Here is a 1137213-nt window from a genome sequence, read left to right as displayed (position 1 = left end):
ATTATGGCAAGAACAGCTCAAATTAGCAATGAAAACCAACAGTCCATCATTACTTTAAGACATGGTCAGTTAATATGGAAAATTTCAAGAACTTTGAAAGTTTCTTCAAGTGGAGTCGCAAAAACCATCAAGCGCTTTGATGAAACTGGCTCTCATGAGGACCGCCACAGGAATGGAAGACCCAGAGTTACCTCTGCTGGAGAGGATACGTTCATTAGAGTTACCAGCCTCAGAAATTGCCGCCCAAATAAATACTTCAGAGTTCAAGTAACAGACACATCTGAACATCAACTGTTCAGTGGAGACTGTGTGAATCAGGCATTCATGGTTGAATTGCTGCAAAGAAACCACTACTAAAGGACACCAATAATAAGAAGAGACTTGCTTGGGCTAAGAAACATGAGCAAAGGACATTAGACTGGTGGAAATCTGTCCTTTGGTCTGGAGTCCAAATTGGAGATTTTTGGTTCCAACCGCCGTGTCTTTGTGAGACACCGTGTGGGTGAACAGATGATCGCCGCATGTATATTTCCCACCGTAAAGCATTGAGGAGGCAGTGTTATGGTGTGGGGGTGCTTTGCTGGTGACACTGTCTGTGATTTATTTAGAAATCAAGGCACACACACAGCATTCTGCAGCGATATACCATCCCATATGGTTCGGGCTTAGTGGGACTATCATTTGTTTTTTAACAGGACAATGACCCAATACACCTCCAGGCTGTGTAAGGGATATTTTACCAAGAAGGAGAGTGTTGGAGTGCTGCATCAGATGACCTGGCCTCCACATTCCCCCAACCATCTCAAAATGAGATGGTTTGGGATGAGTTGGACCGCAGAGTGAAGAAAAAGCAGCTGACAAGTGCTCAGTATATGTGGGAACTCCTTCAAGACTGTTGGAAAAGCATTCCGTGTGAAGCTGGTTGAGAGAATGCCAAGAGTGTGCATAGCTGTCATCAAGGCAAAGGATAGCTACTTGAAGAATATAAAATATATTTTGATTTGTTTAACACTTTTTTGATTACTACATGATTCCATATGTGTTATTTTCATAGTTTTGATGTCTTTACTTTTATTCTACAATGTAGAAAATAGTAAAAAATAAAGAAAAACCCATTGAATAAGTAGGTGTTCTAACACTTTTGACCGGTAGTGTACATTGAGACGTGATTTATTGTGATGATGAAGACATGGGCTGGTTAAAAGAGTTTGTCATCCCCCAAATTCAAATGTGAAATACTGTACAGTAGCATGCATGAGTCAAAACACTAAGCCTATAGGAGCATTTATAACGCAATATGAGCTATGCATAATGCATTATTCACAACATCAGCGCTATAACGCAATATGCCTTGCCTTTCTAAGGTCTTCGAAAGCCAAGTTAACAAACAGATCACCGGCCATTTCGAATCCCACCATACCTTCTCCACTATGCAATCTGGTTTCCGAGCTGGTCATGGGTGCACCTTAGCCACGCTCAAGGTCCAAAAAGACATCATAACCGCCATCGATAAGAGACAATACTGTGCAGCCGTATTCATCGACCTGGCCAAGGCTTTCGACTCTGTCAATCACCACATTCTTATCGGCAGACTCAACAGCCTTGGTTTCTCAAATGACTGCCTCGCCTGGTTCACCAACTACTTCGCAGACAGATTTCTGTGTGTCAAATCGGAGGGCCTGTTGTCCGGACCTCTGGCAGTCTCTATGGGGGTACCACAGGGTTCAATTCTCGGGCTGACTCTTTTCTCTGTATATATCAACAATGTCGCTCTTGCCGCGGGTGATTCCCTGATCCACCTCTACGCAGACGACACCATTCTGTATACATCTGGCCCTTCTTTGGACACTGTGTTAACTGACCTCCAAACGAGCTTCAATGCCATACAACACTCCTTCCGTAACCTCCAACTGCTCTTAAACGCTAGTAAAACCAAATGCATGCTTTTCAACCGTTCGCTGCCCGCACCCGCCTGCCCGACTAGCATCACTACTCTGGACGGTTCTGAACAAGAATACGTGGACAACTACAAATACCTAGGGGTCTGGTTAGACTGTAAACTCTCCTTGCAGACTCATATCAAACATCTCCAAACCAAAATCAAATCCAGAATCGACTTTCTATTTCGCAACAAAGCCTCCTTCACTCATGCCGCCAAACTTACCCTAGTAAAACTGACTATCCTACCGATTCTCGACTTCGGCGATGTCATCTACAAAATAGCTTCCAACACTCTACTCAGCAAACTGGATGCAGTCTATCACAGTGCCATCCGTTTTGTCACCAAAGCCCCTTATACCACCCACCACTGCGACCTGTATGCTCTAGTCGGCTGGCCCTCGCTACATATTCGTCGCCAGACCCACTGGCTCCAGGTCATCTATAAGTCTATGCTAAAGTAAAGCTCCGCCTTATCTCAGCTCACTGGCCACGATAACAACACCCACCCATAGCATGCGCTCCAGCAGGTATATCTCACTGGTCATCCCCAAAGCCAACACCTGCTTTGGCCGCCTTTCCTTACAGTTCTCTGCTGCCATTGACTGGAACTAATTGCAAAAATCGCTGAAGCTCGAGACTTACATTTCCCTCACTAACTTTAAACATCACCTATCTGAGCAGCTAACCGATCGCTGCAGCTGTACATAGTCCATCTGTAAATAGCCCACCCAATCTACCTACCTCATCCCCATATTGTTTTTATTTACTTTTCTGCACACCAGTTTCACTACTTGCACATCATCATCTGCTCATCATCATCTGCTCATCTATCACTCCAGTGTTAATCTGCTAAATTGTAATTACTTTGCTACTATGGCCTATTTATTGCCTTACCTCCTCACGCCATTTGCACACACTGTATATAAACATTCTTTTTTTCTATTGTGTTATTGACTGTACGCTTGTTTATTCCATGTGTAACTCTGTGCTGTTGTTTGTGTCGCACTGCTTTGCTTTATCTTGGCCAGGTCGCAGTTGTAAATGAGAACTTGTTCTCAACTAGCTTACCTGGTTAAATAAAGGTGAAAAAATAAAAAATAATTTAAAAAATAAAAGTTAAATAAATAAACTTCTCATAAACATCTGACTACATTTATAGTGCATTATGAACAAGGCTGTGGCTACATTGAGCGTTAGAAAGCCCTATATTAAACACTTCGCCTGCTCATAATGTTTTATGAATGTAGTTATACCTATGTAATGCATTATAGTAGATTATGTAAAGCCCATAAGGCATTATAAATTTGCTTATAATGCATCACAAAGAAGGTATTCATAGTATCATCTTTGCCTTGTGAAAATTGTCATCAATTCACAAGTTGTTCAGTCTTTGAGTTGCATGCTTCTGGTCTGTGTGTAACGTACGTCACGCTTCTTGCTGATTTGGCTCACACCGAAGCTCGGACTCAGCACTTCTGCTTTGCTAGCACACGTGACCACCCTCCCGAAGCGTCTGACTAGTCTGCGCCACCAAAAAGTTAACAATTCTGCAGTGAAAATGGCAACACCTCATCTAAAGTGGCCTGTGTTTTGCTAAATGTCCCAATTGTGAGCCAACTTGTGATGAAATCATTAAGACAGCGGCCATAAGACAACAAATTCACAGAATCCTCCCTCTGGAGATCCACAGTGGTAGAAATGTCCAGGAGACCTCCTCTACATGAGTTGCCTAACCTTATTGACAGTTCCACTATATGTTGATGAAAACCTGCCACCTGGTTGGAGGCGGTGAATGGGGGCGGAGTGGTGCCATGAAAATAACCTCTTCCTTAACGTCAACAAAACGAAGGAGCTGATCGTGTACTTCAGGAGACAGCAGAGGGAACACGCCCCCATCCACATCGACGGGGCCGCAGTGGAGAATTTGAAAATCTTAAAGTTCCTTGGCATACACATCACTGATAATCTGAAATGCTTCAACCTCAGGAGGCTGAAGAAATTCTTCTTGGCCTCTAAGACCCTCACAAACTTTTACAGATGCACCATTGAGAGAATCTTGTCGGGCTGTATCCCTGCCTGGTACAGCAACTGTATCGCCCGCAACCGCAGGGCTCTCCAGAGGCTGGTGCGGTCTGCCCAATGCATCACCAGGGACCAACTGCCTGCACTCCAGGACATCTACAGCACCCGATGTCACAGGAAGGCCAAGAAGATCATCAAGGACCTCAGCCACCCGACCTCTGTTTGTTCACACCACTATCATCCAGAAGGCGAGGTCAGTACAGGTGCATCAAAGCTGGGACCGAGACTGTTAAAATGGCCATCACCAGCCGGCCTCCACCCAGCACCCTGCCCTGAACTTAGTCAGTCACTAGCCGGCTACCACCCGGTTACTCAACCCTGCACCTTAGAGGCTGCTGCCCTATGTACACAGACATGGAACAGTGGTCACTTAAATAATGGAATTCTGGTCACTTTAATAATGTTTACATGCTGTTTTACCCATTTTATATGTATATACTGTATTCTAGTCAAGGCTCATCCTGTTCAACTATTGCTGTACATATATAGTGCCTTCGGAAAGTATTCAGACCCCTTACTTTTTCCACATTTTGTTACTTTAAAGCCTTATTCTAAAAGGGATTAAATAATACCCCATAATGACAAAGTATAAACAAGTTTAAAGACATTATTGCAAATGTAGAAAAACTTTTTTTTTTAATGAAATATCACATTTACATAACTATTCAGATCCTTTACTTAGTACTTTGTTGAAGCACCTTTGGCAGCGATTACAGCCTCAAGTTTCCTTGGGTATGACATTACAAGCTTGGCACATGTATTTGGGGAGTTTCTCCCATTATTCTCTGCAGATCCTCTCAAGCTCTGTCAGGTTGGATGGGGAGCGTCGCTGCACAGCCATTTTCAGGTCTCTCCAGAGATGTTAGATCGGGTTCAAGTCCGGACTCTGGCTGGGCCACTCAAAGACATTCAGAGACTTATCCCGAAGCCACTCCTGCGTTGTGCTTAAGGTCGTAGTACTGTTCGAAGGTGAACCTTCGCCCCAGTCTGAGGTCTTGAGCGCTCTGGAGCAGGTTTTCATCAAGGATCTCACTGTACTTTTCTCCGTTCATCTTTCCCTCAATCCTGGCTAGTCTTCCAGTCCCTGTCGCTGAAAAATATCACCACAGCATGATGCAGCCACCACCATGCTTCACCTTAGGGATGGTGCCAGGTTTCCTCCAGACATGACGCTTGGCATTCAGGCCAACAAGTACAATTTTGGTTTCATCAGACCAGAGAATCCGACCATCACCCCTGGTGAGACAAAACCGCGACTCGTCAGTGAAGAGCACTTTTTGCCAGTCCTGTCTGGTCCACCGACGGTGGGTTTGTGCTGCCGGTGATGTCTGGTGAGGACCTGCCTCACAACAAGCCTACAAGCCTTCAGTCCAGCCTCTCTCGGCCTATTGCGGACAATCTGAGCACAGATGGAGGGATTGTGCGTTCCTGGTGTAACTCAGGCAGTTGTTGTTGCCATCCTGTACCTGTCCCGCAGGTGTGATATTCGGATGTACCAATCGTGTGCAGATGCTGTTACACGTGGTCTGCCACTGCGAGGACGATCAGCTGTCCATCCTGTTTCTCTGTAGCGCTGTCTTAGGCGTCTCACAGTACGGACATTGCAATTTATTGCCCTGGCCACATCTGCAGTCCTCATGCCTCCTTGCAGCATGCCTAAGGCATGTTCACGCAGATGAGCAGGGACTCTGTGCACCTTTCTTTTGGTGTTTTTCAGAGTCAGTATAAAGGCCTCTTTAGTGTCCTAAGTTTTCATAACTGTGACCTTAATTGCCTACCGTCTGTAAGCTGTTAGTGTCTTAACGACCGTTCCACAGGTGCATGTTCAATAATTGTTTATGGTTCATTGAACAAGCATGGGAAACAGTGTTTAAACCCTTTACAATGAAGATCTGTGAAGTTATTTGGAATTTTACGAATTATTTTTTAAAGACATGGTCCTGAAAAAGGGACGTTTCTTTTTTTGCTGAGTTTACATTTGCAAAAATGTCTAAAAACCTGTTTCCATTTTGTCATTATGGGGTACTATGTGTAGATTGATAAGGAAATAAAATAATTGTATCCATTTTAGAATAAGGCTGTAATGTAACAAAATGTGGAAAAAGGAAGAGGTCTGAATACTTTCCGAATGCACTGTACTATTCTAGCCTACGTATTCTTCAGATTGTATACAGAATATATATTCTTACTGTCCATAATGTCTATGCATCCCATCACATATATAGACATATTTATGCTCCGGACTCCGACATTGCTCGTACTAATATTTCTAAATTACATTCTTTTACTTTAAGATTTGTGTGCATTGTTAAATATTACTCCACTGTTGGAGCTAGGAACACAAGCATTTCACTACTCATGCAATAACATCTGCTAAATATGTGTTTGCAACCAATACAATTTGATTTGGTTCACAGTATGGATGGCACTTTTTATGGGAGCCTACAGTGCCTTCAGAAAGTATTCACACTGACTTTTTTCTAAGTTTTGTTACAGTCTGTGTAACACACAGTCTGTGTTACAGTTTTGTGTTACAGTCTGAATTTAAAATGGATTAAATTTACATTTTGTGTCACTGGCCTACACAATATACCCCATAATGTCAAAGAGGAATTTTGTCAGACATTTTTACAAATTAAAAAAGAATATTAAGCTGAAATGTCTTGTCTTGATTCAATAAGTATTCAACCCCTTTGTTATGACAAGCCTAAATAAGTTCAGGAGTAAAATTATGCTTAAGAAGTGACATAAGTTGCATGGACTCACTGAGTGCAATAATAACGTTTAACATGATTTTAGAATGACCACCTCATCTCTGTACCCCACACATACAATTACCTTTAAGGTCCCTCAGTCGAGCTGTGAATTTCAAACAAAGATTCAACCACAAAGACCAGGTTGATTTTCAAATGCTTCGCAAACAAAGGTACCTATTGGTACAATCTTTAAAAAAAAACGTGCAATCTAGAACCAAAAAGGGTTCTTCGGCTGTCCACATAGGAGAACCCTTTGAAGAACCCCTTTTGGTTCCAGGTAGAACCTTTTTTGGTTCAATGTAGAACCCTTTCCACAGAGGGTTCTACATCTATTCCAAAATAGTTCTACCTGGAACCAAAAAGGGTTCTACCTGGAAATTAACTTTATGTCCTAAATACAAAGCATTATGTTTGGGGCAAATCCAACACATCCCTGAGTACCACTCTTCATATTTTCAAGCATGGTGGTGACTGCATCATGTTATGGGTATGCTTTTCATCGGCAAGAACTAGGGAGGTTTTTTTTGTTGATAAAAAGAAACGGAAGAGAGCTAAGCACAGGCAGAATATAGGAGGAAAACCTGGTTCAGTATGCTTTTCAACAGACAATGGGAAACAAATTCACTTTTCAGCAGGACAATAACCTGAAACACAAGGCCAAATCTACACTAGAGTTGCTTACCAAGACGACATTGAATGTTCCTGAGTGGCCTAGTTACAGTTTTGACTTAAATTGGCTTGAAAATCTATGGCAAGACTTGAAAATAGCTGTCTAGTAATGATCAACAATCCCCTTGACAGACCTTGAAGAATTTTTAAAAGAAGAATGTGCAAATATTGTACAATCCCGGTGTGCAAAGCTCAGAGACTTACCCCAAAAGATGTAATCGCTGCCAAAGGTGATTCTAATATGTATTGATTCAGGGTGTCGAATAATTATGTAATTTTTTACAAATGGATTTTGTGTAGATCGTTGATAAAAATAACAACAACAAAAGAATTATCCCACCTTGTAACACAATAAAATGTGGAAAAAGTGAAAGGGTGTGTAAACTTTCTGAAGGCAATGTTATAGTCGTCATGTGAAAACCTGTGTGTCTGCTGTTTGATATATAGAACAAATCACCTCTTCTTCTTCTTCTCTCTTTTTGCTTTAGGCTACAACTGTATGCTTGGAATTGAGGTCTCTGACACATTCACTGCCTTTTCGAATGAGGGACACACCCAACAAGACAAAAAAAGGTGGTAATGTCAGTGTCGCCTGAACAATTGAGCTGGACCGGTTCCTTGTTAAACACAGGAGACTGAATGGAGCTAACAATGTCCTGCAGATGATCTTACAGAGAGTTTTTCTAAACATGTGTCTCTGAGAGCTACATAAGAGCTGAATAAGCCTGGTATTGAGGCTATCGCATTATTATTGGATCCCTCTATTAAGTGCCAATGCCGGTGTCAATTAACGTGAAGAAATTCCACATAGACAAGGTTCTCCATTCATATAAAATGGTTTCTATGTAGTCCATTTTTAGCTACTTTGCTGGTATTTACATGACACCAACTAAGAAACTATATTCAATGGATACTCAGAAAAGTGTAACTACTGTGCAGTTATTAGGGAATTACCTTTTTTTTGTGCAATTTTTAGGTAATTTCTAAAGGAACTACCTGGTAAACAACGGGCTGTAAAAAATAAAACGTTACGGTCATTCTTAACAGAACTTGGCCATACAATGTAACAACGGATGCCTCATTACTCCCATCATTTTGGTCATTAAGGCTGATGTTAGAAGTTGGTGGCAGTGGCTAAATTAACAAACTATGGATTACTACTCTCAAAGTAAGGAAGCATGAGTCATTTTTTAAATTGGGGTGAACTATCCCACTAGAAAAGCCTGGTCTCGCGCCATCCCGTTTGTCATTTTGACTTCAACATTCTAACAGTCTAAGCTGCCATGGTGGACATTCCTGCAGTCAGCATTCCAATTGCACACTCTCTCAAAACTTGAGACATCTATGGCATTGTGTTGTGTGACAAAACTGCACATTTTAGAGTGGCCTTTTATTGTCTCCAGCACAAGGTGCACCTGTGTAATGATCATGCTCCTTAATCAGCGTATTGATATGCCACACCTGTCAGGTGGATGGATTATCTTGGCAAAGGAGAAATGCTCACTAACAGGGATGTAAACAAATTTGTGCACAACATTTGAGAGAAATAAGCTTTTGGTAGGTCCGGAACATTTCTGGGATCTTCCATTTCAGCAAATGAAACATGGGACCAACACTTTACATGTTGAGTTGATATTTTTCTTCATTGTAAATCAAAACGTGTGACCTGCATGAACCTCTATAGGTTGATTTGAAAAAGTCTGTCTATTACACATGCTGCGCTGTTCATCATATTTCTTAATTCACTATTGACAATATGGTCACCCATCAGACTATTGTTAATTTAATCTTGTCTTTAGGCTACATCTATGTGTGCAATTAGTTCTGATATACTCTGTGGCCAGTTTATTAGGTACACCCATCTAGTAATCGGCCAGACTCACCTTTGCCTCCAGAACACCTTGAATTATTTGGGGCATGTAAACGTTGCTCAATTATTAAGAGGAGACCTAACATTTGCCAGGAAAACATTCCTCACACCATTACACCATCGCCACCAGCCTGTACCGTTGACACCTGGCAGGATGGGGCCATGGACTCCTGCTGCTTACGCCAAATCCTGACTCTGCCATCAGCATGACGCTAGACCAGGCAATGTTTTTCCACTCCTCAATTGTCCAGTGGAGCCGCTTCTTCTTTTTTTTAGAAAAGAGTGGAACCCGATATAGTCGTCTGCTTCAATAACCCATCCGTGACAAGGACTGACGAGCTGTGCATGCCGAGATGCCGTTCTGCACATCACTGTTGTACTGTGTCGTTATCTGATTGTTTCAGGGATGGAAACTGGTAAGGGCCCAAAAAGGTGACACTGAAACATGCAAAACAATCCCTGCTAGGGGGAAAATGCAGGTTTTAACTAATTAAACAAAGAATATGATCTACAACTACATGATCAGGCTCTGTGTAAAATAAAAAGTGGTTAATGTGAACCTAACTCGCAGCTAAAAAATGTAAAGAAAGCAATCCAATGTTATTTGTTGCCTAGACTTTACTGCAAATGACACTCGTCTTGAGAAAAAACAATACACTAATATTGCAGTTAGCCATGACAGCCTTTATATTAGAACGCTTGTGACCACACACATCTAAATATTGCACATGGGGAAAAAAACATCTTAAGTAGAAATAGAATGAAACAAACAAACAGGCATTCTATTTTTGTTCTATTATAGTGGCCACCGATCAAGTGCACAAGGCTACATGTGTGCAAAAATAACGTTCACCGAGTAAAAACTTTAATAATTCCCCGTCAAATTCAACACAACAAAAGCAATATATTTGGGCTACACTGCACATTATTACATTGTACACTTTCTGCCTGTGGACATCTGTTCTACAATAAGCCAGCAGAGCAAGATACCCTTTGTTGGCATAATTGAGCTCTTTCAGGCAGAGAGTACACCTGACATACCATTTTTTTAATCAGAGGGAAAGTGTGTGGTGTTCCTTTCACCTCTATAATGGCATCCAGCGTAAGCCAGGCCCAGCTCCAGTTACACTTGATCCCTGAATCCACTTGTTTAACAAGCAACGCCTCATTTTCACCTAATTCTCTCATTCTGAAAATAAACCACATAATGTAGAGGGAAAACAGTTCACAGATAGTAGTTAGTTGGTTAGCTAGTTAACATTTCACACAGATTGCCAGAATCCAGTAAGCAACTAACAGTAACGCGTTATAACTTGAGGAATGGCAAGGAGTCGTATAACTTAACCAGTTAATACTATAGCGAATTGGTTAGGTTACTAACGTTAGCTAGCTAACATTACAACATAAGATGAGCTAACATTAGCTGTCTGAATTTATTAGCCAGCTAATTTTCACACCATCAAATAATTGAGTTTATCAGTTAAGTTGGCTAATCTCAGCATTTCTCTGGCTAGCTACCGGAGAAGTCGGTCCAGCTAGCAAGATACTTAACAATGCTAACAATACTTGTTCCACCATACTTTCTCCCTCACCTCAAACTTTATATAATTGATATTATAGAGCTTTATATTTTATTTATTTTTAGCTTTTATTTAACTAGGCAAGTCAGTTAAGAACAAATTCTTATTTACAATGACGGTCTAGGAACAGTGAGTTAACTGCCTCGTTCAGGGGCAGAATGACAGATTTTTACCTTGTCAGCTCTGGGATCCGATCTAGCAACCTTTCGGTTACTGGCCCAACGCTCTTACCACTAGGCTACCTGCCTATAGCACCAAGGTTCATCAAAGTAACCATACAGTATCACCTTCCAGGTTATTAGACTTGAAATATATATGTAGCCTACTTGCCAAGATATGCTATTCTACTTAAAAAGGTGTCTGACACTCCGAAATATATACCTGTCTGTTTGTCCCTAATAAACCTCAGAGTATTTCGGACATCTGAGTGCTCCTTTTTCTTTTCCTAGGATAGTGTCCTGGGGTAAGATGTTTTTTGTATTCTACAGTTGGAACCAAGAGTTTTGTTAACTTATTTAGCAAAAACAGAAAACACTTTGGTGTCAAATATACTGTAAAACAGTCCACATAATAACATTTTATAGAATTCCATGTCCACAACCTCTATGAATTTACCTTTGGTTTCATTTTCACCACCTGCGGGCAACACCCTCAATAAGCACATAATACATGATTAAATCTGGTCTTGCAGTGTATACTGTAGTATCCTATACTGTTTTAGATTTCATGGGTATTTGAGCTCATAAAATGTCGTATGGACATGAGTAACTGCCTTCTTTGGGTGGCGTATAATATGGTTGTATCCTAATATTCCTTTCCTCTACTCTTTTTATTCATTATTACCACTGATAGATGAAAGGGCAGAATAGATTTTCACCAAACTGCTTTCAGTTTCAGTGTTCTACTTCCTCCAGATTAGTGTTCATGAACTGAAGGAAAAGAGACGAGAGGAAGATTTTTGGGACTATTAGGCTGCATCCCAATTCTCCACACTTCTCCAAAGTGTGCATGTGCATTGTGCACACTCCCTCTCATGGATTTAAAAGCATTGGATAGGTGAAATCATTGTCTGGAAGGGGTTTTCACCATTGTTAATGGGAGTGTGCAAGTGCACACTTTGGGAGATGGGTGGAGAATTGCGGCCCAGTCATGGACCACAGTCAAAAAAGCATCCGACGAAGAGACACCACATATAGGACAGTGTTGCAACAAGATTCAAATATGGTCATCTTTACTTCGAACAGATCACCTGTACATAAAATAGACATTTGAGTCTTGGCTTCTATTGCCATATGTTGGTATCAGTGGAGGCTGTTCAGGGCAGGACGGCTCATAATAATGGCTGGAGTGGAGCAAATGGAATGACATCAAACCATGTGTATGACGTATTTCATACCATTCCACCGTTCTATATCGTAGAGCTCCACCCCATAGGGGAGAGCTGCTCCTAGTGGTTTACCCTGCTGCCTAGGCAGCGAATAGCCTGAGAGAAAAGTATGCACACCCCTGCAGCCAATAGGAGTACAGGTGTCCCTATATAAGGGGACGTTTTCCCTCAATCAGCCTCCCATTATATTCAGCGACAGGACTGGACAGAAGAAGCCGAGAAGAGAAGAAATCTCAGGACGAACCCGGCGTCGATATCCTGTTCTCGACGTAGTCCTTCACTAGCACGCCTTTCCCAACCCCAAAGGCTCTTTTAAGAGCTGAGTGTCGCTGCTCCTCTATGGCGGCGTCAGACCCACACGACTTATGTTTCGTGAGCTTGGGTCATCAGGAATGCCCTAGCTGCACCCACCTTTCTTTAAAGGAGAGGAAGCATCGGTGAGCGTTTTCAGGGAGGATACCTGTCTAGAAGACGTCATTGTCTATGTTAGCCTCAGGTTCTGAGGCGTCAGACGACTGCACCTCTGGAGATGACGAGGATTTTGGGAAGTGTCTGGGTTTTTCTCCGGAAAAACCAAGGCTGAAATGACCCCCCTCCCTAGGGAGAGTGAGGGGAATTTCACATCCTTGTGCAAGGAAGAGACAGGCTCTGAATTCTCAGCAGCCCCCTCCTACGCAACGGCCTCTCTGCGCTCTGACTTTACAGGGCTCATTGAGCGGGCTGCGAGCCGTCTGGAGATTACACTGCCCCCCATTCCCTCTGGTCCGGAAGTGGATATGATGGTGGGCGGCCCCTACTCCAGAGCAAGATGGGTGGCTTTTCCTTTGGCACTGACTATGCCCTCGCTCGCTAAATATGTGGAGGGTGCATCAGAACGCCGGCGAAGGCGTACACCCCATTCACCAGAGTGGACGGAAACAGCCTCAGGAGATCCCTTCGCTCGAGAACACACTAGCTGAGTACCTTGCCCCAGGTTTGAGCTCCTGGCCATCGTCCAAGAAACCCACGCTACCTATGACCAAGGACTGGCTCACAGCATAGCTGGTGGAGAAGTACTTCCCTCTAGGTGTACAAGCTGTAGTGGCAGCTAACAATATTGCCCTCCTGGCAGCCTCTCTATCCCGTCTCACCACTGGGTAGGACTGAGCTGTCGGGAGAGGAGATAGAGGAAGGGTCAAAGATTTCCGGCGCCATCCTCCATCTCACACAGGCGTCGGCTATATGTGCGGGGAGGTCCACAGCCACTTCGGTGGTCGTGGGGCAACACCTCTGGCTGTCTTTGACGGCTATGAAGGAAACCGACAAAGCCGCCCTATTGAACGCAGTCTCTACAGAACCGCCGTCAAAATGCGACGGTGAGTTTCGGGAAGCTTGAGGAGAAGAAGAAGCAGCTGTCTAGACACCTGCCATTGACAGGAGGGTCTAGAGCAGCTTCAAAGGAACCCCCTCGCTCCACCGTCTCCAGTAGACCCAGATCTACAGCCAGACGAAGAGCTAGTCGAGCAGCAGCACCTGGTGTACCAAGAGCGGGCCCTGCCCCTCCGGCAACACCAGAGAAGACAGCGGCTCAACCGACGAGAGGTTCATTTCGTTGCCCTGGCAGCCGAGAGGCAGTCAGAAGAGATGACGACCATGACGGGACGAGGGGGAGAGAACGGAAGAGAGCGCAGCATTTCTTGTGACAGCACCCACTGTTCATCCCCCACCCCTGCAAAGGGATGGAGGAGCCAATGTGTCCTTTGTTAATAAAGAATGTATTCCATCTGACTGTCACAAGAGAACCTCTTTTCCATAACAAAACTAAGACCGATCAGGTTCATTCTCTCGCTCTCTCTCTCTTCCTCTCACCACTTTGCGTATAGCACAGCCCACTATGAGTGCGTAGCTGAGCACACACAGAAGGACGTTGTGAATGGGAATGACATGAGGAAAGCAAGACGAACGATCTTAATGAGCCGTCTTGCTTTCCTCATAAAAACCCTACATTACACACTCTTAGGAGTGAAGTAGCTAAGGGTTTAAAGAGCAGCCTGCGTACACCTCATGTTGGGCCGATGATGCAATCGCTGTTGGGAGACGGCGCACTAACTCAATATTCCCTCCCTTTCGAAATGGGGCCCACCCTGGGCTGTCCCACCACTTCAGTGTCGGGGACAGCGAGAGCCATAGAGGAATACAGGTCCTTCCTACTGTCTGTACCAGAAGCTTCGCATTCTCCCGCTCTCAGAGCATTATTTAGAGCGGCAGCAAAGCTGCACCCTCTCCTCCTGTCTAAGCCGGGCACTAGAGAAGGGTTATGCCATCCAATTCCACCGAACCCCTCCCCCGTTTTCGGGTGTGGTGGAGACGGTGATGAAGACGCCAGAGAAAGTCGCCGCTCTTGTGAAAGAGATTACGGAACTTTTAGCGAAGGAGGCGGTCACAGTAGTTCCCCAGGAGTAAAGGAACAGCGGCCTATATTCACCCTACTTCCTAGTGCCAAAAAAGACAGGGGGGGGGGGGATGAGGCCAATATTGGACTTATGAACTCTCAACGAGAGCGTAGCCAAATGGCCCTTCCGAATGCTCACAACAAAACGTCTGCTGGAATGTATCCACAACAAGGACTTTTGTATAAGCATAGATCTATGTTCAGATACATCCGCGTCACAGGAAGTTTCTGCATTTCGCCTTTCAAGCGGTGGCTTACGAGTATGCGATTCGGGTACGCCCTGGCACCTCGCACCTTTTCCAAATGCATGGAGGCAGCATTGGAACCGTTGCATCAAGGGATAAGGCTACAAAGCCTACCTAGACGACCTATTGGTTCTGGCCCCATTGTCTGTGTCGTGTGGCGATGGCACACACGACACAGACAATGATTCATCTCACACGTCTGGGGTTCGCTGTGAATTGGGAAAACAGTGATCCCTGGCCCAGTCATCGGATTGTCTACCTGGGGTTACAGCTAGACACTGACTATGAAGGCTCGAATTTCAGATCCTCAACGGGCTGACCTGTTGCTAGCCCTACAAAAGGTTTTATCTGAATCACATGGTAACGGCCCATTCCGTCATGACTGTCTGCACATGCGCAGAACACAGCGATGGTTTGCCCAACTAAGACTGGACCCAGTGAGGCACCTTCATCGGTTGTTGGTAGTTCCCCTCTCGCTCAGAGCGGACCTGAACTATTGGAGAGACACGTGCGTTTTGACACAAGAGGTCCCATTAGGCAGAGTGTCATCCTACATTCCAGTGTATACAGACGCTTGTCTGACTGGAAGGGGAGGGACAAGTCAGGCTCGGGCAGTCGTAGGTGTGTGGCCTCCCTCGGGACACCACATCAACCTTCTGGAACTGGAGACAGTTCTACTGGTTCTTACCCACTTCATGTCTACCCTACGGGGCCACGACGTGCTGGTCTGGTCAGACAATCAAACTACAGTAGCCTACATAAATTGCCAAGGGGGAGTCAGGTCTCCTGCACTTCACCGGTTGGCGGAGGAATTGTGACTGTGGGCTCACGAGCACCTTCGCTCGTTGACAGCAGCACACATTCCAGGCTATCAGAATGTCGGAGCAGACCTCATGTCTCGAGGGGGACCCCGAGACGACGAGTGGCAGCTGCACCCCAACATTGTTCTCCAAATATGGGAACGGTTCGGGAGAGCCGAGGTGGACCTGTTCGCGTCACGTGTGAACGCGCAATGTCCCCTATGGTTCTCTCTATGAGCCCAGGACAAAACGCCATTAGGGATAGACGCTTTTGCGCACCAGTGGACAGATATTCTCCTGTACACATTTCCACCGCTGTCCTGCATTCTCCCACTGCTAGCCTGCATGAGAACAGGAGAGCTGTCAATCATAATGATTGCCCCGATCACCCAGGGGTTCCGTGGTAAGCGGAGATGACTCAAATGTTGATTGCGCCATCATGGCCAATTCCACAGAGAGGACGCGATGTCTCAGGCGGCAGGCATAATAGAGCAATTGCCTCTAATCGGCCAGCCACTGAGGGTCTGACCCGAGAGGGACAGGTTAGCGCAGCCGTGGGTTATCTGATTCAGTAATCAGAACCATACAGGGCTCACGTGACAGTTCCACATCCAGGACGTATGCCAGCAGATGGAACGTGTTTTCACAATGGTGTGCCACAGAGAATGTGGACCCAGTGTGCTGTCATGTCAAGCGCATGCTCTTTTTCCTACAGTTCATGTTTGACAAGCAGCGCCCACCCGCCACCATCAAGGTGTTCGCGGCAGCGATTTTAGCTTGTCATGAGGGGTTTGGCAGAGACACCGTTTTCAGTCACCCTCTAGTGAAACGGTTTCTATTGGGAACGCGGCGGCTTAAGCCACATTGCCCCAGTCGGATTTAACTTTGGTACTCGAGGCGCTCTGCAAGAAGCCGTTCGAGTCATTGAATCAAATCCCCCTCAAGATGTCTCTGAAGACAGCACTGTTGCTTGCCTTGACTACAGCCAAGCACGTCAGTGATTTGTGTGCTCTTTCGACGAGACCCGACTGCCTTGCCATCAGTGAGCAGAGCGGTGTTACTTCCAAACTCGGCATTTATACCAAAGGTTATTAAGAACTCATACAGGTCTCAGACCGTTGAGCTATGGGCTTTCTTCCCCCCCTCCCCATGCGGAGCAGAGAGAGGAGAGACTTCATCGCTTGTGCCCGGTGCGCGCCTTGGCGTGTTACGTGCAGCGCACAGTGATGATTAGGTCATCACCTCAGCTGTGTGTGTGTCACAGTACTGTACTCACCTTTGCTGATGTGAAGGCTAGAATTAAGGCAGAAAACGCAGGACCAAATGGACAGGGTTTCTGTTTCTTTTATTCAGAACTGTGGAAAAGCTGTCCCATCCCGCCAGATCGATGTCTGTGCTCATGGGAGCGGGCCAATGACTTAGTGAAACTTTAAAACAGAAATACAATTCTCTCACATTAACAGTTTAAAATCACATTACACAATTTCACAAATAGTTTCATCTTTACTAATTAATTTGATACAATAATTAGATGCAAGCCTCAGAACGGAGGCTCCTGTATAAACAGAGTTGTGGTAATGTGGCTGTATTGTCTTTCCTGAGGTCACAATCATAAAACAAAATGGGCTGGTCATAGCTGGATTCTCCACCGACCGTTTCCACATTCTCCAAAATATGGATATTGTTCAGTTTTCAAGTTCTGTGATGTAGAAGAAGTTCCTTTGTTCTACTGTGAAACACTCTCTGACTATACTGCCTGGCCATGAGGAGAGTCTCCTCTAGGAATTTACGACATGAGATAACAGAACCTGAGTGTAAGAGGGAGAGGGGGAAGACTCGCTATACCCAAAGAGGGCCACATCATGACAACCACTAGAAGCAGAGCTCCCCTATTGGGCTCCGCTCCAGTCATAGAACTGGAGTTACTGTAGCTATCGATTCCGCTCCAGCCATTACCATGAGCCAATCCTCACCAATTGTGGTTGGTGTAGGTTTTTCCATGGCTCTGTTAAAACACATTTATTCCACAGCCAACAGATCAGAAATATAGCAGATTTTACCTTTGGATTGTCTTATAACTCCATAAGACACCTTAAAAAAAGTCTTATTTCAAACCTGGAGCTTAAATTAAATTAACAATCACTGAAAGGTGAAGAGCCATCTGCGCATTTAAGAACATTAAAATGGTATCCTATAGCTACATGTTAAAATGTGGATTTTAATCAATGAAATATATATTATGACAAAGTTGAAGTTAACAGGCGCTTGCCTGCTGTAGCATAGGCTACACAAAAAAACGCAGAGGTTGATCTATACATGCGTATAGCGAGCCGTGTGCAATTTGCGCAAATGTGGTTTCCATGTACCCAAATGCCCTTTATTACAGTAGGTTATTTGAATAACGGGTTTCCTCTGTGGTGTCGTCTCTTACTCCAGCTCTCCCGGCAGGAGTAAGCGCACAGCGGTCTGGATCGCTCGGGCTGCAATGGTAGAGCGATTGAATGACGGGAAGCTTCGCCTGCGGTGGGCTTGAAAATGTAATTCATAAACTAATTTGTGATGCCCATTGCTTTAGAGATGCCAGTGTCAGGGTGGATCAGTTTCAGCAATTTAAACAAATAAATAGCATAGTTGTTTTTCCTGGTCTTGCGTCGCTTCTTGATTCATTTCTTCTGTGTTTTGGTCCTTTAAAAAAAATTTTTTTTTAGAAGGGCAGAGGCCGATTCAGGCATTTTCTTGTATATGCTGGGTGTATAAGTGGCTAGTAGAACATATGCTTCCGTCTTCTATATATATAGTTTTGCAATGTAAATCTATGTGGAGCGAGGCGGTTTTGCTATTGGACATTTGAATGCTGTAGTTTATCACAATTGGTTAAAGCGTTTCCATTCTATCCGTCCAATAAGAGGGACACTCAAAGTATAAATACAATTCTCAACCACATTACGTAAAGGCAGAAAGCAAAGTCCGTGTACTGCATTGTCAATTATTATAGTCATTCGTATCAATCCAAATACGATGTCTGGTAGAGGCAAAACTGGAGGAAAGGCCAGAGCGAAGGCAATGTCCCGTTCGTCCCGCACCGTCCTTCCCTGGTTACAGCGCAGAGGCAACTACGCAGTGTGTCGGTACCGGAGCTCCTGTGTATTTGGCTGCTGTGCTTGAATACCTAACCACGCAAATGTCCAATAGCAAAACCGCCTCGCTCCACATAGTTTTGCAATGTAAATCTATATATATATAAATAAGACGGAAGCATATGTTCTGCTCTAGTTTCTCATTGAGTTGTCTGACAACGCTGCAAGGGATAATAAGACCAGGATCATCCCCCGCCACCTTTAACTGGCTGTCTGCAACGACGAGAAACTCAAAAAGCTTTTAGGTGGCGTCACCATCGCTCAAGGAAGAGTATTGCCAAATATTCAGGCTGTTCTCCTAACCAAGAAGACTGAAAAACCAGCAAAGAGCAAATAACCAGCTTGGACAGTATAGATCAAAACAAAAGCTGAGCTCCTTTAAGAGCCACATTCTCTGTAGAGACTAATTTTTATGCAGCACTACCTGAAACGGGAATGATTGCAGACGGACAATGCTTATTTTTAACTCAATGCGTAGCCTACCCCACGTCGTTTATTTGGACCATTCATAGAAATATGTCGTCGCAATTGAAATTAGTTTTCGTATAAAATAACATTCGCCACTGTGGCCTCTTGGATCTGGACTATGCAGGCGCATTTGATGGTGGGGTGAATAACACCACATATATTTTATTGTAGGCATATATGGACCAATATGGAGTTTGTTTTTTAGTAGTACTTTATCAACACATTGTGCTAAACAATGTAACAGCTTGAGGTCAGTCAAATGTATATTTGATTATTTCAATAAATGTTCTGTAGTGGTATTGGGCACATGCACAAAGTCAGTCTAGTCTGTTTTCACAATCTGGGAATTTTCAATCAGGACGCGCATGAACAAAGGACACCGCATTGAAACGAATCTAGAATTTGTTCTTTTAAGATCTGTGGGCATTTATGCAGTGTTATTATAATTGAAGATTGTGGTACTGAATTCTACAGGTTTATATAATGCATACTGTACATTGAACATAGTAAAGAAGCCACCCCCAAAAATATCTACAGCAGCAGTCTGTATTCTTAGTTTATAATTTATTCCCATGGAACAGAACATAAGAATTTCCACTGAATCAGAACCACATATGTGAATACAAATACAAGTGATTTAAATTGGATAATTCATAAACTGGATGTTCGTGCATCTCTTTTTTTATAAATGCACATACTTTCTAATCAAATGATAAACCCCATATTGATTGTTTCCTTTTAAATAAGGTATATTTCAAACTTTTCAACCATATATCAAACCAAATATCATAACTGTAAGACATCTGGCGCATATGTCCTTGTGAGTCAGCAACTTCAGTGAGGGCAAATATCTGAAATTACATTTATGGGAATCATTGTTTTTGTAAGATAAACCTTTCTGCTGCTGCAGATGTCCTTACTCCTGATAGCCCTCTGTCTTCATGTCATTGAGACCAAGGTCTTCATTCTGCTCAAATGTCCTGGTGTACTTCTCAGTTGTCATCTCTGGGTCTGGGTCAGGGGCATAGACGTTCTGCAGACAAACACGACAAATCAACTCATTACAAATGAAACAACTGAGAGGAGACGATGCGTTTGAACCTCAGACATCTGTGAAAGAAGAGTGTCTTTTACCTGGAGATAGCTGTTCCCTGCAGGGTCGTCGAGAACAATGTGCACATCCATTTCTCCCGCCATGATCTACAGTATTTTTTTTTGAAGAGGTGTTTTAAAAGTGCCACTCAGCCTCCATTGCACTTTAAGATGCAGTTTCAGCATGGGTGCCAGACTGTTCTGCATTCAAAAACTCTACTTTGTTGCCCAGCCAAACATGTGAAAGTATTCTTCTCAGATACAGTATATGTAAAATTCTTGCATGAGCTTTTGTTTAGTCTAAATATCATGTCATGCACCCTAGTTAAAATATACAACTACGGTCCCAATATAGATTAAATGTACAAAAGCATATTTACATGGTAGTTACAGTGCAGATACACATTGTTAGTATTTATGACTGTTATACCAGATGGTAACATTCACAATTTAAAAGAATTGCAATAAACTCACAATGGAGACATTGGATCTTTAAAAAATATTCTAGAGGGAGACTATTAGCCAAAGAGTTATTCGGAGTTAGTTCACAAATTGAATGCAAATAAATACATAAAAACATTTCATGGGTAAATACTTTGGGACGTGTAATTACACTAAGGTATTATATGTAAAGTGAGACCAAAACTAGCTCCAAACAAAACATTAGTGATATTCAATGATTTTATGCCTCTAACCTTGTCAATCTTCTCGCCAAAAAGTTTCAGTTTCTCTGTTCGATCTGAAGTGGAGCTGTCTCCACAAGTGAATGGATTTTTGGAAACAATCTGGAGGAAAACAGTGGTGGTGGATGAAAACATTAATATAATATAGCTCGAGTCCACAGTGAAAGAGACCATAGAACAGGGGTGCACAACTTAAATCGTTGAGGATGGCAGTCCTGCTGGTTTTGGTTTCTCCCTAGTATTTAACTAATCAATTAATGTCCATGATTGGCCACACCTGGCTTCACATATCTAAATTAGGACTGGAGTTGTGCACAGCTGCCGTTGAATTACAGTACAGCCATGGCAAAGGTATCCAAGCCAACAGTGATTCCCAGGTGCAGAGTCCATGGACTAGAAGTAACACAACCAGCATTAAAACATATACAACTCTCCACTGGAGTTCAATCCCTGTGTGTACCCTTCCTACTGCATCTCCCCTTCACCCCCCCCCCCTCTACTTCTCAACAGTCTGCTCACCAGATCTTTGATGTCTTTGAGGAGTCCCTCCAAGGTGGTGAATTTTCCACCGACAGCTGCCATCCCCAACTCAAACTCCAGCTCAGGTATGAGGATGCTACATGTCTCCGACTGCACAAACACAAACCGGCACAACATGGTTGAGTCAACTCCATCCTGATTCAGGAATAGCATTGCTCTCCTGTGAAAAAGTTCTATGTTCCATTACTGACAGGAATTGATTATGAAAAGACCCAAACTCTTAAGACAGGACAACAAATACCTGAGCCACCTCAATCATGAAAATATTCATATTATGAGCTCCATTTGGCATGGGTGCTATGAACTTTCTGCCATGCAACGGTAGCCTAAGTACCAGTCTGTTTGTGCTATCATGCCAACTCCTTGTCACTCATTGTCATGCCAAACATTGTTTGGCTTGACAATGGTAGTAATGGAGTTGGCAAAAGCACAAACAGACCTGGGACCAGGTTAATAAAAATGCTGCAGTGAAAAAACTAGTGAATACCAGATAAAGTACAAAGAGGGGTTACCTTGAGAAGATCTCTGGACATGTCAGACACGTCAGTGAGGTGAAGAGTTATCTTGGTGCCCAGCTCTTCTGTGGCTCCACCAGATTTCACCTAAACCACAGATTAGATGGGCAAATTGGAATGCATTCATATTAAGATATTTGCAATATCTGAGAATATGCCTTGAAAATAAATACATGTGCTAAGAAAAAAGAAAGAAAGAAGAGGACACTTACTTCGTTGGTTCGATGTCCACAGTCATCACAGTTTGTTGCCATGATAATGACTTCTTTGAAATGGGGGATTTCTGAGGAATTGTAAAGGAGGATACCTAAACCTTGCAAAATGAAACATTCTACACTGGGCCTCCCGAGTGGCACAGTGGTCTAAGGCACTTGATTGCAGTGCTTGAGGCATCACTACAGACCCAGGTTCCAGGCTGTGTCACAACCAGCAGTGACCAGAGCGGCGTACAATTGGCCCAATAACCCACAATTGGGTTAGAGGAGGGTTTGGCCGGGGGGTGGGGGGGGGTTTACTTGGCTCGTGGCGGGCCGGCGCCTGCAGGCTGACTTCGGTCGTCAGTTGAACAGTGTTTCGTCCCGCACATTGGTGTGGCTGGCTTCCGGGTTAAGTGGGCAGGTGTTAAGAGCGGTTTGGAGGACGCACGACTCGACCGTCACCTCTCCCGAGTCCGTTGGGGAGCTGCAGTGATGAGACAAGTTCGTAATTGGATATCATGAAAAAAGGGGTAAAAAAAAGTAAATTAACATTCTACGCCATCCTTATCATAGGACACTACTGGGGAGCAGTGATGTAGTGGTAAAAAAATATATATATATTTTTATTTTTAAATGGTGGGTAAATGTTGATTGCCATTCGTGGTGAGTAAAGTACCACTATACTTTCAATGCACTTTCCTGCAAAAGGAGAGGAATGGTTGCACAAAATAAAAAAAGGTAAACGGCATTTACGTGCCTTAACCTTACACTACACCACTGCTGGGGACAACCAAACAGACTGGAAAGGATACGGACAAGCTTCATGTTTGTCGAGGCTGGGGCATTGCACTCTGGACAGTTTGTATTAAACGTCAACACCTGAGGGAGAAATAAGGTATATTACTCAAGGGTCAATTATTGAGGAAAAACTCCAAATTGTGATGCAAAATGTCTGGAAATCCCACCTCATTTCTCATACAGTCAATGTCATTACTGGGCTTTTCCTCGTCTTCAGCCTAAGCAATAACAAAAAAAAGCTACATTTTAAGTCACATTCTTTTGCTATATAAAAGTTTATACTGGTGAACATGGGTAAAATTATAAATGTATGCTGTCTTGTTTTTTTCTACCCTATAAGGATTCCACAAGCATTAGCACATGATGACAGCATCGGAGGCATTGCCTTTTCTAAAACAGATATGTCCCCTTACAGGAGAGTTGTGATGTGTCAAATCAAACCACGCGCCTTTATTCCTAACTGGGCGTCCTGTTGGGGTGTTCTCTTGTAGTGGCTGACCGAGAGAGCCTCATCTTTCTGCGGAGCAAAGGTGTTCTCCACAAAACTGTTCCCAGATGGATCATCAATGACCTAAAATTGTATTGCCAGAAACATTCAATTCCATGTAACTTTAATCTTGTACATAGATGAGGCTGGGCAATAAAATTGGACTTACCAGTGTGAATCCACCTTCTTTCAACTTCTTCAATTTATCAATGAACTCATCAATCTTTACAGCAACTTCTGGTGCAGTTGCCTTCAAAAGTTAACATGATTTTAGTCAACAAGCAGTGAAGTACATATGGCATTTGGTATGAGCAAAGTAAACAAAGCTTATACATTTCTTAGTTGTTGGTCTTGCTCCAACCCTGCAACTGCACGGTCTATGAGGCCTTCGATGGTAGAGAGTGCTGGGGAGCAAGAGGAACAGTTAATGACTTGAATGGGATTGAGGCATATGTGGATACTGTACATCTACATGCAAAATTGTTCTTCTAAGTAAACAAAGCTTCACTTAATACAACAGTTGGATTAATTTAGTCAAGTTTAGCCTACAACACTCCTGCCGCCTTTGGCAAATATGTGTATAAATAAAATATTAAAATGATCCCAGTAAAAAAAAAAAAAGCTGGCAATTTCCTAGATCTGGGACCAGGCTAGCAATTATCAGGCGACAAAATATCAGTGGCAACATGACAGTGGCATGTATGCATGAAGAGTGAATATTGTTTTCCAAATCAATAAAAACTGAGTGAGTACTTACAGCCCTTCTGAGTGTATGGAGGGATTTCAAAATCCACTTCTGGGATTCTGGTGGTTGCACTGTCCGCTTTGACAACTTCTCGATTCATATCCTACAAAATGAGATGACAAAACAGACTAAATATCTAATACAAGATATAAACCAAATAATACAAGTTAGATATTGTTTTCTTTCTAAGCTAGCTATATAAATGAAAAAGGTGTGCTGAAGCTAGTCTGGTCCTCAAGAGAAGCATTGACGTCGGCACAGCCAATGTGTACAACAGTCCCGACGGTGTGTTCTGTCTAAACGTTAACAATACTGTTTAGACAGAGGGTCAGGAGGGACTGTTGTACACATTAGCCGTGCCGTCGGTTTTGTATAGGAAACCTTTGGAACTTTACTTTCATATCGTCGGGAAAGAATTTTTAAAAAACAAAAAAAGGGAAAATCACTATACATGGCAGGTAGCCAGCCTAATGGTTAGAGCACGTGTCAAACTCATTCCAGAGGGCCGAGTGCCTGCGGGTTTTCACTCCTCCCTTGTACTTGATTGATTAATTAAAGGAAAAACCCACTGACTCTATGCCCTCCATGGAATGAGACACCCCTGGATTAGAGCGTTGGCGGACGACACTACAGTGGTAGGCTTGATTACTAACAACGACGAGACGGCCTTCCTTTAATTAATCAATCAAGTACAAGGGAGGAGTGAAAACCCGCAGGCACTCGGCCCTCTGGAATGAGTTTGACACAGGTGAGGGCCCTCGGAGTGTGGTGTCAGGAAAATAACCTCACACTCAACGTCAACAAAACAAAGGAGATGATTGTGGACTTCAGGAAACAGCAGAGGGAGCACCCCCCTATCCACATCGACGGGACAGTAGTGGAGAGGGTAGTACGTTTTAGGTTCCTCCGCGTACACATCACGGACAAACTGAATTGGTCCACCCACACAGACAGCGTTGTGAAGAAGGCGCAGGAGGCTGAAGAAATTCGGCTTGTCACCAAACGCACTCACAAACTTCTACCGATGCACAATCGAGAGCATCCTGTCGGGCTGTATCACCGCCTGGTACGGCAACTGCTCCGCCCACAACCGTAAGGCTCTCCAGAGGGTAGTGAGTTCTGCACAACGCACCACTGGGGGAAAACTACCTGCCCTCCAGGACACCTACACCACCCGATGTCACAGGAAGGCCATAAAGATCATCAAGGACAACAACCACCCAAGCCACTGCCTGTTCACCCCGCTATCATCCAGAAGGCGAGGTCAGTACAGGTGCATCAAAGCAGGGACCGAGAGACTGAAAAACAGCTTCTATCTCAATGCCAGCATACTGTTAAATAGCCATCACTAGCCGGCTAGCACACAGTAACTCAACCCTGCACCTTAGAGGCTGATGCCATATATACATAGAATCACTGGCCACTTTAATAATGTTACACTAGTCACTTCAATTATGTTTACATTCTGCTTGCTCATCTCATATGTATACTATTATACTGTATTATAGTCAATGCCACAGACATTGCTCATCCTAATATTTATACATTTCTTAATTCCATTATTTAACTTTTAGATGTGTGTATTGTAAGATACCACTGCACTGTTGGAGCTAGGAACACAAGCATTTCACTACACCCACAACATCCGCTAAATATGTGTGTGACCAATCAAATTTGATTGATTCTCAATTGTGATGTCAATTTCAGTTTAGATGGAGTATGAGGCCATTTTGGCTGCCAGAGCTAGTTAACCTCTGAACATAATGTCTTGGATGGTAACAGAGTAGGCTAGCCCACAATCCTTAAACTAATCTGGGCTAGCCTAGTCCTGGATCTGTTTCTGCTCTTGTCAATGTTTCAAGTTTCATTAGTCCTATGTACGGGATACACATGGTATACATCGTCCAACAAAACACTTACTTGCAGGTTCCTTCTTGACAATGCCAACTCCATTGCTGTTTTGCCATGACAATGTGGCATGATACAAACAGACTGGCACTCAGGCTAGCTACAGCTCATAGCCTACACAGTGGTTCAGCATATGCCTGGGAAAGGAACGGCATCCTACTTAGACTACCTGTTTTGACTTGACTTTGAGTGTGTAGGCGATGGCTTGATCCTGTATGCGACCAGCTGCAGTTGGGACAGGTGAAAGAACTGATGATAACTTCTTTGAAGAAAGGAATCTTCGTAAGAAGAATACGTGTCATTCCCTACAAAAATGGAGAGAACACAAGTTAGATGAGTCAATCATACAGCGATACAGACAAGTCCATACGTTCAATTAACTGGTCAGTGTTAACTAGCTATTTACTTACATTTTGGTAACAATTCATGCACAGACTCTCAATTTCGGTGGGTTGATTGTCTTCGTCATTATCAGCACTGATCTCCTTGAAAACACTACCGCCAATGCCACGGACATTTTCCTCTGCTATGACTGACATTATTTCACTTCAAGAGATTTTTGATAAACAAACTATTCGTTTGCATATGCCGCCCGCTGTTTCTGGAACTTTCTACTATCTACATCTGAAGGTGCAGTCCAAAATACACGTTTTCATGTCTGCGTTGTATCTTTATCCCGGAAATAGACGTCAAAGTAGTCTTCTTCTGTGGTGGAAATGTCACATGTTTTGTGCGCATGCGTAATACCATATGAAAGCGTCACATCATTTATTTATATATATATATATAAATATTTTTTTCAATTTCAAATGTGTTGCAAAAATCTATACATCCTTCTTAAAAATGTTAATACAAAAGATCACAAACAGATAAACACAAAATCAAAAATACAAACTTTTGGTCATGTAGTGTACATTTCCAAATATTTTTGTTGGAGGGGTAACATCTGAGTTAATTGAAAGAATGTTTCTCTCACGTTGTTAGTGAGCACATTATTTGTATGATAGAGTCCATACCTATGGCCAATTTACAACACATTGGAAGTTCCACCTGAATTTGGCTATTGGAACAACGCTGTCATAAAAAGTTAGTCTGGGTACCAGTCTGTACCAGTCTATCTTTCCACTCCTTGTCACTCCTTGTCATGCTAAACAATGACACAGAGTAGAAGGAGTTGAATGTTCGCTAAACAGACTGGTATCCAGGCTAATAAAAACTTTTCTAATTAATTAATTTAAACAAATTAATGAACAAATGAGACACCATTAATTACCATGGTCAAATTTACAAGTGATATCTCTGTATTGACCAATTTGTTTCAAAAGGATTAGATCACCATCTGTTATTGCTTTGTATAAACTGGGTGATTCGAGGCCTGAATGCTGATGGGCTGACAGCCGTGGTATATCAGACCGTATACCAAAGGTATGACAAAACATTTATATTTACTCATCTAATTATGCTGGTAACCAGTTTATAATAGCAATAAGGCACCTCAGGGGTTTGTGGTATATGGCCAATGTACCACGGCTAAGGGCTGTGTCCAGGCACTTCGCGATGTGTCGTGCGTAAGAACAGCCCTTAACCGTGGTATATTGGCCATATACCACACCCCCCCGTGCGTTACTGCTTAAACACACTATTTCATATTCCTTTGGTGAAACTGGGAACTCACACATTCTTAAAATTGTGCTTATACACCATCTGAGTTGAGTAGCTAGCCCACATAACATATTTTACTTTGTGAGGTTTATTTTTCCATATAAAGTTAAACAGTGTCTTATCTAATTGGGAGCAAATATATTTGGGACTGTTGAGACAAGATAACACATACGAGGCTCTAGACATGCCTTCAGCCGTAGTCATCAAAACTCTTCCTTGAATAGACTTGGGCTGAATAGACTTTGGCTTGGGGGTAGAAGCTGTCGAGGAGCCTTTTGGTCCTAGACTTGGCGCTCCGGTACCGCTTGCCGTGAGGTAGCAGAGAAAACAGTCTATAACTTGGGTGACTGAAGTCTCTGACAATTTTATGGGCTTTCCTCTGACACCACCGATTGTACAGGTCCTGGATGGCAGGAAACTTGGCCCCAGGGATGTACTGGACCGTTCGCACTACCCTCTGTAGCGCCTTACGGTCAGATGCCGAGTAGTTTCCATACCAGGCGGTGATGCAACCGGTCAGGATGCTCTCGATGGTGCAGCTGTAGAACTCTTTGAGGATCTGGGGACCCATGAATGGTCAAATCTGATTTATTTTCCCTCAAGTGATTTTTAGACTGCTATTTGGCATATCTTGTTGCTTGCTAGCTACTCTATTGACAGTTTGACAAGATGTGATAGCTAGCTAGCTTGTTAATTGTTTACAAACAAATTAGTGTATGTGCTAGAAAGATAAACAGCTACCTATCTAGCTAGTTGACTGCTGTGGCTAGCCAAAAATGACTTGTTTTCAAAGTTGGCTTATCTTATCCTTTGAGGCTTTAAAAGTGTTCTTACCCTTTAATTTTGAACATTCAAAGCAACTGGAAGGCATGGCAGGCATTGTTGTCACCTTAGCATGCTACATAACTTCTGAGTGATAGGAAGCAAAAGCCCACCACCAATCAACCTACACCACTGCACACACATTCCTGTCATTACTATGACAACTAGCGCAGCCTTGTCAGCAAATGACTGCTGTCTGAACCTCTATGATAGATGGGCAATTAAGGGACGAGGCCAAGTTCATCACGAGGAACGCACGCACAACCTTGCCCAATGTTTTGAGTTGCTGCTCTCCTGAAGGAGATATAAGGTCCCACTTCTGAGCAAGAATAGGAGCAGGGTAAATTTTCACTTCCATTCTCAGAACGTTTAAAAAACTTTACGTTTTGTTACCCAACAACTTTATCATAAACAATCACATTTTCATGAATTTAATCATATAATTGTAAGGCCCATTCAAAAGATTAGCGGACATGACCAAGAAGTAAAGCGGAAGCTGAAGTCACTTTCACAGGGTATTGCCGCATTCAAGACAACTCGGAAACTCTGACATTTCCGACTTGGAAACTCATTGTAGAAAGATGAGGTCAGTGTTTTCCACTTTGAAAGTATCCGAAAAGGAAATTTGAATTTGGAGGTTCCGAGTGTACGAGTTGTTGGTGGTGGATAAATGAAGATGTGTTACTTAGGCCGTTTACCATTAGAAATAAATGGTCACAGTTCCGGTTTGCTTAAGGGGTGGCTCTCCCATAGACACCAATGCAATAGCCGCTAGGTCTGGTCTGCTTATGCCGCGTTCATGACGTGCATTTGGAAACTCGGAATGTAAGTAATTTGCTTAGAGCTTCCTATTGGATGATGCTGATACTTCCTACGTGGGAAACCCCAGGATCATCTTTCTACAATGAGTTAGCAAGTCAAACATTTACGAGTTTCCTAGTTCCAACTAGCACGTGAACACGGCATGCGCATGTGTCCATTGACAGTATATGAACTAGTGTATGAACACCCCAAGAAATTTGTGGGATGTCTTGCTTCCTCTTCAGTCTCTGGTATATCCAGAATTAGGGTGCATTTGGAAACTATTCAGACCCCTTGACTTTTTCCACATTTTGTTACGTTACAGCCTTATTCTAACATGGATTACATAATTTCCCCCCCCTCATCAATCTCCACACAATACACCATAATGACAAAGCGAAAACAGGTTTTACATTTATTTTGCCAAAAAACAAAATTTAAATACCTTATTTACATAACTATTCAGACTCTTTACCAAGAGACTCGAAATTGAGCTCAGGTGCATTCTGTTACCATTGATCATCCTCGAGATGTTTCTACAACTTGATTGGAGTCCACCTGTGGTAAATTCAATTGATTAGACAAGATTTGGAAAGGCACACACCTGTCTAGATAAGGTCCCACAGTTGACAGTGCATGTCACAGCAAAAACAAAGCCATGCAGTCGAAGAAATTGTCTGTAGAGCTCAGAGACAGGATTGTGTCGAGGCACAGACCTGGGGAAGGGTACCAGCAAATGATGTATGCAGCATTGAAGGTCCCCAGGAACACAGTGGCCTCCATCATTCTTAAATGGAAGAAGTTTGGAACCCCCAAGACTCTTCCTAGAGCTAGCCAAACTGAGCAATCGGGGGAGAAGGGCCTTGGTCAGGGAGGTGACCAAGAACCCGATGGTCACTCTGACAGAGCTCCAGAGTTCCTCTGTGGAGATGGGAGAACCTTCCAGAAGGACCACCATCTATGCAGTACTCCACCAATCACGCCTTTATGGTAGAGTGGCCAGATGGAAGCCACTCCTCAGTAAAAGGCACATGACAGCCAGCTTGGAGTTTGCCAAGCGGGCTGTCTCTCAGACCATAACTCTTTGGTCTGAATGCCAAGAATCATGTCTGGAGGAAACCTGGCACCATCCCTACAGTGAAGCATGGTGGTGGCAGCATCATGCTGTGGGGATGTTTTTCAGTGGCAGGGACTAGGAGACTAGTCAGGATCAAGGGAAAGATGAATGGAGCAAAGTACAGAAAGATCCTTGATGAAAACTGAGTAAAGGGTCTGAACACTTATGTAAATGTGATATTTCAGTATATATATATTTTTGCAAATATTTTTGCTTTGTCATTATGGGGTATTGTGTGTAGATTGATAAGGGAAAAAATACAATTTTATTTTATCCATTTTAGAATAAGGCTGTAACGTTACAAAATGTGGAATAAGTCAAGGGGTCTGAATACTTTCCGAATGCACTGCACTGCACTTAAACTAATTTCCTAGATTAGCATCTCTTTTCTTTAGAGCATCTCTCTGCTGCTAATAAAGTTCGCCAGGATGTAATCATAAAAACCGGAAGGAACTGAGTTACCTCTGGTTCATTAAGCAATTCCTATGAGACATGAATAGGGGTTTGGGAAATTAAGGTCTAAGGTTAACACAGGCTTAGGAAATCTTATAAGTTTTATTCCATGATAATCATTATTAGCTTATTTAATTCTTATTATTATCTCAATTACTTCAGTCAGTTAATGTTTGTGATTTTTTAAATTACTTAAATTCTTAAAAATTCACAAAAAGTGACATGAGCTGATGAAGATTCTCATAGAACAAAACAAAAGATCTCCTAAGCCTAAGTTAACCACAGACCTTATTTTGAGCGTTTATTCAAAAACCCTACAGAAACGACATTCATTTCCCAATATGCTTTGTCCAACGAACCATGCTAGTGCCTACAAAAAGACACCATTACTATTTATCTCTATATGAATAGGATGACGTTTAGACGAGTGTCTTTCACTATCCTCTTTGATTCTACCCCTAGTGGACTGATGCAGTCGGTGCAATGGCCTACATAAGTCTAAAGGGAATCCTTGGGACGTCAACTCTGATGTCACCCCGTTGAGGGGACGTCCCAAGGATTCTGGATAGCACTAACCATTCCTAAAGTGACCACTGGGCAGTTCTGTTGTGAAATTTTCTTATTCAAAAATAATCATAAATGGTAACTGCCAAAATAAAGGAAACACCAACATAAAGTGTCTTAATAAGGCGTTGGGCCACCATGAGCCAGAACTGCTTCAATGCACTTTGGCATAGATTCTACAAGTGTCTGGAACTCTATTAGAGGGATGCGACACCATTCTTCCACGAGAATCCATATTTTTGTGTTTTGCTGATGGAAAATGCTATCTCAGACGCTGCTGCAGAATCTCACATAATTGGGTTGATATTTTAGGATATTTGATGCCATGGCATACAGTGAGGGAAAAAAGTATTTGATCCCCTGCTGATTTTGTACGTTTGCCCACTGACAAAGAAATTATCAGTCTATAATTTTAATGGTAGGTTTATTTGAACAGTGAGAGACAGAATAACAACAAAAATATCCAGAAAAATGCATGTCAAAAATGTTATAAATTGATTTGCATTTTAATGAGGGAAATAAGTATTTGACCCCTTCTCAATCAAAAAGATTTCTGGCTCCCAGGTGTCTTTCATACAGGTAACGAACGGAGATTAGGAGCACACTCTTAAAGGGAGTGCTCCTAATCTCAGTTTCTTACCTGTATAAAAGATACCTGTCCACAGAAGCAATCAATCAATCAGATTCCAAACTCTCCACCATGGCCAAGACCAAAGAGCTCTCCAAGGATGTCAGGGACAAGATTGTAGACCTACACAAGGCTGGAATGGGCTACAAGACCATCGCCAAGCAGCTTGGTGAGAAGGTGACAACAGTTTCTGTGATTATTCGCAAATGGAAGAAACACAAAAGAACTGTCAATCTCCCTCAGCCTGGGGCTCCATGCAAGATCTCACCTCGTGGAGTTGCAATGATCATGAGAACGGTGAGGAATCAGCCCAGAACTACACAGGAGGATCTTGTCAATGATCTCAAGGCAGCTGGGACCATAGTCATCAAGAAAACAATTGGTAACACACTATGCCGTGAAGGACTGAAATCCTGCAGCGCCCGCAAGGTCCCCCTGCTCAAGAAAGCACATATACATGCCCGTCTGAAGTTTGCCAATGAACATCTGAATGATTCAGAGGACAACTGGGTGAACGTGTTGTGGTCAGATGAGACCAAAATGGAGTTCTTTGGCATCAACCCAACTTGCCGTGTTTGGAGGAGGAGGAATGCTGCCTATGACCCCAAGAAACCATCCCCACCGTCAAACATGGAGGTGGAAACATTATGCTTTGGGGGTGTTTTTCTGCTAAAGGGACAGGACAACTTCACCGCATCAAAGGGACGATGGACGGGGCCATGTACCGTCAAATCTTGGGTGAAAACCTCCTTCCCTCAGCCAGGGTATTGAAAATGGGTCGTGGATGGGTATTCCAGCATGACAATGACCCAAAACACACGGCCAAGGCAACAAAGGAGTGGCTCAAGAAGAAGCACATTAAGGTCCTGGAGTGGCCTAGCCAGTCTCCAGACCTTAATCCCATAGAAAATCTGTGGAGGGAGCTGAAGGTTCGAGTTGCGAAACGTCAGCCTCGAAACCTTAATGACTTGAAGAAGATCTGCAAAGAGGAGTGGGACAAAATCCCTCCTGAGATGTGTGCAAACCTGGTGGCCAACTACAAGAAACGTCTGACCTCTGTGATTGCCAACAAGGGTTTTGCCACCAAGTAGTAAGTCATGTTTTGCAGAGGGGTCAAATACTTATTTCCCTCATTAAAATGCAAATCAATTCATAACATTTTTGACATGCGTTTTTCTGGATTTGTTTGTTGTTATTCTGTCTCTCACTGTTCAAATAAACCTACCATTAAAATTATAGACTGATAATTTCTTTGTCAGTGGGCAAACGTACAAAATCAGCAGGGGATCAAATACTTTTTTCCCTCACTGTATGGTTAACATAATTTTCATCCTCATCAACCCATTCAGTGACCACTGATGCCTTGTGGATGGGGGCATTATTTGGCGTAGCCAAAACATGACCCTAAGCATGATGGGATGTCAATTGCTTATTTAACTCAAGAACCACGCCTGTGCAGATTATTATGGATAAGAGCGAGAATACTTTTATTTGTCAAACGGCAGTCAAGCATCGATCATCGTCACCAGAATAAGACCTTCGATATTTATTGGAAAGTACCATCAAGATCATCGTGCACTTTCACCACCCTGTGAAGTTCATAAGTTATTTCATTTGTAGCCTAATAAACTGCATGGTTTCGAGTCATAGTGGGAGGACCACACACACTATATCATTATGTGACTCCCAAGTTTTACTCTCATAAAAACTGTGGATGGAAGCGTGGTTAGTGACATAAATAATAATTTATTCTCCAGGACTCAAAATGTATAGACAGGCAAACTCTTCTTCCTTAAAATCCCACTATTTTTGACAGTGTACATATTCAAGTATTCAAAACACACATAGCAGCTTTTATCAGTTTAAAATTACTCAGCCAATGACCAGCCTTGGCTTTACAGATTGGGACTCTGGGGTGACATGCTTTGTGTTTACAGAGTGATGAGATGGGACATTGGGTTTAATCGACTTCCTCGATGGTGGGGCCTGAGGATCCACCACCTCCAGGAGCAGCACCGCCAGCGCCTGAGAAGCCTCCAGGCAATCCACCAGGCATGCCACCGGCACTCTGGTACAATTTGGTGATGATGGGGTTGCACACCTTCTCCAGCTCCTGTTGCTGGTGCTCATACTCTTCCTTCTCCGCAGTCTGTGAAAAAAAATATACAGGTTAAGATTGATTGATTTATTTGCCTTCTTGACACGTTATGGGTAATAACTTGGCTTAAATTAATGGGCACATCAATATACTGTACCTGGTTCTTATCCAGCCAGGCAATGATCTCATTGCACTTGTCCAGAATCTTGGTCTTGTCCTCGTCACTGATCTTGCCCTGCAGTTTCTCATCCTCCACAGTAGACTTCATGTTGAAAGAGTAGGACTCCAGGGAGTTCTTGGAGGAAACCTTGTCACGCTGCACATCATCCTCACACTTGTACTTCTCAGCCTCCTGGACCATACGCTCAATGTCCTCCTTGCTCAGGCGACCTGGTCAGACAAAAAAAAAAGTTAAGTTAAGGATACACTCACTATCCAAGTGGGCATCATATTGTAATAGCATTTCACTTTGGTCACATTTTATTGTGTCTACCTTTGTCATTGGTGATGGTGATCTTGTTCTCCTTGCCAGTGCTCTTATCAACGGCAGAGACATTGAGGATGCCGTTTGCGTCAATGTCGAAGGTGACCTCAATCTGAGGAACACCGCGAGGTGCAGGGGGGATTCCAGTCAACTCAAACTTGCCCAACAGGTTGTTGTCCTTGGTCATGGCCCTCTCACCCTCATACACCTGGAGGATACAGTCTATATTAGCTAAAACCATACATGGTCTTCAAATGAGAAGTACATTTCACTAAATAGTCACTTAGACATCCAACAAAGGTATTGGGACATATTTTGTCTTTCAACCTCTGGTGGAAACTACGAATGGCAAGAGTAAACTTAATCACAGCAAATGGCTAAAGTAATGAGGAAACATTGCCCTGAAATGTACATTTTATGCAGGGTCTTCTCACCTGAATGAGCACACCAGGCTGGTTGTCTGAGTAGGTGGTGAAGGTCTGGGTCTGCTTGGTTGGGATGGTGGTGTTACGTTTGATCAGGACGGTCATGACACCTCCAGCTGTCTCAATACCCAGGGACAGAGGGGTGACGTCCAGCAGAAGCAGGTCCTGGACATTTTCAGACTTGTCACCTGAGAGGATGGCTGCCTGGACAGCTGTAAAAGGGAATGGTGAGGTTAGACTCATGTCAAAACATAATTGTAGAGCCACAGTAACATTGTCGCTCAGACATTAAAAAAGGAAGGTGTTGTGCCATCTTTTGAGTACTAATGGCAGGAATAAACTTAATCACAGCTAAACTATTAGGTTAGGGCTAGTTATAGCAGCCCAATGACCACAGAGTGAACACAAGATGATCAGTGACCCACCTGCGCCATAGGCCACAGCCTCGTCGGGGTTGATGCTCTTGTTGAGCTCTTTGCCGTTGAAGAAATCTTGGAGCAATTTCTGGATCTTGGGGATACGAGTGGAGCCTCCGACCAGGACAATATCGTGGACCTGGGCCTTGTCCATCTTGGCATCACGGAGGGATTTCTCCACTGGGTCCAAGGTGCCACGGAAAAGGTCTGCATTGAGTTCCTCAAAGCGAGCTCTGGTGATGGAGGTGTAGAAGTCGATTCCCTCGTACAGAGAGTCAATCTCGATGCTGGCCTGGGTGCTGGAGGACAGGGTGCGCTTTGCCCTCTCACAGGCGGTGCGGAGACGGCGAACAGCTCTCTTGTTGTCACTGATATCTTTCTTGTACTTTCGTTTGAACTCTGCGATGAAGTGGTTGACCATGCGGTTGTCAAAGTCTTCTCCACCCAGATGGGTGTCTCCAGCAGTGGACTTGACCTCAAAGATGCCATCCTCAATGGTCAGGATGGACACGTCAAAGGTGCCGCCACCCAGATCAAAGATAAGGACATTCCTTTCAGCACCAACCTGAAACAGAAGAATGTTCAATATTTAAACGGTATGACACATGGCTAGCTCTCTATATATATATAATTATTGTCCCATGTACAGAGTGTTTGTGTATATATATAAATGAATGGCAGGAATAAAATTAATCATAGCGAATTTAATCTAGTTTGTCCAATTATTATTTCAATAGACCTTCCTGAGCTCTAAAAATATATGCGTCTCACCTTCTTGTCCAAGCCATAAGCAATAGCGGCAGCGGTTGGCTCATTGATGATTCGCAGAACGTTCAGACCAGAGATTGTTCCAGCGTCTTTGGTTGCTTGGCGCTGAGAGTCGTTAAAGTAAGCTGGCACTGTTACAACCGCATTTGATACAGTCTGCAAAAATGAGGGTAGAAAAAAAGAAGAAGTTGTGAATGAATACACAAACTGTCAATAAAAATCTGAAATAGACTGCAATGCAACTCAAACTCACCTTCCCGAGGTAGGCCTCTGCAATCTCTTTCATCTTGACCAACACCATGGAGGAGATTTCCTCAGGGTAGAAGCTCTTGGTCTCGCCTTTGTATTCAACCTCCACTTTGGGGCGTCCGCTGTCGCTGATGACGTTGAAAGGCCAGTGTTTCATGTCAGACTGAACCACGGTGTCCTCAAATCTTCTACCAATCAAACGCTTAGCATCTGGAATACGCAAATAAAAAGTATGTTAAAACGATTGCATTATAGACATACTCTGATCATAGCAGTTGATCTTTGGTTTCAAACTCAGACATCCAAGGTAGGTTATATAACCTCTGGTGGAAACTACAAATGGCAGGAATAAACTGCCTCACACCTTTACAAACATCTACCAATAATCACCATTGCAATACATAAACTTACCGAACACTGTGTTGCAGGGGTTCATGGCAACCTGATTCTTGGCAGCATCACCGATGAGCCTCTCAGAGTCAGTGAAGGCAACATAGCTTGGTGTGGTCCTGTTACCCTGGTCGTTGGCAATGATTTCAACCTTGCCATGCTGGAACACACCCACGCAGGAGTAAGTGGTCCCAAGATCAATGCCGACTGCTGTTCCCTTAGACATGGTTGCTGTGAAAACAGATAAATATTTAATGATGAGCAAAGTCTTTCCAATAGGTGGCAGTCATGATCACTCAAGGTAAAGTGACCCATAGAGACTTTGGACTGTAGTTTATGAGTCACTGTGGCTGCATTTACACAGGCAGCCCAATTCTGATATTTTTTTAACTAATTGGTCTTTTGACCAATCAGATCAGCTCTGATGTGGCAATATATTTTTCAAAGCTGTTCAGATTAGTCAAAAGAAAGTGGAAAAAACATCTGAATTGTGCTGCCTGGGTAGACGTAGCCACCATAGATTACATGTGCAACTTCCTTCATGGAGAAATATGCCAACTCGTGTTGAAATTCAATTCCTGAGAACGGCGACTAATCCGGTTCCAAAAAAGTCATAGGCCTTCAGTTTCATTTAAAGGGCGACTGCACTTCCTGATTTGGCCTTGTTTTAGATTTGATTCATAAAAAAATGCTAATGGCCTTGACAGAATTCAAAGGTGAGTTTGTTTTGGGGTGTGGCTTGATGTGGGTGTTTCCTGTGTGTACGCAGGTGGAAAGAGTTGGCCAAATTATTAGGCCAATTAGCTTCAGTCGGCTGGTGTGCGACCGTGGCAAAGTTGTTTTTACTTTGGATAGCCTATCTCTGGGGATAGTTAGGGGCCGTCAATTACACAATGTAAAAAGGGACAATATTTTCATGTTGCACATCTTTTAGTTGTCTCATCGAATGCTTTCAATATTTGTAAAGGAATTTCTACAATTTATAGTTGGTTTAAGGTTAAGTCATTGAAATTTGGAGCTATTGACCTTTTAAATTATTGTTCCATGTACACTGTGTAATTTAATGATGGTCCCTAACTAGCCCCATTGTGATATCGAATGTCAACCAAATTGACCATTGGCATTGCGATCTGAGTTCTGGATTGATGATTACTTGAGTTCTGCCAGTTGTGGGAATTTGTGCAGGATTAAACTAAACACAGCCCATGGAAAACTGTTACAGTACTCTTCATTCCATGACATAATTTTGTTTTCCTATCATCTTGCCAATCTCCGTTTTGTACGAGACATACTTTATGACCAAAATTTTCCTATTTAAACTTTGTAGTGAATTTTGACACTAGAATAAATGTTTGGCACATATTGATGCCACATAGGCCATTTTCAAAATGAGAAGTTGCTTTTTAGGTACAGTTGCTCTTTAAACTGATGGCAAAGGTGCATAAATATTGAGAAATTCAGATATGAACAATGTTCCTGCTAAACTGCACGCAGCTCTTGGACTGCAGTGCAGAAGAAATATCAGCGTGCACAGAGAAGCACAAGATTGAACTTCACTTCACTCAGTTTCCTCCTTTAATTAACACTATCAACGTTTTGTTCTACCTTGGGAATTGTGCTTGAATCAACACAATATTAGCCACTTCCAATGTAACATACCGAAAAACAAAGCAAACTATGCAAGAGATTTTCTTGTAGGCAGAACACATCGGAGTAGGATTCTACTGCATTAACAAGCATGACTCAGGCCCATACTCTACACAGACCGGCGCACCATAACCAATCCGAACTGCAGTTGGCCTATATGCAAATAGCCATTGCCATATATGGATCTGTGCTGTTCACTTTGAACTGGACTGTGTTTACTGCATGAGCGGTCACGAGTAGAGGTGCTTGTTTTGAGATCTGCATGTTGTCACCTGCATACATGTGTTCATATTCTTTGCTAGTTAGTGAGTTATTAGCCCAGTTAAAGCTAATTTCTATTCAATAATAGGGGAGTGAGCACAAAATGTGTGCATTTCTAGTCATCTTTGAAAAGCAAGGCAGTTAAATAGCTTTTTTTATGTTTTAAAGGGGCAGTGTTGTATTTTGAGTGGTCTTGAATAAGCTAAGTAGGCAATAGGAAGAGGGTAGCATAATTTGTCTGATTCTTTGTAATAATGGTATGGGAATAATAATGAATGTTATTTTGTAAAGTGGTTTCTTGCATCAAACAACAACATTTTCAGGACAAGTGGATAAACAGGTTCATGACAAGCCCTGCATGTTTTTTTTTAGAAGTCTCATGGAATGTAGGAAAACATTGAACAACACACACTTGCTGCTACTGTTGGTGAATGATAGAACAGCTATTTCCATGTTAAAATGTTATGGGATGCATTTTTTGTTTTGATGGTAGACCTCTCTGGTAGGCCACTCTGGTAGGCCTACACTTTGATCAAATAACCACAGTAGCCTACTTGGCCACTGTTAAAACTGTACCTTAAAGCGAGTAAAGCCTCAATGTTCACAGTAAACGCACGCCGGAAGTTGCACAGAATTTTCAAGTTTAAGTTGCGCTCAGCAGACCTGAAATTTGCTGAGTGCCGAAAAAATAGAGGTACCATTGGAAATGACATCCTTGTTTTTATTACTTCCCACAAAGTTCTAAACTGGCACATTGAACCAATCAGGACAATCTACTTTTTCGTTTTTTCAATTTGCCGCTGTCTTGGAGCTAGAATTTGAATCATGTAACGCCTTTACAATTTTTTTAACGGTGAGCAATGTACAATACGGTGAACTTAGCAAACGAGGCATTTGTGGTAAGTACATGGGGGCTGCCATCTTTATGCATCTTCGCCATTCATGTATGGGCTGGCATTGGATGGGCCAGGCAGCCATCTTAGGCAAGCAAGAGGTATACATGGTGCGCTGCCTTACCACTGTAAAGACTATGCTACTGCAGTCCCATGGGAAATTCACCATGTAGCAGAGGTTGACACATTGAGACAGCATGGGAATTTCCAAGGGCATACAAACCCATAGGGCTGTGGGTAATGGCACACTCAAGCTATTAGGAGTACACACAAAATAAGCTATGGTGCTTTTTTCATCTATGAACCTATAAATTATACTACAGTGAGCACCATCAACACTATTTAGCCTACTATTATTATGTTACACAATCAAATGTCAGAATGTCTTGCCTTGGCAATTGCATCATTGCACTTTCACCCAGTTTGGCATGGTTCGCAAATGCGATTTATCTTTATCTGGGATGATCCCTGACCATCTGGGGAGGCACGTGCTTTGCACGGTTGTGTCTAGATGGAATACAGCGACAGATGAGATTTACAATTGGAATACAGCGACAGACGAGATTTACAATTGAACTACCGCAAGAGTTGGACTTAACATTTTGAAGCCAGAGGATGAATGAGTCATATTTAACTGTTAGCTTTACACAAAGTAATTGTACATTCTCAGTTAATAAAATGTATGATTGTTTATTTTCGATGAAAGAGTTGATGATGGGTGTACTGTTGCATGCGTGTGCTCAGGCCCAGTCCTGGCTGTTCTGCCACCCTAGACTGGCCAAAGAAATTGTGCCCTCCTATAGACAGGCTGGTTGTTTAGCAACAAAACCAAGGCATGCGCAACTATGGGGCAAAACAAACAGGGTTGGCTTAGATTATTGACAACATCTAAACTATATTTAGTCTCCAATGTTTATTGAAAACGTAAATAAATTAGCACAATGAACACTTGTCTCTCAAATGCATTGTTAAAGTTGTTTGTTAGCTAGGGTGACCAGACCCGTTTTTGGTGGCCTGTCCCTGGCTGGAGCTGTCCCCGTTTTTAACTGTGTGTTAAAAACAGACCGCGAAGTGAAATAATATTTTACGTGGCAAGAAAGATCAGGCAGGAGCCTACCGGTTGATGTCTCAATCGTGTTGTGCTTGTTTTGGCCAACAGATGGGGCTGCTCGCTATAGCAGCTTCATTCACTCGTCTTCTACTAACTAACGTTACTTGCTTGCGCTAGTTTAATTATGGCTGCAATCCCGTTAACGGGATCGATATGACAACAGCCAGTGAAAGTGCAGGGCGCCAAATTCAAACAACAGAAATCTCATAATTAAAATTCCTCAAACATACAAGTATCTTATACCATTTTAAAGGTAATCTTGTTGTTAATCCCACCACAGTGTCCGATTTCAAAAAGGCTTTACAGCGAAAGCACCACAAACGATTATGTTAGGTCACCGCCAAATCACAGAAAAACACAGCCATTTTCCCAACCAAAGACAGGAGTCACAAAAAGCAGAAATAGAGATAAAATTAATCACTAACCTTTGATGATCTTCATCAGATGACACTCATAGGACATCATGTTACACAATACATGTATGTTTTGTTCGGTAAAGTTCATATTTATATCAAAAAATCTCAGTATACATTGGCGCGTTATGTTCAGTAGTTCCAAAAACATCCGGTGATTTTGCAGAGCCACATCAATTTCCAGAAATACTCATAATAAACGTTGATCAAAGATCAAGTGTTATACATGGGATTTTAGATCCACTTCTCCTTAATGCAACCACTTTGTCAGATTTCAAAAAAGCTTTACGGAAAAAGCAAACCATGCCATAATCTGAGGTCGGCGCTCAGAGCCCAATCAAGACACAAATATATCCGCCATATTGTGCAGTCAACAGAACTCAGAAATAACATTATAAATATTCACTTACCTTTGATGATCTTCATCAGAATGCACTCCCAGGAATCCCAGTTCCACAATAAATGTTTGATTTGTTCGGTAATGTCCATCATTTATGTCCAAATAGCTACTTTTGTTAGTGCGTTTGGTAAACAAATCCAAAGTCACGAAGCGTGTTCACTAAAAGCAGACGAAATGTCAAAAAGTTCCGTTACAGTAAGTAGAAACATGTCAAACGATGTATTGAATCAATCTTTAGGATGTTTTTAACATAAATCTTCAATAATGTTCCAACCGGAGAATTCCTTTGTCTTCAGAAATGCGATAGAACAGAGCTCGCTCTCACATGAACGCGCATGGTCAGCGCATGTTCAGGTCATGGTAGACCTTACTCAATCCCCTCTCATTCGGCCCCACTTCACAGTAGAAGCATCAGACAAAATGACCCATATCCCACTGTGTATTCGATAGGGGCTGAGTTGAAAATCGACCAACCTCAGATTTCCCACTTCCTGGTTGTATTTTTCTCTGTTTTTTGCCTGCCATATGAGTTCTGTTATACTCACAGACATGATTCAAACAGTTTTAGAAACTTCAGAGTGTTTTCTATCCAAATATACTAATATGCATATATTAGCAACTGGGACTGAGGAGCAGGCAGTTTACTCTGGGCACCTTTTCATCCAAGCTACTCAATACTGCCCCGCAGCCATAAGAAGTTAAGAGAAAATTGCTGTGGAGAACTAGCAAGTGTCAAGTGAATCCACAACATCACCACAAACGTCTTTTCAAGCCAGGTAAGCTACCATCGTTTGAGATACTAGCTAGTGATGTTATGTCACAATTTATTATATAGATAGATGATCTGCTCTATAAGGTTTTAAATAGGTTATGCTAGCTAACGTTAGCTATGTAGACTAAGTTAGCTAGCTAGGTTAGCTAGCTACTGTCATGGTAGCTAGGTTAAAAAACATTCACATGTAAACATGCAGTGGACGGGCTATTTTGAAAATATGATTATATTAAATGAATGCACAATTAATTATGATAATATTTATTTGTAGATTACAATTTTAATAGTTTGGCATTATAATAAGTAGTGTGAAAATATATATTTAGACATTTTCATGGATAACATTAGCATAGTGTTTTCTGTTAGAGTGGAGAAGAGGAAGACTGGATAGGAAAAAGAGTGAAGGAGATAGAGGAGGAAAGGTAAATATATGATTACAGAGCCTGCCAATTTATTATTCCAATGTTTTTGACAAAATATAAAAATAAGGCAAGCAATGGGAATCTGTTAACCAAAGTATTTTATCTAAGAGTGTACTATTTATTATTAAAGATTGGAGAGGAAGGAGAAGAGAGTGAGAAGGAAAAATTAAGGGAGTAAAAAGAGTGAAGCGAGGAGAGTGTAGAAGAGTGAGGTGGAAAGGTAATGAGAAGGAAAGGAAGAAAGAGAAGGAAGACGAGTGAAGAAAAGAGGAGGAGAAAGATTGGAGGAAAATAAAAAGTTAAGAGAGTAAGAAGAGTGACACATGGAGTGTGAAGAAGAGCAGACAGAGGAGGTACAATAGCCTTCCCAAGAAGAATATGATTTACCTGTGCACGAGGGTGTCTTTGCATACCACACTATGCGACACAATCATAGGTACAGATCTATGGACTGCACAGTACAACTGACACAGAAGCTTAATGAGCCAAAGTTTACATGTGCTAGGACAAAATGTGACGCCATAGTGAGTAACGTGTTAGCACCATGGGCAACTACTTTGGTAACACAGGTAACACAGACCTAGACCAGGTGGAATTTGTGTCCCTGTACATTGATGCGTCCAATCATGGATATGTAATGTTGCTGCCAATAGTAGTCAGATATTGTAAGATACAGTTGAAGTCAGAAGTTTACATACACTCAGGTTGGAGTCATTAAAACTAGTTTTTCAACCACTCCACAAATTTCTTGTTATCAAACTATAGTTTTGGCAAGTCGGTTAGGACATCTACTTTGTGCATGACACAAGTCATTTTTCCAACAATTGTTTACAGACAGATTATTTAACTTATAATTCACTGTATCACAATTCCAGTGGTTCAGAAGTTTACAGACACTAAGTTGACTGTGCCTTTAAACAACTTGGAAAATTCCAGAAAATTAAAGCTTTAGAAGCTTCTGACAGGTTAATTGACATAATTTGAGTCAATTGGAGTGTACCTGTGGATGTATTTCAAAACCTAACATCAAACTCAGTGCCTCTTTGCTTGACATCATGGGAAAATCAAAAGAAATCAGCCAAGACCTCATCAAAAAAGAATTGGACCTCCACAAGTCTGGTTCAACCTTTGGAGCAATTTCCAAACGCCTGAAGGTACCACGTTCATCTGTACAAACAACCACGCAGCCGTCATACCGCAAAGGAAGGAGACGCATTCTGTCTCCTAGAGATGAACGTACTTTGGTGCGAAAAGTGCAAATCAATCCCAGAACAACAGCAAAGGACCTTGTGAAGATGCTGGAGGAAACAGGTACAAAAGTATCTATATCCACAGTAAAACGAGTCCTATATTGACATAACCTGAAAGGCCGCTCAGCAAGGAAGAAGCCACTGCTCCAAAACCGCCATAAAAAAAGCCAGACTACGGTTTGCAACTGCACATGGGGACAAAGATCATACTTTTTGGAGAAATGTCCTCTGGTCTGATGAAACAAAAATAGAACTGTTTGGCCATAATGACCATCGTTAAGTTTGGAGGAAAAAGGGGGAGGCTTGCAAGCCGAAGAACACCATCCCAACCGTGAAGCACGGGGGTGGCAGCATCATGTTGTGGGCGTGATTTGCTGCAGGGGGGACTGGTGCACTTCACAAAATAGATGGCATCATAAGGCAGGAAATGTATGTGGATATATTGAAGCAACATCTCAAGACATCAGTCAGGAAGTTAAAGCTTGGTCATAAATGGGTCTTCCAAATGAACAATGGCATACTTCCAAAGTTGTGTCAAAATGGCTTAAGGACAACAAAGGCAATGCTACCAAATACTAATTGAGTGTATGTAAACTTCTGACCCACTGGGAATGTGATGAAAGAAATAAAAGCTGAAATAAATCATTCTCTCTACTATTATTCTGACATTTCACATTCTTAAAATGAAGTGGTTATCCTAACTGACCTAAACAGGGAATATTTATTAGGATTAAATGTCAGGAATTGTGAAAAACTGAGTTTTAATGTATTTCGCTAAGATGTATGTAAACTTCTGACTTCAACTGTATATGATGGCAGCACATCTGTGGAAACAAAACTGCTTGATTTTGTTGAATTTAAAGGAGAAACAGCAGAGGAAATTGCATCTGAGGTCCTGGTGGTCATCCAAAAATGTAACCTGGAAAACAAAGTCGTGGAATTCCCTGCCGACAACACAAATACCAACTTTGGAGGACTGAATAGGCTGGGGAGGATCAATGTCCATACCAATGTTAAAAATGCTCTGCAGCGGGAGGTGATTGGCTTAGGTTGTCCTGCCCACATCATTCATAACACGGCCAGAACAGCTTTGGATATGATACCCCTTGATGTTGAGTACCTGCTCACAAAGATATTTTCCTATTTTCACCGTCAGAGTAGAAAGACTGAAGAGCTTTTGTGAGTTTGTTGGCCAGGAGTATCATAACATTTTAGGACACAGCAATGTTTGCTGGCTGTCCATGCTCCCTGCTCTAGAAAGAGTGATGAAAATGTATGTGCCATTGAAATCCTTTTTTCTTTCTGAAGACAAATACCCTGTTGTCCTGCGAACAATGTTCAAAGATCCATTGACTCAAGTTTGGCTGGCCTTTGTCCATGGAAACCTGACCGTATTCAGTAACACGATCAAGATGCTTGAAGGTCAGGACCACTGTGCTGTGGAGTCAGCTGCAATTCTGAGAAACGTTGAGGCAAAATTGACTGCAAGACGTGATGACAACTTCATTCCAGTTTTGGTCAGAGGACTTCTGAGAGAGCTTGAGGAAAATAGAGCAATGTCTAAAGAGAGCTTTCTCAAAACATCTCAATCATTCTTCACTATGGCTGTGAACTATTTGCAAGCATGGGGAAAGCACACAGATAATCTAAAAGATTTACATTGTCTCCTTTTAAAAAGGCAACCTCAGCATGAAGAGATCCAGATTCCGACTTCAACTGTATATGATGGCAGCCCCAATGTGACCATCAATGAGGATGCATAAAGTTCCTAAAGGGGGGATCGCTTGAAGAATGGAAAACATCTGAGACACCGCTTAGTCAGAGCTGGAGCATGGTGGTTACCCACTTCAAAAAGAATGACATCCCACACACTAACCTGGCTGATTAGCGTCTGTTGTCATGTGCTTACCTGGAAGTAATGCACCAGTCGAGAGAGTGTTCTCCCAAATGAATGATATTTGGACAGCAGCAAGAAATGGGTTCACTGTTCCTACCATCAAGGCCGTGCTTATTGTGAAGACAAACTTCAACCTCCCTTGCCAGGAGTTCATGGAGAAGCTTGCCAAAGACAGAGGGAATCCTAAAGAAAATACATTCTTCTGAGAAATATACAGATTAGGTTGGTATAAGTATATTATGTAGTTACCAATCTCATCATCGTCTTATTTCTTTATTATGTTGTTAAGTATTTCACATATACAGTACTATTGTCTTTTTTAAATTTTGTTCATGTTCTCTTCCGCTCTTATTCTACCCAGGCTACCAGGACCACTGAATGGCTGTTCAGATTGGACAGTTCTGTCTTGTTTGTTGTGTTTCTGTAATATAGTTGTTTTCTCTGTCTATTACAGTGTGCCTGTTAGACTAAATACATGAAACCAGAATTGTCCACCATTTTTATTTCATAGATAATAACATTGGATATTTTAATGATATATTGACCACCGAACTGGAAATGTCCCTGGTTTTCATTTCATAAATCTGGTCACCTTATTGTTAGCTAGCTAGTGAATTTGAGCCATATTAACATTGAAATAGAATCAGTCAAAACATTTAAAAAAAGACATGGAATCAATAACAAGATGAAATGAGCCACTTATGATTCTCCCCATTTGGCAGTTTCTGGTCATTCTTGCTAGCAATCTGGCCAACCAGAATCACAAAACAGGAAGCACGCACATCCTTTTCCTTACTGTTGTCAGCTAACCGATCTATACCCAGCAAAATCTAGAATAGTCCCAGTAAGCAAAATTACATTGAAAAGACATCTAAAATACGTATTTTCCAGACGTTGAAGTTAGGTTCATTTTAAGTTCTGAATGAAAGTTGAAAAGACGTCATTTATAGACGTCTATTTTTGGACCAAATCAAGGCCAGTTCAGACCGGACCAAATCTGAACCAAACATTGATGTCAAAAATAGACATCCAAAAGAAATCGGCCCGTGCTTACTTGGGTGTAGCCTACAGTGTCAGCCCACAATGGAATTTAATGAATGCCCATCCATATGGTAGACCTACAGTTTGTAAAACAGGCAGTTGCATTGGCTTTATTAGTCCTGATTCCTGTAACTAATCAACTTGGCAATTTATGCTCTGAATATCAGATACCCAAATTCATCAGAAGTTACAGTGCCTTGCAAAAGTATTCACCCACCTTGGCATTTTTCCTATTTTGTTGAATTACAACCTGTTATTTAAATAGATTTTTATTTGGATTTCATGTAATGGGCATACACAAAATAGTCCAAATTGATGAAGTGAAATGAAAAAAATAACTTGTTTCCAAACCAAATATAAAATGTAAAGAGGAAAAGTGGTGCGTGCATATGTATTCACTCCCTTTGCTATGAAGCCCCTAAATAAGATCTGGTGGAACCAATTACGTTCAGAAGTCACATAATTAGTTAAATAAAGTCCACCTGTGTGCAATCTAAGTGTCACATTATCTGTCACATGAACTCAGTATATATACACCTGTTCTGAAAGCCCCCAGAGTCTGCAACACCACTAAGCAAGGGGCACCACCAAGCAAGCGGCACCATGAAGACCAAGGAGCTCTCAAAACAGGTCAGGGACAAAGTCGTGGAGAAGTACAGATCAGGGTTGGGTTATAAAAAAATATCTGAAACTTTGAACATCCCACGGAGCACCATTAAATCCATTATTAAAAAATGGAAAGAATATGGCACCACAAAAAACCTGCCAAGAGAGGGCCGCCCACCAAAACTCACGGACCAGGCAAGGAGGGCATTAATCAGAGGCAACAAAGAGACCAAAGATAACCCTGAAGGAGCTGCAAAGCTCCACAGCGGAGATTGGGGTATCTGTCCATAGGACCACTTTAAGCCGTACACTCCACAGAGCTGGGCTTTACAGAAGAGTGGCCAGAAAAAAGCCATTGCTTAAAGAAAAAAATAAGCAAACACGTTTGGTGTTTGCCAGAAGGCATGTGGGAGGCTCCCCAAACATATGGAAGAAGGTACTCTGGTTAGATGACAAATATGTAGCTTTTTGGTCATCAAGGAAAACGCTATGTCTGGGGCAAACACAACACCTCTCATCACCCCGAGAACACCATCCCCACAGTGAAGCATGTTGGTATGTTTTTCATCGGCAGGGACTGGGAAACTGGTCAGAATTTAAGGTATGATGGATGGCGCTAAATACAGGGAAATTCTTGAGGGGAACCTGTTTCAGTCTTCAAGAGATTTGAGACTGAGACAGAGGTTCACCTTCCAGCAGGACAATGACCCTAAGCATACTGCTAAAGAAACACTTGAGTGCTTTAAGGGGAAACATTTAAATGTCTTGGAATGGCCTAGTCAAAGCCCAGACCTCAATCCAATTGAGCATCTGTGGTATGACTTAAAGATTGCTGTACACCAGCAGAACCCATCCAACTTGAAGGAGCTAGATCAGTTTTGCCTTGAGGAATGGGCAAAAATCCCAGTGGCTAGATGTACCAAGCTGATAGAGACATACCCCAAGAGACTTGCAGCTGTAATTGCTGCAAAAGGTGGCTCTACGAAGTATTGACTTTTGGGGGGGGGGGTGAATAGTTATGCACGCTCAAGTTCTGTTTTTTTTGTCTTATTTCTTGTTTGTTCCACAATAAAAAATATTTTGCATCTTCAAAGTGGTAGGCATGTTGTGTAAATCAAATGATACAAACCCCCCAAAAAATCTATTTTAATTCCAGGTTGTAAAGCAACAAAATAGGGAAAATGCCCAGAGGGGTGAATACTTTCACAAGCCACTGTATCCTGAGCCTATAGAACTCTACAGTGGAGGTGTCATAATACCCATAAAACCTAGGGGTCAAAGAGTGAAACGGTTCCAATTGTTTTTCCACCATACATTTTTCCCATAGGGAATTTTAGGAAAAAAAGTCAGTGTTTCGTGTAGGCTTAGTCTGGCATGTCGTTTTGATAACCATGTAAATCTATTTTCTCTCAGATTCAAAAATGCTAATTAGCATCAAAGTAGACATCATGCAAGACTAAAAAATCCCTGCAAGCTCCTGCACGTCATCTCTAGCTGACACCTTTGCTAACAGGTATTGTGTCAATTTAAAACTTGCACAAGACAGTTCCCAGAATTGTCAACTTAAAGAAATATAGCCAATTTGTTCAGTCCTGTGTAGCTCAGTTGGTAAAGCATGGCGCTCACAGCACCACCGTTGTGGTTTCGATTCCCATGTGGGACCAGTACGAAAAAAGTATTCAAATGTATGCACTCACTAATGTAAGTCGCTCTCAATGAATAAAATGTAAATGTAAAAATGCAGGCTAATATATTGATAAGTCACCTTGTCTTGGAGAGATTTATACGATTATCAAAACATCACGCCAGGGTAAGCCTACATGAAACACAGTCCTTATTTTAAGTGTTTCTAAACTCCCCTACGGGGAAAAATGTATGGTGGAAAAACAATTGGAACCATTTCCTTGTTTGACCACTAGGTTTTATGGGTATTATGATTCATACTGTGGTACTCTATTTGCAATGTGTTTAGCCTACAGCAGGAAATGCAGTAGTATATTATTTTTCGCTATGATCAGCTCATCAAAAATTGACAGATACAAACTGGAAACCACTGATCATGACAAATTTAGCACACACGGTGAAACTCCTGGACTGCAGTTGTGATTAGCCTGATTGACAAAGTGGGTACTGTTCATCAAAGGGCGGCATCAGCGCTCCCCTAAAAATCCTATATACCACTGGTTGAGAGAAATGGTCATTGTTTTTGGGCAGAATTATGTGAGGTTTTGTGTGTCAATTAGGCGGCCGCGTAATCCTGCCTAATGGGCGGGCCGGCCCTGAGTGTGCTTACTGTGACTGTCAACCTGATATTGGCTACTCTAGCCCAACTACTTCCCACACCGTTGCTGGACCGCAGTGCTTGTTGTTACCGTTCATTCTTGACATCTACATGGTTATCGGTATTAGTTATTTCTTGTATAGGGTAGTATCCTACTTTTTATCAAACCACGGGAGGGAAGAAAATTGGCAACGTTGTCAGCATACTTCAGTTTGGCTAGCGTCTAGCCGAGCTCAACTAGCCGAATGAGTGTGCTCGCATACTCCTTTAAAAGACCTTCGCTTGAATTACGAGAAAAGCCAGTAGACACTTACTCAAAATAGTCATTAAATGAAGATAACTGAAGAACTCTGTCATTCATTTTGACGTTTTTGTCGAGATCTTAGTTGTGCAATTTTTCATCTGAGGTTGATTGGTGCAGTATTTCTCAAGTGAAGAAATGTGCATGAGATCGAGTCGTCTCTTGTTGAATGACAACAGGCACTTCATTAAAGAATCGCTACTTTTGACCAATCGCTGATGAGGAAGCGTAGGATTTGTCTACAGACTTCGGCTTGCCTCAACATTATTTTTGCCGAAGTCCAAAACGAACAAAAACATCACAAAATATCTTCATATGTATGCGGAAATTATTTAGTCTGGGAAGCATACGGACGCCTTTAGCAGCCACCGGCAACAACGTAAATACTGCTACCTAGTAGGAAGCGCTCACGTCGGCAAGCACCTCGATACAACACCGGTGAATTAGTCATTCCCACCAGCTTGTCATCGTGCTTCCTGATGGCAGTGACGTTAGCTAAATTGGCATGTCACTTACATCCCATATGAATACTACCTAGCTGTCATTACAGATGAATGAGGAGTCTATAGTTAAAAGTATAAAGGCAACATTGTGCTGCCCTCTTCATTGGCTTTCGATACTGTTGATCAGTCACTGCTAATTGAGATGCTTTCCTCAATTGGTCTAGACCAGGCTGCATGTAACTGGTTTTAAAATTACTTGACAGATGGAAATCAATGTATATCTACTGACGGTGTTCAAACAGGTTTCCTGGATATTACGAAAGGTGTCCCGCAGGGGTCGATTCTGGGTCCTGTACTTTTTACTATTTACATTAAGAATATCGAATGTTAAAAAAAATGTAGCCTGCACTTGTATGCCGATGATACTGTTGTGTATGCTTTTGCCCCCACAGTTGACCAGGCTCTAGCTGAACTACAGTCTGTCATCATTGTATTACAGAAAAGCTTTATTGACCTGAAATTAGTACTGAATGCAGGTAAAACTAAGTATATGTTGTTCTCTAGAGCGCATAAAAATAAGTCTGATTTAACCATATGTACTTGATCGTGTCCATGCTTGCAAATATCTTGGCATACAGTATTGATAGGTGAAAAGCTGTCTTTTAAAAAGCATATTGATGAGTTAGTTAAGAAGCGGAGAATAAAAATGGGCTTATTCTATAGAAATAGGTCCTGCCTTTCGCTAAATAATAGAACGCAGATTATTCAGTCAACGTTCCTCTCGGTCCTAGACCATGGCGACATCTATATGAATGCAGCTGCCACTTCATTAAAGCGGTTAGATGCAGTTTATCATAGCGCACTACATTTTATTACGGTGACAATGTTAGTAGTTGATTGGCCCTCTTTGATGTCACGTAGGTTGATACATTACCATTTTGGCATTTATAAAGACCTTTTGCAAAAAGTCCCACTGTACCTAACATCATTACTAAACTTTAGACATAAGAATTACCACACCTGGTCTCAGGGATGGCTAACTCTGAAAATTCTGTCTCTACTGAGTTAGGTAAATCAGCTTTCTGTTTTCTTGCACCTTATTTGTGGAACAATCTTCAAAATGTTCTTAAATGGGATGTTCTGGTGCCTCTAGGGCAGGTATTCCCAAACTGGGGTACGCCCAATGCCGTCGGGGTAAGCCAAATAAAAATGTGATTCACATTTATTTTTTTAAACATTTGGGTGTTTTTTTTTTCTTGCCTGAGTAGCCTCGTTTCATTGCCAAAAATAAAATCTAGTGTTCAGCGAAATAACAACACAATGTCAAATACAGGTAGCCTAGTCAAATAATTAACATCCAATCACATTAAGTGTTACTCTCTCGCTGGAAACCTTCACTATTGCGCAGACATTTAGAAACAAAACATGACAATTTGAAAATTAAGCCACAGGAGTTTTTGGAGTGACAATAAAGACAACCTTCGAGTAGTAAGACATGCATAAAAGCAACAGATACCATTAATAAGAAGGGGCTAGTAGCGTCCTATATGGTGAGCTACCGAGTGGCTAGGACAGGCAAGTCCCATACTATTTGGAGGACTTAATTCTTCCTGCTGCCCCGGATATGGCTGGGACAATGCTGGGGGAAAAGGCCCAAAAAACTATACAGACAATGCCTTCATCAAACAACACTGTTTCACGACACATCAGTGACATGGCAGGAGATGTTCTATATCGTGGAGCTCCGCCCCATAGGGGAGCTCTGCTCCTTGTGGTTTACCCCGCTGCCTAGGCAGTGAATAACCTGAGAAATTATGCACACACCTGCAGCCAATAGGAGTACAGGTGTACCTATATAAGGGGACGCCTCCCCTCAATCAGCCTACCATTATCTTCATCGACAGGACTGGCCTGAAGAAGCCTAGAAGAGAAGAGAGAAGTCTCAGGATGAACCCGCTGTCGAGCTCCTGGTCTCGACATCGTCCTTCAATGAGCACGCATTTTCCACACCAAAAGCTCTTTTAAGAGCTCAGTGTCGCTGCTCCACTATGGCGGCTATGGACCTGCACGACTTAGTGGGACAAAAAAGTATTTAGTCAGCCACCAATTGTGCAAGTTTTCCCACTTAAAAAGATGAGAGAGGCCTGTAATTTCCATCATAGGTACACTTCAACTATGACAGACAAAATGAGGGAAAAAATTCAGAAAATCACATTGTAGGATTTTTTATGAATTTATTTGCAAATTATGGTGGAAAATAAGTATTTGGTCACCTACAAACAAGCAAGATTTCTGGCTCTCACAGACCTGTAACTTCTTCTTTAAGAGGCTCCTCTGTCCTCCACTCGTTACCTGTATTAATGGCACCTGTTTGAACTTGTTATCAGTATAAAAGACACCTGTCCACAACCTCAAACAGTCACACTCCAAACTCCACTATGGCCAAGACCAAAGAGCTGTCAAAGGACACCAGAAACAAAATTGTAGACCTGCACCAGGCTGGGAAGACTGAATCTGCAATAGGTAAGCAGCTTGGTTTGAAGAAATCAACTGGGAGCAATTATTAGGAAATGGAAGACATACAAGACCACTGATAATCTCCCTCGATCTGGGGCTCCACGCAAGATCTCACCCCGTGGGGTCAAAATGATCACAAGAACGGTGAGCAAAAATCCCAGAACCACACGGTCCTAGTTAATGACCTGCAGAGAGCTGGGACCAAAGTAACAAAGCCTACCATCAGTAACACACTACGCCGCCAGGGACTCAAATCCTGCAGTGCCAGACGTGTCCCCCTGCTTAAGCCAGTACATGTCCAGGCCCGTCTGAAGTTTGCTAGAGAGCATTTGGATGATCCAGAAGAAGATTGGGAGAATGTCATATGGTCAGATGAAACCAAAATATAACTTTTTGGTAGAAACTCAACTCGTCGTGTTTGGAGAACAAAGAATGCTGAGTCGCATCCAAAGAACACCATACCTACTGTGAAGCATGGGGGTGGAAACATCATGCTTTGGGGCTGTTTTTCTGCAAAGGGACCAGGACGACTGATCCGTGTAAAGGAAAGAATGAATGGGGCCATGTATCGTGAGATTTTGAGTGAAAACCTCCTTCCATCAGCAAGGGCATTGAAGATGAAACGTGGCTGGGTCTTTCAGCATGACAATGATCCCAAACACACCGCCCGGGCAACGAAGGAGTGGCTTCGTAAGAAGCATTTCAAGGTCCTGGAGTGGCCTAGCCAGTCTCCAGATCTCAACCCCATAGAAAATCTTTGGAGGGAGTTGAAAGTCCGTGTTGCCCAGCAACAGCCCTAAAACATCACTGCTCTAGAGGAGATCTGCATGGAGGAATGGGCCAAAATACCAGCAACAGTGTGTGAAAACCTTGTGAAGACGTACAGAAAACGTTTGACCTCTGTCATTGTCAACAAAGGGTATATAACAAAGTATTGAGATAAACTTTTGTTATTGACCAAATACTTATTTTCCACCATAATTTGCAAATAAATTCATTAAAAATCATACAATGTGATTTTCTGGATTTTTCTTTCTCATTTTGTCTGTCATAGTTGAAGTGTACCTATGATGAAAATTACAGGCCTCTCTCATCTTTTTAAGTGGGAGAACTTGCACAATTGGTGGCTGACTAAATACTTTTTTGCCCCACTGTATGTTTCGTGTGCTTAGGTTCACAGCGCGCTAGGGGCGGCCTCACAGATCCACCGAAATGCCCTAGCTGCGCCCTCCTTTCTTAAAGGAGAGGAAGCAGCGGTGGGCATTTCAGGGTAGATCTCCCTCCAGAGGACGCCATGTCTGTGTTAGCCTCAGGTTCTGAGGCGTCATATGATGACGGCGCTTCTAGAGAAGACGAGGATGTTGGGAAGTGTCTGGATTTTTCTCTGGAAAACTCCACTCTACTGACCAAGGTTGAAAAAAAAAAATGCCACAGAGAATGTGTACACCGTGTGCTGTCATGTCAAGGGCGTGCTCTCTTTCCTACAGTTCATGTTTGACAAGCAGCGCTCACCGACCACTATTAAGGTGTTCGCGGCAGCGATTTCAGCTTGTCATGAGAGGTTTGGCATAGACACCGTCTTCTGTCACCCTCTATTGAAATGGTTTCTATTGGGAACGCAGCGGCTTAGGCCAATGCCTAGAGCCACGCTGCCCCAGTGGGATTTAACTTTGGTACTCGAGGCGTTCTGCGAGACGCCGTTCGAGCCACTGAATCAAATCCCCCTCAAGATGTTCTCTGAAGACGGCACTGTTGCTTGCTTTGACTACGGCCAAGCGCGTCAGTGATTTGGGTGCTCTTTCGACGAGACCCGACTGCCTTGCCATTAACGGCGATCTGAGCAGAGCGGTGTTACGTCCTAACCCTGCATTTATTCCGAAGGTTATTAAGAGATTTTATAGGTCACAGACCGTTGAGCTGTGGGCCTTCTCCCCCCCTCCCCATGTGGAGCGGAGAGAGGAGAGGCTTCATCGCCTGTGCCCGGTGCGCGCCTTGGCGTGCTACGTGTAACGCACAGCAACGATTAGGTCATCGCTTCAGCTATTTGTGTGTCACAGTGCTAGTACACTGGATAGACCACTTTCAAAACAGCGGCTGTCTCATTGGCTTTGTGAAGGCAATGAGATGGCTTATGAGGCGGCAGGGTGGCCACTGCCTCAGGGAATAAGAGCCCACTCAACTCGTGGAGTAGCGGCGTCTACGGCCCTTTTTTAGAGGAACAGGGGTAGAGGATATTTGTGCAGCGGCGCCGTGGGCGTCACTGTCTCCTTTTATCCGATTCTACCTGTTAGACATGTCGTATAACTCTCTAGCTCGTTCTGTACTCAGCATGGCTGAAGTGAAAACTTGAATTTAGAAAAGATGCAGGACGATCAGGACGGCAGGTTTCCCATTAGGTCTGCTCTTTTTGTCAAAGAGAGAGACGTGTGACATGACCTTTGTCTGACACTGTCAGTACAACAGGGAATGTTGAAACTGCCCACCAGTGTATCACTGTGTTGGGGAGGAGTGATGAGGGAAATAGTGCTGTAACTAGTATTACTTTACTATTAAACCGGTCACTAAATTTGATAGAATATTGAGGTATCATCTATCTGCTGAGGCAGAGTAGGTGGCCCATATTCTATTATCTGCCCACGAATCATTGGCTTTGGCTGTGGATTGAGTGTGGCGGGTTACACTGAGAAATCAGTGAGTAGGTCTTCTAAATTGGTTTAGCCTATACTCAGCTTTGCTGGTAGGAAGGCGAGAACTAAGGCGGGAAACGCAGGATCAATGGACAGGGTTTCCATCAGGTCCGCTTTCTCCTATTAGAATAACTACATGACATGACTCCTGGCTGAGGGTGTAGCACAGTAGAGCCATGTGTTGTATCCTGCCCACAAGTCTATGACTGTGTTTGGGCGGAAGGATTAGGGATATAGTTTCTGTAACTGGTGTTACAGTACTTTTAGACTAATCTTTAGTATTGACAGTTTTGAGCTCATCTATCTGCTGGTACAGATTAGTATGACTCATTATGTTATTCTGCCCACTAGTCATTGGCTATGCCTTTAGACTGAGTAGGGCGGATTAGACCGAGGACGCAGTACATTGTGACAGTCTGTTTTCACAGTGTGTTACAGTACTGCGGGATTTGGTCGCAGCCATTGCTGGGCCCGACCTGTTCATTAAGTGGGAAGAGTTAGGCTCGGCAGGGAGCACATTTTGGAGCGTTGAGCTCCCCTATGTGGCGGAGCTCCACAATAGAACGATAGTTACCGGAGTTGTAACTCCAGTTCTATGAGTGGAGCGGAGCCCCATTAGGCCTTAAGGCCCTGCCGACCCCCAGTCTCGCTGAAGATAATTTCTCGGGAGGCTGATTGAGGGGTATTCTGTGCGTTACAGCTGGAAGAGTCAACAGATGTAGCGGGCCTGGCACAGCTCCTGGTATATGTCCATTACGTTTATGGGGGGTCAATTAAGGAAGACATCCTCTTCTGCAAACCACTGGAAACCAGGACAACAGGAGTGGATATTTTTTAAGTACTGGACAGCTTTGTGACATAAAATGGACTTTGGTGGTCAATATGTGTTGGTATCTGTACTGATGGCACAAAAGCCATGACAGGGAGACATAGTGGAATGCCTGACAGCTTGAAAGATGTTTTGGACACTACAGTGAAAATTATTATCTTTGTTAAAGCAAGGCCCCTGAACTCTCATGTATTTTCTGCACTATGCAATGATATGGGCAGCAACCATGTAACGCTTTTACAACATTTAGAAGTGCGCTGGTTATCAAGGGGCAAAGTATTGACACGTTTTTTTGAATTGAGAGACGAGCTTAAAGTTTTCTTTACTGACCATAATTTTCACTTGTCTGACCACTTGCATGATGACGAGTTTCTCACACGACTGGCCTATCTGGGTGATGTTTTTTTCTCGCCTGAATGATCTGAATCTAGGATTACAGGGACTCTCTGCAGCTATATTCATTGTGCGGGACAAAATTGAGACTATGATTAAGAAGTTGGAGCTATTCTCTGTATGCATTAACAAGGAGAACACACAGGTATTTCCATCATTGTATGATTTTTTTGTGTGCAAATGAACTCAAGCTTACGGACAATGTCAAATGTGATATAGCGAAGCACCTGAGTGAGCTGGGTGTGCAATTACACAGGTACTTTCCAAAAACGGACGACACAAACAACTGGATTCGTTATCCCGTTCATGCACTGCCTCCAGTCCACTTACCGATATCTGAACAAGAGAGCCTCATCGAAATTGCAACAAGCGGTTCTGTGAAAATTGAATTTAATCAGAAGCCACTGCCAGATTTCTGGATTGGGCTGCGCTCAGAGTATCCTGCCTTGGCAAGTCGTGCTGTTAAGACACTGATGCCCTTTGCAACCATGTACCTATGTGAGAGTGGATTCTCGGCCCATACTAACATGAAAACTAAATACAGGCACAGACTATGTGTGGGAAATGATTTAAGATTGAGACCCTCTCTAATACAACCCAACAATGCAGAGTTATGTGCATCCTTTCAAGCACACCCTTCTCATTAACCTGTGGTGAGTTATTCACAATCTTCGATGAACAAATAAGGTTTTATATGTAAGATGGAAAAATTATTGATTATTATTATATTATTATTTGTGCCCTGGTCCTATAAGAGCTCTTTGTCACTTCCCACAAGCCGGGTTGTGACAACAACTCACACTAATTCTTATGTTTAATAAATGTATCATATAGTGTGTGTGGCAGGCTTACAACAATGGCAAAAAAACACATTTGAGAGTGCGCTGACCCTGGTACTAGAGGGGGTACGCAGCTGGAGGTTGAATGTTTGAAGGGGTATAAAAAGTTTGGGAACCTCTGCTCTAGGGCAGCTCTAAGCTGATTGAGGACCTAATTACTAATGAATGTGGTCCTCGATCAGCTTAGAGCTGCAATAGAGGGACTCTATTGCCATAGCAACGGAAAGCGCCAAATTGCTGGCTGGTTTCAAAACATCCAGTCCAAACTCTCGCGCTATTTCAGTGGTAAATTTCATCTGTCGCAAGTCACGACCGTTTTATACCCTCCCCCACCCGGGATTCTGAAGGACAACGCAGTAAGTACTGCAGTACAGCTGGCTCCGCATCCATGCGCATATCAATTAATTGCGGCCATTTCACCGGTACCCTATTACATTTTCTAGAGACTGCTCTGGCATCTCTTAGCTGTCGTCTCGGAGAATGGTTGAATAGACCCACAAGTGAATACAACAATGTAGACATCAAATTATCTTAAATCAACAAATAGGTATATACATGTGGATTCTAATTATAAGAAAACACTGATACAAAAGTGAATATGGGTAGCCAATAAACAATTGTAGGAAACGTCACATTACATATGCCTATAACTGACAAAGATGTAGGATATACCAGATTAACATTTTGTTGTTTTAATTACCTGGATATGATGGACGCAATTCGGAATGAAAGCTGTTCGCAGTCTCCGCAACCCGATGAATGAGACGTAGCCTCTACCTCTATATATCTTCTTCCAATAACTCCTCACCTGCCGGTGAAAATAAATGTTGCACTTCTAGTATGTTCTAGCACACTGAAACTGATCTACAATCAGAATATAGCCACTATTGTTCATTGCGGAATACGTTATATGGCCATGTAAGGAATCAACCAGTACTAGGATCAGTTACATTTTTCTTTACGCTTTCCCTCAACGCATTGAACTCTGATTGGATGAAGTTTAGCTCGTGCGTTACATAAATTCCCTGGGGGGAAAAACGTAGGTCGAGAGAATATTTATATAGCCCCGGAAATAGCAAGATAATGTTCTACACCTTTCCTAATCAATTAACTGGGACTGACCCACTGAAATCTGAGTCTCAGAAATATAGTTTGAACTGTGCTTTTATATCTGCCAATATACAACTACATTTACATCAGTGGAGGCTACTACTAATAATAATGGCTGTAATGGAGTGGCATCAAACACATTGATTCCGTTCCAGCCATTATTATGAGCCATCTTCCCCTCAGCAGCCCCCACTAATTTAAATGTTTTATTTAACCTTTATTTAACTAGGCAAGTCAGTTAAGAACTAATTCTTACTTACAATGACAGCCTAGGAACAGTGGGTTAACTGCCTTGTTCAGGTGCAGAACGACAGATTTTGACATGTCAGCTTGGGGATTCGATCTAGCAACCTTTTACTGGCCCAACACTCTAACCACTAAGCTACCTGCTGCCCTACATCTAGGCTAAATGTTCCCAGGAAGGAAATGTAACAATGTCACATGTTACTGGTGGCTCTGTATGTCAACCTTTAACCAACCTATTTCATCAGTCTTTTGACAGTTGCACTGCCTGTGCCGATACTCCCATTATAGAGTATATGAGGAACTACACAGAAAGCTACACAATTCCCACTCTCTCTAGAAGAGTCCCATGCACAAAAGCAAACGGGAACTTTCTTCAAAGGCCTGTGGGACTATCCTACTGCTGTCATCAGTGTAGAAATTGAAGGGGGATCAAACCAGCGACTCTGTGGTTTTGGGGCAAATTAACTTCCACAGGTGTCATAATACCCATAAAACCTAGCTGTCAAACAGGGAAATGGTTCCAATCGTTTTTCCACCATACATTTTTCCCATAGGCGATTTTAGAAACACTTTAAATAAGGGCTATGTTTCATGTAGGCTTACCCTGTCGTTACGCGGTTATCAAAACGTCACGCCAGGGTAAGCCTACACGGAACACAGACCTTATTTTAAGTGTTTCTAAAATCCCCATAATGAATGGTGGGGAAATGATTGGAACCGTTTCCCTGTTTGACCGCTAGGTTTTATGGGTATTATGACTCATATTGTGGTACTCTATTATTGATGCAAGATGCAGTATCAACCACCAGATTTCATTTCATGAAGTTTCTCCACTAGATGCCATCATAGAACACTGAGCTGAAGAGATAGATGTGATTGTAGCCTTCTATTTGAGGCTTTAGTCTAGAAAATGCTCTTGACTATATTCTTACAAAATTCTAAATCAACCCCCATACCCTACTTCCAAAGCACGTATAGTTCTGAAAGGATTGGACAGATATTGTAATAGCTCATCCTTGATTGCCTCTGTGGAACTTTTAGATTGAGCCTACACAAACACCCATGTCTAGGGGGTGGGGCAAACGCTCAATTTGGAAGTGGGTGTTTGTGTTAAACATTTAAATGTTCTGCTAGCTTTTCTTTTTTGATTTGAAATTGTACTAAAAGGAAATTATAAATGATTTGCAGATTCATTCTATTTGTATGTTGTAGAGCTGTGAACCTCATCCTACATCCTATAGACCTCAAACAACAGTAGTCACTGTACAACATTGGTATAGCCACCATTCCGTTCACCATTTCTCTTCACAGATCAGTCTGTCATTCCTCATTGAAACCGTCTGAGCCTGAGGGCTTTATTTTCGCCTGGCACTATTATCAAACACACATTAGTTGGCAATTTCGGTTTGTAAAAACTGTCTCTGGCTTTTTCCATCCCGTGCGTCAGGTTCGGCAATTTACTTCTCTAACATCAGCTCACTTGCGATGAGGTGGAAGGGGTGGGAATATCTAAGCTGTGTGTTCTTAATGTGCACCAACGTGCCAATTTCATGCAATGTAAGTGGGGACCCAACAAAATCAGTTCTTATCACAAATGCAGATGGTTATGGAATGGATTTTGTCAGTGGTGGCCATGGCGCAATGCCCATGTAAAGAAAAAAAATATATATATCTGCTCACTATTCTGCTGCTCTTTAACTTTTAATTAATCTTACATATGGTTCGTTCAGCCATTCCTATGGGGAAAGAACAGGGTTTTGGGATAAACGCTGAAAATAAGGTCTGAGGTTAACACAGGCTTAGGAGATCTTATACAAATAAAATAAAAATAAAAATGATTTGTCACATGCGCCGAATACAACAGGTATAGGTAGACCTTACAGTGAAATGCTTACTTACAAGCCCTTAACCAACAATGCAGTTTTAAGAAAATACCTATAAAAAGAAGTAAGAGATAAGAATAACAAATAATTAAAGAGCAGCAGTAATTAACAATAGCGCGGCTATATACAGGGGGTACCGGTACAGAGTCAATGTGCGGGGGCAGCGGTGTCGAGGTAATATGTACATGTAGGTCGAGTTATTAAAGTGACTATGCATAAATAATAACAGAGTAGCAGCAGCGTAGAAGAGGGGGGCGGGGGGCAATGCAAATAGTCTGGGTAGCCATTTGATTAGCTGTTCAGGAGTCTTATGGTTTGGGGGTAGAAGCTGTTTGAAAGCCTCTTGGACCTAGACTTGGTGCTCCGATACCGCTTGCCATGCGGTAGCAGAGAGAACAGTCTATGACTAGGGTGGCTGTAGTCTTTGACAATTTTTAGGGCCTTCCTCTGACACCGCCTGGTATAGAGGTCCTGGATGGCAGGAAGCTTTGCCCCGGTGATGTACTGGGTTGTTCGCACTACCCTCTGTAGTGCCTTGCGGTCGGAGGCCGAGCAGTTGCCATACCAGGCAGTGATGCAACCCGTCAGGATGCTCTTGATGGTGCAGCTGTAAAACCTTTTGAGGATTTGATGCCAAAATTTTTCAGTCTCCTGAGGGAGAACAAGTTTTGTCGTGCCCTCTTCATGACTGTCTTGGTGTGCTTTGACCATGTTAGTTTGTTGGTGATGTGGACGAAAGGAACTTGAAGCTCTCAACCTGCTCCACTACAGCCCCGTCAATGAGAATGGTGGCGTGCTCAGTCCTCCTTTTCCTGTAGACCACAATCATCTCCTTTGTCTTGATCACGTTGAGGGAGAGGTTGTTGTCCTTGCACCACATGGTCAGGTCTCTGACCTCCTCCCTATAGGCTGTCTCATCGTTGTTGGTGATCAGGCCTACCACTGTTGAGTCATCAGCAAACTTAATAATGGTGTTGGAGTAGTGCCTGGCCGTACATTCATGAGTAAACAGAGAGTACAGGAGGGGACTGAGCACGCACCCCTGAGGGGCCCCTGTGTTGAGGATCAGCGTCGCGGATGTGTTGTTACCTACCCTTACCACCTGGGGGCAGCCAGTCAGGAAGACCAGGATCCAGTTGCAGAGGGAGGTGTTTAGTCCCACGGTCCTTAGCTCAGTGATGAGCTTTGAGGGCACTATGTTGAATGCTGATCTGTAGACAATGAATAGCATTCTCACATAGGTGTTCCTTTTGTCCAGGTGTGAAATGGCAGTGTGGAGAGCAATAGAGATTGCATCATCTGTAGATCTTTTGGTGCGGTATGCAGATTGGAGTGGGTCTAGGGTTTCTGGGATAATGGTGTTGATGTGAACCATGACCAGCCTTTCAAAGCATTTTCTGGCTACGGACGTGAGTGCTACGGGTTGGTAGTCATTTAGGCAGGTTACCTTAGTGTTATTGGGCACAGGGACTATGGTGGTCTGCTTGAAACATGTTGGTATTACAGACTCAGACAGAGAGAGGTTGAAAATGTCAGTGAAGACACTTGCTAGTTGGTCAGCGCATGCTCGGAGTACGTGTCCTGCGGCCTAATGTTGACCTGTTTAAAGGTCTTACCTCACATCGGCCAAGGTAGAGCGTGAACACACAGTCGTCCGCAACAGCTGATGCTCTCATGCATGTTTTAGTGTTACTTGCCTCGAAGCGAGCATAGAAGTTATTTAGCTTGTCTGGTAGGCTCGTGTCACTGGGCAGCTCTCAGCTATGCTTCCCTTTGTAGTCTGTAATAGTTTGCAAGCCCTGCCATAGCCGAAGAGCGTCGGAGCTGGTGTAGTATGATTTAATCTTAGTCCTGTATTGACGCTTTGCCTGTTTGATGGTTCGTCGGAGGGTATAGCGTGATTTCTTATAAGCTTCCGGGTTAGAGTCCCACTCGTTGAAAGCGGCAGCTCTACTCTTTAGCTCAGTGCGAATGTTGCCTGTAATCCATGGCTTCTGGTTGGGGTATGTACGTACAGTCACTGTGGGGACGACGTCCTCGATGCACTTATTGATAAAGCCAGTGACTGATGTGGTGTACTCCTCAATGCCATCGGAAGAATTCCGGAATGTATTCCAGTCTGTGCTAGCAAAACAGTCTTGTAGTTTAGCATCTGCTTTATCTGACCACTTTTTTATAGACCGAGTCACTGGTGCTTCCTGCTTTAGTTTTTGCTTGTCAGCAGGAATCAGGAGGATAGAATTATGGTCAGATTTGCAAATGGAGGGCGAGGGAGAGCTTTGTACCCGTCTCTGTGTGTGGAGTAAAGGTTGTCTAGAATTGTTTTCCCTCTGGTTGCACATTTAACATGCTGATAGAAATTTGGTTAAACTGATTTAAGTTTCCCTGTTTCCCTGCGTTTTGTTCTCTGAGATAATATCAGTCAGTTAACATGACCTTTATGAATTATGAATCCTTTGTGCTTTGTGTAAAATACATGCTTCAAAATTAACAAAAAGTAATGTTAGCTGATGAAGATTATCTCATAGAACAAAACGTATAAGATCTAAGCTTGTGTTTACCACAAACCTTATTTTCGGCGTTTATCCCCCAAAAACTAAATTTTCCCATAGGTTTTTTCCTACAAACCATGGCGGAGTTAGTGCCTACAAAAAGACTCCATTACTATTGCGCTCTATTCCAAAACGCTGCATCTAGTCTTCTATTGTCACGTTCTGACCTTAGTTCCTTTGTTTTGTCTTTTGTTTCAGTATGGTCAGGGCGTGAGTTGGGTTGTCTATGTTAGTTTTTCTATGATTTTCTATTTCTGTGTTTGGCCTGATATGATTCTCAATCAGAGGCAGCTGTCAATCGTTGTCCCTGATTGGGAACCATATTTAGGTAGCCTGTTTTCTGTTGGGTTTTGTGGGTGGTTATTTTCAGTCTTTGTGTGTCTGCACCAGACAGAACAGTTTTCGGTTGTTTCTTTGTTATTTTGTTATTCAGTGTTCTGTTTTGATGATTATTAAACATCATGAACACTTACCACGCTGCACCTTGGTCCTCACCTTCTTCCACCGACGACAGCCGTTACAGAACCACCCACCAAAAAAGGACCAAGCAGCAGCAGCAGCGGCCGAAATCTCAGGACTCCAGGACATGGGAGGAGATTTTAAACGGAGAAGGACCCTGGGCACAGGCTGGGGAATATCGCCGCCCCAAAGCAGAGCTGGAGGCAGCGAAAGCTGAGCGGCAGCGATATGAGGAGGCAGCACGGCAGCGCGACAGGTACGAGAGGCAGCCCCAGGTAGCAGACCTGAGCTCACTCCTCGTGCTTATTATAAGCAGCGCGTTACTGGTCAGGCACCGTGTTATGCGGTGAAGCGCACGGTGTCGCCAGTACGTGCCCATAGCCCGGTGTGCTATAGGGCAGCCCCCCGAAAGTGTCATGCGAGTGTGGGCATCCAGCCGGGGCGTATTGTGCCTGCTCAGCGTGTCTGGTCTCCGGTACGCCGTTTCGGTCCAGGGTATCCTGCGCCGGCTCTGCGTGCTGTGTCTCCGGGGCGCTGGGAGGGTGCAGTGCGTCCTATGCCTGCGCTCCGCTCGTGCCGGGCAAATGTGGGAGTGGAGCCTAAGGGAGAGGTGCGTGTAGTAGGCACTAGATCTCCAGTTCTCACCCACAGCCCGGTTCAACCTGTGCCTGCACTCTGGAGGGTCCGGGCTAGAGTAGTTATCCAGCCTGGGGGAGTGGTGCCAAGGCTGCGCTCCAGTGCTCCCCCACAGCCCGGTCCTTCAGGTGCCTCCTCCTAACACCAAGCCTCCTGTAGGTCTCCCCAGCCTGGTGGGTCCTGTGGCAGCCCCACGCACCAGGCTGTCTCTCCGTCTCCTCCCTACAGGTGCGCCTGTCTGTCCAGCGCCGCCTGAGCCGCCCGTCTGTCCAGCGCCGCCCGTCTGTCCAGCGCCGCCTGAGCCGCCCGTCTGTCCAGCGCCGCCTGAGCCGCCCGTCTGTCCAGCGCCGCCTGAGCCGCCCGTCTGTCCAGCGCCGCCTGAGCCGCCCGTCTGTCCAGTGCCGCCAGAGCCGCCCGTCTGTCCGGAGCCGCCCGCCAGTCAGGAGCCGCCTGAGCCGCCCGCCAGTCAGGAGCCGCCAGAGCCGCCCGTCAGTCAGGAGCCGCCAGAGCCGCCCTCCAGTCAGGAGCCGCCAGAGCCGCCCGCCAGTCAGGAGCCGCCAGAGCCACCCGCCAGTCAGGAGCCGCCCGCCAGTCAGGAGCCGCCAGAGCCGCCCGCCAGTCAGGAGCCGCCAGAGCCGCCCACCAGTCAGGAGCCGCCAGAGCCGCCCGCCGCTACCCCTCAGTCCGGAGCAACCCCTCAGTCCGGAGCTACCTTTCAGTCCGGAGCTGCCTTTCAGTCCGGAGCTGCCTTTCAGTCCGGAGCTGCCCCTCAGTCCGGAGGCGTCCCTCAGTCCCGTGGGCCCATTTATTAGGGTTCCCAGTCCAAGGTCGGCGGCGAGGGTCGCCGTTCCTAGGAGGCCACAGAAGCGGACTAAGACTATGGTGGAGTGGGGTCCACGTCAAGCGCCAGAGCCGCCACCGCGGACAGATGCCCACCCAGACCCCCCCCTATAAGCCTCCGGTAGGTCTCCCCAGCCTGGTGGGTCCTGTGGCAGCCCCACACACCAGGCTGTCTCTCCGTCTCCTCCATACAGGTGCGCCTGTCTGTCCAGCGCCGCCTGAGCCGCCCGTCTGTCCAGCGCCGCCTGAGCCGCCCGTCTGTCCAGCGCCGCCTGAGCCGCCCGTTTGTCCAGCGCCGCCTGAGCCGCCCGTCTGTCCAGCGCCGCCTGAGCCGCCCGTCTGTCCAGCGCCGCCAGAGCCGCCCGTCTGTCCGGAGCCGCCCGCCAGTCAGGAGCCGCCTGAGCTGCCCGCCAGTCAGGAGCCGCCAGAGCCGCCCGTCAGTCAGGAGCCGCCCGCCAGTCAGGAGCTGCCAGAGCCGCCCGCCAGTCAGGAGCCGCCAGAGCCACCCGCCAGTCAGGAGCCGCCCTTCAGTCAGGAGCCGCCCGCCAGTCAGGAGCCGCCAGAGCCGCCCGCCAGTCAGGAGCCGCCAGAGCCACCCGCCAGTCAGGAGCCTTCCGCCAGTCAGGAGCCGCCAGAGCCGCCCGCCAGTCAGGAGCCGCCAGAGCCGCCCACCAGTCAGGAGCCGCCAGAGCCGCCCGCCGCTACCCCTCAGTCCGGAGCTACCCCTCAGTCCGGAGCTACCTTTCAGTTCGGAGCTGCCTTTCAGTCCCGAGCTGCCTTTCAGTCCCGAGCTGCCTTTCAGTCCGGAGCTGCCCCTCAGTCCGGAGGCGTCCCTCAGTCCCGTGGGCCCATTTATTAGGGTTCCCAGGCCAAGGTCGGCGGCGAGGGTCGCCGTTCCTAGGAGGCCACAGAAGCGGACTAGGACTATGGTGGAGTGGGGTCCACGTCAAGCGCCAGAGCCGCCACCGCGGACAGATGCCCACCCAGACCACCCCCCCTATAGGTTCAGGTTTTGCGGCCGGAGTCCGCACCTTGGGGGGGGCGGTACTGTCACGTTCTGACCTTAGTTTCCTTTGTTTTGTCTTTTGTTGTAGTATGGTCAGGGCGTGAGTTGGGTGGGTTGTCTGTTAGTTTTTCTATGATTTTCTATTTCTGTGTTTGGCCTGATATGGTTCTCAATCAGAGGCAGGTGTTAGTCATTGTCTCTGATTGGGAACCATATTTAGGTAGCCTGCTTTCTGTTGGGTTTTGTGGGTGGTTATTTTCAGTCTTTGTGTGTCTGCACAGTTGTTTCTTTGTTATTTTGTTATGAAGTGTTTAGTTTTGATGATTATTAAACATCATGAACACTTACCACGCTGCACCTTGGTCCTCACCTTCTTCCACCGACGACAGCCGTTACATCTATGGTATTATGGCGGTCCGCAAACAAATGTTAGACGTGCATGCTACCACCTACAATAAATGAATAAAGAAACAAACATGAAGAAAAACTAAAGCCTCCTACCCACTCCTGTACTACTAAGAAAATAAAAAAAGAGCCTTACTAACTTCTAACAAACCCATCCAAAAAATCCCTTACAACCCCCCATACAACCTCAATAACCATACACATCAATCTTTCCCTCTCTTTTACATTCCGGTACCTACAACAATACATCAACACATGCTTCACTGTTTCATCAACCATACACTGTACACAAACTATTCACATGCTTGCCAACCAGATGTAATGAGTTCAATGTCTTGGCCCAACCGATCAAACACCACCTCTTCCTTCCTAATCTGACCTTTGAATTTTGGTCCACCAACCTTTCTTTGGAGGGCATATAAATGCCAGATCTTAGGCTCGTTGTCCCACCTCTTTTGCCACACATCTATAATAATGTCTCTAATCTTACATCTGGCCTCACCTCTACCAAGTGGAGCAAGAATGCCAATTAAATCTAGTTTTAAAGCCCTTTTGGCTACCTGGTCTACTATTTCATCCAGAGTGGGCTGGAATCCAGCAGACTCTCACTACTACACCCAGTCTTTCGATGATTCACCATAATAACATTAACCTCCAACCCTGCATCTATTGGACAAAGCCCAGACTGATATAGTATTATAAGTGAAATAGAATAGTAAACGCAGGGATCAGGCTGGTTCTACCAGGCTACAACATTGGTGCATGGTGATAACGTTCAAGAGATGTCATAAAGACTAGAAAATAGACATTCTTAACATTTGTCAATTCATAATCCAATCAACATTGTATTATTTTTCATTCCATGTGATCAACAACCTCTAAAGGTATCACCCGAAATACCTTTGAAAGTAAATGTATTCAGTGTTGCGTGGAAACCCCATGAATTTTGCTGTGATGTCATGGAAGGCCCCTTGCTGTCGTGTATGTAGTGTATAAAGGCACCTCAGAGAGGAAGTGGCTCTGATAGTCCACATCTGAATCTGACAGTCAAGATGCCACTAAAGCTGCAGCTTTGCTTCCTAGTCTTGTTTGTAAGGGGTGAGTAGGCTACTTCACTGAAAGTAATTGTGTCAGAGACAATTAAGTACAAAGTACCCAGGCAGGGTACATGTAGGCCTATACAATACAGATTGACAGAGTTATGTGTTTTTGTTGTAAGATAACACAAATCAATATGTTTGCTGTATTCATATTTAGACATTTTTAAAATTGTAAATGTTTCCACAATCTTTGTCAGCATGTCAGATACATTAAAATGGAACTGCTTTTTTCTTGATACTGGTGCTGTGACACATTTAGTTGTTTTCATGAGAATTGTGGAGGTGAATTGCTCTACTGTAAGTGCATCTGAATGATGTTACCAATAGATTGAGATAAATCAATGTTGTTATTAAAATGTACTCTGGTTGGAGAGAAATGTTGTATATCGATATACAGCCTAGCATATGATGTATACAGGTGGATACTTAGAGAAACACAGAAAGACATTGTTGACCACAGTGCCCTACGTTTGATTACACAATAATATCTTCCAAAAATGTTCAATAATCTGCCACTGCAATCAGTTTATTTTCAGTGTCACATAGCGTATATACTATACTATTTTATAATCTGGGTGGTTCGAGCACTGAATGCTGATTTGGCTGAAAGCCGTGGTATATCAGACCGTATACCATGGGTATACTGTTCTAATTATGTTGGTAACCAGTTTATAATAGCAATAAGGCAACTCAGGGGTTTGTGGTATATGGCCAATATACCACGGCTAAGTGCTGTATCCAGGCACTCTGCGTTGCGTCGAGTAAGAACAGCCCTTAGCCATGGTATATTGGCCATATATCACACTCCCTCGTGCCTTATTTCTAGAGTATAGTATGATAACCATCTTGTGGTTTCTCTGGCAGTCTGACAAGTAGTGACAACACAAAAAGAATAGACATGATCAAATGCTCTTTGGATTGTATCACAGTGAAAATGTGTACTAATTGTTGCCTTGTTTAAATATGTTTGACAAATTATTCTTTGGATCTCTGAATGTCATTTGGTGACTTTTTAATCATATAGCATGGTTTTTAAATTGATAACAAAAAGAGTCTAGTTATGCAGTATATTTGGGAAATTGGCAAAAAGACTCAGCAATGTAATGTGTTTATTATCACAACGTTTCAACCATTATAGGTTGTCATCAGCTCTCATTGGGGTTCATATACTGTACCTCATTAAATATATGAATATGGAATTCAATCGTTGAAGACAGCTCTAAAAATCACAACGGTTATTTCTAAATTACAGTAATTCCATGGACCACCATAGACCATCCCCATGGAATTTCTTTCATTTCAGTAGGTGCTATATAGCATTACCCTATTATTATGTTACATTATTTTAGCCCACACAATGTATGAAAACAGTTACCCTTCAAAACTTTTCAAGCCCACCAACACCAACGGTCTCAATTTGCCACCACAGTTCATTTTTCCATATACAGTAGGCCTACCACTAGTCATAGCAGTAGCATAGGAAAAAGGAACACATGACGCTCACGTAGACAGTGTGAAGAAAACCACATGCCCCTTGCTTTCGCTTTCACACCCCTCATGTGAATGGTGACTGACCACGCTATGTTTGATTTCCTGTCAGTTGCCGTGTAGAAGGCTGTGTGAAAGTTGGCTGCATAATCTGTAGGCCTATGTGCAGTGTAGGGGCAAATGCACACCCCGCATGTTGTTGTTTGTCACACCTCCCATAGCCTCAAGCCCGACAATAGCAACTCAGTCTACTTCAGTTTCCTCTGTGGCCCCCAGAGGCAGAGTCTGAGACAAGAGGCCTACAGAGTGGTAGAATAGTGCTATGAGTCAGAGCTGTGAGAAATGAGGGGTTGGTATAAGGGTCTGTCTCAGATCTTATCCAGATAATTTACACTGCCCACTTACTCATCATTCTACGACCCCTAAATCTCCTCTGTATGATTGCTTTTCAATACAGTCCATCCATAATCATATTATGTTAAAATACTGTAAGAAAGAGGAAAGTGCTGTTGAAAATTAGGGTGAACATGTTTCATTATGTTCATGTTTCAATCATGTTGGAACATTCTATCATGTCAATCAAAGTATGTCCTATACTAACTCATTGGTATTTGCCATTGCAGGATCCGTTGCAGTGCAACATATGACCGTGATGGAGGGTGAGACTCTAACCATTAAGTGTCGCATTAGAAATGCCCACAGGAGCCACGTGGAATGGAAGAATCCTAACGGGCATGTGATGTTTTTCAATGACCATAAGGGTGAGGATATTATAATACCACATACAGACGTTCATTTTATTTTATATACAGAAACGAAGCAGTATCTCCATTTGAATGTAGACTGGAAGCCCACTAAATGAGCAATACATGTTGACAGCTGTATGGCTAGAATAATAATAGTTGTACATGATACAAGTAAAAATGTTTGTTCCTACTCATATTGTAACATCTTTGTTATGAACTAAAGTAGTTGAGTCATGATGTGACATGCATTCTCTCTTCCTTATCTTCACTAACAGCCCTGAGGAATAAGCGCTACAAGATAATCAACTTGTCCGAGTCCGATTTTTCAGTCAGTGTGTCTGATGTCACCTTCAAAGATGGAGGCCTCTACACATGTTTACATTACACAAAAGTGCCTGTAGTGAAATCAGTTACCGTGACAGTTTTGGGTAAGTATGACATATTGTCATAGCATTGTTGTCTATAGTGATTAAGAAAGCACACAGCATTTGTCTTTACTGAGTAGAATTGTCAACGCGAATGCCCCGCCCACTTGAGGATGTGTCTTTTTCAGCCATCTATTTCCTGTGTTTGAGTGGTGCAAAATCCACTTGTCACTTAAATCTCACTGGATTGATTGCTTTCCACCCCTTTATTTTAATGTGTTCACATATGCAAATACACTCAGTGTGTTTATGCAAATGAGGCACATGAAGATTTCTTTATTTTAACACAATATAAAATAAATACCTGATACCAATAGAAAATGTATATATGAGTGCATTCTAAGAAAATAAAAAACTGGGACATTTTACAAATTGAATACCTGAATTACCACAAATACCTGAACTCATTATTTGGCCGTGCCAGTAAAACATGTTATGTGCTATAATTCATTCAATACCTGATGGATTAAAAAAAATATCTTCAACCATTGTTCAACTGTGGCATTTATGATAATTGTTTTCAAAACCTTTTAACAATTTTGATGACCGTTGCTAGTAGAATATTCGGAAACACTTTATGTGGATAGTCCTAAGTAAATGGTTTGTACATGTTCAATAATTGTCAACAACATTTCAACTAATTATCCACTAACCCTTATCCTAACCATAACCTTAGTAAGCAGTTGCTTATCAACATAGTATGACCATCTGTAGATAATCTATCTAAATAAAGTGTGAACGAATATTCATATTGGATCAAATCAAATGTTATTGGTCACATACACATATTTGCAGATGTCAGGAGGTAGAGTGCTTGCCCCATTCCCACTTCCAACTAATTAAGTTGAATCCCAAAATCATAATCTCACTCTTTTTGTCATTCTCAAGGTATGCCAAAATTGGAGATAACAGAACACAATGGAAAGACTACCATCAAATGTTCTGCAGTGGGAAATAGCCATCCTCCCAAAATTTCATGGCTTTTGGGGAGTGGGTTAGAAATTGATGGTAAGTTACCTTTATTCTAGATTCACTTAGTAGATTTCATGGCAAGGGATTATGTTAAAATCGAAACCTTCTGATTTTGATACACTTACTATTTCTAAGGATCCTAGGCCTAGCTAAAGGGTGTGTTTTGACTCCTTGGTTGGCCAGCCCAAGTGAGTTATGTTAAAAAATGGTGCATGACCAACAAATAATAGTATATACAAAAAGGACAACAAAACATGGCATGCCAAAAACTAAATATTCAAACCAAAGGTTCACATGGCCACCAAACTCCAACAGCCTCACGGCTCTGCCAGCTGCCACACCCTGGTTGCCACACCTGTGCACAATCAACACTTAACAAGACTTCCTGGCAGAGCATAACCCCTGACACTATATTTGTGACAGAGGTGGAATGGCGGCCGTGAGGCCATCGGAAAGCACGGCCAGACGTGTAAGGGGTTAACGGTAGATTGAAGCGCGGAGACTTGCCTTTTCCATCCGGAGGGGGCAGTGTAGCATTCTTCGCAAAATGAGGAACGTTTCAATTTCACACCAAGTGGGTTAACCCTATTGGCGCAATGCATAGGGTGTTTGCCTTTCACACCAGCGACCTTGGTTTGCTTCCCTGCCCCCCCTGCCATTCACTTAAAAGGGAGATACCTAGTCAGTTGTACAACTGAAAGCATTCAACTGAAATGTGTCTTCCGCATTTAAGCCAACCCCTCTGAATCTGAGAGGTGCAGAGGGCTGCCTTAATCGACATTCATGTCTTCGGCGCCCGGGGAACAGTGGGTTAACTGCCTTGCTCAGGAGCAGAACGACAGATTTTTACCTTGTCAGCTCGGGGATTCGATCCAGCAACCTTTCGCTTACTGGCCTAATGCTCCGACCCTCCAGGCTACCTGCCGCCCCACTTACATTATTCAATATATTTAACCAATGATAACAACCACTTTAAGGGATTGTGGAAAATAAAAACACAAGACAAGTCAAAATGGAGTAGTAGGAGACTGAGGATGTTGTGATGATATACTGTATAATGAAGGGAAATGCCTCAAAACAGTAATAGACTTCCCCTGCGAAAACAAATCCCCCACACATTCCACTTTATCTCATCCAAAATAAAGGGAAGTGAAATGTCTGTATTCTCCCTGTAAAGGGCAGTGCTGGTCAGTATTATAAGAATAAGTATGATGGTTGTTGACATTCTGTTACATATGACATTTTGACACTTTGTTAAAAGTTAATTGAACCTTTCTCTTGTTATTTAGCTCAGCCTCAGTCCCAGTATCTTTTGGAAAAAAACACATATTCCTCCCTGGATATCTTGCATGTTCAGTCCCACAAGAGGAGAGTCACAGTGAAATGCATCGTTCGCCATCCAGCCTTACACAATTCTTCTCTGATGAATTTCGTAAAAATTGGACAGAATCGTAAGTCCCAAGTTCATTGTTCACACTTTCAAGCTATGGGAGGTTGAATTTAGCAGGGTATATATACTATAAATACTACAATACTATGACATAAAGCTCAGATGACCTCCTTGAGAGTAAGGTGGAAATATCCAACAAAGAATTTAAAATAACTGGTATGCCTTTATTTGAAATGTAGTTCTGCTTGTAGTGTTCTATTTGAGGAACATTGAAAGTTAAGTGTGCACATTTGTGGTTTCACTGCACAGTCACACTGTGGGTACTTTCTCACTAGTTTAAAATTATGCCATGAGAACGGTAGGGTCATGGCACACTAGGGTATCTTTACCACACAAACATCAATAACTGAAATTCCCTTCTATCTTATAGCCTCTGAGGAATCACACTCCACTTCGAGAACCTCTCATTGGCCAAGTACAGTCTCCCGTTGGCCTGGTACACAGGTGTCAACAGAAAAACCAACAGCTACAGCCTTAGATTGGCCCAATACAAAGCGTTCACCAGCATCAACCCCTGACTCACAACTCAGCCCTCACAGTAAGTAAGACATTTTATTAACAGCCATGTTGCCCTGAGGTTACATCTACAAATGTTTTGCGAGTTGGTTTTCAACATGTGAAAAGTTTGAAAACTGCTTGGGTGCAAAACAAAAGCAATTGGTTCTCATACCATCAAGGATGTTTCCTGAAATGGAAGTGAATAGCAATATTAGCCATATACAGTGGGGAGAACAAGTATTTGATACACTGCCGATTTTGCAGGTTTTCCTACTTACAAAGCATGTAGAGGTCTGTAATTTATATCATAGGTACACTTCAACTGTGAAAAAATCCAGAAAATCACATTGTATGATTTTTAAGTAATTCATTTGCATTTTATTGCATGACATAAGTATTTGATCACCTACCAACCAGTAAGAATTCCGGCTCTCACAGACCTGTTAGTTTTTCTTTAAGAAGCCCTCCTGTTCTCCACTCATTACCTGTATAAAAGACACCTGTCCACACACTCAATCAAACAGACTCCAACCTCTCCACAATGGCCAAGACCAGAGAGCTGTGTAAGGACATCAGGGATAAAATTGTAGACCTGCACAAGGCTGGGATGGGCTACAGGACAATAGGCAAGCAGCTTGGTGAGAAGGCAACAACTGTTGGCGCAATTATTCGAAAATGGAAGAAGTTCAAGATGACGCGCAATCACCCTCGGTCTGAGGCTCCATGCAAGATCTCACCTCGTGGGGCATCAATGATCATGAGGAAGGTGAGGGATCAGCCCAGAACTACACGGCAGGACCTGGTCAATGACCTGAAGAGAGCTGGGACCACAGTCTCAAAGAAAACCATTAGTAACACACTACGCCGTCATGGATTAAAATCCTGCAGCGCATGCAAGGTCCCCCTGCTCAAGCCAGCGCATGTCCAGGCCCGTCTGAAGTTTGCCAATGACCATCTGGATGATCCAGAGGAGGAATGGGAGAAGGTCATGTGGTCTGATGAGACAAAAATATAGCTTTTTGGTCTAAACTCCACTCGCCGTGTTTGGAGGAAGAAGAAGGATGAGTACAACCCCAAGAAAACCATCCCAACCGTGAAGCATGGAGGTGGAAACATCATTCTTTGGGGATGCTTTTCTGCAAAGGGGACAGGACGACTGCACCGTATTGAGGGGAGGATGGATGGGGCCATGTATCGCGAGATCTTAGCCAACAACCTCCTTCCCTCAGTAAGAGCATTGAAGATGAGTCGTGGCTGGGTCTTCCAGCATGACAACGACCCGAAACACGCAGCCAGGGCAACTAAGGAGTGGCTCCGTAAGAAGCATCTCAAGGTCCTGGAGTGGCCTAGCCAGTCTCCAGACCTGAACCCAATAGAAAATCTTTGGAGGGAGCTGAAAGTCCGTATTGCCCAGCGACAGCCCCGAAACCTGAAGGATCTAGAGAAGGTCTGTATGGAGGAGTGGGCCAAAATCCCTGCTGCAGTGTGTGCAAACCTGGTCAAGAACTACAGGAAACGTATGATCTCTGTAATTGCAAACAAAGGTTTCTGTACCAAATATTAAGTTCTGCTTTTCTGATGTATCAAATACTTATGTCATGCAATAAAATGCAAATTAATTACTTAAAGATCATACAATGTGATTTTCTGGATTTTTGTTTTAGATTCCGTCTCTCACAGTTGAAGTGTACCTATGATAAAAATTACAGACCTCTACATGCTTTATAAGTAGGAAAATCGGCAAAATCGGCAGTGTATCAAATACTTGTTCGCCCCACTGTAGGTCCTCAATTTAAACCTCAGTCAAAGTTTGAGTCAGAATTTCAGCTTATGCTTTTTTTGTGTTAATTTAAGGTACCTGGATTTTGCCATTTGTTATATATATTGACTTAAATTACAACATTTTCATCTGTAGTACAATCAGTGAGTGAAAAGGACTTACACTGTACTGTAATATCAATACAATAAAACCACAAATCAACAACTAGAAGTCTATTTAGTTTGTAATGAATCAACGAATGCATTTCCTCATTGGAGTTATCAATGTCTGTCGAATATCTTCACCTCCAGGTCAGCCAGCCCACTCAGTGTTTGAAGCTACAGGGTACACACTTGCTAATGACAGCAGCAGCAACTCAACCAGTACTACCGGTAAGAACAAGACTAACCATAGCTAGTATTGTATGGGAAGAAATTCACAGTATCATTGCCATCTAGTCTTACAAGTTATTCAGTGGGCTGCTTCTCCACCTCGTGGTGACTTTCCACCACTACAAATTATGGTTGAATGGCGAGAACCCTGTTATCGAGATTTACCCGGATTTACGGGCCAAAACAGCTCCCTTTTCCCGGGATAAATAACTGTGAGAAACAGGAAAATTATGATAAATGATTTATATGAAAAGCATGGCGTGAAATGGAACTGCTAAATTACATGCAATGTCTAAATCTGGCTTCTCTATGCCCTCTGCATGATGAATCAAGGCTCAGGGTGGGGACAGACAGACCACTTTTTTTCTTGTGACCGGGAGGCCTACATTTGCTACAGCATAGCCTATGCTACAGTAATATAAAGATTTTTATTTTCTATTTCTACTCATCTGGCTTTCGGGGTCACCTTGTTTTTAATTGTAAAGATCGTTCTTTTTTTTATTGCAGCTGCAGAGTTTAAAAAAAGCCTATCACTCAAATATCGTTGCTTTAAATCAGTCTATTAAATCTATTCAGCTAATGAATGATGGGTTATGCATAATAAGCTTCTAACTTATAGCCTCTGTCTCTTGCGCAATACGCACACACCTGTGCTCCACTGGCCTCCTTAAAAAACGCTCCTTAGCTCTTGGAGTCCCATGCAGGAAAAGCTAGACTATTATTAAAAATAAAGAACAGAAATACGTTATTTACAAAGGTATTCAGACCCTTTGCTATGAGACTCGGAATTGTGCATCCTGTTTCCGTTGATCATCCTTGATGTTTCTACAACTTGATTGGTGTTCACCTGTGGTAAATTCAATTGATTGGACATGATTTGGAAAGGCACACACATAAGGTCCCACAGTTGACAGTGCATGTCAGAGCAAAAACGAAGCCATGAGGTTGAAGGAATTGTCTGTAGAGCTCCAAGACAGGATTGTGTCGAGGCACAGATCTGGGGAATGGTACCAAAACATTTCTGCAGCATTCTTAAATGGAAGAAGGTTGGAACCATCAAGACTCTTCCTAGAGCTGGCTGCCCAGACAAACTGAGCAATCGGGGGAGAAGGGCCTTGGTCAGGGAGGTGACAAAGAACCCGATTGTCACTCTGACAGAGCTCCAGAGTTCCTCTGTGGAGATGAGAGAACCTTCCAGAATGGCAAACATCTCTGCAGCACTCCACCAATCAAGCCTTCCCAGAGGGAAGCCACTCCTCAGTAAAAGGCACATGACAGCCCACTTGGAGTTTGCCAAAAGGTTGGTCTGATGAAACCAAGATTGAACTCTTTGGCCTGAATGCCAAGTATCACGTCTGGAGGAAACCTAATACCATCCCTACGGTGAAGCATGGTGGTGGCAGCATCATGCTGTGGGTATATTTTTCAGCGGCAGGGACTGGGAGACCAGTCAGGATCGAGGGAAAGATGAATGGAGCAAAGTACAGAGAGATCCTTGATGAAAACCTGCTCCAGTGTGTTAAGGACCTCAGACTGCGGTTCACCTTCCAACAGGACAACAACCCTAAGCACACAGCCACGACAACGCAGAAGTGGCTTCAGGACAAATCAAATTTATTTATATAGCCCTTTTTACATCAGCTGATATCTCAAAGTGCTGTACAGAAACCCAGCCTAAAACCCCAAACAGCAAGCAATGCAGGTGTAGAAGCACGGTGGCTAGGAAAAACTCCCTAGAAAGGCCAAAACCTAGGAAGAAACCTAGAGAGGAACCAGGCTATGAGGGGTGGCCAGTCCTCTTCTGGCTGTGCCGGGTGGAGATTATAACAGAACATGGCCAAGATGTTCAAATGTTCATAAATGACCAGCATGGTCAAATAATAATAATCACAGTAGTTGTCGAGGGTGCAGCAAGCAAGTCAGCACCTCAGGAGTAAATGTCAGTTGGCTTTTCATAGCCGATCATTAAGAGTATCTCTTCAGGACAAGTCTCTGAATGTCCTTGAGTGGCCCAGCCAGACCCCGGACATGAACCCGATCGAACTTCTCTGGAGAGACCTGAAAATAGCTGTGCAGCAACGCTCCCCATCAAACCTGACAGAGCTTGAGAGGATTCGCAGAGAAGAATGGGAGAAACTCCCCAAATGCAGGTGTGCCAAACTTGTAGCGTCACACCCAGGAAGACTTGAGGCTGTAATCGCTGCCAAAGTAAAGGGTCTAAATACTTATGTTAATGTAATATTTCAGTTTTTATTTTTAATACATTTTCAAACATTTCTAAAATCCAGTTTTTGCTTTGTCATTATGGGGTATTATGTGTAGATTAATGAGGGAAATAAACTATTTAATCAGTTTTAGAATAAGGCTGTAATGTAACAAAATGTGGAAAAAGTAAAGGGGTCTGAATACTTTCCCGAATGCACTGTATTCGTCAGCCAACTAATTATACAAATAGGCCCAATTATATTTCAAGATTAACATAAAATTCACTAGCCTATACTTGTAACTTTGTAGGCCGCATTTGCTGCACCAGAATCGCATGTTCTTTTCTGCTTTATCATGGTTTGAACGATGTGCATAATTGCAGTCCATATATTACAATATAATAGGCTACAATATAGTACATTAATAGAGTTCACAATCAAAAAGATTAGTCTACTGGAGCTAGTTTAATTTATTTAACCAAGAGAGCATATAGCTAGCTACATCTATGGGCTTTTATGTTTTCCTGTCATGCGTAATGTGCAATAGCCTATATCATATGTATTGGATAACGGCACAATCATTTGGGCTTTTTTAGGCTTCGGCTCATTAAATGTCGTTAATGTAGGGCTCATAAAATGTATTTAATATACGGCTCAGGTAGCATCAGGTTTGAATTTTCATGCTGATCAAAGCTCTAATCAAATCCAGCCATTTTTATTTGCTTTAAATTGCTTTTGAATGACACTTCCTGTTTTGGCGGGAAAAGCGATTTATTCTCGGGGTGCAACATTTGTAAAATACCTTAAAAATATTCAGATGTCCATCATAGCAGTATCCAATAGTATAATCAATTGAAAACCTATTGTTTTATCCACAAATACACTCCATATCCTCCTGAACGCGGTGACTGTAGGTACTGTCCAGAATAGCTGTATGATGCATTCATTCATTCATTACCCTGTAATTCCCTGTAGATTGGTCGTCAGTGTACCAGACAACAGAGAACACACCTCATAATGGCACAAGAACCAACTCCACTAATGCTAGAGGTAAGACAGTCTTACTATTTTTACGAAGTGCATACAGATCTGGTTAAGTGTGTCATGTTTAGGGGCTGTGTAAGTCAGATTTGGATATAAGGCTACAGTAGAAGAGGCTAAAGTTGCACTGGTGGTCTCATTCACAGGAATCTTCGATGAGACGGAGAGGCAGAGAGGAAATGGAAGCAGTGCGCCGTTGCTCATCTTCCTCGTGACGTGCCTCATCCTTGGTCTGCTGGTGGTCGTTGTGTTCTTTGTAATCAAGCTGAGGAGGGCTCACATACTCTGGAAGAAAGGTAACTAGAGACCAGCACACCTCTCGGCTCTCACTGTTTAGGATCTTCTCATGACTTTGCATGTTTGGTCATCTTTGGTTTATGGCAGGTGTGCACAACTAGTCCTCAACTGGAATTTCGCTCTGTTGGTTTTCCTTTCTTCTTTGTTGGATCAGTTGATATTAACCAAACATGGTTTTTCAGGTCTAGATCAGAAAGAACAAAAACCAGCAAATAACCTGCAGCCCTCAAGGACTTGAGTTTCCACTAAATCTTAAACTTTTCACAAGTAATTATTCAGAAATTATCATAGTTTTGATCATTACAGAAAATGAAGACTCTGATCAATCTGTGGAGAGCAGCAGATCAAAATCAAGCAATGAAGAGAAACAATCCAGAAGAAGGAGAAATGGTAATATTTTACATCCTACATAGTCTGATTTCTGTGATATTTCTGTGACATATGAAAAGAAAATCAACCAATGAAAGAACACAATGACAAAAAGCACAATTATAAGAACTATCCCACAATTCAACGTCTATTCCACGTTGGTTCAACTTAATTTCAATTAAATTATGTGGAAACAACGTTGATTCAACCAGTGTGTGCCCAGTGGGATGTCTAGTATATGCTAAAATGTAGGACATTTTATATGTTCCACATGATTTAAAAATTGCCTGTTTTTCTAGGACTTTTTAACATTGGATTCACAAAGTATGTCGTTGAGGAACCAATGGCAACAGAGACGACAACAACAACAAACACCAAAACAGAAGAGGCTCCTGAAATGCAAATCATCCCACAAACAGATGGAGCAACCCTAAGCCCTCAGATCAAGGAGACGGAACTGTAAAAAATGTCAGTGTGTGTGTTTTAATATTGGGAATTCACATAGAGAATTCAAATAAGCATAAGCACCTAAAATGTGACAAACAATATATTTTTATTGTAATATTGTTTTAAAACATATAACGTTACTGTGATATAGTGGATAATTATGTGTGTACACAGGCTCATAAGCTGCTATTATGTATGATATATATATTTTTAAATCCAAGTTTATTTTTATACTGAAATAAAGGAAAAATATACAACATAAGTATGGATTATTCTGTGGAAGTATCCCCCCACCTTGTTAATAGTGTATATTCTCGTGTGTATTTATTTTATTCTCTTGTGTACTTTTATATTACTTAGTACAACTGCATTGTTGAGCTTGTAAGCAAGCATTTCACTGTACTGTTTACACCTGCTGCATCCTGCGCGTGTAACAAATAAACTCTGTGTCACGACTTCCGCCGAAATCGGGTCCTCTCCTTGTTCGGGCGGCGCTCGTTGGTTGGCGTCGCCGGTCTTATAGCCATCATCGATCCACTTTTCATTTTCCATGTGTTTTGTCTTGTTTTTCTTTCAATTTCCTCAATTACTTGTTGTGTACTTAACCCTCTGTTCCCCCATGTCTTTGTGTGGGATTGTTTATTGTAGTGCTTGTGCACGTTCCCCGTGAGCGCACGACGGGTTATTTTTGTGCCCATGTATCTTGGCGTTCTGGATGCTGTTGGTTTTGCTAAATAAATCTCCGGTTATCACCCAGTTCTGCTCTCCTGTGCTGACTTCTCTGCCGCCAATTACACACCCCGCTACACTCTGATTTGATTTTCAAGAATTGTATTGTATTTACACTATCTTTGTTTGGGTGATTTCTCTATTGGCCTACATACCTTTGAATAACAAATACCATGAACTGTTCTGCTAGTTGAATGCTGGGCTAGAACAAAGTGTGCATACTCCTGGGGGTCTCCAAAGAGAATTAGTGTGATGCCCTGTTTACATCGTGACGTATTTCATTATGCTGTACGTTATCCTCATGTAAACTCATTCCGCTACTGGACAGAGAGCATAGGGAGGGTTTCACAATGCAAGACAAGATGGAGGAGAGTTTTCATATGTCATATCTTTCTGGAATGGCCTTTTTAAGAAATATTAATGGAAAATATTTGGTCTCTATCACAGAAATATATTTTAACTAATAAGATTAAAGAAGTTTCATATAAATTAATCCACAAGTGCTACCCCTACTAAACATTATCTTAAAATGTTTTAAAAATACATTAATGTTTCTTGTACCTTCTGTAATTAACAATCGGAGACCAGCATCCCTGTGGGTTGGGGAAAATTTGTAATGTTTTGTACACTCAGTGTAACAAAGAATATGCAAAGCCTTTCTTCGTAATCAACCTCATTCTTATTTTAGCTAAATTCCATATTCATAAAATGTACATTTTCAGTGAAACTTCTGTTTATTATTTTTGAGAATTAAGTTCAACAATATTTAAACACTTTCTTCTTCTCATAGCAAAAAATAAATCAAAATGCTGTATTACCTTCTGTTGTTTGTAATATTTGTATACTCCGTTGTATACACTTTGTTTTTTCTATATTGTACAGCGCATTCGGAAAGTATTCAGACCCCTTGACTTTTCACACATTTTGATACGTTACAGCCTTATTCTAAAATTGAATAAATTGTTTTCCCCCCTCATCAATCAACACACAATACCCAATAATGATAAAGCAAAAACAGGTTTTTAGAAATTTTTGCAAATGTATTAAGAAACTGAAAATTGAAACATAGCATTTACATAACTATTCAGCCTCTTTACTCAGTACTTTGTTGAAGTAGCTCTGGCAGCGATTACAGCCTCTAGTCTTCTTGGGTGTGACGCTACAAGCTTGGCACACCTGTATTTGGGGAGTTTCTCCCATTCTTCTCTGCAGATCCTCACAAGCTCTGTATGGTTGGAAGGGGAGCGTTGCTGCACAGCTATTTTCAGTTCTCTCCAGAGAAGTTCGATCGGGTTCAAATCCGGGCTCTGGCTGGGCCACTCAAGGACACTCAGAGACTTGTCTCGAAGCCACTCCTGCGTTGTCATGGCTGTGTGCTTTGGGTCGTTGTTCTGTTGGAAGGTGAACCTTCGCCCCAGTCGGAGGTCCTAAACGCTCTGGAGCAGGTTTTCATCAAGGATCTCTCTGTACTTTGCTTCATTCATCTTTCCCTCAATCCTGACTAGTCTCCCAGTCCCTGTCTCTGAAAAACATCCCTGCAACATGATGCTGCTACCACCATGCTTCATCGTAGGGATGATGCCAGGTTTCCTCCAGACGTGATGTTTTGCATTCAGGCCAAAGCGTTCAATGTTGGTTTCATCAGACCAGAGTCTTGTTTCTCATGGTCTGAGAGTCTTTAGGTGGCTTTTGGCAAACTGCAAACGGGCTGTCATGTGCCTTTTACTGAGTGGCTTCCGTCTGGACACTCTACCATAAAGGCCTGATTGGTGGAGTGCTGCAGAGATGGTTGTCCTTCTGGAAGGTTCTCCCATCTCCACAGAGGAACGTTGGAGCTCTGTCAGAGTGACCAAGGCCGTAACCCCTGATTTATCAGTTTGGCTGGGCAGCCAGCTCTAGGAAGTCTTGGTGGTTCCAAACTTCTTCCATTTAAGAATGATGGAGGCCACTGTGTTCTTGGGGACATTCAATGCTGTAGAAATGTTTTGGTACCCTTCCACAGGCCTGTGCCTCAACACAATCCTGTCTCGGAGCTCTACGGACAATTCCTTCCCCCTCGTGGATTGGTTTTTGCTCTGACATGCAATGTCAACTGTGGAACCTTATATAGACTGGTGTGTGCCTTTCCAAATCATGTCTGTATCACATGTCTGTATCACATCCGGCCGTGATTGGGAGTTCCATAGGGCGGCGCACAATTGGCGCAACGTCATCCGGGTTTGGCCGGGGTAGGCCGTCATTGTAAATAAGAATTTGTTTTTAACTGACTTGCCTAGTTAAATAAAGGTAAAATAAAAAATAAACATGTCCAGTCAATTGAATTTACCACAGGTGGACTCCAATCAAGTTGTATTTGTATTTATTATGGATACAAGGCAGCAGCTACTATTCCTGGGGTCCAAACACATTAAAGCACTTACATATAAAACAAAAGATAAAATAGTACATCATAACATTATTACACCACTACTATACAAAATGTACAATACAAAAGGTATAATACCACCATACAACAATATTACAATGTATGCGTATGCATATGTCTGCACCTTTTGTGTGAGCTTCTTCACAGTCCCTGCAGTGAAGAGACAAAAGGTGTATTTTTACCTGTTTTTTTCAATCTGATTCTACTGCTTGCATCAGTTAACTGATGTGGAATAGAGTTCCATGTAGTCATGGCTCTATGTAATACTATGCACCTCCCATAGTCTGTTCTGGACTTGGGGATTGTGAAGAGACCTCTGGTGGCATGTCTTGTGGGGTATACAGTGGGGAGAACAAGTATTTGATACACTGCCGATTTTGCAGGTTTTCCTACTTACAAAGCATGTAGAGGTCTGTAATTTTTATCATAGGTACACTTCAACTGTGAGAGACGGAATCTAAAACAAAAATCCAGAAAATCACATTGTATGATTTTTAAATAATTAATTTGCATTTTATTGCATGACATAAGTATTTGATCACCTACCAACCAGTAAGAATTCCGGCTCTCACAGACCTGTTAGTTTTTCTTTAAGAAGCCCTCCTGTTCTCCACTCATTACCTGTATTAACTGCACCTGTTTGAACTCGTTACCTGTATAAAAGACACCTGTCCACACACTCAATCAAACAGATTCCAACCTCTCCACAATGGCCAAGACCAGAGAGCTGTGTAAGGACATCAGGGATAAAATTGCAGACCTGCACAAGGCTGGGATGGGCTACAGGACAATAGGCAAGCAGCTTGGTGAGAAGGAAACAACTGTTGGCGCAATTATTAGAAAATGGAAGAAGTTCAAGATGACGGTCAATCACCCTCGGTCTGGGGCTCCATGCAAGATTTCACCTCGTGGGGCATCAATGATCATGAGGAAGGTGAGGGATCAGCCCAGAACTACACGGCAGGACCTGGTCAATGACCTGAAGAGAGCTGGGACCACAGTCTCAAAGAAAACCATTAGTAACAGACTACGCCGTCATGGATTAAAATCCTGCAGCGCACGCAAGGTCCCCCTGCTTAAGCCAGTGCATGTCCAGGCCTGTCTGAAGTTTGCCAATGACCATCTGGATGATCCAGAGGAGGAATGGGAGAAGGTCATGTGGTCTGATGAGACAAAAATAGAGCTTTTTGGTCTAACTCCACTCGCCGTGTTTGGAGGAAGAAGAAGTATGAGTACAACCCCAAGAACACCATCCCAACCGTGAAGCATGGAGGTGGAAACATCATTCTTTGGGGATGCTTTTCTGCAAAGGGGACAGGACGACTGCACCGTATTGAGGGGAGGATGGATGGGGCCATGTATCGCGAGATCTTGGCCAACAACCTCCTTCCCTCAGTAAGAGCATTGAAGATGGGTCGTGGCTGGGTCTTCCAGCATGACAACGACACGAAACACACAGCCATGGCAACTAAGGAGTGGCTCCGTAAGAAGCATCTCAAGGTCCTGGAGTGGCCTAGCCAGTCTCCAGACCTGAACCCAATAGAAAATCTTTGGAGGGAGCTGAAAGTCCGTATTGCCCAGCGACAGCCCCGAAACCTGAAGGATCTGGAGAAGATCTGTAGGGAGGAGTGGGCCAAAATCCCTGCTGCAGTGTGTGCAAACCTAGTCAAGAACTACAGGAAACGTATGATCTCTGTAATTGCAAACAAAGGTTTCTGTACCAAATATTAAGTTCTGCTTTTCTGATGTATCAAATACTTATGTCATGCAATAAAATGCAAATTAATTACTTAAAAATCATACAATGTGATTTTCTGGATTTTTGTTTTAGATTCCGTCTCTCATAGTTGAAGTGTACCTATGATAAAAATTACAGACCTCTACATGCTTTGTAAGTAGGAAAACCTGCAAAATCGGCAGTGTATCAAATACTTGTTCTCCCCACTGTATATGGATGTCCGAGCTGTGTGCTAGTAGTTTACACAGACAGCTCGGTACATTGAACTTATCAACACTTCTTACAAAAACAAGTAGTGATGAAGTTAATCTCTCTTCCACTTTGAGCCAAGAGAGATTGACATGCATATCATTAATGTTAGCTCTCTGTGCACTTTTAAAGGCCAGCCGTGCCGCCCTTTTCTGAGCCAATTGTAATTTTCCTAAGTCCCTCTTTGTGGCACCTGACCACACTACTGAACAGTAGTCTAGGTGCAACAAACTAGGGCCTGTAGGACCTGCCTTGTTGATATTGTTGTTAAGAAGGCAGAGCAGCGCAATATTATGGACAGACTTCTCCCAATCTTAGCTACTGTTGCATCAATATATTTGAATATGACGGTTTACAATCCAGGGTTACTCCAAGCAGTTTAGGCACCTCAACTTGCTCAATTTCCACATACATAGACATGTCGCTAGTAAAGATTGAAAAAGGTAAGGGACGTAAACAGCTACCCTGGGGAATTCCTGATTCTACCTGGATTATGTTGGAGAAGCTTCCATTAAAGAACACCCTCTGTCTTCTGTTAGACAAGTAACTCTTTATCCACAATATAGCAGGAGGTGTAAAGCCATGACACATGTTTTTCTAGCAGCAGACTATGATCTATAATGTCAAGCGCTTGAGAAGCAGACACCTCACAAGTCGTCAATTTGCAGCTTCATTAAATAGTAACTTCAAAACACCAGTCTCAACGTCAACAGTGAAGAGGCAACTCCGGGACGCTGGCTCAGTTGTCCACCGGGGCGGCCGGTGTCCACCGGGGCGGCCCAATCCTCTTTCTATTCTGGTTAGAGACAGTTTGCGCTGTTCTGTGAAGGGAGTAGTACACAGCATTGTACAAGATCTTCAGTTTCTTGGCAATTTCTCGCATGGAATAGCCTTAATTTCTCAGAAGAAGAATAGACTGACGAGTTTCAGAAGAAAGTTCTTTGTTTCTGGCCATTTTGAGCCTGTAATCGAACCCACAAATGCTGATACTCCAGCTACTCAACTAGTCTAAAGAAGGCCAGTTTTATTGCTTCTTTATTCAGAACAACAGTTTTATGCTGTGCTAACTTAATTGCAAAAGGGTTTTCTAATGCTCAATTAGCCTTTTAAATGATACACTTGGATTAACTAACACAACGTGCCATTGGAACACAGGAGTGATGGTTGCTGATAATGGGCTCTGTACACATATGTAGATATTCCATAAAAAAAAAAACGTTTCCAGCTACAAACGTCTTTTACAACATTAACAATGTCTACACTGTATTTCTGATCAATTTGATGTTATTTTAATGGACAAAAAGGTTTTCTTTCAAAAACAAGGACATTTCTAAATGACCCCAAACTTTTGAAAGGTAGTGTACATTGAAAATCCAGGCGGTCCACATTGTCCCGGAATAAAGCAAAGTAAACACAGCTTCTGCAGCATTGAAAACATTCAATAGCGATGTCCATTTGAGACTGCCGAGCTAGCTAGGTTACAGGCTAGCTAGGCTAGCTGGGCTTCCGTGTCTCTACTTGACAGGAAATTCTCAACTTGAGAATTACACGGCTATCAAAACTCTCAGGCCAAGGTAAGCCAACACGAAACACATAATTAATTTGAATGTTTGTAAAATTCACAATGTGAAAAATTAATGGTAGTGTAGAGTTTTGTACCTCAGGCTAGTAAAACACGTTTTCGAACACCGTCTTCTCAAACCGTCTTGCTCGTCTGAAACATCTCTTGGATGGAAAAAGGATGCACCTGAGCTCAATTTCGAGTCTCATAGCAAAGGGTCTTAATACTTATAAGGTATCAGTTTTTTATTTGTAATACATTTGCAAAAATGTCTAAAAACCTGTTTTTGCTTTGTCACTATGGGGTATTGTGTGTAGGTTGATGTGGATATTTTTTTATTTAACCAATTTTAGAATAAGGCTGTAACATATCAAAATGTGGAGAAAGTCAAGGGGTCTGAATACTTTCCGAATGCACTGTATATTTTGAATTGCTATGCAATTAAAAATACCAAATGTAAAATATATATAAATGACGGTGAGAATTATTAAAAATAAAATGTATAAAAAGTGCCTAGTCTTTCGTCAGGGATTGCATTTATTTTGGGAGATTGTAAAATATGACCTTTTCATTCAAGACAGGAGAAACATATTGTTTCAGTTGATAATAAAACATGTTTTTTTTGTTTTTCCTCAACTTGTTTCTATAACTTTCTAGCAAGTCAAGCTAGCTTACAGTGCAGCTAACTAGCTAAAAGCTTGGCTATACTGTAGCTAGCGACCTCCACCTAATAATTATCATCAAAACAAACGTCATTACCATCAGAGCCCCAGAGCCTGTGTAGGGATCTGAGTACATTTGACTAAGTGATGGAGTACATTGACTTTGTTTTTGAGAATATTATGAGTGTTTTTTTTTCTTCATTAAAGTATCTCGGTTTTTACGCCATCCAATTGGTGGCGGCAATACACATTTTGGGATGTAGTCCACCAAGAAGGAGAAGAAGGTTTTCTCTTGCCCAGTCACCGGTTGTGGAAGAGGATGGAACTAGGTGAAACTGGGCCGACATTCTGCAAATGTTCTTATCGATGAAACATCTGATCTCAAAACTATAAATCTGTTACGAACACAGTGCACTATATGTTTTATAAACTTGATACTTTGCCAAAGTTTAAAAAAAATGCCGTTGTCTAGAAGGAGTGCAAGGTCTAATTGTTTGTGCACAAGCGCATTTCACAGAGAAGGCGTTCCCTAACGGAAATATGCAAATACATGCTGCAACATGCCAATAGGATCTTGCTAGCTTGTGCTTGGCATTGCCCACCTCCATGCTTGTTCTGCCCACTATGCTTAATTTGCTCTCACTGTAAATGACACAGTTGAACTATCTTGGGTTAGTTTTATAAATAAATTATAAATATCTTTGCTTATGGTTAATGTTGCTGTGTTCATGTGCTAGTCGGAACTCAGAAATTGTCAACTTGCTAACTGGTTGAATGTGTATATCTACAACCAGTAGCTTGCTGAAAATGTCAGAGTTCCGACGAGCACCTGAACGCGGCATGTGAATGAGACATGACAGAAATATGGTTGTGAGGTATGGGGTCCGCTCACCAACCAAGAATTCACAAAATGGGCCAAACACCAAATAGAGACTCTGCATGAAGAATTCTGAAAAAACATCCTCTGTGTACAACGTAAAACACCAAATAATGCATGCCATTCAGAATTAGGCCGATACCTGCTAATTATCAAAACCCAGAAAAGATAAGTTAAATTCTACAACCATCAGCACTAGGAAGCGATTCCCGAACCTTCCATAGCAAAGCCATCACCTACAGAGAGATTAATTTAGAGAAGAGTCCCCAAAGCAAGCTGGTCCTGGGGCTCTGTTCAAAAACACACCCACAGAGCCCCAGAACAGCAACACAATTAGACCCAACCAAATCATGAGAAAATAAAAAGATAATTACTTGACACATTGGAAAGAATTTACCAAAAAAACTGAGGAAGCTGGAATGCTATTTGATCCTAAACAGAGAGTACACAGTGGCAGAATATCTAACCACTGTGACTGACCCAAAATTAAGGAGCGCTTTGACTATGTACAGACTCAGTGAGCATAGCCTTGCCATTGAGAGAGGCCGCTGTAGGCAGACCTTATTCTATGGGCTCTATCTGTAATCATAACCAGTAGTATATACCAGGAATAATGAAACATAGAATAATAATAGATGTTTGGTGAATCTATGAATTATGTATGACCACTGGATACTTTGCCACTCAAAACATTTTTTTATAGAATATTTTGACATTTACTTCATTACTCAAAATCTTGCCAAAGCATATTCTGTAGGACAGGTAAATGTGAATTTTATATAATTTGACATGATTTATATGAATCGGGTAAAGAACATATGGACTTTGAAATAAACATGTGAGAGGTAAAACATAGGCTAAGTCTGGCATAAGCTTATTCCCACACTTTACAATAACTCTGTTGCAGTGGTCTTAGGTCTCCCTATAGGCTATTCCCTCCATCACAACACTGCTGCCCTGTTGAAGAGCTTGTGATCTCCATGCAGCATCACACGCCTTTGGAAAAGCACCCCTCCGATGTCCTTCTGTAGGCACGCAGCCATAGAGTCATTATACCTTAATGTAGGCCTATTTGCCTACTAGCCAAATAAAGTGCAGAGCATGGATGATGCGTGCAACTCCTCATTCCAACATATTTGAACATTTAATTCATCCTTCATTCAGTTCAGTCAGTCACTATGTCATCCATTCTGTCATTTGTCTGAGTTGCAATAGGAACTAAATCAAAGAGAATAGAACAGTCTTATCCATTTGTTTATTGAAATCCATGTGTGTATTCAAAATGTGGCTTTTCTTACGATCCTAACAATTTGCATATGGATTTTCTTAAGATCCTAACCATATGTACCTTCAACCTTTTGGCAGCTATCTGGTTCCATAAATGTATCTCACAGGAGAAAGCATCCAAGTGAGCAAAACAGCAAACCTCTGTCTCTCTATGTGTAGGCCATCTATCTGATGCTGTCTGGTCCAAACGAGTATGACATTGTTTCCGCCTGTAGCATTGAAGACCAAAAAGTATGCAAAATCAGCCAATCAGCATTAAACTGAGCAAGCTCAACTGTGAATGGTCCTGGCACACCAAAAGAAAAGTGTAAAGGAAAGCCATCTTGGATTTGGCATCACTCCTATCAAATCCCATTGAGAGCATACGTCATTGACAGAAAAACTTGAATTGTTGCATCGTGTTGTCCCGCAGTGGCTAGCTAATAAGCTAGCTAAAATGGTCCCTTTCCTAAATTAGCCATAGTTGGAGATAGGGATTTGGACTTGTGGTTTTACATAATTCTCTGTACTGGCCAATGGTTGTAATGGCAGTTCTGATCCAACCATTAATTCATACATTGCTGTGACCATGGAAGTTCAATATGTAGCTAGATGTAGAAGGATAATGTTAACTAGCTAAAGTTGCCCATGAATGGAAGTTAGGCTAGCGTGCAAGCATTTTAGCCAGGTAGCCCAGGACAACAAAAAAATAAAGGTGTGTACTGTAAGACAGTGATAGACATTTCATCAACATGAAACAGAGGAGGATGGTAGGGTGAGTCAACATGTTTTTCTATTTGCACAGAACCATGGACAGCCACATCATATTTAGCTTACGTTGATTGGACTAAATAGTTTTTGATATTTTTTAGTTGTCACTGTATTATACTAAGCAGAGGGGATTTGATGATGTTGAAATGTTTAAGTTGAAATGGTGCTGAAAAAGTGAAGGCAACTCCTGTTTTCTTTGCGTCTTGTGGTTCTAAATCAATAGTTGGTCCGAAAATGTCGGAAACCTTAACTTGCTTGACCATGCTGTAGGTCATGTAACGTTAACTGTCTGTTACTTTACATGATATATGCTTTGTGGATATCACTGGACAGAAGTTGGTATCCGGTTTGATGATAAAACAAATGTGTGGTTTAATTTCTGAAATATGAATTAACATTTTAGTTTTTATTTGTAAAAATGCTGATGCAAAACTGGGCAAACCAAAACAGTACATTATGAAGATAGACTAAAAGTGCACCTTCAAAGAAATAATGCAATGTTAGCTAAACTCATGTGTAGAAACACGTAATCTCGCGCACCCCTTCGATATAAAGTTATTTTTACTCCAACTTCACTTTCACGAGGTTTCGGTAATAACATGTTCAACTACTTAAGACATTGGCTCGAATCTACGTTGTGTCTTTAGATTTCGAGAAATTTATTTTTTACTTCCCTCATTAACTTCCCAAACCCCGGTTTGGTTTGGCCTGTCTCGCAAGCGTTCCCCGAAGTCTCGCGATTATGCGCCGCCGTGTTCAGACACTGGCATAACCATGTAAAACCTGGAATCGTTTCTTAATCAGTGTTGCCAACTAATTTTCATTGTAAGTTGCTAGAGGCAGGTTGATTTGTTGATAAAAGTTGCTAAATGATGTTGTGATGTCATTGCGTAATAACGTAAAACTGTGTCATTATGTAGAATACACAATAACGTTACTCAAATTGACTGGCCATCTCGGCAAAAAATATGATTTGACATTTGTTCAGGTACAGACTCCCACTCTTTTCTGTACTTCTGGCTGTACAATTTTGATCGACACATGTTGATTGATGTTGTAAATTCTGTTCAAGATCAAACATTCGTGACAAACTATATTCCCGGGTTTGGCTCGTCGAACATTCTGATGCTGCCGCAGTCAGCCATTGCTGCTGCCTGTGCACGAGCTGAGCGCCTGCTGCTGACGTCACTCACAACGCACTTTTGCAGCCAGGCACGTGTGTTGGGACTGAGTGTGCGACAGAAAATCGTTTTTGCTGTAATTTAGAGGGAAAATGCGTGCATTTAAGCATTTGAGTCACTTTTCAAAAGTTGCTAAAAGTTCCAAATACATTTGTTCCTAGTTGCTGTTTGAAAAAAAAGTTGCCATGGTAGTCTGAAAAGTTGCTAAATCTAGCAACAAAATTGCTAAATTGACATCACTGTTCTTAATGCTTCTGCATTTTGGGTATTTCCCTCAAACTCCTTGCTTTGAATACTTTTGGTGCTTTCAAGAAAAATGGGAACTCGAGGGTGGAAATGAGGTCAAATCATGACGTACGTGATCTTCAGGTCGGAAAGACGGAGCTCTAGAAAGATGTCCGAGTTTCCCGACTTGGATTACCGTAAAAAAAAAAAAAGCCTTTCCTAGCTTTTTCCGAGTTCACAGTTGTCGGAGATTTCAGAGAAGACCATACCAAAGTCAAAGATATTTATAACTAACCCCTGTCTGTAACCGTATTACGGAAGAGGATAGCTAGCATCAGCTTTGAAGTGGTTATACTATGTTGAAACACTCGTTTTGAAATTTTCCCAAACAAATCCCACAAGGACATTGCTGTATCTTTTAAATTCTGTGAATGTAATTTTAACGAATTTGATCCAAATTTATTAACAAGATCTCCTCCCTGTTAGTAATGCATGACAACCCAGCGGAAACGGCTCCCCAGATATGAAGAGGGATTGGAACGTTCGAGCGTTCAAAACAACTGGGAACTCGGACAAATACGAAGTGAAACCATCATCAGTGATCTTCAGGTCGGAAAGTAGGAGCTCTAGAAAGAGGCTCGAGTTCCGGAGTTGGATGACCGTTTAAATCGATTTTACCAAGCCAGAGCTCGTTTTTTCCTCCCGAGTTCTCAGTTGCTACGAACACTCGGAAATCTAGTTTACTGTCGTTTTGACCGCGGCAAGAGCGCTTGGTCTTTGTCGCAGAAGTGGGAGGGAACGCTTGGGCCGTCCTGTATTTTTATTGGTGTTTTGGAATGGAAAGTGGAATCCAGAGCTATGATTGGTTACGTTGCCGGCGATATAAAAGTTATAGAATCACATTTCCTTCTTTCTCTAACAAGGCGAAGGAAGGCTTCGCCGTTGTTTAACTCCGACCAACATCAGCGTCACCCTCGGTCACGAATTTGGTTAGTACAATATAGTTTAATCTTAACATAATCAATGCATTTATTTGAGCAGATACATAAGCAGATACATTTTATATCCCGAATTGGTCGGCTAGATGATATTTAGCAGGCTGACGTCGTTATCCGGTCTGAAGAAGGCTGGCTAACTATAACTCACTATAACTAGTTTGTCACAATTCGATCCCAATTTACTTTGACTGTTTATCTAACATGGCTAGCAAACTAAATGTGTCGTGTAGTGTGTTCATTAGCGAGCCGGTCAACCTTTGTCGTGGTCGCATATGGCAGGTCGAGTTTGGTGCAGGCAGTTTGAAAGACATTCGACTGACGGTTCCAACGTTTGTACGCATGCTAACTAAAGAAAAAGGCGCGCGATCAACCTCGTAGTTTTCGGCCTAGCTAGTTGTAGCTAGAACGTTCTAGTGCCTTGGTCAGGTCGTTAGAGTTTCGCACTAGTTTCCGACGTGACGTGAACGCGGCAATAAAACTGCACCCCACTCGGTGTGACGCACATTTTAATGGCGAGATTTCTTTACAGAAGTGTAATGTTGCGCAATCTCATGTATCACTTTTTTATTGATATAAAGCTTAATTTGTTTTTGGATGACTTAAACATACACTCTATTCCTGTGTTTAGGCAACATGTCTAAAGGACCGGCAGTTGCCATTGATCTCGGGAGCACCTACTCCTGCTTGGAGTGTGTTCCCGATGTGTTCCAGCATGGCAAGGTTGAAATCATTGCCAACGACCAGTGCAACAGGACCACAGGACCACTTCAAGTTATGTTTCCTTCAGACTTATTGGTAATGCCGTCAATAATCGGGTTACCATGAACCCTGCCACACAGTATTCGGTACGTTTTTAAGTTATGATCATTTATCATTAAATTGCTATATTTTAATTTGTTAGCTGTATGGTGCGCCAAAGCCTTTTCATCTAAGTTGTCGATGATTCTACTCGACCCAAGCGCCAAGTTGAATAAAAAGGAGAGGCTAAGTCCTTCTACCCAGAATAAATTTCCTCTATGGTTCTGGTCAAGATGGAGATTGCCGAAGCCTACCTTGGAAAAGTTATAATTTCAAATGTGTAGACTGTAAATTAACGTGTATTTATTTTAAATCTGAACAGGAAGGTGCAGTTTTTAGTTTGCAATGACTAGTCAGTTTCTTGATTCCCTGTTATTGAATTATTAAAATGTATATTGATATTTTCTTTCCCTAGACAGTCAACAATGTAGTCGTTCCCGTGCCTGCTTAATTCAACAACTCCCAGCTCCAGGCATCAAAAGATGCTGGCACCATCTCAGGCCTGAATGTACTGCATATCATCAATGAGCCAACTGCTGCTGCCATTGCCTACGGCTTGGATAAGAAGGTAAATGGCTTGCTATGATCTTTATTCTGTTGAAAAGGACTGCAATGCAGTGATTATTCGCTGTGATGAAGTTTACTCCTGCCATTCGTAGTTTCCACCAGAGGTTGAAAGACCAAAGATGGCCCAATACCTTCCTTGGATGTCTGAGCGACTATTTTAATGTACTTCTCGTTTGAAAACCATGTATGTTTTTGGCTAATATAGACTGTATCCTCCAGGTGTATGAGGGTGAGGGCCATGACCAAGGACAAACACCTGTTGGGCAAGTTTGAGCTGACTAGAATCCCCCCTGCACCTCGATGTTCCTCAGATTGAGGTCACCTTTGACATTGACGCTAACGACATCATGAAGGTGTCTGCAGCTGACAAGCACACTGGCAAGGAGGACAAGATCACTATCACCAATGACATGGGTAAGTTTGTTGTGGAGATGGCATTGTAAGACTAGAAAATAGGCTACAGTTAATAGTCCTAACCAAGTAGTTTCGCTGTGATGAAGTTTATTCCTGCCATTCGTAGTTTCCACCAGAGGTCGAAAGACCAAAGATGGCCAAATACCTTCCTTGGATGTCTGAGCGACTGAAGTTAAATATTTCTCATTTGAAGACCATTTAATATTTTGCTAATGTTAATCTGTTTATGTTTCTTAGACTGCTGAGAAGTAAGAGTATGAGCACCACCAGAAGGAGCATCACCAAGTTGTACCACGGTGCTGGTATGCCCGACCGCATGGCTGGTGGATTCCCCGGAGCTGGTGGCGCGGCTCATGGAGGCGGTGGGTTATCTTGACTGACTTGAGGAAGTCGACTAAACCATTCCACGGTTTCTGCAACTACCTCCCCCTCACAAGCAACGTTTGAAATGTTCTACCTGTTTGTGACGGAGTCAGTGACTCTTGTCAGTGAGATTTTAAAGTTAGAAAAAAGGTTGCCTGATCGCACTTCTATTGCAACTTTGTTTGCTACACAACAGAACAGTAATTTTCTGTTTGCTCAACTAAGCTGTCAGATTTCACATGGAGTATATTGTGCCTTTAAGGCACAATGCCTTAAAGACAAAATAAAACATGGTGACCTTCCACTGCAACTTCTAAATGTTGCTCTCAAGTGCTTTTACCACTGTTCAGAGCTTTTGATAAGGTCCTTATTTTGGTTAATATTGTTATGACAAAGTTTAATCTCACGTGTGACTTCCCATAACAAACTTCCAGTTGCTAGACCAGTGTCAATGTTTGTGGTCCTACCACTAAATATTATAGATATTTTGCAGCGCTGACTTAGTCACGCAATCATCCAGTTTCTCAATAACCATGTTTCGTGCCACAGTTATGCAAGTAGTTGTATCCATTAAAATGTGATGGAGAAGTTTATGGTGTCATTTTATAAATGCTGACTGAATTTGTTCGTTATACATCTCGTGTCGGTAAAATGTATTGTGGGAAATGGCAGTGGAAACACCTTTACGCGCAAGTATGGTCCTCCCTCTATGACTGGGGTGGGTAGGCTAATGTAGCTTAGTCTACCCGCACTATATGCGAGCTGTTGGCTAGGCACATTTGCTATTTACTGCAAGTTTTTGTGATAACTATCAGCCTTAAATGTGACATAGTTAGCTGTACATTCTTATTCGGGACAAACTTACACGAAACAGTACATTTAGTGTGCTGTTTATCTGCATATAGTCCATTTGGTGGAAGTAAGAGTATGAGCACCGCCAAGTTGTACCACGGTGCTGGTATGCCCGACAGCATGGCTGGTGGATTCCCCGGAGCTGGTGGCGCAGCTCATGGAGGCGGTGGGTTATCTTGACTGACTTGAGGAAGTTGACTAAACCATTCCACTGTTTCTGCAACTACCTCCCCCTCACATTGACTTCAATTGCTTTGCAGATAGATTTAGAAAACGGTTATTGCGGTTTCTGTCAGACTACATATGGTAGGGTAATTTTGCTGAATTATCCCAATGTAGTAACTCAGTCTATCGTTGGTAGATTTCTTTCAACAGCACAATTTACTTGATGCATTTGATGATACTTTATTCAGAAATGTATGGATGCAAGGAAAGAATGATGGTGCATGAGAAACATGATAGTTTTAATACAAATTACACACGTTCAGCTTTCAAACAAGGAACAGTACTGCCCTATTGCACAGCTCTTGTATCTGTCTTTAATAAGCAAAACGCAGCAGCTCTTATGGTGTGGTGGCCAATTATATCTTAAATGTCTCCCCTGTGTCCATCTCTTTTTCCATGTTTCCCCTTCCCAAACAAAGGGAGTTCATCGGTGAAAAATAGAGGTAGGGTTGTAGACAGTTGAGGGACTGAATATAATAAACCGTAGGCGCTGGCAACCACTACAGAATGTCCGGTCAGATCAAGGATGATGCGGATGTCCAGGGTAATGGGAATTTAAAACTTGTTCGGAATCGGTGTACCGTCCTTAGGACGGTTGAGCTAACGTAGGCTATTGCGATTAGCATGATGTATGTACAAGAACATTTCCCAGGGCATAGACAGTTTGATATTGGCAGAAAGCTTATTCTTGTTAATCTAACTGCATTGTTTAATTTACAGTAGCTATTACAGTGAAAGAATACCATGCTATTGTTTGAGGAGAGTGCACAGTTTAACAGTTATTAATAAACAAATTAAGCACAGCTTTTGTGATACCTAAATTTCTCTTTGCTTCTGAGTAACCTGGTCACACGGCATAAGACAAAGAGCACCTTAGGCAGTCTTGCTACACCATTTAATAGGAGTGCAATGGTTCATTGGATCAGTCTAAAACTTTGCACATACGCTGCTGCCATCTACTGGCCAAAATCTAAATTGCAGCTGGAATAATGCATTATGGCCTTTGTCTTGCATTTCAAAGATGATGGTACAAAAAATGTTTTTTCTTGTTCTTTGTATTATCTTTTACCAGATCTTGTGTGTTATATTCTACATTCCTTTCACATTTCCACAAACGGTACCAATAATATGCATATCCTTGCTTCAGGGCCTGAGTTACAGGCAGTTAGATTTAGGTATGTCATTTTAGGCAAAAATTGAAAGAAAGGGGCGGATCCTTGTAAGATGTCCACACACATCTGACTACTCATGGTTCAGATAACTGAGAATCATGTCCAGTGATAACTGACGTTAACTATGTGGTCGTTTAGATGCATGCACAATTAAACATCAGACATACAGGGATTCAGTCCACAGGAGGAAAAGTTCAGCAGGAGGGTAGGCATGTTTCTGACCACACAGCGTGCTGGGGTCAAAGACTGACTGAAACTGAAGTCCTGGGAATCAAGGCCACTGATAGGCTGCAGGAGATGTGACGGTAATTAGTTAGCGTGACTTTGACCTATAAGACACTAACAAAAGTGGGGGTCCTCTGAATGGGAGACTAAGCTGCCCAACTAGAACTAACCATAAGTGATGGATAGAATCAGCTGACTGAAGCTGGCCGTTTTAACAACTGCAATTAAGGGTGATGGAGGACTGCCAATATCTAGTAAAGAAAGATATTAGGGAGGGGTCGAAATTAACACAACTGTTTCCCAGAGGAAAATGGGGGAGCGTCATGCTTTTTAAATTTCTGTCGCTGGGTTTAGTGTATTTTTTATTTAGTCCAGGGGAGTGTCATGTAATTTGTAATTGATTAAATATCAAATCCCTGATACTCTGCTGAGCACGAAATATATGCGTAGTGTGGTCTCAAATGATCCATAGCCTATACTAAAGGCCCAGGCTATACGAAGAGCATGCTTAGAGAAGCACAGGGCAAAATTATATTTCTAAGAAAATGTACCTCCTTCCCGTTTTTGCGCTGCTGGGATGGTATGATATATATATATATTTTTACAATTAAATATCTGCGTGCGGACTAGGCCTACTGATGTCCTGTTCAGTTTGAGAGGGAGAGCGCGAAGATGAGGACCGGAGGTACGCTTGTATTGTTGCCAATAATGAAGCTTTTTATCAGAGTTATTGACCTCTCAATAAGCCATTTTATAGTAATTTACAGAACTTGTATTACTATGAAGCGGCAGCCGCGGTGATGGACAGCGCATGGGTGCTTAAAGTAGGCTAATTCAAGAAGGCCTAATTCATTTAAACAGTCTTAATTTGACTTCAGGCTACTAACAAGGGTTTTGTGTTGGAGCCTATTTCTTCCTATTCAAGAAATAAGAGGTAGGCCTACCTGTTTGACAGATTAAATGATAGTCTAGTATCCATAGATTTAGTCAGACAATTCCTTCAGTCACCATGCACTCCTTAAATATCTCAGTGTCAGTGAACTGCTTGGTGTGTTAAGTTAAAACCAGGGATCGAATGGCTAAACGCATAGGCCTACCCCTTTAAGATTTAGAACAGATTTGAATGGATCTGATTATATAAAGCGACATATAAGAACGCTTTATTCCACAAAGCTTTATGCTAGAAACAAGCTGTAAAATGCCGGGAAAGACGTGACTCCGATGCAGACGAGATATCTTAGGTTTGTTACTATAAGATTCAGAGGCTGCACTACAACCTATAGCCAACGAGACAAATAATTGATTTTGCTTGGGAAGTAATGTGTGATTCTGTCACTATCAATTGACGTTCAACAGGCTATTAAATAACAAGCCAGGTAGCCTAAAGAAACTAAATTAATTATTTAGGATATATTATTATTTCAAGGCTATAGCCTGAAATTTTAAGAAATACATTGTGAAGCATTTGTGATACGCTACAAGCTATCAGGAGTGCCTGTATCAGGAGTGCCTTTACCCAGAACCTGAGTGGCTTGTAGTCCGATGTAGAAGAAGGAACTTTGGGAATATGTGGAGGGGAAATACGGTATCATTAAAGAGGGAGTTCGTTTTTATTGATCTATAAAATATATAAGACACACACAAGAAACACCATCATCATAGAAAGCCTCCAAGACACAAGTCTTTTCAGTTGCAGTTCTTGAGGAAGACTCCCAAGTGGCGCAGCAGTCTAAGGCACTGCATCTCAGTGCTAGAGGCGTCACTACAGACACCCTGGTTCGAATCCAGGCTGTATCACAACCGGCTGTGATTGGGAGTCCCATATGGTGGCGCACAATTGTTGGCCGGTGTAGGCCGCCATTGTAAATAAGAATTTGTTCTTAACTGACTTGTCTAGTTAAATAAAGGTTACATATAAAAAAATATGTTTGTCTCTCCTCATTTGATAATACAGAAATAACCACTGCAACACCAAGTCAGAATCAAAGGATAAATAAATGGGGCATATAAGCAGACAATAAAAACTCTGACAATATTCGCTGATGACATTTCTCTAAAACAGGCTATAGGCTACAAAATCAGCCGTTTCCAGCTACAATAGTCATTTACAACATTAACAATGTCTACACTGTATTTCTGATCATTTTGGTGTTATTTTAAATGGACAGAAATGTGCTTTTCTTTCAAAAACAAGGACATTTCTAAGTGACCACAAACTTTTGAACAGTAGTCTATATCCCTGGCATATTACATAATTTATTCAGCAGAATACAAGACATTTATGAACTCCCCTCGCTATGCTCACTTGAACAGGAAGGTGTCGCGGTGGTCTTTTGTGGGCAAATTTTGTCAACAAACGTCGTCATCAAAGTCTGGCAATCTCTGGATTTATGTTGCTTTCAAGACAACTGGGAACTCTGAAAAAAAGACGGTCGAATCATGACGTCAGTGATCTTCAGGTCGGAGCTCTAGAAATAGGCCCAAGTTCCCGACTTGCAATTCCCAGTTAGATGACCGTTCAAAACTTATTTACCCAGTCGAAGCTCATTTTTTCCCCCCCGAGTTCCCAATGGTCTTGAACTCACTAAAGTCTGAGATTTCCCAGTTTCGAGTTTCCAGGTGTTTTGACGAGGCAGAAGTCATGCTGGATTGACAGCATGGCCAATATTGAATGTTTATCATTTTAAGCTTTAAAAATAGACCCTTAAGCCTAGACTTGGACCACACACCCACTACACTGAATAGTAGGCTAGTGATTGCTTTGCAATACTTGCAGTTAGCCACTGATTCCTTCCAAACCACTCATTGTAGAATTTGTGATTTCCAACTTGTTGTGTAATGTTTATGTCCAATGACCGATGAGCACCGATATGTTTTATCTATAATTTATCTTCATATGTCAAGGATAGAAAAAGATTTGCCAGTAGATTATCGACTTGATTCATGATGATGACTGCAAGCTTGCTAGCTAAGATTTTGAAAGTATGATGTTGACATGATCAGTCCAATCAAAGGTATGGTAGATATAACGTGATTTGACGTAATTCTATCTGTGGCCAATGAGCTTGAGCCTTCTTGGATGTGCACTTCTAATGTAACTCTATGGCAGCACCCAAGGGGCTAGAATTTTTGAGCTCTCCCTGTAGATTTTGCGGCGATGAGTCCCCATGAGTGACAGAACACTGAGCCAATCACGGCACAACTAGAGAACATTACCAACTCCTACGCTCCATATTTTCCGCTGGCTGTCCCACCACCACAGAAAGCACTGACCTAGACTGAAACACCTGCATTTTGCAGCTGCCTTACTCAAGAAAGCAAAAAAGAGACCATGGGCATACCGTTTGTATGCGGCTTTATTAACTAAATTATATATTTTACATTTTTACATTGTTTGCAAACTGATATGTGACACGTATTAATGCCAAACTAACAGGCAAAACAAGCAACAACAAAAATGGCGGGACACCACTGGTTCTGTAAGAGATACAGACATGCTTCTCTCTCGCACCACAGCAACTGCCACGAGTTGGTCTCTAGGCTACAATATTGGGCAAATCATAAACCCGGGCTGGCCCAATCCCAATCAATTCTTAGAATATCAGGATCGAGCTGAAAATCGACATTTTCACATTCGGCAGCGATTTTATTTTAGGGGGCAGTGGAATTACAGAGGAGGCAACTCAATTTAAAAAATCACCACCCCATTCCACTACTTTGACAATAACTGATCCTACACCAGGCCTACAGTGCTTTCGGGAAGTATTCAGACCCCTTCACTTTTCCCACATTTTGTTATGTTACAGCCTTATTCTAAAATGGATTAAATAAAACATTTTCCTCATCAATCTACACATAATACCCCATAATGACAAAGCGAAAACAGGTTAAGATATTTCTGCAAATGTATTACAAATAAAAACTTGTAATACAAGTTTTCAGACCCTTTACTATGAGACTCGAAATTGACTCAGATGCATCCTGTTTCCATTGATCATCCTTGAGATGTTTATACAACTTGGAGTCCACCTGTGGTAAATTCAACTGATTGGATATTTGGAAAGGCACACACCTGTCTATATAATATATATATACACACCGGTTCTCTCCTGACCTGACTGCCCTTAACCAACAGAAAAACATCCTATGGCGTTCTGCATTAGCATCGAACAGCCCCCGTGATATGCAACTTTTCAGGGAAGCCAGAAACCAATATACACAGGCAGTTAGAACAGCCAAGGCTAGCTATTTCAAGCAGAAATTTGCTTCCTGCAACACAAATTCAAAAAAGTTCTGGGACACCGTAAAGTCCATGGAGAATAAGAACACCTCCTCCCAGCTTCCAACCGCTCTGAAGATAGGAAACACTGTCACCACCGACAAATCCACTATAATCGAGAATTTCAATAAGCATTTTTCTACGGCTGGCCATGCTTTCCACCTGGCTACCCCCACCCCGGACAACAGCACTGCCCTCCCCTCTGCTACTCGCCCAAGCCTTCCCCATTTCTCTTTCTCCCAAATACAGTCAGCTGATGTTCTAAATGAGCTGCAAAATCTGGACCCTTACAAATCAGCCGGGCTAGATAATCTGGACCCTTTCTTTCTAAAACTATCTGCTGAAATTGTTGCCACCCCTATTACTAGCCTCTTCAACCTCTCTTTCGTGTCGTCTGAGATCCCCAAAGATTGGAAAGCAGCTGCGGTTATCCCCCTCTTCAAAGGGGGGGACACCCTTGACCCTAACTGCTACAGACCTATATCTATCCTACCCTGCCTTTCTAAGGTCTTCGAAAGCCAAGTCAACAAACAGATTACCGACCATTTCGAATCCCACCACACCTTCTCCGCAATGCAATCTGGTTTCAGAGCTGGTCATGGGTGCACCTCAGCCACGCTCAAGGTCATAAACGATATCGTAACCGCCATCGATAGGAAACAATACTGTGCAGCCGTATTCATTGACCTGGCCAAGGCCTTTGACTCTGTCAATCACCACATCCTCATTGGCAGACTCGACAGCCTTGGTTTCTCTAATGATTGCCTCGCCTGGTTCACCAACTACTTCTCTGATCGAGTTCAGTGTGTCAAATCGGAGGGTCTGTTGTCCGGGCCTCTGGCAGTCTCTATGGGGGTGCCACAGGGTTCAATTCTTGGACCGACTCTCTTCTCTGTTTACATCAATGATGTCGCTCTTGCTGCTGGTGATTCTCTGATCCACCTCTACGCAGACGACACTATTCTGTATACTTCTGGCCCTTCTTTTGACACTGTGTTAACAACCCTCCAGGCGAGCTTCAATGCCATACAACTCTCCTTCCGTGGCCTCCAACTGCTCTTAAATACAAGTAAAACCAAATGCATGCTCTTCAACCGATCGCTGCCTGCTCCTGCCCGCCTGTCCAACATCACTACTTTGGACGGCTCTGACTTAGAATATGTGGACACCTACAAATACCTAGGTGTCTGGTTAGACTGCAAACTCTCCTTCCAGACTCACATCAAACATCTCCAATCCAAAGTCAAATCTAGAATTGGCTTCCTATTCCGCAACAAAGCATCCTTTACTCATGCTGCCAAACATACCCTTGTAAAACTGACCATCCTACCAATCCTCGACTTCGGTGATGTCATTTACAAAATAGCCTCCAAAACCCTACTCAATAAATTGGATGCAGTCTATCACAGTGCCATCCGTTTTGTCACCAAAGCCCCATATACTACCCACCACTGCGACCTGTACACTCTCGTTGGCTGGCCCTCGCTTCATACTCGTCGCCAAACCCACTGGTTCCAGGTCATCTACAAGACCCTGCTAGGTAAAGTCCCCCCTTATCTCAGCTCGCTGGTCACCATAGCAGCACCTACCTGTAGCACGCGCTCCAGCAGGTATATCTCTCTAGTCACCCCCAAAACCAATTCTTCCTTTGGACGCCTCTCCTTCCAGTTCTCTGCTGCCAATGACTGGAACGAACTACAAAAATCTCTGAAACTGGAAACACCTATCTCCCTCACTAGCTTTAAGCACCAGCTGTCAGAGCAGCTCATAGATTACTGCACCTGTATATAACCCATCTACAATTTAGCCCAAACAACTACCTCTTTACCTACTGTATTTATTTATTAATTTATTTTGCTCCTTTGCACCCCTTTATTTCTGTCTCTACTTTGCACTTTCTTCCACCGCAAACCAACCATTCCATTGTTTTTTTAGTTTTTATTTTACGTGCTGTGTTGTACTCACTTCGCCTCCATGGCCTTTTATATTTTTATTTATTTATACATATATTTGTTTGCCTTCACCTCCCTTATCTCACCTCACTTGCTCACATTGTATATAGACTTATTTTTTTATTTTATTTTTTCACTGTATTATTGACTATATGTTGTTTTACTCCATGTGTAACTATGTGTTGTTGTATGTGTCGAACTGCTTTGCTTTATCTTGGCCAGGTCGCAATTGTAAATGAGAACGTGTTCTCAATTTGCCTACCTGGTTAAATAAAGGTTAAATAAAAAAAAAATAAAAAAAAAATAAGGTCCCACAGTTGACCGTGCATGTCAGAGTAAAAATCAAGCTATGAGGTCGAAGGAATTGCCAGTAGAGCTCTGAGACAGGATTGTGTCGAGGCACAGATCTGGGGAAGGATACCAACAAATTTATTCAGCATTGTAGGAAGTCTGGAACCACCAAGACTCTTCCTAGAGCTGGCCGCCCGGACAAACTGAGCAATCGGGGGAGAAGAGCCTTTGTCAAGGAGGTGACCAAGAACCCGATGATCACTCTGACAGAGCTCCAAAATACCTCTGTTGAGATGGGAGAAAGTTCCAGAAGGACAACCATCTCTGTAACACCTTTATGGTAGATTGGCCAGACGGAAGCTTTCGAAAAAGGCACCCAAAGGACTCAGACCATGAGAAACAAGACTCTCTGGTCTGATGAAACCAAGATTGAACTCTTTGGCCTGAATGCCAAGCGTCACGTCTGAAGGAAACCTGGCAGCATCCTTAAGGTGGAGCATGGTGGTGGCAGCATCATGTTATGGGGATGTTTTTCAGCGGCAGGGACTGGGAGACTAGTCAGGATCAAGGGAAAGATGAATGGAGCAATGTACAGAGAGATCCTTGATGAAAACCTGTTCCAGAGTGTTCAGGACCTCAGACTGGGGTGAAGGTCCACCTTCCAACAGGACAACGACCGTAAGCACACTGCCAAGACAATGCAGGAGTGGCTTCGGGACAAGTCTCTGAATGTCCTTGAGTGGCCCAGACAGAGCCAGAACTTGAACCCAATAGAACATCTCTGGAGAGACCTGAAAATAGTTGTGCAGCAACACTACCCATCAAAACTGACAGAGTTTGAGAGGATCTGCAGCGAAGAATGGGAGAAACTCCCCAAATACAAGTGTGCCAAGCTTGTAGCTTCATACCCAAGAAGACGCGATGCTGTAATCGCTGCCAAAGGTGCTTCAACAAAGTACTGAGTAACGGGTCTGAATATTTATGTAAATGTGATATCAGTTTTTTATTTTCAATACAATTGCAAAAACTTCTTATTGATTATTAACTGATTATGGGGTATTAGGTGTAGATTCATGAGGGAAAAAAACTGTTGAAACCGTTCTAGAATAAGGCTGTAATTTAACAATATTTTGAAAAAGTCAAGTGGTCTGAATACTTTCCGAATGCACTGTATGTTTGCCGGGACTCCTTCATTCAACACACCTTGTAACTTCTGTACAGTAGCAGTGCGTGGGTCAAATCAGTGGGTAAGTCAAGCCAGTAAAAAATACATATTAACCTATGTTGTGACAGTTGCGTTGTTTGCTCTATAACCCATTCGTTCATACGCCACTGTGATATGCAAGAAGGCCGAGACAACAAAAATGTACAAGAAGGCCGAGACAACAAAAGGTTGTGCTACTCACTGTTTATTATCTATGCATAGTCAAATTACCTCGACTAACCTGTACCCCCACACATTGACTCGGTACAGGTACCACCTGTTTACCGCCTTGTTATTGTTATGTAATTATCTTGTGTTACTTTCTGATAATAAAAATTGACTTTAGTTTATTCAGTAAATATTTTCTTAACTATTTCTTGAACTGCATTGTTGGTTAAGTGCTTGTAAGTAAGCATTTCACGGTAAGGTCTACCTACACCTGTTAGTATTCAGCGCACGTCACAAATAAAATGTGATTTGAAGTCCACTTTGAGCTACTTTCACCGATTTTAATAGTACCCAATTTATTTTCTTCCCAGCCTGAGACTACATATGGATCAGCCAAACGAAACGGAAAAAATGTCCAAAAATGTCACTCCCACTGGGCCCAAATAATCCTTTGCGTTTTCTCCACGCTTCTCTTCTATCTTTACAACTTTTTCCCTCTGGGCTGCATGTCTCAGAGGACACGTCTTAGCGAAGGGTCAATTGGTCCAGTCATAAGCATAATTGGATGCCCTGCAACGCCCACAACATCCCTGCGCAGGCGCAAATCACTGTCTGTACGCGTCCGTTCGTTTCCATGGTTGCCATTCTTCAGAACTGGAGAATAATATTGGTGAGTGTCTTTTGACATTGTATAAACCAGTCGATAATACCAGCGTCTCTCAGCTTTTAACATTTTCTCTCACGCTAATAAACTGTCTAAACCGTTTTAGATAGACAAGCAAACCATAGTTGTTGGTGGTTGCCTAGGGGAGCAAGAAGCGGAGCAAAGCAAACCCAGTTCAGTAGTCAACATAAAGTGACACGTTTAATTAGAGAATACAAATATAGTATAGGCTAACGTTAGTTCATGAGCCAGACACCCCAAATTGGGCCGTCGGGCACACTTCGTGTGATGTCTCATTGTGATTTTTTTTATGTCCCAGTGTTGTGCGAAAGCATTGCAGCAATGGGAGCTTGCTGTGTGTTATCGCTCTTTCTTCCCTAAGTTACCTATTAACATGGCTGGCAAAACTTAAAACGTTACAATTTGTCAACACGTGCGAAAAATGTGCTACAGAGGTAAGGTTAGATAGTAGTCCTCTGTTATTTTCAAGGTTCTGAACAAAGTGTTGAGTCAGCTAACTAATTCTCCACACCAAGTAAAGTTGAAGGCCATGTCAGCTTCTGACAGCTAACGTTAGCAGCTAAGCCTAAGAAATGTGGGAAAATATCGTGAAAATATCGAGAATATTCTATTCTGAATATGTAATTTAGCTTTTTGATACAGAGGTTTTGCAAGAAGTGAACAAGCAGCCACCGGTAAAGTAAACATCTGTGCACCTACTGTACTGTAATGAAAGCAGCATACTGACAGTGACAGTTCAACTACAACCAGCTCTCAACTTTTTCCTCAGCACAGCAGTACAAAATGGAAGGTAAAAAGGGACCTGAGCACGGAAAAACCTATGTCAGGTTAAAGGATGAACACAGGAAACCCTGTCCACTAAAACCAGAGGTTGGTTTAAGCCTGTGGGATGCCGCTGAATCGGACACAGAGAGCTTGGTCCAGGAGAGGGACTACCAGCTTGAGCTTCAGAGGCGAATTGGTGTCGAGTTTGGTGACCAAAACATGACACAACCCCAAGAGGAAGACACAGATGGCTCATGTCTGGATGAGGGGGAACTTCATATCTATGATAGTCTTGAGGTATCAGCACTCAGGCAGAACAAAAAGAATGTCCAGCAGCAGAGCAGAGACAAAGAGGTGTCCAGGTAGGCCCTAAACCTTTGCTTTATCACCACTGCTATATGGTGATGGCTATACTGTCATCGTAACCTAAGCAAACTGAAAACTAGAGTGCTCTGAACTACTGCATGGAAGTAGGCCTACATATAACAACAACCAAAGTAGGCCTACACAATACACTTGCAACTCATGTAATTGCTTTGTGAGGACCATTTTCATCTGCCACATCAAATAATAGTGTAGAAATCAAGTCTTGAACCATGTTGTTCACATTTTTTGCATGACTCAGCCTATACCTAATACTGTTAGGATAACCGTCTGTGTAGGAGAATGAAAAGTAAATAGGTTTGCGATCCAGAAGGGGTAAAATAATAGATTTCTCATAAGACATTGTGCTGAATATCAATGTGACTCTTCAACAAATGTGTCTAATGTTCCAAATGTATTTGCAAAGCAGGACATAAATATTTGTCTCATGATGCATATACAATGAGGCAAAAACACCATTCATAAATGGTCTGCCAAAGAGATTCAGTCAATCTGCCAAGTTCATCCAAATTCTGTTATGCATGGGATGGATCCTGACAGATTCTCAGCCATTGGAAATAGGCCTACAGTTAATGTGACCGGTGTAGATGCATAATGTCAAGTAGGCATTCATATCACTGGCAATAGGCCTGAACATTGTTATCTTATACACTGAACAGAAATATAAATGCAGCATGCAACAATTTCAAAGATTGAACTGAGTTACAGTTCATATACGGAAATCAGTAAATTTAAATGAATTCCTTAGGCCCTAATCTATGGATTTCGCATGACTGGGAATACACATATACATCTGTTGATCACAGATTCCTTAAAAAAAGGTAGGGCCGTGGATCAGAAAACTAGTCAGTATCTGGTGTGACCACCATTTTCCTCAAGCAGCGCAACACATTTCCTTCGCATAGAGTTGATCAGGCTGTTGATTGTGGCCTGTGGAATGTTTCCCACTACTCTTCCATGGCTGTGTAAAGTTGCTGGATATTGGCGGGAACTGGAACACGCTGCCGTACACGTCGATCCAGAGCATCACAAACATGCTCAATGGGTGACATGTCTGTTGAGTACGCAGGACATTTTCAGCTTCCAATAATTGTGTACAAAACCTTGCGAGCATTATCATACTGAAACATGAGGGGATGGCGGCGGATGAATGGCACGACAGGATCTTGTCACTGTATCTCTGCATTAAAATTGCCACCGATAAAATGCAATTGTGTTTGTTGTTCATAGCTTATGCCTGCCCATACCATAACCTCACCATGGGGCATTCTGTTCACAACAGTGACATCCGCAAACCGCTCGCCCACAAGACGGAATATACGCCATCTGCCTGGTATAGTTGAAACTGGGATTAATCTGTGAAGAGCATACTTCTCCAGCGTGGTAGTGGCCATTGAAGGTGAGCATTTGCCCACTGAAGTCGGTTACGACGCCGCACTGCAGTCAGGTCATGACCCTGGGGAGGACGACAAGCATGCAGATGAACTTCCCTGAGATGGTTTGTGCAGAAATTCTTTGGTTGTGCCATCCCACAGTTTCATCAGCTGTCTGGGTGGCTGGTCTCAGACGATCCCGCAGGTGAAGAAGCCGGAGGTGGAGATCCTGGGCTGGCGTGGTTACACGTGGTCTGCAGTTGTGAGGCCAATTGGACGTACGGCCAAATTCTCTAAAACAACGTTGGAGGCAGCTTATGGTGGAGAAATGAACATTCAATTCTCTGGCAACAGCTCTGGTGGACATTCCTGCAGTCAGCATGCCAATTGCATGCTCCCTTAACTTGAGACATCTGTGGCATTGTGTTGTGTGACAAAACTGCACATTTTAGAGTGGCCTTTTATTGGCCCCAGTACAAGGTGCACCTGTGTAATGATCATGTTGTTTAATCAGCTTCTTGATATTCCACCTGTCATGTGGATGGATTAACTTGGCAAAGGAGAAATGCTCACCAACATGGATGTAAACAAATTTGTGCACAATATTTAAGAGAACTACGCTTTTTGTGCGTATGAACATTTTCGGGGATAATTTATTTCAGTTCATGAAACATTGGACCAACACTTATGTTGCTTGCGTTGATATTTTTGTTCAGTATATTTTCCCTAAAGTAGACTTTAAGACATTTTCAGTTTGGTCAGTAGGTGGCAGTAGTAGATCATAAGTGGCACCTCAAACTTATTTGTCTTCTTCACTATGGTTGTGCATCTCAAAGGGTAGTGTAGCCTATAACATTAGTGTTAACAATTATTTTTGAATGTATTTTTCCCGTTGTAATGTTTGAACAAGCTGATCAGATTTCAGTTAAACTAGATGTGCTATTTATTAAAATCTTTACTGGAACATGTTATGCTGTACACTAAATCATAATCAGAAGTGTCCAAAATACAAATAGGCTACAGGGGAAGTAGGCCTACAGGGCATTATTTATTGATAATTATGTTACAACCAACTGTGATTGTTTTAAAATGAGCCAAGGCATTCCACTTTTTATTTAGCTTTTCTGAACATTAGAACAATTCAAGTGAATTATGCCATTGTTGCGGTATTTACTTTAGTCAAATTAGTGCCTCACTTTTAATTAGGTCTAATCTGTTTATTGCATTTGAAAATACTGTTATCAAGTACACAAATTAATCAAAATGAAGATTATAATACAGTGCTTATGTAAAATGTTATATGGAAAACTCCTGCAACAATAAAGCATTTTTCTCACTAAACAGCACATGGAAGATAAAAGATGAATAGCGTTCATTCTTCACTCAACAATGGAACAAGGCCAGTAATTGAGCCTGATGCACACATTGGCAAATTAATTGAGCTGTCAGCAGACGTGTTAGGCTAATTTAGGTACTTTCCGAGTAACTGCCTTCATTTAAGGCAAATTAGATTTAAATTTTGTTGGAGGTTATCACAATAAGTGGTCACTCTGCTGTCCATTAACTGGCCGGCTCTTCATTGTCAACATGCCAGAGACCTCTCTGATGCAGGAATCTGAAGAGAGGACCCCCACATCTGTTTTTCACTCTTCCCATCTACTGGAACTGTTTCCTCACTGACCTCGCAATAATAATTTCACCGTAAACAGAGAGGGGCTATTCTCTCATTGTTGGTCCCGGGCAGATTGATGCCCGCCAAATGAAGATCCACTTCACCACGTAGGCACACATTGTTTCAGTGAAAATGACCATGGCAGATACTCACAAAAGGGTCAATTTCAGATTGTCTGCTTTGAGAACAGTCCCAATTTCCCAGCGTCATAGTCTCATAGCCTCGCCATTGATCGGCTCTGTCCTCAAAGCCGGGCGTCCACATTCACAACAGTGGGCATTTCACACCCATGTATAGCCTACTCGTCATTCAATCAATGAATGTCCCCATTCAAGCACCTCTATTCATCCAGTGCAATATTTTTCTGTTTACCTCGTGATTTCTTTTGAATGCTGATAAAGAAACACGTTTGAACATTTTCCATAATCTCTTTTTACTTCCCCCACAGTTCAGTTTTTATTCTAACGCTGTTTCTTGAAATCAACCGAGTACATTTTGTTGCGTGTTTGGTCATTATCTCGACTACCATATAATAGCCTATGGGTGTTGTTTTGTGCAGGGTAAAGAAGACGTCGCCCAACTGTGTTGTATACATAATAAAATCTCCAGCTTCTCCAGTCATTACTGAGCCATCCCTTACCCTTTTGGCCTCATTGAGTGAAGTGCCCTACACCTAGGCAGCCCCGGGCAGGGGCATCATGAGATGAGGAGTACGCTTCCCCTCATCCGCCAAGCAGCACAACAAAGAGGCACTCTGCTAATTATTTTAATGAGATCTTTTCATCCCCGTTAGAAGGGGCACATTAGGTAGCAATTTCAGTCCATTTTCTAAGCTGAAAATTGCCATTTGTGAACCATTCGCCAGTAGTTGTCTTCAGACACTCCCTCATTATTGGATAAGGAGATGAAAATATGAAGATTACGTATAAATACAGGCAAATAATGTGCTGATGTCAAATTCAATTTGGAACAGCGGCTTGTCTGTTCAAAGAAGGACTCACTCTCATTGTTTAAGGACACCATCAGTATTGTTGAGGTGTACAGTAACACCTATTGTACTGCTGACCTCTCAAAGCTTGTTGTGTTCTTCGTAAAATCTTTATTGTCAGGAATGGAGGCCTACTTGGTCCTAATACTCTTGTATTAAATGACAATAATAGGATCTTCTGTTTCTTGGAATATATTTTATTTCATCATAGGCCAGCCTATTGTACCTTTTTATGATGTTTTAATCATTCACATTGGTCTTTCCCATTACAGTGTTCTGATTTAGGTTGGTCACTAAAGAAAATGCAAATTCCACTAGTCATGTAAATTATCTACTAACGCCTCTATTCTCAAACTTTGCAGACAGATCCACTATGATGACACCTATGCAGAATTGCGCTACGATCCCAACTGGAGGACTAATCTTGAGGGAGCTCGACAGTTCGACAAGATGACCCCACCACTTCCCCTCGAGGAAGAATCCTACAACTCAGATGAACAATCTGAGGAGAGCCATAGCGAGAGAGGACAGGAGCTTTCAGGGAGTGGAGGATACAGATACATCTTTTCCTGCAGTCCAGCTCTTGCAGAGAGTATGACTCCAGAAATCACAAGTAACGAACTTCAATCTAAACACCACCTAACGTCTTACCACCTCCCCCCACTGCAGAATCAAGTTACCAGAGAGGTTTCACCTGCATTTTCCTACCACCTTCATCAGAACCAAGTTATAGGGGATAGCTTGCCAGAGTCCACCCACCCAAGTCCTGGTGTGCCATCTGAAAAAGCCATGGAAAGAAACCCACACCAGAGAGTCAAGGCCAACCGAGGTGTGAGGAACCCAACCAATGCCACTGGTGGTGAAATCCAAGCTAGCTCTGCTGACCTAGAAGACCGTTACAGGGAGACACATGACAGATACGATAGAGCGTTTCAGATTTACTACAATCAAGAGCAGTATGGACAGGCTAGTGGGACAGTGGCCGAGAAACAGTTACAGAATTCGATGTCCTCTAAATCAAATGGTTCGCGGCACTTGTCCAGCAGAAAGCCAGACATACCAAGGGAGAACATCATTGAACGCAACAGAGTGACACTGGGGATCAACGCAGCCAAACAGGGCTCGTACCTGAGGGCACATGCACAACAGAAGGAGGTGAAATCAGACAGCCCAAATCAGGTAGGCTTATGTGTTGATAAGCTGTGTTTTTTCATAAAAGGTTTCTGAATTTGTGGTTGTGTATGAAAGCAACCACAGGTGGCCTCTCCTGTTTATTCCAATTATTTTTGCCCTCCTATTGAATAGGCATGTAGCCTAGCAGTTAGAGCGTAGGGACAGTAACCGAAAGGTTGCTTGTCCAAATTCCAGAGCCTGCAAGGTGGAAAAATCTGCCGTTCTGCTCCCCGAGCGCCGATGACGTGGATGTCGATTAAGGCAGCCATCCGCACCTCTCTGATTCAGAGGGGTTGGGTTAAATGCGAAAGACATGTTTCGGTTGAATGCATTCAGTTATGCAACTAAGTATCCCCTTTCCCTAGGTTGTAGTTTACAAACTAGCCACTAGGAGCTGCACAAACATACTGTAACTCTTAATCTCCTTTAAAGGAATAGTTTATCACAAATCCAGAAACTCCCAAGTGATTCCATACTCTGTCCATGGAGTGGAGATCTGAGACCGCTGCAAAAACGGGTCATGTGACTATGCAGGCCTCGCTCTGCTTCGTTGTCAGTGAATGCATGATTCACAAATCTGTGAACTGTGGACAAATTCATAGTTTCTTTGAAAGTGTACGGTCGAATTAGCTATTTTTGTCAATAGTACTATCGGTTTGGAGTCTGGAAATATGTAATTTTCCACCTAAAACGTGCGATTATTTTATATAGCGGACTGCCACAGCAGCGAAAATAGGTAACAACTGCACTTGTAGGCACCCTCGTGGGGGAGACCCTGCTATGTAGAAACGTCACGATATTTTGGAGCTGGTGCGAAAGTTGATAAAATTAGGCCTATCGCAGGTAAAGTTAATTATGCAAAGTGGAAAAAGAGATGGCAGCAAGAGCAAGCTGGTGTTTGGTCCCTGGCTGCACTGTATACAGGAAATAAAGGGAAGAAGTTTCACAGTTTTCCGGTAAAAGATAAGCAAAAGATGGTTAGTAGCAGTTAGAAATAGTAAATACAATGTAGGCTACATACTCCTGCAGCCAACCTTACATCGCTGTGTGTGTGTAGCAAGCACTTCAGCGATGATGCATAGGAACAAGATATACAATCTGAAATGATGGGGACAGAAAACCGAAGGGTACTTAAAGATACAGCTGCTGCTACTGTATTTCTATGGACTGGATCTGGCGCAGTGCCAAAATACACGGTGTGTTTGAGAAGCGCAAGCAACAAAGCAAGCGTGCAGAGGTATGTAGTCTAGCCTGATCCTTGAAGTTTGAGGTGTTCTTATTGTGTTATTAGACCAGTGGTGGTCGGTGCGGTTTAAGATGAGGGAGGATCATGGCCTTATTTCTATTACAGCATATTGGATGACTGTCATTCATATTCCATTCACCCAGTTCAATGTAACATCGATAGGTTTTGGCTACTACATGATGCTCAAATTTTCCCTATACCCATCATGAGGTTGCTACAACCTAGCCTATGAATGAAAGTTTACGACGTAGGTGCACAGGTCTAGAGAATTTTGAGTAATCAAAGTGACAGACAGTGACACATTCAATATCACCTTGCACACTCTTGGCTGCATCTAGTTCTTTTTATCCCTGTTTTGTTCCGTTTGCTTCCATTTTAAGAAATGGTTTTCAACAGAATCGGCGGAATGAATACACCTCTGATCACACGCAAACACAGTTAACTTTCATAGCAGCCACATGAAAACAGCATGATCACTATGCTCGTTGTATATATAATTCCTTCTCGCTACTATCTACACGCTGTTCTCCTCTCACCTTTTCCCTTCACTTGTGGACTTCAGTGCATCACATTAGCTTTCCAAGCCAAACCTTCATATCATGACCACTAATGCTACACACAGCCTACATCGTTGTCAAATCATAGTCAACATAGATACTAGAACTAACACGTTAGTAAACCCTCTACATTCATGCAGTTACACCGGTGGGCCCCCGGTGGCAATAAATTAACAAAACCAAAAGCTTACCTTGACTTGGGAGCGTTCCAGAGCCATAGCCAGCTAGCTAACATAGCGTCTCTCTCTGTTTGAGCCGGGTGTTTGAGTAGGCTAAACTAGCTATCTGCATTGCTAGCTAAGTGAAGGTCAACGTTTAAAAAAAAAAAATACAACCAAATATAGCTCTCTCTCGCTATCTTGCTTCTCCTTCATTTTGGAAGAAATTAATTTGTTCAAAACTGTTCAACGATTGTATTTCTCTCTCTTTGAGTCAACTACTCACCACATTTTATGCACTGCAGTGCCAGCTAGTTGTAGCTTATGCTTCAGTACTAGATTCATTCTCTGATCTTTTGATTGGGTGGACAACATGTCAGTTCATGCTGCAAGAGCTCTGATAGGTTGCAGTACTCCTCTGGACGTTATCATAATTACTGTGTAAGTCTATGGAGGGGGTGGCAGGTAGCCTAGTGGTTAGAGTGTTGGACTGACAATGTAAAAATCTGTCATTCTGCCCCTGAACGAGGCAGTTCGTTCACACACTGTTTTTATTTATCCGTTATTTTACCAGGTAAGTTGACTGAGAACACGTTCTCATTTACAGCAATGACCTGGGGAATAGTTACAGGGGAGAGGAATGAGCCAATTGTAAACTGGGGATTATTAGGTGACTGTGATGGTTTGAGGGCCAGATTGTGAATTTAGCCAGGACACTGGGGTTAACACCCCTACTCTTACAACAAGTGCCATGGGATCTTTAACTTCTTATGGCTGGGGGCGCTATTTTCACGTTCGGATGAAAAGCGTGCCTAGAGTAAACTGCCTGCTACTCAGGCCCAGAAGCTAAGATATGCATATTATTAGTAGATTTGGATAGGAAACACTCTGAAGTTTCTAAAACTGTTTGAAGGATGTCTGTGAGTACAACAGAACTCATATGGCAGGCAAAAACCTGAGAAAAAATCCAACCAGGAAGTGGGAAATCTGAGGTTTGTAGATTTTCAAGTATATCCCTATCCAAGATAGTGTAAATTTGGTCCAATTGCACTTCCTAAGGTTTCCACTAGATGTCAACAGTCTTTAGAACCTTGTTTCAGGCTTCTACTGTGAAGGGGGAGCGAATAAGAGCTGTTTGACTAAGGGGTCTGGCAGAATGCCATGAGCTAAGTCACGCGCGCGGCCTTGAGAGCGAGCTGCATTCCCTTTCATTTCTAAAGACAAAGGAATTGTCCGGTTGGAATATTATTGAAGATTTATGATGAAAACATCCTAAAGATTGATTCTATACATCGTTTGACATGTTTCTACGAACTGTAATGGAACTGTTTTGACTTTTCGTCTGGACTAAGTGTCTGCGCCTTGTGAATTTGGAGTTGTGAACTAAACGCGCTAACAAAAAGAAGGTATTTGGACATAAAGTCCATAATTTATCGAACAAAACAAACATTTATTGTGGAACTGGGATTCCTGGGAGTCCATTCCGATGAAGATCATCGGAAAAAAGTGAATATTTATAATGCTATTTCTGACTTCTGTTGACTCCACAACATGGTGGGTATCTTTATGGCTTGTTTTGGTGGCTGAGCGCTGTACTCAGATTATGCCATGGTGTGCTTTCGCTGTAAAGCTTTTCTGAAATCTGACACAGCGGTTGCATTAAGGAGAAGTATATCTCTAATTCTGTGCATAACACTTGTATTTTCATCAACATTTATGATGAGTATTTCTGTAAATTGATGTGGCTCTCTGCAAAATCACTGGATGTTTTGGAAGCAAAACATTGCTGAACATAACACGCCAATGTAAACTGAGATTTTTGGATATAAATATGAATTTTATCGAACAAAACATACATGTATTGTCCTATGAGTGCCATCTGATGAAGATCATCAAAGGTTAGTGATTAATTTTATCTCTATTTCTGCTTTTTGTGACTCTCTTTGTCTGGAAAAATGGCTGTGTTTTTTGTGACTAGGCACTGACCTAACATAATCGCATGGTATGCTTTCGTCGTAAAGCCTTTTTGAAATCAGACACTGTGGTGGGATTAACAACAAGTTTATCTTAAAAAATAGTGTATAATACTTGTATGTTTGAGGAATTGTTATTATGAGATTTCTGTTGTTTGAATTTGGCGCCCTGCACTTTCACTGGCTGTTGTCAAATCGATCCCGTTAACTGGATTTCAGCCGTAAGAAGTTAATGACCTCAGAGAGTCAGGACACCCATTTTAACATCCCATCCAAAAGAATGCACCCTACACGGCAGTGTCCCCAATCACTGCCCTGGGGCATTGGGATATTTTTTAGACCAGAGGAAAGAGTGCCTCCTACTGTCCCTCCAACACTACTTCCAGCAGCACCTGGTCTCCCATCCAGGGACTGACCAGAACTAACCCTGCTTAGCTTCAGAAGGAAGCCAGCAGTGGTATGCAGGGTGGTATGCTGCTGGTATTACCCTGTAGAGCACTTAGGCCTAAATGTCTACATCAGTGGAGGCTTCTCAGAGGAAGAAGGGAGGCCATCCTCCTTAGTTAATGTCATTTATACCATTTAAAAAATTATAATTTTTAGTTAAAACTATAATAAATATATTAACGTCACCAGATAACTGATTAAAACACACTGTTTTGCAATGAATATCTACAGTAGCCTCAGCAGCACTCTGTATGGTAACACCATAACTGTAACCGGAGGACAGATAACTTCTGTCCTCCTCTGGGTACATTGACTTCAATACAAAACCTAGGAGTTTCATGGTTCTCACGCACTTGTTTTTAACCTTTATTTAACTAGGCAAGTCACTTAAGAACAAATTGTTCCTAGGCCGTCATTGAAAATAAGAATTTGTTCTTAAGTTTTGGGCAAATGTGAAAACATAAACCCACTAACGGTCCCCCACATAGAGGTTTATAATAAGAGATCATTCAATAAAGTAAAGTTGAGCTACTTACTCGTTGGATAATTGTCCATTTGGCCCAGCTGGAATAAGGTCTTCAATTCCTTTTTGGAATACAGATTTCTTTCCAAGACACCAGAGTTTTTGTGGGCAGCAAAAAAATCCCTGTGGTTGCGAAAGCAAACTAACTGCTCCAAATCAACAATAAGTCATGAATTCTAATTCTCTGCAGCACAGACATTCCTCATTCACTGCACCACCAGTCTGTGTTGATCCTGGGGATGGATTGGGCCCCCGGCCCAGCTGCTATTGCAACCTCGGTTTCTAGAACAGAGGCTGCCGTCTGAAGTTCAATTTGCCTCAATTCTTCATCAGAATATACTACTCTGGCTCAAATAAATAACACATCTAAAGCAAAGTTTGAAATGTGTTCTACCCTCTTGTGGCTTTGAGTCTCTAGTGACTCTTGTCAAGGAGTTCAATTAGGCTACTCTTCCTCCTCACTCGTGACTCTTTCTTCATCAGACATGTTCTTGGTTGTTTTTTTGTAAGACAACAATAACTATATCCTCACTACTTCTCACCCCCCAAAAAAATTCAATAAGTGACATCAAGCTTTATATAAGGGCATATCGTGACGTTTCAACACGAGGGGTCACATGCGCAGTTGTGGAGGCAGTCGGTGATATAAAATTATTATATAAAATAATCGCAAATATTTAAGGTGGAAAAGTACACATTTCCTAACTCAAAACCAATAGAACTTTTGACAAAAATAGCTAATTCGGCCGTATGCTTTCAATAAAACAATGAAGTTGTTGTGGCAAACCTCTTCAAGGTTATGAGCGTTTGTCAAAAATTAAGTGGGAAACTGTCACCAAATTACCCCAGAATGAGAGTTATTTCGAACAGGACAGTACCTGTGTGTTTGTTTCTCCGTCCTGGTCCACCCAGGTCATAGGCAAGGTCAAGGATAGCAGGGTTCGGTACACGAATCGGGTTCTCGGTAGGTCCAGGTGCAAACGCCAACAGGTAAATCCAAAACAGTCCAGCTCATACACGGTAAATCCAGCCAATATTTATTGTCTCTTTCTCTACAGTTCATAGATCCTTCCAGCCCTCTCTTCCTCTTCCTGTTTTTTCTTGACCCTTTATCTGTGTGTCGGCTCCACCTTCTGAGGGTTCCCCTTGCTTCTGGGACTTGTAGTTTTGGCAGTCGGCCATTTTGTGATCTGTAGTTCTAATCGGGGTGGCCATTTTAGTGATCGGGCAGAGCCCGCTTATTAGTTCTGCTCTCACATATCTGCCATTTATCACTCGACCCCCTTCTTTGCCACACATCTCCCCCCTAGATCCGACCCCCTAGGTCGGGCTACCGCAGCAAAATATGCGTGCATGCGGGATAACCCATCCACATTTCCCATTTCCTTCCCTGCTTTGTGTTTCAAGTCAAAGTGAAACGGTTGGAGACTCAAAAACCACCGCATCACCCGAGCGTTCTTCTCTTTAGCCCTATGCATCCAGGTGAGTGGTGCATGGTCACTGATGAGGGTGAAGTGGCGCCCCAGCAGGTAGTATTTCAGGCTTTCTAGAGCCCACTTTACTGCCAGCGCAGCGCCTCTTTCTCAACGACTGCGTAGTTGATTTCCAGTGGTTCCAGCTTCCTGCTTAAAAACAGGATGGGGTGTTCCACCCCTTCTACCTCTTGGGATAGCACTGCTCCCAAGCCGACCTCTGAGGCATCCGTCTGAACCACAAACTCTTTCTCAAAGTCTGGTACCACCAGCACTGGATTACAGCAGAGAGCCTCCTGTAATGTCCTAAATGCTTTGGTGGCCCTTTCATCCCATTTGACCATGTTTGGCCCTCTGGCTCTAGTCATGTCGGTGAGTGGGGCGGCCACTGTGGCATAACTTGGGATGAACTTCCGGTAGTAACCGGTCAGCCCTAGGAAGGCTCGAACCTGCTTCTTATTTACTGGTTTCGGCCATTCTCTAATTGCCTCCACCTTCTTACGTTGGGGTTTGATTAACCTTTTCTCAATATAGGGGGTGCTGTTTCAACATTAGCATTTATCGTCTCCAAATTAAACTGCCTCATACTCAATTCTTGCTCGTACAATATGCATATTATAGTTATTATTGGATAGAAAACACTCTCTAGTTTCTATAGCCGTTTGAATTATGTCTCTGAGTGAAACAGAACTCATTCTACAGCACTTTTCCTGATATGGAGTGAGATTTCAGACATTTTGGCCTCTGGTCCCAGGTCAGTTTTAAAGTCCCTGTAAATCCTATGAGGATACAAACACTGCCCATGCCTTCCTCTAGATGTCAGTAAGAGGTGACAATTTGAATGGAGTCGATTGCGCAATCAGGGCCAGTATAAAACAGAAAAGACCGGATGTACCGTTCTTTTCCTGCTGCGCCTCACGCAAGATGGACGTCGGACTCTCTCTCTTTCCAAGCGTTGGTTTAGCCACTTATATATCGCCGGTCATGTTTTTACTCGTTATAGGTGTTAAAAACATCATAAGGTAGTTAATTTTAACCGTTTTATAGCAATTTATATCCGTTTAGTGCGATTTTGAGGCATTGCTTTGTGATGCACATTGAAGCACCGGGCACGTTTCAGGGTCCCGGTCGAACGTTAGTGGGCATTTCGACGGACAAGAAGACAGCTTTCGACCAAAAGAAGATTAGACCCAAGAAAGGATACATTGCCCAAGATACTGATGGAAGAACAGCTCACAGTAAGAACTATTTATGATGATAAATCGTTGTTCTGTCGAAAAATGTTATACGCATATTCCGCCATTTTTTTTGGTATAGCTTCGCTTGGCGAACCCTGTATTGCACAGTAAGGATATTTTTAGAAATGTAATTCAGCGATTGCATTAAGAACTCATTTGTCTTTCGATTGCTGTCCACCCTATATTTTTTAGTCAAGTTTACGATTAGTTATTCATTACGCCAGATCACTGTCCAAAATGGAGCCCGACATTTTCAGGCTAGTTTTGCTAGTATTGTCATGTTATAACCACGTTTTTTTGTGGCTAAATATGCACATTTTCGAACAAACTCTATATGTATGTTGTAATATGATGTTACAGGGGTGTCATCGGAAGAATTCTGAGAAGGTTAGTGAAAAAATTAATACATTTTGGCGATGATTACGTTATCTCTCTCTTTGGCTTGTATCAATGCTCGGGTAACGTTTGCACATGTGGTATGCTAATATAACGGTTTATTGTGTTTTCGCTGTAAAACACTTAGAACATCTGAAATATTGTCTGAATTCACAAGATCTGTGTCTTTCCAATGCTATGCTTTGTCTATTTTTAAGAAATGTTTTATGATGAGTAAATTGGTAATACACGTTGCTCTCTGTATTTATTCTAGTCGAGTTGTGATGGTGGGTGCAATTGTAAACTATGATTTATGCACATTTTTCTAACAAAAACTATCCTATACAATAAATATGTTATCAGACTGTCATCTGATGAGGTTTTTTCTTGGTTAGTGGTTATCAATATCTTTATTTGGCCGAATTGGTGATAGCTACTGGTGGAGAGAAAAAATGGTGGACAAAGAAAATGGTGTCTTTTGCTAACGTGGTTAGCTAATAGATTTACATATTGTGTCTTCCCTGTAAAACATTTTAAAAATCAGAAATGATTGCTGGATTCACAAGAAGTGGATCTTTCATCTGGTATCTTGGACTTGTGATTGAATGATATTTAGATGCTACTATTTACTTGTGACGCTATGCTAGCTATGCTATTCAGCTTTTTTACTGGTGGGGGGTGGGGGGTGCTCCCGGATCCGGGTTTCTGACTCGTTAGAAGTTAACCCTCTTCCCACGGTGTATCCCAGATACTCCGTTTCCCCTAACCCCACATAACACTTGGCAGGGTTCGCCGTGAGCCCTGCCTTTCTAAGGGTGTCTAACACCGCCTGTACCCGGGGTAAGTGGGATTCCCAATCAGGGCTGTAGATCCCCACGTCATCTAAATAAACTGCGGCGTATGCCTGGTGCGGTTTTAGGACCTTGTTCATGAGCCGTTGAAAGGTGGCTGGTGCCCCGTGTAAGCCGAATGGCATGACGGTGTATTGAAACAAACCGTCAGGGGTTGCAAAGGCTGTCTTTTCTTTGGCCCTGGGGGTCAGAGGAATTTGCCAGTACCCTTTTGTCAGGTCCAGGGTCGTAATGTACCGAGCTTTACCAATTTTCTCCAGTAGTTCGTCTACTCGGGGCATGGGGTAGGCATCAAACTTGGAGATTTCATTTACCTTCCGAAAGTCGTTACAGAACCGCAAAGACCCATCGGGCTTGGAGACCATCACAATTAGGCTAGACCACTCACTATGTGACTCCTCGATCACTCCAGCTGTCAACATTTTCTCTGTCTCTGCTCTAATCGCGGCCTGTCGAGCCTCGGGTACCCGATATGGCCTCATGCTCACTTTTCTCCCTGGTAGGGAAACGATATCATGAGCCGTAACCTCAGTTCGGCCGGGTACCTCTGAAAACACATCTCTGTTTTTCTGGATCAGGGTCTTTACTTCCTGTACTTGTGCTGGGGACAGAGTAGGTGAAATATTTACTTCGGCTGTCTCCTGAGTGTGTGTAGGGTATGTGACCATTAGTGTTTCTCTCTCTCTCCATGCTTTTAACAGGTTTATGTGATAGATCTGTTCCTGTGGCCGTCGACCTGGTTGTCGGATCCGATAATTAACTTCTCCTATTCTCTCCAGTACTTCATACGGTCCTTTCCATGTGGCTAGTAGTTTGCACTCTACCGTGGGGATCAGCACTAACACCTTATCTCCCGGTTGAAATTCCCTCAGGGTAGCCTGCCGGTTATAAGTGTGCCGCTGGTGCTCTTGTGCTTGTCTCATGTGCTCTCGGACGATGGGCATGACTGTGGCTATCCTGTCTTGCATTGCCGTGACGTGCTCTATGACACTAGTATACGGGGTGGATTGGTGCTCCCAGGTTTCCCAGGCGATGTCTAAGATTCCCCGGGGGTGCCTCCCATATACCAGCTCAAAGGGAGAAAACCTCAGCGAGGCTTGAGGAACCTCTCTAATGGCAAACATCAGATACGGCAGCATGCAATCCCAGTTTTTCCCATCCTTATCGATTACCTTCCTGAGCATTGACTTCAGGGTCCTGTTGAATCTCTCAACCAGCCCGTCTGTCTGAGGATGGTAAACCGATGTCCTCAACTGTTTCACCTGCCACAATTTACAAAGGTCCGCCATAAAGCGGAACATAAAGTGGGTCCCCTGGTCAGTAAGGATCTCCTTTGGAACCCCTACCCTGGTGAACAAGAGCACTAATTCCTTGGCGATATTTTTGGAAGTCATCGTCCGAAGGGGAATGGCTTCTGGGTAGCGAGTGGCATAATCTAGAATGACCAGAATGTATTGGTGTCCTCTTGGTGTCCTCTGGCGGATTTGGGTAGTGGGCCCACTATATCCATCGCTATCCTCTCAAATGGCGTTTCGATTATGGGGAGTGGCACTAACGGGCTTCTAACAGCTGGTCGGGGAGCTGTTAACTGGCACTCCGGGCACTCTCCACAATGCCGAGCCACTTCAGCCTGAATTCCTGGCCAGTAAAACCTCCTTACAATCCGGTCTCGGGTTTTATCGATACCAAGGTGTCCACCCAGAATGTGCCCATGAGCTAGATCCAGTACTGTCCTCCGGTACCGGGTGGGGACCAACAACTGTTCAACCACATCAACCCCTGTTTTTGAGACTCTGTACACCAAAACCTTTTTCATAATGAAGTGGGGAAAACTATTAGGCCTCATCCCATCATTTATGGGAGTACCATCGATGACCTGCACGTCTGCTCTGGCTTGCTGCAGGGTTGGTTCCTGGTTTTGGGCCGTCCCGAAATTAGTCAAGGGCCCTGCCAGGTCTGGGAGGTCTAGATCATCGTCCTCTGGATTCAGATCGACCCCAGCCCCACTAGTACCGGGCTGTTCGTTATCAACGAGGTTTGCCACTTCATCCTCATCCTCCCCTACTAGCACCTGTGAGGTTGGCCCCTGGGAGACCTCTTTTCTTCGACCCCCCCCAGTCCCGGTTTCCGTTTTGTTCCTTAGTGTCTCAGCCCGATTCTGATTCTTTCCTCGTGGCCCCACGCTGCTCTCTTCCCCCTCCACATGTTGGGACAGTCTTACCCTGTCCGCTGGTTCGCCCAGGCCTGGGGAATGGGAATCTTTCCTCCTGTGCCTGCTCAGCTGTTCCTGCCATACAATACCGTTCAACCAGGCCCACGAGATGGTCGGTGGAAAGTACCTCGTTCTGGCCAACCCATCGTCGCACTTCTTGGGGTAGACCTCGCTGAAACTGGTTGAGTACGATGGTCTCGACAATCTCGGCGGAGGAACGGGTCTCCGGTCGCAACCATTTCCGTGCCAGGTGAATCAAGTCGAATATCTGTGTTCGGGGAGGTTGTCCAGATCGGTAGGACCACTGGTGGAAGCGGTGTGCCCTCGCGGTATCGGTCACTCCCAGTCTAGTCAGAATCTCTCCCTTTAGTTTATCGTAATCCCGTGCATCTTTCAACTCCAGGTCGAAATACGCTTTTTTAGCGTCCCCTGCCAGGTATGGTGCCAGAAGCCCTGCCCATTCTTCTTTCAGCCACTTCTCCCTCTCTGCAGTCCTTTCGAAGGTGGTAAGATATGCTTCCACATCATCCTGTGCTGTTATTTTTTTTAAGAAAATGATTGGCCCACCTCTGGGTATTTGCAGCTGGTAATTGAGCCCCAATTTGGCCCGCTAGCCCCTGTAGGCCTTCTCTTAACTCCCGGGTGTTTCTCTCTTGCTCTTCTCTGAGCAGCTGGTTGGTGCGGTGCTGGACCTGTAACGTGTCCTGGTACATTCGCATTGCATCCTGATGAGCTATTTGTTGAGCTCTAGTTGCCTCTTGTTGGGTGGCCGCCGCTTGTAACAGGGCCTGTATGGCTCCCTCCATACTCATTTTCCTGAGAAACTGTCCTAACCAAACAAAGCCACAAAAAAAAACCTGACTCCCCTTTGGAGTGCTAACTGAACTTTTTTTTTTTTTTTTTTTACCTAACCAGCGGAATGGTTAGTCCATATGCCCACATTCTCCACCACGTGTGGCAAACCTCTTCAAGGTTATGAGCGTTTGTCACAAATTAAGTGTTATTTCGAACAGGACAGTACCTGTGTGTTTGTTTCTCCGTCCTGGTCCACCCAGGTCATAGGCAAGGTCAAGGATAGCAGGGTTCGGTACACGAATCGGGTTCTCGGTAGGTCCAGGTCCAAACGCCAACAGGTAAGTCCAAAACAGTCCAGCTCATACACGGTAAATCCAGCCAATATTTATTGTCTCTTTCTCTACAGTTCATAGATCCTTCCAGCCCTCTCTTCCTCTTCCTGGTTTTTCTTGACCCTTTATCTGTGTGTCGGCTCCACCTTCTGAGGGTTCCCCTTGCTTCTGGGACTTGTAGTTTTGGCAGTCGGCCATTTTGTGATCTGTAGTTCTAATCAGGATGGCCATTTTAGTGATCGGGCAGAGCCCGTTTATTAGTTCTGCTCTCACATATCTGCCATTTATCACTCGACCCCCTTCTTTGCCACATGTCCACAGTTTGTGGATTTGCAAATCATGCATTCCAGAGCATAAAATTTACTTTTTGGTCTACCAGCCACTGTTGCATGTAGATTTTAAAATCTACCAGTCACTCAGAGATTTTTTTACCAGCCCAAATAAAACATGTTTGCTAAAATTACACCAACAAAACACACACAAAATGGATGAGCATATTTCGTAATGTAACAAAACAATACAATTATTACTAGTAATAAGTAATGTGGTATATTGTTGAATGACATTTTTTGTGACCTGAGTCTTTTAACCAAAATATCACAGATGAGACAAACATTTCCACCTGCCCCTTTAAGGGAGTGAGGTTACCGTGGTAAGGTAACCTGTGAGGTTGAGTCTAACTAGTAGAAGTGTCTTTTCTTCCCTAGCAGTTAAAATTCAAACATAGAAAAACAACCTAGCTTGTGAACCAAACAATGTAAATAGCCAAGAAACATAAGGACAAAGTCTCACTTCAGTAGACTTTCGTTTCAAGTAAATTAGACCAACTTTTATGCCTGTGCACAGCGCTTCTAAAAATGAATATTTTACTGAGCTCTTCACATGCGCACCGCCCCCAGCCAGGCAGTGTTGCAGTGCGAGGTGGAATAGGCTATATAGGATTCGTAGTTCTTTGACTTTGTGCGATTCATTTACTAGCTATGAAACAAAACGTCAGAAATACTTAGAAATTTTTATTTTACTATAAATGTAATCATACTTTACCATTTTTATTCACAAATGCGAGTGAAATGCTTGCACTGTGGAGCCCTGACCACCCGCCAACATGGCTGGTGAAATGGACATCTTAACCGCCAATGCCAAAATCTACCCTCATTTGGCTGGTGGTGGGTGTTAATTTTAGGCCCTGATGCATTCACTGACAACAGAGCAGAGTGAGGTCTGCATCCAGCAACTTCACAAGTCACATGACCCGTTTTTGCAGCTGTCTCAGTTCTGCACTCCAGGGAGAGAGAGAGGGAGAGGGCAAACTACACTGAACTAGCTCCAATGTATGACATCACTTGGGAGTTTCTGGATTTGAGTAACTTCTCCTTTACCCTAATCTCTACAAAACCCACTACCTGAAGTGTGTGTTGTGTAAATCAACAGGGCGTTTAATTGTTTGTTCTGTACTGTTAATTCATACGGGCTGAGGGGGATTAACCAACAGACCATTACATGTCAAATTAATTGTTTTCCCTCAGGAAGGTGCAAAAAAGCACACACGACGAATGGAAGGAGAAAGAGTCTCCCATGCCTTTCATTTCAGAAGCTTCCATTTCCTCTTAAAGGTATCAGCAGAAAATGGTCTTGGCCTAAAAGGGAATTTGTTTTTGCACTAGCCATGACAATATACAAAAAAAACACAATTTACACAAGAATAGACAATTTATTACATTTCTTTAATCTAATAATCTCACCGGTATAGTGAAGAACTAGTCCTATTCTACTCAAAGGCCTACAGAAATAAGCAATTTTACTGTTGAAAACTATATACAGTGCCTTCAGAAAGCATTCATACCCCTTGACGTTTCCAAATGTTGTTGTGTTACAGCCTGAATTTTAAATGGATTACATTTAGATTTTTTGGTCACTGTCCTACATACAATACCCCATAATGTCAAAGTGGAATAATGTTTTGTGAAATGTTTACAAATGAACTAAAAATGAAAAGCTGAAATGTCTTTGGTCAAATAGTCTAAATAAGTTTAGGAGTAAAAATGTGCTTAACAAGTTACATAATAAGTTGCATGGACTCACTCTGTGTGCAATAATAGTGTTTAACATGATTTTTGAACGACTACCTCATCTCTGTACCACACATACAATAATCTGTAAGGTTGAGCATTGAATTTGGGGCGGCAGGGTCGCCTGGTGGTTAGAGCGTTGAACTAGTAACCGAAAGGTTGCAAGTTCAAATCCCCGAGCTGACAAGGTACAAATCTGTCGTTCTGCCCCTGAACAGGCAGTTAACCCACTGTTCCTAGGCCGTCATTGAAAATAAGAATTTGTTCTTAATTCTTCAGGCTGCAAGCCCGACGCCGGTACACTTATGACAACAGCCAGCTCAAGTGCAGGGCGCGAAATTCAAAATATATTTTTTAGAAATATTTAACTTTCACACATTAACAAGTCCAATACAGCATTTGAAAGATAAACATCTTGTGAATCCAGCCAACATGTCCGATTTTTAAAATGTTTTATAGCGAAAACACCACGTATATTTATGTTAGCTCACCACCAAATACAAAAAAGGACAGACATTTTTCACAGCACAGGTAGCATGCACAAAACCAACATAACTAACCAAGATCCAACCAAACTAACCAAGAAACAACTTCATCAGATGACAGTCCTATAACATGTTACACAATAAATCTATGTTTTGTTCGAAAAATGTGCATATTTGAGGTATAAATCAGTTTTACATTGCTGCTACCATCACAGCTACCGTCAGAAATAGCACCGAAGCAGCCAGAGTAATTACAGACACCAACGTCAAATACCTAAATACTCATCATAAAACATTTCTGAAAAATACATGGTGTACAGCAAATGAAAGACAGGCATCTTGTGATTCCAGCCAATATTTCCGATTTATTAAGTGTTTTACAGCGAAAACACAATATAGCATTATATTAGCTTACCACAATAGCCAGAAACACAAGCCATTTCCCAGCAGCAAAAGTTAGCGATCGTAACAAACCAGCAAAAGATATATAATTTTTGACTAACCTTGATAAGCTTCATCAGATGACAGTCCTATAACATCAGGTTATACATACACTTATGTTTTGTTCGGAAATGTGCATATTTAGAGCTGAAATCAGTGGTTATACATTGTGCTAACGTAGCATCTTTTTCCCACAACGTCCGGATATTTATCTGACACTCACATATTCTGACCAAATAACTATTTATAAACATGACAAAAAAATACATGTTGTATAGGAAATGATAGATACACTAGTTCTTAATTCAATCGCAGTGTTAGAATTCTAAAAATAACTTCATATAGACATAAGGCTTACGTTATGGCGAGATAGTGCCCAAAACCTGGGCGCAAAACTAATAGTACACAGTTCGACAGATATATGAAATAGCATCATAAAATGGGTCCTACTTTTGATGAGCTTCCATCAGAATGTTGTACAAGGGGTCCTTTGTCCAGAACAATCGTTGTTTGGATTTAGAACGTCCTCTTCTCCAGTCAATTAGCACAGAAACCTAGCAAAGTGGCGCGAAGCTCTCCTTCCTGAACATACGCAGACAAAGCAACACGCCTAACGTCCCGAATAAATTTCAATAATCTAATAAAACTATATTGAAAAAACATACTTTACGATGATATTGTGACATGTATCAAATAAAATCAAAGCCGGAGATAGTAGTCGCCTATAACGACAGCTTTCCAGAAGGTAATTCCAGGTCCATCCTCGCGCTTTCCAGAAAACAGGAAATGGGTGACACGTCATTCCAAGAGGATTTGTTCCAGCTCAGACCAAGATAAACACCCCATTTCTTCTCTCACTGCCTCTTGACATCTAGTGGAAGGTGTATGACGTGCATGTATACTAATACGTATCATGCCCATTTATAGGCAGGCCCTAGAACAGAGCATCGTTTTCAGACTTTCCACTTCCTGGTCAGGAAGTCTGCTGCCAAATGAGTTCTGTTTTACTCACAGATATAATTCAAACGGTTTTAGAAACTAGAGAGTGTTTTCTATCCAATAGTAATAATAATATGCATATTGTACGAGCAAGAATTGAGTACGAGGCCGTTTGAAATGGGCACCTTTTATCAGAGCTACTCAATACTGCCACTGCAGCCCAAACAGGTTAACTGACTTGGCTAGTTAAATAAAAATGTCAAACACAGAGTCAACCACAAAGAACAGGGAGATATTCCAATGCCTTGCAAAGAAGGGAACCATGCAACATGTAAAGTGTTGGTCCCATGTTTCATGAGCTGAAATAAAAGATCCCAGATGGGTAAAGAAAAAAAATTAGACACTGAATATCCCTTTGAGCATGGTGAAGTTATTAATTACACTTTGGATTTTGGATGCTGTATCAATACACCCAGTTACTACAAAAATGCAGGCGTCCTTCCTAACTCAGTTGCCGTAGAGGAAGGAAACCACCCAGGGATTTCACCACGAGGTCAATGGTGACTTTTTAAAACAGTTACAGTTTAATGGTTGTGATAGGAGAAAACTGAGGATGGATCAACAACATTGTAGTTACTCCACAATACTAACCTAATTGACCGAGTGAAAAGAAGGACGCTTGTACAGAATAAACATTTTCCAAAACGTGCATCCTTTTAGCAACAAGGCACTAAAGTAATATGGCAAAACATTTGTTATGTTAGGGGCAAATCCAATACAACACATTACTGAGTACCACTCTCCATATTTTCAAGCATAGTGGTGGCTGCATCATGTTATGGGTATGCTTGTAATCATTAAAGACTGAGGAGTAAAAAAAAGAAGATTAAAAAATAAAAAAAAGGAATGGAGCTAAGCACAGACAAAATCCTAGAGGAAAACTTGGTTCAGGCTGCTTTCCACCAGACACTGAGAGATTATTTCACCTTTCAGCAGGACAATAACATACAACACAAGGCCAAATCTACACCGGAGTTGTTTACCAAGAAGACGGTGAATCTTCAGAGTGCCCGAGTTACAGTTTTGACTTAAATCTACTTGAAAATATATGGCAAAACCTGAAAATGGTTGTCCAGCAATGATCAACAACCAATTTGACAGCGCTGTAACACAACAAAATGTGGAATAAGCCAAGGGGTATGAATACTTTCTGAAGACACTGTACATAAAGAGATTGTTTGCTAGAACACCCCACTGTAAACTACAGTATTGTGCCATTCGGCACCTATTTGCTATTATTGTCACGCCCTGACCTTAGTTATCTACTGTATGTGTTCTTTATTATTTTGGTTAGGTCAGGGTGTGACTAGGGTGGGTATGCTAGTTTTGTATTGTCTAGGGTTTTTGTATGTCTAAGGGTTTTGGTAGGTCTAGGTATTTGTAAGTCTATGGTGGCCTGATTATGGTTCCCAATCAGAGGCAGCTGTTTATCGTTGTCTCTGATTGGGGACCATATTTAGGTAGCCATTTCCCTTGGGTATTGGTGGGTTCTTATCTATGTGTAGTTGCCTGTTCAGCACTCATTTGTATAGCTTCACGGTTCGTTTCGTTATTTTGTTAGTTTTGTTCAGTGTTCATTCTTATATTAAAGAGGAATGTACGCATACCACGCTGCGCCTTGGTCTCCTCCTTTTGACGGCCGTGACAGAAGAACCCACCATAAAATGACCAAGCAGCAGGTTAATGAGGAGCGGACATCCTGGGCCCGGGAGAAAGATGAGTGGAGGACATCCTGGACTTGGGAGGAGGTAATGGCAGGGGACAAGACCCTGCCATGGAAGCATGTGGAGATAGCACAGGATGAACGGTGACGATATGAGGGGACATGTTTAGCACGGAAGCCCGAGAGGCAGCCCCAAGACATGTTTTGGGGGGGCACACGAGGAGATTGGCTGAGTCAGGTTGGCCTGCTGTTTCATTACACTATATGACATGAAATCAATAAAAACACCTCAAAAGAAGACATGGTGTGAATAACAAGATGAAACGAGCCACTTACGATTCCCCACATGGTAGTTTCTTGTCATTCTTGCTAGCAATCTCGCCATCCAGAATCACAACATGCTGACTTCTGCCCCATTGAAGCGTGCACATCGTTTTTGTGATGTTGTCAGCTAACTCATCTACACTACTCATGCAGTGAGTATAAGGCCTTTTTACTGTGGAATTGTACATATGGGCTGGACACTTTTTAGTTGTTTTTTTATTCTTGGGGTTAGGTGTACAGTATATGGTATGGGAGAGGGCTGTCTTGGTGTTTTATTTATTGAGTTGCTGGTATTTAATACCTATGATGCTGCCTGTGATGTGTTTTGTAATGCCATAATATTGACTTTAAATTCTGCCCAACGTCTCTGGAGAGAGGTGATTTACATGTGCTGAGTCAATATTCAGTCTTGTTAACGTCCATACACTTCCTTTTTAAAAATCGTCATATTAAGGTGAGATTGGCATTTACAATGCAGACGAAGGCTTTGCATTGACCACTGATATTCCGTTAGAAGTATTACAGAGTACTTCTATAGCACCTCACTGAAATAAATAAGGATATGTGAAATAATTTTTGTAGCTGGTTTTCAAATGCAGAAAACATTTACAGTGCCTTGCGAAAGTATTCATACCCCTTGGATTTCTTCACATTTTATTGTGTTACAAAGTGGAATTAAAACTTATTTAATTGTCATTTTTTGTCAAACTCTACTCAAAATACTGTAATGTCAAAGGGGAAGAAAAATAAGGTAATTTTTTAGATTAATGCATATTAGATAACTAAAATATAGTCGTTGCATAAGTATTCAGCCCCTTTGTTCAGGCAAGCCTACATTAGTTCAGGAGTAAAATTTGGCCTAACAAATCACATAATAAGTTACATGGACTTACTCTGTGTGAAATAATAGAGGTTGGCATGATTCCTCTATCCCCCATACATGCAATATCTGTAAGGTCCCTCAGTCAAGTATTGAATTTCAAGCACAGATTCAACTAATCTTTAAAATAATGTTAGTATTTTTCTTACCCTTTGACATTACAGTATTTTGAGTAGATTGTTGACAAAAAAATACAATTAAATCCATTTAATCCCACTTTGTAACACAAAATGTGAAGAAATCCAAGGGGTATGAAAACTTTTGCAAGGCACTGTATATGAGAAAACAGACTTTCGTTCAGGCGACAACAGCAATTGGCTGTTGAAATAAAGGCTAGAGCTAGACGGTGTCTTAACATTACATGATCCAACATAGATGCCTTAGTATTCACACTCTTCTGATGTGAGGAGTGTCAGATTTTTTGGGGGGAAAGCCTTCTCTAAACGTATCAATTGTGTTCCTATATATTAAAAATGTTGCCAGTCTAAATGATCTGCTTCAAATTTATGTTATCTTTTGAATCCTCTCAATGGCAAATATGAGTCAGATTATAGGCTTCCTTTCCTTAATCATAATATTTTAACATATCTTCCTAGTTCCTCCTTATATCGTTTTAAATAAAAGAAAGTAATAGGCTACATTTTTCTATCGAACCAGACTGATGCCTGTCCATTTTTATCATCCAAGATATGATTATCTCATTTATTTGTCGACTCACATGGAAACTACAGAATATGCAGCAGCGATCTCTGACCTAGTCTGGAAAATTAATTTGGCAGGAGCAATGCCGTTTTCATTTGCTATCCACTCTGAGAAGGGAAAGGGAGCCATGTCTGCCTATCTAGTGCCTATTATGAGTTGATCTGTACAACAGTAGCTATTATGATCAGAGAGACATGGTTACCAATAGCCTTTTAGATATCCCCCTGCACCTGGCACAGACGCATAATTGGCTGAGGACGGTAGCCTGCTCCCTCTGTGCTGGGGTACACTGTATGCTTCCCCGTGTAGCTATATCACTAAACCCTTTTCCCCCATCTACCATCTACTCATCTGAGCCCCTAGGCCTGTCACAATGTCTTGTATCATCCAGATTAGCATAGTCAAGAGCCGTTAGCATTGTGGCATGTAAACAGAGCCAGGCCTTCTCCCTCCCCTAAACCGTCTGTTTTGCCAGTCTCCTTTGACTTAGCGTGTTGTTTTCTCATTGCTACTACTACTAACCACACAACATATTTTACTCGACGGGTGACATTGTGGATAAAGATTCCAGTCACCAATTTGCATGCAGTGTAGGCTAAATTGTATTTTAGTGCATTCGTTTGAGAATGATCAGGCTAGTTTGTGTTACCGCCTCCTTGATGCAATCCAGCACCATAAAATTAAGCAGTCCAACATTCTTAGAACATTTGTATAAGGTTTAGTTGTTGTATAATTTGTATAAGGATAACCTATTGGCGCAGATGGAGGCTCAATCTTCAAACAGCAGAACAAGCACAAGTCATTATATAATGATTACCGGGCCTACTCATTCTTTTCTGATATGATTTTTCTGCTGCATATTGTGCATTTCCTTCTCTTTCTCCACAATGTCCTTCAAAAGAGGCCAATTCCCTAGACAAATCGCATCAGTTTCACCGCCATCATTATCCAAGCCAAGCTAACCATGCTCTTTATGCTCTCTTTAAAAGGCCCCATTTGATTTTTGACAGACAAGTCTGTCTGAAACCAACTTGCATAATTAGCAGTGTTATTAAAATGTACACAATCTTGTAATGCGGCAACTTTGTAGCCGGCGAGTGTCAGGAGCAACGATGGGCTCCAGCAGTGGTCCCCTTTGATAAAGACAGAAGTAGCAGCAGCAATCTTCAGCTATTGCACTCAGCCCACTGAGTCCCTAGCCTGTCTCTCAGGCCCTCACTTCAAAGCCATGGGACATAATGTACAATCTCTTAATAGTTTTAGACCAAAGCTTCCCGGGGGCTCGCAGCCACTGTATAGCCTACCTCAGTGTAAACACCTAATCAAGATTGCCTGAGCCTGGCCACAATAGCAACCAAATAGCAATCCAAGATCCGCGGCCCTTTGAAGTCTTCATTGCAAAAACGGATGTTTCCTGGGCGGCTCAAGGTAAAATGGCATGCCCAATTGCCTGGACTTTGTTGTGGCTCGTCTCACCAAGAGGAGGGCAATTACGGGCCCCAATTTAGCAGAATAGATATTACACAGCTTACAATGCTCAAAATGCAATTTGGCTTAGATCATTTGGCTCCAATTGATTGGGATTTTTATAATGGGTGACAAAAGGCAGTGTCAGGGGGCACGGGCAGAGGTTGTGGTCCTGTCTTGCCATGGGAAAGCTGGGGATTGAGAGGTGGGTGGGTGGATACTGTCATTGGTGGAGTCATTGACACCTGTTACTGATCTACACACAAAACAGCTGCTGCTCCACCAGTGTCAGGCTTGGGGACACACAGGACAACACCTGGACCATTAGACAGCCCTATTACATTACTAGAGGGGCTATGTCATAAATCCTTAAAGTTCCAGAATGGTATGAAAATGGCAGCCATATTGGTCAGGGAGAAATCCATACCAGTCTAATTGGAATTAATGGCAGTAGAGGCATCGTCTTGATTTTACTTATGCAGGAAAATAAAAGTAAGGCATGTGATATATCAGAAATTGTTTAATAGATTTATTGTCAACCTAAAATATTGCCATATAATTATAAATAGTTTGTACAGGGTTTTCACCAATTTTCTGTATAAATATCCTCTACAATATATGTAAACAGGCCATACATGTCTACATTTTTGTTTTCTTGGAAATATGTAAGTGCTATTATATGATACAATATCAGTACTTGTTGCATTTACAACTTGTCTAAGTCCTATCATCAACTGATTTCAGACAGTGTATGGCTGTGGAGTGACTGCATTATTTGAATGGAATGTTGGCATATTGGCAGTTAATTAGAAACATCTATGGAATCATTTCTCTAAAACTGGCTGGCTAGATGGCTAGCTAACAAACATACAGTGCAGATCAATTCTTGAAATTCATTATTTTACACAATAACTTATCACAGCACTGGCAAACCACGATTGACCAACTCCTTGACCAAAATGGCTAACCTTTATCCCATCATAAGAAGGTTCATGTCCATTCTAGTATTCTAATTCCTAATGATATGATTTGGACACTGTCAGGATCACCTTGAGTTCTATGTGCCAAATAATCAACACCTAACTTAGTTACAAAACCACCCCTCAAATGTCAGCATTTAAGCGGAACAGTTATTCTGACATTTGACATTGAAATGGTAATGATACGATATAGGCCTAGTTTTCCCTAGTTTCACATTGAGAAGTTAGGCTACTACTCATAAAACGTATTTACATTTTTTGGCAGACATTTTTTTTTGCTGAATAGGCCATAACATCACATGCACCAAATCCCACCATGATAGTAATTCTAAAATGTCAGTCTTCTTACCAAAATAGTATATAATTGAGTTACTTCTTTCATTAGCTTTTTACTGCAACACCGGCTCTGCTTTTGCCGCCGCTTAGCTATCATATGTGTGCCTTCTTGCCCAGATAGGGAGGACACTGCATTGGGTTATCAGCCCAGCTCCCCGCATACCTGGCCTTTCAGCAGATAGACAGAACAGTTTGACGCCACACTTATTGATGGATATATTACAACTCCATCCACTCACTCTCTCTGACCTTCGCCTATTCACTCTCCCAGAATTAGTGGCATTTAACGAGGAACTCCTCAGCCTGTCAATACCATTGATCCTCTCAGATTGTCCTCAGGACGCAGTGAGGGACCCAAGTTAACTAAATGATTTTCATTACGACATTAGCTGAATACATTTCTCTCTCAAAAACGGTGCATTACAGTACAAAATGAAAGAGAATGGATGTGAGGGCTTGTGGAGCTTAGGCCAAAACGTGAGGGAATTGATTGTTAGGCAGGTTACTTGAAAAAAATATAGGTTACACCTATGCTACAGATTTGACAGAGCAGAGTAGTTTTGGTGGTTAGAGGAAACATCAGTACTATCTTTTTTTAAGCCTGCAGTTTATTGTCCTCAAAATGCCTCCTCTCAAAATAATATTTATTTTTTGACTGTTTTTGACATTATTTGGGGAAAATAAGATACAGTGCCTTTGGGAAAGTATTCTGACTCCTTGACTTTTTCCACATTTTGTTATGCCTTATTCTAAAATGGATTAAATAAATAAAAAATCCTCAGCAATTTACATACAATACCCTATAATGACAAAGCGAAAACAGGTTTTTCAAAATGTTTGCAAATTTATTGCAAATAAAAGCATAAATATCTTAGTTGCATAAGTTTTCAGACCCTTTGTTATGAGACTCGAAATTGAGCTCAGGTGCATCCGGTTTCCATTGATCATCCTTGAGATGTTTCTACAACTTGATTGGAGTCCACCTGTGGTAAATTCAATTAATTGGACATGATTTGGAAAGGCACACACCTGTCTATATAAAGTCAGGATCAAGGCAAAGATGAATGGAGCAAAGTTCATAGAGATCCTTGATGAAAACCTGCTCCAGAGCGCTCAGGACCTCAGACTGGGGCGAAGGTTCACCTTCCAACAGGAGAACGACCCTAAGCACACAGCCAAGACAACGCAGGAGTGGCTTTGAATGTCCTTGAGTGGCCCAGTCAGAGCCCGTACTTAAACCTGATGAGTGGGAAAAAAACAATTTAATCAATTTTAGAATACCAAAATGTGGAAAAACTCAAGGGGTCTGAATAATTTCTGAAGACACTGTATATATTGGGCAGTTTTGAGTATTGTGCACCTGACTGGACTGTCATTGTTTAACTCAGTTAATTGTGCTGTGAAATATTTACCTCCAATTTGCTTTCCTCTTATGCAAACGATGTAGGCTTTCATACAAGTGTTAGACAGCAGACTCAGCTTTTAGCAACATTTTCCTGAAGTCTTTCAATCTCTTCCATGAGCAGCTCTTTCATTTTGAATGACACTTTTTGCTCCACTCTCCTTTTATTTGTTTTCTCTTTTTCTATGCAAAGGTTTGCAATACTACAGATGAGATTACCATTGGTGGGAACCAGGAGGAGGAAAGCCAAGGGGACAATTCAGACCCGGAGCTGAGGTGGCTCCAGAAAACCCAGCAACTCAAGGTGGGACCCTCTCCACTCCTTTTCATGTTATGATCTCATTCATTTTCTCCTGTGTGTTTTTGCCCAATTGCCTTATAACGCATAACTGCTAGCGAGGGGCTTTCTGCTCAAGATGAAAATGCCTGCACATTGGGTTCACTACTGTCACCTGGGATTTTAATTTTACCCCCGCAACGGACCTAATCTATGTCTGATAGAGTTGTCGAGGCATTATAGGGCCCTCGCCCAAAAACTGTCCTGAAACTGAAGCCTCTACAGACAGGAAAAAACGAAGGCAATGGAGAAACATCATTATTTTGAGCACTTGAGCGGTCACCCTAATGTTGCCTTGGTAGAGGGGAGGAGTGTAAATATTTTCCCATTAGAATGAGGGAAAGTTGGTGTTTGCTAAATCAGAGGCAATAGATGCTGAGGCACATTGCCTCGGAGCCCTGCAGAATAATTTGGGAGGGCCATGCTAGGAGAATCTCCAACATAACATGAAAGGCCCTCTCTGGCCATGACAATAGCCACAAAGCTAAGGAAAGAAGGGCATTTCTTCCACATTGTGGGTAAAATCTTCCAGCCATCGTCCCACTGATACGTTGAGTTAAGGAACAGGTCACACTTAGGTTGTTCACAAATTGAGAATTTTATGTTTTATAATAAACATTTTAAGTGTATTTTTTTGGTGTTTCTCAATCATGAGAAGTACATTCTGATGTCTTTTTCCAAAGCGTATTTCATATGATATCTTGTCAATGAAAGAACATTTCCAGTACATTGGCATCCTCCTGCTCTTAAATATTTGGTTACTACCCTATTTTCCTTTGTTAAATAGCATCCTTGTTAGATGTATTACATGGGACTCATCAATCAAGTGTTAGTATATTTTAACCAATGCAGGAAGTCCTGATTTTCACAACTTGTTTGACCTCCATTACCTACATCATTGATATTGAACTTGTATCTTTTGTTTTCCTTATTGTCAGTGTTGAGTTGATCATATTGCTGTTAGCCTATTGGTTGCTGTTATTCCAAATGTGAGTTCTGTTATTTCCAACCCCTACTCACAGGTAACTCAGATCTCCAAAGAAAAGCAAGCTCAGCAGAGAGTGAATCCCAAACCCCCCAGTGAGAAGAGACTCCTAGCTCAGGGGGTCAAAGCCAGGCCAAGAGACTGCTACCTGAGCCCCCCCACCGACACCACCAGACCTGCAGCCAGGACCCAGGCTCACTCCCACCCCCACCACCAACCCCAGCACTCACCCCACCTACAGGCACTCAGTGACACAGATTCCCAGTCTAGCATACTGGACACCCAGCCACACCAGCCCCAATGCATCCCCTTAACACAGTCCCCCACCGTCCACCTCAACATCAACACTTCGTCCAAGCTCCTCGCTTTTATGCACTGCAATCACCAGGACGCCGTTCTCACCATACCCAAGCCCTTTAGCGGCCCCAGCCCCCAAAGGAAGCCACAGTCTATAGATGGGTACAGCCCTAACGCCAATGTACCGCTTAGGAACACCATCCTGGTAAACCCTTACTCCCACCCAGGCCCTCACCCCTGTCCCCAAGACCACGGTTCATTACAGCTAGCTTTGATTCCACAGGCTGATGCGTCTCCACTGAGCCCAGGTCGGGGCTCTCGCAGCAGTCAGGGCTTCCCAGGGATGCCCCCTCTCTGCCAGGGCAGCAGAGAACCACCGCATCTCTGGCACCAGGAGAACGCCCCATTGCAGCGTGAAAACCACATTGTCCTGCAGTATGATGAGGATAGTCACAGGTCTACTTACACCGCCGAGACAAAATACTCCTCCAGCTCCTACACAGTGCTGCCCCCTATAGGTAAAAGAACGACGGGAGACCCTGAGCTAGGCCGTGACAGAGCTGCACAGAGATTCACCTCCATGCAGAGAAGCAGCTCTGAGGCCTACCTGGCACAGATGAGGAGAGAGAAACAACTGAAAGAGAGAGTAATTTACAAGGTGTGTGTGTGTGTGTGTGTGTGTGTGTGTGTGTGTGTGTGTGTGTGTGTGTGTGTGTGTGTGTGTGTGTGTGTGTGTGTGTGTGTGTGTGTGTGTACCTGTGTGTGTGCACCTGTGTGTGTGCACCTGTGTGTGTGCACCTGTGTGTGTGCACCTGTGTGTGTTAACTTTAGCACACTATATGTGTGTTAATCTTTAATTGCCACACTAACAAGCCAGGGCATGGTTACCTTTCTCAATACAGTTAACGGGCTAATTATTTGACAGCCATTTACCTAATCTCAAAGGGCATAATCAGCATCGCACAAGTCGCACAAACAATGTTCTTTGACGGCAGAGATGACATTCTCACGTTCTCCTTTACAAACGGAACGATTAAAGGAGGTGCCCCTTAGTGGCAACGAACGCAAAACATCAGGTTAATTGTCTAATGCCTGTAAGATGCACTTAATAGCATTGAGATGAGGTAAAACAACCATTTTGAGACGTGTAAGAGCATAAGGTGAATTAAAGGGAGAGGGAGGCAAGGGGCGGCTAAAGACATACATTTACATGCAATGACGGCCTCTGTCGTTGGCCATTTTGAGCCCTGCAGGTGTGTCCCATTGAGGAACAGAGAAAGTCTGCCCTGCTCCCATAAGGTAGTGTAGCACAGACTAGAGACATCCACATACAGTAGTAGACATTCGCTTTCTAAGACAAAACACTCAGTTAATGTTATACCGTAGCCTACTATTTTTATTTAGTAGGTAACTTAAATAGATATTCTACTGATTATTTTTAAGGTACCAATTAATCTGAGAAAATTACTTTTATCACGTTATTACTGTTACAGGCTTTGGTTTTTCCATTTATGTTTTGATGTTGGACTTGAGTGGAAAGGTAGGACGGTGTTGCACCTGTGCTGTCCCTGGTGCTATTTAAGAGTGGCTGGCCCAGTGCTCCAGTGTTCTTGATAGATGCGGAGGGTTAACATATTTAAATGGATTTCCCAATTTTGATTTCTAGACAAACAATTCTTTATCTGATTTCCCTGATTTCGTTTTATGCCATCTTTTTGGTTTGCTTCCTGTCTTTACGTTTGGTGTATTTTTTTCTTTTGTTTGCCTTTTTTTGGGCAAATTTAGTGGGCCCCATGGTGGGTGTCTTTTAAGTTCCAGTTGTTGCTAGTCAACTTTCAGTGGACACCTCCATGAGTGTCTTTCAGAACCCTTCGATTTGTTTGTTGGTTAGTGAATCTTTGTTAGTTCCACCTTCTGTTTGAGAGACATTTTTGCAGTGGAACGTAATGGGATTTTGTTTCCCATGAGTATGGTAGTCGCTCTAGTCACCTCTCTGAAGCTCTGCTGTGCCCAAATATTTGAGTGTTCAAAATACACTTTTGTGGTAGCGTTTCTGTCACTGACATCCACCTAGAGGGGTTATAAGATTGGTGGAATCATTTTTGAAAGATGCATAAACACACAGGCTAATAAAAAAACCCATGGACTTACCCTAGAGTGATCCCTGCTGTTACACGTGCTATGTCTAAGAAAGTCACCGGGAGCAAGTCTAGTGTGGAGGAGAATGTCAGCGATCCTACCATGGTTGATTTGTCCGAGACATTTATGGGTGATCCTGATTTAGCTAAACCTCCTGAGTTGACCTCTCCTTTGAAAACCCCAAAAGGTAAGTGAGTTTGTAGGATCGCTGAAGGAAGAGAGGGTTGTCTAGGAAGCAGCAGATTGCAGAACAGATTAAAGATGTTTCCCTCTCCCCTCTTTTTGCTGAGATACATCCAATGGAGGAGTTTGATTAAATTTGTGTGGGTTGCTTTGACAGAGATGGTGTTTTAATGAGGAAATGGCGTTCTTGCGCCACTTCAGGCAAAACGATTGGCCTAGTGTATCTCAAATTGTCGTTCCAGTTACGCTTCGACAAGAGATACTGAGGCTGGCTCACGATGGTAGCATGGCAGGCCATCTGGCTTACTGTAAATCCTGTCGTGTTTGCCAGGGGATGGGTAAACCGAACCATGCTCTACCGGTTGCACCTTTGCAGCCTCTTCCTGCTTTTGACAAACCTTTCAGCAGGATTCTGGTACTCTGTGTTGGTCCTTTGCCCAAAGCCAAGAGTGGTAACCAGTTTCTCTTAACCATAATGTGTGCTGACACTCATTTCCTTGAGGCCATTCCATTGAGGAAAATCACAGTTCCCAGTATTGTTAAGGACCTGGCGAAAAATTTTCAACGTTTGGACTTCCGCAGTGCAGTCGGACCAAGGTTCGAATTTCATGTCAAAGGTATTCCAGCAAATGCTACAACAGTTGGGTGTAACCCATTGCCCCTCTAGTGCCTACCACCCAGAGTCTCAAGGTGCTCTTGAGAGATTTCATCAGACCTTTAAGTCTATGTTGAGAGCTTACTGCTTTGAGTTTGAGGAAGACTGGGATGAAGGGGTCCCTCTTGTGCTGTTTGGACATCATGTCAGTGGTCCTTTGAGTTTGCTGAGAGAGTTGTTGTTGCAGGGCGACACGTTAAAAACAAAAACAAATCTGTTGGAGCGCGTTAGCGCTTTTTGATACAGATTGCATCTCGACTGTGAGTTTGCCAGTGAGAATCTGGTGAGGGTACAAACAAAAATGAAAATTTGGTACAATCGGAATGCCCAAAACTGCACTTTCGATGTGGGTGACCAAGTTCTGGTTTTGTTGCCCGTTCTGGGGTCACCGTTGCAGGCTCGCTTTTCAGGCCCTTTCCCCATAGTGAATAAAATCTAACAACATGCCTACCGAGTGAACCCTTAAAAGAGAGAGAAGCTCTGCAGTGAGGTGGTAACTTTCCTAACGAGAGGAAAGTTACTACGGCTATTGCAGGCGTTTCCCCTGGAAACCAGACATGTCCGTTGGAAGGACAACTTGGTTGCTGATCGTCTCTCAAGGGTGGCCGGTCAGTGAGTTTTGTGCTTTGCCTTTAGCCAATGTGTTGCCCTGGCTCACAATTTATTTTGACTGCACATTATTCCATTTTGGAGATGAGTTTTGTTTTGGTTGCGCTCATTCCAAGGGGACGAAATACCCAAAATACCAAATACTCTGCCCCTTTCCTCTCTCTGTATCCCCACTAGCCTCTCCCCTGCCCCTTTCCTTCCCCGTATCCCCACTAGCCTTTCCCCTGCCCCTTTCCTCTTCCTATATCCCCACTTTGCCATGTTCCCCATCATGTCTGACAAGATTACAGGGTAGATTTGTAAACACCCCAATGTGGAGGGTATCAAAAAATGTGAAAGCAGATGGGAGGGGGTTGAAAAGAAAGAAAAAAACTCAACAGGAAGCCATCTCCATGACCAATGGCTAATTCCAAAGTGGCCTAAGCCCCTAAAAGGAGCCAGTCCGATCTGGAATGATTAGTCTCCTATTGTCCGGGGCAGTTTGTGGATTGCTGCTCGAGTGCACCTCAGAAATACATTGCGGATTAAGGTGCTTCCTCGTCTCTCTGCCTAGAAGAGAGAATCTCTCTGTCAACCTGTCCCTGGGACTCCACTCCCCAGGGTGCAATACAAACACCCCTTAATATCAAAAGACCCAAACATACAGGCACTTATCAACAACCTGTTTAAAGGCAAAATATAGATATTTCTGTACTTAGGTAGGCATCATTTCCGTATAAAGTTGAATGTGTGTGTATGTCATTCCATGCCTTAATAATAAGTATTATCTAATAATATGTAGCGTGTGTGTGTGTGTGTATTGTCCTAGGCCTACACCCTGAAGGACTATAAGCAGCTGAAGCAGGACGTTTATCTTGGAGGCCTTGGGCCTGATTACACCACCACAGAAATTACAGTAAGTGCCTCTGCCTACCTTAAAATCAATTGTCATACCAAATAATAATATGTTCCTATGGCTTCCAGCAATTCTGTACCCTATGCTTTACTTTATTTAACTAGGCAAGTCAGTTAAGAACAAATTCTTGTTTACAATGACCCAACATGGATGAGGCTGGGCCAATTGTGCGCCGCCCTATGGGACTCCCAATCACAGCCGGATGTGCTACGGCCTGGATTCGAACCAGGGACTGTAATGACACCTCTTGTACTGAGATGCAGTGCCTTGCGCCACTCGGGAGCCTTTTTTTATTCAGCAATCTTAAATCTTAACTTTTTTTAAAGTGTTTGTTAAAAAAAAGGAATGTAGGTCTCAAACAGACAACAGTAATGATTAGATGCTTCATAAATCCATTTACCCGGTTCATTTTATTCAGCTGATGATCTTCAATGGCCTCTTTGTGCTTCCATTATATCCCGCCCCTCTGTCCCTGTTTCTCATTAAAGACTTGTCTTGTTCTGAACAGATTCAATTGGAATCACAAAGCAAATGAGAGTAGCCCTGGAAGGTTGAATGGTATTTGGGGTCTGATGTATCTTTTGTTAATCCCTGAGAGTAAAAAGTGAGCATGTATGGCCAATTTGCACTAGATTGAGGCCGTCTCTGTCTCTAGGGTCGGCCCTATTAGTGAATGATATGTGTAAATGTTGATAGGCCTGCTGAATGGTTTGTTGTATTTGGTTTTGTCGGGCGGTGTGGAGAGGCTCCGCCGAGGTATACACAAAGAGAATAGGGCCTTAAGGGAGAAATGGCTCAGTTAATTAAACCCACTCTTTTGTAATCTCCCTCTCTTTCTCTGTTCATTCACAACGTGGCTCAGGCCGAGAAAATGAGACGACAGAAGCTGTATTCAAATGTGATCCGCGAGCAGAACAAGAAGATAAGTAGGATTCCCTTTCTGCCAGCCGCCAGGAACGCAGTGGGCAGCAACAACAAGGACAACATGGTTCCTAGGAGGAAGGTAACAGAGAAAGAGACAGAGAGAATCAGAAACAGAAAGAGAATCAGAGAGAGAGAGGGGGAGGGAGAGTCAGAGGTGGAATGACGGCGACAAAGAGAGAGAAAGAAGGAAAGAGAGAAAAAAAGAGCGAGAGAGAGTACATCGCTTCAAGTGCATCCATCTCCCCCCGGTTTCCTCAGTCAATTTGTCCATCATCATTATCTGTCAGCTCCATCACACAATGTTAGGTATCTTTGTCTCTCAGATAATAGGAGACAATTCTAAACAATGTATGAGCTTACTGCATCCTCTGGGAAACAATAGGCTCATTTAGGAAAATTGTCTGTATTGCACTTCCAGTCGCCATTTTGTTATTTACAGATAACAAATGAATCACCATGCACTGAAATGTCACTTGATTGCGAGACTGAGATCAATTAAAGACACATCAACATTCTGTCACAAAGTTGGATCCCCAAGTTCAATCGGCCATTTGAAAGCATAGTTTTCCCCCCCAGTTCTTGCAGTTGTACCTGCCCCTCTATCTCCAAACTATATTTCTGTAAAACTTTACTTAAAGCTTAATGCTTTATTACTTGTTTATTACTTGTAAGCGTGAGTCTTTGTTATCTTATATGTTTATAGCAAATGTTTTATTGACTCAAGGTGGCAGTGATTTAGTTAGGAGGGATGATATGGGAAATTATAAGAGCATCATACATGTTCATAGAAAGTCTTACAATGCATTATAACGGTATTATATTAATCTCATTATACCTGTCAGTGTTAAATAAAATTGTACCTTTTATTTCCATTGGATTTAAGGCCCTGGAGTACGCCAGGAGCATCCTGAGGCCCAAGGTAGTGCCCCAGGCCCAGCAGCCCAAGACCAGAGAGCCAGAGAGAGCCCAGGGGGCCCTAAGGGGCAACACTCGCCTCCGGGAGGGCCTCGACCTATCCCAGCTGGCCACAGTGGAGGCCCTGAGGAAACGGCACGAGCAGGAGAAACAGACTGTGGCCCGCTTCAATGTGGTGCATGCCATCTGACACAGCACCGGCCCATTCACTTTACAGCACACTGGAGTCACCCAACTGGAGTCACCCTTAAAGCTGACATGGCTGTTCGACTTTTGAAGAAACTCAGCATATGGACTACATAGACAATATGGAGGAATAAGCAGGGGATTCGTGCAGCAATCCTTCATTAATGCTTGTGTCTATAACTGCAGTTTGAGGTGTTACAGCGTAGTCTGTCTGTTTGTGGTTGATGACATAAGCATTTACTGTATGAAAGTTTTTTTTACAACTAGTGATGCTGTTAAACATAGCTTACGTGTTTCTTCATATGATTTGATGCACTTAAACTCATAGGTAAACATGGTACTTATTCAGTACCATACCGTAATTTACACTATAGGCAACATAGTACTGTAATCGCAAACCAAGTGGATTTTTTAGCTTGCAGTTGATAATAAGGTAATATATTGATGTTTGAAAAATATGCAAATGGTTTGTACACATTTCAGATAAATCATGCTCTGGCTATTGATGATTCTTCAAATACTTGAATATCTCTCTGCTAAAATTCTTAACCTTACAATTGCTCATGAGTCATGACCTGAGTGCACATGACCTGAAAATGTCTAATACAGTACAGCTGCTCAAGTCAATTCAGACATAACACATATGGTTTGTTGTTGTAGTACAATATTACACATTAGTACAATACCACACATAATAGTGCAATATTACAATCTGAGAGAACATGTACACCTAAAGCTTTGTGTAGGTTGTTTGATGACAAGGAGTAGGTAACTGAGTAAAAATACTGTGGGTAGACCATTGGTAAAGACCTAATGGTCAATTTTTTTGGAAACTACAGTGTACTCCACCTGTTTTTCTCTGTTGTTTTGATTGCACTTGACATTGAAACATCCTCTGTAAATTCAACAATATGTCATTAAATCAAAACGCTTCCGGTACTCTGCTATATTGTCTCATTTTTGGGGGGTACGAGTTGGTAATTCACTCTTTGGCATTTTATCCACATTTCCAATTTGTCCCCTTTCACCCTCTCACGCACCTGGTTGCTGCTGTTAATCTGAAATAATCTGCTCTTTTTGTTCCATGCCTGATTAGTTTCTCCCTGTATCCCCCAGTCTCTACTTCACAGATACAAATGGGTCAAACAAAGATGACCCTTTGAAGGCCACCTAATTAGGGTTTGTAAACTAGTTCTCTGTAGTTTAAAGTGATAATTCCCCCCCAATAAAACAAAATCTCAAGCGCCCCCCATTTATTTAATAGAACCGTCAGATCATTATCAAAGAGCTATTTACTCCTATGTAATATTTTAATTAGATTATAGTCTCCATTTAACCCATCATGGCGTCTTTGATGCACTGTGTTTTTAGTGTTAAAGCCTCAGATGTGTGGGGGTAATAATAAATACCGGACCTAATGAGAAACACTGCCTATCCAGACCAACTCTCTTTTGCCATAGAAATATAGTTAATTGAAGGAGTCTCTCACCACCACACATGAAGGGGGCTAAATTAGCATCCCTTTCTGCCGATTGGAATAACCGGGGCAGACGTGCATGCTTTGATGTGAGTAGGCGGCAGGCCCCTGAAAATGAGCTGATGGCCCCACTATTAGGTCCAAATGCAGATGCATCCATGTGTTGCAAAACGCTTAATCTTTTAATTGATCACCTTCCGCACGGCCTATTCTCTTCAACGCTTTTTATTTTCTCAGTCAATCCGCATTATCTTTTGAAAACGACATGAATTGCTTTTCAAAGGGTGGGAGAGTGCTGCATATCCTGTTTGGATGTGCCTGTTAATTTAAACCTTCCAAATGAATGGAGAGCTGCCTTGTGGTGCACATTTAAATGACTCAATAATTCAACAATAGCTGGTATTGATGATTTTGGCCTGTGCGTGTGTGCGTGCATGCATACGGTGTGTGCATGTGTGTGTGAGTGCATGCGTGCATGCTTTTAAAGGGCATTCCAGATGAAGTGGCCCACATGGAAAGTACCAGGTCGCCTAGAGGTTAGAGAGATGGGTCAGGAACTGGAGGGTTGCCGGATCGAATCCCAATTCTGATAAGAAAATCTGGTGGCAAGTGGCGTGCCAGCTCCTGCCATTGTACCCTTGAGTAAGGCACTTAACCCGTAATCTGCTCCAGGGGCGCACCATGGCAGACCCTGGCTTCCAACTCCTTGGTGTGTGTGTGTGTGTTTCCAACCCTTTGGTGTGTGGGTGTTTGTTTCTCGGGGGTTGAGTTAAAAGCAAATAGTGAATACTCATTATCTGAAAGGAAAATTAATAAGAAAGTATTTTTCTACTAGAGATGATACTTAAATAAAAATCTGCCCTTGTTTTTGCACTCATTGCCATTGCAGAAGAAATTTGCGTACTTGCTCACCTGTAGGCCTAAAGGGTAGTGCTGCTTCCAGCTCTCAGTCTCACATCAGAATTAGACATTCATCCATGTTTCTCAAATGTCAAATTTGTGTGTTTGCATGCTACTGATGAGTATTATCTAACGTGAGTATATTTTAACAATGTGTACTAACTGATTTTGATCATATTCAGAGAAAATAAAAAATGGGTGTGTTATGGAGTTACTTTCACCAAGTCATGGACACTGTTTTCAATGTTGTAATTTAAACCCCCAACTGTTATTTGTCCAAATCGTTTTCTGTTAGTGTCTCTGTTGATTGGCCAAGCAATTAAGTGATGGCTGATTGACACAGGTGGAGAATATTTAAATAATCAATGCATATTGTTTTCAGGTGTGGCAGTTGTATTGCAAGAGGTGACTGAATTGCAAGAGGTGACTGAATTTCTAGGCTATACTGAATTACTTTATTTTACCCTGCATTCTTTCCATACTTCCAGAAAATGTATCTGTTTTACAACATTCGTTACATTTTTTAATTCTCTGAACAAATCAGTTGACTTGAGTGTCAAATTTAGTTTGGTTGGAGCTGGTAGACCATTTTACTACGCCAGCGATTTTGGCAACAACTTTCGAGTAATATTCTACCACGGAGAGGCAAAGACCAACGATGGGTTGGTTTACTTTTAATGTCAACAACATTATGCACACATTATTTGACTTAAATATCTGTCCAAATATCCCCATTTAGCTTAGCATTGAACGCAATTTGTGAGGGGCCCATGTTGTTTTGAGTCGACTGCTTGAGTCAGTGGTGCACGTCTTCTCTTTCTGCTCTTCCTAAGACATTTGGTGATCCAGTGGCAGAATACCTCAAGTTGAATAAAAGTCATGAGAATGTTTATGAATAGCTTCCTCCAAGTTGCATGTAACAACTATTTGTTCTAGTGTGGGGAAGTCTTTCTTGTATTCCTCACTCAGCGTGGTCCCACCTACCAAGGTTTACAACCGCATGAGCAACTTAAAACAGGCAGCCTCGGATTCACATTACCTCCACAGCTAAATGGCTCCTGGTTCTTTAATAGGTGGGTTATGTTAGTAAAAAGCTATTACAACTGATCACTTCTCTAGATACGGAAGGTATTAATGTGGATAGGCCTATGCAAAATAATAGGCTCCTTAAAAATATTATTATAACCATAATTAATTAAAATGAAGATGCTATTATTATTGAAGTACAAAAGAGGTCATTGGCTAAAATTGCTTTTCAAAAGTATGAGTATTCCTATAAAACTATTTCAATTAAATAAAAATATATGTTCTAGTTAAATCTCCAGTGTCCTATAAAGATATAATTATTGATTAATAACGAACTAATAAAGTATTAACTTGCATTAAATTGAAACATTGGTCAATTCATCCAAGTTTAGAGGAAAATGAAACTTTAATCCCTTAGCCTAATAATAAAACCAACTAACGTAAACGACAAATGGTACAGGCTAAATAAACAATTAGCTCTGGTTATCATGCACGTTTTAATAGTAAAGCAATAACACTTCAAAGGGCATATGCTGCAACATCTTTCATTAGACTACCTGAACGAAAGTGCAAAAAATAGGTTAAAAATGTGACATGCTGCAATTGAGATGTCGATTTTGTTTATCAAAGTAGTTATATACAAATTTTTCTCAAAGATTTTCTCGCAAAATATTCAACTTGTGGCTTTAAACATTTTTTTAAAAATCTTAAAATGAAGGTGTCTGGTTTTTGTTTGACTTTTGATTCAAAGATAATAATAGTCATACTAATAATAATATTATTAATAATTTCCTAATAATGAACATTGCTTCAGATTATATTTTGTATGTACAGTTGTTTGATATGATGCATTTTACAGTCACGGAAAACATAAATATAGACAGAGCCTAAAATGAATGTGTAGTGAGATATTACGCATACCCTTGAATAAATACTATTTTGCATTATTATCATTGATTTGTTTAAAAAAGCTATATATAATTTCATATGGAAAAGACACAATTCAATATTTACATTTACAATGGGTCATGGTTATTTGTTTTTAAAACAACTTGCCACTTGCTCTATAGTGAAGGTTCTGGCGAGCAAATGTCATCCTCGATATCAACATCGTCCTCATTTTCCAAAATGTACGAGTTCGGCTCGATTCCACTGTTAACATCATCTGTATTTTTTTCGTTGAGTTCACTCTCACTTGCGTTATCCATGGATCTATCTAAGTCATTCGGATTTTTCTGGTCGTCTTGTGTTTTCCTCAGTTGCTTTTTATGCTTCATCCTTCTGTTTTGAAACCATGTTTTCACCTGTGTGACAAAGGTGGAATATTTAATAAACTTGCTTTGCAGCACAATGCGACCATCCCGAAGGCTATGTTGATTGTGTGAATTTAGTTTTCTTACCTGGGTTTCCGAGAGACTTAACGCTGTTGCCAACTCCACTCGTTCTGGCGTGGATAGGTACCGTTGTATCTCAAATCTCTTTTCAAGACCAGATAGTTGAGAATCCGAGAAAACCGTTCTCGCCTTCCTGCGTCTGCAATGTTTGCCCGGTAACTCTGGATGATGCTGAAATAAAGCCGGCATTTGCATCCCTGTGAAATAAATATTGCATTCAAAATTTAATTCAACACAATATTTAATAAAATGATATTAACATATACATTTGTTAAGTTAAATGAGATGTCAAACTCTAGGCATGTGGGAAAATCAAAAGGCCTATTTAAATCAGGCTTTAAAGCGTTTTACTCCATGCAATTTCTTCACACTATTACCTTAGGCCTCGTTATATTTAGCCAATCATTATATAATGGAGTATAAATTGTTTTTGTTCTGATTGAGTTGGATTTATTCGAAAACGTTTTTTTGCACCAATGTTTACGCGCGAATGGCAGATGCACCTGTTGTACAACGCCGGAGACAATTCCATCATTTTGTCAGGCTATTAGGTGTAATGGGCTACTAAAATTGAAATGATGCATGCACCAACATTATAAAAGACCCATTTGGAATTAAATCTTTATAGGCCTAACGGAATGTCAACGTTAATGTCTTAACTGTCATTGCACTCTCTGACTGCATCGTGAATGCATTTACCAGTCCAGTGCCTTCGTTGACTTACCAGACGTAAAGAAATACTGGTGATGGTCCAGCTTTTGTAGAGGATGGTGCGGGTGATGCGCTAGTATCGGAGTGGGCATCAGTGGGTATCCATATTCTAGGAGAGGCATTCGGGACGCCAGAGAGCTTGAGAACGGCGAGTGGAAGACCTCTCTCAGAGGCTTGGGTTTGTGTAATAAAATATCTTCGATGAAGAACGACGTTGACCTCTGGGCTGGCATCTGAGGCATTGGGGATGTGTAGTTCAGATTCATTTTATATCTCTGAAAACACTTTCAAAATTGAGTCCGTGTGGTGTTGATGCTATGCGCACCCTAACAAACCAGGGAAGGGTAGCACTAAACTTCTTGCCCGTCTCGTCAGTCTCAAACGCTAGAATTGTCGTCTGTGTGGCAGCCAGTGAGTGGTGCCAGGCAGATTAGACTACTATTTATTCAGTGCCAGTGGGAGGTAAATTAGCCTACTATTTATCCAAGGGGAGCGACTGTGGTAAATTGTGAAATTGATTTGTAATCAGCCAATAGCACGCCAGTGGGGCGGAGCAAGGAATTAGTTTTGTATGGATTAATCATGGTGATGACGAAGAGGGAGGGTCGTTCGCCATGGTGCTGAAAAAGCCTTCCCACGGAAGTCCTGCAGTTGTTCCCGCGCCTCAGTCAAACTTGCTTCCATTCGCCCATTTTCCAGTCAAATTTGAGTATAAACATATATCCTACTATTTTAAGCCATTAGACTATTATATATGTCACGTAACCTGTGGTGGAATTTATAGCCTATTTATAAACATCAACTGTTTATAACAAGGTATACGCCATTACTAGGCAACACCAATGATTAAGAAATGATAACGTTTCACTTTCTACATGTAGCCTATCTTACTTAGACTTTTTAATTACTCCCAACATCTGTGGGACTGCTGTTGGCATTCCCACATAGACGACAGAAAACTAACATTTACTACTCTAAATGGCATTTTTTTTTTTTTTGTGCAACAGTAGCCTGTTGTAGTAATCCCTAGGCTAGTTAGTTTCCTATACTATCTTTTCTTAGTTAGTCATTTTGAGCGGATCGCTGAGGCGGGGGATATAACAGGGCTATCTGCTAATTCCGCCCTAAATTGGCTGTAATTGTTGGTATTAAAATCTGTGAGAGTACAAGTGGTGCTCCTGCGACATTTAGGCGACTGAAGCCTTAATTTGTTGATATCGTGTTGTCATCACATTTCCAATCACGCTGGCTAATGTGAAAGTGTCTTAATGCAGGCAGAATTTTCGCTGCAATGCTATTAGGCAATTAGGGGAGATGTTAGAGCGGAAGTAGTAATCCTTGGGCGCGAGGACAGTATTTCCATTTGATCAGGTAGGCAGAACAAATTAATTACTGGATTCAATTACTCACGAAATTGCATTACTGCGCCAAATCTTAAACATGTCCTCCATATGCATGAGCTTGTATAAGGAAAATGAATGTGCACCTTGCAAATGACTCCAAATGTAATGTAGCACCAGTTTAATGAACTTGGAAATGTGACAGCTTGAGGCACTGTTTTCGTTTGTTTCTCTCTCTGAGCAGAGTCCAGAAATCATAGACTTTTGTGGCAACTGCACAATTCGACAGTTGATCGAATGAAGTGATATGCCATGACTTGCAGGTCTTAGTTCACTTTGGTAATCCTCTTGAGACCCTTTTTGACATATCTGTAGAAGGCTACTTGTATAAACATTTGTTGAAGATAATAGGCCTATAGAACAAATGATCTTGCTGGAAAAAAACACTTGCAAAGCATAGTAGTATTTTGAGTCTTCCAGCTAAATCATGAACTAAGTTGAGAAGACCTCTGACATGCAAGTGCGCCTCAGCCCTTCTTAAAAGACAATCAGGGTAACTGTTGGTTTAAGAGGAACATTTGAAAGTAGGGTAAATAAACAATGGTGATGAAATCGTCTTTGCACGGATAGTCAATAAGATCCGTTCCGTTCTTAAGGTGGGGTTAATCGGCTTTTAACAGCCAGTTCATCAAGTAAAATGTGGTGCCTGGGCGCCAGAGCATCAATTCTAAAAGCCAATTTATGCTTGATCTGAAAATGTTGTCGGAGGCGCTGTATGGAGGCGCTGTATGGATATGTGACGGAATTGCGGAGCCTCCGGAGCCACGCAGAGGCCAAAATGAGCTCCCTACCATATTTTTGTGCGCCTCCCAAATTCTGCAACAATGCCGAAGGCTCTATGTGATTGGTTGATGGTAGGTGGGGCCGGGAGGTCCTGTATAAACACAAACTCACTTCCTTGACAACTTCCTTCACAACAGCTATGCGCTGCTCCATAAAGCCCAAGAAGTATGAATGACCTGACTTCTGCAGAGGCCGTATCACCGTAAATGCTGCACAGCCAATGCAGATAGTGGATTGACCATGCAGCGCCTTTAAGTGGCACATTTCCTTCGATAAGAGGCTTGCAGCATTCTATTTGGTAATACATCGTTTAGCTTCAGAGACGTCGCCTGGTCCTTTTTTTTTGCAGTGTTACTATATTTATTGATCTGGTAACAAGATAAATCAAATTAAGTGGAAATAAGCTTTATATTGTTTTGACATTCGTCTTTGTTTTGCGTCGGGGCTTCCCATCATGTACCAGTGGCGCGGGCGCGTGAAGAACATGTTTTATTAGATCCTTAGTCTTCACTGACCTTTTGGCATCAATTTATATGTAACATGATGATTGATTGTGAAATACAGGAAGGCAATGTCATATTAATTGAAATATGCATACATTTTTACAACACGTTTATCGCAAAACATTGTCCTATAGGACTAAACCAGAGTTTCCCAAACTCTGTCCTGGGGACCCCAAGAGGTGCACATTTCGTTTTTTTCCCCTAGCACTGCACAGCTGGTTCAAATATTCAACTAATCTAGATTTGATTATTTGAAACAAAATGTCTGCCCCTTGGGGTCCCCAGAGTTTGGGAAATGGTGGCCTAAACATTTCTGACTACCATCAATTAAATTCAGTCAATGTTTAACCAATCGAAGTGAAATCATGACACAAATTCCACACACAATGTGTTTGGCAAATATGTTTACCCTGCACCAGTGTATCATCTTGCATGCAATAGGTTTATCACGGTCTTCCACTTAACCAATCCAGTTAGTCTGGACATCATATCATTCATCATGTTGTACAAGAATGCCTGCCACAGGATCAAATCATTGTTGTATGATCCAAACATATACATGTTTTTTATGATAGCCTATGTAATAATAGCATATGTGTTCAACATAGCAGCTTATTGTGCATCCCCATACATGCTATAAAACTATTACTAACATTTTCCAAAAGATACCCACTTGAAAATGACTGCTATTCTTCTATAGCCTGACCCTGGGCAGTTGTGTTCTATAATTTCTTGAAGCCTGCCCAACTCTGCTAAAGCGTAATTAGATTGTTAGTAGCTATACCTACATACAGGAGACAGTATATTTATGCATCTGTCACATTTTATTTGAAGTACTTGGATAATTTTACTTGACCAGATTTGTGTTAGTTTGTCTGCATTGCAGATAATGTATATACTTTACCATATCAGACCTGAACTCAAAATGGTCAATATTTGTGACGTGTAAAAATGGGCCGTGCAAATATAAAAGAACAAGCATTTAATAATTAAAAAGGAGACACGTTTATCCCCAGCGTCCTTTATTCAGATCACTTGAAATACTATAATCCATGTTCCAAAAGTAAATAGTGGATGGATCCATCTTGACTCTCAAATTCAGGGAACAGCCACAAGCTCTCAATATAAGGCATTGATTATAATTTCGGAAGTCTTCTAGTGAGAGTTTGAGTTTCTGGGGCATTCGTGCATCCGATAGGCACACATATAGAATATACCTTTAAAAGAAAGACCAAGACATCATGTACACACACACACACACACACACACACACACACACACACACACACACACACACACACACACACACACACACACACACACACACACACACACACACACTGAAGTGCAAGTAGACCAAAACGATATAAAACACAATTCAGCTACCATCCAAAATTCTATATTCCAACAAAGGAGATTGTCTGTAAGGAGATTGTTGCTTGTTCAAGTAGTTAGGAGCTGTACATATTCATAATTGAATTGGTACACATTTGTTCTCATGACTTACCTGGCTAAATAATGGTTAAATAAATATAAAGCATATTTAATGTTCCTTTATAATACTCCTTATTCCATACTCACAAAGCCACTCAGAATAAGAGTGCTGATTTAGGATCAGGTCCCCCTCATCTTATTCACTATGATTAAAAGGCAAAACTTATTCTAGATCAGCAGTCCTCTGCTCTAAGACATTCTGTGAATACCGGCCTTGGATTAACTATATGGAGTATTAATAATATATTTGCTTAAATAAAACATTAGTTCACAATTAAATGTTATGTGGGGAGTGTGACCTGTGTTGTTGTGGTTTTACCTGAAAAGAAGTTTAGCACCACTGACACCCAGCCGATGATGAAGGACCAGGAGAACCTCCAGTTGCCATAGCGTTTACCATAGTAATTCATCGTCACGCCAGTGTACACTGCCATTGCCAGCAACACGAAAAAGCCTGGAGAGAAAAAGAGAGCAAACTACTTACTGCAACATCACATCACACGATGGCATCCATGTTTTTGCATTTCTTTGATTCTTAAAAGTCTTAAGAGTTTTATGCTTTAGGTTTTAAAACAGAAATCTGTCAAATTGTGACGTCAGTGGATACTGATCAATTTCAACACTGATACACAATTATGCACACTTATTTAGTGAACAGTTTGATGTTGGGAAGTGTCTGATTTCCTTTTGTATGTCTAATTAGTAAACAATAAGCTAGATTTAGTGAATAATAAGACGGAACTAAGATCTTATTTTCTAGTATTGTTTCAGGTTAATGTTGAAAGTGCCAAACACAAGGGCAGACACATGCAAAAATGTAAACAATATTACAATATTTAAAGTCCCTGCAAATACATTGAAACACAGAATTTTTTGGGATATATTTTTATACATCAATCATGATATTCTGCATAGTGGACCAAACTACCCAGATAACAACCAAAATAGCACTTTTTATAGTCAGTAACCAGGTTTCCATCCAAACTTTTTATGCGAGTGAACTAGACTACATGTCGGATAAAAAATGTCATGACAGGCCTGATGGAAAAAGCAGATTTGTCTGTAAACTTTCCAAAATGTTGACAAACAAAATATGCTACACAGGGTGGGATCTTTTTGTTGGTCAAATTAATTATGCGAGAAATGGTGGTGGAAATGGATTTATGCACAAATATTGATATAGGCCTAATAACCATCATATCGAAGTAAACTTGGAGTCATGCGATGATATGTTGTGTGGTACTCCCACTATGACTCGGGAAAGGATGCAGTTTATTAGGCTACATATGAAATAAGTTATGATGAACTTCACAGGGTGGTGAAACTTCATGGTGATGAGCTTGATGCCCCTTTCCAATAAATATTGAGGGTCTTATTCTGGTGACATGATGATAATGCTTGGCTGCCATTTGACAAATAAAAATGATCTTGCTCTTTTGTCCATAATAATCTTATCATGTATAGGCTATACCCGCACTGTATATTTAAGCTGCTGCCAAAACCAGCAGTAGAAAATGTGATGGAAACCCATTTAACTTGTATTTTTTATTTGGTACATGGGAATTTAAGCGCAAAAGTAATTTTTATGTTTACAATGTCATCATGCACAGCCTTTTATCCGCAACAAGCCAATTTGATGGAAACACATCTCTGGTGGGAAAATGAGCATATGGTCTTTATACATATATTAGAAATTTGCACAACAATCTGTCAACAATTGGATGGAAACCTAGCTAGTTATAGTTATAATTTGAGTATCTGACCTTGCTTCAACCAGAACCAGATTTCATCCAGACAATTATACAGTGGGGAACTGTGAGGGCCTTCAGAGAAGGCCTAAGGATATATTTTAAATGTTTTTATTTTAAATAAAATGTTGTTTTAATTTCTTTATCATCTTTACAATAATTGTAGTTGTCTTCTACCTTCACCTCTTGAGTTTGTGTTGGATAGAGAAGGGTTAATATTGAAGAGAAAAAAATATCCAATCAGGATTTTTCTTTGGTGGTCTCTGGGTAGAAAAATCTAGCTAGCTCAGTCAGCCATTGGCTAGGCCTTCAGAAGGTGGACAGAAGGCCTCAATTTGGACGTTGTTGCTAAACTGTTAGTATCACCCTTTTCAAGAACAACTTTCAAACTTTGTTTTCAAGTGATCATCTGGTGAATGACACTGTTTTATTTTTTGCAGCTTGCTTGCTGTTAGCTATCTCATTGAAAATAATGACTGTGAAACATTGTTGCATTTAAATGTTAGATCACCGGTTAGTGTGATGAATGTGCTAAAATATATTTGCAATGGGAAGTAATAGCTGGTTTGTTAATTTCATTTTGGAATGAAATGGTTCTGCTTTTGTATTGTTATAATTTCATGGGGCCTACTGGAGTGAATGTGATGCTTATTATTTAACATTATTTGATGCTGTGTGACTGCTATCGGCTGTCTATCAGCCGTGTCTATGTGTTTGACCAAAACTGTCTCTCCTTCAGAACCATGGAGTGCACAGGTATTACGGTCGCTGTCCTTTTAGCACAATGAGCCTGTCACCTTTGATGTGACACTGTTGTTGTCGGTATTGGTGTTGTTGTCGGTATTGGTGATATTGGTGTTAGGTTACCATAGGTTATGTAAAGACTGTGTTTGTTTCGCTGGTCGCATTATTCTATGCTCTGTGCCACATGTTGTGTCCATGCCGATTCTGACTTTGTGTGTGCCGCAGCCCGAAGCTCCGCCAGGCCTGTTTGATTCATTCATAAATTACATAAAAAAGCATTGCGCCTCCTTCACTAGAACTATAATTTTCCGACTACAGTACATATAATGTTGGGCGCATTAAGTGATGCTATGTTTTCTTGATTTTTGAGTTTGATACAAGGTATTGGAAGATTTTTGTTCCCTCTGAAGGCGTAGGTCCCATAGTCACGATTCGCCATAGCTTTGTGACACAACATCGGGAGTCTGTGTATTGGTTGGACACCCTGAGTTGTGCATCGTTCTGGTGATTGGCGACGGAAAAGAACCATACCACAATATAGCCGGCTTCTCTAAAAAAACGTTTCCTGTCAACAAAAGCATATGTGTAATCTCTAGGAACTCTACTTACCAGACGTAAAATGAAAGTTGTCCCTTGTTATCAATTAAATGTCAGAATCCTACTTTTGTCCAAACCGCACCATATTCCTTCCTGCTGTGTAAAACAGTGGTAGATTCCGTGCTAGGACATCTCGCGTGAAGTGCGTGGTCTAATGGCAACCCGCTGTCTAACTCGGAAGTATTATGGTGTGCTTCAGACAAAAAAATTATTTTGACTTTTATTTGATAGTGAGGGACACATTTATTTTTACGTCTGGTAAATAGAGTTCCTAGAGATTATACATATGTTCTGTCGCCAACCACCAGGACGATGCACAACTCAGAAAGTCAAACTAATACACAGACTCCTGATGTTGTGTCCCTAAGCTCTGTTTGCCACTGCAATTATATCATTATGCTATTCCATGCCAAATTTTGCCTGGTGTATTTAAGTTTTATTCTTCAAAAACCATGTGGTTCATAAAAAGAATTAGACACCATTCGACCGACAGAATCTTTGAATTTGAACTAAAAGTTTTATTCAGCATCCAACAAATAAAGATATCAACCTTATATCACTTATCATATAGTTACAACATTTGACATGGAAAGAAAACCAAACAGTATTGGCGCTTTCACATATCCGCTTATGATCAGGATCCCGGAGCTTTCGGTACCCTGATCCGCGCTATAAAGCTTGTGTGAAACTCAAACGAACCCTGGCTGACACAAATCCTGGACCTGCGTGATTAGTGGGTCCAAGATCCAGGACCAGAGCACCAGGTATTGTGGAGCGGGTCACATGGAACTTTTTGCGCATTGTAAACAAGCTAGCTCGCTAACGTCATGTAGAATGTGCGTCTTGCTAATTGCACTCTGAAACGGTTATTTCAGGTATTGTGAAAGCAAAACGTATTCTGTAGAATTCACACAAACGCTCCAGGAAACCGAACCAGGGTACATAATTTCATATGTGAAAACGCCCTATGTAAAATGTGTAAAATAAGTGAAATGAAGTAAATGAACCCAACTTACATGAGATGAAGAACAAAATGCCTGCAGCAAAGGTTTTGTCAAACCTGTTGAAGAATGAGGAGTGGATGAAGGCCATGACGCCGATAATGATGCCAATGAAACAGGCCAGGAGAGAGAGGATCATAAGTGCTCGGGTGGCATCCAAGTGGGCTGCAGGGGGTCAAAGGTTAACAGGAATTGTCAGGGTACAAGAGAGACTGACCCTGGCCTGTTCTGACCTAAAACTAACCATATTGATGACGTTTGAACTGTGCTTGGCAAATATGAATCTTGTTATGGAAAGCAAGCCTTGATGCTCATGCTGTGACTAGGATAAGGACTCTTTCGTGCCAAAATCAACAAGCTGTGGTGTGATTGGTATAGCTCCCATCACATCATATTGTGATTCATAAGCCGTACCACTGACATGGCACATAACATGGAAATAGCACCACTCATATACCATTTATGGCTTGCTATGACATGTTTTGGGTGTTATGACAGTGTTATGACAGCATTGTGTGCACTGGCTGTAGTCCTCACCAATGCTGTCATTGTGTGTGAAGCATTTCCCTGGCATGCAGTACCGCCACAGGCCCTGATGCATGTAGCTGTTGGAGTGCCGGTACTGCATCCAATAATCGGTTGCCGTAGAAACAATCAGGAGGATGTTCCCCACGCCTGCACAGAACAGCCCTCCGCCCATGAAGCTGTACATCCTGCACCTGCAAACTGACACACAAACACGCACACACAATGATAGCGTGAGGTCACTTAGAATACAGGGGTCAGCCGCGGCCCCCTGTCAACACACACGCACACTTCAGGAAGAGAGACCCTAAGTGTTGGTAATTGCATTGTAATTATCACATAATTTCGACTGGATTGAGCCAAAGGGTTGCAGGTATGTGTCTACTCTGAGGTCCACTTTGTTCTCTGGGAGATCAGTGGGAAAGGATGGGCCCTCACAGGCACCTCTTATATTATAGAGCTTCACTCAGGGCATTTGCCCAGGATAACTTTGATATTTGATACATGTATTTGTCACTTGTTCTACCTGAAAACAATATCTTCTGACCAAACCCTGGTCGTTCTCATTTCAATTTCAAATTTATTTGAACTTCAAAATATTTACATGGCAGGTTATGTCTGGTAAAATCCAGAACATCATTTTAATTACCATTGCAAATATAGTAGATCCACATTTTATGTGGGTTTTTATATGGCTCTATGTATTACTGTTCTTATAGCAGCTTCTCAATACTCTTCTCAAGAGTATGTTCATTTGTGATCACATCTGTTGCTATTCTAGAAACAACTACTGTAAAACTGTCCCAAATACTGAAAGATGTACTAATGCTAATATTTCATTGCCAGCATTGAATGCCAATATATCAGATTTTTTTTAAATGAAATCACATTAAATCTGTCATCCCTTTCAAAAACAACTCTACTTTTCTTTTTACTGTGAGAGCAGAAACTAATTAGCCATAGACACTTCCATCAATTATCTATCAGTTTTACACTGGCCAGAAGAGGGCAACCTAGTTGTTTTCAGTGTCACCTATATGTCACCATACCCTACATTTCCATCCATACTCTATTTACACCAACAAAATTGTTGGTTATAATTTGGTGGAGATTTTACAATACTTTATTGAAAACTGATTCTATAGGCTACAAATTTGGTCAGTTTTTCTCAGTGGTTCAATAACCAGATTATTCCCAAACACAAATGATTTATTGTTTATTTCTTAATACAGCAGATAGCATGTGTCTATTTTATCAATGCAAGTTGGTGATATCAACCTGTAAACTTATATATATACTCATAAACTTGACCATATGCAGTATAGTCATTCATTTAAACATTTAGGATATAAGTCTACATTTAAAAATGAAATGTTTTGGAGCACTATACCAATATTTAACATCAGCATTGACTGACCCTAATTTTTACCCTGAATGACTGACTCTTTTTTTTCATATACTGGAAAGAATCAGAGATTGACTGTCACACACAAACACACTAAATCATAATTCATTATTTTCAAGATGGATGACACTATTGCATAAATTCAACCACACGCTGACAAGCTTACCTTAATAGACCCCTTTTATGAATACTAAGCGACTCTGTATTAAAGTTGGGTTTCCTGACAAAATACAACAAGGCCCCTATAATGCCAAGACAGGCAGATTTCCAGCAGGCTAATAGCGCTATCGTTTGAATCGGTGAAAAGGGAAATGGGGGGGGATAGAACAAACGGAGAGGGCAGACAAAGGGACAGGCAGAGAGCTAGCCAATCAGCGCTACTAGTTTTGTCGTTTGGGAATCTGCTGAAAAAACAGAATTGTCTAAAGCTGTCAGGTTGAAGTAATACTGATGACTGGATGGTTTTGATTGAAAGTGAAGGACTGAAGCAGCTATAGTGGAGAGCAGGCCAGGCGTTAAATCAGAGGCTCTGCCTCAACCAGCACTGATTATTTTAATTTCCCCCAAAAAGTAAATTTAGCAAATATTCTCCTAATTATTATTTTCTGAGTGTTTCCTTGACCCACTTTCGATTCAATAGTATTTGTTTATTCTGTAAATGTAAGCTGTAAGAACTACTGGAATCCTTTTGTGAGGCATACCCACAATTTCCAGACATACTCTATATGAGAGTTTCCCATGATGGTCCTACATAGTCCACAAAATTGCACCCCTAATACCTTAAGATTGGACTGAAATGTTTGCACATCCATTAAATACGATATGTTATGTTACAAATGCTGAATAACTGAAACAAAAGCAAGGTTGGTCAGGGAGGATGGATAGGCGTATACCGTGACCGTCTAGAAATCCAAAGGTTGCGGGTTCGAGTCGCATCGGGGACAACTGTAAAAATGTTGTTAATCCTTCCCCTAACGCTTTTGCTAAAATTAACCTAAATCACCTAACCTGCTACGTAAATTCTCCTAACCTTTGTTGTTAGTTCTTCTAACCTTTTACCGCTCTTTAAAACACTTCAGCGAGCAGGCCTTTCTAATTGACCTGGCCTGGGTATCCTGGAAGGATATTGAACTCATCCTGTCAGTAGAGGATGCCTGGTTGCTCTTCAAAAGTGCTTTCCTCACCATCTTAAATAAGTATGCCCCATTCAAAAAATGTAGAACTAAGAACAGATATAGCCCTTGGTTCACCCCAGACTTGACTGCCCTTGACCAGCACAAAAACATCCTGTGGCGTTCTGCATCAGCATTGAATATCCCCCACGATATGCAACTTTCCAGGGAAGTTAGGAACCAATATACTCAGTCAGTTAGGAAAGCTAAGGCTAGCTTTTTTTAAACAGAAATTTGCTTCCTGTAGCACTAATTCCAAAAAGTTTTGGGACACTGTAAAGTTCATGGAGAATAAGAGCACCTCCTCCCAGCTGCCCATTGTACTGAGGATAGGAAACACTGTCACCACCGATAAATTTGTGATAATCGATCATTTCAATAAGCATTTTTCCACGGCTGGCCATGCTTTCCACCTGGCTACCCCTACCCCGGCCAACATCTCAGCACCCCCTGCAGCAACTTGCCTCCCCCCCACTTCTCCTTCACCCAAATCCAATTGCAAAATCTGGATCCCTACAAATCAGCTGGGCTAGACAATCTGGACCCTCTCTTTCTAAAATTATCAGCCAAAATTATTGCAACCCCTATTACTAGCCTACTCAACCTCTCTTTCCTATCATCTAAGATCCCCAAAGATTGGAAAGCTGCCGCGGTCATTCCCCTCTTCAAAGGGGGAGACACTCTAGACCCAAACTGTTATAGACCTATATCCATCCTGCCCTGCCTCTCTAAAATCTTCGAAAGCCAAGTTAATAAACAGATCACCGACCATTTCGAATCCCACCATACCTTCTCCACTATGCAATCTGGTTTCCGAGCTGGTCATGGGTGCACCTCAGCCACGCTCAAGGTCCTAAATGATATCATAACCGCCATCGATAAGAGACAATACTGTGCAGGCGTATTCATCGACCTGGCCAAGGCTTTCGACTCTGTCAATCACTGCATTCTTATCGGCAGACTCAATAACCTTGGCTTCTCAAATGACTGCCTCGCCTGGTTCACCAACTACTTCTCAGATAGAGTTCAGTGTGTCAAAGGCCTGTCTGTTGTCCAGACCTTTGGCAGTCTCTATGGGGGTGCCACAGGGTTCAATTCTCGGGCCGACTCTTTTCTCTGTATATAACAATGATGTCGCTCTTGCTGCTGGTGACTCTCTGATCCACCTCTACGCAGACGACACCATTCTGTATACATCTGGCCCTTCTTTGGACACTGTGCTAACAAACCTCCAAACGAGCTTCAAATGTCAGAGTCGTGTGTATAGGTGGCAGGGAAGTCAGGCGCAGGAGAGTTAAACAGAGTTTAAATGGAGACTTTTAATAAATGTCCACTTAACATGCTCCAAACACGAAAATGTACATACATAAAATAAACATGGTTACGAGGACCCGTCGCGCACCTATACACCAACGCGCGGCGCACCTATACACCCCCCCCCTGACGCGCGGCTCCAGCAGCGCGTCGACACCGGCCTCGGGGACGACCCGGAGGGCGAGGTGCAGGGCGATCCGGATGGAGGCGGTGGAATTCTTTTAACATGGAAGGATCTAAAACTGAAGGCCCCTCGCCCGACGTCTCGAATCCAAAATGGATCGAACAGAGTACGCCGGGACCCCCTCGATGTCTAGAGGAGGCGGAGGAACTTCACGCACTTCAGCCTCCTGGAGCGGGCCAGCCACCACCGGCCTAAGGAGAGACACATGGAACGAGGGATTAATACGGTAATTAGTGGGCAGTTGTAACCTATAACATACCTCGTTCACTCTCCTCAGGACTTTAAACGGCCCCACAAACCGCGGACCCAGCTTCCGGCAGAGCAGGCGGAGGGGCAGGTTTCGGGTCGAGAGCCAGACCCTGTCCCCTGGTGCGAACACCGGGGCCTCACTGCGGCAACGGTCTACGCCAATTTTCTGGCGCCTTATGGCGCGCTGAAGGTGGACGTGGGCTGCCTCCCAGGTTTCTTCAGCGCGCCGAAACCAATTGTCCACCGCAGGAGCCTCGGTCTGACTCTGATGCCAAGGAGCCAGAACCGGCTGATACCCTAATACACATTGAAAAGGAGTGAGGTTAGTGGAGGAGTGACGTAGCGAGTTCTGGGCCATCTCTGCCCAGGGCACGAACTTCGCCCACTCCCCCGGCCGGTCCTGGCAATAGGACCGCAGAAACCTGCCCACATCCTGGTTAACTCTCTCCACCTGCCCATTACTCTCGGGGTGAAAACCTGAGGTAAGACTAACCGAGATCCCCAGACGTTCCATGAACGCCTTCCAGACCCTTGATGTGAACTGGGGACCCCGATCAGACACTAAAACGTGTGTAAACAGGGCCTCTGCAGTTTGTAAGGCCGTAGGGAGACCGGGCAAAGGGAGGAGACGACAGGACTTCGAAAACCGATCCACAACGACCAGGATCGTGGTGTAACCCTGTGAAGGTGGAAGATCAGTCAAAAAATCCACCGACAGGTGCGACCACGGCCGTTGAGGAACGGGTAAAGGTTGAAGCTTACCTCTGGGCAGGTGTCTAGGAGCCTTTCACTGGGCGCACACCGAGCAGGAGGAAACATAAATCCTCACGTCCTTAGCTAAAGTGGGCCACCAGTACCTCCCATCAAGACAGCGCATCGTCCGACCTATCCCAGGATGACCAGAGGAGGGTGACGTGTGAGCCCAATAGATCAATCGGTCGCGGACAGCAGACGGAACGTACAGACGACCAGCTGGACACTCAGGAGGAGAGGGCTCTGCACGTGACGCCCGCTCAATGTCCGCGTCCAGCTCCCACACTACTGGCGCCACCAAACACGAAGCTGGGAGTATGGGAGTGGGATCCATGGACCGCTCCTCTGTGTCATACAGCCGAGACAATGCGTCTGCCTTGACGTTCTGGGAGCCTGGTCTGTAAGTAAGAGTAAACACAAAACGAGTGAAAAACATGGCCCACCTTGCCTGGCGAGGATTCAGTCTCTTCGCCTGCCGGATGTACCCCAGATTGCGGTGGTCAGTCCAGATGAGAAAAGGGTGTTTAGCCCCCTCAAGCCAATGCCTCCACGCCTTCAAGGCTTTTATGACGGCTAACAGCTCCCGGTCCCCCACATCATAGTTTCGCTCCGCCGGGCTGAGCTTCTTCGAAAAGAAAGCACAGGGGCGAAGCTTCAGTGGCACACCCGAACGCTGAGAGAGCACTGCTCCTATCCCAGCTTCGGATGCGTCCACCTCCACTATGAATGGCAAAGAGGGATCCGGATGAGCCAACACAGGCACCGAGGTAAACAGAGTCTTCAGGTGTCCAAAAGCCCTGTTCGCCTCAGCCGACCACTGCAAGCGCGCCGGGCCCCCCTTTAGCAGTGAGGTAATGGGAGCAGCCACCTGACCAAAACCCTGGATAAACCTCCGGTAGTAATTGGCAAACCCTAAAAAACGCTGCACCTCCTTTACCGTGGTTGGAGTCGGCCAATTACGCACGGCTGTAATGCGGTCGCTCTCCATTTCCACTCCTGAAGTGGAAATCCGATGCCCTAGGAAGGAGATGGATTGTTGGAAGAGCAAGCATTTCTCAGCCTTGACATATAGATCATGCTCCAACAGGCGACCAAGCACCCTGCGCACCAGGGACACATGCTCGGCGCGTGTAGCGGAGTATATCAGAATATCATCGATATACACCACTACACCCTGCCCGTGCAGGTCCCTGAAGATCTCATCTACAAATGATTGGAAGACTGATGGAGCATTCATCAACCCATATGGCATGACAAGGTACTCATAATGACCTGAGGTGGTGCTAAATGCCGTCTTCCACTCATCACCCTTCCGAATACGCACCAGATTGTACGCACTCCTGAGATCCAATTTTGTGAAGAAGCGTGCCCCGTGCATTGACTCAATAACTGTATTTATCAGAGGTAACGGGTAACTATATTTCACCGTGATTTTATTGAGACCTCGATAATCGATGCACGGGCGTAAACCGCCATCCTTCTTCTTCACAAAAAAGAAACTCGAAGAGGCGGGTGAAATGGATGGTTGAATGAACCCCTGACGCAGGGATTCAGAGATATATGTATCCATAGCCACCGTCTCCGCTTGCGACAGGGGATACATGTGACTCCTGGGATATGCAGCGTCTACCAGGAGATCTATCGCACAATCCCCCCGTCGATGGGGTGGTAATTGAGTCAAATCGGCATATTCTGGGGGAATGCGCACGGTGGAGACCTGGTCTGGACTTTCCACCGTAGTAGCACCAACGGAAACCCCTAAACACCTACCTGAGCACTCTCGCGACCACCCCGTGAGAGCCCTCTGTGGCCAAGAAACAGTGGGGTTATGACAAGTTAACCAGGGTAGGCCTAGCACCACAGAATACGCAGGGGAATCAATAAGGAAAAGACTCATCTTCTCCTTGTGACCCTCCTGCGTTATCATATACAAAGGTGCGGTGACCTCCCTGATAAACCCTGACCCTATTGGTCGACTATCTAAGGCATGAATAGGGAAAGGCATATCCACAGAAACAATAGGGATCCCTAAACTATGAGCTACATTTTTATTAATGAAATTCCCAGCCGCGCCTGAATCTACTAGCGCCTTATACTGGGAATGCAGGGAAAAATCCGGAAAAGTGACAGAGACAAACATTGGTGCGACAGAGGGCTCTGGATGAGAATGGTGCCTACTCACCTGGGGTGATGCCAGAGTGCCCCGCCTGCCTTCTCTATTCCCAGAGGAACCAACCCGGCACCGACCAGCAGTGTGATCTCTGCGATCATAGATGGTGCTCGAGCGGGAACACCCTCCGGTCTCCCTGCGCACCATCCCTCCCAATTCCATAGGTTCGGGAGAGAGGGTGCGGGAGGATGGAACAACCAGACCCCGATCTAGACGTCCACGAGTAGCCAGAATGTTGTCCAGCCTGATGGACATGTCCACCAGCTGATCGAAGTTGAGGGTGGTGTCTCTACAGGCCAGCTCCCGACGGACGTCCTCGCGTAGACTACAACGGTAATGGTTGATCAGGGCCCTGTCGCTCCATCCAGCGCCGGCAGCCAAGGTCCTAAACTCCAAAGCAAACTCCTGTGCACTCCTCGTCTCCTGCCTCAGATGATAGAGGAGCTCACCCGCCGCTTTGCCTTCGGATGGGTGGTCGAATACCATTCGGAAATGGCGGATGAACTCCTCAAAATGGTCCAACGCCGCATCCTCCTCTCTACACACAGCGCTGGCCCACTCCAGGGCTTTCCCGGTGAGGCATGAGACAAGGGCGGAACTCTTCTCACGGTCCGATGGTACTGGAGAGACCGTGGCCAGATACAAGTGCAGTTTTAGGAGAAAACCCTGGCAACTGGCAGTATCTCCATTGTATCCCGTGGGTAGGGATAAATGGATCTTGTTATGTTCAGGAGGAGAAAAAGCGTTCAACGGAAATACCGGTTGTGGTGGTGGAGGCGCTGGAAAAACTCCCTGTCTCTCCCAGCGGTCCATATTCTGGACAATGCGATCCATGGCAGCGCTCAGACTGTCAATCTCCTCTGCTTGTTCCATGACGCGTTCCTCTACCTCCATGAGCGAAGTGTCTCGTCCTGCTGACTTCATAGTTTTGGTCAGAGATTCTGTCAGAGTCGTGTGTATAGGTGGCAGGGAAGTCAGGCGCAGGAGAGTTAAACGGAGTTTAAATGGAGACTTTTAATAAATGTCCACTTAACATGCTCCAAACATGAAAATGTACATACATAAAATAAACATGGGTACGAGGACCCGTCGTGCACCTATACACCAAGAAACAACACTTGACATAAAACAATCTCTGACAAAGACATGAGGGGAAACAGAGGGTTAAATACACAAGAGGTAATGGATGGGATTGAAAACAGGTGTGTGGGAAGACAAGACAAAACCAATGGAAAATGAAAAATGGATCGATGATGGCTAGAAGACCGGTGACGTCGACCGCCGAACACCGCCCGAACAAGGAGAGGCAACGACTTCGGCAGAAGTCGTGACATCAACGCCGTACAACACTCCTTCCGTGGCCTCCAACTGCTCCTCCAAATGCTAGTAAAACTAAGTGCATGCTCTTCAACCGATTGCTGCCCACACCCTCCCCCCCGACTAGCATTACTACTCTGGACGGTCCTGACCTAGAATATGTGGACAACTACAAATACCTAGGTGTCTGGTTAGATTGTAAACTCTCCTTCCAGACTCACATTAAGCATCTCCAATCCAAAATTAAATCTAGAATTGGCTTCCTATTTCGCAACAAAGCCTCCTTCACTCATGCCGCCAAACATACCCTCGTAAAACTGACTATCCTACTGATCCTTGACTTCGGCGATGTCATTTACAAAATAGCCCCCAACACTCTACTCAGCAAATTGGATGCAGTCTATCACAGTGCCATCCATTTTATCACCAAAGCCCCATATACTACCCACCACTGTGACCTGTATGCTCTCGTTGGCTGGCCCTCACTACATATCCGTCGCCAAACCCACTGGCTCCAGGTCATCTATAAGTCTTTGCTAGGTAAAGCCCTGCCTTATCTCAGCTCACTGGTCACCATAGCAACCCACCCGTAGCATGTGCTCCAGCAGGTATATTGCACTGGTCATCCGCAAAGCCAACACTTCCTTTGACCGCCTTTCCTTACAGTTCTCTGCTGCCAATGACTGGAACGAATTGCACAAATCACTGAAGCTGGAGTCTTATATCTCCCTCTCTAACTTTAAGCATCGGCTGTCAGAGCAGCTTACCGATCACTGTACCTGTACACAGCCAATCTGTAAATAGCACACCCAACTACCTCATCCCCATATTATTACTTACCCTCTTGCTCTTTTGCACCCCAGTATCTCTACTTGCACATCATCATCTGCACATCTATCGCTCCAGTATTAATGCTAAATTGTAATTATTTTGCCTCTATGGCCTATTTATTGCCTACCTCCCTACTCTTCTACATCTGCACGCACTGTACATAGATTTTTTTATTTTTTTTATTTTTTACTATTGACTGTACGTTTGTTTATGTGTAACTATGTGTTGTTGTTTTTGTCGCACTGCTTTACTTTATCTTGGCCAGGTCGCAGTTGTAAATGAGAACTTGTTCTCAACTGGCCTACCTGGTTAAATAAAGGTGAAATAAAATAAAAAATAAATAAAACCTAAATTGTCATAGAAATTGGTGTTAATAAAAAAATATATAGATTCTAGGTGCAGTGAAATGTGTTGTTTTACAGGGTCAGCCCTCGTAGTACGGCACGCTTGGAGCAAATTAGGGTTAAGTGCCATTTTCAAGGGGCACAGACAGATTTTTCACCTTGTTGGCTTGGCTATTCGAGCCAGTGACCTTTCGGTTACTGGTCCAACAATCTAAGCGCTAGGCTACCTGCCACCCTAGTAAGTTAGTTCTCCTAACCAGCAATGTCAATTCTTCTTCTAATTCTCCTTTGTTGTAACAACGCAACAAGCAGCCTGGTCTCAGAGAAAGATGTATAATATACACTACAGTTCAAAAGTTTGGGGTCACTTAGAAATGTCCTTGTTTTTGAAAGAAAAGCAATTTTCTGTCCATTAAAATAACATCAAATTGATCAGAAATACAGTGTAGACATTGTTAATGTTGTAAATGACTATTGTAGCTGGAAACGGCTGATTTTTAATGGAATATCTACATAGGCGTACAGAGGCCCATTATCAGCAACAATCACTCTTGTGTTCCAATGGCACGTTGTGTTAGCTAATCCAAGTTTGTTATTTTAAAAGGCTAATTGATCATTAGAAAAACCTTTTGCAATTATGTTAGCACAGCTGAAAACTGTTGTGCTAATTAAAGAAGCAATAAAACTGTCCTTCTTTAGACTAGTTGAGTATCTGGAGCATCAGCATTTGTGGGTTCGATTACAGGCTCAAAATGGCCAGAAACAAAGACTTTATTCTGAAATTCGTCAGTCTATTTTTGTTCTGAGAAATGAAGGCTATTCCATGCGAGAAATTGCCAAGAAACAGAAAATCTCATACAACTCTGTGTACTACTCCCTTCACAGAACAGCGCAAACGGTCTCTAACCAGAATAGAAAGAGGAGTTGGAGGCCTCGGTGCACAACTGAGCAAGAGGACAAGTACATTAGAGTCTCTAGTTTGAGAAACAGATGCCTCACAAGTCCTCAACTGGCAGCTTCATTAAATAGTACCCGCAAAACACCAGTCTCAATGTCAACAGTGAAGAGGCGACCCCTGGGATGCTGGCCTTCTAGGCAGAGTTCCTCTGTCCAGTGTCTGTGTACTTTTGCCCATCTTAATCTTTTCTTTTTATTGGCCAGTTTGAGATATGGCTTTTTCTTTGCAACTCTGCCTAGAAGGCCAGCATCCCGGAGTCACCTCTTCACTGTTGACGTTGAGACTGATGTTTTGCGGGTACTATTTAATGAAGCTGGCAGCTGTATTTCTGATCAATTTTATGTTATTTTAATGGACAATTTTTTTTGCTTTTCTTTCAAAAACAAGGACATTTCTAAGTGACCCAAAACTTTTGAACGGTAGCATATGTCCTCCAAGACTTATAAAGTTATGTCATCCAACTCATATGACATTGTAAGACTGGGTAAGTCATATATTGTCCGACTGCTATTCCATTCATAACGTAAGCTAACGTATATCATACTAAATGGAGGGGAACAAATGTAAGTACCGAATCCTACGAATTGCCCTGAGGACAGGTTGATACTTTTGACAACCAGATATAGCACTAAAATGTCAAGATATTCTGTACTGAAATGGTGCAGGATATGTCCAAAGTGGACCAATATGTCAGAGAACTATGTCCCCTAGCCCCCTTTTCTGGAAATTCACCAATAATTTCGCACCCAACATCGGTTTATCTTCTATAGAATGTCTATAGCAGATTAAACATAAAAGGGTATTTCGAATAAATAATATTACCCGTAGAAACAAAAATGCACATTTGAAGAAATTTGAGCACTCAAATGTTATGAATATCTGTGACTGTATAATAAAAAACACGATTCAAAACTTTTTCCAGGTTTTAATTTGACTTACTTTAATGCAGTTCTCTTTTAACTTGTACTCTTAAAAAGAAGAGAAATAGCATCAGAATGTGACATTGCTCTCCTCAACCACTAAAGCTATCCCCAAGTGAGAATCAGTAAATCTTCCTATAACTCTCTGCATGGAAAATATACAAACTGCCCCCATCATCAAAGCACATTTCCTCTGTATCATTCACCATCATGACAGCTTACACACACACAAACCAGCTAGACTATTAGCTTATTAGAATAAGGGTTTGTTTTCCCCCCATATATTCATGCATGTCCATTACGACTGATATGCCTCTCCTGTTGGGCCTTCCCTCACCTCGCCACACACTCGCCCTGAAGATGAAAGGAGAAGAGTAGCTCCATTACCTGCATTACAGCAAGTTGCTCAGACCAATCGATGTCTACAACATGTCCCTGGAAAATATTTTTTCCCCCCATAGATGTGAGTGGCGTACTTACTTCCAACTTCATTTTTATAGACCCCTGCCTATTTTCTTCCATTTCAACTCAGCAGCCAGGAGGGTATTTTATATCATCTTGCACCATCAACGTGGACAATATGCCTCTTTGCTGGAAGAAAAAACCCATCATCAAATCCATCTTGCTTATGTCGGATTCATTTTGTTATGGAAAGCACACATGTATGTATGGGTTTAGGTAAGGATCTCAGGGGCAGTACAAATTGGCAAGCTGGGGAAAGAGCACACAAAATGTTAAGAGGTTCATAACATTAATGGTTCCATGAGCAATTAAAAAAATATTATTTGACTGAGATTCACATTCACATGTCCATTACGATGCCATTGGCTTGTATGTCCTCTTGTTGTGCAGTCTGTTGGATTGCCTCGCTCTGCCTAACACCACCAGCCATATATAGTGCCTTCAGAAAGAATTCATTCAGCCTGAATATTTCTCACCCATCTACACACAATACCCTATAACGACAGTGAAAACATGTTTTTGGAAAAAATTGCACATTTATTGAAAATTAAATACAGAAATATTAATTTACATAAGTATTAACACAGCTGAGTCAATACTTTGTAGAAGCACCTTTGGCAGCGGTTGCAACTGTGAGTCTTTCTGGGTAAGTGTCGAAGGATTGTGCAACATTTGCCCATTATTATTAAAACAATTCTTCAAGCTCTGTCAAATTGGTTGTTGATCATTACTAGACAACCATTTTCAGGTCTTGCCATTGATTTTCAAGTAGATTTAAGTGAAAACTGTAACTCGGCTACTCGGGAACGTTCACTGTCTTCTTGGTAAACAACTCCAGTGTAGATTTGGTCTTCTGTTTTAGGTTATTGTCCTGCTAGAAGGTGAATTCATCTCTCAGTCTCTGGTGAAAGCAGACTGAACCAGGTCAAATTTTTATCCTGAAAAACTGCAGCCACCACTGTGCTTGAAAATATGGAGAGTGGTACTCAGTAATGTGTTCAGGTTTTGCGGCCGGAGTCCGCAACTTTGGGGGGGGGGGGGGGGGGGTACTGTCACGCCCTGACCTTAGAGAGCCTTTTTATGTCTCTATTTGGTTTGGTCAGGGTGTGATTTGGGGTGGGTATTCTATGTTCTTTAGTTCTATTATTTGTATTTATATGTTTTGGCTGGGTAGGGTTCTCAATCAGGGACAGCTGTCTATCGTTGTCTCTGATTGAGAATCATACTTAGGTAGCTCTTTTTCCCACCTGTCTTTGTGGGAGGTTAACGTTGTTTGTGGCACATAACCCTTTAGCTTCACAGTTGTTTTGGATTCTTGATTGTTTTTGTCGGCGTCATATAAATAAAGGAATATGTACGCTCACAATGCTGCGCTTTGGTCTACTTCTGTTGACGGCCGTGACAGCAACGTGTTATGTGATTTGTTAAGCACATTTTTACTCCTGAACTTATCGAGGCTTGCTATAACAAAGGGGTTGAATACTTATTGACTCCAGCTTTCATTTTTAATAAATGTTTAAACACAAAAAAAACATAATTCCAATTTGTCATTATGGGGTATTGTGTGTAGGCCAGTGTCACAAAATCTAAATGTAATCAATTTTACATTCAGACTGTAACACAACAAAATGTGGACAAGTCAAGGAGTGTGAACACTTTCTGAAGGCACTGTACTTCCCCGGTCTGACCATTCTGTCTGTCAATCATTGACCAGTGGCCATTATACTGGCACTTGACATTGAGCCTCCTAGCCACTGTGTTCACACAGGACTGGTCAACATCACTCCCATCCTCGAGACCCTTTTTTGTTTAATGAGTGAATATAGATTTTGTGTAAGTTAGGATAACTTAATATTTTAAGTTCACAAAACTTTTTTAAGAAATATGATGCAGCACAAAACTTAAATTAGTTAGTTGAGACTACAAATCATTTTGTTCAGTGAACCTACTTTGCATATATCAGATTTGATTTTGTATCTTCCAGATCATGACAACTACCGATAAACATGTTGCAGCATTTTTCATAACACTGCTCATTGATGAGAAAATGTAGGAAGTGATACACAGGCACTATTGATTAAAAAATGGATGTAACATTGTTGTAAACTGAAAATGTATTCAGTGTTGGCCTATACAATTCCCAGTTAAGGAATAAAACCTAATATTCTATTGTTATTAAATTGTGGCTATGATGATATTATTTTGGCCTTATTATACGAGGTGGGGATACATATTAAATGACTTAACCTCACTGTATTCAATGTCCTCACTTTGCATTGCACTCGCAAGATGACAAACCGTAAAACCCTTATGCCAGCCATGACCTCTAAAAGCTGTTGAATGCAGCTGGCAAAATGTTTCTGAATCCTTTAAGTTGCCAGCCGCATTCTGCCTAAATGCTTAAATCAACTCTTTAGAATTGGATTTTGAAGCCTTCGGATGGCTAATTTGGACGGCAAGTGCTTTCAGCGTCTTTCTTAGCATTTAAGCGGTGGCTTTAATCAAAAGAGCATGCAGACGATGCTCCCCCCACGCCTGCTAGACAGCATCACGGATGGGGAGAGAAACCCTTCCACTTAACCACTTAAATGAATATATCAAGAAACTAATTTGGCATTTTAATTGCGTGATTTAAGGAGACGCTGCTTCACTCTCCCTCTTCCATTTTGGTTTATTTCCAATGTGAGCGCACATTAGATTGATCTATGAAAGACTGCAGAAATCACAACACTTAAGTCTTTTCATTTCCCCCATAATGAAATAATTGTAATTCCTGTCACTGTCTGCACTTTAGCGGCACACAAACATTACACACACCGGAGGCGAATGGATCGTGAAAGGTTTTTGTTTTTCCTTTTTTCTCCCTGTTGCTTGTTTCCTTTTCTCCTTGCAAGAGCCAAAGATTCATTCCGTCTGTCAAACCCAGAAATAGCTCAGTGCTTGTCCATTTTGTCAACATTTGCTGGTCCCATTAAGTGATTGCTTGCAGAAATACGTTCCCTGAAACACCGCTGGCGGACATTAAGAAGACATTATTGGGTCCCATTTTCTCCCGACTACAAGGATATCCATTAGGGTGGGACACAGCCATATATTTTTCCATTTTCTCCCTCACCAAACTTGACTTTGTACATTATTACGGCCTCTGATTTGCAATTTGCGGTCGCAAATTATATGAGAGAAAAGCTATCTCGCTCCATGTTGCTCCTCTTCCCAGGGCTATTTGCCCACACTGATTCTGGAGTGTCAAAATGGGGACATCATTAGGCCTAATAATGATTGATGGGTGGGTGCTTTAAAAGTCCATCGAAGTTGGCCAACAGTGGAAAGTTATTTTTTTCCCTTTTAGTCTGGCTGACAAAAGACTGTTGCAAAGACTGACATTGTATTTTATGTCACCATGTTGCATTATGCTGGTTAATTGCTAAGCAGTCTCTAGTGATTGCTCCAATGTCAACATTTCACCTTTTTATTAACCCAATGAGGATGGTGCAAGGGATCGTTCAGCTCAATTTTTATGTATACTGAACACAAAAATAAACACATGTAAAGTGTTGGTTCCATGTTTCATGAGCTGACATAAAATAAATGTTCCATATACACAAAAAGTTCATTTCTCTCAAATTTTGTGTACAAATTAGTTTTACATTCCTGTTAGTGAGCATTTCTCCTTTGCCAAGATAATCCATTCACCTGACAGGTGCGGCATATCAATAAGCTGATCAAACAGCATGATCATTACACAGGTGCACCTTGTACTGGGGACAATTAAAGGCCACTCTAAAATGTGCAGTTTTGTCACACAACACAATGCCACAGATGTCTCAAGTTTTGAGGGAGCGTGCAATTGGCATGCTGACTGCAGGAATGTTCACCAGAATGGTTGCCAGCTAATTGAATGTTCATTCTCTACCATAAGCCTCTACCATAAGTCATTTTAGAGAATTTGGCAGTATGTCCAACCGGCCTCACAACCGCAGATCACGTGTAACCACGCCAACCCAGGACCTCCACACCCGGCTTCTTCACCTGCGGGATCGTCTGAGACCAGCCAGCTGAACAGCTGATTAAACTGGGTATTTCTGTCTGTAATAAAGCCCTTTTGTGGGGGAAAAGCTCATTCTGATTGGCTGGGCCTGGCTCCCCAGTGGGTGGGGCTGGCTCCCAAGTTGGTGGGCCTATGCTCTCCCAGGCCCTCCCATGGCTGCGCCCCTGCCCAGTCATGTGAAATCCAGAGATTAGGGCTTAATGAATTCATTTCAATTGACTGATTTCCTTATATGGACTGTAATTCAGTAAAACTGTTGAAATTGTTGCATGCTGCGTTCATGTTTTTGTTCAGTACATTTGTTTCCTTACCGTGAAAGAAGTAAAACCAAAGTGTGAATTGCTGTATCTCCTTGTCGGTAAACTGCTTTCAAGGTAAGGATCAAATTACATTTTGTAATTTGGCTGAACTATCCCTTTAAATGTGTGTAAACATATGGGCTGTGAATAAGGAGCCTTGAATATGGGAGTAAGCAGAAAATATAAAATGAGTTGAAGCGATGGCTTGGTTTTATTATTGTAGAATAAAGTAATTTTCGCTTACCTTTTGCATCTCCCACAAGTCATCTTAACTCAAAGCTTTTAGTGTAACAAAAACATATTTTGACTGACATAGTCTTTGCATTTTATCTCACTAAAATCTCTATTATAAGATCCATTTAGAGAGCAGCAAACAGTGAGTGGACATTACTTTATTCTACAGTTATTTTATGTTCAGCTCCTGTGCTAAGATGGCTGTGCATGAAACACTCTCCTTTCATTGATAGCTTTCCTACCTCCCAGTCATTTCAGAACAATATTACCAGAAGAATGTACTCTGTTTTGAACAAATGTTTTTTTCATCTTCACACATCATATGACGTTCTTTTTCGGAAATGGGTGGTTGACACGTCATGTTTCCACTCCCTTTGACCTTTCAATACATAATGCCCTATGAGAAAATATTGCAATCAGAGTGCAGTATAACTGCAGTACACTGTAACTGTAGTTAGAGTGCAGTATGTAATGCATTCGGAAAGTATTCAGACCCCTTCACTTTTTCCACATTTTGTTACGTTACAGCTTTATTCTAAAATTGATTAAATAACTTTTAACTCAGCAATATACAATACCCCATAATGACAAAGCAAAAACAAGTTTTAAGAAACGTAGGCGAATTTATTAAAAATAAAAACAAAATACCTTATTTACATAAGTATTCAGACCCTTTGCTATGAGACTCGAAATTGAGCTAAGGTGCATCCTGTTTCCATTGATCATCCAATTGGCCCAGCATTGTTAGGGTTTTGCCGGGGTCAGCCGTCATGGTAAATAAGAATTTGTTCTTAACTGACTTGCCTGGTTAAATAAAGGTTACAACATTTAAAAAAAATGTCAGAGCAAAAACCAAGCAATGAGGTCGAAGGAATTGTCCGTAGACAAAACACAGATCTTTGGAAGAGCACCAAAACATTTATGCAGAATTGAAGGTCCCCAAGAACACAGTGGCCTGCATCATTCTTAAATGGAAGAAGTTTGGAACCACCAAGACTCTTCCTAGAGCTTGGCCACCTGGCCTAACTGAGCAATCAGGAGAGAAGGGCCTTGGTCAGGGAGGTGACAAAGCACCGATGGTGAGTCTGACAGAGCTCCAGGGTTCCTCTGTGGAGTTGGGAGAACCTTCCAGAAGGACAACCATCTCTGCAGCACTCACATATATATATATATGTATATATATATATCTATACAGTACCAGTCAAAAGAATAATAACGAAGACATCAAAACATTCAAAATAGAGAGAATACCAAGAGTGTGCAAAGCTGTCATCAAGGAAAAGGGTGGCTACTTTGAAAAATCTAATTTGTTGAACACTTTTTTGGTTACAACATGATTCCATATGTGTTATTTCATAGTTTTGATTTCTTCACTACTATTCTACAATGTAGAAAATAGTGTCCAAACCTTTGACTGGTACTCTATATATTGACTGGTATTATATGTATATATATAATACCAGTATATATATATAATACCAGTATATATATATTGACTGGTATTATATGTATATATATAATACCAGTATATATATAATACCAGTATATATATACAGTGGGGCAAAAAAGTATTTAGTCAGCCACCAATTGTGCAAGTTCTCCCACTTAAAAAGATGAGAGAGGCCTGTAATTTTCATCATAGGTACAGTTCAACTATGACAGACAAAATGAGGGAAAAAAATCCATAAAATCACATTGTAGGATCTTTAATGAATTTATTTGCAAATTATGGTGGAAAATAAGTATTTGGTCATCTACAAACAAGCAAGATTTCTGGCTCTCACAGACCTGTAACTTCTTCTTTAAGAGGCTCCTCTGTCCTCCACTCGTTACCTGTATTAATGGCACCTGTTTGAACTTGTTATCAGTATAAAAGACACCTGTCCACAACCTCAAACAGTCACACTCCAAACTCCACTATGGCCAAGACCAAAGAGCTGTCAAAGGACACCAGAAACAAAATTGTAGACCTGCACCAGGCTGGGAAGACTGAATCTGCAATAGGTAAGCAGCTTGGTTTGAAGAAATCAACTGTGGGAGCAATTATTAGGAAATGGAAGACATACAAGACCACTGATAATCTCCCTCGATCTGGGGCTCCACGCAAGATCTCACCCCGTGGGGTCAAACTGATCACAAGAACGGTGAGCAAAAATCCCAGAACCTAGTGAATGACCTGCAGAGAGCTGGGACCAAAGTAACAAAGCCTACCATCAGTAACACACTACGCCGCCAGGGACTCAAATCCTGCAGTGCCAGACGTGTCGCCCTGCTTAAGCCAGTACATGTCCAGGCCCGTCTGAAGTTTGCTAGAGAGCATTTGGATGATCCAGAAGAAGATTGGGAGAATGTCATATGGTCAGATGAAACCAAAATATAACTTTTTGGTAGAAACTCAACTCGTCGTGTTTGGAGAACAAAGAATGCTGAGTTGCATCCAAAGAACACCATACCTACTGTGAAGCATGGGGGTGGAAACATCATGCTTTGGGGCTGTTTTTCTGCAAAGGGACCAGGACGACTGATCCGTGTAAAGGAAAGAATGAATGGGGCCATGTATTGTGAGATTTTGAGTGAAAACCTCCTTCCATCAGCAAGGGCATTGAAGATGAAACGTGGCTGGGTCTTTCAGCATGACAATGATCCCAAACACACCGCCCGGGCAACGAAGGAGTGGCTTCGTAAGAAGCATTTCAAGGTCCTGGAGTGGCCTAGCCAGTCTCCAGATCTCAACCCCATAGAAAATCTTTGGAGGGAGTTGAAAGTCCGTGTTGCCCAGCAACAGCCCCAATCACTGCTCTAGAGGAGATCTGCATGGAGGAATGGGCCAAAATACCAGCAACAGTGTGGAAAACCTTGTGAAGACTTACAGAAAACGTTTGACCTCTGTCATTGCCAACAAAGGATATATAACAAAGTATTGAGAAACTTTTGTTATTGACCAAATACTTATTTTACACCATAATTTGCAAATAAATTCATTAAAAATACTACAATGTGATTTTCTGGATTTTTTCCCTCATTTTGTCTGTCATAGTTGAAGTGTGCCTATGACGAAAATTACAGGCCTCTCTCATCTTTTTAAGTGGGAGAACTTGCACAATTGGTGGCTGACTAAATACTTTTTTGCCCCACTGTATATATATACACACTACCGTTCAAATCTTGTTTCTCATGGTCTGAGAGCCTTTAGGTGCCCTTTGGCAAACTCCAAGTGGGCTGTCATGTGCCTTATACTGAGGAGTGGCTTCCATCTGGCCACTCTACCATAAAGGCCTGATTGGTGAAGTGCTGCAGAGATGGTTGTCCTTCTGGAAGGTTCTCCCATCGCCACAGAGGAACTCTGGAGCTCTGTCAGAGTGACCATTGGGTTCTTGTTCACCTCCCTGTTCAAGGCCCTTCTCCCCCGATAGCTCAGTTTAATCAAGCGGCCAGCTCGAGGAAGAGTCTTGGTGGTTCCAAACCTCTTTCATTTAAGAATGATGGAGGCCACTGTTCTTGGGGACCTTCAATATTGCAGAAATTTTTTCGTACCATTCCCCAGATCTGTACCTCGACACAATTCTGTCTCGGAGCTCTACGGACAATTCCTTCGACCTCATGGCTTGGTTTTTGGCTGACATGCACTGTCAACTGTGGGACCTTACATAGACAGGTGTGTTCCTTTCCAACTGATGTCCAATCAATTGAATTTACCACAGGTGGACTCCAATCAAGTTGTAGAAATATCTCAAGGATGCACAATAGAAACAGGATGCACCTGAGCTCTCATAGTAAAAGGTCTGAATACTTATGTAAATAAGGTATTTCTGTTAATATCTTTAATACATTCACAAAAATGTCCAAAAACCTCTTTTTGCTTTGTCATTGTGAGGTATTATGTGTAGATTGCAGAGATTTTTTAGTTAATTAAAACATTTTATAATGAGGCTGTAACGTATCAAAATGTGGAAAAAGTCTAGGGGTCTGATTTACCTTCCGAATGTACACCTGTGGAAATGTGTATACAGTATGTCCATAAACATATATAAAGTCAGCAAAAAAAGAAACGTCCCTTTTTCAGGATCCTGTCGTTCAAAGATAATTCGTAAAAATCCAAATAACTTCACAAATCTTCATTGTAAAGGGTTTAACACTGTTTCCCATGCTTGTTCAATGAACCATAAACAATTAATGAACATGCACCTGTGGAACGATTGTTAAGACACTAACAGCTTACAGATGGTAGGCAATTAAGGTCACAGTTATGAAAAGTTAGGACACTAAAGAGGCCTTTCTACTGACTCTGAAAAACACCAAAAGAAAGATACCCAGGGTACTTGCTCATCTGCGTGAACGTGCCCTAGGCATGCTGCAAGGAGGCATGAGGACTACAGATGTGGCATGGGCAATAAATTGCAATGTCCGTACTGTGAGACGCCTAAGACAGCGCCACAGGGAGACAGGATGGACAGCTGATTGTCCTTGCAGTGGCAGACCACGTATAACAACACCTGCACAGGATCGGTACATCCAAACATCACACTTGCGGGACAGGTACAGGATGGCAACAACAACTGCCCAAGTTACACCAGGAACGCACAATCCCTTCGTCAGTGCTCAGACTGTCCGCAATAGGCTGAGAGAGGCTGAACTGAGGGCTTGTAGGCCTGTTGTAAGGCAGGTCCTCACCAGACATCACCGGCAACAACGTCACCTATGAGTACAAACCCACCGTTGCTGGACAAGACAGGACTGGCAAAAAGTGCTCTTCACTGACGAGTCGCGGTTTTGTCTCACCAGGGGTGATGGTCAGATTCGCGTTATTCGTCGAAGGAATGAGCGTTACACCGAGGCCTATACTCTGGAGCGGGATCGATTTGGAGGTGGAGGGTCTGTCATGGTCTGAGGCGGTGTGTCACAGCATCCTCGGACTGAGCTTGTTGTCATTGCAGGCAATCTCAACGCTGTGCGTTACAGGGAAGACATCCTCCTCCCTAATGTGGTACCCTTCCTGCAGGCTCATCCTGACATGACCCTCCAGCATGACAATGCCACCAGCCATACAGCTCGTTCTGTTCGTGATTTCCTGCAAGACAGGAATGTCAGTATTCTGCCATGGCCACCAAAGAGCCCGGGTCTCAATCCCATTGAGCACGTATGGGACCTGTTGGATCGGAGGGTGAGGGCTAGGGCCATTCCCCCCAGAAATGTCCGGGAACTTGCAGGTGCCTTTGTGGAAGAGTGGGGTAACATCTCACAGCAAGAACTGGCAAATCTGGTGCAGTCCATGAGGGGGAGATGCACTGCAGTACTTAATGCAGCTGGCCACACCAGATACTGACTGTTACTTTTGATTTTGAACCCCCCTTTGTTCAGGGACACATTATTCCATTTCTGTTAGTCACATGCCTGTGGAATTTGTTAATGTCTCAGTTGTTGAATCTTGTTATGTTCATACAAATATTTACACATGTTAAGTTTGCTGAAAATAAACGCAGCTCAGAGGACTTTTCTTTTTTTGTTTATATATAAAAATACATTACCGGTCAAAAGTTTTCGAATACCTACTCTGTCACATCCTGATCTGTTTCACCTGTCTTTGTGATTGTCTCCACCCCACCAGGTGTTGCTCATCTTCCCCATTATCCCCTGTGTATTTATACCTGTGTTCTCTGTTTGTCTGTTGCCAGTTCGTCTTGTTTGTTCAAGTCAACCAGCGTTTTGTGTCTAAGCTCCTGCTTTTTCCAGTCTCTCTTCTCTCACCCTCCTGGTTTTGACCCTTGCCTATCCTGACTCCGAGCCCGCCTGCCTGACCACTCTGCCTGCCTGACCACTCTGCCTGCCCTTGACCCTAAGCCTGCCTACCGACCTGTACCTTTGTCCCCCTCTGGATTACCGACCTCTGCCTTACCCTGACCCTGAGCCTGCCTGCCGTCCGGTACCGTTGCCCCACCTCTGGTTTACTGACCCCTGCCTGCCTTGACCTGTCTATTGCCTGCCCCTGTTGGAATATTAAACTATTGTTTATTCGACGTGGTCTGCATTTGGGTCTTACCTTCGTATCTGATATACTCATTCAAGGGTTTTCCTTTATTTGTACTATTTTCTACACTGTAGAATAGTAGCAAAGACAGTAAAACTTTGCACTCTCTTGGCATTCCCTCAGCCAGCTTCACCTGGAATGCTTTCCCAACAGTCATAAAGGAGTTCCCACAAATGCTGAGCACATGTTGGCTGCTTTTCCTTCACTCTGTGGTCCGACTCATCCCAAACCATATCAAATTGGTTGAGGCCGGGGGATTGTGTAGGCCAGGTCATCTGATGCAGCACTCCATCACTCTCCTTCTTGGTAAAATAGCCCTTACACAGCCTGGAGGTGTGATGGGACATTGTCCTGTTGAAAAACAAATGAAAGTCCCACTAAGCGCAAACCAGATGGGAAGGTGCATCGCTGCAGAATGCTGTGGTAGCCATGCTGGTTAAGTGTTCCTTGAATTCTAAATAAATCACAGACAGTGTCACCAGCAACGCACCCCCACACCATAACACATCCTCCTTCATGCTTTACGGTGGGAAATACACATGCAGAAGTCATCCGTTCACCCACACCGCGTCTCACAAAGACACAGTGTTTGGAACCAAAAATCTCCAATTTGGGCTCCAGACCAAAGGACAAATTTCCACCGGTCTCTTCTTCTTATTGGTGTCCTTTAGTAGTGGTTTCTTTGCAGCAGTTTGACCATGAAGGCCTGATTCAAACATTCTCCTCTGAACAGTTGATGTTGAGATGTGTCTGTGAAGCATTTTTTTGGGCTGCAATTTCTGAGGCTGGTAAACTCTAATGAACTCTGAGTCTTCCATTCCTGTGGCGGTCCTCATGAGAGCCAGTTTCATCAAAAAAAATCTGGATTGACTGACCTTCATGTCTTAAAGTAACGATGGACTGTCGTTTCTCTTTGTTTATTTGAGCTGTTCTTGCCATAATATGGACTTGGTCTTTTACTAAATAGGGCTATCTTCTGTATACCCCCCTACCTTGTCACAGCACAACTTATTGACTCAAACGCATTAAGAATTCAATTTGTAAGTCGCTCTGGATAAGAGCGTCTGCTAAATGACTTAAATGTAAATGTAAATGTAAGAAGGAAAGAAATTCCACAAATTAACTTTTAAGAAGGCACACCTGTTAATTGAAATGCATTCCTGAAGCTGGTTGAGAGAATGCCAAGAGTGTGCAAAGCTGTCATCAAGGCAAAGGGTGGCTATTTGAATAATATTTTCTGGTTACTACATGATTCCATATGTGTTATTTCAAAGTTTTGATGTCTCCACTATTATCCTACAATGTAAAAAATAGTAAAAATTAAGAGAAACCCTTGAATGAGTAGGTGTGTCCAAACTTTTGACTGGTACTGTGTGTCTATACAGTTGAAGTCGGAAGTTTACATACACCATAGCCAAATACATTTAAAATCAGTTTATCACAATTCCTGACATTTAATCCTAGTAAATATTCCCTGTTTAGGTCAGTTAAGATCACCACTTTATTTTAAGAATGTGAAATGTCAGAAAAATACTAGAGAGAATGATTTATTTCAGCTTTTATTTCTTTCATCACTTTCTCAATGGGTCAGCAGTTTACATACACTCAATTAGTATTTGGTAGCATTGCCCTTAAATTGTTTAACTTGGTAAAAAAAAACGTTTCAGGTAGCCTTCCACAAGCTTCCCACAATAAGTTGGGTGAATTTTGGCCCATTTCTCCTGACAGAGCTGGTGTAACTGAGTCAGGTTTGTAGGCCTCCTTGCTTGCACACGCTTTTTCAGTTCTGCCCACAAATTTTCTATAGAATTGAGGTCAGGGCTTTGTGATGGCCACTCCAATACCTTGACTTTGTTGTCCTTAAGCCATTTTGCCACAACTTTGGAAGTATGCTTGGGGTCATTGTCCATTTGGAAGACCGATTTGCGACCAAGCTTTAACTTCCTGACTGATGTCTTGAGATGTTGCTTCAATATATCCACATAATTTTCCTCCTAGATGATGCCATCTATTTTGTGAAGTGCACCAGTCCCTCCTGCAGCAAAGCACCCCCACAACATGATGCTGCCACCCCCGTTCTTCACGGTTGGGATGGTGTTCTTCGGCTTGCAAGCCTCCCCCTTTTTCCTCCAAACATAACGATGGTCATTATGGCCAAACAGTTCCATTTTTGTTTCATCAGACCAGAGGACATTTCTCCAAAAAGTATGATCTTTGTCCCCATGTGCAAAACCATAGTTTGGCTTTTTTATGGCAGTTTTGGAGCAGTGGCTTCTTCCTTGCTGAGCGGCCTCTCAGGTTATGTCGATATAGGACTCTTTTTACTGTGGATATAGATACTTTTGTACCTGTTTCCTCCAGCATCTTCACAAGGTCCTTTGCTGTTGTTCTGGGATTGATTTGCACCTTCGCACTGAAGTACGTTCATCTCTAGGAGACAGAACGCGTCTCCTTCCTGAGCGGTATGACGGATGTGTGGTCCCATGGTGTTTATACTTGCGTACTATTGTTTGTACAGATGAACGTGGTACCTTCATGCAATTGAAATTGATCCCAAGGATGAACCAGATTTGTCGAGGTCTACAATTTGTTTTCTGAGGTCTTGGCTGATATCTTTTGATTTTCCCATGATGTCAAGCAAATAGGCACTGAGTCTGAAGGTAGGCCTTGAAATACATCCACAGGTACACCTCCAATTGGCTCAAATTATGTCAATTAGCCTATCAGAAGCTTCTAAAGCCATGAAATCATTTGCTGGAATTTTCCAAACTGTTCAAAGGCACAGTCAACTTAGTGTATGTACACTTCTAACCCACTGGAATTGTGATACAGTGAATTATAAGTTAAATAATCTGTCTGTAAACAATTGTTGGAAAAATGACTTGTGTCATGCAGAAGGTAGATTACCTAACCTACTTGCCAAAACTATAGTTTGTTAACAAGAAATTTGTGGGTTGGTTGAAAAACTAGTTTTAATAACTCAAATCTAAGTGTATGTAAACTTCCGACTTCAACTGTATATATACACACACAGTATATATATATACACACACAGTATATATTGCTCAGCATTTGTGTTTATTCTATACATTATTTTCACTCATCTTTATCAAGGGTGTCAATAATTTGAGGTGACTGTACATGGTACCCTTTTTTACCTCACATGCCCACAGTGAGCAAACTAAATAGTAGTAGACATCTTGACACACTGTAGGTGTGTTCCTTGGACAGACTGAATAAAGATAAATAATAAATAAATATTGTACTATGGAGTGTAGAATTAAACCAGCAAGGAACAAGGCATATGGTACATATGTACATATTCTCATGAACCTGGTGTCACGTTCGTCGTCCTCCTCATCTGAGGAGGAGTAGTAAGAAGGATCGGAGGACCAAAATGCAGCGTGATGATTATCCATTTTAATTAGAAAACTTGAAAACAAAGAACAAAACAATAAACGGACAAACGAACGAAAACGCAACAGTCCCGTATGGTGACATATAAAAAGACACAGAAACAGGAACAATCACCCACAACCCACAATACAAAACAGGCTACCTAAATATGGTTCCCAATCAGAGACAACGACTAACACCTGCCTCTGATTGAGAACCATATCAGGCCAAACACATAGAAATAGACAAACTGGACATACAACATAGAATGCCCACTCAGATCACACCCTGACCAAACAAAACATAGAAACATACAAAGCAAATTATGGTCAGGGCGTGACACCTGGAGTAGTTATTTTATTATTTTCCCACAAAGCACAATGGGGAAATGGCTACCTAAATATGATCCCCAATCAGAGACAACGATAAACAGCTGCCTCTGATTGGGAACCATACTAGGCCATTATAGAAATAGAATTCATCTAGATAACCCACCCTTAATCACACCCCGACCTAACCAACATAGAGAATAAAAGCTCTCTATGGTCAGGGCGTGACAAGTTTAGACCAGTTTAGACCGAAGGCTGTGTAATCTACCTATGTACAATTTAGAAGATCACTTGGTCAGATAAACATTCTAATAGATGTTAATATTTTTTTATATTTTTTTATGTGGTGTTCTTATTATAGCATGGAAATCAATGGGATCACTCATATTTAACTATATTTGATCAAATACTATGTAACACTATTTGTATAATTCAAAAGATGACCTCGATATGCCAGGGTAAGCGACTAATGACCCAAACACAGTAATCGTAAACACAATACAGCAACTTACGCATTCAAAACAAACAAGTAAACACAAACAAACAGGTCAAACCTCATCAAAGCGCTCAGGGAAAGCGCCATCGTATCGGCGGTGGAGGCAGGCTCAAAGGCCACACGCCCCCCATGGCCCTGACATTCTCATCGCGCCTTGCCCTTTAATTCCGCCATTATTGATTCCGCGGTCTCCTGGGGTCCTATTAAGGATTCAATAACTGCTGGTTAACCAAAGTCCACTGGCAATTACCCTCGCTCTCTGTGTTTGTCACTGGCTAGCGACTGGGCCAGCTGACAACACATGGGAGTACAGTGCAACTGCCCGTGCTGCAAGTCTTTTACTGGCACTATTCAAAAGGCATTATTAGCCTGTAATTGTGGGAGTCAAACTCAATTAAGCAAATCTGTGTTGGGGCAGATGCCACTCTCTCTCTATCTCCCTGTTGCTCTGCATGACCAGGCTGATCTCCGAGGCCTCCTGGAACAAGCCTCTGCATCGACCCCTGGCTGGGGGGAGACATGTTGCTAATTGATTTCTCTCTGGTCATTTGCTCCCCCTAAGTGAGCAAGAAGAAAAAGGAGGCTGTCACCTCATCTGGGGCAGTAAGGTGTTTCCCAGGTCCTGCAAGGGAGCAAGTGCCACTTAATCCACCGAGGAGAGAGAAGAGAGAGGGCTAAGGGCAGCTCACCGGCAGCCCCGTTTCACCTGAGGCGCCAGACAGCCACGGATAAACTCTTTCTGCTCACAAATTCTGTAGATTTGTTGTATAAGTGAAACAAAAACACTTGTGGTTTGAGAAGTCCTGTGACCATTGTTCATTAGGCTGGTGTCTTATTCACCCAATCAAATGAGCAATCCAAATTGGATATGGTATTGATAGCCTAAGTATTATGATTGCCTCCAATGCAAACAACCTCAGAAATTAAAGACATACCAGCTCTCCTAATATAGTGATACGAATAGCAACAATTATCCTAATCACTTGTTATATAGTCGTCACGATATCCTCCCCATCACTTTATAGTAGTGGCAGGCTCACAACCAGCATATTGTCAGTGTTCACCCCAGTGGGGTTCGAGTGAATGAGAGCACCCACCCAGTTGATTTAAATGTGTGTGATCTCATTCCTCTTTCACTCCCACCTTTGTTGCTGTAGAATGGTGAGGTCGTCACGGGTCAGAGACATATCCATTGACGGGGGGCTGTTTTGTGTGTGACTCCCCCCTACCTAGGGGATGGAGGTTGGTTGATCTCCCCCGGGATGTACAAGTGTATAAGCAACCACGCAAACATGCACCCCCCTCCCAACCCTTTCCGTATTCACAACAAGAACAACCAGGATGACCAGGACCCAGGGAGGTACAAGGGCTCACATTGGGAGGATTACTCCCGAATTGTTGAGAGTGCCTGGGGGGGGGGGAAGCCTGACTACACCACTCCTTCCTGCCTCCCGCCAGCACCTTCAGCTTAGCCTAAGCCCCCTCACTCTATCCAGTCAGCAAACAGACTGGACAAATGGAGGGGTAAAGTGAAACAAGTGTTTTGCCACCAAGTGACCTTCAACATGTGTTCTGAGGATGCTCCATTTGGGTCCCAGCGCACGGCACCTCTATATTGCCTTTGAAATGTAGCATACAGCTCAGTTTAAAAAAATAAAAATAATGACAGAATTTTTTAAAAGTTACCTTATGTCTGAAAGTATTGTACACAATAATCGCTAATAATTACTAATTTTGTGTAATAAAACATGACAGTAAGTTACCATGTAGTTACCATATGGTTAACACATATGATACAGATGCATAATAAATAAACGTTTCTCAAGAAGATTGTGTTTAACATTTATTCCTTGAAAATTGAATTGCAAAGCTATTATCAATGTTTTATGAAGCGGCTACAGTAGTAGCTTTTAAAGGCTCACTATTTGGCAGGAACCGAAATGCTGACTATTTTGGAGAGACCTCCATATTGTTTTGGCAGTCCTCGATATGAGAGGTTCTTTAGTGCCACTGCACTCTGACTTTACCTTGTAAAATAGCTTAATCATCACCCACATTAATTACCAACTTGTTTCACGTTAGTAAATGGAACCTGCAGTTAGTGCATAATTGAGTGTTCATTTACATTTTTTTTCTTTCCCGGCCCCCTCTCCTTGCTCCGCCGTCAATCACGAAATGATGGTGGCTAAAGAACAAATGTACCACTTTGGGGAGAATCGGGGCCAACAGTTAGTGCAGTAATTAGCCAGTTCATAAGGCAATCTTTTTAATTATTCCCTTCAGTGGCGATGGCATACACTGGACTTCCTGATTACATGCCTATTGACTCTGAATCCTATGATGAAATGTCCCGCACGTCAATCAACTTCCTAATGGAGTCTAAAAGAGGAGTCATTTACAAATGTCAGGTGGATATGTTAAAGCAGAGTCCCCACATAGGACCTTTAAAATGTTACCGCCAATGCAATTTAGCCAGTCATTTCAAGTAGGCTTTAGGGGTCACTTAAGCATCAACCAAGCATCAATGCAATTAGCGAGTCTACCTTTTCGCCCAAGCATAGTTGATGGTTGATTTTAAACATGTTACATACTTGTCTTTCAATCATTAGGCACATTTTTTTTCTGAGGTGGGATTTCTGGATATGAAAGATAAATGTCAATCTGGCTGGTATTGTTTTTTGGATACTGTGTGGGGCTTTTTCTCTGAGTGGTTTTGTTTACCATGAATATCATGGCAAGGGAATAGTAAGCAGTGTGGCTAGTCTATAGTTTAGATTCATTGGCAGGCTTTGTTAGACAGCATGCCAATGATCATTCCAACTCACCTATTTTGTTTTACTGTGGGGTTTCTCTGTAGCCCAGCCTTCCCAGATTCACATAATGTGTGTGGCTTGTTGTGAGCACAAAAAAAGCTAATTGCTTTTGTTGCTTTTCCTTTTGAAATATATGTTTAGCAGGGGAACAAAGGGGAATGAGTTTGCCTAATTATCATAAGCACAGAACCTGGTCCCATTTCTACATTAATTAGGACACTGTATATTATAAGTATGAATGTTTTTTTTGACAAAACATTATTGGTTGAAACCACAACCACAATATCCACATTATGCTCAGTTTCCTCTCTTCGTCAATATTTCCACATTCAAGGTATAGTCATTTATAAAGGGTAATAGGTGTATATAGTATTCCTGTAAAGGTGAAAAAATCTAAGCAACCACTCAGTAAACACTGCAAGTCATTGAAAGCTTCAATTGGTTTGAAATATAGGTATTAAACAATAAGTGCCCTCGGGCGCAGTAGCAACCTGAATGTACCTCTCTTCTCTAAAAACACACTATCACGTCAAAAGCAATTAAAAACAACTTACTAGTCCACTGTGAAGCAGCTAGACGAAATGCTAAATGCAGTCAGGGTGAAGTTTCTCGAAACCACATCGAGACACTCAGCGTGAATCTAAATGTAGATAATGAAGAAATGGAAAATGGAGCCCAAATTGACCCTTTCACAGCGTGTTAAGTCAGTTTGTATGGGTACCTGTGGAGGCCAACCCTTTTCCCATCAATAAAATAATTTAAGAACACAGTTCTTTAAAAGGCCTCATTTGTCTGACCAGGTGACTCCTAAATGACCTGTTGGATTAGAGACACCCTGCTTCAAGTACTTTTACATCAGCACACAATCAATATGACTTAGGCAACCATTGTGTTTGATTGAATATTAAAGAAAAAAAATGCTAGTTGAAAGGTTTTATTTTGAATAAGAACATGGTCAATAAATAAATGGATGGATAGGGGCTTGTTAATACGGTGTGTAACAAACATTCTTCACGGATAGGGCAGAGTCAATAGAGATATTAACTGGGTACATGGTAAGGAAACGGATCACGCTACAACAGAATTACAAAAATATAGTTTATTACAAGATTATAAATATGTTATTAGAGATGTAAATGAAAGGGGTAAGCACAAATGGCTGAGGTAGTTCACAAATGTCTTGTCATTACACAGAAGCTCACTTAATGTTTAAGTTCCACACCAGATAAGTTAGATCATCATCACACCAAATGTTTAAAATATCTAGCTGATCTAGGCTGTAATCATTAGTCCAGAGAGTTTATATTGGACAAATGCAGGTATGTTTATCCCTGTTTAGTTCTGCTTGCTTTAATACTTTAAAAAACATTTTTGAACAGAATCGGTGGAATGAACATACCCCTGTTCACACACAAACACAGTTCACTTTCAGAGCAGCCACATACAAACAGCATGATCACTTTGCTCGTAAATTCCTTCTCGCATCAACATGCTCATCTCCTCTCACCTTTTCCCTTCGCTTGTGGACTTCAGCGCACAACACATCAGCTGTCTGTGACCAGGCAAAAAAATGTTTTACAAGCCAAACCCTCATATTACAATTGCTAACTGCTACACATTGCCTACATCGTTGTCATCATATTAGCTAATGTCATAGTCAACGTAACTCCTAGAACTAACACGTTAGTAAACCCGCTACAATCATTCAGTACAGTGTACAGTCAGCAAGCAGTTTAGCAGTTACAACGACGGGCTCCGGAGGCAATAAATTCATAAAACCAAAAGCATACCTTGATTTGGAAGAGTTCCAGAGTTGGATAGCCACAGCCAGCTAGCTAACAAGGCATCCCTCTCTGTTTGTGCAGGGTGTCTGAGGAGGATAAACAAGCTAGCTGCATTTGCTAGCTAAGTAAGTGAAAGTGAAATTGAAAAGCTAGCTCTCTCTCACTTTTGCTTCTCCTTAATTTTTAAGAAATTAATTTGTTCAACTATTGTCTTTCTCTCTCTTTGAGTCAACTCCTCACCACATTTTATGAACTGCAGTGCTAGCTAGCTGTAGCTTTCAGTACTAGATCCATTCTCTGATCCTTTGATTGGGTGGACAACATGTCAGTTCATGCTGCAAGAGCTCTGATAGGGTCGAGGATGTCCTCCGGAAGTTGTCGTAATTACTGTTTAAGTCTATGGTACGGGAGTGAGAACCATGAGCCTCTTAGGTTTTGTATTGAAGTCAATGTACCAAGAGGAGGACAGAAACTACCTGTCCTCTGGCTACACTATGGTGCTACCCTACAGGGTGCTGTTGAGGCTACTGTAAACCTTCATTGTAAAACAGTGTGTTTTAGTAAAGTATTTGGTGACATTTTAGGATAACTTTTTTAAATGTTTCACTATTTTTATTTTTATGAAATTCACTGAGGAGGATGGTCCTCTCCATCCTCCTCTGAGGATCCTCCACTGGTCTTTAAGACCTGCCTAAGCGAAATAATGGAATAATTTGTGATGGTATACATTAGACGTTCCAAAGGCCTCCAATGTGCCTGGACCTGGAAATGCTGCTGTTAAAGAGATGGTGTACCCGAATGACAAAATGTACATATTTGTTTCTCTATGGAGAAAGACAGACAACAATCCAAGCTTGGTTTTTGTTTACCTGGCTGCTGTCACACTTTGAATTATTAATTGAGCTAAACAATACATTTTCAGACTTTTTGGGATATGTGTGGGGCTCAATATGGTTTATGGGGGATATTGACTTGCACTTGAGTGCTTTTTTTCTTCTTACATATACACATTTTAAAAAGGCAAAGTATTTGTGTGTATTTTAGACTTGAACATGTTATTTGCGCATATCACAAGTTAGCTCTATTTTACTATTTCCAAACAAATACATATCCACGTCGCCACCTGTCTGGCGTTAAGTAGAACTCTGTGTTCCCTCGCCTGTTTTCCCCGAGTGGAGCTCTTGGTGGCCAAACTAAGCAGTGATTTGGCATGTTAGCGGGTGTGTTGAGGCTAATAAGACAGAGGGGCCGCCGTAATGGACAGAATCTGGGCGGAATCACAGCCAGCCCAACCGCAGCAGGGAACCAGTAATACAACTAATTTCTCCTCTGTCTCGGTAACCGCACAGACAGAAATGGGGTCAACAAAGGTGCAGGCAGCACCAAATGAACAGCTGTTGTCTTCACGTGACAGAGGAGCAGAAGAAGTGACACATACCAAAGCATAGAGACAAGACAATACCCCTCCCTTTCATTCCCCCCTTTTCTATAAATGGAAAAGTATCTATGTTCAAATTAAGGGCAGGACCTGTGCATATTTCCTTCATTCTTCGGTTAATCATTTTACAAAACCTTCCCCATCACACACACTGTGTTTTTGAAACACTCAATATGGGGATGTGCAATGAAATGTAGGCAGGGGTCGTGGTAGATTGCTTGGGCATGGTTTGAATTGTTTGTTGGGATGTGGAAGCAATTGGTTATTACAAAGATGGCTCTCATAGGGAAATAAGGGACAAGAGTCTACACTGGAAACCCTTAAGGTGGCTACATGGAGTAGCATATAAGCCATGGTGGTAAGAAGCCGTACATACACTAATGAAACAATATACAGGTACATTTGTAGGGTTCTGAGTGAATACAGTGTATCTTGCTGTTTGATTGGATTTCATTGCACACATGAATATATGTATTTTTATTTTACATGGTGATTGCTACACAAAAAAAGGTGCTATCTAGAACCTAAAAGTGTTCTTCAGCTGTACCCATAGGAGAACTCTTTGAAGAACCCTTTTTGGTTCAAGGTAGAACCCTCTTGGGTTCCATGTAGAACCCTTTACACTCTTTCCCTTTTTTCTAAGAGTGAAAACGTCATTGAAATACTGGCAGCTGTATACTTAAATGCGTTGAGTATATACAATTACAGTGCTGTAGTCAATGACGTGTAGGCAGTGTTTACCCTGTGACAATCTATTTAAGAAAGCTGTTATGAACCCCCCCAAATAAATGTTTTTTTCTCAATGATTCTGGTGGTTTTTATGCTTAATCTCAACATTTGCGAAAACCACATGAAAACCTCAGGAAAAGCGGCAGGGTATTCATGCCTTTCTTTCCAGCCATTTACATCGTTATCAGAATAGGCTTTGCCTAGCTTGAAGTAGCTTCATTCCTTTCATTGAGACAATTTCATATTTTGCGAACTTAAAGCTACTGTAGCTAACTAGCAAAAACAATCTGATAAATGGACACTATACTGCACCTCAAACATTTTCCAAGTTGGAATAATGTAACATGCCTTTGGAGGGTTCGAACAGTGGAACATCAACAATAATGAAATGACATACAGGAGATCTACAAGTTGTGACATGCCAGGCATCCACAATCTCCCTCACTGCTAGATGTTGGGCAGGCAAACAGTGACTACTGGACTGTCCACTTGTTTGAAACGTCATTAATAGGGTTAGAGTATCGTGATACTCATTAGTATCGTGGCAAGGAAACAAAACACGAAGTAGATTTAACTTCTTTAGGAAAACAGCCCTAATGTTGAAAAAAACAACATAGTTATGTTGTCATCCAGATTCACATAGAAAACAAATCCAAGCTTTAACACAAAATATTTTACATACAGCAGGTTTTTAAAGGACCAAAGAGTTTCCTCTGCTTGGTGTTTTCATTTTTACTAGGGAAAAAATAATGTGATACCATCACAGTCCTAGTCATTACCAATTAATACCTTTTATCCAGACTTTTACACATCTTGGACATTTACTTTTGCTTTGTGGATGTAATTGGAATGACTTATGTGTCAGTGTGAAAATGGAACCGAAGGAGGCCTTGGGGATGCGTCTCCCACAGCCGTGGGCCTGCTGTGTGCCTGCAGAATAAAATAATGGACATGGGGTTCTGCTGTGAACCTCTCAGTGACATTTCTACAACGCTGTCACTGTGAGGTTCACCAGACGAATGGATTTAATTTACAAGTAAAGGTAGGCCTAAATGCATTTTCCTTTGAAATTTGCGGGTTAGGCTACTTTTGAATCATGAGAATAGACAACATCCCTTTGAAGGCATTTGATTTATCAAACTAGAATGTTGTTTTGATGAGACACTTTTTTGACTTTTTGAACTGCATTTTTCAGTCATTTCGACTGTTGACAATGGACATTTTGTTAGAACCTTATTTATCATATGCATGTGTGTAATAATATTTCACATAATAATATTATTATTATGTGTGTGTGTTTCTGTTTGCGCGTGCTGCGCATTGGAAGAATTGTAAATCTATTGTGAAAGGCTTTGGAGTTTGCGTCGCTAGTTATTCGGATGAAATGTGCACATATAGTGTCCATATAGTGTCCATATATTGGTCTTTTAGTTCCACCTATCAGTTGTAACTGTGGATGATCATGTCATTTTGTCGTATGCAGTATGCAACCATCGGAGGCTATCGCTTGTGTATCTTGGCTACATTGGTATCACCCTGGTTGTTGGAGCCATCTGTTTTATGGTGAACTTGGCCTTCATCAAGGTTTATTTGTGAGTGCCTACCCAGCCACCAACCTTACCGTGCGTCACTGGCTATAGTACTAGAGTACTTGCTCTTTTGAACATTTTCAACACTAACTACAGTAGAAGAAAATATTATATGAGTATTGATCACAATCACACTGCCAAGCTTGGAGATATCATTCAATACCAGCATCATAACATGACATAATAAATGGCATAAGATGGCATGACATATTGTGCCTACTGTCATAACAACGTGCCACCTGTCATAACTGTTTCCGATGCATGCCACATGACACAGTCTTGTCAATTTAGACATTCAGTGAAATAAGATGTACTGTCTTGTTCCTTAACATTTGGTTGACATTTGGCTTATGACATTTTGTCATGTTTATGATAATATTATGACACTGTTATGACAAACAATTCAAATAAAGTGTTACCCCCCAAAAAATGCTCAGCTAATTACTATGTAAGTCATTTTTATAGTAGCCTATACAATATTCCTATTTGTGTCATCAACACAGCCTGTCCCACGATAGATTTCCTGTAGCTTAACATAAACTTGTCCACTTAGGGCTGGAGACCAGGTGAACACTACAGGAATCAATTAAAGCTTGTTCATTCAGTCAGGATAGCACTTAATGCCGATGCAGCACTCTCATAGCAACCAATCAGCAACCACCAGTTCAGCCTGAAAGTGAGGGAGAGGGAGAAAGGGGGATGGAGGTGGAGGCACTGAAATGCAAATGGAATCTACGCTGGCGATGCATTAGGCCCTCCCTGTCAGGAGCCTTAAATGGATTAAAGGCTGCAGTCGCTCCATAGTTTGCCAGTCAATGTTCTTTATTTTCTGCATGGTCCCCTTCCCCGTTCGTTCCATTGCTGTTGGAAAGAGTCGATTTGCCGTCAATTGCCATCTCGGTCAACTGCATTAACGCACATCCACAAAAGGATGACACCGCATTATCACCTCACTTGCTTTCTGGCGCAGCTTGTGACTGGTTAACACTATCAGTTATTTGTTGGGGATTGGCCCTAATACGGCGCCGTCTAAAGATTTCATCAGGCATTTGATGATGGAAATAATCCACTGCCCACAGGGAAATTGCTCTGATTAATGGAATTAGGCGTTGGAGGGGAATCAATAAGGACAGGGTCCGCTCACGTGGGGGACAAGCCTAGCTGCCAATCAAGGCAGAGGGAGACGAGCGTGGCTGCTCCAGTCCAAGGAGCTCCGCCCAAGACCCATGACGGCCCACCAGCACACGGCCCACTCGGCTCTAATAGGGTTCAGGCTCCACCGTGTGCGCCTCGAAAAGCCAGGGATTAGCGCGGGGCCCCACGCCGCGGCGGCCACTAGCAGCCGGTTCCCTTTAAATGGCAGACCATATGGGTCCTTCTAGATGCGGATAATTTCAATACAATGCAATCCATCTCCCGAGCAAAAAAAGTACTGTAAAGCTTTTAAAGTAGGAGACAAACAAGCATAAAAAACGTATGCCTATTACTCAGGCTTTGTACACGCGGGGCCCCAGGGCCCACCTCCACCCCTCTCTCTTCCCAGCATTCTTAGCCAGTTAAGTGCTCTCATGTTGGAGCCCTCCCTCTAATGCACCTCTGCCCCGACCCCCGACGCCCCAACAACCCCCTCACCCCGACCGGCTTTGTGTCCAATTCCGGTCCTTTGCATGAACTGCTGCTGGCGGGTGACTAGGCAGACAGGGGTGGAGGGGGAGTGACACTCTTTGTTCCTTCCCCCCTGTCTATCCATATGATTCTCCCATTACTGAGTGGAAATCAGAAGAGGGAGGCATCGTGTCCATTGAAGGCCATACACTTGTAGCCCAACATTAGAATATGTGAATAGTTTATGTTCCGTGAATATAGTCAGTCACAATGAGGGTTGTTTTTAGAAGTACTTCTGCCGCAGTAAATTTACCACCGGTCTTTTGAAAACCGTTCTGGAAATTCACACAGATTGGGTTGATGCATGAGCGGTTCTCAGACCATAGATCAGTAAATAGTCGCTATCTAAATGAATAGGCTATACATACATTTCCACTTATATTTTGCATTTGCTGTTTTGTTTCATCACCCATGTTTTTCTTCCCACCACACAACCCATCAACATGCAAATTAACTCAATTAGATTTGTGTGAGGTTGTTTAGTAAATCATCAATCACAACGGATCATTGATACCATTCAAAAGGTTTGCTTCTTTCGCTTTCAAAATTATTGAGTCACACCCCTACCACCCCTTACCCCCCAAACACGGACAAGTTTTGGTTCGAGGTCACTTTCCTATTCCAGGTAGACAACCATGTTTGACAGGTGTTCTAAGACCTGTGTGATTGTCTGTAGAGATCTTTGACCATGAGGTTTGCATCTTATAGAACTAACAAAAAACTTTGGATGACTGACAAGACCATGTCATTTACTGTCTAGTGGGTTCACACAATACTAGTTTGGTTACAAGATTACAAGACTAAAAGACTACAACTACAGACGTTGACTCTCTGCTGTACCTGACTGGCACCATGTAAGCTTTCTCAAGAGACTTTTCCACGAGAGGGAATTCAGTTGTACCCTTGCCATTGTCTGCCATGCAAATAAAATTCCTGCTATTGTACATTTGCGAAGGTAATTTGAGTCAGTGGTATATTGTACTTATTGAATGAGGTGTATTTGTGTTAATTATGTTTGATGAACTGCTATGACACCTCAGTTCAGGAGACCCACAGGGAGTGCAGGCTTTTACTTCCATCCTAGTACTTACACATTAACACAACTTGTCGACCAATCATCATGATCAAGCCCTTGGTTTATTAAGTCTGGTGTGTTAGTACTGGGCTGTTTGATCATTCTCATATCTGCAGCAGTAGCGCCCCCTGCTGTCTACTGTTTGTACTCACACAGTTTTAGCAATACCTGTTATTACATTGGCTCAAAAATGTACAACCAGCAGGTCTGTGTTGATATCAAAAGCTAGAAACAGAATGGATCCCAGAGGTGGAATAATTCAGAATCATGTATGATGGTTGATGCTGCTGAATGTTGGTGACCTAGTGGAATAGTGTGAGTACCAAAAACACCCCTCATTATACTACAAAATGATTTGGTGGAAAACCCTAGGAAATCTTGATGATAAAATGATTCTTTAAAAGAACTGTAGCTATAGCCTACTGACCTTACCTTACTTATCCAATGAACAAAACGTGTCTTAGTAAGATAATACTTGGGAGACAATGAAAAGCTTTGGCCGCCCAGAAATGTACAAGAAGGATTTATTGACTTAGTTATGATTTATGGCGTTGAATTGGAAAATTACCAAGCCTTTACAAATACAGTAACAAGCCTAAAAAATGCAAAACATCTTAGGACCCTAGAGATCTACAGGTGAGCACACTACATGGAAAAAATGCTTTGCTTATGAAAATGGTTTAACGAACAACCATTTGTAGTAGAAGGACAAGACATCCATCTGTAAATCCCTTCAGTCAAGGTTACTCCGGAGTGATCTGCTTTTCTGCAGTATCCGGCTGAGGTCCAGTCTGCAGTCAACAGGACCTTTCACCCATTAACTCTACCCTGACTAAATTTAAACCCCAACCACCCTGCATTCTTTCAACTGGGGTGTATTCACTAGGGACCAAAAGGAAGCAAACGGGCAGAAACGGAGAGGGACTAACCTGAACTTGGTGTGCACTAATCAGGGCCGACATAGCGACATAGCCGGGGACCCCCGACCCAAAAAACGCGCACACACACACAAACACACACGTATATATTTATTTAAACTCAGTCGGGGTCGCAACTTACTGTTAAGGGTTAAAATAGTAGTACACACAAGATGCAATTTCGACATTTGGTTATGCATCAGCAGTTTTCCTCTTGTTATGTCAATCACTGACAGTCACTTAAAATGTGTAAAACTGCATGAAATTAGCTGTAAAACTGCACATTTCCTCTCTCCGCCCAATGGGAAAATGTGTAGAATTGCATGAAATTAGCTGTAAAACTGCACATTTCCTCTCTCCGCCCAATGGGAAAATGTGTAGAATTGCATTGAATTAGCTGTAAAACTGCACATTTCCTCTCTCCGCCCAATGGGAAAATGTGTAGAATTGCATGAAATTAGCTGTAAAACTGCACATTTCCTCTCTCCGCCCAATGGGAAAATGTGTAGAATTGCAGGAAATGAACTCTAAAATGTACAATTTCTCTCTGTCGTCAAGAGGGAGCCACTAAAATGTTTTGTTGGCAAGTTGGGCCAAAAAATTGCACCTAGAGCATCCGAAATGCCCTGGCACTAATGAAGACAGCCCAGCATTTCATTCTGTACCCAACTTTTCCAGAAGCCTCAGGGAGAAAGGATAGGGCTGAGGGAATCCACCAAGGTTTTCTAATCTAGAATTAATAGTGAAAATCTGCAGGGAACAGAGGATTGCATTGTGGGAGTTGCTGGCAGGTGCTTGGAAATGGCTGGAGGGGAAGAAAGGGACTACGAGGTAATCATCGCAGATGTGTTCCTCCTGGATTCATCCCTCCCTATAAAGATTAAATGAGTCCTACCGGCAACATGACACACAAACATATTGGACATGGATTTGACAAGAGGAATAAAAGAGAGACTTAGCTTTTGGCCTGTAGTGGTTAAAGTGAGACAATGTGAGAAATAATATCACTGACTGGGAGCCCCATGGCATTGTCTCTAAGCCCCTCATGGTGTATTCATCAAATGTATTAAAGTAATCTCATTGCCAATTTACACAGAGGCAAAACAACACATTTTGTCATTCTCAAAATATAAATGATGTCAAAGAGAAGTAGAAGACCCAGGATTGATCATGTTTCAACATGAAAGAACTAAAGCATGTCACAAACAAAGGACCATTATTTACTTGAAATTGTAAATGTAAACTCAAAGCTCTTGGACTAACGAATGTTGTTCAATATTATATGTAGACAAACTGTCCACTCTATTGTAACAAACACCACTCAGACCAGAGAAGTGTTGTATTAAGTATAGAGCTCCACAGATGTATACAGATGTAGAAATAACCGGTCAATATATCCGGAAATGAACCTGAGAGATGATGGTTTTCCAAGATCTTACTCTCCAGGGAAATTAGAGTCATATCTGAGCATAGCGATAGTCTTCTGTCACAAAATAGCTTTCTCTGTTTGCCTTCACAAGGCCTTCCCTTGATCCCAGACAGCGTATGAGACAGCCTGATCACTGACGGCGTTAAGACAGCCTACAGGAAGGAGATCAGAGACTTAGCAGTGTTGTTCCAGGACAGCAACCTCTCACTCAACGTCAGTAAGATCAAGGAGCCGATCGTGTACTATAGGCGAAAGAGGTTGAGAGCACGTCCCCATCCACAGACGGGCTGTAGTGTAGGGGGTCGAATGCTTCAAGATCCTTGGCGTCCACATCACTTAACATGGTTCACCCACGCCCACACAGTCCTGAAGAGGGCATGGCCGTGCCTCTTCCCCCACAGGAGGCTGAAAAGATTTGGCGTGGGCCCTCGGATTCTCAAAGTTCTACAGCTACACTATCGAGAGCATCTTCACTGGCTGCTTGGTATGGCAAATCCACCACCCTCGACCGCAAAGTGCTACAGAAAGTGATGCGGACAGCTTTCTGCCATCCAGGACCTCTATATAAGTCCGTTTCAGAGTAAGGCCCAAAACATTGCCAAAGACTCCAGGCAACCAAGCCATAGACTGTTCACTCTGTTATCGTCCGGAAAACGGTGCCGGAGCATCAGCTCTTGGACCAATGGGCTCCGAGATAGCTTCTACTCCCAAGCCTGCTAAATACCCATAAGACTGCTAAATAGCCATAATACTGCTAAATAGCCATAATACTGCTAAATAGCCATAATACTGCTAAATAGCCATGAGACTGCTAAATAGTAAATTAATGGTTACCCAAACTATCTGCACTAACTCTATCTTGCACTGACCCTATGCATACTCACTAGACTATATATACTGAGTGTACAAACATTAGGAACACCTTCCTACTCTTGAGTTGCACACCTAATGCCCTCAGAAAAGCCTAAATTCATTGGGGGATGGACTCTACAAGGTGTCGAAAGCGTTCCACAGGGATGCTGGCCCATGTAGTCTCCAATACTTCCCACAGTTGTGTCAAGTTGGCTGGATGTCCTTTGCGTGGTGGACCATTCTTGATACACAAGGGAAACGGTTGAGTGGGAAAAACCCAGCAGCGTTGCAGTTCTTGACACACTCAAACCAGTGCACCTGGCACCGAAATACCAAACCCCATTCAAAGGCACTTAAATATTTAGTCTTGCCCATTCACCATCTGAATGGCACATACACAATCTATGTCAGAACTGTCTTGAGGCTTAAAAATCCTTCTCTAACCTGTCTCCTCCCCTTCATCTACACTGATTGAAGTGGATTTAATAAGTCACATCAGTAAGAGATCATAGCTTTCACTTCGTCATTCTGTCATGGAAAGAGCAGGCGTTCCTAATGTGGTAGAGTGGCCAGATGCTATCTGGTCAAAAATAGTATGACATTGTTGCCACCCATAGCATTGAATGCAAGGGAAGCCAGCAAGAATTTGGCCTCCCTTGATAATAAAATAAAATAAATAAATAAATTGTCAATCAGCGTGAGTGAGTGAGCTCAACTGTGAATGGTCCTGGCGCGGGAAGTATCCAGGGAAGCCAGTTTGGATTTGGCTTCACACCAATCACATCACATTAGAAACCAAACGTCATTGACAGAAAACTTGAATTGTTGCATTTCACTTAATTCTAAGGAACAGGCCAATGTACTGGCCAACACAGACAAAGTGGAGTTGCAATTCAACGGCTCAGACACGAGACGTACTGTATGTGGCAGGGTCTATAGACAATCACGGATTACAAAGGGAAAACCAGCCGGACACCAACGTCTTGCTCCCGGACAAGCTAAAGACCTTCTTCACCTGCTTTGAGGATAACACAGTGCCACCGACGCGGCCCGCTCCCAAGGACTGTGGGCTCTCGTTCTCCGACGTGAGTAAGACCATTAAGCCTTTTAACCCTTGCATGGCTTCCCTAGCCGCGTCCTCAGAGCATGCGCAGACCAGCTGGCTGGAGTGTTTACGGACATATTCAATCTCTCCTTATCCCAGTCTGCTGTCCTCACTTGCTTCAAGATGTTCCTGTACCCAAGAAAGCAAAGGTAACTGAACTAAATGACTATTACCCCGTAGCACTCACTTCTGTCATCATGAAGTGCTTTGAGAGACTAGTCAAGGATCATATCACCTCTACCTTACCTGACACCCTAGACCCACTTCAATTTGCCTACCGCCCCAATAGATCCACATACGATGCAACCGCCATCGCACTGCACACTGCCCCATCCTATCTGGACAAGAGGAATACATATGTAAGAATGCTGTTCATTGACTATAGCGCAGCCTTCAACAACATAGTACTCTCCAAGCTCATCATTAAGATCCCAGACATTTTCCATGCACAAAAAGCTTATGTCTCTAAAATATTGTGCACAAATTGGTTTACATCCTTGTTAGTGAGCATTTATTTTTTGACAAGATATTTCATCCACGTGAAAGGTGTGGCATATCAAGAAGCTGATTAAACAGCATGATTATTACACAGGTACATATTATGCTGGGGACAATAAAGGCCACTCTAAAATGTGCAGTTTTGTCGCACAACATGATGCCACAGATGTCTCAAGTTTTGAGGGAGCGTGCAATTGGCATGCTGACTGCTGGAATGTCCAACAGAGCTCTTGCCAGAGAATTTAATGTTAATTTCTCTACCATAAGCCGCCTCCAACGTTGTTTTAGATAATTTGTAATAAAGCCCTTTTGTGGGGAAAAATGTATTCTGATTGGTTGTGCCTGGCTCCGCAGTGGGTGGGCCTTGTTCCCAAGTGGGTGAGCATTTGCCCTCTCAGGCCCACCCATGGCTGAGCCCCTGCTCAGTCATGTGAAATCTATAAATTAGAGCTTAATGAATTCATTTCAACTGATTGATTTCCTTCTATGAACTATAACTGAGTAAAATCTTTGAAATTGTTACATGTTGGGTTTATATTTTTGGTTAGTATAGCTTACGTTGATTGGACTAAATTGTTTTTGGTATCTTTTAATTGTCACCGTATTAGACTAAGAATAGTTGATTAGATGATGTTGAAATGGTGCTGGAATAGTGGAGGCAGTGCCTGTTTTCTTTGTGACTTGCAGGACCTCTCTGTGGTTCTAAATCAATAGTTGTTTATTAGCCCAAAAATGTCTGAAACATTAACTTGCTGTAGTTCAGTGGTTCCCAACTCCAATCCTCGAATACACCCAACAGCACACATTTTTGTTGTAGCGCCGGACAAACATACCTGATTCAACTCATTGAGGGCCTGATGAGTCAGGTGTTGAATCAGGTGTCAGGTACTCAGGTACTCGAGGACTGGAATTGGGAACCACTGCTGTAGGTCCAAGAACATCTGATCCAAGATGGCGTAGCAGTCAGGCGTCTTTGTCCTCGTCTTGTCGTGTCCCGTGTATATATCTTTTTATATCTTTTTTCTTCGCATATATTTTTTAAATATATTTCTTAATCTCAACTTCAACATACTCTCCTGCAATCCGCCTCACCCAATGTGGTATGGATCTGCTATTTTCTTTACTTTTGAACCGGAACCCCCAACAGAAGCTAGCCAGCTAACTAGCTACTAGCTAGTACGCAGCTAGCCACTGTTAGCGGTCACCAGCTAACCTTTAGCCTGGACAACTCTTGCCAGTCTGCAGAGCGCGACTCAAACCAGAGCAAATCGGACTTATTTTTCTCCATATCTCCGGATTCCTACCGCAAGCTCTGAACCTTTTCACCTGGATCATCGCAGCTAGCTAGTTGATATACGAGTGGCCACTCCTGATTAACGTCTCTGTCCCGAAGCAAGAACCAATTAGCCTGGAGCTAGCCTTTGGTAGGTCCATCTCCCGGCTAGCCGAAGAGGTCCATCAGCCACTCCTTGGGTTAAATACCTATTTTGCCAATTGGCCTGGACCGCTTTTACTGCCGACACAGAGCCCCACCAATCCATCACGTCTGGACTACCGACGTATTCTACCCGAGAGGGTTTTTCAACTGGCTCCTCCGTTGCTACATCCCCTGAATGCCCATCTGCTAGCCTGCTAGCCGCGGCCCGCTAGCTGTCTAGAGCATATCGGACTGTTAGCTGAAGAGGCCCATTGGACAAATTCTTTGGCCACTATACCTATTTTGCCAATTGGCCTGGACCCTTTTACCACACGGAGCCCTGCTGATAAATCACGACTAGTCTTCCCGATGCCTCTCTCTAATGTCAATATGCCTTGTCCATTGCTGTTTTGGTTAGTGATTATTGCCTTATTTCACTGTAGAGCCTCTAGCCCTGCTCAATATGCCTTAGCTAACCCTTTAGTTCCACCTCCCACACATGTGGTGACCTCACCTGGTTTAAATGATGTTTCTAGAGACAATATCTCTCTCATCGTCAATCAATGCATAGGTTTACCTCCACTGTATTCACATCCTACCATACCTTTGTCTGTACATTATGCCTTGAATCTATTCTACCGTGCCCAGAAACCTGCTCCTTTTACTCTCTGTTCCGAACGTACTAGACGACCAGTTCTTATAGCCTTTAGCCGTACCCTTATCCTACTCCTCCTCTGTTCCTCTAGTGATGTAGAGGTTAATCCAGGCTATGCAGTGCCGAGCTCCACTCCCATTCCCCAGGCGTTCTTATTTGTTGACTTCTGTAACCATAAAAGCCTTGGTTTCATGCATGTTAACATTAGAAGCCTCCTCCCTAAGTTTGTTTTATTCACTGCTTTAGCACACTCTGCCAAGCCCTGAAATCCTGGCTTATGAAGACCATCAAAACCCTGAAATTTCCGTCCCTAACTATAACATTTTCCGACAAGATAAAACTGCCAAAGGGGGCGGAGTTGCAATCTACTGCAGAGTTCTGTCTTACTATCCAGGTCTGTGCCCAAACAATTTGAGCTTCTACTTCTAAAAATCCACCTTTCCAGAAACAAGTCTCTCGCCGTTGCCGCTTGCTATAGACCACCTTTTGCCCCCAGCTGTGCCCTGGACACCATATGGGAATTGATTGCCCCCCCATCTATCTTCAGGGCTCGTGCTGTTAGGTGACCTAAACTGGGACATGCTTAACACCCTGGCAATCTAAGCTTGATGCCCTCAATCTCACAAAAATGATCAATGAACCTACCAGGTACAACCCCAAATCCGTAAACACGGACATAGATATCATCCTAACCAACCTGACCTCCAAATGCACCTCTGCTGTCTTCAACCAGGATCTCAGCGATCACTGCCTCATTGCCTGCGTCCGTAATGGGTCTGTGGTCAAACTATCACCCCTCATCACTGTCAAACGCTCCCTAAAACACTTCAGTGAGCAGGTCTTTCTAATCGACCTGGCCCGGGTATCCTGGAAAGATATTGACCTCATTCCGTCTGTAGAGGATGCCTGGTTATTATTTAAAAGTGCTTTCCTCACCATCTTAAATAAGCATGCCCCGTTCAAAAAACGTTGAACCAGGAACAGATATAGCCCTTGGTTCACTCCATTCCTGACTGCCCTTGACCAGCACTAAAACATCCTGTGGCGTACTGCATTAGCATCGAATAGCCCCCGCGATATGCAACTTTTCAGGGAAGTTAGGAACCAATATACACAGTCAGTTAGGAAAGCAAAGACTAGCTTTTTCAAACAGAAATTTCATGGAAATTCATGGAGAATAAGAGCACCTCCTCCCAGCTGCCCACTGCACTGAGGCTAGGAAACACTGTCACCACTGATAAATCCACGATAATTGAGAATTTCAATAAGCATTTTTCTACTGCTGGCCATGCTTCCACCTGGCTACCCCTATCCCGGTCAACAGCCCTGCACCCACCACAGCAACTTTCCCAAGCCTCCCCCATTTCTCCTTCACCCAAATCCAGATAGCTGATGTTCTGAAAGAGCTGCAAAATCTGGACCCCTACAAATCAGCCGGGCTAGACAATCTGGACCCTCTCTTTCTAAAGTGATCCCCCAAAATTGTTGCAACCCCTATTACTAGCCTATTAAACCTCTCTTTCGTATCATCTGAGATCCCCAAAGATTGGAAAGCTGCCGCGGTCATCCCCCTATTCAAAGGGGGAGACACTCTAGACCCAAACTCCTACAGACCTATATCTATCCTACCCTGCCTTTCTAAGGTCTTCGAAAGCCAAGTTAACAAACAGATCACCGACCATTTCGAATCCCACCTGTCACATCTGCTCCTGATATGCCCTCTGGTGGTCATCCGGTGTCCTCTTGGCCGGCAGTTCTCTCTCTCTCTCTCTCTCTCTCTCTCTCTCTCTCTCTCTCTCTCTCTCTCTCTCTCTCTCTCTCTCTCTCTCTCTCTCTCTCTCTCTCTCTCTCTCTCTCTCTCTCTCTCTCTCTCTCTCTCTCTCTCTCTCTCTCTCTCTCTCTCTCTCTCTCTCTCTCTCTCTCTCTCTCCCTTTGTGACTGTGTGGTTGGAGACAGGTGTGCTAGAGTCAGAGCAGATCCCTACCAGCTGCAAATCATTCCATAAATCAAGATCTCTACAAATGCTCATTCCTGCCACTTCCACACTGCCAGATCGTAATCTCTGCTCAGTCAGTCAGTATCCTAGCCTTTTGTTAGTTCTCAAGATCCTATTGCTCTGCTGTGCTTTTCCCCTGCCTTACACCGTCTTGTCCTCTCTTGCAGTTACCGCTCTGTCTCTGTCTCCTGTTCCACAACTCACCACCCAACCACCTTGCCCTGGATATCATTTACCACCACCACCTTGGATTCCCCTCAGGACCTGTTTACCCTGTTTAACTCAGCCAACTCCAACCTCACTCTACACTTCTGGTTTTTCTGCAACTCATCTGAGCTACCCCGGTTCTGCACTCCATATTTCTGTGTTCAATAAACATTTTGGTTCATTCATCCCGGCTTCCTCTTCTGAGTCCGCTCTTGGGTTCCCCCGTTTTGCACCACGTAACACCACCGTACCTTCTCCGCTATGCAATCTGATTTGCGAGCAAGAAATATATTTAATTTGATGTGGATTTTTTGTGTCTTTGCCCATAACTATGCACATTTTGATGTAAATGTTTGAGGACAAGGTTTTGTTCTTTCTTGATTTCATTAGATTAGAAGGACAATCACAGAGAAATGGATAGGACAACAACTCTTACAATTCCAACTATTGAATCCTGTAAGATACTGTTCTTAATTATACATTATTATTATACATTAATTATACATTAATTATTTTCTTCCTGCGTTGCAGATGCCTATATTGGTCCGCTAATACAGGACTAGTAAAGGCCCAGGGCACTACTTTTGTCGAAAAATATATGTAATTATTAAAATGTTTTATTTATTCAGATTTTTCAGCACCCTCAGTATTCCTACCCATCCATTGCTATGGCCGGCAGTGCCAAACGTGGCCATTTTTTCCCCTCCCATTATTTTATTTCAAGTATGATAGCAGCCTACACAATAAATAATGAATATTGATAACCATCTAGATGTCACCTTGAATATTCTACTCAATGGGGAGGGCATGAACTGCAACAACACCGGGGATGTGTCCTTCGCTCCCGTTTGCCAAGCACTGTTGTCCCGCAATGTTGTGGGAAGTACAGTAACTACCAAGTGTAGCCAATCAGGGTCAGTCACAGTAAGCACACACACATACAAGACATACAGTACACCCAACAGCCATCATCAGTAGCCTACTTTTAATAAAAAATAAACAATTGTCAGTTTTATTAACTGAAGAATTAAAAAAAATTGTAACAGTGAAATACCAATCAGACTCATCCAGGCTTCAAAACAGAAGTCCAACTTCGAGCTCTTCTCCGGGTACTGAAAGCCAACAGCAGAGTCCCAAAAACCTTACCACTGCTACACCTGGTTATCAGCGGAGCCTTGTCTGGCAGTGAAACAGTTCATTCAGCCTCATTTACTGCCTTTTAAAAAAACATAGCTGATATGGCTGACTTGCTTAAACAAATGTGGTTTCTACTGACAATTGAGATGTACAAAGGGGGCGTCGAGTGGATAAGAGGCAATCCGTAATTTTGATTAAGACATTAATGAGCGAGATAGGACAGACGTAGTCAATATAACTATTTGTTCAGCACTTTTGAAATGTACAGCGACAGAATTCAGAACATGGGCCGTTCTTACAGTGTTCTCCCTGTACACCAAGTCAGAACTGTAGAATAAATAAATGGGGCATATAAACAGACAATGAAAGCTCTTAAAATATTCAATAATTACATTTCTCTAAAACAGGTTATAGGCTATTTGTGCACCACCAAGTTAGAACAGATGTCACAGGTTCCCCCTGTACTGCTGCTCATTCCGTGCACCAGTTCCGGAGATCTACATCACCGGCCTCTAGGCGTCACTGAACTGTCTCATTACGCACACCTGATTCCAATTCCCCTGATTCGTAATTGTATATATGTGACCTCTGTTCACCATTGTCTTGTCGGTTATTGTTCCCATGTCCGTTGGTCTTGTGAGTACCTGTGCTTTGTTGTTTTGGCTTCTGTGCTGCGTATATTGTGTACTCGTTATTATGGGTCTCGTCCCGTGTAGTATTGCACAATTGTTATTACGAGTCTCGTCGTGGGTCTCGTCCCACGCATTTATTGGATGTTTAACCTCGCTCTTTTGTTTGGGTTACATCCCTGTGTTTTTGTATACGTGTTTTTTTGGGGGCTTCTTCCCTGTGCCTTTTCATGACATATTGTATATTTTGGGTGTAGTATTAAACCCCCCCCTATTATGAATTCCTGCGCCTGTCTCCAATCATTTATACAACGTGACAGAATAACCGACCCTAAATGGAGACAGCGGGAATGGCCCGCCACGACGACGACGCAACTTCGGCAGCTGCAACTGGCCTGTCCGACACCGCTGCAACTGGCTCGTCTGACGCCGCCGCAACTTCAGCATACTGCAACTGGCCAATCTGACGCCGCTGCAATTGGCCCGTTCACCGCCGCCACAACTTCTGCAGCTGCAACTGCTCCGTCCGACGCTACCGCAACTTCAGCAGCTGCAACTGGCCCATCCGACACCCCCGCTACTTCGGCAGCTGGCCCTGACCGACTTGCACTGCGTTTCTGTGGTCGTCTTCGAGGCCGGTGTGGTCCCGCTGCTGGTGCAGCACGTCAGGGGAGGGGTACGGCCCAGAGGAGCGATGCTGGGTTCCTGCGGCGGACATCTTGGACACTTCGCTGACCAGGGATTTTCACCATCGGCTCCCCGACCGACCCGCACCGCGTCCCTGTGGTCGTGTGCTGAATTTGCACGTGCAAACCAAGCACCACAACTACTATCAGTAGCACTGTCAAAGCTGTACAGAAAAAAAGCCAAACAAGCACACACAATGTGTTTACAATACCACGTTGGTGAAAAAACACCACATTATTAGGGTGAGGCACATGGGCTCCTAACAGCTTCTACACAACATACACTTAGTATTACTTTCTTAGCTATAGTATACATTTCTCCCTTGCATATTACATAATTTATGCAGCAGCATACAATACATGTTTAGACTCACCTTGTAAAGGTGGGGCAGCGGTCCTTTGTGGGCTAATTTTGTCATCAAACTTTGTCATCAAAGTCTGCCATTCTCTGGATTTATGGTGGGAACTCTGGAAAAAAACACAGCCACTCTATTGAATAGCAGGCTAATTAATGTTAGTGGTTTCTTTGCAATGCTTGCATTTAGCCACTGATTCATTCCAAACAACTCATTGTTGAATTTGTGATTTCCAACTAATTGTGTAATCTTTATGGCCAATGAGCACCGATACGTTTTATCTATAATTTCTCTTCATATGACAAGGATTAAGAAGGATTTGCCAGTAGATTGTCGACTTGATGACAACTGATGATGACTCTTAGCTAAGACTTTGAAAGTAAGATGTTGACATGATCAGTCCAATCAAAGCTACTGTAGATAGAACGTGATTTGATGTCATTCTATCTGTGGCCAATGACCTTGAGCCTTCTTGGATGGGCATTTCTAATATAACTCTATGGCAGAACCCAAGGGGCAAACATTTTCGAGCACTAACCTTAGAATTGGGGATGACATACTGACCCCTGAGTGACAGAAAACTAAGCCAATAAGGCGCAACGCTCTGTATTTTCTGCTGGCTAGCCCCACCACTACAGAAAGCATTGAGCTAGGCTGAAACACCTGCATTTTGGAGCTGCCTTACTCAAGAAAGCAAAAAAGAGACCATGTTTTACATTGTTTGCACACTGATATGTGACACATATTAATGCCAAAATAACAAGCAAAACAGTCAAGCTACCCCCCCCAAAAAATTACTTTTTATTTTTTTACCTTAAAGTGTGATGCTCAAAACATACTCATTTATGATTTTTCACTGATTCTGGATGGCAAATGTGTCTGTCTGGGTGTATGTGTTGGGTTAGATTGGTATCAGTGTTGATGACCAGTGACTGGCAGCATGCATGTTGAATCTAATGTAAGAAAAGAGGAAATGTCCACCATTGCTTTGTAGCCATGTTGCCTTCCCTATGCTTTTAGTTTTCCTCATTCTAATATTAGTGTTGTAGTATAGGCCTGTTTGTGATTTCAGATTACTTAATATTGAAATACTGCTACCTGTATCGTCCCATTGTCTCAAGTAAGACGACAGAAATCCAGGAAAGCAGAACATTTGGAACACACCACATTCCCTGCCCTCAAGTGTCAAAAGCCCAGTCAAAATATCCATTGGCTGGCACATGCAGTCAAAGTCCAGCAGAGGGCACCATGTAGCTGCATAAAATACTTTTGTCTTGAGTAGAAGTCTTAAATTCACCTATAGTATCAACCTTCATAATGTGAAAGAGATTCTGGCAACAGAGAAGTTGTTAGTTGCTATGCTTAAAGCTGGAATCCTTAATGGTCAAACTGCCACCTGTTTGCAATATTACAACAAAGAAATGACTGCAAACAACGAACACTATTTTTTTCATTGCACACGTGATAGAACAGCAGAATATATACTGCATTTGTTTTTACCACCTTCCTGCATGATGTTTTTCACCTCTACTTTGTCAACAAAAACAATAACAACGGCGGTGGAGCGGACATTGGCGCTGTTTCACCTACTGCATATTCCATCTTTAAAGTTTTGATTGATAGGCCTCTTTGTATAGGTCAGGGGTGCATAATTCTGGTCCTGTGGTGTCACTGCTCTCCTGCTTTATTTCATTCCTGCTTTTTGACTAGACTGATTTCTAGGTCTGTGCGTTCTTCAGTTGACCAGTAACCTTTATTGGTCAATGAGGTGCCATGGAGAGAGAAACTGTCTGTATTGCGGAACTCGAGTTGCTAGAGTATGCTCTACTGCTGAATGGGTTGTTCCATGAAAAGCGTGTGTCCCTTCGATATTTTAAGTACAAATTGTACAGCAATATAGAATTTTAAAAGTCTGTTATATTAAATGAAGTGCCCTTTAATATAGGTCACATGGAGAATTTTGTGAATATGATTTTTTTAAATATGAATAAAGGCAAGCTAAAGGGCCAAAATTCAGCATTTTGACATATTCCTTCATCAACCCTGTGTCACTTCTAGGAAGATTTGAACCCTCTTAATCCCCAAATTTCACCATCATTGTAAAGTCCTAGTTATTTTGTTGTTTTGACAAAGTCATTTCTGAAGATGTAATGTTTATTAAATTAAATTGGGATTAATGATTAACGTAAGTCTGTCCCTCATAATTTAAGTCTGTACATTACATAAATTGAACTCTCGTTTTAATATGGTGACACCATTCTTTTTAAAATATTTTTTTCTAAAGATATATTGAACATTAATAATAAAATCATAGAGTAGACGCAGGTGCGCTGGTACTTCTCTTTTGGCCATTTTCTGGTGTTTTGTGGTGGAAAACTGAGTGGGTCGAGCATAACACGTCAACTATGTTACCTATAGATAGACCGTCTCAGATCCGGCGGCAGAATAAAGTGACTAAGGGGGCAGTTGAAATCATACAGAATTTTGCTTATCACACTACACCACAATAAACATACAGTTTAAATGCCGAGACTCTGAGACCATTGATTGAGTGCTTTTGAAGTGACAGGTTGACGCAAAATCTCTGCTGCGCTGTATCAGCGAAATGGACAGCGCTCTAAACACAATTAAACCAAGGTCGTTTTGGTAATGAATATAGGCTACAAGATAGGGTAATTCACCTATTACAAGCAGCTTAAATGCAGCCGTACACATGGCTGTCTTACAAAAATAATGCTAACTTAATGCTGAAAGTAGTAGCATAGTTATTCATGCATGCAAACAAAAATACTGAATAGCAGTTTGGCTTAAAATACAGACAGAACTGCGAATGTGAACGAATTAATGGGAACAGAACAAAACAGCGGTACCAAGTAGGCCTAGTTAACAAAATATCAGATCGATAAAAGCATGACACAATTTATATTTAGGCTAGTTATATTAACAGTTGTCACGCCCTGACCTTAGAGAGCTTTTTATGTCTCTATTTTGGTTTGGTCAGGGTGTGATTTGGGTGGGCATTCTATGTTCATTTTTCTATGTTTTGTATTTCTTTGTTTTGGCCGGGTGTGGTTCTCAATCAGGGACAGCTGTCTATCGTTGTCTCTGATTGGGAACCATACTTAGGTAGCCTTTTCCCACCTGTGTTTTGTGGGTAGTTGTTTTCTGTTTAGTGTTCTGCACCTGACAGGACTGTTTCGGTTTCGTGTATTCTCTTTGTTATTTTTGTTTAAGTGTTCAGTTTCAATAAAAGTCGTGAACAATCACCACGCTGCGCTTTGGTCCGATTCCTCCTCATCCGACGACGACACCCGTTACAGAACTACCCACCACCAAAGGACCAAGCAGCGTGGTAAGAAGGAGGACTGGACATGGGAGGACATTTTAAATTGCAAGGGATCCTGGACGTGGGAGGAGATCCTGGCCGGGAAGGATCGCCTGCCCTGGGAGCTGGTAGAAGCAGAGAGGAAGGCAGCAGCTAAAGCGGAGCGGCAATGTTATGAGGGAACGCGGCTGGCAAGGAAGCCCGAGAGGCAGCCCCCAATTTTTGGGGTGGGGGGAAAACACGGGGAGTGTGGCAGAGTCAGGTTGGAGACCTGAGCCAACTCCCCGTGCTTACCGTGGCGAGCATGTGACTGGTCAGGCCCTGTGCTATGGGGTGATGCGCACTGTGTCTCGTCCGAGCATTCACAGGCCGGTGTGCTCGGTGCCAGCGTCCCGCATTTACCGGGTGGAAGTGGGCATCTAGCCAGAACGGGTGGTGCCAGCTCTGCGCTCGAGACCGCCAGTGCGCCTTCACGGCCCAGTGTAACCGGTGCCTCGGCCAAGGAAGAGGCCTCCTGTATGTCTCCCCAGCCTGGTGAGTCCTGTGCCTGCTCCCAGAGCCAGATCTCCTGTGTGTCTCCCCAGCCTGGTGAATCCTGTGCCTGCAGGACTCACTAAATAAAAGGCAAATGGAGATCCAAATCATCAAAACACAGCCCACTACAGTGAGATGCAGCCTACTACAGTGAGATGCAGCCCACTACAGTGAGATGCAGCCCACTACAGTGAGATGCAGCCTACTACAGTGAGATGCAGCCTACTACAGTGAGATGCAGCCCACTACAGTGAGATGCAGCCCACTACAGTGAGATGCAGCCTACTACAGTGAGATGCAGCCTACTACAGTGAGATACAGCCTACTACAGTGAGATACAGCCTACTACAGTGAGATGCAGCCTACTACAGTGAGATGCAGCCTACTACAGTGAGATACAGCTACTACAGTGAGATACAGCCTACTACAGTGAGATGCAGCCTACAGCTACTACAGTGAGATACAGCCTACTACAGTGAGATACAGCCTACTGCAGTGAGATACAGCCTACTACAGTGAGATTCAGCTACTACAGTGAGATACAGCCTACTACAGTGAGATACAGCTACTACAGTGAGATGCAGCCTACTGCAGTGAGATACAGCCTACTACAGTGAGATGCAGCATACTACAGTGAGATACAGCTACTACAGTGAGATACAGCCTACTACAGTGAGATGCAGCCTACAGCTACTACAGTGAGATACAGCCTACTACAGTGAGATGCAGGCTACAGGCTACTACAGTGAGATACAGCCTACTACAGTGAGATGCATCCTAAAGGCTACTACAGTGAGATACAGCCTACTACAGTGAGATGCAGCCTACAGCTACTACAGTGAGATACAGCCTACTACAGTGAGATGCCGCCTACAGCTACTACAGTGAGATACAGCCTACTACAGTGAGATGCATCCTAAAGGCTACTACAGTTAGATACAGCCTACTACAGTGAGATGCAGCCTACATCTACTACAGTGAGATACAGCCTACTACAGTGAGATGCATCCTAAAGGCTACTACAGTTAGATACAGCCTACTACAGTGAGATACAGCCTACTACATTGGGATGCAGCCTACAGCCGACAGCCTGCTACAGTGAGATGGAGCCTACATTTAAATAGGCCTATAGGCCTGCTTTAAACATGGAAAATCATGGCGCTTATGAGTTCAGCAACACGTTGTGATATGACACAATACACTTCTGTGGATCAAATTTGACCAACCTAATTAATGAAACAATGCCAGCCTACCATAAACACATTTCAATATGTACAGTTCCATTTACAACCATGAAAAAATATATATGCTACTGTACCAAGAAAACCATAATAGAATATATCTATTTCTATGGTGAAACATACCGATATGTAGCTATACTCAGGGGCATCATGTGGGTTCTTGTTTTGGAAATATATTGAATTCTGCTTATATCATGCTATACCACAATAAACATAAAAGTTCAAATGTCAAGACCATTGAGTGCTTTTGACCAAGGAGTGACAGGTTTGCACTACTTCTAGGTTTCAGAGCAAGTGACATAACTGATTGAAACGCTATTAGCGCGTACCCGCTAACTAGCTAGCCATTTCACATCCGTTACACTCACCCCCCTTTCAACCTCCTCCTTTTCCGCAGCAACCAGTGATCCGGGTCACGGCACCAATGTAACAGTTTAACTTTATGGCGTCCCCTCGCCCCGACTCGGGCGCGAACCAGGGACCCGCTGCACACATCAACAACGGTCGCCCACGAAGCATCGTTACCCATCGCTCCACAAAGGCCGCGGCCCTTGCATAGCAAGGGGAACCACTACTTCTAGGTTTCAGAGCAAGTGACGTAACTGATTGAAACGCTATTAGCGCGTACCCGCTAACTAGCTAGCCATTTCCCATCCGTTACAGCGGCAAAGGGAATAATTTTTCCGTTCCATGCCTTAGGTTTTGGCTGAAATGTTGCCAATGGCTATACCACCAAGATTTTGACAAAAACCAACCAGCTAGATTGTTTCTTACCTTTTCAGAAGAGTTGCAGTCTCCTTGATGCTCTGTGGAACTTTCTGAGTAATTGATCATTCAATTCTCCAAGAAATCTCCTTGCAAGATCCCCCTCATATACCAGTTAGATTAGTTGATCTTTCCTCGGGTGTAGCATGCTTCTTTTGTGCTGACTGAACACATTTGTCAAAGTGGAAAATTAGTTCTCGCATGTACTGTAGGTGTGGACGCCACAAAAGTCGATCCGGCACGGTGAGGCACAGAAAATCGTTGCAGGACTTCAAGTGGGGACAATTAGTCCTCATTGGAGCCGGAGACGGCGATTTCAGTCTCCAAAAACTGGATGCTGACACTAAACTCAGTTTCCACCAAATTTGTTTTGCTTTGATCCAGCAGTGGTTTCACCTTTTTCACATCTAGAAAGGCATGTCTCTCTGGGTCAAGAGCACATAGAGCCTCCACCAGTTGGCTGTTGCGTTCGCTCAATCGTATTTTACATTTCACCAATGACAGCATCCAAGAACAACCTTTTACACTCAGTCTCTTCTCCTCTGTCCTGCGGGCCTACTGTACTGTCCATTTTTTGAGATTTGTACCATAACTGTCACGCCCTGACCATAGAGAGCTTTTATTCTCTATGTTGGTTAGGTCGGGGTGTGATTAAGGGTGTGATTAAGGGTGGGTTATCTAGGTGAATTCTATTTCTATGTTGGCCTAGTATGGTTCCCAATCAGAGGCAGCTGTTTATCGTTGTCTCTGATTGGGGATCATATTTAGGTAGCCATTTCCCCATTGTGCTTTGTGGGATCTTGTCTATGTATAGTTGCCTGTGAGCATTATTCTAGCTTCACGTTTCGTTTGTTCGTTTTGTTCTTTGAGTTTTCTATTCCAAAATAAAGGATGGAAACATACCACGCTGCATCTTGGTCTACTCCTTATGACGAACGTGACAATAATGTGGTCGTTTGCTTGGAGCTAGTTGTGCATCAGTGCCACTGGTACTGAACTGTTCTCAAATGGCTTCGAACTCGCTGTCACACCTCAGCCTCTCAATATACTCCAGCGTAATGTGGACCACATTGACTCCAGTGTAAAGATCTGTTGCTTTTACATGGTGTAATTTGTTTGGAGGATCGAGAAAACTGAGGACTCTGTGCACCATGGTGGCTATAAACTTAAAGCCGGGGTCACCGTCACCCCCTTCAGCAGTCCTGTAGCCTCGCGTCTTACTACTGTGTTGTACGAACGTGTGAATTTGATGTCAGAGAGGAACTTTATAATGCTGTCACAACTTTTAACAACCTCTGACACAGTAGCCAGATGTACCCTTCGCCTTTGGCTTTGTTTGGGTACTTTGGGAAAACCAATTTCTGATATCCATCGTGGCAGTGGCTGGTTTGAGCTAGGTAAATAGGCTAAGGCTAATAACACTAACGCTTTTTAAAGCTAGCTAAGAAGCAAACTAAACTCTGTAGCAGGGGGGCGTGAGGCAGAATTGAGTGAAGCAGCTTCAACTGTAAACTTGACCCCGCCCTTATAAATCAAAATCAAATATTACAGGCAGAGGTTTATCATGTTATTCACTAAGCCTACCACAGAAACCCAAAGGAGTCATTCCTAACTGCCCCAGTTGCATTCCATAGCCCCCCTACACACACCGCGGCACGCTATACCCATTGTGCTGACACAGCGCAGTGGAGATACAGATTTTGCACCAACCTGTCACTCAATAATTTGAACTTTTTTGCTAGTTTTATATAGGGACATAAAACTAAACTGAGGGGGCATACGTTTCAGCTGAGGGGGCTAAGCCCCTTTTTGCCCCCTCGTGGAGCTGGACCCGGACAGGCTACAAATGTATATACTGTATATTGTGAAGCTTTCTTCAATTGCCACTCCCTGTTGCACACAATGAGAGCTTCCATTCCCCGTCACAAGGGAATTCATGGCTGATTTAAGAAATTGCCAAATCTGTTACCTTATTTGGCACGTAATACGCAGTTACTATAGTCATTTCAGTGGTGTAAAAATACTTTTAAGTACTACTTAAGTCGTTTTTTGGGGTATCTGTACTTACTTTACTATCTATATTTTTGAAAACTTTTACTTTTACTCCACAACATTCCTAAAGAAAATAATGTACTTTTTACTCCTTACATTTTTGCTGAAACCCAAAAGTACTTGTTACATTTTGAATGCTTAGCAGGACAGGAACATTGTCTGACTTACGTTCTTATCAAGAGAACATCCCTGGTCATCCCTACTGCCTCTGATTTGGCAGACTCACTAAACACAAATGCTTCATTTGTAAATTAGGTCTGAGTGTTGGACTGTGCCCCTGGCTATCCGTAATGAGGTCTGAGTGTTGGACTGTGCCCCTGACTATCCGTAATGAGGTCTGAGTGTTGGACTGTGCCCCTGGCTATCCGTAATGAGGTCTGAGTGTTGGACTGTGCCCCTGACTATCCGTAATTAGGTCTGAGTGTTGGACTGTGCCCCTGGCTATCCGTAATGAGGTCTGAGTGTTGGACTGTGCCCCTGACTATCCGTAATTAGGTCTGAGTGTTGGACTGTGCCCCTGACTATCCGTAATGAGGTCTGAGTGTTGGACTGTGCCCCTGACTATCCGTAATGAGGTCTGAGTGTTGGACTGTGCCCCTGACTATCCGTAATGAGGTCTGAGTGTTGGACTGTGCCCCTGACTATCCGTAATTAGGTCTGAGTGTTGGACTGTGCCCCTGACTATCCGTAATGAGGTCTGAGTGTTGGACTGTGCCCCTGACTATCCGTAATGAGGTCTGAGTGTTGGACTGTGCCCCTGACTATCCGTAATGAGGTCTGAGTGTTGGACTGTGCCCCTGACTATCCGTAATGAGGTCTGAGTGTTGGACTGTGCCCCTGACTATCCGTACATTTAAAAAACAAAAAAATTGTGTCGTCTGGCTTGCTTAATTTAAGACATTTTAAATGATTTATACTTCTACTTTTGAAACTGAAGTACATTTAAAACCAAATACTTTTAGACTTTTACTCAAGTAGTATTTTACTGGGTGAGTTTCACGTTTACTTGAGTCATTTTCTTTCAAGGTATCTTTACTTTTACTCAAGTATGAAAATTCGCTACTTTTTCCACCACTGGTAATTTTTTTATCGAAGCTCTTGAGATGGGAAAACATGTTTTTTATTCAGTTGAATATGTGCTCTTTATGACAGAATGTTAAAATGAGGTGAAATCCAAAGTTTTTTTTGATCAGGTTACACTTCTCAAAAGGCACAGAATTGGAGGAAGAGCACCCATATTTACCTTTCTACCCAAGTCAGCAAAGGCTATTGTAATGCAGTGCTCATCTTTTGTTTCATGGATGTAGATCTGTATTGCTTTTCATTAGTACTCAGCAGTACAACTATTATGCACATTGTAATACTCTGTTCTAACTAAAGCTTTTGTCAAGATGTCTATTGAGTAGCACGGTGTTCAACTGGGAGGGGGACGTTACTTATTGATGAGATCGGGATACAGTATAAGTGGGACGACAATTTATGGCACAATAGGTTATATGAATAGTGTAGTGGAGCCACTGATCTGATATGTTATAGGTATTTCACATCAGTGGAAAAGAGTCACAGTCATTCTGCATACAGGTAAAGTAATGTACAATGCATTAAATGTGTTGTCACTTGATTAGGTACTGAAGGACGTGGCTCGGGGTTCATGTAATTGTATGTTGGGATATGCTTGCTGTTTGGGGTTTTAGGCTGGGTTTCTGTACAGCACTTTGTGACATCGGCTGATGTAAAAAGGGCTTTAGGAATACATTTCATTGAATTTGATTGATGTCTGCTAACATTGTAGCCTCAGTAATGGGCCTGATTGTTGACTGCTTGATATGACACCTGAGAACATACAGTACTTTCTATTAATCTTATTCATCCATGTCTCCAACCTAGAGAAACCCCAAGCTGATAGTTCCCATTCACCCAGGAGCTTTGAATCTCCAAATTAAGCCTTTTTGCTCCGCTTTGTCCTTGATTTATGTGGTTGTTTTATAATATATAGCATCTATTAGATGGCCCAAGCAGATTATCACACCAAAGAAGAAGGGTGCAACATTTGAGAAGGGTGGAACTGCAGCCCGCAATTCTGCAGGAACCCCTCTTTATACTTAAATTGGTATTTAAAAAAAAAACTAGGACTCTGGTACATAGCTGGGAGGCTTGGGCGCTCCAGTACTGTAGGTGGTGGTAATGCACCATAACGTTGGATGCCAACCACCGATAAATCCCACAGAAGAAGAGAAAGGAGCGACAACGGTAGCTAGCTTTAGCTGGTACACACTTGTAGACAGTGTCCTTTGCCCCCGCCTGTCGGGCATTTTTTTCCAGCAGTTCTGTTAACGAGGGAAGGAGTTGGGCAGGCAGGAGCGAAGGACACTGTCTGTGTGCTAGCTTAGCTAGCTAAACTCAGCAAAAAAAGAAACGTCCTCTCACTGTCAACTGCGTTTATTTTCAGCAAACCTAACATGTGTAAATATTTGTATGAACATAACAAGATTCAACAACTGAGACATAAACTGAACAGGTTCCACAGACATGTGACTAACAGAAATAGAAAAATGTGTCCCTGAACAAAGGGGGAGTCAAAATCAAAAGTAACAGTCAGTATCTGGTGTGGCCACCAGCTGCATTAAGTACTGCAGTGCATCTCCTCTTCATGGACTGCACCAGATTTGCCAGTTCTTGCTGTGAGATTTTACCCCACTCTTCCACCAAGGCACTTGCAAGTTCCCAGACATTTCTGGGGGGAATGGCCCTAGCCCTCACCCTCCGATCCAACAGGTGCCAGACGTGCTCAATGGGATTGAGATCCGGGCTCTTCGCTGGCCACGGCAGAACACTGACATTCCTGTCTTGCAGGAAATCACGAACAGAATGAGCAGTATGGCTGGTGGCATTGTCATGCTGGAGGGTCATGTCAGGATGCGCCTGCAGGAAGAGTACCACATGAGGGAGAAGGATGTCTTCCCTGTAACGCACAGCGTTGAAATTGCCTACCCCAGACCATGACGGACCCTCCACCTCCAAATCGATCCCGCTCCAGAGTACAGGCCTCGGTGTAATGCTCATTCCTTCGACAATAAACACAAATCCGACCATCACCCCTGGTGAGACAAAACCGCAACTCGTCAGTGAAGAGCACTTTTTGCCAGTCCTGTCTGGTCCAGCGACGGTGGGTTTGTGCCCATAGGCGACGTTATTGCCGGTGATGTCTGGTGAGGACCTGCCTTACAACAGGCCTACAAGCCCTCAGTCCAGCCTCTCTCAGCCTATTGCGGACAGTCTGAGCATTGGAAGAACACTTCCGGCGCCGAAAAGAGATGGCCGCCTCGCTTCGCGTTCCTTGGAAAATATGCAGTATTTAGTTTTTTTATGTGTTATTTCTTACATCGGTACCCCAGGTAATCTTAGGTTTCATTACATACAGTCGGGAGGAACTACTGAATATACGATTAACGTCAACTCATCATCGTTCCTACCAGGAATATGACTTTCCCGAAACGGATCCAGTGTTTTGCCTTCCACCCAATACAATGGATCTGATCCCAGCCGGCGACCCTGTGCGACGCCGTAAAAGGGGCAAACGAGGCGGTCTCGTGGTCAGGCTTCGGAGACGGGCACATCGCGCTCCACTCCCTAGCATACTACTCGCCAATGTCCAGTCTCTTGACAATAAGGTTGATGAAATCCGAGCACGGGTAGCATTCCAGAGAGACATCAGGGATTGCAACGTGCTCTGCTTCACGGAAACATGGCTAACTCAAGAGACGCTAACGGAGTCGGTGCAGCCAGCTGGTTTCTTCATGCTTCGCGCCGACAGAAACAAACATCTTTCTGGTAAGAAGAGGGGCGGGGGGGTATGCCTTATGATTAACGAGACGTGGTGTGATCATCATAACAACACACAGGAACTCAAGTCATTCTGTTCACCTGATCTAGAACTCCTCACAATCAAATGTCGACCGCATTATCTACCAAGGGAATTCTCTTCAATCATAATCACAGCCGTATATATTCCCCCCCAAGCAGACACATCGATGGCCCTGAACGAACTTTATCTGACTCTTTGTAAACTGGAAACCACACACCCTGCTAAGGCTAATCTAAAAACAAAACTCCCTAAATTCTATCAGCATATCGATTGTGCTACCAGGGCTGGAAAAACCCTAGATCATTGTTATACTAATTTCCGCGACGCATATAAGGCCCTCCCCCGCCCCCCTTTCGGAAAAGCTGACCACGACTCCATTTTGTTGATTCCAGCCTACAAACAGAAACTAAAACAACAAGCTCCCGCGCTCAGGTCTGTTCAACGCTGGTCCGACCAATCTGAATCCACGCTTCAAGACTGCTTCGATCACGCGGATTGGAATATGTTCCGCATTGCGTCCAACAACAATATTGACGAATATGCTGATTCGGTGAGCGAGTTCATTAGGAAGTGCATTGACGATGTCGTACCCACAGCAACGATTAAAACATTCCCAAACCAGAAACCGTGGATTGACGGCAGCATTCGCGTGAAACTGAAAGCGCGAACCACTGCTTTTAACCAGGGCAAGGTGACCGGAAGCATGACCGAATACAAACAGTGTAGCTATTCTCTCCGCAAGGCAATCAAACAGGCTAAGTCCCAGTACAGAGACAAAATCGAGTCGCAATTCAACAGCTCAGACACAAGAGGTATGTGGCAGGGTCTACAGTCAATCACGGATTACAAAAAGAAAACCAGCCCCGTCGCGGACCAGGATGTCTTGCTCCCAGACAGGCTAAACAACTTTTTTGCCCGCTTTGAGGACAATACAGTGCCACTGACACGGCCCCCTACCAAAACCTGCGGGCTCTCCTTCACTGCAGCCGAGGTGAGTAAAACATTTAAACGTGTTAACCCTCGCAAGGCTGCAGGCCCAGACGGCATTCCCAGCCGCGTCCTCAGAGCATGCGCAGACCAGCTGGCTGGTGTGTTTACGGACATATTCAATCAATCCTTATCCCAGTCTGCTGTTCCCACATGCTTCAAGAGGGCCACCATTGTTCCTGTTCCCAAGAAAGCTAAGGTAACTGAGCTAAACGACTACCGCCCCGTAGCACTCACTTCCGTCATCATGAAGTGCTTTGAGAGACTAGTCAAGGACCATATCACCTCCACCCTACCGGACACCCTAGACCCACTCCAATTTGCTTACCGACCCAATAGGTCCACAGACGACGCAATCGCAACCACACTGCACACTGCCCTAACCCATCTGGACAAGAGGAATACCCATGTGAGAATGCTGTTCATCGATTACAGCTCAGCATTTAACACCATAGTACCCTCCAAACTCGTCATCAAGCTCGAGACCCTGGGTCTCGACCCCGCCCTGTGCAACTGGGTCCTGGACTTCCTGACGGGCCGCCCCCAGGTGGTGAGGGTAGGTAACAACATCTCCACCCCGCTGATCCTCAACACTGGGGCCCCACAAGGGTGCGTTCTGAGCCCTCTCCTGTACTCCCTGTTCACCCACGACTGCGTGGCCATGCACGCCTCCAACTCAATCATCAAGTTTGCGGATGACACTACAGTGGTAGGCTTGATTACCAACAACAACGAGACGGCCTACAGGGAGGAGGTGAGGGCCCTCGGAGTGTGGTGTCAGGAAAATAACCTCACACTCACACTCAACGTCAACAAAACAAAGGAGATGATTGTGGACTTCAGGAAACAGCAGAGGGAGCACCCCCCTATCCACATCGACGGGTCAGTAGTGGAGAAGGTGGAAAGTTTTAAGTTCCTCGGTGTACACATCACGGACAAACTGAATTGGTCCACCCACACAGACAGCGTTGTGAAGAAGGCGCAGCAGCGCCTCTTCAACCTCAGGAGGCTGAAGAAATTCGGCTTGTCACCAAAAGCACTCACAAACTTCTACAGATGCACAATCGAGAGCATCCTGTCGGGCTGTATCACCGCCTGGTACGGCAACTGCTCCGCCCACAACCGTAAGGCTCTCCAGAGGGTAGTGAGGTCTGCAGAACGCACCACCGGGGGCAAACTACCTGCCCTCCAGGACACCTACACCACCCGATGTCACAGGAAGGCCATAAAGATCATCAAGGACAACAACCACCCAAGCCACTGCCTGTTCACCCCGCTATCATCCAGAAGGCGAGGTCAGTACAGGTGCATCAAAGCAGGGACCGAGAGACTGAAAAACAGCTTCTATCTCAAGGCCATCAGACTGTTAAACAGCCACCACTAACATTTAGCGGCCGCTGCCAACATACTGACTCAACTCCAGCCACTTTAAAAATGGGAATTGATGGAAATTATGTAAAAATGTACCACTAGCCACTTTAAACAATGCCACTTAATATAATGTTTACATACCCTACATTACCCATCTCATATGTATATACTGTACTCTATATCATCTACTGCATCTTGCCATCTTTATGTAACACATGTACCACTAGCCACTTTAAACTATGCCACTTTATGTTTACATACCCTACAGTACTCATCTCATATGTATATACCGTACTCTATACCATCTACTGCATCTTGCCATGCCGTTCTGTACCACCACTCATTCATATATCTTTATGTACATATTCTTTATCCCTTTACACTTGTGTGTGTGTATAAGGTAGTAGTTGTGGAATTGTTAGGTTAGATTACTTGTTGGTTATTACTGCATTGTCGGAACTAGAAGCATAAGCATTTCGCTACACTCGCATTAACATCTGCTAACCATGTGTATGTGACTAATAACATTTGATTTGATTTGATTTGATTTGATTTGATTTGATTTGATGGAGGGATTGTGCGTTCCTGGTGTAACTCAAGCAGTTGTTGTTGCCATCCTGTACCTGTCCCGCAGGTGTGATGTTTGGATGTACCGATCCTGTGCAGGTGTTGTTACACGTGGTCTGCCACTACGAGGATGATCAGCTGTCCGTCCTGTTTCTCTGTAGCGCTGTCTTAGGCGTCTCACAGTGCGGTCATTGCAATTTATTGCCCTGGCCACATCTGCAGTCCTCATGCCTCCTTGCAGCATGCCTAAGGCACGTTCACGCAGATGAGCAGGGATCTTTTTGTGTGTGTTTTTCAGAGTCAGTAGAAAGGCCTCTTTAGTGTCATAAGTTTTCATAACTGTGACCTTAATTCCCTACCATCTGTAAGCTGTTAGTGTCTTAATGACCGTTCCACAGGTGCATGTTCATTAATTATTTATGGTTCATTGAACAAGCATGGGAAACAGTGTTTAAACCCTTTACAATGAAGATCTGTGAAGTTATTTGGATTTTTACGAATTATCTTTGAAAGACAGGGTGCTGAAAAAGGGACGTTTCTTTTTTTGCTGAATTTAGTTCTAATGAGGACTCAGGTACACAGCAGGCGGAAGGCAACACTGTGTGCTAGCTAGCACATGGTGTCACCCATGCCTGCTGTGTACCGAAGTATTTAGCTGTAGGCAGTAGACAGTGTCCTCACCCCCGCCTGTCGCGCAAGGTTTTCTCCGGTACGCAGCAGGCGGAAAGAGGGTGCGACATCGTGTGCTAGCAAGCTAGTTAGCTAGCACACGGTGTTTCCCCAGCCTCCCGCCTGCTGTGCTAGTGGGAGGCTGGGGCGACCGGTAGACAGTGTCCTTCGCCCTCGCTTGTCGTGCACTCTTTTCCCGCAGTTCTGTAGTTCTGTTAACGACGGTGAGGGCAGGTGCTCAGCAGACAGGAACGAATGGTGTCTGCCCGCCTCCTGATAGCTAGCAAGGATGACTCCGGTACACAGCAGGCGGGAAGAGGGAGGTGAGGGCAAAAAACTAAAATAATATTTCCCTTTTGACCCACATTCAAAAGTGTCACACAAGCATAATCATTGTGTGATCGGCTTCTCAATTCCTTCTACAATTCCATAACCTTCTCTTCCCAGTACAGTCCCATGTTCCCCGCTCTCTCATTTTCCACTCTCCTCCTGGAGGCTGCTGGCAAATCCCAATGTATTTTCCAAGTGAAAGAAAACTGACACTGAAATGTAGATGTGAATTAATAAGAGTCTGGGTACTTTTGTATGCACTACAACGGTGCTCAGGATGAATGAGAATGCAAGGAAATTCCTGGTATTAAATATGAGGTTTTTCTCCCCGCAGGTCCCCAGAGTGGTGCCCCCTGGCATATTAATCTCTCTGTGTGTACAAGATCACCCAACTCCTCTTCTGGTAGGCTTATAAATCTTTTCACTTCACTGTTTCCTGAATTGTGTTTGTATATGCTATCCATGTAATGCACTGGATTTTATTCTGATAGTGCGTTGCAAGTTTCTTGACACGGTTTTCCCATTTGTGCGGATATATGCAAATTATTCTGTGGTGGAATATATCTGCTTTTTTTTGGATGCCCGTACTCGTAACTTAGTAAGGAAAGTGGAGGTCTACCACTTTTTCTTCTTTGCTTCAGACGCATAAGATAATATATCAGAATTTGACTGTCTCATCGCAGATGGGGGCAAGGTGAGGTATGTAATGCAAACTGGTGGAAGACAACTTGACATATTCATGAGGGACTGGGTGGTGTAGCCTAGTTGCCTGCCTGCCTGCCTGCCTGTCTCCTCGTATTCCCCTTCTCATACAGTATATGGGCGAGTGGTGGGGCTCAAGCCAGTGGAGGTAGAAATGAAATGAATGGATCACTGAGCCAAGAGGCGACTCTTGGGGCACGCTGCAGCCTCATTCTGCCACCGTCCTAGTTAACCTCCAAATCTGACTCACATTCCACCTGCAGTAGAAGAGATTGGAGTGCTCTTCTTAGCTCCTTTACTCTGAGTCCGTCTATTTCGTTTACATTTCCCAGGGCCTTCACTGTTCTATCTCGGCTGCCCTAGACGTTCCTGCCTGTTACCAAGCTCTTCGGGCTGGCAGATTATTTGTGTCTGTAAATGTCAACAAATATAATAATAATCTATATGGCTTGCCTTGACGTGTGGCACTAAACAGGATTGTCAAATAATACATTTTGGGCGCATGCCTCATTTTCCGCCGCAGCAGCCCTGCCATGCCTATTGGGATTTGGCTTCAGATTTTGACAATTGATCTTTGGGATTTCATTGACAATTGGACTTGACTGCAGTTGCACTTCACTGAACCTGACTGGAGTCGCACTTGGCTGAGCTGGTTAATGATTTTTCCCGTTGGCATTAAAAACACATTTACTTCTGAGGCTCCCCTTTTGTTGAGGCTTAGACGAACAGGCAAGAAAATAAAATGTGTACAAGCAATGTCTGACAGACATTTCTGTTTTCTTTGCTAGCCCAAAAAAGCAAAATTTCCCTTTGTGCCCTGTAACCTTCTCTTAGTCCCTCAGGGTAGCCTGGCCTCAGAGCCAATACGAAACATACATTACGTATTTCAAAGCACTTTCATGAAGTAAGATATCTACAAATTGTCTAATTACTTTAGACAGAAACAAATGTAGGAAGTTGGTCAGGGAGGATGGGTGGGCTTAATCCGCGACGGTCTAGCACTCCAAAGGTTGTGTGTTCGAGTCATGTTGGGGACAACTGTAGCATTTTAGCTAACCCTTCCCGAACATTTATTCTAAACTTAAAATTCACCTAACCTTTGAAGTTTTAGTTCCCCTAACCTTTCACGTAAATTATCCTAACCTTTGTCATTAGTTCTCTTAACCACCAATGTAAATTCTCCCCGTAATTCTCCTTTGTTGTTACCACGCAACAAGCAGCCTCGTCTCATCCAATTCGTATGCTATTGTACAACCACGTAAGACGTATAATACTATACGTCCTCCAAGATGTGATAACTTACATAATCCAATTCATATGATATTCTACGACCACTATTCCAATCATAATGTAACTTAATGTAACGTATCATACTAAATAGAGTGTCAGAGTTTTACATGCAGAATAATACTAATTGCCCTGAGACCATGTTGATAAGGGACATCCCATGTAATGCTGGCTCCTCCACTTTTTCTATACCTAGAAAATTGCCCTGCAAATGATGGTGAAAACAATTATAATCAAAGTGAATATGTTGGACAGTAACCATAGTGTAGTGAAATGGCACAGTTTTCAAAGCAAAATATCATTAGAGTACATTAGCAATGCAGTTGATGGCCTCTTGAGCCAGCTGTTTGGTCATCAGAGTTGGGGAAACGGACTGTCAAGTTGTGAACATGGAATTATTTTCATGGCTTTTCACAGCAAAAAGGCTCATTTAGGACAATTCTGTGTTCGGATCTGCTGAGTAGTGCTGATTTAATGTGTTACATAATGTTGTGAAACATTAGTCTTACACACATTCCACACACAAGGGTGTTGATGGGATTACACATCTCTTGATTGGGCAAATGTTTGATCCATGGCAAAGGAACTATACTTAATGCAATGGGACAATTCCACAATAACAGAAGACTCAGATGTTTCACTTTCAAATGTATGTCAAACAAAAACCAATGATTGCAAAGTGGTCCCAGTGGTCCCCACACTTGGTGCACAATAGAAAAGTGTATAGTAAGCATGTGTATGTTGACACTATAAATGTACTTGATGAAATCAATGCAGTAGCACTTTATTTTGCAATACTCTTCCCACTGGTATTACCTGTCTTTGATAGCAAATTATATAAATGGTTAGCAGTGGTTGCTGCTGAGGGAAGGACAGCTCATAGTAATGGCTGGAACAGAATACATAGACTTGTGTATCAAACACGTGGTTACCATGTGTTTGATAACAATAACAATCCATTCACTCCATTCCAGCCATTATTATGAGCCATCTTCCCCTCAGCAGCTTACTTTTTTTGTTACTAATTCAACTCAATTGGACACTACCAAATGGTGCCTACTGGTGCTCGTTCCAAAGAAACAAAATCATTCAAGTACAATTGTTTAATTGTCATACCTTGTCATTGATGCACTGTGAAGTGCTATTAAAAATCCTGCGGGACGTTGAGCTAACATAGGCTAATGAGATTAGCATAAGGTTGTAAGTAACAAGAACATTTCCCAGGACATAGACATATCTGATATTGGCAGAAAGCTTAAATTCTTGTTAATCTAACTGCACTGTCCAATTCACTGTAGCTATTACAGTGAAATAATACCATGCTATAGTTTTAGGATAGTGCACAGTTTTGAACATGACAAGTTATTAATAAACCAATTAGGCACATTTGGGCAGTCTTGATACAAAATGTTGAACAGAAATGCAATGGTTCATTGGATCAGTCTAACACTTTGCACATGCACTGCTGCCATCTAGTGGCCAAAATCTAAATTGCAGCTGGGCTGGAATAATACATGATAGCCTTTGTCTTGCATTTCAAAGATGATGGTACAAAAAAATAACAAAATAACGTTTTTTTCTTTCTTTGTATTATCTTTTACCAGATATACTGTGTTATATTCTCCTACATTCCTTTCACATTTCCACAAACTTCAAAGTGTTTCCTTTCAAATGGTACCAAAAGTATGTATATCCTTGCTTCAGGGCCTAAGTTAAAGGCATTTAGATTTGGGTATGTCATTTTGGGCGAAAATTGAAAAAAGGGTCCGATCCTGAAGAGTAGTAGTTCATTAGTAGTTCATTCAGTAGTTCATTAGTGCAGGCCTGTGATTTTTCATTGTTCACTTTGGATGTCTGTTTATGACTGCGAAAAGATAAGATTGCAGCATCAGTCATCCATTTACATCTTGTTTTCCACTAACACAAGTAAATTCAGGAAAAACTGTAGGGTTATAAGTAGGTCCATAATGCTGACTAAATATAATGCATGTGTCAAACGTCTCCTCTCATGCAATTCATTTACCCGTTGAGAAGTAGAATGCAGCGTAAGGGAAAACATGGGAGCTGTCCAGCTGCTGAACTGAGGGCAGTTACACCAATTTATTTCGTCTTGTTCTGCATTCTGGCATCGCAGAGACTGCTAACGTGACAGGGCCCTTCAACATTGATTAATAGCCTACGCTTGGCGACTTATGTGACCAGTGTTTTTGTGGAAGATGTGATGTTTGTTTATAACCGGAATTAGCCTACGTGGGCTGCAGTAAAGTATACTATATACTAATAGAATGAAGCCTACTTTTGCCTCGTTAAGAAAGAGAAAACTGTATCTCTTTCTAAACGAGGCTAAAGTAGGCTATATTCTAAAAGTAGGCTATATAGTTACTTTTACTGCATTATACCCCCCTTTACGGACATTAAACTAGCAAAATTACAACTAAAATGTTACATTAGTCTTCTAAATAAGGCTACTTTAAATTGCTTTCTAAGTCTATATTTTTTAAGACCGAATACTAGCTAAGCTATCATATGCTTAACACGTTTTGAATAAAATACAAATTCGCCTGTCTAAACATCAGATAGGCCTACATTTCAAATGCATTGCTTGTTTCTGAAATAGGATAACGTTTTGAACACGGTCGATATCGACCTACGCACGCACGCACGCATAAAGCAAGACGCGGGAAAGGCGCACTGATACACACTTGGTTAGTGGGAATCACAGCGTGTTCCTGGACAGAAGTGTCTTTGTAAGCCACTGGAAGCCTATCCAAGCAGCCTCGTACAAATTACGACCAATACCTTGGTAAAGGAGGGACTTGGTGCTGCTTGCGTTGGTGGCTGCTTTACAGTCAGATAGGGACCCGGGACGTAGCGGGAACTGCAGTCTGCTTGCTACACTTTTCCGAGGATTTGTGTTTGTAGTAGGCTATATCTGAGCGGCAACATACTCTTCTACAACTACACAGAGAAGCGATCGACCAGTGAAAACACCATGAAGAATCCGATGTTCTGGGTTTTGCTGACCGGGATGGCAATTCTTCTGATTCAACAAGGTGGGCAATTTTTTTTTTTGATGGGAGAAATGGCAGGTGACATAAGTGTTATAGCTATTGCATTATCATGTACATTAGGTGAGTGCGCACTTATTCTCCATATGCGCGCGCTTTCTATATAGGTACTGTAGATTCCCTATTGCGTGGCTCGGAGATTTGACATCACATGCCAACAAAGTGGCAGTTAAACCAGGCGATTACTGTGAGACTCGACTGTCATGATGGTGGTGGTTGTCAAGGGATTTCGAGGTTTGCCTCACAAGTAGGCTACTTGTTCCAAGTGATTGTAAACCCAAATTTAAGGCTTCACGATGAACATGTCCCCCTCTTAACTTTTGCCTTTATTTATACCCCAGTAATTCAAAGTTTTACGTTTGTAGGTTTAAAAAATATTTGTTTCGCTTTATGGTAGATTATCATGTAGGCTAGCATTGCTTCTCTGATGGAGCAATTCGTGTGTGTCTCTGGCTCTTGATGCACGTTATGGCTTTTCCCCGCGGAGCTTTTTGACGCATTCTAAATGTCACTCCGGACAGGAGGTTTTTGAGTAAAGTTGATTAAGAATTACTGGTTAATCCGCATCGACAACGTGTTCCGGTCATCGAAGTTAAACCGTGTTAACCCTCACAGGTAACTAAATTGATTGGAAATGCAACATTTGCTTTCGAGGGAGTATCCTAGCCTACTTGATTCGTGACATGCTTCTAATGGTTCCTCTGTAGTCTTAAGTGTTGTGGGCAGCTTCACACAACGTTTTTCTATTAGCCAACAAGTTGCTTCGTCACATATTTCATAGCTTTTTTATGTTTAAATATTTGAGTAAATATATGTTATACAGTATATGTTATACATATACAGTATATGTTCTTATAGAATCCATCAATCTAATTACATTTCCTGTCTTATGTATTATGGATATGTCACTGTGACTTGCAGAAAAAGCATATTACCACACTGCTCATCCACTAGTCTGCATTACATTGCATATTGTAGCCCATTCTCACTTGCCTTGGCATTCTCACTATGGCACATAAGGGGGAGAGATGTAAAATGTGTAGAGGACAGGGTCATGTCCTTCATGGAAAACAGCCCTATGACAATGTCCCCCTCCAACCACTTGGCTCTGTATGTGGAGTGTTGAGTGGCAAGTGGCAATTTCCCCTCCCCTCCCTCTTTGATCCTCCTCCCCTCCCTCTTCGCTCCTCCTCCCCCCTGAGCCTCTGTCTGGCTCCGAGGCAGCTCTGGCCGAGCGTTGCCAGGATGCAACACATATTCCTGTGGCGATCCGGCCAAGACCCTCGCAGGCCCTGTCTATTGTGCCCTCCAGTCCTTCCTTCCACCAGCCTGCCTCAGCCAAAGGCGAGAATTATTGGTGGTTAAATCGAAATTTGGAGCAGCAGCTGTTGTTCGACTTCCAACCGAGAGTGCAAGGGGTAAGCAGGAGCTGAAAACATTGTGAGGGGGGTAAGCGGCCCCTGTGAAAAGACATGAAGAACATTGCTGATGGGTAGAGTGTCCTTTCCTTAGGACAGCAAGGCTACAGTTACTCAATAAGGACCCCCAGGCCAAATATGGTATTTTAGGGAGCTGTCCTTGTGAAAGTGACACACTGTGCTCCTCTCTTTGTACACAATGCACATAATATCTTATAGAGCTTTTGAAAAATGAGTCAATAAGCATAACACACAACTAGAACAATATGACTGGCTAAATACAACTAATCTGCATTGAAAAGTGATATGTAAATATGATGAGGAAGAGGAACATGACCAATTCACATTAAAATGTGAGGGCGTGATACTGGCCTTGTCCGAATACCCATAGTCCTAAATAGTAGGCCAGTTGAGTATGTGAACATTTTTTGTTTAATAGTATACGACATTTCAAAATGTTGCATACGTTTAAACTTCATTTTTAAGGCCCAGATGTCATACTCATTTCTGCTTTGACTAAAGCTGATCAATTACATATGGGAATGCATTACCGAAATCAACGAATAGAGGGAAACAGCGCAATCAAGCATGATGCATTCTCAGTATGCAAAAAATGTATGTTTCAGTGCTTCAGTGCTTTTTAAATAGGATGGTCTACTACGGTATAGGTCTAATATGATTGTCTGGCTATAAACCAGTCTGAGTAGGCCTATAACTACATTCCTATTCTGGTCAGAGTTTAGATAAATTAATCGAATTGGAAATAAGCTATTATCAAGCTGGTTAATGCAGTGCATGTTTGTTGAATTTGGAAAAATCCACCCACACTCGGCCCGCCCCACCTACTCATAGGCCTTCATTTTACTAAACGGTAACTGCTAAATATACTGAACAAAAATATAAATGCAATATGTGAAGTGTTTGTCCCATGTTTCATGAGCTGAAATAAAAGATCCCAGAAATGTTCCATAGGTACAAAAAGCTTATTTCTCTCAAATTTTGAGCACAAATTTGTTTACATCCCTGTTAGTGAGCATTTCTCCTTTGCCAAGATAATCCATCCATCTGACAGGTGTGGCATATCAAGAAGCTGATTAAACAGCATGATCATTACACAGGTGCAACTTGTGCTGGGGACAATAAAAGGCCACTATAAAATGTGCAGTTTTGTCAAACAACACAATATCACAGATGTCTAAAGTTTTGAGGGAGTGTGCAATTGGCATGCTGACTGCATTAATGAACATCAGAGCTGTTGCACGATAAGTTAAATGTTAATTTCTTTATCAAAAGCTGCATCCAACATCGTTTTAGAGAATTTGGCAGTACATCCACCCGGCCATACAACCACAGACCACATGTAACCACGCCAGCCCAGGACCTCCCCATCTGGCTTCTTCACCTGCGGGATCGTCTGAGACCAGCTACCCGGACAGCTGATGAAACTGAGGAGTATTTCTGTCTGTAATAGAGCTATTTTGTGGGGAAAAACTAATTCTGATTGGCTGGGCCTTGCTCCACAGTGGGTGGACCAGTCTCCCATGGCTGCGCCCCTGCCCAGTCATGTGAAATCCATAGATTAGGGCCTAATTCATTTATTTAAATTGACTGATTTCCTGATATGAACTGTAACCCAGTAAATTTGTTGAAATTGTTGCATGTTGCGTTTATGTTTTTGTTCAGTATAGTATGCAACAATGAGTACATAGCATCACAGATTATCCATTATATTGACCAGATACTCTAGTGGCTGCTTTATCAATGAAAATACATTTCTTCAAAAATGGAAGACAGTCAGGAGGAGGCAAGATCAGGTGGGACCATTGTAGCCAATATAAGGGCAACTCCGATATAAAGTTGCCAGGATGTCAATAGTCCTATTTAAATCTGTACACTAGTAACAACATAATCATTACGAAACTTCTATTTGAACAAATAAGCCACACGTAGCGAATAAGCCATTCCATTGTTGTTAACCAAATTTGAAACTCCATACAGAAACTCTCCATACAAAAACTCCTTGCTTGTTTAGCGAGAGAAAAAAACACCTACTGGAGAAGACAGATTTTGGGCCCAGCTACCCCTCTCACGTCACCCCTTCCAAGTTGAACTATTAGGGTTAGGCTAATTTAAGATTAGAAAATGTTTTAACCAAAAAGCAAAATAAAATATTTGAACATGGTATCCATAAGTTCATCTGACTTTGGGGAAGTAGATAAAGGGCCTTATTGCCAAAATCCTGAAGTATCTCTTTAAGTTGTGCGATTTCGATGCAAGAAGGTACCCTCTCATTGAGTGCGGCCTTAGTTTTCCAAAGTGACACTACCCCTGTGCTTCCCAGCACGATATGTTATTAAGCAAATTAGGTGCAGATGATGACCGTGAATAATTGACATCGGTTACCACCCAGATGTGAAATTGCCACTTTGCCCATTTTATCAAAATAACAAGAGGGCTTGCTCATTTCCTGAAGGAGAAAATTATAAATGAGAGGATGTTTAGAGGTCATTGTTATCATATTGGCTCATTTGTCACTGTTTCGAACAATTTGTCGCACCATTACAGTATTACAGCATTACAGCACAGTATTTCAACACTCATACATGTTTGTAACTTGTTGATGTATTTGTGCTCTGTAGACACATTATTGTGATTTAAATCAAATCAAATCAAATGTTATTTGTCACATGCGCCGATTACAACAGACCTTACAATGAAATGCTCTTTACAAGCCATTAACCAACAATGCAGTTTTAAGAAAATATCCCCAAAAAAGTAAGAGATAAGAATAACAAATAATTAAAGAGCAGCAGTAAATAACAATAGCGGGGCTATATACAGGGGTACCGGTACAGAGTCAATGTACGTGGGCACCGGTATTGAGGTAATATGTACATGTAGGTGGAGTTGTTAAAGTGACTATCCATAGATAATTACAGAGAGTAGCAGCTGCGTAGAAGAGGGTGGGGGGCGAACAGTCTATGACTAGGGTGGCTGGAGTCTTTGACAATTTTTAGGGCCTTCCTCTGACACCGCCTGGTATAGAGGTCCTGGATGACAGGAAGCTTGACCCCTGTGATGTACTGGGCCGTACGCACTACCCTCTAGTGCCTTATGGTCGGAGGCCGAGCAGTTGCCGTACCAGGCAGTGATGCAACCCGTCAGGATGCTCTCGATGGTGCAGCTGTAAAACCTTTTGAGGATCTGAGAAACCTTTCAGTCTCCTAAGGGGGAATAGGTTTTGTCGTGCCCTCTTCACGACTGTCTTGGTGTGCTTGAACCATGTTAGTTTGTTGGTGATATGGACGCCAAGGAACTTAACGCTCTCAACCTGCTCCACTACAGCCCCATCGATGAGACTGGGGGCATGCTCAGTCCTCCTTTTCTTGTAGTCCACGATCATCTCCTTTGTCTTCATCACGTTGAGGGAGAGGTTGTTGTCCTTGCACCACAAGGTCAGGTTTCTGACCTCCTCCCTATAGACTGTCTCATCGTTGTCGGTGATCAGGCCTACCACTGTTGTGTCATCAGCAAACTTAAGGATGGTGTTGGAGTCGTGCCTGGCCATGCAGTCATGAGTGAACAGGGAGTACAGGAGAGGACTGAGCACGCACCCCTGAGGGGCCACCGTGTTGAGGATCAGCGTGGAGGATGTGTTGTTACCTACCCTTACCACCTGGGGGCAGCCCATCAGGAAGTCCAGGAACCAGTTGCAGAGGGAGGTGTTTAGTCCCAGGGTACTTAGCTTAGTGATGAGCTTAGAGGGCACTATGTTGTTGAACGCTGAGCTCTAGTCAATTAATAGTATTCTCACATAGGTGTTCATTTTGTCCAAGTGGGAAAGGGCAGTGTGGAGTGCAATAGAGATTGCATCATCTGTGGATCTGTTGGTGCGGTATGCAAACTGGAGTGGTCTAGGGTTTCTGGGATAATGGTGTTGATGTGAGTCATGACCAGCCTTTCAAAATATTTCATGGCTATAGACGTGAGTGCTACGGGTCGGTAGTCATTTAGGCAGGTTACCTAAGTGTTCTTGGGCACAGGGACTATGGTGGTCTGCTTGAAACAGTATGGTATTGGTATTACAGACTCAGACAGGGAGAGGTTGAAAATGTCAGTGAAGACACTTGCCAGTTGGTCAGCGCATGCTTGGAGTACACGTCCTGGTAATCCATCTGGCCCAGCAGCCTTGTGAATGTTGACCTGTTTTCTAGGTTTAACTCACATCGGCTGCGGAGAGCGTGATCACACAGTCGTCCGGAACAGCTGATGCTCTCATGTTTCAGTGTTACTTGCCTCGAAGCGAGCATATAAGTTATTTACCTCGTCTGGTAGGCTTGTGTCACTGGGCAGCTCTCGGCTGTGCTTCCAATCATACACTGAGTGTACAAAACATTAGGAAAACCGTCCTAATAATGAGTTGCACCCGCTTTTGCCCTCAGAACAGCCTCAATTTATTGGGCATGGACAAGGTATTAAAAGCATTCCACAGGGATGCTGGCCCATGTTGACTCTAATGCTTCCCACAGTTGTGTCAAGTTGGCTGGATGCCCTTCGGGTGGTGGACCAGTTGAGCATGAAAAACTCAGCAGCATTGCAGTTCTTGACACAAACCTGTGCAACTGGCACCTACTACCATACCCCATTCAAAGGCACGTTTGTCTTGCCCATTCACCCTCTGAATGGCACACATACACAATCCATGTCTCAATTGTCTCAAGGCTTAAAAATCCTACGTTAACCTGTCTCCTCACCTTCATCTACACTTCATCTAAACTGACATCAATAAGGGATCATGGCTTTCACCTGGATTCACCTGGTCAGTCTATGTCATGGAAAGATATTGTGTTCCTAATGTTTTGTACACTCAGTGTATATAAGATTGAGTGTCTATTGAAACACCATCAGGTATTTAACAGAGGTGGTTTGTAAACCCTGTTTGTGTGATGAGTAACCTTGTCTGAGGCATGACTTGTGTTAGCTCCCTGAATGAATGCTTTAGCTCAGTGGACTAACACAGTCTTGTGGCACGCAGGAGACAAACCCTGATTGGTCACATATAGAATCGGATAATTGTCAGGAAAATTATTCATAATGCTTAGGTCTACCCTTTGGCATGACATTGACAATGCTATTGACTGCCATACCCAAGGGATTGAGAAGATACTATTTTCTCAGCAAAATAACCCTACATTTACTCACTATTCAAATGAGATGTCGGTATTTGATCAGTAAATAGCTCAGAAATACAATGCGTAAAGATTCAAAATATTTGCTTCTTGCAGCTCATCCAAACTAAATACATTTAATTTATTAACAAACCCTTTCGCCTCAAATCCATATTAATTTATAGTGTGCGCAAATTGCATTCTAAGGCCTTTGAATGTGTCTTCCTGGGAATAATAACAATATCCTCGTTGTAGTTGGCTCTAACAGAAGAGGCTTTCTTTTCCTCACAAACTTAGCCAAGTTCCAGTGGAGTGGTCACGTGGCGTGTGGTACGGTTTAGTAAAGCAGGAAGAGTGATTAATAATCCGTGCAGAGGCCGACTTCAGAGCAAGCCATTCATGGGTTGTCATGTCAAAGGAATGCTGCTGCCTTCATCGTTCGCTGCTAGCGCTCCACCATAGAATTGGCTCTATGTAAGCAGCATTGCAAACAGAGACATTGGAAATACTTCTGTATACATGTTCCTTTGGGAGAGTCTGCCAGAAGCTGTTTACAGGGTGGCACAGAATCCTCAAAGCCCAAAAGTCGGCCACATTTCTGACTTTTGTCACAAAGACAGCATCTCTTTCAATAAGGTTGAGGATTCAAGCTTGGAAGGAAATGTCGATACACTTTGATTCCAATATGTTAGTTGTGTTTTGTGTCCTCATTAATTCTAGTCATGTTTCATGAAACTGACAGTCAAAATAATGGATTTTAGACAGTCCTCTCCAGATTTTTTTCTCATTTGTCGTGACGCTGCACTCTCATCTTCCTAGCTTGTTATCAATTCAAACATTGAATGAAGTTGAGTCTACCATACAGGATAAATGCCAACGTTAGGTGAAGATGCCATTTCAGGGGAGACTGCTATTCTAGAATTATAATTTTTCTCGAAATGATCTGCAAGCCAATAGTCTGTGTTATTATATATGCACTGCGTTAATGTTGGGCAATATTTGGGAACAGCTCTTCTATGATATGCTACTCCAAATATCATGATATCTGATATAATCGTTTCGTGCCGTTAATAAATAAATAATTCCAGACTGTGCAATTTTTGTGCTTATTTCCGATATATTCACATTTTCGATCAATTATTTTTGTATGGTGAAAAAATATGGCTTAGTTAATATATTTAGACTTAATTTTAAACTTATTGAACTGATAAAATTGCACAGTTTTGATTTGTAAAGTTAAAATATAGTATAGTCTTGCACGATATATCATCTTGCACTTTCACAGTATATCAATCGCTGCCCGCACCCGCCCGCCCACCTAGCATCACTACTCTGGACGGTTCTGACTTAGAATATGTGGACAACTACAAATACCTAGATGTCTGGTTAGACTGTAAACTCTCCTTCCAGACTCACATTAAGCATCTCCAATCCAAAATTAAATCTAGAATTGGCTTCCTATTTCGCAACAAAGCATCCTTCACTCATGCTGCCAAATATACCCTCGTAAAATTGACTATCCTACCGATCCTTGACTTCGGCGATGTCATTTACGAAATAGCCTCCAACATTCTACTCAGGAAATTGGATGTAGTCTATCACAGTGCCATCCGTTTTGTCACCAAAGCCCCGTATACTACCCACCACTGCAACCTGTATGCTCTCGTTGGCTGGTCCTCGCTACATATTCATCGCCAAACCCACTGGCTCCAGGTCATCTATATGTCTTTGCTAGGTAAAGCCCCGCCTTATCTCAGCTCTCTGGTCACCATAGCAGCACCCACCCATAGCTCGTGCTCCAGCAGGTATATTTCACTGGTCACCCCCAAAGCCAACTCCTCCTCTGGCCGCCTTTTCTTCCAGTTCTCTGCTGCCAATGACTGGAACGAATTGCAAAAATCACTGAAGCTGGAGACTTATATAGACTTCACTAACTTTAAGCATCGGCTGTCAGAGCAGCTTACCGATCATTGCACCTGTACATAGCCCATCTGTAAATAGCCCATCCAACTACCTCATCCCCATGTTATTTTTTATTTTTTTGCTCCTTTGCACCCCAGGATCTCTACTTGCACATTCACCTTCTGCACATCTATCAGTCCAGTGTTTAATTGATACATTGTAATTATTTTGCCACTATGGCCTATTTATTGCCTTACCTCCCTAATCTTACTACATTTGCACACACTGTATATAGACTTTTCTATTGTGTTATTGACTGTACGTTTGTTTATCCCATGTGTAACTCTGTGTTGTTTGTGTCGCACTGCTTTGCTCTATCTTGGCCAGGTCGCAGTTGTAAATGAGAACTTGTTCTCAACTAGCCTACCTGGTTAAATAAAGGTGAAAAAAAGAAGAAAAAGAAAGAAAGAAAATCGTCAATGTTAAATATCACAATATTCGATTTAATCATATATCGGCCCAACCCTACACTGCATAGCATGATGACCCATTTTGTGGGTGCATTGGAATAGTAAAAAATGGCTTCCTATTCTTATCCCTTGTCCTTCATCTACACTGATCTGAAATCAGGGCATAGGTCAAAGCAATAGGGTGGATGCCCATATTGAGCATTTGTTTTAATCTGTCCAGGTCTTTCAGATCAGTTTAGATGAAAGGGAGGAGATGAGGGGAGGATGCTCCCATATGTCTCCTCGGTCCTCATTCACCTTGACAGTTGGGTGTCTTCACTCAATACTTTGCTCTGTCAGCCGAACAGCCCTAACTGTGGGAAAGTGCCTCTGCATTTGGATCTGGCCAAGTGAAGCGGAACTGTGGTGGTGGCCAGTGTTGTGGACCAGATGGCGGAGTTAGCCGTTTGCTACCTCATGGTCAGTGCAGTTAATCCCTATGTCTGTGATTACTGGGGGCCTTCCCAGCGCTGGTCCATTTGAGGTTAGGTGCAGGGAATTGGGATAGCGCTGACTTTTAATTTAGTGTTATCACTTATTGTGCTTGAAACCTCTTGGCAATCTGCGAGTGTCATTAGAAGGCTTTTAAGAAATGTTGGGCCATTTACTTCAACCACCTTGGAAAAGTGGTGTTTGCAAAGTTGTGAAATGATGACGCTGATGCAAAACTTGAGAATGTGTCCTTTTTGGCAATCATCATTGCCATCTGTGCAGTGGCGATTTTAGCATGTAAATCTTGGTGGGGCAAAACAAATTATTGTGGGATGCATGCCAGAAAAGCCACAACCCAAAACGTAAAATACATGAATTGCACTATAACGGTAACAAACGGTACCCACAAACTATTAGGGCCTACATAAAGCTGTCCCAGCAGCGGAGTCCCAACAGCAGTCCCAACACCTTACCACTGCTACATCTGGCTATCAGCGGAGCTTTGTCTGGAAGCGAAACAGTTCATTCAGCCTCATTTACTGCCTTTAAAAAAACATAGCTGATATGACTGACATGCTTAAACAAATGTGGTTTCTACTGACACATGAGATGTACAAACTATGGCATAAGGGTACGACAAGTGGATAAGAGGTAATCCTTAATTTCTATGAGCGAGCGACGACGGATGTAGTCAATATAACTATTTGTTCAGCACTTTTGAAATGTACAGCGACAGAATTCAGAACATGGGCCGTTCTTACAGTGTTCTCCCTGTACGCCAAGTCAGAACCGTAGGATAAATAAAGGGGGCATATAAGCAGACAATGAAAGATCTTACAATATTCAATGATTACATTTCTCTGTAACAGGTTATAGGCTACATGTGCACCACCAAGTTAGAACAGTAGGCGAAATCAAGAGGTGAAAATATACCAAATTATTAGGGTGAGGCACATTGAATGCCGTTTGGGTCACTATTTGACAAGCTTTTAATCTGACTCGTCAAATAACACAATTCCATTATAGAATGTTGTGTGTGCTGAATTTGCACGTGCAAGTCAAGCGCCACCACTGCTATCAGTAGCACTGACAAAAAAGTCTACAAAGATGGCACACACCAGCCACAAACGATGTGTTTACAATACCGCGTTGGTGAAAATAGACCAAATTATTAGGATGAGGCACTTGGGCTACTAACAGCTTACTACACAACATACACTTAGTATTACTTTGGTAGCTATGGTATACATATCTCCCTTGCATATTACATAATTTATGCAGCAGCATAACGTTACAAAACATTTTTGGACTCACCTTGTGATGTGCTCACAAGGTGGCGCGGTGGTCTTTTGTGGGCTAATTTTGGCATCAAACTTTGTCATCAAAGTCTGGCGATCTCTGGATTTATGGTGGGAACTCGGGGAAAAAACATCACAGCCACTCCACTGAATAGCGGGCTAGTGGTTGCTTTTCAATGCTTGCAGTTAGCCTCTGATTCCTTCCAAACTACTTATTGTTGAATTTGCGATTTCCAACTTTAAACGATACGTTTTATCTATAATTTCTCTTCAATATTTCTCTTCATTTTGCCAGTAGATTGTCGACTTGATTCATGACAATGACTGCTAGCTAAGATTTTGAAAGTAAGATGTTGGTTGACATGATCAGTCCAATCAAAGCTACTGTACGTATAACGTGATTTGACGTGGCCAATGACTTTCAGCCTTCTTGGAAGGGCTCTTCTAATGTCACTCTATGGCAGAACCCAAGGGGCTTAAATGTTCGATGTCTACTCTTACTGACGACTTAGACCTGGCCTGTGACGTAGTGTCCCCATGAGTGGCAGAACACTGAGCCAATCGCGGCTCAATTCTCCTGCAAAATAGGCAAGCCCCCCCCCCCCCCCCAGTTTTTCAAAATATATTTTATAGATGCTAAAAATGTGAATGACGGGTCACCACTGCAACTATGACAGTTTGGTTTACACATTGATATTTCAATTAATTTGTCATTGTCCAAATAATAAACCTGAAGCTGACAGAACAATTTTTGTAAATGTATGTGTCCAGTTATGTTAGTCTTGGTAATGTATTTCTGACCTGTCAGGACAATCAACATATTGTTTTGCAACCTTGAGACTTAGTTTATGTGATGTTGACAGATATGGATCTACTGCATAATGCAAAATGTGAGTTTATTGCTGAACAGAAATGTAGGAAGTTTAGACTGTGTGTGTTTCGCGTTTGTGTACGTGTGGGTGCACGTGTGGGTGTACGTGTGGGTGCACGTGTGAATACATATTTGTGTGTGGAGGGGCTGGTATCATGAACTGCTATTGATGTCACCAGGCAGGCCAAAACTCCATCCGACCAAAACAGGCTGAAATTTCAGGCAGTCTTTTCAAAACAGCTCTTACACTAAAAGGGCATTATTATAATTTTCACAATGTCCTAGTGTGGAAATATATATATAAAACACAGGCAAATCACGTTTTTTACTGCACTGGGCCTTTAAAGGTGCTACACATATGGTTCTTTAAAGAATTTTAGCATTGTAATTTCAGAAAATGTCCATTATATATCTGCAGTAATAGTGGAATGATAGTGTTTCACAGTATTAATCACCCACCAGTCTTGTGATTGGCTGTGATATTTGCCTAACAGCTTTTGATGCAGAACAGCAACAGATGCCGCACAATCAATAGGTGAATATCACAGCCAATCACAACACTGTGAAACATTATCATTTCACTATTAGCTCCAGATATATTATGGATAAAAAAAAAAAAATAGAATCCCAAAATTTGAAAATCATCTATGTGTAACACATTTAAAAGTAATATAAATTTTTTATCGCTGTATCATATCATAACAACATCTTTCATAGACGATCCCCAATAACATTTAGAATCATGATTAGGCTGTATGGTGGGAGCCTTATATGAATGTGCTGTTGATCTGTATTGGTTGCCTCAGCAGGCATCTCTGCACTCTCCTTAAGCTAACACTGTGATCTTATGTTGTCAGCTGATGGCTATTGTTTGAATTAAATGGGTTTTAGGTTCACTGGAAGGGGGACATTGTATTGGTATAGTATGTCCTGTGCATGAATGGCTTTAGCAATTCAAGTGACAGGTTTAATGGTAGGTAGTCTAGCGGTTAAGAGTGTTAGGCCAGTAACCGAAAGGTCACTGGTTGGAATCCCTGAGCTGACTAGGTGAAAAATCTGTTGGTGTGCCCTTGAGCAAGGCACGTAACCCTAATTGCTCCTCTAAATCACTCTGGATAAGAGTGTCTGCTAAATGATGTAAATGTAATAAGGTGGTTGCGTTTCCCCTCTTGATATGAATAGGCAATTGTCAGAGGTGGCCACAGTCAATAATCAGCTCTATTTAATGGTGGGCCTCCTGTGGTAAAAGGGTCATTGTGGGTGCTCAGTTAATATAGATTGGCTTGTTGTCTATGGTTTCACATTAGTGAGATTGAACTAATCTGTATTCAGTCCTTGGAAGTCTTTCTCAAACTTCTGTTTTATTTGTAATTTTGTAATACTGTATCTCTATAGAACTAGTATAGAACTAATACTGAAACGTATATATATATATATATCATTTGTAAGTGTGTATATTGAAAACAAACTAACAATTAAAGTTTAATGTGGATGTTGACTCAGCACCTCATTTGCATCAGAACTTCTACACAGACCTCTTTGCGTGACTTCAGACTTTGAAATGCTCATTGAATTTCATGGAAGCTTATGAGGGCCCTCGTAATTAATGTTCAACGCTTGAGTGGCAATCTTAATGGCCTTTTGAGGTCAATATAAAAATGAATGTTTCTCATTAATCACAATCCCATTGTTGTGCTTTCTCCAAAATCGTTTTTTTAGGTAAGTTAAACACATCATTCAAATAGGCCACAAAGAAATAACTGTGCATTGTGCAATCTGAAATGTACAAAGCTTTGTTGTTTTTTTAACAGGTCTCATTTTGAGAAAGTGAAAGACAATTAGAAAAATAATATTTTTCATAAAAAGGCTTAGGTTGATTTTCATATGCAAATGTGTTTTAATGATCAGCACTCAACAAAAGGGCTGGCAACACGTTTCAGTTTTGCCGACTGAAGCCGCTGGGATGTCAGCCATCCCAAGTGAGGGGGCAATTAAAGCCGTTACACCAGTGGCCACTTATTTCCCCCCTCTGCCATTATAGTGATGATACTACAGTAGTCCTGACTCTAATTCTGGAGGTTTTATGAGCAAAATGCTCATTCTTCTACGACAACAGATGCGTGTCTGAAATACACAACGTGAACGACAGCCCAAACTGAAGATGAGGGCCGTTAAAGGTCCCTCTGGGTTTTTACACTTGATTATCCAAGGTAATTGGAGAAGATTTGCCAGTCAGTCAATCAGTTCACAATACAAAGGGATGGATTTGAATGGACTTGGCATGTTTCTCTGGCCTTCAGACAGAGTCAGTGGTAGGATAAGTAGTTATCAGTCAAGTTAAGCAATTGCAGTTGGTCATTCTGCAGGCTACTCATACACCAAAAGGCTTTCAGTCAGGAGGCAAAATTTGATAAAATCCCATACAAGATCCTTGACTAACCATTAAACAAATGTAAGGTCACGGTTGAACAATGAATGGCCTTTTGTGTTTTTATAAAAATATGTTTTCGTGATTCGATGTTCTAAACATATTGTTCACCATATACAGTATATGTCTGCTGCAGAGGGACAAGAGAGAGCCATGACAACTAGAGTCATGAAAATAAAAGTGCTGAAAACAAATTGGCTTCCTATTTAAAAAATAAGATGTAGAACAAGCTATGAAGGAACGATACTGGAGTTTTGGTGCAGGTACAACCAACTAACACAATAATAATATTGCGATATTGTCAAAACAATACGATATATCATAAAAAATAATATCCCGATATGTAACTGTATCGATTATTTTCCCTCATAGCTACATACGCCCACACATAACACATAACATGCGCACACATGCATACTGAGGCCACAAACACACACACACAAACACACACACTTTCACACTCACCACATACAGTACACTGCTGTTAGTGTCTATTATCTATCCTGTTGCCTAGTCCCTTTACTCCTACCTACAGTATATGTACATAGCTACCTCAATTACCTCTTACCCCGTACATCGATTAGGTACTTGTACTCCCTGTATATAGCCATGTTATTTTTACTCGTTATTGCTATTTGTTATTCAGTGTGTATTTATTCCTCGTGTCACTATTTCTATTTTTATTTGAACTTTATCTTTAACTCTGCATTGTTGAAAAGGACCCGGAAGTAAGTATTTCACTGTTAGTCTACACCTCTTGTTTACGAACCATGTGACAAAAAATATATAATTTGAGTCTATAATTCATATGTATAACGTTTCCCTGAGACCCTCGGTATGCTAAATATGTAATATATTCCCCCATTCCTTTTAATCACAGCAGATTGCACTTGGCCTCATACTAACTAATCTCATTAAAAGTTGACACGTAAGTGACAGATGTTTGAAACACACTCATTTCCATGTCCCCAGTGGATTCTGCAGTGGTGGTTGAACATTTTAAATTGGATTAAAAACGGATGTCAGCTTTTCACTGTCCAGAAGAGAGGATGGCAATACATAGAAAATGTGTGTTTTTTGTCTTTGTTTTTTTTTTTTATACATGAATGTACACATTGTATATAAGGGCTTGAGAGCGCTGAGAGAGTAAGGGGAAATATGGTCTGTGTTTTTACCACAATCATCAGAAAATGGATCCTTTTCTCTGCAGGTGTTGCTGGAAAGGCTCATTCTATTCTGTGACAATTTTTTGTGACCAGGGTGTAAGTGAGTTGAATGTCTTTAAGGCGAGAGACATAAAACATGCAGTCTATATAGAAGACTTGAATATGATGATGACCGGAACAATGTAAGTTGTGTTGAGTTGGTTTGTCAATATAAACACCAGATTCTATTGAACTTCCATCCTCAAATGTCAGCATCCAACCTCAAAACGTCAAACCTGTTGGCATACATGTTTAGCTTACCCATAAGCCATCTGGATTTCTAAATGAGCAGTCTTTGTTGACAGTCTTATCTTTCATCTCATCTGTACTGTATGTTATGCATAGAATTTAAATAGAATAGGCCTACTCTGGTGCTATGACGCAACGGCGAGAATAAGATAATATGACATTGGGCGCTCTGCTGCCGAACATGTCAAAGCACTTTTGATCATGAATCTCACTTCTTCATCTACTGCTTTCCTAGATTTTAATATCTCTTTACCGGTGCACAATGAGATCTGTGTAGAACAAGATGAATTGAGATGTAATAAAGATCCCAGCTTTAGGTTCACTGTATAATTTCAATGAGCTAACACGTCGCTAATAAAAGTGTCATGGTATGAACCTGTGTGCTGAGATGTGCTGGCGTTTAAAGGAAGCTAAGGTTGGAAACATGAAGGACTGTCGAAACAGACTTTCACATCCAACTTCAGACTGCAGATCTTGGCAGGTAAAGTGCCGCCATCAGCAATAAATCCTCCCTTCCTGTTTTCACATCACTTTCTTGCCGCTCACCTTTTGTTACGCCGCCAGTCGCAGAGCCTAGCTTTGATAAGAGAACCACCTCTCCCATACATATGAGGAGCTGACATCTCTAAGACTCTTAGCAGACTCTTTAAGACGTTCAGAAAGTAAAAGGAACTTATATTCAACCATAGGTTTTAGGGGAAAGAGGTTGGTGACATTTTAAGTGAAACACGGCAGTGTAATTAGATTTGAACTTTGGACATATTGGGATGGTTATATCCTGAAGGCAAGCCAGCAGCCATGCTGAAGGGCATGCATTGGTTATGCCTTCTGGGGGAGAGAGGCTTTCACTGTTTCCTCCTTTCTCTTTTTATGGTTCCTGGGCTCCAAGGAAGTGGGAAGAGGATACACAGTCTTCTTTTTGTCTGCCCACCTAGCTCAATATTGGAGAATGACAGTGACCTGTTTGCTCGGGGATAACAGCTGTGGAGATTGCTGCTAAGGGGAGTTTATTTAGTTTATTGGCTAGTAGCTATCATAGCATCTGCTGCTTTCCTTCAATAAGTAGTTCCACGTCTCCATATCACCACTGTTAGCCAAAACCCCATTGAGACCAGACACGCAGTCTTATCATAAATGTGTGAAATGATTCCTCAGGACGGTATGTTTTGTGTATCCACTCCCACGCGGAGCAGATACACCGGGTATAGTTCATTGGTATGTACATGGAGTTGCACTAAAGTCAAGCCCACACTGGATCATCAATAGTCTGAAACCCTGTTGTGGTGGTGGGGCACTGGGGTTAAAACAATATCTAAATCAGGAAATCCGGGGAGCCGAGACTGAAATGAATCACTCCTCTCTCTTAGCATATTTTAATGCACTCTTCTTTGAAACCCCAACACACTGTATCTCTCTCTCCAGATGGTGCGCCTCTTAGAAGTTTTTTGCTTTGCCACTTGGTACTGTGTGTGCGCATGGAAGAAATAATATGGCTATTAGTATGCAAAAGGATGTTTAGCCATTTTTCTCTCTATAACTTGGGCCTATTTACTTTGTAACTCATTGTTGGATTTTGCTCAAACAAAATGTGTAATTCAAATGAGATCTTGGTATTGAGCAGAAATGTTATATTTAAATCAATATTGTTTTATATCAGCAATATGTGGCTGTTATTGTGTCACTAGTGTTTGCGTGGGGGTAAAATACCCCAGAGATTCAATTCAGTTCAAAAGTTGCTGATGAATGACAGCCAGTGTGTACAAAATAACAAGGATTGGGGGCCTAGGTAGGTTGCATAGGATGCAATTCAAAACACACACATTTAAATGCATGACTTTGCATTGAAACTCACATCAGTCTTTAAATGGATTTTTCCTCATGTTTGAACTTTTTGCAGATTATTTCAGATGAAAGTACCCCTTCTTTCATTGCACAGGCCCAACATACGCCATGGGATCACTGACCAGTGCCCCCCACCTGCTTCCCCTTCTGCACAAAAAAATTATGAGCCGTTGTGTAAAGCAATTTGTGCAATCGCTTTGACAGATGCTGCATTTCTCTGCATAAAACCTGATTGATTTTTACAGTCTGCTCCTGGCACGGGGGCGTGATTATCACTGAGAGAGGGATTCTCTGTCAAATTCCTGGATTTATTTGCCACGTCGCATGATTCATGGTCTGATCACCCCGATTTAATTAAGAAATGCATCAGAGTCCCCAGTGTTAGGCAGAGCTTTACGGGGGATGTCAGGTTAGGGCACAGCTAGGCCCTCTAGGCTTAACAACAAACAATGTGCTCTAGCTAGCCTAGCTAACACTGCTGGCCTTGCTCACTCTAATCTCATGTTGCTGATGCTCTAGGCTTTTTTCCTTCCCAATCACTCCGAGCATTCAGCGAGATATCAAACCAAGACTAATGGGTGCAACGAGAAAAGGGTGAACCTAGAAATTGCACTCATGTTTTATACATTGCTTGTGTAGGTTAAAAGTAAACATGCTAGTTTCCAATCCAGGTTGTATAGCTTTCCAGGCTTGTGAATTTAAGCTTATATACCACTGTATTTCTTTGTCAATGTTATAGTTAAGTCCCAGAAGACTGTTGCTTTTGGTTGAAAAACGTAAGTTTCAGTGTGCGAGAACAGTGTAATTGTGTCCCGGCTCTGTCTCAGAAGATGAATGGTAAAACATTAGGGTGAAAGTAGCGGCAATGAATGTGTTTGTTTGGCGGAACCGGGAAACAAAATGAGCTCCCCCTGGGTGTCTCCAACACTCCCTTAACTGAAAGGAGGTATAGAATGAAGCCTTTTCTAGAATAATGGAGAAGGAAATATCTAATGGGAGCTCGAGAGAAGTACCTGCAAAGGAGTGGATTATCAAAGGCAGAATTTGTCATCTCAACGGTATGACCCTGCCGCTTTGTTTGCTTGAGAGACGATGTGGAAGAAATGGAACTGAGATCAACATGAGAGTTTTAAACGGCTTCCGGCATCCTTGTCACAATGTGTTTCCTTGGTAAACAAAAGTTATCTTTTTTCATTTTTACATTTATTTATTTATTTTTTACCCCCTTTTTCTCCCCAATTTCGTGGTATCCAATTGTTAGTAGTTACTGTCTTGTCTCATCGCTGCAACTCCTGTATGGACTCGGGAGAGGCGAAGGTCGAGAGCCATGCGTACTCCGAAACACAACCCAACCAAGGCGCACTGCTTCTTAACACAGTGCGCATCCAACCCGGAAGCCAGCCACACCAATGTGTCAGAGGAAACACCGTACACCTAGCGACCTGGTCAGCATGCACTGCGCCCGGCCCGCCACAGGAGTCGCTAGTGCGCGATGAGACAAGGATATCCCTGCCGGTCAAACCCTCCCCAACCCGGACGACGCTGGGTCAATTGTGCGCCGCCCCACGGGCCTCCCGGTCGCGGCCGGCTGCGACAGAGCCTGGGCTCGAACCCAGAGTCTCTGGTGGCACAGCTAGCACTGCGATGAAAAGTTTTCTTTCTAATAACCATTTTTTTTTCATAATGGACAGAGGTCTGGACTAAACTGACATAACTCCAACAAATATCCTTCCCCTTTTGCCTACATCACATTCAATGGCTTTCAATTACATTTTTGGACACTGTTAAAATGTGTGGGACCTTTGTTACTGATTTACAACTTAATAAAGCATCATATCCATCTTGCGGAGCATGAACAATAGCTCAGCAGTACTTGGACTGTAATTTAAAAAGATTGATAATGTCCGCTAGTTTTCCTTCAGAATTGAATGGAAACTGACCTTCAGTTTTGTGATTACTTGGCATTCAAGACCGTCTGATTATCGGAATAGACTTGGTCTGACACACCATGACCTATTTCTCCCTCATTTCGCTCAGAAAAAAATAAGTAATTAAGGCATCAAGGTTGATAACCAAGCGAAAAAAAAGTATATTTGAAATATTTTCAAATATGAGATGCAATAAAATGCAAATTAATTACTTAAAAATCATACAATGTGATTTTCTGGATTTTTGTTTTAGATTCTGTCTCTCACAGTTTAAGTGTACCTATGATAAAAATTACAGACCTCTACATGCTTTGTAAGTAGGAAAACCTGCAAAATCGGCAGTGTATCCAATAGTTGTTCTCCCCACTGTATATTCACTGTCATTACACTTTAATATACCATATTCATTCAAAATACACTTTTTGAAACTCTGCTCATAAATGATCAAGTAAACAATAAGTATAGCTTCAACCTATGCCATTAAATGTGAGTTTCAAAATACTTTACAAATTCCTCTTCAGAAGAGTGCAGACAAAGACAAAGTTGACAATGATAATGATTGTTTATTCCACATCTAAGGAACATGCACAGTTCAACTTTATGCCACGTAATTTCGGAAACATTTAATGTCTTTTCTTTTTCACTGTAGACTACAACTTTGGGTAATTAGGCCAGCCAAGTACCTTTAACACTTCCTTAGTCTCTGTCCAAACTGTTTGGAATAGGAATAACAAACTTTTTGTTTCTTTAACTCAACACACTTTCTTTTGAATGATGTGCATTTACTGCAATTATGTTGTCTGACTCTGAAATTTCATGTACAAATGTGGAGGATATATTAAACTGAGAGTCTCTGCACAATACCCTTCTTGTATTGACAAGTTCACTAACCAACACACAGCACATAATACATGAACATGTAGGTGAATTGTCATGTGAACATTGTGTGGTTTGAAAGCTACGGTATTTTATACAGTATTCCATTTCTCAACTTCACATTTGAGTTGTGTAACGTCTTTCGTTGGTGGAAGGAGTGGAGGACCAAATGCAGCGTGGTACGTATCCATAATAACTTTTAATGAGAATGAAATACAAAATACAAAAAGAACAAGAGAATCAAAATGAAAACCAGTCCCGAATGGTGAAAACACTAAAACGGAAAACAACTACCCACAACCCATAGTGGGAAAACAGGCTACCTAAGTATGATTCTCAATCAGAGACAACGATTGACACCTGCCTCTGATTGAGAACCATACTAGGCCAAACACATAGAAATATAACGTATAGACCAAAACATAGAAAAACAACATAGAATGCCCACCCCAACTCCCACCCTGACCAAACTAAAATAAAGACATAAAAAAAGGAACTAAGGTCAGAACGTGACAGTACCCCCCCCCCCCCCAAAGGTGCGGACTCCGGACGCAAAACCTGAAACTATAGGGGAGGGTCTGGGTGGGCATTTACCGCGGTGGCGGCTCTGGTGCGGGACGTGGACGCCACTCCACCATAGTCTCGGCCCACTTATGTGGCACCTTAGGAGCGGCGACCCTCGCCGCCGACCCGGGATTGGGGCCCTGAATAGACGGGTGACTCTGGCAGCGCCGGAGTGAAGGGCGACTCTGGCAGCGCCGGAGTGAAGGGCGACTCTGGCAGCGCCGGAGTGAAGGGCGGCTCTGGCAGCTCCTGACTGACGGGCGGCTCTGGCAGCTCAGGACAGACGGATGGCTCTGGCAGCTCAGGACAGACGGGCGGCTCGGGCAGCTCAGGACAGACGGGCGGCTCTGGCAGCTCCTGACTGACGGGCGGCTCTGGCAGCTTCTGACTGACGGGCGGCTCTGGCAGCTCAGGACAGACGAGCGGCTCTGGCAGCTCAGGACAGACGAGCGGCTCTGGCAGCTCAGAACAGGAGGGGGACTCTGGCTGCTCCGGACCGGAGGGCGTCGCTGGAGGCTCCGGACCGGAGGGCGTCGCTGGAGGCTCCGGACTAGAGGGCGTCGCTGGACGCTCCGGACTAGAGGGCGTCGCTGGAGGCTCCGGACTAGCATCCCTCGTTGGAGGCCTCGTGCCATGGATCCTCACTGGAGGCTTCGTGCCATGGATCCTCACAGGAGGCTTCGTGCCATGGATCCTCACAGGAGGCTTCGTGCCATGGATCATCACTGGAGGCTTCGTGCCATGGATCATCACTGGAGGCTTCGTGCCATGGATCATCACTGGAGGCTTCGTGCCATGGATTATCACTGGAGGCTTCTTGCCATGGATCATCACTGGAGGCTTCGTGCCATGGATCATCACTGGAGGCTTCGTGCCATGGATCATCACTGGAGGCTTTGTGCCATGGATTATCACTGGAGGCTTCTTGCCATGGATTATCACTGGAGGCTTCGTGTAATGGATTATCACTGGAGGCTTCGTGCCATGGATTATCACTGGAGGCTTCGTGCCATGGATTTTCACTGGACGCTTCTTGCCATGGATTATCACTGGAGGCTTCGTGCGATGGATTATCACTGGAGGCTTCTTGCCATGGATTATCACTGGAGGTTTCTTGCCATGGATTATCACTGGAGGCTTCGTGCCATGGATTATCACTGGAGGCTTCGTGCCATGGATTTTCACTGGAGGCTTCTTGCCATGGATTATCACTGGAGACCTGGCTCAGGGAGAAGGCACAGGACTCACCAGGCTGGGGAGACATGCAGGAGGGTTAGTGCTTAGCACAGGCACAGAACTCACCAGGCTGGGGAGACATGCAGGAGGCCTTGTCCTTGGCCGAGGCACCGGATGCACTGGACCGTGGAGGCGTACTGGCGGTCTCGAGCGCAGAGCTAGCACCACTCGTCTTGGCTGGATCCCCCCTGTAGCCCGGCAAGTGCGGGGAGTTGGAACAGGCCGCACTGAGCTGTGCTGGCGAACTGGAGACACGGTGCGTAGGGCTGGTGCAGTATACCCCGGGCCGAGGAGACGCACTGGAGACTAGATGCGCTGAGCCGGCATTATCCCTCCTGGCTCGATGTCCACTCTAGCCCGGCCGATTCGAGTAGCTGCGATGTAGCGCACCGGGCTATGCGTGCGCACTGGGGACACCGTGCGCATCACCGCATAACACGGTGCCTGCCCAGTCACTCTCTCGCCACGGTAAGCACGGGAGTTGACTCAGGTCTCCAACTGAGTCCGCCAATCTACCCGTGTGCCTCCCCCCAAAACATTCTGGGGCTGCCTCTCGTGCCCGTCACCTCGCGCCAATTCCTCGCAGTGGCGCGGCTCCGCTCTAGCTGCCTCCAGCTCCTCTTTCGGACGGCGATACTCCCCCGGCTGTGCCCAGGGTCCTTTGCCGTCCAACATTTCCTCCCATGTCCAGGAGTCCGTGTTCCCACGCTGCTTGGTCCTTTGTTGGTGGGTAGTTCTGTAACGTCTTTCGTTGGTGGAAGGAGAGGAGGACCAAAATGCAGCGTGGTATGTATCCATAATAACTTTTAATGAGAATGAAATACAAAATACAAAAAGAACAAGAGTATCAAAATGAAAACCGAAACAGTCCCGAATGGTGAAAACACTAAAATGGAAAACAACTACCCACAACCCATAGTGGGAAAACAGGCTACCTAAGTATGATTCTCAATCAGAGACAACGATCGACACCTGCCTCTGATTGAGAACCATACTAGGCCAAACACATAGAAATATAACGTACAGACCAAAACATAGAAAAACAACATAGAATGCCCACCCCAACTCACGCCCTGACCAAACTAAAATAAAGACATAAAAAAGGAACTAAGGTCAGAACGTGACAAGTTGTTTCTTTTTTGTAGCTGGTTTACTTCTGAATTACATAATATGCCTTTAACAATGAACCAATTGTAATAACTGCATTTACTTACTCTTATACATAGTAATTCTTCAATTGCAAGCATATGCTGAACAGATGGATTGCCAAGAACCCTTACATTTTCAGTTAGACATTCAGATTTATCAGTTGATCTGTTGCTATTTTGTAGTACACCCTCATTAGGGTTGTACACCCTCACCCTCAACTGTTGTACACCCTCATTAGCATCTTTCATGCAAGTTGCAGCCCTTTGTGATAGACTCATCCACTTTAAATTCCTCTTTACTATTTGCACAGAGACATAAGTGGTTCCATTAAAGTACTTAAGAAGTGTTCCATTGAAAGACTCAAATGAGAATGTGGAGGTTGCCCAAAGGGGCCCGCAGTTTCATACACTATCTGTAAGGTGTGTTAACAAGTGCACATTGAGTGATACATTGGCAGTGCCATACAGCCTCTGGAAATCGATCACAAACTTCTTCATTGCCAGTTCTGCCAAGTTCACATCTCTGAGATTGACCTTTTCTTTGAGGAGAACATACATTATATATACAAACGTATGTGGACACCCCTTCAAATTAGTGGATTTGGCTATTTCAGTCACACCCGTTGCTGACAGATGTATAATATTGAGCACACAGCCATGCAATCTCCATAGACAAACATTGGCAGTAGAATGGCCTTACTGAAGAGCTCAGTAACTTTCAATGTGGCACTGTCATAGGATGACACCTTTCCAACAAGTCAGTTCGACAAATGTCTACCCTGCTAGAGCTGCCCTGGTCAACTGTAAGGGCTGTTATTGTGAAGTGGAAAAGTCTAGGAGTAACCATGGCTCAGCCACGAAGTGGTAGGCCACACAAGCTCACAGAATGGGACCGCCAAGTGCTGAAGTGCATAGCGCACACAAATCTGTTCCCGATTGCAATACTCACTACCGAGTTCCAAACTGTCTCTGGAAGCAACATCAGCACAATAAGTGTTTTTCGGGAGCTTCATGAAATGGGTTTCCATGGCCGAGCAGCCACACTCAAGCCTAAGATCACCATGCACAATGTCAAGCATCGGCTGGAGTGGTGTAAAGCTTGCCGCCATTGGACTCTGGAGCAGTGGAAACGCGTTCCCTGGAGTGATGAATCATGCTTCACCATCTGGCAGTCCGACGGACAAATCTGGGTTTGGCGGATGACAGGAGAATGCTACCTGCCCGAATGCATAGTGCCAACTGTAATGTTTGGTGAAGGAGGAATAATGGTCTGGGGCTGTTTTTCATGGTTCGGGCTAGGCCCCTTAGTTCCAGTGAAGGGACATCATAACGCAACAGCATACAATTACATTGTAAATTATTCTGTGTTTCCAACTTTATGGCAAAAGTTTGAGGAAGGACCTTTCCTGTTTCAGCATGACAATGCCCTGTGCACAAAGCGAGGTCCATACAGAAATGGTTTGTCGAGATCGGTGTGGAAAAACTTGACTGGCCTGCACAGAGCCCTGACCTCAACCCCATCGAACACCTTTGAGATGAATTGGAATGCTGACTGCGAACCAGGCCTAATCGCCCAACATCAGTGCCCGACCTCACTAATGTTCTTGTGGCTGAATGGAAGCAAGTCCCCACAGCAATGTTCCAACTTCTAGTGGAAAGCCTTCCCAGAAGAGTGGAGGCTGTTATAGCAGCAAATGGGGACCAACTCCATATTAATGCCTATAATTTTGGAATGAGATGTTCGACGAGCAGTATGTCCACATACTTTTGATCATGTAGTGTAGATACCAAACACGAACAGAAAAAGATGATTCGAGTATTTCTTCAGAAGAACCCCATTCAACACAGGTAGTGCTTAAAACAAAAGGAAGGCCCTATACTCTGGCTTTCCAGAACTTTCTTTCCTGCACTGGTCGTGGTGTTCTCCTGTCCTCTACAGGGGGCTGGATAGTAGTCAGCTCTTTGTCAACAATATCAGTTTTTATTCCCAATGTACTATTCTTGTCCATGGTTTGATGAATAAAACCACAGAGCAGAGAACTATGCTTGTACTCTGGAACGAATCCCTTCATCATTTGAAACTTTTCTACAGTAGATTCATTAATAGCGACGGCCCTTTGAATCCCATGCCAGGCTCTTGAGGAGTTCCTGCCATGGCTTGTCTTCCTCAGTTCTTGGAGCAGGCTCTGGTCTGGAGTAAGGATATGGCCCTCCACCTCTATCACAACAGAAATCCCATCCATAAAACCCATTGAACTGTTTTACGTTCCTCAGACGAGGATGTGCAACTGAATCAGAACATACTGTATCAGTGCATGGACTCTCGAAAAATGCTCTCTGTCCATTTGATGCCATCTTTCTCCAGTAATGGCACTTCTGCCACAAATGGAGACGATGTTAACATATTGGGTTTCTTATCTCCAAACCACAGACAGGGTACAAGAATGTTAGCCTTTTGGTCTTTAGGCTCCAGTTCAATTACCTGGCACTGAATTGGCCATATCTAGTAATTGAACTATAAAACACAAGTATTCCATCCCAATTCCATATCAAACTCAGATCATCATCTCCAAGTTCCCCACTCTGTAAAAGCTTTATGTACTCAGTTCCACTTTGTACATCAGTGAGAACCCCTTCTAATGTAATCTTTCTTGGCAAAACCACATTTGGATTTTCAAGCAGTTGCTTAATTTGTGAGGATACCAGGAAAAAAATGATTTTTTTCTGATTACTGTCAGCATCAAATTCTGACTTACATCTAGCGCAATGTGTTGGGCGGCTACTCAGTCTGATTCCTATGTAGTTAGAGCAAGAGGAACAGTATAAATGAGGTTCATAATGGCAAAACTCTCCACCAAGATACGATGCCATTGGCACCAGTCCTGGGGAATGTTCACTGAACAACTTAAGATGTTCTAGAACGATTTCTGTTTGATTGAGTCTGAGGATGAAGGACATCATTAAGAGTAGTGTCCTTTGGTCAGTGGCGCACCAGGGTAGAGAGGATTATCACCATCTGTTTTCTCTGTTGTTTCCATCTACAAATGAGAAATAAACACACACATGGCTTAGATATCATATCACACTTCGACACATACTCATCCTCATATCACATTGAATAGGCTTATCCTACTTCAGAAATGTGTCGTCATAGAATTTACACAACTAACCTGTAATTGTCACGCCCTGACCTTAGTTATCTATGTTTTCTGTATTATTTTGGTCAGGTCAGGGTGTGACGAGGGTGGGTATGCATGTTTTGTCTTGTCTAGGGGTTTTGTAGATCTATGTTTTTTTTGAAAGTCTAGGTAATTTGTAGGTCTATGGTGGCCTGAATTGGGGTTCCCAATCAGAGACAGCTGATTATCGTTGTCTCTGATTGGGGATCCTATTTAGGTTGCCATTTGCCATTTTGGTTTTGTGGGTTCTTGTCTATGTGTAGTTGCCTGTTTCAGCACTCGTTGTATATAGCTTCATGTTCGTTTTTGTTATTTTGTTAGTTTGTTTAGTGTTCTTTCTTTATTAAAATAAGAATGTATTCATATCATGCTGCGCCTTGGTCTCATCACTACGACGAACGTGACAGTAATGTCCATTTCTGTACTTTCCCTTGAAGGGAAACTCAGAAATGTAGCCACACCAATTAATGGCAACTTGCGGCAGAGAAGTTTAACACAAAAACTAGGGGCACTTGTTCCACGTCCACGCATGCGCTCCATTGCGATAAAACCTCCGAAGTTGACTTTAAACCATTTCTAGTGAGCTGTCGCCCAGCTCTTCAGGAGCTAACATTGTACAATTGAGTCTCCCATTATAATGCAGTTGCCATAGAGTGGAAGGTTGGTTTGCACAGTGTATACATTGAATTGCACAACAATCACATAATGACAGGGCAAGACGAGGAATGCATGCGGAGCAAGCCACTGTACAAATAGCATTGGTTTTACAGACATGCTGGACATTTCTTTGAAACAGATTCATGTCCCATTTTCCCATTTATCTCATATCCATTTGCAAAACAAATGGGCACAGCCAACCTAATGTATAAGTAGTAGTGCACACTATCTGTATTATGACATTGGCTCATACTGTTCAATGTTATGAGGCAAAAACCTAAAAGTATCAACCAAGCAATGTCCTCACATATATCAACTTTTTATATAATGCAGCGGCACATAGAAAAAGCTAGTTTTGACGTTAACTGTAGTCAATGATGGCAATGACCTTTCCGTTTGAATTAGTTGTGTTGTCCTCCCGCACATTTCCACTGTAAGTGGTTATGCTCCAACCAGCACCAGACAACTCTGAGGGAGAGACACTTTGAGCTGAAAGGTCATTTTCTCTTTGTCCACAGGGCTGCAGAGAACTGACTGACTCTCCGAGAAATGATCTGCGCTCTTGTTTTTTATTATTTTATTTAACCTTTATTTAACTAGGCAAGTCAGTTAACAACAAATTCTTACTTACAATGATGGCCTACCACGAGGCAAAAGGCCTCCTGTGGGGACGGGGGCTGGGATTACAAAAACAAATGTAGGACAAAACACACATCACGACAAGAGAAACACCACAACACTACATGAAGAGAGACCTAAGACATCATGGCAGCAACACAACATGACAACAACACTGTAGCAACACAACATGGTAGCGGCACAAAACATGGTACAAACATTGTTGGGCACAGACAACTGCACAAAAGGGCTAGGATTGAGCCTTGGGGTACTGCCTTGGTGACAGGCAGTGGTGGAGACAGCAGATATTCTGACTTTATACACTGCACTCTTTGAGAGAAGTAGTTAGCAAACCAGATCAAAGACCCCTCAGAGACATAAATACTCCTTAGCCAACCCACAAGAATGTAATGGTCTCCCGTATCAAAAAGCATTGGCTAAGTCAACATTGGATAGAATCAATGATAATTTAGGACCTGGAGGCGAGCTTCAGCTCGGGAGAGAGGGGGGAGTGTGGCGGGGGTACCTGTTCCAGACAGGGGGAGACAGGCCAGGGCAGACGCGTAGCAGATTGCCGGGTGGGATCCAAGCAGCAGTGCAGCAGTTAACAGGAGTAGGTGTCACATACACTTGGGAGAGGCTGAGTAGGAGAGGAGTCGTTCAACCTTACCAGACAGGTGCTTGGTAGAGCAGATAATAATGTCCGAAGTGAAAAGTTTGGTGAAAGAATTGTTAAAGTTGGCTTTAATTTTGATATTCGCCAGACGTTCTGACCTTCAAACTTGAATAGCTCGCAGACGATTTCCTGAAATGTGGATATTCTACACGCAACAGACCGAAGACTGTTGCGTGTATCAATTGTAATATAGGGCTGTTGAAGCGCAGTACAATGAGACCCTAGTCTAGGAGGACAATTAGTCCAGACTGTCCCTGAGCAATTGGACTGAACAGTGGGACAGATGTAGGCTCAATACATGGTCGGACAGTAGGACGCAGAGACTTTGAATATGTGGAAATGTAAACGTGTGACTTTCCAGTTTTCTTAACTGCATGTAATACATTGTGTTGTGTTTGTGTATTTGTATTTGTATTTGTATGCTGACGTCTTCTGTCTTTCTCCATATCCCCATAATGCTGGAGGGTCCTGGAGAGCTGCAGTGTGTGCAGGTGTAATCATTTGTTGAACTTAAGCAAATGAGTGAAGAAACCTATTTCATGTTTTGGCTGTCAGTAGGACTGTTGAAAATGAGATGAGGTTCTCTTATTTTTGTTATGGTGGTTAATCAGACAATATGCACTTGGTTGTGAGGTTCATTAGTGAGAACTGTGGGGTGGGGGAGCGACTACAAATCCTCCCAACATCCCACGGCTAGCCAGAGGGAAGGCATGTACTTTGCAATATCTGTTAAGTGGCTCACCACCTGCATGTCCTCATGAATCAATTCATAATTTTGCTTTCACTCGCCCCCATCATCAGGGACAAGCTTTGCAGGGGAGGTTAAGTCTTTATAAGAGGAACACATTTTAAGCAAAAGCTTAAAGTAAATCCTCCCGCTAGGTTTTTTCAACACTTGCTCCGTTGAGGGATGTTATTGGACAAGCCAGGGCCGTTTGTGGCGAATTTGTAAAGTGATTTCCGGCCTCCATCAAGAGGATAAACCCCAGGGCCTGTCCAAGTGCATTGGCAGTCAGTCTGGCGCTTGTTTGTTCCCAGCCAAAGTCACAGGTAACAGTCAGTCGGGCCGTCAATATTCAATTAGTTTACCCAGGACTTCTTTGCATGGGAAAGCAAGGGGGTGGGCACTCCTCCTTATACTCCACCACTCTCTTTCTTTCCACACTTGCTAATTTCAGCCTTGGCTGGATGACTGGACTGGCTTTATTGAATAAACAGGGAAGGAGGATTGAGTGACGAAGGGCCCTCCTGGATCTTATCTCTATGGACGGCAGGGGAGGAGGGCCCAGCGAGTTAAAGTGGGTTTATATGACATCATTACAACCAGTTTACAACCCGAACTGGGCTGTCATGATGTCATTTCGACCACTTTCGCCTGCTGGGAGATGGGCAGGGCGAGGCTCCTTCTTGGAAGCCCCGGGTGGTCATCTTGAGTGGTTTGTTTTGAAAGTCTTAAGTGGTGTGGGAGGATCAGAGGCTGCTACAGACAGGTCAAGGAAAGAAAATGGGCGTAGAAGAGAGATTATCTTGTTTAGAGGTAGCTAAACAGGGGAGGGAGGGAGTGAGGGAGGTAGTAGAGACCGTGAGATAGTTTGGAGGGAGAATGAGAGAACGCAAGGTTGTTCTCTTTTCTAATTACAATCTCAGCATCAGATCGACCTTGGTACCCTCAATGTTTTGAAAGGGGTTTTTAAAAAGCTTTCACACTCGTGCTACAAAGCTGGTTAGAAGGTGCAGGCACTACAGAACCTTTGTTTTGTTATGTGATTAGATTACAGTACTATATTATTTAAGAACATTCACAAGGTCACATTATAACAACAAACTGTTCGATTTTGAAACACAAAATCACCCCAATTCTAACATTTCTTGAGAAAAGGAACACACCTGTATTCAATATTCAAACTATAGACAACCCTTCAACCTCTCTGTCTGTATCTCCCAGAAAAGGAGAGACAGAGAGGTGATAAAAGAAGCCACAGAAACATATATTCTCTTTGAACCGCGGTGATAACAGAGCTCATTGTGGAGAAACAGGGAGGGGGGAAATGAAGTGAGACAAGGCAAAGATGATTGTTTAAGTTACACTCAGCAAGATGACGTTGCACGCACAAAGTAAAAACAGTAGTGGGTCAATTTCCGCAAGAACTAAAAGCATTGAAGCGTGAGGCTAAACTGCTCTGCCGATTTGGTCCCATAGCTACCACGTTGTAACAGTGCGAGGGAAGCCGTGCACATGTGCAGATACTCTGTATGACTGAAGTATTGCATCGCGCTCATCTCAATAGTCTACATGTCAACATAAACACCATGCCTTTTGATGGAAGAGAGCTATCAGCTTGATTTCTCCATCTCCTCCGTAGCCTGCATATAGAGCGGCAGCAGGCTTTGACCTCCCTTTTGTGCACTTGAAGAGCTGGAGGGGCCAGAGTGTATAACAGAGTACTGTAGCATGTTTATGGTGCCTTTTGAAATGCTGAGTGTTAACTTTGCCCCCCCACACACACACCCATCCCCCTTTCCCTGAGGTCAGACAACAGCTTAAGAGCATGTTTAAGTCACTCCCTCTGTGTTTGTAATGGAAAAGGTTGGCAAATGAGATTGTGGTTGCCATATATAGGCTACCCACACAGCATTTTTTTCTAGCCACCCAAACAAAACACTTGATTTGTAATATCTGCTACTAGATTTGAGCTACACTGATTAATTAACGTAAACACCTTCTCCAAAGTAAACATACATCTTTAAAGAGCACCTGTCAGTATTCTGTCCTGAGGTGTAGGTTGACGCTTTGTCTGGTGCACTCAAACTAGACAGCTCCCGTGAAGGTGTTCATGTTTAATATGCATTATGGCTCCTATAAAGAAGTGGCAACACAGTGGTCTACTGCCCATTAAAGATACATGAGAGTTTAGCTATGCCCCATCAACTTGTGACTAGTAGACCCATAGCAGAGGCTGGAAGAAATGATTTATTTAATGCTCAGTGCCCGCAGTGGACGTGTGGAGCCTACACCCACGCAGAGACACCGCCTGACTTCGTTGGGATGCTTCCTTCACCACCGACACATTGGGAAAACTGCTGATAGCGGTGTTTGAAACGCCCCCGTCCTGAAAGCAGTGGAAAAACAAATACCTTCCCTCACCCATTCCTTGTGTTAGCATTCAAATTAGCCTCGCAAACCAATAGAGCATCTGTCTGTGGCGGGAGGTAGCAGCCTAATCCTATTACAGGACACATAGATGAGCAGACTTCTGCCTGCACAAATCTAATCTGGTTCAGCTCCCAGTGTAAGCACTTTTCCCCTGAGCAATCTTTAGCTCGAAGGAGCATTTAGGTGCTTGTCGACAGCATTTTCTTTCTCTCCGTAGAGAAAGATCATACAAATGAGTTCAATCTTGTTTTTCGATTTCCTTTTTTCTCTGCTGCTTATGCCGCGTGCTGGTGTTTTTTTAAGTGACCCGCCATGCCAAAAGCAGGGCCAGAGTTCCTCCCTGAAAAGCTTTGTCTGCTGTATATGCTCTGTCAACAGCACTTCGATTCAGGGCGGTCGGATAGCCCCTTGAATGATTTCCTTCAGTAGGACAGACTGATTAGACTAGGGTGAGATACCTGAAGCCTGATACACAGTCCCACTGGACACGGGGATGTCAAATGGATTACACACAAAGTAGCTTTAAAATTCATAATGGATTAGTGGTGAACTATGCCTGTGGATTGCACATTGCTTTATAATGTTGGGAGCTCAAGGACTACCGGTGCCCCAGGTCTGGCGATAGGATTTGTGTACTGCATATTTCTTAATACTATTGAAATCCTTCTTCGCTTTGGCTTTGCCGAATTAAGTGTTCAAAATGTAAGCATGCATTAGTATGCACTGTGTATCTTTCTGCAATAGGAAATGTCTATGCACCAACTCTTAAAGAGAAAACTGCACAGAAGTCAATCATAGACTTCCTTTTATCCAAATGTGGATCTCTTGTCACTATCTGGAATAAGATCTTAATTCATGACTTGTCTGCATGCTGACTATCGGCTCACCGTTTGGGAAAACATAATTATAGCGGATTAGTTGTGCAAATGTAGAGGGGACATTTGCTCTCTCCTACCTGCAAGAGAGGGGGACCTTTTGGATGTTGACATTTCATTGTCAGTACATTTGGAATGCGTAGAAGCCATTTGGAAAGCCTAATGAATAGAACATGCTGTCTCTCTTTTTCTCCTTCCCTCTGGTTTGATGATAATGGATCGCCAGTGTTAGTCTGAGGCAACAGATTCCCACCAAAACGGCAAACACACTTTTGCAGCCTTGCATCGCAATGCAGAGTTTATCAACCTGTTCTTAAGTCCCCCAACCACTTCCCACCCCACCTGAATCCACGGGAAGTCATTGTTACAGGCCAACGGGCTCTGAGTGCCTGTCAGCAAATGAAATATTAAAACTGTGCGTGGGACACTGTGGCGACTCGACAATAACGGGGCACCACGCTGATGGGAGAGGCAGATTTCCCCGCACTCCGACATTTTTAATATTGTGAGGTTGCTAATGGCGGTAGGGGGATTTTTGACTTTCTCTCCCTCTCGGTCTCTCGCTCTCTCTCTCAGGAATGACACATTCAAGACACATTTGTAGGGAGCGCAGGGGAGAGGCGAGGGGAGATGGTACATTCATAGCGGGTGTTAGGCAAGTGGAACCTGATTTGTGTGGCCCGTGAAGGGTGGCGGAAGAGCTTAAGCCTCTCGGTGCTTATGACATTTTCTGGGACCTGCATTCTCCTGGAGAGGCCTAGAAAACATGACCGTGGAGCACTCCCTGCTGAATGATGAGTGAAGAGATGGGATGTCGGCGGCATATTCAGAAGCTGTACTCAACCTTACAGAACGCTCAAGATAGAAGCAGACAACCTAGAAAAGACACAGTTCTCTTATCTGGATGAGTAAACAACATTTCCTGCCAAGTCCAGAAGCATTATATAGCATTTTCTATCTGTGCATTTCTGTAAAACTACATCAACCGTATTTGTCTCCCGGTGCAGTTGATGTGACCTTGGCTGCATTGATTTGAATTTACCTGATCTATAATTTCATTCTAATTTCCCAGAGCCTTCATCTGATTCTGTTTATTGCTTCATTTGTACTATTTTGCCTGCAAATTACAAATTCAAATGGAATGGATTAGCCTCAATCAGAAGCACAGCTCATGCTAAATGATTCATATTATGATTCAAGTGTATACTCAGAAAGCACCTGTTTGTAATTTGTAAAACAGTGAATATCTAACAACAGGATGGATTTGGACCCGCTTTTCTATGATGAATTAACAACAACAATAACACAATGCTATACAACAGCAGTGGAAAACATTTGATGAATATAGTTTTTATGATTTCAGTGTAATTGACTGTGAGCTCATGAACCATTCTTCGAGTCTAAAACAAACATACTCTTTATTGTATTGTGTATATAAATCAGATTTTCAAAAAGGATTTTAGTTCTCATACTAAACCAGTCAATCCAGTTAGTGGTGTGTGTGTGTGTGTGTGTGTGTGTGTGTGTGTGTGTGTGTGTGTGTGTGTGTGTGTGTGTGTGTGTGTGTGTGTGTGTGTGTGTGTGTGTGTGTGTGTGTGTGTGTGTGTGTGTGTGTGTGTGTGTGTGTGTGTGTGCACAGTGCATATGTGTGAGGGAAAATGGCTTCCTGTAGACAGTTTGGCCTCCACAGAGACCTGCGCACGCCAAGCTAATTCACTTTGAGTGTACAGATGGATCGGAGCACCTGCTAAACACTTGATAAACTGGTAAATAGCAATCGCCATGCACTTGGCAAGCTATCATGACTGCAAGAGCTCTGCCGGGGTGCCATGTTTCCCAGGGGAGAGGTGAGAGTGGTGGATCAGGGCCTCCATTTTAACATTGGGACTGATTGAGAAGAGGCAGCCCTTTCTGCCACATCTCAGTGATGTGTGTAGTCAGGTAATGGGCAGGTAGAAAGAGTGAAATGCGTGTTATGTTATGGCTGGACATGATCTGTGGATGGATATCTTGCAACCTACACTGATATCATCTCAGTCATGCCATAGATATGAGATGACAGTTAAGAAGACGGACATTTAGACATCATTAAATGGCTAGAACTCACACCAACTTCGACCATGATCGCAGTGTAAGGAGCGATTTCAGTATTTTAATTCAATATATTAGAATTTAGATATTGCATTTGAATTCAATATTTGTGCATTTGTGATTCATAAATTGAACTTGAATTTCATGATTTGAAACTGAATTTAATGAATATTGCATTACATTTTTAAATTCAATATTTATATATTCAGTTTCAATATGATAGATATTGCATTAATTGTTTATGTATCAACTTTACAAACTATCATTTCAAGTTTAGCAAAGTTTCATATATTCCCCTTCTCGGATGCATTCAGTGTAACACAGGTGGTTCGGGGACCACACTTGCCTGATGAGTAACCCTGAAAAGTTACATTGTCTGGCACACAAGAGACCTGGGTTAGAACCCCATCAGTAAAATTACACATGTCTTCAGGTCTCAGGCAAGGTTGCTCATCACATGCATGGATCACCAAACCACCTCTGTTGCACTCATTAAAAAGGGTGCACTGATCCTTCTGCTTCTGTTTCCCACAGAAAGTGTTGTTGTGCAGTCGGACTGAGTTCGAACACAGTCAGTTATATTGGTGCCGTGATCTCTGAGTATGAGGTCAAAGGGGGAGTGAAATGTAACCAAGGTCCACACTCTTTGATTAGTAACCTCGCTAGAGACTTGAAGACTTGTATTCCTGAACTCATCCCAATGGGCTTTAGCTAAGTGGGCTAACACAGTCTTGTGACATGCAGGAGACCTTGTTCAAACCTAGTCAGTCACAAGAGCAAGATAGGGAGTGGAAAATATATCCTTAGAAGGGCTATGGCGGATATTCAACTGTATTCTTATGGGGGCCAAATTACGTTTTTTGTCACACTCCCTTCTAACGTGTCCTGTGAGCATCATAGAGCGGAACAGAAGTCACGACCATCTTCCAGAGAGTCTTAGCTTTAATTTAGGAATGGGGTCATAATAGCTTACAGCCCAGACGTTTCAAACGCTAGAGCCAAATTCATAGGAAAAAACATTGGCTACAGAAACCGCCAGAAACCTGTTTAACACAGAGATTGTTTAATCTGTTCTCTTCCATTCCTTGCTGGTAAAGTCCCAGGATGTTGTCTCTGGTTTTGAATCTGAATTTAGAAAACTGCATTTGAAAACTGAATCTGAATGTGATCTGAAAAGTTGAATATATGAGACTTTGATATTCTTGAAATTATAGTTTGTAAACTTGATACACAGACAATGAATGCAATATCTACCATATTGAAACTGAATACTTAAATATTGAATATTCAATTAAATTGAAATGAAATGTTAAAACTGATTGCAATATTCAGTCAATTCAGTTTCAAATCATGAAATGTTAAATTTATGAATTCAATGATTAAATTTGTGCATAAATCTAAATACAAATTCTAAAATATTTGATTCAAATACAGTTTCTGTTGATACTGAAATCGCTTCATAGCAGTGCCTGCTTTTCAGGTTAGATAGTGTTACTATATGAAACCATGTCTTATACTTGAGATCCGGTCACATTTAAAATCGCTAATGAAGACGCAGGTGTAAGTAGTTTCTTCTACTGAAGCCTTATGCCACGCTAGCAAAGCCCCAAAGTCATCTCTCTGCTTTGATATAGAATTGGCCCCATAAAATAAGGAGTAATGACTGAAAGGTCAAAAGTAATATCCTGGCGGAGCTGCCATTTGTTTCTTAATGCCTCTGAAACGCTGAACATTATTGATCTCTGGTGCTGCATGACTTTGCGAAGTAATTAACAGGTTATATGATGGCATTTCGTTCCCCAAAGGACACTTTTATTACTACAATATTACCTCCTCCTCAAAGAAATACCTCTTGCATTCCATACAGCATTACCTTTTTGTGTGCAAAAGAGATTAAGTCATGAGTACAATTTATATTTGCAATTTAATATAGAGGTTTGGAAAATAGGAGAATTTCCCCGTCAAAATCCCCCCTGTAATATTTATTCACATTAAATTGTGTCCCTTCGTTTCTGACGTGATCATTATTTTCTCCATGCGGCATCTCACACGCAGGAAACCTCTTATTCATAAAGAAAATAAAGCCAATTTTTATTTAGCTGTTTTGGACTTGGAAGTGAGGGAAGATGGAGAGAGAGGCATACAGGCCTGGCCTTGGGGGGAGGGGGGGTGTTCTGATTATTGTTCTCCGTGGTGTTGCGCATGGCTCCTCTCACCAATAGCCCGTAGCGGGCTGGCTCTCACTCGGGCTGCCAACCAACCAAAGGTGGAAATCAGTATTCCTTTGAGGCGTTTCCGCTGTTCTTCCCCTCCAACTCTGATGTCGTCCACACAGGAAACTCATTTGGTTGTGTGAATAATTTTTCTTCAAGAATAGGAGCAAGATCCAATCCGATGCTCAAACCAATTGAAATCCAAATACATTTCCATTATCCTATAGTATCAGTAATATACATTTATAGTTAGCATGACAACCCCTTGGAGCTAAAGAAAATATCATGGTGTTGTAATAAACAGAATTGTAGCATTTTCTGTTTTAGTCTGACTTAGGACCAGCTGTTGATAGTGAGTTAAAGTGGGCAGCAAGCTTGCCCAGACCCATGCAGGTGCCCAAAGCAAAGCCACTAATTGCTGTACTGCAAATTCTCAGGAAACATTAATTTTGTATAGGGAAGGTTCCATTGTTATGGGAGGCTTGAACTCACAATTTGCAATTATGCATGAGGCTCCCCCAAATAGCATTCAACAGTATGGAGGAGGATAGCACGAATACAAAATTCAAGCCAATATTAATCATCCTCTGCACAGTCTGTATAAACATCCGTGATATTAAACTTTCTTTTATTTAGCCAAGTCAAGGCAAATGTATAAAGTGCCTCCCGAAAGTATTCACACCACTTGACTTTTCCACATTTTGTTGTGTAACAGCATGCATTTCAAATGGATAAAATGTAGATGTTTTGTCACTAGCCTATACAAAATACCCCATAATGTCAAAGTGGAATTATGTTTTTCAAATTTTTACTAAATAATTAAGTATTCAACTCCTTTGTTATGACAAGCATAAATATGTTCACAAGTAAAAATGTGCTTAACAAGTCACATAATAAGTTGCATGAACTCACTGTGTGTGCAATAATAGTGTTTAACATGATTTTTGAATGACTACCTCATCTCTGTATGCCACACATACAATTATCTGTAAGGTCCCTCAGTCGAGCAGAGAATTTCAAACACAGATTCAACCACAAAGACCAAGGAGGTTTTCCAATGCCTCACAAAGAAGGGCACCTATTGATAAATGGGTAAAAAACAAAAAAGCAGACATTGAATATCCCTTTGAGCATGGTGAAGTTATTAATTACACTTTGGATGGTGTATCAATACACCCAGTCACTACAAAGATACAGGCTTCCTTCCTAACTCATTTGCCAGAGAGGAAGGAAACTGTTCAGGGACATTACCATGAGACCAATGGTAATGTTAAAACAGTTACATAGTTTAATGGCTGTGATAGGAGGAAACTGAGAATGGATCAACAACATTTCTGTTATTCCACAATACTAACCTAATTGATAGAGTGAAAAGAAGGAAGTCTGTAAAGAATTTAAAAAATCCAAAACATGCATCCTGTTTGCAATAAGGCACTAAAGTAAAATGGCAAACAAATGTAGCAAATAAGTGAACTTTATGTCCTGAATACAAAGCGTTATGTTTGGGGCAAACACAACACATTACTGAATACCACTCTTCATATTTTCAAGCATGGTGGTGGCTCCATCATGTTATGGGTATGCTTGTCATCGGCAAGGACTAGGAAGTTAGGATAAAAATAAACAGAATAGAGCTAAGCACTGGCAAAATCCTAGAGGAAAACCTGGTTCAGTCTGCTTTTCAACAGACACTTGGAGACGAATTCACCTTTCAGCAGAACAATAACCTAAAACACAAGGCCAAATTTACACTGGAGTTGCTTACCAAGGCGACACCGAATGTTGCTGAGTGGCCTAGTTACCATTTTTAGTTAAATCGACTTGAAAATCTATGGCAAGACCTGAAAAAGGCTTGACAGAGCTTGAAGAATTTTAAAAAGACTAATGTGCAAATATTGTACAATCCAGGTCTGCAAAGCTCTTAAAGACTTAGCCAGAAAAACTCACAGTTGTAATTGCTGCCAAAGGTGATTCTAACATATATTGACTCAGGGGTGTGAATACTTATATAAATGAGTTATTTCTGTATTTCATTTTCAATACATTTGCACAAATGTGCATTCAGAAAGTATTCAGACCCCTTTACTTTTTCCACATTTTGTTACTTTACAGCCTTATTCTAAAATGGACAAAAACACATTTTCTCATCAATTTACACACAATACCCCATAATGACAAAGCAAAAACTGTTTTTTAGACATTTTTGCAAAAACTGAAATATCTATTTTCCGTATGTATTCAGACCCTTTACTCAGTACTTTGTTGAAGCACCTTTGGCAGTGATTACAGCCTCGCGTCTTCTTGGGTATGACGCTACACGCGTGGAACACCTGTATTTGGCAAATCTTATTTCTAATTGGCTGAGAGTTCTTTAGGTGCCTTTTGGCAAACTCCAAGCGGGCTGTCATGTGCCTTTCACTGAGGAGTGGCTTCCGTCTGGCCACTCTACCAAAAAGGCCTGATTGGTGGAGTGCTGCAGAGATGGTTGTCCTTCTGGAATGTTCTCCCATCTCCACAGAGGAACTCTAGAGCTATGTCAGAGTGGCCATCGGGTTATTGGTCACCTCCCTGACCAAGGCCCTTCTCCCCCAATTGCTCAGTTTGGCTGGGCTCTAGGAAGAGTCTTGGTGGTTCTAAACATTTTCCATTTAAGAATGATGGAGGCCACTGTGTTCTTGGGAACCTTTAATGCTGCGGAAATGTTTTGGTACCCTTCCCCAGATCTGTGCATCGACACAATTCTGTCTCAGAGCTCGAGGGACAATTCCTTCGACGTCATGGGACCTTACATAGACAGGTGTGTATCTTTCCAAATCATGTCCAATAAATTTAATTTACCACTGGTGGATTCCAATCAAGTTGTAGAAACATCTCAAGGATGATCAATGGAAAGAGGATGCACCTCAGCTCAATTTCGAGTCTCATAGCAAAGGGTCTGAATACTTATGTAAATAATATACTGTATTTATGCTTTTTTATTTTTTATAAATTAGCTACAATAAAAAAAAAAACTGTTTTCGCTTTGCCATTATGGGGTAGAGTGTGTAGAATGATGAAAAAATAATAATATTTCATCCATTTTGAATAAGGCTGTAATGTAACAAAATGTGAAAAAAGTCAAAGGATCTGAATAATTTCAGAGTGCACTGTATGTTTAATAGGAAAGCCCAATCAGAAGCCTAATCTAGTACTAGACCGGGAACAACCATCAGTTGTGACTAAACACCAGTACTTACATAACACCGTATATACAGAACTCCTCACATGTAGTGTAGTGTCCAAACTGTAGTTGGGTTGGCTCTTTGTTGCTCTCATTGGTGAGGACAGGGGCTTATTAATCCTGTATCATTTGTTACACTGTCAAGCTGAACAGCAAAGGGCCTGGGCATTAATCAGTAGTGTCGGAGAGTGGGTGCAGTAATAGCACATCTTCAAAACAAAGAGTGCCCTCCCAGAGCTGGCATTTATCAGACGATGGCTGATGACTAGGAAATGGACTTCAAGTGGGGGTGGGGGAGGGAGCCTCTTGCCTTTATGACTGTGGAGTGATCATTGAGCAATACATTAAATTAGGGGAAAGAGGTGCTTGGAGTGACAGGAGGTAATCACGCTGACTGGAGGATTTGTTTTCTTCATTCTAATTACATGGAGAGAAAACATTGGTCTATGATGATTAGCCAGGAGAGAACAACGTTTTAGGCGGAAAATTTGAATACTCTGGAGAGATGCGGCCTAATCAAATCAAATGTATTTATATAGCCCTTCTTACATCAGCTGATATCTCAAAGTGCTGTACAGAAACCCAGCCTAAAACCCCAAACAGCAAGCAATGCAGGTGTAGAAGCACGGTGGCTAGGAAAAACTCCCTAGAAAGGTCAAAACATAGGAAGAAACCTAGAGAGGAACCAGGCTATGAGGGGTGGCCAGTCCTCTTCTGGCTGTGCCGGGTGGAGATTATAACAGAACATGGCCAAGATGTTCAAATGTTCATAAATGACCAGCATGGTCAAATAATAATAATCACAGGAGTTGTCGAGGGTGCAGCAAGTCAGCACCTCAGGAGTAAATGTCAGTTGGCTTTTCATAGCCGATCATTAAGAGTATCTCTACCGCTCCTGCGGTCTCTAGAGAGTTGAAAACAGCAGGTCTGGGACAGGTAGCACGTCCGGTGAACAGGTCAGGGTTCCATAGCCGCAGGCAGAACAGTTGAAACTGGAGCAGCAGCACAGCCAGGTGGACTGGGGACAACAAGGAGTCATCATGCCAGGTAGTCCTGGGGCATGGTCCTAGGGCTCAGGTCCTCCGAAAGAGAGAAAGAAAGAGAGAAAGAGAGAATTAAAGAGAGCATACTTAAATTCGCACAGGACACCGGATAAGACAGGAGAAGTACTCCAGATATAACAAACTGACCCTAGCCCCCCGACACATAAACTATTGCAGCATAAATACTGGAGGCTGAGACAGGAGGGGTCAGGAGACACTGTGGCCCCATCCGATGATACCCCCGGACAGGGCCAAACAGGAAGGATATAACCCCACCCACTTTACCAAAGCACAGCCCCCACACCACTAGAGGGATATCTTCAACCACCAACTTACCATCCTGAGACAAGGCCGAGTATAGCCCACAAAGATCTCCGCCACGGCACAACCCAAGGGGGGGCGCCAACCCAGACAGGAAGATCACGTCAATGACTCAACCCACTCAAGTGACGCACCCCTCCTAGGGACGGCATGAAAGAGCACAAGTAAGCCAGTGACTCAGCCCCTGTAATAGGGTTAGAGGCAGAGAATCCCAGTGGAGAGAGGGGAACCGGCCAGGCAGAGACAGCAAGGGCGGTTTGTTGCTCCAGAGCCTTTCCGTTCACCTTTACACTCCTGGGCCAGACTACACTCAATTATATGACCCACTGAAGAGATGAGTCTTCAGTAAAGACTTAAAAGTTGAGACCGAGTCTGCGTCTCTCACATGGGTATGCAGACCATTGCATAAAAATGGAGATCTACAAAAAAAAGCCCTGCCTCCAGCTGTTTGCTTAGAAATTCTAGGGACAATTAGGAGGCCTGCGTCTTGTGACCGTAGCGTACGTGTAGGTATGTTCGGCAGGACCAAATCGGAAAGATAGGTAGGAGCAAGCCCATGTAATGCTTTGTAGGTTAGCAATAAAACCTTGAAATCAGCCCTTGCCTTAACAGGAAGCCAGTGGAGTAATATGATCAAATTTCTTGGTTCTAGTCAGGATTCTAGCAGCCGTATTTAGCACCAACTGAAGTTTATTTAGTGCTTTATCCGGATAGCCGGAAAGTAGAGCATTGTAGTAGTCTAACGTAGAAGTAACAAAAGCATGGATACATTTTTCTGCATCATTTTTGGACAGAACGTTTCTGATTTTTGCAATGTTACGTACAGTGATCCCTCGCCACTTCGCGGTTCACTTATCGCGGATTCGCTATTTCGCGGATTTTCATAATGCATTTTTTTTTTTTTTTTGGTGCATTGTGCTCTGCATTCTGATTCGCTAAAAACTCACTCCCGCTTCTTGTATCAAAACATGCTACGAATTGTGCTATCATTTTGTCGTCTCGTGCAGTTATGTGTACGTACATAAAACAGCTTGGCAAATTTACATTAAGTTGGCCAAATTATCTTGTAATTTCGAACATCTCCTAAACCCATAATGTCGACGAAACGGCCTACACGTGAGTCACTGTATTTGTATACATGTAATAGTTGCTAATTGTAAAAAAAAAAAAAGTTTTCTATTTCGCGGATTTCACTTATCGCGGGTCATTTTCGGAACGTAACCCCCGCGATAAACGAGGGATTACTGTAGATGGAAAAAAGCTGTCCTTGAAACAGTCTTGATATGTTCGTCAAAAGAGAGATCAGGGTCCAGAGTAACGCCGAGGTCCTTCACAGTTTTATTTGAGACGACTTTACAACCATCAAGATTAATTGTCAGGTTCAACAGAAGATCTCTTTGTTTCTTGGAACCTAGAACAAGCATCTCTGTTTTGTCCGAGTTTAAAAGTAGAACGTTTTCAGCCATCCACTTCCTTATGTCTGAAACACAAGCTTCTAGCGAGGGCAATTTTGGGGCTTCACCATGTTTCATTGAAATGTACAGCTGTGTGTCATCCGCATAGCAGTGAAAGTTAACATTATGTTTTCGAATGACATCCCCAAGAGGTAAAATATATAGTGAAAACAATAGTGGTCCTAAAACGGAACCTTGAGGAACACCGAAATGTACAGTTGATTTGTCAGAGGACAAACCATTCACAGAGACAAACTGATATCTTTCCGACAGATAAGATCTAAACCAGGCCAGAACCTGTCCGTGTAGACCAATTTGGGTTTCCAATCTCTCCAAAAGAATTTGGTGATCGATGGTATCAAAGGCAGCACTAAGGTCTAGGAGCACGAGGACAGATGCAGTCACCTAATCTACATAGGTGTGTGTTACAGTGTGAAAGTGAATCATTTGAGTGATGTGGATATATACACAGTACCAGTCAAAAGTTTGGACACACCTACACATTTAAGTTTTTATTTTATTTTTACCATTTTCTACATTGTAAATAAAGAAAAACCATTGAATGAGTATGTGTGTCTAAACTTTTAACTATATATACACTGCTCAAAAAAATAAAGGGAACACTTAAACAACACAATGTAACTCCAAGTCAATCACACTTCTGTGAAATCAAACTGTCCACTTAGGAAGCAACACTGATTGACAATACATTTCACATGCTGTTGTGCAAATGGAATAGACAAAAGGTGGAAATTATAGGCAATTAGCAAGACACCCCCAATAAAGGAGTGGTTCTGCAGGTGGTGACCACAGACCACTTCTCAGTTCCTATGCTTCCTGGCTGATGTTTTGGTCACTTTTGTATGCTGGCGGTGCTTTCACTCTAGTGGTAGCATGAGACGGAGTCTACAACCCATACAAGTGGCTCAGGTAGTGCAGCTCATCCAGGATGGCACATCAATGCGAGCTGTGGCAAGAAGGTTTGCTGTGTCTGTCAGCGTAGTGTCCAGAGCATGCAGGCGCTACCAGGAGACAGGCCAGTACATCAGGAGACGTGGAGGAGGCCGTAGGAGGGCAACAACCCAGCAGCAGGACCGCTACCTCCGCCTGTCTCGGCGTACAGAGGCCCATTATCAGCAACCATCACTCCTGTCACGCCCTGACCATAGTTTGCTTTGTATGTTTATATGTTTTGTTTGGTCAGGGTGTGATCTGAGTGGGCATTCTATGTTGTATGTCTAGTTTGTCTGTTTCTGTGTTTGGCCTGATATGGTTCTCAATCAGAGGCAGGTGTTAGTGGTTGTCTCTGATTGGGAACCATATTTAGGTAGCCTATTTTGTCATTGTGGGTTGTGGGTGATTGTCTATGTGTTAGTTGCCTGCACTTTTTATATACATCTTCACGTTTCGTTGTTTGTTATTTTTGTATAGTTTCGTTAAGTGTTCTCTGTGTTAATAAATATCAAGATGAACACTTACCACGCTGCATATTGGTCCTCCGATCCTTCAAACTACTCCTCCTCTGATGAGGTGGACGACGAGCGTGACAACTCCTGTGTTCCAATGGCACATTGTGTTAGCTAATCCAAGTGTATCATTTTAAAAGGCTAATTGATCATTAGAAAACCCTTTTGCAATTATGTTAGCACAGCTGAAAACTGTTGTTCTGATTAAAGAAGCAATAAAACTGTCCTTCTTTAGACTAGTTGAGTATCTGGAGCATCAGCATTTGTGGGTTCGATTACAGGCTCAAAATGGCCAGAAACAAAGAACTTTCTTCTGAAACTCGTCAGTCTACTCTTGTTCTGAGAAATGAAGGCTATTCCATGCAAGAAATTGCCAAGAAACTGAAGATCTCGTACAACGCTGTGTACTACGCCCTTCACAGAACAGCGCAAACTGTCTCTAACCAGAATAGAAAGAGGATTGGGACGCCCCGGTGGACGACTGAGCAAGAGGGCAAGTACATTAGAGTGTCTAGTTTGAGAAACAGACGCCTCACAAGTGCTCAACTGGCAGCTTCATTAAATAGTACCCGCAAAACACCAGTTTCAACGTCAACAGTGAAGTCAACAGGCAACTCCGGAATGCTGGCCTTCTAGGCAGAGTTGCAAAGAAAAAGCCATATCTCAGACTGGCCAATAAAGAGAAAAGATTAAGATGGGCGATAGAACACAGACACTGGACAGAGGAACTCTGCCTAAAAACCACGCCATGAGGTCGAAGGAATTGTCCGTAGAGCTCTGAGACAGGATTGTGTCGAGGCACAGATGTCTACAGCATTAAAGGTCTCCAAGAACACAGTGGCCTCCATCATTCGTTAAAGGGAAAGAGGTTTGGAACCACCAAGACTCTTCCTAGAGCTGGCCTTGGTCGGAGAGGTGACCAAGAACCCGTTGACCTTGAACCCGTTGACCCAGGACCTTCCAGAAGGACAACCAGATTCTCTGGTCTGATGAAACCAAGATTGAACTTCTTGGCCTGAATGCCAAGCGTCACATCTGGAGTAAACCTGGCACCATCCCTGTGAGGCATGGTGGTGGCAACATCATGTTGTGGGGATGTTTTTCAGCGGCAGGGACTGGAAGAATAGTCAGAATTGAGGGAAAGATGAACTGTGTGATTTGTCAAATGGGAGAGTTCGGAATTTCGTCAATGAAGCCCTTTATGTACTTCCCTAAAGTCAGATGAACTCGTGGATACCATTTTTTATGTATCTGCGTCCAGTATGAAGGAAGTTACGCTGCTTTTCGACTGTAACACCAGTGTTGCACTAGTGTATACACCCCTATGTTATACTAGGGAAATTGTGTTTCCATAGCCAGGGCTGACAGTGAATAGCAGAATCAACAACCTCTGCATAATAAAAACTGTTGCTTTGTGAGGTGTTAAAGTTCACGTAAACCATTGTTATGTAAATGCCAGCTGAAAAGTACCAGTGGCCTGGCTTGGGCCCCAAGTGAGGGCCTGTCTGCCGAAGCCCTGACACAGTGAGACATGAATACCAGCCTTTTGTCTGAGCCTTTTGGGTTAAACACTGTATGGAAATGGGCCCTAAGAGGTAGTTTTGCGAGCCAATGCTAACTAGCGTTAGCCCAATGACTTGAAGTCTACAGGAGCCGCTAACATGCTAGGTATTCCCATAGACTTCCAGTCATTGCACTAACACTAGTTAACTATTGTGCAAATGATATATGGCAACTAACTGCACGCAGAGATATAAAAATGATATTGTTGGGGTTCGTTCTTTGTTCCTTGTCAATCATTGGCTCATTGGTGAAATCAGCAATTAGACAATATCTTTATGTAAATCAATCAAAAACCTTTATTTATGCAATTGCAGACAGAAGTTGACAACAGGAACATAGCAAGCATGTTTCCGAGTAAGTTCTGCAAAATAGAAAAGGGTCCAAGTTGTTTTATTATGCCTGCAGTCATATATCTTAGTGATGTCACTGCCTATGTCATTACCTTCTACTCATGAGACCAAACCCATGCCTACACAGCTTTACAAACAAGAGTTTCAGTGTTATCTAAAGGCTCAGCAGTAAATGTCAACTCCCCAAGTTGATTTATAGTGGAATGTCTGACTATTCTCTTATCTCTTTCACTCCCCTGTAGAGTTCTGTGTCGCTGCATCTCTTTTATCTTTGAGGCTCTTTCTCACAGACACCCTGTTTTGACTGCCATAACTCACACATCTCTCAGACCGTTTTTTATAAGAAGCAGAGACTAGAAAAGTACTGTGGAACAATGTTAAACCTTATAATGTATATATATTTTGTCAATCTGTAGGCTAGGACCCTATAAAAGTAAGGGGGTTGGGGTCTTATAATCCTTCCCCTTCTATTAATACAACATAAGCATAATCAATTATTATAATACATCAAACATTTGGTACAGCCCCTATCATGACCCCAAGGTGAACCCAACAGTATCCAGAAGTTCATCTGACTCTGGGGGGCCTCATTGCCAAAATCCTGAACTATCCCTTTAAGCTTATGCCATACCACCTGTATAATTACCTACACGATTATACAGACAGCAGTGGTCTGTATAATTGAAAATGTGTATGAATAATCTCTTGTGATATGTAAATGTATGGCACGCCAGCGAAGCACCTTGCGGTCAATTAGACTGTAAAAAGCTGAAGCTGGACCCTAATGTAATGAAGAGATATAGGCTTGTATGGAATGACTTTCATCGCAGCGGTGTTCAGCACAAAAATGACATGCCTCGTCAGCAAGTACAAGGGTTGGTAATATGTGAAGGTTAATTTCATGCACGCAAAGTGGAGAGGAAATCTACATTTCATCCACAAACGTACGTCCTTTGAAAGACTCCCGGCGGGAACAATGTTTTTACATGCCGTGACATTTCTTCTGTCTATTCTGATGATTTTTGGAGGGACTGGCTGCTCATTGTCAGTGCTGTCAGGATATTGGGGACATGGCAGGTGTTGAATATCATGTCAGTGAGAAAATTGGATTACATTGGCCAACAGGAGTAGGTTAGATATTGGCATGCCACCTCCCGAGCAGAGGTCCCAAAAGATAAACAAACACGATTGGCGGTGTTTTGCTGCCTTGGTGTATAGCACAGTTCAATTGATGTTTGGCATCATGACCTTAGTGTACAATGCATGCAGTGAATGTATTCAGGTGATTCTACAGTAAAACACTGTCTACATAATATTTATACAACAGGTGGCTCTAATCCTGGATGCTAATTGGTTAAATCCGCATTTCAGCCGGTGTCTATTCCACAAGTTCCACAAATGCCTATTTCAAATCAAATCAAATTTTATTAGTCACATACACATGGTTAGCAGATGTTAATGCGAGTGTAGCGAAATGCTTGTGCTTCTAGTTCCGACAATGCAGTAATAACCAACAAGTAATCTAACCTAACAATTCCACAACTACTACCTTATACACACACACAAGTGTAAAGGGATAAAGAATATGTACATAAAGATATATGAATGAGTGGTGGTACAGAACGGCATGGCAAGATGCAGTAGATGGTATAGAGTACGGTATATACATATGAGATGAGTACTGTAGGGTATGTAAACATAAAGTGGCATAGTTTAAAGTGGCTAGTGGTACATGTATTACATAAAGATGGCAAGATGCAGTAGATGATATAGAGTACAGTATATACATATGAGATGGGTAATGTAGGGTATGTAAACATTATATTAAGTGGCATTGTTTAAAGTGGCTAGTGGTACATTTTTACATAATTTCCATCAATTCCCATTTTTAAAGTGGCTGGAGTTGAGTCAGTATGTTGGCAGCGGCCGCTAAATGTTAGTGGTGGCTGTTTAACAGTCTGATGGCCTTGAGATAGAAGCTGTTTTTCAGTCTCTCGGTCCCTGCTTTGATGCACCTGTACTGACCTCGCCTTCTGGATGATAGCGGGGTGAACAGGCAGTGGCTTGGGTGGTTGTTGTCCTTGATGATCTTTATGGCCTTCCTGTGACATCGGGTGGTGTAGGTGTCCTGGAGGGCAGGTAGTTTGCCCCCGGTGGTGCGTTCTGCAGACCTCACTACCCTCTGGAGAGCCTTACGGTTGTGGGCGGAGCAGTTGCCGTACCAGGCGGTGATACAGCCCGACAGGATGCTCTCGATTGTGCATCTGTAGAAGTTTGTGAGTGCTTTTGGTGACAAGCCGAATTTCTTCAGCCTCCTGAGGTTGTATTTACTCTATTCCATCTGACTGCTCAATCCACTGTCTCGTCAACCCAGCCAGGCAATTTATATACTATATATCAGAGGTCCCAAACTTTTTATAGTCCCAAACCCTTTCAAACATTCAACCTCCAGCTGCGTAACCCATCTAGCACCAGGGTCAGCGCACTCTCAAATGTTGTTTTTTGCCATCATTGTAAGCTTGCCACACACACATTATACAATACATTTATTCAACATAAGAATGAGTGTGAGTTTGTCACAACCCGGCTCGTGAGAAGTGACAAAGAGCTCTTATAGGACCAGGGCACAAATAATAATCGAATAATAATCAATCATTTTGCTCTTTACTTAGCCATCTTACATATAAAACATTATTTGTTCGTCAAAAATTGTGAATAACTCACCACAGGTTAATGAGAAGGGTGTGCTTTAAAGGATGCACATAACTCTGCAATGTTGGGTTGTATTGGAGAGAGTCTGTCTTTTTCCACACACAGTCTGTGCCTGTATTTAGTTTTCATGCTAGTGAGGGCCGAGAATCCACTCTCACATAGGTACATGGTTGCAAAGGCATCAGAGTCTTAACAGCGCAATTTGCTAAGGCAGGATACTCTGAGCGCAGCCCAATCCAGAAATCTGGCAGTGGCTTCTGATTAAATTCCATTTTCACAGAACTGCTTGTTGCAATTTCGATGAGGCTCTCTTGTTCAGATATCGGTAAGTGGACTGGAGGCAGGGCATGACAGGGATAGCGAATCCAGTTGTTTGTGTCATCCATTTCGGGAAAGTACCTGCGTAATTGCACACCAAACTCACTCAGGTGCTTCGCTATATGACATTTGACATTGTCCGTAAGCTTGAGTTCACTTGCACACAAAAAAATCATACAATGATGGAAAGACCTGTGTGTTGTCCTTGTTAATACAGACAGAGAAGAGCTCCAACTTCTTAAACAAAGGCTCAATTTTGTCCCGCACATTGAATATAGTTGCGGAGAGTCTCTGTAATCCTAGATTCAGATCATTCAGGTGAGAAAAAACATCACGCAGATAGGCCTGTCGTGTGCGAAACTCGTCATCGTGCAAGCGGTCAGACAAGTGAAAATTATTGTCACTAAAGAAAACTTTAAGATCGTCTCTCAATTAAAAAAAAAAGTGTCAATACTTTGCCCCTTGATAACCAGCGCACTTCTAAATGTTGTAAAAGTGTAACATGGTCGCTGCCCATATCATTGCATAGTGCAGAAAATACATGAGAGTTCAGGGGCTTTGTTTTAACAAAACGTACTGGACAGCTTTGTGACACTGTAGTGTCCAAAACGTACTGGACAGCTTTGTGACATCAAATGGACTTTGGTGGTCAAGATGTGTTGGTATCTGTACCGATGGCGCAAAAGCCATGGCAGGGAGACATAGTGGAGTGGTAATGCGCGTGCAAGCAGTAGCTCCCGACACCACTTGGGTACACTGCAGCATCCACCGAGAGGCTCTTGCTGCAAGGGAATGCCTGACAGCTTGTCAGCAAGAGCCTCTTGGTGGATGCTGCAGTGTACCCAAGTGGTGTCGGTTTGCAGAAGAGGATGTCTTCCTTAATTGACCCCCTTAAACGTAACGGACATATACCAGGAGCAGTAATTGTTTCAAAACATCTCGTGCCATGTCAATGATGCGTCGTGAAACTGTGTTGTTTGATGAAGACATTGTCTGTATAGTTTTTTTTGACCTTTTCCCCCAGCATTTTCCCAGCCATTTCTGCGGCAGCAGGAAGAATTAAGTCGTCCACAATAGTATGGGGCTTGCCTGTCCTAGCCACTCGGTAGCTCACTGTCATGACGTGGCCCTTTCTGGGTGTAGATCGTGGCTTCCCCCTCTCTCACTCTCTCCTACTCCCAGGTTCTGTTATCTCAGGTCGTAAATTCCTGGTGGAGACTCTCTCTCCCTGGCCATGCAGAAAGAGAGAATACAGAGAGAGAACAAAGGATTTCACGTGGCCGAACTCCTAAATCCCCAAAATGGGAAAATGAAACTATATGTCCACTTGCGAGAATGTGGGAAGGGTCCGTGGACACTTAAGGGACAGTTATGTTGAGTGTGTTTCATTTGGTGACCTCACAAAGAACAGGAAACACACATAACTATATCTCTAAATGTGTACATTTCTCAATTATGGTGTTTGCATCTAATTCTTGTATAAAATGAACGAGTAAAGATGCAACTATTTGTGAAATGATGTAATGTGATGTTAACCTTTAATTTTGAGATAATTGTATTCCCTGTAAAGTTTAACAAGTCAGCGGCCACGCCCCCGTGAGCACAGACATGATCTGGCGTGGAACTGCCCTTTTCTATTGTTACGAATAAAAACCCCTCCTGAGGAAATCCTCTTCAGACCACGCATACCTCGGTGTAAGCTGAGGTGGCACAGGTTTGAGTACCAACACTAAGCAAACCCACAGCGGGTGCTGTGATTGCGAATAGTTGAGTACCAAGACTAGAAAACCATACCACGTGGAGCATTGGCTACACAGCTAGAAATGGTTCAACTCTGAGACTATCAATCCCTACAGAATAAGAGCACAGCTTAGATACTAATTACTAGTCTGCAGCTAGAAATTATGTAAACCTGGGATGCGAATACCGACAACCACCGAAACATCTACTCTAAGAACAATGGATGCCTGACGTATCCATTACAACAGACACTATCAGGAGCCGCCGATAGAGCAACCACCATGAGTAACCAGAGACTCTCTGGTGAACTGACTCTCCCACAGACGGACTGACGATTCCGGAGAAGACCACAATGACATATGGGCGTAAATATATTGATTGCAATTATTCCCGAATGAGCGAGCGTTCATGTGCTAAGGATTAGCATTTCAAAGAATATAAATATCCACTGTGTGTAGTGATCCATTTTGTCTTTCCCACACCTTATCGATCCCCTTTTCTTTGTATACCAAGCCGTCATGTCGGTTTAGCCCACTATGGGATCTTCCCTATCATTGTTAGTAACCAATATCTACTGTTTGTTTGTTATGCATTTCTGTGATTATTTAGTTAGTTAGTAAATAAATGATTAAGCCAATTGGTGTATGGAGGTGTAACGGCTGATTTCCTCCTCTTCGTCTGAAGAGGAGGTGTAGGGATCGGACCAAAACGCAGCGTGTTGTGAAGACATGATGAATTGATTTAGACAAGACGAATACGTAACACACTTGAGAAATTACAAAACAAAAAACGACGTAGACCGACCTGAACATATGAACTTACATAAACACGAAGAACGCACTAACAGGTACAGACTAGAACAACCGATACAGTCCCGTGTGGTACAAACACTGACACGGAAGACAATCACCCACAAACAAACAGTGAGAACAGCCTACCTTAATATGGTTCTCAATCAGAGGAAACGTCAAACACCTGCCCCTAATTGAGAACCATATCAGGCAACACATTGAACCCAACATAGAAACACATAACATAGACTACCCACCCAGCTCACGCCCTGACCATACTAAACAAATACAAAAAACAACGGAAAACAGGTCAGGAACGTGACAGGAGGATTCATAGTTTAGACTGGGTTCGTACAGATAACCAATAATTCTATGTTGTTTGAAATGAGACTGACATAAGGTAAGAATAATTAATTAATAGAAGACTAATTGATTAGATATTAAAATATCCGTGGTGCCCCGACTTCCTAGTTAATTAAATTTACATGATTAGTTTAATCACGTAATAATAATTACAGAAAATTCATTTGATAAAATAACAGTCTTCACCTTTAATGATGCCAAAGACACAATATCACCATATAAGACGCTTCTAGCCCCTTCTTATTAATGGTATCTGTTGCTTTTATACATATCTTACAACTCGAAAGTCGTCTTAATTCTCGCTCAAAAAACTCCTGTGGCTTATTTTTCAAATTGGCATGTTTTGTTTCTAAATGTCTGCGCAAGAGTGAAGGTTTCATTGAGTTGTGAGAGAGTACTTTTGCAAATATAACACACTGTGGCTGAGGAAAGGCACTACTCCTAATATAAGTGAACCCCAAATCAATGTAGTTCTCATCATATTTGCGGCTCTTCGATGGTCCAATATCCCTGTCTGTTGTTCGGTGCTTTCCCGGGTAAGGGGGCAGTAGCTCTTCGGCTGCATCAGATTCACAACTGTCAGTGTCCATGCTAGCTGGGCTAACAACAAATGTAGAATTACTGATGCTAGCATTGGATGTGCTCGTGGAAGCAGAACAACTTGTCGTTGACAGGTGCAGGTGTAGTACTGCTGGTAGTAGCAGTACTACCAGTAGAGCTGGTATGTGTCTCTATGGGCCTTACTTTTTTAACCATTTATCAATTTTCGAGCAAACGAAATGAGCAGCAGCTACATTTGGCTACATATGGACTCTTAGTGGAATTCCCGTGAGAGAGTACCGATTAATTATTGGATGTTAGTTATTTGACTACGCTACCTGTACTTGACATTGTGTTGTTATTTCGTGTTAAAGGAATTTAATTCCTATGTTTATCAACTAATTCAATTAAAACACTCTGCCCATACATAAGAATTTGTAAGATAATTATCAGCATTAAATGGACAGAAACCAGTCTTAAAATCAATCAATCAATAGCGTTTATTATCGAGAGTACTGATCATAATACATTTTACATCAGGTTATATAATAAAGATGATGTCATAGGTTTTAATGTCCATCCTCCTCTCGGATACAATGGCAGTATAGTTGGAGTTCTCATTACTGTCTGCCACCTGTTAAACTATCTGCAACCAAACCTGGGTAGAGACATCATTCTAGCCTGTCTGAAGATAAACCCATTCTTTCTAACAAGGAACACATAACATTCAACATTATGATTATAATAAGATTCATTCTTACAGTAATATAGTAGTATTCTGTTTAGTTATAATTCTAAGTCAAATGTATACATATTTTAGTCATTAAACACAAAAATCCCGTAACATTTCGCTGAACACTAGATGGTTTAATTTTATTTATGCCAGTAAACGAAGCTACTCAGGCAAGAAAAAAACCTCACCCAAATGTATAGCCCCGTTGGAAATTATAAATGGACTGTTTGAAAATGTGAAAAAAATAACGTGAATCACATTTTTATTTGGCGTTCCCCTGACGGCATTGCGCGTGTACCCCAGTTTGGGAATACTTGTACTAGATCCACACTGTAAAAAGCATCTAGACATTATCTACCTTTTCTTTTAGACTAGCATTTTGTTTTCAACAGCAGAGATTTGTATAAACCTTGCTGTCTGTCTGTCCAAAATTTGCAACATTGTTTCAATATTTATCTCCACCTGTCCTATGGTAATGAATGGGTTGGGAGTCGGGATAAGACAGGCTGGCAGCTTTTCTACACCAGTCGAAATCATGAATCAGCATCATTTTTATTGATATATACAAAGAAAGGTAAATAGAAAAACACGAAATGCATATAGTTTCCTGTTATTCCAGCTGTGATTGTGAATGTGTTTGCTGTGTAAGTGGCTATCTCTTCTGAACAGTGGCCTGGCAAGAAAGCAAATATTCTATGCCAGGCAAATTCTCACATCATTAGCTCATTGTTATGTATGTACCCAAAACAAAATCACTAGAAAACAGCTTAAACAAATGCAATGCAGCAACCTTGCTGATATTCTAGCAGCACCGTGTGATGTGACTATGTTAGCCAAAGTTGGATAGCTAGCAATCAAAGGATAAGAACGTTACCAGCCATCATGGCAACAGAACATTCAGAATGAATGACTAGGTTGCGTCCATAGATTTAGAACAAAAATACTTAATGACCAGGTCGCGTCTCTGGCAACCGAACCTGTTTGGGTAGCAGCCCAAGATTTTTGTCGGGACTATATTTTTGTGTAAGGATGAAATAGTATGAATAAATTCATAAAAAATTTTTTTTTAATAAAAATATGTCAATCATTATTTGAATATGTTGGCAGAACATTGTATAAAAGTGATAATGCCCTCGAAGCCGGTGTTTGGAGGATATATTGGCACGGTCTGCCGACCTTCGACAAACAACACCCATGCCAATATATCCTCCAAACACTGGCCTCTGGCATTATCACTTAAATCTGAACTAGTTCAAAATGGTGCAAGTAACTTGTTATATAATAACAATCTGCTAATGGTAAAACCATTTTTGGACTTTTACATTTCCAGTTAAGGGTTGCCTAGGGTAACTTGGTAAAAAAAAACATTTGGTTTTATTTCTCCTGCCCCAAACCTCAGTTGTTTACCAAACAGTGGCAGGTGCAGATTTGGTTTTGTTTGAACTGCAGATTGCCCCTTTAAGTCGTTCATGGAAAACCATGGAAGTGTTTTTCTACTAGTACAAGATGCTGCCTGCAGGTTACGCAACTAGACACACAATTCATTAATGCTTGCTTTGCTATAAACTGAATTAGATGACAAATCTGATAAATTTGTCTCAGAATGTCATTCATCAGTGAACACGTCAACAGTAAAACCTCTATTCTCAGCACCTGCATCTATTTTTCATCTCTATTTCTTCCTCTTGAGTATCCCTTATTTGTCGTTCGTTTCATGTGTTTGGCAAGGATTACTGGGCTTGGGGGAGATCTTTGGGGAATGGCTACTTTTCTCACTCAACCCTCCTCTCACTAGACTAGAGCAACAGCTCAAGCTGCTGTACACTGAATCTGAGAGCTTTCCAGATTGTACATTCCGAGCGTGCACTGATGGCTGTTATTAATGGAAAGGTCAAAGCGGGTGGGGTGTTTGATAGTGGCATGCAGATACTGCCAGCTCTCTCTCCTTAACGCCCCACGCTGCCAAGTAATCTGTGAGAATCTAAGGACTCAGCTCATGGAGGTATTACAGAAGAAGCTCACTTAACTCACAAGTCTGAAAGGTTTGCTTTTGCAGCCGCATTTAAATTGTAATTCTAGACATGTCGGACAGATTTTGTCCTTATCCTTCTAATTGCAATCATAACTCACTGGAGTGGACATCTTCTGACCTCATCTTCTGTCCTTTTTTTGGTATTGTGCAGCAAGATTGAGATATTAACATCACTCAAATTTCTCAAACTCCCAACACAGACCAATCCGTTTGCGTATTTTAAACTATTATCCATCCCCATTAAAGTCAGTTGTAAGGCTACTAATTAGTTCTTGGATTTGAATATCAGACTATTCTCTAGGGAACTAATGGAAATGAATGAGCAGATCTCTGGTCTGTTTAATTTGGCAAAAGCGGAAAAAGACAAGACAATTAAATCCCCAGCCCTTATCACTTTTATTTGCTCCAATTTTTGAATTACTGATGTCAGCAATTATACCACAGAAAGATAGGACAAGGACCTCCTCAAGTCATTTTGTTGTAGGGGTTATTTTAAGTGTGTAGGGGTTATTATATGTGGTCCTTTATCTTTTCCTGATTTGTTTCAAACGACTTAGTCCATTTGTATAATTACAAGAAGTCAAGGAAAGTCTTCTGATGTAACTTTTATAACTGTTTTGTAAATTCTATATAGACCAAAAGATCCAGTCCCATTGATGAGGTATCTACTAACATATAGAGTAGGGCTGTGGCAATTATGGAATTTTGGGTAATGATCAATTGTCATGCAAATGTACTAGTTTTATACTGTATATACCCATGCTAGATTACAGAGTAATTTATAGATCGGCAGGTAAGGGTGCTCTTGAGCGGCTAGATGTTCTTTACCATTGGGCCATCAGATTTGCCACCAATGCTGCTTATAGGACACATCACTGCACGCTATACTCTGTAAACTGGTCATCTCTGTATACCCGTCGTAAGACGCACTGGTTGATGCTTATTTATAAAACCTTCTTAGGCCCTTAGGCCCTCTTAGGACCTTCTTAGGCCCTGTCCCTCCCTAACTGAGATATCTACTGCAGCTCTCATCCTCCACGTAAACACCCGTGCTGCCAGTCACATTCTGTTAAAGGTCCCCAAAGCACACACATCCCTGGGTCGCTCGTCTTTTCAGTTCGCTGCAGCTAGCGACTGGAACGAGATGCAAAAAAACACTCAAACTGGACAGTTTTATCTCAGTTTTATATTTGGACTCCCTGTATTTATCTATCGCCACAACATCTTCCAACTTCTTGTTTCTTGGGATATTTATCCTCGTTTGCTTCTGTCTTCCTTCCTTTCTTCATTCCTTCCCCCTACACTTCCTGCATCCTCCTTTTTCACACCTTGGTGTGTATGTTCTGGGTCAAATCCGTTAATTGTTCTCCAACATTTTTGCATCTGAAAAGTGAAATGGGCAGGAAATCTTTATTTGAAGAGCTTTTCCATTGTGTTATAATAATAATATATGTATTTTATATAGCTCTTTTCATTACAAGTAGAATCTAAAAGTCGCTTTTAAAACAAAATAAACAAACTAGGGTTCTGGCTGTTCTTGTGCGATGGTCTTCCACATCTTTAGATGATAGGCATTTCAGAAAGGTAATATAAGAGGGAGCAAAGATAGTACAGCCACGCAGGGAGGTAGAGACATCTGACAGCTCTTCTTTGGGCGACTCGTTATCTTTGATGTTCACAGCTCCTCCTCTGTAGATCAGGCTGGATCGTCCACTACTGAAATGTAGCACCCACCTGGGTGATGCTTCGGCAACTGTAAAAGCACCAGTAAGACTACCACACCTCTGTCAGCAGTAGTCCTGAAAAGCCCCCTACAATGCGAGCCTCTGCATCTCCTCACACCACAGTCCACTTGTGTTGCTGCATTATTCAAATCCTATTAGCAAGCTAGCTAGCTTGTCAAGAAACATATAAACTTGCTTGCCATAATCAGTCCTGCAATTCTGTGGAATACCACCAGATATTTCAGTTAATCTATCAACAAGTTATTAAAAACCCCAAAAGTTGATCAAAAGTTGATAAAACACAACAACAACAAAAACATGTACAATATTTACAGAGCTTTCTGCCTAGGCAACCTCACAGCGGCATGGCAACCATGGACTCTGTTTGGCACTGACACTTGTTAAATACTCGTTTCGGATTGGCATTCTAGAGCTTGCATTATTTCCCAATAACGCACGGTATACTATATCAGCACGGTAGAATTCAATGGCTACAGTTCTTCTTACATGTTCTATGTTTGAGCTGCTTTGGAAAGCAGAAGTCGAATTTAAAACATTATTGGCATTGTTGAATTAAATGTTCATAATAGCATGCTAGGTCTGATGGTTTGGTTAGCTAAACTAGCAAGTCTGTTTGTTTGGTTACCAAGGCAACAACTTTAGCTATTTAGTAGATGTTGAACACATTTCTACCTGCAAATGAAAAAAATGTAAGCGGCAAATGTCTTAAATTATAGCCATGGTATAAAAGGGATAATTTTACATTTACATTTAAGTCATTTAGCAGACGCTCTTATCCAGAGCGACTTACAAATTGGTGCATTCACCTTAATCATAATCATAATCAGCTCTATGTGTTCTCTGGAAAATAATGCAACTCCGTGGAAGGTTAGTTCCACTCTGTTAGTGCGTCATGGAACACACCTTCCACGTCGTTATTTTCCATAAAGAACGCATTGCCCCTCCTTGATTATCCCTTGCATATTAAGAGGCCCCATTTGATCACAAGGGTTCGGCTATAATGTATGTTGAAAGCATGACACAGTTGATGACAGCATGATGCCAAGTTCTTAGCTATTAGTGTCAAGGTACTTTAGTCACAAGTCACTCAAGGAATACCAAGTTCATCGAATTCATATTTTTGGACATTTTGAAATATACAAACAAGTGCATTCAACATATTTTTTATTTCAAAGCCATAGGCCTATGCTGAAACAAAACTGTCCAAAATATGCCTCATTGGTGGTAAAAGCTCTCTGCTGTGTCTTTCTGAAATCATCAACAAATTGCTCTCTCTATGCCTGTACATTGGTAATCATATTAGGGATGCAGATTATATCTCGGCATGAATGCATGACATTTTCATGATATTGTAATCTTTAACTCAAACTTTGAAGTAAACACACTCCTAACCTAGGAAATGTAAATACTTTTATGCTTTATATCTTTAAATTATGTAATTGGGTTAAGTTGATCTTTCAAAGAGACAATAATTAATTAAACACACTTATTGAAGTGCGTGTTTACATTCATGTTCAATAAAATAATTATTTATTTGTGGTTACTCCACATTTGCCACGTATGTTGCTGCTTCATGAAGATTATTAGCAACAGCCGGCAGCTCTCAGAATCCCTCAAATCAGGTGTGAATGCGTTCCACTCAGGGAAAGCAAAACTGCTTCCATAAAGCTTGCTGGGGGCAGGCAGGCTACTGCTGGACAGATAAGCCTAGTCATGTTGACATAAAGTACAGAACCGCTTTCCAGGACTTTCTGCCACAGACTGTGACCAAACTGTAAACAACACGTTTGTTCCATATAGTATGTGTAGTTGTACAGTGCCACTTTTATGGATGATGGCAGGAGCATGGGAAAAGGCTCCCATGCAACCTCGTAATAGAGACAAAAAGGGAACCATATAGAAGGTGCTGAGTTTATTAAATCATAAATCACACTTGGACAGAATAGCACTGATGGATGTGTCACACTGGGCGAAGGTCTTAGGGTCATGCATGTGGATTTGAGCTACCTTTTGGTGGAAACCCAACTGTTTTTATTGCGTTTGCAATATATGCCCACATCCCTCATTCAGCTAATATCCATTAGGGCTGGGAATCGCCAGGTATTTCATGAGGAGGAGCCATAAGCTATTATTATTAATGCTGATAACATGAAGTTGTATAGAAAGTCTTATAATGCACTCGGCATACTTTCTACACTGTTGGTTCCAGATGATCAGCAGCTCATTTGATATAACTCAGTCTCTTTTTTCTTGAGTCTATGAGACAAGCATGTTAGAGGGAGCTGCACACAACAACAGGACAGAGAACCCTGTGCCAAGTACAGCCAGACACCCACTGAAATGAAGATTTCCATCCCCTGGACAGGACGCTAGTCTAATCTATCTCCTGTTTCTGTAGCATGAGGCAGCTTGATGTACAAGTACATCCCCTGGACAGGACACTAGTCTAATCTATCTCCTTAATGCTGAGTGTCAAGCAGAGATGCATCGGGAACCAGGGATTGAACTCCCAACCTTCCAATCTCAGGGTGGATACTCAGCACTAACCACAATGTTTGTAAAGAGCAGGATGTCAATATTAGAAATGTCTTTTTCTTTTTTTTAACAAATACTATAATATTGAACTTTGAGTTGATAGATGACCTCTCTTGGACAGGTATGTACAGTCAATGGTCATTTGTTAGAACTGGTTTCTTTATGTCCTGTGTAAGCTTAAGCAGTTGCTAACTATCCATATTAATTTCCAATCCTTGAAGCCCACGGAATACGCCAATTGTTTGTCTTTTTATTTGTATTTATTAAGGATCACCATTAGGATCACTGCCAAGGCAGCAGCTACTCTTCCTGGGGTCCAGCAAAATTAAGGCAGTTTATACAATTTAAAAACATTACAATACATTCACAGACTGTGTGCCCTCAGGCCCCTACTCCACCACTACCACATATATACAGTACACAATCCATGTGTACGTGTGTGTATAGTGCATTGTGTTATCTAAATGTGCATCAATAAGGAACTATCACAGACGCACAATACTCATTCATCTTTTACCCCCTTTGAATGTTTCCACCTACGTTGGACTGCAGGTATCAATGAGGGGAATGAACAATGGAAATAGGCTAAGGAAGCAAACTGCCGCAGCTGTCAATGTATGTTAGAAATTTTAATTTCAAACCATAAGAATGGTCCTCTGGCAGACAGTTGCCAAGTAAACATGTTAACCAAATAATTAATGGTTAATTGTCATGCAAGGTGCCACTTTGGTGCTGTTGCAAAGAGTGGAGGCAGCTGCAGTTGGAGGATTGGTGGCGCGTCTCACAAGGTGCACTACACAAGCCACTGCCTTAGGAGAGTTTGAAATTGTGGTGCCAACCGAGGCAAGGATCATAAAAGCGGCCGAGGTAATGTTTCTTCACCTTAAGAACAGGCAGTTCCGCACCCTTGCGGCTGGTTGCAATGTTCATTCATCATACAGAATATCAGCTGCTCAGCTCTTCCTCTTTTCTTTGCTAAGAAAGTGTGTTTGAGAGAGGGCCGCAGGGAATCATGGACTGGCCTTGTTTCTTGGTGGAATTTGCTTTTCAGTGCACCAAAAAGCCAAATAACTTGGGAGAACTTGATGGATGTAAGGTTCCACTCACTACTCTAAAGTTACAACACATTTTATGTGGAGGACCAAAAGGGCTCCAAAACATTGGACGACTTATCCGGTGTATGTGACAATAAAACATCCTTTTTTTGAATGTCTTGTATGATGCCGCGAGCATGCTTTATGACTAGCTAGCTGTCGTTGAACTGCTTGAAGGATAAAGACATCTGAACAGCAATCCCATTGAGAGCATGTCGACCTTTCGCTAATGGCCCACTGCAAGATCAGCACAAAATAAAATGCCCTTCCCCAACAATACAGAAAGTCCTACTTCCCCATCTTGTCCCATCACTAGTAACGTGTTGCTGCTCTGCTGAAACAATGGCAAGTTTTAAAATAACCTTTTTCAATGCTTGGCGCAATCAATTATTAATTAAATAAGTCAAATTGAAAAAGCTCATTCTGCATATATTAAGTCGGACAACTGTGGAATTGAAATGGGTGGAAAAAAAGAGAACGGATGCTGTTACATTTTAAATTATACATTAAAGGAGCCATGTTAAATTTAAATGTCCCATCTCTGTTTTAGTTATTCCGTTTATCGGTGACAACTGACGGTCTAGTAGCAAAACACAGCTGTTCTTATCAATGCTACTCAGGGTCACTTAAGGATGTGGGTATTTCTCACCAACTGTTGGCAAATGACAGGACATGGGGAGTGGTTGTTTTCACCAAATTATCATCTAAAATTGTCCCAAATTATACCAAAAATGAGCCTTGCCAGAATTATATTAGTCTTGTTCTGTAATGACATGGCAGTTGACAATCTATATCTAAGGACCCGGTCGCTCACAGAACCATCCACTGTAAAAGTACAACTCTGTTGGGTTCACAGAGGATGGAATCAAGAATCAGGCAGTGTCAATCAGGGTCAAACTACAGGGAGGAATGTGTCAGGGCTTACTCCTGTCTCCGCATGAAGACCGACAGGCCTGGTATAGATCCTTATCCATCGGTCTGCAAATGGCCAATCCAATTCACAATGAGATCCCTCCGGACTAAGTCCGAGACCAAACAATTGGCCTAGCTGAGCCTGTAATTGATATTTGTCAGAGTAAAGGGTTGATCCGTGTCAGCTCAGAGACTGTTCTGGCACATTTTGAATGGGAACACAAGGGTAGAAGAAGCCTGCAATGGTGGAAGTATCGGCCCATTAGATGTGCCATCCGCAAGACTATTATGAAATGAGGGAAAAGTCAGGGCCAAGTGACAAGCAGAGTTTTCAAACTCAAAATAATAGTCCCACTGTATTTTGAAAGTCTTCCAATAGGGTAAAGTGCTAAACACTTTACTTTACTGTCACTGTTCTATGTTAGAAAATATAATTTTCTTGTTATGAGTCATCGGTCCTTTTGTCCCAAGGACCAGGCACCCTCTTAAAAGGGAGCTAGACACGCTACAACCGACTGAAACCAGTGGGGAAAAGTGTGCTGAGAACACGACAGCTAGCTGAGTGTTTGAGAACAGTCGTCATGGTTTCTCCTCTGTTTTTGAAGCTCTAGTTATTTCCTCAACTGTTGACCTTGTAGAAATTGGTGGTTGCTCCCTGGGCCCCTCCTGTTCCAGGTCACAGCAGACTGCATCTCATCCTGTGGGAAAGCCTCCTCAGCTCGGCTGTATGAAATGCCGTCAGTACAGTAGCTAGTACTCAACAGATCTCTCACTGCCAGGACCCAAGTGATCATTACAATATATTACTATCCATCGAGACAAGTAGATGGCAATGTCAATTTTTACACATCAGAGAAGAATGAGCACAACAGAGTTTCATGTGTTATTAGTAGTTCAGATGTTCTTAAAAATATTACGCCACCCCGGTAGATATTCAGGTAATGCTTTTGGGTCTTTCAATAGGACAATGTGTGACATTGGGATCAACATTTCAAAATAGTTTGAACGATTTATATGCAGTTTCACATGTGTACTTACAGGAATAAAGTGAATATATGCCAAGATATGCTATACCCGCAATAACATCTGCTAAACATGTGTATGTGACAAATAAAATTTGATTTGATGACTCCAGCTGAAAATAACACAGATCTAGGACAAAATATAATTGAATATTTCAGGTTTTTGTCATTTCATAACCTGATCAAGAGATCATTTTGTGAATAAGCTCACTAGGCTACTCTATTACATTTTTGTCATTCTAAATATCCTGAATGATGGAAAATACAATTGCGTTGGGTGTTGCGCAATATCCTATCCAAAAGGCACACATTATGAGCAAGTAAATGTGACTCTTTCGGTTAGAAGCATTCGATTGTACAACTCAAATTATGTGGGATTTCACAGTGTAACATAAGAAGACAGGAAAAGTAATGTAGAGATTTCCGAATTCTGTCTGCATAAAAAAAAGACATCAAGACACTAACCATGAGAAAGAATTTCAGCAGGTTTTAAATCAACTTGTACATTTTATGTATACAGTACCAGTCAAAAGTTTGGACACACCTACTCATTCAAGGGTTTTTCTTTATTTGTACTATTTTCTACATTGTAGAATAATAGTGAAGACATCACAACTATGAAGTAAAGCATATGGAATTATGTAGTAACCAAAAAAGTGTTAAACAAATCAAAATATATTTTAGATTTTAGATTCTTCAAAGTTGCCACCCTTTGCCTTGATGACAGATTTGCACACTCTTGGCATTCTCTTAACCAGCTTCATGAGGTAGTCACCTGGAATGCATTTCAATCAACAGGTGTGCCTTGTTAAAAGTTAATTTGTGGAATTTCTTTCATTCTAAATGCGTTTGAGCAAATCAGTTGTGTTGTGTTGTGACAACAGCATTCTGCAGTGATACGCCATCCCATCTGGCATGTGCTTAGTGGGACTATCACAGGACAATGACCCAATACACCTCCACATCAGATGACCTGGCCTCACAATCACCCGACCTCAACCCAATTGAGATGGTTTGGGATGAGTTGGACCGCAGAGGGAAGGAAAAGCACCCAACAAGTGCTCAGCATATGTGGGAACTCCTTCAAGACTGTTGGAAAAGCATTCCTCTGTGTCTTCATTTCCTGTGCCGGTCCCCATGAGAGCCAGTTTCGTCATAGCGCTTGATGGTTTTTGCGACTGCACTTGAAGAAACGTTCAAATTTCTTGAAATTTTCTGGATTGACTGACCTTCTTAAAGTAATGATAGATTGTCGTTTATCTTTGCTTATTTGAGCTGTTCTTGCCATAATATGGACTTGGTCTTTTACCAAATAGGGCTATCTTCTGCATACCACCCTTACCTTTGTCACAACACAACTGATTGTCTCAAACGCATTAAGAAGGAAAGAAATTCCACAAATTAACTTTTAACAAGGCACACCTGTTAATTGAAATGCATTCCGGGTGACTACCTCATGAAGCTGGTTGAGAGAATGCCAAGGTTGTGCAAATCTGTCATCAAGGCAAAGGGTGGCTTCTTTGAAGAATCTAAAATCTAAAATATATTTTGATTTGTTTAACACTTTTTTGGTTACTACATAATTCCATATGTGTTATTTCATAGTGTTGATGTCTTCACTGTTATTCTACAATGTAGAAAATAGTACAAATAAAGAAAAATCCTTGAATGAGTAGGTGTGTCCAAAATTTTAACTGGTACTGTATATGTTCCCCCTTTTCGTTTTTTATGTAATAACATGAACAAAAATTGGCAGATTTTTATCAATGATTTATAAACAGTTCTAACAAGTTGTCCTCCACATAAAATCCTCACTGGCACCCTAATTAATAGAAATACCCTTTTGTAGCTGTAGCTAAAGCTATGGAATGTGCAACGACTCTCCGGTTTAACGAGCCGTTCGTCTTCTACTCTCTTTGAGAACGTAGACTTTACCGCTAAGATTTAGAGGGTTTTTCTGAATATAATCTCCTGGATTCCGACCTGTCTGTGTCCTGGCTCTACCCTGATGGAGATTTTAATGGAAGAGAGTCTGGGAAATGATAGAGCTGAGGGAAACTCGGGTGTCAGAATGTGAGATTGTGATCACCTGTGTTATGAATAGGCTTGTCTGAGGGGAGCCTTAAAGATGGCAGAAAGCGACCTTGAGGCACGAGGCGCGATAGATATAAATGTTATGACAGTGGCAATCTCTCTCGGGCTTTTATTCTCTCCTGTCATAATTAGAACAGCTGATACCATCAGGGGCAGGTAGAGGAGAGGAGATGGTGAGGCTCTACAGTGCAGCTCAAACTCTTTTGTTTTTCTGTTGTAGGCTTTGGGAACTGACGAGGGTCCCCCTTAGCATTTGTTTAAAGGTGCAATCTGCACTGTCAGTTTTGGTAAAACAAATAAATGTTTTTGACCCAGTAGAATTAAGGGGGAGGGTCTTTGAGGGAGTACTGTGTACTGATTGGATTACATGGAACTAGGTGTCACGCCCTGACCTTAGTTCCTTGTTTATGTCTCTAATTTGGTTTGGTCAGGGCGTGAGTTGGGGTGGGCATTCTATGTTTTGTTCTATGTTTTATATTTCTATGTGTTTGGCCGAGTGTGGTTCTCAATCAGAGGCAGCTGTCTATCGTTGTCTCTGATTGAGAACCATACTTAGGTAGCCTCATCCCACCTGTGTTTTGTGGGTAGTTGTTTTCTGTTGTGTGTCTGCACCAGCCAGAACTGTTTCGGTCGTTATCTTTGTTATTTTTGTTATTTCAGTGTTCATTTAATAAATATGGACACGTACCACGCTGCACCTTGGTCCTCTCCTTCCAACAGCCGTTACACTAGGGGTGTGTGCGTGCACGTGTACGTGCTTGTGTGTGCTTGAGCATATAGCCACAATTAGACATTACAGATGGCACCTTAAAGGAAAATAAATTGATCACTGGGAGCCAGTCAACTTCAATTTGACTTTGGACCAATGTAAAGGCATGTGTGGAGCATCTCAGTAATGCCTGTATGCAACACCTCCTCTCAGAGGCCCAAGGTACCGGAGACTTGAAGAAGTGTGTTAAACACGCCTTATTGTTCCCAGTCAGGCAGGCACTACATTAATGGTTGCCTAGAGTGGTATTAAAAATGTATCAGTCACCTGGTGCTAACAGGGTGCTGCTGTTCATGAGCTTGCTGCTACAGCTCTATAAAGGCTTTCCAAGAACAGATGTGAGAGGTATTTAGCCCTCAAATAAAACACAGAGGCTTCAAAATGATGATATTTTGGGAAGGGACTCCTAGCTCTGAACCTGAGTCTGTAAGCAGTACCGGAGCGCCAAGTCTGGGACCAAAAGGTTCCTTAACAGCTTCTACCCCCAAGCCATAAGACTGCTGAAAAAATAATCAAGTGGCCACCCGGACTATTTACATTGACCCCCCCCCCCCCCCCTCGCTGCTACTCGCTGTTTATTATGTATGCATAGTCACTTTACCCCTACCTACATGTACAAATTATCTTGACTAACCAGTAACCCTGCACATTGACTCGGTTCCGGTACCCCCTGTATATAGCCTTGTTAATATTATTGTTATTTTATTGTGTTACTTTTAATTAAATTTTATACTTTAGTTTATTTAGTAAAAATAAACTACATTTCTTGAACTGCATTGTTGGTTAAGGGCTTGTAAGTAAGCATTTCACGGTAAGGTCTACACTTGTTGTATTCACGCATGTGACAAATACAATTTTATTTTATTTGTTTCCAACTGATTGTACTGACTAAAATAACTATTGGTTTACAGTTTAGTATATTAACTCCTAATGAAATGAAAACTATTCTTTGATGTCATTGTATCACCTCAAGGTAATTGAAAGACCCCGTTTCTGTCTGAGTACAGCATATCTCACAGCAGGAGGAAGCCAGGGGCTAGACATAGCTGCCATTACGACTATAGTGCCAGTTTTATTTACTTTTCTCTGCAAAGAAAATCAAATGGCATTTCTCTTCGGCTCTCTTTCCAAGCCCTGGAAGTAATTTCATCTCGGCGCTGTTTTTATGTACTGGCGGTGATGTCTACACCCAGAGTCCAATACCGATATTAAATAACATGCTGGCTGCTTTTGCTGTGCATACTAACTGCTTGTGAGACTATTAAAAACAATTCACCAGAGGGAGCCATGTTGAGGCCTTACCAGCACTTAGTGGAATCTGTTGCCTACGGGCTATCAGATGCCCTGTGACACTGATGCCTTAAACAAGACTGATTATCAACAAATAGGAATACAAATTGCACATGTTACAAGTGAACAGCTTCTCAGTGCAGGGAAAATGCCAGTTTCTGTCTCACACAGAACCTTAAAACATTTTGGGACATTGATGTTAGAATCAACAAAATATTTGGTTAGAAGCACACTGCCTCTAGTTGAAATGCTAAGAAATTCCCATGTGTTTCTTTTAACAAGCCATTACGTTGTGCAGACTGCAGGTGATTTTTTTGCCAATATGCATCATCATGTCCTTTCCATTCCAAGACTAGAAGGTTAAAAGCATTGTGGCATATTACAGGCAGTTTTCATAATGTCACATCAGAATGATGTATTGATATTTTTGCACCATGTGTGGAACATGAAAAAATAAAATTTCTGCTTAATTTAGCGTATTCCCAATGTGTGGGAGTAGAAAATGCCTGGTTTGAAAAGCAGTTAATGGTTCTTAACCCTCTGCAAGGGGTGTCTGGAGAGGGTTAGGGGGAACTAGAGGCCAAATTCAGGGGGCACAGATGGGACACATGGCCTAATTTAATATCTTTGAATTAATGCTGCGTAAAATGGACTACAACTTGTAATTTCGATGCTAAATATGGATAAAATTCATTTCAATGGGCATGGTTGAGTTTCCTCTTATGACATACGGCACATTCATTTCCTTGTTCCATATTACCATATGTGATTGTATTGAAATAATGGGTACATTTTGAGAGACTAACCTTGCGTTGCCTCGTTATATCCACCAAAATAAAAATAAAAATATTGAACTTTTATTTATTCAAGAGAACCCAATTGAGACCACGGTCTCATTCTCAATCGTGCCCTTAGAACAAACAATTCACAAATCAACATTGTAAAGGATTGTAAATGATTCCAAACGCATTAAAACTAAAGGCTGATTTACCTACAGTGCCTTCAAAAAGTATTCACACCCCTTGACTTTTTCCACATTTAGTTGTGTTACAAAGTGGTATAAAAATGTATTGAATTGTCCTTTTTTGTCAATGATCTACACAAAATACTCTAATGTCAAAGTAGAAGAAAAATTGTAATATTTGTAACAAATATACAGTACCAGTCAAAAGTTTGGACACACCTACTCATTCCAGGGTTTTTCTTTATTTTTACGATTTTCTACATTGTAGAATAATAGTGAAGACATCAAAACTATGAACACATAAGCAATCATGTAGTAACCAAAAAAGTGTTAAACAATCAAAATATATTTTATATTCTTCAAAGTAGCTACCCTTTGCCTTGAGGACAGCTTTGCACACTCTTGGCATTCTCTCAACCAGCTTCGTGAGGTAGTCACCTGGAATGAATTTTAATTAACAGGTGTACCTTGTTAAAAGTTAATTTGTGGAATTTTGTGCAATCAGTTGTGTTGTTACATGGTAGTGGTGGTATACAGAAGTCCATATTATGGCAAGAGCAGCTCAAATAAGCAAAGAGAACGTTTCTTCAAGTGCAGTCGCGAAAACCATCAAGCGCTATGATGAAACTGGTTCTCATGAGGACTGCAAAAAGGAAAAGAAGACCCAGAGTTACCTCTGCTGCTAAGGATAAGCCCATTAGAGTTAACTGGATCAGACATTTCAGCCCAAATAAATGCTTCCCAGAGTTCAAGTAACAGACACATTTGAACAACTGTTCAGAGGACACTGTGGAAATCAGGCCTTCATGGTCAAATTGCTGCAAAGACACCACTATTAACTTCTCTAGGATAGGGGGCAGCATTTTCACTTTTGGATAAATAGCGTGCCCAATTTCAACTTCCTGCTACTCATCTCCAGAATATAAGATATGCATATTAGTATTAGTATTAGTATATTAGTAGATTTGGATAGAAAACACTCTGAAGTTTCTAAAACTGTTTGAATCATGTCTGTGAGTATCACAGAACTTATGTAGCAGGCAAAACCCCGAGGACTAACCATTCAGATTTTTTCTTTTTTGAGGTCACCGTCTGTTCAATGAGTTTTCATTGGGATACTAGATTTCTAATCAACCTGTTTGCAGTTCCTACCGCTTCCCCTGGATGTCACCAGTCTTTGGAAATAGGTTGAGGTTATTCCTTTGTGCAATGAAGAAGAACGGCCATCTGGAATCAGTGTAACGTTATGTGTACTGTTTGAGAGTTGCGCAAGACTAGAAAAGTATCGTTAGTTTGTTGGCCTCCTGTATTGAAAACAGATAGACCCGTCTTCAATTTGATCGATTATTAACGTTTACAGATACCTTAAGTTGTATTCCAAAAGTAGTTTGAAATGTTTTGGCAAAGTTTAGAGGTAATTTTTTAGATATTTTGTAGTAACGTTGCGCAAATTGGAAGCTGTTTTTTTCTGGATCAAACGCGCCAAATAAATGGACATTTTGGACATATATGGACTGATTTAATCGAACAAAAGGACCATTTGTGATGTTTATGGGACATATTGGAGTGCCAACAAAAGAAATCCGTCAAAGGTAAGGCATGATTTATATTTTATTTCTGCGTTTTGTGTTGCGCCTGCAGGGTTGAAATACGCTACACTCTTTTTGTTTACTGTTGTGCTATCATCAGATAATTGTCACGTTCCTGACCTGTTTTCTGTTGTTTTTGTATGTGTTAGTCGGTCAGGGCGTGAGTGTGGGTGGGCATTCTATGTTATGTGTTTCTATGTTGGTTAATGGGTGACCTGATATGGTTCTCAATTAGAGGCAGATGGTTTTCATCTCCTCTGATTGAGAACCATATTAAGGTAGGTGGTTTCACATTGTTTGTTGTGGGTGGTTGTCTTCCGTGTCTGTGTCTGTTTGCACCACACGGGACTGTTTCGTTTGTTCGTTCGGTTTTTGTGTAGTCTATTTTCCTGTTCGTGCGTTCTTCGTGTTATGTAAGTTCGTTTGTTCAGGTCTGTTGTCTACATCGTTTATTTGTTTTGTAGTATATTATTCAAGTGTTATTTCGTATTTCGTCATTTTCATTTGAATAAATATTATGTCTACCTTCAACGCTGCGCTTTGGTCCAATCCCTTCTCCTCCTCTTCATCCGAAGAGGAGGAATTAGACGAGCGTGACAGAACCACCCACCAAACCCGGACCAAGCAGCGGGACTACGAACAGTGGTCCACTACACGGGAATTCTGGACATGGGAGGAAGTAATGGAGGGAAAAGGACACTGGGCTCACATTGGGGAATATCGCCGCGCTCGTGAGGAGATGGAGGCAGCGAGAGCCCAAGATCGGAGGTATGAAGGTACGCGGCTAGCACGGAAGCCCGTGAAGAAACCCTAAACATTTCTTGGGGGGGGAGGCTAAGAGGTAGTGGGCCGAGGGCAGGTAGGAGACCTGCGCCCACTTCCCAGGCTAACCGTGGAGAGCGGGAGTACGGGCAGACACCGTGTTACGCAGTAGAGCGCACGGTGTCTCCTGTACGTGTTCATAGCCCGGTGCGGGTTATTCCACCTCCCCGCACTGGTAGGGCTAGATTGGGCATTGAGCCAGGTGCCATGAAGCCGGCTCAACGCGTCTGGTCTCCAGTGCGTCTCCTCGTGCCGGCATACATGGCACCAGCCTTACGCATGGTGTCCCCGGTTCGCCTACATAGCCCGGTGCGGGTTATTCCACCTCCCCGCACTGGGCGGGCGACGGGGAGCATTCAACCAGGTAAGATTGGGCAGGCTCGGTGCTCAAGGGAGCCAGTACGCCTGCACGGTCCGGTATTTCCGGCGCCACCTCCCCGCCCCAGCCCAGTACCACCAGTGCCTACACCACGCACCAGGCTTCCAGTGCGTCTCCAGAGCCCTGTTCCTCCTCCACGCACTCTCCCTGTGGTGCGTGTCTCCAGTCCAGTGCCTCCAGTTCCGGCACCACGCATCAAGCCTCCTGTGTGTCTCCAGAGTCCTGTACGCACTGTTCCTTCTCCCCGTACTCGCCCTGATGTGCGTGCCCTCAGCCCGGTACCACCAGTGCCGGTACCACGCACCAGGCCTATAGTACGCCTTGAGAGTCCAGTGTGCCCTGTTGCTGCTCCCCGCACTAGCCTGAAGGTGCGTGTCCTTAGCCCGGTACCTCCAGTTCCGGCACCACGCACCAGGCCTATAGTGCGTCTCAGCCGGCCAGAGTCTGCCGTCTGCCCAGCGGTGCCTGAACTGCCCGTCTGCCCAGCGGCGCCTGAACTGCCCGTCTGCCCAACGCCGTCTGAACTGTCCGTCTGCCAAGCGCCGCATGAACTGCCCGTCTGGACTGAGCCTTCAAAGCCGCCCGTCTGCCATGAGCCTGCAAAGCCGCCCGTCTGCCATGAGCCTTCAGAGCCGTCCGCCAGACAGGAGCCGCTAGAGCCTTCCGCCAGACAGGAGCCGCTAGAGCGTTCCGCCAGACAGGAGCAGCCAAAGCATTCCGCCAGACAGGAGCAGCCAGAGCCTTCCGCCAGACAGGAGCAGCCAGAGCCTTCCGCCAGACAGGAGCAGCCAGAGCCGTCCGTCAGCCATGACCAGCCAGAGCCGTCCGTCAGCCATGACCAGCCAGAGCCGTCAGCCAGCCATGACCAGCCAGAGCCGTCAGCCAGCCATGACCAGCCAGAGCCGTCAGCCAGCCATGACCAGCCAGAGCCGTCAGCCAGCCATGACCAGCCAGAGCCGTCAGCCAGCCATGACCAGCCAGAGCCGTCAGCCAGTCCGGAGCTGCCGTCCCTCAGTCCGGAGCTGCCGTCCCTCAGTCCGGAGCTGCCGTCCCTCAGTCCGGAGCTGCCGTCCCTCAGTCCGGAGCTGCCGCCCCTCAGTCCGGAGCTGCTGCCCCTCATTCCGGTGTTGCCCCTCAGTCCGGTGCTGCCCCCTAATCCAGTGGGGTTCATTTGGAGGGTGGCCATTTGGAGGAGGCTACCAAAGCGGGTATTGACAATGGTGGAGTGGGGGCCACGTCCCGCACCCGAGCCGCCGCCATGATGGGGCCCACCCCGTAACCTCCCCTTTCTATGTCAGTTTGTGCGGTCGGAGTCACGCCCTGGCCTTAGTATTCTTTGTTTTCTTTATGTTTTTTAGTTAGGTCAGGGTGTGACATGGGGAATGTATGTGTTTTTGTAGTGTCTAGTGTAGTTGTCTAGTTATGTCTATGGCTGCCTAGATTGGTTCTCAATTAGAGGCAGCTGTGGTTCATTGTCTCTGATTGAGAGCCATATTTAAGGCAGTCATAGGCATTGGGGTTTTGTGGGTAATTGTCTGTGTCTATGTTGCATGTTTGCACTTAGTCTTTGATAGCTTCACGTTCGTCTGTTTGTTGTTTTGTTTCGTTGTCCTTCTTCTAATAAAGAGAAGATGTATTTTCCACACGCTGCGCCTTGGTCCTCTCTCTCTCCCATTGACGATCGTGACAATAATAGCATCTTATGCTTTCGCCGAAAAGCCTTTTTGAAATCTGACATGTTGGCTGGATTCACAACGCTCTAACAATTGGACATAAATAATGGATTTTTTCGAACAAAACAAACATTTATTGTGGACCTGGGATTCCTGGTGTGCTTTCTGATGTAGATCATCAAAGGTAATGGAATATTTATCATGTATTTTTGTGTTTATGGTGACGCCATCTTTGCAGCTGTGGTATGCTACTTTTGAGCGCCGTCTCAGATTATAGCGTGCATTTCTTTTTCCGTAAAGTTTTTTTGAAATCTGACATAGCGGTTGCATTAAGGAGAGGTATATCTATAATTCAATGTGTATAACTTGTATTATCATCTATATTTATGATGAGTATTTCTGTTGAAACGATGGGCTATGCAAAGTCACTTGATGTTTTTGCATTTAGTGAATCTAGTCGCCTCAATGTAAACTCAGATTTTTTTTACATAAATATGAATTTAATCAAACAAAACATGCATGTATTGTGTAACATGAAGTCCTATGAGTGTCATCTGATGAAAATAATCGAAGGTTAGTGATTAATTTAATCTCTTCTGGTTTTTGTGAAGCTATATTTAGCTGGAAAAAATGGCTATGCTTATTGTGGTTTTGTGGTGACCTAACATAATCGTTTGTAGTGCTTTCGCTGAAAAGCCTATTTGAAATCGGACACTTTGGTGGGATTAACAACAAGATTACCTTTAAAATGATATAAGACACATGAATGTCTGAGGAATTTTAATTATGAGATTTCTGTTTTTTGAATTTGGCGCCCTCCACTTCGACTGGCTGTTGTCATATCGGTCCCGTTACCGGGACTTCAGCCATAAGAAGTGTTAAAAGGACAATGACCCAACACACCTCCAGGCTTCGTAAGGGCTATTTGACCAAGAAGGTGAGTGATTGAGTGCTGCATCAGATGACTTGACCTCCACAATCACCCGACCTCAACCCAATTGAGATGGTTTGGAATGAGTTGGACCGCAGAGTGAAGGAAAATCAGCTAACAAGTGCTCAGCATATGTGGGAACTCTTTCAAGACTGTTGGAAAAGCATTCCTCTGGGTCTTCCTTTCCTGTGGCAGTCCTCATGAGAGCCAGTTTTGTCATAGTGCTTGGTGGTTTTTGCGACTGCACTTGAAGAAACGTTCAAATTTCTTGAAATTTTCCAGATTGACTGACTCCTTCAAGACTGTTGGAAAATCATTCCAGGTGAAGCTGGTTGAGAGAATGCCAAGAGTGTGCAAATTTGTCATCAAGGCAAAGGGTGGCTACTTTGAAGAATCTAAAATCTAAAGTATAGTTAGATTTATTTAACACTTTTTTGGTTACTACATGATTCCATATGTGTTATTTCATAGGTTTGATGTCTTCACTATTATTCTACAATGTAGAAAATAGTACAAACAAAGAAAAATCCTTGAATGAGTAGGTGTGTCCAAACTTTGACTGGTACTGTATATATATTTTATTATTATATGGTATCTTTTAAATAAGTATTCAAGCCCTAGAATCACCTTTGACAGTGCTCTGTCTTTCTGGGTAAGTTTCTAAGAGCTTTCCAAACCTGGATTGTGCAACATTTGCCCATTATTCTTTTCAAACTTCTTCAAGCTCTGTCAAATTGGTTGTTGGTCATTCCTAGACAACCATTTTCAATTCTTGCCATAGATTTTCAAGCAGATTTATGTCAAAACGGTAACTAGGCCGCTCAGGAACATTCAATGTCATCTTGGTAAGCAAGTCCAGTGTATATTTGGCCTTGTGTTTTAGGTTATTGTTCTGCTGAAAGGTGAATTCATCTCCCAGTGTCTGGTGGAAAGCAGACTGAACCAGGTTTTTATCTAGGATTTTGCATGTGCTTAGCTCCATTCTGGAGCTAATTCTCCATTCTCCATTCTGCATAGAACAAGAGTAACCTAATATGGTTTTGTAGCCTGTATACTTCGAATTTAGGAACATAAAAATAATGTTTTTCAAATTTCTTTGTATTTGATGAAAAAGCAAGCATAGCGTCCCCTCCTCTCAATGAAGGATTTTTGTGTCTGCCCAATCGCAAAGTAGTCAAGACTCGCTAAAGGGTTCGGCTCCTGAGACCAGTTGGATTTTTAAAATTTAATTTAAAATTTTTACAAAATTAAAATATCAAGTTTGAGAGGAGTAAAACAGTGAGCTGACATTCCCTTTTTATCTATGCATTGTAGGCAGGCCCACATTATTTTAGCCATGCAGGTCCTGTTTTGGATGTGCGTAAAACCCTCCATAGTCTCTGTTGTTTTAATATTCTATGCCCACGGAGAGAAATTATGGTGCCTGTAAGTGTGACATAGCCTATGTAAAACAAGTTGTTGTTTCGTTTTGTTTAGAATTTGATTCAAATTATTTGTTCTCTTTTTAGACCTTATCGACAATGTTTGGCATGTCCATGAACAGCAATAATGCAATTTACAGTAGGCCTAGCCCCTATATCACTGTGAATGCTATTGAAGCCATGCAATTACTTAGAACAATGTGGACCTCAAAACGGTTCATGTTAACCTATTTAGAAAAGATGGGATAGGTCTATAGTTTGTCATTTCTTATCTGTAAGCCATTTAACAAACTATTACGGACTAACATTGGAATTGGAGTTGATTCCAAGGCAGTAAATAAAAGACCGTAAATAAACAACCTGAAGCAATCACATCTTTCGCCTTGGAGCACGTTCTGATTGGCCAGTGAGGAGCCAAGCCTAGGTACACCTAGGTACAACTTGTTTATTCATCAAAACCAAGGCCTTTCACACCAATGCCAGCAAGTGTGCCTATAATTGTGATAGTGAAAATAGCGAAAATATTTCTGACACACCCCTGAACCTATAGTGCTACTGCCTGCGCTTAGATTTACCATTGGATTAGGTTTGTTAAAATAGAGCCCTGGGTGCTCAAAGGGACATTCAATGTCTGCTTTTTTTTACCCATCTACCAATATGTGCCCTTCTTTGTGAGGCACTAGAAAACCTGGGGTCTTTGGGGTTGAATCTGTGTTTGAAATTCTCTGCTCGACTGAGGGACCTTACAGATAATTAATTATATGTGTGGGGTACAGAGATGAGGTAGTCATTCAAAAACCATGTTAAACACTATTATTGTATACAGAGAAAGTCCATACAACTTATTATGTGACTTTTTAAGCACATTTTTACTTCTGAACTTTTTTAGGCTTGCCTTAACAAAGAGTTAAATACTTTTTGACTCGAGATATTTCAGCTTTTCATTTTTAGTTAATTTGTAAAAATTTCTAAAACCATGAATTCCACTTGGACATTATGGGGTATTGTGTATAGGTCAGTGACAACACATCTCAATTTAATCCATTTTAAATTCAGGCTGTAACACAACAGAATGTGGAAAAAGTCAAGGGATGTGAATGCTTTCTACTTTAACAGAGAAGTGAGATATGATGGAAACTTGCGCAGCAGAGCGTTGTAAACAAAAAGGGAGAAATGAAGTGATCTACAGGAATTTAGAGAGGTCCAGCCAACCTTCTGATAAAGGATGCAGTGATGAGTATTAAACCTGTCACCTGTGATAAAGTGAAGTGCACTATGGTGCCCTGCATCCAAGGGTTTTAGAGTAGTAACTGCTGCATTCTGATAAATGGTGTCACCATAATCAAGAGCTGGCAGGAAGGTTGCCTGTACAACCTGCTTCCTGCTGTTTAGGCAGAGGCATGATCTATTACTATAAAAGAAGCCTACTTTAAATCTCAGCTTAACTAGCTCATCCGTATGTTTTTTGAACGTCACATATTTGTCAATCCAAAAGCCCAGATATAATAGGCAGGAACCTGCTCGATGAGAGAACCATCCAATACATAAAACCTTTGTCACGTTCGTCGTAAAGATGAGACCAAGGCGCAGCGTGAGTAGAGTTCCACATAATTTTTATAAACTGAAACTCACCTAACAAAACTTCAAACAACCAAACGAAACGTGACGATACTAATGTGCACAAAGGCAACTATACGTAGACAAGATCCCACAACACAAACGAGGAAAATGGCTACCTAAATATGATCCCCAATCAGAGACAATGATAAACAGCTGTCTCTGATTGGGAACTATATCAGGCCAATATAGACATACAAAAACCCCTAGACATGCGAAAACCCCTAGACATACAAAAAACCCTAGACATACAAAAACCCTAGACATACAAAAACTAGCGTACCCACCCGAGTCACACCCTGACCTAACCAAAATATATAGAAAAACAGAGATATCTAAGGTCAGGGCGTGACAGTACCCCCCCCAAAGGTGCGGACTCCCGGCCGCAAACCTGAACCTATAGGGGAGGGTCCGGGTGGGCATCTACCCTTGGTGGCGGCTCCGGTTCTGGATGCAGCGCTGGAAGCTCTGGACCATGGGTTGTCTCTGGAGGCCCCGGACAGTGGATCGTCGCCGGAGGCTCTGGATCGTCGCCGGAGGAACCGGACCGTGGATCGTCGCCGGAGGAACTGGACCGTAGATCGTCGCAGGAGGCTCTGGACTGAGAAGCCCTGCTGAAGGCTCTGGACCGCCGACCGTCGCTGGAGGCTCTGGACCTCCGACCGTCGCTGGAGGCTCTGGACCACCGACCGTCGCTGGAGGCTCTGGACCGCCGACCGTCGCTGGAGGCTCTGGACCGTCGCTGGAGGCTTCATCGCTGGAGGCACCGGACCGTGAATCATCGGCGGAGGCTCTGAACTGGGAACCACCGCTGGAGGCTCTGGACTGCAGATCGTCGCCGGAGGCTCCGGACTGCGGATCGTCGTTGGAAGCTCCGGACCGGGGACCGTCGCTGGAAGCTCTGGACCGGGGACCGTCGCTGGAGGCTCCTGACCGGGGACCGTCTCAGGAGGTTCCGGACCGTAGACCGTCTCAGGAGGTTCCGGACCGTGGCCCGTCGCCGGAAGCTCCGGACTGGGAACTGTCGCCGGAAGCTCCGGACTGGGAACTGTCGCCGGAAGCTCCGGACTGGGAACTGTCGCCGGAAGCTCTGGACTGGAACTGTCGCCGGAAGCTCTGGACTGTGGAGGCGCACTGGAGGCCTGATGCGTTGGACCGGTACAGGTGGCACCGGGCTGATAACACACATCTCAGGGCGAGTGCGGAGAGGAGGCACAGGACGTACTGGACTGTGGAGGCGCACTGGAGACCTGGTGCGTGGGACCGGTACAAGTGGCATCGGGCTGATGACACGCACCTCAGGGCGAGTGCGGGGAGGAGGCACAGGACGTACTGGACTGTGGAGGCGCACTGGAGACCTGATGCGTGGGACCGGTACAGGTGGCACCGGGCTGATAACACGCACCTCAGGGCGAGTGCGGGAAGGAGGCACAGGACGTACTGGACTGTGGAGGCGTACTGGAGGTCTAGAGCGCACAGCTGGCACCACCCTTCCTGACTGGATGCTCACTCCAGCCCGGCAAGTGCAGGAAGCTAGTACAGGACGCACTGGGCTATGAATGCGCACTGGAGACCTGATGCGTGGGACCGGTACAGGTGGCACCGGGCTGATGACACGCACCGCAGCACGCCCGCTCTGCAGCGCTCTCAATGCTAGCAACTCTCTCCGGAATCTTGCGTCGAGCTCCTCATCCGACTCCCTGACTGGCTCTGGTTCGCTCCTCGGCTCCGCCGACTGCTCCATGTGCCCTCCCCAAAAATGTTCTTGGGGTTGCCTCTCGTGCTTGCTCCATTGAGCTATCTCCTCGTATCGTTGCCGTTTCGCTTTCGCTGCCTCTATTTCCTCCTTAGGTCGGCGATACTCCCCGGCCTGTGTCCAGGATCCTTTTCCCTCCAGGATCTCCTCCCAAGTCCACTCCTCCTGTACACGCTGCTTGGTCCATTTTTGGTGGGATCTTCTGTCACGTTTGTCGTAAAGATGAGACCAAGGCGCAGCGTGAGTAGAGTTCCACATAATTTTTATAAACTGAAACTCACCTAACAAAACAACAAACAACCAAACGAAACGTGACGCTACTAATGTGCACAAAGGCAACTATACGTAGACAAGATCCCACAACACAAACGAGGAAAATGGCTACCTAAATATGATCCCCAATCAGAGACAACGATAAACAGCTGTCTCTGATTGGGAACTATATCAGGCCAATATAGACATACAAAAACCCCTAGACATGCGAAAACCCCTAGACATACAAAAAACCCTAGACATACAAAAACCCTAGACATACAAAAACTAGCGTACCCACCCGAGTCACACCCTGACCTAACCAAAATATATAGAAAAACAGAGATATCTAAGGTCAGGGCGTGACAGTACCCCCCCCAAAGGTGCGGACTCCCGGCCGCAAACCTGAACCTATAGGGGAGGGTCCGGGTGGGCATCTACCCTTGGTGGCGGCTCCGGTTCTGGATGCAGCGCTGGAAGCTCTGGACCATGGGTTGTCTCTGGAGGCCCCGGACAGTGGATCGTCGCCGGAGGCTCTGGATCGTCGCCGGAGGAACCGGACCGTGGATCGTCGCCGGAGGAACCGGACCGTGGATCGTCGCCGGAGGAACTGGACCGTAGATCGTCGCAGGAGGCTCTGGACTGAGAAGCCCTGCTGAAGGCTCTGGACCGCCGACCGTCGCTGGAGGCTCTGGACCTCCGACCGTCGCTGGAGGCTCTGGACCACCGACCGTCGCTGGAGGCTCTGGACCGCCGACCGTCGCTGGAGGCTCTGGACCGTCGCTGGAGGCTTCATCGCTGGAGGCACCGGACCGTGAATCATCGGCGGAGGCTCTGAACTGGGAACCACCGCTGGAGGCTCTGGACTGCAGATCGTCGCCGGAGGCTCCGGACTGCGGATCGTCGTTGGAAGCTCCGGACCGGGGACCGTCGCTGGAAGCTCTGGACCGGGGACCGTCGCTGGAGGCTCCTGACCGGGGACCGTCTCAGGAGGTTCCGGACCGTAGACCGTCTCAGGAGGTTCCGGACCGTGGCCCGTCGCCGGAAGCTCCGGACTGGGAACTGTCGCCGGAAGCTCCGGACTGGGAACTGTCGCCGGAAGCTCCGGACTGGGAACTGTCGCCGGAAGCTCTGGACTGGAACTGTCGCCGGAAGCTCTGGACTGTGGAGGCGCACTGGAGGCCTGATGCGTTGGACCGGTACAGGTGGCACCGGGCTGATAACACACATCTCAGGGCGAGTGCGGAGAGGAGGCACAGGACGTACTGGACTGTGGAGGCGCACTGGAGACCTGGTGCGTGGGACCGGTACAAGTGGCATCGGGCTGATGACACGCACCTCAGGGCGAGTGCGGGGAGGAGGCACAGGACGTACTGGACTGTGGAGGCGCACTGGAGACCTGATGCGTGGGACCGGTACAGGTGGCACCGGGCTGATAACACGCACCTCAGGGCGAGTGCGGGAAGGAGGCACAGGACGTACTGGACTGTGGAGGCGTACTGGAGGTCTAGAGCGCACAGCTGGCACCACCCTTCCTGACTGGATGCTCACTCCAGCCCGGCAAGTGCAGGAAGCTAGTACAGGACGCACTGGGCTATGAATGCGCACTGGAGACCTGATGCGTGGGACCGGTACAGGTGGCACCGGGCTGATGACACGCACCGCAGCACGCCCGCTCTGCAGCGCTCTCAATGCTAGCAACTCTCTCCGGAATCTTGCATCGAGCTCCTCATCCGACTCCCTGACTGGCTCTGGTTCGCTCCTCGGCTCCGCCGACTGCTCCATGTGCCCTCCCCAAAAATGTTCTTGGGGTTGCCTCTCGTGCTTGCTCCATTGAGCTATCTCCTCGTATCGTTGCCGTTTCGCTTTCGCTGCCTCTATTTCCTCCTTAGGTCGGCGATACTCCCCGGCCTGTGTCCAGGATCCTTTTCCCTCCAGGATCTCCTCCCAAGTCCACTCCTCCTGTACACGCTGCTTGGTCCATTTTTGGTGGGATCTTCTGTCACGTTTGTCGTAAAGATGAGACCAAGGCGCAGCGTGAGTAGAGTTCCACATAATTTTTATAAACTGAAACTCACCTAACAAAACAACAAACAACCAAACGAAACGTGACACTACTAATGTGCACAAAGGCAACTATACGTAGACAAGATCCCACAACACAAACGAGGAAAATGGCTACCTAAATATGATCCCCAATCAGAGACAACGATAAACAGCTGTCTCTGATTGGGAACCATATCAGGCCAACGTAGACATAAAAAAAAACTAGACATACAAAAACCCCTAGACATACAAAAACCCTAGACATACAAAAACTAGCGTACCCACCCTAGTCACACCCTGACCAAACCAAAATATATAGAAAAACAGAGATATCTAAGGTCAGGGCGTGACATCCATCTGAAATATTTCTATGAGAATTAGAAAACAACAGGTCATACCACTGGCTTTTCTTGGGAAAAAGTTGCAGTACTTCCTGGTGCAAAAATGATACATCAGTGCCCTAGAAAAAAGTATTATCTACGGGAGGAGAATCCCAGAGAGAAATCTAATCTCGCTAGCATAGCAGCAGGCCCTCGGAATCTGCCTCTACCTTTCAAAGACCCAGGAAGCAAATTGGGATGGTGAGACCGGTGTGCCATATGGGGAAACCATTGTAATCAGACACATTTTTCGAGATTGCAGACTCTAAAGATGTCTTTGGTGTATGTTGTTATTTTGATGGGTGTCTTTCAGTCTGAAGTGCTGTGCTGAGCACACAATACGCTGATGCGGCACCAACATTGATGCTGAATGTTATCTATTCATACATCCAAAGATGGTATTTCTTATTATACATATCCCATGAATGACACAAGTGTTTTGAAGTTCTAAGGGCTTAATTGTGTCCTATTCGGACTTGTGACAGTGGCTGTTCTTTTATGTTACATGGCGACAGATTCCAGCAAAGTAAAATGATTCTTCATGTTCCTTCATGTTCCTTCGAAGTAATGTCTACAAATGAGGAGGCCTCTATACGATGAAGCTGTAGAATAGAGCTGTAGGGTTTACTGCGTTACACAGATGGAGCCGTGTATGGCGTTCTTCATGGGGTTCATAATGGTTTAGTTGTTGAGCTGTAGATGGCCTTTGTTTGCTTATGGTGTTCTGTAGACTGGCCAGACCTACCAACTACAGTACTTTCATCTATCTACCAACTACAGTACTTTCATCTATCTACCACCTACAGTACTTTCATCTATCTACCACCTACAGTACTTTCATCTATCTACCAACTACAGTACTTTCATCTATCTACCACCTACAGTACTTTCATCTATCTACCACCTACCGTACTTTCACCAGGAATCGGTTGGAATCATGTTTTGTACCCTTTAGATTAGAGTTCCCCAGCTGGTAGCCCGCAGGTGGTTTTATTTGGCCACCCAAGTTTTCTGAGTAAAAAAAAATATATATATTTTTTAATTTTCATTGTTGGACATGAAAGAATGTAAAAACACCAGCAAATCAGCTGAAAGTGGTTTTAATTTTGGAAATCTGTTCCAAAGTATTCCCACACATGATAGAGAGATGATCATATACAAAAGTAAGCAAGGTTCGAAATGGTTATGTTTTAGTCAGATATTATATCTGTTTCTTGCAGTCAATTTGCAGTCTACAAATTATTTGCAATTATGTTCCGGCCCCCTGTCCATACACTCAAGACAAAATCGGCCTACAGCTGAATCTAGTTGAGGATCCCTGTAGATCCTTAAAGTATATTATAATTCTGGGCAGGTCATATAGTGCTTGAAAATGTAGTTTAGGATTATAGTAGGATTATAGAGAAAATGTAACTTTTATTCTGCATATAGGATCTTTTGTTAACTGTGTGCTGTAGGCCTGTCGTGTTGATATTCCAGACATGTCCTTGACACCTCCCAGATGTTAATTTGATCAGATCCTGGAATTTGAAAACTACCATCTGTGTCCCCATTTACTCAGATGTGTTAGAGAGGTGTTCTTTTTTTCTGCAGCTGTCAAACTACACCCTTTCAGCCCTGTGTTAATATAACTTGTATAACACCTAACCGTACAGTATACTTGTGCATTGTTTTTAGTGGAGCTCCAGACAGAATCAGGTGGTAGTGCCATACTCTGTTGATGATACACTTTGGTCAGTAAATTAGGGTCACTTTCCCTTGGTTTTATTTTTCTATCCTTTTCCTGGTGTGTGTGTGTGCATGTGTATGTGTGTTTGTATTGGCTGTGGTCTTTTTCACCATTCGTTTGTCCAGTTAGGCCTGTGCCTCTTTTCCATTAAGGATATAACGCTCCCCATAATAACAACAGACTCTGTAACTAGTCATTATTTTGGTGGTGATCAAACATTGATGATTAAAACTGCGTAGTTTTAAAATGGAAGACAGGCCTGCTGATCAAGTTTTGCATGAGAAGCGTATCTCAATGATAAATAATGTTGCTCTTGTGTTGTACACGTGTGTTCTTTTGTTGAACAAGTGCCTACTGTAACTATTGCATTACTGACACTTAGCGTATGTTTTACCTGTTCGAACGTTGAGATGTGACCATGTAACCTCAACAAGATGATGATTTTGGGCTAGATGCTAAATACAAACACAGCACACACTATAAATAACAGAATAGGATTCTGTACATTAACTCTCTGTGCATGAATGCGCAGAACTCGGCTATATTCCATATTACTTATTGTACTGTTCTTTGGTGTAATGATGCTTCCTTCAGGGAGGTTTTAAGTCCTAATGCTTGTTGCATATTATATTCATAATTTACTTTCCCCAGCTTTTCTATTTCAACCGGATATTATTTACGTCGTAAATACGTATTTCAAATTAGATTTTGTTTTGTAAAGAACTTTGTTTTTCAGCTTGAAATAAAAGAATCAGCCAAGCGTAAAGGGGAGGAATCATGAACTGTTAAATAAGATAAACTAAATTTGATTTGCCTCAGAGATCTCCTCAATGTTTATCTGTTCATGTACATCAAGCTGTGAGCAAACGCTGTACTGAATTAAAAATTATATTCCTTGAATCTGACAATGTTGTTCTCTGGAAGGGTTACAGCTATCTGTGATATGGAGGACAAAAGTCTCACAACAACATTGATGTTATCGTGTTATTACAGGGCTAATGTCCTTTTGGGGACGGCAGGTAGCCTAGTGGTTAGAGCGTTGGGCCAGTAACCAAAAGGTTGTTGGATCAAATCCCCGAGCTGACAAGGTAAAAATCTGCCATTCTGCCCCTGAACAGGACAGTTATAACCCACTGTTCCCCGGCAGGCCATCATTGTAAATAAGAATTTGTTCTTAGCTGACTTGCCTAGTTAAATAAAGGTTAAATGTAAAAATAAAATAAAAAATTTAAACATTTGTCTGCTGGAGTTAGTTTGCTAGCACTTCAGTTAACAAATACATGTCCATATATTCTCTATGCTCCTCTCCTATAGTCTTGGCTAAGGGAATTATTTGGCATATTAAAATCCTACATCATATCAAGCTTGAGGGTTGAACGCATCATTATTCCAAAGAACTCTACGAACTACTTTTTTTATTATGCTTCATCATCGTTTATTATTTCAGAAACTCTTGAGAACTTGTTTGTGGACTTGAGGTGCATAACTGCTATTGTGTTTTATTATAATAGTTTTGTATAATGACTTCCCGAGTGGCACATCGGTCTAAGGCGTCACTACAGACCCGGTTTCGATCCCGGGTTGTATCACAACCGTCTGTGATCGGGAGTCCCATAGGGCAGCGCACAATTGGCCCAGCATGGTCCGGGTTAGGGGAGGGTTTAGCCGGGGGGGGCTTTACTTGGCTCATCGTGCTCTAGCGACTCCTTGTGGCGGGCGCCTGCAGGCTGACCTCGGTAGTCAGTTGAACGGTGTTTCCTTCGACACATTGGTGCGGCTGGCTTCTGGGTTAAGAAGCGCGGTTTGGCGAGTCATGTTTCAGAGAACGCATGACGCAACCTTTGCCTCCCGAGCTCGTTGGGGAGTTGCAGCGATGAGACAAGATGGAAATTGGGGAGAAAAAGGGGGTAAAATACCCCCCAAAATTATAGTTTTGTATAGCCATTGCTATTATGTGTTTTGATCAGAGGATGTGATCTTTTTGGGGGGGGTGTGTTGGCCTTCTCTGCTGCTCCAATTTCGCTCCAGTACCGCTCAGTCACGAGCTTTGGGCATGCTCTGGCCAGCATTTTTTATTTCATTCATCACTGCTTTTTTAAATTAGGCCCATTCTGTTGCTTTTATTTAGCCTACCCCAACTCTAATGTACAGAGATTTTGATAGCCGACCAAGAAATGGGTCACACAGCCTGCAGCAGCACCAGAGACGTTTAGATTTCTATATAGGCTATTGTTAAAAATAAGAGGAGTCTTGAGTTTGTAATAGTGCTAAAGTTGTCTATCAACTGTAAAATGTGAGTGCAACAGAGACAGTTACAAATGAAGCATCTGATCATCAATAGATTAGAGAAAAAGCCATTTGTTTTATAACACAGCGGCCGCATATCAAATAAGTCCTTATTTAATATCACATGTTGTTTAAATGTTTAAGCTTCTTAGGATGGCCTACTTCAAAACCAAGTGGCACACAATCACAAAAGTAAATGGGGTGTTTGTTGAACAATCTTTTTAAATAAAAAAATGAATGGAGTGAATTTGGAGCAGCAGTTTTATTTCCTGTGATTTTTAGTGAAGCAGGGGAAAGGACGTCGCGCGCCGGAGTGGTAAGTGGGATTTCCGACCGCTCAACTCTGCTCACAAACTCTGTTTTTGATACAAATTGAAATAGTCTACTGCTGTATTACGGACGAGCAGTAAAAGTCAAGTACATCCGCAGAAAGCTCCACACAAGCCTTTGGAATACTTGACTTTTATCAGATGGACACAACATGGAACAAGACATTTTCCCAGAAAAGTCGAGAGGTCTATCTGACTGGGTACGATGTGAAATCATTTTAGGATGCGTAGCTAGTTCTCTGAATGCTCTCGCACAACACCAATTACAGTTAATTCTCCGGGTCAGTGAGGCTTGTCAAATTTATACAGACCTGCCTCTCTGCTTATGTAGATTTCAAGTTGATTAGCAATATTTGCGCCTTTCCCTCATTTGTTTGCAGAGTATGAAACCAGCCAGGTTCAGGGTACAAAGGTAGGTCAGACAGAATATAAGTCTATTGAGGGAAAGAGTACAATAACCTCAGTATTTCAAACAAAATATCGGTGAGAAGAGAAATGTTTTTTGAAAATGTATGTATTATTTTCCCCTCTTTGCTGTTGTTTCAGTTCCTAACATTCTCTCTCTAATATCTGAAAAAGTTAAGCTTCTTAAAATACTGATCATTGATGTAGAAGCTCATATGGATTAATGAACAAACAATGACTATATTGATGAGGTTGCGCTCTGCTCTAGATAGAGAAATGCATGCATATGATGTGAAGAAGTATGACGAGTTTTGACAGGTGTTTATCTGAATGGAAATGTCAACGCTTAGTCTCTCGGCTTAGTGTTTTTATTTATTTGGTCGGCGACTATGCCAAGGTCTTACTTATCCATACTGAGAGGGTCCTCACTTCTAATCATCAAACATTCTGTGGCACCATTGCCTTACTTTCAAACAGCATTAAAATAGATCTGAGCCCAACCATTAGCTGTGGAATGGTAAAGATCTCATGTTGGGGGTTGAGTTCGAAAGTCAGTTTCAGTTTCACTCCACTTTCTCTCTTTGGTCTTTTCCATTCATCTGTCAAAGGAAGAGCCTGCATATTTCTCAAAGAAATGAGGCCTGGTTTTTAGTACCTTGATAATAGGCAGGGCTCCCCATAGACATCTTTGGTATTTATGAAGAGATGTTGCATTAAGCCAAGCAGCTGCTTACAAGACCATTGCTTTGTGCCATTGCTTTCAGACGTGCCTCCAAATGCCATTTCACTTTGGAAAGATTAAGAATGACATGTCTGTCTTCTATACAATGGTCTGCTTATTTTTCTTACAGAATATCTCATTGAGGCTCTCCTTTGAGTGTCATTTCTTGCTTGTCCTCAATTCATATTGCACCATAGCAACCATTTGAAGGGAAATCGTCAAATTCTGTTTTAAAGGAAAGGCCTAGAGTATAATTAAAGAATGATTAGAAAATAAAAAGGCATCTATGATGACACATCAAACCTCATGATATAAACATTATCTTTCGGACTTTATTTGAGGCGTTACTTTTTCAGTACAGCTAAAACTTTTCACTGGATGTAAAGTGCTCCAAGGTGGATATCAAATCGCTGGCTGTGAATCAGTAGGAGAATGTACAGTAGGTGAGATGAATTGCTGAGATCTGTACTGAACTTAGGTATTAGCATTTGCGAAGGATATGGGGCCGCACTACTGTCTGGGATCATTACATTCAACGCAACAGAGACATCAATTATACTCCAGTGACACGTCTGAATAGGTTTCTCGTCCCATAAATGTATGTTCTGATGTAAAAGAAGTGAGAAACATTTACCACAGAAGCCCTTCAGTCTGGAAGCAACGGAACGATGTGGCAACAAAGGAAATAGTAGAAAGAGAACCTTATAGGCAGCACTGATATGATTTGAGGCTAATTGGCCTGAACGACGGCGAAAAACCGGGCGCCCCGTAGGATAAAAGCATGTCACTTAATGAGCTATGAGGAGAAATTCATCGTTGAGTTTATTCCAGGGTGAGTTCCCGGCATTCTCGCTTCCGTCAATGCCAACAGATGTTTATTAGACAGTCCAGTTCGCTCCTCTTTCATGATATTGCAAAGCGCTGTGTAGCCTTATTACCATTGATTCTTCCAGAAGATTCTCAATTATCTCTTTGTTTGCTTTGATAGTGGCAGTGCATGAAAGACCCTGAGAGATTCAAGTGGCAATGTTTTTCCACCGCTGGGGGGCTGTTGTCTGGAAGAGGGGCTAGGGTGATGGAAAGTGAATGTTCTACTGTTTAGCTCAGCAATACCTGGCTGAGCTGGTTTCTTGTAGGTTTCTTGTTCTTTAGCATATACCACTCAACTGAAATGCTAATATTTAGTGATGTTGTCCATATTACAGGTTAAAGATTTGTATTAATCATCATCACTAACTCATTTGGTAGAAATATGTGAATGGAATATTGTAGACTGTAAATCCTATGACATAACCATAATCTAGCCAACACTGAGGTGTCATTTGTTTTGTTGAATAGATGTTCAGTCAGTCCTAGAATGAGAGACAATGATAAGGATACTCTGAAAATATCAGATAATCATTGTAGATTGGATTAAAGTTAGACAAAGATGATTGTGCTGCCAGATTGAATAGCATTACAGTGTCTTATCAGAGACAGGGTGACACATTGTTATCCGTGGAGAGGGAATTATTGTTATTAAGTTAAATGGATTCCTTGTTCTCAATATCATGTGTTTGAAAGTGGAGCTGAGGTTGATATTTTGACTGGTTGCCTCGCCTCTAAATGGATAAGTCAATTTAATCTCCCCTTGACTTAAAGAAAATAAATAAAGGTTAAATAAAAAGTACTAATGTACATAAAGCATTCAGACAATTTGAGAAATGAAGGCTGAATAATGGCTTGTTAGAACAAAATCAAAGTTCTCTCAACATACAGTAGGACCACTTCATAGGTCTAAAAACGGCTGACTAACTTGATTTTGGAGTGTAACTTCCCTTTAAGCCTTCTTCAGGGTTCACTATTGGATGAGATCAATAGAATATATTTTAGGTTGTACAGTTAAAGGCAATATTCTTCAGATTGCACACACTAATTTAAAGGTTCTCACAATGTCACAGTCTAAATTCTTCCTCACAGACCAGTTACAAATGGAACAACTGAGACTTTTGGCACCGGCACTCAAAGTGAAACGTGTCATTAAAAATTACAGTCTGCCCACTCTACAGTAAAACATATCTGGTGGCCTACAATCTGCCTGTCAGAGAGAGAAGGAAAAGGAAATCAAAAAGCATGCACAGATCTCCAGAGATATTCTCCTCGACACGCTTAACGAAGTGGGGGAACGTTAAAGCACGTTCGGTAATCAGACATCCCAACTCAATGAAAGTACAGAGAGTGAGAAAGGGTAGGGAGAGATAAACAGAAAATAGAGAGAGAGAGAGAATGAGAGTTCAGAGAGAATGAGAGTGCAGAGAAGGAAAGAGAGAGAGAGAGGGTAGAGAGAGAGGGTAGGGAGAGAGTCTAGAGAGAGAGGTTAGAGAGAGAGAGAGTAGAAAGAGACGGTAGAGAGAGAGAGAAAGGGTAGAGAGAGAGGAGAGGGGGAGCGAGAGAGAAGAGGGTAGAGAGAGAGAAAGGGTAGAGAGAGAGGAGAGGGGGAAAGAGAGAGAGATCAATATGAGCTGGCGCATTGTTGTCATCTTCATTAATGTCATCATGACCTGCACCTCTGATGAACTTCCCGCCAATGATGTCATTCACCGGCCGAGAGGAAATCAATGCAAATGGAAGGGAAGCCATCAGTCTTATGGGCTGGGGAGATAAGGATTCCAAAATGCAGGAAGAGAAGGAGGAGGAGTGGTTGTGAGGGGATTGAAGATTCAATAGGGGACATATGGTATAGATGACTCAGTAATGGGGGGGACTTCTGTGGAGCCTTCTCAAGTCTACATAATAATAATGGGACCAAAACAAAAGAGGAGAGAAACAAAGTGAGAGTGTGTGAGGGAGGAAAGTGGCTGCTGCAGCCCCTCACTTTCTCAGTCTCTGTCCTCTGTTATTCCACCCAGTGGGGCTCTTATTGCAGAGGCACTGGCCAGACCCCAAGAGAGTACCCCTGGGAGCACGGCCGGTAGAGAGGACAAACACACACACTGATGCACACATACACACTCACCGGTGCACACAGACATAGACACCATCGCACACACATCGCAGAGCAAATGAAGGTGTCCTGGAGGCTCGCTCACACATGACAGGTGACAGGACTCCCCGGGGCTCTGGCTGTGACATTGTCTCTTTTGTTACTGCCCAAGCCAGTGATTGGGAGAGAGGCACAGAGATTTAGAGCCACTAGATACAAAGAAACTCACAACCAGATGTATGCTTATAAGGAAGGAGAGATATCTCAATGTAGAACATGTTTATCTGTTTTCTCAATGGGTTTCACAAAAAAAAAGTTTCTCATTGCACTTTCATATGTCTGATATCAAATCCAAAAAACATCTACAGCCAAACATTCACACTGATGAAAAAACAGGAGAGACGAGTGCTCGCACCTGTAATAACTTTCTGTGTGTGATTCACTCCCAGCATCACACTTTTCCCATACAGTCCCTGACTGTTCCTTTGACAGTTCCACTTTAGACCCAATTTACAAATGGTGAGAGAAGCTCCAGCCTTATTTTTCATATAAGTCAATCGTTATGATGCTTTTGCATATCAAGGGGATGAAAGCTTCGCTACAGTTCAGTGAGACAATCACCATACAGATCGACTCCAGAGACTGCTGTGCGTATCCCATCCAGAGACTGCTGTGCGTATCCCATCCAGAGACTGCTGTGCGTATCACATCCAGAGACTGCTGTGCGTATCCGATCCAGAGACTGCTGTGCGTATCCCATCCAGAGACTGCTGTGCGTATCCCATCCAGAGACTGCTGTGCGTATCCCATCCAGAGACTGCTGTGCGTATCCCATCCAGAGACTGCTGTGCGTATCCGATCCAGAGACTGCTGTGCGTATCCCATCCAAAGACTGCTGTGCGTATCCCATCCAGAGACTGCTGTGCGTATCCCATCCAGAGACTGCTGTGCGTATCCCATCCAGAGACTGCTGTGCGTATCCTATCCAGAGACTGCTGTGCGTATCCCATCCAGAGACTGCTGTGCGTATCCCATCCAGAGACTGCTGTGCGTATCCTATCCAGAGACGGTGGGATACCATCGGTAGAAGTCCTTTCATTTATTTGTCTAATGAACACATTTTTCAAACTAAGCTCAAATATTAGTTGAAGCTGTGCTTCAATAAAGAGCTTGGGGTGTAAACTAAAGGGGATTTAAAAGGCTTGAATGCATGTGAAATCAGAGTCATAGCTTGAGAAGCAACAGCAAAAAAAAGAATTGGCTTATAAATTAAACATTTGACTATTGAACAGATCGGTTTCAACATGACTAAAACCAGGAAGTCCTGTTGGAAGGATAACGCTCTTTTTTAAAACCAGGAGAGCATGATCAGTCTCTCTCGTTCAATTTAAGTATGACACATAATTATACAAGAAACATCGGCAAAATAAAACAGAAATCTGTGTCCAAGCCCGCGCGCACACACACACACACGCACACGCACGCGCACGCGCACACACACACACAGCATGTCCCGAGGCAGCCGCCGGTGTCTTAGCTCAGTGCAGCCGTTTCATCGTTTATGTATTATTCTAGTCAAGTCATGTCATGTCCTTGGTCCGACGTGCTGGCATTATCACTCTGTGGATCTTCCCTGTCAATCAGCGATTAGAATCAGCAATGTTTCCTGAAAACCCATTGAGAGTCAAGAGGGTAGTCAAATATTTACTATATCTATCTCTTAAGTGATATTTGCCTACTTCATTTAGAAAAATGGCTGAATTTCCTGTTTCATTGACAATGCAATGGCTAGACAGGGCCATTTATGTTCCAACTAGTCTACCAGTGTTCTGCTGCTGGAGGTCTGGAGTGTGTGTGGGCGTCTGTCCCAGTCTCACACTTCAACACCTGGTTCAACCTAATCAATTAATCATCAAGACCTTGATTGACCTGTAACAGGCTGTTCAGTGTTAGTGCTGAATTGGGACAAACGCCCACACAGACACTTGCCCACACACACACTTGCCTACACACACACTTGCCCACACACACACTTGCCCACACTTGCACACACACACACACACACACACACACACACACACACACACACACACACACACTGCCCACCTGGACCAGGGACAAGGAACACTCATCTAGACTAAACTCTCTATGGAGCCTTGTAGCTTTAGACTGATCAATTGAGCTCCACTTCGTGAGGTTTGTGAATTCTAACCTGCTCCGGCTGAATGGGACATTTTAAACAGATATGAGTCATTGACAAAGTAGAGGTCACTTTGAAGGGTACAGCACGGGCAAAACGCCTCTCGTTGGTTCTTGCCAACAGCAGCAGGCTCACTGAATCATTACTGTCATATACCCCACTGTCTTTCTGTGTCAGGCTATAAAAAACAGCTCGGCGATCACTTACAACAGCCAGGGATGCCAAACTGCCATGGTAAGGGACATGCGGTACTTGGTAAAATTGTTTAATCTATTTAATATAGTTGGTTAAAGAAGAGTGATGGCGTGGGCTACTCTTCAGACCTCACCCTCACACACGTGTAATCTCCCATCTTTTTGTTTTGTGGAAGGGACTTTTAAAAGTGTAATTTCTCTGATATCAATAAAATAAGGTAGATTATCTATGCAGTCATTCCTCTAGCCAGCATTTTTCTACAATAATGACTTTCTGTCTAAATGTGTAAATGACTAAATAATCAACAGAGGATGGCAGTGCATCCAACCCACTTCCCTCTAAGATTAATTAATGGGTTAGAAATCAAAGGGCCCAGTTGGACAAAGAAGCCAAGGAGCCTGGGAGATATAAAAGCCCAAAACATACAAAGGATTAAATATTTAGAAAGGATTCGACCCTCCTTAACCTTCTATGATAAGAAACATGCTATCGCGCCCATCAGTCTGTCTATCTGCGGTTGTCTGTCAATTTACCCCCACCCCCCAAAACTTTTTTACATTGAAAATTAAGAACTAACACCCTTGTGTTTCGTGAACTAACACTCGTTTTCCCTACTAACACTGACTTCGCTGATAACTACTTTATTGAGGAAAAAATACTATGACTGAGATATGTGGTTGTCCCAGCTACAGTAGCTATCTTAAGATGAATGCACTAACTGTAAGTCACTCTGGATAAGAGCATATGCTAAATGACTCAAATGTACATTTATCTCAGTTTATCTCAATCTATTTCAATCGTTAAATCTCAATCAACCTAACAACCAACCAATAAATCTATCCATCCATATATTTATCACCGATTTGCATAGCCCAAATAGACAGTTCATCAATGGCAGCAAGATTTAAAAAATCGGCGGTCAAGGAGGACATGTTTACTTGTTGTACTACCGATTAATGGTGGTGCTGATTACTTCTCATATTCACACATCTCTCAAGTGTAAACCAGTATCCTGTTTCTGACGCACATTAGGGCTCACTTGAAGCCGAGCTGGAGTCAGTCTTTATTAACTCTGGATCAGCGTCCCTCTGAGAGCTGCCAGCTGGGGGGCTCCAGATTTGGCAGGGTTATCAGTTGGCGGCCGGCTGTGCTTTCAGCAAGTTCCTCAGATAACTTTGGCTATGACAAATGAAATGCGGCAGAGTCGATGCACGGAGGGGAGGGAGAGAGAGATAATGTATTTGTGTGTGTGTGTGTGTGTGTGACTACAGTGCCTTTAGAAAGTATTCATACCCCTTCACTTATTCCACATTGTGTTGTTACAGCCTGGATTCAAAATGGATTAAAAAAAAAATTCTCACCCATCTACATACAATAACCCATAATGACAAAGTGAATACATGTTTTTAGAAATGTTTGCAAATGTATTGAAAATGAAATACAGAAATATCTAATTTACATAAGTATTCACACCCCTTTTGCCTATGCTTAGCTACATCCCATTTCTTTTTTATCCTGAAAAACTCCCCGGTCCTTTAAGATTACAAGCATACCCATAACATGATGCAGCCACTACTACTGTATGCTTGAAAATATGGAGAGTGGTACTCAGTTATGTGTTGTATTGGATTTTCCCCAAACATAACACTTGTTGCAAGCAGGATGCCTGTTTTGGAATATTTGTATTCTGTACAGGCTTCTTCCTTTTCACTCTTGTCATTTAGGTTAGTATTGTGGAGTAACTACAATGTTGTTGATCCATCCTCAGTTTTCTCCTATCACAACCATTAAACTCTAACTGTTTTAAAGTCACTATTGGCCTCATGGTGAAATCCCTGAGTGGTTTCCTTCTTCTACGGCAACTGAGTTAGGAAGGATGCCTGTATCTTTGTAGTGACTGGGTCTATTGTTACACCATCCAAAGTGTAATTAATAACTTCACCATGCTCAAAGGGATATTCAAAGACTCTTTTTAGTTTTTTTACCCATCTGCCAATATGTGCCCTTCTTTGCGAGGCACTGGAAAACCTCACTGGTCTTTGTGGTTGAATCTGTGTTTGAAATTCACTGCTCTACTGAGGGACCTTGCAACTTATTATGTGACTTGTTAAGCACATTTTTACTCCTGAACTTAATTAGGCTTGCCATAGCAAAGGGTTTGAATACTTATTGACTGAAGACATTTCAGATTATCATGTTTCATTTCGACAAACACAATTCCACTTTGACATTATTGGGTATTGTGTGTAGATCACTGACAACAAACCTCAATTTAATATATTTTAAATTCAGGCGGTAACACAAAAAAAGTTGAAAAAGTCAAGGGGTGTGAATGCTTTCTGAAGGCACTGTAAGTGCGTGTGTGTGTGCGTACGTACGAGTGTATGCAAAAGAGGGAACGTACCTGCAGCCCGCGGCGCCGCACGTGCACAGCAGCAAATCTCTGCCTCGGCTCCAATAAATCACTCCTGTACATTCATTTCATATGCCACAGACTACACGCTGTGAAACACAGGCTGGCACCAAGTTGTCAGTGTGATCACTGCTCAGATGTGTTTGAAGATCAAACTGTGAGATTAGATTTCCATACAAAAGAGGGGGAGAGGAGAACGGTAGGGAGGTGGGGGGGGGGGGGGGGGGGGGAGTAGAAGTCACAGTGTGGTTTGCATGTTGGACATTTTGATTTTGATTACCTCTTTTTAAGAACTGAGGCAGTGTGTGGGGGGAGGGGTATGGGAAGCTTGTTAAAATTCCATAAATACATAGCATTGTAACACGGCTAGCGTCAGAGAGAGGCTTGAGGTTTATATTTTTGTTGTCATCTTGTGTTGCTTGTTTTCGGGCTGGACCACTGGCGTTGAGCAATGGAGGGTGATCTTTCACATGTGGATTATGATGCCATCCATCTTGGCGGTGACAGCGCGGCGCACCTCGCCACAAAGCCCATCGGACCCGTCTCTTTATATTGCGTTACGTGATACCATGAGCTTGTCCCATTCCGCATTGCCGTTGATTGATAGGTGCCCCTTCTAGCCCTTTGCTTGTTGTTCCCTTTGTAGATGTGCATCTCCTTATGCTAGCCCTTCTCCTCATTTATCTAACGCTCGCCCTCCCTGGCACCAGGAACTGCGTGTTGACAGTGTATCACTAACTGATGGTATACTAATCACAATGCAGAGATTGATTGATCTGCTACCTGAGTGATGATGGGTGTAAGAGGGGGAGGGAGGGAGGAGGTGTGGGGTACTAAACATCTAGTGGAGGGAGGAGGTGTGGGGTACTAAACATCTAGTGGAAGGAAGTGGAGGGAGGGAGGAGGTGTGGGGTACTAAACATCTAGTGGAGGGAAGTGGAGGGAGGAGGTGTGGGGTACTAAACATCTAGTGGAAGGAGGAAAGTGGAGAGATGGAGGAGGTGTGGAGTATTAAACATCTAGTGGAGGGAGGAGGTGTGGGGTACTAAACATCTAGTGGAGGGAGGAGGTGTGGGGTACTAAATATCTATTGGAGGGAGGAGGTGTGGGGTACTAAACATCTATTGGAGGGAGGAGGTGTGGGGTACTAAACATCTAGTGGAGGGAGGAGGTGTGGGGTACTAAACATCTAGTGGAGGGAGGAGGTGTGGGGTACTAAACATCTAGTGAATGGCTCTACAAGGTCCCTCTCTGGGGACAGCTGGGACGACCTGCTTGTTATGAGAGATTAGCCCTGAGAAGCTTAAATCAGGGGATAATGGGATGGTTATGGAGCCGCTCGAGTGATACATCTGGCTTGCCGTGCAGACCCATGAGTCATATCATCTGTTCCAATGCTCAGACTCCGCTCTGTGTAGCCTAAATTGGTACCGCGACAGCCAATTTAGAGCTGTAGTTACTACTACCTGTGTCACCTCGGTGGAGGTCTAAGGGCCTAAGGATAGAGACTGGTAAATTTACAACCTGGGTCTAATCAAGCAGCAGAAGCAGCAGTAGCAGCCAATGCCCATCTCGCCCGCAGTTTGTTGCCACGATACTTGTGCACCCTTGCACGTTCATGGCTTTCTGGGGAAGGGTGTTGGTCGCGGGCCAGAGAGCGAGTCTTCTCTCAACGAGTTTCTCAGTCTGCTAAATATTGAACCAGCGGTGGCCAGTCTATAAATGCCAAATGGGCCTAGTATGTGAGGTGGTGTCTCACCCATGCAAAGCAGCATTGGCCTGGAGAGGCTTAGTTGGATGGCAAACAACTGTGGGGCTGAACATTTATTACCGTGTCAGCCGGCCTTTGTATTTTTCAGCAATCCAAATCAATTAAGCCACAACGAGGGTGGTAAACATAGCTGACTTGGAGCCACTCAGATCCCCATTACAGCACCCTTTGTTAAAGACTGACCTTCAGGCTTTTCATTGACTAACAGTTAAACATATCAGCACGCAGCATGAATATATTATCAGCCTTTGTCAAATGCATAAAAGCAATCTCAACAAAGAGATACAGGTATGTTTGACTGTGCCTCTCATGACTATTGGTGACATTACACCATGAGCAACAGAATGGCAGTTCGAAGTTAACTTTAACAGAATCTTTGAAAAGGTCATTAAAATGAAAATCTGCCTTTTCTTCTTGACTACTGGGCAGACCAAACCTCTATCCTGTCATTTTCCTCGCCAGGTTTAAAATAAGATGTCTCTGTGTTTTCAGGTTAATAATCCCCTTCAGGATGATGTAAGCTGTTAATCACTGCATATTTTTAGCGTGCTTAGTCTCACCGGCGATATCCCATTGTGATAGACTGGCTATTTGAGGCTGCTATCCATGCGCTAAATAGTCCAATGTGACAGTGTCCAATATCTGATGGGTGATTCCAAGAAGCAGACAAGAAAGGAATAGTATAAGCCTATTGTTTTAATCCTTCTGCTAGAGGATGCAAATGTATCCAATCTCGCCCTCTGTCTTATTCCTTGAACTATAAAAATAAAGAGAGTGGGTAAATTGGGTAATTGTGGGTAAATCACCAACGTTTCGGCATCACTGTGCCTTCTTCAAAATAACAAAACCTATTTGGTGTAATGAAGCTGTGTTATTCGTTTTTTGACGTTTATCTGGAATAGCGATATGAATTCATGCTATTGTTCCCAAGGTTGTAATGGCCAAACACAGCGTTAGTTAAACTGCAACTTACTTTCATATTATAGACATTTCATTGCAGCCCCCCCCATACATACAACATGGTTGTTTAGAAAGTATAAAAATGTGTCTTTATGAGTAAAACTTATTTTTAGACCAGGATGAGAGTGAACAATGTGTTATATGTTTACATGTGGTGTGTTCTGTTGTTTGGTTAGTGTGATCAAATCAAATCAAATGTTATTTGTCAAATGCTCCGAATACAACAGGTGTAGGTAGTCCTTACAGTGAAATGCTTACCTAAAATAGAAAATACCTAAAAAAAATAAAAATAAAAGTAAGAGATAAGAATAACAAATAATTAAAGAGCAGCAGTAAATAACAATAGTGGAGCTATATATAGGGGGTACCAGTACAGAGTCAATGTGTGAGGACACCGATGTGGGGTATGTGTTGTAAATAAATAATAAAAATATAAAAAATCACTGCAACTTACTGTATTAATCAGTGATTTCTGTTTTGGCACTTTTAAAACTGTAGCCTTGAACTGTGCAAGGCAAATTCAATTACACTGCCTCCGTTCAAGCCTGAGTGAACTTGGCTCCCGTTCTCTACAGCTGACAGAGGATGAAAAGAACAGAACACACACAATACTGAAGGCCACAGTGTTGTATTTGTTGCGAAGACGTCTATAGCAAAACAGGAACGCTGACTTGAACCGTGATTAAGCGCACACATCACCAAAACGAGTCAGAAAATAATGTTAAGGGAGGGGAAGACGGAGGCATTGAGCTAGAGGTCAATTAGGTATGGTAAATAGGCTGGGAACCAGTAAACTCCCGGCTGCCATAATTTTTTCCGAGCCAGCATCCCCCGCTGATCTCCAAGGATCTCCAACGTAATATTACCTGGGGTGTCTGGGGGTATTGTGTGTGTTTAAAAAACCCATCCTCCTCCTCAGTTAAATGGGGCAAAAAGAAAACCATATTCCTCCATGTTAGTGCTCTTCAATGGACTGCCACGTCTAGTGGGATGTGTCGAAAATATATTGAAGAGAGCTCAAATGGGATGAAGAGAAAGGTCAGACCCGTGTCCTGCAGTCAATCTATTAGACAACCGAGAGGTGCTTGTTCAATCCTACTGCTACACCCGTCGCATTCTTATTCTGGCCACACAGAAGAAAGAAATCGCTTAAACAAGTGAGCATGATTTCCCATTACTCTGTCCAGTCACTTTGATGGGGTGTTTTACACCGAGTCCAAGCAGTGTCGGCAGAGATCCATAGGTGCTAGTTTTGACTGTATTGTTCTGCTGGTTCAGAGGGGTAAAACTGCTTGGTCTGGGAAGATGCGACCGAAAATCCTTTATCAAAGACCAATCGTTTAGAGTGGTGATAGTATACAAATCAGGTTTCTATGTGGATGATTACTATATTGCTGACGAGCAGGAATAATCATCAAAGTTGCTTTACTATACGAGCAGATAGAGACATTAACTATAGAAAACTGAATAAGTGCTGTGAATATCCTGATTGGCCATAATAGATGGCTATAAAAGGGTTCATAATCACTGAATCAGGCCTAAAGTAGCAAACCTAACGCTTACATTTCCATCAGGGAATGGACAATACAGCATGTATTCCTAGCCCACCAAATCTTTTAGATTGATGATGTAATCATCCATCAACTCGATGCCTGTATCTTCCCACCACCATGGTGAACTGGGCTAGGGGGAGAAATTAGCCATTACCTTGTTTTCCATATTCTATTTTTTCATAAATCAGTGATGCAATATTCTCAAGTTTGGGGAATCGTCTTCAATTTAGAGCAATTAAGCCAAGTGAGGGGCGTAATTTGTTTACCGCATCAACTTGCCGTTTAGATTTAAATTCATCATTACCAGACATGTTTTCTCTAGATTTCCCCAGATTGTAGGTGTCAGTATTCTCTGTTGACTTGAATGCGATAGGCCCCATTATAAGATGTGCCTAACGATTCACAAAAAAAGGTGCCTTTTTTTGTGGGGGGGGGCTTTCAGCACACAATTTCCCTTGGGGACAGGTAGGAAACATTGGAGATGGATGACTGTCAGAATGCCAGGGGCAACTCCTCATGCACTATCATTCGCAGCAATGGACTGTGAGATGAAGAGCGGCGTGAGATCTTACAGAAAAAAACAGCGTAACACAGAGACTACGCCAGCTGAGACAACCTCCCACCAGTAACATCAGAGACATAGCACTGTGGGTTTTGATGGACAAGGTAACCTGCACTGCCCTCATGAGAACCACAACGTGGTGGGAAGTTTTACAACTCAATTAAAAGTAAAGGCATACAGAAAGTCTGTACACAACAAATAATGTCAACTATGCAACATCAGCTACTGGAGCAATATAATGGTTTTCAATGGAAGCCTAGAAATGTCATGTCAAGGGAAATGTACAATTAATTATAGGAGTTATGACGTCATTATCATGTAGATATGTCTTTGTTTCGAGTACTCTGATTCATTTCTCATCTTTGACTTGTTATGCTAGACAGATATATTATGAAGGACGAAAGGGCAAGTAAAGAGGCATTGATTTACATAGATTGCATTTCGACTCAGTTCATAAATATTAACTTTTACAAGTCCCCATTTTGTTGCATTTGATATTCTCCAGCATTTCATATTGAGTGTGTCAGAGACTGAACTATTTCAGTTTAAGGCTGATATAACCAGACTGGGACGGTGCCCATGTGTTACACCACACTCAGTGTGATGTAACTCATTGTAATCGGAGCTCAAGTCATGGAGGAGGTTGTGCAAGAAAAATGAGCCAGCATACAGGTAGGAAAACAAATATTCTGCTCAATTCAGGTCCAGGAAATGTGCCACCAAAAAATACATAATGTATGTGCTAAAAAAATAAGAGGCTTAGTAGTTCTTTGAGGACTGTCCCCAAGTATTCAAGCAACTTCCAGAAGCTATTCACCATCATACACACAATCCATTTTTTACACAACTTGAAATGTCCATTTGGTAAACATGGAGATTGGAGAAAAGTATTGCATCAACAGTCCGGAACAAGTAATTTCTTGGAACCTATTGAAAATAATGAGATTATGAAATGATCGAAGTGGCAAAGAGGATCCAGTGGAATCTGTCTCCCAGGCAAAGTGAAGAATTAGTTTCATTAGAGCCATGTCCATCCATCTACCACACCAACAAAACTCAGTCCATTATGTTATGTAACTTACTATCTGTAACAGGCAGAATCAAATTCTACAATTTAAAGATCTAATCAATATAAGAGAAATTGGCTGTGCTTACAACAAATGGGTCTTGATTCAATTTGAGGCTGATAAGTTCTAGAAGCTTGGCCGCATCAATGAAATCAAACATAGTAATTGTGCCAAAGCATGCTGATTCACATCCTTCCTTTGAAAATTACGTGCAGTGTAATGATATATGAGTGTTTTCCCAAATGGGAAACAACGTGGAAACTGCACAGGAGAACTCATTTCTGTGTTATCACTGATAAGACCAGCACAGCTCTCTGTTCTCTCTCCCTAGCCTACTGTATCGTCGGAGTGAAAATATGAATTTCTCAAAACATGAGTATCAATTCTTATTGTTTCAGGTCTCTAGCAGTTGCACTTTGTCGGTAGATGAAGCCAAGTCTCCCCTGGAGATGGAATATATAGCTGTCCAAGACATTTCACATTCATCCATATGGAAAGTCTAAGAAATGAACCATTGAAATATTGTTACAAAGAGGTTTACACTGACAATGTTTGATAACGTGATATTAATAGGTCCGTTGTTAAGGAATCAAGGAGTTAAATCATACTGAACATACAGTAATCACTCAGAATAAATAACATTGTCAAAGTGTGATCTTTCTTTTCCTTCATATAAAAGGACTGCTTTCGTCATTTCTGTAGCTCACACTCAGATAATGTTCTTTTTTCAATTCTAAAGACTTATCTATGTGTGCATCACTTAAACATTAACATTTCACAGTCAAAAGTGCTGTGTGTGTGCATTTGCGGTAAGGAAATTAGATTTGAATATGCCCTTTCTTGGTATTTTCCATTTTATTACCGCTGTTGTACCATGATATTAAAATATACCACTTTCACCTACCATGCTATTACAGGAGGACAGTTAGTAGCCTAATAACATTTCACATCCACAGCTTTATATTTAAATAGATGCCGATCACAGCCTGTTCCTTGTTTAAGTAACTGTGAATGAAATCTATCGGAATCTCTGAGCTGGTACCCAAACTTTTCTTGTCTAAAAATGCAGTACGAAGGGTAGTGGTGGTGATGGTGTGTTCGCGTTCGTGGCAGTGTGTGGTTGGGGGTACTTAAAGTGTAGTTAGTGATCAAACTCTCTCGGGTAACCGGAATGATATTGTTTCTGGGAAATACATCAATCACAGCAGTTGGAGACTGAAGGGAACAAAATAGTCTGTCTTCTCTTGATCAAGATCATTCCTTTACGCATCGCAATCAGGTAGACTATGCATGTAGCTACGTAGGCGTTGAATATAAGTGTATTTTTATGTAGGGAAAGGATGAAGAAAAGGTGAAGCAGCAGCTTCTGATGAAAATCAACTCTGAAAATGTCTGTCATTTTGGTGGTCTGCTTAGTCTTTTAGCTGTGTAGATGAGGGAACCTTTACCTGCGATTAGCACTTCATTGCAGCCAATTTTTCACAAGCCCTTGAATGAAAACATCACAGTTCAACGATACAAGATAATCTTCCATAAACGGCTATTTAGCCCATAAATTTAGCAGGACCGCATGCGCTGCATAAATGTATGCATCACACAGAACACTATAGTATATCCCATATATAACTCTACAGTACAGTACCTAAGAAATAATCAATTCAGCCCCCTCCTTAATACTCCTCATCCAGTCCAATGCTAAAGACAAGGGGACTTATATTGTCCCTGAGGATACAGAGCTCGCTCAATGGCACACTTTTAGTCATTTATCTTCTCTTGTTTGTAGTTGTGGTGGGACTCATTTTTCACAACTTTTTTTCCCAAAAGTTTATTTTTTGTGCAAGTTCCTGGAACTCATCAAAAATCTTGACTCTTGGAGAGCCACATCAATCATGGGTCCCTGCTGTTCTGCCAGGAGGGTGGAAATTGCTCCGCTGCTCCTCAAGTAGGGGGAATGGTGGTACTAGGAGGAGAGATCTCTACTGTATTCATCTCAGAGAGGAGAGGGATAGAGACAGGGCTTTGGGTTTACGGTGGGGAGTTGATGGGAAAGGGGGGGGGTTATGGGTTCATGTTGTCAAAAGTCTCAAAGGCTGTATTATCAGTGTGCTGCAGATTATGTGCTAGAAAGCTAGCGAGATGATGTGTGAGATGGTGTGGCCCACCACAGTCGATTAACTGGAGAGCGCTCTCCAAGAACTAAAGCGCGAAGGTGGGGAAGAGGGCTGGAGTGTCGATGAGAATATATGGGAAAACACAACAGCCAGTGTTATGGCCCATGTTATTTCTGTTCATATGTGTAGACTGTGATTTCTTTCGAACAACAACAAATGTCATCACGTAGGCTTATGGTCTCTGGATATTTTCAGTCATGGAGTGAACATGAACATGAGCAAAAACAAAGCAATTAATGGTGAACATTGATTATTGCCTCTGCTTTGTTGAATTAGTCTTAAATGGGTACACGGCAACCATGACAGCCTATGTAGCGCTGATGCTGGTGGTGGGAGTGGTGCTGGTGGTGGGAGTGGTGCTGGTGGTGGGAGCATCTATACCTTGAAGAATAACACTCTTCACACCTCTATTTATACCCCTCCAAGATGAGCTCCACAACCCTACGATCTCTGCTAAGATCTCTCTCTGACTTCAAACATAACTGGGTACCAGTGTTTGTTAGAGCACAATATTAATTTGTCATTGTTTCCAGGGAGTAAAATGGCATAACCCTAAATAAAGCAGTGTTTGTATGTATTTATTTGCTACCCCCCTTGCAGACACTACTGGGTGCCAACTCGCTTCTCCAGGGGTTCAGGAAATCCATTGAAGGATCCCTTGGGTGTTACAAATTAACTCTGCAGTTACCAAACTCTACAAAAGCTCAAGGACAGAAAAATTGGAACTGTCTTTGATTTAGATTTTTTCATTTCTTTGTGTGTTCATTTTTATTTTCGTCTGTTTTGTTCTGGGCCCTAATTAAACTCTGGAAGTACCTACTGGAGATATGTGAGACAGGTTGACATCAGTTTTCATCTTAAGATGAATCTCTCTCTTTCAAATGTCATAGGGGTGAAAAGGCAGTCCACACACATCAAAACTTAGTCTGAGTAACAGTCTCTTTAGCTAACATTCCACTCCTTGCCACTCCTTGTCATTGGCACATGACATGGGGTACAGGGAGTGGATTAGCTAAAGAGACTGTTACTCAGACTAAGTTTTGATGTGTGTGGACGGCCTTTTTGCCCTTATGCCATCTATCTTTTGAGAATGTTTTTGAAGTTTTTGTAATTCCCACGAAAATCGAATTGAGTGCAAGTCCCTGAGTTACTGAGGCACTTATAAAAAAGCGTAATTGACTTTGAGTTAAAAAAGCATCTCCTCAATAATTAACAAGGTAGTCCCATTGAGGTCAGAAGACCTATTTTACAAGGGAGACCTGGCCAAGAAGGGCAACTCAATAATAAAAACAGATAATTTACCAAGTACAGTGCATAGACAGCAAAAACATAAATATCAATAAATACCAACATAAAACACGTGTAGTCATCAATACCTGAAACTATTGCACACCTGCTGCAACAAATCTGTAAATTAATCCTCGACCTCCTCATACAGTTTATTCTTAATTTCCTGGAACATTGGTAGGACTGTGAGGTCACAACAATAATTGTCCTATCACTACAGGAAGTAGAGACATTCAACCTGAATGGAGACGTCAAACTCAAAGTATAATAACCATAACCCTTCGACATTTCAAACATGTCATTGTTGCCTTCTCAGAAGTCTTCCTATAGTCGTTATCAGGGAATTTACAAGACACCTTTTTAACCTCATTGAGCCTTACTTGTGTGATTGTCCTCAGTGAGAGGAAAGGAAACTAGCGTTGCTCTAGCTGCTGTTGTCTGGCAGTGTCGGGGTCGTTACTCAAAATAATACATTACCTATTACTCATTACTTCTTTGAACAGTAATTCATTATTTTACCTTTTACTCCCATGAAGTCATTAATTGCACTACTCTTTATATCACTTTTGCATTACACCCCAAAACATTACATGTCCTCACTCAATGTAAACAATGTCAATGTTACGTCACGTAGGCCTATACACCAACACAAGTAGCCTGATAATGACAGATACAAAATCTTGTTTAGCTCTCCCTGGTTAAAACCTCCCTCCGGAACGATTCAAATCAAGCCTTTGATGTTTGGATGAGGTAGTGCTACGGTTATCTACAGCAGCAGTGGTCAGGCCTCAGGGGTCTTTCACTACGAGTTTTGTCTTGGCGTGTTGCTTTTGCAGGTTCTTCATGAGATTGGAAGTTGTGTTTCTAGCAGTGGGGAGGTGTTTCTCTTCTGGACACAGTTTACATTTTACAGTTATATTCTTGTCATCTTGTGATCCTACCAAATCAAAGTAATGGGAGTACTTCCACGCTGAGAAACTCCATTTATTAGACTCCATTTTTCATCTCCCTCAGGACTATTTTTTTTATATTGCGCCACCGGAGATGGAATAACAATCATCACATATTTATTTGGATCAATAACTATAAAAGGAAAGGAATGATAACAGAAGTAACGAAGTAACGACCACCTATCTTTGATCAGTAACTGTAATATTATTACTCAAATTGGAACAGTACTCCGTTATATTACTCGTTATCATTACTGGAACCCCAACACTGTTGTCTGGTACCTTCACCTTGTCATAGAATGGTTTGCTGAATATTCACAAATGCCTTGCCATGGGCATTCCCAAGGCGACAAGCCAAATCAATGTCAATATATTCGCTGCGGGTTCAACAGGCATTAAAGCAGTCATCCAACACTAAATACTGTTACTAACCCAGATGGACTCTCAGACACACATTCTCCCACTGTTTTCAGTCAATGCTGCCATTGAACAATCCAGACAGTGGCCATTTTGTCGAGTCACACCGCATGACTCTTATATTTTTGCAATATGTCATTTTGTGAAAGTGTTGGGATATGAGGCATTTCTCCAGAGGCACGGATTAAATTGGTGTATTACACTGCACCTATGGTTGACTGCTGGAAATATACATTTTTCTTCAGCTGCGACATGCTTTACAGTAATGGTAAAAGAATGGGAAAAAACATACTTTTGTAAAGCATCTGCATTGGATGACAGATGTCCGAGGTTGGTCTGATGGTGGTGGTGCCCCTGGACACCGGAATTTGATCCTGATTAGTCCTGGACTAAAAATCACTTTTAATGGAGAATATCCATTGATCATGCTTTTAATCCAGGGCAAGGCTTAGTCTGTGTCCAGGAAACTGGACCCAAATATTTAACAGATAGATATCCTGTATGAAGTTAGGTTTCACTACTTATAGCTAAGAGGAACTACTGAAAAGATTAGTGAAATACTGTTCACGATACTGACCTTATTTTGATCTTCAGTCTTCCTTCCAAGCATTCATTAACTGAAAAAGAAGAAATTGATTGAAGACATTGGCACGAGCACCCTTTCTACTCTGAACATATTGTTTGATTTAAATATGTATCGGTGGCAAGGCTAGCGGTTTAGTCTGTGTTACCTCTGCCCACTTTAGTCTTCATCCGAATAGGATAGACTACAGTCTCTAAAGCGAATGGTGTTGTTCACTGGCAATGAGACTGAAATTAGTCTGATTGTTGATTCCGTAAAAAAATGGACAAACTGTTAGATGAGTTCAGTACAAGGCAAACAAAGCTTTTGTCCAACCCTTAATTGGTATTCGTTGTGAACACATTTGTACAGTGTGTGTCCTTCATCCTCCATTCTCTCCCTCTCCCTCCGCTAGGGAACTGTACAGCAATTAATATGTTTTATGTGCTATCCCAGTGCACAAAGGCAGGGAGGAGTCATTGAAAGGGGCAACTATCATGGTGAAGAATATCTTACATTCTGCTGCCCTCCCACTAAGGTGCATAGTTCAGTGGGCTTACTGTAAGTTATTCAGTATGGTGATGCATTTTAAAATCACAACGTTATTAGGTACAGACATATGTTCAAATATAGTAGGCCTATTTGCTTTTGATCAAATACTTTGAGCATTTGATTGAGCCTGCCTGTAGTGTGAGACAGGCAGGGTTTGCACCTTTGGGACTATTCTATTGGTTCCATTGATTTAACTATTTGAACCCAGGTCTGATTAGGAACCGATTAGGAACCGATAACACAGTCTTCAACTGTGTTTATTCAAATTTAGCTAACCCTGCAGGCAAAAATTCCAACAACAACAAAAAACTCCAACTCCTAAATCACAAAATACACTAAGGGCCAAAACCGTGTGTCTGGGGTATAAGAAAGACACATTTCTATTCTGCTAGCTGGGCGAATGGCTGCACTTTTGGAGGATCCACATAATCAGTATGGATAATATCTGATGTCTGAAACCAAATGAAACACAACTGCATATCAATACCAGTACACTGTATGTAGACAAACAATATTTATTTTTCCATACCCTCCCGGGAAACTCTTGATTGATAGTTTTATAATATTGTCTAAAATTAAGGGAATAATTTGCTGTTCTCAAAATAACTGCTCCTGGTCCTCCGACATCAGCTTAGCAGCAGCGATTACACAGCGCTTCCCAGAATTACAATGAATAATTTAACAGGCAAACAAAATGGATTATTAGCTAAGCATTGTATTCTCAACCAACTGTAACTTTGTTAGATTAGTGCCCATTTGCCTGGGTAGGGATTATAGCATTAGCTGTGTCCTAGACAATGGCTGTTGTGCTTGGCAGAAGCACAGGTGGGCCTTGGCGCACACGTGTGTGTCTGTGTATTTGTGTGTGTCTTTTCAGTGTTTTCTATGTTTCTAGGTGTATGTGTATAGGTTAATGTGTGTGTGTGTGTGTGTATGCCATTTTGCTGGCGCTAAGCGTCACTAACCTTTGTCACGCTATGCCACATTCTCTGGGAGACTATACTCTATGACATATTCTCAGGTAACTAGCTTCCTCCCCATATTGCAGTACACTGTATGTAGACTAAAACAATATCTGCAGTCTATAGTAGCGACAGGGACACCAGGAGACATACTGCAGTCTATAGTAGTGCCAGGGGACACCAGGAGACATACTGCAGTCTATGGTAGTGACAGGGGACACCAGGACACATATTACAGTCTATAGTAGCGACAGGGGACACCAGGACACATACTGCAGTCTATAGTAGCGACAGGGGACACCAGGACATATACCGCAGTCTATAGTAGTGACAGGGGACACCAGGACACATACCGCAGTCTATAGTAGTGACAGGGGACACCAGGACACATACTGCAGTCTATGGTAGTGACAGGGGATACCAGGACACATACTGTACTGCAGTCAGCACGGTCCTTCATTTCATGCATTCACGCTAGAGGTTGTGTGTGCTTGTATTTATCCTCATACTTGTATTTGAATCGCTATTTCTTGGTGGGCTATATTGATTCACCCCAGTTCAATATCAAGACGATTTACATTCATGTTTAATATGAGCCTATATAAACCAAGCAAAGAAAGAAACGTCCCTTTTTCAGGACCCTGTCTTTCAAAGATAATTCGTAAAAATCCAAAGAACTTCACATATCTTCATTTTAAAGGGTTTAAACACTTTTTCCCATGCTTGTTCAATGAACCATAAATAATTAATGAACATGCACCTGTGGAACGGTCGTTAAGACACTAACAGCTTACAGACGGTAGGCAATTAAGGTCACAGTTATGAAAACTTAGGACACTAAAGAGGCCTTTCTACTGACTCTGAAAAACACCAAAAGAAAGATGCCCAGGGTCCCTGATGATCTGCGTAAACGTGCCTTAGGGATGCTGCAAGGAGGCATGCGGACTGCAGGTGTGGCCAGGGCAATAAATTGCAATGTCCGTACTGTGAGACGCCTTAGACAACGCTACAGGGAGACAGGACGGACAGCTGATCGCCCTCGCAATGGCAGACCACATGTAACAACACCTGCACAGGATCGGTACCTCCGAACATCACACCTGCGGGACAGGTACAGGATGGCAACAACAACTGCCTGAGTTACACTAGGAACGCACAATCCCTCCATCAGTGCTCAGACTGTCCGCAATAGGCTGAGAGATGCTGGACTGAGGGCTTGTAGGCCTGTTGTAAGGCAGGTCCTCACCAGACATCACCGGCAACAACGTCGCCTATGGGCACAAACCCACTGTCGCTGGACCACACAGGACTGGTGCTCTTCACTGTGCTCTTCACTGACGAGTTGCGGTTTTGTCTCACCAGGGGTGATGGTCGGATTTGCCTTTGTCGTCGAAGGAATGAGTGTTACACTGAGGCCTGTGCTCTGGAGCGGGATCGATTTGGAGGTGGAGGGTCTGTCATGGTCTGGGACATTGTGTCATCATCGGACTGAGCTTGTTGTCATTGCATTTCAACGCTGTGCGTTACAGGGAAGACATCCTCCTCCCTCATGTGGTACCCTTCCTGCAGGCTCATCCTGACATGACCTAGGGATTATATGACAGATGATGATGTGCAAGTAGAAATACTGATGTGCAAAAGAGCAATAAAGTAAATAAAAACAATATGGGGATGAGGTAGGTAGTTGGATGGGCTATTTACAGATGGGCTATGTACAGCTGTAGCGATTGGTAAGCTACTCAGATAGCTGATGTTTAAAGTTAGTGAGGGAGATATAAGTTTCCAACTTCAGCGATTTTTGCAATTCGTTCCAGTCATTGGCAGCAGAGAACTGGAAGGAAAGGCGGCCAAAGGAGGTGTTGGCTTTGGGGATGACCAGTGAGATATACCTGCTGGAGCGTGTGCTACGGGTGGGTGTTGTTATGGTAACCAGTGAGATAAGATAAGGCGTAGCTTTACCTAGCAAAGACTTATAGATGACCTGGAGCCAGTGGGTCTGGCGACGAATATGTAGCGAGGGCCAGCCGACGAGAGCATACAGGTCGCAGTGGTGGGTGATATATGGGGCTTTGGTGACAAAACGGATGGCACTGTGATAGACTGCATCCAGTTTGCTGAGTAGAGTGTTGGAGGTTATTTTGTAAATGACATGGCCGAATTCGAGCATCGGTAGGAAAGTCAGTTTTAGGAGGGTATGTTTGGCAGCGTGAGTGAAGGAGGCTTTGTTGTGAAATAGGAAGCCGATTGTAGATTTAATTTTGGATTGGAGATGCTTAATATGAGTCTGGAAGGAGAGTTTATAGTCTAGCCAGACACCTAGGTATTTGTAGTTGTCCACATATTCTAAGTCAGAACCGTCCAGAGTAGTGATGCTAGTCGAGCGGGCGGGTGCGGGCAGCGATCGGTTGAAGAGCATGCATTTCATTTTACTGGCATTTAAGACTAGTTGGAGGCCATGGAACGAGTGTTGTATGGTGTTGAAGCTCGTTTGGAGGTTTGTTAACACAGTGTCCAAAGAAGGGCCAGATGTATACAGAATGGTGTCGTCTGCGTAGAGGTGGATCAAAGAATCATCCGCAGCAAGAGCGACATCATTGATATATACAGAGAAAAGAGCCGGACCGAGAACTGAACCCTGTGACACCCCCATAGAGACTGCCAGAGGTCTGGACAACAGGCCCTCTGATTTGACACAGTGAACTCTATCTGAGAAGTAGTTAGTCAACCAGGCGAGGCAGTCATTAGAGAAACCAAGGCTGTTGAGTCTGCCGATAAGAATACGATGATTGACAGACCTGGGTTCAAATAGTTAAATCAATTGAACCCTGTGGTACCCCCGTAGAGACTGCCAGAGGTACGGACAACAGGCCCTCCGATTTGACACACTGAACTCTATCTGTGAAGTAGTTGGTGAACCAGGCAAAGCAGTCATTTGAGAAACCAAGGCTGTTGAGTCGAAAAGTGATTGACAGAGTCGAAAGCCTTGGCCAGGTCGATGAAGACGGCTGCACAGTACTGTCTTTTATCGATGGTGGTATTGATATCGTTTAGTACTATGAGCGTGGCTGAGGTGCACCCGTGACCAGCTCGGAAACCGGATTGCACAGCGGAGAAGGAACGGTGGGATTCGAAATGGTCAGTGATCTGTTTGTTAACTTGGCTTTCGAAGACTTTAGAAAGCCAGGGCAGGATGGATATAGACAATGCCACCAGCCACACAGACAATGCCACCAGCCATTCTATTCATTCTGTACGTGATTTCCTGCAAGACAGGAATGTCAGTGTTCTGCCATGGCCAGTGAAGAGCCCGGATCTCAATCCCATTGAGCACGTCTGGGACCTGTTGGATCGGAGGGTGAGGGCTAGGGCCATTCCCCCCAGAAATGTCCGGGAACTTGCAGGTGCCTTGGTGGAAGAGTGGGGTAACATCTCACAGCAAGAACTGGCAAGTCATTGTGTAGTCCATGAGGAGGAGATGCACTGCATTACCTAATGCAGCTGGTGGCCACACCAGATATTGACTGTTACTTTTGATTTTGACTCCCCCTTTGTTCAGGGACACATTATTCCATTTCTGTTAGTCACATGTCTGTGGAACTTGCTCAGTTTATGTCTCAGTTGTTGAATCTTGTTATGTTCATACAAATATTTACACATGTTAAGTTTGCTAAAAATAAACGCAGTTGATAGTGAGAGGACGTTTCATTTTTTGCTGAGTTTATATTTATCAATACACGCTTCGTGGATGTCTTACTCGAGTAAATACAGGAAATGAGAAGACCCAAAGCCACTATCGCTCTCCACAGAAGGGCAGCGATCTGATAGGGGGGCTATGCTCAAGCCCAGCATGTCACAGCATAGTCAACATAGTCTCCTTATCTCTCTCTCTCTGTTTGGGCTTTTCTAACGCCATGGCCGCTGGGCGCAGTGCATGCCTCTCTCGGCCCGACAATGCCGAAACCTGCACCCTGCAACAGCATGTTTGATTACTCCAGCTCCTTTTGCCCTGTGTCTCACCTCCCTGCATGGTCTTTGCCCTCAAACCCAAAACCTAGACCCCTACTGTAGGACATCAGTGTCCTCTGGGCCCATGTAGATTTCTGCAGATGTCCAGACACGCACACAAATACACACTCACACAACCACACGCACACATGCACACACACACACACACACTCTACTCTCAGCTTCTCTCTGGCTGCTATCGTGGTGCAGTGGCTTCATATTAGAAATGTAGCAGGATGATGGTGGTGAGGAGGGGGAGGCTTTCCTCTGTGGCTGGGCCTTGTCATATTGATTGATGAGAAAGGCAAGCTGTGTTCTGGGCAGGCTGGGGGTTCATCCTCTGGTTGTGTCTGATATACTTATCTGGGTTTAAGGGGGAAATGCCATGTTTTAGCCGCAGTGCTAAAAAGAGGGATTAGCGCAGCGCGCATCACGCAGACGTGACAGGGACCCGAGTGAAACACAATCTAGACAACAGAAGAAAAAGCGTAGACCGGGCTCAGTGACAGAACAGCCTCTGGTTTGAGTGGGTGTTGGAGGGAGAGAAGGGGGGAGTGAAACCCCATGTTTTCTGTCTCTCTTGTCAATGGGTTTGAAGAGAACATGGCGAGATATCAACTGGGTGACAGAGGAGCCGAGAGGGAGAAACAGAGTGACAGTGTAACTGGTTTGGGGATTTGCTGGCGATTGATGTGATCCCATGTGAAATTCTGACTGAAAAGACTGGTCCCTCCGGTAAATTTTATTACCATCTTTGTGGTTGTGACAATTGCTTTCTTCCCATCTTTTCTGGTCATGTTTTTCCCTGCAAATTCAGCGTAACATGCCTCCCGGGCTTCAAAAGAACAAAGCAGCTTGTTGCCATGTCACAGATGTAAATTACTGTGGTAGTCACAGCAACGACTTGCTTAACTACAGGCCTACAGATGTTATTGCATCAACTTTCGTAGCAGAGAGGATCGTCGACAAGTCAAGAAATTATCTCACCGTATTCCTAGTTTGATATACACGTGTGGTTGGTAATCATGATGAAATGCGGAATTACTTGGGAGTAACACGACCATGCAGAGCAAACCACATTTATCTGGTACTTTTTTTGTTTCGTTTTTTGTTTGTAGTGATCTATTTCTTTTTGGCTCAATGCTATTTCTGTATTCCACTGTGACTGCTTTTATAAAAACTATGGTTTGTCTCATGCAGAGAAGCTTTGATATTCTGTCTGTAAACAATGGAGATTTGTAAGTCCTTAGTGCACAGGATCAAAGCAGGAACTGTTTGGTTCAGAGATGTCACTGCGCTTGCTTGCGCAAACACAGGTGCAGGCACATGCAAAACCAAAAACATGCATGTACACGTACGCACATTTACACGTGCACATAGATAATGTAAGACATTCATGTTCATATACTGCAGTTCATATACTGTAACATGGCTTAAGTGAGGGGGAAGTGTTCAATTGAACCAGTCAGAAGAAGAGAGACAGAGAGAAAAAAAACAAATCCAGGGAACATAATCTACAGCAGAATCATACAGGCCATTGCATCACCATAGAGACCACCCAGAAAACATGACCCATTGGCTCTATGTGGGTATTCACTGGGCAAGATTGGCATGGGCTGGCCCACAGCAATCCCAAAACAGCCCAACACAGGCTAGCCCACACCAGACCAACACAGGCTAGGCCACACCAGACCAACACAAGCTAGCCCACACCAGACCAACACAAGCTAGCCCACACCAGACCAACACAGGCTAGCCCACACCAGACCAACACAAGCTAGCCCACACCAGACCAACACAAGCTAGCCCACACCAGACCAACACAAGCTAGCCCACACCAGACCAACACAAGCTAGCCCACACCAAACCAACACAAGCTAGCCCACACCAAACCAACACAAGCTAGCCCACACCAGACCAACACAAGCTAGCCCACACCAGACAAACACAGGCTAGCCCACAACAGACCAACACAAGCTAGCCCACACCAGACCAACACAGGCTAGCCCACAACAGACCAACACAAGCTAGCCCACACCAGACAAACACAGGCTAGCCCACACCAGACCAACACAAGCTAGCTCACACCAGACCAAAATAAGCTAGCCCCCACACCAGACCAACACAGGCTAGCCCACACCAGACCAACACAAGCTAGCCCACACCAGACCAACATAGGCTAGCCCACACCAGACCATCACAAGCTAGCCCACAACGCGCCAGCCCCCACCAAGCCCACATCAAGCTCAGCTAGAGGTCGGGGGCTCATTAGAATAAATGTTTGCACACAGTTCTTTTTGGGCAACTGTTGCTGAGAGTGTCGTTCTACTGTAAGTGTTCTGTTGTGTGATGCTCAAATGTTTCTGGTCTTGAACACTGCCAAGACCCCAAAAAATAAGTTCATGGCTTCCCGAGTGGCACAGTGGTCTATGGCACTGCATCGCAGTGCTTGAGGCGTCACTATAGACCCGGGCTCGATCCCAGGCTGTGTCACAACCAGCCGTGACCGGGAGTCCCATAGGGCGGCGCACAATTGGCCCAGCGTCGTCCGGGTTAGGGGAGTGTTTGGCCAGGGGGGCTTTACTTGGCTCATTGTGCTCTAGCGACTCCTTGTGGTGGGCTAGGCGTGTGCAGGCTGAACTCGGTTGTCAGTTGAACAGTGTTTTCTCCGACACATTGGTGCAGCTGGCTTCTGGGTTTTGCGAGCGTTAAGAAGCGCGGTTTGGCGGGTCATGTTTTGGAGGACGCATGACTTGACCTTCGCCTCTCCCGAGCGTGTTGGGGAGTTGCAGCGATGAGACAAGATTATAATTGGATTGCAATTGGATATCACGAAATTGGGGAGAAAAAGAGCGTAAAATGCAAAAAGAAAGAAATAATAATATTAAGTTAATTTGACATTTAAAAAACTTGGTTGCTGATACAAACTGTAACACGTTTGCTAAATACATTTAAAGCTAGAATATTATGCAAGTTATCCATTGAATGAAATTGAAATAGATATATTTTAAATTCCTACCAAATAGCAAAGGCACACCGGCCCGATGTGGGCAGCCTACATGGTGCCAATATTTTAACCCGCATTGGGCCCACATCGTGCCAATGTGGGCATGTTTGCTTGGAAAAGATGGGCTTATTTCAGGCAAAATGAAGGCTGCTTTCACCAGATATGGGCTGCCCACACTGGGTAAATGCCTTGGGGGCCAGTATGGAGCCAATGAGCAAAGGCGCATTGGGACAATGTTGGCAGCCTACATGGGACCAATAGTTTAGCCCGCATTGGGCCCACATCGTGCCAATGTGGGCATGTTTGCTGGGCAGAATAAACTTTGCTATATGTCTTACACAATACCTACTTGGTCATTCATATTTTATACCTCCTTCCCTGTCATCCTGGCATAAGGCTTCCTAGTCATAATATAGATTTCTTGAGATAGTACAGTACCCATGAAAGATTGTGCCAATATCCTACTTTAGACGCTTTCCTGTTTTACAATCAGCCAGGTTAGCCAGGCTAACAATGCCCCAGAGGTCACTGATGTAGGATTCAACGTTTTAGGAATAAAAACGCTCCGAACGCTTGCACTACGTGCTCAATTGAATCAGTAAAGATGCCCTTTATAAAGATATCCAAGCACGGCTGTTAAGGTGGTGTTTTTTTACAACTCCCCCACCAGTGTTTATAAAGAACTAGATATCAATGCGAGATAAATGTTTCAAGCAATAATACTTTTGTATTGATATTCACACCAATGCTATGACCTTGTGTAGTTTTCCCAGATTATAGTTTATTCTTCATCGTATTCAGTAATCCTCTTTAGATGCCTCTTGTAGACAGTAAAGTGTATTTTACATCCTCAACACATATGGCCTTCAGATACGTGGCTGTGTATGGATAGTGGGGCTGCAATTCTTTAGTGGAATCTTGGTGTCTGCATTAAAAAATATAGTGTACAATGGACAACATTTCTCATATGTTTGGGTATACAATACAAGGAAAAAATGCAATGTTCTAGATTGATTATGTGATGTGTTAGAAAGTGAGAAGAGAGGTGATTGTGAAGAAAAATAAATACAAAAAGAGAAAATTGACAAAAATAGACCAATTCCCTCTAAAAAATTGTGGTTGTCATCTTTCAGATTGCACTAATTTATTGTTTCTCTTTTTCTTGATGCTCTGCCTGGCCTTGCTGATGGGTTTCGTGAACATCTAAAGGTAAGAGATTCTAGTCTTGTATCTCTAAAAGGGCTATTTTGGCATTGACATTGTGCACTGGGGCACTCATCATGGTGTTGGGGGGATAAATAAGTACGTAGGCAGGCACTGGGCATAAAGGATGTAGCCCAGAAGTCTAGAAACTACTGCGATAAACAGTATAGTGTTGGTATGGTCAGTGCTCTTTTCAATATCATCATCATCATCATCATGGTGCTGATCCAGAAACAATCAATCTGTATACATTACAGGAGGATCTTTGACATCATGTTATTGTTGAGAGAGTTACTCTTATGGTATTGAAAATGGTACCCTTCACAATATCTCTAATCAGATTGTACAGGCACTTCAGCAGAAATGTTCAAATGATCTGGTTATATTCAGATATTGGCCCTTGTTCTGAAAGCTGTCATTCCAATAATCCTCTCTATACATCACAGCAGTCTAATTGTTTTCCATCATTCCACAAATGCATAATGAATGATATTCAATGAGAGCAAATGTATGTGAAAGGAAATGTTTTAAAATAAAAATCTATCGCAATCAAATTAACATAATGATTCATTAATATGCAAATGAGTGCAGATGTTCAATGAGCAACAGCTCTTCATGTTTAACAACAGCACAATATGATGAACTGCAGGTAGAAAGCACTACTGACTGGGCAGAAGCATGGGTCATTTTTTACAATGCGATTTTAAAGATCTGGAGTTTTTATTTCAAAGGAGGTATTAACATCAGGTACCCATACAAAATTAAACTTCCCTTTCACTACCAGGCCAAAGCAGCTCATTCTAATCTACTGTCACAACACCTGGGCGATGCGGGCCCAGAAATCTAACACAAAAGGCTACAAAACAGTTAGTTTAACTTCTAATTGGTCCCAATCCCGGATCCGGGAGCACCCCCCACAGTAAAAAAGCTGACTAGCATAGCCTAGCATAGCGTCACAAGTAAATACTAGCATCTAAATATCATTAAATCACAAGTCCAAGACACCAGATGAAAGATACACATCTTGTGAATCCAGCCATCATTTCAGATTTTTAAAATGTTTTACAGGGAAGACACAATATGTAAATCTATTAGCTAACCACGATAGCAAAAGACACAACTTTTTTTTTCCACCATTTTTTTCCTGCATAGGTAGCTATCACAATTTCGACCAAATAAAGATATATATAGCCACTAACCAAGAAACAACTTCATCAGATGACAGTCTGATAACATATTTATTGTATAGCATATGTTTTTTTTGAAAATGTGCATATTTCAGGTATAAATCACAGTTCTACATTGCAGCTGCAATCTGAAATAGTGCCGAAGCAGCCAGAATAATTACAGAGACCAACGTCAAATACCGAAATACTCATCATAAAACATTTCTGAAAAATACACAGCGTACAGCAAATGAAAGACCAACATCTTGTGAATCCAGCCAATATTTCAGATTTTTAAAGTGTTTTACAGCGAAAACACAATTTAGCATTATATTAGCTTACCACAATAGCCGGAAACACAAGCCGTTTACCAGTAGCAAAGGTTAGCGATCGTAACAATCCAGCAAAAGATATATAATTTTTGACTAACCTTGATATACTTCATCAGATGACAGTCCTGTAACATCATATTACACAATGCATATAGGTTTTGTTCGAAAATGTGCATATTTAGCAGCACAAATCGTGGTTATACAATGTGATTAGTAGCAACATTTCAGGCAATCTGGCCGGCGCCATCTTGGAGAGGCACCTAATCTAATCGATAACTAATCGTAAACTTGACTAAAAAATACAGGTTGGACAGCAAATGAAAGACACATTAGTTCTTAATGCAACCGCTGTGTTAGAAAATTAAAATTAAAATTAACGTTACTCGACATTCAGCGTGCGTTACAGCGAGACCATGCCTAAATCAATGGCGGACTAATAATTTTACATCTTTCCACAGATATACGAATTAACATCATAAATAGCTCTTACTTTTGGATGATCTTCCATCAGAATCTTGGGCAAGTGGTCCTTTGTCCAGAACAATCGTCTTTTGGTTGAAAGATGTCCTCTACTCCTGTAGAAATTAGCTGCTAATGCCGATGTACCGGAGAGGTGCCCAACTCGTGATAACGCCTGACAAAGAAACTCCAGAAAATCGCAATAAACTGCTATAAACTGCTATAAATCGGTTTAAATTAACTACCTTATGAAGTTTTTAAGACAAAAAACTAATTAAATCAGAGCCGGAGATATAGAACTGCTAAACCGAAAGCTTTTGAAGACGCCATGCCGGTCTCGCTCCTGCGTCAGGCGCCTCGTCGAAAAGGTCGGTACTTCCGTTCCAAGAGGTTTTATACTCCCCCAGATGGTGCTATCCGCTCCATTCAAAGTCTCACCGCTTACTGACATCTAGGGGAAGGCGTATGCAGTGCATGTAGCCCCATAGCTTATAAGGGAATTTATAAACCGACCCTGGAACAGAGACCTCAATTTCAGAAATCTCACTTCTTGACAGGAAGTGAGCTGCAGAATGAGTTCTGTTTCACTCAGAGAAATAATTCAAACGGTTTTAGAAACTAGAGAGTGTTTTCTATCCAATAGTAATAATAATATGCATATTGTACGAGCAAGAATTGAGTACGAGGCAGTTTAATCTGGGAACGAAAAATCTTCAAAGTGTAAACAGCACCCCCTATTGAGAAAAGGTTTTAAGCAGGACTATTAAATCAGCCTTAAATAGAGACATTTTACTTGCTGATGAAGAAATGCTGTTAATGTTTTAGAAAAGCAATTTTCCCTTACAGCTACCTGTGCGATATCCAACTGAGAATGCACTCTTGAAACCCTGTAAGGTGTGGACACATTTAAAAGTGATTTAATTAAGTGATAGCATTGCAATTGGGCTCCAGAGTGGCGCAGCGGTCTAATGCACTACATCTCAGTGCTAGAGGCGTCACTATAGACCCTGGTTTGATCCTGGGCTGTATCACATAGTCCCATAGGGCGACGCACAATTGGCCCAGCGTCGTCTGGGATAGGGTTTGGCCGGGGTAGGCCGTCATTGTAAATAAGAATTTGTTCTTAATTGACTTGCCTAGTTAAATAAATAAATACAAACAAACATATAGGACTTTGGGGTTATTTGGTGTGTAAAGATGAGTATCCATCGTGTTATTTCATCATGGGGCTGTTCCAGAAAGCTGGTTCAATGAGTTAGCCAGCTTACTATCCGATTGTATAATTGTATAAACAAACCCTTATGTTTTTAGGAATATAGACTTAAAATTGACAAGGTACAATTGACTTGACAACAACAACCAATATACAAATGTAGCTTTCATATGGGCTAACCTAAGAGCCATATGGGCTAACCTAATTATCCTGCTGTCTGGAATACCCCACTGAGGTGTTTGAATCTAGGTGTTTTTTTGTTTTTGGCATCTTTTTGCTTTTGGCAAACTCCTTACCCTGACCACTTGCTTCCATGCCTAAACCGAACCTTACCCTAACCCTTAACACCTCGCCCACTCCCTAGCATTCATCAGTTTGCATGTACTGTAAATATTGGTAATTTTACAATTCAAAGATATGGCTATTAGAGCCTAAGCATTTGTTGTGACTTTAAGTTTAAATATCATAGGAAACAACCCAGCCCTTTTGTATTATAGTTGCGCCGGTTGGTGCGTCAACAAAGTATTGACTCAGGGGTGTGAATACTTAAGTAAATGAGATATTTCTGTATTCAAAACATCTATTTAATACATTTTAAATTCAGGCTTCACATAACAAAATGTGGAATAAGGGGTATGCATTATTGCTGAAGGCACTGTATGTAAATAGTTAATGGGTAGGCTACATGTTGATTATTTGTGTATTTTCCAGGAGCTTGCTCGATTTTCTTGTTAAAAGATCTGGGAAATGTTTTCCAGTTTTGTCCATATTGGCTTAAATGGGATTATGGTTTTCCTCTTCCCTCTGAAAAAACAGCTGTTAGTATTAAATAAATACTAATAACTGCATTATTTCTGTTACCATTTGTCATTTTGTGTAATAATGTTGCCTAATCACCTTCCGGTATAAAAAACATCTAAATTTTGAATTCAGAAGGTTTGAATCCTAAGAAACCTGCCTACACATTGTTGGAAGTACAGTAGACCAACATAGCTACTGTGATAGGTCAAAGACGTGTGCTGGAAAACCTTGGTATAGCATGGGTGAAGTACGCATTGTGGTGCTCATGTGAATTTCGGTAGTTTTTCAGCTTCTGACCAATGCCTACATCTCACTTAAAACATTTTTTTTGGTTTTTAATAATATCCAGCCAGACTACCTTCTGTGGACTTTCAACGAGTCCTAACAGATGAAAGGCACTTCCACACATTTCCTATTCTGTCATTCCTTTTGAAACTAGCCTTAATATGCATTGTGTGTTGTCTGCTGGGCTACTATAGGGCATGACAATCGATGCTAGCCTCCCTGGGACTGTTTCATCTGAATAGAGTATGATACCACGTGAAATCTAAATAAGCATTGTAATTCTAAGGCTCTGATTACAATCACTTTCTCTCTCTTTTCCTCTCCTTTTCTCTCGCTCTTCAAGCACCTCAGATGATTTTGCTGTCAGCAAACATATTATGTCTGTGAACAACACACTTGTTATTCATCGTCGCCCTGCTGTGTCTGAAAAGCAGCTCGTTCCTTCAAAATATTTCACCTGCTCTGTCTCAATCAACGGGCCTTAGTAGAGAAAGGATGCGTCAAGATCACAATATGATAGCCGTAAAGGCGTGCTCTGGGTAAACAAATAAATAAGGCGGTGATGAAAGATCCCACCGCTACTTCGAGTAATTTACATGTGATAAGAAAACAATGGCTGAGATGCCAAAGCAAGGCTTTCAGTCCTGTTGCTAAGAATCAAACATGGGATACACAACAGTAACTATAAATCTGCATGTCTTCCACCACTGACGGAGAAAATGATCCTTTTCAAAGTATCATGCAGGTAGCAGACAGACAGTGTTTTTTCTTATGATGGGAAAATAACTAGGTTGAGTGTTATTTGGCGTAGCCTCCCGGCACAGTTATATCGGTGTCACTAGGAAGCACGCAGACATCCATGCTCGTCGAACATTTCATTCCAAAATCGTGGGCATTAATATGGAGTTGATCCCCCCCCCCCTTTGATGCTATAATACCATCAACTCTTCTGGGAAGGGTTTCCACTAGATATTGGAACATTGCTGCGGGGACCATTTCTGACAAACCATTTCTGTATGGACCTCGCTTTGTACACGGGAGCATTGTCATGCTGAAACAGGAACAGGCCTTCCCCAAACTGTTGCCACAAAGTTGGAAGCACAGAATAGTCGAGAATGTTATTGTATGCTGTAGCATTAAGATTTCCCTTCACTGGAACTAAGGGGCCTAGCCTGAACCATGAACAACAGCCCCAGACTATTATTCCTCCTCCACCACCAAACTTTACAGTTGGTAATATGCATTCGGGCAGGTAGCGTTCTCCTGGCATCTGCCAAACCCAGATTCATCCGTTGGACTGCCAGATGGGGAAGAGTGATTCATCACTCCAGAGAACGTGTTTCCACTGCTCCATAGTCCAATGGTGGCGAGCTTTACACCACTCCAGCTGAAGCTTGGCATTGCACATGGGGATCTTAGGCTTCTGTGAGGCTACTCTACCATGGAAACCCATTTCATGAAGCTCCTGACGGACAGTTCTTGTGCTGACATTGCTCCAGAGGCAGTTTGGAACTTGGTAGTGAGTGTTGCAAACGATGACAGACAATTTTTACGCTTCAGCACTCGGCGGACCCGTTCTATGAGCTTGCGCGGTCTACCACTTAGCGGATGAGCCGTTGTTGCTCCTAGACGTTTCCACTTCACAATAACAGCACTTACAGTTGACCGGGGCAACTCTAGCAGGGCCGATATTTGACGAACTGACTTGTTGAAAAGTTGGCATTATATGGCGGTGCCATGTTGAAAGTCACTGAGCTTTCAGTAAGTCCATTCTATTGCCAATGTTTCTCTATGGAGATTGCATGGCTGTTTGCTCGATTTTATAAACCTGTCAGCAAGGGGTGTGGCTTAAATAGCTGAATCCACACATTTTAAGGGGTGTCCACATACTTTTGGGGATGTAGTGTATTTGACCGAGGTTTCTCCTCCAGTGCAGTGAGTTTCTAGGTCCAACGATCGTTCCTCTAATTACTATTATTATTTCATCCCTGCTGTTTCATCACACGGCATGGTCAATATCAAAGATTAATCTTCCATTAAGCCTGTTGCCTAAGGCAGGGTTCCCAAACTCGGTCCACTTACCATTGTCTGTGTGGGGGAAGAACACACAAAAGGAATACTTGAAGCATGGCCAGCTTTACACTCACAGAGTACATTGTTTGTTGTCTTTAGCATTACCTCTATGGTCCTAACCACGGTGCCCACCCTAACACACGGAACGGCGGGGACTGTGAGGGGACAAACACAAACGTACACACAGATACACTCTAACACAGTGGTTCCCACCCAGGGGTACTAGGATCCCCAGGAGTACGTGGCTTATCCACTGGGGGCACTTGAGAAGACCCGTGAGACCATAGGCTTACTGATAAAATGCACATGAGGGGGTACAGGAGCAAAAGGTACAGTAACTGCAAAAGGTTGGAACCACTGCTCTAACACACACATCATTTTTTTGTCATTTTTTAGTTGTTGTATTTTACATTTGCGTGACTGTCCTTGTCTATCAGTGTATCATTGTTTTGTTACTTTTTTGTGGACCCCAGGAAGAGTTGCTACTGCTTCTGCAAAAGCTCATGGGGATCCAAATGAACAATAAACAAACAAACACACACATATCCCTCCTGTTTCATAATTAACACTCATTGAAGTGCAATTTGTGTTCTGAAGCAGAACAGGGTGTATTTGTACCTGAAAGGGAACACAGTTTCTTCACTTACTTGGTTAACAAAATATATCTTGAAAAAAAAAAAACACAACCACCCACTGTTGTTTATGTACAGTATTTGGGTGTGTGGCAACACTGTGGTTGTGGAATTACACTACCGGTCAATCGTTTTAGAACACCTACTTATTCAAGGGTTTTTCTTTATTTTTACTATTTTCTACATTGTAGAATATTAGTAAAGACATCAAAATTGGTAAAAGACCAAGTCCATATTATGGCAAAAACAGCTCAAATAAGCAAAGAGAAATTTAGATTTCCCTTTATTTAACTAGGCAAGTCAGTTAAGAACAAATTCTTATTTTAAATGACAGCCTAGGGACAGTGGGTTAACTGCCTTGTTCAGCGGCAGAACAACAGATTTGAACCTTGTCAGCTCAGGGATTCGATCTTGCAACCTTTCGGTTATTCATCCAACGCTATAACCACTAGGCTATGCTACCACCCAATGACAGTCCATCATTACTTTAAGACATGAAGGTCAGTCAATACGGAACATTTCAAGAACTTTGAAAGTTTCTTCAAGTGTAGTTGCAAAAACCATCAAGCTCTATGATGAAACTGGCTCTTGTGAGGACCGCCACAGGAATGGAAGACCCAGAGTTACCTCTGCTGCAGAGGATAAGTTCATTAGAGTTATCAGCCTCAGAAATTGCAGCCCAAATAAATGTGTGAATCAGGCCTTCATTGTCAAATTGCAAAGAAACCACTACTAAAGGACACCAATAATAAGAAGAGACTTGCTTGGGCAAGAAACACGAGCAATGGACCGGTGGAAATGTGTCCTTTAGTCTAGAGTCCAAATTGGAGATTTTTGGTTCCAACTGTGGGTGAACGGATGATCTCCACATGTGTATTTCCCACCGTAAAGCATGGAGGAGGTGTTATTGTATGGGAGAGCTTTGCTGGTAACACTGTCTGTGATTTATTTAGAATTCAAGGCACACTGAACCAGCATGGGTACCACAGCATTCTGCAGCGATACACCATCCCATCTGGTTTGCGCTTAGTGGGACTATCATTTGTCTTTCAACAGAACAATGACCCAACACACCTCCAGGCTGTGTAAGGGCTATTTTACCAAGAAGGAGAGTGATGGAGAGCTGCATCAGATGACCTGGCCTCCACAATCCCCTGACCTCAACCAAATTGAGATGGTTTGGGATTAATCGGACCGCAGAGTGGAAAAGCAGCCAACAAGTGCTCAGCATATATGGGAACTCCTTCTAGACGGTTGGAAAAGCATTCCAGGTGAAGCTGGAATGCCAAGAGTGTGCAAAGCTGTCATCAAGGCAAAGGGTGGCTACTTTGAAGAATCTCAAATATAAAATGTTGTTTAACACTTTTTTGGTTACTACATGATTCCATATGTGTTATTTCATAGTTTTGATGTCTTCAATATTATTCTACAATGTAGAAAAAAGTAAAAATAAAGAAAAACCCTTGAATGAGTTGGTGTTCTAAAACTTTTGACCGGTAGTGTATAAAGCCTACGTAATGCATATCTGTCTTGAGGGATCATGACGATAATACATAAAACATCAGGCTCTCTTTTGACAATAGACATGGACTGTAGAAAAGCTTGAGGTGGTTCATCCCCACAGTTTACAAACAAGTGCATGTTCAGCACTTTTGACTGGGATTGAAAGTGACAGATTGTGCCTTTTTAAAATGAACTGTGAATGAGCCATTATGGCAGACATTCTATCATCCTTAAAGAGTCATACATCTTCAGAAACCTCATGTCAGTCCATTTAAGGAAACTGGTCCCTGGGCTGATGTGATTTGTGAGTAATTCCACCAAATGATGCATGGACTACTACAGCCTTTAACCACAGAAAATGTCTTGCTTAGATTAGAGTTTGAGAATATTTTGTATTTGGGACATGATGACTCACTCAGCAATACAGTATTATTTAGTGTTCCAGAATGGATGTAGTGGGTACAACCAATAATGTTTCCCCTTTAAGGATACTCTTGAATTGTACCTGTACCTCACAGTTGGAAAATCATACGCTAATAGGTAGAAATCCAGCAAGCCAACTTCCGCAGGACTTCTCTCTGTAAATTAGTTTAATGGAATGTACTAGCTAATTTTCCATTTGCAGAATCAAGTCAAATCAAACTGTATTTGTCACATGCGCCAAATACCACATGTGTAGACCTTACTGTGAAATGCTTACTTACAAGCCCTTAACCAACAGTGCAGTTCAAGAAAGAGTTAAGAAAATATTTTCCAAATAAAATAAATAATAAAATAAAATAAAAAGTAACACAATAAAATAGCAATAACGAGGCTATATACATAGGGTACCGGTACTGAGTCAAAGTGCGGGGGTACAGGTTAGTCGAGGTAATTTGTACATGTAGGTAGGGGTTAAGTGACTATGCATAGATAATAAACAGTGAGTAGTAGCAGTGTAAAAAACAAATGGAGGAGGGTGGTGTCAATGTAAATAATCCGGTGGCCATTTGGCTAATTGTTTAGCAGTCTTATGGCTTGAGGGTAGAAGATGTTAAGGAGTCTTTTGGTCCTAGACTTGGCGCTCCGGTACCGCTTGCCGTGTGGTTGCAGAGCTAACATTCTATGACTTGGGTGACTGGACTTTTTGACTATTTTTTGTGGTCTCCTCTGACACCGCCTAGTATATAGGTCCTGGATGGTAGGAAGCTTGGCCCCAGTGATGTACTGGGCCGGACACACTACCCTCTGTAGCGCCTTACGGTCAGGCGGTGATGCCTTACGGTCAGAAAGCTCTCGATGGTGCAGCTGTAGAACTCTTTGAGGATCTGGGGACCCATGCCAAATCTTTTCAGTCTCCTGAGGGGGAAAAGGTGTTGTTGTGCCCTTTTCACGACTTTCTTGGTGTGTTTGGACCATGATAGTTTGTTGGTGATGTGGACACCAAGGAACTTGAAACTCTCGACCCGCTCCACTACAGCCCCGCGATGTTAATGGGGGCCTGTTCGGCCCGCATTTTCCTGTAGTCCATTATCACCTCCTTTGTCTTGCTCCCATTGAGGGAGAGGTTGTTGTCCTGGCACCACCCTGCCAGGTCTCTGACCTCCTCCCTATAGGCTGTCTCATCGCTGTCGGTGATCAGGCCTACCACTGTTGTGTCATCAGCAAACTTAATGATGGTGTTGGAGTTGTGTTCGGCCACGCAGTCGTTGGTGAACAGGGAGTACAGGAGGGGACTCAGCACGCACATCTGAGGGGCCCCTGTGTTGAGGATCAGCGAAGCAGACGTGTTGTTGCTTACCCTTACCACCTCGGGGCGGCCCGTCAGGAAGTCCAGGATCCAGTTGCAGAGGGAGGTGTTTAGTCCCAAGGTCCTTAGCTTAGTGATGAGCTTTGTGGGCACTATGACGTTGAACGCTGAGCTGTAGTCAATGAACAGCATTCTCGCATACGTGTGAAAGGGCAGTGTGGAGTGCGATTGAGATTGCATCATCTGTGGATCTGTTGGGATGGTATGCGAATTGGAGTGGGTCTAGGGTATCCGGGAGGAGGCTATTGATGTGAGCCATGACCAGTCTTTCAAAGCACTTCATGGCTACCGACGTGAGTGCTACGGGGCGGTAATCATTTAGGCAGGTTACCTTCGCTTCCTTGGGCACAGGGATTATGGTGGTAAGCTTGAAACATGTTGGTATTACAGACTTGGTCAAGGAAAGGTAGAAAATGTCAGTGAAGACACTTGCCAGTTGGTCCGCGCATGCTTTGAGTACACGTCCTGGTAATCCATTTGTCCCCGCGGCTTTGTGAATGTTGACTTGTTTAAAGGTTTTGCTCACATCGGTTACGGAGAGCGTTATCACACAGTCGTCCAGAACAGCTGGTGCTCTAAAACATGCTTCAGTGTGCTTGCCTCAAAGTGAGCAAAAAAGGCATTTAGCTCGTCTGGTAGGCTCGCGTCACTGGACAGCTCACGTCTGGGTTTCCCTTTGTAGTCTGTAATAGTTTTCAAGCCCTGCTACATCCGACGAGTGTCAGAGCCGGTGCAGTAGTATTCAATCTTAATCCTGTATTGATGCTTTGCTTGTTTGATGGTTCGTCTGAGGGCATAGTGGGATTTCTTATAACGTCCAGATTAGTCTCCCGCTCTTTGAAAGCGGCAGCTCTAGCCTTTAGCTCGATGCGGATGTTGCCTGTAATCAATGGCTTCTGGTTGGGATATGTACGTACAGTCACTGTGTGGACAACGTTGTCGATGCACTTATTGATGAAGCCAATGACTGAGGTGGTATACTCCTCAATGCCATTTGATGAATCCCGGTACATATTCCAGTCTGTGCTAGCAAAACAGTCCTGTAGCGTAGCATCCTCATCATCTGACCACTTCCATATTGATCTAGTCACTGGTACTTCCTGCATTAGTTTTTGCTTGTAAGCAGGAATCAGGAGATTTTCCAAATGGAATGCAGGGGAGAGCTTTGTATGCGTCTCTGTGTGTGGAGTAAAGGTGGTCTAGATTTTTTTCTCCTCTGGTTACACATGTGACATGCTGGTAGAAATGAGGTAAAACGGATTTAATTTTGCCTGCATTAAAGTCCCCAGCCACTAGGTGCGCCATTTCTGGATGAGCATTTTCTTGTTTGCTTATGGCATGATACAGCTGGTTGAGTGCGGTCTTAGTGCCAGCATCGGTTTGTGGTGATAAATGAACTGCTACAAATAATATAGATGAGAACTCTCTTGGTATGTAGTGTGGTCTACAGCTTATCATAATGTACTCTACCTCAGGCGAGCAATGCCTCGAGACTTCTTTAATATTAGACATCGCACACCAGCTGTTTTTGACAAATAGACACACACCCCCGCCCCTCGTCTTACCAGACGTAGCTTCTCTGTCCTGCCGGTGCATGGAAAACCCCGCCAGCTCTATATTATCTGTGTCGTTGTTCAGCCACGACTCGGTGAAACATATGATATTACAGTTTTTAATGTCCCGTTGGTAATATAATCTTGATCGTAGGTCATCCATTTTATTGTCCAATGATTGCACGTTGGCCAAAAGAACGGATGGCGGTGGGAGTTGACTCAAGTTCACTCGCCTACAAATTCTCAGAATGGAAAAATTTCTCAAAATTTCTGGGATTTGGGCCCGTTCTCTCGCGTCGGACTCGTTAAATGAAAATTATTCTTCCAGTTCCAGGCAAGTAATTGCTTTTCTGATGTACAGAAGTTATTTTCGGTCATAAGAGACTGTAGCAGCAACATTAAGTACAAAATAAGTTACAAAATAAGTTAAAAACAACGCAAAAAAATAAAAAATAATAGCACAGTTGGTTAGGAGCACGTAAAAATAAAGGAGAGCCGCACACTCTAGGAGCTCAGATGCAAAATTTAATTACCAACGTTTCGACAGCCAAGCTGTCTTCATCAGGGTAGGAGCACGTAACACGTCAGCCATCCCCCTCCGGCGCCATTCTACCAGAATATATTTCCAGTAGCATTTGGAGACGGTGAGGAACATATTTTGGTGGGACAACGGCCACCAGAATTGCCTGTTTACCGGTTTGGCGAGGCAGATATATTATTAACGTATTATAATTATTGGTCTTTCAACGGCTGATAGCACAGCACTCTGGCTCTTGTCTACGTCCCTAAGGCAGGCAATGTTGTTATGCGTCGACCTGAATCAATCTTGCAGGACACCTTACATTTTCCATTTGCCTTAGATCGGTGCTCTCCCTCCTCAAAACCCCTTCTGTAAATGAGGTCAAAGCCTGGCCCTCGTCTGGAAATGGATTAAAATTAGAGCCATGTATTTCAAATTACACCCGGCTGCTGCGTTTTAACGAATGACCCAATATGACTGAGCACTGCTCCCTAGACAATTACACTTCAAGCAGCATACGTATTATCCCCCCGCCAGCCGGTATGCAGGGTTGGGCCTCGGAGGCAAGAGGTGAAAATGTATTGCCAATTTTGAATAGACCACATCACTGCAACCCCCCCCCCCCCCGAGAGGGAAGGACTAGTGAAAAATGGGGCCTCTGATGCAAGTATGCTGTTTCTTTAACCTACCAGTCTACCACTTCTGGGATTGATGAGTGATGTAATCATCTGTGATTTTCTCTCTGGGCATTTGCCAGCAGCATGTTATAAAACAATTGGGTAACACTTTATTTTAATGTAGATGCTAATTTATTGTTTATAAGTGTTTATATAAGTAGCTTATAAGGCCTTTATTATGTCTTATTAGCCATATGTTAGCGTTTTGTAATTCAAACGTTACAAGTAATGTACTACTGGCCAATCCTTAATAACCTCATTGTTAGCCATAATACATTTTGGCTTATAAAGAATAACTAAATAAAACAAAATACAATAAATAAAGGAATATGAATAGATAATAAAGAGCAAGATACACAAGGAACAGACTCTTAGTAAGCTGTCTCAATATGGGACTAATAAGAGCAAAGTACCTCTATGTTTTCCCTATTCTAAAGTACGACCATATTTTTACTTGCAGACTTTTTTTAAACATAAATGACCTTGTTGGAAATAAAGGGGTACACCTCCCCTCATATATGCCATACAGCCAACATTCAAATGAAAATGTTATGTAATCATCAAACATTCCATATACACTGACTGTACAAAACATTAAGAGAACCTGCTCTTTCCATGACAGACTGATCAGGTGAATCCAGATTAAAGATTGATGTCACTTGTTAAATCCACTTCAATCAGTTTAGATGTAGAGGACAGGTTAAAGAAGGATGTGTAAGCCTTCTGACAATTGAGACATGGATTGTGTATGTGTGCCACTCAAAGGGTGAATTGGCAAGATAAAATATTTTAGATCATTTGAACGAGGTATGGTAGTAGGTGCCAGGCGAACCGGTTTGTGTTGTTGAATGAGGTGTCAAATGAGGTCATTTCTGGACAATTGTACAAATATGGTCACACTTTAGAATAGGGACCACACATTGAGGTACTTTGCCCATATTAGTGCCCATTGAGACAGCTTCCTAAGAGTCTGTTCCTTGTGTAACTTTCTCTTTATTAACTATAAATATGCCTTTATTATAGCTAACAATGAGGTTATTAAGGATTGGCCAGTAATACATTACTTAAAATGTTTGAATAAGATATCACTTAATTAAGGCCTAATTAAAGGCATTATAAGCTACTTATATACAAATATTGTAGCTAATATGTGTACCTTAAAATAAATTGTAAGCAAAAGTTGAATGTATTGGAAAAATCCTTCATCCATTATACATTGAATAAAGTATCTTAACGTGTGGGTTGGTAGACTTGCATTTGAGAAGGATCAAGGGATGGGTTTGGGTCAAGGATTAGAATGATGTAGTTGTCCTCTGGCCTTTTGTTGCCATATATTATAAAGATCTTCATTTTGTATTTCGTTTTTTTCTGTCATGTTCTCTTCAATCGAATTTGAACTACCTCCAGAATGGCCAAACAGATCAGGGGGGTTTAGGTTAACGAAGAGGTATGTCTTCCTTAGAGAGTGCCGATGTTCAAGGGTTATTTATGTTTGGGACCTGTAATAGACCCAGGTTTATTGCCAGTTACTGAGTGGGGTATTGAGTGTTTTCTTGCATTGTCTCAGATTGAATAATAGTAGTTTTTATTTTTCTCTCTGCCACTGGAACGACCACAACAAATAACCATCTTGTGCATTGCTATTGATTGCTTTTCCCTACACGCACACAACTTGACCGTCAATCGATAGCCACTGGTATCTGTATTCACGAACAATGAAGCACCTTATAAATAACAGAAAAACATTCAGTTTGTAAAATAAATGGACCAGAAAATAGCAGAGCAAAATCTGAAAAACTTTTAAAGAAATCTAACTTTTAGTTAAATGGTAGTGTCATTCCACAAGTTATGGTGCATATTTGGAAAGCATTTCAGTAAACATCAATCATAGGCTGAAAGGTTGGTGGTTTACCCATTCAATTACTTGGAGCTTATAGCGGGTGCAACTCTATTTTTTGTGGCCTACAGTTTACTCGCTGTTAGTGAGCAACTCTACTAACTTTATGGGGTGTTCACCGGCTCATGCTTTTCAGTAAACTTCAATCATAACATAACACATCCGACGAGTGTCAGAGCCGGTGCAGTAGTATTCAATCTTAATCCTGTATTGATGCTTTGCTTGTTTGATGGTTCGTCGGAGGACATAGTGGGATTTCTTATAAGCTTCCGGGTTGAAAGCGGCAGCTCTAGCCTTTAGCTCAGTGCGGATGTTGCCTGTAATCCATGGCTTCTGGTTGGGGTATATACGTATGGTCACTGTGGGGACGAGGTCATTGATGCACTTATTGATGAAGCCAATGACTGATGTGGTGTACTGTACTCCTCAATGCCATCGGAGCAAAACCTCGAGACTTCCTTAGATATTGTGCACCAGCTGTTATTTACAAAATACATAGTCCGCTGCCCCCAGTCTTAGCAGACAGCGCTGTTCTTTCCTGCCGATACAGCGTTTAACCAGCCAGCTGTATGTTGATAATGTCGTCATTGAGCCACGACTCCGTAAAGCATAAGATATTACAGTTTTGAATGTCCCGTTGGTAGTTAATTCTTCCGCGCAGGTCATTGATTTATTTTCCAAAGATTGCACATTTGCTAGCGAATGGAAGGCTCTGGGGGTTTATTCGATCAACTACGAATTCTCAGAAGGCAGCCCGCCCTCCGGACCCTTTTTCTCCACCTTCTCTTCACGCAAATGACAGGGATCTGGGCCTGTTCCCGGGAAAGCAGTATGTCATTCACGTCTGGATGGCGTTGAACCCAGATTGGAATAGAGGGAAGCTCCAGAGGAGACGGCTCTTTCTCACGGAGCTGGGCAAGGCATTGGTAAGACCTCAAACCCCAGCTTCTGCAGCCATCGTGAGGAGGATTCAGGAGGAGGATGCTGGTGCCCCATCCGTCCGACCAACAGAACCCACAGGAGCAACAAGAAGAAATGCTGTGATGTGTGTGGACCCAAGAAGGACAGGAAGACACAGTGCACATGTATCAAGTGCAAGACATACATTTACAACACACACACAGTAAAACTCTGTCCCTCATGTGGTGTGTAGACCGGCTTTAATTTGTGTTCAATGGGGCTCATTTATCATTTCCATAAAATACTGTATGGAAAATTTGTCCTTCCAATTTGTTCACTTCAAAGCAATAAACATCAATAGTGATGAAAACCTTGTTTCATTTATATTTGTTCAAGATAAACATGATTTATTCTACCCATGTCTTGATTATAATTGATTTCTGTTTACAAAAATCTAGTTTTATTTAAAAAAATGAATAGCGCTTTTATTGATACATGTGATCTAGCAGAGGTAAATGGCAAATATTAACCATGTATGCTGCCTATATTGCTTGTAATTGATATGTCAACATCTAAGTATTCAGTATTTTTATGTGAATTGTTATAGCTGTATTGTTTGTTCTGGGTCTATGTTGTGGGTCAATCAGACCCACATTGGGTGAAAAACAAAAACATGAACACCACTCAAGGGTTAAAGTAGCCTCATGGTTGTTGGCACATTTGTTTTGGACTAAACATTCCTTTCAGGGACATATTTCCTTCATTCACGGCAAGGCATTCTTGCAAAATAAATACTTTTAATTCAGCAAAGCCTGAATTAAAAAACTCTACAGCTATCCCTCTGTCCCTCGATATTCACCGAAAAGCTTTTCAACTGTACATTTTTTGGCACGACTTGTGCCCATCACGGATCTCTTGCATACAAAACCCCAAGGAAACCCATGTTGGTGTCTTGTCAGTCCGGTGTTCACATGTTCAAAGTGAGAGATGAGAATTGTGAGGAGTCCGTTTTTATGTTTTAGTGGTTTGCCTTCCAAAGCTGACATAAAGCACTGTAGTCATAGAAATTTAAGGCCAAGCGTTCAGACAGCAAAGCCTCCACAAACAACTATGATTACAGCCAATGGCATGTTTGGGCTTTGCTCGTATTGCTCGAGTCAATTGTTTGAGCCAGGCTTTAGGAGGAATAAGCAAAGTGTACTTATACCACACAGAATAAGACAATCCACTGTGAAATTAAAACTGTGAAACAAAAGACGGAAGAGAGAAATTCAATTTTTCTTCTCCTCTCTTTTCTCAATCTAATATTAGATCTAGTTTGCTGAGCAATGAGCCAATTAGTTGATTTTTCTGTATAATACAGTATTGCACATTGAGATGTTCTTAGATAAGCATAACGGCATACTGAAGAGCACCATCAAGAAAAAGCAGTGAGATGTTGTGGTGATGTTTTGCGTACCCCCGTGGACAGAAGATAAACTCGAGGGTAATGTGCTGGTGCTCATCTTATCTGTCTATTCTGACACACTGCTTACTACAGCTGCAGGTACTAATACACAAAGCTCCCTTCAAACTCATAGCATGTTTTTTACTAGCACTGGCTTCGCTGATTGCCACTTTAAGATGAATGCTCTAACTGTAAGTCACTCTGGACAAGAGCGTCTGCCCTCTTAATTACTAAAATGTTAAATGTTTAGAAACAAAGTAATGGAAAACAAGTGTATATGCATTTTGTCTGGACTAGATCTTGATATTGTATCTTTCTCCATGCAGTTACCCTCCCTCTCAATTGTGCTTAATTCAGTAGTGATAGCATCAGACCTTGGGCCATGATTTGGGCCTTGCACAACTGGATACATATTTATAACCCCCCCCCAAAAAGAGAAAAAAGGGGATATGCCATTAATTGCGTCACATTCCTTTCTAGTATTCTCAGGCCTATGATATTTTTCTTACATTTTTTTTTACATAAATCATATTATATTCCATTTGTCCTTTGAAGTGGTTTCCATACATTGATTGAATACATTCACGATGATCCTCATCTCTCAGGGCTGCCAGCCCTATTTCTCAAACTGTGTGACTGGTGCACCTAAATGTGTGTCACCTTAGCTTGGTTTCATTATTAGAAATGGGATTTGCTGCAGTGAAAGGAATTGTCCCCAAAATGGCGGGCTTGACTTTAGTGTCACAGGTTATTAGTTCAGACCAGGGCATGTTAGATTCACGCCTATAGCCAAAGTGAGTATGGCCAAATGTGCCATGCGAGGGGCAGGTCCATGCGACATTAATTCAGGCTTTCGTTTATTTAGACCATACACAGGCCATATAAAGTTTAAACCTGTGTGGCTGCTAAAAGTAGCCAATAGCCAATTTGAGTAGCCAATAGCCTACTAAGTAAATGTAATCTATTTTTACAGCCTATAGCTAGCCTATTAGATTCTGTGAATTCTTTAAGTTTCAATTAAACTATTTGATTATCTAAACAATATTGAATGAAAAGGTATTGTTTTGTTATGTCGGCTATAGGTTTTCATTAGGTAAGAAGATAGCTAATTAGACACCTCTTTTTCAAAGCAATTTGAGTTGTCAACGTGCCACATTGTGAAAATAAGAAGATAGGCCTATCATTTTTAATCCATGGCATGGTTTATTTTTATCCAAATGTTTACAAATTATCTAGGCAGGGAAGCAGAATAGCCTAATAGCCTACTACTCTGGAGTCATAAAAACAATTAAATAAATGTATGTTATTAGGTAGGTCACGGATCGTCTCTCAGAACAATTATATGCTGGTCGGGCGGGTGCAGCTCCAAAAAACTGACCTGCGCAGGACTGCACCTCAAAGGTTCTTCAACAGATACAGTGCACTCAGAAAGTATTCAGACCCCTTCACTTATTCACATTTTGTTACGTTAAAGCCTTATTCTAAAATTGATTCAATATTTTTTTCCCTCAACAAACTACACACAATACCCCTTAATGACAAAGTAAAAACAGGTTTTTAGAAATATCACATTTACATAAGTATTCAGACCCTTTACTTAGTACTTTGTTGAAGCACCTTTGGCAGCGATTGCTGCCTTGAGTCTTCTTGGGTATGATGTCACAAGCTTGGCCCACCATGTATTTGGGGAGTTTCTCCCATTCTTCTCTGCAGATCCTCTCAAGCTCTGTCAGGTTGGATGGGGAGAATTACTGCACGGAATCACTGCACTGCTATTTTCAGGTCTCTCCAGAGATGTTCGATCAGGTTCAAGTCCAGGTTCTGGCTGGGCCACTCAAGGACATTCAGAGATCTGTCCTGAAGCCATTCCTGCATTGTCTTGGCTGTGTGCTTAGGGTCGTGGTCCTGTTAAAAGGTGAACTTTCCCTTGATCATGACTAGTCTCCCAGTCCCCGACACTGAAAAAGATCCCCACAGCATGATGCTGCCACCACCATGCTTCACCATAGCGATGGTATTGGCCAGGTGATGAGCGGTGCCTGGTTTCCTCGAGATGTGATGCTTGGCATTCAGCCCAAAGAGTTCAATATTGGTTTCATCAGACCAGCGAATCCTTTAGGTGCCTTTTGGCGAACTTCAAGTGGGCTATCATGTGCGTTTTACTGAGGAGTGACTTCTGTCTGGCCGCTCTACCATAAAGGCCTGATTGATGAAGTGCTGCAGAGATGGTTTTTCTTATGGAAGGAGCTCTGTCAGTGACCATGGGTTCTTGGTTACCTCCCTGACCAATGCCCTTCTCCCCCGATGGCACAGTTTGGCCGGATGGCCAGCTCTAGGAAGAGTCTTGGTGGTTTCAGACGTCTTCCATTTAAGAATGATGGAGGCCACTGTGTTCTTGGGGACCTTCAATGCTGCAGTTGATACCCTTCCCTGGATCTGTGCCTCGACACAAGCCTCGACACCGTCTCGGAGCTACGGACAATTTCTTCGACCGCATGGCTTGGTTTTTGCTCTGAATTGCACTGTCAACTGTGGGACCTTATATAGACAGGTGTGCGCCTTTCCAAATCATGTCCAATCAGTTGAATTGACCACAGGTGGACTCCAATCAAGTTGTAGAATGATGAGGATTTTTTTTATTTAATCCATTTTCGAAAAGTGAAGGGGTCTGAATACTTTCCAAATGCACTGTATCTGTCAAAGGCTCCTCAATGGCTGGCTATACAGCCTCACTTTAAAGAAAAAGCGTCCAAATCCAAGTTGAATATATATAATGACAGATAAATTGCATGAGAGGAAAAATTCATGAGACAGAGTGACTGTTAGAGCTCACACTGTGAATCATTTTTGGGGACGGTCAGAAAAGTAGGTCACAGACAAACGTAAATCGAGAATGCTTTTGAAGGAGAAATGATTGCAGTATTGCTGCCCTGTGGCAATTCAAAAGAGGAACTTACGTTCAGGAAATTGTGAGGAAAAGTTCTCGCAAAGAGTTACCTCATTTAACAGTAGCACTTGTTCTTTCTCTTAGTCATCTTTGTACTGTGTTTGGAATGGGAATTATTAAAGATATTCTCTGGTACTTCTGTGTACTTTTTTTGCCAGGAGTTCTGAAAGTAGCACCCATGAGCCAAAAGTGTTCCCTGAAGATTGCGTACTCCGTCACAAATGTGCAGATATGTGCACCATATCATCGCTGTCTCTCTCACTTTATGTTTGTGTCTTGCTAGCTGTCACTCAAATGACTAGGGGGCTGAAGCTCATTGGCTGTAATTCGAATTGCTAGGGGCCTGGCCCATATGGGGGTAAATGTAGGGACATGGCACGGCACAGCTTCCAGAAAACAGTCTGTTTCAAACTAGAGATTTCTTGGCTAATTGAGGTAATATAGTAATTCTGCTCATAGATTATGAATGTATGAACTATACATTGACACATTCAGCCCAAAGCGGGAGGCTTAAAAAATACTTATTGGTCGCCAAACCCCCTTTCCTCTGTGTTGTTCTTTGTCTTTGTAAACCTTTGCCTTGAAAGCTAGCCCATGCTCCCCTGTGACGGCCGTGTGCCTTGTGAATAAAGGAAAATAACTTTCTCTGTCATCTAGATTCACCTGGCAGCCCAGCAGCAGAGGGGGAGTGTGACACGTCTGCTACAGAGCAGCACTGCGCCTGCGTGTGTGTGTCCTTTAGGGACGTCCAACTCCTCCCCTCGCACCTGATTGACTTAACTTTTGGTTCCTAGAAGGTTTCTGCTAGGTTAGGAATAGTGCAAGTGTATATGTGTTTCATTTCAGTTTTCTTGTTGCAGGAACAATCCAGGGGGACTATATACACTGCATCGATTTCATTCTAATAATGTTTGGGAAATCTGTCATCTTAAAAACAGGACATCATTTCCCCCCTATATGTTCCAAGGAACGTTTCCTGTTAGCTCTAGATGCTTAATCAACTTCCTGCCCAGCATTCACCACAGCACAGGAGCATCGTTCCACTTGTCAATAATGTTGGACGGGAACTTCTACTCTCATTAACGACATTAGCTCATTTGCGACGTCTGTGGCACAGCCTGTTAATGAATCCATTTGATCGGTTATTTCAGAGCCTTGCCCCCTCAGCAATTCGCTCATTAAAGCCCCACTGTCTCAGTTCAGTTGTTTCTTTGCAGAAGTGAGTAAATCTCAGTCTTGACTTGAAGCCAGAGCTTTGTAAAACACCTTCATATTAAAGTTACTGCATGTAAAACAGATGCGTAAATAGGAAAACCCTGTTTCTGTTTAGATACAGTACGAGAATGCTGCACACTAAACCAAAACCAGAGGTTGGATTGAATACACCATTTCATATCAACATTTGAAACAACTATGCGGTCATACGGTAAGCAGTGTGACTGGGTGAGGCCCAGTTTAAATTCCATAACAGTAATATAAATCACTTTATACTCCACCCCTCCACTCATTATGGTAGTCTAGTAACTCAGTAGTATTATTTGATCAAAGGAAGAGTCATCAGTGTGATACACACAGACATACATACACACACTGACACACACAAACACACCGTCATTGTAGCACACACATTCCCACATACAAACCCACCCCGAAACAAACACTCAGACAACGAAACAAACAAACTAGCAAACAAACATATGACAAAGCCAATTACCGCACGTGGCGGCATTGTTGTGAAGAGAGAGAGGGAGCGAGACAGAGACTGATGGGATTAGTGGACACGAGGCCAGATGGCGGAGGGAGGGAGTTCAGATGGAGTCATCGGCAGCCAGGACCCGAGGAGGGCTGAGCAGATGGGAGGATGAGTGGATCATAAAACTATATTACTGGTGTTATTATTATTGTAATAATCAGAGTAATGATACTAAAGATTAAGCTTATGTCCAAATTTGGTAACAGTCAAGAGGCAGCATTTTTGTGTTTTATCTGCATCGTGTGTGTGTGTGGAAATTCACTGGAGCAGGAATTCAGTCGAGTCCACAATGGCTTAACACTGCAGTGCAGGAGATATTTGCTCCGGTTCTGCAATAATGCTCAAAGTGTAACATCAGTAGAATGTGTAAATAAAAATAAACCCACATCATTGGATATTAAGTTTTGAAAATGAAATGCACTCACACATCTAGATGCTATATCTGAAGTTGACACGATCGTCATAATGATTGGACCAAGATGCAGCGTGTGTAACGGCGTTCCTCTCTCTCTTCATACGAAGAGGAGGAGTAGTGATTGAACCAAGGCGCAGCAGGTTGTGAATACATAATGATTTATTAAATAAACAAAACAGACAAAGACGAAAACGAACTATACTTGATATAACTAACAAAACAACAAAACGATGTAGACAGACCTGAACAAACGAACTTACATATACACGAAGCACGCTGACACAGGAACAGACTACATAAACGCACGAACAAACCGAAACATTCCCGTATGGTGTAACATCGACACAGACACAGGAGACAACCACCCACAACGAACACTGTGAAACAACCTACCTAAATATGACTCTCAATTAGAGGAACGCCAAACACCTGCCTCTAATTGATAGCCATACCAGGCAACCCTTAAACCAACATAGAAACAGACAACATAGAATGCCCACCCAAACTCACGTCCTGACCAACTAACACATACAACAAACTAACAGAAATAGGTCAGGAACGTGACAGCGTGGTATGTTTCCATCCCTTTTATTAGGAAGAGAAAACTCAAAGAACAAAAACAATAAAGCAACAAAGTGCTAACAGTTAACTATACATAGTCAAGATCCCATAAAGCACAATGGGGAAATGGCGACCTAAATATGATCCCCAATCAGACAACGATAAACAGCTGCCTCTGATTGGGAACCATACCAGGCCAACATAGACATATAATTCCCCTAGATAACCCACCCTTAATCACACCCGACCTAACCAAAATAGAGAATAAACAGCTCTCTATGGTCAGGGCGTGACAGTACCCCCCCCAAAGGTGCCGACTCCGACCGCAAAACCTGACTCAATGGGGGAGGGTCCGGGTGGGCATCTCCTGTCGGGGGCGGCTCCGGTGCGTGGCGAAGTACCCACTCCGCTCGTGGATTCATCGGAAGAACCGGACCGTGGGTCGTCGCCGGAGCATCCGGACCGTGGGTCGTCGCCGGAGGAACCGGACCGTGAATCGTCGCCGGATGCTCCGGACCGTGGATCGTCGTCGGGGACTCTGGACCGTAGATCATCGCCGGGGACTCCGGACCGTAGATCGTCGCCGGAGGCTCCGGACCGTAGATCGTCGCCGGAGGCTCCGGACTGGGAACCCTCGCAGGAGGCTCTGGACTGAGAACCCCCGCTGGAGGCTCTGGACCGTCGCTGGAGGCTCAGGACCGCAGACCGTCGCTGGAGGCTCCGGACCACCGTCTCAGGAGGTTCCAGACCGCGGACCGTCTCAGGAGGTTCCGGACCTCGGACTGTCTCAGGAGGTTCCGGACCGCGGACCGTCTCAGGAGGTTCCGGACTGTGAAACGTCGCCGGAAGCTCTGGACTGGTAACTGTCGCCGGAAGCTCTGGACTGGGAACTGTCGCCGGAAGCTCTGGACTGGGAACTGTTGCCGGAAGCTCTGGACTGGGAACTGTCACTGAAAGCTTGGTGCGTGAGACCGGCACTGGTGGTACCGGGCTGATGACACGCACCTCAGGGCGAGTGCGGGGAGGAGGCACAGGACGTACTGGACTGTGGAGGCGCACTGGAGCCCTAATGCGTGGGACCGGTACAGGTGGCACCGGGCTGATGACACGCACCTCAGGGCGAGTGCGGGGAGGAGGCACAGGACGAACTGGACTGTGGAGGCGCACTGGAGGCCTGATGCGTGGGACCGGTACAGGTGGCACCGGGCTGATGACACGGACCTCAGGGCGAGTGCAGGGAGGAGGTACTGGACTGTGGAGGGGCACCTAATGGTGGGTGAGTGAGTGGGAGTCAGTGGTGATGCATTTTTTGGTGATGCATCGTTCCCTCGTACGAGGAGACTCCAGGCGGGCCCGCGGGTCCCACAAACAAATTGTATCAATTTAAAAAATAAACAGCCAATAGCCATTTGTCTCCTTTGCTATATTTTACGTGGCTTTGTTAGATAGCTAACTTTAGCTAGCTACCAAACTATCCATTCTTCCACCAACATTGGGTAGCTAATGTTAGCCAACTATGCTTTGGTAGCTAGCTAGCTAACTTTGCTTGCCAGCTAACATTAGCTTGTTTTTGTCAAAACAGCAACGTGCAATTTCTTACTCCTACAACTAAAATCCATGTAACATGATCATGTTAAATTCAACATTTGTTAACTAGCTAGCTAGTAACATTAGTTATTGACTATATTGGTTGTAGTAATTTTACTTGGCTAACTAGCTACCTCTGCTAGAGTTACAGCTGCTATAGTGCTAGCAAGCAGAGTTAGCTATGCTCGTGTAACATATGCCGGAAGTCAGAAAGCAGGTGCAGAAGGTGAGTTTAATAATGAACCGATACAGAAGAACAAACATAAGAAGCGTACTGAACATGAGAGAAAACAATACTAGCCTAGGGGTTAGAGCATTGGACTAGGAGCTGTAAAGGTTGCAAGTTCAAATCCCCGAGCTGCCCCTGAACAAGGCAGTTAACCCACTCTTCCTAGGCCATCATTGAAAATAAGAATTTGTTCTTAACTGACTTGCCTAGTTAAATAAAGGTTAAAATAAAAATGACAGATGTCAACTGAGGAATAAAAATGATGACCAGGTCTGTGTAATATAGTTGCCAGCGGTTAGTAGACCATTGAGTGCTGGAGAGAGGGAGTAGGCATGACAGCTAGCTAGATTGCTTTATTGACAAATAATAGGACTACTTCTTACCTTGTTGCAGAGTCGCATCTGGAAGGTTGTGGCCATGGGGTATAGAGTATTGCGGACTCGGAGTACCTTTATAAATGTTATCCGTAACCATTTTCATGGCTTGGTGAGACGAATAGTAATTCCGGGGGACTTGTTCATTGTTTGCGACCTGTGTGAGAATAGATTTTTTTGAATGACCGCCAGTAGAACCCACACCACCCAATGAATTGTTGTGCCTGGAAGTGGTATGGTTTTCAAATCAAGTTTTCAAATAATTTTCAACCACCACGCCCTCACTTATGGTTTTGTTCGTTTGATTGTATTATTTACCTTTCAATCACTACGCCCTCTGTTCTATTCCCATGCATTTGATTGGTTTATGAGTTTGTGCCGGTGTTTCATGAAACTACACTTCCTGTCCCATTAAAACAGAAACTTTGTGATACAAGTATATGTTCGCTCCAGCAGAGATGGAAGAGGAAGCAAGACATCTCACTGGCAAATATTTTCTGGTTCATATACAAGTACACCAGACCCAGCTGCTATCGCATTGGTATCTATGGAAGAGCCACCCCTTTAGGTATACCGGAACTGTGACCATTTCTTCAGTGATAAATGGAGTAATCTTCATTTACCCACAATCTTTGGCTCGCTAATGCTAGTGTACATTGATATTATATCATAACAATTTATAAAGTTGGATACTTTATTGCCGAAACGTTTATTAGAAAAGTTTTTTGTTAGTGTGATGCTTTTAACTTTCATACATTTACATTTAAGTCATTTAGCAGACGCTCTTATCCAGAGCGACTTACAAATTGGAAAGTTCATACATATTCATCCTGGTCCCCCCGTGGGGAATGAACCCACAACCCTGGCGTTGCAAGCGCCATGCTCTACCAACTGAGCCACACGGGAGGCTACTTGAGATTTCACGACCAGCTTTTTATCTGTTCAACAAAACAGATTCAGATCAAGCTAACACAGGTTGCAACAAATGCCTACAGACATTTCTGTGGAAAAAGTAGAATACTCCATCATTCACTGGATGAACAACCACGTACTGCAACGTCAGAATGAGGTTCACAAAATGCAAGGGAGTATGTGGACACAGGTGAAGACCATGGCAGAGAGGAAAACAAGAGAGACTGAAACTGGGGCAAGATTCTCTAAGCTATTTAAATGTCCATATGTCATGCCCATAGACATGGCTGTAGTGGACCCTATGCATCATCTTTTACTGGGGACCACAAAACACGTTTTTATTGTTTGGAAGAATATTGGTGTGCTGGATGATGCAATACGACGAAACATTCAGCTTGAAGTTGATGCACTGAAAGCACCGGCAGACATGGGCCAACTACCCGCTAAAATCCCATCAGGGTTTCAATGCACAAGAAAGGGAAAATTGGACATGCGTTTACTCCTTATTTGCTGTTAAGGAGCTTGTGGAGAGTGCCCATTATGATTGCTGGACCCATTTTGTCAAAGCCTGTACATCTTATGTACAAGATGTATCACAGAAGAAGGAGTTGGAGAGGCTCATCGCCACTTGCAACAGTTCTGTGAGAGCTTTGCAAGGTTGTATGGAAAACAGTATTGCACACCAAATATGCACCTCCATAGCCACTTGAAGAAATGCTTTTTGGACTATGGTCAAGTATATGGTTTCTGGTGCTTTCCATTTGAACGAGTTCATAGGTAAACAGAAGACCAACAATCATAGCATCTCAGTTCAGTTAAAGAGAAGGTTTTAACTGCCTAATAGCATGGTTTGGCCAACTGGCTGATGATATTAGAAACTTTTTAGCAGACGCTCATGAGCGATGACATACGTGTACAGTAGGTCCTGATGGTACCAAGTACATTTACATGTATACATGCCATTGATCAGAGTGAGAATATGGATCTGAACAGTGTTACATTTGCAGTGAGCTCAGACAATATTTGCATGGCCCTTAAACAGCTGTTTGTCATAGCAAGTGAATATAGGAATGATCTGTAAAGTGCCTTCACATTAATTTATCCAAACAATGATCTCACCATTGTACAGCTGACAGAACAACATGATAAGGTAGACATGCTGGGAGAGGTTATAAGCACTGATCAAAGTAGAAGTTTTTGCTCATCATCTGTACTTGCATTTACATTTTACATTTAAGTCATTTAGCAGACGCTCTTATCCAGAGCGACTTACAAATTGGTGCATTCACCTTATGACATCCAGTGGAACAGCCACTTTACAATAGTGCATCTAAATCTTTTAAGGGGGGGGGGGGGGGTGAGAAGGATTACTTTATCCTATCCTAGGTATTCCTTAAAGAGGTGGGGTTTCAGGTGTCTCCGGAAGGTGGTGATTGACTCCGCTGTCCTGGCGTCGTGAGGGAGTTTGTTCCACCATTGGGGGGCCAGAGCAGCGAACAGTTTTGACTGGGCTGAGCGGGAACTGTACTTCCTCAGTGGTAGGGAGGCGAGCAGGCCAGAGGTGGATGAACGCAGTGCCCTTGTTTGGGTGTAGGGCCTGATCAGAGCCTGGAGGTACTGAGGTGCCGTTCCCCTCACAGCTCCGTAGGCAAGCACCATGGTCTTGTAGCGGATGCGAGCTTCAACTGGAAGCCAGTGGAGAGAGCGGAGGAGCGGGGTGACGTGAGAGAACTTGGGAAGGTTGAACACCAGACGGGCTGCGGCGTTCTGGATGAGTTGTAGGGGTTTAATGGCACAGGCAGGGAGCCCAGCCAACAGCGAGTTGCAGTAATCCAGACGGGAGATGACAAGTGCCTGGATTAGGACCTGCGCCGCTTCCTGTGTGAGGCAGGGTCGTACTCTGCGGATGTTGTAGAGCATGAACCTACAGGAACGGGCCACCGCCTTGATGTTAGTTGAGAACGACAGGGTGTTGTCCAGGATCACGCCAAGGTTCTTAGCGCTCTGGGAGGAGGACACAATGGAGTTGTCAACCGTGATGGCGAGATCATGGAACGGGCAGTCCTTCCCCGGGAGGAAGAGCAGCTCCGTCTTGCCGAGGTTCAGCTTGAGGTGGTGATCCGTCATCCACACTGATATGTCTGCCAGACATGCAGAGATGCGATTCGCCACCTGGTCATCAGAAGGGGGAAAGGAGAAGATTAATTGTGTGTCGTCTGCATAGCAATGATAGGAGAGACCATGTGAGGTTATGACAGAGCCAAGTGACTTGGTGTATAGCGAGAATAGGAGAGGGCCTAGAACAGAGCCCTGGGGGACACCAGTGGTGAGAGCACGTGGTGAGGAGACAGATTCTCGCCACGCCACCTGGTAGGAGCGACCTGTCAGGTAGGACGCAATCCAAGCGTGGGCCGCGCCGGAGATGCCCAACTCGGAGAGGGTGGAGAGGAGGATCTGATGGTTCACAGTATCGAAGGCAGCCGATAGGTCTAGAAGGATGAGAGCAGAGGAGAGAGAGTTAGCTTTAGCAGTGCGGAGCGCCTCCGTGATACAGAGAAGAGCAGTCTCAGTTGAATGACTAGTCTTGAAACCTGACTGATTTGGATCAAGAAGGTCATTCTGAGAGAGATAGCGGGAGAGCTGGCCAAGGACGGCACGTTCAAGAGTTTTGGAGAGAAAAGAAAGAAGGGATACTGGTCTGTAGTTGTTGACATCGGACGGATCGAGTGTAGGTTTTTTCAGAAGGGGTGCAACTCTCGCTCTCTTGAAGACGGAAGGGACGTAGGCAGCGGTCAGGGATGAGTTGATGAGCGAGGTGAGGTAAGGGAGAAGGTCTCCGGAAATGGTCTGGAGAAGAGAGGAGGGGATAGGGTCAAGCGGGCAGGTTGTTGGGCGGCCGGCCGTCACAAGACGCGAGATTTCATCTGGAGAGAGAGGGGAGAAAGAGGTCAGAGCACAGGGTAGGGCAGTGTGAGCAGAACCAGCGGTGTCGTTTGACTTAGCAAACGAGGATCGGATGTCGTCGACCTTCTTTTCAAAATGGTTGACGAAGTCATCTGCAGAGAGGGAGGGGGGGGGGAGGGGGAGGAGGATTCAGGAGGGAGGAGAAGGTGGCAAAGAGCTTCCTAGGGTTAGAGGCAGATGCTTGGAATTTAGAGTGGTAGAAAGTGGCTTTAGCAGCAGAGACAGAAGAGGAAAATGTAGAGAGGAGGGAGTGAAAGGATGCCAGGTCCGCAGGGAGGTCGAGTTTTCCTACATTTCCGCTCGGCTGCCCGGAGCCCTGTTCTGTGAGCTCGCAATGAGTCGTCGAGCCACGGAGCGGGAGGGGAGGACCGAGCCGGCCTGGAGGATAGGGGACATAGAGAGTCAAAGGATGCAGAAAGGGAGGAGAGGAGGGTTGAGGAGGCAGAATCAGGAGATAGGTTGGAGAAGGTTTGAGCAGAGGGAAGAGATGATAGGATGGAAGAGGAGAGAGTAGCGGGGGAGAGAGAGCGAAGGTTGGGACGGCGCGATACCATCCGAGTAGGGGCAGTGTGGGAAGTGTTGGATGAGAGCGAGAGGGAAAAGGATACAAGGTAGTGGTCGGAGACTTGGAGGGGAGTTGCAATGAGGTTAGTGGAAGAACAGCATCTAGTAAAGATGAGGTCGAGCGTATTGCCTGCCTTGTGAGTAGGGGGGGAAGGTGAGAGGGTGAGGTCAAAAGAGGAGAGGAGTGGAAAGAAGGAGGCAGAGAGGAATGAGTCAAAGGTAGACGTGGGGAGGTTAAAGTCGCCCAGAACTGTGAGAGGTGAGCCGTCCTCAGGAAAGGAGCTTATCAAGGCATCAAGCTCATTGATGAACTCTCCGAGGGAACCTGGAGGGCGATAAATGATAAGGATGTTAAGCTTGAAAGGGCTGGTAACTGTGACAGCATGGAATTCAAAGGAGGCGATAGACAGATGGGTAAGGGGAGAAAGAGAGAATGACCACTTGGGAGAGATGAGGATCCCGGTGCCACCACCCCGCTGACCAGAAGCTCTCGGGGTGTGCGAGAACACGTGGGCGGACGAAGAGAGAGCAGTAGGAGTAGCAGTGTTATCTGTGGTGATCCATGTTTCCGTCAGTGCCAAGAAGTCGAGGGACTGGAGGGAGGCATAGGCTGAGATGAACTCTGCCTTGTTGGCCGCAGATCGGCAGTTCCAGAGGCTACCGGAGACCTGGAACTCCACGTGGGTCGTGCGCGCTGGGACCACCAGATTAGGGTGGCCGCGGCCACGCGGTGTGGAGCGTTTGTATGGTCTGTGCAGAGAGGAGAGAACAGGGATAGACAGACACATAGTTGACAGGCTACAGAAGAGGCTAAGCTAATGCAAAGGAGATTGGAATGACAAGTGGACTATACGTCTCGAATGTTCAGAAAGTTAAGCTTACGTAGCAAGAATCTTATTGACTAAAATGATTAAAATGATACAGTACTGCTGAAGTAGGCTAGCTGGCAGTGGCTGCGTTGTTGACTTTGTAGGCTAGCTGGCAGTGGCTGCGTTGTTGACACTACACTAATCAAGTCGTTCCGTTGAGTGTAATAGTTTCTACAGTGCTGCTATTCGGGGGCTAGCTGGCTAGCTAGCAGTGTTGATTACGTTACGTTGCGTTAAAAGAACGACAATAGCTGGCTAGCTAACCTAGAAAATTGCTCTAGACTACACAATTATCTTTGATACAAAGACGGCTATGTAGCTAGCTATGTAGCTAGCTACGATCAAACAAATCAAACCGTTGTACTGTAATGAAATGAAATGAAAATGTGATACTACCTGTGGAGCGAAGCGGAATGCGACCGGGTTGTTGAGTGCGGAAGTTCTATTCGGTAGACGTTGGCTAGCTGTTGGCTAGCTAGCAGTGTCTCCCACGTTAAGGACGACAAATAGCTGGCTAGCTAACCTCGGTAAATTAAGATAATCACTCTAAAACTACACACTCTAAACTACACAATTATCTTGGATACGAAGACCGCAAAGACAACTATGTAGCTAGCTAACACTACACTAATCAAGTCGTTCAGTTGAGTGTAATAGTTTCTACAGTGCTGCTATTCGGTAGACGGTGGACGTTTGCTAGCTGGCTAGCTGCTGGGCAGATAGCAGTGTAGACTACGTTAGAACGACGAAATACGATAATTACGCAATTATCTTTGATACAAAGACGGCTATGTAGCTAGCTAAGAAGAAATTGCTAAGATTAGACAAATCAAACCGTTGTACTATAATGAAATGTAATGAAAAGTTATACTACCTGCGGACCGAAGTGCGAATGCGACCGCACGCTCCAACCCGGAAGAGTGTACTATGTGTACTACTTGCAAAGTGGTTTTCCACTGACAGTCACAGTTGTTCTCTTGTGATGTGCTTGTTGGTCCAGCACATGAAAACATACACATTTCACATGTTATGGCTCGTGTAAATTGGTTCCTGAAATATCTGAATCTATATCATTTCAAGAAACCCCCTGTTGAGGTTTGGGGCAAAGCATTAGGATCTGTAACAGAGGCAGTTTATTCCAGTTCAGAAAATTATGAAGCACTTTAAAGTGCAGTTTGCCAGCACTACAGAGACAGTAATTGTGTTAGAACCAGTTTCAAGCAGGGCTGCTTTTTAGGCATTAGGCTTATTGGAGGTGAAACTATGAGAAATTACATTTGAGAGCAAAGCTGCTGTTTATTTCTAAAATTGTAGCGGTAAAAAAAAAATATTATTCAGAATTGTTTGTCTTTATTTTGTACTTTTTCAACATTTTATTATCTGTTTTTTATATGGAACTTTGCATTGTACTGTGAAACTGTTTGAGGCATTAAAATCCAATTTGTAACTAGCCTTTTTAGCTTGACTTGTGATCAATGACACCTTTGTTTTATGTTCTTTGATAACATTTGACCTGTTTTATTGCCGTGCTTGTTTTTTCAGTTTATTGTTTTAAGTGTGTTGTTATTTTAAATGCACTTCAAATAAAGTTTGAATTGAAGTTTGATTTGATATTGGATCTTTAATTGATGATTGTATGAATATAGACTCCATTAACTTCTATCATTCTTATTGAGACGTTTTAAAATGTATGAACTAGGTTATAGGCTCAGTAAATACATGTTTGGAGTAGATTGCCTGCTGAGCTGAACTGGGGCATGATATGAGGACAATAGACAAGGTGTTAGGGGCTAAGCATGTGTAAAGGTCCATGACCTTCCAGAGCCATCTAACCAAGACTGGTCAAGCTTTGTTTTTGTTTGGACTTCTCAATAATGAGCTTCTACTTCTTATCATTAAAGATATTCTGACTTATATGTACACACTCGTAAACAGCCCATTTTACGCAGTGTAAAATATGGTGTAAACATTCTGAGTGAACTTTAAGAGCGCTTTCTGTTTCCTGCAATTGATTGAATTGGGCACTAAGTTCTACAGTAATAATTGACTTATTCATCTCAGCCTACTGTACTACTAAACATGTTTGGCATGTTCGTAACAGAAGTTAGTAGATGAGAAGCAGGTGTCAGTCAAAGCATTTATCCAAGTGTAATCCTTTCATTGATATGTACCTATTTAGGCTACATGTACCGGTGGGGAAAAACAAGCTGCTAGTTCTCAATATGCAATCTTTTCTGCCCACATGGTCTGAACAGTCTAAAGTGGTATTTCCTATTTGAGAAATGTAGCTGTGTGTGTGTGTGTGTGTGCATGCATGTCTGTGCGTGATCTATCTAGTGAATAATCAGTGTTGAACTTCCCAAGAAATCTGTTACTGTCTATGTGTGTGTGCATTCATGTATATGTACAGTGCCTTCAGATAGTATTCACACCCCTTGACTTTTTCCACATTTTGTTATTTTACTGCCTGAATTTAAAATGGATTAAATTGAGATTTTTGTCACTGGCCTATACACAATACCCCATGATACGGAATTATGTTTTTCAAAAGTAATACCAAATTAAATGCTGAAATGTATTCTACCCCTTTGATCTTTTATTTAACTAGGCAAGTCAGTTAAGAACAAATTCTTATTTACAATGACGGCCTACCCCAGCCAAACCCGGACGACGCTGGGCCAATTGTGCACCACCCTATGGGACTCCTAATCACGGCAGGATTCAGCATGGATTTGAACCAGGGACTCTAGTGACACCTCTTGCACTGAGATGTAGTGCCTTAGACCGCTGCGGCACTTGGGAGCCCTGGCAAGCCTTTGGCAAGTCATGCCAAGCCTAAATGACTTCAGGAGTAAAAATGTGCTTAACAAGTCACATAATAAGTTGCATGGATTCACTCTGTGTGCAATAATAGGGTTTAACATCATTTTTTTTATGACTACTTCATCTTTGTACCTCACACATACAATTATCTGTAAGGTCCCTCAGCCGAGCAGTTAATTTCAAACACACATTCAACCACAAAGACCAGGGATGTTTTCGAATGCCTCGCAAAGACGGGCACCTATTGGTAGATGGGTACAAATAAAAAAAGCAAACATTGAATATCAAATCAAATCAAATGTTATTTGTCACATGCAGTGCACATGCAGTGCATTGAGTGAAGTCTTAGTGCCAGCGTTGGTCTGCTTTGGTATATAGACTGCCACGAAAATATAGATGTAAACTCTCTTGGTAAATAGTGTGGTCTACAGCTTATCATGAGATACTCTACCTCAGGCGAGCAAAACCTAGAGACTTCCTTAGATTTTGTGCGCCAGTTGTTGTTTACAAATATACAAAAGCGGCCGCCCCTTGTCTTACCAGAGGCCGTTGTTCTATACTGCCGAAAAAGCTTAAAACCCGCCAGCTGTATGTCAATCATGTCGTCGTTCAGCCACGACTTGGTGAAACATAAGATATTCAAGTTTTTAATGTCCCATTGGTAGGATATACGTGCTCGTAGCTCATCTATTTTTATTATTCATTGATTGTACTTTGGCTAATAGGACTGATGGTAAAGGTACATTACCCTCTCGGCGACGGATCCTTACAAGGCACCCGGACCGTCGTCCACAATATCTCTGTCTTCTCCTCCTGCGAATGATGGGGATGAGGGCCATGTCAGGCGTTCGAAGTAAATCCTTCCCGTCTGACTCGTTGAAGAAGAAGAATTCCTCCAGTACGGGGTGAGTAATCGCTGCCCTAATATCAAGAAGCTGTTGTCGGTCATAAAACACGGTGGCAGAAACATTATGTACAAAATAAGTTACAAATAACGCGAATTAACATACACAAGAGCACAATTGGTTACGGGATCGTAAAACGGCAGCCATCTCCTTCAGCGCCATTATCCCTTTGAACATGGTGAAGGTTTTAAATTACACTTTGGATTGTGTATTAATATACCCAGTCACTACAAAGATACAGGCGTCCTTCCTAACTCAGTTACCGAAGAACAAGGAAACCGCTCAGGGTTTTTACCATGAGGCCAATGGTGACTAAAACAGTTACAGAGTTTAATGTCTGTGAAAGGAGAAAACTGAGGATGGATCAGCAACATTGTAGTTATGTTGTAGGACTCCCAAGTGGTGCAGCAGTCTAAGGCACTGCATCTCAGTGCATGAGGCGTTGCTACAGTTCCTGCTTCAAATCCAGGCTGTAGCACATCTGGCCATGATTTGGAGTCCCATAGGGCGGCCTACCCTGGGTTTGGCCGTCATTGTAAATGAGAATATGTTCTTAACTGACTTGCCTAGTTAAATAAAGGGAAAATAAAAACATTTACTCCACAATACTAACCTGAGTGAAAAGAGGGAAGCCTGTACAGAATAAAAATATTACAAAACATGCATCCTGTTTGCAACAAGGCACACAAGTAATACTTCAAAAAAAAAAATACAATCCAGGTGTGTAAAGCTCTTAGAGACTTACCCAAAAAGACCCACAGCTGTAATCGCCGCTAAAGGTGCTTCTACAAGGTGTTGACTCCGGGGTGGTGTGAGTGGATACATTTTTCATACTTTTTTTTCTGTACTGGAAATCAAACCCACAACCCTAGTGTTGCAAGCACCATGCTCTACCAACTGAGCTACACAGGACTAGTATAGATTATAACATGTAATGTCTCAGGGGGTGTGACTACTTAAGCCAGCAGCATACCACCCTGCATCCCACTGCTGATTTACCTGATTTACCTAAATTAAGCAGGGTTGGTTCCTGGATGGGAGACCAGATGCTGCTGGAAGTGGTGTTGGAGGGCCAGTAGGTCTAAAAAAAAATATACATCCCAGGGCAGTGATTGGGGTCATTGCCCTGTGTAGGGTGCTGTCTTTTGGGTGGGATGTTATACAGGTGTCCTGACTCTCTGTGGTCACTATCATAAGAGTAGGGTTGTTAACCCCGGTGTCCTGGCTAAATTCCCAATCTGGCCCTCATACCATCATGGCCACCTAGTCATCCCCAGCTTCCAATTGGCTCATTCATCCCCCCTCCTCTCCCCTGTACCTATTCCCCAGATCGTTGCTGTAAATGAGAATGTGTTCTCAGCCAACTTACCTGGTAAAATAAGGGTTAAATAGAATTTATGTAAATTAAATATTTCAGAATAAAGTGTCATGAATAATTGAAGAGGTTTTTGAAAAATTCATCATTTGAAGGTCACTTCCTGTTGGGTGCATATGCCCTCGAAGGGAACATTTTGTTAAAACGTACATTTCTTCTTGAAGTGAAGAAGTGATCGATGACCATGGAGAACAATGATTGAGATTTTGGCCCAGGTTCCTTAGCTCACAACGGTCGGGGGGAAAAGGATGGTGGATGTCATCTATCAGCTGGGTTCTCTTATTATTGACTTGATACTGCATATCGGTTATGCACAGCTGGGATGGAGTTAGCCCTCGAGAACCAGACCAAGACCCAGACCGGATCTGTTGAGACCTACACCCAACCTCTAAAGACCCAGACCAGGGCTCAGTGTATCAGGACTGTGACAATAAAATGACGAGACAAAGACCAATTTTAATGTGGGAAAATCAGATCCAACCCAAGGGTAATTACATCAGGCATCTTTTCCCCAACTGTTAGTCATTGCATGCCCATACAGTTCCCACATTAGATTGACACTAGTGTTATGTCATTCTTGGGCCAGTAATGCTGACAAGTGATGCACTGTTACTAGAGGTCGACCGATTATGATTTTTCAACGCCGATACCGATTATTGGAGGACCAAAAAAAAGCGATACCGATTAATCGGCCGTTTTTTATATATATATTTGTAATAATGACAATTACAACAATACTGAATGAACACTTATTTTAACTTAATATAATACATTAATAAAATCAATTTAGTCTCAAATAAATAATGAAACATGTTCAATTTGGTTTAAATAATGCAAAAAGAAAGTGTTGGAGAAGAAAGTAAAAGTGCAATATGTGCCATGTAAAAAGCTAACGATTAAGTTCCTCGCTCAGAACATGAGAACATATGAAAGCTGGTGGTTCTTATTAACATGAGTCTTCAATATTCCCAGGTAAGAGGTTTTAGGTTGTAGTTATTATAGGACTATTTCTCTCTATACCATTTGTATTTCATATACCTTTGACTATTGGATGTTCTAATAGGAACTTTAGTATTGCCAGCCTAATCTCGGGAGTTGATAGGCTTGAAGTCATAAACAGCACAATGCTTGAAGCACAGCGAAGAGCTGCTGGCAAATGCACGAAAGTGCTGTTTGAATGAATGCTTACGAGCCTGCTGCTGCCTACCACCGCTCAGTCAGACTGCTCTATCAAATCATAAACTTAATTAGAATATAATAACACACAGAAATACGAGCCTTAGGTCATTAATATGGTCAAATCTGGAAACTATCATTTCCAAAACAAAACGTATATTCTTTCAGTGAAATACGGAACCGTTCCGCATTTTATCTAACGGGTGGCATCCATAAGTCTAAATATTGCTGTTACATTGCACAACCTTCAATGTTAGGTTATAATTATGTAAAAGTCTGGAAAATTAATTATGGTCTTTGTTAGGAAGAAATGGTCTTCACACAGTTCGCAACGAGCCAGGCGACTCAGACTGCTGCATATACCATGACTCTGCTTGCACAGAACGCAAGAAAAGTGACACAATTTCCCTAGTTAAAAGAAATTCATGTTAGCAGGCAATATCAACTAAATATGCAGGTTTAAAAATGTATACTTGTGTATTGATTTTAAGAAAGGCATTGATGTTTATGGTTAGGTACACATTGGTGCAACGACTGCTTTTTTCGCGAATGCGCTTGTTAAATCACCCGTTTGGCGAAGTAGGCTATGATTCAATAACAAATTAACAGGCACCGCATCGATTATATGCAAATCAGGACAAGCTAGATGAACTAGTAATATCATCAACCAAGTGTAGTTAACTAGTGATTATGTTAAGATTGATTGTTTTTCATAAGATAAGTTTAATGCTAGCTAGCACCTTACCTTGGCTCCTTGCTGCACTCGCATAACAGGTAGTCAGCCTGCCACGCAGTCTCCTCGTGGAGTGCAATGTAATCGGCCATGATCGGTGTCCACAAATGCCGATTACCGATTGTTATGAAAACTTGAAATCGGCCCAAATTAAATCGGCCATTCCGATTAATCGGTCGACCTCTAACTGTTACCACATGAGTTGTCAGACTACAAAGCCTATATAGTATTTTCTGAGACCATTAACGCAGACCTATAGGGCACTTCAGCCAGAACAAGACCGCTGTTCTGTACTCTCAGGACCAGCGGCTATATGTAACAAGCTTGGGAGTGCTGATTTAGGATCAGTTTTGCCTTCTAGATCACAATAAGATTGATCCTAGGCCAGCACTCATACTCTGAGTATCTTGATACATAGAGCCCCTGGACATCAAGACTTCATCCCTGATGCACATGTGTTATGTAACAAAAGAAGGCACATCAGGCATGTGTTAATATAGTTCAAGGCCAGGGTAACTAGTGTATGACTCAGGGCTCCATTCAATAAAACATGCCTGTGAATTAATGTAGTGGAGCATTTAACCCCTATTGACTACTGTGGTTCTCATATGGACTTTGACATAACCACACATTCATGGTATGAAGGAAAAGACTGTAGATGTCTTCAGATGAAATTATACCCTAAAGGGCTTTCCTACTCTGCCACTTGCCAGCCAGTAGATCAGCTTTAATATTGCAGATAGATTGTTTAATTGTTTGCATCATTTCTAATCCCCCTTATTTGTATTTGATTATTATTATTGTTTATTTTTTTACCCTACCATCCCTACCCTGATTGGATTAAACTAATGGACAACAATAATTTCTACTGCTACTTACAGCTATTTTCCCTCACATATACTGTACAAATAGTTAAATAATAATACATACTGTATATTCCTAATTTCCTCCTTCTGCAAGTGCTGGATTTTCACCTACTGCAGCTAATCCATACATTGTGATCTTAACTCCAACCCTCCGATGTCCCATCTTTGTCAGTATAATGCCATTTTGCTATTTCCTTTTGCAATATATCTCTCTATTTTACTGTGATGTCTTACGAGGGTCCTAAACCTCCCTATTTGTAAAATGTCTACCGATCTTTACACAAGAGTATAATGATATTTCCCATTGACTGATCGTTGTTTTAAGGACCACTAACAATACAGTTTGCAGGTCCATCTGAACCCTGATATTATGACATTTTATACAACGGGTGGGTCTAATCCTGAATGCTGATTGGTTAAAACCGCATTCCAGCTGGTGTCTATTCCACAAGTTACCACAGGCTAAATCTAAAACGTTAAAATGCCTGTTTACTCTGTTCCATTTGACTACGCAATCCACTGTCTCATCAGCCCAGCCAAGCACTATAAAAAGCATCTAGACATGATCTCACTTTTCTTTTAGACTAACATGTCGTTTTCAACAGCAGAGTTTTGTATAAACCTTGCGGTCTGTCTCTCTGACATTTGCAACATTGTTTCAATATTCAAATGTAATCTCCAGCTGTCCCATAGTAATGAACGTGTCGGGAGTCGGAACAAGAGACAGGCAGGCATGCAGGCAGCGTTTGTCAGACAGTCGAAATCATGAATCAGCTGGCATAATTTTTCTGGATATATACAAAGAAATGTCAATTGAAAAAAAGTTACACGAAACTTAGTGCCACGAGTTTGCAGTCTTTTCAGCTTCAGTTAGAATTGATTGTGTTAGCTGTGTTGTTGGCTAGCTCCTATGAACAACAGTGTCCTGACGAGAGAGACAAATAAATGTCATTATAAAACAGCTTAAACAAATGCAAATGCAGCTCCTTTGCTGTTATTCTGGCTGCACTTTTTGATGTGACTGTAAGTTAGCCGTAGTTGACTAGCTAGCAAGCAAGGGATAAGAACATTGCCAGAATGTTAGAACGAATGACTGGGTGTCGTCTAGGGCTGTTACAGTGACTGTATTACTGCCACACCAGCGGTCATGAGTCATGACGGCAGTCCACGTGAACGTTTAGTCACGGTAATTTGGCTTCTCCAAGCTCTGATGCTCTGATGTAGCCTACCAAACTTGCTAAATGCCTGGTACTCAGCACTTTATTTTCCCTCTAATCACTCTGACATCAATGCAAATGTAATCGAAAATCTAATCAAACATTTCATGAGAGCCCATGAGTTCATGTTGAGCAACATTTCTATAGGATATTCAATTGCTTGAGAAAACAGAGTGATGGCTTCTATTAAAAAGAGGGGGCTCCCATCAGCTTTCTATAGACTAGGCCTACTATATTTATTTCTCAACTTTCCTAATATTAAGCACATTGCTTCTCTTTAAAACAGGAGTATAGCCTACCTGGCTGGCATGAAAAGGAACCATGGGAAAAGCGTTCTCCATTCTCTATTTAAGTGCATCGATGACATGTATTTTTTTCTGCTGCCCCTGTTTCGAGAGTGGGCAGCGCATTGCTGTGCTTATAATTTGAAGAAACAGCCTGGAACATTCGCGCTTTTAGCCGTGTGCACATTGCTGTGCTTATAATGTAAAGAAATAGCCTAATAGTTTATCAACATTTTAAGCTAAATGTTCTCATCTGTTGCATCAGGCTCATTGCTTAAAACAGGTTTTTTGATGCTAGTGGCTGTATTAATTTGGGATCTATCGCATCCCACTACTGTCCCGGACTATGTTTGGAATATTTATTTCTCGCACAGAATAGAATAGGTCAACTTTTGTACTATGGGGATAGTAAATTGACATGTTGCTGTTCGTTAACTCATAACTCATCTTGTTGGCTGACGAAAAGTAAATGTTCTTCCAATATCTTCAATATGCACCTCGGAATTGGATAAGGACGTGCGCAGTTGCGTCCCGATGTGTCCGTCTTCACTTGTAGCCTGTGAGAAAGACCCAATCATGTGACTGAGAGCCATGTGAGTGAGAGGTGCTTCGGCACCCAGACGGGAGAAGGGAATTATAAGCCCAAGGACACAACGGCCACTGGCTGCAAAAGGCATGTATTTCTTTAGGGGGCATTACGACCACACAAAGGGGATGCAGCCAGGAAATTAGAGGCATTATCACGTGCTTGTAAAATTGTGAATGAGAGACTGATGAAGTATGTAAATACAGCCTGTACAAAAAAACATAGCAGAGCTCAGGCTTTTCATGCAACTTTTTTCAAATCATCATTAGAGTCGCATCATGCAGCCTTAGAATGTATTAAAAATCTAAACATATAGCCCAATATTTGTTTCACAACTAAAGTTCTAACTCTTTCTACCTGGTTTTAGTCGCAACCCACCAATTGAGAATCACTGCTCTATTCCACAACCTATAGTGGATGAATCTGTTTGTCTGGTTGGTGACATGACATCCAATTGTTATGGTGAGGATTTGTTAGCACATCACCTTCACACACTTTGAAGGGGAAGAGTTTTTACCCTCTGTTTACTTCCCTTCTATCCCCCTCATTTTAATATGAATCGCCAGTTGTCTGTCGGCAAATATCTTATAAGGTAATTACACTGCCCGAATTTGATCGATAAAAGGTAATTAGTATTGGAATTTAACACGGTTTAATTATTGATCACTCTTCAGAGTCAGGATTGGAGCTGCATATTAAAAAATAATTCAAATGGCCAAACATCATCATCGAGGTTGGAACCTTTAAAAATGTATTTGAATTGGTCAGGGCACCCGCTAATCTCAATGCTTTTAATTAAATCATCAGCATTTTAATTTAGTTTGTCTCCAACGAAGTGAGACCAGAGAAGAAGAATACCAAGTAAGAAATTAGAAAAGAGGGAGGGCTTTCAACAAAAACTAATCTTGGTCAAGGTGGTTATTATTATGAGCTGTACTATTCTTGGGATTGATTAGATTTAATGCAGATTTTCACCTTGCCTCAGTTTGTTCAGAAGTTAAATATGGGGTGTGGAGATGCACAAAGAAAGAAGGGGTGTGTGACTCTCCTTGTGAACTGTTGCTCATAATCAGTTTCTTTGTTATCTTCGTGGAAGACGCCTGAAGATTGAAAATAAATTGCCCCAGTCTCTGAAAACCCTTTTAAAGTCAAGGCTCCTGGCTCAGAAGCTTCCCGCGTTACTTTTCAAGAGGGTCTTATTGCACTGCTAACTTTGATTGCTTTTCTTTGAGCAGTAGTAACAATGACTTTCCATCAGTTTTAATGACCCCAAAACAGTGCACGGATGTCATTGAGCATGACCATGTCATGGAGATAACAAACTAAAGTGGTGCCCTAACAACATAGACTGATTCTCAGCGGAATTGGAGTTGGGAGGCTACAGAATTAATTTAGATTTCACTCTGTTTGACATGCTATTCCTTATACTGTTTCCCTTACAACTGGACTACACTATTTCTGAAGAAGAATGTAATGGGAATCATTATGACCATAATTAATGACTATAATAAGAGTCTTCCCAAAACTCCAACTGCAATCGAATTTTCCTAAGGACTGCAAGCACCAAAGAGAGGGAATTTTAATTGGATGACTGGGAAATGTTTTCAAAACACAGCTAAGTGCACTCTGTATGAAAAAGGAGTACATGTAGCAAGCAGATAATTTGCTGGAAGCGTGTTTATTGTACTGGGGTTTGAAGCTGATATTGAAAAAGCAATCTTATGCCTCAATTACATAGTAAAGGCTGTTTCAATATGCTGCTTATTATAGTAGTGAAGTAAACAATGTAATTGACAAAACAAACTCTTTCAATCCGGGAAATTACAGGCCCAATGAGAGGATCTATAAAAACAGAACGATGGTGAGGGCCAAGGAAAATATTTTCCTCGCTTTGTACATTAAAACCCCTTAAGGTCGAGGTCCGCACCCCCACAGGAATCGAATTAGCATAATAAAAAAATCACCATCAAAATCCCTTCAATTTAAGCTAGATACAGTATCTGTTTCTTGCATTGGATGCTTCTCAATCCACCGCATCCGCCTATGTCGCACTTCCACATCTACGGTGAAGGTGACAGAGCTAGAGCGGTGTTTGCCAGACCATGAGACATCCCAAAAATCTCACAAAATCGTCTGTAGTGTCTGAACGGTTTGGCATATTACGACTCTTCTATGAAAATATGAGACTCTTACGAACACGATGGTGTTCTCTGTTTTGCTCTACGACCACAACAAGCGCCTTGAGACTCGTCTAAAGTCGGTACAGCTGAACTTCCAACTTCTGTCTGTAGCGTCCAGACAGTTTGGGCTCACACTAATATGACCCCTCTGTACAAAGGTGAGGCTCTCACAGACACGTACATCTTGGCCGTTTTGCTCTAGGACGCCTCCCTGTACCAGTTGAAAAAATTAATGGAAGTACAGTATATAAGGAAACTGTTTAAGGCCAAAAATAAGGGGTGTGAATATAAAAATAAAAATAAATCCTAATCTTTCTTGTACCTCTCACATACAGTGGGGAGAACAAATATTTGTTACACTGACGATTTTGCAGGTTTTCCTACTTACAAAGCATGTAGAGGTCTGTAATATTTATCATAGGTACACTTCAACTGTGAGAGACGGAATCTAAAACAAAAATCCAGAAAATCACATTGTATGATTTTTAAGTAATTAATTTGCATTTTATTGCATGACATAAGTATTTGATACATCAGAAAAGCAGAACTTAATATTTGGTACAGAAACCTTTGTTTGCAATTACAGAGATCATACGTTTCCTGTAGTTCTTGACCAGGTTTGCACACACTGCAGCAGGGATTTTGGCCCACTCCTCCATACAGACCTTCTCCAGATCCTTCAGGTTTTGGGGCTGTCGCTGGGCAATACGGACTTTCAGCTCCCTCCAAGATTTTCTATTGGGTTCAGGTCTGGAGACTGGCTAGGCCACTCCAGGACCTTGAGATGCTTCTTACGGAGCCACTCCTTAGTTGCCCTGGCTGTGTGTTTCGGGTCGTTGTCATGCTGGAAGACCCAGCCACAATCCATCTTCAATGCTCTTACTGAGGGAAGGAGGTTGTTGGCCAAGATCTCGTGATACATGGCCCCATCCATCCTCCCCTCAATACGGTGCAGTCATCCTGTCCCCTTTGCAGAAAAGCATCCCCAAAGAATGATGTTTCCACCTCCATGCTTCACGGTTGGGATGGTGTTCTTGGGGTTGTACTCATCCTTCTTCTTCCTCCAAACACGGCGAGTGGAGTTTAGACCAAAAAGCTCTATTTTTGTCTCATTAGACCTTCTCCCATTCCTCCTCCGGATCATCCAGATGGTCATTGGCAAACTTCAGACGGGCCTGGACATGCGCTGGCTTGAGCAGGGGGACCTTGCGTGCGCTGCAGGATTTTAATCCATGACGGCGTAGTGTGTTACTAATGGTTTTCTTTGAGACTGTGGTCCCAGCTCTCTTCAGGTCATTGACCAGGTCCTGCCGTGTAGTTCTGGGCTGATCCCTCACCTTCCTCATGATCATTGATGCCCCACGAGGTGAGATCTTGCATGGAGCCCCAGACCGAGGGTGATTGACCGTCATCTTGAACTTCTTCCATTTTCGAATAATTGCGCCAACAGTTGTTGCCTTCTCACCAAGCTGCTTGCCTATTGTCCTGTAGCCCATCCCAGCCTTGTGCAGGTCTACAATTTTATCCCTGATGTCCTTACACAGCTCTCTGGTCTTGGCCATTGTGGAGAGGTTGGAGTCTGTTTGATTGAGTGTGTGGACAGGTGTCTTTTATACAGGTAACGAGTTCAAACAGGTGCAGTTAATACAGGTAATGAGTGGAGAACAGGAGGGCTTCTTAAAGAAAAAACGAACAGGTCTGTGAGAGCCAGAATTCTTACTGGTTGGTAGGTGATCAAATACTTATGTCATGCAATAAAATGCAAATTAATTACTTACAAATCATACAATGTGATTTTCTGGATTTTTGTTTTAGATTCCGTCTCTCACAGTTGAAGTGTACCTATGATACAAATTACAGACCTCTACATGCTTTGTAAGTAGGAAAACCTGCAAAATCGTCAGTGTATCAAATACTTGTTCTCCCCACTGTATAGGACAGACACTTCAGAACAAACTTATTTTAGATAATTTTTGGGGGACTGTTGTTCCATGTAGTGTAGAATCTGTTATTCAATGTGTTTGTGTGGGATAATAGCAGTAAGGCCAAAAATAATTTTTCATTCAACATTTTTGGGGGTTGCTTTTTTAGATACTTCAAGGGGTCTTAAAATTCAAAATAAAATAGCTAAATGATCCTTGGTATGACTTTCTTTAAAAAAATCTACATACAGTTAGACAGATTATTTCACTTATAATTCACTGCATCACAATTCCAGTGGGTCAGAAGTTTACATACACTAAGTTGACTGCCTTTAAACAACTTGGAAAATTCCAGAAAATGATGTCATGCTTTAGAAGCTTCTGATTGGCTAATTGACATCATATGAGTCAATTGGAGGTGTACCCGTGGATGTATTTCAAGGCCTACCTTCAAACTCAGTGCGTCTTTGCTTGACATCATGGAAAAATCAAAAGAAATCAGCCAAGACCTCAGAAAAAAAATTGTAGACCTCCACAAGTCTGGTTCATCCTTGGTAGCAACAATAGTACACAAGTATAAACACCATGAGACCACACAGCCGTCATACCGCTCAGGAAGGAGACACGTTCTTTCTCCTAGAGAAACGTACTTTGGTGCGAAAAGTGCAAATCAATCCCAGAACAACAGCAAAGGACCTTGTGAAGATGCTGGAGGAAACAGGTACAAAAGTATCTATATCCACAGTAAAATGAGTCCTATATCGACATAACCTGAGAGGCCGCTCAGCAAGAAAGATGCCAATGCTCCAAAACCGCCATAAAAAAGCCAGACTACGGTTTGAAGATCGTACCTTTTGGAGAAATGTCCTCTGGTCTGATGAAACAAAAATAGAACTGTTTGGTCATAATGACCATCATTATGTTTGGAAGAAAAAGGGTGACGCTTGCAAGCCGAAGAACACCATCCCAACCGTGAAGCACGGCATCATGGTTGGGATCATGAGGGGGGGAAATGATGTGGATATATTGAAGCAACATCTCAAGACATCAGTCAGGAAGTTAAAGTTTGGTCGCAAATGGGTCTTCCAAATGGACAATGACCCCAAGCATACTTCCAAAGTTGTGGTAAAATGGCTTAAGGACAACAAAGTCAAGGTATTGGAGTGGCCATCACAAAGCCCTGACCTCAATCCTATAGAAAATTTGTAGGCAGAACTGAAAAAGCATGTGCGAGCAAGGAGGCCTACAAACCTGACTCAGTTACACCAGCTCTGTCAGGAGGAATGGGCCAAAATTCACCCAACATATTGTGGGAAGCTTGTGGAAGGCTACCCGAAACGTTTGATCCAAGTTAAACAATTTAAAGGCAATGTTACCAAATACTAGTTGAGTGTATGTAAACTTCTGACCCACTGGGAATGTGATGAAAGAAATAAAAGCTGAAATAAATCATTCTCTCTACTATTATTCTGACATTTCACATTCTTAAAATAAAGTGGTGATCCTAACTGACCTAAGAAAGATGATTTTTACTAGGATTAAATGTCAGGAATTGTGAAAAACTGACTTTAAATGTATTTGGCTAAGGTGTATGTGAATTTATGACTTCAACTGTAGCTTAGTAGAGCCCCTCCCCTGGCTTATTTTTTAAATTTATTTTACCTTTATTTATCTAGGCAAGTCAGTTAAGAACAAATTCTTATTTTAAATGACGGCCTAGGAACAGTGGGTTAACTGCCTTGTTCAGGTGCAGAATGACAGATTTTTACCTTGTCAGCTCGGGGATTTGACTTTGCTACCTTTTGGTTACTAGGTCAACGCTCTTAACCACTAGGCTACCTTCCGCCCCAAGCTTAGGCAAGGCTTAGACTGTTTAGTGCCAAAAATGAGGGGTTTACATATATGTAAAAATATATATATTCCCTATCTCTCAGATATAGGACAGACACTTAAGAACAAACTTCCTTTAGAGTTTTTTGGGGGAGTCTGTTATTCAATGTGTTTGTGTTGGCTAATAGCAGTAAGGCCCAAAATTATTTATCATTAAGGAATTATTTTATTTTTATACTCCAAGAGGTCTTAAAATTCAAAATGAAATAGCTAAATGATCCTTGGTATGACCTTAAAACATTTCCATATGGCTTAGAAGAACCCCTTCCCCGGCTTTGACAAGGCTTAGACTCTTATGGGTTAACAGTGATTAATATGTGTGGTATACCAGTGTTTGTTTTCAGAATGAAACCATGTTAATTATTGTAGCTATGTTTTGATAATCATGGGGAGAAAAAAAAAATATTCGGATAAAAGAACTTGTGTTGCCAGCAAAATACATCTATTGACGTTGTGTCGTGACGTTTCTAACCATAGTGTATGTTTGTACAGTTTGGTCATGTTCTTGTTCACAAATACAATATGTTAGATTAAACAGTTGTATTGCAAGCAAGCCTTCTTTACAGTACGTTCAGAACCCCAATTCATGCATTCTTTCTCATGTTCAAACATTTCAATTAGCTAATCTTGGAGCCGGAGATTATAAATCTCTCAACTGTCTTTGGACAAAGATCAAGCCTTTTCCTCATTGTTCTCCCAGTACTTTTGTATGGGTTCAAACACTTAATGTATTGTTGTGACAAGGGCAAAGTCATGGAAACCTACCAGAGAGCAGAACACAACAGCATACTAATAAGGGATCATTTAAGGGTAGGAGTAGCGAATTCATCCAATTCCGATAAATATGAAGTTGTTTTGCCACCCCATCCTTGCTAATAATAGTTGACCTTCCAAAGCACTGTTGACTGCTCAATTATATTAGCTTTTGTGACATTACAAATGAGATACGTACTGTGGCTAATTATGTGCGCTCAAACAGTGCTTGAAAATTAAAATACAACTTCAGTAATATAGCTACTCCTGTACTTACCTAATATATTATTGTGCACAGTCTGTACAGATATTCTCACGTGACAAAATGACTCCTTCACTTTTGATTTGTCACACTTCTCTCCCAGGAATGTGGGTCTTCATTTTGAATTTTGGGAAATAGTATGTATGCTTGCTTATTGGAAGAGTAGTCCATTCATATCAGTTAGATTCCATTACTTTATCCCCATGTCCCTTACAGTATATATCCCGGGACTGAAGAACTGGTGTTATTCTTCAGCACTGTAGCTAGAACAATCACATCCATTGCTGGATGGAGAAGTTTTAAGTGTATTTTGTAAAAAATAAAATAAAACTAAGTGTTGAACAATTGACTTCTAATTGCACCATGACAAAGCAGAAACTAGGCGAAACATAACATGGCAAGCAGACCACTTCTTTTTGGCTGGCAGATGGAACAATGATTGGGGGAGGGGGGATGATTGGCTGATGATATCTGTCCTGTTGGTAATGACATCATTTGGAACCTGCACCTGCCCCCTCCACTTCAACCCGAGGCCTTGTTTTGCCGTGCATCCTGGGAAAGAGCGATTACGGTGCAGACTATACTGTAAGAGAGTCAGGACATAGTTGCCAGAGGCTATGTCACCTTTCTGCCTTGTTGTCAGATTGCAGTGGCTAAACATTGCTGGGCTGTCGAGCAGGAGGCCAGGAAGTTAGACCCTCCTCGGGATAGTAGGTAAGCTGCTAGACATGGATTTAGCAACCCAGCAATGGGCAGTGTTATTTCTCGTTGATCTTTGTGTAAGGAGTCTTTGGCTCAGAAGTATCCCTCCCATGGCAGCCTCTTTGCTCATGTGGCTACATGCATACACGCACGCACGCACGCACGCACGCACGCACGCACGCACGCACGCACGCACGCACGCACACACACACACACACACACACACACACACACACACACACACACACACACACACACACACACACACACACACACACACACACACACACACACACACACACACACACACACACACACACACACACACACACACACACACACACACAGAATATTGCCTTAAAGCTGAAATAACTTTCACCAACTAGTCAGAGATACTTTCAGATGAGGCATCAAACAAAATCTTAGTGTCTTCTCTGAGATTTGAGAGATGATGGCACTTATTCCCCATGGACCTCTCTGAGAGGAAGCAAATCATCATCTGATTGGCTTAAACTATCGTCTCCTCAAAGTCCACCTCAACCTGTACTTGAAACGTCTTTTACAGATGGCCACAAAGCACCGATTCGCCTGGTGTTGAGGTGCAGTCGTGAGGGATCCTTAGATCCTATCTCGCCTTTGGTTGCGATGGTAACAATGCAGGCCACCTCTTGTAAGTCCTCTTAGTCAATTCATTCAAGTGTGGGCGAAATCTCAAGTAGAGTAATTATAGTTCATTTGTTCTTATTGCAATTTTCACCTGGATGATTTCACCTTGACATCACCTTGATTAAAGTAAGCAAGAGCGGTAGCCTACAAATTAGAACAGTCCTTAACAAACCCTCCATAAATAAGATGAACAAAATGCCTCTCATATGACCTTGCTGATATGATCATCAAACAGGAAAGACAAGGACTTTTTTTCATGTTTGGACTGACAGTAAACGCTCATGTTTGGCTGATTCCGATAGAAAGTACAGCAAATAAACATTCAAAGCATTCAACATAAAAACATATTAAAGCACAGATTGTGGGCATGCTGGTTTCCCTTTGGTGAAATTGTCTTTTAATTTGTAATGAGAAATTGCACATTAGAGCCTAATAGTCTCTAATTTAAGTTAATTTGGCTCCCTCGAGGGAATTCAACATCAAGCAGCATCGACGATATGAATACATTTTTTAAATATAATTGTATGATATAATCTTCCACTAGAATGAGCAGCTCAGTGCACTTTTAACTTTTTGATATCTGTAATGTTATTTTGTACCACCCACAGTTAACACATTTGAAGATAAATCTCTAGGATCCAATAGTCATGTTGGGTCAAATTAAACTGGAAATGGTGCTAAACAAACAGGGCAGTCTAACGAGGTTAATTGCCAGATCAAATCACAGTTTATTTGATTATCTACATGAATAAACCATGAATTGATGAATGAAAAAGGAAACGCATGCACACTTCAAATACAGAAAAAGGGTACAGTAAAGGAATCAAAAACGCAGATATACATACATCACAAATCAATGTTCACAATTACATTACATTGATTTATTTTGTAAAATCAGAAAACATAGAGAATCATATCCCAGAGGTTACATGCACTTACAGTATATTGAATGAGTAAGTTTTGACAGTCAAAACATAAAGAAATTTATTCAGTCTAATTTCTCCTCAGAGGGAGCCTGTGGTCCATTAGGTAGACCACATATCTTAAAACTTAATCTCTCCAAATGAATCTTGTTTAAGTAGCTAAGTGGAGATCTGAGGCCTAGGGGGGACCCATTAATGTGAGTCATTGCCTGAATCAAGCCATAATTCATGCTAAAACTTTATCTTATGTGGCTAATATTTTAGCATGACATTTATAAGGCATTTGTCAAACTAGCGTTCCGTAGAAGGCAGTCAGTTTTTGAAGTTTAAGACAAAGGAAGGCTAGAGCAGTGCTTTTCTCTGTACTTTGATGCACTCAAAAGGATAGTTACTCTAGAACTTAATGTGTGATTGATGAAGCCTACATATGAATGGCTATACTGAAGTTTGGATAAATCACTGTTACTGCTAACTTGCCTATAGCCAGAATAAATCCAACACTGTGCTGGGCCCGTAAACAAAATAAATGATCAAGTAGAGCATGCATACTCAGATAATGAAACACATGAAAAAAATGAACGTGTCAGGTCTTCGTCATTTGGATCAAAACATGTCCAATTGAAAGGTAAACCAATAACGGTTTGGGTTGGACCTTCTGAGTGTGTGGGCCCCACTTTACCTTTCCAATACCTTGTCTCTCATGGTCCTTTACTTTGCCTTATATACATACTGTTGACTTAATAGACCCCAGGGTAGCCTAACCTTATGAAAACCCTATACTGCATCAAAGCTCTACAATATCTGAAACAATCTGTGTGTGCTTGGCATTTTGACTTATGATTCGAAAGCTATCAGCAAACATTTTCACGTAAAAACACGGTGTTTGAAGTGAGATGACGATAAAGTGAATAACATAAAAGGCTAGCACAGCAACGTTAACTCTTCACACAAACCTATTGTTGAAAGTGTTCCAAGAAGCATCTTACAAGGTTTTTAGGGCAGCGAAAGCACATAAATATTTAAATAGCATTCATACTAAACTAAAACTTCCTTTTATGTTCTTGCCTTAAACTTAAAGGTAACTGTCCTCTTTTATGCATTAATAACGTTCAGGGACAGATTTGCCATGTTTATGAACTCTTATTTAATTGTAGTCCCTGCTGCTTTCCACAACAGAAGTGAGGTGCAAATGAACTCGGGAGCGTCAAACAGATGGAATAGCACCGAACTGAAGTTGGTGCCACAAAACATTGCTGCCAAACTTTGTTGTTTGGCTAGTAGGATGTCTCCGCTCGCTTGTAACGCTGGGCACCTCCAAAAGTCAATAGCTTCAAGGCTTTTCCTGCCCCCCTTCCGTATGGATCTCCATCTGCCAAGAAAACGGCACAAGCGCTTAGCCCGACTTGGTTGGCACGTTGAGTAAATAGCGACTCTGAACCCTAATAAAGGAATGCTAAGCATTAAATACTTCCCGTTTTTTTAGGACATCATCACATCTCTCTCTCTCCATGGAAGGCAGGACTGCATTGCAGTTGTTTAATATTCTCCCTCAGCAAATATGAAATGGCGGGGCCTGTCTATTCGAAGGTGCCCCTAAGATGAGGCGGGGGCCAGTTGGGCGCCCATAACTGTGACCTGGCATGATAAATCACTGTGGAAGGAAGCTCCTCAGGATAAACCTCCCAGTCGGCTAAGCCAACTGACTTTATGTCATCTTAAAAATAGTTATTTCGCCCTCTCTCTTCTTCGGAACTCGGAAACCGGGGATTGAGATTAAGCGGCGGATGTTTATAATATCAGCCATAGGTGCACTCAAGCGCCGGGATGTTTTAAATCAGGCATGAAATTAATTTTCAAACTCCCTTTCAACTCAAGCCGATGTAATGAGGTCAATATGCATTGTAGTTTGGATCTGACGGTTGGCGGTGGCACTGGTAGTCTTTTACAATCAGCAGGTGTTGTACATCTCTGTCACAAAGGTCCGTCTTTGGAACCACCGATTGCTTTTGATCCAAACATCAGAGGCAAAAAGAGAGAAAAGTTGACTTTGACTTTGTGTGTATGTGTGTGCAGGCACAGACTGGACAGTTGTTCCAGGACTGTATTGTGCTGGGGATTTGTCTTTTGGCACCTGCATTAATGCTACATTATGACGCTTTGCTGTGATCTGGCACTTAGCTTTGGCTCGCTTGGAATTGATCATGTGGCTGTCATGTTGTCTATCGCAACAGCCTTTCGCTAGCTTCTCTGTTTTTTTCAGTCTTTGTCTCTCACACACTCTACAGTATCTCGCTCTTTCTTTCTCTCTTCTCTCTATCGTTCCTCACTTCTCACAGCTGCTCGGCAAGTAACTGTAGTTCGCTGCACATCATGTGTAATCAGTGTCATACTCTCAGGCGTGCTTCTCTTTGGCTCCAAGCCAAGTAACAGAATGGGCTCTGTCCTAGTGTGATCATTCTACTGCAATTGTCCTTTTATTCGTGAGCTGATTTGTTGCCGTTTCAGTCTCACACCATGGCAGATAAGTAGGCCCACGTCCATTACAATGGCTCTTTAGATCATTGGTGATACTGTTGTCTTGATACTCTGAGAGAGGATAATCCTTAATGTTATTTATTCTTTGAAACATTATTGAATTGCAGCAAGTATTCTGATAGGCCTAAACTCTAATAAGGTCTTTGTTGTGCCAGTATGTAAATCCTGTATGGTAATTACACCACGGCTTGACCCCTGCATGCCGCCATATGGTCAAGATGTATTTAGTATAAACATTACTCACTTCAGCTATTCAAATGAGCTTAACTTTGTCCAAGTCCAGATGGGAAAGAATTTTCTAAAAGCCCATCAATTCATTTTGCATACTGTAGCATACACCAAGGGGAGTTAAGTGGTGGAGGTCAGTTCAAATGTAGTTCAAATGTAAGATCACATAGTTTCCTTATTATCATCCAACATGCATAATGATCAAATACACAATGACAATGCATCCACACAAAACCCCCTACGTACACACATCCCATTTCTCTCTCCCTACGCATCAGAAAGTATTCAGACCCCTTGACTTATTCCACATTTTGTTGTGTTAGAGCCTGATGTAAAAATAGATTAAATATACAGTACCAGTCAAAAGTTTGCACACACCTACTTATTCAAGGGTTTTTCTTTGTTTTGACTATTTTCTACCTTGTAGAATAACAGTGAAGACATCAACACTATGAAAAAACACATATGGAATCATATAGTAACCAATTTATATTTGATATTCTTCAAAGTAGCCACCCTTTGCCTTGATGACAGCTTTGCACACTCTTGGAATTCTCTCAACAAAGCTTCACCTGGAATGCTTTTCCAACAGTCTTGAATGAGTTCCCATATATGCTGAGCACTTGTTGGCTGCTTTTCCTAACTCTGCAATCCAGCTCATCCCAAACCATCTTAGTTGGGTTGAGATTGGGTGATTACGGAGGCCAGGTTATCTGATGCAGCATTCCATCACTATCCTTCTTGGTCAAATTGCCCTTACACAGCCTGGAGGATTGTTGGGTCATTGTCCTGTTGAAAAACCAATGATTGTCCCACCAAGCACAAACCAGATGGGATGGCGTATCGCTGCAGAATGCTGTGGTAGTCATGCTGGTTAAGAGTGCCTTGAGTTCTAAATAAATCACTGACAGTGTCACCAGCAAAGCACCCACCCATCCCAACTCCTCCTTTATACTTCACGGTGATAACCACACATGCTGAGATCATCCGATCACCTACTCTGTGTCTCACAAAGACACGGCGGTTGGAACCAAAAATCTCAAATTTAGACTCATCAGACCAAAGGACAGGTTCCACCGGTCTAATGTCCATTGCTGGTGTTTCTTGACCCAAGCAAGTCTCTTCTTCTTATTGGTGTTCTTTATTCGTGGTTTCTTTGCAGCAATTCAACCATGAAGGCCTGATTCACGCAGTCTCCCCTGAACAGTTGATGTTGAGATGAGTCTGTTACTTGAACTTTGTGAAGCATTTATTTGGGCTACAATTTCTGAGGCTGGAAACTAATGAACTCGTCCTCTGCAGCAGAGGTAACTCTGGGTTTTCCTTTCCTGTGGCGGTCCTCATGAGAGCCAGTTTCATCATAGCGCTTCATGGTTTTTGCACTTGAAGAAACTTTCAAAGTTCGTGAAATTTTACGCATTGACTGACCTTCAAGTCTTAAAGTAATGATGGACTGACATTTCTCTTTGCTTATTTGAGCTGTTCTTGCCATAATATGGAATTGGTCTTTTACCAAATAATCTTCTGTATACCACCCCTACCTTGTCACAACACAACTGATTGTCTCAAACACATTAAGAAGGAAAGAAATTCCACAAATTCACTTTTAACAAGGCACACCTGTTAATTGAAATGCATTCCAGGTGACTACCTCATGAGGCTGGTTGAGAGAATGCCAAGAGTGTGCAAAGCTGTCATCAAGGCAAAGGGTGGCTACTTTGAATAATCTCAAATTTGTTTAACACTTTTTTGGTGACTACATGATTCCATATGTGTTATTTCATAGTTTTGATGTGTTTACTATTATTCTACAGTGTAGAAAATAGTCAAAAGAAAATAAACCCTGGAATAAGTAGCTGTGTCCAAACTTTTGACTTGTAATCTACACACAATAGCCCATAATGACAAAGTGAAACATGTTTTTAGAAATGTCTGCAAATGTATTGAAAATGAAATACAGATATCTAATTTACATACAGTAAGTATTCACATCCTTGAGTCAATACTTTGTAGAATCACGATTGGCAGCGATTACAGCTGTGAGTCTTTCTGGGCAACTCTTTAAGAGCTTTGTACACCTGGATTGTCCAAAATGTGCACATTATTCTTTTTACAATTCTTCGTGTTCTGTCAAGTTGGTTGTTCACCATTACCAGACAAAACTGTAACTAGGCCATTCAGGACATTCAATGTTGTCTTGGTAAGCAACTTCAGTGTATATTTGGCCTTGTGTTTTCATTTATTGTTCTGCTGAAAGGTGAATTTGTCTCCCATTGTCTGTTGGAAGCAGAGTGAACCAGATTTTCTTCTATGATTTTGCCTGTCCTTAGCTCTATTCAATTTATTTTTATCCCCAACAAATCCCTTGCCGATGACAAGCATACCAATAAGAGTGATACTTAGTGATGTGTTGGATTTGCCCTAAACATAACACTTTGTATTCAGGACATAAAGTTCATTTCTTGGCCACTTTTTTTGCAGTTTTTCTTCAGTGCCTTATTGCAAACAGGATGCATGTTTTAGAATAGTTTTATTCTGTATAGGCTTCCTTCTTTTCAAATCAAGTTTATTTTAAGTTTATTTTATATAGCCCTTCGTACATCAGCTAATATCTCGAAGTGCTGTACAGAAACCCAGCCTAAAACCCCAAACAGCAAGCAATGCAGGTGTAGAAGCACGGTGGCTAGGAAAAACTCCCTAGAAAGGCCAAAACCTAGGAAGAAACCTAGAGAGAAACCAGGCTATGAGGGGTGGCCAGTCCTCTTCTGGCTGTGCCGGGTGGAGATTATAACAGAACATGGCCAAGATGTTCAAAATGTTCATAAGTGACAAGCATGGTCAAATAATAATCAGGAATAAATGTCAGTTGGCTTTTCATAGCCGATCATTAAGAGTTGAAAACAGCAGGTCTGAGACAGGTAGGGGTTCCATAACCGCAGGCAGAACAGTTGAAACTGGAATAGCAGCAAGGCCAGGTGGACTGGGGACAGCAAGGAGTCATCATGCCCGGTAGTCCTGACGTATGGTCCTAGGGCTCAGGTCCTCCGAGAGAGAGAAAGAAAGAGAGAAGGAGAGAATTAGAGAGAGCCAAGATTTTCAAAATGTTCATAAATGACAAGCATGGTCAAATAATAATCAGGAATAAATGTCAGTTGGCTTTTCATAGCCGATCATTAAGAGTTGAAAGCAGCAGGTCTGGGACAGGTAGGGGTTCCATAACCGCAGGCAGAACAGTTGAAACTGGAACAGCAGCAAGGCCAGGTGGACTGGGGACAGCAAGGAGTCATGATGCCCGGTAGTCCTGACGTATGGTCCTAGGGCTCAGGTTCTCCAAGAGAGAGAAAGAAAGAGAGAAGGAGAGAATTAGAGAGAGCATACTTAAATTCACACAGGACACTGGATAAGACAGGAGAAGTACTCCAGATATAACCAACTGACCCTAGCCCCCCGACACATAAACTACTGCAGCATAAATACTGGAGGCTGAGACAGGAGGGGTCAGGAGACACTGTGGCCCCATCCGATGATACCCCCGGACAGGGCCAAACAGGAAGGATATAACCCCACCCACTTTGCCAAAGCACAGCCCCCGCACCACTAGAGGGATACCTTCAACCACCAACTTACAATCCTGAGACAAGGCCGAGTATAGCCCACAAAGATCTCCACCACAGCACAAACCAAGGGGGCGCCAACCCAGACAGGAAGATCACGTCAGTAACTCAACCCACTCAAGTGACGCACCCCTCCTAGGGACGGCATGAAAGAGCACCAGTAAGCCAGTGACTCAGCCCCTGTAATAGGGTTAGAGGCAGAGAATCCCAGTGGAGAGAGGGGAACCGGCCAGGCAGAGACAGCAAGGGTGGTTCGTTGCTCCAGAGCCTTTCCGTTCACCTTCACACTCCTGGGCCAGACTACACTCAATCATATGACCTACTGAAGAGATAAGTCTTCAGTAAAGACTTAAAGGTTGAGACCGAGTCTGCGTCTCTCACATGGGTAGGCAGACCGTTCCATAAAAATGGAGATCTAAACTCTGTCATTTATGTTAGTATTGTGGATTAACTACAATGTTGTTGATCGATCGTCAGTTTTCACATATCACAGCTATTAAACTCTGTAACTGTTTCAAAGTCAACATTGGTCTCATGGTGAAATCCCTGTTTTATTTCCTTCCTGTCCGGCAACTGAGTTAGGAAGGACGCCTGTATCTTTGTAGTGACTGGGTGTATTGATACACCATCCAAGGTGTAATTAATAACTTCACCATGCTCAAAGGGATATTCAATGTCAGCTTTTTTTAACGCATCTACAGTGCCTTTGGTAAGTATTGACTTTTTCCACATTTTGTTACGTTACAGCCTTATTCTAAAATTGACTAAATAAATACAAATCGTCAGCAATCTACACACAATTCCCCATAATGACAAAGAAAAAAGAGAAAAAAAGACCTTATTTACATAAGTATTCAGACACTTTGCTATGAAACTCGAAATGGAGCTCAGTTGCATCCTGTTTCCATTGATCGTCCTTGAGATGTTTCTGCAACTTGATTGGAGTCCACCTGTGTTAAATTTAATTGATTGGACATGATTTGTAAAGGCACACACCTGTCTATTGAAGGTCCCACAGTTGACAGTGCATGTCAGAGCAAAACCAAGCCATGAGGTTGAGCTCCGAGACAGGATTGTGTCGAGGCACAGATCTGGGGAAGGGTACCAAAAAATGTCTGCAGCATTGAAGGTTCCCAAGAACACAGTGGCCTCCATCATTCTTAAATGGAAGAAATTTGGAACCACCAAGACTCGGCAAAACTGAGCAGTCAGGGAAAAAGGGCCTTGGTCACGGAGGTGACCAAGAACCCGACCCAGAAGGACAACCATCTCTGCAGCCCTCCACCAATCAGGCCTTTATGGTAGAGTGGCCAGATGGAAGCCACTCCTCAGTAAAACGCACATGACAGCCCGCTTGGAGTTTGTCAACAGACACCTAAAGACTCTCAGACCATGAGAAACAAGATTCTCTGGTCTGATGAAACCAAGATTGAACTCTTTGGCCTGGCACCATCCCTACGGTGAAGCATGGTGGTGGCAGCATCATGCTGTGGGGATGTTTTTTAGCGGCAGGGACTGGGAGACTAGTCAGGATCGAGACTAGAGGTCGACCGATTAATCGGAATGGCCGATTTAATTAGGGCCGATTTCAAGTTTTCATAACAATCAGTAATCTGCATTTTTGGACACCGATTATGACCGATTACATTGCACTCCACGAGGAGACTGCGTGGCAGGCTGACTACCTGTTATGCGAGTGCAGCAAGGAGCCAAGGTAAGGTGCTAGCTAGCATTAAACTTATCTTATGAAAAACAATCAATCTTAACATACTCACTAGTTAACTACACATGGTTGATGATATTACTAGTTTATCTAGCTTGTCCTGCGTTGCATATAATCGATGCCGTGCCTGTTAATTTAATCATTGAATCACAGCCTACTTCGCCAAAGGGGTGATTTAACAAGCACATTCGTGAAAAAAGCACTGTCGTTGCACCAATGTGTACCTAACCATAAACATCAACGCCTTTCTTAAAATCAATACACAAGTATATATTTTTAAACCTGCATATTTAGTTAATATTGCCTGCTAACATGAATTTCTTTTAACTAGGGAAATTGTCTCACTTCTCTTGCATTCTGTGCAAGCAGAGTCAGGGTATATGCAGCAGTTTGGGCCATTTCTTCCTAACAAAGACAGCCAACTTCGCCAAACGGGGGATGATTTAACAAAAGCGTATTTGCGAAAAAGCACAATCGTTGCTCGAATATACCTAACCATATACATCAATGCCTTTCTTAAAGTCAATACACAGAAGTATATTTTTTTTAAACCTGCATATTTAGTTAACTTCTTATGGCTGCAGGGGCAGTATTGAGTACCTTGGATGAAAGGTGCACAGAGGTGCCCAGAGTAAACGGCCTGCTCCTCAGTCATAGTTGCTAATATATGCATATTATTATTAATTGGATAGAAAACACTGAAGTTTCTAAAACTGTTTGAATTATGTCTGTGAGTATAACAGAACTTATATGGCAGGCAAAAACCTGAGAAGTTCCACTTCCTGTTTGGATTTTTTCTGAGGCTGGTAGTTTTTCAACCAAGCTCCCATTGACATTACAGCGAGATATGGATGAGTTTTCACTTCCTACGGCTTCCACTAGATGTCAACAGTCAATATAACTTTGTCTGATCACTCTGCTGTGAAGGGGGGCCGAAGGAGACAGGAATGAGTAATCACTGCCATGAGGTGACCACGCATTGAACACACGCGTGCATGTGAGAGGCAGCTCCGTTCCATCGCTCAACTGAAGTCAATGTAATTCTCCGGTTGCAACGTTATTCAAGATATATGTTAACAACATTCTAAAGATTGATTCAGTACATCGTTTGACATGTTTCTACTGACTGTTACGGAACTTTTGGACATTTTGTCACGTTTTAGTGAACGCGCTTTGTGACTTTGGAATTGTTTACCAAACGCGCTAACCAAAGTAGCTAATTGGACATAAATAACGGACATTATCGAACAAATCAAGCATTTATTGTGGACCTGGGATTCCTGGGACTGCATTCTGATGAAGTTTAACAAAGGTAAGGAAACATTTATCATGTATTTTCTGGTTTTTGTTGACTCCAACATTGACTCTTGTTCTGAGCTCCGTCTCAGATTATTGCATGGTTTGCTTTTTCCGTAAAGTTTTTTGGAAATCTGACACAGCGGTTGCATTAAGGAGAGGTATATCTATAATTCAATGTGTATAACTTGCATTATCATCTACATTTATGATGAGTATTTCTGTTGAAACGATGTGGCTATGCACTATCACTGGATGTTTTTGGAACTAGTGAATGTAACGCGCCAATGTAAACTCAGATTTTTTTATATAAATATGAACTTTATCAAACAAAACATGCATGTATTGTGTAACATGAAGTCCTATGAGTGTCATCTGATGAAGATCATCAAAGGTTAGTGATTAATTTTAGCTATATTTCTGCTTTTTTGTGACTCCTATCTTTCACTGGAAAAATGGCTGTGCTTATTGTGGTTTGGTGTGACCTAACATAATCGTTTGTAGTGCTTTCGCTGAAAAGCATATTTGAAATCGGACACTTTGGTGGGATTAACAACAAGACTACCTTTAAAATGGTATAAGAAACATGTATGTCTGAGGAATTTTAATTATGAGATATCTGTTGTTTTGAATTTGGCGCCCTGCACTTTCACTGGCTGTTGTCATATCATCCCGTCACCGGGATTGCAGCCATATGAATTAAAAGAAATTCATGTTAGCAGGCAATATTAACTAGGTAAATTGTGTCACTTCTCTTGCGTTCATTGCACGCAGAGTCAGTGTATATGCAACAGTTTGGGCCGCCTGGCTCGTTGTGAACTAATTTGCCAGAATGTTACATAATTATAACCTAACATTGAAGGTTGTGCAATGTAACAGCAATATTTAGACTTATGGATGTCACCCGTTAGATAAAATACGGAACGGTTCCGTATTTCACTGAAAGAATAAACGTTTTGTTTTCGAAATGATAGTTTCCGGATTTGACCATATTAATGACCTAAGGCTCGTATTTCTGTGTGTTATTATATTATAATTAAAGTCTATGATTTGATAGAGCAGTCTGACTAAGCGGTGGTATGCAGCAGCAGGCTCGTAAGCAGTCATTCAAACAGCACTGTCCTGCTTTTGCCAGCAACTCTTCGCAATGCTTCAAGCTTTGCGCTGTTTATGACTTCAAGCCTATCAACTCCCGAGATTAGGCTGGCAATACTAAAGTACCTATTAGAACATCCAATAGTGAAAGGTATATGAAATACAAATGGTATAGAGAGAAATAGTCCTATAATAACTACAACCTAAAACTTCTTACCTGGGAATATTGAAGACTCATGTTAAAAGGAACCACCAGCTTTCATATGTTCTCATGTTCTGAGCAAGGAACTTAAACATTAGCTTTTTTACATGGCACATATTGCACTTTTACTTTCTTCTCCAACACTTTGTTTTTGCATTATTTAAACCAAATTGAACATGTTTCATTATTTATTTGAGACTAAATTGATTTTATTGATGTATTATATTAAGTTAAAATAAAAGTGTTAATTGTTCATTCAGTATTGTTGTAATTGTCATTGTTACAAATATATATATATAGAAATCGGCCGATACATTGGTATCGGCTTTTTTTGGTCCTCCAATAATCGGTATCGGTATCGGCGTTGAAAAATAATCGGCCGACCTCTAATTGAGACAAATATGAACAGAGTAAAGTACAGAGATCCATGATGAAAACCTTCTCCAGAGCACTCAGGACCTCAGACTGAGACGAACATTCACCAGCGACACTAAGCACACAGCCAAGACAACGCAGGAGTGGCTTCGGGACAAGTCTCTGAATGTCCTTGAGTGGCCCAGCCAGAGCCCGTACTTGAACCCGATCGAACATCTCTGAAGAGACCTGAAAATAGCTGTGCAGCAACACTCCCCATCCAACCTGACAAAGCTTGAGAGGATGTGCAGAGAAGAATAGGAGAAACTCCCCAACTACAGGTGTGCCAAGCTTGTAGTGTCATACCCAAGAAGACTCTGTAATCAGACTGTAATCACTGTCAAAGGTACTTCAACAAAATACTGAGTAAATGGTCTTGTCGTGTCTTTGGTAGGTTGGATTAAGTGTTATGACATGCTATTCTATAAAATACTTTCTCCGTAATTAATATTACCTGATTGAACTAATCATGTAAATATAATTAACTAGAGAGGAGGGGCACCACGAAAGAATATTTATAGAGCTGTTATCTTCCGAATAAACTCTTAAAGACCTAATAATATTTTACATCAATAGCAGTCAATATTAATCGTCATCTTATTCAGTCTCATCTGAAAGTTGTAAATCCTTGGTTATCTTCACGAACCCTGGCTAACAAGTTGAATCAGCAATACAAAATTGGGTTTAATTATTTATTTACTAAATACCTAACTAATCACACAGAATCACACATACACAATTAAATCATAACTTGATTACAAATTGCCGTCATAAAGGAAAACGTCCCTAGCGGGCGGGAAACAGATATGACAGCTTGTTACACAAAGGAAAGGGGGCTGGGTTTTAGTGAAAGAGCGGGAGACTGGAACAGAGGCGAAGCTGTGCTATCGTAAATACAGTATCTTATGCATTCTAAATTACCGCCCATTTGGAAAAGGAAAATGCAATAAATATTTACTCTGAGCTGCGCTTCAGTAGGTTGGTGGTAGATGTTGCCAAACCGAGTCCTCTGTCCTTTGAAGAATGTCTCTGGTGGTCACTGGATACGTTGTAGTAACGTCGTTGTGTAGTAGACGGGATACTCTGACTGTCCTTCCTAACCTGCGTTTGTAGCAGCTGTTGCTAACTCAACGGCTAGGAGGTATCACTTCTGTAGTGAATACGAGTTCAAAGTTCATACCATTCACAACCAAAGCTCATGCTGATGTTGGCTTAGTTCTGTAGTTATTATCTGAACCATTCTGACATAGGACCGTCGTCCTCATCCTCGGAACAGAAGGTTATATTTTTGTCAATGGCTTATATAGTGGAGGGAGAGGGGTGTGTCTGAAAAGTTTATAACCCATGTCTCTTCACAGGGGCGGGCCACTGGTTGAGCAGAGGCCCAAACTTATGAAAACCCAAATCTCTCATTTGGAAGCTAAAATTACATTTAATCTCTTCACAAATAATTTCATATTCAAACATTTGAATTAACCAACAATTCCATGTGAATCCGATACCTCTGATGTTTAGACTTTCCACAGTAGAGTTTATGTCATTCTATCATTGATGAGAATGTGTCAGAGGGCAACCGAACTGACATAATAAACCTTGAGTACCACCGCATATGTTCAGTTGGTCGGATTACCAGAATATAGTTAATGAATTACTCGACTGGGGGACCTTACATATAATTGTATGTGTGGGGTACAGAGATAAGATAGTCATTCAAAAATCATGTTAAACACTATTATTGCACATAGAGTGAGTCCATGTAAGTTATTACAGTATGTGACTTGCTAAGCACATTTTTACTTATTTAGGCATGACTCAAGCATTTCAGCTTTACATTTTTCATTAATTTGTCAAAAATTCTAAAAACATAATTCCCTTTTTACATTGTGGGGTAGTTTGTATAAACCAGTGACACAAAATCTCAATTTAATCTATTTTAAATTCATGCTGTAACACAACAACAAAATGTTGAAAGGGTTGTTTTGCATAAAAATGCTTTTACCTCAAGTTCACCTCGTCAGATCCCACTCCCCAGTGACATGCTTGAGAGAGGTTTTCCCTGACGCATTTGACAAAACTGACAAGCTGCAGCTGAGTGCGCACGTACTCTGACAATCTTAGGAGACTTCAACTGACGCTGAAGTTGGATCTGATTGCAAACGTCCATGCAGAGGCGGCTACTGAGACATTCTACCATTGGCTTTGCTGTAGACCTGCTGTGCTCCCTACTACTGAACTACTGATTTCTATGTCCCAGCCTCCATAGTGGCATTATTCTTCATTATCCTGTTAACATTTGAAGTTGACACCAATTCAGCACAGTATTTTAGATAATGTTTTGAGCCACAACTTTGGCTGAACACAAGACCTGCATACAAATCACGTTGACGTGTGTCTCATTGCTACTGCCTAATGGGAAGGGAAACCATGGCGATTGTGATCGATGGTCACTGGCACGAAGTACTGATCACTGTGATTGCAGCTAATGAGATTCACAACAATTTTAATTGAAATGCAAATAAAATGTCTGACTTAGACTTAAAATGCCATATGTCATTTTAAATGTTAGTGTTTACTTATGCTTTGGAAGAATCTGAATCCTTTTTAACATTCCTGTCCATGCGGTAACATTTTTGAATTTCTAATGTAACGCATGTGTTTTGATTTTCTTCTCTTTTTAGGTAAGTGAAACAAATTGCTCCAACTGATTGCAAGCAGACCACCTCAGGCGATCTTATTCAACTGCACCGCACCGCACCGCTGGTAGAGTACCCACACTTCACTCTGAAGCCTGTATTTCTTGCTAGTTAATGTCAAAGAAAATATTTTTTTTTACTAGGTCCGATGTTGTGCATCATTATGCATTTGCACTCATTTACGACAAGGCGTAAGTGTTCAAAATAGTCCTCTGTAAATGTGAAACATTTTTAGGCAAGCAATGCAAACCAAAGAGCAAGCAAAGATTGTGAATGTTGATGTGGGCTTAGTCTCTCTATTAATTCAGCACCACAAAGCAGTGAAAAACTAAAATCACTACACAAAGCTTTCAACTGTACCATTGTCAATAATTGCAGGTCTCACTCCAAGTACTTTTTAAAGATGCGGTAGTAAATTACATTTAAGGGGAAGATAGTGCTTTGGCAGTGCGCTGATGTCCCAATCTCACGTCTGTTTCATGTGGCGTAAATGAGTGCAAATTGCATATCAGCCCCCATTATTGCCCCCATCATTGTTCATTTTGTTTCGCGGGGCATGGGGTGGACAAATGTACCCCGGGATCAGAGGGTATCTTCCGCATGGGCACTGAGACAGCAGCATTACAGGCACTCCATTTTGACAACTGAAAAGATAATTGTCAGGTTGAACCAAACACAGGACCCTGAATACTACTTAAAATGTCATTCTATCCTTCCTCCCCCCCTTCACTGATCGGACTTGACTTGATTAGTGCAAGCAAGCTTTCCTCTGCATTGCTTCCACCAGATGTCATCATGTCAGATCAGTGATTGCCACATGACCCTTGAAGGAAAGAAAGAAGGAAAGGATGGATTCATTTTAAGATGATATGCTAGTGTAGGGGACTGATAGCATTGGTTTGTCTAGTAGTCAGAGGTATGACAATGCAGTTCGATGAATAACAGAAACATATGCTGCATGAAATCATTCATTGCTTTTCCTGATAAATGTTACTGTAGTTCAACGGCTCCTTTGATAAAACACTCCTCTGCCTTATCTGTGTTTGGTTTTCGGGGCGGAGAGCCATGTTATTGATGCACACTGCTTATTACAAACAGGACGTGTTCAATCCGCAAGCGCAGTGGGGGCAGCATTATGAATGATAACTTTTTACATTTTTGAAAAGATTGTATCAAATAATAACATAACATGGGAGAAAAAGGGAAATTGATTGCCACGGGCGATGTACAATCCCAGGCATATACAGTCGTATTAGGTCTCTCTGTTCGATGCTCTTTTGAAATAGGTTTTCAACATCATACTTCTGCTCTTTTATAATTTCCCATTGTGCTCAAACATGTATCGACAGGCTCCAGTCGTGCTATTGTGTTGCTAATTTGGTATTTTCTGATGTTCCATTTTGGTGTTGCCGTAAGCAAATTAATATGCACCACGTTGATAAAACACCCACCAGGCGAGGCGAAAGGGGACATTGATTGAGGCTGGAAGAGAAATGGAAATGTGCTCTTAACAAATAAATCAACCTCCTTCCAACCTCTGCCTCTATTCTCAACATCTATTTTTAAAACACCCAACCTTTCCACCGCTAGCATTCTGTTTGCTATGGCTCTATGGTAATATGGCAACGGAATGACCCAGACCTTTGACTCTGCACTACTTTAAACTAAATCCAACATACCTCCGCCGTCAAATCCCCTGCTCCCTTATCTGTCAAACAGGTATGCCCTTACTAAATAAATAGCAACATTAACAGGCGTCATGGAAAATGCTGCGTTGACAGGAAACAGAGTGGCCCTTTCTTATACCTCCCTGCTCTATCGTTATACCTCCTCGCAAAACTTTTGATTGATGTCCCCTTGGGCGAAGGGGGTTTGAGGTGTTGCCATGTAGCCAGAATATCGAGTATCTTCTTGCCCCCACTATTAGACAACAGCAGCTTCAAAAAGAGGGCAGACAGAGGGAGAAGCCCAGTGGCTGGCGATAATTGCCTGCCTGCATTCAAGGTCATTTTCAGACGGGGGGCTAAAAAGTCATTAGTCCAGGGCCTTCTGTCAGCCCCTATGCTTATCAATTGTCTTGGATTGAGTTGGCAGTGTAACATAACTCAATCACACTCTCGGTGGTCGGATTGGATTTTAGAAGAAGACCTAGTTGAGGCCTTTCATATTAAACTTTGAGGCCGAGGACAAACTGAAACAATCTAGGATTAATATCGGTCGCAAAGGGAACCAGGGAGCAAGGGCTCGTTTGTAGCGGTGCAGAAAGCAGCAGCATTAGAGCGATGCGACCAGCCAGAACGAGAAACAGGGAGAGAACCAGAACTAGAGACCGAAAGATCCAGAATGAGAGAGACAAGACAGCAGACAAGCAAAGCCACAAAGACTTTCATCCCTCCACAAAGTGGAATCTCCACAGCATTAGAAGGCTCGCCAGTCTCCACTTTCAATTCCCATCACTTTTTCAGCAGCACAACCCAGCTTTGTCCTTTTGGCTGATATCGTCCCTGAAAGGCTTGTGTTGTCTCTTCGTCTAGGGCTTGTTCATTGTTATATCAGTTAGGCTGTGGTAACTCTCGATCACATAGTTTCATGCTCCTTTACTCAGCAATATAGAAAAAAAGGTGATGCTATTGTACTCCCCAATTAGTCTTGGTCTATGTCTGGGGTTTATTGTTGAAAATTCCTCCCACTTTGCCCAGCCTCTGATTAAACAGGAATAAATGATATGAACACCACAATCCCACGTGAGTAGTAAAATGTCATGCAGGTAGCGTAGTGCCACTGAGACAACCTTTCCATTTTAATACAGTACGGTCCATTGGCAGCTCCATTGTGCTAATGTCTAAGGCGATGCTGTTGAAATGATTCGTTAACATAATGGAGGGAAGCTAATTGGGCGAATTCCACACCAGATTACCGATAGTGGTAAATCACTTGCCACAACCACCCTGTCAGATATGGCCACACACACACACGCATTCAGGCACACACAATACAGTCAAAATGGAGTTGATTCTACTTGTGGCTACCCCAGTCACTCACTTTGGGTTGTAGCACAGCGAGGTAGTCTACTTACAGAGGAAAGTGAGGAAAGTCCATCTGAATCCTGATCAGCTTTCTAAACACAAGTCAAAGCCTGTTGTGTAGCACAATCGCATGAAAACCTGAGCAAATGACACAAGACCTGACACAAGAGTGCAAATTATACTGTGACATTCAAGGGGGCCTCTATTGGGAAAATGTTTTATGGGCCTAATAATAAAGATAGGTAATTTAATGGTAAAAATGTATTACATTTTAATGCGGCATGACGAAATGTAACGTGTGCACTGAGAGGGAGTGAGTGTTTTAATAAATAAATAAACAAAATAATAAACACAAAACACAAACAACACACCGACATGAAACAGAGTCAATAACACCTGAGGAAAGTACCAAGGGGAGTGACATATATAGGGAAGATAATCAAGGAGGTGATGGAGTCCAGGTGAGTGTCATGAGGCTCTGGTACGCTTCACGATGGTGACATGTGTGCGGGATAATCAACAGCCTGATGACCAAGAGGCCGGAGAGAGAGTATACGCGACAGTACCCCCTCCCTGACGCACTGCTTCAGCCGCAAGATGCCGACAAAAGGGGACAAACCCGGGGATCAGGAGCGGACCGGTCACCCCTGCTGAAGCGCGGGAACCCATCGAGCCAGCTGGGGCGCAGGAACCCGTCGAGCCGACTGGGGTGCTGATGTCCCAATCTCACGTCTGTTTCATGTGGCGTAAATTAGTGAAAATTGCATATCAGCCCCCATCATTGTTAATTTTGTTTCGCAGGGCATGGGGTGGACAAATGTACCCCAGGATCAGATGGTATCTTCCGCATGGGCACTGAGACAGTAGCATTACAGGCACTCCCTCCCTTCACTGATCGGACTTGAATTGATTAGTGCAAGCAAGCTTTCCTCTGCATTGCTTTCGCCAGATGTCATCATGTCAGATCAGTGATTACCACATGACCCTTGAAATGCGGGAAACCGTCGAGCCGGCTGGGTCGCGGGAACCCGTCGAGCCGGCCGGGGCGCGGGAGCACGGCGATCAGGCTGAGGCATGAGAGCCTGACGAGCCGGGTGAGGCAGGGGAGCCCGGCGACCCGGCTGAGGCATGAGAGCCTGATGAGCCGGGCGATCTGTCTGAGGCATGAGAGCCTGTAGCGGCTCCCGGACCCGACGTCATTTACACTGACAAAAAATACAAAAAACACTCCCTGATGCTTCCCTTAGATGAGGTAATTCTGTAAAGAGTGTGCTGAGAGTCAGGTAGCAAGTACAGGGAGTAAGTGTTTTAATAAATAAACAAAACACGAAACACAAACAACGCACCGACATGAAACAGAGTCAATAACACTTGAGGAAGGAACCAAGGGGAGTGACAGATATAGGGAAGATAATCAAGGAGGTGATGGAGTCCAGGTGAGTGTCATGAGGTGCTGGTGCGCTTCACGATGGTGACAGGTGTGCGGGATAATCAACAGCCTGATGACCAAAAGGCCGGAGAGAGAGTATACCTGACAAGAAAACCAGCCAAATTCTGATATTTTTTTGACTAATTGGTCTTTTGACAAATCACATCAGATCTTTTCACATTAGATATTTTTCAGAGCTGATATGATTGGTCGAAAGACAAATGAGTAAAAAAAGATCAGAATTGGGCTGGCTACCTGTGTAAACACAGCCAAAGGGACAGGTTTGCCAATTGTTTTTTATCTGTGTGTGTGTGCATTCATGCATGTATGCGTGTTCCTGGGTATGTTTGTACGTGTGTGTGGATTAAGAAAGGATGAATACCAGCAGACACTGAATCCTGTATTTGAAAATCATATCTAGCTCACTGGAAGCTGTCCTTAGTTGACTTTGTTGCTGAGATTGTCAGATTGGTTTTGGTTTATGCGAAATATGATCTCTAGAGCTGTGAGCTTACTGTTATGATACACAGTACACTATATTGCGACAAGAGCTTTTGAATGTTAATATGTCAAAAGATATGGAACTGTAGGCTGTGTGGGCAAGTATTTGGGCAAATATCTTTTGGGGTTGGAATATGTAGGCTAGTAATTTGGCAGTCGGGCAGGTTTTTGGCAGTCTTTTGAAATGTACTTAATTATTGGACAATCATTTTGAATCTGTCAACCAACTGCATGTCTGTGTGTAGTCAGTCCCTCTGGGCTGTACATCCGTGGTATGTTTTGTGCCTGAGGTAGTGGAAGGAGTAAACTGTAAATCAAAGCCATTCGCAGCCATTGTGTTCTGTGGTTTATGAGACTCCGTGGTTGATGCTCAATAAGACGTGGGTAAATCCGTTCTTTGACCGATGCTAAGGGACATGTATGTAATCTAGCACTATACAACTCTAGACAGTGGTCATCTTATGGAATGTCCTACATGTTAATGTCAAACCCACCATCACCACTAACCGCCAAACCCTAAATTGACTCTTTGTTAATCCAAACTCCCATTTATAGCCATCAGTATGCATGTATTCTGTTCTACTCACATATCTTTGCTGGCACTGTAGATCTTATTCCAGACGATCCATATACTTTTGGCCTGCCCAGCTTTACCCACCATGTCCTGAATAGGCCATTGTACCCCATTTCTGGGGCTTACACAAACACATGTCGGACTGTAGGATGTCCATTCATTGATGTAACCCATGTACACAAAAGGAATCATTCTGTGTTTCCCACATATTCATCATGTGCCATTGGATATTCTAGAGATAACCTACGTTTCTTATTGAATCGATTTTGCCCTGTAATGAACTCAGAATAATTTTTTGGGGGATGCCAATTTGAAATGTCCAGGGCTAGCCAACACATTCCAATTTTATCATCATCCATGGGTTGGCCTGGGTTCATTTGGTTCAGTGATGTTGCCTCATAGCGTGAATGAAAAACAGTGCCTTCAGAAAGTATTCATACCCCTTGACTTATTCCACATTTTGTTGTGTTCAGCCTGAATTCAAAATGGAATAAATATTTTCTTTACTCACCCATCTGAACAAAATACCCCATAGTAACAGAGTGAAAACATGTTTTTAGACATTTTTGCAAATGTATTGAAAATGAAATAAATAAACATTTCATTTTCATTAGTATTCACACCCATAGCAGCGATTACAGCTGTGAGTCTTCTAAGAGCTTTACACAGCTGGATTGTACAATATTTGCCCATTATTATTTTTTAAATTCTTCAAGATCTGTGAAGTTGATTGTTGATCATTGAAAGACAGACATTTTCAAATCTTGCCATATATTTTCAAGACGATTTAAGTCAAAACTGTAATTAGGCCACTCAGGAACATTCAATGTCTTCTTGGTAAGCAACTCCAGTGTAGATTTGGCTTTGTGTTTTAGGTTATTGTTCTGCTGAAAGGTGAATTCATCTCCCAGTGTCTGTTGGAAAGCAGACTAAACCAGGTTTTCCTCCAGGATTTGGCCTGTGTTTATAGGTGTATTCTGTTTATTTTACTGTATGCTTGCCGATGACAAGCATACAGTACCCATAAAATGATGCAGCCACCACCATACTTTAAAATATTAAGAGTGGTACTCAGTGTTGTGTTGGATTTGTCCCAAACATAACGCTTTAAATTCAGGACAAAAAGTTCCTATATTTGCCAAATGTTTTGCAGTATTACTTAAGTGCCTTGTTGCAATCTGTCCGCGGTGGCGGCTCCGGCGCAGGACGAGGACACCACTCCACCATTGTCTTTGTCCCCCTCCTTAGCGTCCTTTGAGTGGCGACCCTCGCCCCCGACCCTGGTCTAGGAACCTTCACAAAGTTCCCCCCTAGATAGAGGAGATAGCTCAGGACAGAGAGCTGGCTCAGGACAGAGAGGTAGCTCAAGACAGAGAGGTAGCTCCGGACAGAGAGGTAGCTCCGGACAGAGAGGCAGCTCCGGACTGAATGACCGCTCCGGACTGGAGGGCAGCTCATGACTGGAGGGCAGCTCATGACTGGAGGGCGGCTCATGACTGGAGGGCGGCTCATGACTGGAGGGCGGCTCATGACTGGAGGGCGGCTCATGACTGGAGGGCGGCTCATGACTGGAGGGCGGCTCATGACTGGCGGGCGGCTCATGACTGGCGGGCGGCTCATGACTGGCGGGCGGCTCTGGCAGCTCCTGACTGGCGGGTGGCTCTGGCAGCTCCTGACTGGCCGGCGGCTCTGGCAGCTCCTGACTGGCGGGCGGCTCTGGCAGCTCCTGACTGGCGGGCGGCTCTGGCGGCTCCTGACTGGCGGGCGGCTCTGGCGGCTCCTGACTGGCGGGCGGCTCTGGCGGCTCCTGACTGGCGGGCGGCTCTGGCGGCTCCTGACTGGCGGACGGCTCTGACGGCTCGGGACAGACGGGCGGCTCTGACGGCTCGGGACAGACGGGCGGCTCAGATGGCGCTGGGCAGACGGATGGCTCAGATGGCGCTGGGCAGACGGGTGGCTCAGATGGCGCTGGGCAGACGGATGGCTCAGATGGCGCTGGGCAGACGGATGGCTCAGATGGCGTTGGGCAGGCAGGCAGCTCAGACTGCGCTGGGAAGGCGAGCAGTGCAGGCGGCGTTGGACAGACGGCTGACTTTGACCTGCTGAGGCGCACAGTAGGCCTGGTGCGTGGTGCCGGAACTGGTGGTACCGGACTGGAGACACGCACCTCAAGGCTAGTGCGGGGAGCAGGAACAGGGTACACTGGACTCTCGAAGCGCACTATAGGCCTGGTGCGTGGTACCGGCACTGGTGGTACCGGGCTGAGGGCACGCACCTCAGGGAGAGTGCGTGGAGGAGGAACAGGGCTCTGGAGACGCACTGGAAGCCTGGTGCGTGGTGTAAGCACTGGTGGTACTGGGCTGGGGCGGGAAGGTGGCGCCGGATATACCGGACCGTGCAGGCGTACTGGCTCCCTTGAGCACCGAGCCTGCCCAACCTTACCTGGTTGAATGCTCCCCGTAGCCCGACCAGTGCGGGGAGGTGGAATAACCCGCACTGGGCTGTGTTGGCGAACCGGGGACACCATGCGTAAGGCTGGTGCCATGTACACCGGCCCGAGGAGACGTACTGGAGGCCAGATATGTTGAGCCGGCTTCATGGCACTTGGCTCAATGCTCAATCTAGCCCGGCCAGTGCGGGGAGGTGGAATAACCCGCACCGGGCTATGCACACATACAGGAGACACCGTGCGCTCTTCCGCATAACACGGTGTCTGCCCATACTCCCGCTCTCCACGGTAAGCATGGGAAGTGGGCGCAGGTTTCCTACCTGCCCTCGCCACACTACCCTTTAGCCCCCCCCCCAAGAAATTTTTGGGATTTCTTCTCGGGTTTCCGTGCTAGCCGCGTACCTTCATAACGCTGGTTCCTCTCTCCGGTTGCCTCTGCTCTCCTAGCTGCATCCAGCTGTTCCCATGCGAGGCGATCCTTTCCAGCCAGGATCTCCTCCCATGTGTAGCAACCCTTGCCATCCAAAACGTCTTCCCATGTCCATTCCTCCTTTCTCTGCTCCTGCTGCCGCTGCTGTCGCTGCCCGTAGCCACGCTGCTTGGTCCGAGTTTGGTGGGTGGTTCTGTAACGGCAGTCTAACTCTTCCTCCTCCTCGGACGAGGAGAGGCGAGAAGGATCGGAGGACCAATGTGCAGCGTGGTAAGTTTCCATGATTTAATAACCCGAAAACAAGACACAATACAAACTAACAAACAAACTAACCGTCACAGTCCCGTGTGGTACAAACACTGACACAGGAAACAACCACCCACAAAATCCCAACACAAAACAAGCCACCTATATATGATTCTCAATCAGGGACAACGATAGACAGCTGCCTCTGATTGAGAACCATATTAGGCTGAACATAGAAACAGACAAACTAGACACACAACATAGAATTCCTACCCAGCTCACGTCCTGACCAACACAAAAACAAGCAAAACACATAAGAACTATGGTCAGGACGTGACAGTAGATCAGTGGCACAAAATCTCAATGTAATCAAGGTAGAATTCAGGCTGTAACACAACAAAATGTGGAAAAAGTCAAGGGGTGTGAATACTTTCTGAAGACACTGTATGTACTGTATTACCGTGCTTTTTCTCCTCTGGCCCCCATAAAGTACTGAGTGAACACAGGTGGCTTACAATTGGCAGTCAATTGAAAATAACAGTTTTAACAGATCAAACTCATCAACAGAGATATTCTTGAGGTCTCACAATGAATTCCAGTGCATTCCGTGCTATTCATAATATAATGCATGATCTTGATACTAGACAAATTGATAGCATATTTATTTGTTACTAAGTTAACTCTGTGGCATTTGACTGTTCCATTGTTACAGATTTGTAGCCGCATATCAATATACACAGCAGTTAAATATAGTCTTCCACAGACTCTAGGTATGAGGCTGTGTGGGCAAGTACTGTATTGTGGACCTTTTGTGTTTGGAAAATGTAGTCATTTGGCTGTAGGGGGTATTTGGCATGGCTCTGAAGTCACTTTCATTATTGGATCATCATTTTGATGCCGTCGACCAACCGCATGTCTATGTGTAGTCTGTCCCTCTAGTCTATACACTCTTGGTATGCCTTGTGTCTGCGCTAATGGGAGTTGTCAATCAAACTGACTTGTTTTGTGTCATATTTGTAATTTTTGGTTAGACTGAGACACAAAAAGAAAGTGCCCACATTGCATTGTAAAACAAGAATACTCTTATTAGTGTCAGAGCTGCTAGGAGTACTGGGTGGATGGAGTCAAGCGCAGAGAGCAGGTTTCAAGAACGTGGATTTATTTTCCAACACACAGGGAAAACGATCATGCCCTAAAACACACGGGCGCATGAAAAGACGAGTCCAAAAACACCGGACTAAACTGTTCCGAGAAAATAACAAAATCCACATTACAAATCCAACACCAACATAACAGAATACAAGCCCGCACAACAGCCAACGGGCTACCTGCCCTTAAATAGCTACCTACCCACCAAACTAAACTCAAAACAGGTGCACCCAATCAGCCCAAACTAACAGAAACAAAAAGAAAAGAATCGATGGCAGCTAGTAGGCAGGTGACGACGAGCGCCGAGCGCCGCCCGAACAGGAAGAGGCACCATCCTCGGCGGGATTCGTGACAGTACCCCCCCTCTGACGCGCGGCTCCCGCAGCGCGCCGACCCCGGCCTCGAGGACGACCCGGAGGGCGAGGCGCAGGACAATCCGGGTGGCGACGGTGGAAATCAGCCAAGAGGGAAGGATCTAAAATGTCTCTCCCCGGTACCCAGCACCTCTCCTCCGGACCGTACCCCTCCCAGTCAACGAGGTACTGCAGGCCCCTCACCCGGCGTCTCGAGTCCAGAATAGCTCGTACAGCGTACGCCGGGGACCCCTCGATATCCAGAGGGGGGGGAGGGACCTCCGGTACCTCACCTTCCTGAAGGGGACCAGCTACCACCGGCCTGAGGAGAGACACATGAAACGAGGGGTTAATGTGATAGTAAGAAGGGAGTTGTAATCTATAACACACCTCGTTTATCCTCCTCAGGACTTTAAATGGCCCCACACACTGCGGCCCCAGCTTCCGGCAGGGCAGGCGGAGGGGCAGGTTTCGGGTCGAGAGCCAGACCCTGTCCCCTGGTGCGAACACAGGGGCCTCACTGCGGTGGCGGTCAGCGCTCCTCTTCTGCCGCTCACTGGCCTGCCTGAGAGAGGCCTGGACTGCCCACCAGGTCTCTTTAGAGCGCTGTACCCACTCCTCCACCGCAGGAGCTTCGGTCTGGCTCTGATGCCACGGAGCCAGGACCGGCTGGTACCCCAATACGCATTCAAATGGCGACATGTTAGTTGAGGAGTGGCGGAGTGAGTTCTGGGCCAACTCTGCCCACGGGACGTACCTTGCCCATTCTCCTGGCCGGTCCTGGCAATACGACCTCAGAAACCTACCCACCTCCTGGTTCACTCTTTCCACCTGCCCATTACTTTCGGGGTGATACCCAGAGGTAAGGCTGACCGAGACCCCCAGACGCTCCATAAACGCCCTCCATACCCGGGACGTGAACTGGGGACCTCGATCAGATACGATGTCCTCCAGCACGCCGTAGTGCCGGAAGACGTGGGTAAATAGAGCCTCCGCAGTCTGTAGGGCCGTAGGGAGACCAGGCAATGGAAGGAGACGACAGGACTTAGAAAACCGATCCACAACGACCAAAACGGTAGTGTTCCCCTGAGACGGGGGAAGATCAGTCAGGAAATCTACCGATAAATGAGACCATGGCCGTTGTGGAACCGGGAGGGGTTGTAACTTTCCTCTAGGCAGGTGCCTAGGAGCCTTACTCTGTGCGCATACCGAGCAGGAAGAGACATAGAGTCTCACGTCCTTAGCCAAGGTGGGCCACCAGTATTTCCCCCTAAGACCCCGCACTGTCCTCTCAATCCCTGGATGACCCGAAGAAGGTAGTGTATGAGCCCACCGAATCAATCGATCACGAACACCAAGCGGTACGTACCTCAGGCCAGTAGGACACTGAGACGGCACAGGTTCTACCCTCAACGCCCGCTCGATGTCCGCGTCCAACTCCCATACCACCGGGGCCACCAGACACGAGGCTGGAAGAATGGGAGTCGGATCGATGGGCCGGTCATCCGTGTCATAGAGACGAGACGAGACAGCGCGTCGGCCTTAGTGTTGAGGGAACCTGGTCGGTAAGAGATCGTAAATCTAAAACGAGTAAAGAACATGGCCCACCTAGCTTGACGCGGATTCAGTCTATTCGCCTCTCGGATATACTCCAGATTGCGGTGGTCAGTCCAGATGAGAAAAGGGTATTTAGCCCCCTCAAGCCAGTGTCTCCACACCTTCAGGGCTTTTACCATAGCTAGTAACTCCCGGTCCCCCACATCATAGTTCCGCTCCGCCGGCTCCAGCTTCTTAGAAAAGAAAGCACAGGGACGGAGCTTCGGTGGTGTGCCCGAGCGCTGTGATAGCACGGCTCCAACACCAGCCTCGGACGCATCCACCTCCACTATGAACGCTAACGAAGGGTCCGGATGCGCCAACACTGGAGCCTCAGTAAACCTTGCCTTCAACTGGTTGAAGGCTCCATCTGCCTCGGCCGACCACCGTAGACGCACCGGGCCCCCCTTCAGCAGTGAGGTAATGGGTGCCACCACTTGGCCAAAACCCCGGATAAACCTCCGGTAGTAATTGGCAAACCCTAAAAACCGCTGCACCTCCTTTACCGTGGTTGGAGTCGGCCAATTACGCACGGCGTTAACGCGGTCACACTCCATCATCACCCCCGAGGTGGAAATGCGATAACCCAGGAAGGAAACGGCTGGTTTGGAGAACACACATTTCTCAGCCTTGACGTACAGGTCATGCTCCAGCAGTCGCCCAAGCACCCTGCGCACCAGGGAGACATGCGCGGCGCGTGTGGCAGAATAGATCAAGATGTCATCAATATATACTACCACACCCTGCCCCTGCAAGTCCCTGAGAATCTCATCTACAAAGGATTGGAAAACGGCTGGAGCATTCTTCAACCCATACGGCATGACGAGGTACTCATAGTGGCCTGATGTGGTACTAAACGCTGTTTTCCACTCGTCTCCTCCCCGAATACGCACCAGATTATACGCGCTCCTGAGGTCCAGTTTTGTGAAAAAACGTGCTCCGTGGAATGATTCCATCGCCGTAGCGATGAGAGGTAGTGGATAACTGAATCCCACTGTGATTGAATTTAGACCTCGATAATCAATGCACGGACGCAGTCCTCCCTCCTTTTTTCTCACAAAAAATAAACTCGAGGAGGCGGGTGACATGGAGGGCCGAATGAACCCTTGTCCCAGAGCTTCCGTGACATATGTCTCCATAGCCAACGTCTCCTCCTGTGACAATGGGTACACGTGACTCCTGGGAAGTGCAGCGTTCTCCTGGAGGTTTATCACGCAATCCCACCGTCGATGAGGTGGTAATTTAGTCGCTTCTTTCTTACTAAAAGCGATAGCCAAATCGGCATATTCTGGGGGAATGCGCACAGTGGAAACCTGGTCTGGACTCTCCACCGATGTGGCACCGATGGAAACTCCCACACACCTACCTGAACACTCATCTGACCACCCCTGAAGAGCTCCCTGTCGCCAGGAAATGAGGGGATTGTGAATGGCTAGCCAGGGAACCCCCAACACCACTGGAAACCCAGGTGAATCGATAAGGTAAAAGCTGATCTGCTCCCTATGATCCCCCTGGGTTACCATGTCCAGCGGAATCGTGGCCTCCCTGACCAACCCTGATCCTAACGGTCGGCTATCTAGGGAGTGCACGGGAAAAGGTGGGTCTATCTGCACCAGCGGAATACCCAACTTACGGGCGAGTCCGCGATCCATAAAACTCCCAGCTGCGCCTGAATCGACTAACGCCTTATGCTGAAGAGAGGGGAAAAACGCAGGGAAAAAAATAACCAAAAACATGTGACCAACAGGGAGCTCTGGGTGAGTCTTGTGCCTACTCACCTGGGGTGGCCGAGGAGTATTCCGCCTGCCATCCCGACTCCCAGATGGACTCCTCCAGCACCGGTCCGAAGTGTGTCCTCTCCGGCCACAGTAGGTGCAAGAGGAGCCACCTCCTCCGGTCCCCCTAGATGCAGCTCCTCCCAACTCCATCGGAGTTGGAGCGGGAGGGCTGGGAGGTGGAATGGACAGGACCCCCTCTGAACGCCCGCGGGCAGCTAGCAAGTTATCTAGTCGGATCGACATGTCTATCAGTTCATCGAGGGAGAGTGTGGTGTCCCGACAAGCTAGCTCCCGACGGACGTCCTCCCGGAGGCTGCAACGGTAATGGTCTATTAAGGCCCTGTCATTCCACCCCGCACCAGCAGCCAAGGTCCGGAACTCTAAAGCGAACTCCTGGGCGCTCCTCGTCTCCTGTCTGAGGTGGAACAGACGCTCACCCGCCGCTCGGCCCTCTGGTGGGTGGTCGAACACAGCCCGAAACCGGCGGGTGAACTCCGCGTAATGGTCCCGAGCCGAGTCTGGGCTGTTCCAGACTGCGTTGGCCCAGTCCAGGGCCCTCCCCGACAAACAGGAGACAAGGAGGCTTACACTCTCCTCACCCGAGGGAGTCGGATGCACGGTAGCCAGGTAAAGCTCAAGCTGGAGCAGAAATCCCTGGCAACCAGCTGCTGCTCCATCGTACACCCTCGGGGGAGTGAGACGCAATGTGCTGGTCCCAGCCGATGACCCTGTAGGAGTGGGTTGTGTCGTCTGCAGGGGAGCTGAAGGGGCCGTCGGGAGACCACTCCTCTCCCATCGTTCCATCCTCTCCATCATCTGGTCCATCGCTGACCCGATACGATGAAGGACAGCTGTATGATGATGGACACGCTCCTCCATAGTTGGGAGAGGGGTGGTCGCTGCTCCTGCTGACTCCATATGGTGGTGCGGGCTTCTGTCAGAGCTGCTAGGAGTACTGGGTGGATGGAGTCAAGCGCAGAGAGCAGGTTTCAAGAACGTGGATTTATTTTCCAATACACAGGGAAAACGATCATGCCCTAAAACACACGGGCGCCCGTGCCCTAAAACACGCGGGCTACCTGCCCTTAAATAGCCTACCCACCAAACTAAACTCAAAACAGGTGCACCCAATCAGCCCAAACTAACAGAAACAAAAAGAAAAGAATCGATGGCAGCTAGTAGGCCGGTGACGACGACCGCCGAGCGCCGCCCGAACAGGAAGAGGCACCATCCTCGGCGGGATTCGTGACAATTAGATTAGAGGTGAAGGATTAAAACTAGTTATTCTGCTTACCTCAAGACCCAGATAATGACGTTTAACCATTTGTTGTATGTCATTGAAGCTGACATATTAGTTATATGTCACTTACAGTGAGTGACATGTTGCTTATACAGTATGTCACTACAATTACATATGAATTAGTTGAGGCTATATGTCACTTAGTATGGCTAGAGTTAGGGACGGGTTCAATGGTTAGGGCTATGGCTAGGCTAGGGACGGGTTCAATGGTTAGGGCTATGGCTAGAGTTAGGGACGGGTTCAATGGTTAGGGCTATGGCTAGAGTTAGGGACGGGTTCAATGGTTAGGGCTATGGCTAGAGTTAGGGACGGGTTCAATGGTTAGGGCTATGGCTAGAGTTAGGGACGTGTTCAATGGTTAGGGCTATGGCTAGGCTAGGGACGGGTTCAATGGTTAGGGCTATGGCTAGAGTTAGGGACGGGTTCAATGGTTAGGGCTATGGCTAGAGTTAGGGACGGGTTCAATGGTTAGGGCTATGGCTAGAGTTAGGGACGGGTTCAATGGTTAGGGCTATGGCTAGGCTAGGGACGGGTTCAATGGTTAGGGCTATGGCTAGGCTAGGGACGGGTTCAATGGTTAGGGCTATGGCTAGAGTTAGGGACGGGTTCAATGGTTAGGGCTATGGCTAGAGTTAGGGACGGGTTCAATGGTTAGGGCTATGGCTAGAGTTAGGGACGGGTTCAATGGTTAGGGCTATGGCTAGAGTTAGGGACGGGTTCAATGGTTAGGGCTATGGCTAGGCTAGGGACGGGTTCAATGGTTAGGGCTATGGCTAGGCTAGGGACAGGTTAAAACACAAAATGTAGAAAACAGCACTCATTGGAAACGTATGATTTCTCCTGTTATTCTTCAAGACATAACAATGCCATGGTCCTGTGTAGGCTTGGGCAGTATCCAGATTGGCATACCTTCATACCAAGCTTGTGCTATCCCGGGATATCGGGTAATACCGGCAATGAAGACAAGGTGCACTATTTTCAAACCCCACTGAGCCTCTGTAATCCAAAGAAAAGCAATGCTAACAAGTACATGTAAAATCCCATAGCGAATGCTAACTAAATGCTAATGAGCAGATGCAAACATTTTAAACAGTCTCTGACATAAACTATTTGCAGGACAGACATCCCAGCTCATAACGTTTTAAAAGTAACAAAAACATGCTACTCAGAGATTGCTACACGCACAAAACCAATATTGGTCCAGGAAGCGATTATCTGCTCTTACCAAGAGAAGCTGGATTTTGCAAGAAGCTAACCACTTAGCTAGCTAGATGACTAGCTGCTAAGTTAGCAAACCAAATGCACAACTGCAACTTAACTGCTTTTGACAGTTAACTTAATATTTATAAGATATCTAGCTGGCAAACATTTAGTTTCAATTCCATACTGTAGCTAGATCACCTGGCGCATGCTGCACAACAGGGATTGAGGTCTCTCGTCAATGTGTGCTTGTAAACTAAATCTATTTAAATCAAATCAGATGTTATTTGTCACATGCACCATAGAAAACAGGTGTAGACTAACAGTGACACACTGTTAGGAATTTTGTTAATAATAACTAAAACAATTTCTAGATTTAGATAAAACTATAACTAATTGAACTCTGCACGCCTAGTGAAAAGAGATTTGTGCTGTGGGTTATAAAGTAAGCAGAAAGGGTCGTTAAACTATGATTGAACTGACCCAACTTAGCCCTGAGATGTTTAGATAAGGCAGTGAGTAACTTTTTAGGTCTTCCATTATCTTGAGTTGTCTGCTAAAGTGGTAATAAATTATAGTGAGCCTTCAGGAGAATAGATTATATTGTGTGTCATGTGTGTGCGCTGGGAAGTTGGAATGAACTTTTGAACCTGTTTTATAAAGGTCAGGAGGAGGAGATTTATTCTGTAACCTATGACGTCATATCTTGTATATAAACTGTTGTTTATGGTCAAATGGTAGCGTGCTCCGAGAATAAATACTATTATCTAATTTTAATAAGACTGTATCCTGTCTATTTTATGTTAATAAGTATCTTACAAATTCTTATAAATAGACAGATTGATTTTAATTAATGAGTACATTAGAGTAATTATTTAATTCCCTCAACACACACCTACTTATAGGTCCATTTCCAACAATGCAGGGTAAAAAATAAAAATTGAAATAGTGACACGAGGGATAAAAATACAGTGAATAAAAATAACGAGTAAAAATAACATGGCTATATATAGGGAGTAGAAAATAACATGGTTATACGGTATACAGGAAGTATCTACTGAGTCAATGTGCAGGGGTACAAGGTCATTTAGGCAGCTATGTACTGTACATATAGGTAGGGGTAAAGTGACTAGGCAACAGGATAGATGATAGACAGTAGCAGCAGCGTATGTGGTGAGTGTAGGGCTGCTGCGGTGACCCTATTACCACAACACCTCACAAGTCATGAATGCAGTCAAATTCCACATGACCATTTAGTCACGGTAATTAGGCTTCTCCAAGCTCTTATGCTGCTGCTGGTCATGAGTAGCCTACCAAACTTGCTAACTGCCTGGTACTCAGCACTCTATTGTCCCTCTAATCACCTTGACATCAATGCAAATGTATTTCAAAAAATCAAATCAAATACTTCATGAGAGCCCATGAGCTCATGTTGCGCAACATTTCTATAGGCTATGTAATTGCGGGAGAAAACAGAGTGATGGCCGTTAATAAAAAGACGAGGATCCCATCAGCTTTCTATAGGCTAGGCCTACTATATTTATTTTAATTAATTAAGCACATTGCTTCTCTTTAAAACAGGAGTGTAGCCTATCTGGCTGGCATGAAAATAAACAATGGGGAAAAGTGTCCTCCATTCACTATTTAAGTGCATAGGTGACATGTATTTTTTCACTCTGCCCGTTTCGATGCAGGTGCATCATAATGGTCCATTCTAAATCAAAACAAATGTCACACATATAATATTTAGTATATGTAAAGACAAGATTAAATAAAGAATAGTCTGATGGGTGACAATATTAGCATATCACTTGTGAATTATATATTATCACGTGTGAATGATGCCCAGCATAAGAAACAATGCCTTTTTTTGGCTACTTTTTCGAATCATAGTCGTACACCTCATGTAGCCTAGCCCAAAGGCCTATATATTTTAATAAGGTTTGTATCACAACTAAAGTGGCCAAATAACTTCTTAAAATGAAGCACATTAATCCGCTTTACAAGGGGTGTAGAGCCTAACTGGCATATATAAACAGTGCATGAGTTTCAAGTTTGGGGAAGATAATTTTCACCATAAAAATGCACCTTTACAATAAAAGCATTACATGCATAATTGCATTTGCGGTCACTTTTGATAATGGTGTGTTCCGCTAATGGAACATTCACGCTTATAGCCTACTACCATGTGTACCATGTGCTGCGCTAATAATGTGAAGAAATAGCCTAATTGTTTATCAACATTTTAAGCTAAACATTCTGATCTGTTGCATCATCCACATTGCATAAAACATTTTTTTTGTTGCTAATGGTTGTATTAATTTGGGATCTATTGCATCCCACAACTGTCCCAGACTATGTTTGGAATATTTATTTCTTGCAAAGAATAGAATAGGTTGACTTTTGTACTATGGGGTATAGTAGATTGACATAGGCTAGTGCTTTTGCTGTTCTTTTGGTCTATTCATCTTGTTGGCTGACGAAAAGTAAATGTGGACAGTTCTTCCAATATCTTCAATATGCACCTCGGAATTGGATAAGGACGCACGCAGTGGCATCCCTGGTGTGTTGGTCTTCACTAGTAGCCTGTGAGAAAGATCTGATCACGTGACTGTGAGCCATGTGAGTGAGAGGCACTTCGGATTGCGCAGCACACTCAGCACAACGGCACAACGCAGCACTCCGGGCCACAAAAGGCATGTTTTTTTTTAGGGTGTGTTATGGCCACAAAGGAGATGGTGGAGTGAAATTTGAGGCATTATCAAGTGCTTGTCAAATTGTGAATGAGAGACTTTTGGAGTGTGTACAGCCTGCACAAAAAACAAAGCAGGCTGAGTCTCATCATGCAGCCTTACAATGTATTAAAAATCAAAACATATAGCCCAACATTTGTAGAACAACTAAAGTTAAATTGATAACTCTAAATTAAGCATATACTGTAGGAGTACCTATTTCTTTGTTAACCGCTCAACACAGAACAGCCAGATGGGCGCACTCCCTTAAATCGTTTGGAGAAAATATTGATATTTTATTCAGCTTTGTTCAATTGTATTCTTCATACTATAAAATAATATAAAATAATGCCACGGAATTATAAGAAAATCGTGTCTGGCATAGCCACATCAGGACATAAGGACAACTCAGAGTATGCTAGTCTTTTCTTCTGAAAATTACTGCATTTTCTTCATATCATGCTTCTTTAGACCTGTCTAAAATAAATAATGGATTTATTGTGAAGGTGTAGGCTATATTACATGGATTTATTAAACTTTAAAATGGCTTGTAGGCTATGTGGATCGGATCGGATCATGGTTTTGAGTCACGGATCGGATCATTTTTCAGCTCCGCAAAAAAAAAAAAGGAAGACAAATAACTTTGCTTTCCATTTATTACTTAAAGAACACTTAAAGCAAGGAACTTTTCAATGTTTAAATAAAATATTCAATACTCAATTGTTAAATTAAAGTGCAATATGAGGCATGATACCGTCTTCCTTTGAACAATAGTGAATGAAAAAATAGCCTGTGTCCACATCATCAAAAAAAAGTTTAAAAAGAAAGCAAAGCAGACCTGAGCTTATAATTTGTTTTGTTTTTTCAAAAAGATGAGGCTGTCTACATTGTCTGGGGAGAGGGTAGACCTCTTTGCAGTCACTATGTTCCCTGCCGTGGAGAACACTCTCTCGCTAGGAACTGAAGTGTCAGGCACAGCCAGGTAGCGTCTTGCCATCATGGCAATGTGAGGGTATTTACACTCATTGTTTTTCCACCATGCAGTGGATCACCATCCACTGGAATGCCGCTTGCTGCCTTGTAGGATGCCACCTCCTCTTTGATGGTGTTGGCAAACGTCTTGCCTTTGTTCTTGCTCGCAAAGGCCTCCCCGAAAAGCTCCTTCATGGCCAAATTAATTTGTGGAGGAGATGCCTCTGAGTCTGCTCCTGTCGTCTCTGTGGCTTGACCCTGCAGAAAAAATTACTTGATCTATTTAACTAACTAATGATTTATTTTCATATTTCATAGAACTATATTTGTGACAATAACATTTAATAAAAGCCATTATTATTCCAAATAAAAAATGGATGATTCTAATAGCAATAGCATAGACTAAGATTAGACTGCAGTATATTTATTATTTAAGTAATTCACTCTTATTTTTTTTTACCTCTTCAGTGGCCACAATCTCAGTGGTGAGATCACTGTATGTCCTCCGGTGTAGGGCAGGGTCTAGGTGAGACAGGGACTTGAACCTTGGATCCAGTGCAGTAGATCTATGAAGGTAGTCCTGTACATGGGGGTATCTGGGGTTCAGGTCCTCTCTAATGGCAGCCTTGACATCTCTAGTGAGGGTGCCGTCTTCCTCACTTGGGGCCATGGATTGTATAATCCTTGTTTTCAGAGGTAGGATCATGGACACATACGGTGCAGTTTCAGTGCTCAATAGGGTTGTAACCGTTTTGACACTTTCACGTCATCATCAGAAAAGGTGACTGTATTTTTTTTCTTCCAGGGTCTTGTCTGTCAGTGCAGAGTATACAGCTGCCTGCTGCTCAAGATAGCGCTCCAACATGTCAGAAGTGGAGTTCCATCATGTTGTGACATGGTGTATGAGCTTGTGGGTCGGTAGCTGTAACATTTCTTGCTTGGTCTTAAGCACATGAGCGGCTGTTGTGCGTCGTGGAAAAAGGAAACCACCTTCCTGATCCTCCCAAGGAGGCGGTCCATCTGGTTCACTGACATTCCCCTTTGGGATGCTATATTGATCATATGTGCAAAGCAAGCTACGTGTGGCCCCAGCCCAGCTTCTATCACTGCATTTACTTGGTTCTTGGCATTATCTGTGGTGATTGGGATATTGCTATTGGGCCTCTCTAGCTTCCATTCTGCTACTGCTCCTAGCAGTACTTGCGCCAGATTTGTGCCTGTGTGACTCTCATAGAGGGGGCGTGTCTGTAGCACCGGACTTCGCATCTCCCACTCCTCTGTGGTGTAGTGAGCAGTCACAGTCACGTAGCTTTCCATTGCCCTGGAGGTCCACCCGTCTGTGGTGAGGGCAACAGAGGATGCCTTGGATAATTTGTCGACAATTTTGATATTTTCCTGTTCATAAAGATCTGGCACGATCTTCATACTGAAGTGGGTGCGTGAGGGGATTTCATAGCATGGCTCAAGCAATTTCATCATTTTTAAACCCTTTGTTTTCCACAACAGAGTATGGCCTTATGTCTGCAGTGATAAACATCCCAATCGATTTGGTGATGGCTTTATTTTGGTCTGATTCTGCAGCAAAGGGCTGCTTAAATGCCGCAGTGAGAAGTTGTCTCTTGGCTGAGTTGGCTCCCGTCACTGACACACCAGGGTGATGACGCTTTAAATGTTTGGCCATGCTCGATGTATTTCCATGATCATACGGCTTTCTTGTGACACAATGCTGTTGTCCACCACCCTTCTTCCGTCATCATATTTGACAGGGAAGACAAAATGCTCCCATACATGAGACTTAAATGAAGCGGGAGGCTTTTCCAGTTCTTCAGCTCCTCCACTAGCCATGGCTGTCACTGCTCTTTTTTCTTCTTTGCTTTTTGTAATGCGAGCATCCAGGATTGATTCATTGTGATTCAACATGCCCCGTTCACGTGAACAGTACACACAACTGCTTAAAAAAATAATCATATCAACCTTCAGGCTTCAGAGTAAAACACAGCACGCATCTGTCTTGTCTTATCTTTTCACTGCAACTCTGCATCGAGATTTAGGGAATTATTACCTTAAAAAGTAACAGCGGCAGTAAAACTGTATTTCACACTATGATGGTTAAACTTTGCAATTGATCCGTGGTTCACATGCGTGCCGAACCGTGGGGGGTGATCCGTACGGATCATGGATCAACTACGATCCGTTACACCACTAGTGTGCATGTTATGTGTATGTCGGCGAATGTAGTGTGTATGTGTGTGTTAAGGTGTCAGTGTAATTATGAGTGAGTGTATGGGTAGAGTCCGGTGTGTTTGCATAGAGTCAGTGCAGAAGAGTTCTTGCAAAAAAGGGTCAATGTAGGTAGTCTGAGTAGCCATTTGATTAGCTATTTAGCAGTCTTGTTTAGAAGTGTTATACTTTAGCTTTGGGGTAGAAGCTGTTCAGGGTCCTGTTGGTTCCAGACTTGGTGCATTGGTACTGCTTGCCATGCGGTAGCAGAGAGAACATTCTGTGGCTTGGGTGGCTGTAGTCTTTGACAATTTTGTGACTGGGGACTATGGGAAGCTTTATAATGAGAAATGAAGAACGTGATCATCTCCTATTGCAAGTTGACTGCAGGTATTTACTAAAAAGTAGCTGCAAATATTCACTTTTTTATTTTTTTATTTAGTAAATAATTTTGACGGTATTGAAAACCATCCTGTGGAAATTTTCAAATACCCCGGTATATGGTTCAGCAGTCTTATGGCTTAGGGGTAGAACCTGTTAAGGAGTCTTTTGGTCCTAGACTTGGAGCTCTGGTACCGCTTGCCGTGTGGTAGCAGAGAGAACAGTCTATGACTTGGGTGACTGGAGTCTTTGACAATTCGTTGGGCCTTCTTCTGACACCGCCTAGTATATAGGTCCTGGATGTCAGGAAGCTTGGGCCCGGTGATGTACTGGGCCATACGCACTACCCTCTGTAGCGCCTTACGGTCGAAGGCCGAGCAGTTGCCATACCAGGCAGTGATGCAACCAGTCAGGATGCTCTAGATGTTGCAGCTGTAGAACTATATGAGGCTCTGGGGACCCATGCCGAATCTTTTCAGTTTCCTGAGGGGGAAAAGGTGTTGTCGTGCCCTCTTCACAACTGTCTTGGTGTGTTTGGATCATGATAGTTCCTTGGTGATGTGGACACCAAGGAACTTGAAACTATCGACCCGCTCCACTTCAGCCCCGTCAATGTTAATGTGGGACTGTTCGGCCATCCTTTCCCTATAGTCCACGACCAGCTCCTTTGTCTTGCTCACATTGCGGGAAAGGTTGTTGTCCTGTATTGACGCTTTTCCTGTTTGATGGTTCATCTGAGGGCATAGCAAGATTTCTTATTAGTGTCCAGATTAGTGTCCCGCTCCTTGAAAGCGGCAGCTCTAGCATTTAGCTCGGTGCGGATGTTGTCTGTAATCCATGGCTTCTGGTTGGGAAATGTATGAACATGTGACATGCTGGTAGTGAAGCCAGCCAGCTCTATATTATCCATGTCGTCGTTCAACCACATCTCGGTGAAACATAAGATATTACAGTTTTTAATGTCCCATTGGCAGGGGTGGAAGTAACGAATTACAACTACTCACGTTCCTGTAATTGAGTAGCTTTTCTATTTGTACTATTTTGAGTATTTTTCAAAGGCTGTACATTTACTTTTACTTAAGTACATTTTGAATGAAGTAAAGTACTTAAGTACATTTTCAAAACAATCCGTTAGAGTACAATCTAGAAAAAGGATACACATCATCATTGCAAGCACATAAAGTTTGCCCCTTTTGTAGCAGCTAGAACTGTTCACTTGTTTGTCAGTGACAAGTAACATAACCAGATGGACCAATACAATTCAGTTTCATGTATCGCGCCAAAACGGCCCAATCACAGCTGTGTATGCAAACCAAATGATAATCGATAGCAGGATTTTCTTTAAAAGTATTTTTTTTTTAAAGTAGCTACATGCCATGAAAAAAAAGGTTTCCTAATCAATTTGAAAAATAAATGGACCCTAACGAGATTGAGCAGGTTCAGGAGACAATACAGACACACACAGAGACAGAGCCAGTGGCTGGGTCTTCTGAAGACCATGAGGGAGGAAATCCCTGGCCGCATCTCAAAGAACACTTCAGCTGCAAGCAGATAAGAGGACTCTTAAACTCTGATTACCAAAAGATGGTGGAGGTGGCTGCCTACAAAAACTCCATGTCAAACTTGAGGAAACGTAATGGTACGAAAAGTAAAGTTATACATATATTTTATCGCCATGAATGGCGTTTGTTGTGTAGGCTATGTAGTGTAGCTAACAAAGTGTTGCTACTAGCCAGTTGCATTCCATCTGTAGCATAATGCTAACGTTAGGTAGCTCATCCTGTTGCTAGCTAGTTAGAAGCTAACCCTGACCAACGTCTTTACACAGCTGAAGGAACTAACGTTATACGCTATAGTGCGGGCTGCTACCGCATTTACATTATGGTGGCTAGTAACGTAAACTCACTCACTTTTGTACATCGCCTTGGTCCGTACAATTGACCTTATTTTAGCACCCCAAAAACATATTACTTCCAGATCAACTGTAATGTCAATACCATTGTAAAGCACAATTTCTCCCCTTTCCAACAAAATCCACGACGAGACCTCCACGCTGCCTGTTTCTGCATGATTCAAGAAGGCAATGAGCTCGGTTGGGTCTTTTTAAAAATGGCAGGTGGGGAAGTGAAACTAATGCGTGGTAGTGAGAAGGAGAGATGTCGTGTGGGGAATCAGCTTTTTTTCACTCTATCTGTCCAACTTATCACCTTATCGCCTCTAAATGTAAATAAAACACTATAAAGAGTTTATATAATGTGTCATTACATACCTATTTGAAGGTTTGTGTCGAATTTGAATTGGGTTTTTAGGGCGGTGCTAAAGTGATCTTCAGAAGTAAACATTGCCTTTTGAGAGTCATGATCACTTGCAGTGATGACGCAAAAAATGACTTGGTATCCCCCCTTACCCCCGTCACTGTCCATTTCTTGTTTTTAAACGATGAGAGAAGTGCTACACCTGGTGGAGAAAGATTGTAAGACAGAAATAGTTGCTTTACGCTTGCTGTACATTACGGCATGACACGTCACGATGTAACGGAGGGTCAGTTTTTTCAACTTTTCTCCAATACTATAGAGCCATTACCATGGCGATCAACGCTTGAATAGAAACGTAGTTCACACCCCAGATTATGAGGTCAACACAGTCGCTACAGTCCCATTAGTTTTCTTTGCAGCCTCGTTTGAATGACGCGGTTGCGCACATTTGTACGGAATGGGGTGAGTTTACGTTAGCTAGCAATCCCATAATGTAAATTGTTGGGTATAGCTAAAAGTGAAATGAATGAACTTGTGAAGATAAAAGAAATACATCATTTTGAGACCTGGGATTTTTAGGCATGTGCATTATCTTTTTTTGCTTGCTTATTACCTAGCTATATCTGGTTGGATCACTGAGTTTCCAATAATAGGCAAAAATCATGTTTGGTTAAACTGTAGTTCTTATAACTGGGGAAAAGAAAGAACAATATTCCCCAACATCCGTATGTATTTGGACAGTGACATTATTCAAAACATGCTGTAATTTCTAAATGGTTAATTTGATATGAATAAAAACACCTTCTTATAGCTGACAGTCTGCACTTTAACCCCATTGTCATTGTATCGTTTAAAATCCAATGTGCTGGACTACAGAGCCAAAACAAAAATGTTGTCATTGCCCAAATACTTACAGATTGCACTTTGTGCTGGATGAAGTTAATTTGTATAATACCAAACTGGTCAGGCTATATACATTTTGCCCAGATTGATGCAATAATTTTGTCCACAGAGGAAACATCCATTAAAGATGACAAACTACAATATGCTCACCTCTGCAACAACAAACAAACTAACCAAGGAACTATCAAACACCTCAACTTGCAAGCAAGCAAAGATGTCAGAAATGATGGCAGTGGGAGGAGCCAGGTGCGTCTCACAGGCAACCGTTGACAAGCTTGTCATTAATTTGATCTGTGAGTGCCAACAGCCGATCTCTGTGGTCGAACAACCAGCTTTTAAAGAGTTGGTAACCACTCTGCATCCTCAATGCAAAGTAATCTCCAGACCTACTGTTTGTTCAAGAATACATGAAGCTGCCAATCACATGAAGAAGACGGTTATGGCACACCTTGGCAGGGTAAATTATGTTGCCACCACTGATTGTTGGACAGCTCATCAAAGGAGTTCCATCGGGGTCACATGTCACTGGATAGATGAAGAAACTCTGGTGAGACGTTCTGCTGCACTCGCTTGCAAGAGATTGAGAGGTTCCCACAGATTTGATGTGCTTGCAGGTGCCCTCGATGACATCCATTGTGCATACAGGATCAGGGAGAAAGTGGTAAGAACCACAACAAAGTGATCAAACTTTATCAAAGCATTCAATGTTGTCGGTGAGCAGAGCCAGGCAGTCGAGTCAGCAGACCAAGACTCAGATGCTGAAGAGCCAGCAGAGCAGGTTGAATAGCAAGACACCTATTCCATCCTGGAAAATGACAGTGGCCTAGACTATCAACTCCCTCAGCATCAACAGTGTGCATGTCACCTGCTGAACCTCATTTCAACAACAGATTCTGTGTTGGCAGAAACAAATAGTGAAAGCTACAAAAGGTTGTCCAGGTGGTCTTTTGCCAAATGCCATGTGGAATAAAACGGTCCGGTCAACCTTAGCTGCTGAAGTTGTAGAGAATGAGTGCAAACTGCAGTTGATCCATCCAAATCAAACACGTTGGAACTCAACTTACCTGGCTGTGGAGAGGATCACAAGTATCATACAAGAGAAGGGGAAGGATGCCATAAGAAATGTGTGTGAAGAATTAAAAGTGAATATGTGAGTAGCAATTCTTTGAATCAATGTAATGTTTTCCTATTACAGTAATATGTATTGTCCATGAAATGTTAGAATTCTAAGAGGTATTACATCTACCTTACCTTGTCTTTCAGGCTGAGCCCGGCAGAGATGTCCTTCTTGAATGAGTACGGCAAAGTGATGAAGCCTTTGGTCTCAGGCCTTGAACGTTCTACAGTCTGAGACCAACATGCATATGGGGTGGCTGCTGCCAGGGATCTTCTTGCTAAAAACAAAACTTCAAAGGCTGGATGCATCTTGCCAAATGTGCCTACCACTATCAGAACCATTCAGAACGGTCTCCAAAAGCGCTTTGGAGAAATGATGGAGGAGCCACAGCTTATTGCTGCTGCAATCCTTCTGCCAAAGTTCAAGACATCTTGGACTGACAAAACTGATGTCATCACAGCCGGTATGATTTATTTTAACCTCATTGTCCATATGATGATATATGTTGGTCTTTGAGTCTTTTCTTGAATTGTTTTTTGTTATGTTTTTCTTTTTTTCATTATTTAAGTTGCATTACAGGTGCTGTACAATAATCTTTGGGTCAACATTAGAGAATTTGTTAGGTCTGAATGTATTTGAACAACTCAAATCAATCTCAGTATCTGAGGGTAACAACTGTGTTAGAGCTATTTCAATGCCAATAATATGATTGTGTTGCCAGCCACATACAACAGAGTTTGCTGAAACACTGAAAATGTGTCGAGACTGAGCATCTAAGGCAGCATTCATCTGATGAAGAGGATTTCTTCTCATCACTGACAACCGAACGGTCAGAAGGTACAGGGCAGCTGGATGGGTATCTTGCTGGTCCATCGGACAAAATAGATTTACTTAATTTGTTTCCGTACATAAAAAAGTTGTCCCTCAAACTCAACACAGGCCTGCCTGCGTCTGCCGCCGGTGAGCGTCTTTTCAGCTGTGCTGGACTGCTCTTCACTGCAAAGCGTGCCAGGATAGACTCAATTAACTTAGAAAATCAGCTCCTACTGAAACTGAATGGCAAATTCAGAGAGAAGTGAATTGAGTTAAGGGTTCAATAGGTAGTTCCACAAAAAATATTCCTTTTGAACATTCCTTTGAACATTTGTATATGTGAAGTTGAAGATTTAATATTAAAATCAGCTGTGCTGGATCTTATCTTGTTGGTTATTTTCTGGTGTTTTATGGAACATTTAGGCTGTCAAGCATTACATGTAAACAATATTACATATACAGTAGTATAAAGAAAATCATTTTTTAAATATATTAATTTGTTTGTGAAGCTTGCATTCAATTGCCACACCCTTATCCCATGAAATTCCATTCTTGTAAAAGGAGAATAAAAATAACCATCAAAATTGAAATAGCAAATTATTTTAGAAGTAACTTAGTAACTTTTACTCTGAGTACTTTTTAAATGTGCTACTTTTTACTTTTATTTGAGTAGTTTTTTACACCAGTACTTTTACTTCTACTTGATTACAATTTAATTAAAGTAACAGTACTTCTACTTGAGTAGGATTTTACAGTACTCTTTCCACCCCTGCCCATTGGTAGGAAAGTCTTAATCGTATATCGTCGAGTTTGTTTTCCAATGATTGCACGTTAGCCAATAATAGGGAGGCCTACTCTTCGGCAAATTCTTACAAGAATTTGCCGCCCTCCCCCTTTTTCTCCGTCTTTTCTTCACGCTCATGGCGGGGATTTGGGCCTTGTCTTGACAAGGCAGTATATTCTTTGCGTTGTACTCATTAAAGAAAAATCTTTGTCCAGTTCGAGGTTAGTAATCACTGTTCTGATGTCCAGAAGCTCTTTTCGGTCCTAAGAGACGGTAGCACCAACATTATGTACAAAATGAGTTTCAAACAATGTGAAAAAACAAACATTTTCAAAATAGCACAGTTGGTTAGGAGCCCGTAAAACGGCAGCCATCCCCTCCGGGGCCATTATTGCTGTCAGTATACAATATAACGCCCAAGCCTGTGTGGCTCAATTGGTAGCACATGAAGCTTGCATCATCAGGATTTTGAGTTTGATTCCCACTGGGGTCACCCGTACAAAAAATGTATTCACACATACTGTCACTTTGGATAAGTGCTAAAATGGCAAATAATTGAACTAATGTCAGGTGACATATACAGTAACTACTATGGTTAAATGTCAACATTTGGACCTATTTTGTTAATGTATTTTTTAATGTATTTTAATACCTATGTTCTGTCTCAGATGAAACAGGTGGGTTTGTGTCTGTAATGTGCCCCTGAATATATTAACTATGCCATGTCTTTTTGGTTGTTGACCTGCATGTGAATACATAAAGCACTCAGTAACACTTTCTCCAATGCCAATTGAACTACAGTGAAAAAATCTATGATTTCACTGAGTAACAGTTCATATAAAGAAATCAGAAAGTCAGTCAATTGAAATAAATTCATTAGGCCCTAATCTAGGGATTTCACATGACTGGGAATACACATATGCTGGTCACAGACACCATTTGCCTCATGCAGCACGACATCTCCTTCGCATAGAGTTGATTAGGCTGTTGAAGATGCATATGAGCTTCCCTGAGAGTTTGTGCAGAAGTTTTTGTTTGTGCATACCAACAGTTTCATCAGCTATCGGGTGGCTGGTCTCAGGTGATCGTGGAGGTGAGGAAGCCGAATGGACGTAATGCAAAATTCTCAAAACGGCGTTGGAGGGACCAATATTTTTGATTAATATAGTTTACTTCAAGTGAAAAAAAATGTTTTTCAGTAACTGATTTTAACCCTTCCAATGCTGTTTAGCAATTCACTTTATATATATATATATAAATAATCATTTTTTATTTATTTTTTGCTTTGACAGTTTGGGGCACCTGACAGGGTCGTGTCACAAAATAAATGTAGAAAGCTATGTTATTCAATTATTGCACCCACACTGCTCGCACGCACCAAAGAGCTTCTGCGTTGCCGAGGGCTAAAATAGAAGTTCTAAGTTCTATATTCAGTTCTATTTCTGACGCAGATTGCGCTGCAAGTCCTGCCTCTCCCATCTCCTCATTGGTTTATAGAAGCAAGTACCCACGTGCCACCTCCTCATTGGTTATACTCACGTGGGTGACTGAAAGACGAACGAGGTCAGTGGCGCTAATGCACCTAATTTATGAAAGTTGCCAATCGCAATATAAAGTCAAGAGAAGAAAAATCCTGGAAGGAAGAGAGATGACTGGAAACGATTCAGTTGACCGTTTTATGTGTGGATTAATTGGCTGAGTAGAGAACCATGTGCATTTAAGGCTAAATAACAACTCAATGTTTATATCCCAGGACAAATTAACTAGCAACAGCAAGCTAGCTAAATAGGACAAATTAGCTAGCAAGTGCAAGCTAACTAGCTAAATTGCCATAAATGTTTAATGCTTTTCGACCTGTCCCCAAATTAATATAATTGGTTCAGAGTTTGTTTTGATATTTTAACCTGCATGTCGTGATTGTGTTTGGTGTGGAGGGACAAAATAAATGTATGCATGATGGTCCATACGCGCAGCCGGTTTGGGTTCCGTGTAAGTACTTTCCCAGACTGAGTATAATGAATTGCATCTAAACTCAATGTTCATTACAAATACAATATGCCAGGAGAAACAAATTGCAATACTGATTTCTCATCTAAATCAGTTAATTTTTTCCTCAAAATTGTGTGCAGCGAGACGTTGATATATTATCAGCAATCCATTAAATATGTTTTTAATAAGACACCTAATCCAAGGGGCACAAGAACACTGGCATGGATGCTTGACTTCTGCTAAAAGAAGGGATTTAATGTCACTCTTGTTTTTTATTAGCCCTGCATATACCCCAGACAATGTGTAGAAAACAAAATTAATCATTGGGATTGTCATTTTTTGCGGTGAAAGGTACTTAAATGCAAGATTAATTTAAATGCATGTCTTCTCCATTTCGAATACTTCACAGAAACATGGTGGAATTACACGGAGAGACTAGGTATATAAACTGTGCCGCGTCAGCACAAATCAATGACAGATAATGAAATAGCGAGGACAAGGTAAAAAACGTATTGGACCACACCTTTAATGAAGACTCACGTATATTCTGCTATCCAGGCTAACATTCCCAATAGTCGTATACAAAGTACTCAGAATCACTATATTCTCCAACTTTTGTTCCAAAAGGAATGTGGATATGTTCCTTCACAATTGTGCACTCTCCTCAAACAATAGCATGGTATTCTTTCACTGTAATGTCTACTGTAAATTGGACAGTGCAGTTCGATTAACAATAATTTAAGCTCTCTGCCCATTTCAGATATGTCTATGTCCTGGCAAATGTTCATGTTACTTACAACCTCATGCTAATCACATTAGCCTACGTTAGCTTAACCGTCCCACGGGGGGGGGGGGGGGAGGAGACACCGATCCCATAGAGATTAAAGGCCTAATGCAGCCATTTCTATCTCAGTATTTAATATTTCTGGGTAACAATTAAGTACCTTACTGTAATAGTTTTCCATAAAAATTTCTCAAGCAAGAATTTGGCTAGGACTGTCTGGGAGTGGTCTATGGGGAGGGAAAAACTGAAAACTAGCTGTTTTGGCAGAGAGGTTTGGAACTCTCTTTGTTTTTTGTCTATTAACTAATTTACCGCCTGGTGATGTCAGGCAAGCTGGAACACCACCCATGCAAAATCTGCTGAATAGAAGGTCCTGTGTAGATTTTATTTTCAACCAGCAACTATTAGGAAATAACAATGATCACATTATTTTCACGCTTTTACAGTTTTAGTTGTATCAGCTGTTGTACAATACGATACAAAACACAGGTAAAAAAAGAAATGTTGACTGCACTGGGCCTCAACATTAAATTAAATTATTGAAGTAAATTTTACTTTTCTAGACCAGTTTAGGAGCTCTGCCATCTTACACTGTCCAATGGACACAACTGCTCTACTTTTTAAAACTAGACATTATTTGAATCCCTCAAATCCTTCCTACTTCCACTATATTATTGCTATTTCAGATATTCTATCCAGAATGGGCACACCGTCAATGATTTGTCTGATGAAGTGCGGTGAGTGGCTCATTGTGTACGTTAATAATTTAGCTGTGTGAGAAGGCAAAGTATCTAATTAACCTAACATGACAAAATTGCCTCTCACTGTCCTACATATCATTAAGAGCTCATTTGTATATTTCTAATTAAGTGTGAGCAAGTTTACTAACTATACTAACACCTACGGATCCAGCATCAGTCAAGCTACGGGACCTTTACTATTATTATTATATATCTCAGTTATTCCTAGACAGCTGCCTCTGGATAGAGAAGTGTACTGGGAAAGTGCCACTGCATGAGTTGTTGGGCAGGAACGATCTGGCTACAGGCTGAGGTAGTGTTTTAATTGGTTAACTGCCATGCAGTATGTTATGCATACATCAATGCTCTTCCACGTTTACACAGAGGGGAAAACATGTTTTTTTATTCCGTTTGCTGTCAGCCAAAACATGTTTCTCCCTCTCTACAGTAGATTATTAACATAAACATTACCTAAATATGCATCTTTCCCTCAGAAGTCATCACACCGACCACATTTGTTTAATGATTTTATGTTATTGATGACCCTGTGTGGTTCTCTATGCTCTTCATAGCAGTCAGACCATCACAGGCAGAATAGTGATTTAGTATGAGGCTTGCGCTCTCTCATTAGACATCTGTCCATCTGCAACAACACTGCTGTTCCTGACTAGATAGAGATGATTCATTCATACCCTTAGATAGTCCAGGATCAAACACATGCAAAAGGAGTCTGCACTGTTGATTGTCTGTGTCGTTTGTGATGATTCTTTGCGGTTTATGATGTGATTATGCTGTGCCCCCCAGTCGGGCCCCGCCGACGAATCAGTAGGCGTGTAAATTGCGGACGATGATGAGTTTGATTAGTATTATTGTAGCAACGATTAAAATGCAATCTGGGAATACATAATTAGCATAAGCCATTTGATGAGTGGCCACGATATTACCACATTGTTTTATCAGCTGGGGCATAATTAACATTGCATAATGATGACTCGGCATAGTGCCAGGAAAACTCTTGCAGCAAGCAAGAATCCCCAAGAATGTGTGGGCGTGTCATGATAAACCAAAGTGTAAGATGATATGTGACAGGAGATTTTGAGTAGGAGAGGGAATAAATAAAACAATTTTGGGAGTTTTATGCCAATTTATCCCACAATACCCGGCTGCGGGGCCCAGTCAATGGCTCCTGAATGATGTCAAGAATCTTGGGTAATATACACCCCGACTTAATAAATTAAAATTTTGGAATCTCATTACTCCAAACAGCTCCGGCAACACATGATTAATGACACCACTCTAATTATACATGCAGTGTTGGAAGGTGTTTGATAATCTCATCTACAGGAATATTTATCACATTTTATTGCCAGTGGTGTTCAGATAATTCCTTTACCCACCAACCCCCAACCTCCTCCATGCACTCATCCAACATCTTTAAATATACTGTATGGAAATAGAGAAATAGAACAATGCAGCAGCGGTAACAGGCGGGAAAAGATTCCGTCACGGTGAGAAGAGAGGGTAAATATTAGGTGAGAAGGGACGTTAGGAGTTTATAGCCATCTACGACAAGTCATTAACTGTCGCCGAGCGGAGGGCTGAAGGGCAGGCTCGTAAATGTACCCAAATATATGTGACATAAAAACGAGGTCATCCTTGGAGGGCACGTTGAGCGCCATTAAAAAAATTAAGAAAGGGGACAGTGTGTGTCCACACAAACTCACACACTACAGGTGTGCTCTTAGGTAAAGCTCTGTGTTGACATTGCAGGCAACCCACAGTGCATTCGGAAATTATTCAGACTTCCTTTTTTACACATTTTGTTACATTACAGCGTTATACTAAAATGGATTTAAAAAATGTTTTCCCTCATCAATCTATAGTACACACAATACCCCATAATGACAAAGCAAAAACAGGTTTTTAGAAATTTGTGCAAAAAACAACAACAAATATTACATTTACATAAGTATTCAGACACTTTGCTATGAGACTCGAAATTGAGTTCAAGTGCATCCTGTTTCCATTGATCATCCTTGAGATGTTTCTACAACTTGATTGGAGTCCACCTGTGGTAAATTCAATTGACTAGAAATGATTTGGAAAGGCACACACCTGTCTATTTTGGATTTTTTATTTCACCTTTATTTAACCAGGTAGGCTAGTTGAGAACAGGTTCTCATTTGCAACTGCGACCTGGCCAAGATAAAGCAAAGCAGTTCGACACATACAACAACACAGAGTTACACATGGAATAAACAAACATACAGTCAATAATACAGTAGAAAAAGTCTATATGCAGTGTGTGCAAATGAGGTAGGATAAGGGAGGTAAGGCAATAAATAGGCCATGGTGGCGAAGTAATTACAATATAGCAATTAAACACTGGAATGGTAGATGTGCAGAAGATGAATGTGAAAGTAGAGATACTGGGGTGCAAAGGAGCAAGATAAATAAATAAATACAGTATGGGGATGAGGTAGTTGGATGGGCTATTTACAGATGTGCTATGTACAGGTGCAGTGATCTGTGAGCTGCTCTGACAGCTGGTGCTTAAAGCTAGTGAGGGAGATATGAGTCTCCAGCTTCAGTGATTTTTGCAGTTCGTTCCAGTCATAGGCAGCAGAGAACTGGAAGGTAAGGAAGAATTGGCTTTGTGGGTGACCAGTGAGATAAACCTGCTGGAGCGCGTGCTACGGGTGGGTGCTGCTATGGTGACCAGTGAGCTGAGATAAGGCAGGGCTTTACCTAGCAGAGACTTGTAGCTGACCTGCAGCCAGTTGGATTGGCGACGAGTATGAAGCGAGGGCCAGCCAACGAGAGCGTACAGGTCGCAGTGGTGGGTAGTAAATGGGGCTTTTGTGACAAAACGGATGGCACTGTGATAGACTGCATCTAATATGTTGAGTAGAGTGTTGGAGGCTATTTTGTAAATAACATCACCGAAGTCGAGGATCGGTAGGATGGTCAGTTTTACGAGGGTATGTTTGGCAGCATGAGTGAAGGATGCTTTGTTTTGCGAAATAGGAAGCCGATTCAAGATTTAATTTTGTATTGGAGATGCTTAATGTGAGTCTGGAAGGAGAGTTTACAGTCTAACCAGACACCTAGGTATTTGTAGTTGTCCACATATTCTAAGTCAGAAACGTCCAGAGTAGTGATGCTGGACGAGTGGGCAGGTGCGGGTAGCGATCGGTTGAAGAGCATGCATTTAGTTTTACTTGCATTTAAGAGCAGTTGGAGGCCACGGAAGGAGAGTTGCATGGCATTGAAGCTCGTCTGGAGGTTAGTTAACACAGTGTCCAAAGAAGGGCCAGAGGTATACAGAATGGTGTCGTCTGCATAGAGGTGGATCAGAGAATCACCAGCAGCAAGAGTGACATCATTGATGTATACGGCCTGAGAATTGAACCCTGTGGCACCCCTATAGAGCCTGCCAGAGATCTGGACAACAGGCCCTCCGATTTGACACACTGAACTAGTTTATGTAAGGTCGCACAGTTGACCTTGTATGTCAATGCAAAAACCAAGCCATGAGGTCGAAGGAATTGTCTGTAGAGCCCTGAGACAGGATTGTGTCGAGGCACAGATTTGGGGAAGTGTACCAAAACATTACTGCAGCTTTGAAGGTCCCTAAGAACACAGTGACCTCCATCATTCTTAAATGGAAGAAGTTTGGATCCACCAAGACTCTTCCTAGAGCTGGCTGCCCGGCCAAACTGAGCAATCGAAGGGCGTATGTCAGGGATGTGACCAAGAATCTGATGGTCACTCTGACAGAGCTCCAGAGTTCCTCTGTGTAGATGGGAGAACCTTCCACAAGGACAACCATCTCTGCAGCACTCCACTAATCAGGCCTTTATGGTAGAGTGGCCAGACGGAAGCCACTCCTCAGTAAAAGGCACATGACAGCCCGCTTGGAGTTTGCCGAAAGGCACCTAAAGGACTCTCAGACCATGAGAAACAAGATTCTCTGGTCTGATGAAACCAAGATTGAACTCTTTGACCTGAATGCCAAGCGTCACGTTTGGAGGACGTAACGGGTCTGAATACTTTCTGAATGCACTGTATAAGGAGATTTAAAAGCTATTGCTTGTCAATTGCTGTCACTGCATGACACATGATTGACTGGACTGAGAAAGTGTAGTTTTAACGCTGCATTCTCTTTCTGTCCCTGTAAACAAAAACTCAAAGCTGGGCTTAGATTTGCTTCTAACTATGTTTGATTCTTCAGATCTGCAACCTTAAAATGTTACCTTTCTGTTTCTTTGACTTAAATGTGTCTGGAATATTCTAAGTGCTTATTATACGTTTAAAATCTGCATAATGGAGATTGATAAGCGAGGTTTCCTCAGAGTTGATGCTAAAGCATACACACTCGGTTGTGTGTTTGTGAAGTCGTGCACAGATGGAGAGGTGGACTGCTTTGCATCCATCAACGTCAATAGATTCTGTCTACTCTCTTCCCGTTATCAATCACACAGCTCCAGGAAAAATATTACTGGCGCCGCCGAGGGGGAATGAGATTGAGAAAGAAATCCATGGAACATTTAAAGGTTGCTGTGCTAGTTAATGTATAATGTGGAGTCTTGAGTTTTGTTTAGTTGTAGTTCAGTGTTGATTACTGATTACTGGTAGTACGGTGGCCCTAAGAGGCAAAGTAGCTTTGGACTGAGGGGCTAATTTTCTACAAGGAGGGAAATTAGGGGGGTACGTCCCAATATTATCTTCTTTCTCCTGAGGTGTGCACTTGTTCATTACAGTACTTCCCACAAACCTATAAACATCGGATTGGTGAAGGCATGGGCTAGTAGGGGTTTCCACCATATTTTTATACAAGTAATTGCCTTTCAAATCATTGAAGGGAAGTGAACAACTGCAGACTTTGGGAGGAATGAGAGATAATAACCTAGGTCTCTGGCCAGGAAAATAGTTATCTGGAAGAGTTTATGGATGCTCATGGCATAGGCCTTAAGTGTTTGACTTCTCAGTCCTTTTAGCTCATTATTGTGTCCTCAAACTCCAATTCCCACCTCTACCAATTTAGAAATGTCCTGGAAGACTCCATTATTTTTTACATTTTTGGCAGTAAAGTCAGATATTGACTCTATAACTCTAGAAAATAACCTCTTGGTCTGTTTTATTTTCATATTGGCTTATTGACAGCTTGCTTAACCTACTGAAATGGCTTTCCAGGAAAGTGTGTACATTACTTAAAAAAATGGAATAACGGTTTTGGGAAATTGCATTGATTCATGTTCATACTGTAAGTTTAATTTTTAAGTCGAATTTTGCCTTTGTGTAATACTGTGTCTTTTCAACATAATATATGGAACCTTTCATTTCATAATCAATCTTCCTGTGTGCAGTTGATTGAAAATTGAAATGGTATGAAGTCTCCTTTAGTGGTACTGTAGATGGCCTCCCAGCAACTCTCCATTTAATGCTAACACCACTTGGTCCATTGACAATATGGTTGTCAGAGGTTGTTCCCCGAGAGAAAGAGTGAGAGTGATAAAGAGCTTTCAAATACAGCTGTCGGCTATCAGCTCCTGAAGCACAGAGTGCCTATATGAAAAATAAATGTAAGCGTTTCCGGTGTCTTTTTAATATGGCATTCAAAGTAGATGACAGTTCACATGGTTAATTAGGCCAGTTTCATAGCTTTTTCTTTGATATCCAACACTTAAAGATGGAAAGGTGCATTGATAGGACTATTAGGCCTAGATGGAGCGTTATTGTCTGGAAATGGAGTCTCTGTATGTATTGATGCATAATGCTCACAATATCACATTTTCCACATTATGCAACCATTTCATAGAACTGATATTCCTTCCTTTACTTTTTCAAAGGCAAAGATGTAAAGTGGATCCCTCTAATCGAGTTAGCACTGTCCCAGATCGGATTGTCCGGATGAGAAGAATTGAGGAGGTAGAAAATCGGGTTTCGTTTTTTGATGTCTGTCGGCAGATGCTCTTCTTCCAGCATCTACAGATGGACTATCAGTAACATTTCAAATAACAATCTACTAACCCTAACCTTAACCTTAGCAAGTTGCTTATCAACAGATAGTTTGTTGATAGTACAGTATGACTATCCGGATTATCCAAATAAAGTGTGACCAAAATTTGTATTCAAACCCTGAACCTACCATGCTTTAATGAAGCCACATAAACAATAGATTTACGGTGGGGGAATATTGGCATTTGAGAGCAAACCATGTTTTACCTCATAACAAAAAAGTAGTTGAAGTGTTGTGAGGACAAGACACAAACATTGTGGAAGATGCAGGCAGGTGAACAGAGGCGCATTTATTATTTTGTTAAGGCATGATTGATTTCTTGTTATTGTACAGGCCGATTGTTATCAGGGCAGTGAACATAGCAGGGTAGCTACTCCCTATCTAATCCAGATACTGACAGAAGGAGAGATTTGAAATGTAGACCGTGGTTAGTCCGGTATGAGCTCCCCTTTTTTGCTTCCCGTCGATCCTGGCAGGACACCCAGACTCTTGAACCCAACATCTAGGAGAGTTTTGAACATAACAAGATAACACTCACTATAACAAATCATTACAGCTATATGCTCCCTTCTTCCTCTTAAAAATGACGAACACAGTTTTCCAATTTGATCCATCATCATCTTATGCAACTTGTCCTAATGGTGACATAGGGTTGCCATTCGCTGCCATGATGCCTTATTACAAGCGATGCATCATTCTTATGACAGTGTTAGCTAGCTAGCTTCCTGGCAGCCTAGCTCAGCTAGCTACTAGCTGAGAGGGCAGAGCTAATTAAATGCACAGCACGGGGCCAGACTGTTCAGCTCTGGGCCTCATCGACTTGGGGAAGGAAGGGGGGTCTGGTCCCTGACACAATAACTCAGCGGCGTTTACCATCTGCCTCCGAGTGAGGATTTGAGGCAATAGGGGAGGCATAAATTGCGGCTGAAATCTCCCAGATTGCATCTGAATGGCCCTTTAAACAACCGCCGTGACTGCCACTGCGACTCCATCGGAACTATCAATCGTCTTCGGCCTCATACGACGAGTTTCTCTATTCCAATCACAGATAACCAGTGGCGAATCGTGGATATTGGACCCAGGCCTTCAGTGGGGAATAAAAATCTTCCAACATGTTGTACCAAACTCAAAATCAAGAAAAATTACAGAAACACACATTTAAAAAAAAAACACAGTTCCACTCACCAGATGATGCTCTTTTGAAATGTAACTTCTTGTTGTAAGTTAATCTTGAAACGGGCGAAGAGAAGGCAGAAGTTTACATACATTTTTGTAAAAACAGTCCCGCCCATTACACGTCAAAATTTGATTGGTTGAGTCCACTGTCACTTCAAAATTCTGCCCTAATAGGGCACCGACGAGCAGTTCCAGGAAGTGAATTCTCAATACAATCACCCGTGGTGATTAATAAATATTAGTGATAGAGATATTACTGTGCAACATAGACTGAAAAAAAAAAATATGAAAGATGAATTCATAGTCTAATTATATTATGCTTTTCAATGATATTATCATTTAAATATTATTGAAAAGATCAAATAGAAATTAAAAACAAATTTAGATTTTAAAACTACAACAATTATTTTATAAATCCTTAGGTCTTCTCTGAAGGCGTAGAAGGCCCTAACGGTTCCCTGCCTCGGATAACAACAAAAAGCAGGGGCGCCCGTGCAGGAAATGGGTGTGGGCTCTTTTCTTCTGTACTCGGAATAGCACTTGTCCTTTAGTGCATGAGAAAAAAAATCACACTTACACATCTGAGTGGGGGTAAGTTCGAGTTTGAATGTAAAGTACATAAATGCAGAAAGCCATGTCGGAAATAAGGTTTGTCAAGGTCAAAGACAAAAGTGGAGTCACTTAAAAATCATGGCTAGGGCTGTTGAAATGAACTAAGGGAAAAAGTATTGCGCACAATCTGTCAATTTATGAGCAGCCATGCCTCTGGACATAAAACCATGGCAGCAGAGAAATAGGGATTACATCACTGTGAAGTGTAATAAATATTTGTTCACCTCAAATTGATGAGCTGTGGGCTTCCCTTATTTTTTCTACTGTCCTAAAAGGTATTTTAACAGAGGACAACACCAAAAAATATAAAGTTAACTTCAGATCATTGAGATTTTCCATTTTTTTGCTTAAATGGATAGTACCACAACGGATTCGTATTATTTATTTATAAGCAGGTGTTTGCTAGGTTAACATTAACATGGGAAATAACTGTGCTGTTCAAATAATATTGTGTTGTAACTTAAGTAACACTAATTGAAATTTGAGGAACGATCGTAATTTCCTTATTATGGCTGTTGGTAACGAAAGGGAAACCAATTAAAGCGGGTGAATTTCACACTGTCCGTTCCTGGGGAAACTCTGATGACAGCATGACCGTTTGATTCAGGCATAAAATCGGAATGTATTGCTGTGTAGCTAGGACGTTTCTGTAATTATAACATAGTTTGCGGATTGAAAGTCAGTCCCAACGAGGTCGTTGGTGATTTGTTATGAAATGTGAAATGTCCTGTGACAGTGTTGAGTGGGCAATCAGTGTTCAATAGAGGTTTAACATAGTACATTATATAATCACATTAACCATTTAATGCCTAATAAGATTTTGACCTGCTACACAGCTCCACAAACTGCATTGGACTGCTGTGGCCCAGTATTGAGCAGCCTATGGACCTTTCAATTGATTGCTAGTTTCAAGGCCATTATCATAGTTCAGAAGGTGAATGGTATAATGGCTAGATAGTTAGACCGGCGGACGGACAGAAAGACAGGCATGCGGACAAACAGGCAGACATGCGGACAGACTGACAGACAGGCAGGTGGACAGACATGCAGAGACAGGCAGGCATGCGAAAAGACTGACAGACAGACTGACAGACAGGCAGGCATGGGGACAGACAGAACAAACTGAAGAAAAATAACAAACAGAAGCAAAGCTGTGCAAACAGTTATTGACTGATGATGATACTTTACACCATAATTCAGAATGGCTTTGAGTGAGTTCCAAATGACCATTTCCCCACACATCCAGGGCCTTAACCTCATGCAAGTCAAATGACTAGCAGACTACTGCAAGCATTTGTACACCATTTAAAACCTTTCAGATTGGATGAGGAATATCAAAGCCTTTGGGAATGCTCAACACTCCTCACATAATCAGAAATATGCCATGCGTACGCAAACATACTGATATGTGTTTGTAAGTGCAGGTGTGCCTGGCCCTTCATCCCCCTCACCTCACCTAGACAGCTGCGTGTACCAATGTCATGCTGCAGACCGTGTATAACTCTCCCACAGCGCCGTGGTACAGGCTCCTCCCTCTCCATAGTCCCCTCTAATTTGAATAAATCAGACTAATTTGACCCCCCATTTAGCTCCAGACAAAATTTTGAATTAATCTTTTTTTGCAGAAAATGAATTAGAGGCAAATTAAGGGCTCAACTTTCACATTCAGCAAATCATCTAGAACTGATATGGCTAGAACCGATGGTTGATGCTATAGTCTAATGACAATAAGAATTTTCCATCTTTTATGACTTTTGTCCACTCGTGTCTTTGGAGAGTTGTATGGTGCTGTCAGTGACTATCCTTTGTGGGGAGATATCACCTTTGTGGGGTTTAAATAGCATTTGTTAGCCGCACTTGATTGAGCTTGCCTAGTGCGATGGAGCCAGTAGAATAGTCCCAAAAGTACAAACCCTGCCCATCTGGCCCAACAGGTTATCAAATACTATGAAATAACAATTATTGACAGTGAAGGGTTGAGCCTAGAACATGGAGGAGTGGTGAACCTAGGTTAAGAAAAGGAAGTTCAATCAGAGACATGGGAGGGGCTGCTGGGCGGGAAACAAGGCAACCGGCGTCCTGGTGAACTGAAACTCGGCCTAACCACAATTAAGAAGAAGGAAGGACCATAGACACAGAGTGTACAAAACATTAGGAACACCTGCTCTTTCCATGACATAGACTGAATCCAGGTGAAAGCTATGATCACTTATTGATGTCACTTGTTAAATCCACTTCAATCAGTGTAGTTTGAAGGGGAAGAGACAGGTTAATTAAAGAAGGATTTTTAAGCCTTGAGACAACTGAGACATGGATTGTGTATGTGAGCCATTCAGAGGGTGAATGGGCAAGACAAAAGATTTAAGTGCCTTTGACTGGGTTATGGTTGTAGATGTCAGGATCACTGGTTTGAGTGTGACAAGAACTGCAGCGCTGCTGGGTTTTTCACGCTCAACAGTTTCCCATTTGGATCAAGAATGGTCCAGCAACCAAAGGACATCCAGCCATATTGACAGAACTGTGGGAAGCACTGGAGTCAACATGGGCCATAGTATGTCATGTGGTCATATTTTGCAACACGCTTACAGAAACCTTCAGCAGTACTTTATCGGTGTCATATTTCAAGCATCAATTCGATTTTTCATTTAAGTGCAAGTTACTAGCTGCTCTAAAGCCAATGGACAAAAATGACTGTACACACTCCAGCCCTTGCTCTTCAAACCCCTCTCTCCCTCAATGTTACGTTTATCTTGGTACTCAATGAGGGCCCACTTCAAATGCTTCTAGGAATTAAAGGGACATTGAGGTAAATAGACCATGAAGAGAAAGTTGAAAAGAGTGATGGTAGCCAAGGCTTATGCCATGGTCCATTATATACCGATTGCTATTTTTGTAGATTTGTATTTTTAATTCAGTTTATTTTCAGTCAGTTTTCAGATCTGATTTACTAGTTTTTATGAAGTTTAATAAAAACATATTTATATTATTACGTTTCAGTTTTAGTGTTAGTGATAGGGACAGAAAGTAGCCTATGTGTGGCAGGCCAGGAGCCATTTATGTGTTGTGTAGTTTTGGTGTTTTTGGGGATGTCACTTCTTGCCACTGTGGGGCAGTAATGCATGAGGTGATGTTTCAGGTCATAGGTTAGGTTAGGTTTAATAATCATAACAAAAATGCACCAAGTAAACAGTAGTAGTGGGTTAATTCTCTTAACAACCGGGTGCTGTACAGTCGATGACATGGTACGCAACCATTGGTTGATGCATGCAACGTCTGTGCAGGGGAACACAACCAATATCTGTGGTGCTGCTTGTGGCAATGTCATCTCACTGAATCTACTTTTAAATTAAATTAAAGTCAATGTCAATGTGATCTACCAGATTCGGAAGCTTGAAAACCCCATTAGACAAAAAAGCTTGAAAAACACTACATTTTTTATGAAACTGAACGTAATTCCTGATGGTTATTTGATTTTAATTAGTTTTGGAATCAAAGATAATAGTTTCAGTATAGTTTTAGTTTTTCAAACGGGTTTGTTAATTATTATAATTTTTTTCATTTTAGTTTACTATAGTAAGCTTGCTTCATTCTAATGGTAGAAACGACATCATGGTTTCCACTTGGATGTGATACCCCATTAGGTCCTCTGTTTTATCTAGAAGGCGGCTTCACGCATGAAGTGGTTTATTCCAGTGTTATACTTCTTCCCATGAATAAACCATGAGGGCCCAAGCTAGTGGAAATCTTATCCAGTCCTGTACTGTTATACGTTTTTGTTAAAAGATGAAGTGAAAGTCATCTCACGGGGCCCTATGGATGTTTTTATTTATTTTCTCACTAATGCTGGTGCAAAATTGATTTTGCCATAGGTTGTACCAGTCTTCCAGCTATACCAACAAAGTCAATGTTGCAAAATGAGGGAAGGCTGATTTGCTTTTGATACCAGCACATGAGATGCGTTCTCATTTCGATGCCAAATCCACAACTGGTATACGTGACCAAAGAGCTCAATTTTCATGTCAGCTGACCAAAGTACCGGTTCCAATCCAAGTGCCTATGCCGTTTAGCAAACTCCAGGCATTCACATTTGTTGGATGACATGAAAATAGAGCTCTTTGGCCATCACACCAGTGGTGCGTTTGGCGTTGAAATGAGAATGCATGATCAGAAAAGAACCCCATCAGAGTGATAGAAGTCTTCCTGGCACAGCTATGGTCTATACAGGTGAGTGGAGAGGTGTGAGTGTGTGACCTGTTCAGAGGTGTGTGTGTGTAGAGGTGTGTGTGTATAGGTTTATGTGTGTAGAGGTGTGAGTGTGTGACCTGTTCAGAGGAGTGTGTGTGTGTGTGTGTGTGTGTGTGTGTGTGTGTGTGTGTGTGTGTGTGTGTGTGTGTGTGTGTGTGTGTGTGTGTGTGTGTGTGTGTGTGTGTGTGTGTGTGTGTGTGTGTGTGTGTGTGTGTGTGTGTGTGTGTGTGTGTACCTGGTTTCCTCTGCCAGGAGGCTGATACTTGGCCGCAAGCAGTGGTGGAAAAAGTACCCAATTGTCATACTTGAGTAAGAGTAAAGATACCTTAATAGAAAATGACTCAAGTGAAAGTCACCCAGTAAAATACTACTTGAGTAAAAGTCTACAAGTATATGGTTAAAAATATACTTAAGTTTTAAAAGTAAAATGATGAATACTTTATAATTCCTTATATTAAGCAAACCAGATGACATAATTTTCTTGTTTTTTTAAATTTATGAATAGCCAGGGGCATACGCCAACACTCAGACATAATTTACAAACTAAGCGTTTGTGTTTAGTGAGTCCGCCAGATCATAGGCAGTAGGGATGACCAGGGATGATCTCTTGATAAGTGTGTGATTTGGACCATTTTCTGTCAGGGAAAATGTATGGAGTAAGAAGTACATTATTTTCTTTAGGAATGTAATGAAGTAAAAGTAAAAGTTGTCAAAAATACAAATAGTAAAGTACAGATACCCTAAAAACGATTTAAGTAGTACTTAAAATTATTTTTACTTAAGAAATGTACACCCCTGGCCGCAAGTGGATCTTCCACCAATAACCCCAAGCAATAACCCTAAGTCCCGTGTAGCTCAGTGGGTAGTGCTTGGTGCATGCAGAGCCAGGGTTGTGGCTCTAGTTGGCCACAAATCATTTTGACCCCTACCTTTTTGAGAGAAAACATATTACTTGTTTAACAAAACATATTTCTATGAGAAATTATATTAGTATGAAAGAATTGTATGTATTCGTATAAAATAATATAATTTCTCCTTTTTTACCATACAATAAAGCTCAGTATTTGAATAACTTATAAAAAAGTCATTTCTGCTCATCTTTATCAAGGGTGTCAATCATTTTAGACCCCAATGTATGCAGTGCCTTCATTCATGCCCCTTGATTATTCCACATTGTGTTGTTACAGAATGAATTCAAAATGGATTCAATATTTTTTTTTCACACCCATCTACACCCCATAATGACAAAGTGAAAACATGTTTTTAGACATTTTCGCAAATATAGAAAATTAAACACAGATATAAACTCAGCAAAAAAAGAAACGTCCCTTTTTCAGGACCCTGTCTTTCAAAGATAATTTGTAAAAATCCAAATAACTTCACAGATCTTCATTGTAAAGGGTTTTAACACTGTTTCCCATGCTTTCCCGCTGTTCAATGAACCATAAACAATGAATGAACATGCACCTGTGGAACGGTCGTTAAGACACTAACAGCGTACAGACGGTAGGCAATTAAGGTCATTTAAGGTCAGTTATGAAAAGTTCGTACACTTAAGAGGTCTTTCTACTGACTCTGAAAAACACCAAAAGAAAGATGCCCAGGGTCCCTGCTCATCTGCGTGAACGTGTCTTAGGCATGCTGCAAGGAGGCATGAGGACTGCAAATGTGGCCAGGGCAATAAATTGCAATATCCGTACTGTGTGACGCCTAAGACAGCGCTACACGGAAACAGGATTGTCCTCGCAGTGGCAGACCACGTGTAACAACACCTGCACAGGATCGGTACATCCGAACATCACACCTGCGGGACAGGTACAGGATGGCAACAACAACTGCCCAAGTTACACCAGGAACGCAGAATCCCTCCGTCAGTGCTCAGACTGTCCGCAATAGGCTGAGAGAGGCTGGACTGAGGGCTTGTAGGTCTGTTTTAAGGCAGGTCCTCACCAGACATCACCGGCAACAAAGTCGCCTATGGGCGACAAACCCACCGTCGCTGGACCAGACAGGACTGACAAAAAAGTGCTCTTCACTGACGCATCGCGGTTTTGTCTCACCAGGGGTGATGGTCGGATTCGCGTTTATCGTCGAAGGAATGAGCGTTACACCGAGGCCTGTACTCTGGAGCGGGATCGATTTGGAGGTGGAGGGTCCGTCATGGTCTGGGGCGGTGTGTCACAGCATCATCAGACTGAGCTTGTTTTCATTGCAGGCAATCTCAACGCTGTGCGTTACAGGGAAGACATCCTCCTCCCTCATGTGGTACCCTTCTTGCAGGCTCATCCTGACATGACCCTCTAGCATGACAATGCCACCAGCCATACTGCTCGTTCTGTGCGTGATTTCCTGCAAGACAGGAATGTCAGTGTTCTGCCATGGCCAGCGAAGAGCCCGGATCTCAATCCCATTGAGCACGTCTGGGACCTGTTGGATCGGAGGGTGAGGGCTAGGGCCATTCCCCCCAGAAATGTCCGGGAACTTGCAGGTGCCTTGGTGGAAGAGTGGGGTAACATCTCACAGCAAAAACGGTCAAATCTGGTGCAGTCCACGAGGAGGAGATGCACTGCAGTACTTAATGCAGCTGGTGGCCACACCAGATACTGATTGTTACTTTTGATTTTGACCCACCCCCCTTTGTTCAGCGACACATTATTCTATTTCTGTTAGTCACATGTCTGTGGAACTTGTTCAGTTCATGTCTCGTTTTTGAATCTTATGTTCATACAAATATTTACACATGTTAAGTTTGCTGAAAATAAACGCAGTTGAAAGTGAGAAGACGTTTCTTTTTTTGCTGAGTTTATCTAATTTACATGCTTTGTAGAAGCACCTTTGCCAGAGATTACAGTTATGAGACTTTCTTGGTAAATCTCTAAGAGCTTTCCCCACCTGGATTGTGCAACACTTGCCCATTATTCTTTTTTGAGAATTCTTCAAGTTCTGTAAAATTGGTTGTTGATCATAGCTAGACAACCATTTTCAGATCTTGCCATACATTTTAAAGAATATTTAAGTCAAAACAGTAACCCGGCCACTCAGGAACATTCACTGTCTTTTTGGTAAGCAACTCCAGTGTAGATTTGGCCTTTAGATTAGATTTGGTTATTGTCCTGCTGGAGGTGAATTCATCTCCCAATGTCTGGTGGAAAGCTGAATCAGGTTTTCCTCTAGGATTTTGCCTGTGCCTAGCTTCATTCAGTTTGTTTTTTATCCTGAAAACTCCCCAGTCCTTAACAAATTACAAGAATACCAATAACATGATGCAGACACCACTATACTTAGAGAGTGGTACTCAATAATGTGTTCTATTGGATTTGCCTCAAACATAACATTCAGGACAAAAAGGGAATTGCTTTGCCACATTTTTTGCAGTATTACTTTAGTGTCTTGTTGCAAAACGGGATGCATTTTTATTTCTTTTTATTTCCTTTCTATTTTATTTATGCATTTTTATTTCCTTTCTTCTTTTCACTCTTTCAATTAGGTTAGTACTGTGGAGTGACTATAATGTTGTTGATCCATCCTCAGTTCTCCTATCACAGCCATTAAACTCTGTAATTGTTTTAAAGTCACCATTGGCCTCATGGTGAAATCCCTGAACGGTTTCCTTCCTCTCCGGCAACTGAGTTAGGAAGGACGCCTGTACCTTTGTAGTGACTGGGGGAATTGATACACCATCCAAAGTGTAATTCATAACTTCACCATGCTCAAAGGAATATTCAATGTCTGCTTTTTTAAATTTTACCCATCTACCCTTCTTTATGAGGCATTGTAAATTCTCCCTGGTCTTTTTGGTAGAATCTGTGTTTGAAATTCACTTATCGACTTAGGAACCTTACAGATAATTGTATGTGTGCGGTACAGAGATGAATGAGGTAGTCATTCAAAAATCATGTTAAACATCATTATTGCATTAAAAGTTGAGTCCCTTCAACTTATTATGTGACTTGTTAAGCAAATTTTTACTCCTGCATTTATTTAGGCTTGCCATAACAAAGGGGTTAAATACTTATTGACTCAAGACATTTCAGCTTTTCATTTATAATTAATTTGTAAAAATTTCTAAATACATAATTCTACTTTGACATTACGGGGTATTGTGTGTAGGCCAGTGACAAAAACTCTCGATTTAATCCATATTAAAACGTGGAGAAAGTCAAGGGGTGTGAATATTTTCTGAAGGCACTGTACATATACAGTGTGTGTGTGTATGTATCACATCTGTCCGTGATTGGGAGTCCCATAGGGCAGCGCACAATTGGGCCAGCATCGTCCGGTTTTGGCCGGGGTAGGCCGTCATTATAAATAAGAATTTGTTCTTAACTGACTTGCCTAGTTAAATAAAGGTAAAATAAAAATGTGTGTGCATGTGCATGCATGCAATGACTCTCCCTCCTGATATCCACGAGATAGAAATAAATGCTATTAACTACGTTTCTTTTAAATGCATGATTTCTCTTTCATGTCAGCTGGAGAGGAAATGGAACACCTCTATGGGGACACCTCATTTCCAATGAAGTTTGATTTGGAACAAATTAGGATTCATGAGGAGTGATGAGTAAATGTCTGTTGATAGTTAACACAACTGGGAAATAATGATAAAAGATTGTGTCTCAGAGGATCTGGTTTAGCTGATTCTGTACGGGGAGGGAAACATTGGCTATTGGAAGAAAGTTAAATATACAATATACTGTAACATATTGGTCTACTGATGTGTCCTAGCAACACATGTTGATGATGAATAGCCTTTTAAATAAATACAAAATACATAAATAATATATTTTTTCAATACTGAGTATTTCCCGAGAAGCAGCAGTGTAAGGAGAATGGTTTTGAGTCAGATTAACTAAAAGCCGTCAGATTACCTAAATCCTTAATGTTTGTCTGTGCCGCCATATCCTTCGTCCCCCCCACTCTCTCTCTCTCTCTCTCGTTCTCTCTCCCTTTCTCAATCTCTCTCATTTAAATACTAAATGCTTTATTGATAAAAAAATACTTTTGATGCCAAAGCAACAATGTTGAACAATTCAACACTGAAAAACATTAAATACAATGCAAATACTCTCTTGCTCTTTCTGGTTGCCTGTCTTCTCTGTCATCCCATATGCTCATGGCCCCAACCTTAGCCTTTAAAGAGAAACTACAGCAACACCATTCTCTCTCTCTCTCTGTCTTTATATTTCTCTATCTTTTTCTCTTTCTTTCCCTCTCTGTTTGTCTCCCTTGCCACCTAAGCATTTAAAGACAGCAATACACGTGTTTAACTGTGTTCGATCTTGTCTAGCCATCTAGCCATCTTGTCTCGAGGACCACAATGGAAATAAGTCCCAGACTTTTTCAAGTTTTGTGTGTGCTTGTTTTTTAAAATGGTTGAATTAATAAACTAAACTAAATTAAGCCAATACTCTTCTCTATCTCCATAGACATTCTTGAGCTGTAGAAATTGATTGAGAGTGCAGTTCCCCACCGGTCACTCTAGATTGGCCCTGATTGGCTGGCTCCTGGTGGGGCTGAGAGGAGAGGATCGCTGACTTTTCCTTGCTCCTGTTCTCAATGCATCAGCTCTGTGGTGGAAGGTGACTGGGGGCCCACGCCACGCTGGCGAGAAACAAATAAATAGATTTTCCATATGGAGATCCCATAGCACGCTTGGCCCGTGCTGAGGTGGCGGCACAGCCCACTGTGCCTGCTGACTGATTTATTGTCCGATGCCTCGTGGATCTATACAGTTCTCTGTGCTGTGTTGTTACCCTCTACTTCTTGAGATGGGTAGTATGACCCTGTGCCATGTCCTGTTGTTTAGAAGGGTTGATATTAAGCCATATTCTTTGTCAAACCTTATCTAGAGTCTAGACTGTCCATATTCCTTAAATAGATACAGCCCATTACCATGTTCGGCTCTAGTTGTCATAGAGATAGGTTGCTATGGCCTTGTTGAACCTCTTTCTTTATCCTTGGTCTGTGGATTGATACATACCTGTGCCAAGTTACTTGTCAAGATGGGTTAATACAGCTGTGTCATATTATATCCTGTGTTCTATTTTATTCTGTCATGTAGCCCCATTCCTTGACTGTCACCCTCTTTCTATCTAGACCAGGAGTAGGAAACCCTTTTCCTGGAGTGCCGCAGGCACTTCATGTTTTTCATTTAACCGACCTGGAAGACCAGCTGTGTTGAATTTAGGCAATCACTGAACTGATGAATTAGCTCAGTTGGTCAGTTGGGGTGCCTAGTTGGAACAAAATCCTGCAGTACCCGTGGCACTCCAGGAACACGGTTCCTACCCCTGATCTAGACTCTCCATGGTCTGTGGATTGATACAGGTGTGTGCTATGTCCTCTTGTTTAGAAGGATTAGTAAAGCCCTATGGCTCACCCCCTTCTCCCTACATATGTTGACTTGGTAAGGAAATAGCCATTAGAATGAAATGTGAAAATGCCAAATGTCACACCTCCTTTTTATGTATCTACCTTTTAACAGGGATAAATGCTATATTGTTTTCTCTCTGCAAACATTTTACTGAATAGTATTTCTCTTAAAGGTCCATTATGTCGTTTTGTGTATGACCTGACTGATTTCTGACAGAAATCTGATAAGCTACCTGTTGGTAGCACTTTAGTTAACAATGCTGAAATAACAGGGTAACAACAGAGAAATAACACGGTAATGACAGGGTAACAACTCTGTAATAACCCGCTCATAGTAGGTTGTAGCTGCTAAATAACAATAGAAAGTCTGACGATTTTCCTGGTTATTATGTAGAACAAGAGCCCCCATGCAGTCTTATTAAATATTATTTTAAAATCATCTAATTTAATCTAATCTAACACTGTGTGTTAATTTCATGAAAATAACTCCAAATATTTTTTTGATCATTTATTTCCCTTTGAAAACATTGAAATGTTTTTTCTGATCGTGCGGGCGGGTTAATAGATATTTAAATATATTCACATACACAGCCCTGATTGGTGGACAGGGTAATCTAGACTAGTCTAGAGCCTACCCCACTTACTCCTTCAAAGTAGGAGGATACATATGGAAATAAAAGATGACTGGTCATTGTTCAGAATAATTACATCAGATTGTGATGTCATGCACTGAGCCTAAAAAACACTTTTTTTTGGCTCTTACACTAAAAGGGGATTATCATCATTTTCACAATTTCAGTATTATTTTGACCTCATAGTGTGGGAAAATATGTATACACTACATGACCAAAAGTATGTGGACACCTGCTCGTCGAACATCTCATTCCACAATCATGGGCATTAATATGGAGTTGTTCCCCCTTTGCTACTATAACAGGCTTTTCAATAGATGCTGGAACATTGCTGCGTGGACTTGCTTCCATTCAGCCACAAGAGCATTAGTGAGGTTGGGCACTGATGTTGGGCGATAAGGCCTGGCTCGCAGTCGGCGTTCCAATTCATCCCAAAGGTGTTCGACGGGGTTGAGGTCAGGGCTCTATGCAGGCCAATCAAGTCCTTCCACGCTGATCTCGACAAACTATTTCTGTACGCACTTTGTGCATAGGGGCATTGCCATGCTTAAACAGGAACGGGCCTTCCCCAAACTGTTGCCACAACGTTGGAGGCACAGAATTGTCTAGAATGTCATTGTATGCTGTTGCATTAAGATTTCCCTTCACTGGAACTAAGGGGCCTAGTCTGAACCATGGAAAACAGCCCCTGACCATTATTCTTCCGCCAAACTTTACAGTTGGCACTATGCATTTAAGCAGGTAGTGTTCTCCTGGCATCCGCCAAACCGAGATTTGTCCGTCGGACTGCCAGATGGTGAGGTGTGATTCATCACTCTGCTCCAGAGTCCAATGTCTGCGAGCTTTACACCACTCCAGCCAACGCTTGGAATTGCACATGGTGATCTTAGGCTTGTGTACGGCTGCTCAGCCATGGAAACCCATTGCATGAAGCTCCCGACGAACAGTTCTTGTGCTGACGTTGCTTCCAGAGGCAGTTTGGAACTCGCTAGTGAGTGTTGCAACCGAGGACAGGCGATTTTTACCCACTACGCGCTTCTGCACTCGGCGGTCCAGTTTTGTGAGCTTGTGTGGCCTACCACTGAGCTGTTGTTGCCCCTAGATGCTCGATTTTATACAGCTATCAGCAACGGGTGTGGCTAAAATAGCCGAATCCACTATTTTGAAGGGGTGTCCACATACTTTTGAATCTATAGTGTATATATATACAGCACCAGTCAAAAGTTTGGACACACCTACTCATTCAAGGGTTTTTCTTTATTCTTACAAGAATAATAGTGAAGACATCAACAATATGAAATAACACAAATGGAATCATGTAGTAACCAAATCAAAATATATTTTATATTTGATATTCTTCAAATAGCCACCCTTTGCCTTGATGACAGCTTTGCACACGCAAAAAACATCAAGCGCTATGATGAAACTGGCTCTCATGAGGACCGCCACAGGAAAGGAAGACCCAGAGTACCTCTGCTGCGGAGGATAAGTTCATTAGAGTTACCAGCCTGAAATTGCAGCCCAAATAAATGCTTCACAGAGTTCAAGTAACAGACACATCTCAACATCAACTGTTCAGAGGAGACTGCGTGAATAAGGCCTTCATGGTCTAATTGCTGCAAAGAAACCACTACTAAACGATACCAATAAGAAGAAGAGACTTGATGGGCCAAGAAACACCAGCAATGAACATTAGACCGGTGGAAATCTGTCCTTTGATCTGATGAGTCAAAATTTGACATTTTTGGTTCCAAACACTGTGTATTTGAGACGCAGAGTAGGTTAACGGATGATCTCTGCATGTGTGGTTCCCACCATGAAGCATGGAGTAGGAGGTGTGATTGTGTGGGGGTGCTTTGCTGGTGACACTGTCTGTGATTTATTTAGAATTCAAGGCACACTTAACCAGCATGGCTACCACAGCATTCTGCAGCAATACGCCATCCCATCTGCTTTGCGCTTAGTGGGACTATCATTTGTTTTTAAACAGGACAACCAACAGGACAACCTCCAGGCTGTGTAAGGGATATTTGACCAATAAGGAGAGTCATGGAGTGCTGCATCAGATGACCTGGCCTCCACAATCACCCGACCTCAACCCAATTGAGATGGTTTGGGATGAGTTGGACCGCAGAGTGAAGGAAAAGCAGCCATATGCTCAGGATATGTGGGAACTCCTTCAAGACTGTTGGAAAAGCATTCCAGGTGAAGCAATGTAGAAAACAGTAAAAATGTAGATAAACCTTGAATGAGTAGGTGTGTTATTATGACTCGTCCTCCCCTCAGCAGCCTCCACTGATTTATACTTATGTAGAATGTACTTGGAACTTTCTTAGAAAGACTGTTTATTTAACAGAAACGTTTGAGAAACTACGTCAAAATACGTATACTGTATGTGGGCCAACCTTTTGTGTATTTTGCTTGTAGTTCATAGTTGTTCAGTCCTTACAGGTGATGTGCAAACAGGTACCATGTGGTTATTGACTCTACTTAGGTAATTATTATGATCATTACCGGTGCTTCATTCATAGTTTCAGACTTGATTGTGTCCTATCCCATAAAAGTACTTATACTTTCTATAATTGGTACATTAGAATGGATGAGGAGGGTATTCAACTTAAAACGAGGTGTATCTATCGCTGATACTTTTCGACCCTAAACTGACTTTGTGAGAGTACTTATCTATTTCAGGAGAGCACATATTGTCTACTTGCCTAACCACTATTCCTGTACACTTTTGACTGTTGGCTGTTGACCCGGCTTGTTCCAGGCTAGCAGGGGGCACAGTAGGATCTAGTGTGGGGGATTTAATCTCTGAATAGGAGTCTCAAAATAGGAGTGCTGATCCTAGATCACCACTCTTACTTTGCGATGCTTTATGGACATAGCAGACCTTTGGTCAGTGTGGAGCTTGATTGACTGTGAGCCTGGATGGAACATGGCTACCTACACACACTTCTGGTACAGAAGTCAGAGTGCTCTCTAGGTGAATATCAGAGGCCAACCTGGAAACTAACATAATCAATAGATAGGCATGGAGGGAGGAAGGCAAGAAGCAAATTTCCAGCAGCTGAGGAATGGAGATGGAACATTGTAGATCTTTGCCTACCTCTTGGCACTGTATCGAATAGGACCACAAGCATCAGCCCAGTACCTCCAAATGTATATTATCATATACAATGGCTAAATATTTAGCACTAAAAACATACAATTATAGTCTTGCTAGTATATAGTCACATTCTAGGAATTCGAAGAGTATGAGAGAGACCGGAGTGCAGGAAAGACTAGGTAAGTTTACATACACCTTAGCCAAATACCTTTAAACTCAGTTTTTCACAATTCCTGACATTTAATCCTGGTAAAAATTCCCTGTCTTAGGTCAGTTAGGATAACCACTTTATTTTAAGAATGTGAAATGTCAGAATAATAGTAGAGAGAATTATTTCTTTCAGGTTTTATTTCTTTCATCACATTCCCAGTGGGTCAGAAGTTTACATACACTCAATTAGTATTTGGTAGCAGAAAGAGGAGGAAGGGAATCGCTACTAAGGTACACAATAGTACATTTTGGTAGACAGAAGGTGCTCTTTGGTAAAAGGGGTAAATTGGTCATCAAAAAGAAAGGAGGACCAAGGCACTCTTCATATAATTCATTAAAATGCCTTTATTTGTATGGCATGTTCAATAGAAACAAGGTTTTAAAAAATGAAACGCGTCAGATTTTTAAAACCTTGTTTCTATTGAACATGCCATACAAATAAAGGCATTTTAATTAATTATATGAAGAGTGCCTTGGTCCTCCTTTCTTTTTAGTATTTGGTAGCATTGCCTTTAAATTGTTTAACTTGGATCAAACGTTTCGGGTAACCTTCCACAATCTTCCCACAATAAGTTGGGTGAATTTTGGCCCATTCCTCCTGACAGAGCTGGTGTGACTGAGTCAGGTTTGTAGGCCTCCTTGCTCGCACACACTTTTTCAGTTCTGCCCACAAATGTTCTATAGGATTGAGGTCAGGGCTTCGTGATGGCCACTCCAATACCTTAACTTTGTTGTCCTTAAGCCATTTTGCCACAACTTTGGAAGTATGCTTGAGGTCATTGTCCATTTGGAAGACCCATTTGCGACTAAGCTTTAACTTCCTGACTGATGTCTTGAGATGTAGCTTCAATATATCCACATAATTTTCCCTCCTCATGACGCCATCTATTTGTGAAATCACAAGTGAAATCACAAAAACAATTGTCTGCAACCTTCTATAACGACTATTTACATAAAAAATTTAGATTTAATTCAGAAATAGTGAACCACTCCTTTAAGTTATTCTCTACCGTAGGTAAGTCACCCACTGGAGGTATTTCTAAAGATATACCTACAGTAAATAGTCCTAGCTACCATTGCAGCCCAGTCCTCTTTTTATTACCATTGCAGCCCAGTCCTCTTTTTAGGGGTAAATACAGTACTATACTGAACCGAACACTATTGTCTTTACAGATCTTCACATAGCAAAGAGAGCCTTGCGTTATGGTGGCTTCCCTCTAAAAACATCCAATGAATAATTGCAGCCCAGTGCCATGTCCAACTCTGGTGACAGGCTTTCAGTGGTCAGATACACACACATATCCAGCCCCCCCCCCTTCTCTCTGCAGATACAGTATTTATGGGTAATGTCAGCTTCACAATATGCCCCCATTAACTCCACTGCCTTCAGAAGGATGGAGTCTATGGCCTTATGCCACTTGTATGGACCCTGTCAAAAGTAGAGCACTACATTGGGGCAGCAGGTAGCCTAGTGGTTAGACCATTGGGCCAGTAACCGAAAGGTTGTTAGATTGAATCCCAGAGCTGACAAGGTAAAAATCGGTCATTCTGCCCCTGAACAAGGCAGTTAACCCACTGTTCCTATGCTGTCATTGTAAATAAGAATGTGTTCTTAACTGACTTGCCTAGTTAAATAAATGTTAAATAACTAAAATAAGGTGCCATTTGGGATGCATATTTTCTGGGGGGGTGAAACATTCCAATGCCCCTATCTGCTGCCTGTAGATCAGGGTTAGGTAATCCTACAGTGCCCTGTGATATCCTCCTCATCCAGCCAAGCAGTAGACCATCACACCTGACTCTTAATCAAAGTGTTGTTTGAAGACTATGGCCAGAATCCAATTTGCTACCGCTTGGCTAGAACTAAACCCAACTTGCCTACCGCTTGGCTGGAACTAAACCCAACTTGCCTACCGCTTGGCTAGAACTAAACCCAACTTGCCTACCGCTTGGCTGGAACTAAACCCAACTTGCCTACCGCTTGGCTGGAACTAAACCCAACTTGCCTACCGCTTGGCTAGAACTAAACCCAACTTGCCTACCGCTTGGCTGGAACTAAACCCAACTTGCCTACCGCTTGGCTAGAACAAAATAAAACACTTTAGCCACATTCACTTGTCTGCAGTGAGATAGATTCGGATTCCTGCCTTATGCTTCGTTCCCCTCTGCCTTTAGAGGCGGTAAATCCAGCAATTCAGTTTTAAGCTGCCTATGTCCCTTTCTTTCTACTGTGTTTAGAGGGTAAAATGCAGCCTTTCACCCTTAGCCTCTATATTAATTTACCACATTTACAGTGGAATAGCAATCAGGCCCTCTGAGGAGAAAATGGATCCCCCAGGCCGTGTCTCCTTTTCTCTCCTTGTGTGCATCCCCAAATGACACCCTAATCCCTATAGAGGGCACTACTTTTGACCAGAGCCCTACAGACGCCAGTCAAAAGTAGTGCACTATATAGGGAATAGGGTGCCATTTAAGACGAAGCACTTCTCGCTCTGTGAGTAAACACAGCCCTTTGAAGTTGCCTATTTGGGTGACTTTTGAGGGGTAACATTAAGCCCTTTCTCTTCTCTAGTCTCTACTCATTCCTGCTTGCTTTCTGAGCATGTAAATCGAAAGACCTGTGCCAAGTCTTCACTTCTGGTTCTTCCTATAGCTGGGTTAATGTCTTTGAATCCTCTCGTTGTCCTGTAGGCTGTGATACCAAAAGAGATGGAAAGAGAGGGCGATCCCCGTTCCTTCCTCTCTTATTATCTGTTGGATTAATGAGTAGAAGTAGCAGGGCATTAGCGAACACTATTATAGAAAACTTCTCCGTGAACTAGAAATGGCTTGACGGTCACCTCTCTTTAAGGTTGGGACGACGCATTCTTTCCCAGTTCTTACAATGCATTGTTCTACAACTACATTCAGTCAGTGGATCATTTGTTGATTTAGAATGAGCTGTGTGGGTGGCCAGCAATACAAAAGGGACAAACTACATTTTGGAGATCCTCAAGAAATATGTGGGCCGATTTGGGAATAAGACATTTTAACAGACTATAATCTGAGATTTTAGGGAACAATACAGCCTACAATGTACAATGCAATTCCCAAATGACAGCTACAACACAGAATTTTACATAGAGCCTCTGAATATTACAATTATTAATGCATAGGGTTGGTTGGTACGTCTAGTATTCTCAGAAGTGGTTGGATTTCCATGAAAATGTGGTTCTATCGCCACCTGCAGGCAGACCCAGGGTGGTGCTGTTGGCTCCCACTGACTTGCCTGGCAGGGGGAAGTATTGACACATTATATATTTTAGATTTGTTTATGCAAGTGCTGTACTTTGTAGAAATGTCTGCAAATGTTCTTTAGTTCAATGCTTTTATTAATTCCTTTCATTGCTGTAAAACCTTTGTACTATTGACATGACCAAGTACATTACATGGTCTGTCATTGAATTTCATGTCACTTGTGTTGCGTAGTGCCTCTACCCCTGACCATTTTATTTTTAAGCTAAGAGGAGATGGAATGTGTGTATAACATAACATCAAACCTGGGTATAGCACTTGAAAGATTTCAAAAACTTGAGCTTTGCTTGATTGATTTGCTTTCCTATCACAATGGAACTAATGGAATTGTCCCAAAAGAGTAAACCCCCCGTCCATCTGGCACTCCAGGCAAGCTCAACCAAATGTTCAAAAGGTTTCAAAGATTTCAGAGATTATTTGAAACAGGGTTTGCATAACATAACTCAACACAACACAATAACCTTTTCAATCTGAATTGAGTGTAAAGAAAATCTTTCCCCAAGGGGCTTTGAAAACACAGATAATAGTAATGTAGAGTATTGGGCCTAGATTACAGTAGAAGAATGAGCTGCGCATTAGCCCGATCATCTAAATGTTAATAGCTTCATAATATGGAAACGTAATTATAATTCTATTGAGCTTTCCATGGGGAAAGTATTTAGAAACAGAAATATACATTTCACCTCTACTATACTATGTACTGTTATGTTGAGCATATTGATAATTCTATTAACAATTCCATGTGTTAGAAGACCTGTCCTTTCCACATCACTGGTTGTTGCAGAAATGGTTGTACTCAGTAATGTGTTAAATGCTTTGATCTTTGTGGGTTGGAAAAGGACATCACATCAATGATGGGTCAACAACATGTTGTGGGCAGCAACAGTGAGAAAAATATGGAAATTGAACTCAGGCCTTGAATGATTACGCTGCTTCAGTGATTAGGCATTTTGTCTGATTAGGCACGTGTGACTAGCTCATGTGGTTTTACTGCTACTATTGCTGCTTCTACTAATATGGCTGCTACTGTTACAGCTACTACTACTGCTACTAATATTACTGCTACTGCTACTACTATTGCTGCTGCTACTACTACTACCACTTTTACTTCTATTACTGCTACAACTACTATTACTGCTACTGCTATTGCTATGAGTATTCCTGCTGCTACTATTACTACCATTACTACTACTACTAGTAGTACTAGTACTACTACTATTACTGCTACTACTACTATTACTGCTACTACTACTACTACTATTACTACTACTACTACTATTACTGCTACTACTAATACTACTATTACTGCTACTGCTACTGCTACTACTACTACTACTACACCTAAGGCACTAAAGTAGTACTGCTGCTAATGCTACTACCACTTGGCTGCTACTACTTCTAATACTTGGCTGCTATTATTTAACACTTTCACATTTTATGGACCTTCCTATGCAAGGAAAACCGAGACAAGTAAATTATTGTTTCAAATCCTCCTATTCTAAATCCCATACTGCCTAAGTAACCCCTCTCTCCTGTTGGCGTCACCTCACAAGCTGAGACTGTTTATTCTCTATAATGCAATTTCATTGTCAAGAAGAGAGAATAATGTGCGGGAATGTAAAAATAACAACATTTAGAGAAATATAACATAAAAAATATTGTAAACAAATCCATCCTACCTTTGGTAGCTTAGCAACCAGCATTGTTATGCGGTATAGAGAGTTTAAGGTTAAGCGGAGCGTTAATGGAACGGTATGGAGACTCATCCCCACGTGTTTGCCATTATCATCCCTGATCACTATAAGCCTGGTGGAATCACCCCTTTTAATGGGTGATATTCACCTCTCCCTTTATCCTAATGACATATTCATCATCCTGTCACTCAGCAGATGTAAATATGGACATGGCCTTTGGCGCTGCGGCGGCAGCTCGCTTATATGAGAAACTTAAAGCAGCTACTGTGGAGTTATTTGGAACAGGAACAAAGGCAAAAGTCCTTCCTTCCTTTAGGAGATCGGTGATCGGATATATTGTATAGGTTATATTGGATAGGTTACAGGAGATCAGTGATCAGATATGTTGGGTAGGTTAAAGTGAGGTTTACAATGCGTTGCTTTCACCAGGCCTAATTGTGTCAGATCAGAGATCTCTTCAGTTTAGAAAGGAAAGACGCTGGCCATTTGAGGGAACTTGAGACATTTTAGCTACTCCTATTAGAATGGGGCCTGTACTGTAACCAAATTTGTCACTTCAACACTTTCTTAATTGTCTATCTTTGTTGCATAGAAATAAATAAATTAGGAGATGACGCAGACCACATTTCTTGAGAACGGAGGCAGATGCGGCCTTGAACTATCTGAATGAATGGCTTGTGAACGGAGTGCACAAAAAACATTTCATGTATTGTATTGTTTGTGTACATGTCGCTCTTGCAAAACATCTTTCACTGCCCTTGTATATAGCAATCTGTCGTGTCAAGTAGAGCAACACAGCAACATACACATGTTCGCACCACAAGGCACACACACCACATCCCACATGTTTTCAATGTTTGCGGGAGAGTGCATCTGCAGGCCTGCGCTCCCTCCTACACAATGTCCCCTTATTCCTCTATTCCAAGAGCCCCCCCCCCCACTCTTGAACCTCTGATAAACAATTTCCCATTCAAATACAGTGTACTCGAAATCGCCACTCATTCCCACCACCGCAGAAATCCAAGCTCACTGGAGTTTGCAAGGCTGCGGAGACCGCACTACCCTTTCATGTGGCTTCATTCTGAGACGGGAAAGACAACACTCAACACTGAGCTCAATCCCCTGGATGGCCTGTTTTGGCTGTCCACGGCAATCGATTGGTGGTATCGAGCGCCGCACTGCCTGAATCCAACTTGACGGATGCCGCGGAGGCTGAGGTGTCCAAATGGCCCTGCGAATAAGGCTGTTTTGACAGACTCGTTGTGGTGAAAAGGCCCTGCATTGACCACAGTGAGCGACTGGAGTGCTGGGGCTGCGAGATGGGAGCATTTTGAAGGCACTGCCGTCTGCCCGTCACCGCCATTCACTTTGCTCAATGGTGTGGTAAACCCATTTAGACCATTTGAAAAGTCACAACTACTCTGAGAAAGACCTAGTTCTCCAGCCAACCCTGGTGGGACACCAGCTATTGGATCCTCCACGACTTTCACAAAATGGGATAAAGAGGGGGAAAAGATGGATACATGCACGCACATGCATGCACGCACGCATGCGCACACACACACACACACACACATGTTTTCATAGTCTGAAGATGGAGCTGATGCACTATGTTTGAAAAAGAAAACTGTTATTATCATGATAACACAGTCAGTTCTCTCTCGGTTGTATGAAAAAAACTCATTCTCTTTTACTTGAAATATGCAAAGACCCAGTACCATTCAGTATTCATGTATTCAGCGATGCAGATATATGCATGTGTTCACTGCAAATTCCATAGTCTGCAGTGGACTCATCACTACTGCATGTTCAGAATTATAACCTCTGTATTGGTTATATGTTAAAACAGTCATTGTGAAAATCGTCAGAGGTGGATGCGGATCATATTGCTACTAACTGAGTCATGTAAGTTGCTGTAGGTGTTTGGATAAGCTAAATGTGGCGTTTCAGAAATGTGATTGAATTAGCTATGGCTATTATATTGCTCTACGGGTGCACTTCTGAAAATAGTAACCTGGTACAGTATTTGGTAGCTTCTCAATAGTCTATGCCAGGGGTATTCAAATATTACCCAACGAGGTCCGGATTACTGATGTTTTTTTGTTCTACCTGAAAATGAATTTCACCCACCTGGTGTTCCAGGTCTAAATCAGTCCCTGATTCGAGAGGAAGAATGGGGAAAAAGCAGTGGAACTGGCTTCGAGGTCCCCCAGGAGTACGGGAAATGCCATCGGGGGTACGCCAAATAAAAATGTGATTCACAGTAATAAAAAAAAAATATATATATATAAAAAACAATTCTTCACATTTTCAAACAGTCCATTTAGTTAGGCCCGCGTCCATAGAGACACATACCAGCTCTACTGGTAGTACTGCTACTACCAGCAGTACTACACCTGCACCTGTCGACGACACAAGTTGTTCTGCTTCCACGAGCACATCCAATGCTAGCATCAGTCATTCTACGTTTGTTGTTAGCCCAGCTAGCATGGACACTGACAGTTGTGAATCTGATGCAGCCAAACAGCTACTGCCCCCTTACCCGGGAAAGTACCAAACAACAGACAGGGACGTTGGACCAACAAAGAGATGCGAATATGATGAGAACTACATTGATTTGGGGTTCACTTATATTGGGAGTAGCGCCTTTCCTCAGCCACAGTGTGTTATATGTGAAAAAGTACTATCTCACAACTCAATAAAACCTTCACTCTTGTGCAGACATTTAGAAACATAACATGCCAATTTGAAAAATAAGCCATAGGAGTTTTTTGAGCGAGAATTTGAATGTGCGGGACAAAATTGAGGCTATGATTAAGAAGTTGGAGCTCTTCTCTGTCTGCATTAACAAGGACAACACACAGGTCTTTCCATCAATGTATGATTTTTTTGTGTGCAAATTAACTCAAGCTTCGGACAATGTCAAATGTGATATAGCGAAGCACCTGAGTGAGTTGTGTGCACAATTACGCAAGTACTTTCCCGAAATGGATGACACAAACAACTGGATTCGTTATCCTTTCATGCCCTCCCTCCAGACCACTTACCGATATCTGAACAAGAGAGCCTCATGGGGCCCCTCCTGTTCAGCCTGTACATTAATGATCTGCCTTCTGTCTGTACTGGGTCTGAAGTTCAAATGTATGCAGATGATACAGTGATATATGTGCATGCAAAGAGCAAACAACAAGCTGCACAAGAACTCACTACTGTAATGGTCCAGGTTACAAAGTGGCTCAGTGACTCGTGTTTGCATCTCAATGTGAAAAAAACTGTTTGCATGTTCTTCACAAAGAGGGCAACAGATGCTACTGAGCCAGATGTCTATGTGTCAGGGGAGAAGCTCCAGGTGGTATCTGCTTTTAAGTACCTTGGCATCATACTTGATTCCAACCTCTCTTTTAAAAAGCATGTGAAAAAGTTAATTCAGATAACCAAATTCAACCTAATTTATACGAAATTGTTTGACTACAGAGGGGGCAAAACTGTACTTCAAATCTATGATACTCCCCCACTTAACATACTGCTTGACTAGTTGGGCCCAAGCTTGCTGTACAACATTAAAACCTATTCAGTCTGTCTACAAACAGGCTCTCAAAGTGCTTGATAGGAAGCCCAATAGCCATCATCACTGTTACATCCTCAGAAAGCATGAAAATCTTGTGCAATACACCGACGCATGTCTTGTATTCAAGATCCTAAATGGCCTGGCTCCCCCTCCACTCAGTATTTTTGTTAAACAGAAAACCCAAACATATGGCAGCAGATACACAAGGTCTGCCATGAGAGGTGACTGTATAGTTCCCTTAAGGAAAAGCACCTTTAGTAAATCCGCTTTCTCTGTGAGAGCTTCCCATGTCTGGAATACACTGCCATCAGACACACATAACTGCACCACATATCACACTTTCACAAAATGCATGAAGACATGGCTAAAGGTCAATCAGATTTGTGAACATAATCCCTAGCTGTGTATTGCCGCTTTCCATGTTGTCTGTTGTCTGTAGCTTATGAGGTGTGGAAACACAGGTGTGGAAACGCTTTTATGAATTTTGTCTTGCTGCTTTTTGTTCTATGTTGCTCTGTCTGTATGCTACGTCTTGCTTGTCCTATGTTGCTCTGTCTGTATGCTACGTCTTGCTTGTCCTATGTTGCTCTGTCTGTATGCTATGTCTTGCTTGTCCTATGTTGCTCTGCGTGTGCTCACTGCTCAATGATTGTCTATATTGTAATTGTGTTTAATAACCTGCCCAGTGACTGCAGTTGAAAATTAGCCGGCTGGCTAAAACCGGCACTTTTACTGAAACGTTGATTAATGTGCACTGTCCCTGTAAAAATAAAATAAACTCAAACTCAAACTCATCAAAATTGCAACAAGCGGTTCTGTGAAAATTGTATTTATTCAGAAGCCACTGCCAGATTTCTGGATTGGGCTGCTCTCAAGGAAATCCTGCATTAGCAAATCGCGCAATTAAGACACTGATGCCCTTTGCAAACACGTACTTATGTGAGAGTGGATTCTCGGCCCTCACTAGCATGAAAATGAAATACAGGCACAGACTGTGTGTGGGAAATTATTTAAGACTGAGACGCTCTCCAATACAACCCAACATTGCAGAGTTATGAGCATCCTTTCAAGCACACCCTTCACAATTTTCGACTAACAAATAAGGTTTTATATGTAAGATGGTTAAATAAAGAGCAAAATTATTGATTATTATTATATTATTATTTGTGCCCTGGTCCTATAAGAGCTCTTTGTTACATCCCATGACCCGGGTTGTGTCAAACTCACACTCATTCTTATGTTTAATAAATGTATCATATAGTGTGTGTGTGGCAGGCTTACAAGGATTTCAAAAAACAACACTTGAGAGTGTGCTGACCCTGGTGCTAGAGGGGGTACACAGCTGGAGGTTGAATGTTTGAAGGGGTACGGGACTATAAAAAGTTTGGAAACCACTGCTCTATGCCATATGCTGGGCATGATTAGTGGTGTAAAAATACTTTAAAGTACTTAAGTAGTTAGTTATTTTTTTCACTACACCCCTAAAGATAATAATGTACTCTACTCCATACATTTTCCCTGACTCGCAAAAGTACTTGTTACATTTGAATGCTTAGTAGGACAGAAAAATTGTCCAATTCACGCACTTATCAGGAGAACATCCCTGGTCATCCCTACTGCCTCTGATCTGGCTGACTCACTAAACACAAATGCTCCATTTGTAAATTATGTTAGTTTTGTTGTTTGCCCCTGGCTATCCATATATTTTTTAAACAAAATAAAAATTGTTCCTCTGGTTTGCTTAATATAAGGAATTTGAAATGATTTATGCTTTTGATACTTAAGTATATTTTGTCAATAACATTGACTTTTGGTACTTAATTATATTTAAAACCAAATACTGAAACTTTTACTCAAGTAGTATTTTTCTGGATTACTTTTACTCGAGTCATTTTATATTGAGGTACTGTACTTATTATCTGGTTTATAAATCAAATCAAATTTTACGGTCACATACACATGGTTAGCAGATGTTCATGCGAGTGTAGTGAAATGCTTGTGCTTCTTGTTCCGACAGTGCAGAAATATCTAACAAGTAATCTAACAATTCCCCAACAACTACCTAATACACACAAATCTAAAGGGGTGAATGAGAATATGTACATATAAGTATATGGATGAGCGATGGCCGAGCGGCATAGGCAAGGTGCAATAGATGGTATAAAATAGAGTATATACATATGATATGAGTAATGTAAGATATGCAAACATTATTAAAGTGGCATTATTTTAAGTGGCATTGTTTAGTGACTCGTGATCCATTTATTAAAGTGTCCAGTGATTGGGTCTCAATGTAGGCAGCCACCTCTCTGAGTTAGTGATTGCTGTTTAGCAGTCTGATGGCCTTGAGATAGAAGCTGTTTCTCAATCTCTATGTCCCAGCTTTGATGTACCTGTACTGACCTCACCTTCTGGATGATAGCAGTGTGAACAGGCAGTGGCTTGGGTGGTAGTTGTCCTTGATGATCTTTTTGGCATTCCTGTGACATCGGGTGCTGTAGGTGTCGTGGAGGGCAGGTAGTTTGCCCCCGGTGATGCGTTGTGCAGACCGCACCACCCTCTGCGCCTTGCGGTTGAGGGCGTTGCAGTTGCCGTACCAGGCTGTGATACAGCCCGACAGGATGCTCTCGATTGTGCATCTGTAAAAGTTTGTCAGGGTTTTGGGTGACCAGCCACATTTCTTCAGCCTCCTGAGGTTGAAGAGGTGCTGTTGCACCTTCTTCACCACACTGTCTGTGTGGGTGGACCATTTCAGTTTGTCTGTGATGTGTACGCCCAGGAACTTAAAACTTTCCACCTTCTCCACTGCTGTTCCTTCGATGTGGATAGGGGGGTGCGCCCTCTGCTGTTTCCTGAAGTCCATGATCATCTCCTTTGTTTTGTTGATGTTGAGTGAGAGGTTATTTTCCTGACACCACACTCCAAGTGCCCTCACCTCCTCCCTGTAGGCTGTCTCATCGTTGTTGGTGATCAAGCCCACTACTGTTGTGTCGTCTGCAAACTTGATGATTGAGTTGGAGGCGTGCATGGCCACGCAGTCGTGGGTGAACAGGGAGTAAAGGAGAGGGTTGAGCACACACCCTTGTGGGTCCCCAGGGTTGAGGATCAGCGAAGTGGAAATGTTGTTTCCTACCTTCACCACCTGGGGGCGGCCCATCAGAAAGTCCAGGTCCCATCTACACTTGCTCAATTACTAGATTGTGTCATATTGCTGGATCTTCAAAACAAGTGACCTGGCCACATGGATTTATCTCAACATATGACCACTTTCAAACTTTTTAGGTCTGAATACATCTGACAAACTTTGGTTTTGGAGTGCAAAGGCCCTTCAACAGTTGTTAGAACCAAGGCCGCATGTAGGGCAGTGCCCTGCACTTCAGAATGATTTGTGGTAGACCTCTTAGACACCTCCTTTACTAATGGAAAAACGATTTGATGCTCAGTTAATGGAGTTCAATGGAGTGGGGAACTATTAGCATCTATGAGGCTTGCTGACAGATTGCATAAATGCAAAGTCCCCCTTTTTTTATACTTTGTAAAGTGTTGTTCAGCTCAGTCTAATGCTCACGATCAATCGGGTCAATGTCATATCGAATGGGACAAAATAGCATTGACGGTTTGCGGTTTTCACTTTGGATCTCTAGTTTTTTTTTCGGTTTCTCTCAAAGGGGGGGGGGGGGGGGTGTTGTGCATTCATTCTTGTGTCATAATATTCCATGTTAATGCTACATTCGTTGAAAAGGCACCACTTTATTTGGAATAAGGTTAACTAGAAGGGGGAATATCTCTGTGTTGGCAGTTCAGGGTCCTACTAGTGTCTAGGCCTCCTGTGCACCTCAAGTTATTGTCCTATCCACACATGTCCTATCCATACAGTTACTCAAGGTTGATTCTACCTTTTAGATTACCTTCTCTGACCGAAAACACATTTATTTGATGATTTTTTTCATGTCCACTCCCTTTGATTACATTACTACACTAGATCATTATTCCACCCAGGAGTGAGTCTGACGAGCTAAGGGACTGATACAGATCAATTCCCCCCCTCATTAGAAGAGCAGTAACTTTTACCACGAAACACACAAAAAGCCTTTACACTTCTTACTTCATTTTTTCCTCTATTTTGTTGTTATGACTACCTCGGCACAGTTTTTCAGCCTGAGTTAAATGTCAAATAATGGTTGGGAAGGAGCTCGAGTTCACCGGGGGAAAAGGGAATAGGAATTAGTCGAGGTTGGTTCTAATCAGCCTGTGCCATAGGTGGCTGGGAGACTATCAGCCCGGAGTGAAACAGCTTAATAACAGCTCATTAAGAGAATAGTCCATCACTGATAAGGGGGCCCCCGGGACGTACTAATTAAAAAGTTGGAATGTCAGGGGGTGAATTGTACCTCGGCTGTACCATCTGAACTTATGTGCGAGACAAAAGGTGCTATACACTCACATTGTCTTCTATTGTTCTACCCACCGTGAGACAGAGTGACCCTAGACACACTGTGCCGGGGTCCTTTAGCTGTTGCTTAACACTGGCAGTATTAAAAGTTGAAAAGGTTGAATTGGTACAATGATTCCACAAAATGTGATTCTTTTTCTCTCCCGTCTGTGTACTGTAATAGCATTGTGTGCAGGTCTGCGTAGTGTGACTGTGAGCGTGTATGTGTGTCTTCCCCCACATGGTGGCAGAAGACTTCTACTGAATGAAGCTGGTTCTTTATCGTCATCACCCCATTGCTCCAAAAACACCTTATGAGATGATTCAGGAGCACACAAGTCAGTCGCAACCTATCAACATTTGATCATTGCAGGGTTGATGCAGTTCAATTGAGATGTATGTTCAATTTGAATGTGTCCAACGTGCGCTGAACTCAATAACCATTTTTGATTTGATGGTACTGAGCTGGAGTTGGTGGAGTTCATTGTTATATTTGAGGTTGCTATCCAGCTTTGTTATGTGAGCACAGTCATAATGCAAACCGCTACCTCTGTCATGACAACGGTCATCTGACTTGAGGGGTCATGAATGGACATGAAACCCATAGAAATAGAATCACTGACTGTTCATAGGTTGCACCTCCATCACACGGTCAATCACTGACTGTTCATAGGTTGCACCTCCATCACACGGTCAATCACTGACTGTTCATAGGTTGCACCTCCATCACACGGTCAATCACTGACTGTTCATAGGTTGCACCTCCATCACACGGTCAATCACTGACTGTTCATAGGTTGCACCTCCATCACACGGTCAATCACTGACTGTTCATAGGTTGCACCTCCATCACACGGTCAATCACTGACTGTTCATAGGTTGCACCTCCGTCACTCGGTCACATCGTTGCCATTGTTATCAACGTTCAACAGACGCTGCAGCCATATTGATGTTCAAAAGTAGAACGGGGGCTAATGACTGTTTCATCTGAAATTACACTATAGGGGCTTGGGGATACGATGACATTGCTAAAGTAGGCACATATTTAGTAGGAAACAACTTTGCCATCATCATGTTGTCAAATGTACTTTAGAAAGATGGCAATGTTGTCATTCGCTAGCAAAGTTTGTCACAAATATCTAGCAATGCTAACATTAGTGAGCTAAAGTCTGGAGGTCTCCCTTCAATCTAACGCTATACTGCAACTAAAGTAAATGTGGCGACATCAAAATGATGACTAAATGTTTTCCTGCTAATTATTTCCCTCCTTTTGAAATGTCATCATGTTTCCAAGCCATAGTAAAGCACTTTAGACAAAATCTTCATCAGCGCCCACTGAGAATGCATTGAGTAGAATTCTCGGTTGGGCATCAGTCCTAAAATGAACGTTCAAAACAGTATTGTAACGCAACGTGCAGCCCATTAATTCAATGATTAGAATCTATGATGATTCCATTTCTATGATGACACGCACCGATAGGTCTTAAAACATCTTCATGTTCATGATATAGTGAAGTGTAACAGATAATTGAAATATTGAAAGGTGGGATATTGACACCTTTGCACGACAACTAAATGAAAAAATCTATTTTGAGACATTTTGCAGGCATTTGCATGCATTTCCTTAAATGAGTCACACAAACACTTATTTTTTTAACCCACTCAAATATTTCCATACTGTATATAAGTATTGTCCAGTATATCATTTTAGTTGGCATGTCATTATTCACTCTCAAATTGCCTGTTATGTGCACACAAATGAACAGATGACAGAAGAGAGACTTACAGCTAGATGGAAAAGTAGAGAGTCATTGATCAGGGTTAAATTCATCTTTCCATCTCTCCTTTGCCAGAAGCCATGATAAATTATATTCCATGTGTCATCGGTTAAAAGCATATGATCACTGGGTGGCACCCACTCGAAGCCACCACGAATAGACAGGTTGAGAGGCTTGGCGACACTGTCTCCGTCACTCACCCAGATGCCTCATCTCTAGTGACCATATAAAAGGAAATCAAATGAAAGGCGCTTGCGATTAAGATTCTGTCACATCCCCACAATCTCACACACAAGAGTTCAGAGTTGGAATATCACCAGTGCTCTTGATATTCTCTTCTTCAGTGACAAATAGCAGTTTTTCCCAGTACAGGACTTGGTTGTAACAATTATGAAGACATAAAGCGTGTTTCTTCGTATTAGAATGTATTTTCGACTCTGTTGGTTCCCCCTTATTCATTTCATTGGTACTGCTGCCAGTGATAGTAGGGGCAAGGACCGTTCATACACAAATAATTTATCTTCTGGGAAGAATTGATTTAATGACAACCTCCTTTGGCCGCAATCGATGGCGAAGAAGGCAAAGGTGCATTATGAAGAAAAGAAGACAGATAATATCACATCACACAGTCATCGCCCATCACTCTAAACTAGCGTCCTTGAAATAAAATCTCCAGAAAAGTACCCACTACATTCCCTCAATGCATTGTAGATGCCACCACAATATTTTTCAAATGTGCTTTGTCATTTAAAAGGAGTAGGTTTAGCACATTCTCTATTCAGTCTAACCTAGTTTTGACCTACATCGAAAACATTCTTCTTGTACTGTAAGAAAAGCTAAAACCATTTTTGGATTCATGTACTGAACCAAAAAACTATATTGTAATGAAATGAAATAACTGCATATTGATTCAAACATGCTTTTCTGCTGTGCGGGATAAGGTTTTTAACTGTATCTTTCTGGTTGCTGCTTTACTTTGTATAGGTCTGAAATAGTACTGTTGTCTTGAAATGTCATAGGGTTTTATAAACCATTCAATCAACAAAATTCTTTCTTCACCACCGGTTACTCAATCATATTAATTGTATATTGTAATACTTTCAGCATTAGCAATGAGTCAGCAGCTAACCTTTGTGTATTTACAGAAACAGTTTTTCATTGTTTTAGCACAGACTGTCTGTCACATAATACCTTGCCATTTTCAGAATTCAACAAAAGCCAGTCATTACCACAACACTATCTTGGCATGCTCTTTAATGGGTAGATTACTTATTTAATATTGATTGACATAATGCAAATGCATCTTTAATATCTGTATTGGCACCATTATCTAATGTTAAACATTTGAGTACAAGCCCAGAGACCCGAGTGAGTCCTGGGCAAATTCCACAGTAATGGAACTACGCTTTGACTCAGTCTTTTCACTTACAAATGTATGCAAAACAAAAAACATTGATTTCAAGGTTTAACAAACCATACAACTCTATACACAATAACTACTTTTAGCAATTGCCACTGAAAAATGTCCCAAAACCAATTTAGTCGAGGAGCTGTGTAGATGCAAACTTTAGTAACGGAATTCCGGTCTAATCTCTTCAGGTTTTTATGTGACCACGTTTGACAAAAACTAATTAACATTCAGTGATGTCTGCAGAAAGACTGGGGTGTCAGCTATGACATAACACCTTGAGTTTGAAAACAAATATTTTGTTTATTGAACTCCAGTAAGTGAAGTGGATTTACACCCAGTAACAGAATTACAGTAACGGAATTACATCATGAGTCACTGATCTGTACCTCACAGAAATGCATTTATTATGGATTAGAATGTCATTCTCCTCATGTTTCACAAGTTTGGACATCACAGTGCAGCACAGGAGAGCACAGTAGGCTACAGTGTAGTGCAATACAGCAGGATCGAGTTCAGAAGAGTATAGTTCAGTAGAGTACAGTACAATATACTGTACTGTACTATATTCAACTTTTCTTTACTGTACTGTACTACTGTATTGTACTGTGCTCTACTCACTGTACTGTGCTATCCAAACTTACATCTATGATAGGTTCAGATTTGGTCCAGTCCATCCATCTGTGAACGTTAACATCAAGGCCAGGGTGGACTGACCAAAGGTCAACATCCATTTTGGTTGGTGTTCAGTGGGTGAAGATGCTGGTTAAAGTAAATGGAGAGAGGGGGGGCTCATGGGTAAGTGTCTGTAAGAGCTGGGAGAGGGGACATTAACTGGAGAGTGAGAGAGAGAGAGAGAGAGAGGGAGGGGTTGTCCAGACTCAGACTGTTTTAACACTCTTGGTTTGACCACCAGACAATAGAAGTACAAAGAAAACAGTTATGAGCTGAACATAACAGTATGCCAGTGGAAGGGAGGACAGTAGTAGCTACTATAATTTCCCACTGTAGCCAATTCAGTAAAAAAAAAAATTGGAACGGAATTACGAGTTTTAATCACTTAATAATTCTTAAACAAAATTGATATCAGTAAAATCACAATAAGCAATTGGTAGGTCTACCATTACTTGTTACTTCTTTGAACTTTAATTATCCTACCTCCTCATGAGGGGTTTTGGTAACGGAATTACAAGGCACAAGGCAATATTTCTTAAACTTACAGAAGGTAAACAATTTCTCCAAAACTATTATAAATATGAGTGTTGATATTAGTTGGCAGGGGTCTTACTTCAAAATTATTGTGTTTTGATGTACTGTTGAAGTCAGAAGTTTACATACACCTTAGCCAAATACATTTAAACCCAGTTCCAAGCTGTTTAAAGGCACAGTCAACTTAGTGTATGTAAACTTCTGACTCACTGGAATTGTGATACAGTGAATTATAATTGAAATAATCTGTCCCTAAATAATTGTTTGAAAAATGTCTTGTGTCATGCACCAAGTAGATGTCCTAACCGACTTGCCAAAACTATAGTTTGTTAACAAGAAATTTGTGGAGTGGTTGAAAAATGAGTTTTAATGACTCCAACCTAAGTGTATGTAAACTTCCGACTTCAACTGTATTTCTGATACCTTTTAAGACTTTTTCTGGTAAGAAGACTTTTCCGTCTGTTCATCCATAAATTAAAGCCTTTACTTATGCCTGATGGAAAATGGTTGAAAAATGTATATATGCCTTAATTCCTCCAAAATATAGACTCTTAGCTTTCATTAGACACCCAATTTGATGGTGCTCATGGGTCCTTTTTCATGGAAATGCCATCCTTAAGCTGGGTCAGGGTAAAAGCAGCATGAGCCTTTAAACTTTAGTTATCCTCTTCAGTACTATCAATATTGCACGGCAATGATTCTCCCCATCGCTGTCCCCTGCGTTGGGAGAGGAACAGGTGTTGGCCAGGAACAGCTTGTGTTTTGGGCCCGTGATATTGTGATGAGGTGACAGTTCGGAGCCGCTTTGGAATTCCACCGCCTCTGTGTGGTGGTGGGGGCGTTCCGGGGGGACATGGCAGATCTTCGGGTGCACACAGCTGGCCGTGGCGTGTGCCAATGAGGGCCAACTGTGCCCGCCGACCGCTCCCTCCCACAGATGTCAGAAGCCATACGTACGTGCAGCGCCGGGGCCCGTGACAGTTTGTCTTGACCTTGTTCTCCCACCTTACTGTCGCTGAATGGGAAGTGAAATGGGGATACTGGCAGGTGTTCCTTTAAAAAATATATATTTTGTCCTCAATGGGACAACTGGTAGAATAAAAAGATAAAAACATTAATGATTGAAGATGCACCAGGCTGCTTCACCGCACACGGTGAAGCTGTGGAGTATAGGAACATATTGGTTTCTATCTTTACACTGTTGATAAAAATAAGATTATCGACAACGTAACACGTTTTCAATAGCAGAAGTGCAGTAGTCAGAATGGTTTTTAAAGGCCTGAAAGAGACTTTGAAATGCAGCTCCGCACATGAACAATGGTTGTATCCATTGTTGTTGCTGTTGCTTTTGTATTTTCCTTTCGAACAATGGTATTTTTATGCACAGTTTTGAGGAATGCGTGTGTGTTATGTCATTTCAATGTGTGGCTGCCGTCAATCAAGATATACACAGTATTTCACTCATTGCTGTTTTTATAGCTGCACACACTCTTGAAATGGGTCACCTTCATATTAGTCAAATATCTCCATGGTAAGAGATTGCATATTCATTCCAACAGCAGAGGGCCCTATTCGTTTTTGGTTCCCATTCAGATTGGCCTCCACGTCATGCTAAAGCCTACATAACCAAGCTACAGCATCCCTATTATAATTTTAGACACAAACACACATCCACCCCATGCAGCCCATCCAGTCCATCCACCCCATGCACTCCATCCACCCCTCATCTGCTACCACACAATCACAGCTCGTTATCTAATCAGTTAGTACATTTCAGAATTGACTGAATTAGACTGAGAATCCCCATAGAATCATTGATTGAGTATGTGTTGCAGTGGATCACTGTAGATGTTAAAGTCAAATGTCCAGGTGCACAGGGGTGGGTTTAGTAATCGTGCTGAGATTGGGACCAACAACATTGGAGACAATGACTATCTAATTACAATGGGTAAAGCATTTGAGATAGAATATTTAGACATGATCTTACAAACTAAATCCAATGTTACAACATCCATATTAGGAAGTTGTCAGACACATCTAGTATGCAAAGCCTCAGTCCCCTTTTCCATTGAGATAGAAGGAATGTCATCAAGAGTCTTCCATTTTTGTATCCTTTTTAATTTTCATAATTCCCTCTATCAATTGACTCGGCTCTCAAGATTGTCTCTGGCAATTTCATTACAGCCAATTAGAGAAGTGAGAATAGCTTCAATTCAGTGCGACTGAGCTCGGGCGAAACAACATGCGTCACTGCATGCAAAACAGTGCATGCCCGAGGTGGTTGGCCTGGAAACTCAGAATAGCTTTAGACACACACTTCCTCAGGACCAATAACAGCCTGAATTGTGTAAAAGACTAGAAGACTTAATAGAGTTGGGCTGTGTATCTTGTCTGAGATGACACAGCAACAATGCAGAGTCTGCAGACACTGGGGTGTCTTATTGACTGTAAATTAAACAGTTATGATATCAGCGAATAGTTGCTTTTTGCCAAAGAAGTAAATTTTTATTATATCAATATGATACATTCATATTAATGCAATTTACATTAAATGTAGGCATGCATATGGACAACTGAGATTGATATTGGTAAAGCCACATAATTTAACATTCTTAAAGGGACATTACACTCAATCAGGAATTTGTTTGGTTATCTTAAAGGCACTCCATAACTTCTCGGCTTTAGGGGTGCTCACGAGCCAAAAGGTGTCCCCAAAATTGGACCATATTGAATAGAAAGGGGCACACCACCATGCTCATGAGGAAAGGCTATTTGTTTACATTTAAAAACAGGTTTAGTTAGTTAAGTAATGTATGCATATTGTGAAGTATGTGTACACAAATCATACAGTCTAAATTTAAGATGAAACAACTAGAAACTAACTTCTGTCTGTAGTGTACGTTTAAGTCCCCTGATACAACATTAGCCATAAATCATTGAGTTGGTGCTCATTCCTGAATGATGGACCCTCAAAAGACAAACCAGTAGCTGGCAACCATCCGTTGAGTCACAGTACAAACAATAAGCAGTTTGAAGGGGTCAGTTGTCAAGGAAAATTAATTGGTGGGAAATATAAATATAGTAAATACATCAACCAACTCTGCCTTTGGGGAGTGATCTACATCCAACATCTCCACTGTTTCCTCTTGTCATCCACATCTGTCTAGCCGTCCAAACAACCCAAGGCTGCAGATATGCAAATCCAGCGCTCCGTTTTGGAGGAAAGTGTCGACTGGTGTTTATATCAGTCAGAGTGCTGTTTGTTTGTTCTTCCCTGCTTAGCATTCCGCTAAGGTGCCATTTTCTTGGGGTCTCTCCATTGAAAGAGGGAGCGACAGCAACCCCCCCCCCTTTCTCTCACTCTCTCCCTTTTCTCTTCATGAATATCCAGAGTTATTTTCTCCTTTTGACAGATTATGCATCATGGTTTTTAATTGATCCCTCTGGGGTACAATTCACATTGTTTGTGGGATTTAGCCAGGCTGCGGTTTGAATTCCACACTGTGTTTCCGTTAGCAAACACAAACTCTTGAATACCTGACTGACTGAGTGACTGGGGCTGCCTCTAATTGTCTATAGGATCACATACACGTTGCTTAAGTATTTTCTCTTTTGTACAATGTTGGGGAAATTGAATTTTCGGGGAATATGTAAAGAAGGCGTCAGGTTGTGGAGAAAAGGAAAGCATTTTAGGCATTACATATTAGGTCGGAACTAAACATCCCCCTCTTAATTTTATCTTCCAACTTTAAATCTGGGGAGAATTAGCTTTAAACTGCCTCCTAATGCTAAGCAGCCTGTTCACAAAACCCAGGAAGTGTGTGTGTATGTGTGTGTGTGTGTGTGTGTGTGTGTGTGTGTGTGTGTACGTGCTTCACAGTGTGTGTGTGTGTGTGTGCGTACATGTATTGCATGCGTATCTCTGCATCTTTATTGTGTGTGTGCGCGGGTGGGTAACACTGATGGGATTTGATTAAGCTGGCCCGGTTCACTGGATAGGCAAAGTTTTTACCGGGTGAAAAGCGATTACATTCATTTTGAAACCCGGCTGCCTCCTGGGTGTGAGCCGTGTGCCCCGTTTAATGCCAATGGCGAAGTCAGCTCAAAACAAAGTGCATATCTCAAACACGTGTAGTAATAACTTAAAATTCAGAGTTTTCACAGGAAAAGTGTTTGCTCTCCTGATAAAAACACATGTGCTTTATCAAGGAAAACTGGTTTGAAAATTCGAACATATACTTTATGGAAAATACCTGTGTTTCTGAAAGATGCACCACGCTGCCTTGTTGATATGACCGGGCAATGCAAATTACTGTTCGATTTGAGGAGGGCGCTCTTCCCCCGGTCACGTCACAGGCCATAGCCCGGTGCCCACGGTTCAGCTTAATCAAACTCCCTAATTGCGAACATGCATAAAGATGGCAGCCCCCATGTACTTAACACAAATGCCTCCTTTGCTAAATTCGCCGTATTGTACAGTGTGCTCTCCATTAGTCTGTTTTTGTATCTGCATTAGCACAGTACACTTGATCCCAATTCTAGCTCCAAGACAGCGGCAATTTGGAAAAACCTAAAAGTAGATTGTGCTGATTTATTGGCCGTAGTTTAAAACCTCTGAGTAGTGCTATCGTCATATCTGAATTCCTCCATCTTTATGCACCTTCACCATTGACTGTATCCATCATAAGACAGCCGACATTGAACCCACATTCCAACCAATGACTCATCAGAACCTCCAATGCGCTCTCCTGTGCCTTTGGGTATTAATGTCTTCATCCCTGCCCTCTGGGTCTTTGAGGCTTTGAGGCCAGATGATCCATGCTCAGTAATGTCATACCGTCCGGGTCATGTGTCATTGCGGTATTCCCTCGTCCTTACCGCTCTGTGTCAGTGAGAAACCTAATCTAACAAATCCTCTTATAAAGATATCATTCTCATATCATCCTATCAGCCTCTCCGTTAGTCCTCCCCACCACTGATGTGGTTCTCTCTCCCTTGTCATCGATCAGATGGCATAGTGGTGTATTAGGACAGGCCAACAGGCCGTATGGGTGGCTTGAAATACATTATGAATATATTTCCCAAAGCTTTTTTGCCCAGGCCCTGACATCTGAGGTATGGCCATCAGAGTTAATATCGTCTCGTTGGCATGCAGATGAAGAGTTGCGCCTCCATACCATCAACCACAATAATTGAACTGTCGTCCAAAAAGCTGTATTCCCTATGCATAAAATTTGCATTAGCCCCGTATTGGAGCGAGTTATCTCGCCTCGACCTCTCTTTACTCAAGTAAGTCGAGTGCCTTTTAAGACATAACCGACAGCAAACAAGATTCAGAGCCTTGATATTTCAGATAGAGGTGAACAATTCAAGAGAGTCGAGGAAACAAAGCTATATAATGATGACACTTGACCCCAAGTTGTAAACATGATTTTTTTTATGATGTCATTTTCTGCCTCTTTTAATCTGACCCAGCCTCTGAGTGACTGATGCTGACTGCAGGTTGGTGCGATACTTTGTCGTGGGCAAGGAAAGCTGTGTGTAACCTCAAGGTGAAAGCAGCAGAATGGGACACCCAGGCGGGGGGTGAGGTAATGTACGTTCAGTAAGAACATTACGTTAGGTGGAAGAAACAGCTCAATCCTTGTACGTTATCCATATTAGGACAATCGCAGGATATTTCAGGCGACACGTCAGTTTGAAGACTTTACTTGCTGATGGCACAGACAATGCCTGCATAAACGACGAGGTAACATCAGCATAACCATCCACTTCTATATGATCTGAGTACATTCTGATGTGGCACAGTATATTCCATCATACTTAGTTTGTTGATGTTATAGCTTTGATAATTGAGTGTGTGGTTGATGATTGTGGTTGTGCAGGCATTTCATATGCATTTTTCAAACTTGAGATTACCTATTTCATATGCCACTCTTCATCTCTTCCTTCCAGGCTTGGAGCGGTTAATCAGGTTTTCTGATGACACATAACAATGTCATTTTATGAGGTCAAAAAAAGAGCCTGATTGTGACATCAACATTAATGCTTTGATTGATTCTATTTTGCGGGTAAAAATACCCATGCTTTATCGAGACCTGTGTTCAAATATGAGTTCAAATATCTCAATTATTTGACATATATTCAAAGTAAGTATTCAGATATATTTTATTTGAAAAGACAAGTAATTTAATATTTTAATGTTTTTGGAAATACACTTGGAAAGTATTTGAAAATAATCCAATACACAGACTCAAATACACTCCCATGCATTTAACCCAAGTAAATGAAAATAGTATTTGAAATAAGTATTTGAAAATACTCTCAAATACAATATGGTAGACTATTCGGTTTTTACAAATAACCATTCAAGTACTCAAATAAAACTACTTGATATAGGCTGTGTATTTGAAAATACTAAAATACAAAGAAAAAACTATTTTACATACAGTACCAGATAGTCAAATGCACATGTATTTGAACCCAGCTTTGGCTTCATCCCATTGATTGGCTGCATGTGGCTGCGCAAGACCTCCTCTGTTGCCATGTTTGTTCATAATTTATCACCTTATTGGATACATAGGGCTACCGCTGTGTGGCAATACGTCAGATGTTATTATAAAGAGAGAGAGAGACTCAATACATAATTGTCTCCCATCCCATCAGATCAAACAGCTGTCACAACGAGACACATGGATGGAAAACAGTATGTTTATTCATACAGTTATTTATCCGTAATCCCGAAGACCACAAAACTAGACATCAAATGAAATACACAAAAAAAGATATATACTGTATATATTTGTTATATGAATCAAATAAAATGACCTGCTGCACATTCAAGTTCAAGAGCATCTTAATTTAAAAACTAAAGTAATAGAACGGAAGTAGTCAATACTGTTTTCTGACAAATCAAGGCAACTGTCCAAATCTTGAGGTGGGTCATTAAATGTCAGGTCAGTAGAAACACAGGCTGATTTTACTTGTAAGTTGCGATAAATCCATTCCAAATCCATTACATATCAAGGGTAATAATTCAATACGTTCTTGTAGTTCTTATACTGGAAGTTTTAATCAATTCTACTATGTAACTACGGAGGTCTTAGTGTCTAATCAAATCAAATCATATTTGTCACATGCACCGAATACAACAGGTGTAGTAGACCTTACAGTGAAATGCTTACTTACAAGCCATTAACCAACAATGCAGTTTTAAGAAAATACCCCCAAAAAGAAAGAGATAAAAGTAACAAATAATTAAAGAGCAGCAGTTCAAAACAAACAAAACAAACTCTGAAATAATTTCAAGCCGGCATGAATAATAGATAATAAATAAGAGATGGAATGAGAGATTGAAAGAAAAGGTTCATGAGGGGGGAATTGAATGTGAACAGCTGCAGAAGAGTGAGGAGTTCCAAACGCTAGGTAAACAACACACAAAGAGAGCTAGCCACAGAGCTAGCCACACTGTCTCCTCATGCTCCTTTTGGGGCATATCTAGGACCCAATTACAGGTCACACAATCACCCGGAGGTGTGCACAAATACAGAGAAAGATGCCTTATTAGCCTCAAAGTAATCCATTATGAGATACAAAGGCAGCTCTTGCCTGACAAGTTCTATTGCCTGCTTAGTTCTATTAATCCTCTGTCCTCAGTCTCACTGAAAACTGTCTGGGCACGGTGAGGATGAAATACGCGGCCTGCCACCATCTGTTCAGAACGGCTAATAAAAGCAAAGCTGTCAGATTGTTAAATGATGCCTTTTTTATGAGTATGATGTCTGATGGGAGTGTTTGCCGATTATTGATTGCTGAGGCGTTCTCTGGTGGCCCACCGCCCGTTGACTCTCCGCCCGCCGATGTCCTTTCAGAACATTAACAGATGAGACATGGTTGGCTGAAAGACTTTTCCAGGTCAGGGACTCTCGTCCTATTAGTTTGACTGGGCTGCCTGTTCGCCAGCCGCTCCTCGACCCCCAGATGCCAATTTAAAACGGTTATTATGCAGTGCCATTTTAACGCTGAAGATGTCTATAGCACAGATCCTATTGTCCTGTAATTCGTCTTAACGCATGCAGACAATATTTATCTATTACGCTCCCGTCGGCAGTTAGTGGGGCTTCGTGGCATGAGCTGTACGTAGCCATGTCCCTTTGACGGATGCTTTCAATCCATCATTAAAACACTTCCAAACTGGCCCGCTTCCTAAGTATTGAGGATGATGTCCTTCGTCTGTAGTGCCCGAACATTACCGGGGCAACAAGTCAAGGGAAGATGGATGGAGGGGGGGGGGGGGGGGGGGGGTCGGCTTGCCGCTCGCTGTTGTACAGAAACTCACCAGTCCACCAGTGGCGACCTGTCTGGTACGAGGCTGCCCACAGCTTTTTTGTGTGTCTGCCTCGTTTCACAATTCATCAAGAGAGCACAACTGTCACTGTGCCTTCAGCCCCGGCCATCCATCAAGGCCTGTCAGCCAGCCATCAAAACCTGAGAGATGAGGCCCCGGTGTTTGAATTCCATTAGTCCCAGCAGCTAGCCATGCCACCGCCTGCTACCGCCAGCCAACCAGCCAGCCAGCACCTTGTTCAGGCCTCAAAGAGATAATAAAACCATATCGGCAAATCAGGAGAGCTCCCCCCTGGGATGTGCTGCAGTATTAAAGCCGTATTGACTGACATTCTTTTTCTTTTCTATCCTTTTGGGTGTTCGATCTTGAATGAAATATTTGTGCTTCTTTCCCCTCAATTTTTTTCTTCACATCATCTTTCTGACTTCTATTCTTCACGTCTAGAAGGGTTATTAACCCTCCACAAGAAGGTAGGAATAGTTTGGCTTAGTGATTCTATGGCAGCTCAGACTCCATTATGTGGCTGCTGGGTGTATGTAGAACAAATAATTTTAGGCTCAAAAACAGATTTTGTTTCTAAATATAACTTTAACACACACAAAGGGCAATTTCTCTAATAAAGTGGGACGGCAAACAAATATCACAACAACACAACAGGTGTTTTCCAGAAGAAAGATGACACAATGACAGTGTTTACAGAAAACAACGGTGTGGATTTGATTCCTTGGTTACTTGCGTAGCATAAGTCTGTCATTTTTCAAGGCACGTTTGCACTGTAAATGGGATGGCAGTCCCTCCGTTTATGGCCCACTGTGAGCAGTAATAGGGCCCTCTGTTAAAACAAATGTCATGGCTATCTACATTCTCGTAGCATATGAGATTAGGGCTGGGAAATGCCAGGGACATCACGATACGATATTATCACGATACTTAGGTGTCGATACGATATGTATTGCGATTCTCATGATTCTATATGCACTGCGCTTGTGTCCTAGTGAGGATAGAAGGTCACATCTGGTTGCTTAAGAGACAAATTAAATCGATTGACACTCTACACCATAGACTGGCGAACCATGCCCCTTTATGCTGTGTCACAACACAAACATACCTACCTATAATAACAATACAAATTGCTACGTTATGTCAGTTGCATGATGCTGAAATGCAATTGAACAATGTAGAAGATCTAAGAGACTGAGTAGACACGTTTTTTTTAAATCCCTGACAACAATGATTCTGCCCTAATTCTGTCCCTTTTAAAAGAATAGAAGAGATCATGTGATATAAAAATATTTTAGGATAGCTTTATGTGTAATTCTTATATGGACACATTCACAGATTTTTAGTATAAGATATCCTTTTCACTACAAAAAGGGCTCACATCAGTGGGAAGAAAGTGTCCACTTGCAAGCAGATTTTCAACATTCCCACTTATAACTCAAGGGCCGGATTAAGGCTCACATTTCCAAAGGAGACTTTGGGGATTATTTGAATTTGCAAGGTGGAATTCTGCACCCTAAAGTCTTATATTATACTGGGGGGTTCCTCTTTGCTGCTGAGTGGAGGGAGTCCTTCTAGGGACGTTGATCCAAGCAAATGTATCCTCTGCTGTCTTCCCCCTCGTCGCCCCCGATGACAGGATTATGTCCTGTCACGGCACCTCTCTTTGGCCCAACGGAACGAGCGCCCCATTGTGAAATAACCCGGGCTGCAGTGTTTTAGGAGGTAGAGAAGATGAGCAAGGTTGTCTTATCTCCCAGAAATGGCATAACTCCTTTTCCTTAATCCCTTAAATGGACCTTCAGGCAAACAATTTGCAACCAGCCGAGTGTGAAGCTCCTCTAATGATGGGTTATTGACCCGTTTGCTGTTTTGGGCGACAAGGGCAAAGGGAAATTTAACAGTTCCTTTTTCTCACAGGTCAGGCTCGTAACGTCAGCCTAGCCTCTCTCCAGTTAAAGATGTAAATACATTTAAGTGAGGAAGTGTTTTTTCGGACAATGTTTCTCCCAAGCGGTCATCGTCATGTCATGGGATCACATTTTTTTTCTCTCCAGCCGTCACCAGTTAGCCCTGGGTCTGTAATTAAATGCCAAGCAGATGGAATCATCCTTCATAGTTATTTACATTGATTAATGCAGTGTGTAATTTAATCAGGAGGGCAGGGCATGGATGGAGGACAGGTCTTAAGCAAAGAAAAATATATTATATAAGAGCTGGATTATTTTCTGTCTCCTACATGAACAGTCAGATAAAGATTAACACGCCACCATGGTTTGGTGCTAGTCAATGTTAGTCAACAGTTTTAGGTGATCTTGCGCTTGGCATTCACTTTCACATCTCTTGCCAGCAGGGTTACTCATTCACTGAGCACTCATTTAATTAAAAGATATTAAGCTATTAGTTATATGCTGCAGATATGTCTCACAGCAAAAACGCAGTGACAATCATTAAAGGAATTTAGATTCCTTACCATTAAATCAATAACTCGCACAATGTTGCATTCAGAGATGCAAGTAAATGAGCGTAAAGGAAGTTTGTGATTAATCGCATTCCCAAAAGGGGCCTGGGGACATTCTCTGGTGGTAGCCCGATCTTTCTCCTTCTCTCTCTCGCTCTCTCTCTCACGCTTTCCTGTCTTTCTTTAATGCTGGTTATTTATCTTGGCGACCCCTACTTGTGTGGGAAGGGAGGTCTCAGTGGAAGGCTAGACAGGGATCCCGACTCCATGAGTCCTGGCAGGTCTCTCCATCCAGCTGCTGTCATCCTGTGGATGTATACCCGCAGTTAAGAAGAAATGCTGTCATGACACTGTCAGTTTGACTGAGGAATGTGTGTGTGTGTGTGTGTGTGTGTGTGTGTGTGTGTGTGTGTGTGTGCGTGCGTGCGTGCGTGCGTGCGTGCGTGCGTGCGTGCGTGCTAGTGAGCGCATGCATGTACGCCTGAGTCCCATTGTGCCTGATGTTCAACTGTACAAGGTCCCTGCTCATCAAGTTCCTTGCCTGAGCAGTTGAAACCAGGATGTTTCAGTCAGAACACTTTTCATACACAGTTTCCTGAAGAAAATTGCCCCGGTGATTGTATTTCTCTCTTTATCTTTGATTCAAGATGACTAACAGAGCTAACAGACAGTAAAATAGGGTTTATAGTGTAACCCTCTCACCAGGCTCGAATATGACTCTCACAATATTAACTTATGTAGAGTATCTCAACAGCATGGGATGTTAGGTGAGAAGGACATCTCCAATAAGAATTCCTACTGTAAACTGTCTAGGGTGATGACAATAGGGTATTAACTTCAGATTAAATGATTATAGGTTTATGTTATTGTATCAGGATAGGCTATCCCATGCATTAAATTAGATTGAAACATTAACCTCTCTAGGGTACGTGAGACGGTAGCGTCCCACCTCTTCAACAGCCAGTGAAACTGCAGGGCACCAAATTCAAAACAACAGAAATCCCATAATTAAAATTCCTCAAACATACATGTATTTTACACCATTTTAAAGATACACTTGTTGTAAATCCAGCCACAGTGTCCGATTTCAAAAAGGCTTTACGACGAAAGCAAACCAAACGATTATGTTAGGTGAGTGCCTATTCACAGAATAACACAGCCATTTTTCCAGCCAAAGAGAGGATTCACAAAAAGCAGAAATATAGATACAATTAATCACTAACCTTTGATGATCTTCATCAGATGACACTCATATGACTTCATGTTACACAGTACATGTATGTTTTGTTCGGTAAAGTTCATTTTTATACCCAAAAATCTGAGTTTACACTGGCGCCTTACGCTCAGAAGTTCCATAACATCCTTTGATTTTGCAGAGAGCCACATCAATTTACAGGAATACTCATAATAAACATTGCTAAAAGATACAACTGTTATGCATTGAATTTTAGATGCACTTCTCCTTAATGCAACCACTGTGTCAGATTTCAAAAAAGCTTTACGGAAAAAGCAAACCATGCAATAATCTGAGTCGGCGCTCAGAGCCCAATCAAGACACAAATATATCTGCCATATTTTGCAGTCAACAGAAGTCAGAAATAACATTATAAACATTCACTTACCTTTGATGATCTTCATCAGAATGCACTCCCAGGAATCCCACTTCCACAAAAAAAAATGTTTTGTTCGATAATGTCCATCATTTATGTCCAAATTCCTCCTTGTTGTTCTAGCGTTCAGTACACTTTCCAAACTCACGACGCGCGGGCAAGTCCAGCGGAAAGTACGGATGAAAAGTTAAAAAAGTTATATTACAGTCCGTAAAAACATGACAAACAAAGTATTGAATCAATCTTTAGAATGTTTTTAACATAATTCTTCAATAATGTTCCAACCGGAGAATTAATTTGTCTTCAGAAGTGCGATGGAACAGAGCTCGGTCTCACATGAACGCACATGGTCAGCGCATGTTCAGGTCATGATAGACCTGACTCAATCCCCTCTCATTTCCCCCCACTTTACAGTAGAATCATCAGACAAGGTTCTAAAGACTGTTGACATCTAGTGGAAGCCTTAGGAAGTGCAACATTACCAATATCCCACTGTATCTTCAATAGGAGCTGAGTTGAAAATCGACCAACCTCAGATTTCCTACTTCCTTGTTGGATTGTTTCACTGGTTTTTGCCTGCCATATGAGTTCTGTTATACTCACAGACATCATTCAAACAGTTTTAGGAACTTCAGAGTGTTTTCTATCCAAATATACTAATAATATGCATATTCTAGCTTTTATGTCTTTGTAGTAGACAGTTTACTCTGGGCATGCTTTTCATCCGGACGTGAAAATACTGTCCCCTACCCCAAAGAAGTTAAATGACTCCACCGGGGCAACATACATAAGGTTCAATATGTGTGTTATTACATATTAACATAGCACAACATCAAAATAAAAAAATTAAAATAAACTCCAATGAGTCGTGCACAACCCATGTCCAAATTATTTAAAGCTTGCTTAATAACCCGTTGGCGCGTGTTGGAGCTAAAAAAAAAATGACAACACACATAAAGTCCAGAAGCACCTCACGTTGTGGTTACTCACTACTTGTAGATATTCCTTCAGCGAAGTATGGCAGTTCCTTGCAGGTTTCCTCACAAGGTCCACAGCAAGCACAGCTATCAATTCAGACAGTACTCCTTAGCAGTAACTGATATCCCATGGGAACATGAACTCGTTAAGCTTTCCCAAGCAATTCTCTCTCGGTGTCACACGATGCTAGGCTAACCTCAAGGCTGGCAAATACCTCCACGATGAGACGGTAGCTTCAGTCTTTACTAAGTCTTAACACAATTATAACAACTCTTATAAAATAAAATCGGTATTTCCCTTCATGTCTTAGTAGGTATGGGTTTTGTTCTAGTTTTGTCATCTTCATTTATAATTTTTCTTCACCAACGGTCCTGTATGTAAAAATCCATCCTTTTCTCAACATCTCTCTCCCTCTCTTTTTTCCCCAGGCCTCCCATTAACCTGGTCAACTCCCATTGGCCACAGCTTAATTAACAAGCGACCTTATTGGTCAAAACTTAAACTTAAAAGTAAACCTAACTATTCACTTATACATTAAATAAATATTTATTCAAAAAGAAATGCATTAACAACATTACAATTTAGGAGCAATTCAATCACCTTTTAAATATAATACCAATTAATTATAACAAATAAACTCAATACTTGGTTTTAACAAGAATAAACTCAATACCTAGTTCAAACAAGGGTATTACAATAGCATTTTAATGGTTTATTTATCTATAATGTACCTCTGACTCTTATATAAAGAGCGCATTTATAACAAGCCTGAGGGTATTAAGATGAAAGTGATAACCATTACAGATGCTAGTCTTGTATCAGGAGGATGGCCTACTCTAGGGTCTGGCCTAGAAAATATGAGTATCTGAAAGATGGCAGAATGGGGCTGCATGAAGGAAGTGTTGCAATTCCTGGCAACTGTTAGAACAGTTTTCAAATGATTTATCAAAACGCGACTGATATTGATACCCACGTTCTGTATTGGTGCCCACCACTTACTACCTTATAGAGAATTGATTAACCATTTTGAAGTTTTATACGGAACAGAAAGATAGGGTTGCCTTAAAGTAAATCAAACACGTATTGATAATCTTAATTTTCCCCTCAACCTTCCTGTCTACAATCAACATGTGTGCAATGATATACAAAGAAACCAGTATCTCTGGTCCCTCTGTCTCTGCTTCAAGGCAATAAGCCCCACAGACCTTCAGTTCCCTTAAGTCTTTCCCTGGTGCAGGAGAGTGATCACTGGAATGGTTCTGCTCCTGTAGCATTGATTAAGTAGTTAGATACCTCACAGCCAGAGTATCTGAGCGGAGCGTGCCCAATTTGACTGGAGTGCTGAGTGAGTTTCCCAAAGCTTCGGCCTTCTCGCCCGCTCCAATTTCGCTCCAGTACCACTCCAGTAGCGCTTACTTCATGAGCTCAAGGATCTTAAAAGTTTTATTCATTTTCGTTCGATTATCTATTCAGTAGGCTACCATTGATTTTGGCCCAATAGGCCTGGCATATTTTGCCTCTCTATAGAAAAAAACTAAAAAAACAACTCTGCATCCCTGCCCAGCCTGGCAAGAGTGGCCCGAAGGGTGTTTAGCATCCCCAGTGGCTCTGCAAGTGCGGAGAGGGTATTCTCCGCTGCAGGCCTTCTCTCCAGGTACCATTTCATGAGCTTGAAGCCAGTCTCTGGCCAAACTCGTGTTACTACAAGTGAAGTCAAAGGCACGTTAGACTGAGCATAATAGGGCATTTGTGTCATTTTTATGTAATTCTATGTCACAACATATTCACAATTTATAGACTATAATGATTTAATACAATTAAATGTTTTTAAATGCTGGGTGCTTCATTTCCTTTCCAGCCTAGTGTGTCGCACTTGCAAACGCTTCACAATAAATGTATTTGTAGGCTATAGCCTTGAAATAATTGAAATAATAGGCTAATAATATAGTCTAAATAATTATTTTTCATTCCTTCTTAAGTTACCTGTCTTGCTCCAGACTATTTTGAGTGTTTATATTGTGTTTAATAAGAGATGTAGCCTTTTTGAAATGTTGAGCGCTTCCTACGGTCACCTTTTAATTTTGTTTATTAAAATCACATGGTTTGATTTCAATACTTCAAAACGAAATGGGAGGTCCAGGTAGTCACAAAATTAGATGGGTGTTGGTTAAATGGTGATTTTAATGAATGGAGTGAATTTGGAGCAGCAGTTTTTTTCCTGTGAGCGAGTAGTGTTTTTTAGACGAGTGGTTTGAAACGACATCGAGAGCCGGAGCGATGCACTCAACTCCGCTCACATACTTTGCTCACAGCTGGACCTGCGTTTTCGATCGTCTAATACACTGGGGAGTTGTGTATATAGGAGGGCAGTGACCATCTTTCTGCTTCTAAGCTTTCAAATGTAAAAATTCTGTCTTGGGCACCTTGCACAACCCACCTCCCCCCATCTGCCTGCCACTGTAATAACCATGTAAAAAGGGAACTGTTTCATGTATCAGTTAAATGGGGCTCTGGTGCCTGAACTGATCGGACGACAGTTCTTCTGACTATTAGAGTGACAGGAGACGTATGCGAAGGAAGCGATATCCATTTCAGTTAGTCTGGGAGACACTGACCACGACTTGGATGTGTCTGGAGGGTAGAGGATGCCCGGCTAGCCCCTATAGCCCGGCTAGCCCCTATAGCCCAGCTAACCCCTATAGCCCGGCTAGCCCCTATAGCCCGGCTAGCCCCTATAGCCCGGCTAACCCCTATAGCCCGGCTAGCCCCTATAGCCCGGCTAGCCCCTATAGCCCGGCTAACCCCTATAGCCCGGCTAACCCCTATAGCCCGGCTAACCCCTACAGCTCAACTAACCCTTATAGCTCGGCTAACCCCTATAGCCCGGCTAACCCCTATAGCCCGGCTAACCCCTACAGCTCAACTAACCCTTATAGCTCAGCTAACCCCTATAAAGGATGAGCTTTCCCTTTCCCAGCTGTGTCCTCAGTCAGCCTCTGGTACTTGCTACTACTGACCTACCTCACTCATAAATGCAGATGGCAATTTCATCTTTGATCATTTTGAAGTGTTCCTCCTGCACAGAATCAAACGTATTCTGGTAGTGTGACCGATAGGGAAGAAAAGATAAGTATGTCTTTAAATCTGGTGGAATATACAAGAAGAGAAGGGGGTAACGGAAGAGTCCTGGAAGCGGATCGATCAGGTCCGATGAAATATGTCTGGGGTTATCAGGTGGTTTCACTATGTCATTAAGACTGTATTTACCGACAGCATTGTCAGGGATCAGGTCGGCGAAGGTGTTTGGGTTGGACAGGATTGAGGAACATAGCCTCTGACTGTGATATATGAGTCTGCTGTGCTGGACGCTAACCTTGAGCTGACCTTGTTACCGGATTTATTGCTCCCGACTGCATTTTTTCCCTAATTGAACATCATCCCACCTAACTTACCTCATTCTTGTGAAAGAACCAGCCAGAAAGCAAAAAAAAAAACAGGTCAAGGTTGTGGGAAGTGGTACGCATTTAGCATATTGAGAGAGTGGAGGAAATATAGCATCTTCCTCTTTCCAGTTATTGCGAGTAATACAATATGGATGTGATGAAGAGATGCTGCAGAGCCTCTACAGTTAGTGCTGCTCCCTTGTCAAACAAGAATTGCAGTCTTTTTCTTCCCCCCAAAGCCTGCCATGAAAGGCCCATGTCTGGTATCAGTAGCAGTACCCCAGTGGTAGACAGGCTGAGGTTTATGCATTATTAGTGGTTGGGACAGTAAGCAGAGCTTGTTATCTTTGCTACATGTGTGACCTCCCCCAGGAAACTCCTCCTGTAATAACTGCTCAGTGTGTGTGTGCTGGGTTTTTGAAACACATCCGTGGTGCGCGCCACCACAGTGTGTGTACTGAATATGTATTTTTATCACACATTTAATGGTTGATGGGAAGATCGCATGAATTTCGGAGAAATTTCCACTCCTTGGAATTGATGGGGAGCTAGGGAGGGGTTGGGGCGGTGCTGCATAGTTCACCAGATAATATCAACACATTAGTATTTTGGTTTAGAAGGGCTATATTTTATGCCTAGTACAATATATAGGATTAAATCAAATCAAATCAAATCAAATTTTATTAGTCACATACACATGGTTAGCAGATGTTAATGCGAGTGTAGCGAAATGCTTGTGCTTCTAGTTCCGACAATGCAGTAATAACCAACAGTAATCTAACCTAACAATTCCACACTACTACCTTACACACACACACAAGTGTAAAGGGATAAAGAATATGTACATAAAGATATATGAATGAGTGGTGGTACAGAACGGCATGGCAGATGCAGTAGATGGTATAGAGTACGGTATATACATATGAGATGAGTACTGTAGGGTATGTAAACATAAGTGGCATAGTTTAAAGTGGCTAGTGGTACATGTATTGCATAAAGATGGCAAGATGCAGTAGATGATATAGAGTACAGTATATATACATATGAGATGGGTAATGTAGGGTATGTAAACATTGTATTAAGTGGCATTGCTTAAAGTGGCTAGTGGTACATTTTTACATAATTTCCATCAATTCCCATTTTTAAAGTGGCTGGAGTTGGGTCAGTATGTTGGCAGCGGCCGCTAAATGTTAGTGGTGGCTGTTTAACAGTCTGATGGCCTTGAGATAGAAGCTGTTTTTCAGTCTCTCGGTCCCTGCTTTGATGCACCTGTACTGACCTCGCCTTCTGGATGATAGCGGGGTGAACAGGCAGTGGCTTGGGTGGTTGTTGTCCTTGATGATCTTTATGGCCTTCCTGTGACATCGGGTGGTGTAGGTGTCCTGGAGGGCAGGTAGTTTGCCCCTGGTGATGCGTTCTGCAGACCTCACTACCCTCTGGAGAGCCTTACGGTTGTGGGCGGAGCAGTTGCCGTACCAGGCGGTGATACAGCCCGACAGGATGCTCTCGATTGTGCATCTGTAGAAGTTTGTGAGTGCTTTTGGTGACAAGCCGAATTTCTTCAGCCTCCTGAGGTTGAAGAGGCGCAGCTGCGCCTTCTTCACAACGCTGTCTGTGTGGGTGGACCAGTTCAGTTTGTCCGTGATGTGTACACCGAGGAACTTAAAACTTTCCACCTTCTCCACTACTGACCCGTCGATGTGGATAGGGGGGTGCTCCCTCTGCTGTTTCCTGAAGTCCACAATCATCTCCTTTGTTTTGTTGACGTTGAGTATGAGGTTATTTTCCTGACACCACACTCCGAGGGCCCTCACCTCCTCCCTGTAGGCCGTCTCGTCGTTGTTGGTGATCAAGCCTACCACTGTAGTGTCATCCGCAAACTTGATGATTGAGTTGGAGGCGTGCATGGCCACGCAGTCGTGGGTGAACAGGGAGTACAGGAGAGGGCTCAGAACGCACCCTTGTGGGGCCCCAGTGTTGAGGATCAGCGGGGTGGAGATGTTGTTACCTACCCTCACCACCTGGGGGCGGCCCGTCAGGAAGTCCAGGACCCAGTTGCACAGGGCGGGGTCGAGACCCAGGGTCTCGAGCTTGATGACGAGTTTGGAGGGTACTATGGTGTTAAATGCTGAGCTGTAATCGATGAACAGCATTCTCACATGGGTATTCCTCTTGTCCAGATGGGTTAGGGCAGTGTGCAGTGTGGTTGCGATTGCGTCGTCTGTGGACCTATTGGGTCGGTAAGCAAATTGGAGTGGGTCTAGGGTGTCCGGTAGGGTGGAGGTGATATGGTCCTTGACTAGTCTCTCAAAGCACTTCATGATGACGGAAGTGAGTGCTACGGGGCGGTAGTCGTTTAGCTCAGTTACCTTAGCTTTCTTGGGAACAGGAACAATGGTGGCCCTCTTGAAGCATGTGGGAACAGCAGACTGGGATAAGGATTGATTGAATATGTCCGTAAACACACCAGCCAGCTGGTCTGCGCATGCTCTGAGGACGCGGCTGGGAATGCCGTCTGGGCCTGCAGCCTTGCGAGGGTTAACACGTTTAAATGTTTTACTCACCTCGGCTGCAGTGAAGGAGAGCCCGCAGGTTTTGGTAGGGGGCCGTGTCAGTGGCACTGTATTGTCCTCAAAGCGGGCAAAAAAGTTGTTTAGCCTGTCTGGGAGCAAGACATCCTGGTCCTCGACGGGGCTGGTTTTCTTTTTGTAATCCGTGATTGACTGTAGACCCTGCCACATACCTCTTGTGTCTGAGCTGTTGAATTTCGACTCGATTTTGTCTCTGTACTGAGACTTAGCCTGTTTGATTGCCTTGCGGAGAGAATAGCTACACTGTTTGTATTCGGTCATGCTTCCGGTCACCTTGCCCTGGTTAAAAGCAGTGGTTCGCGCTTTCAGTTTCACGCGAATGCTGCCGTCAATCCACGGTTTCTGGTTTGGGAATGTTTTTATCGTTGCTGTGGGTACGACATCGTCAATGCACTTCCTAATGAACTCGCTCACCGAATCAGCATATTCGTCAATATTGTTGTTGGACGCGATGCGGAACATATTCCAATCCGCGTGATCGAAGCAGTCTTGAAGCGTGGATTCAGATTGGTCGGACCAGCGTTGAACAGACCTGAGCGCGGGAGCTTGTTGTTTGAGTTTTTGTTTGTAGGCTGGAATCAACAAAATGGAGGTAGATATGAATATAAGGTTTGTTCCATAGCCAATAAATACTCATTACTTTGTCCTGTACAATGTTCTCATACTGTGTAATATTTCAATCAGTCAAGCAGACACTCTACGGTAGACCTATGTCGTTATGCTGATATGCTTATGGCTGTAGAAAACACAAAAAGCACATAATGGCTTCAACAATTGCAATGTAATAATTATTATAAAGTAATTCCAAGGTTTTAACTGTTTGTATACTGAATGTACCTGGCTGTGAAAAGGGGTCAGAATCTTCTTTTCAGGAGCTGAATAAGAGTTTTGTTTCAAACCTGAGGCAGCATACTACTTTCGGTGCATCCTGATTGATTCAGTGTGATACTGTAGGTGTTATCACCTTCCATGCAGTTCACACACCTTCCATGCAGTTCACACGATGTTGTGAGATGAATGCAAGAGTACTGCTGAACATCGTGCCTGGTAGACAATACGAGATGGCGATGACAATTTAGACTGAATGAATGAACTCTCCATTTTGTTGTCAGACCTTTCCCCAGCAACAACCGCATTCATAGCCACTTCGTATTTGATCAACATGTAAACACCTTCCAATGTTCAAATCCTCCATCTAGGCCCCTCTGTACCTAAACCCATGGCCATGTGGCCTATGGTTTAGCGAAAGTGACAGTTTAAGACGGGTTCAGATGGCGTGAAGTGCAGATTGGCCACGCAATGCAAAATGTAATGTGAAGCAAAGCTCCTGCTCTTGGTCCGGTCTGTATCAGTCATGGGCAGCTTGTGCTCTATGCAATATGGATTTGAACCATCTGCTGAGGGTTTGAGCTGCTCCTCCCCTGTCTGCCTTTTGGGCTGGCATCAGAAGACAGGGTGTCGGAGCGAGCAGGCTATGTAGGCCACTCCGAGCCCGCTGTCTGAGCATCCAAGGTTTCTAGTACATTATGGAGGCTTTGCCTGTCTGGCTGTCTGTTTGTTGGCATATTATCAAGAGCCACAGCCATGCAGTGTCTAAGAGATATCAAAGATGGATCGATATGTTCATGATCAAAGTTTAAGCAATACTCTGAAACAATGAATTTGGTCAGGATGCTAGCTGGTTAACTTATTCCCAGAGTGATTGATAGCACAATCCGTTTAGACGTTCAGGCCTTTGAGCAGTAAAAGAAGCAGAACCAGAAACTATTTTATCAATCTGTTTTCCATCAAGTGCTGGTTTAATAGTAGGCAGCCATTTAATAGATTGTTGGTGTCTATTTATTTTCCAGTTTGCGACATCATGTCCTCTTAGTTTTTTTACATGAAAAGAGACAGGACACAGTTTTGAGAGTATGGAGGAGGATTTATGTCAATAGATGTTATGTCTGCGTCTTCTTAAGTCTCTTAAAGGTTGCTCCAAAGAGCATATAATGCATAATGCCTCTGTATGAGTAGGTGTCCAAACTTTCGACTGGTCCTGTACATATACAGTATTTACCTATATGTAAATTAAAGATATTGAAATATGTGTAAGCTTTATTGTACATATATTTAAATATACAGTACCAGTCAAAAGATTGGATACACCTACTCATTCATGGGTTTTTGTTTATTTTTACTATTTTCTACATGGTAGAATAATAGTGTAGACAAACTATGAAATAACACATATGGAATCATGTAGTAACCAAAAATAGATATTTTAAATTTGAGATTCTTCAAAGTAGCCAGCCACCCTTTGCCTTGATGACAACTTGGCACGCTCTTGGCATTCTCTCAACCAGCTTCATGAGGTAGTCACCTGGAATGCATTTCAATTAACAGGTGTGCCTTGTTAAAAGTATATTTGTGGAATTTCTTTCCTTCTTAATGCGTTTGAGCCAATCAGTTGTGTTGTGACAAGGTAGCATTGGTATACAGAAGATTGCCCTATTTGGTGAAAGACCAAGTCCATATTATGGCAAGAACAGCTCAAATAAGAAAAGAAACGACAGTCCATCATTACTTTAAGACATGAAGGTCAGTCAGTCTGAAAATGTTTCTTCAAGTGCAGACGCAAAAACCATCAAGCGCTATGATGAAACTGGCTCTCATGAGGACCTCCACAGGAAAGCAAGACCCAGAGTTACCTCTGCTGCAGAGGATAAGTTCATTAGAGTTACCAGCCTCAGAAATTTCAGCCCAAATAATTGCTTCACAGAGTTCAAGTAACAGACTGTTCAGTGGAGACTGCGTGAATCAGGCATTCATGGTCGAATTGCTGCAAAGAAACCACTACTAAAGGACACCAATAAGAAGAAGAAGAGTTTTGCTTGGGCCAAGAAACACAAGCAATGGACATTAGTCCAGTGGAAATCTGTCATTTGGTCTGATGAGTCCAAATTTGCGATTTGCTATTTGACCTAGGAGAGTGATGGAGTGCTGCATCAGATGACCTGGCCTCCACAATCACCCAACCTCAACCCAATTGAGATGGTTTGGGATGAGTTGGACCACAGAGTGAAGGAAAAAACGAGTGCTCAGCATGACTGTTAGAAAAGCATTCCTCATGAAGCTGGTTGAGAGAATGCCAAGAGTGTGCAAAGCTGTCTTCAAGGCAAAGGGTGGCTACTTTGAAGAATCTAAAATATTTTAACGTGTGCGCTGAGAGTCGGGAAGCAAGTTCAGGGAGTGAATCCTTTAATAAATAAAGGAAAACATAACACAAAACAAGACACACGAACAACGCACACACATGAAACAGAAACAATGACGCCTGGGGAAGGAACCAAAGGGAGTGACATACTGTATATAGGGCAGGTAATCAAGGAGGTGATGGAGTCCAGGTGAGTGTCATAATGCGCTGATGCATGGAATGATGGTGACAGGTGTGCGCCATAACGAGCAGCCTGGTGACCTAGAGGCCGGAGAGGGAGTACACGTGACAGTACCCCCTTCCCCGACGCATGGCTCCAGCCGCCGGACGCCGACCAAGAGGACGATCCCGGGGATCAGGAGCGGACCGGTCACCTGTGCTAAGGCGCAGGAACCTGTTGATCCAGCTGAGGCGCGGGAGCATGGCGACCTAGAGCACCGGAGAGCGAGCATGCGTGACAGTACCCCCTCCCCAGCGTGTTCGGCTCCAGCCGCAGGATGCCAACCACAGGGACGATCCCGGGGATCAGGAGCGGACCGGTCGCCTCCGCTGAGGCGCAGAAACCTGACGAACCAGCTGAGACATGAGAGCCTGATGAGCCAGCTGAGACCTCCCCGGTTGCCTCGGTCGAGGCACGGGAACCTGTTCACCCAGCTGAGGCACGGGAACCTGTTCACCCAGATGAGGCATGGGAGCCTATCGAACCCGCTGAAGCATGGCAGCCTGTCGAGACAGCTGAGGCAGGGGAACCCGACAAAGAGGCGACTCCGGGATGCTGGCCTTCTAAGTAGAGTTGCAAAGTTAAAGCCATATCTCAGACTGGCCAATAAAAATAAAAGATTAAGATGGGCAAAAGAACACAAACACTGGACAGAGGAACTCTGCCTAGAAGGCCAGCATCCCGGAGTCGCCTCTTCACTGACGTTGAGACTGGTGTTTGCGTGTAGTATTTAATGAAGCTGCCAGTTGAGGACTTGTGAGGCGTCTGTTTCTCAAACTAGACACTAATGTACTTGTCCTCTTGCTCAGTTGTGCACCACTTTTGAACGGTTGTGTATATGTTTATACTGTATATTTAGATATATGGTGTGAAAATACATTTTGACAGCATGCTGTGGTAGATAGTAAAATATGTTGCCATGTATTTTCATGAATGGAACATTTTGCTTTTGAACTTATACAGTATACTGTAACTAGGCTACATTAAAATGCATTAAACTGCCAAGTTCAGGACTAAATCACAAAAACATGCTTTGGCATACTTTGGAAAGTTTGAATGAATGAACTGAAAGAGTGCTTTCAATAATCTTCATTTTTTGCTCCAATAAGTTGGTCCATTGTTGAGTTGGGGTGGCAAGTAGCCTTGTGGTTAGAACATTGGGCCAGTAACCGAAAGGTTGCTAGATCGAATCCCCGAGCTGACAAGGTAAAAATCTGTCGTTCTGCCCCTGAACAAGGCAGCTAACCCACTGTTCCTAGGCCGTCATTGTAAATAAGAATTTGTTCTTAACTGACTTGCCTTGTTAAATAAAGGTTACTTTTTTAAATAATAATAATTGTATCATGGGAGTCACTTGAAGGTTTCATCTGAAACACAAAATATAATGTACAAATTACCTCTGTGCACTTAACGTCTGTATTGGAAAATAATGTCTGAACATCAAATTGATACTTACAATGCTGATTCCTTCACCTCAAGTGTCCATTTCAAACTCACAAATTGACAGTTACCCTGTGGTAAGAGACGCGTACAAAGCTCTCCCTCGACCTCCATTTGGCAAATCTGACCATAATTCTATCCTCCTGATTCAAGCAAAAATTCAAGCAGGAAGCACCAGTGACTCGGCTATTAAAAAAAGTGGTCAGATGAAGCAGATGCTAAGTTACAGGACTGTTTTGCTAGCACAGACTGGAATATGTTCCGGGATTCTTCCAATGGCATTGAGGAGTACACCACATCAGTCATTGGCTTCATCAATAAGTGCATCGATGACGTCGTCCCCACAGTGACCGTACGTACATACCCCAAAACGGAAGCCACGAGTGTGTGCTCAGTCCCCTCCTGTACTCCCTGTTCACTCATGACTGCACGGCCAGACATTAAGTTTGCTGATGACACAACAGTGATCAACTGATCACCGACAACGATGAGACAGCCTATAGGGAGTTTTTCCAAAACTGGACTGCAAGAACTACAAACACTCCCTGGTGTAGAGAATGCGTAAATGCCATCTTATTTCTCAGAAAACCATTAATTCAACTACACTATGAAGCCATGTGTGTCTGAGGCAATAAAGGGTTGAACTTGAGTCTGTGTCCTGTTCGTCATTGTGCCTCTATCTGTGTACTCAGAGCGATCATCCCTTATCGAAACTGGCTCTTTCCTTTTCGTAGTCCATCACTAGTGGACTGCACTAGTGTGCTCTAATTTTCACTAAAGAAGGAAGCTAGTTGTGTTAGCAAGCTCAATGAAAACTCTTGTTTGGAGTTGAAGAAATTATCTTCTTCCTCTGTCAACCACCAGGTCAAAATCATGTTTAAATTCAATGTTATGAATGTATAATTAAATAAAATGACACTATCCTCAAGAAAGCTTTTCTGTGTTGACAGCTGCTCTTCTCCATCTTCTGAAGAAAGTTTGTAATTGTAATGGCTGCTCTGTCAGTTGGAGGCGGGCCTGGGGGCTCTGGAACATTTGAAATTGTGATTGACAGCTTGTGATATTTTAAAAATAATATTTTAACATATATCTACACACATGTTCTAAGTTCAAGTGTCTCATTTATTTTGTATTATGTTTCATAAGTGGCAGTTAGGCTAAACCTCAATAGCTGCAGAATTTATTTTCAACTAGAACTCAAAGATCCAACTTTTGCATGCAAAACGCCTGATGCTAAGGTACCAGAGATCAATGAAACTCAACATTATCATCAGGCTAGAGAAGGGTGTGAGTTTTGAGTGTGTCTTTTACACATATTTTACAATTAAATTTGGTAAATACATTTTCCCAATATATTTGAATACACTGAATGTACAAAACATTAGGAACACCTTCCTAATATTGAGTTGCACCCCCTTTTGGCCTCAGAACAGCCTCAATTCGTTGGGGCATGGACTCTACAAGTTGTAGAAAGAGTTCCACAGGGATGCTGGTCTATGTTGACTCCAATGCTTCCAACATTTGTGTCAAGTTGGCTGGATATCCTTTGGGTGGTGGACCATTCTTGATACACACAGGAAACTGTTGAGCGTGAAAAACCCAGAAGCGTTGCAGTTCTTGACACACTCAAACTGGTGCGCCTGGCACCTACTACCATACCCCGTTCAAAGGCAATTCAATATTTTGTCTTGCCCATTCACCCTCTGAATGACACACATACACAATCAATCTCTCAATTATCTCAGTCTTTAAAATCATTATTTAACCTGTCTCCTCCCCTTCATCTACACTGATTGAAGTGAATTTATGAAGTGGCATCAATAAGGATCATTGCTTTCACTTGGATTCACCTGTCAGTCTGTCATTGAAAGAGCACTGTTTTGTACACTCAGTGTATATTTCTATTTTATTGAAATATATTCCAATGGATAATTTTTTCCGTATGGGAAGTAGTAGTCAGTAGTAGTACCAATGGATTAGTTGTTAATTTCAAATGCATTTCTTTGGGATTCATTAAAATAAGCACTACTTTTTGTTAGCCAAGTACCCCAGGTACAGGGTGAGGGCACATATTACCGCTATTCTGCAGTCCTTTTTCCAACTGGTGTTATTTAGTGAGAAATTGTGAGGTAATAACAGTGTTCAGATATAATGGAAGATGTTTAGTTGTGTGTGAGTTATTTCAGTAGGCTCTGTCCTCCATATGGTGGTTTGCTTACCGTGGTGAGGTAGCCTCCATATAACCTGCGCTTGTATTTATCTTATAGTAGGTAGGTATGGAATAGACTCGATAGTCTGGGCCCACTAGACCCCTATAACCTTATTTACAGTGGTAAAATGGAACAGGATAGGAAGAATGTGTTTTCCCTCCAAGGCCCAGCAACTAAATCAGAGGAGTGACTACCATATTTTTTTTATTTTTATGTAAGAGGTAAAAAAAAACGATGCTATTGTATGAGCTGAAAGGAAAATATACTTGGTATAGCACCCACACACACACACACAGACATCTATGCACACAAACACATAGACAGCCCAGCTGTGTATCTTCCTGCTGGCTCCTCCCCTCTAGAGAGCCCAGGTGACACACCAGGAAGCCATAACGACAACCTTCAGGGAAGACATCGCTGGCTCATGTCTGCCACACTCGCACCTAATTCCTCCAGCGCCTAACGAGCCACTTCATCATCATGCCATCTTTGGCTGGATCAATGCAGAAAGAGAGCAGGGAATGGAGGGTACATTTCCCCTGCTGGAGACTCCTTATCAACAAAGCATAACGTTGCATGACAGGCCAAGATGACCTCAATGGCTTCATGTACTGTCATGGATCAGTATGAGAGGAGACAGAGAGAAAAGCAAGTGGAGGATGCTTAGTGATGGACGGCAGGGATAGGTTTACTCAGAGTGGAGATTTGAACTTTCTAACTAATTTCTGGTTTAAAACATCAGTCGGTTCAAAGGCTGGAATTTTGTGAATCTTAAGCATTTGGCAAAAGGCTTTGAAAATCACTCTAGCCGTTTGCTGGAAATTAAATTTGTTTAAGACCAAGAAATGGTTGTGGAATAAATAGTGAAAGCATAATGGCATTGCATGTCAAAAAAAAAAAACATTGTTATGACTGTAATATCCGTCAAATAACAATAAATCAAAGACAGTATGACACCATAGACTGACTGCTGTATCTCTTTTGAAATGCTACCTAACAGTTATTTACATTTTCCAGACGGTTTTATGTCAGACAGAAATTTCCCTCGTGCTCAGCTCATAAGTAAAACATTTCCTTTCAAAGGGGGAAAGGTTGACTTTTGCTGTCCCTGGATGTAGTCTCTTGAAATGGCATACCAAGACCCCGCAATGTAAGCTGTAATAAAGGAAAATGAATAGCTGCTGAATATCATAAATAATGGAATGCAGAACAGGTGCTACGACATTTGTTCACTTTCTATTGCCATACAATTGCATTCGTTAAATAATTGTTGTGCCTACAACTGAACTCGTCATCAAAGCGGACATGTTGGGCAAAAATGCATGTAGCTCATGGTGAGGATTTTTGCCTACACAGTAAACTTTCTTGGTAATGAAATACGATTTGATCGCATATCTACAGTACATGGCCATGTGTCTATGTCAATACTGTAGTCAGGTAATATTGCAGACAAAATCTGTACATTTAAGCCACTTATATAAAGATGTAGGATCTTAATTTGATCAGACTTTTTTTGCTGATTTACCTACAGTGCCTTCAGAAAGTATTCATAACCTTTGACGTGTTCCACATTTTTTTTTGTGTTACAGCCTGAATTCAAAATGGATTCCAAAAATAATTATCACCCATCTCCACACAGTACCCCATAATGACAAGGTGAAAACATGTTTTTAGAAAATGTTGCACTTTTTTTGAAAATGAAATACATTTGCATACAGTACGTATTCACACCCCTGAGTCAATACATGTTAGAATCACTTTTAGCAGCAATTACAGCTGTGAGTCTTTCTGGGTAAGTCTCTAAGAGCTTTGCACACATGGATTGTAAAATATTAGCAAAATATCTGTTTAAAAAGTATTCATTTCTGTCAAGTTGGTTGCTGATCATTGCTAGACAGCCATTTTAAGTCTTGCCATAGATATTCATGCTGATTTAAGTCAAAACTGTAACTAGGCCACTCAGGAACATTCAATGTCGTCTTGGTAAGCAACTCAAGTGTATATTTGGCCTTGTGATTTAGATAATTGTCTTGCTGAAAGGTGAATTTGTCTTCCAGTGTCTGTTGGAAAGCAGACTGAATCAGGTTTTCCTCTAGGATTTTGTCTGTGTTTAGCTCGATTCTGTTTCTTCTCATCTTGAAAAACTCCCTAGTCCTTGCCGATGACAAGCATACCCATAACATGATGCAGCCACCACCATGCTTGAAAATATGAAGAGTGGTATTCAATGATGTGTTACGTTGGATTTGCCCCAAACATACGGTTTGTATTCAGGACATAAAGTTAATTTCTTTGCCACATTTATTACAGTTTTACTTTAGTGCCTTACTGAAAACAGGATGCATGTTTTAGAATATTTGTATTCTGTACAGGCTTCCTTCTTTTCACTCTGTCATTTAGGTTAGTTTTGTGGAGTAACTACAATGTTGTTGATCCATCCGCAGTTATCTCCTATCACAGCCATTAAACTCTGTAATTGTTTTAAAGTCACCATTGGCCTCATGGTGAAATCCCTGAGCGGTTTCCTTCCTCTCCGGCAACTGAGTTAGGAAGGACGCCTGTATCTTTGTACTGACTGGGTGTATTGATACACCATCCAAAGTGTAATTAATAACTTCAACATGCTCAAAGGGATATTCAATGTCTGCTCTGTTTTATTTTCACCCATCTACCAATAGGTGCCCTTCTTTGCGAGGCAATAGAAAACCGCTCTGGGTTTGTGGTTGAATCTGTGTTTGAAATTCACTGCTCAACTGAGGGACCTTACAGATAATACAGAGATAAGGTAGTCATTTCAAAATTATGTTAAACACTATTATTGCATGCAGAGTGAGTCCATGCAACTTTTTGTGATTGTTTAAGCACATTTTTACTATTCAACTTGGGGTTGAATACTTATTGACTCAAGACATTTCAGTTGTGAATTTTTTATTAATTAGTAAAAATTTCTAAACACATCATTCCACTTCGACATTATGGGGTATTGTATGTAAGCCAGAGACAAACAATCTGTACGTAATCCATTTTAAATTCAGTCTGTAACGCAACAAAATGTGGAAAAAGGGGTGTGAATAGGTTCAATGAAAACACATGGTTATGTTAACAGTATTGCACTTTTCCATGTAGCCTACTTTTGGCCAGCTAATAGCCTAACCACCAATTAAGCAACATGAGGGACAAAACGTTCAAATCCTAATGCTGCAGTATTAACTTTCTGTGAAAATATAGGTCAAATTAGGATCATACATCTGTACATATTTCTGTGAGGCCTTGTTCCATCGGGTAGTCACTTTAGTCATTACCATTCTCTTTGTACTTGGAACTGCATCTGATACATGCACAAGGATTACCACAGTAAATGCATAGCCTTGACCCAACATACTTTACCTCCGCACACTCACCGGCATTCTGCCTCCACTGCGACTAACCAAGATTACTGTGTAATCGCTACGGTCTGTGTATTACTAGAATTATATGCATGTAGAACAAACAGTGCAAACATCACAAAAACGCCTTTGAACATAGAAGTAATGCATAAAAAACATTAGTATCTGTTCCATTGTATATTCTCTTACTCAAAAAAAAAAGATCAAAAGGTGTGCTGGATGCAGTTTCTTTCAGATACCGCTTTAGCAATCACGTCAAGTCCCATTTCACAAGTTTTTTTTATCACCATCATTGATTTGCATCCTCACCCACCATTCAGTAGTATTTAGCTGAGCCCATTTATAAGTATACATTTCTTTACTCTTGACAGTTTTCATTACCCCTGTGTTGTTATGTTTAATAACATTAAGACTATGTTACCCAGCAGGCTATGCAAGGTTGGGGGAATTGTAGTATGCCTTGCATGGCTACACAAGGAGATTGCTAGCTGAAGTATGCTAATTAAAAATAGTTAAATCTATGCCTCGGTTTGTCATTATACAAGGAACAAACATAACATGGTGTCAGATTGGTAGTTGCTATGACGAGACAGAGAAAAGGAGTACCTCTGCAAATTTCCGCAATGAAAATTGAACATTCTACCACAAGTCAAGTGACGTGAGTAATCGAAGATGCTAGCATGCAAGAGTGATGCCAACGAGCCGCAGCAGCGAGTGTGACAGCAGCGAGAGCGGGCTGTATTAGAATCTGTTGACGAGCAAGTTGATGAGCAACCTACCGAAGTAACAGAAATTGAAACTGTAGCTGTTCCCCTAATGTTTCCCGTCATGGGTAGGCTTAGGCCTCCTACTCCTATGCAGTTAACAGGCGATCTAGCTGACAATTGTAAAGGTTTCAAGCAAAGATTCAATAGCAAGTTGATGAGCAACCTACCGAAGTAAGAGAAATTGAAACTGTAGCTGTTCCCCTAATGTTTCCCGTCATGGGTAGGCTTAGGCCTCCTACTCCTATGCAGTTAACAGGCGATCTAGCTGACAATTGGAAAGGTTTCAAGCAAAGATTCAATATCTACCTAGCAGCCAGTGGAGCAGGGGGAGATGATGACAAATTGAAAGCTTCCATTTGTCTGTATGTTATTGGAGAGGATGTATTGGACATTTACAATAGCTTTCAGCTAGACGAGGTAAACTTGACATTGATTGCTTTGTACCAAGCCAGGACGTCTCTCATGATCAGAAACAGGGAGTCAGTTTTGACCAGTATTTGGCTGAGCTGAACACACTGAGCAAAACGTGTGAATTTGAAAATCTGAAAGATTTTTTTTAACGTTTATTTAACTAGGCAAGTCAGTTAAGAACAAATTCTTATTTTCAATGACGGCCTAGGGACAGTGGGTTTAACTGCCTTGTTCAGGTGCAGAATGACAGATTTTTACCTTGTCAGCTCGGGGATTCGATCTTGCAACCTTTTCAGTTACTAGGCTACTTTTGAAAGTGGCATTCTTGATAATGTACTCAAGGGGAGATTGCTGTGTGAGCAAGATTTAACTTTGGATAAAGCAGTGAATATATGTTGAGCAGCTGAAACCACCAGAGCACAAGCTAAAGAGCTGCGCAGGGATGAGACGTCAGTGCATGCAATAAAAAGAGAGGAGCAACACACAAAACGCTTTACAAAAACAAGCAAAAGAGAAAAATCAAAACACGACGTGGAAAATGTAGAGTTTTCCACAAGCAAAATAATTGCCCTGCATATGGCAAATCGTGTATTTATAATTTCTCAAAATGCTGCAAAGCTGAGGCTGCAAATAAAAATGCTCACAGAGTCAAAGAGGAGACTGAAGAATTCTTTGTTGATTCTGTGGAAATATGCAATGCAGTAAAAGCTAATAGGATTGTGCCATTGACTGTGAATGAAACTATAATACCATTCAAGCTCGATACTGGAACTCAGGTAAACCTGTTGTTGCTGGATGACTACAAAACAATGAAAGTGAAGAGCAAAATACACCCTGTGAAAATCAAGGTTACTGGTTATACTGGGGAGAACGTACCAGTCAAAGGAAGCTGCATAGTAACTTCACAGCACAAAGGAAAACAGCTCAAAGCACAGCTGCTGATTGTGGAAAAGAGTGTACAGCCTATTCTAGGAATCAAGTGCATGTGAAAGCTCAATTTGGTGAAAAGAGTGTATGTAGTCACATCAGACTAAAAACGAACAAGAATCACTACTGACTGAGTACGAGGACGTGTTTGAGAGTCTTGGTTGTTTACCTGGAGAACACAAAATATGTACCGATGACAAAACTCCAGTTGTGCATGCGTGCTGAAAAGTTAAATTTGCACTGAGGAAAAAGCTCAAGGAGGAACTCGGACTCATGGAAAAGATGGACGTCGTCACAAAAATGGATGAACCTACATATTGGGTGAGCTCACTGGTTATTGTGGTGAAAAATAACAGCGATCGCAGGATATGTCTAGACCCGTTAGATCTCAACAAAGCTATGAAGCGAGAGCATTTCAAGTTGCCAACCAGAGAAGAGAATGTCGCAATTTTCTGGAGCAAAGTGGTTCAGTAAGCTTGATGCCTCACCAGGATTCTGGCAAATTAAGCTAGATGATGCAAGCTCAAGGCTACACACATTCAACACACCGGAGGACAGGTATATTTGTCTACCATATTGGATTCTCTCAGTGCCAGAGGTCTACCACAAGACAATCCACATGATCTTCGAGCACATTCCATGGATGACATCATCGTCTGGGGGTCCACAAAAGAACACGATGCGAGAGTGAGACGTGCTGGACCTAACACGGAAAGTCAACCTGAAACTAAACAAGGACAAATGTGAGTTTGGTTTGAAAACACTTACCTTCGTGGGAGACGTACTTTCAGAGGATGGAGTCAAACCAGACCCGAGGAAAACATCAGCCATCATCAACATGGAACGCCTGAAGAACAAGGATGACGTCAGACGCTTCATGGGTATGATCACCTATCTTGCATAGTTCATACCTGAACTGTCAACACAGTCCGCTCCACTCAGATGTCTTCTGGAACAAAGAATCTAATGGAAATGATCCCATAAGCAGGACAACTGCTTCAAAAACCTGAAGACAACAATCACAGAAGAGCCAGTGCTCAGGTTCTATGATCCAGAGAAAAGCACAAGGATTTCTGCAGATGGGTCACAGTTTGGCCTGGGAGAAGTTCTTCTGCTGATAGGATGGCCTGAACAGAAAAATAACCGTCCAAGGAGAATACAGGATTACTGGATGTGCAGAGTAGAGCTCACCATTGTGAGGCAACAAGATTGTCATTCCCATTCCCATGACACTACGCAAATAAATACTACAGAAAATACATAAGTGCCACTTGGGTGAGGAGAAATGCAAACGACGAGCACAAGAAGTAATGTACTGGCCAAGAATGAACCAGGAAATTACCCAGACCACTGCTTCATGTGAACTGTGTTTTATCTACAGGCCAAAGCAGCAAGCAGAGTGGCTAATGCCTCATCCAGTACCCAACCGACCCACAACAAAGTTGGAGTTGACCTTTTTGACTGCAATGGCAAAAGTCACATTGTTGTTACCGATTACTACTCAAACTACCTGAAGTAGCAGCACTGCCAACTACCTCCAGCAAAGCTGTAATCACCTACCTGAAATCAGTGTTCGCAAGACATGGGGTTGTGTCTGAACTCTACTCCGACAATAACCCGCAGTTCTCAAGTTCCAAATTCCAATGTTTTATTTTATTTATTTATTTAACCTTTATTTAACTAGGCAAGTCAGTGAAGAACAAATTCTTATTTACAATGACGGCCTACCCCGGTCAAACCCGGACGATGCTGGGCCAATTGTGTGCCGCCCTATGGGGCTCCCAATCATGGCCAGATGTGATACAGCCTGGATTCGAACCAGGGACTCTAGTGACGCATATTGTACTGAGATGCAGTGCCTTAGACCGCTGCTCCACTCGGGAGCCCGATCATTCGCTAACGACTGGAGATTCCGACACAACACCTCCAGCCTCAACTACCCAAGGTCCAACGGCTTTGCAGAAAGTTCAGTCAAAATTGTCAAAGGTCTGATGAAAAAGGCACACGATAGAAAATAGGATTTCCTAAAAAATATGATCTATCGCAGTGCATCACTGCAGAACAGACTTTTACCGTTACAATTGTTGATGGGACATTGGATCAGAACCAACCTACCCATCCATGAGGATTTGCTAACACCCAGAGGTGCTCACAAAGTCAAACTCGAAGGAAAAACAGAAAGACAAACAAAAACAGCGACACAACAAAAGTGTAAGACACTTACCTGAACTGAAACCTGGAGATCATGTACGACTCTGAGACATCACTACAGGAACCTGGATGCAGCAAGGGTGAGTGCAGAGAGACGTTGCACCGTGATCCTATGAGATCCAAGCAGAACATGGATCACAACTGAGACAAAACAGAGTGGATCTAAAGCTTCACCCGTTCACTCAAGGGATTGAGGATCATCAGGATGATACTGCTGAAGCGTCAAATGCCTTTAGAAATGGACAATTCAGTCAGAACACCCTGACTGACAACGAACGCTGTCCAACTGCTTCAGTAAGCACTTCAGCAGAACAACCAAAAAAGCCTTTCAGGGGCTCTGACAGTCCTATTGAGAATTGCTAAAAAAGAAAGAAAAAGGGGCACCTAGACAGTGAAAACAAATAGAGTATTAAAGGAAGATGTGTTGTTATGGGTTAACATTAAGACTACATTACCCAGCAGGCTATGCGAGGGTGGGGAAGTTGAAGTATGCCTTGCATGGCTACACAAGGAGATTGCTAGCTGAAGTATGTTTATTAAAAGTAGTTAAACCTATGCCCCAGTTCGTCATTGTACAAGGAACAAACATAACAAAACCCTTGCACTTTTTCAATTAAATCAGTAAGCTAAAGGAGTTTGATGTAAAAGGAGCAGCTTCTAACTAGTGTTCAGTTAAATGCTTGTTTTATATATGAAGAGCCCATTCAGATAAGTGGAGTGATTTCAGTCGACACGCACAGAAATTGTAGCGACAATTTAGGCTACCCTTGTTTTTAACGACAAGCAGGGATATGAGAATTCTTGAACCTGATCATAGTGCTGTAGAGACAAAAAATGTGAACATTCATGACATTGGCTAAGTTCAGAGAGTAGGGTGTTCAATTGCATATTTTGTGTTGGAAAGATAGATATTAGGCAGAACCTGATAAGCCTAGTGCCCTTGGAAGAAGTGTTAAACGATTAGGTGATCAATAAAACAGGAGCCAGATTGTGTACTCTGATGTTCTTAGAAGGAGAGATCCAAGGTGCTAATCCCAAAGTTTTAGAGGAAGTTTCTCCAAGGGAATCAAACACACTATCACTAATCAATCGCTCAATATTTCCCCTTCTTGGTATAGAACAATGGGACGCAGTAACATTCAAATTGTATTACATGGTAGTAAGTTTAAGGAAACATAGTTTTGCCTATAACTGTTGTTCAACTAAACTGTGCATTTTGATGTATTTTGCACTGATATTTTGCCCTGATAACAGCCACTCAAAAATGTAAAATGCTGATTTGGGTGGTCTAGCTAATCAACAAAACAATGGTAGCGATATAATCATCAATATTATAGCTGATTATGTGGTTATGGGAGCAGTGGTTATCTGGGAGCAGTTCTTATACAATACATTTCATGAATTGAAATACATTTTTAGATGGTAGTAAGTACCATACAGTTCCTTAATTCCAGCAAGATTCAAATTGGTCCACATTTAGTTGGTTAAAAGGGATGTTGGAAATCCAAACTCCATACCAAGTAATTGCTGCCGAAACGTGTGTGTGTTTGCATTTGTTTGTGTGCGTGTTGGTTTCACCACATATAACGAAAGACCTACTGGGGAAAAGACACTCTGGTAATTTCTTATCTGCCATTTTAAGAGAAAATATGTAGGTGTATGGGTACAATCTGATCAACCATCTTCTCAATCCAAGCTCTTTTCGGCAAATAAGACTTGTTCCCACGTTCAGCTATTTCCCTTCTCTGTCTGATAAAAGGTCCACTTTCTTTGAGAAACTGATGGTTACAAAATACGTCATTTTTTTTGTACTCCCACTACTGCAGGAGTTGAATGAGTTGTTCACCCTGGAGGGTGTCACTAAAATAATGGACAGAGGCTAAGAGGGGACTAATGAGAGTGGGGTTTAAATGCAGCTTGTGAGAGACAAAGGTGTATCGAAGTGGTAGATGGGATGGTTTGAATGACGTAAGCACCGTTGTTTTAAGAACTGCTCCCAGATAAAGAAGTGATTGGTTTTAGGCACAAAAACTTTATCCAAGCTGGGAGAGAGCGCATGAGGATGGCTCATGTCATATCAAGTCTGATTTTGCAGGGGGTCCAGAGAAACTACGCCACGCCAGTGAATTGCATTGAATGCAAAACTTACATATGGTTTCACATTCTATTTGTTTTAATAATATACAGTCCACAGTGAATGTGGGAAAAATGTATTTCAATTCATGAAATGTATTGTATAAGAACTGCTCCCAGATAACCACTGCTCCCATAACCACATAATCAGCTATAATATTGATGATTATATCGCTACCATTGTTTTGTTGATTAGCTAGACCACCCAAATCAGCATTTTACATTTTTGAGTGGCTGTTATCAGGGCAAAATATCAGTGCAAAATACATCAAAATGCACAGTTTAGTTGAACAACAGTTATAGGCAAAACTATGTTTCCTTAAACTGAATGGATTAGTCCCCATTGATTCCATGAATAATGTACTGGTAGTAGCTCATGAAGTTGTCTTGCTGCTATGCTATGCATTGGACATCACATCAAATACTTCAGTGCATTTATGAATAATAGATAAGATCACGATTTTATCAAAGGATTAAGGTCATAAACAAAACTCTCACTGTAAAGTAAATATTTAATGAAAGAGTTCAAGTTGATGATCTCCTGTAAGGTACTAAGTTATAAACATGCACAATATGTTTCTATTTCCATCTCACAGATGTGTTCTCAGTTCCATTGAACAACACAGAAAGATCAACAAACTCAAGATATACACATGCCCAATAGCTTCTGTTTGCCAGCTCACGTGGTTGTCAGTTCCATTCATCACCACCATACAACCCATTTAAAATGGATTAGTATTTTTTAAAGCCATTTCATTTTGGATTTCTATTTACTGCTAAACTCTTCTGAAGAGGTGTATTGGGAGGTTATCTATTCCCATCTGCACTGCACAGTGTATTCAGCGTGGATTATAACACAGTATATTTCATCATATGGTGAAGGATCATAGTTTGTGGTGTATCTGATGCTACACAGATAACCTGGCGTACTCTGATGTTATCTTCATATTGGGTTTATGTGATTAAATTAATTAACCTTGAAAATATAACAGTGGAAACTTATATTTATCTTCCTCCCTACATAATTTGTCTATGAAATAATGAACGATTGCTGAAAACAGAAAAATGGAAAGATCAACCGAAGTGGTGGAAAAAATATGAATAATTTTTTTAATGGGTGGCCTGATCAAATTTCAAATCAAATTTATTTATATAGCCCTTCTTACATCAGCTGATATCTTAAAGTGCTGTACAGAAACCCAGCCTAAAACCCCAAACAGCAAGCAATGCAGGTGTAGAAGCACGGTGGCTAGGAAAAACTCCCTAGAAAGGCCAAAACCTAGGAAGAAACCTAGAGAGGAACCAGGCTATGAGGGGTGGCCAGTCCTCTTCTGGCTGTGCCGGGTGGAGATTATAACAGAACATGGCCAAGATGTTCAAATGTTCATAAATGACCAGCATGGTCAAATAATAATAATCACAGTAGTTGTCGAGGGTGCAGCAAGTCAGCACCTCAGGAGTAAATGTCAGTTGACTTTTCATAGCCGATCATTAAGATTATCTCTACCGCTCCTGCTGTCTCTAGAGAGTTGAAAACAGCAGGTCTGGGACAGGTAGCACGTCCGATGAACAGGTCAGGGTTCCTTAGCCGCAGGCAGAACAGTTGAAACTGGAGCAGCAGCACGGCCAGGTGGACTGGGGACAGCAAGGAGTCATCATGCCAGGTAGTCCTGAGGCATGGTCCTAGGGCTCAGGTCCTCCGAGAGAGAGAAAGAAAGAGAGAAAGAGAGAATTAGAGAGAGCATACTTAAATTCACACAGGACACCGGATAAGACAGGAGAAGTACTCCAGATATAACAAACTGACCCTAGCCCCCCGATACATAAACTACTGCAGCATAAATACTGGAGGCTGAGACAGGAGGGGTCAGGAGACACTGTGGCCGCATCCAATGATACCCCCGGACAGGGCCAAACAGGAAGGATATAACCCCACCCACTTTGCCAAGCCCCCACACCACTAGAGGGATATCTTCAACCACCAACTTACCATCCTGAGACAAGGCAGAGTATAGCCCACAAAGAGCTCCGCCACGGCACAACCCAAGGGGGGGCGCCAACCCAGACAGGAAGATCACGTCAGTGACTCAACCCACTCAAGTGACGCACCCCTCCTAGGGACGGCATGAAAGAGCACCAGTAAGCCAGTGACTCAGCCCCTGTAATAGGGTTAGAGGCAGAGAATCCCAGTGGAGAGAGGGGAACCAGCCAGGCAGAGACAGCAAGGGCGGTTCGTTGCTCCAGAGCCTTTCCGTTCACCTTCACACTCCTGGGCCAGACTACACTCAATCATATGACCCACTGAAGAGATGAGTCTTCAGTAAAGACTTAAAGGTTGAGACCGAGTCTGCGTCTCTCACATGGGTAGGCAGACCATTCCATAAAAATGGAGCTCTATAGAAGAAAGCCCTGCCTCCAGCTGTTTGCTTAGAAATTCTATGGACAATTAGGAGGCCTGCGTCTTGTGACCGTAGCGTACGTGTAGGTATGTACGGCAGGACCAAATCGGATAGGTCGGCAGGAGCAAGCCCATGTAATGCTTTGTAGGTTAGCAGTAAAACCTTGAAATCAGCCCTTGCCTTAACAGGAATCCAGTGTAGGGAGGCTAGCACTGGAGTAATATGATCAAATTTTGGGGTTCTAGTCAGGATTCTAGCAGCCGTATTTATCACTAACTGAAGTGTATTTAGTGCTTTATCCGGGTAGCCGGAAAGTAGAGCATTGCAGTAGTCTAACCTAGAAGTAACAAAAGCATGGATGAATTTTTCTGCATCATTTTTGTACAGAAGGTTTCTGATATTTGCAATGTTACGTAGATGGAAAAATGCTGTCCTTGAAACAGTCTTGATATGTTCGTCAAAAGAGAGATCAGGGTCCAGAGTCACGCCGAGGTCCTTCACAGTTTTATTTGAGACGACTTTACAACCAGCAAGATTAATTGTCAGATTCAACAGAAGATCTCTTTGTTTCTTGGGACCTAGAACAAGCATCTGTTTTGTCCGAGTTTAAAAGTAGAACATTTGCAGCCATCCACTTCCTTATGTCTGAAACACAGGTTTCTAGCGAGGGCAATTTTGGGGCTTCACCATGTTGCATTGAAATGTACAGCTGTGTCTCATCCGCATAGCAGTGAAAGTTAACATTATGTTTTCGAATGACATCCCCAAGAGGTAAAATATATAGTGAAAACAATAGTGGTCCCAAAACGGAACCTTGAGGAACACCGAAATGTACAGTTGATTTGTCAGAGGACTAACCATTCACAGAGACAAACTGATATCTTCTGATAAGTTCATTAATTTATTACTGCTGAAGTGAAAGCCATCCTCACTTGGGGAATGCTGCTTTTTAGTTAGCTTTGCGACAGTATCAAAAATACATTTCAGATTGTTCTTATTTTCCTAAATTAAGTTGAGGAATTAAGCTGATGACATTACATTTATTGCTATTATTGGTTCTGTCAGAATTCCCAAGGTGAAATAGTTCTGAAATCTTTACTGCTGCATAAGCAGTGCAGTTATGTGACTTCCTTGTGCTATTGCTAAGGGAGTTAAAGACAACCACTGGTCTTAGATGGTAATATCCATCCAGTCAGATTCCAATTTCATATTTCATCCCATCCAGAAATATACTGTGCAGCAGTCAAAAACGATCCTATTGTGGCCACAGAGCAGATCAAAGGCCACAGATGATTACCTCTCATGGATTAACCAATAGATTAAAGACTAGAGCCTTGAGTCATGGCAGTGACAAATACCACCATCTCTTCTGTTCACCCTTGGAGAGAGCAAGAGAAAGGGAGGAAGTGAGAAAAAGAAAGCGAGAGAGCAAGAGGGAGAGAGAAAGAGAAGGCAATCCAGTTGAGAAAATTGAGGGGGGGGGTGTGGGAAGCAGGTAAATCAAAGGGGGTTGTGTGGATTTCCTAAACCAAACAAGTTGTTCCAAGCGGTGTGTAATTCACCCACAGATGATGGGTTTTACAGCCCTTTTGCCTGTATTCTATCCAGCGGGATCTGTAAATCTGTCAACGAGAGAGTCAATTCCATTCCCTCTCTGTAATCTCATTTGCCTGCGGTGCCAATGGTGCATCAAATGCCGCTGACTTCTTCTCCGGTGGCGGATTACCACGCGAGATGCCTTGGCGCTGGCTGCTGTCGCCACGCCGACGGAGCCTGGGAGTAAATCCCACCTGTCCCACATGAGCCGCTCCATCAACCACCAAAAAGCTATTATCCTGGAATGTTTTAAGGGCCTAATGGAGTCCTTATCTTTATTTTGCACTGGGAAATATTTAATTACACGCCGTAGTAAAAGTTCCCTGGTTATCGTCACCCCCACCCACCCACATTTACATATCTATGCATTTCGAGGCTGAATGAAAATGTTTTTTAAGACAGGCGTTGACTCAAGCCGATGTGTTTTCACAGTACCGGTGGCTGCCAATCATTGTGCCTGTTCTTTGCACGTGTCATTTCACGTCGCAGCCAACCTTTGAACACAGGAGTTCCTATCGACAAGATAAGGGAAAATAACAAGCATGTGAATGTTGCTTATTTCTGGCAGGGTAGTTTGTTAGACCCCATGGTGGGTCTTGTGTCCCCCCCCCCCCATCACACACCGTGGTGTTACATTCCTTGTAAAACCTTGAGTGTTTTGAGTGCTGTGAAGGAAAAAATAAACAATTGATACTGTGTGCTAGGATATACAGTGGTGTACAAGGGCGATTCAGCAGTATAGACTCTCATTGTGTCCCTCTCCACACGGAAATTTCGTAAACAAGACTTTTCCCACAATCCCTTGGTTTTAATGTTTTTGTACTTCCTTTCACGTCAGAGAAGCACCAACAGCCTAGAGTCAGCATCCCTTCAGCAAGGAGAGTACAAATGAAGCACCATAATTACTAGTCAGAGAGAGGACTCAAAAGCAGCAATGCATTTGGTTTTTAATTTGTACTGGAAGCATAGCTAACATAACATATATTTAAGAAGATGCTGTGAATTCAATAGCAGGCTCATTACAGCATAAACACTTGCCTCTATGGTGGAGGGGTCTCCATGGTGATTAGGGGGAGAATTGAAGTGGGGGTGTTAGTTTTCCCACAAAATGGCTACATGGAAATTCAGTGTCCTTCAAGTCAGGGTCTCAGATTTTGGTATATCAAAAAAAGGAAATGACAATTAAAGATCATTTTGCAGAATTGGTGAGAGAGGGGAAAATGTTGACACATTGGTTTAGAGCTTGAAGGCCTATGGTTTTCTAACTGTGGGGGTAGGCTTTAGTAACTACCACCTCATCTTAGATATTGGGGTCTTATCAACTGACCAGTAAAGCAGTCCATACTTACATCCCTGTCTTTCAGAAAAGGTGTACAGGCCTTTTAGTTCAGCTCAGTCCACTACTGGATTGGCTTCTTTTTTCCCCTTCAGACCACTGTCACGTTCCCTAACGACAAACATAACATTCACTCAAAAGAAAAGGGAACTAAAGGAATCATTGACAACCAAACCAGAACAGAAAGTGTCAAAACAGGTTCGGAAAGTTGGCAAAGCAACTGGAAAAGGGTTCTAAATGACACCCACCATGGATACCCACTGGATTTTCTTCAGAAAATACAAACTAAAGGAAATACATACACAAACTTAGAATAGAGAGTTCCAAAGAATATGGACCAAACTAAACACGGGAAACCACTAGAGTCAGGCTGTTTTGTTACCTACAGTGGACACGCTATACCGTACACCTCAGCTAACATGAGTTGTAGGTCTCCCAACATCTCTTCTCCAACTGATGTACTGGGCCAGCAGGTCTTAAATACCAGCTGGGCCAGCACAGGTAAAACACATCCTGACTAACGAGGTGACTCCAATCAGTGTGCGCAACACATAAACAGGACATATGCATCCAAAACCAACCTTGAAATGGAGAGGGGGAAAAAGCCTGTAACACTACCGATAGAGCTCATTGGAAGTATTTTTATAAACCCACTGTGTTATTATTCCAGATAAAGAACGAAACAGCCAGGGACCAATAGCATTAAATGAAAAGCACATTAAAGATGATTGACTAATGAAGGTCGGGAATTAAATAAGATAACACAGTGAACCAGATTGTTATGCTGGTGAATGAGGACCCAAAAGCGACGTAATAGTAACAGAGTCTTTATTCCAGTATTAAACAAATAATGATTCTCCTGGAATTATCAATGGTCAATCCAAAACAGGAAACTGAAATCCTCTCGTCAATAGAGAGGAACGACTGGAGACGCGACCACAGACTGCAGGTCGCTTCAGGAAGGCACTGGCCGTAGCTGACATAGACACCTGCTCACACGCAGCATCTGAAGAAGGCAAAGAACACGACAGGGCGGAACAAGGACACAGGAACAGCAAACATCAAACAAGAATCCGACCAGGCAGAAGCGGAAAACAGAGGGAGAAATAGGGACTCTAATCAGAGGGCAAAATAGGGGACAGGTGTGAAAGAGTAAATGAGGTCGTTAGGAGAATGAGAAACAGCTGGGAGCAGGAACGGAACGATAGAGAGAGAGAGCGGGAGAGGGAGAGAGGCAGGAGGAGAGAGAGAGAGAGAAAGAGGGAAAGAACCTAATAAGACCAGCAGAGGGAAGCACAGGGACAAGACATGATCAAAGACAAAACATGACAGTACCCCCCCACTCACCGAGCGCCTCCTGGCGCACTCGAGGAGGAACCCTGGCGGCAACGAAGGAAATCATCAATCAACGAACGGTCCAGCACGTCCCGAGATGGAACCCAACTCGCCTCCTCAGGACCGTAACCCTCCCAATCCACTAAGTACTGGTGACCACGTCCCCGAGAACGCATGTCCATGATCCTTCGTACCTTGTAAATAGGAGCGCCCTCGACAAGGACGGGGGGGGGGGGAGGGAAGACGAACGGGGGCGCGAAGAAAAGGCTTGACACAAGAGACATGGAAGACAGGGTGGACGCGACGAAGATGTCGCGGAAGAAGCAGTCGCACAGCGACAGGATTGACGACCTGAGAGACACGGAACGGACCAATGAACCGCGGAGTCAACTTGCGAGAAGCTGTCGTAAGGGGAAGGTTACGAGTGGAAAGCCACACTCTCTGACCGCGACAATACCTAGGACTCTTAATCCTACGTTTATTGGCGGCTCTCACAGTCTGCGCCCTGTAACGGCAAAGTGCAGACCTGACCCTCCTCCAGGTGCGCTCACAACGTTGGACAAAAGCCTGAGCGGAGGGAACGCTGGACTCGGCGAGCTGGGACGAGAACAGAGGAGGCTGGTAACCAAGACTACTCTGAAACGGAGATAGCCCGGTAGCAGACGAAGGAAGCGAGTTGTGAGCGTACTCAGCCCAGGGGAGCTGTTCTGCCCAAGACGCAGGGTTTCGAAACGAAAGGCTGCGTAATATGCGACCAATCGACTGATTGGCCCTTTCTGCTTGACCGTTAGACTGGGGATGAAACCCGGAAGAGAGACTGACGGAAGCACCAATCAAACGACAGAACTCCCTCCAAAACTGTGACGTGAATTGCGGACCTCTGTCTGAAACGGCGTCTAACGGGAGGCCATGAATTCTGAACACATTCTCAATGATGATTTGTGCCGTCTCCTTAGCGGAAGGAAGCTTAGCGAGGGGAATGAAATGTGCCGCCTTAGAGAACCTATCGATAACCGTAAGAATCACAGTCTTCCCCGCAGACGAAGGCAGACCGGTAATAAAGTCTAAGGCGATGTGAGACCATGGTCGAGAAGGAATGGGAAGCGGTCTGAGACGACCGGCAGGAGGAGAGTTACCTGACTTAGTCTGCGCGCAGTCCGAACAAGCAGCCACGAAACGGCGCGTGTCCCGCTCCTGAGTAGGCCACCAAAACCGCTGGCGAATAGAAGCAAGCGTACCCCGAACGCCGGGGTGGCCAGCTAACTTGGCAGAATGAGCCCACTGAAGAACAGCCAGACGAGTAGAGACAGGAACGAACAGAAGGTTACTAGGACAAGCGCGCGGCGACGCAGTGTGAGTGAGTGCTTGCTTTACCTGTCTCTCAATTCCCCAGACAGTCAACCCGACAACACGCCCTTCAGGGAGAATCCCCTCGGGGTCGGTAGAAGCCACAGGAGAACTAAAGAGACGGGATAAGGCATCAGGCTTGGTGTTCTTATTTCCCGGGCGATAGGAAATCACGAACTCGAAACGAGCGAAAAACAACGCCCAACGAGCTTGACGTGCATTAAGTCGTTTGGCAGAACGGATGTACTCAAGGTTCTTATGGTCAGTCCAAACGACAAAAGGGACGGTCGCCCCCTCCAACCACTGTCGCCATTCGCCTATGGCTAAGCGGATGGCGAGCAGTTCGCGGTTACCCACATCATAGTTGCGTTCCGATGGCGACAGGCGATGAGAAAAGTAAGCGCAAGGATGGACCTTATCGTCAGACTGGAAGCGCTGGGACAGAATGGCTCCCACGCCCACCTCTGAAGCGTCAACCTCGACAATGAATTGTTTAGTGACGTCAGGAGTAACAAGGATAGGGGCGGATGTAAAACGCTTCTTGAGGAGATCAAAAGCTCCCTGGGCGGAACCGGACCACTTAAAGCAAGTCTTGACAGAAGTCAGAGCTGTGAGAGGAGCAGCCACTTGACCGAAATTACGAATGAAACGCCGATAGAAATTAGCGAAACCGAGAAAGCGCTGTAACTCGACACGTGACTTAGGAACGGGCCAATCGCTGACAGCCTGGACCTTAGCGGGATCCATCTGAATGCCTTCAGCGGAAATAACAGAACCGAGAAATGTGACAGAGGAGACATGAAAGGCGCACTTCTCAGCCTTCACGTAGAGACAATTCTCCAAAAGGCGCTGGAGTACACGTCGAACGTGCTGAACATGAATCTCGAGTGACGGTGAAAAAATCAGGATATCGTCAAGGTAAACGAAAACAAAGATGTTCAGCATGTCTCTCAGTACATCATTAACTAATGCCTGAAAGACAGCTGGAGCATTAGCGAGACCGAACGGCAGAACCCGGTATTCAAAATGCCCTAACGGAGTGTTAAACGCCGTTTTCCACTCGTCCCCCTCTCTGATGCGTACGAGATGGTAAGCGTTACGAAGGTCCAACTTAGTAAAGAACCTGGCTCCCTGCAGAATCTCGAAGGCTGACGACATAAGGGGAAGCGGATAACGATTCTTAACCGTTATGTCATTCAGCCCTCGATAATCCACGCAGGGGCGCAGAGTACCGTCCTTCTTCTTAACAAAGAAAAACCCCGCTCCGGCGGGAGAGGAAGAAGGCACCACGGTACCGGCGTCGAGAGAAACAGACAGATAATCCTCGAGAGCCTTACGTTCGGGAGCCGACAGAGAGTATAGTCTACCCCGAGGGGGAGTGGTCCCCGGAAGGAGATCAATACAACAATCATACGACCGGTGAGGAGGAAGAGAGTTGGCTCTGGACCGACTGAAGACCGTGCGTAGATCATGATATTCCTCCGGCACTCCTGTCAAATCACCAGGTTCCTCCTGAGTAGAGGGGACAGAAGAAACAGGAGGGATAGCAGACATTAAACACTTCACATGACAAGAAACGTTCCAGGATAGGATAGAATTACTAGACCAATTAATAGAAGGATTATGACATACTAGCCAGGGATGACCCAAAACAACAGGTGTAAAAGGTGAACGAAAAATCAAAAAGGAAATGGTCTCACTGTGGTTACCAGATACTGTGAGGGTTAAAGGTAGTGTCTCACATCTGATACTGGGGAGAGGACTACCATCTAAGGCGAACATGGGCGTGGGCTTCCCTAACTGTCTGAGAGGAATGTCATGTTTCCGAGCCCATGCTTCGTCCATAAAACAACCCTCAGCCCCAGAGTCTATCAAGGCACTGCAGGAAGCAGCCGAACCGGTCCAGCGTAGATGGACCGACAAGGTAGTACAGGATCTTGATGGAGAGACCTGAGTAGTAGCGCTCACCAGTAGCCCTCCGCTTACTGATGAGCTCTGGCCCTTTACTGGACATGACATGACAAAATGTCCAGCAGAACCGCAATAGAGGCAAAGGCGGTTGGTGATTCTCCGTTCCCTCTCCTTAGTCGAGATGCGAATACCTCCCAGCTGCATGGGCTCAGTCTCTGAGCCGATGGGAGGAGATGGTTGAGATGCGGAGAGGGGAAACACCGTTAACGCGAGCTCTCCTCCACGAGCTCGGTGACGAAGATCTACCCGTCGTTCTATGCGGATGGCGAGTGCAATCAAAGAGTCCACGCTGGAAGGAACCTCCCGGGAGAGAATCTCATCCTTAACCTCAGCGTGGAGTCCCTCCAGAAAACGAGCGAGCAACGCCGGCTCGTTCCAGTCACTGGATGCAGCAAGAGTGCGAAGCTCTATAGAGTAATCCGTTATGGATCGATCACCTTGACATAGGGAAGCCAGGGCCCTGGAAGCCTCCTTCCCAAAAACTGAACGATCAAAAACCCGTATCATCTCCTCCTTAAAGTTCTGATAAACGTTAGAACTCTCAGCCCTTGCCTCCCAGATAGCTGTGCCCCACTCCCGAGCCCGACCAGTAAGGAGTGATATGACGTAAGCGATCCGAGCTCTCTCTCCTGAGTATGTGTTGGGCTGGAGAGAGAACACAATATCACACTGGGTGAGAAAGGAGCGACACTCAGTGGGCTGCCCAGAGTAACATGGTGGGTTATTAACCCTAGGCTCCGGAGACTCGGAAGACCAGGAAGTAGCTGGTGGCACGAGACGAAGACTCTGAAACTGTCCTGAGAGATCGGAGACATGAGCGGCCAGGGTCTCAACGGCATGACGAGCAGCAGACAATTCCTGCTCGTGTCTGCCGAGCATTGCTCCCTGGATCTCGACGGCAGTGTTGCGAGAATCCGTAGTCGCTGGGTCCATTCTTGGTCGGATTCTTCTGTTATGCTGGTGAATGAGGACCCAAAAGCGACGTAATAGTAACAGAGTCTTTATTCCAGTATTAAACAAATAATGATTCTCCTGGAATTATCAATGGTCAATCCAAAACAGGAAACTGAAATCCTCTCGTCAATAGAGAGGAACGACTGGAGACGCGACCACAGACTGCAGGTCGCTTCAGGAAGGCACTGGCCGTAGCTGACATAGACACCTGCTCACACGCAGCATCTGAAGAAGGCAAAGAACACGACAGGGCGGAACAAGGACACAGGAACATCAAACATCAAACAAGAATCCGACCAGGCAGAAGCGGAAAACAGAGGGAGAAATAGGGACTCTAATCAGAGGGCAAAATAGGGGACAGGTGTGAAAGAGTAAATGAGGTCGTTAGGAGAATGAGAAACAGCTGGGAGCAGGAACGGAACGATAGAGAGAGAGAGCGGGAGAGGGAGAGAGGCAGGAGGAGAGAGAGAGAGAGAAAGAGGGAAAGAACCTAATAAGACCAGCAGAGGGAAGCACAGGGACAAGACATGATCAAAGACAAAACATGACACAGATGGCCCTACGCTGCACAGACACTTTTCTATTTTATAAACTGCAACGCAAGATGCTTAGCTCATTAATTACAATGTCACTGGTGAGCGATGTCAGAAATATTTATTCTTCAAAATGCCTTATGACTGTTCTCCATATTAATTGGAGCTGATTATGTAAGGCCTACACATGTTATATGAGTAAGTCAGCGTTTCCCAAACTTGGTCCTGGGAACCCCTAGACGTGCACATTCCCCCCCCCCCTAGCACTACACAACTGATTCAAATAATCAAACCTTGATGACGAGCTTGAATCACCTGTGTAGCACTAGGGCAAAAAACAAAACATGAACCCCTTGGGGTCCCCAGGATCAAAACAGTGCAGCACTATTAGAAATTGTATTTTATGTAACAAAATTTGGTTTTAACAAAACGTTTTCAAACTCTGTCTGTGTCTTTGCTAGTCAGAGTGAAATGAACTAGGCGTGAAAGCGGCTAAAGCTACCCTTTATACATCATTATGGGTTCATGATGGTACATCATGGTACATCATTAGTGACAGAGAGAAGATTTCTCCCGACAGAGGGAAATCTCACGGAAGAAGACAGTTATGTCCATGGTAAGAATAAAACCCCATAACGAATAGACACGTGCACAGTCCCGTCTCAAGCTGACACCTATACAATGATCTACTGGGCCAGTGACCACCAGTAGGTATTGTAAGCTACAGGTTTGCAAGAGCCTACTTTAATTTAGATATTCGCGCAAAACAATGACTGCACTTGATTTTAAATGTGTGGATATGTGAAAACCCTTCTCCCAGACTTGGTGAGGTCAGTGTGAACAATCTCATGCCGGATCCTTCCCCCACCCGAGCCCCGTCCCTTCAGGCTCTGCACCCAGTCGAAGGCAGAAGAAAGGGTTCATGGTCACCTCCCTGGATGACCTTCTAGAACAGACATGCCAGTTCCTCATCCTGGTGCTAGAGGAGGATGGGACAGTGGTGGAGTCAGCTCTTGGTCCTCCAGAAGGGAGAGATGTGGTGTCTAACCATCAAAGCGACTCTTTATGAAATCTACACACTGTCATACGACATCCAATGCACGAGGGCCGAGGATATCTTGAAAATCTCTTCTGTGTTGCCTGACTTATTTGGCGAGAGTGCCAGGGTAGTTGCTTCTGTGTGGTTCCTCATACATACTGCAGTACATTGGGGATGATGAATACTAGGGCATGACCAAAGTCCAAGGCCCTGTTTGAGCTCTTTAAATTGCACCAGGTGACAACAAAGTGTCCAGGGCCTCTTGAATGCCATTTTTCTTCCTTCATGAAATGCATGTGGACCTTGTTCCTGTATGGTTTAGTTGAGTCATTGCACATTTATGTAAAACAATGTTGATGATACACATCAAATAAAAGCACTGCCCAGCTGGCGGAGGATGTAAATACAGTATATGCAAATTTTTACTTTGGGGAACAAATCCCAACGCGCATGCATCTCTAGTTGGGATTTGGCCCTCATGATGTGACCATGTACGATTGTTGATTTTAAAGTCTGGTTGGTCTCTGTAGCAAAAGATCAGTGTTCTTAAACTATCCCTTGAACACTGGATGTCCTCATTTTGTCATTGTATGTTTCTAAAATGTGGGGGTTAGTGTGAGTAGGTGAAAAGCATGACTGAAATGTTGCTTGGATTGACTTGAGATGGTGACTCTTTTACTGGTTCCATTCTCCATCGGTAGAATGGCAATCTACTGGGGTGAATCTCAAGTCTTTCCTTGTTTCCTCGCATCCTCTCTATGCACCTTATCGGGCCGCATTGGAGGAGAAGATCACCTCAGATCTTCTCCTACAATGAGTTTTGGGAGATCTAGGAGAGAGGATTCGGTTGGATGTGAGGAATCGAGGAAAGACTTTAGGGCGGCGGGTAGCCTGGCGGTTAAGAGCATTGGGCCAGTAACCGAAAGGTCGATGGTTGGGGTCCCAAAGCCAACTAGGTGAATAATCTTTCTATGTGCCCTGGAGCAAGGCACTTAACTCTAATTGCTCCTGTAAGTCTATCTTGATAAGAGCTTCTGCTAAATGACTAAAATGTAAATGTATTGCAAAAGCCCTTAGAACAGCAAAATGTGTTTATTAAAGTGCGATCGTCGAGGGAAACAAACCTCAGAAGCGAAGCAGCAGGGCTTTTAAAACAGCTGTTGTGTCGCTGGGTTTAGCTCGCCCTCAAGTGCTGTGGTAAATAATCACACACAACACCCCCATCAACACACACGCTCCTCACAACTCACCTCACAATTCTCATTAATCCTCCCCTTAGCCCCCAGTATAAATCTCCTATTGCCTCTTAGACTCGATTAAAGATGCAACGATAAAGACCATTTTCTTATCAGCGCATTGGCAACTAGATTTGGCCTAGGCCCAAGTGTGAATAGATTCAAAACAGTTCCAGGCTACATCTTTCTTCTTTTCCTTTTTTTTGTGGTGATGATATGATGATACACTCTGTTGACTTCCCTTGCCAGAGACATACAGCCCTGCAGTGTTTAGTGTTTCCAGAGATACTGTATGCTCCCTATAGCATGATATACAGAGTGCAGCTATTCTCTTTTCCCACACAACTCTCTCGCCAGATTAAAGACAGATTAAAAATAAGAAGGCACTTTAACTCCCGCCTAACCTGTGGTCGAGGAGAATGCATGTTCATCTCTCGAAAGGAGTTTGTGCTTAGACTTCCCAATACCTCCACTGCCCCCACACTGTGGCTGAATATGTGTCACTGCAAAGTGCACTTAACCTGCCTACCGGAGTCAGGGAGCCATTACCAAGGGGTGATAAAGAGGGGTCCATCGGCATCAATCTTTTTATTATAAAGTAATGGTCACTTCCACTTCGAAGATGTCCACCGGCCCCCCTGAGCTAAAGGGCCTTCTCTCTTGTCGATTGCTTGATCCCCTCCTATGATTGAGATCTGGGAGATCACTCATCCCTGTGGGGAGGAGGTACACCATCACACTTCGAATCCCTCTCCTATGCAATAACCACCGTCTTCCGCAACAGACTCCTCTCGGCGACCGACGACTCTTCTGCCGTTTTTCACCTCTTGTTTGTTTACTCTTAATTATTGTTTTTCTTCAGGAGCTCAAACACACAGACGAGCATAGCGCGGTCGTGCACCTCCTGGCTGCGCCAAATGCAATTCCAGCTATTCCATACCCTGGGAAAACTCACATTTGCTTTATTGTCTTTTTACAACGTTCTCATGGGATCCAATTAGATAGTGAGCAGACTTCTTCACTCCGGGAGAAATATTAGCGATCAATGTATCGGGGATAGTTCCACATTAAACTGTGTGGCTATTATAAGGCATAGGATCCTATCTGGATTACTTAGGATCTAAAAACTCTCCGGGTAGGGGAGGAAGGGTGCACAACAATCTGTAAATTACCCGTCTCAATTACTGTCTTCACCCTGTTCTCTTGAACCTGTATTCTGATATTACCAAGTTGTTTTGTAATCATGACCAAGACCTGATTACCCATAGTTCCCTAGTGGGCAAACACAATCTTAAAGATGGAGGCATCTGGTGCCCATCAGGAGGGTGTCAGAGAGCAGAACTGCTGAGGTGCTCTTTTAACTCCTGATCATGCTCGATTTTGTGCACATCTGCCATCCATATTCGACAAAGCATGAAAGATGCAATCAATGATGGCTCCTATCTAGGGCAACTCTGGTAAAGTATTGTACAGTATATTAGTCTATTCAGGTAAGATTAGTGTTGTTCCCTTTCTGTCAATTACAGTGAAGTAGAAAAAAAGGTGAAATGTAAAGTTCAGTGGGGTTAGTCTTGTTGATCCGAAAAAGATTAATGACCACCTAATTGTCAGCACATTGTCACAATTAATAAGCACACTGAGGGGCATATCTTGTAGTGTGAACCCAGCTAGCAAATGACGTTCTAAGAACCATGTGTTTCTTAGAGCTTGGTGAGAGCGTGGTTGTCCTGTGGTTATTTTGCATACAACCTTCCCACAATGTTGCTGGGAAGGTTGTTTCTTGGTTTCTCAAATAATGCCTCGCCTTGTTCACAAACTACTTCTCTGATAGAGTTCAGTGTGTCAAATCGGAGGGCCTGTTGTCCGGGCCTCTGGCAGTCTCTATGGGGGTGCCGCGGGGTTCAATTCTTGGACTGACTCTCTTCTCTGTATACATCAATGATGTCGCTCTTGCTGCTGGTGAGTCTCTGATCCACCTCTACGCAGACGACACCATTCTGTATACTTCTGGCCCTTCTTTGGACACTGTGTTAACAACCCTCCAGACGAGCTTCAATGCCATTCAACTCTCCTTCCGTGGCCTCCAATTGCTCTTAAATACAAGTAAAACTAAATGCATGCTCTTCAACCGATCGCTGCCTGCACCTGCCCGCCCGTCCAACATCACTACTCTGGACGGTTCTGACTTAGAATATGTGGACAACGACAAATACCTAGGTGTCTGGTTAGACTGTAAACTCTCCTTCCAGACTCACATCAAACATCTCCAATCCAAAGTTAAATCTAGAATCGGCTTCCTATTTCGCAACAAAGCATCCTTCACTCATGCTGGCAAACATACCCTTGTAAAACTGACCATCCTACCGATCCTCGACTTCGGCGAGGTCATTTACAAAATAGCCTCCAACACCCTACTCAATAAATTGGATGCAGTCTAACACAGTGCCATCCGTTTTGTCACCAAAGCCCCATATACTACCCACCACTGCGACCTGTACGCTCTCGTTGGCTGGCTCTTGCTTCATACTCGTCGCCAAACCCACTGGCTCCAGGTCATCTACAAGACCCTGCTAGGTAAAGTCCCCCCTTATCTCACCATAGCAGCACCCACCTGTAGCACGCGCTCCAGCAGGTATATCTCTCTGGTCACCCCCAAAACCAATTCTTCCTTTGGCCGCCTCTCCTTCCAGTTCTCTGCTGCCAATGACTGGAATGAACTACAAAAATCTCTGAAACTGGAAACACTTATCTCCCTCACTAGCTTTAAGCAGCAGCTGTCAGAGCAGCTCACAGATTACTGCACCTGTACATAGCCCATCTATAATTTAGTCCAAACAACTACCTCTCCCCCTACTGTATTTGTTTATTTTGCTCCTTTGCACCCCATTATTTCTATCTTTATTTTGCACATTCTTCCACTGCAAATCTACCATTCCAGTGTTTTACTTGCTGTATTGTATTTACTTCGCCCCCATGGCCTTTTTTTTGCCTTTACCTCCCTTAGCTCACCTCATTTGCTCACATTGTATATACTTATTTTTTTCTTCTGTATTATTGACTGTATGTTTGTTTTACTCCATGTGTAACTCTGTGTTGTTGTATGTGTCGAACTGCTTTGGCCAGGTCTCAACTTGCCTACCTGGTTAAATAAAGGTGAAATAAAAAAAATAAAAAAATGTTCTGGGAATGGTGTAGGATAGCCAGCTAGCACATAACTTTCTGAGAACCATATGTTTCTTAGGTGGGAATTTCAGTACTTCAGCATAATATTTTCTGCATGTTTCCTCATAGCTCTATTTAAAGTCATGTTCTCAGAACATTAAGAAAACTTTCCATAAAAAGCAAAAGAAAACAATAGTAATGTTTTAAGAACATTCTAAGAATGTTATTTAAAAACATATACATTCCGTTCTCAGTATCAACAAAACGCTCTCTGTCCTCTATCTTTGTAAGAGTGCTTGTTTCCTTTTGAAATGGGGTCTGTTTGAATAGACTAAAATGAACAGCTTTGTATGAGTTAAGAAACATGGCATGCTAGCTCCATCCTGGTGGTGCAGTGGACTAATTCCATGGATAGAGAACATAGGTTTGAATCTCGCTGATGCTGTGCCACAATACATTTAAAAAATGTGTTTGCATGAATAATGTCTAAGCAAATTAATTTCCATGTGTCCTATCTGTGCTTGGAGTTCAAAAGAGTTAACCTAAGCTAACAGTGTTATTAAAAGTCCTATTGAAACATGTTCTCAGAATGTCATAACAAATCATATCCTTTCTCAGAATGTCTAATAACAAATAATTTCCGTTCTCAGAACGTTAATAAAACCTCCCACGAAAACTTTCAGGGAACCATAGTAAAACATTCTCAGAACCTCCCTGCAAGCTATAATGTAGAACAGGCAACATTTTCACTTACAGTCTCAGAACGTTTAAAAGACGTTCAGTTTTACCAGTCAGGAAATATATGGCTTCATTTCCAGAACCATTGCAAACCAAAAATGTATTTTCCTACAACTTCCAAGGAACCAAATGTGCTAGCTGGGAAGATTATTGTACCTCATTGTACCAAACCCACATTGTGAATCCTGTTTCCATTGTTCATCCTTGAGATGTTTCTACAACTTGATTGGAGTCCACCTGTGGTAAAATGCAATTGATTGGATATGATTCACACACCTGTCTATATAAGGTCCCACAGTTGACAGTGCATGTCAGAGCAAAAACCAAGCCATGAGGTGGAAGGAATTGTCCGTAGGGGTCCGAGACAGGATTGTGTCAAGGCACAGATCTGGGGAAGGGTACCAAAAAATATATGCAGCATTGAAGGTTCCCAAGAACACAGCGGCCTCCATCATTCTTTAGTGGGAGAAGTTTGAAACCAACAAGACTCTTCCTAGAGCTGGCCGCTCGGACAAACTGAGCAATCGGGGGAGAAGGGTCTTGGTCAGGGAGGTGACCAAGAACCTGATGGTCACGCTGACAGAGCTCCAGAGTTCCTCTGTGGAGATGGGAGAACCTTCCAGAAGGACAACCATCTCTGCAGCACTCCACCAATCAGGCCTTTAAAATGGCCAGACGGTAGCCACTCCTCAGTAAAAAGGCACATGACAGCCTGCTTCGAGTTTGCCAAAGGGCAGCTGAAGGACTCTGACCATGAGAAACAAGATTCTCTGGTCTGATGAAACCAAGATTGAACTCTTTGGCCTGAATTTCAAGCGTCACATCTGGAGGAATCCTGGTACCGTCCTTACGGTGAAGCATGGTGGTGGCAGCATCATGCTCCGGGGATGTTTTTTAGCGGCAGGGACTGGGAGACTAGTCAGGATCGATGGAAAGATGAACGGAGCATAGTACAGAGAGATCCTTGATGAAAACCTGCTCCAGAGCACTCAGGACCTCAGACTGGAGCAAAGGTTCACCTTCCAACTTGACAACGGCCCTAAGCACACAGCCAAGATAATGCAGGAGTGGCTTCGGGACAAGTCTCTGAACGTCATTGAGTGGGCCAGCCAGAGCCCGGACTTGAACCCGATTGAACATCTCTGGAGAGACTTGAAAATAGCTGTGCAGCGATGCTCCCCATCCAACCTGACAGAGCTTGAGAGGATCTGCAAAGACCAATGGGAGAAACTCTTCAAATACAGGTGTGCCATGCTTGTAGCATCATACCCAAGAAGACTCGAGGCTGTAATCGCTGCCAAAGGTGCTTCAACAAAGTACTGTGTAAAGGGTCTGAATACTTATGTAAATGTAAAATGTACATTTTGCTAAAAATTCTAACAAGCTGTTTTTGCTTTGTCATTATGGAGTATTGTGTGTAGATTGATGAAGGGAAAAAAACATTTTAATAAATTTCAGAATAAGGCTGTAACGTAACAAAATGTTGAAAAAGTCAAGGGGTCTGAATACTTTCCGAATGTGCTGTATATTCTCTGATCTATTAACTTTTAACATATCATGCCATAGTGCTCTCTGAAGTGTACGCTTGCTCAAAATGGACAACAGAAGTTCAAACAAAGTGCTATTTCAAATGGTAAGCCCTTTAAATGTAAGATCCACACACACTGCTGTGATCTGGTGTCTGCCATTAAGGCTGAGATTATTTTGATATTGCTCTTTGTAACCTGCTGCTCTCTTGTTTGTGATTAAAGCGCAGGGACAGTGGGTGTAATTAGCAAGCATCATCAGCCTGGCTAATGGCCATGGAGGAACTTCCCCTTTTATGACTGGGTCCAGACAGAATTACAGCCGAGCAGCACTTAGCCGCAACATAAATTACTTGACATGAACTGTGACAGATTGTGCATATGCATGCCTTTTGTGGGGGACCTAAATTAGGTTATATTAAGCACTATGCAATTCATTGTTCACTGAGTTTCAATGGCTCCGATGACAGATACGGTACTGTATGTGGCAATTATGTCTGCCTGTATCACAAAGGATAATTTCTACTTCAGTGAACAATTTGGGTTATAAACATATAAGCTCACACAGCTTTTATGAAATGGCAGAAAAGTAATGTTTTGACTTACTTGTAGGTAGGACTGATATCTGCAAGAATTACTGTAAGAAAGTTGCAATGCCTTTACTTGGAACTAGAACTGACAGCATTTTAACTACTTTGAAGATATGGAACAAACAGACGACAACAATAATAATAATCATAATATCAGTCAAAAATATACAATTTCCAGTTTATGCTACAAAACCAATTTTATAAGAGGTTTTAAAAATAGGTTATATTTGACTCAACATTCCATGATTAATGGGTGGCAGGTAGCCTAGTGGTTAATAGCGTTGGAGTAACTGAAAGGTTGCTGGTTCGATTCCCCAAGCTGTTTCAGTTTCAATGACTGAATATTTTGGACAAAAACTGACAAATGTAACTAAGGCTGGGAATGTCAACACAATCAAACTAACAAAGGCAATGATCACAAGTCAGTCATAATTTGGCTAATAGGCTAGTGTATGTATTTATGTAACAAGCTAAAAACACAGAGCCTAACGTTAGCTAGATAGATAGCTAGCTGCTAGGAGGATGTCATGTCATGTCATTGGAGGAGTGGGTGATTGAGTGACTTTTTCCCCTCATATCATTTTTTGGTTGCTACACACAGCTAGAGATGCAGGTGTCATTTGGTTAGCTAGCAAGAAATGTGAATCGCTTTGCTAGCTAGCTATGCTGAATGACTGTTATCCAGTTAGCATATCTCTTGCGTTCGCAAATTCACTCTGGCTAGCTATCTACTCAGATTTCAGAGCACTCTTGTCTGAGTGTGACATAGCACAGAATAACTGATACATTTATGAACGCGCAAAACTCGCTGAATATGACTGGTGTCAGTAAACGTAGGCAAAAAAAGTAATTGTTAGTCATGAATGCTCTATATAACATGTAAATATCCTAACCAAATCTGCTAGGGTGAGTAAAATGCTCAGCGAGGTGTTCTCTCATTTGTGTCTGGAAGTAGCTAGCTAGCAAGCTAGACAACTTTAGCCAGTTAGCTTGGGTGCTTGGTTGGGACAACACATGCATTGGCAGGCAAGCTGCAGAAGGACGAGCAGGCCGTTCCGCATCGTTTATGAGTGCAATTTTGACAGCCAACTAGCTGAAAAAATTTGAGAGGGTTTATCTAATTTTCCTTTGTTAGCTTTTAGTTCATCATGCTCTGGTTAGCATTAGTTGTTGATCTTGTTGTTGATGTGCATATAGGGAAAGATAGTCTATATTTTTATGGTTGTTTGATCAATAGGAATGTAAAGTTCCCAAATGTAAGAGAACTTCCGTGGTATTTAGCTACTCTACATATTTGCTGTAATCCATTCAAGTGTATTTTGTGTCCTTTGTCAAATGCTTTCTAATGATATAAAGTTGCGCTGTTGCAACTGCTTGTAAACACACAGCCCAGTTGAAAGTGAATGATGGCAGGACCTTGTGGCAAATGGCTTGTTTGCATATAGTCCTACTGTACCTCTGATTGGCTATGGTGCACCGCTCTGCGTAAACTTTAAAGTGTATGGGAGAGTCTTTCACTAAGATAACTGCAGTTGAACTGCCAATTTTGAGTTATGATTTTATACACTTTTATAGCTATTGACTCTGAGCCTTTTTAAGTGACAGCTTAAAGACATGCCCTTCACACTAATTTAAACTTTGGCTGCACACATGATCTTTAGGAATACCAACCTCAGTGTGGAAATATATATAAAACACAGGGAAACCACGTTTTTCACTGCACTGGGCCATGCCATAAGTCATTGCAAAATGTGTATAATTGCAGGAAATTAGTTTTAAAACAGTAACATTTTCTCTCCACCCCATGGCAAAATAGGTAAAATTGCAGGAAATTAGCTGTAAAACTGAAGAAGAAAAATAATCTCTGCCCCATGGCAAAATTAGTAGGATTGCATTATGTTTTTTGTACAACATTGCACAAGTTAAAATTGCATTAACTTGTGCAATGGCAAAATGTTAAAGATTGCAGGAGCGCAACTCTCTCAGGGGGGGGGGGGGGGCAACTAAAATGTTTTGCAGGAGAGACCCCACAACCAAATCTTGTTTAGGGCCCCCAAAGGGCTAGGGCCAGCACTGTGGCTTGCATAGACTATATAAATGCACTGCAAGTAGATGATTTACACATTTAATAGCCTGGAGTGTGAACATGGATGCTATGAGTCAAGGGCGGTATATTTAATCTACATGTCTTTATCCACACCACCAAAACACTTGAGTCATACCGACCAATTTCACCTGTTAAAGGTCTGAACAATATATTACGCAATCTGTAGGCAGTCTATAGCATCTGCATCCAAACACTTGGCCCACTGGTGATTTTATTCGGCTTTCTGAGCAAAAAAAACATTTCAGTTTTATTTTAAATGTTTTATTGTTGGACATAAAAGACTATAAAAACATCAGCTCCAAGTTATTTTACATTTTGGAGATATGTTTCAAAGTATTCCCACGCATATTAGAGTGATACGGTATATGTGATCGTATACAAAATGTAAGCAATGTTTGAAATTATTGTAGCGACCCGCACAGACAGCTGTGTGTTATGTGTTAGGCTAGTAGGTGGTTGTGTTCGCGGGGTCCGACATGTCAGTCAACCTGCTATCTGCCAATCACGGGAATGCCTGGAATGTTCTGATGCCGGGCATCCTGGTGGTTGGCGGAGTGGCGTGGAGGGGGGTTGGGCAGGGGGATGGAGCATTGGAAGTTAAGACCAGGTTTTGCCTTTGTTCTCTCTCTTACGTCTGGGCTCCACAAGAGAAGGTCACGATTGGCTTGTGTGTTATCTTTCACTTATTTGGCGTGGGCTACGGCCAAACAGTAGCCTGTGTAAAGTTGGTTTAATAAACCGTCCATTCGTAAACTCAATCCTCTGTCTGGACAGTTGTTCTTTTATGATCTCGTCAGGTCATTACATTGGTGTCAGAAGTAAAAACGTGGATAAAAGTTAGCCAGCTAGCTAGCTGACTTCTGTGGCTAGCTACCGTAGGTGAGAACGGGGGTTGAAAATGCTTCGAGGGAATCCGAAAGTGAAGGTGGAGGTAGGGAAAGATTATGGCCAAAGAGATACGTGTGAATGGACGTCAGAGGTTCTGGCTGAGGAGATCGCCAGGGCGTCGGAGCGCAGAGGCCGCTTGAGGGAGGACGCTAGAGTGATGGCGGCTGAAGCGGGCATGAGCGCCTCGTCGACTGTGTTTCGCGCGGATTCTGGTGGGCGGGCCGAAGTGGTGACGTCGACGCGGCGGGACGAGGAATCTGGGGCTCAGGATGTAAACAAACATGGCGGCGCCCAGTTCCCGGCTGCGTCCGTATCTGTTAAGACCCCGAAGTATTCCGGTAAGGCGGATTGGGAAGCTTTTCATGCTCAGTTTGAACTGTTAGCTCATTTTAGGGGGTGGTCGGATGAAGAAAGGGCACTGCAGTTGGCTTTATGCCTCACGGATGAAGCTCTGTCCTGTTTGATATTGATTAGCCCCGAGGACAGACATGATTATGGCGCTTTAGTGGGAGCACTGAGGAGGCGCTATGGACAGTGTGTACAGCCCGGGCTACTGCGCTCCGAACTGAGTAATAGACGCAGGCAGCCAGGAGAGCCTCTACGGGTGTTAGCTAATGACATTGAGAGCCTCTCTCGGCGGGCATATGCTCACATGCCCCCCTCCGTGCAGAGCGAGCTAGCACGGGACCAGTTCATACAGGCGCTCTCTCCTACGGAGCTGCGCATACAGACCCAGCTGGCTCATCCTGAGTCATTGCAGATAGCCTTGGAGATGGCTTTGGAGAGGGAGCTGGTGTGGGCTGGGACTTCAGCTGGGGCTTTGGTGGGGGTGCAGGGAGACACACCCTCTGTGCGAGCTGGGGGGCAGAGCAGCCCGGAGCCGGAAAAGCCTGCATGGGTGGCTGAAATGACAGAACTCATTCGTGCTGTGTCGCTACAGGCGGCACAAAACACACACCCTGGTCCCAGGGTCTGCTGGGGTTGTGGCCAGCCAGGCCATCTGCGCCGAAATTGCCCCATGTCCCCCAGAGCTCAGGGAAACGGCTCGGGGTCCGCATAGACCGGGTAGTGCGGACCCCTGGCTTTCTATCCCAACCACCATCATCTTCAGGGGGAGCCCACCGGCACAAACGGGGAAGCAAGGCTCCACTTCCCCCAGAAGCAGACGAGAGCAAGCGAATGGAGCCTGTTGTTGTGGTGGGCCGGACCTGTGTTGGGGACTTTTGTCATGTCCCTGTCACTGTGGAGGGTGTGCCCTGCTCCGCCCTGGTGGACACTGGGTCCACAGTAACCCTGGTGAGGCCAGATATTGTGCCAGGTTGGACTCAGTGTGAGCCTACAACTGTGCAGCTCCGCACAGTCACAGGTGAGCTGGCACCCATGAAAGGGAAGGGAATAATGACTCTGACAGTAGGGGGCAGGACTGTGCGTCATCCTGTGTGGGTGGCGGCTGTGCAGGACCCTTGTATCCTGGGGTTGGACTTTCTTAGGAGCACAGGCTGCCAGTTAGACCTAAATAGGGGCACACTGAGCTTCCAGGGAGGGCCGGAAGTCACCATGGCCCCCCCTAATGTCACATTCACTCAACCCAACAAACCCTTTACTCCAACAGTTAAAGCAGCAGAGACTCATGGCTGCCCCCCCTCCCCCACAGCTGTGTGTGACTTTTCCCCAGCCCCCCTGTCACCTACTGCGGTGTGTTACATTCCCCCAGCTACCTCCATGACACAGCCCTCTGTGAGCCCAGGCCGCGCCCCCCCAGCCCAGCTACCCCAGATGGGAGAGGAGAGGACACTGTCTGCAGTGAGGGAGATATGGGGGAGGAACTGTGTTGGTCTTGACCCCGAGCAGCAGGAACGGTTGTGGCAGTTGCTGTTTGAATTCAGAGACAGCTTTGCGCTGAGTGAGGAAGAGGTGGGTCAGACTCATCTGGTGCAGCATGAGATCGACACAGGTGATGCTCGACCCATCAAGATGCGTCCCCGCCGTATCCCGCTGGCACGCCAGGAGGCGGCAGACAAGGCTGTGTTGGAGATGCAGCGGGCAGACTTCATTGAGCCCTCAGACAGCCCCTGGGCGGCGCCAGTCGTCATGGTTCCGAAGAAGGGGGGCAAGCTGAGGTTCTGTGCGGACTACAGGCGGCTGAATGAGGTAACCAGGAAGGACTCATACCCCATACCACGTATCGATGAGTCGCTGGACCTGGTTAGGGGGTCCTCCTGGTTCTCCTCACTAGACCTCCGCAGTGGCTACTGGCAGGTGCCCCTCTCCCCAGAGGCCAGAGCCAAAACTGCATTCTCCACTAACAGAGGACACTGGCAGTTCAAGGTCCTGTGCTTTGGCCTGTGCAACGCTCCAGCTACTTTTGAGCGTTTGATGGACAGGGTGCTGGATGGCATCCCCAGACAGCAGTGTCTGGTATACCTCGATGACATCCTGGCCCATGGCAGCTCCTTCCAGTCAGCCCTGGGGGCGCTACGGCGTGTGCTGGAGAGGGTGGCTGCCGCAGGTCTGAAGCTCCACCCCGAGAAGTGCCACTTCATGAGGAGAGAGGTGTCCTTCTTGGGCCACCGAGTGGGGAAGGAGGGGATCAGCACCATGGAGGACAAGGTAGGGGCTGTCAGAGACTGGCCCACCCCCACCGACCAGCGTCAGCTGAAGAGCTTCCTTGGCCTGGCCTCGTACTACAGGAGGGTTGTACGGGGCTTCTCAAGCGTTGCTGCTCCACTGAACCGCCTGCTGCCGAAGGACAAAGCTTTCACTTGGACAGTGGAGTGTGAGGAGGCGTTCAACACCCTCAAACGTGCACTGATCGAGGCCCCCGTGCTCGCCCCCCCTGACCTCACCTTGCCCTTTATCCTGGACACAGACGCGAGCAATGTGGGCATGGGTGGGGTGCTGGCCCAGGTGGGGCCAGCGGGGGAGAGAGTGGTGGCGTACTTCAGCAAAACATTTGACAAACATGAGCGCCGCTACTGTGTCACCCGGCGGGAGCTCTTGGCTGTTGTGGCTTCCGTCAAACACTTCAAGTACTACCTGGGTGGTCTGCCCTTTACTGTAAGGACTGACCACTCTGCTCTCCAGTGGCTCATGTCTTTCAGAGAGCCAGAGGGGCAGGTGGCACGCTGGTTGGAGGAGCTTCAGCCGTATGGCTTCACAGTGGTGCACAGGGCAGGGGCACGCCACTCCAACGCCGACGCCATGTCCCGTCGGCCCTGTACTGCAGACGGCTGCCGCCACTGCGAACGGAGAGAGGGACGGGAGAGAGAGCTGTGTGCAGAGGGGGTCTGTGCCACAGTATGTCGGGCGAGCGGGCCTGTCTGCTGTGAGCTGCAGACTGTCGACGTGGCTGAATGGCGGCAGCAGCAGGGACGGGACACAGACCTACAGCCAGTGCTACAGTGGGTAGAGGCGCAGGTGAGGCCACCATGGGAAGAGGTGACAGCGCTCTCACTCGCGACCAAAGGGTTGTGGTCAAAGTTTGAGAGACTGCGGCTGGCTGATGGCGTGCTACAGCGGGCATGGAAGGAGTCAGCTACGGGAGAGGAGAGGTGGCAGGTGGTGGTCCCAAAAGCATTGCGGGAGGCTGTGCTCCAGAGTACTCATGGCGGGGTGGGGACTGGACACTTTGGGGTCACAAAAACACTGCGCCGTCTCCGTCAGGGCTTCTACTGGGGGCAGCACAAGAGGGATGTGGAGGACTTTTGTCGCCGCTGTGACAACTGCACAGCGAGAAAGGGCCCCCCGGGCCGCTCTCATGCTCAGCTCCAACAGTTCCCAGTGGGGGCTCCCATGGAGAGGGTGGGGGTGGATGTAGTTGGGCCGTTCCCCACCACAGACAGTGGAAACCGCTGGGTGCTCACGGCCATGGACTATTTCACAAAATGGCCCGAGGCCTATGCTCTGCCTGACCAGGAGGCAGAGACCATCGTCGACGCCCTGACAGCGGGGATGTTCAGCAGGTTTGGAGCTGCAGAGTCCATCCACAGCGACCAGGGCAGAAACTTTGAGTCCCGTGTGTTCGCCACCATGTGTGAGAGGCTGGGTATGCACAAGACCCGCACTACTCCTCTCCATCCTCAAAGTGATGGCCTTGTAGAGCGCTTCAATAAAACGCTTGGACAGCAGCTGGCCATCGTCTCTTCCAAACACCAGCGTGACTGGGACAAGCACCTGCCTATGGTCCTCATGGCATGCCGCTCCGCTGTCCAAGACTCCACCTCCTGCACGCCTGCCCTCCTCATGCTGGGGAGAGAGATCCGCACCCCTGCAGAGATGGCGTTTGGTCGGCCCCTGGATAGCCCTCATGTTCCCCCGGGGCCGGAGTATGCCCGGAGACTCCAGGACCGCCTGGAGACAGCCCACACCTTCGCCAGAGAGCAGCTGGTGAATGCAGGTGTGAGGCAGAAGAGGAACTATGACGTGCACACCCGGGGAAGGCACTTTGTGGCTGGGGAGCTGGTCTGGGTCTACAGCCCGCTAAGGAAAAAAGGCAGATGCCCCAAGTTGGACAGTCACTGGGTGGGACCCTGCAGTGTCCTGGAGAGGGTAGGGGAGGTTGTTTACCGGGTGCAGCTTCCTCCCAGGGGGAGAAAGGTGGCACTGCACCGGGACAGGTTAGCCCCATACAGAGGGGCCTCTTCTCCCCAAACCCCAGGAACCCCCACAATTCCCCTCTCTGGCAATGCCATTCTCCAGGCACCCACCCCCAGGTGCCGCAGACAAGGCTCCAGACAGCCCACTCCCCCTGTCTCCCCCCCTGTGTCACCGCGTGGTTCCCCAGAGCCACGGACTGTATTACCCGTTCCCGCTTCCTTGTCCCCCATATCCCTGCCTTCATCCCCTGGTTCCCAGAGGGGCACTCTGCGACCATCACGGCCACGCAGGCAAAGGAGACCTCCGGGTCGCTTCAGAGACTTTGTTTGTTCCCTCGGGGACGAGGGACTTTGTGGTGGGGGGGCTGTGTAGCGACCCGCACAGACAGCTGTGTGTTATGTGTTAGGCTAGTAGGTGGTTGTGTTCGCGGGGTCCGACATGTCAGTCAACCTGCTATCTGCCAATCACGGGAATGCCTGGAATGTTCTGATGCCGGGCATCCTGGTGGTTGGCGGAGTGGCGTGGAGGGGGGTTGGGCAGGGGGATGGAGCATTGGAAGTTAAGACCAGGTTTTGCCTTTGTTCTCTCTCTTACGTCTGGGCTCCACAAGAGAAGGTCACGATTGGCTTGTGTGTTATCTTTCACTTATTTGGCGTGGGCTACGGCCAAACAGTAGCCTGTGTAAAGTTGGTTTAATAAACCGTCCATTCGTAAACTCAATCCTCTGTCTGGACAGTTGTTCTTTTATGATCTCGTCAGGTCATTACATTATGATGTTTTAGTCAAATCTTATAAATGTTTGGGTTTCTTGCGGTCAATTTGCAGGCAAGAAATTATCTGTAATTATGTTCTGATCCCCTGAAAATATCGTCCCGCTGCTGAATCTAGTTGATGATCCCTGACCTAGAGCACGTATAGCGACGATGACGGGACGGTGTAGAATGTAGATAGAACAATCACTAAAACTCGTGTAGCCTAGATCCAATCCCAAGAAAATCCGCATCTGTTGGAACGAGATAATCACGCATTTGTCTTGTTTTTGCGCATTTGGCACCGGTGGTTAAAGTTTTATCACGTAATCTCAAACGAAATAGCTGATTTGTGTTTGCTCTGCGTGCTATCCACAACTGCGACTGTTAATTTTCCGTGAATGCGTGTACTGTCATCATCAATAAGCAGCTCGACCATTCCGAAAGGAAGCGCACATATTTCCAATCTGCGAACTACAGAACAGAATAGAACAGCCTGCACATATTGTTTTGAGTGCGCAGTAGGGATAGCTATACTCCTGCATATGCTATGCTACACCTGGAAAGAAGATTTGGATTACCAGATGAACTGTAGGCTATTAACTAACCCGCGCTCGCTCCACCGGACAAAATACGCATTTGCCTTTTAAATCAACGGACGCGTTGTGTGTCTCGACAAGCAGTGGGATTTATAAACCGAAGATGGGTGTTTGTGGATACTTTGTCGTGTCTTGGAAGTGCCTGGTGGTTCTGTCATTCAGGCTGCTGTTTCTTGTCCCCTCAGGTTTGCCTGTCCACAGTCAAGGGGATTCCCAAACCGATAATAAAGTAATGGACAATATTACCGTCAGGCAAGGCGAGACCGTCTTTCTCAGGTAAAACCCTTTCTAATTATTCATACACTGTCACTGGTTGCGAATGGTTTCAAAAAGTCATTACATTTATATGATTCCAACAATTGATTCCAACAATTGACAATTGAAATTACAGGAAAAGTGTTTGTGTTTGTCAGGTTAAATTATACGAATCATACTGTATGTTCATTTCCGCGTCATATGCATTTTGTCATTGAGGGGGATTCCAGAGGATTAGCCTATGCCAGACTATGAAGCAATAGTCCCAGCAGTTAAAATTAACTCCAAATGATTGTTGTGTAACGTGTTGAATGATCTAAGGTGTTTATGGTGGTGGAAGAAGTTTATTGATATGGTCCACAAGCTACGGAGCATCACAGGGATGTAAACATCCTATTGGGGGGAGAAAAAAATTGAATTAAATTGTTTCCACGTAATTTCAACCAAACAATTCCATGTGATGACGTTGAATCAACGTGAAAAACGGATTTGCAAAAAGTCATCACTGTAAGGGAATTTCGTATTTTTCATCCAACTTTTGGCTGATGACAGGGTTTAATTCACGTTAGTTGACAACTCAACAAAATCTAAATCAAAACTAGTCACTGAACTGATGTCTGTGCCCAGTGGGATGGGATATGAACTGATGTCTGTGCCCAGTGGGATGGGATATGAACTGGTGCCCAGTGGGATGGGATATGAACTGGTGCCCAGTGGGATGGGATATGAACTGATGTGTGTTCCCAGTAGGATGGGATATGAACTGATGTGTGTGCCCAGTAGGATGGGATATGAACTGATGTGTGTTCCCAGTAGGATGGGATATGAACTGATGTGTGTTCCCAGTAGGATGGGATATGAACTGATGTGTGTGCCCAGTGGGATGGGATATGAACTGATGTGTGTGCCCAGTGGGATGGGATATGAACTGGACTATAATAGACACTGGGGAATAGAGAAACGGGGAGTGCAGTTATATTTTGCACATTAACATAGTATGTGATATTGCACATGCATACTGTAAATGGATGAGACTAGACACTTGTTAGTCCTATGAACAGATCTTGAAAAAGCTAAACCTACCTGTGCTCAAAGTGTAGCCTGCCTTGGTCAAAGAGCGCCACAGTAGAGGTGTCAATACCAATGAAATCTAGTGGTCAAGCAGGGAAATGGATCAAATCGTTTTTCCACCATTAATTTTTCCCATTGGGGATTTTAGAAACACTTAAAATTAGGGCTGTGTTTTGTGTAGGCTTACCCTGGTGTGACGGTTTGATAATCAGGTGACTTTTATCAATATATTTGTCTCTACTTACTCTCAGATTCGAAAATGATAATTAGCATAAAAGGAGACATTCGGCAGTCTCGTCCAGATCATCATGGCATTTGTAGGGGGGGGGGGAGGTAAATACAGGCAAATATATTGATAAAAGTCACCTTGTCCTAGAGAGATTTACATGGTTATTTAAACATCACGCCAGGATAGGCCTACACGAAACTCAGCCCTTATTTTAAGTGTTTCTAAAATCCCTATGGGAAAAATGTATGGTTTCTAAAATGTTTGGAACCATTTCCCTGTTTGACCATTAGCTTTTTGACTCTTACTTTAGAACTCTATTACAGACATAAATAACACATAGTCCACCATTTTACTTTCGATGTCGCTTGCATTTAAAAAAATATATAATTTTTTTTATTTTTTATTTTTGCAGTTTGCTTAGCTGTTTAGGACCTGAATTTACTGACCCCATGCTCCAACAGGTCAACCTGCCCAACAATTTGCTGACAACCTCATTGTTGATCATACTAATTTAATTCAAAATGTATTTACATGGGGCATACTATTATATCTCTCTGGATAAGAGCGTCTGCTAAATGACTTAAATGTAAATGTAAATATCTAAAATTAAATATTTCAATCACCTGTGGGGTGATATTTATTATTTCATCCAATTATCACATGAAACTCAAACAAGTTGGGGCTTGATTGCAAAATGCACACAGATACATTGATAAACTTGTCTGATATAGTATGACACTTTTGTAGTTTAATGGAACCTGCACACATTTTCAATGCAGGTAGGTTACAATAGGGCTTGATTGAAGCTGTATGTCCACTATCCAGCTATTTAGCTTCATATTGTCTATGAAACATCCTGCTGCCCTGGTAATATGTATCTAATGAAACTCACAACTCGCTAATCACTTGCCTTTCAGAGATGTCTCCATACGTATAAAGTAGCTGCGTCATAACAATGCTTTTATAAATAGATTATTTTCAGCACTTCTCTGGTCAACAGGATTCTAATCAGATTCATCTTAAGGACAGTAATCGGAGCTATCCGTATGAATCCTCAGGATATTTAGGTTTCAAAGCATACGCTCTGAAATGGAATGTAATATCAGCATCAGAACTAAAATGACCAAGCTGTGTGGTCATCTGAAAAGGGAGTTGCCATGTTTGGAATGAGTATTAGGTGAGGACAGTGGGTGGGGGCTGACATTATGAAATTATTCAAAATATAACAAGAATAAATAGTCTTATATGCTTCAAAGTGCAAGTTATTAACTTGAGGTCACAGCAGTCATGGTCACCTCCAGTAAATCAGTGATACTAACAATTACTGTATTTCCTGAATACAGTATGGAAACTGCATTTCTAGTAGTCAGCAATGCACTGGGGCATGCATAATGAACCATTTTACCAATTAGGACTCACTGTCAGGATTTTTATCAATTTGAAGGAAGTTAGAACAAAAGTGATTGAAGTTTTTCATGTGGCTTAAGCAAAAACTTTCGCTAATTTATATGCTACATTTCATCCCAAAAACTTCTGTCAGTGAAGCCATTGTTTATAACTTGAGCCGCGTGTTGCATAACTGACGTGATGTTGACTCATCAGATGCCATGATCTAAATATGACTAGTAGGAGATGATAAATCATAAAGAGATCACCATGCAATTACGCTAAGACATTTTGACAAGTTAATTTGCAGGTTGCCTTTACTGCAAGACAGAGGGCCTGTCATCATCTTGACACAACTGGAGAGGAAATAACTTTCTTCCTGAGAGTCGTAAGCCATAACAACACATACTGAGGGCAGGCTGCATGCAAAATCTGTTATCCGGATGTTTCCGGTTTAAGAAAAAATAACTGCGGTCTTGTTGCACTGAGAATATGCAGCTTTAGATGCATTTCATCAATGAAACAATGACAACTGAAAGAAATTCAACTTCATATGAATTCAAAACACACTTTGGCACAGCACTGGATAAATGTTGTTGTGCCTTAAACCTGGAACGTATGGATAGGCATACCTGTTTTGATTGAAAAGGGCCCTCAGTTTGAACATATACTACCAAAGTCCGTAAAATAAGAAATATCGTCTGAAATAAGTGCTATAGGCTAACAGAGTGATTGTGCTGTTCTTAACTTCCAGTAGTATATTTTGTGCGGGAGGTAATATCCTTCAATCACACTATTTCCTGGGGTGATCCTACACAATTTTAATTATTCTTGCTTCATACTCTTTGAAAACATTTACATTTCATGACACCATGTTTGTTCAATTAGACACAACAGAAGAGATGTTAGTTCTTTTTGTTGGTGTAGGTGTAACAATTGTCTCTTATTCCCTTCAGATGAAAATATGAATGGGCCACTGTAGATCTGACTACAGTTTGACTGGAGTAGTGCAGTTATTGTTGTTGTCACTGAGTTAGCACAATGCTATGCTTACCTCAGCAGGCATCAGCCCCTCTTATATATACCTATGTTCTCCCAGTTCAGTGAGAAACTATTGTCAGGCTGTTCTTGTCGGTTTAATATCCAGGTTTTCCTCTAGGATTTTGCTTGTGCTTAGCTCTATTCGGTTTCTTTTTATCCCCCAAAAAACTCCTTAGTCTTTGCCGATGACAAGCATACCCATAACATGATGCAGCCACCACCATGCTTGAAAATATGAAGTGTGTTACTCATGTTGTTAGTTTTGCCCCAAACATAACACTTTGTATTTAGGACATAAAGTTAATTTCTTTGCCACATTTAACGTGATGCATCTTTTGGAATATTTTTTATTTTGTACAGGCTTCCTCCTTTTCACTCTGTCATTTAGGTTAATATTGTGGAGTATCTACAATGTTGTTGATCAATCCTCAGTTTTCTCCTATCACAGCCATTAAACTCTGTAACTGTTTTAAAGTCACATGGTGAAATCCTTGAGTGGTTTCCTTCCGCTCCGGCAACTGAGTTAAGAAGGACACCTGTGTCTTTGTAGTGACTGGTTGTATTGATACAGCATCCAAAGTGTGATTTAATAACTACAACATACTTAAAGGGATATTCGATATCTTAAAAGAAAAAGAAAAAAGGGGTTTAACCCATATACCAATATGTGCACTTCTTTGCAAGGCATTGCAAAAATCTTTCTGGTCTTTGTGGTTAAATCTGTCTTTAAAATTCACTGCTCGACTAAGGGACCTTAAAGATACAGTGCATTCGAAAAGTATTCAGACCCCTTAACGTATTCCACATTTTGTTACGTTACGGCCTTGTTCTAAAATTTATGAAGTCATTTTATTAATTTTAGAATAAGGCTGTAATGTAACAAAATGTGAAAAAAGTAAAGGGGTCTGAATACTTTCCGTATGTCCTGTAAATGTATGTGTGGGGTACAGAGATGATGTAGTCATTCAAAAATCACGTTAAACATGTTAAACACACCATGCAACTTGTTAAGCAAGTTTTCACTCCTGAACTTATTTAGGCTTGCCGTAACAGAGGTTGAATACCTATTGACTCAAGACATTTCAGCTTTTCATTTTTAATTAATCTGTAAAAAATTCCAAAAACATAATTCCACTTTGACATTATGAGGTATTGTGTGTAGGCCTGTGACACAAAATCAAAATGTAATCCATTTAAAATTCAGGCTGTAACAGAACAAAATGTGGAAAAGGTCAAGGGGTTGAATACTTTCTAAAGGCATAGTATCTGTATAAGTAGCAAGAGTGGAAATAAATACAGTATTTATTGCAGAAAACCTTTCTCTCATTTGGTGGAGGGGGAACTCTACACAACACTTTGCCTCAAACTCTCTGAAACAATATTTCCTTAGCAATGGTGCTTGTCCCTCCCATGTTGTCAGCTAATGTATCTTCGCTCCTTATCGCTGTCAATATGAATCGAAGCTACTGGACTGAATCAAATCTCCATACATTTTCAGAGCAGAGGCAAAGTGCTCACTTAACTCCACTTTAATAAACAAGACCGGCTGCTGCATGCCGATCAAGTTAGGAGTTTTCTCCTCCGTCCTCATTTTGAATGCAGCACTAAAGAAGTGTTCGAATGACTCTGGGCGATGTGGATGTACAAAGATGACCAGTTTACCTGACTGTTGCATGCACGTGCGATACTACGTGAATGATGAGACATTTTTGAGTTTCGTCCACCTACATATAATATAATAGTACTGAAGTTGGTGATTAGCGCCCAGTGGTGAATGTCACCATGGCGACCGTGGTAGACTGAGGGTCTTCTGAGCTTCTTATCTTCCTGGACAGATGAGTCTAGTCCCACAGTCATGTGACATCTTTATGTGGTGGTATTATCATTCTCACCTTGCTGAACAGCTAGCGTTAGCCACATTATTTAGGTTGGGATAAGCACATGCGTAACTAAGCTTGATAGTGAGGGTTAAACATGAGCCTTTATATGCTAACTAGACAAGATCTTTGTCTACTAGTGCATTTTCTTCACTGTGCTAAGTATTATTATTTTTATTTTTTAACCTTATTGGCTCAGTTGATGTTCAATCTAAGATACGACACATCATCTCAGCCATGTTTTTCTTGTACAACAGCCTCTGTCAACCAGTGACCGCATTACTAAAATGTAACCCTCCAATGATTGTGGTAGTTTAGCTCTGAGTCTGATAGCCCTGCTGCTGCCAGATGGTGCTACTATTCCTTAAATCTTTTGTCAATTGCCATTAGCGTCCTACATTTAAAATAATTCCTATGATTAACAGTGTTAACAATTTGTGAACAAATGTTTTAATTTTATTTATAACAAGGTGGGCAGAAACGTGACAATAGTTTTGGGAAATCTGTTGCAGCTCAAGTCTACAAAAATACCCACAATTCTCTTTCGTCTGGGCACGCTGGATACACACAATAATACCAAAGTCAATATCAGCATGTGAAGGCGCTAACTAGCTGTAAAATCGCTAAAAGAAACTGAATATCAATTTAGGAGTCTATCTCACTGAGTTCAACTTGCAGTTCATCTCTACCCAGAGTGAGAGCAGTGTACATTTCTTTCTCACAGAGCTACTTATGAGGAGATGGGGAAACTCCATTTGAATCGTAATTCTGCCCATTGTGTACGTTGCCACCGCTTTGTCATTGGGCTGCGCGTTGCATTATGGGCAATTCTGGGACAAGGGGAGCTCTCCTTCAAGGAGTGAATAGGAGTCAATTGTTAGGTGATCTAAACTGGGATATGCTTAACACCCCAGCTGTCCTACAATCTAAGCTAGATGCCCTCAATCTCTCACACAAATGATCATGGAACCTACCAGGTACAACCCTAAATATGTAAACACGGGCACCCTCATAGATATCAACATGACCAACCTGCCCTCTATATACACCTCTGCTGTCTTCAACCAGGATCTCAGCAATCACGGCCTCAATGCCTGCATCTATAATGGCAGCGGTCAAACGCTCCCTAAAACACTTCAGCGAGCAGGCATTTCTAATCAACCTGGCCCGGGTATCCTGGAAGGATATTGACCTCATTCCGTCAGTAGAGGATGTCTGGTTATTCTTTAAAAGTGCTTTCCTCACCATCTTAAATAAGCATGCCCCATTCAAAAAATGTAGAACTAAGAACAGATATAGCCCTTGGTTCACTCCAGACCTGACTGCCCTTGACCAGCAAGTCAGGAACCAATATACACAGGCAGTTAGGATAGCAAAGGCTAGCTTTTTCAAACAGAAATGTGCATCCTGTAGCACAAACTCCAAAAAGTTCTGGGACACTATCAAGTCCATGGAGAATAAGAGCACCTCCTCCCAGCTGCCCACTGCACTTAGGCTAGGAAACACTGTCACCCCCGATAAATGTACGATAATCGAGAATTTCAATAAGCATTTTTCTACGGCTGGCCATGCTTTCCACCTGACTACCTCTACCCCAAGTCAACAGCAGTGAACCCCCATACTGCAACTTGCCCAAGCCTCTGGACCCCTTCTTTCTAAAATTATTCACCGCAATTGTTGCAACCCCAATTACTAGACTGTTCAACCTCTTTTTCGTATTGTCTGAGATCCACAAATATTGGAAAGCTGCCGTTGTCATCCCCCTATTCAAAGTGTAGACACTCTAGACCCAAACTGTTACAGACCTATATCTATCCTGCCCTGCCTTTCTAAGGTCTTCGAAAGCCAAGTTAACAAACAGACCACCGACAATTTCGAATCCCACCATACCTTCTCCGCTATGCAATCTGGTTTCCGAGCTGGTCATGGGTGCACCTCAGCCACACTCAAGGTCCTAAACGATATCATAACCGCCATCGATAAAAGACAATACTGTGCAGCCGTATTCATCGACCTGTCCAAGGCTTTTGACTCTGTCAATCACCGTATTCTTATTGGCAGACTCAACAGCCTTGGTTTCTCAAATGACTGCCTCGCCTGGTTCACCTCCTACTTCTCAGATAGAGTTCAGTGTGTCAAATCGGAAGGCCTGTTTTCCGGACCTCTGGCAGTCTCTATGGGGGTGCCACAGGATTCAATTCTCGGGCCGACTCTCTTCTCTGTATACATCATTGATATCGCTCTTGCTGCTGGTGATTCTCTGATCCACCTATATGCAGACGACACCATTCTGTATATTTCTGGCCCTTCTTAGGACACTGTGTTAACAAACCTTCAGACAAGCTTCAATGCCATACAACTCTCCTTCCATGGCCTCCAACTGCTCTTAAATGCAAGTAAAACTAAATGCATGCTCTTCAACTGATCGCTGCCCGCACCTGCCCGCCCGTCTAGCATCACTACTCTGGACCGCTCTGACTTAGAATATGTGGGCAACTACAAATACCTAGGTGTCTGGTTAGACTGTAAACTCTCCTTCCAGACCCGCATTAAGCATCTCCAATCCAAAATTAAATCTAGAATCGGCTTCTTATTTCGCAACAAAGCCTCCTTCACTCATGCTGCCAAACATACCCTCGTAAAACTGACCATCCTACCGATCCTTGACTTCGGCGATATAATTTCCAAAATAGCCTCCAACACTCTACTCGGCTAATTGGATGCAGTCTATCACAGTGCCATCCGTTTTGTCACCAAAGCCCCATATACTACCCACCACTGCGACCTGTATGCTCTCGTTGGCTGGCTATATTCGTCGCCAAACCCACTAGCTCCAGGTCATCTATAAGTATTTGCTAGGTATAGCCCCGCCTTGTCTCAGCTCACTGGTCACCATAGTAGCACCCACCCGTAGCACGCGCTCCAGCAGGTTTATTTCACTGGTCACCCCCAAAGCCAACTCCTCCTTTGACCGCTTTTCCTTCCAGTTCTCTGCTGCCAATGACTGGAACGAATTGCAAAAATCACTGAAGCTGGAGACTCCTAGCTCCCTCACTAACTTTAAGCATCAGCTGTCAGAGCAGCTCACAGATCATTGAACCTGTACATAGCCCATCTGTGAATAGCCCACCCAACTACCTCATCCCCATATTGTTATTTTAAATGTTTTTGTTCGTTTACACCCCAGTATCTACTTGCACATCATCTTCTGCACATCTATCACTCCAGTGTTTAATTGCTAAATTGTAATTATTTCGCCAATATGGCTTATTTATTGTTGTAAATGAGTACTTGTTCTCAACTGGCCTACCTGGTTAAATAAAGGAGAAATAAAAATTAAATAAATATTGGGCGCTAGCTCAAACTGAACATGAACAAGAAGTACAACATTGCAAATGTTTTTCAAGTTGTGAGAACTTGTTCTCTGTAATATCGTATAGCTTTGGAATCATGACATTACGTACTTTTGAGGAAAATAGGCATGTTTCTCGACTCATCCTGACTTTGAGAAGGGATTGCATGACAATTAGCTTAGCAACCGTGTGACGCAGCATGACAACATGAATGCAATTGGTCCATCGTCAGTTAGGTGGGGTGGTTCTCCATTCATTGCCCAATGGAATTCCGATCTCCTCCTTTCTGTAATATCGCTGTTTCCCTCGGACACACAGGGCGCATTGTGTCTTGGTACTTGAAGGAGAAACGGGGTTGAATAATTTGGTACACTGTTTAGATTGACCTTATCTAAGCGAAATATATACTTTGTCATGATGATATAAACGGATGGATGTGTTCTAGACAAGTATGCTCATGATCTATTGGCTGATTTGGCGGTCTGGAGCGCAGGTCATTATTTTAAAAGCGTTATGAAATGTGGTAGGGGATCACACACTTCAGTCGAGAATTATGTAGCTATGACGCATTCCTACATGATTTCCTGATTTTCAGAGACAAACCCCTTAGAAGTAAAATCATGGGGACATTTCTTTTAACCTACTGATAGAACACAAGCTTTCACCAAATTGACAGGAGTTTCATAATTTTTATTGGATTATTCCTTTTAACCTTTCATGAGCCTCTACCCCGGGTCCGGGATCACCCCCCACCCCCCCACACACTGATTAGCATAGCTAGCATAGCTTCACAAGTAGATAGTAGCATCTAAATATCATTAAATCACAAGTCCAAGACACCAGATGAAAGATACAGATCTTGTGAATAAAGCCACCATTTCAGATTTTTAAAATGTTTTACAGGGAAGACAAAATATGTAAATCTATTAGCTAAACACGTTAGCAAAATACACAATTTCTTTGTCCACCATTTTTTCTCTCCACCAGTAGCTATCACCAATTCGGCTAAACTAAGATATTGATAGCCAATAACCTATAAAAAAACTCATCAGATGACAGTCTGATAACATATTTATGGTATAGGATAGGTTTTGTTAGAAAAAAGTGCATATTTCAGGTAGAAATCACAGTTTACAATTGCACCGACCATCACAACACGACTAGAATTACTATAGAGAGCAACGTGTATGACCAATTTACTCTTAATAAAACATTTCATAAGAATAGACAAAGCATAGCAATGGAAAGACCCAGATCTTGTGATTCCAGACAATATTTCAGATTTTCTAAGCGTTTTACAGCGAAAACACAATAAATCGATAAGTTAGCATACCACATGTGAAAACGTTACCAGAGCATCGATTCAAGCCAAAGAGAGCTATAACGTAATCATCGCCAAAATATATTAATTTTTTCACTAACCTTCTCAGAATTCTTCCGATGACACTCCTGTAACATCATTTTACAACATACATATACAGTTTGTTCGAAAATGTGCATATTTAGCCATACAAAACCGTGGTTACACAATGAAAATACTAGGAAATCAAGCCTCAAAATGTCGGACGTCATCTTTCAGAGTGATCTAGTTTAATCGAAAGCTAATCATATACTTGACTAAAAAATACAGGGTTGACAGGAATCGAAAGACAAATTAGTTCTTAATGCAATCGCTGATTTCTAAAATTATCCTTACTTTCTTATACAGCGTTCGCCAAGAGAAGCTATAACAAACAAAATGGCGTAATATGCGTTTAAAATATTTCGACAGAACAACGATTTATCATATTAAATATTTCTTACTATGAGGTGATTTTCCATCAGATTCTTGGGCAATGTATCCTTTCTTGGGTCTAATCTTCTTTTGGTCGATAGATGTTCTCTGTCCTTCGAAATGTCCACTAACATCGACCGAGACCCCGAAACGTGACCAAAGCTTCAAAGTGCACGACAAAGAAATTCCTCAAAATCGCACTAAACGGATATAAATTGCTATAAAACGGTTCAAATTAACTACATTATGATGTTTTTAACAACTATAACGACTAAAAACATGACCGGAGAAATATCACTGTCTAAACAACCATTTGGAAAGAGGCAAGTCCGATGTTCATCTTGCGTAAAACGCGCGAAGGGAAAGGACTGTACTTCCACGTCTTCTTGTTTTATAGTGGCTCTGATTGTGCAATCGACTCCATTCAAAGCGTGATGACGTACTGACACCCAGAGGAAGACGTAGGCAGTGTCGGTTTCTCTATAGCATCTACTGGCACCTTAAAACCGACCCCAGATCAGGGGTCAAAATTTCTGAAATCTGACTCCCTGTCAGGAAAAGTGCTGTAGAAGTAGTTCTGTACCACTCAGAGACAAAATTCCAACGGCTATAGAAACTAGAAAGTGTTTTCTATCCAATAATAACAATAATATGCATATTGTACGATCAAGAATTGAGCACGAGGCAGTTTAATTTGGAGACCAAAAAATGCTAATGCGGAACAGCACCCCCTATAGTTGCAATTAAGCTGCACAGCCGGTAATACACTTGTGTCCCCCGGCGACCGGCTCGTACCTGAAACATACACCATTCAGGCTCCAAAGGCATCCTAACTGGAAAGAAACAGGGAAAATATGTGACCCGTTTCAGGAAACTAGGCGTATGTCGCACGTCGCTACTTCACAGGAGAGGCATTTGAACATTTAAAAAAATATATATCTAAATACGTTTTTTGGCAGAAATGCTTTCTGTAACGTGAACTTTCATGTGCCTTAATAACAAACGTGTGTGCCACCTGTAAATGCAAATACAATTGTTAAATAATGAGCCTAGTTTGTTTTAATAGGGAAATATACAGAAACCTTCCCACTAGCCTTGATTGGCTGAGATAATGGATGGTCTGGACATGCCGAGAGATGAGTTTGGATTGGTCTGACATGTAGAATGTCTATATCATGAGCTTTTAAGTGTGTGTGGATAATCCTGTCTACCGCTGCTTTTTTTTAAAGATATCATGAATAACTGAAAATGTTTTGCTACTGCTCTCAAAATTGCTGCCCTGAAGTTAATAGTGCTATCGACCAAGCTCAGTGGTAAAACATTGTGATGGGCTACTTTCTGGAGGATGATCGTGCCGTGCTGACTCTCTGACTCTGAAAATTAATCAGACAATGAGGAAATCCCTGATTTTAGGTTTCATTAAACCAGAAATGTTTGTCTTCTGATGACAATGATGGGGAAGAAACTGTGTCATTGTCATGGAAGAAGTTGACCGAGTTTTGAAATCAGTGGAATGCCTGGTGGGAGCAGAGAGATGATTGCCAAATGCAAAGAGAACACAGAAAGAAGGCTGTTGTATAAAACACCTGTCTCCAGATTACATCTTCAAACTAAGGGCAACCATGGCAGAGGGAGAAGCGTTCTTCCATGTATACGGGTAGAGTCGTGCAAGTTAAAGCGTACTGTTAGCTAGCTAGCTAACGTTAGCTGGCTGGCTCGCTAGCTAACGTTACGTGTATGATCTGTGTAGGAGATCTAGAAAGGTTCCCAAGTTGGAATTCCGAGTTGGATGACCGTTCAAATAGATTTTTCCCAGTCTGAGTTTTTTTCCCCGTGTTCCAAGTTGTTTTGAACGCAGCATTTAGAGTTGGGATTATGGTTAATTGTTCAGCTAGCTAGCTACATGTCTAAACAAAATACTCTACTATGCAAGTAACCATTTCACGGTACCGTTTACACCTTCTGTATTCTGTCCATGTGACAAATAAACGTAGATTTGATTTTATATAGTCTGTGTTTACCAGAGATTGTAATGTGAAGAACAACATGACCTGCACCAAATTGTGTGTGGAGGCATCACCAGAACCAAAGTCAAATTAGGATATAGGCCAAGGACTAGATAAAGTTTATATTTACTACTACTTTCACCACTTTTAGTCTTGAAGGCTTTGGTTGTTTACTACACTGTGAATCCTTAAAGAGACTGGTGGGGCTCAGGCTTAAGATGCTGAATGGGTGTAGACAAAGAATAGCTCTCCAGTAGGTGTACCAAAACATTCAGAGGCCATTTTCTCAAAAGTGGGGTTACAAGTTTAGCAACTTTCAAAGCAGAATTACTTTTTCATTGTTCTTCAACTGCAGTGTATGATTATACAATTTTCTAGCTCGGAGTCTCTACTTTTATCCAATGTAAAAAAATAAAAATAATAATAACATTCCAGATTTTGCTACACGGGACCAAATCCAGGTGGTGGGTCAAACATGCATACTGTCTTCATAATACACAATCTGATAGAGTGGCTAATGCTACTTCATGATGTTGCAGTGCGCATCTGAAAGTAGTCTGAAAATAGTGATGGAAAAGTGTTTTATTAAGACACTCATCTTTCTACTGATTATTGTATAATTGATGTTCATTGATGTCCATTTCTGTTTAAAACACTAGATGTAGCCAATGTTTTGTGTTTACAGACTAGGTATCATATCTGTTAGTGCAGAGTAATTAGTTAGTGCATATAAGTCCTCACAATTTCAACATGGAGGTATCTTGCCATTCCATGTTACTGTCAGAGTTGTACAAGCCCTCTTCAAAGGGATATTCAATTTATCCCCAAAATTAACCCCCAGGCCACGATTGGGATGTGATAATTTGATTTCACAGAGAGATGTTAAGGATTCTCTTTTTAATCCTATTTCTCCCTCACCTTGCTAATCTAGTCTAGCATCTATCATCTACCATGATTTCAGGCGTTGTCCTCAATTTGCAATTAACCCAATGCTGGCATCTGGAGACCAAGATCGGTTTGGATATGTGGTCAGAGAAGACTCAGGGGAGACAAGGGAAAGAGTAGTAGAAGGCATGTGGAAGGAAATGGATACTCAAGTCAAACTATAATAAGGTTTTTGAGAAGCCGTTACTCAAATGAATGGCGCAGTGTCGCTGTACATGAAAATCATTCACGTCTCTCATCCGGTTTACCGTTGATAAGGTGAACCTCGTCTTTTTTAGCTAAGGCCTTATCAAAGACGAAGCGAGGAGAGGGAGTGCTGTCTGTCTGCCATGGGGTGTGTCTTTGAGACAGCTGTTCGTCAAACTATTTCTGTCCCCAATGTCAGGGGACTAATGGCATTGTGCCGCCATTCGCATGGCCTGGCTGGAAAACCAAAAAGCTCAATATCAAACAGGGCATTGAATTCACCACAGATCCTTAGCTAAGGAGCCCTGGCATGCAGTACTCTCTGGCATTAACCCACTGCAGCCAAGAAACACTGGCAGCCACTTGTTATCCCTGCAGAGAGAATGCTAATCACCCCAAAAAATATCCTAGACTTCGACAAAGGTTCCCCCCAGGGGATGGAATTTGCAGTCGAACATGATTTTGTTTGTGTAATTTCCAGGCCGTGGACAGAATATGATCACTGTCAGAATTGGCTATCTACTTTGCTATACCTTTCCACAAGGCTTATTCCAATGTGACACAGCCACTGGACCCATTTGGCCCAGGCCCTAATGAAACTGGACAGTTTTGCTGACAGCAGTTTTATCGTCTGAATAAATTGCATGTATTATTATTATTTTTGACTTGTCTTTCCTTTCCCTGAAAAGCTCAGGGAAGGCTGACTTGTGCTATCAAAACAAACGGGTGAATGTGCCAAATCATATAAACCTGCAAAATTGCCAATCTTCAACAGAGAAAGAGGTAGACACAGTCCGCTGGCATTGAATTTGATTGTATTGTTTCCGGCATATGCACTAGAACCAGCTTGGCCTACATTCACCAGCCGCTTTTTTTGTTGATGGAAATAATCTCGTATCTCCTGTGGATTACAGGAGTGGGGATTCACTAAACTGAGGAACAGGGGTGGTATGCAGTCTATGATTTAGTCTTTCAGATTTCTTCTCACTCTGTCTCACTCCCTGCTTTGAAGCCATTTTAAGGCCTTGTGTGCCATTCAAGAAACTACCAAGACACTGTAATGAAGTGTGGGAGATTGAATAAATCCCCTTTGTGCAGATTCTTGTTTGGCTATCCAGGAAATGTTGTAGGATTATGTAGGTTGATACTGTGAGAACAGAACTGCTAAGCACACCCTGAAGCACAGGAAAACTGTGATATCACAGACAGATTATTTTACTGTAATTTGTTTTTCATTTGTTACCATTATCGCATTGCTGATCGCTCCAAATAAAGCTGTCATAAGAATGGCCAAGCCTTCTCTTATTTGCAATGACACAGGCTTATTCATTCAATGTAAAAACAATGTTTCAAGTAGCAGTAGCTTTCGGTTAATGGCTACATACATAGTAGCGGTGCATGGGTAAAATCACTGGGCAAGCCAGGAAAAGAAAGACATATTACAACCAATGTGTTGTGCTAATTGCGTTGTTTGCTATAACCTGTTAGTTCATAGGCCTATATATCACAGTCGCAAGGCATAAGGCCGAGACAATTAGAAGAAAGTGGCAGAATAAATTAAACTATACCTTTGTTTCATCACAAAACCGGAGAGCAACATCTGTCCGGTGAAGTCCACAAAGAATATTGCATTGAACAAACAGTTACATGACCTACAGCATGGTCAAGCAAGTTAATATTTCCGACCATTTCCTCACTAATGAACCAAGGGAAGTTACCGCAAAGAAACTTTTTTTTTTCAACATCAAATAACCCATGCTTAGTCTAATAGTGACAACTAAAATATACCAAAAACAATTCAGTCCAATCAACGTAAGCTAAATATAATGTGGCTGTCCATGGTTCTGATTTCTCTCTCGCTCTGTGTGGGTACGTGCAAGTAGAAAAAACATGTTGACTCACCCTACTTGTAGAGAAACGCCAATGTTGTCAAAACGGTCTATATCTCTGTCATGCTCGCTAGCCTAACTTCCTTTCAGGGGCATTGATAAGCCAGCTAGTTAACATTAGCCTACTACAGCTAGCTACATAGGGAACTTCCATCCTCCTTAGGCCAGGAGCACAATTAATTTATGGTTGGATCAAAATCATTGCTATAATCATTGGCCAGTATGGAGAATTAAGTAAAATCACAAGTCCAAATCCCTATCTCTATCGATGGCTAATCTCTATCGATGGCTAATGAAAAGGGCCAATTTTAGCTAGCTAGCTAGCCACCTGAGGACAATAACACAACAAGATGCAACAATTCAAGTTTTTTTCTGTCAATTACGTTTTGCTCTAGATGTGATGTGATGTGAAGCAAAATCCAAACTGGCTTCTCTTTTTTTTTTTTTTTTTTTTTTTTTGTGCGCCAGGACCCATTCACAGTTCAGCTCACTCAGTTTAGCTCAATGCTGATTGGCTAATGCTTTCTGGCTTCCCTTGCATTCAATGCTATGGGTGGCAACAATGTCACTGTCTAGTCAAAAAGAGTATCAGATAGATGGACTATACATGCAGAGACAAAGGGGTGCTGTTTTGCTCGCTCAGTTGCTTTCTCCAGTGAGATACATTCAGCCTCTTGAGCATTTAAGGAAAATTATGAAACACAGAGAGACGAAAGACAAATAAATTAATATATTTTTTCTTGGTACATTTTTTTGGGGGAAAGCCCGGCTATGCCCAGGTATTATCTAGCTAGCATGGAGAGGGAGAGGGTGCAATGGAAAATGTGCTTCACCTCTCTAGGCTAGATGGGACGCTACCGTCCCACCTGACCAACATCCAGTGAAAGTGCAGGGCGCCAAATTCAAACTACAGAATTGTAAATATTTAACATTCTTGAAAATACACATGCAATATGTCAAATTAAAGCTTGACTTGTTAATCCAGCCACGGTGTCAGATTTCAAAAAGGCTTTACGGTGAAAGCAAACCATGCTATTATCTGAGAACAGCACCCCATCAAACAAACACAGACAATCACATTTCATCCCGCCAGGCGTGACACAAAACTCAGAAATAACGATATAATTCATGCTTTACCTTTTGAAGAGCTTCTTCTGTTGGCACTCCAATATGTCCCATAAACATCACAAATTGTCCTTTTGTTAGATTAATTCCGTCGTTATATCTCAAATGTCAATTTATTTTGCGCGTTTGATCCAGAAAAACACAGGTTCCAACTCGCGCAACATGACTACAAAATATCTAATAAGTTACCTGTAATCTTTGTCCAAACATTTCAAACAACTTTCCTAATACAACTTTAGGTATTTTTTAACGTAAATAATCGATAAAATTTAAGACGGGATAAACTGTGTGCAATAGCGGATAAAAACAAAGTGAGCGAGCTTTCAGGTCACGTGCCCCAACCACAACAGTACACTAGATTCGACCCTTGTTCTGAACAGCCCTACTTCTTCATTTCTCAAAGGAAAAACATCAACCAATTTCTAAAGACTGTTGGCATCCAGTGGAAGCGATAGGAACTGCAAGCAAGTGCCTTAGAAATCTAGATCCACATAGAAAACCCATTGAAAAGAGAGTGACCTCAATTTTTTTCCCCTGGATGGTTTGTCCTCGGGGTTTCGCCTGCCAAATAAGTTCTGTTATACTCACAGACATCATTCAAACAGTTTTAGAAACTTCAGAGTGTTTTCTATCCAAATCTACAAATAATATGCATATCCTAGTTTCTGTGCCTGAGTAGCAGGCAGTTTACTTTGGACACACTTTTCATCCGGACGTAAAAATACTGCCCCCTAGCCTAGAGGTTAAGGGGCATGCAGCTCCACCTCCGCTTCATCAAGAGGATATCAGTACTGAAAGACCTACAGAGCGTGCTGCATACACAATCACTGTGTATTTACCAACATGGAGATTAGCAGTAAAGGATGTACGCTATTTGTACTCTGACTGACAGACAGATGGATGCATTCTGGCTAACACATACACACACACACACACACAAACACTGAAATTTACTGCGAACAAACATACCCAAAGTGCATTGAATTTTATAGCCATGGTTGGAAAGTTGGTTCTTCATACATAATTAAGTGACTTTATGGGTTGAAGTTCTCACACTTCATTCATACTGATGTTCACATTTATATTACACGCCTTTCACGACACACACTCACATCCACTACTACCGCTAAATCGCTGTTGAATATCGTGGCAAAGATTTAGCTCATCACAATTTGCCTTCCTTGACATTCACTTGAGTGCGAGGACTCAAGTGTCTTTATATTTAGTGCAGAGGCACTTGTCAGAATTTGTTCCAAACGCCAGCCAACTTGCGAGAGAAATACCAGGCCTTGCTGCTTATTGCTCTGGGGAGGCACCCCTACCATTAACAGAACTGAGGAGTGATGTTAGCTATCCGTCTCTGGGATAAGATAGAATCAGATGGTATTTAAGACATGATTTATTATCTCTTCCCAAATGGCAGTCGGCTCATTTTGCCAACAGAGCCAAAGCGATAGGCTGATCTCTATAGTCTCATCCCTCTGTTCAGACTATATCATCATATAAAGCACTGCTGGATTTAAGGCATGGGGTTGAGCTGGAATTTTCTATAGCTCGAATATCACCTACTGTCCAGACTAGTCGGTCAGCGCTGAGCGGTTCAATAAAAACTCATATAATGTACGATTCTGTTGCTTCCCTAGACCATGAATACAATCATTAATACATAATATCATTAATAGTTCCTTTCAACTGGTCTTACGATTGAAAATACAGTATATGCAACATAGTATCTGACAGTTCTTTTAAAGACAACTTTCTACAAAATATTTACATTTACAAAACTAAAATGCATGAGCAAATTTTTTGCAATCATTCATATTCATAAGCAATTTTTGTTTGTTGGTATATTGTCAATTTTTCCCCGCATAGTGTGTGCTTTGAAGTCCCTAACTAGGGTGCCTGGTGATATTTATGCCCCAGTGTACTGAACCCAATTTGATATCTGGGCCAAATACTTGGCTTGAATTTGTTAGAGGCAAAAAAAGTATATTTCAATATACCGCCACTGCATTGCCCCATATTTCAAATTCTGTATACTGCAGTAGTTTACCACTGATTTATAGAGTACATTACGATGAAATGTTTATCAATGAAATTGCCATTTAACATACACATATTTATATTGATGGCTAGATTGAAAAAATCTAAGGCCATCGATTGATTACACAAACAGCTATTCTGTTTGAAACACTTTTATTGGCAGCACACAAAGGGCTATCGTGAAAGAGCATCGCACATGACATGCAATGTGGTCTCTGCAAGTTTCATCATATGGCATAAAACACATCACTACACATTTTGATAGAAGTGTGACGTCGGCAATCTTTCAGATTTATAATTGATATTGTGAGCCAGATGCATAACCGCATACATCTAAAATAGACTTCCATGTGACTCAGTGCCAGTCTATTCCACAGAGGACGTCAGGCATATGGTGGATGTCTCTGTCGGTGACTTCTCCCATAGTACAGTATGATCCACCACAGTTACATGCTGGGCTGATTGCAAGGTGTGTCTCTTCAGCCCTGAAAAGGTGCAGTGCACAGTTAGACAACCTGTCATTGTCAATGGAGAGAGAGAACGTCCCTGATGTCTGTACCTGCCCACTCTCAAGGTGTGTGTGGATAGTTCACTTATGCCATAAGCAGACATGTCATAACAGCAACCACCTTTCTTCCCTCCCTTTTTCTGCTTGACGATGAGTTAGTAACTAATGACTGCTAGAAGCTTTTCATTTTCTATTCTAGTTAAATATGAAATCTGTAAGATGTTGTATTTTGATAACTTGAAGCTATGAAATTGCAAATGAACTATCATTATTGTAAAACACTTAAACAACAGGTATATTTTAGAGATATCATTATCTACTCATGTTTGTGCAAAAGCTGAATTTCACGTTGATGATATGGCAGTTGTACTTTTCAAAAACCAAATGTAAATCTGAGAAGCTTAGATTATTAGTGAATCATGGGAAATATTTAGCATCTATACTGCATGTATGGAGTATGTGGCTCCTTCACACAAAACTGTGACTACCACTCCACTGTGATGGGTTCAAAGGACCTGTATTGACTCCCCCTGAGCAAATTGGCCCCTCAGATCTAAGTACCGTTGTCTTTCTGTAGAGTCAAGTGTCTTTTAAGTTCCCAGGATGCAGGGGCAAATGGGGGGAGTTGACAAGAAGACTAATCAATCTAGAGAAATTTCCACATCACAGACCCTCAAGGCTTGCACGGAGAACAGGAGCATGTGATGATGATGAATACGAAGGCGCTCCAGCCGGGTTCTTCTAATCAGCCCGGTCTCCAAGAGTGACGCCTCCTGTGCTCTCCCATGTTCCCCTCTAAAAAAAGCATCCTTTGATCCCTAATCAATGAAGAGAGAGAGAGACCTACGCAAGGAAGCCAGCTCTGAAAGCTCTGCATAGTTTTAAGGGGGGGAAAGGATGAGGTTTCTCTCCCCTTTTCTTCGTAATCATCGCCTGTTTGCGTTGATGGCAGGATGACATCCACCTGTACTTTAAAACCTTGGAATAGCTTTGATATGATGCAGTGCAGTAATCGTGTTCCAACTAAATGGTTGAAAAAAAAAAAACAATAACAATGTTCTCTTATCTGCTGCCAGAGCACACCTGTGGTGGGGGTAGACTGTATCCCCCTTCAACAGTGAATGTTTTTAAATGTCCAATGCAGCTGTTTTTTTTTTTTTTTTTTCAATTATATGGTCAAAAATAAACAAAAATAGCTTCTTAGCAAAGAGCAATTTCTCAAGCAATATTTTTGCTACGACTGTTTGGGAGTGGTAAGAGTGGGGAGGGGAAAACTAGCTGTTATTGGCAGATATGTTTGGAACTCTTTCTTATTGGTCTATTAACTAATTTACCACCTGGTGTTATAACGAGGCAGGCCAAAACTCCACCCCACCAAAACAGGCGGAATTTTCTGGTGTTTTTTTTTCAAACAGCTCTTGAACTAAAAGGGCATTCTCATCATTCTCACAATTGCACAGTATTATTCCAACCTCATAATGTGGAAATATATATAAAATACAGAAATATAGTTTTTGACTGCACTGGGCCATTAAGCAAGTTTAAACATGGGTTTATTTGGGACTCTCATGGGTTTATTTGGGACTCTCATGGGTTTATTTGGGACTCTACTTTGAATTTCGGTTTAATCTTTGGTTATTTTGTGCTTATCTGGGAAGTCAAAAAAAAAATAATCATATTTGGAAAATATATAATCTTCTATAGGATGTTCTGTAGGTAACCCTGTTTTGACTCCAAGAGCACAAAAGGGTTTAACTTTTAAGAGTTATTTTAAAGATCCCCTTGTTTCAGGGAAAATAAGGTTACTGTTAATTAAACTAGTTTGTCTTCTCCTGTTACCTTATACACTCCCATAATGATGCCGGTAGAACATCGTTACCTGGGCAACATGAACTTCAAGGGTTTAATTAATACATTTAATATAGTGTTTGGTAACTGCTGGTCACTTGCAGTTATTGCTTTCATATATTTCCTGTAATATAGCTTGACGATACCTTGTGCACCTCCATCAAAACAAATCTGGCATATGAACATGTATTAAGACGGACTGCCAAACCCATAAAAAACTATTACAAGCATCCCAGTCAGTGACATCAACTTCATTTTGGCTGTAATAAGTTTTGAGCGGAGTAGTTTTTAACTACAGCCTCGGGGAGTGTTATGGCCAAGTCGGCCAACAATACAACAGCCAGCTCTCTGCTGCACCTGGGGAGCCTCCTGGAGAGTGTGTGTATTCTGCTGAGGTAGGCCAGGAGTTACGCTCTCTCCCTCTGTTCTCTAACTCTTCTTAAGCCAGCTGCCCAACTACATGTTTCATGATCTAAATGTTGGCTGAGCAGCAGGAATTTGTTACTCGGTATAATTAGGGATCCGCCACTCCGCTCTCACCTCTTGTCCTTACCACCTCGGCTGCATCTCAATATTTATGAGGCAGCGTATGCTTACCTTTGTGGGGATTTTTTTTTTAGTGTTGATATACAGGACAGGGTCTGCTCATGTTTGTATCAGTGTATTCATCAATCAGAAAGTGTAATTCCAGCCAGCGACTCCTAGCTGCATGTAAATGCGATGTAAATCCGGTGTGCAGGCTGATGGGCAGGAACATGGCATCCCCATGTTGGCCTCTGCTTCGTCTCATCTTGAAGGTTAAGTGTAGCTGTATGCTGACTGTCCGGACGACTGTTGCACATGGCTAGCTTCATCATTATGGCCCGTGCACTGTTGACGTTTCCATTATTTCTCATCATGTAACAGGGCCTTGCTCAATAGTGAGACGCGGATAAGTGTGTCACTCGTGGCGTTGGCAATGTTTACGAATACAAGCGAGCACAAAATTAATTCTGTGTGTTCTTTTAAGGGCCGCAATAGTCGTTACAGCCGACATTGTAGTTGTTGCTTTCTCCCTGAAAGATCCTGCAGTATCTTGAAAGATTACATAGAATCACAACAAAAATCATATCACAGAAGAACATCCTTAAAAGCCCTGAAGTTAACTGGATGTGCCATGTCTCTAGCGGCAGCTCTCCTTACCTAAGACTTTGGTTCTTATTTCATTCTTAATAACATTGCTTTAAAAAAAAATGTTATTCTCATACTCCTTATTGTACAGGCTACTTTGTCCTTGAGCTCGTATTCAATCATTCAGTGTTTGCAATACCTACTTGCAACGCAGGGATTATTGTTTGCCATTGAATGACCTCCATAATGTAATGGCTCGCGCCTGGAATAAAAACCTGGCCTCAAGGGGCTTAAATCCTCTATGGTGGATAACTGCAAACAGTTATCAAGGAAAAACACATCTGTTAAATAACCACTGGAAACCTTTAATGGATTATAGAAGCACATGGTAGTAATCTGTATTATTACGGTCATCGTCGAGAGGAGAAATAATGTGGGTGTGTGTGCGAGCGCACTACCCAAGCCTTCTCCAGCAATGGTTTGGCAAATGAGTGACAGGAGATCAATGCATACAGTGCTTCAAGGATGACCCACATACAGGACACTAAGCCCATTACTGCATGGGCTCTTTTCAGCTATCTGGGAGGGAGGGGGGGAGACTCTTAAAGGAATGAATTGTGTTTTTTAATTTTCCTCACATTTATGGAGCTCAAACTAGAGATACAAAAAGTGGGTGATACCCAAACAACAACAGCAGGTGTCCGAGTTGTGTTCAGTGTCACCAATGCCTTGCTGTAACTCCACACTCTAAATATGCTGCTGAAAATGAATATATTTTAAAGTCAAATGACATCAAAGCACGAATGTTTGCGGACCCGGCATGTTCACAATTCGAGGTTGATGGCACATCTGGCCACTGCAAACATTAACCTTAATGAATCAATAATGGCATACCCAGGAAAGACAGAGCTCTCCTGTTTTGGAGTTTTTAATTACAAAACTGTATTAAAGATGCGTTGTACAGCTTTTGTATAATTTCACCCAGTAGATTTGAAAGCCAAAATGGGTCCCCAAAAATGTTGCACTATTGTGTGCAACGTCATCCATTTCATATGATATGTAATGTCCTGCAATTTCTTGTATTTATTTTCTGCAATTCGTTTGATATGTTAGGAATTCCAATTCATAAAATATGTTACAAATTTGTAAGTGAACGGGATTTTAAGCAATCTCTTTCATTTGTAGACTGTTTATATAAACAATTTTTGTCTCTTGGTTCATTACCATCTTTGTGTAGACCATCAGAAGATATTTGGCCAATGAAATAGCAGACTGTTATGAATCCTGGCTTTGACTCCCAATAATTTTTGTTGTTGGAATTAGAGGTTGACTAAATATGATGCATTACTCTAATGTTAAATGTGTCAACATTACCTTTGCAATTTTGTTTTCTCCTTGGAATTAACCATGCATCTAATGATTAATATACAGTTGAAGTCGGAAGTTTACTTAAACTTAGGTTGGAGTCATTAACTCGTTTTTGAACCACTCCACAAATGTTCTAAGTTGACTGTGCCTTTAAACAGCTTGGAAAATTCCAGAATATGATGTCATGGCTTTAGAAGCTTCTGTTAGGCTAATTGACATAATTTGAGTCAATTGGAGGTGTACCTGTGGATGTATTTCAAGGCCTACTTTCAAACTCAGTGCCTCTTTGCTTGACATCATGAGAAAAACAAATCAGCCATGGCCTCAGAAAAAAAATTGTAGACCTCCACAAGTCTGGTTCATCCTTGGGAGCAATTTCCAAACGCCTGAAGGTACCACGTTCACCTGTACAAACAATAGTACGCAAGTATAAACACCATGGGACACGCAGCCGTCATTCCGCTCAGGAAGGAGACACGTTCTGTCTCCTAGAGATGAACGTACTTTGGTGTGAAAAGTGCAAATGAATCCCAGAACAACAGCAAAGGACCTTGTGAAGATGCTGGAGGAAACAGGTACAAAAGTATCCATATCCACAGTAAAACGAGTCCTATATCGACATAACCTGAAAGGCCGCTCAGCAAGGAAGATGCCACTGCTCCAAAATTGCCATAAAAAAGCCAGACTACGGTTTGCGAATGCACATGGGGACAAAGATCGTACTTTTTGGAGAGATGTCCTCTGGTCTGATGAAACAAAAATAGAACTGTTTGGCCATAATGACCATTGTTATATTTGAAGGAAAAAGGGGGAGGCCTGCAAGGCGAAGAACACCATCCCAACCGTGAAGCACGGGGGTGGCAGCATCATGTTGTGGGTTGCTTTGCTGCAGGATGGATTGGTGCATTTCACAAATAAGATGGCATCATGAGGAAAGAAAATTATGTGGATTTATTGAAGCAACATCTAAAGACATCCGTCAGGAAGTTAAAGCTTGGTCGCAAATGGTTCTTCCAAATGGCCAATTACCCCAAGCATACTTCCAAAGTTGTGGCAAAATGGCTTAAGGACAACAAAGTCAAGGTATTGGAGTGGCCATCACAAAGCCCAGACCTCAATCCTGTAGAAAATTTGTGGGCAGTCCTGGAAAAGCGTGTGTGAGCAAGGAGGCCTACAAACCTAACTCAGTTACACCAGCTCTGTCAGGAGGAATGGGCCAAAATTCACCCAACTTATTGTGGGAATCTTGTGGAAGGCTACCAGAAACGTTTGACCCAAGTTAAACAATTTAAAGGCAATGTTACCAAATACAAATTGAGTGTATGTAAACTTCTGACCTACTGGGAATGTGATGAAAGAAATAAAAGCTGAAATAAGTAATTCTCTACTATTACTCTGACATTTCACATTCTTAAAATAAAGTGGTGATCCTAACTGACCTAAGACAGGGAATTTTTACTAGGATTAAATGTCTGGAATTTTGAAAAACTGAGTTTAAATGTATTTTGCTAAGGTGTATGTAAACTTCCGACTTCAACTGTACATTTGGAACCTCTTTTCAACCTTTTTACTGGTAGATTTTATATTACCTATATGTAACATCCCTTAAAGGCTTATTTTTACAACTCAAAGGGTGAGGCTATAGTCAAGCAATATAGTATCTCTCCCAATTATTTTAGAGCAGTATACAGTGGTTCATCCTTTTTAAAGGTTGCAGCGTACTGGAGCACAGCTTGCGTGGTGCCGCAGAATTCTGTGGCACGTTATTTAAGTGCCAACCACCGGTACCATTAATGCTATTTAGTGCTAGTTTGACCACCAGAGGGCATCTTTGAGAAGCATGTGATATCCTTCAATAGTGGCTGTACTAGAGAATTTAAAACCTTTTTTTATAAGAACATAGTATATGGGACTGATTTTAAGAAATTTTGCTTAATTAATTTGCTTAATATTGTGGTGTTTCCATTCCCAGAAAAATGAAAAAGCCTTGAATGGAGAATATGATGCTGTACAATGTGACGGTCGGCAGTACGCTACAGTACTTGGCTATTTAGCTAAAGAATCCACGTGTCGTGCGGGCACGCGGGAGACTGGGGATCAATTCCCCAACGGGGAGGAAGGAGTAGGCTGTCCTTGTAAATAACAATTTGTTCTTAACCTTTCTAGGACACGCGTTCCGCTAGCGAACCCCCCCCCCCCAACATTCCGCTGAAAAGGCAGCGTGCGAAATTCAAAAATATTTTTTTGAAATATTTAACTTTCACACATTAACAGGTCCAATACAGCAAATGAAAGATAAACATCTTGTGAATCCAGCCAACATGTCCGATTTAAAAAAAATGTTTTACAGCGAAAACACAAAATATATTTATGTTAGCTCACCACCATATCCAAAAAACACAGCCATTTTTCCCAGCAAAGATATCTTTCACAAAACCCAGAAATAGAGATACAATTAATCACTAACCTTTGAACATCTTCATCAGATGACACTCATATGACATCATGTTACACAATACATTTATGTTTTGTTCGATAATGTGCATATTTATATCCACAAATCTCGGTTTACATTGGCGCCATGTTCAGAAATGCCTCCAAAATATCCGGAGTAATTACAGAGAGCTATGTCAAATAACAGAAATACTCATCATAAACTTTGATGAAAGATACATGTTTTACATATAATTAAAGATACACTGGTTCTTAATGCAACCGCTGTGTCAGATTAAAAAAAACTTTTGTAAAAAGCACACCATGCAATAATCTGAGAGGGCGCTCAGATAGAAACAACATTTCTCCGCCATGTTGGAGTCAACAGAAATACGAAATTACATCATAAATATTCCCTTACCTTTGATGCAGTGCCAGGAATCCTAGTTCCACAATAAATCGCTGTTTTGTTCGATAATGTCCATTACTTATGTCGAATTAGTAACTTTTGCTAGCATGTGTAGTTCACATGTCCAAACACTGGCGCAGATGCAGGTAAACGTCGGACGAAAACTTCAAAAAGTTATATTACAAGTCGAATAAACTGGTCAAACTTAGTTGAGAATCAATCTTCAGGATGTTGTTATCATATATATCCAATAACGTCCCAACCGGAGCATTTCTTCATGTCTGTAAAAGTAATGGCACACATTGACATCCCATGTCTAGCGTGCGTGACCAGGAACTAGCAATCTGCCAGACCAGTGACTCATAGCTCCCATCTGGCCCTACTTCACACTAGAGGCTTCATTCCACGTTCTACTGACTGTTGACATCTAGTGGAAGGCGTATGAAGTGCAAACGGATCCATAAATTACAGGGATATGAATAGGCGATGACTTTCAAATCGACCCTTTTCAGAATTTTTACTTCCTGTTTGGAAGTTTGCCTGCCATATGAGTTCTGTTATACTCACAGACATAATTCAAACAGTTTTAGAAACTTCAGAGTGTTTTCTATCCAATAATAATAATAATATGCATATATTATCATCTGGGACAGAGTAGGAGGCCGTTCAATTTGGGCACCAATTCATCCAAAAGTGAAAATGCTGCCCCTAAAGGTTACACTAAGAGCATAACATTTCTACACCCTAATTGTATAATTGTAGTCTAACCAATACCCAAACGGCGATTCAGTGAAAATAAAAATCTCATTGATTTATCAAGACCAGTCCCCATGCTTTTCTCAGAGCAGCACGAAACGGTGCTAAAATAGTTGTAGGCTATTGCTTCAAATCCTATTGCTTCTAACTTCAATATGTTCTTTAGATAAATAAGACCTACACTACTTTTAACAGCACATTACTCAACACTAGTGAGACTCATGTTGCCTACGGTAGGCCTACAGTATATCGAAAAATGTGACGTGACTCTCCACCAATAATTACATTTTGAGGATAGGAGGATTCTAAATCAAAACCAAAACATGGGTCTCCCGGTGGCAACCGGCACTGGTATCTGTAGCAACGCATCTTTGCATTGCAATGCGGTGACTTAGACAGCTGCGCCACTGGGGAGGCCCCATCCACAAAGTATCAAAATACAGAGCGGTGTTGGTGAATAGCCCATAATGGGCTAATATAATACTGTACATGGTGTCCAGGTCAGGATAACCAAAACATGTCTTTATTAAAGTCTAACAGAAAGAATGTTGGTACTTATTTATTTTGATCCAAAGCCAAGAATGACTGAGTCACTCAGGTTTATGTAGGTGCCGCTATATAACTGTGCCTTCGACTTGATCATATATAACAATATTTTGGAGGTTATTTCGTTTTCAAAAAACAAAAATGAGCGATTTGTGATCTGAATAAAGGCCTAAATAATATTTGTAAAGGCCAAAACATTTATTTCTGTTTTTAGAGGGAGAGAAACGCTGGGCCAATTTAGCGCCGCCCTATGGGACTCCCAATCATGGTTGGATGTGATGCATAATAATAATATGACTTTTTGTTGTATTATTTGTTTTGTCTTTTCTGGTGTATTTAACTGAAATTGCAACCAATCATGGCCGGTTGTGATACAGCTAACCTAACTAAGAAATACATTTGACGATAGAATTCTCCAAATACCCTTCTTCTAGGCAAGTCTATTGTCCAGCTACCTGCTAATAGCCATAATGGCGCTGTACAACGTGACCGTGTGTGTTTGCAGGAGTATTTTTATCATTATTTTATTTATGAAAGCATGAAGATGCCATTATTAGTTACATTGTTTTAGTTTGAACGTGCAGACTGGCACTAAGAACAGCGGGAACGTTTCCCTAGTCCGCGTCATTATTAGTGCAATGCCCCTTAAAGTGTTACTCTGTACTACCCAGAGTGCAGCAATGCCCACCCCCTTCCTCCTCCCTTCCCCGTTGGCTAGGTCCGTCTTCGGTGCGCGGCTCTGTGGCCCATTCCGTGCTCCCTGTCCTCGTGCCTTCGTGCCTTGAACCTAGCGCGCTTTCAGTGGATACAGCTGGAGAACTGAAAGGCAATCCCATTGTGCGCCACTCGGGAGCCATGACCAATATATATTGTCCTGCCAATAACAAGGTTAAAAATATATCTGTGAGAATATCCACGGGGCTTTGATATCATATAAATTAATAATAATATATAATCATAATAATCGCTTTGTTTAATTTCGTTTTCAAATGATGTAAAATGAGCGAGGAAAAAGGCAATTCTAGAACATGGGGAAAGACATTGTGACTAATTCGTAAATAAAGCCAGTTATTTAGAATGATTTATATCTGTTTTTAGAGGGAGAGAAACCAAAAACGTACAGTCATCACATGGGTCTCCCAGTCGAAGCCGGCACTGGTATTGAACCAGCATCTGTAGCAACACAGCTTGCACTGCTATGCAGTGTCTTAGACCGTTGCGCCAGTCAGGCACAATACAACATGACCGGTCGGGAGTGGGCTACGCTACTATAGTAAAAGCAAAATAATCCTAAAATAATTAAAACCTTAGTGTAACAACAGTTTTAGTAAGTAATACTGAAGCACAATTATCAGTTTCTATTTAGGTTTATTTTGCCCATTTCATTGTCAGACACAGTAGGACCCAAAAGCATAATCAGTGCTCTAACTCCCCCTTGCGCTAAACTGGAGAAATGAACTGGTGACGCAGGGTACCATATTAAACCACAAATTACCTCTAAGTACCGTAGCATAATCGCAAAACTTTTAGTGGAGCAATCACTGTATGCATGTATGTTACAAAATAGTTTCCCCCCAGTACACATACTGTGACATGCAACAAACTGACACATAGGTAGTATACTGAAAGCACTTACAGTGCCTTTGGAAAGTATTCAGACCCCTTTACTCTTTCCACATTTTAAAATGGATTACATGTTTTAAAAATCTTCAGCAATCTACACAGAATATCCCTTAATGACATAGTGAAAACATGTTTTTAGACATTTTTACAAATGTATTAAAGATAAAAAACATGCCTTATTTACATAAGTATTCAGACTCTTTGCTATGAGACTCAAATTGAGTTCAGGTGCATCCTGTTTCCATTGATCATCCTGTTTCTACAACTTGTTTCTACAACTTGATTCGATTCCACCTGTGGTAAATTCAATTGACTGAACATGATTTGGAAAGGCACACACCTGTCTATATAAAGGTCCCACAGTTGACAGTGCATGTCAGAGCAAAAACCAAGCCATGAGGTCGAAGGAATTGTCTGTAGAGCTCCAAGACAGGATTGTGTCGAGGCACAGATCTGAGGAAGGGTACCAACAAATTTCTGCAACATTGAAGGTCCCCAAGATCACAGTGGCCTCCATTATTAAATGGAAGAAGTTTGGAACCACCAAGACTCTTCCTAGAGCTGGCCGCCCGGCCAAACTGAGCAATCGAAGGAGAAGGGCCTTGGTCAGGGAGGTGACCAAGAACACCGATGGTCACTCTGACAGAGCTCCGGAGTTCCTCTGTGGAGATGGGAGAACCTTCCAGAAGAACAACCATCTCTGCAGCACTCCACCAATCAAGCCTTTATGGTAGAGTGGCCAGACGGAAGCCCCTCCTCAGTAAAAGGCACAATGCAGCCCGCTTGGAGTTTGCCAAAAGGCACCTAGAGCCTCTCAGACCATGAGAAACACATTTCTGGGGTCTGATGAAACCAAGATTGAACCCTTTGGCCTGAATGCAATGGTGTCAAGTCTGGAAGAAACCTGGCACCATCACAATGGGGAAGCATGGTGGTGGCAGCATCATGCTGTGGGGATGTTTTTCAGCGGCAGGGACTGAGAGACTAGTCAGGATCAAGGGAAAGATGAACGAAGCAATGTACAGAGAGATCCTTGATGAAAACCTGCTCTAGAGCGTTTAGGATCTGACTGGGGCAAAGGTTTACCTTCCAACAAGACAAAGACCCTAAGCACATAGCCAAGACAATGCAGGAGTGGCTTCAGGACAAGTCTTTGAATGTCCTTGAGTGGCCCAGCCAGAGCCCAGACTTGAACCCGATCGAACGTCTATGGAGAGACCTGAAAATAGCTTTGCAGCAAGGCAATCCAATCTGACAGAGCTTGAGAGGATATGCAGAGAGGAATGGGAGAAACTCTCACAAATACAGATGTGCCAAGCTTGTAGTGTCATACCCAAGAAGAGTCGATGCTGTAATCGCTGCCAAAGGTGCTTCAACAAAGTACTGAGTAAAGGGTCTGAATACTTATGTAAATGTGATATTTCAGTTTTTTTATTCATTTAGAAATTAACAAAAGATTCTCAACCTGTTTTTGCTTAGTCATTATGGGGTATTTTGTGTAGATTGAAGAATATATTTTTTAATCAATTTAATATAAGGCTGTCACGTAGCAAAATGTGGAAAAAGTCAAGGGATCTGAATACTTTTCGAAGGCACTGTGTGTGCTATCTTATTTTAATAGATGTCTATGGTTTGGGCCCTCTTGACCGATCCAACATGACCATGCAAACTATACTTATTTCCACAGAGCCTGAAGAGCCATTCTGTGTCAATCCGTGTCATTCCGGCACTGTGGTGCATTGGGAAGAAAGACTAGAAGATTAATGGAAGTGTTCTAATCTTTTTTTCCCACCTAATTGGAAAAGCAGAAGGTATCACTTCTAATAAAGTATTATAATGCCAGGCTCCGCCGTCTCCCTGGTGACCTCTCTTAGTCTTCATCAATTGCAAGATGGTTAATACTAACATCTAGCACCAGTCATCACTACTAAAATAATCTCGACCCCATACCGTCGCGTCTCCTTTCATCTGCCTTGTTTGTCAGATTTGGCAGCATGTCGTTAGAGGAGCAAAAAGACGACACCTGATGAACAGCAGTGGCTGCCTATTACAGTCATTTTCTCTATGGGATACAAATGGCCGTCTGTTTTGGCGTGCAGTCAGGCAGGTTCCAGCATGCCGCTTCTCTGCTCACAGTGGAGGCCATCAGTGGCATGTGGCAGGCAGGAGCTGCCTTTTTGTCCTCCACAGGAAGCTCAAAATGCCAATTCAGCCAGGGGGCGTGTGTGGGGTGCATTGGCACCAGATCAAACCCCCGCCATGGACACATTTTACTGTATCAAACCCAATGCACATCAAAAGCTGTAACGACAAAAATGTCCAATATGTACCACTACCACATATATAGATGTAGTATTTATCTGTGGAGTATAAATAGTGTGACAGAGGCACTTTTTACAACACCAGAACCCAGTATCTGAGATTAAACCCAGAAGATGATTGTGAAGGAAAATACCCCACACGGACACGTGTACAGTACCAAACACAATGCTCATCAAAAGCTGGAACGACATGAAATGTCCTATAGGCCTACATCCCACTTCCACATAACGTACTATTTATTCGTGGGATATAAATAAATACAGTAACAGAGGCCCCCTTTTACGACATCAGAAATCAGTATTTCTCTAAAGAAAACGGCTGATAAATGAGAAGGCATGGAATGATCCATCTTTCTCAAGTTCACATGACACTTGTTAATATTTTCTCACAGCCTAATGAGGCATTGCGAGGAATAGCAATGAGGTGCTTTCACATTGACAAAATAATATGAGACGATTGTGCTGGGGAGATCACATTTTATTTTCTGTTTAGCAAGTGAAGTGCGGCTAATCTTCTATTAATTTGGTGTGTTTTTGGGCAAGATCACATTGTTGAAATTGCACAGTGTAGGTGCTCAATTGTCTCTATCTTGTCTGCTTTACTTTCTGTCTGCCATTTGATACAATGAATGAAATCTGTCCCAGTCGAGAGGAAGATACAGGGAGAGAGAGATAAAGAGAGAGGGAGACGCCATTAGTACGGATTTGTTAGAAGTGTCTGTATCTTGGTCAGTATTAGCCTTCTGCAATCCCAATACAGTGTGTAATCCATCCATCATATACAGTGCCTTCCGAAAGTATTCATACACCTTGATTTACTCCACATTTTGTTGTGTTACAGCCTGAATTCAAAATGGATTAAAACATGTCTTACCCATCTACACACAATACACCATAATGACAAAGAGGAAACATGTTTTTAGACATTTTTGCACATTGATTGAAAATGAAATACAGAAATATCTAATTTACATATGTATTCACACCCCTGTGTCAATACTTTTTAAAAGCACCTTTGGCAGCGATTACAGCCAAGAGTCGCTAAGAGCTTTCCACACCTGGATTGTGCTACATTTGCCCATTATTATTTTCAAAATTCTTCAAGCTCTGTCAAATTGATTGTTGATCATTTCTAGAAAAACATTTTCAGGTCTTGCCATAGATTTTGAAGTAGATTTAAGTCAAAACTGTAACTTGTCCACTCAGGAACATTCACTGTCTTCTTTGTAAGAAACTCCAGTGTAGATTTGGCATTGTTTTAGATTATATTTGCTGTAGGCATCTATAATAGCTCGTGCCGTCTTTCATCAATGTACAGTATAAATTAACTACATTCATAAAACATTTCACATGGGTTGTTCATAGGATGTGAAAAAAACTATGGCAGTCTAACCAACCAGGCTAGCACTCTAGAAGGCAATAGTCATGGCTTGAATGCCCCAACATATCCAGGATTTTCAGAAAATGTTATTGCATAATACATTGTACCAATCTTCAATGTGAAAGGGGACATGTGATGCTGTTTGCCCCAAATCATAGATACACTCTGCCTCCTATCAACTTCTCTTTGGTTGCGTGATGGAATAGGCACTCAAGTATATAGCAGGAAAATTGCACCACTCGACTGCCAGCGAGTGCAGTGCTGAAAGAAACCACCTCATGTATCCAGTCAGAAAAGCCTTCTCATAGAAGCCTGAGCATCTAGTAAGGGACGTCAAATTAATTTCCCTAGCATGCTAGCAGATACCCATAGACTTCCAGTCATTGTGCTAACGCTAGTTAGCAATAGTGCTAGCACTACTGTAGTTAGCATCTTGCTTCAAACCACACTCAAACACAAGAATGGTATCCATAAGTTCATCTGACTCTGGGGAAGTAGATAAAGGGCCTCATTGCCAAAATCCTGAAGTTTCCCTTTAAATGTTACATACTAATGTTCATTTTACCTTACCCCCCTGCGATACTTGACAAAACCTATTGAACAAACTCCACTTGTCTGCTTGACTCCTGCATGTGATGGAATAATATAATTTCTCTAGCAAAGTTTCCTTTATCACAACAACAGAGACAAGAACATTCTATTTTACCTCACAGATTTTAAGTAAAGATTCAACCCTTAATAGATAGCACAAGAGCCAGTTGAAGACCGGCATTGTACAGTAGCTATAGCTTCTCTCCTCGTGGTGTGGAATGCCTGTCGCTTGCCGTTATCTCCCTCCTCTGTGTTTTCTGTGTATTACAGGACCTTATCACTTCCTACGTAACAAGGCTAATATGTTGTCTTTTTTAATTCCAAGCTTATTAACAGAGGATGAAACAAACAGGGGAATAATTGAAGGCTAGAATTAGCATTTGTGCACATGATCCTCTGTGAAATTTCAGTTGAGTAGGGGCACCTCCCCCTCTCACATGCAAATATATAGCTTTGTTTACTTGTTGGCTGCTGTCATGCAATTAACTTGTAAGTGAGCTTGTAGATCGGCTACAAGAATCTCAGATGAAATCATACAAAACCATATTCATCTGGAAATGGTTGTGTACTGTCAGGTTGTTTACTTATAAGGTTGTGTACTTTCATAGCTACACCATGGATGCCTTTCCACTCAGTCTTTTCAGTGGAATAGAGAGGAATTGAAGCACCATCCCCAGTTTGCATGCAAACACTTTGAGAGCGGCCTTTGTAGGAGTGAAGGACAAATCAACAAGCTATTCAGGCTCGTTGATGGCACTTCAGGGACAATTCGGCAAACAGCTTGATTTCCTGATTGCAGCCTTTGATTCGTCTTTTGATTCGTCTGCCGCAGATATTTTACACAATTGTGTTAGTTCCGTTTGGACTTGGATGGATCGCGTGCTCTTGGTTCCTTGATCGAAGTGCCCCATATAGCCCCACAGTGAATTTATGATTCCAATGAAAGTGGCTGCCTTTTGAGGAGGAAAATTGTCAAAGGATCCAAAATATACATACATGTAGAAATGGTATGGTGCAAAGCAGTACAATAGATTGAGCTAGTCAATTACATCAAGAAGACATGGCAATGAGGTCAAAGGAGAAAAAAAACAGGGTTCGTTCTATCCACAATAGCTTTCATGCTAATTTGCTGTAAGTAAATGCTGCTGCTGTATTTATAAGTGCTGTATCCTTTGTTCTGAGGGGTTACATAACTTCCCTGCGGGAAAACCGGTTGCAATGTCATGGTCAGGTTGTATACTAGTTATATATGGAAGTTTTGTTAACCTATTTTAAGATAACAGTACATCTGGTTGTAATCTGACCTCTGCTGGCTTTTACACCAGAAAAAAAAATTACAACCAGAAAAGGACATTATATGGTTATTATATTGTATTATATAGGTTAATATAACTATAATACATTCATTTCTGCTGATCCAACTGTGACTTTAAATAGTATTTTTTTTTTTATTGTCTATGACACCTGAAAGGCATTAGTGTACAGGGAGAGGAGGGTTCAGGTAGAGCCAACCAGGGATCTGTCTGAAACGATGTCTGCCGTTCTATGGTAACCAGTCCAATTGAACAGAAGTACATTCCCATTCTAACACCTTTATTAGGAGAGGAAGTTCAAAACGAAGGATAAATCACTTTTTTTTTTTGTTCCAGGGACCTGACATTTGAAGTGTTTTTGTATTATTAAAGTCATTTCTGCTGGTTCCCTAAATGGCCTTGGTTGACTTGATCAGTGTATTCCCTGCAGCCCTCTACAGATATTTGAATAGGAGAATGACCATCTTCACCATGGTAATAATCATACCTTTGGATACTCCCTGATGTTGAATGAATGTTAGATTTTTCGAGTCCTCTGTAATAGGTTTTTCTCTGTAATAGGTTTTTCATTGTTTTTCAAATGAATGGCCAATCAGGGGTTCCAACAATCAGGCATATCAAGTTGAAATGTCCTACTGAGCCCAGTAACACTAAATAAATTATTTTACAGAAATAAATTATATGTCTACTAATGATCTAATGATCACAAAAAAAAGGTAAAGGAAGTTTATGATCCGGATTAGGTCAAAGTATGAGACCATTTCAAAATGGTTCATATTTACAAGCACCATTTATCTTGAGGTCTTTCATTAGCAACACATTCACTCTGGGAGGGTAGCAGAGTCAAATAGGTTGTTTCAAATGGAGGCTATTTGTTTTGAAGGGTTCCAAGTCCTCAAATGGGTACAAGCACTTGTTAAGCAGTAACCATTCAATTGTTTTATTTTCATCGCTCTGTCAGTATTGTAGCACAGCGAAATGCCACGCTACCCACCATTTGTTTCCTACCCACAGCTACAATAGACACCCTAAAGGCAGCTTGTGTTGAACGAGTACAGCATCTCCTCCATATGGCTAATTAAATACATTGTTTCCAGGTATACACACAATTGAAAATGTCTCAATCACAGAGAAGAAGTGAATCCATTCAAGAGCTTCGTTTACAATGTGTTTGTTTCGTGGCAAGTGACTTGATCTGGAGCACAACAGCAGCAATCACAACACCATTGTCTTAATTCAGTTTTCCTAAACATGAGTGGGGGCGGATGAAGAAAAGACAAACCCGCTCATTCTGTGAAGGTTAGGGGCATCCTAAAGAAACAAAACCCATGTGAACGCAATGTCACAAACCACAATTGACATAAGATCCTATTTTAGACTTTTAGAGGGTGCTCTGTCGGTGCTAGTGATGAGTTGTTCGCGAACGAACGTCTCTTTTTGAACGGATCTTTTTGGTGAACGTCTGGAACCGACTCACATCTGTGAAAGAGCTGTTCATTTGACTCCCTGATTTGCATACTGCTGCTACTGCGTTATGCGCTCCAGACAGCCATTATCTATTGATAAGTTATAAAAAAAATCTCTGAAGATGGTAATTCCTCACTGCAGGAACAATTTAGTGAGGAGAGAGCCTCATTCTGGTCCACGCTCATTTTTGCAGTGTGTAATTATTTTTTTCTTCGTTTTGTTTTTGCAGGCGATTTAATCATTTTGTCAGGTAGAAATGTATTTGAACTCGCATATCATGATCTGACATGGTAGGCAACTTTTTAAGGCTTTACATTACAAATGTGCTATTTTTCATGGTTTTATGTCATGTTTTAAGCACTACTAAATGAAGAGCCATTTGGGAGCCAAAGGAATTACTCTTTTGGGTGAACGGATCATCGAAAAGACTCCCATCACTAGGTAGTGCCTCTGACAAAGGCGACCAACGAGGGTGACATTAACACTACATACAACGAATTTGATGTGCAATTCAGCTTTCTGTGATGTATCTCACAATCATCATAACTCTAATACGACTGCAGTTATTTTAGGGAATGGGTTGCAGTGGTGTCCTAGCTTTGTTCATCTGCACATTTGTGAACTAGTTAGAATGGTCTGGGTAAAGGGGACCTGGTTGGATGGATATAAACATTACCTAAGAGATGTAGAACAGGGATGGGCAACTCCAGTCCTCAGGTGCCTGATTGGTGTTAATACCTGTTAGGTATTAATGCACTGTTGGAGCTAGAAACATAAGCATTTCGCTGCATCTGCGATAACATCTGCTAAATATGTGTATGCTACCATTACATTTTTTAGGGACTTGTAATGCTGTAAGGTATACAAGGAATGCTGCATGTCACTTGACAATCATGCTATTGTGAATATTGAATGCAAACACACATAGCAGTCTAGCCCAACTTAGTCATCTTGTGTTGTAATCATTACATATTTTCCATTCACTGAGCTGTAGAATGTGTGCTGTAGTCCTACTATTATCTATTGGTTCATTGTTAAAAAAGAAAGAATACACAGTTAGAAAAAGCCACATTACGGTGATGACTGTCATTGAACAGCCACCCCTAGCATTTGAGAGGCAGATTGCTGCAAGCGGGCTGGCTGGTGGACCTCTGTATTAGTGCTGGGCGATATGGACAAAAATTAATATTGGGATAAATTGCCTGAATTGATGCAATAACAATAAATGGAACGATACGTTTATTAAAATAAAACTGTGGTGCACATAAATGTTATCATTTAAACTACTACAAATTTGATGGTTGTAGCCATCAATTTTCCCATTGACAATAAATTATCTGTATGGACCGTGTCGATAATCTTTGGTATATCGCCCCCAGCTCTACTGTGTATGTGTGATAAACGGTGTGTTGCCAGGCAGATCGGAGCATTAGAGGACCATAGGCAATCTTGTAAGGTCACTGACTGTTGCCCCTCGGGGCGCAGAGCTTGGTCCCTGATGAGTACGAATGCAGACACAGGCATGGTCTATGATCAGTCAATGCTGCTTGATCCTCAAGGGGGAGACGAGCCCCACCCAGAAACGACTAGAGGTCCACCGATTATGATTTTTCAATACCGATCATTGGAAGACCAAAAAAAGCCGATACCGATTAATCGGGCCAACTTTTTCAACGTAATTAAAAAAAATATATATATATATATATTTTTTTTTATGTATTAATTTTTTCTTTATTTTTTTATATATATATGTAATAATGACGATTAAAACAATTCTGAATGAACAATGAACACTTTTATTTTAACTTAATATAATACATTAATAAAATCAATTTATTCTCAAATAAATAATGAAACATGTTCAATTTGGTTTAAGTAATGCAAAAACACAGTGTTGGAGAAGAAAGTAAACGTGCAATATGTGCCAAGTAAAAAAGCTAACGTTTAAGTTCCTTGCTCAGAACATGAGAACATATGAAAGCCGTTCGTTCCTTTTAACATGAGTCTTCAATATTCCCAGTTAAGAAGTTTTAGGTTGTAGTTATTATAGGAATTATAGGACTATTTCTCTCTCTACCATTTGTGTATAACTTGTATTATCATCTATATTTATGATGAGTATTCATGTTGAAATGATGGGCTATGCAAAGTCACTTGATGTTTTTGCATTTAGTGAATCTTGTAGCCTCAATGTAAACTCAGATTTTTTGATATAAATATGAATTTAATCAAACAAAACATGCATGTATTGTGTAACATGAAGTCCTATGAGTGTCATCTGATGAAAATAATCGAAGGTTAGTGATTCATTTTATCTCTATTCTGGTTTTTGTGAAGCTATCTTTAGCTGGGAAAATGGTGACCTAACATAATCGTTTGTAGTGCTTTCGCTGAAAAGTCTATTTGAAATCGGACACTTTGGTGGGATTAACAACAAGATTACCTTTAAAATGATATAAGACACATGAATGTCTGAGGAATTTTAATTATGAGATTTCTGGTTTTTGAAGTTGACGCCCTGCACTTGGACTGGCTGTTGTCATATCGGTCCCGATATCGGGACTGCAGCCATAATTAAGAAGTTTTAGGTTGTAGTTATTATAGGAATTATAGGACTATTTCTCTCTCTACCATTTGTATTTCATATACCTTTGACTATTGAATGTTCTTATAGGCACTATAGTATTGCCAGCCTAATCTCGGGAGTTGATAGGCTTGAAGTCATAAACAGCGCTGTGCTTCAAGCACAGCGAAGAGCTGCAGGCAAACCCTGGAAAGTGCTGCTTGAATGAATGCTTACGAGCCTGCTGCTGCCTACCACCGCTCAGTCAGACTGCTCTATAAAATATCAAATCATTGACTTAATTATAATAAAATAAACACACAGAAATACGAGCCTTTGGTCATTAATATGGTCAAATCCGGAAACTATAATTTTGAAAACAAATCGTTTATTCTTTCGGTGAAATACGGAACCGTTCTGTATTTTAGCGAACGGGTGGCAACCCTAAGTCTAAATATTGCTGTTACATTGCACAACCTTCAATGTTATGTCATAATTATGTAAAAGTCTGGCAAATTAATTACGATCTTTGTTAGGAAGAAATGGTCTTCACACCGTTCGCAACGAGCCAGGCAGCCCAAACTGCTGCATATACCCTGACTCTGCTTGCACTGAACGCAAGATAAGTTAATATTCCCTAGTTAATATTGCCTGCTAACATGAATTTCTTAACTACATTTACATTTACATTTAAGTCATTTAGCTGACGCTCTTATCCAGAGCGACTTACAAATTGGAAAGTTCATACATATTCATCCTGGTCCCCCCGTGCAGGTTTATGCAGGTTTAAAAATATATACTTGTGTTGATTTTAAGGCATTGAGGTTTTATGGTTAGGTACATTGGTGCAACAATTGTGCTTTTTTCACGAATGTGCTTTTGTTAAATCATCACCCGTTTGGCAAAGTTGTAGTGGGCTGTCATTCAATGATAAATTAACAGGCACCGCACTGATTATATGCAACGCAGGACAAGCTAGTTAAACTAGTAATATAATCAACCATGTGTAGTTAACTAGTGATTATGTGAAGATTGATTGTTTTTTATAAGATAAGTTTAATTCTAGCTAGCAACTTACCTTGGCTCCTTGCAGCCACCAGGTCCTTTTGATGCCGCACTTGCGTAATAGGGGGTCAGCCTGCCACGCAGTCTCCTCGTGGAATGCAATGTAATCGGCCATAATCGGTGTCCAAAAATGCAGATTACCGATTGTTATAACTTGAAATCGGCCCTAATTAATTGCCCATGCCGATTAATTGGTCGACCTCTAGAAATAACCCCTATACCCCCTAGGCACGTCATATAGCTAGATCCAAAATAATTGGATAGGTATAAGCACTATAGTAGCAGTTCCGCCTTGCCCTCTGATAGGCTAGTTTTTTTGACTGCTTAAACATACCCAGATGTACAAGTGTCTAGGGCAGGGATGGGATGGGCAACTCCAGTCCTCTGGGGCCTGATTGGTGTTACACTTTTGCCCCAGCTAACACACCTGACTCATATACTCAACTAATCATGATCTTCAGTTTACAATGCAATTAATTTAATCAACTGTGTTTGCTAGGGATGATGGGGGGAGTGTGATACCACTTTGCCCCAGAGGACTGGAATTGCCCACCCCTGGTCTAGGAGCTAGGGGTTGTTTTTTGACTTGTATGTATGAGGGCATGGGACAGTACAATCAATCCATTATTGATATATACTATGAACACTATCGTTTAGCTGATGTGTTGTTTACAGTGTTGCTTGTATATTGCTACACATGTCAGTGAGTGATGATCCACACTATGGAGCCCTCAGCAGTGTTCCCCTCATTGGTCCAACAACAGGTTTCCCTCTTGAGATTTGATCCAATGACCCTGAAGCACTAGGCTAGAGCAGGGCACTCCAAACCTGTTCCTGGAGAGCTACCCTCCTGTAAGTGTTCGCTGCTCCCCAGTCATAACTAACCTGATTCAGCTTATCAACCAGCTAATTATTGGAATTAGGTGCACTAGATTAGGGTTGGAGCGAAAACCTACAGGACGGTAGCTCTCCAGGGACACGGTTGGAGAGCCCTGAGCTATAAAGTGTGCAGTTCTTTCCACATCTACCCTATCATAATCAATCCTCTGCAGTGGTGCCGATGCCCCAGGAAACATGGGAAATAGAGTTTGGATCAGTGGGGCTTTCTACTGGCAACTAATCTAATTGGTTATTTGTCATGGGCAATGCCCAGGTAAATTGAAATGGGATAAAGAAGTTAGGAGAGTTGACAATACAAATGGTACTGCCAATTCAATTGTGTTCTCTTTACCATGCCAAACTGACGAAATACAGAAAATAGTTTCCTTTATCGTTGGGTGAGAAGCTTCACCAGCCAGCAATGTAACATCCTCTGAATCATTATAATGGCTTTTTTTCCATATTCATAAATGACAGAAATGCATAAACCTTTATAGGACATGCATACCAGTAAAGTGTGTTTTCTGGTGTGTAGGACATTCATTTAGTATACTGACATTTCTAATCAATCAAATGTGTCATACCCAGTATTACTGTTGTTCATCACTCAATAGGTTAGTATTGTCAATACAATGTCATTCATACAGTAACCTATCCATCTCATCTATCAATGTGTACTAAAGAAAACAAGGCCCCAACCCAATGGGAAAAAGTCTATTGCACCTACATAGGCCTACTATCTGGATGCTTTGTTTGTTTTCTCCCTTACTCTCTAATAATGGAACATGTCAGTGAGAGGCAGATAAACAGCCTTTTCCTGTTCCGCTTGTATGCATATTATTTGTGTGTAGTATAACCGCTCCGGGGGGCACTGCTCTTCCTCAACTCTCCACTCGAGTTCAGATCGATGCTCATCAGCAGAGGCCGGAGGACACTGTAAACACCTGACAATTGCACAGTATTAATTAGGCCCCCAGACTAATTTATACTGCATATGGCATTATCAATATCAGGTTGCTGCTGCGGTTCCGGTAGACTAACGCATGCTATGACCTGGGTGATTATCCAAGCTATTAATTAGTGAAACTGTTAAAGGTGCAATATGAAGAAATAAGCAACAGCGTTTCTTGGTTGCTAAAATTCTAATTTCAGTTTGTGACAAAACAAGCTCTGAGTGTAGAGAATCATTGTACCATCTTAACCGCTGTGAAATATATTTTCAATAATCAAAATTATTGTATTGTCAGTTGTTAGAAGCTGGTGTTCAAAACTGAAAGTAAAAGACGCAAAAACAAAACTTAAGAACTAGAAGCACAGAACAGATCTACCGTATCTTAGACTTGCTTTCAATGAGAATGACAGATCTATAACTCCCATTTCTATGTGAATTTGGCCGGGGTCGCCCAAAAAGTTATATATTGCAGCTTTAAGTTAAATTTTTTTTTGTCCAATTATCAATTGAACTACTGTAACTGTTAACCATGTCTGTGGTTGCATTGCAGGCAGTGGGCTAATAGGGTAAAGGGTCTCTCATACTAACGGGGATAGCAATTATCTGAGTGAATGAGGTTGTGATTTCATATCCATCGACTCTACAAAACTCTCCACTCATAATCCTCCTTTAACTTTCCACCAGCAATTATGTCTTTGCTTGCCACATTCTCCTTTTAATGCTCTTTCATCTCACTCTGTCAACTTTTTCATCATCTTGGGCTGATTTAAAAGATGGAACAGTGAAACAAATTATAGGGAGGTCGCTGATGCCAATGATGCCAAAATAACTAAGTGGGTAAAGATAAATGACCTGATATCCATTTAGCCATATCAGTCAACACTCCTTCCTGGTCTTCCTTGGAAAAGGCACATACTGGTGTGACTTACTACGGTACATAATATTCAGGCACAGTGGTGGTTGTAAGCATTACCAATATGACAATTTTCCATCATGTGGAGTGGGCAAGAGTAATAGGGTACAACATCTTTATTCTCTTTCGATATGCGGTTCTTGGGGAAATGGCGCAGAGGTGTTGACCTTCCTCTGTTTTGCGACGACCTAAGAGTGAATTTCGCTCAGCGTGGTTCCTTGTGTTAGGCCGCTGAAGTAGCAATACCATTATTTAAAAGTCAGGTAGCAGGGGGAAGCAAATAGAAACCAGTCATTTATCAAAACCAAGGCCCTCCCCGGGCTTTGTGTGAGCTGCATAATGGCTAAGATCACATAATTAGCAGTGGTGGAATAAGTACCCAATTGTCGTAGTTGAGTAAAAGTAAAGATACCTTAATAGAAAATGACTCGAGTAAAAGTGAGTCACACAGTAAAATCCTACTTTTATATATATACTTAAGTATCAAAAGTATAATTAATTTTAAATTCCTTATATAAAGCAAACCAGACGGCACCATTTGTTTATATTTTATTTACGGAGCGCTAGGGGCACGCTCCAACACTCAGACATAATTTACAAACCAAGCAGGTGTTTAGTGAGTCAGCCAGATCAGAAACAGTAGGGATAACCAGGGATGTTCTCTTGATAAGTGTGTGAATTAGACCATTTCCTGTCTTGCTAAGCATTCAAAATGTAACGAGTACCTTTGGGTGTCAGGAAAAATGTATGGAGTAAAAAGTACATACTTTTCTTTAGGAAGGTGGTGAAATAAAAGTAAAAGTTGTCAATAAAAAAAAAAATATATATATATATATATACAGTGGGGAGAAGAAGTATTTGATACACTGCCGATTTTGCAGGTTTTCCTACTTACAAATTACAGACCTCTACATGCTTTGTATCATAGGTACACTTCAACTGTGAGAGACGGAATCTAAAACAAAAATCCAGAAAATCACATTGTATGATTTTTAAGTAATTAATTTGCATTTTATTGCATGACATAAGTATTTGATACATCAGAAAAGCAGAACTTAATATTTGGTACAGAAACCTTTGTTTGCAATTACAGAGATCATACGTTTCCTGTAGTTCTTGACCAGGTTTGCACACACTGCAGCAGGGATTTTGGCCCACTCCTCCATACAGACCTTCTCCAGATCCTTCAGGTTTTGGGGCTGTCGCTGGGCAATACGGACTTTCAGCTCCCTCCAAAGAGTTTCTATTGGGTTCAGGTCTGGAGACTGGCTAGGCCACTCCAGGATCTTGAGATGCTTCTTACGGAGCCACTCCTTAGTTGCCCTGGCTGTGTGTTTCGGGTCGTTGTCAAGACCCAGCCACGACCCATCTTCAATGCTCTTACTGAGGGAAGGAGGTTGTTGGCCAAGATCTGGCGATACATGGCCCCATCCATCCTCCCCTCAATACGGTGCAGTCATCCTGTCCCCTTTGCAGAAAAGCATCCCCAAAGAATGATGTTTCCACCTCCATGCTTCACGGTTGGGATGGTGTTCTTGGGGTTGTACTCATCCTTCTTCTTCCTCCAAACACAGCGAGTGGAGTTTAGACCAAAAAGCTCTATTTTTCTCTCATCAGACCACATGACCTTCTCCCATTCTTCCTCTGGATCATCCAGATGGTCATTGGCAAACTTCAGACGGGCCTGGACATGCGCTGGCTTGAGCAGGTGGACCTTGCGTGCACTGCAGGATTTTAATCCATGACGGCGTAGTGTGTTACTAATGGTTTTCTTTGAGACTGTGGTCCCAGCTCTCTTCAGGTCATTGACCAGGTCCTGCCGTGTAGTTCTGGGCTGATCCCTCACCTTCCTCATGATCATTGATGCCCCACGAGGTGAGATCTTGCATGGAGCCCTAGACCAAGGGTGATTGACCGTCATCTTGAACTTCTTCAATTTTCTAATAATTGCGCCAACAGTTGTTGCCTTCTCACCAAGCTGCTTGCCTATTGTCCTGTAGCCCATCCCAGCCTTGTGCAGGTCTACACTTTTATCCCTGATGTCCTTACACAGCGCTCTGGTCTTGACCATTGTGGAGAGGTTGGAGTCTGTTTGATTGAGTGTGTGGACAGGTGTCTTTTATACAGGTAACGAGTTCAAACAGGTGCAGTTAATACAGGTAATGAGTGGAGAACAGGAGGGCTTCTTAAAGAAAAACTAACAGGTCTGTGAGAGCCGGGATTCTTACTGGTTGGTAGGTGATCAAATACTTAAGTCATGCAATAAAATGCAAATTAATTACTTAAAAATCATACAATGTGATTTTCTGGATTTTTGTTTTAGATTCTGTCTCTCACAGTTGAAGTGTACCTATGATAAAAATTACAGACCTCTACATGCGTTGTAAGTAGGAAACACTGCTGATTTAGCAGGTTATCAAATACTTGTTCTCCCCACTGTATATATACAGATACCCCCAAAAACTACTTAGGTAAAAATACTTGAAAGTCCTACTTAAGTACTTTACATCACTGTTAAATAGTCCTAAGAGTGCCTTTACAGAGGGAATGATGATGATGGTGATGAAACCTCTATGAATTAACACAAGCACAAAGCAGCTAGCTTGCTCTCATCATATTAAAGAGATTCTCCGTTACTTTTGTATACTTTTTAGCCAGTAGTTCTGAAAGTTGCACTCCCGAGCTAAAAGTGGTCCCCGAAGATTGCGTACTACTTAATCAGTGGAGGCTGGTGACTTGTAAAATTGAGGAGGATGGGAGACCCACGGTATAGGCGCTGAACGCACGGAGATTTCAAAGTGTGTTTCAAAAATCGTCAAAAGAGTAATTATTTTAATCTAAAGCATTTAATAAAGACATTTATAGTACAATATTATGGGGAATTGGAATGAGAGGGCTACTTAGTGTTTGGAAGGGTTCACAGCAGTAATTGTATGAGGCATGAGTTGAGGTGTTCAGAGGCTTGACTTCAGTGCAAGACAGGAATAACACAACACAACACAGTTAGACCAAAGAGTTGAGTTAGAGGGGGCAGGCAATTTTTACACCCTGGGGCTCAGAGTTTTTCCTTATCTGTTAACCTAACCAGGAAAACTCTGGACCCTATAAGGTACATCAGTTGTAAAAAGGTTTTATTATGGCTATGATGGAACGAGTTTCTCCTAATCAGGTCAGAAGGTTTTAAAATACTGAAAAAACTCCTGGCCCTGGGGGGATGAAACCCCTGTCAAACTGCAGCTACCGTATACTTGTTCATATTCATTATATTTAGATTAGGAATGGGATTTCCTCTACCCAGACACAGATAGACAACTGATAGACAATAGAACTCACAGGGCTGAGCTTGCTTTATGAATGTTTGCATCATGCAGTTCTATGTAGCTGTGGGCCTTGTAAAAAATGTACTCACATCTGTCATCACTATTATGTGGATTTGATTAATTCCAGTTGATCATTTTGGATTGAAACCGTATTGGCAGCCTAGCCAGCCCAATTTTGAATATAAACCAAATTTTGATCTCATTCACATTTTCTCCTGACACACAAATGGACTATAAATACACAACGTTACCAATTTAGTTTACCCTGACCAAATGGGCAGCGCACATAGGCTGTATGCATCTACTCTTATTAGTAGCCTACAGTTGATCAGACTGAAAAATTGTCTAGTTTTCATCCCATATAGCATGTCAGATCTCGAATGTTTAGGTGTAGCCCAGGCTGCTGCAACATTTATATCATGAGTTGTTGCTTGTCTGTCCGGAGTGATTGTGTTTTCATCTTTGCTAAATAAATACAGGAGGAAAGTGGAAAGCCTACTTGAGCGCACGCGGAAAAATGCGCTGTGTCAACCTGTCTTTAATCTAACTTTTGAATGGATGATGCGATGGAAGCTATCAAGTAATTCGGAATTGATTTTGAAGAACCAGAAATGACAATCAAAAGTTCTATATGTTCAGCAAGTAAAGCATTGTTACGTGCAATTACCTCTGCAAGCTCATTGTAGTTTCCCTTGTCGGCGGAACTTTCCCTCTGGTAGTGTTCTTGCATGCCCAAAAACGCAGTGGTGTTGATAAGCCGCGTGAGAACATCCCTGTTTCTTCTAACTTTCTCGTTGTGTTGCGCAGTTTGAATATGCAGACCTTCATCATGATCGATGCAGCTTTTTCCCAGAAGCTTGAATCTGATGTGGGCATTTATATGCTGCCTGCTGAAAAATCGATGTTCTTCAGGTCACTGTACCCCTCTTTTGCCCAAGGCTCAGACTTTCCAAAAAGCAGGCAAGGCCAGCAATACAGGCGGATTAATGAAAGGCTGCTTGTTAACCAGCTATACTTTTGATACCAGCTGGTATTAAACACCCTCACCTTTTCATTCTTCTTCATGAAACTGATCTCAGGCGGAGGTCAACCCTTACTTTTAATTCTCACCATGTACCCCCGAGAATGAAAGGGATTCTTCAACAAAAAGTCCACAATATATTCAGCAGCATTGGCCATTCTATCTAACTGCACACTCGCGCAGGTAGCTAGCTAGCTACTGAAGTTAGTGCAATTTATTTAAAATGTGCCTTGCTTACTGGACACAAAAATAAGGTTCTAAAACCAAGAAAACTATTTATAATATACTTCCTCTGTCTCCTGTAAATTGATACCAAGCTTCTCAACACATAGAAGCCCCATAATGCTCTGTGGCGCAATTCCAATACAACTCACTAGGTTCATTCTCTGATCCTAATTCTATAATTGGAAGGACAACATGTCTGTTCATACTGCAAAAGTTTTGATTTGGTTGGAGGATGTCCTCCGCAAGTGGTCATAATTACCATGTATGTCTATGGAAGGGGGTGAGGCCTTCGAGCCTCCTAGGTTTTGTATTGAAGTCAATGTAGCCAGAGGAGGACGGAAGCTAGCTGTCCTCAGGCTACAGCATGGTGCTACCCCAGACAGTGCTGTTGAATTTACTGTAGACCATTGCAAAACAGTGTATTTTAATCAATTATTTGATGACATATGAATATATTTTAAACAGTTTGATCTAAAAATGATAACTTTTTTTAATGTTTCACTATTTTTATGAAATTTCACTGAGGAGGATGGTCCGCCTCTCAGGTGCCTCCACTGTACTTTACATATGTGCATATACACTTGCCGACCAGTTAATTAGGTACACCACCCCGTTCACGAAAATTTATCGGTCCTAGTCATGTGGCTATGGCTTGTTATATAAAGCAGACACAAGCATCAAGGCATTCAGTTACTGTTCAATTGAACGTTAGAATTGGCAAAATTTGTGACCTAAGCGACTTTGAGCATGGTATGATCGTTGGTGCCAGTCGTGCCGGATCCAGTATCTCAGAAATGGCCGCCCTCCTGGGCTCTTCACGCACGACAGTGTCTAGCGTTTACCGAGAATGGTGCGACAAACAAAAAACATCCAGTCAGCGGCAGTCCTGCGGGTGAAAACAACTCGTTGATGAGGTCGAAGTGAATGGCAAGAATCGTGCCAGCTAACAGGACAAATGGACAAATAATGGTGCAATACAACTTTGGTGTGCAGAACAGCATCTTGGAACACACAACTCGTCAATCCTTGTCACGGATGGGCTATTGCAGCATATGACCACACCAGGTTCCACTCCTATCAGCTAAGAACAAGAAGAAGCATCTCCAGTGGGCATGCGATCAGTGGAAGAAAAAGTACCCAATTGTCATACTTGAGTAAAAGTAAAGATACCTTTTAATAGAAAATGACTCAAGTGAAAGTCACCCAGTAAAATACTACTTGAGTAAAAGTCAAAGTACAGTGGGGCAAAAAAGTATTTAGTCAGCCACCAATTGTGCAAGTTTTTGTGCAAGAAAAAAAATCCAGAAAATCACATGGTAGGATTTTTAATGAATTTATTTGCAAATTATGGTGGAAAATAAGTATTTGGTCAATAACAAAAGTTTATCTCAATACTTTGTTATATACCCTTTGTTGGAAATGACAGAGGTCAAACGTTTTCTGTAAGTCTTCACACACTGTTGCTGGTATTTTGGCCCATTCATCCATGCAGATCTCCTCTAGAGCAGTGATTGTTTTGGGGCTGTTGCTGGGCAACACGGACTTTCAACTCCCTTCAAATATTTTCTATGGGGTTGAGATCTGGAGACTGGCTAGGCCACTCCAGGACCTTGAAATGCTTCTTACGAAGCCACTCCTTCGTTGCCCGGGCGGTGTGTTTGGGATCATTGTTATGCTGAAAGACCCAGCCACGTTTCATCTTCAATGCCCTTGCTGATGGAAGGAGGTTTTCACTCAAAATCTCACGATACATGGCCCCATTCATTCTTTCCTTTACACGGATCAGTCGTCCTGGTCCCTTTGCAGAAAAACAGCCCCAAAGCATGATGTTTCCACCCCCATGCTTCACAGTAGGTATGGTGTTCTTTGGATGCAACTCAGCATTCTTTGTCCTCCAAACACGACGAGTTGAGTTTTTACCAAAAAGTTCTATTTTGGTTTCATCTGACATTTACATTTACATTTAAGTCATTTAGCAGACGCTCTTATCCAGAGCGACTTACAAATTGGTGCATTCACCTTATGATATCCAGTGGAACAACCACTTTACAATAGTGCATCTAACTCTTTTAAGGGGGAGGGGGGGGTTAGGAGGATTACTTTATCCTATCCTAGGTATTCCTTAAAGAGGTGGGGTTTCAGGTGTCTCCGGAAGGTGGTGATTGACTCCGCTGACCTGGCGTCGTGAGGGAGTTTGTTCCACCATTGGGGTGCCAGAGCAGCGAACAGTTTTGACTGGGCTGAGCGGGAACTGTACTTCCTCAGAGGTAGGGAGGCGAGCAGGCCAGAGGTGGATGAACGCAGTGCCCTTGTTTGGGTGTAGGGCCTGATCAGAGCCTGAAGGTACGGAGGTGCCGTTCCCCTCACAGCTCCGTAGGCAAGCACCATGGTCTTGTAGCGGATGCGAGCTTCAACTGGAAGCCAGTGGAGAGAGCGGAGGAGCGGGGTGACGTGAGAGAACTTGGGAAGGTTGAACACCAGACGGGCTGCGGCGTTCTGGATGAGTTGTAGGGGTTTAATGGCACAGGCAGGGAGCCCAGCCAGCAGCGAGTTGCAGTAATCCAGACGGGAGATGACAAGTGCCTGGATTAGGACCTGCGCCGCTTCCTGTGTGAGGCAGGGTCGTACTCTGCGAATGTTGTAGAGCATGAACCTACAGGAACGGGTCACCGCCTTGATGTGAGTTGAGAACGACAGGGTGTTGTCCAGGATCACGCCAAGGTTCTTAGCGCTCTGGGAGGAGGACACAATGGAGTTGTCAACCGTGATGGCGAGATCATGGAACGGGCAGTCCTTCCCCGGGAGGAAGAGCAGCTCCGTCTTGCCGAGGTTCAGCTTGAGGTGGTGATCCGTCATCCACACTGATATGTCTGCCAGACATGCAGAGATGCGATTCGCCACCTGGTTATCAGAGGGGGGAAAGGAGAAGATTAATTGTGTGTCGTCTGCATAGCAATGATAGGAGAGACCATGTGAGGATATGACAGAGCCAAGTGACTTGGTGTATAGCGAGAATAGGAGAGGGCCTAGAACAGAGCCCTGGGGGACACCAGTGGTGAGAGCACGTGGTGTGGAGACAGATTCTCGCCACGCCACCTGGTAGGAGCGACCTGTCAGGTAGGACGCAATCCAAGCGTGGGCCGCGCCGGAGATGCCCAGCTCGGAGAGGGTGGAGAGGAGGATCTGATGGTTCACAGTATCAAAGGCAGCCGATAGGTCTAGAAGGATGAGAGCAGAGGAGAGAGAGTTAGCTTTAGCAGTGCGGAGCGCCTCCGTGACACAGAGAAGAGCAGTCTCAGTTGAATGACTAGTCTTGAAACCTGACTGATTTGGATCAAGAAGGTCATTCTGAGAGAGATAGCAGGAGAGCTGGCCAAGGACGGCACGTTCAAGAGTTTTGGAGAGAAAAGAAAGAAGGGATACTGGTCTGTAGTTGTTGACATCGGAGGGATCGAGTGTAGGTTTTTTCAGAAGGGGTGCAACTCTCGCTCTCTTGAAGACGGAAGGGACGTAGCCAGCGGTCAAGGATGAGTTGATGAGCGAGGTGAGGTAAGGGAGAAGGTCTCCGGAAATGGTCTGGAGAAGAGAGGAGGGGATAGGGTCAAGCGGGCAGGTTGTTGGGCGGCCGGCCGTCACAAGACGCGAGATTTCATCTGGAGAGAGAGGGGAGAAAGAGGTCAAAGCACAGGGTAGGGCAGTGTGAGCAGAACCAGCGGTGTCGTTTGACTTAGCAAACGAGGATCGGATGTCGTCGACCTTCTTTTCAAAATGGTTGACGAAGTCATCCGCAGAGAGGGAGGAGGGGGGAGGAGGGGGAGGAGGATACAGGAGGGAGGAGAAGGTGGCAAAGAGCTTCCTAGGGTTAGAGGCAGATGCTTGGAATTTAGAGTGGTAGAAAGTGGCTTTAGCAGCAGAGACAGAAGAGGAGAATGTAGAGAGGAGGGAGTGAAAGGATGCCAGGTCCGCAGGGAGGCGAGTTTTCCTCCATTTCCGCTCGGCTGCCCGGAGCCCTGTTCTGTGAGCTCGCAGTGAGTCGTCGAGCCACGGAGCAGGAGGGGAGGACCGAGCCGGCCTGGAGGATAGGGGACATAGAGAGTCAAAGGATGCAGAAAGGGAGGAGAGGAGGGTTGAGGAGGCAGAATCAGGAGATAGGTTGGAGAAGGTTTGAGCAGAGGGAAGAGATGATAGGATGGAAGAGGAGAGAGTAGCGGGGGAGAGAGAGCGAAGGTTGGGACGGCGCGATACCATCCGAGTAGGGGCAGTGTGGGAAGTGTTAGATGAGAGCGAGAGGGAAAAGGATACAAGGTAGTGGTCGGAGACTTGGAGGGGAGTTGCAGTGAGATTAGTGGAAGAACAGCATCTAGTAAAGATGAGGTCAAGCGTATTGCCTGCCTTGTGAGTAGGGGGGGAAGGTGAGAGGGTGAGGTCAAAAGAGGAGAGGAGTGGAAAGAAGGAGGCAGAGAGGAATGAGTCAAAGGTAGACGTGGGGAGGTTAAAGTCACCCAGAACTGTGAGAGGTGAGCCATCCTCAGGAAAGGAACTTATCAGGGCGTCAAGCTCATTGATGAACTCTCCAAGGGAACCTGGAGGGCGATAAATGATAAGGATGTTAAGCTTGAAAGGGCTGGTAACTGTGACAGCATGGAATTCAAAGGAGGCGATAGACAGATGGGTCAGGGGAGAAAGAGAGAATGTCCACTTGGGAGAGATGAGGATCCCAGTGCCACCGCCCCGCTGACCAGAAGCTCTCGGGGTGTGCGAGAACACGTGGGCAGACGAGGCGAGAGCAGTAGGAGTAGCAGTGTTGTCAGTGGTAATCCATGTTTCCGTCAGTGCCAAGAAGTCGAGGGACTGGAGGGACGCATAGGCTGAGATGAACTCTGCCTTGTTGGCCGCAGATCGGCAGTTCCAGAGGCTGCCGGAGACCTGGAACTCCACGTGGGTCGTGCGCGCTGGAACCACCAGGTTAGAATGGCAGTGGCCACGCGGTGTGAAGCGTTTGTATGGTCTGTGCAGAGAGGAGAGAAGAGGGATAGACAGACACATAGTTGACAGGCTACAGAAGAGGCTACGCTAATGCAAAGGAGATTAGAATGACAAGTGGACTACACGTCTCGAATGTTCAGGAAGTTAAGCTTACGTTGCAAAAATAAAATAAAATCTTATTGACTAAAATGATATAGTACTGCTGGCGGTGAAGTAGGCTGGCTAGCAGTGGCTGCGTTGTTGACTTTGTTTGAACGTGTAGCTGGCTAGGTAACCTCTAACTGGCTAGGTAACCTCGACAATTTCTCAAAACTAAACAATTATCTTGGATACAAGGACAGCAAAGACAACTATGTAGCTAGCTACAATGTGTAATGTGAGTTTCTACAGTGCTGCTATTCGGTAGAAGTTGGCTAGCTAGCAGTGTTAGCTAGCAGTGTTGACTAGGTAGGAGACGGCAGCGCAGCGCAGCGCGGCGGACGAAAATAGCTGGCTAGTTAACCGAATAATTACTCTAACCAACTCTAAGCTACACAATTATCTTAGATACAAAGATAGCAAAGACAACTATGTAGCCAGCTAACACTACACTAATCAAGTCGTTCCGTTGTAATGCAATCGTTTCTCCAGTGCTGCTATGCTGCTATTCGGTGGCTAGCTGGCTAGCTAGCAGTGTTGACTACGTTACGTTACGAAAATAGCTGGCTAGTTAACCGAATAATTACTCTAACCAACTCTAAACTACACAATTATCTTAGATACAAAGATAGCAAAGACAACTATGTAGCCAGCTAACACTACACTAATCAAGTCGTTCCGTTGTAATGTAATCGTTTCTCCAGTGCTGCTATGCTTCTATGCTGCTATTCGGTGGCTAGCTGGCTAGCTAGCTAGCAGTGTTGACTACGTTACGTTACGTTCGGACGAAAATAGCTGGCTAGCGAACCTCAATAACTACACAATAACTACACAATTATCTTTGATACAAAGACGGCTATGTAGCTAGCTAAGATCAAACAAATCAAACCGTTGTACTGTAATGAAAATGAAAATGGTAAAACAAGAACCATATGACATTCTCCCAATCTTCTTCTGGATCATCCAAATGCTCTCTAGCAAACTTCAGACGGGCCTGGACATGTACTGGCTTAAGCAGGGAGACACGTCTGGCACTGCAGGATTTGAGTCCCTGGCGGCGTAGTGTGTTACTGATGGTAGGCTTTGTTACTTTGGTCCCAGCTCTCTGCAGGTCATTCACTAGGTTCTGGGATTTTTGCTCACCGTTCTTGTGATCATTTTGACCCCACGGGGTGAGATCTTGCGTGGAGCCCCAGATCGAGGGAGATTATCAGTGGTCTTGTATGTCTTCCATTTCCTAATAATTGCTCCCACAGTTGATTTCTTCAAACCAAGCTGCTTACCTATTGCAGATTCAGTCTTCCCAGCCTGGTGCAGGTCTACAATTTTGTTTCTGGTGTCCTTTGACAGCTCTTTGGTCTTGGCCATAGTGGAGTTTGGAGTGTGACTGTTTGAGGTTGTGGACAGGTGTCTTTTATACTGATAACAAGTTCAAACAGGTGCCATTAATACAGGTAACGAGTGGAGGACAGAGGAGCCTCTTAACTTCTTGGAACTATAGGGGGTGCTGTTCCGCATTAGCATATTTGGGTCTCCAAATTAAACTGCCTCGTGCTAAATTCTTGATCGTACAATATGCATATTATTGTTATTATTGGATAGAAAACACTTTCTAGTTTCTATAAGAGTTGGAATTTTGTCTCTGAGTGGTACAGAACAATATCTACAGCACTTTTCATGACAGGGGTCAGATTTCAGAAATTTTTACCCCTGATCTGGAGTCTGTTTTTAAGGCGACAGTGAATGCTATGAAGAAACCGACACTGCCTACGTCTTCCTCTGGGTGTCTGTACGTCATCACGTTTTGAATGGAATCGATTGCACAATCACAGCCATTATAAAAGAACAAAATGTATAGGTACCTCCCTTTCTCGTCGCGCGCCTGAAGCGTGAAGGACATCGGACTTGCCTCATTCCAAATCGTTGTCTAACCAGCAATATTTCTCCGGTCATGTTTTCAGTCGTTATAGTTGTTAAAAACATCATAATGTAGTTAATTTGAACCGTTTTATAGCAATTTATATCCGTTTAGTGCGATTTTGAGGAATTTCTTTGTTGTGCACTCTGAAACTTTGGACACGTTTTGTGGTCCCGTTCGATCGTTAGTGGATATTTCGAAGGACAGAGGACATCTATCGACCAAAAGAAGATTACAACATAGAAAGGATACATTGCCCAAGAATCTGATGGAAGAACAGCTCAAAGTAAACAATATTTAATATGATAAATCGTTGTTCTGTCGAAATATTTTAAACGCATATTTCGCCATTTTGTTTGTTATCGCGTCACTTGGCGAACCCTGTATTGAAAAGTAAGGATAATTTTAAAAATGTAAGTCAGCGGTTGCATTAAGAACTAATTTGTCTTTCGATTCCTGTCAACCCTGTATTTTTTAGTCAAGTATATGATTAGCTTTCAATTAAACTAGATCACTCTGATAGATGACGTCAGACATATTGAGGCTTGATTTCCTAGTATTTTTATTGTGTAACCACGGTTTTGTATGGCTAAATATGCACCTTTTCGAACAAACTGTATATGTATGTTGTAAAATGATGTTACAGGAGTGTCATCGGAAGAATTCTGAGAAGGTTAGTGAAAAAATTAATATATTTTGGCGGTGATTACGTTATAGCGCTCTTTGGCTGGAATCGATGCTCTGGTAACGTTTTCACATGTGGTATGCTAACTTATCGATTTATTGTGTTTTCGCTGTAAAACGCTTAGAAAATCTGAAATATTGTCTGGAATCACAAGATCTGGGTCTTTCCATTGCTATGCTTTGTCTATTTTTATGAAATGTTTTATGATGAGTAAATTGGTCATACACGTTGCTCTATCTAGTAATTCTAGTCGATTTGTGATGGTCGGTGCAATTGTAAACTGTGATTTCTACCTGAAATATGCACTTTTTTCTAACAACACCTATCCTATACCATAAATATGTTATCAGACTGTCATCTGATGAGTTTTTTTCTTGGTTTGTGGCTATCAATATCTTAGATTAGCCGATTAGCCGAATTGGTGATAGCACCTGAAGTAGTAAGAAACTGATGGAGTTAGAAAAGTGGTGTATTTTGCTAACGTGTTTAGCTAATAGATTTACATATTTTGTCTTCCCTGTAAAACATTTTAAAAATCTGAAATGGTGGCTTTATTCACAAGATCTGTATCTTTCATCTGGTGTCTTGGACTTGTGATTTAATGATATTTAGATGCTACTATTTACTTGTGAAGCTATGCTAGCTATGCTAATCAGTGTGGGGGGGGTGGGGGGTGCTCCCGGATCCGGGTTTCTGAGGCAGTAGAGGTTAAAGAAGAAGTTACAGGTCTGTGAGAGACAGAAATCTTGCTTGTTTGTAGGTGACCAAATACTTATTTTCCACCATAATTTGCAAATAAATTAATAAAAAATCCTACAATGTGATTTTCTGGATTTTCTTTTCTCATTTTGTCTGTCATAGTTGAACTGTACCTATGATGAAAATTACAGGCCTCTCTCATTTTTTAACTGGGAGAACTTGCACAATTGGTGGCTGACTAAATACTTTTTTGCCCCACTGTATTTGGTTTTAAATTTACTTAAGTATCAAAAGTAAATGTAATTGCTAAAATATACTTAAGTATCAAAAGTACAATTAGAAATAATTTCACATTCCTTATATTAAGCAAAGTAGATGGAACGATTTTCTTGTTTTTTTATTTATTTGCAGATAGCAAAGGGCACACTCCAACACCGACAGATCAGAGGCAGTAGGGATGACCAGGGATGTTTTCTTGATAAATGTGTGAATTGGACCATTTTCCTGTAGTGCTAAGCATTCAAAATGTAACGAGTACTTTTGGGTGTCAGGGAAAATGTTTGAAGTAAAAAGTGCATTGTTTTCTTTAGTAGTGAAGTAAAAGTCAGTTGTCAAAAATATAAATCGTAAAATACAGATACCCCAAAAAACTACTTAAGTAGTACTTGAAAGTATTTTTACTTATGTACTTTACACCACTGCATGCGATAACCAACACTGGACAATTGAAGAGTTGAAAAACATTGCCTGGAACTTAACAGCGAGTTCAGTTTACTTGAGTGGCCTGGGCAGTCCCCTGACCTCAATCCAATAGAACATCTTTGGGATGAGATGGAACAGGCTGTTCGCTCCATCCAATCTGCAGCAACTACATGATGCCATCGCGTCAGCATGGACTAACATCCCTGTGGAATGTTTACGACACCTTGTAGAATGTCCCGAACAATTCAGGCTGTTCTGGAGGCAAAGGGGGGGTCCGACCCGCTACTAGATGGGTATAAACTGTCCCCTGAGTGTATGTGCACCACATCATTGCTTTCTCTCACTCTCTCTGCTGGGTCCACTGAACCGTTAGGCCATGCAACCTCATTGGATAACTTTCAGCAGGCCTGTTGCTAGCTGTCACTCAAAGGCGAGAAGCTGAAGCTCATTGACTAGAACTCAAATTGCTAGGGGTCTGGCCCACGTAGGGGTAAATGTAGGGAAAATGGCGCGGCACAGCTTCAAGGAAACATATCTGTCTATTTGTTTAAAAATGTACCATGATTTAATACTTTAGTCATATCCCAGTTGACCTATTTGCTGATGGCCTTGACTAAACCTAGTGACTTGTAATATTTTTTGCTCATATCATTTAATAAACATTTTACTTGGAACCACAAGCCAGACAAATTTAAACGGGCCTATTTATATAATTAATATGAATTCGGAGGGCAGAAATTATTAAATATTAAAGCATTAGACCTCTCACTAAAGGCTTCAGTCATACAAAAAAGTATACTTGAATCCGAACTGGTTCTCTAGCAGATTAGTAAGAATGTGTCACCCCATGTTCAAGAATGTTCTTTTTCCCTTTATTTAGATTACAACCTCTCACGTCCGGTTATTTGAAAATGAAATAAAATATTACTCTCCAAAATATTGCTGTTTTTAAAACAAGCCATAGAAAGTTGGTTGCAATTTCAGTTTAATCCACCAGAAAAGACAGAACCAATATAACAAATATTATGGTTCGACTCAAGTATAAACTAATTGGGAAAAAACTTTCTTTTGTTTAAATGTATAATCTTTGTAAATGAGATCATAAATGGGACTGTGGAGTTGTCACAAAAATATTTGGAAATGTCTGCTCTACTAAAAATTACAACCAACTAATTGCAGCATTACCGCAAAAATGGAAGAGGCAAGTAGAAAGGGGAGAAGGTAAGGAACTTGTCTGTCGGTCCTGCATTAAGACAAACATTGGCTGAAGAAAATTGTCATAAATAAACAGGATACCAGTTTAATTTAAGGACCAACAAATGTACAGCTGTGACATATAGATTGCAAAGTAGTTGTGAAGAGATTTTCGATGCACGGATTCCATGGTTTCTGAACTGATACACAAAACAACGCTGGATTCAAAACTTCAAGTTTTTGAATAAAAATTTGTTATACAAAATTCTTGCAACCAATATAATGTTATATCTATGGGGGGGATAACCATCCCAGCTCTGCAGATGTTCCTGCAAAGAGACAGAATCATTAGATCATTTGTTTTGGTACTGTCCATATGTAGCTTGTTTTTGGTCGAAGGTTGAAGAATGGCTGAAGAATTGCAACATTTATCTCGTGCTAACTCTGCAAATAGCACTGCTGGGGGATTTAAAATGTCATTGTCAATCAATCAATAATATAATACTAATCTTAGCAACAAAAAAAAAGTACAATATGTAGTATCTATATGAATAGAAAGGTTCAGAACATTCGTGGAACATCACAGTTGAAAAGTAATAGAATCAAAACTGGATGGTGTTCAGAGTTAGATGGGAGGTTGAGTGGAGCTGAAGGATGGAACTAAAAACAAACAAAAGATAACTATTGTAAAATATGTGTCCGTAAAATGTACACTGCTCAAAAAAATAAAGGGAACACTAAAATAACACATCCTAGATCTGAATGAATGAACTATTCTTATTAAATACTTTTTTCTTTACATAGTTGAATGTACTGACAACAAAATCACACAAAAATGATCAATGGAAATCAAATTTATCAACCCATGGAGGTCTGGATTTGGAGTCACACTCAAAATTAAAGTGGAAAACCACACTACAGGCTGATCCAACTTTGATGTAATGTCCTTAAAACAAGTCAAAATGAGGCTCAGTAGTGTGTGTGGCCTCCACGTGCCTGTATGACCTCCCTACAACACCTGGGCATGCTCCTGATGAGGTGGCGGATGGTCTCTTGAGGGATCTCCTCCCAGCCAACTCCTGGACAGTCTGTGGTGCAACGTGGCGTTGGTGGATGGAGGGAGACATGTCCCAGATGTGCTCAATTGGATTCAGGTCTGGGGAACGGGCGGGCCAGTCCATAGCATCAATGCCTTCCTCTTGCAGGAACTTCTGACACACTCCAGCCACATGAGGTCTAGCATTGTCTTGCATTAGGAGGAACCCAGGGCCAACCGCACCAGCTTATGGTCTCACAAGGGGTCTGAGGATCTCATCTCGGTACCTAATGGCAGTCAGGCTACATCTGGTGAGCCCATGGAGGGCTGTGCGGCCCCCCAAAGAAATGCCACCCCACACCATGACTGACCCACCGCCAAACCGGTCATGCTGGAGGATGTTGCAGGCAGCAGAACGTTCTCCACGGCGTCTCCAGACTGTCACGTCTGTCACGTGCTCAGTGTGAACCTGCTTTCATCTGTGAAGAGCACAGGGCGCCAGTGGCGAATTTGCCAATCTTGGTGTTCTCTGGCAAATGGCAAACGTTCTGCACGGTGTTGGGCTGTAAGCACAACCCCCACCTGTGGACGTCGGGCCCTCATACCACCCTCATGGAGTCTGTTTCTGACCGTTTGAGCAGACACATGCACATTTGTGGCCTGCTGGAGGTCATTTTGCAGGGCTCTGGCAGTGCTCCTCCTGCTCCTTCTTGCACAAAGGCGGAGGTAGCGGTCCTGCTGCTGGGTTGTTGCCCTCCTACGGCCTCCTCCACGTCTCCTGATGTACTGGCCTGTCTCCTGGTAGCGCCTCCATGCTCTGGACACTACGCTGACAGACACAGCAAACCTTCTTGCCACAGCTCGCATTGATGTGCCATCCTGGATGAGCTGCACTACCTGAGCCACTTGTGTGGGTTGTAGACTCCGTCTCATGCTACCACTAGAGTGAAAGCACCACCAGCATTCAAAAGTGACCAAAACATCAGCCAGGAAGCATAGGAACTGAAAAGTGGTCTGTGGTCACCACCTGCAGAACCACTCCTTTATTGGGGGTGTCTTGCTAATTGCCTATCATTTCCACCTGTTGTCTATTCCATTTGCACAACAGCATGTGAAATTTATTGTCAATCAGTGTTGCTTCCTAAGTGGACAGTTTGATTTCACAGAAGTGTGATTGACTTGGAGTTACATTGTGTTGTTTAAGTGTTCCCTTTATTTTTTTGAGCAGTGTATATAGTATGTGTAAGCTGGAGGTAGAAGCCTAAGTGTTGTGTATTAGTTTACTCCAATTAAGGGAGGGATGCTGGGGTATGGGGAAAATAACAATGGAAAATATATACAGTACCAGTAAATAGTTTGGACACACCTACTCATTCAAGGCTTTTTCTTTATTTTTACTATTTTCTACATTGTAGAATAATAGTGAAGACATCAAAACTATGAAATAACACATATGGAATAATGTAGTAACCCAAAAAGTGTTAAACAAATCAAAATATATTTTAGATTTTAGATTCTTTAAAATAGCCACCCTTTGCCTTGATGACAGCTTTGCCCACCCTTGGCATGCTCTCAACCAGCTTCACCTGGAATGCTTTTCCAACAGTCTTGAAGTTCACACATATGCTGAGCACTTGGTTGTTTTTCCTTTACTCTGCCGTCCAACTCATCCCAAACCATCTCAATTGGGTTGAGGTCGGGTGATTGTGGAGGCCAGATCATCTGATGCAGCACTCCATCACTCTCCTTCTTGGTCAAATAGCTTTACACAGCCTGGAGGTGTGTTGGGTCATTGTCCTGTTGAAAAACAAATTATAGTCACACTAAGTGCAACCAGATGGGATGGCGTATTGCTGCAGAATGCTGTGGTAGCCATGCTGTGGTAGCCATGCTGGACTCTTTTCTCTGTATGCATCAATGGCGTCGCTCTTGCTGCGGGTGATTCTTTGATCCACCTCTACGCAGACGACACCATTCTGTATACATCTGGCCCTTCTTTGGACACTGTGTTAACAAACCTCCAAACGAGCTTCAACGCCATACAACACTCCTTCCTTGGCCTCCAACTGCTCTTAAATGCTAGTAAAACGAAATGCATGGTCTTCAACCGAACGCTGCCCACACCCGCACTCCCGACTAGCATCACTACTCTGGACAGTTCTGACTTAGAATATGTGGACAACTATAAATGCCTAGGTGTCTGGTTAGACTGTATACTCTCCTTCCAGACTCACATTAAGCATCTCCAATCCAAAGTTACATTTGGAATCAGCTTCCTATTTCGCAACAAAGCCTCCTTCTCTCATGCTGCAAAACATACCCTGTTAAAATGACCATCCTACCGATCCTTGACTTCGGCGATGTCATTTCCAAATAACCTCCAACACTCTACTCAGCAAATTGGATGCAGTCTATCACAGTGCCATCCATTTTGTCACCAAAGCCCCATATACTACCCGCCACTGCGACCTGTACGCTCTCGTTGGCTGGCCCTAGCTTCATACTCGTCGCCAATCCCACTGGCTCCAGGTCATCTGTAAGTCTTTGCTAGGTATAGCTCCGCCTTATCTCAGCTCACTGGTCACCATACCAATACCCACCCGTAGCACGTGCTCCAGCAGGTATATTTCACTGGTCATCCCCAAAGCCAACACCTCGTTTGGCCGCCTTTCCTTCCAGTTCTCTGCTGCCAATGACTGGAACGAACTGCAAAAATCACCGAAATTGGAGACTTATATCTCCCTCACTAACTTTAAGCGTCAGCTGTCAGAGCAGCTTACCGATCGCTGCAGCTGTACACAGCCCATCTGTAAATGGCCCATCTAACCAACTACCTACCTCATCCCCATATTTGTTTTTGTTTTTCTTCTCTTTTGCACACCAGTATTTCTACTTGCACATCCTCATCTGCACATATCACTCCAGTGTAAATTGCTAAATTGTAATTACTTCGCCACTATTGGCCTATTTATTGCCTTACCTCCTTACTTCATTTGCACACACTGTACATAGATTTTTCTATTGTTATTGACTGTACGTTTGTTTATCCCATGTGTAACTCTGTGTCGTTGTTTTTGTCGCACTGCTCTGCTTTATCTTGGCCAGGTCGCAGAGAACTTGTTATCAGCTGGCCTACCTGGTTAAATAAAGGCGTGTCATGAATTCTAAATAAATCACAGTGTCAAAGCACCAGCAAAGCACCATCACACCACCACCTTCATGCGCCACGGTGAGAACCACACATGCGGAGATCACCCGTTCACCTACTCTGCATTTCACAAAGACACAACAAATCTCAAATTACGGACTTATCAGACCGAAGGACAGATTTCCACCAGTCTAATGTCCATTGCTTGTGTTTTTTTGGCGCAAGAAAGTCTCTTCTTATTATTGGTGAGAGCCAGTTTCATCATAGTGCTTGATCATTTTTGCGACTGCACTTGAAAAACTTTCAAGAACATTTTCAAAAAACTTTCAAGAACATTTTCTGGATTGACTGACCTCCATGTCTTAAAGTAATGATGGACTGTCATTTCTCTTTGCTTGTTTGAGCTGTTCTTGCCATAATATGGACTTGGTCTTTTACCAAATAGGGCTATCTTCTGTATACCACCCCTATCTTGTCACAACACAACTGATCGGCTCAAATGCATTAAGAAGGCACACCTCTTAATTGAAATGCATTCCAGGTGACTACCTCATGAATCTGGTTGAGAGTGTGCAAAGCTGTCATCAAGGCAAAGGGTGGCTACTTTTAAGAATCTCAAATATATTTTCATTTGTTTAACACTTTTTGGTTACTACATGATTCCATATGTGTTATTTCATAATAAGAAACGGCCCTTTTTCAGGACCCTGTCTTTCAAAGATAATTCGTAAAATCCAAATAACTTCACAGATCTTCATTGTAAAGGGTTTAAACACTGTTTACCATACATGTTCAATGAACCATAAACAATTAATGAACATGCACCTGTGGAACGGTTGTTAAGACACTAACAGCTTACAGACGGTAGGCAATTAAGGTCACAGTTATGAAAACTTAGGACATTAAAGAGGCCTTTCTACTGACTGAAAAACATCAAAAGAAAGATGCTTAGGGTCCCTGCTCATCTGCGTGAACATGTCTTAGGCATGCTGCAAGGAGGTATGAGGACTGCAGATGTGGCTAGAGCAATAAATTGCAATGTCCGTACTGTGAGACGCCTAAGACGGCTCTACAGGGAGACAGGATGGACAGCTGATCATTCTCGCAGTGGCAAACCATGTGTAACAACACCTGCACAGGATCGGTACATCTGAACATCACACCTGCGGGACAGGTACCGGATGGCAACAACAACTGCCAGAGTTACACCAGGATGGCATACATACATGCATACAAAAGTATGTGGATCATGCACAATCCCAGGCATCGGCTGGAGCGGTGTAAAGCTCGACGCCATTGGACTCTGGAGCATTGGAAACGCATTCTTGGCGGATGCCATGAGAACACTACCTGGCCCGGATGCTAGTGCCAACTGTAAAGTTTGGTGAAGAGGAATAATGGTCTGGAGCTGTTTTTCCATGGTTGGGAGTAGGGCCCTTAGTTCCAGTGAAGGGAAATCTTAACAGCATACAATGACATTTTAGACGATTCTGTGCTTCCAACTTTGTGGCAACAATTTGTGGAATGCTCTTACCTGTTTCAGTATGACAATGCCCCTGTGCACAAAGCAAGGTCCATACAGAAATGGTTTGTCGAGATCAGTGTGGAGGAACTTGACTGGCAAGCACAGAGCCCTGACCTCAACCCCATCGAACACCTTTTGGGTTGAATTGGAACGCAAACTATGAGCCAGGTCTAATTGACTAATATCAGTGCCCGACCTCACTAATGTTCAGTTCACATAATATAATTTCAAAGTTTGCATTAAGGTGTCTGTAATAGAATATACTTGTCAAAAACAAATGTAGACGTCAATAATTGGGTTTCTATGGCTTCCCAAAAACGTTTCATTATGGAGGAGTACCAAAATGGCTGCTTTGTGGCTTCCAAAGTGCCCCCCTGTCAGTCATCCAGGGTTTATACACATAATTGGTCCTGACCATGAGCACCTGCAACTATGACTGTTAAGGGGATGTTAACATTAAACTATTTGGCTGACTGTTAAGTTGTAATGTTACGACCCATTTCGAGTTACCACGTTTAATGATTTGAAATGAGAATGTTGACATTCTCCTCTCCCTTTTAATTTGCTGGTAGGGTTCAAAGCACCCCTATACCAAATTGGTGTATAATTAAGTAATTATATTTTACCTGTGGGTGTGTTACCCCTTAAGTGTGTTGTTGGTCCCTAACCAGCAAATTTCACAGTGAAACAAAAACATGGCATGTACCAGCCAAGCCGAAATAACCTGTTATCTTTAACATGTTTAAATTTAATGATCTAATTTGACATGTGGGGCTGTCACTCAATACTTGCACCCTCAGATGTCCATACTTACTGTACATGGAGCCAAATGTCCCTACAAAATAACAGTTCACCATTGAGGAATCTCCCCACAGCTTTGGTATAAGTAATCCAAGACCTCTGGTAGTGTTACAAAAACAGCAAGTGAACACTGTACTGCATGATAATGATCCAGTCCACTTCCACAGCTCCATCCATCTACTGTTTAACTTCTTGGCTGGGGGCAGTATTGAGTAGCTTGGATGAATGAGGTGCCCAGAGTAAACTGCCTGCTACTCAGTCCCAGAAGCTAAGATATGCATATTGTTAGTAGATTTGGATAGAAGTTTCTACAACTGTTTGAATGATGTCAGTGAGTATAACAGAACTCATATGGCAAGCAAAAACCTGAGAAAAAATCCAACCAGGAAGTGGGAAATCTGAGGTTTGTAGGTTTGCCTATCCAATATGTCTATGGGGTCATATTGCACTTCCTAAGGCTTCCACTAGATGTCAACAGTCTTGTTTGATGCTTCTACTGTGAAGGAGGGGGAGCTGATTGAGTCAGAGGTCTGGCAGAGTGCCACGAGCTCACTCAGGCGCGCCCCTGTGAGAGTTAGCTGCGTTCCATCGCATTTCTACAGACAAAGGAATCATCCGGTTGAAACAGTAATGAAGATGTATGTTAAAAACATCCTAAAGATTGATTCTATACATCGTTTGACATGTTTCTACGAACTGTAATGGAATTGTTTGACTTTTCGTCTGATCTGCACGTCATCAATTTGGATTTTGGAACTAAACGCGCAAACAAAAAAGAGGTTTTGGACATAATTTATGGACGTTATCAAACAAAACAAACATTTATTGTAGAACTGGGATTCCTGGGAGTGCATTCTGATGAAGATCATCAAAGGTAAGTGAATATTTATAATGCTATTTCTGACTTCTGTTGACTCCATAACATGGCGGATATCTGTATGGCTTGTTTTGGTCTCTGAACGCTGTCCTCAGATTATAGCATGGTGTGCTTTTTCCGTAAAGTTTTTTTGAAATCTGACACAACGGTTGCATTAAGGAGAAGTTTATCTAAAGTTCCATGTATAATACTTGTATCTTTTATCAATGTTTATTATGAGTATTTCTGTAAATTGATGTGGCTCTCTGCAAAATCACCGGATGTTTTGGAGGCAAAACATTACTGAACATAACGCTCCAATGTAAACTAAGATTTTTGGATATAAATATGAACTTTATCGAACAAAACATACATGTATCGTGTAACATGAAGTCCTATGAGTGTCATCTGATGAAGATCATCAAAGGTTAGTGATTAATTTGATCTCTATTTCTGCTTTTTGTGACTCCTCTCTTTGGCTGGAAAAATGGCTGTGTTTTTCTGTGACTAGGTACTGACCTAACATAATCAGATGGTGTGCTTTCGTCGTAAAGCCTTTTTGAAATCGGACACTGTGGTGGGATTAACAGCAAGTTTCTTTAAAATGGTGTAAAATACTTGTATGTTTGAGGAATTTTAATTATGAGATTTCTGTTGTTTGAATTTGGCGCCCTGCACTTTCACTGGCTGTTGTCAAGTCGACGGGATCTCAGCCGATCTCAGCCGTAAGAAGTTAAGAGAGACTGATGCTCAGACTCAGAGGTCACGTTCACACTCCCCACTCCGATCCCTTGTCTCACGGCTTCTCTCCCCACCAGTCATGCACATCCTCCACAGCCTGTTGGTTCTCCCTCCACTCTAAAGGACAATGTCCGCGGTGCTTAAGATGATACTGCTACAACCTTTAACCCCATCGCCTTGACCCCTCGGGTGTCAACGGAGGCTAATGGCCGTGTGCAGACATCAGGTAGATGTCACCCTCATGTGGGGGAGGGCTCTAAATCTCCTCGCTGACCCAACCGGAACAAATGAAGACGTCAGCTCACTTGCGGAAATTACGGCTTTGAACCAGCCTTTGGGTTAGAAATCATGTAGAGCGTTTGATGAAAGCTGGTGAGTAATGATCAGTTGGGTTTTTCAGAGTTGAAAGAAAATGTGTGTTAAAAGAGCGCAGACTACACACGAACACAACCACACACACGAACGCTTATAGTATGTGTGGGCAAGACAGTCTTTTTTTACTTCAGAGGGAATGTGTGGAAAGGGGTGATCAAGCTTTCGAGAGTCGGCTCTGTCCTAAGCAGTGAAGTTAGTTAACCTTGTCCACAGTGAACTCTCCGCTGCCACTGTAAACCCAGGGCAATGATAGACCTCTCATGGCAACCAATTAGGGGCTGTCATTTTTGTAGAAGTGCCAGGCTTCTGCTTTGATAGATCGTGCACAGTGCAAAGAGGAGGAGAGAGGCAGCCAGGCAAGCAGGCAGGTCAGACTTACAAGCCTAGCTCGCACCACAGGTTCAAGGCTGTGATCGATTGAAAGGCAACCAAGCTATGTTATTTATAAGATCACAAGGCCGTTAGAACCAACTAGTCGCTTAGCCTTTGCCACCGACTGTTGCTCTGTGCCAACCAGGAGAGAAGCTGAGATTTAGGACGACTAGCTAACCTGTCTCTGTAGGAAGTAGTCTGGTTAATTTATCATAGTGCGTGTCGGATGCATGTCTGCTGCAATGTACTGTATGTGTATGTACTCATTAGGAACAGCTTGGTGCTCTCGTCGAATCCAAATACCCCACAGCAAAGGCTAAATAGCAAAGCAGGCTTTCGCTGAAAATAAGTGTTATTTATTTTTATTGAGACAATTGATGCCTTTCAGCGCATTGTCGGTTACGGAGGAGGGTGTGAGGAATTTTAATTGGGATGAGCCTGGACATTTAATATCATGCCTGTCTTGTCTGCAAGGTTTCATGCATGTCCTTGCCTGTGAAATGTTAAACTGAGGTACAGAGACGAGGCATGCCAATATATGAAATATAGTTAAAGGCGGTGCTTATTGAGCCGAATCATAATTGGCAGTCGTCCCTGACGGGAAACCTGGAGCATTTTGGGGTGTTTTTTATTTTATTTTTTATGTGAGCCGCCATCTCCGTGCCACACCGGACCTGGTGACTTTAGAGAAGTCTAATATGTGTTATTTGCAAAGGGCACCTTCATTTGTGTGCGTCGGAACCTCGAAGACGAGGTGATTTTCAGCTGTGAGCTAATCCGACCACAGCACACTCCGAGCAGGCTACCCAGGGCCGCCCAATCAGAACGACTGTCTTCGGTCACACTTGATTTTTAGGCCCCGGCAAATCCAACCGAGTACTCTAATTGTCCATTAATTGTGCGATGATTATTCCATCCATCTCCGATTATTTGCACCCTCCCCTTGGTTAGGTGGTAACAAGGTGACTTTCATGCTTTCCGTGTATGTAATTATAACACAATTACTAGTTTGGTCCAGTGTAAACAGATGTACTGACATGTTATGCTGCTTGAGAGAATATGGAGGAGATGTAAGCGTGGAAGATAGGGCTATGTATGAACTTAATTGTATTCGTCCCATTTGGTTCCTAGAATTGAATGAATGAGGCAGTCGTGTATACAGTATGTATATCCCTATACTGTATCTTTATGAAAACATATACCTGACAGAAACAGAGCTTTATTTTGATTCAAGGTCCCTGAGACACCATTATTATTGTCAAAATGATGATTATTAATATGTTTATCAATTTTATGAATGCCATTGTGTCAATGACTCTACATGTGAAATATTGGCATTCCTTTTTAGATTCAAACAACTACACAAATCTCACACATACAGTACATTCAAATTTCTTTTTGTTGAAAATTGTCTCCTTTTAGCCGTCAAAGCGAGCTTTTTTCATGTTTTTTTTTTTCTTCATTTAACCTTTATTTAACCAGGCAAGTCAGTTAAGAACAAATTCTTATTTTTCGATGATGGCCTACACCGGCACGACGTTGGGCCAATTGTGCACCGCCCTATGGGACTCCGAATCACAGCCAATTGTGGTACAGCCTGGATTTGAACCAGGTTGTCTGTAGTGATGCCTCTAGCACTGAGACGTAGTGCCTTAGACCGCTGCGCCACTCGGGAGCCCAAGGTAATATGCTTCTGTATGGCTCTGTCATGTCCTCTTCTTTACTTAAGTGCTGGGAGTTTATTCTGACTTATAAATGACTTTGAAAGTCTCTTAAATGTTTTTGAAAATGTATAAGAATAAAAAACCCTCTACACGACTTTTGCCCAGAAGTAGTAGTTGTGCGCCTCGGCAATGTCTGACTTTTACCCTCCTTTAGTGCACTAATACATTGGATTAGCTATTTTTATTCGCTGGCAACAGGGAAACAAGAGCTTGTCTCTGATGCCTTGATTTATTGTATTTACATTGGTGCTGTGTAATTCGTTTGTACGATGCAAGCAGAAGCTAGCGCCCCAGTGGCCTGTTTCCGTGTGTGTGTGTGTAGGCGGGGGAGGGGGGTGGGTGGCGGTTGTGAGAGTCAATATGATTCATGCGGGTGCTTCCCTCCTTTGCTGGGCTTTGTGTCCAGCTCAATTAACTGAAGGCTCATACACTCTCCCGCACGCCGGGAGCCCATCAGAGGAACCAACAGCCTATCCCAACAGCTTACAGCCTGTGTGTGTGTGGATGTTTCCTTCCTCACGGTGTCAATTGCTCTGAGCAAGTGAAACCAACTCGGGACAAATCTCCTATTCCCGAAACAAGTGTACCGACGTCTCATTTACCGTCGTCTCATTTAAGCCCCCCCCCCCCCCGAGGCCCAGAGCAAGCAAGTCGACCCTGCCTTTGACCTCCCGGTGACCCCTGCTAGGAGCGGATATAAAACCAGAGATGCAGTGTAGTTCATTCATCTCGAAACACATGGGAAATCCCAGTGTTATTACACAGTAGCATTATAAAGCTAGCTGTGTTTGCTAATTGCAGCTTGTGATTCAATGTGAGAATTATACCAACAAACAACTATTTTTACACTCACATTGGTCTCATTTCTTTTCAATGGAAATTCGCACTGCCACTGGCAAGGTTGTTTCAAATACTGTCATTGCATCATACAAATGGTTCCACCAAAGTTGCAAGCTACAAACATTTCTGTGTTGTAATGAAAGGCTTTGGCCATGACAGTACGGATGATACGCCATTTAGCAGATCCTTTTCTCCAAAGCGACTTACAGTCGTGCATGCATACATTTCACATCTGTGTGATCCTGGGAATCAAACCCACTATCCTGGTGTTGCAAAGGCAGAAGCCGTGTGGGGTTGATTCACCGGTGTGGTTGGAAGAGAATCAATGAACTCCGACTGAACAGAGCTGGGCTGGGGTGTCTGTGTGGAAAGTCCCCCCCATCTCTCTTGTCTTAACTGAGCCCACTACACCATTGTTGTTTTTATATATGTTTTATAATTAGAATGATAATGCAAAGCCAATTAATGTGGTAGGATGTTGTTGGATTTTACATTTCTGAACTGTAGCGTTTACCAGAGTTCACAGTTAAGGCATTCCAGTATGTAAAATTCTAAGAATGGTTGATCAATATTGCCCCTTGCCTGATTTATTGCAGGACCATTGTAGATTGCGACATCCTCAATCAAATGCTTATGTCGAATGTACATATGGTTAATGACCACTTCTCACCCTTATTTTCAAAAATCCTCCATATAATATAATTTATTCAAATTTTTTAGGGGGTGCTGCAGGTAAGAACGACAGCAGTGGTGTAATCTGCCTATCAATAATTGTTTTTGCGACCTGTGGACAGCCAGTGAAAAATGTGCTCTCGCATTTTAAACAATGGTTTTAAATGTCCAAATTCATAATAAAAATGTTTAAAGAGGTTGTGATATTTTGAAGCCAAGCATAAAAATGACTCCCTACACAATTTTCTAAATTAGTAAACTGCACACACACCAAGATTTACCAAGCAGCAACTCTAAACTGGAATTGATTAGCTTGATCTATTATTATCAATACCGTGCACAAATGAATAACTCACATCGATATTCTATAGAAATCAATGGAACTGGGACAATAACCATGGTGACATGTTCCTTTTGCACTTTTCTAAAAGATAAACACAACGAACTTGGGTATACTACATGTACCTGCCGATAGATGAGAACCTGTAGTAGCCATTTATCAACTCATCTCCTTGTGCCACAATGTTTTAAAGAAATCGATTTAGTATCATCTTGATGACTATAAACTTTTATATTAACTTCACCGACGTGATGTAAAAAGGATGTGTACTTCCGCTCAATTTGTGATAGAAAATGCAAGCTTGTGTAAGGTAATTGCACAAACGGTCCACATTAGGGAAATGAGCGCAAAATAAAATAATTGAATATGACAAAATAATTAAACATGTCAATTTAGGATCATAGTATATGTTGCTCACTCACAAGCTGACCAACTCATTGGCTTTGTGGTTAGTGTCCACCCTGAGATTGGAAGGTTGTGAGCTCAATCCCTGTAAGAGTCATACCAAAGACTGTAAAAATATGACCTGATGCATCTCTGCTTGGCACTCAGTATTAAGGAGATAGATTAGAGGTAAAGCCCTGCTAGCGTCCTGTCCAGGCGGTCTACGTGTACATCAAACGCCTCATGCTACAGAAACAGGAGATAGTGCATGAGCCGTTCTGGCTCGTGCAAAGCTAATTTACTCACAAGCTGTAGCAACAATTACATATTTAACCATTTATAGAGTTTTAAAAAGTGCTCTCAAACACAATTTAACTCGGCGCTCTAGGCTAGAGCCTCCACAGTGTCTGTGCAGCAGGCTGAAGTTCAACGTCCCTACAATGAGCCCCATCAGTCCTCCATAACAACAAAAACATAAATAACAGAGTAGGCTAGTAAGTCCTTCATTTTTGGGTCATGTTCAGGTAAATCAATTTGACTAATTTATAATCCAAAAGTTACATTACAATGTTGGACAGGTAACTAGTAACTGTAACAGATTACATTTAGAAAGTAACCTACCCAACCCTGTAAAATGCCACGTTATGCTATGCTAAATCATTTCGCAATGTTGAACCGACTGAACAGATGCAGATTCATGATCAGTGGTGATAGCCTATGGAAGACGTACAAATGGCCTAGCAGTCGCAGGGACGCCATTCTGCAATGACATGTCGACTATTCGAAATACTAATGTGGTCTGGAGGTTCTCCAGGAGTTATACATCTGTTTATTTCTCCTGGGTACATGGATTGTTAATCAATCTAAGCCAACCAAAAATAAATATATAACTTTGTCTCAAAGCAATCAAAGCTGCTTGTGGTAAAATGTAATTTCCAAATAAGCTTACTGTATGTAGCCTCTGATGCTGATATAAAGTCGATTCCCAGGTAATCAAATGCCATTTTACCCAACCCGCCATGTAATTGATTTATATGTTCAATATCAGGTAGTTCCACACGCATTGTTTTTTACATTTACTGTAGTTGTCTTTAACAGGAAATATTGGCATTTTCATTGTGTGCTAATATAGGCACTTACTCTAAGGGTAATGCATTGACATGCGCTTTTGTAAAAACATTCAACTCTATTTAAAAAAAAAAAAAAAAATGAAGGTTAGTTAAGGTCGCTGACGGCATGATGTTTGTTTGAGTTATGTAGTTATTCTTCTTAGCTGTCACCTTGGAGCACTGCCAGATACTCATTTGTGTTGGTACACCAAGAATAATACAGGATTGGCCATGGCGGTGTTCCTTGAAAGTGCATTTAAATCACATCAGCGACCTTTTCTACTTGAGTACTAAAGGTCAGCATTACACTGCCTCTGCATAAACACTGGAGAGAAAAACTATTTCAAAGTGCATCATTTCAAGGTTGAATAAACAATATTTTTTACTTTACTTGCAACAGAGACTCTTAAAATGCCCCTTTCATGCAACAACAACAGGTCTGTGATGTTTAATTTACATAGTGCTGGGGGCGTGTTCAGCAGGGTACTACTTTGTCGACCATTCTGTTGAAATATGTTATATAGAACAGATATGCCTCTCTGGCATGTAGACTAAGGAATCACGTCAGTTCTATTTATGACATTTCTTTCTGCAATGTTTGCCCACTGATAACACAGGTCAAATAATACAGGCCATTTTTTACATTAATTCAATGCTTTTTACAGATGACGGACAAATCCAGTAAGCACAGGTGTCAGATTATTATGTAACTATATTTATGGATGAACATTAATACAAATCCCTCAAATGATCATGACCTCACGTTCGTCATGCACTGAAGTTCATATGACAAGATATAGTGTGTCATTAAAGTGACAGCTACTGATTTGAATATAATGGGGTTGAGCAAGTGGGTACCATTCTTATTCAGAGATGGTACCTGAGTTAAGACTGGTGATAGTCTCATTTAGCTGCACATAGTTACAGTTGTTATGGTGCTCTCGAATAGGAAATCTCTCTTTGGTCGTCGGATGATAATATTTATCGGGATATCATTTAATGGGATACATTTGTGTTGATTTTGTTCAATCTCTAGAGATTGAGTGATCAATGGTAGTGCTCCCTTCCTCTGAATGCTTTCAAATGTATTTATTTTTACACGTTTGAATCACATTTTCTTTGCTTACGGCACATTTATTCCCTTTTTGCTTTCAGTTTTATATGTTTGGTTAGGGATATTACTAATTATAACTCAATACTATTGACATTAAGTTGTCTCCATAGAAAATTAGCTTGTACTGCTACAGGTTAATCAAACACAGAAATATGTGTATTCAAATACCTTAATAGAATACTCTGGTCATAGCAATGTTTCTCCACTGATCTGCAATGACCCAAAAGATATCTGATGTTTAAAGGCCATGGCAATACATCCACATACAGTCTCCTCATTGAAATTCATGAGAATCCTTCAGACTAATAAACTTAATTTAGCGCAACATTTTGTTTGATATTCCCAGTACAGAGCCCTTACATTAACTGCCTGTGGACCTTCCAAAATACATAAAACCAGCAAGAACAGCCTACAGCCAAATATAAAATATGTATGTAATTGGAAACCAACATTTCCATTCTAGCTTTTGTATTTGAAGAGAGTAAGCTATTAGTTTTAAATTTGTATGCAGCCTCTTTGCAGAGCCATCCATACTTTTGAATACACCTCAACCATGCCAAAATGTATCTTCATCTTTTGTAGTACTTAAAACATAAATTATTGTATTCCTTGTGAACTAGCCAATGATGACACGGCATCGTACATTAACCAACTCCATTGAAGCTCGCAGTGAACAAAGAACACTTGCAACCTCTAATTGTGGGGAAGAGAAACGGCATGTCTTTTTATTCGCACAGTGCTTTTGTCAGAGTGCATCAGGAAAGAGGCTAGAAGTTATTTATTCCACTGCTTGATTTTTACTTCCTCCTATGCTGTAGTTGGATCCCTTTCATAGTGCTGAAAGGGTCGACACTTTATTTGGATTAAATTGGTTTGCCTTCTGTGCAACAGTGATAAGAGTGAATAGTGCAGGATGAAATATTTATTCATTCATTTCTTTATTTGTAGGCATTATGGGGACTTGGTGTGGAGGTTGAACACACTGTACTCTATGACGACCTTGCATAGCACATGTTTTCAAAAGCAGGGCCTCTTGCTTAAAGGCCAAGAGCAGTCAACAACGTGATTTTCCTGTGTTTTATTTTTATCTCCACACTGAGGTTGGAATAATACTGTGAAATTGTTTGAAAAGACTGCCTGAAATTTCAGCCTGTTTTGGTGGGATGGAGTTTTTGCCTGCCTGGCGACACCAGGAGGTAAATTAGTTACTAGACCAATAAGAAAAAGAGTTCCAAACCTCTCTGCCAATAGCAGATAATTTTCAGTTTTCCCCTCCCCACTCAGACCACTCCCAGACATTCCTAGGAAAAAATAGGGTTGAGAAATTGCTTGTTGCCTAAAAGCAATTTTGTTTGTTTTTGACAATTTCAATTTAAAACAAAATCACAGCAAGGTACTTAATTGTTATCCAGAAATGATTTGATATTGAGAAACAATCGGTTGCATTGGACCTTTAACGACACAACACCCCCTTAGCAGGCGAGGGCTTTTTGCAAGTCGAGATTCTTTTTACTGTATAATCAATAACATGCCACCTGGGAGGTATATTGTTTGCTCTCAAAAGGCTTTGCAATCTCAGAGGCCCAAGAAAGTGCTACAACTTAAGCGGACCTCTTCCGTATGTCTATTTTATCCTCACATCACCATGTCAATCACAATTTCTTTCCAACACCTTCCTATTCCCTCTCCCCCAGCGCCTCTCAACATGCTGCTGAGTTTCTTTACATTCAAAAGTACCAAGTAGGGTTCTCCAATCTTCTGCCTTGCTCTCCTCAGTTGTGTCTTCTGTAAGGTTTCTGGAGTCTGGAATAAATAAAACGCCTCACTATGGCACTTTGAGCATTGGATGGAAAGACCTGAATATTGAGTAAAAAGTTGACATTTCTATTTTTGAGTCGGACCAGAATGCCCTGGGAGAGTTGCTAATGCACCATGTGGCTTGCTCGACAACCTTGTACTTTTTGCACCTCGCAATGCATCTCCTCTAGGTGTTACTGGCAACAAATCCTTGTAGGCTTTTTGGTTACGTTCACCATGGGACACATTTGTCTCAGTATCAAGGAAAAATCAACTACATTTACCTCAGACCGCTCCCTGGTGATTTTGGAGGTTACCCTTTGTGAAAGAAAGTAATCCAACGGGGCAAAATAAGGCATTAGACGCCATTATGTCTGTCAATGGGTAATTTGGTCAGGGATTGATCAGGAATTCATTAACATCATTTATAGTTTGTAATGAAGAATTAGAAAATGTTTTGTAGAAGAATTTGTCATACTGTGTTGTTGTCAATGGATCCCAAAAAGATGATTCAACAGTTTAAAAAAAGTCTAGTCCTACCTTGAATTACCGTTTGTTGAATTATTAAATTTTCTGTCAAAGATATGGTAGTCTGGGGATTATGTTAAGAGTTGTTGTTCAGGTTAGCAAACGCCTGTATCATGCCAGTTTTAGGCACGTTTTTCAGGACTTGCTCTTAAAATTGAATTTGCTGCCATGTCTTTCTACGTTTTCTTGCCTTTGGGTTGAAACTGCAGCTTCTTTTTGCACTTACGAGTATTTGTGTTAATATAGGTAGGCCCTATGCGTATGACTATGACTTTCCCATATTGGAGAAAGGCCGTGATATCTTGTAAGACTGCTTTTAGCTTTGCTGCCCCATCACCTTGGAACACTTTGCAGAAGGACCTGAAACTGGATCATTTTATTCCAATTTATGATTTTAAGTCAGATTGGAGGGTTTCTTACCACAAATTGCACATGTTTTAAAGCGTGTTTTTTAAAACTCTTGTCTGTACTATGCACAGGTTTTAACTTCCATGTATTTTTATGTTTTAATTTGTGTTTCATGTTGTGTTTACGGTCTTTCTTGGCCAGCGTTCACGTGTAAAATATATGTAAATCTCAATGTGATCTCTAGTTAAATAAAGGATAAATACAAAACCAGCCAAAGAGGTTACAGTGTGTTCTGTTGGATCTCTTCCAGCAAAGTGCCTAAGTAGGGTTGCACATTTTGGGGAATATTCACATGTGTAAACTTTCCGTGGGAATTAACGGGAAACTATGGGAATTAATGGAAATATATGCAAATTAATATTAATACCATTTAAATGTAGATGTTTTTTGTATTGGATATATATACCATATCATATGGAGACAGAAACATAAACATTTTACCTTATCATAACTAGACATAATTGCAAATGATTAATTCCTCACAAAAAAATTAATTGAACTTTAATTAAATGAGTTGACTCTTCACATGGGATGATTTCACTGAACAACAAAAGAAAGGGAATGTTGAATGCTCCCCAATGATCCATCGCATCTCCCAAAAACATTTTAAACATAACTCTGTAAAATGATAGTCTAGAAACTAAAGTTTTGGTTGTCTTCCTCTCAGGCTTCCATGTCTTCTCCCTGGACCTCCTCAATGTACACCTCTTGAACATCATACTCTGAGGCCTCGTCTTCAGTCACTTTCCAACCTTGTTGAGGATGGCTCGTTGTCAGGCTTAAAAAGCCTAAAATTTGCCCGGATGGCCACCAATTTTTCAACCCTTGTATTGGTCACCCAGTTGCGTGCTTTGGTGTGTGTGTTCCCAAACAAGGACCAGTTGCGCTCTGGAGCGGCTGATGTTAGTGATATTTGGAGGATGATGGCGGCAACAGGGGAAAGAGCCTCAGATCCACAAAGTCCCTTCCACCAGGTGGCTGATGAGATATTTTTGCACGACTGCCATATTGCATCTCCATCCCAAAGCCCTTGCTTGGAAGTGTACTTCGCCAGACTGCCAAGAACCTTGCCCTCATCCAGGCCAAGGTTGTGAGACACGGTAGTGATGACACCATAGGCCTTGTTGATCTCTGCACCAGACAGGATGCTCTTGCCATCATACTTGAGGTCCAACATGTACGCTGCGGTGTGTATGGGCTTCAGCAGAAGTCTTCACGCTTTTTGATGTATTTCAGAACTGCAGTTTCCTCTGCTTGGAGCAACAATGAAGTGGGCAGGGCAGTACGGATTTCTTCTCTTACATCTGCAAGCATAGTCTGAGCATCAGACAGGATGGCATTGTCTCCCTCAATCTGTGCAATGGCTACTGCTATAGGTTTCAGGAGTTTCAGGCTGCTTACCACTCTCTCCCAAAGTACATCATCCAGGAGGATCCTCTTGATGGGACTGTCCATATCGGTAGACTGTGATATGGCCATTTCTTGGAGAGACTCCTTCCCCTCCAGGAGACTGTCAAACATGATGACAACACCACCCCAACAGGTGTTGCTGGGCAGCTTCAATGTGGTGCTCGTACTCTTCTCACTTTGCTTGGTGAGGTAGATTGCTGCTATAACTTGATGACCCTTGACATACCTAACCATTTCCTTGGCTCTTTTGTAGAGTTTATCCATTGTTTTCAGTGCCATGATGTCCTTGAGGAGCAGATTCAATGTATGAGCAGCACAGCCAATGGGTGTGATGTGAGGGTAGGACTCCTCCACTTTAGACCAAGCAGCCTTCATGTTTGCAGCATTGTCTGTCACCAGTGCAAATACCGTCTGTGGTCCAAGGTCAATGATGACTGCCTTCAGCTCATATGCAATGTAGAGACCGGTGTGTCTCTTGTCCCTTGTGTCTGTGCCCTTGTAGAATACTGGTTGAGGGGTGGAGATGATGTAGTTAATTATTCCTTGCCCACGAACATTCAACCACCCATCAGAGATGATTGCAATACATTCTGCTTTCTCTATGATTTGTTTTACCTTCACTTGAACTCTGTTGAACTCTGCATCCAGCAAAAGAGTAGATAAAGCACGTCTGGTTGGAGGGGTGTTGCTGGGCGAAGAACATTCAGAAATCTATTCCAATACACATTGTCTGTGAGCATCAGAGGTGAATCAGTTACATACACAGCTCGAGCAAGACATTCATCAGCATTTCTCCATTGAGTCAAAAATGAGCCCCCACTTGTCACAAGCCGGCTCATAGCCTGTGACAAAAATGAGGGGACACGAACAACAGGTATAGGCCAATTAAAAGTGTTCTTTATTATAAACAAAACTATTAACTTTAAACTAAGAAAAAGGAATGAGGTGTGGAAGTATCATAATGTAAGGTGTATGTAAAGTGCATGGATGCGTGAATATGTGTGTGTGAACATGACTGAGTGAAAACTATGCAAAACTACAAAGGAACAAACAAAACAGGATCATACCTGGAGGAGCAGAGAGAGAGAGAGAGAGGTGATTAGTGAAGCAGTTTTATACCCTGAGCCCAGGTGGCTCCAATCACTAACGACCCTCTGCCTGCAGGAGGAACCGCCCCCTGCACTGCAGAGGAGGAGCCGTGACAAATAGTATTATAAATCTTCACTTACCTTTGCTGATCTTCGTCGGAATGCACTCCCAGGACTCCCACTTCCACAATAAATTTTCGTTTTGTTCGGTAATGTTCATCATTTATGTCCAAATAGCAATTTTTTTAGCGTGTTTGGTAAACGAATCCAAAGTCACTAAGCGCGTTCACTAAAAGCAGACGAAATGTCAAAAAGTTCCGTAACAGTCAGTAGAAACATGTCAAACAATCTTTAGAATGTTTTTAACCTAAATCTTGAATAACGTTCCAACCGGAGAATACCATTGACTTCAGATGTGCGATGGAACAGAGCTCCCTCTCATGTGAACGCGCATGGTCAGAGCATGGTCAGGTCATGGTAGACCTGACTAATTCTTGTCTCCTTCGGCCCCACTTCACAGTAGAGGCATCAGACAAGGTTCTACAGACTGTTGGCATCTAGTGGAAGCCGTAGGAAGTGCAAACAGATCCATATCCCACTGTGTATTCAATAGTGGCTGGGTTGAAAATCGACCAACCTCAGATTTCCCACTTCCTGTTTGGATTTCTTCTCAGGGTTTTGCCTGCCATATGAGTTCTGTTATACTCACAGACATCATTCAAACAGTTTTAGAAACTTCAGAGTGTTTTCTATCCAATACTAATAATAATATGCATATATTAGCAACTGGGACTGAGCAGCAGGCAGTTCATTATGGGCACCTCTGGGCACCTTTCATCCCATCTACTCAATACTGCCTCTGCAGCCATAAGAAGTTAACAAAAAATCATGTATGTCATATATATTCACCCCACCCAGTATTGTAATCAAAGCTTACCTGTACAAGTGATGAAAGAGTGCACTGCACATCAATCAATCAAGTTTATTTTATATAGCCCTTCGTACATCAGCTAATATCTCGAAGTGCTGTACAGAAACCCAGCCTAAAACCCCAAACAGCAAGCAATGCAGGTGTAGAAGCACGGTGGCTAGGAAAAACTCCCTAGACAGGCCAAAACCTAGGAAGAAACCTAGAGAGGAACCAGGCTATGTGGGGTGGCCAGTCCTCTTCTGGCTGTGCCGGGTGGAGATTATAACAGAACATGGCCAAGATGTTCAAAATGTCCATAAATGACAAGCATGGTCAAATAATAATCAGGAATAAATGTCAGTTGGCTTTTCATAGCCGATCATTAAGAGTTGAAAACAGCAGGTCTGGGACAGGTAGGGGTTCCATAACCGCAGGCAGAACAGTTGAAACTGGAACAGCAGCAAGGCCAGGTGGACTGGGGACAGCAAGGATGGAAGAATGCATTGTGCATGCAGAGGGTTGCAATTCCTTTTGAATTGGGAATAGTTTAACAAAAATATGCCACAAGACCAATAATTGCTTTATGTCTATCCCACAAAAAAGGTTCACTGTTATAAGCTAACTTTTTTGATGAATTTAAACAAAATTCCCGGGCTTAACTTCCCATGGACAATTTCTGGGAAAAATCTGGAAATTTCCGGCCCTTTGCAACCCTATGCCTAAGGAAAGTCTCAGCTTTCCGTTAATTGGAGTTGCGTGGGCACACATTGTACACACATACACATACACTTGCACTACCTTGTAAGTCTTCTCATGTGACCGTCAAGTCATTATATAACAGTAAGACCTAAAGTTAAAGGCATGGCGCGAATAGTAGTTTGCTAACATTTTCATTAGCTCCTACTATAATTGCATATTATTTAGCATAGTTAGCATAATCAATATAGCAATTTATTGACAGAAGTTAATTTGTCAAAGAACACTGAACACAAATATAAACGCAACATGTAAAGTGTTTGTTTCATGAGCTGAAATTAAAGATCCCTGAAATATTCCATAGGCACAAAAGCTTATTTCTCTCAAATTTTGTTCACAAATTTGTTTACATTCCTGTTAGTGAGCATTTCTCCTTTGCCAAGAAAATCCATCCACCTGGCAGGTGTGACATATATCAAGAAGCTGATTAAACAGCATGATCATTACAGCTTGTGCTGGGGACAATAAAAGGCCACACTAAAATGTGCAGTTTTGTCACACAACACAATGCCGCAGATGTCTCAAGTTGAGGGAGTGTGCAATTGGCATGCTGACTGCAGGAATGTCCAACAAAAAAGCTGTTGCCAGATAATTTAATGTTCATTTCTCTACCATGATCCTCCCCCAGAACTGTTTTACAGAATTTGGCAGTACATCCAACTGGCCTCACAACAGCAGACCACGTGTGTGGCGTGGTGTAGGTGAGCGGTTTGCTGATGTCAACGTTGTGAGCACAGTGCCCTATGGTGGCTGTGGGGTTATGGCATGGGCAGGCATAAGCAACGGACAACGAACACAATTGCTTTTTATTGATGGCAATTTGAATGTACAGAGATGATTTCATCACGGTATAGGCCCATTGTTGTGACATTCATCTGCCGCCATCACCTCATGTTTCAGCATGATGATGCACAGCCCCATGTCGCAAGGATCTTTTCCTGGAAGCTGAAAATGTCTGTTCTTCCATGGCCTGCATACCCACCAGACATGTCCCCATTGAGCATGTTTAGGCTGCTCTGGATTGACATGTACGACAGGGTGTTCCAGTTCCTGCCAATAACCAGCAATTTCGCACAGCCATTGAAGAGGAATGGGACACACGATCAACAGCCTGATCAACTCTATTCGAAGGAGATGTGTCATGCTGCATGAGGCAAATGGTGGTCACACCAGATACTGACTGGTTTTCTAATCCACCCCCCTACCTTTTTTTAAAGGTATCTGTGGCCAACAGTATTCCCAGTCATGTGAAATCCATAGATTAGGGCCTGATGAATTTATTTAAATTGACTGATTTCCTTATACTGTATGAACTGAAACTCAGTGAAATCCTTGAAATTGCTGCATTTTGGATTTTTTTCCCACCTTTATTTAACCAGGTAGGCTAGTTGAGAAGTTCTCATTTACAACTGCGACCTGGCCAAGATAAAGCAAAGCAGTTCGACACATACAACAACACAGAGTTACACATGGAGTAAACAAACATACAGTCAATAATACAGTAGAAAAAGTCTATATACAGTGTGTGCAAAGGAGGTAGGATAAGGGAGTTAAGGCAATAAATAGGCCATGGTGGCAAAGTAATTACAATATAACAATTAAACACTGGAATGGTAGATGTGCAGAAGATTAATGTGCAAGTAGAGATACTGGGGTGCAAAGGAGCAAGATAAATAAACACAGTATGGGGATGAGGTAGTTGGATGGGCTATTTACAGATGTGCTATGTACAGGTGCAGTGATCTGTGAGCTGCTCTGACAGCTAGTGCTTAAAGCTAGTGAGGGAGATATGAGTCTCCAGCTTCAGTGATTTTTGCAGATTGTTCCAGTCATTGGCAGCAGAGAACTGTAAGGAAAGGCGGCCAAAGGAAGAATTGGCTTTGGGGTATACCTGCTGGAGCGCGTGCTACGGGTGGGTGCTGCTATGGTGACCAGTGAGCTGAGATAAGGCGGGGCTTTACCTAGCGGAGACTTGTAGATGACCTGGAGCCAGTGGGTTTGGCGACGAGTATGAAGCGAGGGCCAGCCAACGAGAGCGTACAGGTCGCAGTGGTGGGTAGTATATGGGGCTTTGGTGACAAAACGGATGGCACTGTGATAGACTGCATCCAATTTGTTGAGTAGAATGTTGGAGGTTATTTTGTAAATGACATCGCCGAAGTCGAAGATTGGTAGGATGGTCAGTTTTACCAGGATATGTTTGGCAGCATGAGTGAAGGATGCTTTGTTGCGAAATAGGAAGCTGATTCAAGATTTAATTTTGGATTGGAGATGCTTAATGTGAGCCTGGAAGGAGAGTTTACAGTCTAACCAGACACCTAGGTATTTGTAGTTGTTCACATATTCTAAGTCAGAACCGTCCAGAATAGTGATGCTGGATGCGAGGGCAGGTTCGGGCAGCGATTGGTTGAAGAGCATTCATTTAGTTTCACTTGCATTTAAGAGCAGTTGGAGGCCACGGAAGGAGAGTTGTATGGCATTGAATCTCGTCTGGAGGTTAGTTAACACAGTGTCCAAAGAAGGGCCAGAGGTATACAGAATGGTGTCGTCTGCATAGAGGTGGATCAGAGAACCACCAGCAGCAAGAGCGGCATCATTGATGTATACAGAGAAGAGATTCGGCCAGAGAATTGAACCCTGTGGCACCCCCATAGAGACTGCCAGAGGTCCGGATAACAGGCCCTTAGATTTGACACACTGAACTATCAGAGAAGTAGTTGGAGAACCAGGCGAGGCAATCATTTGAGAAACCAAGGCTGTTGAGTCTGCCGATAAGAATGTGGTGATTGACAGAGTCGAAAGCCTTGGCCATATATGGGCATGTTGCCATGTTCCCAATTTAACCTTTATTTAACTAGGCAAGTCGGTTAAGAACAAATTCGTATTTACCATGACGGCCTACCCATGCCATCCAAAAAGTAATAATTTTGACTCATCTGTCCATAGAACATTCTTCCAAGAGTCTTGATGATCATCCAGGTGCTTTCAGGTGCTATTTGTCAAACTTGAGTCAACTTGTTGGATTAGATAGGTCCCATTTATATCTGGCGAAGAAACAAAAGGAAAAATAACACATTAAGAACCTCATACCAACAGTCAAGCGGGATGCTTTGCTCCCTCAGGACCTGGACGACTTGTCTTTATATAAGGAACCATGAATTCTGCTCTGGTACAGAGAACTGTACAATACAATGTCAGGCCATCCGTCTGTGAGCTGAAGCTTAGCTGGGTCATGCAGCAAGACAATGATCCAAAACATACAATCAAGTAGACATGAAAATGGTTAAAATGCAACACATTAGAAGTTTAGGAATGGCCTACTCAGAGTCCAGACCTAATCCTTTTTGAGATGTTGCGGCAGGACTTGAAACGAGCAGATATCGCTGAGTTTAAACAGTTTTGCATGCAAGGCTGGGCCAAAATACCTCCACAGCGATGTGAGAGATCGATCAACAACTACAGGAAGCATTTGGTTCCAGTCATTGCAGCTAAATGTGGCACAACCAGTTATTGAATGTAAGGGTGCAATACTTTTAAACACTGGGGAATTAGATGTTGCATAACTTTGTAAATTAAATAAATAATTTGTCTTTTTTATTTGTGCTTTTTATTTAACTAGACATGTCAGTTTCAAAACAAATTCTTATTTACAATGACAGCCTACCCCGGCCAAACCCGGACGATGCTGGGCCAATTGTGAAATAAGTATACATTTGTTTCGTTATTTGTAAATGCAGGTTCCCGTTATCTAATATTAGGTTTTGGTTGAAGATCTGATAACATTCAATATCAAAAATATGCAAAAATAGAGAAAATCAGAAAGGAGGCAAATACTTTTTCATGGCACTGTATGCCATCGAGGGAAGGCTGTGAAATCGCAAATGGGGCCTGCTGTGGTCTCTCACCTGCTGTGTTTGATTTGGCAATGTTTTTTTCTTTCTCGTCCTCCAGGTGCCCACAGGGGGACATCGTCACACACACGGCCTGGCTCAACCGGTCGAGTATACTGTACGCCGGCGAGGACAAGTGGTCGGTGGATCCCAGGGTGAGTCTTGTTACACTCAATCAGGAGGAGTTCACCATAAAGATTGAAGATGTGGACATGACCGACGAGGGCCCATACATCTGTGCGGTGCAGACGAGCAGGAGACCGAGGACGACGTCAGTGCACATCCTCATCCAAGGTAAGCCTTAGAATCTAGATACTGTCTGGGCGGGTGTTGTCAAAATAGCTTTTGTCTGATGTGTGTATGTGTGTGTTTCTCTCTCTCTCTCCTATCTCTCTCCCTATTTCTGTGTGTGGACATCTCCCTCTCTGGTGTATTTGGTGGCCTTCATACCCCTCTGAATGAGAACCCGTTATTACCCCATAGAAAGACAAATTAGTCTACTTTCTCTCTCGCTGTGGAAGGGCTGTAAAAATAAATCTATATAAATAAAGGGACAAGAATAGGTAGAACAACACAAGTCTGGGAATGCACTTCACTAAGTCATCCATTATTGTCTGTTTCCATTAGTTGGTGATCTTTACAACTTACAGTAGATTCTATCTAACTTGTGCAAATTGCAGTATGGAAGCATCCATCCTGTGGTGTTCATTCACAGTCTAATCAATTATTCATATAAAGTACTAGCTCTGAGACTTCTTTACCTTGAATACCCCCGTGTGCATGCACAAGAAACTAAATTCCAGGATTGTATTCATTAGGGGAGACATTTGGAAACATTTGAATCCGAAAATGAGCATTTTTTTATTGGACAAGGCCAGGCAGTCCCTCTCTATTTCAGTCTGTTTTCTTCTATTTGGTGCCTAATGAATACGACCCAGAACTTTGCTGTGAACTTCATAATGAGGATTCTCCGGCCGTATGTTCTAATGAAGTGGATAATGGTCTGATTTGAACCCCATCAACGGCATTGCACCTTGGCGATACTGTATTTTTCCTAATCAGCAGATCCTGGGGCAATTTGATTGATGAAGGTGTCATTGCTAAGCACCGGAGCATTAAGGCGGAACAGAGGAGAATAGAGCAGGCTGAGATGCAAGGCCAGTCTGTATGTTCTCTAGAAGCTTGAAATGTATTTTTCTTCCCAGCTCCTTTGATGGCAATTAGATGTAAATACTGCTGTGTGCCATAAAAAGGGAAAATTGTATGATGTAGAATACCGGTGTAGGTGCAAATGAAGGTTATTCTGAGGGTTCGGTTGTGATGTAGAGTGGGAGTTTGAAGACTGTTATATTGGATGTTCTTTGGTGCAATGTTGCTTACACCTAACTAGTCTTCTCAAATCTACACAGGTGCCTAGGGGGTATGGGCTAGGTGTTCTCTGGGGCTAGGGTTTTTCGATAGAGGTAATCATGAATTCTAGAAAGCTCCAGTGGTGTCTCTGCAGTTTCACCATATTTCCTGTAAGGCTATTGCATATATGGAGTAATATTGTGAAGACATCTTTCCTAGTGTTTGTATGTTAGTTGTATGTTAGTTCTGTAGTTTATCTCATCGCTTTATTCTGTCAGGCTCTTGGTCTTCAGCATTGTTAGCTACGCTATGTTTTTTAAAGAGAACAATACGCATTGAATATGACGGAACAAACAGACAAACAAATTCTTTTCAATCTGAATAATTTGAGTCTGGCAACTCAAAGATGTTTAGTGTCCTAGCTCTCACTCAAATGCCTCTGAAAATCTGCACAGCACTTCTTCAAAGTACAAAGAATTGTTCACTCTGTTTAGTTTCTCCCCCTTTTAATTTTTGGCAAAATTAATTACTAGGCTATCGGGTTCGTCCTCACTGTCGAAATGAAAAAGGTCCTTTCTTTGCTGCACATGTACATCATTAGTTACACTAGATTACACTTGGACCCTTCTATTTGAACAAAATGCACAATGAAAAATAGTTTATTCAGAATTGTGCTTTGAATTACTTTAGAGTGTGATGACAACTGCCAACAGAGTGAAACTGCCAGCCCATGACTCAGACAGTAGGAGTAGTTGGCTATTTGGCTAACCCCCTGTGTTATTAACAAAACATACCTTCATAAGTTGATAAAACTGTTAGATGTCTACTTCAGAGAGGGATGCTTGCTACTGTGTGGGGATTAGGATGTGCTTGTTAGACAGAACAGACTTACTTCGCTCACTTTTGGAATAATTGATCAGAGAGACATAGTTGTCATTTTCTTCATCCCAAATGGCACAATATTCCTTATAGTGCACTACTTTTGACCAGAACCCAGGTCAAAAGTAGTGCACTATATACGGTGTCATTTGGGACATTGCCATAGTCATCATAGTCATGGTCTTGTTATGTGGTCTTTCAACATGAATAGTTTGTTTTCTCAAACCTCATGGATCATCTGTCATTGTTGTTTTCAGATCGCTGTGTGCTTTAATTGATTGTGCTCCTATCAGGCAACTGTGTGTGTATTTACATTTGTAAATAGTCAACTCTAATTTAAAGGCAGATCAAAGAGGAACGGCGAGGAAAAGTCACGTTGTGGGAGGGAAGTAATGCCGGGGGTCTCAGCGGGAGCGACGTCCCTGCTTCCTCTAGAAGTGCACTGCACACACCACCTACCTACTGCAGTCACTTCCTCCCTCCACCACTTCCCCATCTCTCTATTTCCCCCAGTCTCCATCATCCATTTCTCCACCTTTCATTTCTTTGCTTTTAGCCACAGTAAATCGTTCTGGCTAAAGCTGTGGAAATATCTGTACTGTTGCCGTAGTAACCGGGCAGGCAGAATAGTGGCTTGATTGAGAGAGCACTGGGACACTTGAACAGAAAGGTCACAGAAACACAATGGCACAGGTCACTGGCACTGCTGCACTAGCATGCCACGGTGGCAATGACGTTTATAGTGCATATTCCCCGTTAACAGGACGGACAGAATTAATGAAATTATTTACCACCTGATTGAAGCCTCTGCTCCAGCTTGCAGCAGGTAATATAAAAAAATGTGTATCTGCGTCCTGTAGGGATGCCAAATGTTCCGCCTGCTGCACCGACCCTATGAATGCTCTAGTCTAGGGTGGCTGGTTAAATTGTGCTTAGGAATGTTTTTGAAATCTCTAAATGGTTAAAGTAGGGAGAAATATATGTGATTATTGAAAAAATCTGAGTTTGCTTAATTTACTATCATCCTAAATTAAGATATTGAATTATTTTGCCATATCTACTTAATGTATATGACGCTACTTTCCAAGATGTGGACACTATGTGACTACATTACACAAGCTGACGTTTTGACCACATCGGATTGGGCGGAATTGCATCCGTTTTACCTCAGATTGGTGATGTTAGTATTAAAGTTTATAGTCAACTCGATGACAAAAGATCAGTTGCATAAAACTGATCAATATCTTTGGTTTTGTTGATTTTGAACACAGCTATCATTTTCTTCTCAAATTGAACGGATATTTCAGAGCGGTGTCTATATAAAAGTTGCTGGCCACACACCAATATATGGTTTTGAATGTCAAACTATCACTTAAATAGCAGCAACCTTTGTCACTGATGATATCCTATGGTGTAAAAAATAGTTTGTTCCCTTTTCCGTGATTACAGCCTCCCAAAATCAACAGCCGCCATTCCAAAATATAGATAGAAGCCTTCTACAAATAACCATCCAACCAACCATGTATAGGTTATTTCAAGTTTCCGTGTGGTCTTTGCATAGTGTTAGTTTAAACAGCGCTACACCCCACACGTTTGCTCCCTGTTCTATTGATTTCAGTGATATCCATGGAAGTGATTGGCAAAAGTTAAGTTACACTTACCGCATTGGCGAGCAACTTCAATCAAAATGCAACACTTCAAAATGTCCTCTAACCAGTGATGTACACATTATTCCCAGATTCTGTGTTTTTTGAGCTGTGTTTAGTTTTAAAAGGATGTCCAACCTTATTTCCCCCCTTTCGCGCAATTCATATCAACGTGATAATTGATAGGATTGATTGACAAATAAGTGTTGCGTTTCTCTTTCTGTTTTGGTGACCCCCCATATCAAAATGCCCCCCAAAAATATCCCGTTTTTGAATTGTAGTTTCAACAGCGCATATCCACCCCTAATTGAAGAGTGATTTTATTACTACTTATTTCCACAAGTAATATGATTGATAGTGTTGCAGATATATGTGTAGATGGTACATTTTGTTTGGATTTTCAATATATTACACCGTTTCTGCATATTGGTTATTGATTTGGACACTTTAAAACTTTAAAAGTGAAAGCATAATTTTTAACTACGATTTTAGGAATATAAATGGACCTTTCAACATTAATTTCCAAAAGTATTGTAATCAGGTAAAAACTGCTGAATGAGTCCAAAAACGTGCTGTGATTTATTTGTTTTGATATACCAGAAATCACCAAAACAGGTTTGCACTGCATACTGTATGTGTGCTTTGAAGCTCACACCTACATACAACACATAATTACCGTGATGTGTACAGTCGTGGCAAAGTTTTGAGAATTACACAAATATTAATTTTCAGTCTGCTGCCTCAGTTTGTATGATGGCAATTTGCATATACTCCAGAATGTTATGAAGAGTGATGAGATGAATTGCAATTAATTGCAAAGTCCCTATTTACCATGCAAATGAACTGAATCACCAAAAAACATTTCCACTGCATTTCAGCCCTGCCACAAAGGACCAGCTGACATCATGTCAGTGATTCTCTCGTTAACACAGGTGTGAGTGTTGATGAGAACAAGGCTGGAGATCACTCTGTCATGCTGATTGACTTCGAAGCTTCAAAAGGAGGGTGGTGCTTGGAATCATTGTTCTTCCTCTGTCAATCATGGTTACCTGCAAGGAAACACGTGCCGTCATCATTACTTTGCACGAAAAGGGCTTCACAGGCACGGATATTGCTTGCCAGTAAGATTGCACCTAAATCAACCATTTATCGGATCATCAAGAACTTCAAGGAGAGCGGTTCAATTGTTGTGAAGAAGGCTTCAGGGCGCCCAAGAAAGTCCAGCAAGCGCCAGGACCGTCTCCTAAAGTTGATTCAGCTGCGGGATCGTGGCACCACCAGTACAGAGCTTGCTCAGGAATGGCAGCAGGCAGGTGTGAGTGCATCTGCACACACAGTGAGGCGAAGTCTTTTGGAGGATGGCCTGGTGTCAAGAAGGGCAGCAAAGAAGCCACTTCTCTCCAGGAAAAACATCAGGAACAGACTGATATTCTGCAAAAGGTACAGGGATTGGTCTGCTGAGGACTGGGGTAAAGTCATTTTCTCTGACGAATCCCCTTTCCGATTGTTTGGGGCATCCGGAAAAAAGCTTGTCTGGAGAAGACAAGGTGAGCGCTACCATCAGTCCTGTGTCATGCCAACAGTAAAGCATCCTGAGACCATTCATGTGTGGGGTTGCTTCTCAGCCAAGGGAGTGGCTCACTCACAATTTTGCCTAAGAACACAGCCATGAATAAAGAATGGTACCAACACATCCTCAGAGAGCAACTTCTCCCAACCATCCAGGAACAGTTTGGTGATGAACAATGCCTTTTCCAGCATGATGGAGCACCTTGCCATAAGGTTAAAGTGATAACTAAGTGGCTCAGGGAACAAAACATCAATATTTTGGGTCCATGGCCAGGAAACTCCCCAGACCTTAATCCCATTGAGAACTTGTGGTCAATCCTTGTGGACAAACAAAACCCCACAAATTCTGACAAACTCCAAGCATTGATTATGCAAGAATGGGCTGCCATCAGTCAGGATGTGGCCCAGAACTTAATTGACAGCATGCCAGGGCGGATTGCAGAGGTCTTGAAAAAGAAGGGTCAACAATGCAAATATTGACTCTTTGCATCAACTTCATGTAACTGTCAATAAAAGCCTTTGACACTTATGAAATGCTTGTAATTATACTTCAGTATTCCATAGTAACATCTGACAAAAATATCTAAAGACACTGAAGCAGCAAACTCTGTGGAAATTAATATTTGTGTCATTCTCAAAACGTTTTGCCACGACTGTACACAAAAAGTACACTTTATGTAAAAAAATGCATTTGGAAATGTATTCAACCTTATCGTTTGCCAACCCTTGTTATCGTCTGTTTTAGCAGTTCATGAGGATGATGTTGAGTATTTCATGGCTATTATATCGAATAAGCATTTGGGCTTTGTTTTGTGATCCTCGACTTACTGACCGACCGTCAACGGATTGGTCCGTGGATAGTATACAGGCTTGATCAGATAATGATGAGATCATTAACGTTTTAGGGCGATTCAACGCTGTCAGTCCTAATCAACAACTCCCCAGACCACTGACGTTGTCAAGCGCAAATTTTTTTGCCTCTAGCGCTAAATACCTTTCAGAGCTAATATTACTGTTTTTTGCCTCCGGGCTATTTGACACGATGCCAATATCCATTGAAGAAAGCATGGACTATAGAAGTGTCTTTACTATACATGTATTTCTTGTCAGTTTGGCACAAGAGGCAAACTTAACTTGAATTCTGCATTAAAACTGCTAGATGGCAGAATCTTTGTGCAAAAAGGCATGTTGTGTAACAGGCAAATCAGGAGAATAACCCTTTCTTCATAGGGCTTCTAGTCAACACCAAAGCATCAGTATACAGCGCTGTGGCTGGTGCTACTTAAAGATTAACCACAGGTGGCCATCAGTTAGCTGAATGCTCTTTTAAAAAGAGCAGTGCTCTACCAGGTTTTCAGCGTGACCCCTTAACCCTCCTGCTGTGTTCTGGTCGAATTGGACCGATTTTACAAGATTTTCTCTCTGAAAAATGTAGTTAATTTAATCTGTTTGTCATAAGGTTCCATGACTTTGTTCACGCAGGGCATCTGAACACACAAAATACATTTTGATGATTTTCATAAAATGTTGGGTGTTTTATTTAACTATTGTAAAAATGACCGGTCATTAGAAATTAATGGCTGAGACTACAATTAGTGTATAAAATTGAGTTCAGGCACATGCCCATTCATCAGATGATACACACTTCCTCTACCAGACCCCCACATGCATGTGTGTTTGAGCACACACACACCTCACTCCCCTTTTTGCCTTCCATGGAAACCCCAACGGGAACCTTTCCCCAATAGAATCTTTCCCCCACGGGAACCACACCTGTTGGCATTCTCACAAACAATTATTTTTTCAATAATATATAGACATTTTCTCGCTGCTCTGGTATATAAAGCTTTTTTGAGGCCTTGCTCACAGTTCATTCTGTGGCAGCACAATGACCAAACAATATACTGTATGGGAGGCTCTTGATCATATCTTTGATCATGACACTGGTGAGGAGGAGAGAGTCTTTGTTAAACTTTGACACAAAGTAGTCTGTGAAAAATAGCACAATATGTTTCATCTGATTATTTGTTATAGTCAAAATAATCCATACATTATGCTTTTTTTAACTCAAAAACGAGTTGTATGAGCTCAGGTCAATGAGGCCTACAGGCCATATATGGCAAATAGAAGTTCAAAACTTGTGATGTTCACAAGAACTTAAGTTGATAAAAAGCTCTAACACAACATTAGGTGATAATATATGTTTTATTATGGATTTATAAACAGCTATAATGGGGCGGTCATTTTGGACCGGGACCACAGAATGAATTAACATGAAATGAATACAACATGAGGGTTAAAAGAGTCTATTGACCTACTCGTGCGTCAATCTAAGTTACATAATAAAAAATCCCCATCAAAATCTATCAATTCGAGCTTGTGCTTTGTCTCAATCCACCGCATCTGCCTGTCGGCCTTACACTTCTGCGGTAGAAGTTGGCCGAGCTACAGTGGAGTTTCAGACCATGAAACATCCCGAAAATCAGTTTTACATTGAAGACATCTGTAGAGTCCGAAAAGTTTTGGCCTACAAACTATTATGACCACTTTATGGAAAGGGGAGACTCTCACGAACAAGATGGTTTTGCTCTAAGACCCCCACAAGTGACTGGTCTGAAGTTAACCCATACAAACGAATGGAAGTATGCAAGTAGTTGTGTACCAACAAAAAGTTTAAAAAAATACATATATTTCCATATAGTACAGACACTTAAAACCTTATTCCTTATGAAACATATTTTTTGACTGTATTTTTTTTGCCATTTATGAATGTTTTATTTAATGTATTTCTATGGGCTATAGTAGTAAAGGACAAATCTTTTTTTATACCTAATGGGGTCCTGAAATTGATTCATTTTTAAAGAGAAACCTACGTCGAAGTCATTAATGACACTTTGGATAGTGTATCAATACACTCACTCACTACAAAGATACAGGCATCCTTCCTAACTCAGTTGTCGGAGAGGAAGGAAACCACTCAGGGTTTTCATCATTCATCATAGTTACTCCACAATACTAACCTAATTGACAGAGTGAAAAGAAGGAAGCTTGAATAAAAAATATTCCAAAACATTCATCCTGTTCGCAACAAGGCACTAAAGTAACAGTGCACAACATGTGGCAAAGCAATTCACTTTTTTGTGCGTTTGTGGCAAATCCAAATGACTCAAGGGTGTGAATACTTATGTAAATTAGGTATTTCTGTACTTCATTTTTAATTTTAAAAACATGTTTTCACTTTGGCTGTGTGTGTGTGTGGTTAACAACATTTTTTAAAATCTATTTTGTATTCAGGCTGTAACACAACAAAATGTGGAATAAGTCAAGGGGTATGAATACTTTCTGAAGGCACTATAGGTACAGGGATTCTTTAATAGTCTAGAAGAAAGGTTATTAACAATCTTTGTGTATTTTGTGGTTCCAGTGAATGTGTATTTTAATCATTGTATATTCACTCATGTTTTTGAGAGGGAGAGAGAGGGGGGGGTTGAAACTGGAATTAGCTCCCTTGCTCAGAGGTATGCACACTCACAGACCCAAATGTAATAAATTGCAGATAAAGGGAGCCATACTCTGGATCCTCTCAGAATGTTTACACGTTGAGGTGTTAGAAGCTGTCCTTCTAAGGTGTTCATATGAAATTGCACCTGTCTTTAGAATAATGCATAAACATCCCTATTGAACCCCCAAGTAAGGTTTTTCTTTATCTGCAACTGATTGACTTGGGGCCACAGCCAGACATTCTTTATTTAAAAAAATGTATTTAACCTTTATTTAACCAGGTAGGCTAGTTGAGAACAAGTTCTCATTTACAACTGCGACCTGGCCAATATAAAGCAAAGCAGTTCGACACATACAACAACACAGAGTTACACATGGAATAAACAAACATACAGTCAAAAATACAGTAGAAAAAGTGTGTGCAAATGAGGTAAGATAAGGGAGGTAAGGCAATAAATAGGTCATGGTGGCGAAGTAATTACAATATAGCAGTTAAACCCTGGAGTGATAGACATGCTAAAATGGAAAAGGGAGCAGGCTTGTGCCTTGTCTATCCTCAATTCAATGTGTCCCTCATGACATTATATGGCACAGGGTGGTTTTTGTTGTTGTTGCGTCACGACTTCAAAAGACTAGTCCAAATCACCTGAGCAATGGAATCAGATCTAGACATAAAATATTTGTTGTTTCTTATGCCCTTTTTGAAGAACCACCATTTTGGGGGATTGGATTCTCAACCCGACTTGGGGATCTTAGATGCCTACAAACTGTTTTTAGGGTTGCTGGGGCGGAAATGCATTCAGGCGACCGCTGATGCAAAGCAATTACACATTTACACGTCACAAGCTTTTGAATGTTTGCGTTTCTGATTTTGAAATCAAGAGCATGTTAAGTACCTCAATGTATTTCCTATTCATGTGCTAATTCATGCTCTCAAGACTGTTTTGCTGACGTGGGAGGGAAACATACATTGCCACGATGATGCTTGCAGAGGTGGCAGGGAAATGTAGGAGTGAGTTTATGCCAGACGCTATATGTGCTGATTGAAAGGCCCCAGGTCTAAGTGGTTTGGAACGGCAAGACTTACTGGAGAAACTTTAATGTATCTATTTATATTCTTTAAGTAGTTGCTGGTTGTGTGTGTTCAGGAGAAGAGGTCAAGGAGAAACGGAGCCAATTTGTCGTAATCCCCACACACAGAGCTCTGCCGAGCTTTCTGCCGAGTTCCACTGTCATCTGCATTTACAAGGGAAGACGAGAATGGCTCGAGGGAGGCTACGGAACTGCATGGCATGTTTGGTCTTTCTTCCCACGGTTGTTGCCCCCCCCCACTTACGGGCCCTTCCCATCAATGCAGAGAGAAAATAAAAATATAATAACACAAGGAATAAATACACAATGAGTAATGATAAATTGGCTATATATGCAGGGTACCAGTACCGAGTCGATCAAGCAGTTGCCGTACCAAGCTTGTACCCAGTCAAGATGCACTCAATGGTGCAGCTGTAGAACTTTTTGATTCCTGAGGGGGAAGAGGACTTGTTGTGTCCTCTTCATGACTGTGTTGGTGTGTTTGGACCATGATGGATCCTTAGTGATGTGGACACTGAGGAACTTGAAGCTCTTGACCTGCTCCACTACAGCCCTGTTGACGTGAATGGGGGCATGCTCGGCCTCCATTTCCTGTAGTCCACGATCACCTCAGTCTTGCTGACGTAGAGGTAGTTGTCCTGGCACGACACTGCCAGGTCTCTGACCTCCTCCCTGTAGGCTGTCTCATCATTGTCTGTGATCAGGCCTACCACCATTGTGTCGTTGGCAAACTTAATGAGAGTGTTGGAGTTGTGCACGGCCACACAGTCGTGGGTGAACAGGGAGTACTGGAGGGGACTAAGCATGCACCGCCAAGGGGCCCCCGTGTTGATGGTTAATGTGTCGGATTTGTTGTTGCCTATCCTCACGACCTGGGGGCGTCCTGTCAGGAATTTCAGGATCCAGAGCACAGGGACTATGGTGGTCTGCTTTATATAGGAATTTCAGACTGGGTAAAGGAGAGGTTGAAAATGTCAGTCAAGACACTTGCCAGCTGGTCAGCGCAAGCATAGAGTACGCATCTTGGTAATCCGTCTGACCTTGTAAATATTAACCTGTTTAAAGGTATTACTTGCATCAGCCACGGAGAGCGTGCTCACACAGTCATCCGGAACAACTGATGCTCTCATGCATGGTTCAGTGTTGCTTGTCTCGAAGCGAGCATAGATGGCATTTGGCTCGCGTCACAGGGAAGCTCGCGATTGGGTTTACCTTTTGTAATCTGTGATAGTTGGCAAGCCCTGCCACATCCAACGAGCGTCAGAGCCGGTGTAGTAGGCTTCGATTTTAGTCCTGTGTTGACGCTTTGCCTGTTTGATGGTTCGTCGGAGGTCGTAGCGGGATTTCTTAGTGTCCGGATTGGTGTCTCAAATGGAGGGCAGGGAGAGCTTTGTATGTGTCTCTGTGTGTGGAGTAAAGGTGGTTTAGAGTTTTTTTGGTCTCTAGTTGCACAGGTGAAATACTGGTAGAAATTAGGTAAGATGGATTTCATTTTTCCGGAATTGTAATCACCGGACACTAGGAGTGCTGCCTCTGGATGAGCATTTTCTTGTTTGCTTATGGCCTTATACAGCTCGTTGGGTGCGGTCTTAGTGCCAGCATCAGTTTGTGGTAGACAGCTATGAAAAAGATAGATGAAAACTCTCTTGGTAAATAGTATCGTCTACAGCTTATCATGAGGTATTCTTAACCAAGCAGAACCTTGAGACTTCCTTAATATTAGAGATCGTTCACTAGCTTTTGTTAACAGACTACCCCCCTTGAGCTTACCCAACACTACCATTCTGTCCTGCCTATGCATGGAAAAACAGCTAGAATATTATTCACGTTCTGGTTCAGTCCAGTTTCGAGAAACATGGATATTACAGTTCTTCAGGTCCCGTTGATAGGATAGTCTCGAAGGGAGCTCATCCAGTTTGTTCTCCAGTGATTTTACGTTTGCCAATAGAACAGAGGGTAGAGGAGGATTATTTATTAATCGCCATACTGCCCTACCAAGCAAAAAGGCAGTAACTGCTAATTTGGTTGAAAATTTGTTCGTAATTTTTGTCACTTAAAATCCATGCTTAATCATGTGGACAAGTGTCCTGCCTCGTATTGTGTTTTGGAGAAAATGGGGGTCATGTTAGCAGTAACTGCATAAAGTTACTGTGAAACCAAGGTAAATAAAAACCGTTTTTCTCAGTTCTACGCTATGAACAGTTACTGCCTTTTTACTTGGTAGGGCAGCATAGTTTCATAAGGGTACCTGGTACCTCGATATCGCCGTCTCTTTCTCTTCCGAGTGTCAGGGTTTGATCCGGGATAAGCAGTATGTCCTGTGCCACCAACTCATTGAAGTAGAAATCTTCATCCAAATCGAAGCTATTAAAAGGGTCCTGTTGGTTCCAGACTTGGTACATCTGTACCCCAAGAGAAAACAGTCTATGACTTGGGTTGCAATGTGGCGAACCTGTCAACAAACTTATTTCTAACAAGGTGTTTTATTGAGTGACTTCAAATATTACCTTACAGTGCCACAGCAGTAGATCACTCATTTTGGTGAATAAGATAGACAATCAGCCATAATACCTAGATAAGCCACATGTTTTGTCTGCAAGTCATGTTGATGTATAGTCTATAGAAATACACCCCTGAATGAACCTAGAAAATTCCTGTAAATCCAAATAAATATTGAACCTTAGCTACAATACCTGTGGGATGATGGGATATACCTTTATCAGGTAAAATTGTAAGATCTTCATTACTTATCTAATGGGTCAGAGAACTGAAGAGGGAATGTTCGCCAAAGTAGCTATCTCACTCAAAGGAATGACCCAGGCCTGTTTATGATAGAAGGCAAATTGTATCAGTGGAAATGAAGATGCAGCAAATATGCTGAGCTTGATTACCAAATGTGCTTGGAGGAGGCCATCATTTGCATGTCAAATCATTTGACATTTCCACAAGATGCAAACATTGTTACCGCAGCTGTGGATCCAACATTAGAGAAGATGAATTCATTATAAGGGTGTTTATTTCTTTACTGAGGAGCAAGACCATCTTGTCACATTGGGAAAAATAACAAAATAAAGTGGATTGCTTACGACTTAAGTAGCTGTATGTGAGATGTTACAGCGTTGGAATGATTGGTTTCACCTGGAAGTGCACTGAAACAACCTTTTTTGTTTGCAATCACATTTAAGATACATGTAGTTATTATGGTGGATATCCTTTTTCTAATTGAAATTCACTGGTTTTAGTAACCTGGACTTGGAAATAATTGGGTTCAGTTATTTTTGTGTCATTTAGGAAAAATAAATGTTGTCATTAAGCAGACGCTCTTATCCAGAGTGACTAACAATTAGTACATTCATCTTAAGATAGCTAGGTGAGACAACAACACATCACAGTCGTATCAAGTACATTTTCCCTCAACAAAGTATTTATCAGCGAAGTCGGTACTAGTGGGAAAGGAGTAATGCCTTTATTTTTTTGCGGGAAAGGGAGTGTTGGGGGGTGGGGGGTCTTGAGAGTTGTTATTTAAGATACTCTTCAAAGAGGTAGGGTTTCGGGACGTTTTTGTAATATGGGCAGGGACTACCCTGTTCTGACTTTAGGGGGAAACTTGTTCCAACATTGGGGTGCCAGGACAGAGAAGAGCTTGGCCTGGTCTGAGTGGGAGCTGCCCTCCCGTAGGGGTGGGAGGGCCAAGCGACCAGAGGTGTCGGAACGGAGTCCTCGGGTTGGGATGTAGGGTTTGAGCATATCCTGAAGGTAAGGAGGGGCAGTTCCCCTTGCTGCTCCGTAGGCAAGCACCAGGGTTTTAAAGATAATGCGAGCTTCGACTGGAAGCCAGAGGAGTCTGCGGAGGAGCAGGGTGACATGGGCGAACTTAGGAAGGTGGAATATTTATCACAGGGCCTGGTTCAGGTAAGGCCTTCATTTAATAACAGATCAAAATCCCACAGACCACACACACCACCAAACGTGCAGTCATAAAGGGGGGAATCTCCATCTTCTGTAATCTTCCAATGGTAAAGCAGCTGGGATTCTAGGTGAAGAATATATAAGGGCCTTTGCAACCAGCCAGCAACGAAGCAAATATTTTTATTCAGCATAGCAGCCTGTTGACTTAAGAATCCTTTGAAGCTCTGAAATCCTCCTTCAAAAGTGAAGGGAAAGTACAGCTCTATTAAAAAGCAATTTAACATGCTTTACCTCATAAAGGTTGGAGAATTCCAATCTGGTGGTAACACATACACAGGTTGTGTCTCAGTTGGCAACCTATTCCCTACATAGTGCAACACTTTTGACCAGGGCTCAAAGGGCTCTGATCAAAAGTAGTGCACTATGTAGGGAATATATTGCCATTTGGGACGTACAACACAGACAGATCTCTTTATTGGCCATGTGACAGACTGTGCAATATAAAAAGAAAGCCCCTCACAGTAAGCACTTTATTGGCTTTGAAAGGTATTTTTCTGCACTCGGCTGGTTATTCACATGCATAGAAATATGGTTGGTAAAGATAGAAAAATCAATTGGATGACTACCGGTAAATAGGCCTATATTTTGAATGAGGCTTGAGGATGTTTTAGTGATTAACAAATGGGGACTTTATTTCTTACTGTCCTTTTAATTTAAATTATTGAATGAATTCAAGATACACGTCTTTAGCTAAATTTGTATGTAAGCTTCCCAAATATTAAGAGCTGATTATGGTTGATTCATCGAAATAAGGAGATAATTATCATGAATGTTGACGCTCACTTACTATTCGAAGTAAACCATTGATAGAGCTACAGTGTATTCGGACACCTGGACTTTTTCCAACTTTTGTTACGTTAGTCTTATTCTAAAATGGATTAAATAAAAAAAGGGGAAGGTTCACCTTCCAACAGGACAACGACCCTAAGCGCACATCCAAGACAATGCAGGAGTGGCTTAGGGATAAGTCTCTGAATGTCCTTGAGTGGTCCAGCCACAACCCAGACTTGAACCCGATCGAACATCTCTGGAGACCTGAAAATAGCTGTGCAGCGACGCTCCACATCCAACCTGACAGCACTTGAGAGGATCTGCAGAGAAGAATGGGAGAAACTCTTCAATTACAGATGTGCCAAGCTTGTTGCGTCATACACAAGACTCGAGACTGTAATCGCTGCCAAAGGTGCTTCAACAAAGTATTGAGTAAAGGGTCTGAATACTTATGTAAATGTGATATTTCTTTTTTTTTTTTTTTTTAATACATTTGCAAACATTTCTAAAAAACATTTATTTTTTCTTTGTCATCATGGGTATTGTGTGTAGATTGAGTAAAAAACAAAATGTGTAAAAAGTCAAGGGGTCGGAATACTTTCCGAATTCATTGTATATTGTTTTTAACAATTATTTGAAACGCATCATATAAATGGCTGCCGCTGGTAAAACTCCTCAGGTCATTATAACTGTAACACACAGAGGGGTAGATTATCACATAATGGAGGGGGTACAGTGGATACAAATATGAGATACCAATTTTAGATATAGTCACATTTAGGTTACACAGTTGTAGAGGGCAAGAGTCTGGGTTGTCTTTGTTACAACCGCCTCCAGTTGTGTTGTTCTCTGTTGGTGGACTTGATAATGTTGTAGAAATTCATACTGAGAGAGACTGTCATTTCTTCAAACAATCATCTTTATTTAATGAGGGATTGTTCTAAATTATTCCAGGCTATCTCTATCTCGGGTCACACAGACCACATCTTGTCTATGGAATGTCGGCTTTAGGTTTTTATCACAAAGTCATTGTCAGTTCAAGCTATCTCTAGCAAAACCCATTTCCTTGTCCATATGCCCAGACTAACTGCAGGAAGCTAGAGTGGAAACCATCCCTTTACAGAAACACAGCATTTAACAGAACATAAATGTCTTACTATTTGATAAGTATTGAATCGTTAACTATTAATATCAAACAAATCAGGTAAATACATAATTTTTCTATCACAAAAACTCATATCTTCAGATGATGTGCCATTTCCTGCCTGGACAACACCCAAATATTTTATTTTTCCTTGTCTGACTGACAGGCAAAGTCTAGAAAATACAACCATTTGTATACGGTAGTATACCAATTTGACAGTATCAGCTGGGTTTATACTAAAGACTTTGTTACTGGCAGAGGAGATGTCAATTCCATGTAGACTTTGGTCTGTTTGATATGATGATTTCAGTTGAATATCAGTTTCTATTAAATATTAACACATTACCTGCACAGACTAGGATCTAGGATTAGAAATTGAACGCGGGCCTCCCGAGCCACGCAGTGGTCTTTGGCACTGCATCGCAGTGCTAGCTGTGCCACTAGAGATTCTGGGTTCGAGTCCAGGCTCTGTCGCAGCCGGCCTCGACTGGGAGACCCATGGGGCGGCGCACAATTGGCCCAGCATCGTCCGGGTTGGGGGAGGGTTTGGCCGGCAGGGATGTCCTTGTCCCATTGCGCACTAGCGACTCCTATGGCGGGCCGGGTGCAGTGCACGCTGACAAGGTCGCCAGGTGCACGGTGTTTCCTCCGACACGTCGGTGCGACTGACTTCTGGGTTATGTGGGCATTGTGTCAAGAAGTAGTGCGGCTTAGTTGGGTTGTGTATCGGAGGACGCACGGCTCTCAACCTTCGCCTCTGCCGAGTCTCATCACTGCAACTCCCGTACGGACAAGACTGTAACTACCAATTGGATACCACGAAGTTAGGGAGAAAAAGGGGTACCTTTTTTAATATATATATATACAGTGGGGAGAACAAGTATTTGATACACTGACAATTTTGCAGGTTTTCCTACTTACAAAGCATGTAGAGGTCTGTAATTTTTATCATAGGTACACTTCAACTGTGAGAGAAGGAATCTAAAACAAAAATCCAGAAAATCACATTGTATGATTTTTAAGTAATTAATTTGCATTTTATTGCATGACATAAGTATTTGATACATCCGAAAAGCAGAACTTAATATTTGGTACAGAAGCCTTTGTTTGCAATTACAGAGATCATACGTTTCCTGTAGTTCTTGACCAGGTTTGCACACACTGCAGCAAGGATTTTGGCCCACTCCTCCATACAGATCTTCTCCAGATCCTTCAGGTTTCGGGGCTGTCGCTGGGCAATACGGACTTTCAGCTCCCTCCAAAGATTTTCTATTGGGTTCAGGTCTGGAGACTGGCTAGGCCACTCCAGGACCTTGAGATGCTTCTTACGGAGCCACTCCTTAGTTGCCCTGGCTGTGTGTTTCGGGTTGTTGTCATGCTGGAAGACCCAGCCACGACCCATCTTCAATGCTTTTACTGAGGGAAGGAGGTTGTTGGCCAAGATCTCGCGATACATGGCCCCATCCATCCTCCCCTCAATACGGTGCAGTCGTCCTGTCCCCTTTGCAGAAAAGCATCCCCAAAGAATGATGTTTCCACGTCCAGGCTTCACGGTTGGGATGGTGTTCTTGGGGTTGTACTCATCCTTCTTCTTCCTCCAAACACGGCGAGTGGAGTTTAGACCAAAAAGCTCTATTTTTGTCTCATCAGACCACATGACCTTCTCCCATTCCTCCTCTGGATCATCCAGATGGTCATTGGCAATTTTCAGACGGGCCTGGACATGCGCTGGCTTGAGCAGGGGGACCTTGCGTGCACTGCAGGATTTTAATCTATGACGGCGTAGTGTGTTACTAATGGTTTACTTTGAGACTGTGGTCCCAGCTCTCTTCAGGTCATTGACCAGGTCCTGCCGTGTAGTTCTGGGCTAATCCCTCACCTTCCTCATGATCATTGATGCCCCACGAGGTGAGATCTTGCATGGAGCCCCAGACCGAGGGTGATTGACCGTCATCTTGAACTTCTTCCATTTTCTAATAATTGCGCCAACAGTTGTTGCCTTCTCACCAAGCTGCTTGCCTATTGTCCTGTAGCCCATCCCAGCCTTGTGCAGGTCTACAATTTTATCCCTGATGTCCTTACACAGCTCTCTGGTCTTGGCCATTGTGGAGAGGTTGGAGTCTGTTTGATTGAGTGTGTGGACAGGTGTCTTTTATACAGGTAACGAGTTCAAACAGGTGCAGTTAATACAGGTAATGAGTGGAGAACAGGAGGGCTTCTTAAAGAAAAACTAACAGGTCTGTGAGAGCCGGAATTCTTACTGGTTGGTAGGTGATCAAATACTTATGTCATGCAATAAAATGCAAATTAATTACTTAAAAATCATACAATGTGATTTTCTGGATTTTTGTTTTAGATTCCGTCTCTCACAGTTGAAGTGTACCTATGATAAAAATTACAGACCTCTACATGTTTTGTAAGTAGGAAAACCTGCAAAATTGGCAGTGTATCAAATACTTGTTCTCCCCACTGTATATATATTTTTTTTTTTATTTTTTTTTTAAAGAAATTGAACGGAGCCATGCCATGTTAAACAATAAGTGCAGTCAGATTAAGTTCTACAGTGACATGACTACTCGCATTCCGTTCCTCAACTAAAGAATACTTACATCCCTAATTTGATTAACTACTACAGCACAAGTGAACCAAAACGCAAGCTGTGTTCGAATACCCATGCTAACATACTGCATACTACATACTTAATGAGTATATACTACATACTATTAGTGACCCGTTTCAGGAAACTAGGCGTATGTCATGGGTCACTACTTCACAGGAGAGCCGTTTGAACGTAAACTTTTTATTTTGATCAAAATTGTTTTTTGGGGGCAGAAATGCCTTCTGGAACATGTGAACGTTCATGTGCCTTAATAACAAACTTGTATGGCATCTGTAAATACAAATACATTTGTTAAATTACGAGCCTAGTTGGTTAAGCAACAGAAAAAAACATCAACCTTCCCGCTTGCCATGATTGGCTGAGATGATGAGTGGGCAGGACATGCCAAGAGATGAGTTTGGATTGGTCTGCCATATAGCACGCTTCTGTCTATTTGAGCTGGTCAGTATGTGTAGTGTATTCCTGTCTTTAAAAAAGGTATCACGTACTTAAACTTAACAAAAGTTAAGAGCGCAGAATAACTGATGAATTTACGAATGCTCAGTACCGGTTGAATATTGGCCGGTGTCAGTAAACGTTGGCAAAAAAGTGTCATTACATTGTTGCCAGGAGCACAATTACAGTCACTAATGCTCTGGATAACATAAAAACAGCCTAATCAGCTCTGCTAGGGTGAGGAAAATGGTCAGAGTTTGGGTGGGGGCTAAAGTTTAAGATGATTCTAATGGCATTGGTTCACACTGACCGTGTGCAGAGGGACTTGACACAACAACGGCCCAAGCAAGTTGTTCATACAAAAGGGAAACGACACAGGACGTCTTATTTAATGGCAGGTGTTGCAGTCTGCCGTGAAGCATTCATCCATGCATACGGGTAAGAGTCTAGCTACAGTTTCAGATATTACGTTTCTAATTTTGTCAGGAAGTTTGTTTTCATTGCAAGTTAAAGCTTACTGTTAGTTAGCTAGCTGACGTTAGATGGCTGGCTCGCTAGCTAACATTATGTTTATGATCTTTGTGTATTAATGTTATCTCAGAATGCCATTTCTCATTGTTAGTTATAGACTAATGTTAGCTAGCTAACTAGCTAACATTGAACCAATTTGGTTAACTTTAGCTAGCTATGACAATCGGTTTGTATTGCTAGTACTCTATGGATTAGGATTATAATTCATTGTTTAGCTAGCATGTCTTAACAAAAGACCACGTCGCCAGATGGTTACATGACCCATCAAGTTAGCTAGCTATGACAATCGGTTTGACTTGCTAGTACTCTATAGATTGGGATTATGGTTTGTTGTTTATCTAGCTAGCTAACGTAAACTCACTCACTTTTGTACATCGTCTTGGTCCGTACAATTGACCTTATTTTAGCGCCCCAAAAACGTAATACTTCCAGATCAACTGTAATGTCAATACCATTGTGAAGCACAATTTCTCCCCTTTCCAACAGAATCAATTACATGACCCCCATGCTGCCCGTTTCTGCATGATTCAAGAAGGCAATGAGCCCCGTCGGGTCTTTTTAAAAATGGCGGGTGGGGAAGCGAAACTAATGCGTGATAGTGAGAAGGAGAGATGTGTGGGAAAATTGCTTTTTTTTTCACTCGATCTGTCCAATTTATCACCTTATCGCCTCTAAAATTTAAATAAAACACTATAAAGAGTTTATATAATGTGTCATTACATACCTATTTGAAGGTTTGTGTCGAATTTGAATCGGGTTTTTAGGGCGGTGCTAAAGTGATCTTAGAAGTAAACAGCGGCTTTGAGAATGATGATCGCATGCAGCAATGATGCAAAGGTATCCCCCTTACCCTCGTCACTGTCCATTTCTTGTTTTTAAACGATGAGAGAAGTGCTACACCTGGTGGAGAGAGATTGTAAGACAGAAATAGTTGCTTTATGCGTGCTGTACGTTACGGCATGACACGTCACGATGTAACGGAGGGTCAGTTTTATCAACTTTTCTCCAAAACTATAGAGACATTACCATGTCGATCAACGCTTGAATAGAAACGTTGTTCATACCCCAAGTCAACACAGTCGCTACAGTCCCATTTAGTTTTCTCTAACTTCATCAACAGCTATGCAGAGGATAATGCAATAATATTACCAGGATGCCACCCAGGACACAAACACTTTGGTGGAAAGCTGCTGCCATCCATGTGACAAAAGCAGCAGTGTGGCGCCTCTACAAGGAGTCGAGGACAACACTTGGTATGTAAAGCAAAAACTACATGTTTTGATTATTTTATTGACCTCCAACATGATTGGCACTACTTTTATTGATCTCACATTATTTCTGTATTTTCCAGAGATACGTGTAGTCGGGCTGTGTTATTATTTTAACTTCCATTTTCCAGTTGAGGGCTCCCGAGTGGCGCAGCGGTCTAAGGCACTGCATCTCAGTGCTAATGGCGTCAGTACCGACACCCTGGCAGACACCCAGGCTGTAGCACAACCGGCCGTGATTGGGAGTCACATAGGGCGGCGCCCAATTGATCCAGCATCGTCCGGGTTTGGCCCGTGTATGCCGTCATTTGTAAATAAGAATTTGTTCTTAATTGACTTGCCTAGTTAAATAAAAAATAAATACAAATGTTTCTGTATGCATGTTATTTCCTGTTTTACAGCATCAATGCTCTGGAGCCTGGTGTTATTTTTCGTCAAGGAGTGTTCTATCTGCAGTGCCTCTAGTCAAATGACACTCTCCTAACCAGTGGCGATTTTAGCATGTAAATCTTGATGGGGCAAAAAAGTGGGATGCATGCCAGCAAAGCCACTACACATAAAAACATAGCTGATATGGCAGACTTGCTTAAACAAATGTGGTTTCTACTGACAAGTGAGATGTACAAACTCTGGCATAAGGGGACCACAAGCGGATAAGAGGCAATCCGTAATTTCGAATTACGACGACGGACGTAGTCAATACTGTATAACCATTTTTGAAATGTACAGCGACAGAATTCAGAACATGGGCCGTTCTTAGTGTACTCCCTGTACACATTAGAACCGTAGGATAAATAAATGGGCCATATAAACAGACAATGAAAGCTCTTAGAATATTCAGGTTATAGGCGAAAATAGACCAATTTATTAGGGTGAGGCACATTGAACGCCGTTTGGGTACTTGCGTGTCAAAAAATATACACGTCATATAACACTGTTTGACGCGTTAAATAAGCTTTTAATTTGACGCGTCAAATAACACAATTATATTATAGAATGTTGTGTGTGCTGAATTTGCACGTGCAAGCCAAGCATCACAACTACTGTCAGTAGCACTGTCAAAGCTGTACAAAAAAAGTTGCCAAACAAGCACACACCGGGCCACGAACAATGTGTTTACAATACCACGTTTGTGAAAATAGACCAAATTATTAGGGTGAGGCACATGGGCTACTAACAGCTTACTACAAAACATATGTAACAGTATAGCTTCCATCCTTCTCCTCGCCCCAACCTGGGCTCGAACCAGGGACCCTCTGCACAAGTCAACAACTGACACCCTCGAAGCATCGTTACATATCGCTCCACAAAGCTGCGGCCCTTGCAGAGCAAGGGGAACAACTACTTCAAGGTCTCAGAGTGAGTGACGTCACCGATTGAAACGCTATTAGTGCCCACCCCGCTAACTAGCTATTGGGTACATGTTGTGAAATTGTTAGATATTACTTGTTAGATATTAATGCACTGTCGGAGCTAGAAACACAAGCATTTCGTTACACCCGCAATAACATCTGCTAAACACGTGTACGTGACCAATAAAATTTGATTTGATACGCTGCTGCTACAATTGTTTTTTATCCTGCTGCTCAGCCATTTTACCGCTGATTGTATGCATTTAACTAACTCATATATCACTGATATTGTTCTTGTACATACTGTATATTATATTTGATTGATATTGACACTATTTCTGATATTGCTACTATGCAAGTAACCATGTGGCTGTACTGTTTACACCTTCTGTAGAGACCCATCCACTTGGCAAGATGTGTCTGGGGGTTATAGCATTTATTTCACATGACCCATCAATTTAGACAAGTGTGTCTGGGTAAGCGTCATCTAATATTTATAAAATATGTTTATCTGGACTTTTTAATCCACTCACTGTTTAGCACATGACCTCACGTGAATCTTAAAAAAAATGGGTGGGGCTGGCTTAAGAGAGTGTGAACAATGCTGAATGGGTGTAGACAAAAGAGCTCTCCAGTAGGTACCAAACTATTCAAAGACCATTTTCTCAAAAGTGAGTTTACAAGTTTATCAACTTTCAAAGCAGAATTACTTTCCCATTGTTCCTAAAAAAAAATGCAGTGTATGATATACCATTTTGTAGCTCCGAGTCTCTACTTTTATCCTTTGTAAAAAACACATTTTCAAATGTTGCTACAGTACATAAGACTGATTTCAACTGTGGATGACCCTGTCCTTCATCCTCTCTGGGTATACAGTATGTGTTGGTGTTTGTCTAGGGGGGAGGGGGGACTCAGTGAAGAGTCACCAACGCTTTAGACATTCGTCTGGCTTGTCGACTAAAGCGGCAGGTGTCCGGGTGACATTTGACACGCATTTAGTTCTCAAATTGCCATCACATTCTAAATGGGGTTTCAGCATTTTAGGGAGTGGCACGTGCTTACACAGTGTAATCCATTCTATTCCCAATGGCTCCCTAAATAATATGATTATGTGTTACATGTATATTTGAGCTGACTGTTTCCTTTTCGTGTTCTGAAAGGGTTCCACAAAGACAAGGATTAGGCCTTGCACTGCACTCTTCTCAAATAGTATTCAAAGGCAATCAATACATCAGCCACGAGGTGAATTGTCTCGTTTGCATTTTTCGGATACTGAACAGAAAACCAATTACACAAGGATCCTCTCGAAATTAATTCATTTTTTACTTGTCTTCTTGGAAATAGAAATCCTTGAAAGTTAAAAAGGAAGAAAGACAGAGGAAACAAAACGTGTCCGTTGATGTCAAAACATGAGGACACCTCTCTTTGGTTTGGCAGACATTTGCTGGAGAGATGAAAAGCGTCACATGTGGGGGACATTCTATTTGGTAGTCCGACATGATACTTCCTCAAAGAAAGATGTGGAACATACTTATGCCTTGGCCACGCACAGTGCCTCATTTCAATGTAGCTTACAATATCACTATATTTCCATGTCTTATTCAAATGCAGTTGTGCCGGATGTACAGTATAAGGAAGTATGCCTAGTGGCAGTGAAAAGCACTGTATTGGACAATGTTCATGGCTAATTCACTTATGATTTGCAGCTGGTAGCAGGTCCAGAGGGACATAGAAGTGGAAGAAATTGTAAGGCTTGCTTCTTTTCAGAACATCCCTTCTAGTATAGCAGCTCGCTGCTCAACATGCTCCCTTTCACACTTTGACCGTTTTTAGGTTAAGGGTTTTTCCTGGTGCTTCTGCTTTTCGAAAATCTTTTCATTTGAAAGACTGGTTTCCGAGTCTTTATAGGTTAGAATTTCAGTGCTTTTGAGTGGAGAGCAGGTGCAAAGTAAAAGCTGAGATATGTGTGTTCTTGTAAGACACTCCTGATAGTTGCTGGCTGTTTCTCGTTGCTTTGGATCTGCATTCAGCAACCATCAAGGTCATGCTTTTCTGAGACGTATCTTCAGATCACAGCTGTGGTTTGCAGCAATGGTTTGCTGTGTCTGTGCCAAATACTATTTTGTGTGTAAAAGCACATATTTATGATGTGTAGAAATTGTTTCATTAACCATAGTAGTATTAAGTGTACTTGTTTCTTTCTTCTTACCCCTCAACTTGAGTAGGCCTGGTTCTAGCTGAACTTTTCTGACTGTAATGATGGTGAGCAGTCTAAGATGGCCCTTAGTTGCACCCATGGCCCAAACAGCAAACTGAGGTCTATTTAATACACTATCTTCCTTCAAGGTGGAATAACTCCTGTGACACAGTCACATTTTGATTGAGGTTGTGGTTGAATAGCTCTGGCCTTTGTTCAGTCCACTGTACCAGCAGTGAATGCCTTTAAGGGTAAACAGTAATGTCAGGAAAGGTTATCTTTTTCTGTGCGTTCCTTCACTTTATAGAGGCTTGCTTATAGGTTATAGGAAATGCTCTGATGTAGTTCTCAGCACTAGCTTGATATGAGATTCAAAGGAATGCGTTCCTCGCACCTGTCATATTTACAGTATTTTATATTTCAATAGTATTGTCATCGTTATCTTTAAATCCAAATTCTGAGTAACAAAGTTACTATAATACTTTTTGGTTAAAATGCTCAAACAGAAACAAATAGGAAATGAGTGTAATTTTCTCTGTGTTTTGCAGTGCCCCCCACAATCATCAACCTGTCGAACGTCATCGTGGTCAACGAAGGCTCCAACGTCACGCTGATGTGCCAAGCCAGTGGCAAACCAGAACCCTCGTTTACCTGGAAACTCCTCTCTCCCTCAGGTAAGACCCCAGTCTCTCTGTGCATTCAAATGGTCATCAATAAAATACAATTGTGTTCGTTGTCCGTAGCTTATGCCTGCCCATACCATAACCCCACCACTTAACAACGTTCGCATCAGCAAACCGCTCGCCCACACAACGCCATACACACTGTCTGTCTGCCATCTCCCCAGTACAGTTGAAACCAGGATTCATCCGTGAAGAGCACACTACTCCAGCGTGCCAGTGGCCATCGTAGGTGAGCATTTGTAAACTGAAGTCGGTTTTTACCCGAACTGCAGTCACATAAAGATCCTGGTGTGGACAAGTAGCACACAAATGAGCTTTCCTGAGAAGGTTTCTGACAGTTTGTGCATAAATTATTATTATTTGGTTGTGCAAACCCACAGTTTCATCAGCTGTCCGGGTGGCTGGTCTCAGACAATCCCGCAGGTGAAGAAGCCGGATGTGGAGATCCTGGGCTGGTGTGGTTACACGTGGTCTGCTGTTGTGAGGCCGTATGGCCAAATTCTCTAAAACAATGTTGGAGGCGGCTTTTGGTAGAGAAATTAACATTCAATTCTCTGGTAACAGCTCTGGTGGACATTTCTGCAGTCAGCATGTCAATTGCACACTCCCTCAAAACTTGAGATATCTGTAGTATTGTATTGTGTGACAAAACTGCACATTTTATAGTGGCCAGCACAAGGTGCACCTGTGTAATGATCATGTTGTTTAATCAGCTTCTTGATATGCCACACCTGTCAGGTGGATGGATTATCTTGGCAATCTTTCTCAATAACAGGGATGTAAACAAATGTGTGCACAACATTTGAGAGAAATAAGCTTTATGTGCTATGGAAAATGTCTGGGATCTTTTATCTATCTCTCTTTAGCTCTATCTTTCTCACACTCTTTCTCTCATTCCCCAGCTCTCTCTCTCTCTCTCTCTCGTTCTCTCTCACTCTCTCTTCCCCCCCAATCTGTCACCTTGACTTTAGGTAGCCCCAATGACACTTGGTGAACTGTATCCTTCTCCTTTCTAAGTAGCTCATTATCTGTCTACTACCTTTCCCTCATCACCATTAACCACTAATGATATGTATAGAAATAAATTGCTGTCAATGCATTTGGGATAATTAATTAGGATAATTGGAAAGATGTAAATGTTTTGGAGGCGAGTGACTGAATACATTTCAGTATGAAGCGCCGTTGCAAAGACAAACGTGCCACAGTTGGGGATGTCTGAGTATATGTTCACCGAGTGGATTTGGAGAACTGTGCTCACACATACCGCTATCTCATCAAGAGGAGGGAAAACCACATGTTTGTCTGCCTGTCTCCCTATCTATATTTATATGCTTCACTTAATCAGGCAAGATGATGCTTGCATTTGTAATGAGCTACATTTCACGTGGAGACAATTGTGTGACAGTTTCCTCCCCTCTCTCTCCTTTTGTGTCGCTACAAGGATTGCGGAATTGAAATGTTAATAGGACAAGGATGTGACTGGCCCTGTATTTTAGGAGATAAGTGAGGAATTGCTTTGATGGGTCTCCATTTGCCACACACAGCGAGTGTATTCAGAGGAGCCATAATTGCAGCCCGGGTGGCTAAAAAAGAGCCACTGTCACTTGTTGCCCCAGTACCCCCTGAATACATTGAAGACATATGAACATTTACGCAATTAAAGCCTCCTTCGGTGTCAGCATGTATAGAATGGAGAAAGTGCTGAAACAAGCCTTTTGTCTGTGAGTTTTGTCATTTGGTAGGTAGAGGTTGATGTGCATGCAGCCTGTTAGAGGGGTGAGTATGGAGGTAAATATAGCTCATTTGAACCCTTTACGGTTGTCATCTCAGAGACAGGTTTTATGTATCTGTGGTTGTTGGGTGGAATTTTGAAAACATTTTGGTTATTTGATTTGGCAACCCCGTTCCCATGAGTTCCACCCTGGGTGTAGGTCTTCTCTACTGTATGCAGTAGCTACACTATATATACAGTGGGGCAAAAAAGTATTTAGTCAGCCACCAATTGTGCACGTTCTCCCACTTAAAAAGATGAGAGAGGCCTGTAATTTTCATCATAGGTACAGTTCAACTATGACAGACAAAATGAGAAAAGAAAATCCAGAAAATCACATTGTAGGATTTTTAATGAATTTATTTGCAAATTATGGTGGAAAATAAGTATTTGGTCAATAACAAAAATTTATCTCAATACTTTGTTATATACCCTTTGTTGGCAATGACAGAGGTCACACTTTTTCTGTAAGTCTTCACAAGGTTTTCACACACTGTTGCTGGTATTTTGGCCCATTCCTCCATGCAGATCTCCTCTAGAGCAGTGATGTTTTGGGGCTGTTGCAGGGCAACACGGACTTTCAACTCCCTCCAAAGATTTTCTATGGGGTTGAGATCTGGAGACTGGCTAGGCCACTCCAGGACCTTGAAATGCTTCTTACGAAGCCACTCCTTCGTTGCCCGGGCGGTGTGTTTGGGATCATTGTCATGCTGAAAGACCCAGCCACGTTTCATCTTCAATGCCCTTGCTGATGGTAGGCTTTGTTACTTTGGTCCCAGCTCTCTGCAGGTCATTCACTAGGTCCCCCCGTGTGGTTCTGGGATTTTTGCTCACCGTTCTTGTGATCATTTTGACCCCACGGGGTGAGATCTTGCGTGGAGCCCCAGATCGAGGGAGATTATCAGTGGTCTTGTATGTCTTCCATTTCCTAATAATTGCTCCCACAGTTGATTTCTTCAAACCAAGCTGCTTACCTATTGCAGATTCAGTCTTCCCAGCCTGGTGCAGGTCTACAATTTTGTTTCTGGTGTCCTTTGACAGCTCTTTGGTCTTGGCCATAGTGGAGTTTGGAGTGTGACTGTTTGAGGTTGTGGACAGGTGTCTTTTATACTGATAACAAGTTCAAACAGGTGCCATTAATACAGGTAATGAGTGGAGGACAGAGGAGCCTCTTAAAGAAGAAGTTACAGGTCTGTGAGAGTCAGAAATCTAGCTTGTTTGTTATTGACCAAATACTTATTTTCCACCATAATTTGCAAATAAATTCATAGAAAATCCTACAATGTGATTTTCTGGAATTGTTTTTCTCATTTTGTCTGTCATAGTTGAAGTGTACCTATGATGAAAATTACAGGCCTCTCTCATCTTTTTAACTGGGAGAACTTGCACAATTGGTGGCTGACTAAATACTTTTTTGCCCCACTGTACAAAAGTATGTGGACACCCCTTCAAATGAGTGGACTCGGCTATATCAACCACGCCTATAAAATTGAGCACACAGCCATGCAATCTCCATAGACAAACATTGGCAGTAGAATGGCCTTACTGAAGACCTCAGTGACTTTCAACGTGGCACCGTCATAGGATGCCACCTTTCCAACACGTCAGTTTGTCAAATTTCTGCCCTTCTAGAGCTGCCCTGGTCATCTGTAAGTGCTGTTCTTGTGAAGTGTAAAGGTTTAGGAGCAACAACGGCTCAGCAGCGAAGTGGTAGGCCACACGAGCTCACAGAACAGGACCACCGAGTGCTGAAGCACGTTGTCGTGTAAAAATCGTCTGTCCTCGGTTGCAACACTGGAAGCAACGTCCGCATAAGAACTATTAGTCTGGAGGTTCATGAAATGGCCGAGCACCCGCACACAAGCCTAAGATCACCATGCACAATGCCAAGCATCGGCTGTAGTGGTGTAAAGCTTTCCGCCATTGGACTCTGTAACAGTGGAAACGCGTTCTCTGGAGTGATGAATCACGTTTCACCATCTGGCAGTCCGACGGACGAATGTGGGTTTGGTGGATGCCAGGAGAACACTACCTGCCCCAATGCATAGTGCCAACTGTAAAGTTTGGTGGAGGCGGAATAATCGTCTGGGGTTGTTTTTCATGGTTCGGGCTAGGCCCCTTAGTTCCAGTGAAGGGAAATCTTAATTACATTCTAGACGCTTTGTGGCAACAGTTTGGGGAAGGCCCTTTCCTGTTTCAGCATGACAATGTCCATACAGAAATGGTTTGTCGAGATTGGTGTGGAAGAACTTGACTGGCCTGCACAGCCCTGACTCAACCCCATCGGACACCTTTGAGATGAATTGAAACGCCGACTGCGAGCCAGGACTAATCGTCCCACATCAGTGCCCGACCTCACTAAAGCGATTGTGGCTGAATGGAAGCAAGTCCCCGCAGCAATGTTCCAACATCTAGTGGAAAGCTTTCCCAGAAGAGTGGAGGGTGAGCTAATGCTTGTGAACAATACTGTAACTACACTTGATTGTTACCACATTGCATTTGGCCTGCACTTATGGGAGGTGTTATGCTCATGTTATTAAAGAGCATTGAAGATGAACCACAATCAGTAAAAAAATATACAGTATATATTGAGCTAGCTAACTAGTAGATTTACATCAATAATCAACATCAATAATCAGCTGATAGCCTACCCTCTTTTCCCGATGTCAAGCATGTCTTTAGGGGCTTTTTTCATTTTGAGCACCTGCCCCTTGAAAGGTCTGTGCACAGCCCTGGTTGGCACTAAGGTGAACTTTGCCCCTGTAGTTTGAGGCAGATAAGGAAAAACACAAAGTAAACATGAAAATATTGCCAATGGCACTATACTTTGAAGTCACACTCTGTGAAGCTCACGTATATACCCCAAGGAAGTGTATGTCTGCACATGCTTTTGTAGCCTAGTCCCATATAATATGTACTGTAGCCAACTCTTCCATGGTTGTCAAGCCTTACGTATGTTAAATATAGAAGAGATGGCAACAGCACACACATGGGTCTGAGTTAATTATTATGCACTTATGAACCTGTCTTTTCATTTCAAGATACAATATTTTAATTATTTAGAAGATACTCTCATTGGGATCCAATGAAAAGAAAGTGTGCAGTGGCTCAATGACAAACGACCAAACAGACGGAAATTACTGCTGATATGTTAAGTAGGTTAATGAAGGACAGAAATACCCGCCCGCACTAAACAATACCAGACAAAAACAGATTGTGCTTATTACAAGATAATTAAACCAAATCACGTGATGCCAATTTACGCAAATCAATTTCCATTCCAAATTGATATTTGCCGCATTGAAAGTTTACGGGGGTGATCATGACGTGTGCATTTTTTTTTCAAATGGTTAAATAATTAGGGCGATTGAATAGGTCCACAGCTGGATGTTCAAAACCTGTCTCCTATTTACACGTGGGGAGTTTGGCATTCCAGCTGGGAATAGAAGAAGATAACATTCTCGCTAATTAGGAAAAGCTGCTTATTCAGTTATTCTCTTGAACAGTCCAATCACTAGCCTATGAAAGCAACAGAGGGAGTATTATGTTTATAACAAGAACATACTGTATTCTGCATTAAAATCCCATTCAATATGAGCTGGAGCAGCTCTCAAACAAGTGCGTCTATTGCTGGAGAATGTCATTAATGGACTGTGCCGATGGTTGGACTCCTCAGCTGAGCTAACTTTGTAATTGAATGTTAGAGAGAGCTCCTTGGAGTCTTCTGCTAGATTACGCCCTCATTTGCCAAGCTCAGGACTTTTATAGATTCAATTCGTCAAAATTGCCTATAAGAGGGGAATCAGTTTTAAATGTTTTTGTGCGCGTACGTGTGTGTGTGTGCTGATTCATGTAAAATATTTTCAAGCAATTGCATAATGGGGATAATAACCATGTAGCTTTTATTTACCACAGAAAGGGAGATGTATAATAATTATGACTTAAAACACTATATATAATGTATACAGTATGTGTTTAAGTACTATCTATCCAGATTTAATCTGACAGTGCATTCGGAAAGTATTCAGACCTCTTCAATTTTTCCACATTTTGTTACGTTACTGCCTTATTCTAAAATGTATTAAATTGTTTTTTCCCCTCATCAAACTACACACGTTACCCCACAATGACGAAGCAAAAGTAGGTTTGTAGAAATTATTGCACATTTTATAAAAAAACTAAAAAAAACTATCACATTTACATATGTATTCAGACCCTTTACTCAGTACTTTCTTGAAGCACCTTTGGCAGCGATTACAGCCTCGATTCTTCTTGGGTATGACTAGGGCTGTGGTGGTCACGAAATTTTGTCAACTGGTGATTGTCAGGCAAATAACTGTCGGTCTCGCGGTAGTTGACCGTTAATTAACAAACACATTTAGCATCTCCTGGCTTCCACATTAATTAAAAAGTATAATAAATCCATGTAATATAGCCTACACCTTCACAATAAATCCATTTATTTTAGACAGGTCTGAAGAAGCTGGATATGAAGAAAATGTAGTCTATTTAAGAAGAAAATAATAGCATACTCTGAGTTGTCCTGATGTGGCTGTGCCAAATGGCTGTGGGCTATACTAGTTCATTTAGCAGACAAGATTTGCTTATAATTCCATGGCATTATTTTATTATTTTGTTGTATGAAAAATACAATTGCTCAAAGCTGAATAAAATATTATTATTTTCTCCAAACAATTTTGAGGGAGTGCGCACGTGTTGAGCGGTTAACAAAGAAATAAGAATTCCTATATGCTTAATTTAGAGTTATTAGTGTAACTTCAGTTGTTCTATAAACGTTGGGCTATATGTTTTGATTTTTAATACATTGTAAGGCTGCATGACGAGACTAATGATGATATGAAAAAAGTCGCTTGAAAGGCATGAGCTCTGCTTTGTTTTTTTACGCAGGCTGTACGCACTCCAATAGTCTCTCATTTACAATTTGATAAACACTTGATAATGCCTCCAATTTCACGGCCGCATCCCCTTTGTGGCCGTAATGCACCCTTTAAAAAATCCATGCCTTTCGCGGCCTAGAGTGCTGCGTTGTGCCCTTCTCCCTGAGTGTGCTGCTCAATCTGAAGCGTCTCTCACTCACACGGCTCTCCGTCACATGATCGGGTCTTTCTCACAGGCTACAAGTTAAGACCGACATCGCATCCTTATCCAATTCCAAGGTGCATATTGATGATATTGACGCTATTGGATGAACTGTCCACATTTACTTTTCATCAGCCAACAATATGAGTAGGCCTAACGAACAGCAAAAGCACTAGAGGCTAAAGGTCAATCAGATTTGTGAACATGGTCCCTAGCTGTGTGTTGCCGCTTTCCATGTCTGTTGTCTGTAACTTGTGAGGTGTGGAAACACTTTGTTGCTTTTATGAATTTTGTCTTGCTGCTTTTTGTTCTATGTTGCTCTGTCTGTATGCTACGTCTTGCTTGTCCTATGTTGCTCTGTCTGTATGCTATGTCTTGCTTGTCCTATGTTGCTATGTCTTGCTTGTTCTATGTTGCTATTGTCTATATTGTAATTGTTTTTAATAACCTGCCCAGGGACTGCGGTTGAAAATTAGCCGGCTGGCTAAAACCGGCACTTTTACTGAAACGTTGATTAATGTGCACTGTCCCTGTAAAAATTAAAATAAGCTCAAACTCAAACTAGCCTATGTCAATCTACTATCCGCCATAGTAAAAAAGTCAACCTATTCTGTTCTAGAAACAAATATTCCAAACAGTCTGTGACAGTTGTGGCATGCTAGATCGGCATGATAGATCGGCATGATAGATCCCAAATTAATACAACCACTAGCATAAAAATTAAAATTTTTTTTGCAATGTTCACCTTCCAACAGGACAACGACCCTAAGCACACAGCAAAGACAACGCAGGAGTGGCTTCGGGACAAGTCTCTGAATATCCTTGAGTGGCCCAGCCAGAACCCGATCAAACATCTCTGAACGCACCCCATCCACCCCAACAGAGCTTGAGAGGATCTGCAGAGAAGAATGGGAGAAACTGGGAGAAAAACAGGTGTGCCAAGCGTGTAGCGTCATACCCAAGAAAACTCAAGACTGTAAATGCTGACAAAGGTGCTTCAACAAAGTTCAACAGAGTAAAGGGTCTGAATAATTATATAAATGTGATATTTTAGTTTATTTGTAATTTTTAATTTGCAACAATTTCCAAAAAAACAACCGTTTTTGCTTTGCCATTATGGGGAATAGCATGTAGATTGATGAAGGAAATAAACTATTTAAATAATTTTACAATAAAGCTGTAACGTAACAAAATGTGGACAAATTCAAGGGGTCTGCATACTTTCTGAATGCACTGTATGTTAAATGTGTGTACAATGTACACAAAAAAGAAAGAGCTGTAAAAACAAAGTAATTTTTGTCCTCCGAATATGCAGTTAAAGCAATAACCAAATGTCATCCCTGCCACTGTTTTGATAAAAAGCTGGGAGAAATGTAACCACCTCCAAATTCATAGACAGAGCTATGGATGAAAGAAATGACCATCCATGACATCAAAATTACAGTATTAACCATGTTTTGACGATATAAAGTGTTTGTTTACATTCATATTGTTTACAAACATTGGATTAAAATAAGCTTTTATTTTGGGCACTGATGGGGTACGACAGTTCAACTAAGCTTATGAAGCAAGTTATATTCTTCATGTATCATTGGATATATATCATTAATTTAGAAGTCCAAAAATTGATGTACTAGTCACAGATTGCCCCTTTACTAAAACATAAAAAGAGTAATTAAAGTATATCAGGATGAACTGGCCATTAATATATGCCATTTAGCAGATGTTTTTATCCAAAACGACTTACTGTCATGCATGCATACATTTTCCATACGGGTGGTCCTGGGAATCAGGGCTTTGCTTTGCAAGCGTCATGCTCTAGGACTTCACATGGGTTAGTTAAGAATGGTGTTCCACCTTATTAATTAGTGGTAGGGTTGCACATTTTTGGTAACTTTCCCAAAATTCCCCAGTTTTCCTGATATACTGGTTGGAAAAGACCTGGAATTAAGAGGGAATACGCAGGATTTTCAGGAATACTCCAACCAGGGTTGCTGGAAAAAAAGGGAATTTTGGGAAAGTTACCGGAATTGTGCAACCCTAATTAGTGTACCCACATGTACAGTTGTGGCCAAAAGTTTTGAGAAATAAACAAATATACATTTTCACAGTGCTACTTCAATGTCTTTAGATATTTTTGTCAGATGTTACTATGGAATACTGAAGTATAATTACAAGCATTTCATAAGTGTCAAAGGCTTTTATTGACAATTACATGATGCAAAGAGTCAATATTTACAGTGCTGACCCTTCTTTTTCAAGACCTCTGCAATCCGCCCTGGCATGCTGTCAATAAACTTCTGGGCCTGACTGATGGCAGCCCATTCTTGCATAGTCAATGCTTGGCGTTAGTCAGAATTTGTGGGGTTTTGTTTGTCAACCCGCCTCTTGAGGATTGACCACAAGTTCTCAATGAGATTTAGGTCTGGGGAGTTTCCTGGCCATGGACCCAAAATATCTATGTTTTGTTCCCCGAGCCATTTAGTTATCACTTTTGCCTTATGGCAAGGTGCTCCATCATGCTGAAAAGGCATTGTTCATCATCAAACTGTTCCTGGATGGTTGGGAGAAGTTGCTCTCGGAGGATGTGTTGGTACCATTCTTTATTCATGGCTGTGTTCTTAGGCAAAATTATGAGTGAGCCACTCCCTTGGCTGAGAAGCAACCCCACACATGAATGGTCTCAGGATGCTTTACTATTGGCATGACACAGGACTGATGGTAGCGCTCACCTTGTCTTCTCCGGACAAGCTTTTTTTCCGGATGACCCAAACAATCGGAAAGGGGATTCATCAGAGAAAATGACTTTACCCCAGTCCTCAACAGTCCAATCCCTGTACATTTAGCAGAATATCAGTTTATCCCTGATGTTTTTCCTGGAGAGAAGTGGCTTCTTTGCTGCCCTTCTTGACACCAGGCCATCCTCCAAAAGTCTTCGCCTCACTGTGCGTGCAGATGCACTCACACCTGCCTGCAGATGCACTCACTCCTGCTCCTGAGCAAGCTCTGTACTGGTGGTGCCCCGATTCCGCAGCAAAATCAACTTTAGGAGACGGTCCTGGCGCTTGCTGGACTTTCTTGGGCGCCCTGAAGCCTTCTTCACAACAATTGAACCGCTCTCCTTGAAGTTCTTGATGATCGGATAAATGGTTGATTTAGGTGCAGTCTTACTGGCAGCAATATCCTTGCCTGTGAAGCCCTTTTTGTGCAAAGCAATGATGACGGCACGTGTTTCCTTGCAGGTAACCATGATTGACAGAGGAAGAACAATGATTCCAAGCACCACCCTCCTTTTGAAGCTTCCAGTCTGTTATTCGAACTCAATTAGCATGACCGAGTGATCTCCAGCCTTGTCCTCGTCAACACTCACACCTGTGTTATCGAGAGAATCACTGACATGATGTCAGCTGGTCCTTTTGTGGCAGGGCTGAAATGCAGTGGAAATGTTTTTTGGTGATTCAGTTCATTTGCATGGCAAAGAGAGACTTTGCAATTCATCTGATCACTCTTCATAACATTCTGAAGTATATGCAAATTGCCATCATACAAACTGAGGCAGCAGACTGAAAATTAATATTTGTGTCATTCTCAAAACTTTTGGCCACGACTGTACAAACTACAACTACATACTGTGTACTATATATTGTATTACGCTTTAGTTGGAATTTGTTGGCTTGCTAATTGAAACAGATTGTAACTGTCATGAATCCCTCCTGAACTTTCATTACGCACACCTGGCCCCTATTCCCACTGATCTTATTTGTATATATGGGCTGTCGATTATTCCATTGGGAATGATTATTCCATTGGGCTGTCGATTTATTGTTACAATGTCCGTTAGTGCGTGTGAGTACCTGTGCTGTGTGTTTTGGCCTTTCGTGCCCTTGTGGATTGGGCAGATGATTATGGGTCTTGTCCTGTGTGTTAATCATTGTGCGCTTGTGTTATTTATTTGAGGTACTCCTCGCTCTTTTGTTTGGGTTTCTGCGCTGTGTTTTTGTTACGTGTTTGTTTGGTCTTCATCCCTGTGCCTTTACACGGCACGCCGTAATTTTGGGTATAATAAAAAAAACTATTACGCATTCCTGTGTCTGTCTCCCGATCCTTTATGCCAGTGTGACAGTAACAGAATCTGTCATGGTACAGAGAATGAATACTATTAGAACCACATTTTGCTTTAGTATGATAGAGAGTTTGACCCAATACAAACGTCCTAATAGACGTTTGCAATACAAACGTTCTAATAGAGACCAATCTCCAGATGAAACAAGCCAAAAAATGTTGTGTCCCTTGGACATCACAAGGACGCCAGGGTTTCTGGCTCTTGGCAAGTGTTTTTGGCACTATTTGAGTTTGTGGTGCTGTATTGTAACAGTTTTCATCCTAAATTGGTGTTATCCAAAGTATTTTGCTATCCAGGTGGGAGTGTTTACTGTAGTTCAATGGCAACGCCAAAATTTGAGCCATTGAATGATACAGGAGAATTTAGACTATTCCAATACTCCGATATGATCATTTAACCGCTCGCTGTTAGACAGACAGTATGCAGACAGTATACACTACTGGACTGTTGCTGCTCCAGACGAACACAGCCAAGCGGAGAAAGTAAACCCAATGCTCATTCTCATTGCAGTCGCAGCGCGAGGTTCAATCTCTCAGCCCCACAATCACCATCACACACTGTTCCAGTGCACTGCACTATCCTCTTGCCTCGGGACATTCAGTGTGGGCCCAGTTATTACAAGGCTTTTCCAGGGTGACAGAAATAAAGAATTAAATGGGTATCCATCAACAAGGGGGGAGGATGGAGGGGAGGGAGGATGGAGGAGGGGAGGGAGGACTGAGGAGGATGGAGGAGGGGAGGGAGGACTGAGGAGGATGGAGGAGGGAGGACTGAGGAGGAGGGGAGTGAGGATGGAGGAGGGGAGGGAGGACTGAGGAGGAGGAGGGGGAGGATGGGGGAGGGAGGACGGAGGAGGGGGAGGAGGGGAGGGAGGACTGAGGGGGAGGATGGGGGACTGAGGGGGAGGGGAGGGAGGACTGAGGAGGAGGGGGAGGATGGAGGAGGTGAGGGAAGACTGAGGAGGAGAGGGAGGACAGGGGAGGGAGAGAGGAGAGGGGAGGGAGGACAGGGAAGGGAGGACGGACGAGGGGAGGGAGGACGGTGGATTGATGATATTCTGGCCCTGTCTGGAGCTCTCGTTGTAGTCATGACCTAGCTCAGCAGCCACCCGCCGCTTCGCCACGCTTCATGATAGATAGATGAATCAGGGGCTTCTGCCGGATAAGGAGGGATCCCTGGTATCTCACACCACCACAGTAACTGACTGGCAATGTTTGTTCACTCAACCAGAAGTACGTCCCAAATGGCACCCTTTACCTATTTAGTGCACTACTTTGGACCAGGGCCCATAGAGAATAGGGTGCCATTTGGGACGCTGACCAGGAACAACGGTAGCTGCCCCGGATGCATTAATACAATTTAGATTGTTGGGAATCAACGCAGTAACCAAGAATGAAGTCTGTTTGGAAATTGCTTTGTACTAGAGCTACATGGAAGTGTATTGGTTTTTCAGGAGGTTTATTTGCATGTCTTGGTACTTAGACTGCTGTTGCCTGGCAGGAAAGGAGTGAAAAAAGGTATATTGTCTCTTGTAAGGGTGTTTGACAGCTTGATGATTTAAGACGGTACAATTCAGCAGATATAACAATGAATTCCTCTCCAATGAAATAGAGACTAAGGGGACATTTCTGACCAGCATCCCATTGACAGCCCGACTAGCACAAATCTATAACTGACCCTGACCTTAACCCTCAACTTAATAACCACACCCCTAACCATCAAATGTTATTTGTCACAAGCGCAGAAAATACAACAGGTGTAGACCTTACAGTGAAATGCTTACTTACAAGCTCTTAACCGACAATACAGTTTTAAGAAAATACCTAAAAAAAAGTAAGAGAAGAATAACAAATAGTTCAAGAGCAGCAGTAAATAACAATAGTGGGGCTATATACAGGGGGTACCGGTACAGAGTCAATGTGCGGGGGCACCGGTGTCGAGGTGGTATGTACATGTAGGTAGAGTTATTAAAGTGACTATGCATAGATAATAACAGAGTAGCAGCAGAGTAGAAGAGGGGGGCGGGGGGCAATGCAAATAGTCTGGGTAGCCATTTGATTAGGTGTTCAGGGATCTTATGGTTTGGGGGTAGAAGCTGTTGAGAAGCCTCTGACCTAGACTTGGCGCTCCGGTACCGCTTGCCATGCGGTTGCAGAGAGATCAGTCTATGACTAGGGTGGCTGGAGTCTTTGACAATTTTTAGGACCTTCCTCTGACACCGCCTGGTATAGAGGTCCTGGATGGCAGGAAGTTTGGCCCCGGTGATGTACTGGGCCGTACGCACTACCCTCTGTAGTGCCTTGTGGTCGGAGGCCGAGCAGTTGCCATACCAGGCAGTGATGCAACCCGTCAGGATGCTCTCGATGTTGCAGCTGTAGAACCTTTTGAGGATCTGAGGACCCATGCCAAATATTTTCAGTCTCCTGAGTGGGAATAGGTTTTGTCGTGCCCTCTTCAACTGTCTTGGTGTACTTGGGCCATGTTAGTTTATTGGTGATGTGGACGCCAAGGAACTTGAAGCTCTCAACCTGCTCCACTACAGCCCCATTGATGAGAATGGGGGCGTGCTCGGTCCCCCTTTTCCTGTAGTCCACAATCATCTCCTTTGTCTTGATCACGTTGAGGGAGAGGTTCTTGTCCTTGCACCACACGGTCAGGTCTCTGACCTCCCTATAGGCTGTTTCCTAACCTTAACCCTAACCGTAAGATAATTTGAACCAATTCTAAAATGTTTTATTGTTTTGCATGTACCCTTAGTTTTCCCCCTAAAAAGAGTCACTTCAACATTGTGCCTTGGTGTCAGTTATTTTGTTATGGACGTTTCTCTGTTTTAATTGTATACAGCAAATCAAATCTCCCAAATCAAAAATAATTTTACTCAGTGGTGTTTTAAAATACTTTTTACTACCAAACGTGCTTTTGCCAAATTGCCACTCTGCCATGGATTCATTGAAATAAAATAATGTCAACATCAATATTCACCCCAGTTAAATCTTTGAAAGCTTAAACCCAATACGTTAATCTCAAAATGCTCATTGTTCATGGCATCTATGATAATGCCTAAATGCAAAGGGACACATGCTCCGGCATTAGTGCCTGATGTGGTTTTCATAGCTCATTGTGAGTTCAAACGAAAGCCGATTCTGATGGGTTGAATCAAAGTGAGACTTTAAAAATGCATTATCTTCGCTGCTAAGTCTTTTAATAGAAGTAAGGCAGTGTCATGGTATCTAATAGAACCCCCAGCTATACGTACGGTTTATCCCTCTCTTGTGTTTGTTTTTCATCAAAGAGGATAATACATCAAAGCTGGCACATATGATACATTCTATATTTTGTTTTGGAGTCTGTGAAAAATCTCCTAATACAGGGAAAAGTGAGTGCTATTGACGTGCAACAGTTATACTGTACACTCCCCCTGAAAGCAAATCCATCCATTTGTCCTTTACCTGTGCTCCCCTCTCTCTCGTAATAATAAGGTAAGTAACCGTACCACAACACTGTCACCTTGGAGAAATTGGATTCAGAGGGTGGCCGCTCAATCTCATACTGTATGAACTGACATTGGCTGCAACCCAACTTGGATTGATACACAACCTTCCCATTTCCTTCCTGCCCTTTCTATCTCCCTCGCTCTCCCTTGCCCTCTCCCTCTATCTTAAGTTTTTTCTCTCTCTTTCTTTCTCCCTCCCCTCTCTCTCTCTATCAGTCTCTCCCCCCTCTCAATTGAGCTCTCTCTCCCCTCTCTCTTTATCTACAACCAGAATCTGCCTGCGGCATAAGTGTGGTGCTCCTTCGGTTTTCAAAGACACAGTGAGTGTATGGGAGCCTCGGGAGCAGGCCCCTCCTGAGATATGCCAGCCCCCTCCCACCCCCACCTCTCTGCTCTGTGTGGTCTCCTGAGGGTCCTCTATTTCTAAGTCTGCGTCAGTGACTGGGGATACGGTGTGCAGGAGGCTGTTATCTTTGTGGCATCTCGTCTCTCACTTACAGCTTGTCCTCTGCTACTTCAGTATCAAGTACTTGAGTACTGCAGTATTGAGTATTCAGGATTTTCAAGCAGCGGATTGCATTTGAACACAGTGTTTATTTGTTTGATTTCCCCAAAGGTACAATCTATGTTATATTTGATAGAAACACAGTTCATTTCAGTATTTCTGACACAAGCTTTCTGTGTTCATAGTTGCACAGTAACGCCTGCAGTCGATAGGCAACTCTGCCTCGGCTGAGCCAACATGTCCCTCACGGCCTTCCTTTTATTTTTCTCCACACAGGAAGCAGAAGTCCTGCTGGTGCCCTCTGCCGTACGTCGCTGTGTTTTCACTGGCTTTACCGACGCAGTGGGTGACAGGCACACAGGCCCGTATCGGGAATGAGTGAGGCCACGGCCGTGCTAGGGCCCCCAGCCGAGGTGGGATTTGCTAGCTACTTTCCCCCAACGACACACATATTTTACGGCAGCCATAAAATGAGCTGGGAACTATTGATTTTATATTAACACCTCCATCTTGGCAATCATGGGCCCTACAAACGGCCTGGGTTGTACTGTAAAAAGTCATACTTAACCTAGACACTTTAAAGTGTGTTAGATTTACTCACGCTGGTCTTTTCTCTGCAAATCGCTTTGTTGGTTATGGTAACTCCTTGTTGACCCTTTTTACATATAGAGACTTGAAGTATGTGTTATTGTTGCAGTTTGTGTATTTAGTGTTGCCTGTACAGTGTGTACAAGAGTTGAACACGAGGTCAGTTGGTCGATTTGTGTCCTCTCCGACCCCTCAGTTTAAGGTCAGCCAGGAGCACCGTCTTGATAATCTGCCATAACTCTGTTGACAGATACCCAGCCTGCTAGAGGGCATATTGTTAATGCGGTGTATGGTATGGATTCAGATTGCTTTATAAACAGCATGGTACACATATACAGACATGCAAGTTAGTTTGACATTTATGAGTTTCTGAACAGAAAGATAAAAGGGAAAGCCACAGTCAAGACTTAAACCACTAATTGCTAGGCAGGCTACATAACATTCCTAAGAACATTTGTTGAGTTTTGGCGTCAATGAAAAAATCTACTTTTTTCAAACGACTGCACATATGAGCTCTAGTGCTCCAAATGCGTTTTTTTTTATGAAACAGATACTTAGCTCCCTGATGCAGTCTGAATTTGACGTTGCAGAAGTGGTGAAAGAGTTAACAGAGCGAGAGGCTAACGAGAATGACGAAAGACAGCGAGAGAAAGCGGGACGAGGTAGAGAGACACTAGAGAGTGAGAGGGCCACAAGAGAAACAAGAAAGACTAGAAAAAAGGGAGAGAAGGACGAGGCTTTCTGGGCACCTGTGCGTTGTGGGGTCTGTCTGACACCTGTGCGTTCCGAGGGTTCTCCTGACACCCTCGTCAGGTGATCCGAGATCATCCATGACTGCTTTTGTTAATGGCTCCTACCAGGTGGGAGTCACATGTCTGTTCAAACTCAGCAAAGTGAATACATGTGCATGCCATTACTGTCACCCACAATACCTGGGGAGATTTTTCTTGGTGTTATTTTTTTTTGGAAGATCCATTTCGAAATCAAGTACGTCCTTTGTACTTGACGTTAAGTTCTGTGCATGAAGGAATACGCATTCTCCCTCAAGCTTAACTGAAACATTGTATGATTTGCTTTATTGATGTGACAGTGAGGTGAACATAAACGTGAATACTGAGAGCAGAGTAGTGATGGCTAAAGTGGAACTACAAAGGCAGCTACGCTAATCAATTAGTCATGTTTTCCACAACAAAATGTCAGTTTACAGAATGGTGACGAGTGTGGAGGCAGTTTTAAGTTTTGGGTCAATGTGTTTAAGGAAAGGATAGAGTGAGGAATACAACAGAAATATTCAGACTCCTTGACTTTTTCCACATTTTGTTACGTTACAGCCTTATGCTAAAATGTATTCAATTGTTTTGTATTTTTCTCATTAATCTACACACAATATCCCATAATGACAAAGCAAAAACTGGTTTTTAGATTTTTTTTAACATTTTATAAAAATTTTAATAAAAACTGAAATATCACAAGTATTCAGACCCTTTACTCAGCAATTACAGCCTCTAGTCTTCTTGGGTATGATGCTACAAGCACAACTGTATTTGTGGAGTGTCTCCCATTCCTCTCTGCATATCCTCTCAAGCTTTGTCAGGTTGGATGGGGAGCATTGCTGCACAGCTATTTTCAGGTCTCTCCAGAGATGTTCGATCGGGCTCTGGGTGGGCCACTCAAGGACATGCAGAGTCTTGTCCGGAACCACTCCTGCATTGTCTTGGCTATGTGCTTAGGGTCGTTGTCTTGTTGGAAGGTAAACCTTTGCCCCAGTCCGAGATCCTAAACACTCTGGAGCAGGTTTTCATCAAGGATCTCTCTGTACATTGCTTCGTTCATCTTTCCCTCGATCCTGACTAGTCTTCCAGTCCCTGCTGCTGAAAAACATCCCCACAGCATGGTGCTGCCACCACCATGTAGGGATGGTGCCAGGTTTCCTCCAGACGTGACACTTGGCATTCAGGCCAAAGAGTCTTGTTTCTCATGGTCAGAGTCCTTTAGGTGCCTTTTGGCAAACCAAGCAGGCTGTCATGTGACTTTTACTGGGGAGTGGCTTCTGTCTGGCCACTCTACCATAAAGGCCTGATTGGTGGCGTGCTGCAGAGATGGTTGTCCTTCTGGAAGGTTCTCCCATCTCCAGAGAGGAATTCTAGAGCTCTGTCAGAGTGACCATCGGGTTCTTGGTCACATCCCTGACCAAGACCCTTCTCCCCCGATTGCTCAGTTTGGTTGGGTGGCCAGCTCTAGGAAGAGTCTTGGTGGTTCAAAACCTTTTTCCATTTAAGAATGGAGGCCACTGTGTTCTTGGGGACCTTCAATGCTATAGAAACGTTTTGGTACCCGTCCCCAGATCTGTGCCTCTACACAATTGTGTTTCGGAGCTCTACGGACGATTCCTTCAACCTCATGGCTTGGTTTTTGCTCAGGCATGCACTGTCAATGTTATATAAACAGGTGTGTTCCTTTCCAAATCATGTCCAATCAATTGGACTCCAATTGTTGTATAAACATCTCAAGGATGATCTGTAAGGACTGACGCCGGGGAGGAGAACATTTAATGAGGAACAGACAGGTAACATGACAGGAACAGCGTCAGCACACGGGTAAACAAGGACAATCAATGCAGAAGCAGGGAACAGAGTGGGAAACCAGACAGATATAGGGAAGGTAATGACAGAGGTAATTGAGTCCAGGTGAGTCCAATAATCGCTGATGCGCGTGACGGGGGGAAGGCAGGTGTGCGTAATGATGATGGCAGGAGTGCGCAATGCTGGGGAGCCTGGCGCCCTTGAGCACCAGGGGGGAAGAGCGGGAGCAGGCGTGACATGATCAATGGAAACAGGATGCACCTGAGCTCAATTTCAAGTCTCATACCAAAGGGTCTGAATACTTATGTAAATAAGGTATTTCAGTTTTTTTTTCATACATTTGCAAAACAACTTTTTGCATCGTTATTATGGGGTATTGTGTGTAGATGTTTTATTTAATCAATTTTAGAATAAGGCTGTAACGTAACAATGTGGAAAAAGTCAAGGGGTCTGAATACTTTCCAAAGGCACTGTATATATAATATATTATTTTTTTATCTATACATTTTCAGTTATCCAAAAGACAGACAATAACAGTTGAAGACATTAGTTAACCCGCCACCCTTCAATCCCCTGAAACAAATGACAGACAATCATGGGAAAGTATTTTCATTGTTTCTAACATATGATGTACTTATGACCCAAGCATGTCAGCTTATTAAATGATTGATCTTGATTTAAAAAAAATCTTTGCTGTACACTGCTGATTTGTGCATGTTCTGGGTTCGTCTCCAATTGATTCAGACTTAAACCTATCCTTCGGTCAGAATCCTGAAACGAAAGGGTTAATTGGCAGCTGGCTAGTAAGTCAGTTCATGAATCATTGTTGCTTGGAGTCGTGGGAGCTTGCAGTTGAGCTTGACTTAGAATAACTTCACTTCTTTCTGATGTAGCCAATAGCTAGGTTTCCATCCAATTGGCGACAGATTTTCATGCAAATATTCATAAATACGCATAAGGTAAATATGCAAATGTTCCCACCAGTGGTGTTTCCATTAAACTGACTTGTTACAGATAGAAATCAGTTTGATGACGTAGTGCACACAATGTACTTTTTCGCTTAAGTTTTTATCTACCGAATAAAAATAAAAGTTCAATGCGTTTCCATCGCATTTTCAACAAAAACTGTTGCGTTAAATGTGCCTACTCTGGTCTTGGCACGGGCACTCTAGGCAACAGCTCGCAGATACAGTGCGGATAGGTTGTGTGGGTAGGCAAGTCTACATGATGAAATTATTATGCATAATAATATTTTTATATTTTTATTTGTCAAATGGTAGCCAAGCATCAATCATCATGTCACCAGAATAAGACCCTCGATATTTATTGGATAGGAGCATCAAGATCACCATGCACTTTCACCACCCTGTGAAGTTCATTATATCTTATTTAGTCTGTAGCCTAATAAACTGTATGATTTCCCAAGTTGTAGTTGGAGGACCACACACCATGTCATCGTGTGACTCCCAAGTTTACTTCAATTTGATGGTTGTTATATTGTATCAATATTTGCGCATAAAGGTGTTTCCACCGCTATTTCTCGCATAATTTTTTTTATATGGTATGACTTTACTCTCATAAAACCTGTGGATGGAAACGTGGTTAATTAGTCAAGTATATTTCTGAGTGTAGTTACAGATGTAGGATCTTAATTTGATTACCCATTTGTTGCAGGGAATGCAAACTTTAAGTGTTTAAGGTTTAAAAAGGCTTCTAAAATGTCAGACTTGACCAAAAAATGTATCAACCCCTAAAAAATGTCCATTAATTATTATCCACATGTAACAGTATAACTTTAGTCTGTCCCCTCGCCCCAACCCGGGCGCGAACCAGGGACCCTCTGCACACATCAACAACAGTCACCCACGAAGCATCGTTACCCATCGCTCCACAAAAGCCGCGGCCCTTGCAGAGCAAGGGGAACCACTACTTCGAGGTCTCAGAGCAAGTGACGTCACCGATTGAAAGGCTATTAGCGCGCACCACCGCTAACTAGCTAGCCATTTCACATCCGTTACACATACAATAATTCACATTTCCTGTTGCTGCTGTATTATTTTTCTGCTGTCAGAAATTGGGCAAATTTTCATCCTATATCTGTATGGTCTTTATCGATGCTCTTATCCAAAGGGACTTACAGTTATCACATGTATTCGATGCCTGTGGTCCATGTTGGTATCAAACACACAACCCTGATGTGGCCAGCACCCTTCTCCAAACAATATGAATACTGAACCATTTAGCATTTTACATATTTCACCCCCACCTGGATCAGAAACTCACACAATCTGAATTATTTAATTCCTGCTTCATGTGAAGGTGAGGCTGCAGTGTCCTTGAGCTTGACATGACTACAGTTGTACTTTGACCATTTCAACCATCCTGCCTCTTGATAAGTTGGTCGATAAGGTCGGTCTAAAAATCGGTGGCTGACCTGTTTTTCCAATGTGAAAACATGTACAATAAGTCTTGTTGAGACCAGTGGGTTGAGGAATTATTCCATAATTTGATACAGGATAGCTGTGGTGCCCACCTCACCTCTTTGTTGTTATTGTATACCTCACATGTTGTGGCTGTTGTTGTTATTGTTGTTTACCTGACACCTTGTTATTGTTTCCAAGATTGCGTAGCAGTCAAGACGTCTTTGTCCTTCGTCTTGTCGTGTCCCATGTATATATCTTTTTATATATTTTTCTTCGCATATCTTTAAAAAATATTTTTCCTAACCTCAACTTCAAAATACTCCCCTGCAACCCGCCTCACCCAATGTGGTGTGAATCTGTTTTTTTCTAAAGTATTTTTTATTTACCTCGGAACCGGAATCCCCCAACAGAAGCTAGCCAGCTCACTAGCTACTAGCTAGTAGTCAGCTAACCAATGCTAGCGGTCATCAGCTAACCGTTAGCTCGGAAAGCTCTTGCCAGATTGTACAAAGCGATTCAAACCGGAGCATACCGGACCTATTTTCTCTCCATATCCCTGGGTTCCTACCGCAAGCTCTGAACCTTTTCACCTGGATCATCGCAGCTAGCTAGCTGCAATCCGAGTGACTACTCCTGGCTAACGTCTCTGTCCCGAAGTAAGCACCAATTAGCCTGGAGCTAGCCCATGCTAGGCCCATCTCCTGGCTATCTGAAGAGGCCCATCAGCCACTCCTGGGCTACATTACCCGGACCCCTTCTACTGCCGGTACGGGGCACAGAACCCCGCCGATCCTTCACAACTGGATTACAGACGTAATCTGCTCGAGGGGGTACTCAACAGGCTCCTACGTCGTGACGTCCCCTGAATGCCCATCTGATAGCCGCGGCCCGCTAGCTGTCTGGAGCATATTGGACTGTTAGCTGAATAGATCCATCTGCCAATTTCTTGGGCCACTATACTTATCTTGCCAATTGTACTTGGACCCCTCTGCTACTCGGAACCCTACTAATCCATCACAACTGGTCTATCGACGTCACCGCACGAGGACGCTAAAATAGACTTTCCTCCATCACGACGTCCCTCTAAGGCCCTTCTGCTAGCTTGCTAGCCCCGGCCTGCTAGCTGTCTGAATTGCCGTGTCTAGAGCCAGCCCAACCACTCACTGGACCCCTATGATCACTTAACTACGCATGTCTCTCCCTAATATCAATATGCCTTGTCCATTACTGTCCTGGTTAGTGATTATTGTCTTATTTCACTGTACAGCCTCTATCCCTGCTCAATATGCCTTAACCAACCATTTAGTTCCACCTCCCACATATGCGGTGGCATCACCTGGTTTAAACGTCTCTAGAGACAATATCTCTCATTAGTTTATAATTGGCTCATTCATCCCCCTCCTCTCCCCTGTAACTATTCCCCAGGTCGTTGCTGCAAATGAGAATGTGTTCTCAGTCAACTTACCTGGTAAAATAACGGTAAAATAAAAAATAAAAATAAACTCAATGCCTAGGTTTACCTCCAATGTACTCACATCCTACCATACCTTTGTCTGTACATTATGCCTTGAATCTATTCTATTGCGCCCAGAAACCTGCTCCTTTTACTCTCTGTTCCGAATGTACTAGACGATCAGTTCTTATAGCCTTTGGCCGTACCCTTATCCTACTCCTCCTCTGTTCCTCTGGTGATGTAGAGGTTAACTTTTACTTGGTCACAATCCCGGATCCGGGAGCACCCTCATCAGTAAAAAAGCTGACTAGCATAGCCTAGCATAGCGCCACAAGTAAATACTAGCATCTAAATATCATGAAATCACAAGTCCAAGACACCAGATGAAAGATACACATCTTGTGAATCCAGCCATCATTTCTGATTTTTTAAATGTTTTACAGGGAAGACACAATATGTATTTCTATTAGCTAACCACGATAGCAAAAGACACAACTTTCTTTTTCCACCATTTTTTTACTGCATAGGTAGCTATCACAAATTCGACCAAATAAAGATATAAATAGTCACTAACCAAGAAACAACTTCATCAGATGACAGTCTGATAACATATTTATTGTATATCATATGTTTTGTTCGAAAAATGTGCATATTTCAGGTATAAATCATAGTTTTACATTGCAGCCACCATCACAACTCTCACCAAAGCAACTAGAATAACTACAGAGAGCAACGTGAATTACCTAAATACTCATCATAAAACATTTATGAAAAATACACAGTGTACAGCAAATGAAAGACAAAGATCTTGTGAATCCAGCCAATATTTCAGATTTTTTAAGTGTTTTACAGCGAAAACACAATATAGCATTATATTAGCTTACTACAATAGCCAACCACACAACAGCATTGATTCAAGCCAACAGTAGCGATAACGAATAAACCAGCAAAAGATATAAACTTATTCACTAACCTTCTCAAACTTCTTCAGATGACAGTCCTATAACATCAAATTACACAATACATATATGGTTTGTTCGAAAATGTGCATATTTAGCGGCACAAATCGTGGTTATACAATATGAATAGTAGCCAAAATGCAAACAAAATGTCGGGAGAAATCTTGGGAGAGGCACCTAATCTAATCAATAACTAATCATAAACTTGACTAAAAAATACAGGTTGGACAGCAAATGAAAGATACATTAGTTCTTAATGCAACCGCTGTGTTAGATTTTTAAAATTAACGTTACTACGACATACAGCGTGCGTTAAAGCGAGACCGCACCGAAATTAATGGCGGAATAATAGTTAAAAAAATTTCAACAGAACAACGAATTAACATCATAAATAGTTGATGAGCTTCCATCAGAATCTTGTGCAAGTTGTCCTTTGTCCAGAAAAATCGTTGCTCGGTTGTAGATTGTCGTCTTCAACTTTGGAATTAGCAGCAAACATTAGCCATGTGGCGAAGACGTGTCCAACTCACTATAACGCAGCACAAATAAAATACCGAAAATCGCAATATATTGATATAAACTGATATAACTCGGTTTAAAATAACTACATTATGATGTTTTTAACACCTGTATCGAATAAAATCAGAGCCGGATATATCTAACGCCTATAACGAGAGCTTTTCAGAATGCAATCCTGAGGTCTGTCTTGCGTCATGACGAACGTTGAAAAGACTGCACACCCGGTTCCAAGAGCTTTTGTACGGCCTCAGATCTACCTAGACACCCCATTCCAATTCTCACTGCTTACTGACATCTAGGGGAAGGCGTATGCAGTGCATGTCGACCCATAGATTACATGCAAATTAATAAACTGACCCTGGAACAGAGTGCCCGATTTCAGATTTCTCACTTCCTGACAGGAAGTTTGCTGCAAAATGAGTTCTGTTTTACTCACAGATATAATTCAAACGGTTTTAGAAACTAGAGAGTGTTTTCTATCCAATAGTACTAATAATATGCATATTGTACAAGCAAGAATTGAGTACGAGGCAGTTTAATTTGGGAACGAATTTTTACAAAGTGAAAACAGCGCCCCCCTATTGAGAAAAGGTTAATCCAGGCCCTGCAGTGCCTAGCTCCACTCCTATTCCCCAGGTGCTCTCATTTGTTGACTTCTGTGACCGTAAAAGCCTTAGTTTCATGCATGTTAACATTAGAAGCCTCCTCCCTAAGTTTGTTTTATTCACTGCTTTAGCACACTATGTCAACCCGGATGTCCTAGCCGTGTCTGAATCCTGGCTTAGGAAGACCACCAAAAACCCTGACATTTCCATCCCTAACTATAACATTTCCCGACAAGATAGAACTGCCAAAGGGGACGGTGTTAGCCTGCAGAGTTCTGTCTTCCAGGTCTGTACCCAAACAATTCGAGCTTCTACTTTGAAAAATCCACCTTTCTAGAAACAAGTCTCTCACCAATGCTGCTTGCTATAGACCACCCTCTGCCCCCAGCTGTGCCCTGGACACCATATGTGAATTGATTGCCCCCCATCTATCTTCAGAGCTTGTGCTGCTAGGTGACCTAAACTGGGACATGCTTAACACCCCGGCCATCCTACAGTCTAAGCTTGATGCTCTCAATCTCACACAAATTATCAATGAACCCGCCAGGTACAACCCCAAATCCATAAACACGGGCACCCTCATAGATATCATATATCAGATAACAGATAACCAACTTGCCCTCCAAATACACCTCTGCTGTTTTCAACCAAGATCTCAGCGATCACTGCCTCATTGCCTGCATTCGTAATGGGTCTGCGGTCAAACGACCACCCCTCATCACTGTCAAACACTCCCTAAAAAACTTCAGCGAGCAAGCCTTTCTAATCGACCTGGCCCGAGTATCCTGGAAGGATATTGCCCTCATCCCGTCAGTAGAGGATGCCTGGTTATTCTTTAAAAGTGCCTTCCTCACCATCTTTAATAAGCATGCCCCATTCAAAAGATGTAGAACCAGGAACAGATGTAGCCCTTGGTTCTCTCCAGACCTGACTGCCCTTGACCAGCACAAAAACATCATGTGGCGTTCTGCATTAGCATCGAATAGCCCCCGTGAAATGCAACTTTTCAGGGAAGTTAGGAACCAATATACACAGGCAGTTAGGAAAGCTAAGGCTAGCGTTTTCAAGCAGAAATTTGCATCCTGTAGCACAAACTCAAAAAGGTTCTGGGACACTGTAAAGTCCATGGAGAATAAGAGCACCTCCTCCCAGCTGCCCACTGCACTGAGGCTAGGAAACACTGTCACCACCGATAAATCCACTATAATTGAGAATTTCAATAAGCATTTTTCTACGGCTGGCCATGGTTTCCACCTGGCTACCCCTACCCCAGTCAACAGCTCCGCACCCCCTCTTCAAAGGGGGAGACAATCTAGACCCATACTGCTACAGACCTATTTCTATCCTACCCTGCCTTTCTAAGGTCTTCGAAAGCCAAGTTAACAAACTGATTACCGACCATTTCAAATCCCACCGTACCTTCTGGTTTCAGAGCTGGTCATGGGTGTACCTCAGCCACGCTCAAGGTCCAAAAAGACATCATAATCGCCATCGATAAGAGACATTACTGTGCAGCCGTATTCATCGACCTGGCCAAGGCTTTCATCTCTGTCAATCACCACATTCTTATCGGCAGACTCAACAGCCTTGGTTTCTCAAATAATTGCCTCGCCTGGTTCACCAACTACTTCTCTGATAGAGTTCAGTGTGTCAAATTGGAGGTTCTGTTGTCTGGATCTCTGGCAGTCTCTATGGGGGTGCCACAGGGTTCAATTCTCGGGCCGTCTCTCTTCTCTGTATACATCATTGATGTCGCTCTTGCTGCTGGTGATTCTCTGATCCACCTCTACGCAGACGACACCATTCTGTATACCTCTGGCCCTTCTTTGGACACTGTGTTAACTAACCTCCAGACGAGATTCAATGCCATACAACTCTCCTTCCGTGGCCTCCAACTGCTCTTAAATGCAAGTAAAACTAAATGCATGCTCTTCAACAGATCGCTGCTCGCACCTGCCCGCCCGTCCAGCATCACTATTCTGAACGGTTCTGACTTAGAATATGTGGACAACTACAAATACCTAGGTGTCTGGTTAGACTGTAAACTCTCCTTCCAGACTCACATTAAGCATCTCCAATCCAAAATTAAATCTAGAATCGGCTTCCTATTTCGCAACAAAGCATCCTTCACTCATGCTGCCAAACATACCCTCGTAAAACTGACCATCCTACCGATCCTCAACTTCGGCGATGTCATTTATAAAATAGCCTCCAACACTCTACTCAACAAATTGGATGCAATCTATCACAGTGCCATTCGTTTTGTCACCAAAGCCCCATATACTACCCACCACTGTGACCTGTACGCTCTTGTTGGCTGGCCCTCGCTTCATACTCGTCGCCAAACCCACTGGCTCCAGGTCATCTACAAGTCTCTGCTAGGTAAAGCCCCGCCTTTTCAGCTCACTGGTCACCATAGCAGCACCCACCCGTAGCACACGCTCCAGCAGGTATATCTCACTGGTCACCCCTAAAGCCAATTCTTACTTTGGCCGCCTTTCCTTCCAGTTCTCTGCTGCCAATGACTGGAACAATCTGCAAAAATCACTGAAGCTGGAGACTCATATCTCCCTCACTAGCTTTAAGCACCAGCTGTCAGAGCAGCTCACAGATCACTGCACCTGTACATAGCCCATCTGTGAATAGCCCATCCAACTACCTCATCCCCATACTGTGTTTATTTATTTATTTATCTTGCTCCTTTGCACCCCAGTATCTCTACTTGCACTTTCATCTTCTGCACATCTACCATTCCAGTGTTTAATTGCTATATTGTAATTACTTCGCCACCATGGCCTATTTATTACCTCATTTGCACACACTGTATATATACTTTATTCTACTGTATTATTGACTGTATGTTTGTTTATTCCATGTGTAACTGTTGTTGTTGTATGTGTCGCACTGCTTTGCTTTATCTTGGCCAGGTCGCAGTTGTAAATGAGAACTTGTTCTAAACTAGCCTACCTGGTTAAATAAAGGTGAAATAAAAAATAAAACCTCCACAGGTGACCTGGCATCAGAGGACGAGTACTTGGACATCCCCAGTATCTCCAGACAGAGAGCAGGGACCTACGAGTGCACCGCCGTCAATGACATCGCCACAGACGTCCAGACCGTGGAGATCACAGTCAACTGTGAGTTTAATGTCAACCCAGTCCTTGCGTGTATTTTACTAGGAACGAAACGGAAGCAAATGGGACAAATTGGGGAGGGACTAACACTGAACTTGTCCAATAAGAGAGACTTGTTTTTGTTGCAAAACGTTTTCAGTTTGCTACAATGTACAATAGGCATTCCATTCCCTTGCAGACAGTTTCTCTGAGTCAATGGTCTCATGACCAAGAATGTAATATAGATGAATGGATGAAGCTCAGTTTGGGTTAGTCTTAACTTTGTTCCAGTTCTCCAGAAAAACTTGTAGGGTTCCATTCACGTGAAATCAGTTTTGATTTGGGTTTTGCTTTATTGTTTTTACACTTCACCAGAAAATGTGTGCATGCTATACATCATGCCTTATTGGCTGTCTATGGGTAAAGGTATTTGATGCATGTTGCCATAAATTGGGCATTTTAATGTATTTTTAAAAGACAGGAATCGTTGATTTTATTCTACTCCCCTTGTAATCATTACAACATTAACTGTGCTCTGAAGTACCAGTTAAATTAAACCCTTCTGCATTTACAAATTGGTTCTCCAAAGAAGAATGGCTTTCAACTTGATTACAGCTGTTCAGATAGAGGAGCATCCTCTCTGGAAGGACCAAATCCTCACTCTGCTATTTACACATGACCCCTGCCTGATACTTTGACCCCGTCTCTGGCACACTGATCCCATGAGTGCCCTCGTGTGCCCGTAGATGCCCCCAGTGTGTCAGAGGGCAGAGACGTTGGCGTGACCCTTGGCCAGAGAGGGGTGCTGGAGTGCGAGGCGGATGCAGTACCCGAGGCAGACTTCGAGTGGTACCGAGATGACAGAAGGTAACCCGTTGTGCATGTTTGCAAACATGTTGAATTGCTGCTTTTTCCAGGCTTTTTGATTTTCCTGGAAGTAGATTTTCAAGGAAGGTCATTAGATCATCAGCATTTTCAAAGGTGAGAGAGCGAGAGAGTACACTTGTAGAGTGTCCCTATGGTTAGAGACCCAAATCTTACCATTGCACATGGTCAAGACACTGTCTTTTCCCCTGCCATTGAACCTGCTTGGAAATTGCAATAAATTATAACATATATTTAAGATAACAATGACATAATATGTAGGCGTCGTGGCGGTCATCTCAGACTTCCCTGAACTTCTAGCTGCAGTAAGTTTCCCTACAAGGAGGTTGTGAGTAACACACGAGTTGTGTGCATTGTTGTACTCACATGGCTGAGGGGGCTCTACACTGAGTCTACAAAACATTAGGAACACCTTCCTAACATTGAGTTGCACCCCTTTTGCCCTCAGAACAGCCTCAATTCATCGGGGCATTGAGTCAACAAGGTGTCAAAAGTGTTCCACAGGGATTCTGGCCCATGTTGACTGCAATGCTTCCCACAGTCGTGTCAAGTTCTCTAGATGTTGTTTGGGTAGTGGACCATTGTTGATACACTTGGGAAACTGTTGAGCGTGAAAAACCCAGCAGCATTACAGTTCTTGACACTCCCGGCACCTACTATCATACACCGTTCAAAGGCACTGTCTTGCCCATTCAATGTCTTACTGCCACACATACACATTCATTGTCTCAATTGTTTCAAGGCTTAAAAATCCTTCATTAACCTGTCTCTTCCCCTTCATCTACGCTGATTGAAGTAGATTTAACAAGTGACATCTATAAGCGATTATAGCTTTCACCTGGATTCACCTCGTCAGTCTATTTCATGGAAAGAGCCGGTGTTCCTAATGTTTTGTACACTCAGTGTATACAGTGCCTTCAAAGTATTCAGACTGCTTAATTTTTTCCACATTTTGTTATGTTACAGCCTTATTCTAAAATGGATTAAATGAAATAAAATCATCAGCAAACTACGCACAATACCAAATAATGACAAAGCGAAAACAGGTTTTAAAAAAACTTTAATTATTCAGACCGTTTGATATGAGACTCGAAATTGAGACTTTCCATTGATCATCCTTGAGATGTTTATACAACTTGATTGGAGTCCACCTGTGGTATATCAATTGATTGGACATGATTTGGAAAGGCACACACCTGTCTATATAACGTCCCACAGTTGACAGTGCATATCAGAGAAAAAACCAAGCCATGAGGTCGAAGCAATTGTCAGTAGAGCTCCGAGACAGGATTGTGTCAAGATACAGATCTGGGGAAGGGTACCAAAAAAATTCTGCAATATTGAATGTCCCCAAGAACACAGTGGGCTCCATCAATCTTAAATGGAAGAAGTTCTGAACCACCAAGACTCTTCCTAGAGCTGGCCGCCTGACCAAACTGAGCAACCGGGGGAGAAGGGCCTTGGTCAGGGATGTGACCAAGAACCCGATGGTTACTCTGACAGAGCTATAGAGTTCCTCTGCGGAGATGGAAGAACCTTCCAGAAGGACAACCATCTCTGCAGCACTCCACTAATCAGGCCTTTATGGTGGAGTGGCCAGACGGAAGCCACTCAGTAAAAAGCACATGACAGCCCGATTGGAGTTTGCCAAAGGGCACTTCAAGACTCTCAGACCATGAGAAAAAAGATTCTCTGGTGTCATGAAACCAAGATTGAACTCTTTGACCTGAATGCCAAGCGTCACGTCTGGAGGAAACCTGCCACCATCCCTATGGTGAAGCATGGTGTTGGCAGCATCAGGATGTGGGGATGTTTATCAGCAGCAGGGACTGGGAGACTAGTCAGGATCGAGGCAAAGATGAACAGAGCAAAGTACAGAGAGATCCTTGATGAAAACCTGCGCTAGAGAGCTTAGGACCTCAGACTGGGGAGAAGGTTCACCTACCAACAGGACAACGACCCTAAGCTCACAGCCAAGACAACGCAGGAGTGGCTTTGGGACAAGTCTCTGAATGTCCTTGAGTGGCCCAGCCAGAGCCTGGACTTGAACCGGATCGAACATATCCGGAGAGACCTGAAAATAGCTGCGCAGCAACGCTCCCCATCCAACCTGACAGAGCTTGAGAGGATTTGCAGAGAGGAATGGGAGAAACTCCCCAAATACAGGCGTGCCAAGATTGTAGCGGCATATCCAAGAAGACTCAAGGCTGTAATCGCTGCCAAAGGTGCTTCAACAAAGTACTGACTAAAAGGTCTGAATATTTATGTACATTTGACATTTAATAAATTAGCAAAAATTCTAAAAACTTGTTTTCGCTTTGTCATTATGGGGTACTGTGTCTAGATTGAGGACACTTAAAAATATATATATTTTAGAATAAGGCTGTAACCTAACAAAATGTGGTTAAATTCAAGGGGTCTGAATACTTTCCGAAGACACTATGTATTTTACATTCTTAAATAAATAAATAAAATACATAAATACATTTCTTTTTTCATTCATTGACTACAGAGTTGTCCATCCTCTCTCTTCAAGGATCTTCAATGGTTTTGACGGCATGGAGATCGAAGATGCCGGGCAGCTCTCCAAGTTGACCTTCTTCAATGTCTCTGAGGCCGACTACGGCAACTACACTTGCATCGCCATTAACAAACTGGGCAGCTCCAACACAAGCTTTGTCCTGTATGGTGAGTACATGAATTACCATGTGTTCCAGGTGCAACAAAATGAACATGTTGTGTGTTGGTAACACTTTATAATAACTTTCACGAAAAAGCCACTATACATGTCTCTAAATGCTTCATAAAGTATTGTACCTGTTGTAAAGGTTTACTATGAATGTTTACAAATAATGAAATACTTATTTATTAATAGTTTAGAAATAATGTATAAATGCCTGTTATCATAAAGTGTACTGAAAATGTTGTGTTATTTCGACATGATTCTCATTTCACTTTGAATGGACTTTTATTCCTCTTTATGTGATTTATTTGATATAAATAACTGAGGACATTTCCATGCTTAACATCAGTCTCAAGCTGATTTAATGTAAGAATAACTGCATATACTCAATTTAGTAATCTGTGCCTTAATCTAATGCAACATCACAATGATTTAGGTTAACAGCAACGTCTTCCACCTCACTGTATGCCTTTTAACACTGCACCCATGAAGCTAAAAAGTCATTCACCAGCTTTACTTTCATGTTGTTCGCATTAAGGCAGCATTGTCTATGATTGTTTGCTTTTGTTCGTTTTTATATATTTTGCTCTGTTCTGTTCCGTTTTTCTGGTGTAGAGGTTATTGAACCCACTAGCTCAACACTATTGCAAGGTTAGTACCGGTATTCGGCATGAGCATGCGTTTCAACCCACTCTCTGATGCGCTAACAGCATTCTAACAATGCATGATAAACATGGCCATTTTCACATCGAAAACAAACTGATTATATGCCAATATCACTGGAGTATCATACAATGCTAATACTGAGGTGACAGGAGGACTATGTTTCTGCCACTGAAAGGGGCCATATAGTGTTTAAGCTCAGCCTGACGAAATGAGATTGTCAGATAGTTACTGGGCTGTTCTGACTTCTTATGATAACGTTATTAGCTTTCAATTCCATTTATTAATATTGATAAGAAGTTAAAAGGTATATCTGACAGGTGACATTTCCTGGGAGAATTCTCCCAGGCTGATAAGGAGAAAGTATGTCACTGGAATCGTTGTGGAAATGGTAAATGAAGAGCTCTGAGCTTTTGAACGTTTTGCTAACCGTGTTTTGTTCTTCTTTTTTCAACCGCCTAACCGGCTCGCCATGTGGCATGGCTTCATTTGATTTTGCATGTGCTTCATCTGCTGTGTAAGTATCTATCTGTCCTACAACTATCATTTGTGATGGATCATGTGTGTGTTTTAACGGTTGTGACAATTTGTTATGCAATTTGTCCATCTAGTTGTTGATATGTGTCTATATAGGAATCTCTAATGTCTAATTCTTCCTTCCCTCTAGTTTGTTATTAATGAATACTTGTAATAAAGGTTACTACTATAGCGTAGCACTATGACTGACCTCTTAGCAATGTGTTAGCAATGAATATTGACATTATTGATTTGATGTGTGCTCAGCGTCATCATTGTTTGTATTAATTAGACATGATTGGAATGTAAGTGAAACAGGATCCATGAACTGTGGGGCTCCTCTTCAGAGATGTATTAATTGCTTTGATTTGGATTGTGGGGGGGAAAGCAGAACTATTATTGTAATTATCCACATGCAGGTTTAGGAATAATCTACAGTGGCAGCATAATTGGATAGATGTCCCAAAAGAAAGCCTGGTGAACTCCAAGAAAATCCAAGGGAAATTAGAAGTCATTTTATTAACGGTACTCGGCTTCAAAGTAAAAATGTATAATATGTATAAAAATTTATAATATCGTCCCTCTCTCTCGCTCAATAATGCCCCATGTGGTCCAATATTGATTTACAGTAGGGTGAGGAATTATTGGATCCTTTGATAAAAATGAGCAAAGAAGACTATAAAATAAATAATACAAATACTGAGCTATTTTTTAAAAATTATATTATTTTAAACTAATTCAGTTGCTCAGAGAGAGGTTTTGTTTATTAACAAGTAGTAAAAAAATATCTAAAGAAGAAAGGTGTCTTGCTGGAAGATCTACTTGCTGCCAAGTTTCAGCCTCCTAGCAGAGACAACCAAGTTTTTGGCTAAAATATACTTGTAATGGTAAAGTTAATTATGCCATTGACCTTAACAAGTGTCCCAGGACAAGTGGAAGCAAAATAGCCGCATAAGATCAAAGATCCAACACCATGTTTTACAGTAAGGATGAGGTATTTTCTGCATATGTATTGTTCTTTCGAAGGCCAAATCATTGGTGTGCATGGCCAAACAGCTCTATTTTCATGTCGTCTGGCCATAGCACCGCCTAATCTTTGCTAAACGGCATTGGCGCTTGGATTGGAACCGGTGCTACGGTCATATGACATGAAAATTGATCTCCTTGGCCACGCTCACTAGTGGTGGGTTTGGCCTTCAAAAGAGCAATGCATATGTAGAAATACCTCATCCCTACAGTAAAATATGGTGGTGGATCTAATATCGCCCTCACAACCATTTTTTAACTGCTATTGTGGTAAACATGTACTGTAATTAGCAGGAATACATTATATGCTATAGGATATTTTGAAACTGACAAGATTGTCTTAGTGAATAAGTAAGTGGTTTGACATTTTAATTGGACCAGCCTACAACTCCCTTATTGCTCCAGGCCCCACACCGTTAGCTCAGCCTCTGCTATCATGCTTCAATTTAGATTAAAAACTCACAGACCTCCTACCAACCAAGAAAATAAAGGCCCGGGTCCTGCTCTTTCCTCCACTGTCTATCAATGGTTATTGCTTGTCTCCCTTCCCTCAGTTGATTAGCTTGTTTACAACCAGCCGCAATTAAGGCTGAACCGGGCAGCCGGCTTGGTTGGTCAAGGTTTCATAATATCATACAGTAAGATGATAATAACGGCGATGATAAGGGGGGCTCAAGTCAACAGTGCTTGCTGGTGATGAGAGGAAGTGAACAGATGCTTTAGCAATGCTTATATGACCACCAAAGTGCCCCCACTTAAACCTTCCATCAGCAGGAATCGGAGTATTTTGTAGTCTGGGAATGACCTGATTAGCATAGCTAGCTTAGGTACCCTAGCTGTGCCAGGGATAACTTGGACATCTCTCTGCCGAATAATAAGTAAACAGAACTGGGATGAATAACAATGTTCTCTTTTGAGGTGGGTACCTAATGGCACTAGCAGGCGTTTGGCCCGGGGCATAGTTGATTATGTGCCTTGTGTCAATTACTGCAATCCATTTGTTGCTTTTCTGTGGAGTGCCGGGGAGAAGGTATTAGAGCAGTGAATCACTTGTTATCTGCAGATCAGAAGGTTCAAGTCAGCAAAACCAATTTTGAACACCACAAACTCATCCAAATGTTTTGTTCCCTCTCCTCCGCCATCCCCCTTGGCCACAACAGGACCCGGAGCAGTGCAGGACGGGAACAGCGGCTCGATGGGGATGCATGTACACACCTACACCTGTCTACTTCTGGCCATCCTTCAGTTTCTGCTCAGGTTTTGATGCAGTAGGCTTTCTGGCTTCCGAGTGGCAAGGTTGCGTGGTTTGTGTGTTTTCTCTCACCCGGAACCACAAACGTGATGCACATGAGTGCATGGGCTACCCTATTACATAATGTCAAACCGCTAAAAAGTATTATGTAACATACACATTTTTCTTTGTTAATTTTAGGAGTTTTAAGGACATAACAACATTGTCGATTTTTGGGTTTTGATTTGTTTTCGTTTCCCCTCCCATTATGGTATGATTCCCAAATGTTTCTTTTTGGTTGTGGTTTGTCTGTTATTTACATTTTATTTATTTCAGTTTCTACCGAGTGACATGGTCATCTTAGCCCCAAGAGTCTTAAGCGTAAATCATAGTCCATTGACGTTAAGACGCGATAGTCCGGCATCCCATTGTGACATAGCTACGCGGCTCTGAGACCACCATCCGCGGGGAAGCACAGCCCGAAAGCGCACCTCCCAACAATTCCCAACCAACGCAGCTCCGGTACGCGTCTTTTATTAATTTGAATGTGGTGACGGTTGGAGAAAAAGCTTGAGAATTTGAAAAGTATGAATGCCAATATTCCAGAACACTGCTGTGCGTATGCGTACACATTTTGGACTATGATAGATGCTTTAGCCCCAAGATTCTTATCCCCAAGAGTTAAGTGTATGAGGTGAATGAAACAAACATCTCAAACAGGCAGTGAAGCAGACGGACTGAAATAACTCTAGGACATAAAAGCCTGTTATCATGTTTTTTTTGTTGGTATAATTATAATTTAAACCTATTTCTGATTCTGACACATTGACAAACCACAACAATGGTTAAGAAGAAATTATATTTTCTCAGCATTGTCAATTGTGATATTTTCAGTTGTTTGTGCTATTCTATCTATTTGGGGGATTTTAACACATATTTTGAAAGGGGTAAATACAATATCAAAGCTGTAATTGTGATTATTTAGGCAAAGAGCTTGTTTTTCCTCCCTTTTAGCTGGCACAAGTCTACACAAGGTGGTGTAAAGAATTACTTAACTAGTTATGAATGGAAAGGAAGTTATTTCCATTTGTGTGGACATCTAACTTAAAGTAATGTAATCTCTCACAAATGTTATTAATGTCACTACAACTGGTTTTACCTTAAGATACTTATAATGTATTTACATGGGTCATTTGCACACTAGGGTCAATTCTCAAGTATTCCCGTCTCAACAGTGTTGGTAACAAAGAGGCTAAGGAGTAAGATTGTGTCCAATAGCAACTCTCTATGGATCACTAAGGGCAAATTCTAACTTGCACTTGAAAGGATACTTCGGGATTTTTGCAATGAAACCCATTATCTACTTCAGATGAACTCACGGATACCATTTTTATGTATCTGCATCCAGTATGAAGGAAGTTAGGGGTACTTTCACGATCCAATGCTAACTAGCTTAGTGCAATGACTAGAAGTGTATGGGATCTCCTAGCATGCTAGCAGTTAGCATGGACTTCCAGTCCATGCACTAACACTAGTTAGCAATTGTGCTAACTATAGTTAACAACTTCCTTTAAACTGCTTACAGAGAAAATGGTATCCACAAGTTCATCTGACTCTGGAGAAGTAGATAAAGGGCTTCATTGCCAAAATCCTGAAGTATCTCTTTAAGTAACATGTTCACTTTGATGCATTGATGTCAATGGGAGACTTAGTGGAAATTGGACTGAAGTGGAGGTTAGGATTTGCCCCTAAAAGAGCCCAAAGACTTCTCAGCCATTAGTTTCACAGTCATTTTTTTTTTTTTGTTACAAAATACTCTCTCATAACCAATAAGTATTAATTGTTTGGTTGTGTTGAACTGGTACATGCAAATGTACTGGAATGTACATGCAAATGTACTTTGACTGGAAATGCAAATGTTTTACATATATTGTCTCTCAATAGAGCACATATACATACAGTCCATTAATATATTATAATTTAGTGTTGTATACCGGGTTAAATAATCAGGGCTGAGTTTGGATTGATTTGAAATCAGGCATATATTTGTCTCCTCTGTGACCTTGTCACCAAGGACACACTCAGGAGCTACAACAATACTTCCTGTAACCTTTCTATGTCTTAAAGGTAGACTCAACGTTGTGAAATCATCATACACAGCGGGACAATGTATTGCTTGCTCCCAGAAATCAACATCTAATCTGCCAGGGCTGTTACTATTGGTTCTTCCTTAAATGGGCATGCCTCAGGGGAGGGCACAGATTAAGAGTCAGTTTTGGCAGTTTTCTGTTGTTGATGTCTGGAAGCAGGAGGTCACCATGCCATGTACGATGATATCATATAGTGAAGTCTGCCTTCAATATTTTATTCGCAAATGGGGAGAAAGGGACACATTTTGATGTTAAGAAATATTTGACATGTTAATGGTTCAAACCTGTGGTGCTGCCATCAGAATAGGCCATATTACAGCAGATAATTGGGTGCATTTATCACATTTCAAATGGGTTATGTCTGTGTGAGAGCTGCATTGATTTTACACTGATTAGGAATATCACTTTAATGCATGTCATGCATGGTGCAAAATGCATCAGCGTAATGGTTTGCACCCCAAAACCATTTTTGAAATAAATACCACATGATTATTACCCTTGTAAAAGAGGTCTTCAGACCTCCATGGGATAAATAAAGGTTAAATACGTTTTCTACTGTGGTGATGGCATCACACATTTTTACTGACAAAACGGATCCCAATGCCTGTTGAAAGATATGGAAATCTGGGGTTAACCTTAGTCTGTGGACGGAAACTATATCATTATGTGGACTTAATGAATTAAAGGCCATGCTAAGGGTAGATTCAATAAAAGTGTAACTTTTTTTTGTTGTTGCAGTTGTTTCAAAACATATGTACAGAAAGCAACAGCTGGGGCTTCTGAGAAGTCCACGGTATAACCATCACAGAAACCTATTTCCAACTATTATTTTTGACTGAGCTTATATTGCACCTACCCTTTAGTATAGTGCTCTTTGTGACGTGACGTGACATTTGTTGAGTATGCATTGCAGTTTGGAATAATTCGTTTTGGAATAGGGACTTTGGAAATAGCAGTGACAAAGTTGTAGACATTGGCGGCATACGGATGTGCTTGTCTCAGTTTTGAAAGGACATTTCTGTGTTGATGCATGACCAAACCTCATGATCAAATTAATTTGAATTTCTGATGACACACTCATTCCCTCTACTCCAGTACAGTACAGTCAAGTCATTCACCCGGCATAGGTCACAGTAATCCCTTAATTCTGGTTGATTCCAAAGTGAAGAGAAAATGACATTCTATTTGACTCCCTGTAATGTAAGATTGTTGATTCATATGTATTTTCTTTATGAAGATTGTGTGTTCATATTTAAGACTGACAATAATAAAAAAAATATGTATCTTAAATGCCCCATGATTTGACCATCTTTGTTTGAGTATGCTCAATGCCATGGTTTGGAATTGCAAGTCAGCCATTCGCGTGTTTGCTTCATTGGGTAATTTAACTCACCTGGTGTCTCCAGGCTCTGTGTCCCACCACCTTGTCAGCCATACCTCTCTAGGACCCACATGACAGACCTGCCTATTGGATCTTTCCATTTGGGAGACATTTCCAATCTGCTAAACTGTGTTAAGCGAATCAAATCCCCATATCATGCCAGTGGTCTGCCATAAGGTGGAGAGAGTAAGTGCACTCTGTGGAGTGGTGAGTGTGGTGACTGTCACAATGACCGGAGAGCACCATTGATTTTTTTACTGACCCTGGCCTTGACTGACTGTGGCCCTGTCCAAACACTGTGCCAACTCCCGCTAATGGCCATGTCCCAATGACTAGACTCTTACTTCTGAGTGCATACTGTAGTACAAATGCTCTCCTCTCACCTATCAATGATGTACCACTTCAGGATGGAACCTTCTTGTTTCTCTGCCCTACTATACCAACACGACACTGGATGTTAATTGCACGGCGCACCAAGTGAAACTTTCTAATTCTCATTCCCATAGATTACACATGCAACAAGAGGTGCTGAGTCTTCTACAAAACATCACCTAGAGAATAGGTCAGGGGTAGGCGACCCTGTTCCTGGAGTGCTGCAGGTACTGGAGGATTCTGTTCCAACCAGGCAGCACACTGAGCTAATTGATCAGTTAATTGATTGCCTAAATTCAACACACCTGGTCTTCCAGGTCTGTTAAACCAAAAACATTCAGTTCCTGCACACTCCAGGACCAGGGTTACCTACCCATGCAATAGGTCATTACCAGGATGATTGCTTTACAGACAAATTATTATTTAAAGCTGTGTACTGTTAAGTGTGTAGTGCATCTTCAGGTTGTCGTTGTTTATTGCCGCTTTTCCCCCCCAAAAATGATTCCAAATCGGGCTCCTCTGCTGCGCTGCTCTCGCTACCATGCTGTTCTACTTCATCCTCAACAATATTTAATTCATGCAAACATCTGCTCCCTGCAATTAACAGAAAATACAGAACGGGACTGTTAAAAAGAAAACGGGCCTGTCGATAAGATGACATCTTTACCTGTACTGTACTTTATTTTGATCACATTTCTTTAACGGGCAATTTCCTAAGAAATGTACAAATGGGGATACATTGGGGAGAAGTTCAGTTAATACAATAGAAGCGGATGCATGTCTGTCTGCAACCTTGTTGACTGATAATACAAGGAGTCTCCGCTGTTACTTCATGATCAATGCAAACCGGCTATCCTCAGTTGGCAGTCGGCACAGCTGGTGGCCATCAATAGCAGATAGCTAGGCAGCCACTTCCCAGCTTTTAAAGGCATTGAAGCACTTGTTGGTTCTACATTTAAGGAGTACATAAAGAAGTCTACATTCTGAAAGCGTAATGACTGAATGTTTGTTGTTAATTTGACCAGTTTTTGAAAGATAAATGTACATCATATCAAATTTGTAACTTAACATGCCAACTTCAAAAGGGCTCTGCCTAATTCTGAATATTCCTCCTTGTCCATAATATGTCAGTGTAATTGCATACATACTGCATACTGGCAAGCTAAAATCAAGTGGTGTGATATTCAGGCTAACATGTTTAATGTGCATTGGGTCTTGTAAATAACAACACATGTATAGTCAAGTGTTTAACACTTTACATTTAGCTGGAAATGGGTTTTCTTACAGCTTACGTCAGTAGTTGGCTCTTCAGAAGCAGAGTATAGATTTTAATAGTAAGAGACTGGACAGGCAGATTGGTTGTGCTTGACCTAGTACCCAAGTCCATGATAGACATTTAAACATGGGAGACAAGTCATAGTCTGTCTTGCCACGTAAACCATATCTCCCCTCACTTTCTCAGTGTTATATCCCCTTCTAATTAGTGTCAAAGTTGAGTCACGAAGTTAATGATCCTTCCTCACCAATTGTTTATTTCTCCCACCACCAATTTTATCACTCAAGGCAGCAGACGATCTTAATGGCGGGTAAATACTTTTGATTGGCACAATAAATATATCCTCACAGGCCCGTGCGAAGCTGACTGAGGAACATAGGATTGTTTGTGGTGGTTATGAGAACCAAAGTGAATACCATCTGTTCTGAAAGGAACCAGGGTCGGCTCGTTCCACGTAATTACAAGAGTGGGAACTCAATCCGGAAACAGGATTTTTTTACTCGCACTTTCATGTTTCTTTCTCTCATCTTTTTCTTATTTTTTCTTGCAAAAAAGGCCTGTTAGCCTGCTTGACTGTGAAGCAGTAATGATGGGTGGAAATCTTGGAGAGCTCCCTCCATGTGTTGCAACATGAAAAAAGGCCCTTTTCAGGGACCCGTCTGGACTAGAATGCGTTGGTCAAATCAATGCTATGTTTAACTAGGTTAGCCCTGTGAAATTTCTTATTTTGTCTGCATGCTGAATGCTCATTCGTACAACTAATTTACTGCCGTGTAGCAAATCTTGTTAGTGAGTCTCGTCCATTCAAATTATTTGATTGTTCATTGTGTGGCTTTAATACATTCAATACACACTTATTGTATTAATGCCCTCACATTATGAATTATAGGATTTAACTAAAAAGTGAATCACTTCTACTATTCCCTAGCCAGGATTTATCTACTCAACAGTCTGAATCACTTCTGCTATTCCCTAGCCAGGGTTGAACTTTTCAAAAGTCTGAATCACTTCTACTATTACCTAGCCAGGATTTAACTACTCAACGGTCTGAATCACTTCTGCTATTCTCTAGCCAGGGTTGAACTTTTCAAAAGTCTGAATCACTTCTACTATTACCTAGCCAGGATTTAACTACTCAACGGTCTGAATCACTTCTGCTATTCTCTAGCCAGGGTTGAACTTTTCAAAAGTCTGAATCACTTCTACTATTACCTAGCCAGGATTTAACTTTTCAAAAGTCTGAATCACTTCTACTATTACCTAGCCAGGATTTAACTACTCAACAGTCTGAATCACTTCTACTATTCCCAAGCCAGGATTTAACTACTCAACAGTCTGAATCACTTCTACTATTCCCTAGCCAGGATTTAACTACTCAACAGTATGAATCACTTCTGCTATTCCCTAGCCAGGATTGAACTTTTCAAAAGTCTGAATCACTTCTACTATTACCTAGCCAGGATTTAACTACTCAACAGTCTGAATCACTTCTACTATTCCCTAGCTAGGATTAAACTAAAAAGTGAATCACTGCTACTATTCTCTAGCCAGGATTTAACTGCTCAAAAGTCTGACTTACTTGTACTATTCCCTAACCAGGATTTCCCCTTTACTACTGCCATAGACCTATACCCACCTGCCATCACAGTAGATAAGGCACATCCATTTCTATATTTAATCTATTTCAGGAGTAAAATGGGCATACTGTGTAGGTGGTGTATTGGACTTGTGAAGTTCTCTTGATATTTTGTGTGATTCAGGAGTGTTGTCAAACGGTAACATAATTAGCAGGCATGGGTAGGCTAGAACTAGAACAGATCAAATGACAACTCATACAAACAAGAAAATACATTTTGTAGAGGTGAGTTCATTATTAACTCTTTCAATCAAGATAAATTGTACAAATGAACATTGAAATTATACAGATAACTCACTGTACGGACTAGATTGTAAGAAAATCCCTGTGCCGCTCATGCGCTCATACAAATAACATGAAAGAAAATGTTTTTATTGAACGAGTTAGATCCATATATTCATAATATTAGTCTATCACATCAAAAAAGGATGGATACTAAACATACTAATACTAAATTAAAATAGAAAGCAAGTTAATTAAATGATCAAGCTACTTAAACGGCTATGGGAAGACATTCATTGTGTTCCCATACTCGTTTATTTCTACAATACTACCAAGTCATGGTAATCAAGTATCAATACAATTAAAACTCATTCAAGGTGATTTGTTGTGAGGGTTTTTTGTGGTTGGCGTAGCAGAAGTGGTTTTAATGTACTTTGGTGTTCATCCTTGGGCTTGAAATATGGCACATCTTCTGTGTTGCAAGTCAAGGAGCAAATGCATTACAGTGAAGGCTGGGCTTAATTTGGTTTTGCACGATTCATTGGCTACATAGGCCAACACTGTTTCAAAACTAACGGTGGTATCAGCAAAGAAATACATCAGTGCCGAGGCATCCGGAAAACATGACCTCTTTGGGGAGTAAACCAAAACGTGATTAATGAGGTGACAGTCATCTACCTTCATCCGCATCCTCATCCCTTTTGTCTAGGGCCAATGAATGTGCTGTCTGACCACAAAAGATGGAATCCAGGGAATGATCACCCTTTGTCCTCCCTATGTATTCCACATTTTAACTGGCTGTTTTACCTACTTCCCGGACGATATTCCATATGGAGTTCTTTATCTACAAATGCCTGGTGGTGAGATAGACAAAGCCAAATGCATGCAGAAATCCAGATAAACAAACAAGCATTTAATGATCTGTATAGTACATGACATTTATTTGTTTGGCGGTGGAGCATTCTGAATACCGTTTACTTGCTTGCTGATTATTGGCATTGGTTTCATATGATAATTGTAAGTGGCCAGTGAAGTCATAAATACTGTGGACAAAAACAAAACATTGTTGCAGTGTATTTAATGTTATGTTATTTGACAGTCAATTCAACCTTTTTATTTGATCGACAAGTTCCTACAAATGTATGTATTTTTTAAAGTCTGTGTTGATCCATGATAATCTCATTAGTTGCATTATAGAATGTTTATTCTGTTGGATGTAGGCATGATGTTTTAGTTACACTTTATTTGAACATTAACACTTAACACTTTTAATACTTAATGCCAACCGGTACAGAATAAGGCTGTTTTATTTACTTTACTATGAACCCTTATAATGGCTTATACTATGTTATATTGTTCCTAGGCTGTCATTGAAAATAAGAATTTGTTCTTAACTGACTTGCCTAGTTAAATAAAGGTAAAATAAATAAAAATATTTCTATGCAACAATAATTCAACAACCAAAAAATAGCTGTTAGACTTTACACAATAAGATGTATCAACAACTAACATCTAATTAATTGAATATACAACTAATTGAATTGATTATTTCAACACAGCCATTGCTTTTTGTTAGTTGGCTAGATTCATTTAACATATCCCTATCACGTGTACACATTCTTTCTTATGTAAGGAGTTGGATGAAAAACATTGTTTACATCTGTACATTTAATTAGGCTTCTGCTTGTTGCTGTAAATACACAACGGGTCTGTCTGATGACATTGCCGTTTGAGATGTTCTACTTTGCGACAGCTGTCATCAGGCCTGTGGTGGATGGAGACAGTGCTGTGATACCACTGTCTTCTAAAAGTTCTTAATTAAAATACTCTAGAGTCATTTGAGTGTTTACAAAGGAAGCACACCGAGAATGACGAACAAGGTTCAATATTATGTTGAAGTCAGTTCCCTAACTCGGAAGCCAGTTTCTATTTGATGAATGCAATAAACACATTTAGATGGAAACCTGATAGATGGACCCAACAGATGGATTATCAAACATGTCTGACAGGTATCTTGCAACAGACTATCTACAGTACAATGTACATTTTAGAACACCCTCATACCTAACTATCAGCCAACACTGAAGGTTAGCGGTGAAGAATAGCATCTGTTCATTCTTAATTTCTTAGTAAAAGCCCAAAGCAAGTTCCTCTGAGAGTGCACATTCCTATATACTGTTTATGAGATATGAGGTATTCTTTTTGTTCATATATATAATTGTGCCAAGGGATAAAACACATATTTAGAGGAAAATATCATGATGCTTTATTACACTAAACAGATACAACCATCTCTTACTCTTTCTCAAATAGAAAAGACAACTATGCCTTAACATGCACAAATAGTTCAATATTGGTAAGTTCATTTAGTTTCTTGCCAAAAGTCATTGACATAGTTTTTGTTAATACTTTTGACAGAATAGAAAGGAAACCAAAAGCTGAAAAAAGAAAATCTACAATACCATTTCATTTACAGATAGTGAATACCTTGACAAGTTACACGGAAAAACAAATGTGCAGCATAGTATCTCCTGTAGTCAATAAACAAGGCAACAGTATCTTCACATTTGAATGCCAATAAAGTCGACCACTCATAAATTCCTGTTCCCAGTTTGATTGAATGGGATGAAGATCACCATTTAGGGTGGAACACTATTTTGAGATTACTGCACATGCCTCATACTTTGGTGCAAATCTTTCATTGACGTCATTGCATGGTTTACGTAAAATTTGAGTAATGTGCATATCTCAAGCTATGATTTGTCCTATGTGTAACTGCCAAATAGCTATTTGAATTCTGCTCCAAAAACCCTCACTCTCGTCATTGGTGTTGGGGCAGTTACAATACAAATTAAATAACTATATGGCAGTTACGTTTGCCAAGACCCACACATGTTTACAAACATACATTAGGGGCTCACTGTGGGTGGAAACTGAGATTAAGTAGTGCTCCTTTTAAAGTGCATATACAGTAATGTGTCAGATGTTTTCTTATTCTAGCATGACATTTGCATGTGGTTGAGTTATTGTACGTCATTCAGATGTGTAATAATTGGAGCAGAATGTATGTACAGTATGTATACATGTATTATGCCCTGAAGCTGGTTAACGTTGCATTTTATTTATCTGAGAGTGCAAGTGCCAGCGATGCAGTCAAGGGCATCATGTGCGGACACTGATAGCATAGAGCTCTTCTTTACAGATTAATACGTTGCTGTACTTAATATTTTGTGAGGCTACAAACGTATGAACCCCCTTAGTTTGAATCAACATGATGCCGTTAAGTGCAATTGACATTAGTTGTTTTCTACGAATTGTAAAATAATTGTGGAAATTGCCATATTTATTGTATTGTAACCTGAAATTGAAAAAGAGACTTCAAGACAATTGATATTGGAATTAAATTGAAACATTCACAATATGCATATCAGATGGAATTGCATTGCTGTTTCCAGATAATACTGTTGCTGTTGAGTGTGATATACTTAGCCTGGACTACAGTGTGGTACCAACTACATAAATATATATACTTTTTTAAAGCACACAAGGCACAATGCTCACATGATATAGATAGTTGTATACTCTATATACCCTCTCTTTCAGTTATACTGCGTACCTCACAACGTACTGCTATTGTTCACAGATTATCATGTTTTATGATAAACTACCTTGAAAGTTTCACTTCCATGTGTTGAGACACTGCAACCCATTATTTTTTATCTTTATTTAGCTAGAGAACAAATTGCTTTTGGGACTTTGCTGAATTATCCGTTTAAAATAATGGTGCAGGAAAAAAACAGTGTACTTTTTCAGATTGCGTATTAGTTGTATATTATGTTGGGTTTGATTGGCGTTCATACCGTTAGCTAGCTGGACATAATCATTTTTTGCATCCAGACATACTACTTGGTAACACTTCCTATCTGTGTGCTATTTGCTAAAGGAAATCATTATTAACAAACATGAACGAAGTAATGTAAAACAATTAGAAAACATACCTATTACTTGCCAAACACTGGGCCTTGTTACAAAGGGATTATCATTTGACAATAATAATTTGTGAAAGGTTTCCTATGCAATTTTTGTCTGTTTATAGTTTTGTAGAGAATAAATAAACGAAATAATGAATATGGTTCATTAATTATTAATAGACAATTACAAGCTGTTATTGACAGCATATGTACAGTGTTACCCAGTACACAGTATGGTTAATGCTTTGACTGGTTTTACTGTATAGTGGATGGGGTTTGATCCAAGAGAGAAAACAACAACAGCTCCCTATCTAGCAGCTTAGTTTAGTCATGTATGTTGACTCCAGGAATGGAACATTTAAAGTAGATATTGTTTCCACAGGATCTAAATCTATCTTTTGATCCTCTCCTTGTCACAACTGCAAGATTACAGTTATGACTAATACGCTGTTCATGATGATTTATACACAGATTCATATTGAACTTTGTTTTTGACGGTGTGACTGCACTTGTGTAGGCTACAAAAGCTTTCCTTTCACTTTCAATTTATCATTTTTTCGTGGATGAGTTACAACAGTCAGCAGTTCTTCATAAATAAAAGTGCAGACATTGGAAAACTTAGAAGAAATACTAATTTCTGTTTTTAACTGTGGATCAAAGGTTTCAAGCCACTTTGCCCCTTAGGGCCACTGTACATGGGTGGGGGAGTGACAAGAAAAACAAAAGCGTTTAGCCTTCTGTCCTAGGGGACAACAGTCTTTATAATACTCACTTTTTACATATAAACAGCACGTTCAAAACCACACCGTAGGCTGATGTTTGTGTATTGACAACATTTAATTTGATCTGTATTCATCCAGTAACAGTCAATCATTGAATATTCTATTTTTTCAAATGCAATGCACTACATAACCTTAGTTTGTCTTCTCTTCATTTGTATGGTTATTGTGGGGATAACACTGACCATTTACATATAGAGCAAAGTGGAATGTTGGCTTTAAGTCAACCACGTTTTGCTATGATATTAGCATTGTGATTTCCTGATTTATTGAGCTTTAACAGACTAACCCAGTTCACCAGTCTTCACTATGGGCCCGATTCCGACCCGAGTTAATGGCACGTAATTCCCTTTTTATGCACTTCTCTATGCGTACTCTGACGAACTTAAGCATGAGACTAAAGTGCTATTCACCTGCTATTTGTTTTGGTTTGAGCTGGAATAAATGAAGGTGTGGCGGAGCTGTGTCTACAGATACTCCATATTCTGACCTTGCCTTAATTCCACCACCTTTACCAACAGGTTCCAAGTGGAAAAAGCATCTACTTAATTTTTTTGATAGAAATACCACCATTCTCCATGCACTGTAATAACTTGACAAAAGCTATGTAAATGAGTAATCTGTTTGGATAAGGGAAATAACATTTGTTTTAGATCTATTTTACCTTATAATCACAAACGTGAAACCAGACAAATGTAAACCAGTAATATGGCAGCAAACTGAAGAATATCAACATAGTAACACAGTAAAGTTTAAGAAATGCCGTGCCATTATGCAGAATTTAAATTGTAAGGCCTTATAGCAGGGATGGGCACTCTCAAATGTCTACCCCGACTTTCTCCGTTTCCATTTCTATCATGTTAAATATTAGCCATTATAGTATTGACTGTCAGTAGGCCTAATAACCACACATATTTAACTGCCTATTTACTGTTATATCCCTTCAGTTGGTATAGCCTACATTATCATTCCATTTAATTCCAATGTTTCATTTACCTTCATTTGCTTCCTCTGTAAACGCCATCACGGCCATGTGGTTGTTGCTGAGGATCATTAGTAACAGTTAATAGTATAAAAAAAGACATATAGGCTAATTAAATCGTTATGGAGCAGAGCGCAGACCAAGCCATAACAGTTTGAACCCGACGCATGGCCCAATACTTGGCAGTGTCATCACACAGTTCCATGGTTAGTGCAGGCAATAGATGAGGGTATAGCCTACTTTTGTACACTATTCTCCCTATTATAATGATATGTACACTATTCTTCCAACATTACCATGGGATAAAGAACTGAATGTGGCAATTTTTCAGAATGAATCAAACCACGGTTTTCTTTCTTCCGTGCATATACATTATTTAGTTGGCTTTCTTTCATTGATCTAACTAAACGGTACACCGTATTCAAAAGGGATGGCTTAAGATAAATGTACTGAAAACTCCACAAGAAAAAATCTGTTGGACAGCAAGTAGGAGATATTCAATGAATGAATTACATTTATTCAGCGCACGCAAGGGAACCACGCCTGCAAAGCCCTTTACGCACCTTCATAAAGTGCGTAGGAAAGGCGTGCGTACGAAAGGCGTAATTTCCTAAGTCGGAATCTGGCCCTAGAAAGAGGGCCCAACTTTAGCCATTATGGTCTCCAAAATAGCCTTGTCTGTGTTTGTACGTGCATGCCTGCACATGTGTGTGTGTGTATATATATACATACACACTCCTCTCTGCTGCTGCCTGATAACCATGCAGTTTTGGGACGAACCCAACATGCAACAAACCAGGTGTTGATGGCATTGTGGGGCAGCTGTGCGAAGGCTGATCAGAAGTGACAGCTGTGACATTGAATGGTTCTTATTCATCTGAAAGAAAAGGGGAAGATGTAACAGCTTGAGCCTCCCCATATAGATAGTTGATAGAGATACAGGGGACAGAGATATCCTCAGCCTTTATTATTCCACCCTCTGATTGAGAGAACACTGGGGTCAGGGCTTCTGTCAAAGATTAAAAGGTCGCTTGAGGCATTCAAAATGACTCCCCTTGTAGCACAATGAATACTTTTACAGTGTAGTGCTATATGGTGTTTTAACAGCTTTTACAGTGTAGTGCTATATGGTGTTTTAACAGCTTTTACAGTGTAGTGCTATATGGTGTTTTAACAGCTTTTACAGTGTAGTGCTATATGGTGTTTTAACAGCTTTTACAGTGTTGTGCTATATGGTGTTTTAACAGATGTGTGTGTCAACTTGTGGCATTAGAGGTAACAATACATTAAATAATTGTGCAGTCTTTTCTGTTCCAGTTCAGGTTATTTTGATAAAATTCACTTACAGTAGCTTTTTCAATGATATTTACTTGGGGGTGGGGACAACTCTAGTGAGATCAAATGGCAAGCTATGTTTGTTAAAGCAAATTACTTGTTTTTCAGTGGACATTTTATAATGAAAACTTCAGAGCCTTAATTGGATACAAAGCATATTCCCACACTTCACTGCATCAGCCTCAATCTAGACATGACTCGCATACTGTACGTTGTTTCATTTTGTGTGGGCTATCATGGGTAGTATTGTGTCACATACTCAAAAGGACTGAGGACTTCTTTGTTTTAACAGTTCATAATTTATGGACAATGTAAAACCTTATCTCCAGCTGACATGTTGATTACTCACCATAATGGTTATATCATTGCGATTCATGGACTCACTTGATCAAAACAAATTGTTGGCACTATATGTTATGACATGGGAGATCGGCAATGCTATAGCAAACAGTAAACCATGCAGGTAAAGTACACGAGAAACACACATTCTAAACTGGAGGAAACACATCATGTGGTTCAGTGAATTTCTGCTAGGCCCTTTGCAGAATTATAATTGATTGTGACAGTAATTTAGGTAATCAGGCAACGTAATTAGGAAACCATTCTTAAATCAGAAACCTTTGTCTGTTCAAAAGATATGCAGCTATGCACATCTAATATACACACCAGCCTCATTGTTTATTTGAAAATGTCCTAAAACAGTGAAAAGACACAAACCTACTGACATTGACAGCGTTTCAATCCATCTCTGGTCAATGCAGAGGGCTGACTTCTGGGTTTATAGTCTCTTTATAGTCTCTCTGACTTCTGGGTTTATAGTCTTACCATTTAAAGAGAGAGATGATTCATTTCTCTTCACTTCATGTAGTGGGGAGTGCAGAACACATTTCTACATAAACTCAGCAAAAAAAGAAATGTCCCTTTTTCAGGACCCTGTCTTTCAAAGATAATTCGTAAAAATCCAAATAACTTCACAGATCTTCATTGTAAAGGGTTTAAACACTGTTCCCCATGCTTGTTCAATGAACCATAAACAATTAATGAACATGCACCTGTGGAACGGTTGTTAAGACACTAACAGCTTACAGATGGTAGGCAATTAAGGTCACAGTTATGAAAACTTAGGACACTAAAGAGGCCTTTCTACTGACTTTGAAAAACCAAAAGAAAGATGCCTTAGGCATGCTGCAAGGAGGCATGAGGACTGCAGATGTGGCCAGGGCAATAAATTGCAATATCTGTACTGTGAGACGCCTAAGACAGCGCTACAGGGAGACAGGACGGACAGCTGATCGTCCTCGCAGTGGCAGACCACGTAACAACACCTGCACAGGATCGGTACATCCGAATATCACACCTGCGGGACAGGAACAGGATGGCAACAACAACTGCCTGAGTTACACCAGGAATGCACAATCCCTCCATCAGTGCTCAGACTGTCCGCAATAGGCTGAGAGAGGCTGGACTGCGGGCTTGTAGGCCTGTTGTAAGGCAGGTCCTCACCAGACATCACCGGCAACAACATCACCTATGGGCACCAACCCACCATCGCTGGACCAGACAGGACTGGCAAAAAGTGCCCTTCACTGACGAGTCGCAGTTTTGTCTCACCAGGGGTGTTGGTCAGATTTGCATTTATCGCCGAAGGAATGAGCGTTACACCGAGGCCTGTACTCAGGAGAGGGATCGATTTGGAGGTGGAGGGTCCGTCATGGTCTGGGGTGGTGTGTCACAGCATGATCGGACTGAGCTGGTTGTCATTGCAGGCAATCTGAACACTGTGCGTTACAGGGAAGACATCCTCCTCCCTCATGTGGTATCCTTCCTGCAGGCTCATCCTGACATGACCCTCCAGCATGACAATGCCACCAGCCATACTGCTTGTTCTGTGCGTGATTTCCTGCAAGACAGGAATGTCAGTGTTCTGCCATGGCCAGCGAAGAACCCGGATCTCAATCCCATTGAGCACGTCTGGGACCTGTTGGATCGGAGGGTGAGGGCTAGGTGCCATTCTCCCCAGAAATGTCCGGGAACTTGCAGGTGCCTTGGTGGAAGAGTGGAACTGGCAAATCTGGTGCAGTCCATGAGGAGGAGATGCACTGCAGTACTTAATGCAGCTGGTGGCCACACCAGATACTGACTGTTACTTTTGATATTGACCCCTCCTTTGTTCAGGGACACATTATTCCATTTCTGTTTGTCACGTCTGTGGAACTTGTTCAGTTTATGTCTCAGTTTTTGAATAATGGTATGTTCATACAAATATTTACACGTTAAGTTTGCTAAAAATAAACGTAGTTGACAGTGAGATGACGTTTATTTTTTTGCTGAGTTTATATCCTGTTGGCATCATGTTGTTTTTATTTAACCACTTGTGTTTTGTTTGTAGACACCAACATGAGCTAAATGGTATATTGTGGGATGACACTACAGTATATAGCCAGCGGGAGACCGAATTGTTTGTGCAATGAATAACCTGTTTTCATTGGACATTTCTGCCTGTGTATATCAGCCTTGTCGGTCTCAACTTCCTTTCAAAAAGGTGTAAGCCAATTTCAGACAACGTACAGTCATAATCTGTCTTGGACTATGCAATTCTTCTTAGTGACAACCCCCCCCCCCCCCCCAAAAAAAACGAAATTCTGTACTGTTTATGTTTTAACCATGTTTGTTTTGCTGTGCATGGACTTCATCTGTGACAAAAATTCCTTAAATATTTGATATTGTATTGTTCTGCCTCAGAAATGATAGCACACTATGTTACACTGAAGTTGACATTGTTTATATTGAATGGTCTGTTTATGTTATTATTCTGTTGCATACAACTGTAAAAATACAGTAAATTCAACAATCACAATGTATGTTTTCATTTTTTTGTTGTTTACTTAAGAAAAACGTATGTTATTGTACAGAGATCAAACAAGACATGACACACCAGTAATCCGAATGTACACCTCAATATTTGGGTAAAACCAGTCAACTATCAACACATACATGAACTTTTTGTTTCCCTTTTTTACATATAAAAGTTTAGATTGACACAAACTCTGTAATACTACCATCACCTCAGATCAGCATCCATGTCGACCCTCTCCCTCCCCACCACCCTAGACGTGTCCCGTCTTCTGGTTTTTGTCCAAATGAAGACATACCGCCAATGCACACCAAAAAAAAAAGAAGAGTGAACCAACGATGATATTGGTAGTTCCTTTTGTTCCTTTTCTTCTTCTGGGACCAAGAGTCTTGTTGTTGTTCAGTGCTGAGGAAAGCTGAGGATGAACCGTGTTGCATCAAAACTTGAGCAGGAACAACAAGAAAACAGTCAGCAGGAGGCAGAAGGAGCAGTGGGGCGACAGGCCAGCCCTGTTCACATCATGCATCATAGTCCCGGGGCCTGTTGGGAAAAATAGTTTGATATTAACGTCACTAAGGCATCTCAAGAGGCAGTGCTTCCTCTACCTATCTTCCCCTCCACAACTAAACCAGTGTGGGTTCTATTGGCTTTAACTGACAACTTTAGATGCCTTATCAAAAAAATGGATTGTTGGCTTTAGAGCCCTCTCCTGAAATGTAATTGAGGGGATGGACTGCAAAGAGGTCATCATCAGCAGTAACGCTAGGCATAGAACCAACAAGATGGATTCCTCCTGCACATTGAATAGAACTGGTTCCTTTGAAAACTGAACACAGGCTCCATCAGACACTGGTCATCTTAACAAAGCATAGCAAGAATCTCAAATAGCTTTTTCCACGCAAACACATCATTCATATCAGAGATGACATGGCATTCTGTCCCCTTTGATGATCAAAAGGAAACAAGCAGTACAGAACAAACATTCCCTCAAATCCCTTGGCATGTGAACTGAGGAGCACGACTGAGGCTAGATTTTATTTTTCATGATTGGGCCTTTATAACGTTGAGAATAGAATAGTGTAGGATGACTAAAATGGCTTCTTAATGTGTTTTTCTTGCAGTTTGTTAGTCTTTGTAAACTGCTGGAACTGCAGTCAGAGGAAAAGTTGACCAAACATTGTGGATGACCTAAAATGCTACCCTAAGAAGTTTTCTATGACTCAACAAATTTGTATACTGAGCTATTGTATTCGCTCAATAGCTATTGTATCCAACGAGGCTCAGCTCTTTCACATTATATGCCCCTAGAGATAATCAAAATAAGTTGCTGCTTTTTGTCCTATTCATAGTAACAATGTTAATTTATTTTAATTTATGGCTTTATTCTACATTACATAACTGCAAGTTTGGTTCACTGTGGAGTATTCTACCACAGATTAATAAGACCACTGACAAACAAAATGTATCTATTTGCATTACACCCCACCCCACATACAGGCACATCTACATTTAGGCCAGGATTGAATCAGATCAGCGGTAACCCGCAGTTACCGACAACTGCACAGCATATCATTGCTTTTGTTTAGGCGATGTTGGAGGTTTAACAACAGCCGCAGCTGCTCTTGTGGTCATTGTCACAAAACCACACAATATACAGTTGAAGTCGGAAGTTTACATACACTTAGGTTGGAGTCATTAAAACTCGTTTTTCAACCACTCCACAAATGTCTTGTTAACAAACTATAGTTTTGGCAAGTCGGTTAGGACATCTACTTTGTGCATGACACAAGTAATTTTTCCAACAATTGTTTACAGACAGATTATTTCACTTATTTCACTGTATCACAATTCCAGTGGGTCAGAAGTTTACATACACTAAGTTGACTGTGCCGTTAAACATTTAGGAAAATTCCAGAAAATGATGTCATGGCTTTAGAAGCTTTTGATAGGCTAATTGACATAATTTGAGTCAATTGGAGGTGTACCTGTGGATGTATTTCAAAGCCTACCTTCAAACTTAGTGCCTCTTTGCTTGACATCATGGGAAAATCAAGAGAAATCAGCCAAGATCTCAGAAAAACAATTGTAGACCTCCACAAGTCTGGTTCATCCTTGGGAGCAATTTTCAAACGCCTGAAGGTACCACGTTCATCTGTACAAACAATAGTACGCAAGTATAAACACCATGGGACCACACATCTGTCATACCGCTCAGGAAGGAGACACGTTGTCTCCTAGAGAAAAGTGCAAATCAATCCCAGAACAACAGCAAAGGACCTTGTGAAGATGCTGGAGGAAACAGGTACAAGTGTAACTTTATCCACAGTAAAACGGGTCCTATATCAACATAACCTGAAAGGAAGAAGCCACTGCTCCAAAACCGCCATAAAAAAAGCCATAATATGGTTTGCAACTGCACATGGGGACAAAGATCGTACTTTTTGGAGAAATGTCCTCTGGTCTGATGAAACAAAAATATAACGTTTTTGGCCATAATGACCATCGTTATGTTTGGAGGAAAAAGGGGGACGCTTGCAAGCCGAAGAACACCATCCCAACCGTGAAGCACGGGGGTGGCAGCATCATGTTGTGGGGGTGCTTTGCGGCAGGAGGGACTGGTGCACTTCACAAAATAGATGGCATCATGAGGGAGGAAAATTATGTGGATATATTGAAGCAACATCTCAAGACATCAGTCAGGAAGTTAAAGCTTGGTCGCAAATGGGTCTTCCAAATGGAAAGTGACCCCAAACATACTTCCAAAGTTGTGGCAAAATGGCTTAAGGACAACAAAGTCAAGGTATTGGAGTGGCCATCACAAAGCCCTGACCTCAATCCTATAGAAAATTTGTGAGCAGAACTGAAAAAGCGTGTGCGAGCAAGGAGGCCTACAAACCCGGACTCAGTTACACCAGCTCTGTCAGGAGGAATGGGCCAAAATTCACCCAACTTATTGTGGGAAGCTTGTGGAAGCCTACCCAAAATGTTTGACCCAAGTTAAACAATTTAAAGGCAAAGCTACCAAATACTAATTGAGTATATGTAAACTTCTGACCCACTGGGAATGTGATGAAAGAAATAAAAGCGGACATAAATCTTACTCTCTACTATTATTCTGATATTTCACATTCTTACAATAAAGTGGTGATCCTAACTGACCTAAGACAGACATTTTTACAAGGATTAAATGTCAGGAATTGTGAAAAACTGAGTTCAAATGTATTTGGCTAAGGTGTATGTAAACTTCTGACTTCAACTGTATATATAGATATTTTTAACTAGGCAAGTCAGTTAAGAACAAATTCTTAACCTTTTGGTTACTGGGCCAACGCTCTAACCACTAGGCTACCTGCCGCCCCAATAATATATGTATATTATTGCATCTATAATTGCTATAATTGCATCCCAGTGCACACAATAACATATATTACAGTGATATTGTACAACAACAGTAACAGTAGGCAGTCTTACCGTAGAGGATTATGCTTGCATTGGTGATCCCCATGGTGTTCATGGCCACACACGTGTAGTTTCCGTAGTCCTCTTCAGAAACATTCAAAAACATAAGCATGGATTGTTTACCTTGGTTCTCTATCTTAACCCCATTCAGTCCATTTAGGAGTCTGTGAAGAAGAAAATACATTCTTAAAATATTAATTCTGGAATCCCATATCTATATGTTTATCAATAATAAATCCCCATACCCGTGAAATTGAAGGGTATATGTTATATCAATCAAATTTGGCCCGTTAGACCAGCGAATCTCAACTGATGGGGGAGGTTTTGAATGGGTTGTGAGTGTCTGAGTTAAAAAAAAGAGAGAAATAATAATAAAAAAATTGAATGAAAAATACTCCTGTCTGAACTTGTCACGTTCTGACCTTTATTTCCTTTGTTTTGTCTTTATTTAGTATGGTCAGGGCATGAGTTGGGGTGGGCAGTCTATGTGTGTTTTTCTATGTTTGGATTTGTGTTCGGCCTGGTATGATTCTCAATCAGAGGCAGCTGTCAATCGTTGTCCCTGATTGAGAATCATACTTAGGTAGCCTGGGTTTCACATTTGGTTTGTGGGTGTTTGTTTCTGTGTCAGTGTTTGTCGCCACACGGTACTGTTTCGTTTGTTCATCGTTTATTGTTTTGTTTAGTGTTCTGAGTTTTAATTAAAAATCATCATGAACACTTACCAAGCTGCGCTTTGGTCCAATCCTTCTACCACCACAGACGATCGTTACAGAACTTAAATGACTTAAACCAGTTAGAAAGTGTGTAGAAATGACAATGAACCTATATTTTTTAAATCATTTTACCTCTGAACTATTTTTCTTCAATCACAATATTTTCAATTTACTGTACAGTTGTTAGCAGCTGGTCTCAAGCCAGTGATCTGGGCAAAATGGAATTATTGAAAATGAAAATGGTGGGACTATTGTTCCCTTGTCATATAATTCTGACATTTTCTATCAATATACCATAAAAAATTGTTTTCCAGATTGCATTTTGGCCGCGAATATTGGATCGCAACTGAGACAAACTGGTAAAATGTTGGTCATGAGGCCAAACCAGTTGAGAACCACTGCATTAGGGGATACGATTTGAAGGTGTAGTCTGTAAACAATGTCAGTATAATCCAGTCAAGTTTGACTGAACAAGGCCCATTGAGGTCATTGCTGTGTTGGTATTTGTGTATGTCCTTGAAGGGTTCAGCACATGACTGCTACAGTTGGTAAAGACTATTAGTCTCGGGAACTTATGGACAAAAATACTTTTGAAATAAGTCTCTAGAGCCCTAATACCGAACACAGCTCATTAGGTTGTGCTGAGACGACTGCTCTGCATCGCTGTACAACAACCTGCGTTGTGTAAAATGTTTTCTTTGGCTGCACTGCTAATATTCCCCACGCTTCACTGGCTTGTGCCAGTTCTTTGGGAAACAATAATTTTTTGAAGCGTAGTCATTCATTATAAAACCCCCTGTACTTTCTCAGAGGTTGTCCAAGCAACGCAGCCCATTGACAGAAACTAATTATGCAAAGAAATACAACTCGCCTTTGGTGGCCGTGATGGTTTAGATTAGAAATTGTTCTCCAAAGAAAGTACTTTTAATAGTAGGTTCTTAATGAGACAAAATTACATTTTGCCAGTGGAGAATAAAAACAACTGGGGGATTTACATCTCCTTACAACCAACAAAGGCCAAAACTGAGAACCTTAAAACCTAGACTATTTTCTAAAAGATCTATTAGGACTTACCTGCGGTCCTCTTTGTACCACTCAAAATCTGCACCAGGAACAGCAGAGGCCTCACATTGGAGCACCCCTTTTTGGCCCACTGGGGTACCTGTACTCCCAGCCTTCGAAATGAAGGGAGCATCTGTAAGATGTATGAAATTGAGGTTATTTAATGACTTTTATAGCAGTGCATATACATTTATTAAAAGTAGACTCAGCAACATGACATCATCACATACAGTGGGGCAACTTCCTGCTTACAGAAATCAACAACAACAAAAATCTGCCACTATTGGGTCTTCCTAATGCGGATATTCCTCACAGGAGGGAGCACATTGGAAATAGCCTGTTTTGGCAGATTGAAATTCTGCTTTTGATTTCTGCAGGCAAGAATTCTTCGCGCTGTGTATGATGTCATATTGCTGTGTCTAACTACCTGATAACCATTACTTTGATGTCCTTTAAAGTGAACTGTTTCAAACAGGTGAAGTATCTACTATCCTGAATAATCTGTAAGGTGCGTCAGTATATTTTCTGTTGATAACAATGTACACTCGAGCTAGCAGGCTAAACTAACAAGAGGCTTCTAAAATTATCTTAATAACCATAATTTAAAAAATGGGCTCCTGAGTGGCGCAGCAGTCTAAGGCACTGCATTTCAGTGCAAGAGGTGTCACTACAGTCCCTGGTTCGAATCCAGGCTGTATCACATCCGGCCGTGATTGGAAGTCCCATAGGGCGGCGCACATTTGGCCCGGTGTCGTCTGGGTTTCGCTGGGGTAGGCTGTCATTGTAAATAAGAATTTGTTTTTAACTGACTTGCCTAGTTAAAAAAAAAAAAAAAATGATAAGCTCTTAAAACAAGCTTGGATCAACAACAGCCTGGGAAAACCATGTGCCTGATAAAATAGCAACAAATAAGATGACCATTTAGCTTTGTTTGAGTGTTGTGGTGTTTGGCGTCATTGTTTGTTTTCATGCTTACAATTGACTGTGACTTTCACTGTCTTCACATCTGGGGCTGAGATGTCATTGGAGGAGATGCATTCATACGATCCCGACTGTTCTTTAGTGATCGCTGTCATATCAACATATTCCCCTTCAGTGACAAATTTGTGTCCTGAAAAATAACACAATAACATCTGTTTTTAAAGTAGAAAGCATACAGCGGTGCATAAAGTATTTACCAAACCCCCCACGATTGAAGTGCAGTTTCTATATTTTCTATATTTATTTTTCATCTAAAATACATCCCAAAAAGCCACATAACAACTCAAAAGTTAATTTCATAAAAATACACAGTTGGAAAGAAGTGGAGGGCGCTCAACTAACGTGAGTCGAGGTGCAACTCAAAAATATAATCATAATTGAAAAGGTAAAGGTGCAACTCTCGCTCACCATCAAACATTATTTGTTTGATGAAGGCCAATGAAGGCCGAAATGTTAATCTTTTAACCTTGCCTAAATAAAACAAAGAATTTGTAATGGTGAGCGAGTGTTGTGCTTTTTATATTTTTTATATAAATACAAAGAACCATAATAAATTCATAGCAGCAGCAGCCCTTGAATTCGACACACACATATGCAAACATACTTCTGTTTTCTAACGGTCTAGCAAGCATGAAACATTACTTGCAACCAGGTTAAACAGGTGTGAGATGCAAGATGCATAGAAATCACCCTTTCAAATGGTCTGCAGCATTGATCAAGGTAGCGTGTAGGCTATACATCAGACACTACAACGTGACATTTCTACACCTGTTGGTTGAACATTTGAAAGCAGGAGCCACTCAAGGTGGAAATTCTAAAGAGTTACAGTAGCTGTGTCTTGTACACAACAGCAGCAGGTACCACATTACAGAAACACTGGCCCTCAATATGTTATCAAATGTCAACACACATCACATAAAATTTCCCCAGACATCAGCAGTACTGTGGTATAATCTCTACCCACTGCTCCCGCGACGGACATCATAAAGTCTCTAAGGTCTTGCTATTCAAAGAAACGTGCCGGTATCAGTTATTTCTCCTCTGTGTGTGTGTGTGTGTGCGTGTGCGTGTGCGTGTGTGTGTGTGTGTGAGTGAGCAGGAGGCAATGGGGCTGAGACTGAAATGGAGCGGCACCTTTACTTGGAGATAACCCATTCCCAATCAGCTGAAATGTCACATACAGCAATATCTCGACATTAGCATGATCTCATTACTTTCCCCAAGCCCTGGTCCCACCAACAGCTACTGCTGCTGCTGCTGCAGCTGACAAGGGACTGACTGGAAAGGTTGTCCTGGCTGGGTTGTTTCTTTTAACTTTAATGTGCTGGGCCATGGGAAATGGAAGTACAGATAATTAAAAATTTTATAATGTGTTTCTATCTACATTATGCAGATTGAGGCGAAGAAGTGGAAATTGAGTTATTGGCCATTACTGTGTTATTTTATGGTTGCAGGCGGTGGTCGGGTGAGTGATGGCAAGGTTAACCTATGATAATTCAGGCTTCAGCGTATCAGCGACTCCATGTGCAAAAGATGGCAGAATCGGTTATGCTTGTATTTTCAGTCAAGTCGATAAAATAATTATGCTAGGTTTTTAACGAAAAGGAAAAAGTTTGGGTAATGTCTTAAGATTCGTGATTCAGTCACTCCTTTGTATCTGCAAACCCAAGGAAACATGGCACCATATACATGGTGCAGTGCCTTCAGAAAATATTCACACCCCATAACTTTTCCAAATAGTGTTGTGTTACAGCCTGAATTGTACAACTTAATAACACATTTAAAGCTGAAATGTCTTAAGTCAATAAGTATTCAACCCCTTTGCTACGGCAAGCCTAAGTATGTTCAGGAGTAAAATGTGCTTAACAAGTCACATAATGAGTAGCATGGACTCACTCTGTGTGCATTAATAGTGGTTAATATGATTTTTGAATGATTATCCCATCTCTGTACCACACACATACAATCACCTGTAAGATCCCTCAGTCGTGTAGTGAATTTCAAGCACAGATTCAACCATGAAGACCAGAGAGGTTTTCCAATGCCTCGCAAAGGAGAACACCTTTACAATGCCTCGCAAAGAAGGACAAAGATGGCGCCAGAGGAGATGGATGACGTTTTACGGACTCCTAACCAATTGTGCTATTGTGTGTTTTTTCGCGTTATTTGTAACTTATTTTGTAACTACATTTGTACATAATGTTTCTGCCACCATCTCTTATGACCAAAAAGAGCTTCTGGATATCAGGACAGGGATTACTCACCTTGTATTAGACAAAGATTTTTTCTTTAACTTCTTGTCAATATGGGGGCGCTGTTTCCACTTTGGAAAAAATCGTGCCCAAATTAAACTGCCTCGTACAATATGCATATTATTATTACTATTGGATAGAAAACACTCTCAAGTTTCTAAAACTGTTTGAATTATATCTGTGAGTAAAACAGAACTCATTTTGCAGCAAACTTCCAGACAGGAAGTGAAAAATCTGAAAACGATGCTCTGTTCCAGGGCCTGCCTATTGAATTGCCTTATATTTATGGATATGCATGCACTGCATACGCCTTCCACTAGATGTCAACAGCCAGTGGAAGGTGGAATGGGGTGTCTAGCTTGATCTGAGGTCGAACAAGAGCTCTTGGAATGACGTGACCAGAATTTCCTTTGTCTACCAGTGCGCGGGAAGTACCTCCATATTGTCTTATGATAAGCGTTCGGTATACACGGCTAATATCTCCGGCTTTGTTTTTATTTGATACATATTAGAAAAACATCATAAAGTAGTTTTTTTCAACCGAGTTTCATCAGTTTATTCAACGTTTAATGGGACTTTTGGAGTTTTCCGTTCTATGTGTCAAGAGAAGATGGGCATGTTCGCGCCACATGGCTAGCCTTGTGGAGCGAATTCGACAGGAGAGAAGGACATTCTAAAACCAAACAACGATTTATTCTGGACAAAGGACTCCTTGTACAAGATTCTGATGGAAGCTCAGCAAAAGTAAGAACAATTTATGATGTTATTTCGTATTTCTGTGGAAAATGTTTAGTCCTATTATCCACCCTTTTTGCGGGCGCTGTCTCGCTATAATGTAAGCTGTTTGTTATGGTAAAGTTATTTTAAAAAATCTAACACGGCGGTTGCATTAAGAACTAGTGTATCTTTCATTTGCTGTCCAACATGTATTTTTTAGTAAAGTTTATGATGAGTTCTTTGGTCAGATTAGGTGAGTGTCCAAACTAGCTCCGGACAATTTGGTGAATCGATGCTACATATTCACAATGTATAACCACAGTTTGCAGCTCTAAATATGCACATTTTCGAACAAAACATAAGTGTATTGTATAACCTGAGACTGTCATCTGATGAAGTTGGTCAAGGTTAGTGATTCATTTTATATCTTTTGCTGGTTTTTGCGATCGCTACCTTTTGCTGCTAATAAATGAATTTGTGTGTTTGGCTATTGTGGTAAGCTAATATAATGCTATATTGTGTTTTCGCTGTAAAACACTTTAAAAAATCGGAAATATTGGCTGGATTCACAAGATGTTAATTTTTCATAAATGTTTTATGATGAGTATTTAGGTATTTCACGTTGCTCTCTGTAATTATTCTGGCTGCTTTGGTGATATTTTTGATGGTAGCTGCAATGTAAAACTATGATTTATACCTCAAATATGCACATTTTCGAACAAAACATAAATTTATTGTATAACATGTTATAAGACTGTCATCTGATGAAGTTGTTTCTTGGTTAGTGACTAATTATATCTCTATTTGGTCGGTTTTGTGATAGCTACCTATGCGGTAGAAAAATGGTGAAAATATGCGGTTGAGTCTTTTGCTATTGTGGTTAGCTAATAGAAATACATATTGTGTTTTCGCTGTAAAACATTTTAAAAATCGGAAATGATGGCTGGATTCACAATCTTTCATTTGCTGTATTGGACTTGTGATTTCATGAAAATTGTATTATATGATATCCCTGTCGCGTTAGGCTAGGCTATGCTAGTCAGCTTTTTTGATGAGGATGCTCCCGGATCCGGGATGGATAGCAATGAAAGGTTTTAAGGAGTCGGACACAAAGGATTTACTTCAGACACCCGACAAGGCCCAAATCCCCATGATTCGTATGAAGAAGAGACATCGATATTGGGGACGTAGGTTGGGGTGCCTTGTAAGGATCCGACGGCGAGTGAGTAATCCCCCGCTACCATCAGTCCTATTAGCCAATGTGCAATCATTGGATAACAAAATGGATGAGCTCCAATCAAGACTATCCTACCAAGGAGATATTAAAAATTGTAATATCATATGTTTCACAGAGTCGTGGCTGAACGACGACAAGGATAACATATAGCTGGCGGGATTTTCGGTCCATCAGCAAGATAGAACAGCTGCCTCCGGTAAGACAAGGGGTGGTGGTCTGTGTCTATTTGTAAATAACAGGTGGTGTACGAAATCTAATATTAAGGAAGTCTCAAGGTTTTGCTCACCTGAGGTAGAGTATCTCATGATAATCTGTAGACCACACTATTTACCAAGAGTTTTCATCTATATTTTTCATAGCTCTCTATTTACCCCCACAAACCGATGCTGGCACTAAGACGGCACTCAACGAGCTGTATAATAGCAAACAAGAAAATGCTCATCCAGAGGCGGCGCTCCTAGTGGCCGGGACCTTTAACCTAATTTCTATCAGCATGTTAAATGTGAAACCAGAGGGGAAAAAAACTCTAGACCAACTTTACTCCACACACAGAGACGCGTACAAAGCTCTCCCTCGCCCTCCATTTGGCAAATCTGACCATAACTCTATCCTCCTTACAAGCAGAAACGAAGCAGGAAAAAACAGTGACTCACTCGATAAGGAAGTGGTCAGATGATGCAGAGGCTAAGCAGGACTGTTTTGATAGAACAGACTAGAATATGTTCTGGGATTCTTCCAATGACATTGAGGAGTACACCACATCAGTCACTGGCTTCATCAATCGATGACGTAGTCCCCACAGTCACCGAATGTACAGTACAAACCAGAAGCTAAAGCTAAAGGCTAGAGCTGCCGCTTTCAAGAAGCGGGACTCTAACCCGGACGCTTAAAAGAAATCCCGCTAAGCCTTCCGACAAACCATCAAACAGGCAAAGCGTCAATACAGGACTAAGATTGAATCGTACTACACCGGCTCCAACGCTGCCGGATGTGGCCGGGCTTGCAAACTATTACGGACTACAAAGGGGAAAACAGCCGCGAGCTGCCCAATTATTTTCAACCTCTCCCTGACTGAGTCTGTAATAACTACAAATTTCAAGCAGACCATCATAGTCCCTGTGCCCAAGAACACCAAGGTAATCTGCCTAAATGACTACCGCACCGTAGCACGCACGTCTGTAGCCATGAAGTGCTTTGAAAGGCTGGTTTTGGCTGACATCAACACCATCATCCCTAGAAAATTCAGAAACTCCTTCAGGAGAAACCTTCATGTGAAATATTCACATGGGTTTGTGTAGCGGCTCAAAACACTTATTTGTTTATTTGCCAGCCGTCTTGAAAAGGGGGAATGATTTGTTATCTTGTATTTATCCAATAAGTTAGTTTTTTCTTGTCGCTGTTCAAATGAGTAATCCTGAAGTAAGACAGTACTGGAGCAATCAAATTTGTTCACATCTGTGCAGCTGAACAGATATCCTCTGCGATAAAACTGTTTGCTAGGGATCAGAAAAACCTCTGATACGGGCAAAATTGCATACACAGCTTCTTTCTCAAAGGATAACTGAGAGGGCAACTTGTGCTTGTTTGCTGACATATAGTACCATGGCTAACTATACATGTGAAGAAGGCTATTTAAGCCCAGCAGAAGTGCATGAAATGCATAGATATAACTACTAGACTGTAGGGCAGAGTTGCACTTTGCATCACTACCCATTCCTGGAATAGTTTTGAAGTTTCAATTGAATCACACCACACAAGGTCAGCCAGTGGCTACATGTAGGTTATCCAGCCTTTCACGTTACTCCTAAAATGATATGATGGAATGGAAATCCTAGCCAATACTACAAAAATATATTAAACATCTAACAACATATTTCACCAAAAATGTATCACTGAATCATATATCAGTGATTGATATCAACACATTCATACACTATATATACAAAAGTATGTGGACACCCCTTCAAATTAGTGGATTCGGCTATTTCAGCCACACCTGTTGCTGACAAGTGTATAAAATCAAACACACAGCCATGCAATCTACATAGACAGACAATGGCAGTAGAATGGCCTTACTGAAGAGCTCAGTGTCTTTCAAAGTGGCACTGTCATAGGATGCCACCTTTCCAACATTCGCCAAATTTCTGCCCTGGTAGAGCTGCCTGGGTCAACTGTAAGTGATGTTTTTGTGAAGTAGAAATGTCTAGGAGCAACAATGGCTCAGCCGTAAAGATCACCATGCGCAATGCCAAGCGTCGGCTGGAGTGGTATAAAGCTCGCCGCCATTGGAATCTGGAGCAGTGGAAACGCATTCTCTGGACTGACAAATCAGGCTTCACCATCTGGCAGTCCGACGGACAAATCTGGGTTTGGCGGATGCCAGGCAACGCTACCTGCCCGATTACATAGTGCCAACTGTAAAGTTTGGTAGAGGGGGAATAATGGTCTGGGGCTGTTTTTCATGGTTCAGGCAAGGCTCCTTAGTTCCAGTGAAGGGAAATCTTAACGCTACAGAATACAATGACATTCTAGACTCTTCTGTGCTTCCAACTTTGTGGCAACAGTTTGGGGAAGGCCCTTTCCTGTTTCAGCATGACAATGCCCCTGTGCACAAAGCGAGGTCCATACAGAAATGGTTTGTCGAGATTGGTGTGGAAGAACTTGACTGGCCTACACAGAGCCCTGACCTTAACCCCACCAAACACCTTTGGGATGAATTGGAACACAGACTGCGGGCCAGGCCTATTAGCCCAACATCAGTGGCCGACCTCACTAATGCTCTTGTGGCTGAATGGAAGCAAGTCCCCGCAGCAATGTTCCAACATCTATTGGTGTTGGAACATCTATATTAATGCTCATTATTTTGGAATGAGATGTTCGACGAGAAGGTGTCCACATACTTTTGGTCATGTAGTGTAGCATACACACAATATTCAACTAGAATGTAAAATTGCTAAATTAATCACACAAATAAAATAATCCCACTGGGATTGATAAACATACATATTTAATCAAGTTTAATTTCAGTAACACATTCTTGATTTTCTTCAGAAGACAGCACTAAAACAGCATTGTGACTCAAACAATGACAACATTTCTTAAATGAAAAACAGATTTGCCTTGAATACTCCGTCAACAATAGAACTGTAAATGACTGGAAATTGTCAACAGCTGCACAATTTCTTTAAAGTCCCTGCAAAAATTCACGACAACAAAACCACAAAGCCTCAATCTGTATAGATCAAATCTACTATTTTCACTTCAACATACATTGATAATCCTTCCTATTCTAATGTGCACGATTCTATGTAGAACAAAGTGATTGCATTAACAGGGGAGATAGATCATCTGTACATTGTAAAAGTAAACAAAAAAACGTATAAATAAACACCTAACAGGATAATGCAGCTTTTCATTGACTCCGATGCGTGACCGATCGCTGATTTGAGTTTAGGAGATGGACGTGCAAACAAAACCGGAGGCCCATTGCAATTACAGCCAACAGCATCCCTTATAATCCTGAGGCCATTATGGAACTGTCTGTCCACAGTGAGAGAAGGCTTATTAGATTGTTAAAGGGGGGGAAGCGACTTGGAGAGCATGAGGAAAAATTAATAATAGAGCCATCTCATCCCTCCCCCCTCTGGTTTAAAGCCCCAGAGATAAGCTAGGCCCTAGCAACATTATTGAGATTAGCATCGACAACAAAAGGCTCTCCACATTACTCTTCACATGGACTTCTTTGCATCAATCAACGAGTTCTCAGAGGGGGATGGAATAGGTTGACGAGAGTGGAGAGTGAGTGCACGTTTGCGGTTGTAACAAAGCACACCTTGGGGGAAAACAACACACACACACCGACCCACCCACCCAACCACCCAGAGATAGCATCAACATAGACAGAAACTGATCTGTGACAATTTCACTGGGGCTGGGACAATACCAGTATCGCAATATTTTTCCATGGCAAAAAAAGAAAACATGAAGCAGACCAAACTCGTTGGTAATTTAAAAACAAGCTGCATGTAAAATATTGGGTGACATAGCTTGGAAAAGTAACAAATGTGACTGGATGACAACATAATGATGTTTGTTTCCAACATTAGGACTGTTTTCCTAAAGATGTTAAGTTGTCAAGAAATATGTTTTGTTTCCTTGTCATGATAATAATGAGCAGTGGCATAAAGTACTTAAGTAAAAATACTTTTAAGTACTACTTAAGTAGTTTTTTTTTGGTATCTGTACTTTACTTTACTATTGATATTTTTTACAACTTTTACTTTTACTCCACTACATTCCTAAATAAAATAATGTACTTTTTACTCCTTACATTTTACCTGGCACCCAAAAGTACTCATTACATTTTGAATGCTTAGCAGGACAAAATTGTCTAATTCACGCACTTATCAAGAGAACATACTTGGTCATCCCTACTGCCTCTGATCTGGCAGACTCACTAAACACAAATGCTTCATTTCTAAATTGTGTCTGAGTGTTGAACTGTGCCCCTGACTATCCGTACAGCAGCAGGAAAAATAGAACGAGACAATCATTTGTGCCAGGTGTGATATCCCTCTTAAATAGCTCGGGCAAATGTTCCCATTGACCCCGTAAGGCCAGCAGGCTAGTCTTTTTTTCTTTTTTAAATTTTAAATTTTATTTTATTTATTGGTGCGTGACTGTTATTGAAAGTTGTATTGTCAATCTTGTTTTGTATTTAACGCCACTTTAAATGTGTACATGACACTGCAACAAAATTTCCCCATGGGGACAATAAAGTAAGTAAGTAAGTAAGTACATTTAAAAAACAAGAAAATTGTGTCGTCTGGTTTGCTAAAAATAAGACATTTTAAATGATTTATACTTTTTCTTTTGATACTTAAGTACATTTAAAACCAAATACTTTTAGACTTTTACTCAAGTAGTACTTTACTGGCCGACTTTCACTTTTACTTGAGTCATTTTCTTTTAAGGTATCTTTACTTTTACTCAAGTATGAAAATTGGGTACTTTTTCCACCACTGCTAATGAGTGTCGCGATACTGGTATTGTCCCGGCACTAAATGTAACCCCTTCTTCAACCAAATAACCATATACAGTGGGGTCTGAAATTATTGGATCCCTTGATAAAGATTAAGCAAAAAAGACTGCATAAAATAAATAATACAAATACTGAGCTTTTTAAAATTGCTCAGCGAAAGAGATTTTGTTTAACAAGTAATGGTATTCATTTTTTTTTTTGGGGGGGGGGTAAAAAAATTATTGAATCCCCTGTTTTCAATACTCCAGCACCCTCCCATTGCAAGGATAACAACACTGAGCCTTTTTCTATAATGTTTTATGAGATTAGAAAACACATTGGGAGGGATCTTAGACCATTCCTCCATACAGAATCTTTCCAGATCCTTGATATGGTCAGATGACATGAAAATAGAACTTTTTGGCCACACACTCCAATGGTGGGTTTGGCCTTTCAAAGAACAATGCATATACAAAATATGCATAATTAACCTTTTAGCCTAATACCTGGTTGCCTCTATCAGGAGGCTGAAACTTGGACGCAAGTGGATCTTCCAGCAAGACAATAACCTTAAGCACGCCAAGCAATAACCCCCGACCACAAAAGCAACATTTTGCAATAGCCATCTCAGTCTCCGGTCTTGAACCCTATGGAAAACCTGTGGTTTGAATTGAAGAGGGTCTATTGAAAACCTGTGGCTTGAATTGAAGAGGGCAGTTCACAAGTGCTGACGAAGGATATCAAGGATCTGGAAAGATTCTGTATGGAGGAATGGTCTAAGATCTCTCCCAATGTGTTCTCCAATCTTATTTTTCTTTTTAAAGGTACAGTGTAGTTATTCTCGCGAGGGGAGGATGCTGGTGTATTATAAACGGGATCCAATCATTTTGAACAATGTGTTTTTAACTGATATAACAATTCCATATGCTATTTGAATTCTCGGTGGAAATGGAACAACACTCTATTTAAGCATTTAAAGTCAATTACTCTCAATTCATCCAATTTCTGCCAGTATTAATTTCCAAAGATAACAGATCCACCTATGTGAATAACTGCAGTTGATTTGAACTTAATAGACAGGCCTCAAAGAACGCTAATCCTTTATCATACAATATATCAGGGATGGACATAATTTGGTTTTGCATCAGCAATTTATCTCTTGTTATGCCACTCACTGATAGTCAGTCAATTAGCCCATGTCAGCAAAAAATGTTTTTGATTGGTAAGTTAGTTTTGCGGTCAGCTCTCTAAACTTTTATCATGGTCGAATTACCGGCTGGGAGGCCTCCATTGATTCTGTTAGTCAGTCTAACTTTTCTCACTTAGTCAGTCTCACTCATATTAAAAACTACAAACATTTCTCTCCACCCTATTGCAAATGTGTAGAATTGTTTGTGGCCACCACCCCCATCAAAGTTGCCCTCCCTGTCATATATTATATACAGTATATCACAACACTTAACAATGTTTTATTGTTACACTTTTTAAGCTATACTGTTTAATGAGTACTTGACATTCTACTGTATGTGTTTTAATGAGTACTTGACATTCTACTGTATGTGTTTTAATGAGTACTTGACATTCTACTGTATGTGTTTAATGAGTACTTGGCATTCTACTGTATGTGTTTAATGAGTACTTGACATTCTACTGTATGTGTTTTAATGAGTACTTGACATTCTACTGTATGTGTGTTAATGAGTACTTGACATTCTACTGTATGTGTTTTAATGAGTACTTGACATTCTACTGTATGTGTTTTAATGAGTACTTGACATTCTACTGTATGTGTTTTAATGAGTACTTGACATTCTACTGTATGTGTTTTAATGAGTACTTGACATTCTACGGTATGTGTTTAATGAGTACTTGACATTCTACTGTATGTGTTTAATGAGTACTTGACATTCTACTGTATGTGTTTTAATGAGTACTTGACATTCTACTGTATGTGTTTAATGAGTACTTGGCATTCTACTGTATGTGTTTAATGAGTACTTGACATTCTACTGTATGTGTTTTAATGAGTACTTGACATTCTACTGTATGTGTTTTAATGAGTACTTGACATTCTACTGTATGTGTTTTAATGAGTACTTGACATTCTACTGTATGTGTTTTAATGAGTACTTGACATTCTACTGTATGTGTTTAATGAGTACTTGACATTCTACTGTATGTGTTTAAAATGAGTACTTGACATTCTACTGTATGTGTTTAATGAGTACTTGGCATTCTACTGTATGTGTTTAATGAGTACTTGACATTCTACTGTATGTGTTTTAATGAGTACTTGACATTCTACTGTATGTGTTTTAATGAGTACTTGACATTCTACTATATGTGTTTTAATGAGTACTTGACATTCTACTGAATGTGTTTAATGAGTACTTGATATTCTACTGTATGTGTTTTAATGAGTACTTGACATTCTACTGTATGTGTTTTAATGAGTACTTGACATTCTACTGTATGTGTTTTAATGAGTACTTGATATTCTACTGTATGTGTTTTAATGAGTACTTGACATTCTACTGTATGTGTTTTAATGAGTACTTGACATTCTACTGTATGTGTTTTAATGAGTACTTGACATTCTACTGTATGTGTTTAATGAGTACTTGACATTCTACTGTATGTGTTTTAATGAGTACTTGACATTCTACTGTATGTGTTTAATGAGTACTTGACATTCTACTGTATGTGTTTTAATGAGTACTTGACATTCTACTGTATATGTTTTAATGAGTACTTGTCATTCTACTGTATGTGTTTTAATGAGTACTTGACATTCTACTGTATGTGTTTTAATGAGTACTTGACATTCTACTGTATGTGTTTTAATGAGTACTTGACATTCTACTGTATGTGTTTTAATGAGTACTTGACATTCTACTGTATGTGTTTTAATGAGTACTTGACATTCTACTGTATGTGTTTAATGAGTACTTGACATTCTACTGTATGTGTTTTAATGAGTACTTGACATTCTACTGTATGTGTTTTAATGAGTACTTGACATTCTACTGTATGTGTTTTAATGAGTACTTGACATTCTACTGTATGTGTTTAATGAGTACTTGACATTCTACTGTATGTGTTTTAATGAGTACTTGACATTCTACTGTATGTGTTTAATGAGTACTTGACATTCTACTGTATGTGTTTTAATGAGTACTTGACATTCTACTGTATGTGTTTAATGAGTACTTGACATTCTACTGTATGTGTTTTAATGAGTACTTGACATTCTACTGTATGTGTTTTAATGAGTACTTGACATTCTACTGTATGTGTTTTAATGAGTACTTGACATTCTACTGTATGTGTTTAATGAGTACTTGACATTCTACTGTATGTGTTTTAATGAGTACTTGACATTCTACTGTATGTGTTTTAATGAGTACTTGACATTCTACTGTATGTGTTTTAATGAGTACTTGACATTCTACTGTATGTGTTTAATGAGTACTTGACATTCTACTGTATGTGTTTAATGAGTACTTGACATTCTACTGTATGTGTTTTAATGAGTACTTGACATTCTACTGTATGTGTTTAATGAGTACTTGACATTCTACTGTATGTGTTTTAATGAGTACTTGACATTCTACTGTATGTGTTTAATGAGTACTTGACATTCTACTGTATGTGTTTTAATGAGTACTTGACATTCTACTGTATGTGTTTAATGAGTACTTGACATTCTACTGTATGTGTTTTAATGAGTACTTGACATTCTACTGTATGTGTTTAATGAGTACTTGACATTCTACTGTATGTGTTTTAATGAGTACTTGACATTCTACTGTATGTGTTTAATGAGTACTTGACATTCTACTGTATGTGTTTTAATGAGTACTTGACATTCTACTGTATGTGTTTTAATGAGTACTTAACATTCTACTGTATGTGTTTTAATGAGTACTTGACATTCTACTGTATGTGTTTTAATGAGTACTTGACATTCTACTGTATGTGTTTTAATGAGTACTTGACATTCTACTGTATGTGTTTTAATGAGTACTTGACATTCTACTGTATGTGTTTAATGAGTACTTGACATTCTACTGTATGTGTTTTAATGAGTACTTGACATTCTACTGTATGTGTTTAATGAGTACTTGACATTCTACTGTATGTGTTTTAATGAGTACTTGACATTCTACTGTATGTGTTTAATGAGTACTTGACATTCTACTGTATGTGTTTTAATGAGTACTTGACATTCTACTGTATGTGTTTTAATGAGTACTTGACATTCTACTGTATGTGTTTTAATGAGTACTTGACATTCTACTGTATGTGTTTAATGAGTACTTGACATTCTACTGTATGTGTTTTAATGAGTACTTGACATTCTACTGTATGTGTTTAATGAGTACTTGACATTCTACTGTATGTGTTTTAATGAGTACTTGACATTCTACTGTATATGTTTTAATGAGTACTTGTCATTCTACTGTATGTGTTTTAATGAGTACTTGACATTCTACTGTATGTGTTTTAATGAGTACTTGACATTCTACTGTATGTGTTTAATGAGTACTTGACATTCTACTGTATGTGTTTTAATGAGTACTTGACATTCTACTGTATGTGTTTTAATGAGTACTTGACATTCTACTGTATGTGTTTAATGAGTACTTGACATTCTACTGTATGTGTTTTAATGAGTACTTGACATTCTACTGTATGTGTTTTAATGAGTACTTGACATTCTACTGTATGTGTTTTAATGAGTACTTGACATTCTACTGTATGTGTTTAATGAGTACTTGACATTCTACTGTATGTGTTTTAATGAGTACTTGACATTCTACTGTATGTGTTTAATGAGTACTTGACATTCTACTGTATGTGTTTTAATGAGTACTTGACATTCTACTGTATGTGTTTAATGAGTACTTGACATTCTACTGTATGTGTTTTAATGAGTACTTGACATTCTACTGTATGTGTTTTAATGAGTACTTGACATTCTACTGTATGTGTTTTAATGAGTACTTGACATTCTACTGTATGTGTTTAATGAGTACTTGACATTCTACTGTATGTGTTTTAATGAGTACTTGACATTCTACTGTATGTGTTTTAATGAGTACTTGACATTCTACTGTATGTGTTTTAATGAGTACTTGACATTCTACTGTATGTGTTTAATGAGTACTTGACATTCTACTGTATGTGTTTAATGAGTACTTGACATTCTACTGTATGTGTTTTAATGAGTACTTGACATTCTACTGTATGTGTTTAATGAGTACTTGACATTCTACTGTATGTGTTTTAATGAGTACTTGACATTCTACTGTATGTGTTTAATGAGTACTTGACATTCTACTGTATGTGTTTTAATGAGTACTTGACATTCTACTGTATGTGTTTAATGAGTACTTGACATTCTACTGTATGTGTTTTAATGAGTACTTGACATTCTACTGTATGTGTTTAATGAGTACTTGACATTCTACTGTATGTGTTTTAATGAGTACTTGACATTCTACTGTATGTGTTTAATGAGTACTTGACATTCTACTGTATGTGTTTTAATGAGTACTTGACATTCTACTGTATGTGTTTTAATGAGTACTTAACATTCTACTGTATGTGTTTTAATGAGTACTTGACATTCTACTGTATGTGTTTTAATGAGTACTTGACATTCTACTGTATGTGTTTTAATGAGTACTTGACATTCTACTGTATGTGTTTTAATGAGTACTTGACATTCTACTGTATGTGTTTAATGAGTACTTGACATTCTACTGTATGTGTTTTAATGAGTACTTGACATTCTACTGTATGTGTTTAATGAGTACTTGACATTCTACTGTATGTGTTTTAATGAGTACTTGACATTCTACTGTATGTGTTTTAATGAGTACTTGACATTCTACTGTATGTGTTTAATGAGTACTTGACATTCTACTGTATGTGTTTTAATGAGTACTTGACATTCTACTGTATGTGTTTTAATGAGTACTTAACATTCTACTGTATGTGTTTTAATGAGTACTTGACATTCTACTGTATGTGTTTTAATGAGTACTTGACATTCTACTGTATGTGTTTTAATGAGTACTTGACATTCTACTGTATGTGTTTTAATGAGTACTTGACATTCTACTGTATGTGTTTTAATGAGTACTTGACATTCTACTGTATGTGTTTTAATGAGTACTTGACATTCTACTGTATGTGTTTAATGAGTACTTGACATTCTACTGTATGTGTTTTAATGAGTACTTGACATTCTACGTGGTCCCGTGTGGTCCCGTGTGGCTCAGTTGGTAGAGCATGGTGCTTGCAACGCCAGGGTTGTGGGTTCATTCCCCACGGGGGGACCAGGATGAATATGTATGAACTTTCCAATTTGTAAGTCGCTCTGGATAAGAGCGTCTGCTAAATGACTTAAATGTAAATGTAAATGTAAAATTCTACTGTATGTGTTTAATGAGTACTTGACATTCTACTGTATGTGTTTTAATGAGTACTTGACATTCTACTGTATGTGTTTTAATGAGTACTTGACATTCTACTGTATGTGTTTTAATGAGTACTTGACATTCTACTGTATGTGTTTTAATGAGTACTTGACATTCTACTGTATGTGTTTTAATGAGTTGGTGTGAATTCCGAACAGCAAGCATCGCTCCATCTTGAATCAACAGTCACAGCCGTTCCCAGATGAACAACTATCCATAAATCACCAAAAAACGACATAATATCCTCAAGTCAGTCTTGAACGGCCATCTCTTATGCAGGGGTATCTGTTTTATCAAGCTAAAAGTTGAGGTGGACATTGCCCTTCTGTTCCAAACTGCCATTGAATTCCTATATGAGTTCCAGCCATATGCCCTTTAAAGCTCAAGTGGCCGTTTATTATGCACCCTAAATATTAACAACCATAGCCTCACCCAATTACCATCTGTCCCCAGAATCAAAGTGACAGAACACACTTTCACTTCAGTTTTTGGGAAAGAGAGGTTGTCTTTGATGTCTTATAGTCGTGCCCTTTTCTCTAGAAACACATTATGAGAAATATCTCAACAATTTATGTCAATAGATCACTAGCTAAAGCTACAATGCAGATTCCACCCATCTCTCCGTAAAGGGGCATCATAGCTTTGTTTGTGCTGACAATGTCGAGTTCAGTGTTTTCTTTTGTTATGTCCTTGCCAAAGCAACATACAGTATGTCATTTTAAATCAGACAGACTGTACTGTACTCTGTCCTTAATAATGACCACAAGGTTGCCATGGAAATCTCTGAAGATAAACAGAGCAAATAGAGTGTAGAAATGGAAATGCACACCTAGTATAAAATAACAGCGATGAGGAGGCTTGTTCAGGCGTGGAAGCTGTCCAAGGATGTGTCTCAAATGACTATTGCCTGTATAGTGCACTACATTTGTTATCTATGTGGCTCTGATGAAAAACGGTGAACTTTAAAGGGAATAGTAGGGTTTCTTTATAAGACACCCTCCCTTAGCAATGGGGTGAAAAAGTATGGATAGCTGTATGTATAAGACATGACGAATAATAGATCACTAAAGTGAAAGCATAATATGTTTATGATATTCCGAAACCAAACATGGTCCTGCTAAACGCTAAACTGCGTCAACAATATCTTACTCAGTCAGTTGAAATGGTCCTTCAGATACTATTACACAAATCTGATCTGAAGTCTGTCCTATGATTAATGCCATGGTTTGCCTTGTTGTATGCTCTGTATTTCCCTAGTCCATTCTGCTTGAGCTGGCTAAGGGGACCAGGGTTGTCTGTAGCTTTAGCTCATTTCTGGCCCTGTGGTTCGCAGTAAATTAATATCAATGCATTATAGGATGACATTCCACTTATAATGAGATTTCCGAGTGCTAATGATTTCATAATAAACCATTGACCATTATTCATGTTTGTCAACACATCTAATTGTGATATGCAATCATTGCCAGATGGAATGGCCCCTAATAGGTTTCAAAGTGTTGATTATGACTTTTGTCTGCATAAACCAATTAGGAGCCTGCTGACACACTTGATAAGGAGTGGTTATATTGAAAATAATGAGAGTGCACTGGGGACTTAGCTACTACTGTATAGCAGAGAGAAGAAGACAAAACATTCTCCTAGCAGGATAGAGGCACATTCACACACAGGCATACAGTAAACTCACTTCAAGCGATTTATACCCTGGTTCTTTCATAACCTCACTATTTAGATGTCATATTTTTGCAGGGCAGACTAGGACACTGGAAAATTGTGCAGTTAAGAGTTAGGTACAACATTACCTGGAAATGAAACCAGTAACTCTGAAGCAGTTTGGCATTTATTGATATGACTCATATACTGGAGGTAGCTCTGCACTAATGGTCACTAGCTGGTCATAAAATCTGATTTTAAACCTAACCTTAACCACACTGCTAACCCTAATGCCTATACCTAACCTTAAATAAAGACCAAAAAAGCACATTTTCTTTTCATGAATCTTTACGATAATAGCCCATTTTTACTTTGCAGCTAGCCCATCTAGCGGACACCGCTCAATTCTTCCTCCAGGGCAAGACTCATGACAATAAATGTCAGCCTGTAACTCTGAATCCACTTTGTAGCACTATTACATCACAAGTTGCTGTTTCACATAACCTCTGATGAACCAAGTCAAAAATGTGAGCCAAACAGTTTAGATATTTAATAACCAATGTACGTACAATAAAATCCACCGTTTCTGAAAAGATTCCTCTCATTTAGAAGTCTGGCCTCGACTCAATGCTCTGGGCATCAAAAACAATAGCACATGCAAGTGTACAGAAAATGTCATTCCTAGACAAGAAATCAACTGTCTGTAAGGGAGCCTTGTTAATCATACTGTACATCTCACCATGTTAATTGGAAACGTACACACGTATGCTGTCAAAGCCTGTCAACGCAGTTATCAATATTTGTTGGCTTAATATTGGCTAATATAAGGCTTAATGATGTAAGTACTGTGTATAGTATAGATTAAGATAATCATGAATTGTGAATCAATTATGTCTATCACAGCTTTCATCAAGAGCTATTGTATGGATCTCTGTTGTCATTCTATTGTATGGATCTCTGTTGTCATTCTATTGTATGGATCTCTGTTGTCATTGGTAGAAGCATTCCCAATTATTATACCTCACTACGCACTATTCTGTCACTTCATTACCATACCATGACTAAACAAGTCAAATCTTGGATCTGTTGTCATAAATAAAAATCATAAGACTTTTTTCAAATGACAGAAAAATACCTACCAGCTATATATTTGTCAGCTCTTGTTTAATGAATTTTACTACACTCATTCTAATGCATTAGATTGACTTGTAATTTCCCCACCTGTCCAATTTGTGGGATATTTTCAAAAGCCTTGTAAAGCGAAATTGCTCTCTCAATTATCCTCCTCCTTATTTCATTAATAATAGGCCTACATTATGAGAACTGGTCACCAGTTCAATGACTTTTATTATATCCTAATGGACAAACCTTTTCCATAGAGGTCAGAGGCACATATTGTGAGGGAAATGATATTGTTACAGCTAGTGGATAATTGGAGACCTGAGTTGTATTCAGTAGGAACTAGACAGGAGAAAACATTTTGAAATGGGGAGTGAAATGGGGATATAATACCTGAACGTGTCCAGTAAGAAAACAGGCATTGGATGGGGCACATAAATGGTGAGCCCTACTGAACACCAGATGGTTACTGAATTGGTTTCGCTACACACTTTAGCCCACTACTTCACTGTATCTGTGAAGCTGTGCTAGTTGATAACCGAACCAATTAAAACAATCTCGGAGCAGAAACCAATCTGTACCACATCATACAATAAGACTGCAGTAAAAACAATGTAATTGGTCAATGATTTCAGGGGTCATATGGTTCGGTACCACTTACTAATTGAGCTTCCCTCTTGAATATTACAGTATATTGTATTATGAATGAGGCAATAAAGCTTAATACTATTTTTTGAACTACCAATGCATTAAGTAGGCCATTACTCTTCAAAATATTTCTTCCTAGCAGCGTTAACTACAGAATCAGAGCATATTCTGATACTTCTTTTAACAGCGATATGACAGGGAAATTCACAGAACATTGTTTTTGCCTTTCAGAAGAAGGAAATTACTTATCAAGAGCCAATTTAGGGAATGACATCCGGATATTAAGGGACATTACTGCGCATAGAGAGAAAACTGAATCATTTTGATTGTGTATCGAGCAACCATTATAAAATGCCAATATAAAGCAGCTATGCTCTAGTCTTGCTCACTCAATGTCATCTCGCACTGGGATGGGGCGGAATCCACCCCAATCAGCTTGCGGATAAGTAACGGGTCACCATGGTTATGCGGTTCTGCCTGACTTATCATCACATGCCTCCCTGAACCGTCTTCTGCATCCTGATCTTTAACGAGGATCTGGGAGATGAATCGCCTCAGCTCTTTACAGTACAAATATATCTTCATTAGGACAGTCATCGCCCAGACAGGGTCTAATTACTGAGAGGTTTTGATTACTGACTGCCAATCAATTACTCTGATATAATTCCTCACCCCTGAGATGGGCTGGAGTGATTACTGCTTCATTGGGTATCGGTCTTTCTGTCTGTCTGAAGTTGTTGTCTGGGGGTTTTGAGACAAAGATACATACCTGTCAGAGCTAAAGACTAGTGGCAGAGCCGATCCATTCCCTGGCTGGCTTTTCGTTCTCTTCCATATCTGATCAGAGCATTTGAAATCATCCTTTGTACCAGAACTAAGAGACGTCGATAAGATTTACACACATTTACACACAGAGTGGCTGGCTTGACTTTGCGAATTGTGGGCAGATAGTTAAGCATGGAGTGTCAGCACAGAGGAATAATGCCTCTGAAGTATATTGCTATACCTGGCACAAGCAATAGCTACATATAATAGGTAATATTACTTGAACTGCTTGTTCAATTTAAAAGTTGTTGATTACAATCAATAGGTCCCCAGGCAATGTTTTTTCATGAGCATTATCAAATCACACAACTGCCAAACATTTAGAATAATCCGATAAAGCCATTAGCCTATAGAAAAAGAAATGCATGAAAAACCTACCTCTATAAAAACCGATAACTATTGTGCATATCATTGTGAATATCAAGATGTATTATTTCACTACAGTCTACCTTTCCTAAAATCAAGGTGGAAAACCCTTTTTGAATTGACCTAGTTTTGGCACCCATCACGTAACAAGGCACACTCGATTTCATCACTTGTGGCAATAGCATGTTATTCTTGTCAAGAACATGCCCACCCTTATCGACTATAGAGTTGAGCCGCAGACATCATAGACGAGAGCTACACGGCAGGATGTGAAATGCCTGGGGTGGTGTTGCATCAGCCCGCTAATTGTACCTGATGATAATTAATAATGATCCTACCGGGAAGGCGTTCCTGAGCTCCCTCTCGACAGGAATGGTCTTGGAGTGTGACAATGCTCCATGTTGAGATAAGAAATCACACATCCAAGTTTGGAAATGAGAAGATGAGAGGGAACAGGGAAGTGATACAAACTGGGAATACATGTCCTGTTCAGGCTTCATCAGGTATGCGACTGGTTTAATAATGTGAGGATAGAGTGATTGTGCATGAAACACAGTGTAGCATGGCTAGTGTAGCATGGCTCGCTAATGATGTGGGAGGCTGATGTGAGATGGGAGAGGTAGGTAATGTGGGAGAAGTTTGGCGGGTATAGTGCTCTGGAGAGAGCCACAAGCCATTAGCCATGGCATAGGGGACCAAAGAGAGACAGTGTATTGAACTGTTCATTAGTGTTTTTTTCTCAGGAAACATACAGGAATAGGAGCTTTCGATGTAGATTCTCCTGAGGGTGGCCAACAGCCAAGTAACGCAGGACACTTATTTTTATTGTATTTTTATTTAACCTTTATTTTATCACGGAGTCATACTGAGACCAAGGTCTCTTTTACAGATGAGCCCTGAATATTGAACAAAACTACGGTGGGGGAGTCAGGTTGATGGTGAAAACACAGAGCTGACTTCCATTACAAAAGGTGTAAAACCCACGCACAAATATTTAGGCCTACTCTTCCAATGACTGATTCACACTGTAGGGCTGACCTGAACCGTTCTGCATGGCACAGATATTTTCTTTTCACATTGTTATTTTACAGCAGCCAATACAGCTCTGCTTGGCTTGGCTCGATTTGGCCTTAGAGTGAATCGGACATAATAGTGATGTTCTCAAAACATGTCAGTATGATGTTTACTCTAAGTGAGAGATTAAGCCAAACAGATCATTGATGTCAGGATCTATAACGGATGCTAGATGACTAAATCTTTTTAAAGCTAATATCTCAATGACACATTTGGGCACTTGATTTGCCTGGTGCTTAAATGCACTGGTACACTCAAACACATGATTGAAGTGAGGATCCCTGAAAAAACTAATAGGCATAAAAAAGAGACATATGATACTTCTGAAGCCAGCTGACAGACGAAATTTATCGACGTCCTGATTTGCTGCTTTGAATCACAATTTCCCTATTTAGCGCCAGCCTTGACGGAATGAAACATTTAAACATTCGACTGGCAGCAATTCCCCCAGCGTGGTAGACTGCAGCATCTCACCTAAGTGACTGTATCCTGGGCATTTTACAAAAGTATGACAACCACTCAGCGTGTTCCCTTTTCACCTGTCTCTCTGGCGGCCTTGGGAAGCCCTGTCATCCACAGAGGGGTACGAGGACACCTGTCAGAAGGGCCACAGCCATAAAGAAAGCCTTTACTTAGCGGGGACATGGCAAAATGGAAATACCACGGCGGCTGACGAACACCTCCACCTGACGCCACCCAACGCAACACACCACACCGTCCTATCTGTAATCACAGCGTGTTGTCGCCACTGAAATACTGAAATTCACAGGTCTATCAAGTCCAAGGGTGTAAATCAACAGACTTGTTGCTAAAAGTAGTGGAGGAGAACATTTTCCACTTCCCTGTAGCCTAATCTATGGTGATAGGGAACATCTTATGAATGTTGACAGGAATATGTGTTAGTTTCATCACTTGTGAGGTTGGATAAAGTTTGAAACCGGCTGCCCCACCACTGCCAATGCTGGGGAAGGGGACGCAACACGTGATCAAACCTCTATTATCTATTTCCTCCTATTCCTCAAAAACAGAACCTTTTCAATGAAAGGGTTGTTTTAAATTGAATTGAATACTTTAAAAACCCTTCTTCCCTCCTCCGTTCCTTGTGGTAATTACTCATCTGTATGTAAGTGGAAAAGTGAAAACAAAACATCCATCATATTACTTTCACTAATCAAACCTTGTCAGATCTGTAACATTCAAAGAGAGGCTTCCTTCATACTGAGCCCCACATCTTCAACTACCGTGCTACAGCTGTTCCTGTAGCCTATGTGTTTTTGCTATTTATAGATAAAGGCCCAACCATCATTGCTAAATACATTCTGAGCAGGAAACTATAGCGGACGACCGGACGCTACACGTTTCACAGTGGCAGTGTTCTTAGTCATGAGCTGGAGGATTAATCATTGTCTGCTGACAACCCTGCATTGAGCTCTACAACCCATCTGACACAGTCCTGACACACAGACTTCCCTTAACTCTCTGGGTCACTCTGCTACATAGATGGGGTTAGTGAACACGCAAGCATGCGCACACACACGTAATCAGGCACACACGTATGCTCGCATACAAACACACATACACATGATAAGACACGCACTCTACACACACGTACACATGGGTTTTGTATTGTAAATATGTGATAGTGGAGTAGTGGCCTGAGGAAACACAATGTTTTGGGTAAAGTGTTTTGAAATGTAATGTCCTGTAATATTTTGAACTGTATATACCTTTCTTAATGTTGCTGGACCCCAGGAGGAGTAGCTGCTGCCTTGGCAGCATCTAATGGGGATCCTTGATAAATACAAATACACACACAAACACACACACTCTACAGCCCCCCACTGTGCGATTACATCTCTAAAGATACTTAGGCAGTCTTCACTGTAGATAACACAGACAGTAACATGAAGATCATATATTTTTTTACATACAGTACCAGTCAAAAGTTAGAACACACCTACTCTTTATTTTGACTATTTTCTACATTGATAGAATAATAGCGAAGACATCAAAACTATGAAATAACACATATGGAATCATGTAGTAACCAAAAAAGTGTTAAATAAATCAAAATATATTTAATATTTGAGATTCTTCAAAGTAGCCACCCTTTGCCTTGATGACAGCTTTGCACAGTCTTGGCATTATCTCAACCAGCTTCACCTGGAATGCTTTTACAACAGTCTTGAAGGAGATCCCACACATGATGGGCACTTGTTGGCTGCTTTTCCTTCACTCTGCGGTCGAACTCATCCCAATCCATCTCAGTTGGGTTGAGTTTGGGTGATTGTGGAGGCCAGGTCATCTGATGCAGCACTCCATCAATCTCCTTCTTGGTCAAATAGCCCTTACACAGGCTGGAGGTGGGTTTTGGGTCATTGTCCTGTTGAAAAACAAATGATAGTCCCACTAAGCGCAAACCAGATGGGATGGTGTATCACTGTAGAATGCGGTGGTAGCCCTGCTGGTTAAGTGTGCCTTGAATTCTAAATAAATTACAGACAGTGTCACCAGCAAAGCACCCCCACACATTCTCCTCCATGCGTCACAATGGGAACCACACATGCGGAGATCATCCATTCACCTAGTCTGCGTCTCACAAAGACACAGCGGTTGGAACCAAAAATCTCAAATTTGGACTCATCAGACCAAATGACAGATTTTCAATGGTCTAATTTCCATTGCTCGTGTTTCTTGGTCCAAGCAAGTATATTCTTCTTATTGGTGCCCTTTACTAGTGGTTTCTTTACAGCAATTTTACCATGAAGGCCTGATTCACGCAGTCTCCTCTGAAAAGTTGATGTTGAGATGTGTCTGTTACGTGAACTCTGTGAAGCATTTATTTGGGCTGAAATTTCTGAGGCTGGTAACTCTAATGAACTTATCCTCTGCAGCAGAGATAACTCTGGGTCTTTCCTGTGGCGGTCCTCATGAGAGCCAGTTTCATCATAGTGCTTTATGGTTTTTGCAACTACACTTGAAGAAACGTTCAAGTTCTTGAAATTTTCGAGATTTACTGACCTTCATGTCTTAAAGTAATGATGGACTGTTGTTTCTATTTGCTTATTTGAGCTGTTCTTGCCATAAAATGGACTTGGTATTTTACCAAATAGGGCTATCTTCTGTATCCCACCCCTACACAACTGATTGGCTAAAACGCAATAAGAAGGAAATTCACTTTTAAGAAGGCACACCTGTTAATAGAAATGCATTCCAGGTGACTACCTCATGAAGCTGGTTGAGAGAATGCCAAGAGTGTGCAAAGCTGTCATCAAGGTAAAGGGTGGCTACTTTGAAGAATCTCAAATATAAAATATATTTTGATTTGTTTAACACTTTTTTGGTTGATTCCATATGTGTTATTTCATAGTTGTGATATCTTCACTATTATTCTACAATGTAGGTGTGTCCAAACTTTTGACTGGTACTGTATGTGCATAATGTTGATCTACGTAAACCTGTCCCTAGTTTTAAATATCTTTGTAGAAAGAGATAGTGTGCGCTAAGTCCTAGCGGTGGTTATTGGATAGGAACAACTTAATAAAACTACATTTTACAAGCTAAGCATGTCTTCTCAAAGGAATGTATTTGTGAATATATGTTATTGTACAGTCGTGGTCAAAAGTTTTGAGAATGACACAAATATTAATTTCCACAAAGTTTGCTGCTTCAGTGTCTTTAGATATTTTTGTCAGATGTTACTATGGAATACTGAAGTATAATTACAAGCATTTCATAAGTGTCAAAGGCATTTATTGACAATTACATGAAGTTGATGCAAAGAGTCAATATTTGCAGTGCTGACCCTTCCGTTTCAAGACCTCTGCAATCCGCCCTGGCATGCTGTCAATTAAATTCTGGGCCACATCCTGACTGATGGCAGCCCCTTCTTACATAATCAATGCTTGGAGTTTGTCAGAATTTGGGGTTTTTTGTTTGTCCACCCGCCTCTTGAGGATTGACCACAAGTTCTCAATGGGATTAAGGTCTGGGGAGTTTCCTGGCCATGGACCCAAAATATCGATGTTTTGTTCCCTGAGCCACTTAGTTATCACTTCTGCCTTATGGCAAGGTGCTCCATCATGCTGGAAAAGGCATTGTTCGTCACCAAACTGTTCCTGGATGGTTGGGAGAAGTTGCTCTCGGAGGATGTGTTGGTACCATTCTTTATTCATGGCTGTGTTCTTAGGCAAAATTGTGAGTGAGCCACTCCCTTGGCTGAGAAGCAACCCCACACATGAATGGTCTCAGGATGCTTTACTGTTGGCATGACACAGGACTGATGGTAGCGCTCACCTTGTCTTCTCTGGACAAGCTTTTTTCCGGGTGACCCAAACAATCAGAAAGGGGATTCATCAGAGAAAATGACTTTACCCCAGTCCTCAGCAGTCCAATTCCTGTACCTTTTGCAGAATATCAGTTTGTCCCTGATGTTTTTCCTGGAGAGAAGTGGCTTCTTTGCTGCCCTTCTTGGCACCAGGCCATCCTCCAAAAGTCTTCGCCTCACTGTGCATGTAGATGCACTCACACCTGCCTGTTGCCATTCCTGAGCAAGCTCTGTACTGGTGGTGCCCCAATCCCACAGCTGAATCAACTTTAGGAGACGGTCCTGGCGCTTGCTGGACTTTCTTGGGCGTCCTGAAGCCTTCTTCACAACAATTGAACCGCTCTCCTTGAAGTTCTTGATGATCCGATAAATGGTTGATTTAGGTGCAATCTTACTGGCAGCAATATCCTTGCCTGTGAAGCCCTTTTTTATGCAAAGCAATGATGACGGCACGTGTTTCCTTGCAGGTAACCATGGTTGACAGAGGAAGAACAATGATTCCAAGCATCACCCTCCTTTTGAAGCTTGCAGTCTGTTATTCGAACTCAATCAGCATGACAGAGTGATCTACAGCCTTGTCCTCGTCAACACTCACACCTGTGTTAACGAGAGAATCACTGACATGATGTCAGCTGGTCCTTTGTGGCAGGGCTGAAATGCAGTGGAAATGTTTTTTGGGGGATTCAGTTCATTTGCATGGCAAAGAGGGACTTTGAAATTAATTGCAATTCAACTGATCACTCTACATAACATTCTGGAGTATATGCAAATTGCCATCATACAAACTGAGGCAGCAGACATTGTGAAAATGTATATTTGTGTCAAGTCGGTTAAGACATCTACTTTGTGCATGACACAAGTCATTTTTCCAACAATTGTTTACAGACAGATTATTTCACTTAAATTTCACTGTATCACAATTCCAGTGGGTCAGAATTTACATACACTAAGTTGACAGTGCCTTAAACAGCTTGGAAAATTACAGAAAATTATGTCATGGCTTTAGAGGCTTCTGATAGGCTAATTAACATCATTTGAGTCAATTGGAAGTGTACCTGTGGATGTATGTCAAGGCCTACATTCAAACTCAGTGCCTCTTTGCTTGACATCATGGGAAAATCAAAAGAAATCAGCCAAGACCTCAGAAAAAAATGTAGACCTCCACAAGTCTGGTTCATCGAATTTCCAAAAGCCTGACGGTACCACGTTCATCTGTACAAACAATAGTACGCAAGTATAAACACCATGGGACCACGCAACCGTTATACCGCTCAGGAAGGAGACGCGTTCTTTCTCCTAGAGATCAACGTATTTTGGTGCAAATCAATCCCAGAACAACAGCAAAGGACCTTGTGAAGATGCTGGAGGAAACAGGTACAAAAGTATCTATATGCACAGTAAAACGAGTCCTATATTGACATAACCTGAAAGGCCGCTCACCAAGGAAGATGCCACTGCTCCAAAACCGCCATAAAAAAGCCAGACTACGGTTTGCAACTGCACATGGGGACAAAGATCGTACTTTTTGGAGAAATGTCCTCTGGTCTGATGAAACAAAAATAGAACTGTCCATAATGACCATTGTTATGTTTGGAGGCTTTCAAGCCGAACAACACCATCCCAACCGTGAAGCACTGGGGTGGCAAAATCATGTTGTGGGGGTGCTTTGCGGCAGGAGAGACTGGCGAAAATAGATAGCATCATGAGGCAGGAAAATTATGTGGATATATTGAAGCAACATCTCAAGACATCAGTCAGGAAGTTAAAGCTTGTTCACAAATGGGTCTTCCAAATGGACAATGACGCCAAGCATACTTCCAAAGTTGTGGAAAAATGGCTTAAGGACAACAAAGTCAAGGTATTGGAGTGGCCATCACAAAGCCCTGACCTCAATCCTATAGAAAATCTGTCGGCAGAACTGAAAAGGTGTGTGCGATCAAGAAGGCCTACAAACCGGACTCAATTACACCAGCTCTGTCAGGAGGAATGGGCCAAAATTCACCCAACTTATTGTGGGAAGCTTGTGGAAGGCTACCCGAAACGTTTGACCCATGTTAAACAATTTAAAGGCAATGCTACCAAATACTAATTGAGTGTATGTAAACTTCTGACCCACTGGGAATGTGATGAAAGAAATAAAAGCTGAAATAAATCATTCTCTCTACTATTATTCTGACATTTCACATTCTTAAAATAAACTGGTGATCCTAACTGACTTAAAACAGGGATTTTTACTGGGATTAAATTTCAGGAATTGTGAAAAACTGAGTTTAAAAGTAGTTGGCTAAGGTGTATGTAAACTTTCGACTTCAACTGTATTTTGGCTTCATCAGTAGGCAATATTCTATGTCATGTTATGGTTAGTTTACATACCAGCGCAAACTACAGACAGTGCATCACTTGATTCAATGTTTTGTGAGCTGCTTTGTAAAAAAATTGAACTGAGTGAATATTCCGATGTTCTCGGACTAATTCCACAACTAATGCTAATATGGATTTCCATAACAAACATACTTGCCAGAGCAATGTCAGAATCCAGGCATTGAGGCATAAAGAATGTAAACAACCTCAGTACTCTTGTATAAAGTATCTACACTGAAAACAGAAATACTGCAATTGCTTTTTATGGCTGGTCTCCTTAAGACAATATTTAACAGAATGTCTCCTGAAGGGGAGAAATGCAGACGTATAAGCTATTTACTCGGTGGTTATATAATAACACCAAGGTGACATATTTATTCATTATAAACTGGCTGGGTCGAGCCCTGAATGCTGATTGGCTGACAGCTGTGGTATATCAGACCGTATACCACGGATATGACAAAACATTTATTTTAAGTGCTCTAATTAAGTTGGTAACCAGTTTATAATAGCAGTAAGGCACCTCAGGTGTTTGTGGTATATGGCCAATACACCACGGTTAAATCCAGGCACTCCGCGTTGCGTTGTGTGTAAGAAGAGCCCTTAGACGTGGTATATTGGTCATATACAACACCCCCCCGTGCCTTATTGCTTAATTAGGCAATATGAACAATAAAGACCAAAAAAGCTGTCATAATGAACACAACTTAAACCTTCTCAGAAGAAAATGATTTCCACCTCCCGATATATACACACACAATCCCCAAAAAACAACCTCCTTGCAGACACAGAAAAAGGTAGAGGAAGGAGAAAGAGAGAGAAACAAATATTGTCTGTTCTTTGGGATGCGTTTAGTTTAAAGAGTACATCTGCTTGGTCTTGCACTTGCTTTTGACCCACATCCTCACTGAGCAAAAAAAAGCAAAGAAAAATACATTTGCAGCCAAGAAAGTACTTATTGGCTTGGCTTTCAAAGACATTGACAGAATGGGGACAGTTTAAATGTGATATATGGTGATAAAATCTTGCCTTGTCAGCAGAGCATAACAAAATGATATAAAAAATGGTCACACTTCTATTTCCACAATGCCCTAATTACAGGGAAATAAAAGCACAATTAAGTGGAAACCATGTGTCACTTTGCAGCTAAGTAGGTTGCTTTAAATTTTGATGAATAACACAAGGATAAACAAAAGCAGTCAGAAGGTGGCAAGTCTGGAATGCCCCGGAAAACAGTCTTGCAAAGCAAAGAATTAAGAAGAAAAAGCTTTTACTTTCCTATTTGCTTTCTGAGAGAACTGAATACACTATAACCATCACCTTGTAGAACAGGAGGACAGAAAAAAAAGATTTTCACACCTGACTCGGCAAAAGTATTTGGTTCCGCAGGATTTTTGTGACTAAAATACACATACAGTCGAAGAGATGATAAATTGAGTTACCGCAGTCTCACTCCTGTGCACATTGTAAAAGCAATATCATCATCGTATAACTTTCTGATTGCTCCTGATGTGTACAAAGACAAAAAATCACATCACTCCCCTATAAGTCTCCCTCTCGAAGACATGAGTTACAAGGCGGATTTACATTCACAAACATCATCACTAATACCATTTTAATGATCTACTCATTCTACTGTACCTGAGAATCAATATCGGCCTCGCATAATGCCACTTTATAAGCACTGAGAATACTATATTCATGAGTGACCACAGACGACTTCTAATAAAACAGTAAATGTCACATTTCAATAAAGATCCGTCTGGCAATCAGAACCATTGGTGAGCAGACTCTGATACCGTTAAGAGATTCTCTATAAGCAAAATGAATAACATTTGTATAGGAAGCTCACATTTTGGTTCTAGGCTGCTATAATGTCTGCCACAATCTAACATATTCTCATCTCACCTCTCCTCAAAATTTGACTTCCCTGACACTTCCAATATAAACTAGCTTTAGAATTCTCAGTGCACACACAATGGCCACACAACACAATAAGCATTGTATAAGGCAGACCAGGCATATATCTTTTCACATCTTCAATTCAGGGCTAGATTATAATCTGGACCGCGGAAGATCTGTGTTGAAATGTGCCTACGTGGCTTCGATATTGGTCGTAAATAATTGCACTAGTTGCAAAATTGACTAAGACGTGTAAGTGGTAGAAATGTTGTCAAATAGTATCTTCCAAAAAGGAGATTTGCGAGATTTATGGAATCTAAGGTATGAAACAATTTTCCTTGGGATGTGTTAAGATTTCAATCCTGTCCAAATGCCCACTTCTGGAAGTACCCAAATAATAATTGATTCGGAGCACAGCTGCAGAATCAACCTACAGCCCGCCCTTTTCTGGACAGAATGCAGAGCTAACCAATTGAGGCATTAGTACACAGCATCTTGGGACTACTTTGATTGACATAACATGAGACAACGTACAAAACATACATTGGCACCAATGTTATGTTGAAAGAACGAGAACTGTTACTTATAAACAGCTTCTTTTTTTTGTCTAAGACCCTCGTGGTCTTGTCATATAGCCGTAATTTACCCCTTACTACTATAACTGACTAGTGGTGTAAGCCTGGAGATGGCGAGATACAACAGCTGTGAGTTCGAAACCCACAAGGTTTTTCTTTGAGGATAAATGCTCCAATGCTTTGATTATCAGAACGTGCCATTGGATGCTTTCATGGAAAAGTTTTGGATGACGTCCAACTACGTCAATGATTTTAATTGGCTTATATGGAATTTGTTACCGGACATAATCATGCTTCTCACCTGGTTGTGTTAGCACGCACAGACAGACAGACAGACAGACAGACAGACAGACAGACAGACAGACAGACGGACGGACGGACGGACGGACGGAAGAAATCTTACAGGAGGCCTGGGGATCCTCTAAGGAGAGATGCATTAATAATCAGCGACGTTAAAAACACAGCTGTGTCTGCACCTGGGCCCAGTTGAGAAGATTCCTAGAGGTCTGTTGATAGTGCCACCTTGCCTTCTGTGTCTGCGGATGAGGCATCTGCAAGCTGCACCACAGGTAAAGCTTTATCACTGCAGTGCAATCTGGGAGACTCATAAAGGAGAAGGATTGTTTTCTTTTATAAAGTTTCCAATCTTCATGACACCATATTCCACTTATTTTGTGTCACTCTTTCTTCAGTAGCACTCAAGTTCGCATGGAGATTGTTAATACTCCTTATTGGAGGAAACTGGGTGGTTTTGGTTTACTATTAGATCATAATTTAAGTATGAAAATATTGATGGGTATTGGGTGGGGTAATTGCACCATGTAGTACTGTATCTTCACCCTAACAATTTTAAAAAAGAAATTAGTATGATCTGTGCAGCAAGCCTCATTCCTAACCATTCAACTAGTGCAATACTTTTAACAAACAGCTGTTATTGTGGAATGTCTAACCTCTCAATCCAGAAAAGCTATTGCTATAACCTATTAATTCAAAGTGATATTATCTTATAAATGCATTATCTTAAAAAGTGTTTCCTTACTGCCCAAGGTTAAACAATCTATATAAAATGAATAGCGTCGCCATTCAATTTGTTCACAGGAAATGTTTCCCCATGTTCTTTACTGGTTCTGTTCCCATCAAAATTCAGCTGTGAAGTGTTTAGGTCTGAAGTACTTGACTGATGTAATATTGCCAGAACAACAAGAGCCTCATAGGATAAAAACCTCGGAACAATTTCGTAACCCAACACAAATTGCAACAAAAGCGACTAGGTGAAATAAAGCCAAACAACGCAGACATATGCCATGAAAAGAAAATCATCCTTGATTTGTTTACGCTTCTCTGTAAAAAGTCAGCCTTCACACAAAAAATTGATGCTTTAGGAGAGCGACGGCAGGAGAGAAATACAAGACTACCTGTTGAATCCTAAACAGAACTCTAATCATCTGTGTACACTGAGTAACAAGCCTTTATAACTCAACATACCACTAGCAATATTGTATCAGGTTTAGGTTTCATTTTAAATGTCCTTTCTCACCTAAGTTATTTCTAATCTTTCAGAGCAAGCGCCTTCTGAGAGACACCCACAACCTAACGGTAGGGTGTGAGGGAGTATATCCAGTCGTTCGAACCTTCAGTGGTTCTCAGTGCTGGGAAAATGGCCAGTGTTGGATTAAAATATCGACATGCAACTAGATAAAGGGAAGCCTTAATGGATTCACACCCCACGTTAGAGCATAGACCGTGTTACTCAGCTCACTCCGGGGACCATGTAGAATGGATTGCAGCCTTACGTAGGCCCGACCTCAAAACAATGTGTGCTGGTTTACCTACAGAAGCCACATATACTGTAGTTTTGTCTGTACAGTTCACTTCCCTTACAAGCATCACATCCAATGTTCCCTCAAATTTTTCTCAACAATTTCAGGTCTGCTGAGCGCAAATTCTGTGCAACTTCCAGCATGCATTTACTGTGAACACTAAGGCTGTACCCACTTTAAATTACAGTTTAAACAGTGGTCAAGTAGGCTACTGTGGCTATTTGATCATAATGTAGGCCTACCAGAGTGGCCTACCAGAGTGGCCTACCATTAAAAACAATGGAGAAAATGCATCCCATAACATTTTAACATGGAAATAGCTGCTCTATCATTAAGCCTACAGTAGCAGCCAATGGGTGGTGTTTAATGTAGGCATACAGACTTTTTTACAAAAAACATGCAGGGCTTGACATTACCTGTTTATCCAACTGTCCTTCAGACAAAGAGGTGACTGAAAATGGTGTTGTGTTGTTTGATGCAAGAAAGCACTTTACAAAATATAATGCATTATACATTTCCATACCATTATTATAGAGAATCAGACAAATTATGCTACCCTCTGCCTATTGGCTAATTAGCTTATTCAACATTGATTGTGTTAACTAACAGGGAAAACTCTGGAAAGTTGAGTGATCTTTTCTCTGTGGGCTGATAATGTATTTATTCTGCATGGCAGTCTACATAGTTAGTATTGTTTCTCTTCCATGGTGTTATGACCATTATGAGTCTACGGTGTTCATATCCGTGATTCTTACAAGTAGAGTGCACTAAATAAAGGTGTGTTTAAGACAAAATACTTTACTTTTCCTACAAAAATGTCTTGCTCATTCCCCACATATCTAATAACAGTGGAAGTAACGTAATTGATTCTAAAGTAATTGAGGAATAAAAGGAAATAAAAATGTATCAAAAATTATCCTTATCTAAGACACTAAGAACAGTTCTTCAGATGTATCAAGTGTGCATCTTATCTTCCTCAAGGAACTTCTTAATTGTATTTCAGTGTCTTTAAAATCAAAGGGGGTTTGGGCTGGCCTGGCTCTGAGCGCTGTCGAGGACGGACACACAGTGATGAATTAGCCACATTTAAAGATTAGCTTGAGCTTCACTCGGAGGAATAACGTTAGATGACATGTTATTAAGCTGTAATGAAGAGCCTCTTGAAGCCTTGAGATGCCTGGGTGCTCTGGGGGGAGGGTTTTTTGCCTACACAGTGGATGGGAGGGTGGGTGTGGTTGGAGTGGTGGGGGGAGGTGGGGGTAGCTACCACCGCCACATGGAAACCCCCCAGTGAACTAATCATGTCAAGAGATGAAATGATGAACCCCCATCTCATCATCCCCCCACCCTCACCTCCCTCCCTCGCTCCTCGAACGAAAGAGGGGAAAAAAGCGAACAGATGCAGACTGCGGTCTCCTCTTGTCCTCTCTCCATTATTAATGATTAAAGTTCATATAGAATTAGCCGAGTTTGTCGATGATTTACAGTACCAGTCAAAAGTTTGGACACACCTACTCACTCAAGGGTTTTTCTTTATTTTGGCAATTTTATATATTGTAGAATAATAGCGAAGACATCAAAACTATGAAATAACACATATGGAATAACCAAAAAAGTGTAACCAAAAATAAATCAAAATATATTTTATATTTGAGATTCTTCAAAGTAGCCACCCTTTGCCTTGATGACAGCTTTGCACACTCTTGGCATTCTCTCAACCAGCTTCATGAGGTAGTCACCTGGAAGTTTCTTCAAGTGCGGTCGCAAAAACCATCAAGCGCTATGATGAATCTGGCTATCATGAGGACCGCCACATGAAAGGAAGGCCCAGAGTTACCTCTGCTGCAGAGGATACGTTCATTAGAGTTACCAACCTCAGAAATTGCAGCCCAAATAAATGCTTCACAGAGTTGAAGTTACCGACACATCTCAACATCAACTGTTCAGAGGAGACTGTGAATCAGGCCTTCATGGTTGAATTGCTGCAAAGAAACCACTACTAAAGGACACCAATAAGAAGAGACTTGCTTGGGCCAAGAAACACGAGCAATGGACATTAGAGCGGTGGAAATCTGTCATTTGGTCTGATGAGTCCAAATTTGAGATTTTTGGTTCCAACCACCGTGTCTTTGTGAGATGCAGAGTAGGTGAACAGATTATCTCTGCATGTGTGGTTCCCACCGTGAAGCATGGAGGAGGAGGTGTGATGGTGTGGGGGAGCTTTGCTGATGACACTGTCAGTGATTTATTTAGAATTCAAGGCACACTTAACCAACATGGCTACCTCAGCATTCTGCAGCGATACTTCATCACATCTGGTTTGCGCTTAGTGTGGGACTATAATTTGTTTTTCAACAGGACAATGACCCAAGACACCTCTAGGCTGTGTAATGGCCATTTGACCAAGAAGGAGAGTGATGGAGTGCTGCATTCGATGATCTGGCCTCCACAATCACCCGACCTCAACCCAATTGAGATGGTTTGGGATGAGCTGGACTAGAAGAGTGAAGGAAAAGCCGCCAACACGTGCTCAGCATATGTGGGAACTCCTTCAAGACTGTTGGAAAAGCATTCCAGTTGAAGCTGGTTGAGAGCATGCCAAGAGTGTGCAAAGCTGTCATCAAGGCAAAGGGTGGCTCCTTTGAAGAATCTCAAATATATTTCAGATTTGTTTAACACTTTTTTGGTTACTACATGATTCCATATGTGTTATTTCATAGTTTTGATGTATTCACTATTATTCTACAATGTATAAAATACTAACGAAAAACCCTTGAATGAGAAGGTGTCCACACTTTGACTGGTACTGTATGTCGGGGAGTGCGAAACTCGTCCAGTAGAACACTGGTTGCACCTGTCTTCCTGCTTTGCACTCCTCACCTGAAGAAGGGTTTGGCGTCGACACTGTTGAAAGGGAACGCCAGTTCTACTAGTACGCTACTTTCTCCTTTTAACCCCCACAAAACCTTACCCATAGGTGTGTTCCCTCTCTCAGTGACTCCAATTTCTCTGGCGGCTAGCCGAAGTTGGCTAGGCGAGCCAAACGAGTGTGCTCACATACTCCCTTAAAAGACCTTCGCTCGAAAAATGAAAAAAAGGCGGCAATAGTAATGTTTGTCCATTTTGAGACACCCGTAGCCAGTATTCACTTCCTCAAATAGTGTGAATTAACTGTCATACATTTTTGCAAAGAACTTAGTCGCACAATTTTATATCTAACTAAGATGTTTGGTGCAGATTTCTCAAAGAAAAGATGTGCATGAAAACGAGACTACTACTGAAGAATCCCTACGGTTGACCAATCACTGACAAAGGGGCGTAGACTTCGGCTACCGACATTGGCTAGCCTCAAGAAAGAATGTTGTGTGCCCAAACAACCGAAAAACCCTTTCTGAAGTCCAAAACTAACAAACGCGTCACAAAATGTCATCATAATATATACACAAACTCAATGTAACTCCAGTAGGTCATTCACAACTACTGTCGCAACATTCCCTCTGAAAATGATTCAGGAAATAATATGTAAGCTATTGTACTAGCACCAAAATACTATACTGAACAGCTACTACTAAAGGGTAGCCAGTAGACTTTATAGGCAATTGATTTATCTTGTTTCTTCAAGATCAAAGTTCTAAGTTTTAGAGACATTGCCAAGCATATGTTTTGGATATTGCCCAAAGAACCTTCACATTTATTAAACTTTTCGAGGCAGAAGGTTTTCTCCAATCCCCTTGGCTTTTTTTAAGGCACGGTCAAGCAGATATTAATGCTTGGGATATTGTCCGCCACCAAGCCACTCTTTTCAAACCATAATTGAAAAAGGTTCTGTCTAAAGCAGCTTTCACTGGCCTTTCCAATAGCAAGCTAATAATTTCTTACCTTGTGTGTGTAGTGGAAGAATGACATAAGGTGATATTCGCAACTGGTAACTGGCTGGCATGGGAGCACAGCATGATGGCACTTTCGGTAGCCTAGCCGGTTAAGGGTGTTGGGCCAGTAATCGAAAGATTGCTGGTTAGAATCCATGAGCCGACAAGGTGAAAAATCTGTTGATGTGCCCTTGAGAAAGGCACTTAACCCTAGTTGAACTGGATAATAGCATCAGATTTTATAAAAATTAAATCAAGATTTATGACCTTGTTTTGATGACTGACCATTTGTGGGCTTTCACAAGGTTCAAACACACCTTATCTGTGGTTTTCTCAGTTGAGGGACATTCCCGCAGAACCTTGAGAGCACAGACAGCGTTGGAGGTGTGAAATCTACGAAATGAATGTTAATGTTTGATTTAAATTGTCAGGTTTCAAGAGTTCATAAAGAGCTACAGTATGAATTTGAATACGTTTTATTGTACTGTAAGTGCTATGGATTTATTGTTATAGGGAAACTGTGTTTTTTGTTGGTTGGACGGAGGATAGTTCAAAGAGGAGTGACACCGGTGTGCTCCCATCATTTAAATTGAGTTGATTAGATTAGAATCTGGGTGGGTTGTTCTTGCCTTTTGTTTTTACTAGCAAAGTGCAAAGAAATGTTAATTCAGATTGGGGGTGAGTTCTTGCTTGAATTTGGTTAAAAGGACACTGAATTCACTTATACTTTCAGGACTTGTTACCAAGCTCTTGTGTGTATCACACAGATCGTTTTTTATGTTTGAGATTATTCTGAACTGAAGACACATGTAACCACATTAAGTCTTAGCATATTGGCGATAGTCATTTACTTGGAGTAGTCTGTAATGTATCATGTATTTCATGTACACTGTAGTTGTTTGAGTGTTAATTATTTCGTGACGAATAAATTATATTAGTTGAAGTGGGTAAATTCATTCCTCGTTTTACAGAGTAATTATTTGATTGACTATAGGCTTATAATTGATTAAGTCTATTTCTATAGTTGTTATATAAACTATACATAGCACATGCTTCGGTACAACCTTGACATCTTTGATCCGTTTGCCTCAATAAATGAATGCTAGAATATTGGTCGCCAAGATTAGCTATTTGTATCTAGTCTCTTAATAATTGCATAACAGTGCAAGTAAGATACATGTTAATTATAGTCATACTGAGAGGTGATGTAAGGCTCGCTACCTTGACTAGATTCCTCCAGAGATGTACAAGGCTTGTTGCATTTATTCACATAATATTGGAGTCAGACTGATTAATGTAGTTAATTATTATATTCAACATAATTTCTACATAATGGTTGTATAATTTCCATCTACTACATGTGACCACCTAATCCGATAACAGTAGTTGATATTTGTGCTAAAGGGTTGGAACACATATTCTGATTCCATTGGAGAGCAAAATATAGATTGTGTATGGTGTCCATATTAGGATACATGTCAATGGAAGTTGGAATTGGATGTGTGACTGTCCTAACATGGAAACTCTATAGGTGTCCTAGATTGATGACATCATACCTGTCCTGATGTCAGCCTATGACAAAAAACGTGAACAAGTTTACATGAAGAAATAGAGGTGTCACAACTGGGGGAGGTTGTCACAAGTTGTAATCATGGCATAAAATGTCTGTCACAGACATTGAAAATAGTTGGAGAGAATGGTTATGACTGTATACTTACTTACTTCGAGCAATATGCAAATCTCATTTTGAAAATGAATGGGCCCTCTTATTTCATCCCAGCATAGTTCAAAATCATTAGAGGGAAATTTGAAACTGGGGAAGGATTCTCTTAGCACATAAACAGTATAATTGATACATGGTAATCCTATGAACACTTCCTGATTACAACACAGTCACACTACTGTGATTTTCATTGAAAACTCTGCTTCATGGACCTATGGTTATACTGCCAATAACAACCAGAAAATGAGATTAAGGAGGAATATTGTCAATGAAGGATTTTACTGAAATACTAGAAATAAAACATTTTTTTGATGGCTGTTACCTATCTTATCATTTCATCTTGATCTTGATATTTCAGTGTATTCTATTTTTCCCTTCTCAGAGTGTTGCCGATATTCATATTTCATTTTACAATGGATAACATTACTGCAGAGAGAACAAGCAGAGAGGACCCAGTAAATTAAATCCTACAACAGCATGAGCTCCAGAATATGATTTCACGCAGCACTGCAAGTTCAATTCATCAGAGATGAATATGTCGCTCTGCTTATGTATCCTGTGGGCAATCACAAATTGCATATGAATTGTTGAGTGCCATTTTGTAAAGTGCCAAATGCTTCAATGTCAAAGGAAAAGGGACAAATCACATCCTGAGCCATATGCTGTGAATGAGGAGGTCTGCAAACAAATTACAACAGCTGGCTTCTTGAAAAATAGTGTTTTCACTGAGGCTTTGGATCACTTTGGCTCTGCCTAATTCAATGGTCATTACGGAATATGAGCTTACTTTAATGCCTATGAACAAATACACACGCACATAGACACAGGCACACACGGACACACGCATGCATGCACACGCACACACACACACACACACACACACACACACACACACACACACACACACACACACACACACACACACACACACACACACACACACACACACACACACACACACACACACACACACACACACACACACACACACACACACGCACAGTGTTAGTAATGTCTAAGTGTTGGACAAATATATCAAAAGCCTTTTCTGTGATTCTGGCAAGCAACTGTATCAACATGGACAATATTGCTTTTTCAATTCTTGTTTGCAAAAGAGAACTAGACCATATGAAACATTGGTGTCATCTCTGACCAAATTACCTTTAGCAGGGAGAATTGATTGAATTGTTTCACAACAAACAGAGTTACAGGAAAGTGATCATAAAGAAAGCGACCAGTGGGACTGCATGGAAGCAAAGGCACCTTGCTTGCCAACCTCATTTGTCTTTTCAGAGAGATCAGATTTCAATGTTCGATGCTCTTGAACAAACCCCCAGACACATTGAGGGTATTCGATTAAACTGTTCCGGGTTGCACCGGGTAAAGCCCTGCTCAAATGGAACAGTAATCTGCACTGCTCGGTCATATTGTCAACAATGCAGCATGATGCATCGTTCAGAAATGTACATCATCTTTTTTCTATAAAATACTGTATATGTTTGAATTTTCAAACTAGTTTTTATTGGGAAGGCAGATAAAGCATTTGAATGAATTTTGCATGCGAAAACACAGAATCCTACTTATTACTCCATGTGCTTAACCTTCACAGAGATAAAGAGGCAAAGCGAGAGGATTACTTCTGCCCAAAATCTGTCCAGGTGAGATAAGCAGACCATGTGACCAAGTTATTTTTTGTATGGAGGTCTATGGGAGAGTGTTAAATACGTCAGGCTTATTTGATCTTATAGAAGTTACGTAATGTTTAGGCTGTTACAAATGTACTGATGTAAGTGGATGCACGTGGCATTCTGGCACCGGAGAAAAACAACATAGTAGTAGTGCCTGTTGTTATTCTTCTCCCGCCTGCCTTCCATTTTTGCGGACATGTATTTCCATTGTTGGAGCAGTCACTCGACTATCTTGTCAATATATTTTATCATATTTGACCTATGTCACTTTTGTTTTGGCCAACTGGTTTTCTGTTCTACCTGATAATTAATTGCACCCACCTGGTGTCCCAGGTCTTAAACAGTCCCTGATTAGAGAACAATGAAAAAATGCAGTGGAACTGACTTTGAGGGCCAGAGTTGAATTTGAGAGGGCTAATGAGCAAATGCAATGCATTGTCTTCCAAGACATGGCCTTTTCCAATGACTGAAACCCTACAGGACGGTAGATCTCCAGGAAAAGGGTTTGGCAGCCCTGCTTTATGCCTTTAAAAAAACTTCTGTAAAAGCATGAGGCAAATTTGGTCATGCTCTTCCAAAACAGCACCAATAACTACACCAGGTCAAACCGTTTAGCCAGTGGCAGACAGGACGTTGGCCAAACATCTTTAGCCAAACCTTACAAGAAACCAATGCCCATCCCTACATGTACGCTTTGAACTGTATACAATCGAGTGCTGTTTCCAAAACGTTCCTACACCACTGGGTAAGGTCCCCAGTGATTTTGCCATCACTCCACTGACAGTGCTAACAGAACATTATTCCCATTGATAGACGTATCACAGCAAATGGCATGCCATACGTTTCCCCTGTATAATAGTCTGATTGCCACTCATCACGAGAGCTGCCACCAGTCTACAACATCAGTCCACAATGCCATAGAGCTGTCAATCATCTGCTGACACTGCCAAATTAGAGTGCACAGACCTTCAAGTCTCCAACAGGAACTTTCCTAACTGGCAATTTTTCTCCCCCAAGACACAAATTACAACGCGATTCTGAAACAAAAGTGTATCGGCTCAACTGAGCTAGACAGCATGATTGATGGCCGCTGTCACATCTCTGTTGTCCGTGATGTTTTGCCGTGTAAAAGTATGAATCTTAAAACAACATTGGATGGGAGAGTGGATGAGAGGGCAAAAAAAGTATAATTTCAAGACAGAAGGGAGCAAAAAAATGATCAAGCTGTTGATAAGATTGTGACAGTGCTGCAAGCACGGTGTAGGCCGCATATTCATTTACAAACTGCAAAGTCTTTAGTATTTACCATCGTTTTTAATGACAAATGCCCAGTATGATGTTTCTGACAGTTTGACGAATGGACACTCGTAACCTCCTCCATATAATGTGTCTTTAATGGCCCACATTGATCCATTTGGCCCGGCAGTGCATTGTCCTCGCCATGCACTGTTTTCTTCATTCATACTTCTTCTAATCCTTTTAGAGAGCCTGGCAGCCAAGGATGAAGTGGAAAGCGTTGAATAATTCATTCACAGTTGTCCCCAAATGAATTGAAGTGGGGACAGGCTTTTGGTGCACTAAATCAAGCTGAATCTTCAATTGATTGCGTCCATATATTAAGGTAACCAGTGATGTAGTTGTAAAAAAATAGGTGGGTACACTCCCTATACTTTCAATGCATTTTTTTGCAAAACATTTCCTCATGTTCCTGCCTGACACTGAGTGTGAAACACTAGATAGAATAATACCCATCTGGTGAATTGGCGGTTTTCTCATAGATTTTTAGTCATGCTTGTTTAGCTCAGTTCGTCATGTATGATTTGGTTTGTTGGATTTATTTTCAAATATGTTGTCTAAATATAGCCAAATTACTTAGCAGTCACTTTAATACAATTCTTACAGGCATAAATGCTTTATTTTTGGGAGTGGTTCATAATCAGGAGCGAGAGAGATGGAGACAAACTGTGGGAAAACAGTGAAGAAATGTCACTCCAGAACACATTTAAGATTTTACACACTCCGGTGAGAATGTCTTTCCGAGCAGCCAAACATCCCTCACATCTTCCTCCTTTCTTTCTTTCATTAGAGCTTGCACATAAATGCCAAGTAAGATAACCTGCCATCTTCGCATCTCCCTGACATTAACAGATACTCTCAGCCACAGACATCGCTTATTGGTTTTCACAGAAGTGATTTCATCCCTTCATATTGGCTATTTTTGTTGCCGTTTAATGTCAGTCTATGGTGTCTGTTATGACAACTAAATTAATATACATTTCCTTTCTCTGTTATTCCCCGATTCAATAGAGTAGAGTTGGTAGATCAACATTGCCATCATAATGCATGCATTGCATTAGAATAGAGTGTGGTTTTAATTACACTCAATTCCAATCATGGATAATGACACCATCTGGTTTATGCATACAGGCATTTCATTAAACAGTTACCCTTTAACTATAATTGTAATGTGCACTTCATATAAAAGTTAGCAGGAAACAGATGATATTCAATGTAAATATTGGAAAATCAGGGCAGTTGTTTTAGGGCGGTTGTTAAAGAGTGTCTCCAGTACTTTGATATACTTTTAAACCAGTAGTTCTGAAAGTTGTATTTTATTTTTAAAATAGTGCTCACGGTCCCCGAAAATGGCATACTACGTCACATATGTGCAGATATGTACACGACATCATTGCTCTCCCTCTCACTCTGTGTGTGCCTGATGGTGGAAAAAAAGGTGGAAATCTGTCGATGTGCCCTTGAGCAAGGCACTTAACTCTCATTTGTTATACGCCAAGCTCTTAAAACATCAGCAACACAGCTAATTAGAATTTTGATGACTAGAGACGATACGCTTTTAGAATAGATACACTGCTCTATTATACTCATTGATTGATTCTATGTTTTGACCTCAAAGGTTTGCAGAGTCTTACCTTTTGCAGAGCGATGTTTCCATATGATGTTAGGCTCTGGTCGTCCAATGGCCAGACACATGAGAGTTACATTGCTGCCCTCGTTCACTGTGATGTCCGTCGATATGTTTGTGATCTTCGCAGGTACTAAGAAAAGAGGAAACATAAACAAAGCACATTTAAGCAATAAGGCCCGATGGTGTGTGTTATATTGCAAATATACAATTTCAATTGTATTTCAATTTCAAGTACAGTGAAATGCCTTTCTTGCTAGCTCTAACCACAACAATGCAGTGATCAATAACAATGTAATACTAAAAATAACAAGGTAGAACAAAAACACACAAGATATAAAAATAAGAAGAACACGATGAAGTAAGTAAGCATACTATATACAGTGGGGAGAACAAGTATTTGATACACTGCCGATTTTGCAGGTTTTCCTACTTACAAAGCATGTAGAGGTCTGTAATTTTTATCATAGGTACACTTCAACTGTGAGAGACGGAATCTAAAACAAAAATCCAGAAAATTACATTGTATGATTTTTAAGTAATTCATTTGCATTTTATTGCATGACGTAAGTATTTGATCACCTACCAACCAGTAAGAATTCCGGCTCTCACAGACCTGTTAGTTTTTCTTTAAGAAGCCCTCCTGTTCTCCACTCATTACCTGTATTAACTGCACCTGTTTGAACTCGTTACCAGTATAAAAGACACCTGTCCACACACTCAATCAAATAGACTCCAACCTCTCCACAATGGCCATGACCAGAGAGCTGTGTAAGGACATCAGGGATAGAATTGTAGACCTGCACAAGGCTGGGATGGGCTACAGGACAATAGGCAAGCAGCTTGGTGAGAAGGCAACAACTGTTGGCGCAATTATTAGAAAATGGAAGAAGTTCAAGATGACGGTCAATCACCCTCGGTCTGGGGCTCCATGCAAGATCTCACCTCGTGGGGCATCAATGATCATGAGGAAGGTGAGGGATCAGCCCAGAACTACACGGCAGGACCTGGTCAATGACCTGAAGAGAGCTGGGACCACAGTCTCAAAGAAAACCATTAGTAACACACTACGCCGTCATGGATTAAAATCCTGCAGCGCACGCAAGGTCCCCCTGCTTAAGCCAGTGCATGTCCAGGCCTGTCTGAAGTTTGCCAATGACCATCTGGATGATCCAGAGGAGGAATGGGAGAAGGTCATGTGGTCTGATGAGACAAAAATAGAGCTTTTTGGTCTAACTCCACTCACCGTGTTTGGAGGAAGAAGAAGTATGAGTACAACCCCAAGAACACCATCCCAACCGTGAAGCATGGAGGTGGAAACATCATTCTTTGGGGATGCTTTTCTGCAAAGGGGACAGGACGACTGCACCGTATTGAGGGGAGGATGGATGGGGCCATGTATCGTGAGATCTTGGCCAACAACCTCCTTCCCTCAGTAAGAGCATTGAAGATGGGTCGTGGCTGGGTCTTCCAGCATGACAACGACACGAAGCACACAGCCATGGCAACTAAGGAGTGGCTCCGTAAGAAGCATCTCAAGGTCCTGGAGTGGCCTAGCCAGTCTCCAGACCTGAACCCAATAGAAAATCTTTGGAGGGAGCTGAAAGTCCGTATTGCCCAGCGACAGCCCCGAAACCTGAAGGATCTGGAGAAGATCTGTAGGGAGGAGTGGGCCAAAATCCCTGCTGCAGTGTGTGCAAACCTAGTCAAGAACTACAGGAATCGTATGATCTCTGTAATTGCAAACAAAGGTTTCTGTACCAAATATTAAGTTCTGCTTTTCTGATGTATCAAATACTTATGTCATGCAATAAAATGCAAATTAATTACTTAAAAATCATACAATGTGATTTTCTGGATTTTTGTTTTAGATTCCGTCTCTCATAGTTGAAGTGTACCTATGATAATAATTACAGACCTCTACATGCTTTGTAAGTAGGAAAACCTGCAAAATCGGCAGTGTATCAAATACTTGTTCTCCCCACTGTATATATATATATATATATATAGGAATAGCTTCAGGACATACATACTATGGAACACCGTTTGAGTCTTTGCGTCTCAAAAAAGATACAGTAACACTGTCAAAGCTGTACAAAAAAGTCAGCAAACAAGCAAACACCGGCCACAAACGATGTGTTTACAATACCGCGTTGGTAATAAAGCATCATTTGTTCAACCGCATTAGCATAATTTGCTCAACAGATTAAACGGCTTCCTAATCAATTCTTGCTCGTACAATATGCATATTATTGTTATTATTGGATAGAAAACACTCTCTAGTTTCTATAGCCGTTGGAATTTTGTCTCTGAGTGGTACAGAACTCAATCTACAGCACTTTTCATGATAGGGAGTCAGATTTCAGACATCCTGGCCCCTGATCTGGAGTCAGTTTAAAGGTCCCTGTAAATGCTATGGAGAAACAGACACTTCTTACGTCTTCCCCTGGATGTCAGTACGTGATGACGCTTTGAATGGAGTCGATTGCGCAATCAGGGGCTGCATAAAAGAGCAAATACCGGAAGTAGCATCCCTTTGCTGCCTGCGCCTTGCGCACGGAGGACGTCGGACTCGCCTCCTTCCAAGCGTTTGTTTAGCCAGTAATATTTCTCTGGTCATGTTTTTACTCGTTAGAGGTGTTAAAAACATCATAAGGTAGTTAATTTAAACCGTTTTATAGCAATTTATATCCGTTTAGTGCGATTTTGAGCCATTTATTTCTGAGGCACTTTGAACCACTGGGCACGTTTCCAGTTCATGCCGAATGTTAGTGGGCATTTCCACATGGCAAGAGGACAGCTTTCGACCAAAAGACGATTAGACCCAAGAAAGGATTCTTTGCCCAAGATTCTGATGGAAGAACAGCTCACAGTAAGAACAATTTATGATGATAAATCGTGTTTCTGTCGAAAAATGTTAAACGCTTATGCCGCCATTTTGTTTTGTATAGCTTCGCTTGGCGCAACCTGTATTGAAAAGTAAGGATAATTTAAAAAATGTAAATCAGCGATTGCATTAAGAACTAATTTGTCTTTCGATTCCTGTCAACCCTGTATTTTTTAGTCAAGTATATGATTAGCTTTTGATTAAACTAGATCACTAAAAGATGGCGACCGACATTTCCAGGCTTGTTTTGCTACTATTTTCATTGTATAACCACGTTTTTTTATGGCTAAATATGCACATTTTCGAACAAACTCTATATGTATGTTGTAAAATGATGTTACTGGAGTGTCATCGGAAGAATTCTGAGAAGGTTAGTGAAAAAATTAATATATTTTGGCGATGATAACGATATCGCTCTCTTTAGCTTGAATTCATGCTGGGGTAACGTTTGCATATGTGGTATGCTAATATAACGATTTATTGTGTTTTCGCCGTAAAACACTTAGAAAATCTGAAATATTGTCTGAATTCACAAGATCTGTGTCTTTCCAATGCTATGCTTTGTCTATTTTTAAGAAATGTTTTATGATGAGTAAATTGGTAATACACGTTGCTCTCTGTAGTAATTCTAGTCGCTTTGGTGAGATTTGTGATGGTGGCTGCAATGGCAAACTATGATTTATACCTGAAATATGCAAATTGTTCTAACAAAACCTATCCTATACCATAAATATGTTATCAGACTGTCATCTGATGAGGTTTTTTCTTGGTTAGTGGCTATCAATATCTTAGTTTAGCCGAATTGGTGATAGCTAGTGGTGTTGAGAAAAAATGGTGGACAAAGAAAAGTGGTGTATTTTGCTAACGTGGTTAGCTAATAGATTTACATATTGTGTCTTCCCTGTAAAACATTTTAAAAAACAGAAATGATGGGTTTATTCACAAGATCTGTATCTTTCATCTGGTGTCTTGGACTTGTGATTTAATGATATTTAGATGCTACTATTTACTTGTGAAGCTATGCTAGCTATGCTAATCAGTGTGGGGGGGGTGGGGGGTGCTCCCGGATCCGGGTTTCTGAGGCAGTAAAAGTTAACTATTTAACTGTACTAGAATGCTTAAAAGGCAGCTAAAACTTTTAATATCAGTTATCGGTATCGTTTTTTTGGCAAGGAAAATATTGGATATTGGTATCGGCCAAAAATGTCATATCGGTGCATCACTAGTAAAAAATTTAAAAAAGCAGACACTGAATATCCCTTTGAGCATGGTGAAGTTATTAATTAAACTTTGGATGATGTATCAATAGTCTCTGTCACTACAAAGATACAGGCGTCTTTCCTAACTCAGTTGCCAGAGAGGAAATACACTTCTCAGGGATTTCACCATGGAGCCAATGGTGACTTAAAAACAGTTAGAGTTTGATGGCTGTGATAGGAGAAAACTGAGGATGGATCAATAACATTTTAGTTACTCCACAATACTAACCTAATTGACAGAAGGAAAATAATAAAACTATTCCAAAACATGCATCCTGTTTGCAACAAGGCACTAAAGTAATACTGCAAAAAAAATAATGTCCTGAATACAAAGTGTTATGTTTGAGGCAAATCCAATACAACACATTACTGAGTACCACTCATATTTTCAAGCATAGTGGTGGCTGCATCATGTTATGTGCATGCTTGTAATCGTTAAGGACTGGAGAGTTTCTCAGGATAAAATAGAAACTGAATGGAGCTAAGCACAGGCAAAATCCTAGAGGAAAATCTGGTTCAGTCTGCTTTCCACCAGACATTGGGAGATGAATTCACCTTTCAGCAAGACAATAACCCACAAATCTACATTGGTGTTGCTTACCAAGAAGACTGTGAATTACTTAAATCTACTTGAAAATCTATGGCAAGGCTTAAAAATGGTTGTCTAGCAATGACCAACAACCAATTTGACAGGAGCGTGAAGCTTTTTGAAAAGAATAATGGGCAAATGCTGCAAATCAAGGTGTGTAAAGCTCTTAGAGACTTACATAGAAAGACATACAGTGGGGAGAACAAGTATTTGATACACTGCCGATTTTGCAGGTTTTCCTACTTACAAAGCATGTAGAGGTCTGTAATTTTTATCATAGGTACACTTCAACTATGAGAGACGGAATCTAAAACAAAAATCCAGAAAATCACATTGTATGATTTTTAAGTAATTAATTTGCATTTTATTGCATGACATAAGTATTTGATACATCAGAAAAGCAGAACTTAATATTTGGTACAGAAACCTTTGTTTGCAATTACAGAGATCATACGTTTCCTGTAGTTCTTGACTAGGTTTGCACACACTGCAGCAGGGATTTTGGCCCACTCCTCCCTACAGATCTTCTCCAGATCCTTCAGGTTTCGGGGCTGTCGCTGGGCAATACGGACTTTCAGCTCCCTCCAAAGATTTTCTATTGGGTTCAGGTCTGGAGACTGGCTAGGCCACTCCAGGACCTTGAGATGCTTCTTACGGAGCCACTCCTTAGTTGCCATGGCTGTGTGCTTCGTGTCGTTGTCATGCTGGAAGACCCAGCCACGACCCATCTTCAATGCTCTTACTGAGGGAAGGAGGTTGTTGGCCAAGATCTTGCGATACATGGCCCCATCCATCCTCCCCTCAATACGGTGCAGTCGTCCTGTCCCCTTTGCAGAAAAGCATCCCCAAAGAATGATGTTTCCACCTCCATGCTTCACGGTTGGGATGGTGTTCTTGGGGTTGTACTCATACTTCTTCTTCCTCCAAACACGGCGAGTGGAGTTAGACCAAAAAGCTCTATTTTTGTCTCATCAGACCACATGACCTTCTCCCATTCCTCCTCTGGATCATCCAGATGGTCATTGGCAAACTTCAGACGGGCCTGGACATGCGCTGGCTTGAGCAGGGGGACCTTGCGTCCGCTGCAGGATTTTAATCCATGACGGCGTAGTGTGTTACTAATGGTTTTCTTTGAGACTGTGGTCCCAGCTCTCTTCAGGTCATTGACCAGGTCCTGCCGTGTAGTTCTGGGCTGATCCCTCACCTTCCTCATGATCATTGATGCCCCACGAGGTGAAATCTTGCATGGAGCCCCAGACCGAGGGTGATTGACCGTCATCTTGAACTTCTTCCATTTTCTAATAATTGCGCCAACAGTTGTTTCCTTCTCACCAAGCTGCTTGCCTATTGTCCTGTAGCCCATCCCAGCCTTGTGCAGGTCTACAATTTTATCCCTGATGTCCTTACACAGCTCTCTGGTCTTGGCCATTGTGGAGAGGTTGGAATCTGTTTGATTGTGTGTGGACAGGTGTCTTTTATACAGGTAACGAGTTCAAACAGGTGCAGTTAATACAGGTAATGAGTGGAGAACAGGAGGGCTTCTTAAAGAAAAACTAACAGGTCTGTGAGAGCCGGAATTCTTACTGGTTGGTAGGTGATCAAATACTTATGTCATGCAATAAAATGCAAATTAATTATTTAAAAATCATACAATGTGATTTTCTGGATTTTTGTTTTAGATTCCGTCTCTCACAGTTGAAGTGTACCTATGATAAAAATTACAGACCTCTACATGCTTTGTAAGTAGGAAAACCTGCAAAATCGGCAGTGTATCAAATACTTGTTCTCCCCACTGTAGCTTTAATCTCTGCCAAATGTGTTTCTACAAAGTATTGACTCAGGGGTGTGAATACTTATGTAAATTAGATATTTCTGTATTTAATTTTCAATAAATGTGAAAACATTTTTAAAAACTGTTATTATGGGTTATTTTGTGAAAATGGGTGGGAAGAAAAATCTATTTAATCCATTTTGAATTGAGGCTGTAACACAACAAAATGTGGAATAAGTAAAGGGTTATGAATACTTTTTGCAGGCACTGTAAGCACTGTAGGTGGCCAGTGGCCAGTGACTGGGGACCTTACTGCTCTAATTATTAACCATTTCTCATGCCCATTTCTGTTTAATGCAGGGGAAAATGTCCAACCTACTTTTAAATGCCACAGCATAACTTTCTCCAAACCTCACTTATGATATACCATTACACATCAATCAAATCAAATGTTATTTGTCACATACACATGGTTAGCAGATGTTAATGCGAGTGTAGCGAAATGCTTGTGCTTCTAGTTCCGACAGTGCAGTAATATCTAACAGTAATATCTATCAAGTATTCTAACAATTCCCCAACAACTACCTAATACACACAAATCTAAAGGGGTGAATGAGAATATGTACATGTACGTATATGGATGAGCGATGGCGAAGGTAGATAGATGGTATAAAATGCAGTATATTTAAACATGTGATATGAGTATTATAAGATATGCAAATATTAAAGTAGCATTATTTAGAGTGCATTGTATGAAGTGACTAGTGATCCATTTATTAAGGTGGCCAGTGATTGGGTCTCAATGCAGGCAGCAGCCTTGCTGAGTTAGTGAGTTCCTCGGCTTACACATCACTTACAATCTGAAATGATCCACCCACACAGACAGTGTGGTGAAGAAGGCACAATAGCACCCTCTCAACTTCAGGAGGCTGAAGAAATTCGGCATGGCCCCTAAGACCCTCACAAACTTTTACAGATGCACAACTGAGAGCATCCTGTCGGGATGTATCACCGCCTGGTACGGCAACTGCACCGCCCGCAAACACAGGGCTCTCCAGAGGGTGGTGCGGTCTGCCCAATGCATCACCTGGGGCACACTGCCTGCCCTCCAGGACATCTACAGCACCCGATGTCACAGGAAGGCCAAAAAGATCATCAAGGACATTAACCACCCGAGCCACGGCCTGTTCACCCCGCTATCATCCAGAAGGCGAGGTCAGTACAAGTGCATCAAAGCTGGGACCGAGGGACTGAAAAACAGCTTCTATCTCAAGGCCATCAGACTGTTCAATAGCCATCATTAGCCGGCTACCACCCGTTTACTCAACCCTGCTGCCTTATATACATAGACATGGAATCACTGGCCAATTAAAAAATGGAACACTAGTCACTAGTCACTTTAATAAATGTTTACATACTGCTTTACTCATCTCATATGTATACACTGTATTCTATTCTACTGTATTTTAGTCAATTCCACTCCGACATTGCTCGTTCTAATAATATTATATTTCTGAATTCCATTCTGTTGCTTTTAGATTTGTGTGTATTGTTGTGAATTGTTAGATACTACTGCACTGTTGGAGCTAGGAACACAAGCATTTTGCTACACCCGCAATAACATCTTCTAAAAATGTGTATGTGACCAATACAATCTGATTTTATAAGTAGTTTCATTGTAACGTTACATCTTTGAAAACTGATCTGCAGCCTGCTGCCTGCCGTGCCTTTAGCTGGCTATGTGCTTTTAGTAGGACTAGAGGTTATAACTGTTTGAACAGTAACAATGGAGACTTGCTTGCTGTTGAGGGACAACTTCATATTTATCATTAGCCTAGTTAGCTAGCTAGCTACTAGGCTAACCAGGGCTTGTGTTCAAAATGTTTCAGGGTCTGATAACAATACCAGGCATTTAATTCAGTGTCGAACAATTCAGTGCAGTAAAAAAAGGTTTTGGATAAGTCATGCGGCCATAGTTAGCTCTCTTGCCACTGCACTATGCACTGCCACTAGCTATAGCTAATGTTAGTAATAGCTAACATTAGTAATGCCTACATTCCTATTTTCCACAGCGGTGCTGGTCCCAACACTTCTCTTTTCTTCTGCTTCTCCTGATTTGTCACATCAGTTTATCTGTGTTGAGCTGATTCTGATTGTAATGTTCATGCTATGCAATATTAGTTTCTACCTGAACGGTTACAGGCTGAATGGGTCTACTTTAGCTAGTTTCACTGCAAATAACCTGTTATGGTTAAAGTAATGATAAGCTGCACTCGTTGCTGTTTTACCTTGGCACTCCAATTTGATAAAGTATGTGGAATTGTAGCTACAGTGGGGAGAACAAGTATTTGATACACTGCCGATTTTGCCGATTTTCCTACTTACAAAGCATGTAGAGGTCTGTAATTTTTATCATAGGTACACTTCAACTATGAGAGACGGAATCTAAAACAAAAATCCAGAAAATCACATTGTATGATTTTTAAGTAATTCATTTGCATTTTATTGCATGACATAAGTATTTGATCACCTACCAACCAGTAAGAATTCCGGCTCTCACAGACCTGTTAGTTTTTCTTTAAGAAGCCCTCCTGTTCTCCACTCATTACCTGTATTAACTGCACCTGTTTGAACTCGTTACCTGTATAAAAGACACCTGTCCACACACTCAATCAAACAGACTCCAACCTCTCCACAATGGCCAAGACCAGAGAGCTGTGTAAGGACATCAGGGATAAAATTGTAGACCTGCACAAGGCTGGGATGGGCTACAGGACAATAGGCAAGCAGCTTGGTGAGAAGGCAACAACTGTTGGCGCAATTATTAGAAAATAGAAGAAAATAGAAGAAGTTCAAGATGATGGTCAATCACCCTCGGTCTGGGGCTCCATGCAAGATCTCACCTCGTGGGGCATCAATGATCATGAGGAAGGTGAGGGATCAGCCCAGAACTACACGGCAGGACCTGGTCAATGACCTGAAGAGAGCTGGGACCACAGTCTCAAAGAAAACCATTAGTAACACACTACGCCGTCATGGATTAAAATCCTGCAGCGCACACAAGGTCCCCCTGCTCAAGCAGGCGCATGTCCAGGCCCGTCTGAAGTTTGCCAATGACCATCTGGATGATCCAGAGGAGGAATGGGAGAAGGTCATGTGGTCTGATGATTCAAAAATAGAGCTTTTTGGTCTAAACTCCACTCGCCGTGTTTGGAGGAAGAAGAAGGATGAGTACAACCCCAAGAACACCATCCCAACCGTGAAGCATGGAGGTGGAAACATCATTCTTTGGGGATGCTTTTCTGCAAAGGGGACAGGATGACTGCACCGTATTGAGGGGAGGATGGATGGGGCCATGTATTGCGAGATCTTAGCCAACAACCTCCTTCCCTCAGTAAGAGCATTGATGATGGGTCGTGGCTGGGTCTTCCAGCATGACAACGACCCGAAACACACAGCCAGGGCAACTAAGGAGTGGCTCCGTAAGAAGTATCTCAAGGTCCTGGAGTGGCCTAGCCAGTCTCCAGACCTGAACCCAATAGAAAATCTTTGGAGGGAGCTGAAAGTCTGTATTGCCCAGCGACAGCCCCGAAACCTGAAGGATCTGGAGAAGGTCTGTATGGAGGAGTGGGCCAAAATCCCTGCTGCAGTGTGTGCAAACCTGGTCAAGAACTACAGGAAACGTATGATCTCTGTAATTGCAAACAAAGGATTCTGTACCAAATATTAAGTTCTGCTTTTCTGATGTATCAAATACTTATGTCATGCAATAAAATGCTAATTAATTACTTAAAAATCATACAATGTGATTTTCGGGATTTTTGTTTTAGATTCCATCTCTCGCAGTTGAAGTGTACCTATGATAAAAATTACAGACCTCTACATGCTTTGTAAGTAGGAAAATCGGCAAAATCGGCAGTGTATCAAATACTTGTTCTCCCCACTGTATCTACTGAAAGTTCACAAAACTCTACTTTGCTCTTGTTTTGGTTAATGTTGTACTTCATCTTATGTATTTTCAGAATCTATGTGAAGGAGTGTGAGCCGGAGGGGCAGCTGCCACCTGCATGGCTGAAGAAGAAAATACACGGTATGTTATCTTGACATTTATTTCTGTGCTGTACTTAGCTAATAAAGTTTCCCCTTTCTCTGAGTGCAGCAACACTTTCCCATCTATTTCCTATGCTTCACCAGCAAATTCATGTAAGTGTGAAGATATACTGTACATGTTAGAAAGGGGCAATTATTTCAGAGAAATGTACTGCAATTGGCATAATACCTATTAATAATACCTATTGATGTTGAAAGCTATCCTATACAAGGAGTACCGGTACCGAGTCAATGTGCAGGGGTACGAGGTAGTTAAGGTAATTTAGTTAATATGTAGGTAGTGGTAAAAGTGACTAGGCAATCAGGTTAGATAATAAACAGAGTAGCAACAGCAGCATATGTAAAGAGTGTGAAAGAGTGTGAACGTGTCTATGTGTGTGTGTGGCATCAATATGCATGTTTTTTTGTTGTTGTTGTTGTGTGTGAGAGTACTGTATGCATTGTGTGTGTGTGTGTGTGTGTGTTTGTGTGTGTTCGTGTGTGTGTGTGTGTGTGTGTGTGTGTGTGTGTGTGTGTGTGTGTGTGTGTGTGTGTGTGTGTGTGTGTGTGTGTGTGTGTGTGTGTGTGTGTGTGTGTGTGTGTGTGTGTGTGTGTGTGTGTGTGTGTGTGTGTTGGAGTGTCAGTGTAGTATGTGTGAGTGTGTGTGTAGAGCCCAGTGAGTGTGCATAGAGCCGGTGCAGGAGAGTCAGTGCAAATAAAAAGGTGGTCAATGGAAATAGTCAGGGTAGTCTTTTGATGAACTGTTCAGCAGTATTACGGCTTGGGGGTAGAAGCTGTTCAGGAGCCTTTTGGTCCCATACTTGGCGATCCGGTACCGCTTGCCATGCGGTAGCAGAGAGTACAGTCTATGACTTGGGTGGCTGGAGTCTGACAGTTTTTAGGGCCTCTCTGACACTGCCTGGTATAGAGGTCCTAGATGGCAGAGAGCTTGGCCCAAGTTACTACCCTCTGTAGCCCCTTACTGTTGGATGCCAAGCAGTTACAATACCAAGAGGTAATGCAGCCAGTCAAGATGCTCTCAATGGTGCAGCTATATAACTTTTTGAGGATCTGAGGGCCCATGCCAAATCTTTTCAGCCCCCTGAGGGGGAAGAGGCATTGTCGTGCCCTCTTCGCGACTGTGTTGGTGTGTTTGGACCATGATAGGTCCTTAGTGATGTGGACGCCGAGGAACTTGAAGCTCTCGATCCGCTCAACTACAGCCCAGTCAATGTGAATAGGGGCATGCTCAGCTCCTTTGTCTTGCTGACGTTGAGGGAGAGGTTGTTGTCCTGGTACCCCACTACCAGGTCTCTGATCTCCTTCCTATAGGCTCTCATCGTCATCTGTGATCAGGCCTTCCACCATTGTAACGTCTCCAAACTTAATGATGGTGTTGGAGTCGTACGCGGCCACATAGTCATGGATGAACAGATAGTATAGGAGCGGACTAAGCACACAACCCTGAAGGGCCCCCGTGTTGAGGGTCAGCGTGGCAGATGTGTTGCTGCCTACCCTCACCATCTGGAGCGGCCCGTCAGGAAGTCCAGGATCCAGTTGTAGAGATTGGTTTTTAGTCCCAGGGTCCATAGCTTAATGATGAGTTTGGAGGGCACTATGGTGTTGAACACTGAGCTGTAGTCTATGAACAGCATTCTTATGTACAGTTGAAGTCAGAATTTTACATACACCTTAGCCAAATACATTTAAACTCAGTTTTTCACAATTCCTGACATTTAATCCTAGTAAAAATGTCTGTCTTAGGTCAGTTAGGATCACCACTATTTTAAGAATGTGAAATGTCAGAATAATAGTAGAGAATGATTTATTTCAGCTTTTATTTTTTTCATCACATTCCCAGTGGGTCAGAAGTTTACATATACTCAATTAGTATTTTGTAGCATTGCCTTTAAATTGTTTAACTTGGGTCAAACGTTTTGGATAGCCTTCCACAAGCTTCCTACAATAAGTTGGGTGAATGTTGGCCCATTCCTCCTGACAGAGCTGGTGTAACTGAGTCAGGTTTGTTGTCCTCCTTGCTCGCACACGCTTTTTCAGTTCTGCACCCAAAATTTCCTATAGGATTGTGGTCAGGGCTTTGTGATGGCCACTCTAATACCTTGACTTTGTTGTCCTTAAGCCATTTTTCCACAACTTTGGAAGTATGCTTGGGGTCACTGTCCATTTGGAAGACCCATTTGCGACCAAGCTTTAACTTCCTGACTGATGTCTTGCGATGTTGCTTCAATTTATCCACATAATGTTCCTCCCTCATGATGCCATCTATTTTGTGAATTGCACCAGTCCCTCCTGCAGCAAAGCACCCCCACAACATGATGCTGCCACCCCTGTGCTTCACGGTTGGGATGGTGGTCTTCGGCTTGCAAGCCTCCCCCTTTTTCCTCCAAACATAACGATGGTCATTTTGGCCAAACAGTTCCATTTTTGTTTCATCAGACCACAGGACATTTCTCCAAAATGTACGATCTTTGCCCCCATGCGCAGTTGCAAACCGTAGTCTGGCTTTTTTATGGCGGTTTTGGAGCAGTGGCTTCTTCCTTGCTGAGCGGCCTTTCAAGTTATGTCGATATAGGACTCATTTTACTGTGGATATATATACTTTTGTATCTGTTTCCTCCAGCATCTTCACAAGGTCATTTTCTGTTGTTCTGGGATTGATTTGCACCTTTTGCACCAAAGTACGTTCATCTCTAGGAGACAGAACGCGTCTCCTTCCTGAGCGGTATGACGGCTGCGTGGTCCCATGGTGTTTATACTTGCGTGCTATTAATTGTACAGATGAACGTGGTACCTTCAGGTGTTTGGAAATTGCTCCCAAGGATTAACCAGACTTGTGGAGGTCTACAATTTTTTCTGAGGTCTTGGCTGATTTCTTTTGATTTTCCCATGATGTCAAGCAAAGGGACTGAGTTTGAAGGTAGGCCTTGAAATACATCCACAGGTACACCTCCAATTGACTCAAATGATGTCAATTAGCCTAACAGAAGCTTTTAAAGCCATGACATAATTTTCTGGAATTTTCCAAGCTGTTTAAAGGCACAGTCAACTTAGTGTATGTAAACTTCTGACCCACTGGAATTGTAATACAGTGAATTATAGGTGAAATAATCTGTCTGTAAACAATTGTTGGAAAAAGGACTTGTGTCATGCACAAAGTAGATGTCCTAACCGACTTGCCTGAACTATAGTTTGTTAACAAGAAATGTGTGGAGTGGTTGAAAAACGAGTTTTAATGGCTCCAACCTAAGTGTATGTAAACTTCCGACTTCAACTGTAAGTGTTCCTTTTATTCAGCTGGGAAAAGGCAGTGTGGAGTGCAATAGAGATTGCATCATCCGTGAGTCTCTTGGGGCGGTATGCGAATTGGAGTGGGTCCAGGGTGTCTGGGATGATGGTGTTGATGTGAGCCAGGACCAACCTTTCAAAGCATTTCATGGCTACAGATGTTAGTACGCAGCTTTGTGGTGGTGTGCGTCTCTTTGTTAACACCAGCTGGTGCGCAATCTCTAATATTAAGGAAGTCTTGAGGTTCTGGTTGCCTGAGTTAGAATACCTCATGGTAAGCTGTAGACCATACAATTTACCAAGAGAGTCTTCATAGCTGGCTACTTACCACCACAGACCGATGCTGGCACTATTATCGCACTCAATGAGTTGTATAGGACCATAAGCAAACAAGAAAATGCGGTGTCAGAGGAAGGATGTAAAAATTGTCAGACTCCAGCCAGCCAGGTCATTTACTGTTCTCTCTGCTACCGCACGGCAAGAGTTACGGGAGTGTCATCAGAGGAATGTGGTCAGGGAGATGGTGGATGAAGATGGGGTCTGGTGACAATCTTGTAGAGGGCTAGCTACTCTGGAACCAGCCTGAGTCATGTAGCCACTGGACTTCTCCTTCATAATGTATGGCACCCACTTGAGTGTATGGCACCAGAAAGCTCTGTTCAGAGTACTAACTAGCTAGCCAGTCGTCCTCATTATGAGCACTGCATTCCTCTACTGCATTTCCCATTACTCTCATGCTTCAGGTGACTCCTCTTTAGATATATGCTTAGGCCTACGGTTAACTCAAGTTTACTCCAAATACGTTGTTCCAAATGCTAGCTACTTATCTATCTAATGTTAACCCAAAACAACAACACTCTGGCATTCTGCTATAGTGAAAGGTCACTGGGTGGGGCTACATACAATCCTTTCCAGTTCATATGCGAAGCCGTTACTGATGGTGGTTCAAGACAATGGGGAACTCTGAAATAAAACGTGCTCCGACTGGGAAAAATCTTTTGAACGGTCATCCAACTCGGAATTGCAAGTCAGAAACTCGGGCATCATCCCAAAGCCCTGACTTCTATGACTTGAAAATCACTGATGTCACAATTTTTCACAGTCTGAGTTGTTTCCAATTTCCCAGTTGTCTTCAATGCACCAAAAGTAGTATGTTGTGGCCGTGGTATACTGCATACTTTTTAATAAACAGTATGTGCTAAATAGTATGTGAGGATGAGTACATACTACGCAGTTTAAGTATGTAGTACGCTAGTATGGTAGTACGGCCATTGTCTGGTGAATAGCAGGGGGCAGAGACTGCTAAGTAACTAGCATGAAGGACCAGGTGACCGTGTTCCTCTAGCTTAATAATGGCAGTTGCCAAGCGATTAAAACATGCTAGGTCACAGGGCCCTGATGGTAGTCAGGAGTCCAAACCCCAGGACATAACCCACTCGGTGGCGCAGGTAATTAATTGAAAAAGTAGAATCAAGGATGTTGTGGATGTTGGGAGGAGATTTCTTTAGAGTATTTATGTCACGATGGAGCCTTCGCCCTCCGTGAAGGTTTATCAGCCTTCTGTTCATAAATAAATGGCTCTAAATGGAATAACGTATGCACAATTTATCATTGGATAACCTAAAATGTGCGCATAATACAAAACTATGGGTAGAAACTGTAGTGTAAAACATTTTTAGAAGTAAAACGTAGATGGATTCTCAAGCTTTGTAGAGACTATTCAAACATCGCAGGTTTTATAGCAGGATGCTGTATCAAGAGTCAAACGGCAGAGGAAATTCTGATGAGGTCCCAGTGGATCTCATCTGTCAAGCTATTATCACTGTGAAACATAATTCTTAGCAAATAATTGAAAATACCTTTCACTATCCATGATGATGTAAGTGAAGGTAAAGTGCAACCGTGACTTTACATCAAGGAAAAGAGGAGTATGAAATACATGGTCACGTTAATGTTTCCTCAGAAAGCTTGGCAGATAAAAATGTGTGTGTGTGCGTGCACGCAGGTGTGCTGTGCCCATCGTTCCAATATCTGTGCAACCTTGATTACTTTTTACAGTGGACACTCGCAACATATAATAGACTCGAAATCTATCTATTTCGATCCAATTCATATTTAATTTGGATCCGACATGAATGGAATCTTTTCCCTTAAAAAAAATGACCATGTACTTTTGGCGATTTTGATACATTGACATTTCACTGCACATCAAAGGCATTGTTCCAGCTATGTTCTCCGAATGTATAATGGATGTTCACAGCTCTTTTTATAACCGATTAACATCAAACAGATCACTCTAGCTTTTCCAGCCTTTCTACCTGTACACATAGTCCCCAAAAACATCAGAGCCAACTTCTAGGATCTCACCCACATACGTATATACAGTGCATTGGGAAAGTATTCAGAACTCTTGACTTTTTGATGTTACGTTAAAGCCTTATTCTAAAATTGAATAAATTGTTCGTTTTTTCATCAATCTACGCACAATACCACATAATGACAAAGCAAAAACAGATTTTTAGATATTTTTGCAAATGTATTTAAAATACAAAACTGAAATCACATTTACATAAGTATTCAAACCCTTTAGTCAGTACTTTGTTGAAGCACCTTTGGCAGCAATTACAGCCTTGAGTCTTCTTGGGTTCGACGCTACAATCTTGGCACTCCTGTATTTGGGGAGTTTCGCCCATTCTTCTCTCCAGATCCTCTCAAGCGCTGTCAGGTTGGATGGGGAGCGTCGCTGCACAGATATTTTCAGGTCTCTCCAGAGATGTCCAATCAGGTTAAAGTCCGGGCTCTAGCTGGGCCACTCAAGTGTTGTCTTGGCTGTGTGCTTAAAGTTGTTGTCCTGTTTGAAGGTCAACCTTCACCCCAGTCTGAGGTCCTGAGTGCTCTGGAGTAGGTTTTCATCAATGGTCCCTCTGTACTTGGCTCCGTTCATCTTTCCTTTCTGACTAGTCTCCCAGTCCCTGCCGCTGAAAAACATCCCCACAGCACGATCTTGCCACCACCATGCTTCACCGTAGGGATGGTGCCAGGTTTCCTCCCGACGTGATGCTTTGTATTCAGTCCAAAGAGTTCAATCTTGGTTTCATCAGACCAGATAATCTTGTTTCTCATGGTCTGAGAGTCCTTTTAGTGCCTTTTGGCAAACTCCAAGCGGGCTGTCATGTGCCTTTTACTGAGGAGTGGCTTCCGTCTGGTCACTCTACCATAAAGGCCTGATTGGTGGAGTGCTGCAGAGATGATTGTCCTTCTGGAAGGTTCTCCCATCTCCACAGAGGAAATCTGGAGCGCTGTCAGAGTGACCATTGGGTTCTTGGTCACCTCCATGACCAAGGCCCTTCTCCCCCAATTGCTCAGTTTGGCTGGGCGGCCAGCTCTAGGAAGAGTCTTGGTGGTTCCAAACTTATTCCATTTTAGAATGATGGAGGCCACTGTGTTCTTGGGGACCTTCAATGCTGCATAAATGTTTTGGTACCCTTCCCCAGATCTGTACCTCAACACAATCCTGTCTCGGAGCTCTAAGGACAATTCCTTCAACCTCATGGCTTGGTTTTTGCTCTGACATGCACACATTCATTCCAATTAGACTAGTTTGGATTTCTCCCTGACCTATATGGCTGCCAAATTCACCCCATTCTGGAACATTGAGATTCTATGACAACCCCTCTAGTAATTTAATATGATTTCTATGGTCTAACTATGATGTGAAAGTGTATTTCTTTCTCATAAAACACATTTCTAATTTAGTTGTGCGTAAAATCATTTAATTAGAATTGTGTTTTTTTTTATATCAAATTGCCATGGAAACGTGAAAAAGCAGGGAGCTATTGAAGTAGTGATCGACAGCATCCACTTAAAGCAAACAATTCTCTGAGACGCAAGCTAGTGAATTTCACTTCAATCCCTGTCTGCCCCTGAGAGATGCCACCAGAAACCCAGAGAATGAAAACTAACTAGACCCCTCAACATTGATATTAAATCTGCGCATACGCGATAGATGTATTTGTGGACTTTATTATAATTACTTGCCTATTACTACCTCCGGGGGATCATGGAAGCTAAGCTGTTTGTGCAGAACATGCTGAGTGAACATAACATTGGGTTTGTGTGGCAATTGCCACTTCCCTTACACTCTAATAATGTTATTAATGGGTCTGCGTTTATGGCAGTGGAATGGGCTGCTGCTTCATCACCCGCGTTAAAGTGGGTCATTTGGGCTGCTCTCACTTTATTAGAGGTTCAGGGAAAAGCCATCAGCATGGACTAGTTAATTGCATTTGCTGTCTTTGCTGTTGTAAACAGCACGTCGCCAGTCTGTTGTAGATGTGCAGGGATTTGTCTGTGAAAAAAATGCAGACATTTGTTTACAAAAATGTATGATTTGTCTAAGTCAACACAAACTGTTTTAATCTGCGCCAGACTTCTTTGAGTTGATTTTGCTTGGGGAAATTTTTGGGCTGTGTGACATCCATATGCTGTACGTGCCTTGCAAAAGTAGTAAGACCCCTTGGATTTCTTCACATTTTATTGTGTTCACAAATTGGAATTAAAATTGAATGTCATTTATTTATGTCAACCAGGAAGAAAAATTTGAAATATTTATTTTTAAAGATTAACAAAAATGTAATAACAAAAAGATAGTAATTGAATAACTATGCAGTTCCCTGAGTCAATACATGTTAGAAACACCTTTGGCATCAATTATAGCTGTGAGTCTTTGGAAAGTCTATAAGAGATTTGCACACCTGGATTGTGCAACATTTGCCCATTATTCTTTTCAAAATTCTTGAAACTCTGTCAAGATGTAGGGGATCATGGCTAGACTGCGATTTTCAAGTCTTGCCATAGATCTTCAAGTGGGTTTAAGTCCAAATAGTAACTTGGCCACTCAGGAACATTCACTGTCTTCTTGGTAAGCAACTCCAGTGTAGATTTGGCCTTGTAGGTGTTGTAGGTTGTCCTTATCCTTTTCCTGTGGAAAGGTGAATTCCTCTCCCAGTTTCCGGTGTAAAGGAGACTGAAGGTTTTCCTATAGGATTGTGCCTGTGCTTAGCTCCTCCTGAAAACTCCTCATTATTTGCCGATGTCAAGCAAATATTGCTGTCCCCAGTCCGCCTGGCCTTGCTGCTATTCCAGTTTCAGCTGTTCTGCCTGCGGTTATGGAACCCCTACCTGTCCCAGACCTGCTGTTTTCAACTCTTAATGATCGGCTATGAAAAGCCAACTGATATTTATTCCTGATTATTATTTGACCATGCTTGTCATTTATGAACATTTTGAAAATCTTGGCTCTCTCTAATTCTCTCTTTCTTTCTCTCTCTCGGAGGACCTGAGCCCTAGGACCATACGTCAGGACTACCAGGCATGATGACTCCTTGCTGTCCCCAGTCCACCTGGCCTTGCTGCTATTCCAGTTTCAACTGTTCTGCCTGCGGTTATGGAACCGCCACCTGTCCCAGACCTGCTATTTTCAACTCTTAATGATCGGCTATGAAAAGCCAACTGAAAATTATTCATGATTATTATTTGACCATGCTTGTCACTTATGAATATTTTGAACATCTTGGCATAGTTCTGTTATAATCTCCACCCGGCACAGCCAGAAGAGGACTGGCCACCCCTCATAGCCTGGTTCCTCTCTAGGTTTCTTCCTAGGTTTTGGCCTTTCTAGGGAGTTTTTCCTAGCCACCGTGCTTCTACACCTGCATTGCTTGCTGTTTGGGGTTTTAGGCTGGGTTTCTGTACAGCACTTCGAGATATTAGCTGATGTACGAAGGGCTATATAAAATAAACTTGATTTGATTTGATTTGATTTGAAATATTGAAAATAAGGAGGCAGTTGTGTCGGATTTGCACCAAACATAAGGCTTTGCATTTAGGCCAAAAAGTGTATTTTTGCAGTATTACTTTAGGGCCTTGTTGCATACAATAATATTTCTGTATATTGGCCCCATAGTAACATCCCTGAGCAGTTGTATTCCTGTCCTGCAGCTCAGTTCAGAAGGACGAATGTATCTTTGATGTGTCTGGGTGCTTTAATACATAATAAAAAGCATCTGCCAATCAGTGACCTTCTTAATGAGGATTTCAGAAATCTCCCTGGTCTTTGTAGTTAATTCTGTGCATGAAATTCAATACTTGACTGAGGGACCTTACAGATTAATGTGTGGGGGACAGAGGAAGGGTTAGTCATTAAAAAATAATGTCAACCCCTATTATTTCACACAAAATATAATGTAATTTGTAAAGCCACATTTTACTCCTGAACTAATATAGGTTTGCCGAAACAAAGGGGCTGAATACTTATGCAACTACATTTTAGTTATATTATTTTTTTATAATTTTTTTTTCGAAACAATGCTAGATAAAAAGCTCTTGGGTTTTTAAAAAGTGTATTATCTTAATTTTAAATGTTTCCAACGCGCAATGTAATTGTTCTGAACAGCAAGCCGACCCACGGGTTGAAAGAATGTTTTCATTCAGACTGCCAGCTGATTTTTATGCAGCTCACCAGCTGGGAACCGTTGGTATTCTACCCCAAGCAGGACCCTACTAATGATTAGCAGATAGGCTGAAGCATGGGATTGCCTCAGAAAGTATACACACCACTTGACTTTTTCCACATTTTGTTGTGTTGCAACATGAATTGCAAATGGATTACATTTAGATTTTGTGTCACTGATCTACACACAATACCCCATTATCTCAAAGTGGAATTATGTTTTTAGAAATGTTTACAAATTCATAAAAAAAGAAAAGCTGAAATGTCTTAAGTATTCAATCCCTTTGTTATGGCAAGCTTAAATAACTTCACGACTAAATTGTGCTTAACAATAAGTTTCATGGACTAACTATGTTCAATAATGGTGTTTAACATGATTTTTGAATGACTACCCCATCTCTGTACCCCACACATACAATTACAGTGCTTTCAGAAACTATTCATACCTGTCAAGTTGGCATGAAGGATCGGGAGACAGACACAGGAATGTGTAATAAGGGTTTTTATTGAGCCCAAATTACGGCGTGCCGGGTAAAGGCACAGGGATGAAGACCAAACAAACACGCAACAAAACACAGGGTTGAACCCCAAACAAAAGAGCGAGGAGTGTAATGAATACTCAGGGAGAAAAAGGTGTAGATTCATGCGCAGAGCGCGGCAGATGTTTATTAAGCCTTCGCAGAAGGCAGGAATCGTGGTCACAGGCAGGCGATGGTCAAACGCAGGTAGGCAGTCAAAAACAAACAATACCTCACAACCATACAAACAGAAAGAACTAAATAGGGAGCTGATAAGAAACGAACACAGGTGAAATCAATTAACAAAAATGAAAGACAGGGCTACGTTCCAGAATACAAAGAAACAGAACACAAGGTGAAAAGAAAAGCAGAACCTTACAGGAGTACCTCGAATAAATAACACACGCACACAATGATTAACCCATGGGACGAGACCCGTAATCATCTGCGCAATCCACAATGGCACGAAAGCCAAAACACACAGCACAGGTACTCACACGCACCAACGGACATTGTAAAAATAGTCGACAGCCCTATGGAAACCAAAGGGCACACTTATACAAGTACTAATCAGTGGGAATAGGAGACAGGTGTGCGTAATGGATGTTCCGGAGGGATCCGGAATTTTGGGCAGTATTCCTTTAGTGCCATGTTGCAAACAGGATGCATGCTTTGGAATATTTTGATTCTGTACAGGTGTCCTTCTTTTCACTGTTTTGTTGTCAAAAATTGTTGATCCATCCTCAGTTTTCTCCTATCACAGCCATTCAATTCTGCAACTGTTTTAAAGACGCCATTGACCTCATGATTAAATCCCTGAGCGGTTTCCTGCCTCTCCGGCAACTAAGTTAGGAAGGGCGCCTGTATCTTTGTAGTGACTGGGTGTATTGATACACCATCCAAAGTGTAAATAATAACTTCACCATGCTCAAAGGGATATTCAATGTCTGCTTTTTTCCCACCAATCTAACAATAGGTGCTCTTCTTTGCGAGGCATCGGAAAACCTCCCTGATCTTTGTCATTGTGCTTGAAATTTACTGCTCGACTGAGGGACCTTACAGATACAAATATTTCTTCCACTTTGATATTACAGAGTATGTTGTGTACATCGTTGACAAAAAATGACATCCGTTTTAATCCCAAAAGTCAAGGGGTGTGAATACTTCCTGAAGGACATGTATTTATAGCCACTATGCTGCATCAGTTGGGCTAAAGGTGATAATGCTTACTGCTAATAGCATACCTGATGATATAGACCATGCATAGGCTATATTCATTGTCCAAAATGTAAAAATAATTATATGTTATATGGCAGATTTATGGAGTTGGAAATTATATTTTAGATAGTATCAGCATAATTGCATTTTCTTCCATTTTGGAGTAGAATGTCCTTTTAAACCGACTATAAATTGTAGAAATTCATATACAAATGTTGAAAGTGTTTAATGAGTCAACTAAAAGATGTGCAACATGAAACTATTGTCCCATTTACATTGTGTAATTTATTGACGGTCCCTAACTATCCCCAGAGATAGGCTATCCAAAGTCAAACCTATTTTGCCACAGTCGCGCATAAGCCGGCTGAAGCTAACTGGTGAAATTATTTGGCTAACTCTTCTCACCTGCGAACACACACAAGAGACAGTCATATCAAATCACACTCCGAAAGTAACTCACGTTTAAATTCTGTCAAGGCCACTAGCATTTCTTAATGAACCACATCTAAAACGAGGCCAAATCAGGAAGTGCAGTCGCCCTTTAAGTTTTACATCTGTGCTTTGCCTTTGGATAAAAGCCAAAAAGAAAGCTTGGCAAAATAGTCTTGACTGTGCTCCTGGTGCACGCCCCCTCTAATACAGTCTTACTATGTAAATGTTAACAGGAAAGCAGTGAGAAGCAGACCAAATAGCCGTAGAACTCAGTAGGTGAGAAATTGATGAAGAGAGCACCTCTTAATGTGTTACACAAGCAAAAGCTTAGAAGCAGGCTCCAATTTTTATTCTCCTAATGTTGCCTGAATATTTCGAATGCCTCATTACTTGCTTTTGATGGACTAGAGAAGAGGCTCCTCTCCATCCAATAATGAGTCCTAAAGCTTATTACGCCAATGTGCATTGAATTGAGAGGCCAATTCTTTTTCTTTTAGACACCCCTTATGCTAGAGGACTCAGGCCTAATCTAAAAACACAGTCACGTCATTACATTTGAGGAAACCATAGAGGATCCAGTAGTCTGTTTAGAGGGCTTTATAATTGAATTGATTTACACCTGCCCTTTGACACATCATATTGTGCGTGACATTTTTCTCTGGAGAAAGCATACGTTTCGAGGCCACCCCGGAATGGCCATCAGAATGAAAGGCCTCCTCACTATGTCTAATATGAGCGGCCAGTGCCATGCCAAGCACCCCACGATCAGGGTCCATGCACATTCGTCACGTGGGCCACCACTGTTGGGAAGGCTTAACGGATTAGCGTTGTCTCGAACCACTCACCTAATCCCATTTACAGGCAATTGAATCCACATGTAATTTCTGTCAGATATGACCACCCTTATGCTACATACTCTTATCTAAGTTATAAATCTACTAAAATGTAAAGTTAGAGAACAAAGAGGTAGTAGGTGCCAGCTACATGGTTTTAACTAGACAGCACATGTTCATATATTATCTATGAAAAAATGATTTGAGATCAAACAACAACCTCATAGACAAACATTCCAAAATGCCCTTGCTCTGTATCACTTATTAATAACTCATATTTAACAAAACAACATAAATCATTCATGTTAAACCAACAGATTTAAATGGCAGTCCCATTTTCCCATGGATTGTAGGGGTGTAACGGTTCCCCAAACCCATTTGGGTTCACGGTTTGGTTTCAATACAGCGGGAAAATTAAATGCCATTCACAATGTTCAGCATTGTCTGTTGTGACCGGATTGTTATGTTGGGCCTCTCAAGTTTCCACTCTGATGCTGCCTTTGTAACCATGTGGGAGGTGGGAATTTACCAGTTGTTAAGTTGTAAATATCAGTTTGATGCAGTCATGTGATTTGAACTCGTTGAGAAACGCCAATTTTCTAATGGCCAACAAGCTGTGTCAACCATAAACTAAAAGTACAGCTGTTATGCTTGTAAACAAATTATAGAAACAACATTAGTAGATTGCGTTTTATAAATATGATTTTTTTTGCATTCAATTGCTGAAAATGCTGTTATAGAGTCCATTTCCTTAGTAGGTGATGTCAGAGATCACCATGTGGGAGAAGTGGGTGCTCGGGTTAATAGACAAGTTTCCCACTAGTAATTACCAGTTTGAGGGCCGATTTAAGTGGATTTTTCCCAGTCGTATGTGGTAAATCCCCATATCCCACTTCGTTACGAACACACCATGACACGGCCTCCTTCAGTGCCAGATGTACACTTATGACTCTCATAAAGGAGTCGTGTCTCTCCCACTGCGGGGTAATGTGATGGGCACTGTTAAGTAAGCGCAACACAGGGTGCATTGGCCAGTTCATTGAAAACTTGGTTTGTTTGCATTATATAGAGCGGATTCTACCTGTTTGCTGAAATAAGTGCAAGAGGGAAGTTCGTAACGTGGCCCGAGCACTTTCGCGAGGTGCTGAAACCCCATATTTGCAGCTATAAAATAAAGACTGTAAAAAATATAAACATAGCCTATCTATCGCTCTTGTAATTTCTTTGGCCCGGTCAGAGTCAGCTACCAAGGGCTGCTTGAATACAGAGGGGAGACATGTTGTGTTGCTCCAGTATACTGGGGTGATGTCAACGTAAATGTGTCGACATATTTGAGGTGCTGGCAGTTGCATAGGCTATTCCCGTTGAGCGTGGTGACATACCGTTAACGTGTTATCCACAACTCTCTGTCCATCGCCGTTGTAATCTACTGGGGAGCCAACATTTTCCCAAACTGGAGTTAAACAATGATGCAGGATCCTCCAATTCTGGTTTATCAACTCCACCACTCGCCATCGTACAGAACTAGTTCCGGCTGTGTTTACAAAATGACAGTTTGCTGCGTCAATTCATTTTATATATTTTTGTTATGTATTCATTCGGGTTCACAGCATGGACCAAACCGAGGTTCCCATACACCCCTAATGGATTGTGATGTCAAGTAGATTTTGAGATGTGGTGTAAATATGCCTTTCTCTCGTAGCTTAGACGCTTGAAAAAGCAAAAATGACAGATATTCCAGTGTGTTAGAGGAGGCTATGCTGGTGTAATCCATTAGATGTGTGACCCATTCCAAATGATTCGATGTGTGACCCATTCTAAATGATTCCCATGGGCACTGTATTGAGCATATGGTCAGCAAACCTTATTCCCTTTTACTTCTGAGTCACTGTCTGCACTGGTGTGACGGCAGTACATCCCATGGTACCAAAAGGGAGTTAAACATGGCAAAACACACCTGGCCCGTCTCTGCACCACAACTCAGCCTCATTTTCTAGCTGCTATTAACATGAGTTTAACAAATCTGAGAATCAGAATGCACTCAAATTTATAGGGGTATCGGTTGAGCTCTTTTCCACTCCTCACCTTCCAGCTCTTTTCCACTTCCATCAACTCTAGTACTGGAAGTAAACTTAATAAGGTATGCAGCAAAGAGCTTTACTTTAGATAACATATTCCTTTTGGTAGTGTGTCTTGAATGCAGTTGGCTCAGGTTTAGCTTCTCCGTACAGTCACCATGGAAGCATGTGCCTTATTCCTGGTGGTATCAGTGGACAAGGTCACTTGGCTGATTGACGTTTCCCTCTGGACTGGAGGCCTTCCCTCTGTGCAGGTTAACATGGAACTCAATTTCAGTGGCGGTGGTAGACGGGAGGGCCTGTGGGGGCCAGAAGAACCACTAAGGCAGTACTGTCCTTATAGACTTCCCAATCGTTGTCTCTCCTGCCGTAAAGCTGGGTTCCTACTTGGTTGGCTGACTACAGTTTTTATTACTACTAATCCTATTACGCTGGCTCTGACGCTTGACTGATGTGGCAGGGCTTGCAAACGATCACAGATTACAAAGGGAAACCCACCGCGAGCTGCCCAGCGATGCAAGCATACCAGACGAGCTAAATGCCTTCTATGTTCGCTTCGAGGCAAGCAACACTGGACGATGCATGACGGCACCAGCTGTTCCGGACGACTGTCTGAGCTTGCTCTCCATGTGAGTAAGATCTTTAAACAGGTTAACATTCCCAATGCCGTGGGGCCAGACAGAGTACCAAGTTTCTTCAATGACATTTTCAACCTATCCGTGACCTGGTCTGTAATACCCACTTGTTTCAAGCAGACCACCATAGTCCCTGTGCCCAAGAATGCCAAAGTAACCTGCCTAAATGACTAATCGCCCCGTAGCACTCATCTATAGCCATGGAATGCTTTGAAAGGCTGGTCATAGCTGACATCAACACCATCATCCCAGTCACCCTGCACCCATTCCAATTCGTATATCGCTTTAACAGATCCACAGATGACGCAATTTATATTGCGCTTCACACTGCCCTCACCCACCTGGACAAAAGGAATACCTTTTGATGATGGAGTTTTGGCTTTTAAGTGAAATAGACCATGTTGATGTATAGCCCTTCATTGGTTTTTCTTCATGTAATTAATTAGACTACTTTTATGAATGAAAACTGAACTCATTTTTACATTTCTGAAACATCTAGAAGCACACTTTCACTTGTTAGTAAGAGTTCATTGGGTTTTCTTATAAAGAGACTTACAGACAAGTTGATCAGGTATGGGGTGTATCTCAGTATGAAATGCCAATGAAATAGGTTCAGCATCTTTCAATGTAAGGGTAACATGAAAGACCCTGTAATGTTATCAAATGTCTATACAATACAATGCTTATTGTAGTAGGGATAAATGCCTTTGTAGAATGGCTTTTTGTTGATGATATTCCTGAGGTGAGCTATTTGGTAATCGTTCTATTCTGCCTTCTGTGGTTTCATGTTAAAAAGCCATATCAATGTTATAACTCACAATAGATACACATGGTGAGGCTTAACATGACCACGTCGCTGAGCAGTGTACAGCCGTAGGGTACTCCCGTTTCTCCTATGTTAAATTGCCTACTTTACTCATAACCTGACAATGGCTGTATTCTTTTTTTTAATCATTCTATAAACATTTTGGATTTGGTTGGTTGGTCATTTTTAACATACTTCCATGTCGTCTTAACACACTACAGCATGCTTAAAAACACTTTGAACAGATATACCTTTGCATGGAATATACGTCACAATTACCAGCCAAAGAGCCGATTCCCGACGGACTTTCTTCAACTAGCTAGCTAACCCTGCTTTTAAGATGCCGAAAAGCTGTTGCGTACCATTTTGTCTGAACATTAGTGGGAGAAAACAACACCAAATGAAGTTTCATCAACTGCCCAAGGACCAGGTTACACGAACCTCATGGTTTCCGCAATGATGATGATGATGATGATGGAAAGCTGTGGGCTCCGGTTACTCGATACATTTATGTGTGTTCAAAGCACTTCATCACCGGTAAGTCTCTAACACTTGTTTGTATCTAACTAGCTATGTGTATCGCATAAAGTTTGCTAGTTAGCTTGTGAAAGATTATTGGAATCTGTGTGGGTAGCTGGACAGGTAGGATGACTGACAATAGTGAAGGTGAACAGGTGGTCACGTGTCAGGTGACAGAAGAATGGATGAGACTGAGGCAGGAATTCCTTTAACCACAAAGTGGTATATTTACTTGGTAATTTGTGTTGATTCATGGACGCACAGAATGTGTGGGTTAGACGGAGTTGAGGAAGAGAAGGCAGTGAGGTCGGGCGGTGGCGATTTCCTCTATTTAATGAGTTGAGCTCTGTCGGACATTTCCACCTGACCTAATTAAAGCGCCCCTGGCCCAACTGAGAAAGTGGCCATGAATTAAAGGATGATTCCACCAACTCCATGGGTCTTTCTACAGCTTCTAATAAGGACTAGTGAGATGAATCTGTCCAAATAACAGCTATAATGTTCTTCAACACTTGGATATTTATGCAAACCTGGAGATTCCACCAAATAGGTATAGATATTGCCTTAGTCTACTTTGGGCCATTTGGTAGGGTTGTCTCCCCAGCTGGTCTCCGGCAAGTTGAATGGACATATAGGCAAGCCAAGAAGAATCAACTTTTCTAAATACCTAGTCCGTTCAAGGGCAGGCAAAGACTGGAAGTAGTTACGCAACATTTCTAAGACTAGCGAATTAGATCAAGATTAACGTCAGCTAACCGGTGAAACAGCAAGGGCTAAACAAACAGTGACGTAAGTATAATGCGACAGATTTACTAGCTTTACTGTCAGTGTTAGCAGGTCGGGTAACACAGAGTGGCAGAATATGCAACAAGCCAATAATTTGTTGGTGTGACAGCCAAGTATGTTAATAAAAGACGTGCTGCTGCTGAAAACGTTTAAACGACAAAAAAATGTCAGTAGTTTGCTTAGATGGGCGTAACGGGAGTACCCTACGGCTGTACCCTACTTGGGGGCGTGTTCACGTTATGCCACGACTCGCCTTGTGTATCTATGTGAGATCAGGTTTGAGAAACAAGTTAGAATGACTAAGAATTTTTCAAGATATAATAACTAATAGAGATTCCAGGTTGAGAAGCATGGATGAAGGTTACAGCTATAAAATCTTAATAAGAAACAGAAGTGAATGTTATGAATTTCTGACAAAACATGGCTTCCTATAAAGTCTGTATTTTCTGTGAAAGTGGCATTGATGTCTTGTGAATACAAACTGTGATTCTCTCACTTCTCTCAGTTTTAAATGGTTGAGAGATAATTGTAGTCAAATGCTGCTTCTGCAACGATCAAATGACCTTGGTCCCCTTATAAAGCCCTATTACAATGCTTCTTTGTGTTCTCTACAAAATGAAAAGCTCAAAGTTTGAGGCAAAATCCAAGTTTAAGGTTTCTGTCTGGGGCTCCTGTACATTCTCCTTCATTACTTGTCCCCTATTGAATTACTTCTAATCAATATCACAGATGGATGTTTTGGAAGTGCATGCAGTTTTCGCAAAGATATGGTTTTCCAGTTGACTTCATTCTAAACCAAAATAGATGCAGTTTTGACATTACAGCAATATCCAAGCAGATCATAATCCAAAACATCCATTTGCAGAAATACATGTGTTTTACTGTAACTCTGCATAAGGTATACAGTAATTGTAGAGAGACAAGAACAATTCTACCCCTACCTCTTCCTTGTGTTGTATAAATAGGCAGGAAGGCAGAGAAAGCAGTGCGGTGCTGTTTTGAGCTTGCAGGAGAGAAATGTGATACCATTTTTTTGTGAAGCATTTCATGGCTAAACACAGCATGCAATATTAAAAGCTGAGGTGCAGTGAAGGGCTGCCGTGCTGTGTTGGTTTCCGTGAACCAACGGCCTGGCACCCATGAGTCACCTTCGCTCTCACACAGCAATTCTCAAGAGTGCTGCTCTCCAGGAAAAGTCTCTTTGGATCTAACAATAAAATGCACCCGGCAAATTCAGCCATGTTGTACACACCAACTTAAGAGTTGTGCAGTATCTTAGAGGGAAAATTACAAGGAAAGGAAAAAGTCTGCAATCATAAAACATGGAGTATTGTTTTTTAAAATCTGATTTCTTGTGAGTTTTTTTTCCTTTATCCGAGACCAAACACCTTTACAATCTAATAGTGAAGTGTGCAAAAATATGATGAGGTATAATTAAAATCAATCCGTGCCAAAAGCTTCCACTTCTAAACCACAATAAATCAAATCAAATTTGATTTGTCACATGCACCAAATACAACAGGTGTAGAATTAACCGTGAAATGCTTGCTTATGAGCCTTTCTCAACGATGCAGAGTAAAAAAATATATATACGCTACCGTTCAAATGTTTGGGGTCACTTAGAAATCTCCTTGTTTTTGAAAGAAATACTTTTTGTCCATTAAAATAACATCAAATTGATCAGAAATACAGTGTAAACATTGTTAATGTTATAAATGACTATTGTAGCTGGAAACGGCTGATTTTTTTATGGAATATTTACATAGGCGTACAGAGGCCCACTATCAGCAATCATGACTCCTGTGTTCCAATTGCACGTTGTGTTAGCTAATCCAAGTTTGTCATTTTAAAAGGTGAATTGATCATTAGAAAACCCTTTGGCAATTATGTTAGCACAGCTGAAAACTGTCGTCCTGATAAAAGAAGCAATAAAACTGGCCATCTTTAGACAGTGAAGAGGCGACTCCGGGATGCTGGCCTTCTAGGCAGAGTTGCAAAGAAAAAGCCATATCTCAGACTGGCCAATAAAAATAAAAGATTGGCCCCAGTGATGTACTGGGCCGTATGCACTACCCTCTGCAGTTGCCCCCCAAAAAATAACACAGACACTGGACAGAGGACCTTTGCCTAGAAGGCCAGCATCCCGGAGTCACCTCTTCACTGTTGACATTAAGACTGGTGTTTTGCGGGTACTATTTAATGAAGCTGCCATTTGAGGACTTGTGAGAAGTCTGTTTCTCAAACTAGACACTCAAATGTACTTGTCCTCTTGCTCAGTTGTGCACCGGGGCCTCCCACTCCTCTTTCTATTCTGGTTAGAGACAGTTTGTGCTGTTCTGTGAAGGGAGTAGTACACAGTGTTGTACGAGATCTTCAGTTTCTTGGCAATTTCTCACAAGGAATAGCCTGTATTTCTCAGAACAATAGACTGACGAGTTTCAGAAGAAAGTCTTTGTTTCTGGCCATTTTGAGCCTGTAATCAAACCCACAAATGCTGATTCTCCAGATACTCAACTAGTCTAAAGAAAGCCAGGTTTATTGCTTCTTTAATCAGAACAACAGTTTCCAGCTGTGCTAACATAATTGCAAACGGGTTTTCTAATGATCAATTAGCCTTTTAAAATGATAAACTTTGATTAGCTAACACAACGTGCCATTGGAACACAGGAGTGATGGTTGCTGATAATGGGCCTCTGTACGCCTACGTAGATATTCCATTAAATATCAGCCGTTTCCAGCTACAATAGTCATTTACAACATTAACAATGTCTACACTGTATTTCTGATCAATTTGATGTTATTTTAGTGGACCAAAAAAGTGTTCTTCTTTAAAAAACAAGGACATTTCTAAGTGACCCCAAACTTTTGAATGGTAGTGTATATATTAACACAAGGAATGAAATACACAAGAATGGAGCTATATACAGGGAGTACCAGATCAATGTGCAGGGGTATGAGGTATTTGAGGTAGATATGCACATGAAGGCAAGGTAAAGTGACTAGGCATCAGGATAGATAATAATAAGAGTAAAATAAAGTACAGACTAGCAGCAGCATATAAATGAATGACATATTATGAAGAGTAATTATACGGAGTAGCCGGAATTCCTTCCAATGATCTGTTAATTACAGTTTGGAATAATGATTTAAGTACAGTAATTTGTTCTGTGTTCACAGACTGAACTCTTTTTTTTATTTTATTTAAAGCCGCTGCTAATTCTAAAAGTAAATAACTGGCAATTATTTTATTTATTTTCCCAGTAATTAGTGTCAGGGCTAAATTCAATAGGTTAATGAGTAACAGATAATACATTGTTTTCTTAGAAAAAAGTAGCATTTTCAAATAAGACAATAAAGAACCCTTGGGGACTCTTTTGAGCAAGAAATAGACATTGCCAAATAATGTCTAATGTCAATTATTTTATGATTCCATGCATACTGTTGTTTGTTGTGGCATTAGTCCCTTTCTAAATGCAAGATCTTACATGATAAAAAACTGTCTCGTCCTTAGTTAATCTTGTTCAGTTTTAATTAAACGTCAAATGAGTGTGTCTACATGATCTGTACCACTAAAACCGACAAAGGGCAGTGGTGCTAATTGTTTTTGGAAACTGAGCGAGAAGAAAATTGAGTTCACTGTAAATGATAACAAAAGTCCAGGTATCGACAGCTGATTTAGTAAGCCCTTGCACTGAAACGGGGCCACGGTATTCCCCAACTTGCTGTGTCCCCAAATCAATATCTATCAACGATCTGAAATTAAACCTAGATTAAATCCCAATTTCATCTCAGGGAGTCACGTTTGGCAAGTTTCAGATAATTAGATCATCCTGGCGAGGGGACTAAGAAGTTTTCCTTCTCTTTATCTCTCATGCCTTCCCACCGGTTAAGTCAAAACAATCACAGTCCCGAGTTTGAAATATAGCATCTGTAAACGTAACACTAAAATCAGTCAGACTACCAAGCAAGGATAGTGATATCTATTCAGCCCTATGCGTCTAGAAGGAAAATTGACAAATCTCTCATCACAAACCACAACTATGTAAATGTACAGAATCTGTACAGAATCTGAGAGAAGAAGAAGTGCAGTACCTTGAACGATGAGATGCACTTTGGATGATTTGGGTTTGTTGCTTGTGAGGATGGAGCACACGTAGGGCCCCTCGTCGTGTACATTCACATTCTGGATCTTTATGCTGTACTCTGTCATGGGTGTGTTGTCCATTCGGACCACTCGAGGGTCCAGAGACCACTTGTCAGCCCCCGCGTAGAGAATGGTGGTGCGGTTGAGCCAAGCGACCCGCGATACCTTGCTATCCACAGTACATCTGTGAGGAAAACAGAAATAACAGAGAGAGGATGTGTTATGCATTTCAGCATAGTTTTACAGTGTTCTATTGTGTCCATTCTGTTGTGAAGCACAATCGAGTGATGTTCATCAAGTGATGTCTGACCGACCAAATCAAATCAAATGTTATTTGTCACATGTGCCGAATACAACACCTTACAGTGAAATGCTTACTTACAAGCCCTTAACCAACAATGCAGTTTTAAGAAAATATCAAAAAAAAGTAAGAGAATAAAGAATAACAAATAATTAAAGAGCAGCAGTAATCAACAATAGTGGGGCTATATACAGGGGGTACCGGTACAGAGTCAATGTGTCAATGTGCGAGGGCACCGGTGGAGAAGTGGCTATGCATAGATAATAACAGAGAGTAGCAGCAGCGTGGTGGGGGGGGGGGGGGGGGGCAATGCAAATAGTCTGGGTAGCCATTTGATTAGCTGTTCAGGAGTCTTATGGCTTGGGGGTAGAAGCTGTTTAGGAGCCTCTTGGACCTAGACTTAGAGCTCCGGTACTGCTTGCCGTGCGGTCAGAGGTCGAGCAGTTGCCATACCAGGCAGTGATGCAACCCGTCAGGATGCTCTCGATGGTGCAGCTGATGCTACTATTGTGTGAGGATGTGGCTTTTGTATGACGTTTTTGATAAAGTAAGACCTCAGGATTTCTTATACAATATAGGTTAGCAGTGTTCTTCAATACTGTTGCTGGGGACCCACATGATGTACAGGCTTTTGTTCCAGACCAATAGTAGCACATCTGATTCAACTAAACACCATGCCCTTGAGAATTTCAATCAAGTATGTTAGCACTGGAATGGAACAACAGCCTGTGAGTCCCCAGGACCTTGATAACATAACTGACTTCTTTGAGCTCTCCCCGAGTACCCCAACTGCACACATTTATGTTGTAGCCCCAGACAAAAACACCTGAGGTGCATTCAGTTCACTTGATGATCGTTTGCTACGTTGCGGAACGGTTTGTACTAAACGCGCTCCGGCACCGCTTACCGTGCGGTAGCAGAGAGAACAGTCTATGATTTGGGTGACTGGAGTCAAAGACTTCCTCTGACACCACCTAGTATATAGGTCCTGGATGGCAGGAAGCTTGGCTTCAGTGATGTATTGTGCCGTACGCACTACCCTATGTAGCGCTTTATGGTCGGATGCTGAGCAGTTGCCATACCAGGCGGTGATGCAAATGGTCCGGATGCTTTCGATGGTGCAGCTGTAGAACTTTTAAGGGTCTGGGGAACCATGCCAAATCTTTTCAGTCTCCTGAGGGGGAAAAGGTGTTATCGTGCCCTCTTCTTGTGTTTGGACCATGATAGCTAAAAGTGGGAGTGGATCAGCTTTAATATTACGGATAGATTGTTGTTTCCATCAATGTAATTGTCTGCATCATTTCCAATCCACCATATATTTTTGGGGTAAATATATATACACATATATATATATATATGTGTGTGTGTATATATGTGTGTGTGTATATGTATGGATATGTATGTGTGTATATATATATATGTATATATATATACACATAATGTGTATGTATGTATGTGTTTATATACACTGCTCAAAAAAATAAAGGGAACACTTAAACAACACAATGTAACTCCAAGTCAATCACACTTCTGTGAAATCAAACTGTCCACTTAGGAAGCAACACTGATTGACAATAAATTTCACATGCTGTTGTGCAAATGGAATAGACAAAAGGTGGAAATTATAGGCAATTAGGCAGACACCCCCAATAAAGGAGTGATTCTGCAGGTGGTGATCACAGACCACTTCTCAGTTCCTATGCTTCCTGGCTGATGTTTTGGTCACTTTTGAATGCTGGCGGTGCTCTCACTCTAGTGGTAGCACGAGACGGAGTCTACAACCCACACAAGTGGCTCAGGTAGTGCAGCTCATCCAGGATGGCACATCAATGCGAGCTGTGGCAAGAAGGTTTGCTGTGTCTGTCAGCGTAGTGTCCAGAGCATGGAGGCGCTACCAGGAGACAGGCCAGTACATCAGGAGACGTGGAGGAGGCCGTAGGAGGGCAACAACCCAGCAGCAGGACCGCTACCTCCGCCTTTGAGCAGGAGGAGCACTGCCAGAGCCCTGCAAAATGACCTCCAGCAGGCCACAAATGTGCATGTGTCTGCTCAAACGGTCAGAAACAGACTCCATGAGGGTGGTATGAGGGCCCGACGTCCACAGGTGGGGGTTGTGCTTACAGCCCAACACCGTGCAGGACGTTTGGCATTTGCCAGAGAACACCAAGATTGGCAAATTCGCGACTGGCGCCCTGTGCTCTTCACAGATGAAAGCAGGTTCACACTGAGCACATGAGCACATGTGACAGACGTGACAGAGTCTGGAGACGCCGTGGAGAACGTTCTGCTGCCTGCAACATCCTCCAGCATGACCGGTTTGGGGTGGGTCAGTCATGGTGTGGGGTGGCATTTCTTTGTGGGGCCGCACAGCCCTCCATGTGCTCGCCATTGTTAGCCTGACTGCCATCAGGTACCGAGATGAGATCCTCAGAGCCCTTGTGAGACCATATGCTGACACATGCACATTTGTGGCCTGCTGGAGGTCATTTTGCAGGGCTCTGGCAGTGCTCCTCCTGCTCAAAGGCGGAGGTAGCGGTCCTGCTGCTGGGTTGTTGCCCTCCTACGGCCTCCTCCACGTCTCCTGATGTACTGGCCTGTCTCCTGGTAGCGCCTCCATGCTCTGGACACTACGCTGACAGACACAGCAAACCTTCTTGCCACAGCTCGCATTGATGTGCCATCCTGGATGAGCTGCACTACCTGAGCCACTTGTGTGGGTTGTAGACTCCGTCTCGTGCTACCACTAGAGTGAGAGCACCGCCAGCATTCAAAAGTGACCAAAACATCAGCCAGGAAGCATAGGAACTGAGAAGTGGTCTGTGGTCACCACCTGCAGAATCACTCCTTTATTGGGGGTGTCTGCCTAATTGCCTATAATTTCCACCTTTTGTCTATTCCATTTGCACAACAGCATGTGAAATGTATTGTCAATCAGTGTTGCTTCCTAAGTGGACAGTTTGATTTCACAGAAGTGTGATTGACTTGGAGTTACATTGTGTTGTTTAAGTGTTCCCTTTATTTTTTTGAGCAGTGTATATATATATTTACCCCCAAAATATATGGTGGATTGGAAATGATGCAGACAATTACATTGATGGAAACAACAATCTATCCGTGTATACTGTATATACACACATACATACACATACCATGATAGTTTGTTGGTGATGTGGACACCAAGGAACTTGACACTCTTGACATGCATATATAGAAAAAAATATGTGAAAATAAAATAATGATTAACTGTATCAAAAAAACATCAACGTTTATGTTTTAAAAATCTTAAATATTGCCAGGTTGGTTTTCACAGCTGTTTCACAAGGTGTTCATTATTGTACATTTTAAGGTGTCCTTTGATGGTATTTATTTGTTCCACATTATTCATTGTTGTATCCTAGGACCTACAATAGATACATATATATTCAACCACAACGGTGTACTAATGAGCTATGCGATATTTTTTTTATCATAATAGAGAACTACTGAAATTATATTATTATTCTTTTCACTCTGTCAATTAGGTTAGTATTGTGGAGTAACTACAATGTTGATCCATCCTCAGTTTTCTCCTATCACAGCCATTAAACTCTAACTGTTAAAAAGTCACCATTGGCCTCATGGGGAAATCCCTGAGTGGTTTCCTTCCTCCCCGGCAACTAAGTTAGGAAGGACGCCTGTATCTTTGTAGGGACTGCATGTATTGATACACCATCCAAAATGTAATTAATAACATCACCATGCTCAAAGGGATATTCAATGACCCCTTTTCGTTTTACCCATCTACCAATAGGTGCCCTTCTTTGCGAGACATTGGAAAACCTCCCTGGTCTTTGTGGTTGAATCTGTGTTTGAAATTCACTGCTCGACTGAGGGACCATACAGCTAATTGTATATGTTGGGTACAGAGATTAGGTAGTCATTGAAAAATCATGTTAAAACTATTATTGCAAACAGAGTGAGTCCATGCAACTTATTATGTGTCTTGTTTAGCACATGTTTACTCCTGAACTTATTTAGGTTTGCCATAACAAAGGGGTTGAATACTTATTGACTCAAGACATTTCAGCTTTACATTTTTTATTAATTTGTAAACATTTAGAAAACATAATTCCACTTTGACATTATGGGGTATTGTATGTAGGCCAGCGACAATACATCTCAATTTAATCAATTTTAAATTCAGGCTGTAACACAACAAAATGTTGAGGTGTGTGAATACTTTTTGAAGCATTAGCGTCTATTTTCCTACATCCAGTGTGTCTATTGATTGGTGGTAATTTTTGGCTTATAAATTGATTTTATGCACACTCAACACCAAATGACATACACGAGGCTCATTAGAAATGATTCAAGCATTCTATGGAAACAAAACGTATGCTTAGTGTTTTGCAAATTTATTCTGTCACAATTATCATGATACATTGATTTAAATGTCAGCACCTGTGCTAAATTTCAATTTACAATGAGAATGTACCCCAAGTCCGATTTGCATATCCTTGGCATTCTCCAGTAGGCATGCTTTGTGGAAAAGCCCAGTCAAACCATTTATTTGAAAAAGAGAGAAGCCTAAACTGATGTCTCTCTGAGTCCCCAAGAGAACTGGTGGTAACAAACAACATGTGATTTGTATTCAGGACAGATTATTGGATCCTAACCTCTTTGCCTAACCTTCAATCCAATGAACTTCAGTGGAGGAATATCATAATGCTCATAATACCAATTCGACTTCCAGCGCATACCAAACGGGGACAAGGAAGAGCAAGTCTCCGTGGGCATATATCAAAACTATTGGAGAACTGTACAATTTGTGATGCAAATCTAAGACTAAAGGTTAACGTGAGTGACTGATTTCTTCAAAAAAGTATTACCTAAGGAAAAGTGAAATAACAATATTCAACAGTAAAACAAATAAGTTATATTCATGACAAAAGGCCAATAACCTTTGCTCTGTCCAGCAATACAGCCTATTGGAGTGTTTTAGTTCAGTGACCCTTTGTTCGCTTTGCAACAAAGAGGAAAGTTAAAGGTTGTTTTGAAAGATTGGTTGTGCTTTTATTTATCTGACATGATAAATAACTTACTATGGATTGCCTTATGATCTGTAAATGGTCATACCATCAACACTACCCGCTACATTCATTAATCAACTGCCTCTCCTTGTCATGCAGTTACTAAGTTGTCTTAGTAATCAATGTTCACATGTATTTCATTAAGTAAATAAGAAGACCGATTAGATGGACAGAGAGAACAGTATAAATCCTCCCGCTTCCCTTAAACCAGTTACTACTACCCTTGCTGTAAAAGTTTGTTTCATGTTGCAGTTGACAACAAATGAAACTGTCAGTAAGTTGAATATCTACAGAGCAGAGATGTCCAACACTGGTCCTGGAGAGCTACTGACGCCTTCAGTCTGGACCATGATGAGTTTAATCCCTCTTCTTGTAATTGAAATACTATAACCACTCAAGTAATAAAACGGTTTTGACTGAAATATTTACAGGAACATCACATATTTGTTGTTAATCTAAATAGCGTAAATAATGTTAAATCACATACACCACTCTGACCACTTTTGTCGTGAAAATAGTGCTCTATAAATATTCATCATTGTTCCATGAGAAGGTCACGCGTGGTTGTGGCATGTGTATTACTTTTACTCCGAAAACAAGGCAGAAAAATAATACAACAAATAATTATGATGAATTATTCATTAGGTATTCATTTATTCAAGAGAAAGGTCAGCAGTGTTGAATGTGTACACAGTCTCGCTGCATGTTACTGTATTATCACAATTAATGATAGGGAATCTATGATAGCTGTCAGAGCCACTTGTAACCCGGTGTCAAGGCTTTTGCTTCACAGTACAATGGTGGGTGTCAATGTGAATCGCTGATAGCACAAACCGTCAGTTTAACTGTGTTCACCACATTCAGTCATTATTCCAAGAGGATTAAATGGCTGTCACCAGGGTAAAACATGGAGATGTGAAAAGTGTATGGAATGTTTGTAACACAACAAATAACCCATAGTTTGGGAGTATTCTTTAAACATTGAAATAAATGTTGCAAAAATATGCAAATATCGCTTAGTTCAGATCACATGATTCCAGTATAGGCCAGGTAGTACAATGCCTAGTTGAATTATGTTTCTGATGAAGTCCAGTACGAGGGCAAACAATAGCAAACCCCTCCTTCACAGAAAAATTCAGACACATCACAAGGTCAAAAGAGGAAAGCTTGCCTTAAAAGAGTAGTTCACTAATTTACAACTTGATGTTAGATGGTTCCTCGCCCTGAAAGTAGTCTATGGGCCAGCAGAAGTGTAGGGAATGTATTGGAACCATTGACAACCACAAGATTAAGCAGTTCTCAATGATACCAAACACTCTGACGTCGCTTGGCAATGACTGCATTCACAAACAAAAGTCTTCCCTCCCTTTTTCTCTCTGCTTTCCTCAGCTCACACCCTCTTGTTTCTAAAATAACTATGTCATTTTGAGATTGTGTTTCGACTGCTGCAGTGAGGACAGCCATGTCTGTACGCCATCCAGTGTTGCTGCCTCTCCATTCGTCCCTAATGACTACAGTATGAGCTCTTACACCATAAATCCTTTTAACTGGAGCGGACATCCAGCAGGTTTTTACTGAGCCTATCAATTCTGTATCCAGAGGCCTCCATCAAAAATATGGCGGTGAACTCGAGCATACCTCCATGTGTCCCTTGATAATAAGTGTTACTTATTGTGCCCTCAACTCTTCATTCAGGAATCAAGGCTGAGACAGATACTTATACGGAGCTCGCCTACCGCCACAGAGACCAAGCCGAACTTGGACACACACAGTTAAATAAACAGCCAACAAAATCATCTGTTCCAGGGGGACATTGAAAGACGATAGATACCGCAGAATAACAAAGTGTCAGCCACCTGAGTGGAGGGATATTTAATAGAATAACAACTATTCTGCTCGAGATTCCATATCACCATCCAACAGACAGACGCCATATTTACTTTATACAAAATCATCCTTATCTCTTCCGTTCATCTAATAATCATATAAGTTATATTAGACACCATACAGTATTTACTTTAATTCATACGTTATGCATTAAACAGTAGAACCCAGTAAGTTATGTAGTAGAGAACATTAAACTACAATTGAGCAAAGCTCCATGGGAGTACTTTGGTCTGGTACATCACTGAATGATGTCTTTCATGGTTTAATGATAGTGAGTTGAATTAAATACAATAACATTCATGTACTGTGTTTTTCCTTGAGAGAGCTGCAGGGAGAGAAATATTTAGAAATATTAACAATTAACATTCTATGAACCAGGATATTTAAATGTACTGTTTGTTGGCATGGCCACTCATTGATTCAACAGACAACAAATAGCCGAAATTGACACCCTTAATCATTACGGGAACACAGCATGTGGTCCTGAGTTGCCAGCTACAATAGTAGAAGCAATTGTTAAAAAATGCATGTCTTACTTGTATAAATATTACAAGCAAATACTATCCAAATTGGTTTTGTCTTACAATCACCTAAGCCTTAAAATTACCTAAATTGAACTCCAATGGCAATATATGGCAATAGAACTACAATGGAAATAGTTAGTTAAATAGTTAACCAATTTCTGTATTTAACCTTTATGCACTAATCTCTTTTGACATATCACATACAGTGCCTTCAGAATGTATTCATACCCCTTGACTTAGTCCACATTTTGTCACGTTATAGCCTGAATAGAAAGCAACTCCAGTGTAGATTTGGCCTTGTGTTTTGGGTTATTGTCCTGCTGAAAGGTGAATTTATCTCCCAGTGTCTGGTCGAAAGCAGACTGAACCAGTTTTTCCTCTAGGATTTTGCCTGGGCTTAGCTCCATTTCATCAATTCTTTATCCTGAAAAAAATCCCCAGTCCTTAACGATATACTCATAACGGGATGCAGCCACGTGCTTTAAAATATGGAGAGTGGTACTCAGTAATAAGTTGCATTGGATTTGCCTCAAATATAACACTTTGTATTCAGGTCAAAAAGTTAATTGCTTTGCCACATTTTTTGCATTATTACTTTAATGCCTTGTTGCAAACAGGATGCATGTTTTTGAATATGTTTTATTCTGTACAGTCTTCCTTCTTTTCACTCTGTCAATTAGGTTAGTATTGTGGAGTAACTACAATGTTGTTGAGCCATCCTCAGTTTCTCCTATCATAGCCATTAAAATCGGTAACTGTTTAAAAGTCACCACTGGCCTCTGTGAAATTCCTGAGCGGTTTCCTTCCTCTCTGGCAACTGAGTTAGGAAGGGCGCCTGTATCTTTTGTAATGACTGGGTGTACTGATCCAAAGTATAATCAGTACCCGCAAAACACCAGTCTCAACGTCAACAGTGAAGAGACGACTCCGGGATGCTGGCCTTCTAGGCAGAGTTGCGAAGAAAAAGCATATCTCAGACTGGCTTCATTAAATAGTACCCGCAAAACACCAGTCTCAACATCAACAGTGAAGAGGTGACTCCGGGATGCTGGCCTTCTAGGTAGAGTTGCAAAGAAAAAGCCATATCTCAGACTGGCCAATAAAAATAAAGGATTAAGATGGGCAAAAGAACACAGACACTGGACAGAGGAACTCTGCCTAGAAGGCCAGCATCCCGGAGTCACCTCTTCACTGTTGACGTTGAGACTGGTGTTTTGCGGGTACTATTTAATGAAGCTGCCAGTTGAGGACTTGTGAGAAGTCTGTTTCTCAAACTAGACACTCAAACTAGACACTGACTGGTGTGGGGTGGCATTTCTTTGTGGGGCCGCACAGCCCTCCATGTGCTCGCCAGAGGTAGCCTGACTGCCATTAGGTACAGAGATGAGATCCTCAGACCCTTGTGAGACCATATGCTGACACATGCACATTTGTGGCCTGCTGGAGGTCATTTTGCAGGGCTCTGGCAGTGCTCCTCCTTGCACAAAGGCGGAGGTAGCGGTCCTGCTGCTGGGTTGTTGCCCTCCAACGGCCTCCTCCACGTCTCCTGATGTACTGGCCTGTCTCCTGGTAGCGCCTCCATGCTCTGGACACTACGCTGACAGACACAGCAAACCTTCTTGCCACAGCTCGCATTGATGTGCCATCCTGGATGAGCTGCACTACCTAAGCCACTTGTGTGGGTTGTAGACTCCGTCTCATGCTACCACTAGAGTGAAAGCACCGCCAGCATTCAAAAGTGACCAAAACATCAGCCAGGAAGCATAGGAACTGAGAAGTGGTCTGTGGTCACCACCTGCAGAACCACTCCTTTATTGGGGGTGTCTTGCTAATTGCCTATAATTTCCACCTTTTGTCTATTCCATTTGCACAACAGCATGTGAAATTTATTGTCAATCAGTGTTGCTTCCTAAGTGGACAGTTTGATTTCACAGAAGTGTGATTGACTTGGAGTTACATTGTGTTGTTTAAGTGTTCCCTATATTTTTTTGAGCAGTGTATATATACCTTTGTCATATATATCTTTGAAATGATGGATATAAAGGTACCATGTATGTAGTATGCAAAATGTAATATGTAAAATATATGTACAGTATGTATACGTAACAAAAAAAACTGTTAAAACAAGAAATATATATTTTTGTCCTCGGAAGAGGGGGATGAATAAAAAATATATATATATTTGTTACTTTTTTCCTTGTCTTATTATTTTTCTATTAATATGTTATTTTTCTATTTTTTTCTCTGCATTGTTGGGAAGTAAGCATTTCACTGTTAGTTTACTACACCAGTTGTTTATGAAGCATGTGACAAAAACTTTGATTCGATTTGAAATAGAACTCCAATGGCAACCCAACACTGTAGTGTAAAAAGACCTGTCAAACTGTCCATTTACATTTCCTTTTGTTACATGGTTTTAGTACGTTATAACGTCATATTACCTTTAATGTTGTTTACTAAGGAATTCTAAGCTGTAATTCAGTGTTTCTTACTCCTACAATATTGTTCCATCCTGATTTGAAAATCTGACTAGACAGCAGCATTAATTTGTGGTAATTTGCTTGCTAATAGACAGCATGAACTGATTTTTACAAAATGTTTAGACTGATTTCGGTGTCCTCACATTTTCATTTCCCTTGTGCCACTTTAATGTCAGGTTGCGGAACCTCCTTGCAGTTTAAACTTCCCAAACTGATTGACTTCAGCATGCTTCAGTAGGTTAATAGCACTACTGGGAAATCTAAATTGTTAATGGCCAAATGCAGATCCAATTTGGAGAGGTCTTGAATAGATAACAAATAAAATAGAGAACCAACCTGGCACAGCAGCGGCATAAAATGTTAGGCTGCAAGCAAACATATTTGGTTAATAAAGATAGAAATACCTTATTGTTAGCATTATTATTATTTTTATTTTTGCTATATAGCAACATCTTATGTGAAACCCAATGTAAAGAAGAGATCTGGTCATTGAGAGTTACATATCTAGAAAACAACTCCAGACCTTAACATTTAAAAATAACAACATCACTATCAGGGATAATAACGAGTTATCGCTTTGATATGTATCTGCAGGACATGGATACTGACAGCTGGAAATATGGTAATATTAGGAACAGGATGCATTAGAAAGATCTCCATTTACCTGCAAAAAAAGACGCAGTCAGACAAACAATGTCTTCCAGAGCCTCAGATCCTCTCTCACTAGATATCCTTGTACAACAAATGTTTTCACTCCAGTACAATGAGTGTCCCTTTAATTGTTAATCATTAACATGATGTTGGAGAAATCTTGAAGCATAAGCCTCCGTCCCTCTGTCGGGCATGTTATTAAAAAGCTCCATGTTTTCTCAAAATGATGTGTACTAGCCTTCTTCTTATTTATATGTGGACTACGGCTCTAATATATGGATAGGTCACCAAGTCGCAGCAGAAGATTTTAGTGATTGCAGATCATTGTCAGGAGCACGGGCTGCTCCCAGAGCCCCAGCAAAGAGATAAATGATAGCCTGGCTGTCACGATCTATCACAAGGATGACGCTGGAGAGACGAAGCAGGTACGGGGAGTAACATTTAATAAATAACGGACATGGAACGAGACATAAACAGCTTAGCAAACAGAAAAACAATCAATGCAGAAGCGGGGAACAGAGCTGGGGAACTGACACATATAGGGGAGAAAATTACATTGGCTGCAACGTACGGTAGCAACTTTGTTGGGCTCCCTCAGACAAGAGAGACATATAAATGATCTCACAACTATCTGGCGAGACAAACATGATGGAGCCTGGGCTGTGTCTGAAAACATTACTAAACATCAAATCCTTGCTTCCTACATCCTTGTTTCCTTAATTCCTCTCAAAAGTCATTGGCGGAAAGGATCGAAAGTCGCTCACTGGGACCCCCTCTTCTAATGAGCTTTGAGAGGAATTAAGGAAAGAAGGAGAGAGGAAACAAGGATAATGTTTTCAGACACAGCCTGTCGGTCTACGTGAGGGGACGTTTGGCTACATACAACATAGCCAGACAAAACAATGACAAAATACAATCAGGTTAAATTAAATAGCAGTTTGCTAATCGAGAGCCTTCAATTCTGTTTAAAATAATTAGCTAATGTCAGAGTGGCTAATTACCAGCCCTGTCTATTGTAATATGTATTGAGGAGGAGGCCATGAGAAGAGGTGCTTTAAAACATCAATACTCATTGTGAGCTTGATTTGGGCATTAGTTTGAACTGTAATTATAGTGTACCTGTGATTATCTCTGAACTCCCTGTGTTGGTCTGTAGCAGGTATTCCCAAACTGGGGGGTACGCACAATGCCGTCGGGGGTACGCCAAATAAAAATGTGATTCACATTTATACAAATAAATAAATATAATAATCTTCACATTTTCAAACAATCCATTTATACTTTCCAACGGGGCTATACATTTGGGTTAGGTTTTTTTCTCGGCTGGGCAGCCTCGTTTCACTACCAAAAATAACATTTAACTATCTAGTGTTCAGCGAAATAACAACACAATGTCAAATACAATTAGCCTAGTCAAATAATTAACATCCAATCACATTTACCGTTACTCTAGCTGCTGATCATGTTGGTATCTGTACTGATGGCGCAAAAGCCATGACAGGGAGACATAGTGGAGTGGTAACGTTTGTGCAAGCAGTTGCTCCCGACGCCACTTCGGTACACTGTACATCCACCGAGAGGTTCTTGCTGCCAAGGGAATACCTGATAGCTTGAAAGAAGTTTTGGACACTACAGTGAAAATGGTTAACTTTGTTAAAACAAGGCCCCTGAACTCTCGTGTATTATCTGCACTATGCAATGATATGGGCAGCGACCATGTTACGCTTTACAACATACAGAACTGCGCTGGTTATCAAAGAGCAAAGTATTGACACGTTCTTTTTTTTTTTTTATTGACAGACGATCTTAAAGTTTTATTTACTGACCATAATTTTCTGACCGCTTGCATGATGACGAGTTTCTCACACGACAGGCCTATCTGCGTGATCTTTTTTCTCACCTGAATGATCTGAATCTAGGATTACAGGGATTCTCCGCAACTATATTCAATGTGCGGGACAAACACACAGGTCTTTCCATCATTGTATGATTTTTTGTGTGCAAATGAACTCAAGCTTACGGATATGTCAAATGTGATATAGTGAAGCACCTGAGTGAGTTGGGTGCGCAATTATGCAGGTACTTTCCCGAAACAGAAGACACAAACAACTGGATTCGTTATCCCTTTCATGCCCTGCCTCCAGTCCACTTATCTATATCTGAACAAGAGAGCCTCATCAAAATTGCAACAAGCGGTTCTGTGAAAATTGAATCCAATCAGAAGCCACTAGCAGATTTCTGGATTGGGCTGCGCTCAGATTATCCTGCCTTGGCAAATCGTGCTGTTAAGACACTGATGCCCTTTGCAACCACGTAGCTATGGGAAAGTGGATTCTCGGCCCTCACTAGCATGAAAACTAAATACAGGCACAGACTGTGTGTGGAAAATGATTTAAGACAGACTGTTATGTGCATCCTTTCAAGCACACCCTTCTCATTAACCTGTGGTGAGTTCTTCACAATTTCGATGAACAAATAAGGTTTTATATGTAAGATGGTTAAATAAAGAGCAAAATGATTGATTATTATTATTATTTGTGCCCTGGTCCTATAAGAGCTCTTTGTCACTTCCCACAAGCCGGGTTGTGACAAAAACTCACACTCATTCTTATGTTTAATAAATGTGTATATGTACATGTATATGTGTGGCAGGCTTACAATTATGGCAAAAAAACGACATTTGAGAGTGTGCTGACCCTGGTGCGTACGCAGCTGGAGGTTGAACGTTTGAAGGGGTACGGGACTATAAAACCACTGTTTTAGAGCATGACCACAGAGTGTAGGGAACAGAGATTCTGTTTTCCATTACCAAACACAAGACAACACACTAGACGAAAGCACACTGTTTCAATATTAAACAGCCACTTTAGTTTAAGGGTGGTCAAACCATACACTACTACTTCAGGGCAAATGCCTTCTGAAGGTGAAGGTAACTGGCTTGTGGACTCTGAAAACAGAGCATTGTTTTTAGTCCAAAGCAATGGTTTGTTTTAAAAGGTCTGTTTATAACTTCATCTGTGTACTATTTATGACAGAAGTAGGATTATTATATTCACTATACTGTATTTTCTATAATAAAGAAATATTAAATTGAAATTAAACAGAGTTGTGATTTTATTACAGAACCCTTCTTTCACAAGGATGAATTATGGAGTGCCCTTTCCCATTTATGTAGAGTGAACACATGACACTGAGCATAACGACAGTGTCATTTGTCAAGTCCCGGACAAATCTAGTCCAATGGAAAATACTAGATATGTGCTCCACTGGTGGGCTGTCTGTAGGGAATACAGCTGAATGAGGAATTTTACAAGTGAAGCAAGAAAACCATCAAATCTTCAATACCCCTTTTCACAGAATGATTGGCTTTTCTTGAAATGTGAAAATGGCAGTCCAATCCTAGTTCCCTCTAGATCTGTCAACAAAAGAAGGGGGTTTGAATTATCTTGTACTATATATCAAGCTATGAGGCCTTGTGGGGGCTTTGCGTCTGTTTTGCTATACATGATGGCTAATTAAAACCTGTTTATGTTGAAGTGCTGGTCGATGAAGTAGAATAAATGTTTGTATATGTTATAATATTTATATAGGTCAGGATTCAAACCGGCTACTTCACTATGGACAACATCCTTAATTAGGATTTGGCTCTTATATGTGCACCCTCTAGTTCAGGGGTATTAAACTCTTACACTAAAAAGTCTGGAGACCGCTGTTTTTCTGTTCTATCTGATAATTAATTGCACACACCTGGTGTCAAAGGTCTAAATCAGTCCCTGATTAGAGGGGAACAATGAAATAATGCAGTGGAACTGCCTTTGAGGTCCAGAGTTGAGTTTGAGGGCTCTAGTTGCAGCCTTAGTGACTTGCTAGCCTAGGAACTTGCTAGCTCTGTTACTTGCTAGTTGCTATCTAATTTACTTGCTAGTTCCTAGCTTAAAGGCTAGCAGATGGACCAGCCAGCTAACATCTGTTTTCAGGGTTCAGCTAGTTCAGCTATCATCACAATTGACAAATGACAATCAAACCTCACAACCTTCACTTATTCTTACTTACTGCTCCTATTCTTTAGCATTCTTCTGAACTCCTTTCTGTATTCTTACATAATGTGACAATCCATATATCTTGTCCTCAAACAGATGAAAATGTATTCAGGTATTTGTGAGGATAGGAATTTGACAAAGAGAGATTAATTTTGTCACAAACATCTATAAACAGTCTATATTGGGTTTTGAAATTAGCCATCCTGGCAAAGCACGGAACACAATGACTCTCCAGAATAAGCAGATAGTAAGTAGCTTTGGGATTTTCATGGCTCATGTGCATAATGGCTGCGTTCACACAGGCAGCCCAATTCTGATCTTTTTTTCCCTAATTGGTATTTTGAGCAATCAGATCAGCTCTGAAAAAGATCTGAAGTGATTGGTCAAAAGACCAATTAGTGGAAAAAATATCAGAATTGGCCTGCCTGTGCAAACGCAGCCATAGGGGCTCACAATATCCCAGTCTTTGAGCATCATAATATTATGCTTTGATGCACGCCTGAAAAAGCAGCAGAAAAAAAGCATCTTAAGCATCCAAAAATGATTAACTACATGTAATGATAAAACATCTATTCAGCTGTGCCTTTAATTCAATCTAACTGTTTTTGTAACGAAACTCTAATTCTTCCTCCTCCTCGGACGAGGAGAGGAGAGAGGGATCGGAAGACCAATTTGCAGCGAGGTATGATGACATGATTATCTTTATTAACAAGACGAAACTAAACACACGAAGAACACTTGATAATATTACAAAACGACGTAGACAGACCTGAACGAGAGAACTTACATAAAACATGAAGAACGCACGAACAGGAACAGACTACATATACTAACGACAACGAAACAGTCCCGTGTGGTGCGAACATACACTGACACGGAAGACAACCACCCACGACAAACAATGTGAAACAACCTCCCTATGTATGTCTCTCAATCAGAGGAAAACGAAAACACCTGCCTCTGATTGAGAGCCATACAAGGTCAATTAAACTTGACACTTAACATAGAACAAACAACACAGACTGCCCACCCAGCTCACGTCCTGACCCACTAAACACAACAATACAAAAGGAAAACAAGGTCAGGAACGTGACATTACCCCCCCCCCCCAAGATGCGGACTCCGACCGCAAAACTCAACCTCAAGGGGAGGGTTTGGGTGGGCATCTGTCCACGGTGGCGGCTCCGGCTCTGGACGCTGTCCCCACACCACCATAGTCACTCCCCGCTTCCGTATCCCCCCCCCAATGACCACCCTCCAACTAAACCCACCTAAATGAAGGGGCAGCATCGGGATAAGGGGCAGCACCGGGATAAGGGGCAGCACCGGGATAAGGGGCAGCTCCGGGCTGAGGGACGGCGGCTCCGGGCTGAGGGACGGCGGCTCCGGGCTGAGGGACGGCGGCTCCGGGCTGAGGGGCGGCGGCTCCGGGCTGAGGGACGGCGGCTCCGGCCTGAGGGACGGCGGCTCCGGCCTGAGGGACGGCGGCTCCGGGCTGAGGGACGGCGGCTCCGGGCTGAGGGACGGCGGATCCTGGCTGAGGGACGGCGGATCCTGGCTGGACGGCTCTGGCAGGTCCTGGCTGGACGGCTCTGGCAGGTCCTGGCTGGACGGCTCTGGCAGGTCCTGGCTGGACGGCTCTGGCAGGTCCTGGCTGGACGGCTCTGGCAGGTCCTGGCTGGACGGCTCTGGCTGGTCCTGGCTGGACGGCTCTGGCTGGTCCTGGCTGGACGGCTCTGGCTGGTCCTGGCTGGACGGCTCTGGCTGGTCCTGGCTGGACGGCTCTGGCTGGTCCTGGCTGGACGGCTCTGGCTGGTCCTGTCTGGCGGAAGGCTCTGGCTGATCCTGTCTGGCGGAAGGCTCTGGCTGATCCTGTCTGGCGGAAGGCTTTGTCTGCTCCTGTCTGGCGGAAAGCTCTAGCGGCTCCTGTCTGGCGGACGGCTCTGAAGGCTCATGGCAGACGGGCGGCTTTGCAGGCTCAGTCCAGACGGGCAGTTCATGCGGCGCTTGGCAGACGGACAGTTCAGACGGCGTTGGGCAGACGGGCAGTTCAGGCGCCGCTGGGCAGACGGCCAGCTCTGACAGCTCGGGACAGACGGGCAGTTCTGGGCAGACTGGCAGACCTGTAGGGAGGAGACGGAGAGACAGCCTGGTGCGTGGGGCTGCCACAGGACCCACCAGGCTGGAGAGACCTACAGGAGGCTTGATGTTAAAAGGAGGCACCTGAAGGACCGGGCTGTGGGGGAGCACTGGAGCTCTGGTGCGCAGCCTTGGTACCACTCCCCCAGGCTGGAATACTACTCCAGCCCGTACCCTCCAGAGTACAGGCACAGGTTGAACCGGGCTGTGGATGAGCACTGGAGATCTAGTGCCTACTACGCGCACCTCTCTTTTAGGCTCCACTCCCACATTTGCCCGGTACGAGCGAAGCGTAGGCATAGGATGCACTGCACCCTCCCAGCGCCCCGGAGACACAGCACGCAGAGCCGGCGCAGGATACCCTGGACCGAAACTGCGTACCGGAGACCAGACGCGCTGAGCAGGCACAATACGCCCCGGCTGGATGCCCACACTTACACGACACTTTCGGGGGGCTGCCCTATAGCGCACCGGGCTATGGGCACGCACTGGCGACACCGTGCGCTTCACCGCATAACACGGTGCCTGACCAGTGACGCGTTGCTTATAATAAGCACGAGGAGTGCGCTCAGGTCTGCTACCTGGCTTAGCCACACTCCTTTCTAGCCCCCCCCCAAAAAAATTATGGGGCTGCCTCTCGTACCTGTCGCGCTGCCTCCTCATATCGCCGCCGCTCAGCTTTCGCTTCCTCCAGCTCAGCTTTGGGGCGGCGATACTCCCCAGCCTGTGCCCAGGGTCCTTCTCCGTTCAAGATCTCCTCCCATGTCCATGAATCCTGGGATTTCTGCGGTTGCTGTCGCTGCCCTTTTCCCCGCTGCTTGGTTCTGGTAATTTGGTTGGTGGTTCTGTAACGAAACTCTAATTCTTCCTCCTCCTCGGACGAGGAGAGGAGAGAGGGATCGGAAGACCAATTTGCAGCGAGGTATGATGACATGATTATCTTTATTAACAAGACGAAACTAAACACACGAAGAACACTTGATAATATTACAAAACGACGTAGACAGACCTGAACGAGAGAACTTACATAAAACATGAAGAACGCACGAACAGGAACAGACTACATATACTAACGACAACGAAACAGTCCCGTGTGGTGCGAACATACACTGACACGGAAGACAACCACCCACGACAAACAATGTGAAACAACCTCCCTATGTATGTCTCTCAATCAGAGGAAAACGAAAACACCTGCCTCTGATTGAGAGCCATACAAGGTCAATTAAACCTGACACTTAACATAGAACAAACAACACAGACTGCCCACCCAGCTCACGTCCTGACCCACTAAACACAACAATACAAAAGGAAAACAAGGTCAGGAACGTGACAGTTTTTCACTGTTCAGCTACTGTAATTAACCAATTCCAGCTACATTGTGTACTGGAATCCCCCGCACTGCTCCAAAGCAAACTGTGAGTTTCAAGTGTAACCATTTTGTTTTTCCTTTCTCGCTGCTAGAAAATGGGGTCTCTGTTGTGTTTCACCAACATTGCTTAATGATTTTTAACTAATTCAGAAAGTTACAATGTCTGGAATTAAGGAGAAGTCGAACCAATATTCAATGTGATTTAGATTATACATACACTGCTGGTGCTTGATTCTAATCTGCTTACATTTCATTGGCTGTCTGGGACTACTGATGCAGTAAATCTTCAAATAGCCTTGAAGAGTCATTGAATGTGTACTTAAACAAACCAATTGTATTTTTAGTTCCATGTGTACAGTTTTCAAGTCAAAATCTGTACGTGGTGTCAAGGTATAAGAATAAACTTTAAGGCTCCTATCAATGCAGGCGTTCTATCTAATAGAGCAAAGGCGGGATGTCGACTAGTAATTCTAGCCCATGCTATTGTGACTAGAGGTCGACCGATTATGATTTTTCAACACCGATACCGATACCAAAAAAAGCCGATACCGATTAATCGGCCGATATTTTTATTTTATTTGTAATAATGACAATTACAACAAAACTGAATGAACACTTATTTTAACTTAATATAATACATCAATAAAATCAATATAGCCTCAAATAAATAATGAAACATGTTCAATTTGGTTTAAATAATGCAAAAACAAAGTGTTGGAGAAGAAAGTAAAAGTGCACTATATGCCATGTAAGAAAGCTAACGTTTAAGTTCCTTGCTCAGAACATGAGAACATATGGAAGCTGGTGGTTCCTTTTAACATGAGTCTTCAATATTCCCAGGTAAAAAGTTTTAGGTTGTAGTTATTATAGGAATTATAGGACTATTTCTCTCTATACCATTTGTATTTCATTAACCTTTGACTATTGGATGTTCTTATAGGCACTTTAGTATTGCCAGTGTAACAGTATAGCTTCCGTCCCTCTCCTCGCTCCTACCTGGGCTCGAACCAGGAACACATCGACAACAGCCACCCTCGAAGCAGCGCTACCCATGCAGAGCAAGGGGAACAACCACTCCAAGTCTCAGAGCGAGTGACGTTTGAAACGCTATTAACACGCACCCCGCTAACTAGCTAGCCATTTCACATCGGTTACACCAGCCTAATCTCGGGAGTTGATAGGATTGAAGTCATAAACAGCGCAATGCTTGAAGCACAACGAAGAGCTGCTGGCAAAACGCGCGAAAGTGCTGTTTGAATGAATGCTTACGAGCCTGCTGGTGCCTACCATCGCTCAGTCAGACTGCTCTATCAAATCATAGACTTAATTATAACATAATAACACACAGAAATACGAGCCTTAGGTCATTAATATGGTCGAATTCGGAAACTATCATCTCGAAAAAAATAAAAAGTTTATTCTTTCAGTGAAATAATATTTTATCTAACGGGTAGCATCCATAAGTCTAAATATTCCTGTTACATTGCACAACCTTCAATGTTATGTCATAATTACGTAAAATTCTGGCAAATTAGGTGGCCCAAACTGTTGCATATACACTGACTCTGCGTGCAATGAACGCAAGAGAAGTGACACAATTTCACCTGGTTAATATTGCCTGCTAACCTGGATTTCTTTTAGCTAATTATGCAGGTTTAAAAATATATACTTCTGTGTATTGATTTTAAGAAAGGCATTGATGTTTATGGTTAGGTACACATTGGAGCAACGATACGCACCGCATCGATTATATGCAACGCAGGACACGCTAGATACACTAGTAATATCATCAACCATGTGTAGTTAACTAGTGATTATGATTGATTGATTGTTTTTTATAAGATAAGTTTAATGCTAGCTAGCAACTTACCTTGGCTTACTGCATTCGCGTAACAGGCAGGCTCCTCGTCGAGTGCAATGTAATCAGGTGGTTAGAGCGTTGGAATAGTTAACTATAAGGTTGCAAGATTGAATCCCCCGAGCTGACAAGGTAAAAAGCTGTCGTTCTGCCCCTGAACGAGGCAGTCAACCCACCGTTCCTAGGCCGTTATTGAAAATAAGAATGTGTTCTTAACTGACTGGCCTGGTTAAATAAAGATTAAATAAAAGTGTAAAAAAAAAAGGGATTTTTTTTTTTTTAATTGGTCAAATCGGTGTCCAAAAATACCGATTTCCGATTGTTATGAAAACTTGAAATCGGCCCTAATTAATCGGCCATTCCGATTCTGGTTAGATTGTAAACTCTCCTTCCAGACTCACATTAAGCATCTCCAATCCAAAATTAAATCCTGAATCGGCCTCCTTTTTCGCAACAAAGCATCCTTCACGCATGCTGCCAAACATACCCTCGTAAAACTGACCATCCTACCGATCCTCGACTTCGGGATGTCATTTACAAAATAGCCTCCAACACTCTACAAATTGGATGCAGTCTATCACAGTGCTATCCGTTTTGTCACCAAAGTCCCATATACTACCCACCAATGCGACCTGTACGCTTTCGTTGGCTGACCCTCGCTTCATACTCATCGCCAAACCCACTGGCTCCAGATCATCTACATGTCTCTGCTAGGTAAAGCCCCGCCTTATCTCAGCTCACTGTTCACCATAGCAGCACCCACCCATAGTACACGCTCCAGCAGGTATATCTCACTGGTCACCCCCAAAGCCAATTCTTCCTTAGGCCGCCTTTCCTTCCAGTTCTCTGCTGCCAATGACCGGAACGAACTGCAAAAATCACTGAAGCTGGAGACTCATATCTCCCTCACTAGCTTTAAGCACCAGCTGTCAGAGCAGCTCACAGATCACTGCACCTGTACATAGCCCATCTGTGATTAGCCCATCCAACTACCTCATCCCCATACTGTATTTATTTATTTATCTTGCTCCTTTGCACCCCAGTATCTCTACTTTCACATTCATCTTCTGCACATCTACCATTCCAGTGTTTAATTGCTATATTGTAATTACTCCCTTATCCTACCTCATTTGCACACACTGTATATAGACTTTTTCTACTGTATTATTGATAGTATGTTTGTTTGTTCCATGTGTAACTCTGTGTTGTTGTATGTGTCAAAATGCTTTGCTTTATCTTGGCCAGGTCACAGTTGTAAATGAGAACTTGTTCTCAACTAGCCTACCTGGTTAAATAAAGGTGAAATAAAATGTAAAAAAAATTCTCTGGTCTGATGAAACCAAGATTGAACACTTTGGCCTGAATGCCAAGCGTCACATCTGGGGGAAACCTGGCACCACCCCTACGGTGAAGCATGGTGGTGGCAACAACATGCTGTGGGGATGTTTTTCAGCGGCAGGGATTGGGAGATTAGTCAGGATCAAGGAAAGATGAACGTAGCAAAGTACAGAGAAATCCTTGATGAAAACCTGCTCCAGAGCACTCAGGACCTCAGACCTCAGACCTCACCTTCCAACAGGACAATGACTCAAAGCACACAGCCAATACAACGCAGGAGTGGCTTTGGGACAAGTCTCAATGTCCTTGAGTGACCCAGTCAGAGCCGTACTTGAACCCGATCGAATATCTCTGGAGAGACCTGAAAATAACTGTGCAGCGACGCTCCCCATCCAACCTGACAGAGCTTGAGATGATCTGCAGAGAAGAATGGGAGAAACTCCCCAAATACAGGTGTGTAAAAATTGTAGCATCATACCCAAGAAGACTCAAGGCTGTAATTGCTGCCAAAGGTGCTTCAACAAAGTACTGAGTAAAGGGTCTGAATACTTATGTAAATGTAATATTTCAGTTTTTTTATTTTATAAAATTGGCAAAAAAATCTAAAAACCTGTTTTTCCTTTGTCATTATGGGGTATTGTGTGTAGATTGATGAGGGGGAAAAAAACGATTCAATCAATTTTAGAAGGAGGCTGTAATGTAACAACATGTGGAAAAAGTCAAGGGGTCTGAATACTTTCCAAATACAGTGTATATCTTGTCTAAATGGTCTACAGTAGAGCAATGATCATGAGAGCATCTACTGTAGAGATGTGCTAAAGATGGAATCCACTGTAGGGGAAACAGCGCCACTGACCGAACCACGGCCATTATCATTTTTGTAATAATAATCCATTGGATTTGATTGGCATTTTTTATTGGTGCTCCATGTACTTTAAATTGTATGGGGAAAATCACCTCATCCACTACCAATATGCAACACCCACCAGCCATGGCAGCCATTTTGAGCTATCACATTGGAGAGGTGCAAAACAGTGTGGTTACTGCTGCCACTGATAGTTAAAATTAGATACATAATTGGTAACCACAATGGTATAACAGTTCACAAAACAAAGCTGTCAAAGCTGTGGCATTGCTGTCAAAACAGCTGGGATGGTGGACACAGAGCTATACTGTATGACTTTCTACTGAGTCAATATTTTGCTGGCTTGCCACCACTGCTGAATGCAGCCTATTGTTTGTTATTGCTCTGGGGTCTCGTCTGTGCTTCATTCAGATTGGTGTCATGCAACTGCATGGCCACACCAATATGTACACAATACATTTGCATACTGTATACAGTATCTAATACTGACCGTGTAAAACAGTGGTAGTCAAATTATTATTATATATACACTACCGTTCAAAAGTTTGGGGTCATATAGAAATGTCCTCTATTTTTTTGTCCATTAAAATAAAATAAAATAGATCAGAAATGCAGTGTAGACATTGTTAATGTTGTAAATGGCTATTGTAGATGGAAATGGCTGATATTCCATAAAATATCTACATAGGCGTACAGAGGCCCATTATCAGCAACCATCACTCCTGTGTTCCAATGGCACGTTTTGTTAGCTAATCCAAATTTATGTTCTATCTCCAGCGTGCAACAATAAAAAAATGCACCACAACATGAAATGTCATGTTCCCAGTACTTGCAATTGCAACATCATTACTTTGTTTTTACCACACAACCAGTGATCTAAAGTTTAAATAATATTTTACACATTGTATTCAAAATTATATGAATTAGATAGCAACAAAAAGCAAGCTGTAGAATAAAACAAAAAGTCCACTCACCATTATGATTATCCTTTAAAAACGAAGTCCATTCTATTGTCCTTCTTTATGAACTGGGCAATGGCAGGTGTATATAGCTTGTCTTTTGATTTTAAACCCGAAATAAGTTATTTTTCGAATTGTGATCAAAGCCATGGCTGACAGTCGGGCCTGTCCAGTGGTGTTCCTGGAATATGTCTTGATCCTTTTTAGTGCAGAAAATGTTCCTTCTACTGATGCAGTGGACACTGGAATGATAAAAACTAGACAGATAAGCAGATACAATTGGTGCATACTATCAATTAGTCTCTTCTGCTGGAGAAAGTGGAGCAGATCAGCCGGGCTCTTACCCTCGAAGTCAGACATTGAGTACATAACGTTTGTCGTTTCCCGACATATTGGGTACTTCTGTGGGTCAAGGAGGGCAAGGAACATAAGCCTTTCATGTTATTGTACCTGTTTCTTAGCTGAGTGACAATGTTGTCGATGATCGCACTGTGTAGTTGTTGGTACTGCCCGCGAACGTCTCCTTGCATATGTGTTCTGCGCCCCCTTGGAACTCCGGTCTCACTTACAATGTCCTCGTAGATGGAATCGAATGTTCCTTTTTCCCTCTCTGTTGTGTTGCAGAAGTCGTCCACCATGGACAAGCAGAACTGTATGTCAAACTCCCTGTTCTGCAATATTCCAAACAGAGCGTTGGTGTATGCAAATATGGAGTAGAACGCGGATAGCGGGAAGCAGAACTCGAAGCTTGTCAGGTGCATCATGTATCCATCTGCGCTGTGAACGGTGTCTTCATCAGAGTCATCGTGATGGTCCACTATGTATTCAAAGAGTTCAATTTTTTCATTCACAGCGCAAACTAAGGGTGAGGAGAAGTTCCATCGTTGTGGCGCCACTCTGGGTAGTCTTTGCTGGCATATTTCATCCAGTAGTTTTGTTCGTTTGACAGATCTTGAGAAAAACGCTGCTAGGCCACAAAGATGGAAAAAAAAATCTTGCATTCTTTTAGTTGGGATGGCAACACCTTCCTTGTGACATCACCAGATTAAGAATGTGCGCATAGCAATGAAAGAACAGAGTTTACGGGATAGTTTATTTCATCTTGGCTTGTACTCCGTTTATACCAGAGGCCATGACTGCGGCCCAATCGTAACACTGTGCCACAACTTTGGCCGTGTATTCACACTCCTCTAAAAAGCTGATAATTCGGGCAGCAAACGCTTCTGCCCATTTATCCTCAGTTACATCCTCACATTTGAAAAACCTTTCCTTCACACCACCATCTGTAGTGTAACGCAACACATAAGATATTTGGGTTACATTGCTGATGTCTGTCGTCTCGTCAACCATGATGGTTACAAAGGGGATTTTCTTCAATTCTTCCTTCATGACATCTGTCATTACATTCGCAACTGCGTATCAGGCCATTTTGGATTTTGCTGGAAGTGCCTGTGAACACGGTAGCCGTAGCCAAATGGCAGTTTAACGTGCTGTCATACAGTTTAACGTGCTGTCATGAAATTCAGTATTTCCAAGTAGTTTCCCTTATTAGCTGATTCTTTACCGTCATCATGTCCTCTGAATGCTAATTATTGCTTTCCTAAAAACACAACTGTATGAATAAGGCGCTATAGAATCTCCCTGTTGTTCCTGACTTTATTATTGTGAGCAAGTGACTCATTGCGCCGCTGCTCGTTAAGAAGGTCTACTCTTGTTTCCCCAAATGTTTTTAAACTCACTGTAGCTCGCAGGTGTGAAGTTGAGTTTTGGTGTCAAAGTGCTGACTTTGTCAAACAGGCAAAATCTTTGAAACCAGTTGTCCAGGTTGAGCTATTATCGGTGCTGAAGAGTAGGCAATTCCAACAGTAAAGCTTTTTTGTCAGCTCACAGACGGTTATCCACGGACAGTGCTCATAATTATTAACTTGAAAATGCCTTTCAAAACACTTTCCTCGTTGCACCAAATCAGGCAGTGCAGGAGTTGGTCTCCTGGTCTGTACAATATTTAACTTTTCATTAAAAGTTAGTCTTGAAAAGGGTGATGTGTAACAGTACAGCTTCCGTCCCTCTCCTCGCCCCGAACCAGGGACCCTCTGCACACATCAACAACTGCCACCATCGAAGCATTGTTACCCATCGCGCCACAAAAGCCGCGGCCCTTGCAGAGTAAGGGGAACAACTACTTCAAGGTCTCAGAGCGAGTGACGTCACCGATTGAACCGCTATTAGCACGCACCACCGCTAACTAGCTAGCAATTTCACATCGGCTACAGATGCTAACAATTTAGCCACCACACTGTCCTCGATTACTCTCTTTGCAGTTGCCATCGTTACATACACTCACGTTACACTGGGCGTTGAGCCCAGCTAGATTATTTCTACCAAGAGACGACCAAAGAAAAATTCTGATTAGGTATTTTTTTCTCTTGGATATTAACCCTTCTTTTTCCAACATAAACTGAAGAAATTCAATAGGAAGATCATTACAATTGAGAAGCCCCTGACTGTAGTGTGCAGTTCGGCGCCGGGCTCAATGTGGGCGGAGTCAAACGTCGGGCCGGGCTCAATGTTGGCGGAGTCAAACACGTTTAACCCAAACCCTTCCCTTCTCCATCAAGGTCACCCAAGTTGAGGTAAACGTTGAAGGTATCAACTTCAACGAAAGCAAATCTTAATCGAACCTAACCTACATGGATAAAAATATAAACCATGGAAGTAAGTGAGACTGTCATTATCCATAATGTACTTTATAATATTCATGTTATACCAGTGCAGTGGTATATTTTTATGACCAACTACCGCACCGATGTTATGGGGAATCTTATTTGGAAAAAGTTTTGGACAAAGTCTTCTACTTGAGCAGTAAGCCTAGGTTTACATGTACAGTTATGTAATCGATTTGATCGTTGATTTTCTGTGTTTCTTCAATGTATGCCTTGTTGTGTTTGGCTGGCTCTAAATGTGTATCGTTGATGCCATTCCCTTAGTTACACATAGCGAGTCTACACAGCCTACACATAGTATATAAAATAATGAAATCACCTGGTCCCAACATACATGGCAAGTCAAGAAAAGTAATTGTAACTTGTCCACACTGCAAACTGAAGTTAAATAAGAAAAACTTCAAAACACATTTACGAAGAAAGCATACACATTGCTTTGAAACAGTGTCCAAGGAAAGATTTTTGGCATGTGAGTGCATTGATGTGAGAAATGGTGTGTTTGCAGTCGAAACTACATTTTCTGGTCCAGCAAAACCCATACAAGTTGTGAAAAATACTTGGGCTAATTCAGTTCCAACTGTGTTCAAAACTGTTATTGCTCATACTTTTTCTTGTTTATTATTCTTGACACTTTTTGGGACCTATTTCCTACAGTTTTTACACTACATACACAATTCATAGATCAAACTCCTGCAGAGCTGGATGCTGATGTGACATGCTGTGACTTCTTGGGGGGGGGGGGTTGTCTTCTACATCCTGAAATATATTGGTATTATTTACTATTATCATTATTGTTATCATAACTATCAAACTTAACAACCTAATCTTTCTTAACTTACAGTACGCTTTCTTAACTTACAGTACAACCGATAATGAACTACGGTTGTATGATGGCCTGGATGAAGAGGAAAATATTCTCCTCAAGGAACCGTTGATGTTCCAGTTACAGAGAGATTGTGTTTTGTTGTTTAGTAAAGATGACGTAGAAGTCACCCGAGTCTCTGATCTCTTTACTGGAGCTGGTATAACTTAATGTACAAAGCACATTCAGCTTGTCAGTATGTCTATATGGTATAGTCTGTCTCCATTCTCATGAGGAAAGTAAATAGCATTATAAATCAGGATAGGTAGTAACTGTGTGTGTGTGTGTGTATATATATATATATATGCTCAATTAAATAATATAATTAAAGTTATAACATTTATCAACACAATTTTAACAGTACATGACATTCATAACAAGTCTGTTGTTCACAATATCAGTAGCTTGTCTCAAAAATAGCATGAAGCAAAAAGTGTTACAACACATCTGCTGGTACTTTATATAATATTTCTTACGATCTTCAAAAATGAAATACGATCTTCAAAAATAAAATACTTTGTATTTACTTTGTAAACAAAAGGTGGGTGGAGTCAAATGTGGGCGGATTCAAAAAGGTGACTCCGCCCACATTGAGCCCTGCCCCGAAATGCACACTGCTGTCAGGAGTACTTGTTACAATTAAGACAAAAAAAGATTAAATCAATAAAAACAAAATTACAAATTATATTAATATACAAAAATATATAAAGATTGGTATCTATCCTTAGGCCCTCTGAGGACGTAGAGGGCCCTGATTGTTCCCCACTGATGGTTAGTTGTTCCCTCACATACATTAAATATGGTAAAGAGGATTTCAAAATGGTTGAGCGCAGTTTTTACCGATAGGGTAACAGTTAGGGAGATGCATTACATCTGGAGTGTATTTGTATAATTACAGATAGAGTGATCACACTTTATGCTAAATGTCTCTAATACCTATAATGTGTTGTATTAAAACTGGCAATCTACTATAGTGTTATCTATAACACAAATTCCTCCCAAAAACTATAAGAAATGTTGCATTGAACTGCAATGTTAAAAAGGCATCTGACAACTGTCTCTGTGCCTCATCATTTGGCAGCTTTGTACAAATTAGACAAATGATTAACAAAATATCTGTAATTACGCCTTAATGACAGAATGATAAGGTCAAAACTGTATTCTCTAAAAATTTGCTCTAACCCAGCAGCTTTCACTGCTGGAACGCATTCTTCGTGAAGTTAACAATTATCTTTTTCTCAGGCAGGTGATAGAAGCCAGATGGCCTGCTTTGGCTCTGATGCATATTTAATAAGTTGCATCTTGCCTGAATTCCTTCAAAGCTCTATTGTATTCTCTGGGACCTATTTTCCCACCCAGCGAGAAAAAAAATATTTAACACAAAATTCAGAACTATATATTGAGAAATAGAATGGAAACATACCAATGGATAATTAATGCCTCAAGAAGTGGTTTACACTACAAATATGTGCACAGATGGACCAGAAGATCTCATTTGCAAACAAACGTATACCAGAGTTATATCTTGGAGTCTGTGTTTTACAATATTTGGATCCCTTTTCTATCTACCTGCCCAATGATTATTGGCACTATGACATATTGTTATGGACAAAAAAAGTTGACAAAGTTGACAATAATATAATTACGGTAGCCTAAAACGAGATAAAGGTATAATTCTGATTGGGAGTTTACCACGACAATGATTTTGATGTTTGTTTTGTATAAACATGTCAAACAAAGGACATTTGCTTTTCAGAACAAAGCCAAAAACCACAATGAACAGAGGAACTAATTAGAGCTAATTCACCTATCTAATTGATAAAGAAACAAATAATAGTATGACGGTGTATAATACCACAATGGTTTAGTTTGTCCTTGGACTTGATAAGGAAGTCTGATTGGTGCACATTTGCATAGCAAAATGACCCAAAAAGTGTTTAGCAGACCATGAAATGGCAACAGTCTCAGATTACAAATAGAGGTATAACTACCACGGCAGATGGACATGATTATAGATAGCTAAACAATATTCTGCAAAGTTCAATATCCCCCATAACTGCCAACGGTGACATTTAAAAAGATTGTCAGTTATGTCAGTGCTTTCATATCATTGTCAGGTGCTTTACACAAATTGTAATCATCCAATCATCCACTCGTCCGAATATCATCATAATAAGGAACAAATGCTGACAGACGAGCGATATCATCTGTGGTTTGTCTGTTTGAAAATATGCATCCATGAGTCGTCACATCTGCTATTCCCATTGTGAATCTCTCAGCAACGTGTCCATTTATCAGTCCATTGCCATAGCAAATCAAATCAATCAGCCAGGAGAAGGCCTTCACTTCAGCCAGACCAATTCAGCCCGACTATATACCCTCAGATATATAATATGAATATAAAGGCCATGGAAGAAGACTAAAAAGCCATAAAATGACATCAATTAATTCAATATTCTATGATTGAATATTGATTATTTAGATTTTCACATACATTTGTCATAATGTAGATGATTATATCTATTAGTGCCAGTTGATTGACACTTGGGTTCCCATTGACATGTTTTGTCATGACATGACACACAAGATTGCAAACCGATGTCACTTCCGTCCATATGGAACAGAATATTAGCATGTTTGAAGTCATGCATAAGGCCATCACAGTTTCTTGGGTATTTTTCTCACATTTTGGCACTGATGAGCCCTAACCCTACATATTGTAGCACGTACACTACTTTCTGTAGTGAATAACAATGCATAATAAGAGGAGATGCATTCTCCCTTTCAAAAAACATGCATAGCACCAGACAATCAGTATGAATCACCAGAGCTTTTCACAAACAGTTTTATGTTGATCAGTCCCTTTAATTTGCCTTACACACAATTAGCCATTATAAACTTTTTCCACCATTCATTTTCTTACCATGAACTCACGTTTTTTCCCCTCTCAAAGTAGCAATAGTAATTTGGGAGGAACAAGCTCCACACTGTGCACATCAGGACAAAATCCAACTGGAATTCAGATTCTGAGCTATTATTCGAACAGATCTAACCGCACAGCATACACTACATGACCAAAAGTATGTAGAGACCTGCTGGTCGAACATCTCATTCCAAAATCATGGGCATTAATATGGAGTTGGTCCCCCCTTTGCTGCTATAATAGCCTAAACTCTTCTGGGAAGGCTTTCCACTAGATGTTGGAACATTGCTGCAGGGACTTGTTTCCATTCAGCCACAAGAGCATTAGTGAGGTCGGGCACTGATGTTGAGCGATTAGGCCTGGCTCGCAGTCGGCGTTCCAATTTATCCCAAAGGTGTTTGATGGGGTTGTGGTCAGGGCTCTGTGCAGGCCAGTCAAGTTCTTCCACACCGATCTCGACAAACCATTTCTGTATGGACCTCGCTTTGTGCACGGGGGCATCGTCATAATGAAACAGGAAAGGGTCTTCCCCAAACTGTTGCCACAAAATCGTCTAGAATGTCTTTGTATGCTGTATCGTTAAAATGTCCCATCACTGGAACTAAGGGGCTACTCGGCCATGGAAACCCATTTCATGAAGCTCCCAACAAACAGTTATTGTGCTGACGTTGCTTCCAGAGGCAAATTGGAACTCGGTAGTGAGTTTGTGTGCTCGGCGATCCCGTTTTGTGAGCTTGTGTGGCCTACCACTTCGCGGCTGAGCCGTTCCTAGACATTTCCGCTTCACAATAACAGCACTTACAGTTGACCGGGGCAACTCTAGGTGGGCAGAAATTTGACAAACTGACTTGTTGGAAAGGTGGTATCCTATGACAGTGCCTCGTTGAAAGTCACAGAGCTCTTCTGTAAGGCCATTCTATTGGCAATGTTTGACTATGGAGATTGCATGGCGGTGTGCTCGATTGTATACACCTGTCAGCAACGGGTGTGGCTGAAATAGCCGAATCCACTAATTTGAAGGGGTGTCCACATACTTTTGTATATATAGTGTACATTGGTGTGCCTGAGCATTTCTCTGCTGCATGTTTGGTGTCAACACAGTCAGGCTGAGTTCAATAGCATTCTATTTGTGTCAGCCTACAAAAGATGATGGCTAACTAGTCAAGTGGATGATTGACCCGCAAGAGAATGTGGCGATACGCCCCTCTTCTTCTGAAGCCAGTCCTTCAATTATAACAAGGAATGGGAAATGGCCTGCCAATGAATGGGTATGCGTCCACAAACTCTAAACCACTCTGCTCACCAAATGGGGATGTTTCATCTCACCATAGACCAAAAGCATTCTTGGCAATAGAGCTTGATGCTGTACAGCTATCACCACACAAAATGGGTTGATGATATTCCTTTAGAATATCCTAACAATCAGAACCTAACAAAATGCAATGTTAAAACACTGCTATAGCACAGATTGGAAATAACCCTACTGATGGTTGTGCAGATTGGAAATAACCCTTAAATAGCTTAAGTCAGTTGAGTACAGTTGGTGAAGGAATGTAAGGATGGGAACATCGTGTCTCCACTTCATTACCTCAAAATAGCAGTTTGATATGCAGATGACAGTGACACAGATTCCTACACTGTGTTCTATGGGATTACGTTGCATTTGAGAAACACATTCCAAAACATCCAGAAACAGTGACTTAACTGTGCACATAATAGTATGTTATATGCCAGATTTGAATTGAATGCATACACATACAGTTGAAGTCGGAAGTTTACATACAACAGTTTTTCACAATTCCTGACATTTAATCAGAGTAAAAATTCCCTGTCTTAGGTCAGTTAGGATCACCACTTTTTATGTGAAATGTCAGAATAATAGTAGAGAGAATGATTTCTTTCAGCTTTAATTTCTTTCATCACATTCCCAGTGGGTCAGAAGTTTACATACACTCAATTAGTATTTGGTAGCATTGCCTTTAAATTGTTTAACTTGGGTCAAACGTTTAGGGTAACCTTCCACAAGCTTCCTACAATAAATTGGGTGAATTTTGGCTCATTCCTCCTGACAGAGCTGGTGTAACTGAGTCAGGTTTGTAGGCCTCCTTGCTCGCATATGCTTTTTCAGTTCTGCCCACACGTTTTCTATAGGATTGATGTTGTCTTTGTAATGGCGACTCCAATACCTTGACTTTGTTGTCCTTAAGCCATTTTGCCACAACTTGGGAAGTATGCTTGGGGTCATTGTCCATTTGCGACCAAGCTTTAACTTCCTGACTGATGTCTAGAGATGTTGCTTCAATATTAGAGGTCGACCGATTAATCGTAACGGACGATTAATTAGGGCCGATTTCAAGTTTTCATAACAATCGGTAATTTTGGACACCGATTTATTTTAAAAAATTTAAAAAATGTACACCTTTTTTTAACTAGGCAAGTCAGTTAAGAACACATTCTTATTTTCAATGACGGCCTAGGAACGGTGGGTTAACTGCCTTGTTCAGGGGCAGAACGACAGATCTTTACCTTGTCAGCTCAGGGATTCAATATTGCAACCTTACGGTTAACTAGTCCAACGCTCCAACCACCTGCCTCACGAGGAGCCCGCCTGTTACGCGAATGCAGTAAGAAGCCAAGGTAAGTTGCTAGCTAGCATTAAACTTATCTTATAAAAAACAATCAATCAATCAATCATAATCACTAGTTATAACTAAACATGGTTGATGATATTACTAGTTTATCTAGCGTACCTGCGTTGCATATAATCGATGCAGTGCGCATTCGCGAAAAATGACTGTCGCTGCTCCAATGTGTACCTAACCATAATCCCTTTCTTAAAATCAATACACAGAAGTATATATTTTTAAACCTGCATATTTAGCTAAAAGAAATCCAGGTTAGCAGGCAATATTAACCAGGTGAAATTGTGTCACTTCTCTTGCGTTCATTGCATGCAGAGTCAGAGTATATGCAACAGTTTGGGCCTCCTGGCTCATTGCGAACTAATTTGCCCGAATTTTACGTAATTATGACATAACATTGAAGGTTGTGCAATGTAACAGGAATATTTAGACTTATGGATGCCACCCGTTAGATAAAATATGGAACGGTTCCGTATTTCACTGAAAGAATAAACGTTTTGTTTTCGAGATGATAGTTTCCGGATTCGACCATATTAATGACCTAAGGCTCGTATTTCTGTGTGTTATTATGTTATAATTAAGTCTATGATTTGATAGAGCAGTCTGACAGAGATGGTAGGCACCAGCAGGCTTGTAAGCATTCATTCAAACAGCACTTTCGTGCATTTTGCCAGCAGCTCGTCGCTGTGCTTCAAGCATTGAGCTGTTTATGACTTCAAGCCTATCAACTCCCGAGATTAGGCTGGTGTAACCGATGAGAAATGGCTAGCTAGTTAGCGGGGTGCGCGCTAATAGTGTTTCAAACGTCACTCGCTCGGGCCACGGCTTTTGTGGAGCGATGGGTAACGCTGCTTCGAGGGTGGCTGTTGTCGATGTGTCCCTGGTTCGAGCCCAGGTAGGGGTGGAAGCTATACTGTTACACTGGCAATACTATAGCGCCTATAAGAACATCCAATAGTCAAAGGTATATGAAATACAAATCGTATAGAGAGAAATTGTCCTATAATTCCTATAATAACTACAACCTAAAACTTCTTACCTGGGAATATTGAAAACTCCTGTTAAAAGGAACCACCAGCTTTCATATGTTCTCATGTTCTGAGCAAGGAACTTAAACGTTAGCTTTTTTACATGGCACATATTGCACTTTTACTTTTTTCTTCAAAACTTTGTTTTGCATTATTTAAACCAAATTGAACATGTTTCATTTTATTTGAGGCTAAATGTATTTTATTGATGTATTATATTAAGTTAAAATAAGTGTTCATTCAGTATTGTTGTAATTGTCATTATTACAAAAAAGAAAATATATATATATTTTTTAAATCGACCGATTAATCGGTATCGGCTTTTTTTGGTCCTCCAATTGTCACGAATACCACCGAAGGTGGCTCCCCTTCCGAAGGTGGCGCTCGGCGGTTGTCGTCGCTGGTCTACTAGCTGCTACCGATCCCTTTTTCCTTTTCGTTTGTTTTTGTCTAATTGTTTTCACCTGTTCCTTGTTGGGGTTTTGGGAGGGATGTTATTTAAGTTTGTGTAGCCCGCTGGTGTTTGTGCGGGCTTGTAGTTGTTTTACGTTAGTGGTGTTTTGTGTACTTTTGGGTTTTCGCTGTCCGGTATTTCTGTAGCTATGGTTTTGGGTTTGTTGCACCTGTGTTTTGGGCTTCACCCATATTTGTACTAGTTACTTTGCTAAAGGACATTAAAGCGTTTTTTCCCCCGTTTCCCGTGCTCTCTGCGTCTGACTCCACAACCATCACTCTCCAGACGTTACACCAATAATCGGTATCGGTATCGGCATTGAAAAATCATAATCGGTCGACCTCATTTCAATATATCCACATAATTTCCCTCCTCATGATGCCATCTATTTTGTGAAGTGCATCAGTCCCTCCTGCAGCAAAGCACCCCCACAACATGATGCTGCCACCCCCGTGCTTCACAGTTGGGATGGTGTTCTTCGGGTTGCAAACCTCCCCCTTTTTCCTCCAAACATAATGATGGTCATTACGTTCAAACAGTTCTATTATTGTTTCATCAGACCAGAGGACATTTCTCCAAAAAGTACGATCTTTGTCCCCATGTGCAGTTGCAAACCGTAGTCTGGCTTTTTTATGGCGGTTTTGGAGCAGTGGCTTCTTCCTTGCTGAGCGGCCTTTCAGGTTATGTCGATATAGGACTCATTTTACTGTGGATATAGATACTTTTGTGCCTGTTTCCTCCAGCATCTTCACAAGGTCCTTTGCTGTTGTTCTGGGATTGATTTGCACTTTTCGCACCAAAGTACATTCATCTCTAGGAGACAGAACACATCTCCTTCCTGAGTGGTATGATGGCTGTGTGGTCCCATGGTGTTTATACTTGCGTACTATTGTTTGTACAGAGGAACGTGGTACCTTCAGGCATTTGGAAATTGCTCCCAAGGATGAACCAGACATGTGGAGGTCTACAATTTTTTTCTGAGGTCTTGGCTGACTTCTTTTGATTTTCCCATGATGTCAAGCAAAGAGGCACTGAGTTTGAAGGTAGGCCTTGAAATACATCCACAGGTACACCTCCAATTGACACAAGAAGGTTCTAAAGCAATGACATCATTTTCTGAAATGTTCCAAGCTGTTTAAAGGCACTGTCAACTTAGTGTATGTAAACTTCTGACCCACTGGAATTATAATACAGTGAATTATAAGTGAAATAATCTGTCTGTAAACAATTGTTGGAAAAACTTGTGTCATGCACAAAGTAGATGTCCTAACTGACTTGCCAAAACTATAGTTTGTTAACAATACATTTGTGGAGTGGTTGAAAAACTAGTTTCAATGACTCCAACCTAAGTGTATGTAAACTACCGACTTCAACTGTACACTATACACTTTACAATCAGTAAGTGGGGATTGACGGCACTTGCTCTGTGCATCAAGGCAGCATATTTGAATATGCAAATGTATACATTCTTGTTTTGAACTTTGTTGATTGCCAAGATCATGTCAGACATTGAGAGACTGTTGAAAAGAATTGCAATATTATTATCATCTATCGCTATCATCATTAGTATTCGGGAATGTTGTAAAACTTCAATTAATAGCCTGGGTGTTTATTTGCTGAAATCACTTAACACAGCTGATGTATATTAGAGACAGGCTTCTATTTCCTTAATGCACACAGCTTTTGTTAATTTCCATAGTTAATTGTTTACAACAGGTTTGTAAGTAGTAGCTTAACATAAAATATTTCTTTATCAACAGTCTACTATGACACAAAGGGTTGACAACTTAAAGGAAAAATCCACCCAAAACCTTTAATTCCTATCATTTATAGTATTACATATCACTAATGTGTGAGAACAATATTCTGTCAACAAATGTTCCATTTTGTCGTTAAAATATGGTTGCAACATGTGAAAATCGTTGTGGAAATCTATATATGCTCAAGTTGACTACAAAACCCACAGCTAGGTAGCTAGCTAGCAAACGTAGCTACACACAATAATACCAAAGTCAATATCAGCATGTGTAGTAGCTAGTTAGCTATAAAATCGTCTAAAGAAACTGCACAATCATTTTAAGAGTTTACAATCTAACCATTTTCAACCTGCAGATCGATGTGCCTCGCAGAGTGGATTCTGACATTCGCATCGACGATGTAATGGGACAATGCAATGCACCCTGGACCAAAGAGGCAGACAAATAGGAGAAATATGGTGGCCCTCTGTTAAAATTACAAAATTCTTGCAAAAATATGATCAATGGTTAATTTGAGAAAATACATTCTACTGCGTTTTGACATTGACCTGTATTGAAATCTGACATGTAAACGTTTTCACGATCAATTCGATCACGATCATATTCCTAATAACTTCAAGTGTAGTGCGAGCGGCTTATCACAATGCTCCGTCATACCAGACGAAATTTCTGCCTGCTTGAAAGGCAATAGCTGAAATACATATGAAAACATGACATAAACCCTGGAATCGATAGAAAATTGCTCAGATGCACAAAAACAATATGGGTGAATCTTTCTTTAAGATCTGACAGTGTCCAAATAAAAGCAAACAATAAATTCAAAGCACACATGCAGTTAGTAATACAGTGGCGTTCAGAATCATGCCCTGAGCAAGTATCACTCGGTTATTGGAAATCCTTGTCATTGGAATTGAACTACTATCAGTCCATTCCGATATGGGAGCATTGAGGTGGAAAACAGCCTTCCTTATCCTGGTTGAGGTAAAAATTTATGTTTTGGGGATTTCCAATGCAGATAAAAGAGGATGTAGTGTCTCCTGGATATATGGTGCAGCAAAATACAGTGCCTTGCAAAAGTATTCAGAACCCTTGGATTTCTTCTCATTTTATTGTGTTACAAATTGGGATTCAAATGGATTTAATTGTTAACAACTATGTAAATTATGTATTTTTTAAGATACATTAAAAATGCATAACTGAAATATAATTGTTGCATAAGTATTCAGCCCCTTTGTTTAGGCAAGCCTAAATTAGTTCAGGAGTAAAATGTGGCTTACCAAATCACTCACTTGGTGTGAAATAATTTTTGAATGACTAACCCTTCTTCTGTCCCCCATACAAACAACATCTGTAAGGTTCCTCAGTCAAGTGTTGAATTTCAAGCAGAGATTCAACTACAAAGACCAGGGAGCTTGTCGAAAGCCTCATAAAGAAGGGCAGTGATTGGTAGGTGGGTAATAATAACAAATCAGACATTAAATATCTCTATGCATGGTGAAGTTAATAATGATGCTGTGGATTATATATTAACCTATTTAATCCCATCGGTCACAATAGTGACCGTAAAAAACGTTTTCAGTTATAAGGCTCTAAAAATGTTACTGAATGATCTATCAATGTATTTCCAGCAAATATTGAAATAATAAAGGGTCTCAATGAAAGATGTGCAGTGTCACATGTTTAGTGTGAATTGTCACATGACCAGAGCTATTTACTTCCTGGTTGCACCATGAGAAGAGGATGGCTGCATCAAAGCTCCCAAACAAAAGGTTGGTAAAGTATGTTAACATAAAGTTAGGACAAAGATTTTTGGTACACATCATCTTTAAGGTGTCTAGTATTGATACATTCATTTGCAATTACTCAACTTTGTTCAGTGTGGTCATAGAATGTGTAAACATGTTGACGGCAACAATAGTGACCGGCGGGATAACACGTGCGTCTAGGTATACACATAGTTATACACATACATAGTTCTTGTTTTACCTAACTTTCCACTCTGTTCTTTCTTTTAGTTTCACTTTGAGTCAAGTTCTGGATATGTTGGATCTAGGTGACTGCCCAGACAAGGCATGCAACATTGCAGTTATCCCTCAAAATGAGAAAGATGCTGTCCTGAGTGATCGTGATAGCGATGGGTCAGATATGGACTATGGACAGGCCATTTGCCAGTCAGGCTGTTGAATGCATATGCTGAACATATGCAAACAGATCATGACAGGAACAACGTTATCAGTGATGATGACCCACCCCTCACCCCCCCATCCACAACCTCCCCCACCCCCCTCCATTGAGTGACCTAGGCATGTGAGAAATGCAAAGCGCCACTGCACACTGAGTGCTTCAAGATATACCATGGACAGTAGAAAAGGAGATAAGATCGAATGAAAAAGGGCTGAAAAAGACAATAAAATAAAAATAGAAAAGTCGATAAAGGGTGAGGAGAAGCAATACAACGGACTCTAGGTAAAAAAAGAAAAGTCGACGAAAAAGACAATTAAAATGACTGAAATGTTTTTGGAAAAGAAGGTCAATTAATTCAAGACATACTGTATGACAGTAGGACTGACTGATCACAGTTCAAAATAGTGATGCACAAACTAATTTTGCACTTGGTTCTGAAGCCTAACTCTATGATATACTGTATATATATATAAGCACTCATTGTGCAGTGGTGCTTTTTAAATATATATATATAATTGTATTTTGTTCAGTGTAGGCCTCTATTTGAATGCATATTCTACAGGCTACCTCTATCCTAAATGTTACCTTTATGTTCAGTGGGAATGAATCACACGACTGCTATACAGTTGTTAGTGAATGTTGCACTAAAATGTTACAATGAATATTGCACTAAAGTACAAGTTCAAATGTTACAATAAAGTTACAATATTAATGTTTCAATACATGTTGCACTAAAGTAACAATGTTACAATAAAGTAACAATGTTGAAATACATTGATGGTTGTTTTTTGTCTTTGCTCTCAGTGTTCATAACGTGTTGTATAAGGGTTTTTGATGTGTAAAATAGTCACACTAGAATGTGACGGGGCATTCTAGAGGCAAGGCTGGGGACAGCCAGTGACAGAGTTTTAAATGTGTTAATAACTGGGTTGGGATTTATAAGAACTTTGATAACTGCATAGGAGAAATATGTTAATTTAGTATACGTAACATTATCCCACCGGTCACAATTGTGACCGACCATAAAACACACTTTTTCACCTACTTTTCCATTAAAATTTCAAAAAAGAATGATTGATTACTTCAAAGGGTTACTAATGACACTTGATTTGGATATTTTCATGTCTGGGAAAAATTCGGGATTAAATGGGTTAAACCACCCAGACACATCAAAGATACAGTTGTCCTTCTGAACTGAGCTGCAGGACAGGAATAAAACTGCTCAGGGATGGTACCATGATGCCATTGGTGATTTTAAAACAGTTACAGAGTTCAATGCCTGCGATTGTAGAACACTGAGGATGGATCAAAAACATTGTACTGACTCCACAATAATGACCTAAATGAGTGAAAAGAAGAAAACAAATCTATAGAAAAAAAATATTCCCAAGCACGAAAGTAATACTGCAAAAAAACACAGCAAAGGAATACACTTTTGGGAGTAAATGCAAAGCCTTATGTTTAGGGCATATCCAACACAACACATACTTTCAAGCATGGTGGTGGCTGCATCATGGTATGGGTATGCTTTACATCGTCAAACACTGGGGAGTTTTACAGGATAAAAAAAAACAGGATGGAGCTAAGCACAGGCAAAATCCTAGTGGAAAAACTGGGAGAGGAATGCACCTTTCAGCAAGACTATAACGTACAACCAAAATATACACTGGAGTTGCTTAGCAAGAAGACAGTGAATGTTCCTGAGTGGCAAGGTTTTTACTTAAATCTGTTTGAAAATCTATGGCAAAACTTGAAAATTGCTGTCTAGCCATTATCCCCAACATCTTGACAGAGCTTGAAGAATTTTGAAAAGAATAATGACCAAGAAGACACAGCTGTAATCGATGCCAAATGTGTTTCTAACATGTATTGACTTAGGAAGCTGAATACTTATGCAACTAATATATTATAGTTATTTAATTTATATGAATCTTTAAAAAATGACAAACATTTTCACTCTAATTATGTTACGTTTAGTATGGTTACATAAGACAGATGGTTGTTGATGGCAAAAACAAAAGTAAGGTGGTTGGTCGGGATGGATGGATGGTTGGCCGTATAACGCAAACGTCTAGCAACCCAAAGGTTGCGTGTTCAAATCTCTTTACAGACAACATTAGCGTTTTCGATAATTAGCAACTTTGCAACTGCTTTCTAGCTGCTTTGCGGCTACTTAGCATCCTAGCTAACCCTTCCCCTAAACCTAACTTTAACCCTAACCTTAACACCTAACCCCTAGCCTAGCTAACGTTAGCCACCTAGCTAACGTTAGCCACAACAAATTGGAATTGGTGACATATCATTTTGCAAATTCGTAACATATCATACGAATTCTAATTCGTAACATATCATACGAAATGGATGACATCCACGAATGAATGCATATTTTACGAAACGTAACATATACATACTAATTGGAGTGTCCCGGCTTTACATCTACTACTGTATGTCACGTCTACCCATGAATCCAGGTTGCAATACAATGCAGCAATGCTGCTCTTGTGTTATTCATGCTAAATATACTAGATGACATCACAGGCGGTGGCTACTGTGTGAGAGAAAGCGGACAGCTGTTGTGGAGGTTTCTTGTATTACAAGTCACAGCGTAATTTGCATACACATGCTCTAGATTAATTACATTCCATTGATACAAACATGCACAAATGACAAAAAGTCCAATAGCAATAGCATAACCACGCAAATTCATTTGGCAATAACAGCATCTCACATTCTGTGCATGGATGCCATATCAGATTGCTTAATAATGACTGTATATAGGGCCTCCTGAGTGTCGCAGCGGTCTAAGGCACTGCATCGCAGTGCTAAAGGCATCACTACAGACCCAGGTTCGATCCCATGCTGTGTCGCAGCTGGCCGCGACTGTGAGACACATGAGGCTGCGCATAATTGGCCCAGCGTCATCCGGGTTAGGGGAGCGTTTGGCTGGCCAGGATGTTCTTTTCCCATTGCGCTCTAGCAACTCCTTGTGGTGGGCCGAGCGCATACACGCTGATTTGTGTTGTACGGTGCTTCCTCAGACACATTGGTGTGGCTGGCTTCTGGGGTAGGCGGGCAGGTGTTGGAGAACGCATGACTCGACCTTCGTTGGGGAGTTGCATCGATGAGACGAGATTGCAATAGGATATCACAAAATTGGGGAGAAAATAGGTTAAAAAAAATATATATAAAAAATTATGACTGTTTATTGCAGTGATACAGTATACATCACAGGAAATCGGTATCGACTCTGTACATTGATTATACAGTGCATTCAGAAAATATTCAGACCCCTGCTTTTTTCAAATTTTTCTACGTTACAACCTTATTCTAAAATGTATTCAATATTTTTTTCCCTCATCAATCTACACACAATACCCCATAATGACAAAGCAAAAACAGCTTTTTAGAAATGTTTGCAGATGTATTAAAAATAAAACAAACTGAAAAATATTATTTACATAAGTATTCAGACCCTTTGCTATGAGACTCGAAATTGAGCTCAGGTGCATCCTGTTTCCATTGATCATCCTTGAGACGTTTCTACAACTTGACTGGAGTCCACCTGTGGCAAATTCAATTGATTGAACATGATTTGGTCTCATAGTTGACAGTGCATGTCAGTGCAAAACCCAAGCCATGAAGTCGAAGGAGTTGTCTGTAGAGCTCCAAGACAGGATTGTGTCGAGGCACAGATCTGGGGAAGGGAACCAAAACAATTCTGCAGCATTGAAGGTCCAAGAACACAGTGGCCTCCATCATTCTTAAATCGAAGAAGTTTGGAACCACCAAGACTCTTCCTAGAGCTGACCACCCGGCCAAACCGAGCAATCGGGGAGAAGGGCCTAGGTCAGGGAGGTGACCAAGAACCCAATGGTCACTCTGACAGAGCTCCAGAGTGTCTCTGTGGAGATAGGAGAAACTTCCAGAAGGACAACCATCTCTGCAGCACTCCACCAATCAGGCCTTTATGGTAGAGTGGCCAGACGGAAGCCACTCCTCTGTAAAAGGGACATGCCAGCCCGCTTGGAGTTTACCAGAAGGCACCTAAAGGACTCTCAGACCATGAGAAACAAGATTCTCTGGTCTGGTGAGTCCAGGATTAATCTTTTTGGCCTGAATGCCAAGCGTCACGACCGGAGGAATCCTGGCACCATCCTTACGGTGAAGCATGGTGGTGGAAGGGAGACTAGTCAGGATTGAGGGAAAGATGAACAGAGCAAAGTACAGAGAGATCCTTGATGAAAACCTACTCTAAAGCGCTCAGCACCTCAGACTGGGGCGAAGGTTAACCTTCTAACAGGACAATGACCATAAGCACACAGCCAAGACAACACAGGATAAATCTCTGAATCCTTGAGTGGCGCAACCAGAGCCCGGACTTGAACCCGATTGAACAGCTCTGGAAAGACCTGAAAATAGCTGTGCAGCGACACTCCCCATTAAACCTGACAGAGCTTGAGAGGATCTGCAGAGAAGAATGGGAGAAACTCTCCAAGCTTGTAGTTTCATTCCCAAGAAGACTCGAGGCTGTAATCGCTGCCAAAGGTGCTACAACAAAGCACTGAGTAAAGGGTCTGAATACTTATATAAATGTCATATTTCAATTTTGTATTTTTAATACATTTTCAAAAACTTCTACAAATCTGTTTTTGCTTCATCATTATGAGGTATTGTGTGTAGATTGATGAGGGGGAAAATACAATTTAATACATTTTAGAATAAGGCTGTAACGTATCAAAATGTGGAAAAAGTCATGGGGTCTGAATACTTTCCGAATGCACTGTATTCCATCACACCCAACAAGAATTCCATGTCCAAAGGTTAATCAAATATACAAATAGATACAGTAAAGAAAGACTAAATTAGGGTAAATACCAGAAGAAGTTCAAATTAAATTAAACTATATTACATCATAACACACTTTTACATACAGAACAGTGCATTAACACTGTATACACACATGGTGACCTGCATCCCCTTTACCCCTTAGGTATGCTTATAAATTTAATTTGCTTTTCCATAAGCCTTGAAACCTTTGTTGTTCTCGGTTTCAAGAATTTACATTATTTAACACGCATTCCGTCGGAGCGCAGGGACTTTGCTGCTTTCAATCATGTGCAGAAAACATGTCGCTAACATGCGTAACGAGGCAGTATTTCTTGCAGCGTCTGCCATGAATAGAAACTAACAGAAGCCAGACAGTGTCCCTGTGGTGAATGTGTGGCCCATTGGAGATAACCTGATCGACTTCTGATTCGTAGCTGTCCATCATCCAGACGATACCATCGCCTTTTCTTTATCTTTAATAAATCTGAATTAATACGGATGGAGAGAAGGGCTGATAACTAGCAGCCAAGCCTAGCCTCAGGACATCAAGGCTATGGCCTCTCATTCCATGAGGGTTCTCATTTCCACAATGGATGTAGCTAAAACTGATTTTAGTGTCAAAATGAGAGATTTATTGACCGGACCACCTATCATCAATCATGTGATTCTAAATGACTTATGGAATCTAAATGTATAATGTTTTATCAAAAATCTAAATGTATAATCCACACTTGTCAAGAAATGTTATCTATGGCTCATCTACATACCATGGGTCACCATGCAACTAAACATTATTTCATAACCATATAGTCCTAAACTGGAGTTTTATCCCCTGAGGTTATATCTGAAGAAGAGGGCAAGCAAATACCAAAATGTGTGTACACACAACACAACATTGATGTAATTCTTTAATTAATCAAATTCACCCACTGCTGAACTATAATCATATCTCAATCACACCAGACACTCACAGGTACTCTGCGAAGAACACCCTGCACACGTGATAATGAGTTATGAGGTAGACAATTAGCTCTAGATACATAGCACAAAGACTGGTGAGGGAGCAAATGAGGATGCAGACTGTACATAGCAAAATACAGTGATAAACTGTCTGAGACATCTTCAAAATGGTGAGAGACAGAAAGTGTCTGCACATCTCTGGCAGCCTCCCTCCTTCATCTAAGCTGTAAGATACTTGTTAGTATTGCTGATTAATCTTCATTCTTTTCAATGTCATTTCCCACTTTCATAGGAAGCCAGTTGCTCTAAGAAACACTGTCTTTGTAACATCTGTGAAGCATCTGTGAAGCAAATCATAAACAAAGCAGCAGCGAAACAACCAAACTAGAGCACATGAGTTGGAGCTGAGGAAACAGAAAACATCACAGTAACTGGACTGCCTCCTTCCTGATGAGAGAATACCAAGTGGCCTCTCTTTAAAATAAAATCAATCGCCGCACGACTCAAAACCCACAGCACAAGCAATTAACTTCACCATTCACCCCAACACAGATAGATGAATGACAAGCTAACAAACAAAGTGGAACAAGCTAAATCATCGGTACAGCCTGACAGTGTAGCTTATTGTGAAGGTGTATTATCATGTTTAGAATATGTACAACCTTCAAACATATGTATTACTTCTCATTCAATGTTAATTCATCTTACTTCATTAAACCTGAATTAATTTAAATGAAAAGTTTGTCTAGTCATGATCATTAATTCAATTTATAGAGATAACTATTTAATGGAGCAGGACAGAAACAAGCAAACAATTAATATACCTTTTCATGTGATTAACTATTTCTACTCCCACTACTAACATATCAGCATCTATTACTTCAACGATCATTATGAACTTCAAGGCAAGTCAAAGCAATATAGCGGAGAGTTCCGACAACCTTCCTTTCAACATCACTTAAAACATAACAAACATGATTCTTTCTCTGAGTCACAGTGATATGGATATTTTGTGCAACTCCTAAAAGTCCTTTTAGCTATCAAAGTGCTATAGGGTTTGAAGGGGGATTTCATTGAAGCAGTGTCAATATGTTACCTCAATTGCTGAAGAAATTCTATAGAGAGTGATTGCTGATGTAGGAGTGAAAACTGAGAAAGAGAGCACTGTAGGTTTACGAAAGTGCAAGATGAAATGTTGACTTCAAAGAGAAAGAAGATCATAATTTTCTATGACATACTGTACCTGAGCGTGAAAAGCTTTCATTTTGACTTCCTTAATTAGGTTGTGAATCGTGTCGCATAGAGAACCTTGACAGCAGCATTCATATTCAATGCCGATTCCTGATTGCTTGGTTACAAAAATATTTTATTTATATTTCCTCCTAAATAATGTAAGAGGCTTTCTTAGCAATGCTTTTGCTGTGGGGTCCGATTCATTGGAAGACACTGTGGTACTGTAGGTCAAATAACACTTTTCAAAAAATTGTTCTCATGTTTGTTTGGTCTTTATTCATGTATTTAACACCAGTTAGAAAATGGGAAAACTGCTCGCAACTTTCAGACTTTAAAATGCAATTAACCCAGAAATGACCAATGTTTGATGATTTTGGCTTTTTTCAATAGGTACAAAATTTATGTTATCCAGTATCAAACAAAATTAACTGCTTATTAATTTAAATAATATTATCTCGTTGGGCAGGAGAAACAAGGTAACTATTTACTCATATCCCGGAAAAACTAGTTGTGTTTGAATAAGGCCCACAGACTCAAGTACAGTGCATTCGAAAAGTATTCAGACCTCTTGACTTTTTCCACATTTTGTTACGTTATAGCCTTATTCTAAAATTTATTAAATAGCTTTTTTTCTCATCAATCTACACACAATACCCCATAATGACAAGCAAAAAACGGTTTTTAGAAATGTTTGCAAATGTATATAAAAAACGTAATATTACATTTACAGAAGTATTCAGGGGGCGGCAGGTAGCCTAGTGGTTAGAGCGTTGGGCCAGTAACTGAAAGGCCTCAGAACCCCTAAGCTGACAAGGTAAAAATCTGTCGTTTTGCCCCTGAACAAGGCAGTTAACCCACTGTTCCCTGGTTGGCCATCATTGTAAATAAGAATTTGTTCTTAACTGACTTGCCTAGTTAAATAAAGATAAAATAAATTCAGACCCTTTACTCAGTACTTTGCTGAAGTACCTTTTGGCCATGATTACAGCCTCAAGTCTTCTTGGGTATGACCCTACAAGCTTGGCACACCTGTATTTGGAGAGTTTCTCCCATTCTTCTCTGAAGATCCTCTCAAGCTCTGTCAGGTTGGATGGGGAGCGTCGCTGCACAACTATTTTCGGGTCTCTCCAGAGATGTTTGATCGGGTTCAAGTCCAGGCTCTGGTTGGTCCACTCTAGGACATTCAGAGACTTGTCCCAAAGCCACTCCAGTGTTGTTTTGGCTGTAAGCTTAGGGTGTTGTCCTGTTGAAACCTTCGCCCCAGTCTGAGGTCCTGAGTGCTCTGGAGCAGGTTTTCATCAAGGATCTCTCTGTACTTTACTCCGTTCATCTTTCCCTCGATCCTGACTAGTCTCCCAGTCCCTGCGGCTGAAAAACATCCCCAGAGCACGATGCTGCCACCACCATGTTTCACCATAGGGATGGTGCCAGGTTTCCTCCATACGTGACGCTTAGCATTCAGGCCAAAGATTTCAATTTTGGTTTCATCAGACCAGAGAATCTTGTTTCTCATGGTCTGAGAGTCCTTTTGGCAAACTCCAAGCAGACTGTCATGTGCCAGGAGTGGCTTCCGTCTGGCCACTCTACCATAAAGGCCTGATTGTAGAGTTCTGCAGAGATGGTTGTCCTTCTGGAAGGTTACCCCATATCCACAGAGGAACTTCTGAGCTCTGTCAGAGTGTGACCATCAGGTTCTTGGTCACCTCCCTAAACAATGCCCTTCTCCCCCAATTGCTCGGTTTGGCCAGGTGGTCAGCTCTAGGAAGAGTCTTGGTGGTTCCAAACTTCTTCCATTTAAGAACGATGGAGGCCACTGAATTCTTGGGGACCTTCAGTGCTGCAGAAATATTTTGGTACCCTTCCCAAGATCTGTTCCTCGACACAATCCTGTCTCGGAGATCTACGGACAATTCCTACAACCTCATGGCATGGTTTTTCTCTGTCATGCACTGTCAACTGTGGGACCTTTATATAGACAGGTGTGTGCCTTTCCAAATCATGTGCAATCAATTGAATTTACCACAGATGGACTCCAATGACTTTGTAGATGCATCTTTAGGATGATCAATGGAAACAGGATGCACCTGAGCTCAATTTCGAGTCTCATAGCATCGGGTATGAATACTGATGTAAATAAGGTATGTTTTTTTCATAAATTTGTAAACATTTCTAAAAACCTTTTTTTCGCTTTGTCATTATGGGGTATTGTGTGTAGATTGACGAGGAAAAATGTATTTAATACATTTTAGAATAAGGGTGTAACGTAACAAAATGTGAAAAAAGTGAAGGGGTCTGAATACACTGTACATGCACAAATACAGCAAATCTCTCTCTCACAAACAGACACACACACCTGCAAGTAATCATGAGTCCATTTTTAAACGCCTGTGGACTTGCTGTCAGTCAAACCAATCCTTGATTGGGGACAATGGTGTGCCATCCAGGCCCTTTCAAGCAGTAAAACAGCAAGTGTGACTAGACTCCCTGAAAACAAGCCCACACTGATAAGAATCAACAATGCCTGGCTTTCTTCCCTACACCAGGTCCGATTTGCATGTTAATGTGGGGAGTTGGTCTTGTGTAGCGACCATCCTCCCAAACAACTGGTTAAATGGGCCTAGTTTTTTCTCTTAATGCCCCATTCTGCAAAATGGGGAGCCAGCGATACTGTAATTCAAGCTTAATCAACGCAGCATCATACACAGCCCTTCTAACACCCAGGTGTAAGAGGATCGCTGGTTCCCTGCTGTGCTGCGAATCATATTGAAATAATACTGCCTTCCCTTCCCAGGGACCCCCTGGCTTCACAAGCTGCCAATTTTTGCTGAGATGTTTCACGTGAAATTCGCAGGTAAATCTCTTGTAAGTTATTGTAAGGAGGGGGAATTTGTAACAGCGCTCCCTGTCCACTCAACCGCCATAACCCAGAATGTTGAACACGGAGTGAAATCCTTTCTAGTGTAATGAACACGATAGGAGACAGAGAGCTGGTTTCAAGCGCAGGGCGCAGCAGGTGTTTATTTGTAAAGGACCACAGGAGGAGGCAGGTAGCTGGGTCCAGGGGCAGGCAGAAGGTCATACACAGGGGGTACAAAAGGCAACAGTACAGGCAGGGAAAAGGCTAGTAACGCCGTCTGGGTGATCAGGCAATAGGTTGATAACAGAAAATCCGATAGGCTAAAGTACAGGCAGGGAATAGGCAAAAGGCGCCGTTAGTGAGGCAGGCCAAAACTATCATACACGGGAGGATTCAATCTCAGGAAAAACAGAGCTCTGAATAGAAGTGTCACAAAACTAAAAATACCTCACAATGATGGGGTGCAAAGAACTGAACTACATAGTGTGTGATAATGACATACAGGTGTGTGAACAGGTGATCAGAATTCAGGTGATTGGGATCTGGAGAGTGAGCTGCGTTCAGGGGATCTATGTGTTTGAGAGTGTGAGCTGGAAAGTGAGCTGCGTTCAGGGATTTACGTGTTTGAGAGTGTGTGTTGGAAGCAGATGTTACAGTACTCCCCCCCCCTCCACAGGCAGCTCTTGATGGCCTAGGAAGCTGAGCAGCTGACCGTTCTTTGGGTCCATACCCCTCCCAATCCACCAGGTAGTGGATTCGACCACCCAGGCGCTTGGAGTCAAGGAGGGCTTGGACGGAATAAGCCGGTGCACCACCATCGTCAAACGGAGGGGGTGCGCCGAGGTGCGCTACTGGAGGATGGAGAGGGCTGTACCTCACAAGCTTGAGAAGGGACACATGGAAGGATGAGGTGATCCGGTAATGGCCGGGTAACTGGAGACAGTAGGTGACATGATTGATGCGGTGTGTTATTTTGAAGGGACCAATGAACCGGGGACTGAACTTTTTGCAGGGGTCACGAAGCCGGATGTCCCGGGTAGACAGCCACACACGTTGCCCAGGGTGGAAGAGTGGAGTAGGTCGGCGATGCCGGTCAGCAAGCCGTTTCTGGGAGAGGAAAGCTTGATGTAGGTGCCGATGTGTGGTCTCCCAAACCTGCTCACTCCGTTGAAACCACTCATCAATGGCAGGCACAGTTCCGGGCTCTGTCTCCCATGGTAACATGGGGGGTTGGTATCCAAGGACACACTGAAAAGGAGTGAGATGGAGTGAGGAATGCACCAGGGAGTTCTGTGCGTATTCGGCCCAGGCTAGATAGCGACTCCACTCATGAGGTAGGTGGGTGCAGTGTTGGCGAAGGTACTTCCCTATTTCCTGATTCAGGCGTTCCGTCTGCCCGTTGATTTGGGGATGGTATCCGGAGGATAGGCTGATGGAGAGCCCCAGTCGGTCGAGAAGGCTCACCACACACTGGAGACAAACTGGGGTCCCCGATCCGAAACAATGTCTTCCGGGATCCCATACAGACGAAACACCTGTTGAAACATGCACTCGGCAATTTCCATGGCATTAGGTAGATGCGGAAAGGGGATGAGTCGGCACATCTTGGAGAACCGGTCCACTACAACTAAAATTGTAGTGAAGCCCGAAGAGTCTGGCAGATCAGTGAGGAAATCCATGGTGATGTGGGACCATGGTCTGTGTGGTGTAGGTAAAGGCTCGAGCTTACCGGTAGGTAGTTGGCGAAGGCTTTTTGCCCATGCACAGACGCGACAGGAAAGAACGTAATCTCGGACATCTGCTGTTAGGGATGACCACCAGAACTTGCGTGTCAGTAGCTCCGTGATTCAGGTGATCCTGGGATGGCAAGAACTAAGCGAGGTATGGCACCACTGCAATAGTTGGGGTCTGACAGACGCCGGAACGTAGGTCTTGCCTGAAGGGATGTCGGGAGGTGCTGGGTCGTGGCGTAGGGCCTCTTGGATGGCTGATTGGATTTCCCACTGTATGGGTCCCACGACACAAGACAGAGGCAGGATGGGCTCGGGAGCTGGGTTAGAGGAAGGGGAGTCAAATAGACGGGATAAGGAATCAGCCTTCACATTTTTTCTTGCCAGGCAGATAGGTGACGGTGAAGTTGAAGTTGAATCGGGTGAAGAAGAGTGCCCAGTGAGCATGTCTGGGGTTGAGCCTCTTAGCACTTCTTAAATATTCCAAATTGCGGTGGTCGGTAAGGACAAGGAATGGGTGATGAGCTCCCTTTAACCAGTGGCGCCACTCTTCAATAGCCAGCTTAATGGCAAGGAGCTCTCGGTTCCCGACATCATAGTTCCTCTCAGCAGGTGACAGTTCTTGGAAAAGAAGCCAAATGGTTGCAATTTGGGAGGTGTCCCTACCCGCTGAGAGAGAACCGCTCCTACGCCGACCTCGGATACATCAACCTCCAGAACAAAAGGAAAGGTAGGATCTGGCTGCCTAAGGATGGGTGCAGAGGTGAAGAGGCGTTTCAAGGTCTCAAATGCAGTATGGGCGGTGTCGGTCCATTGGAGGGTACAGGTTTTTTGACTGGTGAGAGCTGAGAGAAGAGCGGTTGAGCTCCTGCAGTTTCGGATGAACCGGAGGTAGTAGTTGGAAAATCCTAGGAAACATTGTAGTTCCTTTACAGTGGTAGGTTTGGGCCAGTTAATCACGGCCGTGACTTTGCCTTCGTCCATGTTGACCCCTCCTGATGTCAACAAGAAACCTAGGAAGGTTACCGTAGTAACGTGAAAGCCGCTCTTCTCAGCCTTGACATAAAGATGGTGGTCCTGTAGCCGTTGGAGGACCTGTTGCACATGCTGTACGTGTTCTGCAATGGAGTGAGAGTAGATCAAGATATCGTCAATGTACACAATGAGGAACTGGTTGATCATGTCCTGGAAAACTTCCTTCATGAAGGACTGGAAGACGACAGGAGCATTGGTGAGACCGTAGGGCATAACCAGGTATTCCTAGTGACCCCTAACGGTGATCAACACTGTCTTCCATGCATCCCCACTTCGGAGACGGACCAGGTTGTAAGCACTACGTAGGTCCAGTTTGGAGTAGATGGTAGCCTGTCCAACTTGTTCTAGTGCGGCCGGAATCAGAGGAAGAGGGAAGCGATTCTTGATGGTAAGGTTATTGAGGGGTCGGTAATCTATGCAGGAACAGAGACTACCATCTTTTTTTCACAAAAAAAGAAACTGGATACAGCCAGAGACGCGGATGGATGGATGAACCCCATGTTGAGAGCCTCTTCTATATAGGTGTCCATAGCCTCATTCTCTGGGATGGACAAGGGGTAGATCCGAACCTTAGGGGGCGATGCCCCAGGAAGGAGGTTGATCACGCAGTCCCCCGGGCAATGAGGGGGCAGAATGGACGCCTTTTTATTGCTGAAGACACTCTGGAACTGGGCATATACAGGTGGGATGTGGGTTGGAATGGCCGACTCCGATCCTTCTATAGAGGTGACTCGACAGGGTAAATTGAAGCAGTTCTTAAAACAGGAACACACCTTCGTGTGGGGCGAATCGTACAGCTATTGAGTAGGTGGTCACTCTCTTCACAATAGAGGCACAGGTTTTCACGTAACCTCCGATGTCCTCTCGGCAGGCGTGAGAGGGGCGCGGCCGAGTTGCATGGGTTCGGGGCTATTAGACCATGGTGGATGAGAGAAGGGATTGGAAGACTCGCAGGCCATGGGCAACTGTATAGGTCTGCGTTCCACCAGTAGGTTGCCAATGGATATGGACATCCGGATGTATTGGTTTAGGTCTGTTAAATCTCCTCTGCAGGCCAGTTCGGTCTGTAACTCCCGATTAAGACCCCTCCGGTAGACTGTAAGGAGAGCTGGTTCACTCCATCCACTGCCGGCAGCCATGGTACCCAACTCAAGGGCATACTCAGTGGTGGAGCGACGGCCCTGTCGCAGCTCACATAACAGGTCCCCGGAGTGACGACCTGAAACTGAATGGTCGAACAACCCCTTGAAGAGGGCGTGGAAACGGGATTCAGAGGACAGATCAGAACGTTGAGCTGCCCACAGGGCTGTGACCCAATCCAGAGCTTTCCCTGTGAGTGGGGAGATGATGAAGTCCACCCTGTCTTTGTCAGAGGGGAAGTCAGCGGTGTGATATTTTATGTACAGGTTACATTGCATTAGAAATCCTTGACATTTCCCTGGGGAGCCGTCGTATTTATTAGGCATGGATATGGAGGGGGAGATGAACGAGAGGAGGCTGTGGCACCTGATATCGGTGAAGCAGGAATGGACTGGCGAAGGAGGTCGCAGAGTTCATAAATTCATTCCTCCTGTCGGGCAAGACGTAGTTGCAGCTCCGCTGAATCCATCTGTCGTTTTAGGTGACGTATTCTGTAATGAACACGATGGGAGACAGAGCTGGTTTCATGCGCAGGGTGCAGCAGGTGTTTATTTGTAAAGGACCACAGGAGGAGGCAGATAGCTGGGTCCAGGGGCAGGCAGAAGGTCATACACAGGGGGTACAAAAGGCAACAGTACAGGCAGGGAAAAGGCTAGTAACGTCGTCCGGGAGATCGGGCAATAGGTTGATAACAGGAAATCCGATAGGCTAAAGTACAGGCAGGGAATAGGCAAATGCGTCGTTAGTGAGGCAGGCCAAAACTATCATACACGGAAAGATTCAATCAGAGGAAAAACAGAGCTCCGAATAGAAGTGTGTCACAAAACAAACAATACCTCACAATGATTGTGTGCAAAGAACTGAACTAAATAGTGTGTGATAATGACATCCAGGTGTGTGAACAGGTGATCCGAATTGAGGTGGGATCTGAAAAGTGAGCTGCGTTCAGGGGATCTATGTGTTTGAGAGTGTGAGTTGGAAAGTGGGCTGGAAAGTGAGCTGCGTTCAGGGATCTATGTGTTTGAGAGTGTGAGTTGGAAGCAGACGTTACATCTAGTGCATTGTGGCGACATTATGAAATAAAAAATTATTACTAGTGATTATGGTGTTCATCTTTTTCAAGTCAAGTGCAACGCCAAACTGATGTACAGTCTCCATGCAAATGTGATGTAAAACTACAACAGTAAGAATAGTGACAGAGAGGAGTTATCACTGTAATGGTTTTAATCAGTCAATTAATCAATCAATCAATCAAATGTATTTTCTAAGGCCCTTTTTACATCCGCAGTTATCACAAAGTGCTTTACAGATACCCAGCCTAAAACCCCAAACAGCAAGCAATGCAGAGGCAGAAGCATAGCGTCTAGGAAAAACTCCCTACAAGGCAGGAACCTACAAAGAAACCTAGAGGAACAAGGCTCCGAGGGGTGGCTCGTCCTCTTCCGGTTGGAGATTTAAGAGTACATGTGACCATGTACTCTAACATGGTCACAGACTGACTGGAAGCACCTTCACTTGTCAAATAACTATTAAGAGTATCTGTTGTGAAGGAAAGGGTTTAATTCAAGTCATTCCATTCCTTTATTTATTAATTCCCTCAGGGGCAATTAAGAATGCGTTGACACATCATAAATAATCATATGTAATCATATCCTCCACATGTAATACAAGTACTTCACAGACATCTCATTACCCGAATACATACATGTATATATTTTGATAATCCTAAATGGATGCTACACATCCTGGTGACATAACAGATTGAAAGGGATACGTGCCAAAAATTATCTTTACAAAGATAACTAACTCAGTGTTCAAAATCAGATATCATAATTTATGCATATCCTGATAAACATTCTGCGCCATGCCCCTGTGTCTACATCTGTTACCTGCCCAGATGTCAGACTCAGAGAGATTACCAGTTTAGTTCTCCGATTCATTTTGATGTTGTGACCTCATAGCTACCTGTGCAATAAAATGTTTATGTTATTGCTTTCCATGATATACTAAGGTCTTGGAAAAAATATGTAGTAATCTCAACATGACCTCCTAAATAAAATAATAATAATAACTACAGTATAACTTTTTAAAACAGGTAGTGCTGTGAATTCAGCCCCAAAACATTGATTTATATTCAATGCTCTTGTTTGAGTTTTCTATTCAACACTTCATATAAAGGCAAAAATGTCCAATATTGTTCAGAAAAACATTGTGTGAAAAGGTGTGTATGTTCTTGTGATGCTTTCTGACAACAGAAAAGGTCTCTCCCTCAGAAGGCTGTAATAATAAAACTGGCTACTTCTCTGCTCTCTCAAAAATGAATGCATTGGGTTTCTACTAGAATTCTTTCCAAAGCAGAATGAGTATGTGATTGTCATCCGTATAGACTGCCCAAAACATAATCAACTCTTGAACACACTTTCTCCCTCCACCTCTCTCTTTTTTTCTTTCACACACACACACACACACACACACACACACACACACACACACACACACACACACACACACACACACACACACACACACACACACACACACACACACACTTTCCTTAATTACAGGCCATGCCATTGTCGGGGACAGAACAACAGCTTCTTCCTGTGCCCTGCAGACAACCTGGGAGGCTCAAATTGAAGATGATTTTACACTGAGCTAGGATTCCTCTAGCAGTCAAATGTCTGGTGCCCCAGTAATAGCTTATCATTGTGCAATAATAATGTCAGAGAAAATAGAACACCTGAAGCCTTTATTGGAACCATCTTATGGAGCCCTATTGTTTATCATTGTGTTGAGCTCTATCGGGAGAAAACGCAGGCAATCGGATATGAATCTGTTCACCATGAATTACAAAGCCTATTGCATTTACAGAGACGTTGCAATTTGGTGTCTAGCTAACAGCTCTATGACATATTGAGCTGTAGCAGTACGACACGTTACAGGTCAAGAAAGCCAGCCTTGATCACTCTCATACAGTCAGCAACTTATGAGGGTTAGCAGCTTATCAGCAGTATCTAAGACAGTGGTCTCCAAATCCGGTCCTGGAGAGCTAGTTGTGCAGGCTTTTGTTCCAGCCCAGGACCGATACACTTGATTCACTTAACCAAAATCCAGACTGAATTGCTTGAACCAGAGTTGGAGACACATAGTTTAAAGATTGGGGTCAGATAAATACCAGTAACTTTAAAATACAATACTATTTTACCATTCCTGTCTATCACCATAATTGTGTGTGATGGTCAGTGTGACACAATATGATGGTATGTGATGCACTGTATGTAGCTAATTGAATGAGTCTGGTTGTGCGGATCGTCCTTGAACACACCCTCCTACTTATCATTGGCCCCGGCAGATGGCTCAACTGGCTGGTGAAGGGGCCCCAGCTGCACCCAATAGACTAATCAAGGCAGATTGAATTAGAAGAATTAGCCACTACATCTTGAACTAAAAGGTGCTGCTTCTAGTCACTGAGAGGAGGACGGACGATTTCAAGTTTTCATAACAATCGGTAATTGGCCTTTTTGGACTCCGATTATATTGAAATCCATAAGGAAACTGTGTGGCAGGTTGACCACCTGTTACTCGAGTGCAGCTTCAAAAGGACCTTGTGGCTGCAAGGAGCCAAGGTAAGTTGCTAGTTAGCATTAAACTTATCTTATAAAAAACAATCAATCCTCACATAATCACTAGGTAACTACACATGGTTGATGGTATTTCTAGGTTAACTAGCTTGTCCTGCGTTGCATATAATCAAGGCAGGGCCTGTTAATTCATCATCAAATCACAGCCTACTTCAACTTTGCCAAACCAGTGATTATTTAACAAAAGCACATCACGAAAAAAGCACATTCGTTGAACAAATGTACCTAACCATAAAGATCAATGCCTTTCTCAAAATCAATACCTAGAAGTATGTTTTTTTAAAAACCTGCATATTTAGTTCAAATAAATTGAATTGAAGGTTGTGCAGTGTAACAGCAATATTTAGACATAGGGTTGCCACCAGTTCGACAAAATACGGAATGGTTCCGTATTTCACTAAAAGAATAAACGTTTTGTTTTCAAAATTATAGTTTCTGGATTTTACCATATTAATGACCAAAGGCTCTTATTTCTGTGTGTTTATTATAATTAAGTCTGTAACAGCAGCCTTCCTCCTCTTCAAGAGAAGAGAAGGTGTAGCAAGGATCGGACCAACACGCAGCGTAGCCAGTGCTCAACATGTTTAATTACGAAACTGTGAACACTTACAAATAATAAATGTGGCAAACCGATACAGTCCTAGCTGGTGCAGAGAAATACAAAGACAGGAAACAAAGCCCAACACAAAACAAGCCACCTATATACGATTCCCAATCAGAGACAACACAAAACACCTGCCTCTGATTGAGAACCATATTAGGCCAAACATAGAAACAGACAAACTAGACACACAACATAGAATGCCCACCCAGCTCACGTCCTGACCAACACTAAAACAAGCAAAACACACAAGAACTATGGTCAGAATGTGACAAAGTCTATGATTTGATAGAGTAGCCTGACTGAGTGGTGATAGGCAGTAGCACGCTCGTAAGCATTCATTCAAACAGCGTTTGCGAGCAGCTCTTAGCAATGCTTGAAGCACAGCGCTGTTTATGACTTCAAGCCTATCAACTCTCAAGATTAGGCTGGCAACACTAAAGTGCCTATAGGAACATCCAATAGTCAAAGGTACATGAAATACAAATGGTATAGAGAAATAGTTGACGTGTCATAATTCCTATAATAACTACAACCTAAAACTTCTTAACTGGGAATATTGAAGAACTGGGAATATTGAACCACCAGCTTCATGTTCTAAGCAAGGAACTTTAAAGTTAGCTTTTTTACATGTCACATATTCCACTTTTACTTTCTTCTCCAACACTGTTTTTGCATTATTTAAACTAAATTGAACATGTTTATTTATTTGAGACTAATTAGATTTTATTTATGTATTATATTAAGTTAAAATAAAAGTGTTCATTCAGTATTGTTGTAATTGTCATTATTACTAGTCATTCAACTGAGACTGCTCTTCTCTGTGTCACGGAGGCGCTCCGCACTGCTAAAGCTAACTCTCTCTCCTCTGCTCTCATCCTTCTAGACCTATCGGCTGCCTTTGATACTGTGAACCATCAGATCCTCCTCTCCACCCTCTCCGAGCTGGGCATCTCCGGCGCGGCCCACGCTTGGATTGCGTCCTACCTGACAGGTCGCTCCTACCAGGTGGCGTGGCGAGAATCTGTCTCCGCACCACGTGCTCTCACCACTGGTGTCCCCCAGGGCTCTGTTCTAGGCCCTCTCCTATTCTCGCTATACACCAAGTCACTTGGCTCTGTCATATCCTCACATGGTCTCTCCTATCATTGCTATGCAGACGACACACAATTAATCTTCTCCTTTCCCCCCTCTGATAACCAGGTGGTGAATCGCATCTCTGCATGTCTGGCAGACATATCAGTGTGGATGACGGATCACCACCTCAAGCTGAACCTCGGCAAGACGGAGCTGCTCTTCCTCCCGGGGAAGGACTGCCCGTTCCATGATCTCGCCATCACGGTTGACAACTCCATTGTGTCCTCCTCCCAGAGTGCTAAGAACCTTGGCGTGATCCTGGACAACACCCTGTCGTTCTCAACTAACATCAAGGCGGTGACCCGTTCCTGTAGGTTCATGCTCTACAACATTCGCAGAGTACGACCCTGCCTCACGCAGGAAGCGGCGCAGGTCCTAATCCAGGCACTTGTCATCTCCCGTCTGGATTACTGCAACTCGCTGTTGGCTGGGCTCCCTGCCTGTGCCATTAAACCCCTACAACTCATCCAGAACGCCGCAGCCCGTCTGGTGTTCAACTTTCCCAAGTTCTCTCACGTCACCCCGCTCCTCCGCTCTCTCCACTGGCTTCCAGTTGAAGCTCGCATCCGCTACAAGACCATGGTGCTTGCCTACGGAGCTGTGAGGGGAACGGCACCTCCGTACCTTCAGGCTCTGATCAGGCCCTACACCCAAACAAGGGCACTGCGTTCATCCACCTCTGGCCTGCTCGCCTCCCTACCTCTGAGGAAGTACAGTTCCCGCTCAGCCCAGTCAAAACTGTTCGCTGCTCTGGCACCCCAATGGTGGAACAAACTCCCTCACGACGCCAGGTCAGCGGAGTCAATCACCACCTTCCGGAGACACCTGAAACCCCACCTCTTTAAGGAATACCTAGGATAGGATAAAGTAATCCTTCTAACCCCCCCCCCTTAAAAGAGTTAGATGCACTATTGTAAAGTGGTTGTTCCACTGGATATCATAAGGTGAATGCACCAATTTGTAAGTCGCTCTGGATAAGAGCGTCTGCTAAATGACTTAAATGTAAATGTAAATGTAAAATTACAAATATATATACAGTTGAAGTCGGAAGTTTACATACACCTTGGCCAAATACATTTAAACTCAGTTTTTCACAATTCCTGACATTTAATCCTAGTAAAAATTCCCTGTCTTAGGTCAGTTAGGGTCACCACTTTTATTTTAAGAATGTGAAATGTCAGAATAATAGTAGAGAGAATGATTTATTTCAGCTTTTATTTCTTTCATCACATTCCCAGTGGGTCAGAAGTTTACATAAACTCAATTAGTATTTGGTAGCATTGCCTTTAAATTGTTTAACTTGGGTCAAACGTTTAGGGTAGCCTTCCACAAGCTTCCTACAATAAGTTGAGTGAATTTTGGCCCATTCCTCCTGACAGAGCTGGTGTAACTGAGTCAGGTTTGTAGGGCTCCTTGCTGGCACACGCTTTTTCAGTTCTGCTCACAAATGTTCTATAGGTTTGAGAACAGGGCTTTGTGATGGACACTCCAATACCTTGACTTTGTTGTCCTTAAGCCATTTTGCCACAACGTTGGAAGTATGCTTGGGGTCATTGTTCATTGGGAAGAGCCATTTGCGACCAAGCCTTAACTTCCTGACTGATGTCTTGAGATGTTGCTTCAATATATTCACATAATTTCCCGCCTCATGATGTCATCTATTATGTGAAGTGCACCAGTCACTCCTGCAGCAAAGCACCCTCACAACATGATGCTGCCACCCCCGTGCTTCACGGATGGGATGGTGTTCTTTGGCTTGCAAGCCTCCTGTAAAGGGTTTCTTCCTGGGGTGAAGGAGAGGACCAAAATGCAGCGTAGCCAGTGCTCAACATGTTTAATTATAAGAACAAGTGAACACTACAAACAACTTACAAAATAACAAACGTGCAAAACCGATACAGACCTATCTGGTGCAGAACACAAACACAGAGACAGGTAACAACCACCCACAACGAACACAGTGAAACAACCTACCTAAATATGACTCTTAATTAGAGGAACGCAAAACACCTGCCTCTAATTAAGAGCCATACCAGGCAACCCTAAACCAACATAGAAACACACAACATAGAATGCCCACCCAAAACTCACGCCCTGACCATCACACACATACAAAACAACAGAAAACAGGTCAGGAACGTGACACCTCCCCCTTTTTCCTCCAAACATAACGATGGTCATTACAGCCAAACAGTATAATTTTTGTTTCAGACCAGAGGACATTTCTCCAAAAAGTACAATCTTTGTCCCCATGTGCAGTTGTAAACCGTAGTCTGGCTTTTTTATGGCTGTTTTGGAGAAGTTGCTTCTTCCTTACTGAGTGGCCTTTCAGGTTATATTCATATAGGACTCGTTTTACTGTGGATATAGATACTTTTGTGCCTGTTTCCTCCAGCATCTTCACAAGGTCCTTTGCTGTTGTTGTGGGATTGATTTGCACTTTTCGCACCAAAGTACATTTTCACATGATGTCAAGCAAATCAAAAGAAATCAGCCAAGACCTCAGAAAACAATTGTAGACCTCCACAAGTCTGGTTCATCCTTCGGAGCAATTTCCAAATGCCTGAAGGTATCACATTCATCTGTATAAACAATAGTACGCAAGTATAAACACCCTGGGACCACTCAGCCGTCATACCGCTCAGGAAGGAGATGCGTTCTGTCTCCTAGAGATTAATGTACTTTGGTGCGAGAAGTGCAAATCAATCCCACAACAACAGCAAAGGACCTTGTGAAGATGCTGGAGGAAACAGGCACAAAAGTATCTATATGAGTTTGAAGGAAGGCCTTGAAATACATCCACAGGTACACCTCCAATTGACTCAAACGATGTCAATTTGCCTAACAGAAGCTTCTAAAGCCTTGTCATCATTTTCTGGAACTTTCCAAGCTGTTTAAAGGCACAGTCAATTTAGTGTATGTAAACTTCCGACCCACTGGAATTGTGATACAGTGAATTATAAGTGAAATAATCTGTCTGTAACCAATTGCTGGAAAAATTACTTGTGTCACGCACAAAGTAGATGTCCTAACCGTCTTGCCAAAACTATAGTTTGTTAACAAGAAATTTGTGGAGTGGTTGAAAAACGAGTTTTAATGACTCCAACCTAAGTGTATGTAAACTTTCGACTTCAACTGTATATACTTATATAAAAAAAAGTCTGATTAATCGGTATCGGCTTTTTTTGGTCCTCCAATTATCGGTATTGGCGTTGAAAAATCATAATCGGTCGACCTCTAATAATAATGGCTGGAATGGAGTCCAATAGCATGGTATCAACCAAATAGAAACCTTGTCTTTGATGTGTTTGATAACATTCCATTGACTCCATTCCAGTCACTATTATGAGCCGTCCTCCCCTCAGCAGCCACCACTGCTACGTACCATACATAAGGTATTTGCTTGTCTGGTGTTTCATTGTTGGCTGAAACAAATAGCTAGTTCCTGAAAGTCAGCACTACCCCAGACCTCCAGGCTCAGATTAGAGTACCCTTAGTATCAGACCTCACTCTTTGCCTACTGAGGCTCCATACCTCAAGACCCTGCCTAGCTCTGGTCCGTGTCAATGGCCCTCACAATAAGATCCAGGGGCATCCAAGCAGGACCGAATGTCTCCAAATGTGATTGTTCTAAAATCTATCAACAAACCCACAAAATGTATCTTTCTTTCTCTCTGCAAAAAAAGCTGAAAGAACTCCAACAAGCAACTCAGTGAGGCCGAGGTAAAAGGCTGTCACTCAACGGGTTGCCTCGGAGAACTTCTTCTCTGGTCAATCAGAGATCCGCTCAACCTTGGAGTATAAGTTAATACCAGGCCCGGCACTTCTGTTGTGCGGCTTCAGGTAAGACTGACACCCCCCCCCCCCCCCAAACATTCTCTCGCTGAGTGACCATCATGCTCTCTGCCTCTATTTAAGCTGTCAGCGTTGACAGTACAAAACGGCCCCAAAGGATTCGCACAACATTTGCATAGCAAGATTGATGACGGCGAGCACGGCCAATGGAGTGAAAAGGTATGCAGCGTGGGCCTCTGTGTATGTCTGTGTGTACACATCATTTTCGTCAATTCCACTGGAGGCTTTACGACGGCAGATTAAATGACAGAATGAATTTGCCGTCAACCCCGGTGGTGGGTACAAGTTAAAATTGAATTTGTTCATGTGTATTTGTCAAATTATTCAATATTCCCTAGTACTAATCATGCACGCTTTTATTGGTGAGATATAGTGGCATTCAGGTAGACAAGAAAATATAACTGACATCTTCATACAGACACAGCGGTATTGTCAGGGGTGGAATTAGAGGATAGCTTGAAGGATATTTTTCAACCTCACTCAGTTTTAGTCCCTCGCCGTTCCATGACCAGAGGGGTTGCCTTGAGAGTTAGACTACCTAAGTTTCATACATTATTCTATCAAATAAACTTTCCAGTTCCCATCACTACCAACCTGATGTTGTGATGACAGGTGGTTAGCGTTAGCTACAGCAATCCCTTCTCACGAATCTAGTCTATGTTAAACCAAACAGACTTTTCTGTCATTTCAGTTTAGAGTACAAATACAATGCTGGCAAAATGTCAACTGAAGTTATCTATTGACGCTATAAAACAAAACATGACTACTACTCCTTAGCAATCCCTTTTCATGACTCAGAGAGAGAGAGGTGCTATAGCCATTTGAATCATCCTCATTGCACTTCAGAATAGTTTTCAGAGTGGAGAGCCAAGTAAAAAATACATAATTTCCTTTCCACTGTAATGCTAGACATGACACACTGGGAAAAGTGCTTACCTATACGAGTGAGCCATCGAATAGAGCTAACTGCTGTCATAGTCTCATTGAGATTCTTTCTCCTCACTCTGAGATGACGATGAACTGATTAAGGACAAGAAAACCCCTTGGCAATGGGAATACAGTTAAATCTCTCTCTGCTCAGAACTTTTCACATCATGCTTAATTATCCTTTTCCTAATGCTTGCAGTCCATTAGACCGGCTCACAGATTCTGAAGGGAATGCCAGGGAAACATTAATAGTTACATTGATAGTCTGAATGGAGTCACACGTGCGCATGCAAAAGCAAAGCACTCATACAGCATGCAGAATACCCATCGTAACAGGCTTCGTTTAGGCGGGGGAAAGGGAGAGTTGCACAGAGAGTGGACTGCGTTGTGAACATCTACACAAACACTTATCTGAGACATGTTCTAAACCTCATTGTACCTGGATGCACTTACTGTACACTCTTAGAAAAAAGGGTTACAAAAAGGTTATTCGGCTGTCCCCATAGGAAAACCCTTTTTGGTTCCAGGTAGAACCCTTATGGTGGGCTGCATGTATAACCTCCTGTGGAAAGGGTTCTACATGGAACCCAAAACGTTTTTTACCTGGCACCAATAACGGTTCTTCAAAGGGTTCTCCTATGGGGTCAGCCGAATAACCTTTTTTAGGTTCTACACTGTACAAAAATATAAACGCAACATGTAAAGTGTTGGTCCCATCTTTCATGAGCTGAAAGAAAATATCCCAGAAATGTTCCATTTGCACAAAAAGCTTATTACTCTCAATTGTTGTGCACAAATTTGTTTACATCACTGTTAGTGAGCATTTCTCCTTTTCCAAGATAATCCATCGACCTGACAGGGGTGGCATATCAAGAAACTGATTAAACAGTATGATCATTACATAGGTGCACCTTGTGTGGGGGACAATAAAAGCCACCCTAAAATGTGCAGTTTTGTCACACAACACATTGCCACAAATGTCTCAAGTTTTGAGGGAGCGTACAATTGGCATGCTGAATGCAGGAATATCCACCAAAACTGTTGCCAGAGAATTCTGTTAATTTCTCTACCATAACCCGCCTCCAACGTCATTTTGGAGAATTTGGCAGTACGTCCAACCGGCCTCACAACTGCAAACCATGTGTATGGCGTGTGGGCGAGCGGTTTGCTGATGTCAATGTTGTGAACAGAGCGCCCCATGGTGGCGGTGGGGTTACGGGATGGGAAGGCATAAGCTATAACTAACGAAGACTCATTGCATTTTATTGCGATACTGTGACGAGATCCTGAGGCCCATTGGCGTGCCATTCATCTGCCGCCATCACCTCATGTTTTAGCATGATAATGCATGGCCCCATGTCGCAAGGATCTGTACACAATTCCTGGAAGCTGAAAATGTCCCTGTCCAAGAAAATGGTCACACCAGATACGGACTGGTTTTCTGATCCTCGCCCCTACCTTTTTTTAAGGTATCTGTGACCAACAGATACAGTTGAAGTCAGAAGTTTACATACACCTTAGCCAAATACATTTTAACTCAGTTTTTCACAATTTCTGACATTCAATCCTTGTAAAAAAATTCCCTGTCTTATCTCAGCTAGGATCACCACTTTATTTTAAGAACGTGAAATGTCAGAATAATAGCAGAGAGAATGATTTATTTCAGCTTTTATTTCTTTCATCACATTCCCAGTGGACCAGAAGTTTACATACACTCAATTAGTATTTGGTAGCATTGCCTTTAAATTGTTTAACTTGGGTCAAACGTTTTGGGTAGCCTTCCACAAGCTTCCCAGAATAAGTTGGGTGAATTTTGGCCCATTCCTCCTGACAGAGCTGGTGTAACTGAGTCAGGTTTGTAGGGCTCCTTGCTGGCACACGCTTTTTCAGTTCTGCTCACAAATGTTCTATAGGGTTGAGGTCAGGGCTTTGTGATGGACACTCCAATACCTTGACTTTGTTGTCCTTCAGCCATTTTGCCACAACTTTGGAAGTATGCTTGGGGTCATTGTCCATTTGAAAGACCCATTTGTGACCAAGCTTTAACTTCCTGACTGTTGTCTTGATTTTTTTTTTCAATATATCCACATAATTTTCTGTCCTCATGATGCTATCTATTTTGTGAAGTGCACCAGTCCCTCCTGCAGCAAAGCACCCCAACAACATGATGCTGCCACCCCCGTCCTTCACGGTTGGGATGGTGTTCTTCGGCTTAAAAGCTTCCCCCTTTTTCCTCCAAACACAATGGTGGTCATTATGGCCAAATAGTGGTATATTTGTTTCATCAGACCAGAGGACATTTCTCCAAAAAGTACAATCTTTGTCCCCATGTTCAGTTGCAAACCGTAGTCTGGCTTTTTATTGTGGTTTGGGAGCAGTGGCTTCTTCCTTGCTGAGCGGCCTTTCAGGTTATGTCGATATGGGACTCGTTTTACTGTGGATAAAGATACTTTTATACCTGTTTCCTCCAGTATCTTCACAAGGTCCTTTGCTGTTGTTGTGGGATTGATTTGCACATTTCACACCAAAGTACGTTCATCTCTAGGAGACAGAACGCGTCTCCTTCCTGAGCGGTATGACGGCTGCGTAGTCCCATGGTGTTTATACTTGCGTACTATTGTTTGTACAGATGAATGTGGTACCTTCAGGCATTTGGAAATAGCTCCCAAGGATGAACCAGACATGTGGAGGTCTACAATTTCTTCTGAGGTCTTGGCTGATTTCTTTTGATTTTCCCATGATGTCAAGCAAAGAGGCACTGAGTTTGAAGGTAGGCCTTGAAATACATCCACAGGTACACCTCCAATTGACACAAATTATGTCAATTAGCCTATCAGAAGCTTCTAAAGCTATGACATAATTTTCTGGAATTTTCCTAGCTGTTTAAAGGCACGTCAACTTAGTGTATGTAAACTTCTGACCCACTGGAATTGTGACACAGTGAATTATAAGTGAAATAATCTGTCTGTAAACAATTGTTGGAAAAATGTATTCTGTCATGCACAAAGTATATGTCCTAAATCTATAGTTGCGACTTGCTAAATCTATAGTTTGTTAACAAGAAATATGTGGAGTGGTTGAAAAACGAGTTTTAACGACTCCAACCTAAGTGTATGTAAACTTTCGACTTCAACTGTACATATCTGTATTCCCAGTCATGTGAAATCCCTAGATTAGAGCCGAATGACTTTATTTCAATTGACTGATTTCCTTATATGAACTGTAACTCAGTATAATCTTTGAAATAGTTGCATTTTATATTTTTGTTCAGTAGAGATAGCACCTTTTTTTCTAAGAGTGTAGTAACCTTCACAGTTTTGGGCACAAAAACTAAAAATTCATTAACTAAAAGTGTAAAAGAATTGACATATCAAGGGAGGGAGTGGGTGTTTTTGAAGCACTGTTAAAAGTCTCTGGGGGTCAGAATGAGCAGATGAGCACCTTTTTGTGAATAACTGATGATAATGTAGGCTGATATTTGGCCAGACCCATCCAGCCGAGTGGAGAGTGATGGTGGTTTGCGATGTGGGGAGGTGTTGAGGATAGATTAGACAGACCTCTCTCCGTGAAACAGGCCCTGCCAATCGATAAGACAAACTTTAACACAGCCCCAACAGATATTTTATTTACAAAGTAAGAGCTCCTCTATACAGGCTGTAGGAAGGACTTTCCAGACTTAATGTAATGACCGCGAGATGTGCCAAGCAATGAGAACTTGGGCCAATACCATCTCTTATGTCCTCCATCTGTTCACATTAAGTTTGCAGATGCTAAGCAATGTACATCTGCATTTTTATGTTGCCCACTTGCCAAAACGCTGTAGCCAATTTGGCTAACCACTCAACAGTACAATAGTTTTTACCTGGAATCTGACCTTTAAGTGCCATATTTTACTTTGTAAACCGTTAATAATATAGTTTATTATAGGCTGGATAACACTTCCGTGATTTTTTTCCTACATTTTTTCAAGTTGTAAAGTAAGCACATTTCTCACTGTTGACATTGTTACTGCAAAGCATTACTGCATGAGGGACAGCAGATGTTGATGAGATTTGTGGACACCTGCTTGTCGAACATCTCATTCCAAAATCATGAGCATTAATATGGAGTTGGTCACCCCTTTGCAGCTAAAACAGCCTCCACTCTTCTGAGAAGGCTTACCACTAGATGTTGAAACATTGGTGTGGGGACTTGCTTCCAATCAGCCACAAGAGCATTAGTGAGGTCGAGCACTGATGTTGGGCGATAAGGCCTGGCTCGCAGTCGGCTTTACAATTAATCCCAAAGGTGTTTGTGGGGTTGAGGTCAGGGCTCTGTGCAGGCCAGTCAAGCACTTCCACACCGATCTCGACAAACCATTTCTGTATGGACTTCACTTTGTGCACGAGGGCTGAAACAGGAAAGGGCCTTCCCCAAACTGTTGCCACCAAGTTGGAAGCACAGAATTGTCTAGAATGTCATTGTATGCTGTAGCATTAAGATTTTCCTTCACTGGATCTAAGGGGGCTAGCCTGAACCATGAAAAACAGCCCCAGACCATTATTTCTCCCCCACCAAACTTTACATTTGGCACTATGCATTCGGGCAGGTAGTGTTCTACTGGCATCCGTCAAACCCAGATTAGTCCGTCGGACTGCCAGATGGTGAAGCATGATTCATCACACCAGAGAAAGCGTTTCCACTGCTCCAGAGTCCAATGGCGGCGAGCTTTACACCCCTCCAGCCGACGCTTAGCATTGTGCATGTTGATCTTAGGCTTGTGTGTGGCTGCTTGGCTATGGAAAGCCATTTCATGAAGCTCCTGACGAACAGTTCTTGTGCTGATGTTGCTTTCAGAGGCAGTGAGTGTTGCAACCAAGGACAGACAATTTTTACACACTACGTGCTTCAGCACTCACCGGTCCCATTTTGTGAGCTTGTGTGGCCTACCACTTTGCAGCTGAGCCGTTGTTGCTCCTAGACGTTTACACTTCACAATAACGGCACTAACAGTTGACCGGGCAGATCTAGCAGGGCAGAAATTTGATGAACTGACTTGCTGGAAAGGTCAAGGATGTCATAGGATGCCACGTTGAAATTCACTTCAGTACGGGCCATTCTACTGCTAATGTTCATCTATGAAGATTGCAAGGCTGTGTGCTCAATGTTATACACCTGTCAGCAATGGGTGTGGCTGAAATAGACAAATCCACTAATTTGAAGGTGTGTCCACATACTTTTGGCCACATAGTATACCAAATGAGAACATTTCAATATCCTCAAAATGTAGGTACTTCAATTACCACAACTTTACTGTTTTTAAATAACCATTGAGAATTATTCTTACATACACTCCATTTTGACAGTGACATCCTTGATAAGATCTCAAGTTAATAAATGAGAGCCACATTTATTTTGTCTGCTCTGTTTTACTCTCACCGTGGGTCAAATTTACTAAATGGTGCTCCCGAACAGCAATACAATCCAGAACCATTTCAATGTGAGTCTAGTATTAACAAATGTCATTCGCCATATAATTGCATTAGCAGGACCAATTCAACCATTTATTCTCTTTTGAGAGTTTTGAGATTAAAAAAGGATATATGATGATTTGAAAGTTTCCACTTGTCTAAAAAGACACTTCAGGAATATTCTGTGAAGCATTACCTGTCGAGGCTCCAAAAATAAACTCACATTTGAACACATTTCAGCCCACTACTGACACCAATTGGCTACTAAAAGATTAGGTGTTTCGGTGATTATGGGGGGGTTCATCTTTCAGTTTAAGACTTTCTGCTGCTGAACAATTTCTTGTTAAGTTGAAAAAATGCCCTTCTACCCAAGCCAATGTTCTCATGACCCACTTACTCATGCAAGTTTTTAATTTACAAACGGTTCCAAGAGGCTTAACCATTGAGGCTTCCTCATAAATTAGAGACACTGAGCAATGACAACTGCATTTGAACAGCACTGCAAGGTGTGGTCATAAACGGAAGCATAAAATGAAAGTGTCAGACTCTACCATCGAGCATCAGTCACCGCCGCACCGATTCAATAGCCGTGGAGTTCATACTTCAAATGGCAGCGCATAATGTTTATACTGAAATTTAGAGCAGGTTGAAGTAGTCTAATTTTAGATTTGTATTTTTTACAAGCATAGTATAACCTGAGATTTACAGTTGTGTATGACCCATCTAGGTAGGACCTGGTTGGTAGGACCTGGTTGGTACTTGGATGGGAGACCACTCTGTAAAATCTGGTTATTAATGGATCTAGTGTTGATGAGCAACTAGGGCAATCTTCCCTGTGCTTGAAGGAGATACAAATCCCCTCAGGCAGGGATGGTAACACAACTCTGTAATGCAGTAGTGGTGTTCCAGATCGCCTATTTTCAGTCGTGCTGCACATCTCAGAAGATGTCCATAGCAATTTAATGTGGCGAATGAGACGTTCCACACTGATAATCTGTGCAACATGACCACCAAAAAGACAACCTGGAACACCATCAGTGTCTACCTATCCATTCCTGGGGGACCACAAGGGGTGCACTTTTTTGTTCTCGTCCAGATTCAACTAATCACCACACCGTTGAACTTGGAGCAAGACAAAAACACTACTAAGCCTACTAAAGACTCAGGGAAAGTGACATCACTTGCATGATGGGCGATTCCATAGCAGCTGCACACACCCTGTGGATCTCCCCACTAATGTAATGGTGTCATCCTTAGGATGAAGTATTAAACCAGTCCTGACTCTGTAGTCCCGAGTAGGAGTCTTATCCCAGATCGACTATAGCTGAATTCACAAACCTTCCCCTCTAACTAGCATGTCTTTCCATATAATTCGCCAGCTTAAAAAATTAACACAATAACACCAACTCTCCACTGAAACAGCTGCTGTGTAGCAGCCAGCCAGCCAGCCGTTCTGGGGGCAAATGACAGCAGCAGTGGGTGAGGTGAGTCACCATTGAACAGTGTGAGACACAGCGAAAAAGCTCTATGCAAATGCAATCTGTTAAAGATTGAAATCTGGAAGTAAAACATAAAAATCCAAGTGGCTAAACGCGCCAACGTATGTTTAATTTGACCTTCTTGGGTACTGCTCGTTGATGTGGAATATAAATGGGCATGTGTGACAATGTTTTTCCCTGATTTGGGGTTTCGCTCTCATACCACATTGAACTAAGTTTAAAGTCTCCCTAAACAGCAGGAGAATGTGGCTTGCCACTTAGAGAGTTACTGTCCCTGGAAGATAAGGGGCACAAATTAGGCTCTGCACATGAGACTCGCATGTCAAGAGCCTGGCTTGTGCCCTTTACAAAGTGTTTTATTAATAATCAAATATTTATGATTATTATGTAAATGTGTAAAAGATGTTCGCACATGTGGGTTATTATAAAAACAGCATGGGAAATGAATACATAGCTTTAAAGCATGCACAAGTCATGTAATGAACAATCTACTAATTTGGTTTTCTTTCCCTCACAGTATGAGATGTAAGTGTTCTGTATGATTTTATGGATATGCATATCATTTTCTAAAACTATCAATTAGCATACCAAAAAGGCAGTAACTGCTCATTTGGTCTAAAAAGTCTTAACTTCCTAATACAACATTATTTAGTATATATTTGAATCTTACCAGGAAATAGAAAAATTGTAATGTAATGTGCAGTTCAAAGTAATTGAGTTTCTTTCCAAAATGCTATATCCACCAATCTTTCACATGTTTTTTCACCAGAAATGATTGCTTATACGTAGGTAAAATACTACTTTTCTGAGATTCATAGATTTTAAGTGTGTATTAAAATGTTTTTTTTTTGGCAAAACGCTCTAATATCCACCGTTTAGCTGGAATGTAATGTTTGTATACAGTATATTTGACTGTTATATGTGGTTGTCTCGCCTAGCTATCTTCAAGGGATACTAAAATGTCAAATGTAAATAACTAAAATGTAAAATGCTAATGTTTTACATACAGATCTCATAATTGTATTGATAACTGTATCAACTGTATCTTTATTAAAAATGTAGTATTTTTTTTTACATTTGCATGTGCAAAACATAGCAGTACTACTTATTTCTCTGATAGTGAAGTGGAGTGTAGTGTTTTGCAAAAAAAATATAATTTGTCTCTGAAATTAAACCATCAAGTGATAGATTTCAAACAAATACATGTCTGTCATTAAACAAGCACATGCCATGATTACACAAATCTCTTTCATAAATTCTTTAAATAAAAAATAAAAGCTAATTTACCAACATTTCTGCAAATGCTTATATAGCGTTTTGGAAAGAAACTCTTCAATTGTAGATTTAGTTCAGTCCAATCATCACGTACCTTTAACCTAAAAATACTGTAATTCTGTAGTACTATGTTTGGTAATACAAGAGAACCACTACCACTTGCTATATCTGAAATTATTTAAAGTTGAAGGGGTCTGGAAAATAATTTGTTTCTGTAATATGTCTTATACATGGATTACTGAGATGAAATAAGATCAATACAAAACAATCATGTACAAATTTCAATATTTCTAAAGCTATGTTTTATTACATGAAGGGTAGAACTAGCACATCAATGAAGGAATAGGACTTTTTGCATATTAGGCTACTACTACAAATACTAATAAAACAATTACTTCTATGTTTTAAGAAGCCAATGAACCTTCTGCCAGTTGCCAACTAATGTATTTATATGGCCACATTAGACTAAACTTCACTTCAATGAAAGTGTTTCCATAATAACAATAATAATGTATTCTGTTGATAAATCTAATCCAAGGACCACAGCTGAACCTTGGCTGTGTTGACAACAATATTTGCATAGCTTGCTCACCAAATATCATAACATAATGTGTGATTGTTAACCACAATCCACAAAAAATCCCTGATCTGAAAACATTTGCCAGACTGTATAGTATCAGTGCCCCCATCACATCTGGCCAAATGGACTGTTTGTTCACTATTGTTTGCGCTATTTATGATCCCAACATCTGACGGTATTAATTATTAACGGATATTTGAGATACATCTCTGGACATGACATTGGCTTGTTTGTGCAGACTACATAAGGTCACCTTAAAGGGGCAATCCGCATTTGAAACAATAACAAAGCGACACACCGCCACTCTTTCAGTAAAAAACTGAGGGACGAAGCAACAGAAATGTAAACATTCTCAAATTCATAGACACAGCCATGGATGAAAGGACTGACCATTCATGATACAGTATCAACATTATAGTTTTAAGCATTTTGTTAGGCATTTTTTTGTTTACATTTAGGTTTTTTACAAACATTGGAGTAAAACAAGCTTATATTTTGGGTGCCGATGGGGTACGACAGTTGAACTAAGGTTATGAGGCATTTATAAGTTATATTCTTCAAGAATCAATGGGTACATATAATTCATTTAAGTAAAAAAATGTATTTAGCAACTGCAGATTGACTTTAAGCAAACCTATACATTAGATTTTTCCCTTGGATACCATCACAACCCAAACCCTTATATTTAGCTTGCACCTGCTGTAGCCAATATTTCATCAAACATGAACTACTCCAACAGTCCATTGTATGGGTTGGCTATTGACAAACGCACAAACTACAGGAGTTTTTTTTATCTACCCAGGATGTCTTTGAAGATTACCTGGGCTAGGGATGCAACCTACTAACTTGAAGTTTTTATCCAAAACTATGGATATCAGCACGGAGTTACACATGACATTTATCTGATGTGACATCAGAGCTCCAGTCCGCCCCCACTAGTCGCCGCTCAACTCCATCGTAAATCGTGGAGTTGAGTTGTTGGCTAGGCATGATGCAGAGCATATATGAGTTAGCATCTATTTTTGACAAATGACATTACAATCATTTAAATATGTAGATAGGCTAAAAGACTAATTTGATTGTTAAAAGTTGGTATTTACACTAAATCAAATCAGATGAGAAAGGTCTACAAAGGACACTTAAGTCTGCACAGTAGTCCCTAAATGCATTGAATACCATTATACATGGTATTTCGGACATCGAATCTGAATTGATTAAAGGCTAGGGAACATCTACCACCTTTTGAATGCTGTACAAAGAGATTGATGATGTTTATCATGAACCCTATAAAGCTCCAGAGGTGCCTTCACAGCTTATTCATACTGGCCCTCTAAATCGATACCTATACGACTAGTCAAAGCTGATTGAAGCATGATTTGAGTCCAATGTGTTCGCTTTTTATACATCTGGAATTGAAGCATCTGGTATTTCCTCCGCATCTATCCTGTGTGGAAATGAGTTTGAAACAAACCAATAGATTGGCTGTAAATGGACTAGCCAAACTGTAGCTGGATGCATTTATATTGTTAACTCCGTTATAGCTGGGAGAGAAAAAAGGGATGTGAAATCATTCTGTGGATTTGGACCCGGGGCCCCATCTGGCCCTGTGTTTCCCATCTCAAATAAAAATGGGAGAGAAAAAAATACACAACAAGGAAATACAGAATATACCATACCAGGAGTGTAGCCTATATTCAGATAATAAGGACCTACCTACCTTCAATTGATCTGACACGCTCACAGATCCCATTTCCTCCTGGAGAATGATGGGGCCGTGACACATACTGTATGTTGTCGGGTAAACATAGCCTGGGTGTTTACATGCTTTTTCAGATAGAGAGCATGAACCTTAAATGAAGATTCCACTCAAAAACGATATTTGTTATTTGTTTCATTAGTCAACTGTTGATACAGTCCCAAAATGTTTTGCATGTCAGCAATCAAGTTTTCAAGATCTATAACTCTTAAAATACAGAAAGTGTCACAGTGTTTTTCATCATATGATATGTTTGTTTCATAAATTCTTCAGCAAAATCAATAATTCTCCGCATATTATGCACAGACTTGAAATTTGACCAGTCACACACAACTTCCCATAAAACAGTCAAATCATCACAAAATTATCGCATAACACTGACCCATCACCGCAGAACAAAAAACAAAAAGAGGGCTAGCAATTTCAACCAATTACCGCACAATTACAGCATAATATGGTGATTCTTCCCTCGTCCGCGCATTTCTGCAACACATTTGACAAAATCATTGCATAATGCCATACAAAATGTCTGAGTTGCCTCAGCAAAATCAACAATTTCTGCCTGCAAATATCACCAAACATCCCCAAAAAATCATAGAGTGACTGATATTTACTGAGTGTGAGTCTGTAAATGAACAGTGACAACTGCCAGGAAAAGCATGGTGCCCCAGTAATATGCATCAGGTCATGTAGATGAAGATAAGGTTGACTCATTCCTTAAATGTCATATTTACTGCACATCATGGTTGTTTACTGTAAATCTAGTCTACTTCAGATAAGAGCCACACGTATTGTTTTGGAATCTAAGTAGATTTGATCCTTAAAATTGGCTTTCATGTAACTGTTCGGCATTAATATACATTTTCCGTGCCGCTTTAAAGCTGAGAAAAAAATGACAAAGCCTGGAGATACAGACTGCTGACGACAGCGAAACCGAGCAGACTATTGACAGCATGGTTATCTTTACCCCATCGCCGATGGTATCTTCAATGATTTTGATATGCATCACTCTTCAATAAACCTTGGAGGCCTCCCTGCCTATAGAAAGAGTGACCTTTACAACTTCAGACGAGTACAGTTTGAAGTCATTTGCAAGGGATAATAAATGTCATTTTGCACTTCTCCTTACCCCTTGTGCCTCCCAGTCTGTCACAGAGCGTGGGAAGTAAGATAAGGCTCTTCAGTGATGGATCTAAATGAACACTCATTCGCACATTCATTTCCCAAGTGCTGTATGGCAATGGAAGAAAAGGGCACTTTATCTTCAAATTGCAATCTGTACATAATGTGTGTACGTTTGGATCTCTAGAGAGCAAAGCTTCACTGGAACATAAGTTTCCTGCATAAATAAGGCAAGGCTTTGCTTTCTGACTCTCCAGTTTGTAACGTGTGGAAAAAACACAACCTAGAACTTAGGAAGATTTCTAGGCACCCGGATAGAGTTTCAAATATCAGGGAAAGTACTGTACATTTTATTTTTGCTATTCTTTAAATGCAATATTGTGTAGCTCTGGTACAGTAGTTCTTTCAAATGAAACACATTGACTTGCTCTTTGCGAAGCCTTAGTGTGCAGTAAAGATTAAAGTGTATAGTAATGTAGAAAGCCCAGTTGTTTTTCCCCTTTTGACAAAACGCCTGCGAGAGGCACTGACATCAGACATGCTCTATTTCACCGGAGACCGGGCTGTGGGATTGAGAGAGGGTGGGAGAGTTGGGGAAAAGTTAAAAGTGCATCAGTAAGACAGTACGCTACTGAGGTTTATGAAGGTGGAATTGCTCGTCCTTGCTCCTGAGCTAATTTTATCAGATGTACCGACACGGTCTGGAAGCATTCTATTATTTGCAGGACAAATGTGCCACCCCTTAGGCAGACAAATGAGCGCAACACACTCTACTGAGAACAACACCATTGACCCATGCACCCTCACAGCCATAGATTCTCCTCCAATGCGAGCTCTTACATCAAACAGGCCACAAACACCAGCCCATCCAAATGATTAATTAAACCGCTATCAGTGCTTATTCAGATATGAATCTATCGGAGGGCACCTTCCCAAAGCATTTCACATGTCAGCAAATTACCATGTTATTTATCGCGTTATCCTTCCAAAATGAGACGCTTATCATTTATTATTTTATATCTTTCCTGCACCACGGTGTCCAAAATGTAAGAAATATTTCAGATGAGTACTGAAACATTTTATCCCTTTTTGTTCTTTCTTCTTGAACATCTGCAAGATAGGAACACCATCCAGGGGAGAAGTAAAAGCTCTGTCACACGGCTGTTGATGTAGAGAGATCACACTTGTGGGGAGGCTTTGGCAATCCTTCACACTGACACACAGGGCAGGGGTGGCCACTTAAAAGTACATCATCCTGGCTGGCTGCTGCAAAAAAAGGACCTTGAGTTGTTCCTGTTATTTTTCCACCTTCACGAAACTGGTTCGGAAACGGACATCATTGGCTACAGTAGAGGTACTCAAGTACATTTTGAGAAGGTCCGGTCACAGAAATGTAATAGGTGGCAAAGGCCCAGATGGATAATGTAATTTATCGGCGTAGTAACAAACCCCCACCTCGCAACCCATGCGACCCCAAACTGTTCACACCCCTCTTGTTGGCAGAGAGAAAATGTATGTATCCATGCAAGGTAAAATCATTTACATTAGAGAATGACTTTCTGCAAGCAGGAATCAGTATGAAATAGTTAGAGCGTAAAGTAACACAGACCAAAGAATCTTAAAATAAACACTTTGTTTCTAAATTAAGAATCTGTTCACAGAAAGCACAACAAGTGCATGATAGGACAGCGCATACTTGTTGGCAGTCCATAGCCTGCCCTGCAAACAGGCAATGTAATTTACGTCCAGACAAATCCTTCCACCACTCTGTGTATAACATCCCTCCCAGAGAGAGAATATGTTGAGGATGTTATGATTTATCTTGTGGGTAAATTAACAAAATCACTTGGCTTCTTCTTCTGGCTAGCAACTCACTTTACGGCACTGCCCTTGTCCAAACAAACACTCGCTTTCCCTCCCAATTATATCCCATTCATGTTTATTTTAAAACATAAAACAGATATTAAAAATAACCAGATGGGCTTGACTGTAGATTTCGGGTGATCGTTTTGGTGTGCCGTCGCTATCGCGGACTAAACAGACACCTCCGGGCTAATTAAACAGTGATGGACACAGTTCCTTCGACCTCAGAGGAAGGTCACGTCTCACCTCCGTGTGAGTGCTGTAAATGTAATATAGGAGTCGGAGGGGTCGCTGTAAACAACCTGCCTTTTATTGCTCTCATTATTTCCAATGGCAAGTGAGGGACAATGGATTCTACAGTCGAGGAGGTAGACTAGAGGAGAGAGCAAAAACAAAGTCAATAGGCAATATTTGTACGTTATGCTATATGCGCATATTGCTATTGCCAAATGACTCTCCTATGGGCTCCGTTGTTGTTAGGTTGTCACAGTTATAGTGTAGTCTCTGCAATTTAGAGGGAACAGTTTGCATGTACAAGTGTGGATTCATTAAAGGGTGCAATACAATGCGGTCTCGGATAAGAGTCGCAGTGTGTCATAATTATGCACTACTCCCAGTCAATATGGTGTTGAAAAGGCATATGCACTCTTTTTCATCCCCCCCAAGAACAAAGTGAAGGCAAATGTATAATAATGATATTGAAGTTCAATGGCTTAATTTCCTCCGATAGTCTTTAGTGCTATTAATTGGCCTTTATTTTGAGATAAGAGGTTTGGGTGTGCGGTAGATTCTGATAAAAGAGGTTAAAAGCGAGGCCGGCTCGGGTTTGTTTACACTTTTGTTATGTAGTGTCCAAGACACCCTTTTCATTTAATGCATTCATTTCCTGTGAAAATATGTTTTCTCACCTCTGAAAGGGTGATATGACAGATGGAAATGGCTAATTACTTTCATTGGTGGCTCTGTTGTACTATATTTCAAAAGCCTTTGAAAATGACTACACACACACACACAAATAGGAGTTGTCCAACAAACATTAAGTATCTAGCAATTCATCACACTCCCAGGAAGACTCTTCATCGACTCCCAATGCTGTGAGGGCTCTTGCGCTTCGTCAAGGCTCTGTAAATGCAGCCAGCACTGTTGTCAGAAAGAAACCTCTTATGTTGAACAAGTCAAGCACACAAAGTCATACAGCTTTTAATTTTAATCACGCACAAAAACATTTCTATCACAATTTTTCTATCTGGAATTTTCCATCCAGCCAATGACTCATGACAATATAGCAGCTAGCAAAGAATTAAAGTCATAATTCTATTGGATTTGATTTAAGGTTCTACTATGACAACCATATTGGAAGATGGGGATGAAAAATACAATATTTAGTTTGTCTTGAAACCTCTTGCTATTTCGAGCAGAACAAGTGGCTTGGCGAAAATCTGCTACACCTCATTTGCTTTGACAGGATTGAAATGGCTTTTCTTCAGGGAATGTATAAATCACGACAGCATCTCCAGGTCTACAAACGTACCAGTGAAAATGACATACTCATGCTGCTGATTGAACCCACCATTGCTCATGAATGAGCTCTATTCACCTCATATGTTCTACACTGAAGTACATATACATTGTAGTGGTTCAGCTAGGCTAAAATATAGAGCATTTCTATGAATTATTTGATCCATATATGGTTATCAAATAGTGTACGCCCTGGTTAAACTGATTTTAAAATGGAATACAGTGATTTATTTTCTCATTCTATATCATAAACTCTGGCTGTAGCATGACTAAGCATAATCAATTCAACAAAATGGATGTTAACAGCCATTGCGTCAAAGTGTCTTAATGCTTCGTAAAAAGGGGTTAGCAAAATAGATCAAAGAACCTGTAAAATAAGGCAAAACATGGTGCAGTGGTTAGTCGGATTGGAAAATACAAGGGAAAATACATGTGTAATTTCATTATCTTTAACAGCAATGGTTTGACCAACTTTAGTGTATTAGATCTAGTCTGAATGCTATTCAAAAATTTGCGGGATATTCAAGATTTTAAAAAAATACATGATTTCCAAATGAGAGCGGTGATTAAAAAAAAATTGATTCATAAAAGGCAAATAAATTACATTTAACCGTTGGCTGCAGTCACTAATTTGTCTAATGTGGTTTGAAATCCTTCCCAGATAATTGACTTCCACATCCATTTCCATACATATTATTGAGCAACACCGGCTGATACTTGTTTGAAATAATTTGCAAAGGCAACACATCAGTTCGATGCGCCCATGCCAGTAACGCCTAACTACGTGTATTCGCATGTGGTATTTATTATACAAAGTGAGTTTCTAAAGGCAGTGGCGACCCCTCATTCAGGGCAGGTACCCCACCTGTTTTGAGACCCCATCTGTGTGACATATTTATTTGCGAACAATGTTTTTTCCTTGCGTTAATAAAGCCGCATACAAACACGGTCACTTTCTTGAGTAAAGCAGCTCCAAAATACAGGTGTTTCAGTCTAACTCAGTGCTTTTTGTGGTGGAGGGGCAGCCAGAGCGTAGGCGTTGGTGATCATCTCTAGTTGCGCCATGATTGGCTCTGTGTTCTGTCACTCATGGGGACACTACATCACTGCAGAATCTACAGTTCAAGCCCACATAGATTTACAGTAGAAGTGCCCATCCAAAAAGGCTGAAGGTCATTGGCTACAGATAAAAATCACATTATATCTACCTTAGCTTTAATTGGGCTGTTCCTGTCAACATCATACTTTCAAAATCTTAGCTAGCAAGCTAGCTAGCTAGACAAGCAGTCATCATCATGAATCACGTTGACAAATCTACTGGCAAATCCTTTTCAATCCTTGTCATATGAAGATAAATTATAAATAAAATGTCTCTGTCCTCATTGGCTATTGGACATAAACATTACACAGCAAGTCGTACTAAGTGTATGTTGTGTAGTAAGCTGTTAGTAGCTCATCTCTCTGCCCTCAGAATTTAGCTTACTGTTCTGACTTGCACATGTAGCCTAAAGCCTGTTTTAGAGAAATGTCATCATCAAATATTGTAAGAGCTTTCATTGTCTGCTTATATGCCCCCGTTATTTATCCTATGGTGTACAGGGAGAACACTGCAAGAACGGCCCATCACTCGCAGTCCATTTCAAAAGTGCTGAACAAATAGGAATATCGACTACATCCGTCTTAGCTTGCTCAATGTCTTAATCGAAATGATGACTTGCCTCTTATCCGCTAATTGTTCCCTAATGCCATAGTTTGTACATTTCAATTGTTATATTGCTTATATAGGTTTATCTTATTAGTATCTTATTCATCAATTTAACCAATGTTATGATGCATGTCATTGTTTTGCTTTCTTAGTGTATTATAAATAGCTCATGTGCTTTTCTCCACAAGGAGGGGATACTATATAATGTTGTTGGCTCTGTAACCATGTTTGCCAGTCAGTCTCTTCCCATTCAAAAAAAAAATGTGTACAGTAATTTCAGTTGATATTGCGTGGGTCTGTGCATCAGTATATTGTCTATAAAAGCAGATCCTTGTGATTGTATTTTCCTTCCTTTTTAGACCACATTGGCCTAATAAAATTATTCAAATGGTAGTCTATCTCTCTGAACGAATAGGCCTACCTCGTCGCAGCTCGTTTGTTTGCAGTGTTAATGATATAACAAATATTATGAATTTACTGAACATAAATGTAATATGGTTCAATAGTAGAATATGGTTCAATAGTCAAAACTCATAAACATTGGTTATTGAAGGAGAATGTGGTTCTCATCGAGTTAATCAAATCCAATATGGTAGAAACCATATTTAAGCAAGCAAGTCAGCCATATCACCTATGTTTTAAAAAAAGGCAGTAACTGAGGCTGAATGAACTGTTTCACTGCCAGACAAGGCTCCGCTGATAGCCAGGTGTAGCGGTGGTAAGGATTCATTCCATTGTGCTGAAAGGAAAACTCTGCTGTTGGGACAGCTTTATGTAGGCCCTAACAGTTTGTGGGCACCTTTAGTCACCATTGTAGTGCAATTAATATATGATTTAGTGTTGGGTTGTGTCTTTGCTGGCAAGCATCTAAAATTTGTTGGAGTTAGCACCACCAAGATTTACAATCTAAAATAGTCACTGTACTGGGATATTATATTCTTATATTTGGATGAAATTCCACCTTGGACTATTTCCAACAAATAGTTTTAGGATGGCAAGCTTTTTTGACATTCAAACACTTATTCTCTTGACATACTCTATTTTTCAGAAAGTCCTTGGCTTTAGAAATAATTCTTATTTGTTGAAGTAGTGTAACGGCTGTCGTCCTCCTCATCTGAGGAGGAGAAGTTTGAAGGATCGGAGGACCAATGCGCAGCGTGGTAAGTGTCCATAACGTTTATTTTAAAACATAAACTGAACACTATGAAATACAAAACAATAAATGTGAACATGAACGAAACCAAAACAGTACTGTGTGGCAACAAACACTCACAAGGAAACAAACACCCACAACCCCAATAGAAAACAGGCTACCTAAATATGGCTCCCAATCAGAGACAATGACAAACACCTGCCTCTGATTGAGAACCATATCAGGCCAAACGAAAACCCCACATAGAAACAGAAAACATAGAACCCACCCAACTCACGTCCTGACCAACACTAAAACAAAGAAAATACAAAAGAACTAGGGTCAGAACGTGACAAGTAGACTATGTAGTCTTTCTAGTTAGGCAACCAATGGAAAATAACTGATTGTATCCACAACAAAAATGTCCATTTTACTTACATTATTTAAAATTGTTGGCAGTCTACAAGTTTTGGGTGTGTAAGAGAATCTACATTATGTGCAGTGAGACACTCAACAAAGACAAATGTATGCTAAATGAGGACATTCCGATACTGATTGGAGAACAAGAACCAGTAACATACAGTATCTAGCATATAAAATCTTCCTGTATGTCCCTCTCATTTTTCATAAAATGTAGCCACTAATCAAATGTTCCTCTGTTGCATTGTTTTGAAATGACAGCCGCACCACCAGTGATGGGTAAGATGGGTAATTCACATATCCCATGGGGGAATACTTGTCACTTCTCTTATGTTTGATTGAGTGTATTTCATCCAGTATCAATATGATTGTGCTCCTTGTTGTATCATATCACAATTACTTGTTGCTAATAAAGCAGAAGGTTATCTGTGGATGACATGACACATTTAATTGGATAATATGTATGTCTATGTTTAGCTACTCATTTGTCAAACTAATACTTGGTTTACAAAATATTAGAGGAATAGAAGTTTGCTGTAAATTGATTCACATATTAAACATTCTCAGAACATCTGAATGTAATTGAATACATGCTGTTGATGCATGTGACAGCTAAGAGTAAATGAGGATGGTGTGAGAGACAGTGTGCATCCAGATTCCTATTAGCACACCTGGCTTTTGAAATAAAAAATCTCTGCTTTCTCACACACAGCTAGGCCTAATGTACATAATGCGAGACATTATTTTTACTAGCTGGTTAGCAAAATGCATAGAATATAATAGAACATTTTTGTAATTAGCAACAGAAGTGTAATTTGTAATTTCCCTCATCAGACACATACAGTAACATCATACCAATAAATGTACAGTAAAGGAAACAGAAGTGAAATAATGCACAGGAACGGTTATAAGATCAATAGATTCATTACTGTGGAGGGAGTTAATTGCAATCATGAATAATGATCCCATTGTCTTGACTTCCTGATTCTAACTACATGTACTAATTGTTATCATTACACGGCATGATGGGGGACTGATTTAAATGTGCCTGTAATCATTCCTCTGGTAAGTAAACATCCTCCCTCCATCCTGTCTCTGTCTCTGTCTGTAAGTGAACACAGGACCAGAGTGTAACTGTAAAAGGTTAAAAAAAATAATCTTTGGGCCTTTGGTCAATACATTTGCTGAGGGTATGTGTCATTGTCATATAGCCTTCTAATATAGTTTTGGGGTCCTTTGGTCAATACGTTAAATTTGCTGTGGATACAGTATGTGTCAATGTCATAACTGTCTAATATTGCAGTTTTGGCCTTTGGTCAATATGTTTGCTGTGGATGTGTCAATGTCATGTGTAGGGTTTAGGTGTCACGTATGCTCCCTCTCCGGCCTCTAGGTCACAAGGCTGCTCATTATGGCGCACACCTGTCACCATTGTTACGCGCATTATGACACTCACCTGGACTCCCATCACCTCCTTGATTACCTGCCCTATATACAGTATGTCACTCCCTTTGGTTCCTTCCCCAGGCGTTATTATTTCAGTTTCATGTCTGTGCGTTGTTTGTGTTTCTTGTTTTGTATTATGTTCTGTTTATTTATTAAAACACTCACTCCCTGAACTTGCTTCCCGACTCTCAGCGCACATTGTTACAGAATAACGCCTCACCAAAGGGAAGCATCAGGGAGTGTTTTTTGTTGTTGTTTTGGAGTTGATGTCGGTTCCGGGTGTCAGAACCGGAGCTACCTGGGAGGCCTCAGCCGGTTTGTTGGATTCCCATGCCCTGGCGGGCTTGGCGAGTTTCCTTACCTCAGCGGGCTCGACAGGCTCCCGTGCCTCAGCGGGCTCGAGAGGCTCCCGTGCCTCAGCTGGGTGAACAGGCTCCCGTGCCTCGACTTAGGCAACCGGTGAGGTCTCAGCCAGCTCATCAGGCTCTCACGCGTCAGCCGGTTCGTCACGTTTCTGCGCCTCGGCGGAGGCGAACGGTCCGCTCCTGATCCCCGGGATCGTCCCTGTGGTTGGCGCCCTGCGGATGGAGCCGAACACGCCCAGGGAGGGGGTACTGTCACGTATGCTCTCTCTCTGGCACTCTAGGTTGCCATTCCCCCGTGCCTCAGCTGGATCGACAGATTCCAGCGCCTTAGCGGACGTGACCAGTCCGCTCCTGATCCCTGGGATTGTCATCTTGGTCATCTCATATGTATATACTGTACTCTATACCATCTACTGCATCTTGCCTATGCCGTTCTGTACCATCACTCATTCATATATCTTTATGTACATATTCTTTATCCCTTTACACTTGTGTGTATAAGGTAGTAGTTGTGGAATTGTTAGGTTAGATTACTCGTTGGTTATTACTGCATTGTCGGAACTAGAAGCACAAGCATTTCGCTACACTCGCATTAACATCTGCTAACCATGTGTGTGTGACAAATAACATTTTATTTGATTTGGTCGGCGTCCTGCGGCTGGAGCCGTGTGTCGGGGAGGGGGTACTGTCAGGTGTGCTCCCTCTCCGGCCTCTAGGTCACCAGGCTGCTCGTTATGGCGCACACCTGTCACCATCGTTACATGCATTGACACTCACCTGGACTCCATCACCTCCTTGATTACCTGCCCTATATATGGCACTCCCTTTGGTTCCTTCCCCAGGTGTCATTGTTTCAGTTTCATGTCTGTGCCTGGTTCGTGTTTCTTATTTTTGTATTATGTTTCAGTTATTTATTAAAACACTCACTCCCTGAAAATGCTTCCTGACTCTCAGCGCATATCGTTACATTAGGAGTGTATTTTGATTGTTTCCAGAGAATTAATTCATGAAAAGACATTCAAAGCATTGTTTCAATAAAGTTATTATGGTAAGTTGATAACAGGGTTAGATACTGCCCATGATTAAATAAATGATGATTAAATAAAATACTATTGATTGAAAACACAAATATACTGTACGACTGACTGTACGGTGAAAAGGTATTTTTCTGGGTGACTAACAAATAAAATATGCTTTAGAGTTTTTGTTGGATCACAGCAAAGGAGGGGGTTGTACAGCACAAAGGTGTAATGGTGTTACTTTGGATTCTTACTGACACCTACTCAAACTTAAATTCCCTCTCAATTCAACTCGCCCAGGGCCATATCTCTATCGAACTCATCTTGAGTTGCAAAGATGTAAAACATTTTGCATTGTACTGTACCTAAATTAAATCGAGCTTATCACATATAATGAATTCAGTCAACAGACAGTATTTTGTAACACTGCCGCTGCACAGATAACAAGTTGTATACTGTTAGCAGACATCCTTGTTTAACCACAATTGGCCTCGGTTCAACCATGAAAATTGGTCTCGGTACGTACAAAAGGTCAATAAAAGTCAGAAGAAAAAAAGTTGGGCAGAAAGTAAGTAAAAAAAGTGCAGTGAGCTAACTAGGAGGAGAGTGCAGGTGGCGAAGAGAGACAATTAGCCGGGGGAAAGTGACATGAAAGTTTTGCCACAATGAGAATTAATTATGTTGGAAAGGTGCAACTAAACATGCAGTAGGAATGGGAAGCGAGGACAGGACATAATGGATGCGGGCTGGCATCTGAATAGGAGCGGCTAGGATTGCATTGTAGTGCATAGGTGGCCGGATATAAAAAATGTATGACTCGATCTCCGTGATTTACGACAACACGAAAAAGCTGAAACCTAACTTGTGTAAGATGGATGTCACAGTAGGGACCAACAGAAGACTGATGTGTCCTCAGATTACTTGATGCTTTTTCAGAGATGTAAACCACATAAAAAAGGCACTCATGGATAATATCTAATAACTGCTTGTACAGCATCTCCCTAAAGTTGATTTACCTTCCTTTGAACAAAACAGTTGAAGGTTGTTGGTTTCATTGACGCAAAACCCCTCCAAAATGCAAAGAATGACGAAGGTAAGATATCACCTACCACTTCTATTAACTTGGGTGATGCTGAGGCACCAGTAATGCACCATCAGTTCTGAGTACCTTACAAACTGCTGCATTACACTGACTCCAACATATTTAGATGCAACTTTGGGTCCTACTGGTTCACTATAATTGAAATATTTTGGTCCAGATGTCAAATAAGACTTAGAGCCAAAAACAGTATTGTCACTCTTCGTCAATGTAGAATTTAGATCGTTTAGATTTAGATTTGATCGTGACATGATTTTGCCTAACAACAGTTATGGGTAAGATAAATGGTGACTCAAGCTCTGTATCATATCCTTACAAATGTTTAATGCGCATTTTCCATTCAATGTTCCTCACATATTTTCAACTTTTTGTTTATTATGGTGCAAATGTTATCCTTTCAAAAACTGTTTGATTGCTGACTGCTCGGCAACCAACATTAAAATCAAGCCTTTAGAGCCCAGCAGCTTAAGCTAATGACACCCTCATTTAAGCATCAGGGGGTGTGTGGCGCCTCTGCATGTTCAACACTTAATTTTTTTTAATACTCTGAGTAATTTGGCCTCATAAAAATGATAACTCATATCCAGCCAAGCTAATAATGGCAACCGGAGCCCGGTCACCATCTGCTCTTTCCTTGGATCCAATGGACAGTTTGACCAAATCGAAGAGGATGTACCTGGCCTGCATGAATAAATGCCTCCAGATGCCAATTCTCATTGGTCGATATTATCAAAAGGGACATTTTCTATTTTGTGCTCTGACATTCACAACACACAGACAGAGATAAGGGAATTCAGTGAGATGTGTGATTCTACAAATATAGTGTAATTTGGGTAGTGTAATTTGGTAAAAAATTACTTTATTTCACCTAATTGTAACATTGTCATAAAAAACATGTTTTCCCATCTTAAGAGGTTAAATGAATAAAAGTGACTATAAAAGTAACTATTAAAGTGACAGGGTGGACTGTAACAGGGTTGACGATTTCAGGCCATAACTCCCCTTGTGACAGCCTACAAGACCGACTAATCAGACATTAAGAATGCTAATGAATCTGATCAGCCTGCCAGGAATAGAGCTCACCCACTGGATCATATGCATCAGCCTATAAGGCACTTTAACAGCTAATATGCCTGCAAGGAGCTTTGTTAATGAAACATCCTACAAGGCAGCATCCTGATTTATCAGTCTCTGATGTTACTATTAAATCTCATCAAGCTCTGAGGCTGAAAGGGAATATGGTCAGCCTGTAAGGAGTGGAGCTCACCCCTCTTTAAATGTAAATATTATCCACAAAACATGAAGTCTCTCTTATAAATATACTCTATAGACATATAAATTATGCAGGCTACCAACCAGCATAGATAACTCACAAGACTACCTAGCTAGATCACAAGACTAGTTAGCCGAGTTAGCATGCTAAGCAGCCCTGCTGTGATTGGCTCAGGTCCTGGGGGCGGCACGCAGCCTGGCAGACCAACTGTCTGTCAGGCGTTGTTCAGGGCTTAAATGCCCCGCTAGTCAAAAGCCTTGCTTTGGCAATGGCTGCTGCCACATGTTGTTGGGCAGCCATTTTGATTCTTCACACATTGATAGTTCTCGTTTGGGCAAAAGTCCAAACTCCTCTGTCCTCTCTCCTCCGTGACCCGGAAACCGATAAGTGGTCGCGGATTGTGTCAATTCGTTAATAGGCAAATGGAAGATGGTCCTCCCCTCCTTGATAGCCTCCTTTTGGCAAAGAAGCAGGAGCGTATCCTACCGCAGAAGTTTTGCTTCTATTTTATAGATATTGCTTTATCTATAAAATGTATTGCACAACTAACTTAATTTGTTTTTATTACTTTACACATTTATTTTGTGATCCACCTCTGTAAACATCATTGTCCTGATGACACGTGAGTAGAGGACCATTTCAAACAAGCGCATTTCCGTCCATGATCCTTCTCCTTGTCACCACACCTCAATTACCTCTTTCAAAAGGAGGCAAGGAGAGGACAGAGGATGGTGGACTTAGCAAAACCAATTGAGAAAAGGTAATTGTCTGCTGCTAGTCTGACTGGAATACTTTTTCAAACTATTGCTTTTGTGGGATTGTGAAGGAGCAAGAGTCAATTAGGTTGAAATTATTATTTTCTGTCTTAACAATTGTACCAACCCAACCAGGTGAACTTGTGAGTACCAAACACTGCAGAAGGAAAATGCTAGGAGGCCATATCGTTGCATGTGTTTTGAGTTACTGCTATCTTTCTGGAGAGGGAAATTCAAAGTTTATTGTAAAGTCATTTTTTTATTCCTTCAAAACCATTTAAAAAGTAATTCCCTACAGTTTATATTGAAATCCCTATGCTGGTTGTAAAAACAACAAAATGTCTAATGTTCCATTTGATTTCATTTCTGGGATCGTCTCTAATGAGTGTCGTATTAATCTTGCACAATACAACAGGCTCCTCTTGGTAATTCCCTCTTATTTCTTCCAAAGGTTAATAGATTTTCTTTATATCATGAATATGAAGGCATATTGTTGGATTCTGCCATGGGCTTTACATCTCTGCAGGGAATTGGGCATGGGTGTTCCAGATGCATGTTTGTGTGAGGGCATTCGTGTCGTACGAGGCCTTCAATGTATGTCCGTTACCTAACAAGTTTGACATGATGATCTGTACCAATTGTTTTAATCTGACTCCAATGCTGATGAACTTTTCTTACGGTTACAAGTAAATTATATGCCAAAGTGAGGCCTGTGATATTGATTCTCACTCTTGGCCTTGAACAATTATTTAATGTACTAAGGGTATACTGCAGACTACCCCTATTGCAATGTTGAGGTTCAAAAGGTTTCAATCATAGAATGGTTGTTCATTTGGGTGAATTATATTCATATTACACTAATTTCCGGTAACCTTTCTATCCTGTGTTCTCAACAGCAAGCATAACCCACTTTCCCAGAATATGATTCCATATTACAGCCTGTATTGTGATAATTTTGTTGTTTGCTCTTTAACCTGTTTCCAACGTGATATATAGCCCTAAGGCTCAGATAATAAGAAGACACAGTGGAAGAATACATTCAACATCACCTGTTTCATCACAAAACCGGAGAGCAACCTCTGTCCGGTGAAGTCCACAAAGCATATTGCATGTAACAAACAGTTAGATGACTTACAGCATGGTCAAGCAAGTACATTTTACGCACATTTTTGCACTACTAAACAACTATTGATTTAGAACCACAGAGTTAACGCAAGTCGCAAAGAAACCAGGAGCTGCAGTTAACCCACTGTTCCTAGGCCGTCATTGAAAATAAGAATTTGTTATTAAGTGACTTGCCTAGTTAAATGAAGAAAAAAAAAAAATATTATTTTTATTTTTTACCAGACATCTATCAGATAGATGGGCGAGACAAAAGGGCGCTGTTTTGCTCTCGTGTATGCTTTCTCCGGTGAGATACATTTAGCCTCTTTGAATTGAAGAAAAAATATTTAACACAGAGACGAAATACACATTGTTTTTATATATTTTTTGGGGCTTCCCTTGGCATCCATGAATACACGCCACTGATCATTGCATGTTGCAGGAGTCTAGGATAATATGGTTATTGTCCCACGCAGTGTTCACATCCATCTCAAAGGGTTTTCTCATCCATTGAATTGCTATGCATTTGGTTCATAATCTATTTTCTGCTGTGCTTTCAGTTGTCTTATTGAATGGTCCTTTCCAATTCCCAATGTCTTGTTGAATGTTTGATATAACAAAGCATTGATTCTCTGGTTGTCTTTTTGTTCTTGGAGGAATGGTCGAACGAACGGTCCTTTGTTTCTAAACCATTACGAGATCATCAATGTCATGTGGAGAACATTTTTTCCGATGTGATTGAAATGTGAGCTTTTAATTTCTGAATTGTGCAAGATGAATTCTACTGAACATTTAATTCCATTTTATTACAGTAGATGTGTTACTATCTGAGATTTCAACTACTGGTATATATTATTGCCGCTGATTGGCAAGTGATTACAATTACCTGCAGCATTTGCCTACTTTTACTTTTTGCTGCAGCAATATCCTGGTTAGCCCAGAGTACAGACCTAGAATAAAACATAAGTCTGAACCTGTGACTGTACCAGTTAAGCAACACTTTTCCCACGCCGGAAGGTATGTCTAATCGGTAGACAGTTCTTACTAAATCGCCATCCTTTTAAACACCAAGCAGTGCACAAGAAAGTATTGAATCCAGCTAGATAATACCCACTTCCCCAGAACAAAATCAGACAAGGATTACAAACACCTGTTTGTCCTAGCTAATCAGCCTCGCAATACGGGCGCCATGCTGCCACAGACAGGAAGTCGAACGGAGCATATTAGCACAAACATTGAAATCAAATACTATTTTCTTGTGCACTCCTTGGTTTTGTTGGTAATTCCAATACATGTACCACTGATACCGGAGGAGGTTGGTGGCACCTTAATTGGGAGAATGGTATCAAATACATCAAACACATGGTTTCCATGCCATTCCATTTGCTCCGTTCCAGACATTATTATTAGCCGTCCTCCCCTCAGCAGCCTCCACTGATTGATACTTGTGATTTTGCTGTGCAGTTTAGCTATAGAGAACTTTTTTTGTGCGCCTCTTTGCTTTTGTGTTCATGCAGGTCTTTGCCACTGGTTATGGTTGACCGAGGACACCAGCAACAGCCATGACACTTGTTGTGAGTATGGCTGACAAATTTCTAAATGGCCACATTTCCTCAAGGTTGCAATTTTCTTTGCTGGTGACAGTGCTTAAAGTGCAATCTTATTCGGAAGCTGAGCCTCTGTACTATTTCCTGAAACATGTGGTAGCCAAAGTTAGAATATACATATATTGCTAGCATTACTTTGCCCTTTTCCTAGGCAGACACATTTTACTTAATATCTTCAGCCTTTTCTAATGGCTATTATGTTTTAGATCTTTAAGTAATGGCAATCTGAGTGACTCTAGGGCAGTGGTCACCAACCTTTTCATGCATAAGATCACACCTCAAGTCCAAATGTAAACCAAGATCTACCACTTGCAAAAATTGACAAAAACACAAGGCCACAATGTAGTTCCACTTTGACATTCTTTATTATGTTACCTGTCAGTCACACGATAAGTATACATTTATTTTACAAATAGTATAATTAGAAGTGCAACTATCATTCAACATTTTATAACAGTCATATTACATTTTTCAATATTTCCACAGGCCTATTAGTCATTCACCATTTATATATTACCTCAAATCAGTCAATTACAGGCCTAAGCCAATCATGTACTGTTTCACTTTCCCTTTTTGAACAACAAACTCAGCAAAAAAAGGAAAGTCCTCTCACTGTCAACTGCATTTATTTTCAGAAAACTCAACATGTGTAAATATTTGTATGAACATAACAAGATTCAACAACTGAGACAAACTGAACAAGTTCCACAGACATGTGACTAACATAAATGGAATAATGTGTCCCTGAACAAAGGTGGGGTCAAAATCAAAAGTAACAATCAGTATCTGGTGTGGCCACCAGCTGCAATAAGTACTGCAGTGCATCTCCACCTCATGGACTGCACCAGATTTGCCAGTTCTTGCTGTGAGATGTTACCCCACTCTTCCACCAAGGCACCTGCAAGTTCCCAGACATTTCTGGGGGGAATGGCCCTAGCCCTCACCCTCCGATCCAACAGGTCCCAGACGTGCTCAATGGGATTGAGATCCGGGCTCTTTGCTGGCCATGGCAGAACACTGACATTCCTGTCTTGCAGGAAATCACGCACAAAACGAGCAGTATGGCTGGTGGCATTGTCATGCTAGGAGGGTCATGTCAGGATGAGCCTGCAGGAATGGTACCACATAAGGGAGGAGGGTGTCTTCCCTGTAATGCACAGCGTTGAGATTGCCTGCAATGACAACAAGCTCAGTCCGATGATGCTGTGACACATCGCCCCAGACCATGATGGACCCTCCACCTCCAAAGTACAGGCCTCCGGTGTAACGCTCATTCCTTCGACGATAAACGCGAATCCGACCATCACCCCTGGTGAGACAAAACCGCAACTCGTCAGTGAAGAGCACGTTTTGCCAGTCCTGTCTGGTCCAGCGACGGTGGGTTTGTGCCATAGGCGTTGTTGCCGGTGATGTAAGGCAGGTCCTCAGTCCAGCCAACAGGCCTACAAACCCTCAGTCCAGCCTCTCTCAGCCTATTGCGGACAGTCTGAGCACTGATGGAGGGATTATGCATTCCTGGTGTAACTCGGGCAGTTGTTGTTGCCATCCTGTACCTGTCCCGCAGGTGTGATGTTCGGATGTACCGATCCTGTGCAGGTGTTGTTACATGTGGTCTGCCACTGCGAGGACGATCAGCTGTCAGTCCGGTCTCCCTGTAGCGCTGTCTAAGGCGTCTCACAGTACGGACATTGCAATTTATTGCCCTGGCCACATCTGCAGTGGGCCCCTGGGCATCTTTCTTTTGGTGTTTTTCAGAGTCAGTAGAAAGGCCTCTTTAGTGTCCCAAGTTTTCACAACTGTGACCTTAATTGCCTTATGTCTAAGCTGTTAGTGTCTTAACGACCGTTCCACAGGTGCATGTTCATTAATTGTTTATGATTCATTGAACAAACATGGGAAACAGTGTTTAAACCCTTTACAATGAAGATCTGTGAAGTTATTTGGATTTTTACTAATTATCTTTGAAAGACAGTGTCCTGAAAAAGGAACGTTTCCTTTTTTGCTGAGTTTACAACACAGATCATATCCTTTTGTAAACAATGTAGCCTACAACAAATTTCAAACTGGCAATACTCACTCACTCTGATGGCTGTGGATGAGATCCCCTCCCCACACACATTCAATGTGACGGCTGTGATGCACACCATCAGCAAGTGCTCTGTAGTCTGGCTCATAGTTTGACACAGCAAGTCTGACGCGGTCTGTGAGATGTCTATTAGTTAGACAAGACCTGTTCTTTGACTTGATTATTTTCATCTGTGAAAAGGCCATCTCACAGAGATATGTTGATCCAAAGTAGGCCTTCACCTTAAGTGTGCAGGATGAAAGAAGGGGAAACTTTTCAGTGTTTACCCCAAAAGTCACTTTCTCTTGATCATGCTTTCATCTCGATGTTATTTTGCAATTAAATTATCTCCATGTCAACTCTGATTGGTAAAGCAAATACTTGCTGGAATCTGGCAGACACGTCAATCTCAATGGGGAGGAAAGGGTTTGAGATGAATGCAACAACTTCCCCTATGTCATTTAACTCCTGAAAACGCCTTTTGAATTCGGATGCCAGTTTCTCCAGGTGGGCACAGAATTCTTGAGGGAGAAAAGCATCTTTGTTTCCGATGTTTTGCAACATTTTCTCCAGGTTTGGAAAGTGCACCAGCCTTCCATTCCTCAGCTGAGAAGCCCACACATCCACCTTGGCCTTAAAGGCATTGACAGGGCTGATCATGTGTGCCACGTGTTTGTCTTTTCCCTGAAGCTCATAGTTGAGCTCATTCAGTTTTTCTGTTATGTCCGTGAGGTAACCCACAGTTGAAGTCGGAAGTTCACATACACTTAGGTTGGAGTCATTAAAACGCGTTTTTCAACCACTCCACAAATGTCTTGTTAACAAACTATAGATTTGGCAAGTCAGTTAGGACATCTACTTTGTGCATGACAAGTAATTTTTCCAACAATTGTTTACAGACAGATTATTTCACTGTATCACAATTCCAGTGGGTCAGAAGTTTACATACACTAAGTTGACTGTGCCTTTAAACAGCTTGGAAAATTCCAGAAAATTATGTCATGGCTTTAGAAGCTTCTGATAGGCTAACGGACATAATTTGAGTCAATTGGAGGTGTACCCGTGGATATATATTAAGGCCTACCTTCAAACTCAGTGCCTCTTTGCTTGACATCATGCAAAAATCAAAAGAAATCAGCCAAAACCTCAACTAAAAAAAATTGTAGACCTCTGCAAGTCTGGTTCATCATTGGGAGCAATTTCCAAACACCTGAAGGTACCACGTTCATCTGTACAAACAATAGTACGCAAGTATAAACACCATGGGACCACGCAGCCCTCATACTGTGCAGGAAGGAGACGTGTTCTGTCTCCTAGAGATGAACGTACTTTGGTGCGAAAAGTGCAAATCAATCCCACAACAACAGCAAAGGACCTTGTGAAGATGCTGGAGGAAACAGGTACAAAAGTATCTATATCCACAGTAAACCGAGTCCTATATCGACATAACCTGAAAGGCCGCTCAGAAAGGAAGAAGCCACTGCTCCAAAACCGCCATAAAAAAGCCAGACTACGGTTTGCAACTGCACATGGGGACAAAGATTGTACTTTCTGGAGAAATGTCCTCTGGTCTGATGAAACAAAAATAGAACTGTTTGGCCATAATGACCATCGTTATGTTTGGAGGAAAAATAGCTTAAGGACAACAAAGTCAAGGTATTGGAGTGGCCATCACAAGGCCCTGACCTCAATCCTATAGAAAATGTGTGGGTAGAACTGAAAAAGCGTGTGCGAGCAAGGAAGCCTACAAACCTGACTCAGTTACACCAGCTCTGTCAGGAGGAATGGGCCAAAATTCACCCAACTTATTGTGGGAAGCTTGTGGAAGGCTACCGTAAACGTTTGACCCAGGTTAAACAATTTAAAGGCAGTGTATGTAAACTTCTGAACCACTGGGAATGTGATGAAAGAAATAAAAGCTGAAATAAATCGTTCTCTCTACTATTATTCTGTCATTTCACATTCTTAAAATAAAGTGGTGATCCTAACTGACCTACGACAGGGAATTTTTACTAGGATTAAATATCAGGAATTGTGAAAAATTGAGTTTAAATGTATTTGGCTAAGGTGTATGTAAACCTCCGAATACAACTGTGTGTGTATATGTATGTATGCACACACACACAACAAAAATATAAACGCAATATGCAACAATTTCAACGATTTTACTCAGTTACAGTTCATATAAGGAAATCAGTCAATTGAAATACATTAATTAGGCCCTAATCTATGGATTTCACATGACTGGGAATACAGATATGCTTCTGTTGGTCACAGATATCTTCTTTTTTTTAAGTAGCTGCGTGGATCAGAAATCCATTCAGTCTCTGGTGTGACCACCACTTGCCCCATGCAGCACGACACATCTCCTTCGCATAGAGTTGATCAGGCTGTTGATTGTGGCCTGTGGAATGTTGTCCCATTCCTCTTCAATGGCTGAGCGAAGTTGCTGGATATTGGTAGGAACTGGAACACGCTGTCGTACACGTCGATCCAGAGCATCCCAAACAAGCTCAACGGGTGATATGTCTGGTGAGTATGCAGGCCACGGAAGAACGAACATTTTCAGCTCCAGGAATTGTGTAAAGATCCTTGCTACATGGGGCCATGCATTATTATGCTGAAACATGAGGTGATGGCAGTGGATGAGTGGCACGACAATGGGCCTCAAGATCTCGTCACTGGATCTCTGTGCATTCAAATTGCCATCGATAAAATGCAATTGTGTTAGTTGTCCGTAGCTTATGCCTTCCCATACCATAACCCCACCACCACCATGGGCACTCTGTTCACAACATTGACATCAGCAAACTGCTCGCCCACACAATGCCAAACAGTACAGTTGAAACCAGATTAATTCGTGAAGAGCACAATTCTCCAGCATGCCAATGGCCATCGAAGGTGAGCATTTGCCCACTGAAGTCGGTTACGACACCCAACTGCAGTCAGGTCAAGACCCCGGTGAGGATGATGAGCATGCAGATGAGCTTCCCTGAGACGGTTTCTGAAAGTTTGTGCAGATATTCTTCGGTCTCAGATGATCCTGCAGGTGAAGAAGCCGGATGTGGATATCCTGGGCAGGCATGGTTACATGTGGTCTGCGGTTGTGAGGCCGGTTGGACGTAGTGCCAAATTCTCTAAAACGATGTTTGAGGTGGCTTATGGTAGAGAAATTAACATTAAATTCTCTGACAATAGCTATGGTGGACATGGTGGTCAGCATGCCAACTGCACATCTGTGGCATTGTGTTGTGTGACAAAACGGAACATTTTAGAGTGGCATTTCATTGTCCCCAGCACAAGGTGCACCTGCGCAATGATCATGCTGTTTAACTTTTTAGGGATAGGGGGCAGCATTTTCACTTTGGATGAATAGCATGCCCAGAGTGAACTGCCTCCTACTCTGTCCCAGATGCTAATATATGCATATTATTATTAGTATTGGATAGAAAACACTCTGAAGTTTCTAAAACTGTTTGAATGATGTCTGTGAGTATAACAGAACTCATATGGCAGGCAAAAACCTGAGAAAAAATCCAAACAGGAAGTGGGAATTCTGATGCTGGTCGATTTTCAACTCATCGCCTATTGAAATCCCAGTGGGATATGGATCTGTTTGCACTTCCTACGGCTTCCACTAGATGTCAACAGTCTGTAGAACGTTGAATGAAGCTTCTGTGATGTTGAACCGGATGGGAGCTGTTTGAGTCAGTGGTCTGGCAGAGAGCCAGGTCCTGGTCACGCGCATTCCACATAATATCAACTTGCGTTCCATTACTTCTATAGACACAAAGGAATTCTCCAGTTGGAACGTTATTGAATATTTATGATAACAACATCCTAAAGATTGATTCTATACTTAGTTTGACAAGTTTATTCGACCTGTAATATAACTTTTTGAAGTTTTCGTCCGAAGTTCGCCTGGAACTGCACGAGCGTTTGGATATGTGTACTAAACGTGCTAACAAAAGTAGCTACATGGACATAAATAATGGACATTATCGAACAAAACAACAATTTATTGTGGAACTAGGATTCCTGGGAGTGCATTCTGATGAAGATCATCAAAGGGAATATTTAAAATGTAATTTCTGTTGGCGGAGAAATGTTGTTTCTATCTGAGTGCCGTCTCAGATTATTGCATGGTTTGCTTTTTCCGTAAAGTTTTTTGAAATCTGACAGTGGTTGCATTAAGAACAAGTGTATCTTTAACTCTATGTAAAACATGTATCTTTCATCAAAGTTTATGATGAGTATTTCTGTTATTTGATGTGGCTCGCTGCAATTTCTCCAGATATTTTGGAGGCATTTCTGAACATGGTGCCAATGTAAACTGAGGTTTTTGGATATAAATATGCACATTATCGAACAAAACATACATGTATTGTGTAACATGATGTCCTATGAGTGTCATCTGATGAAGATCAAAGGTTAGTGATTCATTTTATCTCTTTCTGCTTTTTGTGACTCCTATCTTTGGCTGGGAAAATGGCTGTGTGTTTTTTGGACTTGGCGGTGATCTAACATAATCATATGTTGTGTTTTCGCTGTAAAACATTTTTTAGATCGGACACGATGGGTAGATTAACAAGATGTTTATCTTTCATTTGCTGTATTTTACTTGTTAATGTGTGAAAGTTACATATTTCAACAAAAAAAAATTGAATTTCCCGCGCTGCCTTTTCAGCGGAATGTTGTCGAGGGGTTCCGCTAGTGGAACGTGTGTCCTAGAAAGGTTAATCATCTTCTTGATATGTCACACCTGTCAGGTAGATGGATTATCTTGGCAAAGGAGAAATGCCCACTAACAGGGATGTAAACAAATTTGTGCACAACATTTTACAGAAATGAGCTTTTTGTGTGTTTTGAAAATATCTGGAATGTTTTATTTCAGCTCGTGAAACATGGGACTAACACTGTACATGTTCCGTTTAGATTTTTGTTCAGTGTATATCATAGCCGACAGTAGGGTACTAAATACAATTTCCAGTGGCATACTGACTCATTTAATGAAGAAGTTGAAGCCATAGGTTACTCACGGTGATGACCGGTGCGCTCGTCATGGGAATAGCTGAGTTACTTTGAAATACAGTGCTGCTGTTAGCAAAAAATGTTGGTTCTACAGACAGATTAGTCTTCTCCTTTCAGCAGAAGACATTTGCTTTCCAAAACAAAACGTTTTCCCGCAATTGTATTTTGAAATCTGCAAAAGGCAAAACGACAGCCGCAACCAACCATAGAAATATAATCCATAGATGGCACTTCCCATTCAGATCAGGACTGACATACATTGTTAGTGTACCCATGAGTACAACAGTCAATTTGCCAGGGTAAACGGTTACAAAACCCTTATATGCATTATTTGTCTATGGCCACAATTTAACAAGCCTATATTTGGCGTGCATGCTGCCCAAACTGCAGCCTTTCCAACTGTAGGCATACCGGTAACTGCCAAAATAAAGGAACCACTTGAGTAAACAAGGGATAAAGTATACTGTGACGTGACTACCATTAATGCGATGATGATTATTTTATCCAATTAACTATGTTAAATTATTACGATGATTAAATTAATCATGTAACAATTAACGCATTGGAAATCTTGGGGCACCACGGAAAAAGTTTGTTTTATGAGTTAATCTTTCCCGAATAAACTCAAGAATATCAGAATATATCGTCCATAGTCATCCATTAATTATTATTACCTCATATCAGTCTTATTCTGAACGTCGCTTAATCCGTTAAATCTGCACGAACCCTAGTCTACATGATGACTCAGCGATACACAAATTGGCATAATTATTTATTTACTAAATAACTAAATAATCACACAGAATTACATAAACACACACACAGGATAGATTATACATTGATTACTACATAATGCAATGAAAAGTGCCTAGTAGACTAACCCGATATGACGGCTGGTTACACAATGAAGGGGTGGGGAAAGAAAGAGTGGGAGAAGGAGAGACAAAGGAATTTAAATGTGGATATTTAGCACCCTAACAACCGCTCATTCGGATTTAGAAATGCAATGTACAAATTTACGCTTGTATATCTTTGTTGTCTCTCACTGTTGAATTCGCCAGATCAGTCTATGACGAATAGTTCGACAGAAAGTCTCTGGTTGTGTAAGTGTCTGGTTGTTCACCAGAGGTCACCATGTCCTTAGTAGTTGTAGTAGGTTTCCTTTGTTCTTGAAGTGTGTGTTAGAATGGATACATCAGACGTACCAATGGCCGTTTGATAGGGAAATGTTCTTCTTTTCTCGTCTTCGGTCGAGTTTCTTACACTACGTTACATACAGAGCTGCAGGCGGTGCATATCTAGTCTTCTTCTTCTCTGTTGAGTTTCAGAAGGTCTTACTATTTGTCTGGTCTGGTACAGTCAAACCATTTTATACGTGTAGCCACAGCTCCACGCTTTCTGGTCTGGTAGTTTTAAACCATTTGTGACGTCCGGCTTACCGTCCGTATACTGGTCTTTAGTTTAAAACTATTTCTCAGCCGTGTAGCCACCGCTCCATGCTGTCTGGTCTAATGTACATTTCGTTAGGAGTCCTTTTATAAGCAGTCTGGAAAAAGGGGTGTTCCATCCTTTTGGCATAATGTCTGTGCTCGCGTGGGTGTGGTTACTGACTGGGTAAAACTTTACATGAAAAACAATTGTCATTTAGAAGGCTAGAGTCACATTTCATCTTCTCACAAATAGTTGTATATTTAATCATATAAGTTTTACAACATTTAGATGCAACTGACAAACATTGTGAAAGCTCTTAAAGTTCCAATGTTTCCGTTATAATGTCTTTAATGATATTTTTTTATTTTAACCTTTATTTAACTTGGCAAGTCAGTTAAGAACAAATTATTATTTACAATGACGGCCTACCAGGGAACAGTGGGTTAACTGCCTTGTTCAGGGGCAGAACAACATATTTTTACCTTGTCAGCTCGGGGATTCGATCCAGCAACCTTTCGGTTACTGGCCCAACGCACTAGGCTACCTGCCACCCCCTAGGCTACCTGCCGATATCACCAAACAATAAATTATCTGACATGATAGTTCTTTAAGTCCCTCCCGACCATTTCCCACATTCTTTGTGTTGGAAATATTGTTCCATTATCCATTTTTGGATGTTGTAGTTTTGGCAGGAGGAATCTCCTTGTAACAAAAGGGTTCTTTCCCCTCAATACTGCATGGTCAAGGAGAGATAGTTCCTGCAAGGTATTTACGATGTCATAAAACTGGCCAACTCCCCCAGGAGAGGGCGTCTTGAAACCTTTGGTTAGCAGGCACCTTTGATCTCCATCCAGGATGGCGAGTCATGACAACTGTATGTTGTGGTGTGGGTGCATTTTCCTGGCATGGTTTGGGTCCACTTGTAGAATCTATGCCAAGGTGCATTGAAGCTGATCTGCCAGCTCATGGTGGCCCAGCACCTTTTTAAGAGACTTTATGTTGGTGTTTCCTTTATTTTGGCAGATGTGGTTGTGATAAAACTTAATCCACAGTTATTTTTTTATATTGATTCTATGTGGCTAAATTATGCTGCCTGGTGTATTTTGAACATTGAGAGCCTGCTCCTGTGATTGGATAAAAAATGCTAATAATAAAAATATGTATATAATTTCTATATTTATGTTTTTGCCTCTTGGGCCCTCTACGGGCTTGGGGTCAGCCCCTGACTCACACAGTTGACCAGTCACATTTATTTATTATGCAATTTATTTTATTAACCAGTTACCCAATTAAGCCAGGGCCCTTCAGTTACTTCCTCTCCTCTCCACATCTGATGATTAGCAGAGTGGCAACAGGCAGCAGCAGGCTGTCTACACTCATTGAGAGCAGGCTCCTGAGTACTACAGTGGTTGGCGGTTGCAGTAAAGAATATTTAAAATATATACACTACATACTCTACATGACCAAAAGTATGTGGACATCTGCTCTTGAAACATCTCCTTCCAAAATCATTTGTTCCATGTTATTTATTCAGTTAATGTCATTTTAATCTTTTTAAGGATGCTGTGGGCTTAGATACTGATATCGATGTGTGGGTAGGGGGTGGGATGGGGTCGTCAGCTGATCATAATGCAATATTATATTAACTGTTGTGGTATTGTTGTGCAAACATTTTGATTATCCAGTTACAGACTAGAAGACATTAGATTATTCCATTATTTGTAACCAATCATGTCTGGAACCCATACAAAATGGGCTCTCTGTCAGTGAGTGAGAGGATTTGATCACATCTCTATCTGAATCTCCCAATTCATGAAAGACATAAGCGAAGGGGGCAGAGCTGACAAAGTGTGTATTCATGTCTTGGGTGACTGAAGGAAAAGTGAATCTTATGTCACATTCCAGCCCGGTTTTGCTAAGAGCCTGGCACCATACAAAGTAGGAGCCATTCTGGAGAAAGAGAGAGTTGCCTGTGGTGGCCACTCCTGGACACATACTGGAGTCTTGGAGAGCCATCCTTGAGAGAACTTCATTTTGACCATAGAACAAAGCTGTCAACCTAAAATGGTGTTAATCAGCAGGCCAGGGATGATTAGCTGGCCAGTAGGGTATGAGGGCCAGGTTGGGAACTTGGGTTAAGACCTGTACTCTTGATAGGTGCCATGCGTAACCACAGATTGATTACATCTGCATTAAAATGCTACTCTTTGAGTTTGATAAATGCCATTGACACTTGTATTGGAACCGGGTGATATGGTCAGATGAGACGAGAAGAGAGCTCTTTGGTCAAGCACACCAGTGATGTGTTTGGCCTCGAAAGAAGGATGCATATGCAGAAAAGTACCTCATACCTACTGTAAAGGTAGGTATGGTGGTGGATCTTTGATGTTATGGGGCTATTTTGCTTCCACTGATCCTGGGGCTCTTGTTAAGGTCAAGAGAATCATGAACTCTACCAAGTACCAGGATATTTTAGCTAAATACCTGGTTGCCTCTGCCAGGAGGCTGAAACTTGGCCACAAGTGGATCTTCCAGCAAGACAATGACCCCAAGCATACAACAAAATCCACAAATAAATGGTTAATTAGCAGCAAAATTAACATTTTGCGATGGCCATCTTAGTCCCCGGACCCCATTGAAAACTTGTGGTTTGAATTGAAGAAGGCAGTACATAAGCACATACCTAAGAATATCAAGAATATCACATCCCTCCCAATGTTTTTTCCAATCTCATAAAACATTATAGAAAATGTATTATGAGAAAACATTATTGAAAAAGGCTAAGTGCTGTTATCCTCAAGGGGTTAGTTAAGTGGTGTTATCCTCACAAGGGGTGAGTATTGAAAACAGGGGTGCCAATCATTTTCACCACTATCTTTTTTAGATTATTATTGTTGAACAAAATATTTCTCTCTGAGCAATTGTATTAGGTTTTTTATACAAAAATATAATTTCCCCATTTTTGTAGCATTCAATATAGCTAGCGCAGTATTTGTATTATTTATGTTATACAGTCTTTATCAAGGGTGCAAATCATTTTAGGTTGACAGCTTTGTTCTATGGTCAAAATGAAATTCTCTCAAGGATGCCTCTCCAAGACTCCAGTATGTGTCCAGGAGTGGCCACCACAGGCAACTCTCTCTTTCTCCAGAATGGCTCCTACTTTGTATGGTGCCAGGCTCTTAGCAAAACCGGGCTGGAATGTGACATAAGATCCACTTTTCCTTCAGTCACCCAAGGCATGAATACACACTTTGTCAGCTCTGCCCCCGTCGCTTATGTCTTTCATGAATTGAGAGATTCATATAGGATTTGATAACATCTCTCTCGCTCTCACTCACAGACAGAGAGAGCTGTATACATTTTGTATGGGTTCCAGACATGATTGGTTACAAATAATGGAATAATCTAATGTCTTCTATTCTGTTACTGGATAATCAAAATGTTTGCACAACAATACCACAACAGTTAATATATTATAATATTGCATTATGATCAGCTGACGACCCTATCCCACCTTCACATCGATATCAGTATCTATGCCCACAGCATCCTTCAAAATATTAAAATGACATTAACCTTATCAATAACATGGAGAACTAGAGGTAAGTCTGCGTTTTGCATGCTATAGTGCTTACTTGAGATTATGAAAGAATGACGCAGTTAGAGTTAATTATAAATAATAACATATTGCACATCATGCTTGCGAAGGATATTTGTGGACATTAAAAACACTTGTAATGAATTCCCCCCCAAAATTGGCACGTGTTTTCGACTATTATAGTCCTCCAGCACGCAATATTGCACAATTCGCCGAACCAATGACTTTGAAAGCATTGAAATAAGGTACAAATTAAATGACTTACTTTAAGACGGCACTGTCCCCTTGTCTGACAGTGATGTTGTCCTTAGAAAAAGAATCCCCGCTCCTCGCTGGCACTCCTGCAGGTACAAGGAATAACAGTCTTACACCGATGACAACAAGACATTTCCAAGGCGCCACAAAATAACCACAAATGCCCATTTTCCGTCAGTGCGCAACTTCCACGAAAACTTGAATGTCAAATACTCCTTGCTCCGTGCGAAATAGTGATGCCCACAGAAATTCAACTCCACTCGAAATGATGTTGTCGTTGGTGGTCGACCTCTATTTGCTTGCCTCAACTATAAGGTGAGAATATCAAAAAGTAAGCTATATCTGTGCCTCTAGTAGCCTATCTCCAAGAAATGTCCAGCTACAACAAGCTTCAGAGGAAAAAAGCGATGTGTGTTTTCTGAAAGCTGATGTAGACCGCCTCCCCAGCTTTGTGTATGTTATTTGTAATCGCCAAGAGATGGATGCTCGCGCAAAGATGCATCAGCAAAGTCTCCACTTGGGTAGTTCTCCCGATACAGCACAACACTGCAGTGACTCTAGAAACAAGTATGCTCTAAAATCTGTTTTGTATCGTTATTTATCAAGTACATAAACTAAATCCACCAACCAGCCAGCACCGCGGAATCGGGTGAAATCACTCCTTGATTCGAGTGTGTGCCTCGCGTACAGCCAAATCTGCAGTTCTCTCCTGCGCAGGTTATAAAACCATGTGAGCCATCCGCGCAGCATCCCTACTCCCGCTATTTTTAATACCCCATTGGATGATCAAGCAAGTGATTTGTAGAGATAAATCTATAGGCTAGGCTGTATATGTCCTTTAAACTATATCTTAGTCTGCGTTATAATGACAATAAACACCACAATGAATAGGTCAATCGGGTTGCCTATGGGAGTAAATGTTATTTATAATAAGGTTTACATGGAGAAAATCGGACCTCTCTGAAATGAAAATGGATTACACTACCTCCAGCAAAATAGATTTTAGCTAAACTCCGTGAACGCTTGAAAAAAAGTGACCCTCCTATATACCCCAAATAACAATTGAAACAAAGTGGATAGCAGAGAACATGTCTACCATTTACTCTTACGTCTTGGACCGACTAGAGCCTTCTGCAGTGTTAGAAACTGTTCCTGGTGTTGGAAGCATGACATGGTAACGCGGGTATTTTGATAGCGCACAGGGCTGCGGACCAGAAGGTTGTGGGTTCGCAGACCACCGTGGACAAGAGTAGGGGTAGAAAGATGTCCTTTATAGTGAAAGCATTATATTAATCTATCATCGTATTTGCAGGTCCGATTTAAAAATTTAAAAAAGCCTTTTATAAACATTTCATGCAATTCTACGTCATTTTACATGTAAGCGGAATCTTTTTTTAATTCCACACAAATTACCGACATTTCAGGCTAAGAATGGACAGAGAGATGTGTTCATCTTTGCAACGAAACTGTCAACTTTGCATATAATAGGAATCTGAGCATAGTACTTTCAAAAGTTATGCCTACCATTCTACCCCAGACAAAGTAGTCCTACCAATGCAGAAAGAAATTAAGCTTTAATTGCTGGCTACTCTTCTTCCCTGGGTTAACCCAACGAGAGGTCACAAGTGTTTCCCTGAAAGCTGTCTGGGTTTAAACATATACACTACCGTTCAAAAGTTTGGGGTCACTTAGAAATGTCCTTGTTTTTGAAAGAAAAGCAAAACAAATTGTCCATTAAAATAACTTCAAATTGATCAGAAATACAGTGAATGGAGTAGTACACAGCGTTGTACGAGATCTTTGGTTCCTTGTCAATTTCTCGCATGGAATAGCCATCATTTCTCAGAACAAGAATAGATTGAGGAGTTTCAGAAGAAAGTTCTTTGTTTCTGGCCATTTTGAGCCTGTAATCGAACCCACAAGTGCTGATGCTCCAGATACTCAATTAGTCTAAAGAAGGCCAGTTGTATTGTTTCTTTAATCAGCACAACAGTTTTCAGCTGTGCTAACGTAATTGAAAAACAGTTTTCTAATGATCAATTAGCCTTTTAAAATTATAAACTTGGATTAGCTAACACAACGTGCCATTGGAACACAGGAGTGATGGTTGCTGATAATGGGCCTCTGTACACCTATGTAGATATTCCATAAAAAAATCATCAGTTTCCAGCTACAATAGTCATTTACAACATTAACAATGTCAACACTGTATTTCTGATCAATTTTATGTTATTTTAATGGACAAAAGATGTGCTTTTCTTTAAAAAACAAGGAAATCTCTAAGTGACCTCAAACTTTTGAACGGTAGTGTGTACAGTTGAAGTCGGAAGTTTACATACACCTTAGCCAAATACATTTAAACTCAGTTTTTCACAATTCCTGACATTTAATCCTAGTAAAAATTCCCTGTCTGTCACGATCGTTGGAATAAATGGACCAAGGCAACGTAGAGTGCGTAGAGTTCCACATGTTTATTTCAATGAAACTCACAAAAAACAATAAAGAGTAACGAAACGTGAAGCAAATGCAGTGCTCACAGGCACCACACAAAAACAAGATCCCAACAAAAACACAGTGGGAAAAGGTTGCCTAAATATGATCTCCAATCAGAGACAACGATAAACAGCTGCCTCTGATTGGGAACCATACCAGGCCAACAGAGAAAACAAAAACACCTAGATAGGAACACCCCCCCCCTAGTCACACCCCGACCTAACCAAAATAGAGAATAGAAAATGCTCTCTTTTGGTCAGGGCGTGACACTGTCTTAGGTCAGTTAAGATCACCAGTTTATTTTAAGAATGTGAAATGTCAGAATAATAGTAGAGAGAATGATTTATTTCAGCTTTAATTTCTTTCATCACATTCCCAGTGAGTCAGAAGTTGACATACACTCAATTAGTATTTGGTAGCATTGCCTTTAAATTGTTTAACTTGGGTCAAACGTTTAGGGTAGCCTTCCACAAGCTTCCCACAATAAATTGGGTTAATTTTGGCCCATTCCTCCTGACAGAGCTGGTGTAACTGAGTCAGGTTTGTAGGCCTCCTTGCTCACACACGCTTTTTCAGTTCTGCCAACACATTTTCTATAGGTTTGAGGTCAGGGCTTTGTGATGGCCACTCCAATACCTTGACTTTGTTGTCATTAGGCTATTTTCCTACAACTTTGGAAGTTTACTTGTGGTCATTGTCCATTTGGAAGACCCATTTGCGACCAAGCTTTAACTTCCTGACTGATGTCTTGAGACGTTGCTTCAATATATCCACAGAATTTTCCTGCCTCATGATGCTATCTATTTTGTGAAGTGCACCAGTCCCTCCGCAGCAAAGCACCCCCACAACATGATGCTGCCACCCCCATGCTTCACGGTTGGGATGGTGTTTTTGGGCTTGCAAGCATCCCCCTTTTTCCTCCAAACATAACGATGGTCATTATTGCCAAACAGTTCTATTTTTGTTTCATCAGAACAGAGGACATTTCTCCAAAAAGTACGATCTTTGTCCCCATGTGCAGTTGTAAACCGTAGTCTGGCTTTTTTATGGTGGTTTTGGAGCAGTGGCTTCCTTGCTGAGCGGCCTTTCAGGTTATGTCGATATAGGACTCGTTTTACTGTGGATATAGATACTTTTGTACCTGTTTCCTACAGCATCTTCACAAGGTCCTTTGCTGTTGTTGTGGGATTGATTTGCACTTTTCGCACCAAAGTACGTTCATCTCTAGGAGACAGAACACGTCTCCTTTCTCAGCAGTATGATGGCTGCGTGGTCCCATGGTGTTTATACTTGCGTACTATTGTTTGTACAGATGAACGTGGTACCTTCAGGTGTTTGGAAATTGCTCCCAAGGATGAACCAGACTTGTGGAGGTCTACAAAATTTTTTCGAAGGTCTTGGCTGATTTCTTTTGATTTTCCTATGATGAAATACATCCACAGGTACACATCCAATTGACTCAAATGATGTCAATTAGCCTATCAGAAGCTTCTAAAGCCATGCCATACTTTTCTGGAATTTTCCAAGCTGTTTTGAGGGAGCATGCTGGCATGCTGACTGCAGGAATGTCCACCAGAGCTGTTGCCTGAGAATTGAATGTTAATTTCTCTACCATAAGCCACCTCCAACGTCGTTTTAGAGAATTTGGCAGAACGTCCAACCATCCTCACAACCGCAGACCAGGTGTAACCCGCCAGCCCAGGACCTCCACATCCAGCTTCTTCACCTGCGGGATTCTTCACCTGAGACCAGTCACCCATTTATTCTGATTGGCTGACTCCCCAGTGGGTGGGCCTATGGCCTCCCTTTCCAACCCATGGCTGCGCCCCTGCCCAGTGATGTGAAATCCATAGATTAGGGCCTAATTCATTTATTTTAATTGACTGATTTCCTTATATGAACTGTAACTCTGTAAAACCGTTGAAATTGTTGGATGTTGCATTTATATTATTGTTCAGTATATTTGTATATATATTTCTAAAGTATATATTAAACATATTCTATTGTGCAGAAAGTGAATAGCTTAATCAATTGATTGTGACAGAATTAGATTAGTTCCCAAGCAAAGTCAGCCTCTGAATGTCAAGGAAACAAAACAAGGATATCCCCATATGCATCAGAGTCACGTCTTTCCTTTGTACTTGACAGCTTGTTTCTAGCATAAAGCATTGTGGACCAAAGCGCTGTTATAGATCACTTAATATAATCAGATCCATTTGATTTTTTTCAAAATCTTAAGATAAAAGGGGTAGGCCTTTGCTTTTTGCCATTTTCTTAAATGAAAGGTAGGCCTATGGCATAGCCTCTCATTCCCCCTTAATTTGATTATTGGCTTTAACAGCCCTTCACTGACACAGAGCTATGCTATTTAAAGAGTGCATGGTGGGTGGAGGAATTGACCATCAAATAGCCAAACTTTGTCTGTCAAACAGATAGGCCTACCTCTTATTTTATTTCTAAAATAGCAAGAAATAGGCTCCAACACAAAGCCTTCTTGTTGTTAGTAAAGTCTAAATAAAATGAATGATTCAATTATGCCTATTCGAATTTGCCTACTTTCAGCACCATGAGCTTTCCGTTTCCGATGGATTGTGCAGCGGCTGCTGTTTCAAGTTTCAGCACGACAATGTAAGCAACTACAATCTGGCTTATTGTGAGGTCAATTAACCTTTGACTCTCCGCCTGAACTGCCACCGTAGAGCAGAGCAGGTTAGGGCTCAGTGTTGGAATTTTCATTGCAGTGTGTAGTTTTATTTACACCATCCCAGCAGCTATATTAGAAACATAACTTTGCTCTGTGCTACTCCAAGCATGCATTTCATAGCCTATAGCATCAAGGCTATAGAACATTTGATTGAGACCATGCTAAATAGCCTATAGGCGCACTTGATATTGCGAGCCCAGTGGAGAATCATAGATGAGGGGCGGCATCAGGCACACATCAATATTTAGCCTAATAAGCAACTCATTCTAAAACACTGAGAAATATTGAAATTCCATCAATTACAAATGACATGACCCTTCCCTGGACTAGATCAAAAAAATACTAAAGCCTCCCCCATTTTCCTCCAGGTAATCATTATGTACATTTCGATTTGTCCCTATATCATTAGGCCTACCATAATGCAGTCAATTATTATTTCAATACTGTGTATTGGGAATGCTTAGTTAATCATCTGAAACGTACTTTCCTGAACATATCAAGGTGGATCTATGCTCTGCTCAATAGTATAAGTGGTAGGCTATACTATTGTATATCAGAACTGTAGCCTTGTGTGTGTGTGTGTGCATGTGAGAGAGATATTTTCTAATAGTGATATCATTTTTTTTGTTTTGTGTGTTCAGCTCATTGTAGGCCTCAATGTCAATGTGTAAATGACAAGATATTTGGTCCCACTAAAGTTTGTGAGTATGTATTGTGTAACAATGTTTTAGTATATGTTTAAAAAAAATGTTAACCTTTATTTAACTAGGCAAGTCAGTTAAGAACAACTTCTTATTTATAATGACAGCCTACCCCGAACGACACTGGGCCAATTGTGCAGTCAGATGTGATACAGCCTGGATTTAAACCAGGGACTGTAGTGACACCTCTTGCACTGAGATGCAGTGCCTTAGACCGCTGCGCCACTCGGGAGCCCAAGAACCCTGTAAATACATTCTACCTATACCTACAGTAGCTACCATACATCATTGTTTTGCAATGTACAAAATGGGTACAGTATATAGTGCAAACAATAGAAGCTGGTTGTTGAATAGCTCTGCCGAGACGTCTTTCCATGGCATTATCATAAGCACGTATGTGTCCTCAGGGTCTTCGCGGCATGCAGTGCACATTACTGTGCTAGGACAACTGAGCATTGTTAATGTAAGCATGTTATTTAATTCTGTCCTGCATAGACCTACATCCAAGGGCTCCCAGGCCACATATTAAAAGACACGTTCCATAACTCTGGCGACTACGTACTGTAGTATCTTTTTAACCTCCCGCTTTGGGCTGGATGTGTCAATGTGTAGTTCATACATGCATAATCTATGAGCAGAATTACTGTCTTACCTCAATTAGCCATTAAATCCCTAGTTTGGAAGCTACTCTTTTCTAGAAGCTATGCAGCACCATTTTGAGTACTACAAGCTTGGCCCACTTGAGCCAGCCCCCTAGCAATTTGAGTTCCAGCCAATTTGAGTTCCAGTCCATCGCCATTTGAATGACAGCTAGCAAAATGCACATTGACGAGTCTCACAGTGAAAGAAGAGCGCTGGCCCAGGCCTGCCCAGCGTTATCCAATGAGGTTGCAGGGCGGGCCCAATGGCTCAGTGACACAGAAGAGAGAGAGAGAGACAGAGCAATGACGTAGTGCACATATCTGTACATATATGACATAACACATCCAATGCATTGACCTCCTAATTGCATCCACTGAAATATGCATATTTGTATGCATGATGATTGATTGGGTGTGGACTGAATTGGGGATATAGGGGTCACTGTTTGTTTTGACATGCACGCAGCCTCTTGGATTTACAGAGGTGTTGTTCAATTTATTATTAGGGCGATAGTGGGGGAATTATGATGATGACCCGAGCTGGAAAAATTGGGCTAAGATAAGAGTTAATTAAAACTCTATCTAGCCTGTGGTGCAACCTGAGTAGGTCTTCGTGCACGACGTGCAAATCGAACTCAATGGCGTTTTAATTAAAACCCCTCGTTCTGACCTCAGCAAATCTAAGATGTGTGGTCTTAATTAGCATTGGTTGCTAGGTGGGGGGATGTATTGGTGAAACACTTGTTTCTGAAACACCCCCAGCAGATTAGGATGACAACATGTTGTTGACTATAGACTGCCTATAACATCAGACCTGTCTATCAGCTTGAACGACCTCATCTTATTTAAAGGCCTACTCTGTGATATTTACAGACATTTTAATTAATGTAAATTAATGATATATACAAATATAACTCATAAATGCCCCATGTCATGAGCTTTGATCAACTGTCTAACCCAGGGGTGTCAAACTCATTTCGCATCGTGGGCCACATACGGCCTAGGGAGATGTCAAGTGGGCCGGACCATTAAAATTATACCATACTCTGCTATAAATAACCAAAATATCATGTCTTTCCTTTGTTTTGGTGTAAAGAAGCACAAGAACATTAGGAAAATATTGAAATTTAATGAACTATCCTTTTACAAAACATTTCATGAAACACCTCATATTTCCTTAGACAAATGTGCAATTTACTTTTATCATTCACAAATATGCATTGCAACTGATCCCACTGATTGTACAAAGGCACAAAACTTTAATTGCAAGCCGTCATATTTTTCGCTGTGATGAGTCTCGTAGTGGCGTCGAATATTATATTCCTTCAATACCGAAACTTGTTGCAAACACACCAAGCACGAAGGTTTTCCGTGCATCTCTGTAAATAAATAGGACGTGGTCCATTTTTCTTTGAAAATTCTACACTCCTTATCTACTTTTCTCCGTTTGGATAACGACATTTTGGCTAATGAGGGTGTAGCGGAGAGGTAGAGACCAAGGTATTAACAACGTCGTAACAAGCAGCAGATGGCGCATTGATACCGTCTGCTGTTTTCAGTCTGTCTCAGTGATGCGGCTTGTCTTCTACTCTGATGGAAAGAGTGCGCCCCTTAGCGGATAATCCATGAATTGCAGCGAATAAAAAATATTAATTCCATGTCTTTTATGCATTTTTTCCACTTTCAAATTATCCTGCGGGCCTGATCGAACCTCCTTGGGGGCCGGTTCCGGCCCGCGGGCCGTATGTTTGACACCCCTGGTCTAACCCCACCATAACCCAAAATATAAGGACGTTTTACATCCCTCAGTTTTATAGGAACCCAAATGGCAATGTTGCTGTTTTATTGATTTCAAATTAAGAAGTTGGCCTTTAAGCTACAATTCATAGGGCTGTGGAACATTGCAATTTTCACTGTATGGTTGAGTCAACCATTTCAATTACCTGGGGATTAGGAGTAAATTCACAAGTGTATCTAGGGAATTTACAGTACTTTGAAAGAGTCTTTACTCACAGTGAGACTGGAAACCGTGTAATATACATAATCGAGCCAACCTTCATTGTTTTGTCATGAGAGGGTCAGATGCAGTGGATGACCTTGCTTTGTTAGCCAGCGATGTGTTTATGAGAACGGGTGCTGCGCTCTGTGAAATGACAAATTAGACTGGCATTGTGTGCTAGACTCCATGCATGGATCATTTCCCCACTGTGTACTACAAACAAGAGTAGGAGGGGACCTTAGACTTAGTCTGGTGCCCAAAGAAGTAGCATTTGCATTGAATAAGAGCACACTTACATTAGTATCTGTTGAGTTGGGTGTTGCCTTATTCTAACATCAAGGAAGACAGTTTATACTGTAGATTCATGAAATTCTATAGTAGGCTATACTGTATCTATATCAACAGTTTATGATATAGATCTAAAAATTCTAAGAAAGGAAGATAACTATGTTTCATAGAAATTATTGAAATGCCTTTCTTCTATTGATGCCGTTACATTGAATGTATTTATGCATGCACTGACATTCAGCTTGACACTGAACATTAGACAGGGGCTCGCACTAGTCATTCATACTCATCACAATCCAGCACAGTACACCTTGATACTGGATTGACCTCTCACTGTTCTCTTTCTGCTTTAAAGTGTAACAGTACATGACTAAATCCTTCAATGTAATCCTGACATGAATACATGGATTATTTAGACATCTGATGCCCTTAAATGAATTGAATGTGCAGACATCTTCTATCTGAATTATCAATAGCTCTAATATTCACTCAGTTCCCTGGAGAGATACTCAACGTAGATATGCTGATACAGTACCATGTATCAGGCGTTGGTGACTTTTACATGACTTTCCCAGGAGGAAATGAAATGCATGCTAATTACAGTATCATTGATACTAAGGCCATTCAATGAAGGTCTTGACCTTGAGCTCAACTCTGAATAAAATACACAAATCTGTTTAATTGTTACATACTGTACAGTGGATAGGCGCAGTGAAATGTGTTGTTTTACAGCCATACTGTAGTAGTATGGCACCCCTGGAGCAAATTAAGGTTAAGTGCCTTGCTCAAGGGCACAGGCACATTTTTCACTTTGGCGGCTCAGTTATTCAAACCAGCAACCTTTTGGTTACTGGCCCAATGCTCTAACCACTAGGCTACCGGCCACCCTACTGTATAAATTAAGAATTTCCTCTCATTTAGACGAAACATGCAAGAAGCATGCTTTATGGCAACTGTCTGAAAATTAACACCGTTTGTCTGCATATTTAACTTTTGAAGGCTTAGTAATAAAGATGTACTTTTTCTGGACATGAAAAGGTTTTTGAAAGCTCTAGCTTATCTTCGAAGCCATGCGGTGTACATTTATTCTGACAGCAGGTAAAGCAAGAAATACATCAGCAAGCACCCCAGTGGGACACGGCCTGGTGGGCACTATGGCAAATCAAAGTACTTCTTTATTCCTCAGAAATCCGGGGACAGCGATAATGGTGGTGTTCTCTCACCCTGAAAGGGCCTGCAAACGGTTCTTATTAGTGCAACAGTAAGTGTTGTTTTTCCGCATTTGCCATTGGCTAAAACCAAGAAAAAAACGTATTGTGTATCTTTAGGTCTATGATGGTAGACCAAAGTTTATCTAACCTGATAGTAAGATTAACTTTGTTTCAATGTCAACAAACAAGTCAGAGAGATTTCTTACAACTGTGTCATATCTGTGGTAAGATACAGTATGTCATGGAATGATTTGGATGATGTCTTTAGAAGTGCATTTGGACATGTACAGTATAGTAGTAGATTGTTTCTCAGTACTTGGTAATGTTTTCCCGAATTACACTCATTTAGCATTTTATCAGGTCTACACTAGAATCAGTATTTGATCCTTTAGACCAGGTATTCCCAAACTGGGGTACGCGTATACCCAGGGGTACGCGCAATGCCGTCGGCGGTACGCCAAATACAAATGTGATTCACATGATTTAAAAAAAATAATAATAAAAAATATATTTTTTATTTATTTCTTTTTGTAATAAATAAAAAATGCGTCACCTTTTCAAACAGTCCATTTATATTTTCCGACGGGGCTATACATTTGGGTAAGTTTTTTTTCTCGCCAGAGTAGCCTCATTTCACTGCCAAAAATAAAATTAAACCATCTAGTGTTCAGCGAATAACACCACAATGTCAAATACATGTAGCCTAGTCAAATAATTAACATTCAATCACATTAACTGTTACTCTCTCGCGGGAATTCCACTAATATGTATGTATGTATCCAAACGTATAGCTGCTGCTCATTCTGTTTGCTCGAAAATGGATAAATGGTTAAAAAAAGCAAGGCCCGCTTCCATAGAGACACATACCAGCTCTACTGGCAGTACTGCTACTACCAGCAGTATTACACGTGCACCTGCCAACGACACAAGTTGTTCTGCTTCCACGAGCACATCCAATGCTAGCATCAGTAATTCTACAATTGTTGTTAGCCCAGCTAGCATTTACAATGACAGTTGTGAATCTGATGCAGCCGAAGAGCTACTGCCCCCTTACCCGGGAAAGCACCGAACAACAGACAGGGATGTTGGACCATCGAAGAGGCGCAAATATGATGAGATTTGGGGTTCACTTATATTGGGAGTAGTGCCTTTCTTCAGCCACAGTGTGTTATATGTGCAAAAGTACTATCTCACAACTCGATGAAACCTTCACTCTTGTGTAGACATTTAGAAACAAAACATGCCAATTTGAAAATAAACCACGGGAGTTTTTTGACCGAGAATTAAGACGACTTTCGGCAAGCAACAGATACCATTAATAAGAGGGGGCTAGAAGCGTCTTATATGGTGATCTACCGAGTGTTCTAGGAGAGGCAAGCCCCATACTATTTGGAGGACTTAATTCTTCCTGCTGCTGCGGATATGGCTGGGACAATGCTGGGGGGAAAAGGCCAAAGAAACTATACAGACAATGCCTTCATCAAACAACACTGTTTCACAACACATCAGTGACATGGCAGGAGATGTTTTGATACAATTACTGCTTCGCATACAAGCCAGTGAATTCTATGCGTTAAAGCTGGATGCGTCAACAGACATGGCGGGCCTGGCACAGCTCCTGGTATATGTTCGTTACGTTTATGGGGGGTCAATTAAGGAGACATCCTCTTCTGCAAACCACTGGAAACCAGGACAACAGGAGAGGATATTTTTAAAGTACTGGACAGCTTTGTGACATCAAATGGACTTTGGTGGTCAAGATGTGTTGGTATCTGTACTGATGGCGCAAAAGCCATGACAGGGAGACATAGTGGAGTGGTAACGCGTGTGCACGCAGTTGCTCCCGACGCCACTTAGGCACTGCAGCATCCATAAGAGGCTATTGCTGCCAAGGGAATGCCTGACAGCTTGAAAGATGTTTTGGACACTACAGCGAAAATGGTTAACTTTGTTAAAGCAAGGCCCCTGAACTCTTGTGTATTTTCTGCACTATGCAATGATATGGGCAGCGACCATGTAACACTTTTACAACATACAGAAGTGCGCTGGTTATCAAGTGGCAAAGTATTGACGTTTTTTTAAATTGAGAGACGAGCTTAAAGTTTTCTTTACTGACCATCATTTTCACTTGTCACGCATAATGACGAGTTTCTCAGACGACTGGCCTATCTGGGTGATGTTGTTTCTCGCCTGAATGATCTGAATCTACGATTACAGGGACTCCCCAGAACTATATTCAATGTGCGGGACAAAATTGAGGCTATGATTAAGAAGTTGGAGCTCTTCTCTGTCTGCATTAACAAGGACAACACACAGGTCTTTCCATCCTTGTATTATTCTTTGTGTGCAAATGATCTCAAGCTTACGGACAATATCAAATGTGATAAGGCGAAGCACCTGAGTGAGTTGGGTGCGCATTTACGCAGGTACATTCCCGAAACGGATGACACAAAAAACTGGATTCGTTATCCCTTTCATCCCCTGCCTCCAGTCCGCGTACCGATATCTGAACAAGAGAGCCTCATCGAAATTGCAACAAGCAGTTCTGTGAAAATTGAATTCAATCAGAAGCCACTGCCAGATTTCTGGATGAGGCTGCGCTCAGATTATCCTGCCTTGGCAAATCGCGCTGTTAGATACTGATGCCCTTTGCAACCACGTACCTTTGTGAGAGTGGATTCTCGGCCCTCACTAGCATGAAAACTAAATACAGGCACAGACTGTGTGTGGAAAAAGATTTAAGACTGAGACTCTCTCCAATACAACCCAACATTGCAGAGTTATGAGCATACTTTCAAGCACACCCTTCTCATTAACCTGTGGTGAGTTATTCACCATTTTTGATGAACAAATAAGGTTTTATATGTAAGATGGTTAAATAAAGAGAAATATTATTGATTATTGTTATATTATTATTTGTGCCCTGGCCCTATAATCTTTGTCACTTCTCACGAGCCGGGTTGTGACAAAAACTCACACTCACTCTTATGTTTAATAAATGTATCATATACTGTGTGTGTGTGGCAGGCTTACAATGATGGCAAAAAACAACATTTGAGAGTGAGCTGACGCTGGTGCTAGAGGGGGTACGCAGCTGGAGGTTGAATGTTTGAAGGGGTACGGGACTATAAAAAATTTGGGAATCACTGCTTTAGACAAACATATCACTAAATTACCTTTTACATTAGATAATAAAGCCTTTGAAACAGAGATGAAACTTAATCGGCCCGGAAATCACATGTTAACTATGCCATCACAGAGAGACATGAAGTCTGAAATAGATATAGAAAGCTATGAACTTATTGCATCTGTTTTACCAGATTGTTTATAATAATAATATATATATATATGTTTATAGGGCTTTCATAGAATCTCAAAGTGCTTCACGAGCAAAAAACAAACAAGCATTATATCATGACAGGTTGGTTGACCAAGTTTTTTGAGAGCTGCATCCTCCAAAGATGGAGCGGGTCAGTTCATGGCTTTAGCGGAGAGAGCTTGTCAGAGGATGGTAGATGATGGTGATGGAGTCGGCTGATGGTCTTGTAGAGGGCAAGTCTGGGAACCAGCCTGAGTCTTATAGCTAGCCACTGGACTTCTCCTTTTCCATTCTGTGTAGCACCCACTTGGGTGATGCCTCAGCAGTTCTTGGCGCTAGAAATCTTACCACACAAAATTCAGAATAGTAGCCAGTCATCCTCACTACGAGCCTTCCGCCTCAGCACTGCTGCATTCCTCTCGCTCCCATTCCTCTCACGCTTCAGGAAACTCCTCCAAGGATGTTCTCAGAAGATCAGGAATTGGCAGCCAGGTGAAACAGAAAAGCTGGTACTGTGTCCAGATGCATTTATCAAACAATTTTTTTTGCCATTTAGCTAGCTGACTAGCCAAGCCAAAAAGCGTTAACCTGTCAGTCAATGTGCAAATCGGTGGCTCAAAAGCACCAGATATATGCAATTAAAACTCAATGTTATCAAAAACAAAAGAGCTGATTAAAAATCAACAATTAAAAACACTGAAAAAAGTAACTAAATATGTATTCATTTATGTGGCGTACAGCAGGTCAGCCACCAGGTGGAGACTCGTCGAGGCCTGGTGACAGACGGAGTATACATCACGAGGCGATGGTTCCATCTGCTGGACGTGCCAGGTCTCGACCGGCTCTCCGGCCAGGACTAATTGGGGCGGATTGGGGATTGGTGAGTAATCAAGGGCTGATTGCTCATCAGCTGTACAACTCCCATAAAGCTGCCAGAAGGGCAGCACACAGGGGAGAGACTTGGGGAGGAAAGAACTCCCGTATAGTTGGTGAAGGTACCAGAGGGAACAGGAGGGAGTTCAGTTTTTGATCCCCACAGGATACAGCAAGACCCGGAGCCCAGAAGACGGTATCCCGGAGAGGGTCTCTTGGGGGAGACCTATTCTTTTCTTTTGGACTATTATTTTAATAAACACCTTTGAAACTGAGCTAATCCTTCTCTGTCCGTGTCTGATCTGTGTAAACGATTTGACCCAACCCCCTGGTCTGCCACAAGTGGTGGAGAATGTGGACACTCTGATAATGTGGTCAGATCAGGGTTGACGTTTACCCAGCATCAGCATGGACGAGTTGATAGCTCAGTTCATCCGGGCCCAACAAGCCCAACAGGCGGTTCAGCAATGAACGCTGGAGGAACAGCGGCTACAAATCATCCGCCTCATTGAGGAAATCAGGAAGCTACAAGGAGGACCGTCTACTGAATCACATCCAAGCAAGTTTTTAATCAAGCTAACAGAAGATGACGACATCGAAACCTACCTCTGTACGTTTCAACAGACAGCACTTACGGGAAGGATGGCCAAGGCAGAAGTGGGCCAGTCTGCTGGCCCCGTTCCTCTCTGGGAATACCCAAAAGGTGTATTGGGACCTGAACGATGAACAGGCTGCTAACTACGACGGACTCAAATGGGAGATACTCAGCCGCTACGGGTATAGCCTGGCCCATCGGGCTCAACTATTCCACGACTGGAGGTTTGTAGCCGACGCATCCCCCCGAGCCCAGATGAGCGACCTACTCCGCGTCACCAGGGGATGGCTCCTAACCGACGTATCCTCTCTCTCTATCCTAGACAAAGTGGTCCTGGATCGCTTCCTAATGGGCACTACCCCACGACATGAAGAGGGCAGCGAGTCTATGCGCGGCCCAGACCTTGGAGGGCCTCCTGGAAGCAGTGGAGATGCATCCTAATACTCAGGCCCTGCTGAGTGGGAGCCGGGCCGGGCCGAGTCGGTGCCCGTTTGAGAAGTCGGAAGGACAGCCCCACTGCTGTGTACCCTGAACCGACAGTTCGCAGGGCCAAAGGACCGCAAACCCGTGGAGAGACGGCTGGGGTAGGGCCGACCCGCCACCGACGACCCCAGGTAGATTTGAGACCAAAGGAGGTGTTTTGAGTGTGGTGCCCGGGGGCACATTGCCTGGAATTGCCCGGCTCGAGAGCAGTCGATGCCATCAGCAAGCCCCGGAGGCGAGGTGGGTCACGCAGTGAACTGAGAATCCCGGGAGCTGTTCCACCTCTTTAGCCGGGTGGGTATCCCGAACGACATCCTGAAAGACCAAGGTACTGAGTTTATGTCTCGCCTAATGAAAGATTTGTGTGCTCTCCTGCAGATTAAGCAGATCCAGACCTCTGTCTTCCACCCACAGATGGATGGGCTCTTCGAGCGGTTCAATAAAACGCTCAAACAAATGCTGTGGAAGGTCATCGAGCAGGACGGGAAGAACTGGGACCAGCTACTACCCCACCTAATGTTCTCAATCCGAAAAGTTTCCCAGTCCTCCACTGGGTTTTCCCCTTTCGAACTCCTCTATGGGAGGAGGCCACGAGGCCTACTGGACCTTGTCAAGGAGGTGTGGGAAGCCGAACCGACCCCCTTACGCAGCGTAGTAGAGCACGTGGAGACGATGAGGGAGGGGATGACAACCATATGGCCAGTCGTGAGGGAACATATGGAGAAGGCCCAACGCGCCCAAGCCCAGGTCTATAATCTGGGAGCCCAGTCCCGAGAACTCCAGGTGGGAGACAGGGTGTTGGTCTTAATCCCCACGGCCGAAAGTAAGTTCCTGGCAACATGGCATGGGCCATACGAGGTGATCGAGAAGCTGGGACCTGTCATTTACCGCGTACGGCAGCCGGGGAGACGGAAACCCCAACAGATTTACCATGTGCACCTGTTGAAGAAGTGGCACGAGAGGACAGCCTTGGCGTGTTATGGTCGAGACCCAGGACGCCAACGGTACCAGTGGTGGTCCCGAGCAATGAGGACCCAGAAGCAACAGCTCAGGGAGCTCGTCGATCGGAACACGGAACATCAGCCGAAAGCTGATACCTACAGAAAAAAGTACTCAATCGTTGAGAAAGAGTTTCTAGCGGTGAAGTAGGCGCTAGATACTCTCAAGTATTACCTGTTAGGTACCCACTTCACCCTGGTCACGGACCATGCTCCCCTGGTCTGGATGGCCAGGGGAAAGGACACAAACGATCGCGTCACCAGGTGGTTCTTGTCCCTTCAACGCTTCTCTTTTTCTGTTGTGCACAGGTCAGGGGCGAAGCATGGAAACGCGGATGCCCTATCGAGAAGGGAGACATACATCGCACTGATGACAGGTCAGCCACCAGGGGGAGACTCGTCGAGGCCTGGTGACAGACGGAGTATACATCATGAGGCGATGGCTTCATCTGCTGGATGTGCCAGGTCTCGACGGGCTCTCCAGCCAGGACTAATTGGGGATTGGTGAGTAATCAAAGGCTGATTGTTCACCAGCTGTACAACTCCCATAAAGCTGCCAGAAGGGCAGCACACAGGGGAGAGACTAGGGGAGGAAAGGACTCCCTTATAGTTGGGGAAGGTACCAGAGGTAACAGGAGGGAGTTCCGTTTTTGATCCCCACAGGATACAGCAAGACCCGGAGCCCAGAAGACGGTATCCCGTAGAGGGTCTCTTGGGGGAGACCTATTCTTTTCTTTTGGACTATTATTTTAATAAACACCTTTGAAACTGAGCTAATCCTACTCTGTCCATGTCTGATCTATGTAAACGTTTTGACCCAACCCCTTGGTCTTCACATTTACAAGCGCTCTGTGCTTAGGCTGCTACAAGGCTGCCATGGCAACTATAGAACTATTATATATGTAAAGGATAAACACTGATGTCCTGTACATTACCTTGGAAATAATGGACAATGCAGTGGGACGAGTCCCTTTGCAGAGTTCATCTTTCCAAGGTAATGTACAGAACAGAGGGGTTTATCCCGCTTATACCACAGTTGCCAAAGAAATCAATATGAAAGAGCACATTTAGCGGTATAAACTTTTTTTCTTTGATATTTTCATTTTTATAAGCAAATTCATACTTTCTCATCTTTTGGATGCTAGAGACGCGTCATTCTTTCGATTAGTTTGATATTTATGGGGCGACCCAGTTGTTTGTTTGCCAAATAAAATAATACTTTAAGCACATATTTACCTTTAGAACTAAAACATTTCCGTTGATATTTTCATTTACAGTATATAAGCAAATTCATACTTTCTCATCTTTTAGTTGCTAGAGACGCAACCCAGTCACAACCCATTAGATTAGTTAAATATTTATGGACGCGACCAAGTTGTTCGTTCTTTATGTTCTATTGCCATGCTCACCGGCAACGTTCTAGCTACTGGCTAACAAAGTCACGACCTCTGCAGCCAGAATAACTGCAAAGTAGATGCTTTCTATTGACATTCATTTGGATACATCCATAACAATCATAACAATCAGCTGATAATAATGCTGATAATAATAATTTCCTGTCATAGCTATAAAAGTTTGCGTTCTCGTCAGAACACTCGACACTGTTCTTTACAAGATCGCATTGCATAACAAACACTAGGCTAGAAGTTATCTAAATAGTTTGTTGCTAGCAAACCTTCCAATATGACAATTGAATAATAACATATACTTCTGAAAACAGCTGGTCAAACTAGAAATGTGGTAGGATTTGACAACATAGAGCCTCTTGCGTCATGACTGCAACAGTTTTCGAGACCAGAGAAATGCATCTTCATCACTCACCACGTTAGGTCATCAGATGCTCCAAAACCAAATCTTTGCAAAAACAAATCAATACTAGCTAGCTATGTTTTTACCTCATTGGACCTGTGTTTATAAATGTAGTGTCTTAGCTCTTATTACTTATGTATATAATAAGAATGACTCTGAATACAAGGAATTGAACTGGAGCTTCACATTTACTAAAACGAGTTAGTACCAAAATAACATAGAACAACACTGAACATGACCAAGGGTGCTCCATTCTTAAAGGGGACATCACTAATTAACAGAACATAACATTCTTTCTCTTATACAATCAGAGTTACTTTTACCAAACCACAACTGAAACATTTCCCAGAACTTGTTGTAGTTATTTGCATCTTTTGATTTGAACTTGAACAGTTCGTTTTTGTTTGTTTGTTTATAAGTCCAGTCTGTCTGGTGGACGGTGCCTTCGTTCTGGGTAGCGCCTAGGATTGTCTGGAGGCTCCTGAACATCCTCAGTGTGTGCTTGTGTATAGCTTCTGTTATAGCAGCACCTTCATCAACTCGTTCCCTTCTTTCAGCCTGGGGTCTCTTTACACACCCACCGTCCTCTACAGTTCCATGTGTGTCACTCTCAGGAGCTCTCTGTGCCTGTCCTCTCTCGATTGTTATGCTGTTTTCCGTGGAATGCATTTGGTTAATGTGACGCCACCACATTATGTCTGGGCTCACTTGAACCTGGTAAGTTCTGGGTCCCATTTGTGTATGTACAGTCCCTCTTGTCCATTTCCCTCCCCTTCTGTAGTCTCGCACCATCACTTCCTGTCCTGTTTGGAGATGGTGCTCCCGGCCACCGGAGACCATCTTGGCTTGTTTGTTCAGCACTTCATTACGCCTGTTTGGCTTCATGATGTCCAGCTGTGTGTAGAGAGGCCTCCTCAACATCAGTGCGGCTGGGCTTTCATTTGTCGTGGCATGTGGGGTGTTTCGGTAGGAGGCCAGGAACTTGGCCAGTTTTGTTGGCAAAGTCCCTTTGTCTCGTTTTGCTGCACGTAGTCCTTGCTTTAGGGTTTGCACAAAGCGTTCTGCCAGCCCATTGGTGGCAGGGTGGTACGGAGCTGAGGTTGAGTGTTTGATTCCATTTACTGACATGAATCTTGTAAACTCGTCACTTACAAAAGCTTTCGCGTTGTCATTTACCAGCTGCAGCAGCAATCCGAAGCGTGCAAACGTTGTTGTGAGACACTCTATTGTTTGAGCTGAGGTGGAAGAGTCAGTGCAAAACACCTCTGGCCATTTGGAATGGGCATCAACTATAACCAGAAACATGTGCTTTTCAAAGAGAACAGCATAGTCCACATGAATTCTCTGCCATGGCTCTGTGGGCCATTCCCATGGGTGGACTGGGACAGGAGCAGGCATGTGAAGGGTTTCCAAACATCCGCTACAGTTCTTCTCCATGTTTTCTATCTGTTTATCCAGACCGGGCCACCAGAAGTGGCTCCTTGCAAGCAGCTTAATTTTGACAATTCCAACATGACCTTCATGTAGTTGCTGCAAAACCTGACGTTGGCATTTCTGAGGTATCATTACTCTAATTCCCCACATCAAACATCCTTGATACGTTGTAATTTTGTTTCTCCGCTGGAAATACGGAGTCAGCTCCTTTCTGCCTGTAGCTGGCCATCCTGACATGGTGTAGGTGAATATTTTTGAAAAGGTCACATCTTTCCTTGTCTCCCGTTTGATAACTGTGCTTGTGACTGCCTCGAGCTGAGCGGTATGGAAAATGTCCACTGCATCCACACTCCTTTGTCTTTCTCTTGTACACGGCAGTCTGGATAATCCATCTGCATTTGTGTGGAGGGACGACAGCTTAAACTCAATGTCATACATATGACTGGCAAGGAACAAGGCGTATCGCTGTAACCTGGCTGCTGTCATTGCCGGAATGCCTTTCTTTGGACTTAAAATAGAAAGCAACGGCTGGTGATCCGTAACCAGTGTGAAACGCTTGCCATATAGGTATGCGTGGAATTTCTTGATGCACCACACTAGCGCCAGTGCATCTTTGTCGATTTGTGAGTAGTTTTTCTCTGCATCATTCAATGTTCGTGACGCAAATGCAACTGGCCTCTCTGAAACCATCTTTCAGTGTGTGTGAAAGGACGGCCCCTAAGCCATAAGGGGACGCATCACAAGCCAACTTCACCGGCAGTTCAGGGTCGTAATGCATCAGGACCTGTTCAGATGTGATGAGCTGTTTTGCCTCAAGAAATGCATTTTCACACTGTTCTGTCCACTGCCATGTACCATTCTTTTCCAGGAGCTGATTTAGAGGCTGGAGTACTGCTGAAAGGTTTGGGAGGAATCTTCTGTAGTAATTGACCAGTCCCGTGAAAGATCACATGTAAGCCTGTTCCAGATCGATTTTACTGAAGTGTTTCCCACCAGCTAGTGCAGCAAAGATGTCATCCAGACGTGGCAGGGGGTATTGGTCCACATGCAACATTGAGCTTCACATTTACTAAAACGAGTTAGTACCAGAATAACATAGAACAACAGTGCGCATGACCAAGGGTGCTCCATTCTTAAAGGGGACATCAGTAATTTACATAACAATAATGTATCCAATTTCAGTTTGTGTGGTTGTTGGTTTAGGATTCTGTAACTTTCTAGCAAGTACAGTCTGCATGTGTAGGCCCTTATTGAGACATGATTGCAAGGTGTCCTGATATTTTTTCTAACTGTCCCATTATCTGGTTTTAATTTCCATCCAAAAAGCCCTTCTAGCCAATCAGAAACAATTATTCAACAATGCTGTGGTATAATTAGTTTTTACTTATCTATCAATTTCATCAGTATTAGCCAGTTCATATATATGTATGTAAATAAGTAAATCTGTCTTTAACCCAAGGTCAAACGCAATTTGGGGAAGGATACACTGGCAACAATGTGCAATCTAAAAAGGAGTGAACCAGCTTGTGGTTATACTTAGTTAGGTGTAAACTCAACTGTCATCCTAAGATGAATTCCACTCACTTCAAGGTGAATGATTCTTAGTTCTGAATTTCCATCAGAATGTTACTCAAATGGAACTAATACCTCAGGATGGATGGAATCAACCATTCTGATCAAATTTAGAGCTGGCATATGGCAAAGTTTGCAAAAATATGCGTACGGTGTCAAATATTTCAAAAGAGGTCAGGAATAATTTTAGATGCATAATCGTCCAATTTCAAGAGAGGACACCGTTGCAGTTTTGGTGGCGGCTCAGCCAATTGGCAGAGACGTTCAATAATGAATGACCATTCTAGGCCAATATAATGGGCCTATACTGGACCACACTCAAGGTCGTTTCTAGCCTTTTGGGGGCCCTAAGCGAGATTTGGTTTGGTGGGCCCCCCACCTCAAGGTAAAACATTTTAGTGGTCCCCCTCTTGACAACGGAGAGCAACATTTTAGTTTTAAAGTTAATTTCCTGCAATTCTACCCATTTTGCCATGACGTATGTCATGTTAATATGATATTTACATTTACATTTACATTTAAGTCATTTAGCAGACGCTCTTATCCAGAGCGACTTACTGATATCTGAGAGAGAATGACTAACACAATCAATGGGGGCCCCCTGGAGTTCAGGGCCCCTGGGCACGTGCCCTGCATGCCCGGTCGGTATTCGGCCATGATTAATACAAGTTTAGATTGCTGGCAAGACTAATAACCAATCTACAAATGTACATGGCTGATTGCCAGCTAATTGAGGGACTGACATAAAAAGAGAAAAACTGTTGATGCACAACCAAATTTCGAAATTGCACTGTGTATTCTACTATTTTTACTCTCAAAAGTAAGTTGAGACCCTGACAGTTCCTAAAAAACGCTTATGTCGCTTATGCTTGGAGCTGCCCCTGACCAAACTGACAAACACAGTCCACACTTACCTCCGCTGTTGCTGGTGTTGCCTTTAGTGACTTAGTAGTTCATATTGTTTCTCATATTCAGCAGAAACCTACTGCCATGGTAACCATATGTAGCACGCCATGCTAGACCTGAAGGCACTGTAAAAATGTTGATGATGAATGAGTAAGACTACACAATGTTATTTACTGTACACTTGCTGTGGCCATGCTAAGCTTGCAGCAGAACATCAGATTGTGTATAAAGGAACATTTGCACACCTGGCCTATGTGTGAAGGTAGTGTCTATTGAGAAGGGATTTCTTAATAGGACATCGTCATAAATATGAACATAATCGCAACAACAAATTATGCAAGCGACAGCTTGTTGGCTTCCATTGAAGTGTGAAATTAGAAGACTGCCAGGTTGGCCTCCAATGCTTCCTGTAGAAGACGTTTCCGTGTAAGATATTTTTATTTTTGTAGCACTTTAGAACAGGTTTAAGAACAGGTTTGAAAACACGACTTTTGGAAATAAAAAGATGGAAAGGTGACAGTCTTGGCAGTACTGGCCAACATTAATTGCTGTTCTTTGCAGTTGAAGACCAAGACCAAACGTACTATACAAACACACATCACACACTTTTTGTGTGGTATCAAAGCTGCCATGCTCCGAAGATATAATCACCATGTAGGCAGACTATTTCCCTTTTAGTTCAGTAATTGACCTTTTCTAGTGAAATGGGTAGATCACGCGTGAGGAGGCTCATCTATGCCTATCAGACACACACTACTGACTACTCTGGCATTTCCACAGGTGACAGTCTGACATGTTTCATCCCTCAACCACTCTCTCTGCCACTCTCACTGAGACAATAACAAAATCCCAACCAAAATACAATGACGTAAAAAGCCAAGAGAGCCCACAATGACATGCAATTTGTTTCACTATTCTTCCAGACAGTTATCCTTTTTGAAGAATGGCTAGTAATCAGGTAATGAAATTAGATCTTCTTTTCGTTTTTCATGTTAAGTGTAAGTGGATAAAGTTATTTTCCAAAGTTTTAAGTTAATTGCCTATTAAGCCAAAACTACCTTTATCTCCTAGAGTCACTAACATTTCCATATTTGATTATATTAACTCAATAAAATAAGATTGCTTTCTAGCATATTTCATGGTATCACAGGCAAAATGGCCCACTGGGTCATTGTGATTTCCTCCCGTGTTATTTTCGTAGACCAACCAACTGCAGAGCACTGTTATATGAAAGACTTGGAGGCATAATTACAATTGGCAATGGAAAGGAAAATGTTGGTGTTGAGAAGAAAAATGGGTTTAAACCTCTAATTTTTCTTATCTCTGGACTAGTCCAAGAGGCCTGAGATAGTATATTGCAAGAGCTACCCTGATGGTATCATGATCTACTTCTATAAACACCATAGTACCATATTTTGTATTTTTCAGTATCCTATATTGTTATTTGTTAACACATTTTTCTGGTGAAAGAAAGTGCATTTTAGAAACACGACAAGAAATGTATTCATAAAAATCTGTTAAAAGGAGCTGTGGGATGGAATCTTTATTATAAGTCTTCTGATGCACTATGGGGTGATAGAAGGCACTATAAATGTACTTCAGAATACATTATACACAGTGGCTCATAGAGAGTGTTACTGAAAAGTGTTACTGAAACACAGAAGTGTTACCGAAAGTGTTTCTGAATCCATTATGAAGTGGTGCAGAAATTCCAAACAATCTTTATGTTGAAGAATGGTTGGAGAATGGTGACAGATAAGATCAATCAAGTTTACTAAAAATGTACTTCAGTCAAACCCTCTCATTTAGCTTAGCATGGCCATGTAGATTGCAGGAATGGTTTATTATCCTTATGAAAAGCAAAACTGCAAGTTAACAATTTTTCTTTTTGCTGGCTCTCCTTCAGCAGAAATGCCAGAAGGAAGCAGTGAAAGTGGCAAGACGCAGATATCTGAGAGAGTATATTGGAGAAAAGGCAATAACATGGTTGCACTATCATGATATAGTATATAAAAGATTACACTAGCGGTCATATTATAGTCTTTCATCAAAGGCAATCACTGTTTAAGTGTCTAATAAGCCGTTATTTGATAAAACCTACAGTGGAACCTCTAAGACATCAATGGTTGACAGTTTTTTTGGTGTTATAGCTGTAGCAATGTTCCCGAAGTTGTTAATTTGTCTTTATTAGTGTGCTCTACTTGCCATCACAGCCAGGTATGATCTGCGCTAGATCAAACATGAGATAACTGAAGAAATGATTTAAGTCATATACTCTGTTAGAGGCACATACAGTGCCTTGCAAAAGTATTCAGACCCCTTGGATTTCTTAAAAATGGTATTAAAATGGATTTAATTGTCATTATTTTTCAACAGTCTACACAAAATACTCTGTAATGTCAAAGTAGAAGAAAAATTTGAAGATTTTTTAAAGATGAATAAAAATCAAATATAGTCATTGCATAGGTATTCAGCTCCCTGAGTTCATACATGTTAGAAACACCTTTGGCTGCAATTACAGCTGTGAGTCTTCTTAGGTACGTCTCTAAGAGCTTTACACACCTGGATTGTGCAACATTTGCCTATTATTCTTTTCAAAATTCTTCAAGCTCTGTCAAGATGTTGAGGATCATGGCTAGAAAGTGATTATCAAGTCGTGCCATGGTATTTCATGCAGATTTAAGTCAAAACTGTAACTTGGCCACTTAGGAACATTCACTGTCTTATTGGTAAGCAACTCCAGTGTACAGTAGATTTGGACTTGTGTTGTGGGTTATTGTACTGCTGAAAGGTGAATTTCACTCCCAGTGTCTGGTGTAAAGCATATTGAAGCAGGTTTTCCTTTAGGATTTTCCCTATCTCATTTATTTCTATCCCAAGTATTTGCCTATGTCAAGCATACCCATACCATGATTTAGCCACCACCATGCTTGAAAATAAGGAGGCAGTTACTCAATGTGTTGGATTTGCCCCAAACATAGAGCTTTACATTTAGGCCAAAAAGTGTATTCCTTTGCCATGTTTTTTGTTTGTTTGTTGCAGTATTACTTTAGTGCCCTGTTGCATACAAGATCCATGTTTTGGAATATGTTTTATTATGTATATTTGTGCTCTTCTTTTCACGGGTCATTATTGTGTAGTCACTACAATGCTGTTGATCCATCCTCAGTTCGCTCCCATCACAGCCATTGAACTCTGTAGCTGTTTTAAAATCACCAATGGCCTCATGGTAACATTCCTGAGCAGTTTCATTCCTGTCCTGCAGCTCAGTTCAGAAGGACGAATGTATCTTTGAGGTGTCTGGGTGCTTTAATACATAATGCAGAGCATAATTATTAACTAAACCAAGCTTAAATAGATATTCAATGTCTGATTTGTTATTGTTACCCACTGCCCTTTTTTATGAGGCATTCGAAAGCTTCCTGGTCTTTGTAGTTGAATCTGTGCTTGAAGTTCAATACTTGACTGAGGGACCTTACATATGTTGTATGTATGGGGGACAGAGGGTCAGTCATTTAAAAATCATGTCAACCCCTATTATTTCACACAGACTAAGTCCATGTAACTTGTTATGTTATTTGTTAAGCCAAATTATACTCCTGAACATATTTAGGCTTGCCTAAACAAAGGGGCTGAATACTTACAGTATGCAACGATAATATTTTTGTTATACTTTTTTGTATTCATCTTTGACAGAGTATTTTGTGTATATTATTGACAAGAAAATGACTATTAAATCAATTTGAATCCCACTTTATAACACAGCACAATTTGAAGAAATCCAAGGGGTCTGAATACATTTATAAGGCACTGTATGCTGTATGTGTTTAAACTGATTATAAAGTATGACAACTCAGTGCTAAACTCAATCAGCGTTCTTGAAAAAACCTAAAAGACCTACTCCAAATTGAACTTGATAGATGTTCATCATTCCTTCTAACGTCAGCTCTACTCACTTCAAGATCAGCTCTGCTCTTTATCAAAATACAAGACTACACTCCCCTTTCATCTAAAAACATTTTCTGTAATCTTGAAGTTATTGCAGGGGTATGGCATTAGCCTAGCATTTTTCCTCTTAATCAACAAATTGCTGCTCCATCGAAGGTGCAAAATAATTATGCTATGGACATGAAAGGTGACCTAATAAAGATGGCTGCCACACAGATTGAAGCAAATCGCTTCAGGTGTGGAAGGTGTGGAAGAGAATTTCAGCTCTCACATTAATACGACAAGACATTCCTTCTTTTTTCCATTTCATTGGAAGGTCTACTGTATTGTTAACCTACAGTTCTTCATCTTGACAGCTAGAATCAAGAACTACCTTCACTGGGACCTTTTGACCTAAGCCAAAGGTTGTACTTAGAGGAGTATGAAGAGCATGTATTATTGACTATCGAACATCTTTGGCTGTTTAGTGAACAATTTGAAAAATACAGTACAATTTGGGAAGGTAAAGACTCTAACCTTGCCACAGACTGAGAAATGTTCCGGCTTCAACCAAGATCAGAGTTGGTAGGAAAAAATGTACTTGTCAATGTCTCTTACATAGGAGTATTGAATACCTCTGTTCAATATGAATTTACTATTTAATTCCCATATAAAATGTTGATTAGGTGTTCAAATGTAGATATAATGTCATTACAACAATACTTTTTTGTTCTGGTGTATATTTTGTAGGTCGTTCCTATGACAACATGTTTCTTCTTAGAACAGGAAAGAAATTAATGCTTCACTTAGTTCCCAATGGTTTGCTCTTTAACAGTATTAGGCACAGTACAGTTCAACCCCATCTTAATTTAAGCTTTAAATTGGGCCTCTGCTAAATTGGGAAAGTAGACCAAGGAAATGGGATATGACTCTTAAACATCTTACTTAAAACTGCCCTCATAGTCAAAATCAGGCAAACCCTATCCGATATGATTTGGGTTTGGGATTAAATAAATCTCAAATTACCTTTCTTCATGTAAGTGCCTCTGAGGTTTAGGCAACGTGGGAAGTGTTAAGTGCATTGTGGAAATTAGGTTGCTCTGTTGTCCATCTTCTGCCTGCAGGCATGAATATTTGAAACAAATACAGGTGAAGAAAATTAGAATGTCTTGAAGAGAACAACATTTGTCTTGGAGAAAAGTGGTAATATTATAATGGTGCAAAAAATTGTTCCCAGAAGCTACCAGAAACCACTTTTCCATCGACAGTTTTTAATTTGTGAGTAAAGTCATACATTATTTAAAAAATCACGACATCTGTGATGGAAATAGGACGTTTCGGTATAAAAGGGGAGGCAGTCAGTGGCGGTGATCTTTGATGGTGGTCGTATGCATTTTTGCAAACAAGCTGGGGGATGTTGTGTAAAGGTTTTTATGACAAGTTCTGTTGACACCATATAGTAAATTAAGATACTTGAAGTTTTATATCAGAGACATGACTGGTTTATTAAATGTTATAGCACAGCAGGGAGTTGTAGAGATGCCTGCCCCTCTCTCATGTGGGGGAATTGTAGAATTCTCTCTGAAGAAGATTCTCCACACTCTGCTTTCATTGGAGCATCTTATACATAGTTGTAATTATTGATTCTCATCTCTGACATAACTAGGTCACAAATACACTTAATTAGGTACTGGTTGCAAAATAGTGTTTAGAGAGGGGAAAAATACATGTCCAATTTAAATTACAAACTATGAACCTGTAATTCATTATGTACGCTTCAGATGAATAATTAGTGAAATAATGCTGTCATGATGACTTGTCAAATTAGCCCTTGTTGACATTCATTGGATACATTACCCAAAAGTAATTTCAATTTAAGCTTCTTGCTTCTTGCTGTGTCCAAAGGTGTCTGAGGATGCAGGTTAATATTATTTACTCCCAAGATATGGTATTGATTTCAATTGTCCCTATAGAAAGTTTAAATTGAATATGATAAATTAAGTTTTCACAATAGTTAAGCAGAGTAAAATAAATGTAACAGACTCTTATAAGTCATGAGTATGCGTTATATGGCATTGTGTTTCTCGCTTCTCATTTCAAAGTCATATCATAACACACTTTTCATATACAGTACAGTGCATTCTGCAAGTATTCAGACCCTTTCAACTTTTTCACATTTTGTTCCGTTACAGCCTTATTCTATAATTGATTCAATACATTTTTACCCTCATCAATCAGCACACAATACCCTGTAATGACAAAGCGAAAACCGTTTTTTAGAATGTTTTGAAAATATATCAAAAAAACTAAACAGAAATACCTTATTTACATAAGTATTCAGACCCTTTGCTATGAGACTTAAAATTGTGCTCAGGTGCATCCTTTTTCCATTGATCATCCTTGAGATGTTTCTACAACTTGATTGGAGTCCACCTGTGGTGAATTCAATTGATTGGACATGATTTGGAAAGGCACACACCTGTCTATAAAGGTTCCACAGTTGACAGTGCATGTCAGAGCAAAAACCAAGCCATGAGGTCGAAGGAATTTTCCGTAGAGCTCCGAGACAGGATTGTGTTGAGGCACAGATCTGGCGAAGAGTAGCAAAAAATTTCTGCAGCATTGAAGGTCCCCAAGAACACAGTGGCCTCCATCATTCTTAAATGGAAGAAGTTTGGAACCACCAAGACAATTCTTAGAGCTGGCCACCCAGCCAAACTTAGCAATCGGGGGAGAAGGGCCTTGGTCTGGGAGGTGACCAAGAACCCTTGGTCCAGAGCTCCATAGTTCCTCTGTGGAGATGGGAGAACCTTCCAGAAGGACAACTATCTCTGCAGCACTCCACCAAGCAGGCCTTTATGGTAGAGCGGCCAGACGGAAGCCACTCCTCAGTAAAAGGCACATGACAGCCCACTTGGAGTTTGCCAAAAGCCACCTAAAGGACTCCCAGACCTTGAGAAACAAGATTTTTTGGTCTGATGAAACCAAAATTGAACTCTTTGGCCTGAATACCAAGCGTCACATCTGGAGGAAACCTGGCACAATCCCTATGGTGAAACCTGGTGGTGGCAACCTCATGCTGTGGGGATGTTTTTCAGTGGCAGGGACTGGGAGACTAGTCAGGATCGAGGGAAAGATGAACGGAGCAAAGTACAGAGAGATCCTTGATGAAAACCTGCTCCAGAGCGCTCAGGACAGACTGGGGTGAAGGTTCACCTTCCAACAGGACAACGACCCTAAGCACACAGCCAAGAAAACGCAGGACTGTCCTCGGGACAAGTCTCTGAATGTACTCGAGTGGCCCAGCCAGAGCCCGGACTTGAACCCGAACAAACATCTCTGGAGAAACCTGAAAAAAGCTGTGCAGCGGCGCTCCCATCCAACCGGACATAGCTTGAGAGGATCTACAGAGAAGAATGGGAGAAACTCCCCAAATACAGGTGTGCCAAGCTTGTAGCGTCATACCCAAGAAGACTTGAGGCTGTAATCGCTGCCAAAGGTTCTTCAACAAAGTACTGAGTAAAGGGTCTGAATACTTATGTAAATGTGATACTTCAGTTTTTTATTATTAATACATTTGCAAAAATGTAAAAAACCTGTTTTCGCTTTGTCATTATGGGGCATTGTGTGTAGATTGATGAGGGGAATTTTTTTTTTACAATAAGGCTGTAACGTAACAAAATGTGGAAAATGTGAAGGGGTCTGACTACCTGCTTAATAACTTCTTGACGCTAGTGGTCAGATTATTATTATTTTTTTTAAATAACGTTCCCAAGGTAAACGGACTATTTCTCAGGTCCAGATTGTAGAATATGCATATAATTTACAGATTAGGATAGAAAACACTCCAAAGTTTCCAAAACTGTCAAAATATTGTCTGTGAGTATAACAAAACTGATTCTGCAGGCGAAAACCTGAGGAAATCTAACCCGGAAGTGATTTTTAAAATTTTTAATCTGTGTTTCCTTGCCCGTCTTTCTTCCATTTAAAGGGGTATCAACCAGATTCCTTTTCCAATGGCTTCCTCAGGCTGTGACCAGGCTTTAGACACAGTTTCAGGCTTTTATTTAGAAAAATTAGCGAGATTTTTCAAAACTAGTGAGGTGTCCTTTGATTAGTTCCTGCGCGCGAGAGGGGTAGCTCTCCATTTTCTTTCTCTCTTTTATTGAATAGGTTACGGTCCGGTTGAAATATTATCGATTATGTTTGTTAAAAACAACCTGAGGATTGATTATAAAAAACATTTGACATGTTTCTACGAACATTACGGATACTTTTTGTAATTTTCGTCGAACGGAAGGAGGCTTTTTTCTGAACATAACGCGCATCCCAAATGGCGTTTTTTTGTTATAAAAGTAATATTTATCAAACAAAAATAACATTTATTGTGTAACTGGGAGTCTCGTGAGTGCAAACATCCGAAGATTATCAAAGGTAAGCGATTAATTGTATTGCTTTTCTGACTTTCGTGACCAAGCTAACCAAGCTAATATAAGGCTAATTGTTCTAGCATTGATTGATACACTCACAAAAGCTTGGATTGCTTTCGCTGCAAAGCATATTTTCAAAATCTGACACGATAGGTGGATTAACAACAACCTAAGATGTGTTTTGGTATATTTCACTTGTGATTGCATGATTATAAATATTTTTAGTAATATTTTGGAATCTGATACGTTTGGGAATTTTCTTCTGCCTTTCAGGACCGGAACGAGGCTGTAGTTTTCTGAACATAATGCGCAACCCAAATGGCGTTTTTTGTTATAAAAGTAATATTTATCGAACAAAAATAACATTTATTGTGTAACAGGGAGTCTCGTGAGTGCAAACATCCGAAGATTATCAAAGGTAAGCGATTCATTTTATTGCTTTTCTGACTTTCGTGACCATGCTAATTTGGGGCTAACTGTTCTAGCATTGATTGATACACTCACAAAAGCTTTGATTTCTTTCGCTGTAAAGCATATTTTCAAAATCAGACATGATAGGTGGATTAACAACAAGCTAAGCTGTGTTTTGGTATATTTCACTTGTGATTGCATGATTATAAATATTTTTAGTAATATTTTGCGCCCTGCAATTCAGCGGTTGTTTAGGAAAATGATCCCGCTAAAGGGATCCGTAGCACAGAGAAGTTAATGCACTGTTTATAAGCCAAGGCTATTATGGGTGGGCCATGATGCTACATAACTTTGAGCAAAATGCTAGGCAACCTGCGATGAGAATAGGGTCGTGAGTGAAGGATGTTGAACTATTTACCAGAGTTCTTGCGGTTGCAGTATCACCGATTTCGCCCTCGTAAAATGGACTGAAGTCTGCTCGGATAAGCAGCTGTCATTTAAAGTGGTGCTATCTACTGACAGTTTGCAAGGCTCAGCAAAAATAGGATGGGATGTTTGTGTTATTAGAGAGGAGTGATCTATTCACTGCTATCAATGTCTGTAGAGATGGACAACTTGGCTGTGTTCAGATTAAGGGCCACAGTCAATCATTGAATCAGGAGAGGGAGAGCACAACTTCAGAGTCCATAGTCACAGACTTGCTTTATTTGAGATTAGAAACAAAACACATACCCACATTCAGCATATCTACTATATTATCTATTAACCATGTCAGAGAAATGTTCTTCAAAGGCTACCATATAATTTTGATCAACACAATTGAAGAGCATTTATAAGAAAACAAACAATGCAGTGTAGACCGGTCCCCAGACAGAACCACATATGTCTCAAGTGCAATGACCTTGGAGATACAATCAAGGGTAAACTGGTTGGCAGATTCTGTCTGATTCAATCAGCATCTTACAAGAAATCAAGGGCTCGCATTTCACTCGCTGTTCAAGCAACCGCCGTTACCTCTGAAACCAACAAGCTGAAGGGAAATATAAATAATACCAATAGTTGTATACACACTTGCGATTGTAGCATGTGATTTTTTGTGATTGAATCCAGCTGTCACGTTGGCATGAAGAGATTCAGGAGACAGGCGCAGGAATGCATAATAGTTTTTTTTATTAAGCCCCAAATTATGGCGTGCCGTGTAAAGGCACGGGGACGAAGACCGAACAAACACGTACACAAAACACAGGGTTGAAACCCAAACAGAAGAGCAAGGAGTACCTCAAATAAATACACACACGCACTATGATTAATACATCGGACGAGACCCGTAATTATCTGCGCAATCCACAAGGGCACGAAAGCCCAAAACACACAGCACAGGTACTCACACGCACCAACGGATATTGTAACAATAATCGGCAGCCCAATGGAAACCAAAGGGCACACATATACAAGTAGTAATCAGTGGGAATAGGGGACAGGTGTGCGTAATGAAAGTTCCGGAGGGATCCATGACACCAGCCAAATTTTACCCATTAAAATAACCACATGGGACATGTACAGAAATTGTGTAGTGTTTATAGTTGTTGGACAATCTGTTTGAAACATTCACCGTTCTCAAAAAACATAACCTATATGATATGTTAAAATGGTGCCCGCAAGCTAAAATACTGCTGATTCAATAATTGTCATTTGTGGGGGTTTATATAAATACATCAGACATGTATTTGACAGGAAAACTGAAAGTACAACAGGTTATTAATGCAGGTTAATATCTTGATCTCTAATTCAAAAAAGGAACAAAACAAATAAGGGCATGTGTACAGTGCATTCGGAAAGTATTCAGAACCCTTGACTTTTTCCACATTTTGTTATGTTACAGCTTTATTCTAAAATGTATTAAATTAATTGTTTTCCTCATTAATCTACACACAGTACCCTATAATGACAAAGCCAAAACATGATTTTAGAAATGTTTGATCAAAACAGAAATATCTTATTTACATAAGTATTCATACCCTTTGCTATGAGACTCGAAATTGGGCTCAGGTGCATCCTGTTTCCATTGATCACCTTACAACTTCATTGGAGTCCACCTGTGGTAAATTCAATTGATTGGACATGATTTGGAAAGGCACACACCTGTCTATATAAGGTCCCTCAGTTGACAGTGCATGTCAGAGCAAAAACCAAGCCATGAGTTCAAGGGAATTGTCCGTAGAGCTCCGAGAGAGGATTTTTGCAGCATTAAAGGTCCAAGAACACAGTGGCCTCCATCATTCTTAAATGGAAGAAGTTTGAAACCACCAAGACTATTCCTAGAGCTGGCTTCCCGGCCAAACTGAGCAATCGGGAGAAGGGCCTTGGTTAGGGAGGTGACCAAGAAACCGATGGTCACTCTGACAGAGCTCCAGAGTGCCTCTGTGGAGATGGGCAACCATCTCTGCAGCACTCCACCAATCAGGCCTTTATGGTAGAGTGGCCAGACGGAAGCCACTCTTCAGTAAAAGGTACATGACAGCCCTCTTGGAGTTTGCCAAAAGGCACCTAAAGGACTCTCAGACCATGAGAAACAAGATTCTCTGGTCTGATGAAACCAAGATTGAACTCATTGGCCTGAATGCCAAGCGTCACGTCTGGAGGAAACCTAGCACGATCCCTACGGTGAAGCATGGTGGTGGCAGCATCATGTTGTGTGGATGTTTTTCAGCAGCAAGGACTGGGAGACTAGTCGGGATTGAGGGAAAGATGAACGGAGCAAAGTACAGAGAGGTCCTTGATGAAAAACTGCTCCAGAGCGCTCAGAACCTCAGACTGAGGTGAAGCTTACCTTCCAACAGGACAACGACCCTAAGCACACAGCCAAGACAACGCAGGAGTGACTTCTGTAATATTTCTGTTTTACATTTTGCAAAACATTCTAAAAACCTGTTTTTGCTTTGGGATTTTGTGTGTAGATTGATGAGGGTAAAACACAATTTAGTTTATTTTAGAATAAGGCTGTAATGTAAAAAAGTGTGAAAAAAGTCAAGGGGTCTGAATGCTTTTTGAATAGACTATGTAAAAATGTTGTACTATTTTGAGGTGTTTGTGCACTACTGCTGTTACCTAATAATCTGAATTCCACAATTGTTACGGTTTAACCAAATTAAGTGAATAACTCCATGTCTTTTCTTTCATCCTCCAACAGCTGTTGGCTGCTTGTGTACCGTACACCCATATTATTAAGCAGGCTGACAAGTGACCTTACGTTTTTTATCTGGGGAGGCCACCACCCCACCCCTCTGCCTACTAGAAGTCATCCACCTGCCAATTACATTAAATTTACAGAGTGTGATTCACAGGAAGACGCAGACAGCACCACAGCCTGAAGGGAATCTATAGGTCCCTGATGGATATCTCTGTAAGGTTATTGGTAGTGGAAGGTGTATTGCACGGTTTGATTACAACTGCCATGATTCTATAATGTAAAGGAAGAAGTATGCTGCAGTTAGATTTGGTGCTCATTTGTGTTAAATGTATGGTGCATGTATAGGTCTATCTTATATAGCATCTACTTTCTTACCATTAAAAAGTGGGAGAGAAAGATATTGACAAAGCACTTCATAGCCTTGGGAAGGGGTTGACTTGATGTTGTATATGCACAGTACCTTAGAGTAGAGAAATACAGATTGAGGATTCTGTCATGTATCAAGTCATTGCATGATTGTTTTGTGACAATTATGTTAAAATAGATGTGATGCACTTTGATTTAAAGATGCACTATGCAGAAATCGCTCAGCCATTTCCTGGTTGCTATGTGTCAAAACAAATAAGTATAGTGTACAGAATCATTGTACCATCTACACCGCTGTGAATTATATTTTCCAAAACCAAAAATACTGTATTTTTAGCTGTTTGAAGTTGTTGTACAAACCGAAAGTTAGAGGCAAAAACAAAACTTGAAAGAAAATCGTTCTTAAAGGAAAGACATATTTTGGTATTTGTTTCATTAGTCCATTGTTGATATAGTCCCAAAATGTTTTGCATGTCAGCAATCAATGCATCATACGCACCATTATCTGTATTTTTAAAGTTACATAACTTGATAACTTGATTGCTGACATGCAAAACATTTTGAAATTATTTCAGCAATGGACTAATGAAACAAATACCAAAATATGTTTTTCCTTTAAGAACGGGAAGCATATAAATAGTGCACATAAAACAGATCTACCACTTCTTAGACTTGCTTTCAATGAGAACGACAGATCTACAACACACATTTTTATGTGAATTTGGTCGGGTCGCCCAAAAAGTTAAATTTTGCAGCTTTAATTTTATGATTTTATTCATGCTTGGATATTTTTTTATCTACTGAGCCAAACATATGCTACATAAATCAAACAATAATGAGGTTACATGCAGTGGGTACCGGTACAGAGTCAATGTGTGGGGGTACAGGTTAGTCAAGGTAATTTGTACATGTAGGTAGTGGTAAAGTGACTATGCACAGATAATAAACCGTGATTCTCAGCAGTGTAAAAACAAAGGTGGGGGGTGTCAATGTGAATAGTCCGGGTGACTAAAAATATGTGGACACTTGCTCGTCAAACATCTCATTCCAAAATCATGGGCATTAATATGGAGTTGGTCCCCCCTTTGCTGCTATAACAACCTCCACTCTTCTGGGAAGGCTTTCCACAAGATGTTGGAACATTGCTGCAGGGACTTCCTTCCATTCAGCCACAAGAGCATTAGTAAGATCGGCCACTGCTGTTGGGCGATTAGGCCTGGCTCGCAGTCGGCTTTCCAATTCATCCCAAAGGTGTTAGATGGGGTTGAGGTCAGGGCTCTGCGCAGGCCAGGCAAGTTCTTCACACCTTTGACAAACCATTTCTGTATGGACTTCGCTTTGTGCACGGGGGCATCGTCATGCTGAAACGGGAAAGGGCCTTCCCCAAACTGTTGCCACAAAATCGTCTAGAATGTCATTGTATGCTGTAGCATTAAGATTTCCCTTCACTGGAACTAAGGGGCCTAGCCTGAACCATAAAAAACAGCCCCAGACCATTATTCCTCCTCCACCAAACTTTAAAGTTGGCACTATGTATTCAGGCAGGTAGCGTTCTTCTGGCATCCATCAAACCCAGATTAGTCCGTCGGACTGCCTGATGGTAATGCGTGACTCCAGAGAAGTCATTTCCACTGCTTCAGAGTCCAATGGTAGTGAGCTTTACACCCCTCCAGCCGACGCTTGGCATTGCGCATGGTGATCTTAGGCTTGTGTGCGGCTGCTTGGCCATGGAAACCCATTTCATGCAGCTCCCGACGAACAGTTCTTGTGCTGACGTTGCTTCCAGAGGCAGTTTGGAACTTGGTAGTGAGTGTTGCAACTGAAGACAGATCATTTCTACCTAGTAAGTGCTTCAGCACTCGGCGGTCCCGTTCTGTGAACTTGTTTGGCCTACCACTTTGCGGTTGAGCCGTTGTTGCTCCTAGACGTTTCCACTTCACAATAACAGCACTTACAGTTGACCGGGGCAGCTCTAACAGGGCAGAAATTATACGAACTGACTTGTTTGAAAGGTTGCATCCTATGACGGCGCCACATTGAAAGTCACTGCCAATGTTTGTCTATGGAGATTGCATCGCTGTGTGCTCAATTTTATACACCTGCCAGAAACGGGTGTGGCTGAAATAGCCGAATCCACTAATTTGAAGGGGTGTCCACATACTTTTGTATATGTATATAGTGTAATTCCTCAATGTCATCACAGTGTCTGGTGTTAATGTCAAAAGGTTTTTATGAATGTAGGGGGACCGTTAGTGGAGAATGAGGGTTGTCACTACCTCCCTTGAGACCACACTTTGGACTCTAGTGTCTCATTCCCTACTGTGCTTATCCTACATGAATAGGGAACAAGATAAATACAATTCACTGCTTAGATGCTCTGAAAGTTTCTTTCATCAATATTTTGACCACCATGACTCTTCATTGTCCTTTTTGTACCATCGTATTTTGCATTCCAGTGTAATATCATATCAGTGTAATTCATATGTCTAAGTTCGTTGGAACATGGTGCATGCAAGACCAATTCATATGGGTCGATATAATAAACTCAGCAAAAAAAGAACGGTCCTCTCACTGTCAACTGCGTTTATTTTCAGCAAACTTAACATGTGTAAATATTTGTATGAACATAACAAGATTCAACAACTGAGACATAAACTGAACAAGGTCCACAGACATGTGACTAACAGAAATGGAATAATGTGACAGTCAGTAACAGTCAGTAACAGTATAAAGTAACAGTCAGTGTCTGGTGTGGCCACCAGCTGCATTAAGTACTGCAGTGCATCTCCTCCTCATGGACTGCACCAGATTTGTCAGTTCTTGCTGTGAGATGTTACCCCACTCTTCCACCAAGGCACCTGCAAGTTCCCGGACATTTCTGGGGGGAATGGCCCTAGCCATCACCCTCTGATCCAACAGGTCCCAGACGTGCTCAATGGGATTGAGATCCGGGCTCTTCGCTGGCCATGGCAGAACACTGACATTTCTGTCTTGCAGGAAATCACGCACAGAATGAGCAGTATGGCTGGTGGCATTGTCATGCTGGGAGGGTCATGTCAGGATGGGCCTGCAGGAAGGGTACCACATGAGGGAGGAGGACGTCTTCCCTGTAAAGCACAGCGTTAAAATTGCCTGCAATGACAACAAGCTCAGTCCGATGATGCTGTGACACCACCCCAGACCATGACGGACCCTCCACCTCCAAATCGATCCCACTCCAGAGTACAGGCCTCGGTGTAACGCTCATTCCTTCGACAATAAACACGAATCCGACCATCACTCCTGGTGAGACAAAACCGAGACTTGTCAGTGAAGAGCACTTCTTGCCAGTCCTGTCTGGTCCAGCGACGGTGGGTTTGTGCCCATAGGCGACATTGTTGCCGGTGATGTCTGGTGAGGACCTGCCTTACAACAGGCCTACAAGCCCTCAGTCCAGCCTCTCTCAGCCTATTGCGGACAGTCTGAGCACAGATGGAGGGATTGTGCATTCCTGGTGTAACTCGGGCAGTTGTTGTTGCCATCCTGTACCTGTCCCACAGGTGTGATGTTCGGATGTACCGATCCTGTGCAGGTGTTGTTACACGTGGTCTGCCAATGCGAGGATGATCAGCTGTCCGTCCTGTCTCCCTGTATTGTTGTCTTAGGCATCTCACAGTACAAACATTGCAATTTATTGCCCTGGCCACATCAGCAGTCCTCATGCCTCATTGCAGCATGCCTAAGGCACGTTCACGCAGATGAGCAGGTCCTCTGGGCATCTTTCTCTTGGTGTTTTTCAGAATCAGTAGAAAGACCTCTTTAATGTCCTATGTTTTCAAAACTGTGACCTTAATTCCCTACCATCTGTAAGCTGTTAGTGTCTTAATGACCGTTCCAAAGGTGCATGTTCATTAATTGTTTATGGGTCATTGAACAAGCATGGGAAACCGTGTTTAAACCCTTTACAATGAAGATCTGTGAAGTTATTTGGATTTTTATGAATTATCTTTGAAAGACAGGTCCTGAAAAAGGGACGTTTCTTTTTTTGCTGAGTTTATAAATTGACTAAGTGGCTTTGAATTCAATAAAATGTTTGCTGGATGTGTGAACACTACCTTGGAGCGGTTAGACCATAGTGAGGAGTATTGAATGGTAAAAATTTGCATCCTGTAGCTCTAACTCCAAAAAGTTTTGGGACACTGTAAAGTCCATGGAGAACAAGAGCACATCCTCCCAGCTGCCCACTGCACTGAGGCTAGGTAACAGTCACCACCGATAAATCCATGATAATCGAACATTTCAATAAGCATTTCTCTACGGCTGGCCATGATTTCCTCCTGGCTACCCCAACCCCGGCCAACAGCTCCGCACCCCCCACAGCTACTTGCCCGAGCCTCCTTCACCCAAATCCAGATAGCAGATGTTCTGAAAGAGCTGCAAAACCTGGACCCGTACAAATCAGCTGGGCTAGACAATCTGGAACCTCTCTTTCGAAAATGATCCGCCGCCATTGTTGCAACCCCTATTACCAGTCTGTTCAACCTCTCTTTCGTATCGCCCGAGATCCCTAAAGATTGGAAATCTGCCGCTGTCATCCCCCTCTTCAAAGGGGGTGACACTCTAGACCCAAACTGTTATAGACCTACTGTATATCCATCCTGCCCTGCCTTTCTAAAGTCTTCGAAAGCCAAGTTAATAAACAGATCACTGACCATTTCGAATCCCACCGTACCTTCTCCGCTGTGCAATCCGGTTTCCGAGCTGGTCATGGGTGCACTTCAGCCACGCTCAAGGTACTAAATTAAATCATAACCGCCATCGATAAAAGACAGTACTGTGCAGCCGTTTTCATCGACCTGGCCAAGGCTTTCGACTCTGTCAATCACCGTATTCTTATCGGCAGACTCAATAGCCTTGGTTTCTCAAATGACTGCCTTGCCTGGTTCACCAACTACTTCGCAGACAGAGTTCATTGTGTCAAATCGGAAGGCCTGTTGTCCGGATCTCTGGCAGTCTCAGGGTTCAATTCTCAGGCTACTCTTTTCTCTGTATATATCAATAATATAGCTCTTGCTGTGGGTGATTCCCTGATCCACCTCTACGCAGATGACACCATTCTGTATACATCTGGCCCTTCTTTGGACACTGTGTTAACAAACCTCCAAACGAGCTTCAATGCCATACAACACTCCTTCCGTGGCCTCCAACTGCTCTTAGTAAAACCAAATGCATGCTTTTCAACCGTTCGCTGCCCGCACCCGCCTTCCCGACTAGCATCACTACTCTGGACGGTTCTGACCTAGAATACGTGGACAACTACAAATACCTAGGTGTCTGGCTAGACTGTAAACTCTCTTTCCAGACTCATATCAAACATCTCCAATCCAAAATCAAATCTAGAATCGGCTTTCTATTTCGCAACAAAGCTTCCTTCACTCATGCCGCCAAACTTACCCTAGTAAAACTGACTATCCTACCGATCCTCGACTTCGGCGATGTCATCTACAAAATAGCTTCCAATACTCTACTCAGCAAATTGGATGTAGTCTATCACAGTGCCATCTGTTTTGTTACTAAAGTGCCTTATACCACCCACCACTTCGACCTGTATGCTCTCGTTGCCTGGCCCTCGCTACATATTCGTCGCCAGACCCACAAGCTCCGCCTAATCTCAGCTCACTGGTCACGATAACAACACCCACCCGTAGCACGGGCTCCAGCAGGTATATCTCACTGGTCATCCCCAAAGCCAACACCTCATTTGGCCGCCTTTCCTTCCAGTTCTCTGCTGCCAGTGACTGGAACGAATTGCAAAAATCGCTGAAGCTTGACATACATTTACATTTCCCTCACTAACTTTAAACATCAGCTATCTGAGCAGTTAACCGGTCGCTGCAGCTGTACATATTCCATCTGTAAATAACCTACCCAATCTACCCACCTCATCTCCATATTGTTTTTATTTACTTTGCTGCTCTTTTGCACACCAGTATCACTACTTACACATCATCATCTTATCATCATCATCTGCTCATCTATCACTCCAGTGTTAATCTGCTAAATTGTAATTACTTTGCTATTATGGCCTATTTATTGCCTTACCTCCTCATGCCATTTGCACACACTGTATATAGACTTTCTTTCTATTGTGTTATTGACTGTACGCTTGTTTATTCCATGTGTAACTCTGTGTTGTTGTTTCTGTCACACTGCTTTGCTTTATCTTGGCCAGGTTGCAGTTGTAAATGAGAACTTGTTCTCAACTAGCTTACCTGGTTAAATAAAGGTGAAATAAAAATAATACAAAATAAAAAACCCAGGCAGAACAGGAAAGACACAGTGTAGAGCTTTACCAGTGTGACATATGCCCAACTGACAAGACATTTAACCGTTCATGTAGGGAAAGGTAACACATGCTCACAGCAGATATTGGCTCAGGTCTATGTTTGGTTTATGAGGTTGCCTTTATGATACAATCATTCCATGTTTTACAATTTCTGCAAGGGTTTTACCACTGAGGCAGTGCTCAAATAAAATCTTTATTTTACCTTCAACTCAGGCACTGGTAATGGCATAGGTCGATCAACGGTGATAGTGAGCGAGTGAGAGAGAGAGCGAGGGGCGTTTACTGAATCGGTCCCATTAAGTACCTGGTGGTATTATCAACAAACTTGTGTCTATCAATCTATATTTTCACATTACCAAGAAGATTTTGGTAAAAGTTGAAGGGATATTAGGACTCAAGGTTAAGGCGGTAGGGGACCTCAGACGTGGCTTAGGACCTTGAGCTGAATTTGTGATAGCAGTAGCTACTGAGTGGATGTAAGGACACAGATAATCATGCTGAGGCTTTCCATGCCCCTCACTTGAAAAATCTGTATTAGCTTTGCCCATGGGAGAATTTCCAAACTAAAATTCCTCTGGGTTGGGAGGGAATATCTTAAAATTCAGCATTTTATGTATAAGTTAATCTAACCATGAAGCTGTCTCCCGCGCCTTTCAATTAAATTGGGAAACGTTTCCCGCCCTCCTCAAAAATGAATTTTCAACAGAAGCCCAAATCTAATGGGGCACACAATAAACCCCCCTGCCATATGGCAGAACTGAGTAGCTGTGGATGTGGACCTGTTGAGCAGGAACTTGTGAGCCTAGCAGTGATGCAAGGCTCCTTTGAAGGATGACTGTCTGTTATATTAGGTTTGGGAAATTGTAAAGCACTTGACAGATCCCCTTGATCTTCATTGACTTTCATCAAAGGTTGTGGACTGCATAGGAAGATTGGAGGGATTACTTCAGAGTGTTTGTAGGCTTTGGTGTTAAATTAGACATGGCTTAGAACACAGAGAGCCTTCCTGCCATTTAAAGCTACACTTGTTTGGATATCTAGGAGGCAGGCTGCTGCTGCTGGGGCAAGGGCTCTGTGGATGAACTTTCCTGTGTATGCATGAACTGAGATCATTACGGTTCCCTATAGAGCATGCACTGCTCTCCTCATACACACAACCGGAAGACGATCAGTATAATCAGATGGAGGCTAAAGAAGTCCATTTGGGTTTGAATTTGAAAGAGTATTGAATTACAAAACACCTTCCTAATATCGAGTTGCACCCCTCCCCCCCCCAAGTTGTCTGGATGTCCTTTGGGTGGTGGACCATTTTTGATACACACGGGAAGCTGTTGAGTGTGAAAAACCCATCAACATTGCAGTTCTTGACACAAACCAGTGCGCCTGGCACCTAGTACCATACCCCGTTCAAAGGCACTTAAATCTTTTGTCTTGCTCATTCACCCTCTGAATGGCACACATACACAATCCATGTCTCAATTGTCTCAAGGCTTAAAAATCCTTCTTTAACCTGTCTCTTCCCCTTTATCTACACTGATTTTGAAATGGATTTAACAAGTGACATCAATAAGAGATCATGGCTTTCAACTGGATTCACCATGGAAAGAGCAGAACAATGGACTATTACATTTTGTTTCTTGCCATTATGATCTTTACAATTTGACAAAATGATGCATTGATGAGTTCTGTTTTGGTCTAGACACACGTAACTTTTTTTCGGAACGTGCAAAATGACATTAAACCATTGAACACTGGATCTGAGGACAGGGTTGTCCTAAAAGCTTTTTTTTTTAAAGGCATACTGTATTTCCTACTACACCCCCGGAACAATTGACGTGTGTTGTTTTGATGCTCTAAATAAATAAATGTTCATTATCTTTCCTCAGAAAATTCTATCAGAGGCGTATCGATAAAAGTGCTGTTGTGCTCAAGAATGAGTAATGTTGTTTCCTCACAAAGCATAAATAGGGTATTGATTACCCATCTCCAGAGCTTTGGCTGTCATTTTTCTCTCCGGACAGAGTGGGACTACTGCTGGACAGTAATCACTTGGCATTCCGCTGGCACTAATGTCAGTCATTAAAGCGATACCGAAATAACGAACAAAACATGCTACTCCATAAATCACACGCAGTCACTTCCAGCAGATCCAGCCGTCTCGCCAAAAAGATTTACCAAGTAGTGCATGGAATGGTTGACTTCACTCTCATTTGCTGGCCTGAGGACGAGGTCAGAGGATAGTTTTCTGATGTATCAACTTTTGGGATGCTGCGTATCACATTTCTACTAAGTCTTGTCTGGTTTGGAGTGCTAATTCACTAATTTGCCACAAACCAAAAGTGACCTTGTCACGCAGACAACAGGATTATACAAATAAAGGCCCACGAGTTCGATCACTGTTAATAGGGTCTTGAGGCTCTCTTTGAGTGGGTGATTTAAAAGGGGGCTTAGTCTTGTAATGACTCCTGCATTTCCCAAAAAGAAACAAATGTGTAAATAGAAAGTATAAATTGGGTCTGGCTGTGTCATTGTTGAAGCCAACTGGGAGCAGCCTCGCTCTGTCGGGGAACCTAGTCTGAGGAAGAATGAGATGCAAGCTTAACATGAATAACTAATGTAGCCTACATTGGGGCTGAGGAACTGCAGTTACGCAGACATTGAGGTTCCGATTATATAAATAGAACTACTGAATTCTGAGCTGCCTGCTTTTTCTTCCTGGTATGGGACATTCAATATGGTCGCTGGGCCACCCTTCATGGAACATGGACTTGAATGTCTATTCATTCTATCTCTATGGTTTTGATTAGTAACCAGACAGACCAGTAGAGAGAGGGAAGAGTAGAGAGAGGGGAAAACAATGGTTAGTCATCCTGTACCTATCCAGGGAGTTGTATCCAATACAGATCTGTGCTGCTCTGACTGACGCTGGCAGCCACCATGACAGAACGGCACAAACATCTCACATTTAATGATGTCATATATGCCATCTGGTGGCGCGTACGAAGTGTCATGGTCCCGCATACTGTAAACACTGATGTTGTTAAATCCATTATTACTGGAGGCCTACAGTACACGACACCATTTCACTTCTTCATGACTGTAAAAAACTGTTGTGATGGTGGTGGGGGTGGTGATGCAATGTGATGAAATCTCCTAAACTGTGTTTTCGATGTGGTATCAGCTAGCTGGACAGCTTGTGAGTCAAATGACTATGAACATCATTCCCCCTGGCCAAATGGGCATGTGGTCCATTTGTGCCCACTTAGCCTTTCTGCTAATCTTTTTGTTACTTTACTCACTGATGCAATTTTCAGTTGTATGTTTCCAAACTGAGATAGATTACAGAAGATTAAAGAATCAAGCCCAAATTATACTGGGGGTAATCACAAGGATTTTGTCCCTGGAAGACTAGAGTAGACTTGGATGAATATGACACTTGGAGTACAAGCTCTTCTGTGGGTTAAAAGAGAACTTAATAACCATTACATTACAATGTTAATTGAAAATCCAAATGACCAGCTATATATAGGACTTTGTCAAAGACATGCATCATTCAGTATCAATTACATGATTTTAGTTCTTACTAATTAATCTTAAATCAGAAGTATGACATTTGCATACATTTTTATTCATATTACTGCCATTCAGGCTTTCCTATTTTACAATACATAATTGATCTTATCATAGGGAATTTTTGCATTCCTTTGTTACAGCCTTCAGTATAGGTTTTGCTTTTAAAGGATATTGTTGGCCTCTTATGTGCATATCTGGAGTGAGGCACTCTTTGCTGCTCTATGTGAAAGCTATTTGAAACAGTAAAAAAGACATGTATCTGGCCAGGAAAGTGGGGATTACCATATATCTATTCAATTAATCATGCCCATGATACCGTATGTGTTATGATCTGATGTCATTATGACATGTTATTTTATTAAAACCCTTTGTATAGCTCTCTAAATACATTTTTGAGACGTGGGAATAAGAGCTGCGAGGGGAGAAGAAAAGAAGGAGAGAATGATGAGAATAATAGCCTTTATAGAGAAGAGTAAACCAGAAAGAACCTAATTACTCGTTCTCTCTGCACCTGTATCCAATTCTCCCCGACAGTAGCGAATTCATCTCTCTTCTCTTTACCTACTTCAAAAGACTGTACACTTTATTCTAACCAACTGAAATCACGTTGTTTGTGTGCTGCAGTTTTGAGTTGTAAGATAGTGTCTGCAGGGTTTTGTCATTCCCGACTGAGACAGAATTGCCTTCACAATAAACTAAATGGATGATTCAATGTATACAATACCCCAACTGAAGCATTCCCAGAGCCAGGCGCTCCATCTTCCATGGAGGGAGAATAACATGGCGTCCATAGTGAGTGAGTGGCGTGCAGACTTGACATCGTTTTTTGGTAAGTTGTAATTTCATTGCACTCATTAGATATACAGATACAGTAGCTCTATATTATGTGAGAGCTATCAACTGGTTTGTCATATCCAGTGGTGCATTTTAATTCCCTTATATTGGTTCTATTCCATGTGTGGTATCTACCGTGCCTTCAGAAAGTATTCACTCCCCTTGACTTTTTCCACATTTTGTTGTGTTACAGCTTGAATTTAAAATGGATTACATTTAGATATGTCACTGGCCTACACACAATACCCCATAATGTCAAAGTGGAATTATATTTCCAGATTTGTTTTTACAAATTAATAAATTGAAAAGCTGAAATGTCTTGAGTCAATAAGTATTCAAACCCTTTGTTATGGCAAACCTAAATAAGTTCAGGAGTAAAAATGTGCTTAACAAGTCACATAATAAGTTGCATGGACTCACTCTGTGTGCAATAATAGTGTTTAACATGATTTTTGAATGACTACCTCATCTCTGTACCCCACTCATACAATTATCTATCTCAGTCTGCTGTCCCTCCCCACTTGCTTCAAGATGGCCACCATTGTTCCTGTACCCAAGAAAGCAAAGGTAACTGAACTAAATGACTATTGCCCGTAGCACTCACTTCTGTCATCATGAGGTGCTTTGAGAGGCTAGTTAAGGATCATAATATCACCTCCACCTTACCTGACACCCTAGACCCACTTCAATTTGCATAACGCCCCAATAGATCCACAGACAATGCAATCGCCATTGCACTGCACACTGCCCTATCCCATCTGGACAAGAGGAATACCTTTGTAAGAATGCTGTTTATTGACTACAGCTCAGCCTTCAACACCATAGTACCATCGAAGCTCATCATCAAGCTCGGGGCACTGGGTCTGAACCCCGCCCTGTGCAACTGGGTCCTGGACTTCCTGACGGACCGCCCCCAGGTGACCAAGGTAAGAAACAACACCTCCACTACACTTATCCTCAACACAGAGGGCCCACAAGGGTGCATGCTCAATCATCAAGTTTGCAGATGACACAACAGTAGCAGGCCTGATTACCAACAATGCCGAGACAGCCTTCAGAGAAGAGGTGAGGGCTCTGGTGGAGTGGTGCCAGGAAAATAACATCTCCCTCAATGTCAACAAAATGAAGGAGCTGATTGTGGACTTCAGGAGACAGCAGAGGGAGCACGCCGCAATCCACATCGACGGGACCGCAGTGGAGAAGGTGGAAAGCTTCAAGTCCCTCGGCATACACATCACTGACAATCTGAAATGGTCCACCCGCACAGACAGCGTGGTGAAGAAAGCGCAACGGCGCCTCTTCAACGTCAGTAGGCTAAAGACATTCGGATCGGCCGCTAAGACCCTCACAAACTTTTACAGATGCACCATTGAGAGCCTCCTGTCGGGCTGTGTCACCGCCTGGTAAAGCAACTGCACCACCCGCAACTACAAGGCTCTCCAGAGGGTGGTGCGGTCTGCCCATCGCATAAACGGGTGCACACTACCTGCCCTCCAGGACACCTACATCATCTGATGTCACAGGAAGGCCAAAAAGATCATCAACCACCTGAGCCACGGCCTGTTCACCCCACTATCATCCAGAAGACGAGGTCAGTACAAGTGCATCAAAGCTGGGACCGAGAGACTGAAAAACTTCTTCTGTCTCAAGGCCATCAGACTGTTAGATAGCCGGCCTTCAGCCAGTATCCTCCCCTGAACTTAGTCACTGTCACTAGCCGGCTACCACCTGGTTACTCAACTCTTAGAGGCTGCTGCCCTATGTACATAGACATGGAATACTGGTCACTTTAATACTGTTTACATACTGTTTAACTCATTTCATATGTATATACTGTATTCTTCTGTATTCTAGTCAATGCCACTCCGACATTGTTCATCCTAATATTGATCTATTTCTTAATTCCATTCTTTTACTTTAAGATTTGTATATATTGTTGTGAATTGTTAGATACTACTGCACTGATGGAGCTAAGAACACAAGCATTTTGCTACACCCACAATAACATCTGCTAACTATGTGTATGTGACCAATAAAACTTGATTTTATTTAGATTTTATTTATGTAAGGTTGAGCAGTGAATTTCAAACACAGATTAAACCACAAAGACCAGGGAGGTTTTCCAATGCCTTGCAAAGAAGTGCACCTACTGGTAAAAATTATACTTTGGATGGTGTACAAATACACCCAGTCACTGCAAAACTACAGGTGTCCTTCCTCACTCAGTTGCCAGAGAGGAAGGAAACCGATCAGGGATTTCACCACGAGGCCAATGGGAACTTTAAAACAGTTACAGAGTTTAATGGCTGTGATTGGAGTAAATTGAGGATGGATCAACAACATTGTAGTTATTCCACAATACTAACCTACATGACAGATTGAGAATAATACAGAATACAGAATACAAATATCCTAAAACATGCATCCGGTTTGCAATGAGGCACTAAAGTAAAACTGGCAAAAATGTGGCAAAAATGTACTTTTTGTCCTGAATGCAAAACATTATGTTTTGGGCAAATCCAACACAGCACATCTCTGAGTACCATTCTTCATATTTTTAAGCAGGGTGGTGGCTGCATCATGTTATGTATATGCTTGTCATCGATAAGGACAAGGGAGTTTTTTGGGATAAAAATAAATGGAATTGAGGAAAACCTGGTTCAGTCTGCTTTCCAACAGACACTGGGAGATAAATTCACCTTTCAGCAGGACAATAACCTAAAATTCATGGCCAAATATACACTGGAGTTGCTTATCAAGATGACATTGAATGTTCCTGAGTGGCTTAGTTACAGTTTTGACTTAAATCGGCTTGAAAATCTATGGCAAGACTTCAAAATCGCTGTCTAGCAATGATCAACAACCAACTTGACAGAGCTTGAAGAATTTTTTAAATAATAATGTGCAAATATTGTACAATCCAGGTGTGCCAAACTCTTCGAGACTATTCAGAAAAACTCACACCTGTAATTTCTGCCAAAGGTGATTCTACAGTGTATTGACTCAGGGGTGTGAATACTTATGTGAATATGATATTTATGTATTTATTTATTTCATTTTCTAAAAATCTGTTTTCACTTTGTCATTATGAAGGTGTATTGTGCTAGATGTGCGGGAAAAAAATATTGAATCCATTTTGAATTGTGGAACAGGAGTATAAAGACTTTCTGAAGGCACATGCTGTTTATATTACTGTTTTGCTATACATAGAAATATGCGCTGCAATATGTTTTTTCTATCCTACACTGTTTTAGTGATCAACACACTATGTCTCTGTACTTTTGCTGTCAAAGTACAGCATACTCTGAGGATGGAGCTATGGGGGAAGAACAGATGCAATGGGCTGCACTATAAGGGGTTTAGATGTTATTTGAGAAACCTAAAAAGTTATCCATCATTCCTACTGATCAAGCACCTTCATTAGGACACCCTGGCCCTGTGTGGCTTAGTTGTGATGATTGTGGATTGAATTCTTGAAGGGATCATATACACAAAAAAACATTTATGCTCTCACTGTACTGTAAGTCACTTTGGATAAAAGTGTTTGCTTTAGTAGTAGCCTCTATTACATTCTATTGAATGGGAGAAGTGGCCAAGGCGAAGACAGACCCATGATTTGCAACCAGGCAGACTGAGTGCTAGTGCTGCTGCCACAAATGTTTAATTAAACCCCTTTTACAGTGAAGGGAGAAAGGGATGGAAATTTGACTAAAAGCCACTTGTGATGTAGGACAAATCCAGAATAGATCAGCACAATTCAGGATGTCCTTGTGACATATTTCAAGGCCACTTGATTGTAGGGTTGCATCTCTCTTCAATGCACCAAAGCATATGAGCCAATTTGGGAAGTGCCATGCAGAGCGCAAGCCCTTCAAAATATAAACACCATGATATGATGTGTTTTCTATGGCATAACAGTTTGCTCCTGTCGTAAAATCCCCTGCTTTGCGTTAAGGCTGGTTAGTTTGAGTGGTGATTCAGCAAGCCTCTTGCCATTTTGGTGGTAGCCCCACACCACCCTTTCCCTAAACCCTGACAGTTTGTTCTCTAAGGAAAGAGGGATGGATAAAGGGAGAGAGGGGAGGGCAAACCTCTGTCTGCTGAAGTGACACATACCTAGCTCAGTGAGGGCTGTAAGCTTCTTTCAGGTTCTCTGGCATATCAAATCAAATTCCAATTTTATTTGTCACATGCTTCGTGAACAACAGGTGTAGACTAACAGTGAAATGCTTACTTACTTTCCAGCAATGCAGAGAGAAAGAAAATAGAGAAATAATAGAAAAGTAAAACACGTAATAATAAAAGTAATAATAAATACACAATGAGAACCGATAACTTGGCTGTATACACGGGGTACCAGTACAGAGTCGATGTGCATGCGTACGAGGTAATTGAGGTAAATATGTACATATAACGAAGAATAAGTGACTGAAAAAAACAGTAGCGGCAGTGTACCTGTCAAAAAAGTTAGTGCAAAAAGGGTCAATGCAAATAGTCCATGTAGTTATTTGGTTAACTATTTAACTAACTATTTAGCAGTCGTATGGCTTGGGGGTAAAAGCTGTTCAGGGTGCTGTTGGTTCCAGACTTGTTGCATTGGTAGCACTTGCCTTATGGTAGCAGAGAGAACAGTCTATGACCTGGGTGGCTGGAGTCTTTGACATTTTTAGGTTCTCCCTCTGACACCGCCTAGTATAGAGGTCATGAAAGCTCGGTCTCAGAGATGTACTGTGCCGTACGCACTACCCTCTGCAGCGCTTTTCGGTTGGATGCAAAGCAGTTGCGATACCAAGCGGTGATGCAGCCAGTCAAGATGCTGTCAATGGTGAAGTTGTAAAAAAAATTGAGGATCTGATGCCCATGCTAAATATTTTTAGCCTCCTGAGTGAGGAGAGGTATTGTTGTGCCCTCTTCACGACTGTGTATGTTGTGTGTGGACCATGTTAAGTCCTTAGTGATGTGGACACAGAGGAACTTGAAGCTCTCAACCCGCTCCACTGCAGCCCATCCGTTTCCTGTAGTCCAAGATCAGCTTTTTTGTCTTGCTGACGTTGAGGGAGAGGTTGTTGTCCTGGCACCACACTGCCAGGTCTCTGACCTCCTCCCTATAGGCTGTCTCATCGGCTGCCCACTGGCTGCCTGATCGCAAACATGAACGTGTGTGTGAGATAAGTCATGCTCCTCAGTGATTATGTCACAACCATTGCCTCTTTCCCTGCTGCTTTTGGATGCCTCTTTCCCTGCTGCTTTTGGATGCCTCTTTCCCTGCTGCTTTTGGATGCCTCTTTTCCTGCTGCTTTTGGATGCCTCTTTCCCTGCTGCTTTTGGATGCAGCTGCCTCTATTTTGTGCCAGCAACAGCTTTCGCCTCTTTTTTAGGAGAGTTAATTGCCAGACAATAAAAGAAGGGGCAAAGAGACGGTCACAACAGCTCCAATGCCAGTACAGCACATCTCACCATCACAATACGCCCACATTCAAATGAAATGTTGTGAGAAAGTCTCAGCACTAGGGCTCACGTTGTCAGGCCTCACAATGCTTTATCCACAGTCGACTTGGAATGCTTCTCCACCTGCCCGTGTTTAGAAAGCCCATCATTTAGCCAGATAGCTCATTTATGAGTCACTCAGAGGGCGTTAATAGTTTAAGTACATCCAACCCACACTCTTCTCTCTCTCCACTTCTCAGCCAGCCAGCCTGTTTCTCTGGCCAGTCAATTAACCCCATGCTACAAGTGGAAGTGGGTTCTATGCGTTCCTTTGTTTACGAGAAAACTCTGAGTGGCTCTCCATCTCCTACTGCAGTGGCTGGAAGGACACTGAGGTCAGGCACGCCCAACCGTGTGGCTTGCAGTGCTCCCCAGCGCCCCAATGTTTATTCACAGCTAAAGCTAAGCACATTACTCACCAAGATAACACTCCTGTACTCTATCAGTGGGGGGCACCGGAAGTGCTCGCTGGATAATCACCTTCATTTTAACACCATCCAAGTGAAAAACGTTTTTAAAAAAGCTTACATTTCAAATCTCACTCAGTGGTGAAAGGACTGTATCTACATTTTTTAATAATGCCTGCAATATGCTTTTGGTATCTCTGAAGCTGGAGGTTTTAGTATTTGTTATGTTTGTTAAATGTTTGGACAAAACTGATTTAGACTGTACTGTTTAATGACAAATACAACGTATATTCATTCAAATTGTCACGCCCTGACTTTAGAGATCCTTTTATTTCTCTATTTGGTTAGGTCTATGTTGGCCTGGTATGGTTCCCAATCAGAGGCAGCTGTCTATCGTTGTCTCTGATTGGGGATCATATTTAGGCAGCCTTTTCCCACCTGTTGTTTGTGGGATCTTGTTTTTGTGTAATGCATGTGAGCACTCCATTACTTCACGTTTCGTTTGTTTCTGTATTTGTTTTGGTGAGTTTCATTTTATTAAAACATGTGGAACTCTACGCACGCTGCGCCTTGGTCCATTTATTCCAACGAGCGTGACACAAATAAATTAACAGGACATATTTAATATATAAATCATTAATAAGGCACAACAAATAGATCACAATTGGCAAATGCAGTTGCTTCAGAACTGGTTGGCAGCCTATTACAGATCCTTAGGATACATTTGGTTTGATATGTACTGTCTTACAGTAACATATGTGCTACACTGATGTCGTGGCGAAAGTAGAAGATTTGTGTGTTGTTACACTGGAAGCATAACTTTTTACGGGTGTGAGCAGAGCACCAGGCACTTCATCATGTGTTCTCAGACATGAGCCACAAGTTGAATTCTTGAAAATAGAACCAGAGCTACAATTTTAAACTTAGCTCCGTGACCCTCTTGCAGGGCTGCACTGCTTACGGACAGATTTGGGAGCATCTCACGCCCGGCAAAAGTTACATGTCCAGTGTAGCAGGCCTGTAAGCAATGACGCTAGTTGGAGGCCCTACATTGTCACTGGTGAGCTTGCAAAGACAGTTAAAGCTGCAACATGACTGCCTTTACTTATTTATCTAAGAGAATAAATACCAAGCTAGAGGAGAAGTTACCGAGAGATGAGATTATCATTGTTCATATATTGTCTAAGCCTCAAAATATCCGCCAGTACAGCCAACAGAACATCTCAGATCAAATGCTTATTTAAAATATTGCACCTACAGAAACCGAAAAAAATGTGCTCATTATAATCAAAGGGAACATTTTGCTGAGTGTGACATGTGCCATAGATATTGTAGCGACTGCCATGTTTAATCCTGTCTGGAGTCTGGGGCTATTACACAAAGAAAAACAACCAAAATATTGATTATCTCGACACAATTTCCTAGACAGAGAGCCAAAGAGTTAAGTGGAAGAGCATCCAGTGTGAAATACTTTGCTAATTAGCCCACTGCGGTGCTATTGGGCTCCCATTCTCTGTGGCACCAATCTGCCAGAACTGAGCTGATTCAATGCCCGCAGGACTGTAGATGAAGGGTGGGCATTGTCCCTGCACACTATACTGTAGCTAGCTACTTCTGTCTTTGACAATCACTCTCTCTCACACTCTCTCTCTCTCTTCTCGCTGTCTGTCTCAGTCTCTCTCTCCCTCCCCGCTTCCCTTTCTCTCCTTCTGTCTCTCCCTATCTCTCTCTTACCCTGCCTCCTCTCTCTCTCGCTCAGTCTCTCTCTCTCTCCAATGCAGACATCCTCTCCCATTAGATTAGCGGCAGCTGGATCTGCCTCTCTCGTCCTCTCCCACCTTATAATTGCCCAGCGGGAGGTGATTGACATCTGAATCGAGCGTGTCAGAGAACTCAGAATATTAATCTGGGGTGTAGGTGAGTGCTTGTAGGTGTCTTCTCATGTCACCTGCTCACTTTCATTACGCAAAATCATTCCAGAAACCTACCCTTTTGATCCCTCCAGGAATTATAAACAGCCTGTCATGTTTCATGAGATATCTTGCGAATATTCCTCTCTTGCTCCAGTCGTTTGAGGGATGTTTGAGAACCAAAGAAGCAATTTGGTGAGACTATAAACTACATTTTGCTCCTGTCTACTGGAGATGTCAGCTGCTCAAAAGGCCTGGTTTCAATATTAAAAATATTTAGTACTAATGCGATGTAAGCTGACCATTTTGGATAGACTTCACTTGTTTATGTCGAGACTATTACTTTGACATGACTCATTAAGACTCACTGAACATTTTCTAATCAATTAAATACCCATACTCAATAAATTATAACGGTCAAACTCTATACTGGAACTCTACTGGTCTAGCTGGTTGCCAGTTTGTTTTGGTTTCAGCCAACTCCTCGCCATGTTGTTGTCTTCCAAACAATCTGGCTACAGCAGAAACAACCAGGCTACTGCAGTAGCCATGTAAAGAAGTATGGAGGGACTGCTATATTAAGTCTATAAAGTAGCTTAGTATACATGCAATCATCCACTTCAGACAGGAAGACCTGAAAAGTGGAAGATATTACATGAGATGTGGGCAGCAGTTATGTTGATATGACGTGTGCATTAAGTATTGCACACATAACAACCATGGTGAATAGAAGTGCCACTATAGAGTAAGTTAATGAGGTCTGAGTCCTATGGATTGAACCTTAATGACACCAGCACACAGTACGAAATATGAGACATGTTCACACTATAATATGTGCCACAGCCCTCAGATAGAAACAAGGATGAAGTTAAAAGTGATTTTGTTTGTCTCTATTGTAAAAATATACCCAATGGGACTTTCCTATTATCTTGTCTGTTTGTGAGAAGGCTATTTCCCAAGCTGTGAGTAAGTGAACTAAGTGTTTTGTATACAGCTCAAACCTATCTCAATGGGTTTAACAATATTGAATTGTCTAATTGTTCTCAGTGGCTGTAGAAAACACACAACGGAATGCTGTTGACTAGACGTCAAATAACAGCGTAGGCCTATAAACCGCAAATGCCCGTGTATTTTCTTTTGTAAATTAATCTCTGGAACTGCCAAATGAGTTTTGGGGGTAAACAGCCAACAGGCAGAGGCTATGATGATCTAATGCACCCTAAATCAGAGGTTGACATTTGTCCATGAAGTCGACAGGCTGCTGTCTGTGGGGCTGAGCGCCGCTGCAGCAAAGATGACAGTTGGCGAAGCTAATCCTCTGAAAAAATGTGGTTGATTGCTTTTTAAAAACTTTAGCATTATCTTCCTCCTCCTTCCGCGTGCCCCCAACAACTTAAACACCTAGGTCCGATTTAACAGGTACATCTCTAAGTCTAGAACATTCCTAATAAAAATGCTGTCGGACATTAAGGAATAGCCCTGTTTTTTGGCCCAGAGTTTAAATTTCTGTGATATGCCAGATGTGAGACGAGAATTATTCTTTGAGATCATGGAATTGTTTGGACAGGCTGAGGGAGCCAACGGGAGCTGAGCCACCGAGCCAGAATATGCTTGCAGAGCTACTTCTTTGGTTTCGAGGCATCAACTGATGACGGCGGATGGCATTATTTACTGGTTACCCGTCAGTACACAAACATGACAACATCTTTATTTATTATGTTCCCTCAACACCTGCAAGGCTAGGGAGGGGAATTGTTGTTTGTCTAGTCAGGTGAGTAAATAAACACAGAATTTAAAGGAAAATAAGTGAGGATTTAATCTGGATTGTATATCTTTATTGCAATCCATTTCACATGGAAATAATACATGGATATAGTATTGTGTTGGAGAGGAGATGTGGCTGTGCTGCTATAGTAGGGAAGAGATATAAAATACAAAGACATTGCAGTTCTGTAATTTTGTTCATAATGTCTGTACATTATATTCTTCGGGAAGGGTAAGTATCACCTCTTTCCCCTTGTTGTGGGTCATCAGTATGTTTGCAGTGTCAGTTAGAGCACAAGGACAAACCAAATAGATTTGTTTTTTTTTTAATCTAAAAATCAAGGAAATATAAATTTATACAACATACAATATGTTTGGCGGGCAAATTCAAAGGATGAATTAGTGTACAACCTAGCTAATGAATAGATGGATTAGTCAGTGAACCCGATGTACAACCTTCTCATTATATTTGATAAAGCTAGGGAACTGTACACAACATCTGCAATCATATTCTATTATAGCACTTTTCCAAGTAGTTGGTTTGATCTCCTGCTCTATGGTATCCAGCTAGTATTTCCTGCACTATGAATGCTGTCTTCTGCCAATGCCATTTATCTGTTTAGCTGAATTGCACTCCTATATACGGATGTGAATTCTCTTCTGTATCCACAAAAGCAGAAGTGGATTTCTTTTGACGTCTAGCTTTCCTGCTGGAGAGCATAATTTCCCTACACCAGACAACTGACTGTAAACAAGAGAGCTCAACTGCCAAGCTCGTCTTTAAAGTGAAGTAGTAAAGATATAGCCTGTTTTATTTTATTTAACTAGGCAAGTCAGTTAAGAACAAATTCTTATTTACAATGACGGCCTACCCCTGGCAAATGCTGGGCCAATTGTGCACCGCCCTATGGGACTCCCAATCACAGCCGGATGTGATAGAGCCTTGATTTTTTAAAGTGAAGTAGCCTGTCTTTTTTTACCTAGGCAGATCAGTTAAGAACAAATTATTATTTACAATGACAGCCTAGGAACAGTGGGTTAACTGCCTTGTTCAGAACGACAGCATTTTTTACCTTGTCAGCTCAGGGATTTGATCTAGCAACCTTGCAGTTACTGGCCCAATGCTCTAACCACTAGGCTACCTGCCAGCCCACTTCTTTAAAAGGAAGTAGTACAGATCTAGCCCGTCTTTAAAGCGAAGCAGAAAAGATCTGGCCTGTCTTTAAAGCGAAGCCGCAAGATCTAGCCTGTCTTTAAAGCGAAGCAGAAAAGATCTAGCCTGTCTTTAAAGCGAAGCAGAAAAGATCTAGCCTGTCTTTAAAGCGAAGCCGCAAGATCTAGCCTGTCTTTAAAGCGAAGCAGAAAAGATCTAGCCTGTCTTTAAAGCGAAGCAGAAAAGCTCTAGCCTGTCTTTAAAGCGAAGCAGAAAAGATCTAGCCTTTCTTTAAAGCGAAGCAGAAAAGATCTAGCCTGTCTTTAAAGCGAAGCAGAAAAGATCTAGCCTGTCTTTAAAGCGAAGCAGAAAAGATCTAGCCTGTCTTTAAAGCAAAGCAGCAAAGCACCAGTGCTTTGAGTCTTGAGGCAAGACTTTCTTAGGCTGTCTCGCAATGTAGCACTGCATCACACTGCATCACACGTCACATGCAGTCTGCTGCACTGTGTGTTCCCTTCACAAACACCAAGAAGTAGGCTAAGGCCTTGAGAACTCCCCCAAGTTACTTATCTTAGCAGTATAGCTGAGGATGAGCCTCCCCCTTCCTGGGATGACTAAAGTTTTAATGTCACACTGCTGTCTTGCAACCTGCAGTGTGTTTGAGAATAGTTGCACAGCTATCGTTTTTCTACAAGCAGCAGCACATCCTACAGAGTACATGTAGCAAAGAAACTAGATTATAAATCACTTGAGTCTTGGGAATGCATTATTTAAAAGCACATTTCTCTCACGGGCTTGCTCATTAACAAGGGTTCTAGTTCTTAAAAAAAAAAAAGATTGAATACTCATGTTCATTTGTAATATATTCAATGTGTATTATTAATAAACTAACCAGTCTCTTTTTATTTGCATAGAAGAGACTATTATCTGCATAAAAAAAGAGTTGGCGAATCAGCTCCATTGGAACCCTATGTTCTTTCAATAGACTGAACAGACCCCTCGTGTCCTAGAGTGACCCCCAGCGCCACCCCGACTTCCATCCAACAACCAGCTAATTTTCCACACGCCCCAGGCGCCTTCCGTCTCCTCTGTCTAATCTGGACCGCCCCTGGGTGGTCTTTTCCTGCCCCAGTTAATGCTCACACGTCCTCCTCTCCCCTCCGTCTGGGCGGCAGTAGAGCACAGCAGAGCAGGCTGCCTCTGAAGATTTCAGACACAGTCAGTAGCCCCATTTAGGTGCTCGCTAGCTGGAACACATTTCAATTTGCCTGCTTCCGGGTGCTCATGTTCATCAAGATTTCATGGAGGACGCAAACAATTAGCCGCAAACAACCCTAGGGGACAACGTAGCACCCCACTGATAGTAAGCAAACATTAAGAGTGGAATAAACTTACAGTCATATTAATAACCAAAGGATGCCTCTCTCTACCAAACTATTTATAGTCCTTTCCCCCCTCATTGAAAGCAAAAATGCTAATCTTGAGCCTGCATCTCTTTGAAGTGTAAGAGGTGGATCCACTTGAGGTGGATTATTTACATATCCATAAATGATCTCCCAAGTACCCAACCAACTGGACATTAGAAGAAAAAAAAGAAACCATCGGCATCCATTTTGATGTTATGGCATATATGCGTGTTAGTTACTGCAAATTCAGTAGACTTCTGCATAGACTTCTGAAAGCCTCTGCCCTCTCCTTCCCCCTGATGTTGGCTCTGTCTGTCCCCTCTATTGACGGCTCATCATGGAGTCTGTTTGTTCCTCAGCAGTGTTTGATGCAGGGGCATTGTTAATGACATGCTTGGCCTTTCTGCTATGACACAGCAGCATTCGTGCTTGCACAGAGGATATGGTAATGAAATTGTATGTTTATGTGCACATACATATTTTTGTTCAAAGAAAGACAAATGCCTGAGCTCTGAGCACAAAAGCGTATGAAAAATAGGTCATTTCCACAACTTCTCAAAGTGTCCGTGGCGCTACTTTGCCCTCCAGTGGCGCAAAAGCAAGCTGCAAGTACAGATTTAATTTTAATATCCTGCAGGCTGTTGACATTTTCTGTGTAAGACCCTATGTAGTGAAATAATACATTGTCTTGATTTCAGTGGTCAAATAGGATGTGTCGGCACTCATATTGAAATAGAACTGGTGTGTGTATTAATGTATGGTGGGCCTGATTGGCAAAGCATTCGTAGTAATGAAATTCTGAAAACCATAATGTATAGGTTCCCCAAGATAAAAGTTACTGTTGTTGCAACTATTTTGACCCCTATCTAGCTCACATTCTATGCAGGAGGTGGTAAACAACTGGTCCCTTTAGGATGACCACAGAATATGTAGATAAGCAAATGCCAAGGAATTGGGAGAATTGATATTTACCTTATTTTATGTTTCATAATTCAAATAGTCAAGAGCAGATTATTTTATGGAATACTTTCCACTTCACAAAAGAACACCCTATGATAGCACAAATACATGCAAAGCTAAAGATAAATGATAACAATAAAAAATTGGGTTTTAATGATGGATGCTGTCTACTCCATTATGACAAAATATATTGCTTATTGTCCATCTAACTGAGATTAGTTTATTTTTGTCTGAATTGAAATTATGCCCGAAGCTTGAGGTCCCGACCAGTGGCAATATTAGCATGTAAATCTTGATAGGGCCCAAAAATACAAATAAATTATAAGCATGCCAGCAAAGCCACTACACAACACTAATTAATACATGAATTGGACTGTAACCCTGACAAACGGTGCCCACAAACTGTTAGGGCCTACATAAAGCTGTCCCAACAGCAGAGTCCCAACAGCAGTCCCAACACCTTACCACTGCTACACCTGGCTATCAACAGAGTTTTGTCTGGCAGCGAAACAGTTCATTCAGCCTCATTTACTGCCTTGGAAAAAAACATAGCTGATATGGCTGACTTGCTTAAACAAATGTGGTTTCTACTGACAATTGAGATGTACAAACTATGGCATAAGGGAACGACGAGCGGATAAGAGGCCATCCATAATTTCGATTAAGACATTCATGAGTTAGCTAGCACGGACGTAGTCAGTATAACTATTTGTTCAGCACTTTTGAAATGTACTACGACAGAATTCTTACAGTATTCTCCCTGTACACAAAGTCAGAACCGTAGGATAAATAAAGGGGGCATATAAGCAGACAATGTAAGCTTTTCCAATATTCAATGATTACATTTCTCTAAAACAGGCTATAGGCTACTTGTACACCACCAAGTCAGAACAGTAGGCTAAGTTATAAGGGGGAAACTGCTCGGCATCTGACCGTAAGGCTCTACAGAGGGTAGTGGCGTACGACCCAGTACATCACTGGAGTCAAGCTTCCTGACATCCAGGACCTATATACTAGGGGGTGTCAGAGGAAGGCCCAAAAAATTGTCAAAGACTCCAGTCACCCAAGTCATAGACTGTTCTTTCTGCTACGGTACTGCAAGCGGTACTGGAGCGCCAAGTCTAGGACCAAAAGGCTCCTTAACAAAAGGCTCCTTCTACCCCCAAGCCATAAGACTGCTAAACAATAATCAAATGGCCACCGGAACTATTTACATTGACCCCCCCCCCCCCCCCCCCCCTCATCTTTACACTGCTACTCGCTGTTTACGTCACTTTACAAATTACCTCGACTACCCCCGCACATTAACTCTGTATATAGCCTCGTTATATAGCCTCGTTATTGTTATGTACTTTTCTTTTGTTACTTTTTGATTTGTTTAGATTTTTTTACTTTAGTTTATTTAGGAAATATTTTGAACTGCATTGTTGGTTAAGGGCTTGTAAGTAAGCATTTTGTGACAAATACAATTTTATTTTATTTGAAAGGGAACAAATGATTAGAGTGAGGCACATGGGCTACTAACAGCTTACTACACAACATACACTTAGTATTATTTTCTTAGCTACAGTATACATATTTCCCTGGCATATTACATAATTTATGCAGCAGCATATAAGATATATTTGGACTCACCTTGTTGTGCTGTGCTCACTTGAACAGGAAGGTGGTGCAGTGGTACTTGTGGGCAAATTTTGTCATCAAAGTCTGGCATTCTCTGGATTTATGGTGCTTTCGAGACAACTGGGAACTCTGAAAACAAGGTTGAATCATGATGTCAGTGATCTTCTGGTCGGAGCTATAGAAAGAGGCCGAGTTCCCGACTTGGAATTCCGAGTTGGATGACCGTTTGAACGTATTTTCCCAGTTCCCAGTTGTCTTGAAAGCAGCAGAAGTCATGCTGGATTGAAATCATGGCCAATGTTGAATGTTTATCCTTTTAAGCTTGGAAAAGAGACGCTTAAGCCCAGACTTGGACCACACATCCACTCCACTGAATAGCAGACTAGTGATTGCTTTGCAATGCTTGCAGTTAGCCACTGCTTCCTCCAAACCACTCATTGTTGAATTTGCAATTTGCAACTTGTTGTGTAATGTTTATGTCCAATGGCCGATGAGCAGTGGCGTGCCGTGGGCCTGGGGCCTGGGCCTTCAGTGAGGTACTACACAGTCCCACCCGAATTAATCCACCTCTTATTACCATCATTATGATGCCATGGCTCTAGACACTATACATTTAGACAGAAACGCAGTATAACCAGGCGTTGCGTCACCTTGAAATTGACAAATTGACATTTTTGGGTAAACAGTGTTTACCCAAAAACATGACACAATCAATGAGTCTTTTCAATATTTCCCTTCACCTTTTCATTGTGCAGCTCCGTTGCCCTGCGCGCTTGTTCTTTGAGCTGTAGATCCACTCCGGTGTCCCCAAAAGTTTTCAAAAGCACCATTGCTTGTAAGTGCCCAGACGTACTTTGGTGTCTCGTTGCTGCCTTGGTTAGACAACTCAAGTTTGCAAAGCCAGTGTGGCTCCAAACACCAAATCGATCACTTGCAAATAATAGGCATTCCCAGCAGTACAGTTTGCAGTGCTTCTCGGAGCCTGTGAGCCATTGACAGCGCTCGTAGTTGAAACTTTGAAAGTGGCGAGCGAACGAACCCCTTTCCCGCCTGTGACAGGCTTTGTGGCGTCGGGCGACCTCTCCTTACAATGTCTAACTTTTCTTGAAAAGTTCGTCTTGAGAATGGCGTTATAATTATATCCTCGACCAAATCGATATCTTCTCCTCCTTCCGCCATTGTGGGTTGAAAAAACAGCTTAGTAGTACGCGAATTAATTCGTTTATCAAATTCAGTTTCCTAGATCTGCATAGACCTGCCCAAAAGACGTGCACGCACTACGCCTGCTAGCTGGAGCCAGCCAGCAGGCGTACAATAGCCAACTCTAAAGCTGATTGGTTGACACTACATTTTCATTTCCATTCACTATAAGCTACAAGCGCCCGCACTGTTGATTCTGAAGGCCTGAGGGCAGATTTTAGACCCCTGGCAACACATGATGGCTGAATATGATTGGATAAAAGATCTAACATAAAGACCAGCCCTCCAAATCTCAACCTGGGGCTGGAAGCAGTGCAACCAAGAGGAAAGCTATGAAATGAAGAGTATAACTCTTACTCTGGGGAATAATTTAATACATATTTGTGGGAAAATATATTTAAAAAAAAAATTATATTCTGATGATGTTTAGGCCAGCAGAGAAGGCCTTGCAGGCCCTGACGGCCCACCACTGCCGATGAGCATCGATACGTTTTATCTATAATTTCTCTTCATATGACAAGGATTGAAAAGGATTTGCCAGTAGATTGCCAACTTGATTCATGATGATGACTGCTAGCTTGCTAGCTAAGATTTTGAAAGTACGACGTTGACATGATTACTCCAATCAAAGCTACTGTAGATATAACGTAATTTTATCTGTGGCCAATGACCTTGAGCCTTCTTGAATGGCCACTTCTAATGTAATTCTATGGCAGCACCCAAGGTGCTTGAACTTTCAAGCTCTCCCCGTAGATTTTGTGGTGACGTGGTGTCCCCATTCGTGACAAAACACTGAGCCAATCCCGGCGCAACTAGAGAACATTACCAACTCCTACGCTCCATATTTTCCGCTGGCTGTCCCACCACCACAGAAAGCACTGAGCTAGGCTGAAACACCTGCATTTTGGAGCTGCCTTACTCAAGAAAGCAAAAAAGAGACCATATTTGTATGCGGCTTTATTAACTCAATTATTTATGTATATATTTGTTTTACATTGTTTGCAAACTGATATGTTACACGTATTAATGCCAAAATAACATGTAGAACAGGCACACACATATATATATATATATATATATATATACTGTATATATAAAACCCGGAATACCATTCATAGCTATTTGAATGCCGTGCTCCCTTTAGGGGCGATGCCAGCCTTCAAGAAGCATGCCATTGCCATCCCTTATTTTTCCAATCCCTTTAAAAACAAAGGATTCCCTCATATTCCAGCAACAAGTGAGAAATACACATATTCATTCCAAATCACATCATCTTCATTTCCATTCTACTCTCCTACAACCATTTGAGATTCACAATATGATTGTGTTGTCTAGTTTTAGTAACTCGATGAGGATGGCTATGGTGTTGGGTCTTGAGTACTGAATCTAATCCGTGCTCAGTTTGAGACAATTAGGCTGTTCCAGACTGCCGTTACCCACTGATGAAAGAGAGGGTGGAAATGATAGGTATGAAATTCAAATAAAATGGGGTCCTCGTTAGAGGGGGAAGAAGGAAATCTTGTGCTCTGTGATTTACATAACATTACTCCACAGCTGCTTGGTCAGACATGGAGACAGACCAGGGTGGGATGTAAGATCTTCATGTGAAACACAGTAATAACATTCACAAGATTGCTTAAAATGTAAGCAATGCAGGATGGTGTTTGTAAAGCATAGGCATGTCATAAAAATGCAGACGTGATTGTATGTACCGGTTGTACTTTCTACTAACAAAAATATTAACTAAAAAACATGAACAAAATGACTGTTGTGTTTTTTTGCATTCTCATTTTTTCAATGCCATAAAGGTTAGCAGTTAGCATTGTGTGGGATTATCATGTTCAAATACTAGCAACAGCACAACAACCGAACGGAGATTACCAAACCGGAAGCTCAGAGTGGAGACTTTCTGAAAGGACAGATAGATAGTGACTGCTGCACCTGGAGAATGCTTAGATTCCTAAACAGTAAACACTGTGTGTTTCACTGTGTGTATCCATCTGTAAGTACTGTGTCTGTTGGACAACATTTCATACTGATAATAGCATGGCAGCTAGCAGCAAAGCAAATGGAGTTGGTTACCGTGGGTGACGACATGAGGTGACCTTATCAGACAGTGATAAACTGGAAATGGGAAACAGAAATCAAAATACCATCATATACAGACAGGCTACCTCAGTTGCTGGATGGGCTTTTTGCCGGGGAAAAATGAATTGCCTCGTTGAAAAATAGACTATAGGACTATAGGACAGACTACACCCCCCCCCCCCCCCTTTTACACCACTGATACTCTCTGTTGTTATCATCTATGCATAGGCACTTTATTAACTCTACCTACAGTACATATACCTATTACCTCAATTACCTCGACTAACCGGTGCTCCCGCACATTGACTCTGTACTGGTACACCGTGTATATAGTCTGGCTATTGTTATTTTACTGCTGCTCTTTAATTACTTGTTACTTTTATTTCTTATTCTTATTCATATATTTTTTTTAACTGCATTGTTGGTTAGGGGCTTGTAAGTAAGCATTTCACTGTAAGTTCTACACCTGTTGTATTCGGGCGCATGTGACTAATACAATTTTATTTTATTTTTATTTGATTTATTCCATTGCCTACACCAACACTCTATAGACAACTTGATTAAATATGTATATTGCTGTAGTATGTAACAGGCTGCCAGCATATAACATTCAGATACCGTCAACTTATTCAAAATCAGAAAATAACACATGTAGTAACATTTTAAACAGTGTAGAAAAGCTTAACGGGACATTACACTCCAAAACCAAAGTTTGTTATATGTTGTTGCAATGCTAGGGTGACTAATAAGCACCCTAGCATTAAAGACACTGCTGAGACTGAGGCTGTCCTAATATGGACACCATATATTTGACTGGTAATAATCCATCTCAGGAGTTCTATACATTTTTAATAATGACACCCCTCAAGACTGCAGAAGTTAAAGTCACTTGATTGATGTGCTTGTTTTGCCTTGTTGGATTGATGTCCTTGTTGACAGCCAATATGTCATATCTCCAATTCTTTTCTCTAGTCTAGCTGACAGATTTCAACAATCTGAGATATTATTGATTTATTTGTTGTCCTCCTTGAGACTGAATGACTGATCCAAACAGCAGATATCAGCTCTGACACTTTGATATAAAAATCTCAGCTCAAACACTTTACTATAAGTTATTAATTGGGTCGTTCTTGAATTGCGGTGGTATTTCCTTTGCCTTTGCAACCATGAAAAACATGTAAAAATTACAAATAGTTACACATCAATCAGGGCTGGGTAGAGCACTGCACCTGTACATAGCCCATCTGTAATTAGCCCATCCATCTACCTCATCCCCATACTGTTATCTATTTGATTTATTTTGCTCCTTTGCACACCAGTATCTCTACTTGTACACTCATCTTCTGCACATCTATCGCTCCAGTGTTTAATTTGCTATATTCTAATTATTTCGCCGCTATGGCCTATTTATTGCCTTACCTCCCTTATCCTACCTCATTTGCACACACTGTATATATACTTTTTCTATTGTATTATTGACTGTATGTTTGTTTATTCCATGTGTAACTCTGTGTTGTTGTTTGTGTTGCACTGCTTTGCTTTATCTTGGCCAGGTCACAGTTGTAAATGAGAACTTCTTCTCAACTAGCCTACCTGGTTAAATAAAGGTGAAATAAATTGATAATTTGTGGAACATTGATAATTTGTGGAATTTCATCCCTTCTTATTGCGTTTCAGCCAATCAGTTGTGTTGTGACAAGGTAGCGGTGGTATACAGAAGATAGCCATATTTGGTAAAATACCAAGTCCATAATATGGCAAGAACAGCTCACATAAAAGATAAACTGCAGTCCATCATTACTTTAACAGTCTGTCAAGAACGGAAAATGTAAAATGTATGTAGCAACGACAGATCGCCCCTTTAAGTGTATCAAAAGTGTGTGAGTTTGAACATGTGTCCATTAGGTCTATGGATTACATTTTTATATCAGCATGAATTAGAGTGAGCAATAAAAGCCCCACTTTGGGATCCACACTATGCAGCTGTTGCATGAGCGCATTTTTCACTGGCTGTCCACTGGTTTCAAAAACAATGATTGATAGGCAGCTTAAACTTTTTGAAATCAACCATTTTTGGTTTGAAATACACATTTAGATTTGTGAACAGCCATCCACAACAACCACAATCCGTAAAGTGCAAATAGCTAAATGAGAGAGCAGCAGTGTGATTCACATCAATGTGCTATGTAGATGACAATAATAAGTGATATCCGTATCACCGTAGACTACACCCCTGCTGTCATCCTTACCTCCAGGCGTTTATTCAAGTTGGATAATATTTGGATGCCGACATTAGTCGTACCATTGCAAGACATAGCTTGGACTGTAGCCTATAAAAGCCTATTCCTGCTCTTTTCCCACGATCCATCAAACCCATTTGGTGTGTCATCATAGTGGTCTCTGACTTGTCGTCAGACTCGCTCTGCTGGAACATACTTAAACTTGTGCCAAAGATTTTTTTTCCTCGCAAACCTCCTTTTTGAATTTAAAAGTCATCCTCGAAGTAATCATCTAGTTTTTCAAAAGTATCTGTAATCTGATTACAATATTTTTGCTGGTAATGTAACGGATTACAGTTAATGTTTTTTGGTAATCCCTTACTTAAAATCCGTTACATGTAATCTGTTACTCCCCAACCCTTGCACATCATACATGTTTTTGTTTATAGTGAACTGTTGATGAATGATAAAACACAATGCAAGTCCTTTATACTGTACAACTTTAAGCATTGTATTCAAGTACTTAGGATAAGCAAATTGGCTTGTCCCAGTAATGATGTGTAGCATTGTAGTGACATGTTTTGGGGATTTAGAGATATCTATCTATTATTTTGAATGCTAGAAAGTGAACAACAGTATTAAATATATTGCATAGATCAATAAAAACAAAGAAGGCGATTAAATACCTATTTTACTAGAATAATGTGTGTACCTCAGTTTTATGTCATTGGTGTTACCTCCTTGAAAATAATTAATTACAAAGATATACAAGGATATTGAGCATTCCCTACAGTGGCAAACTGTTATCGTGGGAGGGGTCTATATTAAAGAAAAGCTTTAGTGTCACGGCCGTCGCAGGGAGGAGACCAAGGTGCAGCGTGGTAAGCGTATATTCTTATTTTTTAAAGAACGAACACTGAACAAAACGAACAAAATAACAAAACGAACTGTGAAGCTAATATGGATAGTGCAGACAGGCAACTAAACAAAGATCAAGAACCCACAAAACCGAAAGGGAAAATGGCAACCTAAATATGATCCCCAATCAGAGACAACGATAAACAGCTGCCTCTGATTTGGAACCAATTCAGGCCACCATAGACATACATATTACTAGAGTTACTAACACCCCTAGACATACAAAAAACCCTAGACAATACAAAACAAGCATACCCACCCTCGTCACACCCTGACCTAACCAAAATAATAAAGAAAACATAGATAACTAAGGTCAGGGCGTGACAATTAGCTTCACACCCTTTTAGTATGTCATAAATTAGAGAATTCCATAGATAATTTGGTGTCTAAATTCAGTGTCATTTGGTGTTACTCAATTTAAATGAAGGGAAATAACATTGTGAGCAAAATAATTAATGATATCACTTCAGTAAATCATTTTTAATGGATTGATGACCTTGGATTTGAGCATTAGTGGCCTCCATTTCAGAAAATCCTCATTTACCAAAAATGTTTCAGTGGTTTTATCATCATTAGTGTTACTACTCCTACTGGTCGCACAATGTTACCATAATGGTAAAAGTTATTTAAAGTCATTAAGCTACCATATAAGTTTATTTAGAATGTGAAGATGTATATATTTAAATAAAAAACAAGAATGACGCTCTTACTGTGTTTTTCCACACTTCTCAAAGCTTTTGCAATGACGCATTGGTAGCATCCATTACAATGACATCACAATGAAGAAGGCCTTGAGTGTAACTGACACACGTTGGCATTTTATTTATTTCTCTAAATTAAGAAAAATGTAATGGAAAATTTCATTAAAACGTTTTATCAGATCTTTCAAAGGAAATACGAGCCTTGAACATCTCAGAGATGTGTTATACTTTATTAAATTGTTTCCAGCTTTTCTCCGTTGTATTTAAAACCTCTACAGGATCGGTCCCCCCCCCCCAACGGGACGGTTAAGCTAACTTAGGCTAATGTGATTAGCATGAGGTTGTAAGTAAGATGAACATTTCCCAGGACATAGACATATCTGATATGGGCAGAGAGCTTAAATTCTTGTTAATCTAACTGCATTGTCCAATTTACAGTAGTTATTACAGTGAAAGAATACCATCCCATTGTTTGAGGAGAGTGCACAATTATGAACTTGAAAATGTATTAATAAACCAATTAGGCACATTTGGGCAGTCTTGATACAACATATAGAACATATATGCACTGGTTCATTGGATCAGTCTAAAACTTTGCACATACAGTGCTGCCATCGATTAGCCAAAATCAAAATTGCGCCTGGGCTGGCATAATACATTATGGCCTTTCTCTTGCATTTCAAAGATGATGGTACAAAAAAAAAGGAACGCATGTTTTTTAAATTGTATTATCTTTTACCAGATGTGTTATATTCTGCTACGTTCATTTCACAATTCCACAAGCTTCAAAGTGTTTATTTTCAAATGGTATCAAAAATATGCATATCCTTGCTTCAGGTCCTGAGCTACAGGCTGTTAGATTTGGGTATGTCATTTTTTTAGGGCTCTGGCTAAAAGTAGTGCACTGTATAGGGAATAGGGTACCAAGCAATGCCTACATTTCAAAGAGATTCATATGAAGCCATTGGGAGTGAGGAAGTGAGCTCCTGTTTTGTTGACCTGTGTAATGTGTAATGACACAGGCCAAGCAAATCAAGGACAAGGTCACACCGTATGAGCACCAGAGATATGTTTTAGCCCCAATACTTTGGCACCCACATTAGTATTCGGAATGGTAATGAACAATTTAGATCTAATTGGGTCTTAATGGCACCTGATAAAACACACACACACACACACACACACACACACACACTCACACACTCCCAGGGAACCAAAGCAGTAATAAACTCATTCAATTTTCATCTTTCAGGCCAACAACTAAGGTCAGAGATGACAGTCTCAGTAGTTCAGAATGAATTCTAAATTGCAGCGATGCAAATCAACAGAGGTGCACAGACATGAAATAAGCTTTAGGGAGCAATCAAAGAGCTTTTTAACCTCTCCCACTCCACCAAGAGGGAGATGTGGAATAATTCACCTTAATAATGATTGCTATGTTTAAATATCAGCAGCTCCATCTTATTGTACAATACCGTTCTTGGTTGATAACAGTTCCACTGCTGATATGGAGAACGCTTTCTTACCTAAAAGCGCTAAAAATTGCAATCGGAGCTGGGAAATTTGAGCACATAAGTAGTGGAATATGAATTAATTGATTTGTTTTGTATGGAACATTTACTATCAATCCTCACAAACTAGTCATTGTAAACATGAAGATCATTACTATCTCAATTAAGTTGTTTTCCTTTTTTTGTTTCCATATTGTCCCAGCAGATGTCAGTATTACTCAAGGTAAGTACAACTTGAGTAGATTACACTACATCTGCATTCATCAGAAAACAATAATACCCTTCTTTAATACCCCTCTGGTTCAATTTCCTATCCAATTTGTGCAACAAGAATGGCTCCAACATTCTAACCAATTTCACCAACATTAATATGGAAAGTAAGTAAGTCACTATAATCTTTAATTGATTAATGATAAGATACACCAGCAGATTTTTGCAGTTAGCTGTCAACATAAGGGGACATTATATTTCAGCCAACTACAGCTTGTACTGCCCTTTTAAAGGACTAAGTCGGAATGAAAAATGTGATTTAATGGGTCTCATCATTGAAATCCTTGTCAGATTTTAATGAATGAAGCTGTGATTAACTGGTCCTGGAACCTTTCAGTAGCCAAGAGGTCATCATTTGATTAAAGATAAAGGACACAAGACAGAGAAGGAAGATGGCTAGACTGTTACATTTCTATCATCGTAGTTATAGGTCTTCCTGTCTCCATCTCAACGTAAAGGGTAGTTACTGTGCCAGACAGCCACAACAACAAACCAGCAATATCCTCCACCCCTACTACAGTCTTTCATTGTTCGAGGGAAATGTTTTACTCCATTAAAGTCCAGGGGTCGTTTCAATTAATGGAATCCAAGTTATTAAAACCATAAAAGTTAAGCTTTGTACAAGTGTCTTATATTAAACAAAGTGGTAGGGCAAGGTAGTTAAAATGACAAATTGTGCCTTTAAATGCTTTTTATTTTTCACAAGTGAATGATTTTACAGCTATTATTTGGTGGGTAGAATAATGAAGTCCCCGTAGGAAGTTGTCTTGACCAAGGTCTATGACCGTCACATTAGTTATTGAATGTTTCCTCCACAACAACAGTGTATGAGAGTCTACTCTGCATTCTCTCTAAGGAAAGTATGGCTGTAAAGTCAAGAGAAAAATAATTTCACTCGTACAGTGTTCAAGCTTTTCTTTCTTTCATACCGTGTAATCACATGTCAGTCATAAGCACTTCAACAACAATACATCTCAAATGTGTGCTCCGTGGTCTGTGTATTTGGGCATTCTCTTCATACTGTTTAATTTATCTTTCGTCTCTCTGTGTTTCATAAATTTCCTTCAATTCGCAAGAGGCTGAATGTATCTCACCGGAGAAAGCATCCGAGCGAGCGAAAGAGCGCCCCACTGTCTCTGTATGTGTAGCTTATCTATCGGATGCTGTCTGGTCAAAAATGACATTGTTGCCGCAAGTAGCATTGCATGCAAGGGAAGCCAGTGAGCATTTGGCCTCCCTTGACAAAAAAAATTAAGAAAATAATAGCCCATCAGCATTAAGCTAAACTGAGTGATCTCAGCTGTTAAAGGTCCTGGTGCACCCCAAAAAAGTGTCAAGGGAAGCCAGTTTGGATTTCACTTCAGACCAATCACATCAAATCAGAAGCCAAATGTCATTGACAGAACAAAAACTTGAATTGTTGCATTTCGTTGTGTCGTTGTCCTCTGGTGGCTAGCTAGCTATTTAAAATAACCCCTTTCCTAAATTAGCCACGATGGAGATTTTTTTTTACTTTTACTTTTTTTACTTTACTTTATTTAACTAGGTAAGTCAGGGATTTGATAGGGATTTGAACTTGTTGTTTTCTTCATTCTCTGTACTGGCCAATGATTCTAAAAGCGATTCTGAATCCAGCCATGCATTGTGCCCCTGGCCTGAGAGGACGGAAGTTCAACATGTAGCTAGATATAGTATGCTAATGTTAACTAGCTAGTTAAGTTGAAATGGTGCTGGAATACTGGAGGCAGATCCTGTTTTCTTTGCGACTTGCAGTAACTCTCAGTGGTTCTAAATCAATAGTTGTTTCGTAGTCCAAAAATTTCTGAAACATTACCTTGCTTGACCATGCTGTAGGTCATGTAACTGTTCGTTATATGCAATATGCTTTGTGGACTTCACCGGACAGAGGTTTCTCTCTGGTTTTGTGATGAAACAAAGGTGATGTTGAATGTATTCTTCCACTGTGTCTGCTTATTGTCTCGGCCTTAGGCCTATATATCAAGGTGGCAAGGCATATGAACTAACAGGTTATAGAGCAAACAACGCAATTATCACAACTCATAAGGTTTTTGGGGGGCCTTGATTCCCCAGTTATTTTACCCACGCACTGCTACTGCATGATACATAATTTAGGGATCACAGTCTTGTTGCTCACACCAAATAACTTCTCAGCTAGGTCCACTGTCAGTACTGAACCAAACATGCCACAGGTCTGCCGATTTCTACATCATATGTCACTCCCCTTCCTCAGGGACATGTGGTTGTGCAAATCAAACACACTTCTGGTAGTGCAGTGGAGAAAATCCACAATCTGCTAAGAGTGAGTTAAAGCCTTAGTCTCCGCACAGCAAAGTCAGTGTATGCCCAAGGTCCCATTAGGGTGGCACTCTCCACTGCTTTTGCCATTTCACCCCTCAATAAACAATTGATTTAGGCCAGGGGAAAACCAGGTGAGGAGATTCTTTAACAATCAATTATTTTAATTAAATCAAAGTGCTGAAACACAGAAAATCAACATCCACTAATGCCAGGACCAAGAAGGACATTTATTCACTTCAAGTCTCTTTGTGGTGAATCATCAAGTATCTAGGTACATATTTAAATGTACAAAATATTAGGAACTCTATCCATGACATAGACTGACCAGGTGAATCCAGGTAAAAGTATTGATCCCTTATTGATGTGACTTGTAAAATCCACTTCAATCAGTGTAGATGAAGGAGAGGAGACAGCCTCTTAAAGAAGGATTTTTAAGCCTTGAGACATGTATTGTATATGTGTGCCATTCAGAAGTTGAATGTGCAAGACAAAATATTTAAGTGGTATAGGGGTATAGTAGTAGGTCTAGGGGTATAGTAGTAGGTGCCAAGCACACCGGTTTGAGTGTGTCAAGAACTGCAACGCTGTTGGGTTTTTCACAAATGGTCCATCATTCAACATGGGCCAGCATCTCTGTGTAGGAAGGTGTTCCTAATGTTTTGTACACTCAGTCTATACGGGACTGAATGGCAAATCCACCTAGACTACATCAATATGCATATATTTATAAAAGACACACACTGCAGCTTGTAGTCTCTCAAGTATATTCAATGGCCCTGACATTCTAGCAGTCCTTTACAAAGAAATAACCCCAAGGCTGTCATTTTTACAAACTAAGCACACCTTTACAAACTGACAGTATTTTTAAGTCTGGTACAGGCCAATTGTTGGCCACAGTAGTTAGAGCTCTAACAACACCACAATCTCCTGACCCAGCATCACTGTTTGCTCTCTGTCTGACCCAGTCACAGTATCTGTGACACTGGTACGAATGAGTACTGGTGGTCACTTCATGCTGCCAGGCTTTGGACCCCGGCCAGGTTGGGTTGCATGCCGCGGCATGAATCACTTGGCACTTGCATAACAAAAATAGCACCCATTGTCTATGACTAGTGGGAGACGTTGGTCTAATATGGTACAGTTTTTTTATGCATTGACAGGCAAATACCGGTACAGTCGTGGGAATAAGAACTAATGTTGCACTTCAGAAAGTATTCACACCCACTGACTTCTTCCACATTTTGTTGTGTTACAAAGTGGGATTAAAATGGATTTAATTGTCATTTTTGGTCAACGATCTACACAAAGTACTCTGTAATGTCAAAGTCGATTAAAAATTCTAGCATTTGTAAAAAATTCATGAAAGGTAAAACACTTAAATATCTTGATTAGACAAGTACTCAACCCCCTGAGGCAATACATGTTAGAATCACCTTTGGCAGAGATTACAGCTGTGAGTCTTTCTGGGTACGTCTCTAAGAGCTTTGCACACCTGGATTGTACAATATTAGCAAATTATATATTTTTATTTTTCAAGCTCTGTCAAGTTGGTTGTTGATCATTGCTAGGCAGCCATTTTCAAGTCTTGACATATATTTTTAAGATGATTCAAATCAAAACTGTAACTAGGCCACTCAGGAACATTCAATGTCATCTTGGTAAGCAACTCTAGTGTATATTTGGCCATGTGTTTTAGATTATTGTTTTGCTGAAAGCGGAATTTGTCTCCCAGTGTTTGTTGGAAAGCAGACTGAACCAGGTTTTCCACTAGGATTTTGTCTGTGCTTAGCTCCATTCCATTTATTTTCTATCCTAAAAGCATCCCTAGTCCTTGCCGATGACAAGCATACCCAGAACATGATGCAGACACCACCATGCTTGAAAATATGAAGAGTGGTAATCAGTAATGTGTTGTGTTGGATTTGCCCCAAACATAATGCTTTGTATTCATGACAAAAGTTCATTGTCACATTTTTTGCAGTTTTACTTTAGTGCCTTATTGCAAGCAGGATGCATGTTTTAGAATATTTGTATTCTGTAAAGGTTTCCTTCTTTTCACTGTCATTTAGGTCAGTATTGTGGAGTAACTACAATGTTGTTGATCCATCCTCAATTTTCTTTTGTCACATGCATTAAACTTTATAACTGTTTTAAAGTCACCATTGTCCTCATGGTGAAATCCCTGAGTGGTTTCCTTCCTCTCCGGCAACTGAGCTAGGAAGGACACTTGTATCTTTGTAGAGACTGGGTCTATTGATACACCATCCAAAGTGTAATTTATAACTTCACCATGCTCAAAGGGATATTCAATATCTGCTTATTTTATTTTTTACCCATCTACCAATAGGTGTCCTTCTTTGTGAGGCATTGGAAAACATCCCTGGTCTTTGTGGTTGAATTTGTGTTTGAAATTCACTATTCGACTGAGGGACCTTACAGATAATATTTTGTTTTGTGCAGTACAGAGATTAGCTAGTCATTCAAAAATCATGTTAAACACTATTATTGCACACAGAGTGAGTCCATGCAACTTATTATGTGACTTGTTAAGCACATTTTTACTCCTGAACTTACTTAGGCTTCAGCTTTTAATTTTTATTTCATTTGTATAAAAAAAAGAATCTAAAAACATAATTCCACCTTGACATTATGGGGTATTGTGTGTAGGCCAGTGACACAACAAAATGTGGAAAAAGTCAAGAGTTATGAAGACTTTCTGAAGTATGTGCAGTATAATGATGTAACATGTCAATAAACATCATAACAACCATTTGGTTGAAATCTGGTTGAAATTACGTCGTTGCAGCGATTTTTGACAGCTGGGAAAAGTCTATCATGTTGAATGTGACAACACATGGTTATTTTTTCATTATGCTCACTCAGTAGGGCGTGTGGATGATTCCCAATGCTGCATATTTTAGCTGATCATAGCAGGATCTGGCCACCTGTACCAACACAGCTGTGTAGCGCTGCCAGAGAGAGTCTGATTAGATTTTCAGTTTTTCTTCCCAAATGGAATTATCAAAGGCTGCAATCTCCATATTCTCTCAAAAGTACATTTCAAGAAGTCTGTATTCCTCTTTTCTTCTCTAAGGGGCAGCAATTGGAGGCAAGTTGCAATCTATACCACAATTACTGCTGATTGCAGTCTGGTCTTTGATTTATTTATAATTACAAAGGCATTCACTGCTAGTAGTCAAGAGTTACAATTTTTCATAGGAAAATCAGTGTTACTTTGAAAGCAACTATTTGATCAAAGCAAATGCATTTACAACATTGTTAGACATGCAGTAAACTCTTACAACCCAGTCTAATTGTTACTACAAAACAGTTCAATAGATACTACATTTCTGTGCGGGCTTTTTGCGTTTACCTGTCAAAACACTAACTTAAAGACAGATGTATTTTCACCAAATTCATTCATACTCACAGCACTGCTTCTGTGACACATTCATTTTATACTCGTTATCAACAGTACATTTTCATTTTCCCATTTTTCTAAGTCAGTCATCAAAATCCTAAATGAAATAGTCAAGCTGTTTAAAATTCTGATAAGACAACCGTAATATAATTGTTTCAGTCCCTGCTTCACTATTATGCAAAACCATGTCTTTCACTCAAGGCAATGTTGAAATGATATTCCCCCAACAATATGGCCAAGCTGGAGTATATTTGACAGAGAAGCTGAGCCTTGGACTGACTTAGAGACAATAGATCTAGGAGAGAGAAAGTGCAACAAACCAGACTGGCCATTGGAATGAAGCAGGCTTCATCCACCCCACATTTCCTCTAACTGGCACCCAGTCATATCTCACAAATGGATAAAAGCATCATGAACTCCCCTGCCATCGCATGATAAAGGCCCAAAATTCAATAACAAAAAGGCAAACGGACTAAGTCAACAGAAGCCAGAAGCACAAATGTTGTATTTTCTTGCTATTTGACAATCAGACATATCAAAAAACCTAATGATCAACTCCATTATACTCCACTCTGTCTATGTGACATCCCTTTTTCTTCCCTAAAGCCAAATTAATGCTATGACTGGTTAATACACTGGACTAGACAGAGGCTGGAGCCAGCCCTTTGAATCAGTGCTGACACACACAGACAGCAAATGTAATGACGTTTGCAGTAGAGGGAGAAATTGATGTGTCGCTAAGTGACTCCACTTGGACGTCTCTGATTGGATGCACATTATCATCCCATCATACAGGTACAGGTTAAATGTCACCTCGGGCCTACTTGAGTTCATTCTGACCATGCACCTCTAGTACTGAATGTGTCTTTCTTGATTTGTCAGTCTAGAATACTTTTTCTAAAGGAAGGGAGGGACTTGCACTTTAATTTGATGTAATGGTTAGACCAAGGAATGATTGTTCCTCAAAAGTATGCATTTCATAACCCATAATTACATAATGTACATGCAAATCATTTCAAATGCTACATTTGAAGTAATTTCACCTATATAACTGGAGCAGGTCATTGAAAAGTAAAGTACCCTCTCCTGTTATTGCACCTCTTTTTAAAGCCCATGTTTCACATTAAACCCTACCAACAATAATGAGTAGTGCATATATGTATGAATCTGATATGTCACTTTGTTTTTCATTCCAACATTGTATATTGGAGATATAATCGATTATATACGTACTTCTGGGCTGCACGCTAAAAATATAGAACATTGTCCAGACTTGAAGTAGACTGAAGTGAATACTTTTGGAACACTGAGCCATTAGCTACACTAGATGGTAGTGTGCGATTGTTTCTTTTGAAAATGAAGCACCGGACTATAGCCATATTATTTTGAACCTAGATGAAGACCTATAGACGGGAGTAGGCAAGAAGGAGTCGTAATGTCTAGTTGGTCAGAAAAATATGGTAAATTACCATGTGAGTGTCTTTGATAACTGTCTAGTTGGTTAGCTAGCTATTTAGCTGCATTTTACACTTAGCCAGCTCATTAGCTAGCTAGATAATGAACTAACTGCAATTATCATAAACCATTGTTTTCTAACTATCTACAGTAGCAGCTAAATATATGTTAGATGTAAAGCAAGCAGGATTGTGGCATGTCAGAAACAATGCATGTTGGTTAGCTGGCTCACATGTTGGTTTCCTGAGTGGTGCAGCGGTCTAAGGCACTGCAGCTCAGTGCAAGAGGTCTCACTACATACCCTGGTTCAATTCCAGGCTGTATCACATCTTGCTGTGATTGGGAGTCTCATAGGGTGGCGCACAATTGGCAGTCATTATAAATAAAAATGTGTTCTTCTTATGGCTGCAGGGGCAGTATTGAGTAGCTTGGATGAAAGGTGCCCAGAGGTTCCCATAGTAAACTGCCTGCCTCTCGGCCCCAGTTGCTAATATATGCATATTATTATTAGTATTGGATAGAAAACACTCTGAAGTTTCTAAAACTGTTTGAATGATGTCTGTGAGTATAACAGAGCTCATATGGCAGGCAAAAACCTGAGAAGAAATCCAAACAGGAAGTGGGAAATCTGAGGTTGGTCGATTTTCAACCCAGCCCCTATGGAATACACAGTGGGATATGGATCTGTTTGCACTTCCTACGGCTTCCACTAGATGTCAACAGTCTGTAGAACCTTGTCTGATGCCTCTACTGTGAAGTGGGGCTGAAGGAGACAGGAATTAGTCAGGTCTACCATGACCTGACCATGCTCTGACCATGCGCGTTCACATGAGAGGGAGCTCTGTTCCATCGCACATCTGAAGTCAATGGAATTCTTCGGTTGGAACGTTATTGAAGATTTATGTTAAAAACATTCTAAAGATTGATTCAATACATCGTTTGACATGTGTCTACTGACTGTTACGGAACTTTTTGACATTTCGTCTGCTTTTAGTGAACGCGCTCCCTGAATTTGTTTACCAAACATGCTAACAAAAATAGCTATTTGGACATAAATGATGGACATTACCGAACAAAACAAAAATGTATTGTGGAAGTGGGAGTCCTCGGAGTGCATTCCGACGAAGATCAGCAAAGGTAAGTGAAGATTTATAATACTATTTATGAGTTTTGTTGACTGCACAATTTGGCGGGTAACTGTATGGCTTCCTTTTGGGCTGAACGCTGTTCTCAGATTATTGAATATTGTGCTTTTGCCGTAAAGCTTTTTGAAATCTGACACAAGTGTATCTTTAATTCTATGTAAAACATGTATCTTTCATCAAAGTTTATGATGAGTATTTATGTTATTTGACGTGGCTCTGCAATTTCTCTGGATATTTTGGAGCCATTTCTGAACATGGCGCCAATGTAAACTGAGGTTTTTGGATATAAATATTAACTTTATCGAACAAAACATATATGTATTGTGTAACATGACGTCCTATGAGTGTCATCTGATGAAGATCATCAAAGGTTAGTGATTCATTTTATTTCTATTTCTGCTTTTTGTGACTCCTGTCTTTGGCTGGAAAAATGGCTGTGTTTTTCTGTGATTTTGCGGTGACCTAACATAATCGTTTGTGGTGCTTTCGCTGTAAAGCCTATTTGAAATAGGACACTTTGGTGGGATTAACAACAAGATTACCTTTAAAATGGTATAAGATACATGTATGTTTGAGGAATTTTAATTATGAGATTTCTGTTGTTTGAATTTGGCGCCCTGCACTTTCACTGGCTGTTGTCATATCGATCCCGTTAACGGGATTGCAGCCATAAGAAGTTTTAACTGACTTGCCTAGTTAATTAAATGTAAACATTTTTTTAAATAATAATTAGCTATCTCACGAGCTAACGCCTATAAATTCACATGAATGCCATGTCATTTGTCATAACCATTATCACAAAATGGTGTGCATATTTTTTATCAGGGCTGTTTTTTCCACTAGTTACCACAGTCTCAAAGTCAAAATTGGCCAGATCGTAAAAAATCATGAAACAAACTTTAGCTTTTTGGTCATAATTTAAGGCTTAAGGTTAGGTATTAGGTTCAGTGTGGTTAGGTTATGCTTAGGTTTAAAATCTGATTTTAAGAAGAGAAATTGTAGTAATAGGCAGGATGTATGACTGTCAGCAGGAACATGGAGCACTTCTTGTCAGTAAGTCATGATATATAATTTTCCTTTACATTGCATTATACCATTCAAGAGCTAATACTACACTCATATAAGATATGGAGAAGCCTTATGCACCATACAACGGTCTACTCCTGGAGTAACTCCCTGTCAGATAAACTGCAATAAGAGGGTTAGGCAGGTGGCCCTGGACCAGTGGTAGGTCAGGGGTGAATGCTCTCTCTTTCAAGCACACTCACTACCTCTATCCATCTCTCTCCAGGTGCTACAGAGACGGACTGGTCCAAGGACCTTCAGAGTCTTCTGACCGATTACCTGTGATCCCTCCAGAGCACAGACAAGTATGCGTCACTCATAATAGAATACTTGTTGCACTAGCAGTCTGCTTGTGTGATGCTAGCATATTATCCAGGGCCAATGGTTGGATAGGATTTACTGTACTCCAAAATTCATGCTCTATCCTCCCCGTAAAAGTCTCCCAGACTTTTATAAAAACTGACATATGTCCCTCCCCCTTTCCTATAGGGGAGTCTGCTGGGCTATGGAACTCTAGAGCAGCACATAAAGAAACCTAACACCCCTTTGTCAGCTATCCGCACACTTTCAATGGCCACATTTTGGGGATGACCAAATGCAATAAAGTTTGGTTTAAACTACTAATTTTCATTTTTTTATTGTAAGATTACAAAACAATAACTTTTTCATAGCATGTTTGTCATGTTGGTTTTAAAATGTTTGCTAACTTCTGTGATAACTTAAACATCAAGACAAATGCACTAATTAATACAAGTCTCATGTCCAGAGTGAATATATTTGTATTAATGTATATCACACAGGTGTCTCAACTAAAATATATATCCCAGACAAGATTAAAGAATAGGACAAAGTGAATATACAGTAAGTCGGTGCTTGTGTCCATAGCAGTTTGTATGAATTTGAGTGGTTACATACAATACATGTTGACAGAACGGCTGTGAGACAGAGAGACTGTTGCTGTACTCCCAGGTAAGGCCGTTGCTTCTGGAACGACTGAAGACCCCAGTATTCAGTCAGGAAGCTTGAAGATGATGTGTGTCACCATTCAAGCCCATGTCACAGCACACAGTGGCCAGATAGGGACATGACAATAAATGCATAATGTACCTTTCATCACCAAAGCCATGTTCACTGCACGTGTTTCTGCACAATTCAACCCTTTTGTTAGTGTCATTGATAAATGGAAATTCATATACATAAGCATTGACTGCAATACCTCCATGGTCTTGTATTGGGCAACAGCTTTCTTCCTGGGTTCGTATTCACAAAGTGTCTTCAGAGTAGTAATAGAGATCTAGTACCAGAACCCCCTTGTCAATGAAATAATTAATTGTGATATAAAAGGCTAAACTGATCCTAAATCAGTACTCCTACTCTGAGATGCTTTGTGAATAGGAGCCTTGGTCTGTCTGCATGCTGCTTTTCTGGTGATCTAACTCCCTCTTCATCTGAAATGAAACAACACCAAAAACATGAATAAGAATTAGTCTAGTCAGTCAGTAACTTAGTTACCTAATGAAACACTAATGTAAATGTGCACAAGCCTATTCAGCCAAATTATACCAAAACAACAACTTTTTCAGTCAGCAGTGCATCAATAAATAGGTAGGGGAACAAAGCCCAGCTAGCAATGATTAATCGGCCCAGAAGCGTCCCTCTTCCGGGGGGCCAGAACTGATTGAATCGGCTCGGTGTCGGACTCGGCCTGGAATCAAAATGAAAGACTGCCCAGAATCGGCCCAAGTACATTGGGCCGTTTCCGTCTACCGGAATTCAGTCGACTTTGCCGGCATGTTATCAGAATCCCCCCAGAAGCGGTCCGATGCAAATTTAAATAAATGTATACAAAATTACCCGATTTTGTCATTTTAAATATTACTATTATACATTTTATTCATACAAATGATACCCATCCACCCCCAAAATTATCTGTCTGAGGAAACACCGTACACCTGGTGACCGTGTCAGCGTGCATGTGCCTGGCCCTCCACAGGAGTCGCTACAGTGTGATGGGACAAGGACATCCCGGCCAGCCAAACCCTCCCCTAACTCAGACGACACTGGGCCAATTGTGGTCTTCTCATGGGTCTCCCGGTCGCGGCCGGCACGGGTATCGAACTAGCATCTGCAGTGATGCAGTGTCTCAGACCGCTGCGCCACTCAGGAGGCTCCAGCTGCAAAGTTTTTAATGCTTATCAATTGCCTTGCCCAAAGTATCAAAATACTAAAATACAACTTAAACAGGACTCTTAAAGAATTTAATTTAAATATTTATTTTATTTTTTGATCACAGAAACAATAAGAAAATATGAAAAAATAAATAAATAATGAAATGTTAATTACATAAAGCAGCTCGTGTAATCATCTGCCAGAGAGTAGTCCCAATCGGCCCGAGACCCAATACATTTGGGCCAGATAAATCACACCGGAATCGTTCCGAGCCCCAAGTAATACATTTGGGCCAGATAACTCTCACAGGAATTGACCCAAGCTCAATCCCCGCATCCTAGCCATAAGTAATACTGCATAAGGTGGCCCAGACACGGGCCACATGACGTTGGCCGAGTCTGTCTCTCAGCCGAGTGTCCCGACTCTCAGCCGGATTCGGCCCAGATCCACTGTGCTAGCTGGGAGTAGTTTGACAAAAAGTGTTCACAACAGTCAGTAATAAAGCTAGCAAATATATTGTTTTAATTTTCCAGAAACATTTTTATCAACTTTATCAATCAGATGGATAGCTTAGAAAATATACACTGAACAAAAACATAAACTCAACATGTAAAGTGTTGGTCCCATGTTTCATGAGCTGAAATAAAATGTTCCATACCAAAAAAAAAATATTTCTCTAAAATGTGCATACATTTGTTTACATTGCTGTTAATGAACATTTCTCTTTTGCCAAGATTATCCATCCACCTGACAGGTGTGGCATATCAAGAAGCTGATTAAACAGCATGATCATTAAAACAGGTGCACCTTGTGCTGGGGACAATAAAAGGCCATTCTAAAATGTGCAGTTTTTTCACACCACAGTGCCACACAGTGTGCAATTGTAATGCTGACTGCAGGAATGTCCACCAGAGCTGTTGCCAGAGAATTTACTGTCAATTTCTCTACCATTGGAGGTCAATGTAATTTTAGAGAATTTGGCAGCACATCCAACCGGCCTCACAACTCGGAGACCACGTGTATGGCGTCGTGTAGGAGAGCGGTTGGTGGCGGTGGGGTTATGGTATGGGCAGGCATTAGCTACGGACAACGAATACAATTGCATTTTATCGGTAGAAATTTGAATGCACAGTGATACCGTGACGAAATCCAGAGGCCCATTGTCGTACCATTTATTCACCGCCATCACCTCATATTTCTGCAATACCTTTTATTTTAAGGTATCTATGACCAACAGATGCATGTCTGTATTCCCAGTCATGTGAAATCCATAGATTAAGGTCTAATGAAGTTATTTAAATTGTCTGATTTTCTTATATGAACTGTAACTCAGTAAAATTTGTTTTCCCCTTGGATGTAATGCCGCCTGATACAGCTTGCCAGTTGCTAGTAAAGTAGCATGAATAAGTCAGCTAGCAATGCCAAGTTCCTGCCTTTTACCAACAAAAATCATGTACACGTATAAAAGAGACAATTACCTTCAAGCAGATAATTTTAGTTTTATTCTGGGACAGAATTATAAAAAAATGTAATACATAAAAAGAATAAAAATGTATACACTCTTCCGGCAGAGGAATAATAGCTACTTGTTTGTAGAACCGGCGTCTTCACCAGATGTTGTTCCCAATCAGCTCCAGCATCTTCACCTGAACGAACGTCACAGGCAAAATCACAGACTGCATCATGCACTTGAGGGGGCATCGCTTACTAGCGCACGTGCTTAATGTTTTTTTAATTTAGCAGCCTGAAAAATGAAAAAACACGCACATTTTTGGATTGACATCTACAAGGGGTGTATATTCTATTTATATTGGCAAATTAAAATAGCAACATGGCCTGTAAGTATAAATTATTGTGCACTACTCCTATGCATGTGTACGGATTTCCATTGTTTTAATTGGTTCTCCATACATCCACTTTGTGATACCACTCTAATGCATTTTGTGGAAACGCAGAGGGCAGATGTTGAATACGAAAATAGATGCCAAAATACTGTGTAGCAGGATTACTCTTCATACTCTATTCTACATGCCGATCAACTCTGTACATTTTAGTCATTTAGCAGACACACTTATCCAGAGTGACTTACAGAAGCAATTAGGGTTTAGTGCCTTGCTCAAGGGCACATCGCCAGATATTTTACCTAGTCGTCTCAGGGATTTGAAAAGCAACCTTTAGGTTACTGGCCCAAAGCTCTTAACCGCTAGGCTACCTGCCAATCTACTAAAATGTGTGATACGTGTAAAGGGCAAAGGCACTCAGACATCGATGTTATAAGATGGACTGAATGTTTTCTCCCATAAACAGAGGGCTGACTACAGGCCTTACATTTATAAACATTGCAGAGCCTCGCTTAAAGGACGACCCCTCCCCGTAATTGAAAAGGCCTCGTGAGATTCCAGTACACCCTAGGAATATGAATAATTTATATATAGTCCAACCCTAAACATGAGATCGAGTTTTATGCTGCACTTCTTCAGCCCACAGTTGTAGAGTCGACATTTATTCATATTCTTTTACAGTTCACCAGTCATGGTTAAAGTTTCATTTATCGTCCCTGGAAGAAATGGAATGTCAGTTCAGAGAGGAATTTGTAGGTGACAGGGCTAGTTCACCGGTTCACTGGTTCAACCCACTTAAGCTGATTGTGGCCCAACACCTGTGATCCCTATTTCCATCATAGGAAGATCCAGCAAGGGGGCATTTAGAACATGATTACTGTACTGGTATGAATAATGTCACTGATGATGCCATGAGATCAGAAAAACATATTAGACTTAGACGTGACACCAATATGTCCAAGAAACAGAAAGTCAACCAATCTTGACAATACTGCTGGCAGAATACAGGTGATATTGGATATCAAACAATAAGTTCTTAAAAAAAACAGAACCCTGAACTCCGGCTTTGAACTGCCCATTTAATTCTGTCTTTTTTATTTGTGTGTCTTGTTGTGTGCAAGCGACAGATCCTACCGCCGCAAAAAGTCAGATAAACAACAGTTTTCTGTGGATACCTTATCTCCACTTCTTACTGTTAAAAGGACCAACAGCACAGATAACCGGTAAAGTAAGTTTAAATATCATTTTATTCAACATTCTGGCTTGTAGAGACTCTTGGGAGTTTTTTACTCTTGCGTCTTTATTCTTCTTTCAGGCTGAATAACCATGGGGTAACCATGGTAACAGTATGATGTTTGGGTGAACTAGATAAATATTGTTGTTGTAATATAGAGCACCTCATATGAAATTGTTCATGGTCATTCATGTTTTTTAAATATTTTTTTATATATATAAATAGAGTACTACGTGATGCATTTTAAAAGATCAAAAGTAGGGAAATATCACTTGTTTCCGCGGGTCGCAAATAGCAAAAGTAACATGACACGAGCTGAGTTAAATGTAAAACGCTTTGAAAATAAAAAGCTTGTGGTACGCACAGAGCTCCATTGACTTTGCACAGAGATATGCTTATTTTTGTGAGATATCTTCGAAAAATAACATGAATTGCGCATTAATATGAAAATACTACATGTCATGTCTTGTCTCAAAATTGAAATGTATCTTACCTCTATATTGCTTTATGTCCTCTGGATTCGAGAAGAAAGATGAGTTCAACGGTCTGTCTGTCAGTTAATTCTCGCACAGTATCCAGCCTAGCTAATGCAATGCTATTCTCCATTGATTTAGTCACGCTAATTCTGGCCATCCTACAAGGGTAAAAACTCCCAAAACTTTTGAACGGATTATGATAGAGACATGAGGTTTGGACCATTGGTTTTCACAGAGGAGTATCTACACAATTACCATATTATTTCACCCATTGTTGATTTTTTTTGGATTTGACACCCTATTAAAAGGGTTTTGTCATTGTATTCATAGTGTCAAGTTAAAAAGAATGCTGATAGATAAAAATGCACTGAGCCATTGTAATTGATAAAAGTGACAATACTGGTTTACTGAACAATTGTATGAGCTATGTAATTAGAGATATTGTGCACTTGAAAAACATGGTATTTTGTACCTATGTTTATGGTTGATGATTTTCTGTAACCAATAATTACAATTTATTTTACTCTAAAGCTAGTACTGTCATGGTTTCCACCTGTCACTAGAGGGCGGCAGAAACTGTCCTAGGGACATTAACGACACCCAGGTGTGTCCAATTTACTCTTTATGATTTCCCTGTTAAAAGAGGTGTGTTTTCTGTTTACCTTGTGCGTTTGTTTCCTGAGTGAATTTGCGACTTAGTGTTTGTTGTTTTTTTGCAAGTGTACTGTGATCCTGTGGCTACCGTTTCTCAGTAAAGTATTGTAGATGGAAGAAAAAGTATGTGAACCCTTTGGAAATACCTGGATTTCTGCATATATTGGTCATCAAATTTCATCTTCATCTAGGTCACAACAATAGACAAACACAGTCTACTTAAACTAATAACACACAAACAATTATACGATTTTATGTCTTTATTGAACACACCGGGTAAAAAATCAGAGTGCAGGGTGGAAAAAGTATGTGAACCCCTGGTAAACCCTACTTTGGCAACAATCTCAACCAAACATTTTCTGTAGTTGCAGATCAGACCTGTGCAACGGTCAGGAGGAATTTTGGATCATTCCTCTTCACAAAACTGTTTCAGTTAACCTCTTGGAAATAGGGGGCGCCCTTTTCACTTCTGGATAAAATTGTGCCCAATTTAAACGGCCTCGTACTCTGTCCTAGATCATATGATATGCATATTATTATTACTATTGGGTAGAAAACACTCTGAAGTTTCTAAAACTGTTTGAATTATATCTGTGAGTAAAACAGAACTAATTTGGCAGGCAAACTTCCAAACAGGAAGTGAAAATTCTGAAATGGGTCTCTGTGAAAGGCATTGCCTATTCAATTGTCTTGTATTTATGGATCTGTATGCACTTCATACGCCTTCCACTAGATGTCAACAGGCAGTAGAACGTGGAATGACGTGTCTAGCCTTCCCTGGGACCGGATGAGAGTCGTTGGAGTGAGAGGTCAGCCATATTGGTAGTACTTGGCTACGCACTTTTGTCATATCGTTGTCTGCAATGCGTTAGGTAGACACGAAGAAATGCTCCGTCTGGGACGTTATTGGATATATTTGTGAAAAACATCCTAAAGATGGATTCTCAACTGAGTTTGACCAGTTTATTCGACTTTTATTATGACTTTTTGAATTTTTCGTTCATGCGTAAAATCTTCATGGACACGTGAGCTCCACCATGCTAGCCAAAGTTGCTAATTCGACAGAAGAAATGGACATTCTAAAACAAAACAACGATTTATTGTGGAACTAGGATTCCTGGCACTGCATTCTGATGAAAGTTCATCAAAGGTAAGGGAATATTTATGATGTTATTTCGTATTTTTGTGGACTCTTTGGACTCCAACATGGCGGAGAATGGCTGAGCGCTGTCTCAGACTATTGCATGCTGTGCTTTGTACTAAAGTTATTTTTTTAAATCTAACACAGCGGTTGCATTAAGAACAAGTGTATCTTCAATTATATATGCAACATGTATTTTTCAGCAAAGTTTATGATGAGTTTTTCTGTTAGAATACGTGGCTGTCTAAACTTTCTCCGGACATTTTGGTGCCATTTGTGACCATGGCGGCAATGTAGAACCACGATTTATAGCTATAAATATGCACATTTTCGAACAAAACATAAATGTATTGTATAACATGTTCAAAGGTTAGTGATGAATTTTATCTCTATTTGTGGATTTTTTCACGGTGAAAAAAATGCCGTTGTGTTTTGGGCTATTGTGGTGAGCTAACATAAATATATGTTGTGTTTTCGCTGTAAAACATTTTAAAAATCGGACATGTTGGCTGGATTCACAAGATGTTTATCTTTCATTTGCTTTTCATGAATTTTTCATGAATTTCATGAAATTATATTATATGATATCCCTGTGGCGCTAGGCTAGGCTATGCTAGTCAGCGTTTCTGATGAGGATGATCCCGGATCCGGGATGGTGGGTCCGTACAATATTCTTGGGATGTCTGGTGTGAACTGCTCTCTTGAGGTCATGCCACAGCATCTCAATCAGGTTGAGGTCAGGACTCTGACTGGGCCACTCCAGAAGGTGTATTTTCTTCTGTTGAAGCCATTCGGTTGTTGATTTACTTCTGCGTTTTGGGTCGTTGTTCTGTTGCATCACCCAACTTCTGTTGAGCTTGTATTGGTGGACATATTCTCCTGCAAAATGTTTTGATAAACTTGGGAATTCAAATCAAAATGTATTTGTCACGTGTGCCGAAAACAACAGGTGTAGACCTTACAGTAGAATGCTTACTTACAGACTCTAACCAATAGTGCAAAAAAGATAGTAGGTGAACAATAGGTAAGTAAAGAAATAAAACAACAGTAAAAAGACTATATACAGTAGCGAGGCTATAAAAGTAGTGAGGCTACATACAGACACCGGTTAGTCAGGTTGATTGAGGTAGTATGTACATCTAGATATGGTTAAAGTGACTATGCATATATGATGAACAGAGAGTAGCAGTAGCGTAAAAGAGGGGTTGGCGGGACACAATGCAGATAGCCCGGTTAGCCAATGTGCGGGAGCACTGGTTGGTCGGGCCAATTGAGGTAGTATGTACATGAATGTATTGTTAAAGTGACTATGCATATATGATAAACAGAGAGTAGCAGTAGCGTAAAAGAGGGGTTGCGGGAGGGGGGGCACGCAATGCAAATAGTCCGGGTAGCCATTTGATTACCTGTTCAGGAGTCTTATGGCTTGGGGGTAAAAACTGTTGAGAAGCCTTTTTGTCCTAGACTTGGCACTCCGGTACCGCTTGCCATGCGGTAGTAGAGAGAACAGTCTATGACTGGGGTGGCTGGGGTCTTTGACAGTTTTTAGGGCCTTCCTCTGACACCGCCTGGTGTAGAGGTCCTGGATGGCAGGCAGCTTGGCCCCAGTGATGTACTGGGCCGTACGCACTACCCTCTGTAGTGCCTTGCGGTCAGAGGCCAAGCAATTGCCGTACCAGGCAGTGATGCAACCAGTCAGGATGCTCTCGTTGCAGCTGTCGAACGTTTGAGGATCTCAGGACCCATGCCAAATCTTTTTTGTTTTCTGAGGGGGAATAGGCTTTGTCATGCCCTCTTCACGACTGTCTTGGTGTGTTTGGACAATTCTAGTGATGTGGAATTAATTTTTCTGTCGATGATAGCAAGCTGTCCAGGCCCTGAGGCAGCAAAGCACCCCCAAACCATGATGCTTCCTCCACCATACTTTACAGTTGGGATGAGGTTTTGATGTTGGTGTGCTGTGCCTTTTTTTCTCCACACAGTGTTGTGTGTTCCTTCCAAACAACTCAACTGTAGTTTCATCTGTCCACAGAATATTTTGCCAGTAGCGCTGTGGAACATCCGTGTGCACTTTTGCAAACTTCAGATGTGCAGCAATGTTTTTTTGGGACAGCAGTGGCTTCTTCCGTGGTGTCCTCCCATGAACACCATTCTTGTTTAATGCTTTACGTATCGTAGACTCGTCAATAGAGATGTTAGCATGTTCCAGAGATTTCTGTAAGTCTTTAGGTGACACTCTAGGATTCTTCTTTAACCTCATAACGCGCTGTGCTCCCAGAGAGAGTAGCTACAGTGCTGAACTTTCTCCATTTGTAGACAATTTGTCTTACCATGGACTGATGAACATCAATGCTTTTAGAGATATTTTGTAACCCTTTCCAGCTTTATGCAAGTCAACAATTCTTAATCTTGGGTCTTCTGAGATCTCTTTTGTTCGAGGCATGGTTTACATCAGGCAATGCTTCTTGTGAATAGCAAACTCATTTAAAAAAAGTTTTTAATAGGGCAAGGCAGCTCTAACCAACATCTCCAAGTTTAGCTGACTCCTGACTCCAATTAGCTTTTGGAGGAGTCATTAGCCTAGGGGTTCACATACTTTTTCCAACCGACACTGTGAATGTTTAAATGATGTATTCAATATAGACAAGACAAATACAATAATTTGTGTGTTATTAGTTTAAGCACACTATGTGTGTATATTGTTGTGACTTAGATGAAGATCAGATCAAATTTGATTACCAATTTATGCAGAAATCCAGGTAATTCCGAAGAGTTCACATACTTTTTCTTGCCACTGTATGTTTATCCTTAACCACTGATTCCTCATCTGGTCTCTTCTCTGCACCAGGGTCCAACCTTACCATGTCACAACTTCTTAGTGTGAATCCTTTCTATAGGTGTATAACGCGCTCACAATCTGACTCAATCTGAATCCATTACCATCCAGATGTAGAATTACCTTTAACACGATCTTCAATCCTCTTTGAACATCATGAAGGAGGACACCAGCATGGTGTGATAAATACTCTTTAAATAATGACATCATACAAAATATTTTCTAAAACCAAAACCAAAACCTTGCTATGGAGAAAATAAGTCATAGGCAGATCTATAGGAAAGAGTCTCACCTTTCTGTCGGGATGTCTGAGTGAGCTTCAAAAAACAATTCAGCAATCTCTTAGCATCCTGTTATCTCTGTCTGTCGCTATGGGGAGCAGAAGCCTTTAGATTGGAGTGCGCTAATTAAGACAGGATAATTCACACAAGGCTATAACAATCACCTACTGCACTATATGATAGTTGACCCATCAGAAAGTAAAGCCTCTCTGCACACTGCGATCTATGCAAAAAAAAAAGAAAACATTTCAACCGTTGTCTTTATCAAATCAAATCTAATTGTATTAGTCACATGCGCCAAATATAACAGTGAAATGCTTACTTACAAGCCCCTAACCAACAATCCAGTTTAAAAAATACGCATAAGAATAAGAAATAAAAGGAACAAGTAAGAAAAGAGCAGCAGTAAAATAACAATAGCAGAAGTCTTATGGCTTCGGGGTCGAAGCTGTTTAGAAGCCTCTTGAACCTAGACTTGTCGCTCCGGTACCGCTTGCCGTGTGGTAGCAGAGAGAACAGTCTATGACTAGGGTGGCTGGAGTCTCTGACACCGCCTGGTATAGAAGTCCTGGATGGCAGAAAGCTTGGCCAAGGTGATGTACTGGGCCATACACACTACCCTCTGTAGTGCCTTGCGGTCGGAGGCCAAGCAGTTGCCATACCAGGCAGTGATGCAACCAGTCAGGATGCTCTCAATGGTGTAGCTGTTGAACCATTTGAGAATCTGAGGACCCATGCCAAACCTTTTTCAGTCTCCTGAGGGGGAATAGGTTTTGTCGTGCCCTCTTCACGAATGTCTTGGTGGGCTTGGACCATGTTCGTTTGTTGGTGATGTGGACGCCAAGGAACTTGAAGCTCTCAACCTGCTCCACTACAGCCCGTCGATGAGAATGGGGGCGTGCTCGGTCCTCCTTTTCCTGTAGTCCACAATCATCTCCTTTGTCTTGATCACGTTGAGGGAGAGGTTGTTGTCCTGGCACTACACGGCCAAGTCTCTGACCTCCTCCCTATAGGCTGTCTCGTCCTTGTTGGTGATCAGGCCTACCACTGTTGTGTCATTGGCAAACTTAATGATGGTGTTGGAGCCTGGCCGTGCAGTCATGAGTGTACAGGAGGGGCTGAGCACGCACCCCTGAGGGGCCCCTGTATTGAGGATCAGCATGGGGGATGTGTTGTTACCTACCCTTACCACCTGGGGGCGGCCCGTCAGGAAGTCCAGGATCCAGTTGCAGAGGGAGGTGTTTAGTCCCTGATGAGCTTTGAGGGCACTATGGTGTTGAACGCTGAGCTGTAGTTAATGAATAGCATTCTCACATAGGTGTTCCTTTTGTCCAGGTGGGAAAGGGCAGTGTGGAGTGCAGTAGAGATTGCATAATTTCTCGTTCTGTTTGGACGGTATGCAAATTGGAGTGGGTCTAGGGTTTCTGGGATAATGGTGTTGATGTGAGCCATGACCAGCCTTTCAAAGCACTTCATGGCCTCAGACTTGAGTGCTACGGGTCGGTAGTCTTTTAGGCAGGTTACCTTAGTGATCTTGGGCACAGGGACTATAGTGGTCTGCTTAAAACATGTTGGTATTACAGATTCGGACAGGGAGAGGTTGAAAATGTCAGTGAAGACCCTTGCCAGTTGGTCAGCGCATGCTCGCAGGACACGTCCTGGTAATCCGTCTTGTGAATGTTGACCTGTTTAAAGGTCTTACTCACATCGGCTGCAGAGAGCTCGTCCAGAACAGCTGGTGCTCTCATGCATGTTATCAAGTCCTAAGGGTCGAAATGTTGTTTGGTAAACCACATGAGAGCAATAGATCACAGAGAGCTTAGTCTTCTTTTAATTTTTGCCGAACATATTCTTCAACACCTACTAAACTACTCAATGTGTGTATATAATCCATTCCTATACTACTGTGTCACTTCAAAAAACACATTTGCATGAAATTCAACACAGAAATAGTCAAATATAGCACTGTGAAATGTCATGCTTTCATATAGTACCAATATCCATGGTAAGGATAACTGGATTCCTGGTCTGCAATAGCTGACACTGTAATGGCTACTGTTAAGCTTTTAAACACGACAGCCCTTTTGCCTGACTGTTCAACTATAGGCCCCCTTTTAGCTAACGGTGCAGGCCATGAAAAGCCTGCAGCAGACACTGATAGCCCTGTCAAGCGTCTCTGCAGCAAAAACTGTGTATTTTTCCCTGTACAATAAGTGCACATCCGAAGGCTGAATGGGGTTATGTGATGCGTGTTTGGTGTGAGTCCTTTATATTCTACTCTCAAATAATGTATACAGTCATTTAACTGACTCAATGAACCGATTCTGTTTGCACAAAGAGTCTCTTCTGTTCCATGTTGGCTGTGTATAGGCTACAGTACTTGTTCATATAAATGTAATGTGTCACCATAAATGGGAGACGGTTCTCACTTGTGGATGAATTTCCTAAGCAAAAAAACTATATTTACGAAATACTTAACCCTCCATGTGAAGCATTTCTGTGTCTGTGTCTGTGTCTGTGTTAGATGTCTTTGTGAGATCTATGATCCATTTTAAGCCAAGTCCACATTTGGCACATTAGAACACGATTCATACCCTCACTATAATCCGTTAACCGTAACCAAACACCTTAAGTGGGAATATGATTGGCATATAAGAGAGCTGTTAGCTTGTTAGTGCTAAAATCACCTTTAGATTGCACTATGAACACTACAGAGGCTGCGTGGGAGTTTATTGGGCCTGTGTGGGAAACTATGAGCAGTGTGAGGAGTCTCACCACTTCTAGTATGACAGCCTTCCTGCTGTCTGCAGGCTGTTCAGAGAACAATAATGCTCCCCTGTCGGAGGAGCATTATTATATGACACAACCATCTGCCGTGTCGTATGAGATTTTGACTGAGAAAAGGTTGAGTTGTCTTTTCCGTCGCTGCATGTGTATTATATAATAGTGGGCTGCCATGTTTTCTGTCTCAGGGTTCAGGGGATTTGAGTCATTGACTGTAAGGTTTCGACCCCGTAGGGTGATATTCAATAGGCCGTAGTAATGATTCTCGATCATCCACAAGCAACTATTGAAGAACATATTGTAGATTAGTAGTCCTGGAGTAGTCTTGAGTACAGATTTTTTGTCGTAGCCCTGTTTCAACGAGTAAACTAATCACCAAGCCCTTGACTAGTTGAATCAGGTGTGTTTCTCCAGGGCTATAACAAATTATTACTTTTGGGGCTACTGCAGATGACAACCACCATAGAGCAAGAGATTAACCAGTCACTCCAGAAGCAAAAGTTGACCTATTTAGCAAAGGGACTCAACCATGAGAGAACCTATTAGCAATCTGCTTGAGTCCACCACATCTGATTGACAGTGTGTAGAATACTGTAAGCAAAGACATTCTGGTAATATAGAACTGTGCCCATGCTGGCCAGGAGAAGATCACCGACCAAAACATCCAGATTTTCCTCTTCAAACACACACTACTTTTTTTTGGAGATAGTTTCTTATTTTAAACCATTGTAGAGGAAGCCTTCAACGGAACCATATAAAACATGTAAGAATGATGCTGAAAAATACCAAAACAAACAGACTACTGCTGTACTTTTGGACCAGATCTGGGCTGGGAACTCAGTTCCGTTCCTCAAGGGCAGCAGTAGCCTGAAAGCTCGGGTCTTTTTCAGCAGAAATCTTAAATGTTTCATGTCTTGACTTCCTCCCCAAAACAATCTCAAAAAAATTTGCAATATGTGTTTCAAATTTTAGGCTAATTTCAGGTTAAACCAACCACAATCATGTTATGTGAGAAAGTGAGACATTTGCTGATAGTGTTTTGTGCTAAGATTGTTTTGTGCATTTGTTTTATAAGGACATCTAGCTGTTCTCCTTCTGGGAAAGCTGTGGGGAGGTGTTATCTCTCAGTGGCACGCTGTTCCCAGCTCCTGGAGAGCTTCCTCACTTTTCTATCAAATAATGAATTACTGATTGTGAAACAGAGAAGCTCAGCAGGACTTACGCCAAGGCTGAGAGAGTGATAGAGTCATAAATCAATGGATGACGACCATAAGATGTTTACTCAGAGGTAAAATGGGATCACATTCTTTGCCTTTTGAGCCATAAACACTTAAATACCATAATTATATGATGTTTATTTACAAGAGCATTATACATGATTACATTTTACTCCATAGAGAACTGAATTTAAGACACTAAGTCTTGATAAATCCTTGTTGACGCTACAGTATTAGTTGATAATGTCATCACAACATTCAATAATGATTGGTTGATATAAAATTCATAAAAGATCTATGATCCAAAATTTCTACGTAGATTAGTCAATGTATGATGAGCTAACACTTTGTTTCCTTTTCAAAATGCATGTTACACCGAATCCTTGCATGAGACATTCAAAGTTATCTGAACACCTTTTTAAAAGCGTTATGAAACTAAGAGGAAGCTGCAGGGCGAGATATTATTTCCTCAATGAACATTAAATGAAATCACAATGAGGACAATGATGCCTGATTGGGCTCTCTGACTCCAAATTGCATGTAATTGCTGTGTGTTACCGCATTAGGTCTAGCCACTGGTCACAGGCATAAAGGTAGACTATAATTTTTCGACCCAGGAAACATCAATACAAAAACCTGGCCATTTGAATCAAACCTCTTTCATGCCGCTTGGTCACAAATTATGATGATCTATAGAGGGAAACTCAATTTTTTGTGCATATAAAGTTGGCTTTATGGGTTTTAATGTAAAGTGACATCAAACTTAGTCATTATTTGAATTTAGCTAATTTAGTCATAAAGCCTTGCAGATTAGTTTTCCAATTTGAACCCCAAATATTTTATTTTGCCACCTCAAATACCCCCAAATTAGTAGTCACTATAATTACCTCCAAAAGCACGCCTGTGTCAATCCCACTCCCGTCCTATCCTCTGGCAGGCACCCCTGCTGTCACGTCACGCAGGTGCACCTGAGATTAAATTCGCTGATTTTTACTGCTGAATTGCAGGTGCATATGTTCTACTGGCACATTGCCAACAACCAGTGCAAGCTATATAGGAGGCTTATATGTATTGCCTAGAACTTCTCTAATCATGCAACACAATTATATGCATTTTCAGCAAACAATAAGAAGCATTCATTCCCAAATACAACATGTAGACACTTTACAAATGGTTAAATCAAGTATGAGCACCCTCAGTGAGCTACTGCTACTGCACTCTACCATTGCAGCAACTCTGGGAATCATTCAGTAGTTTAAACTGGTTTCCTCTCTGTGACTCCTCATCTGCACTGATGTAAAAAGACAGGATGAAAGCATTGGTCACCCACTAATGGATTTTCTTTCACCTGTCCAGTTCTTTTAGATCAGTCTATATTAAATTAAGCCACAAAGAAATAAAGCCAATTTGGACTATGGAGAAACCCACATGGGAAGGCAGTAATAGGTAATATCTAGAGAATATTGATTGAGCTACTCAATGATGGCTGTACTGTAGGTCAGTAGCTCCTGGGCTGTGGCCTCTCAACACCACGCCCATCAACACGGGCCTTAATAGATAATGGAAGCGATTCATAAATGGTGTCCCATGACTTTTAGCAGAGGCATCTAAAACGGTTATAATCAATCAACTTGTACAGTATGTCTCCTTGACATCTCATTACGCCCAGCATAAATTGAAACCTTGATGATCATCTGATGACAAAGTGCGTCCCTAGCTGGCGCACCCTAAAAATGTGTCTTTCCCTTTTGAGTGTGTCATCACTGAAGACTGACAAAGGCTGCTTTTTGGATCTTTTCTCTGAGTATTCTTTAAAGTTTCACTTGGAAGGTGTTCTCTCTTTTCAGTCTGTCTGTCTTTCCTTTCCATTCACTCACTAATGAGGTACGGGTCTCAAAATGCTGAGAAAGGTTTTGTATTATTATCTTTGTTTAAGCAGACAATTGTCTCCAAGAGGATAAAATAATGCTTGACAAAAATGTACTTAAATATGGCATATTTCTATAGTCTCTTCATTGTGTTTGGGCTGATTCAGGTGAATCAATGGGCAGCTATGGACACAAGTCTGTGTTTTGAACTTCACCTGTACAGTCTGTTATTTAATAATGACTCATAAGATCATTCATAAGATGTTTAATATAGGTCCTTATAAACCATTTACTAATCATTAGTTAAGTCTTTTTGCATGGCCTCATCTAAAGTGTGGGCTATTTATACAATAAATATTTGATCAATGTTTTGAGTGACCAGTGTAATATCTCACAAAAAGATGGACATGCTATTGGTTGATATAAGCTGGTTTTATGCCAATGTTTGTAAACAAAGTAAATGTTATACAAACACTATAGCCTCAAAACAATAATGTTGATATCATGGTTGGTCAGTCCTTGCATCCATAGTTCTATTCCTGAATTTGAGAGTGGTTACATTTCTCCAGCCCATAACTCCACATAATAAAGCATTTATAATGGATGAGTAAATATTTACTAATTACTCCATTCATAAGATGTTTAAAGCGGTAATCAACAGTAAAAACAATAACAAAGCATTCTCCACACCACTGTTTCGCTAGAAAGCTGAGGGAGGATTATAAAGTGCTACTCATTAGGAAGCTATTATAATGCATTATGAAGAGGGTATTCATAGGAAGTTTTACTGACCTGTTGTCATAAATGAATAGTTAATGAATATTTCTTGGCACAAAATGATGAACAATATTGCTCCTGGTGAGGACAGGAGTGACAACACAGTTTCCTCAGAAAGGCATAGAGCCTGCACTGCACACATCTTTAGCAGAAAATAAATGTTTCCATAAAATAAACAGACATGTTTCATATGAGGGTGTATATCTACTGCTGTCATTTATGAGCTCGTAAATCCTCAAAATGAAAATGTAATTTAGATTTCATTACGATCTCATGAGAAGAATGAGATTGCAAAATGTGCTTATAAGGGTTAAATTTGGTTGATAGGAGTAGGCTACTATATTACAATATCATATTCATTTGCATTGTTGTCAATATGAAATATAATCATTTACTCATTTACTTATCATTTGAATATATTCGCCTGAATTCCCATTCCCAAATAATAATATACAATAACAGTTCACAAATAAAACAAAACTTTCGTTAACAGCTTTTAAGATCATTACAATAGTCAGAAATTAATTCAGTAAACTCCCTAGCAATGTAACATTCACATGACACCTTCCAGGTTCTAAAATTGGGATGAAAGCTTCAGGCCTTCACCCAGACTCGGACCGTGGATTAAAGTCACGGGTGGCACCACCATCTCCCGGTTGGGCGCCAGACTCTCACTGCTAGATTTATTCATCACCGAGGCATTGGGGCTTGTTTGATTGCTCAAACATGGGCTTGATTTTTTATGTTGAATTTCAAGTAACCCAGTAGCCTCTTTTCATAAACATTGTGATGTTCTTTTTTTTAGCATTTGATAAAGATCAAAGTCGATGTTTTCTTCTCAGTTGTCTGTCAGTACGTTTCTCCTAAGGTTTACGTTATAGTTCAGTAGATGATTCAAAATAAATGTTATTTAACCCGGAGATGGATTTATTATGCGTCTTCCTGATAATTTGCCGAAAATAGCCACTAAGCAATGCATGAAGTAGCACTTACACTCTGAAATGACATGCTTTCTTTGATTACAGAGGTGTAATTATGACCAATTACACAATGTCTGAGTTCCTTGAGAGGCACCTTGTGTTTTCAAGGGCTTTCAGGTCAAAGCATGCTGCCTGACATTAGGGGATATGTTATTTCCCAACAAGCCTCTGGCTCTTAGTTACAAAGCTGTAGCCTCTCTGAAAGTACTCAAATCCTGTCAGTTATGGTCTGAAAGATTTCCCCATGTTGTTACAGTACTTCTTTAAACTTGTCCACACAGTTAATAATAATGTTCAGAGCCCTATACTACGAATCAGGTTTGAGAAGTTACCAAGGTAACTTTGGTCAACTTTGAGTTCAACTTGGGATAACCGGTACCATGAAAGCTGATCTCCTTTTAGTCAGGCACCTTTCTGTGGCAACAAATCCTTTAGATGAATCTGTTCCGGGGCAGGCAAACACAGGGCTAACTCAATTTATCCTGAATGAAGTGTCTGAGCCTCGAGTTGAGAACCAATTCAATCAGATTCCCTCCCTCTCGCAAAGATTGCGCCAACATCCTCTTAATTTGAGGAAGACAACTAATTAATGAATAGATTTATTCAATGTGTTTTTTTTTGTGTTAAAAAAGAGTCATGTTAAAATACCTATCGTATTACACGTTTGGTAATGACAGAATGCAATTGAAACTTCACTCAGAGTAAAAGTTTTCCATGACTTAATATAAGTATTTTATCAATAGGAGTGGGAAAAAAAGGTGCTTGTGCATTGATAACACCAAAGAAGGCATTAACGATAAGTAATAAAATAAAGACGGGACTTCTAAAAGCCTATTTCACACCATAGCCAGCTGAATTTGCAAGATAACATTTCTTTCATTTTGATTTCAGCACAAATGAAAATGTGGCAGTGACTCGCCCATGGGTTGATGTTTCAGCATTGTCTCATTGAAGAGTTCGGCATTTGACTAGCTATGTATGACATGCACGCACAGTTACAAGCCTGCTAGAGTTAGCGGCAGGTGGACAAGCAATATGCACCGTCGTAGTACGGATAAAGCCTGAGATAGAATGTGAAGCCAACTGAAGCTGGCAAGCTTAAGAAAACCCAGAGTTGATCTAGCTCCCTTCATAGCATTCCCCTCAGGTCTCTTTCCCTTCTTCATACCAGAATCTCCTCAGCCGCTCAGAATAACATTGACAGTACCCTACAGTTACATTTGTGACATTTTTTCTAGTTTGTGCATTTTTCTACCTCTTCTATCAACAAGTGCATTACCCAGACTGTTAAACAGAACATAAAGACAATACTAGCAATCTCTTTGCTTACCAACCAGAACTGACAACCTCTCCAAACACCTTTCCCCTCTGATCAAAGTGGCTGTACAGGCGCTATACACAATACTATTTTGGCATTCTGTAATTCTGTAGATAAAAGTGTGTATTCTTGTGTTTGACATTTACTGCAGTTGACAGCTATACTGAAAACTGCAAGCACGGGGGTAGAATGGAACATTTCTCGGATGTCGAAATTATAATGGATCTATACTTTTTGAAATAATTTGTAAGATTTATTTTTTACTAAATCCTCTTCTGAATTTTGAAATCCCGATGTGGCCCTCGAAACAAAATGATTGTCCACCCCTGAATTCGAGGCAGTAATCAGGGCTCACGCTGGTGCCACCAATCAGAGGGCACGGGGCCTCCCACGCCTAGGTCTGCATGCCCGCCTGCATGCCTTTCATGCCTGGGTCTGCCTGCCCATGTGTTTGACATTTACTGCAGCTGACAGTAAATGTGATAGAGAAAATTAGGTTTATTTTCCTATATTGAAAGCTGCAAGCACGGGGGTAGAATGGAACATTTTTCGGATGGCTCTTATACTAGTAGTTTGTCTCGGCAAACATCAACTTCGGTTACTGTATACATTGTTTGGCAGTGTAATGGTTTCTCTGGAACAGCAAAGAAGGATTTGTTTTCATACAATAGGCAGGGTACTGACAAATTGGTAATTATCTGGGAAAGAGAAAGTGAAGGCCACTGTATTCTAAAGCTCTGTAGCATACAGACAGCGAGACAGACAGAAACAGACACAGAGGCAAACAGACTGAAAAATTGACTGACTGACTTAGTGACTGACTGACAGAGCATGAGAGAGAGAATAAGAATCTAAAAGACAAGAATTGTCAACATCTAGTTTCAATTTAACTACCCAGATTGCTTTTTGGATCACTGACACAAAATCCCTTTTTGGCAGTAATATTGCCCCTAGGACTGTAAAACTGGATGTTGTCCCAAGCAATTGGATTAGCTATGGGGACATTCATAAATGCTCCCTTGAGTCTATAAAATATGCTTATTTAACAGTCAGTTGACTATTCCTTTATTGGTACATTTTCCCAATAGAACAATTTCCCCAGATTACAGTTTGGAATATTAATTATAATTTCTCTTGAGGATGGATCCAACACTCACAGAGATTTCAGTTACTTTTTTCAAAAAGTTACAATCTATTCTACAATCTAGCTGTTCATTGAATAATTAAGTATAGTATAAGAATAATTCAATTAGGACTATCACTTCAGGCAACACCAGTTACTCCCCAATCAAAATAGATGTATGCAGCATGAAAATCTATTGAGGAAAATCAAGCAAACATTCAAAGCAAAGTATTCAGCATTGCTTACCATTTGCATATGAGCACAAGCAGAAGATAGCCAGAAAGCCTCTAAGCTCATCCCTCAACCAACAAGAGATCTTTAAATGTCAGTATTCTGACACAGCCCCCTGACACAGCCCTTTGTGTGTATGTGTGTGTGTGTGATTTTGTCTAGTTGTCCACGCTGCCTCTAGCCCTGTAGTGTGTGTGTGCGTGTGTGTCCGTTCATCTGCCCATACTGCTTCTTACCCTGAAATTTGTGTCTGCCTGTGTGCATATAGCAGTGCTACCTTTAGCCCTGTGGTGTGTGAGCTTCGGCACAGGGTGTGTGTGCTGAGGCCTGCAGGAAAGGCCTGCACTCTGGCCTGCTGTCTAATTAGAGCAGGGGTAAGCAATATATGGCCCATTCAATCTGGCCTGTGGGAGTTTTTAGGTAGGGGGGATGATTATTTCAGGGTAAAAAACACTTCAGGCCACTCTTGAACATTTAAAACTCAATATAAAGTATGTCGGAATTATAATGGATCTATACATTTATAAATAACTGCAATTTTTCTGACATTTTTCTTAACAAACAAATTTGTCAATTTATTTTTTACAAAATCCTGGGTATGCATGTCCACCAGCCTGACTGCCCCCCATGCCTGGGTACGCTCGTCTTGTACCAACTTCACACTGTAAATCTCAGAACACTTGCAACCCCCAAAAAAATATCTGTCAATAACGCAACCAGAGGTATGTGTGTGCTGAGGCCTGTCTGTACCACCTCCCTTTAATTCTTGAAAGGATTGCATCAATAATGCAGTCAACCCAATGATTTCCAGTCCGAGCAATGTGTTGATGGACGATGTAAATGAACGTAGCTTTTGGACACAATCAATCCTGAGGGGTGAATATGACCAAAGGCCATTCTAAAGCCTCTATAGTCTCCGCTTCTTGGCCCTCTGGGAAATGTGGTCCATCTCTGGGAAACGGGTTACTTGTCATGCCTCTAGCACATCCACATTGCGAAGGGATTTTTCTTTTCATTAAAGAAACTAAGCATTTCACACTAGGACACACAATTCTTTCTCGTCCACCTCCAGGGGTGGTCAGCCACATTCCTCCATAATCGGATTATAGGTCTTTGAGTCTGTCTCATACCTAGCCTGTATGATCCAATGTTGATGTAATCGGATCAAAGAACACATGTTAACGCAGGGTGTAGATGTGGCATGAATCCATCCAGATTACAGAGCCTAGCAAAGCATTTATTTTTTACACTTGTGATCAGTACTCCAGACACTCTTCTAGGGCACGTCAAAGTTTGCATATGGCTGCATGAGGCTTGAGTTGACTGCTGTATGTTTTGGCCTTTCATCACTCCAGCAAATGTCTGCCACAGTGTCAAAACATTTCCCAGTTTGCTAATTGTGGCTCTGATCGAGATAACTTGTGTGAATGTTTGATGCCAAATGCCAATCTCTGTTGTCATCCTCTTCCAAAAAGCCCATTAATTCTATGTGCACACGCATACAAACGGACACACACACGGACACACACACGGACACACACGGACACACACGGACACACACGGACACACACGGACACACACACACACACACACACACACACACACACACACACACACACACACACACACACACACACACACACACACACACACACACACACACACACACACACACACACACACACACACACATTTGGAAATTACCTTCTGCTACTCCTAAAAGGTCTTCTTTCTTCAACAAAGCTACAGTTGGTGGTTTATATCACTCTGACTGCAATGTAGGGACCCAACTACTGTCCCCAAAGTGAAGTTGAAAATTTCACTTGTACATAAAGATCACAGCAGTCAATATTGAGTGGCCTAACTATTAAGGCTTCTACCATCTTGGGAGAGTCATATTGTATATTTATTGGATTGGGAAAAGGGGGCAGTTTACAGCTTAATCTAATTACAGTTTACACTTATAGACATTTTATTTCATTTTCGACAGCGTTCCCCAGATGGAGATTGCCACCGCCAACAGGGCAGGAATTGCCACATGGTCTACAGCCTTGGTTGTATTTTCTCCCACTTGCAAAATGTCTCCAGCCTGATATGTTTTACTTAAACACTGTCTGAAAGAGCTGATTTCCCCCAAGTCATATTACAGAATCTGTCAAATTATTTTGCAGCCCCTTGAGTAATAAACTACCTCTCCGTGCGATCTAAAGTTCGACCTAGTGCTTCCTCCCCCTGACTTCTCTCCATCAGCATGCGGTCTTCCAAACGTTAGCACACCACCGGGACTCCTCTCTTTCTCACCAGTGCCAACACAAGGGCATTTCAAGCGCCAACAACTAGTGAGCAGGTGCTGTCATGCGACTTCTATGATAGTAGAAGTGCCTTTTATTTGTTTGATGACAGAGACATTTGAGCTTTGTTTTCATAGTGAGTTTATTGCAATATCAAGTGCAACTGAATCTCTGGCATAGGTAAATGTAATCCACTCCACTACTTTCCAATTAGATCATTTCCCAATCTCAATGAATACTACCACATTCGGGTTCATCCGGGTAAGCTGTACTGTACATACAGTTCCTATAGAAAGTCTACATCCACCTTGGATTTATTCACATTTTATTGTGTTACAAATTAGATTAAAATGTATTTAATTGTATTTTCTTGTCAACGATCTACACAAAATACTCTAATGTCAAAGTGGAGGAAAAATTCGAATATTTTTTAAAGATAAATGAAAAATGAATCACTAATATACCTTGATTAGATAAGTATTCACCCCGAGTCAATGTTAGAAACACCTTTTCAAGCGATTACAGCTGTGAGTCTTCTTGGGTAAGTCTCATAAGAGCTTTGCACATCTGTATTGTGCAATATTTGCCCAATATTCTTTAAAAAAATTATCATGGCTTTAATATTGCGGATAGATTGTAACTTCCATCAATGTAATTGTCTGCATAATTTCCAATCCCCCATATATTTTTGGGGTAAATATCTATATATTTATATATATATATACATACATACATACATACATACATACATACATACATACATACATACATACATACATAAGTATACATACACATACAAATACAAATACATGTATACATATCTAAAACAATATATATTTTCCTTTATTATAACCCTAACACCCCTCCACTCATTGGAGTAAACTAATAAGCAACAACACTTAGTTTTCTACTTCCAGCTTATACATACTATATATATTTTACAGACACAATCTATTTTACAATAGTAATATTTTTTTGTTGTCCTGGCCTTCCTCTAATCCTCTCCCATCTACTTCTGATGTCCATCCAGTTTGATTTCTATCTGCCATATATTTTTAACTGTGCTATTTCACAAAAGTTCTGAACCTATATACATTTTACAGACACAGTATATTTTACATTTGTTATCTTGTTGTTATTATTCCCACCCTTCAGCTCCATTCAAACCCTCCCCTCTATCTCTTAACTCCATCCATATTGGATTTCTATTTGTCATACATTTTTCAACTGTGCTGTGATGCTTCACAACAGTTCTGAACCTTTCTATTCTCATAGTTTCTACTGATTGTAAATTAAAGATAAACATTTTTGCGAAAAGTATTATTATATTATTGATCGATTGATTATGACTTTTCAAATCACCCAGTATTGAGTTCTGTTATACTCACAGACATAATTCAAACAGTTTTAGAAACTTCAGAGTGTTTTCTATCCAATGGTAATAATAATATGCATGTACTATCATCTGGGACAGAGTAGGAGGAAGTTCACTATGGTCACCAATTCATCCAAAAGTGAAAATGCTGCCCCCTATCCCAAAGAAGATAACGGGATTGCAGCCATAACAATTCACTTTTGTATGACTAGAGCCTTAAGTGAGAGGTCTAATGCCTTAATATCTAATACTTTCTTCCCTTCAAATTCATATTCATTATATAAATTCAGTAGACCCTTTAAATTGTATCTGTATTGCCATTCCAAATAAAATGGAATATTTAAAAAAAAAAAAAACAGGTCGCTAGGTGTAGGCAAAACAATAAGCAAATAGGTCAACTGCAATATGACTAAAGAGTTAATTAGAGTGATTTTTTTACAAATAGAGAGGTATTTTCCTTTCCATGGAAGCGACATCTTATCTATTTTTGCTAACTTTCTATTCAAATGTATTAGAGTGAGATAATTTATTTATTTCGGGATACGTATACCGAGTATATCCACAGACCATATTATTGGTAAACTACACTGTAATGTAAAAGTCATATTTTTTTGTGATCCAATACGTAATATAGTACACTGGTTTTAATACAGAGAGGTTAGAAAAAGTATCTAGATTGTCTATGAGGCTGTGGAGGGATTCTAATCTTGGATTTAAAAGAAAACATGAGTCATCAGCGTAGAACCTTTGTTTTAAAAGCCCTGGATTTCTAATTGCTTAATATTATTGTTGGATCTGATTTTAACAGCCAACATTTCGATGGCAATAATAAATAGATATGCCGATAGTGGACAACCTTGTTTTACTCCTCTTGACAGTTAAAAACTTTCTGAGATGTTGCCATTATTTACTATTTCATACCTAGGGTTACTACACATAACTTTAACCCATTTTATAAGAGATTCTCCCAAATTGAAATATTCCAGGCATTTAAATATAAACTCCACTCGTACTTTATCAAAGGCCTTTTCAAAGTTAGCTATGAATACCAGGCCTGGTTTCCCAGATATTTTATGTGATTTGTTAAGCCAAATTTTACTGCTGAACTAATTTAGGCTTGCCTTAACAAAGGGTCTGAAAATGTTTGCAATGTCCAATTTGTTATTGTTACCCATCTGCCAATCACTTCCCTTCTTTGAGGGTTAACATGGCGCTGTAAGGCAGCCAAAACAGAAAGGTCTGTAAATGTTGTAGCTACATATTATTTTTATTTTTTTTGTGTCATCCTGATTTTAAATACATTATCCAGATGCATGGTTGTATTGTGTTTGACATTTTCAAATAAATCTATCTATCTATCTTTCGAGGAGCTCCCTGGTCTTTTTAGTTGAAACTGTGCTTGAATTCAATAATTGACTGAGTGATCGTATAAAGATGTATGGGGGACAGAGGAAGGGGTAGTCATAAAAAGATAATGTCAACCCCTATTATTTCACACATAGTGATTCCATGTAACATATTATGTGATTTGTTAAGTCACATTTTATTTCTGAACTACACTGAACAAAAATATGAATGCAACATGCAACAATTAAAAATATTTTACTGTGTTACAGTTCAGATAAGGGAATCAGTCAATTGAAACAAATGTATTAGGCCCTAATCTATGGATTTTGCATGACTGGGAATACAGATATGCATCTGTTGGTCAAAGAGTAGAAAGCCAGTCAGTATCTGGTGTGACCACAATTTGCCTCATGCAGCGCAACAAATCTCCTCCATTTGATCAGGCTGTGCGAAGTTGCTGGATATTGGCGGGAACTGGAGCACGCTGTCTTGCACGTCGATCCAGAGCATCCCAAACTTGCTCAATGGCTGAAATGTCTGGTGAGTATGCAGGCCATGGAAGAACTGGGACATTTTCAGCTTCCAGGAATTGTGTACAGATCCTTGTGACAAGGGGCTATGCATTATCATGCTGAACCATGAGGTGATGGCGGTGGATGAATGGCATGACAATGGGCCTCAGCATCTCGTCACGGTATCTCTGTGCATTCAAATTGCCATCACTAAAATGCAATTGTGTTCATTGTGTGTAGCTTATGCCTGCCCATACCATAACCCCACCCCCACAATTGGGCACATACAGCTGTCTGCCATTTTATAGATTTTTTTATTTTTATTTCATCTTTATTTAACCAGGTAGGCCAGTTAAGAACAAGTTCTCATTTACAACTGCGACCTGGCCAAGATAAAGCAAAGCAGTGCGACGAAAACAACAACACAGAGTTACACATGGGATAAACAAACGTACAGTCAATAACACAATACAAACATTTGTATACAGTGTGTGCAAATGAAGTAAGGAGGTAAGGCAATAATAGGCCAGTAGTGGCGAAGTAATTACAATTTAGCAATTTACGCTGGAGTGATATATGTGCAGATGAGGATGTGCAAGTAGAAATACTGGTGTGCAAAAGAGCAGAAAAACAAAAACAAAAATGGGGATGAGATAGGTAGTTGGTTGGATGGGCTATTTACAGATGGGCTGTGTACAGCTGCAGCAATCGGTAAGCTGCTCAGACAGCTGACGCTTAAAGATAGTGAGGAAGATATAAGTCTCCAACTTCAGTGATTTTTGCAATTTGTTCCAGTCAATGGCAGCAGAGAACTGGAAGGAAAGGCGGCCAAAGGAGGTGTTGGCTTTGGGGATGACCAGTGAAATATACCTGCTGGAGAGTGTGCTACGGGTGGGTGCTGCTATGGTGACCAGTGAGCTGAGATAAGGCAGGGCTTTACCTAGCAAAGATTTATAGATGACCTGGAGCCAGTGGGTTTGGCGACGAATATGTAGCGAGGACCAGCCAACGAGAGCATACAGGTCGCAGTGGTGGGTAGTATATGGGGCTTTGGTGACAAAACGGATGGCACTGTGATAGACTGCATCCAATTAGCTGAGTAGAGTGTTGGAGGCTATTTTGTAAATGACATCGCCGAAGTCGAGGATCGGTAGGATAGTCAGTTTTACAAGGGTATATTTGGCAGCATGAGTGAAGGAGGCTTTGTTGCAAATTAGGAAGCCGATTCTAGATTTAACTTAGGATCGGAGATGCTTAATGTGAGTCTGGAAGGAGAGTTTACAGTCTAGCCAGACCCCTAGGTATTTATAGTTGTCCACATATTCTAAGTCATAACCGTCCAGAGTAGTGAGGCTAGTCGAGCGGGCGGGTGCGGGCAGCGATCGGTTGAAGAGCATGCATTTCATTTTACTGGCATTTAAGACTAGTTGGAGGCCATGGAACGAGTGTTGTATGGCGTTGAAGCTCGTTTGGAGGTTTGTTAACACAGTGTCCAAAAAAGGGCCAGATGTATACAGAATGGTGTCGTCTGCGTAGAGGTGGATCAAAGAATCATCCGCAGCAAGAGTGACATCATTGATATATACAGAGAAAAGAGCCGGCCCGAGAACTGAACCCTGTGGCACCCCCATAGAGACTGCCAGAGGTCTGGACAACAGGCCCTCTGATTTGACACAGTGAACTCTATCTGAGAAGTAGTTAGTCAACCAGGCGAGGCAGTCATTAGAGAAACCAAGGCTGTTGAGTCTGCCGATAAGAATACGATGATTGACAGAGTCGAAAGCCTTGGCCAGGTCGATGAATATGGCTGCACAGTACTGTCTTTTATCTATGGCGGTTATGATATCGTTTAGGACCTTGAGCGTGGCTGAGGTGCACCCGTGACCAGCTCGGAAACCGGATTGCATAGCGGAGAAGGTACGGTGGGATTCGAAATGGTCGGTGATCTATTTGTTCACTTGGCTTTTGAAGACTTTAGAAAGGCAGGGCAGGATGGATATAGGTCTGTAACAGTTTGGGTCTAGAGTGTCTCCCCCTTTGAGGAGGGGGATGACCGCGGCGCTTTCCAATTTTTAAGAATCTCAGACGATATGAAAGAGAGATTGAACAGACTAATAATAGGGGTTTCAACAAAGGCGGCGGATCATTTTAGGAAGAGAGGGTCCAGATTGTCTAGCCCAGCTGATTTGTAGGGATCCAGATTTTGCATCTCTTTCAGAACATCAACTGTCTGGATTTGGATGAAGGAGAAGCGGGGAGGGGGGCGGGGCTTGGGCCAGTTGCTGTGGGAGGTGCAGATCTGTTGGCCGGGGTTGGGGTAGCCAGGTATATTTCAAACCGGGATCCATCTGTGAAGAGCACACTTCTGCAGCGTGCCAGTGGCCATCAAAGGTGAGCATTTGCCCACTTTAGTCGATTACGACGCCAAACTGCAGTCAGGTCAAGACCCTGGTGAGGACGATGAGCACGCAGAAGAGCTTCCCTGAGACAGTTTGTGCTGAAATTCTTTGGTTGTGCAAACTCCGTCTCATCAGCTGTCCGGCCTCAGACGATCCCACAGGTGAAGAAGCCGGATGTGGAGATCCTGGGTGGGTGTGTTATATGTTGTCTGCGGTTGTGAGGCCGGTTGGATGTACTGCCGAATTCTCTAAAACGACGTTGGAGGCGGTTTACAGTACAGAAATTAACATAAAATTATCTGGCAACAGCTCTGGTGGACATTCCTGCAGTCAGGTTGCCAATAGCACTAAAACTTGAGACATTGTGTCACAATGTGGCATTGTGTTGTGTGACAAAACTGCACCTTTTAGAGTAGTCTTTTATTGTCCCCCAGCACAAGGTGCACCTGTGTAATGATCATTCTGTTCAATCAGCTTCTTGATATACCACACCTGTCAGGTGGATGGCTTATCTTGGCAAAGAAGAAATGCTCACCAACAAAGATGTAATCACATTTCTCAGGAGGCTGAAGAAATTGAGCTTGGCACCTAAAACCCTTACAAACTTTTACAGATGCACAATTGAGAGCATCCTGTCGGGCTGTATCACCACCTGGTATGGCAACTGCATTGCCCGCAATCGCAGGGCTCTCGAGAGGGTGGTGTAGTCTGTCCAACGCATCACCGGGGGAAAATTGCCTGCCCTCCAGGACACCTACTGCACCCGATGTCACAGGAAGGCCAAAAAGATCATCACGGACAACAACCACCTAAGCCACTGTCTGTTCACCCCGCTATCATCCAGAAGGCGAGGTCAGTACAGGTTTATCAAAGCTGGGACGGAGAGACTGAAAAACAGCTTCTATCTCAAGTTTATCAGCCTGTTAAATAGCACTTTTGATGCTGCTGCCCTCTATACATAGACTTGAAATCACTGGCCACTTTAATAAATGGAACACTAGTCACTTTAATAATGTTTATATATTTTGAATTACCCATCTCATATGTATATACTGTATTCTATTATTTTCTACTATATTTTAGTCTATGCCGCTCTGACATTGCTCATCCAAATATTCATATATTCTTAATTCCATTACTTTACTTTAGATGTGTGTGTATTGTGTGTATTGTTGTGAAAGTGTTAGATATTACTTGTTAGACATTACTGCACTGTTGGAGCTAGAAACACAAGCATTTCGCTACACCAAAAATAACATCTGCCAAACGTGTATGTGACCAATACAATTTGATTTGATTTGATTTGTGCACAACATTTGAGAGAAATAAGCTTTTTGTGTCTGGAAAATTTCTCGGCTCTTTTTTCATTTTGCATTTTCTATTTTTGTTCAGTATAATTTAGGATTGCCTAAACAGAAGGGGTGAATACATATGCAATGACTATATTTTAGTTATTACATTTTTATGAATAATATAAAAGAAGATTTAAAAAAATCTGTTTTCACTGACAGTATTTTGTGTAGAGCAATGATCCCAAAAAATGTTGGGACCATGATCTTAATTCTGCAAGAATTGTTGAGGTATCAATGTCCATAATTACTACCTCAACTGGCCAGTGTGATTTTTTAGAGAGGGCGGGAACACCGTGACCTTGACCAAATTTATACGCTTTAGTTGTCAGGATTCGTTTACACTTCAAGACTATCCATACAAGATGCGTCTTCAACTACCTCCGGAGGTGGTCAGGAAGATCTAATAACAATCAGATCGCAATGCGTCTTTTGATTGTCTACACCTATTGACAAATGTGGGCACAATCAGAATGTGGACAAGATCAGGAAAACAGACGCATGTTAGAACCAGGTATAAACAAGGCTTTAGTCGATTCTTTGTCCTGATTTGATATTGTGTTAAATAGAGACTCCAATAGAGCATATTTTGAACTCCTACGTTTTGCCTATTCTTCTTGACATTTCAAACCTCACAATAATTTGAGTGACGCATGTGGCAAACCTCAATTCAATAAACTAATGTCCATTTTAAGTCAACAAATACTTATTTTTTTCATTTTCCAAGTCATTTGCATAGTCAATCTGTGGGGACACAATACATTCCAGAGGAGTCTGGATCTCTATGAAGACAAGGAGAAATGAAGGACAGAAAGCAATTATGGAGTTAGGTGTTTGGCTTGTCTTTCAGTGTCATATAGTGTAGTGACCTTGAATAAACCCTTGACTAACTGACACAGCTCTCTTTCCCAAGAGCAAAAACACACACTTTACTTTTTGAACAGCACTTCTGTACTGTCTTCCTGCAGTTTGAGCCCAGCCACTCTCCTCTGTCCTGAGATAGTGATTGGATGGCAAAAACTCCTGCCGTTTCTGACAAGGTTATATGGCTTAAGCATGAAACTAATGGCAAGGGAGCCACATCCAATCAAAAATAGAAATCTTACTATTCTTGAAGCTGTCATACCAATGTTCACACAATATCTTTGTTTTCTACTGCACACACAGACACATACTATCACGTTTCAATGTAAGACCCAAATGGAGGCTGTGTCGAAGTAAAAATGTTTATTACAGCAACAGGGGCAGGTAAATGACAGGTCAAGGCAGGCCGGGATCGGTAATCCAGAGTAGTGGGGCAAAGCTACAGGACGTCAGGCAGGCTCAGGGTCAGGGTAGGCAGAAAAGGTCAAAACTGGGAAAAACAGGAACAATCAAGAGACAGAAACAGAGGGGGAAATGCTGGTAGGCTTGACAAAACATAACAAACTGGCAACAGACAAACAGAGAACACAGGTATAAATACACAAGGGATAATGGGGAAGATGGGCAACACCTGGAGGGGGTTGGAGACAAGCACAAAGACAGGTGAAACATATCAGGGCATGACACATACTGTAATTCTGAAAGATGGACACATCTACCTGTGTGGGAAGTCCACCTGGTAGTCAAAATATACACGTTTTACTGTACAAGATAAAACTTTAAAAACTATAAACAATAACTCAAAGACTAAAACAGTATTCTATTAGACCATGGAGAAAATAGCTACAGTGTACATATACTGTAGCTATGTGGGTTCAATTGAATAGAGACCATGGTCATAGAAAACGTAAAGTCATGTAATATATCTATTCTCAAACCATCAAACTTTGAATGGCCAAGGTTACAGACAAGGTTAAAACTAAGTTCTCGACACAATAAACCACTTCCCGGTGCATCTGTAACTTCCAGTGAGTACTTGGCCGGGTGCCACTGGTGCTTCAGACCTCCACCAATCACGACCCCCTCCTGTGTAGATGTCTCCAATCAAACATGATTAATTAATCCACTTTTGACAACCATGACAGGTCTCAGTAACAAGTGATGTCTCCAAACGTTCTAAGCGGTCACCTTCAGGAGAAAGCTTGTCTTTGACAAGGTCATGTGCCGATATCATCTAAGGACTCAGAGTATTTGGGGAAGAACAGTAGAGTTTAAATATACATAGTCTGGCGCGCTTGATGCGTTCCAGACTGAAGGGTGTTAGATGTCAGCTTTTATTAGACTTTGAGATGCATTTGGTCATTGGCGTAGTCAAGATCTAATACCTAATTGGTTTTCCCTTACCTATGAGGTTGGCTAAAATTCATTTTCTGAACAGTTTAGACTTAACAACTTTATATATGAATGCTGGGAAGAGTTCGTTCCAATAACTCAGACATAAAGAGAGTGTATTCAGTTCATTAGCTACTGTATAAAGCATTGGGATTAAAGTATTTTTTCCAAGCAAAATACTTACAAATTCTGAATACTTTTGAGTTTTGAAAAGCTCCTTCCAACTTTGATATACTGTACTTCTGTGAACAACTACCCTCACTTCAGGACAAAGCCAAGTCATTTGAAATACAACAACATAAGTATACTGTATACCATTACTGAACAGCAATACATCACGATAGCCTTGGCACATAGAGCATAATGACACAGGGCCATGTAAATGAATGGCCACAAATATTAATCCAAGATGGCGTAGCAGTCGGACGTGTGTTTGTATTGTCCTGTATTGTCCTGTCGCGTGTAAATAGTAAATAGTAAATAGTCTTCGTATTTTTCGTATACATTTCGTATATATTTTAATTTCACTTTCCATCTAGGAACTGAATATACATTCCTACATTCCGCCTCACCCAATGTGGTACGGACCTGCTATTTTTTTTATACTTTAGAACCGTAACCCCAAGCAGAAGCTAGCCAGATAACTAGCTACTAGCTAGTAGTCAGTTAGCCACTGCTGCGGTCTTCACCCTCAACTCGGACACAGCCAGCTTCAATACCGGGCCAATACCTGCCAGTCTGCAAGCGCGATATCAACCCAGAGCATATAGGACTGCTTTTTCTCTACCACATCACCGGATTCCTGACGCAAGCTCTGGACAATTACACCGTATCATCACAGCTAGCTAGCTGCAACCGAGTGGCTACTACTGGCTAACACCTCTGTCCCGAAGCAAGCACCAGTTAGCCTTGAGCTAGCCTCGAGCTAGGCCCATCTGCCGGCTAGCTGAAGAGGTCTACCAGCGAATTCTTGGGCTACAATACCAGCTACAAGCTGGTAGGAACTGAATATACATTCCTACATTCCGCCTCACCCAATGTGGTACGGACCTGCTATTTTTTTTATACTTTAGAACCGTAACCCCAAGCAGAAGCTAGCCAGATAACTAGCTACTAGCTAGTAGTCAGTTAGCCACTGCTGCGGTCTTCACCCTCAACTCGGACACAGCCAGCTTCAATACCGGGCCAATACCTGCCAGTCTGCAAGCGCGATATCAACCCAGAGCATATAGGACTGCTTTTTCTCTACCACATCACCGGATTCCTGACGCAAGCTCTGGACAATTACACCGTATCATCACAGCTAGCTAGCTGCAACCGAGTGGCTACTACTGGCTAACACCTCTGTCCCGAAGCAAGCACCAGTTAGCCTTGAGCTAGCCTCGAGCTAGGCCCATCTGCCGGCTAGCTGAAGAGGTCTACCAGCGAATTCTTGGGCTACAATACCAGCTACAAGCTAATTTAGCCATTTTTTTTTTGCCGCTGCTAGTAGCTTTTACCTTCTGCACAGACACCAGCCCTGTTATTAGCCTGGATATTACTCACCAATTTACCAGCATCGGACTGTCTCTCGACAACAACGCCGGATTCCTGCCGTAATCCCCGAGCCACTGCTTCTGATCCTCACAGCTAGCTTGCGGCTAGCGCAGCTAGCGCCACTGCCACGAAGCTAGCACCAGTTAGCAAACACAATTCTACAATTCACAACCTCTCTTTCGCCATCGCCATCTGGCTTGGATTCTCTGTCGACACAACCACGTCTGAGCAGACCCCCTCCGTCTGAGCAGACCTCCCCCCGGGCTACTAACTTTAAATGCCGCGTGCTAGCTTAGTGGAGGCCTCCTCTGCTCCATCTACGGCTGCCCCCTGGACACTATGATCACTTGGCTACATAGCTGATGCATGCTTGACTGTCCATTAATTCACGGTACTCCATTCTGTTTATTTGTGTTTTATCTGTCGGCTCTGTGCTTTAACTCAGGATCTGTGTGTAGTTAATCCGACCCTCTCTGCCTAGTCGTCGCCATTTTTACCTGTTGTTGCTGTGTTAGACTAGCACCCTGTTATTGCTGCTGTTATCTTACCTGTTGTTTTAGCTAGCTCTCCCAATCAAGACCTGCAATCACTTTATGCCTTATTGTATGTCTCTCTCAAATATCAATATGCCTTGCATACTGTTGTTCAGGCTAGTTTTCATTATCATTGTTTTGGTTTGCAATGGACCCTGTAGTTCCACTCTCCGTACCTCTGATACCCCCTTTGTCCCACCCCCCACACATGCGGTGACCTCACCCATTGAGACCAGCATGTCCAGAGATACAACCTCTCTTATCATCACCCAGTGCCTGGGCTTGCCTCCGCTGTACCCGCGCCCCTCCATACCCCTGTCTGCACATTATGCCCAGAATCTATTCTACCACGCCCATAAATCTGCTCCTTTTATTCTTTGTCCCCAACGCTCTAGGCGACCAGTTTTGATAGCCTTTAGCCGCACCCTCATCCTACTACTCCTCTGTTCCTCGGGTGATGTGGAGGTAAACCCAGGCCCTGCATGTCCCCAGTCACCCTCATTTGTTGACTTCTGCGATCGAAAAAGCCTTGGCCTCATGCATGTCAACATCAGAAGCCTCCTCCCTAAGTTTGCCTTACTCACCGCTTTAGCACACTCTGCCAATCCTGCTGTCCTTGCCGTGTCCGAATCCTGGCTTAGGAAGGCCACCAAAAATTCTGAGATTTCCATACCCAACTATAACACTTTCCGTCAAGATAGAACTGCCAAAGGGGGAGGAGTTGCAATCTACTGCAGAGATAGCCTGCAAAGTTCTGTCATACTTTCCAGGTCTATGCCCAAACAGTTCGAACTTCTAATTTTAAAAATTAATCTCTCCAGAAATAAGTCTCTCACTGTTGCCGCCTGCTACCGACCCCCCTCAGCTCCCAGCTGTGCCCTGGACACCATCTGTGAATTGATCGCTCCCCATCTAGCTTCAGAGTTTGTTCTGTTAGGTGACCTAAACTGGGATATGCTTAACACCCCGGCAGTCCTACAATCCAAGCTTGATGCCCTCAATCTCACACAAATCATCAAGGAACCCACCAGGTACAACCCTAAATCCGTAAACATGGGCACCCTAATAGACATTATCCTGACCAACCTGCCCTCCAAATACACCTCTGCTGTCTTCAATCAAGATCTCAGCGATCACTGCCTCATTGCCTGTATCCGCCACGGGTCCGCGGTCAAACGACCACCCCTCATCACTGTCAAACGCTCCCTAAAACACTTCTGCGAGCAGGCCTTTCTAATCGACCTGGCCCGGGTACCCTGGAAGGATATTGACCTCATCCCGTCAGTTGAGGATGCCTGGTCATTCTTTAAATGTTACTTCCTCACCATATTAGACAAGCATGCTCCGTTCAAAAAATGCAGAACCAAGAACAGATATAGCCCTTGGTTCACTCCAGACCTGACTGCCCTCGACCAGCACAAAAACATCCTGTGGCGAACTGCAATAGCATCGAAGAGCCCCCGCGATATGCAACTGTTCAGGGAAGTCAGGAACCAATACACGCAGTCAGTCAGGAAAGCAAAGGCCAGCTTTTTCAAGCAGAAATTCGCATCCTGTAGCTCTAACTCCAAAAAGTTCTGGGATACTGTAAAGTCCATGGAGAACAAGAGCACCTCCTCCCAGCTGCCCACTGCACTGAGGCTAGGTAACACGGTCACCACCGATAAATCCGTGATAATCGAAGACTTCAACAAGCATTTCTCAATGGCTGGCCATGCCTTCCTCCTGGCGACTCCAACCTTGGCCAACAGCCCCGCCCCCCCCGCTGCTACTCGCCCAAGCCTCCCCAGCTTCTCCTTTACCCAAATCCAGATAGCAGATGTTCTGAAAGAGCTGGAAAACCTGGACCCATACAAATCAGCTGGGCTTGACAATCTGGACCCCCTATTTCTGAAACTGTCCGCCGCCATTGTCGCACCCCCTATTACCAGCCTGTTCAACCTCTCCTTCGTATCATCTGAGATCCCCAAGGATTGGAAAGCTGCCGCGGTCATCCCCCTCTTCAAAGGGGGAGACACCCTGGACCCAAACTGTTACAGACCTATATCCATCCTGCCCTGCCTATCTAAGGTCTTCGAAAGCCAAGTCAACAAACAGATCACTGACCATCTCGAATCCCACCGTACCTTCTCCGCTGTGCAATCCGGTTTCCGAGCCGGTCACGGGTGCACCTCAGCCACGCTCAAGGTACTAAACGACATCATAACCGCCATCGATAAAAGACATTACCGTCATCGACCTGGCCAAGGCTTTCGACTCTGTCAATCACCATATTCTTATCGGCAGACTCAGTAGCCTCGGTTTTTCTAATGACTGCCTTGCCTGGTTCACCAACTACTTTGCAGACAGAGTTCAGTGTGTCAAATCGGAGGGCATGTTGTCCGGTCCTCTGGCAGTCTCTATGGGGGTACCACAGGGTTCAATTCTCGGGCCGACTCTTTTCTCTGTATACATCAATGATGTTGCTCTTGCTGCGGGCGATTCCCTGATCCACCTCTACGCAGACGACACCATTCTATATACTTCCGGCCCTTCCTTGGACACTGTGCTATCTAACCTCCAAACGAGCTTCAATGCCATACAACACTCCTTCCGTGGCCTCCAACTGCTCTTAAACGCTAGTAAAACCAAATGCATGCTTTTCAACCGTTCGCTGCCTGCACCCGCACGCCCGACTAGCATCACCACCCTGGACGGTTCCGAACTAGAATATGTGGACATCTATAAGTACCTAGGTGTCTGGCTAGACTGCAAACTCTCCTTCCAGACTCATATCAAACATCTCCAATCCAAAATCAAATCAAGAATCGGCTTTCTATTCCGCAACAAAGCCTCCTTCACTCACGCCGCCAAACTTACCCTAGTAAAACTGACTATCCTACCGATCCTCGACTTCGGCGATGTCATCTACAAAATAGCTTCCAACACTCTACTCAGCAAACTGGATGCAGTTTATCACAGTGCCATTCGTTTTGTTACTAAAGCACCTTATACGACCCACCACTGCGACCTGTATGCCCTAGTCGGCTGGCCCTCGCTACATGTTCGTCGTCAGACCCACTGGCTCCAGGTCATCTACAAGGCTATGCTAGGTAAAGTGCCGCCTTATCTCAGTTCACTGGTCACGATGGCTACACCCACCCGCAGCACGCGCTCCAGCAGGTGTATCTCACTGATCATCCCTAAAGCTAAAACCTCATTTGGACGCCTTTCCTTCCAGTTCTCTGCTGCCTGCGACTGGAACGAATTGCAAAAATCTCTGAAGTTGGAGACTTTTATCTCCCTCAACAACTTTAAAAATCTGCTATCCGAGCAGCTAACCGATCGCTGCAGCTGTACATAGTCCATCTGTAAACTACCCACCCAATTTACCTACCTCACCCCCCATACTGCTTTTATTTATTTACTTTTCTGCTCTTTTGCACACCAGTATCTCTTCTTGCACATGATCATCTGATGATTTATCACTCCAGTGTTAATCTGCTAAATTGTAATTATTCGATTTATTGCCTACCTCATGCCTTTTGCACACATTGTATATAGATTCTCCTTTTTTCTACCATGTTATTGACTTGTTTATTGTTTACTCCATGTGTAACTCTGTGTTGTCTGTTCACACTGCTATGCTTTATCTTGGCCAGGTCGCAGTTGCAAATGAGAACTTGTTCTCAACTAGCCTACCTGGTTAATGATGAATGACTTTAAATTAAATTTAAACTTAAATGACTTAAATGTTAAATAAGGTGAAATAAAAAATAAATAAATAAAATCCACCATCGACCTTCCGTGAAAACCATCAACCATCCACCTTATGCTGTATATGTCTAGGCCTCACAGTCCACTTGTCTGCTACTCCACAGTGGTCTATTGTCATTGGAGAAAACTCTGTCTACCCCTCTCTCTCTCCAAGCTCTCCTCCACCTTCGTCTGTGGTGTTATGATTAATTAATGGGTTCATTCTCAAAATGAATCTTAAACTGAGAGGAGGACCCCAGACGATCCTTTGAAGAAGGAAAGCTGATAACAAGGGGATAGGAGATGATGTGGAAAAGACTAGTTGAATGAAAGCTAACACTTTGCGGGAGTCTGCATGAGGCTTTCATTGACATGGTCGGGAGCTTGATATTAGCAGGTTATGCTAGACTTTGTTCACAGCAGTTACTTAGCCTCTAAGTAAGTAAGTAGGTACTAACTTCCACTTAAGTCAAATTTCACTGTCATACATGGATGTCAATGGGAAACTAAGTGAAAATGTTACTTAAGCGAAAGTTAAGATTCGCCTTAGTTAGATCTTACATCTCCTACATTCACCTGTAATAGTAGTTTCTAGAAAAAGCAGGGTAAGGAATTCATCCCCGGCATTACTTTTGTGTAACTGCATTGTATGCAAAGACATTACCAATGCAACCGAGTGTATGTGGGCATCAGAAACAGGTAATGCTCCATTAATATTCTACTGCACTGTTTCATTACCATAGTATTTCCCTCTTTCAACAAATTTCAGATTAATATCCATTTTAATTTGTTTTCAGCACATACCAGCATGCAACTGAGTAAGCAGGCAGCAGCTAGTAGCCATGTAAATGATCCACAATCCAGGATCATTGCATTGCTTGACTCTTACAAGCAATGTAACGGTACACTACCGTTCAAAAGTTTAGGGTCACTTAGAAATGTCCTTGTTTTTTAAAGAAAAGCACATTTTTGTCCATTAAAATAACATCAAATTGATCAGAAATACAGTGTAGACACTGTTAATGTTGTAAATGACTATTGTAGATTTTTTATGTAATATCTACGTAGGCGTACAGCGGTCCATTATCAGCAACCATCACTCCTGTGTTCCAATGGCAGGTTGTGTTAGCTAATCAAAGTTTATAATTTTAAAAGGCAAATATATCATTAGAAAACCCTTTTGAAATTATGTTAGCACAGCTGAGAACTGTTGTTCTGGTTAAAGAACAAATAAAACTGCCCTTTTTAAGACAACATTCCATTGGAACACAGTAGTGATGATTTCTGAAAATGGGCATCTGTATGCCTATGTAGATACAGTTGAAGTGGGAAGTTTACATACACTTAGGTTGGAGTCAATAAAACTCATTTTTCAACCACTCCACAGATTTCCTGTTAACAAACTATAGTTTTGGCAAGTCGGTTAGGACATCTACTTTGTGCATGACACGAGTCCTTTTCCAACAATTGTTTACAGACAGATTATTTCACTTATAATTCACTGTATTATAATTCCAGTGGGTCAGAAATGAACTTACACTAAGTTGACTGTGCCTTTAAACAGCTTGGAAAATTCCAGAAAATGATGTCATGGCTTTAGAAGCTTCTGATAGGCTAATTGACATCATTTGAGTCAATTGGAGGTGTACCCGCGGATGTATTTCAAGGCCTACCTTCAAACTTAGTGCCTCTTTGCTTGACATCATGGGAAAATCAAAAGAAATCAGCCAAGACCTCAGAAAAAAACATTTAGACCTCCACAAGTCTGCTTCATCCTTAGAGGCAATTTCCAAACGCCTGAAGGGACCATGTTCATCTGTACAAACAATAGTACGCAAGTATAAACACCATGGGACCACGTAGCTGTCATACCGCTCAGGAAGGAGACTCGTTCTGTCTCCTAGAGATTAACTTACTTTGGTGCGAAAAGTGCAAATCAATCCCAGAACAACAGCAAAGGACCTTGTGAAGATGCTGGAGGAAACAGGTACAAAAGTATTTATTTCCTCAGTAAAACGAGTACTATATCGACATAACCTGAAAGGCCGCTCAGCAAGGAAGAAGCCACTGCTCCAAAATTCCCATAAAAAAGCCAGACTGCACATGGGGACAAAGATCATACTTTTTGGAGAAATGTCCTCTGGTCTGATGATAGAAAAATACCACTGTTTGGCAATAATGACCATCGTTACGTTTGGTGGAAAAAGGGGGAGGCTTGCAAGCCGAAGAACACCATCCCAACTGTGAAGCACGGGGTGGCAGCATCATGTTGTAGGGGTGCTTTGTTGCAGGAGGGACTGGTGCACTTCACAAAATAGATGGCATCATGAGGAGGAAAATTATGTGGATATTGTAAAGCAACATCTCAAGACATCAGTCAGGAAGCTAAAGCTTGGTCGCAAATGGGTCTTCCAAATGGACAATGACCCCAAGCATACTTCCAAAGTTGTGGCAAAATGGCTTAAGGACAACAAGGTATTGGACTGGCCATCACGAAGCCCTGACCTCAATCCTATAGCAAATTTGTGGGCAGAACTGAAAAAGTGTGTGCAAGCAAGGAGGCCTACAAACCTGACTCAGTTACACCAGCTCTGTCAGGAGGAATGGGCCAAAATTCACCCAACTTATTGTGGGAATCTTGTGGAAGGCTACCTAAAATTTTACCCAAGTGAAACTATTTAAAGGCAATGCTACCAAATACTAATTGAGTGTCTGTAAACTTCTGACCCACTGGGAATGTGATGAAAGAAAGAAGAGCTGAAATAAATCATTCTCTACTGTTATTCTGACATTTCACATTCTGAAAATAAAGCATAAAACATCTGCCTTTTCCAGCTACAATAATAATTTACAACATTAACAATGTCAACAATATATTTCTGATCAATTTGATGTTATTTATATTGACCAAAAATGAGCTTTTCTTTAAAAAAAAGGACAATTCTAAGTGACCCCAAATTTTTGAACGGTAGGGTATGTATATATATAACATAACAAGATTCAAGCAAACCTAACAATATTTGTATGAACATAACAAGATTCAACAACTGAGACATAAACTAAAAATTTTCCACAGACATGTGACTGACAGAAATGGAATAATGTGTCCCTGAAGAAAGGGGGAGGGGTCAAAATCAAAAGTAACAGTCAGTATCTGGTGTGGCCACCACCTGCATTAAGTACTGCAGTGCATCTCCTCCTCATGGACTGCACCAGATTTGCCAGTTCTTGCTGTGAGATGTTACCCCACTCTTCCACCAAGGCACCTGCAAGTTCCTGGACATTTCTGGGGTGAATGGCCCTAGCCCTCACCCTCCGACCCAACAGGTCCCAGACGTGCTAAATTGGATTAAGATCCGGGCTCTTTGCTGGCCATGGCTGAACACTGAACATGTGATTCCAGGAAATCACGCACAGAATGAGCAGTATGGCTGGTGGCATTGTCATGCTGGAGGGTCATGTCAGGATGAGCCTGCAGGAAGGGTACCACATGAGGGAGGAGTATGTCTTCCCTGTAACGCACAGCATTGAGATTGCCTACAATGACAACAAGCTCAGTCCGATGATGCTGTGACACACCGCCCCAGACTATGACGGACCCTCCACCTCCAAATCGATCCCGCTCCAGAGTACAGGACTAGGTGTAACGCAATTTTTTTCCGACAATGAACGCAAATCCGACCATCACCCCTGGTGAGCCAAAACCGCGACTTGTCAGTGAATAGCACTTTTTGCCAGTCCTGTCTGGTACAGCGACGGTGGGTTTGTGCCCATAGGCGACGTTGTTGCCGGTGATGTCTGGTGAGGACCTGCCTTACAACAGGCCTACAAGCCCTCAGTCCAACCTCTTTCAGCCTATTGTGGACAGTCTGAGCACTGATGGAGGGATTGTGCGTTCCTGGTGTAACTCGAGCAGTTGTTTTTACCATCCTGTATCTGTCCCGCAGGTGTGATGTTCGGATTTAGCCATCCTGTGCAGGTGTTGTTACACGTGGTCTGCCACTGTGAGGACGATCAGCTGTCCATCCTGTCTCCCTGTAGCGCCGTCTTAGCGTCTCACAGTTCGAACATTGCAATTTATTGCCCTGGCCACATCTGCAGTCCTCATGCCTCCTTGCAGCATGCCTAAGGCATGTTCACGCAGATGAGCAGGGACCCTGGGCATCTTTCTTTTGGTGTTTTTCAGAGTCAGTAGAAAGACCTCTTTAGTGTCCTAAGTTTTCACAACTGTGACCTTTATTGCCTACTGTCTATAAGCTGTTAGTGTCTTAACAACCGTTCCACAGTGCATGTTCATTAATTGTTTATGGTTCATTGAACAAGCATGGGGAACAGTGTTTAAACCCTTTACAATGAAATCTGTGAAGTTATTTGGATTTTTATGAATTATCTTTGAAAGACAGGGTCCTGAAAAAGGGAGTTTTATATATATATATATATATATACTTTATTATATTCTACTGGATTTTAGTCAATGCCACTCTGACATTGCTCGATTTAATATTCATATATTTCATTTACTTTAATATTTGTGTGTATCATTGTGAATTTTTAAATACTAGTGCCCTTTTGGAGCTAGGAACACAGACCTATCGCTACACCCATAATAACATCTCCTAAATATGTTTATGTGACCAATTAGATTTGATTTGATTATGATTTGATATTTCATGAAATGCATAAAATGTATCACTGCAAGTCATTCTGATTTTGTCAAAGGTGGTCACAGATTGAAGACTATATCCACTATGGTGCTCAAGGCCTAATACCCATTTAGTTGTACTAATTCAACTAATGGAACAAAGACTATAACAATGTTCTGAAGATGATATTAAACCTACCAGCCCACAGTACGCTTGATAGAGGACAATGAGACATAAACAAAGGCTGACTGCAGACTAAAGAACAAAGTAGTCTTTCTGAGCAGTAGAAAATACCCCAAAGCATTCCCACCTATGCATGTCACTGTTTCACTGGTTGAGCATGATCCAGTCAGACAGCAAAGGAGAAATGGACGTGCCAATGTCCTTCTTTCTATAAGCACCATTGGCAGGGGACCTGGACTCTCTCTACAACAGCTTCCCTGATGTAGAGTACAAGTTTACTCCACTCACTGCCATTGCTCTCTCTAGTGAGTTGTGGCGAGGAACACAATAATACATGATATACACATCTGTTCCCTAGTGCTAGCGGCTCCTGCTCATTTAATGGGCCTACTTGCTTGTAAATATCCTTTGCTATTTATTGTACATTTTTCTATGTAACATTTTTCTATGTGATCTATGTTTATTGACCCCTGCAAAATGAATTGACTATCTAAGGACATTCAAATTTTCTGAATCTGAATATCAGTCTACCACTGGGGCCCTGAGATGTGAGTTTACAGTCACAACCAAAATGATTGGCACCCTTAATAAAGATGAGCAGAAAAGTATGTATAAAATAAGTAATACTGAGCTATCATAAAAAAAGGAAATTATATTATTTTATACTTATACAATGCCTCAGAGAGCAAAAAGATATGGGTCAAAATTATTGGCAGTCCTGTTGTCAATACTCTGGCACCCTCCCCTTGCGAGGATAACGGCACTGAGCCTTTTCTAAAATATTTAATGAGATTGAAGAACACACTGAGAGGGAGCTTAGACCATTCTTCCATACAGAATCTTTCCAGATTGATGTAGATTGACAAGGTGGGATATTCTTTTGGTCTGTAAAATAGATTATGCGACAATTGCGGTGGAAACTCAAATTTTGCTCAAATTTTGATTGAAAAAACATAATGTTGCAGCAAACCTGGAGTCATGCGATGATGTTATAGCCTACTATCACCACCACGACATGGAAAAGCATGCAGAGTTTATAGTAGCCCCATGGTTTGCCAAAGTATATGTTATCTGTTTTTTGGCATCCCAACGCTATTAGCACAGCCGGCAATACACTCCTAAACCCCCGTGACCAGTGAGTACATAAAACATCTCCATTCAGGCTGCAAAAGCATGGAGGTGCTCCTTAACTAGCTTTAATGGTGTGCCTCTGAATTTTTTTTTAGGTGGAAAAATATGCGTACTGTCTTAATAAAATACAATTTCCACCACCATGCTAAGCTGGCTAATGCCTTGTGTACAGCACTCAACCAATCAGGTTGCGCCAGTCTGTTATTTACCCCTGCTGTACACAATGTCCAGAATTAGCTAGCCTTCTGGACATTGTGTACAGAAGGAAAATTGTGATTTATTAAGACAGTATGCATATTCTCCCTTGTTTTTATGGAATAGCCCTCCATTAAATCAAGTTCAGAAGGAAACCGATGCCTTTGTACCCTGATAGGAGGATCATTTATGTACCAACTGGTCGCCGGGGGACATGAGTGTATTACCGGCTGGGCTGATTGTGTCGACACCTATAGGTAATACACAGCGTCATGAAGAACTATGCCCTCTAGGGGTCTCGGCGCTAAGTTTATAGGCAGATGGAATGAGTTTCTTATTTCATAACGCACTGTGGTTAAGTGCACAGTGATGAGTTTCATGCTAATTTACAATAAATATCAAGGGTACGTTATCATTTGAATGATGATGGTGACATGATGATCGCTGCTTGGCTGCCAATTATAAAAAAGGATCTTGCTTTTATGATAAAAACAAGGTAAAAAGCTGTGCAGTGTAATGGGAAAAGTGTTTGACTTCTCAGTTTTTCAACTAGTGACGCACCATTTCCAATTATATTATATGTGATAAAGCACTCTGAGCAGGTTGTGAAAATGAAGTTTGGGGGTAATTTGATGGCCCTTATCCAGATGGAGGAAAATGTGTCCCTCCGAGAGTATCGTCAGCAGACGAGACCGGTTTGCTGAACAACCGCTTCCTGATGGGAAAAAACAGTGCATGTACACACTTCAATTTGAAAACCACAATTGCTGCCGTCTGTATAGGTGAGCGATTCATAAGGATCGGTTAGCTGAATACCAATTGTTTGGATGGAAATACTCGACTCATCTCATTATCATATCACTGATATAAGTTATGCGAGGATCATCAATTTCCGCTATACGTTTTCTAGACAGTTTGGGTTCCATTTCGCAATACACAAAAGTATGCAGCTATACCGAACAAAAATATAAATGCAAAATGCAACAATTTCAAAGATTTTATGGAGTTACAGTTCATATAAGGAAATCAGTTAATTGAAATAAATAAATTAGGGCATAATCTATGGATTTCACATGACTGGGAATACAGATATGTATCTGTTGGTCACAGACCCCTTAAAAAAAGGTAGGGTTGTGGATCAGAAAACTAGTCAGTATCTGGTGTGACCACCATTTACCTCATGCAGCGCGACACATCTCCTTCGCATAGAGTTGATCAGGCTGTTGATTGTGGCCTGTGTAATGTTGTCCCACTCTTCAATGGCTGTGCGAAGTTGCTGAATATTGGCGGGAACTGAAACGCTCTGTCGTTCACGTCGATCCAGAGCATCCCAAGCATGCTCAATGGGTGACATGTCTGGTGAGTATGCAGGCCATGAAAGAACTGGGAAACGTTCAACTTTGTTTCAGTACATCCATTCTCTGGCAATAGCTCTAGTGGAGGTGCACCGGTATAATGATCAAGCTGTTAAATAAGCTTCTTGATTTGCCACACCTGTCAGGTGGATGGATTATTTTGGAAAAAGAGAAATCCTCACTAATAGGGATGTAATCAAATTTGAGAGAAATAAAAAAAAAATCTGTGTGGAACATTTATGAGATATTTTATTTCACCTAATGAAACATGGGACCAACACTTTATATGTTGCATTTATATTTTTGTTCGGTGTTCCCTTACAAAAAAAGATTACAGTCAGAGTGCAGTATAACTGCAGTACACTGCAGTATAACAGTAGTTAGAGTGCAGTATCCAGCAAATACTGCATCCAAAATAACAGTTTTTTTTACTACAGTAATTGTGCAGTCTTTACTGGGTTTAGCAGTACAGTGTTTAATTTCACTAAATGGAAAAGTTGCGGGTTTAAAATATTTTCGTTTTTTTCAGCATTAGCCCAAGTTATAGCTCTATAGTTTTCACAATGTCATCAACAACCACAATGCTTTCGCAAAAAGTGTAAAAACAGCGTAAATAACTTAATCATTAATGCCAATTGACCATAAACAATATGCCCTATGCCCTGGCAATTTTAGCGTGTAAATCTTAGTGGGACGAACCCCCAAAAATGTTGATGCATGCCAGAAAAGCCACAACACAACACTAAACAATACATGAATTGCACTAGAATGGTGACAAACGGTGCCCACAAACTGTTAGGGCCTACATAAAGCTGTCCTTGCAGCAGAGTCCCAAACAACAGTCCCAACACCTTACATCTGCTACACCTGGTTATCAGCGGTGCCTTGTCTGGCAGCGAAACAGTTAATTCAGCCTAATTTACTGCCTTTAAAAAAAACTTTTTTGATATGGTTGACTTGCTTAAACAAATGTGGCTTCTACTGACAAATTAGATGTACAAACTATGGCATAAATGGACGACGAGCGGATAAGAGGCAAGCTGTAATTTCGATTAAGACATTACTGAGTGAGCTAGGACAGACATAGTCAATATAACTATTTGTTCAGCACTTTTGAAACGTACACCGACAGAATTCAGAACATGGGCCGCTCTTACAGTATTCTCCCTGTACACCAAGTCAGAACCATATGATAAATAAAGGGGGTATATAAGCAGACAATGAAAGCTCTTACAATATTTGATGATTACATTTCTCTAAAACAGGCTATAGGCTACATGTACAGGAAAAAGGGACCAAATGATTAGGGTGAGGCACATGGCCTATTAACAGCTTACTACACAACTTTCTTAGCTACAGTATACATATCTCCCTGGCACATCACATAATTTATGCAGCAGCATACACCTTTTTTTACCTACCTTGTTGTGCTGTGCTCACTTAAACAGGAAGTTGGCGCGGCCGTCCTTCGTGGTCAAATTTTGTCATCAAAGTCTGGCATTCTCTGGATTTATGGTGCTTTCAACACAACTTAGAACTCATAAAAAAACAAGATTGAATCATGAATGCAGTGATCTTCAGGTCAGAACTCTAAAAAGAGGCCAGAGTTCCCAACTTGGATTTCCGAGTTGGATGACCGTTCAAAGCTTATTTTTTTCAGAGTTCCTAGTTGTCTTGACCTCACTGAAGTCTGAGATTTCCCAGTTCTGTGTTTCCAGTTGTTTTGAACACGGCAGAAGTCATGCTGGATTGACAGCATGGCCAATGTTGAATGTTTATCCTTTTAAGCTTGGAAAAAAAACTTAAACCCAGACTTGGACCACACACCCACTCCACTGAATAGCAGACTAGCCACGGATTCCTTCCAAACCAATCATTGTGGAATTTGCGATTTCCAACTTGTATAATGTTTATGTCCAATGGCCGATGAGCACCGATACATTTTATCTATAATTTATCATAATTTATCTTCATATGACAAGGATTGAAAATGATTTTCCAGTAGATTGACGACTTGATTCATGATGATGACTGCTAACTAAGATTTTGAAAGTATAATGTTGACATGGTCAGTCCAATCAAAGCTACGGTAGATATAACATGATTTGGCATAATTTTATCTGACTTTGAGCCTTCTTGGATCGGCACATCTAATGTAATTCTATGGCAGCACCCAAGGGACTTGAATTTTTGAGTTCTCCCATTTTGCGGTGACGTAGTGTCCCCATGAGTGACAAAACACTGAGCCAATCACGGCGCAACTAGAGAACATTACCAAACTTCTACGCTCCGTATTTTCCGCTGGCTGTCCCACCACCACAGAAAGCACTGAGCTAGACTGAAACACCTGCATTTTGGAGCTGCCTTACTCAAGAAAGCAAATGTATGCAGCTTTATTAACTCAACGTTTTACATTGTTTGCCAACTGATGATATCTGACATGTATTAATGCCAAAATAACATGCAAAACAGGCAGGTGGAGTTCAAAATGACAGGTCACCACTGACCAAATGTGCCACAAATTGAAACTTAATATATTTTGTGAAGAGCCACAACATAGCGTGAATTCCAAATCCATGGCAAATTCAATCTAGTTAATGGTGCATGTCCATACATAATGGTGTAATACTTGCTAGTGCACCAATGTGAGTCGGCGGTGTCGTGGAGGCAGGACACACCATGACAACAACCTAGAAAGGTTTCATAGACCCAACCCCCAACTATGACATTGCCCAATGGAAAATGTTCCTTTTAACAGGGATGACATAACCGCCCTGGAGAACAGCCGGCTCCACCAATCACAGAGCCTCTTTGTGCACTGTCTGTGAAAGCAACCCCAGAAGTTACACCACACCAAATGCAATCTGACAGCTGAAAACACAAACAGCCAGCTGATTTGGCCAAAAATGGGACTTCTCCCAATGCTAGAACATTGAGTACAATGCCAAAAACAAGTCATTTTTTGGTGTTTGAAATACACAAAAGGGCAAATAATGTTTGTGTTTCGGTAGTTCAGAGACTAAATCAACCATGACTGGAATAGTGATACAAGAACATTTGATTCAATAAAATCCCATTGAATAATCTGCTAATTGAGAGGCCCACCTACAGGGCTGTTCTGTTCGTTAGTTGATGCATTGTGTAATAGTCCTTATAGCCCAGTCCAGATAGTGTCCTTGAATAACCTTGCTTGTGTGATGCCTTGTACACCAGGCAGGTTTCACATTCCTAACAGGATTGTCTGTCAGCCAAGATGGGAGCGTTCTCCTTGATGTAAGGGGTGGCTCTCCGTGAAATTGTTGTTTCATCAATAAATAGTAAGAGGCGGAGCGCTGCTGTCCTGTTTTCAGACTGTTATGTCCATACTGCCGTTATGTTCCCAGTTGTTGGTATTTTACAGATGTGAAGAGAAATTTGTTTGGTACGGAATATGCCACAAGTTCAGAGGGAATTCCGACCTGAGTTAAGCGCGCGTAAATGTAACATAACATAGCGTATTCTGACCTTGAATTTAAGCATGAGAATAGCATGTTATTCACCCTCTATTTTTGGGGGGAGGAGATCTAATAAATTAAGTGATACAATTGTTGGTTCAAATCCTGAATGCTGATTGGTTGAAACTGCATTCCAGCAGGTGTCTATTCCACAAGTTACCACCAGCACAATCTATGACATTAAAATGTCTATTTACTCTGTTCCATCTGACTGCTCAATCCACTGTCTCATCAGCCCAGCCAGGTAATTTATAAACTTTATCTCCACTAGACATTATCTCACATTTGTTTTAGTCTAACATTTAGCTTTTAACAGCTGAGATTTGTATAAACCTTGCGGTCTGTCTCTCCGACATTAATTTGATCTGTATTCATTCCAGTAACAGTCAATCATTGAATATTCTCTTTTTTCAAATGCAATGCACTACATAACCTTAGTTTGTCTTCTCTTCATTTGTATGGTTATTGTGGGGATAACACTGACCATTTACATATAGAGCAAAGTGGAATGTTGGCTTTAAGTCAACCACGTTTTGCTATGATATTAGCATTGTGATTTCCTGATTTATTGAGCTTTAACAGACTAACCCAGTTCACCAGTCTTCACTATGGGCCCGATTCTGACCTGAGTTAAGCATGTGTAAATGGAATGTAATTCCCTTGTTATGTACTTTTCTCTCTATGCGTATTCTGACAAATTTAAGCATGAGAATAGAGTGCTATTCACCTGCTATTCATTTTGGTTGGAGGTGGAATAAATGAAGGTGTGGTGGAGGTGAGTGTACAGATACGCCATATTCTGACCTTGCCTTAGTTCCCTAATAATTCTACCACCTTTACGCGCAAGTAAACCATGAATAAGGTCTAGCAAACCTACCGGTTCCAAGTGGAAAAAGCATCTACTTAATTTTTTTCAACAGAAATACCACCATTCTCCATGTACTGTAATTTACAACTTGATAAGAGCTATTGATAAGAGCTAGGTAAATGAGTCATAAGTTGGGATGAGGGAATTATAAATATAAATGACACTTTTTTAGGTTTATTTTACCATATAATCACTGGAGACAAATGTGAAACCAGTCATATGGCAGCAAACTGAAGCATATCAACATATCAACTTTCCCACAAATTTTATGAAATGTGGTGCCATTATGCAGAATTTAAATTATACGGCCTTTTAACTTGCAGGAATGGGCACTCTCGAATGTCGTAATTATAGGCTACCCCGACTTTCTCTGTTTCGTCTTTCTATCATGTTAAATATTAGCCACTATCAGTATCGATAGTGGCTAATACTTGGCCATGTCATCACACAGTTCAATGGTTAGTACAAGCAATAGACGAGGGTATATCCTACTATTGTACACTATTCTCCCTATTATAATTCCATGTAAACTAATCTTCCAACATTACCATGGGTTAAAGAACTGAATGTGGCAATTTTCAGAATGAATCAAACCAAAGTTATTTCATTAGTGCGTAAAGGCTCACCAAACCTGTTTTTTATGATTCATAAATACTTTCCTAAACTTAAATAATCTACAAGATGATAGTATTTTTTAAATCTACCAATTGGTGCTGAAATGGAGATTAATATGTATATATTAGATGGCTTTCTTTCACGGATCCCTAACATTTTGAACCCGTTCTCTCGATATATTCTATTGAGTCTATCGACAAAATTCAAACTAAAACGTTACACTGTATTTAAAGGGATGGCTAGAGATAAATGTACTGAAAACCCTATTGAATGAAGACTCCACAAGAAAATCTGTTGGCCAGCAAATGGGAGGCTTTCAGCAGTTGAATGAAATGTATTCAGAGTGCACATGGTAGCAACACCAGCAGAGAGCTTTACACAACTGAATAAGCTAAGTATCAATAACAAATACTGAGAAGTGCATAGGCGTAAATTCCTAAGTTGGAATCGGCCCCATGAGAATATTGGCATATCTTTATGAAACCAGGCAATGATGTTTAGATATTTGGAATGTCAAACTATCACATATAAATCACTGTATCCACATGCCACCATCGTACTACAATTACAATGGCATCTGTTAGTGACTTGATTGGTACACTGAATGAAGAAAAATATATATGTTTATTTTAACACATCAATCAAAACACTTTTGTTACACACTGAAAGTCCTGATGAAGCAAATGTAAAATATGCATGAATAAAATATAATAGCTGAATATCTTTCAAAGCATGCCATGTTTCTGGAGGCTTAACTGTTGTTAGTGCATGATGTTTTGGTCAATTATCACCTACTACTTTACTATAGTTTATGAACAACAACTGCTTTCTTACTGTGTTCTTACAATTATTATTTATTATTTCTCACACACTTGAACAGAACATTATGTGGCAACTGATAATTTGTACGATGAGGGGACAATGTCTGGAATTCAAATCTTAGTAAAAGAAAGCTATCACCTTTCATCTCATTTTTATCATACAAAGGTAGAAGTCAACTGACAGCCATAAGGATGACAGTGTAATGTGTGATGCCTTTTAGTTTCCTTACACTCCACTGAATCTCTTTCTCATTTTCGCTCTCTTCTTTTCTCTCACCCCCGCCCTCTCAGCATGAGGCAAGTTCTAAAACAAAGTTATTTTCCTTCACATTTCTCTTCAACCCAGCAAGCGATGACATCTCTGACCTTTCTATCTTTTCATACACTACACCACCATAAGGTCATTCATGCATGAACAAAATTCACCCACAGGGAGCTCGCTATATTGCTCTTTTCTCATATCTATGCCTTGGTGCATTTAATTGTGATTCATATAATAAAAATGATACTATTCTTAAGGTTCCAGGTAAAGATGATGGATCATCCCATAACGACCTTTATCCAACCTTGAATAATAGTCTTCTACAACTGTAAGGACGATTTAGAACATCCACTGGTTGTGTAGAATATCAAAGCACTTGGTAACAAGGAGGTTTATTTAGTATGATTGTGAAGACAGGGTGCATTATGTTTCGTTTTTAAGTACTGTAATTCAGCATTTTGTACCATGCTGGAAGACTACAGTGGTAAATACATAACCAAAAAAACAAACTAGAAAACTAACTAACTTACATATTTTTCAAAGGGAAGAATATAACTCGTAATCAGAGCATTTCAGTCATCTAACTTATACTGAACAAAAATATAAAGGCAACATGTAAAGTGTTAATCCCATGTTTCATGAGCTGAAATAATATAATACATCCACCTGACAGGTGTGGCATATCAAGAACCTGATTAAACAGCATGATCATTACACAGGTGCACCTTGTGCTTGGGACAATAAAAGGCCACTCTAAAATGTGCAGTTTTGTCACACAGCACAATGCAACGGATGTCTCAAGTTCTGAGGGAGGGTGTAATTTGCATGCTGACTGCAGGATTGTCCACCAGAGTTGTTGGCAGAAAATGTAATGTTCATTTCTTGACCATAGGCCACCTCCAACGTTGTCTTAGAATATTTGGAAGTACGTCCAACCGGCCTTACAACCGCAGACCACGTGTAACCACGCCAGCCCAAGATCTCCACATCCAGCTTCTTCACCTGCAGGATGGTCTGAGACTGTCTGAGACAGCTGATGATTCTGTGGGTTTGCAAAGCCGAGGAATTTCTGCTGTCAGAAGCCGTCTCAGGGAAGCTGCTCTGAGTGCTCGTCGTCCTCACCAGGGTCTTGACCTAAGTGCAATTCTGAAATCGTAACCGACTTCAGTGGGAAAATGCTCACCTTCGATGGCCACTGGCATGCTGGAGAAGTGTGCTCTTCACAGATGCATCCCGCTTTCAACTGTACCGGGCAGATGGCAGACAGCCTGTGTGGCATCGATCGAGCGGTTTGATGATGTCAACGTTGTGAACAGAGTGCCCCATGGTGGCGGTGGGGTTATGGTACAGTATGGGCAGGCATAAGCTACAGACAACGAACACAATTGCATTTTATTGATGGCAATTTGATTGCACAAGATACCGTGACGAGATCCTAAGGCCCATTGTCATGCCATTCATCCGCCGCCATCACTTGTTTCAGCATGATAATGCACAGCCCCATGCTGCAAGGATCTGTCCACAATTCCTGGAAGCTGAAAATGTTCCCAGTTCCCAGTTCTTTCATGGCCTGCATATTCACCAGACATGTCTCCCATTGAGCCTGCTTGGGATGCTCTGGATCGACATGTACAACAATGTGTTGCAGATCCTGCCAATATCCAGCAACTTCGCACAGCCATTGAAGAGTGGGACAACATTCCACAGGCCACAATCAACAGCCTGATCAACTCTATGCGAAGGAGAGGTGTCACGCTGCATGAGGCAAATGGTGGTCACACCAGATACTGATCCACTCCTTTTTTTAAAAGGTGTCTGTGACCAACAGATGCATATCTGTATTCCCAGTCATGTGAACTCCATAGATTAGGGCCTAATGAATTTATTTCAATTGACTGATTTCCTTATATAAACTTTAACTCAGTAAAATCTTGAAATTGGTGCATGTTGCGTTTATATACACTGCTCAAAAAAATAAAGGGAACACTTAAACAACACAATGTAACTCCAAGTCAATCACACTTCTGTGAAATCAAACTGTCCACTTAGGAAGCAACACTGATTGACAATAAATTGCACATGCTGTTGTGCAAATGGAATAGACAAAAGGTGGAAATTATAGGCAATTAGCAAGACACCCCCAATAAAGGAGTGATTCTGCAGGTGGTGACCACAGACCACTTCTCAGTTCCTATGCTTCCTGGCTGATGTTTTGGTCACTTTTGAATGCTGGCGGTGCTCTCACTCTAGTGGTAGCATGAGACGGAGTCTACAACCCACACAAGTGGCTCAGGTAGTGCAGCTCATCCAGGATGGCACATCAATGCGAGCTGTGGCAAGGTTTGCTGTGTCTGTCAGCGTGGTGTCCAGAGCATGGAGGCGCTACCAGGAGACAGGCCAGTACATCAGGAGACGTGGAGGAGGCCGTAGGAGGGCAACAACCAAGCAGCAGGACCGCTACCTCTGCCTTTGTGCAAGGAGTAGCACTGCCAGAGCCCTGCAAAATGACCTCCAGCAGGCCACAAATGTGCATGGGTCAGCATATGGTCTCACAAGGGCTCTGAGGATCTCATCTCGCTACCTAATGGCAGTCAGGCTACCTCTGGCGAGCACATGGAGGGCTGTGCGGCCCCACAAAGAAATGCCAACCCACACCATGACTGACCCACCGCCAAACCGGTCATGCTGGAGGATGTTGCAGGCAGCAAAACGTTCTCCACGGCGTCTCCAGACTCTGTCACGTCTGTCACATGTGCTCATGTGCTCAGTGTGAACCTGCTTTCATCTGTGAAGAGCACAGGGCGCCAGTGGCGAATTTGCCAATATTGGTGTTCTCTGGCAAATGCCAAATGTCCTGCACGGTGTTGGGCTGTAAGCACAACCCCCACCTGTGGACGTCGGGCCCTCATACCACCCTCATGGAGTCTGTTTCTGACCGTTTGAGCAGACCCATGCACATTTGTGGCCTGCTGGAGATCATTTTGCAGGGCTCTGGCAGTGCTACTCCTTGCACAAAGGCAGAGGTAGCGGTCCTGCTGCTGGGTTGTTGCCCTCCTACGGCCTCCTCCACGTCTCCTGATGTACTGGCCTGTCTCCTGGTAGCGCCTCCATGCTCTGGACACCACGCTGACAGACACAGCAAACCTTCTTGCCACAGCTCGCATTGATGTGCCATCCTGGATGAGCTGCACTACCTGAGCCACTTGTGTGGGTTGTAGACTCCGTCTCATGCTACCACTAGAGTGAGAGCACCGCCAGCATTCAAAAGTGACCAAAACATCAGCCAGGAAGCATAGGAACTGAGAAGTGGTCTGTGGTCACCACCTGCAGAATCACTCCTTTATTGGGGGTGTCTTGCTAATTGCCTATAATTTCCACCTTTAGTCTATTCCATTTGCACAACAGCATGTGCAATTTATTGTCAATCAGTGTTGCTTCCTAAGTGGACAGTTTGATTTCACAGAAGTGTGATTGACTTGGAGTTACATTGTGTTGTTTAAGTGTTCCCTTTATTTTTTTGAGCAGTGTATATATATATGTTTTCAGTATAAATGAATATGTTAACCTGTGAGTAAACCTTGCTGTCAAATAGATATAAATGTAAAGTGAGTGTGATGCACTTTAAATGATGCCTCTAGGGCTGTTCTCTGTAACTAACTTCCTCTCTTATGAACTGTAATCACAGACACAGATGGTGGGGCACTCATACCAGGTCTGACCTGATAGTCATCATTACACATGTGTTGACTTGACTTCCTGAATCAGGTTGAATGTGAACACTTGACTTATATTGAGAAAAGGGTGTCTACTAGTGATGTACAGGTTATATCTGCGGGCAGGCACTTTTAAGCTCATAAAATATTGTCTGGATGAAGGGGCGGGTGTGTGTCAGGCTGGTTGAAAAAAGAGGAAACAACATACCTTAAAAAAAATCCATAAATGTATAATTCGTGTGCACTTTACAGTATATATCTATAGGCTACATTGAGGTTTTTCTTTTACTATTTTATTCTATCTGGTATTAGTGCCTAAGCTTTAGGGCCTAACTGTATGTGCGGCAAATAGCCAACACGCTAATCGCAAAATGCTTTTGGGAATGGGCATAAAAATGTAACTGTGATCCACAGAGGCAAAAAGGACAATGTCTGAGTTTAATTCAATAAGAGAAAAGCTGCAAAACAGAGAGCTTAAATTAAATAAAATTGAGGCCCCAGAAAAGTCATGTTTGGGAAAGATTTGGTGAGCACTAAAAGAGGATCATAACAGTGATTGTGCGGTGCTTTACAAATTCGACAGTCACAAGAAGGGGACTTCAAAAAGGCCTATGGCACGTCAAGGGAACTATAGCCTACTGACACTGACTGTAGGTCTATAAACTCTTACATAGCCTTAATATTAACTCTTGTAGAATTGCATTTCTTGCAGTAAAATTATACACCAAATTTAGGCAACATTTTGACTTGGGAACAGGAGTGGAAAATATGATTTCAGAATGTGAATGCGCAGTTAGACAACCTGTCTGTAGAGGTGCTATCTTTATCAGCATCATCAAAGCTGACAGTATTTCAACCACATAAAATATTAATTCAAGCCGAAAATATGTTGGGTCGTTTTCACAGCTTTCTATTTAATTTCAAATGGAAATTTGCACAGATAGAAAATAAATACAAAAATGTGGATTGCATTTTCTCCCCATGTCCCAAACGTCTTTGCTCCACAAAAGAAACAGAGATGACAGAGAACTTGACCAATGTCAACTAGAAGTATTCATTCTATTGATTTATGACATTATTCAGGTAAGCAAGGGTTTATTTAGTATTCTAAGGCAACATAAAATGACAGAAGAGAAGCTGTATGTATCTAATTGATTGTAGATAAGTTGATTTACAAATAGCTTACCAAATGTTGGAAATTATAGGCACAAACATTTCTAAATGAGGCAACAACAAAACATCTGTAGCCTACATCGTTTTCTATGTTAGCGTTAGCGTCGGATGTGGTCCTCAGATTTTCACTTTATCACATGTAGTTGGATGGTTGCCAATTGGTTATTAGAAATTGAGAGCCGATGCAGTTGAACAAACAGCTGGCCCGCGCACCACTAGTGTCAACAATGTAGGCCACTAGTGTCTACAATGTAAGCTTTCTGTCTACAATGTAACCTTTCTGCCTTCATCTGGGAAAGAGACTGGCACTCAGTCTCTGGTATTAGCATGTCAGTCTAGTCTTATTATCACCACTCTCAAGTCAATCTTGAGTCCTGGGTCTGATAGTGAAGCTAGCTCTAGAACCATAAACATATAGTATGCAAAGGTCTAAGATAAAACGTTCTACAACTACTCAATATCAATGCATTTCCAGTCAAAGAGAGCATATTGGGTAGCCATTTAACACTAACAAATATGACCCATTATGATCAGGGATGTAGCTCTGATCGATCACTATCATGAGAGAGCATGATAATGCCTTGGTAATGGCTTACTAATGAGTTAATCATGGATTTCATCATAGCTGAACTAAATCATAACTTCGAAATGGATGTGTTTGTCTCTGCCATATTTAGAACCCCAAATAAGACCTAGTGAAATAACATTATTCAACTTCTATTCAGGACTTGTAAATTTAAATCCTCCTAATTCAAATCAGTGTTCAAGAAATGATCTATGTAGCGTTGACAGATTTGTTCCCATCTAATTGCCAGTTGTTTGCACGTCTAACCTGGAAACTGTTGTTCTGTTTATTCCAATGGCAAATCTTTCACTTCTTCTTGCGCTGGCCTCGTTCCCACTGCCCTTGAATAATGCTACAGGCAGCAGATGTCAAGATTGCTGTTTGAACAAAACAAAAATGCCTATTCCTCCACTTTAAATAATGACATTTTCTACAGCGGGAGTGCTTTCTTATGAGCTCCCCACTGCATGTCATTCTAACTGGAAACAATGTCAACTGTAGGACATTAGTCTGAGCATATAATCAACAGAATTACACACACACAAAGAGAAGCATTTCAAATGCTTCATCTCTTGAAGGTACTGATTTTCTCCAGTTAGATACATAACATGTGGTAAATAAAAATCAGATGCAATTATGTCTGGATGTCATGGATGATAATTACATTCCTCATTTTTGCTGGTTGTGATAATTGATTTTAAACATGCATTTGCAAGTGTGTGATAAAACCAAACCCCTTTTATGATATGAAGTCATCTTTAGATTGGCGGTAGTTGCTTTAATACGAGAGAGTATATTGATTATGCACTCATATCTAAAATGTATGTTTTCAACCACTTACTAACATCTAAGGACATTGAACAACATACGGCAGATAACATAAGTAATGCTGGGCAATGATGAACAATTATTTTCCAAAGGAAAAGGAACATTAAGCTATCAGACCTGCAGAAATATTCCCATTTGCTTTTGGCAGGTGGGTTGATAAGGTTTTTCTTGAGAAGTAAAGCAAGCGAGAGAGGGAGGGGGTAAAAAAGAGTGATAGAGAGAGGGAGGAAGAGAGAGAGAGTACTGAGGACCTGAAGTGGCTCCACTGGGCCCCGTGAGGCAGAATCATAGCGTGTCTGAGTGGAGCTCTTGAATGCTCCTCCATCCTTTCAGGCATATTGCCTTCTCAGTCTGTACCTCCATCACATCATCACCTCCCCATTAATCCAGCTACAGTTACCAGCAGTATGGACCTGTAACTAAGCTTATGAGATGTATTAGTGCCTATGTTGTGCATGTAATGCAAAGCTCATAAGGTATTACAAATCTTATTACGATTATAAAGAGAGTGTTCAAATGAAGTGTGACCAAAAATAGACTAGTGATAAAAAAATATATACATTTTGGGGGCTTGAATAGCGGAACATTTGCATGCACTAAGAGTGTGCATACTGTACATACTCTAGTTATGCTTCCTTCCATATGCATCCCCGGTCAGGGATGAAAGCCCTGCATCCTCCTTGCCTTTCCTCCAACCAGCAGCAAACGGCCGGTGCTCAACAAAGTGAGGTCCTTTTGAAGGGCACAGGGTGTACACAGTGGCATATGGGGCTTGGCATTGAGCTAGTGTGCCTGGCACTCACTCCAGCATTTCTGCCCCAGCCCTCTATAATCCTTGGACCTTGCAAGGATGAGTGGACAAATATGTGTAATTGTTTTAATCCTGTTTGGAACACAGGAAGAGTAGATTCTGCCTTGGCAGCAGCTAATGGAGATCCTAATAAATACTAAATATTAAATGAGTAATTGTAGATTTATTTTGTCAGGGGCGCTTGACACTTGAGGCAAGGTCAGGCAACATCAGGCCATGTGACATGTTGGACTTAGCCATTTCACCATTTCTCTTTGAGGAGAGATTCAGAACAAGAAAAGGCTGCTTTCACTAGCATTTCCAGCAGTGCACAATTCCGTTAACATTTCCAATGCCATTTGTCATACAATGGATGACTGGAGAAAATAATAACCCAGGCATAATACCATTATCTCACAGCCTGCTAAGTAAGATGAGTGTTTCACTTCATCACAACACACATTCAAAGTAGTACAAAATAATACAGTGCATTAACATGTGCATGATAAACCTTGTGTTCACTCTGGATTGAAACTGGATACAGTGTGAAAAGGACTGCTATGTCATTGAAGTCATCGAAACAGAACTGAAGTATATGCTTTATGATTATATGGGGGAAAAAATCTTTGGCACTGCATAAGCCAAAGTCAATATTTTTTTAAAGAGAAAGTGTGTGTGTGTGTGTGTGTGTGTGCCCGCACATGTGTGTGTTTGTCTGTCTCTGTGTGATTTTGCTATACACATTGTTTGGGTATTCTAGTATTATATTAAATAGGGTCTCACTCTGACTCACATGATCAATTCTCCATTGAATGACGATGCATTATCACATTCATTTTGATAGTTGGGGCTTTCACTGGTACCATGTTACATTATTGTCAAGCACTAAGCCAGACATCTATACTGTAACACTCATCGAGCTATGATGCAATAGGACATTGCCTTTTCTCTAGTCTGAAACACAAATAAATAAATGAATGGACTGTACTCTCTAAGAATGTTAGTCAATGGTGGACAATGTCCTTACAGTATCAACATCACCATTAGTACTGAATGATGTGTCCCTCCTCTCTGTCGATATTGCCATCCAAGTGTGTGCGCAAAGTTTGGAGTGTGTGTAAGGTCTTATACAGTAACCCATTGAGATGAACACATTTCTTAGCTGGCCGGCCCTTCCCAGTAGAGCTGAGACATTACAGCATTCCCAGAGGAAAGGCAAGCATGCATCACAGCATCTTAACCACATAGCTAGTTCACACGATGTCCATGTTAGGACAGCCTCGTGAGACTGACACTGTCCTGCTGAGGCTAATGCTGACTGTCCTGCTGAGACTAATGTTGACAGTCCTGCTGAGAGAACATTTTATTTAGTAGTCAGCGATAGCAAGACTACCCACTGAGACAGGTTAATGCCTTATATAGAATATGATATTATATGTTTACTTCCAACCTATTGTAATACAAGGTGTTGGATCTGTGCTGACAGAGTTGAGTTGTCTGTCTCATTAAACTGCCTCTGTAACAATTCGTAGCTGTCAATTCTACCATTCAAATCTAAAAAACTTTATTACATGTGCATCTAAACATCTCGATACACTTTACAGAACACATCATTTCCAGTTCTCTCTAATGTTGTGGGTATTTTCGTCTGTAATGTGGATGGATTTTACTTGATTTAAAGCTGTGTACTTTAGAGAGGATATGATATTTTGACAGACTATATCAATACTAAATAGAACAGGATGCATTCACATAATCAACAGCTAATAAACTGAAGCCTCATTTTCCCAGTCAATTTGATCCCCTGATCATAGCAATCCATCATGTCGAACCTAGCTGATCAGTGAGTAGAAACAACCTGTACTGTGTGTTAAGAGTAACAGGCTCTGAGCGTGACATTTTGATGAATGATTCTCTCAATTTAAGCTTAGAAAGCTGGGTGGTTTGTGGTTAGACAGAAAAAAAGACTTAGAAAAGTTTTTTGCAACTATGTCACTTAAATCAGCAATGACCATCTGATTCAACAAACAAGAATGCATAAATAGATTGATAGATTAGGTTTGATAGATTAGATCTAGGTTTCTAGATCGAATCCCCGAGCTGACAAGGTAAAAATCTGTTGTTCTGCCCCTGAACAAGGCAGTTAACATACCGTCATTGTACTATGCCGTCATTGTAAATAAGAATTTGTTCTTAACTGACTTGCCTAGTTAAATAAATAAAAATAAATGGTGGTTGAGGAATCGTTGCACATACAACAACGACTTTACGTCATAGAGGTGAAATGGCTCCATTGACTACTTCATTTTTCAGTTAATGACAACCCACCTGACAATTATGTAAATAGACATAATGATTTGTTGCTGGAAATAAAGGCAGATAAATGGCAGTTTTGTTAGTCACAACAGTCACTATAACTTTCAGTATTTTTATTATTTCACCTTTATTTAACCAGGTAGGCCAATTGAGAACAAGTTCTCATTTACAACTGTGACCTGGCCAAGATAAAGCAAAGCAGTGCGACAAAAAACAACACCACAGAATTACGCATGGGATAAACAAAAGTATCGTCAATAACAATAGAAAAATATATATACAGTGTGTGCAAATGGAGTAAGGAGGTAAGATAATAAATAGGCCATAATAGGGAAGTAATTACAATTCAGCAAATTAACACAGGAGGGATAGATGTGCAGATGTACAAGTAGAAATACCGGTGTGCAAAAGAGCAAAAAAAAGTTAATAAAACAATATGGGGATGAGGTAGGTAGTAAGGACAAACTCAAAACGACAGTTTAACCTGCTTTTTTGCAATAATCACTGATCTGTCTTTCGAGTCTGTCTATGAAAATTATATTTTTGTTACAAATTTAACCAGAACCATGCACAATGCATATCAACTAATAATGATCAACTTCTTGTAGCAAGCATTATAGAAAATGAACACAGGTCTCATAAACAATCTCTCAAACACAAGCCCAAGTGCTAGTGAGTAGCTAATCTTTATATTTCAAGTCTAGCCAACTTGGATCTATTTGTTTGCTAACAAGGTAGAACAGTTGAACTGTTACGAATAAACCTTCTTGTCCAAATCAAATCAAAATCTGTCTACAACTGTTTGAACAACATAGCCTGTTCACTTTGTTAAGATACTGAAATCAAGTGGCCTACCTGGATAAGACGATCCATTATTCTGAGAATGAGAATGAGTTGCCAATTCCTTATATACAGTAAATGCTTATTTTTATGCTCATTGCATATTTATAAAACACAGACTCGACAGCTAGCACAACAGTCTGTGGCTAAAATGCTGCTAGATGTCCTGTATGTGGTACAGAAATGTAGCATTCAATTTCCACAAGGTGAATTGATACTCTCGTTTTAGTAGGGTCTGCTCTGTTTTACATTTTGGGAGTTGAGACATAAAAGGGGGATCATTAGATGTTCTAGTCTATTACAGGAAAATAATGTCTCTAAGTCTTTCGGTGTCAGTATGACAGATTCTGTTGGCCCAAACTTATAATGCAAATAGCGAGTTTAACTGCTTGTCAGAGAGGAAGTTATCTTCAGTGTTGCCAACTAGTTTTCAAGGAAAGTAGTTGTTAGTTGCTCAATTTGTGCTAGAAGTTGAGATGACATATGACTTAATAGTGACTTCATGACATTAATTTGAGCATAAGCATTAAAACAATTTGTTTTGTGCTTATGCTGTCCCTCAGTCTTTCATGCAATGATAAAACGCAAAACTAAATAGAATGTTTGATGGAGAACAACAAGGAACCAATTAAATAATGAAACAGCACAGAAAAAAACTGAGTATGGTAGATCACTTTTAGAGAAAATATATTTTTTGTACTTTTTAAAAAGTATTATTATTAATTATGCTTTAGAGAGCTGTGGTATCATTTAACAACAAGGAACCAATTTAATAAATCCACTTTGCTCACTGCAGCAGCGGGGAGAGGACCTAGAGGCTAGAGCGGAGAGAAGCTGGGGAGGGAGCGATAAGAGGCGGAAGGGGCGCATGTGATGGGTGCCCCCCCCCCCAAAATGCTGCTCCAAATTCATAGGCTATAGTAGGAAGCTTCAACATTTCAACAACATGTGGAATTAAACAAGCACCTACTTGATGATAGGCCTATGCAACAGCTGTGTTAAAAAACAACCTACTTTTTCTCTAATCTATTGAAGATCAGATACTCAAGTTGTAACTGTGAGCCCATATTTTACAGTTGTTAAAGAAATTCAGAGCTTTACCAACAGTCATTTTTTTAAACAATAGCTTAGGCCTATATAAAAACCTAAACTTCTCCAGTGCTGCTGCATGGGAATATTCGTTATCTTGTTATCAATTACACAGGCTGTGTGACATATTTCTTGGTTGACTCATACCTCTGCACATTAGTGGTGGGGTAGGCTAAATAAATACAAGAGAATTGGCCAGTTAAAGTAACAGTGATGAAGGAAATGAAAAATGCTGGGCAGCCTGTGGCTGAGTGGTACCAGAGCGAAATTGGAGTAAGAGAAGAGGCCAACATTTTTAAATCCGCTCCATGCTCCAGCCAAATTACACTCTCCTCTCTCCACTACAACTCCACTCCGCAAACATCCTCTGACAAATGCAGCAGCCGGCGGAGGAGGAGCCATGGAGAGGGACAGACTAGTGGTGCTCCAGTCAGCTGTTTGTTCACCATCACCCGCCTACAATTGCTAATAACACATCAGCAACCGGCCAACAACATGTGATCAAGTAAAAAAGTAAAAAAGGACGGCACCAGACTCTAACCCGCTAATATAGAAAATGCGCTGTAGGCTACAGTCAGAGACAGCAGAAAGAGTTTTTGTCAGGCGGTGCTGGATTTTTTGGTTGTTGCCTGATTTAGATGTTTGTGCTTACAATATTCTACATATTGGTAAGCTATTTGTTAGTCAACTTGTCTCGACTAAGAAAAATGCAGCTTCTATTCTGTCATTATATGTTGCCTTCAAATACTGATAATATCATAGAATGGATGCTTTAATCTAGTTTACATCGGTATATTTCTCTGTGATCTCTGCTTCTTTCAAGAAGCCAAGTTTAAGGACCTGGGAAGAAAGTGCAATAGGCTAACCCCCCAAAAAGTGGAAAGATATTTCACCGAAAGATTTTGGATCAGTTTGACAGGTTGTAACAAAATAGAATGCTGTGAAAAACACATGTTGCTGATAAGATTTCAGTTAGGCTTAGATGCATATTTTATATGGTTGAAATACTAAATCAGCTTTTAGGATGCTGATTAACATAGCACCTCTATAGACAATATTTAACTGTGCATTCGCATTCTGTCAAGATGCTGAAATAAATAAATCGTATTTCTCCACTTTTGTTTGGAGTCACAATTTTGCATATGTTCGGTGTATTATTTTACTGCAAGAAATGCTTAATTCTGCAGGAGTTAATATTAAGGCTATATAAGAGGTTACAGTTGAAGTCGGAAGTTAACATACACCTTAGCCAAATACATTTAAACTCAGTTTAATCCTAGTAAAATTTCCCTGTCTTAGTGTTAAGAGAATTTTGTTCTCATGTTCATTAACCGATTCAATTAAACTACTCAGTCTGCTATATCAGGATTTGTAGGATACTGATAGAAATGAAAACAGACAGAGGCCAGTCTACCATAGTCAGCATGTTTATTTACGAGAGATCTGCCCATCCTTACATGTACATTGGTTTATATACCTCTCATTTTGTCATAACTGTCCCTCCTCCTATAAGACAATGACAATATAGTTCACAAGTCTTCTCCTTCTCATACATTGCCTGCCACCTGTTATACAATCTACTACAAGCCCAAGGTTTCTCCCCTCCCTGGGTGGGGACAGAATGTCCTGTAAGGAACACAGTAGTACAGCTTGTCTGTCGATAGCTCCTCTTATCATTTGTTTCACACTTGCACCCTGCTTACACACTAAAAAGATACAAAAAGTCCTTCTGACTAAAACTACACACATCAGATTTATAGATTTATGATTCTAATAAATTTCATACAATCATACAGTGACAGGGTAGAATTCTGTTAGTTTTAGTTCTACGTTAAATGTATACATCATTTAGTCATTATTCATAAAATTCATAACACTTAGGTAAGTTAGGATCACCACTTTATTTTAAGAATGTGAAATGTCCGAATAATAGTAGAGAATTATTTATTTCAGCTTTTATTTTTTTCATCATATTCCCAGTGGGTCAGAAGTTTACATACACTCAATTCGTATTTGGTAACATTGCCTTTAAATTGTTTAACTTGGGTCAAACGTTTAGGGTAGCCTTCCACAAGCTTCCCACAATAAGTTGGGTGACTTCTGGCCCATTCCTCCTGACAGAGCTGGTGTAACTGAGTCAGGTTTATAGGAAATTCTGCCCAGAAATTTTCTATAGAATTGAGGTCAGGGCTTGAGGGAACAGAGACCTGTTGGCTCTCTGTTCCCTCAATATACCCTCACACTGAGTTGTGCAAGGCAGATTGGGTTTCAAGCATCTGGTCAGCACTTCCTGGCTTTGAGTCAACAGATTCTGACAATTGTGACGAACGATGTCTTAGGCCAACAAGAACACAGGCTGTTAAAGGGAGTAAAGACAAACCTCCAGTGACAGTAATCACACATAAATCAGCATCTCCAAAACAGTTGGATGAATGAATGGTCAAAGACTTTGAAACATCCACAAGACTGGGAATGAAGACGTGGGACCATTTAAAGAGATGTAAGAAACTCTACATTCTACATCCTTATGATGAGTTACAGTTATTAGCCTTTGTTTTGAACAACCTTAAACATGGCGTACTTGAAGAAAAGGTTTGTAGAGCTGTGAGAGGTGAAGAGCAAGATGTAGCCGATGGATGGAGAGCCATACATGTTTTTCTTAAGGGTCTGACCAATGCAACCACCAATTGGGGAGAGATAACCAAATATGTCCAGAAACCGAAAGAGACGTTTGTTGAATTTTAAGAAAGGTTCAGAGCAGAGGTGGTCAGACACAGTGGGTTACCCAACTTGAAGATGAAGATGCACTCAACTCCTCCAAAAATGGGGCAATCACAGATCAGTTGATGCAATCCATACACAAATGATTTGCGCAAAACTTTTGTTTCCACAACTACTGATTGGGAGAGACAAAACTACGGTTTTGTAAAACTACATCATCGACAGGCTTTTACGACTGGACAGAGACATCAATCAACCTAATAAACTGGCTGTCATCAGAGTTGGGCAGATTCCGAGTGAAACCAACAACATTACTCGTTCAACAGTATGTCATAATTGCAGAATTTCTGGACACTGGCAACGAGAATGTCGGGAAAGAAAACATGTCTTCATGAGAAGTGGCCAGGAGAGGCAGGGTCCGTCTAAAGGAAAATGGAAACAGGTCAACAGCCCCAACGACGCAATGCTGATGTAGAAATTGAAGAAGCTCTCTCCGGCTCAGCAGCATAGTTTGCTGGATGGCAGTAAACTAACAGACCCCCTCTTACGTCCCATCTCAGCTGGTATACATATGAAATCGGATGGAATATATGTGAACATGATGATTAACAACTTTGCAGTAGATTTTTTTTGTAGATATGGTTGCTGAAGTCACTGTATTGCCCATTTCGTATGAAAAACATAAAAACTCTGCAAAAAAAGAAACGTTCTCTCACTGTCAACTGTGTTTATTTTCAGTAAACTTAACATGTGTAAATATTTGTATGAACATAACAAGATTCAACAACTGAGACATAAACTGAACAAGTTCCACAGACATGTGACTAACAGAAATGGAATAATGTGTCCCTGAACAAAGGGGGGTCAAAATCAAAAGTAACAGTCAGTATCTGGTGTGGCCACCAGCTGCATTAAGTACTGCAGTGCATCTCCTCCTCATGGACTGCACCAGATTTGCCAGTTCTTGCTGTGAGATGTTACCTCACTCTTCCACCAAGGCACCTGCAAGTTCCCAGACATTTCTGGGGTGAATGGCCCTAGCCCTCACCCTCCGATCCAACAGGTACCAGACGTGCTCAATGGGATTGAGATCCGGGCTCTTCACTGGCCATGGCTGGCCACACTGACATTCATGTCTTGCAGGTAATCACGCACAGAACGAGCAGTATGGCTGGTGGCATTGTCATGCTGGAGGATCATGTCAGGATGAGCCTGCAGGAAGGGTACCACATGAGGGAGGAGGATGTCTTCCCTGTAACGCACAGCGTTGAGATTGCCTGCAATGACAACAAGCTCAGTCCGATGATGCTGTGACACACCGCCCCAGACCATGACGGACCCTCCACCTCCAAATCGATCCCTCTCCTGAGTACAGGCCTCGGTGTAACACTCATTCCTTTGGCGATAAATGCAAATCCGACCATCACCCCTGGTGAGACAAAACTGCGACTCGTCAGTGAAGAGCACTTTTTGCCAGTCCTGTCTGGTCCAGCAACGGTGGGTTGGTGCCCATAGGTTATGTTGTTGCCGGTGATGTCTGGTGAGGACCTACCTTACAACAGGCCTACAAGCCCTCAGTCCAGCCTCTCTAAGCCTATTGCGGACAGTCTGAGCACTGATGGAGGGATTGTGCGTTCCTGGTGTAACTCTGGCAGTTGTTGTTGCCATCCTGTACCTGTCCCGCAGGTGTGATGTTCGGATGTACCGATCCTGTGCAGGGGTTGTTACACATGATCGTCCACTGCGAGGACGATCAGCTGTCCATCCTGTCTCCCTGTAGCGCTGTCTTAGGCGTCTCACAGTACGGACATTGCAAATTGCAGTCCTCATGTTTCCTTGCAGCATGCCTAAGACGCATTCACGCAGATGAGCAGGGACCCTGGGCATCTTTCTTTTGGTGTTTTTCAGAGTCAGTAGAAATACCTCTTTAGTGTCCTAAGTTTTCATAACAAAACAGTGTTTAAACCCTTTACAATGAAGATCTTTGAAGTTATTTGGATTTTTACAAATTATCTTTGAAAGACAGGGTCCTGAAAAAGGGACGTTTCTCTTTTTGCTGAGTTTATGTCCTCAGTACACGGACAAGAAGATGAGAGCAACAGGAGTGGTGGGTGGAAGACAGACATGAAGCAGACCAAACAATTTTCAATTTATATTTGTCCAATAAAGATTGATGCAGGAGTGTGGATAGGCTCCTTTGAACAACTTATTTTAGGCCTCGACGTTATTATGCAACTTGACTCTACACTGAACATCTCTGAAGGAAAGGTGACGGGGAAAATTAGACAACTGCAGGGATCTACAGTTCAGAACCATCCTATTTGGACTCTGAAGAAAAATTAGTGTAGAACTTTGGACATGGAACCACAGGGTTGAGTCCGTTTGAGGTCGTCACAGGTCGACCCATGTCACTACCAGGCACGTTAGATTTGAGAAAGGCAGATGTAAACTTTATGAGTGACACAATGCTTAACTATTGCCTACAACGTTCTATTGCAGGAGGGGAAGCAGACAGAGAAGTAAAAGAGGCGTGGGGAATAAATCCCGAGGGGGGACATGACATAGTGCCAGGACAGTGGGTGATGGTAAAAAAAATATGTAAGAGACACATTAGAGCCAAAATGGGAAGGTCCTTATCAAGTTTTGCTCATAACCAGGTCAGCAGTGAAAGTCCAGGGCAAATCATGATGGATACATGTCACTCATTGCAAGGTTGTCCATTTTGATGACAAAGCTGAGCCTAGAGAATAAAGAACTAATTGATTACCAGTTGGGAGTCAATCTCGGGTGAAGAAGCATAGTAAAATGATCAGAACCTGATAAGCTTCTATGTTGTACACCGTAGTCATCATATTAGGGATATCTAGGTGAAATGTCCAGCTTTTCCTGAAAATCGGGACATGCTTACTTAGGGACATCTATGTGAAATATACATTTCTCTTGAAACCAGGACATGTTACTTTCACTTTTTGTTTCCTTCGTTACAGGATATGAGAATCTACCGTCTGAGGCTGCAGCAATACCCCTTGACCCAAGACCTGTACCTGAAACGGTACAAGATCACCGGAGAAGTGTTCATTAGAAACGTCCTTATCAACCAGTGGAACGGAAGAAGAATTCCTCACTAGCAGACTGTCAGAACATAATCTCTAATAGTTATCTTTGTAGGACTGCTGGTCATACTTATAAGACTCTGTGAATGATTACCTTGCCAATAGGACGATTTAATATTATTGTCTTGCAGACAATCATTTTTTTTAGGAGTTTCCTCCTTGTACAGGATGTGGTAGGAATCGTTAGGGACATCATCATCACACCTGTTAATACATATTTTCTATAACTTTGTGGGAATCTTCTTCTTACTGTAACGGCAAGTAAAAAATGCCCTTTGTGTTTGGACAAAAGGACAACACCCTGTCGTTCTCAACTAACATCAAGGCGGTGACCCGTTCCTGTAGGTTCATGCTCTACAACATTCGCAGAGTACGACCCTGCCTCACGCAGGAAGCGGCGCAGGTCCTAATCCAGGCACTTGTCATCTCCCGTCTGGATTACTGCAACTCGCTGTTGGCTGGGCTCCCTGCCTGTGCCATTAAACCCCTACAATTCATCCAGAACGCCGCAGCCCGTCTGGTGTTCAACTTTCCCAAGTTCTCTCACGTCACCCCGCTCCTCCGCTCTCTCCACTGGCTTCCAGTTGAAGCTCGCATCCGCTACAAGACCATGGTGCTTGCCTACGGAGCTGTGAGGGGAACGGCACCTCCGTACCTTCAGGCTCTGATCAGGCCCTACACCCAAACAAGGGCACTGCGTTCATCCACCTCTGGCCTGCTCGCCTCCCTACCTCTGAGGAAGTACAGTTCCCGCTCAGCCCAGTCAAAACTGTTCGCTGCTCTGGCACCCCAATGGTGGAACAAACTCCCTCACGACGCCAGGTCAGCGGAGTCAATCACCACCTTCCGGAGACACCTGAAACCCCACCTCTTTAAGGAATACCTAGGATAGGATAAAGTAATCCTTCTAACCCCCCCCCTTAAAAGAGTTAGATGCACTATTGTAAAGTGGTTGTTCCACTGGATATCATAAGGTGAATGCACCAATTTGTAAGTCGCTCTGGATAAGAGCGTCTGCTAAATGACTTAAATGTAAATGTAATGTAAATGTGTTTTATTGAAATTGTGAGTGAGAAATTTCAAGATTATGTTGAAAAACTGTTATTGCATCAAATGGTTGTTTTATGGAGTAGAATATCGTTTTTAGAACACTCTGATCTGTTCGTGGTCTTCTGAGTTGGGCCTCTGGGGGCTTAATGCTGACAGTAGATTTAAGATGACTTTGGTGATAAAAACCTAAAAACCGCATTCCATAGCATGAGTTGGTGTTTGTGTGCTGGAAGGAACCAGGGAGAGATGGCTTGTGTATGTGTTTCTACACAATGAGAACAGTCTTTACAGCAGATACTGTCTTCTGTGAATTATTAGTATCTTTCATATGAATCCTAACCTTGTGATCCATTCCATACATCTATTGTTTGTCATGAACATTCAGGAGGATATACTTTGCTATAAAATGCTGTGGCTCAAAACCGCTCATTGGGCTCTCAACGAATCATCTAGGGGTGGTTCGTCGACTAGCTTCATTATTGCAATAATTAATCAATGTTATTAATAAGTTTTGAATAAAGTAATATTCTGATTGGTTATTGACCTTGTCTCTCCTCATTATTGATTAGTATTTCCACGACAAAATGCAAGGTGTTTAATGTGAATGATTTTATGCTTACAGCTAATGTTTTTCATACTGTCTATTTTTTATGTTTTATATTCTGTTTTCTAAAAATACATTTTAAGTATATTTCTTTTTAAAATGGTCTAAGGGGAGGGTAAGAATATTTGATGATAAATATACAATGCAGAGGACTAAAGTCTAGAGGGAATTCATGATCAATGTAATTAGTTGTTTTTCTGTAATGGGGAACTGAAGATAAATGGGTCAGGAACACGGGAGGTTCATAGCTACATGAGGCAAGTTCTCATTGGTCTGAATTGTCTATACATTGAGCATGAAACGGGATACTTGGTATTTGGCCATGTTCCCAATTTTACTGTAAGGAATTCTAATTGGTCAACCACAGGCTAGGGTTGGGGGTATAAACTACATTCTGTCTCTTTGTTCAGGGGATAAACCATTGAGGACAGGGAAGAATGGACATCTGCCGTCTACTTTCCAGCATAACAACTATGATTTGTTCTCTGTGAATAAATATATTTTCTCCCCCTGATTTGCTTTGTGGTCTGTGTTATTGAAGAATAACATCAACTGCTAACAGTAGCCTACTTCAAGTACGACTTGACTTGTAGCTACCCTAGGTAGCTGTATTATTTTGGTTTGGCTTTTTGATATGTTTCAGAGATGGACTGATTAGCATCCTCTTGAACAAACAGTGTGCTTACTTTACTGCGGGAAGACATTGATCTGTTTGTTGCTACCCTCTGGACAGCAGACCATTAGAATAGCTAGTAGGCAAGGTTTTGTAACCTTATTTAGTCCTACCTGCTATGGTTGGTTTTAAATGAATTGGTATGCACACGTTTTGGGGTAGATTTACTGTGTTCAGGGAAAGGGGCGATACCTAGTCTGTTGTCCAAATGAATGTATTCAACTGAAATATGTCTTCTGCATTTAACCCAGCCCCTCAGAGAGGTACGGGGGGCTGCCTTAGTCAACATCCACATCTTCGGTGGACAGTGAGTTAACTGCCTTGCTCAGGGGCAGAACAACACATTTTTACCTTGTCAGCTCGGGATTCAATCCACCAACCTTCCAGTTACTGGCCCAACGCTCTAACCACTAGGCTACCTGGCTACCTAATAATATATAACGCATGCTCCACTCTTAAGTTCAAGTTGATCTTGTTGACTGATGCCAAGGCGGAGGCTGTAATTGGAGCAGCTGCTGACCAGAAGACTGCAGTCAAGGCAGCACTGGTCCACACCTGTCTGTCGAGTGAGTACTATTGGTTGGTACTGTATGCGCCTTTAGGATCCTCTTGCTGTGTAGGGTATTGTACTGGCCTGTGTGTTACAGTATTTCACATGTGCAGTAGTGTTTTGCATTGTATTGCTTAATTTATCATTTGTGTCAACTTCGAATTCAATCTAAGCCACAGATTGTTAACTTCCTCCATTTTGTACTTGACCTTTATAGACGATGATCCCAGTACTGGTTGATGTTCATCCTTAGGTGACCACACAGTCTCTATTGGACCTACTGTACAGCTGGGGTAAGATTCTTCCATCATTCACAGACAGTAGACTTTGTGTAAACCACCATGTTGTCAACAAAATGCTGTCCTCAATGCTAAAGTTGTATTGTTTATGGCTCAATTTTGGGAAATTCTGTGATCACTCATCGTTTTAATTGTTGTGATTCACAGATACACGATGACCACGATTTGAATGCTGCAACTGAGATGGAATGTGACCCCGAGTATGTGACCCCGCTGTGACCCCGAATATGACTGGACATAAAAGGGGTGCAGAAGCACACCAGCACCCCATTTTATGTTTATCAATCATCTCTATAAACCCACCCTACCTTGTTTATTTTCCCTATTCTGCCTCATTCACTTGTTCTTCTCCTGATTTGATAACATCTAGACTAAATAACACATTTAAAAGTGTTATAGAGTAGTTTTTGTAACCTTTTCCCCCCAGTGTAACTCTGTCATACTCCTGCTTTTTCTGAGATTTAGACAATGTATGGTAAATGTGCTGCTCACAATTGACAGCAGAAACATATATCTGTTTAATAGACAAGAAGGGTGTTGATATAGCTGCGTTTAGGCATGGCTTCCTTGTTTAGAGTCTGTTAAGTGTGTTTTTCAATCTGCTGGAGTTGACCTAGTATTTTATATTAAACCTACCTAAAACATCCAGTTGTTTCTCCATTTGTAACTCACCCACCGAAAATCACAATATACTGTTTTATATTTTGTGTTATTTGAGCTGTTCTGATTCCTAAAATGGAAAAGCAAAATAATCTGTGCACTCTTGGATCGTAATAATAGTTCACATGGTGATCTTCGATGTCCCAGGTTTGTGGCATGAATAAATGAATAAATCATTTATATCTTTACTTCAAGTCAGATGTTTATATGTTATTTATAAAAGGCTGAAGGAGAAATGGATCTGGTAAAATAAGGATATATTGCTAATATCATCTAGATACCTAGCTAGCTATTTTCTTGGCAAAGATTTAGGATAGTATTCTATACAAGACAAGACCAAATGCATAATATAAGCCAACAATTATTATTTAAATAAAATATGAAACAGTAAATGAAAATGTTCAATATATATTTTGTTTTGGATCAAGGTAGCTAGTAGCTAGAAATGACGTGCAGGAGCTTTCAGGGATTTGTAGCCTTGCATGATGTCAACTTTCATGCTAATTCCCATGTTCAAATCTAAAGGTAAATATAGATTCATATATTGATTAAAAGTCACCTTGTTCAAGAGAGATTTGCATGGTTATCAAAACGTTACACCAGGGAAAGCCTACATGAAACACAGACCTTATATATGTTGAAAAAACGATTGGAACCATTTCCGTGTTTGCCTGCTAGGTTTTATGAGTATTATGACGTGTCCACTGTTGGGCTCTATACATCACCCTGTAATTGAGGCAAGGATGAATACGATGAACATATCTCTTAGTATGTTCAAAATAATCAGTCAGACACATTTCTGAGTAAATGCGCACCGGAGAATTCCACACATGCCCTTTTGAAAGTCTTCATTAGATGTGTTTGTACATTTGAGACGCTGTTATTTCAAGGCTCATTATCTTACAAATAGCTGAGAGAACAAAACATTGTGCTCCAGTCACACAGAGCTGTCGAAGATAATGAATTGCATCGAGTGTGCACAATCGATAAGAACGCTTTGTAAATCAGCCGGCAAGTCTATAGCATTACTGTATGAAAATTAACAAGAGAACCCCAAGCTTTAATGGGATCATATTAATCTTCCCACTCATACATATTATGAAAGCTTCCTGCAAGGACCATATAGGCAGATGGTTTGCGAAACACTTACAAATGCACTGCGTGGCACCTTATAGTCTGTAGTCATTTACTTAGGACTGGGCGGTATAATGTATTTTACTATATACACCGGTATTGATCTACACACCGGTGTGTATTTTAACAGTACCTTCTATAAAGTTATTTTAATGTTTGAATTGTTATATGCAACAATTGAGTAATGAATCAACAAAACGTCAATCATTCGTTTTTACCAGTGGTAAGAGACTGCTAACAGCTGAGCACTGCTAGATTATGGAGGATTCTCTACCTTCTCTGCTGCTAGCACAACAAGTAAAAAAACAGAAGGCAAAACAATTGTGACACCATATGTAAATTATAACAAATGAGTGCAGGAAATTAACACATTTATGAAAATGCTGGAAATTAAGGAATACAAGTGAATTCTGGAATTGAACCAATAACTATGCAAATGTCAACCATTGGGAAGTACTAGAGTTTGAGGCTACAAAATATACTTTGATTCCTATGAAATGCTATACAAATAGGACTGACTACTTAATTGTCAGGTTTGCACTCCTATTATTTTTGGTTAAAGTTTGGATGACCACTATAAAACAAATCAGAATTGAAAAAGCCCATTAAAACCACTTACAATTAATTTCTTGCCATCCTAGGGTTATGCACTACCCATAATGTATATTTAGAACTTTTTATATTCAGAAACATAAAATACCATCTAATACCGTTATACCGTCAGAAATTTGAAAAATACTGTAATATGATATTTTGGTCAGATTGTCCAGCCCTAATTTAGGTAATGTGGTCTCTTGTGTCTAATCAGAGTTACTCGATATGACAGGTCCTGGATTCTACAGGAAATCACATCCATTTACTTCAATCATTCTCATCTTGAGGGAAGTGACCGGTGTTTCCCACTAAGGTCTTCCAGGCAATACCTAATGCAACCAACATCAACATTATCAGCAGGATGGGGAGTGGGGAAAAGGAACATGGAGAACTCCTAAAAAGACTAACTAGGGTCAGTTTCATACATTGAGGGAGTATAGACTGCATTTCAGTGTATTTCGGCTGAGATGTAGTATAAAACAAGTAGACACAGAGAAGCAATAGAAATCTATGCCAAATTATATACAGTACACAATACTATTGATTGAGTGCAAAAAGACAAAATGGATGCAACATCGACCTTAGCAGACAGAGTCCTTCATACATATGTGAATGGCCGTTGCGCTTGTACTGTTTATGAAGCTGGTTGATTTGATGAACTTTGACAAGGATGCAACCTGCTCTGGGCTGTGACGGAGAGAGTACAATGGTAATGGTACTGTAGGGACAGAGCACACAGATTTAGCTTATTCAGTGTTTCTACCAAAGTATGACCATACACATTTTTTATTACATCTCATTCAAAAAATGGTTCCTAGTTGAGTAGTTGAATTCATGTTAACCACAGTGTATTGACATTAAAATATATAATTTCTATAATACATGAGGGGCTATGGGTAGATGTGCCGGCATTTGAAAGACAGGGACACTGTAGATTTTCCATAAGATTATGTCAGTAGCTTGTTGTTGGCCAGGAGTATAAAATATCCTGCTATTTCTGTAGGAGTCTTAGGGTTCAAGGAGGAGTCTTAGGGTCCATGGAGGAGTTTGAGGGTCCATGGAGAAGTCTTACAGTCCATGGAGTAGTCTTAGGGGTCCATGGAGGAGTCTGAGGGTCCATGGAGGAGTCATAGGGTCCATGGAGGAGTCTGAGGGTCCATGGAGGAGTCATAGGGTCCATGGAGGAGTCTGAGGGTCCATGGAGGAGTCTTAAGGTCCATGCCTTAGCGTATCATTCAACATCCAAAAATCAATAGCCATAGTTGCAGTGGCATATGAATAATCCACCCATTTGGCTAGAAGAGTATCAAAAAGGACCCTTCAATAGTGTACAACACCATACCCACATTGAGTCTCCATTTGAGTGACTGCACTGCCTAGACAGCAGTGTTCTCCTGATGTCATTGCCCCAGTGGCGGGCGGTGCCCCTACTATAGGCCCTATGATGTCACCGTGGAACAGATGGAGTCTGTTAGTCATGCCGGATTGCTATTGACCCCAAAGCTCTCGGTAAGTAGGGCCACCACATGCCATCTGCATTGCTAACTGTCCTGGCTATGCTGCGTCTTCATCCAGTGCAAGCTCGGATACACCCCTGCAATGTAACTGTTTCAGCTTGTGCATGACTTTTAGAAGTGTGTGTGTGTGTGTGTGTGTGTGTTTGCGTGCGTGCGTGCGTGCGTGTGTGCTTGCATGAGGAAGTATGTACAATGTGGTATATGAGGATAGTTTGGATAATGTACTATTACATTGGGCTAATCCTGAAAAATATGACCTACACAATTTTCAGAAATGTAGAATTTTACTCCAGTAATATATCCAATAACAGAAGTAAATCAATTCAAATAGAAATGTGCCTCAAGCCCTTTCCAATTGTAATCATAGACTCTCGTTCCCTGAACATCAATTATGAAACACACACTCTCCTCTCTGTTGATTAACATGTCAAAGTCACTCACAAACGCTGCACGTCTAGCTGCGACCGACACAAATTATCCAGACCTTGAAATCATGGCGTGAAAAAAGCGGTTCCATTACCCTGGAGAATATAGGCTTCTCCTTAGACATGGCCCCAGAATGATCAATATTAATTTTCTTGGCTAGGATCAAAACGGGAAAAAACTGGTATTCTGCACTATATGCTGTTGCCATTGCAAGCTTTTCTTTACGTTAGTTTCTGTCTACATCAAAACCCAATGGAAGCAAGTTTTGGCAATGCTGTGGGAGCTTGGGAGGACACACAATCGAGCAAGTATCTCCTTGAGCTAAGACCAAAGCTTTTTAGGAGATTCAACAATGCCTGGACCACTTTCCTCCACTGTGTTTCATCTGAATATTTTACAACAGCTTATATTGACAGTAACAGACCAATTCTTGGGAGAGAGAGAGGGGAGAGTGAGGCAGATTGTGTGATTGTCAAATGTAGCTCCCCCGTAGAACTCTGTTGCTACGGTTTATCACTTTGCAACATTAGTACCAATACAAGAGCCAGAGAGCGGTAGATGGTGAGAAAGAAAAAGAGAGGGAGAGTAGTCTTACCTGGGAACACGAGCAGAGCGAACACCCATGACAGGATGAGGAAACACATAGAATTATACATTCTTCCAATTTAATCTGTTGACACCGTTGAAAACTTATGCTTCTTCTGCGCCGTCTTCTTGTATTATAGTAGTGTTTTTTCAAACAGGAACACAGACAACAAGACAGTGATGTTTTGCTCTCCTTCGTAAATCTACAATTTTGGAGTTTTTCCTTCGACTCTGGTGTTCTCTGTGCTGAAGGTTACTTAAATCCACTGCAAATTGTGGCAGCATGCAGCGACCGAGTCCTCGTTCAGTATTCTCACTCACACATACACAGGGACCAAGCCGAGGGAGAGGGGTGGTCTGTCTCTGCTCTCTCTCTATTGGCCGAGGCTTTTGACTGTCAGTGCCATTTGGTTTGCTTAATCTAAGGAATGTGAAAAGATTTACACTTTTTCGATACTTAAGTATATTTTAGCAATTACATTTACTTTTGATACTTAAATATATTTAAAACCAAATACTTTCAGACTTTTACTCAAGTGGTATTTTACTGGGTGAGTCATTTTCTATTAAGGTATCTTTAATTTTACTAGACGACATGTGTACATCTTGTTGTTATGAATTGATGCTGTAAAACAACGTAACATTGTTAAAACTGGGTCAGCATTCCTTGCCCAGACTGACCAGTTTGTGTAACCAATTACATTGTGTAACCTATTAATACATTTACAGGTCTCATCTGCCTTTAATTTAATTGGGTATTTGAAATTAGCCATTCAATGTTGGGTGAGTGAAAGTCCCTGTTAGACCCCAAATTGATAATTCTATCCCCTTTCATTATATTCTGAGAATCTCTATTTATTGCAATTGAAGAACATAGTCATAAGCATACACTACAGAAAATGTATTTGATTTTGATCATGTTTCATTTCAAGCTATCCAATTACAGTGTAGTATGGACAGGGATTGAACCTGAGGATTTTATGCACTGGCAAGCTGCAATTTTTACGAGCCCAGGTCCAAAATCTGTGCCGTCCAAAATCTGTGCCATACGATATTTGAAAAGACAACATTTCTCTAGCTGGTGGGCTGCTGAGGCACTTTCTAGCCCGGTCTGAAAAGTACTAGCAACAGGCTAGCTAGCTTAATTTCCATCCCTGAGTATGGAGCCATCGCCCATCACCATCTCATGTCACCTCAAGTCTCGAATAACAGTACACCTTCACCCAGATATAATTTCCTCCTGTGTGCTAATATCCTGGTCGTTTGTTCTCTCTGTTTTTCCAAGAACAAATCCCTGAGCACTTTGTAGTGTGCCTTCAAAAAGAGCTTCCACAGATAGTCTGTCCTCACTAACAGACATCCATACATTCTTAGAGCAGTACTTGAACAAGCAGGGACTTCCTTGTGAGTTTCACAGTACAGTACATAATGCCCCTTGGATGACTGCATTTGGGCCTTGTATAACTGATTCCTTTATGAGGGCTCTCCCATGTTGCCGCAGGGCTAGACTCAGGCCAGGCTTTGGGATGAAAATACAGAGTGGCAGGTTACCGTGGGGAGCGTCGTCTGTAACATTTCAGAATCCAGTCCCTCAAGATTACTCTTCTGTCGCCTTTCTGATGTGTGCAGTAAAAGATGCAAGTCAAGGAAAGGTTTCTGTAAAAACCTACACAAACTCATTGTTCGTGCTCTGTGCAGCCTAGGTGTCTTTGCAGTAACGAAACTAGGTCACGGTTGGTTATTCAACAAAGTTTGAGAGGATCTTATTATAGTGGATACAACTACAAAGCTTGTTTTCTTTTTTCTTTTCTGTAAAAACAGGCACAAAGGCCTATGAGAATATAGACCTTTTTTAAACAACCTTATGAAAGCCAATCGGTTATGTAAGGGTTTCTGGTAGACTGAGATTTTCCAATTAATGGGCATCAATTGTTCATGAGTCCTCTCTGACAGGAGGATTCTTTCTGGTCAGAATTTAACTCCTGAAATGTAGTACTTTCATGGCAGCAGATATGTTATCAGATGGTTTAGAACCCCTAACAATGGTCATCAGTGTATTGTTTCGCTACTGTATATCCTGAAAAAGCTATTGTTACAATAAACGTAAAACTTGATCCAAGGTGATTGTTGAAGAGTCAGACCTTATGAATTATTAAAGATAATTAAAGTGCATGCGCTCATAATGCAAAGATGTGGGAAATCAAGTTGTCATCATTTTGACAGATGGGGTTTGCATATCAAATATCACATAATATGTTAATGCAGACAATACTCTAGCTCGTAACCTCTTGTCTGATGAATATAGTTTTCTAGTATTTCAGTAACTTGGCTCATAGCAGTAATGATCATGACAGAGGCAGTCACCTATGGCCTTCACATAGGTGGCAATACATCTGTCAATACCAGTGGTGGAAAAAGTACCCAATTGTCATATTTGAGTAAAAGTAAAGATACCTTAATAGAAAATGACTCAAGTAAAAGTGAAAGTCACACAGTAAAATACTACTTGAGTAAAAGTCTAAAAGTATTTGGTTTTAAATATACTTAAGTATCAAAAGTAAATTTAATTGCGAAAATATACTTAAGTATCAAAAGTAAAAGAAAAAGTATGAAACATTTCAAATTGCTTATATTAAGCAAACCAGACGGCACAATTCTTTTCTATTTTTTACTTATGTATTTTTTACTTAACACTTATTTTTCTTCAAACTTATTAAAGCATTTTTGGTTAAGGGCTCGTAAGTAAGCATTTCACTGTAAGGTTACTGTAATATCTGTTGTATTCGGCTTATGTGACAAATACAATTTGATTTTGATTTTAATTGTATTGTTGTAAATTGCTTACGGATAGCCAGGGGCACACTCCAATACTCAGACATCATTTACAAACAAAGATTTTGTGTTTAGTGTGTCCGCAAGATCAGAGGCAGTGGGGATGACAAGGGATGTGCTCTTGGTAAGTGCGTGAATTTGACCATTTTCCTGACCTGCTAAGCATTTCAAACTGTAATGAGTACTTTTGGGTGTTAAAGAAAATGTATGCAGTAAAAAGTACCTAATTTTCTTGAGGAATGTAGTAAAGTAAAAGTAAAAGCTGTCAAAAATATAAATTGTAAAGGAAAGTACAGATACCCCCAAAAATGACTTAAGTAGTATTTTAAAAGTATTTTTACTGAAGTACTTTGCACCACTGGTCAATACATATGATTCCAAATGTCAGGGGAACCGAAGTGACAATTTGTAACTGTGCCATTTGAAACGTGCTACAGGGCCTTGGCTCACCGAATAGCAACGAACATGATTACATATTCCAAGACAAGCTGGGTTAGCATAATTACAAACAAACATTGTTTTGAGACACTTTCAGCATTGGGTTTTGTCAAGGGCTAGCACAGGAAGTGGTGCACCTTGGGAAAATGGTTTTCCTTTGGGAAGGTGAGAGCTTTCCTCGGGAAGTATTTAAACAAGGCTGTAGCGAGTGAAGCCTAAAGCAGAAGATTTTTCATCTGCAATGAATATTACTCATCCAAAATAAATATTTACGCAAGGAGGGTGTAACACTGAGGATCAAATTAATGTCCTGGGTATATGTGAGAATTTGCATGATGCACAAACAGTCCTACCATATTGCACTGGGAGCGATCGTTGTATTCCCATACCATAGTCCGAAAATAATTACATAATTCAAACTTGCCTCAAGTAGTCTAGATCTTGTCATGCCACCATGTAAATAATGTGTTATGTGGAGGATTTATTTTAATTAAACTTTTATTAAACAGAAGCTCATTGATGTTTTTGTCTTTTTATTTGACGTTCACCACACATTGTTTGTGACATTGGGATAATTAACCCATATAGAAGAAAGTAGCTCCAGTCTGGTCTGCTCAAAACTTGAGAAATTAGATTGTTGCAAATACGTGGTCTCATTGCACATGCCAGAAAAAGTGATTTCAGGATCCAAGTGTAGTGGGCTACTGGTGACTTGATGTGGCTTACTCTGTGTCAGCACAGCAACATCTATTAGCAAGCCCTGGGGGAGGTGGTCCACTAGCAGTTTGAAAAGCTTGTGTAACAGTGTAATGATGTAATTGTTTTACATGATTCTTCTGCAGGAATAAGTAGGTTATACATTCTCAACAGAATGTTTTGGGATGCAATAAAGACCATTGTACAACGGGTGGGTCTAACCCTGAATGCTGATTGGTTAAAACCGCATTCCAGTCTGTGCCTATTCCACAAGTTACCACCGGCTAAATCTATTACGTTAAAATGCCTATTTATTCTTCCAATTGACTGTGCAATCCACTTTCTCATCAACCCAGCCAGGCACTTTATAAACTTTATCTCCACTATAAAAAACATCTATACATTATCTCACATTTATTTTAGACTAACATTTAGTTTTCAACAGCAGAGTTTTGTATAAACCTTGCGGTCTGTCTCTCCGACATTTTCCAATTAATGGGCATCAATTGTTCATGAGTCCTCTCTGACAGGAGGATTCTTTCTGGTCAGAATTTAACTCCTGAAATGTAGTACTTTCATGGCAGCAGATATGTTATCAGATGGTTTAGAACCCCTAACAATGGTCCTCAGTGTATTGTTTCGCTACTGTATATCCTGAAAAAGCTATTGTTACAATAAACGTAAAACTATTTCCTTGGAGGTGGAAAAATAGTAAGGCACACAGTTGCTAGTAAGGCCTAAAGTTGGAGAATAGTTTTAAGTTCCCAAACCCATGTAGTTCCGCTAAGTAAACTGTAATTACTGACCTGTTCTTGGTAGCAGCAGATAAGATAAAAAAAAGATTCATTGCGTTATAATGAAAGAAAACTTCACTTAGAAAATGAAGATTAAGCAACTCAAAGAGTACCATTTTAGATAGATTAAAGCAACTGATCATCATAAGAACAATGTAATAAAACATGTTTATGTTTTAGCTATTTACTCTTAAATTCCAAAAAGAAGAGGGTACTGAAATAAATTATATGATTATTACACATTAGTGAACAGAGGTTGAATGAGGACATGTGGGGTTGAGAGAGACCAATATAAGAGTTTCTCAGAATAACATATGTCTTCTGGTCAATTTGCTCATAAAGTCAATCAAGACTACATTGGTGTATATATATATTTGGAGATTTCTGTTGATTCTAACAACTCTAACTATTGTATAAGGCAGAACAATGAATTTGATTATTATTGATTACCAAATGTTGTAGAAATCTATAATTGGTATGTTCTGATCTAGCATTTTGGGGGGCCTAAGTGAGATTTGGTTGCCTTTCGTGCCTGGTCAGTAATCCAGCCTTGATTTCTACAAGGTTTAGATAGTCTAGCCAGCTAACTTACCTAGTAATCTATAAAATGTTAGCTAACATGGCTAATTGATTGACTGTCAGTGACTGACAAGAGGAAAACTGCTGATGCACTACCACATTATAAAATTGCATGTTGTGTATTCTACTATGATGTCTCTCAACAGTAAGTTGGGGAAATATGAGTCCCCGGCTGACTTCCTAACTCCAACTAATGGGCACAGAAAATACCCCGCTGATAATGAATGGCATTTTTTACCTGAAAGATAAGACCCAGGGCCTCCTAGTGTTTGGGAGCCATACGCTCAGCACATAGTCTGCGTATAGGCACTGGGTTTAATCTTACAGGTAAAAAAATGCCCATTCATTTTCTGCGGGGTATATTCTGTGCCCATTAGTTGGAGTTAGGAAGTCAGTCAGGGACTCGTCTTTCCTTTGTAATTAATCAGTGAATATCAGACATTCATAATTAGGAGTAACACAATTTGTTCTACCGTTTGGAAATGACAGATGTTTTTTTTTTTTGTATTTTTTTTTTTTACAAATGTGCATAATAATGAAATCAGATGATTCCTGTTTTGTTCCCTGTCCAAATTGGATAAATAGATTTGAGGGGGATGATGTAAACTGTCGGTTTGAACCGAGGAGTCGACATGATTTTTTTACCCTTAATTAACTTGCTTTTGTTTTTAATACTATCAAAAAAGAGGCAAGGGAAATCTAACAGTAAGCCATTCTAGCTGATTGCAGGACTGTGTTTAGAGAAATTGATAATTACTAATCACAGGGGACAATTGGCTTGCACCTTAACTAGATTAGAGAATATGGGATGCTTACAAATTGTTAGATGGGCAGAACTCCTATCCAATTCATCGCTAAACAAGTTTACATAACATATTTATCATCTGATTGCTTTTCTGGGTCAGACGAACCAGAATGCGACTGAACTGTAGGGAATTTAATCAGCAAAGCACTCGTCGTTTCTCATTGAATTTGTGCGAAGATGGTGTTTGTTTTTGCTCAAATTGTCAAGATGTCTTGGATGTGACATTACACGCAGTCCAACAGTTTTCACAAATTGCAGAACGATTAGAGGGGGGAAATATCTAATATGTAAGAAAGAGAAGATCCTTGTTACACATCTGTGATCGTTTGCCAATTCTTTCCCTCTTGTCACTCAGCATTCTTTCATTATGTTAAGGCATTCTCTGCCTGTCTTGTCTAGTCTGTTCAATTTTGCCAGTACTATTCTGTCTCCTTATTATCTCTCAGATAGAAGAGAAAATATACCGTGTCTGCTCCCCATTATTGAGTTCAGGGAGGTTTTGTATGAAGTGGAAGTTGATCCAAGGTGATTGTTGAAGAGTCAGACCTTATGAATTATTAAAGATAATTAAAGTGCATGCGCTCATAATGCAGAGATGTGGGAAATCAAGTTGTCATCATTTTGACAGATGGGGTTTGCATATCAAATATCACATAATATGTTAATGCAGACAATACTCTAACCTCTTGTCTGATGAATATAGTTTTCTAGTATTTCAGTAACTTGGCTCATAGCAGTAATGATCATGACAGAGGCAGTCACCTATGGCCTTCACATAGGTGGCAATACATCTGTCAATACCAGTGGTGGAAAAAGTACCCAATTGTCATATTTGAGTAAAAGTAAAGATACCTTAATAGAAAATGACTCAAGTAAAAGTGAAAGTCACACAGTAAAATACTACTTGAGTAAAAGTCTAAAAGTATTTGGTTTTAAATATACTTAAGTATCAAAAGTAAATTTAATTGCGAAAATATACTTAAGTATCAAAAGTAAAAGAAAAAGTATGAAACATTTCAAATTGCTTATATTAAGCAAACCAGACGGCACAATTCTTTTCTATTTTTTACTTATGTATTTTTTACTTAACACTTATTTTTCTTCAAACTTATTAAAGCATTTTTGGTTAAGGGCTCGTAAGTAAGCATTTCACTGTAAGGTTACTGTAATATCTGTTGTATTCGGCTTATGTGACAAATACAATTTGATTTTGATTTTAATTGTATTGTTGTAAATTGCTTACGGATAGCCAGGGGCACACTCCAATACTCAGACATCATTACAAACAAAGATTTTGTGTTTAGTGTGTCCGCAAGATCAGAGGCAGTGGGGATGACAAGGGATGTGCTCTTGGTAAGTGCGTGAATTTGACCATTTTCCTGACCTGCTAAGCATTTCAAACTGTAATGAGTACTTTTGGGTGTTAAAGAAAATGTATGCAGTAAAAAGTACCTAATTTTCTTGAGGAATGTAGTAAAGTAAAAGTAAAAGCTGTCAAAAATATAAATTGTAAAGGAAAGTACAGATACCCCCAAAAATGACTTAAGTAGTATTTTAAAAGTATTTTTACTGAAGTACTTTGCACCACTGGTCAATACATATGATTCCAAATGTCAGGGGAACCGAAGTGACAATTTGTAACTGTGCCATTTGAAACGTGCTACAGGGCCTTGGCTCACCGAATAGCAACGAACATGATTACATATTCCAAGACAAGCTGGGTTAGCATAATTACAAACAAACATTGTTTTGAGACACTTTCAGCATTGGGTTTTGTCAAGGGCTAGCACAGGAAGTGGTGCACCTTGGGAAAATGGTTTTCCTTTGGGAAGGTGAGAGCTTTCCTCGGGAAGTATTTAAACAAGGCTGTAGCGAGTGAAGCCTAAAGCAGAAGATTTTTCATCTGCAATGAATATTACTCATCCAAAATAAATATTTACGCAAGGAGGGTGTAACACTGAGGATCAAATTAATGTCCTGGGTATATGTGAGAATTTGCATGATGCACAAACAGTCCTACCATATTGCACTGGGAGCGATCGTTGTATTCCCATACCATAGTCCGAAAATAATTACATAATTCAAACTTGCCTCAAGTAGTCTAGATCTTGTCATGCCACCATGTAAATAATGTGTTATGTGGAGGATTTATTTTAATTAAACTTTTATTAAACAGAAGCTCATTGATGTTTTTGTCTTTTTATTTGACGTTCACCACACATTGTTTGTGACATTGGGATAATTAACCCATATAGAAGAAAGTAGCTCCAGTCTGGTCTGCTCAAAACTTGAGAAATTAGATTGTTGCAAATACGTGGTCTCATTGCACATGCCAGAAAAAGTGATTTCAGGATCCAAGTGTAGTGGGCTACTGGTGACTTGATGTGGCTTACTCTGTGTCAGCACAGCAACATCTATTAGCAAGCCCTGGGGGAGGTGGTCCACTAGCAGTTTGAAAAGCTTGTGTAACAGTGTAATGATGTAATTGTTTTACATGATTCTTCTGCAGGAATAAGTAGGTTATACATTCTCAACAGAATGTTTTGGGATGCAATAAAGACCATTGTACAACGGGTGGGTCTAACCCTGAATGCTGATTGGTTAAAACCGCATTCCAGTCTGTGCCTATTCCACAAGTTACCACCGGCTAAATCTATTACGTTAAAATGCCTATTTATTCTTCCAATTGACTGTGCAATCCACTTTCTCATCAACCCAGCCAGGCACTTTATAAACTTTATCTCCACTATAAAAAACATCTATACATTATCTCACATTTATTTTAGACTAACATTTAGTTTTCAACAGCAGAGTTTTGTATAAACCTTGCGGTCTGTCTCTCCGACATTTGCAACATTGTTTCAATATTCAAATTCGATCTCCTGCTGTCCCATAGTAATGAACGTGTCGGTAGTCGGGACGAGACAGAAAGGCAGGCAGCGTTTCTCAGCCGGTCGAAATCATGAATTAGCTGGTATCATTTTTATGGATATATACAAAACAAAATTGGGGAAAAAAGGTAAAATGAAACGCAGCTAATTTGTAGTCTTTCCAGCTTCAGTTTGAAGTGACTGTGTTACTGTAGCTGTGTTGTTGGCTAGCTCTTTTGAACAACAGTGTCCTTACGAGTGAGCACATTCTCTATGCCAGGCGAAATCTCCCCTCAATAGCTCATTGTTATGGATGTATTCAAGTAAATGTAATTAGAAAACAGCTTAAACAAATGCAGCTGCAAATGCACATTCAGGCTGAACTTTTTGACGTGACTAAGTTAGCCGTAGCTGGCTAGCTAGCAAGCAAGTAATAAGAACGTTGCCAGCCAGCATGGCAATGGAACATTTAGAACAAACAACTGAGTCTCGTCCATAGAAGCAGAATACAAAGACTGCACGACTGGGTCGCGTTTCTAGCAACCCTAGATTTGTGTCGGGACTGTATCTCGTGGAAGGATGAAATAGTATGAATAAATTCATCAAAATAAAGGTTTGAAAATATGTCAATTATTATTTGAATATGTTGATAACCCATTGTATAAAAGTTATAATGCCCTCGAAGCCAGTAAAACAACACCCATGCCAATATATCCTCCAAACACCGGAATCTCAGGCATTACTCCAAGATGGCGTAGCAGTCAGACATCTTTGTCTTTGTCTTGTCTCGTCCCATGTATATATCTTTTATATATTTTTCTTCGCATTCTTTTTCAGATTTTTCCTAAACCTCAACTTTAAAATACTCTCCTGCAACCCGCCTCACCCAATGTGATGTGGATCTGTTTTTTTTCCTAAAGTATTTCTATTTACCTCCGAACTGGAATACCTCAACTGAAGCTAGCTAGCTAACTAGCTACCAGCTATCAGTCAGCTAACTACTGCTAGCGGTCATCAGCTAACCTTTAGCTCGGAAAGCTCTCGCCAGTTCGTACAAAGCGTTTCAAACCAGAGCATACCGGATCTATTTTTCTCTCCATATCCCCGGATTCCTACCGCAAACTCTGAACCTTTTCATCTGGATCACCGCAGCTAGCTAACCGCAACCCGGGTTGACTACTCCTGGCTAACGTTTCCGTAGCTAGCACCAACTAGCCCGGAGCTAGCACCAACTAGCCTGGAGCTAGCCCATGCTAGACCCATCTCCTGTCTAGGGCTCCTGGGCTACTCCTGAAGCCCACTCATCGGCTACAATATCCGGACCCCTTCTACTGCCGGTATTGGGCACGGAACCCTGCCGATCCTTCACGACTGGAATACCGACATAATCTGCCCGAGGACCCCAACAGGCCCCTCAGGCGCGATGTCCCCTGAAGGCCCATTCTGCTAACCGCGGTCTACCAGCTATCTAGAGCAGACTGTTAGCTGATCCATCGGCCAGTTTCCTGGACCACTATACCCATTTTACCAATTGGACTTGGACCCCTCTGCTACTTGGAACCCTACTAATTCCACGACTGGTCTATCGACGTCACCACACGAGGAGGCAAAAACAAACTTTCTCCCATCGCGACGTCCCGATTAAGGCCCTTATTCTAGCTTGCTAGCCCCGGCCTGTTAACTGTCTGAATCGCCATGTCCCCAGCCAGCACAACCACTCACTGGACCCATACGATCACTTGGCTATGCATGCCTCTCTCTAATATCAATATGCCTTGTCCATTACTGTCCTGGTTAGTGATTACTGACTTATAGAGACTGTAGAGCCTCTAGCCTCTCACTGTAGAGCCTCTAGCCCTGCTCAATATGCCTTAACCAACCATGTTGTTCCACCTCCCACATATGCGATGACATCACCTGGTTTAAACGTCTCTAGAGACGTTATCTCTCTCATCATTACTCAATGCCTAGGTATACCTCCAATGTACTCTCTTCCTACCATATCTTAGTCTGTACATTATGCCTTGAATCTATGCTATCGTGCCCAGAAACCTGATCCCTTTACTCTCTGTTCCGAACGTCCCTGAGTTTGCTTTATTCACTGCTTTAGCACATTCTGCCAACCCGGATGTCTTAGCCGTGTCTGAATCCTGGCTTAGGATAACCACCAAAAACCCTTACATTTCCATCCCTAACTATAACATTTTCCGACAAGATATAACTGCCAAAGGGGGCGGTGTTGCAATCTACTGCAGAGATAGCCTCCAGGTCTGTACCAAAACAATTCAAGCTTCTGCTTCTAAAAATTCACCTTTCCAGAAACAAGTCGCTCACCGTTGCCGCTTGCTATAGACCACCCTCTGCCCCCAGCTGTGCCCTGGACACCCTATGTGAATTGATTGCCCCCCATCTATCTTCTGAGCTCGTGCTGCTAGATGACCTTAACTGGGACATGCTTAACACCCTGGCCATCCTACAATCTAAGCTTGATGCCCTCAATCTCACACAAATTTTCTATGAACCTAACAGGTGCAACCCGAAATCCATAAACATGGGCACCCTCATAGATATCATCCTACCTAACTCGCCCTCCAAATACACCTCTGCTGTTTTCAACCAAGATCTCAGCGATCACTGCTTCATTACCTGCATCCGTAATGGGTCTGCGGTCAAACGACCACCTCTCATCACTGTCAAATGCTCCCTAAAGCACTTCAGCGAACAAGCCTTTCTAATTGACCTGGCCGGTGTATCCTGGAATGACATTGACTTCATCCCGTCAGTAGAGGATGCTTGGTTATTCTTTAAAAGTGCCTTCATCACCATCTTAAATAAGCAAGCTCCGTTCAAAAAATGTAGAACCAGGAATAGATATAGCCCTTGGTTCACTCCAGACCTGTCTGCCCTTGACCAGCACAAAAACATCATGTGGCGTTCTGCATTAGCATCGAATAGCCTCCGTGATATGCAACTTTTCATTGAAGTTAGGAACCAATATACACAGGCAGATAGGAAAGCTAAGGCTAGCTTTTTCAAACAGAAATTTGCATCCTGTAGTACAAACTCAAAAAAGTTCTGGGACACTGTAAAGTCCATGGAGAATAAGAGCACCTCCTCCCAGCTGCCCACTGCACTGAGGCTAGGAAACACTGTCACTACCAATAAATCAACAATAATTGAGAATTAATAACAATAATTGAGAATTGAGAATTATCAACAGCCCTGCGCTCCCCACAGCAACTCGCCCAAACCTCCCCCACTTCTCCTTCATCCAAATCCAGATAGCTGATGTCCTGAAAGAGCTACAAAATCTGGACCCCAACAAATCAGCCGGGCCAGATAATCTGGACCCTCTCTTTCTAAAATTATCTGCCGAAATTGTTGCAACCCCTATTACTAGCCTGTTCAAACTCTCTTTCGTATCGTCTGAGATTCCCAAAGATTGGACAGCTGCCACGGTAATCCCCCTCTTCAAAGGGGGAAACACTCTAGACACAAACTGCTACAGACCTATATCTATTCTACCCTGCCTTTCTAAGGTCTTTGAAGTTATCAAACAGATAACCAACCATTTCGAATCTCCCCTTACCTTCTCCGCTATGCAATCTGGTTTCAGAGCTGGAGACATTACTGTGCAGCCATATTCATCGACCTGGCTAAGGTTTTCGACTCTGTCAATCACAACATTCTTATTGGCAGACTCAACAGCCTTGGTTTCTCAAATGATTGCCTCGCTTGGTTCACCAACTACTTCTCCAATAGAGTTCACTATGTCAAATCGGAGGGCCTGTTGTCTGGACCTCTGGCAGTCTCTATGGGGGTGCCACAGGGTTCAATTCTCGGGCCGACTCTCTTCTTTGTATACATCAATGATGTCGCTCTCACTGCGGGTGATGCTTTGATTCACCTCTACGCAGACAACACCGTTCTGTTTACCTCTGGCTCTTCGTTGGACACTGTGTTAACTAACCTCCAGATGAGCTTCAATGCCATACAACCCTACTTCCGTGGCCTCCAACTGCTCTTAAATGCAAGTAAAACTAAATGCATGCTCTTCAACCGATCGCTGCCCGCACCTGCCCGCCCGTCTAGCATCACTACTCTGGACGGTTCTGACTTAGACAACTACAAATACCTAGGTGTCTGGTTAGACTATAAACTCTCCTTCCAGAGATTAAACATCTCCAATCCAAAAATAAATTTAGAATTGGCTTCCTATTTCGCAACAAAGAATCCTTCACTCATGCTGCTAAACATACCCTCGTAAAACTGACCATCCAACCGATCCTCGACTTCGGTGATGTAATTTACAAAATAGCCTCCAACACTCAACAAATTGGATGCAGTCTATCACAGTGCCATCCGTTTTGTCACCAAAGCCCCATATACTACCCACCACTGCAACCTGTATGCTCTCGTTGGCTGGCCCTCTCTTCATACTCATCGCCAAACCCACTGGCTCCAGGTCATCTACAAGTCTCTGCTGAGTAAAGCCCTGCCTTATCTCAGCTCACTGGTCACCATAGCAGCACCCACCCGTAGCATGTGCTCCAGCAGGTATATCTCACTGGTCACCCCCAAAGCCAATTCTTCCTTTGGCCGCCTCTCCTTCCAGTTTTCTGCTGCCAATGACTGGAACGAACTGCAAGAAATCTCTGAAGCTGGAGACTCTTACCTCCCTCACTAGCTTTAAGCACCAGCTGTCAGAGCAGCTCACAGATCACTGCACCTGTACATATTGTAGCTCATCTGTAAATAGCCCATCCAATCTACCTCATCCCCATACTGTATTTATTTATTTATTTATCTTGCTCCTTTGCACCCCAGTATCTCAACTTGCACATTCATCCTCTGCACATCCTACCATTCCAGTGTTTAATTGCTATATTGTAATTACTTCGCCACCATGGCCTATTTATTGCCTTACCTCTCTTATCCTACCTCATTTGCAAATGCTGTATATAGATTTTCCTTCTGTATTATTGATTGTATGTTTGTTTATTCCATGTGTAACTCTGTGTTGTTGACACATACAAACTGCTTTGCTTTATCTTGGCCAGGTCGCAGTTGCAAATGAGAACTTGTTCTCAACTAGCCTACCTGGTTAAATAAAGGAGAAATAAATAAAAATAATAATTTATCACTTAATAGATCCCCACTTTGGTTTATTCTATCTTATTATCCAGGTATCCCTTGGGAGAGAGATGTTATGACCTTAATAGGACTTCCTGGTTAAAAAAAGGTTTAAATAATGATTTCTTTATTATACTCATATACTGTAGTCTATGAGGCAATGAACATCTTTTACTCTTGATATGAGGTCATCAATCTATTTCTACATGCTTTTCCAATTATGTTCCTTGTAGAAGTAATGTTTATAGTATTTGACTACATGCTTTTTCTTTCAACATATTCCATAAAATGTCAATATAAACTACATGCCAATCAGACCATGATACATAATTCACTGAGATATGGCTATGAAATGGCAATGATCAATGTCAAGGATAGCATGTGTAAACAGAAAATTCAAGCGTAGGCTATTCATGATATACAATTAATTCGATTTTTAAAGCAGTCTCAGCTAATTCTGTCAGCTCATGTCAACAATCATCAGATGTGTATATACAGTAGGTCTCAAAACAGAGATACCAAAGTGAAGTGCTTATATGAGGTGCGCTGTAATATCATGTCAAAAAATGTTGATTGAAACACACACGCCCGTCAGCAGATCTGGAGATATTGCGGTGTACAGCTAATCATCACAGGAGCTCCAATCACATGACATCTGACCTTTCCGTTAACCTTGGAGTCTGGTCCTCTTGATGTCGGCAGTTTTCCAGGCAGACAGGAGAGATGGTGATGGTGGGAGATGATTTCTGTCGAGTTGTTTTGTTTCCCTGAGGGAGGGATGGGGGGATGGAGGGATGAAGAGGAGGGGATGGTTTATAAATGGACTTGCTGCATCAGTTATGGCTGTGGGCAGGTTGATGCGAACAGCAGAGGGGACAGTTCAGTTGTTCTGCGTTTCACTTCAATGTTCACACACTGAGATAATTAATGTTCCACCCTTTTGTTGCCCTCTCCATCCTCCGTTTGTTGTTTTCCAACATTAATAATCTTTGAACCGACAGAGAGGGAGTAAGGTGCCAAATGTGTTTATGTCATGCTTTGTCTTAATCCTTTGTTGTTCTCGTTTTGAGAACAATGCCTCTGTGTAAGTTGGGCATCAGCTGTACCACACAGATTTGTATCATGGTTGTAGATGTAATTTTGCATTGTCTAATAGAACAAGTACAGAATTGAATAAAAGTGCTATTGTACATGTATTAACCCTACGGCCTCTCCGTTTTGCTCTTTTTATCGTCAACATCTTACTCCTCCTCATTCAAGTAATAGAGACCCACAATGGATTCAAGAAAACTACAGTTGTCAGAGGGAGTCCTTTCTCTGCGCAGGGAGTGCCGGGTGGAAATTAGACCACCACAATTACAGGGGAGAAAAAGAATTGCAAGCTCAACTGCAAATTGAAGGCTCTGATCTGTCTGGGCTGGTGAGTGGGTCCTATTATTTTGTGTTCACACACACATACACACTGACAATGATCACCCGTCACATCAAAGAATGATTGTTGTGGATGGCTCTATTTAGACTCCAATCAGCCCCATAGGCGACATGAAAGCACCAGTGTTGGAAATAACATCAGATTATGTAATTGGTTCAGCAATATGTAAAGTATGGTCAATACAAACAGGCCATCATGTGGGAGATCTAAAGTGAGTCCCACCATGCATCCTATTCCCTTCATAGTGCACTACTTTTGACCAGAGCCCTGGGTGCCATTTGAGATGCAACCCAAGTATAAACAGCTATTGTTGGGGTCTGCAACAGGTCTACCAGTAGCTCGCAGCCCACCTATGAGTATCTAGGAAAACAATTCTGAAAGGAAATACATGTTTTACGTGTTCCACCGCAAACTTTCTTAAACAAATCAAACAAATATCAGACACCACAAACTCCCAACTTCTAGCCAATCAAAACCAAATTGACATTTTCCCATCCCTGGTTAGCCACACTTGGCTTATAAAGCCAAAAGTAACACAATATACACAATTCATTTCCAGCAATATTGCCCCGTCTGTCTGTGTGGTACATGTGTTTATTTATCACTTTGTGAAGCCAGCTAGCGATGCTAATGATAACCGTCATTGTTGGTAGACAGAAGGCATTCGCCAAAACTCTATTAAATATTAAGTACTGAATATAGGCTTACCTGACAAAATATTAACATGATTATTTGTATTAATCGGGTGGGCATTTGTTTTTCAAACTCTGCCATCACATGTGCAGTAGCAGTACAGAAACATTGCTAGCCAAACACATTCCTCTCTTACTAGTTGAATTACAAATGTCTTAATTTTTTAGGTCTGAAAAAAACTATCTTCTGATGTGATTTAAGCATTGACGTGGACTCAAATAATCGAATTTGGTTGTTTCTCTGTCAGAGATGAAACTTTGGTTTTAGAAGTGGAGGGTCATAACTTTTTATTTATATACATTTTTTTGTCAGAAAACACTCCAAAAGAGCAAACTCAAAATTGAATTTGATAAAAAATGTAATCTAAAATGAAAACTGTAATTTAGGTTTTTATTCGTTTAATGACAGAAAACATGGACAGTTGAAGTCAGAACAATACATACACCTTAGCCAAACACATTTGAACTCAGCTTTTCACAATTCCTGACATTTAATCCTAGTAAAAATTCACTGTTTCAGGTCAGTTAGGATCACCACTTCATTTTAAGAATGTGAAATATCAGAATAATAGAAGAGAGAACGATTTATTTAGCTTTTATTTCTTTCATCACATTCCCAGTGGGTCAGAAGTTTATATACACTCAATTAGTATTTGGTAGCATTGCCTTTAAATTGTTTAACTTTGGTCAAACGTTTAGGGTAGCCTTCCACAAGCTTCCCACCTTAAGTTGGGTGAATTTTGGCCCATTCCTGCTGACAGAGCTGGTGTAACTGAGGCCTCCTTGCTCGCACACGCTTTTTCAGTTCTGCACACACATTTTACATAGGATTGAGGTCAGGGCTTTGTGATGGCCACTCCAATATCTTGACTTTTGTTGTCCTTAAGCCATTTTGCCACAACTTTGGAAGTCTGCTTGGGGTCATTGTCCACTTGGAAGACCCATTTGCGACCAAGCTTTAACTTCCTGACTGATGTCTTGAGACGTTGCTTCAATATATCCACATAATTTCCCTCCTCATGCAGCCATCTATTTTGTGAAGTGCACCAGTCCCTCCCGCAGCAAAGCACCCCCACAACATGATGCTGCCACCCCCGTGCTTCACGGTTGGGATGGTGTTTTTGGGCTTGCAAGCATCCCCCTTTTTCCTCCAAACATAACGATGGTCATTATGGCCAAACAGTTCTATTTTTGTTTCATCAGTACGATCTTTGTCCCCATGTACAGTTGCAAACCGTAGTCTGGCTTTTTTATGGTGGTTTTGGAGCAGTGGCTTCTTCCTGCTGAGCGGCCTTTCAGGTTATGTTGATATAGGACTCGTTTTACTGTGGATATAGATATTTCTGAACCTGTTTCCTCAAGCATCTTCACAAGGTCCTTTGCTGTTGTTCTGGGATTGATTTGCACTTTTCACACCAACGTACGTTCATCTCTACGAGACAGAACGCGTCACCTTCCTGAGCAGTATGACGGCTGTGTGGTCCCATGGTGTTTATAATTGCGTACTATTGTTTGTACAGATGAACGTGGTACCTTCAGGTGTTTGGAAATTGCTCCCAAGGATGAACCAGACTTGTGGAGGTCTACAGTTATTTTTCTGAAGTCTTGGAGGATTTCTTTTGATTTTCCCATGATGTCAAGCAAAGAGGCACTGAGTTTGAAGGTAGGCCTTGGAATACATCCACAGGTACACCTCCAATTGACTCAAAATATGTCAATTAGCCTATCAGAAGCTTCTAACGCCATGACATCATTTTCTGGAATTTTCCAAGCTGTTTAAATGCACAGTCAACTTAGTGTATGTAAACCTCTGACCCACTGGAATTGTGATACAGTGAATTATAAGTGAAATAATCTGTCTGTAAACAATTGTTGGAAAAATTACTTGTGTCATGCACAAAGTAGATGTCCTAACCGACTTGCCAAAACTATAGTTTGTTAACAAGAAATTTGTGGAGTGGTTGAAAAACTAGTTTTAATGAGTCCAACCTAAGTGTATTGTAAACTTCCGACTTCAATCTTGTGTAGCAAGGACCAGGGGAAGAGTTGCATGGAAGATAATGCCTATTTGACAATAAATAAATGAGTAGCTCGCAACCACGTCGAATCAAGATGGCAGCAGTGTGACACAGTGTTGTGTCACACTGTTTGTTTGTTTCAAGTGTTACAAGTTTTGTTACATAGCAAAACAGTTATAGGCTGCGAGAGTTGTCATTAAACAACAGGCAAAATCTAAAATCCTACAGGATCAAAGCAATCAAAGCGTTAAAGTTAAGGGAGTTAGTATCCTTGCCTGTTTTTAAGACTGATCGACAACACTGTGTGATAACTGTAGTTGTTTCTAATCTTCAATTGTATCTGTAACTTGTGACACTTTCTGTAATATTTTATGGACTGGCTGCTATTTCCCTGTTTTGCCTTCTTGCCGGGTCACTCTCGCAAAATAGGTTTTTAACCTCAATGGAATGTACCTGGTTTGTCACGCCCTGACCTTAGTTATCTTTGTTTTCTTTATTATTTTGGTTAGGTCAGGGTGTGACGAGGGTGGTATGTGTGTTTTTGTCTTGTCTAGGGTTTTGGGTATGTCTAGGTGTATGTGTGTAGTCTAGGCATTATGTAGGTCTATGGTGGCCTAGATTGGTTCCCAATCAGAGGCAGCTGTTTATCGTTGTCTCTGATTGGGGATCCTATTTAGGTTGTCATTTTCTAGTTTGGTTTGTGGGTTATTGTCTATGTGATGTTGCATGTTTGCACTCAGTGTTATAGCGGTCATGTTCGTTTTGTTATTTTGTATTGTTTGTTAAGTGTTCTTCATTATTAAAAGGTAGAATGTATTCTAATCACGCTGCGCCTTGGTCTCCTCACTACGAAGTTCGTGACATGGTTAAATAAAAATTGTATTTTCATTTTATTTTTTAAAGTAGCTCTCATGCCAATACTGCTCTAATGAATGTGTGACTTAATTCTCGTGTGTTAAATTATGTTGCAGTTTCCCAGACCCGTACTGAACTCCCGGACTAAACATCTCTATAAAATAAAGATCCTCCATTGGGCAGTTTTTTGTACAAGGGTCTCAATCTGGGTCTGGAAAGCTAGACACACGTGTATGGGCATTAGTTATTCTAAGGGCATTTATTATATTATATTATTATTTGTGGACATTTCAGTAATAGTCAGTTTCCTTCACAGTAATAGTCAGTCTTCTTCAATGTGACAAACACTAAAGATATGTGTAATGGTATCAGGCATCAACCCCTCAGAACACTATTATCAAGTGCCAGGTGGTAGACACTATAGCCAATTACAAGTATCTTTGCAACATGATTGATAATACGTTTAGAGTAGAGAACACTAACATGTTCTGTAAGAAGGGTCAGTAATGCTTTCTTTGTCACAGGAAAACTGGCAAAGTTCGAGGTTGACAGGACATTGATGGTTCTCTTTTATAAATGCACTTGCTAGAATAGTATAAATGGTAACAGGGTAAGGATTGCTCTGTTATAAGTAGTCATTTTGAATAATTATAATCAATCAATCAAATGTATTTCTAAAGCCCTTTTTACATCAGCCGATGTCACAAAGTGCTATACAGAAACCCAGCCTTAAACCACAAACAGCGAGCAATGGAGATGTAGAATCATGGTGGCTAGGAAAAACTCCCTAGAAAGACAGGAACCTAGAAAGAAACCAAGAGAGGAACCAGGCTCTGAGGGGTGGCCAGTCCTCTTCTGGCTGTGCCGGGTTGAGATCATAACAATACATGGCCAAGATGGTCAAACGTTCATAGATGACCAGCAGGGTCAAAAAATAATAATAATAATCACAGTGGTTGTAGAGGGTGCAAAAAGTCAGCACCTCAGAAGTAAATGTCAGTTGGCTTTTCATAGCCGAGCATTCAGAGTTAGAGACAGCAGGTGCGGTAGAGAGAGAGAGTTGAAAACAGCAGGTCCGGGAAAAGGTAGCATGTTCGGTGAACAGGTCAGGGTTCCATAGCCGCAGGCAGAACAGTTGAAACTGGAGCAGCAGCATGACCAGGTGGACTGTTGACACAAGGAGTCATCAGGCCAGATTTTTCTGAGGCATGGTCCCAGGGCTCAGGTCCTCGAAGAGGGAAGGGAGAGGAGAGAGAGAGAATTAGAGGGAGCATACTTAAATTCACACAGGACACCGGATAAGACAGGATAAATACTCCAGACATAACAGACTGACTCTAGCCCCCCGACACATAAACTATGACAGCATAAACACTGGAGGCTGAGACAGGAGGAGTCGGGACACACCGTTGCCCCGTCCGACAATAACTCCAGACAGGGCCACCCAGGCAGGATATAACCCCACCCACTTGGCCAAAGCAGAGCCCCCACACCACTAGAGGGATATCTTCAAACCACCAACTTACTACCCTGAGATAAGGCTGAGGATAGCCCACGAAGATCTCCCCCACGACACGAACCCGGGGGGGATGCCAAACCCAGACAGGAGTCAGTGACTCAACCCACTCAAGTGACGCACCCCTACTAGGGACGGGATGGAAGGGCACCAGTAAGCAAGTGACTCAGCCCCTGTAATAGGGTTAGAGGCAGAGAATCCAAGTGGAGAGAGGGGAACCGGCCAGGCAGAGACTGCAAGGGCGGTTCGTTGCTCCAGTGCCTTTCTGTTCACCTTCACACCCCTGGCCAGACTACACTCAATCATAGGACCTTCTGAAGAGATGAGTCTTCAATAAAGACTTAAAGGTTGAGACCGAGTCTGCGTCTCTCACATGGATAGGCAGACCATTGCATAAAAATTTAGCTCTATAGGAGAAAACCTTAGCTTAGAAATTCTAGGGACAATAAAGAGGCCTGCGTCTTGTGACCGTAGTGTACTTGTAGTTATGTACGGCAGGACCAAATCGGAGAGATAGGTAGGAGCAAGCCCATGTAATGCTTTGTAGGTTAGCAGTCAAACCTTGGAAATCAGCTCTAGCCTTAACAGGAACCCAGTGTAGAGAGGCTAGCACTGGAGTAATATGATCAAATGTTTTGGTTCTAGTCAAGATTCTAGCAGCCATGTTTAGCGCTAACTGAAGTTTATTTAGTGCTTTATCCGGGTAGCCAGAAAGTAGAGCACTGCAGTAGTCTAACCTAGAAGTGACAAAAGCACGGATGAACTTTTCTGCATCAATTTTTAACAGAAAGTTTCTGATTTTTGCAATGCTACGAAGATGGAAAAAAGCTGTCCTTGAAACAGTCTTGATACAGTATGTTCGTCAAAAGAATGATCAGGGTCCAGAGTAATGCCGAGGTCCACAGTTTTATTTGAGACGACTGTACAACCATCAAGATTAATTGTCAGATCCAACAGAAGATCTCTTTGTTTCTTGGGACCTAGAACTAGCATCTCTGTTTTGTCCGAGTTTAAAAGTAACAAATTTGCCGCCATCCACTTCCTTATGTCTGAAACACATGCTTCCAGGGAGGGCAATTTTTAGACTTCACCATGTTTCATCGAAATGTACAGCTGTGTATCGTCCACATAGCAGTGAAAGTTAACATTATGTTTCCGAATGACATCACCAAGAGGTAAAATATATAGTGAAAATAGTGGTCATAAAACGGAACCTTGAGGAACATCGAAACGTACAGTTGATTTGTCAGAGGACAAACCATCCACGGAGACAAACTGATATCTTTCCGACAGATAAGATCAAAACCAGGCCAGAACTTGTAGACCAATTTGGTTTTCTAATCTCTCCAAAAGATTGTCATGATCGATGGTGTCAAAAGCAACACTAAGGTCTAGGAGCACGAGGACAGATGCAAAGCCTTGGTCTGACACCATTAAAATGTCATTTACCACCTTCACGAGTGCAGACTCAATGCTAAAGTATGATGGTGTCTAAAACCAGACTGAAGCGTTTCGTATACATTGTTTGTCTTCAGGAAGGCAGTGAGTTGCTGCACAACAGCTTTTTCAAAATGGGAGATTCGATGTAGGCCGATCATTTTTTTTATTTTCTGGGTCAAGGTTTGGCTTTTTCAAGAGAGGCTTTATTACTGCCACTTTTAGTGAGTTTGGTACACATCCGGTGGATAGGGAGCCATTTATTATGTTCAACATAGGAGGACCAAGCACAGGAAGCAGCTCGTTCAGTAATCTGTATTTGCATGATGCCTTTCTATGGCATGGTCCCCAGTTCAAGTCTATATTGGCTCCTCCCTATCCTTGCAACCTGTGGGTGTTACATCTGGCGTAGTTGGCAGGATAGGGAACTGGGTACAGGTCTGGAAACATGTCAAAAGTGCAGCAGCAGCAGCAGGAGGAGCCACCCTCAGGTTGGTTCAATTTGCTTGTTTTTTTATTCAGATAACATTATTGCATGGTTTGTATGGTGTTTGTATACAAAATTGTATGAACTGTTTGTGTTGTATGCCTAATCTGTTGCCCCTCTCTCCCTGTATGAATGTGTATGTGTGAGTGAGTGTGTCAGTAAAAGACATAATGTGTCTGCAGCACTACGGGATCCATGGCTTTCCGTGAAGGAAACAGACATGTGAGGGAGGCTTGGGGAGCTCGTTATGTGGGTCTACCGCCCCTGGTTAGACTCTCCTTTCCACTGGCTTCTGGAAATGGGTTGAGAGGGAGAGAGAGGTCTTGGTGCAAGTTGGTGTTGGCCACACCTGCGAGGGCACAAAAGTCGCTCCCGCTTAGTATCTCACCACTAGTATTCCTCTATATTAACACAGAAATCATAGTAAATTGTGTTTTTTAGTTGGTAACTAGTTGCTTGACAAAGTCCTAAAATATCAGGATAAAAACTCCTGTTGGTGCTTTTAGGGTTAAATATGAGGACATATTGTATTCAAAGGTGGGGGAAGTTGTAACAGGGTCAGGATAGGCATTTCAGTATTTCTATTCTATGTTTGCCTGATGTGTTTCCATGGCCTTGTACTTAGTTCAAGTCGACATAGGTTGCAAGGATCGGGAAGAGACAATGGGATTAACAGAAAGTGGGTAGTCTGTCTGACCTGAACGGACAAGTGGTGAGGAAGGCAGAATCCATCCTGTCTCACTGTTCCCACCCCCTACACCGTGAATTCCAGGAGCTACCCTCTGGCTCCTATGGATTCCCCACTGTCAAGACTAACAAGTACAAACACTCCTTTACCCATACGACCATTGCCCTTTTGAATAAAGTTAAGAGGAGGTCGGCTAGTCTGGCCGAACTAGTTTCACTGTCCTTGTGTTTTTTGTTTTTTTTCATACATGGGGATTACGATGATGATTATGATGATTATAATGATGATGGTGGTGGTAATGTGATGATGATAATGATGGTGACATTAATGATTATGATTGTCATTTTCTCGATGATGTTGACGTGATGATTTGATAATGTGCACAGCGCACTTTACTAATTATGTAACCTGTACTAATGTTGATCATTAGTATTGTATATATTTGTATTGATGGCTGTCACCCCATGACTGACATACGAGCCCATTGTTATTAAGAATAGTTTGTGTTCCATGTGTTTTTTATTTTTAAATGTGCTCACCTGCTGAAAAACCAATTGCGCTCTGGGACAAATAAAGTTTAAACTTGATTTGATATTACAAGGAGCTATAGTGTTAACAGCTCATATTGAATAAGGTCCTTGTTTTTAATCTCTGAGAAATATCTCACGGCAACAAGAAAATACGATCCAGCTCAGTGACACAATTGATTACTATGATTAATTGCATCATCAGTTAATGATGCATGTGAGTATAATACATATTTCATCTCCTGTAAGGTACCACCACACTGTTTGCTCTAATAATGTATTCTTGGCAGCTGTTTGTATTATAAATTATTTTGTTTAAAGATTATTAAGATTATTATTGAAGTGGCCAAGATTTACACCAATCCATAACATCAAGGAAGTGTATATTCAACTGGCAGAAAAATGTTACTTTAGGTTTAGGGGACAAAATCAATTAATTTATTAGGGTTAAAGTTAGGTTTAGGAATGAGGGTTAGGTTAAGATTAGGTATAATTTCAGTGTTACAGCTATTTCTTAGTGTGGTTGGATCATCTGAGACGATGATGAATTTAAATAAAATACTCCACGTCATTCATCAGATGGCAACTCAAATGATGTCACAGACTTTCCCTTGGCAGAAATGTAATAATATTCAGTTTGCAAATCTATGACAAGCACATGCTCCGTTGGGACATTCGGTGAGCCTTTATGCGTTATTAATGCTAATTCATAAGAGGCAAAGCCTTTTCAATGGAATCAGAATATATTAAATACATGTTATTAAGCCTAGAATTGATTTATCTTGGACCATGGTAACATTAATCGTTGACTTGCCCTTAAAACATCTCGAGAGACATACTTGTCCTCCATTTAAGTATGCCTCAGTTATACTACTGTAGGTATTTTAAAACTTTATCTGTTCATGAGGGAGCTCTTGCTCTCGTTTTATGATACATTCATGTGACTACAAGCATTTTCTGCATGTGCTTTAAATATCAAAGTTAAAAAATATACTGTCTTGCATATTACAAGCCGTGGAAGGGGGAAAAAACAACAGTATTAACTACATAACAAAGGTAAACAAAAAAATGTCAACGCCACACCAAATTGCTCTCGCACTTAACTTAGTCTGGCTTGACACATCGTTGCCTCATCACTTGCCTCCCCTGGATAATTTGCTCAGTGATTTGGCAGCGGCCCCTTAAGCGGTGTGGCTTAGATGAGGGGCCTCGCAATCTCTCCCCGCCTGCTCCCCGAAAGAGGCTTGTCTGATGTTGACTCCTTGGGGGAGAGGCTGGCCTGATTTCCACAGCACTAGTCCACTCTGTAGTTTATCCAGGGGGCAGACTTCACCTGAGCTCTAATCCCCACTCCCCATCCTACTCTGCTGTCTTCAGATATACTCCTTGTACACAGAGTCGTTGACCAGGTGGTGGAGGGCCAGTTGCTATGCTGATGATGACGCCTTGGCTGTGTCTGGATTCTCTTCTAGTCTACTTCTTACTAAAACTATTTCAAATGACAAGTTATCGAACCCGTTCACAGGGTTGGTTAATTCTGGAGACTCCTTTGGTGTCTTCAGAGTCAGATTTTCTACTCCATATGTAGAAAAGCAGTACACATACTGAAGAGGCCTTAGTGAACCTTGGGCAGTTTAGAGAGTAGACACAATTTTATCATGAAGAATGTGTTTGTTTTAGTTGATTGTGTTTTGTGTTTTGTGTATATTTGTTTGTGTGTGCAATTTGTGTCCTGCTGTACTTTACTTTTTTTATATTGTTTTCGATTATTTTGTTCTATGAAATTGCATATGCAGGGCTCCCTTGAAGAAGAGACACTGGTCTCAATGGTGACTCCCTGCTAAAATAAAGAAAAACAAAATCTAATGCTGTTATTCCCTGCCATTTGTTCATTTTTGTACTGCCCATCCCTTTATCTGATTATCAGCTGTTGTCAAACACATGTGGGTCTGAAAAGACAATTCATTCATGTGCTGCAAATTCATACCAAAGCATACTCAATTTGTGAATTTCACATAAAATAACATTTTCATTTTTTGCATACCCAAAAATTAGACTATTTAGGATGCTAGTATGGGTATTCAGTCACAGCTTATTAACAATGGGGGTATTCCATTTGGGACCTTCCAACCCTCCCTTAGACCATTTGGGACATTCCAGCCCTCACCTTCCAGCCCTCGCTGAAATAGATTTTGTTACATTACAACTTTATTCTAAAATGGATTTACATTTTATTTTTAACTCAACTATCTACACACAATACCCCATAATGACAAAGCGAACACGTTTTTTTTTTTTTAAATTGCAAATTTATTAGAAATAAAAACAGAAATACCTTCATTACATAAGTATTCAGACCCTTTGCTATGAGACTCAAAATTGAGCTCAGATGCGTCCTGTTTCAACAACTTGATTGGAGTCCACCTGTGGTAAATTCCATTGATTGGATACGATTTGGAAAGGTACACGCCTTTCTATATAAGGTCCCACAGATGACACAGATGACAATCCTGTCTCGGAGTAAAGCTCCGAGACAGGATTGTGTCGAGGGACAGATCTGGGGAAGGGTTCCAAAGACTTTCTGCATCATTGAAGGTCCCCCAAAAAACAGTGGCCTCCATCATTCTTAAATGGAAGAAGTTTGGGACGACCAAGACTCTTCCTAGAGCTGGCACGCCCTGCCAAACTGAGCAATCGGGGGAGAAGGGCATTAGTCAGGAAGGTGAGCAAGAACCCGAGTCACTCTGATAGAGCTCTAGAGTTCTAGAGCGCTAGAGTTCCTCTGTGGAGATGGGAGAACCTTCCAAAAGGACAACCATCACTGCAACACTCCACCAATCAGGCCTCCACCAATCAGGCCATGAGAAACAAGATTCTCTGGTCTGATGAAACCAAGATTGAATGCCAAACATCACATCTGGAGGAAACATGGCACCATCCCTACGGTGATCATGCTGTGGGGATGTTTTTCAGTGGCAGGCACTGGGGGACTAGTCAGGATTGAGACAAAGATGAATGGAGCAAAGTACAGAGATCCTTGACGAAAACCTGCTGCAAAGTGCTCAGGACCTCAGACTGGGGCGAAGGTTCACCTTCCAACAGGACAACGACCCTAAGCACAGAGCCAAGACAACATAGGAGTGGCTTCGGGACAAGTCTCTGAATGTCCTTAAGTGGCCCAGACAGAGGTATGACTTGAACCTGATCGAAGATCTCTGGAGAGACCTGAAAATAGCTGTGCAGCAACGCTCCCCATCCAACCTGACAGAGCTTGAGAGGATCTGCAGAGAAGAATGGGAGAAACTCCCCAAATGCAAGTGTGCCAAGCTTGTAGCATCATACCCAAGAAGACTCAAGGCTGTAATCGCAGCCAAAAGGTGCTTCAAGAAAGTACTGAGTAAAGGGTCTGAATACATACAGTTACAAGAAAAAGTTTGTGAACCCTTTGCAATTTCCTGGATTTCTGCATTGATTACTCATAAAATGTGGTCTGATCTTCATCTAAATCACAATAATAGACAAACATAATCTGACTAAACTAACAAACAAACAGTTTTTAACTTTTCACATTTTTATTGAAGACATTGCGTAATCATTCACAGTGCAGGCTGGAAAAGGTAAGTGAACCCTTGAATTTAGTAACTTGTAAATCCTCCTTTAGCAGCAACAACCTCCACCAAACATTTCCTGTAGCTGCTTATAAGACTTGCACAATGTTGAGGAGTAATTTTGAACCATTCCTCCCTACAAATCTGTTTCAGTTCATCAATATTTCTGGGTTGTCTTGATAGCACAGCACTCTTCAGGTCATGCCACAGCATCTCAATTGGGTTAAGGTCAGGATTCTGACTTGGCCTTTCCAAACACTAATCTTCTTCCTTTTCAGGCATTCTTTACTTGATTTACTTGTGTGCTTTGGGTCATCCTCTCTTAAGCTTGATGTCTTGGACTGCTGCCCTGACATTCTCCTGTAAAATGTATTGATACACTTTTGAATTCATTGTTCCCTCAATGATTGCAAGGCGTCCAGGCCTTGAGGCAGCAGAGCAGCCCCAAACCATGATGCTCCCTCCACCATGCTTCACAGCTTGGATGAGTTTTTGGTGTGCAGTACCCTTTTTCCTCCACACATAGCGTTGTGCATTTTTCCCAAAAAGTTAAACTTCTGTCTCGTCTGTCCACAGCACATTTTCCCAGAAGCGTTGTGGAACACCCAGGTGGTCTCGGGCGAACTTGAGATTAAACTGTTTTTTTAGACATCAGTGGTTTCCTTCGTGGTGTCCTTCCATGAACACCATTGTTGTTCAGTGTTTTTCTGATAGTGGACACATGAACACAGACTTTCGTTGTTTGTAGAGTTTTCTGGAGGTCTTTGCTGTTACCCTTGGGTTTTTTCTCACCTTGTTCAGGATTGCCCTTTGTGCTCTTGGAGTGATCTTCGCAGTACAACTGTTTGTGTGTTATTAGTTTAGTCAGATTGTGTTTGTCTATTATTGTGACTTAGATGAAGATCAGACCGCATTTTATCAATAATCAATGCAGAAATCCAGATAATTTCAAAGGGTTCACAAACTTTCTTGCAAATGTACGTAAATGTGATATTTCATTATTACATTTTGTTTTTTGCTTAGTCATTGTGGGTATTGTATGGAGTATTGTTTGTAGATTAATGAGGGAAAAAACAATGTAATACATTTTAGAATAAGGCTGTAACCTAACAATGTGGAAAAGGTCAAGGTGTCTGAATACCTTCCAAAGGCACTGTAGACAATTGTGGCACTGGCTTCTACACTAAATAAGTGTGTTGTGTGTTAAAAAAATATACATTTCATGGTATAAAGGAAATAGAACGGGAATCGCTTTTGAACCTTTTCCCTTTCATTTTGTCTCACTTGCAGGTCCAAGGTTGTTAGCTCCCTTGACAATAGCATGGTCTGCACAGGAGCTGCACTCAAGCAAGCAGCTACTTCATAACAATTTGCGGTGCCCCCGTTAAGCTTGCATTCACATTTAAGCACATTCACATAGCTTTTTTGACTCCTCAGGGGACACATTAACCGTAAACGCCATGGCCAAGGTAAAAGGCAATGCAGGCAGGTCCGTTAGTATCATCTCCTCAAGGAGTTAAGTGTGATGAGCTTTTGATCCGTTGTGGAACTATTAGCCTTCCTCTCCTCCAGCTTCTCTAGCTGCACAGATGGCACTGTGCACTTAATTCTCATTCTGCCCCTGAGATGCAGGCGGGCAGGTGGGCAGGCGGGCGGGTGAGCAGACAAGGCAGGGACTTAGAGACATGAAAGGAGAGGAGGTGGTGGAGTGAGCTATGCCCTGGCTGTGTGTGCTTGACAAGTGATTCCTCCTCTGCTCTAATAAGAGAGAGACTCCAACTGGAGGCAGTCGTGTGTCATTTACAGGTGGGTTCGAAGAGTACTTCAACCTCCCGACGTCTGCATTCAATGAATTTCTTTCCAACTCTCTTTCCCCTGTTTGCCTCTTTTGACCTCACCTTTTCCCAATCCCCTCCAACTCACAAGGCAGGCAATACGCTTGACCTCATCTTTACAACTTTGTTTCCTTTTCTGTCTCCCTTTCCTCCAAACCTAACCTAACCCCTACCCAGATGGTCATGCACCGTCACAATCTTTGCTCTCTCTCTCTCTCTCCCAGTACTCCCTCCTCTTGAGGAAAACTAAACTTCCGGAGGAACTATCATCCTTTCACTCCCTCCTCTCTATCTTCTCTTCCTCTGTATCCGCTGCTAATCCACTTTCTACCACTAAATTTCAAGCTTCTGCCTCTAACCCTAGGAAACTTTTCCACCTTCTCCTCCCTCCTTAATCCTCCACCCCCTCCTCCCTCTCTGCGGACAACTTTATCAACCACTTTGAAAAAAAAGGTTGACGACATTTGCTACTCATTCACTCAGCCTATTGAGTCCACTGGTCTCACTCACACAGACCTACCCTACGCCTTGACCTGTTTTTCCCCTCTCTCTCCAGATAACATCCTGCGACTGGTGAGGTCCGGCCGCCCGACAACCTGTCCGCTCGACCCCATCCCCTCATCCCTTATCCAGACCCTCACTGGAAACCTTCTCCCATTCCTCACTTCCCTCATCAACTCATCCCTGACCACTGGCTGCATCCCCTCTGACTTCAAAATGGCCCGAGTTGCTCCGCTCCTCAAGAAACCAACACTTGACTCATCGGATGTCGAAAACTATAGACCTGTATCCCGTCTTTCTTTTCTTTCCAAAACACTTGATCATGCTGTCTCTGATCAACTTTCTCGTTATCTCTCGCAGAATGATCTTCTTGATCGTAACCAGTCCGGCTTCAAGATGGGTCACTCAAATGAGACTGCTCTTCTCTGTGTCACAGAGGCTCTCCGCACGGCCAAAGCCTCTCTCCTCTGATCTCATACTCCTAGATTTATCTGTGCCTTCAACACCGCGAATCATCAGATCCTCCTCTCCACCCTCTCAGGGCTGGGCATCTCAGGCTCTGAAAACTCTTGTATTGCATTCTACCTGGCAGGCCACCAGGTGACGTGGAGAGGATCTGTGTTTGCACCACGTACTCTCACTACTGGTGTCCCCCAGGGCCCGGTTCTAGGCCCTCTCCTCTTTTCTCTATACACCAAGTCCCTTAGCTCCATTATATCCTGACATGGTCTCTCCTATTATAGTTATGTGGATGACACTCAACTACTTTTCTCCTTCTCCCTTCTGACACCCAGGTGGCAACACGTATCTCTGCATGCCTGGCAGATATCTCAACCTGGATGCCGGCCCACCACCTCAAGCTCAACATCGACAAGACGGAATTGCTCTACCTCCCGGGGAAGGCCTGCCCACTCAAAGACCTCCATCACGGTTGGCAAATCCACAGTGTCGTCCTCCCAGAGTGCAAAGAACCTTGGCGTGACCCTGCACAACACCACTGTTGTTCTCTGCAAACATCAAAGCAGTGACCCGTAGAGTACGGCCCTACCTAAGACAGGAAGCTGCACAGGTCCTAATCCAGGAACTTGTCCTCTCCCGTCTGGATTACTGCAACTCGCTGTTGGCTGGGCTCCCAGCTTGTGCCATCCAACCCATGCAACTTAAACCAGAACGCTGCAGCCTACCTGTTTTCAACCTTCCCAAGTTCTTTCATGTCACCCAGCTCCTCCACATACTCCACTGGCAAACCAGTCGAGGCTTACATCCACAACAAGACTGTGGTGCTTGCTTACAGAACAACAAGAGGAACTTCCCATCCCTACCTTCAGGCTAAACCAAACACACCAACCCAGGCACTCCGTTCTGCCAAATCAGTTCTCTTGGAAACCCCACCACTTCTAGGTCAGACTCTACTGATAGCTACGTTATATGTGGTTGTCACACCTAGCTATTTTAAGATTAACTGTCAGTCGCTCTGGACTAAAATGTAAAAATGTAAAATATACTGCTCTAAAGAGGCTCTCTAAACCAGGACATGGTGCTTCTAGCTTTTTTGCCAAGTCACTTTCTATGGAGGGTTTTTAACTGGATTGTCAGTTAGCTTGGTTTTACATTTAGTTGTAGTGACTTGAATAATCCACAATCTGCTATTTGTTGAATTGACAAGCTATATGTTGATGTAATGAGATAGTGCCTTTGGGAAGTATTCAGACCCCTTGACTTTTTCCACATTTTGTTTGGTTACAGCCTTATTCCAAAATAGATATATATATTTTTTAAATCCCCTCATTAATCTACACACAATACATGTTAATGACAAAGCATTTTAGCAAATTAATAATAAATAAAAAACTGAAATATCACATTTACATTATCACATTTACAGTATTCAGACCCTTTACTCAGTACTTTCTTGAAGCACCTTTTGGCAGCGATTACAGCCTCAAATTTTATTGGCGCTACATTGACGCTACAAGCTTGGCACACCTGCATTTGGGGAGTTTCTCCCATTCTTCTCTGCAGATCCTCTCAAGCTTTGTCAGGTTGGATGGGGAGTGTTGCTGCACAGCTATTTTCAGGTCTCTCTAGAGATGCTCGATCGGGTTCAAGTCTGGGCTCTGGCTGGGCCACTCAAGGACATTCAGAGACTTATCCCGCAGTCACTCCTGCATTGTCTTGGCTGTGTGCTTAGGGTCGTTGTCCTGTTGGAAGGTGAACCTTCGCCCCAGTCTGAGGTCCTGAGTGCTCTGGAGCAGGTTTTCATCAAGGAGCGCTCTGTACTTTGCTCCATTCATCTTTGCCTCAATCCTGACTAGTCTCCTAGTCCCTGCCGCTGAAAAATATCGCCACAGCATGATTCTGCCACCACCATGCTTCACCGTAGGGATGGTGCCAGGTTTCCTCCAGACGTGACACTTGGCATTCGGGCCAAAGAGTTCAATCTTGGTTTCATCAGACCAGATAACCTTGTTTCTCATGGTCTGAGAGTTCTTTAGTTGCCTTTTGGCAAACTCCAAGCAGGCTGTTGTATCTTTTACTGAGGAGTGGCTTCCATATGGCCACTCTACCATAAATACCTTTTTGGTGGAGTGCTGCAGAGATGATTATCTTTCTGAAAGGTTCTCCCATCGCCACAGAAAAACTCTGGACCTCTGTCAGAGCTCCCATTGGGTTCTTGGTCACCTGCCTGGCCAAGACCCTTCTCCCCAGATTGCTCAGTTTGGCCGGACGGCCAACTTCAGGAAGAGTCTTGGTGGTTCCAAACTTCTTCCATTTAAGAATGATGGAGTCCACTGTGTTCCTGGGGACCTTCAATGCTGCAGATATGTTTTGGTACCCTTCCCCAGATCTGTCCCTCGACACAATCCTGTCTCGGAGATCTACTGACAATTGTTTCGACCGTATGGCTTGGTTTTTGCTCTGACATGCACAGTCAACTATGGAACCTTATATAGACAGGCGTGTGCCTTTCCAAATCATGTCCAATCAATTGGATTTACCACAGGTGGACTCCAATCAAGTTGTAGAAACATCTCAAGGATGATCAATGGAAACAGGATGCAGCGGAGCTCAATTTCGAGTCTCACAGCAAAGGGTCTGAATACGTACAGTATATAAATAAGGTATTGTTTTTATTCAAAATAAATTTGCAAACATTTCTAAAAACCTGTTTCCATTTTGTCATTATGGGGTATGATCTTTGACCTTCTGTAAGTTTCTCACTCATCATTATTCCCGATTCATTCAGGATTATCCGTAATCATGGTAGCATCCACATTATTGTAGAAGTGTTTAGAAACATATAGTATTCTTTTCTGATTTAAAATAAATGTCACTCCAAAATGACAATACATTATTACCATTCATTTCTGTTTGGCGCAAAATAATATGCAGCACAACCAAAAACCAAAAGTTTGTAGAGTCACAAGCTTGATGTAGTCTTTGCATGCTAGAAAAATGGAACCAAATACTAAACTTTTGACTACTTCACTTATAAGAATCTTTTCGGGAGTCAATAATTTTGACCTCTACCTTTTTGAAGAAAACAATATATTTCTTGTTAAACAAAATCTATTTCTCTGAGCAATTGTATACTCTTAGTATGAAATAATTTACCCCAAAAATGTAATATAGCTTAGTATTTGAATTATTTTATACAATCATTATTACTCATCTTTATCAAGGGTGTCAATAATTTTAGACCCCACTATATCTACTGCTTGGATAGTTCCATCTGAGCCCCTGGATTAATCCCATTCTTTAACTTGCATTTTTAGTTGTGTTGGAGACTTGAATCGAACAAATAATTTATAGACAAACTGGAATTAAAGACAGACTAAGTCAGTGGCACAGATGGAACTATCCAAGTAGCAGATGCGTCTCCTTCAAATGTTGATATTTGGTTGCGTTGACAACCAAACACAATTCACTAATCACTAAATAACATTACATTTTAAATCAATCAGAGCTTTAAACCCTAGTCCTATTGCATTGCCTAATTTTAGTTGGATTCTGGGTTGAATTGAAACAATGGCCTAAATCTCATAAATTATGATATATGAGTGATAAAGAGTGGTCATATTTAATTAGCTCTGTTAAACCTACCCTTTGGAATGTGTCATGGTTATTTCTTTATTATCAAATGAGAGACAAACTTATCACACATGTCTGAGTTATACTGAAACAAAATATTTATTCACTTATTAACTTCTTAGTGATCCCTTCGTGCGCCAATCACGTTAACGTGATTGATTTGACAACACCCAGTGAAATAGTAGCGCGCCAAATTCAAAACAGAAATACTCATAATAATAATTAATAAATCATACAAGTGTTATAGACCGGTTTAAAGATGAACTTCTTGTTAATCAAGCCACAGTGTCAGATTTCAAAAAGGCTTAACGGCGAAAGCAAACCATGCTATTATCTGAGGACAGCACCCCATCAAACATACACATGAAAATCATAATTCAACCCGCCTGGCACAACACAAAAGTCAGAAATAACATATAATTAATCTCTTACCTTTGAATATCTTCTTCTGTTGGCACTCCAATATGTACATTAAACATCACAAAAGGTCCTTTTGTTTGAATAATTCTGTCGTTATATCCTCAAAATGTCCATTTATTTGGCGCGTTTGATTCTGAAAATACACCGTTTCCAACTCGCGCAACATGACTACAAAGTATCTAATAAGTTACCTGTAAACTTGATCCAGACATTTCAAACAACTTTCCTAATACAACTTTAGGTATTTTTTAACGTAAATAATCGATAAAATTTAAGACGGGATAAACTGTCTTCAATACAGGACGAAAACAAAGTGGAGCGTGCTTTCAGGTCACGCGCCTCTAACAAACAGTACACTTCACTCGAACCTCGTTCTTCATTTCTCAAAGGAAAAACATCAACCAATTTATAAAGACTGTTGACATCCAGTGGAAGCAATAGGAACTGCAAGCAAGTGCCTTAGAAATCTAGATTCCCATTGAAATCCCATTGAAAAGAGAATGACCTAAAAACAAAATCCTGGATGGTTTGTCCTCGGGGTTTCACCTGACAAATAAGTTCTGTTATACTCACAGACATCATTCAAACAGTTTTAGAAACTTCAGAGTGTTTTCTATCCACATCTACTAATAATATGCATATCCTAGCATCTGGGCCTGAGTAGCAGGCAGTTTACTTTGGGCACATTTTTCATCCGGACGTGAAAATAGTGCCCCCTAGCCTTAAGAAGTTTTAATAAGGAAATCATGTCACACCACACACACACACGTGAATGATGCGAGTACCCTGCAATAACGATGGCTGGTCAACGAATCACCCTTAAATGATTAGTTGAGAATCACACAAAGGATACAAAGATCTTATATAACAAAAATACACCCCCTCAGTCTACATGACAAACAACAGATGTGTGGAATGGGTCACAGGGTTAGGATTCGTATAAAATAAATTCATAATTCACAGCAGACAGTATCTGCTGTAAAGACTGTTCTCATTGTGTGGAAACCAGGGTCTGGCCCCCAAAACAAGGTTCCTCTCATAATTATCCATACCTGAGCCATCTCCACCCTGGTACCTCCCAGTACACAAACACTAACTCATGCTATGGAATGCAGTCTTTAGATTTTATCACCAAAGGCATCGTAAATCCACTGTCAGCATTAAGCCCCAGAGGCCAAACTCAGAAGACCACGCACAGATGAGAGTGTTCTAAGAACCCTATTCTATTCCCTAAAACAACCATTTGATGCAATAACAGTATTATAACAATCTTGTAATTTTGCTCTCACACATGACTTTGATAGCAACATCGAATCTATTTCGTTTTTTAAGTGGAGCTTGCTCAGCAATCATTCTCACGATAGCACATTGGTGATAGTCAGTGACAAATATCAAAGCTAAGCAAAGCTGGGCTTGGTTCAAATCCTGAATAGGAGACCAAAGGATATCTGTAGAAAGATACGTTTCTGATAGTGGATATAACGTTTCTTTTTTAAAACATTGTTTTAAAGATACAAATTCAACCTATTTCATACAAGGTTTGTCTATGTTGACATTTTGTTACCATGATGACATCCTGTGGTCGAAATTTCACCCTCCAAACAACAGTTTACCTTGATGACTTTTTTCAAATCCAGTGTATTTTCCACATAGATTCCACGTGACAATACATTGGCAAACTATGTTGAAACAATGTTGATTCAACTAGTGTGTGTCCAGTGGGAACTCCAAGATGATAAGGAATCAAATATAGTGTGTTATCACTTTAACACTTTAAATACCATGGAACTGTTTCCTTTGTTGATGACTAGAAAGGGAAAGGGGGATATCTAGTCAGTTGTACAGCTGAATGCATTCAACTGAAATGTGTCTTCCACATTAAACCCAACCCCTCTGAATGAGGGAGGTGCAGGGGGCTGCCTTAATCATTCACGCCATCGGCACCCGGGGAACAGTGATGTTGCATGTGCCATGACAGTGGTTATTGTGTAATGTTGCATAGTCGTCACCACCTATAACAGGAATACTCACACTGTATTGCTGTTTTTTTTCAATGTAGTTAATTAATTGTTCATTGTCACCAATTGGCCTTGGATTCCTCTGACCTGGTGTCCCAGGTCTGACTCCTTGACTAGACGGTAATCAAAGCACTAAGATGACAAACAAGCAACGTTTCACTTCCACAGAAAGAGCCTTATACCTTTTAGTTCTTGGCAGGAGAGCAACAACCCCATTGTTAGCTGACTGGTCTCAGCTGGGGCTTGTTTTCCAGTGAGAGGTCCTCAGGCAGGCTAAGTCTGTAATAGTGGAGTGGCATTGAGGTCACTGCACCACACCACCACCCGTTACAGATTTGCTTGATAAAAATAATCTTGTCAGAAGTAAAACCACTCAGACAGAAAACCCTGCCTTACTCAAGTTTACCCAATCTTTAGAGACTTCGTTTGTTTTTTCATTGAATGAAATATAAAATGTCTGCCTTTCAGCACTGTATGAAAAAGAGAATCGATAAACCAAAAAGTTAACTAAACTATTTTATACTAAGTCTCCTCCCTTGGTACATCAAGATCTATATCAATGCTCTAAGGGTGAATATCAAAAATATTATTGACCAGCATAATGCCTAATCATGTTTTCCATTTTATGCAGTCGCATCAAAGGTATTACTCTTTAGCAGAAACATCAATACTATGATATTCCTTTAGGTGCTCAGTGTTTTTACTGCTACTTCAACACAAATCCCTTTGAAAATCTTAAACTGAATGAAATAACACCACAGGACTAATACAGGGTTTGCAAAAATACCTCAATTGTCAACAGTTTGTGACACCTGGAGCACTTGCATGAGATAACAGGCATACTTGCATCGATCTCACAGAAAGTTATGAATGTGTTTTGTATCAGCCACAAAAATGTCAAAGCGTAACTTTACCACCATAGAAACTCTCATTACTATAGCCTTGAAGTCATTGCACCACGTAATGGAACATGCTATAAAATGCACTTATAAATCTAAATCTTTATGGGGATATGCAGAAAATATGGCATTACATATACTGGAGTGAGTCCGAGATGGTCCTTACATAATTTGCTCGAGCTAGTTTGGCCAATGACTGGTTTATGCAAAACCACAACAAGCCATTATTAATTAGGCCTCAGAAAGGGAGGCAGATGGAGCGAGAAATTGTAAAGTCATTGACTTGGAAGGCTCAATAGAATGTTTAAGGATTTAAAATTTGATTTATTCCCATTGCCAATTAATCTTATTTGGACTCCCCCATAATATCCCTTTCTTCCTTAATTCTCATTGTTGTCAGTTTGGTAGTTCCACAATGATTACAGGGGTGCATACAGTACATACAGGTAACGGCCAAAATGATGGAAACACTTAAATAAGGGATACAAAGTATATTGAAAGCAGGTGCTTCCACACAGGTGTGGTTCCTGAGTTAATTAAGCAAGTACCATCCCATCATGCTTTGGGGCATGTATAAAAATGCTGGTCAGGCCATTATTTTGTAAAGAACAGGAAAGCCCGCACACTGTTTATACTCCCAATTCACCTTTTTATTGATAATAATGTTTAGATCCAAAACTGATCTTCATCAGGTCAAACAGACTGAGTGCTCATGTAAAGGACGTCACGCTGCTTGATTAGCGAGTACCACTTCCTCCCAATTCGGCCCAAAGGCGCGCGGTGACCCTTTTCAAAAACAACTTGGGAACCTATAATAATTTGATATCAATGAGATGGGCATATGTAGAATTTACAGAAAATGTAATACAAAAATATGTACAAAATGACCAAGTGCAGACCTGGATGGCAAGACAAATCAATGTAATGTATTCATGTAAGAAATTGTCTGATATCAAACTCTTGGTTCAGACCTTTAGAAGACATGGTGGACAAACGGTGAATCCAATACAATAATCTCCTCAGTAATAGATTATCAGTATCTCAGTATGTGTTCGATACCAATGTATCTCAGAGAGCTGATGTTGTTCCACCCCCCTGCCAAACCCCCCGCATCTCCACAAGGATGCATTCCCGTGGTTGGCAGATAGCAGGTTGACTGGCATGTCAGACCCTGGGAACACCGAATACTGGTAAGTACAACACAACAAACAAACATTATAACTCATAACACACAGCTGTTTGTGCGGGTTGCTACACAGCCCCCCCACCACAAAGTCCCTCGTCCCCGAGAGAACAAACAAAGTCTCTGAAGCGACCCGGATGTCTCCTGTGTCTGTGTGGGCGTGATGGGTGCAGAATGTCCAGATGTAGAACAGGGGGCTTAGTCTGTGGTAGGGGGGTGCCCCTCTGGGGCCCAGCGGATGAAGGCAGGGACATGGGGGGACAAGGATGAGGGAACAGGGGATACAGTCCGTGGCTCCGGGAACCACTCGGTGGCACAGGGAGGAAAACTGGGTGAGTGGGCTGTCTGGAGCCTTGGGGTTGTTATTGCCAGAGGGGGGGATTTTGGGGGCCCTGGGGTTTGGGGATAAGAGGCCCCTCTGTATGGGGCTAACCTGTCCCGGTGCAGTGCCACCTTTCTCCCCTTGCAGCCACTGGGTGGGGCTGCACTGGGTGGGGCCCTGGGTGGGGCCCTGCAGCTGCACCCGGTACGCAACCTCCCCTACTCTCTCCAGGACGCTGCCAGGCCCCACCCAGTGGCTGTCAAACTTGGGGCATCTGCCCTTCTTTCTCAGAGGGCTGTAGACCCAGACCAGTTCCCCAGCCACAAAGCGCCTTCCCCGGATGTGCACGTCATAGTTCCTCTTCTGCCTCAGACCTGCATTCACCAGCTGCTCTCTGGTGAAGGTGTGGGCTGTCTCCAAACCTGCTGAACATCCCCACTGTCAGGGCATTGATGATGGTCTCTGCCTCCTGGTCAGGCAGAGCATTTTGTGAAATAGTCCATGGCCGTGAGCACCCAGCGGTTTCAACCTGGCACAATATCTGGGCTCACCAGGATTACTGTGGACTCATTGTCCACCAGGGAAGAGCAGGGCACCCCCTCCACAGTGACAAGACAAAAGTGCCCAACATAGGTCCGGCCCGCCACAACAACAGGCTCCATCTGCTTGCACTCGTCTGCTTCCAGGGGAAGTGGAGCCTTGATCCCCCGTCCGTGCCGGTGGGCTCCTCCTGGCGATGGTGATGGTTGGGAAAGAGAGCCAGGGGTCCGCACTGCCCTATCTATGCGGACCCCGAGACGTTTCCCTGAGCTCTGGGGGACATGGGGTAATTTAGGTGCAGATGGTCTGGCTGGCAACACCCACAGCAGACCATGGGACCAGGGTGTGTGTTGTGTGCCACCTGTAAAGACACAGCACGAATTAGTTCAGTCATTTCAGCCACCCATGCAGGCTTTTTCGGCTCTGGGCTGCTCTGCACCACAGCCCGCACAGTGGGTGTGTCTCCATGCACCCCCACCAAAGCCCCTGCTGAAGCCCCAGCCCACACAAGCTCCCTCTCCAAAGCCATCTCCAAGGCTTTCTGCAATGACTCGGGATGAGCCAGTTGGGTCTGTATGCGCAGCTCCCTAAGAGAGAGGACCTGCATGAACTGGTCCCGTGCTAGCTCGCTCTGCACGGAGGGTGGCATGTGAGCATATGTCTGCCAAGAGAGGCTCTCAATGTCATTAGCTAGCATCCGTAGTGGCTCTCCAGGCTGACTGTGTCTTTTACTCAGTTCGGAATGCAGCAGCCTGGGCCGTACTCACTGTCCAAAGCATCTCCTCAGTGCTCCAACTAAAGCCCCATAATCACATCTATCCTCTGGGCTAATCAATATCAAACAGAACAGAGTATCATCCGTGAGGCAGAAAGCCAGCTGCAGTGGCCTATCTTCATTCGACCAACCCCCAGAATGAACTAACAGTTCAAACTGAGCATGAAAAGCTTCCCAATCTGCCTTACCGGAGTACTTCGGGATCATAACAGATTCGGATGCAACCGCCACGTACATCCTGAGATCCAGCCTCCTCGTCACATACTGTCGATGTCACCCCCTCGGTCCGCCCCCCAGAATCCACGAAGCCCAGTCGTAGAAGCACCCATGCACGCTTCAGCTTTCCTTCTAGCGGTCACCCTCAAGCGGGATCTGTGCTCTGTTGCCCTGGCGATCTCCTCGGCCAGATCCTCCGACGTCCATGCACATGCACCTCCCTGGCTATAATCGTCTCCTGCCTCCTCCTTCACTTTCGGATTCCTTCTAAGTATTTTCAACCCCCGTTCTCCAAATAATGTTTGCTAGCCACAGCAGTCAGCTAGCTAGCTGGCTTTTACTTTTATCTAAGTTTTTAATTCTGACACCAATGTAATGACCTGGCTAGATCATAAATGAACATTGAGTTTTTGAATTGAGTTTTACGAATTCTCAGTTTATTAACCCAACTCAACACAGGTTACTGTTTGGCCGTAGCCCACGTCAAATAAATCAAGGATCCCAGTATAAAACAGTGACCATTTCTAGGAAAGTGCTATGTGGCACAGGTGTAAGATCTCACCAGCATTTGACTGATGTTGGGGTCGCGGGAGTTCTGTTAAAGTTTTTTCCCAATTGTTTTAGTCACTGCTCAAGATGTGCCAGTGTTTTTTAATGATATGGTCGAACTGTTTGCCAAGTGGTGGAGTATTGAAGGAAGCATTGTACTTGTTGGTGAAGGGGGCGGGGTGGTTTGGGAGTGAGGCTGTCATCCTGGGTCTTATATTTGTCATGCAGCTGTTCCTCTTTGTAACCCCATTGTCTAAAGTGCTCATCCAGGCAGTGCGCTTGTTTGTCTTATTTACTCTGTGTACAACAGATCATAGGCAAAATTGCCAAGGGGGATGGTGTGCATTTAGTGGTTCATCGATGTTGCATGAGCTAGTTTGTAAGCTAAGCTAGCCAATTGTAGCTAGCATGTAAGTCCCCCAGTATGTGTTGACGTCATTTCAAAGGATTTGTTTTTTGGCAGAAGCTGTAGAGATCAGTAAGACATTTCTGTGCATTTCTGTAGCCAAATATCTTATTCATGAAAAAAAAAATCCTTAAAATGGCATGGTATGATGGTGCATTGATCCGCTATACAGTTTAAAGCCAATATTTTTTGTTTTTGCCCAAAGTCCACATTTAAAGTAATTGTCCAGCGTTTCCAGATTTCTATTTAATTTGACCTAGAATGCTTTAATTACAATATGAGTAAAATAGTTTTCCTTCCAAAAAAATGGTAATTAAGTATGTTAAAAAGCAGCTTTTCTATGTGAGAATGGTGTGGGCGTATACCGGTCATAAAAAAAATGTCATACGAGTAGACCGCTGATTGGCCAGCGCATCCTCCTCAGGAGGATGACATCTTTATTAAGAAATAGCAAGCATTTTTTTAAATGGTCTGTTTTAGGTGCAAGTTTGAGGTGGGTTTTTTGAAGTGTTTTATGCTTTGGCCACAAATGCAAGTATAGTATGAGTCAACAATATTATTTGGGTATGAGTGAACTGAACATGAACTTTTAAAAAGGGAGAGTTTCACTGGACAGTTACTTTAAAACGGCAACATTTTTCTCAGTCTCATGGCAAAATGTGTAGAGAAGCAGGAAATTAGCGTTAAAACTGAAAAAACCATCATCCTCATGGCAGAAATGTGAACAATAGCATGAGATGAGCTATAAAACATACATTCTTCTCTCTGCCATATGGCAAAATGTGTAGAATTGCAGGAATTTAGCTTTAAAACTGCAAAATTGTCTCAGACTCATCACAAAATGTTGAAAAGCATTATAAAACTAAACATTCCTCTCAAGCCCATGGCTAAATTTGTTGAAATGCAGGAAGTTAGCCCCACCCCAAAAATGTGTTTCTCCTAAATTAGTATTTTTGGGGGGACTTCCATTTGTCTTTCCACTTAGTGTATGTTTTCAAAATACCCCTCCATATACCCCTCAAAATAACCCTCAAGAGAGGCTTAAAATGTAATGTCAAATTGTGTAGAATTGCAGGAAATTAGTCTTAAAATGTAAAAGAAAAAATTCACCCACACCACAATTTTGCTCTTGCTACAGATCCTGCATTTGTGACTGTATTGGCTGATAGGGAAGCTCTATTTCAGGGGTGCAGGGTGTAAGTCCTGTGTAAAAAGGAATTCCTGTCAGTAGGCTTTCAGTGTTATCTCCATCTCTAGATTCAAAGACTCAATCATGTATTGTTTTCTATACCTTTTTGCCTTGATGCTGTTGCCTGTGCCAAACAATGTTTTGTACCATGTTTGTGCAGCTACCATGTTGTGCTGCTGCCATGTTGTGTCACTACCATGTTGTTACCGTGTTGTTGTCATGTTGTGTTACTATCATGCTGTGTTGTCTCAGGTCTCTCTTTTTGTAGTTTTGTGGTCTCTTGTCGTAATGTGTGTTTTGTCCTACATTTTTAATCCCAGCCTCCGTCCCTGCAGGATGCCTTTTGCCTCTTGGAAGGCTGTCATTGTAAATAAGAATTTGTTCTTAATTGACTTGCCTAGTTAAATAAAGGTTACATACAGATTGGCATAATCCAGGGCCATTTTACTACCCATAGCAGTTCCCTTCTGTTTGAATCAACATGTCATTTCTATACTCCCCACTTCGCAAACAATTTGACCATATCATTGAAAAACACTGGCACATCTTGAGCACTGGCACACAACTGGAAAAGATCTTTAAAGAACTCCCACTGGTAGTCTTCAGACGCACCCCTTACATCAGTCAAATTTTGGGGAGGTCTGATTTCCCACCGATGCCATGTAGCACCTTCCTGAACAATGTGCCGGACTGTAATTATAGATGTGGCCGATGTACCCAGTGTAACTTTACGAATAAAATGCACAATGTTCAATCACCCCATCATGGGAAAGTCCATTAAGATTAAGGATATCATTAAGTGTTCTACAAAAAAATGTGGTACACCTGATCGAGTGTATGTGGTCTATGTTATGTAGGAAAATCTAAACGAGCTCTGAAAAGGTAACCATGATTGACAGAGGAAGAACAATGATTCCAAGCACCACCCTCCTTTTGAAGCTTCCAGTCTGTTATTCGAACTCAATCCGCATGGCAGAGTGATCTCCAGCCTTGTCCTCATCAACAGTCACACCTGTGTTAACGAGAGAATCACTGACATGATGTCAGCTGGTCCTTTTGTGGCAGGGCTGAAATGCAGTGGTAATGTTTTTGGGGGATTCAGTTCATTTGCATGGCAAAGAGGGACTTGCAATAATTACAATTCATCTTTTCACTCTTCATAACATCCTGGAGTATATGCAAATTGACATCATACAAACTGAGGCAGCAGACTTTGTGAAAATTTATATTTGGGTCATTGTCAAAACTTTTGGCCACGACTGTACAGTAAGTATTACATTTTCTGTAACTACTACATGTGCACATCACAGTTGTTTTAAAAACATAGGTCACTGTAATTATATCTATGGCCAGCGCGTGTCCTGAGCGTAACGGTGATATGGGCGGGTATTCCAACAGTTTCCAATTTACAGTAATCCTTTTCTACTGTTGCCTACAGTAGGTTTTAACACGGACCGATTTGTATTTATATAATCCTTTATGATCATATGTACCTTTGATTAATTATTATTGACTATGCGCAAAAGGGAATTGAATTGTTTCCACACCCACCATGTGTCATGTGCGTAACGGTCATGTTAGTTGAAATGTGTATATTTTGGGATGTGTGTGTAGCACCTGCAGAGTGTGAAACTTACTCCTCAGCCTGAAGTGTCCCCATCTGCGCCAGCGAATAGCTAGCGACATTTCGATCCGTTTTGGATCAAAATGTCAATAAAGACGTGAATTGGCAGCATAAACAGTGTGCAGTCCTTCCTGTTCTTCACAAGTAATCTTTATTAACCCAACACCTATACTACCGGTCAAAAGTTTTAGAACACCTACTCATTCAAGTTTTTTTAATTTATTTTTTTATATATTTTCGACATTGTAGAATAATAGTGAAGACATCAAAACTATGAAATAACACATATGGAATCATGTAGTAACCAATAAAAAAAATAAAAAATCTAAATATATTTTTATTTGAGATTCTTCAAATAGCCACCCTTTGCCTTGATGACAGGTTTGCAAACTCTTGGCATTATCTCAACCAGCCCACTTGGAATGCTTTTCCTTCACTCTGCGGTCTGACTCATCCCAAACCATCTCAACTTGGTTGAGCTCGGGGGATTGTGGAGACCAGGTCATCTGATGCAGCACTCCATCACTCTCCTTGATAAAATAGCCCTTACACAGCCTGGAGGTGTGTTGGGTAATAGACCTGTTGAAAAACAAATGATAGTCCCACTAAGCCCCAACCAGATGTGTTGGTGTATCGCTGCAGAATGCTGTGGTAGTCATGCTGGTTAAGTGTGCCATGAATTCTAAATAAATCACAGACAGTGTCACTCGCAAAGCACCCCCACCTGATAACACCTCGTCCTTGCTTTACGGTGGGAAAGACACATCATCCGTTCACCCACACCGCGTCTTACAAATGGAACCAAACATCTCAAATTTGGACTCAGAACAAAGGACATATTTCCACTGGTCTAATGTCCATTGTTCGTGTTTCTTGGCCCAAGCACGTCTCTTCTTATTATTGGTGTCCTTTAGTAGTGGTTTCTTTGCAGAAATTCGACCAAGAAGGCCTGATTCACGCAGTCTCTGAACAATTTTTGAGGTTGGTCCCACTAATGAACTTCTCTCCAGCAGAGTTAACTCTGGGTCTTCCTTTCCTGTGGCGGTCCTCATGAGAGCCAGTTTCATCATAGCGCTTGATTGTTTTTGCGAATGCACTTGAAGAAACTTTCAAAGTTCTTGAAATTGACTGACCATGTCTTAAAGAAATTATGGATTGTCATTTCTATTTGCTTATTTGAGCTGTTCTTGCCATAATATGGACTTGGCCCATTACCAAATAGGGCTATCTTCAGTATACCACCCCTAACTTGTCACAACACAACTGATTGGCTGAAACGCATTAAGAAGGGAAGAAATTCCACTATTTAATTTTTAACAAGGCACATCTGTTAATTGAAATGCATTTTGACTGGCACTGTATAACATACATACAGTACCAGTCAAAGTGTATACACACATACTGAGTACATCTATTGTGTGTGTGGTAAACTACTGACATATACTGTACAATGATTTAAGTTTTTCAACACTTGATGTATTTTGGAAACAAATAGCCTTGACTGGCACTTAGTGGAGCAGTCAATGGAGTGGCAGGTTATTGACTAGTAATTTCAGCACTCGACACACGAGTCAATGATGCGCAGACTCATGAGTCCAGACATATCTGCTGCCGATGGATAAGCAGCGTCCAAGTTCTGAAAGGATGTATTCTGTAGTTTTATAAATTGGTGATATCCTTTAGCTGGTTGAGAATATTCCATTTTTAGCACACTGTTTCTATTGCAAAAATATGAGAAGTAGGGAGATTTCTATGGAGATGTGCAAAACATATGGCATACATTTTAGAGTGCTATGGAAGCCAACAAAGCATTACTCTTCTCAAGGCAATCACTCAGACTCATCATCAACAACCTGACCATACAAAACTCACTACTATAGTAATTCGTAGATAACTTTGCTATTTTGGAATATAGCTCTACTTTCACTTTAGCACTTACAGGAGGGATGCTATGACAAAGCGATGTCAGCCCAAGTGTGATTGAATGAGCATTGCAGATGTAATTCTTTTTCAGCTGTGCAGTTTTTAAATCATCTCTTTTAGAGAATAATGAATTAAGGGGATTTTTGCCAGCTAGGAATGGTACAGACTTCTACCTACCACATTTCAAGTTTGCAGGCAACCCTACAGTGGTAGACTTGATTACCAACAACGACGAGACGGCCTACGGGGAGGAGGTGAGGGCCCTCGGAGTGTGGTGTCAGGAAAATAACCTCACACTCAATGTCAACAAAACAAAGGAGATGATCATGGACTTCAGGAAACAGCAGAGGGATCAGCCCCCTATCCACATCGACGGGACAGTAGTGGAGAAGGTGGAAAGTTTAAAGTTCCTCGGCGTACACATCACGGACAAACTGAAATGGTCCACCCACACAGACAGCGTGGTGAAGAAGGCGCAGCAGCGCCTCTTCAACCTCAGGAGGCTGAAGAAATGCGGCTTGTCACCAAAAACACTCAAACTTTTACAGATGCACAAATCGAGAGCATCCTGTCGGGCTGTATCACCGCCTGTTACGGCAACTGCTCCACCCACAACAGTAAGGCTCTCCAGAGGGTAGTGAGGTCTGCACAACGCATCACCGGGGGCAAACTACCTGCCCTCCAGGACACCTACACCAACCGATGTCACAGGAAGGCCAAAAAGATCATCAAGGACAACAACCACCCGAGCCACTGCCTGTTCACCTCGCTCTCATCCAGAAGGGGAGGTCAGTACAGGTTCATTAAAAGCAGGGACCGAGAGACTGAAAAATAGCTTCTATCTCAAGGCCATCAGACTGTTAAACAGCCGTCACTAACATTGAGTGGCTGCTGCCAACATACTGACTCATCTCTAGCCACTTAAATAATGAAAAAATGTATGTAATAAATGTATCACTAGCCACTTTAAACAATGCCACTTTATATAATGTTTACATACCCTACATTACTCATCTCATATGTATATACTGTACTCTATACCATCTACTGCATCTTGCCTATGCCGTTCTTCCATCGCTCATTCATATATTTCTATGTACATATTCTTATTCATTCCTTTACACTAGTTGTTGTGAAATTGTTAGGTTAGATTACTTGTTAGATATTACTGCATGGTCGGAAGTAGAAGCACAAGCATTTCGCTACACTCGCATTAACATCTGCTAACCATGTGTATGTGACATAAAATTTGATTTGATTTGATTTCACATGGCCCTAAAGCGATGTCAGCCCAAGTGTGATTGAATGAGCATTGCAGATGTAATTCTTTTTCAGCTGTGCAGTTCATAAGTCGTCTCTTTTAGAGAATAATGAATTAAGGGGATTTGCCAGCTAGCAATGGTATAGACTTCTACCTACCACATTTCACATGGCCCTAAGGTAGACATTGTGCAATTGTTCTGCGACAAGAGCAGGAAAATAAACATCCAACGTTTTCTTTTTTAATGGGGTTCCTTTTTTCATGAACTTCCCACAACAGGTGCATACATCTCTCAAAACGTTTGGATTGGGATTGGGGCTATACTAGTTCTGTTGTTTAAAAATAAATCAAGACAGTCAGTGATCACAGCAGTCCCAAAATAAGTATTTTAGTCTAAGCAGCCTAAACCATCTCCAGTCGCACTTCTGAATTAAAGGTTCTCAACTGATTGTGATTGTCGGTCACAGGAGTGCCAATCTGAAAGTTGGATTCATCTCAACACAACAAATGCTGAACGACATTGACATACTGTAATGCGATAAACTATTTTCACTTTGAAGAGGGGAAAATAATGATGGTTCCAGGCCAGCCATTGGATAAACAAAAGGCAAACAAATCCAATTATGTGGGCCTTTTATGAAAGATGAAAGGCACTCAATGAAAAGATTTGTTAATTACTCACACAACAGCCTCTCACACAACAAACCCTAATTAAGGCAGACAGTTGGGATATGACCCATTTATCTTAAACATCTGCAACCGCTCGGAATCGCTTCTATTCAACTGCCGTTTGAAAGCCCAAATTGTGACAGACAAGAAGATAGAATAAGCGAGACGGTTAGATTACTGAGTGCTTGGCTTTGTGGAGGAAGGAACTGTTGGTAGCTACAGTGTGGGTGGACACGAGCGCCTGGATTCCTGTCCGCCTGTCCGGGTCATGCTCATGAAGATTCTTTTTTTGAAATGCTCTCCCTCGGAAACACATGTCAGCTGCCCATTAAATGAAGATTGTAATTAGAAGGCGTATGGAATGACAGACTGCCTATAAATCACAAACATTCCCTGGCAAGGCCCTCTGGGGAAACGGCAGGGCAGGCAATCCAGTAAAAGAAAGAGGGTTTGGGAAACGGGCCCAGACCGAACTAAACTCATCTTTGAAATGGTGCCCTCATAGTCCGAATCGATATTTCGCGCAAGACATTTGCATAATTTGGTCGAACTTCGCATTCCCACCTCTTAATACGAAATGTGTTATGATTGTGTCGGCTGCAGTCTGGGATGGTGATGATGCACACTGAAGCATTACTCAAACACTGTCAGTATTACTAATAGCATAAGAGACTAGATTAGAGATGTAGGATGTTAATTTGATCACCCTGTTGCAGGATAACTTTTCTGCAGGACATTTTTTACTTGTGTATTTTGAGGTTTAAAAAGACTTTTGAACCTCCACTTTGACAATTCAGACTTGATTTTCGCTGAAGAAAAATATATCAACCCTATCAAAAATGCCACCTGATCTTTCCATGACGTAGACTGACTAGGAAAATCCAGGTAAAGCTATGCTCACTTATTGATGTCACTTGTTAAATCAGTGTAGATGAAGGGGAGGAGAGGCTTGAGACAATTGAGGCGGATTGTGTATGTGTGCCATTCAGAGGGTGACTGGGCAAGACAAAACATGTAAGTGCCTTTGAATGGGGTATGTTAGTAGGTGCCAGGCGCACATATTCGTCTCAATAATTGCAACGTTGCTGGGTTTTTCACGCTCAACAGTTTCCCGTGTGGATCAAAAATGGTCTACCACCCAACGCACATCCAACCAACTTGACACAAATGTGGGAAGCATTGGAGTCAACACGGGCCAGCATCCCTGTTGAACACTTTCGACACCTTGTAGAGTCCATGTCCCGACGTGAGGAAGGTGTTCTTATTTTGTATAATCCATAAAACAATTCACATTTAATGTTGCTAGAGGATTTTTTTTCTGCTGTAGCAAACTGTCTCAAATTAAGATCCTACATCTGTAGACATTAGTTTAGAGCTGTTTCTACATGAGATTGAGGGGTATTAACCCTGCTTTTGTCAGTGAACTTCACATTACTTAGTGCCACCTTATTTTCCTTTCTCTGTGTACTGAGGATGTGTTAGGATTATTCACAGAGACCGAGCAGACTGCATTGACTGTTGCTCCCTCTCTGGGGGATAGTGTGTTCTCTCAGCCCTCAGCTAATGCCTTCTCGCACCCCCCTCTCTCTCGCTATGATTACTGCCATGTGAGTGAGAGACATTTCTCCTTGGTGGAGACCCCTAGCACTCTAGTGCCGTTTGTTCACACACGCCTCATTGTTGGCAGCGCAAGGCATCTGCCATGTCAATAATTCAAGCCACGTTAGTGTTAGCATGAAGCCCCATCCAGTTAATTTGCATGTGGTTGAGTGATGGCTCAAAATTTAAATGAGCATCTCTTTCTGCCTGTAATGCCTCATCGCCTTACAAATGTTGCCAGCCAGACTATGGAATAAAGTCTTAACTTTATAAAATGTAATAAATAAAAAAAAGTGTAAGACCCCATGAGTTTAAAATCACAATATCAGTTTTGGTTTATTTCTTAGAAAATGTCAGCATATTAGGGGGCATTGTTGCAAAAAAATTCAAAAAGGAGTCCATGTTAACAAGGTAACATAATTAATATAATCTGTCAGTTTAACCCTTCTGTGGTGTTCATGTTTTTGTTATTCACCCTATGTTCGTGGGTCTCATCGACCCACAGCATTGGGTTTTTAAACCCATAACAATTTAAGTAAAAATACTTAGATGTTGACTTATATCAATTACGAGCAATATAACCAGCATACACGGTTAATATTTGCCATTTACCTCTGAAAGATCACATTTGTCAATAAAAGCGCTGTTTGTTTTTTTGTTTTAAACAAAAATCAAATATAATCAAGACATGGGTGGAATAAATAATGTTTATCTTAAACAAATATACATTTAACAAGGTCATCACTATTGATGTTCATTGCTTTGAACTGAACAAATTGGAAGGACACATTTTACATAGTGTTTTATGTAAATGATAAATGAACACAAATGAAGGCCTGTCTACACACCACATGAAGAACAGAGTTTTACTGTGTGTGCATTGCAAATGTATTTCTTGCACTTGATACATGTGTACCGTGTCTTCCTGTTCTTCTTGTGTCCACACACATCACAGCGCTTCTTCTGATTGCTACCGGCTTCAATCTAGAATGAAGAAAACACTTAGTTCAGGAATTTTAACATCTGACACACACACAAACACTACCGTTCAAACGTTTGGGGTCACTTAGAATGTCCTTGTTTTTGAAAGAACAGCACATTTTCTGTCCATTCAAATAACAACATTTATCAGAAATACAGTGTAGACACTGTTAACCTCTCTAGGGTATGTGGGACGTTAGCGTCCCACCTCAACAACAGCCAGTGATACTGCAGGGTGCCAAATTCAAAACAGAAATCCCATAATTTAAATTCCTCAAAAATACAAGTATTTTACACCATTTAAGCTACACTTGTTGTAAATCCAGCCAAAGTGTCCGATTTCAAAAAGGTTTTACGACGAAAGCACACCAAACGATTATGTAAGGTATGAGCCAAGTCACAGAAAAAGACAGCAATTTTTTCAGCTAAAGAGAGCATTAACAAAAAGCAGAAATATAAATAAAATTAAATCACTAACCTTTGATAATTGTAACGGCTGTCGTCCTCCTCATCTGAGGAGGAGAAGTTTGAAGGATCGGAGGACCAAGGTGCAGCGTGGTACGTGTCCATAACGTTTATTTTAAAACAAACTGAACACTATGAAATACAAAACAATAAAAGTTAACATGAATGAAACCGAAACAGTACCATGTGGCAACAAACACGGAAACAAACACACACAACCAACAAAAAACAGGGTACCTAAATATGGCTCCCAATCAGAGACAATGACAAACACCTGCCTCTGATTGAGAACAATATCAGGCTAAACGAAAACCCCACATAGAAACAGAAAACATAGAACCCACCCAACTCACGTCCTGACCAACACTAAAACAAAGAAAATACAAAAGAACTATGGTCAGAACGTGACAATAATCTTCATCAGATGACACTCATAGGACTTCATGTTACACAATACATGTATTTTATGTTCGGTAAAGTTCATATTTATATCCAAAAATCTGAGTTTAGGCAAGACGCTACTGTATCACTTGGCAAAAAGCCTGAGAAAATGCATAGCGCCACATTAAAATGAATGACTATGAAAATTACTATAAAATCAAACTTTCATTAAATCACACATGAAAGATATCAAATTAAAGCTACACTGGTTGTGAATCCAGCCAACATGTCAGAATTCAAATAGGCTTTTCAGCGAAAGCATACGATGCTATTATCTGAGCATAGTACCATTGTAAACAAGAGAGAAAACATTTCAACCCTGCAGGAGCGACACAAAACGTAGAATAAAAATATAATTCATGCCTTACCTTTGACGAGCTTCTGTTGTTAGCACTCCAATATGTCCCATAAACATCACAAATGGTCCTTTTGTTCGATTAATTCCGTCGATATATGTCCAAAATGTCCATTTATTCGGCGCGTTTGATCCAGAAAAACACCGGTTCCAACTTGCTCAAACATGACGACAAAATATATCAAAGGTTACCTGTAAACTTTGCCAAAAAATGTCAAACTACTTATGTAATACAACTTTAGGTATTTTTTAACGTTAATAATCGATCAAATTGAAGACGGGGTGATATGTGTTCAATACAGGATTAAAACGATCTGTAGCATGCCTTCTGTTTGATTGAAACGCATGTCTAGGACACCAGGAGTGCCTCGACTTCAAGATGGCCGTATTTCTTCATTACACAAAGGAATAACCTCAACCTTTCTCACGACTGTTGACATCCAGTGGAAGCCGTAGGAACTGCAAGAAAGTTGCTTAGAAATCTGGTTTCCCAATGAAAATTCATTGAAAAGAGACCTCAAAAAAAAAAATCTGAATGGTTTGTCCTCGGGGTTTCGCCTGCTAAATAAGTTATGTTATACTCACAGACATGATTCAAACAGTTTTAGAAACGTCAGACTGTTTTCTATCCAAATATACTAATAATATGCATATCTTATCTCCTGGCGATGAGTAACTGGCAGTTGAATTTGGGTATGTTTTTCATCCAAACGTGAAAATGCTGCCCCCTACCCTAGAGAAGTTAATGTTGTAAGTTACTATTGTAGCTGGAAACGACAGATTTTTTAAATGGAAAAATCTACATAGGTGTACAGAGGCCCATTATCAGCAACCATCACTCCTGTGTTTCAATGACACGTTGTGTTAGCTAATCCAAGTTTATCATTTAAAAAAAGGTGAATTGATCATTAGAAAACCCTTTTGCAATTACGTTAGCACAGCTGAAAACTGTTGTGCTGATTAAAGAAGCAATCAAACTGGCTTTCTTTAGACTAGTTGCATACCTGGAGTAGCAGCATTTTTGGGTTCGATTACAGGCTCAAAATGGCCAGAAACAAACACCTTTCTTCTGAAACTCGTCAGTCTATTCATGTTCTGAGAAATTAAGGCAATTCCATTCAAGAAATTGCCAAGAAACTGAAGATCTCATACAACACTGGTGTTTTGCGGGTACTATTTAATGAAGCTGCCAGTTGAGGATTTGTAAGGCGGTTGTTTCTCAAACTAGACACTCAAATGTACTTGTCCTCTTGCTCAGTTGTGCACCAGGGCCTCCCACTCTTTCTATTCTGGTTAGAGCCAGTTTGCTCTGGCCATTTTGAGGCTGTAATTTAACCCACAAATGCTGATGCACCAGATACTCAACTAGTCTAAAAGAAGGCCAGTTTTAAATCTTCTTTAAAATCAGCACAGCTGTTTTCAGCTGTTGCAAAAGGGTTTTCTAATGATCAATTAGCCTTTTGAAATGATAAACTGGGATAAGCTAACACAACGTGCCATTGGAACACCGGAGTGATGGTTGCTGATGTAGATATTCCATTAAAAAATCTGCCATTTCCAGCTACAATAGTCATTTATAAACAATGTCTACACTGTATTTCTGATAAATTTTATGTTATTTTAATGGACAAAAAGATGATTATCTTTAAAAAACAAGGACATTTCTAAATGACCCCAAACTTTTGAATGGTAGTGTGTACACACACACACACCAGGCCTAGGTAGGAGGGGGCACCAGCATCCTCCTCCTGAATCCTCCTCACGATGGCTGCAGAAGCTGGGGTCCTTGGGATATGTTGCCTCCTCTGGATTTGAGGTCTTACCAATGCCTCGCCCAGCTCCTCGAGAAAGAGCCGTCTCCTCTGGAGCTTCCCTCTGTTCCAGTCTGGGTTCAACACCATCCAGATGACAAACGTGTTGTACACTGAGATGCCCGAGATGTTGAAGAATATCACAAGTGGCCACGGTAGGGTTCTTCTTTTGCAGCTGTAGACAGTCACCAGCTTGTTTAAATTGTCTACCCCTCCTTTTGTGGCATTTTAATCCATTATGATTTCTGATTTTGATGTTCCTGGCCACAGATTCTGCCGTCCCTATGCAGCGTACTCATGAGTACCACATTTTTGCCTTTCTTTGGCACGTAAGACACTAGGGACGTGTCGGCCGTGAACAAACTTATAGGAATTGATAGGCCTGTTCAGTGTATTCAACAGCTGAGGTGGGAGCTCTGGCTTATTTTTTGAGGAGATCCTGTCCCAGCTTGTGCGAAAGTAAACAAGGTATTGCATGTGATGATGTGGCCACGGAGTCCCTGTGTCACATCCAGGACAACCCACATCCCTTGGTTCTTCTCAGGGGCTCCTCCATCTGGGTTCCCCGTATACACTTGCAAGATCCACACATTTGATGAAGCAGCATCAGACAGCCCAGATCTTGATTCCATATTTAGACGGTATGTACTGCCCGAAGGGGCAGTGGCCCCTAAATGGCATAAGATGCTCATCAACAGTAACAGTCCAACACCACACAAGGGTTAAACTAGCGATATCTGCATGGGATGCGTCTCAATCCACCACACCCGCCTACGTCGGCCTTCCGCATCTGCGGTGGAAGGTGGCCGAGCTACAGCGGTGTTTGTCAGACCATGAGACATCCCGAAAATCGGTCTTCTCACGAAAACGTCTGTAGCATCCGAACAGTTTGGCCTAACAACTAATATGACCACTATGGAAAGATGAATCCCACAAATACGATGGTGTTCTCCACAAGTGTCACTGGACTAAGTGTCATGGGACTCGTCTGAAGGTAACTCATAAGTGAATGGAAGTTGTGCGAACAAAAATAAGAGGTTAAAACTTCTTTGGGATTGGTGTCCCTTCCATGAGACGGTTGAGCTAACGTAGGCTAATGCGATTAGCATGAGGTTGTAAGTAACCAGAACATTTCCCAGGACATACTGTATCTGATATTGGCAGAAAGCTTAAATTCTTGTTAATCTAACTGCACTGTCCAATTTACAGTACCTATTACAGTGAACGAATACCATGCTATTTTTTGAGGAGTGCACAGTTTTGAACATGAAAAGTTAATAAAACAAAAATTAGGCACATTTGGGTAGTCTTGATACAAAATGTTGAACAGAAATACAATGGTTCATTGGATCAGTCTAACATTTTGCACATATACTGCTGCCATCTAGTTGCCAAAATCTAAATTGCACCTGGGCTGTAATAATACTTCATTGCCTTTCTCTTGCATTTCAAAGATGGTACAAAAACAAATGACAAAAGAACAGTTGGTTTTTTATTTCTATTATCATTTACCAGATCTATTGTGTTATTCTCCTACATTTTTTTCACATTTCCAAAACTTCAATGTGTTTATTTTCAAATGGTACCAAGAATATGTATATCCTTGCTTCAGGGCCTGAGCTACAGGCAGTTAGATTTGAGTATGTCATTTTAGGCGAAAATTTAAAAAAGGGGTGGATCCTTGATGTTAAATGTGTGTCCAAAAAAAAAAAAGTCCTGAGCTGTCCTAGATATAGGACAGACACTTAATCTTATTCCTGATAATTTTTTCCAAATCAAATGATCCATGGTGTGACCATCTTAAAACAATTACATATGCTAGCTTTTTAGAACCCTCAACTTTTTCCTCAACTTCAGACATCAAAGTAGTCTTCGTTAACGGATTAGTGAGATGCTTTCTACCAGCTGCTGACCTTTTCCATGTATCCTAAATAGATTCCACTGTAACTCACATTAGGGACATTCCATATTAAAATCAATCAGCCCTTTTTTGATTGATTTCATATGGAAAGACCCATTGGTCGTTGCCAAGGGTGTAATTGGAAAAAATATAATCACTGGGAATTGATCAAAACACAAGGTGTCTAACAAATGGACTGTATGTTAAACCCTGTCCGTATCACTGCAGAATGCTGTGGTAGCTAAGCTTGTTAAGTGTGCCTTGAATTATAAATAAATCACTGACAGTGTCACCAGCAAAATCACCCCCAAACCATAACACCTCCATGCTTTACGGTGGGAAATATACATGCAGAGATCATCCATTCACTCACACCGCGTCTCACAAAACAGTTCGAAACAAAAATGTCAGAAATGTCAGAACAAAAGCACAGATGTCCACCGGTCCAATGTCCATTGCTCGTGTTTCTTGGCCCAAGCAAGTCTGTTCTTATGTGTCCTTCAGTAGTGGTATCTTTACAGCAATTCGACCATGAAGACCTGATTCACGCAGTCTCCTCTGAACAGTTGATGTTGAGATGTGTCTGTTGCTTGAACTCTGAAGCATCTATTTGGCCTGTAATTTCTGAGGCTGGTAACTCTCTAATGAACTTATCCTCTGCAGCAGAGGTAACTCTGGGTCTTCAATTCCTGTGGCGGGCCTCATGAGAGCCAGTTTCATCATAGCGCTTGATGGTTTTTGCGACTGCCCCTGAAGAAACTTTCAAAGTTCTTAAAATGTTCCATATTAACTGACCTTCAGGTCTTAAAGTAATGATGGACCGTCGTTTCTCTTTGCTTATTTGATCTGTTCTTGCCATAATATGGACTTGGTCTTTCACCAAATAGGGCATTCTTCTGTATACCCCCCTACCTTGTCACAAATCAAATCAAATTTATTTACACAGCCCTTCTTCTAATCAGCTGATACCTCAAAGTGCTATACAGAAACACAGCCTAAAACCCCAAACAGCAAGCAATGCAGGTGTAGAAGCATGGTGGCTAGGAAAAACTCCCTAAAAAGGCAGGAACCTAGGAAGAAACCTAGAGAGGAACCAGGCTGAGGGGTGGCCAGTCCTCTTCTGGCTGTGCCGGGTGGAGATTATAACAGAACATGGCCAAGATGTTCAAATGTTCATAGATGCCCGGCAGGGTAAAACAATAATCACAGTAGTTGTCGAGGGTGCAACAGGTCAGCACCTCAGGAGTAAAATGTCAGTTGGCTTTTCATAGCCGATCATTCAGAGTATCTCTACCACTCCTGCTGTCTCTAGAGAGTTGAAAACAGCAGGTCTGGACAGGTAGCATGTCCAGTGAACAGGTCAGTGTTTCATAGCCGCAGGCAGAACAGTTGAAACTGGAGCAGCAGCACAGCCAGGTGGACTGGGGACAGCAAGGAGTCATCATGCCAGGTAGTCCTGAGGCATGGTCCTAGGGCTCAGGTCTTCTGAGAGAGAGAATTAGAGAGAGCATATTTAAATTCACAAAGGACACCGGATAAGACAGGAGAAATACTGGAGGCTGAGACAGGAGGGGTCGGGAGACACTCTGGCCCCATCCGACGATACCCCCAGACAGGGCCAAACAGGCAGGATATAACCCCACCCACTTTACCAAAGCACTGCCCCCACACCAATAGAGGGATATCTTCAACCACCAACTTACCATCCTGCGACAAGGCCGAGTATAGCCCAAAGATCGCTGCCACGTTACAACCCAAGGGGGACAGGTGCCACCCTGGACAGGAATATCACATCAGTGACTCATCCCACTGAAGTGACGCACCCCTCCTAGGGACAGCATGATGAGCACCAGTAAGCCAGTGACTCAGCCCCCGTAATAGGGTTAGAGGCAGAGAAGCTCAGTGGAGAGGGGAGAACCGGCCAGGTAGAGACAGCAAGGGCGGTTAGTTGCTCCAGTGCCTTTCCATTCACCTTCACACCCCTGGGCCAGACCACACTCAATCATAGGACCTACTGAAGAGATGAATCTTCAATAAAGACTTAAAAGTTGAGAAAGAGTCTGCGTCTCGCACATGGGTAGGCAGACCATTCCATAAAAATGGAGCTCTGTAGGAGAAAGCCCTGCCTCCAGCTGTTTGCTTAGAAATTCTAGGGACAGTTAGGAGGCCTGCGTCTTGTGACCGTAGCGTACGTGTGACCGTAGCGTACGTGTAGGTATGTACGGCAGGACCAAAATCGGAAAGATAGGTAGGAGCAAGCCCATGTAAATCTTTGTAGGTTAGCAGTAAAACCTTGAAATCAGCCCTTGCCTTAACAGGAAGCCAGTGTAGAGAGGCTAGCACTGGAGTAATATGATCAAATGTTTTGGTTCTAGGCTGCTAGAATCTTGACGTGTTTAGCACTAACTGAAGTTTATTTAGTGCTTTATCCGGGTAGCCGGAAAGTAGAGCATTGCAGTAGTCTAACCTAGAGGTGACAAAAGCATAGATTAATTTTACTGCATAATTTTTGGACAAAAAAAAATCTGATTTTTGCAATGTTACGTAGATGTAAAAAAAGCTGTCCTTGAAACAGTCTTGATATGTTCGTCAAAAGAGAGATCAGGGTCCAGAGTAACGCCGAGGTCCTTCAGTTTTATTTGAGACGACTGTACAACCATCAAGATTAATTGTCAGATTCAACTGAAGACCTTTGTTTCTTGGGACCTAAAACAAGCATCTCTGTTTTGTCCGAGTTTAAAAGTAGAACATTTGCAGCCATCCACTTCCTTATGTCTGAAACAGACTTCCAGCCAGGACCATTTTGGGGCTTCACCATGTTTCATTGAAATGTACAGCTGTGTGTCATCCGCATAGCAGGGAAAGTTAACATTATGTTTTCGAATGACATCCCCAAGAGGTAAAATATAGTGAAATCAATAGTGGTCCCAAAACGGAACCTTGAGGAACACCAGAGACAAACTGATATCTTTCCGACAGATAAGATCTAAACCAGGCCAGAACTTGTCCGTGTAGACCAATTTGGTTTTCCAATTTCTCTAAAAGAATGTGCTGATCGATGGTATCAAAAGCAGCACAAAGGTCTAGGAGCACGAGGACAGATGCAGAGCCTCAGTCTGACGCCATTAAAAGGTCATTTACCACCTTCACAAGTGCAGTCTCAGTGCTATAATGGGGTCTAAAACCAGACTGAAGCATTTCGTATACATTGTTTGTCTTCAGGAAGGCAGTGAGTTGCTGCGCAACAGCTTTCCCAAAGATTCGATATAGGCCGATATTTTTATATTTTCTGGGTCAAGGTTCACATCCGGTGGATAGAAAGCAATTTATTATGTTCAACATAGGAGGGCCAAGCACAAGAAACAGCTCTTTCAGTAGTTTAGTTGGAATAGGGTTCAGTATGAAGCTTGAAGGTTGAGGCCATAATTACTTTCATCATTGTGTCAACAGATATAGTACTAAAACACTTGAGTGTCTCTCTGATCCTAGGTCCTGGCAGAGTTGTGCAGACTCTGGACAACTGAGCTTTGGAGGAATACGCATATTTAGGAGTCCGTAATTTGCTTTCTAATGATAATGATCTTTTCCTCAAAGAAGTTCACGAATTTATCACTGCTGAAGAGAAAGCCATCCTCTCTTGGGGAATGCTGCTTTTTAGTTAGCTTCGCGACAGTATCAAAAAGAAATTTCGAATTGTTCTTATTTTTCCAACTTAATTGAGGAAAATAGGATGATCGAACAGCAGTGAGGGCTCTTCGATACTGCACGTTACGGTCTTTCCAAGCTGGTCGGAAGAGTTCCAGTTTGGTGTGGCCCCATTTCCGTTCCAATTTTCTGGAAGCTTGCTTCAGAGCTCAGGTATTTTCTGTATACCAGGGAGCTAGTTTCTTATGACAAATGTTTTTTGTTTTTAGGGTTGTGACTGCATCTAGGGTATTGCGCAAGGTTAAATTGATCCTCAGTTAGGTGGTTAACTGATTTTTGTACTCTGACGTCCTTGGGTAGGCGGAGGGAGTCTGGAAGGGCATCTAGGAATCTTTGAGTTGTCCGAGAATTTATAGCATGACTTTTGATGATTCTTGGTTGGGGTCTGAGCAGATTATTTGTTGTGATTACAAACGTAATAAAATGGTGGTCCGATAGTCCAGGATTATGAGGAAAAACATTAAGAGCCACAACATGTATTCCACGGGACAAAACTAGGTCCAGAGTATGACTGTGGCAGTGAGTAGGTCCGGAGACATGTTGGACAAAACCCACCGAATCGATGATGGCTCTGAAAGCCTTTTGGAGTGGGTCTGTGGACTTTTCCATGTGAATATTAACCTTTACAGCCCCGGCGTTACACTAGCGGAACTCCTCCCACATTCCACTGAAAAGGCAGGGCGCGAAATTCAAAAAATATTTTTTAGAAATATTTAACTTTCACACATTAACAAGTTCAGTACAGCTAATGAAAGATACACATCTTGTGAATCCAGCCAACATGTCCGATTTTTTAAATGTTTTACAGGGAAAACACCACGTATATTTATGTTAGCTCACCTCCAAATAGAAAAAAAGCACAGACATTTTTCACAGCACAGGTAGCATGCACAAAACCAACCAAACTAACCTAGAACCAACCAAACTAACCAAGAAACAACTTCATCAGATGACAGTCTTATAACATGTTATTCAATAAATCTATGTTTTGTTCGAAAAATGAGCATATTTGAGGTATAAATCAGTTTTACATTGCAGCTACTATCACAGCTACCGTCAAAAATAGCACTGAAGCAGCCAGAGTAATTATAGAGACCAACATGAATTACCTAAATACTCATCATAAAACTTTTCTGAAAAATCGATGGTGTACAGCAAATTAAAGACAAACATCTTGTGAATCCAGCCAATATTTCCGATTTTTTAAGTGTTTTACAGCGAAAACACAATATAGCATTATATTAGCTTACTACAATAGCCTACCACACTACCGCATTCATTCATCAAGGCACGTTAGCGTTAGCGAATAAACCAGCAAAAGATATTAAATTTCACTAACCTTCATAAACCTTCCTCAGATGACAGTCCTATAACATCAGGTTATACATACACTTATGTTTTGTTCGAAAATGTGCATATTTAGAGCTGAAATCCGTGGTTATACAATGTGCTAACGTAGCATATTTTTCCCAGAATGTGCGGATATTTCTATTAGACTCTCACCTATTCTGACCAAATAGCTATTCATAAACATTACAAAAAAATACATGTTGTATAGGAAACGATAGATCCATTAGTTCTTAATGCAATCGCAGTGTTAGAATTCAAAAAATATCTTCATTACGACATAAGACTTAGTTATGGTAAGGGAATAACCAAAACCTGAGCGCAAAGCTACTAGTACACAGTTCGACAGATATATGAATTAGCATCACAAAATGGTTCCTACTTTTGCTGATCTTCCATCAGAATGTTGTACAAGGGGTCCTTTGTCCAGAACCGTCTTTGTTTGGATTCAGAACGTCGTTTTTCCCTCTTGAATTAGCAAGCACACTGGCCAAGTGGTGCTAAGCTCTCCTTCGTGAACAAACGCAAACAACGCAACACGCCTAACGTCCCGAATAAATTTCAATATTCTAATAAAACTATATTGAAAAAACATACTTTACGATGATATTGTGACATGTATCAAATAAAATCAAAGCCGGAGATAGTATTCGCCCATAACGACAGCTTTCCAGTAGGCAATAACAGGTCCCTCCACGCGCCTTGCAGAAAACAGAAAATGGCGTACACGTCGTTCCAAGAGGGTTTATTCCACCTCAGACCGAGATAATCAACTAATTTCTTCTCTCACTTCCTCTTGACATCTAGGGGAAGGTGTATGACGTGCACGTATAGTCATACGTATCATGCCCATTTATAGGCAGGCCCTTGAATACAGCATCGATTTCAGACTTTCCACTTCCTGGTCAGAAAGTGTGCTGCCAAATGAGTTGTGTTTTACCCACAGACAAAATTCAAACGGTTTTAGAAACTAGAGAGTGTTTTCTATCCAATAGTAATAATAATATGCATATTGTACGAGCAAGAATTGAGTACGAGGCCGTTTAAATTGGGTACGATTTTCCCCCAAAGTGAAAACAGCACCCTCTGGTCCTCATCAGGTTAAAGTCACCAAAAATTTGAATATTATCTGCCATGACTACAAGGTCCGATAGGAATTCAGGGAACTCCGTGAGGAACGCTGTATATGGCCCAGGAGGCCTGTAAACAGTAGCTATAAAAAGTGATTGAGTAGGCTACATAGATTTCATAACCAGAAGCTCAAAAGACAAAAAAGTTTTTTGGGGGTAAATTGAAATTTGCTATCATAAATGTTGGCAACACCTCCGCCTTTGTGGGATGCGCGGGGGATACGGTCACTAGTGTAACCAGGAGGTGAGGCCTCATTTAACACAGTCAATTCATCAGGCTTAAGCCATGTTTCAGTCAGGCAAATCACATCAATATTATGATCAGTGATTAGTTCATTGACTAACTGCATTGGAAGTGAGGGATCTAACATTAAGTAGCCCTATTTTGAGATGTGAGGTATCACAATCTCTTTCAATAATGGCAGGATTGGAGGTGGTCTTTATTCCAGTGAGATTGCAAAGGCGAACACCGCCATGTTTAGTTTTGCCCAACACTTCTGATTGGCTCAAACGCATTAAGGAAAGAAATTCCACAACTTAAGACACACCTGTTAATTGAAATTCATTCCAGGTGACTACCTCATGAAGCTGGTTGAGAGGATGCCAAGTGTGCAAAGCTGTCATCAAGGCAAAGGGTGGCTATTTGAAGAATCTCAAATATATTTTGATTTGTTTTACAGTTTTTTTGGTTACTACATGATTCCATGTGCGTTATTTCATAGGTTTGATGTCGTCACTATTATTATACAATGTAGAAAATAGTAAAAATAAAGAAAACCCTAGAATGAAAAACCCTAGAATGAATAAAACGTTTGATCGGTAGCATATGGTTGGAACAGAACCACTGTTATAGTCATAGGCCAGTATGGAAAATTAAGTAAAGCCACATGTCCAAATCCCTATCTCCATCCATGGCTAATTTAGGAAAGGGACAATTTTAGCTATCTAGCCAGCCACCGGAGAACAATAACACAATGAGAAGCAACAATTCTAGTTTTTTTCTATAAATTAGGTTCTGCTTTTGATGTGATGTGCTGTGCTTGGTATGAAGCCAAATCCAAACTGGCTTCCCATGACACTTTTTGGTGTGCCAGGATCAAATCACAGTTTAGCTCAATGCTGACTGGCTATTATTTTTACATATTTTTTGTCATCAAGGCAGGCCAAATGCTCGCTGACTTCCCTTCCATTCAATGCTAAAGGCAGCAACAATGTCATACTCTTTTTGACCAGACAGCATCAGATAGATGGGCTACAAATAAACTCAGCAAAAAAAGAAACGTCCTCTCACTGTCAACTGCGTTTATTTTCAGCAAACTTAACGTGTGTAAATATTTGTATGAACATACGATTCAACAACTGAGACAAACTGAACAAGTTCCACAGACATGTGACTTACAGAAATTGTCAAAATCAAAATCAAAAGTAACAGTCAGTATCTGGTGTGGCCACCAGCTGTAATAAGTACTGCAGTGCATCTCCTCATGGACTGCACCAGATTTGTCAGTTCTTACTGTGAGATGTTACCCCACTCTTACACCAAGGCACCTGGTGCCTGGGGGGGGGGGGGGCCCTAGCCCTAGCCCTCACCCTCACCCTCCAATCCAACATGTCCCAGAGATCCAGGTTTGTCGCTGGCCATGACAGAACACTGACATTCCTGTCTTGCAGGAACTCAAGCACAGAACGAGCAGTGTGTCTGGTGGCATTGTCATGCTGGAGGGTCATGTCAGGATGAGCCTGCAGGAAGGGTACCACGAGGGAGGAGGATGTCTTCCCTGTAATGCACACCGTTGAGATTGCCTGCAATGACAACAAGCGCAGTCCGATGATGCTGTGACACCGCTCCAGACCATGATGGACACTCCACCTCCAAATCAATCCCGCTCCAGAGCACAGGCATCGGTGTAACGCTCATTCCGTCGATGATAAACGTGAATCCGACCATCACCCCTGGTGAGACAAAACCACGACTCATCAGTGAAGAGCACTTTTTGCCAGTCCTGTCTGGTCCAGCGACAGTGGGTTTGTGCCCATAGGCGATATTGTTGCCGGTGATGTCTGGTGAGGACCTGCCTTACAACAGGCCTACAATCATTCAGTCCAGCCTCTCTCAACCTATTGCGGACAGTCTGAGCCCTGATAGAGGCATTGTGTAACTCGGGCAGTTGTTGCCATCCTGTATCTGTCCCGCAGGTGTGATGTTCGGATGTACCGATCCTGTGCAGGTGTTGTTACGGGGTCTGCCACTGCGAGGACGATCAGCTGTCCATCCTGTAGCACCATCTTAGGCGTTTATTGCCCTGGCCACATCTGCAGTCCTCATGCCTCCTTGCAGCATGCCTAAGGCACATTCACACAGATGAGCAGGAACCCTGGGCATCTTTCTTTTGGTGTTTTTCAGAGTCAGTAGAAAGGCCTCTTTAGTGTCCTAAATTTTCATAACTGTGACCTTAATTGCCTACCGTCTGTAAGCTGTTAGTGTCTTAATGACCGTTCCACAGGTGCATGTTCATTAATTGTGTATGGTTCATTGAACAAGCATGGGAAATGGTGTTTAAACCCTTTACAATGAAGATCTGTGAAGTTTTTTGGGATTTTTATGAATCATCTTTGAAAGGCAGGGTCCTGAAAAAGACATGTTTCTTTTTTTGCTGAGTTTACTAAGAAAGAGGGGATGCTTGTTTCACTCGGTCAGATGCTTTTTCTGGTGAGATACATACAGCCTTTTACGAATTTAAGGAAAATTATGAAACAGAGAGACTAAAGATTGTTTTTGGTTTTTTCTTAATACATTTTTTAGGGAAGCCTGGCTTACCTAGGCATCCACTGTAATGAGGACATTTATAATTATTAAAGTTGATTATTTAGATTGTATATTTTCTGCAAGCATTATCAAATGGTTTCTCATTGCATTCCTAGTTGAATTCAGCTTATTTTTGTTAAAACACCTAGGACATGTTTTGTAGTAAAATTACTTCAGGTGTGTTTGAGCTGCTTGCAGAGCTTGTTGGTTGATGTCTGTATTAACTTCTTAAGTGTTGAAGGACTGTCTCCCACACGCTAACAGAATAACTTAAGTCTACAGCTACAAACAAACCTAGCCTGTCTATTCAATATCTGCAGACACAGGAAAAAAATGGACATACCATCAGTTTATGGAATTCATGTTAAATGAGTGTTGATAACCATACAATCCTTGCTTGAAGAACTTCATTCAGAGCTATTACAATGAGCCTACATTTGGAGGGAAGGCAGATTAAAATAAGGGTAGAACACGGACAGCAGATGCATAAGGACAAATGAAGCCTCCTCCCTCAGTCGTAATGGAATTTTCCGCTCACTCCTTTGGCAGCATGTAGCTTTCATCATCCGCCGGGATATTTTCTGCTGTATAATTTAGTGAGAGTAAGCAAAGTAGATGGGTCAATGTGCATAATTCTCAACTGCAGTACACATCAAAACTTAATGGGTTGTGTTTTGCAAGTAGTTATTTTTACTCGTGTAGCTATGTATACATTGTTGAGTGATGGGAGGCATATATAATTCTTACTTTATGAATGGTGTTAAATGTCACAGGTGCTACAGTCTTTAAACAGAATGGTAAAACGTTATTTAACAAACATATTACAGCTCGTCTTTAGATTATTTATTACTAACTACTGTACATAGCAAATCGCCACCAATTTTACCCATTTACCAATATGAACAACTAGCCTCATGAATAGTTTGTTTTAATAGTTACACCTTGTGTTGTCTTAAGGGTAAAAAAATGACCCGCCACTATGGTTAATTCTTAGGGCTGCAATCCCGGTAACGGGATCGATATGACAACAGCCAATGAAAGTGCAGGGCGGCAAATTCAAAAAACAGAAATCTCATAATTAAAATTCCTCAGCCATACATGTGTTTTATACCATTTTAAAGGTAATCTTGTTGTTAATCCCACCAAAGTGTCCGATTTTTCAGTGAAAGCACCAAACGATGATGTTAGGTCACACCAAACCACAATAAGCACAGCAATTTTTCCAGCCAAAGATAGAGTCACAAAAAGCACAAATAGAGATAAAATGAATCACTAACCTTTGATGATCTTCATGTTACACAATACATGTGTTTTGTTTGATAAAGTTCAAATTTATATAAAAAAATCTGAGTTTACATTGGCGTGTTACATTCACTAGTTCCAAAAACATCCAGTGGTTTTGCATAGAAATACTCATCATAAATGTAGATGATAATACAAGTTACACACATGGAATTATTGATAAACCTCTCCTTAATGCAACCGCAGTATCAGATTTCAAAAAAACTTTACGGAAAAAGCAATCCATGCAATAATCTGAGACGGCGCTCAGAACAATAGTCAAATTAGCCGCCATGTTGGAGTCTACAGAAACCAGAAATTACATGATAAATGTTTCCTTACCTTTGATGATCTTCATCGGAATGCACTCCCAGGAATCCCAGGTCCACAATAAATGCTTGATTTGTTCGATAATGTCCGTTATTTATGTCCAATTAGCTACTTTTGTTAGCGCGTTTGATAAACAATTCCAAAGTCACAAAGCGCGTTCCCTAAAAGCTGACGAAATGTCCAAAAGTTCAGTAACAGTCAGTAGAAACATGTCAAACGATGTATTGAATCAATCTTTAGAATGTTGTGATCATAAATCTTGAATAACGTTCCAACCGGAGAATTACATTGACTTCAGATGAGCGATGGAACAGAGCTCCCTCTTATGTGAACGCGCATGGTGAAAGCTTGGTCAGGTCATGGCAGACTTGACTAATTCCTCTCTCATTCGGCCCCCCTTCACAGTAGAGGCATCAGACAAAGTTCTACAGACTGTTGACATCTAGTGGAAGCCGTAGGAAGTGAAAACTCATTCATATCTTGCTGTAATTTCAATGGAATCTTGGTTGAAAATTGACCAGCCTAACAATTTCCACTTACTGTTTGGATTTTTTCTCAGGTTTTTGCCTGCCATATGAGTTCTGTTATACTCACAGACATAATTCAAACAGTTTTAGAAACTTCAGAGTGTTTTCTATCCAATACTAATAATAATATGCATATATTAGCAACTATGACTGAGGAGCAGGCCGTTTACTCTGGGCACCTCTGTGCACCTTTCATCCAAGCTACTCAATACTACCCCTGCAGCCACAAGAAGTTAACAGCAGAGAAAACCCCCTAAAATGATATTTTTTAAACTTGAAATTTGATGACTTTTCCTATAGTGACCCCAACATTAGAAAAAGTGAAACATTGCCTTTGTTCATCTTTCCATGAAAGCTGTACACCACCAGGGTACAAAGATCGCCTTAGGGTCGTTTTTGACCCTGCAGTTAAACTCATTTACATACAACAACAAAAAACACGGAGATAATGTGTGCTACGGATTGAACTCTTTGGTTGGCACAGTTCGAATAAGCCTGAGCTCCCCCTGCACTCCTCGTAACAAGGGGGAGAGAGACCTTCTCAAAGCTTGACTTCACCATCACCACCAGTCTAGTCCCTTACCTCCCAAAGAGGAACAAGAATGTGGTCCTCCTGAGCACACTGCACAAAACAGCTGAGATCAGTGATCGTGAGGACAGGAGGCCAGTCATCATCCTGGACTACAACCACAACAAAGGAGGTGTGGACAACCTGGACAAGGTGATTGGAACTTACGGCTGCAGGAGGATGACTGTCCACTGGCCCCTGGTCATCTTCCTTAACATCATTGATGTGTCCTCATACAATGCCTTCGTGATGTGGAACAAGATCAACCCTACCTAAAAGCTTGATAAGCGGAACAAGAGGAGGGTGTTCCTGGAGCAGCTGGGAAAGGCACTTGTAACCCCACACATTCAAATGAGGGAGCGCCTCCTCCACACAGCAGCACTTGTGAAAGCTGTTGAGGGGGCAAAGGACTGTAAAACAAATACTATGTGCTGCACATGTGAGAAATACATCTGCAAAGTCCATGCACACACACACACACTTGCATACTGTCCTACATGTGCCAATTAGAGTTGATAGATACAAAATCAATCTTATTCTTGTAGTTTGTACATCTTGTGGGTGGGGGCACTGATTACAAATAAAAAAAAATGGGAGAAGACTAGTATTTTGTAGTGGAATTCTTCATTGACATTACATAAAGACTGTTGTTTCCCCTCAAAACTACTTTCTGCACATTTCTACTACTTTCTTAAGCGCTCTTGCTAAAAAAAATAATGTTTACACCTATACAGTACCTTCAGCAATAATAATAATAAACCTCTATTTTAGTAAAGAAAACCTTATGACAGGTGTGTTGTATGTGTTGTAATAAAAACGAGTGGTGTCAACTGATTAAATGCAGTCTTAGATTGTGGGTGGCAAGGAATACGTTAGCCCTAAATATTTCGAAAACTAAAAGCATTGTATTTGGGACAAAACATAAACCTCAACAGAAAATGTGGAAATTGAGCAAGTTGAGATGACTAAACTGCTCAGAGTGACCCTAGATTGTAAACTGTCATGGTCAAAACATATTGATACAGTAGTAGCTAAGATGGGGAGAAGACTATCATTAATAAAGCGATACTCTGCCTTCTTAACAACACTATCAACAAGGCAGGTCCTACAGGCCCTGACCTCATTTCCGGTCACAACTTGCAGACGTGACAACTTGCAGACGTGTTGCTGTGCGTTTTGTTGCCAACCTTACTTTGCTACCTGACAACTTTACGGTTTTTACTTTTTAATTACCGTTCATATTTTTAGTTTTTCCCTCAACTTTTTTTTCATTCCTTTTTCACTCCGGACGCTTTATCTGGACATGGTTTGTCAGGACCTCCAACAGCCGAAAGTAAGTAGTAACATTAACATGATGCCTTCTAATTGCAGTCGCTGTACTCATAATATACAGGAGAACGATCGCCTTACGGCTGTGCTGCAAGCCCAGCTTCAGACGCAATCGTTAGGCAAGGGCAATTTCAGTGTAGGAAAGGATGAAACAGCGTCTGTGCCACCAGTAAGTACAGATAGTAGTATAAATCCCCTCGCACAGTCCCCGCAGCCGGACAACTTTCTCATGGCTCCTGGAGGGAAATGCTGTAGGAATGCTCAACCGGTGTCGCTCATTCAGCCGACAGAAACTTTCAACCGGTTTTCCCCATTAAGCAGTGAGTCGGAGTCTGAGGCCGAGCCTTCTCTTGTCTCTACTCCTCCCGTTACGGGGTCTGAGACGCCGAAGCTTCCCACCATTAGCTCTGACAAATTGAAAACCCTAGTCCATTACCCGCAGTATTAGACTTAAAACGAATCATCCAGCGATCATACACTGTTTACCAGGCGGCAGGGCTACCGACGTTAAGGCTAATCTGAAGATGGTGCTGGCTAAAGCTGGCGAGTGTAGAGAGTATAGAGATATTGTTATCCACGTCGGCACCAACGATGTTAGGATGAAACAGTCAGAGGTCACCAAGCGCAACATAGCTTCAGCGTGTAAATCAGCTAGAAAGGTGTGTCGGCATCGAGTAATTGTCTCTGGCCCCCTCCCAGTTAGGGGGAGTGATGAGCTCTACAGCAGAGTCTCACAACTCAATCGCTGGTTGAAAACGGTTTTCTGCCCCTCCCATAAGATATAATTTGTAGATAATTGGCCCTCTTTCTGGGACTCACCCACAAACAGGACCAAGCCTGGCCTGCTGAGGAGTGACGGACTCCATCCTAGCTGGAGGGGTGCTCTCATCTTATCTACCAACATAGACAGGGCTCTAACTCCACAATAAAATAGGGTGCAGGCCAGGCAGCAGGCTGTTAGTCAGCCTGCCAGCTTAGTGGAGTCTGCCACTAGCACAGTCAGTGTAGTCAGCTCAGCTATCCCCATTGAGACCGTGTCTGTGCCTCGACCTAGGTTGGGCAAAACTAAACATGGCGGTGTTCGCCTTAGCAATCTCACTAGGATAAAGACCTCCTCAATTCCTGCCATTATTGAAAGAGATCGTGATACCTCACATCTCAAAATAGGGCTACTTAATGTTAGATCCCTCACTTCAAAGGCAGTTATAGTCAATGAACTAATCACTGATCATAATCTTGATGTGATTTGCCTGACTGAAACATGGCTTAAGCCTGATGAATTTACTGTGTTAAATGAGGCCTCACCTCCTGGTTACACTAGTGACCATATGCCCCGTGCATCCCGCAAAGGCGGAGGTGTTGCTAACATTTACGATAGCAAATTTTAATTTACAAAAAAAAAAAAAGACGTTTTCGTCTTTTGAGCTTCTAGTCATGAAATCTATGCAGCCTACTCAATCACTTTTTATAGCTACTGTTTACAGGCCTCCTGGGCCATATACAGCGTTCCTCACCGAGTTCCCTGAATTCCTATCGGACCTTGTAGTCATAGCAGATAATATTCAAATTTTTGGTGATTTTAATATTCACATGGAAAAGTCCACAGACCCACTCCAAAAGGCTTTCGGAGCCATCATCGACTCAGTGGGTTTTGTCCAACATGTCTCTGGACCTACTCACTGCCACAGTCATACTCTGGACCTAGTTTTGTCCCATGGAATAAATGTTGTAGATCTTAATGTTTTTCCTCATAATCCTGGACTATCGGACCACCATTTTATTACGTTTGCAATCGCAACAAATAATCTGCTCAGTCCCCAACCAAGAATCATCAAAAGTCATGCTATAAATTCTCGGACAACTCAAAGATTCCTAGATGCCCTTCCAGACTAGTACAAAAATCAGTTAACCACCTAACTGAGGAACTCAATTTAACCTTGCGCAATACCCTAGATGCAGTTGCAACCCTAAAAACTAAAAACATTTGTCATAAGAAACTAGCTCCCTGGTATACAGAAAATACCCGAGCTCTGAAGCAAGCTTCCAGAAAATTGGAACGGAAATGGCGCCACACGAAACTGGAACTCTTCCGACTAGCTTGGGAAGACAGTACCGTGCAGTATCGAAGAGCCCTCACTGCTGCTCGATCCTCCTATTTTCCTCAATTAAGTTGGAAAAATAAGAATAATCCAAAATGTATTTTTGATACTGTCGCAAAGCTAACTAAAAAGCAGCATTCCCCAATTGAGGATGGCTTTCACTTCAGCAGTAATAAATTCATGAACTTCTTTGAGGAAAAGATCATGATCATTAGAAAGCAAATTACAGACTCCTCTTTAAATCTGCGTATTCCTCCAAAGCTCAGCTGTCCTGAGTCTACAACTCTGCCAGGACCTAGGATCAAGAGAGACACTCAAGTGTTTTAGTACTATATCTCTTGACACAATGATGAAAATAATCATGGCCTCTAAACCTTCAAGCTGCATACTGGACCCTATTCCAACTAACCTACTGAAAGAGCTGCTTCTTGTGCTTGGCCCTCCTATGTTGAACATAATAAACAGCTCTCTATCCACCGGATGTGTACTAAACTCACTAAAAGTGGCAGTAATAAAGCTTCTCTTGAAAAAGCCAAACCTTGACCCAGAAAATATAAAAAGCTATCGGCCTATATCGAATCTTCCATTCCTCTCAAAATGTAGAAAAAGCTGTTGCGCAGCAACTCACTGCCTTCCTGAAGACAAACAATTATACGAAATGCTTCAGTCTGGTTTTAGACACCATTATAGCACTGAGACTGCACTTGTGAAGGTGGTAAATTACCTTTCAATGGTGTCAGACCGAGGCTCTGCATCTGTGCTCGTGCTCCTAGACCTTAGTGCTGCTTTTGATACCATCGATCACCACATTCTTTTGGAGAGATTGGAAACCCAAATTGGTCTACACGGACAAGTTCTGGCCTGGATTAGATCTTATCTGTCGGAAAGATATCCGTTTGTCTCTGTGAATGGTTTGTCCTCTGACAAATCAACTATACATTTCGGTGTTCCTCAAGGTTCCGTTTTAGGACCACTATTGTTTTCACTATATATTTTACCTCTTGGGGATGTCATTCGAAAACATAATGTTAACTTTCCCTGCTATGCGGATGACACACAGCTGTACATTTCAATGAAACATGGTGAAGCCCCAAAATTGCCCTCGCTAGAATCCTGTGTTTCAGACATAAGGAAGTGGATGGCTGAAAACGTTCTACTTTTAAATTCGGACAAAACAGAGATGCTTGTTCTAGGTCCCAAGAAACAAAGAGATCGTCTGTTGAACCTGACAATTAATCTTGATGGTTGTAAAGTCGTCTCAAATAAAACTGAAGGACCTCGGGCGTTACTCTGGACCCTGATCTCTCTTTTGACAAACATATCAAGACTGTTTCAAGGACAGCTTTTTTCCATCTACATAACATTGCAAAAATCTGAAACTTTCTGTCCAAAAAAGATGCAGAAAAATGTATCCATGCTTTTGTTACTTCTAGGTTAGACTACTGCAATGCTCTACTTTCCAGCTACCCGGATAAAGCACTAAATAAACTTCAGTTAGTGCTAAATATGACTGCTAGAATCCTGACTAGAACCCCAAAAAAGTATCATATTACTCCAGTGCTAGCCTCCCTACACTGGGTTCCTGTTAAGGCAAGGGCTGATTTCAAGGTTTTGCTGCTAACCTACAAAGCATTACATGGGCTTGCTCCTACCTATCTTTCCGATTTGGTCCTGCCGTACATACCTACACGTATGCTACGGTCACAAGACGCAGGCCTCCTAATTGTCCCTAGAATTTCTAAGCAAACAGCTGGAGGCAGGGCTTTCTCCTACAGATCTCCATTTTTATGGAATGGTCTGCCTACCCATGTGAGAGACGCGGACTCGGTCTCAACCTTTAAGTCTTTACTGAAGACTCATCTCTTCAGTGGGTCATATGATTGAGTGTAGTCTGGCCCAGGAGTGCGAAGGTGAACGGAAAGGCTCTGGAGCAACTAACCGCCCTTGCTGTCTCTGCCTGGCCGGTTCCCCTCTCTCCACTGGGATTCTATGCCTCTAACCCTATTACAGTGGCTGAGTCACTGGCTTACTGGTGCTCTTTCATGCCGTCCCTAGGAGGGGTGCGTCACTCGAGTGGGTTGAGTCACTGACGTGATCTTCCTGTCTGGTTTGGCCCCCCCTTGGGTTGTGCCATGGCGGAGATCTTTGTGGGCTATACTAGGCCTTGTCTCAGGATGGTAAGTTGGTGGTTGAATATATCCCTCTAGTGGTGTGGGGGCTGTGCTTTGGCAAAGTGGGTGGGGTTCTATACTTCCTGTTTGGCCCTGTCCGGGGGTATCATCGGATGGGGCCACAGTGTCTCCTGACCCCTCCTGTCTCAGCCTCCAGTATTGATGCTGCAGTAGTTTATGTGTCGGGGGGCTAGGGTCAGTTTGTTATATCTGGAGTACTTCTCCTGTCTTATCCGGTGTCCTGTGTGAATTTAAGTATGCTCTCTTTCTCTCTCTCGGAGGACCTGAGCCCTAGGACCATGCCTCAGGACTACCTGGCATGATGACCCCTTGCTGTCCCCAGTCCACCTGGCCGTGCAGCTGCTCCAGTTTCAACTGTTTCTGCCTGCGGCTATGGAACCCTGACCTGTTCACCGGACGTGCTACCTGTCCCAGACCTGCTGTTTTCAACTCTCTAGAGACCCCAGGAGCGGTAGAGATACTCTTAATGATCGCCTATGAAAAGCCAACTGACATTTACTCTTGAGGTGCTGACTTGCTGCACCCTCGACAACTACTGTGATTATTATTATTTGACCATGCTGGTCATTTATGAACATTTTGGCCATGTTCTGTTATAACCGGCACAGCCAGAAGAGGACTGGCCACCCCTCATAGCCTGGTTCCTCTCTAGGTTTTGGCCTTTCTAGGGAGTTTTTCCTAGCCACCGTGATTCTACACCTGCATTGCTTGTTGTTTGGGGTTTTAGGCTGGGTTTTTGTACAGCACTTTGAGATATCAGCTGATGTAAGAAGGGCTATATAAATACATTTGATTTGATTTGAGTTGTCGCACCCTGACTACTGCTCAGTCGTGTGGTCAAGTGCCACAAAAAAAGAACTTAGGAAAATTGCAATTGGCTCAGAACAGGGCAGCACGGCTGGCCCTTGGATGTACACAGAGAGCTAATATGAATAATATGCTTGTCAATCGCTCCTGGCTCAAAGTGGAGGAGAGATTGACTTCATCACTACTTGTTTTTATGAGAGGTATTAACATGTTGAATGCACCGAGCTGTCTGTCTAAACTACTGGCACACAGCTCGGACACCCATGCATACCCCACAAGACATGTCACAAGAGGTCTCTTCACAGTCCCCAAGTCCAGAACAAACTATGGGAGGCGCACAGTACTACAAAGAGCCATGACTACATGGAACTCTATTCCACATAACTGATGCAAGCAGTGAAATTATTTTTTAAACACCTTATGAAACAGCTGGTACTTTGAAGAAACAAACATTGGCACAGACACATGCACACACGATTTAATACTGTAGATGTGGTAGCGGTGGAGTAAGGGCCTGAGGGCACAAGCACACTCAGAAATAGAGGAGCACTTCCCTTGTGCTGTACCATCCACAGACTAGATTTAATTTCACCCTGACCAGTAAGGGATGTTTTCCTGGGATGGGAATACATGTATTCATTACAAATGCAATCATTTTAATTAAATTAAAGTCCTGAATTATCTGTGATTAGATATGCTAATTAAGTAGGTTTAGGGAGACAATTAAACATATATATAATAAAAGTAAGGTGGACTTAATGAGTTGTATGGGGGCTTTGAAGCAACCATTCATATAATGTTTTTGACCTTTGAACAAATAAACTATAGAGGGCCTCCCATGGTACTTGATACAGGAAATTGTCGTAAATAAAAAATAAAATAATAATAGAAGTCTCAAGTTGACTTTGTTCAAAATAATGTAATGTCTACAAGTTACTGTAGAAAACATTTGATCATACTGTATTTTATGGTCCTGTTGTTTTCTCTGATTACCTGGTCTTTACTAGGAAATATTATGGCAGCAATGACTTAATTCAGCATTCTGTTACTTACAAAGAGCTCAACACAAAAGGTGCTTGATTCAATTAATCCTAAAGAAACAAAACAAGTAATCTATACATTATTACTATGTAAATACCATGCTACCAACTAAATACCAGGTGAATGGACCCTAACATAATAAAGTGAAACCAAATTATTTCCCCTCTCATTTCTCAGAAAGCTTTCAAAATCACACCAACTACACACTTGTGTTCACTATAACATCACTAAAAGATGGTATTGGCAGAGATAGTGTTATCTGATTACACTGCAGTGGGGAGCTGCTACAAAGTAGTGCCTGGGAAGTCCAGGCTACAGCCTAGTACAGCACTCTATAGCTGGCTCTGGCTCGGTCCAGGGAAGCTCTGACCCTCTCACTACGAAAACGGATATGTGTCCCCCAGCGATGTGAAATTCAACAATAATCCCTCAATGGGGACATCTGACCTTCAGCGGAGGAACAAACATTATTACAAGGTCTACTCCGGAGACTGCACAGAGGCTTCTCGCTCTCAGAATAATAGAAAGTGTAGCTCTACTATATATAAATTACCCTCTCCACACTTTTTCATTTGAATGTGGGGGAGTTGGAGAAGAAAGTGTACAGAGAAATGGTACAATGGAGCTGTGAATTGCTTCGGTCGAGCTAATGTCAATGATTCATGCTTGGGGATAGAAGAATAGACAAAACTATTTACATCAGGTCAGGGGAAAGCAGAGGACCAAGTAAAAATACACTGTAATGTATACAGTGCTGAACTGTTTTTCTCTGCCCTCTTTTTAAAAGTAATTTTGTGAAATTCCAAGGAATGAAAATTCATTCCACTGAACTTGACAATAGCTGAATGACACTAAACACAAGTTCACACTAACTGACATAAAAATCATACAATTCCAAGAGGATCCTATTATAGGAAAATAGCTGGAGTATAATTCCTCCTCAGCTGGTACAGAAAATCTGAATATGATAGGAAACAATACAAGCGCCAGCTTTCAAAGTATGCTTCTTAGCTAACACACTCAATTAGGATGGCAAAGGGATTAAATTGCCTTTGTGTTCTTCTTATGCATAGGCATAAGAATGTGCCCCCTCACATTTGTCCTGTAAAAGAAAATAGAACAAAAAGTAAGTTGTTTCTCTGTAATACTACTACTTTATGAAGTTGGCTTTAGCTAGCCCAGATACCAGTCTCCCAACCTCATAAGTAGCTAACAAAACATTTCAGGCTAGCAAGTTAGAGTAGGTAGCTGGTCTAACTGCAGGTAACTGCCAAAATAAAAGGAAGCTTCAATGCACCTTGACATAGATTCTGCAAGTGTCTGGAACTCTATTGGAGGGATGTGACCACCGTTCTTTCATGAGAAATTCAATAATTTGGCATTTTGTTGACGGTGGAAAACAATGTCTCAGGTACTGCATCATTCTGCAACTTTTACCACCCTCCGGACCACCCCCCAGCCATCCTCATGAATATTGTGCCACCTCATATTTTTGGGGTGAATGATGCCCCTATTCTTACAGTATGTAATGGCTGTAAATTAGCTTACGTCAGGTCTTCATGCCAGGGAATTATTATTACGAGTGTACGGGTGTCAATGAGACCTTCTGTAACTACACTGAACAAAGAGTTACAGTTCATATATGGAAATCGGTCAATTGAAATAAATTCATTAGGCCCTATTCTATGGATTTCACATATGCATCTGTTGGTCACAGATAAACTATAAATAAATAAAAAACGAAAGTATATGGACACCCCTTCAAATTAGTGGAGTCGGCTATTTCAGCCAAACCCATTGCTGACAGGTGTATAAAAATCGAGCACACAGCCATGCAATCTCAATAGACAAATACTGGCAGTAGAACGGCCTTACTGAAGAGCTCAGTGACTTTCAACGTGACACTGTCATAGGATGTCACCTTTCCAACAAGTCAGTTCGTCAAATGTCTGCCATGCTAGAGCTGCCCCGGTCAACTGTAAGTGCTGTTATTGGGAAGTGGAAAAGTCAAGGAGCAACAATGACTCAGACGAAGTGGTAGGCCACACAAGCTCACAGAATGGGACCAAATAGTCTGGAGCTGTTTTTCATGGTTTGGGCTAGGCCCCTTAGTTCCAGTGAAGGGAAATCTTAATGCTAGAGCATACAATGACATTCCACACAATTCTATGCTTCCAACTTTGTGGCAACAGTTTTGGGAAGGCGCTTTCCTGTTTCAGCATGACAATGCCTCCATGCACAAAGCGAGGTCCATTCACAAATGGTTTGTTGAGATCGGTGTGGAAGATCTAAACTGGCCTACACAGAGCCCTGACCTCAACCCGGACGAACAGCTTTGGGATGAACTGGAACTGACTGCGAGCCAGGCCTAATCGCCACAACATCAGTGGCTGAACTCCCTAATACTCGTGGCTGAAAGTCCCCGCAGCAATGTTCCAACATCTAGTGGAAACCTTCCCAGAAGAGAGGAGGCTGTTATAGCATCAAAAGGAGGACTAACTCCATATTAATGCCTATGATTTTGAAATGAGATGTCCACATACTTTTGGTCATGTAGTGTACCTTAAAGTATGGGCATGGATAAGAAAACCAGTCACTATCTGATGTGACCACCATTTGCCTCAAGTAGTGCGACATCTCCTTTGCATAGAGTTGATCAGGCTGTTGAATGTGGCCTGTGGAATGTTGTCTCACTCCTCGTCAATGAATGTGCAAAGTTGCTGGATCTTGGCTGGAACTGGAACACGTCGATCCAGAGCGTTCAAAACATGCTCAATGAGTGACATGTCTGGGGAGTATGCAGGTCCTGGAAGAACTGCGACATGTTTAGCTTCCAGGGATTGTGTACAGAACCTTGTGACATGAGGCCGTGCATGATCATGCTGAAACATGACTAGGCAAGTCAGTTGAGAACAAATTCTTATTTTATTTTATTATTTACAATGACCTCTGCCAAACCGAGACGACGCTAGGCCAGTTGTGCGCAGCCGTATGGGACTCCCAATCACGGCCGGATGTGATACAGCCTGGATTCAAACCAGGGACTGTAGTGACGCTGCTAGCACTGAGATGCAGTGCCTTAGACCGCTGCGCCACTCGGGAGCCCATGAGGTGATGGCAGCGGATGAATGGCACGACAATGGGCTTCAGGATCTCGCTGCGGTATCGCTGTATATTCATATTGCCATCGATAAAATGCAATTGTGTTCGTTGTCCATAGCTTATACCGGCCCATACCATAACCCCACCATAGGGCACTCTTCACAACGATGACATCAGCAAACCACTCGCCCACACTATGCCATCTACCCGGGACAGTTGAAACTGGGATCCGTCCGTGAAGAGTACACTTCTCCAGCATGCCAGTTGCCATTGAAGGTGAGCATTTGCACACTGAAGTCAGTTATGATGCCGAAATGCAGTCAGGTCAAGACCTTTGTGAGGACAACGAGCATGCAGAAGAGCTTCCTTGAGACAGAATTTCTACACAAACAGTCAGAAACGTCGGTTGTGCAAACCCAGTTTCATCAGCTCTCCGGGTGGCTGGTCTCAGACGATCCCGCAGGTGAAGAAACCGGATGTGGAGGTCCTTTGCATGTGTGGTTACACATGGTCTGCGGTTGTGAGGCCAGTTGGACATACTGCCAAATTCTTTAAAATGACATTGGTAGAGAAGTGAACATTCAATTCTCTGGCAAAAGCTCTGGTGGACATTCCTGCAGTCAGCATAACAATTGCACACTCTCAAAACATCTGTGGCATTGTGTTGTGTGACAAAACTGCACATTTTAGAGTGGCCTTTTGTCCCCAGCACAAGGTGCACCTGTGTAATGATCATGCTGTTTAATAATCTCCTTGATATGCCACACCTATCAGGTACATGGATTATCTTGGCAAAGGAGAAATACTCACTAACAGCGTTGTAAACAAATTTGTGCACAAAATGTTAGAGAAATACGCTTTTTGTGAGTATGGAAAATTTACTTTTATTTCAGCTCATGAAACATGGGACAAACCCTTTGCATGTTGCATTTATATTTTTGTTCAGTGTAGATTGGCCAATCTTATGAAACGCAGCAGCCTATATTGTTGTGTGTGTCGATGACTTGACACACTCCTTTCCATGTATGCGGTATTGGTGAATCTCTGCTTGGCCAGTAGTTCGTTGATAGTAAAAATAAGAGGGGAAAAATAAATAAATAATAATAATTCACAAATCTATTTGGGGTATGGCCTATAAGGCCAAATAGTGGGGTAGATATTTCTCATGACGCTAAAGTTCAGATACAGTTTGTATGATCAGCATGACTGAAATGCACTTCCAGGGGAACTGAATCGACTTAATGACATCTTTGATAGTGCCATATTTCATAGCGCTATACCGCTCCCTTGCATCACATTCAAACATGTATTTGCTCATTCAGGAAATGCCATCATTTTTTGAATAATCTTTGGTGAGACATGTAGCCTATAAAGCATTCAGCTCATTTTCCCGAGCTGATGGACAATGCCCATCACTCACTGATACCATCAATTGCGCAAACGCCAGAATTCCTCATTCATTCTCAATCTCCCACTCAGTCAAGGCATGCCTCACCCTAGAATTTCCACGTTAGGATCCCCGGCCTTGAAGAAGCTTATTGGGATGCAGGTTTTGGATGGTTCAAGTAGAGATGGAGGAGAGGAGAGTTCTCTCAGCTTACATGGACGAGTTTAGAAGTTCTCATTGCTGATGAGATGAGGCAATTCACAACACCACAGTACATGTTTGACCGCTGGCTACGTCCCTTCCGTCTTCAAGAGAGCGAGAGTTGCACCCCTTCTGAAAAAACCTACACTCGATCCCTCCGATGTCAACAACTACAGACCAGTATCCCTTCTTTCTTTTCTCTCCAAAACTCTTGAACGTGCCGTCCTTGGCCAGCTCTCCTGCTATCTCTCTCAGAATGACCTTCTTGATCCAAATCAGTCAGGTTTCAAGACTAGTCATTCAACTGAGACTGCTCTTCTCTGTGTCACGGAGGCGCTCCGCACTGCTAAAGCTAACTCTCTCTCCTCTGCTCTCATCCTTCTAGACCTATCGGCTGCCTTTGATACTGTGAACCATCAGATCCTCCTCTCCACCCTCTCCGAGCTGGGCATCTCCGGCGCGGCCCACGCTTGGATTGCGTCCTACCTGACAGGTCTCTCCTACCAGGTGGCGTGGCGAGAATCTGTCTCCGCACCACGTGCTCTCACCACTGGTGTCCCCCAGGGCTCTGTTCTAGGCCCTCTCCTATTCTCGCTATACACCAAGTCACTTGGCTCTGTCATATCCTCACATGGTCTCTCCTATCATTGCTATGCAGACGACACACAATTAATCTTCTCCTTTCCCCCCTCTGATAACCAGGTGGTGAATCGCATCTCTGCATGTCTGGCAGACATATCAGTGAGGATGACGGATCACCACCTCAAGCTGAACCTCGGCAAGACGGAGCTGCTCTTCCTCCCGGGGAAGGACTGCCCGTTCCATGATCTCGCCATCACGGTTGACAACTCCATTGTGTCCTCCTCCCAGAGTGCTAAGAACCTTGGCGTGATCCTGGACAACACCCTGTCGTTCTCAACTAACATCAAGGCGGTGACCCGTTCCTGTAGGTTCATGCTCTACAACATTCGCAGAGTACGACCCTGCCTCACGCAGGAAGCGGCGCAGGTCCTAATCCAGGCACTTGTCATCTCCCGTCTGGATTACTGCAACTCGCTGTTGGCTGGGCTCCCTGCCTGTGCCATTAAACCCCTACAACTCATCCAGAACGCCGCAGCCCGTCTGGTGTTCAACTTTCCCAAGTTCTCTCACGTCACCCCGCTCCTCCGCTCTCTCCACTGGCTTCCAGTTGAAGCTCGCATCCGCTACAAGACCATGGTGCTTGCCTACGGAGCTGTGAGGGGAACGGCACCTCCGTACCTTCAGGCTCTGATCAGGCCCTACACCCAAACAAGGGCACTGCGTTCATCCACCTCTGGCCTGCTCGCCTCCCTACCTCTGAGGAAGTACAGTTCCCGCTCAGCCCAGTCAAAACTGTTCGCTGCTCTGGCACCCCAATTGTGGAACAAACTCCCTCACGACGCCAGGTCAGCGGAGTCAATCACCACCTTCCGGAGACACCTGAAACCCCACCTCTTTAAGGAATACCTAGGATAGGATAAAGTAATCCTTCTAACCCCCCCCCCCCCCCTTAAAAGAGTTAGATGCACTATTGTAAAGTGGTTGTTCCACTGGATATCATAAGGTGAATGCACCAATTTGTAAGTCGCTCTGGATAAGAGCGTCTGCTAAATGACTTAAATGTAAATGTAATGTTACCACCTGAACACTTGTGTATCGGTTCGATGTCTGTTTCGCCATCTTGTGTTCCACTTAAACACGTCAGGCCTGCTCAGAAAAAGCTGGCCTTACATAAGTCTCGACTCATTCGCTTGATTTTGCTTATTAGGACCTCTTACTCAGAGCATAGTGGTATTTTGAAACTTGCGAACTGAAGCGACGCCCAGAAGTTCTTCTTTCACAGAGATTTTCACGGTTTCAGTAAGCCTCCATGCTCGAACTTCTGGGGCTGGAAAGCCAACTGTGAAACTAATTGTTGCTCTGACGTGAATTACATGACTAAGACCAACTGATTTCAGATGTACAATGAAGGTGCAACGCTATCATGCCTCCACAGAAGGAATCTCTTTGGCGCGACAGAAGTGTAATCAATACAGCCATGTTACATACCTACCAATTTAACATACAAAATAAGGAGTTAGCAGTGGTGCTGTCTTGTAGGGGGATTTCCTCAGAGACTCAAAGAGGACTGGGTAATCGTGCATTCTGTGTCCAATGGCAGGGAAGACCATGAGAGAGAAAAGCTGTTATTTGTTCACGCCGGAGCTCCCTCTGTATAAATCAGCATTGCTAATATATTTTTTTACCCAGTGTTCTGTAGAAATGTCCTGCCATGCAGAGCCTAATGTACCAAATCTGACACGGTCTCTGGCTCTCTGCACTCGCACCCCCATATTGCTGCTCGGGAATGGCAAATTGCGTTAGTGTTTTTGAAGAGGAGCGTTTGTAAGAAAAGCAGTTATGGGCCTGCTGTAGGTACTTCCTGCTTAAAATATGATTGTATGGCAACATAAGGGAATCGAAATTGTACTAATTAGACACGACCAACTCAATATTGTGTATACAGTATATACACTCCCTGATCTGAAATCCCTTGTCAAGTGAAATCAATTTGGTGGAAGGCTACACGTATAGGCTGGGTGGAGTTGCCACCATATTGTCTGTCCCTCATCATTTTCTTTTTGAGTTGAGGAAACCAGTCAATTGAATTGTCTCCAGTTCACGCTATCAGTCTGCTCTTGGTGACACTTTACTCAGTTGTAGTACCTCAGGCATTATCAATCAAACCCTGCTTTAGCTCAATGGGTAGGATTTCAAAAGCCATCTGCAGAAGTAATTAATATGTTTAATTATTCCTTCTTGTGCTTTGTTTACATAATCTCCCCCTGGCACCATTGGTTCTGTGAACAAAGTTTGGCACAGCCCAAAGCCTCACAATATGTGTGGCCGTTTCTTGTCAAGCACGTCGTTGAGGACATCCAACGAGAAATAATAATTTTCTTCGGGACTTTAGATAACCGGCAGCTATTTTAGACAAAGTAAATGAACATACAGTATTTGACTAGAGGAACTGGGTTGAAATGTCAACGAAGTGGTTTGTTAGTGAAATTGGAATACGAGCGAACGGTGGCTCGTCAATATTTGCTCTCAGATGTGAGGCCATTGTTCCACTAGAGTTATCAAAGCCAAAAGGGGGCATTAGCATAGTCATTAATAAAAAGCACATAATTTATGTAAGTCATTCTGATGGACTATTGATTTAAGTTAATGCCCATGCTATTGGGAATGAGCCATAAAACAACCTATTACGTCGGGTAATTGATCATTAAAAAAAATCTATTACATTTCTAGGCCAGAATGCATTACTCTAATATTTAATCAGGACTCTGGACAATTATTTATTCACTGGTAAAGTAGTTGAAGTTCTTCCAGGGCGAAAAGGAAAGTTAGGAGGCTCTGGAGAAAAATTGCCATTTGTTTTTAGTACACATCCACTCCCACAAGCCCTCCACATGAATTTTGGATGAGTATAATCAACAAGAGCTCCTGAGTTGTTAGGGTTGGAGTATAGGTTAGGTTTAGGCATGCTAGCAAATGGTTAGGGTTGGATTATAGATTAAGTTGAGGAATACTAGTGAGGTGGTTAAAATTAATCTACGTGGCTTGAAAACGACCTTATTTTTAAAACCTCCTGTTTTGGACTCAACGTGTCAATGTATGGCTCATATAGTACATTCGGAAAGTATTCAGACCCCTTAACTTTTTCCACATTTTGTTACAGCCTTATTCTAAAAGGGATTCAATATACTTTTTTTAAGCAAACATTTAGAAATGTTCGCAAAAAAAAAAAAAAAACTTATTTACATAAGTATTCAGACCCTTTGCTAGGAGACTTGAAATGAAGCTCAGGTGTATCCTGTTTCCATGGATCATCCTTGAGATGTTTCTACAACTTGAATAGAGTCCACGTGGTAAATTCAATTCATTGGACATGATTTGGAAAGGCACACACCTGTCTATATAAGGTCTCACAGTTGACAGTGCACGTCAGAGCAAAATCCAAACCATGAGGTCGAAGGAATTGTTCGTAAAGCGCCGATACAGGATTGTTTCAAGGCACAGAGCTGGTGAAGGGTACCAAAAATAAAAATTCTGCAGCATTGAAGGTCCCCAAGAACACTGTGGCCTCCATTCTTAAATGGAAGAAATTTGGAACCACCAAGACTCTTCCTAGAGCTGGCTGCTCGGCCAAACTGAGCAATCAGGGGAGGAGGTTCTTGGTCAGGGAGGTGACCAAGAACCCGATGGTCACTCTGACAGAGCTCCAGAGTTCCTATGTGGAGATGGGAGAACCTTCCAAAAGGACAACCATCTCTGCAGAACTCCACCAAGCAGGCCTTTATGGTAGAGTGGCCGGATGGAAGCCACTCCTCAGTAAAAAGGCACAGGACAGATCGCTTGGAGTTTGCCAAAAGGCACCTAAAGGACTCAGACCATGAGAAACAAGATTCTCTGGTCTGATGAAACCAAGATTGAACTCTTTGGCCTGGGGCCAACAGGACAACGACCCTAAACACACAGCCAAGACAACGCAGCAGTGGCTTCGGGATAAGTCTCTGAATGTCCTTGAGTGGCCCAGCCAGAGCCTGGACTTGAACCTGATCGAACATCTCTGGAGAGCCATGAAAATAGCTGTGCAGTGAAGTTCAAATCAAATTGTATTTGTCACTTGCGCCGAATACAACAGGTGTACACCTTACAGTGAAAGGCTTACTTACAAGCCCTTAACCAACAATGCTTTAAGAAGTTAACATGAAAAACATGTTAAGTAACAAAAAAAAAATGTTGAAAATAACAGTATCAAATAATTAGGCAGCAGCAGCAAAATAACTATAGCGAGGCTATATACAGAGGGTACCAGTACAGTGTCAATGTACGGGTGCACCGGTTAGTTGAGGTAATATGTACATGTAAGCAGAGTTAAAGTGACCATGCATAGATAAACAGAGAGAAGCAGCAGCGTAAAAGAGGGGTATGGGTAGCCCTTTGATTAGCCGTTCAGAAGACTTATGGCTTGGGGGTAGAAGCTGTTAAGAAGCCTTTTGGACCTAGACTTGGCACTCCGGTACCGCTTGCCGTGCGGTAGCAGAGAGTCTATGACTAGGGTGACTGGGGTCTCTGACAATTTTTATGTCCTTCCTTTGACACCGCCTGCGATAGAGGTCCTGGATGGTGGGAAGCTTGGCCCCAGTGATGTACTGGGCCATACGCACTACCCTCTGTAGAGGGGGCCGAGCAGTTGCCATACCAGGCAGTGATGCAACCAGTCAGGATGCTCTCGATGGTGCAGCTGTAGAACCTTGAGGATCTGAGGACCCATGCCAAATCTTTTCAGTCTCCTGAGAGGGAATAGGCTTTGTCGTGCCCTCTTCACGACTGTCATCGTGTGTTTGGAACATGTTCGTTTGTTGGTGATGTGGACACCAAGGAACTTGAAGCTCTCAACCTGCTCCACTGCAGCCCCGTTGATGAGAATGGGGGAGTGCTCGGTCCTCCATTTCCTGTCGTCCACAATAATCTCCTTTGTCTCACTTTGAGGAAGAGGTTGTTGTCCTGGCACCACACGGCCAGATCGCGGACCTCCCTATAATAGGCTGTCTCATCGTTGTTGGTGATCAGGCCTACCACTGTTGTGTCATTGGCAAACTTGATGATGGTGTTGCAGTCGTGCCTGGCCATGCAGTCATGAGTGAAAGGGGAGTACAGGAGGGGATTGAGCACGCACCCCTGAGAGGCACCCCTGTGTTCAAGATCAGCGGGCGGATGTGTTGTTACCTATCCATCCAACCATGACAGAGCATGATAGGATCTGCAGAGAAGAATTGGAGAAACTCCAAATACAGGTGTGCCAAGCTTGTAGCGTCATACCCAAGAAGACTCGAGGCTGCAATCGCTGTTAAGGTGCTTCAACAAAGTAAAGGGTCTTAAAACTTATGTAAACGTGACAATTTTTCCTTTGTCATTATGGGGTATTGTGTGTAGATTGATGAGGGGGGAAAACGTGAAATTTAATCATTTTAGAATAAATCTGTAATGTAACAAAATGTGGAAAAAGTGAAGGGGTCTGAATTCTTTCCGAATGCACTGTACATGCATATTAAACCATCTGCAGTCTTGTTCCAGCCAAGGAAGTCAGAGAATCCTTACATTCTAACCTGGCATCATTTGGTTCCTTAGACCTGCACGCTCGTTCCTGTCATGTAGTGAATGTACTCTGAAGCAAGAGGGATTCCCTGCCTGCATGCACATTATTTATTTTGATAACAACCAAACTATAGGGAATACATTGATCAAAAACACACATCTTATGTTAGAAAGCATCCGAAATAGTTTGATCTATTAGACTTCAGTAGTAGTTTAATTTCTCTCAATCAGAAAATTATGTGCACTAAAGATGGCATTGTAGCCAGACATATACAGATAACTGCCAAAGGTAACCCATTTGTGAATTGTGATATACATTAAATATTACTTTCATGCGCTTGAGAAATTTGGACTGGAAACTATCCTGCCTAGAAGGCCAGCATTCCGGAGTTGCCTCTTCACTGTTGACGTTGAGACTGGTGTTTTGCGGGTACTATTTAATGAATCTGCCAGTTGAGGACTTGTGAGGCGTCTGTTTCTCAAACTAGAGACTCTAATGTACTTGTCCTCTTGCTCAGTTGTGCACCGGGGCCTCCCACTCTTTCCATTCTTGTTAGAGCCAGTTTGCGATTTAACCTTTAAAATGAGAGAATTGTCTTACCTGTAAAGTTTAAGTCAGTAGTCACGCCCAAGTGAATAGACATTATTTTTTACATTTCTATAAAAGCCCTGTGACTCAAAGCCACCTCAGCTCCAAATAACAGGAGGACTTGTCCTCCACGTTGAAAAGGGATAATTTCAACTCTACAGGCCAGGAAATGTGAGAACTTGCTCCACACGTGAAATAGTATGAACGCTGAACTATTGAACACCTAAAGAAGTAGTGCATACTAAACTAGCATATATCAGACTGCAGCTGAACATTTGCGCAAATCTAGTACGAGAACACTGACCAATGAGGAAGCATTTCCAGAGTGAGATGAACCCTTCAGACCACGTAAACCTCACACGACGACCCGGAATAATCTACAAGGACAATGGCGACCTCAACTGGGCAAGCCAGAGCCTCACAACCAGCTAACTCTCGAAGCCAGCTTCACGTAAATACAATGCATTGCTTTTCCGAAGAGCGATCGTTAGTGGCATATGCATGTGAGAATAGCTTCCCAGATCTGATAAACACTCATGTTCCTTAGTCTTCCTTCCAAAACCCCCTTATCTTCACTCAGAATCTATTGTGTTATAACCAAACTGTTTTATTTAGTCCACTCGGGACGGTATTTACTGTATATTCTGTAATTGTTTAATTAGTAAGTAAATAATGGAGCCAATTGGTGGATGGATGATTCATAAGTAAAGGCTGGGTTCGTGCAGATATCCAAGAATTTTACAACGTTTGGAATGAGAACCGATGAGGTAATAATTCATTAATAGAAAACTACTCAATAAGATATGAAAAAATCTTTAGAGTCGGGAAATAGACTAAACATTTTCCCATGGTGCCCCGAATTTAGTCAATTAAAGTTTACATGATTAGTTTAATCACGTAATAATTACATAGAGAATTGATTTGAGAGTCTTCACATTTAATGACAAGTCAGAGACACGACAGCGGTGTCAGAGGAAGGCCCCAAAATGTGTCAAAGACTACAGTCTCCCAAGTCAGCTTCTACCCCCAAGCAATAAGACTGCTGAACAATTAATCAAATGGCCACCCGGACTATTTACATTGACGAACCCCCCCCCCCCCCTTTGTTTTTATAGTGCTGCTACTCGCTGTTTATAATCAATGTAGTCACTTTACCCCTACCTACATGTACAAATTACCTCGACTAACCTGTACCCTCACACATTGACTCGGTACCGGTATCCCCTGTATATAGCCTCATTGTTTTTTTATTGTGTTCTTTTTTTATTTTATACTTTTGTTTATTTTGTTAACTATTTCTTAAACTGCATTTTTGGTTAAGGACTTGTAATTATGCATTTCACGGTATTCAGCGCATGTGACAAATACATTTTATTTTATTAGATTTTCAGGGACCCTTTCAGGCTCGAGCGCAACTATCAGAACTACTGGCTTAATAGTACACAAAACTTCTGTTCAATCTCTGAGGTTAGGATACATTTTAGAAATCAAAATCAAGCCTCCCCAACAAAACAAATAAATAACATGCAGCTGGGATTTAACTCCTGCTTGATTTTCCCTCTCACATTTAAAATCCCCACGACTATTTCATAGACATGAAGGACTACTTAAATTTACACATACGACAGATTATACTTTCAAGTTTCCTTTTTGGCCCATTTCCCTATTCGTTCAACTGTATGCAGGTTTTCTATCGTTTACCTTTAAGTGCCCCACAAGTGCAACAATTTATGTGTCAGTTTAACAAATTACGTGACCTGGCAAGGTCGGGCCTCTGATGCAACATGAACATAATCTTGGGTCACTGTGGCCATGTTTTGCCCTAGCAGTGATGAGGTATTTACATGATGCACTGCCCTTAGATGTTACTGGCTTAAAATATTTCCTCACAGTAATGTTACAAATAATAGATTGGATAGTGCTTTCGCAGGTGCTCAAAGCACTTTACATTTTCACATTATGGGGAAAAACTCCTCATCCACTATGAATGTGAATCCTCCATCTCCGGTTTTTCATGCAGGTTATGTTGATGCTGGCGATATTATGACACGTCTGTTTGAAGGCCTGCACGTAGGGAGTGCTATATTCATTACGCATAAGTGGAGGGGAAAAATTCCATTCGTAGCTTAGTCAGTGATTCATTTAGCTGGCCAGAAACAGTATAATTGGACTGGGGAGTCCGATAATTAGACTATCCAGGGGTGAATATTACCTAATTAGGAGTAAACCGAGCTAACACTTAATTTTTCCACGTGAATAGATTAATGGAACATTGTGTGGCCGATCAGGGATTGAGCCCAGGTCAATAGTACAACTCAAGACCATGTTAGACATCTGAGCTAAAGCCTAAGATTTAGCTCGAAGCGAATGTGTCTTTCGGTCGAGGGCAAGGTCACTTGTGAGGCTCTGTGAACTACCTCTGCTACACTTGCCTTGGTTCAGTTATTTACTACAGGATCTTTGTTTATTGAATAAAATGTCAAAAAAGCAGCCTTCATTTACTGTTAAGTAAATCACAGCTTTAAACTTCTCTGCCTATCATAATGCACTGAATAATCCGTTTTTATAAATCTATAGTTCACAATTGATTTGAAAGTGACTGATGATTCATAATGCATGGTTGAGATGTATTATACTGAATAAAGTCCTACATTCCCCCTAAAGGCCCAGTGCAGTCAAAAACTTGAATTCCTCTCTTTTAGATCACCTACTACCACAACCTGTTCAAAGGCACTTAAATATTTTGTCTTGACCATTCACCCTCTGAATGGCACACATACACAATCTAGGTCCCAATTGTCTCAAGGCTTAAAAATATTTTTTTAATTTGTCTCCTTTCCTTCATTCAACCTGATTTGAAGTGGATTTAACAAGTGACATCAATAAGGGATTATAGCTTTCATCTGGATTAACCTGGTCAGTCCATGTCATGGAAAGAGCAGCTGTTCATAATATTCTGTACACTCAGTGTATCTTTCCACACTATTAGGTTGAAATACTACTGTGAAAATTATGATAATGCCATTTTAGTGTAAGAGCTGTTAGAAAAGACCACCTGAAATTTCCGCCCGTTTTGGTGGGATGGAGTTTTGGACTTCCATGGTGACCATCCAATGAGGTAAATTAGTTAATTGACCGATAAAGTTCGCAACCTTTTATCCTGGTCTGCAGCTCCCTTTATTGCTGGCTCAGTAACCCACATTTCTTATTTAACATTGTTATCAGGAAGTATTCCAAAGCATGGAAATCAACATATGTGCTACCACTCCATAAAGGTTGGGATACAAATAATCGTATCTATTGCCCAATTTCAAGATTACCTTGTTTAGGTAAAATACTCAAATCCTTGGTTAAGGTACAACTTTATTCCTTTTTCTCTGAAAATTGTATTTTTAATATAAACCAATCAGGGTTTAGGCCTGGGCATAGTACTACCACAGCAACCAAGCTAGTTGTTAATGCCTAGGATGCCTAAAAGAGTTGTGCTGCCTTGTTTATACTTGTATTAAAACTCATTTAAGTGAATTTTGAATTGAATCAGTCATGCTGATGTTCACGAATGGCCTGCTGCACCAAGGTGGCACAGGAATACAAAACTGTTATCTGCATAGAGATGAATGTTACAAGTATTAACACTGTTTCCTATGTCATTAATATACAAGGTGAACAGTAATGGACCCAAAATCAAACCCTGAGGAACACCTTATTGAATGTGAAGAAATTCAGAATTAAACCCTTCTGTCAAGATGGCCTGAGTTCTTTTGCTAAGATAATTCTGAAACCATAAACAGGCTGTATATCCCAAGACTAATTCTTGATAACGTCAGCAAAACAAAATGATCAACACTGTCGAACGCCTTTGTCAAGTCAATGTGATTGTTTTTATTAAATATGTTTTTTGTTATTGCGTGCTAAATTATATTGTTTTATACACATACAGTACCAGTCAACAGTTTATTTTTTACATTGTAGAACAATAGTGAAGACCTCAAAACTATGAAATAACACATATGGAATCATGTAGTAACAAAAAAAGTTTAAAGAATTCCGATTCTTTAAAGTAGCCACCCTTTGCCTTGATGACAGCTTTGCACACTCTTGGCATTCTCTCAATCAGCTTCATGAGTTAGTCACCTGGAATGCATTTCAATTAACAGGTTTGCCTTGTTAAAAGTTAATTTGAGGAATTTATTTCCTTCTTAATACGTTTGAGCCAATCAGTTGTGTTGTGACAAGGTAGGGGTGGTATATAGAAGATAGCCCTATTTGGTGACAGACCAAGTCCATATTATGGCAAAAACCAAGCTCTATGATGAAACTGTCTCAGGAAAGGAAGACCCAGAGTCTTGCTGCAGAGGATAAGTAACATACATCTCAACATCAACTGTTCAGTGGAGACTGTGTAAATCAAGCCTTCATGGTCAAATTGCTGCAAAGAAACCACTACTAAAGGACACCAATAAGAAGGAGAGACTTGCTTGGGCCAAGAAACACAAGCAATGGAAATTAAACCGGTGGTAATCTGTCCTTTGGTCTGATGAGTCCAAATTTGAGATTTTTGGTTCCAACCGCTGTGTCTTTGTGAGACGCAAAGTAGGTGAACAGATGATCTCCGCATGTGTGGTTCCCACCATGAAGCATGGAGGAGGTGTGATGGTGCATTGCGGGTGACACTATCAGTGCTTTATTCAAGGCACACTTAACCAGCATGGCTACCACAGCCTTCTGTAGTGATACACCATCCCATCTGGTTTGCGCTTAGTGGGACTATTATTTGTTTTTTAACAGGACAATAACCCAACACACCTCCAGGCTGTGTAAGGGCTATTTGACCAATAAGGAGAGTGATCGAGGGCTGCATCAGATGACCTGGCGTCCACAATCACCCGACCTCAACCCCATTGAGATGGTTTTGGATGAGTTGGACTGCAGAGTGAAGGAAAAGCAGCCAACAAGTGCTCAGCATGTGGGAACTCCTTCAAGACTGTTGGAAAAGCATTCCAGGTGAAGCGGATTCGGAGAATGCTAAGAGTGTGCAAAGCTGTCAAGGCAAAGGATGGCTACTTTGAAGAATCTAAAATATAATTTTGATTTGTTTAACTCTTTTGGTCACTACATGATTTCATGTGATATTTCATAGTTTTGATGTCTTCACTATTATTCTGCAATGTAGAAAACAGTAAAATAAATACAAAACCTTGAATGAGTAGGTGTCCAAAGATTTGACTGGTACTGTATATGCGTTTTATTATTCTGTTTTTATTGTAATGTACAGGGCTCTTATAAAATAGTTTTCAATCTCAATGAGACTCCCTGTTTAAATAAAAGGTATAACAAATAACAGATAAATGGCTGCATTGGACCTTTAAAAGCAAATGAATTAGCATACACAGTATGACTGTAACGGCTGTCAATGTCGTTCTCCTCCTCAGACGAGGAGGAGCATGGATCGGACCAAGATGCGGAGTAGGAGGTATTCATGATTTTAATGGCAAACCAACAAACACTACAAATAAACAAAACAACAAACGTGACTAACCTGCAACAGTCCTGTGTGGCCCAAACGCTAACACAGGAAACAAACACCCACAAAACACCAGTGAAACCCTGGCTGCCTTAGTATGACTCTCAATCAGAGACAAACGATACACACCTGTCTCTAATTGAGAATCATACCAGGCCGAACACAAAACCCAACATAGAAATAGAAAACATAGACTGCCCACCCAACACTCACGCCCTGACCAATAAAGACATACAAAACAAGAGAAAACAGGTCAGGAACGTGACAATGACAAGCTGCAGAAATCATACTTAGTTATCTGACAGCTTACAAAGAAATCTGACAGTTTACAGAGAATCAAAATGATTAATTTCATATACCTTTCATTATGATACTACTTTGACCAACCACAAGCATCTTGTTTCCAAGGTGACCACCGTGAGACACCTACACACAATTCTATTTATGAAGACAATAACTTAGGCAAAAGCCATTATTGCTCCGTAAACATCAAATCATACTAGTCAGTATGAAGAATTAAAATGTGCACCAGTGTTGTATTACAACGATCACCAATAGTTTATTGCACCCAGTCTACTTTTCCTCCCTCTCTGTACCTCCCTACATCCCCTTCTCTTTAATCATCTGACTTTCTCCACATTCCTTCTGTACAGACAAGGTCATAAATACATACATAATAGGACCTGACTGAAGATGAACATTTGAACATCCATGAAGTCTGGATGGTGTCAGTGCAATCTGTCAAAAGGGATTTGTCTGCTAAGGACATGCCAGGCTGGTGCTTCGGTAGCACCAACCTGGCATGTCCTTAGTCAACAGTGGTGTGGTGGCATGGCAGTGTGTGCAAAAGTGATCTTTCTCCATGTGAAACACCACTCTCTGGTGGTCAGGAGTAGTAATTAACAGGAGTGGTCAGGAGTAGTGCATTATCAAGAGCTGAGCCATACAGTATTTCCCACAGTTGTAGGGAAAGTGTGAGTGAGTCAATATTATAACAAGGAAGTAAAAAAGTTACTTTAAGACATTAATTGAAATATGCTGTAAGGTGATCTGTATCCTAACTTGAGATTGACACCCCTAACTCAAGTTTCCACCCAAATCTTCCATTGACATCAATACATGATTTACGCAAACATCAAGGTTCAGCATGCACATAATATCAAGTTAAAATTCAGTCCCATAATGAGTGCATGCATTACCCATTGCTCAAAACAAAAAGAGAAAGAGATCTTAATTAAATTGGATACCCAATTATTTGGCCTTACGCTGTGACATTAGTAAACCATTATTGTACATTGGACACACTCGACTTTGACCATAACACACATCAAAATGACCTGCAGCAACAGTGAGAGACGCAGTGTAGCCAATGTGACCTGACCGTCTAGTCTAACGTGTGCTATACCGAGAGCTTGCTTTAAATAGGGATTAAGTCCTGTCCCAAAACTCACATGTATATGTATGAACATCTGGCAGATAGCAATGGGAGTATTTTAAATAGTTGAAAATCCCAACAATGACAACCTTTAAAAATGTATAATTTCAGGCTTGAATGACTGTCATCTGAGAGGCATGCTCATATTCAATATCAACACGATTACAGGCATACTGTCCCAAGCCACTAGCAACAAAGAACATCTTGCAAGAAAGCATTACCATTGGACTTAGGCAAAATTATTTAAGGACAAATATGTTTTTTGGTGAACCAATGTAATTTAGCTTGAAGAGGACACAGTCCCTGAAGCTCATAGAGTATTTGGTGACATAGTTCCAATTCGTGTACTAATGCACGATGCCATTGCCTTTGCTTCAGCATGAGCTAAAATCACTTAAAGGGATAGTTTTCCAAACTGTTAACACAATCGTAATAGTTTTTTCACCTTGAGAGGTGGTTATTTATTTTGAATTGTAATACAAGCTTCACAGGCCTCAAACTCAACTCTGGACCTCAAAACCAGTTCCACTGTGTTTTTTTATTGTTCCCCTCTAATCAGGAACTGATTTAGACCTGGGACACCAGGTGGGTGCAATTAATTATCAGGAATAGGAAACCAGCAGGCTCTGGACCTTGTAGGGCAAGAGTTGAATACCGCAGCTCTAAAGAAAGCCCTGTGAAGTAAACAATGAATGGAATGTTTGTAAAAACCCATGGAATTCGTTCATTTGTTTTTAGCCTGAATTTTATCTTCAGCCGGTATTCCAATTCAGACCATCCTAACTCACTACTACTACTACTAATAATAATACATGTAATTTGTTTCGCAATTTTCATTACAGAGTTGTCTCAAAGCTCTACTAAGAAAAACAACATACATCTACAATCAAGGCAGGTAAAATAGCAATTGTGGGCTAGGTGCTAAAAATGTATTTAAGGAATAAGATAGTCTGAAGAAGTGGTTTTTAAGGCCTGTTTGAAAATTTCTGAGTGATAGAGCTGCTCTCAGATGGTCAGGGAGCAAATTTCATAGGCGAGGGACAAGGGAGCAGAAAGCTCGTTCCTCCTTAGTTCAGAGACATGTCTTGGGGACTTGAAGCAGTAGTAGCAGTAGTGGCTGAAGCGGAGAGTGCGAGGTTGCTCACTGATTGAAATGAGGTCTCTGATGTAGGTGGGGTTTAATCCTTTTAAGGCTTTAAACACGAGCAGGAGGATTTTGAAGTTGTGTAGTTGACCAGTAGCCAGTGGAGTTGGGGTGATGTGGTCTGACTTCTTGGTCCTAGTCAGGACCCTGGGAGCACTATTCTGGATTGGTTGGAATCTCTGCAGTGATTTGGCTTGGAGGCCCCCAAACAGCGTTGCCGTAGTCGATCCGAGAGAAGATGAAGGCTTGGATCAGTTTCTCATCGGGCTGGGAGAGTGATGGTACTGTATGCCCTGGGTAAAGTTTTTTAGATGGAAAAATAATGGGGGAAAGAATTATGTTTTAAATGTGTTTTTATGTTTCATTAGCCTCTCCACAAACTGATTCAATTGTTACCTTAGTGTTACATCTACTACAAGTCACCAGTGCCTTTTCACAGCCGTTTACCTCATTGTCATACTAACTGTGTGCCTCAGGTGCCTGGTATGCAGGCTCGGTGGCAGCTGCTTGTTTCACGTACAAGTACACACACACACACACACACACACACACACACACACACACACACACACACACACACACACACACACACACACACACACACACACACACACAGTGTCAGTTTCCACACTGACAGACACACACACACAGTGTCAGTTTCCACACTGACAGATGAAAGCGAGACAGAGAAGCACACTCTACCATTTATATCCTCCCATCACAGCTCTAACGCCTAAATCAAG

General features: G+C 41.9%; 7 protein-coding genes, 3 long non-coding RNA genes, 2 other non-coding genes and 1 pseudogene across 22 annotated transcripts; 7 read left to right on the top strand and 6 right to left on the bottom strand.

Moving 5' to 3' along the window:
* Positions 1-19915: 19915 nt before the first annotated feature.
* Positions 19916-27003, bottom strand: LOC139537595 (zinc finger protein ZPR1-like; annotated as a pseudogene).
* Positions 27004-28065: 1062 nt separating this feature from the next.
* Positions 28066-29288, bottom strand: LOC139536683 (uncharacterized). Its single transcript, XR_011667382.1, has 2 exons — positions 28828-29288; positions 28066-28552 (listed from the first exon to the last, which is right to left on the bottom strand). It is a non-coding gene; the product is annotated as an uncharacterized lncRNA (long non-coding RNA).
* Positions 29289-33838: 4550 nt separating this feature from the next.
* LOC139537594 (heat shock cognate 70 kDa protein-like) lies at positions 33839-59049 on the bottom strand. 3 transcript variants are annotated; one of them, XM_071339076.1, is made up of 9 exons: positions 58912-59049; positions 37230-37439; positions 36823-37028; positions 36573-36725; positions 35811-36366; positions 35395-35597; positions 34970-35168; positions 34634-34866; positions 33839-34527 (listed from the first exon to the last, which is right to left on the bottom strand). In XM_071339076.1, exons 2-9 carry the CDS (start codon positions 37432-37434, stop codon positions 34339-34341), a joined length of 1944 nt encoding a protein of 647 aa, XP_071195177.1. In that variant the 5' UTR covers positions 37435-37439; positions 58912-59049; the 3' UTR covers positions 33839-34338. The 3 variants fall into 3 exon arrangements, with proteins under 3 accessions (XP_071195177.1, XP_071195176.1, XP_071195178.1); XM_071339075.1 differs by lacking the exon at positions 58912-59049 and adding an exon at positions 46287-46443; XM_071339077.1 differs by lacking the exon at positions 58912-59049 and adding an exon at positions 37734-37924.
* A 9327-nt stretch (positions 59050-68376) lies between these two features.
* On the top strand, positions 68377-81292 carry LOC139537590 (cytotoxic and regulatory T-cell molecule-like). The gene is made up of 11 exons (XM_071339073.1): positions 68377-68446; positions 70560-70697; positions 70958-71110; positions 71996-72115; positions 73369-73530; positions 73900-74067; positions 76098-76178; positions 79358-79432; positions 79570-79719; positions 80027-80110; positions 80389-81292. The coding sequence occupies exons 1-11, from the start codon at positions 68401-68403 to the stop codon at positions 80550-80552; spliced, it is 1341 nt and encodes a 446-aa protein (XP_071195174.1). The 5' UTR covers positions 68377-68400; the 3' UTR covers positions 80553-81292.
* An 11132-nt stretch (positions 81293-92424) lies between these two features.
* Positions 92425-95951, top strand: LOC139537592 (uncharacterized). Its single transcript, XR_011667568.1, has 5 exons — positions 92425-93209; positions 93847-94063; positions 94432-94584; positions 94803-94997; positions 95235-95951. It is a non-coding gene; the product is annotated as an uncharacterized lncRNA (long non-coding RNA).
* Positions 94642-94735, top strand: LOC139538081 (small nucleolar RNA SNORD14). Its single transcript, XR_011667655.1, has one exon. It is a non-coding gene; the product is annotated as a small nucleolar RNA SNORD14 (small nucleolar RNA).
* On the top strand, positions 95070-95163 carry LOC139538080 (small nucleolar RNA SNORD14). The gene has a single exon (XR_011667654.1). It is a non-coding gene; the product is annotated as a small nucleolar RNA SNORD14 (small nucleolar RNA).
* An 11239-nt stretch (positions 95952-107190) lies between the features above and the next one.
* On the top strand, positions 107191-145751 carry LOC139537591 (jhy protein-like). The gene is made up of 7 exons (XM_071339074.1): positions 107191-107540; positions 111958-112774; positions 136889-136999; positions 138055-138972; positions 142709-142795; positions 143658-143798; positions 144603-145751. The coding sequence occupies exons 1-7, from the start codon at positions 107197-107199 to the stop codon at positions 144822-144824; spliced, it is 2640 nt and encodes an 879-aa protein (XP_071195175.1). The 5' UTR covers positions 107191-107196; the 3' UTR covers positions 144825-145751.
* A 2950-nt stretch (positions 145752-148701) lies between these two features.
* On the bottom strand, positions 148702-151149 carry LOC139537588 (brain-specific homeobox protein homolog). The gene is made up of 3 exons (XM_071339071.1): positions 150342-151149; positions 149624-149814; positions 148702-149527 (listed from the first exon to the last, which is right to left on the bottom strand). The coding sequence occupies exons 1-3, from the start codon at positions 150592-150594 to the stop codon at positions 149288-149290; spliced, it is 684 nt and encodes a 227-aa protein (XP_071195172.1). The 5' UTR covers positions 150595-151149; the 3' UTR covers positions 148702-149287.
* Positions 151150-153981: 2832 nt separating this feature from the next.
* On the bottom strand, positions 153982-160849 carry LOC139537589 (lens fiber membrane intrinsic protein-like). Its single transcript, XM_071339072.1, has 5 exons — positions 160695-160849; positions 159136-159324; positions 158614-158763; positions 154828-154962; positions 153982-154231 (listed from the first exon to the last, which is right to left on the bottom strand). The coding sequence occupies exons 2-5, from the start codon at positions 159308-159310 to the stop codon at positions 154170-154172; spliced, it is 522 nt and encodes a 173-aa protein (XP_071195173.1). The 5' UTR covers positions 159311-159324; positions 160695-160849; the 3' UTR covers positions 153982-154169.
* A 68553-nt stretch (positions 160850-229402) lies between these two features.
* Positions 229403-691133, top strand: LOC139537585 (opioid-binding protein/cell adhesion molecule-like). 8 transcript variants are annotated; one of them, XM_071339063.1, is made up of 9 exons: positions 229403-229754; positions 544696-544786; positions 628510-628742; positions 653321-653446; positions 680585-680713; positions 681436-681556; positions 684087-684262; positions 684873-684908; positions 687623-691133. In XM_071339063.1, the coding sequence occupies exons 1-9, from the start codon at positions 229694-229696 to the stop codon at positions 687724-687726; spliced, it is 1077 nt and encodes a 358-aa protein (XP_071195164.1). In that variant the 5' UTR covers positions 229403-229693; the 3' UTR covers positions 687727-691133. The 8 variants fall into 8 exon arrangements, with proteins under 8 accessions (XP_071195164.1, XP_071195163.1, XP_071195167.1 ...); XM_071339062.1 differs by lacking the exon at positions 229403-229754 and having other exon boundaries at positions 544068-544786; positions 687635-691133; XM_071339061.1 differs by lacking the exon at positions 229403-229754 and having other exon boundaries at positions 544069-544786.
* Positions 691134-696972: 5839 nt separating this feature from the next.
* Positions 696973-1042691, bottom strand: LOC139537587 (opioid-binding protein/cell adhesion molecule-like). Of its 2 annotated transcripts, XM_071339070.1 has the most exons (8): positions 1042391-1042691; positions 887217-887292; positions 785785-786020; positions 753464-753589; positions 710865-710999; positions 709901-710021; positions 708123-708274; positions 696973-705191 (listed from the first exon to the last, which is right to left on the bottom strand). In XM_071339070.1, the coding sequence occupies exons 1-8, from the start codon at positions 1042449-1042451 to the stop codon at positions 705088-705090; spliced, it is 1011 nt and encodes a 336-aa protein (XP_071195171.1). In that variant the 5' UTR covers positions 1042452-1042691; the 3' UTR covers positions 696973-705087. The 2 variants fall into 2 exon arrangements, with proteins under 2 accessions (XP_071195171.1, XP_071195170.1); XM_071339069.1 differs by lacking the exon at positions 1042391-1042691 and having other exon boundaries at positions 887217-887908.
* LOC139537576 (uncharacterized) lies at positions 823240-824666 on the top strand. The gene is made up of 2 exons (XR_011667565.1): positions 823240-823477; positions 823724-824666. It is a non-coding gene; the product is annotated as an uncharacterized lncRNA (long non-coding RNA).
* Positions 1042692-1137213: the final 94522 nt, after the last annotated feature.

This window comes from Salvelinus alpinus, chromosome 13 (assembly GCF_045679555.1).
Source record: "Salvelinus alpinus chromosome 13, SLU_Salpinus.1, whole genome shotgun sequence".
Taxonomy (NCBI): domain Eukaryota; kingdom Metazoa; phylum Chordata; class Actinopteri; order Salmoniformes; family Salmonidae; genus Salvelinus; species Salvelinus alpinus.
The sequence above is the reverse complement of the archived record's forward strand: the minus strand, read 5'-3'. Positions and strand labels throughout refer to the sequence as shown.

Coding starts and splice junctions, on each gene's coding strand:
- LOC139537589 (XM_071339072.1), bottom strand. CDS start 159,310: ATGTACAGCTTCATGGGCGGAGGGCTGTTCTGTGCAGGCGTGGGGAAC. Junction 158,764..159,135: donor CACACACAATGACAGCATTG/GTGAGGACTACA, acceptor GACCCCCTGCAG/CCCACTTGGATGCCACCCGA. Junction 154,963..158,613: donor CATTTTGTTCTTCATCTCAT/GTAAGTTGGGTT, acceptor TTTTCTCTCCAG/GCTTTTTCGTGTTGCTGGCA.
- LOC139537590 (XM_071339073.1), top strand. CDS start 68,401: ATGCCACTAAAGCTGCAGCTTTGCTTCCTAGTCTTGTTTGTAAGGG. Junction 71,111..71,995: donor AGTTACCGTGACAGTTTTGG/GTAAGTATGACA, acceptor GTCATTCTCAAG/GTATGCCAAAATTGGAGATA. Junction 79,720..80,026: donor TCACATACTCTGGAAGAAAG/GTAACTAGAGAC, acceptor TGATCATTACAG/AAAATGAAGACTCTGATCAA.
- LOC139537594 (XM_071339075.1), bottom strand. CDS start 46,428: ATGAACTCCTGGCAAGGGAGGTTGAAGTTTGTCTTCACAATAAGCACG. Junction 37,440..46,286: donor GACTGGTGCATTACTTCCAG/GTAAGCACATGA, acceptor CTGTTTTCACAG/CAACCATGTCTAAGGGAACA. Junction 35,169..35,394: donor AGCCTGGTGTGCTCATTCAG/GTGAGAAGACCC, acceptor TGTATCCTCCAG/GTGTATGAGGGTGAGAGGGC.
- LOC139537587 (XM_071339069.1), bottom strand. CDS start 887,374: ATGGGCATTTGTGGTTATTTTGTGGCGCCTTGGAAATGTCTTGTTGTC. Junction 708,275..709,900: donor TGGTACAAAGAGGACCGCAG/GTAAGTCCTAAT, acceptor TCTTCTTCACAG/ACTCCTAAATGGACTGAATG. Junction 705,192..708,122: donor TGCAAGCATAATCCTCTACG/GTAAGACTGCCT, acceptor TTTTCCCAACAG/GCCCCGGGACTATGATGCAT.
- LOC139537591 (XM_071339074.1), top strand. CDS start 107,197: ATGGAAGGTAAAAAGGGACCTGAGCACGGAAAAACCTATGTCAGGTTA. Junction 107,541..111,957: donor AGAGACAAAGAGGTGTCCAG/GTAGGCCCTAAA, acceptor CAAACTTTGCAG/ACAGATCCACTATGATGACA. Junction 137,000..138,054: donor AGAAAACCCAGCAACTCAAG/GTGGGACCCTCT, acceptor CCCTACTCACAG/GTAACTCAGATCTCCAAAGA.
- LOC139537588 (XM_071339071.1), bottom strand. CDS start 150,594: ATGAATCTGAACTACACATCCCCAATGCCTCAGATGCCAGCCCAGAGG. Junction 149,815..150,341: donor CCAGTATTTCTTTACGTCTG/GTAAGTCAACGA, acceptor TTTATTTCACAG/GGATGCAAATGCCGGCTTTA. Junction 149,528..149,623: donor TAAGTCTCTCGGAAACCCAG/GTAAGAAAACTA, acceptor TTTGTCACACAG/GTGAAAACATGGTTTCAAAA.
- LOC139537585 (XM_071339061.1), top strand. CDS start 544,614: ATGGGTGTTTGTGGATACTTTGTCGTGTCTTGGAAGTGCCTGGTGGTT. Junction 628,743..653,320: donor AGTGCACATCCTCATCCAAG/GTAAGCCTTAGA, acceptor TGTGTTTTGCAG/TGCCCCCCACAATCATCAAC. Junction 681,557..684,086: donor TGGTACCGAGATGACAGAAG/GTAACCCGTTGT, acceptor CATTGACTACAG/AGTTGTCCATCCTCTCTCTT.